The sequence below is a fragment of the Ornithodoros turicata genome, chromosome 3, assembly GCF_037126465.1.
Source record: "Ornithodoros turicata isolate Travis chromosome 3, ASM3712646v1, whole genome shotgun sequence".
In the NCBI taxonomy this organism is placed as follows: Eukaryota; Metazoa; Arthropoda; class Arachnida; order Ixodida; family Argasidae; genus Ornithodoros; species Ornithodoros turicata.
The window spans coordinates 53,176,236-54,329,668 of NC_088203.1; the positions used below are offsets into that span (position 1 = coordinate 53,176,236).

General features: G+C 45.5%; 18 protein-coding genes, 10 long non-coding RNA genes and 5 pseudogenes across 35 annotated transcripts; 14 read left to right on the forward strand and 19 right to left on the reverse strand.

The window, feature by feature from the left end:
- Nucleotides 1–17,875: 17,875 nt before the first annotated feature.
- LOC135387676 (uncharacterized) lies at nucleotides 17,876–18,623 on the forward strand (annotated as a pseudogene).
- A 15,124-nt stretch (nucleotides 18,624–33,747) lies between these two features.
- LOC135389465 (uncharacterized protein K02A2.6-like) lies at nucleotides 33,748–35,310 on the reverse strand. The gene has a single exon (XM_064619512.1). The coding sequence runs from the start codon at nucleotides 35,308–35,310 to the stop codon at nucleotides 33,748–33,750; it is 1,563 nt and encodes a 520-aa protein (XP_064475582.1).
- A 1,811-nt stretch (nucleotides 35,311–37,121) lies between these two features.
- Nucleotides 37,122–37,794, reverse strand: LOC135389466 (uncharacterized; annotated as a pseudogene).
- Nucleotides 37,795–42,575: 4,781 nt separating this feature from the next.
- On the reverse strand, nucleotides 42,576–46,458 carry LOC135389468 (uncharacterized protein K02A2.6-like). The gene is made up of 2 exons (XM_064619513.1): nucleotides 46,428–46,458; nucleotides 42,576–46,357 (listed from the first exon to the last, which is right to left on the reverse strand). Exons 1-2 carry the CDS (start codon nucleotides 46,456–46,458, stop codon nucleotides 42,576–42,578), a joined length of 3,813 nt encoding a protein of 1,270 aa, XP_064475583.1.
- Nucleotides 46,459–46,489: 31 nt separating this feature from the next.
- Nucleotides 46,490–47,195, reverse strand: LOC135389469 (uncharacterized; annotated as a pseudogene).
- A 64,391-nt stretch (nucleotides 47,196–111,586) lies between these two features.
- LOC135389470 (uncharacterized protein K02A2.6-like) lies at nucleotides 111,587–115,441 on the reverse strand. Its single transcript, XM_064619514.1, has one exon. The coding sequence runs from the start codon at nucleotides 115,439–115,441 to the stop codon at nucleotides 111,587–111,589; it is 3,855 nt and encodes a 1,284-aa protein (XP_064475584.1).
- A 35,292-nt stretch (nucleotides 115,442–150,733) lies between these two features.
- On the reverse strand, nucleotides 150,734–151,647 carry LOC135387081 (uncharacterized). The gene is made up of 2 exons (XR_010420843.1): nucleotides 151,532–151,647; nucleotides 150,734–150,914 (listed from the first exon to the last, which is right to left on the reverse strand). It is a non-coding gene; the product is annotated as an uncharacterized LOC135387081 (long non-coding RNA).
- A 10,713-nt stretch (nucleotides 151,648–162,360) lies between these two features.
- Nucleotides 162,361–163,468, forward strand: LOC135387082 (uncharacterized). The gene is made up of 2 exons (XR_010420844.1): nucleotides 162,361–162,669; nucleotides 163,288–163,468. It is a non-coding gene; the product is annotated as an uncharacterized LOC135387082 (long non-coding RNA).
- A 52,976-nt stretch (nucleotides 163,469–216,444) lies between these two features.
- LOC135389471 (uncharacterized protein K02A2.6-like) lies at nucleotides 216,445–220,681 on the reverse strand. The gene has a single exon (XM_064619515.1). The coding sequence runs from the start codon at nucleotides 220,519–220,521 to the stop codon at nucleotides 216,445–216,447; it is 4,077 nt and encodes a 1,358-aa protein (XP_064475585.1). The 5' UTR covers nucleotides 220,522–220,681.
- A 7,033-nt stretch (nucleotides 220,682–227,714) lies between these two features.
- LOC135389472 (uncharacterized protein K02A2.6-like) lies at nucleotides 227,715–228,359 on the reverse strand. The gene has a single exon (XM_064619516.1). The coding sequence runs from the start codon at nucleotides 228,357–228,359 to the stop codon at nucleotides 227,715–227,717; it is 645 nt and encodes a 214-aa protein (XP_064475586.1).
- A 33,362-nt stretch (nucleotides 228,360–261,721) lies between these two features.
- Nucleotides 261,722–771,617, reverse strand: LOC135388471 (tyrosine-protein kinase SRK2-like). Of its 8 annotated transcripts, XR_010421395.1 has the most exons (14): nucleotides 453,750–453,901; nucleotides 434,763–434,945; nucleotides 424,939–425,032; nucleotides 378,200–378,298; nucleotides 327,853–327,956; nucleotides 327,611–327,760; nucleotides 326,430–326,594; nucleotides 321,407–321,666; nucleotides 321,201–321,354; nucleotides 318,731–318,862; nucleotides 316,403–316,530; nucleotides 315,961–316,060; nucleotides 315,563–315,662; nucleotides 314,730–315,045 (listed from the first exon to the last, which is right to left on the reverse strand). XR_010421395.1 is itself a non-coding variant. In XM_064618049.1 (13 exons), the coding sequence occupies exons 3-12, from the start codon at nucleotides 434,938–434,940 to the stop codon at nucleotides 266,132–266,134; spliced, it is 1,539 nt and encodes a 512-aa protein (XP_064474119.1). In that variant the 5' UTR covers nucleotides 434,941–434,945; nucleotides 740,824–741,016; nucleotides 771,561–771,617; the 3' UTR covers nucleotides 261,722–262,288; nucleotides 266,104–266,131. The 8 variants fall into 8 exon arrangements, 7 of the variants coding, with proteins under 7 accessions (XP_064474119.1, XP_064474122.1, XP_064474120.1 ...); XM_064618049.1 differs by lacking the exons at nucleotides 314,730–315,045; nucleotides 315,563–315,662; nucleotides 315,961–316,060; nucleotides 316,403–316,530; nucleotides 453,750–453,901 and adding exons at nucleotides 261,722–262,288; nucleotides 266,104–266,334; nucleotides 740,824–741,016; nucleotides 771,561–771,617; XM_064618052.1 differs by lacking the exons at nucleotides 314,730–315,045; nucleotides 315,563–315,662; nucleotides 315,961–316,060; nucleotides 316,403–316,530; nucleotides 453,750–453,901 and adding exons at nucleotides 261,722–262,288; nucleotides 266,104–266,334; nucleotides 432,349–432,418; nucleotides 432,489–432,847 and having other exon boundaries at nucleotides 424,939–425,029; nucleotides 434,763–434,789.
- LOC135387677 (uncharacterized) lies at nucleotides 279,983–284,958 on the forward strand. The gene is made up of 7 exons (XM_064616779.1): nucleotides 279,983–280,139; nucleotides 280,797–280,876; nucleotides 281,395–281,509; nucleotides 281,571–281,656; nucleotides 282,069–282,148; nucleotides 282,231–282,370; nucleotides 284,717–284,958. The coding sequence occupies exons 1-7, from the start codon at nucleotides 279,983–279,985 to the stop codon at nucleotides 284,821–284,823; spliced, it is 765 nt and encodes a 254-aa protein (XP_064472849.1). The 3' UTR covers nucleotides 284,824–284,958.
- Nucleotides 323,087–323,750, forward strand: LOC135387084 (uncharacterized). Its single transcript, XR_010420845.1, has 2 exons — nucleotides 323,087–323,327; nucleotides 323,436–323,750. It is a non-coding gene; the product is annotated as an uncharacterized LOC135387084 (long non-coding RNA).
- On the reverse strand, nucleotides 364,464–367,826 carry LOC135388470 (uncharacterized). The gene is made up of 2 exons (XM_064618047.1): nucleotides 367,321–367,826; nucleotides 364,464–367,084 (listed from the first exon to the last, which is right to left on the reverse strand). The coding sequence occupies exon 2, from the start codon at nucleotides 367,082–367,084 to the stop codon at nucleotides 364,703–364,705; it is 2,382 nt and encodes a 793-aa protein (XP_064474117.1). The 5' UTR covers nucleotides 367,321–367,826; the 3' UTR covers nucleotides 364,464–364,702.
- Nucleotides 389,628–395,299, forward strand: LOC135388475 (uncharacterized). The gene is made up of 2 exons (XR_010421397.1): nucleotides 389,628–389,729; nucleotides 394,853–395,299. It is a non-coding gene; the product is annotated as an uncharacterized LOC135388475 (long non-coding RNA).
- Nucleotides 410,540–422,580, reverse strand: LOC135388474 (uncharacterized). The gene is made up of 2 exons (XR_010421396.1): nucleotides 410,896–422,580; nucleotides 410,540–410,822 (listed from the first exon to the last, which is right to left on the reverse strand). It is a non-coding gene; the product is annotated as an uncharacterized LOC135388474 (long non-coding RNA).
- LOC135387085 (uncharacterized) lies at nucleotides 487,698–488,280 on the forward strand. The gene is made up of 2 exons (XR_010420846.1): nucleotides 487,698–487,781; nucleotides 488,134–488,280. It is a non-coding gene; the product is annotated as an uncharacterized LOC135387085 (long non-coding RNA).
- Nucleotides 524,855–529,068, reverse strand: LOC135388473 (uncharacterized). The gene is made up of 2 exons (XM_064618056.1): nucleotides 528,597–529,068; nucleotides 524,855–527,553 (listed from the first exon to the last, which is right to left on the reverse strand). Exon 2 carries the CDS (start codon nucleotides 527,049–527,051, stop codon nucleotides 525,888–525,890), a length of 1,164 nt encoding a protein of 387 aa, XP_064474126.1. The 5' UTR covers nucleotides 527,052–527,553; nucleotides 528,597–529,068; the 3' UTR covers nucleotides 524,855–525,887.
- LOC135389473 (uncharacterized) lies at nucleotides 530,587–535,380 on the reverse strand (annotated as a pseudogene).
- Nucleotides 570,279–582,765, forward strand: LOC135387086 (uncharacterized). The gene is made up of 3 exons (XR_010420847.1): nucleotides 570,279–570,292; nucleotides 582,598–582,669; nucleotides 582,753–582,765. It is a non-coding gene; the product is annotated as an uncharacterized LOC135387086 (long non-coding RNA).
- LOC135387087 (uncharacterized) lies at nucleotides 604,728–605,994 on the reverse strand. The gene is made up of 3 exons (XR_010420848.1): nucleotides 605,800–605,994; nucleotides 605,218–605,308; nucleotides 604,728–604,795 (listed from the first exon to the last, which is right to left on the reverse strand). It is a non-coding gene; the product is annotated as an uncharacterized LOC135387087 (long non-coding RNA).
- Nucleotides 606,613–607,571, forward strand: LOC135387088 (uncharacterized). Its single transcript, XR_010420849.1, has 2 exons — nucleotides 606,613–606,770; nucleotides 607,341–607,571. It is a non-coding gene; the product is annotated as an uncharacterized LOC135387088 (long non-coding RNA).
- Nucleotides 618,649–620,666, forward strand: LOC135387089 (uncharacterized). The gene is made up of 5 exons (XR_010420850.1): nucleotides 618,649–618,737; nucleotides 618,804–618,989; nucleotides 619,622–619,699; nucleotides 619,806–619,949; nucleotides 620,012–620,666. It is a non-coding gene; the product is annotated as an uncharacterized LOC135387089 (long non-coding RNA).
- Nucleotides 632,634–635,968, reverse strand: LOC135389474 (uncharacterized). The gene is made up of 5 exons (XM_064619517.1): nucleotides 635,692–635,968; nucleotides 635,554–635,624; nucleotides 635,188–635,284; nucleotides 634,819–634,904; nucleotides 632,634–632,882 (listed from the first exon to the last, which is right to left on the reverse strand). The coding sequence occupies exons 1-5, from the start codon at nucleotides 635,882–635,884 to the stop codon at nucleotides 632,634–632,636; spliced, it is 696 nt and encodes a 231-aa protein (XP_064475587.1). The 5' UTR covers nucleotides 635,885–635,968.
- Nucleotides 703,046–703,996, forward strand: LOC135389475 (uncharacterized). The gene has a single exon (XM_064619518.1). The coding sequence runs from the start codon at nucleotides 703,046–703,048 to the stop codon at nucleotides 703,994–703,996; it is 951 nt and encodes a 316-aa protein (XP_064475588.1).
- Nucleotides 723,862–734,624, forward strand: LOC135389476 (uncharacterized; annotated as a pseudogene).
- Nucleotides 771,618–775,209: 3,592 nt separating the features above from the next.
- Nucleotides 775,210–777,879, forward strand: LOC135387090 (uncharacterized). Its single transcript, XM_064616479.1, has 4 exons — nucleotides 775,210–775,467; nucleotides 775,574–775,747; nucleotides 775,826–775,970; nucleotides 776,380–777,879. The coding sequence occupies exons 1-4, from the start codon at nucleotides 775,295–775,297 to the stop codon at nucleotides 777,433–777,435; spliced, it is 1,548 nt and encodes a 515-aa protein (XP_064472549.1). The 5' UTR covers nucleotides 775,210–775,294; the 3' UTR covers nucleotides 777,436–777,879.
- A 93,329-nt stretch (nucleotides 777,880–871,208) lies between these two features.
- LOC135388476 (uncharacterized) lies at nucleotides 871,209–991,923 on the reverse strand. Its single transcript, XM_064618057.1, has 13 exons — nucleotides 991,847–991,923; nucleotides 969,696–969,756; nucleotides 941,761–941,794; nucleotides 941,373–941,402; nucleotides 935,532–935,567; nucleotides 934,088–934,123; nucleotides 933,988–934,018; nucleotides 931,954–931,997; nucleotides 925,889–925,930; nucleotides 923,935–923,952; nucleotides 919,611–919,652; nucleotides 888,254–888,409; nucleotides 871,209–871,295 (listed from the first exon to the last, which is right to left on the reverse strand). The coding sequence occupies exons 2-12, from the start codon at nucleotides 969,714–969,716 to the stop codon at nucleotides 888,372–888,374; spliced, it is 372 nt and encodes a 123-aa protein (XP_064474127.1). The 5' UTR covers nucleotides 969,717–969,756; nucleotides 991,847–991,923; the 3' UTR covers nucleotides 871,209–871,295; nucleotides 888,254–888,371.
- LOC135387091 (uncharacterized protein K02A2.6-like) lies at nucleotides 903,469–908,260 on the forward strand. Its single transcript, XM_064616480.1, has 2 exons — nucleotides 903,469–904,048; nucleotides 906,447–908,260. Exon 2 carries the CDS (start codon nucleotides 906,735–906,737, stop codon nucleotides 907,974–907,976), a length of 1,242 nt encoding a protein of 413 aa, XP_064472550.1. The 5' UTR covers nucleotides 903,469–904,048; nucleotides 906,447–906,734; the 3' UTR covers nucleotides 907,977–908,260.
- On the forward strand, nucleotides 963,653–972,723 carry LOC135388477 (uncharacterized). The gene is made up of 4 exons (XM_064618058.1): nucleotides 963,653–964,022; nucleotides 964,543–964,647; nucleotides 968,846–968,982; nucleotides 971,943–972,723. Exons 1-4 carry the CDS (start codon nucleotides 964,004–964,006, stop codon nucleotides 972,030–972,032), a joined length of 351 nt encoding a protein of 116 aa, XP_064474128.1. The 5' UTR covers nucleotides 963,653–964,003; the 3' UTR covers nucleotides 972,033–972,723.
- LOC135389477 (uncharacterized) lies at nucleotides 977,457–978,927 on the reverse strand. The gene is made up of 2 exons (XM_064619519.1): nucleotides 978,271–978,927; nucleotides 977,457–978,221 (listed from the first exon to the last, which is right to left on the reverse strand). Exons 1-2 carry the CDS (start codon nucleotides 978,925–978,927, stop codon nucleotides 977,457–977,459), a joined length of 1,422 nt encoding a protein of 473 aa, XP_064475589.1.
- Nucleotides 991,924–1,003,351: 11,428 nt separating the features above from the next.
- LOC135389478 (uncharacterized) lies at nucleotides 1,003,352–1,004,530 on the reverse strand. The gene has a single exon (XM_064619520.1). It carries the CDS (start codon nucleotides 1,004,528–1,004,530, stop codon nucleotides 1,003,352–1,003,354), a length of 1,179 nt encoding a protein of 392 aa, XP_064475590.1.
- A 119,342-nt stretch (nucleotides 1,004,531–1,123,872) lies between these two features.
- Nucleotides 1,123,873–1,126,757, reverse strand: LOC135387092 (uncharacterized). Its single transcript, XM_064616481.1, has 6 exons — nucleotides 1,126,439–1,126,757; nucleotides 1,125,455–1,125,564; nucleotides 1,124,866–1,124,962; nucleotides 1,124,505–1,124,587; nucleotides 1,124,184–1,124,389; nucleotides 1,123,873–1,124,021 (listed from the first exon to the last, which is right to left on the reverse strand). Exons 1-6 carry the CDS (start codon nucleotides 1,126,629–1,126,631, stop codon nucleotides 1,123,874–1,123,876), a joined length of 837 nt encoding a protein of 278 aa, XP_064472551.1. The 5' UTR covers nucleotides 1,126,632–1,126,757; the 3' UTR covers nucleotide 1,123,873.
- Nucleotides 1,126,758–1,153,433: the final 26,676 nt, after the last annotated feature.

Genomic DNA, 1,153,433 nt, shown 5'->3' on the forward strand with positions numbered 1-1,153,433 from the left:
CTTTCTGGCAGGTGTTTACACAGCTTATAGGAAAACCAAAAAGTTGTACCTCTAGCGATATGGTGCTACCATAATTGATATGTTGTTTGTGCACAGCAAACTGAAATATTAAAAGGCCATTATTAGCGGCAAAACATGGGGAATACAGTTGTAATGTTTTTGTATTACACGGAATTACGGACTTCACTGATGCCGTCCTACTGCAACGACATGCATGAAGCCCAAGCAAGTAATTTATCCTGCAACATGTGGGGGTCTCGTGGAAACGACATTGCTGTGTGACATTGCAAGTATTACTCTAGTGACATGAATAAATAATCCCTTTTGTTTGCTTGTAATGAAAAAAAAGAGGAGAAATTGAACTTGTCTCCCGAATTGTTCTGCTGCTCCTAACATAAATTCTCACCCCCCACTCCCTAAAAATACTGCTCATGTGCTCTGCTCGCAAGTTTGCTATTCACTATGCACATGGTCGCTGTTCAGAAGTCCACTAGTCATACGTTCACTAGCAGTCCACTATTCACAATTATCCCAGGATCATGCACAGAGAATCCTAAAAGGTTGTATCCATCCCACAGCTCTGAACACAAGTGCCTCCAAGGCAGCATCCCTAGTGTTCGGTGGCCAAAGTCCCAACACCTTCACTATATTGAAGACACTGCTGTCTAGTCGAGCCCTTTTTGTTTCATAACATGGCAGTGCATGTTACTGTTTTACAGAGCTGCAGTGCCTTTGCATTTGTGAGCAACATGTTGTGCTTTAAGCTTAATTTATGTGCATACATACGTACAGCATGTGATGGTGTGGGTATGATCAAGATTGGGTCAAGTGGGTGCAAACACTGGCACTGTATTTTTTTAAAGTTAACCCACTCCCTTACCTTGATCAGTAAACATGTGAACCTAGACACCTTCCCATTCCCATCTTGGTTTGATAAGTTAACAAGTTTCTAAGTTTGCTAGATACCCCCTTGTAGAAACCATTGTATGACAACTTTCCTAAATAATAAAAACAAGAGCAATGTGTCATGTGTTAGCTGCCAGAACAGAGGGCTCCCAGTAATACCCAGCCAGCAGTGGCCCCAGCCAAACATGAAAAGCAAGTTGTAAGCATCTCATGACCATGTCAAATACATCTTGTCATTATTCCTAACCAAATTCACTTAGACATGTTTTTCTGGAGCTACAATTCTAGTTATGACTGGTAATGGTCAATGGTTGTCTCCAATGAACAATTCCGTGGTGAATCTGGTATGTGAATGAGGTATTGCATAAACAGGTGACGGGTGAAACTGATGATCTTTCGTCCTGAAGTGATAACCACTTTTGTCTCTTTGTCCATTACCATCACAGTCATGAGCAGAGATGAGAGTTGACCATGAGACAGAGAGACTATCATAGCCATGGGACACAGAGTGAAAAATGAAATGAGATAATATAATTTACACCACAAATGGCGATTTCAATATTCCTCATGGAACGTGCAATTGCTAAGTCACAAAGTTACCAAAGTAATGTTTTGTTGAGCTGCGTAGTAATGAACTAATCTAAAACAAGTAACGTAACTAATACTTGCGTTCAGTTCGTGCAGTTCAAATGAGAAAACAAACATTTCAGGAATAAATGTGTGAGAAAATTGGTCAGTTCTGGTTGGGTGATATCAAGTGAGACACAAGTGGCTATACCTAAATGTTCCAACTCGAAGCATCCCTTCTCTCTCCAGAAAACAAACAATGTGAATGCCATTCCTCATCATAAGATGATCAATGCAGTGATACTGACTTCATTATTGTTTTTGCTTTTACTGGTAGCTTTTGTAGAAGTATGCTTTTCATTCATTTTAGTCGTGCTATTTTGGTGCACTTGCGTCTTTAGGTATGCATGTGTATATTATGCATAATGTTTTCTCGAGTTCAGGGCACAGTTCCCTGTTAGCAGTCAGAAACACTGAATAAAGGACAAAATATAGCAATATAAAAACCTGTGTACATTCTTTGTCATGCTGTGTACATTTATCCACAACATTTAGTAATGAAAGGCAAGTGTAGTCGACTTTTTGCCAACATGTAACCACAAAAGTAAGCTGTATCAACACTATGGTCATAAAAGCTTATAAATATTGGTACAGAAAGATATGTGAAGTGCACTGAAATGCACCATAAATACAGCCTAATTACGTGTTATACCCGATTCCACCCCAGAGTCTGAAGAGTTCGTGTTAAACCAAGTATCGCCCTGAATTCAATCACGTTTCAATCATGAACTAAACTGGGTGCACATTATGTGGATTTGACGCTCAAGACCACTACATGCAACTTTCTCTGCGAGAGAAAAAAAGACAAAAGGAATATCACCTGAAAACGTCAGAGTGACTCTAGTCGGAACCACACACACAGTCTTTGTGCACGCACTACGCACAGACTTCAGTACGGCGCCTTGGCTTTTGCAGATCCACTTCAAACTTCTCTACACGCCGCAAGGACCCATTTTCAGTTTCTGTTCCACTTTTACATTCGAACATTTTCAACTTCCATGCCGTGTATTAATGGCAACGACCACCCAAATAGCAGCACAACAACGCTCTCCTACACTGAAACACACTACCTACACTCTCCTACAGAGACTCTCTGCGGACTCACGCTTTCAAACACAAGGAACATAAATGTTGGAAGAACTTGCGCGTTACTTAACGCGTAATCTCAAGGCACGTCAACCAGCAAGCCAAATCTATCTGTTTCTTTTCGCTCAACCCATCTGTCCCAACCCAACACCACAAAACGTAACACCGCCTACAGCCGCCATTATGTCAGCAGCGTCCTGCGCCAACGCGATGCATCGGCATCGGGTTTTCAGGGTTTTCTGCCGCCGCCACGCCGCCGCTCTTCTGTATCGGTCAGGGTTTCGAAATACGCCGGTCGAACTGTTGAACCTCTCAGATATCCCTCTCACTCAAAACGCGCATGAGACGGTCTTCGCGAAGCCTTTGCTGCTAGAGTCACTAAATACGGGTACAGAGCATCGCATTCCTTTTCCGCGCCGGGGCGGCCGTTCGGTGTCACGTGGTTTCTCCTTCCAAGAACGCGCCGTCGTTGTTGAGTCCCCTACATCCAAACTCGGTTTCCTCGGTTGCGAGCTGGCTGGACTGCGCCCTGTTCTCCTGCAGAGAAGGGGAATGGGGGCTAGGCAACGCGGCCGCGCCGGACCCAAAATGGCTCGCTCGCCGGCGTGGCTCAGTGTGGCACTCTAAAAATGGTGACACTTTTGTGACGCGTTGCAAGCGTCACTTTTTTGCAAAAAAGTTACGCTTTGCTCAAGTGTCACTTTCAGAAGCTTTTTGTTCCTTTTTGCTTTTTGAAGCATGTGCCACGAGAGCTCTCACGGGAAGTGTCACGAGCAAGGTCACATACTCTATAAACAGAGTTTCACCGCAGAGCACGCAACGGCCAACCATTGTACAGAGTGACGCATTTAACACTGTTCAGTAGCTGAAAACAGGAGGCGCACGCCTTTTTGGGACACTTATGCAGTTATGTTAAGTGCCTCGAAAAGGCTTACCGTCCCGTTTTCAACAAATCAATAGTGACAAAGGCATCGATCTGTACAATGGTAGACCAGCGGCATGGCCGAGTGGGCCAAGGCGTCCGCTCGTTGGTGATAACCAAGGTCGTGCTGTAGACTGGGAGGTGGTGGGTTCGAATCCTACCACCGGCTGTGCTGTCTGAGGTTTTCCCTGGGTTTTCCGAAGACTTTCCAGACGAATGTCGGCACAGTTCCCCTTGAAGTCGGCCCAGGACGCATACTAATCCCCCTGTCCCCCACTCCTTCCTGCTGTCCTCTCTCCGTCTGTCCACATCTGTACGTCGCTCATAGCCACAGTTGCTTCGCGGCGCTAACACGCAATAAAGAATAAAGAAAGATGTACAGTGGTAGGCCGTCGGCGTGCTATGCGATGAAGCTCTGTGCTCAGAGCGCAGTTGGCGTCGTGGTCACGATGGTGCTGGTGAAAGGACTCTCCGTTGTCGGCCTCACAGGAGTGCCGGCTGTGCTGTTTGGTGTTTTTCTTGGGTTTTCCTCAGACGCTTTGCGCCATACGATGTCGGCACAGGACGGACATCCCCCCACGGCGTCAATCGTGACGTTGTCCTCGTGGTCACGACATTGTCTATTTGCATAAAAGTTGAGTGTGTTGTCTCAATCCCAATCTCGACAATCTTGGTAGTGCATTGAGAACTCGTTCACGAGCCCACACGAGCACAAAGGGTGAAGGAGCCAAGGCGTCCGATCGAGCGTGAGACAGCTACTTAACTTTCATGGAAAAGCCTCTCATTGTGTGGCTGTATGGACCTCAGAGATGGGTGAAACATGCAGCGGACATGTGGAAGGCACGCTCGCATGCTAGGGGTCACGCGAAAAGAAGAATTAGAAAAAAAAAAAAAAAATCGGAATAGACACACTGCGAGGTAATGGGCGAGCACGGAGATCAAGATCCTCCTGGTGGATGAATTCGTAGAACCCCTTCTAAGATGGCAGTCGTTGCTCGAAATGCACCTCGAAATACAGGGCTGTCCTGAAGGGATGCATGGTAACTGAATAATTAGCAAAAGCTTTTCATTTGTGTGTGGCCACTCGCACGCTATTCTGAAAGTTCCTTATAGGGGTTCTGCAGGTCCTAAACGTAAGTCGTCAGTTTAGATCACGACACATTAAAAAAGAGATGAAGACAAACGAAATGCAGAACGTAATCGCAAGAAACGGTGCAATGAAGTACGAAGAAAAATAGGCCCCAAAGTCTTCATTCTCGGGAGCTACTCAAAAAGCTTTCAATTTCTCTCCACCGCGGTAACTTGCCATTTCGGATGTCAAAGAATTATGACGCACAGATTTGAATGTGCACTGGTGAACGACGCTTATTACGCGGAATAATAAGCGTCGCGCACGTGGTGCAGACGCGCGGATGTGATTGTCTGCTTAGCAACAATTTCACAGCGCATAAAGTTAAACGGTAGAAGCAACTTACTTATTTACACATGGTAACAATTCTTTCGTGCACGAGACTGCACTTCTTCAGGTTACCTGGTAACCTGAAGAAGTGCAGTCTCGTGCACGAAAGAATTGTTACCATGTGTAAATAAATAAGTTGCTCCTACCGTTTAATATCACTCCTTGATCTACTCATCACCGGCAACTCGACATCGCCTATTTTTCCGCATAAAGTTAGTTATTTCCTATCGCAAGGTGGTTTCCGAAAGTGTGCTCGCGTTCATCAGCGGGTCAGAGACAACGCGGCACACTTGGCTCCAATTTATCCTCCAGCCGCCCTGTGTTCACATGATTTCATTGCCTCCGTCATTCCGAAAAGAAAAGAAACCCTAAAGGGCTTACCGATACGACCGTGCTTCACCGAAGGGTGCCCACACATGATACATCGTCCTGCCGGGCACACGGATGCGAACGGTATGATCTCATATATGACAGGCACTAGCATGGATCATACACACAGATTTCTCGAAGTGTTCCAGTAACGTCAACGTCTGAGTCGTCAGAGTATTCTGGAAAGCAAGTTAAATAAGCCATCTTAGCAGATGGAACTGGACGCGAGAAACCTCGTGCGCATCCTGGCTTGAACTGGCCAAGACTTGCCCATTGTTCGTAGCTGAATGAGAAAATATAGAGATCCGAAGCGTTCAAACGGCGAAAATATCAAACCATGTGTCACGGGCAACGGCCGCAGCTATGGCAAGTGCCACAACTCAAGTGTCACACGCCCTCCCAGGCTTGAGTTATCAGCTATGACACCTGAACCACCTCGCTGACAACCATAAACACGTTTCCGGTAGCTGTATAGGGACTAAGTTCGCTCTGTGACACTTTCCAAATCCAAGTTTGGGCTCGCCCCAAAGTGTCACACCAATTTCATGTGTCAGTAAAGTGTCACCGTTTTTAGAGTGTCCCGGCGTCGGGAATTTGGCGCCCCCATCGCCCGGCAGCAGCCGCAGTAGCCCCCTCCTGCACCAACGGTTGGGTCGCCGCAGGAGGGAGACCCCCACGTATAGCTGTGCGTGGCTTTCCCGTGTCTGGGGAAAAGGGGATCCTGGCGGTTGAGTGGACTCGGAGGTTGGTTTGGACCCTTCGGGGCCCCTCCGGGAAAATAACACACCGCTTTGGCCCCTGCTTCCCATAGTCGGGTGGTCCTGGAAGGCCCGGCCAGGGTTATTCAGCTAGTCGCCATCTCCCTTTTCATCACTTTCTCTTCCTTGGTCTCCTTCCTTCTCTCCTTTTCCTCTTTTCACCTTCTTTGGCGGCAAGGGTCAACCTTGGGCAGTCTTTCACTCTCCAGAAGCTGCACTTGGGTATAGTGTAGGCGTACCTGCTACTGCGTCAAACGCGGTCCCCTGGTTGGGCTCCGTGGTGGGCGGCAGGACCCTTGCATCGAATTGTATTGTCACCTTTATGGATTCCTCTTCCTTAAAACCCCGAGATCGGAATCGGAAACGGTTCCGCACCGAGTACCAGCAAATTGATCTAAATACCTCAACACCCGAACCATGGTTTGCAAAGTTCCTGGTTGTCCACTCTAATGATGACACAAAACCACTGTCAAAGGTATCTCCTTTTGTAATAGCGAAAGCACTTGAACAGCTGATAGGTAAAGAATACAATGCCAAGAAACTGGGCTCTGGAGATATCCAGGTCCACGTTGAAAAGCGAGAGCAAAGCAGTGCGCTTCTTTCACTGACAAACATCAATGGGATATCTGTCACAGTAAGCTCACACCGGAGTCTCAACATTGTTAAAGGAGTAATTTCTGAGAGCGACCTTCTTGACTGTTCGGAATCGGAACTCCAAGAAGGCCTAGAACAGCACGGTGTGGTAGCTGTAAAGCGAATAGTCATGCGTAGGGATGGGAAAGAAATCCCAACAAAGCACATAATCCTTTCTTTCAAGCTCCACAAGCTGCCAGACACAATCAAGGCCGGTTACCTCAGTTGCAATGTGAGGGCTTACATCCCCAATCCGAGTCGCTGTTACAAGTGCCAGCGGTTTGGCCACGGTTCTCAGGTATGCCGTGGGCAGCCCGTCTGTGCTAAGTGCTCCGGCAAAGACCATTCATCAGAGTCGTGCAGCAATGATTTTCAGTGTGCCAATTGCAAGGGTAACCACCCTGTTTACTCCAGATCATGTCCTTGTTGGAAGGAGGAGAAACAGATCCTCAAGCTGAAAACTGAGCAAAATATTACATACAGTGCAGCAAAGGCACAATTGGTGTTCCAGAAGAAAGGAACCTTCTCTGATGTGGTGCGCAGGGGAGTGGCACCACTCAGAGTATCGGTGGAGACCCAGACCTCTGGGGCTCCCCTCCACACTCCCCAACACAAAGAGAGGGACACTAAGGGTTCTCCTCCAGTGGCCTCTCAGACGAACAGCCAGGGAGATGCAATGTTAACCTCAGAGGAGGTTGTTGCATCCCCTTCCGTTTGGGACGGGATTGCCATGGGCCTGTCCCAAAACACGAGTCAGAGCATGGATCTCGATGACGACGACTGCTGCTCTCAGAAGTCGTCTTCGAGTCTACCAAGTCTTTCCATGGGCAAGGAACAGAGAGGGAAAAAAGCTGGCCGAGGACGAGGAGGAAAAGCGAAGGAACAACAACAAAGGGTTCCTCCACCGAGAATACAAGCTCCTTAATCCCTCCGCATTCATGGACAGTTGTTCCACAAGGTCTTTACGCCTTAGAGTAGTCGTTCAGTCCATATTCTTTTTCCTCTTCTGTGCATTTCTTATGGGTTCCCAGAGCATTATTCAGTGGAACTGCCGGGGTTTCCTGAAAAATCTTGATGATGTCCATGATTTGGCAGACAAACATCATGCTGTCTGTTTCTGTCTCCAAGAAACAAATTTGGTTCCAGACACCCCTTTCCACCTCCGACGGTGGAACGTTTACCGTAAGGACCGAACAGACACGGCACGTGCTTCCGGAGGTGTGGCCATTCTCACGGCCAGAACACTTCCCACGAGAGATGTCCAACTTTCTACAAATCTTGAGGCTGTTGCAGTGCAGATTTGCACTGACCGTGTGATGACGGTGTGTTCTCTGTACCTGCCGCCATCAGCTAAGGTTGAAGAAAAGCAACTTCAAGACCTTCTCAGACAGCTGCCACAGCCTTTTCTTCTGCTTGGAGATTTTAATGCACACCATCCTCTGTGGGGTTGCTCAAAAGTTGACACACGAGGTAGGATGTTAGAGAAAATGCTAACATCTTTGCCAATCTGCCTTCTCAACACAGGGAGTGCAACACATGTCAATTCGGCTTCACAGACTTTCTCAGCTATTGACATTTCACTATGTAGTCCATCTCTATTCCAAGACATTTCATGGACAGTTGCCGACAGTCCTTACAGTAGCGACCACTTCCCTCTTGTATTAAAACTCAATCAACTGGCAGCTACCCTCACTACCCGACCACCCCGTTGGAAAACACAATTTGCCGATTGGGGCTCCTTTAAACAAGAAGCCATTCTGTCAGCAGAATCACTCCATGGACTCGGCATTAATGAAGCAAATGACATTATTACAGACATTGTTATTGACGCAGCCACTAAATCCATTCCGCAATCTTCAGGTCGTCTTCCTAGACGCTGCAAGCCCTGGTGGACGAGTGATTGTGCGAACACCAGACGGGAGCAGAACCGTGCATGGGGTAAGTTTAGACGATACCCAACCCCAGCAAACTTACTCGCTTTTAAAAGAGCCCGTGCGAAAGCAAGGTGGACACGGCAACAAGCGAAACGGCAATCTTGGGAAAATTTCGTATCCACCCTAAATAGTAGCACTCCATCCAAGTTTGTATGGGACAGACTGAAAAAAATCAGAGGCGACTACAGGAGCTTCTCTGTTCCACTTCTGCAAATAAATGAAAGCACGTGTCAGAGCATCGAAGACCAGGCTGACGCCTTAGGTAAACATTTCCAAAACATTTCCTCTTCTACTCATTACACACGGGAGTTCTTGAAGATCAAGGATTCTGCCGAGAAGTGCACCCTGTCATGTGGTACTGGCGACAACTACGCTTACAATAGGCCTTTTACCATAACAGAACTTTTAAGAGCACTGAGCGTTTCAAAACAGACAGCTCCAGGGCCAGATCGCATCACGTACTCTATGCTGCAGCATTTGACACCTTCAGCGCTAGAAACCCTTCTATGCTTCTTTAACTCTGTCTGGAATGAGGGCTGCCTCCCGTCCCGCTGGAAGGAGGCGATCATCATTCCACTACTAAAACCAGGGAAAAGTCCTTCCAATCCAAGCAGTTACAGGCCTATTGCCCTTACCAGTTGCTTAGGAAAAACTTTTGAACGTATGGTGAACTGCAGGCTTATGTACTACCTTGAAGAAAATGAATGCCTAGACCGATATCAGTGTGGCTTTAGAACTGCATGCTCAACAACAGACCAGCTATTACGTTTGGAGACTGTTATTAGGGAGGCCTTTGTCAGACGGCAGCATTGTGTATCCATCTTTTTCGACCTCGAAAAGGCGTACGATACCGCCTGGCGGTATGGCATCCTTCGTGACCTACACTCTTTTGGGATACGTGGTCGGCTCTTCCGTTGCGTTGCAAACTTTCTTCAGGGGAGAACATTTAGGGTGCAGCTGGGAACTGTACAGTCCCGCCTGTTCACACAAGAGAATGGAGTCCCGCAGGGGTCTGTTCTAAGCGTAACACTCTTTATTGTAAAGATGAACTCTGTCGTCCATGCAATTCCACCGTCTGTCACGTACTCCTTATATGTGGATGACATTCAAATATCCTGCTCTTCCACAAGCGTTTCTAGGTGTGAGAGACAGCTCCAGCTCACCATAAACAAACTTTCAGACTGGTCCACCAAAAACGGTTTCACGTTTTCTCCTGAGAAAACTGTTTGTGTCCCATTCTCAAGAGTGAGGGGTGTGTTTCCTGAGCCCACACTCAGAATGAATGGCCAGGATATTACTGTCATGCATGAACACAAATTCCTTGGTGTCATCTTTGACCAAAAGCTCAATTTCGTGTCTCACATAAAAAATCTCAGAGTCAAGTCAATGAAGGCCTTAAATATACTCAAGATCTTGTCGCACAGGTCTTGGGGTGCAGACCGCGAAGTCCTGCGTCGTATTTATATTTCCGTCATTCGCTCAAAGCTTGACTACGGGTCTTTGGTTTATGGCTCTGCACGGAGGTCTGCCCTGGCGATTTTAGACCCAGTTCACCACCAGGGTCTCCGTCTGGTGTTGGGAGCTTTTCGAACATCACCAGTTGAAAGCTTGTATGCAGAGTGTAATGAATGGTCGCTGGAAAAACGGAGATTTTACCTTGCCTCTACATATGCAATGAAGGTGAGATCTTACCCGCAGCACCCTGCCCTAGCCTGTGCCACAGAAACCCGTTTCCAGCACCTGTTTTTGAACAGACCTTCTGTCATTCCTCCTTTTAGTATGCGACTGTCCCTGGAAATGGAAGCTTATGGCTTCCCTGACCGGGGCGGGGTGACTCTAGTAGCAAGTGGTGGGAGGCTTCCCCCATGGCAGCCACCACCAACACACAACACATCGTTATTAAAATATAAAAAGCAAGAAACTTCTACAGTTGTGCTCCAGCAGGAGTTCTTATCATTAAAGGACAGTTTTGGAGACCATGTCGCCCTTTACACGGATGGCTCTAAAACGGGTTCAAAGGTTTCATGTGCAATGGTCACAGGCACGTCTGCTGTGTCTCGCCGTCTGCCAAACACTTTTTCCATTTTCAGTGCAGAGGTATACGCTGTGATCCTCGCTTTTAATCATGTGTTACACTCTCACATTGATACATCAGTCGTGTACACCGATTCCCTGAGCTGTCTACAAGCTATATGCAGCTTACGGAAACAAAAGAACCCATTCGTGCAACAAGCCCAGCATTTATTCAGCCAAATTACAAACAAAGGTTTCTCTCTAACACTCTGCTGGGTGCCAAGTCACGTAGGTATACGTGGCAACGAGCAAGCCGACAAGGCCGCTGTCGAGGCACTGTCCGGCGACCTCGCATTTACAGAAGTGGCAGCTGAAGACTTGCGTTCAGTCATACGAAAGACGATTAATGAGAAATGGCAAAAACAATGGAACACACAGAACACTAATAAACTTCATCTAATCAAACATGACATAGGCAAGCCCACACATGCTTTCAGTAACCGCCTTCACGAAATTCTGTCAGCTCGGTTACGTATTGGCCACACCTACCTGACACACGGATTCCTTTTACGGGAGGAGGATCCACCCCTGTGTGTGCCTTGCAGGGAACCGCTTTCTGTTTTGCATATTCTGATAATGTGCCCACTGCACGAAGCTCACCGTCGCCGCCACTTTCCCGCCTTTTACAAATATCACATTCCCTTCCATCCCGCACTTTTGCTGGGTGATGAGCCCCTGGTTACTTTTAATTGTGTATACAATTTTTTAAACGATGTTGGTTGCATCAAGTACCTTTAAACTAAATTTTAACTGAATTATTCCCTTTTTTAAATAGATAACATTTTATCATTGTCTTGGCGCATAATAGCCCTAGTCGCTCATGCGCCAGAAAAACTTCAATCACTCACTCACTCACTTTTAGAGTGTGGTCCCTATTTGGTGACTCTATTTGCTGCTTGCGGGGTCGGGGGGGCGGAGGCAGCTCCACCCGAACAGTATTGATAGCTGCAACCTCAAAATCCACAACAATACCTCTGGGCGATAGCAATATTTGTGGCTCTGCCGCGAGGTCAACGACGTCGCGCAAAAGCTGCTGGTAAACTAGCTGCGTTCTCCGTGACATCAGACAGTGCACGAAAGAGAACAGAGACCCTTGCACGTAAGCGTGGATCGTGTACAATTGCTCAAACAACATAGACACAGTCTTCAATGTACCGTCCATAAACCACGATGTTGAGGATTCAAAGTACGCTAAGTTCTCGTCTGTGGAGAACACGATGACCCTCGAACCGTCGTCGCAGATGGTGTCGTAGCGCTGAAGTACTTCCTAGCAGCGAGCGACTGAGGTCATCTCCGAGCACTAATTCGTCGACGGAGTTCGGTTCGCGTGGAAAACCGATTCTTCTTGCTCTTCTAACCAGCTGCCTCGTTGCGCTCTCACTTGGGAGCTGTAGCCCCGTCGTGTTATTCATCGCGGTCGACACTTGCTGCACAATCCTCACTGGGTCTTCACGAGATATCGATGCCGAATTTTTAATGGTAGTCCTTGCCTCCAAGAAGTCTCCTCTGCAGATACCACTCAAAGAGGAAACATGGATCTGAGCAAGTTACGAGTACCGGATCTGTTACTTTTGCTGGAGGAATTGGGAGGTAGCGCAGGACAGGTGAAGCGAAAGCCAAAGATCATTGAGCTCATTCAGAGTATTGGAGCGGATGATGAGGAACTTCAGGAATGTTGGGAATTAATAGTGCAAAGAAAAGAAGACGAAGTGCAGGCCAAACATGAGAGCGTTGAAAGAGAGAAACGTGAACATGAGCTCGCTTTAAAGAGGATCGAGTTCGAAACGTTGAAGCTAGGCAGAGAAAATGCCAGTCGCCCAGTTTCGAGAAATGGGGACGGAGAAAGGCTCAAAATTAAGGACCACCTGCAACCATATAAAATAGGCGAGGATATTGGTTTGTTCCTCGTGAACTTTGAGAGAACATGCGAAAAGGTAGGGTTTCAGCGCGAGTCTTGGCCCCATAAACTACTAACACTGCTGCCATGCGAAGCCCCAGATGTCATAACGCGACTAAGTAAGGAAGATGCCGAAAACTATGACAAGACAAAGTCAGCCCTCTTGAAAAAGTTTAGGCTTTCCAGAGAAGCATTTCGTCAGCGTTTCCGCACGTCAGAAAAGAAGACTGATCAGTCGTACCCTGAGTTTGCGTATAGCCTCAAAGCCAATCTAGTCGAATGTCTAAAAAACGCTGAGGTGCACGGAGATCATGACAAAGTCATTGAGTGTATAGCGCTCGAGCAATTCTATCGTTGCATGCCTGAGTCCGCTAGGTTTTTGGTTCAGGACATATTAAGTAAGATGAATGTCCAACAAGCCGCGGAGCTCGTGGAGGAATATGCAACGCGTCGGAAATTGCAAGATGTAACAGCGGGTTTCCCAAAAGTGCAGAAAGAAGTGGGAGACGGGAATAAGATAGAGTCGTGACGCCGTTTCCCCCGTAGACGCTTCGAAAAGGGTCAAGCGCATGAAAGGGACCTCAGGGGTGAAAGTAGGACAGCTTCTACAAAAGTAGAAAGCAACGTCAAAGAGAGTGCACACAAAATCAACACAAATCAACACAAAAGTGTTCGAGTCTAGGCGATCGAATCTCTGTTATGTCTGTAACAAGCCAGGTCATTATGCGGCAAATTGTCCAAACAAGGTTGTGTTTTCAGATGTCAGTGGGAGTACGGAAAATGACAGGCTGCTTGTGCCGTACATGCGTGACATGATCGCGAATAAAAAACCGTGTAAGGTGCTCAGAGATTCAGCGGCTACAATGGATGTAGTGCATCCATCTTATATTACGGCCGAAGATTTCACTGGCGACTGCGCCTGGATAAAGCAAGTAGTGGAGGAGCATAGCGTCTGCCGTCCAATTGCTAGAGTAACTATTGAAGGTCCATTTGGTACACTAGTGACAGAAGCGGCCGTCTCAAAGAATCTCCCGCGCAGCTATCCGTACTTGTTCTCGAACAAATCATCACACCAGTTGCTAAGGGAACGTGGTCAAAGCTTTTCGGACGACACCATTCTGGCATTATCTCGTTCGAAGGCTAGACAACTCGCGAGTCAAATGGAATCAAACAGAGATGATTCCCCGCAGATACTAAAGTCAGGTGACGCGGATGTTGGGAAACGCGACCACTGCGATAAAGGAGCTATAGCGAGTGCACAACAGGACAAATGTAGAAATGCCACTACTGAGGCGAGCCTCCTGCCAACCGTGGGCGAATACCTTCCGCCAGTGTCGCTGAACTTTCAAAGTCTTGCTAATATAGACAGGACAACACTAGCAAGGGAGCAACAGAGCGACCCATTGCTAGAAGACTTGCGCAACAATGTTAGAGGAGGGGTAGCGAAGAAAAACATTTCTTTCTACCTAAAATCGGACCTCCTCTACCGGCGCTATCAAGACCGCAAAGGCAGACTAATCGAACAGCTGGTAGTTCCGCAGAAATATAAGAATGATCTGCTGCACTTGGCCCACTCCGCCTCGTGGGCTGGTCATCTAGGCGTGCGAAAAACGAAGATGCGCCTAACGCAGGAATACTATTGGCCGGGTTGTTGGAAAGATATTGAAGAGTTCGTCCGTTCATGCGACACTTGTCAAAGAACAGGCAAGTCAACCGACAACAGAAAGGCCCCTATGCAGTTGGTTCCGATCATTACTGAGCCGTTCCGTCGTTTGGTCATTGATATCGTAGGACCCCTCCCGGCTTCGTCAACGGGCTGTCGACACATTTTGACAGCACTTTGCCCTGCTACAAAGTTCCCAGAAGCTATCCCGCTCAAAGAGCCTAATTCAACAAATGTGGTGGATGCGCTTGTCTCTATTTTTGCCCGTGTTGGCTTTCCGGCCGAAATCCAGTGTGACAATGGCAGCGTTTTTACAAGCTCTCTCACGACAACATTTTTTGAAAGATGCGGGATTAAGCTAATCCATAGCTCCGTTTACCACCCACAATCGAATAGCGTCGAAAGGGTTCACTCAATTATGAAGCGAGTGCTTCGAGCTCTGTGTTTTGAGCACAAGAGAGATTGGGAGGCTTCTCTACCTGCGGCGATGTTCGCGCTCCGTTCCGCGCCACACGACATGACCGGCTTTAGCCCGGCGAAGCTAGTTTACGAGAGAAACCTGAGGTGTCCTCTCCGCATGTTAAAAGAGTCATGGGAAGGCCAGGGAGAAGAACCCACGGTCGTGGAATACGTTCTGGAGTTGCTTGATCGTCTAAATCACGTCAGAGAGGTAGTTGAAGAGAATATGAGATCGGCCCAAGAAAAGGCTAAACTGTACTAAAACAAATCAGCCCGAAAACGTATGTTTGCCGTTGGCGATAAAGTAATGCTTCTGAAGCCCTCCAAACAAAACAAGTTGGAAGTACAATGGGAAGGGCCAGTAAAGGTAGTTGAAAAGATATCCGAAACAAACTACGCAGTGGAAGTTGGAACGCGGCGCAAAGCAATTAAAGTTTATCACTGCAACCTTATGAAACCTTACAAAGAAAGGGAAATTGTTGTGAACTTGACAGTGAGCATGCCAGAGGAAGAGCCCAATGAAATACCAACGATAGGCAACATCAAGCATCTCACAACCCCCGAGATCGTTTCATGGACGCGCATTGGAGAGGGACTGGAGGAATTCCAAGTTCGAGACGTTGAGGATATCATTGCAGATTTTCAAGATATATTTTCAGAACGTCCGGGGAGAACTTCTTTAGTAGTGCATGACATTGAACTGACAACTAACCAGCCGATTCGGTCGAAACCGTATCGGATGTCTCCTAGACAGAGAGAGATAATGGATAAAGAAATCGAAAGGATGTTGGAGCTCGGAGTGATTGAACAAGCAGAGAGTGACTTCACGGCACCTATGATACTCGTTGAGGTTCCGGGTAAAGATCCGTGCCCATGCATAGACTATCGCCGGTTAAACGCGATAACGCGCGACGAGACATACCCGATACCGAATATAGAAGAACGGGTGGAAATTGTTAGTAGAGCCAAATACATTTCTACTCTTGACCTCGTAAGGGGATACTGGCAGGTACCCTTATCAGAAGGAGCAAGCCGGTATGCCGCGTTCGTTACGCCTTTGGGTACATTCCGACCTAAAATGTTGGCATTCGGTTTGCAAAATGCCCCCTTTTGTTTCTCCAAGCTTATGGACCGTGTCTTAAGTGGGCTGAGCGACTTCGCGCTACGATATCTGGACGACGTAGCGGTGTTCTCGAACACATGGGAAGAACATTTAGTGCACCTCAGGACAGTGCTAGACCGACTACGAAGAGCAGGGCTCACCGTACGTCCCGAAAAATGTCAATTGGGACGTGCTGAAGTAACTTACTTAGGGCACACCATTGGACAAGGGTTTCGTCGCCCACATGAGGTAAAGATTGCCGCCGTCGTGAACTACCCCCGGCCCAAAACAAAGACCGATATCCGCGCTTTCCAGGGGCTTACTGGGTACTACCAGCACTACATTCGCAACTATTCTCAGCTGGCAAGCCCCCTCACAGATCGCTGCGGAAATGCGAGCCCTAGACCGTCAAATGGGATTCTGCTAAGGAGAAGGCTTTTCAGTCGCTAAAAGCAGCATTAACATGCATGCCTGTGTTGGCTGCTCCTGGTTACACGCGCGACTTTATTGTACAGTTGTACACATGCGAGTGATCGTGGAATCGGTGCAGTATTATGTCAGCTAGATGAACGAGAACGAGAACGGCCAGTCTTGTGTATAAGCCGCAAGTTGACCGGCCGAGAAGAGGCCTATAGTGCCTCTGAAAAAGAATGCGCCTGCCTGGTGTGAGCGGTACAAAAGTTGGCTTGTTACTTAGCTGGGACTAAGTTCATAATTGAAACAGATCACTGTCCCCTACAATGGTTGCAGAACTTTTCCCACAACAATGGTCGCCTGCTACGCTGGAGCCTTGCACTTCAGCAATACAATTTCGAAATCAGATATGAGAAGGGATGCCTCAACGGCAATGCTGATGGCCTCAGTCGGGGGTTCCAAAACAAAGAATGAGCTCCATTTTATGACCCATGTATATATATCTGAAATGCATTTTTGGAATGAAAGGCATTTAACATATCTGGTGCATTAGTGGCGTCATGTTTCCTGTAAATATCCTCTTTGAGTGTTATGTCAAAATCCATTGTGCAAGTGTAGGTTATTTTGGGCCGCAGAACAGATATGTGTGTTTTAATGGCATTATCATGGTCTCGCATGATTTGGAGTGAGATATGTGGTTCATCCTTCTGTGTTGGAGTGCGTGGATTGGTGTGTTTCTACCAATGTTGTCCCAGACTCACTGCACGATTGCAAATTCTGGTCACGAGTGCCTCCGATCATCGTCCTGGCAAGCTTGTTCCCAACCCCTTTGAACCGAGAAACATGAAGATACTGGTCATTCCGTCATCGACTCAACGGAGCAGCGAAAGAAACTGCTACCACTTCGCGATGACCATCCTGGCGGGGAGGGGTGTTGCGACAGAGCCAGACATCCGAAACATACACGCCGGGATTAGCTGCACCTGCCATTAACCAGGACCACTTCGAAAGCCTTTGTGTCATTCCAAAGAGATTGACCACCTGTTTTCCCTGCGGACCCAGACGGAGAAGGTCATCCGTATGCGGAAACCCGCCGTCGCCAACATTCCGAGGGGATCTACTACCTGTTCTCCCAAGGAAGCAGACGGAAGAAAACCCCAGGCAAGGTTAGAAGCCACGGACAAAGGCTGTGACGTAGAGCTAATCTCCGGTCAGCACCTTTATAAGCCAGGACCTCAGAGGCCACGTTGTCTGTTATCTTCGAAAGCTAGCATGTCGGAATAAACGCTGTTACGCTTTCCCAAGACTAGACCCCTGTCTCTACCTCCTACACGCTACCTGCTGTTCAGTTCCATGGTTATTGGTATCAGCGCTCACGCGCTCGTGTTCGGGACATTAAAATAATATTCGTTCTTGGGTATGGACGTGTCTGTCTGCTGCTCCGAAACAGAACATTCTGGCGACGAAGGTTGATCGACCCACATGGGCAAGGCGGCAAGGAGTTCTTGCTTAAAACAGCAGCAGTACTAGTCAGTCATCCAGGCTTTCTGGGAACGTTGGAGGTTTGATGACAACGAAGCGTTCATCGCAACGACGCAGAAGGCACCGGAATCGCTAGTCACCCGAAATCAACGTCGGAAAAGTAAGGAATCGGACAGAGAGGACCCGATTGGACTCACTTAATCCAAGATGTCACAATCACGTCACGCCCCGAAGCTCGGCACTATGGCTGAATTCAACCCGAAGGTTGACGACGTTCGCTCGTACTTTGAGCGTTTCGACAACTACGTCGACATCAATGAAGTGCCTCAAGAAAAGAAGTTGAAGCTGCTCTTAAACGTAATCGGGGGGCAAGCTTACGAAGAGCTGAAAAAGATCGTTGTGCCTGCACTTCCAACGGAGAAGACATACGGAGAAATCAAGGTGCTCTTGGAGGGACATTACAGTCCACAGCGGTCAATCATTGCGGAACGTTGTCAGTTTAATCGAAGAGTTCAACATCCGGATGAGACCGTCAAGGACTTCATCACAGAGTTGAAACACTTAGCCAGAGACTGTGAGTTCGGTACTTTTCTCAACGACGCTTTGAGGGACAGACTGGTAGCTGGGTTACGTGATGAAGAGACGCAGCGAACGTTATTTGCAACGGAGAAATTGACGTTTGAAGTGGCATGCAAGATTGCCTTGGAAAAGGAGCTAGCGGCTAAGCAAACTAAGCAGTTACACGACGCAAGCCAAGGAGATGGAGTCAACGCTATCAGCGGGAGAGCAAGGAAGAAGGCTCCAAAATGGAAAGTAGCCGTACCGGGCGCAGACAGTAAACGGGAAGAGGACAGAGACGAGTGCAAGCACTGCGGGAAGCCTCACCGCTCGGATAGGTGTTGGTTCAGGAATCTCACGTGTCGATCCTGCCACAAAAAGGGACACCTGCAAGCGGTGTGCGGAAAAACGAAAACGAAGCCTGTCACATACGTCGATACGACGGACGAAGAGTCGGACGATTGCGACTGCTACACTATATATTACTCAGAAAAGGCAGCAAGTGGATACAGCGTAGACATGAGTATCGAAGGAAAGGAAGTTCCCATGGTAATAGATACTGGAGCAGCGGTCACAATAATGCCCGAAATGATGTATCGACATTACTTCCCACACATCAAGTGCAGGACAGCAGACCTAGCTTTGCGAACTTACACCGGGGAAAAGCTGCAGATACTGGGAAAGTCAAGCGTCAAAGTGGCCCAAACAGGCGAGGAAATGCTCCTGCCGTTGGTGGTCGTCAGAGATCAGGGCAGGAAAATGCCAGCATTAATAGGAAGAGACTGGCTGGAGAGGCTGAGGCTAGATTGGAAGAGTGTCTGCCATCTGTCAAGTGACGTGGGGAAAAGGGTGGAGACGTTGCGGCGGAAGTACTCTGGAGTTTTCAAAGGCGTTCCAGGAGTGGTGAAGGACTTCAAGGCGCGTGTTCTCGTCAAGGAGGCAGCCCAACCAGTGTTTGCGAAAGCGCGACCAGTACCGTTCTCCATGAAAGACCAAGTAGCAAAGGAGTTGGAGAAATTGGAAGCTGATGGCATCTTGAAAAGAGTGTGAAGAAGCGACTGGGCAACGCCCCTTGTTGTGGTACCGAAGAGCAGCGGAGCAGGATTAAGGCTATGCGGGGACTACAAGATCACCGTGAATCCTGTTTTGAAGACCGATCATTATCCCTTGCCCTTACCAGAGGATTTGTACTCAACACTCGCCGGAGGAAAAGTTTTCTGCGTTCTGGACCTGTCACAAGCGTACCAGCAGGTTCCCTTGGACGAAGAAAGCAAGCCACTGCTGACAGTAAACACACATCTCGGGCTGTTTCAATTTCAGAGACTGCCCTTTGGAATATCGAGCGCACCAGCCATTTTTCAGTCGCTAATGGATTCAGTTTTAAAAGGGATTCCCAAGGTGGGATGTTACATTGATGATGAAATCGTCGCAGGTGAAAACGTGGACGAATGTCAGGGAACGGTGGAGAATGTCTTGCAACGACTAGAACAGCACAATATGACACTGAAGGAAGAAAAGTGTCAATTTTTCAAGCCGTCAGTTGTATACTTGGGGCATAAAGTCACACAGGAAGGCATATTCCCGACGGAAACCAAGATAAAGGCAATAATCGAAGCTCCTCAGCCGAGTAATGCTACGGAACTGCGGGCTTTCTTGGGCTTGCTGAACTTCTACGGGAAATTTATCAGGAATCTCGCTACCATAGTCGCACCGTTGTACGACTTGTTGAAAAGAGACCAACGCTGGGTGTGGACAGAAAGATGTTTAAAAGCATTTGAAGAAGCCAAACGGCGTCTGATCGACAGCCAAGTACTCGCATATTACGACGTTAAGAAGCCTATTGGTCTCAGCTGTGATTCTTCGGCATACGGCCTGGGAGCGGTCATTTTCCACGTCATGCCGGATGGAACAGAAAAACCGATCGCCTTCGCATCTCGAACTCTCAGCGTTGCGGAACGTAACTACGCACAGGGAGAAAAGGAGGCTCTCGCAATTATCTTCGGATTGAAGCGGTTCCATCGTTACCTCTACGGCAGGAAATTCCAGTTATATACCGATCATAAACCACTGCTAGGAATTCTGGCACCGGATAAACCTATTCCGACAGTGGCAGCAGCTCGAGTACAACGCTGGGCCATCACAATGGCCGCGTACCAGTACACGCTACAATACCGAAAGGGGAAAAATATGGAAGTGGCCGACGCACTTTCCAGGCTACCGCTTCCAGCAAGGCACAATGACGAAAGCGAGGAGTGCTTGGCGGTCTTTGACTCGACACCTATCACGGCCAGTCAAGTTGCGAAATGGACAAAACGGGACCCAATACTCGAGGCCGTACGACAGTTCACCGTATCTGGATGGCCTGCAACGTTTGATGGAAAGTTTCAGCCATTTTACGTTCGGCGACATGAACTGTCACAGGAGCAAGGATGCCTGACGTGGGGGCAACGGGTCATCGTTCCTGATACACTCCGGCAGCCAGTGTTATCACTGCTTCACGAAGAGCATCCTGGAATTGAAAGAATGAAAATGCTAGCTAGGTCATTTGTCTGGTGGCCTTTAATGGACAAAGACATCGAGTCAACGGTTCGTAAGTGCAACGTCTGCCAGACAACTGCGCCCGCAAAGACACCGGGACCACTGCATCCGTGGACATACCCAACGCGGGTCTGGCAGCGTGTCCACGTCGACTTTGCTGTAAAAGAGGGAATGAATCTCTTCGTGCTTGTAGACTCGTATTCCAAGTGGATTGAAGTCAGATGTCTCAGCACCGCTACTGCTGCACGGACAATCGACACTCTGAGGGCTATCTTCGCCGCGTACGGATATCCTGAAGAGTTAGTTAGTGACAATGGGCCTCAATTCATTGCTCAAGAGTTCGCAGATTTCACACGCGGCCTCGGAATCCGGCATACGCGTACGCCGCCTTACCACGCAGCGTCGAATGGCGCAGCCGAACGCCTAGTTCAAACGACCAAGACAATATTGCTCAAGCAAGTCTTGCATGACAACATGACAGGTCAACGCAGGACCCTCCACCAACGTCTTGACGATTTTCTGCTGGCCTACAGGAATACACCTAATTCGGTAACTGGACGTACACCTGCGGAACTATTCCTGAAGAGGCAGCCACGAGTGAAACTTTCACTTTTAAAACCAGACTTCGTTAAAGACATGAGGACAAAACAGGAACAAAACGCTGCTAGGCGCAATGAGCATCGTGGAAGAGCCACGCAGTTCACCGTGGGAGAAATAGTCTACGTGAAGACGACAAGAGGTGAACCTTTGGCGTGGGAGGAGGCCACAGTAGTTCAGCAAGTGAGCGAGGCAACGTTTTTAGTCAAGGTGAACAACCAGCTGCGCTATGTACACAGTGACCACTTGAAACCACGCTGGGCACGTGCGTCGCCAACGTCGTTTCGGCACGATAGGGGAACGTCAGCAATGGACGAAGCTCCTAGCGGGTCACAGAACCTGTCAACGACTCCCTTGTATGGTGACAGGACGTCGAGTGCTACAACCTCGGACACGCAAGCGCCCGTGGAAGGCGATGCAGCAACTCCACTGGCACCAACAGAGACTCGTCAAGAGCCAGCGGTACAGCCGGGTGCCAACGTAACGTCGGACGTCGATGTGACAAATCCGCATTCGGAACCGTTACGTCGCAGCAGTCGTCGTAGGCAACCTCCGGAACGCTTCCAAGCGGGAATGCCTTGAACGAGAGCTAGTCGGAATGAACAGTTTAAGTGCAGAGGGAATGTGGTGTTCAGTTCCATGATTATTGGTATCAGCGCTCACGCGCTCGTGTTCGGGACATTAAAATAATATTCGTTCTTGGGTATGGACGTGTCTGTCTGCTGCTCCGAAACAGAACACCTGCTACCTGCGTCACAACGCCTTGGCCTTGCCAACTTCTACACGCGCTTCATCCCATCTTGTGCGGCCACGCTAGTCCCTCTCGAAGCCCTTCTTACATGTCGGAAACATGACGCCCCCACTCTACCTTAGCCTGTTGATGCAGACGCTGCTTTGACAAGATCCGTCAGGATATTGCCTCCTCCGCTCTTCTCGTCCACCCCAGGCACGATGCTCCGACTTGTGTCATGGTCGACGCTTCGAGCTCTGCCGTCAGAGCCGTCCTGCTGCAGCGTATCTCCTCCGCTTGGCAGCCCATCGCCTTCTTTTCTCGAAAGATGAAGCCGGCAGAGAGTCGCTACAGTACTTTTCGCCGCGAACTTCTTGCCATCTTCTTCGCGGTTAGACATTTTCGACATTTCCTGGAGGGGCGTTCATAGACTGTCTTCACGGACCACAAGTGGCTTACGTATGCTCTATCATCATCCGGCACCGGATATACCCCACGTGAAATCCGGCAGCTATCCTTCATTGTTGAATTCACCACCGATATTCAGCACGTAAGCGGCATCAACAATCCTGTAACCGACGCCCTCAGCCGGGTATACGCCATAACCGCCCTCGAAGACCAGGCACGATCAGCCGTACTGTCTCTCGGCCTTCTGGTCACCGCCCAGTTATCCGATAGCGAACTGGCTGACCTCCGTGCCCGGATCACCTCCAGCCTCAAACTCTAACTGCCCGGCGCAACGACATCAGTGGTTTGCGACACCTCCCAAGGTTCACCGAGGCCTTTCCTTTCTCTGCCCTTGCGCCGACCCATCTTCGACCACTTCCATGCTCTGTCCCACCCCGGAGTAGAGGCACCCAAAAGATTGTCCGGGACCGCTACGTGTGGCCAAACATGAACGCCGACATTAAGCGTTGGGTGCGCTCTTGTTTACCATGTCAGCGTACCAAGACACAACGGCACACCCGTCTAGCGCCGTCGCCTTTCTTGCCGCCGGACTCTCGTTTCGACCACCTTCATGTTGACCTCGTCAGCCCACTACCTCACTGCCAGGGCTTCAACAACATTCTCACGATCATAGATCGTTATACTCGCCTATACTATGCCTGAAGCTGTTCCGATTCCTGACGCTACGGGCGCCACGGTTGCTGCCGCACTGATCTCAACGTGGATATCCTGTTTTGGCGCGCCCTCTATCATAACAACCAACAGGGTACATCAATTTGAGTCCAACCTCTTCAGGGCCCTCATCAACATCTTAGGCGCCAACCGCATTCCACAACGGCCTACCACCCCGCCTCCAACGGGCTCGTCGAGAGGCTCCACCGACAGATCAAGGTTGACTTGAGGGCCTCCCCTGACATCCCTTGGCCCGAGGCTCTTCCCATCGCACGGCCTTCAAAGCGGACCTCGGCTGTACCGTTGCAGAGCTAGTTTACGGGACCACTCTTCGGCTTCCTGGAGAACTGCTGTCATGCCCGTAAGACCGCGTTCCCGGCACCACCACAGATTGCGTTGCCCGCCTGCTCAACGTTATTGCCTCTTTCCGACCCGTACCAAACCGCCTACAGAACACCCCCGCCACCTACCGCCGTCAAGACCTGGAGACGTGCTCACACGACTTCGTACTTCGGACACCGTCTCTGTCCGCTGCCCCGACCAAAAATTTCCCCAGCACTTTCTCAGCATCTTCTTGCCCCACGTTGGCTCGCTGCATGATTGCACCTGGACAGAAATATTAAGTGATAGAGTTTGAAGTCAGGTACAAAAGCATGCACTTTATCATATTTTATCATGGAACAACGTTTGGTTTGTGGAACCAGACATAAGCAATTATTCCTGGTATCCGTTGCTAACTGCCTAGCTTTAGTCATATCCTTGCAGCATTCATTGAGACACTGGAAATTTGTGCACATTTTGTCACACAACCTTTCTTGAAAGAATCGGAGGGATGTGCAGTGCAATTTACTGAGGTACATCACCAACCTATGATTACGCGACATAGTTTTGTATCCTTGAATGCTTGCTTGATTCCCTTCCTGCCATGCATGTTGAAGTTCAGTTGCAGAGAAGGGCTCATTCTTCTCGACATGATGCTTCGGGTTCCAGCCTCCACATGTGCCCCACCGAAAGCAGCCAGGTATCTCTTCTGAAAGAAGTAGAGCGTGGTAAAATCCTGATCAAAAATGTTGTCACAATAATAACATTTTTAAGTATAACTACATGAAGCCGTGTTCAAGAATAGAGCTGACAAAGTGGTACTCTTATAACAACCTCATTGGATAGTTTTGCTTGAACTGTCTAATACATAAAAATCAAAAATTATTTTCTAACACTTACGGAAGGCTGCAAGGTAAACAGACTCATATAATACATGCGAAGTTTCCTGAAACCCTGAAACCGCGTGGAGAATCGAGAAGCGCGCGCCTTTTGTTCTGCAGAGCCTGTATATGTTCAAGGCCAAAAGGAAAGAAGGCAGGAGCACGGCGCCCAACACGCTCTGCCCTGTTTCCCCTTCCCCATTTTGTTGGCCTCTACCAGTCTTCCCAGTGGGCACCGTTCACGTCATTCTTTCTTTTGGTGTGATGGCTTCTACATCGTGACATTCTGACGCCTGAAGACTCTGTCCACGTGCGCAAGCGGAAGACTCTTTCAATGAATGCAAAGGTGGAAATCAACGCCGTAAGCAATGGCAAACGGAAGAAGGATGTTGCTGCAAGGTACGACATTCCAGCGAATTCACTGTCTACGATTCTGAAATCAAAGGACAGCAACGTTCCGGCTGTCGCCTCGGAAACCAGCACCACGCGGAAAAGACTCAAGCTGGCAACTTTCACATGGTTCATGTAGATGTTGTCGAAAAGAGTTCCGCTTACTGGTGCCTTTGTTCGGTGTCTGGCGATTAACTTTGCTAACGTGCTTGGTTCTAACATGCTTGGTTAAGGCCAGCAGTGGTTGGCTGTAAAAGTTTAAGAGGGGACACGCGATTGTGTCAAGGCTTTTGTGTTGTGAGGCTGCATCTGCTGACACCTCGGGAGCCGCATCGTGGCTCGAAGAGCAGGCGACTGCCACCCTAGAAGAGTACGCCCAGCAAGACGTTTAGAAAGCTGAGGAGACAGTGCTGTTTTATCAAATGCTACCAAGACGTGCCCTCGCGCTTAAAGGTCAGCTACACCGATTTCCCGATGTGTTGAAACGGTTGTGATATTCAGAACGAGCACATCCAACTGCCCCCGAAACGCACCTTCGTTTCTCAATTTTGTCTTCCTATTACGAAAATTAATTCATCAAAGAAACCAAAACAAGCCATGGGCGCAGCCATTTTTGTGACGTAGATGGGATAAACCTGCTCCATCTACGTAGATAGAGAATCGTGCGTCTGATTGGATGAAAGCTGAGGCTTTCTCTGACTTCCCTGGCGTCTTCTCCCGTTTGCGAGGAAATCCAGTTATGGCCGCTGGCTACGATGAGTGTTTCGTCCGAGGTAATCTCGAGAACTATTGAACGATGGAAACAGCAACCGCGAACTCACCTCAACATCATTTTCGGCGTGAAAGTATACCTACAGAGGACTGGTCTTCAAAGAAAGCTGGCCGTATTTCTGCCCATGCACATCGTGCGATTGCCAGGCTTGTTACACGAGATACATATATTGTGCAGCATCATAGCGCGACTGCAATGATTATCTCTACGTAGCATTATCTCTACGTAACATTATCTCTACGTAGGAATGTATCGTGACCACTCGAACTGCATTCGTTGAACCATTCGTCGGTTATATGAAAGTGCTCATTAGAGTTGCCCCGCACAAAAAGTGTTGGATGTAGTTTTGTAGTGTGTTGTTTATCTCGTAGAGCGCATCGCGGCATGTAGGTCGAGAGCCCTTATACGTATTTTTTGCATGTTTACTTGAGTGTGGGCATTGTTCTATACCACACAGGCCATATTTCATTCATAATAGTTTCGCAAATAAACACGTACGGGTCGATCTCATATTGCTTTTGAGTTAGGCATAATGTCTTCAGATCAGGGTATGTGTATCCTGTTTGCTGGACCCAACAGATATTATTAAGGGTAGTGCAACATTTCCCACTTCTTGAACGATGCTAACATTGCCAGAATAAGGAACATTACACTGTGCTGTGTATTCCACACTCATTTGTCTCGAGACGTAAACCCCCAATTATTATATTGGGTACTCTACATGTTCAACCAGTCAGCACTTCCCATATCCTATTTTTTTAAACATGTGCTTAAAATTGCACAACTGCCACTCAAGTAACTTTGCCACCAAATTAGTCAGTGACAAAAGGTATATGTACTTTATCACAAATTTAATAACCTTGGTGGAAATGGTTGATGGTGTCCTCTGCCTTGTACGGTGCACTACATAGCAAAATACACAATAGTCCAAATGTTTTCCTTGTCCACAAATGCCCTGTCAAAGCTGAAAGACTCCTATCAAAATGGGGAAGCGGGCTTGCTTGTCCAGAAAAACAAATGTGAAACTGCAGTGCTCAACGTAAATAACTGCATGCTCAGCAACTAAGGCTGGTGACGCCGAAGACCTAATATTTCTAGGTTAAAAGGAACAAAGGAGAAAAGACCACTACAGCGTATTAATGTTGTTTCAAAAGTATAACACCACAAAGTTTGTGAGAGTCAGTTGGTGTATTTAGTTATGTTGGTCACCTCCTGCACCAATTTTTAATAAGATTCAAATGCGTTGCTACCAACCAGGACCTAAGCCTGACCTATGGTCTAATAATAATAATAATAATATCTATCTATGACTTATATGGACCTCCACCACTAGTTTGGTCTAGGTTTCACACGTGGCTTCTAGTGAAATTCGAAGCTGCTCTGTAGAGCTGACACGAGACTTGCAGAGTAGAGAATTTTTTATTTATATTTTCCAAAGAACATGTAAAAAACAATGTGATGTACCAACTGTATTCAAAGAAATACAAATATACTTTGTTTTAGCTATGTGCATATTAGCAGATTACAGGCGACCGATAACACACAATGGGTGTCAAGGGTGAGAACACAAGAATACTACCACTGCAGGCACTGTCCTGAAATTCTAAGTCACCATTTGTCAGAAAGCAATGACCACGCACAGCCTAAGGATCATATTGAGCTCCTTCCATTATTCTTTTTATTGAAAGCATGTTGGCTGCCATCCAGTCCATGAAAGTGGCCCTTATCGTTGAAAGCACGGTTCAACAGCAAGCGAGCTGGTGATAGTGTCCATAATAGCGAGACCTGAAGAGGAGATACAAGAAGGGACATAAACACGCTATGTTGAGACATTGTGTATGTCCCTTCCTATCCCTCATCTCAGGGTTTTTCGCTATGGACCTTCATGATGTTTCCTTCGGCAAACTTTACATATTTTTATGTAGAATTGTGAAGGTACAGCCAGGCGCTGTTAGCAAATCACACAGTACTTTGCTTGAATCAAGAATCCACAGAAGGTACACAGTCATCTTCAGCATTGCACACATCTATGGGACATGTTAATCACTTTGGAATGTCACAGACATGTCATGGAGGCCGGCACATGATTAGTGGTGCTGAACAGACAACTATATGTCATAGTTTAGGCATAAAAAGCATGCCATTGCCAAAAAGCACTTTGCCATGACACAAATATATGAAGCAACAAATGTACCCTCTACTTTATTATGGTTATTAGTCAACACTGCCAAGAATATGGGAACACAGCCTTGTACCACATACACTCTTCAAAGTGACCTTCACACACGACACATTGTAGGTCAACGAGACTTCAGAATGATGTACTCTCCCTCCCCATTGGCTGAAAACATTTTTCTACAACCTTGCATAAGGGGAAGTTAGTACAAGAAACGCACACATTCTTTTTTGAGCAAATCAGTATTCAGAGTGTTACCATACTGTGGTAGGCCTGCAGTGCATTACGTGGCACAGCACACACTGTAAAAAATTTCACCGTAGAACATGTCCCCCATTCTAATGACAGTCTTCTCCAGTTTTTCAAAGTGCCATTTCCCATAGTGCTTTATGGTAGGACACAGTATTTCTAAATCTTTACTGTAGTTTACTGGTTGTAGCAGAAAAAAGACACCACTGTTTCCGATCACAGGACGCAAGCCATAAGTGCTATACGGAAACAGTACATGCTGCTCTCTAGCAGTTGTTCGTGTTTGGACATTGTATGGTGCACGCAGGGTAAATTCCATGGTTAAAATATCCAAACGTGAACAACTGTTAGATTACATGACGTCGAATGCTCTATAGTACAGCAAAAACCTCCAAAGTCGGACACCTCCCTACCTCGGACAACTCCCCATGATTTCATTGCACGGACAGGCTCCCATTGAAACTACATGGGGACGAAATTCTCTATGTCGGACACCTCCCTATCTTGGAAGTAGGATAGGGTTTTCCCTGCAAAGTCGGACAAAACCCTGGCCAAATTACCTCAATATCGGCCCATCTTTGCACCAAAATGAGCCAGTGGCCTTGACTTTTGCCCCTTTTTTCCCCTATACTGGCCTCAGCATTTTGTTGCTTTAGTTTTTAGAGTCCAAAAACAAGTGCTGTCAGTCTACATTGTAATTCTTTATGTGAGCACTTGTCTTCAGTTTGTCTAGAGCCTTTGAACGAGCACTGCACCAAAGCTCTGAGAAGTGGGCTGACGCTTCAGAGACACGTCCTTGCTGCTCGAAAAGCTCCAGAGGTAATGCCATTGAGTAGAATCTGAACGGAATTGAATATACTAAAATCAGTAATAATTATCAGTGAAGAGTAGGTAGATGTACCACTACCAGGCACCACCACCAGGTACCACTAAGGACCTTAAATTGAAGAAGGGGGACATTTCTCACAGCTGTGATCTCTTCCATTTTTTGTTGCCGTCATATTCTGTAACTCGGACACCTCTATAAGTAGGAGACTCTTCGGCTGCACCGTGGGTGTCCAACATAGGAAGATTTCACTGTATTTATGTTCTGTGTCATGCGACCACAAACAATATATGCTTTTGCTCATGCTGCACAGCACAGGCGACATGAGCTGCATGTGAGGATAACAACATGAAACCCGAGGCGCAGAGGAAAAGGCATGACTTTACGGTCTCTGTGTCAGTTGTTTCATGTTGTAATTGCGTACCAGCTGGCCTGTACCTGAGAATAGGTGTGATGCATTGTACACGCACCATACACATGCAGTATGTGGTGTGTTGTGATAGTAATTCCACTGCCTATTGAAGAATAATGCTCCAGGTCGATTGTTTCGGTACAATCTTGAACTATGCATACCAAGGGGTAGGGCATCTGCGTGACAGGTTTACCTGGAAGTAAGAATGTAAATGTTAGCTGAAGTCATTGAATAATTAACATTATCAATATACTGCTGCAGATGATACAAACAATAGCACACAAGATGCTCCGATATGTTCTGCAGGAATGTCTCTGTACTCACAATGTTAGTACAGCAGCTACAGAAAGGCATAAAACAAGTTTTTGTATACATGATACCACTTGAATGGAACAAAAGCTTCTGCTTCACTGCCAGAACACCACGGCGGATAGATTTACCTTACTTCACCTGAGAAAAAGTATGTACTGTTGCACACATGATGCTGTTTGAATGTCTCGAAAAACATAATTTATGACCGAAAGACATCAACTGGAAGATTTCGATTTACCTTAGTCAAAACTGAGAAAAAGTATGTGCTGTTGCACACACGAAACTGCTTGAACTGCCCTTGAGCGCTCTGGAAGAACACCTTATTTGTGACCAAAATACAACAGCTGAGCCAACATTGAATTTATACCTTACTCAAAATACACAAGATGTGCTGCCGTGCATATGATACGATGATACTGCTTAAATGTACTCTGAAAGCGCTGGCACCTCAGGCATGGTTTCTCTAAGCTAGCGAGCAACAGCAAGGGTATACGAACACAAGAAGTCGAGCACAAGTGATGGAATGCACTTGATTAATCAGAAAATGAAATGTCTCAGTACCAGGTGTCACTGTTCCGTCAACAAAAACAGATGAACTTTGAAGGGGCGTCTGGTTGGCACTGGTGACAGCCTTCAGCTTGAAACCCAGACGGTGATAGTTGAGACGTGGAGTGCAAGCCTTTCGGTGGTGCCAGAATGCCTGCGAAATCATTTAACAAATAAGGCAATTCCAAATCTGTACTGAGAATACACCCGCTGGGGCGTAATCTCTAAAGGATGAAGCAGTAACTGACAGATAGCGTATTTTTCTCTTCTACGTGATGCAATTTGCACCGCATGACTGACTTGTCTAACATTACGCGTCTTACCTTTATCTGCTGCCTAGTCCTGCCCCTGCAATCTCCTGCTGCAGATAAGGTTGGCACAGCATCCCGGGCGAGACATCTTCGGCTTCTTGTGAAACAAGTTGCGCATTGCTTCCGTAACATTCGTATGAGCCAGATGAACAGATCAAATCGCTGCTTTCGAAGGTGGCACCCAGTCGGAGTTGTAACCGATTGTTGCAGTCAATCGATTTCTCTTTCGCCTTTCGGAAAATTATGGTTTGAAACATTGGAACTGCATGCTGAAGTGTTCTTGCAGACGGGAGCAAAACGCTCACGCATTCTCGGCACGCAGCACAGAACACGAATCACACCAGGAAGTCTGTACTGGCCTAGCAAATGCTTTGCAGTCGAAGGAAGCAAAACTCACGTTCCTCGTGGGTTTAGTGAAGTCCAGAAATATACTGGCTCCCTAATAGCGAACTGTTTATCACTTCCCCAATGTGAATCTGCGCAGCAGACGGCTCGGCAGAAGAAACTGGCCGGCTTAGCGGAAGAAACCAATCCAAAAGTCATGCCAAGCCGGAGCGCGGGCAGACCACGAATGTGTCGTCGACACAGGGTTTGCGGGCCACAAGACGGGATGTCAGTGAAACTAAAAATTCACTTTTTCGGAAAACCGCGTTTTTGGGACAACTATTTTGCATACATAATCAGTGTTCCCTTATGAACACATCGTGTGAGTACCATTCCATTCCGTAACACTCGAAAATCGGCGTAGCTGAGCTTTAAGGGGGAGCACTGTGAAGGCGGAAAGCACAACAAGCTACGGTTTTCTGTCTTGCTCTGTGTCAACATGGATGGAACAGACAAGCGTGTTCCCCTGGTTCTTGGGAAAAGCATAAACCCACACTGCTTCAGAGGAGAAAGAGTCCCTGTGAATTACGCATCCAACACCAAAACGTAGATGTCCCGAGCGATTTTTAGGGACTGGGTGGTGGACCTCGACCTCGACATGGCGAAGAAGGGCAGGCGCGTGTGTTTGTTGCAGGACAACTGCTCCGCACATCACATCGAGGACGTGCGCCTCACGCATGTCAAAACGTGTTTCCTTCCCCCGAACTCCACTTCCCTTATCCAACCTTTGGACCAAGGGATAATAAACAGCATGAAGTGCGGCTACCGTGCGCAACTCATCGATAAGCTGCTATTCGAAAGAGAAAGAGAAACGAAAGTCAACGCAATACAGGCTCTCGAGATGCTCGCAGCAGCATGTCAGTGTGTGAAATGCGAAGTGGTCGTTAATTACTGCCGCAAAGCGGGATTTTACAACAGATACAACAGTAAAGAAAATACGGACACCGACGATTGGATAATGAACAAGAGTAGAGGAAGAATGCAGATAGCCATATTTTACGGAAAGGTGACTGAAGAATTTCAACTCTTGAAATCATCTCTCGGACTTGATCCTCAACCAGCATGGTACAACTTTGTAAAACTGAGTCCCAGTTGACACTCCGTCAAGGGGCAGTTGAAGTCGTTTCAAACGTTGAACTACAGTTTCTCCTGTGTTTACAGTTAATCCTCGTTTCATATTAATCACCTGTGCCGCCACTTCTAGTCCTACCATGGAAATTAATCAGTATGATGTACGATATCATCCTTGTTCTGCGAGCTTTAGTGTTCTTGTTGCCAGTTTTATCTGTTTTTTCTTAATTTCGTGTTAGCGCCGCGAATCAACTGTAGCTATGAGCAGCGTACAGACGTGGACAGATGGAGAGAGGACAGCAGGAAGGAGTGGGGGACAGGGGGATTGTTATGCGTCCTGGGCAGACTTCAAGGGGAACTGTGCCGACATTCGTCTGGAAAGTCTTCGGAAAACCCAGGGAAAACCTCAGACAGCACAGCCGGTGACAGGATTCGAACCCGTACCCCACCTCTATGTCTGGGCGTGGAAAGCGGCTACCCTAACCACTATGCCACGGGAGCTGGTGCAGTTTTATCTGTATGCTATAGATTTTAATCCTATATTAGCGGTCCACGTTTTGCATGTATTCTACAAAAATATTCATACCGTTTTAACTATTGCCTTGTTTATGGCTAACACTACTCTATGCTCAGTGTTGTCGCAATGCACAGAGTAGTTGCAACCATAGAAACTACTGTTATTGCTGTAAACAGGGAAATAGCTGTAATAGATGATATTCATGCAAGTACCTTTGTAGCGTTTTACTGTAGAAAGCAAAATAAAAAATGGCAGAAGAATATGCATCAAAATCAACGCTTAAATGTTACAGAATGAGGAAAATCTCATGTCTCGATGACTAAGACGGGTGGCATTAGGAATAAATGGTACCACGAGTAATAGTGGTGGCATGAGTATTAAAATTCCTGATACAAGGGCTAAAATACAGTTATGAGGGTGAAATTCCATTGCAATAAATAAATGTTATGAAACGAGGATTAAATACCATGAAAAACTACGTTGGCAAAAACTGCCCTAACTGATGCTACTGGTGCTCACCAAAGCTTCATATTTAAGTTTATCTTTAGTTCCTCTTCTATGGCCAGGAACTGTTGCATTGTTTTCATCAGCAAGTCGAAGTCATCTATATTGAGCGTTTCACCGCCAGATGTCTGTTTCTAAGCTTCTTCCAGTTGACTGAGCCTATGATAGATGTCAGACTGGGTTTGTCGAAGGTCCTTCACAGCAGCTAGGACTTCTATGTTGTGCTGCTTAGCTTCTGCGAGGTGCCGCATTATATTCTGTTCGGTGACTGGAACTTAAAAAAAAAAAAAATACTCAGAATATTGTAGCAATGCGTAGAATCCATCTTATCGTCATGACAGTGGCAGGTAACATGAGCTGCAGAATCAGGTATGGCAAAAAGCCATGCAAGAGCTGAGATGACAGTTAATGGCAACAATGATACAAAGCTTGTACTGAGAATAAAATTTGGTCATTTGCTCGGTTCCCTACTCTTAAAGCGCTGACCCCATAATACGCGACATGCTACAAGTGATAAAGTCGATGGCGGTGGAGCCACTCGACCGAGAAAAAAGCTCCGCCGCGGCTACAAAATAGACCTCTACCTGTTTGTGTTCTGTTTCCGAGCAGCAGACAGACACGTCCATACCCAAGAACGAATATTATTTTAATGTCCCGAACACGAGCGCGTGAGTGCTGATACCAATAACCATGGAACTGAACACCACATTCCCTCTGCACTTAAACTGTTCATTCCGACTAGCTCTCGTTCAAGGCATTCCCGCTTGGAAGCGTTCCGGAGGTTGCCTACGACGACTGCTGCGACGTAACGGTTCCGAATGCGGATTCGTCACATCGACGTCCGACGTTACGTTGGCACCAGGCTGTACCGCTGGCTCTGTTGGTGCCAGTGGAGTTGCTCCATCGCCTTCCACGGGCGCTTGCGTGTCCGAGCTTGTATCACTCGACGTCCTGTCACCATACAAGGGAGTCGTTGGCAGGTTCTGTGACCCGCTAGGAGCTTCGTCCATTGCTGACGTTCCCCTATCGTGCCGAAACGACGTTGGCGACGCACGTGCCCAGCGTGGTTTCAAGTGGTCACTGTGTACATAGCGCAGCTGGTTGTTCACCTTGACTAAAAACGTTGCCTCGCTCACTTGCTGAACTACTGTGGCCTCCTCCCACGCCAAAGGTTCGCCTCTTGTCGTCTTCACGTAGACTATTTCTCCCACGGTGAACTGCGTGGCTCTTCCACGATGCTCATTGCGCCTAGCAGCGTTTTGTTCCTGTTTTGTCCTCATGTCTTTAACGAAGTCTGGTTTTAAAAGTGAAAGTTTCACTCGTGGCTGCCTCTTCAGGAATAGTTCCGCAGGTGTACGTCCAGTTACCGAATTAGCTGTATTCCTGTAGGCCAGCAGAAAATCGTCAAGACGTTGGTGGAGGGTCCTGCGTTGACCTGTCATGTTGTCATGCAAGACTTGCTTGAGCAATATTGTCTTGGTCGTTTGAACCAGGCGTTCGGCTGCGCCATTCGACGCTGCGTGGTAAGGCGGCGTACGCGTATGCCGGATTCCGAGGCCGCGTGTGAAATCTGCGAACTCTTGAGCAATGAATTGAGGCCCATTGTCACTAACTAACTCTTCAGGATATCCGTACGCGGCGAAGATAGCCCTCAGAGTGTCGGTTGTCCTTGCAGCAGTAGCGGTGCTGAGACATCTGACTTCAATCCACTTGGAATACGAGTCTACAAGCACGAAGAGATTAATTCCCTCTTTTACAGCAAAGTCGACGTGGACACGCTGCCAGACCCGCGTTGGGTATGTCCACGGATGCAGTGGTCCCGGTGTCTTTGCGGGCGCAGTAGTCTGACAGACGTTGCACTTACGAACCGTTGACTCGATGTCTTTGTCCATTAAAGGCCACCAGACAAATGACCTAGCTAGCATTTTCATTCTTTCAATTCCAGGATGCTCTTCGTGAAGCAGTGATAACACTGGCTGCCGGAGTGTATCAGGAACGATGACCCGTTGCCCCCACGTCAGGCATCCTTGCTCATGTGACAGTTCATGTCGCCGAACGTAAAATGGCTGAAACTTTCCATCAAACGTTGCAGGCCATCCAGATACGGTGAACTGTCGTACGGCCTCGAGTATTGGGTCCCGTTTTGTCCATTTCGTAACTTGACTGGCCGTGATAGGTGTCGAGTCAAAGACCGCCAAGCACTCCTCGCTTTCGTCATTGTGCCTTGCTGGAAGCGGTAGCCTGGAAAGTGCGTCGGCCACTTCCATATTTTTCCCGTTTCGGTATTGTAGCGTGTACTGGTACGCGGCCATTGTGATGGCCAAGCGTTGTACTCGAGCTGCCGCCACTGTCGGAATAGGTTTATCCGGTTCCAGAATTCCTAGCAGTGGTTTATGATCGGTATATAACTGGAATTTCCTGCCGTAGAGGTAACGATGGAACCGCTACAATCCGAAGATAATTGCGAGAGCCACCTTTTCTCCCTGTGCGTAGTTACGTTCCGCAACGCTGAGAGTTCGAGATGCGAAGGCGATCGGTTTTTCTGTTCCATCCGGCATGACGTGGAAAATGACCGCTCCCAGGCCGTATGCCGAAGAATCACAGCTGAGACCAATAGGCTTCTTAACGTCGTAATATGCGAGTACTTGGCTGTCGATCAGACGCCGTTTGGCTTCTTCAAATGCTTTTAAACATCTTTCTGTCCACACCCAGCGTTGGTCTCTTTTCAACAAGTCGTACAACGGTGCGACTATGGTAGCGAGATTCCTGATAAATTTCCCGTAGCAGTTCAGCAAGCCCAAGAAAGCCCGCAGTTCCGTAGCATTACTCGGCTGAGGAGCTTCGATTATTGCCTTTATCTTGGTTTCCGTCGGGAATATGCCTTCCTGTGTGACTTTATGCCCCAAGTATACAACTGACGGCTTGAAAAATTGACACTTTTCTTCCTTCAGTGTCATATTGTGCTGTTCTAGTCGTTGCAAGACATTCTCCACCGTTCCCTGACATTCGTCCACGTTTTCACCTGCGACGATTACATCATCAATGTAACATCCCACCTTGGGAATCCCTTTTAAAACTGAATCCATTAGCGACTGAAAAATGGCTGGTGCGCTCGATATTCCAAAGGGCAGTCTCTGAAATTGAAACAGCCCGAGATGTGTGTTTACTGTCAGCAGTGGCTTGCTTTCTTCGTCCAAGGGAACCTGCTGGTACGCTTGTGACAGGTCCAGAACGCAGAAAACTTTTCCTCCGGCGAGTGTTGAGTACAAATCCTCTGGTAGGGGCAAGGGATAATGATCGGTCTTCAAAACAGGATTCACGGTGATCTTGTAGTCCCCGCATAGCCTTAATCCTGCTCCGCTGCTCTTCGGTACCACAACAAGGGGCGTTGCCCAGTCGCTTCTTGACACTCTTTTCAAGATGCCATCAGCTTCCAATTTCTCCAACTCCTTTGCTACTTCGTTTTTCATGGAGAACGGTACTGGTCGCGCTTTCGCAAACACTGGTTGGGCTGCCTCCTTGACGAGAACACGCGCCTTGAAGTCCTTCACCACTCCTGGAACGCCTTTGAAAACTCCAGAGTACTTTCGCCGCAACGTCTCCACCCTTTTCCCCACGTCACTTGACAGATGGCAGACACTCTTCCTATCTAGCCTCAGCCAGTCTCTTCCTATTAATGCTGCCATTTTCCTGCCCTGATCTCTGACGGCCACCAACGGCAGGAGCATTTCCTCGCCTGTTTGGGCCACTTTGACGCTTGACTTTCCCAGTATCTGCAGCTTTTCCCCGGTGTAAGTTCGCAAAGCTAGGTCTGCTGTCCTGCACTTGATGTGTGCGAAGTAATGTCGATACATCGTTTCGGGCATTATTGTGACCGCTGCTCCAGTATCTATTACCATGGGAACTTCCTTTCCTTCGATACTCATGTCTACGCTGTATCCACTTGCTGCCTTTTCTGAGTAACATATAGTGTAGCAGTCGCAATCATCCGACTCTTCGTCCGTCGTATCGACGTATGTGACAGGCTTCGTTTTCCTTTTTCCGCACACCGCTTGCAGGTGTCCCTTTTTGTGGCAGGATCGGCACGTGAGATTCCTGAACCAACACCTATCCGAGCGGTGAGGCTTCCCGCAGTGCTTGCACTCGTCTCTGTCCTCTTCCCGTTTACTGTCTGCGCCCGGTACGGCTACTTTCCATTTTGGAGCCTTCTTCCTTGCTCTCCCGCTGATAGCGTTGACTCCATCTCCTTGGCTTGCGTCGTGTAACTGCTTCGTTTGCTTCGCCGCTAGCTCCTTTTCCAAGGCAATCTTGCATGCCACTTCAAACGTCAATTTCTCCGTTGCAAATAACGTTCGCTGCGTCTCTTCATCACGTAACCCAGCTACCAGTCTGTCCCTCAAAGCGTCGTTGAGAAAAGTACCGAACTCACAGTCTCTGGCTAAGTGTTTCAACTCTGTGATGAAGTCCTTGACGGTCTCATCCGGATGTTGAACTCTTCGATTAAACTGACAACGTTCCGCAATGATTGACCGTTGTGGACTGTAATGTCCCTCCAAGAGCACCTTGATTTCTCCGTATGTCTTCTCCGTTGGAAGTGCAGGCACAACGATCTTTTTCAGCTCTTCGTAAGCTTGCCCCCCGATTACGTTTAAGAGCAGCTTCAACTTCTTTTCTTGAGGCACTTCATTGATATCGACGTAGTTGTCGAAACGCTCAAAGTACGAGCGAACGTCGTCAACCTTCGGGTTGAATTCAGCCATAGTGCCGAGCTTCGGGGCGTGATGTGATTGTGACATCTTGGATTAAGTGAGTCCAATCGGGTCCTCTCTGTCCGATTCCTTACTTTTCCGACGTTGATTTCGGGTGACTAGCGATTCAGGTGCCTTCTGCTTCGTTGCGATGAACGCTTCGTTGTCATCAAACCTCCAACGTTCCCAGAAAGCCTGGATGACTGACTAGTACTGCTGCTGTTTTAAGCAAGAACTCCTTGCCGCCTTGCCCATGTGGGTCGATCAACCTTCGTCGCCAGAATGTTCTGTTTCCGAGCAGCAGACAGACACGTCCATACCCAAGAACGAATATTATTTTAATGTCCCGAACACGAGCGCGTGAGCGCTGATACCAATAACCATGGAACTGAACACCACAGTTTGTAAACAAATGATGTCATAGTGGTCGACAGCGCCACGAGTTTGGTAGAGTTGAACTACGTTCAAAACTAGTGGCGAACAAGGTCGCGCCCGAAAGCCACGGTCTTGAGGGGATTACGATGGTCTCTGAAAGGGACGCGACCTTCGGTCCTACTTTTCTTTCAGCGAACAATTGCTCATTCGTGGAACCCAGCTGTCCCTTTCCGATCTGTTTCGCTTTTGGTCTGTCTACCAACGTCATGATGATGTTTGTCGGGTAGAGGTTTATTTGGCATCTACTACCCGCAGATATTTGCCGCTTGGCGCCAGGTAACGTTGCCTGGTGCGTGCCCAAATCCGCTAGATTTGGCGCTATGTAACTCAAGTGAATGTAAAACGATAGAGATGTGGGGGTCACGATGTGGCGTGAATGGCAACTTTATTAAAACAAAATTTTGAGGATGCAAGTGAATTTTTAAACATCAAAGTGGCACAACAAGGAAAAAACAAACAAGATGGAAGCGCGCGAAACGGCAGCGCCATCAGGAGTTGGGCCCATAAAATACACGTACACCTCATATGGCGCTATTAATTGATGACTCCATTTGGTTGTATGGTGTATATAAACTAAAATCGCTTAACGCCAGGGAGAAATGTTGTTGAAACGTCTGAAATGTTGTTTCACAGCTCGCATTTGTTGTCACTCAAATGCGTCGGGAAACAGAAGCACTAGCATCCGCGACAGCGAGAAAAGATGTAGCATGTCTTGTTATGGGGAGCGCTTTTAAGGGGGTTAGGGCTTTCAAGTTTTCATGTAGGGGTACCTTTGAGGCATTTTTTTCAGCCGCATACTGGCAAAAGTTGCCATCTTCAGTCACCCTTCCGGGACCTACACAGTAAATCGAAAAGCACCCTTTTGGGTGTAAATGAGTTTACACCCCTTGTCCTGTAACTGACTCCCTTTTTTACACCCCAAGTTTTCAAACACCCTTTTTCAGAAGGTGTATTCTGCACGAAACACCTTTGCAAAGGGTGCTTTCAGCATAGAACACCTATGTGAAGAGTGTATTACATGCAAAACACCTTTTTTGACACTCCCTCAAACACCATTTAATGGAGGTGTATTGCAGCTTTTATGCCCTTCAAAAGGGTGTGACAGAATGCTATGAAGCATGTGATGCACCTCCACATTCCAGGTTTAGATGCCCTGTACAAGGGGCACATGAGCCTTGGTGTTGTACTCAAAGCACTCTTCCAAAAAGAAGTCACCTGACTTATCATAAGGCTAAAAATTTTACACGGGAATGTAAGCTGTTGGATACAGGAACATGTTTATTTCTTCAAGTTGCTGCTCAAATAACTAAGTTCTTGACATCAGAGCCACAGAGGCTACACAAGGCTTTCTGCCCCAGATTCGAACTCCTTTTTGTAGCGATTAAAAAACTTAACCACGGGGGGCCTGGCACGCGAATAGGAAAGTTTAAGGCAAAGTCTTTCAAGGGCACACAATACATTGCATGACTCTTTGTGGTAAACAATCTGGAAAATCCAGTACGCTGCCATTATTGCTGCGAGCCCCTCCTCATGTAGGAACATGTGCTCCGCCTCTTCGACGCTATTCCCTGTGAACACAACTGAGGGCCAGACCTCCAGAGGCTTGCCCTAAAGGAAGAACACAAAACGAGAGATTACTTAGAACGACGGGGTCACTGGGTGAATGAGTGGAGAAAAGAAACTGCTGTAAATGATCGTTTTAAATAAAGTCACCAACGTCTGAGATGGCATTAAACATACATCTTTGACAAACAAGTGCGCTGGTGACTTGCGCTGCTTCACACAGGCACTGATGATCTCCAGGGTATGAACAGCTAGCAAATATGAAATGGAAAAGGAGATCAAGGCACTGAGGCAGTGTTACTGAGAGTGTCTACCAATCTTGAAAACCAGAGCATCAAACCGGAATGAAACCGGTATTTCCGCCGGAACCGAACTGAAAAGGCGGCGGCCATCTTGGAACAGAACCCGAACTGAACGGTTTTTGGTTCAAAACCGGTTTCAAAGCATCGAGTGCAAGACTGATTTTCTTGTTGCTTTCTTTTTCTCGCTCTGCACGATTTTCATGTTTCCCTCTGACTTTAATGTTATATACCTCCATTCAGTAACTTAAATTGACCAACAGATACCACATTTCTTGCGACGAGAGTGTCAAATCTATCTGGACGCCTGCGGTGGCGAAGACAATGTCGGGCAGCTGTGTACTAGTTTCATTATTACTTTTCGCTACGGATGGGGCGTTCTTGTCACAGGTTTTCTGCTAACATGTTGTAATGTTGAGAAAACTGTTTTTATTAATACAGGTTCCTTTCTGTCCCTGCTTCACAAATGAGCGTAGCACAGTGCTAGACACAAGTCTACGGAACGTGCAATTCCAGCATTTATTTTTTCCCAGCCACTGCAGCAGCCTGGCTTGTTGAACTGCACCCTAGAGCTTGTCAGTTATAAGGTTCAGTTCACTAAATGTAGGTGCACAAATCACACATTCCCTAAACTTGTTTTCAGCACTGTACTAGCTTTTGCGGACTTGGACCATATAAGTCTTGGACACACTGTCTCACAGGGGTCTCTGGCTCTGGTCAGTTTACATAATCTGCTGCTGAGCTCGTTAAGCAGTCTCGTTGAGGACCATTTAGCGAAATGACAAGCTTGGTACTAATATAAAATGGCTGGTTAGTTGTACTGCTACCCTAGGAAACACGAAGAGAAATAATGCTGTCGGCTTGTTACCTAACATTTTATTTAGGGACAAAAACTTTGTGCTCTGAACGGGTTAAAAGCATCTTCAACCAGAACCGACCCATTATGCTTGAACCCGAACTAAAGTGGAAAAAAATTTGGTTTGATGCTCGGTTGAAAACAGGGAACAGAAAAGTCGGAATTGTCTGCAAAAATTATTACATGTGGCTTGCATTGGGACACCAGTATGAGAGAGAAAGACAGAGCGATCTTTTGGCTGTTTCCTACGGAGGAATGGATGGAACATCCAACCTTAGCCTGCCAACTTGTGTCTTATGGCATGAACAGATTGTCAGGAAATTTTGCCAACAATGTCAGTGAAAACATGCAAAATTAGAAAATCGCTTGGTAAGCACGGGGTGCCTTCTGAGACGCTGTGTTGTGTTCATCCTCACTTTCCGCATCAATCACAGGGTTTCCTTACGGATGTTAAGTTCCACCACCTCGCCTGTTTCCTATCTGTCTTTCATGGTGCTTTTTATTTTTGGAAACAGAGTGCTGCTCTAAAGTAGAGCCCTAAAAGGATAAACGGGTGCTGCCATTTCACTGCATGACTTACAAATAGGCCTGTGCAAATATTTGAAATTTTTCGAATATCGAATTGAATAATCGTCTATTCGATTTGAAATCGAACAGACATATTTGAAAATGGTTCGAATTTTTTAAATATCTTTTAAATATACGCGGTCCCTCTGCTTGACATTTAATCAGGCCTAATCAACAACCTAGAAATTATGTCAAACATGACATAACATCTAGGCTCCCTGTAAAGTAGGCTTCACCTAGTGATTTAATGCTAGTGAGCGCTATTGAGTGCATTGTAGGGAGCCAACTTTACAGGCACACTTTTGCGTGCATTGGTCCAGCAAAAGCAGATAGTTTTCTGCTTCCAAAATTACAGCTTTTCCCATTTAACAGTGGAAAAGCTTTAAGGTTGCATTTCCATGTGAAGAGATAAGTAATTTCTTTATCAGGATTCGCTGGCTCAAAATTGCATCCAAAGTTGCTATGCCAGACAAAAGCTTTGCAATGCCCAAAATAAGGGAGAGAAAAAGAAGCAATTAAGTTCTTGAGAAAGCAGTGCAAACTTCTCGGTACAGTCAATACGAATTAGTCGCAGAGGTTTTCGCAGTTTGCAGAAGTACTGTCAAAGAGTCCTTGCATGACACATTGCTAGAACCTGCTGAACAATAACAGTGTTGTACGGAAATAGCCATAAGGCATGTACTTTCATTCGCCCAGCTAAATCCGAGCTTTTTCATGCCTGCTGTACTCCTTGCTCTGTGTGGTGTCGGTCGGAATTAAATAACTACCTTTGTAAGAAAGAATCCAACTTCCATGGAGCCTGCATGACGCGACCGTCCATGAGGAGATCAACTTCTTTCTCTTTATTTTCGATGACCATCGTGCTGACCATCTGGTCCGCATGCTCATGCCGATATGGCCGTAACAACACAACATTCTCCCCCCCTACAAAAAGTCCTTGTGAAATACCCAACGCAGACGTATACTGAAACGCGACAAATAAAAGTGAGTCTTAATGACCGACGGGGTCCCCGTATCTATTTGGAGGACGTCTATGTCTCGGAGGCAGCAGACGTGTCTGCTGTCCTGCACCTTCGTTCGAAGGCAAACGTGATCCTGCCCCTGGCACATCAGTTGGCGCACCGATGCCAGTAGCAGGGGGGTAAACTTGTGGTGCCGCTTCTTGATTGGCCCCGTGTTGTGACTGGGATACAGGGACATCGGAGGCATCCATACCCGTAGTAATGTAGGTGGGATAATCCAGCCTGAAGGATTCCGTTGAAGGTGTGGGGTTGCTGCTTGCTGGTTGAATAGCCGCTGGTGCGAACTTTGATGCGTTCCATGTGTTGCCGTCGGCTAGTTGGAACGAGTACCTCCCTTTTTGTCGGATGATTGAGTGGCTTGGAGAATGACGGCATTCCTTTTGGAGTGAATCCTGGTTTGCGTACCCGAACGTAATCTCCTACTTTATATTTTGGCGCTTTGGCACTACGTTTCTGGTCCGTGTAGGTCTTGCTCTGTTGCTGATGCCTGCGCACGCGTTCACGTAGATTGGTCATTGCTGCAGCAGGATCATCCTCAAGTAAAGATGACGGTATCCCAACGATGTCCAGTCGTGTCCGTGGTTTCCTGCCATGTAAAAGTTCAGCAGGTGATTTTCCGGTAGTTGCATGCGGGGTACATCTGTACACTCCCAGGTACTCGGTGACGGTTTGTCGCAGTGGTCTTCCTTCCAAGAACGTGGCTTGAACATAGTTTTTCAGAACTCTATTAAACCTTTCAACAAGTCCGTTTGCGCGTGGATAATACAGAGATGAAAATGAATGTTGAATGCCTCTATCCCTGAGGAACTGTTCAAACTGATGTGAAATGAACTGAGGACCGTGATCGGACACCAGGTTGTCCGGATAGCCTTCACGTGCAAACACTGATCTCCGGAAGTCCAAAATTGTTGATGCTGTCACATTCGCGCAGAACTTGGCCTCTGGCCATTTAGAAAAATAGTCCACCATCACGATGGCGTATCTGCAGTCAGGAGGAGCTTTTCCAAAAGGGCCCATTATGTCCACAGCTACCTTCTCCCATGGCCTGCTCGGAAACGGAATGGGTTGCAGTGGCGTGTCAGCCGTCTTCGCACTTTTATCGGCGTCTTGACAAATATGACACGACTTGACAGCATTCTTAACTTGTTTATCCATCTGTGGCCACCAGTATTTCTCCCTTAAACGCTGCTTGGTGCGCACGATGCCTGGTTGCGATTCATGAGCTAGCTGTACGAGATGTCCCGTGAACGCTGGTGGTACCACTATGCGATCTCCACGTATTAGGAGGTCTTCGAATACCGCGAGTTCCTCTTGAACTCGAAAAAATGGCTGATGACTTGGCATCAAGTCTTGCTTTAACGGCCATCCTTCCATCACGAACTCCATGACTTGTTTCAAGATCGGATCATTCCGTGATGCTAATTGAAGGTCTGTCTTCGCTACAGACGTTTCGATTTGGCCAACAAAGTCGTATTCCTGATTAAGCTCTTCAGTCTGGGCATCGTGTGACAGAGGCAATCGCGACAGCGCATCTGCTATTTTGTTGTCGGTACCCCGGCAGTACTCGACTGTGAAATTGTAACGAAGAAGGCGCTCTGTCCATCTACTAAGTCGCAGTGGACGTCTTCCTGTGCCGCGTGCCGATAGCAATGTCACCAAGGCTTGGTGATCTGTGCGAATAAGAAAAGGACGACCCCAAAGGTAGACGTGCCAGTGCTCGCACGCCCATAGGCATGCCAGCGCTTCTCTTTCCGCTACAGCATACTTGCGCTCTTGCGAAGAAAGGGTACGTGAAGCAAAAGCAACTGTCCGATACATATTGCCTTGCACTTGTTGCAGAACAGCTCCTAACCCGTACGAAGAAGCGTCTGTCGTGACGATTACTGGTAGTGTAGGGTCGAACGGGTGGACGACACGGTCTTCTCTGAAGAGTGACTTCACAGCATTGAAACTGTCATTGACAATGTCTGTCCACAGGAAGGGTTGATTTTTTCGTAGTAGGGCACGCATAGGCTCCACGAGCGTAGCAAAGTTTGGGACGAAGTTTGAGTAAAAACCTACAAGTCCCAAAAACGAACGTAGGGTAGCGACATCGTTTGATGCTGGTGCATGTGTAATTGCTTCCACTTGAGAACGAAGCGGACGTAATCCATGAGTGCTTACGTGGTGCCCTAAGAATTCCAGCTCCTGTGTCTCGAACACACATTTTGCATTGAGCTTCAATCCGGTTGAGCGAATGACGGTGAGCACTCTTCGAAGATTTTCTTGATGTTCAGCTTTGTGTCTCCCAAACACAATGATGTCGTCGATGTAACATAATACTCCGGAGCAATCCTTGAGTATCAAAGACATCATTCTTTGAAACATGGCGGGCGCAGATGAAAGTCCGAAGCAGACCCGTTTGAATCTGTAGAGTCCATCATGGGTAATAAATGTGGTCAAGCTCCTACTTTCAGGATGCAGAAGGACTTGATGGTACGCTGACCTTAAATCGATTCGAGAGAAGTACTGAGCTCCTGCTAGCGCATTCAGCAGCTCTTCTGTATGTGGAAGAGGGAACAGGTCTGGTATGATGGCTTTGTTCACCTCACGAAGGTCCACACAAAGGCGAATCTTTCCATCCTTTTTTGGAATTACTACAATGGGGGAAACCCATTCTGACGCCTCAACCCGTTCTATTATGTCTTCCTTTTCAAGGCGACGCAGCTCTTCCGTAACAGCGTTGTGAACTGCCAATGGCAGTCGACGTAGTTTAGCAATTACGGGTGGGACATCTTGACGAACTTTCACCTTGTGGGTAAATCCGTTAGCCAAACCCAGCTCTGTTGAAAATAGCTGTGAAAAGTCCTGTGCAAGTGAGTGTGGTAGCATTGATGAAGCGAAGGACGTTTCATAGCAGGTGAGTGTTCCACCTTCAATATGTATGTCGAGTTCTTGGATGGCGTCAAGTCCCAATAACGTTGTCCCTCTGGAAACTACGAAAAAGCGAACAGCATGGTGCTTGTCTTCGTAAGTGACGGCAGTCTCGAAGCACCCCTTTACATCAATCTTCCGTCTTGAGTAATCCACTAAAGCAGTACGTGGTGGAACCAAAGTGAAACGATGAGCGAAATGTCTCCTGAAGAGATCTTCTTGCAGAATGGATACTGACCATCCCGTATCAATTAAGAACTTTACCGGTACAGTTTCAAGACGCGCTTCGATGAAGAGACCTTGCCCTTCCTTTGAAGGTACCACGACATTTAGAACTTCGTCCTCCTCTGTATAAAGCTCCTGTACTTTCGTCGGTGTCTTCAACGCTCGACAAACCGTGGCGTAGTGACCAACCTTGCCACAGTTGTTGCAACGCTTGTGAAACGCTGGACAGTTCGAAGCATTTGCGAGATGCTGCGTTGACCCGCACCGATAGCAGCGTAGTCTTTGCGCTCCGTCCTTGCGGTGAGAGTTCTGGGACTGATGCAGCTGGCGCGTTTGTCCTTTACTTTGACGCCCTCGGGTTTTCGACAACGGAGCGTTGCCGATGGCTTGAACGACATCACCATGTACGAAGGACTGGGTTTCGTCCGATACCCTTTTACAATGCTTGGTGATGTCCACGGCACGAGAAAACGTTAGAGCCGATCCGTCAAGGAGAAGCCTCCCACGTATTTGCTGCGAATATACTCCTTGTACAACTTGGTCTCGCAAGTTGTCTTCAGTTTGGGCGCCAAAGTTGCATGAAGCGGATAACTCCCGTAAGGCCAAAACAAAATCGTCAATGCTCTCGCCCGGTAGCTGAGTTCTTCTCCTGAAGTTGTGGCGTTCCGTCACCACGTTGATGGTGGTAGCGAAGTAAGCATCTAAAGTACGCAGGGCCGTTTCGTGCTTGTCTTTGTTTTAATAAAAGCACAAGGCAGCCATACCCTGAGCACAAGAGAATAGTGTTCGTAGATATCATACATTGAAATACAATAATGAGGTACAGTTGCATTTACCTCAAACCTCTGGGATCATGCTTGTAGCTACCGGTCATTGATAAGTGGCAAACGAAAATTGCTAAGAAAACAACATTCATGGAACACTTGCTCTGCAATATCTATCATGCTAATGGGAAAAGGCTTATCCAGAATATGAAACGACTTCACTCTGCGGATCGCCCTTTCAACGTGCACTCTTGCACATGCCACACGCCTGGTTTCTGCAACATCTTCACTCAACGTGGCTGCTCATCTGTGGCTCGTGACTTTGACGGTATGGAGGCCTGTAGAGTTTAACGTGTGGTGGCAATGCTGAGAAAGTAAATCCTTTAACCACCATGATAGCATCACCCGGTTCAAGGAGATCTAGAAGGCCACTTTCCTCAATGATCACACCATCTGAGACTTGTCCTCCCCACAACTTAGAAACAAAAGATATGTACCCGTCTGGAGTACAGCCAATAACCATTTTATAAGTGTTAGTGTTGTAGTGTTTGTATGTTGAAAAAGTCTGCCTCTGTGCATTAAGTGAGGAGGGCTGTTGAATGCGCACTTCGGTGGCATCTAGTAGCAATCTGGTGTTTTCGAATCCACGAAATGACTTTGGCAGTGTAGGCTGCACGTGCTTCACCTCAGGAAGAACAGTTATATCGTTAAGCTCGGGAAAAAGAAAGTTTATCCAGGTGGCAAATATTCGACTGAAATGACTTTCCGGCAGCATAAAGTTCCTAGCAACTTCCCTGCCTTGCATACCCGTCCTCAGGCGGACAAGTATAATAAAAAGCTGGTCGATAAGCTCGGTCTCCTTTGACTGTCCTCGTGTTTCGTTGTCCTTGCCCTTGCGTCTTGGGATCCCCCAATAGGTCATCCTGCTAGCATCTTCGTGAAGGTACAGTCCCATAAACACCTCAAAGCTTGGGAGACCAGTATAATACATCGAACTGTCCACACACCCTCTTATGAGGTCCACATTTAGGAGCTGCGACCTAGCCCTTTCAAGAGAGTCCAGTCGTGCTGCCTTTAGCCTCAGTTCCTCCACTTCCTTTTGCAGAGATGCTATTTTCTGTGCAGCGTCCCTGTCAGCTGTCGAGGGGCATGAAGTGCAGGCTGGTTCTTGGAAGTCTGTGTGACACTCTAGAAGGACCAAGTGAAATGTAGAGTCATCAGAGTCCTTCGTTTTTGGGTTTAACCCGATTTTTTACAATAATTTCCCCCGAATAAGTTTTCAAGAATTCGGGTAAAACCGATATCTACCCGAAATCCTTCTACTTCTCGTTCGATGTGACGCGCCTGAAGGGTGAATCATGAGGAGCCATAGAGCACTCTTGTGACAATCTATTTGACAACTGCCGTGATTTAGCCTGCGGCATGTAGATAGATGAGCAAAGCGCTCTGGCAAAGTACTGTACCCCAATAGAAGAATAAATATTCTTGTTTCCCAGCTCAATGTGACAGCGGCGACTCGTTTCACATGCGTTCCCCGGTGACATATCAAGCGAGGTCGAAGAACCTGATACCCCCCCCCCCCCACCCCGAATTCGAAAAATCATAAAACCCGAAAACGAAGAACCCTAAGAGTCATGTATGTATGTTACACATGTTCACACTGTTCAGGTCACATTCACCATTACAGAGAGGTAGGGAAAAATACACAACAGAGGGGATATTTTGTGAATGTAGAAACTTACCATGACCATCCAATTTATTCGTTTCAACACTGCGGCATCCAGTTTCAGTGCTGATCCCTACATCGCTGAGCTCTTCGGTATGTGGGCTAGCTTCTTGCTGATAGGATCTTGAAGCACACAGACTGGTTCCGTGAGTGCTTGTGTCTCTAAGGGTTTCAGCTTGATCATCAAGCCGACTGGTTTCGTCTCCACTTGTGGCTCTCAGAAGTGCAAGCTGACTGTCAGTACTGGCAACTGTACTCTCACCTTGTGTTGGAGCGTTAGCAACTGCAGAAATGCAATGATTGTGTTACTCACATTAAAATTGACGTATTTGGCATAGGGGTAGCCCTAGATACTCAATAATGTCTTTTGAGTGAGCTCAATACAAATACTGCTGTATGTCGATCCTAACTGCGGTATTGCGAAAGATCTTTATTTTTCTAGCATTTTTGGAATTACCTGGGGAGATCTCACTGCGACGTCTCTGCTTTTCCAGCCGCTTGTATCTCTGCAGTGATGTCTCTGACCGGCGTTTGCTGTACGAGAAGACACTCGGCACATAATCCGGGTGCCCCATCGTCCTTGAGGGCTTCCGTGATGGGCGAAACACAAAATAAACTCTCGAAAACTTCTCTCGCATGCTACCTGTCTTACCTGAAATGAAGTGATAACCACATATGCGCGAGTGAGCGCTTGGCTCCCACCTCGTGCCATCAAGCGCCTGTCGCTTTACTGCCTGGATCCAAGCAAGTATTTTCTCCGAGTGTAACTTTGCAGACGGAAATCGGAAGAGGCCAGCTTTGTTCCCTCGGCGGTAATAGTGCGTACAACCGTATGCGGCGCAGTTCGCCGGCATTCCTCCAGTGCGAATAGCCGATCCCAAGCACAACCACAATGGCAACCGGTGGAAACTTTCTAACCAAAACGATGTAAAACGAAAAGAAGGCGTCCGGTGTCGAGAGTGTCACCGCCGCGCATGCGAAGCACGCTTTTCTACAAATGGTCGATTCAAGACCAGTGCAGACAGCGCGATAGTAAATCAGTTTTCACCTTTCACCATATGACTGATATGAGACGCAGGCTCCCTTTCTGGTCCCTCCGCCGCGTACGCGGATTTCAAGAGATACCAGAGCGAGCATATACTGAAATATAAATTGTTGGAGTACGTTCATCAAGTGTATCGTGGCGCATCACGTTTGCAACGGTGACGACGTCTTGCAGTTACGGTGTTCAAGTTAACGGTGCAGTTAACTTGAGAGACTGCAAACGACGTCAGCGTATAGCTGCGAGCGTTCTTTACACCCAATCCAGGCAACTATCGTGTTTTTAACTCAAGCTACCTCTATAATGTGATTACTTGGTAGATAAAGCAGTAAACCTACAATTTTCCTCCGTTTGCTTACATCACGCCACTAAAGGTCACGTGTCCTAAATGTCTCCGAATAATAAAGCGCGCTTGCGCCTTTCTTTTTACATCTATCAGATGTCCCAGGGATATAGAAAGTAAGAGACTAAGTCCCATTGTGGACGTACAGGTAACGTTGCATAGACGTGGCGGACATATGCGACGTGTGCGACGTTTGTGGGACGTACCTGGGATATTTCTGGTTTACTGGGAGTTGAATCCAGCTGCAACTTCCGTCGTCTGCTGTCACGGCATATTTCTTCAAATTTCTCGAAAACCACTTCGTTGTTCTGGTTGAAACTTCGCGACTGTGTTTCTGTAGCACTCTTGAATATAATTTCAGCTAAGTTTCGGAATCATTCGGAAGTATTTGCACAATGTTTCAAGCGCAACGCAACTGAGCTAATATGAGCCTTGGAACTACTCACAGAGGATTTTAGCTAACCATGTCCCCAACAGTACAATTGGTTTATAGCACAGTATGTTGCATAGCATTTTTTTCCTGCATTTACTAAATTGGTTTATTAAATTGATTTATGGCACCGTATGTTATATGTCATTTTTCCTGCATTGATCTGTAATTATTAAGTTGTGGTACGCAGCACTTGCATGCATTTGCTTGTAATAATTTAAACAAACACACAAGTGTACAAGTAGAAGTGTAGAACCTATATGTACTCCGGCGTTACCCATATCTGATGCTATGTGCCGAGTGCACCAATATGTTGCAGAAACGTTGAATGTTCACCTAGCAATGCAAGAAGTCGGAGGTCGAGCTGACTAGTGTCTTGCAGTGGCCAAAGCTAGCTACATGGTCATAGCTACAAACAATGGGGTGCTTCTGTCTAGGGGAGTTTATTGCTCTGCCTCGTCCTTCATAGTGTAAATCAATAAGAATGCTTCTGAATCTAGCTCATGCATTTCTGCAAGAAAGGAGAAACAGCATTTTTAAATCATCTGTCATAAAAAATAATTGTCATGTGATAAACTCTAGCGCAGCTCTTGAACGTTGGTCCAGCAAGTTCAGAATTTCCAATGGTCATCAAATAAGATGATCATAATCTTTGAACGAAAGCATCTTTACTTGAAAAATGATGAAGGGGGAGTTTCATAAGTGTTTCAGCCACATCATAAGTCATTCGTTTTCATACCTAAAAACCTCAGACAGTTTTCAGCTAACTGCATGAAAAATCACTGCAATTAATATTTCTAACAAACATCCTCAATATAGCAGTGAAAGATTGCCTCATCGTAGTTCTGCTTCTTTAGTTCCTATAAACATGTGGTCGTTATAACATGCCATATTGCAAGGGGGAGATTAAAACATCTGTCAGTGACGTCCTCAACATTTTGAAAACGCGCGCAAAAAAGTTGCAAAAAGGCGCCAACCAGCATGCACGCATTCTGACAATAGTGGCTGAATATCGGGTAGAGCGGGCCAATATACCCATTATTTTGCCAATATTGGAAGAGTACTGGTTATATTGGGCCGGTATGTCTGTTATTCAGACAGTATTGGAAACCACCGGGCATGTCGGAACGGTATACCAGACATCTAGCCTATATTGGCTGAATACTGGGTATAACGGCCCGATATGCCCAATATTGAGCCAATATCGGGAGGACATTGGCAATACTGGTCCAACATTAGACCGCTTTTGCCAATATGTCACCGATATTAGGCCAATGATTTGTGCTGCCTGGGTCATGTGTGTTTTAGTTTTAGGCAGGATTAAAACGCCATATGTTGTGGCTTTGCTTCAGTTATAACTTTTTATTAAACACAAGTTACGTCAGGATTACACTACATGTCACTGTTCCGCCCGCCCCTAGCGTTCCGCTCTTCTCTTCCCCCTCCTCGTCTTTTCCCCACACTATGACGTCATCGAGGTACCATGCTACTCCTTCTAGACCACTCAGCATTAGGTCCATGACTTTTTGAAACGCTTCGGGAGCACTCGACAAACCAAATCGTACCATTTTGAAACGGAAGCAACCCTTGTGGGTTATGAACGTCTTCATATTTCTTGAAGCAGGAGCAAGTTCAATTTGCCAGAAACCTCGTTTGAGGTCTAGTGGAGCAAAAACTTGTGCACCATTTAGCTCGTGAATAATTTCTTGTATTGTTGGCACTGGGTGTCGGTCACGTATCACAGCTCTGTTGACTTCTCTGATGTCTACGCAAAGTCTTATTTCTTTGGAATCCGGCTTTGGCACTACCAAGACATTGGAGACCCATGGTGAGCCTTCCGGGCATTCCTCGATGATTCCACTCTCCAGCATGTTCTGTAATTCTTGAGCTATAGCTTCTTTAAGCGCATAAGACACCCTTCTTAGTCTTTGAGCCACAGGCGCAACAGTATCATTTACAGTTGTGCTGTAAATAGCGTTTAATAGCAACACTGAGACTTCATTGTCTCTTATGTATTGGACAGCATGGAAGAACACTTCATTCTTGATGAGATGCATGTTCTCATACAAACCCTGTTGGATTTCAAGTCCCACCATGGTTGCAGCTGATCGTCCTTTGGGGATGTTGAGAGAACTTGGCTTTTCTACAAATTTCTGCCAAGCTTCAAGTGAGGTCAAACCAAGTGTAGGATCTACAGCTTGTAAGCTGAGTTTCTTAATGATCTTTTCAGAGGAGTTGTTGTAGAGAACCTTCCAAAAAGCTAATGATTCTGTTGCTGGGTCGGGGAACTGTCTTATGAGAAATCTTGTAGGAGCAGTTCCGGAGGTTCCTCCAAGAGATGGGTCAAGGTACAGAGCCCTGATATAGAATCCCACTTGTCTCTCCACGGAGATTCGATTCAATTCTGAGTTGATGCTGCGCCCAAGGAGGGGATCATGGACCCTCACTACTGCCAATGCAATCCTATCCTCAATCCTATCACTAGATCCTCTTTGTCTAGGCCACGTTCATCAATTTCTTTTAAGAACTCCGGGACTTGTAAGACTGGAGTAGAAAGTGCTGTTTGAAGAACTCTTTTCAGGGGAATGGGTTTCATCGGGTTTTGTTTGACATGTCAGAGAACCTCACTCCTGTTCATTGAGTGACTCTTATCTGCATACAAAGTGGCAGGGTCAATGGCATCTGGGACCTCAAAACACTGAGTCAATGGGAGATCTCCCAAGTATCACCCAAGTCCTAATTTTTTGCTGGGGTTGGCCAGGTTCTGTTGTGAATGTGGTCAACGAGAACATGCCTCGAATCCAACTTTGATACATCAACAAACCATTCATTCCTCTTATCGAATTGGGATTTAAGTACGATGTATGCCAAATCACTAGCCAATGCTTTTGCATATACTGTGTCTATAATCTTTGGAAGATAAACTTGATCATGAAGGGTTTTGAGTCCAGCCAAATAATTGATAAAAGGGTGTCCCTAATGACGAAATGAGCCATACAAGTAGAGAACCGTATGAGGGATTGTCTTCTTGTAGGACAACATCAAAGAAATCCTTGACTTTGCCTCCAAATCTAAGTATGAGATTCTCTTGTTCCTGCTCAAGAAACGTCTGGAAATCAGGATGCTGAAGGATTAAAGGTCTATACCGGTGAGCTAAAGTCGCCAATCTGAAGTTGCAATAAGGTTCTAGATACTTTAACATATGATATGTGTCGTTCCCTATTTCATTCATGAGATCATCTGCCATCTTGTAAAACTTAGTCAATGTTTCAAGGAGACGAAAGTCTTTTTCTGTTCTGTCGAATCCGAGTACACTCAACTTGCCGCAGTAACGAGCTACGCATACATCTTTGATCATCAAGGTCAGGTTTCGATCTAGTAGAACCTTCTGATCTTGTAGGTAAACAAATCCTGGGCCAATGTAAGCTAATCCTAAATCTGGTATTAACATGGATTAGGAAACCTCCGTGAGGCAGCTCTTCTGTGACACATGTCCAAAACCCTGCTGTTGATTGTTTTAGATCATCTCGTTCTTCTTTGCTTGTGCTGTTCATCCATAGGGTCAACATGTGGAACTTCCAAAGTATTTCTCCATCATCGAGCAACCTCTTCTTCGTCCAGGTCACGTCTGCCCCACCCAATGTTGTTCGCCGCTCGTTCGCAGCGCTTGTGCGTTCGTAGAACCAGTTTCGGTTTCGTTTTGGTTCCATTACACTACACTCAGGAAGGTGACCAATTCTGAACTCAATAGTGACCGAAACATGGGTCTTGCACCACACTCCTGAATCGAAACAAGAATCACTGCAATGGCGTCATAACCACTCTCCGAAATAACACAAGTTCAGAACTTCAATTTCAATTAAGAAAGTGATGACCACTGCTCTCTAGGGCAAACGTGGCATTCTGCTCGTTGACTCCATGCCTCCAGGCACAACAATTAATGCCGCCGCATAATGTGAAACCTTGGAACGGCTACGGCGGTCCATTCAAAACAAACGGAGGGGACTGTTGAGAACGGGCGTACGCTTGCTCCATGACAACGCTCGGGTCCACACCGCGCGAGCCACCCCCTCGTTTCTGGCAAGATTCAAGTGGGAAGCTTTGGAGCATGTGCCGTAGAGCCCCGGTCCTGGCTCCGAGTGATTTTCACCTATTTCTTCACCTGAAGAAACTTATCGCTAGGAGACGATTCGCGGATAACAGACAGTTGACACAAGAAGTATTGGCGTGGTTTACACGGTAGCCGGGAGGCTTCTATGACCCCGGCACCGAAAAGCTGGTCTCCTTGCTGAACAAGTGCTTGGAAAATGGCAGCAAAGATGTCGAAAAATGGAGAGGTGTTGTGAGAGTTATCTCCGAGTTCAAGATTAAGTTTTCCGTACTCGTGCTGGCCATTGCCTTACATTCCAGACACACTATTTCAACTACAAGGGCTTCTTTAGCATTGTTCCACTTGCTGTGAGTGATGTGAGATACCGGTTACTCAAAGTACATGCCGAGAAGCAAGGTGATAGCTGATGGTTGAGTTTACCGAAACATAGAGTTTTGATCCCAGGCGACAAGTGGATGCCTCGACTTCCCAGAACCAAACAACATGCCTGGAGCCTGTCACATGTAACTGTGGGAGACGAAGCCTTCCCTCTTTTGCCAAACTTGATCCGTCCATACCCAGGGAAACAGCTTCCACTTAAAAAAGCAGTCTTCCATTTCCGCCTATCGAATCCATGAAGGGTAATCCAGAACTCTTTCGGCATTTTAGCAAGCAGATGGCGCATTTGGGGCATGGGGCGCATGGGACATACCCTGTAAGCGATTGTGACGAGCGCTGTCTGTCTGTAAACTATCTGAGGACACAGGACGAAATGGAATCTGAACAGAATCGTCGGTGTTGCCCTCCTGGATATGTCGACACCAAAAATGCTGCAGGAGAAGTTGGAGGAACATGGAGGGCATCCGTTACATATAACGAGTTCATCAGGGATGTGACTTCTGTAAGCAACCGTATGTGTTCTGTTGATGCTCGGAAGATCAGGGGCACAAGCGCAGACTACTTCTACCCCGTTGGAGAGAAACAAGGACAATATTACATTATTCGTCGTGGAAGTCAGCCAGAGATGTAAGCACCGTATTACGTTATCGGTCACATCGCTGTACAGTACTTTGCCGAAAGCTACGGGTTTGCATTTGTAACTTTTTTAAATTTCCATTGAGCCTCATTATTAGGACCCGAGACTTAATGCGCGAAAATCTTCCAAAAATATGCGTGTTAATATGCAGCGCAGAACGTCTAAATATGCATCGAATCACAGACCTCTGGACAAAGTCTTTTGCTTCCAAGATTCTCGTCATTACGTGCCGGAGTACTGCATGTGGTCGGTTGTGCAAGTACGATGGTACTGCATCATGGTACAGTCTGTACTCAGAAGAGCACCTCAAATTTTCACGCTGAAATTGCATTTCTCCATCAGCCAGAAAGGTGTGCAAAGTTTGTAGAAGACCAGTGAGGCTTCGTCGTCCGGTGTGAGTCTTGAGGTAGTGCTCCTTCAGCATTTTATTTTGGGCCTCTATCCCGTTGTTTGTTGCCACCAGAAGCCTTGTTGGGAAGCATGCTACCCACATGTCCTTTACTGGAAGCCAGTGGCCTTCGATGTACCCACGACACGCGGAGTTATTGACCCAGACGTCACTTGTGCTCATTTCCTCAAATGCCACATCAAACTCTTCCACTGTCTGGGCCTTTGCCAGTTGTCGCAACAGACGTAGTGCTATGTTCCTATCGGCTACATTGTCTTCTTTCTTTCGGCACCATCTATCCCAGGCTTGCTCCCTGTGAAAGTCGCAGTGTGCCACCCTACTGGCTGGAAATGTTGAATTTATGGCATTTATTTCTGCCTGGCTGAAGTCGACCATCCAGTATTTTGGGTTTAGACTTGGGCAACATGACTTAAAGATCTCTAGTGCCTCTGAGATACACTGTGACGTTTCAAACTGAACAATGAACACACCGCAAATTACGTAGCTTGTTGGCGTCTTTACCACAAGGAAGAACAAAGGAAGAGCATAGTCTGTTGTTTTATGTGTGGCGTCGAGACGCACAACATCATTTGAGTACTTCTCCATGGCAGATTTCATAAAAGTGGTCTGCATGCAGAACATGAGCGATTGCTGAAAGTCATTCGAGATATCTTGCGTCATTCTCGTAGGGCTGGGGTGCAGTTCCCTGCTCTTTGCAGAGCTGAAAGAAGTACTTTGTGGTGGGATCCTTTCGTTGCATATCCTCGACCAGCTTGAGTGCATTTATCTGATCTGTTGGGCTGTATCTGTCTCTCTGTATGGCGGATTGTATATGTGAGCGGATGTCCTCTCGTGTCGGGTGGAATGCCCTACATGTTCTTTGTGGTTTCTCCTTCTCCGCAATGAGAACGTCCTCAACATAAAACCGTAGGCATTTTTGGACCTCATTGACAGAAGTGATGCCCTGTTCGACAAGGAGCTTGATCTTCGCAGACACGTCGGTATTCATGGGCTGTCCGTAACTTATAGTGTCATGCCAAAGTTGTGCTCTCTATGACCATTCTTTGGCCAGAAGGCCACATAAATTCGGATCTGACGTGACGCATGCTCAGGCTCCAGTGAAAGCGCAGTCTCCAGTCTCTCCAGTGTGGCCTTTGAAGCTTCTTTCCTTCTGTATGCGGAAGATCCAGGAGGGAGTTCTGTCTGTAACCAAGCATACCGTTCTAGGTAAGCAGATGCATGCCAGCATATGCTAGCACTTTAGTTCTGTGTGGCAGTTGGCAAAACTGTCAGGTCTTTCACATGACAGTCCTGGGGCTATGTTAAGGGCAAGCCGCTGGCCAACGCAAAAACAGCCTAGTGGTCATGACTCTGTTATCTGCTTGTTATATTCTCTGTTGGCTGTACCTGAACCTCAGAATACCAGCTAGTTACTTAAAACCTTTCTGCTTCCATCCACCACTGTCAACAGCATGGGTTGGTCATGGCTATTTTTTCATCCACCATGTAAGGCCAGGTTTCACGATTGTGGTGTAAAAACCAGAATGAACATAAGGTGTGTCAAGCTCACCCCATATTCCGGAAACATTTCTATCATTTTCATGTGCAGCATGGCAACACAGCCTTTCTTCTTGGACCTTGACCTTCTTTCTAGCAAAAGTTGTTGCATCCCAGTCGCAGTCAGCTGTGTTTGTTGCTCTCTTTGTAAGAGGAAAGGACAAGTAGTTGATCAGCGATGTATGTCCAGACGCTCTCTCAACATAGTTGTTGCATATATTCCATGGTTTCAGGAAGAATGTGAGTAACGAGTCTTGTGACATTTATTTTAATCCATGATAGCACTATGTTGCCTGTCTAAACTACCCAGGTGTGCAGTTTCTAGGGATGTTATCTGAAGATCTCAGATGCTTTGCCTTCCTAGCTACGTGAAATTATTGGTTTGATTGGGTTTACCTGTACTTGGATCTCGATCTGTGCATTCTTCACCCTGCCTTACCCGCTCATCTTCACCAATTCTTTTCTTTTAATACATGTATATACTTACTGTGCTGTCTTTGCCATGAACACCATGGCGTTCTCTTCCAAGCACACATCCTTTAATCTGCTTCCTGAGTATTCGAAATAGGCAGCTGAGTTCGATGGGCAGGACACATGGAATGCTTTGTGGTGAACAAAATACGTGCTAAGGGAGATACAAGAAGAGAGAGCACCGTGATTGTAAATACGGGTTGAAATATTGTATGCATGCTCAGGACCATAATACTTTGAGGTTTCAGAGAATTGTTATGGGTAATACAATTTTACATCACTGATTGCCAAGATAGAAAGTCACATGTGTGTACCAAGTGTTATTCATTGTGCAGTGCAGAAACACTGTTATACTTTTCCCTATGTTTTTCTATGCAACTATACTTTGAGCAGCTTTTGGATCTATATATAAATGAACTTCATGGTACTTAAGCTGAAATCCCACCTTTGTCTGCTTCTGTATGGGCTGTCACTTCTGTTTGAAAGGACACGTTGATGCAGGCGAAGTCGCGCTCGAACTCTTTCAGGGCCTCTTCGCTCTCGACGTACCCAGTCCAATTCTCATCAATTTTTCTTGCTTCTCGAAGGTGTCTTCGCACGACAGTCTCTTCTTCGAAGCTCCTCGTCGGAAACAGTATTCATCGTGCCCGAGGAGATTGCGCGCGAAAACACAAGTCCGCGCGCGTCCGCGTTGCAATGTGAGGACGCGAGTACTCGTGTTACCGCGCGTAACCTTCATGATGCTGTTTCCGATGGGAAGTTTCGCGATGAAGAGGTTGACGTGTGGAGGAAGCTCACGTGCATCAAATTTGTCTTTTCAAAGAGAAGTCACAACCCAGACAGCAGTCAATATGCGAAGGGGCCCTATTGGTCTATCCTGAGGTTACCTCAGCCTCTGAGGTCTTGAGGCATTCTGGGACGTCTGAGGTTCTGAGGTTCAGGGTTTGAGGTTCTGAGGTTGCCTCAGGTCTGTGGCCTTGAGGTTGCCTCAGGATCTGTGGTCTTGAGGTTGCCTCAGGATCTGTGGTCTTGAGGTTGCCTCAGGATCTGTGGGGGTCTGGGGCAACCTCAGAATTCTGAGGTGAAAAGGTGGGCCCCGAAACACGTGCAGCATACTCTAGGCCGCTACAAACCCAACCGTTTGAAGACATCAGACAGCGTGTACTTCTTCAAAATTTTTAATTTGTCGTTCAGCATGCTGCGGATTTTAGCCATCTTCTTTGTGATATCGTCCTGAGACTCCGAACGCCTCTTCAGCCGCTCCAAGTAGGCACCTGTTAGCGAATTAGGTTGTGGATGTGAGTAACAACTACACTGATAATGGTCGCGCAAACACATCTTGTACCTTTCAAGGCATCCAGTTTCCTTGGAGTGAGTGCAGGGCTCACTTCTGTCTGCCCGTTGGCTTTTGCCTTGTTCGACAGCTTGCCCGTTACTGTGCAATTCTTGAGGACAGCTGTTCCCCAAATGGCCACCATGCCTTCTTTGAGGAACATGCTGTCCTCCTTCTGTGCTAGAACCCTGTCCCACTTCATTTTTCCTACTTGGACTTGGTTTCCTATATCCACCTCAAAGTAAAGAGACATGCGCTCAGACTGATTGAGCTGCACAGAGGGAGACAGATGGGAAACGGCATATTAGTCACAGATCAATCACTGTAGTGCAGCAAGAAAGAAGGTTGTTATGATGCAAGGAGGAATGCAGCAAACATTTTGGTTGCAAACACCAAGTGACCACGGAAAAAGTTTTAAAATTGGGTCACTTGGGTCGGCATTTTCAGTGCCCACAGGTGAACAAATCAGGGGGCAACAGCAGGCCTGATTACATCACCCACAGTGACTCCCCGAGAGTCCAGTGGGACACCAGTTGCCCCCCAGGCGCGGACATGTTCCGTGCCAGCCAGAGAACCACTGCGACCAGGAAACCCGCCTGATCGATCCCCCTTCGGTTGTGTGCCAACGGAGGAGGCTATGGAGACAACTCCCAGCACGTCTGGGCACACAGGCACACAACATAACTCTAACATAACTTTGACACCGAAAAAACCACGACAAATACCTGAAAAAGGAAGGAAACCACGAATCGCAGGACCCAAAAAGGACTGTTTAACATAACATGCAAAACAGAACCTTCAGATTTAAACATCTTACTTTCATGTATGATGACTGTTTTCATTCTTCAGTGGAACTGTCGTGGTGCCATACATAACTATGATGATATCTGCTACTTATTAGACAGACATCGACCCCATTTGTTCTCCTTGCAGGAAACAATGCTGAGTAAAAGACACACAACACTGTTCAAAGATTACACAACCTCCCGCAAGGACAGGGACAACAACGCTGGAGGAGGTGTAGCTATAATAGCGAACTCTGGTGTAATCGTCACAGAGGTAAAACTATACGCTCCCCTAGAAGCTGTAGCTGTTAGGGCGCAGCTCAAGACTCTAACCACTGTTGTATCCGTGTACATGGCACCAGATAGCCATCCTACATTTTGTGATCTTGTCAATTTAGTCAAACTGCTGCCAGAACCGTTCCTCATATTGGGAGATCTTAATGCTCACCACCAACTCTGGGGCAGTGAGCGAACAGATGCACGTGGGAAATTAATTGAACAACTTTTAGATACCACAGACATTTCTATCTTGAATGATGGTATTACAGCTCAACACACAGGAACTTCTCTTGCATTGATCTATCACTTGCATCTCCAGGGCTGTCGCGAGACTATACCTGGAATGCCATCCAAAATACGTATGGCAGCGATCACTTTCCGGTTCTTCTGGAAACGAGAGTGAGTCCTCCAACTCTACACGTACGTCCTCCACGATGGAAGCTGTCAGAGGCGAATTGGCCAACCTTCAGAGAGCATGCCATAATCAATCGTGACATGACAAAACACTTACCGGTAGACCAAGAAAACCATACTATCACAAAGGTTATCCTCGACGCAGGTATAACAGCCATCCCGCAAACCAGTGGGACGATAAGAGTACGGCCAAAGCCTTGGTGGAATGAGGAATGTCGTAAAACGCGGCAGGCTCAGAATAAGGCGTGGAACGTTTTCAAACGCTATCCAATACTGGACAATCTGATATCGTTCAAAAGGGCAAAAGCGAAAGCTAGATACACTAGAAAGCAAGCTAGGAAGTCTTCATGGGAGAAGTATGTCTCAGGTATAAACAGGGAGACTCCTGCAAAAGCTGTTTAGGAGAAAATACGAAAAATGGATGGCGAAAATCGGGCTTTCACTGTTCCACTTCTTACGCCGAATAATTCACGCAGCACTTCGCTAAAAGAGCAAGCAGGCCTTTTGGGTAAACACTTTTCTGAAGTATCCAGTTCTGCTGGGTACTCAAACAATTTCATAAGGCACAAAGCAAAATCGGAGCGAAAGAAACTCTTAACGTCCAGTGATAGGGCTGCATACAACTGCGAGTTCACGATGCACGAATTTGAAACTGCTATCCAGTTGGAAGCCCACAGCAGTAGGCCCAGATAATATTCATTACAGTGTGGTACAAAATATTCCCAGTTCCTCCCATCAGTCACTGCTTAGTTTCTTTAACAGAATTTGGAAGGAGGGCATAATACCAAAAGATTGGAAAACTGCTATCGTCATACCAATCCTTAAACCTAATAAGGACCGATGTCGTGCAGAAAGTTACAGCCCAATAACATTGACAAGTTGTCTCTGCAAAACATTTGAGCGACTTGTCAACAACCGATTAGTCTACGTCTTAGAGACCACACAGACAATAGATCGTTTCCAATGTGGGTTTCAACGTCACAGATCAAGACTCGGTCACTTAACACGACTGGAAACACAGATTAGAGAAGCTCATGTGAGTAAACAATATTGCTTGTCTGTGTATTTCGATCTTCTGAAGGCTTACGACACAACATGGAGATACGGAATCCTTCAAGACCTTATAAATTGTGGAATAGGAGGTAACATGTTCCGATGCATTCAAGACTTCCTCTCTCAACAAACTTTTCGTGTTCGTCTGGGAGACACACTCTCAGATGTGTATGTACAAGAAAACGGAGTCCCTCAAGGAAGTGTACTGAGTGTCACACTTTTTGCACTTAAAATTAACTCAGTCGCCAGCATTATTCCCCCCACGATTCATTACTCCTTGTACGTGGATGACTTACAGATAAGCTATGCTTCCTGTAATCTAGCTATATGTCAACGGCAGCTGCAGATTACCATCAATCGTTTGACTAAATGGGCAGACGAGAACGGCTTTAAGTTCTCCACTGAGAAAACTGCCCGTGTTTGCTTTTCGCGCAAACGTGGCGTGCATCCTGAACCTAATCTATTGCTTCATGGAGAGAGGATACCGGTTAAGCCTCAGTATAAGTTCCTTGGTTTAATATTTCACTCGAAGCTAACATTTGGATCACACATTCGTTACATAAAAATACGTACACAGAAAGCATCAAATATTCTCAAAGTTCTTTCTCACAAGACATGGGGTACAGCATGCTTGCTCAGCGTATATCGATCTTTGATACGGTCCAAGATAGATTACGGAAGTATCATCTATGTGTCAGCTCGACCGTCCACACTCAAGTGTGTTAGTCCTGTTCACCACTCTGCTATCAGGATGATTACAGGGGCATATCGCACGTCTCCAGTCGAAAGCCTATATGTCGAATGCTTCGAACCTTCTTTAACACTTCGAAGAAAGTTTTTAACTCTGTCTTATGTCCAAAAGGTTTTATCGCTGTTAGATCATCCCTGTCATTCTATCTTTGAGAACAATCGCAGAAGGGCCTTGTTCCAGAATAAACCAAGGTCCATCCCAACTATTGCAGTTCGAGCTAAAAGTATAGCTGAGGAATGTGGGTTGGAGCTCACTCCAGAACACATTCTTTCACACAAGGATGACGTTGCTCCATGGAAGACAAGGGAGATCCGGTGTAATTTTGAGCTGGGAAAATACGACAAGAAATTTACGTCTTCCTTTGTCAATAAAGCAGAGTTCCTGGAAATAATTTGCAGAATTCTATACAGATGGCTCTAAGTCACCTTACCGTATTGCTGCAGCAGCAGTGACAGAGACAGGTCACATGCGCTCTGTCAAGATTAATCCCAAAGCCAGCATATACACTGCAGAGATACAGGAGTGCTGCTTGCACTTGAATGTATAGAAAAAGGAAAGGAGAAAAAGGCAGTCATCTACACAGACTCCAGAAGTTTGATGATGGCAATCAAAACAAAACAAGCAGCTAAAAACGCACTTTTGCACCATCTTCTGTTGTGTATCCAAAGACTTATCCAGAAAGGCTATATTATACACTTCTGTTGGGTACCAAGCCATGTTGGTATCTCAGGGAACGAGCTTGCCGATGTCACGGCGAAAGGAGCTGAAACTCAGGTACAAATTATGGCTATACCATTCCAGGACCACCGAACAGCGCTCAAGAGAGCCATGCTATCGTTATGGCAGGAAAGCTGGAATAAACAAATACAAAACAAGTTACACATGATCAAACCAACAGTTAACGAATCGGGTAGTAGTCACAACAAAAACAGGTTGTATGAAGTTACATTTGCAAGACTTCGGATCGGACATACCAACATAACACATCGTCACTTACTGTTAGGTGAAGAACAGCCAGAATGTCATCATTGTTGCGAACCTTTGACAGTAATACATATTCTTTCGACATGTCCTTCATATGAACATTATATTTCATATTATATTCAACATTTCAACATTCAACATTCAGTATTTCAACATATATTTCTGTAGCACTCTTGAATATAATTGCAGCTAAGTTTCGGAATCATTCGGAAGTATTCGCACAAAGTTTCAAGCGCAACGCAACTGAGCTAATATGAGCCTTGGAACTACTCACAGAGGATTTTAGCTAACCATGTCCCCAACAGTACAATTGGTTTATGGCACAGTATGTTGCATAGCATTTTTTTTCCTGCGTTTACTAAATTGGTTTATTAAATTGATTTATGGCACCGCATGTTATATGTCATTTTTCCTGCATTGATCTGTATTTATTAATTTGTGGTACGCAGCACTTGCATGCATTTGCTTGTAATAATTTAAACAAATACACAAGTGTACAGGTAGAAGTGTAGAACCTATATGTATTCCAGCGTTACCCATATCTGATGCTATGTGCCGAGTGCACCAATATGTTGCAGAAACGTTGAATGTTCACCTAGCAATGCAAGAAGTCGGAGGTCGAGCTGACTAGTGTCTTGCAGTGGCCAAAGCTAGCTACATCGTCATAGCTACAAACAATGGGGTGCTTCTGTCTAGGGGAGTTTATTGCTCTGCCTCGTCCTTCATAGTGTAAATCAATAAGAATGCTTCTGAATCTAGCTCATGCATTTCTGCAAGAAAGGAGAAACAGCATTTTTAAATCATCTGTCATAAAAAATAATTGTCATGTGATAAACTCTAGCGCAGCTCTTGAACGTTGGTCCAGCAAGTTCAGAATTTCCAATGGTCATCAAATAAGATGATCATAATCTTTGAACGAAAACATCTTTATTTGAAAAATGATGACTGGGGAGTTTCATAAGTGTTTCAGCCACATCATAAGTGATTCGTTTTCATACCTAAAAACCTCAGCCAGTTTTCAGCTAACTGCATGAAAAATCACTGTTCGTTATTTTATTCCCCCCATTCCATCCAGCAATGGGGTAGAGTATCGCCTGTGGCGATGAAACTCCCCACTCTCCAAGGTCGAAAATAAAGTTGTTTGCACTGCAATTAATATTTCTAACAAACATCCTCAATATAGCAGTGAAAGATTGCCTCATCGTAGTTCTGCTTCTTTAGTTCCTATAAACATGTGGTCGTTATAACATGCCATATTGCAATGGGGAGATTAAAACATCTGTCAGTGACGTCCTCAACATTTCGAAAACGCGCGCAAAAAAGTTGCAAAAAGGCGCCAACCAGCATGCACGCATTCTGACAATAGTGGCTGAATATCGGGTAGAGCGGGCCAATATACCCAATATTTTGCCAATATTGGAAGAGTACTGGTTATATTGGGCCGGTATGTCTGTTATTCAGACAGTATTGGGAAACCACCGGGCATGTCGGAACGGTATACCAGACATCTAGCCTATATTGGCTGAATACTGGGTATAACGGCCCGATATGCCCAATATTGAGCCAATATCGGGAGGACATTGGCAATACTGGTCCAATATTAGACCGCTTTTGCCAATATGTCACCAATATTGGGCCAATGATTTGCGCTGCCTGGGTCATGTGTGTTTTAGTTTCAGGCAGGATTAAAACGCCATATGTTGTGGCTTTGCTTCAGTTATAACTTTTTATTAAACACAAGTTACGTCAGGATTACACTGCATGTCACTGTTCCGCCCGCTCCTAGCGTTCCGCTCTTCTCTTCCCCCTCTTCGTCTTTTCCCCACACTATGACGTCATCGAGGTACCATGCTACTCCTTCTAGACCACTCAGCATTAGGTCCATGACTTTTTGAAACGCTTCGGGAGCACTCGACAAACCAAATGGTACCATTTTGAAACGGAAGCAACCCTTGTGGGTTATGAACGTAGTCATATTTCTTGAAGCAGGAGCAAGTTCAATTTGCCAGAAACCTCGTTTGAGGTCTAGTGGAGCAAAAACTTGTGCACCATTTAGCTCGTGAATAATTTCTTGTATTGTTGGCACCGGGTGTCGGTCACGCATCACAGCTCTGTTGACTTCTCTGATGTCTACGCAAAGTCTTATTTCTTTGGAATCCGGCTTTGGCACTACCAAGACATTGGAGACCCATGGTGAGCCTTCCGGGCATTCCTCGATGATTCCACTCTCCAGCATGTTCTGTAATTCTTGAGCTATAGCTTCTTTAAGCGCATAAGACACCCTTCTTAGTCTTTGAGCCACAGGCGCAACAGTATCATTTACAGTTGTGCTGTAAATAGCGTTTAATAGCAACACTGAGACTTCATTGTCTCTTATGTATTGGACAGCATGGAAGAACACTTCATTCTTGATGAGATGCATGTTCTCATAGAAACCCTGTTGGATTTCAAGTCCCACCATGGTTGCAGCTGATCGTCCTTTGGGGATGTTGAGAGAACTTGGCTTTTCTACTAATTTCTGCCAAGCTTCAAGTGGGGTCAAACCAAGTGTAGGATCTCCAGCCTGTAAGCTGAGTTTCTTAATGATCTTTTCAGAGGAGTTGTTGTAGAGAACCTTCCAAAAAGCTAATGATTCTGTTGCTGGGTCGGGGAACTGTCTTATGAGAAATCTTGTAGGAGCAGTGTTCCTCCAAGAGATGGGTCAAGGTACAGAGCCCTGATATAGAATCCCACTTGTCTCTCCCCGGAGATTCGATTCAATTCTGAGTTGATGCTGCGCCCAAGGAGGGGATCATGGACCCTCACTACTGCCAATGCAAAGTATCCAAAGAATGTGTAGTTAATAAGTGAAGGGAGGAAATATGGACTGAATTGAGCAACAGTCAGAGCACTGGTTGCGACTGAAGACAAGATTGTTGCTAGTGAGGGAATCTGGTCATTGGACAAACAGGTTACCCTTGCCCATCTTTTGGACATGAGAAGGAGCAGGTCACCTCTGAATACCGGGATTTTCCCATATGTCAAATAATCGGAGGATACAAGTGTCTCTTTCCGATTGATGATGAGACCCAACTTCTCGGTGCCTCGGTGCCTTTCCTATCACGGTGAAAACTGGGCTTGTGGATTCCAGTCTTTGATGATTATTCCACTTAGTGTAGTCTAGATGATTTGACATAGATACTTGTTTATAGTCGTTGTTACCTTGACTTGTAGAACTGTCCATCATCTTTTTGATCACAGATGTTAGAGAGTCTGCAAAGGTTAGCCCAACAAACAATGGAATATAGTATGTTTTGAACAGATATTCTGTGATGACAAAGTACATTCTTAGTTTCCAACTCATCAAGGAGAAGAATCTTCCTTCATTCTTAATCTCCCTTTCTTTCCTCCTCAATCCTATCACTAGATCCTCTTTGTCTAGGCCACGTTCATCAATTTCTTTTAAGAACTCCGGGACTTGTAAGACTGGAGTAGAAAGTGCTGTTTGACGAACTCTTTTCGAGGGAATGGGTTTCATCGGGTTTTGTTTGACATGTCGGAGAACCTCACTCCTGTTCATTGAGTGGCTCTTATCTGCATACAAAGTGGCAGGGTCAATGGCATCTGGGACCTCAAAACACTGAGTCAATGGGAGATCTCCCAAGTATCACCCAAGTCCTAATTTTTTGCTGGGGTTGGCCAGGTTCTGTTGTGAATGCGGTCAACTTGAACATGCCTCGAATCCAACTTTGATACATCAACAAACCATTCCTTCCTCTTATCGAATTGGGATTTAAGTACGATGTATGCCAAATCACTAGCCAATGCTTTTGCATATACTGTGTCTATAATCTTTGGAAGATAAACTTGATCATGAAGGGTTTTGAGTCCAGCCAAATAATTGATAAAAGGGTGTCCCTAATGACGAAATGAGCCATACAAGTAGAGAACCGTATGAGGGATTGTCTTCTTGTAGGACTACATCAAAGAAATCCTTGACTTTGCCTCCAAATCTAAGTATGAGATTCTCTTGTTCCTGCTCAAGAAACGTCTGGAAATCAGGATGCTGAGGGATTAAAGGTCTATACCGGTGAGCTAAAGTCGCCAATCTGAAGTTGCAATAAGGTTCTAGATACTTTAACACATGATATGTGTCGTTCCCTATTTGACTCATGAGATCATCTCCCATCTTGTAAAACTTAGTCAATGTTTCAAGGAGACGAAAGTCTTTTTCTGTTCTGTCGAATCCGAGTGCACTCAACTTGCCGCAGTAACGAGCTACGCATACATCTTTGATCATCAAGGTCAGGTTTCGATCTAGTAGAACCTTCTGATCTTGTAGGTAAACAAATCCTGGGCCAATGTAAGCTAATCCTAAATCTGGTATTAACATGGATTAGGAAACCTCCGTGAGGCAGCTCTTCTGTGACACATGTCCAAAACTCTGCTGTTGATTGTTTTAGATCATCTCGTTCTTCTTTGCTTGTGCTGTTCATCCATAGGGTCAACATGTGGAACTTCCAAAGCATTTCTCCATCATCGAGCAACCTCTTCTTCGTCCAGGTCACGTCCAGGTCACGTCTGCCCCACCCAATGTTGTTCGCCGCTCGTTCGCAGCGCGTGTGCGTTCGTAGAACCAGTTTCGGTTTCGTTTTGGTTCCATTACACTGATGAGACAGGACTAGAGTCAGACAAAAGGCATCGTTACCGTTTTGAGGCTGCGGGCAGAATGACTGTGTGTCATCGCGTGCCCCGTGACAATCAGCTGTTTTTTATTATTCACTGGAGAAGAAGTGGAAGTCAGTCGAAGTCCTGTGTTGTCGGACATCAGCTGGCGAGGATGGCAACAAACTCCCCCCCCCCCCAAGCCAGCTGGTGATAAGCATGTGTTGACGCTAAGTAACGCCAAGGCCGATGCCTCTTGCGCAGAAGGCGTTCTTGTCCCTGGGAACAGGTTTGGTCAAGGAGTCCGCTATCATGTGCTCAGTTGGCATGTAAAACACCTTGAACTCTTTGTTCTCAACTTCGTTTCTCGCGTACAGGTAGCGCAGTTGGATATGTTTAGACCGTTGATGATGGATGGGATTATCAATTAGCTTAATCGCCGATTGATTATCGCAGTAGAGTTGCACCTCCCCAGTGCAATACTGTCGGAAACCGAGTTCATCCATGAAGGATTTCAGCCATTTGCCCTCCTTCATTGCTTCTGTCAGGGCAACATATTCGGATTCGCAGGTTGAGAGGCTATTGGATGTTGCCTGGTTGATTTCCAGGAGACGGCGTCTTCTGACATTATGTACACGTAGGCGCTCCTAGATTTGCCGGTTTCGTCCTCATTCCAGCTTGCATCCGTGTAACCTGTGATTTGAAAACCAGAAGCACGATACGTGATCCCGGTGCTTCTCGTTCCATTGAGATAACGCAGCACTCGTTTAGCCATTTGCCAATGTGATTCGGTGAAGTGGTTGTTAAATTGGCTGAGATAACTAGTAGCAAAAGCGATGTCAGGTCTCGTTGCTTGGGCTAGATACATTAAGCTTCCGATAAGGTTTTGGTACGAAATGTTTCTCGGACTGCACTGTTGCTGCGTGTTTGCATGGTGAACGCCATCTTGATCGACGTTGTGTTCTTGTTTTGTGCCCAAGCCCTTTACTATCGGCGTTCCGACTTCCTTGCATGAAGCCATTCCGAATTTCTCCAAGATTTCGTCGATATACTTCCGCTGATGCAGTTTTATGCAGCGATTACGCTTTTCGTGGTTCACTTCAATGCCTAGAATATATTTCGGCTCTCCTAAGTCTTTCAGGTCTATCTTTTTCCCCAGGTCACCGATTGCCTTGACCAACGCATGCTGACTAGTTGCGGCTATAAGCATATCGTCGACGTAAACGCTCAGGAGGATCTTATCATTCGCGTTTTCCAGAACGTAGACGCATCTATCTGATTCGAGTCGTCTGTAACCGAGGCCTCGCAGAGTTTTGTCTAAGGTCTGGTACCACGTTCTTCCGGATTGTTTCAGGCCATAGATGGATTTGTGCAGTTTACAGACTTTGTGTGGTTGCATTGTGTTTCCGGGCGGTTGTTCCATGTATACCTCCTCTTCGAGGACACCATGCAGATACGCCGTCTTGACGTCGAGTTGACGCAAGTGCATGCTTTCTTCATTAGCAAGAGCAAGTAGCAATCGTAAGCTTGTCAACTTGACTACTAGCGAGTACGTTTCGTAGTAATCGATGCCGTGAACTTCACTGGCACCGACTGCAACGAGGCGAGCTTTATATTTTTGAATTGCTCCTCTTTCATCTCGTTTTATCCGGTAGACACACTTTGACTTTACAACCTTCATTCCTGGCTTCCTGTCGACAAGTATCCATGTTCGTGCTTCGTGCAGTGATCGCAATTCGTCTTCCATTGCTTCCTTCCACTTTCCGGACTCTGGCGACGATTGTGCTTCTTGATAGCTGGAAGGCTCCTGCGGCTCAGAAGTCCCAACTTCTTGGGCCTGTTGGATAGCCTCGGGCTGCTCAGTATAAGTCGTTTTTGTCGGATCAACTTGCAAACGTTGGGGGGCTCTTGATGCCCTGGTCGACCGACGCGGCGGTTGGATCGCGGGTATTATCTGCGCACTGACGGATGTGGGGGTTGAGTGAGAATTGGGGGTACTAGTGGATGATTCCTCATTATATGCAGAGCGATCAGCTAAGCCCGGGCTCGAACGGTTAGTCAGGGTACTGGACCAGGTATCGTCGTTGTTTATAGAGCTGTCACTGTGTTCTTCCGGCACATCTAAATCAGGTAGGGTCACAACAGAAGGACGTAGGTGATGTCGGGCGATATCGTCCGCTTCCAAGGTCAAAAGGTCAGAACCTCTTTTATGCTCCATGAACGTGACATCTCTGCTGATGAAAACTCGCTTACGCTGAGGATCGTATAACCTGTATCTCTTGGTGTCTCCGGAGTAGCCGAGAAATATGCATGGAGAACTTCTAACATCCAACTTGTTTCTAGAAGGCGGTGGAATCCAGGCGTAAGCAGTACATCCGAAAACCTTGAAGTAACTAACTGACTGTTTTCGTCCTGTGTAAATCTCCTCGGGGATGCCTCCTTTCAGTACTTGCTTGCTACACCTGTTTCGTACATATGCTGCCGTGTTAACCGCTTCTGCCCAGAAATCCTGTGGTAATTGCGCATCCTGGAGTAAGGTCCGGGCAGTGTCCAGCAGTGTGCGGTTGGTGCGCTCAGCTATTCCATTTTGTGCCGGGGAGTAGGGGACTGTCTTTTCGTGCTTGATACCCTTATCTCTCAGAAAAGTTTCGAGCCAATGTGCAGTAAATTCTCCGCCGTTGTCAGTACGAACGGTGCGTACTCTTGCCCCAGTTTGAGTTTCCGCCCGTTGAATCGCTGTACGGATGAGTGATGGCACCTCATCCTTGTGTTTCAAAAAATGGACGATAATCTTCCTACTGCAATCGTCAATTATGACTAGGAAATATCTGCTTCGTTGGATGGCAACATACACTACACTCAGGAAGGTGACCAATTCTGAACTCAATAGTGACCGAAACATGGGTCTTGCACCACACTCCTGAATCGAAACAAGAATCACTATCACTGCAATGGCGTCATAACCACTCTCCGAAATAACACAAGTTCAGAACTTCAATTTCAATTAAGAAAGTGATGACCACTGCTCTCTAGGGCAAACGTGGCATTCTGCTCGTTGACTCCATGCCTCCCGGCACAACAATTAATGCCGCCGCATAATGTGAAACCTTGGAACGGCAACGGCGGTCCATTCAAAACAAACGGAGGGGACTGTTGAGAACGGGCGTACGCTTGCTCCATGACAACGCTCGGGTCCACACCGCGCGAGCCACCCCCTCGCTTTTGTCAAGATTCAGTGGGAAGTTTTGGAGCATGTGCCGTAGAGCCCCGGTCCTGGCTCCGAGTGATTTTCACCTATTTCTTCACCTGAAGAAACTTACCGCTAGGAGACGAGTCGCGGATAACAGCCAGTTGACACAAGAAGTATTGGCGTGGTTTACACGGTAGCCGGGAGGCCTCTATGACCCCGGCACCGAAAAGCTGGTCTCCAGGCTGAAGAAGTGCTTGGAAAATGGCAGCAAATATGTCGAAAAATGGAGAGGTGTTGTGAGAGTTACCTCCGAGTTCAAGATTAAATCGAATAAAAGTTTTTCGTACTCGTGCTGGCCTATGTATTCTTACATTCCGGACACACTATTTCAACTACAAGGGCTACTTTAGCATTGTTCCACTTGCTGTGAGTGATGTGAGATACCGGTTACTCAAAGTACATGCCGAGAAGCAAGGTGATAGCTGATGGTTGAGTTTACCGAAACATAGAGTTTTGATCCCAGGCGACAAGTGGATGCCTCGACTTCCCAGAACCAAAGAACATGCCAGGAGCCTGTCACATGTAACTGTGGGAGACGAAGCCTTCCCTCTTTTGCCAAACTTGATGCGTCCATACCCAGGGAAACAGCTTCCGCTTAAAAAGGCAGTCTTCCATTTCCGGCTATCGAATGCATGAAGGGTAATCGAGAACTCTTTCGGCATTTTAGCAAGCAGATGGCGCATTTGGGGCATGGGGCGCATGGGACATACCCTGTAAGCGATTGTGACGAGCACTGTCTGTCTGTGATACTGTTTCTGTTTATCACATACTCGGCAGGTCAGAAGTTTTGTTGTCAACATTATACATCTGTCAGACAACTGATTACCTACAGCTTGTTAATGTTTGAGAACAGCAGTGGGCTAACATGCAGAATCTTATAAATCACAAATCGAATGAAGAAATACACCGCACCGCATCCTGGCCCTTAACTACCCAGTAACCATAACAGTGGCTGGTGGTAACCTGGAGCCTCAAGATGGCAACTGGAACTTTTATGGTTCGCAGTATTCCTAAATAAATAAATAAATAAAAAACATGCCACGTTTTCTTGAGTACTGCACACGAACAGAGAAAGAACGTCAGTCGGTACGTTACCAGTAGCGTGCCAACTTGGGTGAACAAACTATGGCTCTTATTAGCTTTTGCAAAATGTGTTTCCTTCATACTCGACAAACTGCATAGGAGAGGAAAATAAACTTACCAGTTCCTCTACATACAGTGACGTGGGACCTGAAAAATTACAACCATCAAATTGCAAATCAACACAACATGCGGCTCTAGGTGTACCATTTCTACTCACATAACATGCACAATTCTTTGCCGCAAAAGAAACAGCAGTGCAAATCATCATTATTTACATATGTGCAGATTATGCAAGGAATTCGGCAAAATTCAGTAATTTATTCAGATTCGCTAAGCTCTGTGCGTGCGCTGCTTTCATTCTATGACAGCAAGAATCACCTCGTCAAGCGAGTACGAGCGCTTGCGACCCAACTTTGTTCCCGAGGCTTTTCAATCTGTCTCTGCTGGGTCCCCAGCCACACTGGGATCCCGGGGAATGAACGAGCCGACCGTGAGGCTCGGCGAGCGTTGGCACAAGAGGAGTCAGCTCTAGGACTACCCTACCAAGACATCCTGCCAGTGTTAAAGAGAGCTGTCTGCACACAGTGGCAGCAGGAGTGGGACATGGAAGAAAATAACAAGCTACACCTCACACAGCCACACGTTTCCCCCCCGCATCGGACTGAACACATCAACAGATCATCCGAAGTTCTTTACGCGAGATTGAGGATTGGACACACATGGCTTACGCATCACCACCTACTCAGAGGTCAGGATCCGCCAGCTTGTGCGCACTGCGGTGACAGCTTGACTGTCTTGCACGTACTGGCATCCTGCCCTCACTTCGAACACCAACGCCAACAGTATTTCACCGCATTCTACAGATACCATGTCCCACTCCACCCAGCCCTTCTACTGGGTGACACTCCTCTTGTGCCGTTTGATAACGTCATTCAATTTCTGACCACATGTGGGTTTCTTAGTCAGATGTAGATGATAAGCATTGCTCCGCTTTTATCCAATATCACTGAACTCATGTAAATATCTCATTGTCACACTTTTGTCACACATTGTCACACTAGCTTGCTTGTTGTCATCATCCTCTTCTCTCTCTTATCCTCGTCAATCTCATCGCTCATACCTGTAGATAGATTTTAACTACCACACACTCTCTCTCACATCATCTTTCCCATAATCATCTCCGACACGCTCACCATGGTTTTGGCGCTCTATGGCCTTTGTTGCCTTTGTGCCATTAAACACATCAATCAATCAATCAATCAATTCGGCACGACATGTTAAAGTTACGTTTACGTGTAGCATCGTTCTCCGTGCACCTCTCACTGTAACTAACAATGTACAATAACTAAGCATAATTATTAGAGGTAGGCGAATTGTCACATACGAATAGTGAACGAATACTTAAACTTCTTGTGAATATCAAATCGGATATCGAATGCCTAGACCACAGATAAATGCTTTCTGCAGCTTTAATCTTTCCTTACCGCGCCTAATCGCAATCGACCACCTGTGATCGATGGTTTCTGAGCTGCGTCGCATATCCCAGGAGCGCGATATGGACGATTAGTGGCGCCTATCGCCATCCGCAGGAACTGTACGTTGAGTTCCAGCTTCGTTTTCCCCTTCGTTTTCAATTTCCAATCTAAGAAAACAGATTCTGTGTTGAGGTAGTAGCGTTGGGAGCGGCGCGTATGACGCAGTGCGGCCCTCCTGTGCTACGGCACTTACAAAGCGCGCTCAATATTCGGGTTTGATACCGTAATTCAATTTATTTTATTTACTAGAACATAAATGGTGGGTGTTGTGACATTAGGAGCTCGAATTTTCGCACAGACGAGGAGATCTCTCAAGGGGCCCTCCGCGCGGCCTTCCTGCTGAAAAGGCATCAGAAGTTGTGGGTTTTGCGGAAGTTGCGGAAGTTGTTGATATCAACGTTCAGCACATTGCACTTGTTTTTTGAGCAGAATTACACTCTGTGCTTGTCTTGTCGAACTCCAAAGAGCCTTCCTTCTCATTACCGTGAGTGCACGTGTATCGACGTTATTGCCGACCACTCCCGAACCTTTTGACCTGGCGCGCCCATAATTTGTCAACCTATTCCTAATGGAATTCTCTACAGTTTGTACATTTCAGAATATGGAAAAATTATGCGATATCATGGAGAATACTGAATTTTGACGGTTCATGTGATATTTCTCGTCACATTTTTCGTCTTTCAGAACTGACTGCAAAAATTTGTGAACTACGAACCCGATTAAACTTATGCCAACTGATAGCACATTCATTTGGGTATATTCTTATATATAGCAAACGATACAAAATTCTCACTGACGGCCACAAGCAAGCTTTTTTCGAGCACTACTAAAAATGGGTGTATTTTCCACGGTAAAGAAAGTGATAACATTGAACAGTCAGGTTCAGGAACCTTGTATGCAGGAACTGAAGCCAGAACAGAACCGAAACCACTTGAAACCCATTTTTTCTTCAAAAACCGTAACCGGAACAGAACCATAACTCACCACCGGCTATAAACCGAAACCGTAACCTGAACCGAAACTGTGATTTCAGTTACCGGTTCCTATGAATCGGTTCAAGCGCAAACACGATCAGCTTTGAATGCGATAACTGTATTTCTTTCCGCCTCTGATTAATGGTGCTGTACATACTTTGCCGAAAATACGTCTTTTCGTTACTTGCTTTGCATTCAGAAGTGATGCAGATAACATATGATTTGTGCTTTGTCCCATAAACCAATGACACATTGCATGTACAACTGCTCTCGGAGTTAACAAGACGGGGTCGCGTCCCCGAGCAGGATTACAGATACTGTAGTGGCTGTTGGAGACCGTTTGTTGAGCAGATCTTCAGAGCTGGTATGGCCTCAAAGTTCTGTTCAACAAACATCCCCCAGTTCTCGCTAGGCTTTCCCTGACCTTGCTTGGGGATTATTGTTTGCTCTGAGTGCAGGTGTACTGCATACATCACTTATGAGTTACGAACTGCATGATTGCGATAATTTAAGATACCAAACATTGCACGTTTTTTTTTGTTTGCACATCTGTGTACTTAACCCCGCACAGCTTTTCCTTCCTTGTAGCTTGTTGCAGCACGAGCGAAATTAACGTGCACAGGATAATAGAGGCACCAACAAATTATTTCGAGAGACTGAGATGTTCGTTTCTACCCCTCTGACCTTCGTTCCTGGTTTGCGAACACATCTTAAAGGTCAGCTATGCCGATATCCCAAATAGTCGAAACGGTTGTGATATTCTGAAAGCCCACATCCAGCTCTCCCCAAAATGCACCTTCATTCTCTCAGTTCGGTACAGTACCATGTCAAAAAAATAAGATAATTCATTCCGAAACACACATGGGCGCAGCCATTTTTATGACGTAGATGCACCCGAACGGGCATTGTGACGTGTATGCGCCTTCGTACTTGTCAGTAGATTTCAGCTACGGCTTCTCGCGGCTTCACGTATCTGTGCTTGAAGATGGCGGACAGGCGGGTTCCACCGTTCCGCGATAAGTACACAGTGCAGCAGCTGCGAACTCATTCGCGAACCAACCTCTGTGCGATGTTGTGACTGGAACTCGTCATTTGTGTTTTGTGAGCACGTACAATTTGTGTCAAGTCGCGTCTGCGTTAACCCCTTTACAGCACTTGCCCATTGTAGAGACTGACGTTTCGACAGCCGTGTTAGCAAGAAAATGCCGACAGCGTTTTACTCCTGCAGGAAAAAATTGTGCTATGTATTTGAGAAACCGCATACTGCTAGGGGACAAGTTTTACATACGATTTATCAATGTGCAACAGTGTCGACGATGGTATATAACGACGAGAGACATAAAACGAAATACAAATCACATTTTAAACTTTTTGTGGGATTCTGTGCATTTTCCAGAAGCTTTCTTTGAATCACACACTCCCATGTCACGCTGCGTTGTGTGGCACGCTACAAACTACTGCATTTTATGTCTAACATTTGTATATTGTTTGTAATCAGCAACGTCGCACAAGAACATGCACACGAAAGCTCCAGTAGCCATGTGGTTGTACACTACGCAGACGCAAAAGAAGTACCAGAGCACATATTGCCACTTAGAAATGGTGTTTTTAGAAATGTGGTATCTGAAGAGTTAAGGCATAGCATAGATCCTAGAAATCAGGTGCACCTTATCCTTCTGTAGAGTGCTCTTTCAGTTCACAACTCAGCCCATGGGGTGTAAAAGTGTTAGAAGCAATTATGTGACTTGTCATCCTGGGTGACATCACTGGCCAGCCTCAGAACTAATTCCGCGCTCAGGAATTATCCCAGACAGAACACCGTCTCCTACGGACGTCCGAAATAGATCCCAATATCCATATCCAAAAACTGACCTCCGTGGGACTCTCCTCGGATATTAATGGAAGGATATCCGTAGCCGTATATCCACAGGAGGTCCTGTTGCGGCCGTTTCACGGATTGTCCAAATCAGCTCCGTGATGGGATGCTGTACGGATCGTGTATTTGAAGAGAGAGAGAAACGCGGGACGATGTAGCACTGCAGAAATTCGGCTTTCCATGAACCAACTCACTTTCTCAAGCTACATGAGTAAGAAACAGAGACATTACCTCTACGCCGACTAAATACGCTAAACAATGTCTCATTTCGCCGTTGTTTGTGCACGCAATCGAATTAAACTTAGACAGCTCACCCTTCATTTCGACTCACGGGCGAACAGGGCTCTCGAATGTGTAGAAGCTCGCAAGAACACCAATGTACAGTGTCTGTTCCCTGTTTGGAAGTGAATGCAACTTCATTTCCAAAGCATTTCGGCTGAGTGGCCCAATCTCTCTTTGGTGTTTCTTCTTTCTTTTCTTTTGTATTAATTTATTTATTTATTCGAAACGCCGCGCTGATTTTCCCTCATGGGAAGCAAAGCGGAGCAACAGAAAGTGAAACGAGCGGCGACGGTGGCAGATGTTAAAAAAATGGCGGAAACACGCTTGATATTTTACTACAAAGCGTATACTGACTTCTGGAAAATAAAAAAGCAACACGCGCTCGAGATACACGCTACATCCCAGAGAGCGCCTGTTTCTGTCCGTATCTCTTGGTTATGTCCGCAAAGTGCACGTTCGTAGGAAGTTCGAAGCCCGACCAAGTGGATCTCCGTAGTATCTCCGCTGGAGGAATTTCATTATTCTGCGGATATCCGTATCTCCATGAAAGTATATCCGATGGACATCCGTAGGACAGAATTTTCTGACTTACATACCATTTTGTGTGTAGGACATGATAAGCAATATGTAAGTTGCAACGTTGTCTGCAGCATTCTCGATTGCCTCTTACCTTTACAGTTCGAGACAAGTTACCAAACCATTTGCAAAGGGCACTCTTACAGGGGCCGTGTAACTTGAGTTTTTAATTTATCAAATTTATAAAAATATAAGTATAAATATGTAATAAGAAATTTATATAAAATAAAAAATAACATTTATAAAAAGAATTTATAAAAAATAAATAAAAAGGCTTCATGGAAGCAATCAGTTAGCATACCCATTGCACATGAAGCACAATTATATATGCTTGGACATCATCTAATTAATCTTCTGAACCATATGTGCGGCTGCATACGAAATATTTTATGCGCATTCTCTACCTTCCTATTCCTACATCTGCACAAGAATAACAGTGAATATATGTGAAGTGGCAAAAAGCAACGCTAGACTCTACCATAATTGTGCCCCTTTAACTTTTCCACATTTATGTCTGGTGAACAGGGAATATCTCACTAGAAAAGAAGACATTTGTGCATTGTTTGGCAAGCAAATAAATATATTTATTTACATTTTCCATCAATCAACAATGTTGTGACCTGGTGCAAATATTAATGTCAACAAGGGAAGTACTTACAAATTATTCCTATGTGCTCAAATGCAGATATGACAATTCTGTTTTTGTACCTCAGCACAGTACAGTTTCAAATTAACAAACTGCACAGCATCAGCTATCTTAAAGTATCTCAAGAGGGGAATCACATAAAGCTCCAATAATAGACTGTGCAAACAAAGCTCAAAAAACAAAGTACTTCAAGAAGAATCTAAATAATCGGTTGCCGTTGTGATATGTACTACTATGCACAGTTCATGAATGGAACATGTTACCTCATTGCATTGCCTCAATGTGAGTACTAGAACAGGCAGCGTTTTAGGTCGCTCTCTTCGTGTTTTTCTATTGTCTTTTTTTGTTTTCTGTTTTTGCAATAGAAAGCATGGCCATAGTGAAACACAAGCAGCCAAGGACAGGATGAGACATCTACAATGCGACTGCTAGCTCTAAACTGATATATTTATTAGCAGACTCTGGAATATACACATATATGCTGCTAAGCAAATGACAATTTAACCAATAGAATAACAGACAAGAAAAAAGGGTTATATATCTTCCCCCTCCTCATTCTCTTTCACAGGCAGCCCTAGTATCATTCTGAGTGTGTCCGTGCGTTCCCTTTGAGATAACTTATCTCGGACAGAAGCAAATCCAACAGCGGACTGCTTACACATGCAACTGTCTTGGATTTCTCTAACCACTTGTTATTTAACCGCTGCCTTGAGCTGTGTGTTCTGGAAATTTAGGCAGCATCCAAAGTCCCTGCAATGTGTTGCCATGTTTCTCGAGGGCATCAAAAGTCTGTCCTTGGCTGCCTGTGTTTCACTATGGCTCTCAGATACAAACTACCCCATTTCAACACAGTAGAAAACACAGATTTGTAAATAGCATCTGTTGATTGCACTGTACATACCCCCCATATAAAGGATCATAGTGGATACTACATCTTGTGCGATAATGTCAGGAACACAAAAAAGCTAGATTTGAAACTACTCTTACGTTGTAGTAGTAGTACTTGTGTGAAGCTACGCAATTCCTGTCCTGCAAATAATTTAAACCATATGTTTCATCTGCCAGCGTGATGATCCCCTGAAAAGCAATTCACACTTGGCGGGAACTACCAGTTCTGTAACCTATCCCTCACATGGGTAGCCATCAGGGAGGGAACCCAAGGGCTGCGGTGGAAAAGACAAACACACACGGGCCATGTTGTCACTGTGTATCAGCTGCTCTGGTTACTAAGAAGAACATGTTCCAAATTAATATAACATGGCTTGACATGATACGCCGGCGAAAGCTAACCAATAAAATTAGTAGTTAAATGTACAATACGTAAACACTTGCCATAACATGACAGTTTCCTCCCTGCATTCATGCGCTACCATTCAACCCACATAAACAGTGTACTGAATTTTTTTATAGCATTACACGTCGTTTGACAGAACTTGAACAAGATTATATAGCACACGATAAAAGTAGAGTGAACATAATGTGCAGAAAAAATGGCTAGGAAGCAAGCGAGCTGGTGAAGATGATGCATATGTAAAACCCCGAGACTAGGGAACACAAAGGGACGTGTTTGTGTCTGTCCCTTTGTGTTTCCCTAGTCTTGGGGTTTTACATCATGCAGAATGTGCAGCTTTCCATTCACGCTTAATGGCCGTAGCAGTAATGCATGAAGGCCACTGCTAAGTTGTGTTGAGAAAGACCAATTTATGTTTGCCATGTCTAAATGAAACGTACCTGACCTGATCCAAATTAACCGTTCTGAGTCTGGAACGCACAAAGAGAAAAACGCAACACACGCCACAACATTAACAGATAGGCAAATGAGCTGTGGCGAGCTCCACCCAGGGACAAAGTCAACAAGTAATTCACCAAAAGTCAATGAGCGCCTGAAATGTAACATCTCTGACTGGTAGCAGGACGGTCCACGTTCAATTCCTGGTGCTAGCACTGACTGGCTTTTTCACGAATTATTGAAGTTTCGATGTGCTTGAGAACCATTCGTCAACCATCGTATCCTCATGAGGTGATGAGGGTTTGTCATCCCAAAGAGACTCCCTTTCTGGCATGTGTCCTTATGGATGCTCATCACTGCAGAAAAAAAAAAAGAAAAAGCATTTAATGACAAGAAATGGATAGTCATATTTCATGTATAATGATTGTGCACAACAGAAAGAAGACCTTTGCACAGAAGGCTGTACTTCTTGAGGTCTAACGTCAAGTTACAAAATTCCAGAATATATAAGACATGTTGTAAGGTAGAGAATAAGTAGAGTTATTGAGTTGTCGAGTTGAGTTGAGGGGGGAGTTGTATCCCCTTTTTATTTTATTATATATGATTGTATAATTATTTTTATGACTGTAGCAACCCTCGCTCTCTACATTGCAACATGTTTTATATATTCTGGGATTTTGTAACTTCATGTTAGACATTAACAAGAGCAGCCTTGTGCACGAAAGTCTCGTCTCATTAAAATTTAGATGCTCTCGACAGTCTTCTTTCTGTTGTGAATCTCTATCACAGCATACCTGTGTAATCTCTATCACAGCATACCTGTGCAAAGTGTGACTTTGCAGTAAGAGTATGGACTTTGGGTAAAAAGACTACACAGCACTGCTCAGGTATTTTTGCCTAATCGAACAGTATTTATGTATGCAGTATGCACACAGTATTTGTGCACCGGACCCACTAAAAATGTAGTGAATGTGGCATTGCCCACGGTAATGCACCAAGTTCAACACAATTATTGTAGAATCCAGGTATTTTAGCTTGCATGTCAAGCCAGTACCACATCCAGTATGAAGTTGTGACAAATAAATAGTTTCCATTTTTCTTGGCGCTCAGAACACAGACAGTGAATTAGTAAGCGTAGACAATGTTAACATGAATTCTGGGCTATTCTTCAATTAAAGATTCACAGATAGTAAAGGCACCTTTCTCAATGAACGTTGATGACACTGAAAATTCTAAAACGTTATCAGAGGCGACATCAGCTTCTGTGTGTCAAAGGATTGTATGTCCAACAGAAATCCAGCTAACAGTAACAAAAATGTGCAAAAGTAACTGAGCTAATGTAACGTACCTTCTATATTAGACAGTGAAGCTTGTAACACCCCATCCACAGGAACCAGTGTCCAGACAGCAAAAGTGCTTGAACTGGGAGATAGCAGCTAATCGGAATGGCGACCTTTGTTTTCCACCCTGAAAGCACAGGTTGTACCTTTGAGGGCAGATTTAAAAGTGGTGTCAAGATGTCTGCATGCGAGTGCACATGAAAAGTTGAACATAGGTGGATACTCAAATTATAACATCACATTGCCATACCTGTTGGTGGAGGCAGACTGCAACTAATGTGTCAGCAATTTCTTCATGCACCAGATACAAGCCAGATCATGCTTCAGCGTGCACCTCTGATAATTCAGAAGTTAGATTATCAATACTATTGTGTTGTTAATCGTGGTTATATCAGAGTAAGCGCAGTAGGACAGCTGCACAATCGATTCATTAAGCTTGCTATTTTTTATATCTGAACCTCGACTTACCTTTTTTGCACTCGTTTTTTGCCTTGATCCTCCGTGGCACGTTCAAAATGTTGTGCGTCGGGCACCTCAGATTTTCATCAGATGATTTCGTGCCGAGATTCCAAATTGCCTCTGGAGTCGCGCGTAACCTATGATAACATTCGTGGGCGAAATCCTTGCAGTGGAAATTAGCAGGCACCACTGTCAGCCAAGAGCTTCGCATTGCTTGGTCTTTTGGCAGCTTATAATAGGTAACACTTGAATGCTCCGATGAATTGTTCTAACAGCGTAGCACTGTCGCATCTTCGACAACTTCGCCGTGGCATATCACGTATCATATCGCTCCAGCCCATAAAAGGCAAGGTCAGAACAAGGAAGTGCACTTTCCAAACGACGCCGTGCCAAAAAAAAAAAAATATATTCACATGCTTTGTTTCCGGCTTAGCAACAGCATAACAACTGTTCGCTTATGTACGATGCACAGAGGACGAAACGAAAGAAGCCAAGCGGCCAAGCCAAAAGTCTATGCTAAGCCAAAGACAGATAAACCGAGAGCAGTGACGTTGGTGCGCCCGTGCGCAGGGTTTGCCGACGGTCTGACGGCCGGGCGTGGGAACTAAAAAAAACTGTTTTCTAAAAAACTACGAACAGTTGGAGCAAGATATTTCGCACACATATTCAGTGTTCGGTAATGAACACACAGCGCGAAGTTCTGCGGCACTTCGAAGTCGGCATATCTGACCTTTAAGCAAAATCCTAGACAGCATTAGACGTTAGTGCCTACAAACAAGAGGCTACACAAAACCAAAAAAAATACTGATTCAACTGACTGGTTACCGGTAGCCGCAAATACGCAGACCGCGAATACCGTAACCGAAACAGCCGTAACTGAGCCGATATTCGTTTCGGTTTCAGTCCCTGCTTGTATGGACACTAGATATGGTACCGATGTATTTCAAAGGGCAGGAACATAAGAATAATAAGTTAGGGCACTCAATAGTCTGGGTATATTTTCTTTGGGAATCAAGAATAAAAGTTATAATGTATTTTAGGACCCGCAAAATAGAACAAAAATGGGCGCTTGAACTTAAGTTTGCATTATTTGGGGAAAGAAAAACGGAAAGGTGAAAGCGTCCACGTGGCGGTGTGCATTAAAGCTGGCTTCATGCATGTGTGGAAGGTGAAGCTGACTTCCAGTATTGCGGGCGGCGACAAAGTGAGATCTCAATTGGAGGTCGCACTAGGGACGTGACAAACGGGCATTTCCACAAAGTTCTACACAAAACGCAGAATTCTGATCATTTTAGCAGGAATGTTAGCGGGTCGCACCCCATTATTCGATATTTCCGAATACCCAAATTTTAAGAACATGAAATTCTCGAACACGAATTGAATATCAATAATATTCAAAGAGATTAAACATTTCAAATATTTGCACACCTCTAATAATAATAATTCGTGCCATGTTAAACAGCCAGCAGTGAACAGTCCCCTGTCTCCGCAAAAACTGTTCTGTATGAACAGGTGAAACCACCGTACACAGATACAGTCGCCAACCGACAATTTGGACTCCAAAAATTCGGAGTTTCCAATATTTTGGACAAATCTGTTTGCTTTATCAGAAACCCCATAGAACTAATGTATTTTGACTTCGAATATTTCGGACCAATTTCCGTCTGAGCTGCCTGTTTTTATGTGATTATCTGCTTCATGGACATGAGATCATATCAAACGCCCCCCCCCCCGTGGAAGACAATCAACAATCCACGTTCACGTCATGTTGTTTTGGAAGTGACCAGGTGAGGAAGAGCCCACGTGTCCGGAACTTCCGTTCAACTTCCAGCAGAAGTTCCGATCACATGGGCCCTCTCTCATCAGTTCCGACAAACAGTCCGGATCCACATGCTCCTGATCGCGTACCGCAGCCGAGGGACCTTCCCACTCGTGGTTTGTTTTCTGTGCGCAGTTTCCTACAAGTCTGCAGCATCAAACAGGCCCATTGTGCATATTGTTCGACTGCTGTACTGAACACAGTCCGCAAAGAAAGGATGACGCGGTTTGGTGGTGGTGGGGACGACAATAGCGGCTTTGTGGATGGTCCATCTTTGGTTGTGAAACCAATGAAACTTCGTGCCTTTGGATGACAGTCCCATCCAGTGTAACAGTTAACACTTACAGTAGTGGTTTGCGGTACTTCATGCCGAAATGATTCATGATGTGATCGACAGCCACGACCTTGACTCCCAAGCGCAAGGATCAGACTATGACGACGGCGCGAATGTCGGAGATTGCACACTGCACAATGACAGCAACTCGCTGGACTATCAATACACTTGGAGGTGCGCATTCTGGCAGAGTGGCACTGGCACCTGCACCGCAGCATTAGTTCTGGTTTCTGGACTGCCAAACAAATGGGAACAGATGGCTTTTCACACTACTTCAAGTGTTCCTAACAAATGTTGTTTTGGAAGTGAATTTTGACCTTCGACTAATAATTCAGACCAATTCTGCTGCTTCTGCAAGTCCAAATTATTGGCTGGCGACCATGTAAAGGCTCTTCTTTAGCATTTAGTGGTACGAAGATCAGTGGCCTAGTACGTTGCTCGTGGAAGCGATGAAGGTGATCATAGCCACAATTTGAAAGAAACAGACACACGATGCACGGCTCGAACCACAAGGCACATTATGCCGTAAGCAGTCACACACATGGGTGACAAAGCCACGTGGTAAATGTGTTGCAGCAGCAGACAACTTCCTCATCACAGTCGCATGAGACAAGCAGTCACAGCAATGCAAATTAAACAAATTTGTGTCAACATTTTTCAAACAAAATTGGAGTGGGCACAAATTACATGACTGTATATAATAAGTGACTGGCAGGAATGAATATGGTGCAGCATTAGATGAGAACGGAATTGGTAATAGCAGCAAAATTAGAAGTCTGTCATGGAATTACACGGGATCGTGCAATGTTTGGGAAATGCGATAAGAAATGAACCAATTTTTATCGCAATGCTGTAATTAAATTTGATTGTTCATTTGTGGTATGCGCAGTTGTCATCGTTTTGCACCACTTTCTCCTTGTGTACTGCTGTACCATAAAAAACAAGATGCAGCACGGAACTCGTATCTTACCAGTTGAAGGAATGTTTCCCTGGACTACCTCGCCATGAGGCACGCGGTTCTCGTTGATGGTTGTGGTGATGCCTCCTGCACTCGCTCGTTCTTGCTCAATGCTTCCTCCCCGCAGGGGGCACCCGCTTCGGCTGGTGTTTGGTGAGTGGCGCCACCACGGACCCCAGCCCCCAGTCCCAAGGTGTTATCCGTACCGTGCCGAGGGGATGCAAGGTGAAGGGTCAGAAACCTTGAACGGTGGCGGTCAGGGTCTTGGTCAAGCTCCAGCCGATGGGTTTTCCTTAAAACCCCGGGACCTTCCCACATGTGTGAATGTGAAGTGTGGGCGACCAATAGGAACATTCTTTTTCTTAAACCTCGCATGGTAAAACACTCAAACTCTCTTCCGATCGGGGGCGGTAAGCGTCCCTGGACCGAAGTTCCCATACTCAAAGCCAATCTATTTAGTGCCAAATATATTGTATTATCTGCCGTGTCTTCAGAAAATGAAAAAACTGTACCTCTTGGAAAGATGTCACCTTTCTTTATTGAAAGAGCAGTGACAACTTTATCGACAAACATTTCAGAAATAAAGAAGCTGCGATCAGGAGATCTTCTACTAAAATGTACGTCTGAGGCTGATTGCGAGCGGATCCTGAACTCTCCTGAAATGCTTGACACACGAATTTCTGCATCGCTTCACAAGACCTTGAACAGTTGTCGTGGAGTAGTTGCAGTTCCCGAGCTAATTGATGTACCGGTGGAGGAGATCCTTGCCAACTTGAAAGAGCAGCAAGTGATTGATGTGTGCAAGATAAAAGTCAGGAGAAATAATGAGTACATAACAACCAGAAACATCGTGCTTACATTTGACCAGCCTACACTACCCGAGAAACTGAAAGTCGGATAGCTCTCAGCTGATGTCCGTCCCTATATTCCTAACCCTCTCCGGTGTTTCCGTTGTAACAGGTTTGGCCATGCTGCGGACTCGTGCCGTGGCTCCGCCTGTTGTGCACGATGTGGTCTGTCTGGCCACGAGACTAAAGAATGTAAAGCGCCAGACTGCTGCATCAACTGCTCCAAGGACCATCCATCATACTCCAGATCCTGTGCGAAGTGGAAGTATGAAAAGGAAGTTTTGCATGTTAAGGTTACTCAAAACTTAAGCTACCCAGAAGCCAGAAAAAAAGTATCGCCCATCTTTTTTGAGAAGTCATTTACAGCAGCAGTCAAACAAAAAGCAAAATTGATCACACAGTGCACACAGACAGAAGCAATAGTATTTACAGACTCAAACACAAGTGAAGACCAAGGAGGTAATGACCCACCTCCAACCACCCAAACTTCCGTGGCGTCACCGTCATCGACGCCACTCCTGTCATCGCCACCCATAGGAACGACTTCTATGGAGTGCGATGACGACACAAGCTCGCAAAGCTCATTAACGAGCGCGAGCTCCCAGTCAAAACGAAAGCCGAAAGGTGGTATATCGGGGAGTGGCTCACTCCCTGATATATCACCTAAGGAACTGGCGGCTGCTCGGAAGAAAGCACCGAGACAGCCCATAATGCCCCCAAAGAAAAAGTTATAATACTTTGCTTGAATAGTACACTTTTCTCCATAATGCAGACACGTTTTGTATATATTCCTCTTAGTTTCTTCCTTATGGCTATCGTACAGTGGAATTGTCGAGGGCTTTTCACAAATCTGGATGACGTCAACGATCTTTCGGACAGGTATGATGCATTCTGTGTCGCACTACAAGAAACTTACCTGCACCCCCAACAGACACACACACTCAGGCGGTGGAACCTCTTCCGAAAAGATCGTTTAGATGCGACACGTACATCTGGCGGTGTTGCAGTCCTCACACGAAATTCTGTTCCTACGAAGCACCTACCACTGAAAATAAGTCTTGAAGCAGTTGCTGTTCAAATTTGTCTTAATAGGGTCTTAACAGTTTGCTCTTTATATTTACCTCCATCGGTGGTGGTAGAGCAAAAACAACTGGAAGATTTACTGGATGAACTGCCGTCACCATATCTTATACTTGGAGATTTCAATGCCCATAACGTTTTATGGGGCAGTCGAAAGATCGACAGACGGGGGAAGATGGTAGAAAGGATTTTGCTTAAAAGGTCCATTTGCATGCTCAACACAGGGGCTGCAACCTACGTAAATACTGCCACACAGTCCTTCTCAGCAATTGACCTCTCTTTCTGCAGTCCATCTCTGTTCCAGGACATAGACTGGACAGTAGAAGACAACCCTCGAGGAAGTGATCACTTCCCTTTAGTCCTAAAGTTAAGCAATACACCAGACACTGTGACTACACGATCACCACGGTGGAAACTATCTTTAGCTGATTGGAACCTCTTTCAAGAGAAAGCCACACTTCCATCGGAGTCTATTTGATATGGATGTCAACCAGGCTAATGACTTTATTACAACCACAATCTTAGAGGCAGCTATTGAGTCCATTCCACAAACATCTGGTCGCATCCCCAAGCGCTCCAAGCCTTGGTGGACGAGCGACTGTGACAAAACACGAAAGGAACAAAATCGAACATGGGGTATCTTTCGTAGGTACCCCACTGCACAGAATTTACTTAACTTCGAGAAAGCACGGGCGAAAGCGAGATGGACACGGAGGCAAGCTCAAAAAGAATCATGGAGAGGCTTTGTCTCATCATTGACATCAAATACACCCTCAAAGAAAGTTTGGGAGAGGCTGAGAAATATTAAAGGCGACTATCGTAACTTTTCTACCCCTCTTCTGCAAATCAATGGGTCTCCCTGTGACAGTTTGGAAGACCAAGCCAACGTCCTGGGCGAACACTTTCAGAGCGTTTCCAGTTCTGAACATTACAGTAAGGAATTCTTGAAGGTGAAAACATCTGCTGAAAAGAAGAGCATATCTGCAGGTCATGGTGAACATTTCGCATATAATAAGTCTTTTAATATGACTGAGCTTCTTAGGGCCTTGCCATCGAAAGACACGGCCCCAGGACCGGATCGCATCACATACTCGATGCTAAGGCACCTGTCAGCTGAAGCACGAGAATGTCTTCTCCATTTCTTTAACCTAGTTTGGAAAGAAGGGCAACTTCCTTCTCGCTGGAAACTAGCTACAATTCTTCCTTTTTTAAAACCAGGAAAGGACGCCTCTAACCCAAGCAGTTACAGGCCTCTAGCTCTCACGAGTTGCCTCGGCAAAACGTTTGAGCGGATGGTAAATAACCGCCTTGTCTATTATCTAGAAGAAAATCAGTGTCTTAGTAAGTATCAGTGTGGTTTTCGAGTCGGATGTTCTACACTTGACCATCTCGTCTGTCTAGAAACTACCATTCGGGAAGCATTCGTAAGAAAACAGCACTGTTTGCCGGTCTTTTTTGATCTAGAAAAGGCCTACGATACTGCGTGGCGGTATGGTATCCTCTGGGACATGCACGATTTTGGAATACGTGGGTGTCTGTTTCACTGCATTTCTAATTTCCTTCAGGGAAGGACTTTCAGGGTACAGCTGGGCACATCACTCTCTCGTCTCTTCATACAAGAAAATGGTGTGCCACAAGGATCAGTACTCAGTGTTACACTTTTTATTATCAAAATGAACTCTATTGCCAATGCGATTCCACCCTCAAGTATGTACTCTTTGTATGTAGATGATCTCCAGATAGCATATTCGTCTACTACCTTGGCCATGTGTGAGAGGCAAATCCAGCTCACAATTAATAAGCTTGTCAAATGTTCGTCTCAAAATGGGTTTAAGTTTTCAGCTGCCCAGACAGTCTGTGTACCATTTTCTAGGGTAAGGGGGTTATTCCCGGAGCCCAAGCTAAGCATAAATGGATGCGAACTGGCAGTCCAATCAGAACACAAATTCCTTGGTGTTATTTTCGATACAAAGCTCACCTTTGGAGCCCACATAAAGAGCTTAAAAGTGAAATGCTTGAAATCTTTAAATATCCTTAAAATCCTCTCACACAGATCTTGGGGTGCAGATCGCGAAACACTATACCGCGTGTGTACACATGTATAGTCCGATCACGACTAGCTGTGATCACGCGCTATCCGATCACGACGCTCTATGGCCTTTGTTGCCTTCGTGCCAATAAAGACATAATCAATCAATCAACATCCTTATGTCTTGTGCATCGTATGAACCGCTTCGCCATCGTGACTTCCAGGAGTTTTATAGAAATCACCTACCGCTCCACCCAACCCTACTGCTGGGTGATGACGCTTTTTTACCGTTTAGTAGAGTCTATAATTTTATTAGAGACACTGGTTTTTTAAACGCCTTGTAATTTTAACGATATTTTCTGAAAACACAGTACTTGAGCTAATTTGTATCATGCACTGGTTTTAACCTTATCATTCCATTTTTAACTAGTGACAGTTTTAACAATGTTTTGGCGCATTATAGCCTCCGTTGCTGCTGCGCCATCAAAATACCAATCATCATCATCATCATCATCATAATCATCAATGCTTCCTGCTCAATGCTGCCTGTGGTAGCTGCTTCCGGCTCAATGCTTACTGCAATAGTGGAACAAAGATCCGATTGTCATGCAAATACAACGCGACTATGATTAGAAGGTGAGGGTGTTTTGAGGGTGCACAGTAAAAAAAAAAGGATCTGGGGCATCTGGGAAAGAGCATCACGTGTATGTTCTCTCTGGCCAGACCAACTGATTTGTACGAGCAGGGCACTGTACACTATGCAAACTCACTGTTCTTTTGTGCAGTTATCCTCTCCCAGTTCACTTTTGGTGGAGCCCCATTGGCTCCTGCAGCGTCTCTCTCCCGCCTGTTCTCTGCCTCCTCTCACGAGCAAAAGCACACTTGCATAGCATACCATAATAAGGAAAGTTTGAACAAGCACTTATTTTTGCTGCTGCGGAGAGTTGCAGAGTTTAGAGAGCCCTGACTCGGAATTGAAGGATTGCCGCAGGAGATAAAGAAGGACCTTAACTATTGGCACCGGTCTTTTTGGTCCGCTCTCTTCTACTGTGCAACTACACCGCAAAACAAAGATGCAATGTGGAACCTGCGTCATACCACTGCAAGGAACATCCTCCTGGAACGTGCCATCACGAGCCGTGCGGCACTCTTCGGCGATCCAGGTGTTGCTTCCTGTATCCACTAAAAGTCGAATAAAGATTTAATTTTCATCCACAATTTTGCGACTGCGGTTCAACAACACCATCCTAGCAGCACAAAATGATCTGTTAGCACCTAACTGCAGCATCAAGTCTGATGGCCAGCAATGCAAGGAAAGCTTGAAATATTTCTCTCTCCTAGTAATCAAATGAAAGGCCAGAAACAGGTCAGTGGTGAAGCAGACATGCGATTCATCTTGATCCAGTCAAATCTAGGCATTGATCTCTCTATGTCAAGAAAGCAAATACGTCCTCCTTGTTAAAGTACATGACTAAATCAACCTTTGTTAAAGAAAAATATTAATAAGCGTTTTTGATAACTGTCTCTGCTGTCGTTAATGTTTCTTAAGTAAATTAAAATTAGAGGCACGCAAATATTCAAAATTTTGAATGTTTTGCGAATATTGCTGATATTTGAAACATATTCGTATCTGCTAATTTGATATTTCAGAATTTTGAATAATGGGGCGTAACCGCCAGCATTCTTTCTAAAACGTCTGGTAGGCCGTGCGGTCAATTTCATTTCTTTTTTATTCCTTTTTCCCAGATAATGCAAACTCAAGTTCAGTTGTTTATTTTTGTCAAGTTTAACGAGTCCTAAAATATGTTCAGATTTTTACCCTCAATCCCCATAAAAATATACCCAGGTAACTGACGGTCCTAACTAGTTATCACCCTTATGCTTTTGACAAGCAAGAGTACCATACTCGTAGCACCCATGCAAAGTTTCTGGACCCGACTACTCAGTGCTAAGGCTACAGTTACTGCAGCCTGCCGTTTTTGCAGGGCTGAGACATTTGATATGTGGAGGAAGATCTCTTTCGGCATTTGTTTACTGTTCGTATTCGAGAATTTCGCTATTCGCATGCCTCTAATTGAAATGTCAATGTGCCTGCATCATTGAAAAAGTAATTCTTCAGACGACTTATATAGGAGGGGGTCATGGTAGGCTTTGTACTACTAAAAGGAGTCACATACCGAAAAAGTTTGGGAAACACTGCTTTACAGGAACACGTAGCCAAAGGAGGAAATTATTGGGACGAAAGTAAGGTGAAACAGGCGTAACACTGTGGCATACGTGAGAGCATGCCTAGTCCAACTGTCAACACGAATGTTCACACAGAGTGAATTGTTCAGGTCGTTATGAAATGCAATAGGGAAGAGTGAAGAGCACCTGCACAGCAACACTAATTCAAATTGAACCTGAAATGCCATGAGGATGTCGAGAAAACGAAGTCTTGGGAGCCTGTTTAGGAGGCAGGCCTTGCTTAAATTGGACATCCCAACTCATAATGCTGGGAAAGAAACAAAAATGGAGGAATACAGCCAGGCATGAAGTGTTTTTTTCCTTACAAACCGCCAAAAAATTGACTTGGAACTTGACGTCAATAAGTTAGCCAAAAAAAAGAACTGGTTCCTCAAATGGTTAGTAGACTTCAAAAGGGACATTGAAGTTAAAAGTTACCAAAGAAGTCAACTTAATTACAGTAACAAGTTACTCCCTGCTTTGCCAAAGATAGTGCACCAGTAACATTCACTGGCAAATGCAGGATTTTCTTGTTGGAGCGGATTTTGCAAAAGCATGTGCAAAGTCATTGAGCACGAGGGTTAACTTTAACAATGGACGGTTGCTGGAAGCTTGTTGTTGGCGAAGGCAGATACGTTAAAGTGCAGCTCCGCTGCTGTTCCGAAAGTATGAAGGCGTTGTGATATTCAGAACCGTGGTCCCAACTTCATTCATAAACGCACATTGCTTTCCAAATTTCCATACTCCTTCGTGAGAAATTTGAGAAAAACTACCGGCCGGCGGTTCCACTTGTGACGTCATACTTGGAACTGCGCGGATTGGATAGCCACACCTAGCCAGCTCTGCCTGGCAACCAGTTTTTGTTTACACTCCGTCATGGCCGCTGTATCGTGCTGAAATAGTTGTCACGAGCTATCGGGGACCACCGCACCGTTTTATCACGTTTCTTATAAGAAATACTTCGTCTTCGAGCACGTACTCGTTCTCGTTCTCAATAGCTTTGGTGGTGCTTTCTGCACGCGCAGCAAGTCCGCGCATAGTGCGCTGCCAAAGCTATTGAGAATGCGTACGAGTACGTCACACGTTAGGTGTTAGGTCTTGTTGGTAGCATGAAGCACAGTGAGGGCACAGAATGTCCGCTCACGACGGCCGTCGTTGCACAACGAGGCCATCCTGTAAGGCTTGTTAAAGAAGACCGGCAAAACTATCTTTGAGGCTATTACCCAAGCAGCACACAATATTGGACCCATATTGGCTGGTCATTGGCGATACGGGTCCAATATGGGCCCCATATTGCCCACTTTGAGCCAATATTGGGAAAATCTTGGGAATATGGGCCCCATATTGCACCCGTACTCCCCATATTGACTGAACAGGGTACGTAGCCAGGTTGCACAAATGCCCAAGCAGCACGGCAAGATTGAACGTTGAAGCGTGTGAGATACCCAATTCACTACATCCACGTGGTAAATGTGTTGCAGCAGCAGACAACTTCCTCATCACAGTCGCATGAGACAAGCAGTCACAGCAATGCAAATTAAACAAATTTGTGTCAACATTTTTCAAACAAAATTGGAGTGGGCACAAATTACATGACTGTATATAATAAGTGACTGGCAGGAATGAATATGGTGCAGCATTAGATGAGAACGGAATTGGTAATAGCAGCAAAATTAGAAGTCTGTCATGGAATTACACGGGATCGTGCAATGTTTGGGAAATGCGATAAGAAATGAACCAATTTTTATCGCAATGCTGTAATTAAATTTGATTGTTCATTTGTGGTATGCGCAGTTGTCATCGTTTTGCACCACTTTCTCCTTGTGTACTGCTGTACCATAAAAAACAAGATGCAGCACGGAGCTCGTATCTTACCAGTTGAAGGAATGTTTCCCTGGACTACCTCGCCATGAGGCACGCGGTTCTCGTTGATGGTTGTGGTGATGCCTCCTGCACTCGCTCGTTCTTGCTCAATGCTTCCTCCCCGCAGGGGGCACCCGCTTCGGCTGGTGTTTGGTGAGTGGCGCCACCACGGACCCCAGCCCCCAGTCCCAAGGTGTTATCCGTACCGTGCCGAGGGGATGCAAGGTGAAGGGTCAGAAACCTTGAACGGTGGCGGTCAGGGTCTTGGTCAAGCTCCAGCCGATGGGTTTTCCTTAAAACCCCGGGACCTTCCCACATGTGTGAATGTGAAGTGTGGGCGACCAATAGGAACATTCTTTTTCTTAAACCTCGCATGGTAAAACACTCAAACTCTCTTCCGATCGGGGGCGGTAAGCGTCCCTGGACCGAAGTTCCCATACTCAAAGCCAATCTATTTAGTGCCAAATATATTGTATTATCTGCCGTGTCTTCAGAAAATGAAAAAACTGTACCTCTTGGAAAGATGTCACCTTTCTTTATTGAAAGAGCAGTGACAACTTTATCGACAAACATTTCAGAAATAAAGAAGCTGCGATCAGGAGATCTTCTACTAAAATGTACGTCTGAGGCTGATTGCGAGCGGATCCTGAACTCTCCTGAAATGCTTGACACACGAATTTCTGCATCGCTTCACAAGACCTTGAACAGTTGTCGTGGAGTAGTTGCAGTTCCCGAGCTAATTGATGTACCGGTGGAGGAGATCCTTGCCAACTTGAAAGAGCAGCAAGTGATTGATGTGTGCAAGATAAAAGTCAGGAGAAATAATGAGTACATAACAACCAGGAACATCGTGCTTACATTTGACCAGCCTACTGAACCAGCCTTGACTGAACAGGGTACGTAGCCAGGTTGCACAAATGCCCAAGCAGCACGGCAAGATTGAACGTTGAAGCGTGTGAGATACCCAATTCACTACATCGTTACATTCAACAACTTCCCGCAGATGATACACATTGTTCGAAACAGTCAACGTACTTGGCATTCCCAACGTAAAGTTCGGTAGAATTCGACACCTCAACATTCCACGTCTTGAAAGCCGCCGCCATCTTCCTTCGCGATGCCAATGCCAATCGGTCGAGCCGACTGAGAGCAAGCGAGTTGTTTGAGCGTAATCACGCGTCCTACAACTAATGCGCATGCGCGACAGCCCGAACGGACGTTTCATAGGGCTAAAATGTCGCTGGGTGCTGTAATGATAACGAAATTGCGCCAGGTCAAGTAAAAAACACAATGTTTCATAGGAAGGGATTGCTACTGTGTAAAGTTAGGTGATTTCAAGTTGCTGCAAGCAGTGTGAATTGCTCTGGCGTATGTCCGTCACCGTCACGAAAGTGTTCGCTCCTTTGTAGTCTCGGATCGGGTTGGAAATTGTTAGTTCACAGAATATTGCGATCCCAATCAAGGCTTCTGAGGGATCTTTGGCAGGGATCTGTTGTTCGAGTCTATTTGAGATGCTGCAGGAAGCCTGCCCAGGCTCCAACAGCTCCCCATAGAGCCCATAGTTTGAGATAATTCACACAACACTGGGCACACGACCAATGAGAGTGCAACGTTGTAGAAATTATGCAATGCCAGTCGGCCAATCAGGAGCCTTAACTTTGGCTGACCTTTCGACCGGTTCTGGCTACCATCGACTTCTACCGGATTTCACGCCTACCGCAGTTACCCGATATTCAAAATAACTGAAGCTTCTTTTGGCTAAAAGAAATATTTATTTGACACAAAGCACTGATTCAAAGATCTGATACATGAATGCACTGTGAATAAAAAGTCCACTGTTTTGCTGACGCACTGTAACTAAGTTCGAACTTGAAGCAAAACGAACACAGCTCTCGAAATCCGACGGGGCCCGCGCTTGTTCTTCACACTCCAACCGCTCCAACACACGAAGCATTCCAGTTCCGGAGTTGATAGACCGTTCGTGGGATAATAGTCGTGTCCAGGAACAGCACAACACACGTTGAATCACATCGACGCATGAATAAATCAGCGAACACTTCTACAAACTGTTCTGCCGATTGACATCACCGGAACACAAAAGGACGCCTTGCCCGCCGATTTTATGATGAGCATCTTCTTTCGTTGTTTGCAGAGCGGAAAGGCGCTTGTGTGGCACGAAATCGTAATCCTGTCTTTGTTGTCAGGCCTCAAAATCCGACGGCGCCCGAACGCGTTCTTCACGCTCCAACCGCACCAGCCCACGAAGCATTCCAGTTCCGTAGTTGATAGACTGTACGTGGGATAATAGTCGTGTCCAGGAACAGCACAACACGCGTAGAATCACCAACTGTTCTGCCGATTGACATCACCGAAACACGGAACACAAGAGGACGGACGCCGTACCGACCGAAGCGAGCTATTTCGAAACTATGCTGAAACTGCCGCCGGGACGCTGCACACACATGCGCGCATACAAAATGCGATTTCAAAACGTTGTCGACCAATCGGAGCGCGCACGCAGTCTGGGCCAATAAGCTTGCAACGTTGTAGATTGGCGCAGTGGTACATACTCTACAGCCGCATCCTCGGTTACCTGAGGAGGACTGGCCTGCCCCTGTGGCCGGCCTTCCATTTGATGCCAATACACTCTTGGCATTGGCAGTTCCGTGGGACTGCTTGTGGCCTTCAGCAACGCGAGCGTAGTTCTTCGTTCGTTTTGGGCAAAGGCGTGGTTTATTTATTTATTTATTTTTTTTTGCGATCATGTGAAACGTGGATTAATTAGAGCCGCAAAAATAAAGTAAAAATCAGAAAAAAGTATTATCAGTGGTGACTATTATACAGAATAATGCTTCATTATTACACAGACTCCCCGTTGCTGTTATTACAGAAATATTGGCAATATTGGAGCAAAATGGGCTTGCCAATATGGGCAGCCCATATTGGTCCTATATGGAGCCTGGTTGCACTCCCCATATTGGTCCAATATTGGCAGCCCACATTGGGCCAATATTGGCAACCCATATGGGTCCAATATTGGACCAATATTGGCGTGCTGCTTGGGTAACGACAGCAATTATCACGGAACACACCCAAAACATTCACCTTCACCCATAGATCTCCGCCATCGCATCGACGATTTGGCGTTAGCCAAGCCACGAGCGCGGCTAAGCCAGGACGAAGCCGGGATTGGTCAGGGTTTGCCGACCACAGGACCGCCGTGTCAGGGAAATTAAAAAAAAATGTTTTCTTAAAAACTACAAACAAATGGGTGAAAATTTTTCACATATATGCTCCCTGTGCGGAAACGAACGCACAGCCCAAGCATGGCTCCATTCTGTCGCAGTCGAAAATCGGCGGAGCTGAGCTTTAACTCTCTCAAGGTGAGACTGGCAACCGTAAACTGCATGCAGTGTTTTTTCTGCAGGCACACTTACTGACATATCTCTTGGTGTCCCCATCTCGGTCACGTAACTTCCCAGAAAATTCTGGGAGGGAGCATCGTGAGGCTTCTGAGCATGTAATGCTTTGACATTGCTCAAAGGCAAACGCAAGTCTTACTGAGAGATGAAGTGAAATAGTTTAGAGTCAGTGTCATTCCCAGGGAAAACTGCTGTTCAGCAGGGAAGTGAAGGGCAGGGATATAGCGAGTCGGCCGTTACCCTGAAAATAGGGAGAGGCCGTTACGTATAGAGAGAGGCCGTTACCCTGAAAATATTTTGCATCATGCCGCTCTTCTTAGACATGCTGATATGAGCTGTCGTCAATGCACACAGTGTAATTCATTCTATGAACTCGCCAACGATAGGCAGCTGTCTGCTCGAGACCTATCTGCAGTGACATTCTAAGTTTCTATGACTTTATGTTCATTTGAATTACGTTGAGCACAATTCCTGAAACTCTGTTAGTAATGCAGTGTCAAAAATGCAGTTTTCAGTTATGAGCCCTGTGTTTGGATATCAATAGAATTTTCACCCGCTAGCATTCTAGTAAGGCAGAGATCTAGTTCTTATCCCCATCTGCACTCAGCTTTAAAGCTCAGCTACGCCGATTTTCAAGTGTTACAGAATGGAATGGTACTGACACGATGTGTCCATAAGGGAACACTGATTATGTGTGCAAAATAGTTATCCCAAACTCCTCGCGGTTTTTCGAAAAAGTCAATTTTTAGTTTCACTGACATTTCCGTCAACCCTGTGTCGACAACACATTCTTGGTCTGCCCGTGCTCCGGCTTGGCATGATTTTTGGCTTGGTTTCTTCCGCCGAGCCATTGGGGATTGACATTGGGGAAGTGATAAACAGTTCGCTATTAGGGAGCCAGTATATTTCTGGACTTCACTGAACCCACGAGGAACGTGAGTTTTACTTCCTTCGACTGCAAAGCATTTGCTAGGCCAGTACAGACTTCCTGGCGTGTTTCGTGTTCTGTGCTGCGTGCCGAGAATGCGCGAGCGTTTTGCTCCCGTCTGCAAGAACGCTTCCACACTTCAGCTTGCTGTTCCAATGTTTCAAACCACAACTTTCCGAAAGGCGAAAGAAAAAGTTATTGACTGCAACAATCGGTTACAACTCCGACTGGGTGCCACTTTCGAAAGCAGCGATTTGATCTCTTCATTTGGCTCATGCGAATGTGACGGAAGCAATGCGCAACTTGTCTCACAAGAAGCCGAAGATGTCTCGTCCGGGATGCTGTGCCAACCTTATCTGCAGCAGGAGATTGCAGGGGCAGGATTATGCAGCAGATAAAGGTAAGACGCGTAATGTTAGACAAGTCAGTCATGCGGTGCAAATGCCGTCACATAGGAAAGTGACAAAGTGACTGACAAATGGTGACTTAGAATTTCAGGACAGTGCCTGCAGGGGTAGTGTGTTCTCTTGTGATCTCACCCTTGACGCCCATTGTGTGTCATCGGTCACCTGTAATCTGGTAATATGCACATAGCAAAAACAAAGTGTATTTATATTTCTTTGAATACAGTTGGTACAGCACATTGTTTTAGATGTTCTTTGGAAAATATAAATAAAAAAATCGCTACTCTGCACGTCTCCTGTCAGCTCTACAGAGCAGCTTCGAATTTCACTAGAAGCCACATGTGAAACCTAGACCAAACTAGTGTTGAAGGTCCATATAGGTCATAGATAGATACTATTATTATTATTAGATCATAGGTCAGGCTTAGGTCCTGGTTGGTAGCAACGCAATTGAACCTTATTAAAAATTGGTGCAGGAGGTGACCAACATAACTAAATACACCAACTGACTCTCACAAATTTTGTGGTGTTATACTTTTGAAACAACATTAATACGCCGCAGTGGTCTTTTCTCCTTTGTTCCTTTTAACATAGAAATATTAGGTCTTCGGCATCACCAGCCTTAGTTGCTGAGCATGCAGTTATTTACGTTGAGCGCTGCAGTTTCATATTTGTTTCTCTAGACAAGCAAGCCCGGGCTTTCCCATTTTGATAAGGGTAGTTCAGCTTTGACAGGGCATTTGTGGACAAAGAAAACATTTGGAATCTGTGTATTTTGCTACGAAGTGCACCGTACAAGGCAGAGGACAGCATCAACTATTTCCACCAAGGTTATTAAATTTGTGATAAAGTACATATACCTTTTGTCACTGACACTTCGTGGCAAAGTTACTTGAGTGGCAGTTGTGCAATTTAAACACATGTTCAAAAAAAAATAAATTCGGGTATGGGAAGTGCTGCCTGGTTGAACATGTGGAGTACACAATATAATAAATGGGGAGTTTACGTCGCGAGACAACCGAGTGTGGAATACACAGCGCAGTGTAATATTCCTTATTCTGGCAATGTTAGCATGGTTCAAGAAGTGGGAAATGTTGCACTACCCTTAATAACATCTGTTCGGCCCAGCAAACAGGATACATATACCCTGATTTGAAGACACTATGCCTAACTCAAAAGTACTTGAGATCGACCCGTACGTGTTTATTTGCAAAACTATTATGAATGAAATATGTAAAGTAAACTTCTCAAGTAAACATACAAAAAATACGTATAAGGGCTCTCGATCTACATGCCGCGATGCGCTCTACGAGATAAAGAACACACTACAAAACTACATCCAACACTTTTTGTGCGGGACAACTCTAATGACCACTTTCATATAACCGACGAATGGTTGAACGAGTGCAGTTCGAATAGTCACGATACATTCCTTCGTCGTTCATTGCGGTCATGCTAGGGTGCTGCAAAATATATGTATCTCGTGTAACAAGCCTGGCAATCGCACGATGTGCACACGGGCAGAAATACGGTCTTCTTTCTTTGAAATGCGCAAACGACCACCAAGTCTGACGTTGTTGCTCAATCGCTCCCATTCCTGCACTTGCAGTAAAAGCAGCAAACGGGTCGACGTGAATGCAGCTGAACGGTTGAACCGCGAAGTTCTCGAGCACATAATCACAATTTCACGTCGAAAATGTTGTTGAGGAGAGTTCGCAATTGTTGTTTCCATCGTTCAATAGTTCTCGGGATTACCTCGGATGAAACGCTCATCGTAGACGGCCGCCATAACTGGATTTCCTCGCAAACGGGAGAAGCCGCCAGGGAAGTCGGAGAAAGCCTCAGCTTTCATCCAATCAGAAGCACGATTCCCTATCTACGTAGATGGAGCAGGTTTATCCCATCTACGTCACAAAAATGGCTGCGCCCATGGGTTGTTTTGGTTTCTTTGATTAATTAATTTTCGTAATAGGAAGACAAAATTGAGAAACGAAGGTGCGTTTCGGGGGCAGTTGGATGTGCTCGTTCTGAATATCACAACCGTTTTAACACATCGGGAAATCGGCGTAGCTGACCTTTAATGCTCTATGACACTTGTTGTGCCACGTCACAGCTATCAATGTTGGAAGGTGCCATATGATGTCAGTTTATGTGCCTGCATTCTTGTTTTGGTGTGAATTTTGCATTTCCGGTGCCTGCAAAGTGAGAAATAACTTGTAGCATCTGACACAATTTGCTAATGGTTCAAGTTCTGTTTCATGTAAAACTTTGTTGCTGTTGGTTGTGGCAAGCTTTCATTGCCCAAAATGCTGGTTATGGTGCTATAATCAACAATAACGATGCTAGAGATATGGGCAGGCATCCTGCTGTGTATGTATCATATTATTTGTATGAGGCAAAACATCCCAAGATAATTTTTATCAGTTAAACTTTGGTAATTACACAGACAGATCAACCTTTGACAGCTGCATACTTTCTCACCTCTTCAAGCGTGTGCAACACTGACAGATACGATGGGATCGAAACACACCTGTCCACGCTGTTACTTACATATTTTTGCGATTCGAGAGTGGAAAATAAGCCTCCTCGTGGTCACCTAATAGAATCCAACTTAAAAATGACACAGTTTGACAAAGAACCCACTGCACACACTGTCATTCTCCAGGAATTCCTGGAGATTCACCATGATTTAGGGAACCACCATGCTCTCTACACTGATGGGACTAAAGTAGGCGATGGTGGGGCGGCCGTTGCGCTTGAAGGAGATGCTATTATGACTGCACGCGTGAACACGAACGCCACAGTTTTCACCGCAGAGCTTTACGCGATTCTCCTGGCTCCGCGGCACATTCAACAAAACGACCTTCAAAATTCAGTAATTTACTCCGATTCGCTAAGCTCTGTGCGTGCGCTGCTTTCATGCTATGACAGCAAGAATCACCTCGTCAAGCGAGTACGGCGCGCGACTCAACTTTGTTCCCGAGGCTTTTCAATCTGTCTCTGCTGGGTCCCGAGCCACACTGGGATCCCCGGGAATGAACGAGCCGACCGTGAGGCTCGGCGAGCGTTGGCACAAGAGGAGTCAGCTCTCGGGCTACCCTACCAAGACATCCTGCCAGTGTTAAAGAGAGCTGTCCACACACAGTTGCAGCAGGAGTGGGACATGGAAGAAAATAACAAGCTACACGTCACACAGCCACACTTTTCCCCCCGCATCGGACTGAACACATCAACAGATCCTCCGAAGTCCTTTACACGAGATTCAGGATAGGGCACACATGGCTCACGCAAGGGGATGAAGCGCGCGAGTTCCCTTGAGGACTAAAGTGAGGTGCTGCGAGCTTTTCACGTCATCAAACGTCATAAAATTTCAGAATTTTCACGTAGAAGCACGAGTTCTCAACCGTCACGAGCCCATTGGCTCCTGAGGCCGCACCCCCGGTATGCGAGCGCTCATTGGTTGGTTTGAAATTATGAACTTTCCTTGGCGCGCTTAAGCCGGCGATGCCGGTGCAATTCGCAGCAAAGTCAAAGTTTTGAAATGTGTTGGGTGCAGCAGGGACGCAAGCAAAGCATCTATGCCGGTACCGCTTTGGATAGTTTTTAGTGTCCTAACATGGTTGTCGATACCGACTCTGAAAAGCTCGGTGCCTCATGGATACTTCTGCAAGTCAATTCAGTGATAATAAGTGGAAGGCAGGTCTGCTTCGCATCGCTTGGTGCGACAACGATTCAAGAAGGACGAATACTGTGTTTTTCCGCTACCCACTCGATGACAGGTAAGTCAGTTCCTATTCCATTCTGCCGCTTAGCATAGCATAGCGCCACACCTGTGGCATATACGCAGCAATTTGACAGGTAGAATTTTTGGTTTTCACGTTTCTGATCTTTATCTTTCTTGTTCAGGTATAAGCACTCAACCCATATTAGCTTCAGAATAGCATCTGCATGGATACAGTAGAATGGATAAGCCACTCAAAGTGGTTGGAGGATCATCTTTTGGCATAGCAGCTGCACAAGTTCCTTTGTGGCGGGTCAACCGGGCGCCTACACAAGCAGCAGGGATATGTACATGTTCCCTGTCATGCCGGATCTCTGAATGTGTGTGCCTGTGCGGCCAATATACTGTTGTTCTACTGTGAAATCTTCCAATTGAAACATCAGCTATCAGTGAATGCAAAGTTGCTTCGGCACATCATTCGAACTTCAGAAACAATGTTCATATCATGTTCGTGTTTTGCACAGCTGCAGCAGATTGCTGTTTGTGATTTGGAAGTATCTATCTCGAAAAATAAAGCAGTTTGTGTAACAGAAACAGCCAACGCCTGTTGCATTTTGTTATTTATTTCACTCGACGCGAACGAAAATCCACAACCACCCAGAACCGCCAAAGCGGGAGAGAGGGTAGAGAACAGATGAGAGAGGGAAAGGGGAAAGCACCCCTAGCGTCACAGGTCACCCAGGGAGACAGAAAAAAGCAAAGCAGAAAAGCTACTCAACCGTCGTCAAACGATTGGCCCAACGCTAGAGGTCACGTGAATTTTTCCCGACATTAGAAATATACTGCACGCTCATCCTCCTGGATCACGCCTCACCACCTACTCAGAGGTCAGGATCCGCCAGCTTGCGCGCACTGCGGGAGTAGCATAGATTCGAGCCCCACAACGACATCCTTTTTCTAATCCAGTTCTAGGAATTTCTAATCCACCACCCATTTCTAATCCAGGTGAAGCCAGGTCTAATCCAGGCTCCACCACTTCATGGTGATCCATCCAATTTCTATGAGATTGGCTACCCTTCATTGCCGCATTTGTTCATTCGCTCATAGACACCAAAATTATCTATTCTATTCAATTCTAAGTTGGCTCATAGGCTTCCAAATCGCTCTTTTTTCTAATCCATTTCTAGGAATTTCTAATCCACCAGCCAATTCTAATCCAGGTCAAGCCACTTCTAAGTCCTCTGGTTGGTTGGTCACAGCTGCACTCCTTCATCCATCAAATTTCTATGTGATTGGCTACCATTAATTGCCACAACATCTGCTCACTCGCTCGTAGACACCAAAATGATCTATTCTATTCAATTCTAAGTCGGCTCATAGGCCTCCAAATCGCTCACCTGTCTATTGGTCCGGGGGTGGTTACTTCCATACATTTCTAAAACCTAGTGATTGGCTTATTGGCTTCCTGTCATACATGCTCGATAGGCTCATTTGTCATTTCCACTCTCTAGTTACTCGGTCACACGCTTTCAACTGCATATTGCTTCATAATTCCAGCTGCAACATAGACAACCGCTCGTGGGTCAATCCCATTCAATTCTAGGCCAGCTCACAATTCCCTCCAAATTGCTTATTGGTCCGGGGCGGCACTCTTTTTTAGCCTGCGTCGACTCTCAGCAATGGTTGGCACACAAAAACATGGTAAATAGTTTTCAATGTTTATTGAGTACATCACGGCAGTCTCGGAGATATTGTAGTTCGCCCTGGGGACACATCCATGCACGCTGTATATCTCCGCTAACATCCATAGTGTTCTTCACATAGGTACTATATGGATCACCCAGGCACTCATCCCTCACTGTCCATGACCCAGAGGCAAACCGCAGGAGAGAACAGCACGTGACAGAAGCATTAATTCTCGTCCTGCACATGTCCTGAAGCAAAAAAGACCATTATGAGCTTCACTAGTTATATCACCCACTTAAACTTACCATATTCATAGCTTCCATAAGGATAGGAGTCGATGTCATTGCACAGGTATCTCTTGTCGTCATATGCCATCAGACTTCTTTTGACATTTCTGATGGTGTACATACACTGCTTCTTTCCAACGATTCATACTTGTTCATTCGATACGCTCATGTGATTGAACAAGGTATTGCAGTACGTCTCATGGAGGAGGTGCTTGCGTACAATATTCTTTTTGACCCCTTTAGCTCTTGCAATTTGCCTTCCTCCAGCTAATTTGATGGAGTACATTTTAGCTTTCAAACAAACTACTTCCTCAATAGGTACACTACCAGTTTCGCTTTTGAATGCCCCAAGCCTTCCACGATTCTTTTCACTGTACAGTGGATGATCCCGATCGAAGGAAGACAAATCTAAGTGGTCGTCGGCAATCGCTCGTAACTGATCTTCGTAGTCCTTGCAGAACAGGCCGAGGATCAGAGAATCCGTGTCAAAGTAACAGGTAATCACCGGACAAGTGAGCTTACTCAGCAAGGTTTCATAGTAGAATGAGTACATGGTTAATTTACTCAGTTCCAAAATCGTAAACCCAATCTGGAGCGGGAAATCACATCGCACTTTTCTTTTCCGCATTTCGTACATGACACAATCCGGGGACAAAATTTCCATCCTCACGCATTCCGCCCGACTCCCGAGGCGACTCGCCGTCTCCTCATCGAAGGCTACTCGAATATCACGCATGTTAAATTTATTTAGAAGTGTTCTCCCAAAGACTGCATTATTTGAGAGTTTGTAGAAGTTTTTTTCGAATGTCGTGCCCGAGGCAACACGTCTGGCAACATTGTCCTCGATGTAGGGACGCAGGAATGGCGCCTGGCGAAATTTTAGAATTCTGTGAATTTTTGTCACCCTCATGCCTAATCTACAATAGAGTGCGAGCAGCGCGTAATGAACGACGTACTCGACTTTGTCCTTGCACGTAAGCAACAGCTTTTTGCTGTTAGCAGGTTGATACATTAATTCTTCGAGAAGCCCTCGCTGGAATGGCGAGAGCCATTCCTTTGGGACGACTGCCTTCTCAGGAGCCAGGGGAAAGTACCGTGTCAGTGCGTGGATAGATTTTGGATACTCGAAGTCACATACATACATGTAGCCAACGTCTGAATCAGTGGGGTGACGCATAAAATCCACGGAGCTAAAATCCTCGACCCGTTCGAAATCACCAACGGGGAGGTGCTTTATCATACTGAATCCGTAAAGATTGTTGCAATCTATGTATGATATGTTCACCTCCTCTTTATCGGGATCATAGCCACTACACAGAGGGTTGTTAGCCCGCAAATGATGCCTGCTCGCCTGACACAGCCCGCCTCTAACGCCAGATTCGATGGTTCTGTACATCTCCTCATCGATGATTAACTCCAATTTTGCCTGCGTGTAATTTAGAGCGCATTGCCACGAATAGGATGCCAGAGAAACACAATGAAGCAATTCCAATCCACGCGCGCTGTAGCACAGACGTCGGAAGTGCTGCATCACGTCCGCATGTAGTAGGGCATCCGTTTTCAAGTACAGTGCATTATAATCTCTCAAATTTGAGCATCCAAATTGTTCAAACACGAGCAACGCATACTGGTAGTCCTCTTCACTTATATCGTCCCCCGTGAGATCGTTTGAAAAGGAGAACTTTTCTGGCAAAGCCAATTCATCATACACTGCAAAAGAACTGACATGGCTGTACGGAAATACACCTTTACGAAGTAAAATTTCGTAGTCGTTTCCAAATGCCTGCTTCAAACATTGGAATGCCTCTGCACCACCCATGGATTTGACGGTTTCCACGAGCTCCCCCAGCGACAAATGTAGATATTGCATGGTATCTCTAAACAGGAAGGTGCCAATTTCGAAAGAACGAATTTTTTCCATGGAGCTGGCCACAATGAAGGGAGGTCGCTTCCACCCAAGAATGTGAAATTCCCGCAGCAGCCCGGCCAAATCGTAGGACAAATTGTGTACCATGATCGGCAATTTTTCTCTCGTCGTGCATGCGACGTTACACAATGGGTTACACAATGTCGCGATATAATTTGTCTCGCCCGCACTACAATGCTTTGAATGGTCGTGATGCCGGACACGGGGTAGATCTTCGGTAAACTCCTGTTTACAGTACGCACAGTGGGTAGCTCTGTGCTCAGCGCATTGCTCATCATTCAGCACCATTGCAGCGGGGCAAGCGTTCAGAGCGATCATCTCATCCCGCATTTCCATCAATGCTCTCACGCACTGCCTCGCAGCATCTTCCCCATGGTGCGTCATGATGCGCATCACCTTTGAGTCGTGGGTGCGCACAAGCACAGCACAGAAGCTAGAGGTAATGTGACGTTGCATGCCAACACCACTGGGTGCGAGTACGCTCCCCGTGTCCAACGCAACGACGTAGTTGTACTGCTGCATGTACTGTTGATGATGATGATGATTGGAGTTTTAATGGAGCATTAACTACATAGGTCATAATGCGCCAACACTGTGATTAAAATAAGACTAGCAAGAAGTAGGTGCAGTACTTAAAAAAGAAGAGAAGTAACATCTAAAATACAAAACTAAAACTACACAAGACTTACAATTCCAGTGTCTCTTAGAAAATTAAAAATTCTACTGAAGGGGATAATAGCCTCATCGCCAAGCAAGAGCGCTGGATGAAGAGGCAAAAAATGCGTATAAAACTCTGTGAAATGATGCTGACGATGGATTTCGTGGTGTGGGCAGGTGATAAGAATGTGGATGACAGAGAGGAGTTCGCCACAGTGCTCACACAGTGGCGGCTCTTCTCCACAGAGTAAAAATTTGTGCGTGAGGAAGGTGTGGCCAATCCGCAACCTTGTTCTCAGAACACTCAAGAGACGATTTTCCTGCCGGTCTCCGTAACTTTGGATGTGTTGCTTAACTAAGTGTAGTTTGTTGTGTGTCTGAGTGTTCCAGAAACTCTGCCATGTTGAATACAGTGATTTCCTAAGTGCTGACCTAATATCATGCATCGGTATCTCAAAAGAACTGATGTCTTTTGAAGCTGCAGCAGCAGCAGCGCGGTCAGCAACCTCATTGCCTTGTATGCCTGTGTGGCTAGGCACCCAGCATAAAATAACTGAAAGTCCCCTCTTTTGTGCCGCACTCACTAAGGACTGTGCACGCTGAATCAGAAAATTCTTTGGTTTGCGTGTGCTGCAAATAGCATTAACAGAACTTAAAGAATCTGTATATATAACTGAAGACTTGATACAGCCTTGAAGAATGTGCGTAAGTGCAAGGATGATCGCATAAATTTCTGCAGTAAAGATAGATGCTATATTGTTTAGACGATGTGACCTCACACATGTGCCAGAAGTCATGGCACAGGTCACACCTGCACTAGACTTTGATCCGTCAGTGTAAATTTCTGTGTGAGTCCCAAAACTTTCCCTCACGTGTTCAAATTCTTGCTGTAGTACATGTGTAGAGGTGTTGTGTTTGCTGTATTTAGTCAAAGTTGTATCATACCTTGGAGGTGGTTCCCAAGGTGGGACCATCTTACCATATTCTGCAACTTGACAATTATAGGAAGGAAAATTGTGATCCTCAATATCCTGTTCAATTCTCATTGAAAGAGGAGGAACTACTGAAGGCCTGTTAATAAACAGCTGTTTGAAACGTGTTCTTTTAACACAAGTCAGTGCAGGATGTTGTGCATAACTCCTTATTCTTAGAGCATAGGACACCACAAGATAAAACCGTCTTCTAGTCAAGGAATATTCATGTGATTCCACATACAGACTTTCGACTGGCGACGTTCGGAATGCACCAAGGATAAGCCTGAGCCCTTGGTGATGAACAGGATCTAGAGCTTTTAATACAGATTGGCGGGCTGAGCCGTAGACGATAGACCCATAATCTATCTTAGAGCGAATGCAGGCACTATATACACGGCGGAGTGTCTCCTCGTCTGCACCCCAAGATCTGTGAGAGAGGATTTTCAGTAGATTCAGTGACTTCACACATTTTGCCTTCAGGTTTTGAATATGGGGCTTGAAAGTGAGCTTTGAATCGAACGTAATGCCAAGAAATTTGCATTCTGATTTCACAAGAATATCTTGTTCATTAAGGTGCAGCGAAGGAGACGGAAACACTCCTCTGATTCTCGAGAAATGAACGCAGATTGTTTTTTCCGGAGAGAATTTAAACCCATTATGTGAGGACCATTTTGCCATTTTATTTATACAGAGTTGCATCTGTCGTTCACATCTGGGTAAGCTCGCTGAACAACAAGATATCTGGATGTCATCCACATACAAGGAAAAATATATATAGGGTGGGATGACACTGGCTATAGAGTTGATTTTGATAAGGAATAATGTGACGCTCAGAACAGAGCCCTGCGGGACACCATTCTCTTGTACGAACAAACGGGATAAGGTAGTTCCCAGCTGAACTCTGAATGTTCTGTGTTGTAGGAAATCAGCAATGCATTTAAAGAGACGACCCCGTATACCGAACGAATGGAGATCCTGTAGGATGCCGTATCGCCATGCAGTGTCGTATGCTTTCTCCAAGTCAAAGAAAACTGACAAGCAGTGTTGCCTCCTGACAAAAGCTTCACGGATGGTTGTTTCTAGACGAACGAGGTGGTCCATGGTGGAGCACCCCATTCGAAACCCACTCTGAAATTCTGATAGGCACTTATTCATTTCAAGAAAATAAACCAGTCGGTTATTCACCATTCGCTCGAAGGTTTTTCCTATGCAGCTTGTCAGCGCGATGGGACGATAACTGGCAGGACAAGAGGCTTCCTTTCCGGGTTTCAGGACGGGGATTATGGTGGCAATTTTCCATGCAGAAGGTAGTGTCCCCTGTATCCAAACGAGGTTGAAGAACTGAAGTAAACATTTTTTTTTTTTTTTTTGATATGTCAGACAAGTTCTGTAGCATTGAGTATGCAACACGGTCCTCGCCAGGAGCAGTCGCTTTTGCTGACAACAAGGAACGTGACAATTCTACCATGGTGAAAGCCTGGTTATATCCCAAACAGTCTCCGCCATTTACTGCAATCTTCTGTTTTTCGGATCTTTGTTTAATTTTTAGAAATTCACAGCTATAATGGGAGGAACTTGAAATGCTTTGGAAGTGTTCCCCAAGTGCATTAGCCTGTTCTTCTAAATTTTCGCATACATGACCGTTAACTTCTAAAAGAGGGACTGAATGACTGATATGCTCTCCTCTGATTTTACGAAGTCTGTCCCATACGATTTTGGATGGGGTATTACAAGATAGAGAAGATAGAAAAGTTTGCCAAGAGGATCGTTTAGCCTGTTTTCGTGTCCACCTGGCCTTTGCTCTTGCCTTTTTGAAAAGTAAAAGATTATCTGAGGTGGGGTATCTCCGAAATGTACCCCATGCACGATTTTGAAGTTTGCGAGTTTCCTCGCATTCATTATTCCACCAGGGTTTAGGTCGCTTTGGGAGGCGACCAGATGTCTGGGGAATGGATACTGTTGCTGCATCAAGTATGATGTTGCTGATAAGATAATTAGCTTCTTCTATTGTTACACTATCAATAGGAATTAAAGATAGGTCACTTCTTTCTGAAAACTGCCTCCAGTCGGCCAGTTGGAGTTTCCATCTAGGAGGGCGTGTTGTCAGAGTGTTCACTGGCGTAAGATATTTTAACACCACTGGGAAGTGATCACTCCCAAGCGGATTTTGTTTTACAGTCCATTCTATCTCCTGAAACAAGGATGGACTGCAAAAAGACAGGTCTAAGGTTGAGAGAGACTGACTTGAAGAATGTATGTATGTAGGTGCCCCTGTGTTTAAAAGGCAGGTGAATGTTGATAATAAGAAATTCTCTAACATTTTCCCTCGAGTGTCAGTTCTCGTACTGCCCCAAAGTGGATTGTGAGCATTAAAGTCACCTAGAAGTATAAAAGGACTTGGAAGTTGGCTGCATAAATCTTCTAATTCTTTTTGTGTAGTAGTGTCTGAAGGTGGCAAATAGATTGAGCAGATGGTGACAATTCTGTCTAGACACATCTGCACGGCTACAGCTTCCAAGTCTGTAACTAGGTGTACTGCTTTTGTTGGGAGAGATCCTCGTGTGACGATCGCAACACCACCAGATGCTCGGGTGGCGTCAGTTCGATCTTTTCGAAAGATATTGTGTCTTCGCAGTGGATTTTGTGTTTGTGTATTCAGATATGTTTCTTGAAGACAAAAGCATGATGTGTTATACTTCTCGAAAAGATCGTTGATGTCATCTAGATTAGAGAGTAACCCTCGGCAATTCCATTGGAGGATCGTGTGTTGCATAATGATTGCAGTAAGAAGAAAGACGCCTGTCAAGAACTTTTGCCGACTAGGAAGAGCTTCCATTACCTATTTTTTGTTGGAGGTGTGACCCGCGGCCTTGTGGTTTTCTTTCGTGCAGCCGCAAGCTCCTTGTCAGATATGTCAGGGAGTGACCCGCTCCCCGACAGACTAGATCTATTCTTTTTGGGGGCTTGGGAGCTCGTGCTCGCAAAGGAGCGCTCAGAGCTCGTCTCGTCCTCGCAATCCATGGATGTCACCTCCGTGGACTGTGAGGACAGGAGTGGCGCCGGTGTTAGCGACGCCACAGGAATTTCGGGAGTTGGAGGTGGATCTGCACCTCCTTGGATCTGACTTGCGTTGGTCTGGGTGAATATTGACTGCTCGGTCTGTGTGTACTGTGTGACTAGTTTTACTTTCTGTTTTACAGCTGTGGCAAAAGATTTCTCGAAAAAGATGGGGGCTACTTTTTTCCTGGCTTCTGGGTAAGTGAGGTTATGCGTGACTTTAACATGTAGGACTTCCTTTTCATATTTCCATTTTGCACAGGATCTCGAGTAGGATGGGTGGTTAGAAGAGCAGTTGACACAACAGTCTGGCCCTTTGCATTCTTTTGTTTCGTGGTCGGCCTTCCCACACCGTGCGCAACAGGCGGAGCCGCGGCATGAGTCGGCAGCATGACCGAATCTGTTACAACGGAAGCAGCGCAACGGATTTGGGATGTATGGGCGAACTTCTGCTGACAGGTATCCTACTTTTAACTTTTGAGGCAGAGTCGGGCGATCAAAGGTAAGGATAATATTGCGGGTTGTAATGTACTCATTGTTCTTTCTTATTTTTATTTTTCGTACATCTATGACGTCCTGGTCTTTCAGGTTTAGAAGAATTTCCTCAACGGGGACGTCGATAAGTTCTGATACGGCAATGACGCCTCGACTGGTGTTCAGTGTCTTGTGCAAGGAAGCTGATATCCCTTTTCCCAACATTTCATGTGTGTTCAGAATGGTCTCACAGTCTGTTTCAGATGTGCACTTTATTAACAAGTCGCCTGATCGCATGCGCTTTATCTCAGGTATATGCTTAGACAGAGATGCCACCGCCTTCTCAATGAAGAACGGCGACATCTTACCCAACGGGACTACTTTTTCTTTGTCATTTACAGTCGCTGAAAGAACGATGTACTTTGCTGTAAAGTTCGTAGGCATTGCTTTGAATACTTCGGTCCGGGGACGTTTGCCGCCCCCGATCGTAGAGGAGGAAGAATTTTTAACCATGTACGGTTTTAAGAAATGGACGCTCCTACAAGTCGCTCACGTTTCACGTCCATACGCGTGAGAAGGTCCCGGAGTTTTAAGGAAAACCCATCGGCCGGGGCTTGACCAAGACCCCGACCGCCACCGTTCAAGGCTTCTACCCTTCGCCTTTCATCCCCTCGGCACGGTACGGTTAACACCTTGGGACTGGGGGCTGGGGTCCGTGGTGGCGCCACTCACCAAACACCAGCGGAAACCGGTGCCCCCTGCGGGGCTGCATGTACTGTATTTTAGTAAATTCTACAAAATTTTCTCACAAAATTCACAAAATTCTAATATGATTTCGTTCACGTCCGCGCAAAGGCGTCGATGTTTCGCCATGCTCTTTTCCTCATTAAAAGAGCGAGTGCAACGTTCGCATACGAAACGCGTGTTCTTTCTCGTCAACAAACGCTCGAGGGACTTAATTCCGAAAAAATGCTCGTCAACCTCCAATAAGTGAATTTTCTTTTCGCTTTCCAGTTTTGGGGGTCGTGACACGTGCACTCCCTGATCGACGTACGCGTACACGTACACAGATATCCTATTTTTCTCTTCGAACTCGTCCAGATCAGACAATGAAACAGGGAAGCGGGTCGGCCACCAGTAATCTGCTGCATAATTTTCACATTTTTTCCACGAATTCCTTTCCTGTGGATGCAGGAGAGCGAGTGTATTGTATTTAAAACATTCACCCTCCTTGAGTGCTGGTAAATTGATATTCGTTAACACGTTTGTTATGTATTTATTGACATCTAGCACAACTGTCCTGGACCAATGTCCGAAACCGAATGCCTCGAATCCCAGTCCGCTCCGCGTGAGCTACCCTCCTCTTCCTTTCTCTCGTTCTTCTCCACCTTGCATCGACACAACACTCCCCCTCTGAAAAGTGGCCTTATGGTCGGAAGCGATCCGGTGGTTTCCGTGTCCTTTCCGAACGCCTAAGGGTGGCGTTTGTTTGGGTAGGTAACCCTGAGTTGACAGGCTGTTGTCCAATTTCGGATGCAGCTAGTCTAGACGCGTTGCGCACTGTCCCATCCGCCAAGACAAACGTGCTGAGTCCCACTTGCTCTTGTATGGCGATGGGCGGACCATACGCCCGGGATCCTTTCGGACGGTGACCGGGTAGATGGACGCGTACATAGTCTCCCGGCTGGAACTTAGGGGTCCTCACCCGGTGGCGTTCGTCGAAATAAGCTTTAGTCTTTTCCTGATACTTCTTGATACGCTCACGTAGCGAAGCCATTTCCCTCTGAATATCTTTGTCCAGGTTCGGGAATCCGGCTACGTCGAGTTTTGATTTCATGCGCCTCTGATGTAGCAGCTCTGATGGCGATAACCCCGTTGCTGCGTGAGGCGTAGCCCTGTAGATCCCCAGGAACGCCTTCACATCTAGCGACACAATCCTCCCAGTGAGTGAAATCGTTTGGAGGAAGCCCTTCAGAACTCTATTGAAGCGTTCCACCTGTCCGTTTGCTTCAGGATGGTATATTGCCGACTGTCGGTGCAGTATACCCCTCTCGGCAAGAAAATTCTTGAACTGTAGAGCTTCGAATTGAGGCCCGTGATCCGAAACCAAAATTTCAGGGTATCCCTCACGAACGAAGATGTCCATTAAAAACTCAAGGATAACTTCTGTGGTGACATGCGAAAAAAACGCTACCTCCGGCCACTTGCTAAAATAATCCACAGCTGTGATAGCGAAACGGCAGCGTGCTGGAAGGTTGCCGAATGGACCTACGATATCTATCCCCAACTGCTTCCACGGACCGCAAGGGAAAGGTACTGGCTGTAGAGGTGCTTTGTGCGTCACCGCAGTCTTGTCCGCTTCACGACATATGTAACAGTCTCGTACATAAGTCTCAATTTCAGCGTCCATACGAGGCCACCAATAACGCTCACGTATACGTTGCTTCGTCCGGACGATTCCCGAATGTGACTCATGAGCGATGTCGACAATTCGTTTCCTCAGCGAGGAAGGAGGGATTATCCTTGACCCTCTGAGTACGATACCTCCCACCGAAGTGATCTCGTCGCGAAGTTTGAGATATGGAGAAAGTTGCTCTTGCTGCTGCTTGTCCAGTTGAGGGTCATGTTCCAAACAACTTAAAACCTGACGGAGTACGACGTCATCGTCCATAGCCTGCAGCAGCTCCTGCATGGTGATGCAGGATAGCGCCTGCTGAACATAGCACACTAACTCATCTTCATCTTCATCTCCGGTTGTAGCCAGCTTGTGAGGTAGGGGAAGACGTGACAGGGCGTCGGCGACGAAGTTATGCTCTCCTTTCTTGTATACGATGGTGTAATTGTACTGAAGGAGACGTGCAGCCCATCTTGCAATACGCATTGGTTGCCGTCCAGTACCTTGGGTTGACAAAAGCGTGACCAAGGCTTGATGGTCGGTGCAAAGTGTAAATTTGCGTCCAAAAAGTAATACGTGCCACTTCTCGCACGCCCACAAGCATGCCAAAGCTTCCTTCTCCCCAGTTGAGTACCGGTATTCTGTCGCTGTCATAGCCCTTGAGGCGAAGCAGACGGTACGTAGACCGTCAGGATGCTCCTGCTGCAGTACAGCTCCCAGACCGAAATTTGATGCATCTGCCGTGACAATTGTAGGAAGCGAAGCATCGAAGAGAGCCAGCGGTACGCACTGTTGGATGAGAGATTTGACTTTGTTGAATGCGGTTTCTTGCTCTTCAGTCCATAGAAATCGTGTCTCCTTGCGAAGCAGTCGCCGAAGCGGCTCCACCACCGTGGCGAAGTGGGGTACGAACTTGAGGTAGTACGAAGCAAGGCCAAGAAATGAGCGCAAGGATACGACATCCTGCGGAGATGGCGCATCACGAATGGCTTCCAATGTATCCTGCAGCGGACTCAACCCATCCGGCGATAAAGAATGTCCCAGAAACTGTAACTCGCGGGTGGCAAAGACACATTTCTTCTTGTTCAACCTCAGTCCAGCGGCCTCCAGTGCGAAGAGGACTCTATCTAATCTAAGGTTGTGCTCCTCCATTGTAGCACCGTATACCAAGATATCATCAAGGTAGTGCATAACACCTTTTAGACCCTTTAGGACCATCGCCAACATCTTCTGAAATGCAGCAGCCGCTGATGCCAACCCAAAGCATACACGCTTGTAGCGAAAGAGGCCCTCGTGAGTAATGAACGCCGTTAAATTTCGACTTTCTTCTGCAAGCTCCATCTGATGATAGGCGGAAGAGAGGTCCAGTTTTGAAAAGTACGAAGCGCCAGCAAGGTGATGAAAGATGTCCTCCATGTGAGGCAAGGGGTGGCTATCAATGACGATGGCTGTATTGGGCTTTCTGAGGTCCACGCATAGTCTTAGCTCTCCAGTCTTCTTCCAGACAGCTACAATTGGGGACACCCATTCAGAGGCATCTATGCGCTCTATAATGTCCGACTGCTCCAGCTTCTGCAGTTCCTCCGAGACTTTTTGACGAACCTCCAACGGAAGGCGGCGAAGTTTTTGCTGTACTGGTTCGACCGATGTCCTCATCGTTACTTTGTGTCTGTAACCCTTCGCCAGTCCCAGTTCCTCGGAGAAAAGAGTAGGGTATTTCGCCAGGCACGGAGGTACCTGTGCTGCGGGTGTCGCCGACACTTTCCGGCAAAGCTGCTGAGCAGGTACAATGGCGATGTCCAAGGCGCGCAACATATCCATGCCAGCAATGGCAGCTCCTTTGCGCACCACATGAAATGTACAAGTGGCAGTCCTGTCGCCGAAACATACTGTAGCAGAGAATATCCCTTCCGTGGAGATGATTGCTTTAGAGTAGTCTCTAAGTACGATTCCTGACTTGTGAAGAGGCCGATGAGAAAACTTCTCATGGTAGACGTTAGAAGGTAAAAGGGAGACCGCTGAGCCTGTGTCGACCAGGAGACGTAAGGGCACGCCCGCAGCTTGTATTTCACAGAAAATTGGCTTTGTGGTGGACGTCGATGTTGTATAGACGTCTACGTCCACCTCCTTGACCGAGGTTGCTTGTGCCGAGGACTTCTGTCGACACACTGACTCAAAGTGTCCTTTTCTCTTACATGACCGGCAAGTTTTGTTCCTAGCAGGACAACTGGGACTGTTTGCCAAGTGCTTCGTCGACCCACATCTATAGCATGCATTCGACGTTTTCTTCTCATGGCGAGCTACAGCTGAGACGGTAGCGTGGTGTTGCTGAGTAGCCAGGAGAGCTGATTCTGTTTGCGCTTGCTCCACTTGCTTTGCAATTGCCAGAGCAGTGTCCAAGGTCAGGTCGGGTTCTAGTAGAAGGCGATCCCTGACAGCCTGACTCGATGTCTTTTCCACCAACTGGTCACAAATCATGTCTTCAGCCATGGCCTCGAACTTGCAGTTTGCACTAAGGGTTCGCAGCGCCGTAATAAACTCATCAATCGATTCACCTGGATGTTGCGCTCTTGCACGAAACCGGTATCGTTCGACCGTTCGATTAAGGGCTGGCAAGTAGAAGCGTTGTAGGCTCTGCACCGCGGCAGCATACACGTCTTCCGTCTCATCAACGGTCGAGGAAACTGCCGTAGCAGGTAAAGTACGGAATACCCGTTGTCCCTCCACTCCAAGACAGTTCAGTAAAATGCACTTCTTACGTGTAGATGCATATCCCGTTCCACCGCAGGCTTCCATGTAAGTCGTGAAGAGTTGTATCCACTCCTCCCAGGGAATGGCCGGTTTGCCAGGGGAAGGCAGAAATACTGGTGGGGGATGCAGGTTCATTGTAGTCGACTGCGCCAATCTGTTATGTATTTATTGACATCTAGCACAACTGTCCTGGACCAATGTCCGAAACCGAATGCCTCGAATCCCAGTCCGCTCCGCGTGAGCTACCCTCCTCTTCCTTTCTCTCGTTCTTCTCCACCTTGCATCGACACAACAACGTTCCTGCGTTTAGCCAAATTTGTGGGAAGTACCCCGTCGCATCCAAACTTTTTAGTTTTCACAGCGGAAATACACATTTGAACTTTTTGGACGTCAGTGGATACAAACCCACTACCCTCGCGCTGGTAATTTTTAATGCGCCCGGTGGACTCCTGAATTACATCCATCAAACTATTTGCGATAGCTCCGTCGCTGTGGACTTCGCGAGCAAGCGCCATAAAATGAGCTATGTGTGCGGTTACATCCCCTTGATTTTCTTTCATCATTAGAACGTCAGAACAAATGCAAAACCTAAAGGGTATTCTTTGTGCTCGCAAAATAGCAATTATATTGTGGAGGTGGTTCATTAAATATTGTCACAAGTCCTCTACTTCCTGATCGTGAACAGATGCCAATAGCACAAACGCTTTGACGATACCTCGAAATGCGCTATCAGTTTGAAAGAAAGGCAGGAAGGAAATGTCCACATAAGGATGTGATCGCTCGACGTGAGCATGCAATGTGGCAGGTGAAATGTCTGGAGAAGATGGTGAATTCTCTTCCAATGGCTCATCGTCCATGATATCATGAGGATCAAAAAAGCAGAACACGCATCTAGGCACTGAAAAAAAAAAGAAGAAACACTAAGAAAACGTGCACCACAGAGCGTGGATGAAAAACACTTACTTTTGAAGCGAGCTCCGCACACTCCCGAAGCGATGCGAAGACTGCTGCCTCTTTACACATCCTCCCCACTTATATAGCGGCGACCTCGCTGCATGCCCCAACATGCACGGGTGCGAGGAGTCGTCATAGCCTAAAAATAACTCGCTCTGCATGTTCAAGGTCGCAGCTTGCCCTTGGCTTCAGGTAATGCTCCGTCCGCCTACACCATTGCCGCACCTGAGCGCAAAGTTCGCGCTCTCATCACATGTCATTCCGACATGCAAGTCGCTTCCATGAGCATGCACACAACCACCCCTTTTTGTTCACAGTGGCTATGGAATTTCAATAATATTACTTAAATGAAACAAATTACAGTGAAATGCAGATTCATCTCAGACAGGAATTTCTACCCTCGGCGTGAAACCCTCAGATACCAGCATTTCTGCTCGAATAGCAAACTAGCTATGACTTCAAAAATTAAAGCTAACAAACTACCATCAACTGACAAAACACCCATTTCTCCTATCACATAATTATTGCATAATGCTACATACAGTCGCATTGTCCCTGCATAAAGAAACCACAGGACAAGGGTACACAAATTCACTTAAGCGATGAGGGAAAAGGCTTAAGACCTCAGGAATAATCGCAGAGTCACCAGATACTAGCGGCGGGTAGAATCGTAACACTGCTAAACAAGTCCCAACATGCCGTGATAACGTCACAAACCAAGAAAAAAGCGCACACGCGCGCGCACACAGCAGCTCAGGAATGCACAAGGAGAGGTGCTTTATTGGAATTTCTACTCCTGGCTCAGACACCAACATTTCTGCTCAAATACCCATAACTGAGAGATTAAGTACTGCTTACTTCATCGAGCACGCAACAAAATCAAACAAACAAACAAACAAACAAACAAACAAACAAACAAACAAACAAAAACAAACAAACCCACTTTCCGTGATAGAACACTATTCAGCTTTAGCTGATTTTCAGCTGATTTTCTTCTGCTTTAGCAGTGAAAGAAAAAAAGAGCCATGAAAAATTACACGTACTTTTGCTTGACTAGCTATAACTGCAAAAAAAAAACAATAAAAAACACGAAGCACATGCTAATAAACGGAGAAAAAGGCACCCATTTCTGCTATCAGATAATTATTGCATAATGTTACATACACAGTCGCGTTGTCCCTGTGTAAAGAAAGCACAGGACATGGGTACACAAATCGAATTGGGAAAATCACTTCTACTCGCGCAGCATAATACGATATACGCTGATTTTTTTTTTTACGGGCGGAAATTGCAATAAGAAGCCACTGCTATGCAAGTGCAACAACCCTTATTTTTGAACCAACATTTCATGCAATACCACATAAATTTATCACTCGAGTCACACGAAAAGGCATACACAATGTACTTACTGGTTAAGTGGGGTCACAGTTGCACACACACACACAACACAGACACAACGAGCGACAGTGAAAAATAAAAAATTACACGCACTTCTGCTCGAATAGCAAAGTGTCAAGCATGACAAAACACATTTTCTACCAACAGAATAATTCGCAAAAATTAAGCTTGTGTGGCAAACACACAACCTGAGGAACACACCCATTCACATCTGCTTTCTGAATTTATTATACAGGCGTGAGCGATTCGATAAGAATATAAAGCACGCTGCTTGGAGAAAGCATAAATCATGTGCAGCGCGGTCTACTCTATTGAAAATGCGATAAACCTTATTTTTCAAAAAAAAAAAAATCACAGTCGGCATAATATACGGCAATATCGGCAATATCACTGAAGTCAAACACATTGAACTTACTTGTCAAGTGGGGTCCCAGCTGCACAAACGCGCACGCACTCTCACACATTTTTAGTGCCTCACAACGAGCAAAAACCCGAGGTCTATTCACAGCCACATAAAATTCATATTATTCCTCACGTCAATAATTATCCAGCCATCGTCAAAACGGGGAACACGCATATGCCAATGCGAAACAATAGGCCTTCGTGCCGGATGTAATACGATATCGCCAGTCGACCGTCCCAAAGCAAAAAAGAAACACTGCATCTCAGGAATGCATGTTGCCTATACATCCAAGAACAGCGTGCAGCAATTATAACACAGAATGAGATTCATTTCTTTGTACTTTTGTTTGCTTGCACATAAATATTTCACAAGAAATATTACAGAGTGTAAAAGGAGAACAGCATTCGCTACACCCTGTAGCTCTTATCATTTTTAAACAAACCAGTTTTCATGACCACACTACCATTCACTAAGTAGGGGAGTCACTAATGATTCAAATAAGATAAAATATCATTCCATCATCATTGATTGCAAACTTCACGCACGAATAAGCAACTGCTGCGCGTCGTATTTTTCTTATAAGAAACACCAAATCTCGCCGTGTTAAACACCAACAGCAACGATTTTTTTGTATTTTAGTATTTATTTTTGTCGTTTCCAGCAGCTCATTACTTTGTGCGAGTCATCAAAAATTAAAAATTTCTGATCTGCTGCTGTTAAAGTGACAAAACAGTGTGCCCCCCACGTGAGCCGCATCCCGGCCCGTTCACGCAGTTAGGACACGCTTGACGCAATGACGCGCGCTCCGTTATAGTTTCCCCGTGCAGGCACACTGTTTTATCACTTTAACAGCAGCAGATCAGAAATTTTTAATTTTTGGTGACTCGCACAAAGTAATGAGCTGCTGGAAACGACAAAAATAAATACAAAATACAAAAAAATCGTTGCTGTTGGTGTTTAACACGGCGAGATCTGGTGTTTCTTATAAGAAAAACACGACGCGCAGCAGTTGCTTATTCTTGCGTGAAGTTTGCAATCAATGATGATGGAATGATATTTTATCTTATTTGAATCATTAGTGACTCCCCTACTTAGTGAATGGTAGTGTGGTTATGAAAACTGGTTTGTTTAAAAATGATAAGAGCTACAGGGTGTAGCGAATGCTGTTCTCCTTTTACACTCTGTAATATTTCTTGTGAAATATTTATATGCAAGCAAACAAAAGTACAAAGAAATGAATCTCATTCTGTGTTATATTTGCTGCACGCTGTTCTTGGATATATGGGCAACATGCATTCCTGAGATGCAGTGTTTCTTTTTTGCTTTGGGATGGTCGACTGGCGATATCGTATTACATCCGGCGCGAAGGCCTATTGTTTCGCATTGGCATATGCGTGTTCCCCGTTTTGACGATGGCTGGATAATTATTGACGTGAGGAATAATATGAATTTATGTGGCTGTGAATAGACCTCGGGTTTTTGCTCGTTGTGAGGCACTAAAATGTGTGAGTGTGCGTGCGCGTTTGTGCAGCTGGGACCCCACTTGACAAGTAAGTTCAATGTGTTTGCTTCAGTGATATTGCCGATATTGCCATGTATTATGCCGACTGTGATTTTTTTTTTTGAAAAATAAGGTTTATCGCATTTTCAATAGAGTAGACCGCGCTGCACATGATATATGCTTTCTCCAAGCAGCGTGCTTTATATTCTTATCGAATCGCTCACGCCTGTAGAACAAATTCAGAAAGCAGATGTGAATGGGTGTGTTCCTCAGGTTGTGTGTTTGCCACACAAGCTTACTTTTTGCGAATTATTCTGTTGGTAGAAAATGTGTTTTGTCATGCTTGACACTTTGCTATTCGAGCAGAAGTGCGTGTAATTTCTTATTTTTCACTCTCGCTCGTTGTGTATGTGTTGTGTGTGTGTGTGCAACTGTGACCCCACTTAACCAGTAAGTACATTGTGTATGCCTTTTCGTGTGACTCGAGTGATAAATTTATGTGGTATTGCATGAAATGTTGGTTTAAAAATAAGGGTTGTTGCACTTGCATAGCAGTGGCTTCTTATTGCAATTTTTGCCCGTAAAAAAAAAATCAGCGTATATCGTATTATGCTGCGCGAGTAGAAGTGATTTTCCCAATTAGATTTGTGTACCCATGTCCTGTGCTTTCTTTACACAGGGACAACGCGACTGTGTATGTAGCATTATGCAATAATTATCTGATAGCAGAAATGGGTGCCTTATTCTCCGTTTATTAGCATGTGCTTCGTTTTTTTGTTTTTTTTTGCAGTTATAGCTAATCAAGCAAAAGTACGTGTAATTTTTCATGGCTCTTTTTTTCTTTCACTGCTAAAGCAGAAGAAAATCACTTGGTAAAGCTGAATAGTGTTCTATCACGGAAAGTGGGTTTGTTTGCGGGATGAGATGATTGCTCTGAGCGCTTGCCCCGCTGCAATGGTGCTGAATGATGAGCAATGCGCTGAGCACAGAGCTGCTGCCCACTGTGCGTACTGTAAACAGGAGTTTACCGAAGATCTACCCCGTGTCCGGCATCACGACCATTCAAAGCATTGTAGTGCGGGCGAGACAAATTATATCGCGACATTGTGTAACCCCTTGTGTAACCCATTGTGTAACGTCGCGTGCACGACGAGGGAAAAATTGCCGATCATGGTACACAATTTGTCCTACGATTTGGCCGGGCTGCTGCGGGAATTTCACATTCTTGGGTGGAAGCGACCTCCCTTCATTGTGGCCAGCTCCATGGAAAAAATTCGTTCTTTCGAAATTGGCACCTTCCTGCTTAGAGATACCATGCAATATCTACATTTGTCGCTGGAGGAGCTCGTGGAAACCGTCAAATCCATGGCTGGTGCAGAGGCATTCCAATGTTTGAAGCAGGCATTTGGAAACGACTACGAAATTTTACTTCGTAAAGGTGTATTTCCGTACAGCCATGTCAGTTCTTTTGCAGTGTATGATGAATTGGCTTTGCCAGAAAAATCCTCCTTTCGAAACGATCTCACGGGGGAGGATATAAGTGAAGAAGACTACCAGTATGCGTTGCTCGTATTTGAACATTTTGGATGCTCAAATTTGAGAGATTATAATGCACTGTACTTGAAAACGGATGCCCTACTACATGCGGACGTGATGCAGCACTTCCGACGTCTGTGCTACAGCGCGCGTGGATTGGAATTGCTTCATTGTGTTTCTCTGGCATCCTATTCGTGGCAATGCGCTCTAAATTACCTACACGCAGGCAAAATTGGAGTTAATCATCGATGAGGACATGTACAGAACCATCGAATCGGGCGTTAGAGGCGGGCTCTGTCAGGCGAGCAGGCGTCATTTGCGGGCTAACAACCCTCTGTGCAGTGGCTATGATCCCGATAAAGATGAGGTGAACATATCATACATAGATTGCAACAATCTTTACGGATTCAGTATGATAAAGCACCTCCCCATTGGTGATTTCGAATGGGTCGAGGATTTTAGCTCCGTGGATTTTATGCGTCACCCCACTGATTCAGACGTTGGCTACGTATATGTATGTGACTTGGAGTATCCAAAATCTATCCACGCACTGACACGGTACTTTCCCCTGGCTCCTGATAAGGCAGTCGTCCCAAAGGAATGGCTCTCGCCATTCCAGCGAGGGCTTCTCGAAGAATTAATGTATCAGCCTGCTAACAGCAAAAAGCTGTTGCTTACGTGCAAGGACAAAGTCGAGTACGTCGTTCATTACGCCCTGCTCGCACTCTATTGTAGATTAGGCATGAGGGTGACAAAAATTCACAGAATTCTAAAATTTCGCCAGGCGCCATTCCTGCGTCCCTACATCGAGGACAATGTTGCCAGACGTGTTGCCTCGGGCACGACATTCGGAAAAAACTTCTACAAACTCTCAAATAATGCAGTCTTTGGGAGAACACTTCTAAATAAATTTAACATGCGTGATATTCGAGTAGCCTTCGATGAGGAGACGGCGAGTCGCCTCGGGAGTCGGGCGGAATGCGTGAGGATGGAAATTTTGTCCCCGGATTGTGTCATGTACGAAATGCGCAAAAGAAAAGTTCGATGTGATTTCCCGCTCCAGATTGGGTTTACGATTTTGGAACTGAGTAAATTAACCATGTACTCATTCTACTATGAAACCTTGCTGAGTAAGCTCACTTGTCCGGTGATTACCTGTTACTTTGACACGGATTCTCTGATCCTCGGCCTGTTCTGCAAGGACTACGAAGATCAGTTACGAGCGATTGCCGACGACCACTTAGATTTGTCTTCCTTCGATTGGGATCATCCACTGTACAGTGAAAAGAATCGTGGAAGGCTTGGGGCATTCAAAAGCGAAACTGGTAGTGTATTTATTGAGGAAGTAGTTTGTTTGAAAGCTAAAATGTACTCCATGAAATTAGCTGGAGGAAGGCAAATTGCAAGAGCTAAAGGGGTCAAAAAGAATATTGTACGCAAGCACCTCCTCCATGAGACGCACTGTAATACCTTGTTCAATCACATGAGCGTATCGCATGAACAAGTATCAATCGTTAGAAAGAAGCAGTGTATGTACACCATCAGAAATGTCAAAAGAAGTCTGATTGCATACGACGACAAGAGATACCTGTGCAATGACATCGACTCCTATCCTTATGGAAGCTATGAATATGGTAAGTTTAAGTGGGTGATATAACTAGTGAAGCTCATAATGTTCTTTTTTGCTTCAGAAGATGTGCAGGAAGAGAATTAATGCTTCTGTCACATGCTGTTCTCTCCTGCGGTTTGCCTCTGGGTCATGGACAGAGAGGGTGATCCTGGGTGCCTGGGTGATCCATATAGTACCTATGTGAAGAACACTATGGATGTTAGCGGAGATATACAGCGTGCATGGATGTGTCCCCAGGGAGAACTACAATACCTCCGAGACTGCCATGATGTACTCAATAAACATTGAAAACTATTTACCATGTTTTTGTGTGCCAACCATTGCTGAGAGTCGACGCAGGCTAAAAAAGAATGCCGCCCTGGACCAATAAGCAATTTGGAGGGAATTGTGAGCTGGCCTAGAAATGAATGAGATTGACCCACGAGCGGTTGTCTATGTTGCAGCTGGAATTATGAAGCAATATGCAGTTGAAAGCGTGTGACCAAGTAACTAGAGAGTGGAAATGACAAATGAGTCTATCGAGCATGTATGACAGGAAGCCAACAAGCCAATCACTAGGTTTTAGAAATAGATGGAACTGACCACCCCCGGACCAATAGACAGGTGAGCGATTTGGAGGCCTATGAGCCGACTTAGAATTGAATAGAATAGATCATTTTGGTGTCTACGAGCGAGTGAGCAGATGTTGTGGCAATTAATGGTAGCCAATCACATAGAAATTTGATGGATGAAGGAGTGCAGCTGTGACCAACCAACCAGAGGACTTAGAAGTGGCTTGACCTGGATTAGAATTGGCTGGTGGATTAGAAATTCCTAGAAATGGATTAGAAAAAAGAGCGATTTGGAAGCCTATGAGCCAACTTAGAATTGAATAGAATAGATAATTTTGGTGTCTATGAGCGAATGAACAAATGCGGCAATGAAGGGTAGCCAATCTCATAGAAATTGGATCGATCACCATGAAGTGGTGGAGCCTGGATTAGACCTGGCTTCACCTGGATTAGAAATGGGTGGTGGATTAGAAATTCCTAGAACTGGATTAGAAAAAGGATGTCGTTGTGGGGCTCGAATCTATACTACTTGCGGGATGCACGTACTGGCATCCAGGCCTCATTTCGAACACCAACGGCAACAGTATTTCACCGCATTCTACAGATACCATGTCCCATTCCTCCCAGCCCTTCTATTGGGTGACACTCCTCTTGTGCCGTTTGATAATGTCATCCAATTTTTGACCATGTGTCGGTTACTTAGTCAGATGTAGATGTTAAGCATTGCTCCGCTTTTATCCAGTATCACCGAACTCCTCATGTAAATATCTCATCCTGGATCACCTCATCGCTTTGTAGATAGCTTTTAACTGCCATACTCACTTATTATCGTCATCCTCCTCTCTCTCTTATTTTGGTCCATCTCATCGCTCATACCTGTAGATAGCTTTTAAGTACCACACACACTCTCTCACACTCTCTCTCACATCATCTCTCCCATAATCATCTCCCACACACTCACCATAGTTTTGGCGGTCTCTGGCCTTTGTTGCCTTTGTGCCATTAAACCCATAATCTCTCTCTCTCTCTCGTGGTCAAGAGAAAAACGTGGGATTACCCGCGCACCATTAGTACGTCTCCTATTTTACGCTTAATGAAGAGTGGTGTTGTGCACATCATCGGTACAGTATTTGCTACTTTTTTCAGTAGCGGAGGGGAGACCCACTCCATTTCCATCCAGCAGCGGAAACGTAAGTTCCGTCACCAATTTCGATTGAGCGTCCGATGATGCTACCGCTACTTCACAGCACCTTTAATGGAGAAAGATTAACTCGTATTCCATGGCCTTTCACTTCGACACGGCTGCAACTCTGCCTCAAGTTCCAAACCCCGCATTGTCCTTGGCACCAGTTGGGCAGGAATAGTACAGTAAACTTTCAGTAACCCGTATTTTTCTCTGTCCTACATGTGTTACAGTATACTGAGAACACGCATGGACGTGACATTTTCCACATTGTGCGTGGACTCATACCTACAACTGCACTTTCAATGCTGGTGCCTATGCAGTTGATTATTATTGTTTTAAGACAGACTGCTTCAGGAAGAGCGATAAAAGCCAAACGGCTGCTACTTTTGTGCTACTTGAGTTATAAACTGGTGCTACCTAGCAGGTAGCATCCGTATATTACTCAAGTGGTGCACAGAATGGTTCCGGTTTTTATTTATTGCTCCCTTTGGTACGCGATCTGTCTCCGTAAAAAAAAAATGCAGTATCTTTCCTGCTGATTGTTTGTACCTGCATAATGCAACATATTATTGCATGAATCGTTGAGGGCTCCACTCATCATCGATATATTATGTTCGTCACAATGAAGATATAATTATGTAGCGTGGGAAAAGCGCCGCTACATCTTTCCGGTAGCTTATGATCTTTGTTGTCGTTGCGCCACTAAACTCCCAATCATCATCATCATCTTTCCGGTAGCGATGCGACGTTACGTTTCAAAGTCAGAAGCGCGCGAGTATTTACGCCACTTTTTAGCGAAGTAGTGAGGAGCGGTATTGCGCAACTAAATTTGGGAGCGGGCACAAACGTGATAAAGAGGAGCATGCATGTGAATACGTGAAAAAGAGATTATAATCGAAGCCACCTCGGCGGCTTGGTTGGTAGCGTGTCGGCCATGGTGTCGGCCTTCCAATCCCAACGTCGCGGGTTCAGTCCCGGCCGAGGAGGCTAGCAATTTGATGGCGGGTACGGATTGCTTAGGCATACACACCGTCTCCGAGAGGGACGTTAAGCCGAATGGCCCGTGTGCGAGATTTCACGCACGTTAAAGGTCCCTCAGGTAGGAAAAATTAATCGACAGACTGACCACTATGGCGTCGCTCATGATCGTAGTTGTCTCGCGACGTAAGCCGGCCCCAGTTATATATAATTACAATTGAGAATTTTGAGATTCTGCATGGCAGTGACCAGGCTGCGCTATTATTATGCATGATTGATGCGGTTGCATTGCAAGTACTCCGGATTATATGACATCTCTTCAGAATAGTATACTGTGGTAAATGTGGCTACCTGCAAAGCGCCCGCGGGTAGTGCTGGCGTATACCTGCAATTTTCCTCACGCAGTGCAGCGCGGGCGGCACATGAGCAGGTTGCAGGCGAGTGCGTGTTCGGATATGAATACCCGCGCGTGCGACACGTGACTGTTATATAATAATTACAGTGTGACTTTCTTTAATGACGGCACATCGCCTTATATTACAAAGACAGCGATCGAGAAATTAAAGAAAACCGGGAACCTTTCGCTGCACTACTTATGAGGTATAAACAGGCGATGCTCCATCTAACGTGAGTTTTGGGCAAATTAAAAACAGGTGCTGCAGCACCTGTTTATAACTCAATTAGCTCGAAACTAGGACGCGAGTCGCTTTTGTCGCTCTTTCTTTCTGAAGCGATCTGCGTCCATTAAAAGACGACATCCCATTTATTTATTATTATTAGTTATTACAGAGATAGGCAGGCCCGCGCGCACATCTCCTGTGATATACTGGACTGTTTACTAAAATTATTACTATTATTATAGTATCTCCAGGCCTTGACACGTAGGTCTGAAGAGCTGGCGGAGAACCTCAAGGAATTTTGTGGCCCATCCTCAGCACATGCTGGTGGCTTGAGGTCCGTCCTCAGAGCCCCAGCCATTGGTCTGAGGGCCTGACAGAACCTCAGAGTTTCTTGAGGTCCTACCCCAGAGCCTGAAGCCTAGGTCTGAGGTCCTGACGGTAATCCTGAGGGCGCTCTGAGGTAACATCAAGAGTGCCCCAGGCGACCTCAAAGTAGCCTCAGACTACCTCAGACGACCTCAGAAAGGCCTGAGGTAACCTCAGAGCCGTTTTTGCGATGGGGGGGTACTTGAGTTTAAAATTTTAGGCACGTGTGCGAATATTTGGACGTTTTGAATATTAGTTCGAATAATGAAGTATGCGACGCGATCTTCGAATCGAATCGTGATATTCGAAAATTATTTGAATATTTCGAACACTTTTGCGGTCGTTCCGCCTGTAATATGGGCTTCACCTAGCGCTCATGTGAACTGCGGGAAGCCCACCTTACAGAAGTGTTTGGCAGCAGCTGAGGTAATACCTTGCATGCATTGGCAAGCAAAATTTTTAAATTATTCTCTTTGAACGCCACTTCTTGCAGTTATTGAGCATGAAGCTAATTTGTTCATTACTTGGGCATTCGATTATACGGTAAAACCTGACAAACGGGGCTAACTGTTAAACGCGCTTTTATTCATTTATTTAATTTAGTCATTTGTTGTTTGTGTTTTTTGTTTGTTTTTAATGTTCGCAAGGCACACGTGGCACGATACCGTGCACTGCGTGAAAGCTACGTCAATCCTGCTCCAGCAGCCCCTCCAAACACGAATGCACTGCTCATATCCTATCTCCCGCAGGTCGGCCTCACGTACTCATCACCCAGATCCACTTCTGTTTTTCCACCAATGCCTATTAGTCCTGCATCACTCAATTTTACCCTGTTTAATAACTCCACATACCAAGCCTGATATTTATCCCTGACTTTGAAAAATAAATTCCAAAAAGGTGAGGGCCCTATTCGTTACACCTCTGACTTAGCTTGAAACTATGTTTATTCTGCTAAAGCAGGATGTACACAACAGTGGATGAACTTCTACCCTGGTGCCGGTACATGCATTATGGAGACTGACTATTTTCTGCATGAAGGAAAACTAATTTCCAAAGCCTACTCAGCACGCAGTTTTCTAATATGCACTCTTTCCATAAAGTCATATATTTCATAGATACTTTGCTAACATTTGTCACATGTAATTATGGACCATGAGTATTTCCAAAGTGTCAGGAATGAACCAGACCAACATGTTCCATAACCAAATTATCTTTCTCGTATTTTAGGCAAGAAGAACTGCGTAATGGATACTCGTTATTCGTATTTATTAGAAAACTATTTGATTCATATTCAGACTTGACATTCGTTTGTATTCAATTCAAAAACAAAAATTCTCTTTGTACACGCCTAAAAATTTCATGAAGATCACGTATGCGACGACTACTCACAGTATAATCAGATACAGAAGCACAAAGACAAATATACGTAACAGCATCTTTGCAGTGTAGAGGACATATGGTATTGGTACTGGCAATTATGATGGTATGAAGCCCACGGCAATCCTCTAATAGCTCATGTAATACGGTTCTCATCGTGCATACAATATTTCCACCTGTACTTGCAATCCTGGCGTTTTCTCGGCTTGTATCTCCCGTAGTTCCCCGCAAAGCAGGAAGGGCACGTCCTCTCGATCGAACTCAGCTGTCCCCTTTGAATGCTCAGGAAGCAGAGGGTGCGTGCTCACGGCCAAGACAATGCTGTAAGTATGCATATGCATCAAAAGAAGGGAAATAGTGAAGACGAGTGGGAAGGACAGTGTGAAAAAGAGCCCAGATGGACCAGCAAGAACAGATAAGCCGATCAACCAATCAGTCACTTCACACAGCTGAGAAGGGGAAACACGCAGTAGTTTCACACAGCATCCCATGAAACTGCACATATGGTACAGTTTAGAAAGAAAACAATGCTGTCATGGACCAAAAGCAATATCGCAATGCTGCTTGCTGCATACATGCTGCTATTCTTTCTAAAAGCCCCCGCAGGGGCTCCCCCCGCGGCTCCGCCCCCCGCGGCTCCCGCTGGTGTTTGGTGAGTGGCGCCACCACGTACCCCAGCCCCCAGTCCCAAGGTGTTATCCGTACCGTGCCGAGGGGATGTAAGGCGAAGGGTAGAAACCTTGAACGGTGGCGATCGTGGCATTGGTCGAGCTCCGGCCGATGGGTTGTCAAAACTCCGGGACCTTTCCGTATGTATGAATATGAAGTACGGGCGACTCTTTGGAATACTCGTTTCAACAAACCTCTATGGGTAAATTTTCTTCCTCTCTTGAGATCGTGGCCGCGAAGCGACCACGGACCGAAGTTTTACAAAGTGCATCTAAACAATTCATTTCCAAGTACATAGTACTACTGTCTAGTGCAGACTCCGAAAAAGAGAAAAATGTACCACTGGGAACGATGTCACCATTTTTTATTGAAAAAGCGGTGGCATCCCTGTCTAAAAATATCACTGAAATAAAACGTATCAGATCTGGGGACTTGCTCATCAAATGCACGGATGAGAAAGACTGCAATCGTATATTGAACGCTCATGAAATGATGGGAGTAAAGATTGCAGCTTCGATGCATAAAACACTAAACACTTGCAGGGGTGTAATCTTAGTTTTTGAGTTGGTTGTCGTGCCACCTGAAGAAATCTTCATGGAGCTCAGGGACCAGGACGTCATTGATGTACGCAAAATCAAAATCCGTAAAAACTGGGAGTACATCACCACACGAAATATAGTACTGACATTTGACAGGCCCACACTTCCAACAAAACTAAAAGTAGACTACCTGTCAGCAGATGTCCGACCTTACATACCGAACCCGTTGCACTGTTTTCGGTGCAACAGGTTTGGACATGCTGCAGACGGGTGCCGTGCCTCTGCCTGTTGTGCACGATGTGGGAAGTCTGACCATGAGACTAAAGAATGTAAAGGGCCAGACTGCTGTGTCAACTGTTCTTCCAACCACCCATCCTACTCGAGGTCCTGTACAAAGTGGAAATATGAAAAAGAAGTCCTGCACGTTAAGGTTACACAGAACATCAGTTACCCAGAAGCAAGAAAAAAAAGTAGCTCCCATCTTTTTCGAAAATTCTTTTGCCACAACCGTAAAACAGAAAGTAAAACTAGTACCACAGTACACACAGACCAAGCAAAGCACTGACCGAGCAACACGCAGCACACAGACCGAGGTGCACATCCACCTCCAGTCCCCAAAACCCCAATGGCGTCACTAACACCGACGCCACGTCTGTCCTCACAGTCCACGGAGGTGACATCCATGGATTGCGAGGACGAGACGAGCTCTGATCGCTCTTTTGCGAGCACGAGCTCCCAAGCCCCCAAAAAGAACAGATCTAGTCTGTCGGGGAGTGGGTCACTCCCTGACATATCTGATAAGGAGCTTGCAGCTGCGCAGAAAAAAACCCACAAGGCCGCGGGTTACACCTCCAACAAAAAATAGATAATGGAAGCCCTTCCTAGTCGGCCAAAGTTCCTGGCGCACGTTATTCTTCTTACTGCAATCTTTATGCAGCACACGATGCTCCAATGGAATTGCCGTGGCTTACTCTCAAATTTAGATTATGTCAACGATCTTTTCGAAAAGTATAACACATCATGCTTTTGTCTTCAAGAAACCTATCTGAACACACAAACACAGAACCCACTGCGTAGACACAATATTTTCAGAAGAGATCGAACTGACGCCACCCGAGCATCTGGTGGTGTTGCGATCGTCACGCGAGGATCTGTCCCAACCAAAGCGGTACATCTAGTTACAGGTTTGGAGGCTGTAGCTGTGCAGATGTGTCTAGACAGGATAGTCACCATCTGCTCAGTCTATTTGCTACCATCCGGCACAATTACACAAAAAGAATTAGAAAACTTGTGCAGCCAACTTCCTAGTCCTTTTATACCTCTAGGTGACTTTAATGCTCACAATTCACTTTGGGGCAGTACAAGAACTGACACTCGAGGGAAAATGTTAAAGAAATTTTTATTATCATCGTCCATCTGTCTTTTGAACACAGGGGCACCTACATACAGCATTACAAGCATTCTTAAAGTCAGTCTCTCTCTGCCCACCACTTGTCCTTTTGCAGTCCATCCTTGTTTCAAGAGATTGGACTGTAGAAGAAAACCCACTTGGGAGTGACCACTTCCCAGTGGTGTTAAAATATCCTATGCCAGTGAACCCTCTGACAACACGCCCTCCTAGATGGAAACTCCATCTAGACGACTGGAAGCAGTTTTCAGAAAGAAGTGACCTGTCTTTAATTCCTATTGATAGCGTAACGATTGAAGAAGCTAGTTGTCTTATCAGCAACATCATACTTGATGCAGCAACAGAATCCATTCCCCAGACTTCTGGTCGCTTCCCAAAGCGACCTAAACCCTGGTGGAATAATGAATGCGAGGAAACTCGCAAACTTCAAAATCGTGCATGGGGTACATTTCGGAGATACCCCACCTCAGAAAATCTTTTACTTTTCAAAAAGGCAAGAGCAAAGGCCAGGTGGACACGAAAACAGGCTAAACGATCCTCTTGGCGAACTTTTGTATCTTCTCTATCTTGTAATACCCCGTCCAAAATCGTATGGGACAGACTTCGTAAAATCAGAGGAGAGCATAATAGTCATTCAGTCCCTCTTTTAGAAGTTAACGGTCATGTATGTGAAAGCCTAGAAAAACAGGCTAATGCACTCGGGGAACACTTCCAAAGCATTTCCAGTTCCTCCCATTATAGCAATGAATTCATTAAAATTAAACAAAGGGCTGAAAAACAAAAGATTCCAGTAAATAGTGGAGACTGTTTTGGATATCACCAGCCCTTCACCATGGTAGAATTGTCACGCTCCTTACTGTCAGCAAAAGCGACTGCTCCAGGCCCAGACCGTATATCATATTCAATGCTCGACAACCTGTCTGACATATCAAAAAATTGTTTACTTCAGTTCTACAACCATGTTTGGATACAGGGGACACTATCGTCTGCGTGGAAAATTGCCACCATAATTCCCCTCCTGAAATCAGGGAAGGAAGCCTCCTGTCCCGCCAGTTATCGTCCCATCGCTCTCACAAGCTGCATAGGCAAAACTTTTGAGCGAATGGTGAATAAACGATTGGTTCATTTTCTTGAAATGAATAAGTGTCTATCAGAATTTCAGTGTGGTTTTCGAACGGGGTGCTCCACAATCGGTCACCTCGTTCGTCTAGAAACAACCATTCGTCGAGCTTTTGTCAGGAGGCAACACTGCTTGTCAGTTTTCTTCGACTTCGAAAAAGCTTATGACACTGCGTGGCGATATGGTATCCTACAGGATCTACATTCGTTCGGTATATGGGGTCATCTCTTTAAATGTATTGCTGATTTCCTTCAACACAGAACATTCAGATTTCAGCTGGGAACTACCTTATCCCATTTGTTCGTGCAGGACAATGGTGTCCCGCAGGGATCTGTTCCCAGCGTCACATTATTCCTTATCAGCCCTAGTAGCTTTTGCGCCAAAAAAAACCCAAATCATCATCATAATCATCATCACATTATTCCTTATCAAAATCAACTCTATAGCCAGTGTCATCCCACCCTCTATATCCTTTTCCTTGTATGTGGTTGACATTCAGATATCTTATTGTTCTGCGAGCTTACCCAGATGTGAACGACAGATGCAACTCTGTATAAATAAAATGGCAAAATGGTCCTCACATAATGGGTTTAAATTCTCTCCTTAAAAAAACAATCTGCGTTCATTTTTCGAGAATCAGAGGAGTGTTTCCGTCTCCTGCGCTGCAACTTATTGAACAAGACATTCTTGTGAAATCAGAATGCAAATTTCTTGGCATTACGTTCGATTCAAAGCTCACTTTCAAGCCCCATATTCAAAACCTGAAGGCAAAATGTGTGAAGTCACTGAATCTAATGAAAATCCTCTCTCACGGATCTTGGGGTGCAGACGAGGAGACACTACGCCGTGTATATACTGCCTGCATTCGCTCCAAGATAGATTAAGGGTCTATCATCTACGGCTCAGGCCGCCAATCCGTATTGAAAGCCCTAGACCCTGTTCATCACCAAGGGCTCATGCTTATCCTTGGTGCATTCCGAACCTCTCCAGTCGAAAGTCTGTATGTGGAATCACATGAATATTCCTTGACTAGAAGACGATTTTATCTTGGGGTGTCATATGCACTAAGAATTTAGGAGTTATGCACAACACCCTGCACTGACTTGTGTTAAAAGTACACGTTTCAAACAGCTGTTTATTAACAGGCCTTCAGTAGTCCCCCTCTTTCAATGAGAATTGAACAAGATATTGGGGATCACAATTTTTCTTCCTATAATTGCCAAGGTGTCGGATATGGGAAGGTGGTCCCACCTTGGGAACTACCTCCAAGGCATGATACCACTTTGACTAAATACAGCAAACACAACACCTCTACACAAGTACTACAGCAAGAATTTGAACACCTGAGGGACAGTTTTGGGAGTCACACAGAAATTTACACGGACGGATCAAAGTCTAGTGCAGGTGTGACCTGTGCCATGACTTCTGGCACGTGTGTGAGGTCACATCGTCTAAACAATATAGCATCTATCTTTACCGCAGAGATTTATGCTATCATCCTTGCACTTACGCGCATACTTCAAGGCTGCATCAAGTCTGCAGTTATATATACATATTCTTTAAGTTCCGTAAATGCTATTTGCAGCATACGCAAACCAAAGAATTTTCTGATTCAGCGTGCACAGTCCTTAGTCAGTATGGCACAAAACAGGGGATATTCGGTTATTTTGTGCTGGGTGCCTAGCCACACAGGCATACAAGGCAATGAGGTTGTCGACCGCGCTGCTGCTGCGGCAGCTTCAAACGACGTCAGTCCTTTCGAGATGCCCGTGCAAGATCAGCACTTAGGAAATCACTGTACACAAAATGGCAGAGTTTCTGGAACACTCAGACACAAAACAAGCTACACTTGATTAAACAACACATCCAAAGTTATGGAGACCACCAGGAAAATCGTCTCTTGAGTGTTCTGCGAACGAGGTTGCGGATAGGCCACACCTTCCTCACGCACAAATTTTTACTATGTGGAGAAGAGCCGCCAGTGTGTGAGTACTGTGGTGAACTCCTCTCTGTCATGCACATTCTTATCACCTGCCCAAAACACGAAACCCATCGTCAGCGTCATTTCACAGAGTGTTATACATATTTCTTGCCTCTTCATCCAGCGCTATTGCTGGGCGCTGAGGCTATCATCCCTTTTAGTAGAATCTTTATTTTTTTAAGATACATTGGAATCGTAAGTCTTGTGTAGTGTTAGTCTTGTATTTTAGATGTTACTTCTCCCCTTTTTAAGTATTGCACCTACTTTTTACTAGTCTAATTTTAAACACAGTGTTGGCGCATTATGACCTGTGTTGTCAATGCGCCATTAAAACTCCAATCATCATCATCATCATCACTTCCACTACTTTATCTGCATCTCCGAAAGCTTCCGCACTTTTTACTCATTCACGCAGGTTGGCCTTAATATCGAACGCACGTTCCGCAGAGCTGCTAACACTTCTGCCTGTCCCGTCGCGGAACCTTAGCCTAAACGATTCGGCAGAGAGACGAAAACGCTTCAGCAAACTCTGCTTTACCTTGTCATAGTCTTTTCAATCGTCTGCCGAAAGACGGGCCACACTGTCCGCGGCTTCGCACGGGGTCACCGTCATTAGCCTAGCCGGCCAACTTTCTTTAGCGTACCCTTCCCTTTCGCACGCACGCTCGAAATTGACAAAAAACAGCCCAATATCCTGGCCAGTCTTAAAGGGCTGCAGCAGCCTCGACATATCTAAGTTCTCTGCTCTAGAAACCGGTTGACGGTTTTCTGACAGATTCGGCACCTGCTTACGGAGCTTGAGTTCCAGCTTCATTTGCTCTAGCTCGAACGCTTGAGACACTCTCATCTGTTCTAACTTTACATTCTCTAATTCGAGAGCCTGAGATTCCTGCTTTTGGTTTCCCACTTGTTCCTGTTTTGTTATTTTTAGGGCTGTGCGGGTTTCATTAGTGTCATCCTCCTCAATCTCAGCCTCAAGAATTGCCTGAATAACTTGCGCCTTCTTTGCCGTGCTGCCTACGGGTATCCCAAACTCCTTGCACACATGCAGCAAATCTGCTCTAAGGACGCGTGACAAATCCATGATGCAGTTCCCTCGCGTTTCGCTACTGTCCTCACATACCTCTGATGTATAACATAAATACCCAGTTAATACTATCAGAGGGACCCCTGGATGGAATTGATAACCCACAAATCTACTCCTGGCCAAATGACAACAATGCGAAACCGCTTACCAGCTGCATCCCTAAGTCGTGGATCCCATTCCGCAGCTGTTCACCAGTTGTTGCGAACCGCCAGAGTTGGTATCGAGGCCAATCCCAACACCTTGGCAAGAACGTAGGCAGACACCAGAAGCACAACGAAACAAAGTGTATTCTCGGGAAAGTACAAAAAGGGAATCTGTTTTAGCGGGTCAGTCTCCGCTTAAGTAGCCGATGCTCCGTGGGAAAGAGGACACCGCCGGATGCGGTTCCCGGAATCTTCCCGTCGTGGTTCCTCACAAGATGGGCTGCTGCTTGGTCGGTAAAAAATGGCCGACGGAACGCAGGCGGACGAGTGGACGAAGGACAAGATGGCTGGGCAAATGTTTTCGCATAGCCGGACATAACATCGTTCGGCGTGTATTGCTCGACGTGCAAAGCAGCGTGCGCTGTCGTTCGTCGTACGCTGGCGCGTCGTCTCACGAGGACCTGCTCGCACTCTAGGCTTTCTCCAGTATCCGACGTCCGAGGCGAGGTGAGTAGCCTTGTCGTTCCCCTGCTTTGCTTGCAGAAGTAGCCGTGGCCACAACACGTTGCGGAGGAGCAATCTCCAAAATAAAAAAGAACGAAAATAAAGGTGACTTAGCTTTCATTCCGAGCCTCCGAAGAAAGTAGCGTCTGCGCTCCTTTTTTCCTTGTGTTTTCTACCACCTTAGTTAGCGCTATCGGCGTCCCCCCATGAAACGGCGCTCAGGGCAAGTGTCCCCACCTGCCCCACCCTAGATACGCCTCTTGTCCATAGACAGGATATTTATATCCTCTATAGACGTTCAGTGGTGTTTATACTACCAACATATCCATTTGTTGAGGAATCACACGTAGTGATTGGTCAGCATGCACACGGAAAGCGTGAGAAGCACATACATACAACAGAAAACAATATCTAAAAGTTCATGGTCTTAAGCGCTGTTGAGTACTCTGCTGAATATTGAGTACTGTGTATTGAGTTCTTCGTTTTTGCCAGCATTGTTGCGGGGCCGTTCTTCACCAACTGTATGTCGTGCGAAAACTTCTTGCTGACGTACCCTGGAACACATATGTACGTATTGTGGGAATTCCATACCACTCGGGGGTTCGGTGACCTTTGCCAACGGAACAAGAGACGCAAGGACAGACACATAGTGGTAGGATAACGATCCAGACGTCTAGTCCGTTCCAATCGACCGTTTCCTTCCGACTGTCACTGCGGCGGCTTCCAGCCCAAAGACCAACTGACCTCGCGCAGGCCGCGTGCACCTTTTTTCGTCTTCCACCTCGCCTTTCTCCATTCAACCCACAAGCTTCCCCGTCTTCGCAAAATGGTGGTTTGGACAACAGAAGGCATTGAAATCATAAGGAGAGCCTGGAAGAAAAGCTCGGAGAGAGAGAGTGATGGGGAAGAGCAAAGAAGTTGTACGAGGACAAGACCCTTTCCCAATGTCCAAGTCATGGAGCCGCCATGGTCGCTATTCTGGATTCGGTCGGATTTCCCACAGCCTTTTCACGTGTGAAGACCAGGTGCGTTCGCCGGAACGGTATCCAATCCAGTGCAAGTCGCTTCCGCTTCCGCTGGGCTCCGTGTGCCATGCCGTGTGCGCAGTGTTTGTTGTGTGTGCATCACCTGTGTGCTTGTATTCCCTGGGAAATAAGTATCGTACGGCTTAAACCTTGTGCTGCGACATGAAAGAACGGCACACGGAACTAGCAGGAGCCACCGTTCGTAAGACGCTAGGCCTACCGTATCTGTCATGGCGGCTCACATGTTGAGATGCCCCCCCCCCCCGGTTCGCTGGCTTGGTTTCTAGTTATTATGAGACCTCTATGATAGAACGTTGTCCGGATGTCTTTAATGACATGGTTGAAAATGGGTGAAGGAGGACTTGACACGTTGAGGAGGTCCGGTCGCAATCTTCTGAGAGTACCTATTGCAGCCTGAACTGACTGGGCCCTGAGGGTGTGGGTGTCTTGTGCTGCCTGTTTTGGCTTACGTAATTTGCTTGCGAGATGAGTTGTCTAATGGAGCTGGGGAACATGACAAATAGAGCAGAGCTGCCGTGTTTCTTCATGGGTAACGGCTTGTGGATGATCCGCGGGGTGTTTCATCTCCAGAATGAAGATCTCCAGCATTAAAGGAGCATGGAAGTGACCCCCAAAATATTTTTTGTTTTTCGCTGCGACGTCTTCTGCAACGAATAAAATGAGCTCCTGCGGAAGAACGATGCGTGTACCTGTTCTCGTGTCCTGTGATATGAGCTTATCGGTAGTGGCGGGAAGGCTCCAGTTGTATGCGTTCCATGTGTATGCACTCCAGCAGAGGTCCATTTTTGCCTCCTAGCTGCCTCACTGTAACATTCATGGGGTTGGTTTCAAAATTCGTGCTGCATCCCATGTAGCATGGGCGTTACCGTAATTTGAATCCTGTAACCCAGTGCCCAGCAGTTTTGCACCGGCAATAATTAAGTACATAAAATTAATTGGCCAACCTTTCCACATTGCTGTGAAGGGAGACTTCACAACGATTAAAATAAAGATGTTGCAAATCGAGCTTGGTGCATAATAGCCTTCGAATACCCGCCACAATATTTTGTTTTCTCCTTTCACAATTTCTTATGGTCAAATATCATACAAGTCAAACCGAAACTGGACTGCAGAGAGTAGGAAGAAGGAATTTGCCCCTCGAAATGCAAGAGTATTTTCCAGGCAGCACACAATATTGGTCCAATATTGGCACTATCACGGTTTCATTGGGCCTAAAGAGGCCCAATCAAGCCTATGAAGAGCCAAGAAATGGCGCTTTATCGTCTCCATTGGTGTTATCTTGGCTCAACCGGAAGTATGCAAAATTGAATATCATGTTAGAAAAGGACGAGAATACCATTGTTAATGCAGTTTGAGGCCATGTCGCCCACATAATTACGTTCTGGGGTTATCAGTGAACGATGGCGCTTCATTGGCGTTACATTGGTTTGCCATGAAACCAAAGTGCCAATGTAGCCAGTTTTCAACCAATGTACCTTCATTGGCACTTCATTGGTAATCCCCGTGGAGCATGGCTGTACTTCAATATTCCCAAAATGCGTTATGTGAGGGAAAAACCACAATAGAATTTGTAAAATATAACTTGTGGTCCCGCAAAATATTCTGGCAAGAAATATTTCTTATTTGTACGGTCGATACGCTGCTAATTTTGAAATTATTAGAGTAACACACTTCAAGCCACACTTAAAAGAAATTATCGGTTTTATGGGCGGCGAAGCAGATAATGACAGTGGAAGCGGCAGCTTAAATAGAAATCACAATTCTTGATAGGGATGAATACTGCCTGTTGTACGTTAGGTGCCTCGAATTAATTACAGATTGCTTGTAAGTTGCTAAGACGTACGCCTCTCACCGTTGCAGGGGAAGTACGCTTTGTTTTACACCAGGTGCGGGTTGTGCGTAGAATTTGCTAGCTTTGCCAATGATTCTAGCTGTTACAGCGATGTTCCCAATGAAGGCATCTGAGGGATGCTCGCATATGTTTTCTATGATGGGTTGTTCTACGGGACTACCCGGATCCCAGACTAAGCGGGAGCTTACTATCTCGCCACCGCCTGCCGCCGATGGCAAAGTTGAAGTATCTACACAAAAAATATTCCAAAAGAAATAAAAGAAACAAATAATGATTTGTAATACAATGCGTTCCTGTTGTCGTGCTACATGTTGAAACCAATTAAGACTAGACTGGTTTGGCAGTTACCATAGCTACCATTCATATTTTTCATTGGCTCACCACGGGCTTGCAACATTGGACCAATACTGGCAGTTTCATTGGCGCGATATTGGACCGAGTTGCACGGCCAATATTGGACCAATGTAACTTATATTGGCTGCCAATGTAAGTTACATTGGTCCAATATTGGACCAATGATGGTGTGCTGCCTGGGTTGTAGATCCACTTGAATGCAAGTAGTTGAGTGCTTGGGGGCCTGGATGCGCATGCATGAAAATGTGCAATTGAACTGCACTTATGCAGCAGCTCAAATATCCTAAGTAGGCCGTCCTTTATATCAACATCATGGCCGCACTTACTTCTCGGCATTTTATCGATATCACATCCCTTATCACCCTTCTCTCTTGCTGAGTGAGGAACCAGTTGTGCCACACATAAATGTCATCAAATTTTTAGAGATAACTAAGCTTAAAAGTAGCCTGTAAAAACTTGGATCGTTTAACAGTTTTTAGATCATCTATTTTATAACGTGCTAAACAGTATTTTTATGAATCCATCCATACCCATCCATTCACCTTGAGCTCACATTCGTCATTCATTTGGCGCTTTTTGGCCTTAGTTGCCCTTGCGCCACTAAACTTTAAACTATATACATCCGCAGTAGGCCCGTGAAGGCATCATTGAACTGTAATATAGCATCAGCTAGGCCAAACTCCATAGTTTCACGCCCGACAAAAATTTTTTTTGGTACTCGTTGCCACAACACACCATTGAAGCACTCATTGCTGTTCTGAGTCTTGCCATGAAGACACTTTGAGAGCAGCTCATCCCGGCAGAACTCCGTGTATGTCGGCTTCACCTTGTTCACAATATCTTGGGGCAGTTCAGCATTCTCCTTGAATTGGCCTGGTCCTTCCTCAGCAGCATTCTTGTGGAAGCGGCACCAACTGTCTCGTCCTCTGGGGCATTACCCATGCATTAGCTTCTCCTTCGACGAACATCAGTGAAAAAATGATGCTACTACTGCACTTTTCATGGCAGTCAAATTGTTTGGGTTGCTTCGTATAGCAATGCCGTAGCAGTTCTGAAGCCTGTCGATGAAGGAGTCTTTTAGCTTCCCTTTTCCTCCTAGTCCAGACATTGTTTTCTTCAATTTACGAAGTCTCGTTCCAACCCTCTTCTGAACGTGGCCAATGCACTCCAACTTCTTCCCAGTTTCCCCTTCGTAAATGTCCTTTCGTTTAGGAAACTCTTTGAATCCCCATCGCCGTATGTATTCACTCTACAGCATCAGTCCTCGATTCTGAACCGCTCAAATTTTCTGTACACACCAGCGGGTTCCATGTTTGGTGCAGAACCATTATAGTTGGATGAGCGCACACGATCTTTCAGCACTAGGTACTCCACTGAGTTTTCTGCATGTTTTTCCGTCTTTTGGCACACCTGGCAGAATGATGACATGGCCTCAACATCAAGCACCTTTGAAATGACACTAACACAACCATTCAGTGAAATGTAGCCTCTCTTCTGCAAAGTTCCGTCAACCGAGACGCCACATTTTGCTACACAATCCTCGTCAATCTCCTCCATAGATTTCACAGCTTCAGAAGCTGTCATCATCTTTTTCCTCAGCGGTAGTTGCATATTCATAGTTGCGCAACAGCGCCTTGCACCGCTTTTACCCTTAACGATCTGTCTCATTGCATTGACAAATTGCGTGATGTCAGCAGCCTTTTCACTTTTTGTAGATGTCATAAAAATGGTTTCCTCGGCACAGTGTTTACATGTGAGACACATTTTCGAGGACAGTCCTTCCACATTGGCTTCGGTAAGTTCAAGACCAATTCCACTGCAACTCGCACGTGCCAACGCTTGCAATAAATTCTCCAAAAGCGTGACATCAAGCAAGCGGAAACCAGAAAGTACTGAGCCTGATAGAACTTTGCCTGGATCTGATATTCCTCAAAGTTTCCATGAGCTTGCTGTTGTATTACAGTGGGGTGTGAGCAGTGCCGGATTTACAGTGGTGGGGGCCCCGGGGCACTGTGCTGTGGGGGCTCCCTCGTGTATTCTATGTCTATCCAATGTGTTATTCAGGGTCGATATGCGTGGACGGAGGACAGATTTTTACCAAGTTTCCGTTTCAGGGATGCGTTTCAGGCATGCAAAACAGATTTCCCTTGGACAAGACCTTTTCTGGTGGGAGCCCCTTTGTGGTGGGGGCCCCGGGGCAAGTGCCCCGTCTGCCCTGCCCTAAATCCGGCACTGGGTGTGAGGCATCATCATGCTCGGGTGTACCCTGTTACCCACTCTTAATAATACAACTTTTTAAATACACGCTAAGAAATCCACCCTTCAAATTCCAATCCTTTGAAATCCAATCTGTCAAAATAAATCACAATGGGTCTATGCAGTCCAGTGTTAAGCATGGTTTTACGTGAGAATATCAGACTCCAGAATAACGAGTCTTTATGCAATTCTGTGTCGTATTCAGCATGTATCTCTCAATTATTCATTAATTTAATTAAGTTACAGGCGTAAATAACTACGCGTATGAATACTAGGAAAACAATGCTTCAGCGGTTCGGCCGTTCGGCTACCATTGGGGACGAGGGTATTTGAGAAAATGGAGTAACGACGGACGGAGCCGTATGGTGTTGCGGAATGTGCTGCATAAAAAGGATAATCATTGCAAGCTCTAATAAAGCATATGTTTCTTTTGCCGATTTCGTCAGGTATTTTTCAGACGTGTAACGACTTGGTGTACTAACACACGCGTGCAACTCATGAAGGAATTCATGGGTGAAGTGACATTGATGCAGTCGTAGCTGTTTTGGACAGGAAATTGGGTAGCGAAAAATGTCCAGGATGACCAACATATAAAATGTACCGTAAAACTGCTGTGTCGACCATTTGTCACGACGGTAATCACGTAAACGTCATGTAAACGTCTCTTGCGTTCCTCGGCCTCAGCCTACGAAGAACCGCTAATGTTATGTTTGATAAGAGCCGCGAAAAGTGGTTCAGCAAGGTAAAACTGTGCCGGGAACACCGTCACATGAGGAAGGTGTTTAATTAAATCACAGTGAAAGATAGCAAAGGACTGTTACTGGTCATGTAGACAGCAGATCTCGTTCACCAACACATCAGTGGGTTGTATAAATAGTCTTCCTGTCAATGGACAACTGACATTTTCCTCCCGTCTATACTGAGCAATGTTGACCCAGAGCTTGGTTTCTGGATGCCACAAAACACTTCTCGCCAAGATGGGGCACTGTGACTCATGGACTGTGACTCAATGGGGCATTTACAGCTCAGTGTCATTACCACCTGAGGCAAGTTGACTCTCTCAGATACTGTCACTGCAGTGCTGTAGAAGACCCAGAGTATATTCTGTGTCATTGGCCAGCTTTGGCCAGACTACCAAGCTTTCCAAACTGCCATTTTCAGATCTCTCAATAATCTGAACTCCTGCCTCTCTCTCTAAAATTGCTTGGCCTATGGCTAAATCGAGCCCACGAATGCCTGCTCTCAAAGCTCTTTTGGCAATTTTGGACTCCATGGGACATTATTTCCTTCCTCACACCACAAGCAGCTATGGGGTAAAGTATCGCCCCAGGCAATGAAACTCCCTGTCCATCTCAAAATGAAGTTGATGAACAACATCTGCAACTTGTGCGAGGTGGCTTAAACCACTCTTATAACTACAGGTTATATAAACAAAAACACAGAAACCGACACTGAAGATTTTTGTTTAAGTTTAATTTGTAGAAGCTTTCGCGCGGAAGTCTACGCTTCCTCAGGTCCTACCTGAGGAAGCGAGGACCTCCACGCGAAAGCTTGCAGCTTCCGTACGGGTAGGAGTCCACGTCATTATAGAGTTACCGTTTGTCGTCGTACGCCATCAGACTTCTTTTCACATTTTTGATGGTGTACATGCGATACGCTGGCGTGCTTGAATAGGGTATCGCGGTACGTATCATGGAGGAGGTGTTTGTGCACAATGTTCTTTTTGACTCCTTTAGCTCTTGCAATTTGTTTTCCCCCGGCTAATTTGATGGAATACATTTTGGCTTTCAGGCATATTACTTCCTCAGTGGGTATGCCACCCGTTTCACTTTTGAACGCGCCAAGCCTACCGCGATTCCTCTCGCTGCACAGTGGATAATCACGATCGAAGAAAGACAAGTCTAAATGGTCGTCGGCGATCGCACGTAACTGATCTTCGTAGTCCTTGCAGAATAGGCCGAGGATCAGAGAATCCGTGTCAAAGTAGCAGGTAATCACCGGACAAGTGAGCTTACTCAGCAGGGTTTCATAGTAGAACGAGTACATGGTTAACTTACTCAGTTCTAAAATCGTGAAGCCAATCTGCAGGGGGAAATTGCATCGCACTTTTCTTTTGCACATTTCGTACATGACGCAATCAGGGGACAAAATTTCCATTCGTACACATTCCGCCTGACTCCCGAGGCGACTCGCCGTCTCCTCATGGAAGGCTACTCGAATGTCCCGCATATTAAATTTATTCAGTAGCGTACGCCCGAAGACAGCATTATTTGAGATTTTATAGAAATTTTTCTCGAACGTCGTGCTCGATGCGACGCATCTGGCAACATTGTCCTCGATGTAGCGACGCAGGAATGGTGCCTGACGAAATTTTAGAATTCGGTGAATTTTCGTCACCCGCATGCCCAGTCTACACTAGAGCGCGAGCACCGCGTAATGAACGACGTACTCGACCTTGTCCTGGCACGTGAGCAGCAGCTTTTTGCTGTTCGCCGGCTGATACATTAACTCTTCGAGGAGCCCCCGCTGAAATGGTGAGAGCCATTCCTTCGGGACGACTGCCTTCTCGGGAGCAAGGGGGAAGTACCGCGTCAGTGCGTGGATAGATTTTGGATACTCCAAGTCGCATACATACATGTATCCCACGTCCGAATCCGTGGGGTGACGCATAAAATCCACGGAGCTAAAATCCTCGACCCATTCGAAATCGCCGACGGGGAGGTGCTTTATCATAGTGAATCCGTAAAGATTGTTGCAATCTATGTACGATATCTACACCTCCTCTTTATGGGGATCGTAGCCACTGCACAGCGGGTTGTTAGCCCGTAAATGACGTCTGCTCGCCTGACAGAGCCCACCTCTAACACCCGATTCGATGGTCCGGTACATGTCCTCGTCAATGATCAGCTCCAATTTTGCCCGTGTGTAATTTAGAGCGCATTGCCACAAATAGGATGCCAGAGAAACGCAATGAAGCAATTCCAAACCGCGCGTGTCGTAGCACAGGCGTCGGAAGTGCTGCATTACGTCAGCATGTAACAGGGCATCCGTTTTCAGGTACAATGCATTATAATCCCCCAGATTCGAGCATCCAAAACGTTCAAATACGTGCTGCGCGTACTGATAGTCTTCGTCGCTTATATCCTCCCCCGTCAGACCGTTTCGGAAGGTGGATTTTGCCGGCAGAGCCAATTCATCGTAGACCGCGAACGAGCTAACGTGGCTGTACGGGAATACACCTTTACGAAGCAAAATTTCGTCGTCGTCTTCAAATACCTGCTTCAGGCATTGGAACGCCTCTGCGCCCCCCATGGATTTGACGGTTTCCACGAGCTCTCCCAGCGATGAATTTAGGTACTGCATGGTATCTCTGAATAGGAAGGTGCCAATTTCGAACGATCGGATTTTTTCCATGGAACTGGCCACGATGAAGGGAGCTCGCTTCCACCCGAGAAGGTGAAATTCCCGCAGCAACCCGGCTAAATCGTAGGCCAGATTGTGCACCATGATGGGCAGTTTTTCCCTCGTCGTGCACGCCACGTTACAGGGGTTGCACAGCGTCGCGATGTAATTTGTCTCGCCAGCAGTACAACGCTTGGAATGGTCCTGGTGCCGGACACGGGGTAGATCTTGCGCGAACTCCCGCCCGCAGTACGCGCAGTGGGTGGCAGCTCTGTGCCGCGCTCGTTGCTCATCATTCAGCACCATTTCCGCGGGGCAGGCGTTCAGGGCGATCATCTCGTCCCGCATTTCCATCAAAGCTCTGACGCACTGCCTCGCGGAATCTTCACCGTGGTGCGTCCTGATGCGCATCACCTTCGAGTCGTGAGTGCGCACAAGCACAGCGCAGAAGCTCGAGGTGACGTGAAGCTGCATGCCAACACCACTGGGCGCGAGAACGCCCTCCGTGTCCAACGCGACGACGTAGTTGTACTGCTGCTTGTACTGTATTTTAGTAAATTCTACAAAGTTTTTGCCCGGTTCGCAAAATTCCAATATGATTTCGTTTACGTCCGCGCACAGGCGACGATGTTTCGCCATGCTCTCTTCCTTCACGAAAGAGCGCGTGCAACGTTCGCATACGAAATGGTTACTTCTGGTCGTCAACAAGCGTTCGAGGGACTTGATTCCAAAAAAATGTTCATGTACAGCCAATAAGTGAATTTTCTTTTCATACTCGAGTTTTGAGGATCGCGACACGTGCACTCCCTGATCGACGTACTCGTATACGTACGCGGATATCTTGTTTTTGTCTTCGAATTCGTTCAGATCTGAGTAGGAAACGGGGAAGCGGCTAGGCCACCAGTACTCCGCTGCGTAGTTCTCACATTTTTTCCATGAATTCCTTTCCTGCGGGTGCAGGAGGGCAAGCGTATTGTATTTAAAGCACTCACCCTCCTTACGTGCCGGCAAATGAATATTCGTTAGCACGTTCCTGCATTTAGCCAAATGATCGGGAAGCACCCCATTGGCATCCGAATTTTTTCGTTTTCACCACGGAAATACATATTTGAACGTTTTGGACGTCGGTGGACACGAACCCACTCCCTTCCCGCTGATAATTTTCGACGCGTCCCGTGGACTCCTGAATCACGTCCATCAGGGTATTCGCGATGGCTCCGTCGCTGTGGACTTCGCGAGCAAATGCCATAAAGTGGGCTATGTGCGTGGTTATCTCCCCCCGAGTTTCCTTCACCATTAAAACATCGGAACAAATGCAAAACCTAAAGGGTATTCGTTGCGCTCTCAATATAGCGACCATATCGTGAAAGTGACTCATTAAATATTGTCGCAAATCCTCTACTCCTTGATCGTGAACAGAAGCCAATAGCATGAATCTTTTGACGATACCTTTAAATGCAGTGTCCGTCTGGAAGAAGGTCAGGAAGGATGTATCCACGTCGGGGTGCGATCGCATCACGTGAGCAGACGGTGTAGGAGGTGCGCCGTCCCGAGAATCGTCGTCCGATTCATCCTCGATATCGTGAGGATCAAAAAAGCAGAACACACACCGAGGCACTGAAAATAAACGGATCCGTAAGAAACGTGCAACAAGTAAAGGGAATAACTTACTTGTGAAGTGAGTGAAAGCAGACTGTTCCCTCCCTGAGGCGATCGCGCGGCTTAAACCAGCATCCACGCTACATGCACCAACACGCCGGGGCTCGCTTGTTTCCACGCGGTCGTAAATCATGTGTCACCTCGAGGATGAGGCCGCGTTGGGGCCATCTGTTTAGTATCAGAACGCGCGCAGCCGCAATGAGAACTCTATGGTGAGCTTTGTTTTATCACCGTCGAAGAAAATGTTGCGTCAAGGTTATGTAAATAGGTCTTCTCCGAGAAATTGGGTCACCTTGAGGATGAGTCGGCTGCATGTTCCAACACGTTGGGGCCACCTGTTTTATATCAAAATGCGCTTCATGGTCAAAATGAGTTTGTACTATAGAACGGTGAGCTTTGTTTTATTCTCGGGGAAGACAATGTTGCGTCAAGGTAATGTAAGTAGGTCTTCTCCGAGAAATTGGGTCACCGTGAGACAAGCCCCGACGCGACGGTGCCATCTGTTTAATATCAAAAACGCACTTCCACCCGTCGTCGCCAAAATAAGTTTATAATATCGAACTCTATGGAGAGCCTTGTTTTATCACCGTCGAGGAAAATGTTGCGTCAAGGTGATGTAAATAGCCCTTCTCTGAGAAATTGGGTCACCTAGAGACAAGCCCCTAACACGATGGTGCCATCTGTTTAATATCAGAACGCACTTCCACCTCGTCATGACCAAAATGAGAACTCTATGGTGAGCTTTGTTTTATCACCGTCGAAGAAAATGCTGCGTATGTTTCAAGGTGATGTAAATAGGCATTCGCCGAAAAATTGGGTCACCTTGAGGATGAGCCCACGTTGGGGCGACCTGTCTAATATCAAAATGCCCTTCCACCCCGTCAGGGCCAAAATGAGAACTCTGTGGCGAGCTCAGTCAAAGAAAATGGTGTCAAGACAGTGTAAACAGATTTCGGTTTCAACAGCTAGGAGACCGGCAGACGATCCACGTTTTTATATCACGGCACCATATAAACAACCATCGCGATCTTTGTGCGTTCTGCGCGCTCAAAACAAGTTGGTGCATTCAGACGAAAAAAGATTGCGCGAGCGTGGAAAGGAGGGGATGCCTACGAAAACGATCTCGTGAGCCCGGACCTCATCCACTGCTCACCCGATTGCAACCATAGTCACTTCCAGACTGAAATCGTAAGTACCGAATAGATTACATGTTATCCAATGAGTAAAGTTTTTTCTTTTTTCACGTGTTTCAGGTGAACTGCCCAACCTGCTCTCACCCATTACCTGAAGGATCACACTTCCGAGTTCTGGTCGTGGGGCCTAAAGCACGAGATGCAACCCCACCACCGCCACCACTGCAACCCTCACCGGAGCCGGAATACATATGCAACGATCTGAATGCGCTCTCGACGCTGCTACCGCCAACACCACCCAACAGCTGAGCCATCAGGTGCACGCGCTATTTTCTTCTGTGCTCAACTATCGCTGGACTATGGACCGATCGTAACATCGCTTCTATGCCTTCCTCTTTTTCTTCTACTGTGAGAAGCGACATGTGAGAAGTGTCGCTTGTAAGCCATGTATATTTTTTTTCATGCTATTAACCGCTGTTTAGCAAATAAACGTTTCCAGCCATTGCCTATAAAGCGTAGTTGTCTGTTGAGGGGGGTTCGCATTAAGTGAAGCGACGGGCTTTATCTGAGAGAAAAAGAAAACAAAGTTCCCCTCGCAAAGTTGTAAATCTTTATTTTCGTGGGTGGTACCCCTAGAGCATTACTCGCCTCAGTCTCGCCATGGAAAGAGCAACCGTGAGTACCAACTTATTTTCACTCTATTAGCTATAGATCTGCGCGCATATTTCAGATGCAACGCCCCACCTGCGGCCACCGATTGCCTGAGGGCTCGCACATTCGAGTCCTAGTGATGGGAGGCTCGGAGGCTCCTCCGCCTCCCTATAGTGAAGCGCCGCCGCCGCCAAGCTATTTCGAGCAGCAGCGGCAACAACAACAACGACCACTCGGCAGGGGTCGCGGGCGCGGGTTGATGCTCCATACGAGCGACCAGCAACCGTTCGCCGTCGCTCCAGGTCGAGGACAGCGACACGCGATGTAAACAAAAGTAAATAAAACACATCGCTAAAAAAAACAGTGTTCTACGCGTTCGTGATAGTTTGTGGTGTGGGGGAGAATAAAGGACACCACACTTTTTTAAGCGACAAACAACTTTTCTAGCAGCTTTATTGATTTTAGGTCATTAGCGGCGAGATTATTGTAAAACAGGGATACAATGCTTTTCAGTGATTTCCCTTTCGCCAACAATGTCGCCACGATACAACAGTACACACCACACATTGGAGAATACAGGCTTTGGATACAGACATCATTATATTTGTCGACGGTGAGGCATTTCAACTCGGGTTTGATGAGTGGCAATCCGAAGGAATCAAAGTAGATGAGGTCATCCTTCATTTTCGCGTACAGAATTCAGTGCTCCCCAGCTTGCTGTCGCCGATCGGTGTTCACCACGATTATACCCGGTCTATCCAGCGCGGGCAGACGGTCGTCTCGAGCGTATACACTGCGAAAGAGTGCCGAAGTGTAATCGTTGTACTTCAGGAGTCTCTCGATATCCTGCTCGAACATCGCTAATCCAGTGTGACGTTCCTGTTCTTATCGATGGACATAATTCGCACACTCTCGGACAGTATCAATACGGTCGTGGGTTCGGCCAAGGCACGTCGGAACTTGAGTTGCAGACGAACGTTTCCATGCCTGATCGGTGACAGGTGGACGGAGGATTGATCGGGTTCCAGGTCGTAGTACAGTAGGAACTTGTTTCCAACGTAGTGGTCGTATTCGTAGGAGACGTGCTTCTCACACAGCTGCTCCATGAGGTTGAAGTAGCTTCGGTGGTTCAGGTTATTGTTGAAGTCGAACGTGTCTATTCGCTGCGTCCCGTTCACGGTGAGCGTCGCCGACTCAATGTCGTTGTTCACAAATCGATACGGGTCCCGATTGAATGCTCCCTGGTAGGCTAGGGTGGGCACGAATGCGACCACCACCTTCTCTGGAAATAAATCTTCCAGGCATGCATCCAGGTTGCCAACTGGTAGCGAACGAATACGTGATTCACTTCTGGCCAGTGTGTAGAAGGCCTTGCGCTGCTGCAATTCTGTTTCGTGTCCGAGGAATAGGCTGGGAGACACGGTGATTTTCTTTATCTACAAGGTGGCACTCATGATTTCCACTTTATGCGTGTGCTGCTCCTGATCGGTCTTCATAATGCGGAACGCGTTGGAGCCTTGATAAAAAACAAGCCTAATTTCCACTCCCGATATGAGTAGCTTAGGCTGCAGGAAAATGTCCGAGTTGATCTTGGAAACCAGGTCGATGGTCTTGCCGCCACGTGTGAGGTTGTATCGTTCGGTCGGTCCACGAGCGCGAATGTTGTGTTCCGATTGACGCGCTTCTTCGTGCGTGTACAGACCTGCTTTATGCACGGTATTTTGCTCCGTGGTGCTGGCGTGAAGCAAAATATCCAGGTAGCTTCTATAGCTATACAAATCATTATTCGTAATCATGGTCTGATTCAAGAAGACGGCTACGTTCTTGAAAAGCGAGCTGGCGAACGCGTTGACGGGGTAGACCTCCTCGTAGGTCGTCCGATCGCCAGCCTGTGTTTCCGGTAGCGAAGCATTGTCACGTACGATGCGGACTTTCGTCACTATGTACGCGGAGTTCAAATCGAGATAGTGGTGCCCCAAATTCGAAAGCTGGAACTCTATGACGGAAGATATGTCAGCGATCGGGTAGAATACCTCATATTCCCCCTTCAGTATATGCCACTGCGTTCCTGGCAAGGAAAATAACTGTGTTTCCGACTTATCCAACAGAGGAGTGTCGGGATGTACGCCGTTAATCGTGTCCATCTCGCAACTAAATTGTGGCCGCGCAACCAGCGTGATTTTTGCCGTCGAAGACGTCCGGTTTTCTCCTCTTTCTTCGCCCGCCAGCCCCTCTCAGGTCTCGGAGAATTTCACGGCCCGTATCTTTCGCCGATCTTTTAAGCGCACTTCAGAAAGAGTCTCCCTCCGACAGATTTTTGGCCACGCGCTTAGCGGCCGCAACAGCCGTCTTTTTTAAGTAGGGCGATACGTGTTTAAAGAGTGGAATAGCGAAACGCCCGAGCTGAGAAATTGCCTCCCCTCTGGTACAGGTGCGACCTGTATACCGTCGGAACGCCAAATCCGTAGATTGGTACCGCTTTAGTGTACATGCTTAAAGTGCAGCGTCAACGTCGATCTACCGCGATTTTGTAGCGGCAGCTTGCAACCCGTGTCGTCGCGTATAGAGACGGTGATTGAGGAAATTTCGTGCTGCACTAACTTAAAATACTGAACGGGAAGAAAGCTGAAACTCAGTTGTTCTTTCGTTCTATCGTATACGAATGGAATTAATTTCAGTATCGGATGCCGTCCGTTTCCCACTACGGAGGGCGTGACGAGATCCGTGTATATCATAATACAGTTGGGAAGATCTATGGTCACTTCGTCGACGCCCGTATCGTTTTCAGTAAATACGGTTTTCGCGCCGAAACCCAGTAGGTACGCAAAGTAATCGGATAATGTAAGCGACACGTTTTCCCGCAAGCTCAACGAACACTTCCTCGCCCATGCATCAGTAGTAGGTACTGGACTCTCATGGTGCACAACGCCCAACTGGCCTGAACACGATTTAATTGGCAATTAGAGCTATTTGGGACCCACCACATTAATCAGCACCCTCCAGGGAGCCACCACACTAATTGGGGAAAGTCTAACTCGTGTCCAGACCAGCTGAGCGTTGTGCACCATGAGAGTCCATAAAAAAGAAAAATAATAGGCAGAAAATAAAATAAAAAGATGGAAATAGAGTGGAGAGAAACAATTTATTCGAAAATCAACGATGCCGCGGCGAAGAAGCCGCTCCGCAACACCCGAGTGACCAGCGCACGCCATGTTGGTAGTTTGCACCCAGCAGTTGCAGAGATCGACGACAGGTGGCCACTTAGTTGCAAGGCATCACACCAGATGGCGCCACCATCATAGCTCTAGAGGAGAAAGACAGATAACAAGATACTAGCGGCAGGTAAAAATGGCAGCACTGCTAAACAAGTCTAGGCATGCGAGAGAAAAGGTCTAACCGCTACTGCTAAACACAAAACAGTACACATCGGGGAAAAAAGGCTTACGGGGGCGATCGCTTAGGCCTAACCCCAACACTACGCAGCTAACACAAGGCGGGAACCACACATCGCTAAACATGCGAGAAAAGGCTTAACACGAGCGCGGTCACCGCTAAACACGGCAAACATACGAGGAAAGAGGCTTACGGGGGGCGATCGCTTAGGCCTAACCCCAACACTACGCAGCTAACACAAGGCGGGAACCACACATCGCTACACATGCGAGAAAAGGCTTAACACGAGCGTGGTCACCGCTAAACACGGCAAACATACGAGGAAAGAGGCTTACGGGGGCGATCGCTTAGGCCTATCCTCAACACTACGCAGCTAACACAAGGCGGGAACCACACATCGCTAAACATGCGTCAACAGGCTTGGACACCGCAAAACAAGTCTAAACATGCGAGAAAAGGCTTAACACGAGCGCGGTCACCGCTAAACACGGCAAACATACGAGAAAAGGAGCACGTCAAATCACTCACCTTTTCCCCCGCGGCAACTTCCAGGCAGAAACTGAGCGAGCGCGGAGAACATACGTCTGCTCTCTACGAGATCCAGCCAGAAAGTGAGCGAGCGCGCGGAGCGCACGTCCGTCTTCCGCGACCGTCCGAGAGAAACTGAGAGAGGCGACGCGCAGCGGCCGCTATGGATGCGCGCGCGCCCTCTGCTCCACCCGTCCGCGCATGCGCGCGCGCGCGCTCCTAGCGCCCCCTGCGCCGGCCGCGGGTGTTTTCGGTTTCGGCTCTCTGCTGCTGCGCGCGCGCTCCTAGCGGCGACGGGTGGCTTTTCAGTTTCGCTTTCATTCTCCGTTCTTTGCGCGCGCGCGTTTATCTGTATAAAGGCAGCGCGCACCGCGCTCGCGTCATCATTCTGACCGATACGTGGAAAACGCCATGTGTGGTTTATTCTCCTGCGTTTCTCGTCGTCGCAAGGAAAAGACAAAAAACGAAGAACTTCGCGAATTTATACGCGGCATCGTGGAGGAAGCCTTTCAAGTCCACCGTCTGGAATGGTTGCAAGCACGTCAAGAAATGTGTCAGGACAAGATGAAGACGCTCGACCGCATCTTAGCGGCGGACAGACTGGCGAAAAAGAAGTCCAACTTTAGCCTGGACAATCTGTATTGGGAACGCAGTTCCGATGTAGAGGACGACGACGACGAGGATGTGTAAATAAAAAAGCGATGCATTTCTCTTCGAGTCTCAGTCTCTTCTTTCTCTTCGTGCAACGTGTACGCACGCAACATGTCTTCCCCCGAACCTTTTCGTTTCCGTCATCCCTTTCGCTGTATCTTAAGCGGCCCCTCCATGTGCGGCAAATCTACGTTCGTTGCTAACGTGTTGAGGAACCTGAACGACGTGGTAGACAAGCCTCCGTCACAAATATTCTACGTGCAGAAATATGCTTCGCCGAGCATGCTGGACGAATTCGGGGACTCCGTAAAATTTACCAAGGAGCTACCGCGAGAGTGGGACACGTCGCGCGCTACGCTGATCGTCGTCGACGATCACATGACCGACGCCGGTTCCTTGAAGGAGGTGACCGATCTTTTCATTCGGGGTTCTCACCACGCCAACGCGTCGATCTTCTTACTCGTTCAAAACATCTTTTTCGACAGTAGCCATTTTAGAACAATATCCTACAACGCCAGTTACGTCGTCCTGTGGCGCACCGTGCGCAGCGTGCACCAGATGGAACATTTCGGTCAACAGCTATTTGGCAGAAAAAGATTGGAGTATTTTCTGGACGCATATAAACAAGCGATGTCGTCGCCCCACGCATATTTACTCGTGGATCTTCACAACTATACGCACGAGGATCACAGGTTGCGTAGCAATATCTTTCCGGGAGAACGTCAATATATCTACGCTCCGAAATGAATCTCCGCCCTCACCTCACTTTACTCAAAGTACTCTCCACTCTACCCCCTCCACACCGCCGCGACGTCTTGAGACGTTCGTCCTCGTCCGACATGAAACACCTCTCCGAAATTTGCCTCAATGTATTGAACGGAAAGGTGGCTCTAGCTCCAGATACGTTCGCGCGTTTGAAGAAGCACAAACGCTTTTTACGACGGCTCGCCTACAAAAAGATTCACAACGTTTGAAGCGCTATCTGTCTCAGCAGCGAGGACAGGGCGTTCTTTCGTCGGTGGTTCCTCTCCTGCTTTCCGCCGTGTTGAACCTTTTCGCCAATGGCCAAGAGAATTGAAGTGACCACCTCCATCGGAAACATTCTTTCCTCGAAGGAGAGTGACGACGTCAAAGTGAAACTCATACTGCAAGCACTGTATCGCATACTCAAGCAGTACGGATTTGACCCCTACGACAATAAAAACAAGGCGTCCGACGCTACAAATGACTTTGACTATTCGCTCCTCTCTCCAGAGGTGGACGAAGAGGAAGCGGAAAGGGTCGTCTCGGAATTAAAGAAGGTTCTTTCCTGGGATCGCGAGGGTTGTGTCTCCGTGTCGGGCAAGCCCATCAGACACTCCTCCGTTTACGAACTCGTCAATTATTTGTTGCAACGTAAAACGGGAAAGAAACCTTCCTGGTTCCCCAAAGTCTCGAAACTATTGCGTCTGATTTCTCTACCCAAATCTCGCGAGCCTCAACAGCAGCAGCAGCAGCAGCAGCAAGCCTCCATTGCGTGGACGACTTATGGAGGGATATGAGAAACCAGAGGGTGGTTTGGGGTGTGTGGAACGCTATAGAAAAGCGCATCACTTGAGCAAAAAGAAGGCTCTCGCCATTCTCAGAAAGCTGGATGCCTACACGCTCCACCATCCGGTCAGAAGAAAGTTTAATAGGAGACGCATCATCGCGCTCAAGATCAACGACTTGTGGCAAATGGACCTCGCCGATTTTTCAAAATACAAGAGATTCAACGGCGGCTACCGCTACATTCTCGTGGCAATCGATTCCCTCTCCCGCTTTCTGCGCACCCTCCCGCTAAAGACGAAGCGCCCCGCCGAAATGAAAAGGGCCATGATAAGACTTTTTCGGGGAGGTAACGTACCTACACGCATCTTTTGCGACAGAGGCGGGGAATTCTACAACAAGACCGTCAAGGAGTATCTCTCACGAAAGAAGGTACAGATGTATTCTACCTTCTCTCCAGTAATCAAAGCGTCGCAGGCAGAGCGCGTCATACGCACTTTACGCGACAGAATATTCCGTTATTTTAGAGTAACGGGGAAATACCACTTCGTTTCCGCGCTTCCCAAGATCGTGCGCGACTACAACACCACCAAACACAGGACTTTGGGCATCAGCCCGTCCGAAGTCACGCCCGAAAACGAATTGGAGCTGTTCAATAAGATAAATGGGAAGCCCGTCGTACCCTCCGTGAAAAAGAAGCTCAAACTGGGGGATAAAGTGAGGGTCCTACTTCACAGAAAAGGTTTTCATAAGAGCTCGGAAGGGAGTTGGTCGCCTCAGATTTTCACCGTCTCCCGCCTGAGAGACACCTCTCCTCCCGTCGTACACCTGGAAGATTACCGGGGTAAGGAAGTGGACGGATCTTTCTACCCGGAGGAGGTAGTCGTCGTAACCCGAGACGCCAATCAGCCTTGGCCAGTAACGAAAGTGCTGAGGAAGAAGCAGGTGAACGGTCAGAGCTTCTCCTTGGTTCGCTGGTTCGGTTACGACAAAGAACACGACAGTTGGGTTCCGAGCAGCGACGTGGTCAAGATTGGGAAATGATGTCGGACATCTACGTCCACCTGCTCTCGAACGCCAGCATGGATAAGTTTCCCTCGAATAAACTCAACGCCTTCACAGTAGCTTTCGATAGTCCGCTTCAGCTCTCGAATCGGTATAAAGTCGGTCTGATGGATCTCAGCATAAGTAACGATTTTTTAAATATCGGGTACGAAAGGCAAGATGCGAAAATCGAGGTTTCTTTCGAGGACACGGTGGAAGCCGGCAGAACTTTTCGTGTCACCTCGGATCTCGAGAGGGATTTGGGAAAAGCCCTTTCGGAATTCGACGTTTCTTTCGCGTACAATAAATCGCGATACGACTTCGTCTTACCCGTGGACGTGAAAGCCGTGGAATTGGACCCTCGGCTCGCACAGGCGCTCGACGCCTCGCTAGCGTCCCGCGAAGCAGGTCGTGCGGTGAAACCCCCCAAATTGAGCGAATGCGAAGCCACCTCCATCTTATTGGAGCACGCCGCACCCGTCGCTTTCGGCGACGTCACTCTGAATTCGGAAACCACGTCCCTACGGAACACACTCAACAAGTATTTCCAGACGCACAAGCTGGACGCCTCGCTAGAATTCGCGGATAACGTGTACTCTCTGAAAACACCGAAAGGGTTGCACGTACCGGAACCCTTTGTCAAGCTGCTACATCTCACAGCCGTCGAGGGACACGAAGAAGAAACGCTACGCGTCTCTCTCCCCGTAGCGCGCCAATTTTCTTTCACGATCAAGACGAAAATTCCTCGATCTTTGCAAGTACATCTGCCTCCCGGCTATTATGCGACGCCGCAAGCACTTCTAAATGCGATTAACCAACGCGTAGGCGAACGCGCGCGCTTCAGCTTCGACGGAACTGAACAGAAATGTAAAATTCGGCTTTCCGAGGGCACCTCCACCCTAAGACTTTCCGAGTACCTGGCCGTGCTTTTGGGCTTCGAATCGCGTACCGTGTTCACGGGGGATGAGGATGCTACGAGCTCCGTCGAGGTACTCCTGGAACCCCCGTTTCACAACATAATCGTGTACACGGATATCGTGGAACCCACGTACGTGGGGAGCGGGAAAAAACCGATATTAAGAATACTTCCCTTTTATTACGAGAAAGACAAGCACGTCGTCACCTACATGTTAGATAACATCCAGTATTTTAACCTGTCTCAATTCGAAATTCCTTCAGTGACGATCGTTCTCGCGGACGAAACGGGAAGACGTTTGCCGTTGCGGTCCAAAGGCAGAACCAATCTAACGTTGCATTTCAAATATGTACTGTAATTCCCCCAAAATAATTCCCGTGTACACGGGACCCCTTTTCCAACGAGGGGGCGGTGTGTTGAGCAACATATCCAAGTTTATCGTTCCCATCTGGCAGCAAATAAAACCGATCGCCAAGAGAACGTTGAAGCGCTTGGCGCGGAATTTGGCCGATGGCGAAGGAATATCGCGCGCAGTAAAAAAGACGGCCATAGCAACAGGGAGAGACGTGCTGGATTCCATGGAGGGCTCTGGAAACAACAATGGGAAGAAACGCCGCAAACGACAACAAAAGGCGCCGACACACGACGCACCTGCAGATATCTTTGGTACGCCGTGAAGGTCACACATCCGCTGCGCGCGCTCCGTCATGACGTCAACGAAAGGAAAAATACAGACGCCGATCTGTCTAACGAGTGATGTGATGATATTCGAAACCCCTTCCATTCAATACGGCGTGGAAGATACTTCGTACCAACTTTTTTATCCGGTCAACGGAGTAAATAATTCCGTGATCGAGTTTTGTATTCAAAATTTGCAAAGGGCACACTTGGATCTCTACGGCAGTTTCGTGTCTTTGACCGTGCGCATTGTTCGCGACGACGGGGAAGAAATGGACGAGAAAGATGTCCTTTTCCCAATAAACCACCTGTTGAGCGGCATGTTTAAGACGGTCACCGTTTATGCGAACAACAAACTCGTCAGTTCCAACGAGTTGTACGCCTACAGGAGTATTTTGGACGTCGTGCTTCATTCCACGCCCATGGCTCAAGAAACAGTGCACGCGGCTGGACTTTATGTCGAGGACGACGAACATTTAACGGACGATTACGACGTCTCGTCTCGCGGTCCAAAACAACGTTACGAAGCGACGAAGGGTGGAAAATACTTTAACCTGGTCGGTCAGATCAATACCGACCTGTTTCAACAGCCGTGCCTGATGGTACCTGCCGTCGAAATTCGCGTCGTTTTCCTGTTAAACAACGACGAATTTAAACTCGTATCGGTCCCCAAAGACAAGAAAACGTACAATTACGAGGTGGACATTAAAGAAATGACGTTACACTTGAAAAAGGTGACGCTGGCACCTTCCCTATTTTTGGAATACGAGCGGCGGCTTCAGACCACGCCGGCCATCTACGTGTTACGCGGATTGGAAACCAAGGTACGGAGCTTGAGTGCCGGGAGCTTGGACGCTCACTTTGAAAACGTTTACCCCGAAAGGGTGCCTTCCAAATTATGCGTCGCCCTGCTCGCCACGTGCGACTTTCTCGGCGACATCCAATCGAACCCCTACAAATTCCGCCATTACGACCTATCTCATTCGATGCTCTCCGTGGACGGCCAGCAAGTGCGAGCCGAGTACGACTTTCAGAACGACCTCGTCAAAATTCCCTACTTTAACTTCTTGCAAGAACTGGGAGAGAAACATTTCAAGTATAGCTACGAGCGATTTAAAACGAACGGGTTCCTTCTCTACTTTAACTTGGACGTGGACAAGTGTTCTTCTCCTTCGCATTTGAACGAGTGGCGAAAAGGAAACGTTCGCCTGCAATTACGCTTCGCTAAAGCCCTTCCACACGCGGTCACCGTCCTCTTGATTTCCGAGTGTCCCAAGCTCATGTACGTCGACAAGGACCGTACGGTCACCTTCCCATAAGAAAAGATGTACGACAGCGACATCTTGGAACTCGTGTCCCTGAACCCCCTCGCTTCCTCCATGCTGAGAGGCATTTGCGCTTCCGACGAAGCCTTCGTTTTACGCAAGCCCGGCTATTTAATCATCAATACCGAAGAGCGAAGAAGACGCGGGCAGCACTGGGTGCTCTACCTGAAAAACTACGACGGGTCTGCCGTGTTTTTCGACAGCTACGGACTTCCCCCCATCGAAGCAAACCTTCGAAAGACTTTACCTGTAGTGGACGAGTATAACGACAAGTGTATTCAATCGCCTTTTTCGCCTTACTGCGGGCTTTTTTGTATCTACGTAGCCACGCGCATGTCGAAACGCTACAGCTTGAAAAGTTGTGTATCCATGTTTTCCTGTAACCTCGAAGAGAATGACAAAACAATAAAACGTCTCCTCGTGAGCGAACTCGTTTCGTAAAAAATAGTATATTTATTCACGACATACACAAGACCCTTGCGAGACGATCTTCCAACGTGCTGACCCGACGCTCGCCGTCGGCGCCGGTCTGCACCGTGACGTCGAGGGATGTGTGGAGAAGCCAGTAGCGACGGACGATAGGTCGGTTGAAACCCGCGTTGATGAGACACGGGTCGACTGTCTCTCCTCGTCTATACTTCTCCAGCAGCTCGAGCTTGTAATCTACGAAACGCTTCATTTTCTTTGCAATCTTCCCGCTGACGGTGAACAGACGTAAGGGTATCGTCTTGAGAATCGAGCGAAAGTCTCCCTCGCAGCTATCGCCGTGAATATAATCGCGTAATCGCAGCAAGTCCCGATACATTCGTGTTTGCACAAAGGTGGCAAACCTCTGCTCGGGCGTCATCATGACTGAGACGGAATGAGAGTAGACAACCTTTTTTTTATTTCTCGTTACACATGAATTAGGCTCCAGCTTTGGTTTCGTAGCCGGGAAGGCAGCCCAAATACGGACGAAGGCTCGAGTCTAACCAATGGCTGGGGTTTCTCGACCAGAGTCCACCGCAACGACAGGTAGTCAGTTGATCGCCGATTCGCAAAAAGAAGGTCTTTGGAGGAGGCTTGAAGGTTAGGACCAGGGGTAGATCTCCCGTCAGTAGCCATTCGTAATCTGCAACGAAAGGAGTGTGAGAAACGCGTGTTTTTTTTTTTAACTCAAACACACACACGTACAATCTTCTTCAGTCACAGAGTGACACTGATGGTCCATCTTCTCCATCTTCCTTCAATAGTCGAAGTCCTTCGCAACGTACGTCGAACGGTACCGTCCGACAACCGAGAAACGGGCGAATCAATCGGTCCGTCCAATGCTTTTGCTCTGAAAAAATGTGAACAATTATAGAACGTATTAAAAAAATAGCGAGGAAGCGTACCTTTGGACCACAATCCACCGCAATTGGTGCAGAAGAAGCGGGCCCTGCCAATCTCCCGAAATATGTGAGGCGGGAAAACACCGACTTCACGCGCAGCAAAAGTGTTGTACACTGGAAACGAAACTCTTCAAACATTTCGACGATGATGATGACGTCATGGGTATATTACTTACGAGGATCTACCAAGTTGATCATGATGGAATGACGATCGAACGTTCGCTTCGACATTTATAGTAAAGCTTTGCCTCTCACTCTCTATGACGTCATTGAACGTGTTTGAACATGTTAAGACGTGTTTGAACATGTTCGGACACGGGCGGCGAAGTCGCCCCTGGACACACTCGTTCCTCTCTCTTCCTCTTTATGACGTCATTGAACGTGTCTGAACATGTTTGGACGTGTTCAGACACGGGCGTCGAAGTCGTCCCTGGACACACTACTTCCCCTCTCTCTCTCTCTATGACGTCATTGAACGTGTTTGAACATGTTTGAACGTGTTTGAACATGACGTGTGTAGACACGAACCCCGCAATACGAAAAACGTCACGCAGTACGAATTAGATTGGTGGTTAGTGTGTCGCGTCCAGTGTAGAAGGATCCTGGGTTCGAATCCCACTCTGGGACGGTTACACAGGATGTGACAGTGGGTCGTCTCTCTCTCTCTCTCTCTCTCTCTCTCCGTCTTTGTAGTCCTTGAACGTGTCTGGTCTCGAACCCCCTGTGTCTCCCCTCCTCCTCCTCCTCCTCGCACGATATTGGAGGAACAAAGGGCGGCATCTTGTCACAGAAGCAAAGTGGCGGATTTACGTAATCGATGGATATGACGTGAATGGGGTTAGTGCGAGCGTGCGAACCCTGTACTATAAGATGGTCATCCCCTGTACCCCCCTTGTCCACTATTCTCGAATCAAGAGTCCCGAGAAAATACTGCATACGTTCCAGACGATTTTGGACCTTCTGGTCCACATTCGTCCGCCGTTTGGTAAGTTTTTCTCTATCTCTTCTTGTTTAGAAATAGTTATTTTTCTAATACCTAACGTTCCTCTGTAGGTTTCACTGTGACACACATTGTGCAGCTATTTTTCCAGCTGATCCCCGGTGCGGGGGGAGATGTGCCCCGCTTGGATATGGAGACGTTTTTGCAAGCGTTCGCCATCGTAGACGAAGAAGACATTGAGACGGCCACCACAGAAGTGCTCATGGCGTGCTACGGCAGGGAGTGGCGAGAAATCGCTGTGCAGCGGGGACTAGAGGGGGAGCTCTTTTTCAGAGTGCCCCGAAGCTTAGAGGAGCATACTTTACCGCTAGAAGGTACTGCTCCTTTAAGCTTCGGGGAAGCGGAGCACCTCCTCTACTCCCTGGTGCACCAGTGGAACAGAGCGAGTGCAGCGGGTTGGAGAGAACTCGCTGAACGCTGGATGGCGAGTCAAATACCGTGAGTGTTTTTCGATTGTGGTTTTTGTTCGTAGAATCCTTATTCTGGTTCTTTATTACTAGATTGGATCCCTGGGTTCTTATAGAAGACCATGAAGCACCCATGTAAACACGCCAGCCAATAAACGCATATCGTCTTTCGCATCACGCGACTCTCTCTCTCTCTCTCTGCCCCAATACAATAGGAGAATAGGAAACCACAGATCCTGCGTATAAAAGCGAGCGTGGGATAGGCCGCAGTTAAAGATGATGATGTCGACGATGTCACCACCATCACAACGTTCGGTCTGCTTGCGCAGGAGGTAAGTGCATTTGTATGTGTTTAGATCGATGTTTGATTAATGCCTCCTTTTCTCTATTTGCTAGGTACACACAGGAGAATTATTTCAAATTGGGGGGAGGGACTTCATGCCTAACATGAGGTCCGATTAGGCTCCGCGAAGTTCAAAATTAGGGGGAGAATCGCCCGCATTATTCAAAATTCGGGAGGGACGAGAGTTCATGGCGAATATGAATTCTGATTAGGCTTAATGGGGAATTGTGGGGCGTCCCCCGCCCCAGTCAAAATTGGGAATGGGTAAGAGAATTTATGTCCAATATGAATTCTGATTAGGCGTAATGGGGAACATTTGGGGGGTACATTTTAATCTGGCCTTATTCAAAATTGAACTCCTTCTTTCATTTTTCGTTAGATTATTCCAAAACGGGGGGGAGAATTCGTGCATAACACGAATTTCATTAGAGACCATGTTGATTATACAAAATTAAGGAGTTCTTAAAGGGAGAATTATTTCAAATTGGGGTTAAATTAAAACCTTCTTTCATTTTTCGTTTGGTTGACATCGTCGACATCCTATGCGATATTGCAATGGCGCGGTGTCCAAAGTACAGACGCCATCAGCGCAATGAGAGGAGGAGGAGACGGTCTGGTTCTACGACGGTTGATCAAAAACCCACGAGGGGCATCCATCCATCCATCCATCCATCCATCCATCCATCCACGACACGAAGCGTTTCGTGGAGCAAAATGTAAGTTGTCCGTCTCTGCTGTGAGAGTGTATTCTATGTATGACATTGTTTTTCAGGAACCAATAGCCGCTGTCGTCGCACATCATGCAGCACAGGAAAAGCCGTCCAGCAACCTCCCCGTTAGGCCCAACTGCCTTCCTGTATAGCAGTACGACCCCTCCTTGTACAGCATTGGGCAAGGAAGACCGTGAGCGCCTTTGTGAATCGAGTGGCCGTGGAAGAAAGAGCAGGCATCTATCGACCATGTCCTTTGTATGTATTCAATAAAGATGTTTCAGTGAAAGAACACACAGAGTCTCGTCAAAGTTATTCGGACTGTTTAATGCGTTGCATGTCAATAACCAATCGGTATTTCAATAAATCAGTGACAAAGTTGACGATGTAGACTGCTTGCAAATGTCGCTGCTTCCGCAGGGCGTGCTTAATATGAGCGATGGCACGAGCGAGAAGGTCCACGATGTCTGCAGCGATGTAGTTGAATTCTGCGTTGGCCAAGCTCACAAATTCGCTCATCAGTCCCAGGGGTCCGTCAGGAACCGTTATGCAGACGTTCTTGTAACGGGCGTAAATTCGACGCACCACCTCCTGCAGCGGCCCCGGCGAGATCTCTCCTATATTGCCAAAGCCTACCATGTCTATCACGTAGCGAAAAGCAGTGATGACGAGCTCGTTGCGGGGACTTTCGCCGTTGAAACATTCCTTCTCCACTTCTTCCCAAGAAGCGTGGGTACGGGAACAATTTTGTAAAGAGTGGTAGCTGAACATCTTCACGTAGTGATGACGCGAGCGCGGTGCGCGCTGCCTTTATACAGATAAACGCGCGCGCGCAAAGAACGGAGAATGAAAGCGAAACTGAAAAGCCACCCGTCGCCGCTAGGAGCGCGCGCGCAGCAGCAGAGAGCCGAAACCGAAAACACCCGCGGCCGGCGCAGGGGGCGCTAGGAGCGCGCGCGCGCGCATGCGCGGACGGGTGGAGCAGAGGGCGCGCGCGCATCCATAGCGGCCGCTGCGCGTCGCCTCTCTCAGTTTCTCTCGGACCGTCGCGGAAGACGGACGTGCGCTCCGCGCGCTCGCTCACTTTCTGGCTGGATCTCGTAGAGAGCAGACGTATGTTCTCCGCGCTCGCTCAGTTTCTGCCTGGAAGTTGCCGCGGGGGAAAAGGTGAGTGATTTGACGCGCTCCTTTTCTCGTATGTTTGCCGTGTTTAGCGGTGACCGCGCTCGTGTTAAGCCTTTTCTCGCATGTTTAGACTTGTTTTGCGGTGTCCAAGCCTGTTGACGCATGTTTAGCGATGTGTGGTTCCCGCCTTGTGTTAGCTGCGTAGTGTTGAGGATAGGCCTAAGCGATCGCCCCCGTAAGCCTCTTTCCTCGTATGTTTGCCGTGTTTAGCGGTGACCGCGCTCGTGTTAAGCCTTTTCTCGCATGTGTAGCGATGTGTGGTTCCCGCCTTGTGTTAGCTGCGTAGTGTTGGGGTTAGGCCTAAGCGATCGCCCCCCCGTAAGCCTCTTTCCTCGTATGTTTGCCGTGTTTAGCGGTGACCGCGCTCGTGTTAAGCCTTTTCTCGCATGTTTAGCGATGTGTGGTTCCCGCCTTGTGTTAGCTGCGTAGTGTTGGGGTTAGGCCTAAGCGATCGCCCCCGTAAGCCTTTTTTCCCCGATGTGTACTGTTTTCTGTTTAGCAGTAGCGGTTAGACCTTTTCTCTCGCATGCCTAGACTTGTTTAGCAGTGCTGCCATTTTTACCTGCCGCTAGTATCTTGTTATCTGTCTTTCTCCTCTAGAGCTATGATGGTGGCGCCATCTGGTGTGATGCCTTGCAACTAAGTGGCCACCTGTCGTCAATCTCTGCAACTGCTGGGTGCAAACTACCAACATGGCGGGCGCTGGTCACTCGGGTGTTGCGGAGCGGCTTCTTCGCCGCGGCATCGTTGATTTTCGAATAAATTGTTTCTCTCCACTCTATTTCCATCTTTTTATTTTATTTTCTGCCTATTATTTTTCTTTTTTATGGACTCTCATGGTGCACAACGCTCAGCTGGTCTGGACACGAGTTAGACTTTCCCCAATTAGTGTGGTGGCTCCCTGGAGGGTGCTGATTAATGTGGGGGGTCCCAATTAGCTCTAATTGCCAATTAAATCGTGTTCAGGCCAGTTGGGCGTTGTGCACCATGAGAGTCCAGTACCTACTACTTGCATCGTACGTGAAGGAAGCCTTCGGCTGCAGACGCTCATGGATGGCGCTCACGAGAGCTTCGGGTGTTTCGTACTAATTTGGTGGAAGTGAAATGGGTCGACTTTCCATCTCTCGAGTGTTTATGTGGATGCGGTATGTCTTCACTATGGGATTACACGTGAAGCGCTTTCGGGATCCTTCAACATGGATGTGCTTCACCTGAATGAGGTCCAGGAACTCGGTCGACAAGTTGAAATTCGCCGGGAGAGAGAGCGAGTAAGTGTTGTCTTTGTATTCCACCCGTGATTCTGTATCGTTCGTCGCTCTGAAGAATTCGTTGAATGTGTCGGTAATTAGCGATCGGGGTTCTAAAATTAGATCGTTATTGATCACTATCACCCTGCGAACTCGCATCATAACGGCTCTTTCTCTCCGCGAGCGGTACCACGTTTGGGACGGCACGTACTCTACCGCCGTCCGGGTGACCTCCATCAATGTCGACGATTCCAAAGGCGAGATGCAGCGGCCTGTCGATTAATTTCACCAAGGCGCGATGGTAGCTTAAACACGTAGTGATCTTCCTCGTAAGTCCACTCTATCCCATATTCGGGGAATATTTTATTCAATAGCGTGTCCGTGTCTTCGAACGTGAGCTGTTTTGTTTGCCACTTCTCCGTTGATAGCGTTATCAGGTTATCCGGCGCTTGGTTCACGTTCAGGAAGCTGTTGGGAATGGAAAATCCCTCTAGACCAACGACGTACGAATCATCCAGGTGTAGCGGCTTATCTAACGCGATCGTGAAGTCATTCAGCATGTTGGACGGGTACAGGTCCATGCTGGCGTTCGAGAGCAGATACACGTAAAATTCATTTTCTGACATCGCTGGCGGGCACCCAAAAATCGTGATCTTTGGTGTATCCGAACCAAGTAGTGCAATACCCCGTTAATTTTCTTCTTTCTAGTCACCGCAGATATGAGTCGCTTATCGTACGAGGAAAGGTGGTGGACGGGCTGCAGCTCCTGCTCGTAGAATGATCCCAGTATTTCTTTTCCCGTCGAATCTTTCACGTCGAATCTTTCACTACGGGCGGATCGGTCTTTCTCGTTCGCGACACCTTGAACACTTCGGCCGTCCACCTTTTATCGTAGCCTTTGGCGAACACGTCGCGATCTAACGCGAGCCTCACCTGGTCACCTGCTTTATACTTGCTCTCGCGTCGGGTCGTCTTACGATTCAATCTGTTGAACAGAGCTACTTCATTTCCGGCGTACACGTTTTTCGGTTTTACGCACAGTGACGAAGTGTACTGAGTCGTTATAGTCGGCCACTATCTTCGGCAGCGCGTTGATATAATTAAACTTCCCCGTACTAGTGAAATGCCTGGCTATTCTTTCTCTAATTGTTCTCTGCACGCGTTCACAGGAGGCCGCTTTCATTCCTCTTTGCGTGCTATAGTGATTTAGTAGCGACTGAAAATACTGACGAATGGGGGAACCCCAAAATTCGCTTCCGCAATCCGTGAGAGACTTCTTCGGAATTCCATGACGGAAAACTCGCTGGAAAGCTTTCTTTACGTCTTGCGGGCGCTTTGTGCAAATGGGGACCATGTACAGGTACCTCGATAGCGTATCTATGACCGTTAAGATGTACCTGAAACCCTTGTTAAATTTCTGATATTTATGCATATCCAGAAGGTCTGCCTGATACAAATCCCGCACGTGAGTTGCGATGATGGAGCGTCGCTTAAATTTTTTCTTCAGTGGCTTGTGAAGGGTGTAAGCATCTTCTTTTTTCAGCTGTTCGACGGCTTCTGCGCGCGTGAGCTTGTGATAACGTCGGTACCGATCCACTCCACCGAACCCTTTCTCCTTAATCTTTCTATAGGGGCCCCATATTTGCTCCAGCGAGCAACGCGGTGTATTTTCAGAGCGCTTATAATTTTCTATACTTTTTTGTACCAGCTGGGTTTCTTGATGAGCGCGCTACGACGTGCTAAGTAGCTCACAAGAGCCACAATATTTGAGCGATTGATTCGCTTCCCTCTATATACTTGTACATTATACGCCTGCCAGGTGAAAACTTTCTTCAATTCTTTTAGCACAGATTTCGCGCGTTCTTTATCAACGCCGGAGGGTAGAAGATTAAAATCGAATTGATTGGGTTCCGGTCGGGCTCCGAATGGACAGGTTCCAGAAGAGGAGGAGGAGGAGAAGGATGATTGTGAGTGTGCTTCAGCAAGTAATAGAGGGTAGAGCCCTGCGCGGATGAGGTTTTTGGCATCCGCATCCGACCCGCATTCGCGCACACGTTATCCGCATCCGATCCGCATCCGCACCATACACAACAGTTTACACCGCATCCGATCCGCTGAGCAAAACGCACCATCCGCATCCGATCCGCAAAAATCTGCACGTTTGGAAAGACGCGTAAAGACCGCCGGAAGCATGTTGGTATAATTTCGGATGCCTCCATGCTGTCACGGAAGGACTCAGTCATGACGACAAGCAAAGGTAAACCTTTCAACAAACGCGATATGGGGAGACTTCTGGAACGCGTGGAACGCTACCTCGTCGGCGCTCGCGCGGTTCGAGACGCCTGAATGCCTCCTCTCCCGTCTCGGCGCCGTGCATGGTCAAAGGTGAACCAGAGCATGCGCTCGCTGTCGGCTGTCGGCGCGCAATACAAATAAATTGCAGGTGGAAAAATGACAGCACGCGGTATATCCACATCCGATCCGCTGCCTTCGTATCCGCATCCGATCCGCATCCGACCTCGAGCCATCCGCATCCGATCCGCACGCCGCAGAAAGTGCTAAATTTTCATCCGAATCCGCAAGTATATTGCGGATATCCGCGGATATCCGCTTTCATCCGCGGATGGTGCAGGGCTCTAATAGAGGGCTTCCAGTATTTTGCCCACTTTTACGTCGTCCGAATCGTTAGATTTCAGAACTTCACCTATTTCTATTCTATGAGCCATGACCGATGGCTTTGGATATCCCTCGCCCGGCGACTCCCGCCACAAGACTTGATAGCCCTGAGAGGAGCAGTGGAAGTATGGGAATGAGACCACCCCGTTGTCCCCTAATATATTTCTTCAACTGCCTGGGGCACTTATGAAGTGACTTGTAAGCGAGGAAGCGGAGGATTTTTTGTGTTTCTTGACGTTTTTATGAAGTTCCGTCGAAAGTGGGATATTTCCGCGTAGAATGTTCAGACAGATTTCCGAAAGGATTCGAATGTCGTCGCAGCTGAGCTCTTTAAGTAACTCTGCGCAGTGCGTCGGTTTGCTGGCGGCCAATACTTTGAGGAGCGTGAGATGTCATCTAAGATCGGCCGTCATTTCGCGGGCGTAAACAGGAACTGCCGGTCGTGCGGTAAAATACCCGTTCGCAGGCTACGAGAGGGAGGTGTTTGTGCGTGCAGATCCACAACTAAATAACCGTGCGCCTTCTCCGTCGCTTGGTTATATGCGTCGAGAAAATAGGAGAGCCCCTGTTTCCCAAACACCTGACGTCCGAAGCTTTCGATCTGTTGTACGGACCGAGCGTTCTGGAACAATACGGTGTAACTGGCGTTCAGCGATATCGTTCGAAAAGCGGCGTTGTGATAGAACAAGGCTTGTGTGATCAGGATCACGGACTCATTCTTATGGTGGCTACCACGCACAAACAGCGACTCTACCTCCGATAGAACCCCCTTTTTCGTGATTTGACCGTCAATAACTATGAGAGTGGGATATCGTTCATCCCAATCTGTGGGTATCCTGTCCATAAACTCCACGCCATCGAAATCCTTTTCCCATCCGGCTGCATACTTTCGTACGTAGAGTATCTTCTGCGGTGGAACGCTAAATAACTCAGGGTGTCTCATTATATTCTGCGTGAGCACCGTCTTCCCACACATGGACGCGCCGGAGATCAGTATTCGAGCGGGATGCTGGAACTGCATGCACATCGTGGAATAACTTGAGCGGACTGTGTAGCGAGGTGTGATGCATCTTTATTTTCATCCATAGCTGCTAGCGCGATTGATGGTCGTCTCCAGGACTCTTATTTCTTCCTAACATAGTTCCCGAAGCTCGCGCAGTGATTGCTCCCTGTAAGCCGACAGGTACTCGTCCAAGATTTCGCGTATGATGTCCCGCAACTTGTTTGCGGTGATACGGGAGCGCAATATGTGGCAGCACATCCCGACGAAGTTCTCTCGCTCGTGTGACGCCTCAAAGCGGAATCGTGCGGAGTTCATGCACCTGAGTCGCGCCATCTGGTGGCACGAGGTAAGTTTGGATGTATGAGATACAGATACCCAATTGGGTTAGAACCATCTGAAGCCACCGCCGAGCGATCCGCACACCATCTGGCGGGCGCCGGTGAAGACTATGTTCAGTAGGCCAATCAGGACCCGCTAGCCATTATGGCGGGCTTAGCGCGGGCCAATTGGGTGGGGCTTAGAAGTCTGTGGAGAAGAGAAGCAATCGGGGTGATTAGGCTTAGCGCGGACCAATCAGCGGAGCTGGCTAATTAGCATAGAGGCTCAGCGTGCGCCAAAGCTCAGCAGGGCAAAGCAAGGCTCAGCGTAAAGTGGGCGGAGCCAAAGTAATTAGCATAAAGGGGCAGCGCTATGATGAACCAATCAAGGATCAGTAGGTTTAGCGTGGGCCAATCAGCGTGAAGTGGGGGGGCCAAGTAATTAGGATAAAGGGGTGGAGCTACGGTAAACCAATCAACGCTCAGTAGGCTTAGCATGGGCCAATCAGCGTGAAGTGGGTGGAGCTGAGCCGACTAATTAGCATAAAGGAGCAGAGCTACGGTCAACCAATCAGTGATCAGTAGGCTTAGTGTGGTGGCCAATCAACGTCAAGTGGGCGGAGCTATTGGTGACCAATCAGATGGCTTTGGATTTGGCTTGTGTTGGATTCCAACTGGATTGGATTGGCTTAGAACTAGATTTTTTGGCTTAAAAGTGGATTTTGGCTTAGAATTGGATTAGAACAGGAATTCCTAGAATTTGATTAGAAAAAGGACGTCGTTGTGCGTAATAGCTCGCTACTACTGATGGAATGGGTATAGCATCTTGATGTTGAATGCAAGAAGTTAATGTTTGACAACATATATGTCATGGGTTAAATAGAGCAGCATATCATACACATCAGAAGAATGCCAACACTTCAGTAGTTTACCTTTACCTGTTATTCCAATGTTTACTCTCCCTTCTATTGGAATGATGTATTTCAGAATCATTTTTGTATTATTGAATTTGAATTTGGCAGTCCTTTCACATGTCTTGTGATAGACAGGTTAGCAATGAAAGCAGTCTTTATGTGCCTCTCACAACCTGCATCTTTATGCAAAAATACTCCAAAGGCCGGGAGATGACATAACTAGACAAAAAAGTAGAGAACTCCGACTTAACATAACAAAATAACGTTTACTCAGACGTTTCATCCGTCATGCGACGGACACCATCAGTGCCAAACTGAATGAGAGATTGCACAACCGGTCACTATTTAAGGAGATAGGAGTATTGTTCAGGGAGGGGCCACGGTTTTTGTTACAAACTGAGGGGTGACCGCGACTCTAGAAGCTTCCTGTGTCCTCATCTTTGTTCTCTCTTGTTATGTTAAGTTGGAGTTCTCTACTTTTTTGTCTGCATTTTTATGTCTGAGGCTGTTTTCGTGACAAGAGGGCAAGGGTGCCGGCAACATGGCACATGTTCACAAAAATGGAGAACCAGAGAGACACACACACACACACAAAATTATAACATAACACAGTTCCAATCATTTTGTCATGACCTTTTTGCTGTGTCGTCTGTTTTACATTTGTTTTTCGTTTTTTTTTTTCGTGTGTAGTTTCTGAATTTTTAGCCGAAGAGCAGTTGCTGTAGAGGATGCTGAGAACATGTGAAGCATACATTTTTCTCATTCTCACATTATGCTGTAAGCAGTGTGAAATACAACTCAAAAGGAATTTAGTGAGAGACAACTTGTCACCAAGATTAGTGTGGGAACATTGCAAAGGAAAAATAATTCTAAACCGTAATGGATTCCTATCCTATTTAATGGTACAGTATCAGATGAAAGTTATTCAAATAATATTAAAGAATTAACGGTGCAAACTATCAGTCAAACAGTGAAGCTGGCTGCAGTACACTGGAGGCCGCAATTGTCAAAGCGGGGGTTACACCACTTGGCGAAAAAAAAGCAGATGAAGTGACCGCAATATGCGACAAAACCAAGGAAACTATCTCGCTACAACTGCAATATATTGAAGTTGTTTTTAAAAAATAGAAATTCAGTTCAGCGCACAAACACTCGGGAACCGAGCCAACGTGCTTTCTGTCCAGGCCCGTCGCATCGCATTATTTCTCACTGTGTCATGACGGACCCCCTAACCTACAGCATACGTCACTTGCGCACAGTAGTATAACATTTATATTATTGTATATGTGTGTATATGTGTCGCACACACAGCCATACCGAAAACTATGCCCATCTTCGTTGATGAACCCACGAATCCACAGGAAGACCGCCGAGGCTTTCCCACTCGGATTAAGTATCTGTACCTTGAACTGTAAACAGTTTGGTGTACACTCCAGAAAACGACAACAGCTGATTGCCGCTTTCATGGCCGCGGCCATGCGAGCCGACAAGGACAGTTCGACAGAGGAGCAATTTGAACGCGAATGTGGCGCTAATGCTAGGCGCAGCAATTTGCACTTCAAACGACGTAAAACACCAAAAAGTGAGCAGCGAGGATGCTTGCTTGCTCATTTGTCATTATTTGGGCCTGTAATCCACATCAGGGTTCAGAAAGGCTGCTAAATGCCGATAGCCGGCACAAGAAAAACGTGTTTGCAATGTTTTTGTCCCGTTGCGGTTCAAGCGAATATACCTTTTTTGTGCTTCCTTCCTCTTTTTTCTTTCTTTTTTTCTTTATCGTTTTTTACTGTTGTCGGTTCGTTCCGGAGCCCTAGCTTGGAAACCTGCTCCTGTTTAGTTTCGGTATAAATCGGAATGTGGGGTCAGGGGGAACAGTCCACCGCTCCTCGAGTTTTCACGGTGCTGGCTCTGCGGTGTGTTGGGTTAGGTTAGGTTGGGTTAGGTTAGGTTAGGGCTCGCTCCCCCTTGCCGACTTCCGAGTTAGTGCGAACGAGGTATCTCCATACTGGAAAACCTGAAACGGTGCACTACAAACAAATGTCACCTGTGTGGATAATAATTTGAAGCATACAGATGAAGGATTCATCTCATTTCTAAAACCGATTGCCAGCAATTTTGCTCTTTGTGTTTCTCGAAAGACAGAAAAACAGCTTCATAAAAATAAAAAAATAAAAAAGTACATCTTAGTGAATTATGGAAATTAGAATGCCACAATACCTTGCAGATAAGGCTTTTTTTCCTCCACTCGCATACGCGTATGAGCGAAACTACTGTACACGTAGTACTAGTTGTTTTATTTTAAAAAATCTCTATTAAAAATGGCTACCACAAAGTATGCACGAAGTACGCCTTTGTGGCACCCCGTTTATTTTGTGTGTGTGTGTTTCGGCTTGGACAAATTTTTATAAAAAAGTCACGAGAGCACGTCATTTTCACAGTTGAGTTCTACGGGCGCGTATCTTTTCCTAGAAAGACTATAATGACTAATAAGGATGACTAATCAATTAAATTCATTAATTAACTCTAATAAGGACGTCTTGAACAAAAGCCAGATACCGATGTGGGAGACTGTCCTAGTTAAAATCCAAACCAGGTTTAAAAATTTTGAAACACGTACCTGTATTAATATATCCATCCCTGAATTTTGACATGCAAATGGGCCAAAACCGAAACCGTGGCAACCACGTTTGGGGTGGTGGTCTTCACGGTACGGGATACTTCTGTATGTCAACTGCGCTCGCAACTATATTGTCTTGGCTCGGAAACCGTATGTTTCTGGAACGTAGGGAGAGGAAAAAGGAATCACAAAACACGAATATACTTCTCTTCTCCTTAGGGAAGCGAGATATTTGTTGACTCTACGTTGCACTAGTGTCAGCGCGCTGAGCGGTTGTGCTGGAATTGGAAATGAATAAAGATAATAATAAATAATACTAAAAGGAAAAAGAATGAAAAAGCGTTATCTGAGCTGATCGAGCTCGGTTCACTCTGGAAATTGTTGCACCGACGACTGGCGCCACGTTCGAACTTACCTAAAATTGCTCCTCTGTTGAACTGTCCGTCTCGGCTCGCATGGCCGCGCCCATGAAATCAGCAATCAGCTGTTCTCGTTTTGTGGAGTGTGCACCAAACTGTTTGTAGTTCAAGCTACAGGTACTTAATACGAGTGGGAGAGCTTCAGCAGTCTTCTTGTGGATTCGTGGGTGCATCAACAAAGATGGGCATAGCTTTCGGGATGGCTGTGTGTGTGACAGCCGGTGTCTTTCTCCGTCTGTTACGTCGCGAGACAACTGAGATCACCGTCTGTGCGCGCTCAGGAAACTTGAAATCTGCCCTGGTACATATACAGTAATATATACCTTGAATATACGCTGATACATTTAGGGTCAATAATTTGCGACTTGCTCCACTGCAATCTTTCCCGGAGTTCACAAGAGACACTGTTTGTGGATTTATGCCTTACATTTAATCTATCGCAGGTCGTTCCACATCCTACCCGAATAACTCATGCCACACGGTCAACGCTTGACTTGGTTTTTACCTCCAATCCTGAACACATCACTTCTTTGCATGTCACTGATGGTCTCACTGCCACAAGGCCATTTTTTTCGATATCTCTTCAAGTCGTCCAAATGTTCGTAAATTCAACGATAAAACCATATACCTTTGGCCTAAGTAGCCCTTGCGCCAGAAAACCTCTAACTACATACATACATGCATACAAAGCCATATACGACTACGCTCGAGCTAACTTCCAAGCCATCAACAAGGGTCTTGAAGTTCTGTATGAAAATTCCTTTCATGGCACCTCGCCTCACTCCATTGAGGATAACTGGTCCCTCTTTCGTGACAACATAAAGTACCTGTATCGTCGAGACTGGGAGGTACCCGGGTTCGAATCCCGGTACCGGCTGTGCTGTCTGGGGTGTTTCCTGGGTTTTCCTCAGACGCTTTCAGACATATGTCGGCACAGTTCCCTTAGAAGTCGGCCCAGGACGCACATTCCCCCAGGGCGTGAGTCGTGACGTTGCCCACATACGTGAGGCCGACAACGGCAAGCCCTATCACCACCACCACCACCACCACCTGTATCGTGCACCAGACGAAGACAAAGTGTTTATTCAGCTCGCGCTGGGCTGTACCGTCATGGTGATGACGATACCGATACATCTTCCCCTCAAACCCTAACAAGTTTTAAAAAAAAGAACACTGCTAATTTTTTTTTACATTCAACTGTTCAGCTCTGCTGCTTAAAGTTTTCATCATAACACAGGCTGTTGGGTTGTCGTCTGGGTTGTTGTTGGGTTGTCGAGTGGGACGCTCTCCTGTGGAGGTCGAGTCTGGCGCTGAAGGCATGTGGTGTAGAGCAGGTGACAACGGTCGACTGTCGGATGGCGCTATTGCCGCGCCAGCCGGACCTTCGCCAAAGTCGTTATCCCATTCCGGTCCCTCTGGGTCCGGCAGATATGGCTCGTTCGTTTTGAGTAGGTGCCTGCGCTTACGGCGAAGAACTCGGTAATCCTGTGTCACCACGTTGTAAGACCGCAGGGCAACTTGGCTCTGCAGCTTCGTCTTGAGGGCCTAGCGATTACCTTCGCGTACGCGGACTGTGTCCCCCTCCTGTAGAGCCGTTAATGCCGGAGACTGCTTGTGTGGCTGCGTCCTTTTCCACACTGGTGGTGGTACGTCCTGCGAAAGTCCGGTACGCGGGACCGCAACCGACGTCCCATTAACAATTCGCTTGGGCATCTTCCGTCTTCAAGTGGCGTCACGCGATAAGCTAGTAGGCCGAGCCAAAAGTCGTCCCCATTTCTCATGGATTTCTGTAGAATGCGTTTAACCACTTTTTTTCCTTTTGCTGCACTTCTTTTTCTGCCAAGCCGTTTGAACTTGGAAAATACGGGCTCGACGTTGTGTGCGTCAAGTCCTACAGCTTTGCCAGCCGACGGAAGTCTTGGGATGTGAATTGTGGGCCATTATCAGTACACACCTCAAACGGAATCCCGTGCCGTGCGAATATGCTTCCTAGTTTTTCAACCACGGTGTGTGCACTCGTGTTGTCTAGCTGTTCAACTTCCGGGAAGTTCGAGTACGCGTCGTAGGCAACTAGAAAATACTTTCTGGCGTACTGGCACAAGTCGACTTCAATTCGTTGGCATGGACGGGAGGGTACTTGTCTCATTACTAATGGCTCCTGGGCCTGCTGCTAAGAGAACTCCTGGCAGGTGGCACATCGTTTGATCAGTAACTTTATGTCTCCGCTGAGACCGGGCCAAAATACCAGCTGGCAAGCCCTTGCCAAGCGTTTATTAATACCGAGGTGTCCATCATGAATTTGCTGAAGCATCTCTGATCTCATGCTTGTCGGTATTACAGCCTTTGTGCCTTTGAACAGAAGCCCATCAACCACGGTCAGTTCAGACTGCACTGTCTTGAACTCTCCCATGATGGGTTGGTGGTTTTCCAGTTGCTTCATAATGTTACGCAGTGTGGAGTCCTTCGCAGTTTCAAGGGCTATTCGTGCTGCTGTTGCCTCACTAACAAGGCTCTTGCGAGTCTCGATAGCATGGACTTCGACGTCATTGCAGGCTACATGGGCGGACTCTGACCCAATTGCAAAAACTTGCTCGGGCCGACCTCGGCCTTAAGTACCTGGCCAAGTAGGCCAAGACTCGGTCACCATTCTTGGCCCAATTTCACTGGCCAACCTGGCCAATGCCGGGCCGTGTGTGGCCCTCTTCTAGCCCAGCGTGCAGTTATGCTTGGCCGTGGCATGGCTGGATAAGTTGGCTGTCATCAATTAAGGACCCCTGCCGTGGTAATCTGCGCCTGTTAATCCCTCCTTTATTGCTCAAGGCAATCACTGCGTATATATTACATGCCAACGCAACAACATTGTAACGTCTGTGAATAATTGGAATACAAAACAAATTCTGAATGTTCAGTCTGGGCGCTTTATTAGCAGAAATGATACACATGCGGGTTCTTGTCCCATACACTCGGGGGAAAACAGGTGTCACATGACATTGCATATATGGCTAGAATGACTAGAATTATGGTTTTCTGTCAACATAAAATTGTTGTACGAATAACATGACCCAGTATGCAGGGTGTTCCTCTTGTACATAAGTATAGTGCTCATGCTTGTTCTTATTCAGATGTCTGCTCGTCCCTTGCTGCGCGGCGCCTGTTGCTACGGCCCCCTTCCCTGTCTTGTGCTCCGCACAGCCACTGCTGTGTAATTTTCCTAGTCATGTGCATGGATGAGCCATCAGGGTAATGTGCTCTCAGGCATGCTGGAAAAGAGAAAAATAAATGCAAAGTGAAACAACCCAGCTGAAGTGTGCAAATCCACTTTCACCTTTAGATAACAGGCTGCCATGAGCACATATAACAACTCAACGTTGCATTGCAATGTGACGATACCAGAAGACAGGCCCAGTATACAGGGTGCTTCACGGAAGACTGACCAGAATTTTTATAAAAAACCTATGAGAGCAGCATAGATGCTGTTTTTGTAGTTGAGTGTAACGGCCAGGCAGACATCCTCTCGAAGGTGTGCAACTACGAGATGATTAATTAACTAAAATTCAATAATTAACATTTTTAATTAGGGGATTTCGGACAAAAGCGAGATGGCAGATTGAGAGATTATCCTAGTTGCAAGCTATTTCACGTGAGTGAGACCGCCGAAAACAGTATTTTGAACACAGTAAGCACTAGCATAGTTGCTCCTGAGCTTCATGAATTCGAATGAGTCCTTGGCAAATGAGCTACTTACAGAGAAGGAGGTCATTGATGTGGCAGAGATCAGCAAATGCCCTCTTAGTCCCTTTCGAACCTCTCCAGCTAAACTGGAGAGCAGCGGATTTTGTCAAGAAGGAGCGTAATAACGTTCTCACTATGTCTTGAGGATCTGTCCCACCAAATTTTGAGAAATAGTCAACCTGCATAATAATGCAACAAGTTCAAGGACAGCAGAGGGATAGCATAAACAGTGGTAACGTACGAGCTTCTCCATGTTTCCCTCAGCTGAGAGATAGTCTTCGAATGACATCACACCAGACACGTCTGTTGCAGGCAGTGTAGGGCAGTCTTCCGGCAGCCTAATAAATCTTTGAGGTTTAGCTGATGAAAGCAGTCTCCTTAGACTCTGTAGTTCGTTTAGTATAACCATTTGGTTGCTGAACGCCTTCTTTTCAAAAGCTAGGTTTAAAGTGAAACGTTGAAAAGTGAACATGCAAGCTTCAATGTGAAACGAAGTAGAATGAAATGAAGAGGAGTTGAGTCAGTTACTTCGCAAGTATGTTACGAATAACCATGATATATAAGAGAACCAAAAGTTACGTATAGTGTGACAAAATGTAACAGTGGACATTAAAACAAACTGGAATTAGCAATCTACCAGCCGAAGGATTCCACAGTGCACTCGGTGAGAAAGACAGAGAAGAGGGGAAAATGGAGGAGGGTCATAATAACGTTTTGTGTCAGAAAATTCTGTTTGCTTCCATGCACTGTCCTTTTTTATGGTTCACCCGAAAATCGTGCAGAGAGGCTTGTCTTTCGCATATGTCCTTGCAACTTCTAATGGAAAAATATGGGAATACATATCTCATCTTCAAAAGCACAAATGATATCTTCCTGATGGAACAAAATACATGATAAATTGATCTGCACCAGGTTTCTACTCATAAGCAGAAAAACAGTTGTTATGGAATGGATATAAATACCTAGTACTGGAGCTATGCAGTTACACCAGCTTTTAAACAAGGTGTGCCTACCTTTTCTGACCAGCTGAGGATGTCTTCTTTCAATCACATCTTGGCGGGTGCTGCAGGTTGCTGCACTGGGCTGGTACAGCGGGTTTGGCACCTGTGCTATGTTGCGCGACACAGTTGAGATTTTCTTTCGTGTATCAAAATGCACATCCTTACAAAAGGTTGTAAAAGAATGCGATTCAACGACATGTAGTATCCGCACACGTGTGGCGTACATCGTGGTGGAAAATCTGTGGCAAATATTTTGTGGCTGCAATTTGAATCAACCTACCTTAATAACTAAAGTTAACAGTGTGTAGTTACTAATTAGCTTAGCTTTCCTGGATGAAATTAAAACAGCAAAATTGTGTGCGATGAATTTTGATGCCCATTCCATAGTTCAGAAACCGTCAGCACCGCGTGTGGTCTGAATGGTTCAGCTCCCAAACTCCCTGCAAACGATGCCAAAATGACACATTAAAGACCTCTGCAACAGTGCAGTTGGTACGCAATCCCCCTTCGACAGCGTCATGCCATGTGGTAGGCGGACAGCAACCATCTTAGTGAGAGCGACAAAATGTTATACGATCAATTTTATGTGTACACACCATCCACGGAAAGCAGCTGCTGAAAATTTCATCCTTACATATACCTGTCCTCCAGAGAGGAAGTCTGTACTTCGTGCGCCCATGAAGAACCATACCTCCTGTAAGTTAGGTATCATATGGAGGAGATTTGGGGAACAAATAATTTGATGTATGATCTCCAATGAACATTTCTATGATACGGAATGGTCAAGAATTATTGTCTTCTATTCTGCCAGTTCTGTCTTCACAGAAATGATGAAAATGAAAAGTTAATTAATTGCAATGAATTCCACGAATTTCAGAATCATGTAACCCACTTGTGACGCCTGCATCGATATTATTCTAGTAGTCTTACAGTACATATTTTGTAGTGGATAGAAAACTGTAAAGACTGGATGTGACCGTCGTTACAAGCATACAGAGAAAATACTCACTTTGTGATATTGGGTGACATTTTCTACTCTCCTCCTCTTCATCGCTATGTGTCAGGATCACTTCATTTCGCTTGTGCCGTGATGCTCTTTCCGTCCCCGAATCTTCAGAGTCCAAATGGGACGTCACAAGAGCCTTTGGGAGACACTCCTTAGCACGTTCATATGTGCCTGTAAAAAAATGAGCCAAACAACTGCATATGATGGTAGTGAACATAAGCACATGCTTTCTTGCAAGACCAACTTGTACGAAGGCTTTTCTGCGTGCCAGGACAGCAGTTAATAATGTCAAGACCGTACAAATACAATAACATAACAAGTTCTTTTTTTTAAATATCGCCGGCGTGATGTGATGAAATAATGATATTTAAATATTGAAATTGCAGTGAGAAATATTGCATAGCCAACCCTATGCTCAGGAATAAACAAAACAGTCTTGCTCACTTTTTGCCGCAAGGATTCGCGCTCTGTGCGATAACCAGTGATCCTTCACTAGTACTGCTAACATGACCATGCGATCAACTTCTCTTTTGATTGTTGCGGGCGGCCAAGAGCAAGACACATCATCTCCATCCTCTTCAGCCCAGTTTCTGGGGACAACGTACGTGCTGCCCTCATCAGTGAATTCAACGATGTCGTACCTGCAGACAGAACGAAAACATGTGGCACAGTTCGGTCTCACATACAGTACATGTACGACTTATGAAGTGGTGGACAACAAGGCGGCGTTGGCAGGGCTTAAGAGGGCGACACTGTACTGTAGATTTTCATTCAGATTCATATGCACGGATGGACCGCATACAAGTTTACATTTGCACAGGGTAGAAGTGTAAGCAGCTTAAATATGGCAACTGCACACGGGCTCCAACATGAGATAGGGAAACAGATACTTTACTGATGCACTTCACAAGATTATATGAGATGGCACTTCCAAAGTAGAACATTGCTGTACAGAAACCCAAGTGTATTAAAGTAAGAAAGGGAAATGGAAACAGTTCAATGGTAAAACATATGGACTCAGAGAAGATGGAACAATGGAAAGAAAACATTTTTGCTGCCAAGCGGAATGAGCTGTCCCTTGCACATAATATCCGAAAACAAAAATGTTTCATTCAGACGACCCCGCAGGGGGCACCGGCTTCGGCTGGTGTTTGGTGAGTGGCGCCACCACGAACCTCAGCCCCCAGTCCTAAGATGGTATCCGTACCGTGCCGAGGGGATTTAAGGTGAAGGGTAGAAACCTTGAACGGTGGCAGTCGGGGTCTTGATCAAGCCCCGGCTGATGGGTTGTCAAACTCCGGGACCTTCCCGTATGTATGAGTATGAAATGCGGGTGACCTTTTTGGAATACTCATTGATCAAACCTACATGGGTAAATATTCTTCTACTGAGATCGTGGCCGCAAAGCGTCCACGGACCGAAGCCTTAAGGACTGTAACAAAACAGTTCACTTCAAAATACATTGTACTTTCTTCTTCAGATACAGAGAAAGAGAAAAGCACACCACTGGGAAAGATGTCACCCTTTTTCATTGAGGAAGCGGCGGCATCACTGTCTAAGTACATTACTGAAATCAAACGCATCAGATCTGGCGACCTTCTCGTAAAATGCACCAATGAAATAGACTGTGAACGCATTCTAAACACACATGAGATGATGGGTAAAAAGATTTCAGCTTCCTTGCACAAAACACTGAACACTTGCAGGGGCGTCATCGCAGTATCAGAACTGATTGACGTGCCTGTGAAAGAAATCCTAGAAAACTTAAAGGACCAGGATGTCATTAATGTACGCAAAATCAAAATCCGTAAAAATGGGGAGTACACCACCACACGAAATATAGTACTGACTTTTGACAGGCCCACACTTCCAACAAAACTAAAAGTAGGCTACCTGTCAGCAGATGTCCGACCTTAAATACCGAACCCGTTGCGCTGTTTTCGGTGCAACAGGTTTGGACATGCTGCAGACGGGTGCCGTGGCTCTGCCTGTTGTGCACGATGTGGAAAGTCTGACCATGAGACTAAAGAATGCAAAGGGCAGACTGCTGTGTCAACTGTTCTTTCGATCACCCATCCTACTCGAGGTCCTGTACAAAGTGTAAATATGAAAAAGAAGTCCTGCACGTTAAGGGTACACAGAACATCAGTTACCCAGAAGCAAGGAAAAAAGTAGCTCCCATCTTTTTCGAAAAATCTTTTGCCACAGCCGTGAAACAGAAAGTGAAACTAGTAACACAGTACACACAGACCGAGCAATCACTACTGACAGAGACAACCACAAATGAAGTTCAACGAGGTGCACATCCACCTCCAGTCCCCGAAACTCCAGTGGCGTCACTAACACCGACGCCACTTCTGTCCACACAGTCCACGGAGGTCACATCCATGGATTGCGAGGACGAGACGAGCTCTGAGCGCTCCTTTGCGAGCACGAGCTTCCAAGCCCCCAAAAAGAATAGATCTAGTCTGTCGGGGAGCGGGTCACTCCCTGACATATCTAACAAGGAGCTTGCGGCTGCACGAAAGAAAACCACAAGGCCGCGGGTCACACCCCCAACAAAAAAGTAGGTAATGGAAGCTCTTCCTAGTTTGCAAAAGTTCTTGACAGGCGTCTTTCTTCTTACTGCAATCATTATGCAACACACGATCCTCCAATGGAATTCCCGAGGGTTACTCTCTAATCTAGATGACGTCAACGATCTTTTCGAGAAGTATAGCACATCATGCTTTTGTCTTCAGGAAACATATCTGAACACACAAACACAAAATCCACTGCGAAGACACAATAGCTTTCGAAAAGATCGAACTGACGCCACCCGAGCATCTCGTGGTGTTGCGATCGTCACACGAGGATCTCTCCCAACCAAAGCAGTACACCTAGTTACAGACTTGGAAGCTGTAGCTCTGCAGATGTGTCTAGACAGAATTGTCACCATCTGCTCAATCTATTTGCCAGAGTCAGACACAACTACACAAAAAGAATTAGAAGATTTATGCAGCCAACTTCCAAGTCCTTTTATACTTCTAGGTGACTTTAATGCTCACAATCCACTTTGGGGCAGTACGAGAACTGACACTCGAGGGAAAATGTTAGAGAAGTTCTTATTATCAACATCCACCTGTCTTTTAAACACAGGGGCACCTACATACATACATTCTTCAAGTCAGTCTCTCTCAACCTTAGACCTGTCTTTTTGCAGTCCATCCTTGCTTCAGGAGATAGAATGGACTGTAAAACAAAATCCACTTGGGAGTGATCACTTCCCAGTGGTGTTAAAATACCTTACGCCAGTGGACACTCTGACAACACGCCCTCCTAGATGGAAACTCCAACTGGCCGACTGGAGGCAGTTTTCAGAAAGAAGTGACCTATCTTTAATTCCTATTGATAGTGTAACAATAGAAGAAGCTAATTGTCTTATCAGCAAGATCATACTTGATGCAGCAACATTATCCATTCCCCAGACATCTGGTCGCCTCCCAAAGCGACCTAAACCCTGGTGGAATAATGAATGCGAGGAAACTGGCAAACTTCAAAATCGTGCATGGGGTACATTTCGGGGCTACCCCACCTCAGATAATCTTTTACTTTTCAAAAAGGCAAGAGCAAAGGCCAGGTGGACACGAAAACAGGCTAAACGATCCTCTTGGTGAATTTTTGTATCGTCTTTATCTTGTAATACCCCGTCCAAAATCGTATGGGACAGACTTCGTAAAATCAGAGGAGAACGTATCAGTCATTCAGTCCCTCTTTTAGAAGTTAATGGTCAGTTATGCGAAAGTTTAGAAGAACAGGCTAATGCACTTGGGGAACACTTCCAAAGCATTTCAAGTTCCTCCCATTATAGCAGTGAATTTCTAAAAATTAAACAAAGATCCGAAACACAAAAGATTCCAGTAAATGGCGGAGATTGTTTTGGATATAACCAGGCTTTCACCATGGTAGAATTGTCACGCTCCTTGTTGTCAGCAAATGCGACTGCTCCTGGCCCAGACCGTGTTGCATACTCAACGCTACAGAACTTGTCTGACATATAAAAAAAAATTTACTTCAGTTCTTCATCCTCGTTTGGATACAGGGGACACTACCTTGTGCATGGAAAATTGCCACCATAATCCCCGTCCTGAAACCCGGAAAGGAAGCCTCTTGTCCTGCCACTTATCGTCCCATCGCGCTGACAAGCTGCATAGGAAAAACCTTTGAGCGAATGGTGAATAACCGACTGGTTTATTTTCTTGAAATGAATAAGTGCCTATCAGAATTTCAGTGTGGGTTTCGCATGGGGTGCTGCACCATGGACCACCTCGTTCGTCTAGAAACAACCATCCGTGAAGCTTTTGTCAGGAGACAACATTGCTTGTCAGTTTTCTTTGACTTGGAGAAAGCATACGACACTGCGTGGCGATATGGCATCCTACAGGATCTCCATACGTTCGATATACGGGGTCGTCTCTTTAAATGTACTGCTCATTTCCTACAACACAGAACATTCAGAGTTCAGCTGGGAACTACCTTATCCCGTTTGTTCGTGCAGGAGAATGGTGTCCCGCAGGGCTCTGTTCTGAGCGTCACATTATTCCTTATCAAAATCAACTCTATAGCCAGTGTCATCCCACCCTCTATATCTTTTTCCTTGTATGTGGATGACATCCAGATATCTTGTTGTTCAGCGAGCTTACCCAGATGTGAACGACAGATGCAACTCTGTATAAATAAAATGGCAAAATGGTCCTCACATAATGGGTTTAAATTCTCTCCTGAAAAAACAATCTGCGTTAATTTCTCGAGAATCAGAGGAGTGTTTCCGTCCCCTGCGCTGCAACTTAATGAACAAGACATTCTTGTAAAATCAGAATGCAAATTTCTTGGCATTACGTTCGATTCAAAGCTCACCTTCAAGCCCCATGTTGAAAACCTGAAGGCAAAATGCGTGAAGTCACTGAATCTACTGAAAATCCTCTCTCATAGATCTTGGGGTGCAGACGAGGAGACACTCCGCCGTGTATATAGTGTCTGCATTCGCTCCAAGATAGATTATGGGTCTATCGTCTACGGCTCAGCCCGCCAATCTGTATTGAAAGCCCTAGACCCTGTTCATCACCAAGGGCTCCGGATTATCCTTGGTGCGTTCCGAACATCTCCAGTCGAAAGTCTGTACGTGGAATCCCATGAATATTCCTTGAATAGAAGACGATTTTATCTTGGAGTGTCGTATGCTCTAAGAGTAAGGAGTTATGCACAACACCGTGCACTGACTTGTGTTAAAAGTACACGTTTCAAACAGCTGTTTATTAACAGGCCTTCAGTAGTCCCCCCTCTTTCAATGAGAATATAGGGGATAGAGGGATATTGGGGATCACAATTTCTCTTCCTATAATTGCCAAGTTGTTGAATATGGGAAGGTGGTCCCACCTTGGGAACCACTTCCAGGGCATGATACCTCTTTGACTAAATACAGCAAACACAACACCTCTACACATGTACTACAGCAAGAATTTGCACACCTGAGGGAGAGTTTTGGGACTCACACAGAAATTTACACTGACGGATCAAAGTCTAGTGCAGATGTGACCTGTGCCATGACGTCTGGCACATGTATGAGGTCACATCGTCTAAACAATATAGCATCTATCTTTACCGCAGAGATTTATGCAATAATCCTTGCACTTACGCACATTCTTCGAGGCTGTATCAAGTCTGCAGTTATATAGACAGATTCTGTAAGTTCCGTAAATGCTATTTGCTGCATACGCAAACCAAATAATTTTCTGATTCAGCGTGCACAGTCCTTAGTGAGTGTGGCACAAAAGAGGGGATATTCAGTTATGTTATGCTGGGTGCCTAGCCACATAGGCATACAAGGCAATGAGGTTGTTGACCGCGCTGCTGCTGCAGCTTCAAAAGACATCAGGTCTTTCGAGATACCGATGCATGATATTAGGTCAGCACTTAGGAAATCACTGTATTCAAAATGGCAGAGTTTCTGGAACACTCAGATACACAACAAACTACACTTAGTTAGGCAACACATCCAAAGGTACGGAGATCGCCAGGAAAATCGTCTCTTGAGTGTTCTGAGAACAAGGTTGCGGATAGGGCACACCTTCCTCACGCACAATTTTTTACTCTGTGGAGAAGAGCCGCCACTGTGTGAGCACTGTGGCGAACTCCTCTCTGTCATCCACATTCTTATCACCTGCCCACACCACGAAATCCATCGTCAGCATCATTTCACAGAGTTTTATACGCATTTTTTGCCTCTTCATCCAGCGCTCTTGCTTGGCGATGAGGCTGTTATCCCCTTCAGTAGAATTTTTAATTTTCTAAGAGACACTGGAATTGTAAGTCTTGTGTAGTTTTAGTTTTTAGATGTTACTTCTCTTCTTTTTTGAGTACTGCACCTACTTCTTGCTAGTCATATTTTAATCACAGTGTTGGCGCATTATGACCTATGTAGTTAATGCGCCATTAAAACTCCAATCATCATCATCATCACCACCACACACATCACAGTTTTGGCGCATTATAGTCTGCTCATGCGCCATAAAAACTGCAATGGTCATCATCATCATTTCATTCAGACGAGCTCGCGATTACACTTGAAATGTGGACAATAGTGATGACTGACATGGATGAACAAAAAGGTCACCCTCAATATTACACAGCTTGCCCACAATGAGTACATTACTCCCATCAACCAGAAAGTTTGACACAACGACAACTCTGTTCCCAGTGAGCAGTACACAGTTATCGGGTGCCTGAGACGTTACAACTGCGCCTTTCCACATTGCTTTGTGGTACTGCCTCAAGTTCGGGTAGGAGAGTGCAGGACCACTAGAGTGGCACGAAGATGGAAGCACCCCGTATTGTGGCAGTTGAGCATCCTTTTTCACTTTCAACAACATGGCACGCTTGCTGCTCCACAAGCCTGCCATACAACTGCTGCAAGGGCTTGTTCCCAGACCTCACCAGTTTCTTAAGCTCTTTCAAATAGTTTTCGAAAGGAAAACAGCTGAAATCATCAAGAGTACCAAGGTGACGACAGTCATTGGCCAAGTGAATGGGCCCGTGCACATTGTATACCAGCGATTCCCGGTGCCGGCTGTGCCGCTTGGGGCTTTTCCTGGGTTTTCCTCAGACACTTTCAGACATATGTCGGCATAGTTCCCCTAGAAGTCGGCCCAGGACGCACATTTCCCCAGGGCGTCAGTCGTGACGTTGCCCACATACGTGAGGCCGACAACGGCAAGCCCTTTCACCACCACCACCACCACCACCGTATACCAGCGATCCTTGCCATAGACAGACTTACAGGGCAGCACAAATCTGCGCAACAGCTGTTCTGCGTAGTTGAGAAAGCAGGTCATTGATTTACATGACAGAATAGCAATGGCAACATGCAAGTGTAGAAAATGTATGCACACAGACTGCGGCAGGATTTTCCTGAGAACAACAGGACCAGAGTACAACAAAAATTGTCTCAGTTCAGTAGCCTTCCAGCGCTCAAACAATTCTAGAGGCCGTGGCTTGCGCGCAAAGTCTCGTGATACATGCTTTCGAAGGGAGACTAGGAGTCCTGACACCTGCACAACTGACGCATGTGAAAGTCATACTGTCCGGGGGCCCTGCAGCCAGTTACATATTAGCTTTCGAACCACCCCTAGTCAAACCAAATGCGTGTAGTCTATTGGAAAACAAGACACCATTGGAATGCCAATACGCACCAGTGGGGAAACACCGAAGTGGTGCTCCTTTTGAGTCTGATTTGCAAATGAGTCATCAGAACGAAGCGGGCTGTCCACACTTCGATATGTGACGCGACCAAGGTACACTCCTTTTGTACAACACTTATCGCATCCGTATACCCAGCGTAAAGTTTTGTCGCCTTTATGAAGGCCTTTGCAGGTGCATCACAAAGTACTGCCTTCAACGTAATCTTACAGTGTTTGCCGTTATAACAAATTCCAGAGGAAAGCACTGGTTCCAGCTCATCAACAAAGGGGTTCAAAAATTCCTCCAAATTAGCTGGCTTCGATGCACCACAGTATATTCCAACAGCAAATACTATGTCAAAGCGCTTGTTGGTTGGTGAAGTAGTAGAAGTATTGGCCAAACTTGTGTCCCACTACTTGAAAAGAGGGAGCTCATCAACATTCATAGATAGTGAAAGCTCAGGAATAATAGCATCGGGGTTCCACATGTCCAGTGCACGCCGGAGTCCACTCTCGATTCCAAAATGTACATACTGTCCATTGGCCATTTTAACAATTGGTACATTGCGGGGAGTAGATAGTAATGCTTGATGTGTTTCCGGAAGATCTGCGAAATGTGGTCGCAGAATTCCAAGCAGTCAATCTACAGCAGCTCTTGTGATCTGGTGCTTTATCGCCCAAGCCTTCAGCATGTCCTTCATGCTATCTGAACAATTTTGTGCAATGCATTTTTTTTATATTTTTTCTACCCGCTTAACAGCGACTGCTACTCTCACTTCAAAGAAGCAAAGAAAAGAAGAAAAAAATGCGATTTTTGGTGACTCACCATAGTTAAGGATAATAAGAGAAGCTGAAGTTACAAAACCGTCCCAACGCTGTGCAGGTGCACGACCTCCAGCCAGACATCGGGCGTACGAGCTTCGGGACATGGCTTGAGATTCGAGAGCTTTTTTTTTTCATTTGGCCAGAGGCATTTCTTCCCGTTAACTGCTGGGGATAACCTCAACCTCGTCATCTTCCTCTGGGAACTTTATTGTCACATACTGAAGGATTTGAGAAAACAAACAAAAAACAAAATGCAATTGCAGAAACTTGAGAAGCCATAACTGGCTTGAGGGTCACCAGCTCATCGGAATGCTTAACCGCATTTGAATGCCATGCATCAATGCTTCTATAGGGCATCACATTACAAATGAAGCATAGCACGGCATTCTTCGCGGAGGAGCTCTAAAAGAACACCAACACAATTCGAAAATAATTTTAATTTAATAATTTGTCATACGCAAAATTCAGATTGTTCCTTCTGGTTACACCAGACCCTATAACATTTCCTACCTCCTTGTATATGTCACAAACCTGTGCTTTGAATTATAAATGGTGCAGTTCGAAAGCGTCATTATAGAAGGCGCCACGGAGAGACAGGACACGAACGAACCGCAAAATGTCATTGGAACTTAATGTCATGAGCTTAACTGTCGTGCTGTATAGAAGTGTAACTACAGCAAAATTATTCTCAATAGGCAGCATGAGGCACTTGTATTTCACGTCTGTCAGCTCCCATTAGTGCATATCTGACTCCTTGGATACAGCATGAACATCACATCAAATAATGCTGAATGACATGGTGAAGCGTACAGTTCCATTTTCTCTCAGAATTTCCTTCAAACAAGGCAGCACTTGCAAAAAGCGTTTCGTGCTGTATTCTCTTTCTCCACAATGTGCCATCACGTAGTACACAACAGTTACCTGGCTGTATACTTTTTATTTTTTTATTTTTTGCAGTGAAAATTTACGTGTCTCAACCTTTTTGTACTGTGGACCTCGGCAATCAGCACCCTCGGAAATGGACACTCTGTGTGCTTGCCAGACAAGGAAACGGCAGATGAAGTGGGCGTGCTGATGGCATCCTGCAGTTTTCTTTGAGCCGCATGTAGAGTTGTTCAAGTGGCCTCTGAGACTTGAATTGGAAAAAAATGATTTTTTCCAATACCTGCATAAAGTTTTGCTGCATAAAGGAAACGCGCTGAACTTCTCAAGTGGACCGTGGAACTTCACATCACTGGCCAAGAGGAGAAGAGCATGCACGTTGCGTGACACGTGGGCTTTGCCGCACAGTACAATGAAGGATTCTGTCGAAATAGCTCCTCTGTAGTTTGCCATATTCTCGTGGTATGTAGGGGAGGGGGGGGTAGTGAACGCACAATGAAGAACGAGAAAGTTGTTATAGAACTTTGATGCCAGTGAGTCCTTTAGAACGATTGGTCCGACATAGAGCACGAAAAATCTAAACTCTGTGTCCTTCCAGCTTTCTAGTTCATCAAAACGTCGCGGCTTCCCGTTGAAATCGCGTGCACTCTAAATCTTTTCACACCTTCAAAGGTGTAATAGCGTGCATGGCGCACGCGTTTTTAGGTGTAATTTTGGTAACATCATAATGGAGTACGGTTTCGCACAAATTTTCTTTACTCGAGTGTTGTCTGTCCTCCAAAAATTCAATCTTGCAACATCTCAACATTGTTCAACAGTATTGTAGACACTTGCGCGTGCTCGATTATCGATAGCGATGCATATATGCATTAGCTCGTACCTACGATATCCAAGACATAATGAATGCAAAATTTGCACCGACACTTGATCTTTAGTAATGCTTTCTTTAGTAATGCTTCTTTTCTTTAGTTTGCTAGCAATTTTGTTAAATATCATCCTGGAGATGCAATGTTACGCAACCAGATTGAATGTGCATAGCGCATACCTTTAAAGGTGTGAAAAAGTTTACAGTGTGCTGTGTGTGATGCGGCAGGCTGTGAGTCAACCTACGTGACAGCGGGTCAGTTCACAGTGCCTAGACTTGACGTGGACGCCAGAGCCCTCAGGGTAGTTCGGGTAGAAGCTAGCATGAGCCAGAGTCAAACAAGGTTGCAAGCAGAACATGTACTGCGAGCATACATCGAGACCCTGGGCTTGTCGCTCTCACTGGGAGCACCTCTCACGCAGTCCCAGCAGAAGTAACCCTCGGGGTGGACAGCGCAACGCCAGCAAACAAGCAATAGTCCGAGCCAGAGGCAGGCATCCGGTGGGAAGAACAGCAGCCGGAACCAAGAACCCAGGCCCAGATATGAGACAGGACCAAGACCCGAGCGGATGAACTCATAGCCGATGCAGACGGTCAGCCCGAAGTCCTTGTTCTCTTCCAGAACCCAGTCGCAAGTGCACCTCTGTCTGTGCCCCTTACGTCACACACTCTGCACGTTTTCCCCCTAGCTTCTTTTCCCAGGTGTAACCACAACCATGACACTGTGAATGGCCGTAGTGACTCAAGCTTGTCGGCATCTCTTAGATTCTCTCCAAATATGTGCTTCCGTGCACGAAACCATAAGGGCAACGGCTTCTTACACACACCTAAGTCCCGGCGTCGGGAACTTGGCGCCCCCATCGCCCGGCAGCAGCCGCAGTAGCCCCCTCCTGCACTCACGGTTGGGTCGCCGCAGGAGGGAGACCCCCACGTATAGCTGTGCGTGGCTTTCCCGTGTCTGGGGAAAGGGGGATCCTGGCAGTTGAGTGGACTCGGAGGTTGGTTTGGACCCTTCGGGGCCCCTCCGGGAAAACAACACACTGCTTTGGCCCCTGCTTCCCATAGACGGGTGGTCCTGGAAGGCCCGGCCAGAACTATTCAGCTAGTCGCCATCTCACTTTTCATTGCTTTCTCTTTATCTTCTCTCCTCCCTTCTCTCTTTCTCTTTTCACCTTCTTTGGCGGCAAGGGTCAACCTTGGGCAGTTCTTTTCACTCTCCAGAAAGCTGCACTTGGGTATCATGCGGAGGTACCTGCTACTGCGTTGTTTGCGGTCCCCTGGTTGGGCTCCGTGGTGGGCGGCAGGACGTCTGCACCGAATGTCATTAATTATTTCCTATGGACACAATCACCTAAAAAAAACCCGATCGGCGCCCGAAGAGGAGCCGCACCGAAGAACGAACATTGAATTTCTCTGACCTAAGTTGTCCGGAACCTTGGTTTGCCAAGTTCCTGATTCTTCACTCAGATGACGAGACTAAACAACTATCTAAAGTATCTCCTTTTCTTGTTGCTAGGGCACTCGAACACGTAATAGGAAAGTCGTTTCAGGCCAAGAAATTGAGCTCAGGAGACATTCAGGTAGAGGTCAATAATAAACAACAAAGTACAGCACTGCAATCTCTAAAGAACATTGGGGAGATACCTGTTTCAGTTACAACCCACCGAACATTGAACACCGTTAAGGGAGTCATTTCTGAAGAAGAGTTAATCGAGTGCAGCGAAACTGAAATCGAAGAGGGATTGAAAGAGCAAGGCGTCGTCTCTGCCAAACGGATAATTATGCGGAGAGATGGCAAGGAGATCCCGACAAAGCACATCATCCTGTCGTTTAAGCTGCACACGCTTCCTTCTACTATCAAAGCCGGTTATGTCAATTGCCATGTCAGACCATTTATTCCAAACCCTCGTCGCTGTTTCAAATGCCAGCGGTTTGGGCACAGCTCCCAAGTCTGTCGAGGACAGTTGGTGTGTCCCAGATGTGCTGGCAAAGAACACACTGCTGAGTCGTGCACAAAAGACTTCCACTGTGCTAACTGTGAAGGGGGGGCACCCGGTCTATTCTCGGTCCTGCCCACGGTGGAAAGAAGAAAAAGAAATATTGGAAATAAAAACAGAGCAGAACTTAAACTACAAAGCTGCACGAGCACAGCTCGAGTTCAGGAAGAAAGGAAGTTTTTCCGACGTGGTGCGTAGGGGAGTGGCGCCACCGAGGAAGTCCGTGGAGACACAGACCTGTTTTTCGGGTTCTGAGTCTCCACTCTACACTCCCCAACCCGAGAAGGCTGGAGACACTCCGGTGTCTTCTGCCGTGACGGAGGCCAGCCGTTCAACTGGCCACAAAGAAACAGCCATGGCCTCCTCTAAGGTCGATGGCACACCGTCAGTTTGGGACGGGGTCGTAAAGGCCCCTTCCCAAAAAGGCACCCAAAGTATGGAGGTCGACGATGACGGCTGCATGCCGCAGAAGTCATCGTCGAGCCTTCCAAGCATTCCTTCACAAGGGAAGGAAAAACGAGAAAAAGGACGAGGAAGGGGTTTCAAAGGGAACGAACAACAGAAACAACCCCCGCGAAGGGTCCAACCCCCCTAAATGGTACAAGTCTTTTCTAGTCGGTGTCACCAAGCGCTGCGCTTTCTTTTCCTCCTTTTTAGTGTGACCGTTATGAACCACTTCCTCCAGTGGAACTGCCGTGGTCTACTTGCTAACTTAGACGACATTAACGATCTCTTCGACAAGTACAATGCAGCATGTTTCTGCCTCCAAGAAACATATTTAAGCACACACACACCAAATCCAATTCGTAGACACAATGTATTTCGAAGAGATCGAACAGACGCCACTCGCGCATCTGGCGGTGTGGCTATCGTCACACGAGGAACTGTTCCGTCCAAAGAAGTCCACTTGGTTACAGACTTGGAAGCCGTAGCCGTGCAGATGTGTCTGGACAGAATTGTCACCATCTGCTCAGTCTATTTGCCACCATCAGGAAGTTTTGCACAGAGAGATATAGAACACTTGATCAGCCAACTTCCAACTCCATTTATACTCCTAGGCGACTTTAATGCCCACAATCCGCTTTGGGGAAGTGCAAGAACCGACAGCCGAGGGAAAATGTTGGAAAGGGTCTTGTTATCAACTTCCATCTGTCTTTTAAATACAGGAGCACCGACGTACGTCCACTGTTCGAATCAGTCTTTCTCGGTCTTAGATTTATCGCTTTGCAGTCCATGTCTATATCAAGATATAGAATGGAGCGTGGAAGAAAACCCACTTGGGAGCGATCACTTTCCAGTGGTCCTGAAATATATGTGTCCAGTCAATAGTCTGACAGCATGCACCCCTAGATGGAAGCTCCAACATGCTGACTGGAACGCTTTCTCTAAAAAATGTGACCTGTCGTTAATCCCTGTGGAGAGGATGACGATTGAAGAGGCCAACAATGTAATTACCAACGTCATCCTCGATGCAGCAACACAATCCATTCCCCAGACTTCCGGTCGTCTACCGAAACGACCGAAGCCATGGTGGAACAGTGAGTGCAAAGAAACTCGTAAACTTCAAAATCGTGCGTGGGGTACATTTCGAAGGTATGCCACATCACAAAATCTTCTTTTGTTTAAAAAGGCGAGAGCCAAGGCCAGATGGACGCGGAAACAAGCAAAGCGGTCATCTTGGCACAACTTCGTGTCTTCCCTATCTCACAGTACCCCATCCAAAGTGGTGTGGGACAGACTTGGCAAAATCAGAGGAGAACACCGCAGTTATACAATCCCTCTTTTAGAAGTCAATGGGCAGGTGTGCGGAAGCCTACAAGAACAGGCGGATGCGCTCGGACAACATTTTGAACGCATATCTGATTCATCCCATTACAGTCCCGAATTTCTTAGAGTAAAAACAAACGCTGAGAAACGAAAAATTCCAATGAGTGGTGGCGATGAGTACGTGTACAATCAGCCGTTCACGATGGTGGAGCTTCAGCGATCTCTATTCGCTGCTAAAGCCACTGCTCCGGGCCAAGACAGAGTAACCTACTCTATGCTGTGCCACTTGTCTGATGACTCAAAAAAATGTTGCTCCTTTTCTTTAACCGCATTTGGGCAGAGGGAACATTACCATTATTATGGAAAACTGCGATTGTCATTCCCCTTCTCAAGCCAAGAAAGGAAGCATCGAATCCAGCCAGTTACAGACCTATCGCCCTTACGAGTTGTGTTGGGAAGACGTTTGAGCGAATGGTCAGTAACCGGCTGCTTCATCATCTGGAAGAAAATAATTGCCTCTCTGAATTTCAATGTGGTTTTCGAACGGGGTGCTCCACTATGGATCACCTTGTTCGGCTAGAAACCACTATCCGTGAAGCCTTCGTCAGAAGACAACATTGCTTATCCGTTTTCTTTGATTTAGAGAAAGCGTATGACACCGCGTGGCGACACGGTATTCTGCAGGATCTTTACTCTTTTGGCGTGGAGGGCAGACTCCTTAGATGCATTTCAAACTTCCTCCAGCACAGATCCTTTAGAGTGCGACTGGGAGCCACTCTATCCCGCCCCTTCGTACAAGAGAATGGTGTCCCGCAGGGATCCGTTCTCAGTGTTGTCTTATTTATTGTGAAAATCAACTCTGTGACCAATGTCATCCCACCCTCCATATCTTTCTCCTTGTACGTGGATGACATTCAAATATCTTGTTGCTCCACGAACCTGTCAATATGCGAACGACAGATGCAGGTGGCCATCAATAATATGGCCAAGTGGTCTTCATCAAATGGATTTAAATTTTCAGCTGAGAAAACTGTGTGTGTCCATTTCGCTAGGATTAGAGGACTGTTTTCACCACCTACTCTGCAGCTTAACCGACAAGACATCCTTGTTCAACCAGAAGCTAAATTTCTTGGCATCACTTTCGACTCGAAGCTGACCTTCAAGGCTCATGTTCAAAACCTAAAGTTAAAGTGTGTCAAGTCACTAAACATTCTAAAAATTATATCTCACAGATCTTGGGGTGCAGACCAGGAAACACTGCACCATGTGTATACTGCATGTATTCGTTCCAAAATTGATTATGGGTCCTTTGTCTACGGCTCTGCTCGAGCGTCTGTGTTGAAAGACTTAGACCCTGTCCATCACCTGGGGCTCAGGCTCGTGCTTGGTGCCTTCCGAACGTCTCCGGTACAGAGTCTGTATGTTGAATCGAAGGAATGCTCCTTGAAAAGACGGCGTTCTTACCTCGGTACGTCATACGCACTTGGAATATGTAGTCTACCCCAAAATCCAGCCTCAACTTGCGTGAAGCATACACGCTTTAAACAGCTGTTTATTAACAAGCCCTCTGTTGTCCCTCCATTCTCTTTACGAATTGCATCAGAGTTTGATTGTCAGGGTTTCTCGTCCTGTGACGTACAAGTTGTAGAGTGCAGCAGAAAGATCCCACCCTGGGAAGCACCTCCAAGGTATGACACCTCCTTGGCAAAATACAAGAAACAAGACACTGCTTCATCAGTACTTCAAGAAGAGTTTGCACACTTGAAAGACAGCTTTGATAACCATACTGAGATTTACACAGATGGGTCCAAGTCTAGTGCAGGAGTGAGTTGTGCTATGATTTGTGGCACGAACACAAGGTCTCATCGTATAAAAACCTTTGCATCAATCTTCACTGCCGAGGTTTACGTCATTATCTTGGCGCTCAACTACATCCTTCAAGATTCCATAAAGTCTTCTGTTATATATACAGACTCCTTGAGCTCCATTAATGCAATCTGTAATCAGCACGTAACAAAAAACTTTCTTGTGCAGCGAGCGAGATCTTTAGCCAGTCTGATAAGAACAAAGGGCTACGCTCTCATGCTATGCTGGGTGCCCAGCCATGTAGGCATCAAAGGAAATGAGTTGGCAGATCAAGCAGCTGCAGCTGCTCTCCAAAATGACATCACACCCTTTGATATGTCCGTGCAAGACATGAGATTGACACTCAAGAAATCACTGCACAGAATGTGGCAAGCATTTTGGAATACACAAACAAATAACAAGCTCCACTTAATTAAACCTCAAATTCAGGATACAGGAGACCGTCTGGAAAACCGCCTGTTGTGCACTTTACGAGCGAGATTGCGTATAGGTCATACTTACCTTACACACGGGTTCTTACTTCGGGGAGGGGAGCCACCTGAGTGTGCGCACTGTGGTCAGCTCCTCTCTGTTGTACACATACTCATCACATGCACACATCATGAAATCCATCGCAAACATCTCTTCAAGGAATTTTATAAATACTTCTTACCTCTTCACCCAGCCCTATTGCTTGGTGAGGAGGCTCTCGTCCCTTTTACAAGCGTCTTTGATTTCCTGAGAGACGTTGGCGTTATTAGCCTTTTGTAGTCGCAGAGTAATGTTTTACACGTATACGCTCATCTTTTATTAGTCATCATGTTTACTCTTAAATAACCATAACATCACCACTGTCTCAATCATACCTTAGTTTGTGGCGCATTATGATCTTTGTTGTCAATGCGCCATTAAACTCCAATCATCATCATCAACACTCCTAAGTAAATAAGATGCACAGGATCGAGAGGCACTTGTGCCACTAGTTCGATTGGGAGCTCTTCAAGTATAGAATTACCAGTGTGGTATTCCTGTTGGCTACGGCTTCTGAAGCTTTTGTTACTACGCAGTTCATCGTTCCTGTCAGGGAAACAGGTACAACCGTCGATGTACTTACCAACAGTAACGCACTTGGTGCAACTGCGGTAACCGATGTGACCCTTAAAGGAGCACAGAAATGATCGGAATAAAATATGACGGGAGAAGCAGAAATTACGATTCTGAGCCCTGTGATACATATTCGCACAAAAAGTTTGAGCGTAGCGCGCGAGGGAGCTTTGAATCTCGCGGCAGAAATGCCCCCTCACTCGGCTGCCAGCCACTGACGTCATGTGGCCGCGCCGTGTTTTTCTTTCTTTTTTGCGATTTCTCCGGCGTCGCCGGCAAGTCGACCGAGCAGGGAGCGTTGTTGTTCATCAGACGTCGTGGAAAGGGCAGGTGATGAGCTGAACACTCTTTAGGCGACACGTCTGCTCTTTTTGACGAAACGTTTTTTTGGAGTTGGAGCCTATAAGCTCCGCCAGCTTCGATTTCGCCACACGAATGTACCGGAGGCTGGTAAGTGATGCTGCTAAGTGTGAACGAACATTGGGATTGAAATATAGTGCTTCTTCTCGGTTACAAATGCTTAGTCATGAAGGCGCGGCGCAGTGACCAGTGCTTTCATTTGAAGAGGTCGTCGACCATCATGACTTCTCCGTGTTGTGGTCAACACTATGGCTCTGAACCGCATGGACACTGGCATCTCTGAGGCGAAACAGCGGACCGATGAATACATAGCTGTGTAACATTGCGCTTACCATATCTTACTGATACCAGGAGCGCAATGTCTCCACAAGCACAATAACATGGATACCAAAATAAAGTCAGTAGAGTTCATTTGCTAGCGATCTGTGGGAAACCCCAAAACACATGGCCAAATAAGCGTTTTCTTGTTGAATGGTCATACGCAGCATATAATAATAGCACATGGAATAAATCTCCAACTGACAGGAATGTATTTAGTCGTATCATATATATGCTGCACACACGGGCACAATACTGCTCACTAATTAACGACACCTCAGCACAACCGCGTACGATCCACCTCAACCCGGGCCGTCACAGCCACACAGAAGCCTAGTCACACATTTTACACTGCCCGCAGTCTTGTTTTATGCAAAACGTACGCCAAATAATGTAAGAACGCAAGCGAATGGCAAACGCAAATAAATAGCCACAGCGTGTCAGTCGGTAAGTCGCCACGATTCCGGAACTAGCAGACGACTCTGGCGGGGAGCGGACGCTTCCGGCAGCCAATGAAGTGCTCGGCCGCCTGACGTCACCACACTCCAGACTGGACTTGGGGGGACTGTCGCCGTGGAGCCCATTCTTGCAAACTAATTTCCTCAGGAAATTCGCGCTTTTCGAAGGAAATATTTTGCGTGACGATTTATGAAGGTAGTATGTTCATATCAAGCGGCGAAAAATATATGTTCCAAATGATTTCCATGCTCCTTTAAATTGCAGTACATAGGATTTTGCTGGTGAATCGTTTTCACTTTTACACGAATATCTCTGCCGCACATTGAAATGTGATTTTGTAGTGCAGCGTTGATGTCGTCACTGCATGGTTTCAGGAAGGCATTAGCATCCAGTGTTTTGCTTTTTCCATAGAACATGCCGATAGGAAACGTGCCCCCCCCCCCACCAGTGGACTGTTTTGCACAGAATAGGCCAGAATTGTTCGGTGGTTCTCTGAGTGGCAATCTGTCTGTATTTAGGACGATGTCAGGAGATTCCGGCACATTTTCAACGTTAATTAGACTACACGCTAAAAAAATAAGGGAGTCAGGGTGACTCCCTTTAGGAGAGTCAAAGTCTAACGCATATATAACTCCCTTTCATGGATTCCGCAGACTCTCTTTCAGAAGGGGTCAAATTACTCCTTAAGACAGAGTTGTTTTACTGCTGAGTGGAGTCATTTGACCCCAGTGGCACGAGTGGTTCGTTTGTGCCTCAGACAGAGTCAGTTTACCCCGTGCCACCAGGAGCTATTTCATGCTCGGAATGGAGTTACTTGAATCCCCAGTTATGGAGCCAGGTTGTCCCAATCGGCACTGCTATGTTATGCTACCGGCTTTCGGTTGCTGAGACAGTTGTGTTTAGCGTGTACATGTAAATGTGTCATGTATAGCTGGAGAAAAAAAATACAATTTCTGAAAGCAAACGTCGTATTCTTTATTCATTCACAAACCAAAAGCTACAAGGCGACAGCTACAAGGCATTGAGGCTTGTAACCGTTTTCAATGCGATTACACCGAGCCTAGTGTGATTGACACCACACATTTGCTCTAACAGGGCAAGGGTGCTGCGTGCACCAGGGGAGTATACGATATTAAATATCCAGTATGTCGCAAGGAGCAATGCGACAGCATGCTCCATGCTTGTGGCCTTGATATTAAAACATTCTACCTTAACTATCATAGACGCAGAGTAGTGCACATCTCCGGTGTACAGAATGATAGGCTAGACATGCTCAATGCCCGGTTCCTGGAAGTAAGAACATGCGAGGTATGTCACTAGAGAAGAAGCAGAGAAAACAACTTCCGGATGCGTGACATACTTGCATCACTCACGTGTTGTATTCTCTTAGTGGAGAAGACCCTCCCGAATGCAGCCACTGTGGGGAACAACTCTCAATCCTTCACATCCTCATTGTATGCCCAGCATACCAGCATCTTCGTGAACGTCACTTCCTTTCATTGTATAGAAACTTCATACCACTGCACCTCGCGCTTTTGCTGGGCGATGAAAGTTCCGTATCCTTTGAAACGGTATACATGTTTTTTTAGAGATACCAAGATTTTAAAGGATCTGTGATTTTAATTACTAACCCAGCACTTAGCACTGTTTTAGTAGACACACAAATTTTACCTAGGTAAAACTTACAGTAGTATTTGGCGCATTATGGCTTTAGCAGCTAATGCGCCAGAAAAACCCAAATCAAATCAAAACGTATTGTACTAATGTCGCAAGCTATTTATATAAAAAGACGTTCTATTATACATGTGAGGGCCCCGGCGTCGGGAAATTGGCGCCCCCATCGCCCGGCAGCAGCCGCAGTAGCCCCCTCCTGCATTCACGGTTGGGTCGCCGCAGGAGGGAGACACCCACCTATAGCTGTGCGTGGCTTTCCCGTGTCTGGGGAAAGGGGGATCCTGGCGGTTGAGTGGACCCGGAGGTTGTTTAGGACCCTTCGGGGTCCCTCCGGGAAAGCAACACACCGCTTTGGCCCCTGCTTCCCATAGACGGGTGGTCCTGGAAGGCCCGGCCAGGATTATTCAGCTAGTCGCCATCTCCCCTTTCATTACTTTTTCTTTCTCCACTCCTTCACTGCCTTCCTTTTCCTCCCTTCACCTTCTTTGGCGGCAAGGGTCAACCTTGGGCAGTCTTTTCACTCTCCAGAAGCTGCACTAGGGTATAGTGCAGAGGTAGGTGTTAGCGTGCGGGGCACGTTCCCTAAGTTGGGCTCCATGGTGGGCGACGCGCCTGCTGCACTGAACAATAATATCTTCTTATATGGATAACCACCACTCTAAAAAAACAGATCGGCGCCTAAAACGGAGCCGCACCGAGAGACCTGAACCGAATCTGCTTGATCTGTCTCCAGACCCTTGGTTTCCGAAGTTCCTAATAATTCAGTCTAAGGAAGAGGGAAAGCCACTTGCGAAAATTTCTCCTTTTATTGTGGCGAAGGAACTCGAAAAAGTAATCGGTAAATCTTATAATGCAAGAAAACTGAATGCTGGGGATATCCAGGTCGAAGTACAGAACAAACATCAAAGCACGGCACTACAGACACTGTCAAACATCGGGAACATCCCTGTAAGTGTTAACGTACACAGCACACTGAACATAACCAAAGGTGTAATATCAGAAGATGAACTCCTGGAATGCACAGAATCTGATATTGAAGATGGACTGAGTGAGCAGGGCGTGGTCTCTGCAAAACGGATCATTATGAGGAGGGATGGTAAGGAAATCCCAACCAAGCACATTATTCTTTCTTTTCAACTACATGCGTTACCTTCTAATATAAAGGCTGGTTACCTCAGTTGCAATGTCAGACCATACATTCCAAACCCAAGACGTTGTTTCAAGTGCCAGAATTTTGGGCACAGTTCGCTTGTCTGCCGCGGACACTCCACCTGCCCAAAGTGCTCTGGCAAAGACCATTCGCCAGAGACTTGCAGCAATGAGTACCGTTGTGCCAACCAGGGCAACCACCCGGTGTACTCTCGATCGTGTCCACGTTGGAAAGAAGAAAAAGAAATCATAAAGATCAAAACCGTACAAAACATTCCTTACAGAGCTGCAAAGACACAATACGAATTTCAAATGAAAGGATCTTTCTCCGAAGTGGTGCGCAGGGGAGTGGCACCACCAAGGAAATCGTTGGAAAATCAAACCTGCTCGCAGGTCTCTGAGTTCCCACCCTACACTCCCCAACAGGAGGCTGGAGACACTCAGGTGACTCCTGCAGTTACGGAGGCCAGCCGTTCAACTGGCCACAAAGCCACAGCCATGGCCTCCTCTAAGGTCGATGGCACACAATCAGTTTGGGACGGGGTCGTAAAAACCCCTTCCCAAAGAGGCACCCAAAGTATGGAGGTCGATGATGATGACTGCATGTCGCAGAAGTCATCGTCGAGCCTCCCCAGCATTCCTTCACAACGGAAGGAAAAACGAGAAAAAGGACGAGGAAGGGGTTTCAAAGGGAATGAGCAACAGAAACAACCCCCGCGAAGGGTCCAACCCCCCTAAATGGTACAAGTCCTTTCTAGTCGTTGTCACCAAGTGCTGCGCTTTCCTTTCCTCCTTTTTAGTGTGACCGTTATGAACCACTTCCTCCAGTGGAACTGCCATGGTTTACTTTCTAACTTAGACGACATTAAGGATCTCTTCGACAAGTAGAATGCAGCATGTTTCTGCCTCCAAGAAACATACTTAAACACACACACACCAAATCCAATTCGTAGACACAATGTATTTCGAAGAGATCGAACAGACGCCACTCGCGCATCTGGTGGCGTGGCTGTCGTCACACGAGGAACTGTTCCGTCCAAAGAAGTCCACTTGGTTACAGACTTGGAAGCCGTAGCCGTGCAGATGTGTCTGGACAGAATTGTCACCATCTGCTCGGTTTATTTGCCACCATCAGGAAGTTTTGCACAGAGGGATATAGATGCATTTCAAACTTCCTCCAGCACAGATCCTTTAGAGTGCGACTGGGAACCACTCTATCCCGCCCCTTCGTACAAGAGAATGGTGTACCGCAGGGATCCGTTCTCAGTGTTGTCTTATATATTGTGAAAATCAACTCTGTGACCAATGTCATCCCACCCTCCATATCTTTCTCCTTGTACGTGGATGACATTCAAATATCTTGTTGCTCCGCGAACCTGTCAATATGCGAACGACAGATGCAGGTAGCCATCAATAATATGGCCAAGTGGTCTTCATCAAATGGATTTAAATTTTCAGCTGAGAAAATTGTGTGTGTCCATTTCTCTAGGATTAGAGGACTCTTTTCACCACCTACGCTGCAGCTTAACCGACGAGATATCGTTGTTCAACCAGAAGCCAAATTTCTTGGCGTCACTTTCGACTCGAAGCTGACATTCAAGGCTGATGTCTAAAACCTAAAGATAAAGTGTGTCAAATCATTAAACATTCTAAAAATAATTTCTCACAGATCTTGGGGTGCAGACCAGGAAACACTGCACAAAATGTATACTGCATGTATTCGCTCGAAACTTGATTATGGGTCCTTTGTCTACGGCTCTGCTCGCGAGTCGGTGTTGAAAGCCCTGGACCCTGTCCATCACCAGGGGCTCAGGCTCGTGCTTGGCGCCTTCCGAACGTCTCCAGTACAGAGTCTATACGTTGAATCAAAGGAATGCTCCTTGAAAAGGCGGCGTTCTTACCTCGGTACGTCGTACGCACTTAGAATACATAGTCAACCCCAAAATCCAGCCTCGACTTGCGTCAAGCACACACGCTTTAAACAGCTGTTTATTAACAAGCCCTCTGTGGTCCCTCCGTTCTCCTTGCGAATTGCATCAGAGTTTGATTGCCACGGTTTCACGTCCTATGACCTACAAGTTGTAGAGTGTAGCAGAAAGCTCCCACCCTGGGAACCACCCCCAAGGTCTGACACATCTTTGTCAAAATACAAGAAACAAGACAGTGCCTCATCAGTACTTCAACAAGAGTTTGCACACTTGAAAGACAGCTTTGATACCCATACTGAGATTTACACAGATGGGTTCAAGTCTAGTGCAGGAGTGACTTGTGCCATGATTTGTGGCGCGCACACAAGGTCTCATCGTATAAAAACATTTGCTTCGATTTTTACTGCCGAGGTTTACGCCATTATCTTGGCTCTCAACTACACCCTTCAAGATTCCATAAAGTCCTCTGTTATATATACAGACTCCTTGAGTTCCATTAACGCAATTTGTAGTCAGCACTCAACAAAGAACTTTCTTGTGCAGCGAGCAAGATCTTTAGCCAGTTTGGTAAGGACAAAGGGGTACTCCCTTATCTTATGCTGGCTGTCCAGCCACGTAGGCATCAAAGAAAATGAGTTGGCAGATAAAGCAGCTGCAGCTGCTCTCCCAAATGATATCACAGATTGTGGCAAGCCTTTTGGAACACACAGACAAATAATAAGCTCCACTTGGTTAAACCTCACATTCAGGATGCAGGAGACCGGCTGGAAAATCGCCTGTTGTGCACTTTACGAGCAAGGTTACGTATAGGCCATACGTACCTTACACACGGGTTCTTACTTCGGGGAGAGGAGCCACCTCAGTGTGCGCACTGTGGTCAGCTCCTGTCTGTTGTACACATACTCATCACATGCACACATCATGAAATCCATCGCAAACATCACTTCAATGTATTTTATAAATACTCTTTACCTCTTCACCCAGCCCTATTGCTTGGTGACGAGGCTCTCGTCCCTTTTAGAAGCGTCTTTGATTTCCTGAGAGACGTTGGCGTTGTTAGTCTTCTGTAGTCTTACACGTATACACTCATCTTCTATTAGTCATCATGTTTACTCTTAAATAACCATAACATCACCACTGTCTCAATCATACCTCAGTTTATGGCGCATTATGATCTTTGTTGTCAATGCGCCATTAAACTCCCAATCATCATCATCATCACATGTGAGGGCTGCTCACACACTTACACTATAAGCAACATTTGCATGGAGAACGAAGTCTGAGCGCGAGTGACACAGAAAAGGCAAACGCACGGCAGCTCAACTATGAGCTACGTGAGCTACCGTATGTTTGTCTTTTCTGTGTTGCCCACGCTCAGGCTTCATTCTCCATGGATTTCCTCAGGACAGATACTTACGTTTCTTTACGTTTTGTGTGAATTGTCCTGCCTCCACCACAGCCTTCTTGACAGCACCCCGAGTGTTCTGCTTGTGTTCGAGCAGTATATGCAGGCGATAAAGCTGTTTTCCAAAAATCGCTTCAGAGAACAGACAGCATCCTTCCCTCTCAGCCGAAACAGCTGTCCAGTACTGGCATGGCGACGTTTTACTTACAAACATGTGCTATACGTGCAGCCAAAGAGCTCCTGCTAAATTTTTTCCCTTATACACTTGACTGGCTTTGCACTGGGCTTTCTGAGATGTCATAGGATACCCTGACGGGAGGCATCACGTGTCACGTGACCTTCTGACGCATCCGCTCAAACGTTGCCTGCCTGTGTACTGCTGATGAGGACCAAGAAGGCCGAAACAGCTGTCCAGTAGTGGCATGGCGACGTTTGACTTACAAACATATGCTATACGTGTAGCCAAAGAACTCCTGCTAATTTGTTTTCCCTTGTACACTTGACTGGCTTTGCACTGGGTTTTCAGAGATGTCTTAGGACACCCTGACGAGAGGCATCACGTGCCACGTGACCTTCTGACGCCATCCGCTCAAACGTTGCCTGTCTGCGTACTGCTGATCAGGCCCAAGAAGGCCAAAACAGCTGTCCAGTACTGGCATGGCGACGTTTGACTTACAAACATATGCTATACGTGCAGCCAAAAAACTCCTGCTAATTTTTTCCCCTTATACACTTGACTGGCTTTCCACTGGGGTTTCGGGGATGTCTTAGGACACCCTGACGGGAGGCATCACGTGCCACGTGACCTTTTCACGCCATCCGCTCACACGTTGCCTGCCTGCGTACTGCTGATGAGGCCCAAGAAGGCCGAAACAGCTGTCCAGTACTGGCATAGCGACGTTTGACTTACAAACATATGCTATACGTGCAGCCAAAGAACTCCTGCTAACTTATATATATATATATATATATATACTCATTGAACGATGCGACAGCACCAGAGGACACGTGTTTCGCCGTGTTTGCGGCTCGTCGGCCCTGGGTAGCTGCGCATCGTTCGGGATTGGCAAACCAGGGGTCACTCAGCGAGCGATATACACCTGGGAGGGTGACCGAGCACTCCTCAATGCCACAGTGCAAGCCAGTGAATTATAAAGAGGGGGGGATGTGTGTGTGTGTGTGTGTGTGTGTGTGTGTGTGTGATGAACACAGGAACATCCGTCCCGAGTTTAATGAATATGCCTGTCCATGCGTTCGTCGTTACGTCACATATACATATGGCATATATGAAATGCAATTGAATTGAAAGAATCAGGCGGCCACGAATATATATACATATGAATAGATGAATAAATCAACGAGCGGTAAGACGGAAATGAATTGGAATTTAGTTAAAACTAAGATTTATTATTATACAAAACAGGGATAAAATTTAGATATTACAAAATCGATGTTTCGGCGGAAACTCCGCCTACTTCAGGAATGAAGAAGACGACCAGCGTCTGTTTGTTTTAAAACGAGGGGACTGTTCGTGACGTTAGACGAGCTTGAGGCAGATAGATCGGTTTAGTACCACCGCATCCGCCTCCAGCGCGTCTGTCGCCACGAACAGTCCCGTCGCTTTAAAATGGACAGATGCTGGTGTCCCCTTCATTCCTGAAGCAGGCGGAGTTTCCACCGAAACGTCGATTTTGTAATAACTAAATGTTATTCCCATTTTGTATAATAATAAATCTTAGTTTTAACTTATTCCTATTCGTTTCCGTCTTTAGGCTCGTTGATTTATTCATCTATTCGTATACGGAATATATATATATATATATATATATATAAGCAGGAAAAATCAGAAGACGACAAAGAGCTTACAGGAAAACACAAAGGGGAGTTGATTAACACATATAGGGATAGGGGTCGACGTTTCGGCAGTCAGCGCTGCCTTCGACGGGACTGGGGTTTGGTGACAAGCACAAGCTTTATATATGGGAGAGGGTTATGTACAAGGGAAAGAGAGCAGCGCATGCGCTTTTGTCATGACTAACATAGGTTGGTGACTAAGTGAAAGGGGAATGAACGCTGTACTTGTCACCAAACCCCAGTCCCGTCGAAGGCAGCGCTGACTGCCGAAACGTCGACCCCTATCCCTATATGTGTTAATAAACTCCCCTTTGTGTTTTCCTGTAAGCTCTTTGTCGTCTTCTGATTTTTCCTGCTTATTTCATTCTCGTGGTCAACCGCCCTCCTAAGCTTCTAATCTATATATATATATATATATACGGAAAACCACAAAAGTAACAGCAACGTAGTCGACCGTAGTCAACCTTTCATCTTCGCAATTATCAGAGTCAGAACTTTCACTTGTAGAACGCGGATTATCATTCTGCCGAGCTACAAACAAAATTAATGAGTATCAACTCCATCTAGATCTTGACAACTTCGCCAGACAAATGCGACTTCAAGAGTACCTCCACGACAAGCCTACAAAAGATACCGGTCCATTTGCTCCAAAATTAGACCTCATCCCTGAGCCTAACTGGGACAAAGCCCTAGATATGTACATCAAAGCTGTCCAGAAGGATGTCCTTCATACCTACAACAGTTCCAAAACCAAGGGCGCAACCAGGCGCAATAGTTGTTATGAATAGGGAAGACTACATCAATGAATGCATTCGCCAATTAGCTTGTGATCAATTCTATAGACCTCTAGAGAGCGACCCCACCCCACAAATTATCGCACAACTAACTTAAAAAAACGTTAAACTAACTTAAAAAATTTAGAAACTCGGCAAAAAATTAATGCCAACTTATGTGAATTCCTTTTACCGACAGATCCGAAACCCGGTAGGCTCTACACGCTCCCAAAACTCCACAGAGAAGGTAACCCCGGAAGACCTATTGTGTCATGCAACGGCACCGCAACTGAAAACATTATCCTCTTTTGTTGACCACCTCCTTAAGGATATACCCCCTAAAATACCCTCTTACATTAAAGGTACGAGCCATTTCCTTGACATCCTCCAAGATAATACACTTCCAACTTCGTGCTTTCTCGTAACTCTAGACGTTGCTTCCCTATATACCAACATCCCCCACGCTGACGGATCGCAGCTGCTAAAAACGCATATTGATGCCATTCTGATGGAAGCTACGACGTATGCGTCCTAACAGAACTTCTGGAACAAATTCTTACCAATAACCCCGCAGGGGGCACCGGCTTCGGCTGGTGTTTGGTGAGTGGCGCCACCACGGACCCCAGCCCCCAGTCCCAAGGTGTTATGATGTGATTGCGAACACATCATCAACACACATGAGATGATGGGGAAAAAAATTTCAGCTTCTCTACACAAAACACTCAACACTTGCATGGGCGTCATCCCAGTTTCAGAGCTGATTGACGTACCTGTGGAAGAGATCCTGGAAAACTTGAAAGATCAGGATGCCGTAGATGTTCGCAAAATTAAGATCCGTAAGAATGGTGAATATATCACAACGAGGAACATCGTGCTCACCTTTGATAAACCGACGTTACCTGACAAGTTAAAAGTAGGATATCTTTCAGCGGATGTGCGGCCATATATCCCAAATCCGTTGCGCTGTTTCCGCTGCAATAGATATGGACATGCTGCTGATGCATGCCGGGTTCCCCGTGTTGTGCAAGATGTGGTCAGGCAGGCCACGACACAAAGGAGTGCAAGGGGGCAGACTGCTGCGTCAATTGCTCCGGTGAACACCCCTCATATTCACGAGCTTGTCCGAAGTGGAAATACTGAGAAGGAGATTCTACATGTTAAGGTTACTCAAAACATCAGCTATCCGGAGGCAAGAAAAAGGTATCACCATATTTCTTTGAAAAATCTTTTGCAGCGACGGTCAAAAGAAAGCCACAAATGGTCACCAAACACACACAGACTGAAACACATATAAGCACAGAGGAAAACATGGGAGTGGAAGATCGACCCCCCACTTCACTCACTTCTGTGACGTCACCGTCATCGACGCCACTGCTGTCATCGCCACCCACAGAAATGACTTCTATGGAATGCGATGCAAGCTCGCAAGGCTCATTCGCGAGCGCGAGCTCCCAGTCTAAAAGACAGACTGCACGTAGTCTATCTGGGAGTGCCTCACTCACCGATATATCGCCTAAGGAACTAGGGGCTGCTCGGAAGAAAACCTCGAGACAGCCCATAATGCCCCCAAAGAAAAAATAATGAAACTTTGCTTGAACAGTACACTCCACTCCATAATGCAGACGTCTTGTATGCATCTCTCTGATGTTCTTCATTATGGCCATCGTACAGTGGAATTGTCGAGGGCTTTTCACGAATCTCGATTACATCAACGATCTTTCAGACAGGTATGATGCATTTTGTGTTGCGTTACAAGAAACATACCTGAATCACCAACAGACACACACTCTCAGGCGGTGGTACCTGTTCCGAAAAGACTGTCTAGATGCAACACGTACACTGGAGGTGTTGCAATCCTCACACGGAATTCCGTTCTTACGAAGCACCTTCCACTGAAAACAGATCTTGAAGCAGTTGCTGTTCAAATTTGTCTTCATAGGGTTTTAACAGTTTGCTCTTTATATCTGCCTCCATCGGTGGTGGTGGAGCAAAAACAACTGGAACATTTACTGGATGAACTTCCATCACCATATCTTGTACTTGGAGATTTCAATGCCCATAACTGCTTATGGGGCAGTCGAAAGATCGACAGACGGGAAAGATGATAGACAGGATTTTGCTTGCAAGGTCGATTTGCATCCTCAACACAGGAGCTGCAACCTACGTAAATAGTGTCACACAGTCCTTTTCAGCAATTGACCTTTCCTTCTGCAGCCTATCTCTGTTCCAGTACACAGACTGGGCAGTAGAGGCCAACCCTCGAGGTAGCGATCACTTCCCTTTAGTCCTAAGGTTAAACCATGCATTAAACACTATGAATACACGACGTCCACGATGGTAACTATCCTTAGCAGATTGGAACCTCTTTCAAGAGAAAGCCACGCTACCATTGGGGTCTTTATCTGGTATGGACGTCAACCAGGCTAATGACTTTATTACAGCCACAATCATAGAGGCAGCTATTGAGTCCATTCCACAGACATCTGGTCGCATCCCCAAGCGCCCCAAGCATTGGTGGACGAGCGACTGTGACAAAACACGAAAAGAACCGAGCATGGGGCATCTTTCGCAGGTACCCCACTACACAGAATTTACTTACCTTTGAGAAAGCACGGGCGAAAGCGAGATGGACAAGGAAACAAGCTCAAAAAGAATCGTGGAGAGGCTTTGTTTCGTCATTAACATCAAATACACCCTCAAAGAAAGTTTGGGAGGGGCTGAGAAATATTAAAGGGGACTATCGTAACCTTTCAACCCCTCTTCTGCAAATCAATGGGTCTCCCTGTGACAGTTTGGAAGACCAAGCCAACGTCTTGGGCGAACATTTTCAGAGCGTTTCGAGTTCCGAACATTACAGTAAGGAATTCTTGAAGGTTAAAACATCTGCTGAAAAGAAGAGTATATCTGTCGGTCATGGTGAGCATTTCGAGTATAATATGCCTTTCAATATGACTGAGCTTCTGAGGGCTTTGCCATCGAAAGGCACATCCCCAGGCCCAGATCGCATCACATACTCGATGCTAAGGCACCAGTCAGCCGAAGCACGAGAATGTGTTCTCCACTTCTTTGACTTCGTTTGGAAAGAAGGGCAGCTTCCTTCTCGTTGGAAATTAGCGACAATCCTTCCTTTGTTGAAACCAGGCAAAGATGCCTCAAACCCAAGCAGGTACAGGCCTATAGCTCTCACGCGTTGCCTCGGCAAAACGTTTGAACGGATGGTAAACAACCGCCTTGTCTATTATCTAGAAGAAAATCAGTGTCTTAGTAAGTATCAGTGTGGGTTTCGAGTCGGATGTTCTACAGTTGACCATCTTGTTCGTCTAGAAACTACCATCCGGGAAGCATTTGTGAGAAAACAGCACTGCTTATCAGTCTTCTTTGACCTAGAAAAGGCCTACGACACTGCGTGGCGCTACGGCATCCTTCGTGACCTGCACGCTTTCGGGATACGGGGCCGCCTTTTGCGTTGTATCCCTAACATTCTTGAGGGGAGGACCTTTAGGGTCCTTCTTGGCACAGTATTAAGCAGTTGAGTATTATCACAACCCTTTATCCAAGAAAATGGTGTTCCGCAGGGATCTGTGCTGAGTGTGACACTGTTCATACTCAAAATGAATTCTGTGGTGAATGCAATTCCACCTGCTATTACATATTCCCTATATGTGGATGATCTACAGATATCGTGCTGTTCCAGTGATCTGGGTAGATGCGAACGGCAATTACAGCTCACTATAAATAAACTGAGCAAGTGGGCAAACGAAAACGGGTTTAGGTTTTCACCCGACAAAACAGTTTGTGTTCCCTTTTCTCGAGTAAGGGGAATGCTCCCCGAACCTTCTCTAAAAATGGACAGGCGCGACCTAGCTGTTCAGCCAGAATACAAGTTTCTTGGTCTCATCTTCGATAAGAAATTGACCTTCTCGACTCAAATCACACACCTGAAAGTAAAATGTACAAAATCCTTAAACCTTTTGAAAGTACTGTCACACAGGTCATGAGGAGCAGATAGAGAAACTCTTCACAGAGTGTATATGTCCATGATCCGTTCAAGACTTGACTATGGGTGAGTGGTGTATGGTTCAGAGCGTCAATCAGTTCTGAGACGTCTTGATCCTATTCATCACCAGGGACTTCGTCTGGTCCTGGGGGCATTCCGCACCTCGCCGGTTGAGAGCCTCTATGTTAAATGTAATGAATGGTCCCTTGAACGGCGAAGGTTTTATCTTGCACTTCTTACGCGTTAAGGATATGGGGATACCCTAATAACCCGGCCCTCCCATGTGTTAAGGATACGTGCTTTAAACAACACTTCATTAGTAGACCCACGATCGTCCCGCCACTTAGCATGCGCCTTCTGCAAGAAGTTCAACGCTATGGGTTTACACATTGTAGCTCTTTCGTGTTGGAAACTGGAGCAAGGGTTCCTCCATGGCAGCCATCTCCACAATGTAACTTTTCACTATCAAAATTTAAAAAACAGGATACCCCACATGTTGTGCTCCAACAGGAATTTGCAGTCTTGAAACAAGGTTTTGGAGACCACATAGCCTTTTACACGGATGGCTCTAAAACACAAACCGGGGTCTCGTGCGCAATGGTAACTGACACGTGTACGAAGTCCCACTGACTGACAAACAGCTTTTCTATCTTCAGTGCAGAAGTATATGGTGTAATTTTAGCATTAAATCACATTGTACAACATCACATCAAGTCGTCGGTTATATATGGCGACTCCCTCAGCTGTTTGCAAGCCATATGTAGCCTCAGCACGCAAAATAACCTTCTTGTACAACGTGCACAATGCCTGGCTTTCAGAGCTACCAGGAAAGGTCTCTCAATAATGCTCTGCTGGGTGCCAAGTCACGTGGGTACACCCGGCAACGAACTAGCGGACGCTGCAGCAGCAGCAGCTCTTTCTAGTGATACAACTCCCTTCGAGATTCCTTATCAGGACCTTCAATCGGTCCTGAAGAGGAAAATCCATGAAGCATGGCAGCGAGACTGGGATTATCTACAAATGAACAAATTACATCTCATTAAAGGGACCGAAAAGTGAATATAAACCTATGGAAACTTTATGTTCAGCGAAAAGCTTGAACCTTCAAAAGTTCAAATATCAAAGAACTCCGCTGAAATCTCTGTAGTTTTTCTGTAATCGAATTTTCCATAATTGCATGTCCAGGGACGTAGTAGGAAACCGAGCAGTCTGTCAACAATTGCATGACCCCGCGCCATCTGTCGAGGACGCATGTAATACGCGCACTTCCGGGCGCTAATCCGGCGAAAACGTAAATGGCAGTGGGCATTTGTGACCACTTTCTACGTCGAGAATGTCGAGCCTCTTGAACATGAGTGCGCTGCAATTCCGCATTCGAGAAATGTCGCTCACACAGAACTGTTGTTCGTGCGTTAGCGTGGTGGAAAGTGTGTTCTTCGCAGCAGAAGATTCCTCGTCCAGAGATTAGCCAGAGTCACATTCGTCCTCAGCAGTAGCTCACCGTGCCGTGAACATGGACTGCTTTGTGAAATTTCCATGTATCAGGGAGAAGCACATGTGTAAGCCGAAACAAGCGCAGTTTTTTCGTCGTGCAGGTGTTCATGTGTGAAATGCAAACCAACGGATACTACGGTTTTTGCTGCCGAGAGGAAGAGAATGCGTGTGGAAGGCAGACAGACAATTGCATCTGAACTAACAAATATTTCGAAATACTGTGCCTTGACACCGAAGTACTGCAAGTGTCTTTTACATACATCCTAGAAACCGAAGAGCATGGCAACGTCACCGCAGCGGCGTGTGGTCTTTACACGCTACTTGAACGACAAACTGGACAGAAAACCCTTATTTCTGCAGGAAATTCCGTTATACCAACTGTCTTCCATTCACAAGAAGGATATGGGGTGCTCCGAGAAAATACAATAGAAAGTACTCCACTGGATGTCGATCTGCGTCATGCATGCAATTAGTGATGCTTTCCCATCAGTGCGCAGACTTGTAGAAATATTGATGTCAGCATATTTTCATTTCGTGCTTGCTACAAGTTTTTCCTCATTGCTTTTTCTTTGCTGTCACAGCATATTATAATTACTAGTTTGTTCCTGGAGGGTTAAGTAACCTGTGGGCATAGATGTATTTGTAGGTTATACTCATATGTCTCAATTGTATATGTGAGTAGTAAGTAAGATAATTTTCATCAGTGTCATTCAGCTGAACTGTGTTCATAACCTTTTAGTATACTTCTTACTGACCACGTTTCCAAATGTCAATATTTGAACCAAGATTGGGATTTAACACTTTATTAACTCTGTTTTTCTAAAGGGAGTACATGTAACTGATTCATTATCACGTCACCAACTAGCATTTGTAAAGAAGGACTTGAGGACTGACTTCAATTATTATTAACCCTTGATCTGGGATCAAAGTTAACTATGCACCATTGGTGTGCATAGTACTCCAAATTGGCTAAATAATTTATTGCATAGGTTCTCTGTTACTGTAATTGAGATGTACTTTTGTAAAGCACTTTTGACGGCCCTGCAAATTGAAACTGGCTTCAGTGTACACTACAAATGCATCGTAACATTTCATTGAAATATAATATAAGAGCAGAAGCAACGTTTTGTCACAACTCAAACTATATATTTCTTTTTTATTGTCCAGAGATTATGGGAATCAAGGGTTCCCACTCTCGGGGCGTCGGCCCGTCCGCACAGCGACTAAGGAAGACGCAGCACAGCCAAATAAACAAGGAACAAAAGGTTTATTACCAACAGTAGAATAAGTCGTGGCCTCCAGCCCGTACAGCCGTTGAAAACCCAACTCCCGTTTTCGGGTTACCTGCTCCCTTTTAAAGTGTTACAGAAGCGCCCTCACGGCGTTGTTAAAACACGTGCCTTCAAAAACGTTATCTAGCCCGTTATCTCACGACCTCAAAATGCATTGTTGGCGCCACACATGTAAACAAAACCCACAACGCTCCCCCACCCAAAAACATGACTCTAGGATTATAAGATGAAAGTTCACAAAACATTCACATGGTTCACTGAGAAGTCTTCAAATCATATAACTGTTCTGTGCAACTGGCACACACTGAGCGAAACAACGCTGCATTAATGGAAAATTAGTACAACATAAATAAACAAACGATTCCATGTCGCCATCTTGCTTCGTTGTCTTCTCTTTGATCAAAGGCCATCGTCGGATGGCATTTCGAGGATGACGTCCTCCGGGCTAGGGTCGAGTTGAGGGGGAGGCGGTGGTGGGCCATGTCGAAGGAGGTCTGGACGGAGGCGCCTGAGGGTTGCGAGGGCAGCATCTACTTCTGACCCGGCGGTGCGTGGGGCAGTGGTCCTGGAGCGATGGAGGGCGCCTCGCAAGTGGGTGCTCCGGTGCACTTCTGGCACCCGACATACGGGACACAGGAGGCGCTCTTCTTCTGCGGTTAATGGAACGGGCGGGTCCTGAGCATGCCTGTCTGTGAGGGTTAACCCTCGGAAGGGCAGAGGTATCCGCGAAGGGCTGATGCCGCGAAGGGGCCTGACTTGAGCCGCCCATCTGGTGTGCGATGCCCAACCTACTGGGCGTGCGTTGTGATGATCCACGTGGCCGCCGATCGCTGCTGCGGAGTAGGAGACGTCCTCTCCGGGGATGCCCTGGGTCGTGGGCGACCTCCTGTCTCTTGGGGGTGGGGTCGGGGCTGGCCCGTCCTCTGTCGGCAGGGTCGCGGCATGGTATCTGCCGAGAGGATAAAAAGGGAATACCGTGAGAGGTTATCTCCACATCGTGAGAGGTTATCTCCACATCGTGAGAGCACGAAAGGGCTCTCCCGTAAAATGACTTTGTGGAAAACTGCGAAACAGAAATCACACTAATGTCACATAATCGTGAGCACTAGGTCCTAGTGACCGAGATAGCGGCTACTACGTGCGCCGCCTGCGGGGACGCAAGTTGTAGCGACTGGAAGCTGGTCCGGTAACGGGATCCGGGTCCAGGTGTTGAGGAGGCGGAAGGTCAGAGTCTCCGCTCTCGGGGTCTCGGAGGTGGTAAGGTTTCAGGTCCGAGATGTGCACTGGCCCAGTTGCTTCGCCCGTGTCACAGCGACGAAGCCGGTAAGTGAGGCCGGAGGAGCACGCACCTACCTCGAAGGGGCCACCCCACCTATCTGCGAGCGAAGCTGCAAAGCCGCGTGCCGCATCACTTAGCGGGTGAGACCGTCGAAGGACGAGGTCACCGACGCTGTAGGTGAGGTTCCGTCGTCCTCGGTTGTACTGGCGAGCCTGGTCCAACCGTGCGACGTCCAGGTTCTCCCGAGCCGTCCGAGCTGAATCGTCCAGTCGACTCCGAAAGTTCTCAGCAAACCCTGAATAAGGAGGCCGAGTACTGCCATCCCGGAGGCTCAGAGCATTCTCCACTGGAAAAGGTGCCCCTCGTCCCAAGTTCAGGAACGCCGGGGTGAAGCCTGTAGATCTATTTACTGTTGTCCGTGTAGCGAACGCCAGTTCAGCCAGGCGAAGATCCCAATCGCGGTGGTGCTGAATAGTAAAAGCAACCAACATCATTTTCAGGTTGCGATTAACACGTTCGGTAATATTAGCCTGAGGGTGATACGGGAAAGTCTTGTGCTGAATGCCTAAGACAGCGCAAGAATCTGAGAACACCTTACTTGTAAAGTAGGTAGCGTTATCTGTGATGAGCTGAGCAGGAAACCCGAACCGACAAAAGCTGTCGAGTAGCCTTTCCCACACTCTCTGGGAAGTCAGCGTCCTGAGAGGAAACAGCTCAACCCATTTCGTGAAATGATCAGTAACCACAAACAAATACTGGTTACCTCTAGGACTACGGGGAAATGTTCCCATCACATCACAAGCAACTATCTGCCAGGGCCTATTGCTCTGAACAGGCTGTAAGCGCCCAGGGGGTAAACCACCACGAGGTTTTGCTCTCTGTCATACGGGACAAGTGCGAACATACTTAGTTACATCGTGCCTCATTCCTGGCCATGTCGCAACACGACATAACTTTGCATAAGTTTTCCTGCCACTGCTGTGACCTGCCAAGGCCGAATCATGAAAGTAACGTATGAAAGACCTACGCAACTTCCGTGGCACCGCGACTCTGAATGGGGATGAGCCGTCATCGTCATCCGCCTGAGGTATGTATCTGAACAGGATGCCATCCTCGCCCGGCAGATATGAGTCGTGCCGTCCGTCAGTCGTTCCGGTGCCTGCAGAGTCCTGCTCAGCTACCCATTGAGACACCCGCTGACAAAGGCCGTCCGCTGTCTGAGCGTCTAGGAGCTGCTCCCTGCTCACGACCGTGCCCCAAGACGAAGATACGTCTCGTGCCACTTGTGCTGCTGCCAGGAGCTGGGAAGGCGCCTCGGTGCCTTCCTCTCCCCCCTCCGGTAGAGGCGCACGGGAAAGCGCGTCTGCTACCACGTTCGCCGAGCCCCGCCTGTACTCCACGTTGAAGGAGTAGCCTTGTAGCGTCAGGGCCCACCTGGCAAGACGTCCAGATGGGTTGTGGAGCCGCTGCAGCCAAGAAAGTGCCTGGTTGTCAGTCTGGACGGTGAAAGTGGTGCCGTCCAGGTACAGATCAAACTTCCTGAGAGCGAAGATGATCGCCAAGCATTCCTTTTCCGTGACGGAGTAATTCCGTTCTGCAGGATTCAGCGTGCGACTTGCAAAAGCCACTGGACAGAGAATAGCGTCATGCTCCTGCAAGAGAACTGCGCCAACACCATAATCGCTAGCATCTGTTTGCACTACAAACTGTTTGTTCAGGTCCGGCAAATATAGCCTGGCCGTATTAGCGATTGCGTGAGAAAGAGCTCGAAAGGATCGTTCGTGCTCCTCTCCCCACTGCCAGGGGGTATCGTTGCGCAACAACAGGTTAAGCGGCTGCGCTAACTCAGCGCAATTAGGAATGAATTGCCTGTACAAACCAACCATACCCAAGAAACGCTGCAAGGCTTTTACGTTACCGGGAACCGGATACTCCATGATCGCCTTTAGCTTGTCATCGCTAGGACTGATGGTTCCTCCGTCCACCATGAAGCCGAGGAGGCTGATCCTAGGCGATGCCAGCTGCACCTTGCGGGGGTTGATGGTTAGCCCCGCCTGCTTCCTCCTTGCAAGGACGATTTACAGGTGTTCCAAGTGTTCCTGAAAGTTTCTGGAAAACACTACGACATCATCCATGTACGCCATCGCGAAGTTATACTTCGCATCTCCCAATACGGTATCCATTAGCCGTTGGAAACTGGCGGGAGAGTTAGACAGACCGAAAGTCATCCGTACAAACTCAAACAAACCCCTATGACAGGTAAAGGCTGTTTTCGGGACATCCTCCGGGGCAACTGGGATTTGCAAAAACCCTCTACTACAATCAAGCGTTGAAAACACTGTAGCGTTGCCCAGGGAATACATAATAGACTCGATGGACGGAAAGGGGTAAGAGTCCCTTACAGTTACTGCGTTAAGTCGACGGTAGTCGACGCATAACCTAGCCGTACCATCACGTTTCGGAGCCAGGACAACGGGAAATGCCCAAGGGCTCTGGGACCTTTGAACTGCACCGGTTTGGAGCATTTCATCAAGAGCAGCGTCTAACAAAGCACGCTTATGCACACTCAATGGCCTCGGATTACAACGCCAGGGCCTAGCGTTACCCGTGTCTATGCTATGCTGTAACACAGACGACTTACCGGGTTTCTCCGTGAAGACACCGTCAGACTGCCGCAGTACTTGTTCAAGCTGACAGCGTTCCTCCTCAGGACCATGGAATGACCCCAAGACAGTCGGGAACGGAGACTGTTCAATGGAAGTCGCAGCAGCTTCCTGAGCTGAACTGTTTTCCTGTGCCACGGCGAAGGGAACAAATCCTGCCGATCCGTGGTAAACGTATCCTCCATTGGGCAGGTCCAGCGCCAACTTCTGCCGGATGATGAAGTCCCTGCCCAGGATAATAGGCACCGCGAGGCCAGGAAGGTGGACGAAGCGCTGCTTTCGTCGTCTGCCATCGAAGCACAACCAGAGTGCTACTGCAGTCTGTGCTGGAATGACGTCATCGGAAGCAAGGCGTAGGGAAACTTCCGTGGTCTGCAGGTGCACAAGTCTAGATAGACAGTGCTCGTAAACACAGTCACCGATAAGCGAGAGCGTACCCAAGCAGCACAATGTACTGAAAGTCAAGTGCAATAGGGGTGGACGGTATGTGTCTTATCAAAGTTCTTTAGTTTCACGCGTTTGTTCAAGGCCTTCCACCTACCCGTCCACCCCTATTGCACTCGACTTTCAGTACATTGTGCTGCTTGGGTAGCTCCAGTGTCGATAAGGGCGATGTAATCTTTACCCAAAATTCGAACAGCAATGTTTGGTTCTATATCTTGAATGTTATCCCGGACAGAAAAAGCAAAAGGAGCTAAAGCGTCTCCGTTTTTTATCTTGCTGCTTGCAAAGCCAGCTTTAGAATGATTAGGGCCAGTGGTCTCTGCCGACGTCGCTGAGCGAGCGTTCAGTGACGTCGGCTTCGGTCGTTTCCCGTTTGCAAATTACGGGAATTCCATCTGCCACGCGGGCAGTCCCGACGAAAATGGTCAGGGCTGCCGCAACTCCAACAGCCAGCGGACTCCAACAGCAACTCCAACAGCCAGTTGTTGTAGTCTTGCGTGGGTAGCGGAGCATCAGGGAGACGACACGCACACAGTAAAGCAGGTGACAACCAAAAAAACGTTTATTGCAAAGTGCGCAGCCTTTTATCAACTCAACACACGGGGCGGTACCCTCTGTTGGGTGCCCTCAGATACAGTTATCAAGGTCGGTCTTCCGTTATCACATTCCTTCCCCCTTACTTTTGAGGCATCAAACATAACTAGTAAATACATGAGCATGTACTGACATACATTTTTCATTTTCTGAAGTCTGGTGCTTGGTAGCGGTCGGGAAGTCTTGAAACGCGGGAACTTGTGCGGATGACTGGTGTCTCGTGTTGCGGCGTCGTAGCTGATGTGGAGGGGAATCCAAGTTGATCGTTCCCAGCGTCTTGCGTTGCAGGCTGTCCACTGGGTGACCTCTGAGAACGCGGAGTGGAGGAGTTCCGGGTCTTTTCCGGGGTCGCAGCCTGCTTGTCCGGAGGCGGGGTAGACGGAATATCGCGACGGTGGATGTCAGCTACATCCGGCGGCTGCTGGGCAGATGGACTCGGAGCCCTGGTACTTGTCACTGGCACCTTATGCTTCGCAAAGGTCTCTGGAAACACTGATCGACATCGCAGATGATCACTATGCACAAACCGGTCCTGTTCGTTTACGTTCACCACAAACGTCACAGGGCTAACCACACTCACAATTGTCCCTTCTTCCCAGGCGATACCTTCTCCTCGTACGGTCTTAACGTAGACTGGTTGTCCCTCACTGAACAATCTGGGCTTGCGGCGATGCAAACTTTTCTGGTGATCAATGCTTTGGTTGTTGCGCATATCATCTAGGAAGCTTGGTTTAAGTAGCGATAATATAGTACGTGGTGTACGTTTTAGAAAAAGTTCGGCTGGTGTCTTACCAGTTACTGTAGACGGCGTATTCCTGTACGCCATGAGGAAGCTGTCGATACGTTCAGAGATTGGTCTAACCTGACCAGAGTTGTGGTCCTGAAGGACTTGCTTTCGTAGTGTCTTCTTTGTCGTCTGTACCAGGCGCTCCGCGGCACCGTTAGATGACGGGTGGTATGGTGGCGTCTTGGTGTGTTTCACCCCGTGAGTTTGCATGTATGCTTGAAACTCTTGCGAGGTAAATTGTGGTCCATTATCACTTACAATTTCTTCAGGATAGCCGTAGGCTGAGAAAAGCTTCCGTAGCCTTGCAATTGTTGCTGTGGTAGTGGTCGACTTCATGCTAAAAACCTCGACCCATTTTGAATACGAGTCGATGACAACTAAAAGGTTGACCGAAGTGTGTGTTGCGAAATCTAGATGAATCCTTTGCCAAATCCTGGCTGGGTATGTCCATGGCTGATGCGGAACTGTCGGCACGCCAGCTTGAACAGCCTGACAGATTCGACATTTACGAACTTGCTCTTCGACTTGGCTGTCGAGACCTGGCCACCATACGAAGTTCCTGGCCAACATTTTCATTCGGCTAATGCCTGGGTGCTCCTCGTGAAGTATGGCCAAAACCGCTGGCCGAAGCTGTTCGGGAACGACGACACGTGTCCCCCAAGTAACACACCCTTGCTCCAATGACAATTCGTCTCGCCGTGCGAAGAACGGTCGATACTGTTCATCAAACGATGCGGCCCATCCGTTCAGCGTGTAGTCCGCGACACGACTGATGATCTTATCACGTTTCGTAGCTTCCGCGATATCTTTTGCGGTGATTGGGGAGACGTTGAAGAATGCTAGACATTCTGGTGGGGGGTCGCACTTTTGACTTGCTAGGGGAAGCCGAGATAATGCGTCTGCGGCTTGCATGTCTTGACCTTTACGATATCGCAGAGCATATGAGTAAGCAGAAAGCGTGAGCGCCCAGCGCTGTATCCTTGCCGCTGCTAAAGCTGGGATCGCCTTGTTTGCCGCGAGAATTCCAAGTAACGGTTGGTGGTCGGTATAAATAACAAAATGTCTTCCATATAAGTAGCGATGGAAACGTTTGAGTCCAAAAATAATAGCAAGTGCTTCTTTTTCGCACTGTGCGTAGTTCTTCTCTGAGGCTGTCAACGTGCGGGACGCAAAGGCGATTGGTCTTTCGCTGCCGTCGCTCATGATGTGGAAAATAATGGCTCCCACGCCGTAGGCTGACGCGTCGCAAATTAGTCCAAGCGGTTTGCGAACGTCGTAGTAGACGAGGCATTTGCTTTTCACGAGAAGCTGTTTTGTGTCTTCGAAAGCTCTCTTGCACGCTGGTGTCCACCTCCATAGCTGGTCTTTTTTTAGGAGCTCGTAGAGAGGTGCCGCGACCGTAGATACATTTCTGAGGAATCTTCCGTAGAAATTTAGTAGGCCCAAGTACGCCTGAAGTTCTGTCTTGTTGCAAGGCTCCGGTGCTTTGACGATTGCCTTCGTCTTCGTGTCTGTCGGGAAGATGCCTTGGCTAGTGATCTGGTGCCCGAGGTACGTCACAGACGACCGGAAGAACTGACACTTTTTTTCCTTTATCGTTAGACCGTGTTCCTGAAGTTTCAGTAGCACTTCTTCCAGCGTCTTCTTGCAATCGACCAAGTCCTTCCCTGCGATGATCACGTCATCAATATAGCATCCGACTTTCGGAACGTCTTTTAGTACTTGGTCCATGAGGGCCTGAAAAATCGCTGGCGCGCTGGATATCCCAAACGGAAGCCGTTGGTATTCGAACAGGCCTAGAGGAGTGTTGACAGTCAGTAGTTTCTTCGACGCCGGACTCAGCTTTACTTGTTGGTACGCCGCTGCGAGGTCCAGCACGCAAAACACGTTGCCTCCTACAAGTTTGGCGAATAGTTCCTCGGGATGTGGCAACGGGTAATGGTCCGTCTTCAATACCGGGTTTATGGTGATTTTGTAATCGCCACATAATCGAAGGCCTTGCCCGTCCTTCTTCGGCACACAAACAAGTGGTGTGGCCCACTCACTGTGAGATACACGCTTCAGGATCCCTTCCTTTTCTAAAGAATCAAGCTCCTTCATGACTTGCTCGCGCAGCGCAAATGGAACTGCCCTGGCTTTACAGAACACTGGTCGCGAAGCTTCTTTGACCACGACCTGTGCCTCGAAGTTACGAACTACGCCGGGCGACATACGAAATACACTGCTGTATTTGTCTTTAAGTGTTTGCAACTCGATGACTGCAGGGTCTTTTGATGCGTAGTGAAGAAACCCATTCCAGTTGAGTTTTAGTGTTTGCAGCCAATCCCTTCCAAGAAGCAATGGGAGGTCTTCGCCGCAGTCGTCAACGACAACGATAGGGAGTATTTTGCTCTGTCCTTCGTACTGCACGTTGACCTGAAGCTTTCCGACGACTGTCAGTTTGCCCCCTGCGTAGGTTCGCAGTACTACTTCAGTTTGCTGGCACGGCAGCTTTTTGAATCTCTCTTCGTAGAGTTGCTTTGGCATAATCGATACAGATGCTCCTGTATCTACTATCATGGAAACAGGCTGTCCCTCGATTGAGACGATGACACTATATCCCTTAGCTTTAGCGGTCACAGAATATACCATGAAGGCGTCATCACTTGACTCGGTTTCAACGCTTTCTTCTACACAATCGACCTTTTTCACATTTCTCCGCCGATTGTTGCTGCACCGACACATTTTCTTCAAGTGTCCAACTTTTGAGCATGACGAACAGCGATATTCCTTGTACCAACACTGATTTGGGTCGTGGAATTTACCGCATCGATAACACTTTTGTGCTTTACCAGTTTTTCTCTGGCGCTGTGCGTTCGCTGTCTTCGTGCTATCTAATCTAACCATGTTCACGTCTGGCGGGAATCGCTGGTGCATTTGGCTGGTCTGTTTTGCTGCCTGTTCCTTATCTCGTGCCGTCTTACAAGCCTTTTCAAACGTTAAGTCGTCCATGGCAAAAAGTGCTCTTTGCGTTTCTTCGCACTTCAAGCCGGCAACTAATCTGTCACGCAATGCGTCGTTCAGAAACGAATCGAACTCACACTTTCTGGCGAGTTCTTTTAGGGCTAATGTGAAGTCTTCAACGCTCTCATGCGCTTCCTGGCAACGTCGATTAAACTTGCAGCGTTCTGCAATTATAGACGGTTTTGGACTATAGTGCTCTTCCAAGAGGCCTTTTAGCTCCCGGTAGGATTTATTCCCTGGCACGTCCGGAACGACTAAGTTCTTTAGGACTTCATATGTCTTTGCACCTATCACTGTGAGGAACGTTGCTTTCTTTTTGTCTTCTGAAATATCATTTGCTGTCACATAATGCTCAAATCGTTCCATGTAGGAGTTAAAGTTGTCGTGAGACTGGTCAAACTCGAGCAATCTTCCTACCCTGGCCGACATCTTTCTCCGCTGCTATTTACTTGCTTTTAACTGCCTGAATTGAGCAATGGATGTGCGGTGCTCGCCTACCTGGAGGTAATTGAATCCGAATGTCTTCGTCGCCAGTTGTTGTAGTCTTGCGTGGGTAGCGGAGCATCAGGGAGACGACACGCACACAGTAAAGCAGGTGACAACCAAAAAAACGTTTATTGCAAAGTGCGCAGCCTTTTATCAACTCAACACACGGGGCGGTACCCTCTGTTGGGTGCCCTCAGATACAGTTATCAAGGTCGGTCTTCCGTTATCACAGTTCTGCGCTCTTGTCGCGGAAGGCACCGCTGTTCTTGGTCTCCCGTGCGCTGCTCCCCGAAGCTTCGGGTCGCGCTAGGTCTAGCAGGATGCAGTCCTGCCAGGGTCACCCTTCGTTGATAACGAAAGGGGTCAAGTTGCCGGTGGGATGACTCCGCAATGTAAGGGTTACGGTAGCTGTCATCCAGACTCACCGCAGGTGAGTGCTCAACCGGGGCCACACCCGCAGACCACGCGCAACGCGGTTCCAAGACCTCTTCGGGTGGTGGCGGGGGCCGATACTCGGCTTCTGCCAGGAGGTCGCCTTGTATAGTACGAGCCTCCTGGGCCAACGCTTCTAGACTATTGAAGCGCTGGGCTCGGAGATAGGGCCGGAAGCGCGGGTGGCATTGTCGGATTGCCCGTGTCACCCGTCGTTCCTCTGGAGCGGTGGGATCTGCTCTCTTGTACAGTTCTTGTAAGGCCCGAACGAATTCCAGTAGGCTCTCATTAGGATTTAGGAAACAGAATAGGACTTTCTGCCCTCTGATGTTTTGACGTACTTGATAGAGTTGTAAAACCTGCAACAAAATAAACAAGATGCGTATAAACAGTTTTGTCTTTTGCTTTTGAATTTAACAAACTAGTTATATTTTACCACTTGTTCACATTTTTTTATTCTCTGTTGGTGAAAAGATTACAGGAACAATAATGCTGCAGATCAAACAATGACCTGTCATCTTGATGAAGATGACAACATTTCTTCAGGCATGCTAAGTGAGACAAAAGAAATGTACAATGAAGGTTGTACAAAAACAGCAAATATCCGTCGACTAAAACTTTATATATGTGGATGTTACCACATCGTGTAACGAAAGGAAAGTTAGGTAGCAAACGAGCTGGTGGTGACGATCCATGACTTGAAAGCCCGAGACGAGGTAAGGACTGTGAACAACACTGTGAAACAACAGTGAACCCTTATGGAATCGAACAATGGTGCTGGCCAGGGAGGCTCACCTTCATAGAAGGCTCCTTCGAGAAACCCTTTGTATCCTCAGTTATGGGAACTGTGTCAGCAAAGCTTCTTTGACCTTGTCTCCCGCTTTGAAGAACTTATTAGCTTACCCCCACTCTCCCACCTAGTGTCTATTTAAATATTGTTGTGCAATAAACCTGTCAGCTGAGTTTGAGACCGTGTTTGCATTTGTCTGTTATGGTCCCTACCTCGTCTCGGGTTTTCAAGTCATGGAACATCGTGTAGTTTCTATCCAAAAGCAGGACTAGGCAAGGTTGTTTGGTGGTAGTTGGTAGGTTGTCGGCATGTTGATGTGCTATACCGTTATAGCACATCAATATAGATGAGGGGCAAACACAGTAGACAGTGTGATGGCTGCAAACTCAAGTGAAGATGTATTCACCAGAAGAAGCAACCGAAAGCATGAGTAGACAAAGGCAGTGCCCATGCAGTGTATTGTGAACCACACTAATCTCTGAGAAGGTAGAATCGGAAGAGCAATAAAGAGAAATGACAGTTGCGTCCGAGATAGGGGAACCCTGCAAATTTAGGACGAATATGATGTGGCAACCTTGCATGGCTCACTACAGCTCTGACACACATTGAACAATTCCAGTAGTGGGGCTTCAACGACAATGAACGTTCGCCGTTTCATTGGGAAATCAAGTGTAGAGGATGCATCTCTAGGAAATTAATTAGCGTTCCTTTAGTCATAAAGTCATAACTACAAGTGAACAGGAAGTATTCTTGTTCCCATCAAACAAGCTAGTAATACTCATCGGTTTCTTCTCCTATTGTTGACGTCATCCTAATGTTCTGCACCTGTCCAAACACTAAAAAAAATGTCACAAAGTCTGCAACACGTAACAAATCTAGTGCTCCCATCTGTGGACTTTGCATACCTGCTTTCAGATATTTGTGTCATGTCAACTTGAGTGCCTGGATCACACACACGAAGCAGTTTTGCGCCACTTTCAACACTGGAAGGCCCCTAAAATTAGATTTGTTGATGTTGACAATGTTGAGTACGGGACAAGTAGGATAACATAGGTTAAATGGAATACGTCATCGCTATATTATAATTTATACATGTGTGGCGCCTGTACATACCTAAGACGCTGTGTTGAACTCGTCACCTCGGTGAACCAAAATCACTGGGTACTGAGCATGAATGGGGTGAGCACTGAGTGTGCTTCGTTAAGTCTTCGCAATTCGCCTTCTACGGGATATTCGTAGTCATCGGCAGCAAAATGAGCTCAGCACACACGACACGACTGCTACATCTAATAACCGAGTGTTTCGAACCACGTTCGTTTTCGAGCACTCTCCTTTTGAATCTCGTGGTAGAAAACGCCCGCCGCCGATGGTGAACGAACATGATATTTGCATCCCCGAACACCAAAACTACACCAGGCATATGTAGGTCTCTCGAATAATTGACACAACAGCCACGAACATGTCATTCACTTATACTTCCTGCATCGCGCGACCAACATAACCACCCACGACGTAAACAATAAACGTGATAACACAGATGGCCTTGCAGATGGCGCGGCGGATCGTATCTCGTAGCGGCGAAGTAGCTGACTGCTTTATTAACGTATAAACTATGGAAGTGAGTGTCATTTTTAAAATGGCGTTTAACTGTAAGATAATGTGCGTCAACTTTGTTCTCTACAATATTAACTCTCACGTGGTAAGGGTTGACCAATCCCTGGGAGCCCTGGACCCGAAACCCAAGTTGCTCTTTTTCGCCGTTCGCTGGCAGCACCGTCCATGTTCTGACAATCTTCAAAATATTTATACGTAAAAAATATGCCGAATTGAGAAGTAATGCTTTCTGTGTGTTATCAACCAACGACGTTGTGCACGATAGTGGGTAAAAATATGGGGGTTATTTTTCACTTTTCGGTCCCTTTAAGGGTACTATAGGCAGTTCCAGTTTCCGTTTCGAAAATCGTTTTTTTTAAAGTCATTCATTACCACAGTCTTGGCGCTTATGGCCTTTGTCGCTTTCGCGCCATTAAAATACAATCATCATCATCATCATCTTACCAATAACAATTTTGACTTCGACAACAAACACCACATTCAAATCAGTGGCACTGCCATGGGAACAAAAATGGCTCAAAACTATGCAAATAGCTTCATAGTATCCCTGGAGGAGGCATTCCGAGCCGGCCGTGAAAAACAACCAGTACTTTATAAACGATTTCTAGACGACATATTCGTAATTTGACCCCACTCCGAGGACGACTTTTTGGAGTTCATCAATGACTTTAACTCGGTACATGCAAGCATAAAATTCACCCATACTTACCTTTTTGGATATAGATGTCGTAATTGAAAACGACAAAGTCTCAACCGATCTATTCCGCAAACCTACGGACTCCCAGCAATACCTCTCGTTTCAGTGTTGCCACCCAAGACACACTAAACTTTCCATACCGTATAGCCTAGCAATTCGATATCGTAGAATTTGTTCAGACGATCGCAAGTTAGATGAGCATCTTAATGAACTCGAAAATACGCTCGTAAGCCGCAAATATCCTCCTCAGTTAATTCGAGACGCACTTTCCCGCGCAAAGCAATCCAACCGCCAGGCCCTTCGCAACCGAAACGAAACAGTACAGGTGTCCAACTCTACAAATCTCATTGTTACGTTCCAGGGAAACGCTCCTAACGTGAACGCCATTCTAAAGCACCATCATCCCATACTCTTGCAATCTGAACGCGCACAGTCTATCTTCCCAGAGCCACCCCGCATAATATACCGCCGCAATCGCGATCTTCAGGGCAGACTACTAAGCGCTAAAGTTAACAAACCAACAGGTCAAACAACAGGCTGCAAACCTTGTAATGGCAGAAGATGTCAGGTCTGCAAATTAATGCAGACATGCAACACAGTCGAAAGCACTAATTCACGCTTCAATGCAATTATACGCAGGGATTCTGATTGCAACTCCGGTACTGTCATTTACGCCATTCAATGTAATACCTGGAATGCACAATATATCGGACAGACGAAAACCTCATTCAGAATCCGATTTAATACTATACCTATGACGTAGCTAAGAAACCCACTCTGTCTGTTTCATGCCATTTCCAGCAACCTGGTCACTCTATTGAGGATGTATCGGTTTTTATTCTTGAATCTGGATTCCAATCAGACAGGTCAAATGAACAGCGGGAGTCCTTCCTTATTTATAAGTTCAAATTTCTCATAAACGAAGACTTGGGCACCCTTTCAACTGTTCGCAGTTTAAGCACAAAATAAAAAGACTCAATCAGCCTCCTCATACCCACAGTTCACTTGGTGAAATGTTTTTTGCAGGTCATAACAGTTCAAATATAAGCCCCTCTAGAGGGCTATACACGTCACAGGCCATCCTCCTCCTGAGTACTCGAGCAAACAGCAAACTATTGCTAAACTTCACAAAATGGATCTTCGTATGCATCACCCGACCAAGACAATTCTATGAACGATGCAATGACCCCGATGACACACCACTAGGAAAATTCCCGCACCGGACACGACAACAGTCGCCGCTTGGCGCACTGAAACCCCACTAACGTCACCGAGAAGAGAGTTTTAGAACACACTGAAACGGACGACCTCTCCAGTCCCAAAGAAGGCGGACACAGGGGACACGTGTTTCGCCGTGTTTGCGGCTCGTCAGCTCTGGGTAGCTGCGCATCGTTTGGAATTGGCAAACCAGGGGTCGCTCAGCGAGCGATATACACATGGGAGGGTGACTGAGCACTTCTCAATGCCACAGCGCAAGCCAGTGAATTATAATGAGGAAAAGAAGCCAGCGGTCGCCAGGCTCCGGACACGTGTGGTTGAAGAACGTCGCCAACGGCTACGCTGGACGCGTCCACCATGAGCGAGGTTGGGGCGTCGTGGTGTGGGTGGAACAGAACCGACACGGATGCAATTTCCTGCTTGATGGTCTCAAATGCAGCAGTAGCTTCTTGTGTCCAGAGTAAATGAGAAGGAGATCTGCCGCGCTTGGTAGTAAGCAGGGCTTCGAGAGGGCGGAGCTTGGAGGCACAGGATGGGATAAAGCGCCGATAGAAATGTATGAAGCCCAAGAACTGGCGCAGCTTGGTCACCCAAGTGGGCAGAGGAAAATCTCTAATAGGCCGGGTCCACTTGCCGCCATTAGTGGGGGGCCGGCGGGTTTCCCGTCCAGGTACAAGGAAGCAGGCAATGATTGTCGTTCGCACCAAAGCGACGGTGGTACCAGCAGAGGCCACCTGAATTGTCCGACCGAGAGCGCGATCGGCGTTCCGACGGGGGGCCTCTGCGGTGTCGAGGGCGGCGCGAACTTGGGGATCGCGGGCGGGTGACAAGTGACGCGACAAGCTGCGTGAGGTGGCTGATCTGATGTGCCATCACCTGAATGTCGGGTGGAGAAAGGGGGGGACGATGGTCGGCCTGTGGCGCAGGAGTGGCGTTCTCTAAAGCCGTAGGTCGCTCAAGAACGCTGACTTGGTTGGGTGAGGCGACCTCCATAACCGCGTCAGCAAGGGAAGCAAGCTCGTCCAGGGGTAGGTTCGACGCGGTGGCCAGAACCATTTGGACGTTAGTTGGCAGGTGTTGCATGAAAAGTTGGTGCTGGAATTGGTCACCGGCTGCGGAAACATCGTCTCCCAAAAGCTGCTTCATCCGACGTATAAGCTGCGTTGGACGCCTATCGCCGAGCTCTTGTGCGGATAACAACTACCTGAGGCGCTCGCGGTCAGATGTGGAAGTGCGTTTGAGCAAGGCTGTCTTAAGTCGGTCATACGGGTTCTCGGGTGGTGAGGAGGTGATGAGATCGTGCACCTCTTCGGCGGCGGTTGGAGACAGAGCCGAGATGACGTTGTAGAACCGGGTGGTCTGGAAAGTGATGCCGGACAGATGGAACTGCGCTTCGGCTTGGGCAAACCAAATGGCTGGATTACGGTCCCAGAATGGAAGTAGTTTGACGGCGACAGCGGTCACGCGGGGTGATGATGGCGACGCGTTGTCGCCTTGAGACATCGTCGGAGAAGGTTGGGATTGTTCAAACGTCCGGGTCACCAATGTAGTGCTAGAGGCACAAGACAGTACACAGAAATGAGGGAAGACCGGCTAGCCGAACAACGGCCCGAGCTGGCCATGCAGTCGAGTTTTATTAACCGCGCGCCTTGATCATTGGTGCGCGGGGGATGATGATGGCGATGCCGCTACATATCGCTCGCTGAGCGACCCCTGGTTTGCCAATTCCGAACGATGCGCAACTACTACCCAGAGCTGACGAGCCGCAAACACGGCGAATCACGTGTCCTCTGGTGCTGCCGCATCGTTCCATGAGTACCCATATACATATATATATATATATATAAAGAGGGGGAAAAGCCATTAAAAAAATAAGTAAATGATGCTAGACGTGTTTGAAATTCAAACTTACAGATTAAGATGGCTTCTATGGCTGCACGTAGAGAAACAGATACTCATGGAACGATGCGACAGCACCAGAGGACACGTGTTTCGCCGTGTTTGCTGTGCAAGTAAGGGTCTGTAGGTCAGTACACGTTTATTGTAGAACGATACAATGGCTACCCGAACTGGGCGCGCGAGATATTTTACTTATCACGAGGCTCGCAGAGCCTCTTCGTCGTTATAGCACATCTCCCCCCTTTAATGCACTCAGCTAACAAACCTGTCCCAGCCACACAAACACACTCATTCAAATCCAACTTGAAGTCTTTTCACTGGCTTCACCACTCTGCCGCTGCGAGTAGTCATTCCTGTTGGGTTATGTGGGGGGTGGTCTCCCGGTTGGTGGCCGGAACTGTCAGACGAACCAGCTTGTGAAACTTCCCCAGACGACGACCTAGCGGAGACAGCAAGCTCAGGCCCAGGGCCTGTTCCTCCTCCGAGTTACTGGGGACGAGAGTCGGACGTGGGAGCTGCTAACGTGTCTGCAGAAGGACCTTTTTGGGGGCAATCAGAGGACGGTGACGGTACAGGTATCAAGTGATATCTGTTCCTACGGAGTACACCATCGTCCATCTGAATGTTGTAGGACCGAGGCGCTGCTGCTGGTGCCTGAACCACGCCACTTGATCGGGTGTCCGTTATCCATACCCTCTCGCCTTGCCGTAGGGGTGGCAAGGTTCGCACACCATGTCGCTGGTCATAGTTTCTTTTTTGCATTTCAATGCGACGCTCTTCCCATTGACGCAACTGATTCCGATTTGGTGTCTTTGGACTTAACAGCGACGCGGCGGTAGGAAGCGACGTGCGAAGACGGCGACCCATAAGTAGCTCAGCCGGACTGAAACCATTTCCTAATGGTGTAGCGCGGTAGCTCTGAAGAGCTTTATACGCATCGTCCGACTTTTTGAGACTGAGCTTTATGACACAGACAGCGGCTTCGACGAAGCCGTTGCTTTGTGGAAAACGTGGACTAGAAGTCATGTGTTCAAATGACCACTCTTTCGCGAATGTAGCAAAGTCACTGCCCACAAGTCTCCGAAATTGTGGTCCATTGTCGCTGATGAGTACTTCTTGCGTTCCGTGCATGGCAATTATGGATTTCAGGTGATCGATGACCGCTGAACTTGTTAAGTTGGTCAAAGGAGCCAGTTCCGGATATCTTGAATATAATCTGTTACCAGCAGGAACCACCTGCCACTAAGGTAGAAAAGATCGACCGCTACCTTCTGCCATGGGCGCTCTGGGAACGGCGAAGGCATCAACGGCTCATGCCTATTGCTAGACTCCTGGACACAGCGCGGACATCTTCGAACACCATCCTCGATGTCCTTAGAAACTCCAGGCCACCAAACCGTCTGCCTGGCTCTTTCCCTGCACTTTGTGACCCCAGCATGCCCTTCATGGATCTTATCGAGTATATCTCTTCTCATGGCGACGGGGATAAGAATTCGGTACCCTTTCATGAGGAGTCCGTCGTCGAGAGAAAGGTTAAACCTCTCTTGCCAGTAGTTCTTACAGCTCGAGTCAACAAGTGCTTTGTCTGGCCAGCCTTGTTGAAGGTAATTCGACAGCATCTGACACGAAGTGTCTTCGTATTGCGCCTTCTTGATTTGGAACAATCTCTGATCTGTCGCAGGAAAGTAGGTGACGATTCCCCTGACGTAAGCCGCCAGCTCATTCTCCAGCCCACTGCCTTCAATGTCCAGAGCTGACGAGCCGCAAACACGGCGAAAGACGTGTCCTCTGGTGCTGTCGCATCGTTCCATGAGTATCTGTTTCTCTACGTGCAGCCATAGAAGCCATCTTAATCTGTAATTTTGAATAACAAACACGTCTAGTATCATCTACTTCTGTATTTAATGGCTTTTTTCCTGCATTATAATTCACTGGCTTGCACTGTGGCATTGACGAGTGCTCAGTCACCCTCCCAGGTGTAGATCGCTCGCTGACTGACCCCTGGTGTGCCAATTCCGAACGATGCGTAGCTACCCAGAGCTGACGAGCCGCAAACACGGCGAAACACATGTCCTCTGGTGTTGTCGCATCGTTCCATGAGTATCTGTTTCACTGCGTGCAGCGATAGAAGCCATCTTAATCTGTAATTTTGAATAACAAACACGTCTAGTATCATCTACTTGTGTATTTAATGGATTTTTTTCCTGCATATATACAGGGTGTCCACGCTAAGTGTGAACAGATTTTTAAAAAATATATATAACACTTTTTCCAAGATGAAATGAATTGCAATATAGCATATGCTAAAGGGCGCTCCCTAGGAGGGCATTAGCAAAGTCCAAAGGCAATGTCTTAATTAACTTTCATTAATTAACTTTTTAATTATAAAAGCTACAAAGTTGTCCCAATGAGAACATCTGTTCCTTTCGGTCACCTGATATCGTAGCCGCTTTCAGAACAAAAATCCGTTCGATAGATCGCCCGCAAAAAATTCGTGAAGGAACGCCATTTTTTTCTTTATTTTGTTCATTGCGCTTCTTAGAGGACGCGTCTTTCTTTCACCCCCAATGTGAGAGGGAGAAAGAGCACAGTATCGCCTCTCGCGTCCTGGAAAAATATTAAAAGGAAACAGAAAATGCAACCGAAGATAAGTACAGTTCCAGAGTCACCCGATACATTTGTTTTTGTTTTGTTTCCGCAAGTTAAAGCTCATCTTCGACGCATGAGGCGGTGTGATTTTGAACTGCAGCACGCGCCGGGGTGTCCACACAGGAGCATGCAACAATGACTTTCGAAGAAAGTACCTAATCGGAAACACGCCAGGTCAGTGGCTCCATAGAGTTGATTTCGTCGACAAGCTTTTCAAGGAATAACAACATACTGGGACGAGATTTGCCAAGCCAAAGTTATGCAAGCATGCAATTCTGGAATCGTTGTTCAGGTGGCAGTTCGTTCACGAGAAGCTGAATGGGCCACATGGACACCTCAGATGATTTATAACCGGACTTCCGTCCCTGTTTTAAGTAAGCGAGAGGTCAGACCATGTCACGTCACCCTCGTTGTGCAGCTTCCGAAGTCTGACTGTTGCCTCGACGAGTTGCACGTGCAGCATATTAGTTTTCGGTATCTTCAAGCAACCACTTGTAATACCGACAATAATAGTGGTGACTGGCATACTTATCGGCCCTTGGAAGCCAGAGCTTCCGAAGGAGATATTTTCTGCCTGGTAGCACATCGCTTGAGGAATCATAAAGTGAGTTGATAAGCTTCAGGAGGTCGTCAACAGCGGACCATGTTAGTACATGGCTCACAGTAAATGCCATGACCATGCAAATTACCTCTACCTTTTTGGGTTGATGAATTTGGCAGGGTATCTTCCCCATATTCACGGAAAGCTTCAGCAAGTACTTCTGCTTCGGTGATCTTATCCATGTTGTGGCTGAGTGCTGTGGTTTCAGGATCACCGATTTGGGGCTCTGTGTTCGATTCAGTGGCACAGCTGTCAAAGTTACTCAAGCTGTCCTCTGAAGAAGGCAAATTATCTTCCATGTTGATGTCGAGGCTCTCCACAGGCTCTGCGGCGCAGGGACCGTCCTCGCGCGTGACGGACTCTTGAATAACATTGTTATTCACTTGAAAAGAAATCGGTACGCAACCGATCTGATTCACGGGTAGACTTGTCGGATTCCATGTGAGATTACTTGTTGTTAATGACTTCATATCGGGTGCCGTCGGATTGCTGTCACCGCTTTCTGCCAGACCTACACGTGGACCTGTGCTGTTTACTTGGTCGTTTGTGCTTGACGCCGTCCCTGTTCTGCTGTAGAATGCACTTTGGGGAACCTGAAATGGTGCGTCCTTGTACAAATACTTATTTTTTTTCTTTTTTATTCCTCTTCTGCTCCTGTTAGTGGGCATTTTCAGATAGTAACGCTAGGAGACACAACCGTAACTGTCGCGGTAAGAATCTGGACAGCTAGCGGCTAAGAACATGACCTCTGTTTCGTAAATGCTTATTCTCTCGGTTTTGTTTTTAATACAAATCATCATATAAGTAGTGATATGAACTTACATTTCTGGGATTGCACATACTTGATAATAATTTATAATGTTCGTAAGAAAATGGTTGCACTATATTTGTCATCTAATATAAACATTAAATAAATAAATCACAAAAATATAAATATTTTTCTAATCTACAACAGAGTGATAAATTACAATTCTTTATAACTCCACACAATCCTTTGTGCTTCTTATCTTCTCTTCCAAGTTCTGGAACTTCATGCCACAGCGCAAAAGTGCTCCACTTGGACTACGTACGTACGGCGCAAGACCACCAGTGATCTCGTCTCTGCCAACATGCAACAGCGTTGACCCAGTTCGTGTTGTAATCGTTGAGCTGTACTTGGATCACGTGTGGTGGGCTTACCGAATAGTGTGTTTTCCACGCCGAATTTTCTGCAGGGCAAAGTCAGTCACACACTGAATAAACAATGTACGAGGGGTGTTCAAGTCAAAGCGGGACTTTTCATTTTTCGCAAAAGTAAAATGAACTTACAGGCGAGAAATTAGTTTTATTTTTTCAACGTAATCTCCAGCTGCACTAATGTACTTGTCCCAGCGTCTCACGAGGGCTCGGATGCCAGCAGCGTAGAAATCCTTACCGGTGCGTAGCAGCCATGATCGGACCGCATTCTTGACCTCGTCGTCGCAGCTGAAGTGGCGGCCCCCAAAGAGCCCCTTCAGCGGCCCGAAGGGATGGAAATATCTGGGGGGAGGTCTGGACTGTAAGGGGGATGTGGCAGCAACTCCCAGCCAAGTTCCTGTAAGGTGCGTGTCGTGAGATGCACGGTATGTCTGCGCGCGTTGTCTTGTAGGAGGAGGACTCCTTTGGTGATGAGGCCCGGCGGATTTTGCTTCAGCGCCTTATGCACATCCCTGAGAAACTGGCAGTAATATGCACTATTGATGGTGCTACCACTGGGCACAAAATCAACATGAACAACGCCAGCCTAGTCCCAGAAAACCATGGCCTTACCCGCAGACGGGGTGCTTCGGAACTTCTTGGGAGATGGCGAGCACGGATGCTTGCACTGGTTTAATGCGCGTTTAGATTCAGGAGTGAAATGGCGCACCCACCTTTCATCGCACGTGATGATCCGATCAAGGAACGGCTGTCCTTTAGTGTCGAAACGGTACCTTAGCTCTTTTTTTTAATTCCGTGTTAGGGCCGCGAAGCAACTGTGGCTATGAGCGGCGTACAGACGTGGACAGATGGTGAGAGGACAGCAGGAAGGAGTGGGAGACAGGGGGGTTAGTATGCGTCCTAGGCCGATTTCAGGGGGAAATGTGCCGACATTCGTCTGGAAACTCTTCGGAAAACCCAGGGAAAACCTCAAACGGCAGAGCCGGTGACAGGATTCGAACCCGTGTCACCTCCCAGTCTCTGCGTGGAAAGCGATCATCCTAACCATTATGCCACGGGAGCTGGTACCTTAATTCTCTGGGGAAATTTCCAGTCTTCTCTGCCGGTCAAACACGGAGAGCTTCCTCGGGACCCAACGGGCACTACCTTTCCGAAACTGGAGGTGTTCATGAATGATAGGGTTCAACGTTCCCACAGAAAGGTCCGTCTTTCGAGCCAGTTCGAGACGTGTTATCCGTCTGTCCTTGAGGATCAGGCGCTCCACAAGTTGGATGTTTTCAGGAACTCTGACACTGAGCTCTGGGGTGCCCTGGCCGGGATCGTCTTGCACTGATATACGGCCGTCTCGGAACCGTTTGCACCACTCAAACGCTTTGCTGCGGCTAAGTGTACCGTGGCCATACTGAGCCTAATGTCTTCTGTGAATTTCAGATGGCTTTACGCCTTCATTCAGGAGAAACTTATGACACTTCGCTGTTCGATGTGCGTGCTCACCTCGTCGTCGGCCACCTTGTCCAGCACGTGTTTTCTGTTTTGCACAAACTTTGGACCACCACGTGGTAAACGCGAAGGCTTGTCGCGTGTGAAAATGATGAAAAAGAAGTAGCGCGAGCCATTTGTACACTCAGGAGACAGAAAGTCCCGGTTTGACTTGAACACCCCTCGTATGATTAGGTGAAGTACATCGAAGACGCCATGGAAGAATACTTCCAGCAAGTTTCGTGAGGGAACTTGAACACGGTGCGAAGAAGGCCTTAAACAGAAACGTCAAACAAGGTTTTTGGTACGCTGAGGACGGCAGTATTGCTGGTTTTTACCCGGCTGAAACCAAAATGCGTGCCGGTAAGTTCATTTTCGTTGAGGTTGCACTTTCGTCGCATGATGCGTTGCAAACACGTGGAAAAGAGGTGTAGTTCATACGTTTTCGCACATATACAGAAAATGAACTTATCCAGTCGTTGCTGGACCAAAATCTGGCGATACCACGTGTGTTGGGGTGCGACGACGTCAAACGTCAAACTCCACCTGCCGTTCACCAAACAACTCGCACGTCATCCACGCTTTCATGTTTTGTCGGTATCGCACAGGCACGTGCGTAACGTGTCCATGTGGTTTTTTGGATTTTCTGATCACGAGCGGTACACGACGATCAGTTCCATCCATATTGACACACAAGAACACAGTGACTCGGAGTTTGCTGCTCTTCCCACCCACACACTTGTCACCTTTCACTGTGTGTGTACTGGAAGGCAACATTTGAAAGAACAGCGGGGTCTTGTTCGCGTTGCAGACGTCCTGGGCACTGCACTGCTGAGCAGTCCCAATTCTTGCATCCTATCGAAAGCTCGTTGATTATAGCAACCTTCGTATCAAGGTCGATTCCTCGATGCTTGCACAGCTTGGACGTCGACACGACACGCACACTACCGTAACTCTCCTTGTGGCCCATGTCTCCAGGCTAAGTTTGCTAAAATGAAGAAAGGGAGCTTAAGGCGGTCCTCTCCGCTCCTTGTTTGCGCGCTACCATCGAGGGATGGCAGCACCGCCGCGAAATTGTTTTCTTCATATTTTTTCCCCTCGGCGCTGGGGGTGGAGCATCCCGCTTGCGCATGTGTGCAGTGGCTTTGGAGGAAATTGTCTTGTGTCTATCGCGCGGCGGTCTTTCCGAAACCTTCGCTCGGAGGGAACGTGGCAACGAGGCTGGTTTCACGCAAGTTTTCATGGGCCGAGCACAGGCATATTTATGTGTATGGGGCTGTTCACACAACTGCTGCTCTCAATTCCATGTGTTTCAATGGGATTCGTGTTGCGTCTGTGAGACGCACAGACGAGAAACTCTCCTGACGCCGCTACTGCACCGAGACTTTTCTCGTTTCACTGGCGCCTTTTTGTTTTCTGCAATATGCTGTCCAAGTTTGCGAACTTTGTTTTCGTCGGCCATCACGTCGTGCATGCGTCCAGCGTGTTACATCAACCCTGGGCTCGTAACTCAAGTTTCTGCTCTGCGCATCACATTCTCATCATGATCATCATTACAGATCTCAAAACCCCCTGTGAGCCATGGGGTAGTGGTCCAATATTGTAGTGGGGAATTTCCTGAGTCATCATCATCACGTATGTGTTGTTGTGGCTGTTTGCAGACTTGAAACTCTGGAGTTTGAATGATTCGGGAAAAATTCTGATTTTTAGAGAGTGGAATGAAATGGTGACAGTATCAAGAGAGGAGAATATACGCATACCGCTGCTTCAACAAAATGCAATAGCCTTGGTGGCCCTTTGAGAATCGTTCTTTCGAACACACGACCAGTAAGTGAACAGTATTAGGGATCCCCTAGGCTTGAGATGTAAGGCTGCATGTAGATAAAAAAAAAATCAATCGGTGTATAAAAAGCTAATTTTTTTTATGCTTCGCTTTTTTTCACCCTCCTTGCTCTCTTTTATGGAAGTGACGGTTTCCTCCTCGTAAGCGCGGAGTTGTCGAGAGCAAGCGGGTTGCGGCCTGACCTTGAGCTATGATTCACGTATCGTTTGCTCCTACATTTGTCGATGCTTTTATTGTTTTAGTGGCGGCGCGTGTTCGAGATGTGGCGTGTATGGCTCAAGTGCTCCGATCGTCTCGGCTGGTTTGTCATCGCTTCGCAGCTTTTCTGCGAAGCGATGACACGGTATCAAGCCGCGAACGGTGCTTGATACCGTTCGCGGTATCAAGCACCGCCTTGCAAGTCCCACCGCAAGACCGCTTAAAGTGATAATCCACTTGGACTTATTTACATAATGAGGGACGCTACTTGGGGAGACGGAACTGAGCAAAACCGAGCGACCAACTTGTGTGTGATTTTTCGTTCTTCGCAATTTGGGAGATAACATTGTGCACATTTACAGCATGCTGATTAGGCGATACAAATCTATCAAGTAGCTATGCGTGGCGTATTACAGAAAGCATAGTATTCTGTACCTGTCTGCTGCAGTCCAGTTGGAATCACACCTATATGGCTTTATGAGCAACGATTAAAGGTAGGAAGGGACATGGTCGCTGGTGATGTCTCCTGTCTATGTTGATATCCGGCTTTCTCTTCTACTGCCCACGCGTTGGAGATAGCGGATTTGGGGAACCAAACAACCACTACATTCTGACTATGGCTGGAGACACAGTACATGCTGCACAGCAGCGGGTGCCTGTTTAAGAATAGTGGAACACAAAACAAATATATAAAAAATAAAATGATGAAACGAAGCGGTCTTCTTGCTTGACACATACACTCACGCACACACGTAATAATGGAATGACGATGGAATGGGAAGTTCACGGAATGTGTGAACGTTTTCAAGTGCACTGGAAAATGGGTGAACACGAAGGAATCTTGTTCTTCCGTACCGTTTTTGCACTAATGAAAGGCATCAATGATTGATATGAGGAGGTTGAAGAGGTTGAAAAAAATGAGCCCACTTCGCATATGTAACCATAAAGGTCTGAATGGAAAAGCAACAGGCTCCTGCAAACAGATTTGTATCTGTTCCCCCGGACAGCTTCTGCTTTCAACAATGCATTTGCGAACAATGTACAGGGTGACCTCTTCTATTCCATACATATTTTTATATTATTAAGTAATACTGATCGTTTGTTTTTCTTTCTTTTTTTGCCTTGAACCACCAGCAAAACTGTCTATATTGTGGTGATGTACAGTTGTACAAAGAAGTCAGGGTTGGACTTATCGCCACTTTGGAGTATCGTTATTCCAAGTCACCTCTGTGCAGTTTCACTCACTTCGTGTGGATGAAAAAAGTGATCGCCACAAATAGAAGAAAGAGTGATAGAAACAGAGTGGAGAGAAAAAATTTATTCGAAAATCAACGATGTCGTGACGAAGAAACCGCTCCGGGGTGACCAGCGGCAGCCATGTTGGTAGTTGGCACCCAGCAGTTGCAGAGATCGACGGCAGGTGGCCACTTAGTTGCAAGGCATCACACCAGATGGGTGAGTGAGTGATTGAAGTTTTTCTGGCGCATGAGCGACTAGGGCTATTATGCGCCAAGACAATGATAAAATGTTATCTATTTAAAAAAGGGAATAATTCAGTTAAAATTTAGTTTAAAGGTACTTGATGCAACCAACATCGTTTAAAAAATTGTATACACAATTAAAAGTAACCAGGGGCTCATCACCCAGCAAAAGTGCGGGATGGAAGGGAATGTGATATTTGTAAAAGGCGGGAAAGTGGCGGCGACGGTGAGCTTCGTGCAGTGGGCACATTATCAGAATATGCAAAACAGAAAGCGGTTCCCTGCAAGGCACACACAGGGGTGGATCCTCCTCCCGTAAAAGGAATCCGTGTGTCAGGTAGGTGTGGCCAATACGTAACCGAGCTGACAGAATTTCGTGAAGGCGGTTACTGAAAGCATGTGTGGGCTTGCCTATGTCATGTTTGATTAGATGAAGTTTATTAGTGTTCTGTATGTTCCATTGTTTTTGCCATTTCTCATTAATCGTCTTTCGTATGACTGAACGCAAGTCTTCAGCTACCACTTCTGTAAATGCGAGGTCGCCGGACAGTGCCTCGACAGCGGCCTTGTCGGCTTGCTCGTTGCCACGTATACCTACGTGACTTGACACCCAGCAGAGTGTTAGAGAGAAACCTTTGTTTGTAATTTGGCTGAATAAATGCTGGGCTTGTTGCACGAATGGGTTCTTTTGTTTCCGTAAGCTGCATATAGCTTGTAGACAGCTCAGGGAATCGGTGTACACGACTGATGTATCAATGTGAGAGTGTAACACATGATTAAAAGCGAGGATCACAGCGTATACCTCTGCACTGAAAATGGAAAAAGTGTTTGGCAGACGGCGAGACACAGCAGACGTGCCTGTGACCATTGCACATGAAACCTTTGAGCCCGTTTTAGAGCCATCCGTGTAAAGGGCGACATGGTCTCCAAAACTGTCCTTTAATGATAAGAACTCCTGCTGGAGCACAACTGTAGAAGTTTCTTGCTTTTTATATTTTAATAACGATGTGTTGTGTGTTGGTGGTGGTTGCCAAGGGGGAAGCCTCCCACCACTTGCTACTAGAGTCACCCTGCCCTGGTCAGGGAAGCCATAAGCTTCCATTTCCAGGGACAGTCGCATACTAAAAGGAGGAATGACAGAAGGTCTGTTCAAAAACAGCTGCTGGAAACGGGTTTCTGTGGCACAGGCTAGGGCAGGGTGCTGCGGGTAAGATCTCACCTTCATTGCATATGTAGAGGCAAGGTAAAATCTCCGTTTTTCCAGCGACCATTCATTACACTCTGCATACAAGCTTTCAACTGGTGATGTTCGAAAAGCTCCCAACACCAGACGGAGACCCTGGTGGTGAACTGGGTCTAAAATCGCCAGGGCAGACCTCCGTGCAGAGCCATAAACCAAAGACCCGTAGTCAAGCTTTGAGCGAATGACGTAAATATAAATACGACGCAGGACTTCACGGTCTGCACCCCAAGACCTGTGCGACAAGATCTTGAGTATATTTAAGGCCTTCATTGACTTGACTCTGAGATTTTTTATGTGAGACACGAAATTGAGCTTTTGGTCAAAGATGACACCAAGGAATTTGTGTTCATGCATGACAGTAATATCCTGGCCATTCATTTTGAGTGTGCGCTCAGGAAACACACCCCTCACTCTTGAGAATGGGACACAAACAGTTTTCTCAGGAGAAAACTTGAAACCGTTTTTGGTGGACCAGTCTGAAAGTTTGTTTATGGTGAGCTGGAGCTGTCTCTCACACCTAGAAACGCTTGTGGAAGAACAGGATATTTGAATGTCATCCACATATAAGGAGTACGTGACAGACGGTGGAATTGCATGGACGACAGAGTTCATCTTTACAATAAAGAGTGTTACGCTTAGAACAGACCCCTGCGGGACTCCATTCTCTTGTGTGAACAGGCGGGACTGTACAGTTCCCAGCTGCACCCTAAATGTTCTCCCCTGAAGAAAGTTCGCAACGCAACGGAAGAGCCGACCACGTATCCCAAAAGAGTGTAGGCCACGAAGGATGCCATACCGCCAGGCGGTATCGTACGCCTTTTCGAGGTCGAAAAAGATGGATACACAATGCTGCCGTCTGACAAAGGCCTCCCTAATAACAGTCTCCAAACGTAATAGCTGGTCTGTTGTTGAGCATGCAGTTCTAAAGCCACACTGATATCGGTCTAGGCATTCATTTTCTTCAAGGTAGTACATAAGCCTGCAGTTCACCATACGTTCAAAAGTTTTTCCTAAGCAACTGGTAAGGGCAATAGGCCTGTAACTGCTTGGATTGGAAGGACTTTTCCCTGGTTTTAGCAGTGGAATGATGATCGCCTCCTTCCAGCGGGACGGGAGGCAGCCCTCATTCCAGAGAGAGTTAAAGAAGCATAGAAGGGTTTCTAGCGATGAAGGTGTTAAATGCTGCAGCATAGAGTACGTGATGCGATCTGGCCCTGGAGCTGTCTGTTTTGAAACGCTCAGTGCTCTTAAAAGTTCTGTTATGGTAAAAGGCCTATTGTAAGCGTAGTTGTCGCCAGTACCACATGACAGGGTGCACTTCTCGGCAGAATCCTTGATCTTCAAGAACTCCCGTGTGTAATGAGTAGAAGAGGAAATGTTTTGGAAATGTTCACCTAAGGCGTCAGCCTGGTCTTCGATGCTCTGACACGTGCTTCCATTTATTTGCAGATGTGGAACAGAGAAGCTCCTGTAGTCGCCTCTGATTTTTTTCAGTCTGTCCCATACAAACTTGGATGGAGTGCTACTATTTAGGGTGGATACGAAATTTTCCCAAGATCGCCGTTTCGCTTGTTGCCGTGTCCACCTTGCTTTCGCACGGGCTCTTTTAAAAGCGAGTAAGTTTGCTGGGGTTGGGTATCGTCTAAACTTACCCCATGCACGGTTCTGCTCCCGTCTGGTGTTCGCACAATCACTCGTCCACCAGGGCTTGCAGCGTCTAGGAAGACGACCTGAAGATTGCGGAATGGATTTAGTGGCTGCGTCAATAATAATGTCTGTAATAATGTCATTTGCTTCATTAATGCCGAGTCCATGGAGTGATTCTGCTGACAGAATGGCTTCTTGTTTAAAGGAGCCCCAATCGGCAAATTGTGTTTTCCAAAGGGGTGGTCGGGTAGTGAGGGTAGCTGCCAGTTGATTCAGTTTTAATACAAGAGGGAAGTGGTCGCTACTGTAAGGACTGTCGGCAACTGTCCATGAAATGTCTTGGAATAGAGATGGACTACATAGTGAAATGTCAATAGCTGAGAAAGTCTGTGAAGCCGAATTGACATGTGTTGCACTCCCTGTGTTGAGAAGGCAGATTGGCAAAGATGTTAGCATTTTCTCTAACATCCTACCTCGTGTGTCAACTTTTGAGCAACCCCACAGAGGATGGTGTGCATTAAAATCTCCAAGCAGAAGAAAAGGCTGTGGCAGCTGTCTGAGAAGGTCTTGAAGTTGCTTTTCTTCAACCTTAGCTGATGGCGGCAGGTACAGAGAAACCACCGTCATCACACGGTCAGTGCAAACCTGCACTGCAACAGCCTCAAGATTTGTAGAAAGTTGGACATCTCTCGTGGGAAGTGTTCTGGCCGTGAGAATGGCCACACCTCCGGAAGCACTTGCCGTGTCTGTTCGGTCCTTACGGTAAACGTTCCACCGTCGGAGGTGGAAAGGGGTGTCTGGAACCAAATTTGTTTCTTGGAGACAGAAACAGACAGCATGATGTTTGTCTGCCAAATCATGGACATCATCAAGATTTTTCAGCAAACCCCGGCAGTTCCACTGAATAATGCTCTGAGAACCCATAAGAAATGCACAGAAGAGGAAAAAGAATATGGACTGAACGACTACTCTAAGGCGTAAAGACCTTGTGGAACAACTGTCCATGAATGCGGAGGGATTAAGGAGCTTGTATTCTCGGTGGAGGAACCCTTTGTTGTTGTTCCTTGGCTTTTCCTCCTCGTCCTCGGCCAGCTTTTTTCCCTCTCTGTTCCTTGCCCATGGAAAGACTTGGTAGACTCGAAGACGACTTCTGAGAGCAGCAGTCGTCGTCATCGAGATCCATGCTCTGACTCGTGTTTTGGGACAGGCCCATGGCAATCCCGTCCCAAACGGAAGGGGATGCAACAACCTCCTCTGAGGTTAACATTGCATCTCCCTGGCTGTTCGTCTGAGAGGCCACTGGAGGAGAACCCTCAGTGTCCCTCTCTTTGTGTTGGGGAGTGTGGAGGGGAGCCCCAGAGGTCTGGGTCTCCACCGATACTCTGAGTGGTGCCACTCCCCTGCGCACCACATCAGAGAAGGTTCCTTTCTTCTGGAACGCCAATTGTGCCTTTGCTGCACTGTATGTAATATTTTGCTCAGTTTTCAGCTTGAGGATCTGTTTCTCCTCCTTCCAACAAGGACATGATCTGGAGTAAACAGGGTGGTTACCCTTGCAATTGGCACACTGAAAATCATTGCTGCACGACTCTGACGAATGGTCTTTGCCGGAGCACTTAGCACAGACGGGCTGCCCACGGCATACCTGAGAACCGTGGCCAAACCGCTGGCACTTGTAACAGCGACTCGGATTGGGGATGTAAGCCCTCACATTGCAACTGAGGTAACCGGCCTTGATTGTGTCTGGCAGCTTGTGGAGCTTGAAAGAAAGGATTATGTGCTTTGTTGGGATTTCTTTCCCATCCCTACGCATGACTATTCGCTTTACAGCTACCACACCGTGCTGTTGTAAGCCTTCTTGAAGTTCCGATTCCGAACAGTCAAGAAGGTCGCTCTCAGAAATTACTCCTTTAACAATGTTGAGACTCCGGTGTGAACTTACTGTGACAGATATCCCATTGACGCTTGTCAGTGAAAGAAGTGCACTGCTTTGCTCTCGCTTTTCAACGTGGACTTGGATATCTCCAGAGCCCAGTAGCAATTAGGACGCCAACTCCCCGTTTCTCCAGTGGAGAACAACGCACAGTCGAGCCAGCTAGCAACCCAGGAAATCTGTTTCGAAAAGAGGTGACTCAACATGGACGGAGAGTTCTTGGAAGGAGAAGTCACGTGACGCGATCGGCCAAATCGCGAACACGGAACGGCGGCTCCGGAGCGGAACAGGAATGCGATACTCTGTACCCCTATTTAGTGACTCTAATTTCACCCTCGTTGCCCTCTCCCAACTGGTAGTGGGTGAACCCCCCCAAAACACCACCCCTAGCTATGCTACTGCCATTGAGTCAGAGCACAGTGCCGCTCCTGACGCAAGAGTCTGTTACATTGCGAGGTCTGTTATAACAAAATGGGACTTGGCCCAGATTATGAGGTAAGCTTTCCGGTACTGCAGAACTTGTGCGGTAACATGTTCTTAATGGACTGAAGGGCGACCTGTGCTCTGATGAAGTTGTCCGAAATTCTACTAACGCGTCTCCGCCTACGAGTTCGAAACCACTACAGATCAGCTCCTGTGTGATTTGCGCGATCACACAGCTAATCCAGGCCCGTTCGGACCTGAATTTTGGTCTCGATCCAACAGTCCGGGCGGGATTTACAAGACTTTAAAGGTGTCGCCTTCTCCACTTCACGTGTGAGATTTTTCGCGACGACGAACACAGCGATGTCAGCGAACTACACATCAACACTGGTCAGTTCGAGGACTCCGGCTTGCCCAGGCAAAAATCTAGAGTGGGACCAGCCCAAAGTGGTTTTTGGGACAGGTCTCATGCTAGAATAAAAATCTGTTCGTGCACGACATGCAAATTGAGTACATGGGATCTTAAGCGTATAATTGGGCCAATTATATTATTTATAATGTAATCAGCATACAGTCTGGTTCATTTCACCAAGTCAATCTGATAACACAGTCCTTGTGGCGTTATTGGATAATCCTAATGGGACTGGATGACTGAGGTCCGAGAACCAGGTACAGGTGGATGCTGCTACAAACGTCGTTTTTGCAAGATTTTTTACGTGTATATTACCATATGTATGTGTATTTAATGGAGATGGGACGAATCAAATTTTTTTCAAATCTGAATCAAAGGAAAGGTGATTATTTTTATTTTCTGCGTGCGGACTAAACACGCGTGTAAGCTGTATTTTGGGCAACAGTGGCTGCCTGATGAACTTCGCACGTTTGTGCTTTCGACAATTCCAATATTTCCAAATTATAGGTGATTACTTTTTGTGCGTGCGGACTAAACACGCGTGTATGCCACTTTAAACGTCGCCAAACACTCTAAAAACGCTATTTAGCACTGTTTTCGTGATCTCAGACGTTTTCAGCGTGATTTTTCGATTTCCGGCACATTTTGATTATTCCCACTTTAAACGTCGCCAAACACTCTAAAAACGCTATTTAGTCGGAGCAGTGCATTGCAAGATCACTCTTGAACCACAAGCGATCGCAGAACAAGCAGCTGTACCTAAATGGTTTCTCCCTGAATTGCCTAGTAAAGCCCTTCGCTTGCATGCCCATTGGGATGTCACACACTGTTGTTTGCGTCCTTTGTCTATTAAATGAACTTCTTCAGTTATTCTCTATCGGGGATACACGCATGTTTTCAAACAGTAACGATGAGAAGGAAGGGGACTGAATTCTTGTCATTAAATGGACTTCTTCAGTTATTCTCTATCGGGGATACACGCATGTTTTCAAACAGAAACAGTAATTATTGGGGGAGGGGGAGAGGTAACGTTTCAAAGAGCTCCCGCACCAAGTGACGCATACACTGGTGACACCACTGAGACCAGGTGATACCATTACATAATGCCGACGTCAGCACTGACCGGGGTGAAGTAGGTTCGAAAAGCACAAGGGGTATATTGGTTTCTTGGCATTGTATTCTTTACCTATCAGCTGTTCAAGTGCTTTCGCTATTACAAAAGGAGATACCTTTGACAGTGGTTTTGTGTCGTCATTCGAATGGACAACCAGAAACTTTGCAAACCATGGTTCGGGTGTTGAGGTATTTAGATCAATTTGCTGGTACTCGGTGCGGAACCGTTTCCGATTCCGATCTCGGGGTTTTAAGGAAGAGGAAGCCATAAAGGTGACAATACAATTCGATGCAAGGGTCCTGCCGCCCACCACGGAGCCCAACCAGGGGACCGCGTTTGACGCAGTAGCAGGTACGCCTACACTATACCCAAGGGCAGCTTCTGGAGAGTGAAAGACTGCCCAAGGTTGACCCTTGCCGCCAAAGAAGGTGAAAAGAGGAAAAGGAGAGAAAGAAGGAGACCAAGGAAGAGAAAGTGATGAAAAGGGAGATGGCGACTAGCTGAATAATCCTGGCCGGGCCTTCCAGGACCACCCGACTATGGGAAGCAGGGGCCAAAGCGGTGTGTTGTTTTCCCGGAGGGGCCCCGAAGGGTCCAAACCAACCTCCGAGTCCACTCAACCGCCAGGATCCCCGTTTCCCCAGACACGGGAAAGCCACGCACAGCCATACGTGGGGGTCTCCCTCCTGCGGCGACCCAACCGTCAGTGCAGGAGGGGGCTACTGCGGCTGCTGCCGGGCGGTGGGGGCGCCATGTTCCCGACGCCGGGACACCAGATGGCGCCACCATCATAGCTCTATGCAAGGAAGACAGAACAAGATACTAGCGGCAGGTAGAAAATGCCAAAACTGCTGAACAAGTCTAGGCATGCGAGAGAAAAGGTCTAAACGCTACTGCTAAACAGCACGAAGAAAACAGTACACATCGGGGAAAAGGCAATCGGGTAGGCCTAACCACAGCGTCACAACACTACGCAGCTAACACAAGGCGGGAACCGCTAAACGTGCGTCAACACAGAGAAAAGGCTTAGTCACTGCTGAACAAGTCTAAACATGCGCGTACGGCGAGAAAAGGCTTAACACGAGCGCAGTCAAACATCGGCAAATCACTCGTTGGTCACCGCTAAACAAGTCTAAACACGGGGGCGCGTCAAACATGCGAGAAAAGGAGCGCGGTAAAACAACGCGGCAAACCACTCACCTTCTCCCCCGCGGTGACGAGTGCGACTGCTCCATCCGAGAGTAAGGCAGAAACTGAGCGGGTGCGGGGACTGCGGAGCAACCGAGCGCACATGTGCTCTCCGCGACAGCCAGTGAGCAACTGACTGGGCCGACGCGCCACGGCAGCTACGCCATCCGCCGGAAGCTGCCGTTTACGCAATGGTCCAGCGAAAATGGCGGGCGCCCAAACCACGTGATCTCGAGGAGCCACTCACAGCGTCCCCGAGCTGCAGCGCGGGAAAAAAGCTGGGGCCCAGTGCGCATGCGCAGACCGACCTCCTTTCCCAACCTCCTTCCCCTTCTCTCCTCGGGTTTTTCATCTCTCCTCTCGTCCCTCCTACCCCGCCCCCCCAGACTCGTCCGTTTATCTTCGGCGCTTGCTGTCTTGCTGTAGAGCAACAAACATGCTGTCACGAAGCAGACAATCAAAAAGCGATGGTGTATGACAAATCAACTTTATTTGTCCTCGGGAACTACCTCGAAAAAGCTACAGTACATATCTTTTTACGTCTTGTAACAGGCTTCACTGGAGCTTTAGGTGCTTCGACATCCAAGGGCCGTTCAACAGCCAATGCTGAGCTATGTGCGTCGTTGTTGCCGATGGCTGCGGGAGAACTAAAACAAAAAAAAAAAAAAATTGATGATCCGTAACTCTGCACGAAAATCACTCCTATGATAGGCAATCTATCTTGATTTCGTATTGAACATCAAGGCATTTGTCACGGATGTTCGTAGATCACAGTGAATGAACGGCTGCGACGCGCATGAGGGGCAACTAGCATAACCACACATAATTTGATTAACGGCATATCAGAAACGTACAAGTTACGGCAATGCACTGCACAATGAAACGCCGCTAACGTACCGAGTGACTCGAAAATGTTGTACGTAATACACTTAACGTGATAAACCTGCATTACTTCCTTCAGTCACAAAAAAGTAATCAAACTTGTCTTACCGTTCACCTGCAGTACGTCGAAAAGAGTGCAGACTTCCTCTCAGACGATTTCTGCGTCTTTTGGAGGTGCAGGGATTCCATGTTATGTTCGTCTTCCCGCTGTTGTGATGATGAGGTGGATGTGCCATTCCGCTCTCACATTAGCAGTTCGCCACAAACTAAATCTAAAGCATTCAAAACCCTCAAACTACCCCGTAGCGTCTGCGTGCACAACGGTTGCAGTCCAAGAGAACACGCGTGGCATGACAGACGCGATGTCTCCTCTGTCGTTCTTCTTTCTCCTCCGTTCGACTGCTTCCGTTGAGCGGTGGTGGTGGGTGTTGAAAAGGCTTGCCGTTGTCGGCCTCACGTAGGTGGGCAACGTCACGACTGACGCCCTGGGGGAATGTGCGTCCTGGGCCGACTTCTAAGGGAACTGTGCCGACATATGTCTGAAAGCGTCTGAGGAAAACCCAGGAAAAACCCCAGACAGCACAGCCGGCACCGGGATTGAGCGGTGAGCGCGTTCGGATGCTCGCTCCTCAGTCAAATGTCTCTCGCCCAATCAGTGCGAAGGAAACTGACGCCAGTTTTTTAGACCAATGAGCATTCAAATATTTATACATATAATGCGCAGCCAATGAGAGATCTTCCGAGCTGGCACGCCAGTGGCGACAATATTTTCGAGGCGCTGCGTTTCGCTTTAGAGCCGGCAGCTGGCTACGTATGCGCACGCGCGCTCCTAGCGCCCTCTGCGCCGCCCGCGGGTGGTTTCGGTTTCGGCTCTCCACTCCTCCCGCTGCGCGCGCGCGCTCCTAGCAGCGACGGGTTGCTTCTCAGTTTCGGTTTCGCTCTCCTTTCTTTGCGCGCGTTTATCTGTATAAAGGCAGCGCGCACTGCGCTCGCGTCATCAGTACATGAAGATGTTCAGCTACCACTCGTTACAAAATTGTTCTCGCACCCACGCTTCTTGGGAAGAAGTGGAGAAGGAATGTTTCAACAACGAAAGTCCCCGCAACGAGCACGTCGTCACTGCTTTTCTCTACGTGATAAACATGGTAGGCTTTGGCAATATAGGAGAGATCTTGCCGGGGCCGCTGCAGGAGATGGTGCGTCGGATCTCTTCAGGATCTATTCCGGATCTAGTCAGGTCTATATCGACTTTGAATGTATTTCACACAATACTGATCAACAGGTAGATCTAGCAGCTCTTCTTCAATCGGTGGTAGACCAAAGCTGTCCACATAGATGTACTTGTCATTCCTGTCTCTCATGTACAGTAGCCAGTGTTCTCCGGGACCATCGTGTGGGTGTGTATTGATAACTATAAACCCTTTTGAACGTTAAACTTGGTACGATATCAATTGCGAAGGTCCCACGACACATATTCAAAATTTCATGATTCAATGAAAACAATAATTCCAGATCAAACACATTCATACATAGTGCACTCGAACAACAAGATCACCATCGACTGATAAAATCTTGGGTGCTTGACTTATAAATATAACCGACACTGCACAAGGCAATGGCTTAGCAAACTTCATTTCAATCCTGCAATTGACCTTGCGCAATGGATTAAAGTAGGAACCCAAACTTTCGTCAGCACTCAAGTTCCAATGCATGAAAAAGGAATTTGTTTTATATTTTTCATAACTTAACTCAACATGTTTTTCATTCAGTTGATACAAGAATTCATAGTAGCTTGCTCTAGACAGATCATTTTCCCAGTCATAGGATAGTTGTTTCCTATATCCATCAACTGATAGTGTTACAGAACTAATGTTAAAATGTTCGAAACAAAAGGGGCTCGACTTGTAATCCCCCTGATAAGCCTCGGTGCTAACTGGACATACAGTAAGTTGGTCAGGAATTCTATCCGGGAATAAGTTTTCAAAGATTGCATCATGAAGGCCTGGCGAAAGCGAGCGGACTTTGCTTTCTAGTCCAGGCATAGTGTAACATGCTGGGGATGATCTAAGGGCTTTCTGGTGTGCAATAAAACTTGAGTTGCTAACTTTGACTTTGCGTGCTACAAGTGCCGCACTGTGGATTTTCAATTGATGCTTATGAGTTTCATTGGTGCCAGTTAGCAATCTAAAGCTATCCGTATTATGTAGAGCAGTCACTCGAACCTCCAGACCAGGTAACAAAAGCCTCCCTTGGTTTGTGAGGTCTCTGTTAACTTTCATGACAATTTCAAATAGTTTCCCACCACTTGAGCTGGCAATGCGTAACTTTGCATCCCTTGGGAGTGGATCATTTGCTGCAAGTTCTCCTGTGTCATATGTATACATTGCACAATCATCTAAAGTTTCATGCAGATGAGTATTCGTATGAAGCAGGGTATCAATCATACATCGATTGGAGTTCAAACAGTTACTGCTCGCAAGACGTTAATTCAAGTGAATGGTATTTAAGTATAGGGGCACCCAAGTTATTGACTGGGAATACAGTGTCCTCAGTGATACCGTCCGCTATTCAGGTAATTGATTCACTCCCATCCCACCTCAATATCTGCATAGTTATACTAAAATATATTGATGATAAATCGAGATACAAGTCCGAGATATTTCTTATGTTCCCTTCGATCGTCGATTCTCCTCTGCTGATTGTAGAAACAGGATAACAAACTTGCGTCTCGCATGATTCTATTGAAACTTGGGTAGGAGGTATCTATGTATGTAGGAATAGCAGCTGGGACTGTGCGTGCACAACGTTGACCTGCGACATCTTTGCAAATGAAAGGGCACAATGTTTTCCCCATAGCTTTGTTTGTTAGCATCTTACCTGCACAAAATACTTTTTTTTTCTTCCCCCTTACCATTTGACATTGTCCTCACAACCCAACCCTACCTGTCTTTTCGGGATGCGACCCCATTGTCCGACTTCTAGGCCCACGACCAGTGCACATCTCTAACCCCCCACTGACCACCTGTTTTCGGAATGCGACGCCATTCGCAATTGGAAGCATCGTAAAAAAAGGTGACCCTGGTCTGACTTCTAGCCCCTGGCTGATGCACACCTCTAACCCCTGCTGATCACATTTTTTTCGGAATACGGCGCCGTTCGCGATTCGAAGCATCGTAAAAAAGGAGACCATGGTCCGACTTCTAGCCTCCTCCGACCAATCCACACCTCTAACCCCCTGCTGATCACCTGTTTTCGGAAAGCGACGCCTCTGCAATTGCAAACATTTTCTTCTCGTAAAAAAGGCGACCATGGTCCGACTTCTCGCCCCCAGGCGATGCACACCTGTTTTCGGAATGCGACGCCGTTTGCGATTCGAAGCATCGTAAAAAAGGCGACCATGGTCCAACTTCTAGCCCCCGTTGATGCACACCCGTAACCCCCGCTGACCACCTTTTTTTCGGGATGCGAAGCCGTCCGCAATTGGAAACACTTTCTTCTCGTAAAAAAGGCGACCATGGTCCAACTTCTAGCCCCCGTTGATGTACACCTCTAACCCCCGCCTTCTTTTCGGGATGCGAAGCCGTCCGCAATTGGAAACACTTTCTTCTCGTAAAAAAGGCGACAATGATCCGACTTCTATCCCCAGGGTGATGCACACCTGTTTTCAGAATGCGACGCCGTTCTGGACTCGAAGCATTGTAAAAAAGGCGACCATGGTCCGACTTCTAGCCTCCTCCGAACAGTAACGAAAATGAAAACAGTAACCAAAATACGTCCGTTATCCTTCCCTGCCTCTAACCCCCTGCTGACCACCTTTTTTTCGGAATGCGACGCCTCCGCAATTGGAAACATTTCCTTCTTGTAAAAAAGGCGACCATATTCCGACTTCTAGCCCCCGGGCGATGCACACCTGTTTTCGGAATGCGACGCTGTTCGCAATTCGAAGCATTGTAAAAAAGGCGACCATGGTCCGACTTCTAGCCCCCGGTTCATGCACACCTCTAACCCTCGCTGACCACCTTTTTTTCGGGATGCGAAGCCGTCCGCAATTGGAAACACTTTCTTCTCGTAAAAAAGGCGACCATGGTCCGACTTCTAGCCCCAGGGCGATGCTCACCTGTTTTCGGAATGCGACACCGTTCGCGATTCGGAGCATTGTAAAAAAGGGGACCGTGGTCCGCCTTCTAGCCCACGCTCGATGCAAACCTCTAACCAGGGAAGGGTAATGGTAACGGAAACAGAAACGGTATATTACCGAAATTGGGAATGGTAACGATAACGGAAACAGAAACGCATACCACGCAGGGTGTCGAACCGCAAAAAATACGGGTTCGGTTCGGGTTCGGGTTCACGTTGTTTTGATTTCGTTCCGGTTCGGTTCCGGTTCGGCCACGCCAAGAATCGAACCGGTTCGCAAACCGGTTCGCAGCCCCGAACCGGTTCGCGAACCGGTTCAACGCTTCCGTTTTATATGTTCCATAAAACAGCTTTTATCAGGAAATGCGTGGCTAATAGCTTACTGCAGTTGTCTGCATTGACGTCTCTAGCGGTGAGGTAGCCCTTTAGCGAGAGAAATGAGGAATGGATGAACACTTATTGCAAATAGAGTCCACGCTGTTGAAGCGGTGTAGTCCTGCTACTTTCTGTTCCCAAAATCTCTTTTTTCACACGCACAGTGCCAGCAAGATACACTTAAAGGAAGCCTAATAAGATGGACAGCGTAACATAGACGACAGTACTAGCCGGCACACTGCCTTCGCAACGTGAATCGATCTGAAACCGTACTGAAGCATGTCGAAAATAAGCCTGCCAGCATTACTCTGTCCGAGCTCACAGCAGTGTACTAGTTAATCCACAACACAAAGGCAATATGTTACGACACAACTGCACTACCAATAAGCAGAACCACATTTACTTTTCAAGCCACGACCAATCAAACAGGCACCGTTCTGCGTACGCTCCTTCTCCACTTCTCATGTTTCTGACTTGTTTAATTTGTACTGCTCACGTGTAACGGGAAATCTTGGGCGCTTATTTGATCGCATATTCGGCTTGTAGAGCTACATAACTGGCCTACTCCATTCCTGTTTCATTCGTCCGCGTGGCACCTCGTCTCTGAAGAGTAGATGCCGCACCGCGTGCGTGGGGCGCTAGCCGCGGCGCTCACAAGGACAACTGCGCTTCAACATGTTAAAAAGACGCTGAAAGTATACTTACTATACGTCGTCGTCTCACTGCTAGGTGAAAATTTCTGAAATCCATGATATAGGCGCGTGATGATGATACCAATGTGTCTTCGTTCGGGGATAGAGAGGAACTCTTATGCTGACTTCTTTGATGTCCGAACCGTTTTGTTGCGAACCGGTTACCGCTATTATTTTTTACGGTTCTGCTCCGGTTCGGGTTCAACAGTGTCATGAAAATTTCGGTTCGGGTTCGGTTCCGGCAAAAATAACGCTTCGGGTACGGTTTTCGGTTCGGGTTCGGGTTCGGTTCGACACCCTGATACCACGGTCCTCTATTACCGGAAACGGAAACGAATTTATCGTCCGGTATTGAATTCGGGTAATGGCTATTCGTGTTGTGCGATGACATTTGCGTTACTTTTCATTTTTTGTTTGTGTATTTTGATGACTCCATCCTCTGTAACACTCTAAATACTACCTGAGATCATGGAAAGAAAGTGCAAATTGGATCTCGAGGGTGCATCCCTCACTTACCTCGCCCCAGGGGCCCTATCCTGGTCAAAGTAATCTATCTCGATTACTTGAAATTTCTTCTGTCATTGGTGCACAATCGAAAAAGGCGTGAATATTAAAAGAGGTTGACACCTTCTATCAACCAATCGCCCCACGTGTTATGCTGGAAAGCGACCCGCCTTATTGGTGTTTCCACCCGAGAATCCGAAGGCCACACCTGTGATCTGCACGCCCTGCCTTGTTGCTTCGGTTCTTAGGTGTCGGAAACAGAAAACTCTACAGGCGTAAAACTGAATTGCGTGGAACATGCGCGGAAAAGCACGCTCGTAATTTCCTTGTTTGCTGTTTGTCATTTTTCTTGACGTACAGTTGTGCAAGACGGCAATGTTTGTGTGACACAGTGATTGTACTTTGCATTTATAATTCGGTATGTGCCCGTGAGATGGCGCTGATGGCAGGCAACAAAACGATGAAAGCGCGAAGGATCATTGCAAAGGGTCGAACGGACAGTGTGGCGCGAGCCGTAAACGGGTTTATGAAAAATCGGTTCGTGCTTTAAATCTTGAGCTTTATTTATGAGCTTTTCTTTATATTTTTCTGTGCGTTCGTGTGCTCGATATTGCGAAATGATAATTCGCATTTCAATATGCTTCTTTTGCTCGTGAGCTGTGGGGGTGGTAATGATACCGCAAATGAGATAGTTTTACTCAACAAACAGTGAACTTTGATCGATGCGTTTTTTGTGTGCACACCGCTACGTTGCAACAACGTTGATTGTACGACGTACGGCTCGGACGACGCTTCGAAAAGCCCGCCACTTTCACGCATACGATGCCGCGATCGGCGCAGAGAAACGGTGTTACGCGGTGCTTTTCTGTCATTATTAAACAAAAACGAAGAAAGATATGAATTTTTTGTTGTGACGAGCATATACAGACTTTATACAACACAATAAACGGAAATGCACATGCGGACCCATCACGAAACCCGTCGCCGCTCAAAGTATGCGACCCTCTTTTGCTACATTACTTTTCAGCTTTAAAACTAATATTTTACGTCATTGTTACGTGAAAATGACGTAGGGTCACGGTCCGAGATTAGGGCCGAGAGGCTGCGAAGGAAAACAAGGTATAAATTTCAATTGAAACGGGCGGGATTTAAGGGCGGAGTATTTCGTGGCAGCCCCGCCCTACAGCTTGTGACGTAAAGTAATCGAGGTCGATTACTTTTGACGAGGATAGGGCCCCAGTCCTCATAACTCCATGACATCAACACATGACTATACTCCACCATAGCACGAGGATGCCAGTCTATGATTGTTAGTTATTTATTTTGTACTTTTTTTCTTTTCACTCTGGCCGTGACAGTATTATTTACTATTGAGGGCGTCCGCTTATGAATTCCATTGTCCATTGGATTAAAGTTACGCCCATTTTGAGTTGCTGGACTCCGAGTGACTGAAGACTGAAAACAACAACAACTTTATTTTTGACCTTGGAGAGTGGGGAGTTACATCGCCACCGGCGATACTCTACCCCATTGCTGGTTGGAATGGGGGAATAAAATAACGAGCCCCTTTACGATAACGATCGAAGTCCGATGGTGTCCAGAAATGTCAGAAGAGCTTTGAGCGCAGAGTATTGCTGGGCTGGATTGGGCCAGGGACCAAGCAATTTCGATAGGGAGAAAGCGCGAAAGTCCAGCTGACGAAGAGACTCGGAGAGTGTGGTTCGGGAAGGTTGGTAGTGAGGGCAATGAAGGAGAATGCGATTTGATCCGGCCACGGAGATCTGGCGGACAATCCGATCTCTGAAGGAGGCGCCCCCTCAAAAGAATCCTCTCGCGGCCTTGGCTATCCTTAAGGGTGGAGACGAAAACACGCTTGCGACGGACTTCTGTGTGGTGCTAACGACTCCGGCGGCTGCCTCGACCACGCCACTACACCGCAGTTTTGTATACAGTTTGACGGCTGAACTTCACCAAGACTCGCCCCGTCCCCCGGAAGTTATGGACCGCGACTTCACACTAATTGAGCTAAAGGCAGCGTTGAAGCTTGTGAACGCCGGCTCGTCCCCTGGACCCGATAAAATCACCTATGCCGCCCTACGAAACCTTGACGGGCGGTCACTCCAAGCTCTCCTTGATGTGTATAATACGTCTTGGCAACAAGGATTTTTACTACATACATGGAAGGAGGCATTGGTTGTTCCCATCCTGAAACCAGGCAAGCCCCCAAATGCCCTATCCTCCTTTCTACCGGTGAGCCTGACAAGCTGTATGGGGAAACTGATGGAGAGAATGGTTTTGCATCGCCTGGACTGGTGGCTCGAAAAACAATGTGCGTTCCCTCACGAAATGGCTGGATTTCGTCGCCACTGAAGCTCCATGGATCCAGTTCTCGACCTAGTCTCTACAGTTCAACATGCTCGTGCCCATCGACGGATCATCCGATCGGTTTTCCTCGACATAAAGCGTGCATATGATACCGTCTCGCACATTTATGTGCTGCACACCTTGCGCTCGTTTGGAGTATCCGGTCGGCTCTTCATCTGGCTCCAAGACTTCCTTACGGACCGAACTGTCGCTGTCCGTACGTCCCAAGGCCAAAGCCCTCAGCACCCTGTTCCTCAAGGAGTCCCCCAAGGAAGCATTCTCAGCCTGACACTCTTTAACGTGGTGATGGCCAATCAGTAATTCCTCGCAAAGTGTCGTTTTCCGTGTATGCAGATGACGTCGCCCTTTGGACAGTAGGAAAATCACGCCCAGCTCTCAAGCGCCGCCTGCAGCTCGCTTTAAACAATATCCATACGTACCTCACGCACCTCGGGATGGACCTTTCACCCGAAAAGTGTGTCGAGCTCCCTTTCACGCGTAAATCTATGGCCAATTTCCCTCTTTGGCTTGGTACAAAGAAGCTTGAACCGGTACGCTTTCACCGCTTCCTTGGCGTGGTAATCGACTCGGACTTGCGCTGGGCTCGGCACATTAAACACCTTGAAACTAAAGTGCAGAGATGGCTCCCCGCAATTCAACGTCTTTCTGGCTCAGGATGGGGCTGTGATCAGCGTTCCCTGCTCGCGGTTCACGCGGCATTGGTGAGGGCGACTGTGCTTTACAGCCTTCCTATTCTGCACAGGATATCAACAACTTCATTAAATACACTTCGGTCCCTGTTTGCTCGAAGCCTTCGTCGATGCCTCGGAGTTCCAAGAATGGCTGAAACACGGCAAGTACTGGCTGAAGCTGGTGAGCTCCCGATTGAAGTTCTCCGTGAACGGGAAACGGCTCGGCACTACCTTCGTTCGCGTACTCCCATTCTCCGCCACCCGCTGCTCAGGAAAATTCGATACCGCCCCGAAAACGACTTCTATCGAGTAGCGCAGAGGACACGCCAGACTCTCGCTGGCTTCATAACTACGGACACTATACTGCCAGAAGCCCCCTGGTCTCTACCGGTACCGCCCACTTTTGTACGCCTCCCAAACCTTCTGGAAAGAAGAGATCAGGTCCCCCCTCAAGTCCTCCGAGCCCATTTTCAGGCTCTGGTAGACGAGAAGTTTTCTACGTTTACGGCAGCATATACTGATGGCGCCTCCCGAAACAACAAGTCCGCCTCAGCATTCGTCATACCATCCGAAGGCGTAGTGCACGGAAGACGCCTTTCACATCCAACCTCCTCCACAGCTGCGGAACTCTATGCCATCCTTTTCTTTCTACAACACATCGCTGATTTTACACCGCGGGAATGGGCAGTTTTTACAGACTCCAAATCTGCACTTCAAGCAATTGAAACTTCCGGCATACGAGGGCCATCCGCACCCCTAGTCACAGATGTGTTAATAGCTTACCACACTATCTACGCCACAGGCCACAGGCTAGTTCTCCAGTGGGTTCCAGCCCATTGTGGTGTCGTGGGGCATGAGCAGGCCGACAGCGCCGCAGAAGCAGCACTCTCGTATCGGAAATGGACCCATATTGTTCTGCTGTGAGTAGACCGCCGTTCAATTCTGCGACGCCTAGTGACACCCCTGACTTCCCGCCAACGGACAACCGACATTCTTCCCCCCTCTATGTTGAGCAGAGTTGATCCAACGCTCACTTTCCGCATGCCACGAAACACCTCTCGTCAAGATGCTGCATTAACCCACCAAATGCGCCTCGATGTGGCCTTTACAGCTCAGTGGCATTACCGCTTGAGACAAGTTGACTCTCCCAGCTGCTGCCACTGTGGTGCTCTTGAGTATCTGAAGACTGAAAACATATTCCTACATATATACTTTTTTATCTTGCAAGATTTACACATCCCAATGATGTAAAATTACTTGTGTAGTGCGTACGGGTGACACCGAAGCAGCACTTGGGCACAACAGGGTGCTGATAGAGCCGGACGGGCTGTCCTCCTGCAGCTGTGTAACAACCGTTCCATTACCGGAAACAGTAACGGAAACGAAACGGAAACGAAACTGAAAGGTCGGTATCAGAAACGGATAACGGAAACGAAAATCTAGTAGTAACGAAAATGAAAACTGTAACCAAAATATGTCCGTTATCCTTCCCTGCCTCTAACCCCCCGCTGACCACCTGTTTTTGGAATGCGACGCCGTTCGCGATTCGAAGCATTGTAAAAAAGGCGACCATAGTCCGACTTCTATCCCCCGGTCGGCGCACACCTCTAACCCCCTGCGGACCACTTTTTTTCGGAATGCGAAGCCGTCCGCAATCGGAATCATTTTCTTCTCGTAAAAAGGCGACCGTGGTCCGACTTCTAGCCCCCAGCTGATGCACACCTCTAACCTCCCGCTGACCACATTTTTTCGGAATGTGATGACGTTTGCGATTGGAAGCATCGTAAAAAAGGCGACCATGCTCTGACTTCTTGCCCCCTCCGGCCAATCCACACCTCCGCCAACCCTGGTTGCTCTTCTTTTCAATGCAAAAACCTTTTCTTTATAAAGAAGCAACATCAATGCGTGAGAAAGTGTCTTTATTTCATGGTTACAGAGGATTAATCGAAAATGTTTCTTCTCTTCCTCTTTTTCCTTCGATGTCCACCGCCGGCAATGTCCTTCAAATCTGTGTCCCTAATTCATTTGAGCTTGCTCTCAGTGCTTGCTTGATGTTTTGCCCTTCAGATAACTTTTTTGCCAAATTTTTTGCTGCGCTCATAGCAGTCCGGGCTATGTAAGGCTTTGCACGATGTAAAAATGGCAATGCTAGCTTGCGCAAAGAACTAAAGAAGCCATTCCCAGTTTGAAACAGGGGCCCTTTGTATGGTACAAGATCACCAAATCCTCTTCCATAATGGATCTCTGGCACTTCGTTAAGATACATTTTTGAAGTGTAGAACTATAGCTGTACGACCTGGTCCTCTAAAATGAAGTGGACGACCTGTCTCATCATACAACTTAATCGAAATTGACATGATTTTTGTTCTGTAATGGCTTGAAGTATTGCACGTTATGGAAGCTGTAATGAAGCTGGAGATCGTCTTTATGTAAATATGGGATGAGTTTCAAAATGGAAAACTTTTTTGCACCTACACGAGATGATTCGATAATGTTGCAATAAATCATGAAATTATGAAACAATGGTTTAAGATTGAGTGGTTGGTTCCTGTTGTGCTGTACGCAATAGATTGAATTGTTGCGAAACCCAACATATTACTCAAATATTCAGAAAGATTTATAGTTACTTCATCAGCAGGAGTGAAAGTAAACAGTCGTCTATCTTTATTGTACGTGAGTATAGCTTTGCTACCTAGCACATCTCTGATAGCTTGTAGAACCGAACGCGGTGTCTCGTAATAATTTGGCGGAACTTGGACTTCTTCCATTGCAAGTATTACTTTTTCTACAACAACACCAAAAGTGATTGCAAGTGGATCTCCAATGTATTGTGTTGTATTTTCTATCAATTTACTGGAGTTTAATTTGAGGAGTCTCTTGAGCTGTTCCGGGATAACTATTAGACGTGGGACCAATAGTGTATAGGTATTGTTTTGGAATAGTATCTTTGCATCAATTTCATATATTTTAAAGAAGCGATTTAGTGTGACACTGATAGAGCGGCCTGGTGTGAATATGATTGAACCATATTGTGTAATGATAGTCACCTCTTCCTTTAAAAGCATTCATGAGGAAGCTTACTCTCGCAGGTACGTGTTCTGACGCGGAACTTTAGCACCTACAACTTGCAAACCTTCTATAGTAGACACACCCATGGCTTGTTGCAGTTCTTCGTCCAAAAACTTAATAGAATGAATTATTTGAGGTAGTTAGAATGTGTATCTTCCATCAACATAACCAAATGAGACGTTGAATTCTTTAAAAAATCTTGCAGCATGTATTCCAAAGTCGTATCACAACAACTTCCTTACGCAGCTGAATAATGCTTCTGGAAGTAATATGTATAGTAGCGTCGTTAGTCCGTCGAACGTTGTAGAATACATTAGAGATGGAAAGTTCATGCAGGCCGACTTCATGCTGTTCATTCAGTTCTACTGGAGCACTCAGAGAAATTGTAAAGTCACTGAGGCTATTATTTGGGCACATATCCATAAATCATTGGATAGGAGATACATGTCAAAATCAGAGCTTTGCGACATCTTGGACGGGAACCCAGGAATAAAATGAGTCATCATAACCTAGCCATTTCACTTTATAATGTGTGATACCATTTATTTTCATTCGACTTACTATGCATTCAATTGGGTATGGGTCGTCTGCCCCTTTCACTACACGTTACAATTCATTGGCGTAGTAAGTTGCATCGTCTTGGACCCCCTCAGGACCAGCTATGTAAAACATTGGTGGATCTGAGCTCTTGTATCGCATGATCGTGTAGACTACTAAGGCCCAGTTTCCAATGTACCCCTTGTCAAAAATTGATCTATTCATGAGAACACGCACCTGGTCACCAACTTTAAAAGGAATCTTTTTTGGTTTGCTTTCATTTTTGCTGTGAAGTCTAGTGAATAGTTCAATCTCATTATTTTTATTGACATCATTCGGGGCCATCTTAATAGTCGAGTGTATGACGAATTGTAGTCAGCAATGATCTTTGGGAGAACCGCAATGTACTTGTGATGACCTTTACTGGTGAAATAACGATAAAGTCGAGCTTTCATCAATCTAATCGCGTGTTCAATTAGAGCACATTTGTAAATAGACCTTGAGCTATAGATGTGGATTGAGTGACGTTTACACCATGTTTTCACATGTTTGTTGTAGAATTCTTTCCTTTGATCGACTTGCAGAAGATTCGGGTAGTTCTGATGGCGATACAACTTTCTTCACATCTTCACCACGCTTGGTCTTAATGGGTGTAGTCATGAGCCGTCTTGATAAGCAATCTACTATGAAAGTTTGGGCGAACAATCCACTCTCTCATACCCACTTTCGAGTGTTCCTTTCCTGTGTCATGTGAGCACACTGGATGTTCCGCTAATTGGACCATATGCCCATCAAGTCGTCATGCCACATATTTCGAGTCAATAACAGTCTTTAGTTAGGGTAGTCAGTGTATAAAAAATTAAACCACGCAGCCACAAAACACCAGACAAAGTAGGAGAAACAGGCAAGGACAGGACTAATCGCAAACTCACAACTAACCTTTACTATGGCACACTCACTTATATACATCTAGAGCAACAAAGTACTCGAGCCAGTTTATTTACGCCAGGGCTAATGCCTGAGATAAGATACAGTGTCGAGGAGTGTCAAGGGGGGTGGGGGTCTACTGCATTCTGGTTCCGAGGAGGCCTATATTGGCCAGACGAGAAGGTGTATTAACATTAGATTGCGAGAGCACGCGACGTTGCGGAAATATGCCACCCTGTCTGGCGTGTAGCGTCCGTCGCAACCACTGACGGACCTTTTTCTGTAACCGGCTTGTTCCTCTACAGGTCACTTGGCAGTACACTGCAAAAGATGTGGCTGTGGCCCCTCTTCGATAAGAGTTGGGTTATTCCAGGCCAAATCACCCAAAGGTCGTGCTCGACCCCCTCAGTTCTGCTTTCAAAAATTATCATGGACTCCTTATTGCAAATAAAGATATTTTCCCGAGTTTTACTGGACAATGTTGAACCGTTGTCGTTTTAGGCAGGGTCAAAGTTCGTCAGAATCGCGAAAACCATGCAACGAAAAACGTTACCTACTGAGCAGGGTTTTGAGTCTAGGTGGACTTTAATGACACAGAATGAAAGACGTGACCCTAACATTCTGCCAATATCAAGTTCTTCCCTCGTGTTTCATTTTTGGCCAGCGAAACAGGGCTGCTTTTTGGCGTTATTTTTTACAACTTTGCGTCTTGCTAAGGGCACTTTTCGCACAAGCTGGAAGGGACAAATAAATTCAGCGTGTTCTGGACCTTCCATACTTCAAAATCACATGTTTTGAAGGCCGACCACACAATACTTTTTGCCCAATTTAATCCCAAATGCCGTAGTTTTGGTAAATTTGGCCGTTTTCAACGGGATTTTTGAAAGTGAAGTGGTCGGCCGAGAACAATCCAAATAGGTGGAGATTACATATCAATATCTATACTAAAGCATATAAAAAAATTGAGAAGGTACTTTTTGATAAGGGCGAGAAAATATTTTTTATGTCACACATGGTTACGCAAGGGCCGCACGAGATGGCTCCCTGTGAGGCGCGCTGAACAGATCGCGTGCCGTTTCACACACCGCGTCCTGCTGGCGGATATGAGCATGTCCTCTATGCCAGCCCTTTTGTTAATAAACTGTGTAGTTCTTATTGTTATCAGTGCATTGGTAAGTATTGTTAGTAGGTGTTTCTCAGAGTCTTTCATTCACTGCGTTTCAAAGTGGTAGTCATGAGAAACGACAGCGATGCTTTCACACTCATAAGGAACATGAGCAAACCATACTAACCCTTCAAATGCGCGTTTCTTATGATTAATAGCAACGCAGGTCACGTTGTGAGCAGATGGCTTTTGCTGCATTGTAGCGTCCAAAAACGCGCTCGTACATCCACGTAACCTGTAACACATGGCCTTGAAATCGGCTTAGGAGAGCTCATCCGCGGCTAAGCGGATTAGTTTATGATCGTCTTACTCAAATGTGATGCATGCCGGGTAATCAAAAAGGTTGTTATAGCTCCAAGTTTCTTGCTGAAGTCGTTGTGTTGCACAATGGCCGAAGGAGGAACGTCAACAAATGGCGCGCGTGCAAAATGAAAGACTGCGGTATGAAAGTGCGTGGCACGCACGGAAACTCCAGTCGGAGCAGCGTTCAAGACCTATCTTTTCACCGTACAGAGGAAACTGTAGTGGTCACTTCTAATAAGATAGCCTACCAATGGTCACCTTTGCTTTTTAACGTTTCAAAAGAAAATATGAAATAATAATGAAACCGTTGTGGCATTCATTTATGTGAGTATCTTTTTGCTCTTACTTCAAACCGTTACAATCGCGAAAATAAAATATGTAGACTGCCTGAATTGCAAATAAACTGTTTTTATCATTCCAGCCTGCTTGGGTGATCATCAGCAGCAAGCTGTTCAGTGTGGATAGATTAGCAAGCACCACATGAACGTCTCGGACTAGTACGCGGTAGTAGCATAGATGTGTCTTAGCTGAATATAATGTCTGTTCTGGTCCTCCATAACGGATAGGAAAACTTCACCACACGGAAAAACATTATCCGAACCAAACCTCGCGACCCGCCCGTGCGCCGTTCAGCGTAACTATGTGTAGACTGGTTGGGATATAAAAAATATTTTCTCGCCCTTATCAAAAAGTACCTTCTCAATTTTTTATATGTTTTTTTAAATATAGTATTTCTTTAGTATAGATATTGATCTGTCATCTTCATCTATGTGGATTGTTCTCGGCCGACCGCTTCATTTTCAAAAATGGCGTTGAAAATGGCCAACTTTACCAAAAGTACGGCATTTGGGATTAAATGGGGCAAAAAGCATTGTGTGGTCGGCCTTCAAAACATGTGATTTTGAACTATGGAAGGTACAGAACACGCTGAATTTTTTTTGTCCTTTCCAGCTTGTGCGAAAAGTGCCCTTAGCAAGGCGCAAAGTTGTAAGAAATAGCGCCAAAAAGCAGCCCTGTTTCGCTGGCCGAAAATGAAACACGAGGGAAGAACTTGATATTGGCAAAATGTTAGGGCCACGCTCTTTCATGCTATGTCACTAAAGTCCACCGAGGCTCAAAACCCTGCTCAGTAGCTAACTTTTTTCGTAGCATGGTTTTCGCGATTCTGACGAACTTTGACCCCGCCTAAATCGACAACGGTACAACATTGTCCAGTAAAACTCGGGAAAATATCTTTATTTGCAATAAGGAGTCCATGATAATTTTTGAAGCAAAACTGAGGGGGTCGAGCACGACCTCTGGGTGATTTGGCGTGGAATGACCCAGTTAAATTGAAGCTTCCCGCCAGTACCAGCAAGGCAGCGCGATACATCAAGCCTTGCTGATACATTCGACAGCCAGGGACCTTAGTTGTCCGTGCGCCATAAAAAAAACCGAATCATTAATCAAAAACAGCCATGCGTGGACCATTCATGTATTTTACCATGCCATGATTTTCTTATATCTGATATACAGTACATACAAAATGAGTCGAATGTACGGTGCTGTCTAATACAGTACAACACACGTGAATTCCTAGACAGCCTTGAATTTAGAAAATACCTGTGTAGATGCGCGAGATCTTTGGACTCGATAGCAGACATGCTTCAGACAAGCAAAGTAGACAAGCCTTTGAATTTTGAAATGCAGCATTAGATTTTAGCTGAGCGTACCATTTTTCCAGTGCCATTGTATACAAATAACTATTATATTCCTAGTATATTTTTGGTAGCTTTGAACTAAAAACTTGTCATGTGGTTTTCTAACTGTTTGCGACGTGTTCGACAGATAGCTGTTGAAATCGCCTGTTTGAGTACTATTGCTCAGAGCGGCGATTTCGCGAACGCGCAGCCTCAGCATCAATACAACGTACAACCATAGTTCTTCCAACAATCAGGTTCTTCAGTTCCTCACAGGCCGCAGTTCTTCCAAACACCAGGACAGAAAAGGTTGTAGGCAAGGTGGCATCGATGTTCCTGTTTGATCCCTGCGTGCGGAAATATAAGAACGTTCTTAATGCTGGTATAATTGATAACATTTGCGAGAGCTGATGGGACCATATTGTTGGATATTACGTTTTTATCCCAGTAAGTGTAATACCTTTGATGTACGTGAAGAATCGTTCAAAAATACTTCCAGAGAAGGTAAAATGGTTAGTTGGTGAATTAGTGTTTTTGTCCTACTAAGTAATATGCTAATGTGGGCCTGCGGTGGGCTTAACTCATAATAATAATAATTATAAGAAGAACACACCGAGTGTTTTTGTATTGACACAAGAATTAAGAAAAACTACGAAGAATGAAGTATTTCGAAATAGTTTTAATGAGCGAATAGCTCTCGTGCTGAGCTTGCCATGAAGACTATGCACCAAGGTTGGTCACACAAAAGTGTTTTAAGATGCTTCATTATTTGTAATTTCAGGGTTGCCGGGTCCAAATCGTGAAAAATCGCCGACGAGTACTGAGGAAGTAGCCAATATCCTGTGCCCACTGTATAGTAGCAGCCAACTGTGGAGCCAGTGGAGTGTAGGCATCATCTCACGTAGAATGTGCTGCGCTCCTCCAAGCTAATCGCACCACGAATGCGGAACTGTCATGTGTACTAAAACACACGTTCTACGCATTGACCAAGTAGTAAAATATTCCGGCGAATTTCTGAGGCACACGATATTAAAAAAAAAAAAAGAAAGATGAAAGGGGTCGTGTCGACACGAAACAGCCCCGAGAACGAAACATAACCAGCCTAGCGGCCACATCTTTACCAAGGAGAAACACCCATGATAATTGGCCTTTGTTGCTTTTGCGCCAATAAACTTCAGTCAAGTAACGAAACTTCAGTCGTTGAGTTTGAGTCTGATTATTTTTTAAAAAAACGGAACATATTGAATTCTTCACCTGACGAATTCTGCTACTCCCACAAAGTCATCACCACCATGATAATTCGTCTAATGAGAAGCCGCGTCCTTACATCGCGACAGAACTATGGTCATAAACGACACTGCAGCGCAAGGTCGGTGGATTAACTTCACCCACCTCCGTGATTTCACCCAACCAAGTGGTTTGTAACGAGTGCTAAAACCCCAGCACAGAAATGAAATAGTTTGGAGGACACCATACCCACTAAGAGAAGGCCGATCACTAAGGAATTGAGGACTCACTGTAGTGCGCGTACTTCGGCAATGGGTGTGTCGCCGCAATGGCAACTATCCCGTTTTAGGTACACAAAAATGTCAAATGTAGCGCCAAGAAGTACCCACAAAGTAGGCGGAAAATAGCCAAATCGTCACCGCGCAAAACATTGGCGCCACGACAGCAGGAAAGGAGCAAGTTTGGCGCAAATTAGCCAAATCTAGTAACCATGTTCGTAATAATAATAATAATTGAGAGCGGATTTACGTCTTTCGGAAGTTGATGCGGCGGGCACCTAAGAAATTTCGTGACCTACACTTGGCTTTACGCTGTGGTGCAGATCAAAGTAATTGAATTAATGCAGTTAATTTAATGCACTTATTTAATTTTTAAACTGTAATCGGCAAAATAAAATCAGTCAATTCCAATAAAGTTTTGGCACCAAAATACATTCTAAGCTGAAAACCCTGCGGATCTCTCGAACAGAGAGAGCCATCCCGTTATTATTATTTTGTGTGTGTGTGTGTGGCTTCAATCCCCCCCACCTGCTGGATTACTTTATATTGGATATATTACTTTATTACTGTTTTTGTACTCATCACAGATCATCGATGAAAATCTGTAAGGAATAAACAACACCCCGTATTTCCCCATTTGCACTTCAATTGGCAGATCAAATACAAATTGCAAATTCAAATCTGTAACTTTTTTCTGCTTTGCAAGGCATTTATTGTTCAAATAAAGCAATGCAGTGTAACTCAGAATAATAACATGGAGCAAATTTATTATCAACTGTACGAGGCGTTTCAAGAGAGTAAATTCCGTTTGCAAATGTTGGCACTGTCGGATTAAGGCCACCATTCTGGGGTTCGTATGTCCGGCGTGTGCTCATTCGCCCACCCACGAGTTACACACGAGACACCATTTTGAGGCAACACTATGGCGTTGACGCATCTTTCTTAGTGCTTAAACAGACTGTCGCATCCGTGAGCGTGTGTATGAGACCCATGCGGTAATGTTTCGGCAGGGCCGTCCCGAGGCAAGTTTGCGCCCGGGGCAGGGTAAACGTGAATCCCCCCTTCCTCACTGCGGTCAGAAGTTCGGTGAACAAAGAAAAGAAAACGGTCATTTGCACTGCAGATATAGTAAATAACCTCCCAGGGCCTGCCGTCCGTCGTCCTGACGAGGGCGCATGCGGCGGCTGCCCCCTCTCGCACCCCCATAGGAACGGCCCTGGTGTTCGGCACCGCCTTTACAGTGTGCTTGGCCAAGGTTCTATTACAGGTTACATTTTAAACAAAACAAATTTTAAAGATTCGCGCTCCATCTGCAGCCGAGGAAGCCCCAGCGATACATGATAACGTAAGCAAGGCACACGAATGGGAGCGTAGCCTAGGCTATTATCTCTGAGCTCGTCTGCTTCGGATTTGCACCGCAATACTGTAAACGTATTTTTATTCGCGATGTGCTAATTTTCGCGAGTCGCGGATTCAGTCATTTGCTAACTTATTCGCGGGTATTTAATTTCACCCAGGCCTCGGTGGCTCAGTCGGTAGCGTGTTCGCCTTCTCATCCAGAGATTGTAGGTTCGAACCCGGCCAAGCACGCCAGCAACTTGGTGGCAGCGTACAAGTTGCTTAGACACGCCGTCTTCCGCGAGGGATGTCATCGCACGTTAAAGGACCCTCAAGTGGGCAAAAGCTGTGGCAAAAAAAGAACCGACCGCTGGGGCGTCGCTCATGATCTCAATTGTCTCGTGACGTAAACTCCCACTTATTAAATATTAATTTAATTTCACGATTTCGGGGCTGCTCCCTTTCGCAAGATAAATAAGTCAAGCTGTGTTTGAAAGTATAATTTTTCGCAGATTTTTAGCGGTCGCGAATCTCGCGAAAATTAATACTTCGAGAGAAAAAAAAACACGTTTACCGTATTCTAAAAAAGTCATCGGCAGATACGCCGAATTTCGCTTAACAGTGTCAGTTCTAACGCGACTAAGTTGCGCGGAACACGGTGATACGCTGGGTGTACGAACACGTCCGATGCTAGCCCGGAAGCGAGGTTCCACAACCCGATCACAGATTCTAGACGGCCTGCGGACGCCCTCTTAACTGCCCGCTGGTCGTCAAAGGCTCTCTACCGGCTCCGTAATTGGATTTGTCAGCGTGAAAAGGCGCTCACTGATTGGCCTTGTCCGAGAGGTGTTTATCCGATTTCCGGAGAAGAATTCCGGCATACTCTAGTGTGCACTAATTCGTGTCGGATTTTCGGCATTATTATCGGTTCTAGACAGGTTTTCGGTTATTAACAATTTGTGAGAACTGATGTCGAAAATGTTTTTGTCGTTTCATCAAAGGTGAACGAGAAGATGAAAACGATGAAGACGAGGGGAGTCCGTGCTATTATAGCCTCTCTATGTGCGACATTTTTTTTAAAGAAAAAGAATACTTTCTAGCTCTGGTACATTCTGGACATTCACCATACTACAGTTTATGCACCACCTGATTATACGATGCCGGGACGCAAAACCTGATGCCCCGGTGAAAACTGTGTAGAAATGCAGTTTAAGATAAGTAGAACCAAGTGAACGGAAGTATTTTGAAAATAGGTTTTCGTGTTTTCAGTAACCAATCAGAACTCCCTTTCTGGGCACCCCTTCAGCTGGAGTACTTACGTGTGCAAAGCGATCAACCCCAGAAGGTCTACATATCGTCGGCCTCTTTGTAGGGTGACTCAGCTGTGACGTCGAAATATCTGAAGAGAAACTCGAAAGTCGGCCGGTTTTCTGGTTCGCCGTCCCAGCATGTAAGCATAGTATTGTACACCGAATCCGGGCATTCGCAACTGGGTTTTGGCATGCGAAAACCATGTTTAACTTGCTCCACAACCAGGCAATTGGCCATCCCTGCACACAGAATGGTGATCAAAAGACGTACGTCATTTACGAAACACTTTTTTTGCTCAAAGGTAAAAAGGCTTCCTATTAAATGACTATGCCTGCTATAAATCACGACCGCTATCATCCTCGAGAAAGGGGCAGAGCATGACACAGTGAATGGACGTTCAATCATAATCCAAATGTCCAAAGTGTAAACAGAGCACGAGACCGATGCAATACAAGACCTTGGGAGTCCACTATGAAGAGTCATGGCTGTGCATTTTATGCTGCTCTGACACCACGAATGGCTCCAACTTGAATATCGGTGTGTATAGTATGCATCGTGATACCAATCATTCCCTTGCATTGGGAACTTTGCAGAATGATTAACTGTTAGTCCCATGCACAACAACCCTTTTCTGGCTCCTCATACTTAGATTACATTAGGTTAGATTAGAGAAGAAAATTGATTATGATGATTAAGTTTTTTTTGGCGCATTAGCGACGAAGGCCATAGGAGAAGAAAATTGAAAAAAAAAAAGAGTTGTTAGCCCCAACGGTGCCGGACTGGCTAGTCCAGTCCTTGTAATATGGGTGTCTAGGAAATAATAACTGAAAAATAAAAATCACCTATGAACAGCAATCATCCCGAAATCAATCCCGGGTATACTGAGCGAAACTCAGGAACAAACAAGACCTCTAAAAAGAGAATGAGGACAAACCGACTGAGGGCAGCCTAAGCAAATGCCACTTAGGGTGCCCGCGTTCTCCTCCACCGTCGTCGTTGACAGGGTGGGAACCACTGATCTCTAGGTATAGATTCTTTCACTGTTTGCAAACAACCGGCGCTCGACGCTGATTGGTTTCCCCGACTCGACTTCCGGGCGAATGACTCCCGCTCATCCACACGTGTTTGAAGTGCTGTGCAAGATGTGGGCTGTGTTCTTGTGACGCGCGCGATCTTTCCTATTGCGTTCACTGTGCTATTCACTGGGTTTGAACGTGAGTGGAGGCATGTCTAGCACATATTCTAAGGGCCTCGACAGTGAGGCGCGGGATAAATATCACCAGAAGCTTTTATTTAGAGTCGAGGAGCTGCTCGACGCGTTGGACGCCGATGTCGTGCGTTTTTGCTTTTCTTTGTCCTGAAGGAACTTCCCACCTGTCACTGCAGCGGACATCTTTTTGTACCTCGTCGGTGGAGTGTGTTTCTACACGAAAGAACTGTTAAAAAGCTACAAAACAAGTGATGCGTACAACGCATTTGTGAGTGGAAAGGTGAAGCGCGTTATGTCATTCAAAGTCCGCAAGCAAAGAGATAGCATTGTTCTCGTTGCGGCTTGTGAGCTGTGGAGGCCACCCAAGCTCTACGCAAGGAGTATCAACCGTGGTCTACTATCAAAGCTGACGGTTCTGTTGTGAGTGTACACTGCACTTGCATGGCTCGATACGTATGTTAGTTAATGCGTGCCCTACACGACGTCAGGTAGCTTCGTGTGCCCGACCGTTCGATGTAAGGAAATTTCTCTTTTATTATCCTTTATTTCGTTCCTATCACGGTCTACCAAGCAGCCCTGCTTTTATCTATACCTAGGAAATTTCTGTCGGAGCTGAACCCAAAGGAAAAACAGTTTTGAATAATGTTTATCCACGGTTTCAGTGACAAAGATCATGCGGGACTCAGACCCATTTCGAGCCCCTTGCTTTACTGACACGCATACCAGCATCCTGAGCTGTCGGGCTTTCTAGGCACTAAAAATCTCATAAATACATTAACTGCGTGAAGCAGAACCGGGGTTTGCTTACTAATGTCTGCCATGACGTTATCGCTTTGTCCTTTGTCTCTCTTTACTTCTCATGAGCGAAAATAGGGCTACACTGTTGATTTCAGCCTTGAAGAATGATGCTCGCATGTGGCTGCTCTACTGTACAGCGCAGAAGCCAGTGTAAGACATGAGCTAAACGATCCATCACCAACAGAGGTTCCATGTAAATGTAAATTCCATGCAACACAATTTTACCACCTGGGCTGACTTCACTCGCAATTTCTTTTCCAGTACAACCGGTGTGAGGTGGGCGGTTTATATGCAAGTATAGAGATGCAAAGGATAGCCACACAGAAAAGTACAAAGTGAAAATAAATATATTTATTCAAGCCTATAGTGCCGGTAATTATGTTGTGATTATGTGTGAAGGAGAAAAGCCCAGCCAAAAAACCTGAAGCACGAGAAACACAATACAATACACATAATAAAGAATATACTTATTACAGCTATGATGCAATAGCATTGAAGAGGTCTCTGCTATCTCTTTAGAGTGTTGCTATATGCACGACGTCGTGCGCCAAAACCGGAAGTTGCTATATACACGACGCGCTTCTGACCCAACCGGCTGCACAGTCTCATGCCCGCACCACCTAGTGCGTGCCTGGGGGGGGGGGGCGGCGCCCCCCCCAGACCTCCCCCAATCTGTAAAACCTAAATTGACCTAACCTCACTATAGTGCGGTGCAAAAAAACCAATCCCGTCAACAGTCGCGTGGTTGCGCATGCGCAAAGCGCGTCGTGCGAATAGCAACTTCCGGTTTTGGCGCACGACGTCGTGCATATAGCAATACTCATCTCTTTATGGGTCAATTTGAAAAGATAGCCCTGGACTCTTTTCCAATTAAACCACTGATATTCCTCAGGTATATTGATGACATTTTTGTTATCTGGTCCGCTGACAAATCCTCACTACTTCCTTCTTTGACCATTTCAATTATCTGCACAATCGTATCAAATTCACGTGAAATTGCTCCAACACACCAGTCACGTTTCTAGACGTCTCTGTTTACATTAAATCTGGGAAACTAGTTATAGGTCTATACAAGAAGCCTACCGACAAACGACGGTATTTTCATTTCAGTAGCCACCACCCGAACAGCCAGAAACGTAATATTCCTTTTGGACAACTAACACGCGTTAAACGGATCTGCTGTAATACAGAGGATTTCCTTCAACATGCCAACGAGATGAGAGACGAATTTATAAAACGTGATTATCCTGATAACCTCATAAATAATGCCCTCTCTAAAGCTATGACCCTAGATAGAGAAACCGTACTGTCCCGGGAGCCCAAGAAAGCACACAACAAGAGTTTTTTCTTTCATCGCTTCTTACAATCGCGCACTTAGTGACGTTAGACACATCTTTAAACGTCACCTTAACATACTTCACGCCGACGACAAACTTAAAGAAATTATCCTTAATGCCCCTGGTATCGCATTCCTCAGGTCACGCAATATACGCGATCTACTCACTTCGTCCCGACACAACCAAGGTGCCCCCGGCTGCGCACCCTGCAAAGGCTCTCGTTGCCAAACCTGCCATTTTATTGCTGCATCCACCCCGATCTCTAGCGCTGGTAATGATTTTAAGTTTAGTGTTAGACGAACCTGACATTGTAATTCCTTCAACCTTTGTTACATGGTTGCGTGCGAACTATATACTCGTAACAAACAATACATCGGCGAAACTCGCAACACTATCCGCGAAAGATTCTATGGGCACACATCGGATATCGTTAATAACCGCTCGACCCAAGTAGCGTTACATTTTAAACTCCCGGGACATGACCTAAACACTCATCTACTTATTACCATCTTGGAATCCGGTTACAATAATGACATGAAACGAAAAAACCGATATTCCTATTTCATTTCAAAATTCCCAACCTTGCAACCGCACAGCATCAACGTGTATGGCGGCTCGCTGCAACACTTTAAACTCTGGATTTCTTTCTTACTTTTTTTCTTGTTTGTTGCATATACGCCCCGCATTGCAGGTCTGCAATTTTTCACACTTTACATAATCTTGCCCAAGCAGTAAACCAAGCACTCCGTACTATTTTCCCTGGGCCTGGAAGCTCTTTGCCAGCCAGGTGCTCCGTGCCCTCAATCCTTCGCCCTTGATCCCTAATTCCCCGAACGTCTAAGGGTCTTTTTGTGCTTTGTACCTAACTGGCCGCTGTGTTCATTCATATGCTGTGCTACATCATCTGTATGTCTGCCCGAACTTGTCTAGCCACCTCCTTTGTAGTACATGTATTTGTATTCATTTCAACTCTCGCCCTCTACTCTTTTGCGACTTGGGTTTCATATATTCTTGATTATTTGTAACAGGTCCGCAAACTTAAAGAAGAGCAGCCTACGGCACGAAAGTCTTGTTTTCCGTAAATTAAACAGTTTAATGCTCTCAACCGTTTTCTCTTTACTTGTGAATAGGTATCACACAGAAAGAATCAAACACAATATTTTTATTAACGGTAATCATACATATAACTTTTCAATGAATCAGAATTAAAATGGAATAGCGCATTTAATCAAAAAAGATACGATTACAATACGATTACAATCTACCGACCTAATCTAACCAAATACTATGAAATGCAGTTTTCATCATAACAAACACTAAAACCTTACTTTGATGGAGGTATCCAACACACAGAAAACAGGCACAGTACAAAGAGAAAAACCATCCTGCTCTTTTGCTACTTGAGCCCAGGTGGGGGTCACTCTCCCTCTCTCTCTCTATTTCACATTCTTTCCTACAAAGTGGGATATTCTCAAGATCGGTTTGCCAGTCAAGTTTGCACAGAGGCGAAATTTTTATTGATCAATTATCTCAAATAGATGCTAGCATTATTCGATTCTGAAGAACACAATAAGGATCGTATCAAAACAACCAGTAGCCAGCAAAAAACTAAGAAAAGACATCAATATCAGAGCAAACCGATTTTAGACAAACATTTTCTAAGCAAGCGAGAAATATTATGCTAACATCATCGATACAACACTCAAACAAAACGAGAAACATTACAAATTTAATAAATTCAAACTGACTAGCGCAAATGTAAGAATATAATCTGATTCTGAAGAACAGAGGAAAACAACAATAGCTAGCACTAATAGGGAAGAGTCAACAATATCTAAGTGGCACATTCTACAACACGTAACCAACAGCGGAAAATAATGTGTGAGTTGAAGCACTATAAAATCACCCTCGCAATCTAAGCTAGGCGAACACTGAAATGCAATGCAAGTACTGACTATTGATCGTGTTGTGTTGTGTCAAATTATTTCCTTAAGCCTGCGCTGTTTATTTAATAAGAAGCTAATTAATTAAGAGTTCTGTCACGTTGGAACAAACATATGCAACTTAGCTTCCCTATTGTTCTAGAAATTTCTTACAGCACTTAATAAGAAAGTCCCCGCTATATGATCATGTGGAAATTGTTAGTAGCAATGATAACGATCACGTCTCACTTTTTATAATAAAACTTTAATTTTAATAAAAATTTTAATAAAAAGTAATTTTGATTGTAATCGTGTTGATTAAGATTACCTTCTTTAACTAAATGGGGTGTCCTTTGTTATAGACTTCATCTCCTCTTGTGTTCGTATCGTCCCTCTGTATTCCTGTGGGCTTTCATGGTCACTGTTGTGCACAATTAATTACTTACATCTATCACAACTTGTAATTGAAATTAGAACCAGCTATTGTTACTGTCGCAATGATGGTGATCACGTCTCAGACATTTGATAATAAAACTTGAAACTTTGATTGTTATCATACGGACTAAGAATGTCTTCTTTGATTAAAAGTCACGCCTGTTTCTCGTTTTGATAGAGCAATGTTTCACTATTACTTCCCTACGTGTAACTGTTGTTTGCGTGTTGGAGGATGTGTCGGTTTTGTTTCTCATATAGTGCTAGCTATTGATTGTGTTGTGTTGATTCGAATTATTTACTTACGTCTATGCTATTCACTTAATAAGAAACTGATTAATTAAATTTGCGTCATGTTGGAATAAGGCACATTCAACTTAGTTTCCCTATTGTGCTCGAAATTATTTACATCTATCGGAACTTGTAGTTGAAATTAAAACTCCACTACTGCAATGATGATGCTGACATATAGGAATATTAGACTTTTTATAATAAAACTTAACTGAACTATAAAAGTTAATAACTTAGTTGTTCTGATGGTAATCATATTGTTTAAGAATATCTTCTTAGATTAAATGTGCTATTTCATTTTAAATCCCATTCATTGAAAGCTTGTGTGTATCATTATCACTAATACAAAATATTGTATTTGATTCTTTCTGTGTGATACCTCTTCAGTGCTATTGCATCATACCTGTAATAAGGATATTCCTTATTATGTGAACTGTATTGTATTGTGCTTCTTCTGTTTCAGGTTTTTGGGCTGGGTTTTTCTCCTTCACACAGTCACAACATAATTCCTGCCACTATTGGCTTTAATAAATATGTTTCAACTTTTACTTTTGTGTATGATTGTCCATTGCATGTCTATACTTGCATGCAAACCGCCCACCGCACAGCTGTTCTAGCGAGAAAAAAAAAAGCGAGTGAAGTCGGCCCACACGGAAAAATCGCTGATGATGCCGGCCCAGGTGCGATGGTAGCATCGCTTGGCAGTTTTGCCAGCGTGCATGTCTATACTTGCACGTAAACCACCCAGCGGACAAGTGTTGTAGCGGAAAAAAATTACGAATGAAGTCGGCGCAGCCGAAAAAATTGTTAATGAAGACGGCCCAGGTGTGACGGTATCATCGCTTGGTGGGGTTGCCAGTGTGCATGTCTCTACTTGCGTATAAACCGCCTACCACACAGCTGCTGTAGGGGGAAAAAATACGAATGAAGTCGGCCCAGCGGAAAAATTGCGAATGAAATCGGCCCAGGCGGGAAAAAAATTGCGATTGAAGCCGGCCCAGGCGGAAAAATCGCGAAAGAAGTCCACCCAGGCTGAAAAATGCGCAACGATACGCGCAAGCGCAGCCCTCCGCCCACCGGTAAGTGCGCGTGTAACGCTTCGCCCACGCGCCACCACCCGCGCGCGGGAAAAATTCGCGACGACGTCGCCGACCTTATGGCAATGTTTGAGTTTCTCAACCATCGTATACTACTCTATCAGTTAGGTGTAACCTGCCTCCCATCCAGTATCCAAGATATCTGTCAAGGATAGTAATGGTGACCATAATTTGGGCTATTCTAAGTACTCTTAGAATTCTAGTCTTGAACACCTGATGTGACTGTTGCGTTGGCTTAGTTTCTGCCTTATCTGCATAATTCTCACATGCACTCATTTGCGCCGAACACACGGGTGCTGAGCTTGATAACAGACAGCGAGGAAACAGGCTCTGCCCCGGAAGCTGTTGCCCATGGCCAGGAAAGACCAGCCAGGAACCAGATAGACCTTTCAGAGTTCTCCCTCTTTGCTATTTACAAAAATGTAGATATAGGAGCAGCCAAAGAAGTGCAGCTAGCTCCCGAGTGTTGCAGTGAAATTGAGAAGGATACCCACCCTTATGAAAATGAACTTTGCCTGTCAATTGACATTGTTTGGACATCCTTTGGGTTGTTTGGTATTTCTTTTGACTTTGACTTTCTTTGGACCAATGCCCAAACAAAATCTATAGACTACCTTTGGCTGTTTTTTGGTTTGACTTTCTTTGGCCGGCTGCCCAAACAAAATCTATAGACCACCTTTGGCTGTTTTTTGGTTTGACTTTCTTTGGCCGGCTGCCCAAACAAAATCTATAGACCACCTTTGGCTGTTTTTTGGTTTGACTTTCTTTGGCCGGTTTGCCAAAACAAAATCTACAGACCATCTTTGACATTTTTTTGGTTTGACTTTCTTTTGCCTGTTGCCCAAAGAAAAGTTGTTGGCTACCTATGGCTTATTTTGGTGTAATTTTGCCTGTGCCTTTGGATTGTTCTAAGATAATCTAGTGATACATTTCAGCTTTCCTTTAGTTTAAGTTTGTTCAGCCACATTGGAAACCCCAACAATGTCTTTGGCTTAACTTCCCATGAACAGCCAAAATGTTTCCTGTAACAATCTTCCACCTTGAAGTAGACCGTACAAGTAAAAGGAAGGAATTGTACACAAAAACTTGACTGGATGTGAGCTAGTTAGCCGTCACTACACAAGCTTTTCCAGCTTGAGGACACAATTCTGCATGAACGTTACCGTGTAAACTATTCCAACATAAGACATCTTCCGGCATGGATTATAGAGAAAAAAATCAAACTGAAGAGAAGTTGACCCTCATTACGCAAGCCATTCCAAGCTGACGGCGTATCCACCAAGCGCACCAAGCTGACGGAGCCATTTGGCACGACTTATGCACAGAAACCTGACCAAACAGAAGCTATAGGTCTCAGTAAGAGCCGTTCCAACATGAAGATACCGGCAAGAATTTTGCACAGAAACCTGACCGAACACATAAGCTAAGTCTGACTACTGATGCCGTTCCGACGGGAAGATACCCCGGCATGAACTTTGCACAGAAACCTGACCAAACATAAGCTAGGTCTCACTACTGATGCCATTCCAACGTGAAGATACCCCGGCATGAATTGTGCACCGAAACCTGACCGAACATAAGCTAAGTCTCACTACTGATGCCGTTCCAACATGAAGATACGCCGGCATGAATTGTGCACCGAAACCTGACCGAACATAAGCTAAGTCTCACTACTGATGCCGTTCCAACTTGAAGATACCCCGGCATGAATTGTGCACCGAAACCTGACCGAACGATAATTTCAACTGCTCAATGGCAAATTTCAAAATGGCCAAAGGACAACCGGTCAGCTTGTAGCTCACATTTTGACTATATTTGCAGAATGGTTTCTGCCAGTTTGCCTGATAACATCTGCATTTATTTAACAGTTAGATGGATGCAAAGCCGAAGGACTAATTGCTCTACTTAATGAAATTTTGACACCGAGGAGGCCAATTTCCTTTCGATATCAGCAGACCAGCTGTGAAAGGCTCATTTTGCCCTTCACGCAATACAACATTGTAACCTGTGTACCCGACATCTATGCCCACTGCTTGATGGCAAATTTCAAAATGGCCAAAGGACAACCAGTCAGCTTGTAGCTCACATTTTGACTATATTTTCAGAATGGTTTCTGCCAGTTTGCCTGATAACATCTGCATTTATTTAACAGTTAGACGGATGCAAGGCCGAAGGACTAATCGCTCTACTTAATGAAATTTTGACACCGAGGAGGCCAATTTTCTTTCGATATCAGCAGACCAGCTGTGAAAGGCTCATTTTGCCCTCCAAGCAATACAACGTTGTAACCTGTGTACCTGACATCTATGCCCACTGCTTGATGGCAAATTTCAAAATGGCCAAAGGACAACCAGTCAGCTTGTAGCTCACATTTTGACTACATTTGCAGAATGGTTTCTGCCAGTTTGCCTGATAACATCTGCATTTATTTAACAGTTAGAAGGATGCGAGGCCGAAGGACTAATTGCTCTACTTAAGCAAATAGGCCTCCTCGGTGTCAAAATTTCATTAAGTAGAGCAATTAGTCCTTCGGCCTTGCATCCATCTAACTGTTAAATAAATGCAGATGTTATCAGGCAAACTGGCAGAAACCATTCTGCAAATATAGTCAAAATGTGAGCTACAAGCTGACTGGTTGTCCTTTGGCCATTTTGAAATTTGCCATCGAGCAGTGGGCATAAATGTCAGGTACACAGGTTACAACGTTGTATTGCGTGGAGGGCAAAATGAGCCTTTCACAGCTGGTCTGCTGATATCGAAAGGAAATTGGCCTCCTCGGTGTCCAAATTTCATTTCGATATCAGCAGACCAGCTGTGAAAGGCTCATTTTGCCCTGCACGCATTATGTCCGAAGGATAACCACCAACTGATGCAAAGAAATTCTGCAGACTAAAATGACCTGGGTGGTATAACCTCTTCCCCAAAAGAATACAGACACTTCATGAAAATGAGTTGTTTCTTATTGGTAGTTTTGCTACACATGACATGGAAGACTGGTTGTGAAAAATGCTGGGATATGTAAAAACTGAATGGAACAAGTGTACTAGGTGAAGGTTTCATATACAAGAAGAATCTACTTTGTACATCAAGTGTGATACGTAAGAAATAATACAGCTTAATGGATCACAAAATACAAGTACAAGGTAGTTGCAGCATATATACAGGTACAGAGTTTTTTTCCTTATTTTGACTCAAGAGTGAGGTTTTCATGTACAACACACATATACATTTTCTCATCGATGTCGAAGAACAGGCACTTCTTGGGGCAGAGATCTTGTATGTCCATGGTTCCTTCCACTGGCTCCACTTCAACAATGGTGTGAGCATCCACTTTCTGGTTTAGCACCGATAGAATATTTCTCGCCACCTTGTACGGGCTCACACTGACCACCACAGTCTTTTCACAGTTGCATTCATGAGGCAGCTGATGGCTTTTGCATGATGTGAATATTTTTTCAATGCGCCCAAATATACCATTGCTAGCAAAGTATGAGTTAGACCTTTTAGACTTATTCAAGCTGTGCACACAGAATGTAAGCGAGCCACATGACATTTTTTTGAATGCACATTCATTGCCTGCCAGTACACCCTTCCCATACACACGGATGTTTCCGAAATTCCTAGTGAACTTGTGCTGATGCCTCCTCACAAAGTCCCCGTAAAGCTCTCTGAATTTCTCATTTGACTCCATAGTAGGTAAACACTTGAGAAGCTGCATCGACATCAAGTATTTCTGACAGATCTGCTCCCCAACATAGCGTGTACCCTGGACCAACTTCAACAGCTGGCCATTTGTGCTTTCGAATGAGAAAGCTGAATAGTTCCAGAGGGGGCCCCAGTTTCTCACGCTATCTATCATATGGATAAGAATGTGAGCATTATAGGTCATCTTGTGTTTTCCATACAGCTCCTGGTATTCTACTAAGAAGTCGACAAGTTCAGTGCGGACAATGGATAGGTCGTGAAGGGGCACACCCTCAGCAAGAAGAATATGCATGATCTGCACAAATTTAATCCAGTTTTTGTAGTACTTCCTAGGTAATATTTCTCTAAGAACAACTGGTGAAAAGAAAAGCAAGAAGTTTTTCCATTCGGACGCCTTCCAGTATTTCCATTGTTGTACAGACCGCGCCAGTCGGGAAATTTCCCAGATAGACTTCAGGCTTTTGAGTCTGGAGTCTATGAGAGGAATTTTTTGGCCGATCTGATATTTGTGCGGTCCCTTGTGGTTGAACCACATGCACGCTGTTGCTCGTACAAAACCCAAGCATACAGCATGCATGTAGTCCACCACGAAGCCAGATGTAACACTGAAATACGTCAGAAGGAAAAGGATACTGAAGCCTTTGACCCCAGCACTTTGATCTTGGGTGTCAATTGCCTTCTGTGCATGTTTTTTGAAACTGTCATCAGTTCTTTCTCTGGGTAGTCTCTGCTGAATGGGGTAGATCCTGCAGTGGCCACGTCCCACTTTCACCACCTCTCCTTCGTGTTCACACCATGGGCAGCCGTGTTTGCCATTGAATTGCGCCATATTTAGGAGCTGACATCTGGCTACACTGTCCACAGTACAGGGACCTGGGAACAACTTTGAACACTTGTCTTCACCAGATCTGGACACCCAGGTAAATCCATTCGTAGATAACCTATTTACCTCATCTACAAATGGTTTGAGGAACGTGTTCATTGATGGTTTCCCAGGTCCAAACCACAAGCCTGCAAGAATTTGGTTCTGTGTCCTCTCACGGTATGGCAGCTCATTTACTTGGAGTAGCAATGGCCAAATGCTACACTGTGATGACTCAAACACTGGAACTCCATCAGTACTCCAAGTAAATGAGATGTCATCCCGAGTGAGAGGAAGCTTACGGTACGCAGGACTTCCGGTGATATCACCTACATTGAATGAAGGTTGGGGTCGGGCTGTCAAAAGGGGCTCATATTTCTGCATCACATCACGCAGCTGGGTTTCAAGGTCTAGCGTGATGAAGTAGCTTCCAGCTGAAAAATGTTCGTCCCTACTGTAGCACTTATTACATTGTTGACATGTTGTAAGGTCCAGTGAAGAATCTTCGCATGTCCCAGCGTCCTTGCTGAGGTATTCATGGCAGTCCACACAGTAGAAGTGCACCGTTTGCGACTGCTCTGCTGCAGTGAAGTGCTTGAAAAACTGGTACTTGGTGCACGGAAAAGTTGTCTCTTCAGGGAGATGCGCTTCAATCACCTTCAAAAGATGCTCAGTGGCCTCCTTTGAGCTATGGAACTTGAGAACGTGAGCCATTATCAGAAGAAGGCTCTCACTCAGTGTTATACGGGCACCATCATACAGCTTAACCTGAAACAAAAATAGCAGGTGAATTTCTTCTCTGGTCGTGGAAAATTCATTTGAGAGACAAATGCACACGCAATAACCAAATGTATCAGAGAAGTAAATATTGAGGAAAGTTATTCTCAAGTTGGAGCCACCAGCATTAACATATTTATTCCTGCCACTCCCTTATGTCTGTGCACACTCATATGGTGTGGACCACAAAACGTATGACATTGTGTATGGTGCCTGCTATATTGCTGTCTGGGATTTAATCAGTTTCGAAAGAGAAAACAAAATAAAAATTTTAGCTGGAGAAGTTGGGGAGCAAACACACACAACCCACCATCTGTGTATGGTGCTGACTGCTGCAGCCAACTGAGAAGTGTGTAGCTGGCCAGACTGAAGTGCTAATAGCTCAATGTATTCAGCGTTGATCATTTTGAGCTAGTGTTCCCGCTGTTGAAGCTAGAAACATGTGCAAACGCAAGCACAGCAGAAGCCAACTTACGGATGCGGTAGTGTCTCCTTCCTCAGCAGGCCGCTCGCTTTCGACGGAGATGGAACGAGTTATCGTCGAAAACGGGATCGAAGTGTTGCTGTCACTGTGCTTCGTGCTGCTGCCCATCGTACACGGATTTGTGTGATTACCGGCCTGAACATTTTCATGACCAAGATTTGTGTCTGATATGCCCTCCGTGTCGTGGACAACCTCTGTAATGAAAGTCTCGCCCGGGCGTTCGCCGCTCAAGCAAAGCGATTCTGCGCGACTGGCGTTAGATGTGCTCGCCTGTGTAGGCTGCGGTGACGAGAATTCACGAGCACAGCTCTCAGAATAATCCTGAAAGTCTATGCCTTTGTCCTTCCAATGACGCTTAGTGCTCCTCGAGATTGGGCTGTCCAGGCTTAATGCCCAGTCCCGGTACCGTCGTTTAGGCATCCTACTATGTGGTTGGACTCGATCGCAGATGATGCATCCTAACACAGCTGCACAGCGTTCAGATTCCGAAGCACTTTTGAGAAATAGGACGATTGTCGAAATGAAAAAAAATCCGCAAAAGCACCTCCTGTGGTCGGTAAACAGTTCAAACATCCGCAAACGACCATAAACGGCTCAGACATGGCTCATGACTTGGCCACTCGGCTTGGACTTCGCCGCGGTGGGCTTGACTGCAAGACGATGACGCGTCCAGGCCGCTCAGAGCTTATTTTTCTTTCTTTTTTGTAGGAACTTACAATAAAAAATATTTTTGTGATTAGGTCAACATACATCTGAGGCTATAATCTTATCTGCATGATTCTGTGCTGTCCTAGGGCTATGCGGCGCGGCTACGCAGGACAGCCAAGCCTGGCCAAGCCAAGCATAAGATTTCACGTGATTTTGAATGTGACAAGTCGAAAGCTGACAGTTCGCGTAACCTGCACCGATTCGCACGTGGCTTTCTTTTTTCGGTTCAATATGCATATTTTAGTAAAATGGCCAGGATTAGATATGTTAGACGTCTATCCTATAGACAGCCTGCAAGACGTCGACCTCGGTTTAAGTATTTTACACGACCCAAGTTATGTCGACGAGGCGAAAGGACGGACCTTCCTCGTGAAATGGAGCGAGGACTCTGAGCCGTCGGAGGCTTTTATCGTAGCTGCAGGTAAGTCCAGTCCTCCCACTGAATGATGCTTTTTATGCTTTCGAAGCGTAGCCACCGCCGTCTAATGCGTTTGGGCAGTTGACTAAACTACTACGGCATGCATTCAGCCTGACATGCACATGGCTGAACCATTCTTTTGCCTATAGTATTTGTCCTGATGCCATTGTAAAGCTGTTCGTGCTTCTTAATGATATTCGATTTGGGTGGGCGCACACACCGTGTGGTGTGCATTTTATCGTAAACATGCTTGCCGAAATGCCTGTGCAATGCATGCTGTATGAGAAAAGATGTTATTTGGTCTCGCGCTCATTTTAACCACGAATACGTTTGTCAAAATGCTTGTACGTGCATGCAGGGCGACTAGGTGCGTCATTAGGCTTCCCATCGTTAAGTGTAAGGACTGACGTGTACGTGTTGGGTTTTAGACTCATCTTTTGTTTTCTCCTATTGTTTGGAATAGTATGTGCATCATGGGATGACTGCCGTTCACCGTTGTTGTTTTTTTTTTTTTTATAATGCATCGTCGTCTTGTTGATACTGACAGGATACACAGCTCGCTAGTTGTGCCATGTGCGAATGCAGTGAATTCCTCAATGAGCTTAAAAATTAAATTCATTTTACACCTTGCTAATCGTTTCGTGCTCCCATCTCCAATAGGAACATCTCACGAACTTGAGAGGAAAAGATCAAAGTTGTTGAAGGCACTGGAACTTGTGGGTGACATTTGCGGTGTCCGTGTGAGTATCTGATCTGCTCATTTATACGAAGTTTGGAGAGCTTTATTGAAGCTACACACCTGCCACACACACCCAAGACTAACATGGGTGTGTGTGACAGGCAGACATGACAGTGCTGTGAGACTGGTTTTGCTAGGTTCAAGATAGGGCCATCATGCACGAATGGCCACCTGACAACGGCTGCTCGGCATATCTTTGATACCGCAAGCAGTTGCTCCACCTGTCATTACTGGCTCCGTAATTGGGTATGGAGTAGACAAAGACGTGAGGTAGCTGTCAGCAGTATCAGTGCTGTGCCAGCCGTGGTCGTGAGGTGGCAGTTGGGTGTATGGGAGGTGATCTCGAACACAGCAAAACTTGTTTCATGGTGCTGTCATGTCTGTGAGCCACATGCTCATGTGTTGCTCTTAATTTGTACAGGCTTGTGCACTGTTGTGTTTGAGGAAGGATTTCACACTTCAGCTGTTTCCCATGTGCATTGTCTGTGCTGCAAAGCTTAATACGAACTGGTTTTCCAGGAGAGCGAAGCTGCAGCATGTACGGACTGTGCTGAGAATAAAAGAAAAATAGAAGAGCTGGAACACGCCAATGCACGCCTCATGAAGAAGCTCCGCAGAGCAAAAGAGAAGTGTGGTAAGCTGCCGTATTTTCGATTATTCGGCATTGCAACATTTCAGTCGGTATTCACTTTCAGCAATGTCAAACATGGTGGACCACATGGAGAGCATCATCCAGACGGCTTCCACCCAGAATAATGCTGTCGTCAATACAGCACCAAAGGTAACAATCTCCCTTTCCAGGTTGCTGTTCCGGTAAGGCTAGCCACTAATAGGGTTAAGTGCATAGCTTTCGTTCACATAATAGCCGGTCGGGCTAGACCTGCCCGCGGTTTCTGTTCATGTGATGGTCTGTTATCTTAGCTGTGTATGCAGCTTCGTTCATGAGGGAAAATCAGGTTAGACGTGCCAGCAGTTTTCGTTCACGTAAGGATTGTCTAGGTCTATTCCTTGCCTGTGTTGTGTATGCTGCGTCTGTATCTCTGTTAAAGAAGCCACACAGAAGTTGATTTCCCAGTTTGCATGGTTTGAGATATGATGAGCTCCATTTAGCTGCTGCTCAATTTTAACAATTCAGTTGGAAGGATTCATATGTCATGCTTGCTCTAAAGTCAATTGACAATTGTTCTATGCAGGTGGACATTGGTTTGGGTGTTTGCCTAGATGCAGGAGTCCTTCATAGGATTGAAAGAAGTAGCAAAGGGGACGGGACCAGGTACAGTTGCACAACTTGTTTCATATTTTTTAAGCATGTGCCTAGTCCTTCTGTATCGTTCATGTGTCTTTTGGGTATGCAGGTTGGCCCGTTCCCTTATGCGGGCAGTATTTTTGCCCGAAGAAATGGTGGGGCGGACCCTCTACGGGAGGCCATGCAATGCCCACAAGGGAGCACCCGTGAAGCCTGCCGTGGAGGAGACACGTCGTGAGGCAGTCCTTGGTGAGCACATTTCCTTTGTAAGATTATCGAAAGAAGGGAGGTGATGCAGACAAGCTGATGCATGCCGAACAGCAAATACCCGATACAAGGACGAAGAGACGGAACACACACAAATTCTCAGGCGCAGCAAGGTTTATTAGACACAGCATTCCTTATATACGCAAGAACCTCCGAATGGAAAGGAGAGGGACAAAAGTAGGCATATATACAGTGCGACCGCAAGCGGCTAACTCCAGAGATTACGATTACGATAGACAGAGATTACGATAGCATTAGATTATGCTTAGGGCCTGACCTTTTAGGGTTAAACCCGTATCCGCCCGATATTTACCCCCCGAACGAAATCTGTAAAATTAGGGTTTAACCCGAACCTACCCGAAAACATCCGGGTCGCGTGGCACACTCATAAGTGTGCATTAAGGTAAAGTTTGATAACATCGCTAAACATTAGTTCCATGTTAAGACAAATTTTTATTAAACAAAAAAAATCACCCGAATACACCCGAATTCCTGACGACAGGATATGCTGTCACGGGATTTAACCCGAATACACCCGAAGTTTCGAATGAAAAATATCACCCGATATTTACCCCCCGAATTTGGCCAAAAATAAAACCCGAAAAAGTCAGGCCCTAATTATGCTATGTAAGCCGTATGGTTTACATAGCATAATCTGCATAGGGAAAGCACACGGTACGCAACCCCTTTACAGCATGTCACGGAAGTGTTTCTGTGATTAACAGTAACAGTTGCCAGAAATGGAGGAAGTGAAAGGTGTCAGTTTAATTAGTTTGAACACATTGGTGAAAACAATGTTTATGCCAAAATTCTTGGCGATAGCTAGTATGTTGTGAAAGACAGAATATAAGAGAGAATAATAGTAGGGGATAGCAACAGTGCGGCCAGAGGGGGAAACGCTGGACTGTTGTTCCAGAGTTTTGAGGGATTATCTTACGCAACACCAATAAGGCCTGTATGGCACTTCTTCAAGTGGCCACTTCTAAAAGCTGTGTTCATTCCATCGGTTCCAGTCTGCAACGTCAGTATTCCAGATTGTTGCACGCTGGTTGCTACATGAACCTTATGGCTGTTGTTTACGATCATCCCTCAAAACTCTCTGGAACAACAGTTGAATGTTTCCCCCTCTGGTCGCACTGTTGCTATCCCGTGCTATCATTCTGTCTTTCACAACATACTAGCTGTCGCTAAGAATTTTGGCACAAACATTGTTTTCACCAACATGTTCAAACTAAGTAGTCTTGCACCTTTCACTTCCTCCATTTTTGGCAATTGTTCTGTTAATCACAGAAACCCTTCCGTGACATGCTGTAAAGGGGTTGTGTACTGTGTGCCTCCCCTATGCAGATTATGCAATGTAAGCCACATGGGCTGCTGCTTTGAATGATCACCTCCGGGAACATGACGCCAATGCCAAGAAAGACTGGTTGTCTGGTGATCTTGTCGGGCACTTACGTGAATGACATGGGTGCAAGCCTATTTTCGCGGAAACTGAGGTTTTGTGGAAAGAGAGGAACCTGTGGCAACAGTTCCTCATAAAATCTCTGGAGATAGCTGCTCGCGGTCACACTCTAAATAAGCCTGCTTTGTCCCTCTCCCTACCATTCAGAGGTTCTTACGTATAGTTAGACCCTGAAGTTTTCAGGTTTTATTTTTTCCGAATTTGGGGGGTAAGAATCAGGTTAATCACTTGATGTCGAAAATTCATGCAAATTTGTGCAGAAAAATTACCATCGGACTGAATTCGGGGAGAAATCGGGCTCTATTGTAGAGTAAACGTTCGTTGGACAGTTCATCCAGAGTGTCAAAAGTTGATATCCACTCCGTATTTCGAGAAAAAATAGTATGTCATTGCCATGAGGTGCCTTGCTTATGTGCAGTTTTGGTGGTTAGAAATCTGGTTTAACCTTAAAGTGGTGAACCTCGATTTGGGGTGCAAATTCGGGGAGAAATTGGGTTTAACCCTAAAACTTCAGGGTCTACGTATAGTATAAGGAACAGTGTGCCAATAAACCTTGCTGCATCTGAGAATTCGTGTGTGTGTGTTCAGTCCCTTTGTCCTTGTTCCGTTGTCCTTCCACCCTATTAATGCCCCCAGTGTGACCGTATGGTGTGGAACAGACAGTGTGTCAACGCAGTAACTTAGTGCCCCAGCATCAAACTGCTGCCTGTTGGTACCCTGTTTTATGCTATTGGACACTGGGGCTAGAAAGATGATTATGTTAGAGTTATGCCAGGATGTAAAGCCCATCCTGGTGCTTTTCCTGTGATGAGCAAGTTCCAAATGTCTTTGTTCATGCTGCTTATCCTGTTTATTGTATTGTGCAGTTTCCTCCCTGCAATTTGGATTGCTGGATTGGCATTCTTGTGCAGCGCCATTGGCAGCAACATCTGTTTGCTCAAGGGCTACGCATCTTTCAAAATGGGCACGATGATAATTGGCAAATGTCTACGCTTCTTTTCCAGCATACACATGCAAGAAAACGACGACAAGCTTGAGGGAGATCAAGGAAAGTCTTGCATCAATGCTATCGAAAATGAAGTGATTAAATAAAATCTTTGCAACTACAGGAGACTGTGTTCTTGCATGCTGCTTCCGAGTGGGCGGGGATGTAGTCTGGGTCATAACATTTCAAAAAGAAGTCAACTATTTGGCAAATGAATGTCAAAAGAGAAACAAACTGTAGGCATAAGAAAACCTATTGAACGTCTATAGCATGGCCTCCAAAGACATTCTTTTGACATCTGTCTAAAGGAAGTCCGTACCAAATAGCCAAATAAAGTCCAAAGAAATGCCAAAGTTTTGCCCAAATAAATTCAAAAGGATGTCCATTGACTGTCTATACACCCTTTGTACTTTTTCCTTTGGAAATTCTATAGGATGGACAAAAATTTTTTTGTAAGGGCATGGGCAATCAAAATCGACAAAATGGATGCAAGAATGGAGGGGCAGGATAACAGCATCCATACTGGATCTTGTAGCTGCATGCAAGAGTGGTGCCGATGGACTTGTGGCACATATTCTGGTGTACATAAAAGAGCCACGTCTCTCAAACTTTCAGTGGGGCTGTGAAATAGAGCCGAAAGCAAACCAGGCATTTGCTGTGCATGAGTCATTGAAACATATAGACTTCCAAATAAGTGAGTGTGGTTTGTTTAGAATAGAAAGGCTGGCTTTCCTAGCAGCATCTCCAGACGCACTCGTGTCAGGTGTTTGTTGTGACAATGCAGTGCTTGAAGTGAAGTGCCCTGCATCAATGAAGAACGCTTCACTAGCTAACACATTGTGGCATTTACCTTACTTAAATGATGACCTGAAGCTGAGGCAAAACCATGCCTACTACGCTCAAGTTCAAGCCCAAATGGCTGTCACCAAACTCTGTCCTGCATACTTGGTTGTGTTCACAGGGTATTCTATGACAGTTGAGGTCATACGCTTCAATGAAGTCTTTTGGTCATGCACTGAACTCAGAGCAAATCAGTTCTTTACCAGTCACATCTCTCCTGAAATGCAGGCTAGGCGTGTTCTCAAGCAAATAGAAAGTGCTAAAAGAACATGCCACTGTCATGGTGCGAGGTCTGGCCGTATTGCTGAATGTTTGCTATGCGAGGTCACCTTTCATTTGAGGTGTGTAAAACTTACACGCACACGAAAGTCATGGATGTGTGCTAAATACCGAGACATCAGCAACATCGACTAGTGTACATAGTGATTACATCCGCGACTTTATGCCAGTATGACGACATAGAGCCCATTAACTGAAGGATTATTTTTTAGTATTTTAATAAATATCTTTAGCTATCTGTACAGAAGGGTTTTACTAGTGCACACTCTAAATCTTTTCACACCTTTAAAGGTGTAATAGCGTTCATGGCGCACGCCTTTTTAGGTGTAATTTTGGTAACATCATAATGGAGCACGGTTTCGCACAAATTTTCTTTACTCGAGTGTTGTATGTCCTCCAAAAATTCAGTCTTGCAACATCTCAACATTGTTCAACAGTATTGTAGGCACTTGCGCGTGCTCGATTATCGATAGCGATGCATATATGCATTAGCTCGTACCTACGATATCCAAGACATAATGAAAGCAAGATTTGCACGTGAGAGACACTTGAGACACTTGATCTTTAGTAATGCTTTCCGAATTTTGTAAAATATCATCCTGGAGATACAATGTTACGCAACCAGATTGAATGTGCATAGCGCACACCTTTAAAGGTGTGAAAAAGTTTACAGTGCAAGGTACCACAAACCAACTGTGATTAGTCACTTTTAGTAACATGTTTTTCCTATGCTGCAGTATTGTTAAGACCAGTACTGAGCCACTAGTCATTTTAGCATGTCCGTTGCACATACTTTTTGTCTGTGATATGTAGGGCCTGACTTTTCAGGGTTACACACGGTATTTACTTCCCGACTCAAGTTTGCAATTTTAAGGCTCTACGCGTAATGTGCATGACATGTAGCATAGCCAAACATTTTGATATGTGGTTAGGTAAGGTTATTTATAGCTTTTGCAGGTCCACATGCTCAGATGGACAATATAAGCAGTTTCAGCTATTATCAGTTGTGCGAAGTTTGTGTTGGTGAACATTGTAAAAATCTCACAGAAAAATATATTGCATTAAAAATTGTGAAACAGAGTACAGGGGAATATAGCAGGAATGTACAACAGCAGCATACTGCTGTCGTCGTCCGACTTTTTAGATATCCTCTTACACTGGGTTTTATTGCTTTTAGTGTAATGTCTGACCAAACCTGGTTCATCGATACGGGAAACAAAAAAAGAGAAGAAACCCTGTCAAGGAACCCGCGATGAGAATCCTGCGAAACCTGCTTCCTTAACTGTTTTAGAAAAACATAATAGAAAATGGCTATTATATGGCAAGTTTAATTTCAGACTTTGTTGCTCATGACACAACGTAGCAAGAATAAAGTACAATAAAGCTCCACGTTTATCAAACATCATGTACCTCCAACACATGCTGCAGTTCTGTGCTTGATGTTCGGTGTCCTTTCCGACTGGTAGAGCAAGCTATTTAATTCTATAAATTATGAACTGTCTTCTTTGTGGCTGTTACATATAGGGGTCTGCAGATTCACAAGGCCACTCCATACCACGGCAAGCCTATCAATAGTTGGATAATCTCTGTCACTTGCTCTTTTCACAAAGCTCAAAGGCAGTACTGTTTGAAACAACCTGAACACTTTTAACTTTTGGATCGTTCGATAGCTTTTTGGATAGCACCTTTGGAAAGCTTCCTAGATGTGGTGACCTCTGCTACAGGCAGCTGGTTGCGTTTTTCTTTTTCTTTTTTTAGCGAAGGCATCAGAAGTCTTGCACCCCACGCAGCAAACATTTCTTCACTCTGAAAGCCCCTGACCACATGGAAGACATCGCCTTCTTTGACCATGTTGAGCAGGCCGCTGTGTAGAGTCAGCTCCTTGTCCGAGACTCTGCCACCTCAGCCTTTGGATACAAACGTTATTGCTCCTGAGGGGGACACAACAACGAAAAGTTTGATCGTATTGTGCAGTTTATAGCTCGAGAAGGTTTGGCTCCTGGAAGTCATCGCTGTGGGTCGCTCTATGAATATTTCTGTACAGTCAATTGGTCCCTGCCATTGTTGAATAACGAGTCATTCAAAGCTTCAGGGCGGTGGGCTTCGATAGACCAACTTGATGGCCAAGTGAGAAACTTCTTCAAGTTCACAGCCAGGATATTGAGCCAGCGATGCAATACTGTACTGAAGCTGCTTGAAGAAATACCAAACCGACATGCCACGTCGCGTGTAAGGAGGCTAAGCCGCACCAGTAATAATTGGTGCTCTGCGTCGAGACCTGTCCCGAGTATGGGCTTCCAGACAGACAGTAAAAACTACAACGGCGCAGTGTTCATTGTTGTAGACACCAGGCCTGTGTAGAACTTGACAGTCTTGTCTGACTGCATCACCATGACCCGATTAACTTCGGCACTTATAGGAGACTGCTTCGGTTCTTCTAGTTCACTGACCCTCTCCTTCGTGAACATCAGCTCCTGTTCGACACACTTAAGTATACCCTTTAACTCTGCATTCCCAAGAGCAGGCTGGAGATGTCCTCTGCTATCAAAGTCGTCTGCGTGCTGCCATTAGACACATCATTAGCCGTCATCACTGCACCCTCCTCCTGATCGTTGGGGGCTGTGGAAGGGCCAGCATCACCTATCTGAGGTTCCCGTTCAGATTGTTTCTTTTGGGCACGTTGGTATCTTTCTAGTTTTGCACCAAGTTCCCTTGCGTACGGTATGAAAACAAGGAAGGAACATAGTCTGGATGCGTTGGGTCAGGGGATGGCCGACCTGAAAATACATGAATGCATACTATAGCACAACACTTGATAACAGCTGCGCCATCTAGTCTTTCATAATGTTGTCACCATGAACTCTCAGTCGAAATTGTTTGGCTGAAGCAGCATTCAGCAGATGACTCGTATGCAACGAAAACTATGTGGAAAAGACATATGCAGCTAAATTACTTGATAATTACACAAATAAATATCAAAAGCATTGGCTTTTCGTGCTAATCATTTTTTCTTTTCTTTTTTGCGTGCGCTACGTTAAGAACGTTGGCCCTATCATGCATGCTCAAAGCTCCTCATACTCGTTGTTAGAAACTTAGTTCAAGAACGAAGGTACAAGGTACTACAGGTTCAAGGTAAGTTTGGAGTAACTTACCTTGAATAGAGTAAGCAGAATATACCTGTGAGCTCTGAGGAGGCTGCCAGTTATCCCGTCGCACTGCAGTGGCCCATGCGGCTCTTCTTTCTATGTCAGTCGGGAATCTAAATGTCCGTACTTTGGACAGTAGGTTCGTCGCAGAGCGCAGACGGGCACCCGGGCACAACGCAACACGGCCCACGTCGGGAACGTTGAACAGAAGGCGACTTGTATCCGCAGAACATCTCTGCGGAAGCTTAATGAGCCCTCAATAACAGAAGACTATCTTCAAAACCGGAAGTTTTTCAGGGAGCACATCCAGTGGACACGCGCTGGCGCCCCCTGACAGCGCGAAGCCGACGAAAGTGTCTATAAAGGCTGGATCGCGCATAGGAGAGGGTCCCGTGTGGGAGAAGCACGCATTCGGGCCGCCATGTTGGTGGGTCCTAAAACGGTATGTGTGCCCATAGAAAACAATGGGAGGCAACCGAGAGTGTGAGTATTTATTGCGCAGCAAGCGTTGATCGTTGTTTGTCATCACACAATTTTGTAAGGCGCAAGTATATTGACGTATTCTAACCGTATTTCACGGACCTCCTGCCGTTCGATTCTTAATTACGTTACGTTTTGTATTCCGAAACTTAGACCGTCACTGCAATGCAAAGATGGGTCTTGTGCTACTGCACGTTTCACAGCTCATATTTCAATAAGAAGCGATGTGAGTTTCACAACCATGTATAATCTCCCATGCTGCGTTCTGGACAAAAATTGTTCCAGAAAGAACGGTCCCGGAAAAGATCTACTCGCATGGTAGAAAGAAATGGTCCCGTAGGATCACAGCCGTTATTTTAGATAGGTGTATGCGTTTTTAGCATGATTTATAACAAGCATCGCCAAGGACACACCGAACCAGCCCAAATAATTACTTTAGAAATTTAGATCACGCTCGTTAGGCCAGTTAATCTAGGTACTGATGTAGGTACCCCCGGTGCGAAAGGGCGCCCCACACGCTCACGGAGTGCCGTCCACTGGAGACCACGCTGTGAACGTACTGGGGTAGAACATTATCATGAACATGAGTGAATTCGGCACGCTCTTCAAATTGGTGGGGTAAAAAAGTGACCTTTACTTGGCAAATTTCCGAGTTCAGTTCGTAAATATTTACATAGTTAAACTTACGATACATGACATTCACATCAGGAGTTGGCAAAAACCCAGTACGGACAAATGCCGTTGACCGCATCATTCTAGGTGGCGTAGTTTTTTTAATATAATTCGATGACACGTTTTCTGGGACACCCTGTACAAAGCATGTTTTTGTCACCAAACCCCTGTCCCGTCGGAGGCAGCGCTGACTGCCGAAACGTCGACCCCTATCCCTATGTGTAAATAAACTCCCCTTTCTGTTTTCCTGTAAGCTCTTTGTCGTCTTCTGATTTTTCCTGCTTATATATATATATATATATATATATATATATATAAAGAGGGGGGAAAGCCATTAAAAAAATAAGTAAATGATGCTAGACATGTTTGAAATTCAAACTTACAGATTAAAATGGCTTCTATGGCTGCACGTAGAGAAACAGATACTCATGAGTATTCAATGAGTATCTGTTTCTCTACGTGCAGCCATAGAAGCCATTTTAATCTGTAAGTTTGAATTTCAAACATGTCTAGCATCATTTACTTATTTTTTTAATGGCTTTCCCCCCTCTTTATAATTCACTGGCTTGCACTGTGGCATTGAGGAGTGCTCAGTCACCCTCCCAGGTTTATATTGCTCGCTGAGTGACCCCTGGTTTGCCAATCCAGAACGATGCGCAGCTACCCAGGGCCGACGAGCCGCAAACACGGCGAAACACGTGTCCTCTGGTGCTGTCGCATCGTTCAATGAGTATCTGTTTCTCTACGTGCAGCCATAGAAGCCATTTTAATCTGTAAGTTTGAATTTCAAACATGTCTAGCATCATTTACTTATTTTTTTAATGGCTTTCCCCCCTCTTTATAATTCACTGGCTTGCACTGTGGCATTGAGGAGTGCTCAGTCACCCTCCCAGGTGTATATCGCTCGCTGAGTGACCCCTGGTTTGCCAATCCAGAACGATGCGCAGCTACCCAGGGCCGACGAGCCGCAAACACGGCGAAACACGTGTCCTCTGGTGCTGTCGCATCGTTCAATGAGTATCTGTTTCTCTACGTACAGCCATAGAAGCCATTTTAATCTGTAAGTTTGAATTTCAAACATGTCTAGCATCATTTACTTATTTGTTTAATGGCTTTCCCCCCTCTTTATAATTCACTGGCTTGCACTGTGGCATTGAGGAGTGCTCAGTCACCCTCCCAGGTGTATATCGCTCGCTGAGTGACCCCTGGTTTGCCAATCCAGAACGATGCGCAGCTACCCAGGGCCGACGAGCCACAAACACGGCGAAACACGTGTCCTCTGGTGCTGTCGCATCGTTCAATGAGTATCTGTTTCTCTACGTGCAGCCATAGAAGCCATTTTAATCTGTAAGTTTGAATTTCAAACATGTCTAGCACCTATTTTTTTAATGGCTTTTCCCCCTTTTTTATAATTCACTGGCTTGCACTGTGGCATTGAGGAGTGCTCAGTCACCCTCCCAGGTGTATATCGCTCGCTGAGTGACCCCTGGTTTGCCAATCCCGAACGATGCGCAGCTACCCAGTGCCGACGAGCCGCAAACACGGCGAAACACGTGTCCTCTGGTGCTGTCGCATCGTTCAAGGAGTATCTGTTTCTCTACGTGCAGCCATAGAAGCCATTTTAATCTGTAAGTTTGAATTTCAAACACGTCTAGCCCCTATTTTTTTAATGGCTTTTCCCCCCCTTTTTATAATTCACTGGCTAGCACTGTGGCATTGAGGAGTGCTCAGTCACCCTCCCAGGTGTATATCGCTCGCTGAGTGACCCCTGGTTTGCCAATCCCGAACGATGCGCAGCTACCCAGTGCCGACGAGCCGCAAACACGGCGAAACACGTGTCCTCTGGTGCTGTCGCATCGTTCAAGGAGTATCTGTTTCTCTACGTGCAGCCATAGAAGCCATTTTAATCTGTAAGTTTGAAATTCAAACACGTCTAGCACCTATTTTTTTAATAGCTTTTCCCCCTTTTTTATAATTCACTGGCTTGCACTGTGGCATTGAGGAGTGCTCAGTCACCCTCCTAGGTGTATATCGCTCGCTGAGTGACCCCTGGTTTGCCAATCCCGAACGATGCGCAGCTACCCAGTGCCGACGAGCCGCAAACACGGCGAAACACGTGTCCTCTGGTGCTGTCGCATCGTTCAAGGAGTATCTGTTTCTCTACGTGCAGCCATAGAAGCCATTTTAATCTGTAAGTTTGAATTTCAAACACGTCTAGCCCCTATTTTTTTAATGGCTTTTCCCCCCTTTTTATAATTCACTGGCTTGCACTGTGGCATTGAGGAGTGCTCAGTCACCCTCCCAGGTGTATATCGCTGGCTGAGTGACCCCTGGTTTGCCAATCCCGAACGATGCGCAGCTACCCAGTGCCGACGAGCCGCAAACACGGCGAAACACGTGTCCTCTGGTGCTGTCGCATCGTTCAAGGAGTATCTGTTTCTCTACGTGCAGCCATAGAAGCCATTTTAATCTGTAAGTTTGAATTTCAAACACGTCTAGCCCCTATTTTTTTAATGGCTTTTCCCCCCTTTTTATAATTCACTGGCTTGCACTGTGGCATTGAGGAGTGCTCAGTCACCCTCCCAGGTGTATATCGCTCGCTGAGTGACCCCTGGTTTGCCAATCCCGAACGATGCGCAGCTACCCAGTGCCGACGAGCCGCAAACACGGCGAAACACGTGTCCTCTGGTGCTGTCGCATCGTTCAAGGAGTATCTGTTTCTCTACGTGCAGCCATAGAAGCCATTTTAATCTGTAAGTTTGAATTTCAAACACGTCTAGCCCCTATTTTTTTAATGGCTTTTCCCCCCTTTTTATAATTCACTGGCTTGCACTGTGGCATTGAGGAGTGCTCAGTCACCCTCCCAGGTGTATATCGCTCGCTGAGTGACCCCTGGTTTGCCAATCCCGAACGATGCGCAGCTACCCAGTGCCGACGAGCCGCAAACACGGCGAAACACGTGTCCTCTGGTGCTGTCGCATCGTTCAAGGAGTATCTGTTTCTCTACGTGCAGCCATAGAAGCCATTTTAATCTGTAAGTTTGAATTTCAAACACGTCTAGCACCTATTTTTTAATGGCTTTTCCCCCCTTTTTATAATTCACTGGCTTGCACTGTGGCATTGAGGAGTGCTCAGTCACCCTCCCAGGTGTATATCGCTCGCTGAGTGACCCCTGGTTTGCCAATCCCGAACGATGCGCAGCTACCCAGGGCCGACGAGCCGCAAACACGGCGAAACACGTGTCCTCTGGTGCTGTCGCATCGTTCAAGGAGTATCTGTTTCTCTACGTGCAGCCATAGAAGCCATTTTAATCTGTAAGTTTGAATTTCAAACACGTCTAGCACCTATTTTTTTAATGGCTTTTCCCCCCTTTTTATAATTAACTGGCTTGCACTGTGGCATTGAGGAGTGCTCAGTCACCCTCCCAGGTGTATATCGCTGGCTGAGTGACCCCTGGTTTGCCAATCCCGAACGATGCGCAGCTACCCAGTGCCGACGAGCCGCAAACACGGCGAAACACGTGTCCTCTGGTGCTGTCGCATCGTTCAAGGAGTATCTGTTTCTCTACGTGCAGCCATAGAAGCCATTTTAATCTGTAAGTTTGAATTTCAAACACGTCTAGCACCTATTTTTTTAATGGCTTTTCCACCTTTTTTTATAATTCACTGGCTTGCACTGTGGCATTGAGGAGTGCTCAGTCACCCTCCCAGGTGTATATCGCTCGCTGAGTGACCCCTGGTTTGCCAATCCCGAACGATGCGCAGCTACCCAGGGCCGACGAGCCGCAAACACGGCGAAACACGTGTCCTCTGGTGCTGTCGCATCGTTCAAGGAGTATCTGTTTCTCTACGTGCAGCCATAGAAGCCATTTTAATCTGTAAGTTTGAATTTCAAACACGTCTAGCACCTATTTTTTTAATGGCTTTTCCACCTTTTTTTATAATTCACTGGCTTGCACTGTGGCATTGAGGAGTGCTCAGTCACCCTCCCAGGTGTATATCGCTCGCTGAGTGACCCCTGGTTTGCCAATCCCGAACGATGCGCAGCTACCCAGGGCCGACGAGCCGCAAACACGGCGAAACACGTGTCCTCTGGTGCTGTCGCATCGTTCAAGGAGTATCTGTTTCTCTACGTGCAGCCATAGAAGCCATTTTAATCTGTAAGTTTGAATTTCAAACACGTCTAGCACCTATTTTTTTAATGGCTTTTCCCCCCTTTTTATAATTAACTGGCTTGCACTGTGGCATTGAGGAGTGCTCAGTCACCCTCCCAGGTGTATATCGCTCGCTGAGTGACCCCTGGTTTGCCAATCCCGAACGATGCGCAGCTACCCAGGGCCGACGAGCCGCAAACACGGCGAAACACGTGTCCTCTGGTGCTGTCGCATCGTTCAAGGAGTATCTGTTTCTCTACGTGCAGCCATAGAAGCCATTTTAATCTGTAAGTTTGAATTTCAAACACGTCTAGCACCTATTTTTTTAATGGCTTTTCCACCTTTTTTTATAATTCACTGGCTTGCACTGTGGCATTGAGGAGTGCTCAGTCACCCTCCCAGGTGTATATCGCTCGCTGAGTGACCCCTGGTTTGCCAATCCCGAACGATGCGCAGCTACCCAGGGCCGACGAGCCGCAAACACGGCGAAACACGTGTCCTCTGGTGCTGTCGCATCGTTCAAGGAGTATCTGTTTCTCTACGTGCAGCCATAGAAGCCATTTTAATCTGTAAGTTTGAATTTCAAACACGTCTAGCACCTATTTTTTAATGGCTTTTCCCCCCTTTTTATAATTCACTGGCTTGCACTGTGGCATTGAGGAGTGCTCAGTCACCCTCCCAGGTGTATATCGCTCGCTGAGTGACCCCTGGTTTGCCAATCCCGAACGATGCGCAGCTACCCAGTGCCGACGAGCCGCAAACACGGCGAAACACGTGTCCTCTGGTGCTGTCGCATCGTTCAAGGAGTATCTGTTTCTCTACGTGCAGCCATAGAAGCCATTTTAATCTGTAAGTTTGAAATTCAAACACGTCTAGCACCTATTTTTTTAATAGCTTTTCCCCCTTTTTTATAATTCACTGGCTTGCACTGTGGCATTGAGGAGTGCTCAGTCACCCTCCCAGGTGTATATCGCTCGCTGAGTGACCCCTGGTTTGCCAATCCCGAACGATGCGCAGCTACCCAGTGCCGACGAGCCGCAAACACGGCGAAACACGTGTCCTCTGGTGCTGTCGCATCGTTCAAGGAGTATCTGTTTCTCTACGTGCAGCCATAGAAGCCATTTTAATCTGTAAGTTTGAATTTCAAACACGTCTAGCCCCTATTTTTTTAATGGCTTTTCCCCCCTTTTTATAATTCACTGGCTTGCACTGTGGCATTGAGGAGTGCTCAGTCACCCTCCCAGGTGTATATCGCTCGCTGAGTGACCCCTGGTTTGCCAATCCCGAACGATGCGCAGCTACCCAGTGCCGACGAGCCGCAAACACGGCGAAACACGTGTCCTCTGGTGCTGTCGCATCGTTCAAGGAGTATCTGTTTCTCTACGTGCAGCCATAGAAGCCATTTTAATCTGTAAGTTTGAATTTCAAACACGTCTAGCCCCTATTTTTTTAATGGCTTTTCCCCCCTTTTTATAATTCACTGGCTTGCACTGTGGCATTGAGGAGTGCTCAGTCACCCTCCCAGGTGTATATCGCTCGCTGAGTGACCCCTGGTTTGCCAATCCCGAACGATGCGCAGCTACCCAGTGCCGACGAGCCGCAAACACGGCGAAACACGTGTCCTCTGGTGCTGTCGCATCGTTCAAGGAGTATCTGTTTCTCTACGTGCAGCCATAGAAGCCATTTTAATCTGTAAGTTTGAATTTCAAACACGTCTAGCACCTATTTTTTTAATGGCTTTTCCACCTTTTTTCATAATTCACTGGCTTGCACTGTGGCATTGAGGAGTGCTCAGTCACCCTCCCAGGTGTATATCGCTCGCTGAGTGACCCCTGGTTTGCCAATCCCGAACGATGCGCAGCTACCCAGGGCCGACGAGCCGCAAACACGGCGAAACACGTGTCCTCTGGTGCTGTCGCATCGTTCAAGGAGTATCTGTTTCTCTACGTGCAGCCATAGAAGCCATTTTAATCTGTAAGTTTGAATTTCAAACACGTCTAGCACCTATTTTTTTAATGGCTTTTCCACCTTTTTTTATAATTCACTGGCTTGCACTGTGGCATTGAGGAGTGCTCAGTCACCCTCCCAGGTGTATATCGCTCGCTGAGTGACCCCTGGTTTGCCAATCCCGAACGATGCGCAGCTACCCAGGGCCGACGAGCCGCAAACACGGCGAAACACGTGTCCTCTGGTGCTGTCGCATCGTTCAAGGAGTATCTGTTTCTCTACGTGCAGCCATAGAAGCCATTTTAATCTGTAAGTTTGAATTTCAAACACGTCTAGCACCTATTTTTTTAATGGCTTTTCCACCTTTTTTTATAATTCACTGGCTTGCACTGTGGCATTGAGGAGTGCTCAGTCACCCTCCCAGGTGTATATCGCTCGCTGAGTGACCCCTGGTTTGCCAATCCCGAACGATGCGCGGCTACCCAGGGCCGACGAGCCGCAAACACGGCGAAACACGTGTCCTCTGGTGCTGTCGCATCGTTCAAGGAGTATCTGTTTCTCTACGTGCAGCCATAGAAGCCATTTTAATCTGTAAGTTTGAATTTCAAACACGTCTAGCACCTATTTTTTAATGGCTTTTCCCCCCTTTTTATAATTCACTGGCTTGCACTGTGGCATTGAGGAGTGCTCAGTCACCCTCCCAGGTGTATATCGCTCGCTGAGTGACCCCTGGTTTGCCAATCCCGAACGATGCGCAGCTACCCAGTGCCGACGAGCCGCAAACACGGCGAAACACGTGTCCTCTGGTGCTGTCGCATCGTTCAAGGAGTATCTGTTTCTCTACGTGCAGCCATAGAAGCCATTTTAATCTGTAAGTTTGAAATTCAAACACGTCTAGCACCTATTTTTTTAATAGCTTTTCCCCCTTTTTTATAATTCACTGGCTTGCACTGTGGCATTGAGGAGTGCTCAGTCACCCTCCCAGGTGTATATCGCTCGCTGAGTGACCCCTGGTTTGCCAATCCCGAACGATGCGCAGCTACCCAGTGCCGACGAGCCGCAAACACGGCGAAACACGTGTCCTCTGGTGCTGTCGCATCGTTCAAGGAGTATCTGTTTCTCTACGTGCAGCCATAGAAGCCATTTTAATCTGTAAGTTTGAATTTCAAACACGTCTAGCCCCTATTTTTTTAATGGCTTTTCCCCCCTTTTTATAATTCACTGGCTTGCACTGTGGCATTGAGGAGTGCTCAGTCACCCTCCCAGGTGTATATCGCTCGCTGAGTGACCCCTGGTTTGCCAATCCCGAACGATGCGCAGCTACCCAGTGCCGACGAGCCGCAAACACGGCGAAACACGTGTCCTCTGGTGCTGTCGCATCGTTCAAGGAGTATCTGTTTCTCTACGTGCAGCCATAGAAGCCATTTTAATCTGTAAGTTTGAATTTCAAACACGTCTAGCCCCTATTTTTTTAATGGCTTTTCCCCCCTTTTTATAATTCACTGGCTTGCACTGTGGCATTGAGGAGTGCTCAGTCACCCTCCCAGGTGTATATCGCTCGCTGAGTGACCCCTGGTTTGCCAATCCCGAACGATGCGCAGCTACCCAGTGCCGACGAGCCGCAAACACGGCGAAACACGTGTCCTCTGGTGCTGTCGCATCGTTCAAGGAGTATCTGTTTCTCTACGTGCAGCCATAGAAGCCATTTTAATCTGTAAGTTTGAATTTCAAACACGTCTAGCACCTATTTTTTTAATGGCTTTTCCACCTTTTTTCATAATTCACTGGCTTGCACTGTGGCATTGAGGAGTGCTCAGTCACCCTCCCAGGTGTATATCGCTCGCTGAGTGACCCCTGGTTTGCCAATCCCGAACGATGCGCAGCTACCCAGGGCCGACGAGCCGCAAACACGGCGAAACACGTGTCCTCTGGTGCTGTCGCATCGTTCAAGGAGTATCTGTTTCTCTACGTGCAGCCATAGAAGCCATTTTAATCTGTAAGTTTGAATTTCAAACACGTCTAGCACCTATTTTTTTAATGGCTTTTCCACCTTTTTTTATAATTCACTGGCTTGCACTGTGGCATTGAGGAGTGCTCAGTCACCCTCCCAGGTGTATATCGCTCGCTGAGTGACCCCTGGTTTGCCAATCCCGAACGATGCGCAGCTACCCAGGGCCGACGAGCCGCAAACACGGCGAAACACGTGTCCTCTGGTGCTGTCGCATCGTTCAAGGAGTATCTGTTTCTCTACGTGCAGCCATAGAAGCCATTTTAATCTGTAAGTTTGAATTTCAAACACGTCTAGCACCTATTTTTTAATGGCTTTTCCACCTTTTTTTATAACTCACTGGCTTGCACTGTGGCATTGAGGAGTGCTCAGTCACCCTCCCAGGTGTATATCGCTCGCTGAGTGACCCCTGGTTTGCCAATCCCGAACGATGCGCAGCTACCCAGGGCCGACGAGCCGCAAACACGGCGAAACACGTGTCCTCTGGTGTTGTCGCATCGTTCAAGGAGTATCTGTTTCTCTACGTGCAGCCATAGAAGCCATTTTAATCTGTAAGTTTGAATTTCAAACACGTCTAGCACCTATTTTTTTAATGGCTTTTCCCCCCTTTTTATAATTAACTGGCTTGCACTGTGGCATTGAGGAGTGCTCAGTCACCCTCCCAGGTGTATATCGCTCGCTGAGTGACCCCTGGTTTGCCAATCCCGAACGATGCGCAGCTACCCAGGGCCGACGAGCCGCAAACACGGCGAAACACGTGTCCTCTGGTGCTGTCGCATCGTTCAAGGAGTATCTGTTTCTCTACGTGCAGCCATAGAAGCCATTTTAATCTGTAAGTTTGAATTTCAAACACGTCTAGCACCTATTTTTTTAATGGCTTTTCCACCTTTTTTTATAATTCACTGGCTTGCACTGTGGCATTGAGGAGTGCTCAGTCACCCTCCCAGGTGTATATCGCTCGCTGAGTGACCCCTGGTTTGCCAATCCCGAACGATGCGCAGCTACCCAGGGCCGACGAGCCGCAAACACGGCGAAACACGTGTCCTCTGGTGCTGTCGCATCGTTCAAGGAGTATCTGTTTCTCTACGTGCAGCCATAGAAGCCATTTTAATCTGTAAGTTTGAATTTCAAACACGTCTAGCACCTATTTTTTAATGGCTTTTCCCCCCTTTTTATAATTCACTGGCTTGCACTGTGGCATTGAGGAGTGCTCAGTCACCCTCCCAGGTGTATATCGCTCGCTGAGTGACCCCTGGTTTGCCAATCCCGAACGATGCGCAGCTACCCAGGGCCGACGAGCCGCAAACACGGCGAAACACGTGTCCTCTGTTGCTGTCGCATCGTTCAAGGAGTATCTATATATATATATTGTGAGGGAGAACCATAGCCATGCTCATCGCCATCAGCCCTTTAGCGCGAGTTTTCATATCACCCGCATTCTTTCGTTTGGCTGCCATAAAACCACACGCTAAGCTTCCTGTCTCTCCCGTCTTATTCGCCTCTTAACATTTGGTGGAGGTGCGACTTCGTCATCCCCCTTTCGCTACCCAACCGTCACAAACCCCCGCTTTGATCTCCCGACTTCGTACTGGAGTTGCGTTCTGGGCGTTCACTTCGCGCGATGGCTTCCCCCAATGCCTCAACCGGCGACGCTTCGCCAACGCCCGTGGGACAACGCAACGCTCCCGCAGCACGGCAACGTGATCCGCCCGTATTCTCCGGCACGGGCACTGAGGACATTGATGATTGGTTGGCCGCCTACGAACGAGTAAGCAAGTTCAATGCCTGGGACGACTCCTCGAAACTAAATAATGTGGCGTTCTATCTGGTGGACCTCGCAAGAACATGGTTTCTGAACCACGAAAACGAAATCAGCTCTTGGTCTGTGTTCCGCTCCCGCCTCACTGATTTGTTTGGACGACCGGCGCTGAGAAAAGCTGACGCAGAGCATAAGCTGTCACAGAGACTTCAACTGGCAAACGAGACGTTTACGTCATACATTGAGGAGATTCTGTCTTTGTGCAATCGCGTCGACTCCACCATGTCGGATCCCGCGAAGATCAAGCACATTCTCAAGGGGATCGCACCTGATGCGTTTCACCTTCTCGTTCTGAAGTCCCCTTCCTCTGTCCAAGATGTCATAGCCCTCTGCAAGGAACTCCAAGAAGCGAAAAATCTTCGGCTATCTTCCTCTATCTCATCAGCCGTACTCATGGACTCTACAACCCGAGAGGCTCTTCGCGCCTTCATTTGCCAGGTCGTCCAAGAAGAAATCGCTAGGACGTACCCAGGGCCCCATTGCTCTCCGCTGCCTCCGGAACCACCCACGCACAGTGTGCTCGCACTTGTGCGACAGGAAGTATCCGCTGCCTTGGGTGCCAGTGCACCAGCTAAGACGAATAACGGTATCTACGCAGACGTTGTCCGTTCACCCGCTATGGCCCAACCTCCGCCACCTCTACCCGAGCCGCCATTCCGCACCTACGCCGATGTCGTTCGCATGCCTCCAACATACGACGCCCCAGAGGCCCGAGCACATACCTACGAGGCTGTTGCCCCTATCGCGCCTCTATATTCTCAAGAAGGCAGATATTTCACTAATCGGCGTCCGACCACATTTTCCCCTCGACGAGAAATGCGAACGTGCTTTTACTGTGGTATCCGAGGGCATATTTCGCGCGACTGTCGCCGCCGCCGCAGAGACCTCGAGTATGGTCAGACGGGCTCGGACTCTTATGATTCCTACGTGGCCGCGAGACAGAATCGTTCCATTCCCTACGGCATACCTGACGGGCCGTTTCGGTCAGGTCTAAGGGACCGTCGCATCTCACCTGATGCTCGCCACTCTCGCTCACCGTCCCCACGGTTTCGGGACCCCCGTCCGTCACCTACACGCAATCGCGGCCCGTCACCTGTTCCAGAGGGAAACCAATAGCCGCAGTCCGAGGAGGGCGGGCTGCGACAAGGATCACTACTCACAAACCTCCCCGTAATCTCATCACCATCGTTGTTGAAGGTCTCAGGATGACTGCTCTCATTGATACAGGTGCGGCCACGTCGGTAATCAGTGCGGACATTTGTAAGAAGCTACGTAAAGTTACGACACCATACGACGGTCCTGTACTCAAAAGTGCAGCAAATGCCACTCTTCTGCCAGCCGCGAGATGTACGGCACGCGTAGGGATTCAAGATTCCTGGTACCCAGTTCAGTTCGTCGTGCTCACTTCCTGCCCACATGACGCCATATTAGGCTGGGACTTTCTGAAGGACCACGGTGCGTTCATCGACTGTTCTGCCGACGAAATCTTTTTCTCTGATATGCCCTCCTATGAGGTTGAGCACGTCACGATCTCCTCCTGCAAATTACATGGCCTCCACGATGTCCTAATCCCATCTCGCTCTACCGTCTTCGCCAGCCTGAAGCCAGTCTTGGGCACGTTCGACTCACCGCACATTATTGTGAACCCGCAAAACGCATCACTTTCTACTAAAGGCCTCATCGCTCCTGTGTGCTTGTGCACTCCCGCAAGCGGCGAAGTGGCTATACCAATTACTAATCTACTAGATGGCCCCGTCCTCCTCCCCACAGGATCTCTCGTCGCAATGTATGAACCGCACTACACACACGGTGTTGTCGCTGTCATAGGTACTCCTGACTCCAAATGCCCTACCGGTCGTCCTCCTGTTCGCCAGCCTGATTCCATATTTCATTCTATGATGTCACCGTCTCTGCTTTCCCCTGAAAAGCACCGGCTCCTTGCTCTTCTACGTCAGTACTCCTCCCTGTTCGATATCGGCGCCTCTCCCCTAGGCGTCGCACGCCATACTGAGCACCGCATCGACACCGGGGACTCCCCACCCCTGCGTCAACGACCGTACCGAGTTTCAGGATCAGAACGAGAGGTTATTGAAAATGAAGTGGAACAAATGCTCTCCAAAGACATAATTCGACCCTCCTCAAGTCCCTGGGCTTCTCCAGTCGTGCTTGTCCCAAAGAAAGACGGAAGCATACGATTTTGCATAGATTACCGTCGCCTCAACCACATCACCCGCAAGGATGTCTATCCTATGCCAAGGATCGACGACGCCCTTGACACCCTCCGCGGCGCAAGTCACTTCTCGTCCCTGGACCTCCGATCTGGTTACTGGCAGATACCCATGGCCGAAACCGACAAGGAAAAGACTGCCTTCACCACACCAGACGGCTTATTTGAATTCAACGTAATGCCGTTCGGTCTGTGTAATGCTCCAGCCACTTTCGAACGCATGATGGACTCTGTGCTCCGTGGCCTTCGGTGGAAAACTTGTCTCTGCTATCTAGACGACATCGTCGTGTTTGCATCCACTTTTGACCAACATATCCAACGGCTCGAAACAATATTCAGCTGTCTCTCTCGCGCCGGCCTGCAGCTCAATAGCAAGAAGTGCAAGCTTGGATATGATACAATCAAAGTACTCGGTCACGTGGTTTCTAGGGACGGCGTCGCGCCGGACCCCGACAAAATCAAGGCGGTATCCTCATTTCCCCTTCCTACTACACTCAAAGATCTGCGCAGCTTCATCGGTCTCTGCTCCTATTTTCGACGGTTTATCAGAGGTTTCGCGGACACCGCCGCTCCTCTTACGTCCCTCTTCAAGCGAAACGGCAAGTTTGCCTGGGCCGCGGAACACACCGATGCTTTCATGCGCCTGAAGACAGCCTTAACGTCTGCGCCAATTCTTTCGCACTTCGACCCGTCAGCAATAACCGAATTACATACTGACGCAAGTGGAGTGGGCATCGGAGCTGTTCTTGCCCAGCGTTTACCCAATGCGCCGATGGAGTCCGCTGTCGCATTTGCCAGTCGCACCCTTTCGCACCCTGAGCAGAACTATTCGACAACAGAGAAGGAGTGCCTCGCTGTTGTCTGGGCCGTTAAAAAGTTCCGTCCTTACCTCTATGGGCGCCACTTCATCATCATCACCGACCACCATGCTTTATGTTGGCTGACCACTCTGAAAGACCCTTCTGGTCGCTTAGGCCGTTGGGTCCTGAGCCTCCAGCCATTCGACTATGCCATCAAGTACAAGTCCGGCCGGAAACATCGTGATGCCGACGCGCTATCGCGCTGTCCATTGCCCGCTATGCAACCTACCGAAGGAGAAACAGATGGCACGATAAGCGTCCTGTCCTCACCTCCTATCGATCTGACTGTCCTCCAAGAACACCAGATCCTCGACCCAGACTTCTCGAAGATTGTCCGCCATCTGAACGGCTCCTCCCCTTCCCCTGACCGCAAATTCCAGCGGCGGTGCAAAAACTTCATACTAATGGACGGAACACTCTACAAGCGCAACTACGATCCCGAAGGTCAGCGTTTGTTGCTCGCCGTACCACGAAACCTCCGTCAGCTAATCCTAAAGAGCCTGCATGATGACCCTACGGCGGGCCACTTGGGGTTCTTCAAAACATACGAACGTATTCGGAAACGGTATTTCTGGCCTAGGATGTACACAACGGTCCACAAATACGTTTCATCGTGCCTCTCATGTCAACGGCGGAAGGCGTCCCCTTCGCCCTCGGCTGGCTTTTTACAGCCATTGCCCCCGCCCCATGCACCATTTGATCGTGTCGGCATCGACTTACTCGGCCCCTTGCCTGTTTCGCCAGCTGGAAACAAGTGGGTTGTCGTCGCCATCGACCACCTTACACGTTACGTTGAGACCGCCCCGCTCCGTAGTGGCTCTTCAGAAGAACTCGCAAACTTTTTCTTCCACAGCCTCCTTCTCCGCCATGGTGCACCTCGTGTGCTGCTCAGCGACCGAGGCCGCCCGTTCCTTGCCCGTCTGCTTCAGGATATTCTGCGTGCGTGCTCCGTTGCGCATCACTTCACTTCTGCATACCATCCCCAAACTAATGGCCTTACAGAGAGGTTCAACCATACTCTTGGTGATATGCTGTCCCTCTACGTGTCGTCCGACCAAACGAACTGGGACACCCTCTTGCCCTATGTCACATATGCCTATAACACCGCCGTTCAATCCACGACAAATTTCAGTCCATTCCGGCTCGTGTACGGCAGAGAACCAGTCTCTAACGTTGACACCATATTTCCATATCATCCTTCCACCGACCACAACCTCACATTGGCCGAAGCAACATCACGAACTGAGGAGTGTCGCCAGCTCGCACGGTGCCGCACATTCGGTCAGCAGGCCGCCGCCAAGCTGCGTTACGACGAGCGTCACAGACATGTATCCTACGACGTCGGCGACCTCGTCTGGCTCTGGGTACCCGTTCGCAAACCAGGCCTCTGCGAAAAGCTCATTTGCCGCTACCTTGGTCCCTACCGTATACTCTCCAAAAACTCTGACGTTAATTACTCCGTGGAACCTGTTGATTTACCTTCCGACCGCCGTTGCCGTTCCCGAGAAAATGCTCACGTATCCCGCCTCAAGCCCTACAAACCCCCTTCATCCTCTGAGGACATCCCAGCCAGGATGGCTTCGTCTTCGGCCGGGGAGAAGATGTGAGGGAGAACCATAGCCATGCTCATCGCCATCAGCCCTTTAGCGCGAGTTTTCATATCACCCGCATTCTTTCGTTTGGCTGCCATAAAACCACACGCTAAGCTTCCTGTCTCTCCCGTCTTATTCGCCTCTTAACAATATATAAAGAGGGGGGAAAGCCATTAAAAAAAACAAGTAAATGATGCTAGACGTGTTTGAAATTCAAACTTACAGATTAAAATGGCTTCTATGGCTGCACGTATATATATATATATATAGAAGATATACTTGGTGAATGGGGTTCGGACGACCGCGAATATATGTAGCTGAAATGAAAATTGAAACACAGGCTACGAAGGTACGGGAAGTAAGAAAAAAGGGATAATTTATTTACATTTAAGATACTTGGAATGCTAAAAGGATTGTCTACGTTACGGCGGAAGCTCCGCCTTTGTCAGGACGTTTTATATATGGAAGATTATATCTTTATATCTCTATATCGTTATATATATCAAGACGATTATATATAGAAGATATATATATAAGTTTAAAAAAAAGACGCGGAAACAGATTTTAGGGAAGTTACAAACATTAGTTTATTACATAGGGAGACGTTAAAATGTCAAATGGGCAAAGGAGCATGTCCTGCTCTCCGCGCATCTTTGCGACTGATTTGGTGCGCCGTTGAATACCCGAAACTTTGAAGCCTCAATTTCGGGACTTATTTTGGGCAGTTCCATTTGTAATATCGAGCGGATTTTTTGGTGGATCTGACTAAGTTCGCTATGGGCGCTCTAATTCTGTAAAAAAAAAAAAAAAAAAGAAATGTTAAGTTGACTTGGGAACCGAATGACACGTTTTTTCAAACACCCTGTATATAGACTACAAGTAATGAAGAGACTTGGGAAGCATAAGGATTAAAAATAGTTGCTACTTTTATTACATTAATAATTAAGGGGGAGGTACTAGAAATAGATTTACAGTTACAGTTAGGGGTCGACGTTTCGGCAGTCAGCGCTGTCTTCAACAGGACTGAACCTGGAAATAGGTGACACGGGCTTATATACAAGGGAAAGGGGGAAATGAGAGGGGAACAGCGAACAGTACACGTGGAACGGCGTTGATGATGTTGCAGGAGCATTGTTGCTGGTCGTCCATTGAGTACTTGCAGGGGTGTTGGCTGTCTTTCAGGAGAGTGCTCCCTGGTCGTCCGATAAACCTGAAATGATAAAAAGAGAGACGGCAGAAAGAACAGAAGAGTGTCGGGGGACTTGGTCTATGAGTTAAGGCTGCGAACTGTAGACAATATGCCGGGGTCCTTGTTTATCGTGGGCTGGAATTTGTGTATTAGGAATGATTCACGCTGTTGTCTTCTGCGGTCTGAGGGGAAACCAGATTGTAAGGTATACACGCTGATGTCCTTGAATGAGTAACCGGTTTGGTTGAAATGACGGGACACAGGGAGATTTTTTTTTTAAATATAGGATCTGTGACTACTAAAACAAATTCGGAATGATGTTGTAGTTTGGCCAATATATTGTGCTTTGCATGTGTTGCATTCCAATAGATATATTACGTTGGATGAGTTTCAGTCCGAAGCACTTTTGATTTTTACTTGGAAGTTGCTGTTTGTGCTTCGTACCGTGTTTGCAGTAGCAAAGTTTAGTAGTAGGTGTAGTAGTAGTAGTAGGCTGTTTCCATCTCAAATCGAACAATCCGGTACATTTGGGTTTAGGAGAACTCGTCACAAGCCCGGTCGTCACAGGCCAACTGGTCATGGGTGAACTCGTCAAGGAGGCCGACTCGTCACAGGGCATCTCATACGAGGAACTGCCGTCACGCCGGAATAATCGTCACAGTGAACCTGCCACCTGCTCATCGCACCGTACTCCCCAACGTATGCAATACGTAAAAGGTCAGTCCCTCAACTTTTGTCCGCGCCCCAGCAACGGAGCCCCACGCTGAGTTTCCGTCACTTCCATGATCTCCGTGCCCTTAGCAAAGACGTGAAATTTGTACGGTCAGCGGTCTTCGGAATCAGGGTTCACGGAAGTGCGGGTCGGGCACTGGACTAATCCCTTAGGTAAAACACGGTGAAAAGCATTCCATTTGGAAAGGGGGCAACCTTGCAACCAGTGTTCCGGTGACGAACCGCCCCCTTTGACAAGTGTTCCGGTGACAAAAGGACCTCGTACCAGAGGGCCGATGTGACCAATTATCCTGCGACGAGTCTTCCGCTGACGAGTGGGATTGTGACGAGTGGACCGGTTCCCGAAAAAAATATATGTTGAAGCCATCGGTGAGTTAGGAGAAATAAACGCTTTCGAAATTCTCTGCGCTGCGCGGTTCGGGAAATAGGAGAGAAGGAAAAAACTGCCTCTCATAAGACGATGTCGTCGCGTGCAGGTTTGAGCGTTCCCTACCATGCTATTTCTTGTCGCATTGTAGGAATTTCTTGATCTGGCTTTAGACCACTTAGGGCACAATAAGCTCCTGCGTTGGCAGTGCTGTGTCGGTTTTCGTTTGCCGGAAAAAAAATATCAAAGTTGACTCCAAGCGCCAAAAAGCACCATATTCACTGCAACTTTGCGGGTGATATACAAAACGGATAAGACGGAGATTTATGCCGTTTACTTTGCCATTCATGGGGCTATCGAACTGGATATCATTTATTGCTCTACTCTGTCAGGAACGTAAGTGATACCTCTTTAAGTAACACCATACTTTCAAAAAATGACTAATTTCGGAAGCCTGTTTCTGAAAAACCCCACCAAAAACTTGCCTCGAAATTTTTATATGTCGTAGCTAGTCCCTTAGACTATACACAGAAGAAAAATCAGAATTCGGACTGGATCGGTAGGCGCACTGTGAATTTTTTGCCGGCCCTATACACGGAGCGCATTCAAGTGGTGGCACGGTGTCCCGCGTGTTGCAGAATTTCCAAAGAGATTCTTCAACTTCTGTTTTCACATGAAAAGTAATTGCTATCGTTTGAAGCCGTTCTGAGCGTTCATAACAGTGTTGTAATCGCTGAATGTAGATCGTGGAGCAACCAGATGTGCTGGCATTTTTGCGGAATGTCACACATGCATTGCAAGTGCTGGGAGCTCGTGAAGAACAGAATACACCTTTGTAAGAGGTATATCTGTACGGGGTGATTATAAACAAGCATATTTGTATGTATATATATATATAGCATATGTGTTATGAACACATTATGTTAGGAGAGACACAATGACTTCCAGTATACTTTAAAACATTTCCTTTCCTACGGCCCCATGATCTCGGACGGCGGAAATCGTACCGGGGAAGGCGTCGTTGTGTAGTGTCTAACGCACACACTCAAGGCTGATTCATGGTGCCTTTTGTGAACATTGCCGAAACAGCCCGACTGGTGCCACTGTCCAATATGTTCTACGCTTCGACATGTTGCGACCATGGGGCAAGAGGAAATCAATGAGTATATATCACCTGAAGCCATTAACGTCACACCGCTAAAGCCAAGAAGGAAGTCGGTGGAGGCAGATGCACAACGGAAACACTCCGAAATACGTGAAGAAATGTGCAGAAAGACAGGCCCTAAACTGGAGGCTGCTTTCAGTGTTGCCTTGCCAGGAACATCCAGGAGTAACTGCCAGGATTGCAGCGAGTTAGTATGTAACGTGAGAAGAGCCTATGAAGAAAATCTGACATAAACATGCCATCAAAAGTAATATGAAGGAGCTACAACAACAACAACAATAAATGAAGGAGAAGTGATGATGACACGGGATGTTTCCCCGTGGTAGCCACAGGACCCTATCCCACTCCACACAGAGGTTAATATGAGAGGATGAACTATGATGAACCCGAAGCGACGACAGGTCGGAGTTCTGTTTAGAGCTCTTCGAGGAGTCCAGTGGCTTGCATGAAAGAAAAAAGGGAGCGAAGAGCCTGGGAGCCCTACAAAGGCCTAAAGCAGTTCATGACACGAGCACTCTCATCCACCGGAATGCTCTGCATAACATACTTTACTTTCCGACATACTTTACTTTCCATACTTTACCTTCTTACCTTGTCTTCTTCGCTGTCAAGTTGTATTCTGTGTACTGTAAATATGCTTCGATATGATCACCGTGGACAAATATACATCTTATAAAGACGCAAAAGTATTCTAAAGCGTTCTGTTCTTCACGGGCTCCCAGCACTTGCAATGCATGTGCTGTAATGCTGCAATGCATGTTCCCCAAAATATGTGAGCACATCTCGTTGCCCCACAATCTACATTCAGCGATTACAATATTGTTATGAACGCGAACGCTCAGAACGGTTTGATAGCAATTAGTTTTCACGTGAAGACAGAAGTTGAAAGTCCCTTTGGAAAATTCGATTTTGCAACACGTTTTGGACACGGTGCCACCACTTGAAGGTGCTACGGGTATAGGGCTGGCAAAAACTTCACAGTGCGCCTACCGATCAAGTCTGAATTTAGATTTTTCTTCTGTGCACAGTCTAAGGAAGTACCTACAACATATAAAATTTTCGAGGCAAGTTTTCGGTGGGTTTTTTTAGATAAAGGCTTCTGAAATACGTCATTTTTCGGTGGTATGGTGCTACTTAAAGAGGTATCGCTTATGCAGAGTAGAGCAACAAATTATACATCATTCGATAGCCCCATGAATGACAAATTAAACTGCATAAAGCTCAATCTTAAGCGTTTTTGTACATCGTCCGGAAAGCTGAAGTGAATATGGTGCTTTTCAGCGCTTTGAGTCAAATTTTATATTTCTTATTATTTTTTTTTTTTGCAGACAAACAAAACTGACACAGCACTGCAAACGCAGGAGCCTATTGTGTCCTAAGTGGCCTAAAGCTAGATCAAGAAATTACTACAATGCGATAAGAAGTAGCCTTGTAGGGAGCGCTCAAACCTGCGCGCGACGACATCGTCTTCTGAGAGGCAGTTTTTTCCTCCTCTCCTATTTTTCGAACCGCGCAGCGCAGAGAATTCGGAAAGCATTTATTTGTCCCAACTCGCCGATGGCTTCAACATATATTTCTTTCGCGTTCATTCGAGACATCAAGTGTAACCGGATTGTTCGATTTGAGATGAACTAGCCAGTAGTAGGTGTGGTAGCAGTAGTAGTAGGTGTTTGTGCTTCGTACCGTGTTTGCAGTACCAAAGTGTAGTAGTAGATATAGTAGTCGACGTAAACACTCAATTATTAATTAAGATATAGTAGTAGTAGTAATAGGTGTTGCACCCTGCAAACACGGTCGGAAGCACAAAGAGTAACTTCCAAGTAAAACATCATAAGCGTTTCCGACTGCAACTCATCCAACGTAATATATCTATTGGAATGCAACACATGCAAAGCACAATATGTTGGTCTAACAACAACATCTTTCCGAATTAGTTTTAATAATCACAGATCCGATATTTAAAAAAAACGAATCTCCCCGTGTCTCGTCATTGCAATCAAACCGGCCTCTCATTCAAGGACATCAGCGCGTATATCTTACAATCTGGTTTCCCCTCAGACCGCAGCAGACAACAGCGTGAATCATTCCTAATACACAAATTCCATTCCACCATAAACGAGGACCCCACACATTGTCTACAGTTCGCAGCCTTAACTTCCGTTCTTTCTGCCGTCCGTCTTTTTATCATTTCAGGTTTGCTCATCATTTCAGGATGATGTTGCTCCAGCACCATCATCAACGTTGCTCCACGTGTACTGTTCCCCTCTCATTTTCCCTTGTATATAAGCCCTTAAATTGACACCTATTTCCAAGTTTAGTCCTGATGAAGGCAGCGCTGACTGCCGAAACGTCGACCCTAACTGTCTGTAATTCTATTTCTAGTACCTCCCCCTAATTATTAATGTAATAAAAGTAGCAACTGTTTTCAATCCTTGTACGGATTTCCAAGTCTCTTCATTACTTGTTGTCTATATATTTTTCGCGGCCATCTGTACCCAGTTATTCATACATATAGATATACTGTACATATATATATATATTAGGACGACTCCCCCAAGGACGATGACTTCACATTTGAACCTGACAAGACAACATTCTCGAACGTGACCCATTGACAACCGCCAGGTGGTGGGATTTTTCTCTTTCCCGATGACGTCACTGTGCAAGCCTTTATAAGCTCTGTGTATCACTGACATATTTTCGTCCTGACGAAGGCGGAGCTTCCGCCGTAACGTAGACAGCCCTTTTAGCATTCCAAGTATCTTAAATGTAAATAAATTATCATCCTTTTTTCTTACTTCCCATACCTTTGTAGCCTGTGTTTCATTTTTAATTTCAGCTACATATATTCGCGGTCGACCAAACCCCTTTAAGCTAACATATATATAGGTCGAGGAAAATAAAAAAATCAATATATAGCAGTAGTACATACATATTATATTTTTTACATATTTACATAGTTTACAGATTATATTTTTTAGTCAAGTAGTAAATTATTATATATTGTGGTATGGTATAACATGCATATATGGTGTATATGTACGGTATTCTCTGGTACCTTACCACCCATGGTACGTTACCTTCTGGTGAAAATAATTTCACAAGCCAATCGTTTGTTTTATTATGCTTGCTTGTCGTGTCATTCACAACACGCTCTTTTAATCAAAGGGGCGCGGAATGTTTTGATCCGGACATTACATTTTGTAAACGGGATTCGTTCTGCGATTTATATAATTTCGCATGTCTTAAGGTTGGAAAAGAAGAACCCTGCAATCAAGTGCGGTTCCAAGCCGCAACCTTCCCAATCGTCCACTAGACAGGGCAGAGAGCGCAAGTACACTACAAAGGGCAGATAGATCTAGGAAAAGTAAGGCATTCGCACAAACACATGGAAACAATGCACTTGTGAAATCAGCTGTTTATATCAGAACATTGCACCTATATATTTAGAGGCCAAGGTCCAAGAGAAAGAGGAAATGCTGGCAACACTTCTCACTACCCATGAGTCAAGCGAAGATGCGAAAGACAGAGAAGCCCATGTCACATGTAGTACTGAACAGGGCAGCAGTAAGGCTCAATTAGTGCAATCAATATTGTGTCAGAGTTATGTGATATTTATTTCAGCATCTTTATTTCTCGTTGCCAGGTACCAAATGTCTCCTGATGCATGATTCAGTGAGAAATGAACGATGTGGAGACTCCACAAGTAAACGATTCTATCACTGAGCTTAGTGTTCACATCTGATTGTGCATATTCCACCCTGCTGCAGTCAGGAACCGTGATGTCCACGTAAGCAAAACGACCACTTCGTGGTCCACACTTGTATATATAATATTATTTATAATATATATTATATGTATAATATACAACATGTATAATACATATATATATATATATATATATATATATATATATATATATATAAGAGGGGAAAAAGCCATGAAAAAATAAGTAAAGGACGCTAGACGTGTTTGAAATTCAAACTTACAGATTAAGATGGCTTCTATGGCTGCACGCAGAGAAACAGCGTCAGAGAAACAGAGTCTCAGCGAGCAATGCTGAGACTCCAAGCCTGGAACTTTTCTCTGACCTTTCTGCGACCGAGAAGGGGCAAATTTTGTTGTGTGCTGAACAGTTCGGGAGTTTTTACTTCGAAACGTCGCTGAATGAAAGCCGAAGTCGAAGATCCACGGCTCCACGAACGTCGAGCACGGATGAAGTAAACACCATCTGTAGCTTGTCTTCGACAGACTGGTAAGTGATGAGCTTTTCAGCGTACATTATGCTCAAAATTAGAAAGTTATCTGTAAATTTTATCTGTAAATTTCGTGTCTTCATATTTAATGTGTACTTGCTGTTTAAGGCGCCGGTGCGGCTCGTGTGTCATAATGGCCAAGGAGATCGAATGCTTGTGCGGCAAGGAACTGGAAAGCACTCCCGAAGAACTGCTGTACGAGTGCATTAGGGACCGGGGAGATTTCCAACTGTTATGCCTGAATATGCCTGTCCTGAAGGGGGCATATTTTGAATTCCGTGGGTAGTGCGAACCTATTGAGCGCCCATATTCACAGGTAAGTCCCATGTGGTCTTGTCGAAATATGTTAAAATCTGGGCGCTAAAATTGATTTGGTTCTGCATTAAAGTTGCTAAGAACTCCAGTGCAGGGCAACACATAAAAATACAACACAATAGATAACTCTGAAGGCCTGCATGTCGCGCCTGCAGCGCGTAATTCGGGGTCACCTACAGAAGTTGGCTCGGCAACAGCTCTCCTTTTGCTCTTTCCTTTCACCTCTTACGCCTGCGACACGTCTGTGCCAAATTTTTGGGTGCCTAGGACCGCCAAGTAATACCTAATAGTACCCGTTCAGGGCGCTTGTTATTCACCGGAATACGGTTGAGAGATCCATGGCTAATGTATTTTGAAGATTCTTCACCGGACCATCTGCCTCATCCCAGACCAGTGCATTTCATGCTTCTTGAATATGCCACGAGGATGCGATATCGCATCATGAAAATATGGCACAGGGAAGAGCATCTTAGCAGAACACGCGGTGTGTGCGTCCCGTGACGCTGACTTTTTCATCACAGACCTTTACGCGGCTTCAAGGTATTCAAATAGTCTCCGGGTCCCGACGTCATCACGTACAACCACATTTCTAGCCTGGACGTTACCGCTAAGGTGGACTTAGTACGCATCATCAATAACAGCTGGAACGAGTGCTGGCTACCTCCGACTGCGGACTATCTCTGTGGCAGGTCTGTGTTTGTGCGGACTGATGACGGGCATAAGGACCGGCACTACCTCTCGAGTGCTGTCCCTTAAGGAGGAGTCCTGAGCCCTCTGCCCTTCAACCTGGTCTTGGCTCCCTCACAATCTTTGCCAAACAATATGTATACGTATCTATGCAGGTGATATATGCGTGTGGTCATCATGGGTGCAATTACTTGCGCTTCAACGGAGTCTCCAGACTGCACTGGACTGTACAGTCGCGTTTTTAACCAGCAGTTGGATTTGAACACATACACTCAATTGGCGTAAGGTTGTTTGTGGGTGGAGTTACCGAGTTGGTATGTGCAAACGCGGAGACGGCAACGTCTATTGGTTATAAGACGTTGTTTCGAGTTGGTGCAGAAAGTTGGTCCGTGTGAACGGAACCTGACCTGAGGATGAGCAAGGGACAGCCTTGGGGACATCATCTCATATGCCAGATTGGCAATATTATGTCACTGTGAGGACCACATTTTGACATCCGAGACATGGCATCCCTAACCCCGTCTGACAGGCCATCCTTGAATTTGCTGAACAATAGCGAGGGAGGCTCCGCCTCCTGGATGCCGGCCAATGCAAAGACGCCGAGGGCAGGCACTTCCCAAGCCTCTGCTTTCGTCTCAGAGATGGCGCAGCGTTAGCGTTGTTTTGCATGTCGCAAGGCTATGTACGGTTCGCCTTGAGCATGCACAGAACGGGCAACGTGGTCTCACGTCGGATGCTCCCAAGGCCGCTGAACAACCCCAGGCAACGCATGGTGCGCTAGTATACGTCTAAAGGACGTCTAAATGTGGACTTTGGAAATGTCTATTAAACGTCTAACAAAATAGCTCTATTACTCCGTATCCGTCCCCTAGCCTTCCCCTAGCCCGGTTAACGTTACGCTACAATACAGCTAATAGCCGGATAATTGTAGAATCGATTTATACCTTTTTTAGACCAAATGTCTAAAATGGGACAGTACTTGTCTATCCACTGAGCCGTCATATAGACATGTATTAGGCATGATGTCTAAAATTATACATATTTTATACCTAAATTTTGGCACTAATGGCCCATGTATTGCTTCATCCAGGTATATGTCCCTCACATGCACAAGCAGGTGTGTGTGATTCATGCACAGTATGTCTTACAAAGGCAGCATGGATGTTGGTACAAGATTTATTTCTCTTAATATCCGGGTAAACATCGACTTCCAAACATGTGGACAAGTTAGCGGATATCGTGAGAACTTCCCCTCATTGCATAATCACAAACCAACAAATCTAGGTACTCTTCCAAAGTAGATAGTAATATACATGTACACAAATCGCAGTATCTGTATCACTGGTAACTGCAAGCAATGCCTCTGTCTTCGGGTCCATGCTCGCATCTTGATTGCTCCAAAGGCAACCAGTACTTTACACACGTGTGGGGTGGTAGACGGCTGTGGGTAGCAGGAAGGAACGGTTCCGAAGTACGCTGAAAATAGAAAAGACAATGTGTGATATCATTATAAATGCTGTAATGTATGTAAAAATGTTGGATGCAGCTTATTTACTGCAGAACTGAAATTTACGCATATTTTTTATGCAGGCACAACGCAAGTGTCAAGCATTTCCCTATCCATACGTGTCGGATCATGTTTTGCCTGTGCAGAACCCATTTGACTCTCGAGTGAAAATTCGAAGACGAAAAACGAAGATCAGGTTACTAAAGAGACCATGAAGTGACACATCATACTCTGCAAATCAAAATGCGCACATGTTAAAAAGGAAATTGTGTGACTGAATCTAAAAAAATAATCATTCTGACGGCCTGCACTTACATGGCATCAATGATATGAATGTTATGCAGTTCAGACACAACTGTAATTGAAGCTCTTTGGCAACAAAGTATTTAAACGAGGCTCACGCGAGCATCAGATTAGCGAGCACATAGAAATCCAGCGATATTGAGCAGCACAGTTAGATTTGCAAAGGTAACGGTTTTCATTTACCTGAAATGGGATCGTAGCTGCAGCTAAGCTGAAGTGCGAACAAATGACCCACAGGACTGGCATTGCATTCGTCACCTACAATGTATGAGTTTGCAAGCACCTACAAAAAATAATAAAGATATGTAACCAAGAGGTACCCGTACCAACATAATGTGTGCGGTTTTACACAGCCAGCCATCAAATGAAACAACTGCTCAACGTACACGCTCTTTTAAAAACAAACGCAACAATTTTAACTATGTTGCCCCTGGCAAAATGTTCACCGAACTGCAACACACTGCAACACAGACAGCACAGATTAGTGAGAGCAGACAGCGTCAAATTAGCGAGCACATAGAAAATAACGGCTACTGTACAACAGCACTGCCAGGTCTGAAAATGTAACTGTTTTTGTTTACCTAAAATGTGATCGTAGCTCCAGCTGAGCTGAAGTGCCAACAAATGGCTCACAGGTCAGGCGTTGTAATCACGACCTTCATTCCATGACTCTGCCAGCATCTATAAAAATAATAAAGACGTGAAACCAAGAGGTACCCGAGCCAACAACCAATCCAAACGATTGAATCTTAACACACACACAGGTCAGTCCCACATCTTCATATTGGTCGTCGCAACCACACTGAACAGACAGCATTGAACGTAACCAAACGACAAAATCTTGTTAACACACATTTAGGTCAGTCCCACATCTCCATTTTGTTCGTCACCCATACGCAACATCATTCTGCAGAGAAAGAAAACGATATTCAGCTGCTGTGCTCCCCAGCTCTACCGCATGCGATTGTGAACACAAGCAGGCACAAATCTGAAAGCGAAGGACAAGAAAGAAAGAAAACTCACCCCTGAAACCCGAAGTCCAGAGAACAAAGGGACGTTGCCTCCCCGCTGCAGCAGTGCAGTTGTAACAACTGCACTGCTGCAGCGGGGAGGCAACGCCGTCGTTCATTGCTTTGGCCAGAATGCCGGAACTGCCTCGTTGACCCAAAGATTGCAAGAAAAATACGCGCGAAGGTGGACAACAAATAAACTTACTACAGTTCGAAACACTTCTGTCACGAACGTGAGCTCCAGCAATCAACCCGACGCGAGCGAACAAGTTTGACCACTAAACGCGGGGTCCTATAGCCTCGATTTGAGCAGCAGCAGCAGCAGAGCAACAGCAGCGGAGCAGCAGAGCTGCAGCGACACGAGCGGTCCCACAGCTCTGGGCGAGAGCAGCAGCGCTGCCGAGCTGCAGAAATTCCCTGCTGCTCCCGTATCCGAATTTTTGGTTGCTGTGCTGCCCTGTTGCTCTGCAGACTGAGCAGCCGGTCTCGCAAGCCAATCAGGAGGTTGGTTGGTATTGTTTTCATTCGACGGTGTTTAGGGTTAGCAGGGCGGAGAGTGACGGCAGAAGGTTTGTGTCTGGTTGTTCTGTGATTTGTTTCTGAAGACCTGGGGACACGCTTGTGATTGCTAGTAGTTTGGAGCGAGTGTTCAATTATCGGGACTGCGTGAAGTGCGCTTTCAGGACATAATTCGGTTCATAAAGTTCAATAAAGTGTTCAACCGAACCTACGTGATACATATGTTGTGTACCAGAGCTGTAGCTAACATGTTCGCTTGTTTTCGGGAAAGTACTTCAAAACCCGTGACATGGTAACGTACAAGCAAATTATGTTCACGTCCGTGTTGTGTGGAAACCATACCGACCACATTTCTTGTGAGAGTCGACGACTTGCGAGCTAGGTTGTTGTGAATGAAACTGTCTCTTGAAAAGGGTTCGATAGAGATAGACAATGTTCAGGCTACAAAAAGGTTCGGTAGAGGTAGACAATGATCTCGTTACCTTATGAAAAGAGGCAGAAACTAGTGATGACTAGCAGAAGAGGCCTTCGTTTTCCTTAGACAGCTTTATTTCACTATCAGCAACGTACGCATTTGACAGTCAGAATAAATCAAAATATCGAATCCTAGTAACGAGACTATATTAATACGACAAAATCCTGTAGAGGAGTCTCCAACCCCAGCAGATGCTGCACAGCAGTGCGAAAGGACGAACCTACGTTGAATGTCACGAGACTTCTACACATCAACGAAGAGTCAATTAGGTAATATGAGGCTCAGACCACCACCAGAATAATTTCACAGTCCACTTGTGAGCTACAGATCCATAATATGTCCCACTCATATCAGCCTTTCACCTAGAAGTGCATTCCTACGTGTGTGTACTAAAAGGCTTAACTACCGCGTACGCCTTCGGAATGTTCGAAACGTAAACAATGTCGTAGTTGCCAACACGTTTTGGACCTCCTACGCCGCTGCTGCCGCTAATTCGAAACGAAGCTATGGGACGCCTCTAGCAGCCGAGCAGCCGCAGCAGAAAACTGCTCTGCTGCCATGTTGCCGTGTTGCTGCTGCCGAACCGCTGCTGCTTTGCTGCTGCTGCTCGCATAAAGCTATGGGACCCGGCCCTAACCGTTGCGCTGCGCCCTGGCGGCGCCCTCTACCGACGCCGTTTCCAAACTGGCGCGCCGAAGACCGAGGGCGTGTTCGCACTTAGGTATGTTTTCGTCTCATTGCAGCACTCTTTCGCAGTCACGTTTTCGTTTGCCTGCTTCTATCTTTATTCCGAGTAGGTTGTTCATGGAGTCTGTGTAAATAACAATTGAATTTAATCACACTGAGCTTCACGGTTGCAAGACACACGGTGTGTAGTCGCTCTGCCATGACAGCACCAAAAACAAACTACAATGTACTTTGATAATTTTTCGCAGAGCACAGAGGCAACGTTGTGATGTAGCTGCTGTGAAAATGGTAGCATAAATTTGTGATCAAAGTGTAATTGTGGCCAACATGTGACATGCTTTTAGACGTCTAACGGTAGACGTCTACTGCGAAATATCTCGGCCATGTCCCGTAGACCACCCCTTCTTAGATGTCGAAATAATCTATAGCACAACAGCCAAAAGTATAAGTATAGTACAACAGCCAAAAGGAGACAGACGCAGAAGCTACGTTGGAAACTCTCATCATCAGGCCAATCGTGATAAATTATTCAATGGCTATTGACTAGAAGACCCATTTAAAAAAAAATGTCAAGGTTGGCGCAACAAACGTCATGTTTAGGGAAATGCGCACGACGAAGATATGAAGAAGCTCCGAAAAATCATCGGTAAGTGACACTACCTGGGTAAGGTATTTCGCCATGTGTGATAATCTCGTAGAGCAGGACGCCGTACGACCATACATCAGACTTGATAGAAAACTTCCCAAACAGCAGAGCCTCCGGAGCAGTCCATTTGACGGGGAACTTGCTTCCTAGATGAGCGATTGAAGGTCAAACGATTTAGAACCTTCTTTACAAGTGGTCATTGTTGAAACATAGGTCCACTCCTCTCTGAACATGTCTATAACGCTAGGGATAAAAGCTCGTCCCCTGCGTAAAAAGGGCAATTCCCGGAGGGTTATATGGCGCGCCGGTAGTTCCGAAGAGGGAACATGCTAAAAATAGTCAATTTTGGACTTTTTTGCTACACAGGCTTCTATCGGGCGAGTAGGCGGGTCGGCTGATCGAATGTAATTGCACGACAGATTAGACGTTACCGGACAAGTTAGTGTAGCGAACCTGCGTTATGTGTTAGCTCTTCAGCTTGTGCTCTAGGCCGTGTACTATTGTAGGACAGAAGAAAGATGCGCAAAGTTTGCGTGTCAGTGTTACAAAAAGAAGGGATAAATTGTAGCCATCGATCGACGAATTCTGCTACTCCCACAATGCACCCGTTCACGAAAGAAAAAAAAAAAACGACGACGATATTTGCGGCTCCTGTAATGCGATTTCCAGCGTCAGCTGTGTGTGTGGCTGAGTGAGGATGCATTTGTACACAAAGTGTTTGCTTCAGTGTGATGACTATTGCTGGTTGGAATCAGGGATTTCCCCCCCCCGGGGGGGGTGTACATCCTCCCTGCATTTTTGCAACCCCCCTCCCCCTGAAATTTTTTAGGTGACCCCACCCAGCTCGGCCACCAACACGTTCTGGTAGTGAGTCCGGCGCAGCGAATTACATCCTGTACTCTCAAACTTGGGCTTGTAGGACCACAGTCATGCAGATGATCGTACCATGGGCTCGTCCAGAATCATTTGAGAGTGACTGTTCATCTTAATGGTGAAATGCTGTTCATAATGAATCTGTATTCTAATGCGCTGTGTTCTAACGTAATAACATGTACAAATAAAATGGGAAAGCTACGCAGATATGTCACCCACTTCGATTGTACAGGCGTGGACAGATGGAGAGAGGATAGCAAGAATGAGGGGGAGACAAGGAGCATGCCATTGTGCCTCCATTCTTTCCGTGTCTAAGAAAAATTCCGTAAGCGGCACCTTCACCAAGCATCCCCCCCCCGCTCCCCCTTGAAAGCTCGGCATCCCCCCAGCAGTGAATTTATGGGGAAATCACTGGTTGGAATTTGCCGTTGAAATTGTTGGTCACATGAGTGGTGCTATAACGAAGTGGGTGTTTCCAAAGAACAAGTCTATGCACGATCCTTGCTTGGTGGAGGGTTGGCGGACGTCGGTGTGTACCGTGAGGTTTAGTTGCTCCGACGTGCCCTCTAGGTTCGCGGTGTTCTTGCGCAACTGCGCGGTGCCGTGATGGTCTCCTTACCACAACCAGCTTCCGTGGCATAGTGGCCAGGATGATCGCTTTCCACGCCGAGACTGGGAGGTGACACGGCTTCGAATCCGGCAGTGGTGCTGTATGGTGTTTTCCGGCAGACTTTCCATACGGATGTTAGCGCAGTTCCCCTTGAATTCGGCCCAGGATGCATACTAACTCCTTGTCTCCCCCTCGTTCTTGCTATCCTCTCTCCATCTGTCCACGCCTGTACATCGCTCATAGCCAAAGTTGTCCACAGTTGTTTCGCGCTTCTAACAAGGAATTAAGAAAAGAATCCTCACCACGCGCGGCAGCGGCAGCGGCAAAGTCGCCGGAGACTCTAGGGGTTCTCTGCGAGCACCTCACGGAGAAAATAAAGAAAATCGGTGATCGTAAAACGCTTTCGGGCGAGTGTAATACGAGAAGACGACTCAGCCATGATGAGATTTTCCAGCCATAAGTGTGTCCGGTGTGTGGCTAGCGAGCGTAGCTCCGGAGAAATACCGTGCGGTCGACGTCTTCTGAGCATGCGCAATTGTGTGGCCGCGCCGACGGTGGCATTACCGGGCGGGAGAAGGTGGTTTGCTAAAACTCTCTATTGTTTACAAGCGCCGACAGTGCAGCGTCTCTCTTCTTCGGAAACGTAACGAACCGTAGAACACGAAAGACGGCATTTAGTAGGAGAAGAAACTGTTAACGGGGGTAAAGTTACGTATCCGACAAAACTGGTGTGCCTCCTCCTCAGTGCGTATGTACATTGTGCGGATGCATAAAACGATGATGATGGATGACTGTAGAAAACAACATGGATATGTGAGCCCGATCACCGCGGGACAAGCTACTCCAGATCTAGTAGAGAAGAACGGGGGAAATATTCTGCGTCACCCCCCTCCCCCATCTCCTCGATCATGTTTCAATTAAGAGGCCTTTCTATAATGCATCACAAAATAAAGATGTTTGTGTTTTAAAATGAAGTGTGAGACATTGCATCTTAAACGTACCTTGCCTGGCTGTATACTCCGAGTCCTCTATAATTCGGGCAAGACCAAAGTCAGCAACTTTCACTAAATTATTGAGCCCCACGAGGATGTTACGGGCTGCCAGATCCCTGTGTATTAACTGCTCACTCTCCAAGTAGGCCATACCACTGGCTACCTGGATAGATAGGGCTATGTCAGTACACCAGTCACTATTAAACAATACGGACCTGGGCAGCCATGTCGACTAGGACAGGCAGTTTGAGTGTCTTGCCCTCTTTGCTGCGCAAATATTGCAGCAGGGAACCATTGCACATATACTCTGTAACGATGTATATGGGTTCTTCTTTTGAACACACGGCATAGAGGTTCACCAATTTCTCGTGGCTAAAATTCTTCATGATGGAAGCTTCTTCGAGGAAGGCGTCTGGGTGCATCGTTCCTGGTTTTAATGTCTTGATAGCCACTTCAGTTGTACCATTCCAAAGTCCTGCCACACAGAAAGTTGTCATCGTGTGTGTAGCAGTATTCCAAACCATGTTATCGTCATTGTACATATTACTACAGTCTAGAGAGACAATTGGCCCGATGCATCCACAACCAGAAAACAAGCCACTGACGAGGTTTGTAGTTGCTTATAAATTCTAGGTGCCATTGTTTGCCTTCATATTTACAAGCCGCAATGTTTAGCCAGACTGACATAAGTGTTGGAAAATATTTAGATGCCTCGTGGCAGTTGCTTTCATCTCAATTCAGGCAAGCCCGTCCGTCAAGGTCCTTCGATTTTGTTACATATATTTGTGTGAAAGCCACATCTATGTGATGAACATTGGTAAAAATTTCGGACTTCAAATCGGAGCGGATGCCGGGAAACAAAATTGAAGCGCGCACCACGGTGCCTCATCAGCGAGCACTCGGGCCGAAGTTTGAGACAACCCTATGCGCCCTACGTTCAAGTGACGGGGACGACATTTTTTCTACTCGTTCTCTACGTACCGGACTGTAACTCTGTGGCATAGCCCGATACCTACTGCCGCCCGTTCGCTTGAGAAAAAATCGAAAAAACGCATAAAAGCGCGTTTTCGCGTGAATTTTGTAGCCTTCGTGTTGGGGAAGAGGACATTAGACCGAAGTGAATTTTATACTGATTGATAGCCCATTAAGTGCTCTTTCTAACGGTATGCTGTGAAAGATTGTGAATGATAAAGCTTAGGTGGTATGAGGGAGCAAACCGGGATCACCCTCGAAAAATACGCCGACTTTTGGGATCGATTTCTCGAAAACCCCACGCTTTATTTTCTCGAAAAAAATATCATTCATTCATCATTCTATTGCCTTTGAAGTGATATCAACTTTGTAGGGACTAAAAACATTTGACAACCATAACGGAGCGAAAAGGCGACACATGGTACGCAGAGACATCTCGCAGGCGTACTGCTGGATTAATACACCACAGGCGTGGTCCTCCAACCACCAACGTTCCTCGCTGTATATCCACGTTACCGTTTATTTCCTGCGTTCCCACATGTAGGATAATAATCCTTAGCAGTTTCTTGCACCGTCAAAGTGTAGGCGTGCTTATATTTTTTTAACGAAATGAGATCTCACGCCAAAAGGCCAAGATGTCATTTATTTCCTGCGTTTCCACATGCAAGCTAATGATTCCAAACTGTTTCTTGTACCGTCGGGCGTATCCCCATTTCCGCAGTCACGAAATATCATGTTAAGAGGACACAGGTTGACAGACAGCTATTTAGTATTTATTCTTTACATGTATTTTATTCTCTGTTCCGCGTACAAAATGTACTTCACATGACACGTAAAAGGTGGCACTAGACATCACGAGGCTCGTGCGTCTATGATTTCACGAGGCACAAGATCACAAAATTGAAGTAGATGAACTGCATGTATCACGAACCAGCGGGTCTGAACTACGGAATGTTCGGATCCTGAAGCCAGCCCCAGTTACTCAGGCGGATAGATATCGACGACACTTCTTGCTAGCAGGACGTCTTCATTGTCGGACCCTCTGTTCCATTTATTATACCACAGGTGGGAGGAACGAATGCCTGCGACGGGTCAGACCGTCCCCCACTCCTGTTTTCTTGCTTCTCGGAACGCCGTGATGTCGCTCGACGGAATTTGCAGCAGGTGTGTTGAGCTATTTTTCTCTTACAGAACACGGACGAAATCAGCAGGTGTTCGAATAGCGGCAGCAACTGTACACCGCAGGTTGTGTAAGCTTGCCATGTGTTTCAGGGAACCGCCAACACCATCGCAAGCATTTTTGCTGTGAGCACTAGCAGAATACAACCATCTCACTAGTAGCCTGTTCTTCGTCATCTCGTACAGCTGATACCTAATCTTGAAGTGCGCAGCTGCATCATCCGAGATATAGATGAGATGCGTGAACACGGGTAGGATTTCTTCCAGGGCCTCAACTATTCAACTGTCCAGGGCTAGAAGTGCGTGCGCCGTGTCGTGAGGCATGTCGTCGCTCACCGTTGCGAAGCTTGTTCTGAACAGAGGTGTTCTTGCCACGCAAGTGAATAAAGAAATTTGATCTGTTTTCCAGTACCGTCCCTGGACCTCGCTTGATAGATTCACTGACCAGTTTTCGGCAAAATCAAAGTGCAACACGATATGACGTCGTTCGACAAGGTGTTTTTCGTTCCAGATGGCGTTCCTCCTGACGTTGCGTATGTGTTCATGCTTGATGTAAACAGCGGTGCACTTCTTGACTTCCTTACGGAATTGTGGTGCTTTTAGCGTCTTCGTTATGAGGTCTCCATTTTCCCAGACGGCTAGATGAACGTCGCCGTCCCGCTGTATCTTCAATTTCTGCAGATAAATCTTTTTGGCCCCTGCGCAAAGTGTGCAGTCTTGGGAAAAGCAGGCATCTTGTGGCGCATAACACAACAGACAACGTTTTTAGGTCATCTCCCTTTAGCTGCGCGGATGAAGCACGGTTGATAGCTGCAATGACCAAGTCGAAATTCGCACAGTACGGGCACACACACTGCTCTTGACATGGGACTGTCTGCACCCACTTGGGCCGGAGTGTATAAAACTTCGTCATTCCCATCTTGATACACAGATGAGCGCTTTTAAAAACGTTAAAGGTTTCACGTATGGTGCGTATCATAAACCTTTTCGTCACAGCCACTCTCTCGCCGTCTTCCAGTACGTGGATAACATCCTTCTTGTTAGGGCTTTGGACAGTACAGTCCATCTCGTCTTGGAAATAGTATTTCAGCGCAGTAGCTACGTCAGCTGCGCTGGCAGGGTGTCCCGTGTACTTCTCGGGCATTGCCCACACACCGTGCTTCGCCCTTAGAGCTCTTGATTTCTCTATGACGTATTTTGTGGCTTCTGGGATTAGTCTCAATGCTTCTTTCTTTGTCATGCTTTCGTCAAAAAGTGTTAGGAAATGACACTGCTATTGATACGAGGTGCACTTCTGGTATGCGCTCCTGATATTTTGTACATAGGTAGAGCAGCTCAAACAACTTGCATCGGACGTCGCAGGCTCATCCACATTAAATGCCTCACTGATTTTGCGACTTATTGTCTTGCTTAATCTGTCGCCAAGTTCTTTCTTTTTACGCGAAACGTACGACGCTGCTCGTTCCCGTTTTACTGCCGTTGGCTTCCGCAGTGGAGTGACATCATTATTCTCAGTGGAAATACTCTCGTTAATTTCAGCAACAATTTCTGCGCTCTGAACGTACTCCGCGTCTGGTGGAGATGTTGGAGGAGACCACTGAGAAAGTTCGCCTATAGCTGAACGGAAATACCTTGCGCAGTTCTTGCACAACTGGTCTTCATCATTGACTGCACCACTGCCATCCGAGCCGGGGGCTTGCTTCAGTGCATCGATGTCGAGGAATGAAACAGACACGAAGCCGCGCTGCTTGTAGATCCTCCTACGATGTCGTCGTGCGTAATTCGCACAGTAGACGGTCCGTGTGGACGAATCGAGACATGGTACCATATCGAACAGGGACACCGAATGGTTTGGAGCCTTCACTTTGGACACAATCAAAAACACGCGTTTGTTTCAGCTCGACCCGATCCCCTGGCGATTAGTAGCCACAAGGTAAGCTGGCAAGGTCATATTCGTTAGCACGTCTACGAAGCACACAGGAAAGTAAGTGTTTGGTTGTAAAGTACAGCAATCCGGCGACAGACCTAATGAAAACGACCTCCCAAGACGTGGCTTCGGAAGCCGGACGTGTGTTCGTCAAAGATGCGTTGACGCGTGATAGGTGGATGAATGCAAAGCGAAGCGAAATGCAAGGAAAGAGCCGGAAGGCTGGCAGCGTCTTCTTGGCCTTTCGGTGTGAGATCTCATTTAGTTAAAAAATATAAGCACGCCTACACGGTGACGGTGCAAGAAACTGCTAAGGATTATTCTCCTGCATGTGGGAACGCAGGAAATAAACGGTAACGTGGATATACAGACGTCAGCGCACGCCTGTGGTGTATGAATCCAGTCGTACGCCTGTGAGATGTCACTGCGTACCAGGTGTCGCCTTTTCGCTCCGCTATGGTTCTCAAATGTTCTTAGTCCCTACAAAATTTATACCGCTTGAAAGGCAATAGAATGATGAAAAAATTATATTTTTTTTTCGAGAAAATAAAGCCTGGGGTTTTCCAGAAATCGATCCGTGAAGTCGGCGTATTTTTCGAGGGTGATCTCGGTTTGCTCCCTCATACCGCCTAAGCTTTATCATTCATAACCTTTAACAGCATACCGTTAGAAAGAGCACTTAATGGGCTATCAATCAGTATGAAATTCACTTCGGTCTAATGTCCACTTCCCCGACAGGAAGGCTACAAATTTCACGCAAAAACGCGCGTTACGGCGTTTTTTCGATTTTTTCTCAAGCGAACGGACGGCAGTAGGTATCGGGCTATGCCAGAGAGTTACAGTCCGGTATGTAGAGAACGAGTAGAAAAAATATTGTCCCCGTCACTTGAACGTAGGGTGCATAGGGTTGTCTCAAACTTCGGCCCGAGTGCTCGCTGATGAGACACCGTCGTCCGTGCTTCAACTTTTTTCCCGGCATCCGCTCCGATTTGAAGTCCGAAATCTGTACCAATGTTCATCACAAAGATGTGGCTTTCACACAAAAATATATAACAAAATCGAAGGACATCGACGGACGGGCTTGCCTGAATTGAGATGAAATCACCCTCGTGATATCTGTGATTTCTACGTACGTGTACATGATACTGCCCAATACCAACCGTAATGAACGTCGCCAAAGTTGCCACTTCCCAGTTTCCGCATGAGCTTCACAGAGCTTCGTGATATTTCCCACTCGTCACGCGTCTGCCATGAAAGGTCTGGTAGAGCTGGCTCCGTCTTGGGACATGGCGTGGCTAGTCTTTGACATAGGCCATTAGCACCTCCTGTAATTAGAAGGCTATGAAGAAGGCTACTAATGCACCTGTCCAGGTACTTTACAGGTCTGCATTTTAAAGCAGCATGGAAGTAACATTTAACACGGCTCAAAAGCCTGCTTCATCTGCGAAGATGTCCACCAGGAGCCACCATGTAAAATATTTTCGCTCCGCGGTGTATTGTCACTGCGCAATAAAATTTACAAAAGACAGCGGGGACGAGATACACGAGCCTTGCGTCACGTAGAAACTTCTTAGTTCTTTCTTCTCGGCTGACGCGCCGCTTATACATGCTTGAGCTGTGCCGTTGGAGGTCACTGGTCACGTGCGGGAGCCCGTGTACGTCACGACGTGTTCTTGTTCGGCGATTCGCTCCTTGCACGTTGAGAGTTTTTTTTTTTTTAAACGTGTGCGCAGAGCCCTGTGCGTGCTCTGTAGGTCACCTGCGCTCATCGTTCTTTCGTAGGAGCTCATTTATTCGTTGCAGAAGACACCGCAGTCAAAACGAAAAAAAAAAAAAAATTGGGGGGGTGACTTCCATGCTCCTCTAAGATTCGTCATCTTTACTTGACTTTACTTAACCTTAATTGACTTTGTGGTTCGGGCGAAGACAGAAACAAATTGCCAGCGGCTGCTGTTAATGTTAAGGCGTAGTTGCACTACCTACCGCTACGTGCTCAAACTCTTATTTTGCCCTTAAATCGGCAACTGGCATTGACTGAAACACACGTAGGTGTTTGCGAGTGTTTAAACAAAACGACTGCGAACGAGTTCGTGGAACGTCCTTGTTTGCAGATTGATTCCCTCGAACGTCTGGTCATGCAGTCTGCAATCGAACGTAAATACTAAGTAGTTAAATCTGACTGTCAAGCGTCACAACAATCGGTACACATTGTTGTGTTCTCTTTTACTCAATCATCGTTTGTGTGTCACGTAACGGGCATGTAAAGTAGCGGGGAAACTGCAAGGGTGTTCAGTGGATATCAGGACATGTGTATAAAAATACTTGTCACATGAATACTGACTCGTATAATAAGCGACTAAATCATCAAGGGTTGGAAAAGAAATCTTGGAGTTGACATAGAAGGTGACGTCTTCGGTAGTTATGATTCTATAGTGCTTCACGTGGTCCCCCTTCGTCTCGTTGTGGTCTCTGACAGACAGCGAGAACGTTCCTGTTTTGCATAAAAAAACAAAGTGTTCCTAATGAGTACTACAGGTCGGATCGCTGAGAAGCACGGCATAAATGGAAAATGTATATACTCGCCTGCCCTGTTTTCACTATTGCGAACAAGGTAAGTGCCGCTTGCATTCCCCGGCAAAAGCAACAATCTCTCTGCCTCCGTGCGTGTGACTGCGCCGAAAAACCACCTGTAACAATGGTCTTGAAAGTTTTATTCATTTCGTCTTGGGGTAATTGTTACAATTATTATAGAGACACACTTCGCACACATGCTTTCAAATTAGTTGGAGTTGGAGTTAGGAAAGAAAAATATGAAGATGGTGCCTCCTACAAAACACAGGAGCCGGGTACTCCAAAACACTCGAAAATAAAAATTAGTAAGTCTGCGTTCAAATCAATATGGTATAATTCGCCATACTAGTTAGTAATAATAGTAGTTGCATAGGGTGCAACACTACTTCGATTTTACTTGCGTGTTTATTACCGGACGTCCGACATCTAGCGTTACGACTATTGTTACATGTTTATACCTTGTGCGATTTTCTACGCTGGACCCCATCGGGGTTCCTTGCTCGACATGGTTTGGCAGCTCTTCTTTTGACAGTGTCGCAGCTCCAGAGAACGACCACGCCGAATTAAAAAGAAGACGACGTTATTAACATTGCTACGCAGGAACACATAACACATCTTTCACCGTATCGCTACTTCACGTCTGCTGCTCCGCGTCGCGCAGGCCATTATTGGTTGCACCGCTCGATCGCCGCTAGCCGCCCAGGCATCCTCGGGCATTTGGCTGAACCTGACTGTACCGACATTTTCGGGATGTAGCGATGCCGAGTCCGTCAAAGATTTATTTTCGTACCTGGAGGCGTACCAGACCGCCTTTGAAGCAACAGTCAAAGCCGTCCTGCGCCGAACACTTCCGCTCCCCGGATGAGCCCAGACGCATTATGGCGTAGGTTTCAACGCTCATCTCTGTCTATGACAAAAATTAGGCAGCTGTTTCGGGAGGAATATCTGCTAACCGACGTAATATATGGGCGTGAAGAAGCCGAAGGGCGAGCGCAGCATAGCGAGGGGAATCTGTTAGAGTACATCCGGGGTATCCAAGAACCGTACTTCACGGCTGTACCAGTGCCCCCAAACTCGCGAGTTCCTTTGCGCGATAAAGTGAGGCGCTTCATGCGTTTCACATCATCGGACGTCAGAAAACGTCATAACTTTAACGTCACGATGACATCCGGTGGCTAGTTCTTACTGATTGGTTACTATGCGGGTGAATTTGTCTTCTGAGCGATGATTGTCCGTTTTCAAATTTGTTCGGGCGCACTGAAACAGGCGACTGCGCGTCGGCACAGTCTCACGAAAGAAACGGATAAATTTAAGCTTACATCCAATTTTACCCTGACTAAGCGTAAATTTCGACGAAACGGCTGACGCTGTATCCGCCAAGCTGTGTTTTATTCATTGTACCTGTCAACGTGTCCGCTGTCGGCGTAAAGGTCAGAGTTTTATGTGTAATTGGCACGGGGAACACAATTTACTCTTATATTCTGATTCTTATATAAGATTTTGCTTTGACGGGTAAACTGAGGCTTTGCGTCACAATGTCAGTCCTTTACGGCTATATTGACGCATATTGTTCATATGTTATATGGGCCCTGCTTTCTCAGGGCGCGTGCACGTATGTGGTGTCGTGTGCAAACTGTCAAGCATTTGCTGGGATAACCGACACTATATTCGCGTCGTGCGTCTCATGGCCTCAATCATGCATCGTCCAACACCAATGTAAGTCGCCACGTTTTGGGCTCGCTGTCTTGAGTTAACTAAATTCTACTGATTTATTTCATGTCAAGCGTATGGCGGGAAGAAACGGCATCGAACGAGACAACTTTGCACGATTTAGTCGGCCAAGGACGCCCACGCTGCCGAAACAGTTGTGATTGTACCGGCAATCTCCACGCTGCAAATCCATATGCGTACACCCATTGTTCACCGGGCTGGCAGCTTATGTGTGGCCATCTACAAGCAGATCATTTTGGTACAGGTGACTCTTGCCTCTTTCGTCCTTTTTTTTTCGATATGCGTTTCCCGACGTTGAAGCGTCTGTGTTTGTGATTCAGTTTCAAATTTTTTCTTTGTAGTTGCAGTGCAAATTATTATTGCAGATTATAGCTCAGCACGATGTGTTGAAGCAAATGCATCCCCAGGAACAAGATACACTTCTCGTAGCCATGCTCCACTGCTCAGTACCTCGGATGCACCCTCAGCTGCCTTAGATCCTGCTCCTGAACAGCATGTACATTGCGCAATGTATCCTCTTCAGCAATGTACTGTACGGTACATTGCTGAAGATAGTTCACAGGGCTCCACTCTGTCACTCATATACAGCCAGTACAGCTCACCTGTTGAAGTGACCTGTATGTTGCGATTGCTTCATCAATAAATTTTTGTTACTACAGGCAGTTTTATTGTCCCACTAGGCAATAAACCTGCAGTGGGACCTTCCTGGGATTGATAGCATCAAGCCACATGCCTGTATGGTCTTTTCAAGCAGTTTCATGGCACAGAAATAGTACTGCATCACCTGTCACTCAAGCCTTCAGGTCAAAGACCTCCCGCAAGAACGATTACACTTGCCCTCATCTACACCGATGTCAACCCTGCTACATTCATCAACATGAAAGCTCCATCAGGTCAAGGTCTGTCAACCAATCCGCAGTTACACTTGTAAGTTATCAATAACGGTATTTGTCCTTGTGCTGCATGCGAAAACATTTGGTTTTCTTGAGTAAGATATGCCAGATGAGATTGAGAAGCACCCTGGGCCAAAGACATTCCTTGGTAAAACTTGGAAGATGCTGATTTGCCCTGCAACACAGAAACATCAGAAACTGACACTGCAACGGCTTGTAAACCAGAGTGACGCCTCAGTTTTGTTACTTGGGGTATACTATGTGAGAGGCATTATTTATCGGCATATGGGTGCATGGGCTTCTTCATGTGTTCCTCGTAAAAGGCTATTTAATGTTAGAAAAATGTTACCGTAGCAAGAGATTATATACAGGACCTAACTGATGCCCATCATCACACAAAATATATAGAGGACTGAATGGTAGTATGTTGATGTGCACTCCTTCTTATCAGCATCAGCTGAATGCAAAAACAAGAAAAATATGAATGAAGGAAGGAAGTCACTGAAAAGGTTAAGAAGCTGTAGGACTCGAACCCACATCTTCTGGATCACCGGTCCATTAAGTCCTTCTTGAGGCTTTGTGTATTTGTCCATTCTTCTATGTTCCAGACTCAGAACATCAATTTCCATCGTGAAGAAAAATATGTTCAGATGCTCCTTACTCAAAGACTTCTGCCAGTTAAATCGTGCAATGGCAAAATTTATGCATTTGTATAACTTTGGTTGTGAAAGCTTTGAACAAAATATAACTTTGGCTGATTGTATGATTATGATGACTGAGACTTGGTACTGTAGCGACGTTGACGTCATGCATATTGATAAATACAACCCCATCTTCTTGAATCGAATATCAAAACGAGGTGGCGGTGTTTGCCTATTTCTGAAGGAAGGGATTGCATATGACCTCATTAGTGATTTCACTCGATGTTCAGATAATTATGAATCAGTTTGCTTGAGGTGTGAACGAATTTTGTTCGCGGTAATTTACAGGCCCCCAAGTGGAAACTTGGGCCTGTCCTGTCCTGGGTCCGTTTCACAAATGAATACAATTATACTCTCGTCCTCGGAGGCGATCTAAATATAGACATCTATCAAGAACGACTCAGCAGCTTGAGCTATGCTTGAATCACACTTTCTCTATAATGCTGTATCCGCGCCAACTCGTGTTACCGATACCAGCGCGACGCTCATCGACCTTTTCATAACTAATACCCCTGTCACTCGGGCATTTCTATCCTTCTCGAATCCGATCTGCATCGAACTTCCCGAGCACGCTCGAGTTTTGACGCTGCTACACGGCCACTTTCAATGCGCATTGAATGGTTGACGGTGTCGAGAATATAGGCAAATGAATAAACGGAACTCATTAATTTCGCGTTTCCTATATAACAGCGATATTAGTGGTTTTATCGTATACCGATGTAAGCATCATTTGTAGCTTCGAGCGCATGTCCGTCTTAAGTTATGACAGTTCACCGGGGTCGGGGATGCAAATGGCGGCCGTCGAGCCTTCTTGAAATTCTCAATCCTGTTATGGGAACTGTCTTGAGTCAAGCAGGATCAAAGTTCGATCCTGCTTGGAAGTGGCAGTGTAGCACCATCCGATCTGCATTGGGTTCAAGCAGGTTCGGTCGAGCAGGATCGAAAATGCCCGTGTGACAGGGGTATAACTTCTCACAGGATAGCCTCGTCGCCGGCACCCTCGATCAGTGATCATCCACCTACGTTTCTTGTCGCCGATAAGTACCTTAGGGTAAGGGCAGCCCCATCCATGATAACGTATCAGGGTATCTCGCACAGAACCCTCCAGCGCTTTCGCAACGAGATTCTTTTGACGAACTGGGGCGAGGTACTATCGGAAAGTTTGCCTGATGAAGCGTACGACCGCTTTATTTCAAAATTCTGCCTTTTATACAAAAAACATTTTCCTTATAAGGCTGTTAAAAAACCAAAACGGACACGCAAAGATTGGATGAACATTGAAATGCTTGGTATGATAAAACAAAAAAATTGCAAAAGAAAGTTGTATCATGTATTTCTAAAGAGCCGTGATCCAAGTGCACTTAGAACCTTCAAGAAATTTAGGAACAACCTGAACAAAACGGTCAAGAATGTAAAACGCGATTACTGTGTACGTATCTTCAGTGACACTGTAGATCCCAAGCAAATCTGGAAAAATATAAACTCAATCGTGTCCCCCTGAAGGCAGGCAAATAGGATCATCGAGATGAGTATTGACGGTCTTAGACGGTCTAAGACGGTCTGACTTAGAGGAAAATCATTGGCCGAAAATTTCAACAAATATTTCGTATCACTCGACCGACGCTTACATAACGCTGAGGCTCTAAACTATCTACGCCATTCACTGTGTCTCTCTATATTCCTCAATCCTACCAACGAAAATGAGGTACTTGCAACCTTTGGACGACTGAAAAAAAGTAAGAAGACATTGACGGATTAAAGATGCATCCCGTCCTTTATGTCATTGATCTCCTTGCGCCGTATCTCGTACATATCTATAATCTAGTTATATCTACGGGGATATTTCCACGACGGCTAAAGGCTGCGAAAGTTACAGTACGTACTGCATAAGGGCGGTGACAAAATTAGATATGATAACTACCGACCAATTTCAATATTGCCAGTATTTTCTAAAGTCATAGAAAAAATTATATTTAAAGGGACCGAAAAGTGAAAAATAACCCCCATATTTTTGCCCACTGTCGTGCACAACATCGTTGTTTGATAAGACACAGAAAGCATTACTTCTCAATTCGGCATATTTTTTACGTATAAATATTTTGAAGATTGCCGGAACATGGACGGTGCTGCCAGCGAACGGCGAAAAAGAGCAACTTGGGTTTCAGGTCCAGGGCTCCCAGGGATTGGTCAACCCTTACCACGTGAGAGCTAATTTTGTAGAGAACGAAGCTGGCGCACATTATCTTACAGCTAAACACTATTTTAAAAATGACGCTCACTTCCATAGCTTTTACGTTAATAAAGCATTCAGCTACTTCGCCGCTACGAGCTACGATCCGCCGCGCCATCTGCAAGGTCGTCTGTGTTATCGCGTTTATTGTTTACGTCGTGGGCGGTCGTGTTGGTCGCGCGAAGAGAAGTGAATGACATGTTCGTGGTTGTTGTGTCAATTATTCGAGAGACCTACATATGAGTGGTGTGGTTTTTGTGTTCGGGGATGCAAAAATCATGTTCGTTCACCATCTGCGGCAGGCGTTTCTACCACAAGATTCAACAGGAGAGTGCGCGAAAACGAATGTGGTTCAAAGCACTCGGTTATTAGATGTAGCAGTCGTGTGGTATGTGCTGAGCTCATTTTGCTGCCGATGACTACGAAGATGCCGTAGAAGGCGAATTGCGAAGACGTCCGAAGCACACTGATGCTCAGTATCCAGTGATTTTGTTTCACCGAGATGACGAGTTCAACACAACGTCTTAGGTACGTACAGGTGTCACACACGTATAAGTTATAATATAGCGACGACGTATTCCATTTAACTTATGTTATCCTACTTGTCCCGTACTCAACTTTGTCAACATCAACAAATTCAATTTTAGGGGCCTTCCAGTCTTGAAGTGGCGCAACACTGCTTCGTATGTGTGATCCAGGCACTCAAGTTGACATGACAGAAATAACTGAAAGCAGGTATGCAAAGTCCACAGATGGAAGCACTAGATTTGTTACGTGTTGCAGACTTTGTGACATTTTTTCTTTTGTTTAGTCTTTGGACAGGTGCAGAACACTAGTATGACGTCAACAAGAGGAGAAGAAACCGATGAGAGCTACTAGCTTGTTTCAAGGGTACGAGAATAGTTCCTGTAGAGATGGAGTTATGACTTTATGACTAAGGAACACTGATTAATTTTCTAGAGATGCATCCTCTACACTTGAATACCTAGTGCAACAGCAAACGTTCATTGTCTTTGAAGCCGCAACTACTGGAATTGTTCAATGTGTGTCAGAGCTGCAGTGAGCCATGCAAGGTTACCACATCATATTGGTCCCAAAATTTGCAGAGTTCCCCTATCTCGGACGCAACTGTCATTTCTCTTTATTGCTCTTCCGATCCTACCTTCTCAGAAATGCATATGGTTCACCATACACTGCATGGGCACTGCCTTTCTCTGCTCATGCTTTCGGTTTCTTATTCTGTTGAATAAATCTTCACTTGAGTTTGCAGCCATTACGCTGTCTACTGTGTTTGCCCCTCATCTATATTGATGTGCTCTAACGGTATAGCACATCAAAATCCCAACAACCTTCCAAACAACCTTGCCTAGTCCTACTTTTGGGTGGAAACTACACGATGTGGTAACATCCACATATATAAAGTTATAGTCGACGGAGATTTGCTGTTTTTGTACAACCTTCATTGTACATTTCTTTTGTCTCACTTAGCATGCCTGAAGAAATGTTCTGATCTTCATCAAGATGACAGGTCATTGTTTGATCTGCAGCATCATTTTTCCTGTAATCTTTTCACCAACAGAGAATACAAAAGTGAACAAATGGTAAAATATAAATAGCTTGTTAAATTCAAAAGGGAAAGACGAAACTGTTTATATTTCTCTTGTTTATTTTGTTGTAGGTTTTACAACTGTACGTTCAAGTACGTCAAAACATCAGAGGGCAGGAAGTCCTACTCTATTTCCTAAATCCCTGGACAATAAAAAAGAAAGATATAGTTTGAATTGGGACAAAACGTTGCTTCTGCTCTTATATTATATTTCAATTAAATGTTACGATGCATTTGTAGTGTACAGTGAAGCCAGTTTCAATTTGCAGGGCTGTCAAAAGTACTTTACAAAAGTACATCTCAATTACAGTAACAGAGAACTTATGCAATAAATTATTTAGCCATTTTGGAGTACTATGGACATCAATGGTGCATTGTTAACTTTGAACCCAGATCAAGGGTTAATAATAGTTGAAGTCAGCCCTCAAGTCCTTCTTTACAAATGTTAGTTGGCGACGTGATAATGAATCAGTTACAAGTACTCCGTTTAGCAAAACATAGTTAATTAAGTGTTAAATCCCAATCTTGGTTCAATTATTAGTTGACATTTGGAAACGTGGTCACTAAGAAGTATACTAAAAGGTTATGAACACAATTCAGCTGAATGACACTGATGAAAATTGTCTTACTTACTCCTCACATATACAAGTGAGACATGAGTATAACCTACAAATACATCTATGCTCACAGGTTACTTAACCTTCCAGGTACAAACTAGTAATTATAATATGCTGTGACAGCAAAGAAAAAGCAATGAGAAAAACTTGCAGCAAACAAGAAATGAAAATGTGCTGACAACAGTTCTACAGGCCAGCGCACTGATGGGAAAGCATCCCTAATAGCATGCATGACGCAGATCGAGATCCAGTTGAGTATTTTCTATTGTATTTTCACGGAGCACCCCATATCCTTGTGAATCGCCAACTGGTGGTAAAACGGAATTTCCTGCAGAAATAAGGGTTTTCCGTCCAGTTTGCCGTTCAAGTAGCGCGTAAAGACCACATGGCGCTGCCGTGTACGTTACCATGCTCTTCGGTTTCTCGGATGTATGTAAAAGACACTGGCAGTACTTCGGTGTCAAAGCACAGTATTTCGGAATATTCGTTAGTTCTGATGCAATCGTCTGTCTGCTTTTCACACGCATTCTCTACCTCTCGGCAGCAAAAACCGTAGTATCCACCGTAGTATCCGTCGGTTTGCATTTCCCACATGAACACCTGCACGACGAAAAAACAGCGCTTGTTTCGGCTTACAAAAGTGCTTCTCCCTGATACATGGAAATTTCACAAAGCAGTCCATGTTCACGGCACGGTGAGCTACTCCTGAGGACGAATGTGACTCCGATTAATCTCTGGACGAGGAATCTTCTGCTGCGAAGAACACACTTTCCAGCACGCTAACGCACGAACAACAGTTCTGTGTGAGTGACAGTTCTCGAATGCGGAATTCCAGCGCACTTATGTCCAAGGGGGTCGACATTCTCGACGTAGAAAGCGGTCACAAATGCCCACTGCCATTTTCGTTTTCGCCGGATTAGCGCCCGGAAGTGCGCGTATTACATGCGTCCTCGACAGATGGCGCGGGGTCATGCCATTGTTGACAGACTGCTCGGTTTCCTACTAGGTCCCTGGACATGCGATTATGGAAACTTCGATTACAGAAACACTACAGCGATTTCAGAGGAGTTCTTTGACATTTGAACTTTTGAAGGTTCAAGCTTTTCGCTGAACATAAAGTTTCGATAGGTTTATATTCACTTTTCGGTCCCTTTAAAAGGCTTTCTTGTTTTTTTGGTATGCACTCCATTATTACGGACTTGCAGTTTGGTTTTAGGTCGGGTCAATCCACGGAGACAGCCTTATTATACCAGAAGGAAATTATATTAAAAAACTTTGAGTTGAAAAAACTAACGCTGGGCATTTTCGTGGACTTCTCCAAGGCATTCGACAAAATTAACCATGAAACGTTGATTCAAAAATTATCGTATAGTGGATTGAGGGGTGTTCCACTGGACCTAATAAAAAGCTACCTGACAGACCGGTCCCAGAAGGTGTCTATTGACAAAGAACTTCCTTCACCTCAGTATATTCTCCAGGGTGTACCTCAGGGTAGCATTTTGGGGCCACTATTACTTAACATTTTCATCAATGACATTGTCCACATCGATGATACTACACAATACGTGCTCTACGCAGACGACACCAGCCTGTCCTTGACCGGAACAAACGTTGCTACCCTTATAGCGCAACAAAACAGTGTCCTAAGCAAGCTCCATAAGTGGTCGTCTACAAACTGCCTGGAAATCAACAGCTCTAAAACTAAGGCCATTCTATTTCGTCCTAAGTATGTGTACACCATCCACTGCTCCCGTTGCGTTTAGGAAATACAGAAATAAAATTAACGTCAGTGGCTAAAACACTGGGTGTCTTCTTTCACGAACACATGTTGTGGAACTATCAATGTGAAAGCGTACGTGTCAAATTGTGTAGAGTCTTGGGGATACTGAGAAAATGCAACTTTTTTCCCACGCGGCAAAAACTTATGTTGTACAACGCACTCTTTGATTCACATTTACGCTATCGCTATTTAGTTTGGGGAAACGGCGGCAAGACAACCACTCGGAAGCTAATTACACTACAGAAAAACTCGTTGCGCGCTGTCGGTGGTCTCCAGTATACAGATCACTGTTCTCACCTCTTTCATAAATTTAATGTTCCGACTCTTCGGTCGCTTTATGACTATTTGATTTTAGTCTCTGTAAGATCTCAGTCGCGTAAAAAAACAAGTGCCCTCGCTTGCTGTGCTAGATTAAGGAGAAATAATATAACCCGGGCCACTTGGTATCCCGAGTATTGGTATGTTCCGCGGCCACGAACAAATTATGGGTTCCAGTCACTCGAGTATTCACTCCCGAGTACATTATACAGGTATGGTCTTACTGAAGAACTTATATATAGCCTAAAAAGAAATGACATGCGCTGCATAAGTTCGACTTTCGATGGACCAAGGGAATTTCTCAAAACTAAAGCAGTAAGAAACAGAAGCTTTACCTTCATGGCGAGTTAATACGACCAGCAATTCATCATTTCAGTGTAGTTTGTGTACGCGCCAAATTAAACATATAGATACCTCACCCTTCATTTTGACATACACGCGAACAGGACTCTCGAATTTGCGGAAGCTCGCGAGACAAGTTATGTATAGTATCTGTTTTTCCTCAGGAAAACACATGTGCGGGTGGTCGTATTGTGGTCTCGAGAATCTTACGAGCTTTTTTATACTTTTAAAAACCTATCTATTTTTTTGCATTTTGAAACGTCGTGCTCACTTATCGTTGTGGGAAATTACTAGCAAAACAAACAAATAATGATATATCGTTACCTTACACCGCGAGACAATTGAGTATGACAATGAGCGACGCCGCAGGAATGCTTTGGTCTGTATCTTGGCACAAGCTTGGCACAACGTAGGCTGGCCAATGCTTGGCAAATCATTGGCCAGGGTACAGATCCGTATCAAGAAACAAGCTTGTTGGCCGATGATGTACCAAGCAAGACCAGGTAGGCCAGCCTAACTATTGCCAAGCTTGGCCCAACCTTTGTTTGTTGCTTGGGTAATCTCTGTACTATACGTTCTGCTTCCTGTTTGTGTCGACTGGACCATCGTTGCACTGGCACAGTACTACACCGACATGGCCACTGTCAAACACGTTCGTTCCCTTTGCAAACCCTTTGTGGTTCAGAGCAGGATTTCCGTCTCCCTGTATCTCGTTGATCATGTAGCTGTATACATCTGAAATCAACAATAAAAGTATGCTACTTCATAACGACAACATAACAGCCCTTATACATGCATGTCTTCCACAGGTAGTTGTATCAAAACTCTTGCGATAAAAAGCAAGAAATCACGATCTTACATTATGAACGTATCCATAACGTAACGTACGCGCAACAAAATAAATTTAAAAAAAAAACAAGAGAAAACGCCGAAATGTGTAGTAACTCGAGCATAGTGGGGCCGATCGTGTGGGACGCACGAGGGCAGAAATACCACTCTAAACCAACCAAATGCAACTTAAATTATATAAAAGAGCGCACCCACCTCACCGTTTAAGCTTGGGCCAAAGCCTCGTGTCATCCTTCGACTCGGAATTCATTGCAAAAAGTTGAAGATCGGGAAAAGCGTCTCTGGGTTGCACCGCAATACTGCGTGCGCCGTGCCAACAGGCAGCCGAAAGAGAAGGCAAGCAATGGCGCGTAAGGTCACATGCGCAATGATGGCGGCGCCCAGATTACTCTGCTGTAAACGGTCTATACAGCGTTTTGTGCTGACGTATACTATCCGGTATAACTACTGGTATACGGCCGTAATAAGGGGAAATATAAGCATAAAGGCTGTAGGCATAAAATAGAAGTCAATGGTTTACGTCTAAAATAGCCGTCAAAAAACGATCAAATTCTTGACCTTTACTATCCATCAAAGGCGTTAAGTGGAAGCCCATGACGCATAGAATAAAGGCCAAGAATTTGATCGTTTTTTTGACGCTTACTATTCGTTTTTTGTTTTTGTTTTTCTGCGCGTGCAGTGCTGCCTGGAGCCGGCGTCCACGGAGTCTTCTAAAAGAGTCAATCCAACTCAAACGTCCCAGCGGTGTTGCTCGACTAGCGTTGATTTCTGAGAAAAAAATGAATGATGTTGGCACATGCGTAAACGTGTCCCAACGCAGTGTCGAACGGCGGTAGTGCGGGATCGAATGTCTGCTCCTGGCAAAAAACCAAGGCGCGCTTTGGCGCTTGTGGAGGGAATACGACAGTAAATAAATAAACAAATCGAATTATGTCGTTTTGAAGAAGGATAGTGTAATCTCTGACAACTTCCATACCTCAAGCGATGAGCGCATTAAAACATACTGGATAAGCAAAGTCAGCGCGCAATGTGCCAAGTTCGGAATTTTTTCCCTTAAGAACGGTTGCCTAAAATCAGCCAATTATATTTTTCTCTGATGGTAAAGTACCAATACAGGGCACAAAAATATTTTAGGTCATGTGACAAATTGTTTATTTTCTCAAAAATTGCTAAGTTGGCCCTTTGAGCAAATATGGGCAAATTCGGAGTGTAATAAGGTCATTGGTGGGCGAGTTACGGATCCGAATTTACCACCGAGATACTCATCATTGTCCCGGCTACCAATACTGAAAGTATCTCGAGGGCGTTTTTTGTTTATCGCTCGTGTCGAATTTTTAAAGTTGCCATAGTACGAGAAACATGGAAATGCGCGGAGCAATGCTTTCGCAACAAGCAGCGGCGTCAATGGTGGTCTTTTCGAGTGCTTTTGAAACTGTCGGAAGAATAGCATATTCAACGACAAACTGTAATCTGTATCAAACAACTGAGTAGCAGAGTGGACGACTCACGCCATCGCGACCCCTATATTCCCTGGTGCATACTCTGGACGTTATACAATACTTCCGCCTTTATTGCACCTTTCTGGTCCTACAACCGTGTTTCGTTTGAGTAGTGCTCATATTTAGCTTCAGATCTCATTTCGTGGCCTTGAATTCCCAGGCTTTGCGAACCATTCTTTTCGGAGCTCTAAAAAAGTTCATAATTTGTTGTTTTCACCACGAGGCAGGCGCCAGTGTGAATATAATGCAGTCCTTTTAGCAACAGAAACGACTTCTTCATATTTTTTTCTTGAGTTCGTGGAGGAGCTTCTCGTAATCATTTACCAGGTCTCTTTTGTCATCTATGTCTGTTGCAACTGGTACTTCCGGCTCAAGCCGTTTGGCCATGACAGACTCTGCACGCGTTTGCAACCTCATCACTATACTTTGAACTAGTACTTTCCTTACCATTGTCTTGGCGCATTATGGCCTTCGTTGCCAAGTAAACCTGAATCATCGGAGATTTCCGACGCACTTCTGAAGAACCCCAGGTATTCGAAATTATCCACAGTCCTACCCTGTGGCACGTGCAACATGTCGCCACAAACGTACGCTGACGCACCTTACGTGTAACATCACGGTACCATTACCATTACTATTACGTTGTTCATAAGGGTGCTATTACCACAAGGACGCAGCTAATCCCTAGCAAGCATCAGAGCAAAGATCTAAGCCTCTTATGCTTGAGACTCTCCACGGATTCCCTTTACGCAAACCATTGCCTTGCCGCATGCAATGCTACAAGACTAGTTATCTGAAAATGTTACCAGCTACAAGTGATAGCTTGTCATTGGTGCTTTCATTCTTTCGACAGTTAAAAAACAAACTCTAAAAGACCACTTGTGACGCCGCTGCATGTAGCGAAAGTATTGCTCCGCGCCATTACACGTTTCTCGTACTATGGCAACTTAAAAAATTCGTCACGCGCGATAAAAAAAAAGAAAAGAAAACGCCCTGGAGATACTTTCAGTATTGGTATCCGGGGTATTGATGTGCACCTGGGTGGTAAATTCGGATCCGTAACTCGTCCACCAATGCCCTTATTTTCATGCCGAATTTGCCGATATTTGCTGAAAATGTCACCATCGCAATTTTTTTAGAAAAGAAACCATTTGTCACATGACCTAAAATATTTTTCTGTGCAATGTATTGGTACTTTACTATCGGATACTTATTTATATTATTTACAACCATATTCTCTCCACAAGCGCCAAAGCGCGCCTTCGTTTTTGGCCAGGAGCCGACGTTCGGTCCTGCCCTACAGCCGTTCTACTCTGCGTTGGGAAAAAATATTTTTTCTGGTTCACGTTTGCGCATGTCCCAGAATCATATATGTTTTTTTCGGAAATCGACGTTGGTCGAGCGACACCACCGGAACGTTTGAGCTGGAATGACTCAAAAGTTACATCCGACAGGGAAGATGTCTGGGCAACATTTCTGGTCTGCTTCTTGGTGTAGAAACGATTCGGGAGCCCGAAGGCCCAATTCTTCCGATACCCGGGCAACGACAGTCGACAGGTAAGTCATTTGTAATTGCTTGCTGTCTTACAACACCGCATTTACTTCGTGTTTTGTAGATAAGTAGCTCAACAGTCACTGTAAATGCCGGACTACGCCATGACCGACAGCGTAGCTTTGTAGTTACGATGGTAGAATATATTTCTTTTCGTAAAACAATATCATTTTCATGATATGAATAGCCGCTAGTGTCGTACTGTAAGGCATGCTGCACTGCGTAAGCCGTGACACTACGGTAAGTCTGTGATTCTCGTATTTTGAATTTTGATCTCGTGATTCTCGGTGATTTCGCTCGACAAGTTTTATCCGACGTTGTTAACTAGTAGCTGTCCTGTTCATAGCTCCAAACTTAAGCTTGCCCGGATACTCGACCTTAATATATCATTGTGAGGTAGCGCAATAAAATATATTTTTCATAGTCAGGTCACTCGTCACACCCCATAGCTGCGAGCTTCTCGCAACAGTGCCACAATCGTACTTTTTTCTCGCATTGAATACCGGCTTTTGTCTTTGTGTTTACATTGCACACTTTCATCATGCAACTTTCACCATGCATTAATCTTGCAGCCAGTGAGCTCTAGTCCCCCGTAGTAGCCTTACAGTCCTTGTCCGATGCAATCCGACGTCGTCAGGCTTCTTCAAGCAAATTCTGGAGCAAATGTCATATAGTTTCCGTTACTGCAAACATGCGCTGTGTACGCGCCGTTTGCATAAACGTATACCGCACAATAAAATACAAAATGTGACAAAAACAGCCAAAGCTCCGTCGTTTTTCTGCAACTTCGACTGCATTCGAACAAACGCGAACCAAAATCAACCGAAATCAACGAAACCAACGAAACCAACCAAAACCAACCAAACCATGAACCAAAATCAACGAAAGAAACCAGAAACAACAACAAAAAAAGGAGAGCAGAGCAGAAAAGAGGAAAGTAGCACGAGAGAAACGCGCGAACGTCATTTACGTCATTGGTAACATAATCAAAAAAGGGGGGAAATGGGGTGGCTAGTCCTCAGTCATTGGTTTAGCGCCAGAGGTCGCGTGAGTTTTGCGCTACACTAGGCTTCCACGGCGGCTTCGCAGCCCTGGCTGAACCCCTCGCGGACGAAGACGAGAACGTGGCCCACATTATCCGCCAGTGCCGCCCTCGTTTGAAGCCATACTTAAAACGTTGAGGTCTTTCTTTCCTCGCCAAGCAGGCTTGCAGCATCCAGGCAGATCTTTTCGCTGAATTGCGGTACCGCCCACCACTTATACCAGAGCAAATTCTCCAGCTTAGTTGCGCATGGGTTTGACCGAGACTGGTACAGGTCCCGCTGGTCTACTGGACCGACTAGCGGAGCACGCTCCGGTCGTTCGCATCATGCCGTGGACCATTTGCGTACGAGCAAACCAAACGGGCTAGGCTTTCTAGGAAATCCTGAAGCATTACCAGTAACGGGAGTCGCAGAACGCCGGCGACCCGGCGCAATTCTCGGCAGGAGGAAACTGCACCACCGCGTCCGGGGAGGGCAACTGCGGGTCGCCGCCTTGTTGTTACGTTTGCGGAGAGCACGGACACCTGAGTCGTGACTGCCATTGCCGAACCTCCCCAGCCCCGAGCAACCTCCGCAGAGAAACCCGAATACCGGCGACGATAACGGGAGATGTCGCAGTCCCGTTGTCGGGTGCTGAAAGCATGAATAAGAGGCTGTGCAGTAGGTAGTATAGCGGCGCTACTAGTAGCGCCGCTATCGTATCGCTAATTTTTTCAGTAACGAAGTAGCGACCCCGTTACATTTTAAACTGGTAACAGAAAAAGCATTTCCGCTGTGAACATGTGTAGCGGCGGACGCTACTTTTCATAATATGGAAGACGCGAAACGCAGGGGAAAATATCGAGGTAAAGTCGAAGCAGTTTTCTTTTTCTTTTTGCTTGTTTTTTTTAGTTACTTGTCAATTAGGTAAACTGGTGTGACGATGTTCCTCAATTTCACTAACTCTCATAAGCCAAGCGCAATCATTTGTGTCATTCTGTGCATTTTTTACTTTTTTAGCTAACATTTGCGAAACATAAAGAGGTATGTCTAAAATACTGCATAATATGGGCTATACGAAGCTAGTTTTCGTCATACAATTAGTTGCAAGACTAGTGTGAACGTGGTGATAGCGCATTTCAAACCGTGTTTTGCAACTTTATTGTTCGGAGGACATAAACAAAGCGTCGTGTCGTTTGGAAAAAGAATACAAAAATGTATTGGAAACGCAACGAAACATCGCTATAGGCATTGCACTCCAAAGCACCCTTGTGAAGCATTTCTGGCAACATAGAATTATCTTGTTACCGAACGTGATCTCGTTATTTTCTCACACCGAATATGTTACACTGTAGGGATATGAGCCACACAAAAGGAAGAATAATATTATTCAGAGTTAGTGTGTATCAACATGCTTCTTGATGCTGTTTGCACACTTGCTTGGTGGTGTTACACTGGTGATTTAAAAGGGTTGCGACAGGTCATCTCACGTTGTCCCAGCTAGGGGTAAAGTACGGTTCTTTGCACCGATGTAAACCTGCATTGAAAGTTTCACATCGAAGAGAGTAACAGAAACGGAGAAAATGGGCACCGCGAATACTGAAACTCGTGCGCTGAGACACCACAGCCCAAGCCGCCGCCAGTAAGGCAGCGCACGAGAAGTCACGTGCTTACGGCTGCCAATGGGAATGTACGCAACTCTGAGCTCTGTGACGTCTGCGCTTTGGTGGGGAGTGTGTTCGAAGGCTTGTATCTCGTTAAGTACGACGCGTAGAAGAATAATTATGTTTTTCTCGGCATTCTGGCATGCAGTACAATGCGTCCATAATGTAGTGAACCACATCTATGAAAGTGTCCCAACCACTTTAAAGCAACCGTTTGTTTACAGCGTTTGACATTTTTACAAAAAAGCTACATGATATTATAAATGCGATAGCATTTCTTTAACGCACTCTTGGGCCTCGGAAGTGTAGCGTCAGTGGAGAGGGGCACTTTAACCCGCGATGCATTATCTTCCCCCTCGTTTGTTTCTTTGTTGTGCGATTCAGCTGATAACAATCGTTTCGGCTGGCCAGAATTTAGCAGGTTGTAAGGTCTCCATGATAGCGGTTCCTAACCGCCGAATTCATGAACAAGCCTCGACTCGACGCTCCGCCTCGTCCCCAGCGAGTGGAGGAAAGTGCTGCTCCTCCCCTCGAAGAGCCCATGCGTTTCATGACCCCGTTTCGCGGATTCCTCCGCCAAGACGCTCCTCGAGAAACTCTCCCCGAATAAAGCTGTACTCTCGTCCGCAGCCGTCTTTCGGGACACCTTGGGAATATTGATTTTTGTGCGTAAAAACACACATATGGCATGGAAAATTAATATATTTCTTTACTTTGTTTCGACCAACGTGCATTACAAATACAAACACAAAAGATTGCAAGTGTTTGGAGAAGGATTCAGGTGTTTCGAACAGGGAAACAGACAGATAGGTTTTCTAGTTTTCTTGTCTGGCAACTACAACCACAACGGCAGCAGCTAGGTTAACGGCATGGTCACCTCGTATTAAATAATATGACAGATAGTGTCACTGCTTCTCACTTTTCTATGTTACCATATGTAGCGTGAACGTTCTTTGTTAGTAGATTGCTACGTTTACCTAACGCCAAGAGGGCAGCTATAAAAAAAAATACAACAACATCCCGAGAGTTCCAGATAGCTCGAAAAAATCGGGGAGACCATTCTTGGGGAGGCACCGCGAGCATATCGTACGAACTTTTATGGCCCCATTCGCGTTCTGCCTAAACGGTGGAGCATGTCCCACCCAACGCAAGGAATTAGGACTATTCGGACATCTCCCAATCACCCTAAAAAGGGGGGATAGATGCGACAGAATTCTCGCAACCGTTTGTGCACGCATTTCCTTCGATTACGAAAAGAAAAAGAAACGAAATAAAGACGAAAAGAATAAAGGAAGAGAAAGAAACATGAATGAAAGATTCATAGCTGGTGCGGGGGTTGGTCCAGCTTGATACAGTGTAAAGTTTACGGAGAAACAGAAGCATTGAGCGGGCCGAGCAGATAATAAGGCAATAAATATAAATGCAAAGGTTTCTTTTTCTTCTCCCATAAATGCAAAGTTTTTTTTTTGCACCACTTTTTCCGTGAAAACATCCTTCAAACATACCTTCTTTGTGCTGAGTACCACGACAGAAGGAAAATTTTCTGAACCTTGTCTTGAAAAGTGTGCTTGCGAGAAGGTGTGCTATTTTTTCCACAACGCGCACACCGTCGGCACTGACACATTCACTGTCCACTGACACATTCCCGCGAAAGTCCAAAAGGTCCTAACGCCATTAAATTCACGTGTCTACGGGCAGCTGTAACACAGGAGGTACCCGCAGCCCACGATTGCACACACTTTCCTCCAGCGGCAGCGTATCCAAAAGGCGTCGTACGGTTGTCTTTATGAAGCGGTACTGTATACCATATCAGGATCTCGTGGTCATCAAAAAGCTCAAAAGTGAGTTTGATGGCCCCTCATTGAACGTCGTCGTACAGTGGTAGTGTCGTCAGCACCCAGTTAAAGGCCACCGTGGCACAAAGCGCTCGATGAACGCTGAGCAACCTGTCCTCCGCCTTGACACCAGCCAAACTCGAGTTCAGACGCGCTCTCGAGGTAGCGCCTATGCTACCTCGAGATTTTCGAGGAATGCGCGGGGGAATTCCTTCACTCGAGGAGCGTTTCGAGTCAAGGTCGATTTATGAAGCGAAAACCGCCATGGAGCAGCAGCTCGAGTCGAGTTCCGAGTTGAGGCTCGTTCATGAATTCGGCTGTAAGACACGATGCGCCCTTATTTCTTTGAAGTGGCTGGCATCATGTTATGGATATTTATTTTTACAGCTTGCTTTATTGTATCGTTCTCGTAAAGCACTTGCGATCCGCTGAAAGTCACTAGTGACTGCACAGTGCGTTTTGTCATGTCTTTAATATCGTCCGACACCACAGAGTTAGAGTGTAAACGACGTGATCACGACAAATGTCGATGTGCACGATGGCATCATTAACTGTTCGATAGGAGACTCACAAATTCATCGAGGACGATGGAGTAGCTAGGTCGCATGTATGGCCCCAGCTGGCACCGCTAAAATCAAGGCCGCCACGCTACGTGTCACCAACCTTGTCTCAGTCCAGACAGGGTTCGCATCAACCTGAGAACGGACACCACCGAGATGTCAAAAAAGAAGAAAAGAAAATGGATGTCGCCTGTAAACGCGTTCACTTCCCTCTCGTATAGGCCAACGCCATGACCGTTCATAATCATAAGTTGCAGGGTGCCACCTTGAACAAGGTAATGTACTCCTATATGAAGTCACAACCGCAACACCTCGTCTATATTGCCATCAGTCTTGACGGCGTGTACATCAGTAATGTCGACAGAGACTGGATGTTCTACCACACGAAGCGCAACGGAGATAGGCATCTACACGACGAGTTTCGAAGACTCGAGCGCCAGAGGTTAGATGTCGTTACGCGACGCGCAGAGAAGTCTCTCGAGTCGGTCGCAGATGGCGAAAACAAACGCTCCTGGCATCATAGTGACTCTGAAGGCTCATCCACACATGCGTTTCAAAAAGCGATGCCGCCTCAGCGTTCGCGGCGCAGCCGAGAGGGGCCTGTCACACATAACCGAGCCGCCAGCCTTGCTGCAAATGCGCTTCGTTGTTGTTATTTCGTCAAGGTCGTACCGAAACTTCCAGCTCTCTTCATCCAAATTTACACTGTGAAGCATGTTATATATTTTACCATTATTGTGAAGCATTTCTGCTGGAATCATCAACCGTTGGAACGACAGACGTGACACAATATAGCACAGATGCAGAGAAGGAACGGCACAAGTAGCGAGACACATGTTTACCTACCGACGACCAACGCACGGTCGCACACAAGTCGTATTCATTATCGTCGATTCTGTGGTTTGCGCAATTGCCCAGCTCATCGTTGACAGTTCAGACCACAAAATAACTATTGGTGACAAAGAATTTACTCACACGGTAACACCAAACTCACACGCACAAAGGACAAAAGATCCCAGGGCGGTATTGGGAGGCCCGCCGGTCCCAAAAGGAAGCCACTTCCATCCCTCCTAGCGCTTCGATTAACTGGGTGAAAAAAGCCAGGCCTCCACAGCTCCCCGCATTTGCGGCAGTAGAAAAATAAAATCACGTCACAGTCACGTGGTATTACATCGTCAGGCATCATGACGGATGCCCATTGGCCAGAGGAGGATGCGCGCTCCGGGATTGGTTGATAAAGTTTCGAAATATCTGACAGCTCACTTTTCGCGGGCAGTCTGGGCAGTCGGCCAGGCGGGCAGCTCCAAGCAAGGTCGCTGCGTCTCCGTGGCTCGCCGATGTCGGTTGAACACAACGACCAAAGAGGAAGTGTACGCGCGGGTTTGTTCGTGAGCTATAGTGACTCTGGCCATGTACTGATGTCCGATAAAGTGTCAACCTACGGACATTCTTGCCGGGTCGGAACTGGAATGCTTGGTGAGCTGACGGCTGAGGAACACTTTCGAGCGCTGTCGCATTTTCAAATACAGTGACTAAGAAGAGAGTGTTCGTAACGACAAAAGTATTTCCCGTGACTGTGTGACCTACAGTGCATCGCCAGAATGAGAAGAAGATGCTCATCTGTGAAACGCAGGCACTCGTGGACTTCGCTCGCCTCCAGAAGTAGACTGTGTGTGTGCTTTGCGAGTTCGAACTTGGTTTGGTTGCTGTCTGTTCAAGGAACGAAACGTCCTGTACGCACGGTGAATATATGAGTGAAACATTTGAGTTTATACGTTGCATCAATAAATATGTATTTAGCCTATCAAAAATGTCTTAGTTATTTTGGAATAACGGGCGCGAGGTATGAAAACCAGTAGAAGTCAATGGCAGCCAGGGCCGGCCGAAAGCCGAGCCAAACTGAGAGGTTGCTGATTGGTTGGCTGCTAGGCATCACGACGCATTTTCATTGGTCGTATGTCCAGTGTTGCCTGAATTATCTCAAACTATGGGCTCTATGGGGAGCTGTGGGCGCCTGAAAAAGCTTTGTGGAACAGCGCTGCGAAGATGTAGCACGAAGCGGTTCTCGAAAAGCGTCTGGAGATGCCGCGCGACCGCTTCCTCTCGGTTTCCAAGCGCGCCGCGGCGCTCAAGAAACGCATGGCCGTAGCGAAAGTTGAGATTGTGCGGACACGCAGAATGAACGTTCAGGGCGATGCAATTCTGAGGAAGGCGCATGGTTTGACGGAAACTGGACTGATGATCCGTTTGGCGATAGGCGGATGCGGGTGCATGTCGTTCCGCATGCGCGAAGAGAGCAGAGTGGCTGGTGTCGCACTTTACGCCAAGCAAGGGAAAAGTGCAGTCAAGTGAAGCGAGAAGCAGGAGACATGTGCGCAATCGAAAACACTATCCATGGTCGTAGAGCCATCATTGTCGCTGTACCTCTCGCCAAACGTTGCACGAGACGACATCAAAATCTTCCTAACATGGAATCTCCTGCCGTGAACTCCTAAAACGCATCTAAAGTTTCCCGAGATAAACACGGCGCACTGTACCGACGTGCAGCTCATTGTGTGTGGATACTTTAAGATTAACGTCAGGAATGGCAATAACGTGTTGGTTAGCGACTATATATGAAGGAGACGTTCAATTTGGACATCGAGTCATGTGACTGTACCGACCACACGCACCGCCACAACGATAAACTGTGTATTTGCGAGAACGCATGTTAGTGTGCGCTACATGGAGTACATATCAGAGTATCCACAACCCCGTTATCGGCAACGCTAGAATTGAAGATCACCCAGACGAAGAGGAATCGTCAGAGTGATCGTGTGCGGTGGCACGTTCAGGTTCATTGTCTTAGGAATGAATGCCGAGTTTTAGCAGATCGGAAGTTCTCAACGATATCGCTTGGGAAAATATGATAAGTCCATCGGCTTACATACCGTTGCCGATCTTTGATTTGACAGCTTCCTTTATCGTCTCGTTTCCATAGAGTGTTGCCGATATACTAAAAGTCCCGAAAGTATGCTTCTTTCGTATCTAAAATGGAGTCGTCGTCCTTCATCTACTACAATTCTAGTAATGCTATCTCATTCCATACGCGTTTTGCAGTAGGCCAAAGAGCACAGCCATTTTTTTTTCTGTAAAAGCTCAATTACAGATGCAATCTCTCATGGGTAAACTCCTCCTGAGGAACTCATACTCCCGGAAAACCAGTATTAACCTTAGTTTTTCGTATAGTCAAACGCTTGTAAGAGAAGCCGCCATGTGACTCGAATAATGGAAGCAAGGGGTAGGCAACAACAGTGACCTCTAATTCCTGTGAGACCTAAGCTTTGGTGCGGTATGCCAACAGCACTCAGAAGGCTGTCTACTTAGAGGTGTTGCCCTTGCGAAAGCATGTATAAGCAAACATTATGCCATTCGTTTGATCTTCTTACTATCTGGTAGCTACTTATTGATGAATCGATGAGTGGTCACTTATGGTGGCAGTTGCACACTTGACCAAAGGGAAAACTGATCAATCTGTCAATAGTAAGCAGACAGAAAAGTTTGAGGTTGGGAGGCTGGGATATCTCGAACAAATCACTGTAATTGCAGAAAAACAGTCTTGTGTTCGAAACATTCAGATGCCGGCGAAAATTATTCCATGCACATATGCGCTGTGTGAATTAATTTATGTCTTAAATGTGAAGCAGATGGTCAGATCGCCCTTGGCGATGAAACTCCACATTCATCATCGTACAATAAAGTTGTTGTTGTTGTTGTTGATCTCATGGTCAGGATTAATGTGAAAGATTAATATATCTTGACTGCAAGTAGTGGTATACTTTATGCTACATGCTGGCTATGTCACGGAAGATAAACCTTGCATCGTCTCTAGACACAGGCAACAAGATGTCTACAGTAACGTGTTGCCCAGAGAAGAGTACGGTAGCGGAAAAGTAGCAGCATCGTATTGACGTTACTTTTATTTGGTTGCGGTAGCAGTATCACGTTACTTTTTCAGGTTTGTAGCGACGCTAATATTGAGCTACCTTTTCATGGAGTAGTGCATAGCCTTATTCCGTTACTTTATTTTGGTAGCGGGTACAACACTGATAAGAGGTAAGCGATTTCTAACCATGCAATATTTCCTGATGATTAAGTGTCTTCGGTTTTGTTTGCATGCCGAGCACAAAATTACATCCCCAACCTTGGATAGTTCATGGTGGTGCATGTTCTGGACATGGACATAGCAGTCTAGGCAGACACTGGAACAGAGGGTTCCCTGATCACACCTGCGTCCGACGCCCAGGACTTGCCCATGACTCGCTTCTAATGTGATACCAGCCAGATACGCCGTATGCCTTAGCTTGATCGTCGATGGACACCGGGTCATGCAACATTTTTATTAAGCTGCCTGGACTGGCAGGGGCAGTGGTCCTGGGACGCGCATTCATTATTCAGATGGGAATCGTCTTGGCGGTTTTATTGCTCTTTGGTAACGCATCTCAGTCTAAAAGGACATTGGTTAAAACCCCCTCTCGCCACTGGTGAATGCCATTTTGTATTTTTGTTCTTTAGTTTTTGCACTGTAGTTGTAACTGTGAGCTTACCGTCGTGTGTAAGGTACTCTGTTGCTCTGTTGCGATTCGAAATCACAGTTCTGTTAATTTTTGCGAGGACCTAGTTACCGCGAATTTTGCAATTATCATTATTTTTCACGAAATTTGAACTCTCTGAAATATTGCGATGACAGGAACATGTAGGTGCTCGAGTTTGCAAAGAACGAGTGTCACACCGTCAGAGAACTGAGTGCAATATATTGTAGTCCTGTCGTTATTTTTGCACACTTTGCAACTCTCACGATTCATTCTACACTCATTTTGCTATTCCAAACATCATTTCCACATCTCCGACGCACGACTGAAGCTCATCGTCATTCTCACAAAGGAAGAGTTTCGGTGTGCAACCATAGAAAATATTCCCCGAAAATATTCCCCACTTGCCTATTATATGTAGGCAAGGCACCACTTTCTTAGATCGATGGTAAGGCGTTTGCTTTCGAAAGCAACGGACGTGATTTCGATTTCTTCTCTGAAACGGAAATTTCTCGACGCTCGCAAGAACTGTGGTGAGACGAGGGTATGGTAACCTTTTGCGAATGAATGATGTAACGCACTGGAAAAGGTGCGCATCTTCACAAGGGCACATGAGCGTGAAGACGTCCTCACCCCCACCTCACGGACATTGAGTTACTCGCAGCTGTTCAGAGAGGGAGGCGGCCAACATCAGGACCTGGGACAGGGTAAGGCTGCGTAATATATCGAGCTACAGCTAATAATGCTACAAAGGGGTCACGTCGAGAGAATTGGCATTTCATAGTCGAGAATAGAAATTTTCTCGTTTACGTTTCACGTCTTACGTGAATTTTACGTCTTTTAAATGAGTAAGCCGGTGATTCCCAAACTGTGGGTCGCAAAATGACTCGGCAGCTTGAAAAAAGGGGCCTCTTTAGACCATGCTTTACCCAGCATTCTGTGCCAAAAAGCTCGTGGTAGCGGACCTGGAGGTCTAGAAAATAAGCTCACTTTAGCGGATAGGAACAGCCATTCCTAATGCCACGCATTTTCTTCTTATTTTTGCGAGGGTTTCTAGCCCGGCTGATTCACTCTTACTATATTAAAGGCGCAGAAAAATGCTCACCACAAGTACATTTCAAATTATGTTAAGTGCCGAGTTTATTTTGTAGTGGGCGTTATTACTCAAAATTTCCATGAAGTTACAATCAAAATCGTACCGAACACTTTCTTCTCTCGGCACCACCTGGCTATTACTGCTTCACATCGCGCATCCAGAAGTTGCATACCGGATATGTGTCCCCGCTACAGAGTGGTTTTGCGTCAAAGAAATAGCGCAACCGGTAAAACAAAATAGTGTCGTTCTCTGGCACCTGCTGCTGCTGAGATTTACGAATAATTGGCAGCATCAGAACATTTTTCAATTTCAATCAATCAGTCATTTTTAAAACACAGTGTGTATGAAGCGGCGCACGTGTACAAGACCACGGACCGATTATGTTTAAAACACATGTATAGACGACAGGATCATGAGCGCTTGTTCTGTTGCTCCATTGGATGCCATCGTTTCTGCATTTTGAGCACCCGCTAGGCCGTCGCCAAGGAGGGCGTTTCTCGGGGATGTTTCGACAGCGGTTTAGTGGCAAATGCTAGCCCTAAGTAAAATAATGTAATGTATAGTGTTTGTTGAATGTCAAATTTTCGTTTGAGAACAAGTTCTTTGTTGAAGAACAAGTCTTTTCCTTGGGGCAAAGTGCAGAGATAGAGCAACCTTTATGCAAAAAATTGTGGAAAGCGAAGATGGTATTTTTGAGATATTTGAGGTCAAACAGCGCGAAAATTCGCCTACAATGCCTTACTCTCAGGACTGCAGCAGCATAACTGTACAGTTGGCAGTAATGAGCTATAAACCAGTCGATAGGCATTTTGACGTAGTTTCGATTGCAGTTAACTGCAATGTAGTGGGACGTACCGTTCTGAAGTAATAGCGTAACAAAATTTGGCATTTTTGAACGTTCCTGCCAAGTTTAGGATTTTCTAAAGAACGAACTGAGCGTGACAGCCGCTTCCTTATGATCACTGTGATAGACAACGGCCATGTCTCTCACGACAAAAAAAAATCATATTCGTAACCAAAAAAATGGTGCCTCCAGGCCCCGTCAAAGTCGGCCCAGCGGAAAGCGCGGCCATGCGACATAAAAGTTTACCCCTCTCCCTCTAGGAAAGTATCGCGCCCACGTGCTTCGCATGCGGCGCGTTTTGCATCACTTGAGGTTCCCTCCAACATATATTTTTTTCGACGGGATAAAAAAATGGGACTTCCGCACCTTGTTCGATTATAAATGAAATCACCCAAATGTCAAATTAAATTTCAACTTCAATTTTTTGGCTTGTTGTTGCTGTACCAAAATAGAAAATCATGTGCCATCATAAGAAATCCGGAGGGAGGGTCGCGACGCGATATCTTATATTTTTGATGGGTGGCAGGGTAGCACAGTTTGGGAAGCACTGGCGTAAGCATTTCAGTAATCCATTCACTTCTGAAGCCTCGGTGAAGCCACGTCGCGTCAGTTTGAGGGAGACGGGCATTGGAGACGGGCCCACTCGCTCTTGCACGCAAACTCTTCCCCTTATATTTCGCGCCACTTGGTCTGAAACACTCGTTACATGGCCTGGCATGTTTTTTTTTTTTTTTTTGTTCTTCTTCTTCTTGTCGACAGGATTATGCCTCACTACAGAAAGCGGCACAGATAAACATATATTGGGTAATGAATCATACATGGGGAGACTTCTTCAGTAATGTAAGGGGTCACATCGCACAGACGGTTTCGCAGTACCGACCGTGCAATGACCAAGGAAGACTGGAATGAGGTCAGTTCACTTTTCTGCAGTGTAATTACCTCAGTAAAATATTCAAAACAAGACATGTACACATGCATATGGATTGTGACTCGTAATCTAATACCACATCTGATTTGTCGAAGATATCACACATGATTTATGTCGATCTTTTGGTTCCAAACAAAATGTTATCGTCCTGATCTGCTCCTCACTTGTAACTGCTCTTGTTTGGTGTTTTTCTGCAAGGGTACGCGTACAACTGAATGATGGCAGTTGAAGAAAAGGCTCTAGCCCTCATGAAAATGAAATTTGCCAGTCTATTGACATTATTTGGTCATTCTTTGGCTTCTTTGAATTGGTGATTTGGCGATTTCCTATAGACAATTTTCCAAACACTGGCTATAGACAGGCTTTGGCCTTTCTTTATCCTGATTGTCTGAAGAGGTCACACCAAAGGAAATCTATTGACTGCCTTCGCACATCCTTTTTCTTTACTTTCAAAAGACAACAGTAAATAGGTAGTCCAAAGAAGGAAAAAAAAATTGTGTTATGAAAATTAACTAACTAACTAACTAATTAAATTAACTTAATTAAGTTAACTTAAAATTAACTTAATTAACGAAGATCTTGTGAACATTCTTTAGCTTTTCATTGGAGGAACTGCTACCCTTATTAACACCGCTTATTTTGCAAAACATGTCTCGTTGCAACTCTTACTCGCAAGCAGTGATTTTCTTGTTTTTGGCACACCGGGTTAGACAACCACATGTATCAAGCTATACTTTACATCCGTGCAAATTTCATGAAGAATTTTCAGAAAACTGCGAGCAACAATGGAGGCTGATTTTCAAACATATCCTCTTATGTTTGCGTTTTGCACCACATGAATTTCATGGTGCATTTTGTTGAATTTCATGTAATATGATGAATCATTTACTATATTATTGACAGCTACAGTTATTAACAGCACCGCTTATTTGGCAAAACATGCCTCGTTGCAACTTTTACTCGCAAGCAGTGAAATTCTTGTTTTTGGCACACCGGGTTAGACAACCACGTGTATAAAGCTATACGAAAACTAACTTTGCCATTCTATATACCTTCTTTGGGCATCCTTTGGCTTTTGCCCTTCTTTTGACAGTTGTCAAAAAGAAGTCTTTAGAATCTTTATGGGTTTGTTTTGTCTGTGCTTTCAATTAATCGTGCCCATAGCAAATCAGAAGACGTCTTCCAAGACTTCTTTTGGACAAAAAATGAGTCTCCTATTTAAAGTCAGGCACACTTGTTGTGCACCGTCTACAATTTTGCAATTCTATAAATTCTATAAGTTTTCTTTCGTGCCCATGTTTTGCTTTCCATTATGCAATGTCGTGCTATGCTTCCACTGAAATCACATCCTCTAGTGGGTCTCTGTCCTACTCAACGAACCGATACAACAGGCTGCATTATATAATGCATAACCAACAAAAGTTTGGTGACATATACAAGTTTGTTCTCAGCTGGAGTTATGAACACTGTGAATTGTGTATACACTTGGTAGGTTTCCACAACTTTCTATATTGACTATGACTATGAAAATATATCGCATTTTTATTTTGCTTCCACAACAAGATTTCCATGCAGCACACACATATAATTTTTCTCTTCAATCTCAAAGAGCATACATTTTTTGGACAGAACTCAACAATTTCTATAACATCGTCTACTGGCTCTACTTCAACAATGCTGCTTATCCTCACCTTCTTCTCAAGTACATCAAGAACATTTCTCCTTACATTGTATGAGGTGGCTCTAACTGTCACACTTTTTTCACAATTGCAATCAATACAATAGGTGATATTCTGCCAAAAAGTCAAGCATCTCCTTACGTAACAGAGAAATGTTGTGAAGGGGTACAGACTAAGCGAGAAGAACATACATGAGCTGGACAAATTTAAGCCAATTTTTGTAATATTTCTTTGGAAGCATGTCCTTTAACACCACTGGGGAGTAGAAAAGCCAAAAACTCCTCCACTCTGACGCCTTCCAGTATTTCCATTGTTTAAGGGATCGTGGAAGTCTGGAAACTTCCCATACAGGCTTCAAACTTGCAAGTCTAATGTCTATATCGTGAACCTTGTGACCAATCAGATACTTATGTGGTCCCTTGTGGTTAAACCACATGCATGCTGTTGCTCGGACAAAGCCGAGACATACAGCATGCATGTAATCAACTACAAACCCTGATATCATGCTGAAACATGACAGCAAGAAAAGTACACTTCAGGCCTTTAACCCACTGCTGTTATGACCAGTGTCTTCAGCTTTCTTTGCATGTGTCATCAAGTTTTCATCACTTCTTTCTTTAGGAAGCCTTTGGAGAATGGGGTGGACTCTGCTCTGACCATGTCCAACTCGAACTACCTCCCCTTCATGGTCACACCAGAGGCAACCCATTCTGCCATTGAACTGCGCCATATTTATCAATTGGCACCGTGCCACACTGTCCACGGTGCACGGCCCCGGGAACACATTCGAACACTTTTCTTTACCCGATCGTGACATCCAAATAAAACCATTTGTGGACAACGTGTTTACTTCATCCACAAATGGTTTTAGAAAGGTGTTCATGCATGGTTTCCCTGAACGAAACCATAGCCCAGCTAAGATCTGATTTTGTGTCCTCTCACGGTAGGGTAGCTCATTCACTTGGAGCAGAAGCGGCCAAATGCTATACTGCGATGACTCAAAAACAGGGACACCGCCAGTATTCCAAGTGAATGAGATATAATTTCCAGTGAGAGGAGGACTGCGATATGCTGGGCTTTCAGAATGATGTCGCCAACATTGTACGAAGGCGCAACACTGCACGTTAAAAGACCCTCATGCTTCTCAAGCACCTCACGTAACTGAGCTGCAAGATCAATTGAAATGTAGTAGTTACCTACTTGAAATAGCTTGTCTCTAGTACTGGTCTTATTGCACTTACTACATGTCACTGACTGCTGCATAAGGCCGTCAGAGGAGTCTTTACATAGGTACTCAAAGCAATTTGCACAGTAGAAATGGACCTGCATGGACTGTTTTGCTGTAGTAAAGTACTTAAAGAATTGATACTTGGTAGGTGGAAAACTTGTCTTTTCTGGCAGATGGGCTCCAATTACTTCAAGAAAGTTCTCAGTAGCCTCCTTGGAGTCGTGGTATTTGAGAGCATGGCCCATGACCAAGAGGAGACTTTCAGCTCTTGTGATTTGTACACCAGCATACAGCTTATCATCCTGAAAAAGAAGATTATCAGCCACTTAAAATTGGCAGTTTGAGCACATTGAAATTGAGCGTACTAGCAGCGCACAAACAGGACCAAACAGATACTAGCAATGGAGGGTTCCTCTGTTAATTCTTTCTTATTGTGCCCCGTTCACTCACTACAAGTATTCTGAACGATAAAATAATGAGCTGTGTTTCCTGTTAAGACTCTGCTTGTTTCTTTGCTAGCTAATGAATGATTCAATAAGATTGTACAAAATCAAGTATTTCATACACTGATGCACAAGCACTGCATAATTAGCACATTAGGTGCGCGAATACGTGTATAAGTGCACGAAAGGCGATTTGAACTTACAGGTTCAGAGGTTCCGCTTTCTTCGGAACACAACCTCGCTTCAGAAATGCCTCGGAATGTCGGAATGTCACAGTCGGAGCCTCAGAATGTCTCACAGCTGTTGGTGCATGAAACACTGATGGTGTCTGAATGCAGATCCACAGGGTCATCGTGTTCCATGTTCGGTTGTTTGCCGTCCACGTTTGTAGCCGGCACATTGTTCTGCGCTTTACCGACGTTACGGTGAAATGTCTCTGTTACGGTTGTCTCCACACAATTTCCTCCATACTTGCTTGCTTGGCCAGGGTCCGGTGTACAATGGTCATGTGCGTCTGCATCAGAGTACTCCCGAAAGTCTATGCCCCTTCGTTTCCAGTTCCAAATAGTGCTTTTCGAGATCGGGTTGTCCGGGCTTAGTGCTCAATCACGATAAACTCTTTTCGTCATGGCCAAGATCTCACCAGGCACCGTGCTCTGGCGGGAAGATGTCCATGAATATCCATGTATTTCCTACGAAGGACCCTAATGAAACAGACGAGCCTGTTGCCTACCGGGCCCACATACGGAGAGAACCATGTCCAATATGACTTTGCGCCACTTGATAATACGAAAGTACAACAAATACGTTGAAAATGTATAATATAAAGGAGGGTGAATATATGACCTTAAACTATCGAGGTATAGGAAGTAATATCAGATGTGATGAATGATCAAGCAAACATCTTTTATTGATTTGGCGCAACAGCAGAACCAGCAGATCATGTGACTTTGCCACAAACGGTTTTGGTGTTTCAGTACCAAAGCATTCGCCACTTCCCGTGGAAACAAACAAAAATATTTGCTTGTTTTCATTATTTTTTTAAAAAGAGGCTTACATGATTTATATTCTTTTATGTTCGTATTTGGCGTACGTGTCGAGCAAAGGACACACCGCGCCCTTGGTGACAGCCGACTCGTTCGGCAACATTGATACTGGAAATTTCCCGTTCTGCCATTCCGCATTTCCGCTCAATAAGGGCGAAGTTGCATTCTGTCGTGTCCTTTGTACCCCAGTTTGTAAACCAGGAAGGTTACTTTTTTTCTGCAAAACATCATGCATATTTTGGTGAAGTGTCCAGGCCTTAATATGTTTGACGTATATCCAATCGAAAACATCGTAGATGTTCAAGTAGGATTAAGTATATTGCACAAACCAGAAAGTGTGCGAAATTTGAAAGGAAAAATATTCCTTGTGAAGTGGAGCGACGAAGCAGAGGCTTCCGAAGCTTACATTGTGGCTGCAGGTAAGTAATGTCTCGGTTTATTCATTGGAACATGCTAAGGACACTTGGAATGTGCTTTTGAAGTGGTGACAGAAATCTACTGAAAGACACGTGCTCGGACCTTGCATGCCCATTCATTAAAGTACATTACATATAGAATGTTCCAGCCTTAGAAACAGACGAGAACCCCAGTGTTCCTGCGATTTACGTTGCTTTAGTTACAACGTGATATGCGACAGTTGGTATGTTTTCTGGAAATATATAAAATAATGCAGTCACGAACTTGAATATGAATTCTGGACGCCTGGGCTGCAGTTACTTTCAACTGACTCAAGCCGTGCTGACAAGTTTTTTTAGAAATTAATGACGTAAAAGGACAGCTGCCTAAGAAAACATGCAATGGACTATTCTTCTTGACATCTCATATGCTGTGACGCATAAAAACAAAGTCTAACACCGGTTTAACTCAACACACAAACCAACTTTACTGTTGAGTTAACTCGGTGTTAACTTTCTTCCATTTTAGTTATGTATCCTGGATTTTCGAACATCTTCGCTGTGATGCTTCTTGCTGTGTGCTACCCAGCGGGTGTAAAATTATTCCGAAACTTATGAGTTGATATTGCCTGTGTACATTGATGTTCCACCGTGTTACTTTTTTTTTTCTTGTAGGTGCGTCGATGCGGATCGATTTCGATGTGCATCGAAATGGAGAAAAAAAGAACCAAGATATTAAAGGCACTTGATGTGGTGGCAGACGTAAGTAGTCCAGCTGTGAGTACAGGTTGGGACAAAAGTTTACGGAACACGCGAGCGACGTACTTTTTCTTCGGTGCGACACCCTAGCGGCTGCCGGAAGCGGGTGAGTTAACTGTTTCGGAGGGATGGAAGGGTGCGCTGTGAGCGACACACAGCCAGCGGGAACTCGTACTTCCCAGCCACACCCAAGTGACAGTAGAACGACCACTGCGTGTCGCTAACAGCGCATCCATCCACCTCTCTGAAACAGTGAACTCACCCGCTTCCGGCAGCCGCTAGGGTGCCGCACCGAAGAAAAAGTACGTCGCTCGCGTGTTCCGTAAACTTTTGTCCCAACCTGTACCTACGCCGTAGAATGCAGGCTTAGGCTTCCTTCTCAGATCTGCTTCTATGTGTCTGTTTTGATACCTCTTAAATGAAAGAAATGTACATGAGCAACGTCATGCACATGCCTTTGCTTTTTTTTAAGTATTCGTACGTTTATCACCTCAACAAATGCTTCACTGGTGGTTGTGCATGGGGTGGTTGAGCCCTGTGCCAGTTGTGACTGTCAAAAGAGGAAGAAAGAGGAGCTCGAACGTGCAAATGCCAAGCTGGAAAAAAGGTTACGCAAGGCAAAGGAAAAGTGTGGTAAGTACACTCTCAGCCAAGAAGGTGTGAAAAAGGGACCAGCGAGGTCTATTTCAGGATCAAGTACCGTCGTTTATACCACCGGGACTAATTTTATGCCTTTTGGGAGGTATAATTTAGTGTCATGTCTCAATAATATACCTTCCGCCCAGCCGGAAGGTATCATGAGGGACAGATATTCCTCATTTGCACCTTCTGGGATTTTTTTTAATACCCGTTTCCAAGTATAGTGGACGAGGTTGGCAACCTGCAAACTCAAAGGTATAACTTAAATAGCTGTGTCAGTGATTCTCGTTCTTCTGTTCCGTCGAAGATAAAAGTGAATAAATGTTCCCCCGTTGATCTTCTCTTCTCTCTAGAGTGCTATATTAGAAGATATCCATGCCACGTACGTTTTCGGACAGTTCTCCGACATACGCGCGGGCATGTTTCACTCGCGTGTTTTGATCGACTCGCATAATTTCAGCTCTTCCGTGGATGAGAGTTGTTTGTCCTGCAGCGAACCGGCGAAACCAATCACGTCATGATTGTCGTGTTCAGTGCCGCATGTGTATTCCGAACTTGCAACCACTTATATTGTGCGCCAGAGCTGCATTATCCCGCCAGCGCTGTCCATCAGTTCATCGTCACACACGGTGTCCCAGAGCGGAGCAGATTGCTTCACGGAGAGAGCCGTAAACGAAAACTTTAGGCTGTCCTTATGGTACTTGAGTTACAAACAGGTGCAACGTGAATAGTAGCATCTGTAATGCAGGTACCACAAATGTAGCATTTTATGTTCATCGCTCTCTTTGTGAAGTGCTCTAGCCCACTTTTCTTGCGAACCACTGTATAACGCAATATGCATAAAGTGGTGTTATGTCCTATAGTACAATGTATAAAGTGTGATTGCACTACGCTCTAAAATATGCACAAATCCGCCCGTAAGTCGCAACAAAATAAAGGTACTGAAAACATTTTTTCTTTTGGTGGGAATGTCATCATCTATGATGTTTCTTTCACAACCAAAAATTGCTTTGGCTATTCCAATGTGACTGTGCATTTGTTAAGTTTGACGAGTTGTTTCATTAGATCAGCTATGTTGAAGTATTATAGAGAGAAAGACATTGAAAAATGAAAAACAAGTTCTTGCAAGGTAGGGTGCTGTACCTTCTGTACTGTAATTAAAATATTAGGTATACCTAAAACCTCTCTGCTACGAAAAGGTCAGAACGTCTTAACATTTTAATAAATGGCTTATAGAAATGAACATTTATTCAGAAAGTTTGATATCTGATGAATATATTTAAATTTACACATTACAATTTACACATTCTTAACCAATTTTATTCATATTTTCTATATGATGGTTGCACATTACGTGATGAAAAGTGAAAACCATTCCATTTCTTTGTACAACAGCAGCAACGGTTGCTCCAAGCATGTTCAATGCACGTGTTCGGTTTGCTTGAGACACTGTCATTGAATGCGTACGTCACAGTCAGTTACAATTTTATAGTCAATGACACAGCTTTTGCTTGTCATGAAGTCTCCTTGCTTCCCCTGCACCGTGCTCAACGCTGTGGGGAATTCCATAATAGGTGTGCATTACGTGATGACAAATTAGAGCCAGCCACAATTATTGCCACTGAATCTTCCACAAGCTACATTGCCTTGGTGACGTCCATCGCTCTGAACAACAGCCAGCAACGGTTGCTCCCAAGCATGTGTTCGGTTTCCTTGAGGCACTGTCATGCAATGCGTGCATCACAGTCAGTTACAATTTTATAGTCAATGACACAGCTTTTGCGTGTCATGAAGTCTCCTTGCTTCCCCTGCACCGTGCTCAACGCTGTGGGGAATTCCATAATAGGTGTGCATTACGTGATGACAAATTAGAGCGAGCCACAATTATTGCCACTGAATCTTCCACAAGCTACATTGACTTGGTGACGTCCATCGCTCTGAACAACAGCCAGCAATGGTTGCTCCCAAGCATGTGTTCGGTTTCCTTGAGGCACTGTCATGCAATGCGTGCATCACAGTCAGTTACAATTTTATAGTCAATGACACAGCTTTTGCGTGTCATGAAGTCTCCTTGCTTCCCCTGCACCGTGCTCAACGCTGTGGGGAATTCCATAATAGGTGTGCATTACGTGATGACAAATTAGAGCCAGCCACAATTATTGCCACTGAATCTTCCACAAGCTACATTGCCTTGGTGACGTCCATCGCTCTGAACAACAGCCAGCAACGGTTGCTCCCAAGCATGTGTTCGGTTTCCTTGAGGCACTGTCATGCAATGCGTGCATCACAGTCAGTTACAATTTTATAGTCAATGACACAGCTTTTGCTTGTCATGAAGTCTCCTTGCTTCCCCTGCACCGTGCTCAACGCTGTGGGGAATTCCATAATAGGTGTGCATTACGTGATGACAAATTAGAGCCAGCCACAATTATTGCCACTGAATCTTCCACAAGCTACATTGCCTTGGTGACGTCCATCGCTCTGAACAACAGCCAGCAACGGTTGCTCCCAAGCATGTGTTCGGTTTCCTTGAGGCACTGTCATGCAATGCGTGCATCACAGTCAGTTACAATTTTATAGTCAATGACACAGCTTTTGCTTGTCATGAAGTCTCCTTGCTTCCCCTGCACCGTGCTCAACGCTGTGGGGAATTCCATAATAGGTGTGCATTACGTGATGACAAATTAGAGCCAGCCACAATTATTGCCACTGAATCTTCCACAAGCTACATTGCCTTGGTGACGTTCATCGATCTGAACAACAGCCAGCAACGGTTGCTCCCAAGCATGTGTTCGGTTTCCTTGAGGCACTGTCATGCAATGCGTGCATCACAGTCAGTTACAATTTTATAGTCAATGACACAGCTTTTGCGTGTCATGAAGTCTCCTTGCTTCCCCTGCACCGTGCTCAACGCTGTGGGGAATTCCATAATAGGTGTGCATTACGTGATGACAAATTAGAGCCAGCCACAATTATTGCCACTGAATCTTCCACAAGCTACATTGCCTTGGTGACGTCCATCGCTCTGAACAACAGCCAGCAACGGTTGCTCCCAAGCATGTGTTCGGTTTCCTTGAGGCACTGTCATGCAATGCGTGCATCACAGTCAGTTACAATTTTATAGTCAATGACACAGCTTTTGCGTGTCATGAAGTCTCCTTGCTTCCCCTGCACCGTGCTCAACGCTGTGGGGAATTCCATAATAGGTGTGCATTACGTGATGACAAATTAAAGCCAGCCACAATTATTGCCACTGAATCTTCCACAAGCTACATTGCCTTGGTGACGTCCATCGCTCTGAACAACAGCCAGCAACGGTTGCTCCCAAGCATGTGTTCGGTTTCCTTGAGGCACTGTCATGCAATGCGTGCATCACAGCCAGTTACAATTTTATAGTCAATGACACAGCTTTTGCTTGTCATGAAGTCTCCTCGCTTCCCCTGCACCGTGCTCAACGCTGTGGGGAATTCCATAATAGGTGTGCATTACGTGACGACAAATTAGAGCCAGCCACAATTATTGCCACTGAATCTTCCACAAGCTACATTGCCTTGGTGACGTCCATCGCTCTGAACAACAGACAGCAACGGTTGCTCCCAAGCATGTGTTCGGTTTCCTTGAGGCACTGTCATGCAATGCGTACGTCACAGTGAGTTACAATTTTATAGTCAATGACACAGCTTTTGCGTGTCATGAAGTCTCCTTGCTTCCCCTGCACCGTGCTCAACGCTGTGGGGAATTCCATAATAGGTGTGCATTTCGTGACAAGAAATTAGAGCCAAGCAGAATATGGTTTTGTGTTTTGACAAACAGACACATGTTTATTAACTCAAGAGCAGCCGACAGTAAAATGAACTGGAGATAACTTCTTGTAAAGGTCACAAATGCATGACTAAAATCACTTTCTGGACAAAGAGAAAAAATTGGCTTAAATCATGAACACGAAGGGAAATGATTGAGGTTGAACACATGACAACAAACTGACTGCATAATGTAACTCTATGTAGTTGAAATGTACTGTTGTACAACTGCTGGTCAGAAGACATACATTCCTGTGAACATTGTGTAACGCAAGTTTACATAAGTCCTATTGCAAACTTCGTACAGGTATACCAAGTCAGGAAATTCACTATAGTGCTCGCAGTCCTCAATAACAATGGCCTCCGGTTTGCGTTCTACAACAAAAGCATGAAAGTGCTCGTCAAAGGCCTTCGTATCAAGCAGCTGGCAGTGTACAAACAGCCTCTGCTTGCATACAAGAATAAGTGTCACGTGAGCAAAGTCCGGAAGGTCATCATCAAACACTCGCACTGGAATGACACATCCAACCCGAAAGGATCGACCCTTTACAGTAATAGAGAGAAGAGAGCTGATTTCTTCATTGTCCATTTCGACGTCCTCCAGTCGTTTCTTCAGCAGCTGTGGCAATGTTTCATAGGGTACTCGTCTGCAACCTGAGGTTACCATCTCTTCAACTGGTTGGGCAATAGTATACATCTGGTTCATTTGGTGCCGCTTGCTGAGAGACCGACATATATTAACAAAATTATGAGTCTTCCTTGCTAGTGACTTGAAGTACTGGTGCTTCGCTTCAAACCTGATCGAAGACAACCTTGACAGCGGACCATACATCAGTATTAGTTTTGGGTAATGAATCATGAAGTGCATTTTGGGAATGCAGGGTACATTAGGGAAAACTTCTGTGAAGGAAGAAAAGAAGTCAGTAATCTGAACTTGCAGAAATGGAATGATCTGAGGCGTCAACTGTGGCGCAGCAACAATGTCAACTATATCCCGCAAACATAGGTACAGATCAAAGGCCTCATTATCAGGAGGCACGATATCTCCAACAAGAAATGAAAAGAAGCGGAAGAGACACCACTTCTCAGAGGCTGATCCAGTTATGCTGGTGCAACCAAATATAGCAGCACGTGTCAATCTTGGAGGCTGCGATTTTTTATCATTGCCTTGAAACTTGAACCGCTCTAAACGGCTGTTCAACATTGCTAACGTTATCACACCATCCGTCACTAGCTTCTTGACAACATGTTTAAGAACAAAAGGTATGACCCCTTCAAAGAGATCGTGCATAATATCAGGAGGTAAACTCCGTGTTGCGTCATAGCTGCTCAGTTCGTTCAGACAACTTTCACGATTTACTCCATACACCTTGGAAAGTGACGGATCGCTCTCAACAAGCGTCACATGGCGTGCGTGAGCACTTGGTGTCCGGGGAGTGAAGTCCCGTTCTTCCCACTTGAGGTTTATCTCATCTCTTGTAGCCATGCAAAATCTGCACATAGCACCACTGGAAAAACACATGCGGAATCCGCCAATCTGGTGTGATGCTAGATTGTCGCCTGTAATGTACAACACTGTGCCAGTAAGCCGTCTCCCACGTACTAGTATCCCTTCAGTTTCTAGCCTTTTTATGTCGTTCACTAATGGCTCCATGATCTTTTTGAGACCGTGGGAGTTCACAGATGACATTTTTGCAAGGAGGACCAGATGTTTGTCATTTACCTTCGATCTACACTGCAGTGGGGTGTTCAGCAAGGTGAAGTATCCTGCTAATATCTTATGCTTCCCTCTTTTACTGCCAATGGGGTTACAGACTTCGAATTCATCAAAGTACAACTGGATGATAATTTTCTCATCCCCTTGTCCAAAAACAGGGTGTGACTTAAAATAGCAGCCGTCATACACATCCTGAAGCAAAATGTTACTGGCACGGTCACCTGTCTTGTACGTCTCAGCTTGCATCAATGCTGAGATCACATCACATATGGGAACATACTCAAATCTGTCCCTTTTACAGCGGCCTTCGGCATTGGGAAGTGGCACGGTCACAGGAGGGATGTAGTTCAGTGCACTTGTCCAGTATTTTTCTCTTTGTCGCCTTGTAGCCAACATGCTGAAGTCGTATGGTTGAGATGAAGGCTGTTCTCTGAGGGTCCCCAGGTAGTCTATGATATCATTACAAATCTCGTTTACTGTAGATTCTGGTAGCTGTCGCTGCTCCTTCCACTTTAACACCAACAGTGAAAGCTGCTCAACAGGGTCACGCTCATGGCAAGTCAATGATGAGGGCAATTCTAGACATGTGCCACTTGTGGAGACGCCAGGAAAGTATTCCAGAGGCTCATCCGTGCTTCCTTGATGTACTTCAGGTGTGGTCCCCACGTGGACACTACGGTGACTGTTGGACTGAGAGGCATTATCAAAAATGTGGCTGTGATGACGGTCCACATGCTTTTTGAACGATGAGTACAACCGGTAGGTTCTTGCACATCCATCAAAGGAGCAGGACCAATTGCTCTCATGGCTGTGCCAAATTGTAAGGTGTCTAAAGAGAGCTTTAACCGTCTGTGCTCTCTGGCTGCATCTTCTACAGACGTAGACAGGCACTGATTCCATCTGAAAATCGAAAAAAGAAAAATGATTCATTTGCACGGCGGCGACACCTACAGCAGAACATAGTACAAGTGTTCAGGATACAGATACAACCGTCTAAAACCCCCCAACGTTTTGCTGCCCCGTACAAAGCAGCACAAAAATAAAGGAAAGTTGAATCCGTTTCTCGGCAGTGTGAGAATAAACGAAGCACAACGAAATTAGGACATACTGTAGAGAAAATCACACGGTAGCCTTACCTGCCAGCCGGCGTGGGGGACCAATTCGCCGCTGAGCGCACGGCGTTCTTACTAATTCATGCGATGACACGGTCCAGCAAGAAGGTGACTGTCTCTGTATACCAGTGAAAACGCAGGACGAAGGTTTCCACTAACTCAAAGAAAGTGTAGATATCGTACCGTACATTCCGTCACAGAGATGTGAGCAGCTGCAAAACAATGTTCGTCATGGATGATGTTGGATGATGCATGATGTTCGTATACCGCGGTGTTGCTATACAGTGTTGCCAATCTGCCAGAGGACGAGCCCGTCGAAAACTTGACGCACAAAACCCGGGAGCCCGCTAACGCACGGGTCCCCTGACGCAAAATGCCACAAAGGGGAATGCCGCTAATTTTGGTGGGTGGGAAACTGCAAACTGCATGACAAACTGCAAACAGCAAACTGCATGACAGAATCATGATACGGCGACGGGTGAGATGGCAGTGATGCGGTTTCAAAGCGGTTGCGAAGTTTGCTTGTTCGGGTTTTCATTTTATTCTTTGGTACGATTTTTCTGCTCGCACATACATCAGAAGCTTTTGTGTGTAAGAGACAAGGCCAAAATATAGGTATCGGAATTCGGAAACCGCACTTGCAGTACTTTCCAGTTTGAGAGAAGATTATCGGAATTTACACTCCGTTAATTTACCCACGTTCTGCTATGCAGCAAATTTTCATTTTAATACAGACCTGCTATGGGCTCTTCTATAGACCAGCTATACATTAATTAAGATAAATGTACGAGGTATTGCGTTCAAGACAGCCTTGTGTACCTTCATGTGTTCATGGTCATGGTGTGTCCAGCCGATTCAACGCGTTTGTGATGCCAAGTTTTTCATGTGAAGGACATCATGTTAATCGATGTCCCAAACTTAATTTTTCTTCCCAGGTGCATTAAGACGATAGTTACGCTTGAAGATGCCCAAATAAACACGCTCCAGGTGTCGAAAAAAAAAAGATCTCAATTCTCTGACAACCAGGAAGTTGTTCTTGGGCAATGTGGGGCAGGGCACTCATTCGTAAATTGCTTTGGTTTGTAACTGCTTTGAGCGGTCCACTCTGAATACAAACTCCAGTCTACATAAATAGAACAAAAGGGTCTCCAATAGGAATTAATCTGCCGTGACATTGTCGAACAAGCTCCCCGTCGCAGGTTAGCCAGGCTGTTTTTTACTCCTTCTGACAAGATATATCAATGCCTATTGATCATGCCGCTACACGGCAGCGTCCTGAATTCCTGTCACTTTATGGAAATTAAACTAAACTAAAATTAAATTAAACTAATATAAATTGGCACTAAATAAAAACCTAGAATAATAAAATAAATAATCAGGATACAACCCGTACATAAATACATACAGTCAACATTTGTTTTATAAACCGTCGAATTATGAATTCGCTTAGTTTATGAACAGCACCTCGTGGAACCAAACTTTTTCTATGTATATCTCTCCTTTGTTTTATGAACACCTCGTTATCCGAACTGTGAACGGATTTTCGGGGCAACCGCGAATACCCATGCGTTTTTGAACTCGATGTATGAACGGAGTGACGTCAGCTCAGGCATCTAGAGGTTACCGAACGGGGAGAAAAAGACAGCGGGCCTACATAGATTGAGAAACAACAAGTGTGAACTCCAATGTTACGCGGTCACAGGCACAAAAAGACAGTGATTCACCCTTAAGGAACAACTGCAAAAGGATCGTTGGCGCCAGCGAGGTAAATGGCATAGTTATTGCTGCTCAGGAAACGCTAACACCATGCTGATCTCGATTCCTGCCGGGACCGTTTGTCTGGAATGCACCGTTTGTCCGCATGTGCATGAAATTGCCCTCCCAGCGATAACCAACAGTGTCAACGTTTAAATGGACAAGCACGGCTGTAGGCGAACAACATGCCATCACGAACGGATTTATGTAACTGATGCTATCAAGCCCACTTACGGACACGTAAACACAATAACTAAAGGGAAGGGTACAGCGTCCGCTTGTGTACCTTGTTTCTTCTGGCACCACGACTACGAATCCCTCGACTGAACGATTTTTCGGGAATCCAAGGCTGTTCATAAATCGAGGGGTGACTGTATTAAAACTAATAATACAAACATGGAAAACAATAAAAGATAGAAATCGGCATATCATCTGGTCCGGTCCAAATTGGTGGGCTTTGTGCACGTCATTTTTATTTGTTTGTTACAACGGCGCTTTCTTCAACCTGCTACGATTATGGCAGAACACGAAGAGGGACACGGACGGAACACGGTAACCCTAGGACGGGACAACCACAGCGCAGTGGTTATGCGGTCCCTGTCACCCTTCGTGTTCTGCCGTAATGTTTGCACTTCAGTATTGCTAGATAGCATTATCCACAAAAACCAGACTTTTTACTTAGGGAAACGCTCCGCTGAAGTTTTTTTTTTTAAATTATATTCCAGCATCGGTTAGCCCCTGGACATTTTTTGCCGTCCTTGCCTTCGGGACATTTCTTCCGGGACCATTTTTTACAGCACCCCGAACACGGGTGTACCCAGTTCGTCAATGTGGATTACTATCGTTGCGGGTTTATGGGCTTAATAACAGCGCGGGTCATGCTGTGCCGCGTTGACTCCAATGTTGACTCAGACTATAGCGCAATCTCTTTATTTTTTTAGCTTTTTGTGAAAAAATACCGTGCTCAGTGACAGTGGTTACATCTGTACTCCGGAACCTTGAAAACTGTTCAGTGACGAGCCCAAAAAGCAATTAAGACATCCAAAAGCTTTTCAATTCAGCATTCAGCCATGCGACCGCCACGACGATCGAAAACAATGATCGATGTTGCACCACCAAGCGCATTAGCAGGCTGTCCTCCACGTCGTCATCATGGCGCACCGCTTGTGGTCAGTGCAAGTACAGGTGTGGCAGCTCGCGTCGCAGCAGATCCCATTCTCATCATAATCCAGAATTCCTCAGCGCTTGCGGCCGCATGCAATTTTTAAACGGTTTCGATAATTATATCAGTTGATGTTTCAGCGGCCTCTCGCAGAAATTTCAGCAAGTTTTGGCGACTTAGTAGACGGCTCGGACTACTATCAAACGGGGCAGCAGTGGTTGTTGTACACTGACAAATAGTGCACCTCGTGGGACCTGGTTTCATCAACGGGACGTGTTGTGTAGCTTCTACCTGCAGTATACCTAACTTGGCGAGATTGGCCCTGCAGGGCCTCTTGCAGCAAACTTCGTGAAACTTAGTGGACGCGAAAGTTTCCGGAAGCAAAAGTCCTCAATGGAAAACTGACGCCAGCTGTAGGACCGTCCTTAGCGCCGTTTCTACATCTTACAAACTATAGCCGTAATTTCAATTAATCGTCCAATATGATGACTGCCAATTCTCTCTATCTTTTTCTTTCTTTTCCCGCGCACGAATCTCTGAAATGTACACACGTGTCTGTAATTTCAGTTCGAGCTTCCATCCACATACGTTCTGGAAAAACCACAGGGAACGCACAATTAACGGGGCCTTCTTTTCTTTGCCATGCACTGCTCTCTTCCCTGGTGTTCCCCTCGGGGTAACCTCCCTTGGATGACCTGCCATAATCCTGAGAACTCGTCATTGTCAGTGCCCCAGTTGGACATGTATGGCCCACAAGGGGCATTGTGCTCTTCGACGGTTTTTCGCTTTTTCTTTTTCGTTCGAGGGCTTGCGTCCGTCAAGGCCATTCAGTGGTCGGTTGTGGTTGCTCAAAAGCAGTCAGTATCGTCAGTGGGTCAGAAGTCAGTCGGTAAAGTGCCACCCAGGAATCATGCCGCTCTTCTGCATGGTGATCTTGCCTTGTGGCAGCCGCAAGAAGGTGAAGCTTGTAGCCCCAACCTACGAGAACTTGCTTGAAAGTTTGTCGGTATTCATCGACTGCAGCGCCTGCAACATCTTGGTAAGCACATTCATCCATTCATTTTTGTAGTAGACTGAAGCGTACATGACCTCGAACACTGCTGCCGGTAACTATCGGGTGTCAACGAATATAAAGCCGGATATAGATTACGCGATAATGCCGGAAAGTCAAGGGTGAGCCATATGTCGTGGCAGTGCATGAAATTCAGCACCAATAGCTCGTGTAACCATAACCTTTCCCCGATAAGTTGATGCTAATTTCAACCGCTGGATCCTTTACCCCGTTGCTTCCATAATGGACAGCAGCGACCACTGCTGGCTGCAGGAGTGATAGACATTAAACACGGGTTACCCCATGCATAGCTTACTGTCGTCTGGCACTGAGGATAGGAGCTACTATTTAAGTAATCATGGCCATTGGACGACTCCCCCCCTGCGCAGTATTACATTTTCAATTATGTACCGCGCTGCTGTTTGTTATTTCATAGCGTGACAATTACTTGTGCTCTGTAGATACTAACAAACGACCATTGCGCCAGCCGCGGTGATCGCGTCGCGTTAAAACTACCGATCTGCGAAAGCTCGGAGCAATGTGTTTACTAGCAGGGGAAAAAAAAAGAACGAAAAGAAAACACACACGGAAGGGTTAGCAGGACAAACGCTCGGCTTTAGTGCTAAAGCTATGGAAATCCCCAGCATGCACAAACCTAACCATCTTTTGTTTCCAGATCTACGATGAGGATGTAAAAGATTATATAGATATCGATGAGGAGGAAGCCATTCCAGATGCTGCGAAGATAATGCTGACGAGGAAACAGGTCTCTGAGGCAGGTCTGATGCCGCAGGTGAGTTTGCTATGAGACATGATCGTTGGCAGATGAAACAATTTCCTCAGCTTAAACGTAGCGGCAATATGTACATGAGCGTGCAACGTTATTCGGGCGTTGCTGTTAACTAGCCTTGTAACTGTTTGCGTAAATCACTGCCCTGTAAGTCTACCAGTGGACATGGGTTTCGTAATGCATTGTAATGCTTGTGCAGGTTCAAGTGGCAGGGCAGAGCGCATGGGGTTGCTGAACCACATGAGGTGTCATTTGCTCTTCCGGAGCCTCGGTAGGTATATAATGATGCGCTGTTAAATTCCTCCAGTTACAAATTTCGTGTCTGACCTTTGTGTTTACTTCTTCTTAGTAACTTGCTTCCACAGCCTCCATTTCACCAGGAGAATGTCTTCCTGAAAGACCCATACGATTACAAGAAAGCAGTTCTCCCATCGTTTGCATCGTATGATCGCATTCTGGAAGCTGGGAAGCCCCCAAGTAGGAAAGTTCGTAGATTTATTATCTGCGAACTTTTCCAATCATGCGTGAAAATCACATGGTGAGTTACTTGCGTTCGTGTTGCACTCTCATTTCATTGCCTTTTGAGTCTTTTTTATACGATTTACAGCCGGACTGGTTCAAACAAACCCTCCAAAAATGAGCATATTCTGGGAGATGGTGACAGCGTGTAACTGAGCTGGCTAAAGTAGCTTCTGTTTTCTCAGTATTTTTAAAATGTGAACGCAGAGAAGCGGGAAAGATCAGTCCGGCTGGGAACAACAGTGTAGCGCAGTAACATATATCTTGTATTGACTCCAATTATTGCATTCTTTCCTGGCTATACTAATGGATTTTGTTATACATATGCAGGTTCCCATCTCAGCGACTGTATCATCGAGTGGTTGACATGCTGCTCACAAAGCCTCCGCATTTGAGGGACCATCTGGAAGATGGCATGGTAATGCTTTTCTTTTGTACTCTGGGACGCCATATTAGCATCTTCCACGCGTTACTTGCTTTTTATTTTGTGCTGCTGAAACAGTTCCACATGCAATGTTGCGTAACAGAATTGAAATTGAGAATTTATTAATAAGTTACAGCTGTGTTGCTATTCATGCTTGTCATCAAGAGCTTATCCCTGTTGCACTTACAGGAGAGCTGGAAAGAAGGCCTCAGGAGAAAGTTCAAGAACGAAAGGAGGAAATTGAAAGGTGACATACCCATGGCTGACCAAGACGAGGGAGACACACACAGCTAAACGGAGACGTGTCGTATCAGAGCAGCACACCAGGGCTGTACGACTTGTGGTGAGTTCAACGTATATCTCTTGGGAAGTTGCAGGTTTCATAAAAATTTGATTTTAGGACGCAGGTCATCTTGTGATTCCTGGGGAGACGGAAGCCAGCGCGTCCCAGCACAACCAGTGGCTCATGACCGCTGAATCTTCCGTGGACTCTGCCGTATACCGTGAGAGGCTGCTTGTTACAGCCCAAGCTCGGCATAACCACATACAGGAGCTGACTGTGGTAGATGCTCTGCGCATCTATCCCTTTTTAAAGGACAGCCATACAGTAAGCAGTGCCATTTAGTCATTTTGTTTCCCACTAGAGTAGGGAATTGAAAACAAATAATTTTTATCACCACCATATCGGCTGTGTAACTTTCCCCCATCCAACTTTGTTCTGCTTATTAGTCAGAAGAAACTGTGCTTGGCAGGTTTGTATTACGCAACGTCAGGAGGTGTACAGTTCGTGAGGTCCGACTAATAAGGCCATTTTGTATGTAGCTTTTGATGGAGTTCGAGGTGCTCTATCAAACGGACATCCTTCCACTGATGGAGAGAGGTTTGAAGCGCCTCTTGGATGTCGTGACCGTGCACGGGTCCGAAGAGGAAGTTCTGCTCATCACCGAGAGCATTGGTAGGCTTGCTTCCTGATGTTATATCTACCACATTAACATGTTACATGTAAAATATTTCAGATGACACGTCTCAGCTCGCACTAAGGGTGATCGCAGAGCGGTGCAAAGAACAGCTGACAGTGTTTATCACAGAGGTAGGTTTATCATCTTCCAAGGGCAACACATGTTTACGGAACTTTTTATTGCAGAAAGAGGACTTGCCACTGTTCCCTGTCCTGCGCGTCAGTGGCGACGACGTCAGCCTGTTCGTCGATGGACAACATGTGTGCCGCTGCTCCTCGATGACGACTGCGCTGTCGGTACTCTTTGCGGCCTACTGGATTTTCAATGTTAAATATCCCAAAAAGGGCGCTGACACCCTGACTTTTATTGAAAGGGCAATATGTAAACTTAACGTGACGAAGCCCCGAGCAAAATGTCTGGACCTTATCAACTTCTTTGCTGCTGAGTACCAATAAAAAGTTTGAGCGCATTTTCACGTCTCTGTGGTGATAAAGCTATATTCGTAATCAAATGGTATCTGAAAGGTCTAAGTGAAGGTATAAAACCATCGCTGCATTGGGCTTAAAGTTTGCACCTGATGGGTGCTTTAATGGGTGTAAATATAGCACTTCAGTTATACCTCATCGAAGGTTTATAAACGACGCGCGTTTAGCCCCCCAAGGTCTACTTTTATCCCTCGCGGCGGGTGCAGAAACTGTACCACAAGGCTTACTTATTACACCGCTTTGCAGGTCTATTATATAGTCCTACAGGTATAACGTTTGCACCTTCGCCGTGGTATAATTTTGCACCCTGAGGTCTAAGTTTATATACCACAGAGAGGGGATAATTATTTTATACCTCCTTTGAAGGTATACATTTATCCCTTTTGGGGGATGAGCCACAGGACAAGCCGTTTATACCCCAAAAGGGATAAATTTGGCTGAGAGTGTAGTAACATTCTGATTTTCACATTCTGTACTTAATTGATCCTCATTCGCAGAAATGGCCAATATGGTCGGCAAAATAGAGTAGATTGTCGCAGCAGCATCAAGCTAGCAAGCTGCTTCTGTATGCACAGCAACAAAGGTAGGAATTTCAATTTAGAAACTTATCGTCATCTTTATTAATCCTCCAGTGTTGAGTTACATATCTGCTTCGATTTATCTTATTGGCGTACTTAGTGTACAAGCTCATAAGTGCTTTTACGAATATTGCCTGTTGTGCCTACATTACAATATTGTTTTGCAGGTTGACATTGGTCCCGGTGTTTGTCTCGATGCAGGTGTCCTGCATCGAATAGAAAGAGGAGCCAATGGAGACGGCACCAAGTATGTCTATGTTGGAGTGTTTTATCTGTTTCGTCACATACATGCTGGCCTTGAATCTGTTTCATGTCGACCTCAGTTGGTGCATTCCAAGAAGGGTACTTCCACATACTCGCTTCCTTTTTTTTCAATATGATCAAAATGTTTGCCTATAGCCTACCATTTCTCCAGTAGATGTCGCCAAACATTGTCGCCACGTGTAAAACGAAACTCGTGTCTCCGGCTTCTCGTGTTCAAACCGCTCAACGGATCTGAAATCTTTTAACGAGATTTTGTTGGAGAAATGCAAATTTCATGCTTGCCACAAGTCGAAGCGTTTCCGAGCAAAAGTAGTGGGAGAAACGCAGTGCATCAAGTGCCGAAAATCTGCACAATTCATTATTTTATTTGGCCTTCCGCATCAACCAGGTAAACAACTTTTGAATTCACAGACCACCATGTAGGCAACACAGCACAGATAAGGTTTCCTAAAGCCGTGTTGTTTTATAAGAAATTGCAAATATCCATTCTCTCGCAAAAATGATCGATCTCACACGAGGAAACATAGAACAGCCTGTTGGCCTATGGTCTCGAATTTGGCGTCAAAATACAGCGTAGGGTCCCTATTTCGGAACCATTTCAGGGGCATTTTTTGTTTTTAAAGAGCTGCTATTTTTTAGAATTCAGTAACATACACGTCATACATTGTGCAATGTCCCGGTGTCCAGGGCACAAAATGGCTCCACAAGGCTTGAATGCACTACAATATACATTTAAAATGACGACGAGGAAATTACATAAAAACTGCTCAGGAATTGATTGTTCTGGAGCGCGAGGTGACGCTCAGAACTGGTTGATAGGATGGTAGCCCGCACATTGGGATAAAGCACAGTGCTTGGTAGTCTCTAGCCTCCTGCACAAGGCGACAGCGGAGGATGCCAGCGAGGAGTCTGTGCAGTAAGGCAGTGTCAGTCAGTTGAATGTACAGGCCTGCTTTGCTGTCTTACTTACATGGTGTGCTGTGAACCAAAAAAATGTCGTTCCCCTGCTTGATGCGGATAGCCAAGTCAAAAATCATGAATTGTGATTTTGCGGCACTTCATGCACTGCGTTTCTCCCAATGCCTTTGCTCTGAAACGCTTCGAATTGTGACAAGCATGGAATTTGCATTTCTCCATCAAAATTGTGTTAAGGATTTTCGAATTCGCCGAGTGGTTGAAACGCAAGAAGCTGGAGACATGACTTTTGTCTTATTCACTGTGACAATGTTTGGCACCACCTACAGAGGGGAACGGTGGATTATAGGTAAAATATTTTGCACATATCCTATGAACCCGAGTGGGTAACCCATAAAAAAAAATTCAATCCGTGATAGCCGAGCAAGGGTCTCCAGATGTTTGAGCTGGAATAACCCTTATTTGGGCTTCATCCTGCTGGTGTGCCTTCTGTGTGCCGTGGGGTCACTAGTGAGAACTTAACTCTTTGCAAGAGAGAAATGTCTTCTACGGTGTATCTACAGCTGCTGCACTTGCCTAATGTGCTTCTTTGAATACACAGGATAGCACGCTCTTTGATGAGAGCGGTGTTCATGCCAGAAGAGATGATCGGCCGCACAGTGTATGGCAGGCCTTGCAATGCACACAAGAGTGCAATCCTAAAGCCTTCAGTAGATGAGACACGGCGCGAAGCGGTTCTAGGTATGTACTCCAGACAGTGTCATTAGTCATAGTGTGATGGCTATTTTTACTTATATCCAGACCAGCTTCACCACGACACTCAAGGAGCTTCTGTTACTTGAATGTGCACTATACAGCCAGTTACTCCTGTCATCGTAAAGACAAACATTGTAATCCGCAGCCCAGCGTAACGCATAGAGCGCACAACACTACACTGCTACAATGCTGCATACTACAGCAGGGTGTCTAAGTACTTTGTTTTCAATGCAGTCTTACATGTTGAGCACTTAATATAATGTGTGACCACTTTTGTGTTGTTCACAATTGACACCACAAATGCCTCAACAATATTTCATTTCCTAGTGCATTGTTGTATAATTAACTTTCTGCTTTGCTACAAGTGCAGTAACTGGTATAGCAATTCATTGTAGTTTTATTTTGCCATTTAGCAAAGCTTTGGGGTATAGACATTTCATTGTGCATATGCTTAATTTGTAGGACACTAATTATCACGTGCTTCTTTTGCAGCATATACATGCAAGAAGACAAACACAAGCCTGAGAGAGATAAAAGAAAGTTTGGCATCAATGGTTGTCAAAAATGAAATGATTTATCAATCAGAATTTCAATAAATTGTACCTGTTTCCATTACAATGGCTAAAGGTGTGACTATGTAGGTGGCTTTTGGATACTTCACGCGTAGCACTACTGGTGCTCTGTAATAAGGCATCTTAAAATGATGCAAGGGGGGATGCAGAAGGGGCAGTGTATATGCCGGGGCACAAAGAATGCCCACTGAGCACCACTAGAATGGCAAAAGAGGGGCTTTTGGCTGTCTGTTGACAATCTATAGAACAGCAAATGAGGGGCTTTTGGCTCTCTGTTCACAATCTATAGAATAGCTATAGCAACATCACTATAGAGTTCCTTCTGACTGTTGTCTAAAGGAAGTCCGTCCCAAATAGCCAAATGAAGTCCAAAGAGATTCCAACTGATTCTCCAAACAAAATCTATAGAAAGTCTACTTATTGCCTATATAACCCATGGACATTATTCTTTTGAAATTCTATAGCATGGACAATAAATTTTTTTTGCAAGGGAGCAGTGGTATTCGAACGCACACCCTCTGTTTGCTGGCCAAAGTTGCCAGTCAGAGATTGAATTCTTTAACTCATAACTTTTCTGGGGAACTTCTTGTTGTGTTTAATAATCCACAAGTGGCCATGAGCAGAGTGCCACTTCGTCACCGTCATCACATAAATCATGTGTGCTACCACTTACTTTTGACTTTGCCTAGTCTCTTCATAAGCCACGTAGTTACTGGGAACACGTCCCGTTTCTTGAGTCGTCAGGTGCTTCGCGAGCCACCAGTCCGGGTCTCTAGACAAATGACAATACAAGATCGGGCTCTGTCAATTACGATGACTTGGTCGTGCAAATGGAACAGACGCAGCACAATTTTATCCTTTAAATGAGAAATGAAAGATTCCCCGAATAGATGCTAGGTTTCTGGCTCCACCGTTCCACTGTTATGCAGAATGTACGTATATACATGAGCATGATATATGAGCACTTTTCGTTCATATTAACCTCAATAACCACAGTGATTTGATTTTCGACAGCATCTACGAATGACTACGTTTCTAAACCTAGGCAGCAGTTTACAAGCTAATTGGAGATCCGGCCACAAAATTAAAAAGAAACAATTATGTTTTTCCTTTCTTCTCTAAATACTTTACTGGCTTTGCACTGCGCTTTCAGTGTCAGTGGTCAGTCAGTTTCACTGGCTCTCGACCTGGCTGGAGGACATCACGTACTACGTGACCTTCTGAACTTCTAGCTGCGCACTACTAATGGCGGCCCAATACGGCGAAAAAACTATCCAGTGCAGGTGTGGCAACATTAGAGTATTTGTATACATATTGTACATGCACAAAAAGAGCTTCAGTTACATTTATTTCCTACATAGTTATGTACAAGATATTTTAACTTTTTCAGTGTCAAAATGTCATATTAATGTAGCAAGCACGAAGCGTCTAGTGTAAATGTAGTTGACTGACGAAGATGAGACGCGCACGCTGTGGGTGGATCAGCTGTTCGACTGACGATAGTTGGATAGTCTACGACCGGCGTCAGTCGAATAAAGACTTTTCTGTGAGGCCGACAACGGCGAGTCCTTTCACGAGCACCACCACCACGTTTGTTGTTTGACTCCGCTCGGTCGTCGTACAGTATTACAGTAAATAACATTAGCTTGCTTTCCTCACTGTGCTTTTTTCAAGTTGGAACTCTAAGCAATGACGACAGACGAGTGCGTAAATAGGGATAACTCCAGTGCTGCTGAACATATTCATAATCGTCAAGAAATGCGCATTTTTCTTCAACTTTCTTTCCATCTTCTGATGTCCCGCTTGGGAAGGCACCTTACTTATTTTCCTTGATGTGTGAGGTTGGGTTTGCCAGTAATGGGTTATATGCACACCGTCAGGATACACATGAAATGGAACGGTCCTGTCCTTATGTGCGTCGTAATTTAGGGTGTTTTTTGGTGATTACGGTCCGTTTCTGTGCGACCATGCATGACGCAGCCGATGGTCAATGCAGCCCGCAACCCGATTTCAGTTCGAGGCCCCTGTTGTACAAACATAATGATAACATACATAAACAAAAGAGAGGTCCTTAGATCCGGACACGCTCTGGAAAAACCTCAACGCCTGTAAGAGAATCAGTGTATCACTGATTGGGAGTACTTGAACTACCAAGTACTCAAGCACTACCTTAAGTACATTTCTGAGTACTTGTACTCTACTTTAAGTACATTTCCAATCGAGGACTACATTTCCAATCCAGGACTTTGTGCTGTACTTTAAGTAGTTTTCATCAAGTACTCAAGTACCCTACTAGACGTGCAAAGAGAAAAAGACGCCCATTAAGTTTCGTGTCAAGAAGCAGTAGCTTTGACAAAGAAAATTGTTTGTTGTTCTTTCTCATATTATATCAAGAGATGCACGGACGAATAAATCGGGAAATAATTCCACTAGCACAGCTGGTTGCCTCTGCATATATAAACAGAAACGCTATCTGTTACACTTCATACTGACGAGTAAGCACTCTGTAGTTGGGCTTCAGAACTACCAATTGCGGTGGTGGAGGTGATACCGCTAAAAGAGCTCGCCGTTGTCGGCCTCACAGATGTGGGCAACGTCACGACTAACGCTCTGAGGGATTGTGCATCCTGGGTCGACTTTTAAGGGAACTGTGCCAACATATCACACACAGCGTTTGAGAAAAACATAGGAAAAACCCCAGAACCAGCAAAGCTGGCACCGGGATCCGAACCCAGGTACCTCCCAGTCTTGACGTGACATGGCCGGCAAGCTAACCACTCGGACAAAGTACCATTTGCAAAAAATATTTGCATTGGCATCTAGCCAATCAACAGCCCCCCCCCCCCCAAACGGGGACAGGTGACGCTATGCAAACGTTGCAATGTACTTGACGGGTACTTTAAAGTAATTTGCCCACTACTATGTACTTTAAGTACATTTACAATATAGTATGCCCTGTCTACCGTACTTCAGGTACCATTGACTGACGACAAGTACTTTGTACTCAGCTTGAGCACAATTTTGGGTAAGTAAGTAGTAGTAAGTAATTGGAGTACATTTACACGTCAGGTGTGTCAGTCTAGTGTGGTGATATATACTGTACGTGCCGCAGGGTAGGACGCGTATAATTTCGACCATCTGTTTTTTTTTCTTTTTTTACGTGTGTTGGCCATACAGCGCTGTAAGCAATGTTTACCTCCCCCACATTGCTACCGTCATCGGTCGGGATTGAACCCGCGATCTCGAGCTCAGCAAGACAACATGTTACCGACCACGCTAATGAGGCCGGCCACTGAGTGTAGTTAGGGGGGGGGGGGTCGAGGTAGCTTGCCGTTGTTGGCCGCACTCAAGTGGACATCGTCATGACTATAGCCAAAAAAAAGGGGGGAGGGGAGTTGACGATTTCAAAGTGAGGCATAGGCAAGATGACCGATGCTGATGGGACGGATACACACTGTAGATGATAGGTGCGCTAGAGTGGTCTTTCTGCGAAGCCCGTTTCTCGAAGAAAACGCACGACGCCGCGAGTTTTTGAAACTCGTTCTGCATAAGAACCTTCGGGGACGAGGACGTCCGTCAGTATGCCAGGCCTGGCGTGGGGAAGATGAGTTTCCCGCATAGTATTGTATGCACGGCATTCTGTCAGGATGTGTGCGATAGTCTCCGGATGATTACAGTGACCGCAACTGAAGTCCTCCCTGGAGCCGATCTTGAACAGTTGCGAGTTCGTGAACGCAGATCCCGTGCCTAACCGATGAAGCATTGTCTGCATAACACAGGGAAGATCTTTCGTGGGAAGAGTGTAGTTGACATCGCTCTTTGACGCGGGAGGATCCAATAAGAGCGCCGATCGGGACGCTCCCTTGCGGCAGGTCGCATAGCCGTGTATAAAGGAAAGGAGTCTGGCCATTAAAGGGACTATCGCATCCGTCCCGGTCAATTCCGAAACTGCAGTGCTGTTTTATTCCGCGTTCATTTCTGATAATAACGCCGAAATTCCGACGCGAACTGGCAGCGTTGTTCCTGTGTAGTTTCATATAAAACTTGGCAAGAGCAGACGACGCATTCAGAGATTCCCTCTCTGGAAACGGCACACGGACGAGGGCAATCACTGCGCGCCCTTTGACATGGAGAATACAGCCGCCGGCTCTAAAGCGAAACGCACCGCCTCCAAAATATTGTCGCCACCGGCGTGCGCGCTCGGAAGGTCTCTGATTGGCTGCGTATTATATGTATAAATATTTGGATGCTCATTGGTCCCCAAGAACTGGCGTCAGTTTCTTTCGCGCTGATTGAGCGCGAGTCATTTGATTGAGGCGCGCGTATCCAAACGGTCGGTCGAACGCAGTGTTGCCACACCTACAGATTTATCATGAGATCTACCTACTTTTTCAAAAATCTACAGATCTACAGAGATTTCTGAAAATCTCATGATTTTTCGCTTCAACGAATGAGTCACTCGACCCAGTGTTTCGCATCAGGGCACAAAACGACAACGATGAAAAACGTCAGCAAAACACGGGATTGAGTGATTTACCGACTATTTTTTAGAATATATTCCGCAGTTAATTTGACGAAAACGAAGCAAAGAAACAGCCTCTCAATGATCACCATAACTGACCTCCTGCACACAAAACGCATGCTGTTGGGTCAAGCTAGTTCGCCTTCGCCGTTGACAGGGATTTGATCCGTGGATCACGAAACTGGCGGGGTTCGCCGGAGGAGAAGGATGTCTACAGCGATTGAACCATTGGCGAGCCTCAACGCTAAATCAGTTTTCTTGGATGTTTGTGTGCGCGTTACCACTTTGCCTCACAGACTTGGCTTAACTGCAGTGATTTATCCAGACCCCCCCTACAGCCCCCTAACACCCCCTCATATGTTCAGTGACACCCCCTAATTTTTTCACCTGTGTACCCCCTACAGGCGGTGCCCTCGCGATTTCAGCTTTAAACACATGTCGGTAATGATATGTTAAGCTGTAATGACGTAACTATAAAAAATGACTCCCCTCCCCCCAATTTTTTGCAACACCCCTCCATGCTTGGGATTACTGCTTGACTGGCTTTGCAGTGAAACCACTAAGTTTATAATTCGCGTCACGCATGTACGCTTTCATTATGTTTGTGGAAATAATATATCGAGCTTTATTGTTTTTGTGGTCCATTGCGATCCTCGCTCACCAATGGTGGAACGAGCGAGAGATATGTTCCTACTACACGCGATACGGCGCCCCTGCATTATTCTTGCATTGGAGCGCCACAGCTGAAGTGAACACACATCACAAAGTATTAAAATCTATACGTGCAGTGATACTTTTTTTGTGATTGTAGCGGACTTAAGTACGCGACATCGTAAACCGAAACCGAAAGTTCCAACGCGTAATGCCAGTGCGCCGCAGCAATAAATTCCATCTGTAGTCTTCAGCAGTGGAACGAAATAAGCCCTTGCTCTTCCACTAATTTAGAGACGCAGGCAGACATTCCAGATTTGAAGGCAAAGCGTTCAAGAAACTGAGTTTTGAGTGGCTACAGATTTTTAGCTCGATCTACAGATTTTTCGGACTCGGATCTACAGATATTTTTTTTTCACGTGTGGCAACACTCGAACGGAGGAGAAAGGAAAACGACAGAGGAGACATCGCGTCTGTCCGGCCACGCGTGTTCTCTCGGACTTCGGACTGCAATCGTTGTGCACGCAGGCGCTACACTCTAAATCCGGCACCCGATATGTACCGCATGAAAGAGGACCCGCACCTGGGCCAAGCGGTACACATGAGTCACAGTCCTCAACCAGCAGGTACAGTTCGCGACCACTGCGAAATTCAAACGGTACAAAGGCTCCGAGACCCATCCGTACCGCCTAGGTACCTTTAAAGCGCGATCTATAGCAGCTGTACCTCATGTGTACCGCGTGTTTCCGGCGCACGAGTACGAACGCCTTCTCACGATATCCATGCGCTGCAAAAATATTTCGTGTGATGCCGAATACCAGTCAATAAATTCTCTTATGCAGCAGTTGCCGTAATCGATGAGCACTATCATTCTGTCAAAAGAAGTGCAATAACTAGAACCCGTGACCGTGAGGGATCGCACGTTTGGGAAGAATGCGTTTCTTGCAACCGCTGCAAATCAGTTCGTTTTGAAACGTCGGGGAGCGAGGACGAGTCTGCTCGGTCTTCGAAGAAATTTGTTCGACGCTTTCAAGATTGGAGTCATTTAAGGTGCGTATTATATCTCTGAAGTAATTATTCGTCTGCACGGCGCATTTTCGTTCATCTTCGCTCTGATTCCCAGTGATCCTGATCACCGGCAGGCTGGACACAACGACTGAGGGACGGAAACAACGAACTTTGTGCTTCATGCACGAACGTTGATGCGATTACACAAGTCTGGACTACACCTGGATTACACAAGCAATAGGCATGTTTTTCAGGCAAGCTATTTCCGTTGTTCGTTTTTTTTTTTTTTTACATTGTATTTTCTCCGTGGTTACGTCCAGGCGATGTAGTAAATGGGTGAGTGAATCGTCTATTGTGGTTGGTGTTACGTTCTGCGGAAGAAACGGAAGTTGGGGAAGAACAGCAATCGAAAGGTGTGGAAGAGATAAAGAAGCGTGACCACAGAGCAGCTGCAATGGTGAAGGAGAGATGCAGTAGTCGTCGTTCATCCATATACATTGTGTCCCGTGTGTTCGTCGTTTGTACATCATGACAATGCACGCTCGCGATGGACAAGCATCACCCCTGAAATGGATGTAATTTTCGAATAGAGGTATTTGTTTGCTATATTTATCGTGCAGCGTAGGTTCCTGGGGCTGTTATTATATCGTGGAGGATGGGAACCACCCCGACGGGTAGGCCTAAATCGCTGCGCGCTATCCGTTACATGTACCGCATGTGAGAGCACGTGTATTATGTACAACGTTCACGAGTCACTCGATACTCGTCACTCGGAAGTTAGCGGCGTTTCATTGTGCAGTGCAGTTCCGTAACTTGTACGTGTCTGATATGCCGCTAATCAAATTATGTGTGGTTATGCTAGTTGCCCCTCATGCACGTCGCAGCCGTTCATTCACTGGGATCTACGAACATTCGTGACAAATGCGCTTTGGCGTTGAAGTACGAAATCAAGATTGATTGCCTATCATAGCAGTGGTTTTCGTGCAGAGTTACGGATCATCAATACATTTTTGTTTTGTTTTAGTTCTCCCGCAGCCATCGGCAACAACGACGCACATAGCTCAGCGCTGGCTTCTGAACTGCCCTTCCATGTCGAAGCACCTAAAGCTACAGTGAAGCCTGTTACAAGACGTAAAAAGATATGTACTGTAGCTTTTTCGAGGCAGTTTCCGAGGACAAATACACTTGATTTGTCATACACCATCGCTTTTTGATTGTCTGCTTTGGGACAGCATGATCGTTGCTCTACAACAAGACAGCAAGCGCCGAAGACAAACGGACGAGGCTGAGCCTGGGGGGGGGGGGGTAGAGGGACGAGAGGAGAGACGAAAAACCCGAGGAGAGAAGGGCGGTTGGAAAAGGAGGTCGGTCTGCGCATACGCACTGGGCCCCAGCTTTTTTCCCGCGCTGCACCTCGGAGACGCTGTGAGTGGCTCCTGGGGATCACGTGGTTTGGGAGCCCGCCTTTTTTTCTGTGGACCATTGCGTAAACGGCAGCGTCCGCCGGATGGAGAATACCAATCACACAGCAGCCGGAGGGACCTGGTAGCCTTGGCAAGCGACCGACAGGCGGGCGAGCGAGGCCGAGTGCTAGGGGACGGCGTCTTCTCTGTTACCGGCTCGTGGAATGTTTCTGGTTAGTCTTGAAGGTGTTAGTACAGTCAGGAGCGTAACACCGTGTTTCACGTAACATGGTTACGTCTGCACTCACACTGGCAAGCGAAAGTCAGCGTATTTACCGAGGACTTTTCGCTTAGTATAGTGCGATGCGAACGCCAAGCAGACGATCTGGTAGACAATCGCCTGCGCTGCAGTAGTATATGATCAGCTCAAGTATCCAGAAACTCACACCGAGGCCTAGACGCCATTAATTAGCAATTAGAGTTAATTGGGACCCCCCACAGTAATTAGGATCATTCAGTGAGTCATTACACTTATTGGGGAGCATCTAAGACGTGTCCAGACCACAGTGTGAGTTCCCGGCTACTTGAGCTGATAAAAATAAAAATAGGTAGAAAATAAAATAAAAAGATAGAAATAGAGTGGAGAGAAGGAGTTTAGTTGAAGACCAACGACGGCCACCTTGAAGAAAGCGGTCCGGAACCGCCGCTGACCATCGCTGGCCGACGAAGCACAGAGGCAGGTTAGAAAGCATATTCAGCTGCGACCACCAGTTCCGGACATCCTGTGACGTCAGCTGTGACGTCATCATGGCATGTCTGGGCAGGTTAGGACAGCTCTCGACATGCAAGAAGAAAAACACTCCTAATACAGAGGCTGGGAAAGCAAGAGTAAATATGCTAACCATCAATAGCTATCAACAAAAAGAATCAGGCACAGAAGCAAAGCAGCCCACCACAACAGCAGTCACCACGAGCGCAGACCGATTCGACTGTTCCATCCAACAGCCAGGCACGGAACTGAATCGTAATGCTTTTTTCTCCTCTATAAAGTCACGCATCAGCCGCACCCCTAACGGTTACTTTCTCAACTAATTTCATGGCAAAATTAATTAGAATCACGCCAGCGCTACTCTCGTTCCCAAGGCAGAAGAAGATAGAAAATGGCGGGCATGCCTAGACAACAGCAACCACTGCCCGACATGCACGGACATGAAAATCGCAAAAAGAGGGACAAAATTGGCGAAAGAATTAGTTAAACAATAACTCCAGCCCACCACAACAGGAGTCGCAGAACGATACGACCTTTCTATCCGACAGCCAGGCACAGATCTGAATCGTAATGCTTTTTATTCCTCTATAAAGTCATGCATCTGTCCCTCTTGCAGTTACTTTCTGAACTAATTTAATCGCAAAATTATTAAGAATTGTTCTAGCACTATTCCCATTCAGGGCAGCACTAGCGTCATCGTCAAGACAAGAATTATCAACAAGAATCTTTCTTGTCAAAAAAGAAAAAAAATACAGAGCGTCAACAAAGGAAAGCATGCAGGTCCGGAGCATGTCAGGACACGGGAGGACAAATCGCACGAGCGCTGGGCAACAGAGGAAAGCACACACTTGAGCAGAGTGACAAAAGACACTCACCGTCATCGGACACTTACACTGCATTCCCTCATTGTAAGTCCCCTCGACACAAAATCCACCATTCACCAGTGACGAACCACACACCCATACCCCATCAGAGGCAAACGGAACCCTATCGAAGCTACGCTTTTCCGCTAACGGCCGACGCAATTCCTAGGAACAGAATTAGCGCGTCCACACCCGCCAGTGTCCAAGAGAGAAGTGAATCCTTGCGCCCTCTGCAGGCTTTGCTCATTGGTCGTGACGTCATCCTATGTCTCAGGGCTACACTGTTTTTTCCACTAATGCTCAACTGGACAAGGACCACCTGAAATAATAGAGCCGCGGCATGACCCAAGCATGCAGCTACGTGGCTCAAGGACGCGTACGCTGTAAACAGGGGACCTGTTACTTATTGAATCACTTTCCCAAATGATACGAAATCCTTTATTCGACTACAACGATTGCATAGCAAACAGAAAGCATGAGAGGTGATTGTAGGAATTAAGCATTTCATTCCCAAAGTCTTACTAAATGAGTCTCGCAAAATAACAAAATATCCTAACACCATCAATGGCTACGTACAACGAGCTAATCGAGACATGTCCATCCCATCTGAGAGCCATGCAGATAACTGAATAATGACGCTGTGTTCCTCCTGAATAAAGCCACACACCTGTTCCCCTTGCGGCTACTCTCTGAGCTAAACGAATAGCAAAATTATTAAGAACAGCTCTACTCCCATTCAAGGCAGCACTATCGACAAGACCAGAATGTTCCTAGTCAAAAAGAAAAAACTACATGTAGAAGGAAAGCATGGCAGAACAGGTCAGGGCGTGTCAGCGCATGTTTGTCAGACAACAAGGAGGAAAAAAGAGAAGAGAAACACTTGAGCAAAGGAGAAAACCAACATCAAACTATTTCTAAGAACACACATTCCTCTTATTCGAAGAACAGTGCTCATCATAAATCCCTCCAGGACAATGCACACCATCCTCCATTTTTTCTATTGCTACACTTTTTTCCAGTAACGGTCAATGCATTGCTACAGACACCTGAAACACTGCGCGACGTCATCACATCCTGTCTGAAGAAGGCAGCGGCAAAGGCAAAGACTCGTATTATTTATTGAATCGCAAGATTATTTCCTTTGTCCGACTCTTAATGATATTCATTCTTACATAGCACACGCTAATAAACTGAGAAAAACACACCCATTTCTTCCACCAGGAAATTCTTGCATAATGCCACATACACAGCCGCATTGCCCTCGCGTAAACAAAGCACAGGACAAGGATACACAAATTCCCTTAAGTGAGCAGGGAAATGGCTTAAGACCTGAGGAATAATAGCAGAGTCACCGCACATCGCTACGCGGCTAACACAAGACGACAACAAGATACTAGCGGTGGGTAAAATTGCAACACTGCTAAACAAGTTCAGACATGCCATGATGACGTCACAAATCAAGAAAAAAAAGCACGCACACACAGACATCAGCTCAGGAATGCACAAGGAGACGTGTTTTATAGAAATTTCTACTCCGTACTCAGATACCAGCATTTCTGCACAATTACCTATCAATGCAAACAGCTTACTCCATCAACATATCGAGCAAAGTGAATACTGACACTCAACGACATATAACAAAAAACAAACAAATTCTGTTCTCATGAACTCTCCTTTGCCAAGCGGCTTTCTTCTGCTCTACCTGGATGCTGACTGTTTCCCCCTCATCTACATTCTGAGTAAAAGCAGTGAAAGGAGAAAAGAACCGCGAAAAATTACACGCATTTGTGCTCCAATAGCTGTAACTGCAAGAAACCGTAGCGCACACTAGTAAACTGAGAAAAAGACACCCATTTCTGCAACCAGATAATTCTTGCATAATGCCACATACACAGCCGCATTGCCCTTGCGTAAAGAAAGCACAGGACAGGGATACACAAATTTCCTTAAGTCAGCGGGGAAAAGGCTTAAGTCGAACCGCTCAGGAATAATCGGATAATCACCGCTTATCGCTACGAAACTCAACGGCTAGCACAACATGACACCAACAAGATACTAGCGGCGGGTAAAACTGCAACACTGCTAAACAAGTCCAGACATGCCATGATGACGTCACAAATCAGGAAAAAAGCACACACACTGCACACACTTGTGCTCCAATAGCTGTAACCATAGCGCACGCTAATCAACTGAGAAAAAGACACTCATTTCTGCTATCAGAAAATTATTGCATAATGCGATACACACAGCTGCGTTGTCTCTCCGTAAAGATAGTGCAGACAGAGCGTCTACACAAAACGAACAGGGAAAATCGCTTCTACTGGGCGTTACCCCACATCGCTACGAAGCTCATCGGCTAACACAAAACGACAACAACAAGATATTAGCGAAGGGTAAAAATTGCAGCAAGAAAGACCCTACTGAACAAGTATAGACATGCGACATCGAATGCGAAAACACAGGTGATCGGGGAAAAGACCTAAGCCTGCGGCGGATCATCATAGAGCGTACACAAGTTCATTTTATTCTATTTCGCGTAAACTAAACGTGGTTTGCTCGGAAAACGACGTACACATTTTCTTTGGGAGCAGAGAAATATGGGAATTTCTACTTCATGCTCAGATACCACCATTTCTGCTCAAAAACCTATAACTGCACGATTAAGCACTGCTTACTTCGTCAACATTTCAACTTCGAAGCACGGCACCGTTTGCTTCGTGGATGTATAGGGAACATGCATTCCTTTCTTCTTTTTGGTTCGCGCCGGCCGAGTGGCGATATCCTATTATCAACGAGAACCTATTGTTTTGCGTTCGCATACATGTGTGTGCCGTCTTTTGACGATGGTAGGATAATTATTGACCAGAGGAATAATATGGATTTATGTGGTTGTGAAAATAGACTGTGTTTGTAAGTGTGAAAATATGAGTGTGTGTCTGTGTGTGTGCGCGGGCGCGCTTTTCTGAACCAGGGACCTCACTTGAGAAGTAAGTGTGTTTGCCTTTTCGTGTGACACGAGTGATATATTTATGTACTATTGCGTGAAATAGTGGTTTAAAAAATAAGGGTAGTCGCGTTTGCATTGTTATCTGTAGGATAGGACGAGCGTTTTTAAAGGGGCCGTAAACAGGTACAAAAGGAGCCCATTTCTTTTTGTTATATTATTGAAACTTAGGCAGTGAAAACTCCTTGCAATCAGTGGCGTCGGAACTATTTTTCCAGTGGGGGAGCGAAAGAAAGTGCTACCATAAACATCATCATCATCATCATCACTTATTTTCCTTGAGGGCATCTTGAGGGCTCATGCTGGCGTTATACAGGGTTGCTACACAAACTGTAAACGTGCTCCAGGCAAACGACATCTGCATATTTGTACAGTAGACCTAAAATAGCATTGCAGAAGTATTGTAATGAAATAACGCTTGGTGGTGGACTAGTTGGTATGCGTTCAGTGCGTCCGGCTTTTTTTTTTACTTCTGCGCAGTGCCTAGACCTCTATGTCAAGTAATGTGTAAGGAACTTCGGGGACTTGTCCCCGGGAACCGTCGTCGCGGCATGTACGCGTGCCGCGACTGGAAGCGAATATCGTCCGATCCGCAAGCCTTCTGCGAAGAAACCACCATTTCCTGGGGCGGTCTGGAGCTCAGCAAGAATGTGTCCCTTTGACACCCAGCTCTTTGACTGGGTGTCACGCTGTCGTTATCAGTCCAGGGCGACTCAATAGGAAAAGCCGGGTAAATGACAACAGCGCGTAGTTTTGGACATCAGTACGGTGGAAAGTGAGGAGCCAGCAATCCGCTTAACCGCTAGAATATTTTACTGTGACAAGTGAACATATACATAATATGAAGACCACAAACAAGCTGCGATGCATATCTCTTACCAGAGGTGTGGCCTTCTCCGATGTCTATGGCGTTTGATAATCATGTAACGCTGCTGCAGGCGACAACTTGATGGCGCTCCCTCGACGTTGCCGTTGGAATCCGACACGTGAACACAACACCGGTGCGACGTTTCGTCTCCGTCAATCGCACTTATTGTCGTACTACAGGTCTCACACGCCAGCTCGAAGTGGGCACCCTGGCCACAACCGACTGAAATCTGTGGCTGCACCTGGCAAACCGCCCCTATAACAACCTTCAACCGGGCGGTATCTTTGTATCCTTATTTCCCCCAAATGTCTTGTGTCTTGCGTGTCTTTCGCGATTCCCGTTTGCGCCTCTATCCCCCCCCCCCCAAAAAAAAAACCCACTCACCGTGGGTTTTTTGGGTGCAGACCCACACTACCGGTACAGACCCGGTAGAGACCCACCGATTACCGGTACAGACCCACTCACCGTGGGTCTGTACCGGTAATGCTCGCGCCTACCGGTACAGACTTTCGGACTGATTTATTGCACTTCGAAACCTCGACAGTGCACTTCGTACCACAAACCTTGCCATGGTCAACTCCAGAACCCTGTGAACCTGACACCTTTGGTATGTAGCTCTTCTCAAACGGTCTCCGCACAGTGACCAGTGGTAGGCTCTCTGTTTATTGCTCTCTAAATTTATGGCTGCCGAAAGAACACATGCACGGGCCTTTCCGTTACACCGTAGAAGAATACGACGCTGGGCTGACACTGGGGGAGCCGTGCTCCCCCATTCGTAAATGTGGGGGAGCCGTCGCTCCCCCTGCTCCCCCTGTTCCGACGCCCCTGCTTGCAATTACTAACGCTCAAAAACGAAAGGCGCTTGTTACGGATGAAATATTCACTGCACTCTTTCGCATTTTAGCCCCGCCCCGCGCGCTAACTTTACGTCATTTTGACGTAGCGCTTTCCTCACCAATTACGATCGAGTGTTCCACGCATGATTTTATTTCAAATGCTAATTGGACTAGATGAACGTGAATCCTCTTCTGTTCAAAATCTGAACAGTTACAGCCTCTAAGTGAAAACGAAATACGTTTAATTTAGGTATCATACGCGCACTACGTTTTCTGGTCAGTAGCACGCAGCACACCACGAGCGCGAATGAATATCCGGGACCACAGTTCCAGAATCTTATGGCGAATTCGGGTGGTCATTTCGGAGCAACTTTTTTTGCCAGATCTCGAGCAGTCATGTTCGCTTGGTCAAAATGAAGCAAATCTTGCATGTTCGCGTGGCGCTTTCCGAGCGCTCGGAATTTGCTAGCTAGCACTTTTTTTGCCCGGTCTCAAAACGATCGAGCAGCAGATTGCTCAACTGTATCCGGTGTCGTCACATCCGCACTGCAACGGTGGCGAGTGTCCTCATTGGCCCGCATGTTGAAATCACGTGGTTTAGCAGACGACAGAACTCGAAGACTTGCGACCGCGACGCCCCTAGCGTGATCCAAGTACGTAAAACCGCTAGATTCCTAGCAATCATGTTCGGGTGGCAACGGTCACGTGATCCAGCTTGGTCGCCGACCTAGCAATTTCCGAGCGCTCGGCCGTTTTGCTACGAAATGACCACCCGAATTCGCTATTAGGTAGGTGCGCGATGGGACATCTTCGTCATCTTCGAATGGTTCCGGCAACTGGCCTGCCGTACTTTGGCTTGAGCCACGCGGCATCGCGTCACCAGCTCGCGTGGAACAGTGGTTAGCGTGTTGGCCATGTTATGTCGTGACTGGGAGGAAGCCGGGTTCGAATTGCGTCATGTGATAGCAGCCCAACTGTTGACGTTTGCGACAGCCGGAGATGTTGAATATGGCATGACGTTGAATTTCGGAACCACGGAGCGCAAAATGTAGTTTCACACAAACAAACTGAGCGCTCTCACTCACAACTGATAACGAAGTATGTTTATTGGCTGGTAATTTGAAACGTCACATGCGCAGCTCGGCCCGCCGATGGACGGCAAAACGCTACATAGCCATGTGACGTATGCGTGGTGGAGAGAGGCTCGCTGGTTACTCATCTTTGAAAGCAGTTATATGGGCCACCGAGCTGGCACGGGCCGGACCAAATGTATATTTTGGTATTATGATCTGCGTTCTTTCATGGGGTATCATTATTTCTGAAACGTCTGGTGACCTGTTTACGGCCCCTTTAATGGCATTGCCTGGTGAAGTCTTTGTTTTGGGCAGGGTATTTTATGAGTGCCCGACGCCGGTCCTGTTGTTGTTTGTTTGTTAGTATGTGTCTGTCACGTTCGTAGCGCTGTTCAAGCTTTGTTTTCTTTGCAAAAATTCAGACTTTATGGTATTAAGCTGTCCGAGTAGAAGTGACTTTCCCTGCTCGCTTAAGATAAATTGTGTGTCCTTTTTCTGTGCTTTCTTCACGCAGGGACAATGCAATTGAGTATTTAGCATTATGCAATAATTATCTGATAGCAGAAATGGGTGTCTTTGTTACAGTTTATTAGCGTGTGCCTCGTTATTTTATTTTTTCTCTTATAGCTACGCGAGCAAAAGTGCGTGTAATTTTTCGCTGCTCTTTTCTTATTTTCTCTACTTTTACGCAGAAGAAAGCCTCCTGGTAAAAGCTGAATAGTGTTCTATCAGTGGAAGTGAGGTTGTTTGTTTGATTTTGTTGGGTGCTCGACATGTTGACGAGTGCAGTTATGGGTTTTTGAGCAGAAATGCTGGTATCTGAGCACGGAATAGAAATTCCTATATTTCTCTGCTCCCTAAGAAAATTTGTACGTTTTTTCCCGAGCAAACCGCGTTTAGTTTACGCGAAATAGAAAAATGAACTTGTGTATGCTGTATGATGATCCGCCGAAGGCTTAGGCCTTTTCCCCGATCACCTGTGTTTTCGCATTCGATGTAGCATGTCTAGACTTGTTCAGTAGTGTCTTTCTTGCTGCAATTTTTACCCTTCGCTAATATCTTGTTGTTGTCGTTTTGTGTTAGCCGATGAGCTTCGTAGTGATGTTGGGTAATGCCCAGTAGAAGCGATTTTCCCTCGTACGTTTTCTGCAGACGCTTGGCCTGCGCTTCCTTTACGCAGGGACAACGTAGCTGTGTGTGTCGCATTATGCAATAATTTTCTGATAGCAGAAATTAGTGTCTTTTTCTCAGCTGATTAGCGTGCGCTATGGTTACAGCTATTGGAGCACAAGGGCGTGCAGTGTGTGTGTGTGTGTGTGCATTTTTCGTGATTTGTGACGTCATCATTGCATTTCTGGACTTGTTTAGCAGTGTTGCTGTTTTACCCGCCGCTAGTATCTTGTTGGTATCATGTTGTGCTTGCCGTTGAGTTTCGTAGCGATAAGCGGTGATTCTCCGATTATTCCTGAGCGGTTCGGCTTAAGTCTTTTCCCTGCTCACTTAAGGCGGAATCAACCCAATGTATTCTCTATGGACATTGCTTTGGGAAGTTCATCTCGAAAACTACCGCAGTAATGGAGCAGTACGCCGAGCTGGTAATACATGGGCAAATTCTGCACGTCCTGACATATTTTTTATCTGAATACAGCAAATAGGCGAATTTAGACGATTTTTTGTTTCTGTGAATGCGAATACGTGGAGTCCTATGGGAGCAGCAGAAATTACTTCCTCAGACCTTTCAGCGACGAAATAAACGCCTGAAAAATATGTCAGGACGTGCATCTGTGTCCCCTGATGACAGTACAAGCTAAGTTGCAACGTTAACATTCGTATTATTCAAGATGAACGGGACAAATGTGTGGACATTTGTCGTCTGCTAGCATAGGCTGCATTGTGCTGCCCCCAGTGGGCTTCCGCTCCGGGAGAGGGGATACATCGAGATGGGAGGTGCGAGAGCGAGAGGGAAGGCAAACGGCTACGTGGCTACGTGCACTGCGTGAGGTTGTTGTTTCAACCTGCCTTGGCGACGGGCCAGAACGGCGCGTGTCTTATCATGGTGAATGACTTTGCCTGCTCTATCCGGCGTCAGCGTCGTGCATCGATATTCCTCACGCATGGCCTGTTACTGCGACCTCGGCTGCAATCAGTAGGACATAAATTGGCGTAATCGTGGCGTAATGCACGATACAAATAGGTGTTGAAGAGAAGGTACGACTTGTACTTTCTGTGTGTCAGTTGCGTGATGTTTTCGGGAGTGCGCTTGTTTTATTACAGTGGTTCACGACCCAGTGTATGCTTCAGCCCTAATATGGAGCGATATATTTTTCAGTATTCATACCTGAATCTGGCATGGTCAAGATGTGCTGACATGTCATGCAACCAACACAAGTCGATGTGTGGGTGATGAGGTGTCGAGGATGTAACTAAGCGGCCGCTACGGGAAGGATCGCCGTGAAATGTGGCTTGAGAACGAGAAGACGTGCCTTGATTTTGAACAAGTGTGTCGGAAAGACGCGTGAATTGTGTACCATTATTATTGTGTAGCATTCCACTCATGAGGACTTTTCGAACGCCGTGTGCGGCTGTGTTATATACAACAGCAGGTTCTGTTCGTCATAAATCAGACCATCTGTTTATGGAATTTTATCGTGCATGTGCTTCTCTTCGTTCCTAAGTCCATTTCTATGTACTCTGGGTCATTCCTAAGTGTCGGTGCGATCTGTACTAGTTGTCAGAGGACAAAATTAAAGCCAATCAAATGGACTGTTCATCTGCATAGACAAGTGTTATTCATTTCTGCTTAGTTGCACCACGTACACACAGGCGAGCGCAAATAACGTGCATGCGGGTGACCGTAAGTACAAGAGGTACCAAAAAATCCAGCTAAAGTTGTTGACACTGGGCATATAAGACGACGGTTGATCTTGCTTGCGCCTTGCTCGTTATGGATGTTCGTTGAGTTTTTCCGGGTCTAGCTACAGGATTTGTGTGAGACCAACCACACGGCTTCATCCACAGTTATTCGCGTGCTTGCACCGATGGTGCAGCACATCATATTTTCGGCCGTGAACTTATGTTGAATTGTGCGATTATGATACGTCAAATAACAGACGCAGGCAAGTCATGGGGATATTCCTGCCGTCACCCTATCTCCATGGTGTGATTTGCACAACATTTCGATTGGGGGATGGGTGAGGGCGGATATATTTATTGCAAAAAGAATGAAAGGGAAGCGCCAGCCACGCACAGTCCGATTGCTCCCGCAATGCGCTCACCAACAGGAGCGTATGAAGTTGTGCATGCATTAGATTGCATTGCATGCAGACTGAGTCAGACGTGTACAAGGTACTCGAAAATGTATTTAAGTAAATACAATAAATACTAACGTTAGATTGTAATTAAGATAGAGTATAAGTACACGAAAATCGAAGTAATCAAGATAGAGTAAAATACTTCAAATGGTATTTGAAATACAATTAAGATACTATTTATCCTTGAACGTAAAAAGTCACTGGTCAATGCGGCAAGTCGCTGCTATGTGACATGAATCACCTAAACCCCGCGCAATACGCTAGCCGCCGCTGTGTGATAGAACTCGTTTAAAGACAAGTCCCAAAAAGATGACAAAGAGGTACCACATAACTCCACTAAGTATATGTGACCAAAACAAAGCAAACTTCTAGCAGGTCCCTGCCCGGCGAGGTCAGAATTCGGCGTCAGGGCACACATAATTGAACCCTCACCCGCCAAGGATTAGTACATACAGGGCAAGATCTCTAAATGGAGGCTTCCAGGAAGGGCCAATGTCCGGGTCAAGCCCTAGGGACTCAGGAAATTTCCACTGAACAAGCAAGATAATGAAAGACGAGACACAGAAAGTTTGAGAGGGAGATCCAAAATATGTAATTAGGTTATTGAGTACAAAATACCATGAAATCCATTTTAAATAGCGTACAAATACACAAAACAAAACGTATCAAGTAGAGTGCCAAAATACCGCTAATTGTATTTAAAAGACAGTATTTTAAGTACAGTACACCAAATACGTATAGGTCTAGACTGACTGTATACACACACGATATCTACACTCGCTGCACGCGAATAACATTATTATGCAGCTTGCCAGGATGCTGAAGTTGCCACAGAATTAAAAAAGTTCGTCCAGTTCGCTTATGTCCACTGCTTTATCCCGTAGTTCCATGTGTCTCGTCACTCGTGGATCAACTAGCTCAGGAATCATATATCCTACATAAAAGTTCTTAATGTTAGGCAATATTTTTTGCCAGAAGGCAAGGTTCCTCTCGATGGTTACAACTTGCAGGTCCGTCGGCGACCACACTGCGAGTTTGCAGTAGCTCCTCTTCGCAATGTTTAGCTGAGCTTGTATTTGATAGAAGTACTTGTGTGATTCTGGAAGATATAAGCTGCCGTCTTTCGATATTTTTACGCCGATGGAATGGTTGCGAGCGGTTTCTGCGATGGTCATGTAATTCTGTGCTGTTGCAGGGCATTTTATTTCGAGGATTCCGTCGTTGTCGATAAGGCGGTCAGGAGTGGTGCATCACGATTTCGTCAAACCGGCCAAAAAATAAATAAATAAAAGACCTTGTTCTAACAATCTCAAGTCTTTCATCGGCCGTCTTTGTACCTGTCCCAACGTAACCCCCTTTGTGCCGTCAGATACCCTCTGAATCGCAGCTAGCTCCAATGTACAGCTGTATGCAGGTTGTCATCTTTCTATATTATTTTATGGAAGAACATTTTTAATTCAAAATGTTTCGAAAAGACGCTGATAAAGAAGTTGATAAGGAACCTTCGTTAATCAATGATTAGACAGGATCGTACTCTCGGTGGTTGGATTTCTGCTGTGCCGTCCGCATTGTGTAAAATATATTGTTGTGTGTGTATTGTGTGTATATATATACACATATATATAGTTCTGGAAGGAAAAAGACGCGGACAACGTATTTTAGGAAAGTTAGGAACACTAGTTTATTTGTTGGCGAGGGGGCAGAAATTAAAAGTTAAATGAAAAAGGGTCGACGTTTCGACTTTGGCGCTGTCCTCGTCAGGAGAAAAGATGAGCAGAACATAATACATACACACACACACACACACATATATATATATATATATATATATATAGTTGTGGAAGGAAAAAGACGCGGACAACAGATTTTAGGGAAGTTAGAAACACTAGTTCATTTAATGGGCAGAAATTAAAAGTTGAATGAAAGAAAGGGGTCGACGTTTCGACAGTGGCACTGTCTTCGTCAGGGCAAAAGATGGGCAGGCGGTTACAGATTGCTTAAATAGGTTTGGAATGTGACGTCATCATCGGTACAAGGCACGGGAACCGGAGAAAAGGTCCCCGGAGAAAACGCCCCTGGAGAAAACGTCCCCAGCAGAAAGGTCCCCGGAGAAAATGTCCCCTCAGGAGTCTCTCCCGTGGAGTTATACTTTATCGCTCGTAACTCGAATCAGTGACCATTAGAGCGCGAATTTTCACGTCATTTTTGTATTGTTGACATGGGACTGATTCGAAGAGCTCCGCAGAGATGTAGCAAGTGGTTAAAGAAGAAACAGAGAGAGAAGAAAAAAAGATCAGAGTGGCTAACTTTCAGCTACCGAGCATGGAAAGAGGCTCTCGACACAATGTATATTTTCATGATTTAGATTTTAAAGTGCATTTTTATCTTTGGAGTCTTATAATTTTTCGATGCCTTATTTTATTTGTTACTATTTACTACTTTACTTTTTTACTATTTATTTCAGCGTTATCTCTCGGGTCGGACATATGTTCGCTTCTGGCTGTTAGCTCTATCCGCTGATCCAGATCCCAACGGCAGGACACTGCCCCGTCAGGTGTGTTGGCCATTGCCACAAAGAGCATCATCAGTCACCCTGAAATTAGTGGACCAGCTTTGACATGTGTCATCCGAAACCTATGACCAGGCCATATTATCGAGGGCAGAATATACATCTTTTTCCTATATTTGTATGAATAGCGTGTCCGCCCATTTCATCGAACGTCGTTTCATCGACGCCGTTTTATCGAACGCCATTTCATCGACGCCTGACCAAGGTTAGGTCAGCAGAGCCTTTTACGTATTTCACACGTTGGGGAGACTAACCAAGGTTAGGTTAGGAGAGCCTTTTACGTATTTCACACGTTGCCGCAAGAAAAACCGGCGGCCACTGATTCGGTGAAACGGCGTTCGGTGAATCGATGACCTTTTTTCCGGGGACGTTTTGTCCGGGGACCTTTTCGCTGGGGACGTTTTCTCCGGGGGCGTTTTTTCCGGGGACCTTTTCTCCGGGGACCTTTTTTTCCTACACCCACAAGGCACGCCACAGGCGGTTGTCGGTGAGTCAGGTACGGGAATATTCCAGAAGGTCAAGTCCGGGTGGTGAGGTCATTCTCCTTTGGACCCTGTCCGTTTTGGGGGGAATTCCAGGGCAGGGCAAGTGCTGCTTCAGATTCAGATATATATATATATATATATCAGTGATGGCCACTAACTACTTCTACAGTAGTTTAACTATAACTACTAACTACTTTGTGATTGAGTAGTTTAACTAGTAGTTCAACTACTTTTCAGGGGAGTAGTTAAAACTACTTTTTTAACTCCTGCAATGTAGTTTAACTACATCTGTAACTACTTAACGTTGTCCAACACCAATCCCTCGTGGTGTTGCTGGATACTTAAATATGAATCGCGAGCAATAATAAACTTCGGCTGGAGCCATGGCTACGATCGTCAAATACAAAGCTTGCGGCGGGATTCTTTCTGTGCCCACGCGATAAACTAAGTTGCAGAATTATTTCGCAGCAAATGAGGCTTCACTAGACAAGCATTAAAAGGCAAGATTTTGTACACATGCACGACACAATTGCTCTGCAGCTCTGTTCTCATCAAACAAGTAGCTCAAGGTAAAAGTCGGAAGCACAATCGTGCCGTAAAGCTTGCGGCAAAATCGGAAGTAGTTGGCGCCTTAGGTAACCTAACTACTGTAGTTAACTACTTAAAATAGTAGTTTAGCTAGTAGTTGCCACTACATTTCTGCAAGTAGTTGATAACTACTTTTTAACTACAATCAGGTAGTTTAACTAGTAGTTTAACTACATGTAGTTAACTACTGGCCATCACTGATATATATATATATAAAGCTAATCAGAGCAGTTCAGAAAGAAAGCGACAACCTGAAACCTGGGGCTATCTTGTTGTCGCTTCTTTGTGAACCGCTTTGTTCCGCTGTTCTTGGGACAGTCTGGTGTGCTTTGTGTGCAAAAACGGCGTACTAGATTTACTAAAGAGCACAGCGCAGCAAGGAAAAGGACGTAGCTAATTGGTGGAGAGCCAGGAGGTACACTCGAATGCAGCGGCGGCTGTGTTTCTCTGCCGACAAGCCGCTCTGTGCTTGGTGCTGGCTTGCTTGGGAACGCAGCACGCACCGTACGCGCGTGGGCGTAAGTACATTTGCGGTTCAAAAGAGACTCTATGGCACATGCTTCGGTGTTAGTTCCTGTTTCTTGAACCCTCACGGCAACGAAATATATGTCAGAACACCTAACCTATCCGACCCTCGTGCCGGACCCTCACGAGAACGAAATATGTCTCAACACCTAACCTAACTGACGCTCGTGCAGGACCCCACACCAATCGTCCTCAAATGTGTGTGAGTGCACGCGTGAAATCAAGAACAATTCACGAAATCAGCATGATCACATGTAAGAAAGTGATAGTTCTCAGATGCGAATACCTGATATCCTATACCCAATGGGGAAAAAAAGTAATGTCAAAATTCAGGTGTCCACTCTCGTGAAATAAGTTCGCGTACACGTCCGACCATGTCTGGCGTTGTCAAGCCCGTACCGGGCCCGGGCCCGGTGGCTGGAGCCCGAGCCCGGCCCGCCTAAAAAACACCAAGCGCGGACCGGATCGGCCCACGGGCCGTGCCGTGCCGGGCTTTCGGGTAAGCCCGGGCCCGTGCAGTGCTCTAGACCAGTGTTTCCCAAAGTGTGGTCCGCGGACCCCTGGGGGTCCGCGAGAGTGTCCGTGGGGGTCCGCGACCGTCTCTCACATTTCAGTGAGGATTTTCGTCCCCACAAACACGCTCTCGTACTTGCTGCCCGATTTCCAAACACCCAGAACTTCCAAAATTGCTAAAAGCATGCTTCAACGGTTAGCTTCTAATTTCTGATAGAAAAGTCCTGCAATGCACGTTTGTCCGCGTCATACACATACAAACAAGAAGAAGAAACCAGTCCGGAATCCCGGTATATTTGTGTCTGTGTGTGTGTGTGTGGGGGGGGGGGGGGGGGTCCGTGAATTGGTTCTCATCGCTTCCGGGGGTCCGTCACCGCCAAAAGTTTGGGAAACGCTGCTCTAGACCCGCACCGGAGCATCTTACACTATAATCAAGTTCCTGAAGCCTGGCTGCAATCGACTATGTCGCATTATTGCAAACGAAAAAAAAAACAAAAAAAACGAAGAAACAGAGAACGCTACTCAGAAAGGTAACTAACGAACTGTGCCTATGTGCTCGCTCTGTGTCATGTCTTCCGCGGTGGCGTGTGCACCCGAAGTAAAAAAAATCGCTTAGTATTAGTTAATAATATAAAAATATGTATGGAATAAAATAGGTCACCCTGTACATTGTTCCAAAATGCATTGTCGAAAGCAGAGGCTGTCCGCGGGAACAGAACAAATCTCTCGCAGGCGCCTGTTGTTCTTCCATTCTGACCTTTGTGGTTACATATGCGAAGTGGGCTTACTTTTTCCAACCTCTTCAACCTCGTTAATGAACCATTGATGCGTTTCATTAGTGCAAAAACAGTACGGAAGAACGAGATTACTTCGTGTTTACTCATTTTCCAGTGCACTTGAAAACGCTCACACATTCCGTGAACTTCGCATTCCATCGTCATTCCATTATTACGTGTATGCGTGAGTGTATGCGTCAATGTGTGTGTGTGTGTATTTTATTTTTTATTTATTTGTTTTGTGTTCCACTATTCTTAAACAGGCACGCACACTCAGAATGAGGTGAGGCGCATGGCACGTGAAATCATAGCGATAATGCGCCGCTGTGCAGCATGTACTGTGTGTCCAGCCATAGTCAGAATGTGGTGGTTGTTTGGTTCCCCAAAATCGCTATCTCCAACTCGTGGGCAGTTGAAGAGAAAGCCGGATACCAACATAGACAGGAGACATGGCCAGCGACTATGTCCCTTCCTACCTTTATCGCTGCTCACCAACTGGGACTGCAGCAGACAGGTAGAGAATCCTTGGCTTTCTCTGTAATACGCCACGCAAAGCTACTTGATAGATTTGTACCGCCTAATCCGCATGCTGTAAATGTACACAATGTTATCACCCAAATTGCGAAGAACGAAAAATCAGACACAAGTTGGTCGCTCGATTTTGCTCAGTTCCGCCTTCCCAATTAGCGTCCCTCATTCTGTAAGCAAGTCCAAATGGATTATCACTTCAAGCCATTCGCGAAACTCAGCAAATCTACGAAGCGATGACAAACCAGCCGAGACGATCGAAGCAGCTGAGCCACACGCCACATCTCAAATACGCGCCGCCGCTAAACACAATAAAGCATGGACAAATATAGCAGCAAACCATACGTGATTTATAGCTCAAGGTCAGGCCGAAGCCCGCTTGCTCTCGACGGCTCCGCCCTTACGAGGAGGAAACCGTCACTTACGTAAAGGAGAGCAAGGAGGGTAAAAGAAAAGCAAAGCATAAAAATTTCTCCCGCGCGCCATCTAGTGAAAGAAGAAGACGTCACCAAGCCGGAGCATTCCCCCTTAAGCAAATTTGTGTATCCCTGTCTTGTGCTTTCTTTACGCAAGGGCAATGCGGCTGTGTATGTGGCATTATGGGGGGCAAGAATTATCTGGTGGCAGAAATTGGTGTCTTTTTCTCAGTTTACTAGTGTGCGCTACGGTTTCTTGCAGTTACAGCTATTGGAGCACAAATGCGTGAAATTTTTCGCGGTTCTTTTCTCCTTTCACTGCTTTTACTCAGAAAGTAGATGAGGGGGAAACAGTCAGCATACAGGTAGAGCAGAAGAAAGCTGCTTGGCAAAGGAGAGTTCATGAGAATAGAATTTGTTTGTTTTTTGTTATATGTCGTTGAGTGTCAGTATTCAATTTGCTCGATATGTTGATGGAGTAAGTTGTTTGCATAGGTAATTGTGCAGAAATGCTGGTATCTGAGCACGGAGTAGAAATTTCTATAAAGCACGTCTCCTTGTGCATTCCTGAGCTGATGTCTGTGTGCGTGCTTTTTTTTCTTCATTTGTGACGTCATCATGGCATATCTGAACTTGTTTAGCAGTGTTGCAATTTTACCCATTGCTAGTATCTTGTTGTCGTCGTGTGTTTGCCGCGTAGCGATGTGCGGTGACTCTGCTATTATTCCTCAGGTCTTAAGCCCTTTCCCTGCTCACTTAAGGAAATGTGTGTATCCTTGTCATGTGCTTTCTTTACGCGAGGGCAATGCGGCTGTGTATGTGGCATTATGCAAGAATTATCTGGTGGAAGAAGTTTTATTAGCGTGCACTATGTAAGAATGAATATCATTAAGAGTCGGACAAAGGAAATAATCTTGCGATTCAATAAATAATAGCAGTCTTTGTCTTTGCCGCTGCCTCCTTCAGACAGGATGCGATTACGTCGCGCAGTGTTTCAGGTGTCTGTAGCAATGCATTGACCGTTACTGGAAAAAAGTGTAGCAATAGAAAAAATGGAGGATGGTGTGCATTGTCCTGGAGGGATTTACGATGAGCACTGTTCCTCGAATAAGAGGAATGTGTGTGCTTAGAAATAGTTTGATGTTGGTTTTCTGCTTTGTTCAAGTGTTTCTCTTCGCTTTTTTCCTCCTTGTTGCCTGACAAACATGCGCTGACACGCCCTGACCTGGGGAGCTATTCTCGTCAAAGTAAGCTACCTGCTTACTTTCTTTGCAAGGAGGTTATTGGTCGCCGAATAAAGAAGGCGTGGACAATGGGAATGTCATTGGGAATGGTTTCACGAGCCGTTAGCCAATTGTCGAGCATTTGATTGTTCAGCCTTGCTGCTGTGTTGGCGGTTTCACATCGCGATACCGCCCATACCACCCTTAGATTTTCTCGCCGGAAACGGAAGACTACAACAAAGTGAAAGAGAAGGTTGAAGGAATGCTGAGGAAAGTGGTTATAGACTAGTCCATTTGCTTGATAATGATATCTGAAGAACTTCCACGCAGTAAAATTAGGAAAATAATCTTGCGTGGGGATCGCGCTGTAAGCGAGGAAGTGAACCAGCGAACAGTGGGGTGGCGCTCGTGCGTGCCCAAGATTAGTCTAAGCGGAGTGGGGCGAAAAGATTACTATTCCTCGTACGTTCTTTATGGCGTTCCTTGGTTAAGTACAATGCCTGTGCGACGCCAAGTTATTAAGTGAAACCGACGTCGCTGTCTTTCCAATTCGAATTCGAATTTTTTTTTCTTTTTCTTCTTTTTTTTGAATTTCTTTCGAATTTCTTGCATTCGAATTTTTCAGTGTCCACAACCCCTACAACGCCCCCCCCCCCCTCCATGTAATGCGTTGTGTGAGAAAGTTGCACGAAATGAGCACTACATTATTTGTCCGTGTAAAGGGCCGACTCTGATTAGTCTAATGATAGACGTCATCGACAATCGTCGATATGACGAACGCCGCTGCATCGGAGAGCGAAGCATTGTGGTGAAGCACGAACCACGGTAATATAGTGGGATCGTTCGATCATTGTTCCAACGAAATGCAAAGACATGTGCACTATGCGCGATTTCCACCGTCGTGTAAACGTATTTGAAGTCAAAATAAGTCTTAGCCCGAGGCGTGTACGCCAAACTCATCGTACTACCGTCCCCGTTGAAACTAATCACCCTCTTTTCGGTGCTTACTTTTCAGCGCAAAAAGTAAGATACTACGTCACTGCCTACGTCAAAATAACGTACGTCTTAACATGAGCCCGTGAGCTAGGGAAAATCTAGGGACACCGAGGGGACAACTTCAACGAACAATGTTGTTCGTAGAAGCACTATATTGGGTGTGGCGCCATTGTTTGGCAGCTAACAAGACATGCCTGCCGCCGTCGCTGTTATTTTATCAGCCGCCGCCTCTCTGCTTTGGTATAGTGAACTATGCACAACACTGACTTTGCCGGACCGGCGGGTCAATGTACCCTTCCCATTGCTTGGTTTGAGGGGGGTTGACATCTCTCTTGCTGTATTTGGTCATTTTTGGCCTGCTTTGGGTATTTTGGAGATGGTGAAGATCTTTGGGTGTACCCGGGGTGCACTGAGGACATGTCTAAGGGAATGCTTCGTTGAAGATGGGAGTGCGCGTGGAGGCTACCATAGAAATCAGAAGGAGAGAGGCTCCCTCCTCCACTGAATGCTCTCTGCTTGCGATTTCTGTGGAGGTTACGTGCGCGTGCCGTTCATTTTCTTTTTACTGTCGAACACTGAGTGTGCGAAAACATTACGTTAGTTACGCTACGTAAAAATGTTAAAATGCTATATTTTCGCGCGCTCATTGTTTGCACACTCAGTGAGTAGAATCCATTGCGTAAGTTACGCAGTGGATTTTACTCCAATATATAATAAATAACTGTACCCAAGTCCTTGCGTTCTGAGTTCGATATCTCTTGACTTTTTGCAGGTTCATTGTACTGGTGCATAGCACATGGCGCAACAATAGACCAAGGGCACTTCAGCAGCGCAACTTTTGTTTCGGTGCGGTTCAGGAAGTATTACAATTACTGTATTATAACACTGTACCTCTTGAGATGGTGACATAAATGGCATGCTGCCTGAAAACGCTCTTCGAGCATTCCCTGTTAGTCATTCCTGAGTTTTGTTTCAATTGTTTATAAAATAATCTTTATGGGAATCGGATTCCGAGGACCACTACACCCTCGATAGGGATTAAACCTTTCTAGGAACCACAGGATTTTGCGTCATGTGGTTTGAAGTGAGATGTCTGGTATTCCACTGTTTTCGGTACAGTCCAATGTCCTACGAAGTGACATTTCAAAATGCTGTTTCGATACCCTAGTGATGAGTACAGTAGACCACTTGTTGTGGGTGGCCGGGGACATCCCGTCAGAACACGAATAGGTGTTACCGTTTCAAGCAGGACCCGCGAGAGAAATTATGGGGCCCCGCGCGCGGGGTGTGTCCTGCCCGGGCCCTGCACCTCACGTGTCCATAAAATAGTGCGAATATGTCTTGTTTGTATGATTACGCGTGTCTGAGTTACGTGCAATAATGCATATGCATACTACTCCTCTCCTACAACATGTATCAGCCTGGCCTCTGTCGCTTGCATCGAGTCAGAAATAAAGGATATTTGCATGCAGCAGAGAAGTAAAAAAAAAAAAAAAAAATGAGGGCTGCCGCACATTCGCAATCGTTCAAACTCCGGCCATCTATTGCAGCATTGTGTAAAGCCACAGTGACGTGATCGTAAGAGAAGTTTTCATTTCAAGTGAAGCATCGATACACGTGGGTGGTAAAAAATGTGCAAATTAGTGCTGGTGGTGGTGGTCATGGTGAAAGGGCTTGCCGTTGTCGGCCTCACGGAGGTGGGCAACGGCACGACTGACGCCCTGGAGGAATGTGCGTTCCGGGCCAACTTCTAAGGGGACTGTGCCGAGATATGTCTGAAACCATGTGAGGAAAACCCAGGAAAAACCCCCGACAGCACAGCCGGCACCGGTATTCAAACCCGGTACCTCCCAGTCACGACGTGAAATGGAAGTTGTGCTTATACTCGTAGTGCTAACATTCACAGCACTTACGGAGCCACCCTATATCAGAATGGGTGATGAACGTGCTGAAAAGAAGAAGAAAATGCTGATCCGTGCCTTGTTTTCAAATTTGCGACTTCAAAAATTTCCAGGACATCAGTGTAGCTCGACGAAAATGGTGCGATAAGAGAAGATATAGATATACACAAGAAAAGGAAGAAGACAAACAAACGGCAACCTATCAAGAGATCACAAAAGTTCGGCAGCGTGATGCCAGCTACGTCAAAGGAATAACTCGATTGGCTGATCATGTTTTCGGAATTATTATCGTGAGCACCGTGCGACTGACACCCGTTTCTGCTTTTATATATAAGCCGGCTAAGACGCATCTGCTCATTCAGAACGTTTGCGTCGTGCAGTGTTTCAAGTTGGCATTTTCGCGTTACCGTCAGTATATATAGTATTTGAAGAGCTTTATTTTGTGCTGTGTGACTCGTGTGCGTGTATGTGTGTGCATTGAACAATCTTTTAGCTGTCTATTCTTATCTCTCTTTTTGTTTGCGCTCGTGTGAGGCGCCTTTTCGCTTTTTCTTTCTTTTTTGTTTTTCTTTGTCTCTTTCCAATGGACGACGCTCTAGCTCAAATTCTGCTGGAGGACGACATCGAGCGGACGTTTCGAGAGCGCTCGGATGCTTTCGAAGAACACGACGACGTCTTTTTCGGAAAGTATAGAATGACGAAGGCGCTCGCACACTGGCTATGCGAGCAGCTGAGGCGAACTCTACAGCACCGAAGACAGACGCGAACGACATTGTCCGTGGAAGAACAGGTCCTCATCGCCCTGAGGTTCTACGCCACCGGTAGCTTTCAAGGAGCCGTTGGGAGCGACCCTGATCTGTCGGTAACCCAGGGATATGTGAGCAGGGTCCTGTTCAAGGTCACAAACGCCATCATACACCGCCTTGCACCATTGTGGATCCGATTTCCTCAAGATCCTGCAGACGTCAGGGCTGCAATGAGGGACTTCGAGACCAAATGGCATATGCCTGGCGTGATTGGTAAGCATGTTAAACGAGAAGGGGAGGCGGAGCTCGTGGTATATAGTGAGAGAAGTTTTTTGAAAGCGCTTGCGTTATGTCACCACTGCAATATGACATTGTGTGAAATCTCTTTTGCAGGATGCATCGATGGAACTCTGATATCTATCATCGCTCGCTCTGAAAGCAGCGGCCGGTACCAAAAGAGTACGTTTTTCAGCAGGAAACAATTCTACGCACTCAACGCGATGATCGTAAGTCAACTCTATCCCTATTCACTGAGTAGGCGCTGTCCCAATTACAGTGTTTAGACATACTAATAAAATATTATCCTGTGGAACGCCATGTCGTTGTCGTAGGTTTGTGACTTCTCCATGCGGATCACGTCCCTAGACTGCTCGTTTTCGGGAGGGACGAACGACGCGTACGTCTGGCGCCACAGCGAGCTGCGCAAGGAGCTCTCGCGAACGTATTCGCCTGATGTAGACCGGTTCCTTCTGGGTAAGGTTATCAAAACATAATCATGAGATGCGACAGGTGACGTTTTCCGTTTTATTCAGGCGACAGCGGCTATCCACTAGAATCGTGGCTACTGACTCCGTTGCCAGGCCATCCCCCGAGGTCAACGCCAGGGGCATGATACAATAATCGCCACAAAAGAGCGCGTGGTATCGTGGAGAAATGCATCGGGATACTAAAGTCGAGGTTCCGGTGTCTTCAGCGGTATCGAAGCCCGCAGTACAGTCCGGAGAGGGCAGCAAGGATGTCGTAGCGTGTGCCGTGCTGCACAACATTTGCGTGCATGCACGGACACCCGCAGTTGACACAGGTGACTGCGACGGCCCTGACGACTACTGTCCAGATGACGACAATGACTCTCGAATGATGTCCCGTCACATCAACGACGATAACAACGTGTATGACACAGGAGCGGACGTGCGAAGCAAAATTATTGACAAGCTGTGGCACTCTTAAGGTCTCTTTTGGACTTCCCTGCAGAACATGAGAGAACTGATGTTCTCAGGCTGGAACAACATAGAAAGGACAAATGTGAAAGGACAAAAAATGTGTGTTAGCTTAGCTCAACTGGCAGAGCCCTGGATCGGAAATCCAGAAGATGTGGGTTCGAGTCCTACAGCTGGCTAACCTTTTCAGTGACTTCCATCGTTAATTCCCTGCAAAGTCTCTCTTCCATTGCTTTACTTTTGTGCTTGGAGTGCTACGATGATTTTGTCCATTCGTCGTGCTCAGGTGTTGGTGCTTGTCCATATTAAGTTATCAGCTTTTTCATTCGGGACAATTTCTTCAGCAATATGGAAACTATGTTCCATGATGCTAATGTGTCCGTCCGCAACGCTTCGAAGTATGCACAGTGGAAGACCATTTGGACTACACACAAAAAATTGGACCACTTGACGGCAGTGTTGCGTACTACCTTGGCAGCCTCAATCGTCTTATATTTTTATCCATGCAAAAAGGAGCTAGGGAGCCGCAAACACGGCGAAACACGTGTCCTCTGGTGCTGTCGCATCGTTCCATGAGTATCTGTTTCTTTACGTGCAGCCATAAAAGCCATCTTAATCTAAGTTTGAATTTCAAACACGTCTAGCGTCATTTACTTATTTCTTTAATGGCTTTCCCCCCTTTATATATATATATATATATATTAATAATAATTGGGTGTTTACGTCGCGAGACAACTGAGATCATATATATATATATATATATATATATATATAATGAAGGGGGAAAAGCCATTAAGGAAACAAGTAAATGACACTAGTCGTGTTTGAAATTCAAAATTACAGATTGAGATGGCCTTTATGGCTGCACGTAAAGAAACAGATACTCATGGAACTCATGTGCTTAGTCACCCTCCCAGGTATATGTCGCTCTCTGAGTGACCCCTGGCTTGCCAATCCCGAACGATGCGCAGCTACCCAGGGCTGACGAGCCGGAAACACGGCGAAACACGTTCCATTAGTATATCTCTCTCTCTCTCTCTCTATATATATATATATATACAGGGTGTCCCAGAAAACGTGTGATTGAATTATAATAAAAAAAACTACGCCGCCTAGAATCATGCGGTCAAGAGCATTTGTTCTTATTAGGTTTTTGCTACCTCCTCATGTGAATGTCCTGTAACGTCAGTTTAATTATGTACATTTTTGCGAGCTTAAGTCGGAAATTTGCCTAGTAAAGGTCGCTTTTTTACCCCACCAATGTGAAGAGCGTGTCTAATTTAGTCAAATTAATGATAATTGACAGGGGTATTCAGGAGCTATCCCATCGGAAAAAATAACCGAACATCATGCTCTACGGAGGTCGCACAGAATAGCGCACGATGAATTTTTCAGCGCAATATTTGTCAGTCCGACGAAAGGAGGTTGGAAACCCAGCCCTCCCCGATATCGCAGAAAGAGAAAAAACAGGCACGGCTTATCACGTCCGACTTTCGCTGGGATAATGCTTTCCCTCTCCCAATTTTAGGAACTGCTACTTTTTCTACTATCTGATATGATAGCTCGTGAATATCACTGTGAATGATCATGAATTTCAGTGAATTCGGCACGCTCTTCATATTGGTGGGGTAAAAAAGTGACCTTTGCTTGGCAAATTTCTGAGTTCAGTTCGCAAATATTTACATAATTAAACTTACGTTACAGGACATTCACATGAGGAGGTAGCGAAAACCTAATAGGAACAAATGCTCTTGACCGCATGATTCTAGGCGGCGTAGTTTTTTTATTTTAATTCGATGACACGTTTTCTGGGACACCCTGTATATACCAAGAGTGCCCGCCCTGCTTTTGAATCCATCTATCCATGAGAGACCTTTATCTCACCTAGAAATTTATCGTTCAAGTCTCCTCAAGCTCATGTTTCCTCATGGTTTAATTTGAGGCAGGAATATACGGATTTAGTGTCGTGTATGCGCATACGACGCGCGGGAATCTCAGTACTGTCCACTTTTTGTTCACAGCCCTGAACTACCTCACATGCAGATTCGTGAAGGAAATACACGCAGACAAGTGAATGGGTTGTTGTAACTACGTTGTCTAACTAGTAACTTCCAAAACTACTTTTGACAATTAGGTAACTAATTTAATTTTGTGGCATTTTCAGCGTATTAGTAGCGCGATAAGTGCTAATTAAGTGCGGCCAACTTGACATAATTCAGACATATGTTCAGGGAAGCATTTACTTACACTTGTTTACGCTATACTTTACATAATATTTACAATATTTACATAATATTTACAATATTTACATAATATTTACAATATTTACATAATATTTACAATATTTACATAATATTTACAATATTTACATTACATTTACAATATTTACATCGACGACGTTTGCCGTAAGGGCATGCTGCCTCGCAGTTATTCGTGCGAGGGCTGCCGGGGAGGAGGAGCTGCGGGGGCAAGCACAGCGAGGGCCATACGGAACAGGGAGAGAATCTGGAACAAATACGCTCAACATTAGCTGACATCTAAGCACACAGATAGCACGGCATCCTAAATACTTTAATACCTCATTGTGGCGGGTCTCATGTTGGCGCGCCAAGTTGTTGACGGCGGCGATAAGGGTCTCCTGACCCTGCGCCAAGTTGTTCATGGCGCCAGCCAGGGTTTTCTGGCCATGCGCCAACCTACCCACTTGCTCGGTGAGCTCTCGCATGACATGCCTGTGTTCCGCGGACCCCGCCATCAATTCATCCACGCGGCTCTCCATGACCTCCCGACGCCTCCGTAGCCGTGGCGGGACTGAGGTTGCTGTGGGGAAGTGAACATTGAAATGCTGCATAGAACACGAAGGACTCCATGGATGACCAAACTGCAGACAGTATGACATGGCCATGACAGAAAGCTTATAAATTTTCGGTATGGTAAAGCGCAGGGAAGACCAAACACAAGCGAAGAACACGACAGGACGAGCGGCGACATTTCACAGAAGTGAAAAAGGCTCATGCATCAGCGTACCTTCTACACACTGGCTTGATACAAGAAGAAGCTTCTTGTTTGACGTGTAATCTTACCAGTGCCGCTTTATACCGTTTTACCTTGGCCCCTATTTAGGACTTCTGTAAGCACGTTCCACTGTGCGTCGAGGGTCCCTCCACCTCGTGGGTTCCCGGACATTTCGTGTGCGGGATTTGCAAGGTGGCGGTGAGCCTCCATGTAGCTCACTAGGGCTTCCATCCTTTCCCGCGAAATTTGGGGAACCCTCGAGGTCCGAGTAGTCGGTGCAGCTGCTTCGTCGGACGACATGGTACGATATGAAATGAGACGAAGTGACGGGGCCAGCGTTGCCAAAGGGGTGTACATCACCAGAGCACCTCAACAATTCCGCTAGAAACCGCTGTTGATGTACTCTGCATACATGTATTGACATCGGAGCGGAAGACCAGTCAAATATATTGCGCTAAAATCTGCTAAGCACAGAAGTATTATTCACATAATTATCACACGGTGTCCTTCTTTGAGAATTTTTGAGAATATTTGTTTTCGGGGTTTGACAATTGAGTCATCTAGCAGGGAGCTTCTACCTCTAAAAATGCACCTCGGTGGCTTGGTGGGTAGCGTGCTCGCCTTCTGTACCAAAGGTCGCGGGTTCGATGCCCGTAGAGGACGCTAAAAACTTCGTGACAGCTGCAGTGGAACGTCAAATACGGTATGCCGACTGTTGCGATCTCGGCGTACTTTGAAGAACCCTTAGGAAAACAAAATTATCCAACGAACCAGTGCGGACACTGTAGTGTCGCTCATGCTCATTTACTTACGTCGCAAGGCAAATCTAGAAATTATTACTATGAACATACATACACACGACCAGTCGGAAATTCTCTCGAAGAGAACGAGCAATAACTAGTCCACTAAATACCGAAACTCATTGATTTACTTATTTTTGATTTTTCATGCAGCTTGAGACAGCAGAATGCAAGACAGTCCCTGCTGCAGGCCATTTTATTTCGAAAAAAGAAAAAGACAGAAAACCTTCAACTTTCAAGTTTATTGTTACTGCCCATGAAGAACTTAAGAAGACCAACTTAATGGTGCGCACCAAGCTAAAACGAAATAAGAAACGCAACACACACACACACGCCTAATGCACAGATGAACAATTGGTTACACAGCACTAGAAAATAAACTGCAGGGCACAACAGGATCGACATCGTGCTGACGATAAAGGTGATTGAAATTAGTCATCAGGCGTGAACCTTGAACCAAGCACGTACGCTGAAATATTCATCTTCGAATTTCGCTATGCAGGAGCGTAACCACAACCAAAACCGAAACTGCGCAACACAGGAGCGCAGGGAGGACAGCGCTCCTTTAACGCGCTTTTGGAGAAAAAAAATGTGTGTTCATGTTCAGTTGGCCATAATTAACCATTTTTTCACCAGGATAATGTCGTTACTCCGAAGGTCACGCCGTCCTGAATCGCGCAGTTTCGGTTTCGGCTTGCTCGGTGTCGTCCGTATGTGGTGGCTGTTGAGCCAGCTGTAGTCGGCCTCACAAATGTGGGCAACATCACCACTAACCCATGTATTGGCATCGGAGGGAATGTGCCCAAACACCTACTTTCACCATTCCGCTACAACGTACCCCGTCACACAACAGAATGGCCGAATGCCTAAATCATAGTTTCGCTGGTTTCAGGCCAAGTAGTTTGTGTACAAAATGCAATAAAGAAGCATTTAGCTAAAATCGGCTAAGGTAAGTCAAAACGCTACCAAAACATTCACAAATCGTCTCTTCCTTTCTTTCTTTTTTGGAGAAAATCGGGACGCCAGTCCGGCAGTGGCGTCGTTGTCGGTTCGTAGCGGCGGCGGCGGCGGCAGCCCGCCGCCAAGCATGTCACGCCAAAATTGTCAGAGCCTCCGTTTATGAGGAAAGTTGTATAGCGACAATAATATTACGACGTCATAATAGTATTTCTGCATGTTTAACACGTATAACCCGTTGTACTACTGTTTCTCCGTCTTTGTTACCGTGCAACCTATTTAAATCCGGTACACAGCGCCACTGTAGATCATAAGCTGTGATGCTCTACACGCTGTGTATGCGCTGGGGATAAATGTCCCTAGAAATGGGAGGAGCGTTCAGGCGGAGCTTGTCGCGGTGGCTCAGCCTAACAGCTCGTGACGTGTAAAGTAAGCAAGTAGCTTACTTTGACGAGAATAGCTCCCCTGTTCTGCCATGCTTTCCTTCCACATGTAGTTTTTTTCTTTTTGACTAGGAACATTCTCGTCTTGTCGATAGTGCTGCCTTGAATGGGAGTAGAGCTGTTCTTGATAATTTTGCTATTCGTTTAGTTCAGAGAGTAGCCGCAAGGGTGTGTGGCTTTATTCAGGAGGAACAAAGCGTCATTATTCAGTTATCTGCCTGGCTCTCGGATGGGATGGACATGTCTCGATTAGCTGTTGTATGTAGCCATTGATGGTGTTAAGATATTTTGTTCTTTTGCAAGTCTCATTTAGTAAGACTTTGGGAATGAAATGCTTAATTCCTACAATCACCTCTCATGTTTTCTGTTTCCTATGCAATCGTTATAGTAGAATAAAGGAAATAATATTGGGAAAATGGTTCAATAAGTAACAGGTCCCCTGTCTACAGTGTACGCGTCCTTGAGCCACGTAGTTGCATGCTTGGGTCATGCCGCGGCTCTATTGTTTCAGGTGGACCATGTCCAGTTGAGCATGAGCAGTTGATGACGATAGTGTTTCCACACCCTTGATCTGGACGGGAGTACCACTGCCACGATTCTTAATAATTTTGCGATTAAATTATAGTTCGTAAATTAACCGCAAGGGGAATTGGCATGTGACTTTCAGGAGGAAGAAAGCATCATTATTCAGTTCTCAGCCTGACTCTTAGATGGAGGGGACACATGGTTCTGCGCTCCTTGTTAACCATGCTCTGTGTTGATCTTTTGTGTACCTAGTCCACGTTATTAGCCACTGATGGTGCTAGTAAATGCGACACGCAAAAGAACAAAATATCCTAAGTCATTGGGATAAGAATGCTTGCTCTTCTGCAGTAGGTTTTCTATGCAACTGTTATAGCAGAATAAAGGCAATAATCTTGGAATAGTGATTCAATAAATAACAGGTCCGCTGTCTAGAGCGTACGCGTCCTTGAGCCATGCAGGTGCATGCATGCATGGGTGATGACGTCATGCCGCGGCTCTATTGTTTCAGGTGGATCTTGTCCAGTTGAGCATTAGTGGAAAAAAACAGTGTAGCCCTGAGACAATAGAATGACGTCACGACCAATGAGCAAAGCCTGCAGAGGGCGCAAGGATTCACTTGTCTCTTGGACACTGGCGGGTGTGGACGCGCTAATTCTGTTCCTAGCAATTGTGTCGGCCTTTAGTGGAAAAGCGTAGCTTCGATAGGGTTCTGTTTGCCTCTGATGGGGTATGGGTGTGTGGTTCGTCACTGGTGAATGGTGGATTTTGTGTCGAGGGAATTTAGAATGAGGGAATGCAGTGTAAGTGTCCAATGACGGTGAGTGTCTTTTGTGAGTCTGTTCAAGTGTGTGCTTTCCTCTGTTGGCCAGCGCTCGTGCGATTTGTCCTGACGTGTCTTGACATGCTCCGACCTGTGTGCTTTCCTTTGTGACGCTCTGTATTTTTTTCTTTTTTGACAAGAAAGATTCTTGTTGATCATTCTTGTCTTGACGATGACGCTAGTGCTGCCCTGAATGGGAATAGTGCTAGAACAATTCTTATTAATTTTGCGATTAAATTAGTTCAGAAAGTAACTGCAAGAGGGACAGATGCATGACTTTACAGAGGAATGAAAAGCATTACGATTCAGTTCTCTGCCTGGCTGTCGGATAGAAAGGTTGTATCGTTCTGCGCTCCCTGCGACTCCTGTTGTGGTGGGCTGAGTTGTTGTGTAACTAATCCTTTCGCCAATTTTGTCCCTCCTTTTTGCGATTTTCATGCCCGTGCATGTGGGGCGCTGGTTGCTGTTGTCTAGGCATCCCCGCCATTTTCTATCTTCTTCTGCCTTGGGAACGAGAGTAGCGCTGTCGTGATTCTTAATAACTTTGCCATGAAATTAGTTGAGAAAGTAACTGCTAAGGGGGCTGCTGATGCGTAACTTTATAGAAGATAAAAAAGCATTATGAGTCAGTTCTGTGCCTGGCTGTCTGATGGAGTAGTCACATCGTTCTGCGCTCCCCGTGACTCCTGTTGTGGTGGGCTGATTTGTTGTGTAACTAATTCTTTCGCACGTGATAACTTTGTCCCCCCTTTTTTATGATTTTCATGCCCGTGCACGTCAGGCGCTGGTTGCTGTTGTCCGGGCATCCCCGTCATTTTCTATCTTCTTCTGCCTTGGGAACGAGAGTACCGCTGGCATGATTCTTAATAATTTTGCCATCAAATTAGTTGAGAAAGTAACCGCCAGGGGTGCTGCTGATGCGTGACTTTATAGAGGAGAAAAAAGCATTTTGATCCAGTTCTGTGCCTGGCTGTCGGATGGAGCAGTCGCATCGGTCTGCGCTCCCGGTGACTGCTGTTGTGGTGGGCTGCTTTGCTTCTGTGCCTGATTCTTTTTGTTGATAGCTATTGATGATTAGCATATTTACTCTTGCTTTCCCAGCCTCTGTATTATGAGTGTTTTTCTCCTTGCATGTCCAGAGCTGTCCTAACCTGTCCAGACATGCCATGATGACGTCACAGCTGACGTCACAGGATGTCCGGAACTGGTGGTCGCAGCTGAAGATGCTTTCCAACCTGCCTCTGTGCATCATCGGCCAGCGATGGTCAGCGGCGGTTCCGGACCGCTTTCTTCAAGATGGCGTGTTTGTTCTTCAACTAAACTCCTTCTCTCCACTCTATTTCTATCTTTTTATTTGATTTTCTACCTATTTTTTATTTTTTACCTGCTCAACTAGCCGGCAACTCACACTGTGGTCTGGACACGTCTTAAATGCTCCCCAATTAGTGTAATGACTCACTGAATGATCCTAATTACAGTGGGAGGTCCCAATTAACTCTAATTGCTAACTAATGGCGTCCAGGCCTCTGCGTGAGTTTCCGGATACTTGAGCTGATCATATACTACTCGCTGCGCTCCCATTCGTGTGCCTGGCTTACGCATCATCGTGTTGGTTGCAGATGGAATGCGAACCTTTAAAACTCGTTTACTTAATATGTATGCTGTTTTCGGAAGAGAAATTTGGCAAAGTTAACTCTGAAACAAGGACGAACATGATCCAATCGGTATCATACGTACGTTCCCGGATGCGATAGTCCCTTTGAAGGGCGGTGGTTTCATGCTGATACCACCCGCGTTTCGCCTTCTGTACTTCAAACGCGGAGTGGTATTGCATTGAAACCACGTCAGCCGACGGCTCAGGCAGCGCCGTCCCGGGGATGCCGGTGCAAACGCGCTCGTTTCGCGCCAAGGTGCGCGAGGGAAAATCAAAGTGAAGAAAAAGAAGCGTGTGCTGGTCAACATCTTTGTTCTTTGTTGATCGGATTTTCTAGACTATCATACGAGGTCTCATACGAGATGTTTTGACATGAAATGTATAATGTCGTGCATTGCATGACGCAGGGACGCAACTGTTTCCTAGACCATCGTACGAGGTGATGTTTTGACACCAATTGTGCGCTGGTTTCATACGTGTAGTACCACCGTATATCTTGACGAAGGTAAACGAAATATTCGTGAAAAAAAATGTCTGGCAGATATCAGGAAGATGTCATGAGGCACATGACAAAGTATTGTGACAAAAAATGTATTCTAAATGTAGTGCCCTTCAATGGGGCTTGCCTATACCTGGAGCTCCACCCGCATTTTGAGGTGTCTGGCTAATCACCAGCGAAAATGCATTTCGTTATTATTTCAGGCCCTTATTTATTGGGTGCAATCATTTTCAGGAAACTGAATTGAATTGGACCGAAACGGATATCTCTAGCGACCTAACACCAAAGCAGATTTTGTCACTTTTATCGGAGCCCTCTCGATGGAGAAAGGATATCGAGAAGACGCTGAACGCCAGAACCGTTGGCCAGCAGAACCGATACAGCGGCAGAACCGCTTTTTGGAAGCAGAGACGGCTTCCGGTATGACCGTTTAATTGCGAATCATAAGTAGTGGAACAAAAACGGGCCAACATGTGTATGTAAATAAAATGGCATAATACGACGCAAAATTTTTTGCATCAGTGGCGTTTTCCTAACGATTCCCTCGGGATTTTCTTGGGACTTTCTCCTACGCCTAAGAACGACGTAGAAACATGTTCTTTTCGCGTAATTTAAAGGTGATTTCCAAGATATTTACGAGAGATCATATGTTTGCAGAACGCAATTAAAGCAATTTGTGATTAAAAAAATTGTCACGATTTTCTCGCTACACTGTTATTTTCGGGAAATTTTGGTGTCATGGCGGCCCCATAGAAAACTGCAACCAATGAAAAGCCCTCAAGTTTGATTGACACGTCGAGCCTCTTTTGTGGGCGCCTTTTTTATACACGTCTCCGGTGAGCGCTTCGCAGCTGCTACATCACAGAATACCCCTGACCTCAGGGAAGCAAAATGAACCGCACCTGCATGTTCCTGTCATTTTTGTAAATTGAACTGCGGAGTACCACAGCGTCTTACGAAAGTATTTTGCATGATCCCCCTGATAGACTTTTCGATTAATTAGGCGGGGCTTGGAGCACTTCTAATTTTCATTTCACAGCTCCTCGTATGCTTGTACTCTACTGATACATAGTTGCGTGTCAGCTCTAGCTAGTATCACTGGTCTTCGCCTTCCAGTTTATGGTTTGTTATTCTTCACCTGGCTTGTTGGACATAATTATTATACCACGCCGTGTTGACAGCCACGTAAAGACAGTGGCGGCAAAATACTTACTTTTACTGTCTTGACGAGAACGATATCATTTTTGTGTCAATTTTCTGGCATACGGGTTTTCGTACGAATTTGGATATGCAGGAATATGAGAGCAGCATAAACGTCTTTTTTTAACTTTAAGGCCAGGTGGACATCTTCTCGAAGAGAGCATTGAACCACAAGATGACGAGTTAACTAAAATTCATTAATCAACTCTTTAGTTAGGGGATTTCCGCCAAAAGCGAGACAGCAGAGTGGGAGACAATCCTCGTTGAAAGCTTTTAAAAATCCTGAAACGAGCCCGTGCTGTGAAATATCCTTCGCCAAATTTCGCTATGCAAATCAACCGAAACCAAAACCGCTCGCCTTAGGAGCACATGGCGTTCGCCGACGGAGGGTTGATGCAAAGCGGTTGATCTTAAGGGAACGTTTTTTTTTTATTCAACTCGTGTAACCCGCGAGTTAGGTATGACGTAACGTCACGTGACCCAGTCCGTCAGCACGTGACTCCAGCAATTCGAAAAATCCTGTCAAGGGTGGCTACTCGAAGCCACACTCTGAGAACAAAAGGTGGAATCGTCACACCCTTTAGGTACCCTTGCCTGCTACATATGTTGCGCCCAGAAGATTGCACACTCCTGGTTATGGGTGCATGGTTACACCCCCATGCAAGGGTGTAACATTACCATAAGCAGCAGGTAACTCTGCCACCTATAGAGGGTGTAATAATAATAATTCGGGGCTTTAGGTCGCGAGACAACTGCGATCATGAGCGACGCCGCAGTGATCGGGTCTGTGGATTAATATTGCCTTCCTGAGGGTTCTTTTGACATGCGACGAAATCTCAACCCATGGTACACCACATTTAACGTCCCCCGCCGAAGACGGCGCTTCTGAACAACTTGTACCCTTCCACCAAGTTGCCACCGTCTGCGGTCGGGTTTGAACCCGCGATCTTGGGTTCAGCAGGCCGACACGGTACCGACTGAGCAACCGAGGGCGGCTGAAGAGACCACTGTTGCGGATTTGGCCGCTCAAATCGGATTTAAATCAAATCCGCATTTTTTCTGAAGGTAGTAAATCAAATACAAAATCAAGTCCGGATTTAATTTTGACACGTTAAATCAAATCCTTTTAAATCCGAATTTGTTTTCCCGGACCTAAATCAAATCCGCTTTTAAATCCGGATTTATCGAATCTTTTGACAAATCCGGGAGCCAAAATTCGTGCAGCAGCATTACTAGACCTATAACCGTGTCTAAATACTGCACGTATTCACTAAACAACGCTTAAATAACAGCGTGACGTGGCACAAAGAGCAATAAATTTCGTCTGATTGAAGGATTAAAAGGCCAACCTATCAATCCGCTGGCCGAAATTTTATTCATATTTTAGGACGTTTTCGGTTACGCCTGCTCGGCATGGTACCAGACTATCAGTCACCACGTATCAGCCTGTGTCAGGCTGATACGTCAGGCGCGGATCAGGTAAGGTCAGGTCAGGATCAGGCGCGGATCCAGACGCTCGGTTTGGGGGGCGGTTCCTTTGTCGGAGCGCGTAGTGGGGGAGGGGGGAGAGGGAAATTCAATGTATAAACTCACGTTTTGGGGGCGATTGGGGGGGAGCAATTTGGCGAGTTGCTTCTACTTACAGCCGTCTGCTCGCTCTACCACAGGAGCTATATAAATGATATCTATACCACTCGATAAAGGATGAGTTAGCAGTTCTAATGAATCTACCTTCAAGGGAATGCGTGTACCCGCTCATGAACAATAAAAGTTCCAAATCGTACATTTTTTGCCGGAAGTGCTGTGTTCGTGAATTTGTTCGTAGCGCCCCTTTAAAGTAGGAGTCACGGGACTTTTTCCGCGTGCTGTCTTAACCCATAGTTTTTATCAGCCAAATTTGAAGGATGTGGTAAAACAAGAAGCGCGTTGCTATGAGGTCAAAGTTGGGAAAAAATTCGAACCAACATACGCCGCCGCAACCTTCCGCCTCTCCATATCAGAAACGGTTCATCGGATGGAGTTCGAAATTGTTGCATTTGTCATCAATCGAGATGCTATCTAACATAAATATTTTTTCATGGAAATTAAAAATTGTCAGTTTCCCACGCTTTTCAATTTAAAAAGGAACTACCCAAGAGTGGACAGAAGGCGGCCTGACTGTGTCACCTCTAGCGTTCCCACGCCCCTTGCGGGCAACGGGCATGCCGAGCGTGCTCCTTCTTAAAGGTTGAAGACGCGCAGCCATTTCGGATCGTTGGATCGTTGAATGTGGATGTCGTATTTCACGTGCGACCAGCCGCCGTACGATTAGCTGGAAGCTAACACCGGCCGCGTTTTGGAGGGCATGAGTACTTCCCCCAGAGCTAGGCAGTCCCGAGCATTGCCCGAGCCCAGAGCTGCGTCGGCCTGCAGTGTGATAGCATTAGATTCCTCCTCACGAAGAAAAACTCGTGCTCCGTCATTTAATTCCCCGTTGGTTCAGACGGCTCTGCTCGCCGGCGCGTAGACGACAGCTGGCCACCCCGGCGCGCGGAATTGCGCAATGCCAGTGGAAGAGGTGCGCAAAGGGAAGCCCAACGAAACTACATGTAATGAATGAATGATGGGAGTTGAGTTGAAGGCATCCAAAAAGAAAATAGTAAAACTTTATCGAAAATCAGCCGCACTTTCTGTTGCATTGCCAACACGTAATTCGTTAAGTGCCCTTAAATTTTTGTGTTATATCAAAATAGAAAAAGTGATACTAAAAGTGCATTGAATCGTAGATGACTCGCTCTGGGAGGGGCGGTGCACAACCCCCACCTCCATCATCACGTATCGTGTTGGTGTTGACTCGGGCTTCACAGGGCATGAATAGTGTGGAGTTGGTAGGTATGGTACACCTTCCCAAAAGCGGATTTTGGGTCAGGAACCTCCTCGTCATTTAACACCGGGCGAACACGCCTGAGTGAAGGAATTCCTATCGCGGGCCTAGGCTCAGCTACGCACAAAAACACACGCCTGCGTCGATTTCTACCATCAGTACTCGAAAGATCACAGGTCGTTGGTTACTATACCCTGGGGGTCACAATTAAATGAATAGTTAATAAATCGTGGGGCATGTTACGAATACTTATACTAAACATGTGGCAGGAGCGGATTTAAGGGGGTGGGATGGGGGTGGGGGGGCGACCGCCTCCCATACGGTCGTGTTCCCTATGTAAAAACCCTGTCTCCTGGACGATGCTACGCCGCAAAGCACGAAATTTCCTTAAGACCGCCCCCCCCCCCCAGCTCCAACATAGACCCTTAAATCCGCCCCTGAGCCCATGGGTCTATTTTGATGCTGACGTTTCGGGGCTTTGTAAAAATTTTCCTCGCGCAGTCCAGGCTGTTGTAATCAAGGAAGAAAAAAAAGGTATGCGAGGAAGAGTGGCACATCTTGCCTTGATTGTCCGTGGGAGTAGGAAAGGCTTTAATTCCCGAAATCACGAAATGATAGGATGTGATATATTCGTGTTTACTTTGTTTTGACGTGAATGCGTGTACCTATATGCGTTCAATATGATGGCGAAGACCAAGAATTTCGCGACATGATTTGGCAAGCATGAAACGGGTTCCCTCGGTGATTGTGATTGGAACAAAACGACTACTCCTGCCACTGTGGAGAGAGGACGCCGCTAGTGCCCAAGCAGCACAATGTACTGGAAGTCGAGTGCATTAGGGGTGGACGATATGTGTCTTATCAATGTTCTATAGTTTCATGAATCTGTTCAAGGCCTTTCATCTACCCGTCCACCCCTATTGCACTCGACTTTCAGTGCATTTTGCTGCTTGGGTGCGTGTGCAGATTTCAGACAAGGTCACATCAGTTCGTGTAGAATGCGAAACGGCGCTTCGCTCAATTTAAAATTTATGCATCTTGTGAGGGAGCTTGGCGAAATTCACGCGCAAATCCGCTGAAAAAGGGGCGATTGAATCCAAATCCAAATCATTCGTGGAAAATGCGATTCAATCCAAATCCAAATCATTAGTGGAAAATGCGATTCAATCCAAATCCAAATCCTGCCCATATTTTTTTGCGCAAATCAAATCGCAAATCAAATCCGCCAGCCCTCCGGTGGATTTAAATCCGGATTTAAATAAAATCCGTGGATTCAAATCCGCAACACTGGAAGAGACGCACAATTTGTGTTAAATGCACACAGTCACAAAACTTGCAGGATTTTAACACCCTACAATGAAGGTGGCAACGAGGTCAGTTACGTACGTGAGGTAACGTACACATAAGGTGGTAGCTCGTGAAGTTACCACCTCTTTACACCTTTTTTTTTTTTTTTTTTTCAGATTGCAGCGTTATCCAAACTTCTGTTGTGTCGGGCCCCCAAAACCACTGAGAATCCATTTGAGAACCCCCTTTAAGTACGATTCATGTTGACATAAAAAATGGACGTGAAGAAATAAAAGGAAGCACAAACAAACAAACAAGGCAGCGCCATGCAGGAAATGCGAAGGTAGTATATTTCGATTCCATAGTATAGTCCATATTTCGATTTAGGTTCGCGCGTCACGTCCGCGGACCACACTTTGGGAACCACTGCTCTAAGCCACTTTCGACACGATTTTTCGAACGGCTGGAGTTACTCTACGCTGCAGGGTGGCGGTCGTTTGTTGGTTGCTGTTCATCAAGTAGTTCTCAGTAAAAGTTGACCTGGCGGTCAAGCCTGCATTATACGAGAAATAGTGTTAGGTATTTCAACTATTGCGACATCAAACGTGCCCCGCATAACTTTATTATTGTTGAACTCCAGTTATATTACATCAATCATGCGTACATATTGCTTGTTAATAATGCACATCTAGTCCACCTCACGACTGATTGAATACGAGGACCAATTATTACACCACATCATTTTCTCGAGTTTCACTGAAGTTGATTTCGAGTTGCACCTGGAAATAAATGATCCAAATCCCCGTTGCAAAATAAAACGCTGGAAATGTTTGGTAGTCCCCCTATTGAAATAAGTCGTCTAAAATGCGCAGTCGCGCATGGGAAAATGCCAACAGCGAACTTGGACTAACCTGGACAAAACGTGCAAACATCCAACTTAAACTAATTTGATAATGAACTAACCAACATGCTGTACCGGCGTGTTCGCCCTGGTAAGCATCACGGCCGCTGAAATGTGGGTTTCCTTCGCTAAAACGATTTCGACAGACATCGGAGATTCGTGGAGCGAAGTGCTTAATTAGTAAATTACTTGTTTCATTAGTGTTATCGGCTTTTTAAGCACGGCGTATCATCTTGCGAAGCAATCGAGCATTTTCGTTGCTTCGATACCGCGGATTTTGCAACCGTGAATGTCGATGCCATCCCAAATCATCATACCCCATCAATAAGAATAACGCACTGTGCAACCTGTCCTGCAGTATTGCAAAATACTTGCTGTTCGAGTTGAATAAATAAATGTGCCCTATTTAATGCAGACGCGGGCATAGCGTGCACGTTTTAAAAGTGTTCTCCAGTTCTGATTCAATCTTCTATCCAGGTAGTAATTTTCTAGTAGGTCGCAAGAGTCACACTAGAACGTTCTGGAGCGTGTTACAGGAAATAGCCTAGTGTTAGAATCATCCACAGGAGCCCAGCTGCCCGTGCATTTATTAGCGCGTAAAAACTGATGGCATTGGGGATGGTGCCTTACCCTACAACATTTTCCTCAACTAACTCTAAACGTAAAGCTTGCAAAACTCGGTCAAGACTAAGCAGAAGAGGGCCAACAGTCGTTTATATAGCAGACGACAAATCCGCACGCGCATGTGTATGACGTCATAACCCCATCTACTTACGAGCAGAGTAGAGAAGAGTTGTTACCAGTATTACCTCTGGATATTTTATGACCCATTTCCGTAACTCCGGCCTACTGTGGCTATTTTTCGCCCGCTCAGAGTAGCTCCGCGTTGCCATATTTCAATAAGAAAACGCTTCCCTTGCCAGCAGGTCAGCACCTATTGCAATCATCTCCATCGTTCAAAAGCACGTGGCCTTCTGACGTGGAATCTGCGCTGTGCTCCTTGCACCTCCCGATCCGCGCGATTTCGGCGATGGGCATTTCAAAGCACGGGTGTTTCAGGATTATGTGAAAATGGCTTTCAACGAGGATCGTCTTCTCTTCTGCTATCTCGCTTTTGCCTAAACTCCCGTAAATAGAGATTTAATCTCTGAATTTTAGCTAATTAGTGATCTTGTTGTTAAATACTCTATTCGAGAGGATGTTCTTGTCGGCGTATAACTCGACTGCGCAAACGATATCCATGCTGCCTTCATAGCTTTCTTATCAAAACTCTGTAAAAGATATAAACAAAACAAAAACACCAGGTATATGCAAATTGCCACAAAAAGCGTGGCGGCCACTCTCTCCTCACATCAAAAGCTACAACTGTATCATTCGGCGCAATAGTTGTCGCAAAGCGTGTTATGTGGTGCACTTCTGTAATCAGAGCGTACAAATACACGTATAGCTGCCTGGAAGACTGTCAGAATGATGAATTTAAATAAACAGTGAATAAGAAAAGAAGGGTTATACAATCGTGCTACTGTTCTACTCAATGAGTACTGCACGTTCCCGGTTGTGCAGGCAATGAGACAACCGTCAGACACTTTGAAAACCCCTCGCCACTAACGGCAGTTTTCCTCCAGTTTGACTAAAAAGTAAGAAAATAAGGTCTTACGTGTCATTATTCACTTGCAGCCGGTCCCCTTTCTGGAAGCTCAGCTGATTCACGCCCCTTGCGTTGTAGGAGTACAATGCAACTGCAATTTCTGCTGAAAATAATGGAAAGGTAACTGAATTACATGCCGAGTTCCTTGGTGCAGTCCTCACAAGGGCGTCTCTCTTCCATATTTTTAACTGCATGAGTTGACCAATTCCCATAGCTCTCTGTTTCCTTCTACCATGAGAGTCCCGTACACATAGCTGTAACACAGCTTTTAGCGGTGGAAGGAGTTCGAACCCAATAATCTCCATTCTTCGCTATTCTTCGGTGATCACTGGTCACGGCAGCGAAAACCGCACGCGAGTTATGGAGTATATAGTCTCTGAGTTATCTGATACAATACATGGCAAGAGCAGATGCCGGATGTTGAGAGTATGCCTGAAGTCCCTTTCTGTATATTCCCGAAAACGACGTCGGGACCTCAGGAGACACGTGACCGGACTGCGCCAATGAGGACGAGCCTCCCGGTACAGCTTGCAGGCGTCCGTCTGCAAGGCGCGATCTCTTATTGTCTACTATTATGTCGGAATCTGAAAGCAATGTCGCGTCGCTTCCAGGCGATTTTGAAGAAGGCAGCGCCGATGAAGTGGTGGTAGAGGATGACCCGTATTCGACGGACCCGAAGACCGCTTCACCCTGCTCGTGTTAGAGGTGCGGTATTCGACAGGAGCCGCATGACGACAGTTTCAGGTACGTTTCATCATCGGATCGCACGTGTGCACGGTGGAACTTTCCACACACAGTTGTCCACTCGACAATGACCGGTGCCTCTGCGATCGCTAATGTCTTTGGGAAGCAGATGTATACCTTTGCTTCAGTTCTCTGAGCCTGATATCTATTCTGTGTGACAGCACAGGTGTAATGTGCGCAACCGAGCGCCCACTCTTCAACGACTTTTGCGTTCAGAGATGACTGCTGGTAGTCTACACGCCACAGTTTTGCCCGTACGACCACTTTATGCAACTTCTGGATCCGACGGACAACAGGTTCAGTGGTGCAGCAGTCTACCCTCGTTTGTCCGAACCGCAGTGCCCGACGGAAATGTCGCGATAGCGATTATCCGTATCCATAACGTCCGTATAAAAGGGGTTGAGTTATGTGCACGTAGTAATTTTGGTGCGCACCGGTACAGTCTTAAGGAGCTTTCGTGTTGTAACAACGGACTTCTAGTTCCTCGTGACCATAGTTACACCTGTGTACACGCTATACGTCGAGCAATATTGATGGTAGATATTTTATATTATTCGTCGGATAATTTAATGGTCAGGACGAAATACATATAGTATGTGTGCATGCAGTATTAATTTTCCTGTATTTTTTTTACACCGTTTTATCATTGGGAAGCTGCGTTTGGGGCTACCTTGGCCTCAGAAACTGTCGCAAAATTACGGGGTGCGTTGTACACCTAATCAGAGCACATTACCCGTAACAGTCATATAGATGATATTATGAGTAACATCAGTACATTTCAAGTGGGATTCTGCATGTCTACAGTGCAAAGTGTGATTGATATGGTTTTTGGTCTTGAATATGCATGTAATTTTTTTAACACTATTCAAAAGAATTTAGAGTTCCGCAATTGTCATGTCCTGTACATAGTAACTGTGCTAGCTTCGGAGTAAACTCAATGGTTATGAAGGTCCAGATGGAATGAATTTGAAGTAATGCTTTTGAAAAACGCTCGCAGAGCACAACCAAAAGTAGACAACTTCAACCAACGAACCTTATGGGAGTTCACGGCTGTCAATATCAGTTGACCTGGCGCTGTTGTGTTGTTTGAGTGCATTGGTATAGAACGGCCACAAGTGGAGACTTTGGTGCAATTCGTATTGCTTTTAATTTTTGTAATACTATGTTTCCTGAAAATATTTGATTACACTCAATCACGAGCTGGTTCTTGGGATTTCACTTATTAGAGTCAAATGAATCACCTGAACCATACTGAAGTGAAAAGTAACAATGCATATACAAGGTGTCCCAGAAAACGTGTAACTGAATTCGAATAAAAAAAACTGCGTCACATCGAATTATGCGGTCAACGGCATTTGATCTTCCTGGGCTTTTGTCACCTTCTGATGTGCATGTCATGTAACCTAAGCTAAGCTTAATTATGTAAATTTTTGCAAAATGAACTCGGAAATTTGCCAAGTAAATGTCACTTTTTACCCCACCAACATGAAGAGCGTGCCGAATTCACTCAAATTCATTATAATTGACTGTGGTATTCAGGATCTATCATATCGGGAAAAATAGCCCAACATCATGCTTCTCAGGGCACTTCAGTAGAACGCGCGATGACTTTTTGAGCGCAATCGCTGTCAGTCCGACGAAAGGAGTTTGGAAACCCAGCCCACAGAGTGATAGTAGAAAAAGTGACAGCTCCTCAAATTGGGAGAGGGAAGGTATGGTACCAGTCGAAGCCGGACGCGATAAGCTATGTCTGTGTTATCTCTTTCTACAATGCCGTTGTGCGCAAGGTTTCCGACGTCCTTTCTTCAGACTCGCAATGATTTCGCTGAAAAAGTCGTCGCGCGCTATCCTCTGCGAGCTCCACAGAGCGTGATTTTCGGCTTTTTTTTTCCGATACGATACCTCCTCAATATTCCTGTCAATTATCATTAATTTGAGTAAATTCGGCATGCTCTTCACATTGGTAGGCAGATGCGCCGCTAGGCAATTTTTCAGGGAAAGGCAAATCTTGGACCCGGGCACCACTGCACAGTTCCCCCGGGGAAGGGGTGTCGCTCTACAGCCCTGCGCAATAACTCCAGTGCCATCAGTGACGTCCGTCATTAGAACGTTCCCGCTACTGTCTGTGCCTCCCGCAACTTGTTGGTGCCTGAGATGTTGCTATTCGTTGAATTTCCACACGGCCCGAGAGCCGAGGCTTTTAGTTATCATTTTTAAAGATGCTGATTCATTCACCTCAGTCAGCAGGGCCCTGGCAAAGTCATGAAAAAAAAAAAAGTCTGAGCCCATGTCTGAGGCAAGTGCCCCCCTTGCCCCTCCCTCAATGGCGCCCATGTTGGTAGGGTAAAAAAGTGACCTTACTTGGCAAATTTCCGAGTTCAGTTCGCAATAATTTACATAATTAAACGTAGGTTACATGACATGCACATCAGGAGGTGGTAAAATCCTTGTAAGAACAAATGCCATTGACCGCATGATTCAATGTATGTGGCGTAGTTTATTTTATTAAAATTCCATGACACGTTTTCTGGGACACCCTGTCTACACCACAGTTATGCCTGTGTACCTGAAAGCTTTCTATGACACTGTGGGTTTCGTGACAGAATATAGAGGGAGTCTTTTTTTACGCAATACAGATTTTTCATTAAAAACTATAAGGGCTATAGACATGCTGTTTCCGCTTCCATCGTCTCTGGGCCGGCGGACGTTCTTGGACATATGTTGCTCAACCGTCAAATGACTAATTGCCTAAAAATCGTTAATTAACTTTTTAATTATAAAAGCTACGATGTTGTCCCAATGAGAACATCTATTCCTTTCGGTGAACTGATATCGTAGCCGTTTTCAGAACAAAAATCCGTTCGGTAGATCGTCCGCAAAAAATTCGTGAAGGAACACCCTTTTTTTTATTTATTTTTCTTCATTTCGCATCTTCGCAGACGCGTCTTTTCTTCATCCCCAATGTGAGATGGTGAAGGAGCCTCATGCGTCGAAGATGAGCTTTAGCTTGCGGAAACAAAACTAAAACACATGTATCGGGCGACGCCATCGGAACTGCCTTTATCTTGGGTTACATTTTCTGTTAATCTTTTTCCAGGACGCAAGGGGCGACAGTGTGCTCTTTCCCCCTCTTACATTGGAGGTGAAGGAAAGACGGGTCTCTGAAGATGCGCAATGAACAAAATGAAGAAAAAAATGGTGTTCCTTCACGAGTTTTTTTAAGGACGATCTACTCAACGGATTTTTCTTCTGAAAACGGCTACGATATCAGGTCACCGAAGGGAACAGGTGTTCTCATTTGGGACAACTTCGTAGCTTTTATAATTAAAACGTTAATTAATGATTTTTAGGTAATTAGTCATTTGACGGTCGAGCAACACATGGTCAAGAATGTCCGCCGGCCCAGAGATGATAGAAGTGAAAACAGCATGTCTATAGCCCTTATAGTTTTTTCGATAAAAAATTTGTATCGCCTAAAAAACCACACACCGTGTATAATGCTGACGTGCACTGGATACAAGTTAAAAAAATGTTAAGCACAACGTTATTGCATGGTGGCAGTAGTTCTTATTCCTCTCCTTGTTTCTTCCTTCAGGTACGCAACACTTCGGCAGCTGTAAGCAGAACTGCTTGCAAGACCTACGCCAATGTGCGCACTGGGAACACAAGATAGCTGTCACCCTAATGCCAACACATATGTAAGTACAGATTCCGACGAATGTTCACAGAACACGGGGTTGACGTTTCCCTGGTCCTACCAGCGAACAGGGGTGGATGGAATTACAAACAGCTAGCTGGGTAGGCAAGGCCCCTCTTGTGAGTGTGTCAGCTTGTGAGTGCTCAGCTTAGCGGCTAGGGTGGAACACCGCAGAAGAAATAAGCCAAACCCATGTTCTGTCGGAACTTTTGTCGGAATATGTAGATCCATGTTGGGTTTGGCGGTGAAGATGGAACATTTTACTAATCTTATGGGCTACTCTGTTGTTCATTGTGTAATCACCTGGTGTGCAACACCAATGAAGGGCCTACAGTCCTATAACTACACTTCACAATTCTATGGCTACTCTTCTAGGAAGCCTGCCCCAATACCACACAAAGCTGTAGAAATCAAATCTCAAATCTTGGCCTAGCAAGCAAAATGGGTTGATGAAGAAGCAACGTTTGTCTCTATGTAAAGCAATGGATGGCTTTGAGAAGGGCCTTTTTTGTTATTTGTCTTCTTTGTCATGCTTCTGAAGGCTCAAAGGGTCAGCAGACGAAATGGCCACAGCCACAATTTTCACTTCCGGGACCTAGGAAGAAAAGTGCCGTATGCAATTGAATGACCAGCCGAGATAGCAAGCAGGAGGCAAGTAGCTTGTCCACTGCTCACACACCTCGCCTGTAGTGCTTTTCCACACCTTGTGCCAAAGTTGGTCTTTCGGCATACTACTACTACTACATATGTTGTGAACGTGGTGGTTCAGTCTCCACAGCCGCAGGCTCCTTTCAGTGTCCTTGTATGCGAGACACCACCTTGCCAATAAGGTCTGATGGATAGTTAAAAAAATATATATTGAAAACGTGATTTTGCCTCAAAACTGTGTGCCACTTTTGGGGCACAGTATAGTGGCAACTAATAGCTAATGACGTCAAATTTGTGAATCAACTTCTCCCTCAGTGGCTTTTGTGCAAAAGCGAGATAGCAGAATGGAAGTGGAGCGATCTCCTCCCACTCTCCCAAGTTATTGAAAGAAAGAGTGAAAGACCATGTGGTCTGAGGTGTCCGAGCGACAACGGATTCCTGACGTCATCTTACAGATTTTTAAGATACGTAGGTTGGCTTTCAACCAGGATTGTCTCCTTTCGTGCATTCTCATTGTTACCTGAAAGCTTCCTAAGTGAAAAGTTGATTATTAATTGATTAATTATTATTATTGAAAAGTAATTGGTGATAATTAGTGACTCGATCGAACTTTGGAATAGCCTCCCTGGGGAGCTATTATCGTCAAAAGTAATCGAGGTCGATTACTTTACGTCACGAACTGTTGGGCAGAGCTACCAGAACACGCTCCACCCATAGACTCCACCCATAGACTCCGCCCTTATTTATCCGTAGCCGGTATCCCTAGCCGTCGTCCAGCGGTGTCTCTAGCGCATGAACAGTAGGAAGGTCGCGCTTTCCTACAACCTGGGGGCGCTATGTGGTATACTGAAATAAACGACAGGGGGAAAAGGAGGGAAAAGCGTGGCGCATAGGTGTAAACGTGTATTACAATGAATGTGATGCGGTGATATTCTGTTCACTGTGGAATAACCTTCTTGTGCATAGATTGCGCACATATCGCACGTCGGCACAAATTTCTCTTTCACGATACAACCTACAACCTTCCGCTTCCGGCGAGAACAAGCAGAAGGGCGGCCTCGCTGTGATATGGGCACTCCGATCAAGCGCGAAGATTGCAGGATCAAGGGCTCGACTATTGGTTGAGGACGCGTGGCATTCACCTCTGTTCTTCACGCCTTCTTCGCGTAACGACCAATGATAGGCAAGACACGAAGTCATCGAGGTCGAATACTTTTGACGAGAATAACTCCCCTGGTGCCATCGTTAGCATAGCCGACATTGCCTCGTTCCAAAGCGCCGTTTCTGAATACATAAAATCATCCAGCATACCCTAAGTCTCGACGTTTCCTTCTGTTCTACTCATTTGTATACCTGTTTTCCTTCACCATCCCAGTCGCTATCCACGAGATCACTCTGTTTGTTTCTTTTCGTAATACTTTTTTGCTGAGCAGTTTTATATTATCCGATTCTATTCGCTCATTTTTCTATGTGTTGAGTTCCGTTCTTGGTTTCATTCATTATATGTACTTGCTTCACAGTATTATTTATTTTCTCTTTCATTCTATTTATTAATGGATGTTGTTGTTCAGTTATCTCTGTACCCCTTATGTAAGGCACTCGGGCCTCTAATGGTCTTATTCAATGAAATGAAATGTGTAACGAATAATCAACAAAACGCTCTAATTGCAAACTTCACAGTGTCGACAAATAAAAAAGATTCAGATATGCTGAGTTGCGCTGCTGTTCAAGTGGAGGCCGCCTCTGTGAGATTGTTTGGCTGACCTTTATTGTAGCTGTGACCCTGCACCACGTTATAGCATCTTTCTGAACTGTGAACAAATTTTCTGCGTCAAAAACATCTACCAACGATTTGAAACCATAGTGAATGTCACTAAAGCAAGACAGGATTAGCAGAACTCTGCTTTACTGTAGACCAGTAATTGCATCCAAATAACATGCACAAACATTTCTTCCCTGTGTAACATGAAGCAAAAAAAAAGGCATATTTTCAGACATTATTACTAAGCGCGGTAGTTGGAGCAGCAGTTTTTTCCTGTGCACCATTTCTCTGTGAAGCTTATATGGCACCGAAGTGTACAGGAAGCCACTATCCCACCAGTCACTATCTGGTATAGAAGCAAATATTTGGGGGGCAGCCCATCCTGGATGAGTGCCTGAAAAACTAAATGAACACATCATTTCGTAGCACGCTATCAAATACATAATGGCTATTAATAATCTCACACTGCATCGGAGAAAATACATATGTAATGTATGGTTTCCGGAGGGAAGATGAACTGTCTCTTAATACTCAACTCTTGAAAAAACACCACTTGTTGTGTACATACCCTCTTCTGGTAACGTTGTTGGGCCATGTGTGGGGGGCCAGGGCATGCACTGATACCATTTCTCCTCCTTCTATAATGCAAGCTTATGATATCACCTTTATCAGCAGGAAAACAGCTAGATAAGCATGTTGTGTGCATACCATCTTGTGGTAATGTCGTTGGTGCATGTTCCTGCGACACAGGATGGGCACTAGTACCACTTGTAGACGGTACTCCTCCTGCTTCTATTATACAAGCATATGATAATACCTCTATCAGGAGGCTGCACAAGACCTAAGAGTCTGAATGAATGTGGTGCGAGACATGAGATATCTTTCCTCATCAGTGGAAACATCATCGCCATACATATTACAAAACTGCATTACTATTACTACAAATACTAGAGAGACTACTAATGCTAATACCCTGCTAGCAGACAACTACTAGCACACTACCAATGCAGAGAGATTATGTTGAATACACCACTTGGAGCTGGCTCCATTAAGCTGCTTGACTGAGCCTGTAATAGAAATAGAGTATCTTATATAGAGAAATACATATGAAATGACGGCTATTTGCACTGCTAAGCGTTATTCGAAAGAAGCACTAGAAGCAGAAACTTTACATCCGCCATATGTGAGAGACTTATAGTTCACCTTCAATAAGCTCCAGCAAACAGCGAAGGGGACGACATCCTGCACCTTCTAAACTATACTCAGCAGATTCTGAAGATGCTTACGGAGACAGACTGAAGGAGTTACAAGGGCCACCGAGAGAGCAGACAACGTTTAGTGAATCTCGCTTTGGTTTTGCCGTCGATGTTCTGCTGTGTGCACTTTTGCCAGCCAATAAAATTGCCGGATAATTCTGGTTGGAAAGAACCACGACGGGCTACTGCACACGATACCGCTATATTTTCTTTTGTTGCGTTCCATTCGAAGCGAACTGAAAGCTAAAGCTTACCTCGCCCAGGGCATGTCCTGGCATTCCACTTGTTACAGGAACGTCGTATGTAGACGTAGGCATAGCATCAAGCCGCCTTAGTTTTGGAGCGGGCCCGTTGCGAAGTTGCATAATGTCCGTCTCCAGATAAGCTTCATGACCGAAGTGTGAGGAAGAGATGCGCGGAACACGACGGCCTTTCCCCATAGCAGGATACCTGCTGGCGATTGCTGCCTCCCATTTTCGTTTTGCGTCATTGTCCGTCGGCCACCGAAGTTAGTTCCGGGTTGGCCGCGGGCGAATTCATGTAGCCAGCAGCATAACATCGCGTTCTTGTACTTGTCGACATGATAGAATCTCCCTAGCTAGAAAGTATCACAACAAAACTCTTCCAATATGGACGGATGTCACGAAGTCGAAGCAGACAGTCTCGGGGACAATCGTCGGCGGAGCAACTCAAGGGCCGACTGCTCTGATTCGTCCGTCGCGTCATTGTCCGAACCACGTCACAATGATGTCCTTGTTGCTGGAGCTCTCGCGGCCGTAGAAGCTACGCTAACTTTCAAATATGTTTATGAAATAACTAGCAGTTATCGCGAGAGAAAATTGGCCAAATAGCTTATCGGAGGATGAAAACTGTTATCGAAATTCTGTCGAAAGTCTGTTGAGCTCCTGCTGCGTGCAACCGTATTAATTTTTTATTTAACCTGTGTTGAAAAGCAGTATGTGGCTGTCACTTAGAAATTCTGTCGAAATTATTCAAATTTCTCAGCTCCTGTTGTGTGAAAGTGTATGGATTATTTATTACACCTGCATTGAAAAACAACACGTGGCCATAGAATACAGTAGTATTAAATATCCGTTTATAACCCCTCTTGTAGTTGCACCAATTTGCCCACTGAATTAAAAGCAGACGATGGAATCTATCATCGTTTTGAAATGCGAACCTATGTTTCTCTTTGGCAGATGTGTTTTCTCTTCAGCGCTGCTACGCGAGTGTATAGTACCGCACAGATTCGCGATACAGTGATGCCTTACCTTCTATAGTTTGTTGGAACTTACACTGAGAGACAAAAGTCGACGACCGATACGACAATGAAAAGTAAATAAAAAGCTTCGAGGGTCGTAAAAGCAGCCCGCTCCTGCATACGAGTTGTAGGAGCACCTCTATCATCTATGGCCAAAGTATATCCACAGGTGAGCGCTCAGAAACTGACACTGCCTTTCATGGAACTGCCCTATAACATTATACTACGCTACTCCACCCAGGGATTTTCCGAAACCCCCAGGGGAGGGGGATCCACTCCCCCTGCGGCTTTCAACCTCCCTAATATTTCTGAGAATGCCCAATTCAAAAACCCATAGACATGTATCCATAAAGATATAGTCCCCCCCCTCCCCCTTGGGAGCTCGGTACCCCAGAGGTCGATTTCTGAGAAGACTACTGGCTTCATCAAAGAGTGTTGGGAGGTCAGGCATTATAAGAGGCTCACCACTCGGGCTGCTTTGCGGCTGAGCGGGCGCTTCGTCGGCGGTGCCGTCGGAATTTCTCACAGGATTGGCGCTGTATGTGTTTCCCAACAGTTTCGTCTGGTCGACGGATTTTCCTTGCACTTTTGTTTTTCCCAGTAGGTGCTTGTCACTGCGCTTAGTGCTGTGGATGTTGCCCATCGCGGCTGAAAGAAATTGCGGTCGTTTGATTGTTTAATCTTTGTAGGCGCTGCTAAATACGCTACAAGAGAACGACGAGGACTCTCTGAATATGTACATAGACTGTCTTTTACTGTAACTTATATATCGTTGAGACACAAATGACGATCTAGTTGTTGTTAGTGCCCGGAACGAAACAAACGACAGGAACGAAACATTATATTTAGGAACGAAGCAAAAAAACGGTGTTTTCGGCGCCTATAAAAGGCGCCCAAACTGGCATTATAGGCACTATAAATTTCCATGCATTTTCAGGTTTTCGGGGCATTTTCATATGTAGCTCTGAACGCGCAAACCCGAAGTGCATAAATCAGTTTTATTTGCAAGAACAATACCGTAAATGGGAGTTATGACTGTTATCCTAATGTTCTTGCTGCACAAATTGTAAAACGTATTCATCATACCATAGTAACAAGGCTTTTAGCTATTGCCACCGGTACCACGACACTTCTCAGAAGAACTTGTTGCGGGCAGCATACAGGCGATATGGGAGATGGGCTTCGAGCAATGGAAGCTCTAGTGTAATGATAAAATTTCTTAGCCCTCGCACTTTTTATGCTTCTACTTCTAAATTTCGTTTTCAGCATTGCCACAATGCCCGCAATAGTAGCAAATATTAGCCCATAATAGTAGCCACTTGTACACTACACGACAAGAATAACATCCACAAGTGCAAATATCACTGACCTTGGTTTGACAACTGCACCTGAACTTGTCACTAAATTATCTTGCATAGGTGGGATTAGCGATCATTCTGTCATTCATTTCTTTATTGACATTCCGATACTGACGCGCGTGACAAAGAAGAAGCCGATCAGGAATTACAATAGAGTTAACTTCACAGATATTGACGATGAGCTCAGTTGTTTTTGGACACATTTGTCACGGATTTCGTTTCTCGTTCTCTAGAAAACTGGTCTTTATTCAAAGCCAAAGTGCTGGAACTGTTCGACAAATACATTCCTCTGGTATACATACATTCTAACTCAAGGCTTCCGTGGTATAGCAGACATATTCAACGACTATGCAACGAGAAGAAGCGACTTTTCAGAGCGGCTAAATCATCCCAATGTGCAATCAAATGGAGTAAATACCATGAAGCTGCCTCCCAGTACAAAGATGCCATCAAGGAAGCTGAGACCCATTTTTTTGCCCTTTTCACTTCCAGACATGCTTAAAAATAATCAGAAACAGTTCTGAAATACAGTGAATAGCCATCAGAATTGCAACTCCTACATAACACTAACCGACGCATCTGAGGAGAACATTCCTCCTCATGAATGTGCCGAGGTGTTTAAAAATGTGTTTTCCGATGTATTTTCTCGCACCGCAATAGCCAACATACCCCACATTCCTGCTTCGAATTACGTTGTTATGGATCCCATTACCATTGACCCCTTCGGGGCTAAAAAGTCATCGAGTCATTAAAACTGTCATCAAGTTCCGGTGCAGACGGTATCAATTCAAAGTTCCTAAAAATACTTCTTGTAACTCTTCATTAATTTTGTCTATGATCTTCAAACAGTCATTAGACGAGGGTTGTCTACCGAGGGATTGGAAAACCGGAAAGTTCGTTCCCTTTCACAAATCCGGCGACAAACATTCTCCAGCTAACCATTGTCCAATATCTCTCACCAGCATCTCATGCAAGGTTCTTGAGCACGTCATATATTCCCACTTGGTACAGTTCCTTGAATCTAATTCCTTTTTTTCATCACAGTCAGCACGGATTTCGGAAATTATTCCCCTGCGAAACACAACTGGTATCTTTCATACGTCACTTGAGCCTTGCTCTTGACAAGAGGTCCCAGACCGACTGCATATTTCTTGACTTCTCGAAGGCATTTGATAAGATATCTCATCGTCTCCTCCTCCATAAACACAGTGCACTCAATATTGATACTAACGTACTATCATGGCATCATTGTTTCCTTTCTGATCGTAGTCAGTCCGTAACTGTTAACGACATTGATTCTGGTCTTGCCCCGGTTTTATCAGGTGTGCCTCAGGGCTCCGTGCTTGGTCCTCTCCTTTTCCTAATCTACATTAACGACTTGCCGCAATGTGGCGATGAAACTCCCCACTCTCCAAGGTCGAAAATAAAGTTGTTGTTGATGTTGTTGCCGCAATGTATTTCTTCATCGTCTATTTGCCTATTCGCTGATAATTGTGTTGTATACAAAGAAATCTTACAGGAATCTGATGCCCAGCTTCTTCAGTCTGATCTTAATAACGTACTAACATGATGCCACACCTGGGGCATGGAGCTCAATATTAACAAATGTAAACACATGAGAATAACACGAACCCGTGGATACTGCCAGCCATACACTCTTGATAATACGACGCTAGAATCTGTTCTTTCCTATAAATACCTAGGAGTTTTTATCTCACCAGACTCGTCTTGGAAAACTCATATTGAGCATATTACCACCAACGCTAACCGTACTTTGGGATATATTAGACGCACCTTTCACCAGGCACCTCAGCATCCCAAATTAGCCCTGTGCACGTCCATTGTTCGCCCGAAGCATGAGTATGCAGTTTTGGTCTGGGACCCGAGTTCAGCAGTTCTTGTTCAGACCATTGAAACCATTCAGAACAGGGCTGCCCGTTTGATCTTCGGCAACTACCAACGTACAGCCTGTGTAACTTCTATGAAACGTAACTTGCAAGTTACTAACCTAGTTTTGCGATGAAAAATTTTCCGTCTGTGCCGGTTCCACAAAATATATTATATATATTCATATATATTTATATATATATATATATATATATTTATATATATATATATTTATATATATTCATTATATTAATATATTATCATAACGATAACTTGCGATCTCGCTTTATATTTCCACCTACATACATATCAAATCGTGCTGACCTTCGTCAAAAGTACACATTCCATCTTATTCAACCAGATCCCATGCTGAGTCCTTTTTCTACCGCACCGGCCATCGACTGGAATCACCTCCCCCGGTTCACTGACATCAATTTCGCCCATCGCTTAGTTCAAAAGTGTCATTAGTGGTTATGTAACATTGTAATCAAGATTGTTATTCTTATACTTTGGATTGAGCTTTTTCTACTCTGTGTAACCCATTTATTTTAACCACCACTCCCCTCTGTAACGCTAACGCCCTGGGGGTATTTAAATAAATAAATAAATAAATAAATAAATATGAGGGATCAAGTCTGCTCACACTGGACGCGGCGTCACTTTCGCTCGTGTACCTATATGGCCCTAACTGCCCGCGAGGAAGGCATCTTGCTGCGGTAGTTTTTGTATGGCTTCTCTTGAACGTGCCCGTGAAGTGGTTTGGATTTCACTGCAGTGCTCTCCGACAGCACGTGATTCGAAGATTGTTACATGTAAAGTGCCAAATACCTCTGATATTTAATCTCGTCACGATTAAGTAGCGAAAAGAATAAATTGGTTGGAAGATACCTCTTGTTTCTTTCGTTTGTGTGTGCGTCGCTGCTTTCCAATAAAAGCAATCCACCAAGTGTTTCCACACGACTCACCCTTGTTACCCCAATCATGAAGGCGAGCTGCCAGTGAGCTCCTAGTGAAGGCGAGCTGCCAGCCTTGACAATCTTTCAGTCACGTGTTGTTGGAAAACACCACAGTGAATCCAACCCACTTCGTGAGCATGTGCATTCAAGAGAAGCAATACCGAGACTACCGCAGTGTGTCGCTAACAGCACATTCATCCACCCCTCCTAAGCACTGAACTCGCCGAACTTTGACCGCTTCCGCTAGGTGTCGCACCGGCCGGAGAATTCTTCCTGCGTTCTAATCGCCGCATATAAGAGTCGCTTATCCTACGAGGAAAGATGGTGGAAGCGTTGCAATTCCTGCTCGTTGAACGACCGCAGTATTTCTTTTCCCGCTGAAACTTTCAGGCACACCATGGGTGGATCGGTGCGTTTTGTTCACGATACCTCAGGCACTTCGGCCGTCCACCTTTGACCGTAGCCTTTGTCGAACACGCCACGATCCAGGGGCGGATCCAGACCCTCAGTTGGGGGGGGGGGGCGGTTTCTTTGTCGAAGCGAGTAGTATGGGAGGGGGAGAGGGAGATATAATGTGTGAACTGACGTTTTTTTGGTGGGGCGAGCGCCCCCCCCCCCCCTTGGATCCGCCACTGCCACGGTATAACGCGAACCTCACTGGTCCCCTACTTTATACTTGCTCACGCGCGAGCTTGTCGTCTTACGATCCAATCTGTGCAACAAGGCGACTTCATTCCCAGCGTTCACGGTTTTTTGCTTTTCGCCCGTGACAGAATGAACCGACTCATTATACCCGGTGCGTTAATATAATTGAACTTGCCCGAACAAGTGAAATGTGTGACTATTCTTTCTCTGATTGTCCTTTGCAGTCATCCACAGGAGGCCGCTTTCATACCATTCTCTGTTATGTAGTGGTTTAATAATGGCTGAAAATACTGACGAATAGGAGAACCCCAAAGTTGGGTTCCACGATCGGTGAGGATATTTTTCGGAATTCCATGATGGAAAACTCGTTGGCAAAACCGACGATAAAACTTGAGACATGGAACAGAAGAAGACAACACGACACGTTCTCCTTTGTGCTCTCCGTTTCTTTTGAGAGTCAACGCAGGCCACCCAAAGAGCAGTGCGTCAATGTCTTCGGATTGCTGGAACGGATTTCTACCACAGGGGAATTCTCAAGCTTCCAGAACTGTGGGACAAATGTGCACAAAGAAGTGGCGATTATGTGGAAAAAATATAGGAGGCACTGTAGATTAAAATGATGCCTTTTGTTTGCCACCAATAAAGAATGATGTTTTCTAAAAAAAGGATTGCTTATTACTTTCAGTTATTGGATATTCAGTACAACCCTCGTAATTCAGGGTGTCTCAGTATATGCTGTGTAAGCATTTTCTTGCCGCACATGGACACCCCACAGGTGAGAGTTCGAGTGGGGTGCTCGAACTGCATGCACATCGTGTTCGAGCGAATAAGTTGACGAGACAGTGAAGCAGCATGTTACGCAACTTTATTTTCATCAAGTGGTGTTATACCTTGTAGCACGATTGGTGATGTTCTCCAGGACTCTTATTTCCTTCTGACATATTTATTGAATATCACGTAGTGATTGCTCCCTGTAAGCAGACAGATACTCGTCCAAGACTTCACGTATGAGATCCTTCAACTTCTTTGTAGTGTAACAGGAGTGTGATATATGACAACGCATCTTGACGAAGTTCTCTTGCTTATGATGCATCGAAATGGAACCATGTCATATGGCGTCGGTACTCCATCTGCTGAGTTGCGCCATCTGGTGGGAGTGGTGTGAACTGTTTAGGGGGTGCACGCTGCGACGCGCCATCTGGTGTAGAGTCGCCGTGGAGCGCGCCGTGGGTATGTCTAGCCACCGTGAGAAGGGCTAGAAATTGTGTCCTATTGGAACCAACCTATGAGGGGTTGGTCTCGAATGCCTAGAAATGAGTAGAAATTTTGGAGAGGGAATGGAGCCAATGACCTGGACTTAGCGTGGCAGTGCGCTGGAGTGGGTGGAGCTATAACATACCAATCAGATGGCTTAGAAGTCTAGAAATTGTGAAGAGGAGGAAATTTGAAAAAGGGTGCCTACCCCCGTCTTTAATTCATACTTCACACACGTAAGCAAATAATTATATTATTCGAAATCTATCAACTGAAACACCGAAATATTTATCCTGTGAGAGGAATACAGTAACAAAGCACGCCATAACACTAATTCAAATTAATTATAGTGAATGCAATTAACCATGAAACACAAATTTTAGGAAGAGACATATCATCATGACGACCTTAGCCAGGCCTAACACTGTAAAATACAACATCAGGACAATTTTCTAAACAGATGCCACAGAGCTTGCTTTTTTTTATTAATCCACTGGAGGCACACAAATCCAAAATAACACAAAGGAAATACAGAGCGTTTCCTTTTATCTGCAGCAAATTTTCATAAAAAAGGGAGTTGCCTTAGGGCGGTTTTACTTTTGTCATTGGATTACTCGACGGGGCTGCTACTAGGAAACCAATTTATTGTTCAATTAGGGGACTGATTAACGCAGATATTGTAATCAACTTTTTCATTATTGACTTTAGGGAGCACATTGCAATCGCCATATTAAAGCCTGATATCCACATGATCTGCTCGAACCACTGATGAAGCACAAAAGTAATCGCAGCGCGCGCCACAGACCTCCGCTCCTCCTCCGAATTTTTCCCGATGGAATAAATCCCGAATATCATTGTCAATTATCATGAATTTGAGTAAATTCGGCACGCTCTTCATGTTGGTGAGGTAAAAAAGTGACCTTTACTTGGCAAACTTCCGAGTTCACTTCGCAAACATTTACATAATTAAACTTAGGTTACATGACATGCACACCAGGAGGTGGCCAAAACCTAGTAAGAACAAATGCCGTTGACCGCATGATTCTAGGTGGCGTAGTTTTTATTTATTTATTAGAATGCAATGGCACGTTTTTTGAAACACCCTGTATGTCTGTGTAGATGGGTAGAAATCCAGCGAACCGGTAGAGATATAGGAAGGGAGTTGCCTCAGGACAGAAGCCGCCGATATTTCGAACAGAGACTGTTCTTCTGGGCACCGTCCTCATCATTGGCATGGTATTTAAAGGGTTAGGTGTGACGTGTTTAAAGGTTCATGCGAATTGTGTGTCAACAGCCCGGAGGGAAGAAAGGGTCCGTACGGGTTTTTACGGCCGGAGTGAATGGCCGCTTTCTTAGAGTGGGCTGGGGATTATGTGAACGAAGTCATCTAGGCTCCTGACCGGTTACAGAAAAATGGGGGTTCACGAACACGTGGACGAAATGGGACAATAGGCAAGAATTGGCAAGCATAGCGAAAGATAAGGAGGTTAGTGGTTACGTGGGGAAAAATTCCAGAACGAGCAAAGGTTTTTTTTTTTTTTAATATTTGTCATACAAAGTTGTGGCATGCAATAAAGCAAGCAGAAGGCAGTGGCCATGTAGAACATAACTGATGATAATGGAGATGGAAGGGAAAAGCATATTTTATTTGTGAAGTGTTTCCAGGGTGCCTTGTGATTTGTTGATACCGGACGGGTGAAGAGCATTAAACTTTATATGAGATACGACTCCCTATCACGTCTGTCACGTGTGGATCTAAACCCGGTTTCTAAAATATATAGTTTAATGTTGTCAAAATTGTGACCAGGAACGTTAAAATGTTCGGCGACTGCTTTGGGGAGTTTGTTGGACGTGTCGGTTCTGTGTCCGGTAAGGGGGTTGTTCATTTGTTGGCCGGTTTCACCAATGTATTACATAGAGCAGTCGCCGCATTCAATGCAGTATATGACATTGGAGCTTGTGCATGTGAATGCGTGTATGTCTGTGTGTGTGGGAGGGGGGATGAAACTTCACGAAATCAGAACGTCATTGCAACCTAATGTATATACTGTCATTAGACTAATAAATTTTAGTCATTCGTTGCATTGTGCTTATTTGTTCAAAGTCATACGCATTGTTAAGAAAACAGTTTTACGCTCCTCGGCCCCCATCTTCAACTTGTCGTTATCCATTCAGGCGCGTTAAATGCATCACTTCGGCCCGAGATTCGCCACGGCCTCTCGCGCGAACCTGTCAGAGCGGCTTTCGAGCGCGCGCACTTTAAATATAGCGATCGGGCACTGGTCAGGTACTTACGCTCATCCTTTAGGAGAAGCTCCTCTCTCGTCTTCATACTGGCATTGTGAACAATTTCACTTCCATTCATCACACCATTATATGCCAAACCACCCACCAACACCAATGCGTAAAAACTCCCAACAGCTTACGCCATGCTATAGTATACTGGCTGCCAACAACACATCATGTGCTACGCTCTGTGAAATCACGCCTTATTTTGGCTTTTAATTTAGGCCTCTTGTTCAGAAAGAAGTTGCATATGGTGATGCACTTCAGTTATTACTCCACTCTGACACGGATAACTTCTACAACCATTTTTTAAACAAACTTTTAACAAATTATATAAGAGACCAGCGTGACATTGGTTGTCCTTTGGCAAGGCTTGAATACTAGCTGCCGGAATACTACCTAATATTCAGGCACCCTAAAGAAAGATAGCATTTGCTAATGATGACGATGGAGGTCTTTCAAGGCAATTGATCGCGTTATGTGTGAACATTGGTGGATATTTCTTATAAATTTGCTGTCTACTTCAAAAGCATACTTATGGACGTGGTTGCCGCAACCAAACCAACTAAACCCTTTGCTTCGCTTTGACGATCGTGGTAGGCACAAGCCTAGACAGGTACCCAAGCACGAATCCGCTTTGCGCCGGAAGGGTTGACCGGGAATGAGAGTAATTTTTGAAAATTGCGTAAACACGTCCTTCTTTAATTTCAGATATCAACAAACACGGAATAAGTTATTGTACAATAACTTTCTGTTCGCATTTTTTTTTTTTTTTTTGCGGCTTAACGTTGTTGTTTTTTATTCCCTCTCAGCCGTCGAGGGAACGCAGTTTGTGCGAGAGGGAAAGCTCCCCAAACTCGTCAGCTGAGCGAATGCCAGTTTCATGAAATGACATTTGGTGTGACTGTGTGGCAGTGAACCAACGTCATTTGCTGAGGATTTCATTCAGTTTGTCGTATGACAGGGGTATAAGTTGTGCCATTACAGAAAAAAAAAAGGAACAGTGGTCCGAACTATTCGTGACCTGCTTATCGCTAAACAGATATGACCGCACGTCCTCTTCTCCTTCACTAACAACCTTGACAACTGGTAGCATGATAGCGGTTGTTTTTCGACTTGTTATTGCTAATGTACGGCCTTCGTTCGTTACGTGGGCGCCAGAGACCGCTCCGGTCAGACGCGCTTCTCGCGCGACGGAGAAAGGTCACGTGGTATTTTTGGAAGTTCGCGCACATTTCTTTGGACCCGAGAAAACAACGATGCGTGACAAGGAGCACTGGGACTTCCTGAAAACGTCTATTGGCGAAACCGTCCATCGGATTTCGTCACCTCATGTCACCGTCCACAATTTCACTATCGGTCACTTTCAGACCTGTAAAGTAATTAATTACAAGTAATTCAATTACAGTAATTAATTACATTCCTGTTAATTCATTACTTTTATAATTACATTTTATTTGATGTAATTGATGTAATTGTAGTTGTAATTCAATTACTTTTATCTGTAACGCGTAACGCATTTGGAATTACTTTCCGAAGTATTTTGGACCTCGATTGGGAACAACTCATTTTTGAAGTTCGAGTCGTTTCTACAGCATCTTTGATTTTTTGAGGACCGATTTTTTCCTCTATCCGACTGCGAAGCGCACGGATGCGATGCGACCGCTTTTCGCGCAAGCAACAATGTGCACAATTCGCTGGCTCAGTCGTGATTCAATCCAAGACAAACTGATCGGCAAAATGGCGGAAGAAACCAGGGTTGTTGGGCAGCTGACAGAAGGGACAGCGGAGGAAGAAATACCATTGCCATGGCCTTACTACCAAAAATACTACCACAAGTGTGTGAAGGTTGACGAAAACAATGTTGTAGCCCACTGCAAGCTTTGTGAGCCGACGAAGAAGCAAGTGAGGGCAGCGCTTCGAAGCAGCTCAAACCTGCGGACGCACCTCATGGTCAGTTCACATTCTGCTTTAAGAGCTACCCGCAAGATGAAGCTGCATTTGTGGGAGAGTTCTTCTGCTTAGTACTCGTGCAGGCTTGTTTTGTGCACGGTGTCGATTCGGGCTTGGGTGCAGTGCGTCGCCGGAGTTGCCGCGTTTTTTGTATTTGGTTGTTTCTGGATCTCTTTTCGAACTTTCGATCTCCGTTTGAATACATATTGCGAATTGCGCAGAGGCTTCATGCTGGAGCGATCTCCGCAAAGGGAAGGACAGCAGATTCAAGAAAGAGGACGCGTCAGGGCACAGCCGGCTCGCCATCTCCTGAGTAGCAGACAGTACTCTCAGCAGACAAGGTACAGCAGTACAGCAGACAAGGGCTATCTCCCCATTCACAAGGTACAAACACAAGCTGCTTCCCGTATTCATTTTGGGGAAAGTCAAACTCCTGATCAATTCTATAGAGGCCGTAAGCAACCTCATCAGAGGCATGATTGTTTAGGCCGGACTACCGTTATCCATCGTGGAGCAGCCCCACTTTCAACGGCTCATCAGCATAGGATTTCCCGGAAAGCGTATTGAAAGTCGCCAACTCTTGTGCGTCACCTAGAGGCAGAAACAGAGCAGCTTAAGGAAGATCTCAAAGCAAAATTTCAGAGCCTCAGCTACATGTCATCCACTGCTGACTGTTGATCTGCACACCGAAGGTGATGCCAAATTTCGCTATGTGCTTTGTGTATGCTATTGCTATACAGTCTCTAGTCTGGTATCTGTCATTCGTAGAGACAGTTGTGCCAAGTCCGTGTGCAGAACTGTTTGTCTTTATTTTCAGGTCATACATGGGAGTCACAGCCTATTGGATGGAGAGAGACACACTGAACAGACAGTCTTGTGTGCTGGCCAGCAGGCGTATTGAGGGAAGCCACACATATGACAGTCTTGCTGCAGTACTCGACAGTATCTACAGCGAGTTTTGCATTCAAGACAAACTGGTCTCAACAACAACTGACAACGCCTCGAACTTCATGAAAGCTTTCAAGTGAGTAAGGAAGAGGGCACTTTCCCTGATATACGGCTTGTGCACGTCTCCATTGCTAACAAGTGAGACGTTCATAAAGGTGTGTGGCGAAGACGAGGACAGCTGATGCTGTCCACTCGAGCAATAAAGCATGAGCTCAGTTCTTCGCTGATGCTTCACCAAACCGGACAGGCTCTCTGTCTCTAAAGTGGTGACCCGAACGATTCGAACTGTAACATGGAAGGTTCACCTACCGCGGCCCGCGTTGGGCATTTCGCTATCCGCCTGCCACCATTCATTCGGTCCCGCCCCGACTTATGGTTTCAACAGGCGGAATCGCAATTTGCATTGGGCGGCATCACTACCCAATCGACTAGGTACCATCACATCTTGTCTGTCCTTTCCGAGGACGTGCTACTCGATGTCAGCGACGTCATCAGCTCACCTCCATTAGAAGATCCCTACGACGCCCTTAAGCGTGCTGTCATCAGCAGAGTTCTTGCGTCCGATCGTCAGCGGCTGCACGAGCTCTTCTCAAAGGAGCCCTTAGTGGACCGCAAACCTTCACAGCTCGTCAGATACATGCAACAAATCCTTGGAACCGCTCCTTTTGACGACAAGCTCTTTCGTGAGCTCTTCCTCTCAAAACTCCCTCATGCCGTCCATCTAGCACTGTTTGTTACGGAAGAGACCGATATTGTGTCGTTAGCTACCAGAGCGGATAAGGCAATGGAGCTGTTCTCCGACTCATGCAACCCGTCTGCGCTGTCAGCGCTTGAAGGCACACATGACTTTTCATCTTCACCAAGCGCTCCTTCCCAGCACCAGTCACAGCAAGCATCATCTGTGTCGGCAGTGGAACGCTCTGACCTGGCCTCGCTACGGGAAGAAGTCCGCCGCATCGCAGACATACTCGAGCGATCCGGACCTCGTGACCGCACTTCCTCAGGCCCAGACCGTTCTACTCAACGTCGCCGTGCTGCACGTTCCCCGACTCCTCCCACTTCGCCGCCAACGCACCGACGCTACCTTTGTTGGTTCCACAGCCGTTTCGGTCGCAGAGCTCGGCGATGCGAATCCCCGTGTGCATGGCAGGGAAACTACGCCGGGGGTTCCTAGCGGCGACCGGAAGCCCCCACCACATACGGCAAGGTCGCCTTTTCTTCATGAAGAATCGGTGCGAAAAGCACAATTTCCTTGTCGACACCGGAGCGGAGGTCAGCGTCCTTCCGGCCTCACCATCCGACAGAAGCAGAACGCCCATAATGTATCTCACAGCAGATAACGGCTCTAGAATTCCTGTTTACTACCGCCGTTCACTGCCTCTCGACTTCGGATTACGCAGGACATTTCACTGGGTGTTTCTCGTTGCTGACACTCGGCACTGTATCTTAGGCAGCGATTTCCTAGGGCGCAACAAACTCTTGGTTGATGTCGCTGGGCAAAGGCTGGTGCACTACCTTACTCGCGTCACGGTCAACGGCGTAAGCACGCGCGCTACATCTGTCGGCCTCGCGATCACTCTTTCGCAGAACAATGTTTTTGCCGATCTTTTACGACAGTTTCCATCCTTGACGGCCCCGTGTGACTGGACGAAGCCCGTCAAGCACCCTGTCGCCCACCACATCGTAACAAGTGGCCAACCAGTATTCGCAAAAGCACGTCGCCTAAGCCCCGAAAAACTTGCTATTGCTTGACAAGAGTTCGACCACATGCTCGCTGTCGGCATCATTTGTCCATCATCTAGTAGCTGGTCTTCGTCCCTTGACATGGTTCCCAAAAAGACCGGTGACTGGCGGCCCTGTGGTGGCTATCGCGCGCTAAATTTGGCTACTGTTCCGGACCGCTACCCCTTGCGCAACGTCTCTGATTTCACCACAGGTCTTTCCAGTGCAGCGATGTTTTCGAAGATATATTTAATGAAAGCCTACCATCAGATACCAATGGCCGAGGAAGACATTCCCAAAACCGGAATAGTCCCCCCTTTCGGCCTCTTTGAGTTTCTCCGAATGCCGTTCGGCCTCCGGAATGCTGCCCAGTCTTTTCAGCGGTTCATTGACAATATCACTCGCGGGCTACCTTTCGTATTCGCCTACCTCGACGACTTGCTAGTGGCCAGTGCTTCACCCGAAGAACACCTTCAACATTTACGAACTTTATTTGGGCGCCTGGCCGACCATGGGCTGCTGATCAATGCCGACAAATAAGTTCCGGCCTTGGAGTTCTTAGGACACAGAGTAGACGCTCGAGGAATTTCCCCTCTTACCAACAAAGTCGAGAAAGTCCTGAACTTTCCTCTGCCGTCGTCCGTCACCCAGCTCCGCCGTTTCTTGGGAATGATCAATGTTTATAGCCGTTTTATTCCACGCAGCGCGGTAATACTACGACCTCTTGAGGCGCTTCTGAGGCAGACCAGGCCGGGAGCCACGACGCTTTCCTGGTCCTCCGATACCTTACAAGCCTTTCAGGACGCCAGACATGCACTGGCGTCGGCAACGAGCTTGATCCACCTCGTCATGGACGCGACCTGTCAGGGCCAGTGGCAACCTGTCGCGTTCTTCTCGAAAAAGTTCTCCCCCACAGAAGAGCGCTACAGCACCTTTGGACGTGAGCTCCTCGCTGCCTTCACGGCCGTCAAGCATTTTCTATACTACCTCGAGGACAGGTCATTCACCATCTTCACAGATCACAAACCCTTGGTTTTCGCCTATCGTTCAGGTCAGTGATTTCCCCAGAAATTCATTGCTGGGGGGGTGCCGAGCTTTCCAGGGGGGGGGGGGTATGCTTCGTGAAGGTTCCGCTTACGGAATTTTTCTTAGACACGGAAAGAAACGTGGCACAATGGTGACATATCTGCACAGCTTTCCCGTTTTATTTGTACATGTTCGAACACAGTACATTAGAATACAGACTCATTATGAACGGCATTTCAACATTAAGATGCATAATGGCACGGCCGACAAAGAAAAAAGACTAGCACCTTGTCTCACGAAGCTCAATGAATACGTAGCAACCAACGGTGCAAACCTTAGACGAAAAAAGCAGAATGCCTTGCTTGATTGAGTTGGGCGCAAATGGTTCTTCATGATCCACATTGAATTTGCGTGCCCGTACGCATTTTAGCTCGTACATGCGCGCAATATATGCATATTGAACAGTCACTTTCAAATGATTTTAGAGAAATGGATACTACGATCATCTGCATGGCTGTGGTCCTACAGCCAAGTTTGACAGTACATGATGTAATTCGCTGCGCCGGACTCACTACCAGCTAGAACGTGCTGGTGGCCGAGTTGGTTGGGGTCACCTGAGAAATTTCAGGGGGGTGTTGCAAAAATGCAGGGAGGGTGTACACCCCCCCCCCCTGAGGGGGGTGTAGGGAAATCCCTGGTAGCTCCCAGGTAGCTCTCGGCGATCCTCCAGGGAAGTACGGCATCTCGCGTACCTAGCGGAATTCAATGCCGAGATCAAGCACGTAAAAGGCAGCGACAATGTTCCAGCTGACACAGGGGACTGTTCCAGCTGACACCGCTCGAGCAATAAAGCATGAGCTCAGTTCTTCGCTGATGCTTCACCAAACCGGACACGCTCTCTGTCTCTAAAAGTGCTTTGGGAGGCTCGGTGGAGCCGAAGAAGTACCGGCTAGCGTGGACGAGGAGGGAAACCAGGAATATCCTGAAATTGCCAGTGCAGATCCGATTTTCGACATACTGCAATCCAGCCCAGACAGTGCCTCTGACTACTGTCTCCCTATGCACCGGAATTGCGCCTGTCACTTGCTACATTTAGTGGCTACGAAGGTATGATATACTTTTTGCTCTTGCCGCCCCTCATTCATACTGTTGTGTTCACAGGACTCACGAAAAGCTCAGGAGTGCACCATCTACAAGAAACAAGAATGCAGTACCTTCTCAAAGTGTACTGCACGGTGGAACAAACAGAGCCGTTCGACTTCCTTTGCAGACTGTGTGAAACTTGCGGCGTCTACCTTCAGACACCTTGCATCACAAGGTGGGGTTCAGTGCATGAATCCGTGAGAGCGCTTGTTGGAATCCTTTCGCAAAAGGACACAAAACTGCGGGAACTGTGTGACAAGTTCAGTGTTCCATGGCTAAACAGCACTGACAGAGAGTTCCTGCAGGAGTACCTCGTTGTAACCGCTCCCCTTATACAAGCTATTGACCTGCTCCAGGGAGAGAAAGCAATGTTTGCTGGCTTCCTGCTGCGAACAGTAGTCTCACTTCAAGAAAAACTCCAGCAAGTGCGAGAGCGGCAGTTAAAATTTTGCGGGACCCTGGCCACGAGCCTGCTTGAAGGCGTAGAGAAAAGGTTCCAGAATCTGATTTTGGACAGGGATCTCGTCACGGGTTCTGTTGCACATCCGACATTCAAGACAGACTGGATTCAAGATGACGACCTGAAGCAGTCTGCACTAATCTACTTTAAGAGTGCAATGAGAACTGCAGTTTCTGTGATTGACGGCAGTGAGAGGTCTTCGGATGAAGAAGCAAATGAAAGTTTTTTTACATTTGAATGTGGAAGGAGCAAAACTTGTGCACTGTGGGAAAAAGAGTATGAGACATGGATAACAACACGCACTTCGGAGTCCTTGGAATCTCTAAAGGATCTTCCTTGTGTGCTTAAGGTGTTCATGAAGTACAACGTCGGGCTGTCCAGCAGTGCAGCAGTGGAACGGCTGTTTACAGTAGGTGGGATTGTCATGACAAGGAGACGTGGCAGCCTTACAGACAAGAACTTTGAGAATAGCCTGCTCCTGAAAACCAATGGACGATACAAACTGTAGTTGTGACTTGTGAACAGATCCGTGTACTACGACAAACATACCTTAAAGAAAGGAAAATGGCTGTGATACTTAGATGTACGTTAGGGACAACGGTGTTGGTCCTATTACCACTAAGGCTGGGGAGTGCTACACCACCTTGGGTGCTTATTGTAGTCATGTATTTTTGGCACTTACGCAATAAATATGTACAACAGTTTGCAGGTTTCAGATCAATGTTGCAAATGTAATTCAGTGTAACGCAATTACTTTGCAGAGTAACTGTAATCGTAATTGAGATACTTTATAAAATTTGTAATTGTAACTGTAATTTAACTATTTTTTATTGATGTAGTTGTAACTGTATTTCAATTACATTGAAAAAGTAATTTTTACAGGTCTGGTCACTTTTTCTGTAATCCTAATTGTTGTGTTGAAAAGACGACGAGGAATAAAAAGATGACGATGAGGAAGGATGGAATGCGGACATGTTCGTTAGGGCTCCGACAGAACATATTGGCGACGACGGAGAAACTTTGAAAATCGGCCGCAGCAAGTCCTTACTAATATGCCTCGATATACTAATATACCTCGATGCCTCGATAGTACCTACACAACAGCCGCAAGACGCTGATGCACTTTATGATCAGTCCTATTGCACTGTTCAATATCTGTGGAAATTACACAGGCTGGGAAGAGGTGATACCAGGTAGAGAGACTTGGATGGTTGATAATCATACCAGTGGATAACGCCCTTGAATTTCTCCATCGGGGCTCGCAACAACCATCTATCATGTTTTTGCTCTTACTGTGCAATAACGGGTGCGCGTACAGTGCATATCACAGGAGATGGCACTCATAATAATCGCCAGCACTACTTATACTTTGTTTTTCCACATTGACGTTCGGCTCTCCGCGCGCTCTCTCGGTCCCTTGGATTGGTATATGGATTTTTTTCACTGGCACGTGTCGATGTCGCTCTCTTTGACCACACTTCGACGTTTTTTTTACGTTTGCATAATTGCTTAATGCTTTGATTCTGCTTAATTTTTACCCGTTAAACTTCGAATTACTGCAACATCACCTACCGCAAGCCCACTACGATAGTTTTTTTGTCGTTTTTTAAGCACACACTTTCACAGTTGCAACGCACTTAGACCGACGTTAAACTAGCCCCTTCCCTAGTTTAAAATACGTCCCATTAAAATACATGGGGCTTAAACCACCAGTTTAAGTAGCTTGGGTGGATGATCGAAATGGAATATTCGAGGCAAATATTCGTCCCATTATGATGAAATCGGTCTCCTGAGGGCTTCTAACAATATAAATCAAAACTTACCGAAGATTTGATGAAAAATTATCCGTGAAGAGGAGATAAGGCCTACCGGTCACCATCGCTTCTGGCAGACTCTAGCGATATGCGCATACGCAATGCAGGAAGCTCGCTATGTGCGGAGCCATAGGCTTCACAGCAGCAGGTGGTAGAGCATGGGGTGGTGACCCAGGATTGGCGAAGGCAAGTCTCACGTGATCGATTTAAACCCAACGTCACTAAACCAATGTGTTAAGGAAGTTGATGAATACGGCTAATTGTGTCGGCACACAGTGGGGGAGACGGCGGTGTCGTGAGGTCATCTACGTGGAAATTGCACCCCCCCCCCCCGTAAGCACTGCACCCGGTGCAGCCCCAAGCCCCACCCCCGAGCCACCCTTGTGACACCACTGAGCATCGATAAACGTAGACTGCTTGAATACCGTACGGCAACCTTCACGCGGTGGATGGAAATTATGTGTATACCGTTAAATCTCCGGAATGAGCGATTCAACTCGCTCAGTATTATTTGCTTTGGCTTTGTGGTGTAAAAGAATGGACGGAAGAAATGAAATCATTCCCAGAAAATATAGTAATCAACTCCTCTGCCACTTGCCACATGGTCAAATTATAAGGGCTGTGCTTAGGTTCTGCCCAGGTTAAAATTAGTCCTGTCTCATAAATAAGCGACCTAGCTAGAGCCTGGTGCAGTGCGTTCGCCGTGTACATGGGACAGTCCCGCTTCGCTTTCTACCAACTGTCTTCCAATTTAAAATGTGACCATAAAAAGACAACGACAGGTGGTGGCCGGGCGAAGTAATCACTGACCAGATCCGATACCGCACGCCGAAAGTGTAAAAAGCTAAACATAAAAAAAAACAGAAATCCTACCAATAACCTAAGAATTGCCATGTCACGAATAACCTATGATATTTGAGGCTCACTCTACGGGGATAGCGGGCCAGAAATCAGTAAATGCAAATCCTTATGCATCATCGTTGTGTATATGTTGTTGCTGAGATAAAGTACTGCAGCAACTAATCAAATCCAAATACACGAGCAGCATGTACAGTTTGGCAAAATCATTGTGACACGCACGCGTGCCTGCCAAAATCAACTACTTCAAAAAATGAAATAATAGTTTGAAACATTCGAGTGAGCGGTGTGCTCGATTGCAATACAGAAACACAGGGACCGTGTTCGTTTATTTTACAGCATGCTCTCTCGCCTCTGGCAGAGAAAAATTGAAATAATTGAAGTAAAGGTTCACTAATACAAACGTTCAAATAAGCAAGTGCGAATGTGCAGCAGCAATTTGAACATCAACGTCAAACTGTCGCAGGCAGACAGCGATTTCGCAACGACAATGATCGCGGACTCACGCGATAATGGCGTTGAAGCGAAAGATTTCGTTCGAAGCAGTACACAGTGGTTCCCGGTAGTACCGCTGGGAGACGCGTCAGCATGGGTGCACTATGAGAACTCACGATATCTGAGTGCAGCATGGGTGCGATCACAATGCCAACGTGATCTCAGATTATCGCAGGGGTGCTGCCACGCGGTGTGAAAATACGCGGGACTCACGCAATCGACGATCGTGATTGTGCGTATCGTGAGTTATCGCGATCATGAGTTATTTTGCTGAGCTCTGAATTACTTAAACAGGTCCCGAACTAAGCATTGAAATGCCTCGAAATACACACTCGTGTCAATGTGTTCTGTACGCTAACTACTTTCATACCTTTGATACTTGCAAAACTTATAGCGCGTGTCTGAGCACAATGTTATATTTGAATATGTGATTGTTTTAGAGCATTTCTACTCATACACTGCATAATGTGCATTCCTGTACGAGACAAAAACATTGGAACAGTTTGCGAGCAACGTGAAAAGAAGAGCCAAAGGGCGATTGCAACCGCTGAAACGGTGAAATATAAAACAGACATTGTAATGTCACAGTCAGATATCCCGTACATGTCGATTACCTAAATATAGAAGTCTAAAAAAATCCGTCTCACCTCCAGTCTTAATGTGTAGCTGGTTATTCCTTCACTTACAATAAACACTCAAGAGTACCTTCTGTGACGGAGTAGGTTAGACGAGGAAGTCGCTCAGGATGTATCAAAACTCCGGAACAGGCGATATTGCACGTCGGTGTCACCAGGGACTTCCTATGAACGAGATTCCGAAGTGCGAAACCCTACGCTTTTATTCTCAGCCGCGTTATGATGCGTGCATCACGATTATAAATAATGCAGCGTCTCTATTCTTAACCGTAGACTTCTGGACAAAGTACAGTCGCACACCTGAGGTGTGGTTCGACGGCACTGTTCGCCTCGTAGCCGTTAAACCGCACACTCACGCAAACTTTGTGGGTACCGCGGACAAGAACTAGTTGGGAGTACTTGAAGTGACAAGTACTCTAGTACTACTTTAGGTAAATTCCGTAGTACTTTTGCACCGATTTACGTACGCTTTAAATTGTGTACTTTTGCTCCAGCTTCTCCGTCGAGTCCTGAAGTACCTAAATGGGAATGAAAAAAAGAAAAGAAAATATATGCAGCATCAATATGTAATTTACTGCCTGAAAGGAGCGTTTTTTTTTGTTTTTTTTTACCGAAACAGGAGACGCACTGCTAACAAGCTTCAAATCTTGAGAAGTCATAAGAACATTCGAACATTTCGACATTTAAAAGCTGTGAGTCCGAAGATGCACGTACACGCTATATATGCAGAGTTTGGGTTGTATCTATGTGTGTGTTCCCACGTAAGGCCATGTACTATCCGCAGATGTAAGCCGATATGCGTAGAATGTTTTCGGCTAAGGATGCGTGACACACTTTTACAGCCAAATTGATGCAGGTCTAAAAACAGCTAAACCGAACTAATTTTGGGGGTGCTGAAGACGAAAATAGTGTTTAAAATTGGAAATTCACTGTAATTTTCAAGATATAGATATGCGAGTCTTTCTTGTTTAGAAACACACACCATAACAACCCAAAGTTGCTCCACAGGAAACCCAGCATAGAAGAGTAGCTATTCTGGAAGCCCATATATGTGGGGCCGCCTGATCACGCGTCCGTACCGGGATCTCCTCACTTGCATCTCATCCGTGGCTCTGGAATCGACGTGGACGCTCCCAGGCGTCCGGATGTTCGGATCGGGTTGTGTGGTGCCAGATGGACTGGATCGACTGCTGTGCTCTGCGTAATATACAGGCTCTCGTTGACTATTCGAGTCTCGCGTGTTGCCACGTGCATACGAGTGTGTAGAAGTGGGTGCACTCCAGTCCAGGTCCCTGTCTGAGCTTGTGGGGGTATCGCCGCTACATGCGCGACGCACAAGTTGCCGGCGATTCCGTCGGAGGAGGCCCACATTTGTCCCGACCCAGTAGGACAGGGGGCTGTCTGCGATAGCCACCACTATACATTATGTTTTTAGTGCTGGTAGCCATACGTTGTCGCCTTTCTGAAAGGCCATAGGGAACGAGCAGTTGTTGTCAGTCAAAACTTCTCGCGGTATCTGTTGTCTGGCGAAGATGCTTCTGAAGCGCTCGACCACCGCTTTTGAAGAGTGGTCTTTAGTCAGTGGTGCAATCTACGGATACCTCGATCTATAGTCGACTACTATATATATATTATGTATATTATATGCTCCCTTCTGAAAATGAAACTTCACTTTTAATGTATAATTGATTGATTTTCTATTTACTCTATTGCCTTTCTCCATTCTTTGACTTCTAAGTGACAGTGGTTGATTAAAATCAATTGACTTATGGTTGATAGTATTTTGACAGCATTTCTATTGACAAATGTCAGTAGACTGTAAATTGAATGTTATATGCATATTTATGTTCTTTTATCACACTGTTCCATTTGGGGCTCAATTAATTTGACACAAATTGTTGCCTATTATGTTGCGTTGGCTCACCTTTACCAGCACAGTAACCTTTATTTCTATTCATTCCTGCAGAGAAAGAACACCAATTTCATATCCTATTTTTAGCAACTCTTTTTTTTTTGTTAATTTCTCAAACATGACATGTAGTAAGAACTGCAGTGTTTCAGTGAAGAGCATTAGCTGAAATGAAGCGTTAAAGAATATATAAACCTAAGCTGACATAGAGCATGTAAGGAAGACAAGTATTCTTCTTAAACTGTTAGCAGCAATCACATCATCTTGAACCGAAGCAGAAAACAGTAATATGATCAATAACGCTAAGTATTTCAAATGGCCAGATATTTTAATATCAGTTATCTCTAGCAATAACCGTGCACTGACCATAGCATGTAAGGCATCCATGCCGTAATGCATTGTGGTTATTGTATTCTGAAGACTGCACTGTCAACACCCAGCGCAAATCATATTTTTTCATATAATGATATAAACATTTTTTGCAAGCATACAGGATTTGCTGAAGAACAGAAAGCATTGTTAAGGACATGGAATGTGTACATATTTTTACAATGACCGTGCATTGATCATGACATGTAAGGCATGCATGCTGTAATATATTGTGGTTATAATATTTTTGTGAACTCCACTGTCAAACATATTTTTTCATATAAAGGTGTGAACTTTGCAAGCAAACAGAGTTTGCTAAAGAACAGAAAGCTTTGTTACTGACATGGAATGTATACATTTAGCACAGCGGCAGTGCCACACCCACAAATGGCTGGCAGCAACAACGAACAACGCAGATAGCAAAACAACGGAAAAGTAACTTATGTGTGCATAGTATACATGTAACAGTGTTATTTACAGTGTCAAATGAAGTGGCCCATTCTATGTAGCAAGGCTTTTAAAGCTACAGCTAAGCAAAGGACACTAGACAAATTTCCCTCCTTCTGAGAATTTCTGGTATTTTACCTGAAAGCACTGATATATGATACTGCTAATCCTCTCTACACTCAGTGAAAATACTGATGCACTAAAAATCGTCATAATGAGTACTGGCTCGCTGGATTTCTACCCGTCTTAATTCACGGAGGCTTTTACATCAACTAACCACATATTCTGCACTCAAATGTGTGCGATAACCAGGAAGAACCCTACTGGATGAAAAATGGATCAGTCAATTATAACAGCTAAAGAAACAAAAAGTAAACTAATGTAGACATGTTGACACCAAAAACGTAACAAACAACTCCTTGGGACAAAATCAGAATTTTCAGTGGCATCGAATTAGTCGACTGTGCAACGACCACAACACTTCTCATATGTAGAACACTACAGCCTGTTCTTGTTCTTCACACATGGTGAATATGGGCATATCAGCACTTGTGTTAACACATGAAAGAACAAACTCTAAGAACACTCAAGCACGCAGTGTGGGTGCAGCGTACAAAGATACAGTTTCTCGTTGGACTAAAGCGCAAGACACTTCTTTGCTTCACTCGCTGAAATGCGCACAATATTATTTGTAGCTTCAACATGCACAAAACTCTTGTCCATTTGTGACAGAGAGACACCACAAAGCACCGAGCTTTTCGCTTCATGTTGGACAACATCGAAGAACAGAGGTTTTGGGCAATTGCAACTGCCATTCCAGTTACTCGATTCAATTACCTAACGTTGTAACAAGGGAGGACAGCCGATTCCCGTTCAAGTGAGGACTCTGTTCATACGCCTTGTATTTCTTTGGGCTGTTTTTGTGGCTGCGCTCAGGATGTCCCATGTTTGGTGAAGTGGGTGGCAGAAGAAATATGGGGTGTCTACTGTATTCGCGCAATTAAGGACGGCAGTGTGGCCGCAAGGCTTTCCGCAGATCCGACATTCCTGGACCTCCTACATGGGAAAGCATTGCGAATCCAGTGGGAAGACGGCAAAGAAGGTGGAGGGCTCGTTGTGGCTGTGGACAAGTTTCATTCCACACAGATTTCTTGCAGGTATAACAGCGTTTATTTTGGTTTAATTTACATTTGTAACATAGATACTGAAAAAGTCATGGAAAAGAAAAGGAACACCATCGTTCACAAGCACATGGAGCTGGGTTCAGTTGAATCGGTTGCTTTACTCCCTCATTGGCTATGGTAGCCGCGTTGAGGATCGTCCAAACTGATTGATAGAACCGTATGCAGCAGTCTGACTTAAAAAAGCTTCATGTCAATCTCAGTTTCCCAATAAGGGGCCACCGCCATTACATATCGATCATGGCTAATGACGGGAATAAATGCTGCCATGCTTCGCCTTGCCAGTTTAGTCTTTCTGGGATGTGTTCTAATTCAGACATGTTTTCTACTTTGTAGGTGTCCCAATGTTGCGAGCATCGGAGGGAGCTGAAAAGACCGCAAGAGCGCGTGAAACGGCAAGATGCCGCGATAGGGAAACTTGAAAAGGAGCTCACAGGATCTCGTTCTTTGTTAGGTGCGTTCTAGCAAAACTTAAGAGGAGAAAGCTACGGGAAATACGACGCGTGCACGATGAAAACAACAATCGTGCGCTTGGCACTTAGACACGTTCCATGATTATTATTTTTTGTTCGTTTTCATATTTTTTGCAATAATTTTGCATTACCATGCAGATGCTTGTCGTATGGCGAAAGATCTTCGCAAGTTCCTGTCAAAGGGAACATGCCCTGCGGCTCCACAACAAGAATAGGTATGTAGCACTTAACGGTTATTCTCTGTTAGTAGTAGAGAGACGGTGAGAACCCAGCCCCATGAGATTTAGAAACATGGACCCCCTGAGCCCTGCGCGTATTTTTCCCTGCGCGGCGCGTGTGCGGAGGGTTGTCCGCGCGCTTATCGGCGGAGGAGGGCTGCGCGTGCGCTCATCGTAGCATATTTTTCAGCCTGGGCAGACTTCTTGGGCCGACTTCACATATTTTTACGATACAACAGGTGAGCGGTTTACATGCAGAGACATGCAAAGAAGGGTCATACACAAAAAGGACAAGTCAAAATATATTTATTAATGCCAATCAAGTTGAGATATATTTATTAAAGCCAATAGTGCTGGGAATTGTGATGCCAATCAGGTGAAGGAGAAAAACCCAGCCGAAAAAACCTTCACCACCTGTAACAGGGCGGTGCTCGGGTGGAGGGTTGCTGTGGTGGGCGGAGCGTGGCCGGAGGGCTGCGCGCTTACCATTCATCCTGCGCTGACTTCTTTCACCATTTTCCTACTTGGGCCGACTTCCTTCCCATGACAGGTGGGCGGAGCGTGACCGGAGGGCTGTTGTGGTGGGCGGAGCGTGACCGGAGGGCTGCTGTGGTGGGCGGAGTGTGACCGGAGGGCTGCGTGCATGCTTACCATTCACCCTGGGCTGACTTCTTTCACAATTTTCCAACTTGGGCGTCGCGTGGCCGGAGGGCTGCGTGTGCGTTTACCATTCAGCCTGGGCCGCCGACTTTCGTCATTTTTCAGTCTGGACCGCCGACTTTCGTCATTTTTCAGCCTGGTCGGCTTTCGTCATTTTTCAGCTTGAGTCGACTTGAATCGTAATTTTTCCAGCTACAACAGGTGTGCAGTTTACATGCAAAGGATAGCCATACACAAAAGTACAAGTGAAAATATATTTATTAAAGTCATTAGGAATTATGTTATGACTCTGCGTGAATGGGAAAAACTTAGCCAAAAATCTGAAATAGAAGGAACACAATACACGTAACAAAGAATATTACAGGTATGATACATTAGCATTGAATAGGTATCACAAATCAAACACAATATTTTTATTAGTGGAAGTTTTCAATGAATCAGAATTGATAGCGCATTTAAAATATTCTTAATCAATACTATTACAATCAAAATTACAAATTGTATTATAAAACGTCTAATATTCCTATACGTGAGAACCATCAGTGCAATAGCGGGAAGTTCTGATAGTTGTATGTAATTAACTGTGAACAACAGAGACACTGGAAGACTATGGGACACGAACACAAGACGAAATAAAATCTATACCACTACAAAGAAGATATTCCACTTCACCGCATAGCACGCTCCTAGCCAACAAACAGAACAAAGAACGACACGAACACAAGAGGAAAATCAGAAGAAAAAATCAAACTCATCAGAAAATAGACATGTTAAAAATGAACTTCACCACATAGCACACTCCTAGCCAACAAACAGAACAACACGAACACAAGAGGAAATAAAATCTATACCACTACAAAGAAGATATTTCACTTCACCACATAGCACGCTCCTAGCCAACAAACAGAACAAAGAACGACACGAACACAAGAGGAAAATCAGAAGAAAAAATCAAACTCATCAGAAAATAGATATGTTAAAAACGAACTTCACCACATAGCACGATCCTAGCCAACAAACAGAATGACACGAACACAAGACGAAATAAAATCTATACCACTACAAAGAAGATATTCCACTTCATCACATAGCACGCTCCTAGCCAACAAAGAACGACACGAACACAAGAGGAAAATCAGAAGAAAAAATCAAACTCATCAGAAAATAGACATGTTAAAAATGAACTTCACCACATAGCACACTCCTAGCCAACAAACAGAACGACACGAACACAAGAGGAAATAAAATCTATACCACTACAAAGAAGATATTCCACTTCACCACATAGCACACTCCTAGCCAACAAAGAACGACACGAACACAATAGGAAATAAAATCTATACCAATACAAAGAAGATATTCCTAATCAAAACAACATAGTAATCTATCATTCAGTAAATTAGAAGAAAAAATCAAACTCATCAGAAAATAGACATGTTAAAAATGAACTTTACCATATAGCGCGCTCCTAGCCAACAACCAGATCTAATGATATCTGACCTGCATGATTTGTTGAAGACGGATGCCAATAGATGTATGGAAGACCACGGAACACGAGCGACAAGAGGAAATAAAATCTATACCACTACAAAGAAGATATTCTTAATCAATACGATTACAATCAAATTACAAATTGTATTATAAAAGTCTGAGACGTGAGAACCATCTTTGCAATAGCGTGAATATTTGTCATAACATTTCGAGCGCAATAGGGAATCTCAGTTTCATATTCCAACATTACTCAACTTTTAATTTCTTATTAAGTGAACAGCATAGACGTAAGGAAATAACGAGAAACAACACAATCATCAGCTACAATTAATAGAGAGCCAAACCTGCGCACCGTCCAACACATAGAGAAATAATAGTTAATCAATCTATCAATGGCGAAATAGCACAGATTTAACGCTGAAGAACAGAGGAACACGCGGCGACACGTAAACATCAACAGAGGAAAATAATTTATCATTGAACCATCATAAAATCGATCAATATACAATTTTCATTCTAACAAACACTACGAACCTTGATGGAGGTATCCAAGACATAGGAAATATGCACGGTTTTCACTCTTTTCCTCAAAGCCGGGAGACTTTATGTCTCTATCTATGTGACCATAGCACAGCGCATGCTTTATCACTCAAAGGGTTAGGGGCTATATTACTTCGTCCAGCAAACAGAACGCTCTAGAGGTCAGATAAGAGAGTTCAAAGGCGATATATTTTATTGTGCAGCGCAAATAGATGTCGATATCACTCGCTGAGGTCACTATCTTTTCGCATCCTTTCCCTGAAATGGAAATCTTTCGTCAAAGTGGTTGTCAAGTCGGCTAAGTTTGTAGAGATGCGATATTGTTATTGAAAATGTAGAGAAAGTCCAAATTATTAATTGGTAGCAACGATACTCAATGAAAAACGAGAAACAAATTTAATTACATAATTTTTTGTAATATTTTACAACAGAAATTTCTAATGAATCACACAGAAATATCAAATGTGAAATGCAAATCAGAGTTATGAGGCATTCCCATCTTAGAGGTACTTACTTATGCCATGCGAGTGAACAATTGGAACAAATACAAGACAATAATTATTTCGTGCGGTAAGTTCACAACTCGTAGAATATCAATCGAGTGAATACTTGAAACAAAATCAAAAAAATAATTCTCACGACAGGTGGAGATTATAGCATTCTAAACCGGATAATAAAATTTTAATCAATAAAATAAACATAGATATGCTTTTAATTAAGTGTAGATGTGCACTTGAAAACAGAAGAGACAATTGCTCTACTTTGAAAAGATGGACAGATTTTGTACTCGATACCTTAAGTCATGGGAAGATGTGATAAAAAACTGCTTCGAAAAGGAGGAGCCGCGAAACGGTTTCATTATCGCTGCATTTCAATACGTCCTAGACATGGTCGTATTCGGAGATATGGTACAAACTACAGAACTGAAGGTGCAAGAATTTATATGCCGAATCTACAATACTTATAAAAATATCTGCACATCAACGTCTGAAGGGGCATTGGGATTGATGGCGGAGTTTTTGAGGTTTGCTAACGAAGAATTGAAATACACTAGACCAGATGTAATTGTAATCATTGCAATGGGCATTGTATTCATTAAGAGAGCAGTGAGATCAAATTATCATATACAAGCGGTCTATACCGCGCTATTCATTACGGGTTTGTTGAAATTACACATATCTGAGATGGAAAGTACATAAAATCTTATCACGTGATATATTCCACTACCACGGCAACGCAATTATTTTCTTCTACCAGTCTCTGCAACGATGTCGAATCAACAGAAGTTCAATATTGTCGTGCAAGGTCTGATGTATTATCACCTGTTGAAACTCAACAAACATATCAATTGCGGTGGACCACCGGACGATTTTCATCTAATACTCTCTTGTACGCCATTCAAGAACCTTCATACAAAGAAAGGAAGCATCAATAAGAGACTGTGCAAATTCATCGCGACAAAGTGCAAGTTGTTGAAGCAATACAAACACGGCGACAACATAGCGCCTGCATTTATCAACGCTGGATTCAAGCGCCCAATAATCAGAATAAACTATTTAATGTCTTCGGAATTCATCAATGAAGACAACAAAGGAAAACTTCAGAGTTTGAAATATAATTGTAATCTTTGTCATCATTATAATGAATTCTTCGCATCACAATGAAAAACACTTTACATTTAGCATGGTTAGACTGAGAACAATGATCGCTAAGGAAACGAATATTCCACAATTTGTGTAAGAATTCTCATATGGAATGAGACCTGACCACCAAATAGGTTTTACTCGACTACACTCTGTACAAATTCAACACCCGATGGATAGAATTGCCGGAGAAGGATCGGTCATTGAAATTTAGAGACATGATACATCGGTCTATGATTACAAAAAGGATCACTAATCTCATGTGAAAACTTATCATATTTCATGAATTAAATTCCACAGTGCATGTATATTTCTCAATCAGTTGCACTATCCCAGACTTAGTAAAAGAAGAAAAGATGTCTTTGACAAGCAACCCGATTGGAGTGCGGAACAAATAAATAAATATTTTTGTCAACACAGTTGTCCATTGTTTGAGTAGGAAAAAGGAGCCGTCCAAGGCTTGCAGTGGGGGCCAAGATATGGCAAAACGGGAAATAAGGCAAGATAACTGATTGCGGCGGGTCGTTCGCGACAACTTTTACAATCGCATTGGGGTTCACTGCCTGGGAGATAATACGAAGCCTTCGCGAAAAGCGAATCTATTATCAGATGCCACAATGCAAACGAAAGATTTTACAAGCACGACGTACAGGCGATGTCTACATTTCTAATCACGTAGTCTTCGTAACACACGGCACACAAACGTATATGAAATAACTTCCAAGTGGCAATCAGATTTTGGGAGAAGCGGTTCACACAACAGCCATCAGAAGTGCAATGAAGATGAGCGTTATGCATAAACACAATGGAAGATATATTAATTATAATATCCGGATCAGCGCAGGTCACACATAAATGTAGATCCAATTCACAAAATATACTCGAGATTTCCCGTAACCATACAGAAAAACTATCACAATATTTTAGTGTCACAGCATCCGGCCACTACAAATGGAAAGGCCATACTTTAATTTTATAAGTCCTTAGCTCATAACATTGTAAAACGCAAATTCCCCACTAAAGATCATTTTCTTCTTTAAATTTTCAAAATCGAAACTGCACGCTATTTCTTGCATTTTTCTAAAGATATAGATTAAAAAGTAGTGCATATACTCACACATACTATAGAAGATATTTGATTGTGGATTAATTGCTAAAATTTATCGATCCACATTGAGGAGAAGTGTTGACTACCACACAACGGTAAGAGTTTAATCACAATTTGAACAAGTGTTGCAATTTATGATCAGTGTTGTAGAATGTGTAATTTCACAATACGCAAGCTTTAGGTCGCTCACTTTGACGAGCACTCTTTCATGATGTCAGGGAATTTAATCGAATGGATTGACATTTTCTGTATACACTACAACATAATGCGAATTCTTTATGTCGCGGATATTAAAAGTTACGAATATTTTTCGAACGGAAATTTACTTAAGACTCGAAGAAAGGGTCACCCGCGTCGTCGAAGATGTTTCGGCAACATGCCGGGCCGCGTTTCCATAATGCCGTACCCGAAACCGAACGCGATTCTGCGCCCGACGCGTTAACGCGGTACCGCACGCGAGCGTGTTGCTTTTTCTGGAAACGGGTTCGTCGACCCGGGTGACCCTTTCTTCGAGTCTTAAGTAAATTTCCGTTCGAAAAATATTCGTAACTTTTAATATCCGCGACATAAAGAATTCGCATTATGTTATAGTGTATACAGAAAATGTCAATCCATTCGATTAAATTCCCTGACATCATGAAAGAGTGCTCGTCAAAGTGAGCGACCTAAAGCTTGCGTATTGTGAAATTACACATTCTACAACACTGATCATAAATTGCAACACTTGTTCAAATTGTGATTAAACTCTTACCGTTGTGTGGTAGTCAACACTTCTCCTCAATGTGGATCGATAAATTTTAGCAATTAATCCACAATCAAATATCTTCTGTAGTATGTGTGAGTATATGCACAACTTTTTAATCTATATCTTTAGAAAAATGCAAGAAATAGCGTGCAGTTTCGATTTTGAAAATTTAAAGAAGAAAATGATCTTTAGTGTGGAATTTGCGTTTTACAATGTTATGAGCTAAGGACTTATAAAATTAAAGTATGGCCTTTCCATTTGTAGTGCCCGGATGCTATGACACTAAAATATTGTGATAGTTTTTCTGTATGGTTACGGGAAATCTCGAGTATATTTTGTGAATTGGATCTACATTTATGTGTGACCTGCGCTGATCCGGATATTATAATTAATATATCTTCCATTGTGTTTATGCATAACGCTCATCTTCATTGCACTTCTGATGGCTGTTGTGTGAACCGCTTCTCCCAAAATCTGATTGCCACTTGGAAGTTATTTCATATACGTTTGTGTGCCGTGTGTTACGAAGACTACGTGATTAGAAATGTAGACTTGGCCTGTACGTCGTGCTTGTAAAATCTTTCGTTTGCATTGTTGCATCTGATAATAGATTCGCTTTTCGCGAAGGCTTCGTATTATCTCCCAGGCAGTGAACCCCAATGCGATTGTAAAAGTTGTCGCGAACGACCCGCCGCAATCAGTTATCTTGCCTTATTTCCCGTTTTGCCATATCTTGGCCCCCACTGCAAGCCTTGGACGGCTCCTTTTTCCTACTCAAACAATGGACAACTGTGTTGACAAAAATATTTATTTATTTGTTCCGCATTCCAATCGGGTTGCTTGTCAAAGACATCTTTTCTTCTTTTACTAAGTCTGGGATAGTGCAACTGATTGAGAAATATACATGCACTGTGGAATTTAATTCATGAAATATGATAAGTTTTCACATGAGATTAGTGATCCTTTTTGTAATCATATCATGTCTCTAAATTTCAATGACCGATCCTTCTCCGGCAATTCTATCCATCGGGTGTTGAATTTGTACAGAGTGTAGTCGAGTAAAACCTATTTGGTGGTCAGGTCTCATTCCATATGAGAATTCTTACACAAATTGTGGAATATTCGTTTCCTTAGCGATCATGGTTCTCAGTCTAACCATGCTAAATGTAAAGTGTTTTTCATTGTGATGCGAAGAATTCATTATAATGATGACAAAGATTACAATTATTTTTCATTTATACACTTGTTTATTTCGATAAATTACAATTCTATTTCAAACTCTGAAGTTTTCCTTTGTTGTCTTCATTGATGAATTCCGAAGACATTAAATAGTTTATTCTGATTATTGGGCGCTTGAATCCAGCGTTGATAAATGCAGGCGCTATGTTGTCGCCGTGTTTGTATTGCTTCAACAACTTGCACTTTGTCGCGATGAATTTGCACAGTCTCTTATTGATGCTTCCTTTCTTTGTATGAAGGTTCTTGAATGGCGTACAAGAGAGTATTAGATGAAAATCGTCCGGTGGTCCACCGCAATTGATATGTTTGTTGAGTTTCAACAGGTGATAATACATCAGACCTTGCACGACAATATTGAACTTCTGTTGATTCGACATCGTTGCAGAGACTGGTAGAAGAAAATAATTGCATTGCCGTGGTAGTGGAATATATCACGAGATAAGATTTTATGTACTTTCTATCTCAGATATGTGTAATTTCAACAAATCCGTAATGAATAGCGCGGTATAGACCGCTTGTATATGATAATTTGATCTCACTGCTCTCTTAATGAATACAATGCCCATTGCAATGATTACAATTACATCTGGTCTAGTGTATTTCAATTCTTCGTTAGCAAACCTCAAAAACTCCGCCATCAATCCCAATGCCCCTTCAGACGTTGATGTGCAGATATTTTTATAAGTATTGTAGATTCGGCATATAAATTCTTGCACCTTCAGTTCTGTAGTTTGTACCATATCTCCGAATACGACCATGTCTAGGACGTATTGAAATGCAGCGATAATGAAATCGTTTCGCGGCTCCTCCTTTTCGAAGCAGTTTTTTATCACATCTTCCCATGACTTATGGTATCGAGTACAAAATCTGTCCATCTTTTCAAAGTAGAGCAATTGTCTCTTCTGTTTTCAAGTGCATGTCTACACTTAATTAAAAGCATATCTATGTTTATTTTATTGATTAAAATGTTATTATCTGATTTAGAATCTCCACCTGTCGTGAGAATTATTGTTTTGATTTTGTTTCAAGTATTCACTCGATTGATATTCTATGAGTTGTGAACTTACCGCACGAAATAATTATTGTCTTGTATTTCTTCCAATTGTTCACTCGCATGACATAAGTAAGTACCTCTAAGATGGGAATGCCTCATAACTCTGAGTTGCATTTCACATTTGATATTTCTGTGTGGTTCATTAGAAATTTCTGTTGCAAGATATTACAAACTTGATGTAATTAGATCTGTTTCTCGTTTTTGATTGTGTATCGTTGCTACCAATTAATAATTTGGACTTTCTCTACATCTTCAATAACAATATCGCATCTCTACAAACTTAGCCGACTTGTCAACCACTTTGACGAAAGATTTCCATTTGAGGGAAAGGATACGAAAAGATAGTGACCCCAGCGAGTGATATCGACATCTATATCATTTCATTTTCATTTATTTCTGTTTGTGTCAAACACAAAACAAGGTGGTACGCCAAAAAGCAGCAGAAGCCGCTTGACTAGGGCGGTACCACCCTACATTTGGTGCAAACAACAGCGGAGTCAAACAAAAGAAACAACAACAACAACTTTATTTTCGGCCTTGGAGAGTGGGGAGTTTCATCGCAACAGGCGATACTCTACCCCAGTGCTTGGTGGAATGGGGGGAATAAAATAACGAGCCCCTTTACAAAAGAAAATAATACAGGCAAATATTTGAAAGCCATGATACAACATGCGCAGTAGAGATAACCGATACAAGGCTATCAATGAAATTCACTTAGAAAAAGGAAAAGGAATAATATTACACACATGCAGAACGACAAAATGCAAGTTTATCAATTCAGTTGACTTGAAAACATATTTCTCAGATTTCTTGAGGACATCTGTGAAACATCAATACTAGAATTCAAGAAGCTATTTAGAACAATGGTAAGTCTGTAAGTTAAGGATTGTTTGGCGTAATTTGTTCTTATTGGCGGTACCTGCCACAGATGTGCTTGGCGTGTCTGCCGACGGGTAGTTCTGTCAAGGTTGCACAGCGACAACCATCTGCTATTGTTTAAGCGAAGGGCCCTTAGGTACGACCTAACGAGAGTGTAATTAGAGAGGATGTCAATTTTCATAATCCTTAGCTTCTCAAATAGGGGCTCAGCGTGTGTGTAAACGGAGACACCTTCTATGATCCTAACGGCTCTCTTTTGTAATATGAGTATCTTTTTTAAGTTAACCAAACCAGTAGAACACCACACCAGGTTACAGTAACAGAGAACGGAGTGAATAAGTGACTGATATATCAAAAGTTTCACCTGTACAGGGAAAAGAAGTCGATTCCTAGACAAGATACCGCAAACTTTTGAAATTTTATTACAAACTAAGTCAACCTGTTTAGTCCAGGATAGGTCAGCAGAGAAAACAACACCCAAGACTTTTACGGAATCCACAACATCTATTTGCTGATTTCCCAGTACTACATCTACCGTGCAGTGCATGGGTTTGTTTTTTGCTTTATATAATACCGCTGCTTTATATAATAGGTTCATTTGCGCTGCACAATAAAATATATCGCCTTTGAACTCTCTTATCTGACCTCTAGAGCGTCCCGTTTGCTAGACGAAGTAATATAGCCCCTAACCCTTTGAGTGATAAAGCATGCGCTGTGCTATGGTCACATAGATATAGACATTAAGTCTCCCGGCTTTGAGGAAAAGAGTGAAAACCGTGCATATTTCCTATGTCTTGGATACCTCCATCAAGGTTCGTAGTGTTTGTTAGAATGAAAATTGTATATTGATCGATTTTATGATGGTTCAATGATAGATTATTTTCCTCTGTTGATGTTTATGTGTCGCCGGGTGTTCCTCTGTTCTTCAGCGTTAAGCCTGTGCTATTTCGCCTTTGATAGATTGCTTAGCTATTATTTCTCTATGTGTTGGATGGTGCGCAGGTTTGGCTCTCTATTAATTGTAGCTGTTGATTGTGTTGTTTCTCGTTATTTCCTTACGTCTATGCTATTCACTTAATAAGAAATTAAAGGTTGAGTAATGTTGGAATATGAAACTGAGATTCCCTATTGCGCTCGAAATGTTATGACAAATATTCACGCTATTGCAAAGATGGTTCTGACGTATAGGAATATTAATTTTCCCTATGAGTTTGATTTTTTCTTCTGATTTTCTGAATGATAGATTACTATGTTGTTTTCATTAAGAATAACTTCTTTGTAGTGGTATAGATTTTATTTCCTCCTGTCGTTCGTATTCCATGGTCTTCCATACATCTATCGGCACCCGTCTTCTACAAATCAGGGTAGATATCATTAGATCTGGTTGTTGGCTAGAAGCGTGCTATGTGGTGAAGTTTTTAACATGTCTATTTTCTGATGAGTTTGATTTTTTCTTCTGATTTACTGAATGATAGATTACTATGTTGTTTTGATTAGGAATATCTTATTTGTATTGGTATAGATTTTATTTCATCTTGTGTTCGTGTCGTTCTTTGTTGGCTAGGAGTGTGCTATGTGGTGAAGTGGAATATCTTCTTTGTATTGGTATAGATTTTATTTCCTCTTGTGTTCGTGTCGTTCTTTGTTGGCTAGGAGTGTGCTATGTGGTGAAGTTCATTTTTAACATGTCTATTTTCTGATGAGTTTGATTTTTTCTTCTGATTTTCCTCTTGTGTTCGTGTAGTTCTTTGTTCTGTTTGTTGGCTAGGAGCGCGCTATGTGGTGAAGTTTTTAACATGTCTATTTTCTGATGAGTTTGATTTTTTCTTCTGATTTACTGAATGATAGATTACTATGTTGTTTTGATAAGGAATATCTTATTTGTATTGGTATAGATTTTATTTCATCTTGTGTTCGTGTCGTTCTTTGTTGGCTAGGAGTGTGCTATGTGGTGAAGTTCATTTTTAACATGTCTATTTTCTGATGAGTTTGATTTTTTCTTCTGATTTACTGAATGATAGATTACTATGTTGTTTTGATTAGGAATATCTTCTTTGTATTGGTATAGATTTTATTTCATCTTGTGTTCGTGTCGTTCTTTGTTGGCTAGGAGTGTGCTATGTGGTGAAGTGGAATATCTTCTTTGTATTGGTACATATTTTATTTCCTCTTGTGTTCGTGTCGTTCTTTGTTCTGTTTGTTGGCTAGGAGTGTGCTTTGTGGTGAAGTTCATTTTTAACATGTCTATTTCCTGATGAGTTTGATTTTTTCATTTTCTGAATGATAGATTATTATGTTGTTTGATTAAGCAATGTAGTGGTATAGATTTTATTTCTTCTTGTGTTCGTGTCCCATAGTCCTCCAGAGTCTCTGCTGTTCACATTTAATTGCATACAACTATCAGAACTTCCCGCTATTGCATTGATGGTTCTCACGTATAGGAATATTAGACGTTTTATAATACAATTTGTAATTTTGATTGTAATCGTATTGATTAAGAATATTTTAAATGCGCTATCACTTCTGATTCATTGAAAACTTCCACTAATAAAAAATATTGTGTTTCATTTGTGATACCTATTCAATGCTAGTGTATCATACCTGTAATAAGTATTGTTACGTGTATTGTGCTCCTTCTATTTCAGATTTTGGCTAAGTTTTTCCCATTCACGCAGTCATAATTCCTAATGACTTTAATAAATATATTTTCACTTGTACTTTGTGTATGGCTATGCACACCTGTTGTAGCTGGAAAAATATGTGAAGTCGGCGGCTCAGGCTGAAAAATGACGAAAGTCGGCGGCCCAGGCTGAATGGTAAACGCGCACACAGCCCTCCGGCCACGCGACGCCCACCTGTCGTGGGAAGGAAGTCGGCCCAAGTATGGTGAAAGAAGTCAGCCCAGGTGGAATGGTTAGCACGCAGCCCTCCGGTCACGCTCCGCCCACCACAGCAACCCTCCACCCGAGCACCGCCCTGTTACAGGTGGTGAAGGTTTTTCGGCTGGGTTTTTCTCCTTCACCTGATTGGCATCACAATTCCCAGCACTATTGGCTTTAATAAATATATCTCAACTTGAATGACATTAATAAATATATTTTGACTTGTACTTTTTGTGTATGACCCTTCTTTGCATGTCTCTGCATGTAAACCCGCGCAGGGACGCGCCGCGCAGGGAAAAATACGCGCAGGGCTCAGGGCAGGGTTCAAGGGTTCATGTCGTACGCGCAGGGCTCAGGGTAGGGGGGTGCCGTAGTTTCTCATGGGGCTGGGTTCTGCCCCACCTATTACTACTCATTTGCCGAAGTTTAACTAAAAAATGTCTAACCTCTCTGCAGTTAAGACGTCCGCAAATTTATGCATTTGTGCAAGTGCGCTCTTTCGGCTTCTTCCTTATAATATGGTTTGCGTAATTTGTGTAAATTTCGACCCCAGTTAAATATTTGTCGGCAACTCTTACAAATGTTTATGTTTATGGCAAATGTTTATTTGTAAGACAGATTATCTATGGTATTGCTTTTTTGTTTAAAGTTAACTATTCGAACTATTCGCGAAGTATTCCTGAAGAATTAGAGAGCCCGTAACACGTGTTTCGCGGCAAGATAATCCATGGCCGGAGATGGCGGCAGATAGCGTGTTTCGATCAGTGCTTCTCGAAAAGACGTGAAGGATTCGAACCCCCATCTCCCAATCTTCAGCATGGCCTTGGCTACCAGCAACGAGCGGAACGCCTTAAATCGTCTGCCCATGCTGCTGGTCACAAGAATATTGCATATAATATGAAATGCTTATTAAATGTTCATTTGCGTGGTGCTACTCTCGTTAATTGAGCAGGCACTCTTTGTTTTAAGAAAGAGGGAGAGAGAGAAATTTGGCCACACACTGTGGTCCTCAAGTCACTGCAAACAGAGTCAAATATAGTGTAATAAAGGTGTGGCCCATGGTTTAATAAACAATACACATCAGTAGTGCAAAACCATAGAAAATGTCACACTCTGTAGGTAAAAGCACGAAGCATAATCACAAGATCAAGATTAGTACAGATGAAAATCATAATGCATAAAATCTACAGTGTTGTCCAAGATAAAATACTATACATAGGATAAGTCACTAACGTCTAAGAAACAGTAGGATACGTGCAGCTGAGTATGAAAAGGGAGAATACATTTAACCTGAAAGATTCGTAAATTTGCGCAGAAGGCTTATAAACAGGTCCAAGAGTTTAAAGATAAACCCAAGTAAAACTCAAAGACTAACTTGGTAAACTGCAAATTCAGCCACTGACATCGGAAATAGAGCATGCTATGTTCTGCATCTTATGTTCACGTAAAATGTGAGAATTGAACTTTTTTTTCACACAAGATTGCCAGATTTTACTGTTTTTACCCCCCTGGTTCATAAAAAACGTAAAACCCGAATTCACGGCCCTTATAAAGGCGCTAACGAAACTAAAGTAGACTACGTAATGTACAACTCAGTTCACAAATGCCCACACCGTATAATCACAGCGGGTGCCTAAAGTTGCTGAGGAACGCCACATCAGCCATATTTACTTTGTATCCATTGTCTAACATATGAAACTCCTTGATACGGCGAATTACCCGCTCAATGCTCACCTCGCACTTGCTATTTTTTAGTATCTGCGATATTCTTTTTGGAAATCTGGGACATGTTACCGCCCTTAAAAGGAGGAATGTGGACTGTAACACCCGCTGGAATAATATCGTCTATTCTAAGCGCTTTATCGACCATGACTGCGTCACCCGGTCCGAGACGCTCCAATATTCCACTCTCGGACAACGTCTGTTTATCACTTGCCACTCCACCCCAAGGTGCTGAAATATGGGTGACATAGCAGTCTGGCGTGGCACATACCAAATCTTTGAGAGTGTTACCATGTTTGTAACATCTGAACTGAGAGCGCAAGATACATGGACAAAGAACGGAGAAACAGACAGGACGGGCCGTGGCTTTGTCCCTGTATCTTGCGCTCTCAGTTCAGATGTCTCATTACCAACTAGCCCAATCCTCAACTCTTCTCATGTTTGTAACTTTAAAATGTTTGCCTCTGTGCATCATGTGATGATGACCTCTGCATGCGTATCTCAGTTGCGTCGATAACAACACGGGTGTTTGGAAATTGTCTGAAATGATGAGGCATTCGCTTTTGAATCTGCCGGAGGGTGGGAAATTCAGTTAAGTCTTTGAGGACACTGCGCAGAAAAACAATCCAGTCGAAAAAAAATACGGCTGCATGATGAAATGGAAATTCCTAAATTCCTGGACATTTCTAGTAGTAATGTTACAACCCAAGATTTACACAGAAAATCCACGGCAAGTATTGCACATTTTACTTTAAATTATTTTAAATTTTTTAAATTTAAATTTTTAAGTTTGGCAAAATCTGACTCAGTGCAATACTTGTCGTGGATTTTCTATGTAAAACTCGGGTTGTAGGAAATAAAAAACTAGATAGAAAGGAATCACACAGTGGGAAATGATTTATTTGAAAATCGACGCCATCTTGAAGAAATCACGCCGGTGCGGGCGAATGGAGCACGACGGTTGCAGAGGCAGGTGGCACGCTAGTTACAAGGCATCACACCAGATGGCGCCAGCATCGTAGCTCTATACGAGAAACACAGAGAACAAGAAAGTACTAGCGACACGTAAAAATGGCAACACTGCTCGACAAGTCTAACCATGCCAGAGCGCGGGGAAAAGGCCTAACCGCTACTGCTAAACAGCACGGAGAAAACACTACACATCGGGGGAAAAGGCTTAAGGCAATCGACAAGGCCTAACCACAGCGTCACAACACTACGCGGCTAACACATGGCGGGAACCACTAGCCACACGATGGTAAACGTGCGTCAACAGGCTTGGACACCTCTAAACAAGTCTAAACATGCGAGAAAAGTCTTAACACGAGCACGGTAAAACAACGCGCAAACATCGGAAAATCACTCACCTTTTTCCCCGCTGCGACGGAGCGTCCGCTCTCGTCGACAGCCAGGGATCAAGTGACGACGGAGCGACCGGCCGCACATCTTCTCCCTACGAGAGCCAGAGCTGGACTGACTGACTGAGGCGACGCGCCGCGGCAGCTACGCATGCGCGCGCGCTCCTAGCGCCCTCTGCTCTACCCGTCCGCGCATGCGCGCGCGCGCTCCTAGCTCCCCCTGCGCCGTCCGCGGGTGTTTTCGGTTTCGGCTCTCCGCTGCGCGCGCGCGCGCTCCTAGCGGCGACGGGTGGCTTTTGAGTTTCGGTTTCACTCTCCGTTCTTTGCGCGCGCGCGTTTATCTGTATAAAGGCAGCGCGCACCGCGCTCGCGTCATCATTCTGACCGATACGTGGAAAACGCCATGTGTGGTTTATTCTCCTGCGTTTCTCGTCGTCGCAAGGAAAAGACAAAAAACGAAGAACTTCGCGAATTTATTCGCGGCATCGTGGAGGAAGCCTTTCAAGTCCACCGCTTGGAATGGTTGCAAGAGCGTCAAGAAATGTGTCAGGACAAGATGAAGACGCTCGACCGCATCTTAGCGGCGGACAGACTGGCGAAAAAGAAGTCCAACTTTAGCCTGGATAATCTGTATTGGGAACGCAGTTCCGATGTAGAGGACGACGACGACAACGACGTGTAAATAAAAGCGATGCATTTCTCTTCGAGTCTCAGTCTCTTCTATCTCTTCGTGAAACGTGTACGCACGCAACATGTCTTCCCCCGAACCTTTTCGTTTCCGTCATCCTTTTCGCTGCATCTTAAGCGGCCCCTCCATGTGCGGCAAATCTACGTTCGTTGCTAACGTGCTGAGGAACCTGAACGACGTGGTGGACAAGCCTCCATCACAAATATTCTACGTGCAGAAATATGCTTCGCCGAGCATGCAGGACGAATTCGGGGACTCCGTAAAATTTACCAAGGAGCTACCGCGAGAGTGGGACACGTCGCGCGCTACGCTGATCGTCGTTGACGATCACATGACCGACGCCGGTTCCTTGAAGGTGGTGACCGATCTTTTCATTCGGGATTCTCACCACGCCAACGCGTCGATCTTCTTACTCGTTCAAAACATCTTTTTCGACAGTAGCAATTTTAGAACAATATCCTACAACGCCAGTTACGTCGTCCTGTGGCGCACAGTGCGCAGCTTGCACCAGATGGAACATTTTGGCCAACAGCTATTTGGCAGAAAAAGATTGGAGTATTTTCTGGACGCATATAAACAAGCGATGTCGTCGCCCCACGCATATTTACTCGTGGAACTTCACAACTATACGCACGAGGATCACAGGTTGCGTAGCAATATCTTTCCGGGAGAACGTCAATATATCTACGCTCCGAAATGAATCTCCGCCCTCACCTCACTTTACTCAAAGTACTCTCCACTCTACCCCCTCCACGCCGTCGCGACGTCTTGAGACGTTCGTCCTCGTCCGACATGAAACACTTCTCCGAAATTTGCCTCAATGTATTGAACGGAAAGGTGGCTCTAGCTCCAGATACGTTCGCGCGTTTGAAGAAGCACAAACGCTTTTTACGACGGCTCGCCTACAAAGAGATTCACAAGAATCCACAAGGTTTGAAGCGCTATCTGTCTCAGCAGCGAGGACAGGGCGTTCTTTCGTCGGTGGTTCCTCTCCTGCTTTCCGCCGTGTTGAACCTTTTCGCCAATGGCCAAGAGAATTGAAGTGACCACCTCCTCCATCGGAAACATTCTTTCCTCGAAGGAGAGTGATGACGTCAAAGTGAAACTCATACTGCAAGCACTGTATCGCATACTCAAGCAGTACGGATTTGACCCCTAGGACAATAAAAACAAGGCGTCCGACGCTACAAATGACTTTGACTATTCGCTCCTCTCTCCAGAGGTGGACGAAGAGGAAGCGGAAAGGGTCGTCTCGGAATTAAAGAAGGTTCTTTCCAGGGATCGCGAGGGTTGTGTGTCCGTGTCGGGCAAGCCCATCAGACACTCCTCCGTTTACGAACTCGTCAATTATTTGTTGCAACGTACGACGGGAAAGAAACCTTCCTGGTTCCCCAAAGTCTCGCGAGCCTCAACAGCAGCAGCAGCAGGCCTCCATTGCGTGGACGACTTATGGAGGGATATGAGAAACCAGAGGGTGGTTTGGGGGGTGTGGAACGCTATAGAAATGCGCATCACTTGAGCAAAAAGAAGGCTCTCGCCATTCTCAGAAAGCTGGATGCCTACACGCTACACCATCCGGTCAGAAGAAAGTTTAATAGGAGGCGCATCATCGCGCTCAAGATCAACGACGTGTGGCAAATGGATCTCGCCGATTTTTCAAAATACAAGAGGTTCAACGGTGGCTACCGCTACATTCTCGTGGCAATTGATTCCCTCTCCCGCTTTCTGCGCACCCTCCCACTAAAGATGAAGCGCCCCGCCGAAATGAAAAGGGCCATGATAAGACTTTTTCAGGGAGGTAACGTACCTACACGCATCTTTTGCGACAGAGGCGGGGAATTCTACAACAAGACCGTCAAGGAGTATCTCTCACGAAAGAAGGTACACATGTATTCGACAGTAATCAAAGCATCGCAGGCAGAACGCGTCATACGCACTTTACGCGACAGAATATTCCGTTATTTTAGAGTAACGGGAAAATACTACTTCGTTTCCGCGCTTCCCAAGAGCGTGCGCGACTACAACAACACCAAACACAGGACTTTGGGCATCAGCCCGTCCGAAGTCACGCCCGAAAACGAATTGGAGCTGTTCAATAAGATAAATGGGAAGCCCGTCGTACCCTCCATGAAAAAGAAGCTCAAACTGGGGGATAAAGTGAGGGTCCTACTACACAGAAAAGGTTTTCATAAGAGCTCGGAAGGGAGTTGGTCGCCTCAGATTTTCACCGTCTCCCGCCTGAGAGACACCTCTCCTCCCGTCGTACACCTGGAAGATTACCGGGGTAAGGAAGTGGACGGATCTTTCTACCCGGAGGAGGTACTCGTCGTAACCCGAGACGCCAATCAGCCTTGGCCAGTAACGAAAGTGCTGAGAAAGAAGCAAGTGAACGGTCAGAGCTTCTCCTTGGTTCGCTGGTTCGGTTACGACAAAGAACACGACAGTTGGGTTCCGAGCAGCGAAGTGGTCAAGATTGGGAAATGATGTCAGACATCTACGTCCACCTGCTCTCGAACGCCAGCATGGATAAGTTTCCCTCGAATAAACTCAACGCCTTCACGGTAGCTTTCGATAGTCCGCTTCAGCTCTCGAATCGGTATAAAGTCGGTCTGATGGATCTCAGCATAAGTAACGATTTTTTTAAATATCAGGTACGAAAGGCAAGATGCGAAAATCGAGGTTTCTTTCGAGGACACGGTCGAAGCCGGCAGAACTTTTCGCGTCACCTCGGATCTCGAGAGGGATTTGGGAAAAGCCCTTTCGGAATTCAACGTTTCTTTCGCGTACAATAAATCGCGATACGACTTCGTCTTACCCGTGGACGTGAAAGCCGTGGAATTTGACCCTCGGCTCGCACAGGCACTCGACGCCTCGCTAGCGTCCAGCGAAGCAGGTCGTGCGGTGAAACCTCCCAAACTGAGCGAACGCGAAGCCACCTCCATCTTATTGGAGCACGCCGCACCCGTCACTTTCGGCGACGTCACTCTGAATTCGGAAACCACGTCCCTACGGAACACACTCAACAAGTCTTTCCAGACGCACAAGCTGGACGCCTCGCTAGAATTCGCGGATAACGTCTACTCTCTGAAAACACCGAAAGGGTTGCACGTACCGGAACCCTTTGTCAAGCTGCTACATCTCACACCCGTCGAGGGACACGAAGAAACGCTACGCGTCTCTCTCCCCGTAGCGCGCCAATTTTCTTTCACGATCAAGACGAAAATTCCTCGATCTTTGCAAGTACATCTGCCTCCCGGCTATTATGCGACACCGCAAGCACTTCTAAATGCGATTAACCAGCGCGTAGGCGAACGCGCGCGCTTCAGCTTCGACGGAACCGAAGAGAAATGTAAAATTCGGCTTTCCGAGGGCACCTCCACCAGTGTTGCGGATTTGGCCGCCCAAATCGGATTTAAATCAAATCCGCATTTTTTCTGAAGGTAGTAAATCAAATCCAAATCAAGTCCGGATTTAATTTTGACACGTTAAATAAAATCCTTTTAAATCCGGATTTGTTTTTCTGGACCTAAATCAAATCCGCTTTTAAATCCGGATTTATCAAATCTTTTGAGAAATCCGGGGGCCAAAATTCATGCAGTAGCATTACTAGACGTATAACCGTGTCTACAAATTACTAATACTGCATGTATTCACTAAACAACGCTTAAATAACAGCGTGACGTGGCACAAAGAACAATAAATTTCGTCTGATTGACGAGGATATAAAGAGCCAACATATCAATCCTTCTTCCTTGAAGCTGATGAGGAGGCAGCTTCAAACGGACTTGACGGCACCACGCTTTGGCCTTCTAACTCTTGAGAATGACGCCTTCTCAAATGCCGTATGAAATTGGATGTAACATGTAAACCTGCAGCTTCGACGACCCCTTCTTCTGGCAATGCTTACATGTCCCGTGAAAAGTCCTTGCGGAGCTTTCTATGTTTGTGTAATGGATTCTCCAGTTCCATGGCTTCATACTGGCACGCTGCGCAGTCCACTTGAGCACGGAGCTTACGCATAATTCGAACGCACACCCTACTGCAGGACGCTACAGGAGGTGAAATGCTTAGTCACGTACGTCGATGATATGACAAGCGTGGACAGGAGGCGACCTCACTGTGTCACCTCTAGCGTTCGCTCGTGGATGTTGTATTTCATGCGCGACCAGCCGCGTACGATTAGCTGGAAGCTAACACAGGCCGCATTTTGGAGGGCATGAGTACTTCCCCCAGAGCTAGGCAGTCCCGAGCATTGCCCGAGCCCAGAGCTGCGTCGGCCTGCAGTGTGATAGCATTAGACTTCTCCTCACGAAAAAAACTCAACCTCCGTCATTTAATTCCCCGTTGGCTCAGACGGCTCTCCTCGCCGGTGCGTAGCCGACAGCTGGCCACTCCACCGCGCGGAATTGCGCAATGCCAGTGGAAGAGGGGCGCAAAGGGAAGAACAACGAAAATACATGTAATGAATGAATGATGGGAGTTGAGTTGAAGGTATCCAGAAAGAAAATAGTAAAACTTTATCGAAAATCAGCCGCACTTGCTGTTGCATTGCCTACACGTAATTCGTTAAGAGCCCTAAAATTTTTGTGTTACACCAAAATAGAAAAAATGATACTGATAAAAGTGCGTTGAATCGTCGGTGACTGGCTCGCTCTGGTAGGGGCGGTGCACAACCCCCATCTCCATCATCACGTATCGTGTTAGTGTTGACTCGGGCTTCACGGGGCATAGACAGTTGGTAGGTATGGTACACCTTCCCAAAAGCGGATTTTGGGTCAGGGACCTCCTCGTCATTTAGCACCGGGCGAGCACGCGTGCGTGAAGGAATTCCTATCGCGGGCCTATAGGCTCACCTACGCCCAGACACACACGCCTGCGTCGATCAGTACTCAAAAGACCACGGGTCGCTGGTTACTATACCCCGGGGGTCACAATTAAATTGATCGTTAATAAATCGTGGGAAATGTTACGAATTCTGTTACTAAACATGTAGCCTATGGGTCTGTTTTAATGGTGACGTTTCGGTGCTTTGTAAAAATTTTCCTCGCGCAGTACAGACTGTTGTTATCAAGGGAAAAAAAGGGGTATGGGAGGAAGAATGGCACATCTTGCCATGATTGTCCGTGGGAGTAGGGAAGGCTTGCCTTTCCGAAATCACGAAATGATAGATTTGATATATTTATTGTTCGCTTTTACTTTGTTTTGACATGAATGCGTGTACCTATATGCGTTCAATATGATTGGGAAGACCAATAATTTCACGACATGATTTGGCAAGCTTGAAACGGCTCGTGCTTGAAGACTCAGCTAGAGGTCCACGGGAAAGGTTCCGTCCAATCGACAGAATAACGCTAACTACGTTCGAAGAACTGCGCATCCGATGTTCCCTCGGTGCGGTGAGGGGAAGTGATTGGAACGAAACGGCTACTCCTGTCGCTCTGGGGAGAGGACGCCGCTAGAGCGTGTGCAGATTTTAGACAAGGTCACATCAATTCGCGTAGAATGCGAAACGGCGCTTTGCTCAATTTCAAATCCATGCATCTTGTGAGGGTGCTTGGCGAAATCCACGCGCAAATCCGCTGCAAAGGGGGCGATTCAATCCAAATCCAAATCATTAGTGGAAAATGCGATTGAATCCAAATCCAAATCATAACTGGAATATGCGATTGAATCCAATTCCAAATCATTAGTGGAAAATGCGATTCAATCCAAATCCAAATCCTGCCCATATTTTTTCGCGCAAATCAAATCGCAAATCAAATCGCAAATCAAATCCTCCAGCCCTCCGGTGGATTTAAATCCGGATTTAAATCAAATCCGTGGATTCAAATCCGCAACACTGACCTCCACCCTAAGACTTTCCGAGTACCTGGCCGTGCTTTTGGGCTTCGAATCGCGTACCGTGTTCACGGGGGAGGAAGAGGATGCCACGAGCTCTGTCGAGGTACTCCTGGAACCCGGTTTCACAACATAATCGTCTACACGGATATCGTGGAACCCACGTACGTGGGGAGCGGGAAAAAACCGATATTCAAAATACTACCCTTTTATTACGAGAAAGACAAGCACGTCGTCACCTACACGTTAGATAACATCCAGTATTTCAACCTGTCTCAATTGCAAATTCCCTCAGTGACGATCGTTCTCGCGGACGAAACGGGAAGACGTTTGCCGTTGCGGTCCAAAGGCAGAAGCAATCTAACATTGCATTTCAAATATGTACCGTAATTCCCCCAAAATAATTCCCGTGTACACGGGACCCCTTTTCCAACGAGGGGGCGGTGTGTTGAGCAACATATCCAAGTTTATCGTTCCCATGTGGCAGCAAATAAAACCGATCGCCAAGAGAACGTTGAAGCGCTTGGCGCGGAATTTGGCCGATGGCGAAGGAATATCGCGCGCAGTAAAAAAGACGGCCATAGCAACGGGGAGAGACGTGCTGGATTCCATGGAGGGCTCTGGAAACAACAACAATGGAAAGAAATGCCGCAAAAGACAACAAAAGGCGCCGACACACGACGCACCTGCAGATATCTTTGGTACGCCGTGAAGGTCACACATCCGCTGCGCGCGCTCCGTCATGACGTCAACGAAAGCAAAAATACAGACGCAATGGTCACCGCATTGTCTTACGAGTGACGTGATGATATTCGAACCCCCTTCCATTCAATACGGCGTGGAAGATACTTCGTACGAACTCTTTTATCCTGTCAACGGAGTAAATAATTCCGTAATCGAATTTTCTATTCGAAATTTGCAAAGGGCGCACTTGGATCTCTACGGCAGTTTCGTGTCTTTGACCGTGCGCATTGTTCGCGACGACGGGGAAGAAATGGACGAGAAAGATGTCGTTTTCCCAATAAACCACCTGTTGAGCGGCATGTTTAAGACGGTCACCATTTATGCGAACAACAAGCTCGTCAGTTCCAACGAGTTATACGCCTACAGGAGTATTTTGGACGTACAATTACGAGGTGGACATTAAAGAAATGACGTTACACTTGAAAAAGGTGATGCTGGCACCTTCCCTATTTTTGGAATACGAGCGGCGGCTTGAGACCACGCCAGCAATCTACGTGTTACGCGGATTGGAAACCAAGGTGCGGAGCTTGAGTGCCGGGACCTTGGACGCTCACTTTGAAAACGTTTACCCCGAAAGGGTACCTTCCAAATTATGCGTCGCCCTGCTCGCCACGTCCGACTTTCTCGGCGACATCCAATCGAACCCCTACAAATTCCGCCATTACGACCTGTCTCATTCGATGCTCTCCGTGGACGGCCAGCAAGTGCGAGCCGAGTACGACTTTCAGAACGACCTCGTCAAAATTCCTTACTTTAACTTCTTGCAAGAACTGGGAGAGAAACATTTCAAGTATAGCTACGAGCAATTTAAAACGAACGGGTTCCTTCTCTACTTCAACTTGGACGTGGACAAGTGTTCTTCTCCTTCGCATTTGAACGAGTGGCGAAAAGGAAACGTTCGCCTGCAATTACGCTTCGCTAAAGCCCTTCCACACGCGGTCACCGTCCTCTTGATTTCCGAGTGTCCCAAGCTCATGTGCGTCGACAAGGACCGTACGGTCACCTTCCCATAAGAAAAGATGTACGAGAGCAACATCTTGGAACTCGTGTCCCTGAACCCCCTCGCTTCCTCCATGCTGAGAGGCATTTGCGCTTCCGACGAAGCCTTCGTTTTATGCAAGCCCGGCTATTTAATCATCAATACGGAAGACCGAAGAAGGCGCGGGCAGCACTGGGTGCTCTATCTGAAAAACTACGAAGGGTCTGCCGTGTTTTTCGACAGCTACGGACTTCCCCCCATCGAAGCAAACCTTCGAAGGACTTTACCTGTAGTGGACGAGTATAACGACAAGTGTATTCAATCACCCTTTTCGCCATACTGCGGGCTTTTTTGTATCTACGTAGCCACGCGCATGTCGAAACGCTACAGCTTGAAAAATTGTGTATCCATGTTTTCCTGTAACCTCGAAGAGAATGACGAAACAATAAAACGTCTCCTCGTGAGCAAACTCGTTTCGTAAAAATAGTCTATTTTTTCACGACATACACAAGACGCTTGCGAGACGATCTTCCAACGTGCTGACCCGACGCTCGTCGTCGCCGGTCTGCACCGTGACGTCGAGGGATATGTGGAGAAGCCAGTAGCGACGGACGATAGGTCGGTTGAAACCCGCGTTGATGAGACACGGGTCGACTGTCTCTCCTCGTCTATACTTTTCAAACAGCTCGAGCTTGTAATCTACGAAACGCTTCATTTTCTTTGCAATCTTCCCACTGACGGTGAACAGACGTAAGGGTATCGTCTTGAGAATAGAGCGAAAGTCTCCCTCGCAGCTATCGCCGTGAATATAATCGCGTAATCGCAGCAAGTCCCGATACATTCGTGTTTGCACAAACGTTGCAAACCTCTGCTCGGGCGTCATCATGACTGAGACGGAATGAGAGTAGACAACCTTTTTTTTATTTCTCGTTACACATGAATTAGGCTCCAGCTTTGGTTTCGTAGCCGGGAAGGCAGCCCAAATACGGACGAAGGCTCGAGTCTATCCAATGGCTGGGGTTTCTCGACCAGAGTCCACCGCAACGACAGGTGGTCAACTGATTGCCGATCCGCAAAAAGAAGGTCTTCGGAGGAGGCTTGAAGGTTAGGACCAGGGGTAGATCTACCGTCAGTAGCCATTCGTAATCTGCAACGAAAAGAGCGTGAGAAACACGTGTTTTTTTTAATCTCAAACACACACGTACAATCTTCTTCAGTCACAGAGTGACACTGATGGTCCATCTTCTCAATCTTCCTTCAATAGTCGAAGTCCTTCGCAACGTACGTCGAACGGTACCGTCCGACAGCCGAGGAACGGGCGAATCAATCGGTCCGTCCAATGCTTTTGCTCTGAAAAATGTGAACGATTATAGAACGTATTAAAAAAAAACAAAAAAAACGAGGAAGCGTACCTTTGGACCACAATCCACCGCAATTGGTGCAGAAGAAGCGGGCGCTGCCAATCTCCCGAAATATGTGAGGCGGGAAAAAACCGACTTCACGCGCAGCAAAAGTGTTGTACACTGGAAACGAAACTCTTCAAACATTTCGACGATGATGACGTCATGGGTATTACTTACGAGGATCTACCAAGCTGATCATGATGGCACGAGAATGACGATTGAACGTTCGCTTCGACATTTATAGTAAAGCTTTTCCTCTCACTCTCTATGGCATCATTGAATGTGTTTGGACATGTTGAGACGTGTTTGAACATGTTCAGACACGGGCGGCGAACCGTCGAAGTCGCCCTGGACACACTAGTTCCTCTCTCTCCCTCTCTATAACGTCATTGAACGTGTTTGAACATGTTTGGACGTGTGTAGACACGAACCACGCAATACGAAAAACGTCACGCAGTACGAATTAGACTAATGGTTAATGAGTCGCGTCCAGTGTAGGAGGTTCCTGGGTTCGAATCCCACACTTGGTCTTCTCGTCGTCATATACAAGTCGGCCCAGAGTGTTAGCTAGAAATTAGTGTAATGTTTTATTCAACGCCAATGGTATCATTGTCATGCGATATCGCAAAAAGGCGCGAAAGACGGAAGGCGGGGTGGTCAAAGTACAGACGACACTGTCGCAATGCGAGGAGGAGGAGGAGGAGGAGAGCAGTGTAGCGACTATAAAAGGTGCGCTGGTTCTACGTCGATTGATCGGAAGCCCACAAGGGGCATCCATCCACGACGCGAGTCGTTTCGTGGACCAAAATGTAAGTTGACCGTGTCTGCTGTGAGAGTGTATTCTGTGTATGACATGGTTTTTCAGGAACCAATAGCCGCTGTCTCCGCATGACACTGAACACACACAGGGACTCACCCCATCCTTTCTCATCATCAATCTCAAGCGTTCCTCAACTTAAGGGAAAAGTGAGCATTGTTTCGTGAGGGGAAATCTCGTACTGATTTTGCTTGACCGCAGTGCCGCGCTGTCTCGTATGTCAGTACGACCCCATCGATGCCATGCTCGTGGCCGTAGAAAGAGCACGAAGCTAGAATAGAGAATCTCGGTAACAGCCCAGTCGTCCTTTCAGATGACGACGACAGAGTCAGTAGTCCTCCTTTCGTAATACCTGAAACGGACGACGACGACGAACCCCTAAATGGGCACGACAATGCAGACGAATTGCTCATGTGGGAAGGGGATCAGTCCTATGCAGATTTCATTCCTCTGTCTGGTAGGGCTAGAGATGAATCACCAGATGCAAGTCCAGAATTTCAAAACGAAGCTGAGCCTGTCCAGGGTCGTAGAATCGTTGAATTGCGAGAACACGTCGTAGAGAATCATCCCTCGGTCACAGAGAGACAATTCCTTCCTTTTTTTGTCACAGACGAGGCATTCGATGGAACGGCTACTAGGTACACGCTTCTCTGCTCCCCGCACGACGACAACGTCGACGATTTGCGACTCTATCTACCGAGCATAGCTCCAGTAATCGCGCGCGTCCTCGAAGCGTACCCCATGCCTTTCAAATTTTGTCTGTGCTCGAGAGCGCTCATGATTAAGGACGGAGCCGACGGGTTGACTTCTCATCTCCTTCACGTGAACCTTCACATGAGAGTGGTTCATAACCGTCAAGAAATCGAAGGCGCGATAAATGCTGCTATCGCAGAATCCTTGCAACGCGTTGAAAACTGTGCGAGAGAAGGGTCTGGTTTCACCTCGAACGACGTCCAATGTGTCGACTTAAAACGAACGCGCTTAAAACCGAAGCGGATTGGGTGCACGATCGAGCTTCCCGAGCTGCTAAAAAGAAAACGAAAGACTCTCACAAACGTCAAACTTCATCCGAATCACGAAAACGAGTGTTTCAAGTATAGCGTGCTGGCACTCTTGCATCCGTTAAAGAGGAATGCAAACCATTATGTCAGATATCACAAATATATGAATCCGGGGAACCAGGAGACGCGCGTGACGTACTGGCCCCCCTGCTTCCCAGTCACTTACGAAGACATTACCCTGTGGGAGAGAAAAACAAAATCTCCGTGTACATCTACGTGTTCGACGAGCAGACGAGTTCGATATCTACCGGACGGGTTCCCTGTCCCACAAAGAAACTCTTGCTGACGTGCTACGATAAAGAACGCTACGTCGTTCATTATGCATTGCTCGCTCTGTACGTGAGGTTGGGCATGAAAATAAAACGTGTTCACAGCATTCTTTCGTTCCGCCAAGACGACTTTTTGCGAGCCTTCGTGCAGAGAAACTTCGCGTTGAGGAATGCCGCCACCACGAAATTCGAGCGACTTTTGTACAAAACCATGTCCAACAGTACGTTCGGTAAGTCGATACAAAATGTGAGACGCATGAAAAGGTACGCTATAGCCTACGACAAAGAAAGCGCGCTCCGAAAAGCTAGCTCCGTCAGCAGTCAGCATCTTCACATTCTGAGTGACAAGTGCATCTTATACGAGATGCAGAATAGGTGGGTCAAATGCACGCACCCCCTTTACGTGGGCTTTGCCATTCTAGAGATATCCAAAGTCCGAATGTACAGCTTCATCTACGAGTCGCTCTTTTCTCGCTTGACATGTCCAGTGCAATTGATCTATAGCGACACGGACAGCATAATTTTTTCTCTCACGTGTGAAAGCCTGGAAGAGCAGCTGATGAAGATTGAGAGTGAGTTAGATCTGTCTTCCTATCCGCCAGACCACCCACTTTTCAACGACGAGCACGCGAATCAGATGGGGTACTTCAAAGACGAGACGGGGGGCGGAGTTATTCAGGAAGTCGTAGCCATCCGAGCGAAAATGTACAGCATCCTCTTGGCTGGGACACACAAACAGATCGCGAGAGCGAAAGGAGTTAAGAAAGACGTGGTGAGGAAACATTTATTGCACGAAGTGTACCGAGATTCTCTGTTCAATGAAAAGACAGTCTCTCAGAAGCAGTGCACCATCCAGAGTATAAAGCAAACAATGTACACCATTTCGAGACTCAAGAAGAGCTTGGTCCCCTACGACGACAAGCGCTATCTCGTGGATGCCGTACACTCCTTCCCTTATGGAAGCTGCGAATACGGTAAGCTTTCCTAGTGTTTTGACGCGTATAGGATTACGATAGTGCTCTCTCTTTGTGCAGCATCGGAAAACCCGGAAGAGAGCCCGAGAGCGTCGTCGTCAGGGATCGAGTAACCGCGGAACAAAGAGCTGCACGCGCATGTAATCGAGAAAAAAAGTTGTAGTAGAGATATGCTTCTCTCTCTCTCTCTCTCTCTCGCAGACAGGAGAAGTAGGGGTCATCGTGGCAGTGTGGTAGCGGAATGGGTGTACGAAAAGAATGACCATAACGTCATTGTGCTGGTACCGTGACCCGCGCAATGACGGCGCTGCGATGAAGATTCCCCTTTTCTGGCACGTCTGATCATCTCGTTCTGTTCGTTAGATCAGACAAGTCAGGGAGGGTGCAGGCATCTATCGTCCAACTCCTTTGTTTGTGTTCAATAAACATGTTTCAGTGAAAGAAAAGACAGAGACTCGTCAACGTTATTCGGACTGTTTAATGCGTTGCATGTCAATAACTAAGCGGTATTTCAATAAATCAATGACAAAGTTGGCGAAGTAGACTGCTTGCAAATGTCCGCAAATCCAAATTTGCGCACATTGTCCACAAAATCCGCACAAATTTGCGCACAAAATCCTTCCGCAGGGCGTGCTTAATATGAGCGATGGCACGAGCGAGAAGGTCCACGATGTCTGCAGCGATGTAGTTGAATTCTGAGTTGGCCAGACTCACAAATTCGCTCATCAGTCCCAGGGGTCCGTCAGGAACCGTTATGCAGACGTTCTTGTAACGGGCGTAGATCCGACGCACCATCTCCTTCAGCGGTCCCGGCGAGATCTCTCATATATTGCCAAAGCCTACCATGTCTATCACGTAGCGAAAAGCAGTGATGACGAGCTCGTTGCGGGGACTTTCGCTGCTGAAACATTCCTTCTCCACGTCTTCCCAAGAAGCGTGGGTGTGGGAACAATTTTGTAACGAGTGGTAGCTGAACATCTTCACGTAGTGATGACGCGAGCGCGGTGCGCGCTGCCTTTATACAGATAAACGCTCGCGCAAAGAAACGAGAGTGAAACCGAAACTCCGAAGCCACCCGTCGCCGCTAGGAGCGCGCGCACGCGCAGCGGAGAGCCGAAACCGAAAACACCCGCGGGCGGCGCAGAGGGAGCTAGGAGCGCGCGCGCGCGCATGCGCGGTCGGGTGGAGCAGAGGGCGCTAGGAGCGCGCATGCGTAGCTGCCGCGGCGCGTCGCCTCAGTCAGTCAGTCCAGCTCTGGCTCTCGTAGGGAGAAGATGTGCGGCCGGTCGCTCCGTCGTCACTTGATCCCTGGCTGTCGACGAGAGCGGACGCTCCGTCGCAGCGGGGAAAAAGGTGAGTGATTTACCGATGTTTGCGCGTTGTTTTACCGTGCTCGTGTTAAGCCTTTTCTCGCCGTACGCGAATGTTTAGACTTGTTTAGCGGTGTCCAAGCCTGTTGACGCACGTTTACCATCGTGTGGCTAGTGGTTCCCGCCATGTGTTAGCCGCGTAGTGTTGTGACGCTGTGGTTAGGCCTTGTCGATTGCCTTAAGCCTTTTCCCCTGATGTGTAGTGTTTTCTCCATGCTGTTTAGCAGTAGCGGTTAGGCCTTTTCCCCGCGCTTTGGCATGGTTAGACTTGTCAAGCAGTGTTGCCATTTTTACGTGTCGCTAGTACTTTCTTGTTCTCTGTGTTTCTCGTATAGAGCTACGATGCTGGCGCCATCTGGTGTGATGCCTTGGAACTAGCGTGCCACCTGCCTCTTCAACCGTCGTGCTCCAGTCGGCCGCACCGGCGTGATTTCTTCAAGATGGCGTCGTTGATTTTCAAATAAATCATTTCCCACTGTCTGCTTCCTTTCTATCTAGTTTTTTATTTCCTACAACCCGAGTTTTACATAGAAAATCCACGACAAGTACTGCACTGAGTCAGATTTTGCCCATTTTCAAAATTTAAATTTTTTAACAAATTTTAAAGTAATTTTAAAATAATTTCAAGTAAAATGTGCAATACTTGCCGTGGATTTTCTGTGTAAATCTTGGGTTGTAACATTACTACTATTTCTTTCTTTCGTTGGCATTCCGGTGCGCAGTCATACGAGGACCACAAAAATACAATCTGCATGCGACATGGCTGAGAAACAGCCCTTGCCCGTTTTGTTCATCTGAGTTTAAATATTTTGCATGCACTAAACAGTCAAAGACGGCCCGATATGCAGTTGTAGCGCTGAAAATCATCTCCGCATACAATGTCCAGCCGCAACAAGGAACTCCTGAGTCTGTTGTACTGACATTTCCAGTATTTGATCTGCCTCCTGAGCTCCGCCTCTAGTTCATTTGCTCTTTGAGGTTTGACACAGTGCTCTGACTGTGCACAGTCACAGTGACACATGACACAGTGCACATCAGTGCTCTGACTGGATACCCCTGCAACAGGAAATTTAGCTTCTTTTTAGCTGTTTTTACAAAGAGCAACACGTCGTTTTACTGCCTCAATATGAACACTCAGAGAATGCAATACTCACTTAACTTGGACGGATCGAGTGCGAAGACAAGACAAGGACGTGGCAGGAGGACACAGTACTGCACTCAGTACCAACACTGCACCACTCACTACCAGTACTGCACTCACTACCAACATTTTATCTGGAAATGAAACCAGTTCACTAATACAAAAAATCCCCCCACAGTTCCTCACAGGCGCGCCTGAAGAAGCGGTCTCACAGAGGTTATCACCTGACGACATCCTTCAGTCCAAACTCTTTTGTACAAGGAAGCTCGAAGGACATTTTTGTTGTTGGTGTTAAACAGGACCGGAAGCAAAAATATGTTTTCTACTTATCAGACGAAATAATATGTAGCAGCTGCCGTTTCGTAAAACATTTCAGGCGGAATGCTTACTTGGAACAGCCAATCCTGTGCTAACTGTAACTGTAAAGTTAAGTGTAAGTATAAATGTAACTGGGTTACTTAGATCAGAAAAATGTGGCATGTCAGGAAAAGACGGCAACGTAAGTTGCAATCTACGATCAGTCAATGCGCCAAAAATTAGGTTCATTGAACCGGGTCGTACTGAATCAGACTAAGACTCTGCGACAGTCCGCATTCCTCCTTTTAACGGCCGTAGCATGTCCCAGATGTCCGAAAACGATGTCACAGATACTAGGTGACTCAGTGAGGCCAACAACTGTGAGCCTTTCACCACCACCACAGCCATCTTGAATCGGCTCAAGTGCCAACTATTTCTGCCCTTCCAACCAAAACGCACTTCCAAAAAAAACGAGCAGCCTGCAACAGGTAAAATAACTGCTCCAGTGTTAGCTAAATACAGGCAGTGCTACAAAATCATCATCTGCTCCACGGGGGTGTTCCCCAAACGACACGATTGCCACCGAGTGGGAGGTATGGTGATGATGATGATGATTGCAGTTTTTATGGCGCATGAGCAACTAGACTATAATGCGCCAAAACTGTGATGTGTGTGGAAAGGTAAAACTAACTGTTCAATTAAAACCGAATTATCTCAGAATTTGAGATGTAAACCACAGTAAAAGAGAAAGTCCTTCACACTATAGGACATTTAAATAGCCGATATCCCTAAAAAAGTTGAAAATTTTGATGTAGGGTAAAAGCGGTTCATACCCAAGCAATAGAGCAGGGTGAAAAGGCACGTGATATTGGTAAAATTCTTTAGAATGGCGACGACGGTGATTTTCGTGTAATGGACATGTGATTAGCATGTGCACCACAGAGAGTTGCTCACCACAGCATGTGCAATGAGGAGGCTCCTCTCCACGGAGTAAAAAAAAAAAACATGCGTGATGAAAGTATGACCGAGCCTTAATCGAGCTAAAATTACTTCATGAAATCGGTTTCCTAAATTGTTTGGTTAATTCCTTATGGTATCCTTCGTTAGGCGGAGTTTGTTTTGGCGTCTTCGGGCAGGTGCAGAACATTAGTACGACACCAACAGCAGAAGAAACCGATGAGAACTACTAGCTTCTTTGAAGGGTAGAGGACTACTTCCTGTTGAGGTACAGTTATGATTAGGGAACGTTAATTAATTTTCTAGAGATGAATCCTCTGCACTTGAATGCCCACTGAAACAGCGAAAGTTCATTGTATTTGAAGCTCCCGTACTGGATTTGTTCAAAGCGTGTCACTGCTGCAGTGAGCCACACAAGGCTACACCATATTGGTCCTAAATTTGCAGAGTTCCCCTATCTCGGACACAACGGTCATTTCTCTTTATTGCTCTCTCAATCCTACCTTCGCCTAGATTAAGGTGGTCCTGCGTTGCATGGGCACTGCTTATGCTTTTCCTACTTATGCTTTCAGTTTCTTGTTCTGTTGAATAAATCTTCAATTGAGAGTCAGTAGACAGTGTGATGGCTGCAGTGTTTGCCCCTCCTCTATGTTGATGTGCTATAACGGTATAGCACATCAACATGCCGACAACTTACCAACAACAACCAAAGAACCTTGCCTAGTCCTACTTTTGGACGGCAACGGAAACGGAAACCTACGGAAACTACACGATGTGGTAGCATCCACATATATAAAATTTTAGTCGACGGAGATTTTCTGGTTTTGCACAGCCTTCATTGTACATTCCTTTTGTCTTGCTTAGCACGCGTGAAGAAAAGTTCTCACCTTGATGAAGATGACAGGTCCTTGTTGGATCTATTTGTAGCATTATTGTTCCTGTAATTTTCTGATCAGCAAGAGAATACAAAAGTGCACACATGGTGAAATATAACTTGCTTGTTAAATTCAAAAGGGAAAGACAAAACTGTTTATACTTCTCTTGTTTATTTTGTTGCAGGTTTTACAACTCTATCAAGTACGTCAAAACATCAGAGGGCAAGAAGTCCTACTCTGTTTCCTAAATCTCTGGACAATAAAAAAGAAAGATATAGTTGGAGGTGTGACAAAATGTTGCTTCTGCTCTTATATTATATTTCAATAAAATGTTACGATACATTCGTCGTGTACACTGAAGCCAGTTGCAGTTTGCGGGGCTGTCAAAAGTACTTTACAAAAGTACATCTCATTACAGTAACAGAGAACTTATGCACTAAATTATTTCACCATTTTTGACTATTATGCACACCAATGCTGCATGGTTGAGTTTGTACCCAGATCCGAAGGGTTGATAATACTTGAAGTCAGCCCTCAAGTCCTTCTTTACAAATGTTAGTTGGTGACGTGATCATGAATCAGTTACAAGTACTCCTTTTAGTAAAACAGAGTTAATCAAGTGTTAAACCCCAATCTTGGTTCAAATATTAGTTGGCAGTTGGAAACATGGTCAATAAGAAGTATATTAAAAGGCTATGTACACAGTTCAGCGGAATGACACTGATTAAAATTATCTTATTTACTGCTCATATATACAAGACATTAGTATAACCTACAAATACAGATTACCTAACCCTCAGGATCACTTAGCCCCCAGGTTACTTAACCCTCCAGGAACAAACTAATAATTATGTTGTGACAGCAAAGAAAAAGCACCGAGAAAAACTTGCAGAAAGCAAGAAATGAAAATTTGCTGACGTCAACATTTCTACAAGTCTGCACACTGATGGGAAAGCATCCGAAATAGCAGGCACGACGCAGATCGAGATCCAGTGGAGTACTTTCTATTGTATTTTCTCGGAGCACCCCATATCCTTCTGTGAATGGCTGACAGCTGATATAACGGAATTTCCTGCAGAAATAAGGGTTTTCCGTCCAGTATGCCGTTCAAGCAGCGCGTAAAGACCACACGGCGCTGCCGGGTATGTAGCGATGTGCTTCTGTTTCTCGGATGTATGTAAAAGACACTTGCAGTACTTCGGTGCCAAGGCACAGTATTTGGAAATATTCGTCAGCTGTACTACAGTGCCCAGACTTTACATGGCCAGGTACGAGGGTTGTGACGCGAACAAATTGGCGTCACTAAGGCTGCAAAGCTGGAAGATAAAAGCACCTCGTAAAGACGGCGCCGCCTTACCCCCTCTCCATTTGTGGACCTGGTGATCGTACGAAGCTCCTGTACCTGCTTTCGCCTTCACTGAAGGTCGTTTCCAACTTTTTTTTTTTTTTTTTTTTTACTGAAATCAAAAATTGTCACCGGCCGACCTTGGTCGATTTAAAATGGAATTACCCAGCAGGCGATATTCATCATCCACTGAACTTCGCGATCTTGGTTAATCTTTTGTTTCTTTACCGTCACGCGGGTAGAGGGCAGACAAAAAGAAAGCCGGGACCTTCAAAGAAAAAAAAAAAGAGTCCAAATGCAGGGCGGTGACTCAGATCTTCAAAAATATTTGTGTCTGATACTCAGGGAACTTCAAAGTATGCGAAAAAATTTGGGGGTCTCTAGCTTTCCAGGAAAGTGTCTTAATTGAGGCGCAAACAGTGGACAAATTGCGGCGTATCGTGCGCCCCTCTGAGTTGATGATGATGATTAGGATTTTAATGGCGCAAAGGCAACTTGCCCCTCTGAGTGGGGAATGGTTTGGGCTCAGTACGTTCTTTGGGGTTTAATCTCGCGTTGTGTGCAGAAAATGTCTTCGTAGATTAAACAGTCCGCTGCCTGGATTATTACTTTCGCATCATAGTTTTTTGTGGTTCCCCTGAACTTTGAGTCTGTGTAGATCGAGAGCGGTTAAATATTCGTCACTATAACCTTGAGATGTGCCTTCTAATGTCAGGACGTGTCTATCATAATTTTTGGGAACCAAACTTCTGAGGGTCAAGCGCAAGCATTGGATGATTCGGCCAGAAATGACCCAGTTGCCAGAAATATATGCAGCATGACGTGACTATTGACAGGATACAGCTATATAGTAAGCGAAAGGCTGCAAGCCGTAGGGACGAAGTGGCGCTTCTGGATGAGCTGACTAGTGAAAGCGAAGACTAAGTTGTCCCAAAAAGGCTTCTTGATGAGAGGGACAGCCACATAAGTTTTCTTGAAAAAGAAATAAAAGAACTCAGAAAATTCACTACGCAACTCAGTGAAGCCCTAGCTGCAAAGGTACTAGCTAAGTAATGCATGATATTGTCACCAATATTGTTTCAGTATCCATCCACATTCCCTGGTGCTTCGTTGCTCCAGTTTACGTGCAGTGTTAATGGATTGAGTTGTTAGGATAGAAAACAATAACACAGACAAGGTCACAGAGACGTTTTAACACTTTGTCTGTGTTGTTTTTTGTCTCTCAGTCTTGGGTTTTTAAGTTATGAACCTGGACCGCCACCTTGCTTGCTAGCTATCCATTCTCCTGTGGTTACACTAATATTGCTATTGGGTCACAAGGGAAACGAAGCTTTTGTGCAGGACTCACTGAGATAGTATTCTACTTCAGATCTATAGCACAGACAATGGTGTCCGTTCCTGTTCAACCTCAGAGAAGTACCAGCACTGCGATGTGGCCATAACAAACATTATTGATGTTAAAAGGAAGTTGCCTCAGGACAGAAGCCGCCGATATTTCGAACAGAGACTGTTCTTCTTCTTGATGTTAAGCTATTCCCAACAGGTGTACAAGAAGTAGATCACATGAAGTGCGAGACCCAAAGCCGCCATGTCTTGGTGCATCATGCCACGGACGTGCCTTCCTCACCACTTACTCTTATTCCATGCGAACTCGACGGTATGAGCATATAACGGTACTCGGGCCTCCTTAGGATTTTCGATACTTTGTGCATCCGTGATTCAACCAGGCCGACGGATGTCCGCACGTCAGAATCAGCCGGTGTTCCGAAAGAAATATTTTCAATATTTGTGGCTCCTGGTGCGAGGCCTTCTTACCCTTCCTCATGATTTCCCCATTCTGCACCTGTCCAAACTGTTGCACAGCTGTAGCATTTTTTTTTTTTTTATGTATGCAGGTATCTCTCCTCCTTCAGCCAACAACGTGGAAGGAATGGCATACTCAGTTTCAGGTATATACCAAATTCTTCTGCATTTCCCGGCATGAGGGTCTTTCTGAGGTGGGCCATCTTTTGGGAACTGACTTCCTGGCCTGTCATTGCAAATACCTGTACATCTTCCACAAAACACAAAATTTTCAACCAGTGTTGGTCGGCCTCATTTTGTCCCAACATGATGGGAAATGTGGGTGGGACGCCTGCTTAATTTTACGACGTGTTAATCATTGTACAGATGGAAACCTCGCGCAACCTGAGGGATCCCTGGAACTTGCAGCTCAAGGTAAATATTTGCCCACTTACTGTCGGTTGCACCAATCTCAGTTCACAACGAGGCCTTCACAAGCTCGGCTCATCCCTTGAGCTCCATCAAAGAGAGTTCACCTGAGCCTATTATCAGCTTGGGTAACACAAACGGAGAATGGCGCAGAAATGAGAAGGTTGGATGTTGGTTGTGCCTTCAGACCATTTTAGTCGTACACCACTATACGATTTTTTTTTCATTTTGCTGCGCTTACGCCAGCGCACGTTCAATTCATGTTACAGTTCCTTAGATCTGCAAAGCTTTGCATGGGGATTATTTTGACATTGTCTACTGTCGAGTTAAACATACTTTGCTCCCTTCCAGGGGAACCCGGAGAACAGTCTCTATTGGAAATGGTAAAGTATATCTTCTATGAAGTACTCTGTGACTGCGCTGGATATTTTCCTTGTTATTTTTCAGGCCTCTGTGTATCGTTTTTCTCATACTATATTCCGATTGCATATTACACTGTGTACACATCTTTGCACAGTATAAAGTGTAAGCTTTTTAAGTGTAACATAAAATTTGGTAAACCTAATATAAATGGTGATGATGATGGTGATGATGTGCCTGATCATACCTGTCTCAAAAAATGAGCCACCTTCGTCGACCTCCACGGCGTGCCTTGAACTTGTAAATATTTTACGGTTCTAAAATACAATGTGTATCTTTGTTAAAATCTCTCCTCTCTAACGTGTGATGTCATTGCCTCCCATGAACACACCGACGACGGCACCATTATCCCGGAAAGGAACAAATCACAGCTAGCATGTATGTATGTATGTAGTTAGAGGTTTTGGGGCGCAAGGGCTACTTAGGCCAAAGAGCGCCAAGTCACCGATGAAAAAATTCATGGATTATGTAATGAGTGATTTGTTTAAAATCAGGAAGACATTAAAATGTATGCGTATATGTAAAACTTATCTTTAAAGGTGTCTTGTGAAAAGTAAAATACCAATGATGACTAAAATACTTATATACTCTGTAAGATCTTGATACAATCTAAAAAACTTAAAACATTCACGTGAGGTACTATAGGCTCATTGTCAAGCAAAAGCGAAGGATGAAATGGTATGCAATACCGATAGAATGGTGAAAAGTGAGTCAAACGATATTGCTCATATGCTGGACATGCTATTAAAATGTGAATTACTGTTAGAGGCTTGTGACAGTATTGGCACTCTGGCTGCGGTTGTCCAAGAAGTAGGTGCTGGTGTGGTAGGTGTGTGTGCCCTATTCTTAGTCTGGAAAGTGTGACTTCAAAGAAGCGATTTCGGTGATAGGAACTCTCCCCCTCTTTAATTACTGGTACCTCTAAGTTCTGTATCCCATGTCAGCTCCCACTGTGATACGAGAGCCTTTCTTAGAGCTGGCCTGTAGTCCTGAAAGGGAATTTGCATAGTTTGTGGAGGAGACAGTGATGCAACCTTTGCTGCAGCATCAGCTAGCTCATTTCCAGCAATCCCTACGTGGCTGAGGACCCAGCAAAAGTGTATGTCATGCCCTTGTGAAGGCGTACAATTAGATTATGGAAAAGATCATTTCATATCACCGTGTTTTTGTAACGCAGGTTAAAACTGGTTGGTTTGGATAGCTTCTTATTCTTAGGACATATGATGCCCCAAGGTAAAATCGCCGTCTGTTCAAGGAACATTCATGTGATTCAACATATAGACTTTCGACCGGCGAGGTTCGGAATGCACCGAGCACGAGCCTAAGCCCCTGGTGGTGGACTGGGTCTAAAATTTTCAATACAGACGGACGGGCGGAGCCATATACGACACATCCGTAATCTATCTTTGAACGAATGCAAGAGGTATACACGCGTCGCAAAGTTTCCTGGTCCGCACCCCATGACTTGTGTGCGAGAATTTTCACTAAATTCATCGACTTTATACACTTAACCTTCAAGTTTTGGATATGGGACTTGAAGGTGAGTTTAGAGTCGAATATGACGCCAAGAAATTTGCTCTCTAATTTCACAGAGATATCTTGCCCATTAAGTTTGAGTGTGGGTGGTGGAAATGTTCCTCTCATTCTCACGAAGTGGACACACACAGTTTTCTCTGTGGAGAATTTAAACCCGTTTAGTGAAGACCATTTGGCCATTTTGACCACTTTGACCATTTGACCATTTATACACAGCTGCATCTGTCGTTCACATCTTGACAAGCTTGCCGAACAACAGGATATTTGGATGTCATCCACATATAAAGGATATGATATGGAAGGTGGAATGACACTGGCTATAGAGTTACTTTTGACCAAGAATAATGTGACGCTAAGAACGGATCCCTGCGGGACACCATTCTCCTGCACAAATGTACGGGATAAAGTAGTTCCTAGTTGGACTCTAAATGTTCTTTGCTGAAGGAAATCAGCGATGCATTTCAAAAGACGACCCCTTATACCCAAGGAATACAGATCCTGCAAGATACCGTATCGCCATGCGGTATCATACGGTTTTTCCATGTCAAAGAAAACTGACAAACAGTGCTGCCTCCTGACCAAAGCTTCACGAATAGTTGTTTCTAGACGAATGAGGTGATCCAGTGTGGAACACCCCATTCGAAAACCGCACTGGAATTGAGATATACAGTTATTTGTTTCTAGGAGATGAATCAGTCGGCTGTTCACAATTCTCTCAAAGGTCTTACCTATGCAGCTTGTAAGAGCAATAGGGCGGTAACTGCCTGGACTTGAAGCTTCCTTCCCTGGTTTCAGGAGGGGTATTACAGTGGCAGTTTTCCATGCGGATGGAAGTGTGCCCTGTATCCAAACATGGTTGAAAAAGTCAAGTAAACATGTTTTTGATGAGTCAGACATGTGGTCAAGCATGGAATATGTAACTCGGTCTGGGCCTGGAGCAGTTGCTTTGGCAGATAATAAAGAGCGTGAAAGTTCTACCATGGCGAATCGTTGGTTATACGCAAAGCCATCACCATCACGTAACGGAAATTTTTTGTTTTTCAGCTCTTTGTTTAGTTTTAAGAAATTCACTTGTATAGTGTGAAGAGCTTGAAATGTTTTCAAAGTGTTCACTAAGGACATTAGCCTGTTCCTCTAGGCTTTGGCATACCTGGCCGTTGACTTCTAGAAGAGGAACCGAGCGGCTGAGATGCTCCCCACGGATTTTACGGAGCCTGTCCCACACCACTTTGGATGGGGTACTAGAGGACAGAGAAGACACAAAGTTGTGCCAAGAGGACCGCTTTGCTTGTTTTCGCGTCCATTTGGCCTTTGCTCGTGCCTTTTTAAAAGGTAAGAGATTTTGTGTTGTGGGGTACCTCCGAAAAGTGCCCCACGCCCGGTTTTGAAGTTTGCGAGTTTCCTGGCACTATTCCACCAAGGCTTCGGTCGCTTTGGGAGATTACCAGAAGTTTGGGGAATGGACGCAGTTGCTGCATCCAGAATAATGTTGGTGATGAGGTTGTTAGCTTCCTCTATTGTCACCACATCAAAGGGGATTAGTGAGAGGTCGCATTTTTCCATAAATTTATTCCAATCTGCATCTTGCAATTTCCACCTGGGTGGTCATGTTGTTGTACTATTCACAGACTGCAGATGTTTTAAAATGACCGGGAAGTGGTCACTTCCATAAGGGTTCTTATCCACAGTCCATTGCAGGTCCTGAAACTGAGATGGACTGCAAAAGGAGAGGTCTAATGCAGAGAAAGATTGAGTGGTTGTATGCACATATGTTTGTAAGCCGGTATTCATGAGACAGCTAGACGATGACAACAAAAATTTTTCGAGCATTTTTCTGCGACTGTCGATTCTACTACTGCCCCAGAGGGGATTGTGGGCGTTAAAAAGAGGGGATGGAAGCTGCCTGTACAAGTCTTCTATGTCCTTTTGTGAAATGGGTTGCGATGGTGGGAGATAGACTGAACAGATGGTAACAATTCTGTCGAGACACACCTGCACAGCTACAGCTTCCAAGTCCGTGACTAGATTAACTTCTTTGGCTGGAAGGGTTTGCCGTGTAATGATTGCTACTCCGCCAGATGCACGGGTTGTATCATCTCGATCTTTGCGGAAAATATTATACCTACGGAACGGATTTTGTACATGTGTGTTCAAGTAAGTTTCTTGCACACAAAAGCATATTGCGTTGTGCTTCCCAAAATGATCATGGACGTCGTCTAAATTAGAGAGTAGACCGCGACAATCCCACTGAAGGATTGTGTGGCCCATCATGATAGCGGAAACGAGAAAAAGAAAGAGGGTGTACAACGCTTTGTTCTGCAGACCGGAAAAAAAAAATATTGCCATTACTGTACGGCTGCTAGGTCTTACTCCTCTGGGGAGGAGTAATCCTTGGCTTCCGTGCTTTTCTTCTGGCCTCCGCCAAATCCTTCTCCGATATCACGGGGAGTGAACCACTCCTCGAGAGGTTTCCTCTTGAGGGTGTCAGAAGTGGTGAGCTCGTGCTCCCCAAGTAGAGCTCCGAGCTCGAATCATCATCACACTCCATCGAGCGCAACTCCATGGACGGTGATGACAAAGGTAGGACTGCTGTCGCAGTCACTACCATGTTTTCATCATGGGGCATGGTTTTCACCCCGTCTTCACTTATTGTTTGCTGTGCTCTAGGTGGAGTGTCTGTCTGTGTGTGTACTGTTACCATCTTTGGTTTCTCTTGAAGTACAGTGGAAAAAGATTTTTGAGTGAAGAATGGGGATACCTTTCTCCTTGCTTCAGGATAGCTGATATTTTCTGTAACCTTGATACGCAAAATCTCCTTTTCCAATTTCCACTTAGCGCAAGACCTGGAGTAAGAGGGGTGATCACTGGAGCAGTTTACAAAGCAATCAGGCCCTCTACACTCTTTCGTGTCATGGCCCTGCTGACCACAACGAGCACAGCACGGCGTCCCACGGCAAGCATCAGCAGCATGCCCGAAGCGGTTACACTTGAAACAACGAAGAGGGTTCGGAATGTATGGACGGACCTCTGCAGACAGGTATCCAACTTTTAGTTTATCGGGCAGCAAAGGACGATCAAAGGTAAGGGCTACGTTTCTGGTGGTAATATATTCATTATTTTTGCGTATCTTAAGTTTCCTGACATCAATTACTGCCTGTTCCTTTAGGTTAGCAAGAATCTCTTCTACCAGGACGTCAATTAATTCAGTGACAGCTACCACCCCACGGCATGTGTTCAGAGTTTTATGCAAGGATGCAGATATCGGGACCCCAAGCATCTCCCTGGTGGTCAGGATCCTTTGGCAGTCTTTTTCTGATGTACATTTGATGAGAATATCACCAGATCGTAGCTTCTTGATTTCGCTTATGTGTTTTGATAGCGAAGACACTGCCTTCTCAATAAAGAAGGGAGACATTTTTCCAAGTTGCACATTTTTTCCTTCCTCTGAAGAGTCGGAAGACAGGACAATGCACTTTGACAAGAAGAACTGTTCATTCAGTTTTAAGGCTTCGGTCCGGGGACGTTTCCCGCCCCCGATCGTAGATGAAGAGAAATGTTTTACCATGCAGGTTTGATTACTAGGCATTCCACAATGTCGCCCACACTTCATGCCTATACATGTGGGAAGGTCCCGGAGTTTTAAGGAAACCCGTCGGCCGGAGCTTGACCAAGGCCACGACCGCAAGGTTTCTATCAAGGTTTCTATCCCTTCACCTTTCATCCCCTCGGCACGGTAGGTAACACCTTGGGACTGGGGGCTGAGGTCCGTGGTGGCGCCACTCACCAAACACCAGCCGAAGCCGGTACCCCCTGCGGGAAAGACAAGGTTAAGAATTTCCTCCTAAACATTAGAGACGGTTCAACTGCGTCGACATACAAACTCTGCATTGGGGACGTACGGTATGCACCAGTTGCAAGTCTTAAGGCTGAGTGATGAACAGGGTCAAAAGATTTCAGTGTAGACGATCGGGCAGATCCATAGACTATGCATCCGTAGTCTATCTTTGAACGTATCAGTGATCTGTAAGGCGATTAATGGCTACCTGCATTTGGCGTTCACATATAGCAAGGTTGCACGAGCTGAAGCTTATTTGTAGATCATCTACATATAATAAGTATTGGATTGTAGGAGGGATGACGCCAACAACTGAATTGATTTTCAGGACAAAAAGCGTAACGCTCAAGACACTGCCCTGAGGGACTCCGTTTTCCTGTACAAACAGGTCTGATAATGTATTTCCGAGGCGCACTCGGAAAGTTCGGTTAGAAAGAAAGTCTTGAATGCAGGTACATATTTCCTCCGATTCCGCAATTTATGAGGTCTTGTAAAATTCCATATCTCCATGTGGTATCATAAGCCTTCATTAGGTCGAAAAACACAGATAAGCAATACTTATTCTTAATGTGACCCTCTCTTATCTGTGTTTCCAGACGAACCAGCTGATTAAGTGTGGATCGGCCACGGCGAAACCCACACTGAAAGCGGTCTAGCATTTCATTACTTTCGAGAATATATACCAATCGGTTATTAACAAGCCGTTCGAATGTTTTACAAAGACAGCTCGTCAAAGTAGTGGGCCGATAACTTTCTGCACAGCTCGGGTCTTTGCCGGGTTTGAGAATCGGAATAACACATTGCTACTTTCCAATCCTTAGGGATTTTGCCCTCCTCCCAAATCCTATTGAAGAATGACAACAGAGCCTGCAGTGAAGGAGGTGGTAGCTTTTGTATCATCTTATATTGGATACTGTCAGGTCCTACAGTTGTTGCTTTGGAGCTCGACAATACCGTCTCAAGCTCCCACATCGTAAACTCACAGTCATATTCTTCTTTTGTCTTTGGGCTTGAAAGCCTATTTCGTTCAGCCTTTTCTTTGTGCTTTAAGAATTTACTTGTGTATGTGGACTTTTGATTTCGTCACTCAGTCCGGACGTTTTTAAACGACTTTTTAACTTGCTGCAGCCTCGGACAGTCACAGAGGTACCTTTCAAAGACATTACGGCCGTGTTATCTGAACACTTCACGCCAAAGTGCTTCAGAGAATTTGAGAGGTCCAAGCTCTTCTCCGCCCGTCAGCAAGAGGGCGAACCCATCACAGACTTCGTTCAGCGCTTGTCTGCAATCATTTCCCGTTGCGAATACGACACGGAAACAGATGTTAGAGCGTATTCCTTGCTAACAGCCTTCATCGTGGGTCTCCGTGACCAACGCAATCGCGCCCGGCTCGTCCTAGGGAAGAGTTTAACTTTGGACACAGCGATTCGGCTGCTGAAAGCTATTTGGCCGCAGAGGCTGAATATAAGCAGTTGTATGTCGGGACGAACGTGCACAAGGTGACATCCAGGAATGCCGGAAAGGAGTCTTGTTTCAGGTGTGGCAATTCCAACCACCTCGAGGAATCTTGATTTCGCAACGAAGAGTGTCACGCTTGTGGGAAGATTGGCCATATTGCAAAGATGTGCCTACATCCCAGCCACAGGCACAACACAAGAAAGGCAAGAGGGCCCGCAAGGTGAATCTTGTGACGGACGTGTTCCCTGCCGACGAAGAGGACGGGAAGTTCCTTACTTGCAAGATCCAGGACAAGCAGGTCGTTTTACAAGTGGATACTGGTTCCCGTGCCACGCTTCTGGATGATCGGACGTACAAGAAATTTGGCGAGCCAAGGCTACATCCCTCTCCACTCCGTCTACGCGCCTTCAACAAGAATGAAATTCCGCTTCGTGGGGCGGCAGACCTTCATGTCTTCATCGATGGGAGAGAAGAAACCCTACCAGTTATCTTCACCAAGATGGAGCACACTAATCTCCTTGAGCGAGAGTGGATACGCAAGCTAGGCATCAATCTCAACGAGCTGTTTGTTGGTTCCATCAGCTCAATGTCTGCGTTGGACGAGATTCTGGGGGCGTACGAAGATCTTTTCCGCAATCAGCTCGGTAGATGTACCAAGACCTTGGTTCATCTCCATCTCAAAAACGACGCTCAGCCAAAGTTTTTCAACAACAGAGAGAGGGCGCAGACAAGCTGGTTCATGATGACAAGGATGCAACCCGAGACAGGGAAATAAACAACAGACAACAATGATTGCTGTGTCTGAGAAAATGGTTGTCTGTTGTTTATTTTCCTGTCTCGGGTTGCATCCTTGTCAAGTTTTTCAAGCCACGACCGATTCATTTTGCGACTCGTGAGGCAGTACAAGCTGACCTACAACGTCAGGTAAAGAATGGCATGCTGGAACCAGTCGAGGTGTCGGAATGGGCTACCCCCATTGTGGTTGTTCCGAAGCCGAATGGAGCTGTTCGAGTCTGTGGTGATTTCAGCGTCACAGTGAATCCCCAGATTGAGATCGCGCAGTATCCTTTGCCTCGAACGGAAGAGCTGTTGGCAGTGCTCAATGGAGGCCAGAAGTTCACCAAATTGGACTTGTCTGAGGCGTACCTCCAGATGGAGTTGGACGACGAAGCCAAGAGGATATTGGTAATCAACACACACAAGGGCGAATACCGGTTCAATCGATTGCCGTTTGGCATCGCATCTGCCCCTGCGGTGTTTCAGCGCACAATCGAGCAAGTGATTGCCGGAATTCCGTCTGTCACTTGCTATCTGGACGACATAATTGTCACTGGCAAGAACGACACGGAACATCTCAAGAACTTTGAGCAAGTGTTAGAGCGCCTTCGACAGTTTGGTTTCACACTGAAGAAGAAGTGTGCCTTCATACAGCACCAGGTGGAATACTTGGGACATGTTACAGCGGAGGGATTTCGACCATCTGCCAAGAAGGTGTCGGCAAAGTTTTGAATATGCCTCCTTCCACGCAAGTGTCAGAGTTACGGGTGTTTCTCGGCATGATTCAGCACTACGCAAAGTATTTGCCCTCGTTGGCGGACGCCTGCGCTCGGCTTAACAATTTGTTCAGGAAATCTGTGCCATGGCAATGGCGGCGTCTTGCGTGGGTGCGTTTGAGGCAATCAAGAAGATGCTCAATTCTGCCCAAATTCTCACACACTACGATCCGCGCAAGGAGATCTTTCTGGCCGTGGATGCTTCTTCAAAGGGGCTTGGTGCAGTCATGTACCATTGTATTAACGGCCAAGATCGACCGATTGCACATGCATCAAAGACACTGACACCAGCTGAGACCAAATACGCTCAGATAGAGCGGGAAGCCCTCGCCATTATCTTTGGAGTCAAGAAGTTTCACCAATATTTGTGTGGGCGAAGGTTTACGCTTTTCACAGACCACAAGCCTGTAACGGTGATTTTCGGGTCTAAAAAAAGCATTCCCGTTACTACAGCAACTCGTCTACACCGGTGGGCAATCATCCTCATGAGCTATTCGTTTGATATACAATTCAAGTCTACGAACAACATCGCCAATGCTGGTGGACTATCCAGGCTTCCAGAGGGACCAGATTTAACGTTTGATGAGCAAATGCAGCAATGAATTTTCAACGTCGAGGACGAAGAGATTAGCGCGGTACACGACTTTCATATGTCTCCTCTGCCAGTAACCACTAAGCATATCGCAAACGCCACTCAGAAAGATCACTGCTTGGCGCAAGTCTTGGAGTTCATTATCAATGGCTGGCCAAAGAATCCGGAGCCACAGTTTGCCATATATTTTCGGAGGCGAACTGAGCTGACATCTCACAGAGGATGTGTCCTTTGGGGACTACGCACCGTGATTCCGGAAAAGTATCGAGCGGATTTGCGGGACACTCTACATGATTGTCATGTTGGACAGACCAAAATGAAAATGATCGCCCACTCATACTTGTGGTGGCCAGGTCTTGACAAGGATATTGAAGCAAGGGTGCGACTTTGCGATCAATGTGCCTCCGTCGCGGCACAAGAATCTCCGGTGCCACTTCATCAGCGGGAGTCACCAGAGAAACCCTGGTGTCGACTGCATGCTGATTTTGCAGACCTGCATAGGAATCATTATTTTGTCTTAGTAGACGCTTTCAGCAAGCGGCCAGGATTTGTGCGCATGGTGTCTACCACAGCAATGAAGACTATTGAGGTATTGAAAGACATATATTCTTCACCATGGTCTTCCCGAGCTACTGGTATCGGACAATGGCCCTCCTTTCACCCGTCAACTTTTCGAACGTTTCTTGTCGGAACAAGGAATTCATCATGTTCGGACACCTCCATATCATCCCAAGTCGAACGTACAAGTAGATAACTTTGTCCGAACTTTAAAAGCTGCGTTGTCCCGTTCAAGCGTGGAGGACAGGGAGGTTTTGAGAAGTTTCGTTTTCAAATACCGGGTAACTCCACATCCATCGACCGGCCGTCCACCATGCGAGTTACTCAACAATCGGCATTATCGGTCCGTGCTGAATCTTGTACAGCCCGCTGGTCTGTCTTCATCTCCTCCTGCAAGAGACGTCGCCGCTAAGGAACGTCAGAAGCGATGCGACGACAAACGGGCACGAGACAGATCTTTTGGGTCCAACACGTGTGTCTGGATGCATGACACACACAAAAAGGGACAGTGGAGTAATGCGACCAACGTGGTAAGCAAGGAGTTTTTAGCCAGTCATCTCCCTGAGGAGTCCACTTCTGCTTTCAACATTGCCTGCCATCCATGCATTTATCGGAGGAAAGTCACGGGAAGGAATACCATTTAGGTTTGTCCCTCACAGTATATCCAGCGATTGACAAAGTGCAGCCAAGACACACAGGTGAATCATAGACATTCAACGCTAAGAGAAGGAAAAACCGGGAAACATGGTACACGTGGACAAACACGAAGAACGAGAACTTCGTGTTTGTCAACATGACCAGTGTCTCTCGGTTTTTCATTCTGTTAATCATAATAAGCCCTCCCTTTACTTTTTGTCGATTCAACTTTACAGCGAAGTGCAGCGGACATGCTTTCAGGTCTCCCTAACTAATCAAATATATTTACTTGCTTTGTCTTGAACATCTACCGAACAGACCTTACTCTTCAGTGCCACATAGTGCACGAACGTTGCCGAATTCGCAAAAAAAAGAAAAAAAAAGAAACACAAAAGAATTGACATTTCTCTCACCATGGTGGCCACTGCAGAAAAAAAAAATACATATCCATGATTGTTGAGCCCCTTATGAAATGACCCTTTTGCACTTACAGTAGTCTATGCCGTAAACTGCGGGTATCATTTTGCGTCATGTTAAACAGGCAGCTGTGAGCCATGCGAGTTGACTGCAAAATGCTGCTGTGATATTTTATACCATGTTGTTACCGTACCACAGAGCTGCAGAGCTTGTGAACAGCACTATGCAGCAACTGTGATATTGTTTCATTTTGATGATGATTATTCAGGTTTTTATGGCGCACAGACAACTAAGGTCATAGTGTTGTTTCATTTTAAACGAATGCATTCTGTGCTGTTGAAGTTTGTCATATTATACCACATACTGTGGTACCGTTTCTTTTTTTTTTTTTTTTTCATGTTAAGCAACCGCTAGCCGTGCCATCTGAGTTGTTGACAGCAAAATGCTACGTGATATTTTATAGCATGTTGAGCAGCAGCTAGCTATGCCATGGGGCCCTTGGCAAATGCTGGAACTGTGTTAGTTGTTGGTGTTAGTTGTGTTAGTGTTAGTGCTGTAATCTATATAAATCTAAATAGGTTCGTGAAAATTTGGGGAATGCAGGCATATTTGCATTATCTGACCATCGGAATAACTCTCAGGAACATAATGGAACAGGAAATGGTCTGCAGGAAAGCTTTAAATTTTTAGCTGTTCTTACATTATCCATCACAGTGAATCTCGAGTCTTTGCAACAAGTGTTTGCCATTTAAACTTAATGCACAGTAAAATGTAGTGCATTATGGTTTGCTTATGCCACTTGTAGGCAACATTGTGCCAAGGCAAATGATATCCCCACCGTTACTGCACAAGGTGAGTTTCAGCTTGAGTGTAGTATCTTCGAAAAAATAGTGTAGCATGGTTTTGGGTTGAACCCGAATTCTGGGGTTCTGAGGGGCAAATATTGGGCAGATTTGGCTTAAACCCGAAAAAGTCGGGCCTCATCCATCCAGTGCAACACATTACATTACTGGTGACTAGTTTACAGAACTTCTGCCGAGATGGTTGACGATGCAAATAGCACCCAAGTTGTTCACTTGCTATGCGAGGATATCGCGTTGATGACAGCATGTGTATCCGACTGCACAACCTGAATGATTTGCAGTTCTCTCAGTACACTTGAAAATATTCATTCCAACTTTGGTGGAGACATGCCTTGATATTTATTCTTGTTTCTAAACTGTTGAACAGACAGGTATCTGCAGTTTTTCACAGTACTTTGAATATTCCTGAGAAACATTTTTTTTTGAAGTGGATTTACTAGAGGTGTGTGAAAAGTGAATGAAGTGAAGTGAAGTGAAGTGAATGAAGTGAATGAATGAAGTGAAGTGAAGTGAAGTGAAGTGAATGAAAAGTGAAAAGTGAATATGGATTGTAAACGAACAGCTACAAAACTTCATCAGCAACACCAAACGACACCTTTGCACAAGGGAAAAGCAGTGCGGGACGTTTTCTCAAAATCCTACGCAAAACCTGGAATTATGTGGAAATTTTAACAGGAATGGCATCAGTTACACCCATTATTTGAAATTTTCTAATATCACTCGTGAGTATGAATAGGATTCGAATATCAACAGTATTCTAATATTCGAAATTTTGGATATTTGCACCCCTAATTTTTAGCTTAGAGAGATAATTCGGGATAAATTTGGTCAAGTTCTGTGGTTCACAGAAATGCGAATTACTGTTCAATGTCTGTATCTGGTTTTCATGGGTATGTCAAAGTGGCACTCAAATATATGCTAACTTCAACCAGCTTTCCCCCACATGCTTTCAAGCTAAAGTGAACTTGGCTTTAATTCACTGGAAGTCTGGGATAAAGAATAGAACCTGGGAAGCTCAGAACCTCACTACCCGTTGGATGATGTTGTGCTGAATTGGGGCCTTTGTTGATTCATAGCTCCTTTTTGCAGAGTTTGAGAAGAAAGTGCTGCGCTCGTTGAACATCATCCAGCTACTTTTGGCTGAGCACTCTGAGCAACTTGACGCAATTGCTGAATGCCTGCAGCAGCCTTGCTCTTCAGATACAACCATGACCTTTGAGCAGTTGACAGATGTCAAATCATTTTGCGCTTCGACGATGAGCTGAAGACGTCATCAGTGAAGCGCGAGTCTTTGGTAGGTCACAAACTTCATTATATCATAGTCCAACGATCACGATATACGTGGGTCCGGCCTGACATGTAACAAGTTTTCACGCAGTCAGAAAGGAAGTGCTCAGCACATCAGCAGAGTTTGTAGCCCCACATAAAAATTAAAAAAAAACGTCGATACTGTAAAGAAACGAAATAGGCAAAGGCTGGTGTACCCTCAAAATTCACTGCCTAAAACACGCATGCAGATTACTCATCGTAACAAAGAAAAAGAGAAAAGCGTGGGCTCAAAGGCGTGGCCTATTTTCACAACTGACCAGTTTATTTGCGCGTCCGCTTCATTACTGTATTGCATGACGCAATTGGAATGCGTGACGCATCATGTGGTATGTACACACCCTTTCTGGCACTCTTTGACCAGCATTTCCCCCTCTCACCGTGTGAGCTTATTACTATTCAATATCTGTCCATCCGTGCTGAGACTTTTTCTGAACAGTATGGATTTTTTCAGGAAGGGCTACAATTCTGCCATCTCATTTTTTCCCACAAGCTGCTAATGGAAAGGTTAATCAAAGAATCTTTGAATGAATGAATTACGTATTTCATTGGTGAATTAAAAACATGAATTAATTAGTTTTCCGACAGTTCGTGCTGTTGACCATAGAGTTTCCGCATTGCTGTGTGTATGACGTGCAAAAACAGAAAAGGCTTGCCATCTTTATTTTTTAATAAAAAATCTGTTAAAAATCTGTTTAGTAAGTAGTGTATAGGCAGCATGCAGGGTGGATCTTTGCACAGTGGCGTGCAGCAAAACGGCTGAGGAGGTGCTGGCAGCTCTCATTTACCTAGGTTGAGCACGACAGGAGAGTAGAAATAAAACATGTCAGAACAAGGGATATAGTAAATATTGTTTGTGGCTTCTCACGCAAGAAGCAGGCAGGATTTAGCTTTGATAACACCACCTAATAGAGATGTCACGATCATCATAAACAGCATGACAATTGCCCTGTACACGACCAGCAGGTGCGCTGTACACAGTTGTCTCATTGCATGAAGAGGAATTGTGGACAAAACGACAAATATGTGCCATGCTGTAAGTAATGCCCATTTGTAGCTCAAGTAGGAGAGGTCGCACTCGTGTTTCTTTTTTGTCACCCTCTCCATGAAGCATTCTATACCACCTAAAAAGGACACTGTACGGTATCCTTATAGTAACAGATAAAAACCATGATGTTCTATTGTCATGTCTTTGGACTGGGAAGACCCTGGTCCAAAGACAAGACAATAGAACATCATGGTGATTTTGATAGGGGGGGGAGGGGGTCACGTCTCACACTACCGGAGTACTAGGATGTCTCCGAAGGAGACACCGCACGTTGACAGCTTGTTTCATCAGAGCCAATTGCTTTACAGTTTGAGGGGAACATGTGTGAACCTGCTCTGTGCGGTGCAAGAAGCAAACGGAAATATTCCGTACAAATGCCTACTGTCTTGCTGCATCTCGCCCGACAGTTTCGTGGTTGCGTCCACATGCTCGTGCGCAATATCTTTGTGAAACAAAATTTGCAATGGGCATGAGATCCAGGCCATTAACTCGAAGTAGCACGGAAGTAATCTTCGCAGCGTGAAAAGCAGAGAACTGAGCAATGGTAACAACACTTCTTAAAAAAGGTATTGGAAACCTCACACAGGAAGAGAGGCATAAGGTATTACAGTAGACTCGGGTTATTTCAAACGCGGTTAATTACTATTTTCGGTTAATTGGAACAAATCCAGATTTTTGTTTGGCCCAGTATGTTTTTAATACCTTTGAGGGCCGCTTACTTCGAACCGTGCCTTCGGTTAATTTGCACTTTGTGGCCTTTGAGGCAGGCGCCGCCGGAGCTCACTGTACTGCCGATTGGAAATTGAATAGCGATATTCGAAAGGCTGCCAGTGGGTTCCAGCCCATTGTGGTGTCGTGGGGAACGAGCAGGCCGACAGCGCCGCAGAAGCAGCACTCTCGTATCGGAAACGGACCAGTATTGTTCTGCTGAGAGGAGACCGCCGTTCAATTCTCCGACGCCTAGTGACACCACTGGCTTCCCGCCAATGGACAACCGACATTCTTCCCCCCTCTATGTTGAGCAGAGTTGATCCAACGCTCGCTTTCCGCATTCCACGAAACACCTCTCGTCAAAATGCTGCATTAATCCACCGAATGCGCCTCGATGTGGCCTTTACAGCGTGGCGTTATCGCTTGAGACAAGTTGACCCTCCCACCTGCTGCCACTGTGGTGCTCTTGAGGATCTGGAGCATATTCTTCTTCATTGCTCCCACTACCAACCTTCCCGAACCACACTCTCCGAGTCTCTTCGTCACCCCACTCTCCAAAGCCAAAATAAAATTGTTGTTGGAATTTTCTAATATCCGTGGTTGTTCCCCCTGTAAGGTAGGCTTTACCTAATGCACGAGTGCATCGCAGGAAGCGAACTTGACAGGCGCATTTTGAATGAACTTGTCCAATAAAAATGATTTGCGCTTGCAAAATTGTTTCGTTTAACAAAAATATTTTAGTGGTTCAAAATTCAAACATGTGTTCCAATGTGGCGAGAGATGCATTAATCTTATAAACAGAAGCCATTGTTCACAATTACCTTCAAATTTGCCATCGAAAGCAAAGTTAGGTAGCAAGCGAGCTGGTGGTGACGATCCATGACTTGAAAACCCGAGACGAGATAGGGACGATAACAGACAAACACAAACACGGTCTCAAAGTCATGATGATGATTCGGGTTTTTTATGGCGCATGAGCAACTAAGGCTATAATGCGCCAATACTGTGATATATGATCTCTTTACCAGTTAAAAGATAACGATGAATTTAAAACTGATATAAACATAAAAAAATATATGTGAATTCAGATATCTCTTAGGTATCCAGTGTCCCTAAAAAACTTGTAAACTCTGCTAAAACTTACAAGCGGCTCATCGCCCAGCAAAAGGGCTGGGTGAAGAGGAATTCTATACTGGTAGAACTCAGAAAAATGAATTTGGCGATGATGTTCCTGGAGAGGGCAGCTGATGAGAATGTGAAGAATAGACAACTGCTCAGCACAGTGCACACACTGAGGTGGGTCCCTCTGGAGAATTAAAAATCCATGTGTGAGAAATGTGTGGCCGATACGCAGACGAGACATGACTACTTGATAACGCCTCTCTTTGAAAACTCCTGCAGGCTTACCTACATTGCACTTGATCAAATGTAATTTATTATTTGTCTGTGTGTCCCAGTCATGTTGCCATTTTAAGTTAATTGCTCTACGCAAGGCAGACCTCAGATCCTGAGCTGGTACGTCAAAGGGGGTTATGTCACCTGAGAGTGCGTTGGTAGCCGCTGTGTCCGCGAGCTCGTTACCGGGTATCCCGACGTGGCTGGGCACCCAGCAAAGTGTCAAGGAAAGACCTTTGTTTATTATGCGGCTAGACAGGTGTTTTGCTCGCAGAACAAGGAGGTTTTTTGGTGGTTGTAGGCTGCATATAGCCTGCAGGCAACTAAGTGAATCAGTATACACAACTGATGACCTGATGGAAAGTCGTAGTATATGATTAAGTGCCAAGATTACGCCATACACTTCTGCGGTAAAAATGGAAGTTGTGTTTGGCAATCGATGCGATCTACAAGATGTGTCTGTAACCATTGCACATGAGACACCGGTGTTCGTTCTGGAACCATCTGTGTAAAATGCGACATGGTCTCCAAAACCTTCTTTTATAGACAGAAACTCTTGCAGGAGTACGGCTGTGGGAGTTTCGTGTTTCTTGTACTGCAATAAAGATGTATTGTGTTTGGGCGGTGGTTGCCACGGAGCAATCGTCCCACTAGTTCCTACAGGCGTAGAATCGTACTCTGAAAAACCGTGTGTTTCAATTTCCTGCAGGATTCGCAAGGTGAAAGGAGGTGTACATGACGGTTTGTTAAGAAATAACTGTTTGCAGCGTGTCTGAGTAACACAAGAGAAAGCTGGGTGCTGTGGATAACTTCGTACTTTTAGTGAGGCAAGGTAAAATCTCCGCCTTTCTAATGACCACGCGTTGCACTCCACATAGAGACTCTCGACCGGCGATGTGCGAAACGCTTCCAAGACCAGTCGCAGTCCCTGGTGATGGACAGGGTCTAGAGCTCTCAAGACGGACTTTCGTGCAGAGCCGTACACGACAGATCCATAGTCAAGCTTGGAACGGATGCAAGATGTGTAGATGCGACGCAGAACCTCACGGTCTGCACCCCAGGATCTATGTGACAAGATTTTGAGAATGTTCAGCGATTTCCCACATTTACTTTTTAGGTTCCTTATGTGAGGGTTGAAAGTGAGCTTGCGGTCAAAAAGTATACCCAGGAATTTATGCTCAGATTTGACCGTAATATCTTGGCCATTCATTTTAAGTTCTGGCTCAGGAAACATACCCCTTACTCTTGAGAAGGGTACGCAAACCGTTTTCTCAGGTGAGAAATTAAATCCATTCTCAGATGACCATTTTGCTAATTTGTTCACACAGAGCTGGAGTTGTCTCTCACATCTTGAAATGCTTGTAGACGAACAAGATATCTGAACATCGTCAACGTACAGTGAGTACATGACGGATGGCGGAATAGCGTGCACAATAGAGTTCATTTTGACTATGAAGAGTGTGACACTCAGAACGGAACCCTGTGGGACACCGTTCTCCTGAATAAAAGAACGTGAGAGTGAAGTGCCCAACTGGACTCTAAAAGTTCTGTCCTGTAGAAAATTTGCGATGCAGCGGAGCATACGGCCGCGTACACCGAAATTGTACAAGTCGCGAACGATACCATATCGCCATGCTGTATCGTACGCTTTTTGAATATCGAAAAATATGGAAATACAATGCTGTTTTCTGACAAACGCTTCCCTGATGACAGTTTCCAGCCGCAGCAGATGATCAGTGGTTGAGTGGGCGGCTCTAAGTCCGCACTGATACCTGTCGAGACATCCATTTTCTTCGAGGAAGTACATCAGGCGGTAGTTAACCATGCGCTCGAAGGTTTTGCCTAAACAGCTTGTAAGGGCTATAGGCCTGTAGCTACACGCGTTGGAAGGATCTTTCCCTGGCTTCAAAAGTGGAACGACTGTCGCCACTTTCCAACGAGATGGGAGTTCACCCTGATTCCAAACTGAATTGAAAAAGTGCAGAAGACCTTCTAGTAATGTTTTTGATAAGTGCTGCAACATGCTGTACGTGATTCGATCTGGCCCTGGTGGTCTTTGTTTTGGAGACGACAGAGCACGCAGCAGCTCCATCAAACAAAATGGTTTATTAAAAGCATGTCTGTCATTGGTGCCATATGTAATTTTGAATTTCTCAGCATCATCTTTGACTTTTAAGAAATCCCTGGTGTAGTGAGAGGAGGAAGAAACGCTCTGGAAGTGTTCTCCCAACACATCTGCCTGTTCTTCTAAAGTTTGGCACACCGTACCATTCTTCTCCAAGAGAGGAATAGAGAAGCTGGTGTAACTGCCCTTTATTTTCTTTAATCGATCCCACACAACCTTAGTTGGGGTATTGCTATTCAAGGAGGAGACAAAACCCTTCCACGATTCACTCTTTGCTTGTCGGCGTGTCCACCTAGCTTTTGCTCGAGCTTTCTTAAACGCAAGTAGATTTGCTGGGGTTGGATACCGCCGGAACTTGCCCCAAGCACGGTTCTGCTCTTTTCGTATATTTCCACAGTCCTCTGACCACCAAGGCTTGCAACGCCTGGGCAGTTGACCTGATGACTGTGGAATTGACTTGGTTGCTGCTTTTACAAGAGTGTCTGTTACATAGTTATTTGCGTCATTAATGTTCAGCCCAAGGAGGGACTCTATAGAAAGTGTGGCTTCTTGTTTAAAGAGGTTCCAGTCTGCTAACTGTATCTTCCAACGAGGTGGGTGGGTTCTAATAGCACCTGATGGTCGATTGATCTCTAAAAGGACAGGGAAGTGATCGCTACCATAGGGGTTTTCGTCCACTGTCCATGAAATGTCCTGAAATACAGATGGACTGCACAGCGAAATATCTATGGCTGAAAAGGACTGCGAAGCAGCATCAACATGAGTAGCGTTTCCTGCATTGAGCAGGCAGATTGGCAAGGATGCTAATAATTTCTCAAACATTTTTCCTCGGGTGTCAACTCTGGAACAACCCCAGAGCAAATGATGCGCATTGAAATCTCCCAGTAGTAGAAAAGGCGATGGGAGCTGATTAATAAGATCCTCAAGCTGTCTCTGTTCGACCCTGACTGATGGCGGTAGGTATAAAGAGCATACCGTCACTACACGGTCAGTGCAGATCTGTACAGCAATGGCCTCAAGATTTGTGGAAAGTGGAACGTCTCTCGTGGGGAGTGTTCTGGCCGTGAGAATGGCCACACCTCCGGAAGCACGTGCCGTGTCTGTTCGGTCCTTACGATAAACGTTCCACCGTCGGAGGTGGAAAGGGGTGTCTGGAATCAAATTTGTTTCTTGGAGACAGAAACGGACAGCATGATGTTTGTCTGCCAAATCATGGACATCATCAAGATTTTTCAGCAAACCCCGGCAGTTCCACTGAATAATGCTCGGGGAACCCATAAGAAATGCACAGAAGAGGAAAAAGAATATCGACTGAACGACTACTCTAAGGCGTAAAGACCTTGTGGAACAACTGTCCATAAATGCGGAGGGATTAAGGAGCTTGTATTCTCGGTGGAGGAACCCTTTGTTGTTGTTCCTTGGCTTTTCCTCCTCGTCCTCGGCCAGCTTTTTTCCCTCTCTGTTCCTTGCCCATGGAAAGACTTGGTAGACTCGAAGACGACTTCTGAGAGCAGCAGTCGTCGTCATCGAGATCCATGCTTTGACTCGTGTTTTGAGACAGGCCCATGGCAATCCCGTCCCAAACGGAAGGGGATGCAACAACCTCCTATGAGGTTAACATTGCATCTCCCTGGCTGTTCGTCTGAGAGGCCACTGGAGGAGAACCCTCAGTGTCCCTCTCTTTGTGTTGGGGAGTGTGGAGGGGAGCCCCAGAGGTCTGGGTCTCCACCGATACTCTGAGTGGTGCCACTCCCCTGCGCACCACATCTGAGAAGGTTCCTTTCTTCTGGAACGCCAATTGTGCCTTTGCTGCACTGTATGTAATATTTTGCTCAGTTTTCAGCTTGAGGATCTGTTTCTCCTCCTTCCAACACGGACATGATCTGGAGTAAACAGGGTGGGTACCCTTGCAATTGGCCCACTGAAAGTCATTGCTGCACGACTCTGAGGAATGGTCTTTGCCGGAACACTTAGCACAGACGGGCTGCCCACGGCATACCTGAGAACCGTGGCCAAACCGCTGGTACTTGTAACAGCGACTCGGATTGGGGATGTAAGCCCTCACATTGCAACTGAGGTAACCGGCTTTGATTGTTTCTGGCAGCTTGTGGAGCTTGAAAGAAAGGATTATGTGCTTTGTGGGGATTTCTTTCCCATCCCTACGCATGACTATTCGCTTTACGGCTACCACACCGTGCTGTTGTAGGCCTTCTTGAAGTTCCGATTCCGAACAGTCAAGAAGGTCGCTCTCAGAAATTACTCCTTTGACAATGTTGAGACTCCGGTGAGAACTTACTGTGACAGATATACCATTGATGCTTGTCAGTGAAAGAAGCGCACTGCTTTGCTCTCGCTTTTCAACATGGACCTGGATATCTCCAGAGCCCAGTTTCTTGGCATTGTATTCTTTACCTATCAGCTGTTCAAGTGCTTTCGCTATTACAAAAGGAGACACCTTTGAGAGTGGTCTTGTGTCATCATTCGAGTGGACAACGAGAAACTTTGCAAACCATGGTTCAGGTGTTGAGGTATTTAAACCAATTTGGTGGTACTCGGTGCGGAACCGTTTCCGATTCCGATCTCGGGGTTTTAAAGAAGAGGATGCCATAAAGGTGACAATACAATTCGATGCAAGGGTCCTGCCGCCCACCCCGGAGCCCAAATAGGGAACCGCGTTTGACGCAGTAGCAGGTACGCCTACACTATACCCAAGCGCAGCTTCTGGAGAGTGAAAGACTGCCCAAGGTTGACCCTTGCCGCCAAAGAAGGTGAAAAGAGGAAAAGGAGAGAAAGAAGGAGACCAAGGAAGAGAAAGTGATGAAAAGGGAGATTGCGACTAGCTGAATAGTCCTGGCCGGGCCTTCCAGGACCACCCGTCTATGGGAAGCAGGGGCCAAAGCGGTGTGTTGCTTTCCCGGAGGGGCCCCGAAGGGTCCAAAACAACCTCCGGGTATACTCAACCGCCAGGATCCCCCTTTCCCCAGACACGGGAAAGCCACGCACAGTTATACGTGGGGGTCTCCCTCCTGCGGCGACCCAACCGTGAGTGCAGGAGGGGGCTACTGCGGCTGCTGCCGGGCGATGGGGGCGCCAAGTTCCTGACGCCGGGGTCTCAAAGTCAGAGAGCTGTGCTCAGAGCTGAGCTCAGCTCTCAGAACTCAGCAAACTCAGAGCTGAGTTTGAGACCGTGTTTGTGTTTGTCTGTTATCGTCCCTACCTCGTCTCGGGTTTTCAAGTCATGGAAAGTTGCTATGGCGGACAGAGGCTTCACAGTGCCCAAGACAAGGGAGAGAAGCAGGAACGCAGTGCATTGGTTATTAAGCTGGCAAATGCACAGTCATACTTCGTACATATTTCGTCATATTTCGTACATTTCGTCATATGCTTATAATGTACTTTGTGAAGAGATATGTTTCGTATGATTTGGATCAGTGACGGGCAGCACAAATGATGGTACATATATGTATATTTTGACGGATTTCTGATAATTCAAACAAAAAGTGCTGGCCCCTCAAGTTTAAATTATCAAGAGCCTACTGTATAACAAAATTTCAAGATCATCCGAAAGTTGCTTGGCAGGGTACAGGGTATTTAAGGAAGAAAAAAGAGGTAACTAAAACGTTCTTGTCAGGGGTTAACGAAACCAAGAGCGCCTGCTCTTTGACACTACCAAAGCGCATTTGCCGCCACCTAGGATAGCCGGGAATATGAAAAATTAAATATTGTCAAATGGACACTGAAATTTCCCATGTCACCCACCACTTCTTAGTGTGGAAACACAGAAGCACGCTCGACAAAGTATTCTCACAGTAGGGTTAGAAAGCAAGCGAGCTCGTGGTAGATATCCATGATGAAAAACCCGAGACTAGGTGACGAAAAACGGACGAACACAGACAAGGTCTCAAACGCAGCTAAACAGTTTAATTGACGCACACAGTTTAGGTAACATTCAAGTGGGAGAAGGAGGGACGTAGCAGTTTCCCCAAAGCGGGACCGAGTGTCATCGACGTAATGCTGACACAATTCCCATGAGACTGAATTTGCCAGTGTCTCCCGTAGCAGCCTCCTATTGAGGTCGCTTTCTCTTTCTTTGACCACTATCTCTTTCCATGACATAGTGTGTCCGTGGCAATCATGGTGGTGCTTAATCAATTCCGAGGAGAAGCACTCCTTTTTTACTTTACGGGCGTGTTCCCGCAGCCTGTCATTTAAACAACGCTTACTCTGGCCAATATAGAAGAAACCACAGGCCAAAGGGATTTTATATACAATTCCGGAAGTGCAGTTTACAAACTTATTCCTGTGGTTTTTAACAGGCATCGTCTTACTTTTGAAAGGGCGTCAAAGCATGAAGACGAAAGTTGTTTTTGAAGACCAAATTAATACCAAACTTCCTGGCAACACCAGCAGATTATGGGAAATGCTGTGAAAATAGGGAATCGCAATGAAATTCCAGTGTTTGCTTCTCAAAATTTACTTGCAAGAAAATGCCTGTTTCAAGTTTCCTTCGGCCACAAGAAATCGTAGAACTGCTGTACCCAGCCTCTCTGGACCGTACAATCTGCCAGTTGACACAACCGTTAACGAAGTGCATGCAGGATTTTTTTCATTGCATTTGACAGTAAACCTGTGACCAGGCCTAGCTTTACACTCTTGGAGTTGCAACTGTTTGCCAGCAGAACCGGTTTTGAATCTAATTTCCCGTAAGACCAACACAGGGACGGCCTGAGCACGAGTCTCAGATCAAGGAATTGTGTTCCATTTGTGGGGTGCTCAGCAGTACTTGCTGCTTGTTGAACAACTTGTTGCTCCTGACAACAGATGAAAGCCTGCCATTTCATTGTGGGTATGTAATCAGCTCTTCTCAGTTTTTACTGTTGAGCACCCCACAAATAGAGCACTATTAATTGTTTGATCTGAGACTCATGCTCGGCCGTCCCTGTGTTGGTCTTACAGGAAATCAGATCCGAAACCGATTCTGCCGGCAAACAGTTGCCACTCCAAGTGTGTAGAGCTAGGTCTGGTCACAGACTTACTGTCAGATTCAATGAAAAAATGTCGCTAATGCGCCAAAAAAACCTTAATCATCATCATCATCATCAACGAAAAAAGCCTGCATGCACTTCGTTAACGGTTGTGTCAACTTGCAGATTGCACGGTTGAGAGAGGCTGGATACAGCAGTTGTATGATTTCTCGTGGCCGAAGGAAACTTGAAACGCGCATTTTCGGGCAAGCAAATGTTCGAGAGGCAAACACTGAAATTTGCATAGTGATTCCCTTTTTTCACAGCATTTCCTATAAACCTTGAATTCAAACTGTGCGTGAATTAAACTGTTTAGCTACGTTTGATACCTTGTCTGTGTTTGTCCCTTTTTTGTCACCTTGTCTTGGGTTATTCATCATGGAATATATTCTCGAGCACCTGAAGTAATTTAGAGAAATTAGTGTAATATGGTGTTTAGGCACTCCCACCCTTTGGTGCCAAACGTCGCCTAACAAATACGTGGCAAGAAGGGGACCTCGCACAAAATGGCTGATTTTTTTTCTCTCTCTCTCTTTTCACAAAATAACGTGAACTTAAGTTCAATTGCCCATTTGTATCTTGTTTTGTAGGTCCTAAAATACATTCTAGTTTTTAGCCTTGATTCCCATACAATATCCCCAGAAAAGGGTCCTAATTAGATGTCATTATGTGCGTGTCTCTTTGACAAGCACGAGTACCATATCTACAGTGTCCATATGTTAGTGGGCCTGACTATTCAGTGTCAAGGCTGCAATAGTATTGTGGGAGCGTGATATTCAATATCCGGAGGAAGTTTTTTCAGGTGCTTGTTTGCTATTCATATTTGAGAATTTCACTGTTTGCACAACTCTAGTATAATTTACTGAAAAGAACTGGCTCAGTAAGCAAGTAATGTATAGGAACCACGTTCACACAGGAGAGCTGACTATCTGTGCTACATGCCAATTAGGTCTACTTTTGATTAAACTGCCAACACCATGAGCCATTGCTAATGAGAACCACTGCTGCATGCAACGTTTGCCTTGTCTTAAGTACTGCCCAGCAGTGATGGCCAGTAGTTAACTACATGTAGTTAAACTACCTGATTGTAGTTAAAAAGTAGTTATCAACTACTTGCAGAAATGTAGTGGCAACTACTAGTTAAACTACTATTTTAGGTAGTTAACTACAGTAGTTAGGTTACTGAAGGCGCCAACTACTACCGATTTTGCCGCAAGCTTTACGGCACGATTGTGCTTCCCACTTTTGTCTTGAGCTACTTGTTTGATGAGAACGGAGGTGCAGGGCAATTGTGTCGTGCATGTGTACTAAATCTTCACTTTTAATTAGAGGTGTGCGAACATTGAAATTTTCGAATACGAATATCTACAAAATTGTCCTCCGAATATCACGTCATAGGATAACGGCTTCTAAGAGTTAATTAAGTTAATTAAGCCCCAAAAACAAGCATCGTCACAGTTGTGTTCTGCTGATCCTTAGAAAAATGTCCCAAGTGCTAATGAGGAATATGTATTAATATATTGGCTTAGCATAGGGCATACATGCTTATATGCGCATGTACAGTAAAATTGTATTGTGTGCGCCAACACCATGGCCTTAGCGGCCGTTCTTGGGCACTAATAAAAATTATTATTATTATTATTAAAATTATTTTTTACAATGAAACAGTGTGCTGTTCTCATGAGGCAAGCTGAAAACCGCAAGAAAAAATGTTCATTTCAAAAATCTTTCATGAACTGTGAGCACCTGTGTTGTAAAGTGCTGGTGAAACAGACAGAATGGAAGTAAAGAGCAATGACATGTTCAGAGTGTGGGATGATTTAGTGATGAGCACATCAGAAGGAAAATAATGGCGGCAAGTGGTATCTTCTTGCATTGACAATGCCTTCCGCATTTGTCGTGAAGGCGAGAAACTGCACCATTTCACTGCCCTCACGCGTGACGTCACGCGTGAGACCATCGTTACTGATGGTAATGCATAGTTTGGAACGGCCTCATGCATTATAGCGCAGTAAAACTGCGATCCTCGACGATGTTGTATGGCTGTATCACGCGTGATTGTTTCCGCGACGTTCGTGTTCAGCGCTCCTTTCATTTCACGGCGGAAACCTGCGCGCGGGCCTCAAACTTTGTCGCGCCGACGGCGACACGCTTGAATCGCGAGCAAAATCGCTCCATGAAGGTCGGGCTTAAGGCTATATATGCGTTTTGCTATCATCTGTAACAACAGTTAGCGCAGTTTCAAATGACTGCAGCGTTACTGTCGTCCTAGCTGGCGCTTTCATACGGTCGTAGAGCGCCGGAGTTGGAGAAACTATGTCGAAATGTCAACACGTACCACTCCTCGATTATCGCCGTCATCGCACGCGACCATGATTCTGTCATATATCGCTGACAACCACAAATCGAAACCGAAGAAGACGCATTCGAAACGCAGGCTTTGGCTGTGCATGCAATTGGACGTTGAACGGCGGTGTCCAGCTCAACGTCAACAAAATTTCGATATTTAACCGTAATTTCACCGAACTGTAGGCCCCATACGAATGTTCAGCGTTCACTAGAAATCCACTAAAGCCGCGACAGTGCTGACGATGTATGAAACGTACCGCGGTCTCGGGTTTCGCTGGGGCGGACTCTAAAATGGCGACTGCACACAACTGCATACTAGTTCCGGTTTCGGTTACCGAACGTACAGCGACGCATTCGCAAACGAGCGTACCTCGGAAGCTCCGCGCGTCGCTTTGCAGCTGTTCTACTATGCATGTTCGTCGCCGCAACGTATAAATTCCAGTGCGCAGCCCGAAACTGCTTCGGTATAAGCTGCTGTGATATGCGAAAAAAAAAATCGAATATCAAATTTTCGAATACGATACGAATGGAATATCGCAAATATTCGATTCGTATTCGAATATTCGCAGACCTCTACTTTTAATGCTCGTCTAGTGAAGCCTCATATGCTGTGAAATAATTCTGCAACTTAGTTTATCGCGTAGGCACAGGAAGAATCCCGCCGCAAGGTTTGTATTTGACGATCGTCGCAATGGGTTGAGCCAAAGTTTATTATTGCTTGTCATTCACATTTAGGTGTCCAAGAACACTACAAGGGATTGGTGTTGGTGGACAACGTTAAGTAGTTATAGATGTAGTTAAACTACATTGCAGTAGTTAAAAAAGTAGTTTTAACTACTCCCCTGAAAAGTAGTTGAACTACTAGTTAAACTACTCAATCACAAAGTAGTTAGTAGTTATAGTTAAACTATTGTAGAAGTAGTTAGTGGCCATCACTGCTGCCCAGTTGATAATACGTTTCATGCCCTCGCTCATTTTTACCTTGGGCTAAATTTCCCTCCTGAAGCGTGGGTGACATATCACGAATATTACCTGCTATTATGGAGAAAATCTTTGAACAGTGTTGACCTGCTGTTGTTTTTTGTTACTCTTACTACAGTTCAGAAAGGGTTTGCCAAAAGCTGTTGTCCTTCTGACTGTGCAGAAGAGCAGAAGAAAATAGGACCGGTGCGAACAACCAACATTTCCTCCAGTTCTCAACAAACATGTTTGCCAATTATGAGGAATCCTACTTATGTCCTGCTTCCTCTCACGCCGTGCAATAACGTGCAAATTGCTGTTTCCTTTCTTGCAAAATTTTCACAGCGTACAGGGGTTCTGTGCGATGCCATAAGGCAGCATGAAAGAGGAAGTCAATGCAGTATCTGGGTAGAACTGCCCAATCACTCCCACGTCAGCTCATTCGTTCAGGTATTGCGACGCTATGAAACCTGAACAAGCTTGAGCATTTTTCTGTCCATGCCACGGTGTACGTCACAAAACCTAAAAGAAAACTAACAGACTAAACAAAAACTAAAAACTAAAACAGAAAGAAAACTAAAACAAAAGAACTAATCTGTGCGTTTTCATTTCAGCGCATCTGTAGAGCAGACATTTATGCACACGCACAAGAAAGTCTTCACTCTGGCGATCAATCAGTTTGGTGGTGACCAATTTACTGACGATGGTGACAACTGGCAACTACAGTAGAACCTCGTTATAGTAACTCCGCTTGTAGTAAAACTGCGCTTATAGTAAACGAGAACTCCGGTCCCGATAGAATAAAACTGATATAATAATATTCCCGATGTAGTAAAATTTCGAAGGTTCATATATGGCTCACGAAGGCTCCATACGAAGGTTGCACATGGAGCCTACATACAATAGACCTGACCTCTTTGTATTTTGCAGGATCACTCACGACCCCACCGGCAGCTGTGACAGCATCCGACATCGAGAAAATCACTCAAACATGGCTAAGACATGCGAACGAAACGTTGCAGAAAAAGAAGAGTCACAGCGGCACCTCTGCTAAATGCCTGCAAAAGTTGTGCTGAGAACGTGAGCAAATAACTGTGCTCATCGTCGCCTATCTTGTAAGCAGTTGTTGTGAAACCCTGCACAACATGGTCTTCCTTCGGTGAACGTGTGACCCCCATATAGCAAACGTATTGAAGAATGAAACCTTGGTCCTCACTTGGGTAAGCCTGAATTTGGACACGGGGAAGAGATGGACCAAAGAACTCAAAACTGGCAGGACATTTAATTTCCGGCTAGAAGGTCACAAACGAGAGGGTGAATAGCGACTGAAAGAAAGGAACGAACCTGTGGCCTGGAAAGTAAATGCCCTGCCAGCTTTGAATTGTTTTAATCGTGTCTTGCTTGTATCAAAATCCGAGCTTTCCCAAGTGAGGACCATGGCCTTGTTTTGCAATACGCTTCCTACATAAGGGTCACACAATCATAGGAGGAGAAGCATGCTGTGCAATGCTGTAGCATGCAGCTGTTTACCGGTCAATTTAAAACTGTTAAGGGCTTTCCGCACTTACTAACCTTTAATTAACTGTGAGCAAGCCATGTTTCAAGCAGTTACATGTGTGCGTCACAGCTCTTAGGGGAGGAGCATGTATTTGAAATGAGATACGTTCCGGGCACTTTTTTGTCTGCCAAGGCACAGCTTTATTATTTTTTATTTTTTTATACATTCCTTATCTCCACTTCGTACCTGCTATTTGCACTGCTTTCTGCCATTCTGAGTCATCTCACTTGAGTGACGTTGAGTGCTTTATTTATGCTTTACTTTCATTTTGCTCCTGTCATTTGTGCAACTCGTGCCGTTTGCATTTTTAAACATTTAATTTAGGAGTATCATTTCACTTGTGTGATGTCAAGTGGCTTTTTGTGCTTTACCTGCATCTTGCACCTGTTGCTTGTGCTACTTCGCACATTTTGCACTTTTAAGGACATTTAGCTCAGAAGTCTCATTTCATTTGAATTATGTTGAGTGCTTCATTTGTACATTACCTCTGCTTTGTACCCGCTGTTAGTGCTACTTGACACACTTTTTACTTTTAAAGACATTTGGTTGGTGTTGGTTCAGTGACATTAACTGGTACCTTACATCATCTTTGCCATTTGTGATAACTCGCAGCATTCTCAACTTTATTTCATATAAACCAGTGTAACGTTCTGTGCAATAAAAAAGTTGCAGTCCATTTCCTTTCATTGTAATGCTCCCTTACCGCTCCGCACCGCACCGCACCGCACCGCACTGACCGGCTGTAGAAGCATTTACAGCTTTGCGGTGAGGGTGCATAAAGGAAAGTGTATATGAGGCCTATGCATGCAGTAAGTGCACAGGGAACAGGCTCCTACAGGCCGCCTGGGACTGTCCTGATACTGTCCCTGGTGATTCCCACAGGATGTCACCAGGACGAGCTCAGGAGCGCCACTTTGACACATTGAGGACAATTTGAGGATCTGGTGAGGACCCCCTGAGGACGTCATCTCTGTCCCCTGAGGGCATCCCCAGGACGAACTGAGGCGGTCACTGTGTTGTTGGGGAAGTGGCCTACACACTAAGAATATTTACGCCCATTTAGGTGTTGAAGGGGTGTATTTTGCAATTTACACCCTACAGCCAAAAGCAGAACACTTATCTGCTGCAAAGATGGTGTACTGTACAGTTTACACCCCACAGCCAAAATAGCAACACCTATCTTGGTGTAAAAATGGTGTACCGGCTGAGACAAAAGTTTGAGAAACGCACGAGCGGCGTCAACCCTCTGCGGAGCGGCATCCTGCAAAACAGGGCCGTCCACTTGATCAGAAGGGGGCCAGTGGCTGTTATCACTTCCCAAGCAGCACATAATATTGGGCCAATATTTTCCCAATATTGGCTAAATCATGGCAATATAGGCCCATGATTACCAATATTTAGCCAAGATTCTCCCAATATTGGTAGAATATTGGGAATATTGGACATTATTCCCAGGATTTTACCAATATTCTGCCAATATTGGTAGAATATTGGGAATATTGGCCATTATTCCCAGGATTTTACCAAGATTCTTCAAATATTGGTCAAATAATGGGAATATTGGCCATTACTCGCACATATGGTATAACTCATATTCAACTTTTTTTTCCCCATTTGCTGCTGTAACCCAGCGATGGCATGTTTTAATTACGAAGCCAAGAAGTCGAGCAGGCAGTGCAATATTAGCTAGCTTATATTTCCTTAAACATACCATTCTGTCACAAAAGTAAAATTTTTGTGCATTTGGGGAGCAACAGCATGCAGTGTTTCTGTTGTACTGTATGAGGCATGTGTTGTAAAGAAACAAACAACACAAGGTGAGTCACACTTTAGTTAGAGACATTGAGATTTATTATTAGAGCACAATTCTATCATGTGACCAGATCCAATCATTTATTGCTTAACTTGTACACTTCGATATGAATAGTTCTTGATAGATACATGTATTGTCGGATCAAATGTGGGCACTTTCCTGCAAATGTGTACAACCTAAAAACACAGTGTATAATCCGGAATAAATGCAGTACTCATAACACATAAAAGCAACGTAATGTGACCAAAGTTTATGGTGATACATACTGATGTCATGTTTTGAAGTGGTCATGATATCATGGGATAATATCTCTGCACCGTTCTAGCCAACAATCTGCACCTCCTTCGCTGTCTACCACCCAGTGAATTTCGACATTTTTCAAAACACTCTGAAAGGAAGACTCCGCACCAAATTGTCCCAAATTGGCACAGAAAATTAGAAATAGTATGTTCTTTTGAGTGATTAGGCGCTCCTCCATGGAAGGGCTGTCTAGTGACAATGGCTTCACCTCACCAGTATTCACCGTGTACGACTTTCTGTACGTTTTGCTCTGACCGCTTGCGAATATTTTAGAACGAAATCCAGGAAGCAGATGGCTGGCCATCCATGTAGCATGAAGAAATTACGTGTGCCCAAGAAACAGCCAGTGACCCACAAAAGACATGCAGGGTACAGGGGCTTGCAGAGGGAACCTCAAAAAGTTTTGGTTTTGTTTTAAGCTTCCCCGCTCTTTCAGCAACTAACGGGTGCCTGACTGTGAAACCAACTTTATTTCTCATTTCAGGAGAATGTATTGAACACAGCCATTATAATAGTTTCGGATTGTCCTGGAGTCTCCCTTTAAGATAAATTGGCTGCGAGTAGAACTGATGAGACTTTGTGGCCTTATAAAATATATGTGCAATTAAGCCTTCTCGCAACACAGAACACCCTCAAGAATGGGATAAAAAACATTAAAATGGCATGGAAGCAAAATGTTACGGTCGAAGAGAGAAAGTAACTGTAATCAAGTAACTGAAAAATACACCTTGCAATAGTATAGCCAGACATTCAACATTTTCATGAAAGACGTAAACGAAAAACAATCTAGAGCATTGAAATAACAACAAACCGATCATTGTGGGGCACGCACACACATTCTAGAGCACGCTGAATTGCTTGTAAGGCAAACGTTCGCGAGGAAGTGGAACGGCTGCACAGATAAATATCAATTTGGCTTAATGACAATGGAACCGAAAAAAAGTCACTTTTTCCATTCAGCACATGTGCTTCCACAGTGGCCCCATTAACCTTGTCAACACAGACTGGAACACTTCCATTTACAATATAGCATGATCCAATGCGAACTTGCTTTCGAACTTGTTTCGCAGAATGAACATGCACTCCTTCAGAGAGCCTTCTACTAATTTGTGAAAGTGGCTTATTTCCCGACCTGAGGATCCTCTTAAGTTTGCCCAGAAAGTTTTCAAACGGAAAAGCACTAAAACAGTCTAAAGCACCATGAGTCAAACAATCCTCCGCAAGATGGCTCAATGTGTGTACATTGTACACCAAATGTTCAGCACCATATATGTCTCGAAATGTTTCAATAAAATGATTCAACAGGTCCTGCGCATAGGTGTTGTACTGTGTACTGAGCTCGATGGATGCTAGTATCCTGATGGCAGTGTGCAGTAAAAGAAAATTATGATATTTTTCTGTAGGTAGCAAGCCTTTTAGCACTACTGGTCCCAAATACAGTACGAAGTTCCGAAATTCAGTCGCTTTCCAGCGCTCGAGCTCTTCAACACCTCTGGGCCTGCGCTGAAACACTGTTGGAAAGTTTTTCCTACATGCCCTGAGGCGATTGCTCAGCAAGGTACACTGAGTTGCACTAAGGCAGTGCGGACGTGTTCCACGGACCCATAACATGAGAAGCTTACGTACAATGCCCAGGCACACCAGATGCATGTAATCCGCTGGAAACAATTTGACAATGTCACAATCCAATGCTAAAAAGGGAGACGTCCCTGTATGATGTTCTGGCTGTTCTTTGTTTCTAAATGATGAATTGGTACGCTTGGCTGCATTCAGCTCTGGAAACGTTACTTTTCTGCAGCAGTACACGCCCTTTTGGAGGCATTTTTCGCATCCGTAGTATCCTGTGTGGGATTTAACTTGTTTCAAGAAGCTCCATGCCGGAGCATCGCAGATTACTGCTCTTAGCTCAACTCTTACGTGAACGCCTTTGTAGGTGAATCCGTCATCCATCAGTACAGCCAGTTCCTCCAGAAAAGGATAAACAAATTCTTGTACATCTTTCCCAGCGGTTTCCCAGTGCCGCAGTATAAGCTTACCATAAAAGGCTCCGAGTCACCACAGTTTGTCACTCTGCACAATATCGGCCAGAAAGACTTTCCCGAGGCCTTGAACAGTGGCAAGCCATCAACACTAGCTTGTAATTTCAGCTTCTGGTTTGTGGGTACATTGGCATGTTTTAAAACATCCTTTATTCCAGACAGGAGACCGAAATGGACAAATGACTCATCTTCATTTAGTTCTGCCTTTCTTTCAGTACGAACAAGAGTGCGACAGTCTTTGGGGAGGTTGTGTCCATGACGGCGAAAGATTCGAATGACATCATTCATCAACGCATGTGATGGATGAAATGTTGTATAAAAATTGCGCAGGTCCTCGCCAAGGTCTTTTGGCATTTCTGTATCCACATCCTCTCTGAGCAAGGTTCCGTCTAATGGGGTAATGGACTGTTCATCTGTAGCAGAAGGAAACAAATTATTGGTTACGTCACAACATACTCAAACATATGAGACTCTTATTGCAAAACAAAAATCAGCTTAAGTATAAACTCGTGTTCCTTGGATCGTATATTATCATTACAGGTTGTGATTGGCTTTTGTAAGCACAGCTCCAGTGAAACATAAGTGGTCTACTGTCTGAGTGACCTCTATTCCAATGCTGATGACTGTACAGGCTGATGCAATATTATTACATTTTTTGTAAGTCATTCGACAAGACTCTTCAGAACTACCTCGTTCGGAAACTCTCCATGGTTAACCTTGACTCGCAGTTTGCAACTGGATTGGGGACTTCCTATCTACCCGTACATGTAATGACCACACATCAGAGTTAGTGCCAGTCACTTCAGGACTCGTTTGACCTAATTCATGCTCTTTCTTCTAAAGTGCGCCTCTTTGCTCATGACTGCGTACTGTATCGTAAAATTGTAACTAACATAAAACTGAGCATATTACAAAGCATGACCTTTTTCTTATTCATTCATGGTCTGAAACTTAGAAAATGCCACTGAACGTGCACACATATCGTTTCATCTCATTTCATCGCTGTATTCCTAATAATTTCCTGTGCTTAGCTCCTCCCTCAATAACCGCCAACTCAGGGTGGTAATATCCTGTACAAATATGTCCAAATCTATCTTTCCCAAAACCTAACTTGGAATATGAAGACAGATTTAATTGGCTAAGAGTTCTCAACAAAGCTATATTAGACATAACCTGAAAAACCACCCGCAGCAGTTACGAAAATAATTTTATTTATCACTTTTATGGCCCAAACATGCTACAGCTATATGGAATTTCTCTCGTTTACTCTAAATTTATCTAACAGGCGTTCTCGAGGCTGTCCAAAATAGAGTGGCCAGATTGATCATGGGATACCCTTTTTTTTTTGTCGTCCTTTGGTAATTTTGAAGATCTACTTACTTCTGTTACCCCACCATGTCCTTTTGACAATTGGGATATTTTGAAATAAATAAATAATTAAAACCTATATGTGTACCTTCGTCTGACTCTTCTACATCCTCGGGTGACCTCAGAAGCTCAGAGTCAGAGTCACAGTCCGTCGTGCTGTCAGTTTCTGCAGTAGACGCATTTTCTGACGGCAGTGGCAGAATTTCAGTTTCAGCAGGTGTCACGACAATCGAAGAGTGATTTGTTGCATGTTCTTCCGAATTGGTGGCATTCTTTGAGCATCCAGGAACAGTAAATGTGTCGCTTCGGGTATCACTCAAGGCTGATGTATCACATTGTGGTAACGAAGCAGCACGAATTTCGCCCACATAACTTTGATAGAGTTTCTTTATGCGCCGGCTCCTCTTCCATTTCGTCGTTGACGTTGAGTTCATTCTCACATCAGCCGTACGAAGACTGATTGAGATGTCGTGACATTCAACGGAAACATTCAAAGAACGGTTGCTGAGTTACAACAGTTATTAGTTGCGCACTTCGGACGATTATTGCTAAGTGATTGATTCGTTTAGCAACCGAAGTTGTACTGCTTTCTTTTCTGTTTACAAAGATGGGTCGCACCGCTCGCTCTTTCCAGACTTGCTCAACAACCCATTCGAAAGTTTTGTTTCAAATTAGAAAAGTAAAACAATTAACTGTCGTAATGAACTCGCGAAAGCATCTCGTTGTTCACACCACCTGCGAGCAGTTTTCTCACATTTTCTTGCGTTTTTGCATTTTTTTTATATGCCACGTAAGAAAGGAGAACATCGGACACTAGCGCCAAACATCGCTCTGTGGCGCCACAAAGTCAGGTCTAGTTTCCCGTTGCGGATGACAAAGGCGCTAAAGTGTTGTTAGCGTGACAGGTTTTGGGTACGTGTTCGTGTTGTTGCGGAATGTTTTTTATCGTTACAAAGAAACCATTTTGCTTGTTCGGTCTCTCACATATAGTTCAAGATCTCTTTCGAAGACTCCTCGTCTCAAAGACAAGAAAGAGGTGGGTGTACCTTGCTAATCTGCGCAGCGTCGGTTAGGCTAAGGTTTTGCATGCACGTGTTTCAGGATGGCGAAGTTCGCCGTCGTCGAATTTCCTGATAAGAAGAGAGTTGCCATTGTGCCGGTGTCATGGACCATGAGGAGTGGGCGACTGTGCATGTGGCCTCCCAAAACCTGGCCAAGCTTCAAAGTTATATCGACAGTGAAAATGGGAAAGCCGCCGCAATCTGGATGGCAGATCTGCCAGTCGCGACATTTGAGCAAAGAGCAATGCTATATGCACTACGTAGTGTGGCTCAACCGGAAGTTGCTATATGCACGACGGTTCGCGCCACCTGCCATCTGTCGAGCGGCCCCCAAAGCGCGGCTGTGGCGCTCGTTTTCGTGGTTTCTATTTCCATATGTCTATCGGTTGCCGCAGTTGTGGACACGTTGAATGCGCAATCATGGAGATAAAATTGGGAGCGAAGCACTGTTGTTTTGCATTCGCAGCCATGGAGACAAGCTTGCGACCGAAGTTCGACAATTTCAACAACGCTTTTCGCTCCTTCAAAGTGGTCACGCATATACGATGTTAAGAGGAAACAAAATCCGTGGAAGTCGTTAACTCCCATTTATCAGTGCAAGCCGGAAAAAAAGCTCCAGTTTGCTCAACGCAGCGTTCAACTGTAAGCACGGTGGGTGTCACAGGGCTACCGGCACCGGAATTTGCCCCGATCAAAGGTACATACAGTTACATTCCCTGTCTTGTCCCTTCCCTGTTTCCTCTTGCCCCTTTCCCTTGCCGCCATAGCGGTGGCTAACCTTTCCCTCTTATTTTTTTTATATAATAAACATATCCCCCCCCCCCACCCCACCCGTCTTGTTGCAGTGCTGCACGAATGTTGATCCTTGTATGCGTGCGCCAGCGGCGCGACAAATCGTTTTCTTCTCCATCATTTTCTTTTCCAACAGAACAATGAAACAAACAATGACAGTCTGGCTCAAGCAGTGAACCAAACACCCAGATTGACAACTTCTGCCAATGCAATAGCCCATGAGAATTCCCGATGCGCTTCAATTTCCATGTGGTCATTGAGCAACAAAAAATAAGACAAAAATAAAAAATGCTGGAAACGCATAAGACAACACACAAGCCATGTCAGTGCTGAGGCAATGAAGATGCTGACAAATGCAGGTGGCATACACTGGTGCTGGCAATGGGGCTCGAACCTGCACCTCTCTCATCTCTGGTCAGGATATGCACCACTACACCGCACTGACAGCAGACTCTCACCAACATTCCAACGCCCTAATCGCAGGCAGGATATGGTATGTTGGCGACATGGTATATTGCGTAGCACGCCCTGACCAGAAATTGGAGGGGGTGCAGCTTCGGGCCCTGTTACCAGCTCCATGGCCAACTACCTCTGTTAGCAAAAATAGAAGACACTTTATTATCTGATAGCAGAGGCTCTCTGAGCTTGACATCAATCCTGTTTACAAGACACACAGAACCATAGCTTCTGCTTGCTGTCGGCTCGTGTGACCCCAGCACATGTCCTGCACAAAGAAATGAACAAAAGACTGTCAGCACAGACATCTTATGAGAAAAACTTCTAATCCTCACCAGTGAAACCACTCCAGGCAGTGGTCGCAACAGATCATTTTTATTTGTCCGTCGTCTTGTTCGTTACAGTCTCGGCATAGCCATAGCTGATTGGTCTTCTTTGTAGCCACTGCAAATGTGAGAATTATTTGAAGTTTATAGGTGCAGACCACTGTCCAAGCAAAATAAGCGAAGTAGAAGATTACAAACCTGATGAAGTCAGGAGGACCCAGGCATCCTCTGTGAAAATCCTCCGTTTCTTCAACTTCTGCAACTTAACTCTGTAGTCCAGGAGCCCACTAGGTAGTACATGGGGCCGCACTTCAATGTCGCACTCTTCCACAATATACCCGCAGTTGAGGACGTTGTCACACACAGCCTTTCCAACGATACCTCTCAGGAGCACTGAAAGATAAACACCACATAATGTGAGAACAAAAAATCATGTCTTCCTGGTGGATATTCATAGTACAGTAAAAACCCCAAGCTTGAGGGAATCACCCAATGCAAAACCGGCTTAACATACAATCGAGCGACACTGACAACCCCTTTCAGCCTGCAATTTGACTACACACTGAAAGGCCTGAACGGTGACACTTGAAAGTATGACGTACTGCTCATATAGCCGCACGACAAGTATCCAGTTAAAACAGTTAAGACTGTCGATTGGGCCTACACTGTGCTATGTACCACATACTAACATGCAAATAAATTATTGTGGACCACGGTGCTTACATTTGTGCTGAGCGATCTCTGGAAGTTGAACAAAAGATGGTTGAGTGCTGGAAGAGTCCCTTGGTCTTTTATTCTGCCTTTGAGTAGGCCTCTTCTTTGGGCGTCCTCGGCTCTTCACCATAGGGAGCTTCAGCTGGGAGAGCGCTGGTGTTCGATTACTTGAATTGTCTGTAACTGGTTCAGGCAAGATGACATCCTTACGAGGAACATTTTCTGTCCTAAGCGTTGCTTGCGTTGTGCAGAGCGCTCCTTGACCTGGCTCTCCAGACTCACTGTTGCTGTCAGGATGTCTATGCAACAAATCTTTGTTGCTGTGTCCCAGCTGCATGGTGCTAGAATTTGCTTTACAGTTGACTTGGTCATTATTATGCACTTGCTGAAATGGGTTGACTAGGCCATTGCTGCTGTCTGCTTCCTCCACTACTTCTTCTCCTCTCAGCCAGGCTGTGTGGATATCCTCCAGAAACTCGAGACGTGCTACGAAGAGAGCAGTTGGGCAGTCAGCCAAGAGGTCAGCAATGGCTTTGAAGGTCCGCATTGCGTAGTTGAACCGTTGATTCCTATTCATTTTCTGATAGGATGGTCCAGGCAGTGTCAGGATTTCAGCTGCATCATTATCGCTGGGCTCCTGATTTGCCATCACTGTAGCGCTCTCTGCCATGAACCTCAGCTGATACGATTTAAACCAGCGTGCCTTCACAGCCTTTTTTAGGTCTGGAATCTTGTTGAATTGGTCACAAACAGCCAAGAAATGTCTACATAATAGTCCCATCTTTGAAAACATTGTGCAACTGCATGTTTGCTCATTTAGGGAGACCTTATGGCATGTGTCACTGCAAGATGACATCACACTGTATACCTCTGGTGCCACCTGCTGCACTCCAGGAAGTCTTTCTTTTGCCTTTTTCATTTCCTCGACAATCAGGGAACATGCATATGGAGTGAGTTCCTTGAAGCATATCTTCTCAACCTCGCCAGAAGTGTTGTGTGAGTAGAAGTTGCAGGTCTGTAGCAGTGTTGCTTGATGCCTAGCTTCCTGCAGCATCGAACTTGAGACTTTCATCAGGGCACGTAACGCTTCATGAAGTTTCCCAGATGAGGATAAGACATTCTTTAATTTCCCATTGTGTGATTCTACCCGGTTTGTCGTGTTATTTCCTGCTGTGAACACCTGATCACAGAGATGCCTCGCCCACATTTCTGGGATTGGTGCCCAGTTCTTGTTGAAGTATGTGCAGGCATCCTCGTTCGCATACCTCAGGAACTCTCCCTGTGCTGCCCCAAACATCCCTGGTGTTGGTGCGTTTAGCATCTCACTGAAGCTGCTTACCAACCTATCTCGTTCTTGTGCATATTTGGAAAGTTGCCCAGCAGCTGTCCTGAACGCCTTCATAACATGAAACTGGCACAGTTGCACTGCGGGCTCTGAAGGGAAAGCTTCCCGTATTGCTGCAATCTCCGTAAAGTCTTTGTCGACAATGACAACATTGATCTCAGCTGTGCCCCCATTCTCCCGTACAAATATTTGTAGCAGGTGTGTCACAACGTGCTGCTGCTCAGAAGCAACAAATCCATATGCAACAACGTGGCTGCGGCCAGAGCCATCTTCGACGAGAAATACAAACAGAGGCATCCGTAGCTTGTTGGTCCTGTAGGTTGCATCAAGTAGAAGAACCTCAGGAAATGAAGCAAACACCTGGTGCATGTGTGGTGTCTGTACAAACAGGACCTGCAGCTCATGGTTATCATCAGTGATTGGGATTATCTTGGCACGGTCCTTCGATCGGCACTCCTCAATCGCCTCTGTAAGTTGGATCGCATTATCCCTGTGGCTGTTTTTGCCCTTCAAATTCTGAAGGTCTTTAGCGATGATCGTTTTGCCTGTATGCAAAAGAAATAAATTAAGCTCCTTGCAGACGGGAGACATGCAGAGCAACAACGTTGAAATAAAGCAAGGTTTCTATGACTAGTAATGAAATAAGAAATCATTACCTGTCTTCTCATGCAGCCTTTGCACAACCATGCTCGGCTGAACTCTCATTTCCAGGAGAGGCTGTACAAGTTGCTTCTCGTCATCGTTGAGCCGACGACACTCTGGGTAGGAGTTATAAATCTCGCTTGTTGTCTCATGATTATGCTGAAGTACGACGCTTGTAATTTCCAGCTGCTGGATCGACCTCCTAGCGGCGATCACCACTTGAGCGGGGCAGTCCTTTTTCATTGTTCTGTTAGAAAACGAAATGATGGAGAAGAAATGATTTGTGGCGCCGTTTGCACACGTACGCATACAAGGATCAAGCTTGGTGCTGTGATGACCGCTCCCGGTAGGAACGACAGCACACGAGATAGGGGTACCTTTGGGGTAGTTTGTGGAAGGAACGAGGCCAACACCAGTAAATAATGGGCACACAATTTAATCTAACACAAGAGATCTGTGCACAGGCTGCCGGCTCACCACAATTGGACGTTGTCCTTCGGGCACAATCTGTGACGGCACAGTATTGATGGACGCTGTCGAGCTGCTTGTTGAGAGGTTGCACAGTCTGAAGTCGGTGTCGGGCCCTGCGACACCAGTTGTTCCGGGTTCCCCGTCCGAGCGATGACTTCTTGCTGCAGGCGGTTCTGTGACGAGTCTTGGTCGTCCGCCCTCACTTCTCCTTTTCTGGTTATGGAGCTGCTCCCCTTTTATGGACTCTCCGGTCACCGTTCCCACTCACATCCCTTGCCTAGGGAAAAGCCGGCCAAGTAATGAAACGGCTTCCTGGAATCGGCGGTTTCGTGTGAAGTCGTGATCGCCTTCCCTCTTCCCTGCTTTGGGAAGAGTCGGGAAAACAGGGAAATTGCTAAAAGAGAGTTTTCTCCTCACTATATCCTCGTGCTAGACGTTGGTTCGTCAACAGTTGACTTGGCTCTGGGTGGGGGCGTTCAAACAATGTCGTGCTGTCCATTCTTTCAAACGGCCGCTGTCACTCCAGGGGTGCTCATACACACAAAAAAAAGATGCTCGTAGAAGTATACGACTGGCCTGCTCGATGGGCACATCTGGAGAGCCCATTTAGTTATTCTAGGAACCTCACTTCCTAGGAACATCACAGTGCAGCACTACAGCAAAACACAGAATGTAACTGTACGAACCTTTGATTGGGACGAATCCCGGTGCCGGTAGTCCTGTGACACCCACCGTGTTTACAAGTGAATGCTGAGTTCGCAAACTGGAGCTTTCTTTTCAGCTTCACGGCTTGGCTGACAAATGAGAATTAACGACCTCCACTGATTTTGTTGTCTTCTTCACAAACAGTGTATGCGTGGCCACTTGGAAACGACGAAATGCTTTGTCGAAATCGTCGAACGAGTCGAACTTCGCTCCCAGTCTTATCTCAATGATTGTGCACTCAACGTGCCCACAACTCCGCGATCCGAAAATCGTACGGAAACGGGAACCGCAAAAACGTCCACGTGGTTCACAGCCGCGCTTTGGGGGCCGCTCGACAGATGGCGCGAAACCGTCGTGCATATAGCAACTTCCGGTTGAGCCGCACTACGTAGTGCATATAGCATTGCTCTTGAGCAAATGTGGTAGGCCATGTTTTTGATTTCGTTTGAATTGCGGCTCTAGAGTAATTAGTTAGTTCAAGATATACTGCGAACACCGCTCGGGCACCAAGCGCAAAAGCACATGTGCCTAATGGAAATGGGTGTCGCGGATTATGAAGGAGTATCGATTCCTGTATAGCATATGCAATCGCGGGCTGATGTTTCTTCGCTTGTACTCAATTCTTAATTGTTTTTCTTCTCTTCCATGCAGACACAGTAAGTCTCACCTGTACAGCTGTCTCACTTTATCATAGTTCCACTGACTGCATTCCCCCATTGAGTTATGCATTCCTCCACTGGAGATATAATATTCCTCTTCCTCATAATGTTTCTGTTGTATCACTTTTGCGTAGACACTTATGAGCAGGCAGTCAGGCGGCAAGAGAGAAGTCTTTTCACATCAAACTGTGAATCGGAGCACGACACAGATTCCGAAGATGTGTTCGGAATAGTTTCACAAAGTTCGGTTGATGGTTCGCAAAGTGGAGTGGGACAGGCTACCCTTCAACCCACAGCGGGGAAGCCCACAGACTTGTCATCCGCTGTCACCTCAATGCCGGCACCACCGAAGGGCAAAATAACTGGACAGAAGTTGCCATCATCATAAACACGAGAGCGCAGCATGGAGCCCAGTAAGCTTTTATCAAAGATTGAGTTTTGGCTAAAGTTTAGCAAAACAGGCATATCCTGTAGATTTTCGCAATGTCGTTAGTGCATGATATTTCGTCATATTCCTGTTTCAACTGAGTTACCCAACTGACTGGGCGACGAACACAGTGAGATGTGGATATCCAGATCTCAAATTACTTGTTCGCTATTTATATATGCCTCATACTTTGTGTGAAAACATGACTGAGATTAGTGATTCCTTTACTTCGATATTTATCATACGTGGCAAACCATTACACAGGCTGCCAGTCCTCACCTGATGCAGGAAATAGCCCACCAGGAACACCAGCTCTTCAGTCCAAACCTGTGCCACCGAAGCGCAAGCTAGCTGACTTGATGTCATCACCAAAGCCTCAAGAACACAGTGAGATTGGTAAGTTCTCATAAGAGGAATTCCTCTAACATGTTTCGTATTACATGTGTTACATGGGGGGGGGGGGGGGGGGGCACCCATATTTGCAGTTTTTCTGGCTTCTTTTGCCTTTCTGACAGACAGTTTGGGGGTGTTACAAGTTCTGGGGGGCGTGAGAGGGTGCTTGGAGAATGAATGCAACCCAATTTTACGTAGCACAAAATTGAAGCCCTTGTTGAAAGCCAAAGCTAAAAAGTGCGCCATTGACGTTACTGGGGATGGTCTCCAAGGATCTGAGACAAGTGCAATGCCTGGACGCTTATCAGTCTTTGTTTGCCGTCTCCAAATCTCCTGCTACCAAGTATGCTGCCATCTTTCTTCGCAAGACAGATCGGGAGCTCGCGCAGGATTCCGCTTATATTCAGAATATTTTTGCGACGCCCACCCTTCCTGAATCTACACTTTCCCGTACTATGCAGTTACGACAGATTTGGTCGCACGAGCTTTTTGTGAATCCGACCCCCGGTCACCCTGATTTCGATTTTCTTCGGCAAAGCCAGTTACTTTATGCTTAAACGTTGCCTCGTAGTGGGCCCGTCCTTGCTTTATCGTGACTGAATCACATTGAGTGACATCGGTGAAGCCTGCCACACTCTCCAGGAAAGGAAATCATTTTTGCACCGCATGCCTGAAGGCAACCATACAGGAAAACGTTTTGCTAGAATGCGCACTGGTAACTAAAGCACATGACCACTTCAGGGCACTTTTTTACTCTATAACTTGTACATTATACACTGGAAAATATGGAAAAAAGTTTAACATTTAAATTTGTGGAACATCATGAGAAAAGTTTAACATTGAATTCGTTGAAATATTTAATTATTCCAATGCGTGTACTTAGGATCTTCCAATTGCGCAGTCAGGTTCATGTTGCTGTTGTTAATATACATATTGCTGGCAGATGCGCTCAAAATGAAAATTCTAGTGCAAGCTCTGCAAACCGAAATTTATGAGAAAAAATTTTTTCAATGCGGAAACAAGTCTGAGAAAAGGAATTTGTACTTCAGGGAGCGATCCTTTGCAAGACGTTTCAAGTGACGAAGATAGGATCTTTGAAAGATATTCAGAGCAAGCAACAGGTATGCTGTAGTGATGATCCATTGTGCAAATGGTTATGTATCAGAGTGGTGTACATTATCTGCAAAATTTAACGTGTTGTTCAGTTTCAGAACCCGAAGGAACTCAAAATGAAACCCAGACCTCCCCGATGCAGTTGACCGGTAAGTGCGAGCGCAATGTTGTGGGAGTCATTGCTCAGAAGAGACAGTACAGATTGAGCACACACACACCTTACTCTACACAAAATGTAGCAAACTTACAAGCGGTCAGAAAGCACACAAGGAACACGCCTCTATGCAGTTGTCTGTAGAATGTTGATCACTTGGCAGTGGAATTTCTACGTGACATATTTCGGATCTGATCGTTTAACAACAATGGTTGAGGGAGCTGTGGTAGCATAACTGTCCTGTGAAAGGTGCTTACCGCGAAAAGTAACTACAGTAATATCTCATTAACTCAAACGCCGGTTAAGAACAAAATGAGGCTTAAGTCGAACGCCCACGATGTCCCGTGCACGGCCTGTATTCCCGTAATGTAAATAATACGTGCTTTAGTCGAAATCACTGCTAAGCCGAACAAGTGTTTAGTCCCAGGTGACATTTTTCATCTGTCGAATTTCACTTCCGATTGGTAAACACCACCTTTCTCGACCATGGATTGCCATGATCGGCCAAGTTCTTCAAGCCAGCCAACACAATTCAATCCAAGTCCGCCTGATCGAGAGTCGACGGGATCGAGGCTTGCGTGATTCCAAAACTAGCGCGATATGTTGTGTGCGGGCTAGGCTGTTCAGCGCCAAAGGTGCTAGATGAGGACGCAGTGAAGTGAAAGTCAAGAACTGTATGTACTGCGCACGCGCTGTTAAGTTTTCTGCGACATGTCATTGTCGACGCTGAGGCAACGCAGGTTGAAGACTCTCGCGCTTGCAAAAAAGCACGAGCTGATAGCGGCTGTTGAAGCCGGCGCAAAATCGAAAGGAGAGATCGCCGCGGACTTCCGGATACCAAAGAGCACGTTATCCACAATTTTGGCGAAGAAGTTGAAGATCTGGTTAACTGCCAGCAGGGGAGCATGCCCAACGAACAGAAAAAGGGTTCAGGGCTTTGTAGCACACTAAATGTATAGGAAGCAACGAAAGATATCGGACTATTTCAAGAGCTGTTAGAGCGCAACCACAACCAGTGGTTTGTAGTTTGGCTATGTTTGTAATCCTTGAAGTACGTCTGCAAAGTATTGTGTGAGTTAAGTTATAACTACAAATAAAGGCAATATTGATGCATTTGTGGACTATGCAACAGTTTAGGGGCCAATTTTTATCAGAATTTGGCAGTTTGTTGATAAGTCAAAATACTGCTTAAGTCAAACTAACTGGTCTGGATGGTGGGTGTTTGAGTTAATGAGATTTTACTGTACATTGTAACAAATTTCCCACAATTCTGGTATTATGATAGTGCCCTAGCATCGCCCACCAGTGGTTGTCTTTCTCTTTTGGACCGTCTTGTTTTACTTTTGGTTGAGAGTAACAAATTCTTCTCCTAGAGCATTTGTCGGTCTCTACAAATCCAGTTACAGTGATGTATTTCTTAACTTTCTAGCTGTTGAGCACCACATCATCAGGCATTTAGCTGAAGCAAAGCAAAACACCAAGGAGGTTTTCTCCACACTCAAGGACATCCAAAGAACTCAGCTGGACATTTTCCATAGGCTGAGCCAGCTTGTGGGACGACACAACGACAGTGAGGAACCGCTTAACACGGATGACTTGAAAATTCCTTTGAGGACAATGGAAGATTTTAACGACGTAGAGCACCTTCTAGGAGAAAAAACAAGGCGTGAGGCACTGGTGAGGAACACTGAGGACTGATTTTTCATCCAATTGGCGCTTGTCTTGTGCTCTTCGCTAGGGAGGCCGACTGGCATTCTGTATACACTATAGTTAGAGCCTAACCTTTTAGGGTTATATCCGATTACCGACGATATTTACCCCCGATTGAAATCCGCAAAAGCAGGGTTCAACCCGATATTTCCCAGAAAACTATTGGGCCAGGGGGATCTGAGGTCATCACAACTAACAGAGAACTTTGGAAACTGAGACCATGTCAAATGTTAAAACTGACGCACCATGTTAAAACAGAGACCATGCTGCCCGTTACATGCATGGACTCTATAGTCCGTATTCACCAACTTACTTAAACTATTGGTTTAGTGACGTCGGGTTTAAATCAATCACGTGAGACTTTCGTTCGCCAATCCTGGATCACCACCCCATGCTCTACCACCTGCTGCTGTGAAGCCTATGGCGGCGCACATAGCGAGCTTCCTGCACAGCGCATGCGTATTTCACCAGAGTCTGCCAGAAGCGATGGTAGCCGGTAGGCCTAATCCCCGGTTCACGAAGAATTTTTCATCAAATCTTGGGTAAGTTTCGATTAATATAGTTACTAGAAGCGCCCAGGAGACATATTTGATCACAATGGGACGAATATTTGCCTCAAATGTTCCATTTCGATCATCCACCCAAGCTACTTAAACTGGTGGTTTAAGCCCCATGCATTCGAATGGGACGTATTTTAAACTAGGGGAGGGGCTAGTTTAACATCGGTCTAAGTATACGTTGCAACTACTGTGGACGTGTGTGTTGAAAAAACTATCGTAGATTGGTTGCGGTAGGTGATGTTGCACTAATTCAAAGTCAACTGGTAAAAATTAAGCAGAATCGTTTTAAATGCACGGTTAGTAAACAAAAACGGCGTAACGCTTGACCGGGGGTACGAAATGCGGCTGTTGTTTTTAGGCGCTATTGCGAACTTTTGCATGACAAACGTAAAAAGCACCGCAAAGTATGGTCAAAGAGAGTGACATCGACATGTGCCACTGGACAAAATCCATATACCAATCCAAGGGACCGAGAGAGCGTGCGGATGGCCGAACGTCAATGTGCATCTTCAAAAACAAAGCATAAGTAGTGCTGGCGCTTATTATGAGCGTTATCTCCTGTGATACACACTGTAAGCACCCCTGTCATTGTACAGTAAGAGCAACGTTTGTTGCGAGACCCCGATGGAGAAATTGGGGGCGTTATCCACTGGCATGCTTATCAACCATCCCAGTATCTATCATCTCTTCGCAGCGTATCTAATCTCCAGAGACTGATCACTGATAGGACTGATCATAAAGTGCATTAGCGTCTTGCGGCTGTTGTGTGGGTACTATCAAGGCATGGAGATATTGCATGTTGTTGCACTACACTTAACACGAAATCTGAGCAGATTTTACGTTCCCCGATTATGAAAATACCGGAGCAAAAGCTAAGGAGGTCCTCATTTCCCCTGGATTCACATGCAAGCATAGATGAAACTGAAATGTGTGTTTTACTTATTTCAGCATGCCACAGCAGAACAGACCAATAAAAATATGTTATTCAGGTATCGTGTTGCCACTGCTACATTAGAAAACATTCAAAGGGACAGCTGCTTACTTCTATATTGATTTATCATTTGGTAACAGTAGATGTGCTTTTGTAGGGCTGCTTCTGCAAAAGACACTACACAGCAATGTGCTAAAGGAGGCTGCAAACCTTTGGGAAGCGTCATTACTATTGCAGGTACATAACCATGACCAATCACTGACAGCTTTTCTGCATTGTATAAGCACATATATTCTGGAGATCCTCTCTTGAAAATTTCTGCTATGGACTCATTCATCACAACAACTTTGTATTTGTGAGCTTTTTGTTTATATTCAGACAATAAAGGCTATTACGTAGTTCCACAAGGATGACTTTTTTCATAGAAGCGTGCACTCTGCATATCCTGCTCAATTAGTTGTCAAGGTCACATGAGAACATAAGTGAGCAATGGCGCACAAGGAAAAAAAAAAATCCTTGCTACATTCCACATGCTGACTCCACCAATATATCTGAGGTGTCGTACTGCAGTACGTTTGAATTGCACAGGAATAAAGGGCAATGTGTACAGAAACTTTGAAGCTCTCTTGCTCCTGTTGAACTGCACTTAAAGTTGAAAATTAGATCAACTGCAATTACTGCATATAGCACCTTCCAGATGAATATAACAAAACATAGGCTACAGACTCATCAATAGATAGTATTGACAATTATAACAGGAGTCAGCTGGTTCATGCAACATCAAAATGGAAATGTCGTTCCTCCATACTGCAGCATGAGCGCATGGATAAATCGTACATGGCCACATGACAGTTGTCAACTACTTAAAAGAAAGTTAGCTTGCGTTGACATGGGTACAGATTTGTCCAGCCACTGCAGCCGTCTATATCCACACTGAGCACACGAGCACATGGAAGAACATGCACCCATGTTAACAGTAGCTATCGTTCTTTTACGTTACTGACAGCTGCCGTATGGCCGCATAGTTTATTTCTGTGCTCATGTGTTCAGTGTGGATATAGACGACAGCAGTAAAGCAGGGTAAACAAGCACCCATGTTACACTAGCTCTCCTCCTTTTACGTCGTTGATAGCTGTCATATGGCCACGGAGTTTATCCATGTGCTCATCTGTTCAGTGTGAATACAGCGCTAAACAAAAAATCGTGTCCCTTTTGTGCCTCCTGAAGCTCAAGGCTTTTCTTTCAAGCAAAAATGTACGCATGCTGTTCTGCATCATTTTGTGAGCAGGACTGTTAAAAATTACTCGACGCACTGCAGCTTTGCACTGGTGTGATCTGTGCACTCTTTTTGTGTAGCCTCATATCCTGTAGAGGTAAATCTTAAACATGAACATGTTTGACACAGGTGTGCCTGGTTGGGTAGAAACTGAACAGGATCAACGTGGCTCCAACCAAAGTTAGCCCTGTTAGTTCGTCACCCCTGAAGAAGGAGCCGGTTCGGCTCCGAAACGTCGGGACCCCTCTTTCGAGCTAACTGTGGTTGGAGCCACGTTGATCCTGTTGAGGTAAATCTTAAGAATCGAAAAACACATTCCTATGGAATCATGCCACATGATTTATCCACCTGCATCCACATTGCAATCATGCTTCTATTAATCGCAAGTGCCACAATACCTCTAATTGTAATAAGAAAGTTTATTGACGGTAACAACACACAACATACAACACACCCGAAACACTACCCTCTAATTTGGCTGTGTTGTGCATGTCTTCAACGTGTTCTGAATAGCTGAGTTACAAAATAGTGAACCAAACCAAATCCTGCTAATATGCATATGTGTAGTACATCACTTTACCTTCAATTATGTTACAACTTGCTCTCCTTGCACTAGCTCAGGTGCATGCTAAGTGTCCACGGTTTTTGCTGTATGACATGTCCTGTACATTGGTACTCTCATTTCACACCAGCTCTCCTCTTCCTTGACTCGCACTCCACCCATAAATGTACAGCAGTGAGTGGAGAATAAACAGAATATCGGCATACTACGGTCACAAAGTTCTGGTGTAACTAGGAATGTGTTATCAGCATCATGACAAATGATTCTAACATCTATGGATCTGTCATTCGAAACAGTGCCTGAATGCTGTTGCAATACAAGATACCACGTACATACATTTACTGTTGGAAAGCCTTCACATCATCACCAGGAGAATATGTGGCGTCTCGTGCACATTGCTTTCACTGCATGACTGGCACCAAATGCCTGTGACGTATGATTGTATATGTGTCAAACCTGATTATTTATTTTGTTTCAGGTAAGCCGTTCTTCAATGCCATATGTGATGAAAATAATTGCTATACAAATTTATTGCTATTCAAATATGTGACTGGCATTAGCTTAGGCACACCATGCCATGCCCCACAAAAAACATGTCTGTGTAAGAGCTAGCTTCACCATAGGTTCAGAAATCTTGTGGTTGTGTGTGTGGAATTTTTCATTTCTTTTTAATGGGAAATTGACAGTACTACTGTTTCTTTTTAGAACCCTCCCCCCACATTTTCTATGGCACTCTTAGGGGTGCTAAAGTTCAGTAAAGTGGACCGAAGTAGAGCCCTGCGCGGATGAGATTTTTGGCATCCGCATCCGACCCGCATCCGCGCACACGTCATCCGCATCCGATCCGCATCCGCACCATACACAACAGTTTACATCCGCATCCGATCCGCTGAGCAACAAGCACCATCCGCATCCGATCCGCAAAATCCGCACGTTTCGAAAGACGCGTAAAGACCGCCGGAAGCATGTTGGTATAATTTCGGATGCCTCCATGCTGTCACGGAAGGACTCAGTCATGACGACAAGCAAAGGTAAACCTTTCAACAAACGCGATATGGAGAGACTTCTGGAACGCGTTGAACGCTACCTCGTCGGTGCTCGCGCGGTTCGAGACGCCAGAATGCCTCCTCTCCCGTCTTGCCGCCGTGCATGGTCAAAGGTGAACCCGAGCATGCGCTCGCTGTCGGCTGTCGGCGAGCAATACAAATAAATTGCTGGTGGAAAAATGACAGCACGCGGTATATCCGCATCCGATCCGCTACCGATCCGCTGCCTTCGTATCCGCATCCGAACCGCATCCGACCTTGCGCCATCCGCATCCGACCGCACACCGCAGAAAGTGCTAAATTTTCATCCGAATCCGCAAGTATCTTGCGGATATCCGCGGATATCCGCTTCCATCCGCGGATGGTGCAGGGCTCTAGACCGAAGTAGTTACATGCTCTTCTTGTGTGCCAACGTAATGCATATGGCCAGAATCTGTGAAACTGTTGCTTTGGGTGCTGGTATCTTGCAAACCATCTCCCATATGACATGTATTAATTACCAGAAGTTGCCTGAAGGCTCTGCATGTCCACCACTCATTACTGAAGTTAGGTGGTTAGTCATGCAGAGGCATCTACATTATCTTACCACGAATTCAGCATTTTGTCCCATAAATCTGCTCCCAGGCTTTGTCCTTGATGATACAGTACACCATGCTGACTACATTAAACTGTTCAGCTGCATAGATTTGTGCTGACACAACTGGATCAATATGTCGGCTTCTGCAAAGTGACAGCTAGCAATGTGTAAAAAAAAATAACTAAAATTGCAGAAGAAAGATATACAATCATGTAAATTTTAATAAAAGTAATACAGCACATTGTAGCTAAGATGCACATGATTTCAAGTTGCATCCTTTTCTTTGTATAAGCTTATTTGCATTGCGTCCAATTTTCCACTGCAGACTTCCCCTTACGGTATGATACAGGTCAATATAGAAAGCGAGCAGACAATAATCAGTGCTGCTGTTTGCTGTAGCACTGAGATTTTATGCTAGAATGAGCATCTCTAGGTGTGCCTTGCTGTAGTATTCCACTGTGTTGTTTCTCAAGAAATAGCGCAATCTCTCAGTACAAAGGTGCGCAGTCAAACTGCATAACCACACAGTGCAGAAATGCAGCCTGTGCAATAATTTTTCATAGCCTTATCATCTGTGTAAACGAAAATTAGTTGAAGCAGGCCACAAATACGGATGATACAAACATGTAAGCCTCAAACGCCCAGTTGCTGAGTTGCTTGAATCATCGTCTGTATTTCTGGATGTCTGCAATCCAGTAAAGCATGGAAAACTGGGAATAGTCTGAGAACTATTGCATGACTGGAAAATTACAAAAAATGTCAAGAAAGCGGTGAAGAGCTGCTGAAGTAAAAATTCCCTAAATAAGTTTACACAATTGTACAATGGCGATTATCTTTCTCATGGCATCACACAGGCCTCTTATGTCATTTCACAGTCAAAGTTGAGTGATCTGTGTAAGAGTGAAGTGATAACTGTAACTGCATCGCTATGCAAATTCTTTTGTAAATTAAAAAAAAAGCCTGAATAAGGAGTGATTTCAAAGATCGTAGTGAATGATGCAGTCGTCTTCCTTCTGTCCACGTCTCTTTGCTGCGGAATGAATTCGTACCAACTACCCCGCCTTCATATGCTTGTTTAGTGCATGATGTGCTGTTGGCAGCCGTATTATAGCATGGCATGAGCTGTGGGGAGTTTTTAGGCATTGGTGGTGGTGATGGTTTGGCATGTAATGGTACGATGATAATGCCAGTGAAATTGCTTACAATGCCAGTATGGAGTCGAGAGAGAAGTTTGTAAAGAATGAGCATGGAAAAATAGATAAGTCCCCAACCAGGTGTGTAGAAGTGTTTCCTGAATAATATATGCCTTTGAACAAATAAGCTCAACACAATTATTGAACAAAATGGCAGCACAGGCTTGTTTGTGGCTGATGTTGCAGCTGTTGTTGTGTGTGTTTTCTTTGGTTCTTTCCTGTTTGCTCCATCCTTGAAACACCACTATTGAAACCGGTATAAGATATCCTCCTTTACGAGGTATTTGGTTCATTTTAACATCTGTATTTTGTAAACACAGTCTCAATAAACTACAAATTCTGAACGGCTCGGATGCAGTGTAATGGCATTAAAGTGTGGCCGTTTATTTTTGTAATTATTACGTCTGTGATGTCAAGTGCATCATAGCAGATGACAAGTAAGGACAAATATATACATTAGGTATGTTCCCATTGTGTGAAATTTCATCAGAGCAAGAGACAGTCACAACGTAATGATGTATCTTTGTTGGCTGAACAGAACAATCAATTTAGTGCTTAATGATTTTTACAATAATCTTATATGCTGAAATGCAGAAATAAAGGAGATCAGAGGTAAGCACAGCACCGCACTAACAGGGGGTCACGACACTGGCAACTTCCACGCTCACAAGCAGGGACGCCCTAGGTAACTGACGAAAACAGCGCTAAACAAACAAAGAAACACACACACACACATGACGAGGACGTAAACAAGGCAGCACCATGAGTACGTTTTTCGTAGGAGTCACACTCCAAAGAAACACAGCCAGCAAAGAGATGGTCTAACGCGTTGCAGATTTGTGACACGTTGAAAGTACCACGTCAAGTTATGCGTATGGGAGTCACCTGCAGGATAAGGTCACCCTTGCATCAGTGTTCTTTCTGTTTACATAGCCTACAGTGATCAAGCACTTGTACACACGTTGCGAACGTGATATCAGGCTCGAAAGCGTATAAAAGACTCTGCTGGAATGCCCCATCAATCGAGAGGCTAACTTGATCGTTGCAGTTCACCACACAGGCCGCACAACAGACGATAAAAAAGCGATGGTCGATGCGGATGACGTTATTATACGCATCCACAATCGACGACCGAACACCGACAAAAGCACAACGATCACCTGCGCGAGGATATCTACTGCTGCCTTTCAAATAACATGGCAAACGCTCTCTGTTTAGCGACCATATCAAGAGCTTGTCATTCACAAATACAGAGGTAGGCATAACGCATAACCGACGATTACCGACACCCCGATCCGCAACCACCTGCAGCAGCGCCAGCGCCGCCTGAACTTTTCTTCCGTTAACATCATAATAAAAAAACAAACGGGAGCCTTCCTCTTCACAATCCTGTCGTCTGCTACGTTCTCCCTCCCCTCAACCATCTCGTATCAATGTCAATAGCGCGCATGCGTTGCGGTCGCCCTTTGGTCAACCGCTCTTCAAAGCCGGAGAGATCACGTGATCGATTTAAACCCGACGTCACTAAACCAATGGTTCAAGTCGGCTGGTGAATACGGACTTATGTGTCCTGGTGTGTTGTTTGTATTATGTATTGTAAAACGAAGACTTACGCCTGATTCTATTTGATTGCAACCCGCTTACACCCGAATTATTGAAGCAAAATATAACCCGATATTTACTAACGAGCGAATTACTAAGCAGCGTTCATAATTACATGTACTGCTTTTAGCGTACCAAAATAGTCTTAACCAGTGTGGAGATATCTTTTGGGACTGTTCCCAGCTCTTAGGATGCATGTTGCCGCTCTCTTACTTTAATTATGTAATGCACTGTTTTCAGAAACGATACTTGGCTGGTTACGGTGGGGCTGGCATTGATGCTGCAACGAGGGCCATCATGTCGAGGGTTTTACATCCAACACTACAGCTGAAGTTCAATATGCATGGGAAGAAAGGCAACAAGGTTGCATTTAAAGGAACCAGCCTTTGTGGTGTTGTAGTTGGTATGCATTTCCTAAAGCTTATTTTGCAACAGTCAGCTTCCTCAAACTTGCATGCAGTACACTACCGGTGTGCATGATTGCAGCTGTCTACCAGCAGCTACTACACAGTTCAGAAGGTGGTAGGGTGTTCTGTTATGTTAACTAGATTTTTGAATTTTGCTAGTATTTAATTATTCGGTGCAATTTGGTTTGGTTCACTACTGTCCTCAAACTACTCACTTTGTAAAACGAATATAAAACCTGAGACACGGAACAGAAAAAGACAACACCACGTTCCGTGTCTCAGGTTGTATAGTCGTTTACAATATACCAGCTCACCTGCACCCTTGCACTTCTACTACACACTTTGTATTCGCTTCTACTGCATAACTACTATTCCACTAAATTTCATGACTATTAAAGGAGCTCAGGAAGCACTTTAAACACTATCATTTTTTTTAGCCAAGCCGTTCGTAAGCTTATTAAAACGCAACATGCGAAGTAATTCTATCAACAGGTGCACAAATATCGCAGAATTCGATTATGAAAATCGCGACCCTGCGCAACGGTGGCAATGCCCGGAACGAGTTGTCGAGCTGCTCGCGTCATGTTATGTTCTTAATCGCGGCATGTCAGCTTGATTGATTGATCAATCAAGATTATACGTATATCATCTTGCGAAGCAGCATTTCTCCTGGTTTTCCTTGTTTCCAGAACATGAATTTCGAGAAGGGGGGGTTTCACGACCAGGAATATCGAGATCCTCTCTTATTCATTGCTTGACAGGGAGAAAGCAGGCGGAAAGAAAACGGAAAGAAAGAAAAAAAAAACCAGTCAGCACTGACCCGGATAGAAGCGCGGTCACCGCTTTCAGCTTTTATTACGTCACCAATGACGTTTTTTCATTCTCCTCCTCGTTTGACCTGGAGGATCGAGTCGATTGGGAGCACGCGCGGCGATGTTAAAGTGTCTTTTTTTCTGCAAAAAACATCGCCTACAGAGAAAATTTTCGTGTTAATCATCAAGTTAAGTTACCTGCTTCCAGAACGCATTCGGAACAGAACATTTTTTAGATGGCTTTCAGAGCTCCTTTAAGAGAGGGGACCCCAGACATATTGTGCTCGAACATGCGAGATCTGTTTCAAATTGTGGTCGATTGTTCTCAGGGAAACCTGTACAATTTCAAGAATTTTTGGAGTTTTTGTTTGTTTGTGAAGTGATGCCTGAGATGTGATATGCAACATCCTATTAAAGAAACTAATCATGTTCATCGTTTATCCCAATGTCCAGGTGCAATCATGCAGAGGGCACCAGGTGCAGAAATATTGACCGTGCACAAGACAGTGGGGCGGTTCCTGGCCGGTGCAGCGGACAGGGACGGCGGGCCGCGAAGGCGAAAGAGCGTACTTGGAGTCACGGACGAAAATGCGCCGTATGATCATATCACCCTGTAATCAAATAAAATGTTCATTGTACAACAGTTTTGTAGATCTGAAATTTTTGAGAAGGATCGGGGTTGCAGGTGTGACGTCTGCGAATAGCAAGAAATTAAATAAAAAGTAACAAATAAAGCAAAAATTACATAATGGCAATACTGGCTAGCCATAACGGGGGTCTGCATGGCAATATTGGCATGCCAATATTGGTCCCCAATATTGGACCAGTATTGGGCCGGTTTGCATTTACAAAATTGGGCCGATATTGGCGATCTTGGCTCCCAATATTGGTCCAATCTTGGCGTGCTGCTTTCCATGCACATTCGAGGCCAATGTCAGCCATCCACCCCTGAGTGAAAGTGCCCATTTCCGGTTTCCATTTCCTTTTGACACTGCTCACACTGTTTTGACCGAACGTGTACACCACTACTCATTCATTTATGAAATTTGTTTGCCGTGGGTCCTTACAGAGTGTAATTAGGGTAATGACAGCGAACTTCTGGCTTAAAATGGAAATAAATGGGGTATCATTATAGCTGTAAAAGTTCATGCTAAGGACAGAAGAACAGAAAGAAACAGTGCTTAAAAAAATTCATTCAGTTTTCAGCACTCCTGTAAGCTGTGCATTGCAGTTTCTCAAATTCATTACAATGTTACAAGACTCCATACAGGGCCGCTTGCGCACACAATGAAAGGAGTGAGTCACACAGCTTACTAATAATGTTACTGCGTGTGGAGCTGAAATAAAAAATGTGAAGCAATAGCTTACCAGTAGTGACATATTTTACTATGACAATGGATCGCCCTTTAACGTGCATATTAATACGTATCAATATGAACATATCCCACTTGACTGCTGCGTTTAACTTTTAGCTCATGCAAAGCGATTTTTGATGAGAAAATGACCCATGGTTCCTGTACAAGCTGTGTCTAGTCAGACACTCTCAGTGTGATGTCTATTCAGAAAGTCTATCTTTAAACTTTGTGTTCATGCCTGAATAGTCAGGAATAAATTAATATATTCAAAATGTATGCCAGCATTTTACTTCCACCATGCAGACGCATGGTTGTGGGTCCTCTGGTGGATGCACGCATAATGGTAGCCTGCTATGCAACACAGCTTCCTCTGATGGCTCAGGACTGTACCCATCCTTGCAGTTGAAGCACAGATCACCATCGGACCATGCATCTAAAGGGTGTAATTTCTTGCACCCCACTGCTTTTACACCAGGACTGGTGTAAATTATCAAACCCCAACTTTACGCCACAAGGGGTGTAAGAAATATTTCAATTTACACCCTTCTAAAGGGTGTAGGTTCTTACACCCTACTGACTTTACACCGAATTTGGTGTGAGTTATCAAACTCAAACTTTACACTCAAAAAGGACAACGCTATTAAAGTGACCTAGACTACTATAGTGGTCTAGGTCACTTTAATAGCGTTGTCCTTATGAGGACTGTTGCAGTCTTCATGTTGCAGCAATCTTGTAAGTACGTTTTCTAGCAACGTTGCTAGAATGTGGTCTGAATGTGATATTAGCAACGTTTAGGCAACGACTGATGAAAACATTGGGGCAACGTTTCGGCAACATAGTTACCAGGCCTTTTGCAGAAACACTACAGGAAATGGCGAAAAGGTTAAGTGCAATGCACAAGCCTGTGCCTGAGATATTTGATTGTGAAGAGACAGAAGCCAGATGATGATGATGATTTAGGTTTTCCTGGCGCATAAGCGACGTAGGCCATAATGACAGAAGCCAGAGATACGGCGAGCAATTTGGTTCCAAAATAGGTACGCCAGTGGGATATACCTATAAACGAAGTTATAGAAATCCCCATTGCAAAATTAACTACTGTAAATAAATGCTATACCTGACAAGAAACCGAACAATCGCGCGCCGGAAATTGTCCTCTAACCTATACATCAAAATGCAAACACCGATCTTGAACCAACTACAAGGTGTGGCGAGGTGTTCGGAAACGTTTCGCAACACCGTTGAAAGTCGTATGCGTGTCTAATAATAACTACAGGCTTTAATTTCTAGACCCAACATCCCCCAGACAGAACATTTTGTCCCATAATATTCCCAAATCGATCATCCATGTCCACAACCAGGGCAGATGTCCCAGGGAAGTCCCATACGGGTGTGAATATTCCCCCCTTCAAAGGCCGTGTTCAAGCTGTCCGGCGATGATCCGTCCAGGACTGGAAACGGATGCACCTGCGCGTCGCCTGTCGCAATGGTCGTTGCACGTTGCACTGCGAAGTGCAATCATTGTGCTATTGAAACGATGGGGCAGGGCGTCATCTGCGTGCAGTTTCGGAATTGAAATTGTAGCGGTAGAAGGCTCGATTCAGTTTTTTTGCGTTCTTTAATTTATTTTGCAAAATAGGCCATGCTGCAATACGAATAGATATTATTACTATTTATCTGCGCACACGTTTCGCATTTGCAAATATCGTGAGTACGAAACTTGTGTTTTCAATGTTCCACTAAATCCAGACTAAACGCCCGTGCGGTTTGAATGGATTTGAGGTGCGCTGATGGTGAAGATGGTCTCTGCGTATGCCGTGGAAATGTGAATTGGACGACCTGCTTTTGGGTGTAATTGAACCGATGTATTCCGGAATCTGCTTTTCAGTCTTACAATTCAGGTGAGTCGTTTTCCGCTGGATCCATGTGCTGTTTCACTGATTTCATGCCACACAAGCGACTCTCCCTTGTCAGGTCATGTCTCTGTAGTGTGAAGCTTCAACCACATAGAAAAGAACATACTTCAAAGCTGCTAAAGTAAGATCAGTTTGGTGTAATGCTTTATAGTCACGTAAGGTAATGTAGTAACGTATGTAATGCAGTATAGTGCTAAATATGTAGTCACGTTTATTCTTAACGCCTGGTTTAGTGGCCTGCCTTACACCATCAGTTGCTGTTTTTAATGTCAGTTATGTCGACCTTCATGCTAGTGCGCATCTTTTATTTGCTTCGATTTTCCTTGGATTTCCTCTATAGGAAGATCATACTGCACGGCTAATGAGGCGCATGTTTCAAGAATGATTTTAGTGCTCATTTCAAGCAGCGTCTCCTCACTCTTCACGCCAACAGGCACACATGGAAAGGAGATATGATGATGATGATGATTCTGGTTTTCTTGGCGCATAGGCAACGAAGGCCCGGAAAGCAGATATCGTGGCATTATTTATTTGGGTAACGCTGTGTAGCTGTAAGTTATATGCTAAGATTCCACCTTGGAGGAATATAAGAGTGTTTTAGATTTCCTAATGTGATTTGTGTGCATCTGCTTTCAAGGATGTATCTTGGGTACATCTGTACCTATCTTGGGTACAGATGTGACGCCGCCGACATAGTTGAGGTAGGCTACAGCATCGGAAGCAACGCAAGAAAAACTGAAATTTTGGCACACTGAGTAAATTAATTATGTCCCATTCTACCACTTTGGAGGAATATAAGTGCATGTGCTTCAGATTTGATAATGTGATTGGCGTGCATTTTCTTTGAAGCACAATGTGCCAACCATAAATGTACAATCTCAAGCGCAGTCTACTTTCCTTTGATGTTTAAGTTGCTTCACCTGGCTTGACGACAAGATTCCTGCACGAAGCAGAACGCAACGTAGAAACAATCAAGTCGTGGTTTAGAGGATGCATCAGAACACCTGTCGCGACAAATTTAATGAGTTGCCTGCAAGGAAGCATCAAACCGCACGAATTCAAAAGACTGTTGCAAAACTTATTCATGTGTCAGTGGGTGGATGTATGTACACCGGAACATTTGCGTTGCATGATCATTCATCGATCGTTGAAGAAGAAAAAAAAAAAAAAAGAAACCAGTGTAGTTGCGTCTAGGTTTCTAGCATACATGGATGCTTTGGAAAAGTGTTGATAGCAGAGTGTTTTCTTTCTAGAGGGGCACTAATGTGTAACAGTAAAGTTATTCATTTTGCCAGAAGACAATTTAGCATTTTAGTGCCCCTTTAAGACAGAGATAAATGCAGAACTCAAACCCAAGATTTGTCTGAAGAGAAAATACTTTATTCAATGTTAGTATCGTACCGTACAGATTTGTTCTTTGGCAGGGCAGGCTTACACGAGATGTCTGCAAGGATTCTTTGTAAAGCGAACTTCCAGTTGATTAGCTGCAAGTTTTCAAGTGAGTTCAGATTATCACCTAGCTGTGTAATGCGGAGGGAAGGAGGGAGGGATTTTCAAGTGAAAATCTGCATAACTTGAACTCGTACATCAAGTCATGCCATGCTTGCATTCCATATATATGTGTGATGCATTACTATCTGTGATATGTAACGATGAGTGATATGATGAGCGATATATCTGTGATATATTACAACTACATATACGTCCATGTTTAAATATTTTTTTCTATGTTGGTACGGACATATCATAGGGAGTTTCCGCATTCACCTCTCGTAAGCAGGAAGCTCCTTCAGGTTGCGTTATGGTTTTGCCAGAATTATCATTTTACACTGTATTGTTGTAAGAAATATGAATGCCCTTGTCTTGCGGTGGCTTGTGGTGCGCAAGACAAGGACATATTGTCAGGAAGCATCCTTCTTTTGCCCCCGTTATTGCTGTTCTTGGAGATTCTCAGACCAAATACTTACACCATCACTTTGATCCCAGGTCTCGACTAATGCCGACCATATTCGTATCCCGAAGTGGAGGAAGAATCATGGACTTCTTGGAGGAAGTGGACTTGCTGCCGCCAAGTGTGTGCGTCGTGGTTCTACACTGTGGAACCAACGACATGCCACTCTTGGACCCCCGCAGCAGGCACTCACCCACTACCATCGACTCCTCGACAAAATCCGGGCACGAGAAGGAATTGAAATGGTGGTTTGTACTCTAGTGCTCCCTTGCTCGCATAACAGACGCCGCCGTTTCATCGACAGGCGCAGGGAGTTCCAGTGCAACGCGCGGGCCTTCGACATCAACCGCCGACTGGTCCAGCTTTGCCGGAACTCAACTGACCTCTGCTACCTGGACCACGGATTCCACCGACGACGAACTATCCCAGGTCCTTGCAGCTGACGGCCTCCATCCGAACTTCGAGGGAGTCCGGATGATTAGCCGACATCTGCGCGACCTGCTCCTACGACTTCGGCGTCTCCTACAGTCACGCCGACCAACTGCGACAGCTGTCCCGGATCCAGTGTGGCCTACCCCTCAAGAGGCAGCTGCCCTGGAACGACGACGGGAGAACACAAGGCCATCGACGGTGGACTGACTAACCGGCGGTGAGCGTACCTCTGCCCATTCTAAATGTGAAACTCCCTCAAGTACGCGAGCTTTCTTTGAACTTCGTAAGATAACCGATAAATCAGTACGCTATGATTCCCATCGCACCACTTTACAACTCTACAAAGATCAGGACAAAATTCCCAAGGGTCTCACCATTAACCTTAAGTCCACATTTCCCCTAAACTCTGCACATCAGTACAAGTGGGACGAGATCCTCAAAAATGCTTCTACCGCGTTAATCGACGTGCTAATATCCCACTGTGAAGAAGCTATAGACCAATCTCCCAGAAGGCCCAAATTATCGATTGTAAATCCGTCTTAAGCGACAACCATTAGGCAGAATTAGTAGAGTACGCAAAAGATAGGGAAGAGGCAATGCTCAATGCTAAACGAAGAAAATTAGTCAGAGACAACGTTAATGCGCTAGTTACCCTTGGACGAAGTGCACCAGTTGAGGAGTGTGACCATATTAATAGTACACGTATCACTTCTACGCCATCGCCAGATCAGCAAGTTCTTGCCAAAAAAAACAGATTCTATTAGCTATTTTTAGCCATTAGCTATTTTGTCCCGAAGAAGGCGGAGCTTCCGCTGTAACGTAGACATCCTCCCTAACTTTTATAATTTTTAAGTTTTAATAAACCCCTTTTTTGTTGCTTCCCCTACTTTCGTCTTCTGTCTCCCATTTATTTCAACTATAATTACGTAGCCGTCCGATCCAACTCCAACTTTTCAAGGTATATATATATATATAGGACAAATAGGTTAATATATCAGACGGCTACGAAGTTGAATAAAAGTGAAATAATAAGACTTGGACTACAGATTACAGGAATGTTAACAAAAACTAATTTATTTAATGGGCAATTTAACACATAGATTAAAAAAAGAATGGTCGACGTTTCGACAGTGGCACTGTCTTCGTCAGGACAAAAATAAAAAAAAAGTCCTGACGAAGTCTTTGTCCTGACGAAGACAGTGCGACTGTCGAAACGTCGACCATTATTTTTTTAATCTATGTGTATCTAGTATTAAATATATCTAATGTAAATGTATCTAATATTAAATATCTATCTAGTATTAAATGAAGAAAAATAGCATACGCTCTTTGGCTGCACGTTGAACATATGTTTATAAGTCCCAAACGTCGCCACACCAGCATATACATAACAACCCACCAACATATGTTCAACGTGCAGCCAAAGAGCGTATGCTATTTTTCTTCATTTAATACTTTACTGGCTTCGCACTGGGCTTTCAGAGGTGAGTCACTCACCCTGACGGGAGGACATCACGTTCCACGTGACCTTCCGACGCCACTCGCTCAAACGTCGCCCAGCTACGCATTGCTGATGAAGGCCCAATAAGGCCGAAACAGCTGTCCAATGCTGGTGTGGCGACGTTTGGGACTTATAAACATATGTTCAACGTGCAGCCAAAGAGCGTATGCTATTTTTCTTCATTTAATACTTTACTGGCTTCGCACTGGGCTTTCAGAGGTGAGTCACTCACCCTGACGGGAGGACATCACGTTCCACGTGACCTTCCGACGCCACTCGCTCAAACGTCGCCCACCTACGCATTGCTGATGAAGGCCCAATAACGCCGAAACAGCTGTCCAATGCTGGTGTGGCGACGTTTGGGACTTATAAACATATATTCAACGTGCAGCCAAAGAGCGTATGCTACTTTTCTTCATTTATATATATATGTATATTTATAAATATATGTTTCAAAACTATTGTTGCTCTTGCTTACAATATGGGTTCAGGTTCAGCTGCGCCAAAACCTGAGCGCATGGCGGTCGGTATAAAGGACGTTTAAAAAGGCAGCATCACAAACCAATCCGATCTAAACTTCAAGCGTTTTACGGCTGCTCGCCGGCGGTTTTTCCAGTCAGAGTTCCTGCTATCAATAGTTCCTGCGATGTCACATATTCTAGCCAGGTGGCCGAAACTTAAAAAAAAAATGGGATGTGTACTCTATTCGAGCCGTAGAAGACGTTGAGCTGGGAAGACGGCTCGCAGCATGCCCTAATACGGTGCAGAGATAAAGGGACAGAAAGTGTCCATCAAATGGAAGGGGAGTATGAAGCCACCTCTCGCCTGTATATTGGCAGTTAGTAAGTGATTATCAGTCTTCTGTTAAGTTATAAGCTGGAGAGCTGGACGCGTTTTATTTATACGCGCATTAGGAACATTTGAAACCACCAAGAAATGTCGGCCCCACGTGCGTATCCCCAGTAACGCGGCGCTGACAGGTTTTACTTCATTTTTTAAGGGGCAGAAGGAACCACGGAAAAGAAAAAGAAGGAAAATAGTGAGGGAGTAGTGTTTTGCATCGGAAGAAGAACAGGAATCTGGTGACGAGAACGTAAGCACATCCCCAGCCCCTATTTTTACAACTCACTTGTGGGTTATATCGGTGTTGTGTCAGTATTTAATTTTTCTTATTTTTCTAGGAACCATGTTGTGCGCATTTGACAGAGATCGAAACCATGAAACCAGAAAACAAAGAACTGACGCATCAGCCAAGAAAAGCTGAAGAGTCCGTTGATATGTCCAGCCTTTTTTGTTGTTGTTTGGGAAATAGTTCTGAGTTCAAATAACATTTGTGTTAGGAGAACAGTAAGTACTTCATCACAATGTAATAGATATCTACAAAAAATGCCAGAGCTCATTGCATTACATGGAACTAGAAGAAAGTCTGAGTTGGTCAGTCAGGTTTGGATTCTCTTTTATTCGCGTACCTGGCACACTGGAACAACACCATCCAGTTCTTTGTGGCCGACCTTCATGTAGTCCAGGTTCGCCGAAACAATCTAACAATCTCTGATCCTGTAGAGGAGGTGGTGTCCTTTACATGAGTCCAGACCGGCGATGATGGTATGCCACGGAGAGGCGATGACGGTGGCCTATCTTCATGGCCGCGCCGGTGGAACTCATGTAGAGGGATACCACCTCCTCTACATTTGGTGACTTGGACGTGATTTGAACACGTAACCTTCAGAATCTTCTCCCTGACAGAGCAGCCACTTTTGATGAATCCCTGCTCCGGGAATTGTTCCTGCAGAGGTTGTCGGCTACTGTCCAGATAGTCCTCCCCACTTCCGACGGTTTGCCACTTGTCCAGCTGGCTGAGCATGCAGATAAGGTGATGGAGGTTGCTCTCCCTGGATTAAGCATAGCCGCGGTCTCCGCCACTAACAGACCGTCTCGCGGTCCGGATCGCTTTCTGCACAACTGCCACCCACCCTCACCCTCTCCAGCTAAGCTCGTGGCAGAGGTAGCTGACATGCGAACTGAGGTTGAGCGCCTTTCCGAGACTGTGGCTGCTTTGCACTCTCCTGACAACCCTCCACGATCTCCACGCTGATCCTCTCGCTCACGCCGTTCCCGGCAGTTCTCCCGACGGCGTCAAAGCCCATCACAACACGACAGTGCCAACCCACCTCCGTGTTGGTATCACGAGCGCTTCGGCGACGCGGCTATCCGATGCACACGTCTTTGTGGCTGGTCGGGAAATGCCCTCGGGAACCGATGATGGCGGCCAGCGTTTCCCCGTACCAAGCAGCAAGTCGCCTATTCTTTGTTGTCAACAGCTAACTAACACCGCTTCGCGTCTGAGGGGGTGAGGGGGGAGTGGGGGGCCCGTGGACGACGACGAAGACGTGGCTGTGCTGGCGCGCGTCATTGCGCCTGCCAGCCAGTTCTACCGGCACCGTCCTAGCGTGAGGCCACGACCATCTCCCCGCTGGGACATTCCATCATCGCCGGTCAGGACCCATGTAGAGGAACACCACCTCCTCTACAACCCTTCTGTTACCCTCATCTTGCCATAGTTCTACGCAACTACAATGAGCTCTGGCATTTTCTGAAGTCGTCCATTGGTGCTGGTTTGATTACTATTTTTGGCAGCTACCTACATCAATTTAACTACGTGTGAAGCTGTGTCTTCTTCGTTAAGGCGTGAGCACAAACTTCTACATTTCACATGTGAAAACGGTGTATCTTTTTGTGAATTTTAAAAGCATATAACAAGTTAACAACAACAACTTTATTGCGAGATGGTGACTGGGGAGTTTCATCGCCAGGGGCGATACTCTACCCCACTGCTCGTGTTGATGCGGGGAATGAAATAATCAACCCCTCCACAATAAGGGTGGAAGTCCTATGGTACTTAGATAGGTGAAGAGGGCAGAACGTTTGTGGGCTGGATGTGGTCAGGCAAGTAATTTTGTGAGAGAGGGGGGGGGGAGAGTCCAGCTCGTTAAGGGATCCGGAGAGTACGGTTCGGGAAGGTTGGTAGTGCGGGCAATGGAGAAGAATGTGCTCTAGATCTTCTACAGCACCGCGGTGAATGCATTGGGGAGAGTCATCTTCCCTCAAGCGGTAGCGCCACTGTGCTGTAAAAGTCACATCGAGGCGCCATCAATGAACTAATGCGGCACCTTGACGAAAAGTATGTCGAGGCATACGGAACGAAGTACGGAACGAAGATCGCCTCTCAGCAGCGCAATACGCGTCCGTCTCCGGGACGAAAGAGCTGCTTCTGCGGCGCTGTCGGCCTGTTCGTTCCCTTCGACGACGCAATGGGCTGGGACCCATTGGAGAACCGGGGGGTTCCCGAAATCTACCATTAAGAATAAACCGCTTAAGAATAAAACATTCAAGAATAAACCGCTTAAAAAATACACGGTTAAAAATATATCTCCTAAAATAAACCGCTTTCTATCCACGCTTAGAGATCACCGTTTAATAATCCACCATTAAAAATAAACTGTTTCAAAATCCCCTCTGCGGGATTTTGAGCACTCAGGTGCTCTGGGCGCCTGCACTGAGGCAGATTGATTGCAATTTGCGCCGGGTTAGATCAGGTTATGTTAGGTTAGTTTAGTTTGTTTTCGGTTAGTTTGGGACAGTTTAGGCTAGTATGGTCCTGTAAATGATGAAAGACGAAAGATTTCTTAGGCAATTTGAGGCTTTGTTTGTATCTGTCCCGTCTATGTTGTTCCAGCCTCAGAACATCAGTTTTTCTCTATGGTCCTGTAGGGTTAGTTTAAGCCCCTTGCTTGCAGTTCACTTTGATTTGGGCCATACCACGTGACTCTAGCAACTGTAGGGTGGATTTGGGGGGATTCTGAAACGATTTATTTTTAACGATATATTCTTAACCGTGGATTCCTTAGCGGTTTTATTTAAACGGGAATATTTCGGCGATTAGTTTTGCGCGTTGATTTTTAAGCGTATATTCTGAAAGATATATTTTTAAGAGTGGGTACTTACGCGTTTATTTTTGAAAGATTATTTTTAATGGTTTCAAACGGGATACACCCGGAGAACCAGCCTGTGCCCTGCTTCGTAGACAAGGTTGTAAGCCACTACCACATGCAACACCAACGGTGCGGATGAGCCTCGGATGCGATAATTTTTAATTGTTTTTTAGCGCAGATGTAGAGTCAGTGAACACGACGCATTCCCGCGGGGTACAATCGACGATAGAAAAACAAAGTATGGTCCTTCCACTACGCGTTCGGACCAGGGGCGGATCCAGGGAAGATCCTCGGGGGGGGGGGGCACTAAAAAAAGAGAGAAGACGGGGGGGGGGGGTCGCCATGTAAGACGGCGAGCTGCTGCGCTTTCATTTCACACCAGAACTTTATTTATGATCTACATGTTGCGAAGCTTAGCAAGCTGTAGAGGAACGCCACCGTGCGGCGTGTGCGGTATACGAAGCGTGCGGCAGGAAAATCTGCCGGAAGGGGGGGTAGAGGTATGTCTCGGGGGGGGGGGGGGGGCTGGATCCGCCCCTGGTTCGGACAGGATGATGAATGCCGAGGCGGATCTCCCATTTCCAGATGCGCCATCGGTGTATGCTGCGGCAAAGGTAGAAAAAGTAGAGCCTGACGTGTCCTCTGCGCTATGCGATGGAAATGACTTTCAGAACGGTACCGAATTTTCCTGAGGAGTAGGTGACGGGGAATGTGCGCACGCAAACGTAGGAAGTTGAGCCGTTTCACGCTCACGGAGAACCTCCACCGCGAGTTCACCAGCTTCAGCTAGGAGTTGCCGTGTTTCAGCCATCCTTGGAAGTCTAGGGCAGCGACGAAGGCTTCGGGCCAACAGGGTCTGAAGGGTATTTAATGACGTTCAGGAAATCCTGTGCAAGATAAGGAAGGCTTTAAAGCACAGTCGCCCTCACCAAAGCCACGTGAACGGCTAGAAGGCAGACCTTATCACAGTACCATCCTCAGCCGGAAAGATGATGAATTGCAGGAAGCCATCGTGGCACGTTGGTTTGAAGGTGCTTAATGTGGCGAGCACAGCGCAGGTCCGAGTCCATGACCCTACCAAAGAAGCGATGGGAACGTACCTGCTCGAGCATTTTTGCACCAACCCAAAGAGGGAAGTTTCTCATAGCCTTGCGGGTGGAAGGGAGCTCGACGCACTTTTCGGGCGAAAGGTCCATCCCAAGTCGCGTGAGGTACAGATGGACATTATTTAAGGCTAGCTGCAAACGGCGCCGAAGGGCTGGTCATGACTTGCCTACTGTCCAAAGGGTAACGTTATTGGCATACGCAGAGGATGCTGCTTTGTGATAATTATCGATTTTGGGCCTGCCATTACCACATTGAAGAGTGGAGGAGTCAGAAACCTAACACTGAAGCTAGCAAAGTGCGAGTTTTTCATGTCAGAGGTGACATTCTTACGATTCAAAATATATATGGCTGGTTGGCCACCAGGAATTCTGATGGCCAATCACATGTTTTTGATGGCATCTGGTGGCCCACCAGGCATTCCCTGATTGCACCTGGTGGACCATCAGACCTGTTCTGGTGGCACGTGACTGGCCACCAGGTTGACTCTGAAGGCACCTGGTGGACCACCAGACACTCTCTGATTGTACCTACCGCACGTGACTGGCCACCAGGTTGACTCTGGTAGCACCTGGTGGACCACCAGACCTTGTGGCCCCTGATTGGCCGCCAGGTTGGTTCTGCCAGTCCCTGGTTGGCCACTATAGGACGGCTGGGACCACAACTGATGGACCACACTGTTTACAGAAGCAATCAGGTGGGCCACGACCTGATTACCTCTGATGTGAACCACAAGACATATTGATAATAAATGATTGCACACCAGACTGCCCTGAAGCTACAACTGATTTATGGTGCAGTAGAGCATCACGCTGTAGTCTGAGGTGTCTTAGCTGCCCTTTGAAATCTGTGTTATATTCATATGCACTCATTCCATGGCGTTAATTCTGAATTACTACCGTGTGAAATTGAGTGGCAATATGTGACTGCCTATACAGATGAAAAATGTATAGAAAGACCAGCAATATGCATATATACATTTAGTATACAAAATGGTGCAGCATATATACGAAACTAAACGATTGAGACAGAAGGAACTCACCATTTGTGTATTCCTTTGCTGGATCATCTCCATGACATCATTAATAGGTACGTCATTAAATCGGTACGACATTATTATATAGGTACGTATAGGGGGGTCATTATTATACAGTTACGTCATCAAAGCTTAATTAAGATATCAATACCGACATTTGCCTAAACCTGAAACCACAAAGGAACCCCTGTAGGGGGTATCAGAGGTGAAAAATTTGGGGGTATCACTGAACATTTGGAGGGGTGTTAGAGGGTGTAAGAGGGGTCTGGATAATAAATCACTGCATGTTGCGCTAACATGGATAACATTGATACATGCATACAACAAATACATTACATATAGAGCCTGAAGTTTTCGGGAAATATTTTTTCTAAATTCAGGGGGTAAAAATCGGGTAAATAAACGTGTGCACTAAATTCATCCGAATTCGGGTGAAAAAACTGGTATGCTAAATTCGGGGAGAAATCGGGCTCACTTACTCAAACTGTAGTGGTTTGGTACAAACGGTGATGTAACTGCATTTGCTGCCAAAAAAAAAAGTTAATGCATTCCTACAGACATCCCAGTGAGGGGAATTTGCCGGATAAAAATCGCGGGTTTCACCCTAAAGGATGAACCTTCAATTCGGGGTGCAAATTCGGGGAAGAATCGGTGAAAACCCTAAAACTTCAGGCTCTAATTACATACTAGGTTTAAGTACACGGGACGCCAGGGAAGGAAGTTCTGATAATTGCTGCCCTGTTCTTAGTCTCTTTCAAAAGGATTTCGCAGTTCACATAAATGGCAAACATGTTCCATGTCAAGGAAAACACACACACACACACTCAACCATATTCCCATCAAACACATACAGCTGTTCATCATCAGGCGGGAGTGAGAAAGCAATGATGTTCTGTGCTTGGCTGAGATTGCAATGGTCAACAATCACCTCCTTGCACACGAGGTAGACATTGCTTGTTTCGACACACTTATAAATTCGCTGCACCTCATAGAAATGACCACTGTTTGCTTTTATGAACCTAGCACATGTCTCCTTGGGCCTATCATACTCCACACTGTGGACAACGCAGTCACGAATTTGCATTCTGAGGAAACGTTCAATACGCGGAACATGCCCCACATCCCTCAAAAAGACACGTTCAATCGAATTTGTCACATTAATGGGCAACTGGGGGGCCCCAAGAATGTACGGGACAGAGCATGGTTTCCTGATGGCCCCTGAAGTTATTATAGAGCGGGACCCAATATTCAGGAAGCCCAATGGCATTGGAAAGCATGTCCATTTTCTGCTCCATCAGGCATCTTTCTGTAACCTGAAGAGGGACACCGTTAGATGCCGTCACTTTTTGCACAAGTTTTCCATTGGCTCCTTCGAAGGGGAACATGGAACTAGCCCACAATGGCCCCAAATTTCGCACTGCGTGCGGTAGGTGTGATAACTGATGAACATTAAATGTACATTGTGCTTCACCGTAAAGCTGTGACATCCTCGAACAGAAATCATGCAGGGGATTCTCTGCATCATCAATGTCACGCTCATGTATGCGGTGCTGCAGAAGAAGAAACACAGCACGACATAAAGCGGATACATGCGAGAAGAAACGTGGGGGAAGGACGCCCTGAACGCAAGGAAGGCAATAATACAGAAGCCAGAACTTCCATTCTGTTGCCTTCCACATGGCACGGTCCTTCAAGGATCTGGGAAGACGTGTGAATGTAACAGATGGACGAATATTCAAGAGCCGCGAGTCCAATTCATCAACTGACCTACCAATGTAGGCAGGCGAGCTACAGTGGCTGAGCCACACTTCCGTCACTTATTTCACTGCATCCTCAAGGACACAATGCATATAATCAGGGCAGACGCCCCAATCGAGGTCAAAGCCCTGGAGACGAACTATTGGGCTCAGTCCTTTGATTCCATTAACAACATCACCAGACCTTGTGGCTTTCTTCATATCACGAACGATGTCACTGTGTTTTCTTTTCTGGATGTCGTCCCTGTGAGTGTACCTCAGGCTTCGTGAAACAAGTAAAGAAAAAGGGATGCTGCATTAAGCTGTGGCATGTACACGAAAACAAAACGTTATTTGCTAGCACGTTGTAACCTTGCTGTTATATCAGTTATTGCTGCACTGACGTTATGGTCCCGAAAGTGCAATTAGGTTTTATAATGTTAACGCGTGTCTATCAGACCAAGAACGCAAGAACTGCAACTGCCAATGCTTTTACAGATTCTACCACAAGAGCGCTGCACAGGAAAAATATTGAGATGTATTATATCGGTACTTTGAAGTCGGCATCACACGAGCGAATTCATGCAGAAACAACTTGATCATGCAAAACAAATTAAATACAAGTGGTGATAAGCCATAATTGCTAGAACACTCTTGTTATGGCTATAGTTACATGTAGCGAAAATTAATCATAGCATTTCAGTATCGTTCATTCGTTCTGTACACAGTTCTCGCAGGATGCAATAAATGAGTGTGCTCATGGTGAAGGATTAGAAATATTGACCATAATAAATATGCATAGTACACACCTTCAGTATGAACACCAGGATGGTAGCACCACGGACAGCCATGAAAACCATTGAACTGTTTCATGTTGAGCAATGATGCACGAGCAGGTGAGTCAATAACAGCACACACCGCATAGACTCGTGACATAATCCTCTCTCCACTTCTGTTCTGCAACGTCACAATGCCGCTAAATGCATTCACAAAGGCCTTTAGAAAAAGGAACATGTTGGGATGCTTGTTGGAGAACCACAGACCAGCGAGAATGACATTCTGCCACCTCGGTACAGTTGGATGCTCATTGACCAGCATATCAATTGGCCACAGCGAAGATGTAGTTGATTTAAAAACAGGTGAGCCATCCGAGCTGAATGTGACTGTAAGATCTTCTGGCTTACAACCCAGTTCTTGCCTAACCTTCTTGTACAGAGTACCGCTAGTAATATACTTGTATAAACACCAGATGCAGCAGAAGGTATTGCCTCAAGGTTCTCCAAGAGAAGTCGTTGGCAGCTTTTCATCAGTAGCAGCTGTGCCTTCAAATTGAACAAGATGAAGAATTGTCCATTTTCCAGCATCTGCTTCGTGGTGTACTTTATTTTGCAGTGTGAGCATTCACGCTGTTCTAAGACGTCATGCTTCGTGCTAAGACGTATGCTTCGGTTCCCCAAGGTAACTCTCGCATGTCTTGCAATAGTAATGAAACTGCAGCATGGCATTTTTTGTGCGGCTCCACAGCTTTCGAAACATGTATTTTGAGTTGGGGAGCACATGACTTCCGAGTAACGCATTGATGAGCTTCAGTAGGCCGTCAATTTGTGCCCATGAGGGGCCTGCCGTTACTGTATATGCCAGGATAAGCAGTAGTGCCTGAGCCTTTGTTACAGTGCTTCCAGGTAATATGACATTGGAATACTTTTCCATGAACATTTTCATGTCTGGGTCAATATCCACTCCTGCTTCTTCTTCACTTGGAGCGTCGTCATCGTCGTGCTGCTGACGATGTACTAAATGGAGCAGGTCTCCATTAATTACTTGGCTCTCCATGACGGTAGGTTCACTAATCTCTTCTGTGCCCCCCAACACCCTCACGTCGTCATCCCAAAAGTCTAGGTCATCAGTTTCAAGTTCACATGACGGGTCGTAGTCTATATTGAAGTTGGCGGACGCGTCGTCGTGGCGCTCCCACGCTACAACCCGCGAGGATTCACCAACACATGTTACCTGTGAGCTTTGGTGTTCCCGAAGACGTTCTCGTCTTTCTTGTTCCGCTTTTCTTCGATACCTATTGTTTGCTGGGGAACACTGCAGTCCGTCCCTGGCTCCAGATAGCGCTTCTTGCGCGCCTTTGAAGTACTCATTACTCCTACCTATTACCTACAGTGGACGTCACGTAGAATCAGCAGAGACACGAAAGCTTCCCGTAACGCCGTCGTGTTGTTTTGAGGACCAAACTATAAACAGTCCATGATCAACAACAGGTAGGTAAGAATGTGATTACTGAAGCCACGATTTCCGAATTGCGAGACACAAGAGCAGCAATGTTTTCAGGATGACGATAGTGATGCAGCCCATGCAGCGGTTGCGTCAAGTACGGTTATTACAGTTTCTGATTTGTCATGAGGACACAGCAGTAAAATATACTGGCGTGAAGATAATATACAAACGGTAAAAGCTGCTCAGTGGACATCCTAAAACAAGTTAGTTGCGGCTTACATGCGAGCACATGTGGACGTTGAAAAAGCAAATATACAGGTTGTCCCAGAAAAACGTGTCATTGAACTATAATTTAAAAAAAAACTACACCACCTAGAGTCATGCGGTCAATGGCATTAGTTTTTACTGGGTTTTTGCCACCTCCTCGTGTGAATGTCGTGTAACGTAAGTTTAATTATGTAAATTTTTGCGAGCTTAAGTCGAAAATTTGCCTAGTAAAGGTCACTTTTTTACCCCACCAATGTGAAGAGCGTGTCTAATTTAGTCAAATTAATGATAATGGACAGGGATATTCAGGAGCTATCCCATCTGAAAAAATAGCCGAACATCATGCTCTACGGAGGTCGCACAGAATAGCGCACATTGAATTTTTCAGCGCAATCTTTGTCAGTCCGACGAAAGGAGGTTGGAAACCCAGCCCACCCCGACATCGCAGAAGGAGATAAAACAGGCACGGCTTATCACGTCCAACTTTCGCTGGGATAAGGCTTTCCCTCTCCCAATTTTGGGAACTGTTACTTTTTTTACTATCACTCTGTGGGCTGGCTTCGGAACCTCCTTTCGTCGCACTGAGAGCGATTGCGCTCAAAAAGTCATCGTGCGCTATGGCCCGGTGCTCCGAAAAGCATGATATTCGGCTTTTTTTTTCGGATTTTTTCCGATGGGATAGCTCGTGAATATCACTGTGAATTATCATGAATTTGAGTGAATTCGGCACGCTCTTCATATTGGTGGTGTAAAAAAGTGACCTTTACTTGGCAAATTTCCGAGTTCAGTTCGCAAATATTTACATAACTAAACTAGGAGTGCATGACATTCACATTAGGAGGTGGCAAAAACCTAATAAGAACAAATGCTGTTCACCGCATGATTCTAGGTGGCGTAGTTTTTTTTATTATAATTCAATGACACATTTTCTGGGACACCCTGTATACTAGGACTCACAGGAAAATATGCACTAAGATGAAATTGGTATTGCGTGTAAAATAAATTTACCGCTGATATACCTTTCTGATACCAACATTCGCTGGTTGCGTGGATGATAAGACTGACAATCGCCATGTACGAAACTGCGGCGGTGCTTCGACAGTGTTTATATGTGTTTTATCCAATCCAGTCCGATATCCACTTCCCGCTTCCACATTTTTGGCATGATTTGGCATGTTTAGAGTGTGTTAGCTACCCACACGTGTTGTACAGGTCCCGACAAAAGTTTACGGAACACGCGAGCGGCGTATTTTTTCCTCGGTACGATACCCTAGCGGGAAGCGGAAGCTGGCGAAATCAGGCCAGTTCACTGCCTCAGAGGGGTGGACGACTGCGCTCTTAGCGACACACAGCGGTAGTTTCGGTACGATTACTGTTGTATGTGCCCGCGAAGGGAGTTGGATTTAACTGTTCTGCTCGTCAACAACACGTGATTCAACTATTGTTGAGACAGAGAGCTCGCCGCTATCATCGTGAAAACAAGGATGAATCATGGTGGCAACACTTTACGGTGTATTACTTTTATTGGAAAGCTATGATATGTAGACAAGAGAAAGAAAGTGTGAAAGAGAAAGAAAGAAAGAGTGAAAGGTGTTGCTTTATTATGGACGACGCGTGACGAGCTGATAACCAATTCACGCTGACATTGATAATTGATTGATTGATAAACAAATGACGTTAGTCACGAGTCGTTGACGAGCAGAACAGTTAAATCCAACTCCCTTCGCGGGCACATACAACTGTTCTGCTCGTGGCTGAACACAACGCCCCTGCACAGGTTCCATTTCAGTATTGCCCAGCTTCAGAAGATGAGCAAAATTTCGATTTCCCGTTTAATGGTAGGTACCTGTGAATGTGCTTACACTGTTCTTTCTCGAAGTCTGTCGGCCACTGCACATGTGATGCAACTGAATGTGTGTATCTCACATGTCGTAAATGGGAAAACTGTTAATTTTAATAAGATTAGAAGTGTGTTTTTAAGGAAGTTGCAAAGAAAACAGCTGAAGTCAAGAAAAACTGCACCAAGTGTGATGGTGACAATATTCAATTGCATTACCTACAACTCACTGAAATTTCCCTGCCTGTTTTTCTTTTCCAACAGAGAGTCCCTGCACACGTGACGTTGAAAGAGAGGACGCCCCTCAAAGGTCACCACGTGTTAGGAGCGTAGTAGCAGGTTGAATTTCATATCCTATTGTTTGCTTTTGTATTGCTTGTAAATGGGAGCTAGTCCTAAACTAATCAAGGGTTACCATTAAAGGCTTACCATTAAATGCTGCTTGCCTTGGCTAACAAAGTTGTTGCACTGCCTCGGTCTGAGGGCGTGTGTTAGTGAGAAAGATGCAAGAGAAAATGTGAATAGCGTGATTGGTCAGTCCCCAAGTACTTCCAGTGTGACTCACTAGAAGGTCAAGGTGTAGCGTCACCATATTTGACAGGAAATCAGAAGACCCAGGTTGGAATACTGGCATCAGCATTTTTCCTGAGCTGTTTGATAAGAAATATTATATTTTTCTTTCACTCATTTTAAATGCTGTGCTCAAATTTCACAGGTGACTTTTTGTATAACTCTGCACAAGGCTCTGTCATAAGTCAGACAGAGAAGGTCTCATGCCCTCAGAATTCACCAGCCCATATGCCAGCACCACATGGCAAGTATGCCGCATGCAGTTAAGTTCCTTCTTCGGGTAGGCCTTGAAATGATGAGATGGTGCGTAGTATCACGCTCGTAACGCATGCTTTTCTCACTCACTTGCTGCATTTCGTATATTTTTGCTGGGGACAACTTGTACAGGCAGAGAGAGTGGTAATGCAGACGCTACTTGGGGTCAGTATAGGCTGCACACAAAATACACAGCTTACAGCCCCGCATGCACAGTAACAGGAACTTTTCAATTGTGTAACAATCCACCCAAAAGGTTGCACTTGCAAATCAGCGCATTTGTAAAATGTAACGTATTTGAAGACTTCCACATGTGTGAGCATTGTATATATGCGGCTGTCATAATGAAATAAGTGCCTATTAACATGCCTAAGTGCTTTTAATTAAGTGCCTTTCCATTGAGTGACGATAAACATGTCTCAGGGTTGATGATGCGCATTTTGCCTTTCAATGCATATAAACATGGTGTCTGCCCATCATGGAACATAGTGGTCATATTTTACTGAAAATTTTCATGTACCCAAGACACTATCACCATGGTTGAGTGGCAGGGTAACGAGACAAGCCACATCGTACCCCCTGAGATGCCACCTCGGGATGGCAAGTATATAATTTGTTTTGTTAATTTTTGTTCAATGAAAGTGAGACCAAGTAGAGGATTACACAGAGCGTGCATTAGGCATTGTAACTTATTAATCCGGGGTGTTTTTTTCCCTGCAATCAAAAGTGCTGTGTTGTTTGCTATATGGACAGTGGATATTGTTTCTTAGTGACTGTTCAATGCACTAATTTCAGCACCTGAAGTGTCCTTGGATGCACTGAATCCTGCTGACGGCTCTGCAGAAGGCTCAAGCATGGTAAGACTTCTGAAATGTTCATAATGCCTTCTTGACATGGATAATGTTCAAGTTTTACACTTTGCTAGTCTCACACATCATCTTACATATATACCCTGGGGAGTTGCTAGTGGTGATTTAATATTGGCTTAAGCTAACAAGCGCCTATAGAGTAATAAGTCAATGTGTGTACGGGTACGTAAATCCCGATCCGCACCCGCAAGCATGCAGCCATTCTGCACACCTCGTCCACAGTGTCGAAACGCCTCAAATTGTTGTGTGAATCAAAAATGGAGTTCTGCCTTTTTTTTTTTCCGGCCCAAACATCTTTGAGGAAACTCACATTTATGGCAGGTGACAACCTTCCGAAATTTAACCACCTCAGCTCCTGTGTTACATCCACTTCAATTCCTTTCACTTTGTTTCCTTATAAAGCATGTATTCACTATGTTTAACTTAGCTTCCATTTCTTCCATGCCCTTTCCAAGAATCTCCTGCTTGTGCCGAACATATAGTTTCACCACACAGTGGTGGTGTATTACCATTCTCTTTAGATAAGACATATTGCTTCACTGCACCAACAGCAATCAATCACCACTATAATTTCTCATTTCAGGTGGACCTTGGAAACAATATTTTCGTCCCTAAGGACAAGTGGGAGGTTCTGCACAGGCAAGAAGAAGAGACAATATTTGTAAAAGAGTTGGCGGTAGCCATATGGGGAACAAATGTTCTGGCACAGCGCACATAGAGTGGGAAGCTCTCGAACAGGGCGAAAGCAAAGGGCAAGACAGAGACTTTTCCGGCATCGTCACCTGTGAAGGTGCAGGCAGTCCGCAGTAAGTATAGCACTTGCAATCTGTGTTCCATGTGCATTGTCCCCCTGGTTTGTTGGTCCTTTAATAACAGCACAGAGCGATGTGTGCGTAATTATCTATGAAGGCAAGTACAGTGCTGTACTTGGTGTTTCATGAGTGTTCCCGGTTCACTTTATACACTAACTGTGCTATCGGAAGGTTTTCTTATCAGTGAGCATGCCCGAGACATTGGCCAAGAACTCAATATGCTATGGGAGTAGGCGCGTTCGAGTAGGAGAGTTCGGGCTGTCTCTCAGATTTTCCAGTTTGCCTCACGCACATATGGAACGGTCTCATTGGATCGCTCTCAAATAAGGCACCACAACAACTGGTTGAGTGGTTAGCGTGCTGACCATATCACGTTGAGACTGCAAGGTACTCTGGTTTGGATCACGGTGCTGGCTGTTCACACATATGTCAGCACAGTTCCCTTAGATGTCGGCCCAGGACGCACATTCCCCAGGCCGTCAGTCATGACGTTGCCTACCTCTTTGAGGCCGACAACGGCAAGCCCATTGACCAGCACAACCACCTCGTGAGGTCCACGTTGCTTCATCCTTTTCACCATAGTGTTGTGGCCCGTCTTCTAATACTCCCTTATTGCTGCTTTCAGTGTAGACAGGCGCTTCTTGACATGCTGTCTACAATCTTTTTTTTCTTCTCTCATGTGCAGTCGTACTGTTAGAGCATATATTGAGTGACTCATTTGCGTGTGCCCATTAATTAAATCAAATCGATGATATGTAAATTCAATGCCTCAGAGGTTCCAAAGTTGTCCAATGTAAAATTTCATAGTCGAGTTGTATTTATTTCAGTATATAGAATTTAGCGTCTCAGTGCTTGGTTCTTGGCTGATGTCTCTGGCATGACCACTAAAAAGACAACTTTTTCCCAATAGTGCTGCCCGTGAGTGAATTATTCAGCCGGGGGACCTTCCCAAAACACCCGGTACATCTTTAAGGGTGTCCGAACTGAAGGTGTGATCCGTGTAGTGGGTGCCTGAAATACATGTAACTGGAATATTTCATTTTGAAACAGTTGGAAACATTAGAAAATGAATTTAATCAGATTCTGCAGCCACAGCTGGACGCTCCCGCCTAAATTTAGGCCAGAGTGTGGCAGGCTGTGCGTCACAAAATGCAGTCTTCCGAGTCCCAATCTGCTACAATGTCGCTTGAAACATCTTTCTTCATACTTTCCGCAGCATCGCCGTCAGTGTATTTCCGGTACTTTCTCAGACTGCCTCATGAATGCAGTGGGGTCACAGCCATCCGCCAGCCTTGAACTAACTATACGCTATCATCCGCGTGCCTCCCGGCAGCCAGATTCCAGACAAAAATGCATATGTTGAGCCTTAAACTTCACACCATAGCTCCTCATACTCCTGTACCAGCTCGTGCCATGATAAGAAGCGAAGTGGCGTTTTGGGATATCGCTCAGTGAACAGGGCGGGATGCCGAAAGCGGAAGCCACTATCATGAGCGTAAGATTGCACGAGAAGTTATTGGCGATAATCATATACAATGGCAAATAGTACATAACTTACTCAACATCACTTCATATTATAACAACACACTGTGCTCGTTGGCTGAATTCCTTATATAGAAGAGATTTACTATAATATGCAACATCCCTGCTTGTAATGAGCTCATTATTTTTGTGCACATATGTTGGTTTTCATTCTTATCTTCCCATGCACTGCGCAGTTTGAACTTCTCTTGCAATTAATTCCTGTGCTGCATCTTGTTTCTTTGTAGGTGCTTTTGTGAACTTCCTTTGCACCAGAAAGAATATCATAGATAGTGAAGAAATCAAAAAGAGAACTGCGAAAATGAGGGTATACCTCAGCCCAAAAAATTGTGATTTGCGCCGTCCAAGACGAATGAATGTGTAAAATATAAGTTTGAAAGTGTTCTGAGTCCTTGAGTGTACCTCTGTGTTTGATGTTTGGCATAAGCATCTCCTCGTCTGCCATATGCCAGCCATGACAGATCTACACAATGTCAAATCACAAGAATGTTGTGACTTGACACTGTGCAAGAAACTTGCACAAATCTGACATTGTGTGGCATTTAACCAGCCGGTGCTGGTGGCCATTCAACCCACCAAAGCTGGTGGTCCATTCAGCCAAATCACGGCTGGTGGTCCATCAGCCCACCAGGGTCCAAAAACACACCAAAACATCTGGCCTGGTTGCCCACCAGAATTTTTTTTTTGATAGGGTAATGCGGGAAGGAATCCCACCGGGCCCAGCGAAGGTAGAAGCTGTTAATTATCGTAGGCCGAGAAATGTTCGTGAGGTGCGACGCTTTCTAGGACTCACTGGGTATTTCAGAAAATTTGTGCCGCCTTACGCGCTGAAGGCCCGACCGCCAGTTTGTTTGTTGCCAAGAGCTTGTTTGGGCTCATGAACAAGAACATGCACTTGAAACCCTCTATCAGGAGTTGACTAAGGCACTCGTGCTGGCCTTACACAACCGAAACGCGGAGACAGGATCTCCACACGGACCCCTCCCAAGAAGGTCCCGCAGGTATGCTGCTTCAGAAAGGAGAAGACGGCGAACTCTGGCGATACGGGAGAAGTGAAAGGCTTCCAACTCAAGGATGGTATCCTATACAAGATCGGCGAAGACCAAGATTGCGAGAGAAGATTGCAGTTCGTCATTCCCAAAAGCAATAGCAAGAGGATAACCATCAAACATTACGATTTCGTGGGACACAGTCACGCGGAGGAAACCGTGAACAAAATGTTAAGGCGCTACTGGTTCATCGGAGTACGCAAGTACACTCTAAGAAAAAAAGGAGTACTTTTACTCCTTTTGGGGACTAAATGCATTGCCACAAAAAATAGTCCCTTTCAGGAGTAAATGCACGGGAGTAAATGAATATCACAGGGTGGAGACTGCATTTCACGCGCTGTTGTAAGAGTCCCAGGTACATAATTGGTGTGCATGCATGAAAATACTTTGAAGCAAACCGTCAACCGTGATATATCGAGTGATATAAAATCTTGCGACATACATAGGGCACAATTTGCGAAGAAAGTTGCGCTAACGGTTTCTTACTCTGTGTGGCTGGAAAATTGCTACGTTGTCTGAGTTATACAGCCTTATGCCGTTCAAATAGACCAAGTGCACATATATACGTAGACTGTTGCATTCAGGAGACCATTCGCGAAGTTCAGTGACAATTTGCAGTCCTGGGGAGTAAATGTCGGGACTAAATGTCGGGTTAGGGGACTAAAATGGGGAGTAATTGCAATCTAGGGGAGTAGAAGCTGCAATTAGTCCCCTGAGTGTATGTGCAGCGGCACATTTCGCAATGCGTAGAATGCCTACTTCACAAGGGGAGTCAGGTAGGAAGGCGGGCGAACTCTATCCAATCGTTCCAGGGCGCCAACCGTTCGAAGCTGTACATATGGGTCACCTAGGTCCATTCGTACGAAGCACACGTGGCAACCAGGAGTTGGTTGTGATTGCTGACAGTTGCAGCAAATTTGTGCAACTTTGTTGTGCGACGAACACGACAACAAAGAGCTCTCTGAGAGCATTAAGCGACTACATCAATTTCTCCGATGTTCCACGGAGGGTTGTCACTGATCGAGGAACAGGCTTTACGTCATCGCAAATCGAAGAATACTCCAAAGAAAAGGACATCCAAGACGTGAAAATCTCTACCCAACGTCCCCAGGGAAACGGTCAAGTCTAAAGAATACACAAGAGGGTTATCCTAAGTATTGCCATGGCTAACGAAAGACTGGAATAAGAACATCGTAGACATTCAGCGTAACATCAACGCAACACGCAGGAAGACCACCCAAGAAAGGCCATTCCAAACACTCTACGGCTTCAATACAAGGCACCACGACATTGAGTTGCATGCTGCTGATGATGATGATTGGGAGTTTTGTGGCGCAGCGACAACTAGGATCATAATGCGCAAAAACTCTGTTGTTGTTTAAAACAAATTTAACTTAAAAATAGACTGAATTTGTTTAAAATCAAAAGGAATCGAAAGGTGTTGGTTCGATAGGTGTGTAAATCACCATATAAAATGAGATAACTAAGATATTACAATTCATTCACGATGCCTATATCTCTTAAAAATAGGAAAACGTCCTCGAAAGGGATGAGAGCCTCATCCCCTAGTAATAATGCGGGGTGAGGGGGGATACAGCACTTGTAGAAGACACGAAAATGACGTTGGCGATGTGCCATAAAAGAATGGCAACTAATGAGTATATGCAAAATGGAAAGGTCTGCGCCACAATGTGCACACCCAGGTGCTTCCTCTCCTCGCAAAAGGTACCCGTGGGCCAAATGTGTGTGACCCAACCTTAACCGACTTGACGAAACCTCGTGTAGCCGGTTTTCAAATACTTGAACTGGGGCTCCAATTTGAGGTTTAACTGTGTGCAATTTGTTATCAGTTTGTCCAGACCAGAAAGCTTGCCACTTCCTGCTGATGATCCTTTTCAAATCCAGCAGTAGATCAGGGAGAGGGATTTCAAAAGCAGTGGTGTCATGACCATGGGGAGCAAGAGCTGCACGGTCAGCCCTCTCGTTGCCGCTTATACCGACATGGCTGGGTACCCAACAAAGTTTCAAACTGTACCCCATCTCATGTATGACATTTGCTATGTGCTGCGCACGTCTGACTAAAAGACTTTTGCGTGGCCTGATGTTAAAAATGGCATGAATGGAACTTAGTGAGTCTGTGTATATAACAGACGACGTTATCCGTCTTTCTACAATATGATTTAGTGCAACAATAATCGCATACATTTCTGCGCTGAAAATTGTCAGAACACTGCTCAAAGAATGCGATTTTATACATGTTGCTGAAACCATGGCGCACGATACTCCTGTAACAGTTTTTGAGGCATCCGTGTAAATATCAGTGTGTTCATCGAAGCCTTCCTTGAGGATCTCAAATTCTTGCTGTATTTCCACAGCAGGTCTCTCTTGTTTGTTAAATTTGGTTAACGAGGTGTCATGTGCCACGGGTGTTCGCCAAGGAGGGAGCATTTGTGGGGACTGTAGCGGGGGTAGATCGTTGCTCCGCGTAAAAGTATAGTGCTCTACATCCTGTTGGAGACGGATACTGTATACAGGTATGGCATTCGGTTTATTCATGAACAGACGTTCGGAACGTGTGCCCTCCACAAAGGGCAGCGCAGGATGCTGAGAGTAACCTTTAATTCTGAGCCCATACGACGCACCGAGATAAAACCGTCGTCTTTCTAGGGACCATTCGTTTGCTTGAACATAAAGACTTAGGACTGGAGACGTTCTGAAGGCTCCAAGGATCATCCTTAATCCGAGGTGATGCACTGTGTCTAATGCCTTCAAAACTGAGGGACGTGCAGACCTATACACGAAACATGCATAATCTAGCCTAGCACGGACAGTGGATATGTAAATGCGGTGGAGGGTTTCGCGGTCGGCCCCCCAAGACCTGTGAGAGAGGATTTTAAGCACATTTAAAGATTTTAAGCATTTTCGTTTTAAATTCTTCACATGGGACACGAAGGTAAGTTTTTTGTCAAAAATTAAGCAAAGAAACTTATGTTCATACTGAACACAAATATCCTGACCTTACATTTGGAGTGATGGATCCGGAAAAAGACCTATTGTTCTGGAACACGGTACGCAAACAGTCTTGCTGGGTGAGAACCTGAACCCGTTTTCAGATGACCATTTGGTTAGCCTGTTGATAGTCAGCTGGAGCTGTCTTTCGCACACAGCAAGGTTAGAAGACGAAACACATATTTGGAGGTCGTCTACATGCAAGGAATACGAGACGGATGGGGGTATAACTCTGGCAAGTGAATTCATTTTGATTACAAAAAGGGTGACAGTGAGGACTGCGCCCTGTGGGACACAATTCTCCTCTACGAAAGGTCTCGATAAAGTAGTGCCAAACTGAATTCTAAACAGTCGACCCTGGAGGAAGTCTCTGACACAGCGAAACAGGCGACCACGCACTCCCAGAGAGTGGAGGTCCCTCAGAATACCATAACGCCACGCTGTGTCATAGGCCTTCTCCAAATCAAAAAACACAGAAACACAGTGCTGTTTCCTGATGAAAGCTTCCCTTATTATAGTTTCTATAGGCGCAGAAGATGATCAGTTGTTGAGTGTGCAGCTCTAAACCCGCACTGAAACCGGTCCAGATATTGGTTTTGTTCCAGGTAGTACACAAGTCCACTGTTCACCATGCGCTCGAAGGTTTTTCCAAGACAGCTGGTAAGAGCAATCGGCCTGTAGCTTGATGGATCATATTTATCTTTTCCTGGCTTTAAGAGACGGATGACTGTTGCATTTTCAAGCTAGAAGGAAGCATGCCTTTTTGCCAGACCAGATTAAAGAAATCCAAAAGATGTCAAGGGAGGTGTCTGACAGATGGCTGAGCATAGAATAAGTGATGTTGTCTGGTCCAGGTGCCGTGGCTTTACGAGAAAAAGAGGCTTGAAGAAGTTCTGTTTTTGTAAATGGCTTATTGTAGCCACAACTGTCACCTGATACGCTTGAGTGTGTTTGTTTTTCCGCATGCTCCTTGAACCTTAAAAAGTCAGGTGTGTAATGGGATGAGCTGGAAACGTTTGAGAAGTGCTCACCAAGAGGATTTGCCTGTTCATCTATGCTCTTACAAACTGTGCCATTAACCTGTAGTAGAGGTACGGAAAAGCTTGCGTAGTCGCCCTTAATTTTCCTTAGTCTATGACACAGTGCTTTTGAAGGGGTGTTAGAGTTTAGAGAGGATACAAATCTTTTCCACGACTCCTCCTTGGCTCGGCGTCGCGTCCATCGGGCTTTAGCACGAGCTTTTTTAAATGCAAGCAGATTAGCACTTGTGGGGTATCTTCGAAATATTCCCCACGCTCGGTTCTGCTCCCTGCGTGTTTTCTCACATTCACTCGTCCACCAGGGTTTAGGACGCCTGGGGAAATTTCCTTTTGTTAGTGGTATGGATAGTGTAGCAGCATGAATAATTTTGTCTGTGATCACCTTGTTGGCCTCCTCCACACAGAGACGATCAAAAGATGAAGGTGCAAGTTCTCCCTCTTTGGTAAATAACTCACAGTCTGCTTCAGATAGCTTCCACCAGGGTGGCCGTGCTCTTTTATTACTGGTACCAGAGGATAACCGGAAAGTGATCGCTACCTCGAGGGTTTTGGTCGACTTTCCAGTGAACAAAGGGGTAAAGAGTGGGACTGCATAATGAGTTGTCAATTGCAGACAGTGACTGGGTTGCAGAGTTCATGTAGGTCGGCAACCCTCTATTTAACAAACAAATTGACCGGGAAAAGAGTATTCTTTCCAACATCTTACCACGGTTGTCAGTTTTGGCACTGCCCCACAAAGAATTGTGGGCATTAAAATCTCCCAAAATCATAAATGGTTGAGGCAGCTGGTTGCAAAGCTGCTCAAAGTCCCTTTGACGTACCCTAGCTGAGGGAGGCAAGTACAAAGAGCAGACTGTAATGATCTGGTCTAGGCAAATATGTATGGCTACAGCCTCAAGGTCTGTTACCAGTGGAATGTTCCTTGCAGTGACAGAGAGTGGTACGACAACAGCCACACCACCAGATGCACGTGCTGTGTGCGCATGGTCCTTGCGGAAGATAGTGTACTTACGAAAAGGATTTAAATTTTCCGAAGTTAGGTACGTTTCCTGTAAACAGAAACACATTGCACTGTTCTCCTCAAGCAGGTCATGAACGTCGTCCAAGTTTGAAAAAAGACCTCGACAATTCCATTGGATTATAACCTGTGCACCCATAAAAAGGATGGGAGAGAGAAGCAGCAAAATCCTTATCAAGTGGTCGCCAATACAGAACCCCGTGGACTGTTTGGAAATGAGTGTTATTTAGGGAGGAGTTATCCTTGGTGGAAGCACTTTCTGTGTACTTTTTGGTCTGCTGCCCCTACCTCGACTAGATATCATCTCTCTCTTTTCTTTCCCCTGAGAGAGTACACCTGGGATACTAGACGACGACTTCTGCGATAAGCAGTCCTCGTCGTCCATGTCCATGTCTTGCAATGTGGCCTGGGACTGGCCTGGTGTGGCCACATCCCAGATGGAGGCAGTGCCATCAACTTCAGTAGAAGTTGTGGCTGTCTCCGGAGGAGATCCAGAAACAGAAAGAGACACCTCGGTGTCCTTTCCCTTTTGTTGGGGAGTAGTGGGTAGAGACCCAGAAGTCTGGGTCTCTACAGATTTCCTCAGTGGTGCTACTCCCGTGCGCACCACTTTGGAGAAGGTTCCCTTTTTTGAAAACTCAACCTGCGCTTTTGCATCTCTGTACGAAAGATTCTGTGTCACTTTGACCTTCAGTATGTCTTTCTCTTCCTTCCACCGTGGACAGGAGCGAGAGTAGACAGGATGGTTACCTTTACAGTTTGCACATATGACATCCTTCTCACAGGTCTCTGCAGCGTGATCCGTGCCTGCGCATTTCGGACAGGTGGCCTGTCCACGACAGACCTGCGAGCCGTGGCCAAAACGTTAGCACTTAAAGCACCTCCGCGGATTTGGGCTGTATGGCCGGACGTGACAGTTGATGTAGCCGGCTTTAATGGTAGTGGAAAGCCTATGTAATTGAAATGAAAGGACAATGTGTTTAGTGGCAATCTCCTTACCGTCTCGACGCATAGTTATTCGCCGCGCTGTCACAACACCTTCATCCTTTAGACCTTCTTCGATCTCAGCATCTGAACAATCAAGAAGTTCATGCTCAGATATCACGCCCTTCACTATGTTCAGCGTACGATGCCTCGAAACCGTAACAGGTACGTCAGCAATTCTGTTCAGGGAAAGCAGAGTCGAACTTTGCTGTCGTGTCTGGACTTCGATCTGCAAGTCTCCTGTAGTCAACTTTTTCGCGGAACAGGACTTCCCTATGGCTTTTTCCAGTTCCTTCGCGATCGCAAATGGTGATACTTTGCTCAGGGGCTTAGACTCGTCTTCTCCATGGATGATCAGGACCTTTGCAGACCATGGTTCTGGTGTGAGGTCCAGTGATTGCGTTGCCAGTACATCGGTGCGGTGCCGCTTTCGGTACCGATCATGTTTTTTTTACTTTGAAGAATCCATAAAAGGAATGTTATGGTTCAGTGCAGTAGGTGCGTCGCCCACCATGGAGCCCAACAAGGCAACGTGACCCACACGCTAACGCCTGCCTCTGCGCTATACCCTAGTGCAGCTTCTGGAGAGTGAAAGGACTGCCCAAGGTTAACCCTTGCCGCCAAAGGTGAAGGGAGGAAAAAGAAGATAGTGAAGGAGTGGAGAAAGAAAAAGTAATGAAGGGGGAGATGGCGACTAGCTGAATAATCCTGGTCGGGCCTTCCAGGACCACCCGACTATGGGAAGCAGGGGCAAAAGCGGTATATTGCTTTCCCGGAGGGGCCCAACAACCTCCGGGTCCACTCAACCGCCAGGATCCCCCTTTCCCCAGACACGGGAAAGCCACGCACAGCTATACGTGGGGGTCTCCCTCCTGCGGCGACCCAACCGTGAGTGCAGGAGGGGGCTACTGCGGCTGCTGCCGGGCGATGGGGGCGCCAAGTTCCCGACGCCGGGTGAGTTGCGTGCACTGGACGCCGACGACGGACAACAGTCTCGTTTGGACGAAGTTAGCCGACAGCTAGAGAGTATATTGAGAAACGGTAAGCGCAACAAGAATACTGTTTTAATTTAAGACGAGGAGCTGCGCCAAAGTAGGACGTGGGCGACATTATTGTTGTAAATATTTGCAGACTCACACAGGAAGACCAACCAACACCCAACAAAAGTACAGGGGTCCGATGGTAATTCATGCCGTCCTTCCTAACGACACCTACCGCATTACGCAGTTAAAAGAAAGAAAAAAGAAAAGGGCGACGCAGCTTCTGTACAACAGCGCATGCTGATAGTTGACGCTCCGGCTTACATCTCGAGACGAAGCGAGCGAGACATCTGGCGACGATGAGTATGGTACAAAACCAGATGAATGAGAACACATTTCTTTTGTTAATGAATGGGGTAATCGGAATGGGACTTTCGGAGTCATGGTCAGTGAAGGACGGGTTATCTCATTTCACTGTGGTTTCGGAATCGATCTGTGGTCGATGCGACTGTCCCTTTAAGTGATTTTAATCTAAGATTTGATAGTTGGCCAACGTTGTCTAGTTTTGTACAGTGAATGTCCCCATGAATAGAACAATGTGAATGAACGGAAACTTTTATGAAGTAATAGTATGCGTTGCTCGAATTTTTCGTGTGCGCAGTGGCTCATGTGCAGTGACGTAGATGATGGAAGGGAGTCATTTTCACGCTTTTGACCATGTCATGTGGAAAAACGACTTAAGCGTGCTTCCATAGTGGTCGAATGACACACCACAGCATGTCAACCTCCATGCCATCAATCGAGTTCGCAATGCAACAGGGGTCGGATTCACAAAGAGGATTGTACTAATTTTTTCACTATGGTAACGATCACGAAAATCTGCAATCGTACCTAATGGCCTCCCGTTAGAAGTCGTCGTCCATCCCGAATTGTTTTGGTACTACAAATGCTCTCAGTCTTTGGGTAGCCAAGCTTGATAATGGATGCCATGCAATCAATGGCGAAATGTGTTCGACGACCCTACGGGGATATTCCCGGGATGGTCGTCTGGAGGGCTGTCAGTGTTACATGGGGGAGGGGGGTGCACCCATATTTGCAGTTTTTCTGGCTTCTTTGGCCTTTCTGACAGACAGTTTGGGAGTGTTACACGATCTGGGGGCGTGAGAGGTTGTTTGGAAAATTCCTGCAACCCAATTTTACGTAGCACAAAATTGAAGGCCTTGTTGAAAGTTAGCAAGCTAAAAAGTGCGCCATTGACGCTACGGGGGATGGTCTCCAAGGATCTGAGACAAGTGCAATGCCTGGACGCGCATCACAGAGTCTTTGTTTGCCGTCTCCAAATCTCCTGCTACCAAGTATGCTGATATCTTTCTTCACAAGACATCGGGAGCTCGCGCAGGATTCCGCTTATGTTCAGAAGATTTTTGTGACGCCCACCCTTCCTGAATCCACACTTTGTCGTAACTTTCCCGTACTGTACAGTTACGACAGATTTGGTCGCACGAGCTTTTTGTGAATCCGACCACCGGTCACCCTGATTTCGGTTTTCTTCGGCAAAGCCAATTACTTTCCGCTTAAACGTTGCCTCGTAGTGGGCCCGTCCTTGCTTTATCGTGACTGAATCACATTGAGTGAAATCGGTGAAGCCTGCAGCACTCTCCAGCAAACGAAATAATTTTGCGCCACATACCTGAAGACAACCATACAGGAAAACGTTATGCACTTCCACTTCACTCTAAACAAGCTTCAGGAAATTTCTAGCTAAAACAAGAAAAGAAAGCCAGAAAATTAGCGTTCTTCCGCTGCTACGTCGGCTCACACATTTGCGTGCCATAAAATATTGACGAGTGCTAAGGAATAGAATTATGTAGTTCACTTTATTAATTCGCAGACATAATGCATAATGGCAAAAGCTTGCGCAAAATGGGCAAAACATGTTGCAAGCCATGTGTCTCGAGTGCCTGTGCTATAGTCTGTCAAAGCCCCAACAGCTCTGTTCCCCTCAGTCTTTCCCACTGTGGCCTGCTTCCATGTGTGCACAGTTTTGGTAGTAGCCTTGTGACGCGGGCAGTAGTCTCTGACTGCAACACACATTTCCACAAAAAATAGGCGAAATACATATGAATTAGCGACCAATGACCCCAGTGCTTTGAAATATTGGAAGCGGAAATCGATTACTCTATGCAGATTTCGCTAACACCAAAGCTTTTGTCCTAATTATTAGAAAGTTTGAATTATCGGTCGGCGACTGTAGTTACTTGACTTTATTCACTTTCGCCAATTTAGGCCGTCACAAGCAAATAGCATGCTATGTCATTAAGTGTTAATCCGAATACATGAAGTGGGCTTTACGTATTCTAGTCATATGCTGAAGCCTCTCCTCAGACTGGCAGAGCAAACAGAAGAATTCCGACCATGTGAAAAGTCTAACATTAAAATTGTGGAACATCATGCGAAAAGTTCATCATTGAATTTGTTGAAATATTTAATTATTCCAATGTGTGTACTTAGAATCTGCCAAATGCACAGTCAGGTTCAGGTGTTGCCGTTAATATACATATTACTGGCAGATGCGCTGAAAAATGAAATTTCTAGTGCAAGCTCTGCAACCCGAAATTTATGAGAAAATAATTTTTCAATGCGGAAACAAGTCTGAGAAAAGGAGTCTGTATTTCAGGGAGCGATCCATTACAGGACGTTTCAAGTGATGAGGTCGTGATCATTGAAATATATTCAGAGCAAGCAACAGGTATGCTGTTGTGATGATCCGCTGTGCAAATGGTTATGTATCACAGTGGTGTACATTGTCGGCAAATTTAACGTGTTGTTCAGTTTCAGAACCCGAAGGTACACAAAGTGAAACACAGACGAACTCCCCGATGCAGTTGACCGGTAAGTGCGAGCGCAATGTTGTCGGAGTCATTGCTCGGAAGAGACGCACTACAAACTGAGCGCACACACAGGTTACTCTACACAAAATGTAGCAAACTTACAAGCCGTCAAAAAGGACACAAGGAACACCCATCTATGCAATTGTTTGTAGAATGTTGATCACTTGGCAGTGGAATTTTTACGTGACATATTCCGGATCTGATCGTTTAACAACAATAGTTGAGGCGGGAGCTGTGGCAGCATAACTGTCCTGTAATAGTTGGATTGGATTGAGGTTTTACTGGCGCATGAGCAACTAATGTCCTGTGAAAGTGCTTACCGCGAAAAGTAACTACATTGATTGTAGCAAATTTGTAGCATTTTGTAGCAATTGTAGCATTGATAGTGCCAGTGGTTGTCTTTCTTTTTTTGGACCCTCTTGCTTTACTTTTTGTTGAGAGTGACAGATTCTGTTCCTGGAGCATTTGTTGGTCTCTGCAAATTCAGTTACAGTGATGTATTTCATAACTTTCTAGCTATTGAGCATAACGTCATTAGGCATTTAGCCGAATCGAAGCAAAACACCAAGGAAGTTTTCTCCACACTCAAGGACATCCCAAAAAAATCAGCTGGACATCTTCCATAGGCTGAGCCAGCTTGTGGGACACTTTTTGAACAGAAAAAGACAACACGACGTTCCGTGTCTCAGGTTTTATAGTCGTTTGCAGCTCGCCTGCACCCTTGCACTTCTACTACTCACTTTGTATTCGCTTCGACTGCATAACTACTATTCCGTTCAGTTTCATAACTATTAAGAGAGAGGTCCCAGACATATTGTGCTCGAGCATGCGAGATCTCTTTCAAATTGTGGTCGATTGTTCTCAGGGAAACCTGTACAATTTCAAGAACTTTTGGAATTTTAGTTTGTTTGTGGAGTGATGCCTGAGATGTGATATGCAATTTTCTATTAAACAAACTGATCATGTTCCTCGTTTATCCCAATGTCCAGGTGCAATCATGCAGAGGGCTCACGGTGTTGAAGAATTGACTGTGCACAAGACAGTTGGGCGGTTCCTGGCCGGTGCAGTGGACAAGGACGGCAGGCGGCGAAGGCTAAAGGGTGTACTTGTCGTCACTGACGAAAATGCACTCTGTAATCAAATGTGTGAAATAAAATGTTCAGTGTGCAACAGTTTTGTCGATGTGTAAAGAGGGTGAGGAAATTTTTCAGAAGGGTCGGGGTCGCAGGTGTAACTTCTGCGAATAGCAAGAAATTAAACAAAAAGTAACAAATCAACCAAAAATTACATAATGGCAATACTGCCGCCATAATGGGGTGTGCATGGCAATATTGGCACGCCAATATTGGTCCCCAATATTGGACGAGTATTGGTCCAATCTTGGCGTGCTGCTTGGGAGTGTACCATTTTATATGTGCTTGAAAGAAGGACTAGAGCAGCATTCGAGCTGAGCTCAAGCAGCCGTGCTGCAACTTATGCATTTCATAGCCTTCTTTGATTGAAAAAAAGGTTAGCTTGAAGCGCAACTAGCGAAGGAACGGGTAAGACAAGACTTTACCCCACTCGACGGAGCCACCACACCTCCTTTCTCTTAAAAGACTTCGGGGGAGCTCTGACGGAAGGCATCGTGTTCCATCCTACCTTGCGGAATTCCAGGGCGAGGTCGTTGCCCCAAGGTATAGGTATATGATAGGTGATATGCAAAAGTGCTCAGACGATGATGATGATTAGGAGTTTAGTGGCGCAACGACAACAAAGATCATAATGCGCCAAAACTCTGATGTGTAAAATAAATTTAATTTAAAAATACACTGATTGTTTTAAAAGCACAAAAAATGTATTCAAATATTCAAGGGGTGTGTAAATCACTGCATAAGAAGACAACTAAGACACTACAACTCATTACTGATCCCGATATCTCTAAAAAACTTAAAACATTCTCAAAAGGAACGAGAGCCTCATCACCCAGCAGCAATGCTGGATGGAGAGGTACACAGCGTTCATAGAGGAAAGAAAAATGTCGTTAACAATGTACCTCGAGAAAAGGACAGGTAATTAGTAAATGCAAAATGGACAGGTCAGCTCCACACTCTATGCACGCTGGTGGGTCCTCTCCTTGTAACAGATGTTCATGGGTCATGAAAGTTTGACCCAATCTGAGCCGACTAAACAAAACTTCGTGCAGACGGCTCTGAAAGTGTTGTACGCACTTTCCAATGTGCGGTTTTACGGTGTACAACTTGTTGACGGTTTGTGTTTCCCAGAAGTCCTGCCATTTTTTCGTAAGGTCTCTCTTTAACTGACGGACTATAGATCACATAAGAGAAGTTCAAAAGCTGTGACATCGCTTCCCTGGGCAGAGGCTGCTGCGCAGTCAGCTTTCTCGTTTCCATATATGCCGACATGGCTAGGTACCCAGCAAAATGTTAAAGTGTAACCTCTACCATGTACGATACTTGCTAAGTATTGTGCACGGCTCACATGAAGATTTTTGTGAGTTTTCATAGTGTTAATTGCATGTACGGCACTAAGTGAGCCCGTATATATAACAGAAGATATTATGCGCATTTGTAAGACATGGTTGAGTGTCACGACAAAAGCGTATATCTCTGCACTGAAGATGGACAAGACACTACTAAGACAATGTGATTTTGTGCAGTCACCAGACACCATCTCACATGATACCGTTGAGCTGGTCTTGGATGCATCGGTGTAAATTTCAGTGTGGTCACCGAAGCTCTCCTTGAGAAGTTCAAATTCGTGCTGTATTGCAACAGCAGGACTTTCCCGTTTGTTGAACTTCAACAGTGAAATATCGCATGCATTAGCAGGTTGCCAAGGAGGGAGCAATTTGCTACATTGCAAGGAGAGCAGGTTGTAGCTCAAAAAAAGCGTAGTGTTCAGTGTTGCGTTGTAACCGCAGACTGAAAGGCATAACAGCACTGGGCTTGTTAATAAACAACCGTTCAAAACGGGTGCCCTCCACACAGGGTATACGGCGGGGTGTTGAGGATACTCTCTTACCCTCAGTCCGTACGACACTGCAAGATAGAAGCGTCGCCTTTCTAGAGACCACTCATTTGCTTCAACATAGAGTCTTTGAGCTGGGGAAGTGCTGAAAGCTCCAAGCACCAACCTTAAGCCGAGGTGGTGCACTGTATCCAGACATTTGAAGGCAGAAGGCCATGCTGATCCATAAACAAAACATGCATAGTCAAAATTGGAGCGCACAGTGCTCGTATATATGCGATGAAGGGTCTCACGATCGGCACCCCAAGACCTGTGTGACAGGATTTTCAGGATATTTACAGACTTGAGGCCCTTTGCTTTTAACTTTTTGATATAGGCTGAGAAGGTGAGCTTTCTATCAAAAGTTACTCCCAGGAACTTGTGTTCATCTCGAACAGCAATATCTTGGCCAGTCATTTTGAGTGTGGGTTCTGGGAATAGACCCCTAACTCTTGTAAAAGGAATACAGACCGTCTTGCTCGGTGAAACCTTAAAGCCATTTTCACACGACCACTTGTCTAACTTGTTAAAAGTCAGTTGAAGCTGCCGCTTACAAACAGTCAGACTTGAAGCTGAGCAGGACATTTGCATCGACGTACAAGGAATACTTGACTGATGACGGCATAACGCTCGCAGCGGAATTCACTTTCACTATAAACCGTGTAACGCTGAGAACGGAGCGTTGCGGGACCCCGTTCTCCTGCACGAACGGGGGAGACAGTGTAGCTCCCAGTTGCACTGTGAACACACGTCCTTGAAGGAAGTTGGAGATACAACGAAACAACCGACCGCGTATTCCCTATGCGCAGGAGGTGATCTGAGGTAGAACGGGAAGACCTGAACCCACATTGGTACTGGTCGAGGCATTGATTTTCCTCCAGGTAGTACATAAGCCGGGCATTGACAATGCGCTCGATGGTTTTTCCAAGGTCAGTGCAATAGGCCTATAACTCGCTGGATCCGAAGCTTCTTTCCGAAGAAGAGGAATGATGGTCGCCATTTTCCAGCTGGTAGGCAAGGATCCTTCTCGCCAGACAAGGTCGAAATAATCAAGAAGGCATTCTATAGAGGTAGTTGATAAATGACTGAGCATAGAGTAAGTGATACGATCAGGGTCAGGTACTGTGGCTTTACGGCAGCACAAGGCTCTGAGCAATTCTTGCATTCTAAAGGGCTGGTTATAGGCACACCTATCACCTGGACCACATGAAATGTTCTGTTTTCGGCATGTTGTTTAATTCTCATGAAGTTATCAGCGTAATGCGAAGAGCTTGACACATTTGCAAAATGTTCACCGAGAACATGGGCTTGCTCCTCCATGCTCTGAGAAACACTACCGTTGACCTGCAGTAAAGGGACAGAAAAACTGATATAGTCACCCTTAATTTTCCTCAACCGGTCCCATATTATTTTAGAACGGGTGCTTGAGTTCAGGGATGACACAACATTATTCTGAGAATCTTTCTTGGCTTGACGCCTTGCCCAACGTGCCTTTGCACCAGATTTCTTCAAAAGAAGTAGGTTTGTGTTTGTGGGGTATCTCCTGAAAATACCCCACGCCCGATTTTGTTGCTTGCGGGTGTTCCCGCAGCCACTCGTCCCCATGACTTAGGACGCCTTGGAAGGTTACCCTTTGTTTGTGGTCTGGACTGCTGGGCTGCATTTATAATTGTATTGGTAAGTACAGCGTTCGCCTCGTCAACATGGAAATGTTGAAAAGATTGGGTCAAGATATTGGCCTCTTTCGTGAAGACGCCCCAGTCTGCCTATTGTAGTTTCCACCGAGGCGGGTGTGTTGCAATGCTGCTGGTGGGGCCACGAAATGTGATAACAATTGGGAAGTGGTCGCTACCGCGCGGGTCGTGATCCACTTTAAAATCTAAAGAGGAAAAAAGGGAAGGACTGCAAAGAGAGATGTCAATTGCGAAGAGGGATTGTGTTGCAGAGTTTAGGTAGGTTGCTGACCTTGTGTTTAGGAGGCAAATTGACTTTGAAAAGAGAACTCTCTCCACCATTTTTCCACGGCTGTCAAACTTTACGCTGCCCCACAAGGGATTATGCGCATTGAGGTCGCCTAAAATCATGACGAAATTGCTCAGACGTCAGACAACAATGGAAACCGAAACTTTGTCGGCCATGCTGGCTGTGTCAAGCTGATGCATACAATACAGGAAGACGCATGTTAAACTGGAGCTTTCCCCTTTTGATCATGTCATGTAGAAAAACGGGCGTGCTTCCACAGTTGTCGAATGACACGTTTGCAACTTTATGTGCGTCGACGGCGCCTTCGTCTCGTCAGTGTGGTAAATATTATGCCTTTCCAGACGTGGCGTACGCTTTGCCTTCCTCACTGCTGACGAATTTCTGCGATTCAATGTACGTGAATTTTATTCCAGATGTATAGACGTATAGCATGTTTTAAAAGGAAAAGAAAGCGACGTGGTGCACGAGCGATGGAAATGTTTTGCGCGCGTCGTTCTACCTGTTGTTGATATTGGAACATCGCGCTACTTGTGAACAACTGCTTAGCTGTTGGTTGCCAGATATGTCTCTCAGACATATGTCGGCACAGTTCCCCTCGAAGTCAGCCCAGGACGCACATTCCCTCAGAGCGTTAGTCTTGACGTTAGTTTCACTGACGTATCACTGTGAGTAAAAGACAGTGGTACGTCTTGGGCAGTGATTTATCCAGACTCACCTAACGCTCCCAAAAATCTGCGAGACATCCCCAGAAGTGTGTGACATTATGCAATATTTTGTAAAAGAGCATAAAAATACGTACCCCATCATTGTAAGGTCACCGCCTGCAGATGAAATTCTGGGTAAATTACTAGTCATTAGGTTAAAAATTATTTCTTGCCCAGGTATGTATAGCATGTCCGTAACATCTAAATCAATAGTTACTCACTTTCATCACTTCTATTTCCCCTATTTCAGAGGTATGACATTGTATATGCACGAGAGACGTGCTACACAAGTAAAAAAAGACTGGTACGCCATATGCAGTGATGTAAAACTTTCAGTCGCACAGTAACTCTGTCATTGACCCTATCTGCAGATGCCCCGATGGGACTAGTGGTGCATGCTGCCACATTCTCGCTATCCTGCGTGTTCTAATCCTGTTAAAGAGCAAGGGCTTCAAGGAAGCACCACCGGAGCTCTCATGTACAGAGCTTCCACAGATGTGGAGACGTCCTCGATGCCACAGTATCCGTCCAATGAGTATAAGGGATGTCGACTGGAACAGCCCTCGTGAAGGAGGACAGCTTCTGCCCATAGGCACACGGCTATTTGATGCACGCGCTGCGAATTTGGAAGATCACGAGCAGCTGGAATCTTTTCAGAAGCTGGTGCAGACCTTGGAGACACTTGACACAACTGAATTTGCTCCTGTCCTCCAAGCTGGAAAGGGGTCTTTGAAGCATACAAAGCTCGGTTTGGCACCAGCTTCCTCTTCACTCTCCAATCAGCAAGTGACGCTGTCGTCAGGTTTCAAGACCCGGCTTTCTGATACTATGTACACTGAACGTGGCACAGTGACTTCAGTGGAGGGTTGTTCCTCTTGGATAGAGCGCTGGAGCACATATTCTCAGGCACATTCAGCGCAGAAGAACTGAGTACATTGTCAGTAAGTGAACGTTAAGGAAATATCGTTCTTTCTATTTATTGTGCTTGGCCGTGCCTGCCATTTCTTTGCCACAAGGAGCTTCAAGTGCCCGTGAGGTGGAGCTAAACACCAGACAACAAGCGCAAAGCACAAGATGGGAACAGGGTCGCCTGCACAGGCTTACACAGTCATCCTCTGGTCAGGTGATGACAAGAATAGAATGGACTGAAAAAGGCGTTAAAAGTCTAATTGTGTCGTCGCGTGTTCGTGCAATTGAGAATGGACACAAATATGAAAGTGTAGCAGCAAAACGTTACGGTGATATTATGAGAAGCTATGGGCACCACATCTTTCTTAGTGGACTGGTCGCGCACCCCAGTTGCCCATGGCTAGGCCCCTGACAGGTTTGTCGAAGAGGTAAGTTATGTTATCCTTCAGATGAAGTGTCCCAATTCTTTAAAAGGCAGTGACACGCAAAGCGTGAAGTGTCAACGGTTTTGCCTAGGTTTCAGTGAGAATGTCCAGCGCAGAGAGCTGCCGCTTAATGTTACGTCACGCGAGTTTTCTAACGTGGTGTTTAAGCAACTGTCTCGAATTTATCGCATTCGAGGCGTCTAAAAATCAGAATAGAAGACATATTTTCACGAGTGTAAACTTCTGAAGGAGTATAAAATAGACGCCACGGCATCTTATAGACTCGCAGAAAAAAGGGCGTCAAAAGGGAGTTAAATCGGGATTGGACACTCTTGTGACTTGAAAGGGTGTTGTGACAACACCATGTTAGTGGAAGCGTATGAAATGGGGTGCCATCACGACTCCCTCATTGGAGGGAGTTGGTCAAACTCCTCATCAGCAGTTCTTTCAAGAGTACCCTCATATTTGTGCTAGATCATCAAGTAAATACGAACATAAAACACCATAGGTTATACATTCAGCTAGACACATTTATTACTGGGAAGCAAACAAGAAAAATGGAACTCAATGGAAGGTGACCACTACATATATGCGTACAAGCAAATCATGATATATACAATGATAAGTGCGAAAATAACAAGAGATAGCTTTGGTACTACTTTACAATATATATGTATAAGCAAATGTACACATGTACGTCGAGCGACAGATGCGTAAGGTCTGTCTCAAATTCAAGACCTCTCAAACATTTGCATACATATGTTGTCGGAAACCACAACTCGAAAATTACCTCCCACTTGGGCCCAACGAGTCCCCCAAAATAGAGGTCTAGCCTTTGAAAGGATGCGCCTCCTTGCCAGGCATAGAGAATCTGACAGCACCAGTATGCCGAAGCTTATAGGCGAAACTATGCTTACAAAAGGCTTCAATACACATGTCATCTAACTGAATGTGCAGCCTTTGTGAAGACACGTACAGTTCCTGCACCTGTGCAAAAAGAGGTTCCATCCCCAAATGCCATCACTAGAATGTCCCCTTTACGATACTTCAGTCCATTGATTTTAGCAGAATCAGCACTATACACAGCAGTGGGTAGCAGACGCCTTATTGAAGGATGCACTGTCGAATCGTCTGTGGGTCTCACGTTAGTTGTTGTCACCATGTCTTCTAAATAATTATTGTGGAGCTGATAGCTCTGCAACAGCTGGTGCTTCTTTGCAAGTGTTAACGGAATGTTTATAAAGTTGTGTACCCTTCTTGCATGCTGTTTGTGGAACTGGTGCTTTGCCCCAAAACGAAGACACCAATACTGCCTCAGTTGTACCAGCTCGCTAATTATGCGAGGGTAGTGCACAAAGTAGTGAAGCTTTGGAGGCACTGCAACATCTGGGTACATTGCCCTAAATGCTGAGAGAAATTCGACAATCTTCTCTTCGAGGTACTGCTGGCACTCCTCCGGTACCCTCTCAGCTAGAATAATATCTGCAATTTCTCGGAAGAGCAGAGATGCTTGTCATTTGTTTCAGGAATTTGGAGTCCAAAAATAATGGCAGCAACTGAAACAGGCACCACTTTTGTGAGGCAGTGCCCCTTATAGCTTTCGCATCATTTATGAAAGAAGTGTTCATCTTTTCGGGCTTGTTTTTCCTGTCGTTGACACCATAAGGAAACATGTCGACACGAAGAAGGTCTTTGGCAGTTAAAACCTTATCTTGTACAAGTCAGTGGAGGGTGTGGTGCGTGACAAAGACAAAGGTCCCCTCAAACATGTCATGCATGACATCAGGTGGAAGGTGACGTGTAACGTCGAAGTTGTTTATCCGTAAAAGTGGTGACTTTTCCCGTACGCCATAAAGAGCCATTAGCTCCGGATTCACCTGTGTCGCTTCTAGGTGAGCCATATGCGTTTCGGCATCCCGGATAACACAGTCAGATTACCTTTTGATCTTGTGGAGCTCCTTCGACTTTGCCAGGCAAAATCGACACACTCTCCTACTGTTGAAGGAGCAGCTAACGCCACACATGGCATGCATTGAAAGGTTATCGCCACAGAAGCCCACTACTTGCACGAAGGCCTTACGGACACCCGCTGAGATGGCAACATCGATTCCCTCAGCTGACAGGAGGCTCAGATCATTGATCAGTGGGGCAAGAACGATCTCAAGGTGTCCTTTAGCATTAGGGTACTTGGCAATCACTGCCAAGTGAATATGCTTGATCTGTGGCTTATGCCTCGGATGAATGTCCAAGAAGGAGAAGTACACCACAAGTAGTTTGTGGACTCCACGTTTTGGCCCGATCGGGTTGGCAATTTCCAGCTCGTCACAGTACAAAATAATGTACAGTGTATCACATGGTTGGTTGTTTTGCGGGATGCGTGTTTTTTTCTTGTGTAGTGCACCATCTCTGAAAGTGCTAATTATTCCTGGGGAACTAGGGGGGCACGGATTCAGTAATTCTTCAGCAATTGCTGTATTTTCCACGATGCTTTTCACAACGTCTGTCACTGGCACATACTGGAAAGTCTCATTCCTGTCGCCAGCGTACTGATGTTGGTCCGGTTTGGTGCAGTGAAGATGCTGCTTGGCGAACTGCTCACGCCGATAGGCATTCTGAACAGGAGAAAACATTTCCTTCAGAAAGTCACACGCCAATAGTCTCGCAGACCCTCCTTTGGAGCTAGTGTTGTGCGTACCGCCTTGGCAAGATGTTGCACCGCCGAGCTCATTTTCTAGGTCACAGAACGCTGCTTCGCATGCTGATTCTGGCACTTTGTGTTCTTGCGTGAGCTGAAAAAAAAGAAAAGAAAAAGAAACAAACAAATTGTCTTTGGTGCTTCTTCAATGAGGTCATGGAACGTATCACGGGGCAACCCGCCTTGTGCTGACTCTTCTTCTTCCATGGCGATATCATTGGCACCACTTGTTGTGTCATCTCCATCACCAACGTGCGAAGAGTCATTCAGTTGAAGTCCGGGTGACTGAGAGACGTCCTCGTTGCACTTGGTAATATTGTGCGTGCTGTAGAGGTGTTTCCTATACGACTGCATGTTTCGGTAAGTTTTGCAGCAGCCATCTACGCCGCACGCGACGCTGAAGTTCAATTCGCCGCTGTGGTTTCGTGCCAAGTGTAACGCTACACGTTGTCGCGAGCCGGCAAAGTACGTGCACTTTGGACATCGATACACGGGAGCCGCTATTTCCGTGTGCTGGCCGACTACGAAACTACGGGCCTATGGCGTGATGCACAGAGTGTTACACTGTCCAGTGCAAATTATTTTTGAAGAAACGAGTACTAAAAAGGATTTCACAGTTAAAACTAGACAAGTTAATTATTAAGACGTTTGCTACACGAGAGCTCATCAAGTGAAGGAGAGTGACAAGCCAAGCCAAGCCAAGCCAAGCTGCGCTGTGTTTTGGCGGTTGTTTTATGTGTGTGGTACAGCTTCGTCCAAGCTTAACTTGAACACGGCGCCGGCCTGCGGAACAAGAGGGACGACACCCTAGCGGCTCTAACTGAAATTATCGGGAGAGAGCGATGAGGGCTGTCCTACTCGCATCACAGGGGTGGCCGTCTGAGAACTGGTGCTCCGCTTCGAACGGGCGCTGACTTTTACGTGGATATTTGTTATCTGCACATCGTGCCAGTCTGTTCTGGAGATTGCTGCGGGCGATTGAAATCTTCCCCATCTGATAGTGATTGTCCGCGCCGTTAGCAGCCATGTCATTGGTATGCGTCATATTGCTGTAGCGGCGTGACATTGATTGGAATAAAGCAATAGAATGAAAGCAATGGAATAATAATACACGTAAATGCATTATGCTGGAAAAGATTGTTGCTTAAAGCACCGCATTCCGCGCCACGTTGTATCATATGTTCGCGATGGCCAGCCAGTTGACAAGCTTGTTCCATTGTCCCAGTGATTCGCCTTGTGTCGCAGTGTGCTGGCGAAGAAGTTAAACAATGTTAACTAAATAATGTGGAGTAGCCGGCGCTCTTATGGGTGCTACCCTTTATTTTTCTTCCCTTCTACCCTTTATTTCTTCAAACAACAACAACGAGGATGAGCAGCTTGCTATACGTCGAAATAATTTATGGTAAAGAAAGCCTTGTAGAACGTCGTAAGAATGGAATTTTCCATGCGACATCACAATGTGGTTATTCGCTCGCGTTATTCACGTATTCACTGTCCATTACCAATTCCATGCTGCTTCAAGAATAACTCGGATTCGTTGCGCGAGTGAAATTATCTTGTAGCGCTTGAACGCACAAAGCTTCTCCCGCGCAGTTAATAGCAAGGAAACGGCAGTTTTGAGGCAACTCATGTTGCTTCACAGCGATCAGCGATATCAGGTGGCACAAGGTCACGTAATCACTACAAATAAGCTGAAGCTTTGCGTCTCCTATCATTGCCCATTCGAAGCGGAGCACCAGTTCTCAGACGGGCACGCCCCGTGATGCGAGTAGGACAGCCCTCAACGCTCTCTCCCGATGATTCCAGTTAGAGCCGCTAGGGTGTCGTAGCTCTTGCTCCGCAGGCCGGCGCCGTGTTCAAGTTAAGTTTAGACGAAGCTGTACGTCAACGTAGTTGCAAATAGTAACTGTTCACTTTGCGATTCGTGGCTTTGAGCCAGCGCAGTCTTCGCATTTCCGAGAAGCGCACGTCTTCGATTTGGCGCCCTGCTTTCTCGCGTAAGTTGAACCTCGTACCGTGCTTTGGTGCTTTTTCGTTTGCTCCGTTTGCTGCATAGTTTCGAATTGCAGCTGCACGACCCAAATTGGCACACAACACGAATATAATGCATGGTGTGGACACTGTACGTGAATAAATACCCATTTAGGTATTCGCATTTCCGTATCGTGGTGCAGATTCCAGTCATGTCGAGCGATGACATCACTTGCATCGTTGAGTACGGCGCGTCACGGAAGAAGGTGACAGTAAGGCACCCAAGGAGGCTTCATGACATAAAGGAAGCTCTGCTGCAGACAAATTTTAGGAACCTTGTGAACGAGCCAATGATCATACAGGTAGTGCAACCACGCAGTGCCCTCACTAGCAATTCCATTGCTCTCTGTATCTGTTTCGTTTGTCAGTTTAGTCTGCAGTCGTGTCAGTCTTGTTCTGCACATGTTTGGTTCCTCTGACGCATCGTTGTCCGTATTAGGTGTATGATGCAAGCGTAAACGATTTCATCGATTTTGAGGATGACGACGTTTTGGAGCCCACCAGGCTGCAGCTTGTCTTGAAGTCAAGCACACGCAGCCACGCAGTCAACCGTGCAGGCGCCTCGCGTAGGTAATATTCTATGACACACATCGTGTCCATATGTTCACTGAGCTACTGTAAACAGAATGACAATTTACTCTTGTCATTACCAGTCACTGTGTATTCTTTTGGAAACTGATTTGTTGCAACATTTGCGCTTTTCTAAAGCAGTACAGAAGACCATAATGCACTTTCAAGCCCTGCTTCGGAGAGCCTGTCCACGTCAGATTTTCAGTAGCATCCAAATGAATTCCTCACTGTGCACTTGATGCTTTTTCCACTTTTAGCAGCACCATTGTGCTATCAGAATTACCCACAGCACAGAATATTTGTCCATCCACGTACCGCTTCCCTGATGTTCCTCACCATATACGAGTGGAGCTGCCAAATATGAAGCAGGGCCTGCTATCGCCAAGCCAGAAATCTAGTATCATAAGCTGGCTTTATTATGACCTTTCCTAGTACACTTTGTACGTTGAAATTTATTTTTAGGCGTTCCGTGTTATCGTTTACGTTCTGTCGATATCTATGTAGATACCCGGGGAAGCTCTTATGTGTACCTTCTGTGGACAAGGTATATAGATGTCGTTGTTGACAGTCTGTTTACTTTCTATGCGCTTATGTAGCAAGCATAGCAAGATTTCTATGGTAGCAAGTATTATTTCTTTTTTTTCTACATAGATGAATTTCGTATTACTAATTACTGCATTATCGGACAGTAATGTCCACAGAGGTGACTTCAAGGGGGTACCGAGCATAGGGAGGGGGAAATAGAGGCATGATTGTGGCTCTATTCATTGGGAGACAAGCTGTATGGGTATAATATCAGCAATTTCTGGGTGTGTTGCAAAAAAACACATGGGGTGTACACCACTTCTGGAGAGGTCCGTGCTATCGGCTCTCTAAAGAAAGCAGTATTTCGATCTGAACTTATAATTAAATGTAAAAAATTTGGAACCCGAGAAAGGGACAGAGGAGGGACGACACGACACGTTCTCGAGAACGTGTCGTGTCGTCCCTCCTCTGTCCCTTTCTCGGGTTCCAAATTTTTTCACCATGTACCAGCTGGCCTGCACCCTTGCCCTTTTGCCATTATAATTAAATGTATTAGCTTGAACACCACTTTGCCACCTTTTACCTACGTATTAAAACACTAAATGCATTTTCGATGGCTTTGAGAAGACGGTTCCTCGTATTATTTATACTTCAGTTCAGTACACAATATATTTCCAACTTAAACGACCACATGAGGATCATGCACATGCGACAGGTTTGCTGCACATTTTGACTTAGCGCCTCCGTGCCTGGCCCTCGCCTCATCACGAAGGAGCCACCGTCATTAGCATCGTTGGAACGGTTGCAACATGTTTCAACCGTCTCAGGCTCTCAGTGTTTGCACGTCAATTACAGAACAAAGGAGGACATGATTTTGGGTCGTAAGAGGTAAGCTGTGTGATAGAAGTGTGTCATCAAGCTTCACTTATATTCATATACGATGACTGTTGTGGTGTAGGTTTTTGTTGTTGATTTCGAGCAGCGGCTGCAGTCTTGTGTCCCGTCAGGTAAGTGTACAAGTATCAGTTCGTGGCCGGTGTTGGTTCTGCTAATTTCATTCTCGTTTTTGCAGGCCATGAAAGAACAAAGGAGGATATTTTGCGTCGTAAGTGGTAAGCTGTGTGACAGAAGTGTGTGATCAAGTTTCACTTGTATTCATATCATGACTGTTGTGCTGTAGGTTTTTGTATGTTTCGAGCGGCGGCTGCAGTTTTGCGTCCCGTCAGGCAAGTGTATAAGTATCAGTTCGTGGCCAGTGTTGATTGTGCTAATTTTATTCCCGCTTTTGCGGGTCTTACTTTGTTGAACAGTGAGCTGGGTGAACCAAATGTGTTGTTGCTATGACCATTTTACTCGGTTTTACTCACTTGCGTTTGAACATTACTAATTTGCGATTGAGCGCCCTATTCAGACACATTTGTCTCCAACGTCAGAGACGTTGCTCTCGCCGAAATTCAGTGAATTTTGAAGTCCACCGTTATCGTGGGTCGCCAGAAGAACTCAGACCGCAAGCTGTCATTGACTGTCTATTGTGCGACGCGACACTGTGTGGCATAAAGCATGTGTACGTGTGGAATATTTCACTACTGTGTGCGCGGGATGTTTTGTGTGATTGTGTCGACACTGGATACCAATTTCAAGGTATGCATTTTCGGAATAAAATAGATACATATATAGTTTTGCTGTACCTCAGTTAGTGTATTTTATACGTGTTCCTATTGAGTGAACAATACAACGGAGAAACTCAACTTCGCTCAAGTCACAGAAAGTCCACAAAAACTCTTCACATCATACGCGGGATGGTGTTAATCGGGCTTTTAAAAAAGAGCGAAGGTAGGTTCGTGGGTGACGCCGATTCATTGACAGCTGAGTCACAGCAATTAGTCAACAGAGAAATTGAGATCACATATAATAAGACTTACACATGAAGGTCACAAGAAATTTGTGTAAAGTATATGCAGAGTCTACAGAAAGATCTGTTACCTTCCTGTGAATAATTGTCAACAAGAGTTAAAGTTCCATAAGTCAACATAAAATCAATATGTGAGGGAAACACAAGGCTAATAGAAAGTCTACTGAATGTCTGTGCTCTCTGTTGACTAAGTTCTGTAGAATGGAAACAAAAGGTCAACAGCCATTTTTGTAAGGGAAGGATAGTACCAAGTCTAGCTACGTGAGTGCCCAACATTTATCAATTTTCCTTGAAGTACATCTTGCGATGTCCTGCAGCAGCAATTACCATGCTTTTTCACTCATGCAGGGTACATGGGTTATGTCTTTCAGGTATAAAGGAAAAAAATACACGAAAGCGTCTGCCATCAGGCACCCTTTCCATTGATGAGGCTCGACAAAAGGCTAGGAAGCAGAATACACCTTCCGCATCAGCACCTGGATCTCAAGCGGCAGAAAGGGTACTGTCAGTTCTTGTGCTATTATTGTGTGTAGTGCCAAGCTTTAAACATAGTCTGTATCGTTCTTGTCCTATACAGGCTACTCACTGGTAAGCTTTGAGGGGGACATACTACATTTTACCTTCTTGTGGGGTATCAGGTTTAACAGAGTATTTCTTCTTTCTTTTTTGTAGCGTGTTACATAAATAACAATTATTAATAATAATTTGTTCACCAAAAATAATATAGTAGAATAACGAGCAGTCCTCATGTGAGTTCGCCCCACTTAGAAATTTGAAGTCAAACAAGCAAGCATGCATGTTGAATTATTCATGACTAACATGTAGATGTGTTCAGCCGTAAGATTTTACAGGTGTGCTTACGAAACTCAGTGTAATTTTCCTCTCTAGATCAGCAATGAACCAGTTGTTTCTTGTGTGAATGCCTGACTCGAATGCATGACATCACGATAAATACACGAATTTCGCTTTTGCAGGGAGACATCAGGGAACAAACTGGTAATGGGGAAGATGCGGACATCGTTGAGAGCCACGTGCACATTATGAAACGCGAATTGAAGAAGCTTGTCCCTGACATGGCGAAGGTTACCGTGTCAATGGAGAGGGCTTTCAATTTTCGGAAGCGCTCGCTACATGAAGAAAAGCCACTGATATCAGACATTCTTAACAAGCACCCAGCTTTGCGAAACGAGGAACAGGTACTGTTCATGTGCTTCTTTAACGCGTTGTGTGTACTGTGACGCTTGTTTCTATGCTCTTAAAAAGCATACTTCAGAAATGAATTCCAAAATGCATACAAATTATACATCTGTTCTCACAAATTTAGTTTTGCATTAGACAAGAATATATGATTTTTCTCAGAGGTTTGAGACTCAGACTGACAGCATGTGTATTCATGGTTTGCTCCTCGCTGCACTTTCAGATCGCCCAAGAGTTCTCACGACATACAGGTCTCAATGCTGATGAAGGAATTCTCAGGTTCATCAATGACTATGGGGAGAAAGGATTAACCCTTGCTGCACAAAAGAGCAACGGAAAGCGTATGGTGACTAACTTGTGGAAGCTCTTGGAATATGAAAGAGAGGAAACGAAGAAGTGTAAGTTGTTCGCCATTACAATGCCTTGCAATTTATCTCAGACCTACAAGTCAAGGACGTAGTATAAATGAGAATAGAAGTATGAACAAAGTGTAAAAGACTCTAGTTGACCCTACATATTAGAAAGTTTCCTCTACTGAACTTCCACCCGTTCGTGGCAGTATTACCCCATCTTGAAGAAAGAGCTTCAGGAGGAGAGTCCGTTTTTCCGGGCACTGTTCTGAACATTGGCATTTAAAGCGTGCAGTATGACTGGTGATGTGTCCAGGGCATTGCGAGTCAACAGCATCGCTGAATAGAAAAAAATGATTCAGCTTGCGACTCGTGCAACTGAGGTTACAACTGAGGAGGCCCATGACCTTCGTGTACTTTGGGTGTACACGACAGTGGTACATTCGTATGTACGGGGAAGCTGGTTAGGCCGCCAATGTTCGAAGCTATATATAAATGTGCAGGAATTAGTACGCGGGCGTTTTTATTGTCGTCTGAGGGAGCAGACTTTGCACAAAATAAGAGACCCCGTCATAGTGAACATAAATGGAAGAACACGAGGTGAGGAATAAAAAAGAGAAAAGAAAGACTAGCAACACAGCAATGTAAAAAAGACATAAGTTCTACGCAAGAGTAAACTGTTTTTAAACACAGTGCCAATGACGAAAGCTTCGCCCGGAATGCACACCCGTGTCCGAAATAGGCAACTATTGTTGTGCAGCTTTTGTTGCAAGTTGCCTATACTGAATCATAGAACTACCTTACTCTCCACAATGTTACACCCTCATTGTGCATGTAATTTGAATTTTTTTTTTTTTTTCGTTTCTGTTCTTTGCAGATGTTTTTGCTGTAGGAGTGGTATACTTTTTGCCTCTTCTTGTACGAGAGAAGGCGGGTGTCCTGTTCATACAGCTGGAATGCATCTTGCTTATTTTCCAAATGTGCAGCATACTTAGGTACATTGCATGCCTTATTGTGTGGTACAGTAGGGGCAATTCCACCTGAAATGATCCAGAGACCCTGCTCGACCAACGCTGATTTCTACGAAAAAAATACTGTTGATGTTCCTGACAACACATGACATACTCCAAAATATTTCTGCGGAAATCCTCGGCATTTAGGTTGCAGGCCAGCAAAAAGAATCAGGTTTGCGTCCTTTTACAGAGGAAGGAAGGAAGCGTTTGTTGGAATAGAAAACTCCCATGTAGGCATTTTGTGCTCACAGGCAGTTTCAGCCTTGAAAGCACAGCTCTGGTCAACATGCTTTTATATATGTATGTATTACTTATTACTTCATTATTACATTACTTCACTACATTAAATCAGTCACGTTGTAAATTGTTTGCTGCTTGTTGTTCCTTTTGTCACACTTCCAGCTCACACAGGAATATACAGACTTACAAGTGGCGAAAACCTAGTCCAAAACTACAGTTTGAGCAGGAGCATCAAAGCATTTGACTATTTTCACCGCATATATAAAATATATGTCAAAAGCACTGGTGATGTTGACAAGGGAGTCGGGCATACTCCCCTACTAGAGAAGTCTGGTGAACTCCCCTAGTAAGGGAGCGAAGCGACAGCATACATGCTGGAGGTATACTCCTAGAACAAAAAAGGGCTTGCTTCCTTATGGTTCAGCTCATTCTAAGGTGGTCAAGAGGGCAATCGTTAAGTCGGCTATGAGATCTTCTTTCACTAAGTCCTGTGTGCACACTGCCTCCTCGAGTTTTCTGATGCAACTTTCTAGAATGAGGAATGCGGGCTACCCTGAGCAAATGTTGCTGTCAACTGCGGAGGTCCTGTTGAGGGAGTTCGGTAACCGTCAGTCATCCGCTAGGGCAGACCGGCTAAGTGGTTGGCCAGTAGCCATCCCGTATATCCACAGGGTATCTCACAAATTGAAAAAAAAAAAAGTGGCTATGAGATGTAGAGTGAATGTTGTATTTACGGCTCCGTTGAAATTGCAGTCTCTTTGCGCAAGAATAAATGTACCAAAAAGGCATTTAGAATGTAATGTGAAACACCGACAGCCATTCGTTGATTGCAAGCTTGATATCGTCTACCGCATACCGCTTCAGAGTGGCAGATGCCATGTTGGTCAATCATGTAGATGCCTTAACGTTAGGCTTATGGAACATGCCTCTTCACTTGGAAGAACCCCATCCGGTCACTTGAGTGTCCATTGCCGTGATTGTAAGTGTATGCCGTTTTTTCAATCAGACCGATGTGCTGGCAGTTCATAAAGATCAGTTGGTGCGGGAGATAATGGAGGCATTTCTTATTGCCATGTGTAAAGACAGATGTGTCAGCTCCCCTTCTGTCACGTTAGCAGATGTGGAAATAAATTTTCTACGCATGGATAAGATGTTGAGTGCTATCTACCAGCCGGCAGCATAAACCTTGCCCTCTCTGTACATTTTTAGGTGACAGTCAGTGACCTAGATGTTAGCGTTCAAGATGCTGTGTTCGGTGATTAAACTTCAATTGAGAGTCTGCAGTCGTCCTGTCTACTTCTACCTTGTCCTTGTCTTCTTGCTGCTATTCGTCATCATGACGTGGGTGTGCTATGTCTCACTGGAAGACTTCAGCACGCCGACGACACCGAAGAGGTCAAGCACCCATTCTACACTCTAAATCAGGTAACGCATATGTAACGGTTAAGTACCGCTTGGCCAAGAGGTTCATTTTTTAGAAAATGTACCTCTTAAAATTAAGAGGTACATGCGCCCTCAAATGCGGTACATGTAACGGATAGCGCGCAGCGATTTAGGCCTGCCCGTCGGGTGGTTCCCCTCCTCCATGATATATTAACAGCCCCAGGAAGCTACGCTGCACGATAAATATAACAAACAAATACCTTTATTCGAAAATTATATCCATTTCTGGGGTGATGCTCGTCCATCGCGAGCGTGCATTGTCATGATGCACAAACGCCGAACACACGGGGCACAACGTACATGGATCAACGATGACCACTGCATCTCTCCTTCACCATTGCAGCTGCTCTGCGGTCATGCTTCTTTATCTCTTCCACACATTTGGATTGCTGTTCTTCCCCAACTTCCGTTTCTTCCGCAGAACGTAACACCAACCGCGGTAGACGATTGACTCACCCATTTACGACATCGCCTGGACGTAACCTAGGGGAACATAAAATACAACAACCGAAATAGCTTGCCTGAAAAACATGCCTACTTGCTTGTGTAATCCAGGTGCAAAGTGCGATCTAGGCTTCTCTAATTCACGCATTCGCGCTTAAAAGGTACCTAGCCGGTACGGATGGGTCTCGGAGCCCTTGTACCGTTTGAATTTCGCAGTGGTCGCGAACTGTACCTGCTGGTTGAGGACTGTACCTCATGTGTACCGCTTGGCCCAGGTGCGGGTCCTCTTTCATGCGGTACATATCGGGTGCCGGATTTAGAGTGTACTACCGAAAGAGCACCCACACATCGCAGAAGGAGCCCATCGCCGCACTTTGCACGGAGGGGTACAAGCGACTCTCACAGACCTCCGCCAAAGGTGGTGGATTACCCAGGCCAGACAATTCGTGAAGTTGATGTTGCTGCAGTGTAAGGTATGCGCCCGCTTTCGAGCAACCCCCCGTCCTACAGCGCCGACTGCACCCCTTCCTGCCGACCGAATTAACCGAAGTCACCCGTTTGACACCACTGCATGGGATCGACTTCGCCGGCCCTGTGTATGCAAGGACGGGCGGCGCACCTTAGAAGTCATACCTTGCACACTTCACATGTGCGACAACGACCATCCACCTCGAGTTGGTCAGACCTTACTTCAAAATCCTTCATCATGGCACGCCGACGCTTCATCTCACGAAGGGGACCACCATCTACGGTCTACACCGATAATGCCCTCACCTTTAAGCGAGCGGAACGGGACACTCGGGAGCTGTGGGAAGTTATTAGATGTGATGACACCCAAAACTTTGCCTCCACCAGCCGCATCCATTGGAAGTAGATTGTGGAACGAGCGGCTTGGTGAGGAGGTTGGTGGGAGAGGATGGTTAGAACCGTGTAACAGGAACGTGACCCGTGAACCGTGCCTTCGGCCGGTCCTCGGCCGTCAGTGCCTTACTTTCGAACAAATGACAACGCTCTTACACGAGGCTGATTCAATTGTTAATTCCCGTCCACTGACCTTCCTTCAGTCAAAGCCAGACGAACGAATACCCTAGATCCCGGCTCATCTCCTAATTGGGCGAACGCTGACGGCGTTACCTTCAATGCCTGCTACGACGGGTACCCCCTCGTCTGCGGTCAGCCTGAGGGAACGATGGGGACATCTGCAAAAACTCGCCGATCATTTTTGGCGAAGGTGGAGTATCTATTAGAGCTAAGATCCGCGCATACTGCTGCCTGTGAGGGGAACCCAGTAGAGATACAAAAGGGAGACATCGCCCTCCTGCACCAGGAAAGAGTCCCCCGACATTTATGGAAGGTGCTACGAGTGACGAAACTCTACAAAGGCCGTGACGGGAAAGTCCGCCCCTGCGCTGTCGAGCTGCCCACCGGCCATGTAACTCGCCGACCCGTCCAATTACTCTTCCCGTTAGAATGCGCCAATAAAATGACCTATACTCATTTTGGGGGGAGGACGTTGTGGAATTGTTCCACGAAGTGTCTCCACCCGCGGGTTTTAGTATACGCGCCCTGAGGACATTTACAGCGGCAAGACTGACACCCGTGTGGGGGACCCCCTGAGAGAAAGCTCCTGGTCTTTCTGGGAATGAGGACTTTTCCGTCTCCTTGTGACTGTAATAAATATATAAGTTGTTTCACTTGTTGTATAGAATAAAGTTAGTGTGTGTCTTAACTCCAACGAGAACGGACGTCTTTGCTTCTTTTCTAACGTACAATGCGATGCAGTTGAGTTTATACCGAGCAGCGTAAGTCAGGTGCGAACAAGTTTAACGAGTGCTTCCTAGATTCAGAACAGGATTACACAGGAAACGAGAACGCATGTAGGTGGCGTTCGAGGAATTAAGGATAAAAAGGGGGCGTTATGGCGACTGAAAGAGTATACAGGGTCGGAGTACAAAAGTGACCAGTGGACGCCGTGAGAACGTGAAGACGGAGGGATTGTATCTCATTACGGCCGAAGTCTCATTACGGCCGATGTCTCAATACGGCCGATAATCCTTTAATCCCCAAGTGTCTCATTACGGCCAAAGTCTCAATACGGCCGAAGGCGGTCTCATTACGGCCGAAGATGTCTCATAACGGCCAAATGTCAAAATGTGTGTTGTAACCTGCATTGATATGCAATGTCGAAGCCAGGTATGGATATATATTCAGCAGGGTATAAGCCATGCACTGTGCCCTTAGGGCCCTTATCATATTTATATACACATATTGCGAGACAAACGGTATGTTATCATACCACAGCACAATGCAACATATTGGGTAATGTGTACTCCCACAAGGTAGTGTAGGCTGTGAAGCAGGCTACTATGTGGAGTTAGCTACTTGTAGAGAGCTAGATGAATATTGGCTTTGTTGTGACGCTTCTGGAGACATCCTACAGTCATTGGCCATGACAGAGCACCTATCTCAGTCGATGTCAGTTTATTTCCATTCGCCTTACAATGATACAATTCTTGCTTCTGGAATGAGTAAACCTGCAAGAAGCGATGAGCAACCATGAATAGGCTAGATTATTAAAAACAACAACAACAAGCATTTGTCTCTACATGGCTCGTTTTAATGTGCACAAGCTGCACACGTGTTGATACGTGTCTGCTATTTCATACAAGGTTAACATAAATATTCATTTAGACAAAAGAATGACAAGCCTTAAAAATGTGACTTCCAGGTAAACACAGAGCATGACCATGATATGAATATAGGTTCAGTAGTTCATTCCCTTAATGGAAACATGTGAATATCAAATAGTAATACATTACAATTCATGAAATGATGCATGCATAACTTTCCATTTCTGGTTTCTTTTTTATAAAAGTAGTGCACGAATTAACATTCGTGCACTACTACAAAATTTCTCACTTCACAACAGAACCTTATGATGATCTTAACAGCTCACCTCTTCGCCAGGACTCCCTGGGCAGCAACATCCTATTAGCCATGTTGTTGTTTTTCTTTTTCGGAATCCTTCGTGCAGCCACATACCATGCCTGGAATGGAAAACCAGCTATAAATAACAGTGTATTTGAATGACTTCCTCTATTTATTCTAATCAGATATGCTTTGTGCCTACTATGGTGCGCGAAGGCACATAAGTACAACATTTGCAGACGTTCGACGTAAGCAGTTCTTGGAGATCAATTCAAGTACGCCGACTTGCGCTTTTATTTTTGAAGAAATACGACGACAAATTTTAACAAATGAAATATGGCTCACAATGATACGAGTAAATGCTGCTGTACGGTGATGCAATAAATAACGGTGATGCAATAAATGCTGCTGTACTTATCGTCTTCGAATAAATTTGTTGTTCCTAAACGCGCAACCAACTAGAAACAACGCAAACCTACGAACAGATACCGAGTTACATCTATTACAGGCACTTCGGCTGTTTTGATTCATTTAAATTACTCGTATGAGAATCCAACTATGTGTGGACAGCACACTACTAATCCAGACAATCTACGAAAGCATTACTCACCAGAATTCCTGCTTGACTTGGTCAACACTGCGCGATATACGTTGGGGCTGTGGCGATTCATTCAACTCGATTTTTACCGGAACAACAGGCGCTGCTCGCAAGACAACGACGGAAAATAGAGAGCCGCTATAAAGTCCGCTAATTTGCACATTACAGCACTACAAAGCGATATATGAACACATCGTAAACAGCAACCACTCGCTCACACCAACGCGTTGCTCACACACAAGAAACGAGGTACCCAACGTTGCTAGACACCATCGGAACTCCGAAGTGAGAGTAGCAAAACAACAAGATATCAAAACACGAAAGGAAGAGTATTGATCCCCCCTCCTTCTATAGCATGCAAAACGTGATTTGCGCTGAGATGAACATATATGTTCATGACGCGAGTAATTTTCACTTTTCACTGATCCAAAGGAGGTCACGTGGGATTGCTCGACGCTTGCGAAATCAACAATGAAAATGGCGAAACGAAACTTGTGAATCGTGCATTTGCTCTTCATGGTAGCTGCCAAAAAATCGAATCAAACTTATGGGACACTGGATTACAGGTATGTTGGCATCTTTTTCATTCCTGCATATCATTACACTATACGTGAATACATGGTGTCATGTCATGGGTGTCATGTCTCACGATGCTGGGGAAGTAGCTGCAAGGGGAAGTGTGCATGGTTCTAGACTTTTAATTTTTGATCGCGTAATCGAAATATCGGCACCTCTCGCATTGTGACTTGCATGTGACCAACCAAGTGCTGTTCTCTTACTAGCGCTTCCTACAAACGACAAAACGAAACATGTGGGAATGTATATTTTTGATTACTCATATGTAACAAGAAAATGTATCGTTTTCAGGTTGCTGCCACTACTCCATGTGCCCGCAATTGTCTTGCGTGTATGATTACACTAACGGCGTCGCCCACCACGGCGGAAGTGTTTTGCGTACACGCGTTTCAGCATGAAGCCTGCAGGTAACATCTGATGTTTACCCTTCGGATATTCTGAATTTACATATTGTAGCTTAGAGGAATTCCGAATGCCCAGAGTGACACACACTTTTAACATTGTGACATCAGTGCAGTGGCATAAGCTCTAATGTAGTGCCCCACGAAAATGAACAAGGGGTAGTGGTTTATCCAGAATCCCAAGCACGAGAAGGGTGTTGGAAAAAATTGTTGGAATAGTTACGTCATTACAGCTTAACATATCATTACAGACGTATCTGAAGCTGAAATCGCAAGGGCACCCCCTGTAGGGGGTGCACAGGCAAAAAAGTTAGGGGGGGTGGGGTCTGGATAAAGCACTGACGAGGGGGACTCCTCCACCCCATGTCAAGCCTCATAAAACACCTCCTGAAATAGTTTCCTGGCTATGCAGCTGCATTATTATGACGTAATTGTCATTGTTGTCCATAATTCTTGAATATGTTTCGAATATATGAAAAAAAAAGTCTGCTTGACAGCATATGTCTTATAGTCATCATCAAACAAGAGCATATGTCATTTTGTTCAGTGGCTTATGTACTTTTTTGTAAATTTCAGGTGGACGTAAATTGTAGAAGGCAGCTAGTGGGGGAGAAGATCATGGTCATAGGTCATGTGACTCCTGGAGCTCCCAGTGGGCTCCCTTGTGGAGTACTTTTCAGAACACACACACACACAGTTTGCTCACAGAACCAACAAGTAGGATGTTGCTTGAATACTGAGAGAAAATGGCGTAACACATACAAATATCGTGTGACACATATGACAATAAAAACATTTTTCACGAGGGATGCATGAAACACTGTCGCAATATTGTGTGCATGAACCCTTGTGTGTGACACAAGCCGTGGGGGCACACCGCCTCGGACACATTTTGGGAAGCATAAAACACAGTATATACAGAGCTACTATGGTGGATGCTTCTTTTTTCTTTTTGGCCGTTATGAGACATCTTCGGCCGTAATGATACTACCTTCGGCCGTATTGAGACTTTGGCCGTAACGAGACACTTGGGGATTAAAGGATTTTCGGCCGTAATGAGACTTTCGGCCGTAATGAGACTTCGGCCGTAATGAGACTCGGGCCGTAATGAGATGTTACCGACGGAGGTGGGTCTCGCGTAAGAGACAAAGGGAGAAAATGAAAAATGGAGAATTCTTTTACCTTTTGTATGTGTCATGTATCATTATTTTATTTTATGCGAAAATGATATTTGTGAGAAGATTTATGGGTTAAATAATTGTAGTGGGTGTAGTAATAAAGCGTAGTAATTTACTCACCACTTGCAACTTGACATCACTTTTTTTTTCTTTTTTGGCTTCGTATTTACATAATCCTACTAATGCAAAGGAGAATACAATCTGCTTCTTGTAGCTCACCTTAATGTGCAGAAGAAGAAGATAATGCGGTTGCCATCAGCACGTAAGCTGTAGACGTTTTAGTTTCTGCTTTCCGGAAATAGTTTTCCGTTCTGTCTCAAGCATGAGTTGATTCACAGTATTATACGTTTGTTTGTACAGAATAGGTATGAGGAGAATGTGCACTCCAATATCAATTTTAACATGTATGTGCGGTTCACATGAGCATGTGTTTTACTAATTCCAAATGATGAGGAAGCAAAATGCAGGTACTTGCACTCAGCACATGCAGAATTATCACAATAAAATAGCTACAGAACAGTCAAGTATGTCAAATTTCTGCTTTAAATGTACATTCGATGAAAGGGGACTGCACTTTGTGCATATAATTGTTAACATGATCCGTTAAACCAGAAGATAGAATCCTGCAAGTTCCAAAGAATTAGCTAGTCACTATGTACAGTGCCCGCAGACCTATGGTGTAGACATGATTCTGAGGAATCTTTATCATTAGAGCTGCCCCCTGTATCGCTCCTGAGACACTTGGCACCTTGATGCTGATTCTGCGCACATGGAAGGAAAGTGTAGGAAAGCCAAAGCAATTAAAAACGCATTTAAGCTATACTGCAGTATAGAAGATTTTGCGTAGCTTCAAACTGCGTGAATATGTAACTTTTCGATAAAAATTCTGCACATGAAATTCAGATTCCCGATTGGTAGTTCGAATGCAAATTGCAAGTTGGCATGTATGCACACTAAGGTATTCCTTATTCGTCATTGCAGCATGCCACAATAGTCAAACTCTGCTTTTCAAAAGTGCACATATGCATTTCTACATGGGACAGTTGAAGAGCGTGGCACATCATACCTCTCTTTCTCTGTGGCGAGATGAGGAGCCCTCTGCCATCAGTTTCTTTCGTTTTTTTTTTAGCCTGTGCTAAATTATTACGCATCACATATGATCTGATATGGGAAGGGATCCATTATTGGGGGGTGGGTGGAGTGACACAAAGAGCCACATTGGGTGAAGCCACTGGCTGTCACTGTCCATTTTGTTCGAAACTGGCGTGTTAAATTTAAACTCTGTCAAAGTGCATTTGTGCTGTAGTGGTGTTACACTAGGGAATTGTAACCATTTAGCTGATATTTTCATCATTTTATGTGCCCTCTTTATGCCCTTCTGTAGGCAACATAATGTATTGATGCAAGTGAGGAGCTGAATGAGTCTCCACAATACACCAAGTAGCTGTTCTTCCAGTGACAACTGCAGCACGGCAGCAATCAACACTGAAAGAAGAAACAAGCTCCAGTGAAAACACAAAGTGCCGATCAAGAGCCTCCGTCAGAGTGTCAGTAAGGACTGCTCGCATCATTGTCTCCTGTGTATTTCTCCCATTTCGTGATAAGCTACCAGTGCTTGTTTGTGTTGCACATGTTTAAGCCGGTGTAGTCACACAAGTATATCCAATCTTTATTTATTACTATATTGTACACAGTATTTATTAGTACTCATTCCTAATACGTATACACAATATTTATCAAAGGACATCGTTTTAAATTGCGTAATGTAATGTAAGATGTCAGTTCGTTCTTACACTCTCGGACTGTTTATTGTCTAAACATAAGATTCATGCAAAATAATTTCAACGTTAATCTGGCTGTTATCAATTCTGAGCTCTGTGGACATCTTGCTGACTGTCACAGTTGTTGTGCTGCCATTTACTCTGCCTTCGTGTTGAGGAAAGAAAGAAATTGGGGCAAAACCTTTCTTCTTGAACAAGTGGAGATTGCAAGTAGGGATAATTGTGTTATGTGCTCTCATTTCCTTCGCTATTGAGGTTTCTTGCTTCAAAATGTATTGGTATTGATTATAAAATTTTGTTTAAGAATCTGTCGTCGTGTGCATTGCGTTCATCATGGGATAATCAATCAATCAAATGTTTATTGACCACCTGTTTAAAAGAACACAGAAAGAAACAGAATACAACATAAGACTGTGAAGGAGCTTGGTGAAACAGGTAGCTGCGGCCCTTGATATGAACATCAAGACCGCTCGATCTATTGTTCGCACGGACAGAGCAGACGTACAAGGACGAGGCGGAACAAGTAGAAAATTTTCCGAAGAGATAGTCCAATACCTAGCGTCCATAGTTGATAGTAACCCTTCGTACACCATAAGGGAGCTTCGATGTGCCTTAACTGAATCGCATCCCGGATTGCAAATTAGCGCGTCCTCAGTTGACCGGCTGCTCGACGGGCAAGGCTACTCGAGTAAACTTCTTACTCTTCAACCACAAGACAGAAAGAGGATCGATGTGAAGGAGCCGAGGAGGGAATACGCGCAATGACTGCAGAGGTATGGTCCTCAGCAACTCCGATACTATATTGACGAGACCAATTTCAACGTGTGGTGTTCACGGAAGTTCGGCAAATCGAAACGGGGCACGCCGGCAATACCCACCGTGATAAGCACAAAGGGGAAACGTGATTGCCTGCATGTCTGCAAATGGGCTTTTACTTTGGAGACTTGTGGACCGTGTTAGTTGGTTGACCTTCAACGAGTTTCTGGAAGAAGCTTCTCGTGCCGTCGAACAGCAAAAGCCAGGAGCGTGCGCTGTTTTTATATTCGACAATGCCCAGGCTCACAAGCGTGTGCACGAAGCTCAATTGCACGGCGAACATTCACTAAAATTTCTGCCCCCTTACAGTCCGTTCTTCAACCCCATAGAAGAAATGTCTGCCAAGTTCAAGCTATCAGTGAAATCCTTCCTCAGACTCCGCAACTGTAGCAGCAACTGAGTCGGAGCAAAAAGTTACATCGTGTGAATCTACCCTTAACATCTTCTCTGACAATACTGTTAGGTTGTATGTTATTTTGATTGAAGCAAGTGGAAAGAAAACAAAGAAATATGTCCACTTTACATTCTAGATGACGGTGCGTTGTACCGGAACAGTATCTACTCGATGCACAGGAAAAGATACGTGCTCTCAAGGGAGAAATAAAGAGCCTCAGAAAGCAGCTTGAGGGGGAAAGGGCGGTCTCTGCTAGCGGAACTGGCGAGCCCAAGGGGTATGTACAGGACTTTTTTCATCGTGTTTGAATCGGCATATACGAAAGCTGTGTCTTTATAACACTGTGTTTAGGAGCGGATGTGCTGAGCTATTTGTGCCCGGCTGCATCACAATTATTTATGGGTGTTTGCTTTTAACTATTTGCATCAGCTTACGCCCGGCAAAGAAAACTGAGGGCCATCAGTTGGTTAAACCACTATTTCAAGATAACACAAAATTCAATGACGATGTTTGAACAGGGCTTAAATCGGGTCCGCATTTTATCAGATGGCAGAATAGTTCTATTTTATATTGGTGTGACCCACCTTTATTCACATAACATATAGGCATTTGTCACGCCAGTTCTAGCTAATACAGATTTGCTGATATTTCATCTTTTGTTGCTTCTGTGATGTGTCTGTATTGATGGTGAACAGAGTGCTGGATCTGATCTCTTGTACTTGCATCAGACATTTCCCTTCAAAGAAGTAATTTCCCTGCTTCGAAACCTGCTTTAGAGTCATATTTTTCTGCTCCAGTTGCAACTCCACATGCTCAGGAACCATTCCTACGGGCTCAGGTCCCGCTCCAGCGAGCTCAGGCCTCGCTTCAACAATCTTAATGGTACCGGCCTCCACGAGCTCAGGACACACCTCTGCAAGCTGAAGCCACACTTACACCCGTGTGTCTTACTTCAATACAGCACCCAGTACTGCATTCAACACAAGAAAAGGAAACTCTAGAAAAGGTTCGATATGGCTTGTTCACTTGGTCGAAAAATAATGACATCTATGAACAGAAAAACATCTTGATGCTAAAAGCTACAAAAAAAAAAAATCTTGGCAAGCATGAAATCCTTGGTTTTCAGTCTTAATTAATCTTCTTCTTTTTTATTGTCATTATTTTGCAATATATCGAGTCCTACGATTCCTGTTACATGCTGATTTCCGAATGTAAAACTGATCTTTTCCCCTTGCATTCTAGTCAATGGAGCACCCCAATGAGCCCGTCGCAGAAGAGCAACCAAACCCATGCACAGACGACAAAACAGCAAAGCCCGGCACAAAAAATCAGGCACAGCTGCCTCCAGGAGAGCAGGAGGAAATTACTGCTGTGTTGAACATGACGCTTCCTCCAGAGATGGTATGCTTGGAGAAGTACAGTCGAACCTCGATATAACGAAACTCACGCGGACCGCAAGTCCTTTCGTTGTATCGAATAGAAGGTCACGGATCGCGACCTTTACGAGGGCGCGTGCTGTACATAAGCGTCGATAACTCCTGCTACGATGCGGAAAAGTTTTTCGTAAAAAATAACAGCAACTACAAATAGAGCGCCAAAGGGCACCTACAGCGTTTTATGTTTGCGTGAAATAGTCGGATATTATCGGTCCTAGAAGACGCGGTTCGTACGCTGGCAAAGCCTCCGCAGCTCTCTCCATGTCGTGTTGCGATCCCGCAAACGCCCTACGTCTATGGCAGTGCGTCTCTCGTTGCTACGGCATGTTTGTCCCGGTAAGGAAAATCGTCTAGGCTGATTTCGTCGCTTATCCTGCCACACGATTGAAGAGTTTTCCACACGGGCGCGATGGCGCCTTGCGTCTTATGCTCTTTACTTTCGTCATGTACTTGGCTGCAACCGGACAGTTGAAAACCAGAGCAAAAAGGAGAAGCCTCAGAAGGAAAATTCATAACCTTCCAATGACTCAGACTTCTCTTTGTAGGCACCAGGTTCCTCCCGACCGTAATCGTGCGTGCCATCTTTCGTCGCGGGGGAGGACGCTGCTTGCGCCATTTGTTTTGTGACACTAAAGTCGGCTTTGGGGTCATAAACCTTATTTCGTTTGTTTGCTGTATCGAGGTGGAGGCTAAAAAGTGTTTCGTTGTAGCGGGAGTTAAAATACATTAATCTCTATGGGTGTCTGCCGGGCAATCCAAATTATTTCGCTCTATCGCGAATTTCGTTATATCGCGTTTCATTGTACCGAGGTTTGACTGTAGCTATTTGTTGGATAGCAGATAACATTGTGTTTCGAAGTTAGCTGCAGTGTGGCATTATGCGATGCAATCGCATACAAAGCGGGAGCAGTCCTTGCCTTGAGGAACAGGCTGGAATAAGGAGTGAAAGTATTTTTCGCTATATTACACTCTGTGTGCACTGTTTTCTCGGGAAATGCAGCATTTCTAATAATTCCTCGGTTCCGCACACATTAGGCTTGTTGGATCAACTAATTCTCTATTTTGGTGGCTCCTCTTGTGATCAATGCCAGTGTCTCAATTACATTACTGGAAGTGTATTACCACTTCATATGACAAATGTTTATAGAGTAAAGTGCATGGACTTCTGCGAGTGCTAATCAGATAAGAGAACATGGCTGAAGTATAGTGTAATGAATTGTGAGGACTGCAAAATTAGATACTTTACAATTATTTGTGAAACTTGCAGATTCATTTGGGCCACGGTGTAAGCACTGAGAAAAAGAAGTATTTGGATGTTATGAAGAGACCGTCGGATGGACGATTTTGTAAGTATTTCGCCCGCCTCCTGTGGTCCGAGGAAGCCTTGTTCCACAGGAGCGTAACAGGCGCCCCTTGCAAGCAGTACAGCAAGGAGGGCAGACTACCCAAGCCGGCAATGACGCCAGAGAAGAAGGACGCCCTGGAGAGTAGGTGTTACTTTATCTGTTAGGAAGTTTGTAGAAGGTTATGGTGCCACCTCTGGGACAACCGGACCCCCACGCATCACTTTTTCCTATATTTTTTTTTTTCTGGCTTGCACACTTCAGGTCGGGAAACTTCCCGATCTTCGTGGTCACTGCTCTGAGCAATGCGTTTTATGCAATGTTCATTTTCTGATGCCTTCAAGGTCTACATTGAAAGGACCGACTCTGAGGGCTCTGAGATGTGGTAAAAACGCTTCGGTGCAATGAACCGGCAGCTGGTGTCACTTCTCCAGGGACATCAGAGCGCAAGAGGAGGAACAAAGAGACTCGGCAAGACAATGCTGAAATGAGCTAGATCTGTTCTTGAAACGAAATATATTGTTTTTGTCTTTAAAGCACTTGTGGATCATTCAGTGTTCTTAGCAAGCCTTTGCATATTTCTGCATGTATATGTATACGAGCACGCAGTATTTGCATGCTTTGGGTTATATGTACACATATCTGCATATGCATGCACGTATACGCAGCGTTACACGCTGTACGCATGCTCATGATTATATGCATATATATATGCGTATGCTCGTACATGGATATGAACCTGCGTACAGTATACGCATGTATATGCATCCATATGCATATGCGTATACAGACTCTTGAACCATAACTGCGTATCGTCGTATAGTGCATATGACATTTTTCAATAGCGGTGGCCACTCACAGATCAAATACTCAAAACGCAAAGGTACCTTTCCGAGACCGTCATTCCTTCAACCATACTATGAAAACAAAAACATAAAAATACACAATTAAAATACACAAGCACAGGAGTGGCACAGCTTGCGTAACGTACAATGAGAAGAACGTCTAAAGTATTCTGACATTTAAGCAGTGGTGCGAGTGCCATTTCTTATGTCGACACGGGCTTGGGAAACGCAAGAAAGCTATGCACATAAAGTACGCAGCAAATCCATATCAGACGTATTGCGCAACAGTCACCGGCACTCCGCCAACATCCGCAGGAAAGAAAGACTAAAGTATTTACTTACAGAACTCGCTTGTATCAAGAAGTCGGGTCCCTGTTCTGAACTCTTTGTTTGCAGTTGTGTGCACTTGTGCACGATGACACGATTATTCGTTGACAGCAGCATTATGTCAGTAAGATATACACTCGCAATGACTCGCAGTTTACCGTACTTCATATTGCAGTGGTAGAGGAGGTTACATCCTCTTGGTTTTCATGAAAGAAGTAAATTGTCCAGCAAACTGGTAGCGCACGAATTTCCCGTCATTCTGGCACTTTTTTCTGACAGTGCAGTATTCCATATTTTTGTTTAATGTGTATATACCTCGTAATCACGTAATTATAATTCCACTGCTGCTTACAGTTTAGTAGTAACGTGTCCTCTTTTCGTATTTACTGTGTACACTGTGCCAAGAAACAAACCCGTACGAAACTTCCTGAATAATCTGAATCAGACCTGATTCCGGGCACTATCCGGCTGATTCCGGCGGAATCCGGCACTGTTCAGGCACTATCAGGACATTCCGGCGTAGGTCCAGCCGGATTCCGGACGGCGCTTTCCTGAATCCGCCTGAATATCGCCTGAACCAAACCGGAACGACGTGCCTGATACTTGGTCGTCAACCGGGATTCCTTTGACAATCTTTGAAAATATTTCAAGTGTGGCAATAGATATTACGTAACATGATTACAGAGATCCTCGATCACGTTGCCCCCAAAGTCTGGAATTATTAAATTATATGCGTATCTACGACCGTTATCCACAGAATCCCGCAAAACATTTTTTCCCGATTATAGCAGCAGCACAAACGGAAATACATTCAAGGTGAGCAAATACTCGGGATCCCTCAACACAATACAACCAGGAACATTTTTCTGGAGCCACGTGCTGTGTGTACATTATTTCGAGATTCCGTGCATGGCCAGGCGAACCAGCGATGAGATGATGTGATTGCAGGACGATCAGGTGAAGTGACCTTGGTAGCGCGGGACTATGTTAAGCTTATGATTGACGTAAAACCACGAATTAGTATTAATTGTTATTGCTGAGGTAACTTTCTGGGCAGGGAAAAGGGACACCAGTGAATGCCGGAAATGCACAGTATGATATGATTGATAACTAATGCGTAAACAGGTTGACAAAAAGCAATAAAGCTTAATATATCATGCTTATTTCTTAAAAAAAATTTTTTTTGATAACTTGATAATACGGATGTGTTGCAAAAGTTCCGTTTGGCTTCGAAACCACCAAACCACATGTACATTGCAGACCCTCTGGACAAAAGTGTACGAGGAGCTAAACTGGTTTCGACTTTTTAGGTCAGCGGGAAATTCCAGAGCTCAATGGGAAGCATACACTGACCCTTCCCCTTCTGCACCGCTGCTCCCTTCGGGCTGATAGGGAACATACTTATTCTTGGAATATTGTCAGTAGGTCACCTGACCTCCGTAGTCATTTGAAGTGCTAGGCCCAGACAGGTTTCATTCGCCATCGTCGGCATCAAAACGTCCTCGTGTGAGACAACGCTTTTTTTTTTGTGTGTGTGTGTGCGTGCTGCACATAGAAAACTACAACAGTGAAACGTGTACAGGTAGGGGAGTACGCTGACAAGCAAGAAGAATATTTCTGGTAAGTGGCGGCTTCTTACTGCGTGTGTTTTTTGTGTGCGCTTTTTCCTTCATCACTTCGTCTTTCTTTCTTGCAGACGACAAGACTGCACTCCAGGATGAAATTGACGTTTTAATAGAAGAATGCAACAGGAATTTGCTTGCGCTTCCTGAGAAGGCCGTTGTGTGTGTGTTGTGTCGTGCGTTCTGTGTTCCATGCCATGTCGTCCATCGATAGGAACCAACTCGATCGCATCAGCGCTCTCTTGGATTACCACAAGACAAGCCTTCTCCTGCCAAAACGGTAAGTTGTCTTGCTATAAGTATTCGTGCCGCGATTCCGCTTAGTGACTTCTTGCTCTGTCTTCATGTGTGTGCCTTATTTGCAGAAGTCACTGAGGCAGACAGCGTAGGACGAGAGGAATGGAAGGCGTCGCCCCGGCTCTACTGAAGTCTATTGGGACCAAATTACTAAGTGAATTGAAAGGCAAACGAAACCATGGAAATAAACTTGTCGACTGAATCTTACACTTTGTGTTTCATTCATGCATGTAGTATGTAAAGGCACGACAAGGGCGCATGGTCAAGTAGCCCGATTTCAGGTTTCACACTAATCCTGCATGCATCTCTTGCTGGTCTAGTCACGTTTTTGTTGTTTTCAAATAGATCCACTCGAGTAAAGGTTTATAGCAAGCGAATGCATGCACCACCATGGATTCAGCATTTCTTCCGAAATTATTCAGGCGCTCTCCGTTTTCATCCAGGAATCATCCGGTATTCTATCAGGCGCATATCCGGGTATGATCAGATAAATAGCGAGTTTGTTCCGGTTACATTCAGTTTCGAGTTCAGGACCCATTCAGTCCCGGAATAAATTACCGGAATAGATCCTGATACCCCATTCCTGAATAATTCCTGATCGTCATTCCCGCCCAATTTTGGGTTCAGTCCGGAATCAGGTCTGATCGAAGAAACCTGATTGGTTTCGGATTCAGGAATTTTCGTACGGGAAAGGTATCGACTACAAAGGGTATCGACTTCCTTGAGCGGCAAAACGAAATGTGAAACGCCATCCGTGAGAAAATCTGCATTTGGAAGAGACAAGGGTGCGTCTTGAAGAAGACGCAGCACCCTGCCCAAGACCCTGTTCAGTGCCATCCTGGCACTGGACAGGGAGAACTTTGAGCACCAACGTGACATGGACATAAGGATACTGGAGATTTAGGAGACAAGATAGAAATGACAGGCGAGAAGCAGAGGCCACACAGTGAATGCTAATAAGAACCCTTGTAAATGGCCTCCTACGAAAAGCTGCGCAGTGTTAACGCTCGCCGGATGGATTTATTGACCTCCGGGATACGCCAATATAGAACAAATGCCTGTAAACTGTTTGAAGAAATAGTGAAAACCATCACACACGCGCAGGTGGTCCAAACTCATTCAGAATCGCCGTCAAATGACGGATTGCCATTGCAGAATCACGTCAAATGCCATATTGTGCCCCCGCGTTGTGCGACCGGAGTTGACACATCCCGCTACACACTAAATCCAGTAACTCTAGACGTTACTTTTAAACCGGCATAACTTCCAGAATAAGGGTTACTTGTCGATGACCGTAGAGGTTACGCCAGATTTATAAGTGGCTTCTTATATCTGAGCGGTTTTTAGCGGTTACTACACATGAAAACAACGCGCGTAACTTGTAAAAGATTTGTTACGCATAGCCTGAGTTACCCTTAAAAAAGAAAAAGACAGTTACGATATGCCGCCAAGGTTTTGAATTCGGAACACGTGACACGCTGCACGTGCTTGTCTAAAAGGAAACACCAAAATGTCCATTTGTGGATCAGGTCATTAATCCTTAAAGTTATTTCGAAGTGCATATTCCAGAGTGCCATCCAACGCGGTCTACAAAATTCGTTTTCTCTCTTGGTATGCGAGAATTAGCTATCATTATTCACGGGAGGACGTCATAACCCAGCTTCATATATCTCAAAAGTCGCCTGTAAAAAAAAATAATAAAAGAAAACACAACAACAATCCTAGGTGATGTTCCTCATTCGCGGATTGGTGAACGTCTGCTAAGGATGTAGCTGATTTCGGGCGAACGGTGCACTGCGGTTGGCAACACTTCCACAGGAGTTTGCACGGGAATGTGCTCCGAATTTCATTTGGTTTGCGTTTGCGCTTCGTCGCTGGAACTCAGAGCTGGTGGAACGCTGGCTTTCGCGGCCTGCGAAACACTGCGACAGTTGGTGAGTATACTCTACAATAGCTTGGGGTTACTACTCAGTTTAATCTTGTGACATCAACGGATACAGGTGGATGACTTTGACAAACGCCGGCGTCCGTGGCGTCCCACGAGGACGCTGCACTGACTGGGACTGCGACTTGACTATGAATTAATGAGTTCGTTACTGACCACGACGATAATGGCTGTGCAACGAGGGTGCAGTGCTGCTGCTGCCATCATTACCGGTCGAAGCACGCAGCGTTAAGCGAAATAGGTATGTCCCGTGTTTTGACTCAGTGCATGTGACTGTATGTTATCTCGTAACCACGGAAGCGTATGATGATGACGACGTTCTTCATTGTACCTCGTTTGAATAACACAGGTTCCTACGTAACGCAAAATACGTTCCAATACCATTTTTGTTCATGTGAAATACTGTTGCCTTTCCGTTGCTCGCGTTCGTGTCGTCACGAACGTTCACAGCAGGGCCCATTAGGTCTAGATCTGCTGCAGTACGCTTTGTCATGATGCGTGCAGTGGGTTACGCAGGTGCCTGCCAGCGTGTGACAGCAGCTGTTGTTCGTTTCTTCAGAATAGTACCCGGAGAGGCAGGTATGCGAAGTCAGCAGTCTATGCGACGCCATCACATCAGTTTGCCGGTGGACGCCTACAGATCGCGTAACAAATTCACAATACCGTAAGGGCCGATCTCTTTTCGGCAAGTGAAGGCAGCTTCAGAGTTGTAGCGACTCGTCGGGAACAAACGCAAAGTGGAAAGCCGCGGAGTATTCCAAGCGATATATTTTCTATTAAAATCCGTTATGCAGCTTAGCACAATGTTTTTGTCGCTTTCTGGTGATTTATGAGTCAATAATCAGTCAACCATTCCTGGGATCTTTCTACTAGGGAACTCACATAAAGTGCGAGTGTGTGATCCACGTCAAGAGGAGACTCAATCGCCCGCCCCCTGTGTCGATGAATATGGTAAGCTCTAACATGACACACTGTGATGAGAGAGTATTTCCACATCCGTGTTGCACATCACAGGGCAGCCCAGCTCTGATTATGTGCGCACCTCACGTTTTAACAGGGAATTTTCAAGCGGCAAGCACAGGCAAGGTTAAGTTCCCAGGTGAACAGCGATGTGCCATCAGCGTCGAGGTTGACCAGGGTGGACGGCATCAAACCATCAGCATTGACACAGACTGGGGTGAAGAGGTAGCTGGTAAAGGAGGTGAGTTACATGTGAGCTCTAAAGTAAGCCGTATTTCATTGTGTACTTATCTCCATCCTCAGTCATTCAACCCGGATGGGCAATTGTCACCTAGACCTGCCGTTTTCTTTACGGAACCTGAGAAATGGCTTTATGGTGGCACCCAAGGGAAACGCATACCACTTCACCATGCTTGTACTTTGGAAAAGGCCGTCGTCCTGTGCGACATTAAGGACTGGTCCTACCCACTTGCAAAGAGCAAGACGCTGCTGCTGATGCAACAAGTAGTCGTGAATGACGACGTTCAAAAGGCATGCATGAATGGAAAATTGAAGGACCTTCTGAAGGCGGCTCGAGAAGAAGGACATAATTTTAGTTTACAATATTTACACCAAAGCCAAGGGGAAGATAAGTGCCGTTTTGTTTTTCGTTCACATGTACTGTACTCGAAAGAATAAAAGCTTCTGTCGCACAGGTTGTGAAGAGAGGGAAGTCCAAGATCCAGTGGCAGCAGAGAGGGATACAAAACCTCAAGAATGGTGCCATCGATATTCCGAGCAGCGGCTGCTCCCTCAAAGTTGGCCGTCGTGATCATAGGTATAGTGCATTGAAAGGTTCGTGGTGACATGCTTAGAAATTTACTTCATCATTTTGTTCATGAAAAAAAGCTGGGCGTGCTAACATTTGGGAAACTTATTAACATGTCACCACAAACCCCGAAGTGCATTGCCTATGATCAAGAAGGTGAACAGTTCGGAAGCAGCCCCTGCTTGAATATCGGCGGCGCCATCCCTGGGTTTTGTAACCTTCACGGCCTATATTGCATCGCGAGTAACCTGTATTTAAAGGTTACCAATCAACCACGGCTCGGATGAAGTATAGGTTACACTGTAACCCACCCCCATGGGTTACACGGTAACTACTAAAATAAAGGTAAAAAACCGGCACACTTTTTACTCTTATTTAGGGGTTACTAGATTTAGAGTGTAGTTTTGGCGAAACAAATCGGAACGGTGTAATGGTTCCGTTTTTCCTTCTTTCTCTTGCTCATTCCAAAGAAAAGTTTCTTAGATGACCGAACAAAACGACTGAAAACAGAAATAAGTTTATGTTAACGTTATGTTACGTTATGTTAAGTCCATGTTCATGTCATAATGAATTAGCCCTGGCCAATCTCCCTTGCGGATCGCGGCCATCTTCCTGGGAAGAAGAAGAAGAAGTAAGTTGCGTACTGTGCATTTTACTGTTCTCTCTAAATAGACGTGGTGTCGGGTTGTTCACCTCAATGTAAGTTTCTGTTTCTGCTTTGTGGCTGTCAGACCATAAGCTGCGCCAAGATCACTTTAATTAGCGGTTCAAGGCGGTGTCTGCTAAAACCGCTATTAAGCGCCCCATATCGGCTACGTTTGCTTTCCAGTTTCCTGTGGCAATAAAGTGGACATGCAATGCAAATGCGCCGTAGAGCACTGTAATCCAAGTGGGGACACAAGATAAGAGTTCTTCTACTAGTCTTCTAGCACTACTAACACAAGTAAGTACCGCACTTTCATACAAGGTGAGTTGTTGTAGTTTATGTTTCTCTGAATTTCATTCGTATGCCCGTAACTCTACAACGTATCATCATCTTACCCAAGCAGCACGCCAATATTGGTGCAATGTTGGGCCCATATGGGCTGCCAAGATTACCAATATTGGTCCAATATAGGCTGCCAATACGGGAACAATATGGCGAGTGCAACCAGGCTCCATATTAGACCAATATGGGCTGCCCATATTGGCAAGTCCATTTTGCTCATATTGCGCCAATATTCTCGTGATAACGCCAACGGAGAGTCCGTCTAATAATAAAGCATTGTCGGGTGTAATATCCACCACTGATATTACTTCCTTTTTCTTTTTGCTTTCCCATATCGGCAGATCTTTTTATTGAACCACGTTCCATAAAATCACAAAAACTACACTGCATTGTCCAAAAATACGAATAACAGGAGCTATGCCCGTCTTGCTGAAGGACCCAGGGAGTCGCACGGAACTGCCAATGCCAAACATCCCTGAGAAGCCTTCATTGGAATTGCAGTAATGTACCTACCAAAAAATTTACAACCCGCTTCTAGAGTACAAAGGCGCGTGACCGCGACGGCTATACGCCTCAGCAACTCACACTGCCTGCAGTAACATGAAAGCACCTAGGTTTACAGAAGAGACATCCCTTCGTATCAAACAATGTGTTTTTATTTGACCTGCCGCAATTCCATTGTCATTAGAGGAACCAGCGACATTTTAGTCCGTATGAAACGTCCGATCTGAGTGTCGCGCATGCGCATTAGTTGTAGGAAGCGTGATTTTGCTCAAACCACAGGGGTGACATAAATGTGCAATCTTTGTAACCACCCTCAAGCGGGTGCTCTTCGCAAAACCGCCACCTTGTCCTCGTCGCACGTCATAGAAAACGTGATTTTCAGGTTATGTGACTTTGTCTACATATCGTTTTGCCGCTTACTGACATATTTCCATCGGCATAAAGCCAAGAGATGACCGTATTTTGCCGTCCTTCTTGCGCAACGTGGTAGCCCATTTCTCCTTAATTTAAGTGTGTGTGTGTGTTTTCATGTAGCAGTTTTCAAATTAGCTCGTTATGATACACGCAGACATTCAATGGACGGTGCTTCCCGGAGTTATAGTTGACCAGCCCATCTCACAGGGACTGTCTCACACACCTACCTATCGCAAAAAAAAAAAAAAAAAAACATTTTGTTTTCCCACTGCATAAAAGCATCTTGAAATTCTGGTTTGCATGCTAAGGCAATTGTATTTATTGCATAAATTCTGCTTGTCGACTGAATTATTTATGTTGTCATTATTACACAAGTACCTGTGATTAAGATGGACCTCCACTAATGAAATGGATAACAGATATTTCTACCTTCTCCAGGTATTCAATCTTTGTCAGAAGAAGAAAGGGAAAGCGTATGCCAAGCAACAGTGGGACAGGCATCAAACCACACATGGTACCGGGGAAAGACAAGGACCTGTAACAGCTTCACTATTCGGACGTGTCAACACATGTAAACAGCCAGAAGGGCTTGCGAAGGATATCCTCTACCCCAAAAAGCAGGTGCACTGCGAGGCTCTGCGGCATGGTAGAAACCGTAAACCTGGTGGTGTAAATATGTACCTGTCATTAATGTCGTACCATGACAGGCAAATGATTGTGTAAGAAAATAGTCTACACGTTTACCCTGTGTGTCCAATTCTTGCAGCCTCACGAGACAGAATAGTAGAGGATGGGGCTGACATGTGGCTTTTTTTTTTCACAGCAGGGTAGCACCCCACTAGATGCATGCACTACAAAGAGATTTTGCTGTGAATATGGAAACGGACCTCTTCATCTCAAATGAGGGCATCACTATTATGCTCAGCTGCAACGGCAAATGGCTATATCTGGCTACAAATTGTGTGATTTTGTTGTGTGGGCCAATTACGGCGTACTGCAAAATTCTGTTGCTGTTAAGCGCAGTAACTTCAATTAAGTGTACTGGGAGAACCTGTTCCTTGCCTTGTTGCACTCCTACATACATGCTATGATACCAGAAGTGCTGACCGGTCCCGTCAGGACAACAGGAAAGTTATTCCACGGCAACGCTCCATTCGTGCTATACTTGAACAAGTCAGACACAAGAAGTAGTATGCTGTTCTGAAATACATAAAAATGTTCTGCGTAAATACTTTTATTCCTACTTCATTTACACATCATTCAGCTGGTATGAAATGCAGTACCCTGATTTAAGTATTTATGATAGGGTCCTGGAAGTTACTGAGGAAAGCAGACACTCTGAAGATGTGGCCAGCTATTTCCGTCATGTTGATTGGGATAGCATCTATCAAATATATGGAATTCTTTTACGCGCCTAATAAGCCATTCACTGTGGATCCTCGCACAGTGTTCTCAACATCAGCAGGAGGCATCTGCATATGCACCTTTCCGAAATAATTGCTGAGCTTTGCTTTTACAGTACATATTACAGCTGCTCTGGGCTGCATACCCTTATCCGGTACACTGCGGGAAGAAGCTTAGAGCACAGTCTGCTGGGCCCGGGAATAAGGAAATTCCGTCATTAGCCTATCTGTATCAGATATGTGGGCTGTATTATGTATGTAATGCTTAAGATATCTTCGTTTCATTGTTCATTTTACTTCCCTTACGCAAATGTCATGCGACATGGAGCAAAGCACACACGCTCGTTTTTCTTTTGCTGAAACCGTCTCTGCGATTGATCAAGCCTCTCAAGGGCATCACTCCTCCGCTGGCGCGAGTTTTCATCATTTTGGTCAGCATCATATGGATAACAGCCTGACAAGGAGTTTAGACTACTTCAGCTACACTTCACTGCATAGACTAGTTGAGCTACAAGAGTACGTCCAGAATTGCAACAATTTCATATACGCAAGTCAGGAAGTCCCCAGCACTGTGCTTCAATGTAACAGTGCTTCCAAGTACTCTTCTGAGAGTGAGAATGTCAGACGCCTAAAGAGGACAATGAAAGGAAATCATTTGTAGGAACGTCACCCTGCCGAATATTTCATGTAGTGAGCATCCAAACATTGTTGAAAAACCACTAGACCGTTTTGTCTCAGTGAGGCTAAGGATTTATGTACGATAGATGAATGCGCCTCAAGTGCCAGACGAGTCATACGCCAACGAGACCGTAGAAGGGACAAATCTGCAGTAGAAGGCCAACTCAAACGTCTTATCAATCGTTCAACTAAACGTCTTAGTTTGAAGTTTAGTAAGTAAATTGAATGTTTTCCTGCTGCTTCATTTGGTGACCTGTTGCATCTTCATACATTCAAATCAAATACATCTTCATACATTGTAGCTCTAGATACACATGATAGGTGTGGGACAGCGAGGACAAAGCCTGTGCTGCTGTTCCAAACATGACAGAACACAGCAAGAAACGCACGTCTTGTGGGCCTACCAAGTTATAACCAGATCGTAGACATAAAAAAAAAGAAAAAAAAAAGGTCTGATATCTGCATCAATTACACAGTATTACGTATTCATATGTCGCAAAAATAACTTTGAAGTACCACAATATCCACCACCACCATTAATATCACAAAAACATAGTACAGGGCTGACATCGATCGTATCACATCTCCTACAAAAGGAAAGCCTTCAAGTGTTTTTAAAAGCTGAAAAATTATTCATTTGTCTATATTGTAATGGGAGTGCGTTCCATAGCTTTGGACCTTTGTACCCCAATTTTTGTAGTCCAACATTAGTCATTTGTTGTGGCACTCTGAGATACATATCATCTCTTCTTAAACCGTAAGAGCAGGTGAAATACTCCAACTGAACCACGCAGGAAGCTTTGAATATAAACCGTACGGTGCATGAATAGTAGCACCTTATATTTGAGGAACCTAAAAATGTCCATGACGGACAATACGGAGAACGCAAAGGAAATCGACTGTCCCGGTTCTATTCTCAGTATTAGTCTCAAGGCGCGTTTCTGCAATACCAGAAGAGGTTGGAGAACACTCCGATAAGTTAAGCCATAAATTTCCAACGCATAATGCAGATGTGAATGAACTAGTGGATAATAAATTTTAAGAAGAATATTAATAGGAAATAGTGACGCCACTTTCGAGAGCGCCTGAAGGCCTGCCAACATTTTTCGTCTCACGCATTAACATGGTTTTGTCATGTGAGGTGTTCATTTAGTGTCACCCCTAGAAACTTCACTGCGTGTACGCGAGAAAGTACATGGGAATCAAAGTGGACTAGTAGGTTTTCTCAATCTACTAACCTCTGAGCTGGATGGAAGACCACATAATTTGATTTCATGAAATTAGGTGTTGACCTGTTCAACGACAACCATAGTGATAGTTTGGACAGAATCCTATTCGCTTCTCGATAAAGTTTCTGGTGCATCTGCGTCAATGAACAGATTGGTGTGATCTGCATAACTGGTGTAGTCTGTTGATAGAATCTCAGGGAGACATTTACGTATAATAAGACCAGAAGTGGGCCCAAGATCGACCCCTGAGGAACACCCATTGTGCACTCGGCAAAACCTGACTGGACTTTTCCAATCGTGATATTGCTTTTTACCTTTCAAATAGCTGCTGATTAGTTGAAGTGGTAAACCTTTTATCCCATATCTTTCAAGTTTCTGTAAGAAGGCATCATGATTCAAACGCTCATGTTAATCTTTATTTATTTATTTATTTATTTATGCGAATACCTCAAATGCCCGCGAGGGGCGTTACATGAGGGGGGGGGGTGAACTAATAATACAACAAGCACTATCACATAATGAATATATTAATATAACTAGTACGCGAGGTTACATATGTTGAGTAACACAAAAAAAAATAATACAAGTAAATGAGACACACTTTATAATTCAAAAAAGGAACACAACTGTCTGCGAAATGCAAAAACATCAGAGATGGTGGCAATGGATTGGGGAAGGTCATTCCAAATGTCAATAGCATGTGGAAAGAAGGAATTGAGAAACTGGGATGAACGACAATGGATATGCTCAACTTTGCATGTGTGGTCAGTCCGGGCGGAGACGTAGTGTGCTGGTGCAATGAAAGAGGGTCGGATGGCTTGATTGATGTAAAACTTGTGAAAGAGACACAAACAAAAGTATCTTCTACGGAGTGCAAGAGGGGGAAGATCGATGGATGACTTTAACAAGGTAATATTAGACGGATATGAGTAGTTGGACAAAATAAAACGGGTTGCACGATTTTGAATGGACTCGAGAAGATCCGTAAGAGTTGATTGGTAGGGATCCCATATGCTGCAGGCATACTCTAATTTGGGCCTAATTAGGGTTAGGTAAGCAAGACGTTTGACGTCCGGGGGAGCAGGCCTAAGGTTACGACGTATGAAGTAAAGTTTACGATTTGCATCCCTTACAATGGTATGAACGTGATCTGACCAGGAAAGATTTGATGAGAAATGAAGCCCTAAATACCTGTAGTTATCAGAGGTTTTGACAACCGACTCATCAATGTGGTATTGATGGGTGAGGGGGGACCTAGAGCGAGAAAATGAAACATGGCAGCACTTGGAAGCATTTAAGGGAAGACGCCAAAAGGAACACCAGTTGTAAATTGATGCAAGGTCTTGCTGAAGGGTTATTTGATCTGAACGGGATTTAATAGCACGGTATAATACGCAGTCATCGGCGAAGAGCCTGATGCAGGATGAGATGGAGTGCGGGAGGTCATTTATAAATATAAGAAATTGAAGAGGACCAAGAACAGAACCTTGGGGTACACCCGAAGAAACAGGGAGGAAGGCCGAAGAGGAGTTGTTTACAATGGTTGTTTGAGCTCTGTTAGAAAGGTAACTCACGATCCAGTTAACGACGTCGGAATGTAGGTTAAGGAGCGAAAGTTTGTGTACAAGACCTGAATGTGACACAGAATCAAATGCTTTTTTAAAATCAAGAAAGACTGCATCTGTTTGGACTCCACGATCCATATTGGAGAGGATATCAAAGGTGAATAGGGAGAGCTGGGTTTCGCATGAAAAGCCCTTACGAAAACCATGTTGTTGAGCAAAAAAGAAATTGTTGCCTTCGAGGTGAGACGAGATAGCTGAGTAAATTACGTGTTCGATAATTTTGCACGAAATACTAGTTAGGGAAATGGGACGATAATTGAGGGGAGATGCCGTATCGCCGCCTTTGAAAAAGGGGACGACCTTGCCCTGTCGCCAGTCGTGGGGCACGTGCCCCTGTTCAAGTGATTGCGTGAAGATGAAGGTCAGGAACATGGACGAGGGTTCTCTGGTATTTTTAAGTACCTTAGAGTTGAGAATTAGTTTTTGAATCAATGCTTTCTCTAAAACTCTCAATGACATTGCCTAGGGCTAATTCTGTGGATCTACCCTTCCTAAATCCAAATTGTGAGTCGGACAAAATGTTATAATTTTCAAGATATGATGTCACTCTGCGCAAGATTAGCGTTCCAACTATCTTGTTCAATACTGAAAGCACTGCCACAGGCCTATAGTTCAGAACAGAACGTCTGTCATCCTTCTTGTGTATTGGTATTATTTTAGCTGTTTTCAGTTCTCTTGGAAAGATGCCTTGTTGGAAGATATCGTTTATAATATCAGAGAGAACCCTAGAAAGATAGTGGCGAAATTATTGTACAAGCACAACTGATATTTTATCATGTCCTGCTGATTTTTTACTGTTAAGGCTTATGATGACCGCTTCAACCCCTGCCTCACACGTTGGTTCAAGTTAAATGTCTTAGGGTATCTCTCAGGTAGCATCAGTGAGATGTCTCTTGGGGGAGGTATGTATTGTACTTGATCGTTGATGTTAGAGAAACAGCTGTTAAACATACTACAAATATGCACTGTATCGTTAACTACGTTACCATCAGCATCTACCGCGGAGGAGATTTCATTAACCTGAGCTGCCTGATTTAGTGCTGTTTTAACCAGATTCCAAATTTTCTTTGGATCGCCCTCACAATCAGCTACAGATCGAGAGAAATATCTTTTGCTCTTTTGAGCACTTTTCCGAGCATATTACTATATTTTTGTAGCGTTCACACAGAACAAGATTCCCTGGGTTACATCGATGTTTCTTAATACAAATTATTCTTATGTTTTATGGATTGTAATATCGCTGGGGTAATCCACGGCTTCTTTATCATACTTCGCTTAGAAACCACTATCTGACGGGTGAATTTCGCGATAATAGTTTGCAAAATAGACAAAAAATTCTAAATTTCACTTCCACCGGTTGCCATCATTAGGCATAGACCACTTCCCATCATCACATCGTCACAAATCAGTGAGGGGCGCACCGTAATCTGTGCAAAGTGTTTCGTTCCGGCTATGATTCCACAAACGAAAAAGTATATCTGTTCAAAGCGCCGTCATATGCTCAAACGCTGGCAATATGGTACTGTGCTAATCACCGCCAGAATACACTCTAAATAGTTTGCCACTTACGTACCTCTTAGTGTGCCGCATAGTCGATGTACCTGATAATTTAGGAGGTATTACGACGAGGTTATGCGGTACACGATCTTGTATACGAGGTACAGACCCCATGTAAGCGGCGCTGTGCACCGCATACGATTTGTACTTCTGATGCACCGCATAATATATTTCGCATCTTGAACGCATGCGGTTCAATCTGCCCCTTAGCATTGTTACGCAGAAGATGCATCCATGCATTGAGAGAGAATTCCGGGAACATCGACGGATAATTCTAGCCATGGTCAGGGTTCCCAGAATGCTCATGTGCTGAATTCTCTCTCGTTATTTTGTTTGTGCGTTTTATTCGATACGGTCCTTTCATTACACAGATTAGAGGGACCGTTTTCAGGTTCCAGCTGTGCGGTCAGACTCACAATTGTAGTGTCCGCAAATTACTTAGTTTCCAGGTGACTAAGACCAGGTTTCACAAACGCCTTTTAAGATTAAATGGACCGTATGGTACCATAACTCAATATTTATCCAGCTCTCCGTTTCAAAATCGTTAGTTCGCAACGTAATATAACTAACAAAATATGACAATTTTGAGGTTGAGGAAATGGTTGGACTTAAGTTAACCCGCGCTTCATGTCGGTATGAATGTTGAACGTCAGTAGTGAACTGAAACAATGTTCTTAATTACTGTGAAAATTCATTCAGTAGCGACTCTATCACCTTGTCGAATCGGCGCAAATACGGCGACTGCCTTGCGCAACGTGGTCGGTGCACTTCTCCTGAGAAGGCGGCCCAATACGCAGCCTTCACCTTTCCCCCAACGACATGACATCACTTTGAGGTGTGCAGTGCCCCCGGTAATGAACCCCACCCCATGCCATGCCCCAAGCCAACCCCATGTAACGCCACTTAACACCTGTGCCTCTCCTTCCCTGCACAGCACAGAGAGCACGCGCACGGGACTCGCAAGGCTCACCGACGCACAACGGGAAAGTGGCATAAGAAAATATAGGACGCTCTCAGATCAACGTATAAGTCATTTTCGGAAAGACTCTGATTAATCCTGAGCATGAAACACGCTTCGAACGGAGCAGCAGTGTCACCATATGGATAACGATATTGGTATGTTGGCGTACGTGTGGTACGCGTGTAGAAACGCGTGTTTCACTGTGATCATACGCTGAGTCTGGCGCTGACGGGTTTGGCGGCAGTGCCAGCAGCTTTGTCGTGTTCTGGTTGAGTTCGTGAGCTATATAGCGTGAAAGTCAAGAACAGCGGCACTTTTTCGTCGAATTTGTAGTTCATCAAAGCCGGTAAGTGTTGCCCTTTCTTCTTGTCTTGCGGTAACACGCCTTGACAAAGGCGAAAAATGTTAGTCGTAACTACCTAGTTCACAAGCGCTGTTCGCATTGTGGGCATGTCGTGTACACGAATTTGTCCTTTATGAGAGTCGGACAGTGATCAGATGTGCTGGAGTCATCTAATCACATTTCTGACACAGTACACGTGTCAGGGGGTCGCATGTAAGTCTTGTACGGACTGGATTGTACCTACCGTATTGACCTTGTACTGTCTCCTGAACAAATGTGAGGCACTGGGTAATTCGTTTCAGTTTGCCGTGTTTGACAAAGTAATCTGTGCAATACGGGGACACCAAAAAGTGTGTGTTAGATAATTCAATGAACGCGACTCGGCTGTGGCATACCATTTTTCGGAAGCATAGACGTTGTTTCGTGTGAACATTTTTTTGTTTATTGTTTAAAACAACAGTTGCTTTGTGCGTAACTACATTCATGTATCTACAGCATCAAAGAACGGTTGGTGAGACGTTAGACTGGTTTGTTTGTAAAATTTAAGGGCCTGTCGAAGGGCTGCTATATATTTTAACATGTTGCTTCAACGAATTTTCAGCATGATTCGCAGCATTGTCATGGAGGACAACCAAGATATACGCTGTATCTACCGTGGTGTTTGCAGCAAATGCGAGTGCACAGGGTACAAAGGTCTTCTGGGAATGCTACAGCAGTGCCTTTTCGTCCAGGTTGGTGCCTCTACTGCGGACACCCGCTAACTGTACATGACTGTTAAGGTAAAAATGACTATACTTTTCGATTGTGGGGCTCCGTAGACATTTTCTTATCCCTCACGCTTCGAAATTTGCCTAAAGCCTAGTGTTCCGTCTTCTGCAACGTGCATGTTCATTAATATCTGCTTCAGTCCTATTTTCATTTTAGACACCGGCAGCTTGTGGAGCAAATGTGCAATATAAAGATTGTTTCAGGCTGGTGGTGCGAGCAGTTGTTATGTGCTTGTGTTGCTGCAATTTTCCTGAAAAAAAAAAGAGCTTTCATCGCAGTGACGTGTATCTTTTGTCATTTTAGGGTTATCGTACATCTGTTGTCACCGGGACCAAAGGTGTTTTTCTGAAATGACAAGAATGGAATATTCTGTGGCAACGAGTTCGTCTTCCTACCCCACCAGTGCAAGCTTGAACACTGCCTTGTTCTTTGTTTGTGTGTTTAGTTTGTGAAGGACCCTTCTTACCCAGCAACATTTGGGCAATCCCTAGGTCTTATTGAGACAGTACTTATTGATGTCACTCCATTTACCAACTCTCTCATGACAGAAAAATTTAGGGATTTTCTAAAAAAAGAAACAAAGCAATGTTCCCTGACAAAGGAAATACGTCGTAGTTAAAGTGGACACCGGTACATCAAGGTGGAACTGTTTTGTTTTTATCTCTTTTTCGTCTTCTACAGTGGTGCACTTCAGCTACTGTATGATTTTTATGTATGATGTGTTACCAGTGTAACAAATCTCTTGTGATGTACGAGCCACACTTCTTCTCACCTCTTGGCTGTGTGATCTGTGTGTGGGCTTCAGTGTTTCTATATACCAATAAATAGCCAGCGCAGTTTGCGTTCTATCTCCTGAGTTTTCCCTTATAAAAAAAGTTACGTCTTTCTGACAGAAAGTCTGCAGAACTTAAGTAACCTGTGCCACAGAAAGCCTGCAGATATTTAGCAGACTTTCTGTCACCTATGTCACCTCTGTAAGGGCAATTGGTACACATCCCCCTGCAGAAATTCTGCAGACCTCCTGTGGACAGAAAGTATGCAGAAAATCTGCAGCTTGTCTGTCACCTCTGCGGTGACAATGTATCAGTGTCTGCAGCAATTCTGCAGCTATATGCACTAAACTGTACCTACTCCAGGACTGCAAGAGCACTTAATATAACGACATAAGCATGGATAGATAAAGAAAATATGTTTATTCATTCAGTTTCTATATTCTTCTGCGACAGCTTCTGGAGCATGGAGCACAGGCTTCGTTTTATTAGTGCATCTGAGCACTTAAAGGTACTGCACGTGTGTTCTGAAAAAAAAAAAAAAAAACAGTCAGTGCTGTATAAATGACAGAGGTACGATTTGGTCATGGGACAGAGCTCGACACACATACACACATTCCTTCCCCCACTCCAAATGTCTTCATGAGCAACCTACCGCATTTTCAAGAACATGTCTAAAGCATGCGATATGTTCATAAGCATGTTCTATGCTATGTGTTCTATGATCATAAGCATGCAACACTTGGTGACTACCAATCACAACACAAAAGGAAAAAAAAAAGTGGAACAGTGAGTTATGAAGCAGCAGACTCTAACGAGAAACTTATGGTGTATTAGTAAGAACGAATTAAAAGAGCAACAGTACAATTGTTTGCCGTCACAACCCCAAATAGAAAGCAAACATACCGAGGACTGCGTTCACGCGCCTGCTGTCCAGCGCAGGCTTGACTTCCCTCTCTTTGTGGCTGTTTGCCTGCTTCCCAAACAATGACTTATTTATCATTTCTTCATCTGTGAAGACTACCCTCATGAGTGACCTGGCAAACTTGCACGCCGAGTCCTTGTACGTCTCCTCGAGCCTTGTGAGTGTGGCCTTAGAGACAGCGACTCCATGTCCGATGTCTACCTGTAAAGGAACACAGCAAACGAGATGAAGGAAATATTTTCCATCCGTTTCCCAACCCAGTGTCTTGTGAGAGTTTTCCCAACACCAGGGGTGGGATGTAATGCATTACCAAATAATGCATGCATTATGAAGTAACACATTACCAGTAATGCATTACTTTTGAGTAATTATAATGAATTATATTTTGACTAAGTAATGCAGGGTGGCATTATTCATTACTTTCATCCAATGTCCACTGCACCACACATCCAAGTTTTTACAACTCTCCTCTAATGAACAAAGGGAGACGGAGAAGTGCCCAGCCTAGGGCATTCTTCAAAAGGTCAACAGTCAGGGGTTACAAGAACGAAAACCCGAGACACGGAACATATAGACAAACAAAAAAGGTGACATCAGTGTCCACATGGAGATATCGCCTTTTTCTGTAGACTTTGGGGTAAAGGAGAATCTACACACCAGAAACGTAGCTCCTGTATGGGCAACAAGTGACAAGTCCACTAGTGATTGGCTCCTATGGCCTTTACCATGTTTGTCTGTCTTGTGCTGAAATTTTTCTGTCGGGACAGAACTGTAGAGCTGGGCATAGGGAAATGGTACCAAGAAGTCTGAGTAGATATGCCCCTTCTGTGTGCCAATTTAGTGTGTATTTCAAGCAGTTCATTGCGGTGGGAGAAGTCTTACAGTTAGCGGTAAATCATGTGCCCCGTGAAAAAAAGAAACACTCGACTAGTGTGACTCTTCCAACCTCTTCGATCTCAGGCTCTGCGTACATTCTCTCGACACAGTTTTTTTTTTGTCTTCAAGTTAACTGATACCGTGTAAGCCCCTCTGATGAAGTCGAGCGGTGGAGCTTGGATTGGGATTGCAGCCGAGAATCGCTAGATGGGTTCCCAACAAGAGACTGTCGTAAGGCTAGCAGATGACAGAACTTTAAGCATCACCTGCTACCATGCAGCAATCAATCTACAACCAGGTTCATTTCTGCAGGAAGTTAGTTGGCTTTGATTAGTTGAGGGGGATATTCAGGCGGCTATTGCCTGTAACAAATAAAGCGAGGAAAAAAAGTAATGCATTGCAGGTTTCAGACCTATGCCCTAAACATATAAATGCCATTACTTAATGGCCCTTACTATTATGGTAAAGACGTAAGTATGGCTATCAATGTTTCAGAGGAGGCCGCGTCTTCAGGACAGGAAGACATGGTGGAACTCATATGCGTACAAGGTCATGCACATTAAAGCAGTACCTTGCCCTTTTTGTTTGGGGTTCATGTCTCAGACTTATTGGCTGATTTTCACATTGCACGTCAGAACCAAGAATGTGCAAAACCCTGAGACAAATTAACGACAATGGGGCAGACAGATTTGGTAGTCTGTGCTATCACAGCTGATTTCACTCAGCATAACATACTAACTGTGATCGCCCTAGATATTCGCCTATTAGGACAACAACAATAACCAAGTTTGCAAGCCCCCTTCTGACCACAACACCATGTACACGAGGCAAAGCGCAGGGTTACTAACCTATTCTGCAGAAGAGCCTATCCTGAAAGTTTGATCTTTACTATGCTGCTTTTGTCATGCAGTGCTAACTCAACAGCAAGATCTAAAAACATTCGGAAATGAACCTACATAGTTCTTGGATTTCAATGCTAGCTTTCCCTGTTATAAGAAAATAAAGTTTTGCAACAGTGATAAATCTGTAATTAAAAACATGATGCAAAGGCTGCAGACTACAACTCAAATGCTGCATTACCAGTTGTAGGCTACTGTCTCAAGCCGGACTGACATCAGTGGTGGTACACAGCATTTGAACACTGCCCATGGCAACTACTTTTAAATTCATTAAATACCATCAAAGAATTTCAGTACGGCATTGTGTAGGTAGGTAGATGAATGGTGATGTTGAATAAGAAAAAATAATTATCGGAACTTACCATGTTCAATTCAGACACCGTGGTCTCCCCCACGCCTTTCAAATCCCGAATGACACGTTTTAGTGTCCGCACGGTCTTTTGCAAGTCTGCATAAAAATAGAAGCATAAGTAACAGACAGAGCATAAGTAACACCACTTGCGCCAAAGCCTGGCGACCGGCTACAAACACGCTATATAAAAAAAAAAAAAAAGGACAAGAAATAATAAATAAAAAGCAATGATCTTTTTAAGTAGAAATGTGCAGGTGTAAACATTTTGCAAAATTTTCTGTTATGGGAGTGAACCATGTGGTGTTTTGATTCTCTGTGTTCAAACTTCAAAGGCTTATTGGTTTTGTTAAAATCATCACAGATGGAAAAAGAACATTACCATACAGGTCCTGCTGCTCTTCAAGCTTCCGCTTAAGGCGACTGTTCTCTTTTTCGGCTTCCTTCAGCTGATCCAAGTGCGTACAGCAACTACTGTGCTGCAAAGGGGAATAACATTTAAGTCAATCACCGCGACTGGAATCCGTTACGGTGGTGAAGAAATGAACGACAGGGGCTAGCGGCATAAGGTGCATTCTTTCCGTGCGTTGCCAACTAAAACGTAGGTTTGACACGTAACACACGCTTCAATACCCTGAAAACCCTGCAGCCACGTGCATTCCACGTGAACTACGAACGGCTGTGAAGGGAATACTATTGTGCGTGCACAGTTTACTTTTTTCACAATGGGACTTTACTTTCCACTAACCTGTGTCGTGTTATGTGCCGAAGCGCGCGACGCCAGACGGTTTCTTTTCCGCTCAAGTTTCTTTTCCTCTCCTGCAAGCGTTAGAAACATTGTTAAATGCACACGAGGGACATAAACCATATAGCGGACACAACGTACCTGCAGCCACCAAATAGGCATCCGCTGGCGGCTCTCCCGTTTTCCATGCCACCTGATATGTTCGCCCTACCAGCGTCTCTACAATTGACGGGTCAGACATTATTTGTGTCGCAGTAGCTACGTCGGTCATGAACCGTGTCGGGTAGACATCCCAGGCCTCGGCTGTTACCCATTTGACCAAGATGTGGCTCATTTTTCCACTGTCAACCGTCGGCAAGTAACAAACCACGTGCAGCAATCTACAATGTCGCCTAGCAAGAATTGAACTGGGCGCCGAGAAATCTGGGTCACTGCATTGTTGCATTGCTTTGGCTTGATTGCTTCCCGGCTTGGCTATTGGCTTTCACGTATTTTGGATTTATGTAATATTTCAAATTAACCTCTCATCCTTTGCTTCTAGATTTTATGTACGTGAACGAAGAGAATATGAATATATAATACTTAAATGCTCGTATTGGATACGATTAAAAAACTCTCGACGAGTTCGATGGTTCGATCAGGCTCGACGGGCTGCTGTAGGAGTCTTGCAATCGACATCGCCAAACATGACAAGCGGGCGTAGCGTGATAAAGCAGTAGTTACTTCTTTTACCTTCTTTTCTTCCTAGTAGTTTCTTCTTATTCCCGCATGCTGAATCGTCGCTACAAAGCATGCGCCATCAAGCGGGAGTGCGATGTGTGTATTTTTCTTCTTACAGCACATATGCGTAAGCAGAACTTTCGTCTGCATCAGTGACGTATCGTTGATGTGTGACTGACTTTGCGGGTACCGTCCATAATGCCAAAAAGGTATCGCCAGTGGATGTTCGACGACAATGCTTCGAAACCACGCAGTACACGTATCAGGCATGCCAAAAATGCTATTATTCGTTCAGGCAACGTAAGTGGGCCTGTTACAGAAGGTGACAGCGAAGATGATAGTCAGAGCGACGGTGCCGGGGAGAATGATATGGATACATCTTGCCAAGGATCGAATGAAGACTCAGCAGGAAACCCGGTTTCAGACACGGTATGTATTTGCCATTCTACGCTGCGTGAGTGGCAATTTTCGCGGCGATGTAACTTCAATTTCGCGATCACCACTTTTTCGCTAAATTAAAGTAACAACATATTACAAGAGCATATCTACCTACACTTACACAGCAAGTTCGTAAGACAGTGAGAGATGCATGATGTATGAGATGGTGCATACAAATAACCCCACCCACAGCATCCACATACATACATTACTGTTGAAAAAGATGAGGGATAGGACAGCGCACTGCCACTGGAATAAGCGTTCTCTGAACCAGCATCCAGATGAGCAGTTATACTTGTAGACCCATCTGGAACGCTGGTGCCAAAGCCCGGGAACGAACTAGGGACCTCTACGCGCATCAGATGCCGAACCCAGCAAACAAAAGGCATACAACATTATTTTCACTCGTGGAGTGGCACGTGCACGACACATCTGGAATTGGTATCTAGGATGTCCATGCATCAAATTCTACCTGCGTTCCGACGATTCATCGCAAGGCGAGGTTTGCCATCTGTTGCAATGTCTGATAATGGCCGCACCTTCCACCATACCACCCGCCTCCTATCCATGCTCTCTTCACCTGACATCCCAACCAGCAGTTATACTTGTAGTCCCATCTGGAACAATTACATCTTTTGCGCTGCTAAAGCTACCAGATTTAGCTCTACCTGTTCGAAACATATGCCTTCAGTCTCCTGTAACCACTAATATTATTCAGTAAATTACATATTTTAGGACAAAGATACATTCCTAAACCTTAAAAAAAATTGGTTGATCCCACAAATGTGGTTGCATGTTAACATGTAATGTTCTTCGTGTTTACAGGCCTCCTATTACGATGGTTCCAGACGGCCAGAAAGCCCTCCCACAGATCATGATATGTCAGACACTTCGTTGTCAGACATCAGTGACAACGAAAGTGACCCTAGCCCAAGGAGACAAAGTTGCACACAAACAGAACTGGTACGTCTTATACGTCATAGAACTTTGCCCCAAATTATGCATTCAGAAATAGCACCATATTTTCCTCTAGAATTTTGCCAAACCATAACTTGGAAAATCAAGAACCTATTCCATTCTTGCAGGATGAAGAGCTATACCCAGGGTCTCGCATTACAAGAGGTGAAAGTTTGATGTTGATCTTGGGGCATAGCCTTCGTCACAATTGCACAAAAGAAGCAACAGAGAGCTTGCTCACATTGTTGGAAGCCCACTTACCAGAAGCAGCTTCATTGCCTACCTCCAAGTACCTCTTTTTTAAGCAATTTTCATCTAGCCTTCGGACAATGGTGCATCACTTTTACTGTCCAACGTGTCTTCAATATCTTGGTGATGGAGATACGCAGGTGTTCCACTGCGATGCATGTTCTACTGAATTGGACATGAACACACTTCTCAAGGAATCGTGTTATTTCCTTTCTTTTGATATATCTGAACAAGTGAAGGACAAGCTTTCATTATCTGAACTTGACTTCAAACTGCTTTCCAGGTCATTGTCATATGATGTAGGTGAAATTACAACCAGTAAAGGCTATCATGACCTGTCAACCTCAGCTAGTGACTTATCAGTCACGTGGAATACAGATGGAGTACCATTGTATGAGTCCTCTGGGTACAGCATCTGGCCATTGCTCCTCCAAATAAATGAGCTTCCTCACACCGTCCGTACAAAGCACATGCTCCTAGCAGGGCTATGGTTTGGCACAAGGAAACCAATAATGAATTCTTTCTTGAAGCCTTTTGTGGACCAAATGAATATCCTGTCCAGCACTGGCTTTGTCTGGACTGATGCTGAAGGAGTCTCACAAACAGTCCGAATCTTCCCAGGCCCATGTAGCGTGGACACAGTAGCCAGAGCCATGATCATGAATATGAACCAGTTTAATGGCTCACATGGCTGTGGCTGGTGTGTCCACGAAGGAGAGGTCGTGCAGAAAGGAAATGGCCACGTGCGTGTCTACCCAACTGTGTCACCATGCCCTGTACTAAGAACGCACGAGTCTTTTGTAAATTGTGCCAATGCTGCTGAGGAAGCTGGCGAACCTGTAAATGGCATAAAGGGTCGCAGTGTACTTCTCCTTATGACTTTCTTTTCATTTCCTGTAAACTTTGTTGTCGACTATATGCATGCTGTGTGTGCTGGCTTTGTCAGACACACAACATGCATGTGGTTTGACACCAGAGCAACCTTCCAGTATAGCCTGGGGTCGAAGGTCAGTCAGGTAGACAGGCGTCTCAACGAGTTGCACCCCATATGGGAAATTTCAAGGTTGCCTCGCTCCTTAACTGTGCGAAAATACTGGAAGGCGTCAGAATGGCAGAACTGGCTGCTATATTACTCTCCTATTGTGTTGCATGGTATTTTACCCTCTCCATATTTTAAGAACTGGATCAAGTTTGTTCGAATTATGCACTTCTTTTTGTCCAACACCATCCCAACAGAGAAGCTGCGGAAAGCTAGGAAAGCCATGTCTGCCTTCCTAGAAGAGTATGAGATGCTCTATGGAAAAGAGCATATGACATTCAATGCACACCTTTTATCGCATATACCCGATTCTGTGGCAGTGTGGGGCCCTCTGTGGAATTTCTCAGCATACAGCTTTGAAAGCATGAATGGTCATCTTGTGCGCCTTGTAAATGGCACGCGACATGCACAGTGGCAGATAATTGAGAAGTTCTCTTATCTGTCAAGTCTCCCCAGGCTTTGGAACAGATGTGTGCACCTTGAAAGCAGTGAGACAAAGCAAAAACTAATGCAGTATTTCCTGAAGGGCTACCACTTGCGGAAGTATGCACAGTGCAGCAGCGGTATTGTTTTCTACGGAAAGGGCAAAGTTCAGGATAGGAGCATGTTGTACAGTAAGGTGCGCATGAATGCATTCACATATTGTGTTAAATCACTGGACAAATCACGTCGTCATAACTCATACGTACATGTTAATGGTACTTTTGGAAGAATCACTGCAATAATGGCGGTCTGTAATTTGGGTCATGTTCAGTGCAGATGTACTAAGCAAGTAGTGTTTCGAATTTGTGAGCTTGCTGTGGTACGCTCTTTTCTAGATGACATGTGCAGCACAGTCATATGTGAGGTCTCCCATACAGATAAGGTTGTTGATGTGGCAGCAGAAAATGTTGAAAAATGTATGGTGTTAGTGGTTTCAGCGAAAACTTTTTTGTGTTGTGTTAAAGATGCCTACATCTTCTCAGCTACATGAAAATGTGCTTGTGTAAAATAGATGTCAAATGAATGTACATATATGATGTAATGGTCTGGTGTGCATAGTGCACTTGTCTTTATTTTTTGCCTACTCTCTATTTTTGTGAACAATGCTTTGTTTAACATTCTTTTATTTTCATTGTATAATCTATTCTGTTACATGCTTTGTGCAGGCCATTGTACTGGCAGAATTTCAGCGCTCATTTTTGCTTCATATCACATTACAGAATGACTGTGTTCTCCCCTTTCCATAATTGCAAACATGTCAAAAGTCACCACCAGTATTTAATTGCCAGCTGCCAATGCAGAAAGTAAACAACCCTATGTAGCCCTTGTAAATATGTATTATATTTTGTTTTTGTTTTTTTTGCAAATATTGTTCTACTGTGGGACAAGTTTACCAGTAACTGTTCAAACATGTATTTTGAGGAATGCTATACAGTGGTTCAGTATTTGTATTTATCAGCCTGGGAATTGCAGTAGCATATTTCTCTGTGCCTTGCACTGATTTCTTTTGTCAAACAGGGTATGTCATTCTTTTTCTGCTTCATGAAATCACGTCTTCCGTTACACTTCTCAACCTCTGTGCTGGGCCCTGCCATCTGAATGTGGAAAATTTCATTTCCATACTCCTGTGCACATTGCACCGATTTCTTTTGTCAAACAAGCTATGTCGTTATTTTTCTGATTCATGAAGTCACGTCTTCCATTACACTTATCAACCTCTGTGCTGGGCCCTGCCATCTGAATGTGGAAAATTTCATTTCCATACTCCTGTGCACATTGCACCGATTTCTTTTGTCCAACAAGCTATGTCGTTATTTTTCTGATTCATGAAGTCACGTCTTCCATTACACTTATCAACCTCTGTGCTGGGCCCTGCCATCTGAATGTGGAAAATTTCATTTCCATACTCCTGTGCACATTGCACCGATTTCTTTTGTCAAACAAGCTATGTCGTTATTTTTCTGATTCATGAAGTCACGTCTTCCGTTACACTTCTCAACCTCTGTGCTGGGCCCTGCCATCTGAATGTGGAAAATTTCATTTCCATACTCCTGTGCACATTGCACCGATTTCTTTTGTCAAACAAGCTATGTCGTTATTTTTCTGATTCATGAAGTCACGTCTTCCATTACACTTATCAACCTCTGTGCTGGGCCCTGCCATCTGAATGTGGAAAATTTCATTTCCATACTCCTGTGCACATTGCACCGATTTCTTTTGTCAAACAAGCTATGTCGTTATTTTTCTGATTCATGAAGTCACGTCTTCCATTACACTTATCAACCTCTGTGCTGGGCCCTGCCATCTGAATGTGGAAAATTTCATTTCCATACTCCTGTGCACATTGCACCGATTTCTTTTGTCCAACAAGCTATGTCGTTATTTTTCTGATTCATGAAGTCACGTCTTCCATTACACTTATCAACCTCTGTGCTGGGCCCTGCCATCTGAATGTGGAAAATTTCATTTCCATACTCCTGTGCACATTGCACCGATTTCTTTTGTCAAACAAGCTATGTCGTTATTTTTCTGATTCATGAAGTCACGTCTTCCGTTACACTTCTCAACCTCTGTGCTGGGCCCTGCCATCTGAATGTGGAAAATTTCATTTCCATACTCCTGTGCACATTGCACCGATTTCTTTTGTCAAACAAGCTATGTCGTTATTTTTCTGATTCATGAAGTCACGTCTTCCATTACACTTATCAACCTCTGTGCTGGGCCCTGCCATCTGAATGTGGAAAATTTCATTTCCATACTCCTGTGCACATTGCACCGATTTCTTTTGTCAAACAAGCTATGTCGTTATTTTTCTGATTCATGAAGTCACGTCTTCCATTACACTTATCAACCTCTGTGCTGGGCCCTGCCATCTGAATGTGGAAAATTTCATTTCCATACTCCTGTGCACATTGCACCGATTTCTTTTGTCAAACAAGCTATGTTGTTATTTTTCTGATTCATGAAGTCACGTCTTCCATTACACTTATCAACCTCTGTGCTGGGCCCTGCCATCTGAATGTGGAAAATTTCATTTCCATACTCCTGTGCACATTGCACCGATTTCTTTTGTCAAACAAGCTATGTCGTTATTGTTCTGATTCATGAAGTCACGTCTTCCATTACACTTATCAACCTCTGTGCTGGGCCCTGCCATCTGAATGTGGAAAATTTCATTTCCATACTCCTGTGCACATTGCACCGATTTCTTTTGTCAAACAAGCTATGTCGTTATTGTTCTGATTCATGAAGTCACGTCTTCCATTACACTTATCAACCTCTGTGCTGGGCCCTGCCATCTGAATGTGGAAAATTTCATTTCCATACTCCTGTGCACATTGCACCGATTTCTTTTGTGAAACAAGCTATGTCTTATAAAACCGGACAATGTTTGGTATACAAATGCAATTTTTCACGTTAACGTGGCACGGCTAAACAGGTATCTCATTCTTTTTCTGTATCTCAAAATCATTTGCCGCATTAACGTTTTTCAGCATGCATGCTCAGAAGCAGATTTTCTTACTGGTGAAAAGATCACTTTTTGTATAATTGTACTACTGTGCCTGTGTTGAATGTCCCCATTGTCCTTTATCAGAGCAAGTGTTTATACCTATTTTACTGATTTCTGACAATTAAAAATGTCAAATCATTTGTCAAGCAAGAGTCATTGTCTTGTGCTAACCGCAGTCAATCAAAACACTATCAATCAGTTGTGAACAAAAAGTCAATGGACTCGTCGTATTTAAAACCTCTTCAGCAGTAATATGAATGAGCAATAATATGGAATATAATAATACAATAAAATAGACATAATACTGAATCATTGTAATAATAATATATTGTAGTAATTATATAATGAGTTGAGATAACAATTGTGCACACACAGTGTGCAGACAGTCTGCATACACAGTCAGCACATATTCTGCAGAGGCAAAAGCCACTGGGGGTCTACAATATGTCTGAAGAATTTCTGTGGACCTGGTACGCAGGAAGGAGCAGACTGCACAAAAGCGACAGAGTATACAGAAAATATGCTGAAAGTCTGCAGAGAGGTGACATCTGTTTTTGTAAGGGTTTTTAATAGTATTTTTGTTCGCCATACACTATATTGATACTTCGTGGACACGTAACTGGCGCGTGCCAAAGTTCACATTTTTACTCTTGCTGTAATGACACCGGCCAGTTCATTGTGCACTCATTAAGCATTTGTTGTTCTAATTATGACTTCTAAGGACAATGCATGCTGTATGGAGACAGAAAATAGTATTATCTCCTATTATCTTCCCATACATCTCTCCAAGAACAACCTCCAAAGATATACGGTACGGTCGCCGCCGTGTGCCTGCTACATCACAGAGGTTTGCTATGCCTCCTAGAAACCTCAATAGATTCACCGTACCTCTTATTATAGGAGGCATGTCGGCCATTGTGTACCTCCAACGATAGGAGATAGAATGTACCGCATAAGCTGTAGTTTATATCCGGTATTGCCTGACGCTCACATAGGAGGTAAAAAATTGCAAAAATTTGCCGCTTAGATAAGAGGTATGTCGCTTAGAGTGTAAGGACATTCGTCCTACTGATAGTGTCTGCGAAAAGCACTTCATGGACAGCATGATTTCCAGCGTATACTGCTCTGAAATTAACACTTTACTGCACAGCGTTGCAAAATTGCCAGTGGCAAGGTTTGAAAGGATAAAACGTCACCTTCACTTCACCGACAACTGCTCCGTCCCTGCAACAGATGACCCTCAGTTTGATAAACTGGCTACATTTAGGCCAGTCCTCGATGCGCTCAGAGAACGGTTGGCTCATGTTCCTCTGGAGGAGCACCTTTTTGTTGATGAACAGATCATTCCATACAAGGGTGTAACCAGCCTAGGGCAGTACTGCCCAATCAATCCAAAGAAGTGGGGGTACAAGGTTTTCGTTCTGTCCGGTGTCAGCGGATTTTCGTATGAATTTGAGGTTTACATAGGAAAGGAGAACCTTGCTCAGAGACAAGAACAACGAACAACGAAACTGGCTCTTAGTAAGTTTGATGATGATCAGTATGAAAAGGCAGTTCAGTTTCTGGAGGAGGTTATCCACCTTTTCGGAGAACTTTCCATTATTTCCATTGGTGATCTATGGAGGGTCACTTGGAAGCCAATGCAGACTGCAGTAATCCTCGCAACAACAGCTCTGCTCTTGCAAGAACTTTTTCTACAAAGCTGCGGCTTCAAGTTTCTTTTTTCTAAGCCGGTTAAGTCAAGAGGCTCTGGAGAATCTATTCTCCACTCTTTGGAGCAAGAATCGAGTGCCACGCGTGATGGAGTTTCATTGTGCACCTCGTGCAGCTACAATGGCTGAGTTTCTACGCCCGAGCAAAGATGGCGGTTATGTTGAAGATGACTGTTTCGTGCTCACAGCCTGAGGACAGCAAGACAACAGGAAAGGAAAATCCCGTTGTAGCATATCCGCCAGATGTTCTTGGCCTTGAACTTCCAGAGCAAGAGTCCCTTGAATACCCCGCTGGCTATGTTGTGGCACGTGTGACAAAGACTAGCTGCTATACCTGAGACGGCCCAAGCCTGACAGCCAAGAGAAACTGCCAAAAGCAATGAGCGCTCTCTTTCAACTCTACAGAAAACAATACAGGGCGCTCTTTTCTTTGACAACTGCTTTCTGAAATGCCACAAAGTTAGTGGTAAGTGGTAAAGTAGTACTTTCTTGAGGAAAAGGGTTCGAGTTCTTGTCAGAAAGCACAACTTTGTCCTTGCGCAGAGGGTTCAGAGCTCTCAAAAGTGTGGTAGCCGAAGCGTAGGGATGCACGTTGCAGTAAGCAAGTTAGGGTAGTACGAGGCCATGCATCAGCATCCGTTATTTAAAAGAGTATTAATATGTTTTAACCTAAATACAACCATTTTAAGACTATACTTTGCTCCTATCCCTGAGTGCTGTTGCTTAGTGCACCATGTTTGGGTTGTAAAAATGCCCTGTGTTGTCTAGTCTCCTTGGTACTTTCATGTACTGACCATACTTTAGATATTAAAGTTCGTAGGATCGTTTTGTTGTTGTGCATTCTTCCTCTCCTATCCTCTGCCGAGCGACTGCAGTGGTTGCAGCATCGGTTCGTGGCATGTATGTTATCAGCGCTCAGCCCATGATTCCGGTACATCCTCTCCCCGCAAAGCGCAGCGGTACGAAGTTTTTTGATAAAAGTTAATTACACTCATATGTAGCCCGGTGAACCACCGAGTAACGAGCTGAAGAACGCAGCAGCATGCTAATGAGGGCCCGTCTGCAGCACGGGAATGTGCAATTCTTTTCCCACTGCTTCTATGTTAGTTAGAAGGTCTATCGCCTTGTTTCTAGGTGCCTATCTTTTCTTTGTACTACTCAGAACCGATTCGCACCAAAAATTCGCGTTTGCGTCCCCACATTACACACATTGGCTCCCGTTGTCTAAGCACAGGGGAAGGCGAACGTCGTCTGCCAATTCTCCCCGTCGGACCGATCCAGGCGGCGCGCGCTTCGCAAGGAGTGAGAGGATGGGGTTGTCGCTACTTTTATCAGTATAGAGGGGCTTACGGCTACCCGGTGCCTTGGGCCTCCCACTCGAAGTAGTCTGCCCAGTCGCGCCCCCTGAGGATCCAGGTCGACGTAGCGTCAGTCCCTCCACCGTTTCAGCGTCTGACCATGGCAGAAAGGCACCTCGCTGACCAGCTGCAGTCCCTCACGCCGCACGAACAGCGACTTCTCTGCTCTACCTGTCCGGTCCCAGAGCTTCACCACACCACCCATCGTCCAGGAGGACCTCCACCGGTCCCGCGGTGAGCGCGCCCACTGCAGATACACTATAGGTACCTGTTAGAGACCACTGGGAACAAATAGCTACTCAGCGACATGTCGAGCTACTTCAGAAGCCAAACAAACGAAGAAATTGTGAGTGACTTACTCTCTCTGACTTCATAAGTAAGTTGTCCATGTCCTGGCTGTTTTGAAAGGTTGCAACTAAGTCCCATGTCAGAGTGAGCACTGACCTGATTTTGTGATGGGAATGCGTAGAATGCTTATGACCAACGAGCTTGCCAACAGCTACAGTTGGGCAGGACAATAAGGAAGAAGTAGTTAAATTACTTGTCACTGTACCTCGCAATACTTGGTAAGAACATTTCCACAGTGCAGATTAGTTACCCGTTTACAATATTTGTGTGTCTTTCTGATATGCATGTGTCCAATCAAAGCGTATAGAAATACGCGCTGCGGATCACAAGGAGGTCAAAATGGTCACAATGACGATGCTGAAAAATGCCAAATCTAGAATGAAAAGGTATACGGCATTGCTTGCCTGTTCTCTGTAACCAAACCAAAGGTTGTGTTTTCCAAGTCAGCTGCCAGTAAGCTGTCTTAGGGCTACCCCCCAGGTCTAGGTTCTCACGCCAATTACGAGCGCGACTTTAAGCAGTTAGTAGTGCAGTGTGATCGATTTTAGAAACGGAGAGCAAATGAACGCCATACAGGTACTACAAAAACGAGTGTTTTTGCTGCTGCCGGTAACATGAGGCTCACCTTGTACATGCAGCAGTTGCACTGGTGACTCATTCCTGCACAGTTTTGGTGAACCGAATGATATTGCAAAATTTATTCTCACACAGACGACCAACGCTATGGCAAATTTTCGTACGTCTCTTCTCAGGCTCAGGTTGTACTTGAGGCTTGCGAGAACATGCATTGAGGTGAACAAGGTCGCGCCCGAAAGCCACGATCTTGAGGGGATTGCGATATGGTCCCTTAAAGGGACGCGACCCTCGGTCCTACTTTTCTTTCAGTGGGAGGAAGCGAACAAGTTCCCGTTCGTGGAACCCAGCCCTCTCCTTCCGAATTGTTTTTGTTAGTCTATCTACCAACGTCATGATGACGTTTCTATGGTAGAGGTCTATTCGAACGCTTTGCATCTTACTCCCTGTGGGCGCACAACGGTTCAGCTTCATTTCATGGCAGCGGTTCTCACTTACTGAATAAAATACTGTAATTGAATGAATATCACGTTCTATGGCAAAAATGCCATGAAGGAACCGAAGAGAAAGCACGAAAATATGCGGACGTGAGTGAAAAGCGAGCTAAAAGTAACTTGGAACTTAAGTTACTTTGGCAAAGTTACCTGAAAAAGGAACGAGTTCCTCCGAAAGTTACCACCGCGCAAAAGTACCGAGTTAAGTTACAAGTTACCAAAAAAAGGAACTTAGTTACAGCAACGAGTTACCTCGAACTCTGGTCCAGATATACCTATAGCGTTTGAACATGTTCGGTCGGAGGTGGCCATCAGAAGCTACGGCATTCGAACTTAATTTACACTGCATGAGCCGACAAGCTTACCGGCAGAGCCCTGGCTTTGACATCTGAGAGCTGACTAAGGAATTGGCTTAAAAATATAGTCTTACAACCCGGAGTCATGCCTGAAGTCCTTGAAGGATAAAAGACAAGATTACAGGACCTGCCACAAAGGGATAAAACATTCTGCTTGATTTTTGATATGTCCATCGAGCAGCACCTGCAGTATGACTCTGCATCAGACACTGTATTTGGATTTGTTGATACAGGTACAGAAACAGGGCACCGGAGCTCACCCAAAACTACCGGCAAACGAAGGAAGCCGCCATCAGGCGTCAGCGGGTTGCCCGGCCAGAAATGGAGGAGCCCGCTAGTTTTGACGGAACAAATCTGAACGATGTCGTTGGTTCATGTTTGACGTTTTTCACTGTGTGTACCACACAAATACTTGTAAAATGTGCTAAGAAATCCATTAAAAGAAGACTGAGTGACATCTTGCATTTTCTGTTTCCGATGTAGTCTTTCAAGCCAGCTTCCCACACAACTTTGTAACTAGAGTCCACTTAGGTTTCGGTTTCTATTCCGGCGCCGTCAGTCCGGTCAAGCCATAAAGCGCGTCAAGGCGACTTTAATTAGTGAGTTTATCAGCGGTTTCAAGGATTTCCTGGTTAGTGATGCCTTTAAAAGGAGCCGAAATCGGAAAGCTTCCATGTTCAATTTTGGAAGTCAGCTACGTCTACATGCCCAATAAGTGCACCGTAGAGAGCTGCAAGCACTACGGGGGACAAGGGATCAGGAATATCTTTCCACAAGTAAGTAACCAGCTTCGCAAAAAAAAAAAAAAAACATAATTAAACATGATATCGAAGGAACTGAAGCTAAAGTAATGAAACTCTATAAAGAATAATGAACAACGTGTATATGAAATTACGTTTCAACCCATATATTTTGAAAAATTGCGTGGCCTAATGCGCGGACTTTCGCTTTCTCAAATCGACGCAGAGATTTCGCAGGATTACAAACCGATGATAGCTACAGCCTATAGGTGACCGATACTTGAATATGGTCGCAAAAGCACACCCGAAAGTACAAGCGAGCTATCTTTCTGTTAGAGAATCAAAATAACCGGAAAAAGGGATTATCTGAAATCGGGTGTAGGGTTTTTATATCTGCGCGCATCCACATGTTACCGAGTTTTTCTTCTTCTTTTCCTTGTGCCGCAAACGGCCGATAGTTACAGACGTGCACGTGATGATCGAATGTCCTCGCGTGTTATAACGGAAGGTTAAGCGTGCTACAACATTAAATGTGCGCACTGAAGTACAAGTGAAAGAACCTAATATGTAACTGGGATTCCAAGAGAAATCGAGGTTAACTGAGGTTGTTCCTAAGCAGGAAACAATTCAGAGAGAGCGTGCCTTAATTAGCATGGTGTACACGTGAGGGTGTAAAAATAAGTCGCAGTTACTGAAAACCAACATATAGGGAAAATAAACAGCTGGTACATCTCCACTTGAGTTATTCCATCAATTCCAATAACCAGATCTAAAAAGTGGTAATGTTGAATCAGAAAAAGAAATTGCATTCCAGTTGTATGCGACTAGAGTTTCTGAAACCGTCTACGTAAATCAGAGTACCAGCGTATGCAAATATTCACTTATTTTTGTAATATTTACCCGAACTTTAAATTTAAACTCAATAAATAAACTCAGAACATTGCCTAGATAGGACAGATAAGGCACATGCCGTTGAACACCCACTGCCCCCAGAGCTGCCACCCACCTTATCCCAGCTAGTTATATTGTTTGACCCAGACATTTTCACTCTGCACATATGCCAAGTAGAAGCTGCAGTATCGCGGCTTTACACGGGAAGGCTCTGTTCCTGTTGTCACGGGGATGCATGTACCTGTATTGTTGCCTTTTCCCGACATATTTTAAGATGTATTATGCAACCATTACATAAGGAAATAAGGGTACTACTTCTATTGTTTCTATTGTAATGTTAATGAAATTTTGTCACCCTACAGGCTTCCCCGACAACATACGGAACAATATTCGAAATGGGTTCAGTGGCTTTGGGAAGTGAATGCGAAACCCTACACGTACCGCAAACACGACCTCGTATGCTCAACTCCCTCCTTTTATTGTTGATACAGTCGAGCTGTCCTGAAGCCTGATGCATGCCCTAGCATTCAGCACCAGGTCAAGAAAGTATACATATTCAGGTGATGGACAATTTACACTGTTTCTTTCTTTTTAGTGTCAGCATGCCTCTCTGTGCATTTTCTCAATTTTATCCTACTTGTGCTTGTGAGTACGACATGCACGAGTACCTGCAGCAAAGTGCATCCAACATGCAAGCCCCTGGACCTTCAAGCATTTCCTACGAAGCCGTTACAGAGGTTACAGCCGTTACCAAGCTTCGCTTGGACTTGGACAACTCACTTGAAGATATGCTTTAGTTACACTTTTTGTTTGAGCAGAGTTATTCAAATCCGTTTGAAACGTCTAATAAAAATACATGATGGGCTGCATAAATGTAATTTTAACCTACTTGTCGTTGTGTGTAGGTCATGCAGGGTAACCCACAGCAAAGTGAATCCGAGATGCAAGCTCCCGGACCTTCAAGCATTTGCCACGAAGCCGTGACAAAGGAAGAGCTTCACTTGGACCACTCATTTGAAGATCTGTTTGAGGTACACCTTTTGTTTGAGCAGGGGTGTTTCAAATCCAAGGTCTAATAAAAATACCTGATGGCTGCATAGATGTAACTTATAAGTGTAATTTTATCTTGCTCGTGCGTAGGTTGTCCAAGAGTACCCACAGCAAAGTACACCTGAAATGCAAGCCCCTGGACCTTCAAGCATTTGCCACGAAGCCATGACAGAGGAAGAGCTTGACTTGGACCACTCAGTTGAAGATGTGCTTGAGGTACACTTTTTTGTTTGAGCAGCTTTTTTTTTAATCTGTTAGGGTCTAGCAATAATACATGATCACTGCATAAATGTAATATAGAAAATTGTGTTACATGGGTGCGTTTATCTGAGGCATAATCATCCACCACATGAATAATTAAATTCACTAACAGACCATGAAATTATGGCTTAGACTTTTATGCAAAACCAAAACAAGCAAGAACATCCAGCAAAGTGCACAGACACTACAACTGTCTCTATCAAAGATCCATGTGCTACGACATGTTCTATATCTGGGCTGCTCAGTCGTTCACCTCTTTGATATGTGCAGTAGTGCAACGTGGTATAGTGAGGGGACCTATGTACAGGGGTGGATCCAGACCCTTGGTGTGTGTGCGGGGGCGGGGGCAGTTCCTTTGTCGGAGCGTGTAGTGGGTGAGAGGACAGAGAAAAATATGTCAATGTAATTATATCTTCATTGAAACAAAAAACAATCATCCCTCGATTTTTGAACTCTCAATTTACAAATTGCCTCATTTTATTAAGAGTACCCCCTGGAACACAACGTATCCCTTTCCTTATTACAAATCTCGATTTATGAACCTCAGTTAATGGGAATATCTTGCAGGAACATTGACCACTGGCAAATTGATGATTAAATAAATCGCGATCACCATGCATTTTTTTAATATGGAGGTTCACGTGTGCTTCTTTGCAAGTCAATGGTAATTTCACATGGGTTTCAATTGGTTTACTTCCTGTGGTAGCCCCTTATTATAGCTCTCTAGCTACTTAGTGAGTGGTCAGATGTTCCAAACACAGGAGGGCCACTGGGAGAGTTTCGCGGCCGCGCCAAGTGTGTCGCCACGGTAGTATCGATTGGGGCGCCATCACTTCGCAAGACTTCATTACGAAAACAAAACCCCACTTAATAGGTGTACTACTTCTGCAACAACTGAACAAAGTGCGAGCCTACGTTTCTTTCAGTAAACTCGTTCTCTTCGATTTACAATGTGTGTGTCACGTGGTCACATTCATTTCAACCGCCAGCAAGCAATCCGAAACATTGGGCGCGAGCTTTGAACCGGTGACCGTTGGAGTGGCAGCACTGGAAGGTGGAAGCTGGTGCGTTAGTGTGCGCTTTGTATCAACCTGTACTTTTCAAAGTAAGCAACCGCAGAAATATTATGAGTAATGATGAATGTCCCTGGGTGCGTGCGTGAACTGTTATGCGATTTTGTATTGCACAGATGTGATGGACACCAGTTCCGGATACACGGATATACGCCAAGCAAAATCGCACTGGTAAGAATAAGAATCTCTGCGAAGGTAGTTAGCACGTGCGGAAACCGGAATTGCAGGATTCACATTTGATCGATTATTTTCAGGTCTTTCGGGGTGCAGAGCACCGAAACTGCTTTCCCGGAAACGTTGTGTACGTACGGAAATCCACATTCGGCATGCCAAAGAACCTTGCAAATATATCAAGACCGCCTGAAAGCCAAGCTTCATGATACTGGAAAGCAAGTCACAAAGCATGCCTCCTCCAGAAGAGACTTGTTGCGAAGAAACCCTGTGATGTGTTTGTAAACTATGTTATTATGCTATTTTGCAACGCCTGTGCAGCGATTTCGAGAAAAGTAGTGACATCATATTTGCATATCTATGAATAAGCTTGATGAATACAGTGTTTCCGTTCCAATATCTGTCTTTTGTCACTTTCTGACGTACTCGTAAACCAGTAGAATAATTAATGAAAGGCACAGAACCCCAGCACCTCGGAACAGCGTCCTCGGATGAATGCGCTACCCGCCGCCTTATCCAAAATCATAACGAATGCGCATGCGCAGAATTGGTTTTGCTGCCCGAAAAACGTCCCCATTGCGATCAATGGGGAGTGTCCCATCCCTGCTCCAGACGCCACATCAGTGTGCTTCTGATTTTTTTTTTCATTTTTTTTTTTTTTTTCACTCTTATACATGAACATGTCAACGCAGGGCACCATCCACTCTTTGCGACAAGTGAAAGACATTTAAAACAATTTGTACTTTTTCTATCAGTTTACAATATGCTTGTTCTGCTTTCTTTTCAGACAATGGCTACTTCGAGTGGCATTTCAGAACCTGAGGCACAGGGTTCCCCTTCGAAGAGGCAATTCCATGTAAGTGTATCTTGTACATGTGCATCTTCACTCCTAAGGCAGCAGCTCTAATACATTATTTATAATTATACGAGAGTCACCATTTCATATCAGCTCCTCAAAAGAGAAAGGTCACTACAGAAGACCATTCCTACTCCTCAAAGACAACACCACGCACAAAATTAAGAGTTATTCATCAACATCTTGGCAAAGCAAGAAAAAAGCTCTATGCAACAAAACATGTCATAAAAGGGAGAGAGAAAAAAATTCAGAACCTGCAGCAACTAATAAGTGACCTGAAGAAGAGGAATCTCATATCGGATTAAGCAGAGAAGGAGCTGGACTCATTCGGTGACCTCGCAAATGAACTCCTAAAGGAGTGGAAGAAAAACCAGAAAAGGAAACCATCAGGGCGCCGGTACACTGAAAATTTTAGGAAATTTACTACAACACTCCACTTTTACTCACCAAGAGCCTACAAATTCTTATCCGAGCACTTCCCAATGCCAAGAGAAGAAACAATCAGAAGCTGGTTGAAAGGTAGTTGACGCATGGCCAGGTTTCACAGCAGAGTCACTCCATCACCTCAAGGAAAAGCACAAGAACGCGACGGAAGAGGAGAGGCTGTGCTCCATAATGATGGATTTGATGAGCATCAGTGAAGACTGTGGCGACGTACGGCTAGCAACGGACTCCCTTGTCCTGATGGCAGTTGGTGTGGCGTCACCGTGGAAGCTCCCTATTGCATACTTTCTCAACAACGGCTGCTCCGGGGACCTGCTGAAGTCCACCATTATTGATGCAATTGAGAATCTGGAGGAATGTGGCCTTCATGTTGTCTGCATTGTATGTGATGGGCTCGCGTCGAACGTCAGCATGGGAAAGCTCTTTGGCTGTCATATCCACGTCCAGGCATCTGAGCAGTTCCGCACATGGTTCCCGCACCCGACAAGGACAGACGACAAGTGTTTGTCATCTTTGATGTTGCCCATGCCTGAAAGCTTTTGCGGAATCTCCTAGGAGACAAAGGCAGCTTCTACTGCAACCAGTATGGAGTAAGTTTTCATCAAATGATTCATAGTCCTCTCGAAACTTAAAACAAAACGCCTTGCATTTGATCCAGAGGAGCTACATCGTGCAGCTTCATGAGCTCCAAGACAAGGAGGGCTTCCGAGCATCGAATAAGCTCACTTGGGCACACATTGACTACAGTAAGCAGATTATGAAGGTACGACTCGCAGCAGAGACTTTCAGGGGATCAGCAAGCCTTGCACTAAAGTTGGCCAGGACATTTGGCTTGCCGTCTTTTCAAGGAAGTGAAGGAACGGAAAATTTTCTGGAAGATGTGAATGAGTAAGTCCAGCTATCTTAAAATCCAAATAATGTATGTGCCACTAAGCTGTGTATATCATTGTTATTGTAGGGCTTTCGACCTGCTGAACTCGTACAGGCCACACGGCACCGGGTCCAAAGCACCTCTTCACCCTGAAAAGTTTCCAGAACAGAAAAGAAGAATGCTCGAGATTTCATCCAGGCTGATGGCGCTGAGACTCCCATCTGGAAGGCTAGCTGTCGAAGATGGCCGGAGGATGTCTGTGATCAGCCTTGCTTTCACGCTTCGAAATGTAGCAGAGCTGACAGACCATTTTTCCTTTAAAGCATGTGCAGGTATGGGAGCGCAGGAGCTTTTACCAGTACTGTATAATATGTGTATTGCATGCCATTATTGAGAATGTTAGGAACAGCAGAAATAATTCAAAATATTTTTTCTTACGCACTGAGCTGGTCCCTTTAGTAGCATTATCTATCCAGACTTTCAATGGCATTTGTATCTTCTCAGTTGCTCATTTGTTTTGGTTTTGTAACAGTGTTTTATTTAGGACCTTCCTTGACACAAAATACTAAAGCAAGATTTAGGCGTGTGCAATTTTGGCACTCAGGAACATGACGGGAACATACGATGTTAAATACTTAGTGTTTACTGCGAGGTACAAAACATGAAATGCACCTGACGTAATTGCATAGGTATGCAGAATTGTTCACATTATACATATATATATATATTATTATACTACATATGCATCACGACCAAATCTGTTTATAACTGACTGTGCAGAGAACTTGGCCTCTCTCCCTGCTGCTCCTGACCATGGTGCTGAAGCAGCCACGAATAAGAGCTTAATTCATGGTATGTTCAATTTGTTGAGTATCCGTACACGTGTCTGCTTGTGTGATAACGTTATACGATAGTGTTTAATTACTCTAACGACATCACCTGCAGATGACATTCAGCCTACATGTACCCCAGCACGTCCTTGCTCTGTGCAAAGTCCGTCATGCAAGAGTTCACTGTATAACAGTAAAAACAGTGCATGCACATCTTTGTTGCTTCTTTCTGAAACTTGTACCGTCACTGTGTGTGCAGGTCCTGTAGGGCAGGGATCATTAGCATTACCACCCCACAATGCTGTCCTCCACATGGCCCTTGGCGTGTGCACTCCTGCAGCGGATACTGAAGGTAATTGACACTTTGTGTAGTTTGTAAAGCGGTGTCCTTTGATATTTGCACGCTGGTCTCAACTGCAACATTTCTCATCAGACATTATTGCTGAACCTGGCCTGAGTGCGCTTGAGGTGGCTGAGCTCCACGAGATATCATTAAATGGTAAGAAAACTTCCAATTTTGACATTACGAGACAAGGTACACAGTATGTATTGATGATACTCAACTGCCTTTTCTTGTAATTCAGACTCTGTTGCAGGTAGTCAGCGTCATTTCTGTCTAACGATGCAGCACCTGGCACATCATCTCGGAGTGTTTCTGTCTCCCATTGTGCACAGAGAGCGCCACGGTGGCAGAGCTACAGCAGAAGCTGCAGTTGGCCTACAAGAAAATTGCGAAGTTTGGGAATGAGCTAGCAGCTCTTCGCAGTAAGTAAATCTTTTTTCTTTTTTCAGTTCGGGCCCCTTATATCATAAGAGTGAAATATGTTCAGGCAGTGTTCATGACTCTATTGATGCTTGCGGTAATAGGTGACCCACGCAAGCTGGCCTCCATCGAAAATGGGGACATGAGAGGAAAGAGATGGAGCGCTGGTACTCTCAAGATTAGCCTGAAAATTCGGCTTGCCTGTAGTCGATGAGGATACTCGTACGTCAGGGAAAATCATCTTCCTCTTCCATGCGAACGGACCCTACAGCGCAAAATTGAGCACATCAAGTTCAAGCCAGGTAGTGTATCAGTGGAAGTGATAGACTAGGCAGAGAGACAGGGCAGACACGATGCGGTACGCATTTACAGCTGTAGAATAAGGGGATGAAGTGATAGTGCGGTGCGGTGCGGGGGGGGGGGGGCTGACAACATCGTCGTCGTTCGAGAAAGTTTTAACATTGGTAAGCCTGGTAACATTTGCTGAAGGACAAAGCATAGCTTCCTGGCCTAAACACTTTCAATTTTCATTTGTAACAGGCAATACTGGATGAGCTTTTCCCAGCGCTTGCGTGTAAAGCGTCAATGATGCTGCCCTGCGAGCGTCACTGTGTCCTCCTCCTGGATGAAATGCAACTCACACCGGGGCTGGACTTCGATGCAAACACCCAAAGCGTAATCGGGAACCCGACCATTCCGTACACCCAAACATCGGAAGAAACTCCTGCAACATCCACTTCTTCAGCTGACACGCCTCTTGCAACACATAGCCTCGTCTTTATGCTGGCAGAGCGACCCATCAGGTGGAAACAAACTATTGGATATCAGTTTTCACGTATGTTGAAGGTTCCCATCCGCCCATCCGCACCCCTAGTCACCGACGTGTTAATGGCTTACCACACTATCTACGCCGCAGGCCACAGGCTAGTTCTCCAGTGGGTTCCAGCCCATTGTGGTGTCGTGGGGAACGAGCAGGCCGACAGCGCCGCAGAAGCAGCACTCTCGTCTCGGAACCGGACCCGTATTGTTCTGCTCAGAGGAGACCGCCGTTCAATTCTGCGACGTCTAGTGACACCCCTGGCTTCCCGCCAACGGACAACCGACATTCTTCCCCCCTCTATGTTGAACAGAGTTGATCCCATGCTCGCTTTCCGCATGCCACGAAACACATCTCGTCAGGATGCTGCATTAATCCACCGCATGCGCCTCGATGTGGCCTTTACAGCTCAGTGGCGTTACCGCTTGAGACAAATTGATTCTCCCACCTGTTGCCACTGTGGTGCTCTTGAGGATCTGGAGCACATTCTTCTTCATTGCCCTGCGCCTATCGTATCGCCTGTTGCGATGAAACTCCCCACTCTCCAAGGCCGAAAATAAAGTTGTTGTTGTTGTTGTTGAAGGTTCTCTTCATTTTAAATCATGTGATGGAAATGCCTAGTATTGCTGAGCATTGTACTCACCATGCATCACCTGTAATTTTGTAGGAAATTCTGTCTCAGCTCATGCGCTGAGAGGCATTGTGTTTGCCATCATCTCGAAGTGCGAAGTCATCGGGATCTCAGTGGACGCAGTTGTATCTGACATGGGACCATGCAATCAGGCTTTTGGGGGAAAGTGTGGAATTTCGGATACCCGCAGCGGTGAGGCTGTTGCCTCGTGTACACACCCTTGTGTAGGAAACACCGACTGTCGGCTGTTTTTCTTGGCAGACGCTCCGCACAAACTCAAAAACATTCGAGCACTTCTGGTAGGGGAACAGTGCGTGTACCTGCCAAAAGAAATTGTGGAGAAGCACAGGCTACCTACAGCTGAGGTATTGCATGTTCCTTTTTAATTTTTGTGCGTGTCAGGGAGCATTTCCTGACATGGCATGTCCTGTTCATCTGTGCAAGTGTCCATCAAGCATGTCAAGAAGCTGGTTTGTCTCTAAACCTTGCTCCGCAACTCAAGCCACGCTTCCTAGACAACAAACACTATGATAAAATGAATGTGTCATCAGCTGTGGGTGTTCTAAACAGAGCAGTGTCGGCAGGCGTCAGATTGCTCGTCGAGATGGAAAGACTGCCACGTGAAGCCATGACCACTGCGTGGTTCATCGAGCAGGTTCACCGCTGGATTTCCCAGATGACTGCAAGCAGCTTTAGCACAGCGATGAGCCATGCCAAAGAGGATAAGCATGAAGCGGCAGTGGATTTCCTTGGAAGCGTTGCAGACCTCTGCAGAAACATTTCCATCCATAGACCAAACCAGAAAGAAGCATTCAAGCCAGTGCACGCAGGAGTGCTCGTGGAAACAACAGCTGCTCTGGGGATCAAGGAGTACCTGCTACGTAAACAAGGCTTCACGTTCGTCCTCCTCAGTCGTCTACGTCAGGACACCCTTGAAAATCTCTTTTCGACTGTGCGGCTGAAGAATCCGGTCACTACAGTTCAAGGCAACGCTGAGACTTTTCACACTGTCTCAGTTCTTCTGTCCCAGTTCAAGCGGCAGCTATGCTATTGACGACAGCATCGACCTTGTCGACTTCACTCAGTGTAGAGAGAACAGAGGATATGAAGACAAAGAAGAAGTCGAACCAGAGCCACTGGACATGAGCACCTCTTCGGCCGATCTCAACGACCTTCACCACCAATCGTTAACATACCTGTCAGGGTATGTTAGTCGAGTTAGTGGGCTCTGACCTTTAATGTGGGTCATGTGAGAGACTGTGTTATCCAAACGAGCAGGCCCCTTCAGAACCTGGACTGTCACGGACTCTCTAGCAAGCTAGTCAATTTCTATACTTGACACTGAGGCTACGTTTCCATTTGCGTAAGTTGAACACTTTAGCTGCGGCAAAACGTAGGGAGTCTGGGAAGACAGGTAGCAAGAGCGTTGGTATGAGAACGTTGGCCAACAATGTGAAGTAATGGATACCATAGTCTGTTATGTATCCCAGGAGTTATTCCAATTTTTAATGGGGTGACAGTAGCTGTCATCCCTCTCTGGTTGCAGAGCTGTACTGCTACCCAGCGCGTCCGCAGGTGGCGGATAGTGGAAATACCTTTGACGAGTCACCCAGGCAGCACACGACATTAGGCCGATGTCTGTAGCAAGTTGGGGATGTCGGCCCGATATATCTCTGACACTGCCAACTTGTGGCCGATATACAACAGAAGTTGGCAATGTCGGCTCAATGTTGACATACACACACACAAAAAAAAACGACATGGCGCCGACAATGCCAACTTCCAGCAGATATCCAACTGGAGTTGGCAATGTCGGCTCGATGTTCATTGAAACCGGCAACATGCAGCCGACAATGCCAACTTGCAACAAATATCACGCTGAAGTTGACAATGTCGGCTCGATGTTGATCGAAACCAGCGACATGCAGCCGACAATGCCAACTTGCAACAAATATCACGCTGAAGTTGACAATGTCGGCTCGATGTTGATCGAAACCAGCGACATGCAGCCGACAATGCCAACTTGCAACGAATACCCCGTTGAAGGTGGCAATGTCGGTCGTGTTCTATCGTGTCGGTTCGTTATCTGTTTGCGGGCAAACGTTGCAACGAAATGTGTTTTCACAAATGTCTGGTGCGCTTCATAGAAGTGGCAATTAAATATGCATATAATAGCACATTACAGTGACTGAAAATGAAAAACATGCTTCCTTCATTTTGCATGGTACACCAGGTAAACATTGGAGGACATTCACAAATTAGCGTCCTGCGTCCTTCGCAGCTTGGCAAAAATCCATGGTGAATTTGCAGAGGCGTAAGGAGCAGCATTGATAAGCATAACGACGTCACTCAGGGTTCCAAAAAGAGTAATTTATCTGTTTGCGGGCAAAAGTTGCAACGAAATATGTTTTCACAAATGCCTGGTACGCTTCATAGAAGTGGCAATTAAATATGCAATTAATAGCACATTACAGTGACTGCAAATGAAAAACATGCTTCCTTCATTTTGCATGGTACACCAGGTAAACGTAGGAGGACATTCACAAATTAGTGTCATGCGTCCTTCACAGCATGGCAAAAATCCCTGGTGAATTTGCAGAGGCGTAAGGAGTAGGATTGATAGGCATGCCAACTTGCCAGCGACATCCAACAGAAGTTGGCATTGTCCGCATGATGTCGCTCGAAAAGCGACATTGAGCCTATAGTGCCAACTTTGGTCAACAACATCAACAAGTCTGCAGGTTACAGAAACCAATGGAAGCTGTGAGAACCCTGGAGGGTATTTCCCTCAAACCGAAAGATGCATTTCGACATTCTATCTGCCTCGTTGCTCAAGAAAAATTGTTCTCTTCGGGGGTTACTTCTGCGCATGCCAAGAAATAACACCCCACCCCCACCCACGGCCAGCCTCATGTCACACGCGGTGTTATGCGGTGAGACAGGAAGAGCAATGCACACTGAGACTTTTTTCGAGGATTATCTGTGTTTGGGCCAGGAGATGCTGCAATCCCTCAAGAAATGGTGCAAGAAACTGGTCGAGATCTGGCGGTTTGCCTCTGCCACAGTACAGGCTCACTAAAAAAGGCTCTTGATTGGCTACTTTGCACAAAATTGGCCAGAAGCATGTTGAGGAACTCTTTTATAAGGGGAGGCCATCAATGTTTGCTTGTAACCTGATCTTACTGGGAAGACAGCCCAATCTGATGCTCCCCAGGATGCCAGTCTCCAATCCAAAGCGAGCAAATGTGCCATCGTTTTGTAATGGGGATCTTCTTTGCGTCCCCAGTATGGTCCTGGCATCTGCTGAAACGTCGTGCACACAGGACCTCAAAAGGTCTGCGATGTCCGTTATGCACGCCTGTGTCAGGTTGTGTTTCAGGGAGAAAGTTTTGAAACTACGCCAGTTTTGAAACTACGTAGTCTTGGTAGCTTTCTGTGTGGTTTTCACCTTCCGCAGTCACATCACCACTCAGTTCTGCCCACGAGACATCAGAGTCTGTTTCAGTCGTAGATGACTGTTGAACGTCCCTTTCATTTACAGTCTCGAAATGGTCGTGATCTTCGTTTTCCGATTGTAACTGCGTGCTCTGGTCACCGTTATGGGGCCAGTTGCTGTTCACAATTTCACTAAGAGTCTCCTCTAGCTCCTTTCGTATTGCGCGGTATCGAGCCCACCTCGACATGATGCGTGCAATATCACATAGAATACTCGATAAATAAAAACCAGTAGTGAAAGGAGAGTCACGAGAAGTATAACACCTCCAGAATCGGCAGCTACCTTACGTGTGCCATAGACAGGGAAGGCGGCAGAAAAGACAGGTTGACTAAAGCAAATAAACGTGCAATCTTTGTCTTTATGACTGGCTTGTTGTGTTTTCTAGAGGCAAGGAAAAGTACACAGTTATCCAGCATCACATAAATACGAATATACAACCATAACTTAACCCGAAACAAGGGGACGAAAAACAACGAACAAAGACTAAGTCTCTCGTTATGAATATACAAATTGATCCGGCTTGACATCGGCTACAAAGCGGCAGGTTTTGTCGGCATCATGTCAGTGCTCGACGTCGGCTTAACTCCAGGGCATGTTGCAGATCGAACATCGGGCCGAAATCCAGAGTGTCGGCAAATGGACATCGGTCTAATGTCGGCCCGATGCCTGTCTGCTGCTTGAGTTAGGTGCGAAATAAGCAGAGGTTTGCCTGAAGGTTTCTTCTCTGACGAATAAGCAGCCGCGGACCAAACAGACCTAGCTACCTTATCTCGCATTGCCCTTCGTAAATGTATTACTGAGCAGTTGAATAAAAGGAGCTTGACTTGACTGTATCAAGGGACAGACAAAATAAAACCAGACAGTGGTTTTGGGAATAAATGGTTTTTGAACAGGCTTGTGTTCCTTTTTTCGCGTGTGCACGAATTTCATGCAACGCAGTGGCTGGGGTTAGAACAATAATGCTAACTGGGAGTTAAAGCAACAACAGGAGTAACACGGACAGTCAGTTAAAGTGAGCCGGCGTTCACACGGTGCAACTTTTCCCATCAACTCGAAACAACTCAAACCAACGTCTTTCGAGCAATTTCGAGTCAGCATTCACACGCAGCAACTCGGTCGCTCCAACCACAAGCAACCGTATGGCGACTGGAGAATGTGGGTTCGAATCGAACTGGTGGAATATTTTCTTTAGCTGTTGTTTATCAAATTTCAGTCAGTTTTATTGCCCCAATAGATCATTATTACCTTCCAGAAATGGCAACTGATATGTTTCCGTGGAGTTCGTAAAAAAAGAAAGTTATTTCTCAGCTGCACCTGCAGGATTTGAACCCATGAATCCACGAACGAAATCCACAACGCCATCGGGAGTCACGTGGCAATGCTCCCCTCGCTGATTGGCCGGTGCACGAGCAACTTCTCAAGTTTTCGGTCGGCGAGCGATTCGCAGCAACTTTGAGCAACTCGAGTTGCTGGAGGTTGCCGGCTGACAGCAACTCCAAAGTTGCTCATAGTTGCTGGAAAAAGTTGCCCCGTGTGAACGCTGCCTTACAACTAGAACGACGACAACCCTTGACTCCGTTGTCTGGCACACTTAGCATGTGAAAGCACTGAAAACTTCAGCTGCAATTAAGCAGGTGCAATACTATCCCTAACAATCTGTACAATTCATCAATAACGAGACTCACAAGCACTTGCTTTCAACAAGACACATTTAACTCGCGCAAAGTGAACGTCGTCGTTAGCGTATTTGTTCTTTACCGCGAGTTTCCGGGTTCAGTTCCTGATTTTTTTCCTTTACTTTTTCAAAAGACATTTTCGCATGTGTAGTAAAAGGCAAAGCTTTACGATAACAAGAATAGAATACGGGAACAGTTTATTTAGAACAGTTTATTGCGGTTGTAAACGCGTCTTCTTGTAAACCTCGTTATTCCTCTTCTTAGAGAATGGTTATGCTCTCTTCATTGCAGCTGAACATCCCAATGCTTTCACACGAAGTAGCGTGCCAAGCAAGGCAGTAACACTGAACTGTCGTTCTCCTGGAGGTGTTGTAACTTTTACTGACTGTTCGTATTACTGTTCTTGTAACCCTAGCCACTACGTTCTTGCAATTGCTACCTTCAAATGTTGGTAATTGTTTCGTCTTATTTTAGTCAGCCGTAACTTCATCTAATCTCACAGGACAAATGCTGCTTTGCGTATTACTTTACGGAGCGCCGACAAAAAACGCGCTCTTGCGACTGCCAACGCATGCGCGGTAGGGGCTGTAATGCGGAGGTGCTCCGCCGAAGGCAAAAAGGGTGAATGGGCCGCCGGCGCTGCTGAGCGCGTGACACAATAAGGCGGGTGAGCTCGCCGCTGCGCCTCAGTTTCATTACTCTGACCCCGTACTTAGTGACTCTAAGTCAGACTACCCCTAAAACTCCGACTGGCACCTAAGCTCACATATGAGCACATTCAGCCAACAGGTTTCAGTTGTATAAGGGTCAAGCTTGCACTGCAAGTACTGAGTAATAGTGTTAATTCCCACTGCGATCGTTGTCTGTATTAGCACAGAGTGTATCCAGTGCAGCTGCCGCTGCGACTTCACATTTCCTCCTGGGGACGGATGTTCTGTTTGATTGTTTGAACGGCTCATCTGTCCAACAAGGTGACGACAAAAAGATGTATATGCAAGAGCAGTTCCACCGGCCACAAGGAGTCACTAGAGTATGCAGTCCAGCGGATAGCACAGTTGAAGTTTAACAGTGATAGGCAACCTCCTAGTGTAAGAAGGTGGCAAATCACAACTAGTTTACTACTTGCGTTGTGAGAGGACCAGAGGAGAGGCTGCAGGAGGCGGACTTCAGAGAGCAGAAGGCTTCCTTTCATATCTACAGAGCGAGGCTTCTGCCTCTCATAGTTCCCTTGGTGTGCCACCCAACCCTTATTTTTTGGAAACTATAGATAATTTTTGATTTCTGAAATGAAGTTGTTGTAGTTGTTTTGAATTAGAAGTTCATGTTCTCCTTCACAAAAAAGGGACAAAGCAAAATCTCCTCAGTGCTTTCACGCAGAACAGCCAATAGCCGTTTTGTCGTAGTGCATGCCAGATTCACTTCCTGACTCTTGTTTGCCGCAAAGAAGATAGAGTTGCGCATAAGGAAAAACAGGAAGGTAATGCAAGCTGCACGCAAGACGTCACAGGAAGGGAAACGCAAAAAGCCGTCATTGCTCATTCAGCAGAAATTGTGAGCAGCATTTTAAAACAGCAATGGGTTTTTGTGCTGACATGTTAAAGGAGGATGCAAGGACTCGAGAACAAACATTGTCGGGAGAACTAGAAATTACGATTACAAGACCTCAGGCACACATTCGCACAAAAGTTACGCCTGCACTGCATAATCCTGGAGTGCGATAGAGCTTTCAACTCGCAGGTCAGAAAATCTGCTCTCCTCGGCTGTCCGTCTGCAATGTCATAAGCCTCCCCAATACTGTGGTCACTGCCTCATTCTTTATTTCTCTACTTGTGCAGTTGCATTTTGTCGCGCGTCTCAACTGGTTGCTCTACCTAGCAGATGATTCTTGGTGGCCAATGAAATCCTGATATGTCATCTGATGTGAAGAGACGCAAGGAGCCGCTAGGCGAGGTTGCCGCATGCGCATTTTCCTGCGAAGCAATTTTCGCAGCGAATTCGCACTTCCCAGAGGAACTATTTTGTGTGACGGTTCCTGAAGGCACTATCCATATGTGACGCATGTTTCCCCATCCTGTTTGATTTGGTAGAGAAGTGGACATGCAGTTTGCAGTTTTAGTGAAGATCACAAAGTGCCTAAGCATGTATGTGCATGGGTGTTTTGACCTTTGTGTTTGTATATAGTGCTCACTAAATCTACGCTGTGTAATATGTATCAGCTCGCCCAACAAACTGTCCTATACTGTATGTCTCTTGGAGCTTCATGCCAGCATTACATATTGGAGCATGCCTGTTTTCAAGTTTACCTAGTCTACCTAATCAAAAAGTTCATCAATATAGTCAAGGCAAGAGCTCAGGTCGAGAGCAGCCATTATTTCAAACAGAGATTACTCCTCTTCTGGGCAATGAGAAAATCTTAATGAAAGATCCTCCTTTAGAGTCTCCTTATCATGTTCGCAGGATTTACTTCAATGTAATCAATAGTACGTTTATATACACACAGTCTGCCTCCAGACTGTGTGCTGATGATAACATTTTTGCGTAGTTTGTCTCTACTGTAATAGAACCAAACGAAATCGAAACTGGTTCTACGAACACACAAGCGATGCGAACGAGCGGCAAACAACACTGGAAGACACCTCAGGGTGGACTCTGAACCCGACAGCAGACGCGGCGCCGAAGGACCGACTTGGAACGTTTCACACGTGCATGACGACGTTCGAAATCCTTCAGCAGCTTTGGGAGTCACGTCGTCCAACATGAATTTGCAGACTGTTGACTTTGTCGCAGCCGCGCAAGCTGCAGTTCATGCTGCTGTGAGAGAAGTCGTAAACAGCGTGAATGCAACTGAGCTCACTACGCAGGGTGATCCGGTTACCCGACACCTAGCTGCGGAAAGCGCGAGGCTCGTACGGGCATTCAACCCAACAACAAGCACTTCGCTTACAGCCGAGGAATCGATTCGGAAAGTTGATGACTTGGCAGGAGCGTACGACTGGAACGACAAACAGAAATGCTGTTACGCTCTCCTGAAACTTCATGGTGTCGCAAAAACTTTGTACGACCGGGTGCCATCACCCTTCAACACATGGGATGAATGGAAGGAAGAACTTTGCAAAGCATTCCCCGATACCGCGAGTGCTCAGCGCAGATTTCGAGAAATGGAGTCCCGAAGGAAGATGAAAAATGAATCCCTTGAGGAGTATACACAGTTAACCGTCATCTTCATGCTGCTCTACGAACCAACGGGACCAGGAAATTGTAAAACTGAAACCGCCCGCTATTCAATGTTCTGGTCTGTCGAGTTTCGTGATAATAAAGTCACGAACGCACGACAACACACAAGGATCGAAGTCATGTAGTGGGGCAATATTCACTGCTTATTTGTTTAACAAATACATGCGAGATATGCACATACACGCTAAGAAAAAAGGAAGTCACGAGGCATTAAAGGCGTGCTTTACCCCTCTTGGCGTTTCTCCGGTAATGACTCCACCGCGCCTCCTCCCTTTCTTCTCGCACTCCTTCGGACGGAATTTGTTGAAGCTGTTCAAGCGGAGAAATCGGATAGAAAGATGCATGCAGACGACGCGGACGAGAACGAGGGGACAGGGGAGTAGCCAGCAATATCCTCAAGGCGTGAAACGGCAGCTCGCTTGCAGTAAAACTTTTGCACTGCCAATGTGCCATGCACACACAATGAGTTGTGCAACTCTTTAGACAATTAAATACTAAAATAAAAAAGTGGAAACATACACATACACGTGTAGACCAGTTTCATTTCGTGACGTCAGGCAAAGCGTCGGCGGCGCAGTCGGATTGTTTCGAGTCTGGTTAGCAGAAGCGCGGTAAGCTACGTTCACACAAACAGCATGGTACTGTACATAATCACCATGCCACAAAGTTGTGCGGTTATTGGGTGTACAATGGGGTACACACAGGATAATCCCATGAGCTTCCACAGGTTCCCTTAGGATGCTGAAAGATGTACATTGTGAATTGACGCTGTAAAGCGCAAAAATTTGCTGCTGTCCGAATATGATCGCATATGCGGCCTTCACTTCATTCATGGTAAGATCACAACGAATATCCGTGAATATTGACTAACCGATTACGTATTAGATATAAGCACGCGTTACCGTCAACAAGGAAGGCATCTCATGATCCAGAACATCCAGATTTTGTACCGTCTGTCTTCGCCTAACTACACCCACATTAAATGTCAGCTTCGGGGAAAATTCATTGTTACAGATCACAACAAAAGCGTTTACGCTGTTTACGGAGAAACCAATATTTTTTTGTTTGCCGTCCGATCGTCCGCTCAAACCAGTGACGTCACGGCCAGCTTCTGCTTTGGCTTGTTGGCTTGCTCGCAGTTTCGCAATCGCCGGCAATCGTCAGGCTGAAAGCGAAATCGAGAATCGCCCGTACATACAAGCACCACGAGCACCGTTCTTTTCGTCTAACTTCGATCATCATCGTTTTCCATCGGCTGGTCAGTACAGACAACTTCGTCTAGGGTGTCATCTTGTAAGAGATTCAAGGTGAGAGAATTATGAGAATGCCGTGCTCCTCGCCGTACGAGTTGGTACGCTAACAACAAAACTGTTTTATACCAAGTTATCAGTTGATGATTTTGTGCGTGATTGGGTGATACGAAACCAGTGGTCGAGTGCCCTGAACTTATCAAGGCAACAGTCGAGTATGCTGGAAGCATTTTGCATCAGAATGTTACGAGGGTTTTCGCCTGACGGCCGATTGGACTCGAAAAGTCGCTGAACAGGGATGTGTTTCCTGCCTCGTTCGACGACGACAAAGAGAATAGCACCAAAGGACCCAATCCGTAGGTAAATGTCCGCACGAACTTGCACAATGGCTTGCGCAAAATATGAACATGTGACCGAAAAATATGGGGCTGCTGAGCCCCCTTGTCCGTGGTTGTATGTAAAACTATGTGGTGAAACTATAGTAGTTTCTCAGAGAAGTTGGTTGCCAAATTACATGAGTTTGAAGGAGTCTGAGCCTGGGCAGAGAGAAGACGAAACAGTCACACAGCCGAAATTAGCAAGAAATTGAGGGTTTCTGTTTCGGGACACTCTGTGTCTGTCTTCACTTCTGTATGATCACGCACAGCCTTTTCCAAACAGTGCAGTGGAACAGCCCCGTAGCCCACTTACGTGGCAGCATAATTGTTTATCTTTAAAAGCTGGGCTGTGTCTGCGAGCGTTGTGTGTTCAAGTTGTAATGCAAGGCTATCACATGCCAGAAATTCCATTGTGTTCTAGTCCACTGAAGTTGACGGCGGCAACCAACAGGCCTTCAAAGAGTGCTCGAGTACATTGACCAGCAAGGGATGAGAGTCAGCATGCTCTCACCGATAGGTACAATTAGGCTCATCAATTTTTGAATCACCGCTTTGACGTGCTGCACGCTGCAAGAGGTAATAAGCCACATTTCCATTGTAGTGCACACCGTCATAACACATATGTTCAGTCCAGCTGGTGTATGTTGTTCGACAACATATTTCCTATTAGAAGGGGTACACTTAGGGGCAAGCTTTGCTGTTAACATTATTTTCCACATTTGTAGCTTAAATGTGTAGATGCTCTCTGCACATTTCTTAGCAATGTTAGCCTTAACCGGTATAATCATACAGCTCTGCTTCTCCTTGCTCAGGCCTCAGGAAAGAGACACATGCAGCAGCCCTGGTGAAGCAACATCCGGTGCTACAAAAGTGGTGCCACAGCATTGTAAACCAACTCTACTGGTGTGCATGGACAACCAATGAGAATAGGAAGTTGGTCCTGGTAGAGAGGCTCACAATATTTTCATGGATACTTGGATCATGGTGTTGCTTCACATATTCATGAGAATCAAGGTCACTCAAGATGTGCACATCGACACATTGGAGAGCAGCTTTGGCTCCATGAAGGCGATTTACAATATTTCAAGCTATCAGGGATTACTAAGCAGTTCTGCATTTCTCACTTACAGGGACTGAAACATCCGGATAGCTGGAGGGGATAGTGTACCTCCTCAGCTAAAGGACATCCTGTCAGTGTGTGCACTACAAGTTTCTTTGCCTCAGTGCTGTTTCTCGATCATGTATCTAAGATATATCAGAACACCACTTCTACCTTATTTGTGTGCCACATGTTTTGTCTACACAAGAGGAATGCATGCGGGAGAACTACTGAAATGCGAAAATGCATTGTTCCTTTACTGTGCAGGCTGGTTCGGTGTGCTTTAGGCATTCTAAGAATGCTAATTTTCATGTTAGGCTAAGCCCAGGAGCTTACTGGAGCTGCGCTCAATCTCTATGTGCAGTGGCCGTTCATGAGACCCTGACAAGAAGCAAGAGGCTACAGAAGCTCACCACAAGAGATACACTGAATGAGTGACTAAAACACTGACAACACTGAAAAGCATTAACTGCAAGTGGACAACGAGGCTTCAGTGAACGTGCACAAGCAGTCTCATGCCTAGGATTTTTGGTTTTCGGCACCTCATTTGTCATTAACCGGTGGCTTTTGTAGAAGAGTAGGAATGGGGAAACAAGCACAAGTTTCCTGTGCAAAAACGGTAAACGTTACTCCAGGTTCTTTAGTCATTTGAACAATATGAAGTGTCAGGGAAAGATTAATGGGGTTGGGACGCTTTCATCGAGATGGTTTGTTACGTCATAGATACATGTTTTCCACACCATAATACTGATAAAAGAGAATTATTTTTGTTACGTGTCATACTGTGTGAGATAAGCACCCTCGAACAGATGCCACAGACTTCCGAAGGGGGGGGGGGATAACCAATCCCATTCGTAGCTGTTAGGGCTATGAGATTAGAGCTGCATGGGTTTCGGCATTTACAGTAGGGTGATTCCACCGAAAATCAGCCAAGCATGGAACCTCGACATCGCCGATCTCACCGTAAAAAAAATATGTGTTACCACATCGCAAATGATGAAAAAATACCATAAAAGAAACTTCCATATTATAACCGTTCTCGAGGGAGAGGAGGAGAAAGAAATGCGGTGTATTGGCGCCTGGTCGTTTCGGCCTACTTTGAGCGCTTCCCAAGCGGCAGCGGTGGGCCGCACGGCAGTTATTTTTTTTCTGCTTATCCTCTGGCAGGCGGACAATAGATTGACGGCTTCTTACTGTTTTGGCGCAAAGAGCCACTATTTGAAAAAATGCCAAACTTGGGTGAGAGCGTTAAAGTGGCTTCAATTTAAAGCCTTCTGCCGCGCAGCCCACTTGTCGCACAGACATGTAACACACAGCGTTGTGTTCGCCGTTAAAAGCTCTTTCTGTTGGTATCAAAATCATCATCATTTCATCAGCGCATCGCATCCATATTGCCCTGAACACAGAAGCGGTTTCATAAAATTGGCAGATTTAGCACGCTTCTGACCCAAAAACCCCACCAAAAACATGCCTCGATTTTTTTATATGTTACGCAGAAATCCTTTCCCCGCACACCCACAAAAAATCGTGATTCGTTCTTTATCGTACTTCACGCGGCGATTTTTTAAATGAACGCAGGGTACGCGCCCTATGGGGTCGCCTGCCGGGATCCCCCCAGCGCTGAATTCGTGCGCGCGCTGACCGAAAGCGGTTGCATGGTATCTGTAAAATAATTTTAAGAGGCAACGTGAACAATTTCACGTTGCGCTTCGTGTTATGACCTATATGAACAGGGTCCATGCGCAGAGTAAATACGTGGTGCCGTGCTAAAACCGCCTACGTATGGATTGCGCGGAACTTAGCTTCACAAAGGCCGCAACTACTCAGGAAGCCGCATTCAAGCACAGTCAACCGTGTTCCTATGCGTCGCCATGACCACTGCTAATCTCACTTGTGTCTCCGAAAAAGCGTTTGGACACTTCCTGGGTGACCTTGCGCTTCGACGGCACTCGACGTCAAGGCTGTGGGAACGTGCACCCGTCCTTCAACCCACGCCTTTGGAGCCCTATATCACGTGTTCACATGACCGAAATGACAATTTTGACTCAAAAAGTGTATGTGTACTTCCAATTCATTCCCCCTTACCTGCACCGCTCGGACAACAGCACAACCTCGTCACCTACGCTCCGCGTCTTTAGGTTCAATCTGTGTGTGGGAGTTGTTTTCATCGACTGTGATGTCGTGATTCGTCGTACCTTCTTCTGAAAAGAATGAGTTCGGTGCACAGTAGTGAACGTGTTTATTGTGCAGACTATTGCCGTCGACACAAGAAGAAAGTTCTACGTACAAAGGACTTCCGATCTGTGTCTAGCATCGGTATGAAAGCCCTGAAATCTGCTCTTGGTGCCGAGAGGACAGCGAATGCACGCGAATCGGACATGATCTGCAGGAACTGTTTTGTTCACCTAAAGACTTTGATGCAATCAGAGGAAGTGACAACGTCAGTGTCGTCTGGAAGCAACGGCGATGATGTGCCTTTCGCAACGCCCGACGAAACTATTGGAGAAATTAACGAGCTCATACAAAGACAAGGGATCGACGTGACACCAGTGAGGAAACGTAAAAAGCCTTCAACGCCGTATCTGAAGAAAAAGCAGATGGAAATCAGTGAAGCACTTAACGTGAAGACGCGCCGACAGATCGAGAGGGCTTTTGACGTTTCGCTTCCTGGGACGTCAAGTTCCAGCAATAGGCTGAGTGAGGAGCTGCTTGGGAACATCAGAACAGCCTACGAAGAAAGCAAGTCACAGCAAGTACGCTGCCAGATTCTCACCCTGCTTCCTTCCTTCATGTCAGAGCGGGACATACAGCAAGTCATTCCAGAAGCAACGCGGTATATGATTCGCAAGTCGAAGAGACTGGTTGCAGAGAAGCATGTGTGGGCAACACCTGACCCCTACGAAAGAGCTCACCTGAAGGAAGAGGACTTGCTAGCAGCGATGAGCTTCTACACCGTGGATGAGCTAGACTGCTCCGTCCAGAGCCCAAGAGCAAGAGACGTCGTACAAGTAAAGGAAGGGGGACAGAAGACGACTAAAGCAAAACGTTATATGACCTGTTCTATCCGCGAAGCGTATAGGAAATTTAAAACAAAATATCCTGATGTGAAGCTCAGCCTAAGCAAGTTCTACTCAATTCGACCGATATGGGTCAGTGTAAGTCCCTGCAGGGAAGAATGCGTGTGTACATATTGCGCAAACTTTGAATTAACGACGACAGCGGCCATAAACAACAGCGAGAAAGAGCTGACGTTACAGGAGATCATCAATATGTGCGTCTGCGACATCAACTCTGAAGCATGCCTCTCGGGAGACTGTGACCAGTATCCCGGTCCGGAAGCCCTGACACCAGAAAGTTTAGGTATCCCCGACGATGAGGAGATCCTGTTTGCTACATGGGAGAACGGAGGACTGCTAAGACGGACAGTATCGGTGAGCGAATTCCTCGCTGTTTTGCAGCGCTGGGTCGGTACTTTTGTGAATCACGATTATGTGAGGAAGATTCAGCGCGAAGCCATACATCGGGAGAAGTGTGCTGTGAGGTCTGGTCATGTCGTGCTTCATTTTGACTTTTCCGAAAACTGGACGATCATTCTGCCGAAAGAGATTCAAAGTTACCATTGGCATAAAAACCAAATTTCACTCTTCACGTGCGTAGTGACTGCATCCTCTGGAGCTCGCTGCTACGCCGTCATATCCGACGACACCCGACATGATAGCGCGGCCGCCCTCCTTTGTTTGTCGACCATCGAACAGCACATGGAAGACCACGGCCCTCTGTATGGGAGCGCAGTATACGTCTCCGATGGGGCAACCGCTCATCTTAAAAACAGGTTCCAGTACTTTGAGATGAGTCGTAATGCCACCGCCAAGAGATGGATTTTTTCGGCTCCGGGTCACGGCAAAAATGCGTGCGATGGAGTTGGAGGCGTCGTCAAGCACGCAGCAACAATGTACAACTTGCGCTCTTCATCAACTCAGGCAATACAGAACGCAGCGGAGTTCACAGCAGCACTGTCAAACAGGATCCATAATATAACACTCCTGCATCTTCCAGCTGAAGATGTGCACAGGTACAGAGAAATAAAGCTGGAGGAGTGGAAAGGTGTTCGGCCAGTTGTGGGACTTCGTTGCTATTACGTGTGGGAGAAGCAAACCGGATCCGCAACAGATGTCAAGCTGAAGAAAATACAGAAAGTCATGTCACCAGTGTAAATATGTATGTCGTTATCGTTTATCTTGCTGTTGTTGCTGTATATTCAGAATTCTATCTGTGTTGTCCTACGAAGTTAATCAAGTAAAATGTGTGCACGTGTACGTGTGTATGCAGTTACTTTGAAGTATCCTCCGCTTTCGGCGCGCGCACGAATTCGGCGCTGGGGGGTTCCCGGCAGGCGAGCCCGTAGGGCGCGTACCCTGCGTTCATTTAAAAAATCGCCGCGTGAAGCACGATAAAGAACGAATCACGATTTTTTGTGGGTGTGCGGGGAAAGGATTTCTGCGTAACATATAAAAAAATCGAGGCATGTTTTTGGTGGGGTTTTTGGGTCAGAAGCGTGCTAAATCTGCCAATTTTATGAAACCGCTTCTGTGTTCAGGGCAATATGGATGCGACGCGCTGAAGAAATGATGATGATTTTGATACCAACAGAAAGAGCTTTTAGCGGCGAACACAACGGTGTGTGTTACATGTCTGTGCGACAAGTGGGCTGCGCGGCAGAAGGCTTTAAATTGAAGCCACTTTAACGCTCTCACCCAAGTTTGGCATTTTTTCAAATAGTGGCTCTTTGCGCCAAAACAGTAAGAAGCCGTCAATCTATTGTCCGCCTGCCAGAGGATAAGCAGAAAAAAAATAACTGCCGTGCGGCCCACCGCTGCCGCTTGGGAAGCGCTCAAAGTAGGCCGAAACGACCAGGCGCCAATACACCGCATTTCTTTCTCCTCCTCTCCCTCGAGAACGGTTATAATATGGAAGTTTCTTTTATGGTCTTTTTTCATCATTTGCGATGTGGTAACACATATTTTTTTTACGGTGAGATCGGCGATGTCGAGGTTCCATGCTTGGCTGATTTTCGGTGGAATCACCCAGTACCCATTTTATACAGTTCTATTCCCACCTTGGTTGTGAAACACACATTGGTACAAAGGTAGACGGGCAGAAATCCAGCGAACCAGTAGGGAAGTAAGAAGGGAGTTGCCTCAGGACGAGAGCTACCGATATTTCGAACAGAGAAGAACGGCCAGAAGAACAGTCTCTGTTCGAAATATCCGCTGTCGTCCTGACGCAACTCCCTTTTTTTTTGTACAAAAGGCTTCGTTTACGTTTACGTAGGATGATAGTGTTGCAACCCCTCTCAGTGGTTAGTGGCGTATGACCTCATTTTGGCTATAAAGGGTGAACCGCGTGGCCCGAAAAACTCGCCGAAAACGGGCCGAATCGAATTCGCAGCCGAATTTCTTGTGTGCTCCACCCAGATGAAGGCGAAGTGCATGCCGAAATTCGGCAGAAAACTGTCATGGTTGTTAAGTTCGTGTGCTAAGTTCGTCTCGTTATATATATTGTGTATGCGCTTACTTCGACAGTGTTTTTGCGTATTCCTCCTTTGAATGAGTTCTCATGTCGTGTTAAAGGGGCACTAAAAGGCAAAAACAACTTGCTCTCAAATGAAAGTATGTGTTTCAAGCAGTATAATGCAACCAAAATTAGTTCACAAAACGCTACCGTTCAGAAGAAAAACGCGATGAAAACAGAGCAGTCTTTGGCGGCAACGAAAGGCATCCCCAGGAGGCAAAGATTGGGTAGGAGAGGCGCTCGCATACCTATCGCGGGCATGTGGATTTGGAACGGATCCGATCATAGTGTTCCGTACACGCTTTTCCGAAGGTCGATGTTAGCGCCGCCATGTTAGTATCACGTGATCGGTCGCCATTGCCCGCCTTGAACAGGCAACTCTGTGAGCTGGAAACACTACACGGCGTCCTCACTCTCGGCTTTGCCTTGTCGCGCGTTTCCCTCGGGAGCCGTTTTCGCAACGTAACCTGCATATCTTCATCTCTACAAATACTTCTGTGGCATATGTAGGCGATGACGACAACAAACACAGACGTGGAGTGGGTCGACGACACGCCAAATATCGAAAGATCACGAAAGTGAACGAACGGCATCATAACCATGAGTAAAAACTTGCAGCCAAAGAGCGAACCGAGACGCAACAACACAACAGCGGGATCTGCAGACTCATCATAACATTTCGGGATAGCATTTCTGTCGGGGTGAGATTTCTCTCTGTTACCGTTCGCTCTTCGTAAGTCAGTGCAGTGATTTACATGTGGAGTGTGACTGTCATTACGACTACGATGTACTGTCGTGTACAGTTTTCCAACTCTTGCGGTCGGAGAACGGGGGCATTGCTCGTCTCATATCGCTGTGAAGTGATTTTATCGCTCTCTCAAATTTTCGTTGTTCCTTATGTACCATCTAGTCTGCGTACTCTCTTCTATCTGCGCATTATCACGTGCTGCACTGCCTTATCAAGTGTCTTAAATCTATCGGGCCGCTTTTATTTTACACTCGCAGCACAGTGACAAGTGACGCAGAACGGTGCGTCACTGTTGCATCTTATACTGAATATACTACATTTTCTCTTTCAGTTGTGTACAAGCACATGATTAGCAAAGTGGACATTGATGGACAGCCAGCTGTAAATTACAGGGGATTTGCAGAAGCAACGAATCTTCTGAACTCTGGGCATGTAGGGGTTCTGTTGTGTCATGTGAACGGGAGTACATACTTTTTAAAAGCAAATGTTAGATTGTCCCAACTAGTATAAAAACCTTACGGGGTAATATAGTATTTAACGATGGGAACGTAAAAGATATTATATAATGTAAAACCTCGAGACTAGGGAACACGAAGGGACAGACACAACATGAAGTCTCAGTCTCTTCTTCACCAGCTCGCTTGCTTCCTAGCCATTTTTTCATTGTAAACGATGTATTATGCCAGTGCCCAGCAGAACTTGGAAAAACATGCTCCCATGTGCGAGCAGTTATGCTGAAGGTGGCCGAGGCACGCGTGAGTGATTTTGTGCAGGCTCCCCAAAATTAATGTCATTCTGCGATCAAGTTAATCACTTTGTAACATGCCAATGGTAGTCGGACATCAAACATGTCTGATTTTATCATTTTGCAGGTCAACATGACGTGCACGGAAATGAGCTCCGGTGTGGAAAATGCAGAGATTTCTATGAGAAATATGTGGTCGTTGATATGATTCAAGCGAACTCCCTTCAGAAACGCACTGAAGATCAAAAGTCGAGCGAATGGCACCACCAAAGAAAGCTACGAATAACAGCGAGTATAGCTGGTCCGGTTCCTCGAAAGGCTGCGCCCCAGAAATGGGGGGCACGACACATTAACCAGACATTCCAGGGGAATGCCAGTAGAAGGTATATTCTAGTGCAAGAGAGCGTACAAACTTAGTATGCTATGAGTACGTAACAATAAGATGATGAAAAGCTTGTAGAAGAAATGGGCCAGCGGCATGGCCGAGTGGGCTAAGGCATCTGGCTCGTTTATGGTAGCCAAGGTCGTGCTGAAGACTGGGAGGTGGTGGGTTCGAATCCTACTGCCGGCTGTTCTGCCTCAGGCTTTCCGAAGACTTTCCAGATGAATGTCGGCACAGTTCCCGCTGAAGTCGGCCCAGGACGCATACTAACCCCCCTGTCCCCCACTCCTTCCCGCTGTTCTCACACCATCTGTCCACGTCTGTACGCCGCTCATAGCCACAGTTGCTTCGCGGCGCTAATACGCAATCAAAGAAGAAATGGTAGACCTTAGTACCAGATCTATATACACATCCATAAATTTAATTAGATGAGAGCATAATAGCACTGTAAAAAAAAAAAAACGCTCTACATTTTTCTTTCATTTCTTCCAGGAATGGAAAAGGAGCCAAAAGCTCGCGCCTGGTACGAGGAGGACACTGGTTGCCACGTGCTTCCTTGTGGACTCTCAGTGTTGCCTGACGTGCCATAGTTGGGTGCAAGCCTCGATGGAATAGTTGAGGAACAGTGTAAACTTATATGCCCGTATTCACCAGTCCCACTTAGCCACTGGTTTAGTGACGTCAGGTTTAAGTTGATCACGTGAGTACTTCGTCCGCCAATCACGAACAACCACCCCGCTGGTCTAACCCGGCTACCGTGAGGTCCATGGCGGCCTCCATGGAGTTTGTGTGCACAACGTATAGGCCTAATTTACGCTTCACCGGAAATTTTTCGGCGAAAAGCGTTCGAATCGTTCGTGAGGCGAATGTTGTTGCACTCCAATCAATATTTGCCCTCAACGTCTCATTTTGCTCGCCGTTCACACGACGTAAACCCGGCGGCCTAGCGATGGTCTAACTCCCATGTATTTGCATAGGACTGATTTAAACTAGGGGTGTGGGTAGTTTAGAGCCGGTCTACCGCGGAGCAGCTGTGAATGAGCCTTTCGAGAAACAACCCAAAAATAGTCTTTGCCGGACGCTGTTGCCTAGTTTTCAAGTCGAAATTGCGCAAAATAAGCAAAAAGAACGTTGTAAGGAACCCGTGAGCGAAGTAAGTGAAGTAATAAACCCGCCGCCGATAACAAAGTTAACGATCGCTATGAATTGGAATTTTGAAATCCGCTCTCCTAATTTAGGACCAACATCGTCAAAGTTAGTGATTTCAACATTGGCCGCTAGACACAAGTCACTTTCCGATCCAAAGGTGACAGGAGGCCGTACACAAACAGCTGTTACCTCCAGCAACAAAAACGACGCTGATTGTGCGTGGTACTTTTAATACAGCCCCTACTGCCTCTATTATACACCTCTAACAATAGTTTGTGCTGTGCTGCCGTTGCTGGTTCTGGTTGATACATTTAACGACTTGCTGCACACTACAGTGATCGCCAGTACTTGTGAACGAGCTTTGTGTTCCTAGATTACTGTTAAGTGTTTCCTGTTAAAAATGCATCCATCATGTTTGTCTTCTAAACTAAGCAGACGTCACAAGAGGGAGGGGAGGTTCCATGGAAAAGTTATACCTCCATGTGCATTACAGCTATACAGCGGAGCATGTTACATGTTACCCAGCCTGTAAAGGCACAAATATCAAACGCGTAGCTCGCGTTTGAAATGTGCAAGTGAGAGTCCAAAATAGTAGCGTTGAGAGGGTACCTGGAGTTATATGTTGGATGTCCCAGTGATGTCCCATTGATGTCCCATTAACAAGGTACAATATTTCAGATCTGACTCTGGAAAGAGCATCATATGGAGGAAGCTCTAGATCCCCTTGGAAGCCTGATTTGCTTGCCCAGAAAGATGCAAGCCCCATAGGAAAGCATTATTGCGTTCTGTCATTAAGCACTAATGTTTTTTGGAAATCCCTATGAGCATGTTTCTTGGCACAATTTTGTGCTGGTGAGATATGGCTATGCTTATCGGCTTCAATGCAGGGTGCTGCTGTATATGTCGACTGGGAGAAATTTTGACAAAACAGCGTGTCTTCAGGATATCAGACTTGGTTATTCGATAAAAGTACAGGTAGAAATATCCCGCAGAGGCATACAAGGAAATATTGCGAGCAGTATTTTGTGTCAACGAATTTGTATGGACAATGGAGCCTTCATGGGGGCATATAAACACAACACTAAAGTGTCAAGCAGCCCATGTACTCATGATGTCGATACCACTGTCAGGTGTGTGCAGATGCTGTGTGCAAAATTGTGAGCAGGTTTCACCTTGCCGGTTCAGGAGAAAATCCACAGAGAAGTGAAGGCCTTAAAATTTGTAAGGACGCACATGTAAGTACATGTGTAGCTAAAATGTGTGCTCTACCGCTTCCAGCACACCACACCAGAAGGGGAGGGCAAATATGCCAACAACCAACATTTCTGCAATGACGATGTACCGTAATATTAGAAAACATTCAAGGTGGCAGCTACTTGCTTTTATGCTCACATTTATCATCTGCTAACAGTAGATGTGGCTTTGTAGACTGCCACCGCAGACACAAAACACACGAAACCTGGCTGCAGACTTTATTAAAGCAACATATTTCTGGGATGCGATTACTGCCAATACAAGCCCATGACCATGATTCACACAGTGTTCCCCTTCATTGTGTGAGCAGCACTGTGTATGCCCAACACTTTGTTTCTTTTCTTACAAATTATCTGTTATGGGCACAGCAGTGTCTGTACCTCATGCTTTTGAGTTGTTTCTTTGCATTAAATCAATAAAACTTTTTACGCATTTCCACGAATATTATTATTATTAAGGATATCAAGTATTAGTTGTGAAGTACAGATGTTTGTCCCATGCCACATGCTATGGAAAAAAGAAATATTTACTACATTGTGCATGGAGACACAACTCCAATGCATTGATAGTGCAACAGAGCGGAATTCTATTGGGCAGTTTAGCATAAAAAGCAGAACCACTAGCTGACACTCTTACTGGCACAGGAAGTACCAACACTGAACAGTTCAAAGTACTGCTGTACATTGGATGTGAAGAGTGATTGAATACCGGAAATGCTGTCTGTTACACATGGAAGGACATGTAGGGTGTGTCTGAGCCGGTGCAAAGAGAACCAGTAACACAATTACCAGTACCTTGAAATATATGTAGATCACAGGGACCTGTTGTTATTGCTAATGCTGTTTTCCATCTTATACTGCGGCGCACAAGTACATCGATCCGTGTGAAACGTAGCTATGCTTAGGACAGTCACCACGTGGCAGATTGACATTTGTATCGTCTGTGCTAAATCATGGGTATCATTATGATGTGACTGCGGATGTATGACAGATCACGTGATCTGAGAAGACAGGCATCCTCATTTTTTGCAAGATTTCCTTGCAAATCGCACATGCTATGCATTGTTGACAGCTGTCATGACACTGATGTCATGACATGGTGGCGACACGGATGTTAGCGACACTCCAGCTTTACACTGGTGTCATCTGTGCACGTGTTGTGTAGTCTCATATGCTGTCAGGCAAATCTTGAGGAATAGAAGAACACGTTCCTGTGTAATCAGGTCACAAGATTTATTATATACATCTGCGTTCACATCGTACACTGGCGATTAGCACGTTAAAACGCAGCCCTAGTCTGCGTGCGTACATGTCGGAGCCCGGCTGCCGGTACCGCGGGATGGCGGGCCTCCTGTCCATGTCGTACAAGAAAGGGACAACTTTGTGTAATCAGAAGTGGTATTTACGTCGATATATTTACAAGACTGCGAAAAAGTAGTATTTTGCAATGACAGCACAAATGATTTCATTCACTGTCTATGAAAACGTCACTCTTCTGCATTCACTGTCCACGGTACTAGCTATGAATGTTTCTCGGCCTCGACTTTCCGATGTGTTGCTTTGCCATGCATGCGAACCTTGTATGCCACCTTGATGCAGTATACATTTACCCATTCATTTTTCTTTTGCATTCTAAAAGAAGCCACGTCCTCAGCCCGTAGATGGAGTAAATGGACGCGCGTTAGGTACCTAACGCGCGTGTTTTGGCAAGCACGTTATCATATCTTGTGACTCCAAGATTACATCTTGCTCGAGTGAACACAAGTTAGGTGTTGTGGCATTGTCCTTGATTATTCCACCGATCCTGTCACACGCACTTTTGTCGTGGCCTGTTCCTGAACAGCCATGCTGAGCTCGCAAAAGTATATTTGGAGAGCTCATAGAGCCTATGCCGATTTTTAAAATGGCTCGCCGCTCCGTCTGACACGTAAATCATTAGCTGCAGGAGGAACATTCTCGTCAAGCCATTCTTCAATAGCTATGGAAGCTAACAGTGACTGTGCTGAATCGTGACACAAGTCTTCGCTCACCACACCAAAACTGTGCGTTTCCGTGCCCGCTGTTACCGCACATGTGAATATGGAAATCTGTTTTTCCCCAGTGGCACGCTTGTACTATTTCGCTACTCATGGCTGTTGTCCAGTTTTCAGCGAAATCGAAGTGCTTTATGTGCGTCTCACGTACGACTCTGCTCTGAACGTCTCGAATGTAACTACGACAAATACGAGAACCCGCCCACTTCCCTAGCTCTGAGAAGAAATGTACTGATGCAAGTTCAGCACAGAACACGCGTTCTGTGTTAAAAGCCCTCTGCATAACTTAAAAATATCGTAAAATGAAGTAAAGAAAGCTTCGCAGGAACCTGCGGGAACCCTGGAAAGAGCAAATCCTAACTCGATATTTATTTTTACAGTATCGGTATCACCGTGTACGCAGCTTGCAAGAGTGATGTTTTACCCTTCACTTACCATTCAGTTTCACCTAGCCGTTGAAATATGGTTTTACGGCAACGTAGGATTTCATTCAGATGCTTTGTTGGAAATAACTAACCCCTATGTGTGAATCCTATCTTCAGCAGGACGTCAAAAGTTTGCCGACCAATAGCTCAGGTAAGGCTATGGCCAGACAAGCTTGCCCAAACAAAGGGAGCATCGACACGCGGCCCGCCATCCCACGGTACCGGCAGCTGGGCTCCGACGCGTACGCACGCAGACTAGGGCCGCGTTTTAACGCGCTAATCGCCAGTGTACGCTTTTTGAAGCAGAATTTTTTTACGTAAGATGAGAGGTCTAACATCGGGCCATGTCCTGGGAAAATATAAATGAAATAAAAAGGGGACTGTTCGAGAAACGGGCGCTCAAAATCCTCGTTTTTTCGAAATATACCGTAACATTTGCCTATTTGAGCAGATACCTGAAGGAGGTACACGCACGATATATATATCAGATGAAAGAGCATTAAAAGCTGAGTGAACTGATACCAAATATGGTAATGAGGAACATCTACAGCCAGAGAAATCACGCGTCGAAGTTGGAACAAAACTGCGCGAGAGAGCATGTTCCCCATTTTTTATATCACAGAGCGTTGCACCTGCTCGCCAAAATTTGCAGTCGGACCGCTGGCCTGTGGGCACACTAAAGTATAAAAAATTTTCACTACAGTATGTTTTAAAACACGGGAGATATACGCGTGCAAACACCGCAAAACTGAAACACTCGAATTCGGGGCCGGATTGTCTCGATTTTTCTGCGCAAAAACTATTCCGTAGAAATTACTCATTTTACCGCTATTGGTCATCATGTACGATGAGCTTCTAAATATAAAAAAATAATGAAAATCCAGGAGGCCGATGGGACCTCCCTGCCTGAATTGACGTGAAACCGGCCAGCAGCACATTGTAGATAAGATGCATCTGATTTCAAGTTTCATTCTTTTCTTTATATGAGCTTATTTGCATTGCATTCATTTGTCCATTGCAGCCTTCCATTTACTGTCCATTACATATCAATACAGAAAGCAAGCAGGCAATGATCAGTGCTGCTGTTTGCTTTGATATTCCACAGTGTTGTTTCTCAAGAAATAGCACAATCTCTCAGCACACAGCTGTGCAGTTTATAACTGCGTAACTACGCAGTGCACAAATGCATAGGGCACATGCACAAATATTTCATAGCTTTACCATTTCATTTACCATCTGTATTTCAGGTTGTCTGCAATACAGGACAGTGTATAAAACTGGGAACAGTCAGAGAACTATAGCATGACTTAAAAGCTAAAAAACAAAATTCTCAAGAACGCTGTATAGACCGTTTAAAGCAGAGTTATCTGGGCGCCGCCATCTTAGCGCACGTGACCTTGAGCGCCACTGCTTGTCTTCTCTTTCGGCTGCCTGTTGTGCCAACAGGCAGCCGAACGCAGTACGGCGTACGCAGTACGGCGGTCCAACCCAGAAACACTTTCCCCGTTTTCTTCTTTGTGCAATAAATTCCTGTTGGAAGGCTGGCCGAAGCTTCAACAGTCAGGTGAGTGCGCTTTTTTTTATATAATTTAAGTTGCCTTTGCTGGATTTAGAGTGATATTTCTGCCCTCGTGCGTCCCACATGATCTATGCTCGAGCTACTACACATTTCGGCGTATGTTTCTTTCATTCTTCTTTTTTTGTTGCGCATACGTTACGTTGTGGATAAGTTCATAATGTAATATCGTAAGATTGTTATTTCTTGCTGTTTATCCCAAGTGTTGTGGTACAGGTACCTGACGAAGATATGCATGTAAGGCTTGTTATGTTTTCGTTACGAAGTAGCATACTTTTATTGTTGATTTCAATCAATTTTCAACCAATTTTTCACCAAATTTATCAATCAATTTATTATACAACTACATGATCAACGAGCTAGACGGAAAGCCTGCGCTGAACTACAGAGGTTTTGCAGAGGGAACGAAGCTGTGTGGCAGTGACCATGTCGGTCTAGTACTGTTCCAGTAAAACGATGGTGTATGCATTTTAAAGGCCGACATCAGGTCGACACAAACAGTGAGGAGAACGTATAGTATAGAGACTCGCTTCGGGCGCAATTTGGCGGCAACATGCACATGTAAACTGGGTTTGCGCAGCAGGTGCACTCATATCTATGCACTGCCCATCAAGGTTGTACAGGCGACAACCAAGGGGCTCATGAGTGCTTCGTGCACTGACATGGCATGTACATGGAACCGTTCAACTGCAAGGAACGTGACCCCTGCGACTATGGAGGAAGTTTATTATCACAAGCAGCAGCCAACGCCTACAACAGAGTTTGGGGCTCACACAGAAATGCTGCGCCACTTTGAGGGCTGCATTGCTTACCCTCGCTCACTTTCCCGGTTTGAAATCCTTTCTCTGAAGATTCGATACCTACCGTTGTCGAATCAGCTTGTTTTTCTCTCTTAGTGGGAACCCGTCCATTGCAAACATAGGCCTCGAACACGGGCAGTCTTTGTATAGCGACGGCTCGTGAATTTGACAAACTGCTTCGTCCGACACGATCAGATCTCTGTCACAGTTTCTACACTCAATCACGGAACAGAGTCTTCCCAGTGCTTTTCGATATTTTGCACAGAACTGCAGCACACCGGCAAAAGAGATCGGAAGCGCTCACATAGCGGAGCTACTGTGGCGCCATCTATTATCGCCTGAAGCAACTGGCTGCTGTAAACGGTCTATAGAGCTGCTGATGTAATCGTGCAATACCTTAATTTGCACAATTCAACAGTGGCAGTTCTCAGAGCAGCCTTGCCAAAGGAAAAGCAGAGGTCACACGGCCTCTCATGTGATTTTATTGTCAAAGTTCAGCTATCTGTGTCAAAGTGAAGTGGTAACTGCACCTGCATCACTATACAAATTCTTTCTGAATAAAAAGCCTAAATTAAAAGCCTCAGCTGGAATATTATAGCGTGGCATCAGCTGTGGGGAATTTTTAGGCATTGGTGGTGGTGATTGTTTGGCATGTAATGGTGCAATGATAATGGAAGTGAGGTCGTTTACAATGCCAGTATGAAGTCAAGAGAGGAGCTTATAAAGAATGAGCGCAGAAAAATACACGAGTCCCTGACCAGGTATGCAAAAGTGTTTCCTCAATAATATATGACTCTGAACAAGCAAGCACAATGCAAATAGCAGCACGGATTTGCTTGTAGCTGATGTTGCATCTGTTGATGTATGTGTTTGCCTTTGTCTATTGTATGTTTGCTCCACCCTTGAAACACCATTATTGAGACAAATTATCCGACCGAGACATGTTACCCGTCGGTTCTTGAAGATCAGGCACTCCACAAGTTGGATGAAGGCAGGAACTCTGACACTGGGCTCTGAGCCGCCCCGGCCGGGGTCGTCTTGCACTGATGTACACCCGTCTCGGAACCGTTTGCACCACTCAAACGCTTTGTTGCGGCCAGGGCTGGGCAGTATTAAAAATACATTGTATTATAATACCGTTACTGTAATACTTTCGAGTATTTCTATTACCTATTATAATACCCATCCGATAAGTGTATTTGTATTACGTATTATAATACAAAAAATTCGAGTATTACTTGCATTGTATTACTGCAAAACTCATAATACTTATGACCTGTCCTGCCTGAGGTGATGGGTCTTACACGTGTATGCTTTCGGACTTCGGTACCATTCCAGTCCTACGAACACGACCTAGTTCTGCCGACAGAGGATCACACTTCAACGTGCAACAAAGGGACGATTACAGGAGCTGGCTGACTCAAATTTCTGAGAAACTTCTCCACTCTGGGTGAACAACCCGGAGCCTTTAGGGGTTGATATATCATAGAATGGAGCCACGGTCAGTGCGTCAGAAAGTAAGGCAGAAAAAAAGGGGATTATAGACACACACACCTGCATTCCGCGAGAGAATGCCTTGAGAGCTGTCAGTTAGTCACTTCGGTGACCGGACCGGTAGCTTCAGAAATATGTCTGGGATTCCTTTTCTAATAACTGTCTTCCACAGCACAAAAGTATTACTAGTATTACTTAAGTAATACAGGGAAGTAATAGTATTATGTATTATAATACTTGAAAATAAAATGTATTGTGTATTAGTATTATAATACAATTTTTTAGCAAGTATTATGTATTTGTATTATAATACAAATTTTGAGTATTCCTGCCCAGCCCTGGTTGCGGCTAAGTGTATCGTGGCCAGACTGAGCCTGAAGTCTTCTGTGAATTTCAGATGACTTCACGCCTTCATTCACGAGAAACTTCATGGCAATTCGCTGTTCGATGTGCGCGCTCACCTCATTGTCGGCAGTCTTGTCCAGCACGTGTCTTGTGTTTTGCACAAACTTTGGACCACCACGTGGTTAACGCGGAGGCCTGTCGCGTGTGAAAATGACTAAAAAGAAGTAGCGCGAGTCATTTGTACAGCCAGGAGACAGAAAGTTCCGGTTTGATTTGAACACCCCTCGTAGTTAACTACCGGCCATCACTGGATATTTATGTATTGGTGCGGGCACTCCAGTATTGTTCTGTTCGTCACGCAGCATTTAACTTTATGCCAGCGCAAGTAAGCTCATACAACGTGTCTTGTTGCATTTAAAATGTTCTTGCTGTGATTTCATACAGAGTTTAGTTCTTATATTGGAGCAAGCAAGCTCGTACAAGTGATTATCGCATCAACAATGTTGTAACGTTTAGAGAGAGAGAGGCTTCATAAAGGTATATCCAAGTGTTCAGCTACATGCAGTCATTCCCCAATGTGCTTTAAGTGGCATCGTCAAGAGTTTCTAACAAAAAGTGCAGAAACTGAAGTTGGTATGTATGTATCGGTATGTGGTAAACACACATACATTGGTAAAAAGGTGCTTTCGTATTCGAATTTTTGATGGCTGCCATTATTTGTACTGAAGCTCTGCATTGTGGTCAAGTGACGCAAAAGCACAACAGTAGAGATATGTATGGTAAAGGGTGGATTGCATTGTTTGAAACCACAGTGTTTCTGCGAATCTTGGTTTCTACACTGTTATTTGTGTGTACATATGGCATGCATGCTCCTGTCGGTCAGATTGTACTGCAGACTTACGCATGCGTAACTGCATTCAAAACGTTCATTCACATGAATTTTGAATTTGAACGTGAATTTGAATTTTGTTATCTTTTATTTACAACAAAAACGCAGGGCTGTGCGTTCGTTTCCAGAAGAGTACGAACACCACATTTCTGCACACTCTTCTCTACCTTTGAACATATGTGTGTGAACATAGCGTAATATTGCAAATAAATCGACACAGTGCCCCAACTGCGCTTCCTGTTCTTGTATTCTTCTGACATCTGCATAAGGTGACAATACTATGGCACGCAAGAAACCGAGGATGAAATCAACAAGACAACAATGAAAACACAACACGACGCCATGTTGAATGTGTGAAAAATAGCGCTCATAGGGAAGATGCGATAACGCGATATTCAACCCCCATCCAAACCCAACACGACTGCGCATGCGCAGAATTAGTCTTGCAACCGCATTTTGCGCTGTCGTCGTCTAAAAAACGTCCCTATTGGAGTGTGTGGGAATGTCCCCCCGTTGGTGGGGCTCACTTTCCGGAGGGTGAGCTGGGAACAAGGCGGAGCCAACACTGTTCTGACTTCATAATGACGCCACGCCAATTTTTGTTTTTTTCTTGTACGCACAGCTATAGGTGCCGGACGGTGTCTGAACTTCGGAAGCATGTTTGGAAGGCTTGTTATTTACCTTGGGATTGCTGGACGAACTGGTCTTCTTGGTGTGTGTGTGTGTGTGTTAATATCGTAACTACTATGGGTGGTGACAAAAGCTGCACGTATTTTGTACAGTGGTTTGGAGGACCATTCATAGTCGCACAAACACAGGGGTGCCGTTCTCTTTTGATGAGAAATATTTCTTCAACACTGCTAGACTCGTAGCAGCCTATAAAAGTAACTTCCTACCGCCGTTTACATCTCCAGCAACTTTTACGTGGCGCGGCAGCCATGCAGTACATGCGCCAGGACCAAAAATATTCTTTAGAGGCCAACAGCATTCTACCTGGTGCGGAAAGAAAACAAACAAACAAACAAACAAGAAGTTATACTGGAGAGCAGCGTGACGCTGGAGAAGGCCCTCATCTTATGTGCAACGGTCTACTACATCAAGAAGCTCACCTACCCAGCGGCATATTCACAACAACTGGGACTAATTCAACTACAAATACTGAACGACGCTGATTTCCCCAGATCACAGCGGAAGACCGCACTTCTTGATTTGTTAGAGGTTCTGGGGAAAAAGGAAACATAAGTGTGCTGACAACAGACCGTTTATAATTTGCATTCTTATGTCCACGTTTACGTTTATTTCATTTTTAAGGAGGATAACATCCTAATAGTACCTGGCGTGATATCTCAATTCAGTGCCGGACTACGTCACAGTGTTTGTGTATTTATTACTGTTGTATTTCATGTTAGGGCTATGTTCGGGCAAGATTTACAGGGTCACCAGTTTTAACGTGAAAAGGTTTCGCACATATCTTTTAGTTCCTGGGAGGACTGCATATGGCTAATTATTATTAGTATTGTTATTATCCGTGGGGCGTTCTGAGAATAAACATTTCAGGTAACACATTTTAGATGTGTCCGTTTCCATTGTGTTCAGTTGGGGTTTAGCGTGGGTAATTTACGTAACATGTGAAGGAAAGTGAACAAATGATACGGTAAAGGCGGTGCATCAGGCATCCCCATCGGCGCCTTGGTGCGAACACAAAGGCGCCTTACATGCCCCATATCGTTTTGTCCCGCGAATAATTGTCCGATTTGCACAAAGTTGTTTAGAACGAGACTGTTCCCGAATTCTGGTGTTTAATAACTGACTGGCAACTGACTGACTGACTGATCAGCAACTTGGAAATTTGCTCATTGTAATATAAAACATTGCTATTGCACGCCACAAATAAAAATGTCTCGAACCACTAAGTGCTATAGACGTGAACACACTTCCAAGGTATATATAGATGGTAGCGAAGCTTGCATTGGCCACCATGATAAAGACCGTCAGCGCCATCCATCCGTTGCGGGGCAAACTACAAATTCCGTCATAATGACGTCACCTGGTACGTCACCATTACGTATAGCGCGGGGCGGGCGCTCGCGCTGCGCGTGCGTTCCATCGCGATGTCGAGCCGTGGAATGTCAGAACCGCCGTTGAAAGCAAATCCAAGAGCAAAAACTCAAACAATTTGTAAACAGAGAAGAATCGACACTAGCGACATGCGTGCAACAAAGGACACAGGAGACCAGGTGGGGACTTGCTTTCTTTTATCACAGGTAAATTCGCCATGCCGTTGTAAACAGTATAAATACCCACATGAGGCAATTGATGTTCTGAGGCTGGAACACAGTGACTTTTCAGTGACTTCCATCTTTCATCATAAATACCCACGGCAGAATAATGTGCAGGATAACCAGTATGACAGTCCATGTACTGAATAAGCACGAAAGGATAATGTACAAATTCCAGCAAACACAGGTGGGGCCCAGGACCTTAATGTCCAATGCATGCTGCTATAGCTGTCCTCATGTACATCTGCAACTTTCCACGTACAAAGAAGGTGGAAGTGAACATATTTGCACTTGAAGACCACATTATATGATATCTGCATACTGTGTGGTGCTATGTCTGCCCACAGTTTTTGGCACTGTAACGAATGCTATGGGGGAATAAGAAGGCTGTGGTACTTTATCTTGCAAAACAGCCACAACAGTATCAGCTTCCAGCAATGACAACCTTGTTCAGTGTGTACACACCCTGCTGATGACTACTTCTTACTTTAATTACAACAACATTTTTGTACTAAAGGAATGTCAAAGCATCGACAATGTTCTGTGCTTCTGCTATTTTGCGCACATTTTGCCATATGGTGTAGATTTGCAAGCTGCACAAGGTGCTTAGCCCTGCACATAACTGCACCTACATACTTGCACACAACTACTGAACTCAGCGCAGGATTCAAAATATAAAATTACGTGCTAGGGATCTATGTACACAGGTATGCACTTAATATGTATCAAAGAATAAGCAAACTGCTGAAGGTTCAAAATAGAAAATGTATGCTAGGTATCTATGTACACAGGTGTAAAAATACTAAACATATAAATAATTGGCACAGACTACTGAACTCTACATAGCTGTCAAAATACAAATTACACGATAAGGAGCTATGTGCAAAAGTGCACTTTGACAAATCGTATGCTTCACAGGAATGAAAGGATTACAAGAGACCATGTGTAATACAGGTTACAACTGAAAGCACTGGATAGACAACAGAACCGTGCATATCCCTTTGCATGGAAAGTAAACTTCTGGTTACATCACAACAACGTGCAGAGATTACGAACTTAGTCTCGCTGCCTGCTGCAGTGCCTTATGACGTAACGTACTACTTCGTACTTCCTCATTCCTTTCTCGTGCAAACCAGAACAGTCGTACCCTCACAAAAAAAGTGAAATATATCATCATACACGGATGAAAAACAAAAACTCAATGTCTTTGGCCACAAGTGTGAAAAACGCTTCACACAGCTTGGACCTGACCCCTTGGGAGGTGAGGAATGTCTTAACGTTGGCTTTGAAGGCTTCCTCACACGCACCCACAAACGTCTGGGTGCGTGTCGCAAAGGCAGGAAGGCGTGTCGCAAAGGCCTGTCGCAAACGTCGCAAAGGCAGGAAGAGGAACCGACAGCTCCAAAGTCAGTACTGTCCACATTCTTGACACTCAGCTAATAAAGCAATAGCTGGCTACTGTCCTGAAATGTGGCATTCCCCCGAGGAATGTCCCATGTTGGACTTGGTGGTTTGAAATTGAAAAGACGACGATGAAGAAGAAAACGGCTATGAACAGTCACAAAGTGCGCAGTCAACGTACAGCAAACTCGTAGGTAACAACATGAAGAGCGACAGGAACCGGAAGAGTACTCGGCTCTGTCTATAATCTTACGTATTACTGGCAGACCGCGCGAATTGCTACATTAAAAACATGCATATTGTATTAGTACAGACATTATTCGCGCCTCCGATTAATTTTTTTTTCTTGTTTACCTTCGTAGTTTGCCCCTCAACAACCACGCTCGCATGTGTACCATGAAGGGCGCAGGGTTGCTAACACAGATTTCGTATTTTTTCCCGCCTTCGCTGCCATTTATATTTACCTTGACACTTCCGCGTGCAACAAATTTAACGCAAATCGGACAACTCTTAGTGTCAATGACGTAACCAGAACCCCTCAACAAGCTCCTACACGTTATTCGCCTTGTACCCCTGCAGACGGTGACCCCCCCAACTCTCGGCCTCGACATTCTTTGTGGAGAAGCCACTGCTTAGTGATTCAAAGCGACTTGGAAAATATCGAAGATCCCCATAGACACAGGTTGAAACGCCGGTGGCTGATGCACCACCTTGAAGCCCGAGCCATATGCAGAGTATTCCAGAACGTAAATGCCACATCGCGTAAAACTCCAACTACAAAACACAGGGCCAACACGTATGGCTGAAATCAACGGAAAACACACAGTTAGGCGATTTTATTCCTTTTCACTGCTTTCCTCACTGGCTAAGAGTATTATCGGAAGGTATTAACCAACGTCGGAAAATTATGAGATGACAAAGGGCCCTCACCAGCGTGGCAGACGACGCCTTATTAAACCACGTGACTGTGTTGCTTTTTTACCTTGCGAAGTTCCGACTGGTTCTTGCGGCGCGTGGTTGTAGCTCCGCCGAATAATATCGGGAGAGCGATGATGCTCTATGGCACGTACTAACAGCCATTGTACACTGTAGAAAATTGCGCCCACCGTGAAACACCCTCTCAACTTGCGCCTTCAGCGGCCAGAAGATTACCCACTCCCCTCCCCCCTCACTCCCCTCTTAAAAAGAGGCAACTTTGTACCAGTCCGGTAGCTCTCATTTTCGTCTGTTGGTGGTGAAACTGGTGCCATTCGGAAGCTATGATTCTTGACTTCGGGTGACTGTCTTCCAATTTTCGGCCAGGCATGCGGTTGCGGCGCCATAAGACCCGGCACATGCCAATATCTCCGATTATGGGTGGTCTTTGTACTAATCTGGCGCAAAAGGGAGAGCAGATTACAGCGTACAATTTGGTGCATTGTTCTATGATACGTGGAGGGTGGACCGTCTCGCTCTTACTGGTATATGACGCCGACAATCGGGAAGCACCTCCAGAAAAACATGAAAAAATGCATTTCTTTGGTCTCCTGTTTCGAGGTGTTCTAATGTCACCACACCACCCTAAAAGTTGCAGTGGATGGGCAATTATGCGCAAAACAATTGCTGAAAATTTCAGTATGACTGGAAGAGCACAGCGCAGGTTATTACGTTCCGAAGCCATTTCAAAGACCAAACCGAAACTATACAAGATTTCCGGTGACCACATCGGGGCGAAGCATGTAAGTACCGTGTGATCAACTCCAGAATTCTGCGGAAGGTGGCGCTTGCGTCACTTCTGTTCGTTACGTCACGTTGTTTACGTCCTGCTGTGCTGCGGACTCCTTGATCGCCAGCATATTGGCGTGGAAGGTTCGCCACTTCACGCCGCATTGACAGTCGTGTTGTGATTTGAACTGTTGATATTGCGGTAGGCTGCACGTTCATAGTATCGTTCCTGCTGCCGCGGCAAAGCGGTGAAGAAGTGTCTCGGCAAAGGAGGAGCCAAGGAATCAAACAGCTCTTTTCAGAGCTCCACCTCCAGTCCTGAGTCCATCAAGGAGGGGAGTCTTCCCAGCCCAGAATCATCGGCGTGCAAACGCCGGCGGAACGAGCCTCAGCTCACGACAACAAGCCTTGCCGACGACGACACAGGATGGATGAAGACGGTGATTCCCCGCTTCACCACAAGAGACGACGTAAGTCCGGTATTCCGGTCACCATCCGACCAGTGAATCCCTTTGAATCCCTACTACAAGCCAATCCCAACCTCATCGCGGAAGACATGCGCGCGGTGACTGATGCGTGTGTACTGCGCCAAGACATCCACGCAGACGGTACCATGGTACTGAGTGTCGCGGACCCTACAGCTGCCAAAGCGATCTGCTGCCTTGATACCATCGCTGGAATACAAGTCTCATGCCATGTTCCTGTATCATACAAGCGAAACATCGGCCGCATCAGCGGCATGACTGACCCGTACAGCGATGATCAGTTGACAGATTTTCTGCACCCTGACGGCGTCGTACAAGCCCAACGACTGTTCCGCCACGGACCTGGACGCGACGGAGCCGTGAACAAGATCCCCACCACTTGCTCACATTTAGACAGGATATGCCTGACAGCATAACACTGGGATTCAGCAGTTTCAAGGTCTAAGACCACATTCCTCTCACCCAGTGTTTCAACTGCCAAAGGTATGGGCATATCGCCCGCCACTGCAAAAGTGAAGTGCGCTGCAAGCGGTGCAGTGCACACCACTCGCACAAGACCTGCCCTAACCCTTCGCAAACAAAGTGCGCCAACTGCGGCGGTCGGCACGCCGCTACCTATGGGGGCTGCCCAACAAGGAAGACAGCCCTTCAACGAAAGAATCATCTCTTCGGCAAGCGCCCGGAGAAACCAGCGAACGCCAAGCAGTACAGCCGCCAAGCGCCGGCTGGAACTGAACGCCCGCAGCGTACCAAGCGACCCCAGCGGAAAAGAGAGGCTACCCAGAGTCCCCCAGCCGCCGAAGAGCCGGAGGTCCCCACCCAGTCCGAGGAGGAGGAGGAGGAGGAGTGTCGTTGGGAGGAACCCGAGAGGTCTGCCTGCCTGATTAGGCGGCATGTTACTCGGGAAGGGAAAGGTGGTGGAGAGGAGGAGAGGAAAGGGTGAAGTGGAAGACCGAGCGGAATCCGCTCGGGGGGAGCATAGCTGCGTCCATGGGCCGACTTCAGGGGAACTGTGCCGGCATACGCCTATTACACATCTGAGGGAAACCCAGGAAAAACCCCAGACGGCACAGCCGGCCCGCGGATTCGAACCGCGGACCTCCCAGTCTCCAAGCGCACGCGTTACCAACAGGCCCGGCATTCGGTGAGCCACTTCCTAGCCACGCCCAAGCGCAGCGGACCGACGAGAACCACCCGTGGCCCGCCGAGAAGCGACTACCAAACAGAAACGCATGGCTGGCCATCGGCAATGCGCCCTAGCCGTCACGCTGGATGTATCCCATGATGTGCTCGTGAAGCCTTCGCGGTGTTTTTTCCTGGATCCCCGTGTGTTTTTTTTTCCTTTTTTTTCTGCGCTTTTCCTTTTTCTTTTACTATTTTTTATTTTATTATTTTTGGGGGGATAGCAAGCCTCCCCCAGGATGGCTAACATTCCCTAACCCTTAATGAAGAAGAAGAAACTGGAAACGCACGGCAATGACACGGCCGTGCAAGAATCCTCGGAAACCGCGGAGTTGCGGTCCGAAATCGGTCAACAAGCTGTGTCGGCGGCTTGCGAGAGAGAAATGGTAAGTTGTAACTTTGTACTGGTGCAGTGCGCATGTGCGCTTGCGCTTATTTATTTGTTCTTCCCCGTGAGCAATCCAAGCTGTGGTCTTTGCCCCCCTTCTATCGTTTTAGGCATCAGTGGAATACTGAAGCTTGGTGTCATTGCCGAGACTCTGGGGGCAAGACTGAGAAGCATCTGTATTACAACTTTTCCCGATGAATTTCTTTCTTTTCTTTTCTTTTGATGGTGTGAGGTAAAGCACAGGAGTAAAAGGGTGAGAATGGACAGTGTTTTCTAGCTTTGGAACTATCTTCTGCTGTGTATCTCACTTCGATATTCCATTTCTGCCCGTGAGAGCAATGCCAAGTTTTTGTGTATTTTACTTTTTTGAGATTACCACAGTGGTGCCAACTTTCACTTGCAGCTATCCAAGAGACAGGCGTACGATATGTATGATGCGGTTCAGCTCGGCCCGGATGTTATCATGAACAATATATGCATTTACCAAATTATAGGGCTGTAATGTGTTCCAACTCCTCTTTTTCTATCTTTGCTACAGTTGCATCACTGCCTCATCCCGTTGTTTTACACTAGCCAAGTGTATGGCCGTTTCCACAGTACGATGAACTCAGCATGGGCATGTTCGTAGCAAATGCCCGTACTAACGTACCTGAAATTTGACACGTACATTCCTTTAGTCTCACCCGATGTTCTTGTTTTCTTTTTTTACCTTCTCCAAGTTCCTGCGCTCTCATGAAAAGTTATCATGCTTATTAGCAAAATAGATCAGCTTCTCTCACAAAAGTCTTCTAACACTTGGAATACGTTACGCGAGAGCAGGAAAGCTTTACTACACAGTAGATTCCCTGCGTAGAAGGTTATAGCTAAAAGGTGACATAGAAACAGGCGTGCAAACTGTCGTCCGCCTTCAAAATGTATCAAGCTACGAAACAAGGAAGACTCGCTATGTTCTCAATACTTCAGATGATGAAGGCCAGCAACGTAACAAACAAAACAACAGGTACCCGAAACAACGGTGAGAGAAAACACAAAAAGGACGGGTAATCGTTTTCGACCTACAACGTGCGCGCTACACATTTTTCTGAGTGATAAAGCAGATGTATGTATGTATGTATGTATGTATAATTTCACACTTATTGTGGCATTTTCTCATTGAATAGAGTATCGAAATTGAGTATGTCCCTTGTTTCATGTGTGGGACAAGTCATTTTTTATGGAAAGAAGAAAAAGAATCAAAGCAAAAGAAATAGAGAGAGAGATCAAATTTACTTTTTTAGATCTCGGTAACATTACATGTGGCACGTGCTGTGATACTGACTCTGCGTAAAGCACTCCGACCATCGCTTGCACGATCTCGGAAAGCTTCTTGTTTGCTTCGTAGGAGATAAGACCAGATACGACCTTCCGGTAAACGCTCCTCTCACTAAATAAGCAAGGCTTCAGAGTATCGACACTGAGTTCCAAGAGCGAGAATGCGCGATCTTGTTTCCGCGTTATGCTACTCACGCGCACGCGCACTGCACACCTTAGCGCACGGTGCCATCTACCACGCGCGGGTGAAATGTTCCTTTCGTTTACACGCAGCAGTTGACGGTCTTGAGCTCACCTTGACATCCTCGGGACGCACTGGTTGACAGTACATGGACTACCGCAAAACAATCCCACACGCTTCTCTATCCCACAGGGAGCATTATGTTAGCCATCTATGATACTCAAATGGGGACTGTACCGGTATGGTGCGGACACAAGATGACGCTCCTGCTCTCCCTTGGACATCAGTGTCGATACTCTGAAGCGAAGCTCATTTAGTGACTCTAGGAGTACGTACTTTGTAGAGAACCTGTTTAGGGAGAGAACCTACTGCTGCCGGACACCAACTGGTGGTGGCTCCCCGTAGTGTCAGCTTTCTCGACCGATAGGGAAGGAGGAAAGTGGGACCGTAGCCTTAAAGGAGTACAGAGGGCATTCCAAAAAATTTTCAGATTAAGACGTCTGACGAAACTGTATGTGTCATTTTACCGAATGGCACTAAAGGTTTTGATGTGTGCAATTTGCTTTCAAGAAGGTTGTGGTTGACACGAAAAAGAGGGCGATGAAAAAAGGGAAAAGGGTGTGCCCTGATACGTTGATGAGCGTGGCGCACTGTCACTGGTCGATTCAGTTGTTCCAACATTGAAGACGATAAAGTTGTTTGTGGTTCACGGTCTCCACCGTCTTGGATGTCCTTTTTGTAGAGATCGAACGAATACTTTTTCAGCATATACAGGCGGGAGCGTGAAACGAACGCAGCGTGTACGAGCTGCGGCGTGTACCTATATAGACGAGAGCGAAGAGAGTGCGGGTAGAAGGCACGGCGGGTAATGCCTGCAGCGTATACTTCCTGTAGCACATACGGGGCGCGGCGGACAACGGACGTGGCGCCTAGACGGCGTGTCGGTCAATAGCTGTAACGGATATATCCGTTTATCCTTATCCGCTATATATTTTAAAAAAAATAGCGCTTATTTAACCGCTACCAGGCTAAGAGTGTAGTTTCATCTCGGACAGCTTCCGTACCTCAAGCGATCAACGCATTAAAACATACTGGACAAGCAAACTCAGCGCACATTGTGCAAAGTTCTGTTTGTTTGTTTTTTTCCTGAACAACATTCAGCTAAAATCAACCGATTATATTTTTATCCGATAGTAAAGTGCCAATACATTGCACAGAAAAATATTTTAGGGCATGTGACAAATGGTTTATTTTCTAAAACAATTGCGAAGGTGGCCTGTTGAGCAAACATAAGCAAATTCGGCGTACAAAGAAAGGCACTGGTGGACGAGTTACGGATCCGAATTTACCACCCAGGTACTCATCATTATCCCGGCTACCAATACTGAAAGTATCTCCAGGGCGATTTTTTTTTTATCGCGCGTGACGAGTTTTTAAAGTTGCCATGGTACGAGAAACGTGAAATGGCACGGAACAATACTTTGGCAACACGGAGCGGCGTCAGAAGTGGTCTTTTAGACTCTTTTTTTTTTTTTTTGCTGTCGAAAGAATGAAAGCACCAAACACAAGCGTTCACTAGTCCTGTAGCATTGCATGCGGTTTGCGCCAAGGGAGTCCGTTTATGGTCCCAAGCATAAGCGGCTTAGATCTTTTTCGTGGTGCATGCGAGGGGTCAGCTGTGTCATTCTAGCACCTTATGAACAACGTAATAATAATGATAATGGTGCTGTGGTGTTACGCGTAAGGTGTGTCAGCCTATTTTTGTGGCAACATGTTGCACGTGCCACAGGATTAAGACTGCGGAAAATTCAAACCACCTGGGGTTCTTTTGACGTGCGTCGGAAATCTCCGACACACGGTGCTGGAAGCAATGTTTACCTTCCCCATATTGCTACCGTCCTCACCCGGGATCGAACCCGCGATCTTGAGCTCTTACGTTACCAACGTAACACAACAGGCCAACACCTTACCGTTACAACCGTTACAGCGTCGCCAATTTGTTTTGTTTGGAATCCAATATAGCACAGGAGATGTGGCGAACACTCACTGACGTCTTTGGGGTACCACACATGCGCAGCTACCTCACACTGTGGCAAGCTTGCTCTCCTTTTGTACGTGGTGCCTACGGCAAGCTTGTCGTACGTACCATTTTTCTGACATATCTGCAAGAAATCGCATTGTCTGTACTCCACAAAGGAGAGAGAGAGAGGACAGAAGGAACGGACGCAGTGCGCTCAATACAGCTAATGTAATGCAGCGAATGTAATCGCTTGAGTAGGTGCAGCTTTTATTGCTCATTAACATCAATGTTAATCTTTAAAAAAAGCCTATCTCTCAATTTTAACAAACAAGGAGGGCGAATGATAGCATTTCGTCGGCTAGGATCCGTTTCATCGGCCCTCCAGAACGACTGCTGTATATTTGGGCGCACGGAACCCCGCACAACCATAATTTCCGCCACGCAACCAAGGACCATTTTTTTCGGGACCCAACAGTGACCCACCGTGCACAAGGTTCTACAGTTTCCCGCCAAATCCACACGAAGTGGATAGGAGAAGAGGACGGGTGTCCGCCGTCAAACGTACGTGTCACAAAATAAGCTACTCCGTGGATTCTGTCTTCTTTTATGCCGATGATCCTAATTGGCTGCCGTAATCAGACCGTATATTGTTCATGTTTTGTTGAGTGATGTTGTGATGTGTGTTCTCAAGTCAGACGCGAACTTCCAACTAGCTTGGAAATTCTCGCTTTGTCCGCCTCAGCTAATGAGACTTCTACAACCCTTTGCTGTAGGTGCAACCTTTGCAAGGTTGCTCTAAAAACTATAAAAGAAAACACGCAAGTGCGGTGCGCACGAAGAAAAGCTAAAATAATTGTAATAACGATTACATGTCCGCTTCTGCGTATAGTCCTATGCCTTATTGACCGCTGAGGACCGAAAGTAGTCGTTCGGAGTTTAAAGCGATTGAAATCCGCAAGGTTACACAACCGATTCACACATTTTCCATTTTCATGACGCCCGCCACATATACTTCTGACTGGTTTTGATGTCAGACGACTCACACAAAAAGTTCGCGTTCGCACCGCTACGTGGCCGCGCAAAGCACCACCTTTAGCTTGTGCACCAGGCGTACAGAAGAGGTCAAAAAAATTCGTAAAAATTACGCTTTCCCCAGCTGCATAATTTTTGGCAAAGGAGCGCGCTCAAAATGTGCATCTAGAGGAGGAAGTGTCCCCGCCTTCATTTGTTTTGCATCCTTTGTGATAAGACGGTTGTCCCAAGCATCAAGGTCAAAACAAGGGGAAGAAAGGTAAAACAAGAGGCAGGAACACTTCCTCCTCTCCCCGCATCTTCAGTACGCTCATCTTTGCGACAATCGAGCAGGTAGGGCTAAAGCGTAATTTTTACTAACATCTTTTTACTATTTCTGTTGCGATACTGTGGAAAACTTCTGTTGCGTCTACACGGTTATCCGTAGCGGACTTCATACTTCTGTAAAAAAGTTAGGTAAGCGTGGCAATTTTCAAAGTTCAATTGACAAAAATTAATTTCCTGCAATTAAAAATTGTCCGAAGCCTTCATCAATGGTGGCAAAAGTTTCCAGAAGGTAATTACCGAAAGTGCCACAATCCTCTGACAAGTACGCGCGGCAGTTAGAATTTTTTATCACGTTAGGTGAAACACCCTGTATGTGTTGGCCGTAGTGGACTGACATTAGAGAGCACCTTTTGAGTGATCGCAAATCTCGTGGTTCTTCATGGTTTTGGCATGTTTGTAACACTGCAACAGGGGAATAGCCAAGGAGGAAGGGGGTCCACCTCCCCCCCCCCCAATATCGTACCTTTAGTGGTGCCTTTGGGAGAGGAAAAGAGCGCAGAATCTAAGCACAGCAAGCATAACCTTGCCTGCAACCAGTTGTAAGAATGTTGACTTAATGGTCTCTTTATGTATGCTTCTAAAATGTTTCCCTGCTGCAATGTAACGCACAGAAAATGGGTGCCGACTTGCAGAACGGCAACAACTCCCGTAATGTTAAGCGCTCTTTATGAGAACCGTACTTATGACAGTGTCATGAAGCATATGCTATTTTTCTGGTGTTCAGCATAACGCCATATTTTGCCAATGAGGAAACTTACCTCTGTTTAAGATGCCAAAGCCAGTGCACACTACGTGCTTGAAAAGCAATGTGCTGTGTGGAAACATGGGTTTCCACAATCGGCGCCCAACGTGGGGCCGGTGGCGAGGATGACACTGACGGATACCCTGTGCCACACGCTGCTCCTCTGTAGCAGTAGGTTCAGCTCTGCTATACAGGTCTTGCAAGGCCCGAACGAATTCTGCTAAGGTCTCATCTGGATGCTGAGTACGCTTATGCAGCTCCTCCAGGATACGATATTCGTAATCCAGAGGAAGAAATTCGCTCTTAAATCGCTTCTGGAAGTCCTGAGCGGACGTAAACCTCGACTGCAGCTGAAGCCAGCGAGCCGCGTCTCCGATCAAAGCAACCTGCAGGATGCGTTGTATCAGGACTTCATCTGAGATTCCCATACCAGTCTGGTAGGCTCTAAGGTCATCGAAGAAGTCGACGACCGACTTTTTATCGGTGTACCCTGACAAGGTAGGGACCGGCAAATTCAGTCGCAGGCGCGCTTCTGCCTGCGGCGGCGAAACCGACCCGGCATCAAGGCGTTCTGCCACCAACGAACATAACTCGGTCATGCGTGACAAGAGTTCTGTCGTTATAGCGGAGTCAAACTGCGGCACTGCAGGTACCGTAGTTGACGTACCTTGGGACGGAGGCACTGCATGTGCCTCTTTGTCCTCGGCTGATCCTTTCGGCTCCGAAGGCGCCGAGGTGTTGGATACCAGCGTCTCCTCCGAACGGGACCGCTGCTGTACGAGGCCTTTCTTTCCGCTCCGGAGGTCTTATCGGCCTGGCGGCGGCGAATGCTGCATCGGCTCCGGGACTCGGGCACCGAGTGGGTGCTGTGAAGCACTCAAAACCAAGCAAACACATTCAAAAAAGACAAAAACGCTATCTCAAAAAGAAAAGAAAAAAGGCAGCCCGGAAAAAGAACACAAACAAACCACCGGAGTCGTAAGTGAAAGAAAAGAAGAAAAAAACGTACAGCGTTACAAATGAAAATGAACAACGCGTGCTGCGTCTTCCCCGCTGTCGAACGGACGGACTGACGCCCCGAGGCTGTGGAAGCACGGGCTTCCACAGCTGTGAACAGTGACATTTTCTGATGTGTAAACTTTGAGGTCATACATGAGTTCCAACGGCGAACAGGCGTAGCAACAGACAAAGCACTGCTGGCATTCCTGAGCAGGTGTGGGGAAACTGTACTCAAATTGTGTACAGAAAAGAAAGCGCTTCGGGCACACATAGAGGAGCTCTATAAGAAAGTTGAAAAGCTCACGACATCTCAACGGAAGTGTGAGTACTGTCACTGGCAGACATACTTGGCTGCTGTTTCATTATTGACCTTACTTCATATGCTGACATGTTCTCTGACAGATCACTTTGCTGTAGAAGTGCTAAAGTCATTCTCAGCGCTTGTGAGGGAAAATTGGCAAAACCCGTCCGTAAAACTGGTACGTAAAATTACAGAACGTGTATTGTGAAAGTGGCTGTTATTTACTTAATTTTCTGTTCGACAAGCAGTGTGTGTAAGATATGCTATCCCTATAACATTGGCAGCAAAGAATAAAGACCAAGATGAAAGAATGGACAAGTACAGCAACAGTCGATCATGCAGAAAAAGTTAGAAGGGAGAAAAGAGGCACAGGACATCCCTTTGATGCTCTGTGGTATCTTCCTCCTGACCAATCTCGGTGGCTCAGTCGTTAGCGTGTTCGCCTTCTGATTCCGAAATGGCGGGTTCGAAGCCGGCCGAGGACGCCAGCAACTTGGTGGCAGGGTACAAGTTGCTTAGACACGCCGTCTTCCGCGAGGGACGTTAAATACCGGGTGCCGTGTGGTGAGCTTTCATCGCATGTTGAAGAACCCTCAAGTGGGCAAAAGCAATCCACAGACCGACTGCTGTGGCGTCATGATCTCAGTTGTCTCGCGATGTAAACCTCCAATTCCAATCTTCCTTCTGTTTATGATGTCTTATTGTTATTAGCAAAACTGCATTCACTTCATCCATATCGTTGCCTGTATGTGGGTATTTTATACTCAGTGACAAACCCAAATAAAAGTAGACAGTTGCTGTAAAAGGAGTAAAACTTTGAAGCTGTTGTCTGTGCATTAGCAGCCTTCTGGTGCGAACAGCAATGGGGTAGCAAGAAATTCCTCCATCTTGATAATCAGTTGCAAGCACAGTTGCTGGGGTATGTGGAATAGTGTTAATAGCACACTTGCAATGTTTGTGGTTCTGTCGTGTATGTATTCAGAAAAAGAGGTCTGATATAAATATCTAAAGCATCTTGCATGGCATAGAATGTGTATGTTACGATACAGACACACATATAAAGGATAACAGTAATGTGGTGAACCTCATCTTCTCACCTCAAGTAGGTCACGCTTCCGCGCATCCTCAGTTCCCCTATTTCCCTCAGCCTCTGACGTAACCTAACGAGGCACACGATTGGACGCCCCCAGCTCAACGAACTGCACGCGGAGAGTCCACGTGGGTCGCTTCACGGAGGAAGGAAGCAACCAAGTAACCGCAACCATCCATTTTTCCCTCCTCTGCGCAACCCCTGCAAGTTCAACTTGCACGGAGTATAGAAAACTCAGAATTTCATGTGACATTTATGAAACTGTCTTCAAAACTTCGGGACAGGAAATTGTCTGCAGAGTAAACACAACACATAGATAACACTTTCTATAATATATGCTTATCCGTGCTCTCGCGACTGACATCTGCTTTGTTCTCTCAGGAGCCTGGCCAAGCACACCCATACCCAACCATCACATACACTGGAAACGATCCACTCACTACGGAGAGCATTACTGTGAAAGCAAAGAGGCTATCTATTAGGGTACCCAACATTACGTCGGTAGTGTCCCTTTTGCCGTACTGGACACTCAACATGGAATATGCACCCCATCTCAAAAACACCCTGTGCATTCAAGGAGCATGGGATAGGAGTACAATACACCCCACTGACGTCTGTTCCCCTACGTGCTATTGCCACACTAAGTGCATGATGTGCCATTTATAATAACTTTATTGTGTGCGTACTTCAAAGAAGAAACAAAGCTGGTAGAGCATTATCAAGTTTTGTGTATAAATAACCTGAAGAAATAAAAATTTGTTCATGGACATTATTCTGGTTATTGCTACGTGTAGATGCATATTCACAACAGGAATGCAAGAAAACAATTGAACTCTGCAAAGTGACAAATGAGATGGATATGACCTTCTAGAATTCTCTGTCCATTATCTTGGGCTAGCTGTGAACAGTGGACAATTGTGAATAGTGGACTTCTAGTGAACATGTGATTCTGAATAGCGAACATGTGAATAGTAAATAGCGCACTTCTTAGTAGAGCGCCTGAGAAGTATTTTCGGGAGGGGGGGGGGGGCGCTGGGAATTTATGCTAGGAGTAAGAGAAGTCGTCGGGAGACGAGTTCAATTTCTTCCGTGTTTTTCTTTCTTCCAAACAAACAAACAGAAAAGAGCATGCACGTGGTGTGTGAAAGCCTGTGCTAGCACTGTGGCTTGTGCTTGAGGTGAGGTGAAGTGAGGACCACCAAGAATGTTCAGAAAACCATAACCATGACGTCTGCTCATACGTTGAAGAAAATGACCGCATGCGACAGCTTGCACTCCTGCTCGTAAAGTGGAAGGAAAGAAAACGCTTGCCAGAGTCTAGTCTTGACGAGATGACAAACAAAGTCATATGCTACATCGAGGTTAGCATGCATAACTGGAGGTCTGCTCCGCTGCAACAGCAGGAACAACTCATGTCATGTCACAGTGAGCAAATGCAGAGCCATGGAGTTAGAACCGACTACTGGAGATCACACCTGCCGTTTATAGAACCTGTGGCGGTTGTGCTTGGAACTGACGAACATGGATAGTCAAACAAACTTCGCTACATCCCAATATGTGATGTCCTAAAACATATGTTAGAGGTATCCTGTATGTACAGCAGCTTCTGTCATTCAGATGAAGAAGGGGGCTACATGTCCACAGTCTTCGATGGTAGAGCTTTTCAAGCCCGCACATATTTCGAAGGTGACAAAAGCAGGATCTGCATTCAACTGTATGCAGACGAATTCGAAATATGTGATCCCCTAGGGAGCAAGAAGGGAAAGCACAAACCATTGTTGCACCATTGCACCACGCTTTCTGTGGTACACCGATCCGTACCCCAAGTACCCCAAGCATTCAAGAATGACGGATGACACGGGTACCGTTCGGTACAACGTCCAGCCCATTTCTGCTCAGCGCTACGTTGCAACATCGCATGAAAAACTGCAAAGACGAAATGGCAGCTGCACTTATCGACTGCTTCTATGTGGACGATCTGCTTACCAGTGCAAGCAACGTTGCCGAGGCAAAGCACCTCTACGAGAAGGCGAATGATGTGCTAAAGACAGCAAAAATGCAGCTAAAGAAGTGGACGACGAACTCGAGGAATATTTCCGGAACGACGGACGAACGGCGGTACCGAACGACAGAACGTTCATCGATCCAACCATGGACAAAGTACTGGGGATCTGGTGGAACAGGACAGATGACACCTTAAAGTTCTCGAACGACAGGGTGCTGGACGTCCTGATTCTCGCCAAGAATACGAAGCGCTCTGTACTTCAACAGTCCGCACGTCTCTTCGACTCATTGGTGTTCTTGTCGCCGTACACAGTACGAGTGAATACGATGTTCTAGCGTATTTGGGAACAAGGACTGGGATGGGATGACCCTATGCCAGACGACCTATCTCAGGAGTATGACACGTACTGTCAAGAATTACCGTTGATCGAACAGCTATCCGTCAAACGTTACGTGATGGAAGGAATTGGAGAAAATATATTTTCGGTCCAGCTGCACACCTTCACCGACGCAAGCCCGACAGCATACGGTGCATGCGTGTACCTAAGAGTCGAAGACTGGGACGCAAACGTGAGTGTGAACCTCGTTTTCGCCATGTCACGAGTGGCTCCTTTGAAGAAGCTGACTTTACCCCGCCTTGAGCTGATGGGTGCCCTCATTGGAGCACGACTGGCTCAATATATCGAGGAGTGCCTCAAACTGCATATACATCTGAAACAGTTCTGGCCAGGTTCTACGATAGCCCTCCACTGGATCCAAGAACAAGCTAACCGCTGGAAGCCGTTCGTGTGCAACAGGACGACGGAGATTCAATCAAAAACCGATCCGCATTCATGGTCACATTGTCCGGGCTGTCAGAATCCGGCGGATATGCTTACACTGGGACTGACTTTAGAAGCTTTGGTCCACGGCAGAGACTGGTGGAAGGGGCCAGAGTGGCTTTCAGAGTACGAAGGTGCGTGGCCAAATTCTCTCACGAGGACTACCGCGTTTCCACAAACGCTGCTGTACGAGCTGCGCAGATCGGAAGTGAGCTGCCTACAGGTCAGTCACAACACGAAGGAATCACTGATGGACCCAAGTAGCTTCAGCGAATACTCCAGACTTCTACACGTCACTGCATGGACACTACGTTTCATCGAGAATTGTCACCAATCACACAATAGCCTGCGAGGGATGCTGACAACCGACGAAATCAAGAAAGCAGCGCTCCACTGGTTTAAGAGAGCCCAGCACGACGCTTATGCTCCTGAAATTCAGCAGCTGACTCATGGCGAACAAATAGGTGACAATTCCAGCATTACGAACCTGCGCCATTCATAGACGAACATGGACTACTGCGCCTAGAGGGGCGACTTCACTATTCGGACGCATCAGAAGAAGTGAAGCACCCTTTACAGCTACCAAGAGACCACGAGCTAACGAGGCTTATCGTCAACGCTGCCCATCGAAGAGTCCTGCACGGGGGAGTTCAGGACACCTTGACGGAACTGAGAGACCGCTATTGGATTCCTCAAGCGCAACAACTTCTGCGCCGGATCATAGGCAAATGTGTGGTGTGTATGCGATTCAGGACCAGCCAGTCCAGCGCACCTGTGGCACCACTGCCGAAGGACCGCATTACACAGCAAGTGCCTTTCACCATCGTTGGAATATACTTTGCTGGCCCGTTCTACATCAGAATCAACGATGAGAGGAAATCCTATATAGCCCTTTTCAGTTGCGCGTTGACACGTGCGATTCACCTAGAGCTGGTTTCGGGCCTCACGACGAAGCCATTCCTTCTTAGTTTCCGTCGATTTGTCGCACAAAGGGGACGACCCTCCACTATGTACACGGACAACGCTTCCACCTTTAAACGAGCTTCTCGGGATCTCCAAAAGATGGGAGAACCTTTAACCCCGGGCCGCTTTTTAATTGGAAGACGACTCGCAGCAGTACCTGAAGCGAGTGTACTTGACGTTCCAACATTTGGCAGACAGGAACTCACACGGAGATGGAAACACCATACACAGACACTGGATTATTTCTGGAAACGGTGGCTGAGAGAATATATATTACAACATCGCTCTGCGAATTTGGCACCAAATAGGCCAACTTTGAAGATACAAAAGGGCGACTTAGTTGTTCTTTATGACGAGAAGATTCCTCGACAGATGTGGAAGATCGCGAGAGTGCTAAAAGTGCACACTTCACCAGACGGACAGGTGCAATCATGAACTGTGAAGCTGACCTCAGGTGTGGTTACACGCCGACCTGTGCAACTGATGTGTCCACTAGAATTTCTAAATGACCGACACTAATTAAGCGATCATTCCGGGCCAGGTGGATGTTGTGTGAGGCCGCTTCGGGGGACTGCGAACGAGACACCATATATTACGTACCGAGTTTGTGTACATGACCCCGAGACCCACCACGCCAGGGTGAAATCGGACGGAAGTCGAAGATGATCTCTGCTTCGTGTTTTGTTTAGTCTGGCATTCCGTTCTCTCTCTCTCCTTGTGAGAGTTTCTGGTTCTGTATCTAATAAAGTCAAAGAGTGTGTTATTCACCTTCATACCGAACGGACGTAGTTGTGTTTCTTTCTCTGGGCTATACTAACTCAACGACAGGAACCAGCATTCCGTAACAGGCTTAGACGCCTTTGGATCAGATGTTGAGGCAGTAGTGGTGGACCTATATTATTTCTTCGAGAATTCTGCTGCACAGAGTGCCGCAGTGAAATCACAGCAGGAAGTGCTTGGGATGCCTGAGTATGTCTTCCTCCGTCACTTAAGTTCGAGGTGGCCTACACTGGGGCCTACAGCGAGTCGACTGACTCAGCTGTTCTCGGCAGTGAAGAATGTTGTCATGTCGGAAAGTCAGTGTCGTTCAGGAGGGCAGCTGCGTGAACGCTTGCGGAAGGCGTTCTCGAACAAGGACTTCTGCCCAAAATTATTTTTTGTCAGGAATGTTGCAGACATTTTCACAGAATTCCTTTGTTTCAACGCACTGAACCCTTAGTCCATCTGCTGTACGGCGAGATGGTGGCTCTTGTTCGAAAACTTTGTGGGCGATTCATGAAATCTGAATCATATCGCTGTAGAAAGGACAGTGAGCTGCCCTCACTGCAACCTCAGTCAGTTGTAAATTGGAAGGCAAAGGTTGCGGTTGGGGAGGACACAGAGGCAGCTATGTCATCATGGGACCCAGCAGGGAAAAAAGGATTCAGGTTGGGCGCGAGAAGCTTCTATATCAAGTGCACTACGTACCTCCTGACACGACTACCTTTTGACAAGGTTGTGCTACGAAGCCTACGCTGTCTCCACCCATCGTCTAGGGAAAAGGAGAGCTCGTCCGGTGACTTCAGAACCCTAGCAACGCGTCTCGCACAAGTGATTCAGCCTCCTGATGTATCGTCCCTGATGGATGAATACATGTTGTTTCAACTTGAACCCGTCGAAACACTATCGACTGCAAGGCTTGATGAATACAGGAGCAACATCTTTGAACTGAAGAGGGCTGACAGCTCAACCAAATATTTCAGCGTGAAATTGAGAACTTGTTTCGTGGTCTTCCACATGTAGCTGTGTACTTTGATGACATCCTTGTTACGGGACGCAATGACACTGAGCACATGAGGAATCTGCATTGTGTTCTTGCTCGACTTCGGGATGTTGGACTAAAGTTGAAATTTGACAAGTGTCATTTTTTTGTGCCAGAGGTGAATTATCTAGGGCACATCATCAGCAAAGAGGGACTGTCTCCAGATGAGAGCAAGGTGGAAGCCATTTCCAAGGCACCAGCTCCGCGTGATGTTAAAGAGCTTCAAAGTTATCTGGGCCTGATAAACTTTTATAGAAGATTTTTGCCCAACTTGTCGTCTTGCCTTCGCCCATTGTATCTGCTCCTCACAGCTGGGAAAAGATGGGAGTGGGGCAGAGCCCAAGAGCCTTCAGCCTTCAGCCCAAGCCTTCAACGAACGCAAGCGTCTCATGTTATTTGCGCCCATCCTTGCGCATTTTGATCCTGCCAAGCCGCTGTACCTTAGCTATGACGCATATCCTTATGGTATCAGAGCTCTCATATCTCAAAAAGAAGCTGATGGCAGAGAGCGTCCTATCGCTTTTCGCTCCCGAAGCTTGTCTGAGGCAGAGCAACGATACAGTCAGCTTGATAAGGATGCGCTAGCCTTGGTGTTCGGTACAGAACGTTTTCACCAGTACCTGTAGGGAATGTTCTTTAGAGCGCATACTGATCATAAGCCACTTTTGGGATTGTTGGGTGCCAACAAGCCGATACCAGTTCAAGCATCTCCTCGGCTCGTGAGGTGGGCACTCAAACTTTCCACGTATCAGTACGAACTTTTGTATAAACCTGGAAGGGATCTTCTTCATGCTGACGCATTGAGTAGACTGGCACTTCCTGCTCGTCAGGTACAGTCAACTGTTCCAGCTGAAGTCTTCATGCCTGAGCAAGCCTATTCAGACCTTCTGACGCCAACCATTGTAGCTCGAGCTACAAAGAATTATCCTGTGCTTAGTCAAGTCTTCCTTGCTCTCTCAACAGGTGAAGTTTTTTCACTGGGACCTGAGGGGTATCCCTACAGTGCAAGAAGTGCTGAGTTGAGTCTTCATGAAGGTTGTGTGCTTTGGGGAGCAAGAGTAGTTATTCCTAAAGCATTGCAGTCCAGAGTGCTCAAGATGCTGCATGCCGGACATCCAGGCACTGAGAAGAGCAAGAAAATCGCCAGGAGCCATGTTTGGTGGCCAGGGATCGATAATGACATCATGAGTAACGTCAAGACTTCCTATTTGTCATTCTATTTGAAGTATTTTATTTGTCATTCTATTCTGTCTATTCGACGTTCTATTTGTCAATCTCTGCAAAGGACACCAAGACCTGCTCAGCACACGCCATGGCCGTTCCCTCAAAGGCCTTGGTCTAGGCTCCATGTCGATTTGGTGGACCGTTTTTGGGTCATACGTTTTTAGACATTGTTGATGCATACTCAAAGTGGGTCGAGGTGTTCCCCGTCAAATCTACATCTGCAGAAGCCACCATTGATGTCTTACGGTTGGTTTTTGCACAGCACGGACTCCCGGATTTGATTGTGTCTGACAATGGACCTGCGTTCGCTAGTGCGCAGTATTTAGACTTTTTAACACGTAACGGGATTCGTAGAATGTTAGTACTCCCCTATCACCCAGCATCAAATGGTGCTGCTGAGCGTGTAGTGCAAACTGTCAAAAACAAATTGAAGAAAAGTGCACCAGGGTGTTTCATGACTCAAATCGCCAGGTTTCTGTTTCAATATAGAACAACTCCACATGAAGTTACAGGGAGGGCACCGTGTGAGTTGCTCACTGGTAGAATGTTTAAGACTCCATTGGATGTGCTGTGGCCAAGTCTTCATTCTTCAGTACACTTCAAGCAACTAAAGCAGAAGCTGCACGCCGATGAGGGTTGCCGTCGTGGTCCACCTTTTGGAGCTAGTGACGATGTGTTTGCCAGGGATTTCCGTCGGGGAGCAACATGGGTTCCTGCTCGTGTTGTCGGAACCTTGAGCAATTCTTCAGCGGCTGTCACTGTTGAAGATGGCTCCATGCGGCATCGACACAATGACCATCTAAGGCCGAGGGTTCCTGCTATGGGAGAGGTTGTACCACCACGAGTTGAGCCTCAGCCAGCTGTTGTATCAGAGAGCCTTGCCGGTCTCTCTCAAGCACCTGTCAACGAGGGATCCACAGCAGCGGATGTGGGTCACTCTTTCGCCCAGCAGTAAGATCGCCCCGCAGGAGGTAACGGTACCGTGGACAGTACCGCGAACAGTACGGTTGAGAGCAAACCCCACTGCGGCGTAGCAAAATAACTGTAAAGCCTGTGCAAAGGTACTCTCCGCAGTGATGTGCGTCCGATGCATTCTTTGCTGATGCTTAGTATGGATGTGTTTCGCTAATATATTGTAACTATTGTTTGTATCCATTTTTTTCCGATTAAGTATTGTCTGAGGGGGGAGGGCTGTTATATTCTTGATGGTGTTACTTACATGCAGCGCTGCATTGTGGTTAATGTGTACAGAAGGTAGCACCACTTATTGCTAGCGGCTCATACGAAGTATAAAAATAAACGGACGCCGTGCACTCTTCTCTTTTTCTTCTTGCCCGAGCCTCGAAGAGGACAGGAGTCTCCTATCTATGCGATAGCGCCGGGGGGGGGGGGGGGGGCGTTTCTCGCTTCCCATGTTGACAATGTGGGCACGACAATTTCGTGCAACGTCGGGCTACCCAGTCTCCCAATCACAACACCTTGCTGTGCATCCCCCACGGCAACGCAGATCTTGAGAGAGGATTCAGCGAGAACCGTCATATTCTTCAGGAGAGGGCACGGCTGACAGTTCAGAGTGTCAACGGTATACGGCACATTGTGTCATATGCTGAGAGGTTTGGAGGTGACCCGAGCCGTTTTAAAATCACACCTGGAGTAATTAAGGCAGTGAGAGGCTCGTGCAAGGTGTACCGGGAGCGTGTTGTAGCAGAAGAGGAGCTGGCGAAAAAACGACTGCGTGCTGACATTGCTCAGGCAGGGCCAAGCAGTTCTGTGAGTTCTGTGAGTGTGTTCTGTGAGCACAGAGCACAGAGTCAAGTCTGGCCTTTTTAGTGCTAAAAAATGCTAACCAATGCTGAGTTGCTCATTGAACATGGCGTGATGTCAAAGAACTTTGAGGATATTGAAAGTGGCCAGACTCAGTGGCGTCACTAGAGGGGTGCGAGGGGTGCGGTCCACACCGGGTGCAGCGACGGAAGGGGTGACGTGCCGCACCAATACTGCCGCTTCCTCCCGTTCCCTGTGGCACGATGAAAACATCATGAGGGGCCTTCAGCGGGGCACTTTTTTTTTCTTCTGAGTGTGGTGTAACATGTTTATCGTGAATCACCTGGTACGGAGAGGTACGTTAATGGGGCACGGGGTGGGGTGGGGGGTGACGCAAAGAGCACCCGCACCGGGTGACGCGTACCCTAGCGACGCCACTGGCCGGACCTTACTAACACAAGGCAAAGCGAGGCAGTTGCCGTTGCACTGGAGAAACTGGTACTGAAGAAGAAGAAAAGTGTACATTTGTAATCACCTGCTTACCTGTTGGACTTGCTTACTTTTGCAGATATTCCAGGGCGTATACACCTCTAGTTAAAGTGAGCGGCAGCCAAAGCATGTCAATGTACTTAGTATATTTATCATCTTGTGTAGTTTCCAAAGCTAGTTACTTTGTAGTCAAGTGGATGGTTTCCTTGCAACTGCAATAAAAATGGGTCCCAATAGGAACTTTTTAGAGCTGGATGTAGTAAGTTATTCTTATCCGCACAGCTGAGGTCCAAGCACCATACTGGCATGCAGCAGTTATACTTTAATGGGGTTACCTCGCGCCTGCTCCAAAAGCTAGTTTCGCTGCTCCCAAACACAATTTTGGCTGCTCCAAAAGGTGCTCCAAACGACTTCGGTCAATCACGTCCCTGTAGTATGAAAATTGCAAAATGTAATGAACTACTAACTTCCATGTCCCAAACGTTATGCAAGAGACAGAATACAATCTGGACAACAACTCGCGCCCGAGAGGAATATGGTCACATATCCTGCGGCCAGTGGGATCCTGGTCCAATTCACAAGCGCCACGCCCGACCCGTTGCAGTCACGCATATTTTTTTTAAATGGATTATGTCACTTTCGGTCACTATAGGCATTAACCGGGGGGGGGGGGGGGGGGGGGCTCCGCACCATTTAAATCAAGCCCCGTAGATGCTAAGGCCAGCCCTGGTTCTATGACAGTATGTGTGTCGTGTAGGCCGTCTGGCAACAGGGCCCACCGCTAGGGGGACCACGAACTTGCGTGAGCTATGGCGCGGGTGTGTGCACTTGCTGCGCACTTGCAGTTTTATCGAGGGACTGGGAAGTACTAACGGTATCAATTGCATTATGTGTCCTAAGTTGTATTGTAGCAAGAGGGCTGCAATAAAGACATAAAATCGGCGACACGACGAGGTAGTTCAAGAACCTACGAACGATGCCGGAACACGAGGAAGAAAAAGCCGGCACCAGCCAGCGTCCGTCAACGACGTTAACTTGGTTGACTATTGAAACTTTCGAAGAATTTGCTCCCAGCAACAGCTCAACGTGGCCCTTGTATCTTGGTTAGAATTCTTCTTTGCGGCATACAACGTGGACTCACATGATAAGAAGCGCGCCATTTTGTGCACCGTCTGTGGCGCAGCAACGTACAGGCGTCGCCACCCTTCACCGTAGCGCGGGAGCGCGTGGCCTGCTTGCATGCCAGCGCCGCCTTGCGTCGATGCTGGGGTGGAGGCTCTAAGACCATGGTACACGAGCGCCTCCTCTCGATCGGTTGAGCTCATGGTAATCGGCATGGTACGAATGGATCACCTGCTGTATAGTATCACCTTACGCCCTCGCAAAACAGGCACAATAACAGCGCGTGTGCGTTATCTACCACACTTTATCTAACTGCCGGTTTGCGGAAGGGCGAGCTTGCGGGGCGCAATATTCTGAAATAAGTTTGAGACATATGCAAACACTGTAGGCTCACCCATGTTTGCTCTGAGCGTTTTGTTCACTATGATATGTGTTATCATAGTTTTTTTTTTTTTTTTTCATGGTGCTGAGGAAAGATTTGGTGACGTGTTTGTGTGGATGCAAATACGCCAAAGAAACACTGATATTTTTGCTCGTATACTGATTTTCTTATCGCTGAAGTGTCTGTAGATAGCTAACCGAGTAGGTGATCCGTGTGTGCTTGCCGTGCCCCTGTCGAGAGGGGGCGCTTGTGCACCAGGGACCTAGAGTCTCCACCCCAGCACGCCCCATCATAAACACAAGGCGGCGCTGGCATGCAAGCAGGCCATGCGCTCCTGCGCTACGGTTAAGGGTGGCGACGCCTGTACGCCATTATTCGTTCGCTATGCTCTCCAGCAATGCCGTCAGAGACCGACTACAAGGACATTGTATCGAAACTTACTGCCCATTTCACCCCAAGGCCGTCAGTTATTGTGGAAAGGTTTCAGTTTGGGAAACGCGACCAACGACCGGGGGAGACAATTACTGACTACATTGCAGAGCTTCGTCGACTTTCAGAGCATTGTAACTTCGGCTCGTCACTCGACGACATGCTTCGTGACCGATTCGTCTGTGGTATTCGCGATGAGGCCTTGCAACGCCGACTTTTGGTTGAATCTAACTTGACGTTCGCTCAAGCCAAAGACAAAGCACTAGCGACTGAATGCGCCCACCATGGAACTGAAGAAATTCGGGGGGCGGAACCCGCCAACGAGGTCCACCGCATGCAGAAGACACGTGCTCTGGAGAATAAACCGACAACCCCAACGGTGAACCCCAAGGATGGGAGGCCCAAGCAAGTCAGCACCGGACAGCCGAGCCAACGGTGTTTTCGTTGTGGTGGAACGCACGCGCCAGAGGTGTGTCAGTTCCGGCATGTGCAGTGTCATTACTGCAAGCAACGTGGACATATTGTCAAGGCTTGTCAGCGAAAGGCAAGAGCAAGGCAACAATCGCCACCACAAAGGTGGACTGGCAACAGTCGGGGTAGTCGGCATCGCAACCAGGACTCTGACATTTATGGCTTATACCAGCTAACAGCTGAAAAACCTGCGGTCCGCGTACCAGTGGAGATAAACGGGCACTCTTTGTAGATGGAAGTCGACTCTGGGGCTGTGTGTTCAGTCGTTAACGAACGAACGATGAAGCGTCTTCGTCTTTCACCACGCAAGCTCCAACCTTGTAACTTGCGACTTCGAATGTACAACCAGCAGCAACTAAGAGTTCTGGTTGTCTTAACGGTACAAGTTTCCTACATGACCGGCAAGCACGTCTCAGACTGGTGGTGGTCAAGGGAGCAGGCGTCAGCTGACTCGGCAGGGAGTGGTTTCAAGCTCTCGGGATTGAACTGAAAGTTAATAGTCTTCAAGCATCTCCTAGCAACGGTAACGCGTCAATGGGTGCCCTACTGCATCAGTATGCAGATGTATTCCAACCGGGATTGGGGAAGAGCAAAAGCACTCCAGTACGAGTGGAAGTACAGCCAATGAGCAAGCCCAAGTTTTTTAAGCCCCGACCAGTCCCATTTTCCTTGCTACCTCGCGTGGAAGCGGACTTGGACAAGTTGGCTGGGGATGGTGTACTTGAGCCAGTTTCACACCCAACCTGGGCGACTCCAATTGTGCCCGCAGTCAAGAAGAATAGCACGATAAGAGTCTGCGGTGACTACAAAAGCACGGTTAACCCCGCAGTACAGTGGGAAACGTACCCCTTGCCAACTCCCGAGGAACTCTTCGCAAGATTGGCAGGCTGTTCAGTGTTTTCGAAACTCCACCTGGACCAAGCATACCAGCAATTAACTGTTGATGAAGAAACTGCTGACCTATTGACGATCAACACCCATCGTGGCTTGTTTAGAGTGAAACGCCTCCCTTTTGGAGTTGCAGTAGCTGTCGCTGTTTTCCAACGTTACATGGAAACCCTCCTGCAAGGACTAGAAGGAGTGCAAGTTTTTTTAGATTATATTCTGATTGGGGGCAAGGACAAGCAAGAGCATAACCGCCGGCTGGAAGCTGTACTTCGGCGTATTCAGGAAGATGGAGTAAGACTAAACAAGGATAAATGTCTGTTTGCTGTCACGGAAGTGGTTTATCTCGGACACAAGGTCACCAAGGCAGGGATCCAGCCAACGCTAGATAAAGTGAAGGCTATCCACGAAGCACCGCAACCTAGATGTAAAAAAGAACTCCAAGCGTTCCTCGGCGCTTTGAACTTTTACGTTTGACGTTTCCTTCGTGGAGCAGCGCACAAGTTGGAACCCTTGTACAGACTATTAGATAATGGCCAGGAATGGAAATGGACGGCGCGAGTAACAGAAGCCTTCCAGGAAGCTAAGCATCCTCTCTTCTCGTACACTACAATCCTCGGTTACCACTAGATATGGCTTGTGATGCTTCGAATTACGGACTAGGTGTTGTTTTGAGCCACATAGATGACCATGGTAAAGAATTGCCCATTGCCTACGGATCACGAACCATGACAGCGACTGAACGGAACTATGCTCAAACGGAATTCCATTCCTTCACCTGGAACTTTTGCACAATACACATCCTCAACTTGTCCGAATGAAGGCGTTAGCCAGAAGTTCGATCTGGTGGCCCGGAATTGACCAAGCCATAGAAGCGAAAGTACGAGCTTGTATGTCTTGTCAGGACACAAGACCGAACCCTGCGCAGGCAAGATTACATCCCTGGGAATTCACTCAGAATCCATGGTCCAGGATTCACATCGATTTTGCTGGCCCCTTTCAAGGGAAGATTTTTCTTCTGGTTGTGGACTCCCATTCTAAGTGGTTAGAAGTGATACTGATGAATTCGACATCTTCTACGGCTGTGTGTCAAAAGCTGCGCGTCCTGTTCGCCACACACGGGATACCAGATACGGTAGTATCTGATAATGGGACTCCATTTATTTCGCGGGAATTTGAGGACTTCATGCAAAGGAACCTTATCCGACATGTTAAAGTTGCGCCGTATCACCCATCATCCAATGGGCAAGTGGAGCGTATGCTTCAGGAGACTAAGCAAGTCTTGAAGCGAATGACCGAACGGGATATGGCAACCAAACTCTCATGTTTTCTACTAAACCAACACATTCTCCCCCACACGACGACGACTGTCTGAAACATGTGACAATTCACAATTGATGCGCTACATATTGTGTGTTCAGACCCCAGTGCCCTTCGTTGCTGTCTTTCTAGCTTGCCATTGAAGCTGAAACGAAGTTTGGATAGCGGTTTTCTGATATGACAAACATGTTGTGCACCATCAGAGACGAATTTGGATAGATGACTGGTGGAAGGGGTCAGCTTCCTGACCACCGACGGGTACTTCAAATCACGGCATGCATAACAGACAGAGCATCTGAGTCACTGTATAGGTTTCCTGCAATCACTTTCACACTACGTTTTTGCATTTCGGCGTTCGATCTAGATGCCAAATTACCACCTGGCCAAGCAGTGATATTTGCACAGGCATAAAAGTGGCTGTGCCGGGAATCCGTAGGAGAGCGCATTCAGCTTGCAAACACTTGCACATTGTAAAGGGTCCTGATGCTGTGTCTTGTTTATCTATTACGTGAAAGACTGGTCATAACCCCTCGCATATAGTCAGACACCGCTGCTGTTCAAGGCTGCAACTGTGAGGGATGATGTATCTAAGACATATATGAACGGAAAGTTGAAGTAGCTCATAAAAAAAAGCTAGCACAGAAACACCGGTCATAATACGCCGGCTACGGGGATGCCAGCTGTTCCGTCTGAAGTAAGCTGATTGCAGCAAAGAACATGGAAACAGGAACTACTTGAACTGGTTCTATTGTCTCACAAGAAACTGAAATGTGTGCACAAATACTGAGAAAAAGCTGGGTACGGGATATTTCCATTGTAAACCGCCAGTGATTCTGAACATTGAACTCTATTCTGTTCTCTGTACCTGTGTGCGTATTTCATCTTCTCGAGTAAGAATGAAGCCTGTTGGCTGAAGGTGACATTCCTCTTAGCCGCTTTTGATCCATTAATTTACTTGGAGCGCTACAAGTTTTAAGAATGTTGTATGCACTAATGTTCTAGTCGTTACTGTGCACTGCTGTATGTAGTGTGCTTCATCTCCCTTGTCACTCATTTGTTAACACAGAAACACATGTTATAATCTGTAAGGGTGGGACTGGGGGTCCAGTTGATTCCTGTGAAATAAGCTCATTGCAGTAGAGAATCAGGAAACAGAATCGGGTCCACTCCTTGAAATAGTTTTGTCGTCCCACGAGAAACCAAAATGTGTGCACATATACAGAGAAAATATCGTGCACCTACCTTTTCATTGTAGACACCCAGTGGTTGGGTGGCTTCTGAACATGCTATCTTTCTCTACCTGTGTGCATTTCTCATGTTTATGAGCCAGAACGAAGCCTTGATTGAGGGTGTCGTTTCTGCTTTATTGATTTGCTTGCCATACTGCAAGTTGTATGCTTTATTGTTTCAGTCATTATTGTCTACTGCTATATGTTGTGTGCTCTCTCTCTTTTGTCATTATATGTCCAGCAGAAGCCAGCTCCAACATTCCAAGTTTGTTCGTGCGCATGCATATATATGAGTACATATATAAAGGGCTTATTCGACAGCCATGTATCCAACATATTGTACAGCTCAAGTAAAGTTTCATTGCTAGAAAGTGTCATAATTTAGCTTCATGGCTGCAGAGTATTACATCTATACAGAAGTTACCAGGGAAAAATGGATCCTGGTACAGGTTATGTCATAACCTTAACCTATAGGTTTCAAGTTTGTTTTTATAATGTGCCCATGCACAATTCATGAAGCCTACATAATGGGGCACACTAACCTAAAACAAAAATATGTTACAGGGGCAAGGGCATGGTGACTTCTAAAAATAGATGCAAAAAAGTGCGCACATTTCTTGCCTGTATTTAAAGGTTACCAGATTAAGAGTGTACTATTTAGCCTGTAGAGTGGAGCTGTTTCCTCCTTTTAGGCATTGACTGATGTCACTAAAATTATCATGGTAAAGTAACTGCACATAGCAAGCACTGAGGACATAGCACTGAACTGTAATCAACGTGAATTCCAGCACATACCACAGTTCTCCTGGTGCTGTGGTTATGACGGTGTGCCTGGAGGTATTACATGTATGTATTTGTCATGTTAAAAGAACCTTTTGCATCTACTTATTGGATTTTGCTTGCTTCTTTAATTTCGTTCATAGTCCAAAAATAAATTCATGTTTTTACTTTCAATGACTCTCGGGCACAGTCACCCAGGTTCACAGTGGGCAGGAACTCCCCGCAGAGAAGTTTCCGCTGTTGAAGTGCCACCAGCATCCACTACACCACGCACATGCATTTCAATCTTTACAGTAATATTCCTGCAGCATGTAATTTTTATACATAGTGGAATCACCTCAAATATACTGTATGCGTGTTGAAAAACTAAATATCATTATGTCTGAAAGATAGAAATCACTGAAAAGGTTAGCCAGCTGTAGGACACGAACATCTTTTGGATTACCAGTCTAGGGCTCTACCAATTGAGCTAAGCTAACACACCTCCCCAGCGACTTCCGAGGGCGCCTAAACCGGATAAACCAACCACTTTCTCACCTCATTCCCCTTTCACTCTCACATTTTTCTCACTCATACACACATTCATACGCACTGGGATTGACGCAAGCGGCATCTGTTGAGCATGAGAAATTGATGTTTTGAGGCTGGAATACATAGTTGGCGGAATACATAGGCTGGCGACATAGTTTAGTTGATCTCTCAGTTTCACCGCAGTAGTGCAGTCTGCAGTACATTATCTGCGAAGCTTGACCAATAGAGCGTGGAAGTTACAGCTTCCCTAGCACTGTGCTGTTTGATGGGGGAAATTTTTGCGCCATCAGTTCTTAGTAGCCAAGGTGATCAGTATCACTTTGGTATAACAAGCAGGCTGAAGTGCTGTTTTAACGCCATGTGGGGTCTGCCTGAACAACAAGCCAAATCATCGTTCAGGTATAGCTGATAGTGGCCTAACTCGACCTATTTATTGCTGCTACTTTACTTTGGTAGGCGCCAACATTTTGCAAGTTAGCTTCCACTTATGCCTAAGTTAATTGCACTCTTACATATACACTGATTTTTATCATTTATACTTTTAATAGGAAGAGCTCAATGCTGGCACCGCCCAGAGCATACCTGTTGGGAGGGGGAAGCTCCCCCTGCTTCAGGGAAATAGACATGATCTACCCTCTCTGTCTATCTAATCAAGAAAGACTTTGCTTAAATGTAACAAAAACTTCATAATTTGGCACACTATCATCGGAACAGTAAATGCTTGACTACTGCACAGGAGCCACTGCAGACAGCTCAGCCTGAAGCCCCTGCCATTGCAAGCTTTCCTAGCTGACCTGGCGCAGGATCTGGTGCTCCAGAAGAAAAGGGCTCCGACAATCATTGGAGAACATACTAGTCACACAACCACAAAAGGCTCCCAGGAGCGCACTGACGAACGTGGTTCACACAGACTGCACTGACCACTCTGGGTCGATAATTGCATCAATGGATTCACATTCGTCCAGTGCACCAAGTGCGGATGTATCTCTGTTTTAACAAAGACTAAAGTCCCTGGATGAATCTCATTGCATGAGAAGTAGCGAAAGGCTTTGCGAAGCTGACAAAACGTCCGCATTGGCCGGCTGCCCTCACGTGGTATTTCGATCTCACTTCCGCCATTTTCATGTGGTTCCGTCCGCCATGAACTTCCCAGTCCGCTGTGGTGGGCTACAGGCGTGTCGAAACGGTGCTTGCGATTTGAGCTATCTATCTTTGCTTGGAAAGTTTTACAAACTGAAAATGACTGGGTGCTGCGCCTTCGGGTGTAGTACCCACCCTGAAACCAGCCAAGCAATGTTTGCCGTGCAAAGGGGAAAAAACCGAGAGGCGATAGCGAGGCGGAAGGTGTGGTTGCACAAGATCGGTCGGAAGAACTTCCAACGAAAAACACTAAGCTCTGTGAGGTAGTTGCGTATATGAGTCTTAAATATATTGCTTAAATGCTCTCTGGTTGCTTTATAGCTACATTTGGCTGTCCACAATGCCACGCATTGTTAGTTGCACGCCCTTCTGCCACCGTGAGTAGCAGGGCGGACTCCCGGTGATATTTTACAGCCCTCAAAAATTACCCGGATAATAAATTGTCAGAAGCACTTCATGGACGACCAGTTCGATCTAGTAATCTTGCAGAAGTTCGGGGAGAGGAAGCTGAAGTTCAACGTCGTTCCTACCATCTTCTTGCATCGTCCTATAGAAAAAAAAGCCCACAAGGCGCAATCCTCTCGAGCGATGTGAAAGAAACCAATGTATGTATACAAAGCTATACAACACTTCTGCATGTCAAATCAGCAGCGACAGCAACATGAAATTTGTGTTTCTAGGCCCCAACACTGCGAGAAACCGAGTGCTTGAAGATGTTACATCTTCATTCACTGGGCAACTTGAACCATGCTGCTCTGCAAGTGACCCTCCAGCTTTATCATCGAACATCAATGACCCCTAGAGCTGTAATGGTAAGCACAAGTTGAGACAATAGTTGTGCCAAGATCCAATTTCACACATTCTGACAGATCACGACCTTGTTGCGAGAAGCACGCAGCTGAACACTTCGATCAGTCAGGCTGACTGTAGAGCAGTGGTTCTCAAACTGGGTTCCGCGGAACACCGGGGTTCTGCGAGCTGCCTCCCCGGGTTACGCGAGAAGGCTGCCGCCTCAGCCCCTATCCATTCACAGAACTTGAATTCCCCCGCCCAAGCTCGCTCGGCAGGCCAAAAGCACATGCACCACGGCTGCGGCGTTCGTTCGTGGAGCACGGAGCCACGTGACTAGTGCAGAACGCCCTTTCGGTACTTTCGAGTCAGGAGGCAGACAGCAGATCCCATATGAGTAAGAACGGCAAGTTTAGGGCATACTGCAGCAGTTACCTGCAGTATGGCTTTATCGACTGTGCGGGAAATCCTCAGTGCGTTATATGTGGCGAAGCCCTGGCGAACAGCTCCATGAAAGCTTTCGTGGCACCTAGTCACAAAATATTTATCGTACAAAGACAGGACCAAAGACTTCTTTGAGAAGAAAAAGCAGCAGCTGGAAATGCAGAAGCTGAACTCAGCTAAACAGGTAAGAAAGCTGGAGATTTCTTGCAAAGTTCAAATTTGAATGGCCTGCTGTTTCTCATCACAGAAAACGTGGCCGTCCCATAGCACAACAAAAGCAACGTACCTGCTGAGCTACCGGATAGCGAAGAATCTGAAGCCTCACACAATATGCAAGGACCATATTATGCCCTGCGTACAAGACGTGTTGAGAACGGTGATCAGCGAAGAGCACTTGAAAAAGGTGCAAGAGATTCTGTGCTCCAATGACACCGTTGGAAGAAGGATTCGCGAAATGGCGGATGATGTGGAGAACCAAGTGATCCGGGGCGCGATCCTCTACAGTGTAGAGGATCTATAGAGTATAGAAACCGAGTGCTTGCAGATGATACATCTTCATTCACTGGGCAAGTGGAACCATGCTGGTCTGCAAGTGGCCCTCCAGATTTATCATTGTACACCAATGACCTCCAGAGCTGTAATGGTACGAGCAAGTCGAGATCATGGTTATGCCAGGATTTCGTTCCACTCATTCTCATTCTGACAGATTACGACCCCGATGCAAGCAACACTCAGCTGAACGCTTCCATTGATCAGCCCGACTGTGGAGAATGCCCGCAACAGCTTGCTGTTTCCCCCGAGATTATTTTTTGTGATCATGCAGGTACTGTTCTGAATTGAGCTTTGCATCACCTTGCAATGTTAGTGAGCACATTTGATTAAATTCTTCACATTTTACAGACTACACTTTGCAAAGCAACAGGAGCATAAATCGTGTTGCAGCTTACGAGGATGTGCCTGATATCACAGATCCTCTTGAAAAGGGCACTCAAACAGAAGGCAAGCACAGCAAATTCATTTTCACAGGTAGAAACTGCAATATTGGTGTATGCCATAATAATGTCAGCTTTACTGTTTCGTAGGTGTACAGCTTAACGTTCCTCCTGATAGTGCCCCAAAGCGTATTACAGAGCTGGAAGAGAAGATTTGTTCGCTTCAGAGGAAGCTCTCCGCTGCGCAAAAACATGCCTCGAAAATTGAGGCTGCAAACAAAAGTCTGATCGAAGGTAAGAAATAATAATATGGAATGACTGACAGAATTGTTGGTGCAAGTGAATGCCATCGACACCTGTAATTTTTTGCTTTAAATTGTAGGGTTACAGCAGTACCTTAATGAAGACCAAGTTCTTTGCCTGAAGAAAACAACCATGCAGGGCATAAAATGGAGTGACAACACCATTGTAAAAGCCTTAAAACTAAGACTTTCTTGTGGTAGTCGTGGCTACAGTGTACTGCAAGAGCTAGAACAACCTCTTCCTTCAGAAAGAACCCTTCAGAGGTGCCTTGAGGGATACAAATTTGCAGCAGGAATACTTCACGAAATGCTACATCCACTAGAAGTGAAGGTAAGTTTAACAGCCTCTATCCCTTTTGTAATGTCGTTAGGGTGAAAATACTTGACAGAGCATGCCACTTTTCTTCTTGCTAGGTTGGAATTATGAAGGAAGAAGAGCGTCATGCTGTACTGATGTTGGACGAGATCCAGCTTTCAGAGGGTTTCGACTTCGACTCATCATCCGGCATCGTCATTGAAAAGCCAACTATACCGTTGAGTAACGGCTGTTTGCCAGAGTCCTCTGCCGCGACCCACGCTCTGGTGTTAGGAGGTGTCAGCAGCAGATGAAAAGAAGTAATTGCCTACGAATTCACAGGAGGTTCTTTCCATGTGCCAACCGTCAAGAAAGTCATCTGTGACATTATTGTGAAAAGTGAGAGCATAGGCCTAAGGATAGATGCTGTCGTCAGTGACATGGGAGGAGGAAATCAAGGAATCTGGAAAGCCCATGGCATTGTTGTGGGAAAGCATTCCAGGAAACTGTGTTACACTGCACAACCATGTGACCCAAGTCGCCGTCTCTACTTTACTGCTGATGTTCCTCATCTGCTGAAGAATTTAAGAAGCCATCTCACACGTGGTCAGCATATCTACATCGGTCAAGACGTGGCAATCAAGAATGACCTCCCGACGAACCTCTCCCGAAGGTTTCTTTGTCTTATGTTGAAGAACTTGTGGAAATAGACGAAGAAAATGAACTGAAGTTGGCTCCACGGTTGTCAAGGGAATGTCTGAACCCGGCACATTACTCAAAAATGAAGGTTGGTCCAGCTTATACCCTGTTCAATCATGACACAGTTGCTGCTCTACAGTACCTGGTTCACACAGGACAAATAGAGAAGGAAGCATTAACAACAGCCTGGTTTTTCGACCAAGTTTTCAAGTGGTTCAAGGTGTTGATGTCTCGTAAAGAAGAAGAGGCATTGCTACACAAGCACAAAGATGGCATTGCCTTCCAAACAAATTCATGACTACACTGGAAGGTTTAAGCATTGGAGATGAACGTAAAGTATGGAAGCCCGTGCAAACTGGTATTCTTCTGTCCACGTCGTGTGCCCTTGACCTGCAAGAGCTCTTCCTGCGGATGTACAACTTTGACTACGTCCTCTTCCTAAGTTTCTCCCAAGACGCACTAGAGAACCTTTTTTCCATGATTCGCTCAAAGAATCCTGTGCCAGCTCCAAAGCGGTTCAGGGCGGCTCTAAGGACAACAACGATGGCGCAGTTCTTGCTTCCTAGCAAGTCTGGGAGCTACATGCGAAGTGATGGCGAGCTGCTTGTTGGTGTGTGTGACCAGCAAGAGGTACAGCTGGAAACACCAGACCCTGTGGATGTGTCTTCAGTTCCAACAGAAGAACAGGACTCCTTGGAGTATTTAGCAGGTTATGGTGTGAGTAAAGTGAGCAAGGCCATTCAATGTGCAACTTGTGTAGCAGCAAAAAGCTCAGCTTCCCAGGACAGTAACACCCATACTCAGATGAAAGCATACACCAGTGGAACGATGCCTTTCACTGTCCCGTCCAGTGTGGTATTGGACATGTTATCAAGCGCAGAAGGACATTTCAGAGACTACGTTGAAATGCTTGTGAGCAACGCTTACTCAGTTCACCAAGTTGTTGAGACTGTTTTGAAGGACACTTTTTGCCAGAGGTTCCCAGACTGTCATTGTGTAGCACAGAAACTTCTTACAACATTTCTGAACACCAGGCTTCATATCCATCTGCGGCATGTAAATAGTGTAGTCAAACAAACAAATGCAAGTGTACGGTGTGGCAGCCGAAGTCTTGGCATGAGATCAGCAGTGAAAAATGTGTAGCATACCTAGCATTAAACACTCCCACAGAAAAAAAGGCCCTTCTCAGGGCTAACCAAATACATTGGCAGTAAGCTTTTGGCACGGCCACAAAAAGAAAGAGCCAAACTGTGTCCGTCAATTTATTTTGCATGCAACTGCAGCTTAGCTGCATGATGTGTTGACTCAGGGAAGTGCTGCTCTCACTAAAAGGGCTGCAAAGGATCAACAAGCAAAATTCTACAACCCAGTTCCAAAATAATTGCCAGGTTTATCTGCTAAGAAGGCCATTATCACCCATTAACTATTTGCTTCAGCCTGGTTCCTCGAGGTTGTGAACATCGCTCAGCTGAACTCATATTTTGGACAACAGCGATCGCGACAGTGAATGCTTTCAACAGAACCGCGATACGTGAACGATCGCAAGAAAGTTTTCGCGTTGACTGGTAAGTTAAATGAATCCCCGCATAATTCGCAAAGCACGAGCCTGAGAACGCCTTCCTCTCCTACGAGGAGGTAACACAGACGCACACAGCGAGCCGGGTGGTTGGGAACTTCATGGCGGATGGAGGAGTGAGAGAGGAAGAAGAAAGAGAGTGAGAGAAGGGTTGTCGCTACTTCTCATACAATGCGCTAATCCAGGGACTTTAACAAAGACAGGAACGCAGCGCCCTCTTGTAGTGCGCACGGAAACCTCCGGAATACCGCCATGTCTGAGGCTCCCTCCCCGACCCAAGTCATACACACGACTCACGTCCAACTGTTCTACAGTAGAATCTCGATGATACGATCCCGGTTGATACGAATTTCCGGATGATACGAATTTTTCTCAACTCCCCGCCGGACGCCTATTCTTTATGTGTATTATCGTTCGGATAATCGGAACCTACCTTCCGACCTGTTCGGATGATGCGAAAAAAAGCTGCATGCAACAACGGAGCAGGCGAGGGAGATCGTTCCTCCCTGACGTCATCTGGCACGCACATGAATCATCCTCCCCCTCCTTTTGGTGCTGTAGGAGTCTCCCGAGCTTGGTCGGAGACTCCTGAACCAGTCCCTCCTCTATACTCTGTGCCTGTGAAAATGCTGTGGCGAGGTCGTCGCGCGCACCCTCTCCCATGGGCTCTGGTGCCACTTGAGGGCACAGTGTAAACAGGGTTCTCCTCAGCGTAGTTGGTGCCGTTGGCCTTTGCACATGGTTTCAGGTGATTTGGAGGCCGGCAATAGTGATGTGCTTTGCAAGTTTTCCTAAATGAAATGGCATACTGCTGCGTTCCGACATGCAAATCGGACGAGGAGATGAAGACACCAGGACTCTCTTCCCATGAAATACCGTCTGATCCTGGTCTCACAGAGAAGTGGATTGCAGCGATTCGGCGTGACGACTGGACGCCGAATTCGACTTCATGCTACACAAAAGTCTGCAGTCGTCACTTTAAGAAGGAAGATTTCATAGAAGGGAAAAGGCGACGACTGAGAAAGGGTGTGGTACCCTCTGTATTTGCGGACTTCCTATTACATCTGCAGCAGAAAAGGCAACTTGAAAGAAGCACTGCAAGCATAGCCAAGCGGTCCCACCATGCTGAGAATGTTCCATCACACATTCATGAGAGTGAGATGCCTGTCGTGCCACAGCATGATGATGTGCCTGTGCATGGAGAGGCAGTGGCAGAAGGACTTCCTTTGGACACAGTTACTGAGACAGTGTTGTGCCAAGAACCTCACATATGTGACCAAAGTGTACAAGTCGATAACAGCTCAGTGTCCGCTTTACTTGCTGCTGAGAGAGCAAAGTGGAGAAGGAAGGAAAGAGACATGAGAAGCCACATCATGAGGTTGAAGCAAACTGTCGACAAGTACAAGACAGAACTCGAAAAGCTCAAGGATCACTCTCTTGCAGAAGATCTGTGGTACATAAAGAAGAGAGCTGCACAGAGGCAACCTGGGGCATTATTTCTCACTGATCAGATAAGTAACTTCAAAAAGAAAACACCTACGTGGTCTGAAGAGACAATTCGTCGATGTGTCATTCTTCGGCATCTATTTACGAGATCATATGAACATATTCGAGGTGAAATGCTCCTCAAGCTACCTAGCAGGAACACCCTGGCAAACTACGTAGGAATTCCCAAATGGAGAAACCGGCTTCACCACCGGAAGCTCACCTCAAGACAGAAGTAACAAATCTAAAGGCTCCGCAATCAAAAATGTGCTCTCTCATTATTGACGAGATGAGAATAGCACAGAAGCTGCAGTATCACAAACAGCAGGACTGTTTTGTTGGACATGCAGATGATGGCTTAGGAGACAAGGAAAATGGTCTTGCTTCAGCCAACTCCCTTCTCTGATTTGTCATCAATCGGCTGTAAACATCATACAGAATCCCAGCTGCCTACTTTTTCACAAAGGCTGTAACAGGAGCTCAGCTTCACAAGCTCATACTGTTTGTGATAGAAAAAGTGGTATCTTGTGGCTTCAGGATAGTGAGGCTGGTTACGGACAACCACAAGGTGAACATCAACGCTATGAGACTGCTTGGAGACGGCATCCACACATACAGGATTGAGCATCCACATGACAAAGACAGACTCCTTTTCATGAGCTTCGACGCGTGTCACGTTCTGAAGAATGTACGGTCACAATTCCTGGCACATGACATTGGCCCAAGAGGAGAAGTTTCATCTACAGGTTTTCCAGTCGTATTTAATCCTCATGCTGCCACTTTTAATCATTGTTTCGCTGGATTTAATCCTTATAACGTCGGATTTAATCCTTGTTCTGTTAAATTTAATCCTGGTGCTACCAATTTTACTCCTTATGCTGCGGAATTTAATCCTAAATTCTCGTGTTATCTTTTCACTACTCTTTTCACAACAATGCGACAGTGCGGGACCACCTGTATGATTTATGACCTATTTTGACTATTTCCTAGTTTTCAGCCATACACTGACTTTTTATGACTACCCCTGCTCAGTGCACTACTATATGATAGTATGGGACTATCTGCATAATTTATTACTTGTTATGAGTATTTCCTTATTTACGGCTACAAATTGACTTTTTATGACTATGCCTACTCTATGCACTACTTTGGGATGGTATATAGGACTACCTCCACGATTTATGACCCGTTTTGACTATTTCATCCTTTACAGCCATAAATTGACTATGTTGTGAATATGCCTACTCTATGCACTACATTGGGATAGTATGGGACTACCTGCATGGTTTATGACCTGATATGACTATTTCCTTGTTTATGGCTATAAGTTGACTTTTTATGACTATACCTACCCTATGCACCACTACGGCATGGGACTACCTGCACGATTTATGACCGTTTTGGCTATTACCTCATTTACAGCCATAAATTGACTTTCGTGAATATGCCTACTCTATGCACTACCATAGGATAGTATGGGACTACCTTCATGATTTACGATCTGAGATGATTATTTCCTTGTTGATGGCTATAAAATGACTTTGTGACTATGCATACTCTATGCACTAGTATGGTATGGTATGGGACTGCCTGCATGATTTATGACCTGATATGGCTATTTCCTTGTTTATGGCTATGAATTGACATTTTATGACTATACCTACTGTATGCACTACTATAGGATGGTATGGGAATACCTGCATGATTTATGACCTGATATGACCATTTTCTTGTTATGGCTATCAATTGACTTTTTATGACTATACCTACTTGATGCGCTACTATGGGATAGTATGGGACTACCTGCACGATTTGTGACCTGATATGACTATTTCCTTGTTTATGGCTATAAATTGACTTTTTATGACTATACTTACTCAATGCGTTACTAGGATGGTATGCGACTACCTGCGTGATTTATGACCTTATGCACTATTTCCTTCTTTACGACAATAATTTGACTTTTTTGTGACTACCCCTGCTCAGTGCACTCCTATGATAGCATGGGACTAGCTGCACGATCTAGGACCTGATATGACTATTTCCTTCTTTTTGGCTATAAATTGATTTTTGTGACTAGCACTGCTCAGTGCACTAGTGTGTGATAGTATGGGACTACCTGCACGATTTATGGCCTCATATGACCATCGCCTTGTTTACAGGTATAAATTGACTTTTCTATGACTATGACTTCTCTTCGCACTACTATGAAAAAGTATGGGACTACCAGCATGATTTATAGGCAGTTATGACTATTTCCTTGTTTACGGCTATAAAATGACTTTTTGTGATTATGCCTACTTTAGGCACTACTATGGATGGTATGGGACTACCTACATGATTTATGACCTGATATGACTATTTCTTTGTTTCTGGCTTCCTCCATGCACTATTTGGTGATATGGGACTACCTGCAATGTTTTTGACCAGTTATGACTATTTCCTCATTTGCAGCTATAAATTGACTATCACGGGTAAATGTACAAGTATGCCATACCATGGGAGCACCTGCATGATCTATAACCAGTTATGACTATTTCATTGTTGTTAAAGGAAAATTTATTATGAACGTAATATACAAGCTGTGCTCAACCCGTGTGTACAACAATAATTTGATATTTTATGACTGTGTGTACTATTTGAACTACCATGGGGTAATTTAAGTTACCTGAATGTTTCTTGACCTGTTATGACTATTTTCTCGTTTGTAGCTACAAATTGATTTTTGTGCATACCGTATTACCGCGTATTATCCGGCATGCCGGATTAAAGCGAGGTTGACCTGCATGCCGGGAAACCCCGTATTTCCCGGCATGCCGGCAAATGCGAGAATCGGGGACGTAGTCTTCCAGGAGTCAACCGAGGTCCTTCACAACAGTTCAATGACACACGCGGGGAAAGTCCAGGGAAGGATGACGTCACGGAACGAACGCTGGTTCTTGCTCTACTGTTCCCTCCGGAGGATGAAAGCCCATTCATTGTGCTAATATTATCTTCACTGGACAATCTTGACCTGCTTACGGCCGCTTGGGTCTTGCTCTGGCATTACTGAGCCTGCCACCATGGATGAAGGTCCGACTCCGGCTCGTACGCACACGCGTAGTTACACGATCTCGTTCAAACTGGACGTGCTGAAGAAGCTGTCCGAACTTCATGGTAACATCAGCGCAACAGCACGATTTTTCTGCATTCCTCGTTCGTGCGTGCAGGACTGGTTGAGGCAGCAGGACAAGCTCGAAGCGTGCAGGACCGACGACGACTTGGTCATCAGGAAACGTAGGTGCATACCTTCTTCCGAGGACACCGCAAAGAAACGTGCAAGGTACCCTGCGATGGAGGAAAGCCTTGCTAGCTGGATATCCGAAGAACGAAAGCAAGGTATTCCTGTTTCTGCATCCCACATCAAGGCGCGGGCCGAAGACTTACTAAGCAAGAGCGACGGTGCAACGAACTTCAAGGCAAGCAATGGTTGGTTGGAAAGGTTCACCAAAAGGTACAAAGTTGTCAACAGGTCAGTCACCAGTGTTGGGCAAAAGGTTCCGGACAATGCGCGTGAGCTGTGCCATTGTTTTTTCAAGTTTCACGAATCAGTAATTGGAGGAATTGAACTGACGAACATTGGAAACATGGACGAGACGCCGATGTATTTTGACTTGCCACAGAATAAGACGTACGACTTTAAGGGAGTCAAGCACGTAACATGCAGGACAACCGGCAAGGACAAGCTTCGATACACTGTTGTTCTCAGCGCAATGGCCGATGGTACAAAACTGAAGCCGATGATAATATTCAAAGGACTCAAGAACGTGCCAAAGGTTGACTTCCCTAAAGAAATTGTTGTTTCCGTGGCAATGAAAGGGAGCATGACTGCTGAGCTTATGAACACCTACAAGCAAAAGGTCTGGGCTGCACGACCGGGTGCCTTCTTCAAACCCAAATCAGTGCTGGTGATGGACAGTGCGCCAGCGCATCTGAAGACTACAACAAAATCAAGCTTCAAGCAGCATTACGCCACCTGCCTCTCGATTATTCCTGGTGGACTCACACCACTTCTTCAGCCTGTCGACGTAGCTTGGAATCGCAACTTCAAGACAGCGATGAGGAGCCTGTGGACGGAATGGTTGAGGAATGGAGAAGTGGAGCACACGAAGTCGGGAAAACGCCGCTCCGCTTCATATGCCACCATTGCACAATGGGTCAAAGAGGCATGGAGTCAAGTTCCCGAGGAGCTGATTCGTCAATCTTTTATCAAGTGTGGACTTGCGGCAGAAGCAGACTCCAGTAGTCTACATGGACGTTTAGCTGATGTTCTGACGACGGGCACGATGGAGCCCAGCCCGATCCACGACGAAGAAAACGGGTCTGGACTCACTGACGCGGAAAGTTGCGATTCTTCTGATGACGAGGACATAAATGCCTTATAAGTTTGTTGTACTATTGCATATAGCCTTCTGTTTGTGATAGCATGTCGTTGTACAATAAAGGTTTTGTAAGAATTACTTGTCTCAGTCATTCTGTACCACGTGCCGGCGACCTCGTTTAATCCGGCATGCCGGGATAGACCAGCCAGGCAGATCGCGAAAGTTGGTCGACCTCGGAAAATCCGGCATGCCGGATAATACGCGGTAATACGGTATAACTATTCTTTGCACAACAAAGGGATATTATAAGACTACCTACAAAATCTATGACCTGTTATGACAATTCCCTGGTTTACAGCTACAAATGATCTTTTTGTGACTATGACTACAGTGTGCACAACAATGGAATACAACAACAGTAACAACTTTATTTTAAGATGATGAAGGGGAGTTTCCTGGCCAGAAGCGATACTCTACCCCATTGCTGGTGGTGATGTGGGGAATGAAATAATGAGCCCCTTGACAATAAGGATCGAAGTCCCATTGTGTCCAGAAAGGTCAAAAGAGCTTTGATCGCAGAGCGTTGGTGGGCTGGATCCAGCCAGGAATAGCTCGGGACTATCCTGCACGATTTATGACATGTTATGACTGTTCCATGTTCGCAGCTTCAAATGAACTTTGGGTTGAGCGATGGGATAGTATAAGGCTATGTTCACGATAACGCTTGCTATGTGAGGATTCAAGAACTGGGCCCACGTCATTTTAACACAGAAGGCCTGTGACGGGAAAAGAGATCAATGAAGCGATAGATTGTATGGAAACATGAAGAGCATTATAAAGAACTGATTACCAGGATGTTGTACTGTGATGTGCATGTCATTGCTGATCAACTTACATTTGGAAAGAGGTGAGAAAAAAGGGGGCATTTCGATGAATGTCTTACTTCAATTGTTCTTGTTCCTAGGCAACTCGAAGGTAGTGTTGTGTTTGTATATTTGTATGTTCCAGCTTCAAAGGAACTACTTTCCAGGTAGTTCGCGTTAGTTCCAGGTAGTCCAATACTATCTCATAGTGGTGCACGTAGTAGTCGTAGTCATAAAAAGTTCATTTATAGGCGTGAACAAGGAAGTACTGATAACATGTAATATATTCCGTAGGTAGTCCCATACTACCCCACCGTAGTGCATTGAGTAATCCTAGTCATTGAAAGTCAAATTATAGAGGTAAAGAAGGAAATAGTCAATACAGGCCATAAATCATGCAGGCAATCGCATCACATCTCATTGTAGTGCGTAGAGCAGTAGCATAGCATTGCGTAGCAGCAGTCACAAAAGTCAATTTATTGTTATAAACAAGAAAATAGTCATAACAGCTCATACATCATGCATGTAGTCCCATACAATCCCATGGCAGTGCATAGGGTACGCACAGTCACAAAAAAGTCAATTTATGGGTGTAAACGAGGAAGTAGCCAAAACAGGTCGTAAATCATGCAGGCAGTCCCACACCATCGAATAGTTTTTTGTGTTTTTTGTTTCTGTGTTAACGCCGCGAAGCAACTGTGGCTATGAGCGGCGTAGACATGGACAGATGGAGAGAGGACAGCAGGAAGGAGTGGGGGACAGGGGGGTTAGTATGCGTCCTGGGCCGACTTCAGGGGGAACTGTGCCGACATTAGTCTGGAAAGTCTTCGGAAAACCCAGGGAAAACCTCCGACAGCACAGCCGGTGACAGAATTCGAACCCGGGTCACCTCCCAGTCTCGGCATGGAAAGCGATCATCCTAACCACTATGCCACGGGAGCTGGTCCGTCAAATAGTACTGCTTGGAGTAGCCAAAGTCATAAAAAGTCAATTTATATTTATAAAGAAGTAAATAGTGAAAACAGGTCATAAATCATGCACATAGTATCATAATATCACATAGCGCATTGAACAGTGATAGTCACAAAAAGGTCAATTTGTAGCCATAAACAAAGAAATAATCAAAGGAAATAGTCATATCAGGTCATAAATCATGTAGGTGGTCCCATACCTTACCCATAGTAGCACATAGAGTATATAGTCATAAAAAGTCAGTTTATAGGCATAAACAAGGAAATAGCCATATCAGGTCATAAACCATGCAGGTAGTTCCATACCATGCCAAGTAGTGCATAGAGTAGGCATAGCCGCAAAAAGTAAATTTATGGCTGTAAACGACGAAATAATCAAAACGGGTCATAAATCATGCAGGTAGACCTATACCATCCCATAGCAGTGCATAGAGAAGGCATAGTCATAAAAAGTCAATTTGTAGCCGAACAAGGAAATAGTCATATCAGATCATAAATCATGTAGGTAGTCCCATATCATCCCATGGTAGTGCATAGTCATAAAAATCAATTTATACCCATAAACAAGGAAATACTCATAATAGGCCATAAATCATGCAGGTAGTCCCACAGCATCCATTAGTACTCCATAGAGTAGGCATAGTCACAAAAGTCATTTGATAGCCATAAACAAGGAAATAGTCATATCAGGTCATAAATCATGTAGGTAGTTCTTTACTATCCGTGGTAGTGCATAGAGTAGGCAAATTCACAAAAAAGTCAATTTATATCTGTGAACGACGAAATAGTCAAAAGCGTCAAAAATCGTGCAGGTAGTCCTATACCATCCCATAGTAGTGCATAGAGTAGGCATAGTCATAAAAAGTCAATTTGTAGCCGTAAACAAGGAAATACTCATACCAAGTCAAATTATGCAGATAGTCCCATACTATCACATAGTAGTGCACCGAGCAGTGATAGTCACAAAAAGTTAGTGTATGGCTGTAAACGAGGAAATAGTCAATATAGGTCATAAATCACACAGGTAGTCAGTCACATTGTAGTGAAAATAGTGAAAAGATATCCCGAGAATTTAGGATAAAATTCCACGGCATAAGGATTAATATTGGTTGCACCAGGATTAAATTTAACAGAACAGGGATTAAATCCTACAGTATAAGGATTAAAAGTGGTGGCATAAGGATTATATCCAGCGAACCAAGGATTAAAAGTGGCGGCATGAGGATTAAATTCCACTGTATAAGGATTAAATTCCGTGGTATCAGGATTAAAAGCGACGGGAAAACCTGTAGTCACATCAAGAAAGTGTACGAGATGCAGAAAAATTTGATCCTAAAGCCAGTGCGCTACCTCAGTAGGAAACATGTCTTCCCAAACAACACTGAGAAGATGAATGTTGCAAGAGCTGTTCAAGTCTTCTCTCCTGATGTCACCACAGCTTTGGAGCACCTCCGAAACCAGGGTGGACACACCTGTGATATTTCGTTTTCAACTGCAGGCCCAACTATCATTTTCATTAAGAATGTTTACCGGTGGTTTGTGCTACATGACAGGAGCAACACAGTACAGCACATTCGACAGAAGTTCCCTGACACGCGACATTACGACGATGTTGAGGATGACATACAGTTGAACCCGACTATATCGAACCCGGTTATATCAAATTATCGCCTATATCGAACATCCGAAACATCCCCTTGAAAATAGCATGTAAATGTATAGGCGTGCTGTACGTCTATATCGAACAGCCGGCACCGCTGTCATCGGCTATATCACACTACCGCTGGAATCCTATGACGCGCCCTTAGTAACTTCCGCACATTTTTCGCGATTGAAAAGGACAAAGCGCGGCTTGGAGATTAGGGATGAAGCCATCCACACGAAAAGGAGTTGGAAATGAGGGCAGGCTGCCAACGGGAGAAGTTAGTGACCCCACGGAGCTTTGTTTCGCACGCTCCGAAGTGAGAAATCACGGGGTCATGCGTCATGCTACCTTCCCCGAGCACGCGACCTGCAATGGAATCGTCCATGCCGGCCGTGCGCAGCGCGTGGCCGAGACGTGCGCAGTGGCGACTGGCGTCGGAGCATTCCTTTGGTAGGCGCCACCATTTGAAAGTTGTCACGAATGAGGCAGCCATGGACACTAAGAAAAGGAAGAACCTGGACTTCGCGACCAAGCTCGACATCATCCGACGTGTTGTGAATGAAGAAAAGAAGTCTTCCGTAGCAGAAGCATTCGGCATCCCACGTCAATGACGTCAAGCGTGAAACAGTAGCGAACTGCTTTCGCAAAGCGGGTTTCGTAGCAGTTGCAGATGAGGCGTGTGCGGATGCCTTAGACGACGATGACGACTTCGAGTACGCTCTGGACGACGAGCTTCGAAAGGTCGCAGAGTTCCCAGAAGCCGTTCCCACTGATCTGACGGCAAATGATTTTGTAAGCGCCGACGACAATGTGCACGTTGTGGCAGAGATGACGGATGCGGACATCATAGCGGACGTTGCTGGTGACGACGTCGATCCAAGCGGCGATGAAGGCTCACTGGGAGGTCTTAACGGCGACGATGTCATGCCCACAGCCACCGAGATCGCTTCGGCTTTCGCTACCATTCGTCGCTGCTGCGGGGCAATAGAAGGAGCTGGACTTTCTCATTTAGGAGGCCTCGAGAAGATCGAAAATAGTGTAATGGACTTCATGGCTCGCAACAAGAGACAAGCCCAACTCACGGAGTTCTTCCGTCCCAAATAAATGTTGTTAACTGTCCTGTTGCCCGCCTTGTTTGTGCAGTTTCTGCTCTCGTTCATGCAAATCGGTAAGCTCCTGTTTCATACTATCCCAATTAAATGGTAATTAATATGGCACACGCGAATGTCAGTTAAAATACGAACGCTTTATATCGAATTATCAATATATCGAATTATTTGCCGATCCCCTTCGAGTTCGATATATGCGGGTTCGACTGTACTTGAATGGTTGGAAGCTTCCTTTTCAATATACGTTGAGGAACTGAAAAAGCGCTACGAGCATGCTCGTGAGTTTCTCACAAGAGAGACATACGAGGCACTCCTGCTCACCACGTACTCTACTGTGGCCTGCATCAAATACCAAAAGTTCTTGTTTGTTCTGACCCGAAAGTTTAATAGCGACCCAATTGAGTCATTGTTTGGAACATTGAGGATGTCGGCTGGATGTAATGACTTGTTGAACGTTCATAGTGCTCTTGTCGGTCTGGAGAACGTTCTCAAGACCGGAATTGCTGCATCTTCGAAAGACTCAAATGTTACGACATCAAGTCCTCTGACCTCAGTGACTCCAACTTCAAGGAGTAATTCAGATGTGGCGACCCCAAGAGCTGCCATCGATGTGCTGCAGAGACTAAACTCTACTACCTTACCTCAGTACATGCCGTCATTACAGGTGTAAGCAACAGTGTATGTTGGTGGATACACTGCACGCGTTATTGCCGAGAAAATGGAATGTGAGGACTGTGTCAAAGTGTCAACAAAGCCAGCAACTAACCAGCCGTTACTGGAGTACACAGGCCAGGATAGGGGTGGACTCTTGTACCCCTTAGACGAGCTCTTGTTTGCGCTCAATACTCTGAGAGCATTCGCTGAAAAGGCCCTAGAAGGAAGTCCAGACCTCCACAATCCATTGGCCACCTTGGTGAAGCATGCAGTTTCAGCCCAGGCTACTTCCTCAAGGCTACTAGTCTGCAAGGCTAACACCAGCAGTAAGCACAGAGAGAAACTCATGGAACTGACAGCAGTGCGGTTTCTTCGACCATTGCTTGTTAATTATGCATTTGGTGTCACTGATAAGAACGACGTTTGTAAATACTTTGCTAGAAAGCCTCTTTCAAGGAAATGCCTGAAGCTCTAACCATGTACAGGCATCAATAAATGCTCCTTGTGATTTTGTCACTCTACGAGCATGTCACCACATATTCGTTCGTTCACATAAACCCTGAACATCGGGGTATTGCTCCCCTCTCTTCAGACCTATTTGCGGGAAAAGAGCTGACTCAGCTCGTTTGGTCACAGTAATTACGTGCAGACGTCTCTAGTGCATTGTTTAAGCGATTCAGAACAATTATCTTATGCCGCAAGGGATGAACAGCCATACCTCAGAACTTGGTATCACCAAAGCACAATGATTTCGCATACACGGCTGCGCGCACGAGCAGACACACTCAGCTCCGGCACCCTGTTTCGGCCGAGTGCTAAACCGACGGCGCCGGCCTATTGTTCTCCTCCCTTTTCGACAGGCACACAGAGTATAGAGGAGGCACTGCTTGAACTCAATCTCCTACTTGCATGGTTGTGCAAGACTAACAATGGTGGGGTTCCGCAACTGTGAACTCTCTTGTCAGTTGGAGGAAAAACCCAGAAGACCGGAGCATAAATTTGGAACCGGGAATGTGGTACGGCCAGGTGCAGAGCTATCACGCAAACTGAAAGCAGTGCCAGGCTATGTCTCGCAAACGCAAAGCGCTATCGTTCAACTGGAAGCTTGAAGTTCTGAGCAAAGTCGACCAGGACCCAAAGAGGAAGCGAGCCGATCTTGCAGAGAGCTTGTGTTTCAAAGGGCAGAACTGCCAAGGTGGTGAAAAAAGCAAAAACAGAATCACTGTTCTCTTCTGCTGCAACGCAGATGGCTCAGAAAAGTTCAAACTGACGGTCATCGGGAAGTTTCAAAAGCCAAAGTGCTTCAAAAACGCAGGCCAGTTGCCGTGCGTGTACAAGGCGAACAAGCGAGCATGGATCATGGCGACGACCATTTTTCAAGAATTTTTGGTTTACCTTGACCACAAAACGTCAAGCAAGAACAGAAAAGTTGTCCTAATTCTTTATATGTGTTCTGCCCATCATAAACATGTACAGCTTCGGAGCGTAAAGCTGGTGTTTTTGCCAGCAAATGCAACCAGCCATTTGCAGCCGCTGGATTCAGGGATTACTGTATAAGTAGTAATTTTCGCGAGGACCTATTTTTCGCGAAATTCGCGAACGCCCTTTTTTCGCGAATTTAAAGTCCCGCGAAATATTCGAACCAATGACAGAAAAATACGTGAAAGAAATATGTAAGAAATTTGATCCAGGACACTGAGGCAACTTATGTATACGGAGTTTCTTACGCTGTTACACTGCATTGCCTCGCAAAGTGTTCAGTTCGCCGCTGCAACTGGAGACTGTAGTCCCGCCTTGACGTACGAATCCTGCGCGGATGTAAGCCTCCCGTGATTCCGGTTCCTTGTAAGCCTGGATCATCCAGCAAGCGCGTATGCACTCTGCCACGCGTATAGACCTTTGCAAAAGTTGTCGCATCACTACCAAGTGCCAACCGCACCTGCTCGGTGCGATGACAGGAATGACGGCAGACAGTTCAATTGGGCAATGGCACAGATACGAGCCGTGTAAAACCCCCTAATCGCATCCCTTGCAGTCAGAAGTGCTCAAAAGGAAGACAAATTGAACGAGTTACCCAGTTGTGGTACCTTTTATTAGCTTCTTCCAGGAAGTTCAAGGTGGATGGCCCCTAAGATGCAGGGTGGACGCAGCACGGTACCGCGAATTTAAGGTTCCGCGAATAATTGCCTGATCCTGGCTTCTCACAAATTCGCGAATTATTGAGCCCGCGAATTCAAACACTTATACAGTATCAGAAATGTGAAGCCCCACTTCAAAGGCCTCCTAGTGCGACGTTTCCCAGCGAAGATTGAACGCAACAAAGCAAACCTCCAGGTGAGCCTGCTGGACGCCTTGCACTTCATCGCTGTGGGACCGGGTGACGGAGTCAACAATTCAGAACTGTTTCCGAAAGTGTGGTATTCCCAGCTCACATGTTGAAACATGTGCGGAGCTGGACCAAGAAAACGTACTGATCGAAAATTAGGAGCGGCTTCGGGCAGAATGCTCCGCATTTGATTTTGTGACTGCCGATGACACCGTCGCAACGTGCGATCTGTGAGTGAGATCATCGAGGACTCTGCCCCAGGAGGGCAGTTATCTGCTGCCAGTGATAGTAAAGATGACGTGGGAGATGATGAGAAGCCGCCAACGACTGCCGACATGTTGCACGCTCTCGGCGTTCTGAGGCGCGCGACAAATGTGAAGCACCATTTCAAAGGCGTCCTAGTGCAACGTTTCCTAGCGAAGATTCAACACAACAAAGCATACCACCAGGTGAGCCTGCTGGACGCCTTGCACTTCATCGCTGTTTCGTGGGACCGGGTGACGGAGTCAACAATTCAGAACTGTTTCCGAAAGTGTGGTATTCCCAGCTCACATGTTGAAACATGTGCGGAGCTGGACCAAGAAAACGTACTGATCGAAAATTAGGAGCGGCTTCGGGCAGAATGCTCCGCATTTGATTTTGTGACTGCCGATGACAACGTCGCAACGTGCGATCTGTGAGTGAGATCATCGAGGACTCTGCCCCAGGAGGGCAGTTATCTGCTTCCAGTGATAGTAAAGATGACGTGGGAGATGATGAGAAGCCGCCAACGACTGCCGACATGTTGCACGCTCTCGGCGTTCTGAGGCGCGCGACAAATGTGAAGCACCATTTCAAAGGCCTCCTAGTGCGACGTTTCCTAGCGAAGATTCAACGCAACAAAGCATACCTCCAGGTGAGCCTGCTGGACGCCTTGCACTTCATCGCTGTTTCGTGGGACCGGGTGACGGAGTCTACAATTCAGAACTGTTTCCGAAAGTGTGGTATTCCCAGCTCACATGTTGAAACATGTGCGGAGCTGGACCAAGAAAACGTACCGATCGAAAATTAGGAGCGGCTTCGGGTAGAATGCTCCGCATTTGATTTTGTGACTGCCGATGACAACGTCGCAATGTGCGATCTGTGAGTGAGATCATCGAGGACTCTGCTGCAGGAGGGCGGTTATCTGCTTCCAGTGATAGTAAAGATGACGTGGGAGATGATGAGAAGCCGCTAACGACTGCCGACATGTTGCATGCTCTCGACGTTCTGAGGCGCGCGACAAATACGCGCGCGTCAGTGAGGACACTTGCACGCGGTTCTACGCGTTTCAGCGAAGTTTGCTGCACGATCTCAAAGCACCCACGACGCAGCGGCCCCGCAGTTTGTCAGTTTCGGATGATACGAATTTCGGTTGGTACGAATGTTTTCTGCGACCCCGAGAGATTCGTATCATCGAGATTCTACTGTATCACGTGTCTTGCCTCACACATGCTGTTTCACTATGTAATTAACGTAGCGAGACAAAGAGATCAAAAGGGAATGCAAGCAAGGCAAGAGTGCTTCTGAATTCCTTGGTGCATTGGAGCGTGGTCGCTTCGATTTTGGGAGAATTACATTAACATAGTGCAAAGCTGCTCTTTAATGCCATCCTATGACATATTTAGACAGTTCAGTACAGTCCATTTAAGAACCATTTAGTGCACTGTATACGGCATAAACAGTTGGTACAAAGTAAAAGCTTAGTACGATTGCAACAAGTATCGATGGAACTATCTATGGTTCTGGACGCTATCGATGACTTACTGATAGTTTTGCATCACTACTACGCGTTCCCTTGATAGTTTTCTTTCTGGCTTCTTCTTGAATGTGAAGACTGATGGCACAGCAAATTCATATACACCCCGTTTTCCATTTGATACGTTTGTGACAAAATCAGTCTCTTTGAAGTGCCGTGAACATGCCTTTGCTGTGACAGCATTTAACTTTTCTCTTGATGGCCAGCAGTCATTTCTGTCTCAGGGAAGCTGTTGAAGGTGACCGTAAGGCGAGCATACCCTCGCACTAAATTATTGCAGAGTGCACCGTCTGAGAGGCACATCTATGGAGGACTACCTGTCAGGTAAACAGTCACATGAAATGCAGTGCAACCAAATGTGACATTTATGTGAGAGATGCTCAAATAACGAAAACTCAGATTCACCGAGCTGAGAAAGACCACATTTTATACCAGTGCGTAACAGTGAGTATCACAGCGGGTTTTATAGCAACAACTGCAATCGTACTAAGCTTTTATCTTGTACCAAAAGTTTCTGCTGTATCAAGTGCACTAACAAGTTCTCAAATGAGCTGTATTAAACTGTATACATTTCTCCTGAGATGGGATAAGAGCATTGTTCCACTACGTTAACGTAATTTTCTTGTCCAACCTATGCAGTGGCGGATCCAGGGGGGGGAGGGCGATCGCCCCCACCCCCCAAAACGTCAGTTTATACATTGAATTTCCCTCTCCCCCCTCCCCACTACGCGCTCTGACAAAAAGGAACCCCCCCGCCCCAAAACCGAGGGTCTGGATCCGCCCCTGAACCTATGTCACCGCACTCAAAGCTTTCGGTGCAATGAGGAATATAAACATCTGAGGTTTTCTTACCTGGATTACATTCCCTTTTGAAACCCGCATCTTATCACATAAAGAAGATATTAAAACAGCGAATGTGAGAAGCATGATATGCAAGCGAACTGTTGTATGACAGTCGTTTGGCGGTTTGTTGTTGACAGTAAGGCCGGGTGGGACGTCTCGTACATGGCGGAATGTCAGTAGGTTCCCGGGAGTGCTAAGAGATGGCACTAGGTTTTCCATGCGGTCAAAGCCGTATATTAAAAAGGGAGTCTGGCCACTGGGAGGACTCACAAGAAGAGTCTTGACTTGTCAATCACAGTTTCGCGCATCTGATTGGTTTGCTTTTTACCAAGGGATTCGCCATGACATCTTACTGCCACCAAAAATGGCGACGAAAACAAACACAGTGAAGCGGGGATTTTGTGACAAAAATTTTCCACAGACTACTCTACCTTTACGCTGCAAATGTACATCGCCATATACGTTTCTCGGAAATCAGGTCCAACTGATTGTCCTCTATCGATATCTAACTGAAAATAATACGTTTTGTCACAAGTATTAGGCCTAGTGAGCACGACGATCGCGGTGAACACAGCGAAATCATAACAAAACTGGTACTTTGCTGTACAGTCTTATATTTAATTATTAGATTTCATTAATATAAATATTCTTGCCTTTTTTATCCTAACTATTCATGTAGATTTGTTTAAATATCGTACCGACGACAGAATGTGTCCCAGCAGGTGGTTGTGCAGGCAGCAGTACAACGACGGAAGCAAACAACAATTCCCGACATGCCTTACACATCCTAGATGGTGCTCAACAAATCTGCATTAAAAATCCACTAGTTTCGCACATTGCGAGAGGTATCCATTTCAATCCTATCCAATCCACTTGCCACCCAAAATGGCGCTGCCCATGTTGGATACAGAGACAACTAATGAGGATAGGTTGATCGATAGTTGAAGATAGGATAGAAGTGCCCCATATTTCAAGACGCCTTTGGTCAGGAAGCTGAAAAAGTGGGTGGAGCTTCAGGTATAGGCATGACCCATTAATGGCCAGACTCCCTTTTAATATACGGCTCTGCATACGGTCTATTGGCGTGGAAAGCCCGAAGTTGCAGATATGCAACATATTATACCTTACTAGTAAAATGTGTTTTCGGGGTGGTTTGCAACTTATTTTGAATTTCTATATGGTTGCAGGCAATAAAACACAAGAGAAAAATTTTTGGCAGCACCAGATACTAGAGCAGGCTATACTGTGTTCACTGAAATTGCAAAGAGGGTATTATGCACCCATTTGAAGCATATCATTTCCTCTCCTTCTCCCAGAACAACAACAGTCAGGTTAGTTGGCTGCAGATCAGCTCATGTGGCTTCATGGTTTAGATGATCGCTTTCCACGCTGAAATTAGGGGTGATGTAGACTTGAATCCCAGCGCCTGCTGTACTGTCTGAAGTGTCCCTGGGTTTTCTGGCAGACTTTTCACGTGAATATCAGCACAGTTGCCCCTGAAGTTAGCCCAGGACGCATACTAAACCCTCTGTGCCCCACTCCTTCCTGCTGTCCTCTCACCATCTATTTAAGTCTGTACGCCGCTCATTGCCACTGTTGCTTTGCGGCAATCACACAGAAATTAAAAAAAGTTTACTGCAGTACTTCTCAACCGTAGCTGACAAGTAGAATTTTGATAACCATATGTGTCATCACAATACAGGTGGTATGGAGGGGCGGGGCACTTACCTGATGAGTATTGTCACTTTCCAATAAAGCTTCCACGTCAATTTTGATGTGATGTACAGGTTAGCACAAAATGTACACATATCCACGAACGGTGATGCATCACAATGTTACTTCCAAAAAATCTTCAGTTGTCATCTACACTGCACTGTGCGAGCACTAGTAGCATCAACATTCCTCTGTCCTTCTTGGTGCACTGAAAAAGATGAGGCACTGTCACACAAGGTAGGCAAAACAGTGCACAGATAAATAGAGTAGTCACTGGGGAATCCCGAACCCTTGTGCCTTGTCTCAGTCCCTAGGATCACGTCATAATGTGCACATTTTTTTACTGACATATTGTTCGAACTGCAAATATTAGCAATGAAGATATTGTCTAGCAGCTTACAATATTGTCAAACACTCTTGCATACTGATATGACACATGCCGCGACACATGACAATATGCTAAACTCAACACATGCAAGGCTATGATTTTGGCGTGCAGTCAGTGCAACAAACTTGAACAGACATTGTAGTAGTTGTTGAGTGAATAACGAAAGAAATTAAATGTGCTTCCTTGATGCCCTGTAGTTGCTGTAGGGTTTGCTGCAGGTGTTGGACGCTGTATGAGTCAACAGGGTGCCTGACCATGTCAAGCCAGATCACATTTTGCAAATGAAAATTAAACACTGAACTGTGTATCCATCCATTGATGCACGTTAAGTACCCACTGTGAGGGTTTAACATAACAGGCAAGGGGGGAGGCAGTAAATCTATGTATTTTTTACTTTCCCCACCACACTCTTCCCATTAAAATAAACTGTTTTCTGTGCACTTTCCCTTTCCACTTGAAAAAGAGCAGTTCTCCATTCGAAACATCGTGCTAATATAATTTATTTCCTGCTAAATGAATTAGATTAAGTATTCCAAAATATCTGTTCTGTCGAGGTTCCTTGGTGGTGCTCCGTGACCATTATTTTTTTTTCTGTACATATGTCCATATATACTGGGTGTTTCTTTTATATTTGTTACAGGATTTTTGTTTAAAAAAAACTGGCTGAGCAAAATAGATGCTGTGTTAGCAGGTGGGCTATACAGCCCGGTGAAAACATCTTGTAGGGCAGTATATGCAACTACTGAATGACAAATTAGCTAAAATTAATTGATTAACTTATTAATTAGATGTTTTCTGGGAAATGCAAGAGAGCAGAATTGGAGCCAGTCATCACTAAAATCCATCGTCCTTATCAAATGCCGTGAGAAGTGAACGTATTTCGAAGTATATGTTGCCAAATTTTTGCAATACAAATGAGCCGAAAACAAATACAGCAATGCTATCCGGTTGTGTCATTGACCATGTGAAGACCATGTTTTTTGTCCTTTTTTCTTATCTCACAGCTTGCCCCCCATTGATAAACTAGAGTCACTAAACTCGACTAAACTTCAATCCTGAGATGACATTGTCATTAACTGCTGATTCACCATGTTGTTGTGAAATATGTTCATATGACCTGGATGATGATTTCGTGCATGCTATTAACCGCACAGGGTATCCAGGAAAAAAACCTTAATCTGTGTGTTTGTCCTCCCTCTTGCACACTTATCTCCTCCAGCAAAAATCATCTATGGATTACAAGGACACAAATATTTTTATTCTTAGTGATTAGTAATATGGCACAAATGATAACCACGTCAGCATGGTGCGAGTTAGACGAAATGTTCACAGTGAAGGCAACAAGAAGTGATGGAAGCTTAGTATTCTCGTGCCCTCTTTTTCTCCCGAAAACAAAATGCCTTAGTATACATCCCAGGTGTCGTACTCCAATTTGAAGAAGCAATCTTAAGGTGAACATCTTTGATATTTTTGTTCAGTGTAGCAGTTTGCGAATCGACGATTATACTCTCAAGGCAGTGCTTTTCGCTAATCAATCAGAAACCTCGTCGAGCCAATGCCGGGTTGTGATATGGTAGCCAGAGAAGTTTGGTTGATCTTATGGTTGAAAACTGCTCATAGATGTTGGTGTAGCATGTATTAGCTCACGTAGACATCTAGCTGATGTCGCATAGCCTCCTAGCAGTGTTGTAAAAATAAATAAGTAAATAAAAGCAGCTGTTGTCTTCCAATTTACAGGAAAAAATGGAAAAGCAGCCTCGTTACTAATCAGGCACATCCAGTCTATGCGTCACACAAAGGTGGCTGTACTTGACACAGCTCTACCTTTCACAGCAATTGTTCAGTCTTGTCACAGAGGCGAGTAATTTATCCAGACCCTCCCCCTACACCCCCCCAAATGTTGAGTGACACCCCCGTAACTTTTGCACCTGTGTACTCCCTACAGAGGGTGCCCTTGCGCTTTCAGCTTCAGACACACATGTCGATAACGACATGTTAGGCTGTAATGACGTAACTAAAATAATGACGCCCCACCCAATTTTTTCCAACACCCCTCCATGCTTGGGATTCTGGATAAACCACTGACAGAGGCTCTCACAAGGAAAAATACCAAAATAACCAATGCGCATTTCAAGTACAGTCGAACCAGACTATATCATACTCGGTTATATCAAATTATTGCCTGTATCGAACATCCCAAACATCCCCTTGAAAATACAGTCGAACCCGCATATATCGAACTCGAAGGGGATCGGCAAATAATTCGATATATCGATAATTCGATATATAAAGCGTTCGTATTTTAACTGACATTCGCGTGTGCCATATTAATTACCATTTAATTGGGATAGTATGAAACAGGAGCTTACCGATTTGCATGAACGAGAGCAGAAACTGCACAAACAAAGCGGGCAACAGGACAGTTAACAACATTTATTTGGGACGGAAGAACTCCGTGAGTTGGGCTTGTCTCTTGTTGCGAGCCATGAAGTCCATTACACTATTTTCGATCTTCTCGAGGCCTCCTAAATGAGAAAGTCCAGCTCCTTCTATTGCCCCGCAGCAGCGACAAATGGTAGCGAAATCCCGAAGCGATCTCTGTGGCTGTGGGCATGACATCGTTGCCGTTAGGACCTCCCAGTGAGCCTTCATCGCCGCTTGGATCGACCATCGACGTCGTCACCAGCAACGTCCGCTATGATGTCCGCATCCGTCATCTCTGCCACAACGTGCACATTGTCGTCGGCGCTTACAAAATCATTTGCCGTCAGATCAGTGGGAACGGCTTCTGGGAACTCTGCGACCTTTCGAAGCTCGTCGTCCAGAGCGTACTCGAAGTCGTCATCGTCGTCTAAGGCATCCGCACACGCCTCATCTGCAACTGCTACGAAACCCGCTTTGCGAAAGCAGTTCGCTACTGTTTCACGCTTGACGTCATTGACGTGGGATGCCGAATGCTTCTGCTACGGAAGACTTCTTTTCTTCATTCACAACACGTCGGATGATGTCGAGCTTGGTCGCGAAGTCCAGGTTGTTCCTTTTCTTAGCGTCCATGGCTGCCTCATTCGTGACAACTTTCAAATGGTGGCGCCTACCAAAGGAATGCTCCGACGCCAGTCGCCACTGCGCACGTCTCGGCCACGTGCTGCGCACGTCCGGCATGGACGATTCCATTGCAGGTCGCGTGCTCGGGGAAGGTAGCATGACCCCGTGATTTCTCACTTCGGAGCGTGCGAAACAAAGCTCCGTGGGGTCACTAACTTCTCCCGTTGGCAGCCTGCCCTCATTTCCAACTCCTTTTCGTGTGGATGGCTTCATCCCTAATCTCCAAGCCGCGCTTTGTCCTTTTCATTCGCGAAAAATGTGTGGAAGTTACTGAGGGCGCGTCATAGGATTCCAGCGGTAGTGTGATATAGCCGATGACAGTGGTGCCGGCTGTTCGATATAGACGTACAGCACGCCTATACATTTACATGCTATTTTCAAGGGGATGTTTCGGATGTTCGATATAGGCAATAATTTGATATAACCGGGTTCGATATAGTCGGGTTCAACTGTAGCATGTAAATGTATAGGCCTGCTGTACGTCTATATCGAACAGCCGTCACTGCTGTCATCAGCTATATCACACTACCGCTAGGATCCTATGATGCGCTCTTAGTAACTTTTGGACATTTTTTGCGATTCAAAAGGTCAAAGCACAGGTTGGAGATTGGGGATGAAGTCATCCTCACCAAAAGCATTTGGAAATGAGGGCAGGCTGGTAACGGGAGTTGTTGTTGACCCCACGCAGCTTTGTTTCACATGCTCTGAAGGGAAAAATCACGGGGTCATGCGTCATGCTACCTTCCCCGAGTACGTGACCTGCAATGGAATCAACCATGCTGGCTGTGCACAGCGCGTATGCGATACATGTGCAGTGGCGAGTGGCGTCAGTGTCGTTTGGTTTTTGCGGGGCACGAATGAGGCAGCCTTGGACGCTAAGAAAAGGAAGAACCTGAACTTCGCGACCAAGCTCGACATCATCTTATGTGTTGAGAATGCAGAAAAGAAGTCTTCAGTAACAGAAGCATTCGGCATCCCACGAAGCACGCTGAGTACGCTTCATCGGAACAAGGAGGATATCAGAATGACAGCAGCAGGACAAGCTCGCAAGGGAGCATGCTGCTTGAGGATGCGGGCATTTGAAAGGATTGAGAAGGTCCTCTATGCGCGGTTCCCGGATATCCGGGGCAGGAACCTTCCATTGGATGGACAAACGCCGATTGAAAAAGCCAGGTGCTTCAACAGGCGGCCTTTCATGACGAAAACTTCAATGGTGATACGGGATTGTTACAGAGATTCAAGGGTCACTATGGGATAGTTGGAAGGACAATTTCAGGCGAAATTGAAGCTGTGAATACCCAGGAAACGGAGAAGTGGCTGTCGGACCAGTGGCCAGAAATTTCCGAGAAGTTCTCACCTGTGGAGATTTTTATCGCGGATGAGACTGCACTCTTTTGGCAAATGCTTATCAACAAGACATTCGACATTTGTGGAAGCACATGTTACTGAGGGAAACTCAGCAGGGGTTCGTGTGACCATCCTTTTAGCAGCGAACATGGACGAGTCTCCCGTGACAATTTTATTTGGATACCTTATGTACGTGGACTATCTGGGCCAATCCGGAAGATGCGCACAGGTCGATGAAATCTGAGGACATAGTGGCATGTCTACAGTCGGCATCAACTGTCAGATCGTTCCAATTAATGGAGGGTAGGTTGAAGTCACCACTAATAATGAGAGTGGAATGGGAAAAGGTTTCCAGAACTTGAATCAATACAAACAACTCTGGGAAAAGAGGTGCTGATGCCAGGGATTGAACCTAGGTCTTCTGATCTCTGGTTAGATATGCTAACTGCTACACCACACCAGCAGAGATCAGATGTCCCAGGTGTGATTCCTGGCAGCAACACCTCTTTTTCCTGAGTTGTTTGAATTCACTAATTTCTGGCCGTTCGAGGCTTACGTGCCGTGCTGCCCCTAATTGTGTGGCTGCCTCTGCCATTTCTCATTGTTTACGTCGTTACAAATTGCCCTGCCTCGTGTACGAATGAGAGAGTGAATGGGAACGATGTAAGACAGAATGGAAATAGAGGGATTAGATGCCATTTGTTTAACCCTCAGACTGAGAAACACAGAAACCTTGGTCAGTGATGCATTGAGTCCTCATAAATTATATAAAAAATTTTATGTTCCAAAATTGGAACGATGAAAGAATATAAAAAATATGAAATTGTGCAAACTTAAAAATGGCACTTTCCTACACAGTGCCACTTGTAATATTTTTTAGCTGTCGATGCAATGCTGACACCTTGGAATTAACTCTAGAAGGTATATTAACAGAAGTACATGTTATGCTTCCAAATTTTTTAAATGTAGCAAAATAAATGACATATCAAAGTTTCAACAGTTTTGGCAAAATGCACTGGTAATGCACCCACAAAGAACTGCTCCAAATGAAAATTTTTGAGTTCTTAGTGCATACTAAGTCCTGCAACTAATCATGTAGCACCAAAAAGATATATTTATCTGTTTATTGTTTTTCTTTCAAGCTATATCCTTAATCATGGGAAGCCTTGTATATATGAAAACTTGTAACCAACATAACTTTGTTGACAACAGCGCTTCATTTGGGTGAGCATGAGTATGCTAAACTGCACTACGTGAAACTCCACCCCACTGCTACATGTACCTCTGTGAAGGATGTAACGACAAGCCAGACAGTTACTCCAGACTTTCCCTCTGGGTATTTCTCTAGTGTAGGCCCTACATTAGAGCAATGAAGTATCTATTTTGTGTCTTGAGCTGACGAGTTAAACAGATCACATTACAAATCTGTCAGGCCCAGTTCAGGTGGGAAAGAGCTATGCAGCCTCAGGCCAGGCTCAGGTCTCGGCATCTGGGTGAAGTCAGGGTCCGGTGTGGCTTTGAGTACTGGCTGGGTCTATAAATCTAAGTATAGGCTGCTACAGCGTTCTAAGGCAGTGTAGCTGAAAACACTCATGGAATGATTCATACGGATAATGTTTTTAATATATCCAAAAGAATATACTCATGCTGGCATCTTCTCACTGCAAAACAGAAAAACAATCTGTAACCAGAAATGAGGTTCAATAAGCCTCCGCCAACACTAACAAGTGCAACTTCTCTTAAGTAACAACTTCGCATGTATTTCCAACTAAATGTCGACTTAGGTTACTTGTCTCGTAAATGCTATCTTCTTCATAACATCTATCACCATTGCACTCACCATCTCTTTTTTTTTTTTTCTCTCTATCATACTTGCCATAAGTAAATCTTCATATATTGACTTGTGATGCCCATCGCGACAAGAGACTGGGCTAGTTGGACCCATAGTTAATGTAAGCACTGAAAATTACAAGGATGTAGAGCAGAGACATGGGAGCGTGTTGTCCTGTGTCTCTGTTCTACGTCCTTGTAAGTTTAAGAACTTACATTAATTTGTAATTCCTGCTATTTGAACCTTTGCTCACTATGTGATAAACCCTGAAGTGCACAGTTTTGACAGTTGCAAATTTCCATCAGGCAAAGTGCAATCATCAATAACCCGCTTTTGCAAACTTTAACGTCGCATCTATGCTGTATCACCAGAAGAAGCTTGCAATCCACAAGTTTCAGGGGAAAGAACAACATTTTGCATTGCAGAATCTGAAAATGTTAATTAAGGTTGTTATTGTTTCTCTCTCGATTACACAGAGAATGTGCAAGGTGATCCTGGCATGGGGCGAAATTAAAAGCAATGTGCCCAAATGCAGAAATAGCTGCAGAATAAAAGCAAGAGATGCCTGGAACTGGCACAAAGGGCTCGTGCTTGCTGTTTGGAACTCAGGTTCGATCATGATACAACCAAGCCTCCACGACAGACACCACACTGGCAACAAGGATGGGATATCAGGTTTATATATTGGTCTACAGCCTGCGTAGTGAACTGAAGCTCTGGAAACAAATAAAATGAAATGGAACAAATAAATGAATTTTATTTACTACCATTATTACTATTTACTTACGTTTTACTACTATTTTACTTTTTACTTTCTTTTACTTTTTTTTACTATTTTACTACTACAGTTAAACTCCTTTATAGCGAACACCTTTTTAACGAAAATACCTTCACTGCAAATTTTTTTTGCTGTCCCCTGAGTTTCGTTGTAAAGGAGTTTGTCTGTATTACTATAGACTCGCATGCAGTGTTTTCTTTTGCTGATGATGACGTTCATATAGACGTTGAAACGTCCAAAACCTTTGTTACTCTTATTATATAATCCAGTATTCTCCTTCTATTAAATAAATGAATGGCAGAGAAACATATTAACTCAAGTGATGAATGAGGAGCATCCTGTAACATAATATTTCACAGATTTGAAACAACAACAACTTTATTTTAATGATGATGATTAGAGATCTTCATCACCGGGGGTAGTACTCTTCACACATTATAAAGTGTGGTTCGAAATGCAAAAGGGCACACAAAGTTCAAGAATATTGAGATTGGTCATATGCGTATTAAAGGGACCATGAAAGGATATTTGACAAGCCAATGATGATTTTTATTTTGTTCCTCTGTACAAAAACATTCACTCAGTGAAATATGAAGTTGAAAATCGTACAAATAGCGAAAATATTCTATATTTACCACAGGCGTGAACTGCAGCTCCTACGGCCCACCTCCAAGGGGAACTGGCCGTGACATCATACACAGAACATGTTGCCGATTCATGCCGATTTGCGAGCAAACTGCGAAATTTTCAAACAAGCTTGCGTACTTCGTCATGAAATATGTTTTAATTTGACTTGGAGACAAGATTGTAACTAACCGTTGACACAGAATCCTACGAGAAATGTAATATAGCCGTTGACTGTCAGCATGGTTACCGGAGCACGTTTTTCTCTTTGAACTTCTTCGTCAGAACATACCTTCGTCAGTGATATTTTACGAGCTGCTGCATACTGAACGATCTATAGACGCTGTGTGTGTCGCATAATCTCTTCCTCCATTGCTGATAATTTGCCTCTCGCCATATTTCGAGTGATTTCGACAGCAGATATACGACGTGGTTGTTGTCCAAACCGAAACCATGCACCCACATGGTCCGGGTGTGTCCTCCTCGTCGTTCACAGTTGGCTGAGAGGATTGGATGGCGATGACGTAAGCCACTTCGAAGGCATATATCCAGCGGTCACGCCCTGCTATTTTTGTCTGATAACTGTGCCCCCGTTGTACTGAATACGGTTAGAAGTCGATGTGTGTACGATAATAAAGGATCATAAGAACGGTTTCCTCCAGAGTGCTCAGAATTCTCGAAAATCATTTCATGGTCCCTTTAAAATAGTGAGCTACAGGATGTTTTACAAAATGTGATATATGCTGTTTGAATTCAAAAATACAAGCTGCTATGGTACAATCATCTCAGAGTGCAAAGCCACATATGGGAAACTGCCAATATTTTGAATGTGAGACTATTCTTCCGACCAGGAGCAATGCTGCATTCAAACCATTGGCAACATCTAAATTAATTTGTGTTTACACGTGCTACTGCTAAGCATATTAATGTACCTCCAGTACTTGTGTCATTTGTCTGGGCAAATGAACCACCGCCTGGGCCACCTACCCAACCACTATAGGGCATATTAGAGTGTACCACGAGCGTTAACTGAAGTCAATCTAAGCGCACACAGTGCACTCACAATATGCTTGTATAGTACCCCTTGTACTGCAAGAAAACCAGAGCTTGAGGACATGTAAAAGACGAACACACGGAAGAAGGCCTTCGTGTGTGTGTTCATCTTTTACATGTCCTCAAGCTCATGGTCTTCTTCCACTAGAAATATTCACCTGCTCTCCACCATCCTGTCAGTTATCTCAATATTACTTGTAGTTATAAACTGCAGGAGTTGTACTGCACAATAAAACATAGCATTTCAATGAACAAACTTGAACACAATTTTAATCTAAAAACCTATTTTTAATGTGAAAAAAAAAATTCATACTATGAAGCAGAGGTTGTAGAAGACATTACTCAGCATTGAACAAAATGCATCACAAGTGTTAGAAGTATAGCAAACAAGTAACATATGCAAGCAAAAATCTTCAGCATAGCAATCATAAAAATTTCAGGTGTCACGAGGAATGTATTTTTCAGAAATCCATCATCGCGTGCACCCTAATACTAGACGAGAAATTTGACGTACTACTGATACTGCCTATGTACGATTGTAAGCAAGGCACCTATGGTTAAGAATAGACTAAAATCAGCAATTTACAAAGCAGTTAAACCTAGTTTATTAAGTTTGCACATGAATTATGTTGCAAACATGCCTATGCCATCATAATGTTATAGTAAATGTTCATTATTCGTGACTTTCCATCTCGAGACAACTATGATCAGGAGCAATGCCACAGTGGTCGACCTGTGGACTAATTTTCCCATCCTGAGGGGTTCTTTAAGATGCACCGAAATCTCAGCAGACAACATTCCATATTTAACGTCCCTCACGAAGAACGGCGTATCTAGGTAATTTTTACCCTGCCACCAAACTGCGGACATTCTTGGCTGGGACCAAACGCACAAACTTGGGAGCCGTGGGCGCACGCACCATCTAGGTCCATTTAGGCCTGTGTTAACCATTCAACAATTGATAACAAATGCAAATTTATCCCACTATTGGATTACGTGACAGCAGTCATTGCCGGTTGGTTGTTATAGGGACCGTGGAAAAGACATGCCATGATGCGGCCTTCAAGGAAAGTATCCTATATGACAGCCAGCCAGCCAGCTCAGTTAGTATGTAAAGTGCCAACATTTTTCATTTCTGTGTTTCAGTGCTCTCCGTACCTTCATTGGCTCTGTTTAGCTTGCCTTCTTTTGTTGACAGGAACGTCATTACCAGTGATGGCCACTAACTACTTCTACAGTACTTTAACTATAACTACTAACTACTTTGCGACTGAGTACTTGAACTAGTAGTTCAACTACTTTTCAGGGAAGTAGTTAAAACTACTTCTTTAACTACTGCAATGTAGTTTAACTACATCTATGACTACTTAACATTGTCCATCAATGCCAATCCCTTGTAGTGTTCTTGGATACCTAAATATGAATCACAAGCAATGATAAACTTTGGCTCAAGCCATTGCTATGATCGTCAAATACAAAGCTTGCGGCGGGATTCTTTCTGTGCCTGCGCGATAAACTAAGTTGGAGAATTATTTCACAGAAAAATAGGCTTCACTAGACAAGCATCAAAAGTGAAGATTTAGTACAAATGCACGACACAATAGACAATTTTACAAAGATGCGCGCGCCACCAAGCGTGCGGCGCAAGGCAGCATGGGAACTTTGAGCGACACTGCTCAGTCGTCTGCTTCAGTTATGGTTTACCCCGGCTGACGTTGCTGCGGCATACACCGGGAATGTTGTTTTTCTTCTACCTCCGCCTCTGTCCGTCTCGCAATGCTCTAAGGTGCTCTAAATGCCCATGAGCCCTTGCGTGCCACAGGTGGCGCTTGCTTTGGTTAAAAGATCAATTGCTCTGCACCTTCGTTCTCATCAAACAAGTAGGTCAAGGCGAAAGTCGGAAGCACAATCGTGCCGTAAAGCTTGCGGCAAAATCGGAAGTAGTTGGCACCTTCAGTCACCTAACTACTGTAGTTAACTACTTAAAATAGTAGTTATTTTAGTAAAAATAGTTAGTAAAAATGTTAGTTAGTAAAAATGTTAGTTAGTTAGTAAAAATGTTAGTAAAAATAGTATTTAACTAGTAGTTGCCACTACATTTATGCAAGTAGTTGATAGCTACTTTTTAACTACAATCAGGTAGTTTAACTAGTAGTTTAACTACATGTAGTTAACTACTGGCCATCACTGGTCATCACACAGTGTCAAATTTTCATGCTTACATTTTGTCGTGCTTTTTGAGTTTCCTATTTTAAATGAGTTAATCTGAGTGTTCATCACTTTCTGTCTGTCATGCTCACAAGCCTTTCAGGCATAGGCAGGTCACTTCTGTATTTTTTTTATTGCAGAACCTCGCAAGAAATCGAATTGAATGGAATTGAAAGAAAAGCTGCATATTGCAGTATGCAAAAACGAGGGGTAATAGTGAGTGACTTTAATGTTGATTTCTTACAAAACACTGCGCCATCATAAGATTTAATTAAGTTGATGTCCTCATATGGTTGCAGTAATATAATATCAATGTGCACAAGAATAACAATGCATTCTATTCTCTATTTGATTTTATGTAGTGTAAGTAATGTATCATTGTTCTCGTCACTAGGTGTTATGACAGATTGATCGCTCGACCAACTGCACATTTTTCGCCTGCTTCAAGCACCGAATGACTGTCAATCAACAGTGATATATTATGCTTAGGGTTCTGCATTTTCGGTTTTAATCGAAAAACATCAAATACAGAGGAACATTCCAGGAACCATAACAGATAAATTGCTACACATCCCGAGCTTAAGATTCCAACATACCCAAGCACGCTTTCCTTTATTACTCTTCTTTTCTTGGTATTTGGGACGTTATTACCGCTGCGCCAATAGAACATGAACCATCATGATCATCATCATCATCTTGGTATTTGCTTTGGTTGGACGACCTGCGACCACACTGAGTGTTCCAGGTAGGGTTGCCACCTTTCGTAGTGAAAAATACCGGCTGAGGGAGAGGGAAAGGGGAAATGCTCACAGGGAAAGAGAAAGGGAAAGTGGGTGAGGGGGATATACGTTTAGTATTTCGGAAAGGTCAGCCTGACCGAAGGTGGGTGAGGTGTGGATGAGGACACACAGAGACAGAGAGATAATACAAGGAAACAAGTTCCTGTGTGTGATGTTAGATATTGCTATAAACAGGCATGAACGGTACACTGGATCGTATTGGAGCAACTGGATTGTTATTTACTCTGAAAAACGCATCGATGCACACAAACCTTTCTTTGCAGGAGGAGATCTCATGATGGTTGTATACGGCCTAAGTTCTATCTGGCTCGACACAACCACCAATAGCTTTGCACAACCACTGATCTTGTCCCCTCTGAACACAAGACTTGATGAATAACAATGATAATAATAATAATGAATAAATAAGAAAACGACTGGTGGCTGCGGAGTTGGGACTTAGCTCCAGATTTATTCAAGCTGTAGTGGAATGTTGAAGCGAAAACCTCGCAAAAGCCCTTGTGAAAAGGTATTGAGCAACAAATACCGGCAAAACGCTGCCGTTATCACCTTCCTACCGGCAACCGGCAGAGCGAGCAAATAACCAGACTTGCCGGTATAATACCGGCCTGGTGGCAACCCTAGTTCCAGGGTCAATCCCTTTGTCCCAGATCGGGTGTGCTGGTCGCAGTCTCATTCTTCTGCCATTGTAGGTGCACCACTGTGTTTGTGAGCTTTTTAGGGACGTGATGTCAAGTACAATCTCGGTCACCGGCCTTCAGTTGTTTAGTGGGGAGGCTACGACAGTGCATACACCTCCAGTTTCCACATAGGGGCAATCCTGTCTTAACGCGGCACTCAAGATGGGAAGAAAAAGGAAGAGGGCCTCGGACTACGTTTGCGAAAATCAAGATTTTGAACTCTCAGGAAAGAAAGGTGTTGTCGCGTGACAGTTGATGTCGGCTGTGTAAGAGGTGTGGCGCGCATATCGGAGCACGTGCAATAGCGGCGCCACGTGAATCTGAAGAATCCTCGTAATGAACAAGGTGAGCAAACGCTTTCCGGTCATTTCTTGCAGCACTTATAGAACTCGAGAACTAAAGAGCACGCAGCAATGTCTGACAAGAACCTCGGCAAGTATGCTTGCATTTATTACAACAAGCTTAAATGAGTTGTGCTTTCGTTGGTTTAGCGAATGCGCCATCACTTCGCTGTGAAGCAATACAGTTACTTTCGTGATTTCACAAAACTAGTAATTCGCATTGGTTGTTGTTGTTAAGGCTGCGTTAGACGCGCACAGCATTGAAATTGCATTGTAATTGCTATTCGCCGGTAACTGTCGGGTAAACCATGTACACGCAAGGAAAACCATAGAAAAACTCCGATTTCGCGAAAGTCAATAGACATCGAAAAACATACACTGAATCTGCCCAAAAATAAACATTGCAAAAAAGCGGAACTCTAATTATTGTATAGTCGTGTTCAACTTAAGAAGGAAAAGAAAGCTAGTCTGTCTGCTTACAGAATATTACTGAACCACAGATAGGATGGCTGGATACTTACTCTGCTTCTGTGTTGGCTGTTAAGATTGGCCACATGATACTACGCTGCAGTAGAAAGTGCGCTGTAACAATGACTGCTTTAAAGATGCTGTTGTGAATCCAACATTTCGACTTGAATGCTACATATTCTCAAATACTTATTAACGGCACACGTTTCACACGTTCGAAGACCAGGCCGCCAGATCCACTATAAACAAATGCCCCGAGCCCCCCTTCCACTACCTTACTGATGGCGCATGGTGGAGTTGCAGCATTTCTCCATCTCTGCAGCACGTCTCCTTATCTCAAACAGCATATGTAGTTGAAAGACTAAATTTATTCTGTTTGTTAAGTTGAACACAACTATAGGACATATCAACAGCGAAAACTTACAGAACTTTGATCTCATTTGGGATGATGTCACCACTGAAGCAGATTGTAGAAACGCATAAGATACGTTTTATTCTAACATAAGGCAATGTTACGACTTTGTTTTGCCAATATGTGCTATTAACACACATGCCAAAGCAAGAGAACCATGAATTCCAACTGAGTTGTACAAACTATGGGTGTTCCCATGATTTTTTCCAGGGGAGGACAAAGAGCTTCCAAGGGGAGGCAAAGCATGCAAAGCGATAGAAACTGGACAATAGAATGACTGCAACCGAAATACAGTGAACCCTCGTTAATATGACCCCCGATAATCTGACATACGCGCTTTACGACCATACTCCTGGGGAACAATGCAGTGAAACCCCTGCAAATCCCCCCGTTAATATGACAATTCCGCGCTATGACCAAAAGTTTCGGGAACGACCATGGTCATAATAACGAGGGTTCACTGTACCTGGTATGCAGGGCATCCGGTGGATAAGTTTCAAATTAATTAACTACATCTGACAATGAGGACCTGGAAGTAAAGCACAGGCGATTCCCACAGCCAGCGACCTAGGGCCTCCATAGAATGCAACTACGACCCCACCTCCCTCTCGGAACCCATATATTACACACGGATAACTTTTATAAATATCACTATCAAAAATTCATTAACACTCTGAAAGTGAGCTGACTCTATTACAAACATACAAGTCACTCAGAAGTAAGTTAAGCACTGATATAAAGAAACTTAAACAAGAATATACTTGATAATGTACTGAGTTATAGGTGCATTAACAAAAAAATATAGCGAGACATTCAACTCCTGAATGATTATAATGATGGGCACTTACAGTTCGGATCACAGGATCCCAATATCTTGGGATTTCGGAGAGGTCAAATCCCTGGATTTTGGGATAATGAATTTCGGCTTTCTGGACAACGAATAAGCAGTCGTACGAGTGAAAAGGAAAGAACGATGGCTTACAAACTTTTGGTTTCAAGCGGCCCTCCCCTAAAATATCACTTACAATCTGAAACTGACCCAACCTGATCACCCATGACGCATGACAAAAATGTTCCCTGCTGAATTGTGTCAACCACTCTCAACAGAGACCCTCGCCAAGAAGAGCCCTCAAGCTACATTCAAACTCCTACAAAATCATGAGTCTTCCGAAAGGCCACACAAAGTATTGCAGAATTGTACTCTTTGCAGAATTTTTCTCGTATGTTTTTTTTCTTTTGATCTCCATGAATATGTATGCACAGCCTTTTGAGAAAACTAGACTGGGATGCTCCAGACTAGAACACAACAATTACTGTGGATGTGTAAAAGGAGAGAAGAGCAAAACGCACCAGCCCTCAGAATACTCCAGCGGAAGATGTGTGAAATGTCGTTGCTGTTAGCAGCTTCATTACTATATAGAGCGCAGCGACAAAATATTCCGTAGAGGACGAGAAGAGAGACATTCCAACGTAAAGTTGATCTTCCAGCACAGTGCGAATGCTCAGTACAATACGCGATATTTTGTGTGTGGCGGGGTGCAGGTTGTATTTTCTTCAACTGCAATGCTCCGCGGAGATGACAGGAAACGTCCGCATATCACAATTCATGATAGTATGGATGTGCAGGCAGATACAGTCCTATACAGCATCCTGGGAATTGCTGCAAATAATCCCAATCCCACCCCAGGATCTACATTTGGAAATGTCCAAATCCCGGAATTATAAAAACGGCCCGGGATTCTGAACCCTATGGGCACTAACTCATTACAAAAGTATGTCAACCCAATAATTTTTCTGAGGAAAGGAGACAGTTAACGAATTCAATGAATATTTAATAAATGCTGGAATCTCTGTTGGCTACAGTGCAGTGCATAAATATTGGGACACCCCTGAAAATGGTGGTATAGCATCCCAGTCCAACTTTCGCATTGTCAAATGTGTTCTATTGGATTCAGCATTGCTAAAAGCCACAGAAACAATACTTTTTTTACAAGCTTGTGTCATATAATTTTTTCTGCATATTTTTTGTTTTGACTTGGTGCAAAAATATAGCAAAACTAGTTTTATATAAATGTAGTTTGTAACACACGAGCAAAAAAAAAATCCATCACTCAATAGGCTCCCAATAACGTCGAGGAGATACCGTTGAACATTCTGAATTAGATTGTGTATGGTTCAGCCCCACGCATCACCCATTGCATTTTTTACCTCTCGGCACATATCATGACTGGCATTCACTCACAGGTACCCTGCAGAGAACGATTCCATGGAGGTTTTCCAACGGGTTTAGGTCAGGCTATGAGCTTGCCAAGGCAGGACCATTTATTCCTTAGCCTCCAGCCATGCTCAGGTGGATTTGCTCATGTGTACTGCCACATGCGATCCTGCGGTTGCGATTGCATTTCTTTGGAAATATTACAAATAATGAAAGAACCAGCTACTAAGATTTTACAGGGAGTTTGCCAGCAGCAATTAGACTATGCAGATCTACCCCTAGATTGGAAGCGTGCGATTGTAACACAGGTCCCTAAAACTGATAAACCTATTAGTGTTGTGGATTATAGATAGGTTTCCGCGTTTTCGGTTTTAATCGAAAAACATACGCCGAGTAAATTTTCCCTCATTCAGTTTTTAATGGAAAAACATCAAATACAGAGGAACATTCCAGGAACCGTGACAGATAAATTGCTGCACATGCCCAGCTTAGGATTCCAACACGCCAAGCAGGCTTTGCTTTATTACTCTTCTTTTCTCGGTATTTGCTATGATTGGATGATCTGCGACCATATTGACGGTTCCAGGGTCAATCCTTTTGTCCCACATCGGGTGCACTGGTCGGAATCTCAGTTTTCTGCCATTGTAGGTGCCCCACCGCACTTGTGAACCTTTTAGAGACGTGACGTCACGTAGAATCTCAGTCACCGGCCTTTAGTTGTTTAGCGGAGAGGTTACGACAACTCCACTTTCCATGTACGGCGGTCCCGTCTTTCCGTGGCACCCGAGATGGGAAGAAAAAGGTTGACGGACTACGTTTGCGAAGATCAAGATTTTGAGCTCTCAGGCAAGGAAGGTGTTGTTGTATGCAAGTATTGTTGCGTGACAGTTAATGTGGGCTGTGGAAGAGGTGCGGCACTCATATCGGAGCACGTGCAATCGCATCGCCACGTGAATCTGAAGAATCCTCGTAATGAACAAGGTGAGTAAACGCCTTCCGGTCATTTCTTGCAGCATTTATGGAACTCGACTAATTAGTGAAAGGCAAGAGCTGTTTCTTAGAGGCTCCACTCTGCAGGAGAATGACCTCTCCTCCTCGCAGGAGTGACGTATTGGCGTCGCCCCGTCTCTGGAGGAGCCATGTGCTTCCAAATCTTTGTTTCTGGTACGGGATGAGCCAGTTTTTTTGTTCTGCACGGACTGTTTCAGGACGAAAAGTACGCATTAACCAATATTGAGGCTGCGAACAGCTACTGCTTAAGCCATTTGAACATGTTCTTAACATATTCTCGTCTCAATGAAGTCTTTTGATGTAAAAAAAACAGGCAATTGGCATTGGTTGCTGTTGTTAAGGCTCCATTAGATGCGCACAGCACTGAAATTACATTGTAATTGCTATTCGACAATAACTGTCGACGATAACAAATGTAAATTGTGTACACGCAAGGAAAAACATCGAAAATCTTCGATTTCGCAAAAATCAATAGACATCGAAAAACATAGCCGAATCTGCTCAAACATAAATATCGAAAACGCGGAACCCTAATTATAGGCATACAATGAAACCTCGTTAATGCGTACCTGGCGGGGACAACAAAAAACTATGTACTAAGCGGTAGTACGGCTTAACCAAAAACTCAGAGTACGAGTCCACGTACCTGTCTAATGGAAGAGAAATGGAACATGTTCAACAAAATGAAGATAGATATTGCCGTTTATTCACTTTGCAACAAGATAGTCCGTTATTTTCGCTTCGTTCTGACGCGGCCTTGCAGCAATGATCGCAGCTTCAGATCCACAAACATTACTAGCGAGCTGTTCAAGAAGTCCCCGTTTTCTGGCAAACTGATCGATGGTACGGATGATGTCCAGTTTCTCCTTGGTGTTCAGGACACGGTAGCATGGCACTGTCCCACAAGCCAACACAAGAAACAAAACGACGAAACTACTACACTACTATACGAGGGGAGGAGCCTACTTGCCCTCTCCACTTTGCAGGAGAATGACCTCTCCTCCTCGCAGGAGTGACGTATTGGCGTCGTCTCTGGAGGAGCCACGTGCTTCCAAATCTTTGTTTCTGGTGGAGGAGCTAGTTTTTTTGTTCTGCATGGACTGTTTCAGAACGAAAAGTACGCATTAACCGATACTGAGACTGCGAACTGCTACAGCTTAAGCGGGTAGCAAATACATTGGTTTCAATGGGAGTCGCTACGGGGATTCAGCGCAACTACTGCTTAAGCGGAATTACGGCTTAAGCGGGTATGTATTAACGAGGTTCCACTGTATATCGTTAACATGCATCTGTTGCAAACTAATGGAACAAGTTATGTGCTCTCACATCAGGGAGTATTTGGATTGCAATAACATACTATTTAAAAATCAACACAGATCCAGGCAAGGCAACTCGTATGAAATTCAGCTGTCTGGGTTTGTGATGGATGTTTTTGAGCATGAATAACGACAATCATGTGGACACAGCTTTCATTGATCTCAAGAAAGCTTTCGACACAGTCGTCTTATTAGCAAACTCAAGTCATTTGGCATTGAAACTAAGCTTGTAGATTGGTTTCCTTGTTTCTTGGATGGTAGAACACAGTGTGTAAAGTGGTCTAGCACCTTGTCACCTTTTGAAGTTTTTTCTGGTGTTGCACTGGGGTCTGTTGTTGGCCCTCTTCTGTTTTTTTGCTCTACAATTAACAACGTGCATGTGGATGTAAATAGTATTGTCCATCTTTAATAGAAAACAACATCATCTGCATAAACTATTCATGATTAAAATGATTGTCTGGCTTTACAGAATTAGCTTTCATTCTTGAATGAATGGTGTGTTAAGTGGAGTATGGAAGTTATCATGGCCAAAACTCAGTACTAGCCATTATCTTGGTCAAAACATGTTCTGTACCATTGTGGCGGCCCATGGACGTTGATGAAGACGTCCCTCTGTGGCTGACAGCCAGTTCTAGCGGCACCGTCCTAGCATGAGGCCACGTCCACCTACCCGCTGAGGCATTCCATCATCGCCTGTCAGGACTCAAGTAAAGGAAACTCCCTCTCCCCTACAAAATTACCTCAACGAACACGGTCCTGAGGGTCATGTTGCTTCCGACAATGCATAGAAAAGTTACCCGTCAAAAGGAACTCGTTATGACTTAAGTTACCGTGAGAAAAATGTAAGTAGGTTAATAACGAAGTTCTTCAGCCTGAAATGCAACTCACAGTTACAGAGTTACTTAAAAGAAGAACGAGTTACTTCCAAGTTACTTCATACACAAAACAGCACTACACAGATGCTGGGCGCGTGAGCAGTTGAGTTCGACCTTGAGTTGCCTGCGGAGGAGTGCAACATGCGTAGATCGTTTTCGTTTATGTCCAACAATTCGAACGCTTTGAATCTTAGTCCCTGTGGGCGCACAATGGTTCAGCTTCATTTCAATGGCAGCGGTTCTTACTTCCTGAATAGGATAACTGTCATTGATTGGATATCACGTTTTATGGCATAAAATGTCATGAAAGAACCGGAGAGAAAGCAAAAAGTAACTTGCAACTTCGCTTAAGTTACTTTGGCAAAGTTGCCCAAAAAATAAACAAGTTCCTCTGAAAGTTACCATGGTGCAAAAGTAGCGAGTTAAGTTACAAGCTACCAGAAAAGGAACTTAGTTACTTAGTTAACGAGTTACCTCGAACTTTGCTTCTGACAAATATTTAGGTGTGTATTTAAACAGTGATCTTGTGGAAAACACAAGTAGAAAAAATTTGCAGTCGAGCCTCACAAAAGTTAGGATTCTTCTGTCGTAGACTTCATATGGCATCCCCTGACATGAAATTGCATCCATTTAACTCATTTATTCGACCAAAACTAGAATTTGCGTGTCTCATATGGAACCCTTGGCAAAAATACCTTGTACAAAAACTTGAATCTGCACAGACAAAGGTTACATCCTTTGTCTATAATTAGTATGATTATGATGGAACTTAAGTGTGATAATTGTATCCCTCACTTTGAAAATAGACGCAAGGTTCATCGGTTAGTACAGCTGATGCTTGGCTTGATAAAGCAACAGAGCACAGTGTACTGACAAGTGTTATCTTGTGCCATCACTGGGGGGCGCATGCGTATTAACTTTCTTGTACTTCTCCTGTAGAGAAATAAAGCATTCTACCTCTGACCGTCTAACTAACTTGATATGCTGAAGGATGGAAGTCACTGAAAAGTTAGCCAACTGTAGGACACGAACCCACATCTTCTGGATTACCGGTCCAGGGCTCTACCAATTCAGCTGAGCTAACACCACCCCAGCGACCTCCAAGGGCGTGTCACCTGAAGGAACATATCAACCGCTCTCTCTCACTCAGCCCCCTTTCACTCTTACAGTTTTCTCACTCGTACACACAATCATACGACGGGATCGACGCAAGCGGCAACTGGTGAACATGACAGAACTGATGTTACGAGGCTGGAAAAACATAGAAAGGCCAATTACATATGCTGCCATTAGATATGCTGCCATGATATAACACAATGAAAATGAACATTCTGGCAAACAAGGTATCATTTTTGTATGTATAAAAAAAAGATATCAAGAAACATAAAGAGCTACAACAGGTCACAAATGAAAAATTACAATGATATTAATATGAAGCCCATTACAGGCTGGTGAGTACTGTGTACAATTCATACATCCAGTACGTGGTCCTGTTACATGTTTTGATTACAGATGTGTTCACTAGGGAACTGATTAAGTAGCTGTTGTAGGTTGTGATGAAGTAATCGCTTGTCATAATTACTGCAGATATGGAATTTTCGACCATCCTATACTTTGCTGACCAAGAGCGTGGGAGGCTCCGCCTCTACAATGCGCGCCAATAGGAGGACTCGGAAGGCGGAGCGCAGAGGTCTCTGCTATTGCTTAACAGATGGCGCACCGGTAGAGCTCGGCTCAGGATATGTGAGCCGCTGTCGTCTGCTTGTTCCGGTAGAGCTACGACCTTGAAGCTGACCCACAGCCTCTGCTCTCGCAACATTGGCACTCGGTAAGGGTACATGTGGTCGAGGTAACCTAAATTCCGGTGACGCGACGATACTGCGTAGTTTTGACGATTATGCTTTATGGATGTGTCACTACCAAATTTCTGCCCAATTCGACGTTTCGCTCCGCTCTTATGCGTGAACATTGCCTCAGCTCACGAAAAAGGAAAGGAATGTTGCTGGTTTTGTTCTACTCCTTGCACTGAAATAAATCATTTAAAATAATTGTACTGTGTGTGTATCTTTTTCTTTCTTTTTGTAAGTAGTTACCGAATAAAATAATTGTACTGTGTGCGTGTGTTTCTTTTTTGTAAGCAGTTATGGAAGTATGTAAAAAGGAACGAAATGTTGCTGCTTGTTCTACTCCTCACACCGAAATAAATCATTTGAAATAACTGTACTGTGTGTTTCTTTTCTTTTTTTGTAAGTAGTTACAGAAGAAAATAATTGTACTGCGTGTGTGTGTGTTTCGTTTTTGTAACTACGGAAGTACGCAAAAAGGAGAGAAATGTTGCTGCTTGTTGTACTCCTTACACTGAAAGAAATCATTTGAAATAATTGTACTGTGTGTTTCTTTTTTTTTGTTTTTGTAAGTAGTTACGGAAGAAAATAATTGTACTGTGTGTGTGTCTTTCTTTTTGTAAGGGTTCCAGGACATTTGACCGAACGTCGTTTGGTCGAGAGCCATCTGATCGAACACCGTTTGATCGAAATGGCAGCAGTCGTTTGATAGATTTTTTTATTCTTTCGCTTGGAGCGTTGATGAAACAAAAAAGAAGTAAACAACAAAAGAAAACTTCAGTTCTAAATGCTGTTATCGTAAGGAATAGTTCACTCTGTGTAATCCGCTTGCCCATAAACACATTCCTCATCCTAATCCACTTTTTTGCATGCAGAAGGCGATGCGATGGTGTGCCTTTTTCTTTTCTTTTTTTTTTTTTTTTTTGCTATTTATTTGCATTCAGTGGTGAAACTGCGTTTGCACGAGCTTTGAAAGCACAGTTAGAGGTTTAGCTCCACTTTCATGTCCTTGTGGCTGATACTGCCTGTGTGCATTGCTAAAAGTACGTGCAAACATTTCATTTGGCAAAATGCTCCGCAGCCCGGGATAGTTTTTTCTTACGCCCATGCTAACGTGAGACATGTTGTTCGCTGCATTTTTCCAACATATCTGCCGGAACTACGTAGGAGGTATCAGGGCCTTGGAGAATTGCTTCTTAATCTTGTCACGTTGTCTGTGTGATCTGTTTCATGAGCTATCCACAACGCCGCTCCTGTATTTTTGGAAGCATGGAACCCCGCCGAACCATTATTTCAGCCTATGCCACCAAGGGCCATAGGCTAAGCCCGGTGCTTGTGCATTATTTCCGGAACACGGTGCAGAGTAGCCTGCTGCACTGACTGTTGTCTGAGTTAAAGGACTCAATCCTGTTTTTGTCCTACAGTACTTAAAGTAATCAGTTGAAGCAAAGATACCTAATTAAGTGACATTTAGCTAATTTAGTTGTTTTGACGACTGAGGGACCAATGCGACCCTCTCTTTCCACTTCTTATGTCGCAAGTAAGAGAAACTCCGGACGCCGGACCATTTTTTTCGGAACTCGCTGCTGCTGCGTGAATTTTTTTCCCTCTTTTGTCTGCTTCTGATTCAAGTGGGAACTACCCTTCGAACAAACAGTTTTCAACCAAACGGGCGGACACCTTCCGTAACTACTTTCAAAAAGAAAGAAAGAAAAGACACACACACAGTACAATTATTTTCTCCCATAACTACTTACAAAAAGGAAAAAAAAAGAAGAAACACACAGTACAGTTATTTCAAATGATTTATTTCTGTGCAAGGAGTACAACCAGCAGCAACATTTCTTTCCTTTTTACATACTTCCGTAACTACTTACAAAAACGAAACACACACACACAAACAGTGCAATTATTTTATTCCGTAGCTACTTACAAAAAGAAAGAAAAAGACACACACACAGCACAATTATTTTAAATGATTTACTTCAGTGCGAGGAGTAGAATAAAAGCAGAAACATTCCTTTCCTTTCACATGAGCTGAGGCAATGTTCACGCATAAGAGCAGAGCAAAACGTCGAACTGGCCAAAAATTTGGTAATGACACATCCATAAAGCATAATCGTCAAAACTACGCAGTATCGTCGCGTCATCGGAATTTAGGTTACCGCGACCACACGTGCCCTTATCGAGCGCCAATGTTACGAGAGCAGTGGCTGCGGGTCAGCTTCAAGGTCGTAGCTCTACCGGGAGAAGGAGACGACAGCGGCTCACATATCCCGAGCCGAGTGCTACCGGTGTGCTATCTGTTAGGCAAGAGCAGAGGCTGCAGCGCCCCACCTTCCGAGACCTCCTATTGGTGCGCATTTTGGAGGCAGAGCCTCCCTCACTCTTGGTCAGCAAAGTCAAGGATAGTCTTTTCCATTTATCAGTTCTACGGAAGCGTATAGGTGGGTTGTGTACTTTTCGACCTGTTATCATGTTAAGGAATTGTTGAGTTGCTAGAATGACTAGTTTGTATGCGAAAATAGTTTCTACGAGTACACACTGCACATTCAATAGATCTCTTTTGTGATGAGTTATTTTCTTTTCCAATAAAAAAGGTTTATCAAATTACCGTTCGTTGTGGTGCCCCCAACCTAAATGAGAGTAATTCACTGTAGATGGGATGAGGTCAAAGTACATTGGTCTCAGGATTTTTGTAGGCAGAGAGGAATGACATACTGAGGCAATACCTGCAGCTTTGGATAATTGTGGCACTAGTTCGTTAAATAAAGGCAATTCTAAGTTCACGTGCCATTTGATTTCTTTAGGTCTTGCTTTAACATTTTAGTTCAGATATGTTTCTCGGCTGTATAAACCGTCAACATAGTTTGTTCCATTTATTTATCAGTGCTACTGGGCGAGGCAAAATACATGGCTTTTGACACCTTTTGAAAAGGATAAATGTTTTTGACAGAAATGACACATCACAACATTTCTTTATGAAAGAATATGTTGCATCACGTTTTTCTGCACGTTTCTTTTTCTTTTTTTTCATCTCTTCACTAAGATCAGCCCTGTCGACGCCATCAAGATTCTCTAGAAATGCATGCAACCTTTTATTATTAATAACCTCATACACAATGTTCCTAAATTGTTTAGTTTCGAAAAAAAGGGACGCAAAAGGGAATAGTCAGCAGTACGCCTGTCAACTTTCTATACTACATACCTGCCAACTTGGGAACGTCCAAATTAGGGAGATTTCAAAAGCGGGGGGGGGGGGGGGGGGGAGGAGAAAGCCGTTGTTGGGTGGCTTTTATTTGCATATGTAACAGGAGCACACTTCACCCCAGTAGGCACAAGTTTTGCAGCAACAGACTTTGCCCTCTCCAAGAAACTATCTGGGTGTCAAGCTGTGACAAGGCTATGACACGTTCTCAAAAGAACGTGAGGACACAAACCTATGTCTCTGTTCTCTTTGCGAGGTACGCAAGGTCGAAACAGCTAGTGCAAAAGCACCTTTGTCGCCCGAAAATATGGAGGAAATGCCCGGAAACTAGAAGTAATAGAACTAGAACAATGGCCAGAACCCCTGAACTCCGTAACACAGAGGCTCCGGGAAGCGGCAGCGATGCCGATGGCAATTGGGCTGGTATTGGATTAACGTTTTCGTCTGTGTGCCCAGCGAAAAAGCAGGCGTTGGAGATATAGAGAGGGAAACTGCATTTTCCGGGAGATTTGCTTCTCGGCCGTACAATCGTACAAACTGGTCCGAATCCGGGACTCTCCCGGATGAATCGGGAGAGTTGGCAGGTATGTATACAATGGAAAAAGGAAAGAAGTCTGTACATAGAGACTGTTCTCCTGAAAGAAGCCTCTCTCGTGTCGACTCTTCGTCCGACAAGGCAGCACTTGAAGACTTTCTCCATACAACTGGGCTGATGGACATTCTATGACTTGCTGAATGTGTGCTCTGTGTGTCCCCCGCGATTCCGACATTTTACTATCACTTGGTCGAAACTTTTCAACTACATGTTGAACTCCATTATCATCTCTGTTCTTCTCTGGGCATCATCTCTGTTTTTTCATCATCTGTTTGTACTTTCTGTGTGTAAGTGTACTGGGGTAGCCAGTTCGACTTCGTCGAAACTCACATCCCCATTTTTTTCTTTATCATATCACATCCCGAAATAGGGCGATGGCTCTGGGCAATGAGGTCGTAGGAGAAGGGCGTTTTGAGGGAGGTAGTTCCGATACGGGATAAAACCAGAAAGTCCTTTTGAGCCAGGTCATTTGAAGAAGGGCAATGTGAGAAGGGAGAAATGAGAACGGGTAGTTTCAATGACCACCAGTTCCTATGCCATGTCGTCTTCTGCAATCTTTTTTTCTTCAGCCTACATCTTCTACGGAAGTTGCCAAAGTTATTTCATCTTTACGTAATACATCACCCTGGTATGACAACATATCTGCGTCTAAATTGAAACTGGTTAAGGATATTATATCCCCTGTGCTATCTCACATTGTGAATCTCTCGTTTAGGCAAGGGGTATTTCCTGGTTCACGTAAATGTGCGATCATTGTGCCCGTACTTAAGAAGGGTGATCCTTCTGATATCAGTAATTACAGACTGATTTCGATTCTTCCTGTTCTGGGTAAAGTCATTGAAAGACTCTTACAAAAGCGCATAACGATCTAGCTTAACAAATTTCATGTGTTATGTGCAAACCAGTTTGGTTTCCGCAGGGGTTATTCTACAGAGACAGCTCTTTTAAGTTTTACGGAACGCATAAAACAATGTATTGACCAGGGCGGCTTAGACATTTCTCTCTTCATTGATTTCTCTAGAGCTTTTGACTGTGTCAACCACGAAATTATTCTTTCTAAATTAGCCAGGTATGGGCTCACAGGACCTGCGTTTGGTCTAGTTACTAGTTACCTCGAAAACCTGTCTCATGTTATTAGATGTCAGGAGGCTTTCTCTCAACGTCGAGTTTCTAACGTTGGCGTACCACAGGGATCTATACTAGGTCCGCTTCTCTTTTTACTGTATATTAGCGACCTCCCTGAGCACAGTGAATTTTCTGAAGCATTTTTGTAGGCAGATAACACTACTTTACTATTAATCGGTAAGGATATCGATGATCTATCGTTAAAATTAAATAAAGACATTCGTAACCTCGTTCATTGGTGTCATACTAATAAATTACACTTAAACACAAATAAAACAGTGTCAATGATTTTTCATTCTCATAAGCATAATGTTGTCACACCCACTTCAGTATCCCTTTTGGGAAGTTCATTACAAATTAATCATGAAACAAAATTTTTAGGAGTCATATCTGACAGATATCTTCATTTTACATTGCACATTAATCATACTATCCGCAGGATTTCATATTGTATAAGTGTTCTTGTGAGAACCCGAAAGTTTTTCCCAATCTTCTATCTTACTCAACTTCTATTATGCCCTTATACATTCCCACTTATCTTACTGTGCTCCTGTTTGGGGCTAAACTTACAAAACGCATCTTGGTGCTCTTCACGTAATACAAAACCATGCTGTTAGGATCACGTTTGGCTTGCCATTTTTCTCTCATGTCCCATATCATGACATTCATATCCTTAGAGTTCATGATATAATTTCTTACAGCGTACTCAACCTAACTCATCGCATCTTAAGCCTTAATCTCATCTTGCCAAAAATTAATTTTAGTCACCTGAGTTGGAACCAACGCACGAGGGCTGGTGCAGGTGGTAGGTTGAAGTTACCTTTGGTGAAAACAAACTATGGGAGGCTGCCATTTTTGTTTCGAGGAGTCTGTGAGTGGAACCAGTTGTCTCATGATATAATAAGCACCCGTCAGTTTTCTTTGTTTAGAAATCGAGTGAGGCATGTGGTAATTCGTAATGCAGTTTAATTTGTCTGGTTATTAGTTATCTCTTGAATTTCGATTTATGTGTCCTGGTTTTGTTTGTTTATCGTCTTATTGTATCGTATACCTTGTAGCCTTACCCAACTTAACTAGTGCTTTACTGACATCTAGATACTTTTCACGAAGGAGCCTTTAACCGAGATTTTCCCTCTGGTTCCTTCAGTTCTATGATAATTGTGTGCATTATTTTAATGAAGGAAATAAATGATTGATTGATTAAGTCACAAATAGAATTCAAAGAACCATCAGACATTTCAATATGAAAGGCACAAACAACAACAGTGTTCCACTTTCAATTATTTGCATAAGATACATAGGGTGTTTGGGTTTTTTAGTTTTTTATCACAAATTTTTTATTAGAAAGCTGCGAGAGCAGTGCTGATGCAATCTTGGCAGGCGGGTTACGCAGCCAGCCAGCAGTGGCGTAGCCACGGGGGGGCTAGGGGGGGCTCGAGCCCCCCCCTACCTGCCACGGACCGACCCACACAAATCGTGCAAATCCGAGAACATAATATATGGGGGGGAGACCAGTGTGACTATCACGAAAGTTCTTGTAGTTCATGGCGTCTATCTAAGAAGCACTCTTGAATGGTTTTCAAAGTATGAGCTTTTCAAAATATTTCCAATCTCGTGACACCACTTCATTGGTCATGACAGCCTATACTGTAATCGTACTGTGTACGTCTAAATCAACTATTTTTGTTCCCTTTTTTAATCCTCAGTGTGCAGTGTGCACAACTATGTGTGTGTTGTCGACACAGAATCAGCGGGGGGGGGGGGGGGGGGGGGAGTTTTCGTATCGAGCCCCCCCTACCTTTGTACGCCACTGCCAGCCAGATATCCTGTGAAGAAGTGTGTGCAACTACTGGACTACTAATTAGCTAAAATTTATTAATGAACCCATTAATAAGCTGTTCGCTGGGAAATGAGATAACACGATTGGAGCAAATCATAATTGAAACCCATCATCCTTATTAAACACCCTGAGAAATGAACGTACCTTGAGATATAAAATGCCAAATTTTGCTATGCGACCAGTCGAAACCAGAACTACGCAGTTTTCGAGCACAGAAACGATGTGATCTTCGCATCATTTAGTTGGGTTGGAGAGCAGTCGATCGGGCTGACAGATTAGCACCTATACCAGACAGCACCATCATTCCAAAGCACGTGGCCCTCTCACGTGGGTAGCCTGTCGCTCTGTCGGCGCTCGATCAGTGCATAGTTCTTATTTCAACTAGCAGATATTGGGAATTTATATCTCAGGGTATGTCTCATTCCTCAGGGCATTTAATACGAATGATAGATTTGAATAATGACTGGCTCCAGTTTCGCTATTTCACATTTCTCAGAAAACATGCACTTAATAAGTTAATAAAATAATATTAGCTAGTTAGTCGTCAAGTTGTTGCGTACAGTGTCCTACAGGATAACCGCCAGCCAAGATGGCATCAACACTACTCTCACAGACTTTTTAGTTTATAAAATCCATGTAGAACAACAAAAAAAAAAACCTGTACAATCCTGGAAAAATGTGCTACTGGGTGGACGATAGAGGTTTTACAACGTGAATTCACCATCTGTTACGCTAAGTCTTCCATAGTCATCTGTTACTGTGGTAAATTCAGCAACTATCTCATATCCATTGGGTGTCATAATTATGTTTGTACCCATGGGCATAGTCAGAACTTCATTTCTCTTTTTGTGTGTGTGGCGGCATAGGTGGCACACACAAAAAAATTATATTTGCACCCACATTTCCAAGGTTTGTTCTATTTACGTAGAAACATTTACACCCAGTATAAGAAAAGATTTTGTGTTTGTGTTTTGCACAACATAATTGCATCATACTCATAATACAGTTCATTCAACAAAAAGTGAGTAAGCTGTCATGTTTATATCTAATTGGTAGAACATTTAATTAGAAACAAAAAAAAAACATCATTTTTAGGTACATCAATTTGGGTTCATAATTCGCTGGGAAGCACAGAATCATGCAGCAGTGTTGTCGTCAAAGCAACAAATGATAAAGACTATGGGTGAGGCTTGTCTAGTTAGACAAGGCAGCAAGATCCTTTTCATTTTTAATCCGTGTCCGATTCATACCTTCCCTAATGCGGACCAATATATTTCTGTTATGGCTCCATGTGAGTAACCATTGCACTTGTTCTTTTCTTGAAAGCAGAATTCAATATGACAGCATGGCATACATGCAGGCCAGCTGGTGGACAAACTCTATAGTGCAAAAGCAAGACTCTAAGCACAAACAATTGCATATGTTTAACTTGACAAAATAATAACCTATGTTAATTACTCTTGCAAGTGACATTAATAGTTACCTATCAAATTTAAATACCAGGTTAAACTTTAACCAGATCTCCTTGAATGCAAATAAAGTTGCATATACTATCTTCCATGAAGAAATATAAGCCTGATCTTGGGCAACACTCACAAGAAGGACGACACATAAGACCAGGTCAGGCAAAAGGGGGGCAGCCATTGATGGAGCCCCGGGGCCTCTTCAGGGGCCTGCCTGACCCAAGACCCTATGGCAGCTAGCACTGCAGGAGACGTGAGGAGGGGGCCTTGGCAGAACCCGTCCGGAGTCATCACCCGGGGGCCAGTAATTTTTCTCGCCGGCCCTACATACGACGGCTCGAACTAGCGTGCTGTCCTGACTTGTCGTCCTTCTCATGAGTTGTTGGCCAAGCTCATGCTTATATTTCATTATGGATCTCTTTCAGCAGCTCTCCTGTGCTTATGATGTGTTATACCATCTTCACAGCAATCAATAAACCCAAGGAAGATGTCGATGTTCATTTCAAATCACAAAGAGTAACAGAACACGCACGTACACCACACAGTGTCCGACTTATCACGACCCAAAGGAATGCTATTTAGAAATTCTCGCCTCAACCAGTCGTCAGTTAAACTCAGACTTTATTATCCTGTTGTATATCCCAAATTTATATTCTGCAATCTTATGTGGCGCACTACAAGTAAAACTGTTCCCTAAACGTTTGCTCAACGGAAAGGAATACGTTTAAGAAAATGTACATTGTTACGGTGACCTAATTGCAAGCTGCTTTGGCGCCACTAAAACCCAGTAATAACAGTAATAAAGTACGAGGAATATTAAATGTGACACGCTTCAAAAAGGCCCGTTCTTCGACAAAAACTAATCCTCACAATCTTTATAAAATCCCAAACGGGCTCCCGTCACGCGAGAACTGTTCATTCCTGCAGAAGTCACGTTCCGTGCTTTGTAAACCAAATGTTCCCGTTTCCATTCCACAGTAAGCCAGGATGAATTACGTTGCGTGCAATGGCGTAAATTATCAGTATCACACCAACTTTTTGAAATAAACAACCAAACGTGCTCCTTGCAAAGCTTTTGACACCAACCACGTTTGAGATGTCGCATTACATCTCAAAATAAAACTTGTCACGTGTTGATGAACACCCAAATTGCCAAAGAAAGAAAAAAGAAAGTATCGCTCACTATTTTATCACATTATTGTAAAACAAATATGACATACTGCACCTTTCACATAACACTTTAGCAAACAAAACTTCGCGCACAACCACAGAAGCGCCATATTGGCAGTGACTAAGCCGACATCGGTTTGGATTGGATAATATATTGTACCAAAGTCGCATCCAAAGGACCTCTGAGACTCCAGTATTGGTTTTGGTTTCTCCGATATCTGAACTACATACGTAACATGAAAAACGGTTAGGAGCAACTAATATTTATTCGAACAAGAACTTTCGTGCAAGAGACTGCACTTCTTCAGGTTACACAACTAAGTGCGACACGAGTATATATACCAAGTGAACAGATACAATAAAACAGGTTTCCAGAACTAAGTAAACACAAAACAACCAGACAGTAATACAATGCATCACGTGAGCAACCGTCACATAAGAATCAGGAAAGAGAAGGTGTACGGGTAAATGAGACATTCGGAGAATTGGGGTTCAAAAGATTTGGTGGTGAGAAAACGGGGGCACAGGTGGATGTCTAGCCGTGTACGAGGGGAACACAGCTTTTGTTGAACTGCGTGGGAAGGTACGGGTGACCTTATGGGCTGAAGGGAAAATGGAGCTAAGAATGCTAAGAACAGAAGGTGAATGGAGTAGCTTAGCTGGATGATGGATGAACTACAATGAAATCTGGCTAAATGGGTGTCCCTCCAGCAGAGAGGCTGCCACGGTGTTGTTTCGTTTTGTTTTCATGCAACGCAAAATGGTCCCGAAAATCGAGATTAAAATTTTTGCACCGCCGTGGGAATGAAACAGAAAACGGAACTCAATGGACAGTTGAACATAAATGTAGATACAAAAGAACTGGTGACCACCAGAGTTGTACGTAACGTTACCCAGTAACCAGTTACTTTTTTTGGTAACGAAGTAACGACCTATTTACATTTATAAAAACTGTAACTACTAACGTATTCAGTTACATTAATTCGGTACATTACATTAATAAACACATTACATTAATACAGCAATTCGGTAACTCGTCACTCAGTTATGTTCCTTTCCGTCGTTTACGCTCGGCTTCAACATGGACGACATTGTCAATTACTATCTAGAAATACCCTAAATTCAGTACGCTTCTAACACGAGGTGACCTGACCTGGATGTTCAGCTCTTGGGAGCCTCTGGTCGACAGTCAATCTTTTGTTGTGTCCTAAAGGTGGCTGGCATGACGAATGACGCAACGCTTTCGGCTTGTGTCACTGACCAAGAAAGCATTCTTGGAAAAACGCCCCCCGGATAAATTGTCCCCGCAAGAAAAGTATCAAGAAAACACACACACACACACAAAGAAAAAGTAATCATGCGTTCGTCGAACAGCAGATATCTATTTCTATTTAACTCTTGTCAATTTTTGTTTTATTTTTTAGCATAGTTTATGTCGTGTTTTTCTTTTGCATGATATTGCTGGCTGCTTCTATGTTGCAGTTTGCGACAATGTGTGTGTACGGGTCGTCCCGAATTTTATTTGTCGGCTTTGGGGCCTCATTAACACGTGAGCCTAGTTGTGTGGAAGTGGCTTGTAGAAAGGGCATCTGCTCTGCAATACCAAACACGTAAAATGTATGCGAGGGGGGAGCTATTTGCATTAGGAACATTACGTGTCTATGCACAATGTGTAGCACAGACAAGCGTGTAGTATTTATGGCCTGTATTTACGTGAAGTTAAGCGCGTATTTACCCGGAAGGGACTACCAATGATTGACTACAAATCGGAAACTAGCTACGTCCAGTACCTGCGCTATGAGGATGGAAATCTCGCACTGAAGAACTCACATGAATAATACAGTCAACAACAAATTGGAATATACATTATGAAGATAGCGTGGGAAAAAAACATTTTTTCGTTTCTTTCTGGTGCATAATCCGAACGTGATGATGCAGTATGAGGAAAAGTTTCTCAGTCGATTTGTTGGCAATCTAGCATCGTTCTACACATAACTCACACAGATGTTGCTGAAGGCAGGGGATGCCCTTTTAGGCATTTGTGCCTGCATTTGACACACAGTCACGATAATAAAAATCAGTCAGTCAAATAAAAATTGTTTCAGGATTAAATAAGGCGTTTAATTTTCAAGAAAACTGGTATGTAATTATAATAATAACGTTTTATTAGTGTTAGAGAATGGCCACAGAGCCCTTAGTATAGGCGAACATAGCATCAGACACATTGTCGCAAACTGCAACATAAAAGCAGCCAGCAATATCATGCAAAAGACACATACACGACATAAACTATGATAAAATATTTAAAAAAATCGCACAAGAGTTAAGAAGAAAAACATATTTGCTGTTCGACAAAAGCATGATTTCTTTTTCTCTTTCCTTTTTTTTCTCTTTTGTTTTTGTGGACGAATAGGAAGGAGCAAAGAACCACTTGTAAACTTAGACCGCAAGATTTGGCAACGATAATAAGATCATAGGGACAGGACGCACCTACATAAAATGACGACGGGCTGCGAAATGCAGCTCGGAGAGGACAAATAATTCCACTGTATTCGCATGCAAGCTGTATATTGAAAAGAAAGTCTTCGCCGACACGCCGCAAAATTAGGGTCCGAGTGAAAGAGACAAAATACTGTCTGACACATAGCAGACCATACTTTTAGCCAAGCTCCACAATATTCATTGGTCACTCATTTCTGTTTTTCGCAATTATTTCACGCAAGCTGCAGTGCATACGTCCACATAGTGATGCTCAACTGGTCACTGACAAATATACTAAACTATACTAAATGCACGAAATTGGTTCTAAGTTAGAAACAACGGACTGAGCACGAAGTTGGATGGACTGCCGTGAAAGCGCTTTCTCAAATACGTGACCGGCGGGAGCCGGCGGGACGATACAGCGCGAAGGACGAAAACTTTACGGCAAGTTGCCTCTCTTTCACACCAACTTGGTTGTCGTGGCAGATTACCACACAGATTTAATTTCCATTTTATCTTCTCTTTTGACTGTCTATATGCGGGCAGCTCCAAATTAATCACTCCATTCGGACGGCGAAACTAGCACAGCACCACTTGACGCTGCTGACTTGTACCAGAGCATTACGCCGCGTTTCCCCTCGAGGGGCCGCAGAAAACTCTAGCGCACGGCGCCCATACGAAGTCCGCTGTGGCCGTTCTTTAGCACTAATAAAACGGGGGTCCGGAAAAAAACGATCCCGGAAAGAATGGTCCCGGAAAAAAGGGTCCCGGAAAGAAGGGTCCCGCTGGCACAAGGCAGAAAAATGGTCACGCAGGCAGGCGATATAGCTTTGCCATCGCTTAAACACACATCTTTGGTGTGACAATGATATATGTATTATATTTTGTGAACACGGTGTTCTAGTTTCCTCTTTTTTTTTTTGCTTTGAATTTTTAGGTAGATAAGTGCTTTATTTAGACATTCAATACATTACAAATTATAACATTACAAATTGCGTAGTGAATTGCGTAGTAGTAGCACATGACTACCCCGCTTGATTAAAATTGCTACCCCAAAGTTGGCAGTAACTCGATCGGTGCGGGAGAGATGACATTAGTGCACAAATACGCTTGGATTTATTCAAGAACAAAAACAGCGGGCAATTACATGTCACACTGCTATGGGGACCGCGCGCAACAGTTTTCTGCCGACGCTAGCGCCACGCCGAGGCGAAATGAGGCGCGACCGCATGGTACCAAACCAATGTGCAGCGGTACGCGGTACGGTGCGAAGGCAGCGATACACCGAGATTCGTGCTAGTTTATGACATGGATCCTCGTAGTAAAAGGAAAAAGGGAAGTTACTGCTGTGTCGTTGGATGCCACAATAACAGAGCTGACGCAAGAGGGAAGCAACCTGCCATTAAGTTTTACTCGTTCCCGAACAAGTGGTATGAACAGGAACGCCGACGTCGGTGGATTACAGCTGTACGACGGGTCAAGTAAGTAACGTTAGTTGCTTGACATATTTTATGGAGATAATTCGGTCCATCGAGTTGTTTCTTTTTCTTTTATTTCAAACCACACACACGTTTGCTTTTCGCGCAGCGAGGATGGCACTGACTGGGAGCCGAGCCCCACAAGCGTCATATGCAGCTCGCACTTCGTTGGAAATGAGAAAGCCGTTGATGAGGCGCACCCAGCCTACGTTCCAACGGTTTTCCCGGAAGTGTACAAGAAAAAATCAGCCAGACCAGTGGATGTCATTGAACGCTACGAAAGGTAGGCTATCATGTCTGGGCAACTTGCTGACTACCATCGGTGACATTTTCTCACTTTCTTTCGCCGCCGAAATTACAGATCCAAGAAACGTACCCATTCTGATGGCAACACTAACGCCACCCGGCACATGGAAATTCCTGTTGCAACCACAGACATGAATTCCTCATGGCTACATATTGAAGACATGATTGACTGTGATGTGGAACATGGCCTAATATCCACGGTAAGTATGACCTGACACCACTGTAGCAGTCGCCCGCGTCTTTTTGCTGTCTACACACCATGGATTCCTACAAACTACCCCGACTTCATACGCTGTAGCATGTAGCCCAAAAATAGGATGACACAAATTACGCATAAATGTACTCCTGCTACCTTCTCTGTGGTGTGCTCTTGAACGACAGTAGTGTTATTTTACCACATCAACACTAATAAAATGCTCAAATTTTATCGAATATCAATGTTTTTTTCTTGCCAAGAGCAAGGAAAAATATTGCATATGCAGCGTTTTTACTGCATGTTTCCAAGGTTTTTAGCGCATAGTTGAACCTATAATTACAGAGTTTTTGGGGCATATTTATCCACACTCTAATGATAACAAAAGAGATAATCATCTGTGATCTCTCATGCAGGGCACGCAGACAGAAGCCACCAGCCAGTGTGATGTTGGTACCTTCTCCGTCTTGATGTGCACAATTTTGGACAATGCCGGCAGCACACAGGTTAGCCACTTGTCTTGTACTGAAAGTGCAGTTCAGGCAACGCCGCACACCAAGTCATCTTCGACTGGCCCAGATGACCGTTTTTGCATTTTCCAAGGCTATGACAGCGTTTGTGATGATGCAGCAACAGTGCAGGAGTTATGTGGGATAAGCCTACAAGGCTTTGCATTACTTCTTAGTTTGCTTACTAGCCTCAGAGTAAAGTCAGTCAGCATTACTGTTCCAAACAAGCTGCTAATGTTTTTGATGAAATTGAAACTAGGAGTATCGTTCTCAAGTTTGGGTACGTTGTTTGGTGTGCATCGATCAACAGCAAGTAGAGTATTTTTTCTTGTCCTCACGAATCTGGTGACCGCAACCAGGGACTGGATTTTTCCTCCGTCACTAAGCACCGTTAGAGCTACAATGCCACACTGTTTTAAGGAACACTATCATGCTTGTAGGTATATCATTGATTGTGCTGAAGTTCGAACCGAAACACCAGCTCCTGTCGAGAAGCAGCGTAGCCTTTACTCAAATTACAAGGGAGGCATGACCGTAAAATTTCTGGTGGCTATTGTACCCAATGGGCAGATTGCCTTTATATCAAAGGCATATGGAGGACGGGAGAGTGACACAACTATCACAGTTCAGTGTGGATTTCTTGACCTTGTTGAGCCAGGTGACCTGATTCTGGCCGATAAAGGCTTCCCTGGGATTAATGCACATCTAGGACTGAAAGATGCAATTTTAGTCATGCCCCCATTTTCATCTGGGAATGCCCAATTTAGCAGCCAAGAAATGGACCAAACATACCAGATTGCCCAGGTCAGAGTGCATGTGGAAAGGGCTATTCAACGCCTAAAGGTATTCAATATTATAAACCACAGGGTGCCAGTTGATCTCGTCCCACACATGACAGACATAGTTCGAATGTGTGCAGTACTTGTGAATTTACAAGCACCAATTTTTAGGTCACCAGAATGACCTGTATAGTTTGTGTACTGGACACTTGGTATACTGTGTGATGAATGCAGTGTTTCACATGACTGTGAGTGCACCTGAGTGTGATTAAGACTCTGTGTTTTAGTGTAAAAGTGAAACGTGAACTCAAATCCCGTAACAATATTCCATGCTGGTTTTGTGAAATCAGATATGCTAGCAAACTACTGTTGTGAAAGTAGCATTGCAATTACAGAAATGTTTGGCAAGAACGAATATGTGAGAATATGTCTTTATGTAGCTACCTATGTTTAAAGGAGACTTAATGTCGCGAAAATTAAGACTGCGAAAATTTTTACTTTTACATACCCTTTTTTACAGCTCATGAAATAAAACTCAAAAACACAGGGCTCTAATTATGATTCATTGTGCTGTATACATGCTGCACTCTGTACCTATGCAAGAATAAAGTAGACAACTCTGCTGGCAGTGTTGAATTTTAATCACCAGTTACTAGCTATCTTGGGCAACATGTGTGTAAAATAAAATACCTCAAGCTTGGGAATAAGCTCACTGAGGTAATCATCATCACGTGGAACCATTACGTTGATGGACTGTGCCTCAGAAAAAACAAAAAAAAAAGTTTCGCTAACATTCATAATATACATTCCAATTTGCACTTGAGTATAGTACTGATGTGTTCTCCTAAGTGTGAGTTTCCCATCTTCGTAGCGCAGGTATGGGACGTAGCTTGTCTCTGCTGTATGATCTATGATAGGAAGTCCCTTGCGACCGAATGGACACTTGACTTCAAGTAAATAAAGTCCATCATCCAGCCGCAGAACACCATCCGGACTAGCGCAGAGCCACTTTTGCTCGGGGTGCACTAGTAGGCCAACCTGGAACAGGAAATGGGAGAAAAATGACATACACCGTATACTACAATGTTGACAGCAGTAATACCTGATATACTGTTGAGGGGAATTTCCTTTGAAATTCTTGTACAGCTACTCCCTCCATCTGAGTTCCTGAACAAAATAAAGAGCAACATGCCACAACTTTCACAATCATAGAAGGGCTTTTGTAACACTAAATTACCAATAAGTTAGCATGTCATGTCACTTGTCATTTCATATCCATATTTGACATTGGCAAAATGTATTCACAGGTTGGGTTACGTGTTTACCATAAGCCGTGGCTGCAGTTTTCAGTGGCCGAACTGTTGTCAGCATTGTGGCAAGCTTGTCAAAGTCATCCACCCTGGTCCATATTCTGTGGGACTGTGTGCTAGTAATACGGAGTTGTCTCTCCCGGAACCATCTGCACATGAATGTTTTTAGTCCCAATACATTCCTGCCACTAGCATACAATAATACAACCATGAACACATTGCACACAACTAAAGCAATACAGATCGTAGCTACGTACAAATCGTAGTACAGATTTACCTTCCATTTGTTCTTTGGCCTCGCGTATCCAGTCCAACGTCAACTGAGCTGCGGGAAGCTATGACGTCTTTGTAAAGTCTTACTGATTTATCATTTAATTCTTTAGTCCAGTCCTTCCTTGCAAGGACCAGCCTTGGTTTTGGCCCAATTCTTGCAACACTCATTGCATGAAATAGCTTCCTGGTTGGATTACCAATGAGCAGCTCAGCCAACAATTCAGTATCATGTTTGATAACGGCAGCATCAACAAGAGACGTGAGCACAATTCTGCAGTCTTTTTGAACTGGGTCTTCATATTCATATTTGAGGTTTTGAACTAATGAAGTGCAAAATCCAGGAAAGTGTCTCAGGATGTAGGTCGGTGAGACTGGCTTGCATACTGGCTTGAATAAATTGGCTTGTTCTTGAAAAAAAAAATGAACAGGTTGCAGGTGTATAAAGTTAATTGGGGCTGACATGAGACATGCTGCAAAAATACTGGTGCACGTGATGATCTACGTATGCATATCAAGTTGGTGCAGAGGTGGCTGCTAATTTGCACATGCAAGCTTCGCATTTCAGCATTTCCGACGACACATGCATCAAGTCATTGTGGCAGATTGGTTTGTGAACTACATACTACTCACCCGAAAAGAGTTCCTGGAGAGGTCTCCTTAGACCCGTACAGTGACGTTCCAGGCCTGCCCCATGCTTGTGGTAATCCGGTGCAGGAGTCATCTTCAGGGCAATTCACGGTGACGATCACAGCCGCGACGTGCTTACAGCGGCCAACAATGCCACCTTTACAGGTACAATGTGCTCCGGCGATTGTACGCGGGATCGGTGGCTGAAGCTACAGAAGTTTAAAAAGAAATGTGAACCGCGATGAAGGAGGCAGAAGAAACATCAACAACAACAACACTTACATGAACGACAATAGGATGAGGTGACTCACCGCAACAATTGCGGTACCATACCTCAGTGCATGCGGTTTAATATATGAGTGGGACGACAAAGAAGAAACACCAAGGGCAACACAATCATGTCTTACGCAAATCACATCTTAGGTAGAAGATCTAAGAAAATATATTTTGGAACAGCCCGGAACAGGTAGACGATGGTTAACGAAAGAGCCGACTACGCAGAATCGTCAACTACGGCATTCAAGAACTACCATTTATACACAAAAGTACTAGTTTTCTCACCTGAGCTGTTATCTTGTAAATGCGCGCGGTTGTCTGCGCCAGGCACTGCGCGGTCATCTTGGATGCCCCGTCCGCGAAAACCTCTTCTCGCAGGCACTTTACGTGCCTAGCGTTGCGTAGAAGATGTCCCTTCTTTAAGTTGCTACCACGAAAATGGTCCCTTGGATCGATGGGTGCAAATCCGGCATATAATATTCGCGAAGCCATCACCACTTCTACGCGCACGTTCCGCAACCAAATACACGAAAGCCTGCCGTGCGGCGTGGTGGTACCACGTCGTTACGCACGAAATGGTCACAAGTGTCGCTGTCTATCACGCGACAGCAGCGCCCTCTGGCTAGCGCGCGGTGCCTTAAATGGTACCGGACCCAGCTGTTATTTTCTTTCTCCCGCACATTCTTCTGAATACTCTTAGTACATTCATGCATACCCTGCATGAACAGTCTATGAACTAGTGCTGAAGCAAGTTTTTTATTGTCACTCCCGTGTTCTTTTCTGTGTTTAAGGCGTAGCAAACCGGCTTCGCACCTGGCTGACCTTTCCTTGTAGTTATCATTATTAGTTGTTTTTTTTCAGTAAGCATATGCCCCCCCACCCCACTGGTATAACCCGCATACTTTTATTCCAGGCCTCCTCCTGACCACGCCTAGGATAGAGTAGACTACACAGACAAAAAGAACTCCGGCCAAAGCCGGAAAAGAGAATAACGTCAAGTGTAAGCGCTAAGCGAAGGACAGAAAGCTTTTCACCAGTACCATGCTTAGGCTAGGGTAGGTTACACAGACAAAAAGTTCACTGACCTAGGTCTAAGAACTCCGGCCAAAGCCGGAAAAGAGAATGACGTCAAGTGTAAGCGCCAACCGAAGCTACTACCCGAAGCCAGCTACCGATCGAGTTATTGCCGAATTTGGGGTAGGAATTTTAGTCAAGCGGGGTAGTCAGGTCCTACAACTATAGGCAATTCAAAGCAAGAAGAAAAAAAAGAGCAAGGAAAAAAAGAGCAAATAAAACACCGTATTCACAAAACATAATAACTATCTCTGTCTGAGGAGCATCACCTGTCACACCAAAGATGTCCTTTTGTGCACAAGCGATGGCAAAACCATTCCATGCCTGCGGGACCTTTTTTTCCGCCTTTTGCCAGTGGGACCCTTCTTTCCGGGGCCCTTTCTTCCGGGACCGTTTTTTCTGGGACCGTTTTTCCGGGACCGTTTTTTCCTACACCCGTCTTTTCCGGAACCCAAATTCACGTTCGCGTAGCAAGGAAAACCAACGACTACCAACGACAGCGACGGGGGAGCGACTGATATATTTATTAGACGAAAATAAAAAATAAAAAAACGGGCGAAAGGTCAGCCAAACGGGACGTCGGCTTGCTATACCAAAAATACATCAATAAATAAATAAATAAAATTAAGCAATAGGAGATAAATGAAACGGACGCGACGGAACAGCACGTTAGTTAGTTGATTATTATGTTAGTAAAAGTTCGGTGTTTGCATTTTCATGTTCAAGTTAGTGTAAGTGGGCTTTGGCAGTTTCCGCGCAGAAACAGCCAGATAACATTTATATACAGTAGTTTATTTGGGACTGGGATATTACGGGGACTTCGATCACGTTATTTTGAGATACGGCCAATTTTTCGAGACCGGTTCCCTGGATTTTCCATCTTTCAACAATCCTTGCTAGTTGCACGTTGGATGACCCGAAACCTGTAACCGTCTGTCTTTGGACGGCGAACAAAGGAGGGCTTCGGAGGAAGATAAGGAAAAGCTCCGGGTCACTGTCACTCACTGGGGATTCTCCGTTGAACTAGTGTCTACGCTGAACGCTGAACGAAAGGCCTGGTGTAATGTGAAGTACCCTGTGAAAACCAAGGAGTGTCTAAAAATATAGTACTGAAGTTTCCAGGTAATAATCAGAGCGAAGGGAGCAAATGAATTTTTCGAAGGGAGTTCGAAGCTCGCAGCGTGTCCTTAGCCCCTCTTTTTCTGTAACTTTTGATTCGAACATATGAAGCATGAGGCAATCAGTGTCCTCTCCTTTTTTGTTTGTTTCTTGGGGTTTTTTTTTTTCAGCTAAAGAGGGGAGACCACTGGTCATTTGCAGAAAGGTTTTATTGGTCATTCACGAAGAGCACGGCCTTCTGGCTTTTTACTATCTCCCGTCCGAAAGGAAATAAAATTGAATAAAACTGAATTGAATTGAATAGAACAATGGCGGAAGCATCCCCGTAGCTGTAGGACACATACCGAAGAAAATGTTTTCAAGTCGGGAGCAGCCAATAGTCTGTGCTTCTTCTGGGCAGCCTTTTCAGTACTGGGATCCGAAATGGGATAGTGATATGTGCACGAAAGGCACTCGAAGTCTGAATGCTAAGAAGGAAATTTCGCCATAGTATAAAATACAGATATTGTATTAACAGCCATATAAAACGTTAGTTCAATCTTGTTTAGAGTATGCATCTGCTCCAAACGAATCAATAAAAAAATCAATCAAACGACCGCTGCCGTTTTGATCAAACGGTGTTCGATCAAATGACTTTCGACCAAATGTCCCGCGTTCGATCAAACGGCTTTCATTCTTGCGGAGACGATTTCTCGGGGGGACATTTTTCCCTGGGGACATTTTTTTTTCCGGGGAAGAAAATCTGGCATCTCGGGCGAGCTTTTATTATATGAAACGACTTCTCCGTGATCATTCCTTCATTTGGCAACTAGCGCTCATATTCATCTCTGGAAACTCTAATTTTGTAATTGCATCTGTGTTGCCTTTCAAGAATAGTGATTTTCCTAAAATACGCATAATTTGGCTCACATGGTGCCCAGTTCTTCAGGTTTTCCACGACCGAATTTCACGTTTTCAAGTTTAGATTGAATTAACTGAGACCTCAGCATTCAACACAACGAAATCTGGAGTAAAAATTTACGCTTCAGAAATTCTTCTAAAAAAAGAAAGGAATGCGGAAGCCTATCAAAAGGCCGAAAATCATAAGGCCGAACTATCAGAAGGCCGAAAGTCAAAAGGCCGAAAAATCATAAGGCCGAACTATCAGAAGGCCGTAAGTCAAAAGGCCGAAAAATCATAAGGCCGAACTATGAGAAGGCCGAAAGCCCAAAGGCCGAAAAATCAGAACGCCGAAGTATCATAAGACCGAAAGCCAAATACCGAACGATCAGAAGGCCGAGACAAGATCTCTATATTTTTTATTTTATTTTATTTATTTTTTCGGTTAGCCTGCAACTTTCTGTGCCGTTCTATTACACTAGCCACTGTAGTTCTATTTCAAGAACTGTGTAATGACCACGCGCTTGTCACCGGCTACTCACTCTATTTATCCAGAGGCCGAACAATTAGATGCAGTTCTGAGTCAATGCTGATGATACCGAACTGGTTTTACGAATGACCTGGGTTGAAGCCGTTGTTGAAAATGGGTCACCGGGAAATGTTACCGGCCTCTCCCTATTTGTGGAGAGTTGACTGGACCGTCGTCAGTTGATCAGCTAGTCATGGAAGGCGTAGCACTACGGCGACTATCTTCTCAGAAAGGTAACGTTAAAATTGTTTGCGACGATGGCTATGTGTATATTCTAGACAGAACGAAAAGTACTCGACATTATTGGCGTTGTGAGCGCAAAACGGAATGCAAAGGCCGCATCATTACGGAGCTGGTGCACGGGGAGCACATTCTGACGAAGAAAACGAGGAGCCATTTTCATGCCCCTGATATCTGCAGAGGAGACGTCTTAGACGCGAGGACTGCAATTAAGAATTCGGCATCGATTTCTCGTGAAGCCCCAGTGAGGATTGTGCAGCAAGTGTCAAGCGCGATGAATAGCACGACGAGGCTACAGCTCCCAAGTGACAGCGCAATGAGGCAACTGGTTCGAAGAGCAAGAAGAGTCGGTCTTCCACGCGAACCGGACTGCATCGATGATTTAGTGCTTGGTGACGACCACAGGCGCTCGCTACAAGGGAAGTTATTTCTGCGCTACGACACCATCTGCGACGACGGTTCGAGGGTCATTGTGTTCTGCACAGACGAGAACTTAGCGTACCTTGAATCCTCGACAACGTGGCTTATGGACGGTACATTTAAGACTGTGTCAGGTTGTTTGAGCAATTGTACACGATCCACTCTTACGTGCAAGGGTCTCTCTTCCCTTTAGTGTACTGTCTGATGTCGCGGAGAACGCAGCTAGCTTACCATCAGCTTTTGCGCGACGTCGTTGACCTCGCGGCAGAGCAGCAAATATTGCTGTCGCCAAGAGCTATTGTTGTGGATTTTGAGGTTGCAGCCATCAATGCTGTTCGGGTGGAGCTTCCTGATACCAACGTCTATGGGTGTTTTTTTCACTTGTGTCAAATACTGTGGCGGAGGGTGCAGCACCTGGGATTGTCAAGACTGTACGTCGAGAACGTTGACGACTTCGCAATTAAGGTACGACAGGTCGCCGCGTTGGCCTTTCTGCCACTCGACGAAGTTAGGGAGGCCTACTTCAGCTTGAAGACACTTTTCCCATCGGATGCGTCGCCACTGCTGGACTGGTGGGAAATTCACTACATGTTGGGTAGGCCAATACGACGTACGACTGCTGATGGGCAACCAGTCGTCATTAGGAGCACGCCCACGTATCCACCCTCTCTTTGGAACTTATCATGCCTCACAGACGACGAACGACCACGGACCACAAACGGGGTTGAGGCCTGGCATCGCCGGTGGAACACATTAATTGGCTGCGATCACGTCAGCGTTTTCAGGCTCATAACTGCTATGCAAGAGGAGCAGGAGACCACAGAGTGAGGGACCGAGTAACGTGTAGGCGGCGCCGCTGCGCACCCCGCGCCCAGCGCCATCTACGGCGGTCTCGACGCAGGGGTCGGGAGCTCTCTAGAATTGCAGCTGGGCGATTCCACGCGAAATGATCCAGCGGACCTGCTCGGCCCCCACAAAACGATCCCAAATTTTTACGAATTTTTTTTTGGCAGTCCCTAATAGTGCAAAACGACACACCACGAAACATTTCTTCCCAAATCTCAATGTGGCGGGTGCTACACACGAGCAAAGTTCACAGCGCAGGCGAAAACCGTGCCTGGCGTGAACGGCAACTGCGGCTCATAGAAAGCGCCTAGAACTGTGCGGTTTTCTTTTGCGTATAGAGGGAACTATGCTCAACACAGCATCCAACTCCCAGTTGTCCTGCTGTAATCGGTGCAGGTATACAAAGACCGGAAGTTTCGCAATTTTCCTCCTACTTCGCGATTTTTTTGTAGCAAATCAAACCATTAAATTTTAATGAATATTTTTTCCTGCCAAGGCCCCAAGAAATACTTCAACAGGAAAAAACGGTAGACACGTATCTTCCATAGTCATTGCCGAAAAAAAAGAGGAAGTATGAGATTTTTCCGAAATTCGCTACAATCGAGCGTAAAACACGCAATGAAGAGGTCGGAAGAGACGCCTGAAACCAATGCAGTTTTATAGAACGAGCCTTCCACTACAACATATTAAAAAATCTCGAGGGTGTTTTTTCGTATACGGGAGAAAATAATTTTTTTGTAACAGAGGGTATTACGACCACAGTGACCCACGTTGCATGTGTCCAGTGGGGTGCTATATTTGTTTCTTGGGCTCCTGTTTTAATTATTTTTATTTTAAATTTTTCTCTGGTTGGGTTGGGTTTTAATGAGCAAGCAATATGCTGTGGAACAGACTTCTGCAAGGTTACCATCGCCTTTGCTTCTGTAGCATAACACGCGTATTGCAATCCTGGGTGGTTAAGTTTATGGCATTGTTTCCGGTGTGCACGGTGCCGGCAACGGAGATTGGGGATTAGCGGTGATGGGCAGGTCTCAGTAATACCTTTTGTCGTGTGAGCTAAAGCCCTGCGCGGATGAGCTTTTTCACATCCGCATCCTATCCGAAAAATCCGCGTCCCCCACGGCACGCAGCAGTAGTTCAGTTTCTATGCTCGATATATCAGGCCAGTTTTCCAGGAAATAAACGTTATTTCCCGTCAGCACAAAACAGCAACAAAAAAAAAAAAGAAAAAAGGGGGGGGCAACAAAAATAGCTGTCACCAAACTTCATCCACGCGGGCGACTTCCTCTCTCTCGTTCCGACAGTGAAAACCGGAGCGGAATAGCTTTTGTAGCTAGGACAGGTCCTGAGCGTCCATGATGCTACCAAAGGATACACGACAGCAAGTACAGGTTTAGCTTCCACGAAAGATTATACGGCACCAAGCACAGAAACACATTTTGCACCAAACGGGATAAGTAGAGTTTATTGCAAGTGAAACGCAAGATCGGCGCCGAACGCGCACCTCAACTCGAGACGCCAGAGCCAGAGATCTCTCTCAGATGCGCGAGCGGCTTTCGTACACCTTGTAGTCTATCTTCTGTACCTAGTGTGAAGCAAACTGATGGCGCAATCTCGCGGTTTATCCGAGTCTGACCCGCTCCTGATCCGGCGCCATCCAAGTCCGATCCGCAGATCACAACAAGCGTCCATATTTCATCCGAACCCAGAAGTTTCTTGCGGATATCCGCTTGGTGTAAGGCTTTATATACGATGACGATAGACGATGGACGTTCGTGATATGGTTCGTTGTTCGTGCGCACCGTTGCCCTGACAGAAGCATAAGTGTATATTTTTATGCATATGAGTTGCGTTTCATAAGACTTAGAAATAAAACAGAGCAAAAACCGAAGTCGGCAAAGGGTGTGGCATCTTGTAAACTTCAGCGATAGCGCAGGCGCTACATGCATTTCCCAGCTTGTCGAACCATACATCGAACATAGTTATGTTCTCTATATGTATGTTTCTTTTATGTACATGTGGTGTAGTCTCAACGCAAAGTTTTTGCAGTGTGGCGCGAAAGACTATAACATTGCAGGTAGTATTCAATGGACTTTACAGAATTAAATAAGTACACGTGTGAAGCAAGGACCCCACACTCAAACAGTAATATCAACTGCATCATTATTTCCGATTGTCGTTAATAGTTCATGGTACAACAGGTTGTTAGCTCATAATGCCCCATACTGCGATTTTTTATGACGCTCTTCGCTGGAAAACAGCCCGCAGATCGACTGGCATAAAAGGTTACACTGACAAAAACGCTCAGCGGTAAAGGAAAAAAGTTTCTTATCACTAATCCGCAATATGGAATTTAAAACGCATGCTAGCTCTGTTACGTTGCATGAACAAGATTTTCATAATTTCATTTTCCGGGTTTGTTACTCAAACTTGTTTATGTTGTGCACCACTAGGAATTTCGTAGTTTGCGATGAACGCCGGGAAGTTAGCTGTGGATCCTCAGTTAAAATTTCCTTGAACTTTAAACAACAACTATTACGGTAAGCTTAATTAGTTAAGGCATTGGCTGCTGTGTACATATTTTGCATTGAAATGTGTAATGAAACAATCTTCGGACTTAAAATAACGGTTTTCCGGATGCGGCAAAATGAACACGTTATTATACACCACAATTTCCTTTTGGGTGACTACGTAAAACAGTGTGCATCAACATGACAGCGGTTCGAATTCCAGACGCCTCTCAAGCGCTGTGAGGACTCTGTGCAGCTGGTGTACATGCAATGCAATAGCCCTTTCGCCTTCATTCGTATTACAAATCCCGTGCATTTTGCTTGCGTTTGTTCTTCGTAAAATCAACCACAGAACAGTGTCATCCAGAAAAATATATGCTGTTGATTCAGAATAATCCAGGCCGTACGAAAATGCCACAAACCAACACCGCGCCTACAGTGAACTTGCATTCAGACAGCTTCACACGCAGTCCACGCGCCGAACGCGCTCGCAGGTGGCGCGCTGTGTCGAGAGTACGGGGAGTGTCTCGTTGGCGCTGGTTCGTACCCCCCGCGTCCGCGCAAGCAGCAAAGGCTTCGCGAAGATCGTCTCATGCGCGTTTTGAGTGAGAGGAATACCCGAGACGTTCAGCAGTTCCTCCGGGGTATAGCTCATAATTTTTCATTTTAACTTGCTGCCATTGTGTACAATAAACGCATCAATAACACAGTGGTTCGTATGTCTACTTTTCCTTTTTGTGTGCCCCTAAGTGATGGGAAGTGCGTTATTAACGCGAAGTTCGGTGAAAGTATTTGTGATGTTAATTCACAACAAGTCTACCCTACCTAAATTGTGGAGCTAATTTTTTATCGCAGTTGTAAAAAGTTTTCGTATATTTGCTTCCTTATTTTTCGATAATATATTAATTTAAATTTAAATAATTCAAAATAAATAAATAAATTTAAATAATTTAAATTTAATTTCGATTTCGATAATTCGGTTTTCTGACTTTTCGGTCTTCTGAATTTTCGGCCTTCTGATTGTTCGGCGTTATGACTTTTTGGTCTTCTGGTTTTCGGCCTTATGACTGTTCGGTGTTTTGACTTTTCGGCCTTATGAGTTTCGGCCTTTTGATAGTTCGGCCTTATGAGTTTCGGCCTTATGATTGCCACCCAAGGAATGCATATATTATCCTGTCCCACATAATAAGGAAGCCGAGCTGTACTTTTTTGCCACACTCAAACAAGAACCTCTTATGTTGTCAGGTGACCATAGTGCCACGAATCATCATCGCGAAACTTCCAGGGCAGGCACGAAACGGTACATTTCATCCCGGCGCATGCTGAAGAAGAAGCAAGAAGCTTCCAGACACACCGCCTGCTCTCTGGCAAACGCACGTGCTGTTTCTAGACTTTTCGGCGCGACGCTTAAATGCTTGTGCGCTCCAAGCTGAAGCATTCATTCTTTGGACTCAGTTGTGTTCAGAGAGCTATCACTCTTGTGTTCTGCTACCAAGTAGTCTAATAAACCGTTCGCTGTTTCTTCGACGACTCGCCGACCCATTTCGCTTCGTGACAATAGTTATTATTTTTCTCCAATGTGTCCTTTTATTTTTTGTCGAATCGTTCCTCTTGGCGTCCAGGAAAAAAAAAAAAAAGACTGTGTAGGGAATATCGCGACTCCCGCTGCGAGGCTTTGCCGCTCGACCTTCCCATATCTTCTTTGGTTGGTTTCCGTGTGTGGACCCGAAGCCTTTATCGCCCTTCACCTCCTTTATACGGTTTTGCAACCTGGTACACCAGAAGAAAAGGGGTCTCCTGTCACTGGGGTTGTCGACTGACATCATTTTTCTGAGCGGGTGAAAGGTAAAAGAAGAAGAAGGGAGAACATGGAGGAAAGGAGCCTGAAGTTTTCGGGTAATAATAAGAAGTCTGTTCTACGACGGAAATTTTGGAAAGTCTTTTGCACCAACGCCTTGTAAATTAATTCAGATATTTGATAATGCTTACTTACCAGAAATGTACATATCAAAATGTCATTTTTGCATGAATAATAGAGTTATTATCAAGGTAAATTGCATGTTGTAAAAACATTTTTGGGACCCCTCTATAGGACCCCGGTTAGCGAATGCTGCCCTTCTAGACGCAGGCGGGTTAACTTTGTTGTGCATTTCTCACACACAAAATATGGACTTTGTCGCAGGCAATGCTATGTACCTCGCAACTTTAATGAGCTCCCTTTCGACAGTTTTTCTTTGGAATCGAAGTACAAACTAAAAAAAGCGCTAAGGCAACTTTATCATAGGATGTAGTTAGTACCTTTATATGTTCATATACTGTCAAACTGTATGCCGCTGGCTGCTTGAGGGCGAGTGCCACAAGCCTTTCGGCTCAGACGGGCCTGTTTTATTATATTTGTAGTTTGCTTTCTTGAGTAAAATTATTATTATTATTATCATGTAAGCGAGTGCAAAACAAAAAGAAAAAAAGAAAAGGGAATACCGTTTCGAGCACTAGATTCTCCAGACTGGCATTGTAAGCGCTGTGTGTAGGCAATGTTTATAGCCTAATTTATGGCCGCTGGTAGATCCAATTGGGAGCCTCCGAGATACCGGCATCCGTACTATCCGACCACACTTGTACGTCGGCAACTCGGCATACAGTAAGTATGCACTAGTAAATCTATACCAAGAGCAACTAAACATTCCATAATCAGTCAGTACAGGCGGTAGTGACTTGTGAAAACATTAATTGTAGCATAAATATATAAGAACAAAAAAATAAAAATAAAGTACTCATGTAGCAATAGGTGACAAGCAGAAAGATGTGAATGTCTCGAATCGAACTGCGGACCTTTCGTGGCAGAGTCCGACACTTTACCACTCGACAGACAACATAGAGGGCGCGGGCCGCCTTAAACTCCTGAGGTCAACCATGCACAATGGGGATTATTTCGGGAGTCGGAGGCGAACGGCGTGATAAGGACGGCGAGCGTGGCGCCATCTAGAATCGGGAAAATCGTAAATCGGAGTTGCTCCCCGACTGGTATGGCCTCTTAAGATTTTTATGTTAGGAGCAGACGCTGCAGCGCGTGCATGGGGCGCCAGCAGCGGCGCTACAAAGGCAATTGCGCTTCAACGTGGTGAAGAAGACGCTGAGAGCATACCTGGCTATTGGCGAATTCGAGTGGGCATTTCGGGGCACACTTTTCTGCCAGATCTGCAGGATGTTCGCTTGCTCAAAGCGAAGCAATCTCGCATGTTCGCGTGGCGCGTTTTCCAAGCGCTCGGAATTTGCGAACGAGCACTTTTTTCGCCCGGTTTCGGAAGAACCGAGTGTTGCCCAACTGTATCCGGTGTCGTCACATCCGCAAAACAAGGGTGGCAATTGCCCTTATTGCCCGGCATGTCGAAGTTCAGGTTGGTTTAGCAGACGACAGAACCAGAAGACTTGCGACCCCGATGGCTCTAGCGTGATTCAAGGGACTAAAACCGCTAGATTCCTGGCACTCATGTCCGGGTGGCAACGGTCACATGATCCAGCTCGGGCGCCAACCTAGGAATTTCCGAGCGCTAGGCCGTGTTGCCATGAAATGACCACCCCAATTCGCCATATGCGTCCTCGTTTGACTACTAGGTGAAATCCGTGATATGGAGAACACTGTGTCCTCGTCCGGGGATTGAGAGACACTTGAACTTTTATACTGGCTTCTTTTTATACGAACCGTTTCGTCACGAACCGGTTATCGCTATTATTTTTTTCCGTTCGGGTTCAACAATGCCATGAGAATTTCGGTTCTGGTTCGGTTCCGGCAAAAATAACGGTTCGGGTACGATTTTCGGTTCGTGTTCGGGATCGGTTCGGTACCCTGCATGATTTATTTCGAGGAGTGTATTCGTTTTTCTTTCTTTCTTTTTTTTTTTGAGAATGATCCCCGAGCAATGAGTCTTCAAGGCCAAGGAGCACGTTATTGTCTCGGGAATAAAAGTTATGGGCTAGAGCGTACATCGTGAATGATTTTTAACTCAGTGATCACTGCAGTCTGGTTGTTGGATTTTTTTTTTTATTTTCAAGGTAAACACCTACTAGGTATTATATTATTCCAGTGAATGCTATGAATGCCGCATATATCGCGTAATATCAAGAGCAGCATTCCGGAACACCCCCCTCTGAAACCCGGCTTCACCTGATAGCAAAGGACTACCCAAAGAAGCTAAGTTTACAGGGTTGTGCGTGAGTACGTGAGGAGGAACAGATTTGGGCAGGGAGAGGAGGACAATTCCCTTTTCACGGCCTGACATGATAACAACACCGATAACACGCCCGGGAGCTTTCGCATAAGATAAAGAATAAGACCATAAGACTTTCCAGATATCGGGAGATTGCCGGACGAAATTGGCAGGTTGAGGCCTGTGGTAGCCTTCTGGACGACAAATTGACTAAATGCGAGTTCTAAGGGTGCAGCAAGGACAACAGCTACGGTCAGCAGACGATACACAGACTACGTAATTTTATGATGATACCGTTTATGATGAACACCGTACCTTGTTCCCCTGTTGCACCCTGAGAGATCGCGTTTGACAAAATCGCTTCCAAAACGGCACTAAAAATGGCCAAGCGCCCAATATCGTCAACTTCGGCAATTTAATACCAAAATGAGTTTAAAGATGTCCTAAGCTAACTTTGTAGTATGTATATTTGAAAGAAAGATCACGAGGTTTGAACCCCGTACCTTGTTCCCCTGTTGCACCCTGAGAGGTCGCGTTTGACAAAATCGCTTCCAAAACGGCACTCGAAATGGCAAAATGGCCAATTTCGTCAACTTCGGGGGTTAATATCATTCGATATAAATAGGTGCCCTAAGCTGACTTTGTTATATGTATATGAGAAAGTAAGATCACGGGGTTTGAACCCGTATCTGGTTCCCCTGTTGCACCCTGAGTGCTCGCGTTTGACAAAATCGCTGCCAAACCGGCACTCGAAATGGCCAAATGGCCAATTTCGTCAACTTCGGGACTTAACATAATTTGATATAAAAATAATATTAAAGATCTCCTAAGCTAACTTTGTAGTATGTATATTTGAAAGAAAGATCACGAGGTTTGAACCCCGTAACTTGTTCCCCTGTTGCACTCTGAGAGGTCGCGTTTGACAAAATCGCTATCAAAACGGCACTCGAAATGGCCAAGTGGCCAATTTCGTCAACTTCGGGGCTTAATATCATTTGAAATAAATATAATATTAAAGATGTCCTAAGCTGATTTTGTTATATGTATACGAGAAAGTAAGATCATAGATTAGAACCCCGTATCTTTCCCTGTTGCACCCCGAGAGGTCGCGTTTGACAAAATTGCTTCCAAAACGGCCCTCGAAATGGCCAAATGGCGAATTTCACCAAGTTCGGGGTTGATATCATTTGATATAACGATGATAATAAAGATATCCTAAGCTGATTTTGTATGTGAAAGTAAGATCACGGGGTTTGAACCCCGTACCTTGTTCCCCAGTTGCACATTGAGAGATGGCGTTTGACAAAATTGTTTCGAAAACGGCACTCGCAATGAACAATTTTGTCCAGTTGTATAGTTTAATATAACAGCGATATAAAATACAAAACGGTATCATTTGTATATTACTCGCTCAACGCAAAGTTGTCCATTCTGTCAGCCCTTTGTCGGAAAAAAATGATCGTCCGCCTTTCGAACTCCTTCAGACCGATCGTACAGTCTCAGCGCATGCGTATTACGATAATACTGGGACTTAATCCGTTGAGCGCCTAGGAGGGGAACCCTGTCTGAGTCGCAACTTTGAAGGCCCTGGGTGCATGAGGATGAACACTCGCACATCGTGAAATAGATAGAAAAAAGTGAAATAGATCATCACACACGGATGAAAAACACAAACTCAATGTCTTTGGCACAAGTGTGCCCAACGCTTCACACAGCTTGGACCTGAAGGCTTCCTCACACGCACCCACAAAAGTCGCAAAGGCAGGAAGAGGAACCGACAACTCCAAAGTCAGTACTGTCCACATTCTTGACACTCAAATAAAGCAATAGCTGGCTGCTGTCCTGAAATGTGGCATTCCTCCGAGGAATGTCCCAAGTTGGACTTGGTGGTTTGAAATTGAAAAGACGACGATGAAGAAGAAAACGGCTATGAACAGTCACAAAGTGCGTACAGCAGACTCGTAGCCACTGATCTCGATTGTAAAAGGCTGGATCGCGGATAGGGAGCGCCAGCGTGAAGAAACCGGCCGCCATCTTACTGTACCCACAACAGTCGCCGCAGCGATCATGGCAACTTCTTGCAATTACGGTCGTACCAACCGTACTGGCAAAGTTACAGGGCCTAAATTTATACAGGTGAGTCACTCTTTATCGAGGAATAAATAGGCGTCCATTCTGTATATTTAGTTGACCATTATGAAGTGTTTTTTTTTCCCAAAACGAGCACTGGATGCAGGTTGCTTGATCGCTCTTCAGACGTCCAATCGAGCACACTTGCATTTTACCCGGCGGCAAATACAGTTTGAGTGCATAATATGCTTGAAAGAACACGTTACACTACATGTCGCGGAGGCCGTGCCCAGTAGGCAGGACCTAGGGCAGCCGGAGCCTAAGTGAAGAGGACCCGTCTCGTCTCATACCAAAACAACAAGTGAAGTCTTTATTGGACATACGACACCTCGAGACCCGTTCGCCTAGGTGGCGCCACTGACCGGTGGCTTCACAACCACTACATCTCCCCCCTTGAGAGTCACAAGTTTAGATGGTCCGGTGGGATCACACGGCGGCCACTACGGGTGTACACGGCACAGTCACGCTCACCGTGTTGCAGAACAGGGGTACCGGTCCCTGGTGCAGAGTCCGTTGATACTAGAGGCTGTAGTACCGGAAGAGCAGGAAGCGTTCGTAGGAAAGGCACCACCCAGCAAACCATCAATATCCCACAGACCTCCCAAATTGGTCTCACACGTCACAGATATCACGCGTATCCTCACAACGTCCGCTGTATATCCACCACGAGACGTCACAAACATCCCCCAGTGAATATTCTGTGGATATACTACGAATATCACAACAATGACATTTCTTTACCTTACAAGGATTTCTTGTGTCGATAGCAGCCATTTCCAGCATTCTCAGAATGCATGACAATTTCTTTTTTTGCATAAAAAGGTTATAAACTATGCTTAAATAAATAACTTCTCACTTCAGACATGCACAACAGAACAAATAAAAAGCTCTCACTGAATAAGCTGCTAGTCAACACCGACGGTTGGTTTAACGTAGAATGCACGTTGTCTAATGCTGACTAATGTTGAGCAATGTTGTATGTAGATAGATAGTGCTGAGTCAACGCTGTTTCAACTGTACCTGGTCAATGGTGGATTGTGAACATAAAGAACAACGTTGATTTTCCAAGAGCCACTCAACTAAAGATTTACACAGCAAATATTTGCGTGGGTTCTACATTGTACCTTCAACATATTGTCAACCTTTATCACGAACGGAAAAGTCGTTGCGCCTTTACTCAACATACTGCGCACCCAATTTGTTCATGTGCCGTTCGCATGTGGAGGAAGGCCTGTTTGATGTGGCACTTATCTCACTCTTTCCTCATAATAGTAATATTTATTTTATATCCTCATAGCCATACCTTTTCTAATCATATTTGTAACGACTCATCGCGTATCGCACCATAGTCAATAAACAAAAGAGAGAGAAAAAAACATATTTTACCTTTGCCATGGGAATTATAATGATCGGTCACGTATGTTGAGGGATATAACAAGAATGAAGTTCCCAACAAGCGCAAACCGAAGCGTAACCAGGCTCCAACAGCTCCCCATAGCGCCCATAGTTTGAGATAATTCACACAACACTGGGTATGCGACCAATGAAATTGCAACGTTGAAATTATGCATAACCAGCCGGCGAATCAGCGGCTTTTCCGCTTGGCTCGCCTTCCGGTCGCTCCTGGTCCTTCCCTGGCTTCATGCGTATTTCGCGGTTGCCGTTGCTCAACAGTTCTCTCGTTATAAGAAAGTGGCCAAGGCAAGTTTTGTGGAAATAAACATTTATTTGGACATATCAATCGCTAACTGTGAAATACATGCGCCTGTGAATGAACAGAAGAACGTAGATCGACCGTGGATAACAAAACCTGTGCATTATCTGCATAAAAGGGTTAGATGTGCTTTTAAATAAAACTTCGTTTGTACGACATGAGCTGGAATGACAGAGCTTTCATTTATACGCTCAGGAACGATAACATGCTATGTACACAGGCATAGGCAATGCACGGGTAACATTACATTGGTACTGAAACACAACAAAACAGTGTGCTACCGTCATAGACTCCGATACAAACTTTTCAGAATTACGACGTGAAAACAACGACTATAAGACAGTGTATGTACAATATCATAAAAAAAGATACTGCCAAGGATCCTACGATCTTGTTGGTAAGGGAAGGCGTGTTAGAACGCAGATCTGGCATTTCAGTGAGTACAGTGGCTCAAAAACCTTTACATGGCTGATAACAAATGTCGTTTCCACACTTTCAAATGACTGCAAATTTCTACAGCATGAGAGCTGAGGAAGGGTGCTTAATGCTGGTTTTCACATTGTCGTAGCCAATTATAATAGTATCACAAAACAAAGTGTCTAGCGTTCCGTCTAGACGGAAGCCGAAGCACTGCCGTCAGGGTTCCGTCCAAAGGTACGAACTGACACCAAAGTAAGTAACATCCCAGTGGAGCAGTGGTATGGCGTAATGGGTTGAGCTTCTTGGCTGTGAAAGTGGGGTTCTGCAGTTCGAATCAGATCGTATGGATTTTTTTTCGCGCAATTATAATAGTATCACAAAACAAAGTGTCTAGCGTTCCGTCTAGACGGAAGCCGAAGCACTGCCGTCAGGGTTCCGTCCAAAGGTACGAACTGACACCAAAGTAAGTAACATCCCAGTGGAGCAGTGGTATGGCGTAATGGGTTGAGCTTCTTGGCTGTGAAAGTGGGGTTCTGCAGTTCGAATCAGATCGTATGGATTTTTTTTTCGCCTCTCCCTCTCTCTGCATTTGACTAATCATCCATCGTGGCTGAAGTTAGGTTTGGCCTGGCGGATATGTATTCCGTGTGTCGAGAGAGCCCATGTAAACTGCGCATCCGTCGTGACTGAGGTTAGGTTAGTTCTGGCGAATACATATTCCGTGTGTCGAGAGAGTTCATGTAGACTGTGCATCCGTCGTGACTGAGGTTAGGTTTAGGACGGAACGCTAGCAACAGCTACTATTCCGTCTTAACGGAACTCTAGTGGCATTTACTATTTTGTCTGGACTGAACGCTAGCAACAGCCATCACAAAATCAAAAAAATGCATCCTCTGATTATGTAAAGATTAATTCACCACTCTACCCTGCGAAAACTATAGCTAGCACCAATGCTAACTTGTTAGAGGGCTTCTCACTGCATAAAATGTTACACAGAGCAGGGATGGAGAAAATCTTGGGTTTCTTGTAACGTAATAACCGGAGAAAGGACCTGCTGCATAAGGATGCTCATGTGCTTGTGGTACACTCAGAGAAAAATCTATACCTTTAGAGGTATAGATCGCCTGCTCAATAACTTAGCCCTTCTTAGGTATTATTTTATACCCTGCTTACAGGTATAAAAAAAATAGTCCTCAACAAAGGGCTATATGTCATACCTTTAGGGGTACAGCTCTATACCCCTGTGCGAGTCTGCACGAGTACCATCATGGTATTAAATCATAGGCATATACATTTTTAGAGGAGGGAACTAGAAATATCACCTTTGGAGGGAAGACAAGTTTTTGACATACACACACGTACTACAAATACACGCAAACGCATATGGTTGTTAAGTAGAAAGCAAAGCTCGTGCACATTACTCCCCATGTAAAAAAAAAAAAACACACGCAAAGATGGAGTTAAAAACTAAAGAAAAATTTCAAGGAGCAAGATCGCTCTGCGCAGTCATCAAGTCACGATATATCACGATGACAGACATTGACAGAGCAACAAATACTGATGTACCGATGGCGACTTGACAACGTGTGGAGCAGTTTTCTTCTGGTACGCAACTCTAAGGGTGAGGACATCTAGATTCAACATTCCGGCAATGTAAATATCATACAGCCATAAACTAACCATGTGGATTCAGATAGTACTGTAATAATATCTGTGTTTCTTAATCAAACATCCATTTAACTCAGCTGGTACCGTCATCAAAAACAAAATACTAATGATGTGATACAGCACGTTGCGGAAGTAAAGACTGTATAAAAAAACCGTAAAGGTATAAAGAAACAGAAGGTATAGCAGCTTCATCTATACCGTGAAATGCATAGCCTCGTGATCTATTCCTGGTACAGGATATAAACGCGTGTTGGTGAGGTATAAATATGGTACGTTAGCATTCCTTTATACCTCATTCATACCCTTGAGAAGCGTTGGAGGTATAAATAGGAGATTTGTTCCTCTTCTATACCATCCAAAGGTATATATCTAAAGCAGAAGGTATAAAAGGGGTACAAGAACACATTATTATACCTTATTTATACCTTTTTTTCTAACAGTGTACAGATTGTGCTTGTGGAACAGTATTCAGACTGAATATGTAAACTTCGTTTGACCATACTGGAAAAGTTTTTGTTAATTTATGCATTACAAACTATGTCATGTGACCAGTGTCATTGCTGCATTGGAAGGAAACAGAACTTGTCCATGTTTTAGTATGCAGTTTGAACATTTGTAGTCTGGAAAATTAGGATCCCTGTTTATCAGTGTTAAGAATATGCAAAGTAAAGTAAACAACTATTTTGCTTTAAAGTAGATTTCAAGATGCGACATTTCATGTTAGAGCACATACTAAAGGATCATACAACTTAGATACATATTCCAATACTTTTTTCACAAACACTATATGTACCTCAAATGGAAAATAGAACCCCATTTGCCTATTTCGGGCGTTCGTTGTAGAAAGTGTCTAGCATACATAAAGGAACCTTCACAGTCGTTGTGCAGTATGCAAGCGGGGTTATCAACAGAGTGTTGGGTGAGATTCGTAAGTGTGTGTGTGTGTGTGTTTTTTATCATGTGCTCTACTATTCATATGAAGCTACTGATGAAATTACAATTACGTTGGAAGCTTTTTTCGTTTCCTCTGCTCTGACCTTCTGTGAGCAGCCTCAGCAGACTCTCTGTTTTTAAGTCTGATATGGTATTGCATCCGCTTTATGGCAAAAAAAAAAAAAAAAGATAAGAAATGGGCATGACATGCTGCGCAACAGAAAGGCTCATGACTGCTCTCAGTGAAGGCACTTATGAGGCGCTGCTTTGCTCCTTTTCTGTGTAGGACATTTGCAACCTCTCGTAAGAATGTGCTTTCTAACTTGCAAAAGCATGCAAAGAAGGCATCTGATGGGGCACAAAATGTACTGCCAGACACTTGTGATTCACTTTGCAAGTAAGTGTACAAGCCTTCTGGTCTTAGTAGCCCCTCATCTGCAGCCTTCAACAAGTTTGGGCAGTTGGGACATTCTGATTTCTTCAAGAAAGAGTGAATCAAGGACCCTGCATATGCATACTGTGCATTAGCCTCAATAATATTGTCGAGCTCTTGCACATCACGCACATCATGTTCAGCCTGCATTTCATCAACTGTAGGCACCCCTTGGGAGTCGGCAGGCTCATAAGAACTGCTTGCAGTTGAGGAAACCGGCATGTGCATCAGATCGTTTAAAAGTTCAGTCGTATCAGCCTCACAGTTGCCTCTGCTTGGAAGCTTTATGAGGTTCCCCGCAAGGGTATGCTTGAGGCCTGCTACGAACTGAAACGCGTTTGGTGTCTCATTGCACCCATGCATTTGCCGGAATTGACCAAACATGTTTTCTACAGGGTCCTGGTTGAGCCGCCGTGTCAGCAGATGTTCAAAACCAAAATTTTGGCGAAGGTCCTCCCACAATGCAAGTACTACACAAATTGTGATTTGCCACCCCCTAACAGTAGGAGGTTGCCTATCACTGTCAAATTTCCACTGTGCAATCCACTGTACTGCAGACTCTAGTAAATCCTTATGTTTGGTGGAATCACTGATAGCAAATCTGATTTTTTTTGTCATCACCCTGTTGAATGGAGGAACTGTTTAAGCAATCAAACAGTACATCCATCCTAAGGAGGAAATCTGAAGTCGCGGTGGCTGCAGGATGCATGTACCCAGCGCTAATAAGGACAGCGATCCCAGTGGAAAGACTATTGCTCATTACTTGTGTTGCAAATTTGACCTTCATGCGACTGAACACTGTCGGGTGAATGTGGTCGTCTGTCAACTTAGGTGCCAGTCGTACCTTTAGGAGGAAGTCTGATTCATAGAACTCTATGAAGGCCCACTGAACCTTGTGTGGAGCACTTCCAATCTGCAGGTCATACTTCAACAACATGTTCCGTGTAGCCTTCATTAAATGTGGCGGATCAAAAATAAAGTAGACTTTTAACTCATCAACACAAAAATATGGTTTTGATGGGGAGATTTCAAGTTTTCTACACAATGCACAGTTGCTGGCACCCTGATCACAGACAACTGCTTTCACGAAAACATCCAATGAATGAAGCTGTCTAATCAAGTCTTGAAGCAAATCATTTAGAACATCTGCTGACACGGTAGATCTTGAAAAAATGTATGACAAGGGCTGTACCCATGCTTTTGTTACTCCTGAGAGCACTACAAGAAGTGCTGATTTTGCCATCTCAGAGCTCCTTTCCTTTCCTGTGTCCACAAAGCCATAAACTACGTCTGACCCAGAATCATATTGCAGATGTTCTTTTATGGACATTTCATCAAAAATCATTGGGCATGTACGATCTTTTGCAGGCAGTCCTTGGAGTCTTGAGTCCTTGAAGGACTGAAGGCATGACTCCAGGTTCCACAACAATGTCTTTTAGCCAACTCCTCAGAGAACTCTCGGATGGCAATGCCAGCACTTTACTAAGTAGCGATATGCTTGAGAACCCTTGAAATGCAAGTTAAGCGCGAAGCTCCTAAACTGGGGGGGGGGGGGGGGGGCACCTCCGACCAAACTTGTTCAATGGCTGCAGAAATAGCTGAACACGGAATAGACTGAGAGCACGTTTTGACAAATGCCGTGATGGTGCAAACACTATCTGGCTTCTTGTGAGGCCCCCAAAGTGCATGGTTGCACGGCTTAGAAATAGTGCACGTCGGAGGCGCTCCCTTGATACTTGAAGCTGATGAATGAGGGCAGCAGTTCGAGGCGTTCTTCGCTTTAGGGGACGTCCCCGCCTGTGACTAGTACCAGATGCAGAGCCTGTAAAATTCAAAGCATAATGTTGAAACACATCGTGAAAATAATGGTCACAACACAGGAATAAGGTGCACTGACATAGACTACAGCATGACAGACTACATTCTTAGAATAAGTCAGTGCTGACAGACCCAATGAGTAACATAGGATAAAACATTGTAAATCATATAGTGCAGTTCTTACCTGTGGTCTGGCGTGTACTTGAATCTTTTGCGGTGTCGCTTTGTAGGGGTTCAGCCAACGCTGCAAAGATGAGGTTTATCAGGTTAGCCCGAGGAATGATTTAGCACGTGTAAAGTAATCATGTTTATCAGGTGCTCAGGGACAAAAGATGTACTCAAGCATGTTCTTATCAAAATGTAGTTTGAGGGTAAATATCTGCAACACATTTTACCTTCTACCTGAAACTGCATAAGAACAGTTCTACTTACGACTGAGATCTTGAGGTACGCTGCAAGGTGAGGATGTCACTGAAGTTGTGCCAGGTGTGGGTGAGGCTACCACACTACCTTTTGTAGCAGCACGCTCATCAGAATGGGTACCTGAAGCGAGTTCATATTTAGTATATCGTACTCATGCAAAAGCAACTAACTATATTGAAAAAAACAAGCAGCTTTTGCTTTGCCATTATGGGTTAATACATACTAAAGGTATGTCCACTTACCACTGGATTCCCGTGGCACATTCGATTGGGGGGGGGGGGGTCATGGGAGCTGGAAAATGGGGCGCTGACTCAACAGTGGTTTCTGTTTGCCCTGTCACAGAGGAATTGAGCAGAATGAAACACAGTGGCACTAACCAGTTCAGATTCTTTCTCGCTTAATGAATAAATTGCCATGACATTATAATGTGAGCTCTGGCCAGACAGTCTTGGGTCGATGCAAAGAAACATATTCCACTTACCACTGGCTTCCCATGGCTCACTTGGTTGGTGGTAGGAGGTTGAGGGAGTTGGAGAGTGGGGTGCAGACATATCAGCATATTCTATTCGGCCTGTGACTGAAGCAGGAGACAGAAGTCATGGAGCGGGTATTTACCAATTTTTTGCTATGTTAAGTTCGAAAACAAATGTCTATATGCAACATTTGCGAACAGAACAGTATGCGCCTAACGGGCTACTGTACAGGCTTTGGCAGGTGTACTCAGTATTAGTGATTTATTCAGACCCTCCAACATCCCCCAAACGTTTGACATCGCCCCCTCCCCCCCCCCCAAAAAAAAAAAAAACTGTCGACATCTATTTATGCACGTTAAAATAACAAACTCCCTGTAAGAGGGAACGTTAGGGAGCGACATCGCCAAATATTTAGGAGGTTTAGGGGGGTCAAGGTGTCAACTGGGCTTGGTTCCGAGGCATCACTCACGAAAAAAGACTCAACAGCAACCGTAGAAGGACACCGTTGCACTGACTGAAGGGGCACAGTGTCGACAGCCGTTCTTCTCAGACGTGTCCTCTGCCTGTTCACGAACGCGTCGGATGTGAAATGCGCCTCGCACAGTTTGTGATGTTTCAGCTGGTCAGGCGGAAGATGGGCAAATCCTGGTTGACCGGCGTACTCGATCCACACAGACTTCCTATAACACAATGAAGGCTGATGAATAAGAGAGAAAATAAACACTCTACAGATTAACCCAAAGGAAAACATCGCTCACTGATTAGTGTGATAAATGTGTCGGATCCCTACATAAAAAAGCTGGAAATAAACAGGAACTGTACCTCTCGTCTCCTAGGAATCCAAAAAATGAAAGGTTGCAGTTGAAGCGTGAATTCTTGCAACCGCTGGCTCTGCATTTGTTATAACTGACCCGTCTCGGTGGACCATCTTCCGATGTTGCCGTTGCGCCTCACAGCTCCTCACACATGTTGCATGGTCAGCATGGCAGTGTGACAGCCAGACAACGATAATAAACCGAAGAAGTAAGCAAGCACTTAAAAAGATTCTGGTCGTCATTGAGAATTCTTTGGTGTTGCCTTGTGCTCCTTTCGTGAGCATCACTTCAGTCCACTTCCTTACGTCCCAAGGCCAATTCCCACGGGAACAGAGGCTCAAACCTTTTCTTGAGACTTATTCGGAGTCGGCACCGCGTTTACTTCGACAGTCAAGGTCGACTTGTATCCCCTGTAATCCTTGGTCACTCTGGACACTGTCATGCGGCACGCCATAACCCCCCCCCCCCCCCATAACACAAGCGTTTGCCGGGAGGAATGCACCTCCACCCGATTGGACATTGAGTATGACGTCATGCTCAAACCTCATTGGAGAAAATCGACGGCAGCGTCGTCTGCTGCATGGTCTGCAGCTCTCCCGCTTGTTTGTGTGATATTGGTGTGTGAACCACGTGGTTCCAGGCTTGCGTCAAATTTTTCGAGTGTAAGAAATTCGGAAAAGGGTGCTCGAGTCGCAAAAGTCATGCAGGATAGGGAGTTACCGCTTCGCTTCGATGGGTGTAACACGAGAGGAGGGAAGCGCTGGTGCACGAGTGAAGGTGCAGGAACAGCACACAAGACATAGTGTTGACCCACACTGTTTTCAGCTGTCATCCAACGAAAGTGCAAGGATTGCAGGTATGGTGTACTGCAGTGACAGACTGTTTTTCATTATAAAATGGTCTGACCATTTAGGTTATACCCGATGCCACCCCGTCCATCAACAATTAATTCGTGCGAATAACGATAATTTATTCTGAGACGATGGACAATGACGTGCGTTTATTGCTGTACACTTTTTGCGTGCCTTGGAAATATTTTGTGTTAAAACTTTCCTCAGGAAATTTAAAATGTTCCTGCATTTAGGGGGCAAGGATTGGGTGCTATCTTTGAACCCACAATCCGGGGTGAAATGGGACGCTTCTCACAGGTTTGGGCATCGTTGGTAATTTTGTCCAGCTGACATTGGCCTTTGTCCAGCAGGTTGCTTGCAATCAAAAGTGTAAAACTATGATATAAGTATTCCTCAGCCTCCCACACCTTACTATTTCTTTGATATTAAGTTTACATCACATGTGTATATACATATGCGACTAAACAGTGTGCACTCAAAAAGGGTACAGGATAAACACACGTTATTCTCCATCGTCTCACAATAAATTATCGTTATTCGCAGGAATTAATTGTTGATTGACAGGGTGGCATCGGCTGAATGGTCAGAGTCAGACCCTATGTACGTGTTGTTTTATAATATGAAATACACTCTGTCACTGCAGCACACCATACCTGCAGTCGTTGTTTTTCGTTGAATGACAGCTGAAACAGTGTCGGTCAACACTATGTCTTGTGTGCTGTTCCCGTACCTTCACTCGTGCATCAGCGGTTCCTTCCTCTCGTGTTACACACATCGAAGCGAAGCAGTGATTCCCAATCCTGCATGACTTTCGCGACTTGAGCACCCTTTTCCCAGCTCCTACACTGGAAAACTTCGACACAATCCTGAAACCAACGTGGTTCACACGCCCATTACACAAACAAGCGGGACACGGAGCTAAACAGACAGCGGACCATGCAGCAGACGACGCTGCCGGCGATTTTCTCCAATGAGGTTTGAGCATGACGTCATACACAATGTCCAATCGGGTGGAGGTGCATTCCTCCCGGCAAATGCTTGTCCCATAACGGCCAGAGAAGTCAAATAGAAACCGCCAAGCCTGTGCATGCATGTGCGCCCGAAAATAATCCATGTTCGACCAATCGCAGCGCGCACACAATCTCGGCCAATGAGCTTGCAACGTTGTAGATGGGCGCAGTGGTACATACTCTACAGCCGCATCCTCGGGTACCTGAGGAGGACTGGCGTAACGACGTCTGCCTCATCGCCATCGACATTCTCCAACCGCCGTTTCATACAGGCGAGGCGCGTCGTCGTAGCGGTTCGGTAGGATATGGCATGTTACACGGAAGGGTCTTTGGAACTTCAGCATCATGCGTGTTTTGTTCTGTAATCTCGGGAGCATCGAGGCAGTACTGGCCAGTACGCCGAACAACTATGTTGTGCATAACAACGATTGCCGTGGTGTCCGAGAGCTAGCTTTCCTTTGTTCTCCGGCTTTGGAGTTACGGTGAGTTCGTTCTTCCTTTTGCCTCGCTTAAGATTTGTGCGTTGTTGTTTTTTTCCACAATCACATGTGGTAGAGGTGTGGAGCAATGACAGCTTTGTATCTGGGCAAACAGCTATAGTTTGCTTTACCTGCGGAGTCTCGTGCGTATCACTGACGAACTCGTGCGAACGGTGGAACTGTGTGAGATTATGTGTGTACAGGTACAAAGTGCAAGTACATTTCTTCACATCTCTTTGATTCAGGTACTATTTTATAGGTCCTTGTGATATCTTGCATTGGGGACCATGAAAGCAATGGTGAAGCAATTCTATGAAGTATGCGCAGCCTGCTAGTAGATAAGCTTGGCTCAGCTACAGTTGTCTTTCATATCAAGTATAGCAGTTATGTTTTGACTGCACTGTTTTTCAAAGTTCCTTGTTTTTTGCATCATCGCAAATCTTGCTTGAATGTCACATGGACGCGATGTGACTCTAGATTAATAAAACATGACTGTTTTACAGTATCCACACACACCCATCGATAGCCTCACGCATGTGTAAAGTTCCTGGTGTCTCTACAACACTGAAGAGCCAGGAATAAACCGGAAGACGTCGCTTGGGTCTGCCATTGATTAGGCTGCTTCTGCATGTAACCATCTATACTCCAAAAGAAACTGCGGTAAGTCACTGTCTTGCATTTGTTCCCACTTTTTGCAGAGTGTCTGTTCTTTACGCCTATTTATGGCAGTGTTTGAGCTGCTATCCCAATACATGGAATTAACTATGTTATTGGTTATCTGTCAGGGATGACGGTTCCGAAGTGGCGTAGCAATCATGTGATTATTAATATTCTGACCATTATCGTCTTATTATGCGTCTTATCAGTGTCACCCTATATTGTTAATAGTTAGCCTATTTATGTTGTAATACCATATTTTGTACTATTAGAAACACCATTTTTTCCAGTGCACGTAACATCAGTGTACTTGGTTTGTGTTCAATAAACAAGAGTTCGTTGATACGATGTTCTCTGTTGCAGAGTAGTATTTTCCGTAGAATAAGTAAAAATTGCAAAAAAAGCAACAAAATACAATAATAATAATACGTCCTGTGTACGTCCTCTATATGTCCAAATATCCCTGAGAGACACTCCTGGAACCTTCCCTGAATCAGCAAATGCGGAAGAAATACGGGTCCTCTGTCTGTCCCAGACACGTCAACGGGCTATTCAGCCTAGTCCCTGGGATATCCCAAAATCCCAAGTGGGATATTGTGTGGACGTTTCTGAGACATATATGGTTTACTGGGCAAGTGCCTCCGGTTGCGCTGTAGAATTGCACCACGCTCTGTCTCAACCACAAAAGACCTTGGGCGCTGAGCAGGGCTCAGCACGGTGGCGCGTACCTGCTCTGGACGCACCCAGACCTGCTGTCCAGTCCGAAGTGACGGCAGCTCTCTAGCCTGATGATGCCTGTTAAAGTCCTGGGCCTTCTTCCTTTTGTAGGGTTCATCCCTGCTTGCCACCTCTTCCCTTTTCGGCCACTGTGCACGAAGTTGATTTTCAGTTTTCGGGACTCGTGTTCGGAGTCTCCTCCCCATGAGTAACTGCGCTGGACTAAAACCGGTCGCTCCCGGTGTGTCTCTGTAGTTCAGGAGGGCTAGATGCGGGTCCTTTGCTTTACGTAGTAGGTCCTTTACTGTGCGAATCATCCTCTCGACTTCTCCGTTAGACTGTGCGTAGTGGGGACTACTTGTAACATGGTCGAAGCCATAGGAGAGGGCGAAGGCTGCAAAGTCCGACGAAAATGGGGGTCCGTTATCCGAACGTACTTGCTGGGGGATCCCATGCCGGGCAAAAAGGCTTTTAAGTACCCCAATTACAACTTGGGCTGTGGTGCTTCTCAGTGTCATTACCTCTGGGTAGCGAGAGTAGTAATCCACGACCATTACAAACACTTGGCCGTTAAGGTGGTACAAGTCTAAGCCTAGAACTTCCCATGGACGACTGGGCAGGTCAGTGGACATGAGCGGTTGTGCAGGGTTTTGTCTGGTACCCGCACACTTTTCACAGTTTGTGACGAGAGAGTTGATTTCGGCTGATATTCCCGGCCACCATACTGACTCGCGAGCAAGGGACTTCGTACGGTTGATACCTTGATGTCCATCATGAAGACACAAAACTGCTGCTCGCAGTGACGCCGGGATGACAAGGCGAGTGCCTTTGAGAAGAAGTCCATCGCAAACAGAAAGTTCATCTTTCACTGACAAGTACTTAGTCACATGGACTGGCAACTTTGACTTATGTGGCCAGCCATGTTCACAAAAGGAGACTAGAGTGCTACACTCTCCATCGCAGACTTGTGCGTTTCTTACAGCCTGTAAGTTAACAGGCAACACTTCTGGTGTAGCAGCAACCATTTCTACTGCAAAGAGTTCCACCGCATCCACATGAGGTGCAGGAGGACACCGTGACAACGTGTCAGCTGTGGTTAACAACTTCCCTGGGACGTAGAGCATCTGGAACTCATAGCGCATTGTCTTTAGTCTTAGTCGTTGAACTCTCTGAGGTAAAATGTCCAGTTCCATCTTGCCAAACAGCGAAACGAGGGGCAGGTGATCGGTTTCCACAGTGAAGGCAATGCCTCTGATAAACTCGTCAAACCGTTGAATTGCCCATGCTGTCGCCAAGGCCTCCTTTTCTGTCTGACTGTACCTGAGTTCTGTGGGAGTCATTACCCTGGCAGCAAAGGCCACCGGCCTGCGTTCGCCACTTGGTTGCGTTTGGATGAGAACGGCCCCGAGTCCAAAAGAGCTTGCATCAGACGAAACTGTGGTAGCATAAGATGGGTGGTACTTTGCTAAGCACCGATTCGACGTTAGGAGTTCCTTGATCTTTGTGAATGCAGTCTCTTGTTCGTGCTGCCAAACCCAACTGGCCTTGGAATTCAATAGGACACGAATTGGTGCGGTGATGTCTGAGACGAGTGGTATGAATCGTGCAAGATGATTAACCATGCCAAGTAGGCGTCTGACGCCTGCGACATCTGTGGGTGGTGGCATTGTCTGGATTGCCTCAATCTTGGCTGGGTCAGGCTTTATGCCTTGTGCCGAAACGATGACACCCAAAAACGAAACTTCTTTCACACCGAAACGACACTTGTCTTGATTCAACGTGAACCCTACGGCCGCAAGACGAGACAGCACCTGTTTGAGTCTTGCATCGTGCTCTTCCTGGTTGCGTCCAAACACCAGGACATCATCAATCATGTTGACAACTCCCTCCTGACCTTCCAGAATCCTCGACATCTGTTTTTGGAAATACTCAGGTGCTGAGGTGATTCCAAAGGGGAGCCGGCAAAAGCAATAGCGACCGAAAGGAGTGATAAAGGTCGTCAGGTCCTGTGATTCGGGAGACAGCCTGACTTGATGGAAACTTGCTGTTGCATCCAGTTTAGAAAAGACGGCAGCATCACCGAGAAGACCAAGAACTTGTTCAACCGTTGGCAAGATATGGCGCTCTCTGAGAACTACTTCGTTCAGTCGGGTGAGGTCAACGCAAAGACGGTAATTCCCATCCTGTTTCGGGACTACCACTAGCCCAGAGCACCAGGGAGTAGGTTTCTCGATACGGCGAATCACACCGTCGTGTTCCAATTTGTTGAGTTCCTGACGAACAACATCCCGAAGAGGAATAGGGATTCGACGAGGTGCGCTCAGTGAAAATGGGACGGCGTCTTGCTTCAAGCGGATGGTGTACTCCTCTCTCAGCGTACCAAGACACTGGAACAGTTCGGCATTCAGCGTAGCTTCAGGAGTGGCCACGGTACCGATAAATTTGACAACTCCGAGGGCTTGGATAGCCGGAAAACCCAACAAAGGCACTGTGAGTGAATCGACGACGTATAGACGCTGCGAGGATTCTTTCCCGTGCCAGTAAAGGCGTGCCACGTACGAGCCTTGTACTTGTAATGGTTGGCCTCCAGGACCTGTCAAGAGGGCCTCAACCCAGTAAACAATATATGTCTCAGAAACGTCCACACGATATCCCACTTGGGATTTTGGGATATCCCAGGGACTAGGCTGAATAGCCCGTTGACGTGTCTGGGACAGACAGAGGACCCGTATTTCTTCCACATTTGCTGATCCAGGGAAGGTTCCAGGAATGTCAGTCGGGGATATTTGCACATATAGAGGACATATACAGGACGTATTATTATTATTGTATTTTGTAGCTTTTTTTGCAATTTTTTCTTATTCTACGGAAAATACTACTCTGCAACAGAGAACATCGTACCAACGAACTCTTGTTTATTGAACACAAACCAAGTACAGTGATGTTACATGCACTGTAAGAAACGCTCTTTCTAATAGTAAAAAATATGATATTACAACATAAATAGGCTAATTATTAACAATATAGGGTGACACGGATAAGACGCATAATAAGACAATAATGGTCATAATAATAATAATCACGTGATTGCTACGCCACTTCGCAACCGTCATCCCTGAAAGATAATCAATAACATAGTTAATTCCATCTATTGGGATAGCAGCTCAAACACTGCCATAAATAGGCGTAAAGAACAGACACTCTGCAAAAAGTGGGAACAAATGCAAGACAGTGACTTACCGCAGTTTCCCTTGCAGTATAGATGGTTACATGCGGAAGCAGACTAATCACTGGCAGACCCAAACGACGTTAATTAACCTTGTCAAGCTCCGCTGGAACTGTAGGAAATCCACTGGGGACTGCAGAAACCTCGGCTCCGGAGTCTACCTTGAACTGTGAAGTGTAATCGTCCACCGTAATGTCAACAAACTTGGCCTTCAATAAGGGTGGGCAACCCAGAGAGTGCAGTTGAATAGTGTTCAAGTTGGTGTACTTCTGCTTCCGCGAACGGCAAACTTCCGCAAAGTGGCCCTTTTTCCCACAGAAATTGCAGACAGAGTTACGCGCTGGACAATCTGTACGCGCGTGAAGTCCACGGCCACAGAAGAAACATGTCGAGTCGCCATAACGGCCGTCCTTTTCACCTGGGCGAACAGTTTTTCGTTTGGCGTTTGAGCGTCGACGAGACGGCATTTTCTGAGCTTGCGCAGCGTCCATGGTCAACACCCGGGTCACTCACTTGAAGATTGAGATTGCTCCATTGCTCGTTGCTTGTCCGCGTCTTCCGACTGACGGGCTTGCGTCCATGAGTGTAAGCTTCGCGTTACGACATAAGTGTTCTGAGAGCCTTGCATGCCACAGCCCAACGACGAACCTGTCGCGGACTAGCCGCTCTTCCACTGTCCCCGAAGGATAGTTGCAACGTTTCACTGACTTACAGAGTTCCGCATAGAAGCCGTCCACGCTCTCTTCTGGTTGTTGAACACGTTTGTGGAAACGTGAGGACTCATAAAGTTCGTTCGCCGGATGCACGAAATGCTCGGAGAAACTGTTGACTACTGCGTCGTACGACTGTATCGAAGCTGCGTCGAGTGAGAAAGTGCCGAGAAGCGGGCGAGCTTCCGGCCCCATACAGTAGAGTAGCGTGCGTATTCGAACCTCCGGAGTAGCTTCTTGTAATCCGGAAACGACGGCATAGTCTTCAAAGCGAGTCTTCCACGAGGCCCAACTTGCTGGGTTATTGAAGTCGAATGGCTCCGGTTGTTGAAGCGTTAGGCCTAACCACGAAGGCTGCTGGCCGGTTGCGTCAGACGAGGTTTTTGCCATGCTGAGTTACCAAACGGAGGTCGGTGCGTCTGGTTTTGGAGTGAAGTTCTTCCAACACTCCTGACACCATGTCGCGGAGGCCGTGCCCAAGGCAGGACCTAGGGCAGCCGGAGCCTAAGTGAAGAGAATCCGTGTCCGAGAAGAAGAGAACCCGTCTCGTCTCATACCAAAACAACAAATGAAGTCTTTATTCGACATACGACACCTTGAGACCCGTTCGCCTAGGTGGCGCCACTGACCAGTGGCTTCACAACCACTACACTACACAGGTAGTGTTGTCATCAATATATGTGCGAGCACTCGAGCGCTTTTTTGCATGCATTGCTAGCATGGTACACGGTGTTCTCTGCGGAAGCAAGTGCCACATTCATTTCTTTGAATTACCTTCACGCACAAGTTCGGTATTACGTCATAATGAGACTGATGATATTGTCACCTTTTTTCATGTATTGGTATTGTTTTGTGCCTTGGTTAGATTTGTGACAAAGAATCCTACGTAACGGTGGTGTGGCGCGACTTGAATAACGCCTTTGTGTCTGAGCTGTACCGTCAGCTTGTTACGATAGTAATAATTTGTAGCGTGTCGTGCTATTTGTAGCAGTTTTTAAGGCAAAAGTGGTCTCTCAATACAGGTTTCGTCATGAGGGCTACCCAGTGAATAATCTGTGCAGTGTGATACGGCTGGGTGTACAGGTAAGTATCACGTTCCTCATCCACTGGTTTCTACTTTACAGGAACCTCAGTGCACGCACTGTGGTTAGCCTATCTCAGTTTTGCATATTTTCTTACATGTTCACATCAGAAACACACCTTACACTTTAGGCTCCTTCACCCAGCAATATAATAACTAGAGATTATAATTCTTTTTAGAAGAGTTCCCCATATTCTTTTCAGAATAGTTTTTAATCTTTTTAATTTTTAGAAGATACAGGGATTGTAAACCATGTTTTAAACTGATGTTTTAACATTTGTCCAATGCATTCATTAAACAACATTCATTTTTAACTGGTTGCACTCAAACCAATGTTCTGATGTATTATTTCCTTTGTTGTCGATGCACCATAAATAATCATCATCAATGCAGGTTACTTCACAGCTGCCTCGACATACTCAAGAAATAGGTGCAGAACCTGCGTAATGCCCACAAACTTTGACTACCACAGCACCTCCAGAAAGTAAAGGCATATGTGTCACATGGGATTTTTAAAGGCATTCACAGTATATAATACCTTGTATGAACTGTTGTAGATCTAAGCAGCCTCTACAGTACACTCTCAGAAATTAAAACTTGTCAGGGAACTGTGATAATTGTTTCAGTTAATAGGCATGCACATATACGTTATCAGAAGAAAATTCTTTATTGAGAATGCACTTCTCTGGCTGCTCATGTTGTTTACATCTACTGTTGATCACATTTATTTATCACATATTATATTCTTATATATTATTATTATATTATCACATATTCGATCACATTAAATTTAAAATTTAGCATATATGAAAAATATCAGAAGGGAAGTTGCTATTCATTGCTCATTCCAACCTAAAATTGAGTGCTAAAAATTTAGAGAGCGTACCTGACCATTATCATTCCTAAAATATATATTGCCATTGTAGCAAGGTCACAAAACAATAAATGTAGTCTTTTGCGACCTCCCTGCACGTTCATTGTATCCTGAAACGCATAAGTGCAAGAAATAAATCTTGAACTTGAATAAACTTGACGTTGTATAAACTTGACATAAAATGTTGAATAATATAATGAATGATATAAAATATTGAATAAACGTGAACTCGTATATTCTCTTTACTCGTCATCAGTGATCTTCATTACAAAAGCATATCGTGTTAGACGTTTTTGTTTGCGTTTCACAGACTGGGTACACGAGGGCCAAAATGACAAAATCACAACTGTTTCAAGCTCCAAATAGTCCTGTTGCAATTTGAAGACCATACGTAGAGCTGCATTTTTTGGAACATGCTCCACATAACAAGCATGACAAAGTCAGCACTGGATAGCAGGACCCCGTCCCCAAGCAGCTTTTCTCACGCTGCAGTTATATTCAACAAAAGCATGTGAGTGCTGGAGAAGGACATTCAGTTTGGCAAACCGGGCCTGCAAATAATCAAAACAAATAAAGGAAGAAGCAATCAAACATAGATGGGCTGTACTTCAAAAAGATATAAGTCCTGTGTCTCAAGGAGGTGTTACCACTTTCTAAGTAACTTAATTGATTAAGCTTACATCACTACCAGATTAACTGTCCTAACGAGTGTGATCTAATTGCGTGAAGTAATTATTTGCGCTGCTCCGGTGTGTCCATATTTGCGAGGCAAAGCACCGCTGGCATTTACTAAAAGACTCTTTCTAAGGCGATGCTTGATATAAATCATACTAAACGCATATACGGCTAAAACAACGGCTGTGATTCTACAGAACGATCTCTTTCTGCCATGCGAGTATATCTTTTCCCGGACCGTTCTTTATGGAACAATTTTTGTTCAGAACGCAGTACGGGATATTATATACATGGTTGTTGTTAACCTCAAGTCGTTTCTTATTGAAATATTGGCTGGGAAACGTGCTGTAGTACAATCCCCAGCGCTGCACTGCAGTGACGGTCTAGTTTCGGAATGCAAAACATAATGTAATTAAGAATCGAACGGCAGGACACCTGTGAAACACTGTTAGGATACATCAGTATACTGGCACCTTACAAAATTGTGTGATGACAAACAACGATCAATGCTAGCAGCGCAATAAATACTCACAATCTCTGTTGCCTCCCATTGTTTTCTATGGGCACACACAGCACTTTAGGGCCCACCAACATGGCGGCCCGAAGGCACGCCTCTCCCCCACGAGCCCCTCTCCCATGCGCGATCCAGCCTTTATACATAGAGATCAGTGCTCGTAGCTAACAACAATGAGAGCGACGGGAACCGGAACAGTACTCGGCTCCGTCTATAATCTTACGTATTACTGGCAGACCGCGCGAATTGTTACATTAAAAACATGCATATTGTATTAGTACAGACATTATTCGCGCCTCCGATTAAATTATTTTTGTTTACCTTCGTAGTTTGCCCCTCAACAACCATGCTCGCATGCGTATCATGAAGAGCGCAGGGTTGCTAACACATATTTCGTATTTTTTCCCGCCTTCGCTACCATTTGTATTTACCTTGGTTCACTCAGTGTACATGGCATTTTCTATATTGGTCAGGGGCAATCGTTGACCGTAAAGTTGACCTTCATAAGGTCACGTAATGCTTGAACCATCTGGTAGTTTCCTGATAGTTTGTGTCAAGCCTTTCCCGTCAACGATAGAGTATTCCATGTGCAACACAGTCCATCCGCCACTAAAGTTGTGCTCCACTACACTCTTGCACATCTGTTACAATAAAATGAGTACATTCATTAGCATTATAGTGATGGCTCTAGTAGGATCCAATGTTGCATGTGTGCACGTCCAACACTTGTAGTATAGTGCTTGACAGCTCAACGCAGAGTTTATAGAAACCAAATGCAGCCCATTGGGTAGTTTGGTCCTTAAAGCAGAGCTACGCCGTGTTGATGAGTGTTACAGAATGGATATACTCATATGACGTGTTCATTAGGGAACAGGGAACATCTCTTAGTCAGCTGGACCCTCGCGCCTTCTCCCTATCAAAACTGCTTGGTCCCTGGGCCCATCCCGCCCACCAACGATCTCTTTTCTTTCTGGACACAATCGAACTTCGATCGTTATTGTGAAGGGGCTCATTATTTCATTCACCACATCCCCACCAGCAATGGGGTAGAGTATCGCCTCTGGCGATGAACCTCCCCATCTATCAAAATAAAGTTGCCGTTGTTGTTCAGGGAACACTGATTATGTGTGCAATCTAGTTATCCGAAACTCTTCACGTCTTCTTTCTTTTTTTTTTTCGTTTATTGAAAAGTGGATTTTTAGCTTCACTGACATTCCGACTTGCGGCCCACAAAACCTGTGTCGACGTCACACTGGAGGACGGGGATATTTAGGCTTTGCACGACATTTGGCTTTGTTTCTTCCGCCCGCCGAGCCGGCCAGGATGATTGCTGCGCTGCTGCGCACATTGTAGTAGTATGTAGCAGTGATCCACTATAGGCAAGGGCGGATCCAGGGGGGGGGGGGGCCTAGCCCCCCGAGACATACCTCTACCCCTCATTCCGGCAGATTTTCCTGCCGCACGCTCCGTTTTCCCGCCAATCCCGTGTGCGCCTTTCGTCCCAAGATTGCGCGAAGGGCATGACATATACTCGCCGACGAACATTCATTGCCTAAAAAGGAGCGAAGACGCAGGTGGTGCGAGGAGGAATCACAATCGCCTCCTCTCAGCGCGCGGAACACGCTGGACACTGCACAGTGGATAAAGACAGCGATTTGACGTTTGAGGCGGGGGGGGGGGGTCAGTGGCTGCCTGGAGTCTACAACGCTAAGGCGTCCTCACTCAGCTTCGCAAAGAGGCAGCACGTTACGAAAATGGTAGGACATATTTTTTCTGCTGTTTAGACAGACGTATAGAGGAAGACAAATAGATACTGGTGTATCTAAAATAAAAATGAAATGAAATGAAAAATGAATGTATGAAATGAAAAGGAAAATTGAAAACGGAAATGAAAAAAAAAAGGAATATGGAAGACAGTGCAGCCGTGCCATCTGTTGTGTAAAGTCAGCAACTGCCTTTTTTCTCTCCCCCAACGTGACAGTCTCTGGTCGCGCGCCGGCGCTTGCTTCTATGGGCAGTTTCACCTCCTAGTCTTCTTACTCCGTGGTCAAGGGTAAAGTGTGTCTATACTCAATACGTTATGCGTGTCACTAAACGCTGCAACTGCTCTCTGAGGCATGATGGCGTTCTTGAGTACGGACTTTCGCGGTGTTCGCCATGGATGGTGCACAGGGGATTAATGCGACTGCCCAGAATACTTATGTGACACAGACGAATCTGGAAAGCATAAACGCATGTTGTGTTGTTACTGCGAGCATGGACCCGGAAGGTACTTTGCACTTCCTGAAATTGGTAGGAATGTCGACTTAGTTGAGGCTGTACCTTTGTTCAGTAGGAGAGGAAGATTTTTTGCGAACAATTTCACTGAGACGTGAAGAGACACAATAGCAGCACGCACATATGCGCAGCGAACACGTGCGCTTAACGAACATAACGAACATCCCAGTAAACCACTAATATCCCTAGGATATCCCTACAAGGTTGTGAACGTCCTGAATATCTGGACATCCATGCGATATCTGTGGGATATCCCAGAACAACATTCGCGTTTCAGTTTTGCCCAGTAAATAGCTTATGTCCCCGGGACGTCTGTAGGATATCGCGCTTTGGATGTTTGAAAAAAGCAGCCTGCATCCCTGAGGTATATCCATGCAAGATCTAGTATATGTATACCAATTTTGGGCACTGAACTCATTTGAACCATTAAACGTCAGTGGGATGTCGCCAGGACGTCGCCTGGAGATATACGGATAAATATGTGATGTTTCACATGTTATTTAGACAGCAACTTTTTTTTGCGCTGAGAGCAAGCAAAAACTTCTGTGAACCTAGATATAGGGGAACAAGTAAAACCGTTATGTATCTCTAATGTTCGCGTGCAGCTAGCCATGCAACGTATCTATGTGTGCATGACACTAGTCGAGCAACAGAATTCGACCACTTTTGCAGCTCCACTCGGGCAGGTAATCACATTATAGACAATAGCCTGAAATAAAAAAACAATACTCTATAGGAAGGAATGTCAGAAACGTCATTGGTTATACCTTGAATCTGCATATACACGAATTAACTGCAAAGACGCACCCCCTCACCGTTACATATGTCTTACGCTGCAATACTCTTGTAACGAACGTGCCCCAATAACTTTTATTTCAGTATATGCTCCAGCCATTTCGGCAACACACTATTGTGGATGCTCTGGTATCCCTCCGCGTACGCGGTGGGGTAGAAGGGGGCGCACAATGAGGGACGGCTCTTATTTTTAGGGTGAGAGCTCCTTTAAACACGCTTACGTTCATTATTTACCATATGTATATGTTTTGTAGATATGTTGACTACTTTCCGTTAATATCACCGTGGCGTCGTCACTTCTGATGCGTCAAGTGAAAGAAGTGTACATTATATTAAATTTTAAAAGTCAGAGCAACGGTTCATAAACGTCCCACATTTGTCCAATATCCCGTGGAGACATCGCATGGAGATACCTGCGACGTCGTAACAGTGCCCCTATCCTGGTCTTCTGTATGTCGCGTGGATATCTATGGGATATTCAGGCTGCTCCCAGGGATATCCCATTGTCCAAAATGGGATATCCTACAGACATCGTCTGGACATATGTTGTTTGTTAGGACATTGGCATGGAAGATTGCTTTCAACATAAAAAAACTAGAGGCCCAACGAAGGAACACTGGAGGTCCTATTCCGACACAAAAATCGAGAATGAATATTTTTGGGACTTCCTCAGGATCGCAAAATGAGGAAGAAACCCTGATCCCCTGGATATCCCACGTATGTAAACGGGACGTTTCCAGATATCCCTGAGACATTGGAACGTCAGATACAGTATATCCGCAGGATATCCTTTGGACATATCTGGTTTACTGGGATGTTCCCTCATGCCGTGTAAAAGCAACGCTTAACACCGCATTAGTCGCAGACGGAAGAACAGATATCGCGATGCTCGTTAGAAAGAGAAAAAACAAACAGTAAATAAAATGGCGTTCGGAAGGCAGCGAAAGGAAATAGCAAGAGAGCAAACGACAGGTCAAAAGAGAAAAAGAGAACTGTGTTTTAATATCGTACCTTGGAAATATATAATTGGATATAATGTATCTACTTGAAAATTGCTTCAGGTGAGTTTCAGTGAAATTCATTGTCCTTCTAGATATTCTAGAAGATTCTCTCTTCTGCAGCGTAATGATTTTGCCGTCCATTGACTACATACACAAAACGAGGCGAACTTCCCGATTATATTCAGCGACCTAGGGCATCTTCCCTCACGCCATGAATGTTCTCTCTGTTGATTTTACTGATTTAATTAATGCGTTAAAAGTGAATTTATCAACAAGCTGAGATGAAAATGCCAAAGTGTAGCTGCATTCGCAAATAATTTGTGCAATGGTCTATAGCGAAAGCGACATTCATTGCGTGTGATAGAATCCCGAATTACTAACTTTTCTTTTAATTTTAGTTGTGAAAGTAAAACGGCCTTTAACGTTGAGCATCCCCTTCAATATTTCTTTCGCTCTAAGGCTTTCAAATTTATTCGGATGGTTGCTATATTCTGTCACTTGAGTAACACTTGAGCGTTCTGTGTGTGGCAGAGCCGTTCCAAAGACTTTTTCGGATTTTGTACCGAAGAATGGTTGTAAATATATGTAAGGAGAAAAAACTACTGTCTGTCATTTCTTGTGGTCTGTGTACACTGACATCAACGTAATCACCACGTTACACAGGTCGCATTTGAAAGCCAGTCTCAAACACTGACATAGGTGGACCTAACTCGCTCTTATAGTTAGTCCCTATGTGACTAGCTAAAGGTCTTAATCGCATCAGACTCACCAGATCAGACTTTATGACTGGCATTTAATAGCGACCTGGACCCATAAATTGAGGTACGGTGCCCGACAAAGGGTTACGGGACAAGATGCCGGCGTAATTTTTCTTCAGCGTGATACTGTGGTCTACACAACAGGAGAAGGGGAAACAGAAGAATGATCCGTTACTACTTCTGCTTTCCACTTGTCGGCGGCGGCACTGTCACGCTGGAAAAAAAGTATGCCGACCTGGCGTGCCGTAAGCTTTTGTCAAGCACTGTATCCTTAACATAAAAGTAACGGGAATATACTTACTTAAGGCTACGATAGAGCTTCTAAGCCGGAGGTACAGAATTCAAGTCAACAGCAATATTAACAGAAAGGTAACGGTGATAATTCCATAAGGCTACACACAAGCCCCTATATACATAAGAGTTGCATTTTGTAAAAGGGACTGTACTCTAAACATCAAGGTTACCGTGATATTTTAAGAGGTACACCGTAGCTTTCATTGAAAAGAAGCGAAAGAGAACACTGAACTCCTCTAAATTTCTTGGCCAATCTTTTTGTCAGGAATGCCAGGTAGCCAGGAGTGTATATTGGACCGCAGCACTCGGTTACAGCTGCAATTTGACGCCACCTTCGAAAGCACCCATTTGTTTCCGTCATTTCGCCCCTCAGTGCTACGAAAGCAACCCTCAACTCGAAGAGCAATTTGGAGAGAAATTCGAAGGCAATTTTGCACAACGCTGAAGGTGTCTCACCCGGGATTCTGAGCAGCAAGAGATAGCGAATCGCGGTAAATCGCGTAATGGTCATTTGATAAATGATAATCCAAGCAAAGACGGCAAGCAAAGTCCAAGCGTCGTTATCCTCACATGATATTCTACAGATGTTCGACAGACACGTGCCTCTGAGTAATGATTTCTAGCTTCATGAATTAATGTCCATCGAACGTCTCTGGGAGCTTGCTAATTGGACTTTCAGTTTTTGGACGTTTGGCCACGAAGGCCAAACAGCTGTCCAATGCTGGTGTGGTGACGTTTGGGACATGTTCTACGTGCAGCAAATGAGATTCTGCTGATTTTACCCTCTAAATATACGTTACAGTGGTGTAACTTATAAGAAATCTCGAAATCTACGTCTATTTCTACGTCTACGTCTTAGAAGATACGTATGTTTCTAAAAGTTGCAATAAAAGGTACGGGTTTAAGAGTGTGGTGGATAAGCCGCAGAGCGCCCGTCAGAAAAAAACATAGCGCATAAGCCGCGTGAAATTACGGTACTAAAGGTAAAGTTCACTTATTGTGTCCCACGCTTAGTGAGTAACATGTTCCCTAATGAATGAATATAATTTATGGATTTTTACTGATAAAATTATAGCTCTGCTCCGTAAAGATGGAAAGCAGACAATGTGTTAATTTCTGTAATAGTTTTAAAAATTGTATCTCAAGAGTGAAAATCATTAATAATGTGATTAAAAAAATAATTTAGTTGCATCATAACCCTAGTAGCAGAATTTCTTGGGAGGACGTTATGGCGATGTCTTATACTTATACTTATCAAGTCTCATTTCTTATCAAAGACTGTAAAGACGTGGCTGATATCCTCTTGAAAATTTGTTGCAACGTTGCTTGACAACGTTTCTGCAACATTATGACAGCAAGAGACCCACGTTTCTCCAACACATATACTATACTGAAGCGATATTTTGGTAATGTTTGCACTACATTATGGCAATGTTACAGCCAAAACATTTAGGCAACATTCCCATAACGTTCCTCAACATTACAGTAATATTTGCTCTACAAACGTCCCAGGTAGAAAATGTCAGGGCAACATTTCATCATTATCATCCTGCGACGTTGCATAGACGTTGCTGAGGACAACGTCTTGAACTTTATTTCCAACATTCATTTGCAACACTGGAGGAATATGTGTACACAAAACTGCAACAACATTGTGGCAATGTAAGTATTTCATAACACATGGGATGCCACATGCAAGGCTTACAACATAGGTACCGTGGTTCTCCTGCATCGCTGGGGGTAGGAGGAGACATGTATTGTCATATTGCCAGCTGTACGATGGGACAAGCAGTCTTTGTCATTAAGCAGGAGCTACCTATGAAGGTAGACTGTGCTGGGGAGGCGTCCTGTCATGTAACATGTTTCCGAATCAGACTCGCGCTACTTGAGTTATTAATTGAGAGTAGTGCACGAGACCCCCTTACAAAACGGGACACATTACGGAAATATTGCCTCAATACATCAATATCTCAATACCCCAACTAATGTTAGCGCTAACATTAGCAGTGCTAACACGCAGAAAGTAAGGTCATCAACTTCTGTTTCACTACCCTTGACTGCCGTCACTTGTAGGCACTGTCACTGCCAATGTGATTGAATGGGCACACCGAGTGAGATGCTTCCACGACGCAAGGGAACGACGAAACAGACGATAAGACGAAACAAAGTATATTGTCGTGTGGACACAAACTAAATTCAACACCGTTTTCCTTAGGCGAAGATTTCTGCCTCAACATCCGCACCTCTGGTAAACACTTATTGTGATTTGCCAGGACAATGTCATGTCCTCTCAAACTAAAATACGATAAATTACTTGCCGATGTAAAGTGCTATCGTTATCTCCATTTATAGCGACAAGAATAAGGACACAGGGTTAGACACTGAATAGGAAAGCGACCTGTTCTTTCCTATTCAGTGTCTAACCGTGTGTCCTTATTCTTGTCGCTACAAATGGAGTTGTACCAACCGGCCCTACTTTTTCTGTTGCTATCGTTATGACAGCGATCGCTGTGTAGTCGTGGAAAATTGACATCCTCATTCCATGAATAACCTATCAGTGTCCTCCACGTACCCTCTGTCACTCCTATTCACAAGCTTTCGAATTTACTGCCCAAGTCGGATACGCTGTATGACTTCATCGTACCCCCGGACTTCTATGTTATTGTCCTTACCTAAACCTGGTTACATGAAGGCATTACCAGTGCTAAAATCTATCCTAGTCTTCCGGATAGGGGTGATCGTTGTGGCGGTGGCGTACACAAGATGGTGACATATCAGATGCCAAGCTTATTCTCATTGTCTGTGATCGTCCCGGAACAAGAAGGGACTCGTGCCTCTATGCTATGCTCTTGCAACCATTTTCGACAGGTTCTCGAACTGCACCATTGCTTTGCAAGGTGATTTCAACTTTCCGCAGATCGACTGGTCCCAACCCATCACTAACTCTACGTCTCAGTCCAAGGCATTACGTGACCTATGTAATACTTTCAACTTAGTTCAAAGTGTCTCGGATCCCACCCGAGTAGTGTCTGGAGCGTCTCATTTGTTGGACCTTGTCTTGGTGAGTGATCCGAACACGTTCTCACAACCAGTTAATTGCGACATAGGGCTGGTGCTAGGGGTGTACGGGGCCCTGAGGCAAGGGCACATCGCGTGGCCTGTTTCACACCAGCAGTAATAAAAAGATAAGAAATCATAAGATTTTCGCAGTGGGAGTTTTTAGCAGTACGGGAAATGGCAGCAGGAGAGAAGGTTGCGAAATCCTCTGTATAGCTTGCAGGATTGGCGGATTTTTCTTAAAAGTGGGACTTTTTCTCATCCCATCACGGAATGGCACATCCACATACTTCTCTCATTTCTGTTTTAGTTGAAGATCGCGCGTGCGATTAAGTGCATACTTGATATTTTAGAAAAAGTAATCTCTGGTTGAGGGCTTCGCGCGCGGGACCTATACAAGCGCGGGGCTTAAGGCGGTCGCCTTACTCGCCCCCCTCCCCCTATCGCCAGCCCTGTTGCGACGGACTACACAATCACAAATTCATCTTCATTCTCCTTTACTACAATTAGCATAATTTATTCATGACTTGTCCTATCACTTCGATAAAGGCGTCCATACCGACATAATATCCGTAGATTGATTTCAAAATAGCATTTGATAAAGTTCCACAAAACCGGGTAAACGCTAAATTATCTCGTCTAGAGATTCCGGACACCCTTCTTTTATCGATTATTAACTACTTGTCTACTCCCGAACAACACACATTTGTAAATTATAACTGTCCTCGCATTCTCACGTTACGACACGTCATATGGGGTGTCCCACAAGGCCCTGTATTAGGTCCCCTACTGCTACTAATCCACATTAATACCTAACCTCCTCCCAACCTAACGTCCCAACTAATCTCTCATCTGCAGTCCGGATATTCGCCGATGCCTATGTCGTTTATAAGCATATCGCATCTCCCGAAGACCAAATACTCCTCCAGTCTGGGTTATTGACCGAGTCTTATTGGCTCCATGGTGCTGTACGTGGTTTATGCCACGAAACACATTCAAATGTTCCTACCTCCACGTCGGCAGGCACTAATCTTTGTACCCTTACAAACTCTAGCGGTAATACCTTAGTTAGTCACGCACTTTCCTACAAGTACCTGCGCCTTCACATCGCATCCAATCCTCAATGGCCCACTCACAACAACGACATCATCAGTGACTCAAACCGCTGCCAGCGTTATATTCGACGCAACCTCGGTCTTGTCCCCGCCGAGTGGCATACCTCACTTTCATTCGGCCGAAGTTGTTATTGCAAGCTGTATTTGGCACTCTCATGAACCTTTCTTTTCAAATGCCATCGAATCAATACAAAATCGCGCTGCTCGTTTTACCTTGTCTGACTATTCCCGCACCACTAACGTCACCACTTTCAAGACACTTGTCGACCTTGAGCCATTACATCACCGCTGTCACCAAACACTCCATCTGTTTCATAAACATTTTCACTGGTCGCCCCTTACTCTTCTGTACATTCGTCCAGTGCGTTATATTAGTCAACGGTTGGATAACACTGAGAAATGCGATCCGTTCTTCTCTCATAGTAACTCTTTTTCTTTCCTTCTTTCCACATGCCATTAGACAATGAATTGTTTACCCTCACCCATCACCTGAGCTGTAACTCATACACAATTTAAAACCGCTCTCCGCACTTTTTTTTTATAGTGTTACCAATTCTTTGTGGTTGACATCGTATTACTTTTTCTGTGTTAAACCAGTCCTGTTTTTGTCACTCTTCTGTTATTGTTTGTATTGCAGTTATGCAACGTTAATGTTAGACAGTTACGCCAGCCAGTCATGTTAGTCAGTCAATGTCAATGCAGTGATGAAATGCTGTGTTAATCCATTTCCTGTTTCTTTTTTCTTTTTTTGTTACTGTTCTGTCATCATTTTCATTGCAGTTTTCTCCAACTAATGCAAGGCCCTTGGAGCACCACAATAAATAAATACTGTATGTGTGTTACAAGAAATAAGTCTGTAACACTGGCTCTACAGGGTGTCCCAGAAAACGTGTCATTGAATTATAATAAAAAAACTACGCCACCTAGAATCATGCGGTCAACAGCATTTGTTCTTATTAGGTTTTTGCCACCTCCAAATGTGAATGTCATGTACTCCAAGTTTAATTATGTAAATATTTGCGAACTGAACTCAGAAATTTGCCAAGTAAAGGTCACTTTTTTACCCCACCAATATGAAGAGCGTGCCGAATTCACTCAAATTCATGATAATTCACAGTGATACTCACGAGCTATCCCATCGGAAAAAATAGCCGAATATCATGCTTTTCGGAGCACCGGACCATAGCGCGCGATGACTTTTTGAGCGCAATCGCTCGCAGTGCGACGAAAGGAGGTTCCGAAGCCAGCCCATAGAGTGATAGTAGAAAAAGTAACAGTTCCTAAAATTGGGAGAGGGAAAGCATTATCCCTGCGAAAGTCGGACGTGATAAGCCGTGCCTGTTTTATCTCTTTCTGCGATGTCGGGGAGGGCTGGGTTTCCAACCTCCTTTCGTCGGACTGACAAAGATTGCGCTGAAAAATTCATCGTGCGCTATTCTGTGCGGCCTCCGTAGAGCATGATGTTCGGCTATTTTTTCCGATGGGATAGCTTCTGAATATCCCTGTCAATTATCATTAATTTGACTAAATTAGACACGCTCTTCACATTGGCGGGGTAAAAAAGTTACCTTTACTAGGCAAATTTCCGACTTGAGCTCGCAAAAATTTACATACTTAATTTACGTTACACGACATTCGCACGAGGAGGTGGCAAAAACCCAGTAAGAACAAATGCATTTGACCGCATGACTCTAGGTGGTGTAGTTTTTTTTTATTATAATTCAATGACACGTTTTCTGGGACACCCTGTATATTCTAAGAACATTACGCATGTGTTGCCTACATACTGCATTTGTATTGAAGTGATATATCTCTGCAATGGTGTTCTCAGCGTTTCCGAAACACAACACAAGATATTGTCTTCATGTATTTTATATATGTTAAAGATATATGGCTGTAATGCTGTGTCACTGTTGGAGAAATAATATGCAAATGTTGACTCAATAATATATTTGCATTGAAGAAACATGGCTGTAGTGTTGCCCCAGTACTGCAGAAACATTACACAAATATTGTCTCAATATTGTATTTGTGAAGAAATTAATGAAGGAGGGAAGTCACTGAGAAGGTTAGCCAGCCACCTAAGCTTTTCAGTGACCTCCTTCTTCATTAATTTCTTAGGCACTTGCGGCTTTCTATTTACTTAGCCTTTCTGTATGTTCCAGTCTCAGAACATCAATTGTCTTGTATTTGTGTTGTATACAAATGTTATAACAAATGTTGACTCCATATTTTTCTTGTGCTGAAGGAATATGGTTGTAACGATGTCTCAATATTGCACTAATGTTCCCAGCATGGTTGCTGGAACGAACTTTCAAAGGAGATTACCCACCTTTGCACAATGTTTGAGGTAACATTCCCAAAATTGACTTGCAAATATTGTGCTACTATACCGTACAGTCAAGTGCTTAGATAAGTAGTGTTGGGTAAAGATCACAGAGGAAGGTTGAGGACTGTTCACTAGGCACTGTGGCATAACATTGCATGCTCCACATTGCAGGAACATCGTAAAATGTATAGGGACGTTGGCCCACTTTGGCAATATAACAGTGTTAACAAATGTTGGAAAACGTTGCTCCAAGTTGGACAGCATTTGCAATCTCATTTCAAACGCGGCAAAGACTTGTGCTACTTGGGAAAGGGTTCTGCTTCATAAAGTCCCTCCTGTCTGGAATGCATTGTTCAGTCCTGTGCGACCTTTGAAGCTGTTGAGATTGCGGGTGCAGCCTAAGACAATGGGATTTGAGCATAGAAGGAAACGACGACTTTCTGTGTCTCGCACAATACATAAGCCTCCCAGTAAACCACAAACATCTATTAGACATACCAGAAAGATCCAAACATCTAAGACATTTGAGATGTCTAGTAGACATCCGGATATGTCCATCTAACGTGGAATGGATGTACTATGGATCGTCGGAAGCTCATCCATAACTGTATGAATGGATATCCTCTGGATGTAACAGCTGGACATTTGTCACATCCGGTGGACGTGCCTGTGAGGCATTGCGACATCTGATATACGTCCAATCGATGTTCCTACCGGATTAACATACGATAATATAGACGTGTGTTTACGAAACGTTGTTTCGACTATCAATTCAATAGTAATTTGTACTTATAGCACTAGAAGAAAGTGAATATATCTTGCGAGATCGTGTGCAATTGGAGAACGAGTAAAAGCAAGTTTTTCCATTTGTTCGCGTCCTGCTCTCAGCAAAGTATCTACGGAGCACTCTTCCACCAACACAGGAAACCTGTCAGTTTGGCAGCTCCACTCAGTAGGTAACCTCATCATAGACAATAGCCTGAATTACAAACACAATATTTGTTAGCAAGGAATATCAGAAATGTTAGCGGGCAGTTTGACTCATTGCAGACGTACGAATTAATTGCAGAAACACATCCTCGTCACCGTTACAAACGTTTTCGGCACCACTACACTTAACCAACATCCCGCAACTATTGGTATTTTAGTATATGTTCCATCCAGTACACCAATAGAGGCTACTGAGAAATGCCCAAGCCGTGTCGGGTGGGGTACGGCCACGGTTACGGCATTTGCGCTGTTCATGCACACAAAATGGCTGGAAAAGTTGATTTGCAATCTGATCTATATGTTGTCGAATCCCCAAGAACACACGCGGCCCTCAGGATGTCCTCAAAGTGTCATCACGTCCTCGTCCGTGATGGGATAAACGGAGGAGGTCCACAGGCTGTCATCATAGGAGCTTCCAGTGATTGTCATTTGCGTACATCCTGCGGTAGTCAACCGGAGGACAAGCACAGGAGAAGTAAATTATTTTAATACTGCGTTGTGCATTTTAATACCTGCTAGCCAGTAATCAACTTCCTGATTTATTTTTCATTACCCAATACAATCAAACGAGGAGTGCTCATGCAAAAATTAAAAAAAACGAACAAAAATATAAAATAAAAAGAGATATAGGGGCGCAAATACTGATCGTCGGATTTTAAAGGAATCCGTCTATGTGCAGCGTCTGACGTGCACTAAAATACAGTTTGTTAGACCTTTCACTGCGGTCTTGTTGCATGAGTGTCCGCAAAGGGTCCCTGGCAGGAGGTTGCGTGGAGCATTTTATTTCCGAAGAGACAAAAAATAATAGCGTTTCACTCCTCAAGCTTCACTTACGATGCACGCATCAAACCAAAGCAGTAAGAAACACGGACACTACCTTGATAGCGATTTAATACTCCAAGGAATTTCTCACTTCATTGTTGGTTATGTGCGAAATCAAGTTAAACTTAGATACCTCACCCTTTGTTTTGACTGAGATGCGAAGAGGACTCCCGAATCTGCTGAAGTTCGGAAGACAAGCAATAACTTGTATCTGTTCTGTCTTGGAAAGGAAATGCTGCTGCATCATATACCTTTCTAAGTGGTTTCGCAGGTTTTAGTGACCTAGGGGCCTTTTATATATGTTTTTTTTTTCCTTTTGAACTGTGACACTCATTGTTTGTGATGAGAAATACGCTGAACGAAATACAGATGAGAAACCACGAATGGTAGCTGGTGACCGAGGTTGAAAATATATAAAAAACACACACAGGCTGACTGGGTGCTGCAAATGTGACCTCACTTCCCAAAATAAATAATTCACTAAGGTATATGCTTGCTCCCAGAACTGTACTAGCCGCGTCATTTGGTAGCTCCCATGGGAGGTCCTGAGGATATGACGGGGAGTCTCACTTTGTCACATTTCTAACAAATTGAGGACCTGGTAGGGAAGTCCTGGGGATGTTATCCCTGTCCGCTGATGACTTTCCTCGGACGTACCCAGGAGGTCATTGTGTTCTTGGGGATGTTAATGTCGAATCAGGCAGGAACTTCGATAGGACGTATATTAGACGTCGCAATGCCTCACAAGCACGTCCACTAGATGTGCAAATGTCCAGCTGTTACATCCAGAAGATATCCATCTATACAGTTATGGATGAGCTTCCGACGATCCATAGTACATCCATTCCACGTTAGCTGGACATATCCGGATGTCTACTAGATATCCAAATATCCACGGTGTACCATCCTCTAGATGTCCATTAGACGTTCGTGGTTTACTGGGCTATTGTTGTCTTTGACTGTTCCAGGCCCACTTAATCTTTTTATCGTATGTGTATATTATTATTTTAGACATCAGCGGAAATAGTTTTCATAATGGCCAAATTGAGCCCACCAACGCTCTGCCCTCAAAGCTCTTTTCACCTTTTGGAGACCATAGGACTTCTATCATTATTATGAACGGGTTCATTATTTCATTTCCCACATCACAATCAAGAATGGGGTAGATTATCGCGGCCTAGAGGTGAAACTCCCCATTCATCATTTCACAATAAATTTGTTGTTGTTTCATAATGAGTACAATTTTACTGCTAGATATTATATATTGTTGTGGACCATAATGACTGAAAGCAAAAGTCCTTCGTTGGTAAGACTATGAAGTGATTATTTATTTTGTAATCTTGTAAGTCTATAAGTTTCAGGTAATAATCTTTAATTGTATTGCTTAACTATTTTTTCTCTGCCGTTGTGCATGCATCGTGATTTCCAAAATGAGTGAGCATAGTTTATGGTTGCTAAATGTATTGTTGTGGCCCTTACCAGTTCAAAGTAGTAAAGACACTGTAATAGTTTCAAAATTTTAATGCAAGAGTGAAACTCATAAATTGTACAATAAAGCAAATAATATCGTGACGTTGACGTTGTGTTCCAATGGGCAGTGCACCCCCAGGAAGCTACCAGAATTGCCTCTGGCCGGGTGTACACATGTTCCACCCGTGCAACTCGCTGGTGGTGTTGATGCTTATCTCTGACGGATATCGTGAGTAGTATATGATCGGCTCAAGTATCCAGAAACTCACAACTTGGTCTAAACACGATTTAATTAGCAATTAGAGTTAATTGGGGCCCCCACAGTAATTAGGATCATTCAGTGAGTCATTACACTAATTGGGGAGCAACTAAGACGTGTCCAGACCACAGTGTGAGTTGCCGGCTACTTGAGTTGATAAACACATTGGCAATAGTGACAAGTCTAAACTGTCCGTTGAAGTGGGTGTACCCAATCGTTTTAAGTATGCCCTGCTTATGGGCTGTCTGGGCGACAGGAACAGGACCATGTAAGGTTGATTTTGGTCCGGGAAGTCCAGTGTGTACAAACACAACGTCACCTATTTGAATGTCAGGGACGCTGGCACCGTGGCGACGGTCGAAGTAGTGCTTCATCTCATTCATGCATACCCCTGTCCCACGGTGCTCGAAACGGCATCTTTTTGAAAAGTGCTCGAAAAAGTTAGAAATGTGCTACTGTTTTGTTACCATATTCACTAACGCTGCTCAACTTGACAAAACTACGGATGTATACTGGTCTCCTGATTAGCCTTTATTCATGCAAGCCTGCTCTCCTCATCTTGATAGGTGCTCCAGGCTCACGTCTTATGAGTTTCACATTCATATTGGTCAAGCTGAGAAGGGTATGTAAAAATATCTGTCTATCCATTAAATCTCATTCATTTATAGCCCAGTCCCAAGGTGCTCGAAATGGCACCTATTTGAAAAGTGTTCAAAAAGTTACAAAGGTGCTATTTTTTTGTTACGATATTCACTAATGCTGCTCAACTTGAGAAAGCTACGGATGGATATCGGTCTACTAATTAACTTTTATTCATGCATAGCCCGCTCCCCTCATCTTGATAGGTGCCCAAGGATCACGTCTTATCAGTTTCACATTGGTGTTGCTCAAGCTGAGAAGCTGCCCTGCTGTCAAAGTGCCCTGCTTATGGGCTGTCTGCCCAGGCAACACAATGACATCCCACAGACGTCAAAGGGTATCTTGCATGGGACATTGGGGACATTCTGGGGAGCTATTTGTGACATCTCTTGGATGTCATATGACGTCTTGTTGGCATATCCTGGGTTGTCCACGAGAAATCCTGGCGACGTCGCTTTATTACATATCTCGGGTGTGTTTGGTACCATATGATCAAGCATCATCAAATATCATCATGCATTGATGTGCTCCTGTTATATTTATTCGTTTCAGCATACACTGAACAGTATTACAAAAAATATGAAACACGTATATTCACCAATGTTTTTTTTTTACATTGAATTCGCAATGTAACATATTCATGTAATTTACAACAGCAATAGAAAGGATAAGCGCAAGTCCGTAAACTTAGACTTTAACATCCTTGAGTAGAAGAGTGCTAGAAACTTTCCAGACACACGTCCACATAGAAATATATGAAAATATCACACAACCGCAATGTAAGTATCACAGTGAAAACTGAGTAACTGAATGTGATATATGTCAGTATAGTGCACAGAGAACAATCAGCTATGCGCTGCTAAAACAGAACGAAATTACACAGTTTTCTAAAAAACATCATAAAGTAGAACACTCGAAAATAATACAAGCAGTGTCTTTGCAGGTGAGAAATTGTTTGCTGAATGAACAGTCCCATGAGGCATAAAAGTGGTAAAAACGAAATCATGAAACATCCATATAACAGCACCCCTGACAAGAAAACTCTTAAAAATGCTCTAAATGTCCTTGAATTACAGTAACGAAGAACATAGTACATGCAGACTGTCTTTCACTTAAGTGCCATGCCTGGATAGTTCAGAAACAGCTCACACCACCGATGAACTTCCCCTTCGGCGGGGAGCTTTGACACATTGGCAAGAAACTGACGTTAGAGATCCCATTTGCACACTATGTACATTAAATAAGATTCCAAATTTTGAATTTTACCTCCTGCATTTTTGGTACCCTGTGAACCTTCCGCAGTGACATGTCCCAGTGAAAAACTTGTGTCAACCCTTGCTGACTTACAGTAACTAATTTGTTTGCGTTCACAATTACCTTGCGCAGTGTACCAATACGTTATTCTGCTAAAACATCCGAGTACTGTTGTGTTCGAAGGAATGGATGCTTGCGACGTCTCCATGGCGAATGACACTTGCGGCTGTGTCATAGGGTACCCGAGACCTTGTGCCTTGTTCTTTTACTGTGACGTTGGTAAGATCAGGTCACACATTGTCCTATGTCGCGAATGCAAGTGCTGTGTCAGAGCACCACATGGAGCTGTTCCTTCCACCACCACAGCACTGCGACTATGACATGAGAAATCACAACAAAATATGTGGGCTATATGCAAGGGGTATTTGTGTGGGTAGAGAAACCCAACAAGAAAAGCAGCAACCGAGCCTGTTTGCTGGGGCATACCGTGCTATAAAAGTAACGCACAAGGCACAATGGCATACACATTCTAAACTAGAGAATGCAATGAGGATTGATAGTTGAGGCTTACGATGACCCCCCTTTGCTCGTCCTTTCTGCCTGCCTGTCCTTTCTTTCTTTTGCATGACGTAGCCATGATTTCACTGCATCTTCAACATCCTTGAACGTTGTGTTCTACTTGTTCTTTGGCGGTGAAGATCTGATGGATTCTACAGATTTGTAAAAGTAATATGTAGTAGCCCAGACAACCATTGCGAATTTTATACGTCCTGAGAACGTCGGATGAATGCCCTATAGGGCGATTCAAGAATATGCCCCAGAACAGCACCGTGAATGCCGAACGTGGGCTATTCCCTGCAGAGAGCGCGAGGGCTCGAGGAGGGAGGGGGCGAAAGCTCGGCAGCTGGCGCGTGAAGCTCCTCGACCGTGGCGAGAGACGCCCAAGCCGAAGACAAGTCAAGGCTGCTTTTTCGCAAGTGGAGGCAATTGAAAGACGCATGTGTAACAGGGCAACCCAGCCGAAAATCAAGGTGGAATTATTCTGCAGGCGGTATGTTCCCGATTAGTCATTTCCATTGTGTGACGTTGTTTTAAGAACGTTATATGGGTTAAGCGTCAAGCTTCCTGTTCCGGTGAACCAGAATCTGACGCCTCACACGTTGGCGTTTTAAGGGTGTTCCTACCTTCGTGCTGGCGATATAGATATGTCCTCACAAGTTTGCATACGCTTTTGGTTGCTACGTGTTGAGGAAATTACATACGAGCAAAAAAGCGTTGGGCGATTTTGCCAGAAAACGAGTGATGCGCACAAGTGAACGCGGTACCTGTATGTGGGTTTCTGCCGGAGGCAACATTAATGTACAGATTAATGTGTGCGCCCAGTTCATTCTTGAACCAATCCTTCATTAGCTTTTAATGCATGCTTTAGCATTTAATGCACCTATATGCTGTGAGACGCTTCGTACATTGTGCGTTCTAGTCGCTTCGGATCGCAGTGTTGCTTGCATGAAGATCTTCTCAAATGGGCTTTTGAACGTTTACAGACGGATTGAGTGTGGTACCACGCTTATTGTTGTTGCAGACGAACTTGGAACGCTTTCTGGAAAGTTATTATTATTTTTTTTCAGAGCTCAGAGTTGGCTGAGCGCAGCATGTGAAAATAGTGCGTTTTCTTTATTCTCTGTTCCTGTTTTTCAGGCTTGCATCCACCAGTGCACAAGAAGTCGTCGACGATTTTGTCAACCCGTATGAATCGAGCAATCTTGCCCGCACCCACCCGCACCTACCCGTGTGTTGTTGAACTGAAATCTAATGTAAGCACATAAGCTAATCTAAGTAAATGTAAGCACATCGAAGTGATTTTCTACTAGCACACATAAAAAAATTAAACGGTGAATTAAAATAAAACGGTGAATTAAAATAAAAAAACGGTGCAAGCGAGCTGGCGTACTGTAGAAGAGAAATTTCCTTGCGCTTCAGGAACACACTAGACGATGAGGACGAGAAAAACACAAACAAACAATGAAGCTGGTTTGAGTTTTGTGTCATCCACATCATCCTGCATGTCCCTAAAACTAAGGAAAACGTTACCTCTTTCCCTACGTTAAACGGGTTGAGCAGCAAAAATTTATTTGACAAGGAATGCCAACGTTTTATAATGACACCCACCTTACTACAACGAAGTGCGGAGGTGTGGTTGTAGCTTTGATACGTATTTTTTCTCACGCTTCCCTTGTGCTCAATTTCCAGGTGCAATCAAGAAGAACAGGAGACTAGGTAAGATCAGCGCTTTCGAGGTTGAATGCGTCATACAGTCGTACCTGCGACATGCTAAATAATTACCCAAACAAGAATATCGGCGCTTTCTTTTCATATTAATTGCACTAGTCGTGTGTGGTTGTCGTCCATGATCAATATATATATTGTTGTACCCAAATAAAATGTAAATCACTATATGGGCTCTGTGTCTTTTTTATGCAGGCCTCCAACACCACGTTAACTGCAGATGCTTCCCACAAAGCTCTATATCAACATGTAAAAGAACGCTCGAAATATGATAAATATGCGTAACTCTATGCAAAATAATAAGAGTATATCAATGTAATTTAAAAGGACATTAACCATCAGTATAAGGGCATTTATGTCTTTGTGGGGCGTTCTTTGGACTTTCCCATGAATGTTGCGAATGGGACCCACGGAACTCGCGAGAGCCTACCCAGGAATATCCGCAGAATGTACCAGGAATATTTGAACATCCATAAAGGAATGACCTCGGGATATTCATGGGATGTTCTTTGGTTGACTGGGAGTAAGCAATAGTTCAGTCAGCTGAATTATGTGTACCACCTAAACACTCCAAGCCTGTTTTTCTAAACTCACAACCTGTACATTGTGCACATTGTACAACCTCTTCAAGTGTCACATGAACATGTGCACACCCCAAGAACACTCGCGATCCTCAAGACGTCCTCAAAGTGTCATCGCGTCCTCGTCCGTGATTGGATGTCCGGAGGAGATCCGGAGAGCGTCATCATGGGATCTTCCAGTGATAGTCATTTGCGTAAATCCTGCGGCCGCTAGCCGGAGGACATATATAGGAGAAGTAAATTAGTTTAATAATGCGATGTGCATTTCTATGCCTGCGCCCATTAATTAGTGTTTCAGTTTGTTTGTCATAACCAAATTGAACCAAATCAGCAGTGATCATGTATAAACTACAAAATATTACAAAGAGAGAATAGTAGAATAGAAAGAGAAAATACAAAAATACAGGGATACAAATACAATGAATGATTTCAACGGATACTCCATGCACTGGGTTCAGTGTGCGATAAAATATAGCTTGCTAGACCTTTCATTGTGACCTCGTTGCCATGAACATCCGTGCAAGGTCCCTGACGGGATGCTGCACGGAGCATTTCCGTGGAAAATACAGAAAAGTGATGGCATATTACAGCGCGTGCTTGACTTTCGGTGGATGTTTTAAATCCACTAAGTAGGAAACACGGACGCTACCTTGGTTGTATCCTTACACTCCAAGGAATTCGTCACTGGTCTGTTACTTATACATGAAATTGAATTAAACTTAGGTTCCTCACTCTTGGTTTTGACTGCGATGCTAGGAGGACTCTTGCATATGCGGAAGTTCGCAAGATAAGCAATATATAGTATATGATTTATCTGCGAAAGGAAATGCCACTGTTGGATATTCCTTTCAAAGTCGGCTGTCTTAGTCTTACACTTAGTGGCACATTACCTTTTATATTTTTTGTTTTTTATACCACGCCACCCATTGTTCGTCATCAAAAAACAATCAAAAATGAGAGACGGAAACTGACAAGCTGGTGGCCGAGGTTGAAAACCGCAAAAGAGAGAGTCCGTTTCCAGAGTAAACGTCTGCACACTTCTAAGAGTGAGAAATGAAAGCAGATTTACTGGAGAATTTTACATGATCCTATAGTGCTCCTGAGAGTATCCCAGTCTTGTCCCCAGACGTTGTCCCTAGGACCATCTCTGGAGTCTCATTCTAACACTTTTCTAACAAACTGAGGATCATATGGGGATATTCCCAGGATGTCACTGCTGTCCCGCAATGACATCCTCAGGATAAGTGAAGGATGTCAGCGTGTTCTTGGGGCACAGGCATGTTTTGTGCGCTTGTATACACAGACAGACAGGTAGTGCTGACAACAAGTTATGCAAATACAAGTTGGCTAATTACCAGAGATGCACAATAAATATTTTAATGAAGCCCTTCAGCAGAAACTCCAGACAGCTAAAATTTGACAAAATTCTTGTTCAAGGCATCTCCTATTAAAAAATTCAGAAGCTTTGTAGATGGAGTCAGTGGTTTTCCAAATCACTTCCTTGTAAGAAAAACACAGCAGAACTTCGCATACTGAATGTGGGGAAGCATAATAACTATGAGGTAAAAGAAACAATAGGAATATAGAAGATGGCTTCTTCAGCTGTGCTCTCTTAAGGCAGTTTGTTCCATCAAAAGGAGAATCAAGATTACCTAAGGGTCAAATGTTACATGTTATGCACTTTCCATCATGTCTAAATTATCTGTTTGCAAGAACACCCAATTAAATATTTTCTGTGTTATAACTAGCATGATTTTATGCCACTGTTAGCGAAGTAGGAAAACCCTCTCAAGTTAGGCTATACTTACCACAAAGTAGGTCTGCGAATGCAAGATCTTTGGACGATCTTTTCTCCCTTGCGCCAAATCAGCTGAATTCTGTGGCAAGGTCATTCGTGATAACACGAGACAGGATTCGTGCCACTTGGTCCGCAGTGCCACGGCCTCCGAACATTGCCAGGACTGTACGCTGTATGCCCAAAGCACACACGCGGTCCTCAGGACGTCCCCACAGTGTCATCGTGTCCTCGTTCTTAGAGGTTATTCTCAGGACGTCCTGAGGATAACACTCTCGGACTGTCCGTGAAAAGTCATTCAGGTACGTCCTGTGCCCGTACCTGTGGGTAGCTAGCGGGACGAGAAATATTACTTTGTTTAGTTTACCTGTTCAGACGTTCTAAACAAATTTGTTTTCTTTTTGGGCCGATCCTGGGACCTAATTGACATTTTTCTGAAATAAAGGGTGGTGCAGGGTAAAATTCTCTGCATCCAAAAACGATGACTGTCTATGATAAATGGAGCGCATTGCTTGTGGAATGGAGAGAAACGCGCGATTCTGTCCCACTGCTTTTGACTTTCAAAGCTCCTACCTGAACGTCTCAAACCAAAAGGAGTAAGAAACATAGCCTTTGCATTGATGTGGACCTAATACTTCACTCAATTCCTCACTTTGAGTATTCTTTCTTTGCGTAATCGAAAGAAACACGGATAGCTCACCCTTCGTTTTGTGTCACAGGCGAGCAGGGCTCTCGAATGTATGGAGGTTCGCGTTATAAGCAATAAACCGTGTCTGTTTTGGCTTCGGAAGAGAATACTAGTACCTTTCGGAGTGGGTTTCTCGGACTTCGTGCCCCTGACAAGATTTTTTTTTTGCGTCTTTTATATTTCTCTCTGCTTTCTCTTTCAACCTCTGCGCTCGTTGTCCGTTATGAATTGTACTAGAAACAAACAGCGAGATTGTATTGCGGAAGTTAAACGAGATATATAGAAAAAGAGGAGTTATCCGGACCGCGTCTGGTGTCGTATAAATTATACGCAGAAAAATGAGGTGCAGGTGAAGTCGTCCTCACAAGGTCCTGCGAGTGTTCCAGGTTGACACCCTGAGGATCTGCAGGTGATATGACCGGGAGTCCCACTTTAACACGGAGGTAACACTGGGAGGACCAGTTGATAACTTCCTGAGGATGTCATCGTCGTCCGGGGTTGATATCCTGCGGACGATCGCAGGACGTTTCTGTGTTGTTGGGGTGGTGAGGACCCCAACAACACACTGTCATCCCAGGGATATCCTAAGAGCATCATGCATGGACGGGGGTGACATCCCCAGGATGGTGAATCTGATCCTCAAATCATCCTCAACATGTCATTTTGGCACTATATAGCGTCCCCATGGTATCCTCAGATCATCCACAGATCCTACGTGAGGACCACTTGAGAACAGTGCTAGAGCATTTCTAGGATGCACCATTTTTTTTATATTCATATCCCTTTTTCAGTATACACACTTATAAAATAGCCCCCAACTCGTCGGAGAACCCATATCAATGTTTTTTTTTATTGCACAGAAAACAGTCGCATCCTGACCTCATGCATCTTAGCAACGGTTTAAAAAGAAAGCAGATAGAAATATAACAGACGCAGAGAAACGTCTGAGAAAATCACCCCGAAAGGGGAAAGAAAAATTCTTTCCCGGAACAGCATCGCAAGCTGTACTGCCCCGACGACCTTGTTATCGGCCGCGCCATTCCGAAGCAGAAACAGATACAGTTTATTGCTTATTACGCCCCGCGACCCTCCGTAAATTCGACAGCCATGCTCGTCTGCGACACAAAACAGAGGGTGAGCTGTCCATGTTTCCTCCGATTACGTGAAGAAAAACTACTAAAAGCGAGGAATTGATTGACGTGTTAGCTCTGCATCACTGCAAAGTCTATGTTTCTTACTCATTTTGGTTTGAGACATTCAGGTAGGACCTTTGCAAGTCAAAAGCAGTATAACAGAATCGCGCGTTTCTGTCCATTTCCACGAGAAATGCTCCATGTATCATAGACAGTCATCCTTTTCGGAGGCAGATAATTTTACGCTAGACCACCCTTTATTTCAGAAGAATGTCAATCGGGTCCAAGGATCGGCCGAAAAAAGAAAAAAAATGTGTTTAGGGAGTCTGAGCTGGTAAACTAAACAAAGTAATATTTCTCGTCCCACTGTCTACCCACAGGGACGGGCACAGGACGTACCTGAATGACTCTTCACGGACAGTCCGCGAGTGTCATCCTCAGGATGTTCTGGGGATACACCTCGAAGGACGAGGACACGATGATACTGTGGGGACATCCTGAGGACCGTGCGTGTTCTTGGGGGAGTAAAGCAGAAAATCTATTTAGTGTCAGTGTACATGTGTCAATGCATACAAGAGGTTAGTTCCATGACAAATTGAACAAGCATTTGATGTCTCGAATGAACGGAGGAAAATATATGTTGAACACATTGGTGAGCTATAGGAGAGACAAAACACTTTCAGAATATCCTGTGCTGCGCGGCGTGCGAGATCGGGCGCCTGACGAACGAAAACCGACGACTGCCTCTTAGAAGATGTCGTTGTGTGGGGGTTTGAGCGTCCTCTGCAAGGCTATTTCTTGTCACATTATAGCGATTTTTTGTTCTGGCTTTAGACCACTTACGGCACAAGAGGCTCCTGCATAGACAGTGTTGTGTCTGTTTTTGTTTATCTGGGAAAACATTTTAGAAGTTGACTCAAAGCACCACAAAGCACCATATTCAGTGCAATTTTCCAGGCAATTTACAAAACTGATAACATTTATTATTCATAGGGCTGGTGAATGATATGTAATTTGTTGCTCTATTGTATCATCATACCTCCGAAAAATGAAGAGTTTCAGGAGCCATTATTTATAAAAGCCTACCAAAAAATTGCCTCGAAAATTTCATATATCGTAAAGAGGCCTTAGTCTACACCCAGCAGAAAAATTAAAATTCGGACTTGATGGGTAGGTGCACTGTGAATATTTTTGTCGACTCAATACGAAGAGCTGCAGTTAAACAGTGGTACAGGTCCCGACAAAAGTTTACGAAACACCTGAGCTGTGTATATAGCCATCGGAGCGATACCATTGCTGCAAACAGGAGTAGATAGAATTAAAAACAGGTGACAGGGTACTCCATGCACCTCTCAGTAAGCGTGTCCACTCCCGTTGTGTGCTATCATCTCGTTCCGATCAAGAGATACGTCGCTCTGGTGTTCCGTAAACTTTTGTCGGCATCTGTACTCTGTACGCATGTGGCAAAATCGATTTTTTTCACGCAGTCATTCAGCCTTTGTTTTCACGACTTTCCAGGTGAATGTCGGCACAGTTCCCCCTGAAGTCAGCCCAGGATGCATGCTAACCCCCTGCCCCCCCCCCCACACACATTCCTGCTATACTTTCTCCATTTGAATATAGTCCAGAGGCCGCGAGTAGACATGTGTATCAAATTCAGCACACCGGCAAGCAACACAGTAAACAACATAAGACCCGAAACGTTAAGCCTTGTGTTGGTTATTGCATTGCTTACGGTGCACTGAATTTATTAAACACCTCTCCTTCTGTCCACATCTGTATGCCACTGATAACCCCAGTCGCTTCGCAGTGCTAAGACGGAATAAAAAGCATGACTTCGCCTGAAAACTAACTGCTATCAGTTGAAACCATTCTGAGTGTTTGCATTCATAACAGTGTTATAATCACTGAACGACATACAGCAACAAGATCTGCTCGCAGCTTTCACTGGAGATGAGGCAGGTGTGATGCTACGGAGAACACAATGCAGTAATGCAGATGTCTTCATACACGGTGTATAAAGGACACTCAGTGCTCCTCTGTAACCGAGAATGATGCGAAACATGGCGTGCAAGTCTCGTCTTGGAGTTAATGCAATTAACAAATGCTCATGGTCACAGCATCGTGGGTATTGCTCAGTGGAGTCAGTCAGGCTGTCTTGGCAATGTTCACAAAAATCACCAGGAATTATCCTTGAGTGTATGTGTAGGACACTACACAACGGCACTTTCTTCTATGCGATTTCTCTGTCTGTTTCTCTCTGTTAGGGGTTAAGAGCTGTCAGACACATGGGACAGGCGTCCACCGGCGCCGTGCGACTGTAGGAAAGGAAAGGTTTTAGAGACTGCTGGAAGTCACACCACGTCTCTTCAAACACTTTGTGTATGATTCTGTACGATCACTGAAAATAAATATAAAACCTTCGAAACGTGCAAAAGCATTCTGTTCCTCATGGGCTCAGCACTTGCAATGCATGCATGACGTCCAGTGAAAGACGCAAGCGTACCTGGTTGCTTCACCATGCACATTCAGTGATTTTAACACTGTTATGAACTCAGATGCTCAGAACGGCTTCAGATATGAAATAGTTTTCATGTGAAGACAGAAGTGGAAAGTATGTTTGGAAAATGAGATTTTGTCCCCCGCAGGGACCCTCCTCTCCTGATCGGGCTCCACATACAGGGCCGGCAAAAAATTCACAGTGTGCCTACCAGTGAAGTTCAAATTTTGATTTTTCTTCTGCATGTACTCTAAAGAACTATGAATGTCATATCAAATTTTCGAGGCAAGTTCTCAGTGTTTTCTTTTGATAAAAGCTTCTGAAATTTATGTCAGTTTGCAGATGTATGGTGCTACTTATAAAGGCATTCCTCATGTACTTGCTAGAGCACAGCAACAAATTATATATCATTCGATAGTCCCATAAATAAGACATTAACAACATGAGGCTTACTGTTATCTGGTTTATACATTGTCAGGAAAGTTGTACTGAATATGGTGCTTTTTGATGCTCTGACTGAACTTTCCCATGCAGGATCCTCCTGAGCCATAGCTGGTCTAAAGCCAGGGTAAGATATCACTATACTGTGACAAGCAATAGCCTTGCAGGTGACGCTCAAACCCACATGAGCGACATCTTTTCAGAGGCAGTTTTTTCCTCTTCTCCTGTTTTCTGAACCATGAAGAGAATTCAGAAATAATTTATTTCTCCTGACTTACCAATGGCTTCAATATATTTTTTCCCATTCATTTGAGCCATTAAATGTACCGGCTTGTTCGATTTCAGATAGAATTAGCCGAGAAAACATCCACAAGAATTAGAGGTCTCACTGATCACTGCCATTAGAGCTTGCGCTGCATACTGATGGCATCATTTGAAGTGATTCAGAGCCTTCAAAATAGACCTGACTATACATTTTAGTGGAGAGATGTGGGCTTTACACTTCTAGAGTGTGTTGGGGAACAGAACACGGGCATCACGTAAACTGCTCCTAAATGTATACGAAACACAAACATTATGCAAGTTGGCATTCGGCTGCAAAAAGCACACTGCGTTGTTAGGATCCAAAGCAAAAGAATGATTTGTTAACGAAAGAGCAGCATCCTTCATGCTACTGCCAACCTGTGAACTGCTACTCTGTGCTGGTGACCCTAAATCACACTGATTGGGACACATATGAAGCTCACTTAAACGAGCATCTCATTTGAATGCAGTCACTTGTGCAATTAAGCAATGAATAACTGGGAGAGCATGGTGCGATTCTGAAGTTCAAGCCAAACCTCCATATTTTCCACCCACTCGCAGAAGTGAGAGTGCTTCAGCTCTTTCTGCTTGAGTTATCGACCCCATTACTTCACCTCGACGCCTGAATGAGAAAGAGGGCGACAATAACATCGACATCCCCCATCTGGCTTGCCACAATAGCAACATTGGAAGCAGGCAATGCAGATGACGGTTATCATAAGTAGTAATGACTGGACACAGACTGTCCGCAACTCTACAAGGCTTCTGGACACGTTTAATTAGCAATTAGAGCTAATTGGGACCCCCACATTAATCAGCACCCTCCAGGGAGTCATTACACTAATTGGGGTGAATCTAAGACGTGTCCAGACCACCCTGTGCGTTGCGGACAATCTGTGTCCATAAAAAATAAAAAAATAGATAGAGATAGAGTGGAGAGAAGGAGTTTAGTTGAAGATCAATGGCGCCATCTTGAAGGAAGCGGCCCGGAAAGGCCGCTGACAATCGCCGGGCGACGGAGCACAGAGGCCGGTTGCAAAGCATCGCAGCTATGACCACAAGTTCCGGACATCCTGTGACGTCAGCTGTGACGTCATCATGACATGTCTGGGCAGGTTAGGACAGCCCTGGACATGCAAGGAGAAAAACACTCATAATACAGAGGCTGGGAAAGCAAGAGTATACAAACCACTGAACCAGGGATTTCTGAACCAGGGATCCCACTTGACAAGTAAGTTCTTTGTGTGTGCCTTTTCATGTGACACGAGTGATACATTTATGTACTATTGCGTGGAATAGTGGTTTAAAAAATAAGGGTAGCAGCGCTTGCATTCTTATCTGTAGGATAGACCGAGAGTGTTTTTAATGGAATTGCCTCGCGAACCTGGTGAAGTCTTTGTTTTGGGCAGGCTATTTTATGAGAGCCGGTCCTGTTGCGTTGCATTTGATGCGCTTTCCTGAAGCAGTGTGCTACGTTCTTGTAGTGTGGTTTACGCCTTTATCAATAGAAATGAATAGAAGTCTTTGTTTGTTTGTTAGTATGTGTCTGTCACCTTCGAAGCGCTGTTCAAGCTTTATTTTCTTTGCAAAAATTCAGACTTTATGGTATTAAGCTGTCCGAGTAGAAGTGACTTTCCCTGCTCGCTTAAGATAAATTGTGTATCCCTGTCCTGTGCTTTCTTCACGCAGGGACAATGCAAATCAGTATTTGGCATTATGCAATAATTATCTGATAGCAGAAATGGGTGTCTTTGTCACAGTTTATTAGCGTGTGCGTCGTTATTTTATTTATTTTTTCTCTTATAGCTATGCGAGCAAAAGTACGTGTAATGTTTCGCTGCTCTTTTTCTTATTTTCTCTACTTTTATGTAGAAGAAAGCCTCCTGCGTAAAAGCTGAATAGTGTTCTACCAGTGGAAGTGGGGTTGTTTGTTTGATTTTGTTGGGTGTTCGATATCTTGACGAAGTAAGCAGTGCTTAATTGTGCAGGTTTTTGAGCAGAAATGCTGGTATCTGAGCACGGAGTAGAAATTTCTATATTTCTGTGCTCCTTAAGAAAATTAGTACGTCGTTTTCCAAGCAGACCGCGTTTAGTTTACGCAAAATAGAAAAATGAAGTTGTGTATGCTCTATGATGATCCGCCGCAGGCTTAGGCCTTTTCCCCGATGAGCAGTGTGTTGTATGCGATGTCGCATGTCTGGACTTGTTCAGTAGTGTTGCAATTTTTACCCTTCGCTAATACCTTGTTGCTGCCGTCTTGTGTTAGACGTTGAGCTTCGTAGCGATGTGCGGTAACGCTACGATTATTCCTGAGCGCTCCGTGTGTTTAATGCGTTGTCCTGCGTATGTTGTTAGGAGCTCGGTATGTTGAGGAAGTCAGCTGTTAAAGGTATCCGTGAAGAAATGCTTGCATCTGAGCGCAGGATAGGAATTCCTGAAGCACGGCACCCTCAGTGTAAATTAATTATTTTGGATGTGAGTCTGCTTCACTGCATGACAAGGCTGAAATGGGAAGAGAGAAAAAAAATGGAGCGCTTCATTAATAGCGATCCAAGTAATAGGGCAATTATAGTTTCCATAGAAAGTAGAATTTCAATGGGCTCGTAAAATTATAGTTTTGTAGTAGTTCTTCTAAACTGCAATGCAAGGTAGAAAATCATTAATATGGTGGTAATGCCATCATGTTCCCGTAAAGGCGTTCTGTGTCTTGCGCTTTGGCGTGCGCGAATGGCACTTTGCTCCCCGGCTTTCCCGCCTTTTTGCTCGCAATGCGCGAATGGAACTTTGCCCCCTGGCTTCCGTGCCTTTTTGCTCGTAGGTGTAGCCTTAGACAAGAATGTATGAGCATAGAAACGGTCATGTATTACATAAGCCTGGAGGTGATGTGGAGTGGACTCACTTATTATTTTAAGGAGCAGTGGTAGTTTACTGTAATTCTAATGACCACGATGAGCCTTTGGGGTGAAAATCGTTAATATGCAGGGTGCTTTTTTGTTGAATTTTAATGAGAGAATGAATGTCATTAAGAGTAGGACAAAGGAAATAATCTTGCAATTCAATAAATAATAGGAGTCTTTGCCGCTGTCTTCTTCTTCTTCAGACAGGATGTGATGACGTCACGCAGTCTGTAGCAATGCATTGACCGTTACTGCAAAAAAGTGTAGCAATAGAAAAATGGTGTGTATTGTCCTGGACGGATTTATGATGAGCACTGTTTTTGAATAAGAGAAGTGTGTGTGCTTAGAAATAGCTTGATGCTGGTTTTCTTCCTTGTTTCGTTTCGCTTTTTCCCCCCTTGTTGTCTGACAAACATGCGCTGACATGCCTGGGCCTGTTCTGATATGCTTTCCTTCTACATGTAGTTTTTTTCTTTTTGTACAAGGAATATTCTTGACGATAGTGCTGCCTTGAATGGGAGTAGAGCTATTCTTAATAATTTTGCGATTCATTTAGTTCAGAGAGTAACCGCGGGGGGACAGGTGTGTGACTTTATTCAGGAGGAACAAAACGTGATTATTCACTTAGCTGCATGGCTCTCGGCTGGGATGGACATGTCTTGCTGAACCATTTTTTTTCTCTGTACAGCAAGACTTAGGGAATGTAATGCTACAAGCGCCTCGTGTCTATGGTGTTTTTCTGCAATAGTTCCCTATGCAATCATTATAGTAAAATAAAGGAAATAATCTTGGGATAGTGATTCAATAAATAATAGGTCCCCTGTCTAGAGCACACGCGTCCTAGAGCCACGCAGGCGCATGATGACGTCATACCGTGGCTTCACTGCAGATTGACCTTGTCTAGAGCAGCATTAGTGGAAAAAAACAGGGTAGCCCTGAGACAATAGGATGACGTCACGACCAATGAGAATGGCCAGCAGGGGGCACAGGTATGCTCTTCTCTCTTAGCCTCACGACCAATGAGAACGGACAGCAGGGGGCGCAGGAATGCTCTTCTTTCTTAGCCTCTCGGAGGTGGTCGCCCCAGAGGGCGCTAGGAGCACGCATGCGTAGCGGCCGCGGAGCGGCGTCCCAGTCAGTTTCTCGCTGGCTGTCGCGGAGAGCAGTCGCATCGGTCTGCGTTCCTGCTGTGGTGAGCTGATTTGTTGTGTAACTATTGCTTTCGCCAACTTTCTTCCCGCTTTGTTTGCGATTTTCATGCCAGTGCATGTCGGGTGCTGGTTGCTGTTGTCCGGGCATCCCCGCATTTTCTATCTTCTTCTGCCTTGGGAACGGCAGTAGCGCTGGCGTGATTCTTAATAATTTTGTTGTGAGATTAGTTGAGTAAGTACCCGCTAGGGGATGCAGCTGCGGGGCTTTATACAGGAGAAAAAAACCATTACGAGTCAGTTGTGGCAGTCGCATCGTTCTGCGCTCCTGTTGTGGTGGGATCATTTGTTGTGTAACTAATTCTATTTTCTTGTTAGCTATTGATGGTTTGCATACTCTTGCTTTCCCAGCCTCTGTATTACGAGTGCCTTTCTCCTTGCATGTCCAGAGCTGTCCTAACCTGCCCAGACATGTCATGATGACATCACAGCTGACGTCACAGGATGTTCGGAACTTATGGTCATAGCTGCGATGCTTTGCAACCTGCCTCTGTGCTCCGTCGCCCGGCGATGGTCAGCGGCCTTTCCGGGCCGCTTCCTTCAAGATGGCGTCGTTGATCTTCAACTAAACTCCTTCTCTCCACTCTATCTCTATCTATTTTTTATTTTTTATTGACACAGATTGTCCGCAACGCACAGGGTGGTCTGGACACGTCTTAGATGCACCCCAATTAGTGTAATGACTCCCTGGAGGGTGCTGATTAATGTGGGGGGTCCCACTTAGCTCTTATTGCTAATTAAACGTGTCCAGAAGCCTTGTAGAGTTGCGAACAGTCTGTGTCCAGTCATTACTACTATCATATTGCCACGAATCATCTTCGAGAAACTTCGAGGGCAGGCACGAAACGGTACATCTCATCCCTGCGCGTGCTAAAGAAGAAGCAAGAAGTTTCCAGACACATCGCCTGCTCTCTGGGAAACGCACGTGCTGTTTCTGGACCTTTCGGCGCGACGCTTAAATGCTTGTGCGCTCCAGGCTGGAGCATTCATTCATGCTTTGGACTCAGTTGTGTTCAGAGAGCTACCACTCTTGTGTTTTTGCTACCAAGTAGTTTAATAAACCGTTTGCTGTTTATTCGACGACTCGCCGGCCCATTTCGCTTCATGACATTTCTGGTGGAGGTGCGGGGCAATCCATGCTCAACGGCCTGCAAGAACAGCAACGACTGAGTCGAAGAAAGCGTGGTCTAGCTGCGGAATTCGGCCCATTGGGACCACCAACCTGCAAGATGACGACTGCGGACAGCACCACCCAAACGGCGCAGCCAGTCACCGCGCCTGTCGCCACTGCACGATCACCGAAAACATTTACCGGAGAACTGTACGACGACGTTGACGACTGGCTCGACCATTTCGAGCGGATCGCTGGGTTTAACAGGTGGAACGACGACCGAAGCTCGTCAACATCTACTTCTTTCTTGACGGAACGGCGCGGACCTGGTTCGAGAGCAGGGGGACTCTTTTACGTCCTGGAAGGTATTCAAAGAGAAGCTCCGGGAGTCCTTCACTTTCGAGCAACGAACGGAACTCGCCGAACAACTACTCCAGAGTCGGGTTCAGCTACCAAACGAAAGCGTCATCGGCTTTGTTGAAGATGCCCTGTGGCTTTTCAAACGAGCTGATCCGAAAGCCTCAGAAGAAAAGAAAGTTCACCGGCTCATGAGAAGTGTGAAAGAGGAGATTTTTCACGCCCTATCCCGTAACCCACCCACGAAGACAGAAGCTTTCCTGACCGAAGCCGTCAGGATTGAGAGGGGTTTACTCTCTCCGGCCACCGTCGGACAGCGACCTCAGGACTACCAAGCCTTCGACGTGCCTGCAGGCTTCGACGTGCACTCCCTCAGGCAATTGATCCGAGAGGTGGCTCGGGAAGAAGTACGGGCTCTCCTCCGCCCAGAAGAAACAGGAGCTCCTTTGGCCTCCATCGGGGCGATAATCAAGGAGGAGGTGCAGCAGGCACTCCAAGCGCCGCCACCCGTCGCCGAGGTACCAAAGCCAACCCACGCCGCCGCGCTACGACAGCCACCACAGGCAGCGCGATACGGCAACAGCTGGGCGCATTCGCGACTCGCCCAACCTGCACCACTCAGCTACCCGCCACGCGCACAAGGCACTCGCAAGACAGACGTATGGCGAACGTCAGACATGAGGACTCTTTGTTGCCACTGTGGCGAAGCCAATCACGTCTACCGCCGTTGCCCGTACCGACGACTGGGTCTACCCGGATTTTTACCCGACGCCCCCAGCCCTCAGCGCGGTAGTCGCCCCGCCGCAATTGAAGACTATCTAAGGCAGCAGAAGGCTTCTGCTGGCTCACGACGTGACCTGTCCCCGAGCGTCCCCCACCGCAGCAGGTCGCCAGGAAGAGCACGTTCACCGTCACCGGCAAGACGACCTGTGATGCGCAGCCCTAAGCGGGAAAACTGAAGACTGCAGCTCCAGGAGGTGAAGCTGCGGACCGACGACAAGTTACAATTCCTCCAACTCGACGAATAGCAAAGCAGCACTAACACGACGCTCGAAAAATTACCAATAACCTGAAAATACTCATCGACGCCCATGAGATGATTGCGTTAATCGATACCGGAGGCGACGGCTCTGTTATAAGTGGTAGGTTGGCTAAGAAGCTTCGCAAGGTGCAAAAGAAGTGGGATGAGCCTGACATCGGCATTGCTGGTGGACACGTCGTAACACCGACTGGCCGATGCACGGCAGTCATACAAGTGCGTGACATCCAGTACGCCGTCAGCTTTGCCGTCTTGCCGAACTGCCCACGAGATGTAATACTCGGAATGGACTTTCTAGTCGAAAACGAAGCAGTCATCGACTTCACAAATGGAGTTATCTCTTTTAAAACGCCGGAAACAGCAAAAGACAAGGGGTGGGCACGAATAACACCGGAGGAGCGTACAAACACGGACGTAACCGCCGTGACGACTCAGCAAGTCAACCTGCCTCCCTTGTCGTCAGTCCTTGTGACCGCTACGTGCGACAGAACACCAACTGGCTGTTTGTTGGCTGAAGGCAACACGCAACTTCTCCTCGAACGAGGAATTGGGATAGCAAGAGGAATTGCGCCCGTAAGAAACGGAATATTCAAACTCCTGGTCACAAATTTTCGCCCGGAGCCACAACACCTTGCGAACGGCACGAAGATAGCCGTCATCGTAACGGATGTTTGCCTGATGGACACTGCTCGCATCGAGGTCACCACAGAACACGAGGTCAGACATTTCGACGTAAACCCTCAACTCAATACAACTCAAAAGCAAACCCTTCTCCAGATGCTCAACGATTTCAGTGACTGCTTCGCTGCATCGTCGAAAGTAAGAGAAACGCCCATTGCGAAGCACCGCATCATCGTCGACGAAAAGGCCCGTCCAATTCACCGCATGCCGTACCGGGTCTCCTGCAAAGAGCGAGAAACGATCCGAAGGCAAGTAGAAGAGATGCTAAGAGATGACATTATCCAGCCGTCGACCAGCCCGTGGGCATCGCCGGTGGTACTAGTGAAGAAGAAGGACGAAACACTCAGGGTTTTGCGTCGAATACCGGAAACTCAATGAGATAACGAAGAAGGACGTCTACCCGTTACCGCGCATCGACGACACGCTCGATCGCCTTCAAAACGCAAAATATTTCTCTCCCATGGACCTCAAGACAGGGTACTGGCAAATTGAAGTCGACGAACGGGACCGTGAGAAGATTGCCTTCGTCACTCCGGATGGACTTTTCGAATTCAAGATTATGCCTTTCGGCCTTTGCACAGCACCAGCGACGTTCCAGCATGTTATGGATACAGTTCTCGCCGGGTTGAAACCTGTCTGGTGTACCTCGACGATGTTGTCGTCTTCGCAAGAACATTCGAAGAACATGTTGAACAGCTAAAGCAGGTCCTCGAGGCTATCAGAACTGCAGGGCTGACGTTGAAGCCTCAGAAGTGTCAATTCGGCTACAAGGAACTCAGATTTCTCAGCCATCTCGTGAGCAGCGACGGCGTACGCCCCGACCCCAAGAAGACGGGGGCCATCGCAAATTACCCTGTTCCTTCTAACGTGAAAGACGTTCGAAGCTTTCTTGACCTTTGCGCCTACTAGCGACGGTTCATTCCGAACTTTTCAAGAATTGCGTCACCCCTGAATGCCCTCACGAAGGACGGACCCAAGTTTACCTGGAGTGAAGCCCAGCAACAGGCGTTTGATGAATTGTAGACGCGTCTACAGACCGCACCCGTGCTTGCCCACTTCGATCCAAATGCCAAAACAGAAATACACACCGACGCAAGCAACGATGGTCTAGGAGCCGTGCTCGTTCAACTTTACGACGGCGTCGAACGTGTCATCGCTTACGCAAGCAGAACGCTAACCAAGGCAGAGAAGAACTATTCGACGACCGAAAAAGAGCGCCTTGCACTCATATGGGCCATCACAAAGTTGCGTCCCTACCTGTACGGACGGCCGTTCAAGGTGGTGACAGACCACCATTCTCTGTGCTGGCTGGCTGGTTTAAGGGACCCTTCAGGATGCCTAGCGAGATGGAGTCTCCGATACAGGAGTATGACGTAACCGTCACTTACAAGTCAGGAAGAAAACACAATGACGCCGGCTGCCTGTCCCGAGTACCACTCCAGCGACAGGAGAACAGCCTCGAGGACGACGACGGCTTCCTCGGTCTAATGAGCGCGACTACCATGTCTACGAAGCAGTACAACGACCCCGAATTGAAGACACTCGTCGACTATATGCAGGGCCGCGCCAACAATGTTCCTCCCATCTTCAGAAGATCACTCCCAAGTTTTTCCCTATACGGTGTCCTCTAATGGTGTCTAATGGTGTCCTCTACAAAGAAAACCACGCACCACAAGGCGCTACGTGGCTTCTCGTTGTGCCTGGGGACCATGCGCATCGAGATTCTTGAATCCTGCCACGACGAACCGTCATCAGGTCATTTGGGATACAGCCGGACTGGCCCGTACACGGAAATATACAGCCAGCACAGTATACAGCCAGCACTGGCCCGTATAACGGAAATGCACTACTGGCCAATACTGGCCAAGACCGTACACCACTACGTAAGGACGTGCCGGGAATGCCAACGACGAAAAACGCCGCCAGTACGACCTTCTGGGTACCTTCAGCCAATCGCACCGCCGTCGGCGCCGTTCGAGCAGATTGGGATGGATCTACTGGGGCCCTTCCCACGTTCGTCTTCCGGAAATCATTGGATAATCGTCGCCAGCAACTACCTGACACGCTATGCCGAGACTAAGGCACTTCCACAGGGCACAGCAACAGAAGTGGCGAAGTTCTTCATCGAGAACATCGTACTACGGCACGGAGCTCCGACGGCCTTAATCAGCGATAGGGGAACGGCATTTACAAGTAGGCTAACACAAGAAATCCTTCCACTCAGCCACACCGCTCATCGGAGGACAACGGCGTACCATCCGCAGACGAACGGGCTCACCGAACGCCTAAACAAAATCTTTGCCGACATGATTTCGATGTACGTCGACGTCGAGCACAAGACATGGGACGAAATACTGCCTTACGTCACGTAGATGGGTAGAAATCCAGCGAACCGGTAGAGATGTAGGAAGGGAGTTTCTGGCGGCTTCTGTCCTGAGGCAACTCCCTTCCTGCCTTACGTCACGTTCGCCTATAGCACGGCTGTCCAGGAAACAACTGGATTCACACTGTTCCGCCTTGCACACGGCCATGACGCATCGACTATGCTGGACGCGATGCTGCCCCACGAATCCAGTGATGGGGAAAACGACGCTCTGGACTTCACACAGCGAGCAGAAGAAGCCCGCCAGCTGGCCAGACTACGCATTGGTCAACAGCAATGCGTCGATGAAAGAAGATACAATTTGCGCCGACGAGACGTACGCTTCAGTCCAGGCGACTTGGTATGGGTTTGGACGCCGATTCTACGACGAGGCCTGAGCGAGAAGCTACTCAAGCGGTACTTCGGTCCCTACAAAGTACTTCGACGCATTGGAGACCTGGATTACGAAGTGGTACCCGAGAGCAGCGCTCCCTCTCGACGACCCCCGAGGACTGAAATAGTTCACGTCGTTCGACTCAAGCCGTACTACAGCAGGTAGCGCTAAAGACTGGCTGGAAGGAGACAGCTTGACAAAAAAAAAAAGAAAGAGAAGAAGAAGAAACGGCATCGAGACGATGCCACGTCTACGGAGGGGGCAATGCCACGAATCATCTTCGAGAAACTTCGAGGGCAGGCACGAAACGGCACATCTCATCCCGGCGCGTGCTAAAGAAGAAGCAAGAAGTTTCCAGGCACATCGCCTGCTCTCTGGGAAACGCACGTGCTGTTTCTGAACCTTTCGGCGCGACGCTTACATGCTTGTGCGCTCTAGGCTGGAGCATTCATTCATACGCTGGACTCAGTTGTGTTCAGAGAGCTACCACTCGTGATTTTGCTACCAAGTAGTTTAATAAACCGTTTTGCTGTTTATTCGACGGCTCGCCGGCCCATTTCGCTTCGTGACAATGTTTTTCCTGCCTGCATTTTGTGAGAGCGCAGATGATAGGACAAACAGAACGAAAAGATAAAAAAGAAACACGTGTCATAGTAATCCAGGTTGGGGTGGCTGCGTTCCAGGTAATGTTGCTACGCTAACGATTAGCCAGGGCGAAAATGCCGACATCACTGTCACTCTTTTCTTCCGATTACTTTCTATGCGGAGCAACCTCTGAAGTTGCATTCATTGCACCATGCAATTGCAGCATATAATGCTGGACCTCAATCTGGTATTTACGATATGCTCATAATATGTGGTTAAGGCTCAGTGCTGGTACATAAATTAGCCGATTAACTGCAGAACTGATTTTAGCAACGGCCAAGTCCTGTGACTTTTTGTAAAAATGAAAACCGTGCTAATGCAAACCATGTTTCTTTCTGGAAATGTAACACACTTGCAGAAAAGGAATTATGCATATCATGCAGTACTTTCTGTAAGTTGAGGAGTACACCGCAGGTGCATGTTTTTTGTAAGAAGTCGATAGACGTGTATTGCTAGCATGGTCTACACATTTTGTGTGCCCCTGTGTCACAAAGTGAAGAACTAAAAAGATAGGAGATTACTTAATTGCCTGGACACAGTAGGGAGAAAAATACAGGATAGGAAGCCACCCGATAGGAAGCCACCGTTAAAGAGCAATAGAACTATTGCATGTAATATCAACATTGCATATATATTGACAAAGATTAATTCCAAAAGCTTTTTCTGTGACTGGCGAAAGGCATGGCAGATGTACCACATTAGGCAGCTGTGTAGGAAGAGAAAATGCAATAGGCACTAGCAAAGCTCAAAATATTTACAGGCTGCAAGCATTCCTGTCAAATGACTACACAAGAGAAGGCTTGACGTGAGGCACCGTTTGCATTAAGTTCAAGTTGCTCTGTAGAGTACAACACTACCACTGTTATTTTGCTGCTTATTTTCTGGCACTTGCAATATAGTGCTTTAGTTGGTATGGTGCTTTGGTTGCGGTACATTCGGAGGGAACAATTGCTCATGTATTTGTGACTTCGGTGCCTACTAGAAATGAGGTGTGCCACAATGTATAAATGCCATACAAAAAGCCCTTGGTCATGAAAAATCACACATCACTAACCACTTCGGTCTGCTTCTGCTTGTTATTTCGCAGCTGGTTGTCGAACTCCACAAAGTCGTTCCGGTTATTTATAGGCTCCTCAAAAAGCTTCTCGTGCTCGTCCACATTTTTGTGGATGCTCAACTTTGATAGACTGTGACTTAGTTGGCTTGAAATATCTTGAGCCTGATATCTAATGGAATGTAGCAATGTCAGCACTCTTTTCTGGAAAGCTGAAAAGCAGTTTATGGTTGCATGGGTATAGGCTAGGCACATGAATATGGCAGCCATCGGCAAAGCCAGGCAGTGAGAGGCCTTGAACCGGCAGTCAGGATATACAGGCTCAAGTCCTGTCGCTGTCGAGTTTTACAGAACTTCAATATTTGTATATTCATGGTTCTGAGGCATGTCAATCTTGCTTGTTCTATCCTTTCACGTGTTAGAGTCTCAGAAGAACATGTTTCCATGATTTTTACTAGATGTCGCTGCCTGGTTTTGTGTTGTCCATACAAGACTGTTCATGAGCGAGAAAGAACGCAGCAGAGACAGGGAAGTGCGTGCATGCCTCATTCAAGCCCCGTGGTAAGGGAAGACGGGGAGGGGGGGTATATGTACTACAGCAGGTAGCGCTGAACACTGGCTGGAAGGAGACAGCTTGACGCATTTTAGGGTGGGCAGTGTTGAGTACAAGCCTCATACACTCAGCAACTTTTATTGATGATGATGATGATTGGAAGTTTAATGACGCATTGACAACAAAGACTTTTATTGTGGTAGTGTATTCTAGCAAAGCAATAAAAAACTGGCAAAGAAAAACAATACTTTTAGTCTGCTAATTTTCGAGTCCGATCAGCAAAATTAGCATAATTATAGCATGTGACAATGAATACAAACTGCCACAACAAGTGGAAAAGCTTTCAAATGCATGTAACTTGCAAACAAGACTTTGATTTTGCCTATTTTTAAACAACACAGTATCCTGAAATACTTGCCGCTTACCTGCAGTCTCAGCGCTTCCTGGCAGCGCATTTGACCCACTTTTAGTATGTTGACTATACGCAGTGCTTCCTGATTAAAATGGGAAGTACTCCTTTACTCATGGCAACCACAAATTTTGTGTCTAAATGTCGCATTTTACTCACCCTTCACAGCAGGCGAAATTCGGTGGTTGTGCATATATCCCGCATCATAGACATCAGATACCATTACACAAGACCCTGAAATAGAAGCAATGCAAAGCCACTTGTGTAGTACCATGATTTTAGCTACCTGACCCTTCCTCACAGTCAAAGCAATTTCATCGTCTCAACTGCATCATATTGGAAATGTAACAAAATAATTAAGTAATACCCCGGGCTGACGTTGGTAAAGACGACTGGCTGCTTGATAATGAAGGTGCAGCAGGTGACCTCTGACTGCTATGGCACATCATAGCCTCCTCAGGTTCATCAACTGGTGATCGTCAGTTAACATGAGCAGCAGGCACAAGATTGCGTGCAAAGAAGAATAGCGATAGAGAAAAATATATATACATGTGGCTTAGAGTAGAAGAACTGAATGAACCCTTGCCTTGTGCACATTTCACAGAGTATCGAAAGATCCTGCAACACCACACACATTGTGTAAAGTATAACCCACCAATATCCTCGTCGTCGCTGTACAGCGGGCAGAATACTCTCTGGTGAGTTTGTGGTAGATTTTCGCTACTTCGTGACGAGCCTGGCTTCTTGTGTGATGAGACTGTATAATGGTGTTGTTGTAGAGAATGCGCTTATTGCATCTAGTACAGCGCAGACTCAACAAAACCTATGCAGAGTAAAGCAACAGAAATAGTGGTTGAACAAAATTTGTCAAAGTGCTCCTTTAACCTGCCTGCTTGATTGTCGTATAAAAGTGTATGCGGAAGTGCAGCAAGAGGAGGAAGTGTTCCCACCTCTTCTTTAGCCTTTCTTTCCCCCAGTTTGATCTTGCTGGTGGTGATGACTGTCCTATTGTAAAGAAAATAAAATGACGGTCTTGTCACAAGAAAGAAAAGGAATGAAGGCGTGGACACTTCCTCCTCTTGCCGCACTTCTGATTGCACTTTTTTAGAGAAAAAAGCAGGGCTAGAGCAGCATGTTCACTTTTTTTTTTCGGCTAGTTCTTTTGCTATACTGCACACAGTTCCTGATGGATTTGTAGTTATCTGTGAAGGACTTCATATTTCAAATTTTGATTGACAAAAATAAATTTCCCCCAACTAGAAATTGGCCAAAGCCTTCCCAAATGGTGACAAAAATTTCCAGAAGATAATTGCCGAAAGTCCCACAATCCTCAGGCGAGCACATTGACAGTCAGATTTTTTTATCACATTCGGTGAAACATTCTGTATCTTACGTTTCACACAAGGTAGTGGTGTGGGTGGCTGGGGAAGCAGGCTGATGTCTTCTTCATCTGAGCTACTGAAGCTCCGAACAATGCGCCGTCGTTTCCCACGTCCAAGCTCTAGAGCAGTGGATAGGTCTGATGTGACCTCTGCAACGACAAGCTTTTGGCGTGCTTGCTCATACGTACCTGTAAAAAATGCACACTAAGTAGTGATTCACACATGCATTAGAGGGAACTGTTTAATTATACTCACTGAAAAGACCCAATGGCCGACACCTCTGTCTGAACCAGTTCTCTGCTGGCATCGTTCCTTCTTCAATGAACGCCCGCAGCTTATTGCCATTTTTCTCAGGAGACCACATGCACCCCTCCCCCCCCCGTTCAGCCAATTTACATGAACAATCGCAACGCAGTCATCCTCGTCCGGGAATTTTACGACTGCGAACAGTTTCTCATCTGCAAAGTGTGGAGAAGGCAAAAAATAATTACGGTGATGACACATCCTACACAGCATGGTGAAGTGGTATGATGGCGCGGGCAGTCCCAAAAGGGGGCTTCACGCATTTGCGCTCCACGTTAGACAATAGCCATGACTGCAGTGGGGACATATGCGACACTCTCTATATCCCAAGTATCGCAGATTTGCATGGGTACGTGTAGAGGTCATGCTTTTGCAGGAATTTCCTGCCTACTATGTATGGCTGCTGTGTTGGGTGTGCAAGAATGATGTTGTGGATTTCTACTGAGCTTGCATCACTTAGCATGCAAACGCAGTCTCTTCCATTTGCTTGCAACATAAACTTTCCTGGAACTTGGACTTTTTTGTACTGCAAACCCTGACAATTGTCAATCACTGGCCCATTGCGGTGTTTTTGGGAAAATGCTATCTGGTTGCTCTGCGGACACTCTGGTTCCATTACGCTTCTCCTTTCAGTGATTCTGTTGACGAGTTGTTCCAATGCCCTCTCAGGTTTCCTTTTAATGTTTTTCAAAGTTTGCATATGGTTTTCAAAAGGAAATGCTGACCAGCTGTGTAACGGTCCATGCGTTCGGGCATCTGCAGCAAGATGAAGAAGATCATAGATGTACGATATAAGGTGGCGGCCATATGTTGAAGAAAACATGTCAACAAAGTGCCGAAGCAAACGTTCAGCATACTTCAAATGCCTTTCATAAAGATCTGGGCTAGTCAGGACTGTTACGGCTACGTGCAAGACCAGATAGTTCGCATACATGTCACTGGGTATGACCTGATAAAGTACCACTGGTCCCGTATACAATAACATGGTTCGAAACTCAGTGGCCTTCCACCTGTCAAGGTCTTGCAAACCACGGGGTTTCCTGTTGAAGTCGGACAGCATATGCTGACCCAGGGCAATGCTCTTCTGCGAAAGTTCTTCACGTTTCTCGCTGTTTATTCTAAATGATGATGCGGCCTTGCACCACAAAAGTAACAACTTTCGCATAGCACCCAAACATACAAAGTGCATATACTCAAGCGGCACCTGCTGCACAAGGTCAACAGGAAGTTCCATCAAAATCCATCATCAGTGTGATGCTCTTCCTGGGTTGCAGCTCTAAATGCCGCATCATCTCTTAATGGATCATTCATCTTAGGAAAGCATATGTGCCTATTTTTGTACGATCCTTTCGTTGTGCACCTTGTGCAACTGAAATAACCAGAATGAGATTTTACGCACAAGATGAATGCCCTTGCAGGTGCGTCGCACACAAATGCTTTAATTTTGATGGACACCTGAGTACTGTTGATGAGGACTCCATCATGAAGTAACTGGTTCACTTCAGAGACAAAAGGCTGCAAATATTCATTTACGTTACGTGATTTCTTGTTTCCACAATAAACACCGACGGCGAAGGGCTCACTTTTTTTGCAGTTTACGACATGGCATAGAATTGGCCAAAACTGCTCCGTTGTGCTTTTTGTTAGGGGCAAACCGTCTATATTCACGTTCAGCAGCAGCACTTCTGGTAGCATTTCTGTGTTCTGCAACGCGAACAGTAGTCCCGATGCGAGTCCAAAGTGATGGTACTTCCCCGGAGGAATATCTAAAATGTTAGACGTGATTCGGGGAGTTTTAAGCAACGTCCTTGCTGAACTTGGGAGATCCGAGAAGGATGCTTGTGTTCGCAAAATCTTCAACAAGCCGGTTAAATGGATGTGTTTTATACCCGATTCCACACTCCAAACCCTCAATTTAGTGCAAAATGTATGCATAACATCTACATCGCTGCAGGCCTGCTCTGTACGCAGCGTAGTACGAAGGCCTTTGTTTGCGCTTTCTAAAGGGGAGGTGCATGAGGCCTCAGTACCCACGTTGGCCGGACTAGAACCACTAGAACCCTCCGTATCATGAGCTTCTGTCACTGCCAATGTTGGCGTCTGTGCACTTACCTGCTCTTCGTTGCCGTGAGAAGCCCCGAATTTTGCGCTCGGACCTCCTGTCAGATATGCGTTTTCTTCTGCCCGACATGTCACATCACTCCGCTCAGGGTCCACTGTAGCGATCGAGTGACCGTGGTCTGGGAGCGCACGACTTTCATAACTTTCACTTTCGGGTAGCACATCTTTTGATACTGTGCTTTCTACATCATGCTGCACACGCCTGTACATGACCGCTTTGACAACCTTTGCATGTCCCTAGCCTTTCAATGTAGTTCGAAGTGAAATATCAAGGAAATATCTTGCCTGAACTACCCATCTTCCGCGCCGAAGAGGAAGCGGGACGGCCGGCACTGGCTGACTCACTGAACGAGTTTCGAGAGGTTCGTACATTTTCTATATCAATCAAAACATGGAGGAAAGAAACACAGGAGCGGCCGTTACGAAAAGATTTCCGTGGGACCCCTCTGGCGGTCGCTCCTGTCAAATCCGCCATTACTTCCTCTCCACCACGTGATCCTCTCAAAAGTTTCGGTTTCGCAACGCTTTGTTGCTCGCGCTGCTTTCCGTGCTTTTATGCATTTCCAACGTCATTTATTCTTAAAATGTGAGCACCATTGTGGAAACAAGGTTATGTTAACATGTTTTACCACGGCTGCAGCTGTCGTTCAACAGAAAGCAGCTCTGTCACAAGAATAACGTTTCATTCGTAAGTGCGTACTTGCATGATCGGTTGTTTTGTACCCCTGTCTGTGAGAGAGTCATCTTGAATCGTTCATTTGCAAGCTGGCGCTGTGCTACAGCTGCAGATTCAACTGATTTCCTTCATTGTTGTACAACTTTGATTACTGGCATGCTTTACCACTTCAGCAACAAACACAAACGTTGGCCACGTCGTCACACAAACGTCGCTGCCACGAATGATGTTTCTAGTCTTCCGTGCTTGTCCTGCAGACTGTGACCGCTGTCTTGTAGTAGCAGGGTAAACCAAGAGTAAACCTCCGAACACACACAAATAAAACTGGACGCGCGGCGTTCATCACAATTCTGGTATCTGAGTTGCAAGACAATCACGACTCCCGTCGACTGCTTTGGGAGCTGGCCTGCGCATGATCTTGGGGTCACGTGAGCACCCCGGAATGCAATGCGAGGGCCGGCACGCCCGTCCCAATGGGTACCAGCTCCGGTGGCGCAGCGGTAACGCGTGCGCTTGGAGACTGGGAGGTCCGCGGTTCGAATGTGCCGTCTGGGGTTTTTCCTGGGTTTCCCTCAGATGTGTAATAGGCGTATGCCGGCACAGTTCCCCTGAAGTCGGCCCATGGACGCAGCTATCCTCCCCCCGAGCGGATTCCGCTCGGTCTTCCACTTCACCCTTTCCTCTCCTCCTCTCCACCACCTTTCCCTTCCCGAGAAACATGCCGCCTAATCAGGCAGGCAGACCTCTCGGGTTCCTCCCAACGACACTCCTCCCCTCCTTCTTCCTCCTCCTCGTCCCAATGGGAAAAAGCTGGAAGGGCCGCTCCTGTGTTTTCTTCCTCCATGAATCAAAATAGGTTCAGAAATCTAACACAAATTCAAAAAAGAAAATATTGTCACGAAGCGATATGGGCCGGCGAGTTGTCGAATAAACAGCAAACGGTTTATTAAACTACTTGGTAGCAAAAGCACAAGAATGATAGCTCTCTGAACACAACTGAGTCCAAAGAAAGAATGCTCCGGCCTGGAGCGCACAAGCATTTAAGCGTCGCGCCGAGTAACAGCAAGTCTAGCAAGTCAAGTAACAGCACGTGCAGCCACCGATCTCGATTGTAAAAGGCTGGATCGCGGATGGGGAGCGCGAGCGTGAGGAAACCGGCCGCCATCTTACTGTACCCACAACAGTCGCCGCAGCGATCATGGCAACTTCTTGCAATTACGGTCGTACCAACCGTACTGGCAAGGATACAGGGCCTAAACTTCTACAGGTGAGTAATTCTTTATCAAGGAATAAATAGGCGTCCATTCTGTATATTTAGTTGACCATTATGAAGTGTTTTTTGTTCAAAACGAGCACTGGATGCAGGTTGCTTGATCGCTCTTCCGAGGTTCAATCGAGCACACTTGCATGTTACCTGGTGGCAAATACAGTTTGAGTGCATAATGTGCTTGAAAGAACATGTTATAGTGCACTGGTAGTGTTGTCATCAATATAGGTGCGAGCACTCGAGCGCTTTTTTGCATGCATTACTAGCATGGTACACGGTGTTCTCTACGGAAGCGAGTGCACATTCATTTCTTTGAATTACCTTCGCGCACAAGTTCGGTATTACGTCGTAATTAGACCAAGATTGTCACCTTTTTTCATGTATTGGTATTGTTTTGTGCCTTGGTTTGATTTGTGACACAGAATGCTACGTGACGGTGGTGTGGCGCGACTTGGATAACGCCTTGTGTCTCACCTGTATCGTCAGCTTGTTACGATAATAATAATTTGTAGCGTGCCGTGCTATTTGTAGCAGTTTTTAAGGCAAAAGTGGTGTCTCGTCAATACAGGTTTCGTCATGTGGACTACCCAGTGAATAACCTGTGCAGTGTGATACGACTGGGTGTACAGATAAGTATCAAGTTCCTCATCCACTGGTTTCTACTTTACAGGAAGGAACCACCTCAGTGCACGCACTGTGGTTAGCCTCTCTCAAATTTGCACATTTTCATACATGTTGACATCAGAAACACACCTTAGGCTCCTTCACCCAGCAATATAATAATTATAATTCTTTTTAGAAGAGTTCCCCATATTCTTTTTAGAATAGGTTTTAATCTTTTCAATTTTTAGAAGATACAGGGATTGTAAGCCATGTTTTAAACTGATGTTTTAACATTTGTCCAATGCATTTATTAAACAACATTCATTTTTAACTGGTTGCACCCAAACCAATGTTCTGATGTATTATTGCCTTTGTTGTCGATGCACCATAAAAATTGGAATAATCATCTACAGGTTACTTCACAGCTGCCTCAACATACTCAAGAAATGGGTGCAGAACCTGCGTAATGCCCACAAACTTTGACTACCACAGCACCTCCAGAAAGTAAAAGCATATGTGTCACATGGGATTTTTAAAGGCATTCACAGTATATAATACCTTGTGTGAACTGTTGTAGATCTAAGCAGCCTCTACATTACACTCTCAGAAATTAAAACATGTCAGGGAACTGTGATAATCGTTTCAGTTAATAGGCATGCACATATATGCTATAAGAAGAAATTTATTTATTGAGGATGCATTTCTCTGGTACTGATGTTGTTTACATCTACCAATGATCACATTAAATTTAAAATTCAGCATATATGAGAAAATATCAGGAGGGAAGTTACTATTCTTTGGTCATTCCAACCTAAAATTGAGTGCTACAAATTTAGAGAGTGTACCTGTCCATTGTCATCCCTAAAATATATATTGTCATTGTAGGAAGGTCACAAAACAATAAATGTAGTCTTTTGCGACCTCCCTGCACGTTCATTGTATCCTGAAATGCACAAGTGAAAGAAATAAATGTTGAACTTGAAAAATGTATACTCTCTTTACTCATCATCAGTGATCTTCTTTACAAAAGCATATCTTGTTAGACTTTTTTGTTTACGCTTCACAGACAGGATACACGAGGTCCAAAATGACAAAAGCACAACTGTTTCAAGCTCCAAATCGTTCTGTTGCAATTTGCAGACCATACGTGTGTAGTGCAAGAGGGCCCTTGCACGTCAAAGGGTAAGATGGGAGTCACAGTTAATGAAAGTGGTTCCTATGAGAGACTTCGATGCTGAAGAAAATTGTGCAAACTGCGGAAAGTGCCATAGAAGATCTCCAGAAAGCGTGTCTGGTCTCACAATGGTGCCCCTTTTAGATGACGATGATACTGATTGGTGTTTCAGATGTAGAGATGCATTTTTTGTAACGTGCTCCACATAACAAGCATGACAAAGCCAGTGCTGGATAGCAGGCCTCCGTCCCTAAGCAGCTTCGCTCACGCTGCAATTGTATTCAGCAAAAGCATGTGAGTACTCGAGATGGACATACAACCGCGCCTGAAAATACGCAGAACAAATGAAGGAAGCAACAAACAAACATAGAAGGGCTGTACTTCAAAAAGAGATAAGTCCTGTGTCTCAAGCAGGTGTCACCACTTCCTAAGTAACTTAATTAAGTTTACATCACTACCTGATTAACTGTTCTAACGAGCGCGAACGAATTGCGTGAAGTAATTATTTGAGCTGCTTGGGTGTGTCCATATTTGCGAGGCATGGCACCCATGTCGTTCACTAAAAGACTCTTTCTGCGGCGATGCTTGATATAAATCATACTGAACGCATACACGGCTAAAACAACGGCTGAGAGTCTACAGAACGATATCTTTCTGTCATGCGAGTATATCTTTTCCCGAACCGTTCGTGACGGAACAATTTTTGTCCAGAACGCAGCACGGGATATTATATACATGGTTGTTGTTAACCTCACATCGTTTCTTATTGAAATATTGGCTGGGAAACGTGCTGTAGTACAATTCCCAGCGCTGCACTGCAGTGACGGTCTAGTTTCGGAATGCAAAACATAACGTTATTAAGAATCGAAAAGCAGGGCACCTGCGAAACACTGTTAGGATACATCAGTATACTGGCACCCTACAAAATCGGGTGACGACAAACAATGATCAACGCCTGTAGCGCAATAAATACTCACAATCTCTTTTGCCTCCCATTGTTTCCAATAGGCACGAACAGCGTTTTAGGGCCCACCAACATGGCGGCCCGAATGCGTGCCTCTCTCCCACGAGCCCCTCTCCCATACGCGATCCAGCCTTTATACATAGAGATCAGTGCGTGCAGCAGGCGATGTGTCTGGAAGCTTCTTTCTTCTTCTTCAGCATGCGCCGGGATGAGATGTACCGTTTTGTGCCTGGGCTGGATGTTTCTCGAAGATGATTCGTGGCATTGCCCCCTCCGTAGACGTGGCATCGTCCCGATGCCAGAACCTGTGTCGGCTCATCGCATTTCGTTTGCACCCTGCGAAACCTCGTAGCCAACGTCGTCGTCTTTAACATTGTCGTCGGCGCCGTTATCGATTAATGCTGATTGATTGATTATGTGTTTAATGGTTTATGTGATTAATGCAGTTGTCTCGTCGTCGTCGATGAGTATTTGCAGGTCACTGGTAAGGTTTTGAGCGTCGCGGCGGTCTGTATTGCTGTTTGTCGAGCTCGGAGACTGGTCGCGTCGTGAGTCAGCAGAAGCATGCTGCTGCCGTAGAGAGTCTTCAATTGCGGCGGGGTGACTACGCGCTGAAGGCGGGGGGCGTCAGGAGAAAATCCGGGTAGACCCAGTCGCCGGTACGGGAAACGGCGGTAGACGCGGGAGGCTTCTTCACAGTGGTAGCAGAGCGGCCTCAAGTCTGACGTTCGCCGTACGTCTGTCTTGCGAGTTCCTTGTGCGTGTGGCTGGTAGCTGAGTGGTACAGGTTGGGCGGGTCGCGAATGCGCCCAGCTGCTGCCGTGCCGCGCTGTCGATGGTGGCTGTCGTATTCATCTTCTTGCAGGTTGGGGGTCCCAATGGCCTTAATTCCGAAGGTAGACCACGCTGTCTTCAACTCAGTCGTTTCTGTTCTTCCAGGCCGTTGAGCAGGGATTGTCCTGCATCTCCACCAGAAATGTCACGAAGCGAAATGGGCCGGCGAGTCGTCGAATAAAGAGCAAACGGTTTATTAAACTACTTGGTAGCAAAAGCACAAGAATGATAGCTCTCTGAACACAACTGAGTCCAAAGAAAGAATTCTCCAGCCTGGAGCGCACAATCATTTAAGCGTCGCGCCGAAAAGTCTAGTAACAGCACGTGCAGCAGGCGATGTGTCTGGAAGCTTCTTTCTTCTTCTTCAGCATGCGCCGGGATGAGATGTACCGTTTCGTGCCTGGCCTGGAAGTTTCTCGAAGAGGATTCGTGGCAATATGGAAGCCAGCGTAAACTTGTTTGTTGTCTGGCTTTAGTGGGTTTCAGCCACTGCTGAATTTATCGCTGCATTGAGAAAGATATCACGATATCACCTAGACTTATTCCGAAGTAAGTAATTATCTGTAACTGTTACTGCAGATGACTATTATTAACAATTATTGCTACTGAACAAGCGTTGAACTATTTTCCAACACTCTGCACCGAGCGTGCCATTTGCAATCGGTGCTACTGTCGCTGCTATTTCGGGAAACTGAATAGCTACATCAATCCGTATCCAATCCGGCGTGAGTTATGGCTGCGTGTGTGTTCATGTCATGGTTCATGTCGGGTTTTTAAGTTATGGATCTATACTACCAGCTCTCTTGCTACCTCTCTATCCTCTCGTTATGGTTCATGTGTTCACTCTAGTTCCAGCTACTACAGACATACGGTGCTCTGGCGATCTGCCAGTTGTGATTTGGGGTGTTTCTTAAATATTGTGGTGCCCACTGTAGGAAGTGTAACCCCGCGTGTGGAAGTACGCGGCGTAGCTTCGCAATATTCATCCCACAACGACATCGGTCGACGACGTGACTTCATTTTGTACCCATGTCCGACGTACGCCGGGGATAAAATGCTTCTTTGTTTGCGTACACAGATAACGTTTTGGATTTGCCCAGGGTGTCGGAGCGAACCGAAAACCAGAACCGAAAACCGAAAAAAAGCGCTATTTTGGAGCGAATCGGAACGGAATCGAAACCGTATACGTTTTTTTTTTTTTTTTCGCTCAGGAGGGAAACAGAATTTTTTTTAATTATTATTTATTTATTTATTTATTTAACGGTTTTCGGTCCAAGCAAAAACTTCGCCGGTTTGGACTACGAGTAGGTGAATGAAACCGACGTCGTGCGTTCCGAAGTCATGTCATGGATACTTTACGAGGGTTACGGTTACCGTATAATGTATGTCGATATACTATGGCCCTTGGGCTCCCTTTGTAACGTTTTATCGTTCGCGAACATATACTTACATGTACGTGTGACCGGTTGTGGCTCTGTACCAAAGTGCCGTAGTATTCGTTTTAATTTCATCCGCCCGAACTCTCAACTAAACAGCGACCCAAGGGGGAGTGCGTAACGGCTTCTCTATCGGTAATGTCGCGCAACGCGTCCCTTGTTTGAGAGCAGCGAAGTTGAATACATCGGTATCCGCGAGGCAAGCGCGTGCCTCTTTTGTGGACAGGACACGAAGAAAAGAAAACGGAGCCGTCGAGCGCGTTTGTGAGTAAGATGTTCGTCGATTTGCGTCGTACTCGTGCGGTAGTGCTTGCTGACTAGGAAGCAGCGACAGACATTGGGATGGGATGCGATCGCACCAATCCAGCAAGAAAGTACTTTACGTATGACATCACAACAAGTCCGTCTGTATCATGCGCTTCAAGAAAGGAGAAAGCCTATTTGAAGAGACAGTCACCTACAGGAACCAGGAGCTACCAATTTCACAGCTGCCAATTAATATCAAATACCATGTATGCGGAATAAACGGGTTTACATTTTGCTACATCGATTTTTTTTCCTGGGAATTAATATGCCCACCAGAAGCGGAACCGGTTAAAACCGGTATGAACCGTTATTTTTTTTGCTCCGGAGCAGAACCGGTACCGAACCGTTCATGGTAGAACCGGAACAAAAAACGTTTCGGTGTGACACCCTGTATTTGCCAGAACGACAGCGTCTGAGGAACGGAGCTTTTGTTTATGATTTCCCAGGTTCACAGTTTTCTCTTGCAACCACCAACCGTGTTATCGTAGTTCGCAAGTGGAAGTTAAACAACAGCAACAAAAAAAAAAAAAAAAAAAGAAGACCTGTAATCGCAAACATCGTTTCATCGGGGTTGCTGTAAGTTAATAACACAGCGTGTAGGTCAGCGCTAGAATTTGGTACCAAATATATATATCGGATATAGCAAACAAAACTTGCATAATAACTTGGAATCACTAACTGGTGGTTTATAACACAATTTAAACCACTCGCAGACTGTTTAAATTCTCGGTTGGATGTGGAAGCTCTTTCCTGAACCTCTTTTTTCGCTTGTATTTTTTACCTGGTTAAAAAGTAGAGGTTACATGGCTAAATGAAAACTTTGCACATTCAAAACAACAACTCTTTGCATTATTTATACATTCCTCTTTGCACCCCTTTGGGTTTTTGCCAAAAAGACATCCGGTTTCACAGAAAGCATGCTGTGCGCCAACCACTGTGCTGATTGATACAGTTGTCGCTTCTGATTTGAGGAGAGAGAAGGTCGTATACGCCTTTTTTCTGACAATTCAAGGCTCTTCAATACCAAATTTTCCACAAATTAGAAAAGTGAAAGATTTAATTCTGCATGGCGGCTGGCCCCGAGTGTCCTTAGTTGCGGAAGGACCGGGAGTTGTGGCGGGGGCTTGTTTATGTTTACCCGAGAATGTAATGCATACATGCAAGGCATTCGGTGTTTCGTGGATCACCGGAATGTTGGCCAAGACTTGATGCATTCTCTGCATCATGAACAATACTACGCTATGGAAGGCTAAGAGCGCTAAGAGCAGAAGGTCAATAAATAACTACTAAACGTTACTAATGCCCGTGAAAACCATATCCACACAGAGCGTATGCTTCTCAGTAAAATGAGAGAGAGTCCTAGAGTCCTTACGCACACAAAACATATGCACATACAGTGCTGTCACTTTGCTTTACATTACTGATTTCTAAACAAATTTTTGTTGGGGACATGGTGAGCATTGGTAGTTCAAAGCATTGGTAGCGTCAAACTTGCTCTCACATGAGTCGAGACATGTATGCGATCGAGGAATCTCTGCAGCAGTACAAGATGAGTAAATGCTCTGTAGAGCACGTGACTAACATCTACAAAATGGATATTCACACAAAGCATACGCTTGTCACTTTTTCCGCACGTATACGCTTAGCACTTAAGACACGTAAAATGTGAAACACAGATGTGTACACAAAAGTGTGCAGAAAATTTGTCATTAATTTGCTGTAATAACTTCTTGATCTCTAAACAAAAATTTGTTTACAAGGACATGGTGAACGTATGTCTGAATGCCACGGTGTCCTTCAGAATAACTTTGGCCACAGCAATCACGTGCACAGGACTTTCAGCAAACTGTCACTCTTGCAGTGCACTTTTAGCCATTGTCTATCTGCAATGATCTTAATGCACTGGTGATAAGTGGCTCCAAAGCAACACATACTCTTTACCCAAACATAAGCACACCACAGCGAAGGACATTTGCACAAATAAAGGATAGGATACACTGAAACTAACATTCATAAAAAGAGGAAGCTGCTCCTACTAGTAAAGAAGGATAGTGATACAGCCAAAAAAGGCTATTTGTTTTGTTGAAGAGGTCACAAGCAGCTCACCAATGTGCTTCGGGGTTCCATTACTGCAGCACATTAGGACCGCAAAGTTTGAATAACCATGATTGATGCGAGAGGCAGCTCAATCAGATAATGATCTTTAAAACTTCCATTGTTGTCTTCTGTATTTTGCTGTGCCCTCCCTGTGGCCCTTGGTGGCTTTGCATCAGTATTATATACCACTGAGGTCTGGTGCAACTTTCAAAAAGGTCCACAATCGGTAAACTGAAATGTGGTTACAGCCTCGTGCATGACTGCAGCCATGTGAGCAGGAGTGTCTATTAGCAGCCGCTAAGGATATCAACCACAACATATATGAGCCGTTACTGTTTTTACTCATTTGTTGATTCTTTTTCAAAGTTTACGCTGATCCATTTCTGTGCCGTGCTGGCTCTCGTGGGACAGCCTGCGGATATCCTCGGGACAGTTACCGTAGCGTGTCCAGTGACGGACAACCTGGGTAATCCGAAATTTGTCCCGTATGGGACGCGGACGACGGGACCGAAATATGACATCCTTGGGACTTTGTGTGTCGTTTAGGTGGACAACAGGAACAGGACCATGTAAGACTGATTGTTGTCCGGCAAGTCCAGTGCGCACAAACACGAGGTCACCTATTTGAATGTCAGGGACGCTGGCACCGTGGCGACGGTACAAGTAGTGCTTCACCTCATTCATGCATAGCCCCGTCTCAGGGTGCTCGAAAGGTGCTCGAAACGGCACCTTTTTGAAAAGTGCTCGAAAAGTTAGAAAGGTGCTACTTTTTTGTTACCATATTCACTAATGCTGCTAAAGTTGAGAAAGCTACGGATGGATACCGATCTACTCATTAACCTTTATTCATGCATAGCCCGCTCCCCTCATCTTGATAGGTGACCAAGCATCACGTCTTATCAGTTTCACATTCATGTTGCTCAAGCTGAGAAGGGTATGTATCAATATCTGTCTATCCATTAAATCTCATTCATGCATAGCCCCGTACCAAGGTGCTCGAAATGGCACCTTTTTGAAAAGTGCTCGAAAAGTTAGAAAAGTGCTACTTTTTTGTTACCATATTCACTGACGCTGCTCAACTTGAGAAAGCTACGGATGGATACCGGTCAACTCATTAACATTTATTCATGCATAGCCGGCTCCCCTCATCTTGATAGGTGCCCAAGGATCACGTCTTATCAGTTTCACATTCATGTTTCTCGAGCTGAAAACGGTATGTATCAATATCTGTCTATCCATTAGATATCAATCATGCATAGCCCCGTCCCAAGGTGTTCGAAACGGCACCTTTTTGAAAAGTGCTCGGAAAGTTAGAAAGGTGCTATTTTTGTTACCATATTCACTAATGCTGCTAAACTTGAGAAAGCTACGGATGGATACCGGTCTACTCATTAACCTTTATTCATGCATAGCCCGCTCTCCTCATCTTGATAGGTGTCCAAGGATCACGTCTTATCAGTTTCACATTCGTGTTCAAGTCGGGAACGGTATGTATCAATATCTGTCTATCCATTAAATCTCATTCATGCATAGCCTCGTCCCAAGGTGCTCGAAAGGTGCTCGAAACGGCACATTTTTGAAAAGTGCTCCGAAAGTTAGAGAGGTGCTACTTTCTTGTTACCATATTCACACTAATGCTGGTCAACTTGAAAGCTACAGATGGATACGGGTCTACTGATTAACCTTTATTCATGCATAGCCCACTCCCTTGATATCTTGATAGGTGCTCCAGACTCACGTCTTTTCACATCCACATTCAGTTTCACATTCATATTGCTCAAGCTGAGAAGGTTATGTATCAATATCTGTCTATCCATTAAATCTCATTCATGCATTGCCCCCTTCCAAGGTGCTCAAAACGGTATCTTTTTGAAAAGTAAGTTAGAAAGGTGCTACTTTTTTTATACCATATTCACTAATGCTGCTCAACTTGGGAACGCTACGGATGGATACCGGTCTACTCATTAACCTTTATTCATGCATAACCCGCTCCCCTCATCTTGATAGGTTCTCCAGGCTCACGTCTTATCAGTTTCAGATTCATACTGCTCAAGCTGAGAGGGGTATGTATCAATATCTGTCTATCCATTAACCCTCATTGTTGCATAGCCCCCTTCCAAGGTGCTTGAAACGGCAGTGTTTTGAAAAGTGCTCGAAAACTCGAAGAGGTGCTGCTTTTTTGTTACCATATTAACACTAGTGCTCCTCAAGTTGAGCAAGGTACGGATGGATATCGAACTACACATTAACTAAGGTGCTCAAGGCTAGCGTGTTCTTACGTGATTTGATATATTTGTAATCATTCATTATTCATGCGTTATTCTTCCATTCATTGATGACATTCTTTTTTAAGGGTGCTCGGGGCTTATTTTCTACAGATAGCCTTTTTCAGTTGCTCGGGCCTCAAGTCGGAGTCCGAGAGTCCGAGAGTTGATTCTAATCTTGTACATTTTCTGGTGGTAGCAAACATTTATCCATTTTTTATTTTGCATTGATTTTGCGGTTAAGTATGTAACCACAACTAGAAAATTTCCAGCAAAAGCGCGAACGGAAGGCAATATTCCGCAAAACCAAGAAAAGAGCATGTGACGTGGAATTTCTCTGTGCAAATGAACCACAACTGGGAAAGCACACCCCACAGGCGCATCACCATCATCATCTGATCCTGATTGCAGTTTATCTGGCCAGCACCTCCTCGAATAATCTCGGCCACTCCAAATCATCTGGTCCGCACATTCTACTGCATTCTTCATTCCACTATCTTGTTTTTAGGTAATTAATTCTAGGTAATTAACCATCCCATAGTCCGCTCGGCTGTTGAACTGAATTGCAAAAACGATGTCTATGCTGCTCTCGTACCTCTGAAAAATAAATCATCAAGTGCGTAGCTTGACTGTGGAAACTAGCAAGTTGAACGAAGAACCATACAATATTCCTTATTTATCGAAATAGCTGGTGGAAGACCACAGGGACGTTCCTGCATGTTCAGTCAGAGCCCAAATCCTAGTCCTCTGGATCCCCCTAGGCTCTCTGGACTACTCTCAGGGGTATACTCATATCCAAAGCAGGATATGGTTTTCTGGGAACCAGATGACCTTGAAATGACGTTGTCTTCAAGCCAAGGAGGACAATTCCGTAACTCAAAATCGACGGACATTTTGTTAGAGCGTTCAAGCGTTATTTGAGCAGATTTGTTCTAGACGCGTGAATTGGCCAAACGAAGTGTTTTTTTCGGAACAGCTAGGGTGATGGCTGCTGAAATGAACGTATTGCCGTTCGTCAGTGGGTTTCTTGTAGAGATCTGTGCGAAGCCGTCCCTCTCGCAAATACACCGTCGTATGAAAAGTGACCGATGTTTTCGAATTGAAACGGTCAAAGACAGCGCGGAGAGGTGATGCCATGAGCATGGAATCTTGGCATCTGGGATGTCATTTAGCCTTATCACGGCTAATTGTGACGACATCTATTGAAAGCTATGCGAAATGGAATTTTAGCGTGGTCTATTTTCAGAGAATTGACAGATTGAATAGCGCAGAACCACCGCCTATGAAAAGCGGCGCAAAAAGTTTAGTGGACAATACTAAATACTAAGGTCACGTCAACGGCGTGCCGCGGGTATGGCAGCGACGTCGCTTGGCGTCAGCGCGGGCTGTAGCGGGACGTTATCTGTGACGTTAGAGATCGCTCCCAGATATTTTCTATACTACTGCCATGCTATTGGGACTGTCTATACCACACACAGTGGCAGATCCGATCGGCCCCACCATCACTACCAACTCACCATCAGGATCACTCAAAACATTGTGCTTCGCTTCCACATCCAAAAATTTATGCACATTGAATCGCAAGAGATCATCAGTTCCTCGATTCCTCCTCCCACGCGAAATTCAACTGAATTTTCGTCTGGTTCCACCAGCCAGTTATGCTATTATCGTGAGTTAGTGAGACAGCAAGAGACATCGGATCACTGCAAACACTTTTTTCTTTTTTTTTCACCAGACCCTCATGTTTTGACGTTCTGACACTGAATCTGTCGAATAGTGTCGACGAAGTCAGTTCTGTTGCTTTGACAACGAAATTCTTCCGACTTTTCGGCGTATACAACAGCAAAGCCACCCGTATACCCGGTCGCCTTCACCATGCAAATCTAGGAAAAGACAACAATAATGCATTAAGTAAAGTGGAGTAGACGATGGAATAGTGCCTCGTTATCTAAAGTAATGCTCATGAGTAGGGCCCGGATTTTTAGGCATTTGCCTATAAAAGCTTAGAAACGCCTAAATACGGCATTTTCATAGACTTCATTGAGTTGTAGCCATAAGAGCCCCTTTTTCGACTTCGAGAGCGGCTTTCAGTCTCGTGCTGAGTGCTGCATTTTGCTTTTCGTCTCTGCATGTTTGCGCCTTTTGTTCTTCTTGCATACATTTGATCCAAAGGTTTCGCCTCTCTGGTCTTCAAGATCTTCAAGATCTTCAAGGGCGGAAAACTAAAAGCATTATTCAATATAGCGTCTTTCCCGGCTGCCTCATCATTCATGCACCAGACGTCGGGGCTGATATGGTATGCACTGTAGCCTTTAAACGAGCAAGTTTTCCTCGATCCAATCTTCTGAATTCCAAAGAGCAGCACCAGATTAACGTGCCTATTTTGCCTATTTTTGCTTTTTATTGTCTATTTTGGTATTTTGGGGGCCTAAATGCCTGTTACTTCCATCCTTTTTAGCGCCTAAATGTCTGGGCTCTAGTCATGATGAAGAAACTAAGCACATTAAAACGCGATCAGAGCATAGCGAACGAGCAACGACATCTGGTGATTACTATGGAGAGCGAGTGATTCGGTCGGCATTTGGATGTCATTGGCGCACTCTCCCGGCAGTGAAGGGTGCGACGCAGGGTACTTTTTAAGGGTCGCAGGCGTTTTGGTGCCTGCGCTTCGCTGTTTGCGCCAGCCAGGAGAGGGTTACTTTCACATAACGCAAGTCCCAAGGTGCCTGGGGACAGTTGAAATATGGTTGAAAAGCCAAGCGGCGTCCTCTTGTCTAATATGAACGTCTGTCAGGTGACTGAATGGTTGTCCAGTCAAATGGGGCCCCTGGGCAAGTCGTCGAAAAGCGGATGCCGGCGTGGTCGAATTGGTAAAGGCGGTCGACCGGTAATAGAGAGATGCGCGATTCAAATTCCGCCGCTGTCTGGCTCTGTCGGCGACTGCCGTATTGCAACTAACTGTTCATTCCTATTATCTTTACCGTGGAGCAAAACCAATTTGATCTTATGCCGTTCTGTGACAGACTGCACTTCAAGTTCTACTGCTTCGATTACAAACAAAATTTGCTCGTGGGTCTCACCTTTTCCCTTAAGGTGCGAAGGTTATCTGCAGATAATATGGCTCTGCTTTCCCATCTTCGGTTGAAAGCGTCATTCCCGAAATATTCGAAATGGCTGAGCCGACACCACTGAAATCAACCAGATAACATGAGAAACCGGGTTATACAATCGGGTAAATTTTCGTGCCAAACTATACGTTTGCTGTTTCAGACGTTAAGGTGCGTCCTCGCTATGCCGATTGGCAAGGCCGATCGGCTCTCCCCGCAGTACTTTTGTCTGACTCACCATGCCGCTCGGCCTTGCCGACCGGCATAGTAGGAAGACATTCTTTGCTTTTCTGTGGCGACCAGACCACTACGTCAGTGTAAGACCCAGTGCCGCATTTAAGGAGGGGTAGACAGGGAGTATGCCCCGTGGCCCCCACCAAGTGTCACTGTGTATCCTGTAAACGATACAGCTTTAGGAAGAAATTCCGTACACTTTGAAAATACTACACCGGTTGAAGGATTTATACGGTTGATGCCTGACGAGACACAGCATTGCACAACACCAGCACAGAAATCATCTGGCCAAGGCCTCTGAATCAGCCATACGAGTTCTTTGCAGCATACGCTCATGCACACAAATCACGGAGCGAGGCCCAGCTCCGGTATGTAAAAGGGGTGGTATGCACGCTATGGCCTTGCAGAGCGGACGCCGTGGTATCCTTAGTCGAAATGGCTAAAGTCTGCGGTCCCATTTGCACAATGTCTAGACTGGAATTTATGCTGCATTTGAGAGGTTTCAGGAGTTGACAAGACCAGCAAAACGCTACAAAATCGAGAGATCGACATGAACAGAAAGTTTCTCTCAAAGGCCTTATTGCTGCAAAGCGAAGCATGCTATCGCAAGGTTGAGGAAGATACTGAAAGGAGGGAATTTAGTGCAGTATGAAAGTGCAATCTACGATCCAGTGTACGGCTGACACCACTAGGCTACGGCTAAGCTTTCCCTGAAGCATAGTTTAGTAATTTCTAGCTTCTCTGGACCAACGATTGGCCGCGCCAATTTGGCCTCTTTCGAGAAATCAGCATCTTCGGAACCAAAGACACCAGAACCTGGAAGGTTTGGATTAGCATTTTCCTAGCACTTCAGTCACTTTGCCAAGACATTTTTCCAAGGCGATGTCGATGTAGAGACCTAAGGAAGGGGGGGGGGGGCTGCTCTGTCGCGACAGCCATCGCCGCCTGCCGGGGTCTTCGGTCGGTCGCCTGCGGAGTATCCACGCGTAATACCCCCTGATTTGTATAGTACAGGCTGGATCGCGCATAGGGTGCTCCACAGCGTGGTCACCTGCCGTTATATTGGTGGGCTTAACGCATTCTGTCGTCTGCATTTAGGTCAAGCGGGGCTGCCCGTATTTTTAAAAAATTCCTTTACATTAAAGGGCATGTCATGCAAGTTTGTTGCAGCTTTGAGTAAACTTCACAGGAACAGAGAAAGAGGGATAATTTTTTTAAAGGAAAAATCGTTTATTCGTATCGCATGCATCTGAGAACTGGGACTTGCATTGCTACTTCGCTGCTGCCATTGCGTACTAAGAAAGTACCGTGTGGCTGCTCCTATAAATCTCAAAACCATGTATTTTCTATAAGCAATGCGCTTGTGCTATAGAGGTTCCCCTCACAGTCGCTCAGCTGTGCCGAAGACGCGGACATGCGCCAATATGTCAATTTGTTCCAATTTTCTTTTAATTTGCGAGGTATGGTGGAAGTAAATAAACCTCGTATGTGCAGCCGCTCCAGCGTGTGTGATAAGTCACGCATGTGCATGCTCTTCGTGCACAGCGCTTCGAATTTTTGTAATGAAATACGCTGACAGCTGAACGACTGCAAAGCACTCGTGTCAACAACGTTATTTTAAGATGAGGAATGGGGAGTTTCATCGCCAGAGGCTATACTCCAATGGTGATGTGGTGAATAAAATAATGAGCCCCTTCACAATAAGAATCGAGGTCTAATTGTAGAATGCACACAGAGACACTCGTAGAACATAATACGATAGAGAACCACACAGTACCAAACCACACAATAACGAACGAGAACCGTGGAATACCAGACGAAAACCGAACAAACGAAAACAAACGAAAATATAAAAACGGAAGTACCTTACAATAACAAACAGTGTCAAACATTTCTGAGAAAAAATAATTTTATAGGTTGGCATTCACCGAATTCACCTTCATGCGTATGTGAAGTATGCGAATAATGTGGAACTTTTCAGAGGTGTGAAGAAAGAGAAAGGAGCAACTTGCACATAAGTAACCACCATATTTATAATGTAACATTGCGCAAGGATATACAGCCACTCGAGTCTCTGTGTCAAAACACACAAAAGTGGTACGTCGAGGGGATGGTTATTCGATGCTTCGTAAACATTTTAGTTTGCTAGTAAAGACTTGGCACATTTCTGACAACAGCTATTGGTGACATCATGTTTTTGACTGAGTCTCGTATTCCTACTCTCCTTTTGGTCCTGAGCACATACCTAAATCGTGTGTTCGCTTTATCCATACAAACACGTGTGGTCACAACATATTGCCGCAAGTTTTTCAAATATCAGGAAGAATAAAGCTAAAGGGGTCCGCCCAGAAGAAATTATACACAGAAGGATGTAGACGACAAATATACAGCTCTCCATTGACGTGAGCTTAGTTCGGCTACCGCCGGTACGACGGTTGTGAAGTGGTCAGTGCGTAAATAGCAAACTTTGTGGACAACGTAGAACTTCCGTTCGCTCTGTGAGCAATAATCAGGAGCAATATCTGCTCTGGGCACGTGCAGTGAAACACCACAATCGTTACCTCGAAATAAAGTTGCCGTTTGGTCTGTGCATTTGACGGTGATCCAGCGGCGTCTCATCGCGGCGGTTACTGCGGTGGTATTTGGAAGCATAGAAATCAGGAGAAGTGAAACATCTCAACCCTATAGTGAAGACGCCTTTTGTGTGCTTGCACAGCTAACGATGCAACAGTTCCAGTGCGAAAAAAATAATAATAAAAGACTCTGGCTGGCTACCCAACGCCAAAGTACTTTCGCCGGAGGCCGCATCGCGGCGCTATCAGTTTGTCACTTCCAGAGCCATATATTAAAAGGATGTCTGGCCATTAATGGGTCATGCCTATACCTAAAGCTCCACCCACTTTTTCAGCTTTCCGACCAATGAGGTCTTAAAATATGGGGCGCTATCAATTAACCTATCCTCACTGTTTCTCCCTGTATCCAACATGGGCAGCGCCATTTTGGGTGGCAAGTGGATTGGATGGGGTTGAAATGTATACCTGTTGCAATCTGTAAAACTAGTGGATTTTTGGTGCAAATTTGATGAACACCACCTAGACAGCGTAAGGCACGTCGGGAATTGTCGTCAGCTTCCGTTATTGTACCTACAGGTGTGGCATCCAATGTATTACCCCGTAGACTAAAGCGTGCTGGGCGAACGCAATGCATCTTGGACCGGTCCTGGTCGTGAGTCACAGCAAGCGTCAAGGCACACGTGACCTTAAAGATGGCGGAGCCCGTGATCTGCGGCCAAACCGCGTGTAAACAATGCGGTTGTTGTTTCTGCGCAACGTTTTGGATGTCTTTCGACCACCGTAGTTTCTTTGTCCGATAATCTCGCACTAAAACGCGCAGTTCTGCACATAAGGCCTCGTACTGTTGAAGACTTCCAAAGAAGTGATGATGACCGCGCGTTAATACTGAGCCGATGAGATGCACTAACTAATTAGAAATGGGCTACCACGTTGCGGAAGAAGCACCGCATAGTTTACGCTGGCAAAATACGTTCATCTCTTGGCGTTATGACGACGGAAATATGTCGGTAAGCGGCTAAACGACATGTAAACAAAGTCACATGACCTCAAAATGACGTTTTCTATGACGTGCGACCAGGACAAGATGGCAGTTTCGCAAAAAGCACCCGCTTGAGGGTAGTTACAACAATGGCGGGCTTGTGCCAGCCCTGTGGTTGTACCGCTGCCGGCAGAGCCACCTGCTGGGACACGTTCTGTTGTCGGTATGATTTTTAAACAAATCTACATTAATAGTTGGAATATAAAAGCAAGAACGTTTATATCCGTGCAATCATGCAATTAAATATAAGATTGTGCAGCACAGTGCAGTTTTTGTTATGATTGCGATGTGATTACCGTGTTTACTAGGCCTAACACTAGCGACCAAACGTAATATCGATGGGTGAGAATATGTTGAAACTGATTTCCGAGAGACGTATATGAGGACGTACGTGTGCAGCCAAACCAATCAGAGGACCGAAACTAATTGACAGGTCGAGCCTCTTTTTGCGACTCCTCCCGATGCCCAGACTCCCTTTGGTTAGGGCCCCATATCGTCCGAATGCCCCTTTCCACGGACGTCCCAAATCAAGTAAAAGTTCAGTTCATCCGAAAAAAATGTTCGGAGGTTCTGGGCTTTCGGTTGATCTGGGCATGCGGGTGGCAGTGACCCATATCCCCCAAACGCTCTTATCATCCGAGCGCCCAGAACCACCGAAAGCGGGATACTTGAAAGGACACGTTCCCTCCGTTTGTCAGGGAGAGGAGGAAGGGTGAGCGGTTCTTGTGTGAGGGGGAACCCAATGTACTTCCTGCAACTGTCTCAGAAGTGAAGTTTGCCAAGGAAAGGGAATTATTTTTTTTAAGTTCTTGTTAGCGCCGCGAAGCAACTGACAGCTATGAGCAGCGTACAGATGTGGACAGATGGAGAGAGGACAACAGGAAGGAGTGGGGGACAGGGGGATTAGTATGCGTCCTGGGCAGACTTCAGGGGGAACTGTGCCGACATCCGACTGGAAAGTCTTCGGAAAACCCAGTGAAAACCTCAAACAGCACAGCCGGTAACAGGATTCGAACCCGTGTCACCTCCCAGTCTCGGCGTGGAAAGCGATCATCTTAACCACTATGCCACGGGAGCTGGTGAAGAGAATTATTGATGTCGATCGTGTTCAAGAAGTGATCCGATCCGAATAGAGAGATATTTTCCATGTGAGTGACTGGAGTTTAGGCGTTGTGTAGGTCATCATAGTGGAAAACGAATACTTGAGCGATGAAGGAAAAAAAAATCCACAGTCCAGTCTGGGAGCAGTCTGGCACAAGCTTCCGTGCTAATAACAAAGCGCCCACAGCATAGGTCCCGAAAAAGGTTACAAAAAGGACCTCCTCCTTTACTTTTCTTTAATGCTTTCTGTTAATACAGTTCAGACATTCAGGAAACACTCGGCTGAAACAACCTCTGGAAAAAGCTTCCAAACAATATGAATGCATGAAACCGACATGTCGTCTGAACTGTCGATCTCCTCAGAAGGCGCTTGAGGTTTGTGTGTTTATCGCCGCTCCGCTATGTGTTCCAGCCACAGGACCACCACGCCCACCATGTTCTTTTTCCGTGTCTCATGACGCGAACCTGCATGAGCTTCCGAAGATGGTGCTTCTCCCGTGAGCAACGTGCGTACGCGTAAAATTCATTTTCGAAATATCTCTGTTCAGATCACTTCATGAATGCGATCTCATTTGTACACACCGAGTGTCGTGTCATTTTATATCTGTCGCATCTCGTGGAGATCCAGGTGCTAGATCTCTAAGGATAATTATTAAGCACGGGAACACAAGAAGCTGTAGAAGTCAGCGGAACGCATACATCACGTTGCAGAACATTTCGAGCACCGGATGAGCAGCATCCAGGGTCCCACGTGACGGCTAGGGTCACGTGACCCTCTCTGGTGAGTTGCAGGAAGTACAGCTCGAGGCGATGTACACGCGGATGCGATGTTGTTATCTCATTAACACACAAAGATGGACACCAAATCCAATATATTTGCCACAACACTCCATGCATCCTCATTTGTTTCATCATAGATCTGAAAACGCCCCACTGAGCGAACGCGACCACCTTCCCGTGTATCAATGAGATAAAGTCATCGCATCCGTGCGATATCAGCCGGCATACACCTTCACATAATCGCCGCAAACACAAACAAACATCGCGATGATAACCACAGCTGAGGGTAATGCCGAGTCAACAGCTCATGGCAAGGCGGACACTCCCGCAGCAACAGTGGGGCAGTCGAAACACTATTTGCCTTTATTTCTTGTAAGAGCCGCTAGGGTTGCTCTCTCCTCGACTTTAGCTCCGTCAGTCGAAGTGGCGTTCCAGTTAACTCTGCTTCGAGCTGTACATTGGATTCCCGCACACTTGGGAACCGTTCATCCTCCCTGTTTTCCCTGTTAAACGGGGGAAGCGTGTCCTTTTAAGTATCCCGCTTTCGGTGGGCTCTCGGCTGAAAAGAGCATTTGGAGGATATGGGACACTGCCACCCGCGTGCCCAGATCAACCGAAAGCCCAGAACCTTCGAATACTGTTTCTTTCTTCCTTTTTTCTTTTTTTTAGGAAATGAGCTTTTGGTTGACTTGGGACGTCGGTCAAAATGGGCGTTTGGAAGATATGATCTGCTACCACTCCCTTTTAATATACGGCTCTGGTCGCCCTATCCCTCTAGAAAGGGAAATGAAGCTCTACAGACAGCTCTACTGTCGAATATATATCATTATGATGTTTAGCAGTAGTTCCAGTGAGCGCTCATTTTCGAAACTAAAGCTCATAAAGAGCAGCCATAGGGCAGCCATGACGCACGACTTCATATATTGTGATTGTTATGCATAGACATGTAGAAAGGGACATTGAGAGGACACTGATATATTTTTTTTCTCGTTTTCATCAGTAAGAAAACGTTTTTACCTTCGTCATGCAAGGAGTGTTCTTGGGAGTGAATTTAAGGGAACTGTGAAATTTTCCAAACCCCCCATATTTTTTTCGTGAAACGGTTCTTCCCACCGAGAACCTATATGCCTGCAATTTTTCCGGACGAAGTCGCTCCACTCTGTGAGAAGTGCTCGCTTCAAGTCCCTTTTCCTCATCCGTCCTCTCCCGCTTGCATTCTCCTGTGGAGCGAGCAATTATGCGGGCCGAGCTGCTGGCCCCCGTTACGTCCCCGGTGTTGCGCAATGCCATGCAACCGCAGTGTTGCCACACCCGTTGGAAGAAAAGTATGGAGAGAGCTCGTTAAAAAGTATGGAGATTTCCGTAAAAATCTGTAAATTGCAATAAAACAATTTGATTAACTGACGACGTTTTACGCCAGAATTTTGTGCGTCTCGTCGTCTGACATTTCCTATTCCGCTTTTTGCATCGAAACAACAGAAATATATGATGGCAAAAATTATTAGGGCGCTGGGCTCTCCCGGATTCAAATCCTGGCGGTGGCTGTACTGTCTGGGAAGAACCGAGCAACAAGCCGTCACGAAAACCACTCTGGATAAGCACACCACCACCACCTGATTGTCGGTACCATGGTCGGTGCCAACAGCCGGCGACCTGTTTGCTTCCAGTGGAGGCATCAATAATACGAAAAGATCAAGCATCATCATCAGACAAATCAATACATAAGCGATCTAACCATGATGATTAATAGCTACATCTTGTAATTAAGTGCGAACAGCCTCCGTGCCATTAGGGATACAAAATATCAACAATTATATACTGACACAAACCGAAGCAAACATGAAATTAGATATACCTTGCACTCAGAGAGTGTATCGTCGTGAATCGGCATTCTCGTCACAACTCGTTTTAACGATTGTCCGAAGGTATGACAACAGCGTAAACACAGGCTGGCTGGTGCATGAAATCCATGAAACAAGCCTGAGCATGGTAACGGTATTTGTGTATGTTCGCGTCCCATTCTCAGCCTTGTTTCATCATGGTGTCAAAAAATCTGTAGATTTCAGAAATAATATGTAGATCTCTAGATATTGCCGGAAATCTGTACACGTTGCAACCAGGGATCGAAACCCGAACTGAACCCGAACCGAAAAAAAAAAAACGTTATTTTCTGTCGAACCCGAGCCGAACCGAACCCGAACAATTTTTTTGCCTGTCCTGAACCGAACCAGAACTGAGCCGAAAAGACTTGATACGGTTACCGGTTCGGAAATTGGATCAGCGGTGAAATAATTGTACAGAGTCGGCCACACTTAAGAGTACCGCGGGAGCGCATGACCTGCAAGTACGCCAGCGCCGCGTAACGGATGCTCCTGGGTTTGAGGCCGCGCCTAGCGAACGTTCGCCATCTCTCGGTTGGGTCCTTCATTGCTCTCGTGACACTGGCGGGCGGGGAGACCCACCTGCTGTTGCTATTCAATCTCTCCTGGCGATGTTTCGATCAGTGCGTGGCGCGACTTTGTGTTATTGGAATCGAGAAGTGAAACAAGCGCATGTCGTGGCATACGGTGTTGTTAAATCTTCTGATTTTGTCATGTAGTAACTGTTTATTGTTATGTATAGTTATCTGTTTATTTTCTTGCTATGACGTTTGCGAAGGATGCATCGTATGTCATCATGCACCTGTTTCACTTTCCTTCTCGATCCCGATAAGACGTTGATGTCGTAAAAGATTACGCCGCGCCACGCACTGATCAATACAACTCCAGCAGAGAATGAATAGCAACAGCAGTTGGGTCTCCCCGCCCGCCGGGGCCACGAGAGCAATGACGAACCCAACCGAGAGGTGGCGAACGCTCGCTAGGCGCGGTCTCAAACCCAGGAGCATCCGTTACGCGGCGCTGGCGTACTTACAGGTCATGCGCTCCCGCGATACTCCACCACCACCACCAGCCGACCTTTTTTTTGTTTGTTTATTTTTTGTACGATGCCAGATGCGAGTTGCAAGTTCGTGACTTTTGTGACGCCAGTTTTTTGCCGGAGCAAATGAGAGCCCTGACTGGGTTCTGCCAATAAACACTTGGTTTTTCGTTTTCAGGAGACTACCACAAGTGTACAATACGGTAAAATATGAGGTTAATAATAAATATTACTTGTATCCACGAAGAAGACCGAGAGAGACGGACACAGAAGACGACACACGTAGGTTCTCAGACACAGCAATAAATTTATTGGTTAACTTAAAACATAACAACACAACATAACATAACAACTTAAAAGCTAAAAATCTTCGAAGGGGTGCGAGAGGGATAAAAGACGCGTTGCTAACTACGTTTCCCCTGGTGGTAATCTCCAAGGATTCCCGAAACAACCTTCGGTGTGCGTAGGGTTCCCACGCAAGCACTGTAGTGTCCTTAAAGCAAGGCTGGCAACCCTTGCAATCCCGTAAATGATCTACCAGTTCCGAAGACCCGGCCATTCTTTCAACGTTTGCTGCATGTTCCCTAATGCGGTCATTGAGGCACCGGCGCGCGTCTGGCCAACGTACACAAAGCCGCACTGAAGGGGAATAGAATACACAACGTTCTGCATGCAAGGAACAAAAGGGATTGCCACCAGGGGAAACGTAGTTAGCAACGCGTCTTTTATCCCTGTCGCACCCCTTCGAAGATTTTTAGCTTTTAAGTTGAGATGAACCAATAAATTTATTGCTGTGTCTGAGAACCTACGTGTGTAGTCTTCTGTGTCCGTGTCTGTCGGTCTTCTTCATGGATCTATACCAGCTAGCCTGCACCCTTTCCCTTGTTTCTTTATATTACTTGTCTTGTGTTTTCATCTGAAACGGTTATCTCACGCTCTTGCAGACGTGTACGGTGAGGGTAAGCTCGCTTTCATGGAGCAAAATTACTGCCGATGAACCGGTCAAACCAGGACCGAAAAAAGTAACGGTTCCAATCCCTGTAAATGTCCCAACCGCTAACCGCTTTTCTTGCTTTTTCCTTTTTTTGAGAGGGGAGGAGGCTTTTTCCCTGAGCCGAACCCGAACCGAACCGATATACCTGAACCGGTTCAAGTAGTTAATTTCGGTTCAACGGAGCTAAACCCGAACCCGAACCGCACCGAAAAAAATACCGGTTCCGATCCCTGCAACACTGCGCTGCCAGTCGCAGGTCGCACCTACAGGGTCATAAGGTCTCTGGTCGCGCGTGAGATCCGAAGCAGTAAGTTTCTCTTCGTTGCCTGCGCTCGAACAACACGCTATAATGAACAGCTTGTTGTGTGTAAATCGTTTGCTGCACTTGCTTTTTCAGGTATGATATGTGAGCTGTACTTTTTCATCCAATGTAATCATCTTCTGGTCGGCGGCCGTTCACAAGAGGAAACGAAAGTACCCATCTCCGTGGTTATCAGGATTTTGCTGACGAGGTACGTGGGCCTCTTGCGATTCACCGCAACGTTGTATTGGCAATGAAAAGTGTCTGGTGGTTACTGGCGTTGGCGTGTTGGCATCTGACAACGAAGCAAGAGCGTTGTGATATTGTGAGATTTATATTTGGAAGCTGACCCCCTTCCTTGCTCGATTTGTTTGTACGAACTGTCAATGCAAAACACCATTACCATTATTATTCAAAGCAGCTTCGCGCTTTCAAGCGATTCTGATTTACTTCAGAGCACAAACACGAGCAGTCGAGCACAGTCTTTCCATTCCGGCGGTCCGATTGCTTTGTGCCATGAAACGCTATCTCGTCACTGGGAAGCATATGACATTGGATGCCCCGCGAATATTGATGTGAATTAAGGCAACCAACCATCCAACATCGTCTCAGCATGTCGGCGAAAACGACAGGATGCGACTGCGACCGTCGCGCGGAAGTTGGCGTCATGGAGATTTCCACTCCCGATGGACGGATACGCGTAACCCTATGCGTTCATGGGGAGCGGAAATCTCCATGACGCCAACTTCCGCGCGACGGTCGTATACAAACGGCACACAAATGCTGCGAGGCCTCATTCCAGATTCCTCTTTGCAGCATTATCTTGCCTAGCACTCGGGCCCTCGGGCTCTGTATTCGCCTCTCCAACTGGCTGCTCGCCACCTAGCGGACACCAGCAGAAGCACTCAATGAATGATAGTAACAGCAGACAGGTGTATTTCTCGTTGTCCTGAAAGTGTCGCAAGTTTCCTTCGTGTGCGATGAGGTTTACCAGCCTACAGATCTCAAGCAGCAACAGCAATGCAGTGCAAAGTTACTGCGGAGAAGAATATTCACTGTCGAGAAGGGGAAGAGGAACAAAAAATACTATCACGGGAGCGGCGTGAACGGAAACAACGAAAACAGCGGGAAACCACGCGCAACTTACGTTGTTTCTACAATTTTTGGAGCGTGTCTCGCGGAAGAAGGCATGAAACAGGTTGATTTATTCGTCAGCAATCGTTCTTTTCTCCGCCATCTTGAGGACTACGCGAGCGCCTGTACAAGTAGACGGACGGCTCTTTATTTTTTCCTTTTGTTTGTAATTTGATTTCAGTTTACTTTATGATGTGCTCAAATATGATACAGAGGAAATTTTCTTGTTGACACCTGAATAATCTAGGTTGCTTTTAAGAGGTGCGGATTTTAGCTCCTTATCTTATAATCATTCCTCAGGTTGATTACATACATTTGCATTCACTGGAACTGGATACTGTGTTATTCTTTTTCTTCTCTCAAACCAGGGCAGCCCAAGTGCATGGCAGCTAAAGTCTTTCAAAGGTGTCACATGCCGGAATTCCAGCAAGTGCTCTGCAGTTCACCTCTAAAAGAAACCTACGCTTGACGGACCATGTCGTCAGGAGATCCTGTTCCTGCTAAAACTGTGTGCTTTGTTTTACAATACCAAAAATAACCTTACCTACCACTACTATACCACTGGTGTACTGCTGTGTTCAACAATTTCAACTTGCTCTGTGCAGAGACTTCAGCCCTTATTTGCTGGTAACATTGGTGCCAATACAGTTGTTATATGAGCTGTGTGGTAGTGTCCGTCCAGGTGGCAAATTGGACAGATGCTTTACGAAGAAGGCAGGTTTCCGCCAGAAGACCAAAAAGCAGTTTATCTGAAATAGTACTAATTACTTCTCTTTTTTAATTGCAAAATATAGGGTATGTTACGTGGAACGTGACTACTGGGGCTTTCGCCTATTTCCAGGTACCTCAAATGGTGACTTCAAGCTTATGTAACACCATAGTATCAGGTGACAATGACGCAGGCAAGCTCGTCTCGTTAAGACTAGCATATTTTGCAGTCTCCTTCTGTTTCTCAGTCAGGTGTCCCACATTATGAATGTATTACATAGTATTGTACACCTGGTTGAACAATAAATGTGTTAAACAGCAAACAGTTATCAGAAATAGATATTGTCAAGAATGAAAACAGACGAGCGAGACGGCAAGTAATCGGCAAACGCATTATTCTAGCTGCTTAGCTGTCTAACACAAGAGTGGTAGCTCTTAGACAGAACTAAGGTAAATAATGTTCCGGCTGGGAGCTCACAAGCTTTTATACACAGCGGCGAACGTTGTAGAAAATGCTGGTCGGTGAAGAAGAGGGACTCGAGAAGCTTCTACAAAGTCGTCGATCCGTCCATGAGATTGATGCTAGCGAAGGAACAGATGCTTCTGGAAGCATCGTTCGCTAATCAGCGCGGCGTGTCGGCGTCTCTCGACGCCTCGCCGCCCGTTACCGCTGTTCCGTGTGATGATACGTAGCAATACGATGTGCAGAATACTCTTACAGAATACGCTGCGGTTGAGTGTCTGTAGGCATGGTTCTTGTTAATGCTAACTCCAGATTTAGGCAGTTTGACGGAAGGAAATACGGCCAGCCTGTGGTGCCTGTAGGCCACGAAATGCGAAGTAAATCAGAATTGCTTGAAAGCGCGAAGTTGATTTGAATAATAGTAATGGTAATGAAGAACACTAGTTGAAACGAGGTAAAACAAAATATTAGACCAGTCTTTTACATTGATAATTCGTACATACAAATCGAGCAACAACGGCATTTCGCAGTCGCAACCCAGTCGCATTTCACAACGCACTCGCTTTGTTGTCAGACGCCAATGCCAGGGAACTACACACTTTCCATTGGTGACAGCGATACAACGAATACGATGTTGCGTCGCTAGAGGCCCACGTATCTCACGGAGATGGGTGCTAGGGTACCTTGTTGTGAACGGCAGCCGAGCAGAAGACGATTACATTCGACGGAAAAGTACAGCTCGCATGTCATACCTGCCAGCGAAGTGTAGCAAACGATTCGCACACAAAAAGCTGTTCATTATAGCGTGTTATCCGAACACCTGCAACGAAGAGAAACGTAATTGTTCGCACCTAGGACGTGACCAGAGACCTTGTAGGTGCGACTCGCGGGCGCCAATGCTCTCACAGCCTTACAGCTGGTGTCTGGGGAGACCATTGCTTGTTATTGCGCAACACCGGTGACGTAACGGGGGCCGAGCAGCACACCGCACATAGTTACTGAATCCACAGGAGAATACGCGCGAGAGGAGAGTAATGCGTAAGGGAAACTTGAAGCGCGCGCTTCTCATAGCACTCTCAAAAGAAACGGATAAATTTACGCTACCAAACAAATTTAGTCTTTCTTTCTTTGGTAAATTTTGACAAAACGGCTGACGCTGTATCCGTCAAGCGGTGTTGTATTCATGGTAACCTTCAACGTGTCCGCTGGAAGCGCAAGCGTTTTTTAAAGGTAAGCGTGAAGGAGTTGTGTAAATGGCACGGGGAACACGATTTACTCTTATAATCTGACGCATTGACGGACAAACAGAGGCTTGCGTCGCAATATCAGTCCTTTACGGCAATATTGTTCTTCAAATGATATACGGGCCCTGCTTTCTCAAAGCGCTTGCACGTATGTAGTGTCGTGTGCAAACTGCCAAGCGTTTGCTTGGATAGCCGACTCTCTCTTGGCGTCTGGCGTCTCATGGCCTCAATCATGCATCGTCCAATACCAACGTAAGTCGCCACGTTTTGGGCTCGATGTCTTGAGTTCACTAAATTTCGGGAAAATTTAGTGAACTCGCGGCAGCAAATAAGGTACCAGCACCGGGATGGTACCTTATCTGTGGCCATCTACAAGCATCATATTGGTACAGGTGACTCTTGGCTCTCTCGTTTTTTCCCCTCTCGATATGAGTTTCCCACCGTTGAAGCGCTTGTGTTAGTCATTCAGCTTCAAAATTTTTCTTTGTTGGTGCAATTATTATTGCCGATTATAGCTCAGCACAATGTGTTGATGCAAATGCATCCTTAGGAACAGGAGACACTCGTCGTAGCCATGCTTTATTGCTCAATACCATGCACCCTGAGCTGCCTTAGACCCTGCTTCTGAACAGCATGTATATTGTGCAATGCATCCTGTTCAGCAATAGTACTGTACCGTACATATTGCTGGCTTTGTCACAGGGGTCCACTCTGTCACACAAACAGCCAGTACAGCTCACCTGTTGAAGCGACCTGTGACTTGTTATGCTTCATCAATAAAGTTCTGTTACTACATGCAGTTTTATTTTGCTCAGGCAATGAACCTGCAGTGGGACCTTCCTGGGATTGATAGCATCAAGCCACATGCCGGTATGATCTTTTCAAGCGGTTTCATGTCACAGAAATAGTGCTGCCTCACGTGTCACTGTCACGTGTGTACAGGCCCACATGAACTCCCACATGAAGGATTGCACTTGCCTTCATCTACACCGATGTCAAACCTGCTACATTCATCAGCATCACGCAATTACACTTGTAAGTTATCCAAACGGTATTTGTCGTTGTATTACATGTGAAAACATATGAGATGGAGAAGCCTCCTGAGAAGACATTCCTTGGTAAAAAGTAAGATGCTGATTTGCCCTGTAACACAGGAACTTCCGAAACTGACACTGGAACGGCTTGTAAACCAGGGTGACGTCTCAGTTTTCTTACTTAGGGTATACTATGTGAGGGGCCATATTTATTGGCATATGGATGCATGGGCTGCTTCACGTGTACGTCGTAAAAGGCTATTCAATGTTCGAAAAATGTTACCGCAGTAAGAGACTATATACAGGACCCAACTGATGCCTATCATCACACAAAATGGGTAGAGGACTAAATTGTTGTATGTTGGTGGTGTATGGTGGTGGTGGCGGAGTCACTGAAAAGGTTAACCACTTGTAGGACTTGAAGCCACATCATCTGGATTACCCATCCATTAAGTCCTTCTTGAGGCTTTGTGAATTTGTCCTTTCTTCTGTGTTCCAGCCTCAGAACTCAAAAAGACTCCTGCTAGCTAAATTGTGCAATGGCTTGAAAGCTTTGAATAAAATGTAACTTTGAGGTATTGTGTTTAATATAATATATACTGCGCTGAACAATTTTGTTTGCAATGAATGCTACCCTCGCTCCCCATTTCAAACAGCTGTCTTTGAGGCATTTGCATGGTACACTAAAAAAATTCGTTTTTTACTGCCCAGGTGACTGCTAACACTATTGACGCCGTGTGCTGCATAAAATCTGTTTTCAGGACACAGTTCTGCAACACAGGGCGCACACATATGCAATGAGCATATATAATGTAAGTTCCAATGTTGCGTTGTTCAGTGATGTGTGCTTGTAATCCACATATGCGGGAGTCATTTATCGTCCGTATGGCAGCTCTTAGATACGAATGTATATATTTTTTTTGTAGAATGTTATAAGGCAGTGTGCAATATTTGCGATGAGCAGATAAGAAAGTGATTGTCTGCCTGTATGCGCAACTGCAGGCTTAACCGTTTTGCCGAACCTCGAGTGTCGCTTTTTGTACGAATTTGTTCTGAAGATTATGCTGGTAGAAGGTTGTTTACCTTCCAGCGACAAAGTGTGGTCTGTTACGCCTATACAGCGTTCTCTGTTGACGTATTCTAGTCGGTGTAATGGTATGCGACCGCGATAAGGGGAAATACAAGCATAAAGATTATACGCATAAAATAGAAGGCAATGGCTTACTTCTAAAAATGCCATCAAGAAGCGATCAAATTATTTACCTTTATTATCGTCAAAAGCGCAAAGTGGAACCCCATGACACATAGAATAAAGGTAAAAAATTTTGTAGTTTTGACGCGTACTATCCGTCTTGTTTTTGAGAGAGAGCAGAGATTTCGCCCGGAAAAATTTCAATTTCTGGCATAGATTCTCGTCGGGAAGATCAGATTCCAGAATAAAATTCTGGGGGGTTCGGTAAATTTCATAGTCCCTTTAGGCAGCTTGGTTTACACGATTTATTCTTTTACGCTTAATTTACGCTAGCAGCGAAGATAGTTACGCAAAATCTTGGAAATTGTGAACTAAAAACTAAGGTTAAATGCTGTGTGGAACCTGAGTGGTAATACACAATTCAGTATTAGGAAAATACAGAGGTGCGCGCCGCATAACATTTCATGGTCTATATGTGGCTCCTCAAGCTCCTCGCTCGATATCTTCGACATAGATACAAAAATATGGTAGAGGTTACACGTCTGATATTTCTAAAAGGGTAGGGTTAAAGAGGGAAGAAAATATTGAGCTGTACAAGGGTCTTAGTACCGTATGTCCACTGCAGAGTTTTCATAGCTATGTTTTTGCTGGACAGTCTAGCAACACTGACCGCATCGTCCTTTCAACTGCCTATCAGCGCGGGTGAACACAGTTGCTGCGTCCCTTCGTTGCTTAGTCCATTGTCATCCTTGTGTTTTGCTACTTCATGCGCCACTGATTTACCATGGTCGCGTCACTGGATCTTAGATATCAGAGCGACAACGCGAAGACTGGGGAGGACAGTAAAGAGTCCCTCGTTGAAAGTGAATGCCGTTCACAAGAGCTCGAGTGTCGGTATTATGCCGTCCTCGTGCTTCTGTCTTTGCTGTTGTTGTTCATAAGTTTTGCAGTAGTCTTTCACCACTGCATGTCTCTAGATAAATTATGCATGCTGTAGCTACATCTTGCAAAAGACAGTCTCTTCGTGCCCTGACGAGAGCCGATTTTAAGCATCTTTTATTGGGTAGCGTCTTTGAGGAGGCAGGAGTTTTTCATGTACAGATATCCTAGTAGCCTTCATAAAGCGTAGTGCTTGAAAGCCACAATGTAACTTCTGAAATACAAGGTAAAATCCTGCGATTTTTGCCATTTCTTAAAGGTTAACAGATTAAGAGTGTACAGGTTGCAGAGCGAATGCAGCGAGTCGCATGGATCGCATCACTACGCACAGGGTTGTAAATAAAACCCAACTTTCACTTTCAGAATTGTCTACACGGCACTTACGTTGGTGTACGGCTCGAGCTGCATGTGTACACATGGTGATTCGATGGAGTCCACTTTCTTGTATAACATGTGGAACGCCAGCGCTGGCGACAGAGTTAAAAATGGTCGTCCTTGTACATCACGTGGAGTGCGAGCTAACAGTTCCAATGCAGCTTCCTGTAATATAAAGCATGATGCATCAGGAACTCCGATGAGGCGCGATGATAGGGCATCTTCGCGTCTATTCAACCTTCATGACATCAACCTTCTACCCACGTGAACTTTCAGGAGACGGAAGTACTACAGAGCGGCAAATGCACAGCTGCCTGTGCCCGCCGAAGAGCGGCCACAGACGACAAGTGTCGATCGGCATTCCCTTTGGACAGCCCGACACTCCACTTTCCAGCACCTCGAACGAAGCGCAGTTATAACGTATAGCTAGTCTTCAGTTGGGGAATGCGTAAGGGAACAAGTCGTTCTCACTTAGCATTTCCATATCAGAGGTGTCAGTACAATCCACCTATTTAACCTCCACTCCATCCCATCCCATAAACAGCCTCGTTACACAATGTGTACAGCGTACTGTTGTATGTTCGCATGCACACATTCACGAAGACATCAAAGCTGTGCAAACAGTGCACACACAGACTGCATTGATGACGGCCGTATACGAGAGTTTGTAGACGACCATTCAGAAAGAGGTGGTAAGCATTCACAATGCCAACAAGCTGATTGGGTGTGGCAGATGTGGCGCTTATCACCTGCAACCTATCTACCGTCGCACGCATGACTTAAAGAGGGACTGGCATAAGGACACGGACGGCTCCTCTCCCGGATTTGCAGGGTGTTTCATGAAAACCAGAAACTGCTGACTTTATCAAGAAGCTTTCCTGTTGGCGTTCACAAGCTGCCGTATTTTCCTTTGTATACGCGCTTGTTTTACATTGCAAAATAAAAGTATACTGCGTTATACAAGGTTTTCATACAGTAGACGTAGAGATCTACCTGTCCTACGCGTTTCTACAGTTGTTCCGCTGTTCAGCTGTTCTTTCTTGTACTTTTTTGTACTTGTACACAAAGACAGCCAATTTGCGTGAATGTAGAGTAACGACTGGAGTAAGAGGTTAATTTTTTACTCGATTTTTTACTCGATACTCAGCTACATTTCGAGTAATTGGTAACGGTTATCAATTACTTTTTACATTCAATATACAGGATGCTTATACACTGATTTAGCTATAAAATTCAAGTGAGGTCAGTTCAAAACGTACCGAAAGCGCACAATGTTCCATTACATGCGCGCACTACATTTTCAGTGCAGTTACCCCAGCCGGTTCCCTCGCGAGCCGCAGCTTGTCTCAACGGGAGCCGGCCGTCAGTTGCTAGGAGAGTGGAATCTCCTCCATCTTCTGCGCAGGGAATGCGGCGTTGCTATTAGCACGGTCCCTTGATACTCTTTCTGGTCAAGTAAACAATAGAGCAGACTTCTTAGGGTCAAAAGGCGCCGCGCGGGGGCGGTCGCATCGCTCGAAAGGAACCGTTCTCCTTTAGCAGACGACGCTCCTGTAATGTCACATGCTTTCAGTCGGGGCCCTGGATATCAATCCGCATGCATCGACAGTCCGCTTTTTGCAATTTGTTCGCTTGACGCGGTACCAGCATGCCCACGACGTGCTGTGCAACTGCTTGTGGACTTTGGAAAACCGACGTGCACCATTAAGGCGTCTCTCTTTCGTTTGCCGTCGGACCCAGTCGAAAGAGAGCGGTGGAAACGAGCCATTCCGCGTGTGGAAACGGAAAGGTTCAAGTTTGACTCGCCAAGCACCAGAGTCTGTGCCCTGCAGTTCGACCCATCAGACATCGTGAGGACTGACAACTTCGTCATCAATCAGGAGGTTGTGTCGTACGACAGGATTGCGCCGAAGCTTCGTGCCGGCGCGGTGCCGCGGTGGAACGCGCAACAAGTCAGCCGACCACGACAGATCTCATCTCGATTAGGACCCATGGTGGCTTGAAGATACCATCACGACAACTAATGAAACTGCTGAAGCTGGCAGAGTCACACTCCAGGGTGAGGTGCATCGCTTACGGGGAAATTATTGAAGCAACCCTCATCAATGAAGAATTGGCGACAGCAACAGTTGGCTGCAAGGAGCACTACGTCCAGAAGACGGCTGAAGTGTTGCACTTTTTTGTACAATGTCGACTACATTTCCTCTCAAGGGAGAAAAATAAGAAGTGGAATTGGGGAGTCAACACGAAGACCTGTCCCTGCTGATTGTGGAAAGAAATGAAACCATCCCGGAGATACAGCGCACGAGCAGTGCATCTGTTTCTTGCACTCCACAAAACGGCCCTGCCCCAATGATGCAGCAAAGGGCTGGCGTCTGCGTTGAGAGACCCGAGAAAGTTAATTAAAATGATACCTCAAACGGGCGTGGCAAATATGGTAACGACAGGCGCAGTGAATAACGTTAAAAGCAAATGAACATAACTAAGACCTTCAAAAGGCCCCACGGGTTCTACAACGGTTCCAACATCCCGACGGTAATTGTTTAGTTTGAACCACGGACTGTTGTTACAGCGCACTGCATGACACTCTTCCACGTCTCAATGAGCTGGCAGGTATCCACGTATTCCCAGACATAGAATGCTTTAACGTAATCTAACGAACGCATTCTATGTGCAAAGTGACACCAATCACTCAGTAAATTAATACACGACCTCTTTCCTCCGTGCGGAGAACGTAAGTAATGTCAGCTGCTTCATATCGCAGCCGCCGCGCTTGACACGGGCTCGGTATTCGCGGTTATAGCGCTCAGTTTAACCAAATCGGACGAAAACTTGTCTGGTGAAGTTCGTACATCCCCCATTTGAGATTCCCCGATAAAAAAGAACCTCCGAAAAAGAACGTAATAAAAAATCCAGAGCAAAAACACCAGCACTGAAGAACAGTGGCGGGCGCGAGGTCTTCCTTCACTATTAGCGCGCCACCATGCGTCGGCGGCGCGCCCTAAGGAGTCTTTCGCCGGAGTTTCTAGACCAGAAAAAGTATCAAGGGACCGTGCTATTAGGGATGGAATCGATATTCTTATCAATGAAATCGATATTTTTTCTAAGTCATGTTATTGATACTTTCAAAGCAGGGTATTTATCGATAAAATATCTGACAAAAATCGAGATTCAAATCTATATAACTATCAATATTATATCGATATCGATGGATCGATACGCATGTCAATCTATTTACCCCCAAAAGAACCTGGTGAGGGCAATACATGGGAGGCGCTGGATGCTGCGAAATAGTTAGCATAATAATCAGGGAATGTTAATCCAGCTCTTTAGTCCTCGTTCAGATTTGCAAATATCAATTGGCTGATCGTTGACGTCCCACATTCGCAACACGTGTTGAATATATATATATATATATATATATATATATGTAGATAGGGGAGAAAAGACACCAGAGACTGAAGTAGGGAGTAGGGGAAGTTATTTATTAAGCTGGCATTTAAACTAAGGGTCTGGGGAAGTCTACGTTTCGGCGGAAGCTCCGCCTTCTTCGGGACTGAGACGAAAATCTATGTACAAGGTCTTTTAAAAGGTTACAAAAGTGTCGTCACAGTTGGTACAATTCCACTGCAAGGCAGTCGTCAGTGAGTCATGTTCTGGAAGATTCCGGAAGGTTCCTGGGTCATCGGCCGGGGAGATTACGTGTCAGAGTCTTGGGTCGCGCTCGTTGAAAACCTGTTGTCCGGGGTGTTCTTAGAGTCATTGTGTCCAACTGTAAAGAAAAGAAGAAAAGAGGCAGCGGGCACTCCGAGGACATACAGAAAAAAAGTTATCCGGATATGCTTCTTACAGTTGATAGCACTCCTTTATCCTCATTTATTAGAGATTGGAATTTGTAGATCAAGTACGATTCGCGTTGCTCTCTGCAGCGATCGGATGTGAAATTTGACTCTAAAATAAAAAGTGCGACGTTATTAATGGAATGACCGGGTCGACTAAAATGGCGAGAAACCGGGAGGCTACCTTTTTTCGAAACATCTGATCGGTGGTTATTGAATCGAATCCTGAATGAATTTTTACTTTGACCTACATATTGCGCGGAGCATGTTGTACATTGAATGATATAAATAATGTTACTGGAGTTACAGTCAAAGTCGCCATTGATTTTAAGGGAGAAGTCGGAGTTTGTACTCTTGACCGCTGCCGTGCTTTGCATTGATTTGCATATTTGGCATCTTTTACCATTGCATGGATGGCATCCCGCCGTAGGTGTTAATGGTTTGGGAACTTTAGAGTTGACTAGTCTATCTTGGAGGTTGCGGGCACGTCTGTAGGTAACTCGTGGCTTCTCGGCAAATATTTGTCGTGTCCGTTCAGATTGCAGAAGGATGCTATGGTGGCGGTGGAGGATACTGTTAATATTACCCTTAGTAGTAGTATATTACCCTTAGTATAGTATCCTCCACCGCCACCATAGCATCCTTCTGCAATCTGAACGGACACGACAAATATTTGCCGAGAAGCCACGAGTTACCTACAGACGTGCCCGCAACCTCCAAGATAGACTAGTCAACTCTAAAGTTCCCAAACCATTAACACCTACGGCGGGATGCCATCCATGCAATGGTAAAAGATGCCAAATATGCAAATCAATGCAAAGCACGGCAGCGGTCAAGAGTACAAACTCCGACTTCTCCCTTAAAATCAATGGCGACTTTGACTGTAACTCCAGTAACATTATTTATATCATTCAATGTACAATATGCTCCGCGCAATATGTAGGTCAAAGTAAAAATTCATTCAGGATTCGATTCAATAACCACCGATCAGATGTTTCGAAAAAAGGTAGCCTCCCGGTTTCTCGCCATTTTAGTCGACCCGGTCATTCCATTAATAACGTCGCACTTTTTATTTTAGAGTCAAATTTCACATCCGATCGCTGCAGAGAGCAACGCGAATCGTACTTGATCTACAAATTCCAATCTCTAATAAATGAGGATAAAGGAGTGCTATCAACTGTAAGAGGCATATCCGGATAACTTTTTTTCTGTATGTCCTCGGAGTGCCCGCTGCCTCTTTTCTTCTTTCTTTACAGTTGGACACAATGACTCTAAGAACACCCCGGACAATAGGTTTTCAACGAGCGCGACCCAAGACTCTGACACGTAATCTCCCCGGCCGATGACCCAGGAACCTTCCGGAATCTTCCAGAACATGACTCACTGACGACTGCCTCGCAGTGGAATTGTACCAACTGTGACGACACTTTTGTAACCTTTTAAAAGACCTTGTACATAGATTTTCGTCTCAGTCCCGAAGAAGGCGGAGCTTCCGCCGAAACGTAGACTTCCCCAGACCCTTAGTTTAAATGCCAGCTTAATAAATAACTTCCCCTACTCCCTACTTCAGTCTCTGGTGTCTTTTCTCCCCTATCTATATTCAACATCCTGGTCGTTCGAACCTAAATTTTGTAGCGTATATATATATATATATATATATATCGCTTCGTATCGCTCGGTATCACTTTTTTCGAGATGAAATCAATTGCAATATAGCATATGCTGAAGGGCACTCCCTAGGAGGGCATTAGCAGACTCCTAAGGCAATCTCTTAAGTTTCAATAATTACTAACTTGACGAACGAACTTAGTTATTAACTTTTTAGGAAGTTGTTCCAATGGGAACATCACATCTCTTCGGTCACCTGATACCAAAGCCGTTTTCAGAACGAAAATCCGTTCGATAGATCGCGCGCAAAAAACTCGTGAAAGAACACCTTTTTTTTTATTTTGTTCATTGCAACCGGCCTCGGTGTCTCAGTCGGTCGGGTGTTCGCTTTCTGATCCCGAGATCGCGGGTTCGAATCCGGCCGAGGACGCCAGCAACTTGGTGGCAGGGTACAAGTTGCTTAGACACGCAGTCTTCCGCGAGGGTCGTTAAATACGGGGTGCCGTGTGATGAGCTTTCATCGCACGTTAAAGAACCCTCAGGTGGGCAAAAGCAATCCACAGACCGACCGCTGTGGTGTCGCTCATGATCTCAGTTGTCTCGCGACGTAAACACCTAATTATTAATCATTATAATTTTGTTCATTGCGCATCTTCGAAGACGCGTCTTTCCTTCACCCCCAGTGTGAGAGTGAAAGAGCACAGTGCCGCCTCATGCGTCATAGATGAGCTTTAACTTGCAAAAACAAAGGTATCTTTCGCAACTGCCCTTATCTTGGTAGTAGCTCATAACGCTAAAAACCTCCAAACGCCCGTATGCACCGAAACAAAGTTGGTGGTTTTGAGCGTTTGGTGGAAATGTGTAGAAAGGGACAAGCTGCTTAAGCACCAAACGTCCACAACGACCGAATGCTCATATGCACCGAAAGGCGGGAGACCAAAACGGACGGTCATAACAAGGAACAAGGTCATAGGATGAGAAAGGTGCAATGAATGGCGACTACCAAGGCCGCTTAATGTGTCAGTTTGGAAGTTTGTGAAGTTTGAATTTGGCTGAATGTGCGTGTGGGTTTGAATGGGGTTATCGTAAGTCAATGGGTGTTTGAACGTGACGAACACATCCGCCGTCACTCTTCTCTTGTGATGCGCATGCAGCATGTTCCTAATCGGTGCACTTACGTCGCGAGACAACTGATCATGAACGATGGCACAGCTCGCGTGGCTCAGTGGTTAGTGTGCTGGTCATGTCACGTTCCCGGTTCATGTACCCGGGTTCGAATCCCGGTGCCGGCTGTGCTGTCTAGGGTTTTTCCTGAGTTTTCCTCAGACGCTTTCAGACGTGTGTCAGCACAGTTCCATTAGAAGTCGGCCCAGAATGTACATCAGGCCGTTAGTCGTGACGTTGCCCACCTTTCTGAGGCCGACAACCTTGAAACCTTTCATCATCACCACTGTGGACTAAATTCGCGTACCTGAGGTAGATTGTGACTGACAAAACGTCTAAGAGAAAATGTGGACGATGGACAGATAATATAATCAACACAGAACGCCGTCCACTCCACTGCGGCTAAAGCTACATATATGCTAAAGCAGACGAGTAAACATAAGAGAAAACGAGTAGTAGAAATAAACTAAATAAATAAACTGAAATAAAATTGAAACGAATACATGTTAGAGAACACACAGCGACTTTGAACTAGCGGTGCAGGAAGGAGGCTTCGCGCTGCACGGCGTCGCAGTCAGGCAATGGCGTCATCGAATGGGTCCGTAGCATTCGCTACAGTTCCACCGTATGTCTGCGTCGTGAAACGTACATCAGAAGTAGTTTTGGCATCTGCTACAACGTGTCTCTTTTTGCATGTTCTTGCCTATTGAGGTGTTTTGGGGGGCCTAAGTACCTGTATGTACCTGTAACGTGGTTTTAGCGCGTAAATTTCCGAGCTCTACCTATAAGAGGAAGTAACGTTGTTTTTGAATGCCTAAAACGGTGGGCAAACAGAAACGAGTTGAAAACCAATCATCCAAAGTACCGAGCCAGTCACCTTCCAGTCCGAAGATTGAAGAACTATTGGAGCGAGAATGTGTGGAGCATGTTGGAGGGAGTTAAAAAAAAAAAAAGGCCCGGAAAAATTGGTCCCTGGTTGCCTGGCGGAAAAAATGGTCCCGCGGGGTTCCGTGCGCCCAAAAATACAGGAGCGTCGTTGTGGACATCTGATGAATCGGATCATAGTCAATCAAGTGCTATCATTCGTCCTTCTAATTTGTTCGAAATTGGAAGGAATCTTAATGGACAACAAATGCTGCACGCCATTTAATGAGGAACATTTGCTGCACCGCTTGAATTGTACAAATTGAGTCTGTTATTTCTGTTCCTCTCGTTATATTGTGCAGTACAGACAACGCGAGAAGATCAGGAAGCAATTCTGCAATGTCTGCTACCTTCTCCTAAAAGTAAGTAATAGCCGTCTTTCTGCTGAACGGAAATTCAAATCGCAGTTCTTTCTTATTCGCACTGATCAGGCCATATCTTCTGTTTTGTCAACCAACTCGTGGAGTAACAAAAGTTAACGATGAAAGATGAAAGTCATTGAAAAGGTTAGCCAGCTGCAGGACTCGAACCCACATCTTCTGCATTGAGGCTTTGTATGTATTTGTGCCTTCTATGTTGTTCCAGCCTCAGATCATCAGTTCTTTCATGACAAAAGTTGTTTGGATTTCTGTAAAACGCTAACAGCTTGGAGTAGTGCCAGTGAGAACTGGAGAATCACAGCAAAAATTTTAAACGATAAACAAGTAAAAACGATAGGCATTGATGCCAACGAACTCATAATGGAATACAGTGGAATGGAAAAAGAGAGGACGTCAAACAAACAGACCCCAAACAGTTTTAAACGTACGCATACAAGAAAGCCTCCAGAAGATATATCAGAATCCTTGCATTTGCGTCAGGATTCTATTTTCTGACCATACCACACACACACACACATAGAGATACGATGATACGATGTCGCTGATGCTGAAAGAAGCTTCAGCACAATGAAACTGATCGATCAAGAATATCCTGCGCTCCACCATAAGGGATGTCAGTTTGTATAGTCAACCGAAAACAGGATTATCATATATCTAGACTCTGACGCATTGATTAACCAACTTGCGAAGAACAAAGCTCGAAAGAAGGGTTTTGCCTAAATGTTCACAGTAGGCCTATCTATGTACGCATAAAATGGACCATACATACAGGGTGCCCCAGCTAAGTGTATACAGTTTTTTTAAAAATATATCTATCACTTTTTCCGAGATGAAATCAATTGCAATATAGCATATGCTGAAGGGCACTCCCTAGGAGGGCATTAGCAGACTCTTATTGTCTTAGCAGCAATGTCTTAATTAACTTTCAATAATCAACTTTTTAATTATAAAAGCTACGAAGTTGCTCTAATGAGAATATCTGATCTCTTCGGTCACCAGATACCAAAGCCGTTTTCAGAACAAAAATCCGTTCGATATGATCGTCCGCAAAAAATTCGTGAAGGAACACAGTTTTTTTCTTTATTTTATTCATCGCGCATCTCTAGAGAAGCGTCTTTCCTTCGCCCCCAATACGAGAGGATGAAAGAGCACACTATCGCCTCTTGCGTCCTGGAAAAAGATTAAAGGAAACAGAAAATGCAGCCCAAGATAAGGGCAGTTGCGATAGAGTCACCCGATGGATTTGTGTTCGTTTTGTTTCTACAAGTTAAAGCTAATCTTCGACACATGAGGCGGCACTGTGCTCTTTCACTCTCTCACACTGAAAGCCGCTTCTTCGAAGATGCGGAATGAACAAAATAAAGGAAAAAATTGTGTTCCTTCACGAACTTTTTGCGAACGATCTATGGAACGGATTTTTGTTCTGAAAACGGCTTTGGTATCTAGTGACCGAAGAGATCAGATACTCTCATTGGAACAACATCTAAAAAAAGTAATTAAAAAGTTCATTATTGAAAGTTAATTAAGACATTGTCTTAGGAGTCTGCTAATGCCCTCCTAGGGAGTGCCCTTCAGCATATGCTATATTGCAATTGATTTCATATCGGAAAAAGTGATAGCCATATTTTTTTTTAAAAATCTGTATATACTTATCTGGGACACCCTGTATATATCGTATTCCAGCTTCTGCATTGTAAGTGAGCCCAGACATACACTCTCACTGTCGTCCCTTTTAACGTGACCAGTAATTCAAAAGTGACATATCAATTTCCTTAAGGTGACACCCAGTTTATAAATTATACGCAGGTAACTAACTTCAAAATCAAAGGGACGGCTTGGTCAGGGGCTCAGTGTTGCCGGCGTGCTACACCTCTACAACGGAAGCTCGTGTCGCACGTGATCCACACCACCCTTTCCCCCTTCGTCTTCTTGTCAAGGCACGCATTTGTCGTTATGTGAAGCCGTGTGGTGCGCATCTTCATGAACAGTATTTGAAAAATTGTCGGTAAGTTGCCTGTTTCGCGCATGAATTGACAAAAGAGATTTTACCTAGCAGTTTATCCTCTGTTCCAGCCATAGATTGAGAAGTTGCCCGTCAAAAAGAACTCGTTACAAGTTACCGTGTGCAAAATGTAACTAAGTTAATAACGAAGTTCTTCAGCATGAAATGTAACTCGCAGTTACTGAGTTACTTAAAAAAAAATAACGAGTTACCTCACAAAATAGCATTACGCAGGTGCACCGCGCGTGAGCAGTTGAGTTAGACCTTGAGTTGCCCGCGGAGGAGTACAACACGCTTCTTAGATCGTTGTCCAAGAATAGACCTCTCCCTGTTTGTAAACAAATGACGTGATAGGGTTCGACAGCGCCAAAATTTGGTAGAATTGAACTACGCTCGAAGCTAGAGGTGAACAAGGTCGCGCCCGAAAGCCACGGTCTTGAGGGGGTTACGACATGGTCCCTTAACGGGACGCGACCCTTGGTCCTACTTTTCTTTCAATTGCTTTCAATGGGAGACAGCGCACAAGTGCCCGTTCGTGGAACCCAGTCCTCCTTCCGATTTGTTTCGGTTTCAGTCTATCAATGTCATGATGACGTTTCTTTGGTCTATACGTCTATACGAACGATTAGCACCTTACCCCTTTGGGCGCACAATGGTTCAGCTTCATTTCAATGGCAGCGGTTCTTACTTCCTGAATAAAATACCGTCATTGATTGAAGATCACGTTTTATGGTGAAAAAAATGTCATGAAGGAACCGGAGAGAAAGCAAGAAAATATTTGTTCGTGAGTGAAAAGCGAGTTAAAAGTAACTTGGAACTTAACCTAAGTTACTTTGGCAAAGTTACTTGAAAAAAAGCGAGTTCCTCTGGAAGTTACCACGTCGCAAAAGTACCGAGTTAAGTTACAAGTTACCAAAAAAGGAACTTAGTTACAGTAACGAGTTACTTGTAACGAGTTACCTTGAACTCTGGTTTTAGCAATTACAGCACCGCGCTCACAGCTATCAGGTGAGCATTACTCGTTAAGCGTTGATAAGAAAGACATCGCCACATGTCTGCTTCAGGCGTCCACGCCATGCCGGTGACAAACAAAGACAATCACGGCATTCACCGTGGCATGTGCAGTGTTTATGGGCGTTGATGAAGCCGGCAACGCCAAAAGGACATTGTGTTGCTAGTGATACAATGAGTTTTGACTATATCACCCTCTAAATGTAGGAGCTCGCAAAAGGTCTGTGGCTGTGATTGTAATCCATTTCAGTTCATACATCCAAGTTTGGTGTAGTTTTCACAATTTTGTGATATGTGTATCACTTCATAATGTATTCTTGAATCAACTTAATTGTGCCCTTTCTTACGAGGGCGCTAATGCTGACAGCACTGTGTGTAGCGGAATTCTTCACAAAAATGCCCTCGCAGAACAAGTGACCACAGACCAGGAAAGTCTCCTTTTGGTAAGCTCCCCACGTTTATATGGGCTGATGGATACGCGTGTGTTTGTGCTCACTATTTTTGTATGAAAATTTTTCAAAATTAGAAGATTTGTGTGAGAGTGCCATTGGTCGGGCGCATCACTTAAAAACATGCGCAGCGACATTCTTCTTTTTTTAGAGGCGAAGAATGTTATCGACGCCCACTTCTGTTCGCCATGGTTAACATATTCTATCACACTCGCGAAAGAATCATTAAGATAAATGATTTTACTGCTTATTGTTTTAATACTTATTATTTATGGAGGATTGTAGTAGAGTGCGGGACAGTTTTGTCATTGCAGGAGATTAACAGTTGGTTACAAAAAGGTCTGCCGTGCAGCCCGAACAGGCCTCCAGAAGTACTCGATTTGTTTTGGCATTATTTGCGTGCTTCCGAAGCCTATCGTTATAGCAACTCAGGCCAATGTAGGAATCCCCAGACCGAAATGGTATACGGTACACGCACGACTTTTTGCAGTCTACGGATGTGCTGCACAGTTGACTTTGACCAGTTTCATTGCGTGAAGGTGGACAGCTTGTTTCAGGTGTGTATACAGGGTGTCCCAGAAAACGTGTCATTGAATTGTAATAGAAAAACTACACCTAGAGTCATGCGGTCAACGGCATTTGTTCTTACTGGGTTTTTACCACCTCCTCGTGTGAATGTCGTGTAACGCAAGTTTAATTATGTAAATTTTTGAGAGTCGGAAATTTGCCTAGCAAAGGTCACTTTTTTACCCCACCAATGTGAAGAGCGTGTCCAATTTAGTCAAATTAATGATAATTGACAGGGACATTCAGAAGCTATCCCATCGGAAAAAATAGCCGAACATCATGCTCTACGGAGGTCGCACAGAATAGCGCACGATGAATTTTTCAGCGCAATCTTTGTCAGTCCGATGAAAGGAGGTTGGAAACCCAGCCCTCTCCGACATCGCACAAAGAGATAAAACATGCACGGCTTATCACTTCCGACTTTCGCTGGGATAATGCTTTCCCTCTCCCAATTTTAGGAACTGTTACTTTTTCTACTAGCACTCTGTGGGCTGGCTTCGGAACCTCCTTTTGTCGCACTAAGAGCGATTGCGCTCAAAAAGTAATCGCGCGCTATGGTCCGGAGCTCCGAAAAGCATGATATTCGGCTATTTTTTTCGATGGGATAGCTCGTTAATATCACTAAATTATCATGAATTTGAGTGAATTCGGCACGCTGCTCATATTGGTGGGGTAAAAAAGTAACCTTTACTTGGCAAATTTCAGAGTTCAGTTCGCAAATATTTACATAATTAAACTTGACATGACTTGACTTGAGTACATGACATTCACATTAGGAGGTAGCAAAAACCTCATAAGAACAAATGCTGTTGACGGCATGATTCTAGGTGGCGTAGTTTTTTATAATTCAATGACACGTTTTCTGGGAAACTCTGTATATTGCATCCGACTGGAAGCCAGCTTCATTGAGGCGGCTGTTGTGTCATTGTGTGCGGACGAAATTGATTATACGTGAGTTTACGCCTTTGGGATGACAACACCTTAACACTAGCAGTTTCGGATCAGTACGGTCATACTGCCAGCACAAAGTAGGACTAAGGATGAAGGCTATGTCTAGGAAACCTAGGCGACCGCTATAAGGGACTTCTGAAGTAAAGGCCAGTTCAGGACAAGTCCCTTGAGAACAAGCCATGAGTGGGAGGCTAAATTAATTATATCATAACGATTCGTCGTCCTTTGCAGTTTTGCCACGACATGATTTGGAATAGGAGGATAGTGATCGGTCGAGTGCGGAAAATTGTGGTTCAAGCTCTGTAATATCCATTTCACGAAACAAACACGTCAGCCCTGTTTCTCCTTAACATTTTGAAATGCATTAAAAAGAAACATAATCTTGGGAAGAAACTAAACAGACAGCCGTTTAGTGTTGCGCTTGTACAAAGATATCGGTTTTATTCTAAGCACTTGTCGAAGACACGAAATACTAAATATCGTTACTATGAAGCACAATTGTCGTCCTGCGCAAGTGTAAAGAATAAATGGAGAGTTGTGAACAAATTTTTCAACAGGGACATCGTTAACCGACGCGTTCATAACATCACCTACAATGCCCCCCCTTTTTTTTTCTTCTGATATTGCTGGTGCTTTTAGTGATTTCTTTAGCAATGTGCCAATTGATAACTATTCCGACGACATTCCTCATCCTTCGTTGCAGTCTCGTCTCCCGCAGTCTGCAACCCACTTCTCCATCTGAAGTAGCCACTATCGTATCCTTTCGTTGCACATCCTCTGGTTACGATGGAATACCTGCTTCGAGGCTTAAACTTGTTTATGGATGTGACTCCACCGTATCGCAAATCTTGCATTGAATTGTCGTGAATTTGCCAGATCACTTAAGCGTGCTATCATTGTGCCGATATACAAAAAGGGCGATTCTTCAGCTATTAATAAGTCTTCAGTAAAATAACTGAAATATTACACAGGCGTTTAATGAGCTACATCGACAAGCTGTGCCCCGGCCAGTTCGGTTTCCGGAGTGGTTATTCTACGGAGATCGTTGACCAAGGAGGCATCGCTCTGTTCTTGTTCGTTGGCTTCTCCAATACATTTAACTGTATAACTCTCCTAAACTCTCCGAAACTCTCCTAAAAAATTTAGTTGCGGTATTGTTGCCCTGCGTTTAACTTAATTAAAAGTTACCTTAAGGATCGATCTCAAGTTGTTAGATATCAGGATCTCTTCTCATTATTTGTAATATGGGTGCGCCCCGAGGGTCTATTTTGGGTCCGTTATTATTTTCACTTTTCATCAACGATCTTTATGCGCACATAGCCTATTCAGATGTTTACTTGTATGCTGACGACACGACCCTACTATTAACTGGCAAGGATATTTATTGCGTATCGGTAAAAATGCAAGTTGATATTAAGAAATTAGTCTATTGGTGCCGTTGCAATAAATTAGTTAAATGCCAGGAAAAAAGTGACTATGAAATTTCATTCTCTCAATCGAAATATAGTTCCACCCACATCACTATCGCGATTAGGTTCTTTGCAGTTTTGTCACGAAACCAAATTGATGTTACAAGCAATTGGTGTTGTAATTGATGAAAACTTCGCACATCAAACATATTGCTTGAAGGTAGATGGGTAGAAATCCAGCGAACCGGTAGAAATGTAGGAAGGGAGTTGCCTCAGGACAGAAGCCGCCGATATTTTGAACAGAGACTGTCCGTTCGAAATATCGGCGGCTTCTGTCCCGAGTCAACTCTCTTCCTATATTGCTCGAAGGGTTTCATATGGCATTAGTGTCCTTGTGAAACCACTTAAGTATTTTCCTGCATCCATATTACTTAATTTATATTACGCTTTCATACATTCTCATTTTTCATATTGCTCTTCTGTTTGGGGTATCCTACACAAGGGTCTGTAATACCCACTTATGTGTCCTGGAAGTCTTACAAAACCGTGCCATCAGGATTTTCTTTGGTTTGCCTTATTTATCCCATGTCTCATATCGTGAGACTCATATTCTCAGTGTCCAGGACATCATAACATATGGTGTTCTAGGTTTCACTTATCGTATTTTAAAACTAACTTTGCCTAAGATAAATGTTTTCAATTTGAATTCAACCTCGCGTACTAGGGCAGGAGCAGGTTGAACGTTAAATCTACCAAGGATCAGTACAAATTACGGCAGGCTGTCGTTTTGTGTCGTGGTGTATGTCATTGGAACCTGTTGCCGCCTGAATTAAGTTCTGGCAAAAAGTTCTTATTGAACTTTTAGAATGTATTGTTAATTAACAGCTCCTGATCCTTGTGTTCCCTGTCATATTTCGCGAATGTTCCGGTCATTATACGCGGCATGTTCAGCGCAGCACAGAACTGAGCATGGGCTCAATATCGCGCTCCGCTAGAGAGGACTCCCAAAACTACAGCGGTGTTTAGGTCCATATGATCTTGTCCGATGCTTGGTGGACGCTCAGTGTCAGCCACACTCTTTAGTCTGTACATTTTGCACTGCAGTTTTAGTTCACTGCGTGATGTGTATAAGCGGTTAATCTTATCGCGCGTGTTGTGATTCTGTTCCACGTGCCTACATGTCTGACCTTGATAAGCAGCGCCGCCTAACTGTGTATAAGATCGCGCTGTAGGTGGTTCTGAGTCTTTTGTACTTGCTACGTGGCTCCGAGCTGTCGGGCCATGATGTGCCGAAATTAAAGAACCTCTTGTTGGATGTTCCAAGTGTTCCGTGTGACTATGGACATACACAACATATATGGCGACGAGCTGGTGGAGCGGTACATCTGGCATCATGAACGTTTGGTCTGCAAAGGATATTCTTCATGAACACTAGTGACAGCAAGGGTTTGGTTCAGCAGCAGCCGGAGCCAGTTCCGACAAGCAGCAGTATGGCTACAGGTATGTCAGCCCTTGGCAACATTGAACCTTTCGAGGAGTCCGTTTCCGATTGGAAGACTTACGAACAACGCATCACAAGTTATTTGAAAGTCAACAAAATTTCCCCGGAATTAGAAGTCGATGCATTCATCACGTTGATTGGACCAAAAACGTATAGACTACTGCAAGATTTAGTGTCTCCATCGGAACCAACTTCAAAAACTTTGGATGAGTTAAAGTCAGCCCTACGAACGCATTTGTCACCACAACCATCAGTAATTGCTGAGCGAGCAAAGTTCCATGTTAGAAAACAAAAAGAAGGCGAAACAATATCTGAGTTCGCCGCTGCGTTGAAGCACCTCGCGCAAACCTGTAAATTCGGCGCAACTTTGGAAGAGGTGATGAGGGACCGCTTCGTGACAGGGTTGTCGCGCATTGATATTCAGAAATGCTTGTTCGCTGAAGATGAGTCATTAACCTTGAAGCGTGCACTGGAAAAAGCACTCTCATTGGAACAAGCGAGCAAGAATGCAACAGTCTGTCACAGTGATATGAGTGCTAACCAACAGATTCAGCGACTTCGGAGCGAAGGAAAAAACTTTCCGTCGAAACAAACAGTGTAGGGGTTGTTATCGCTGCGGAGGTGAAGGCCATGAAAGTAAAGATTGCCGATATCGCAACTTCGCATGCTTCAAGTGCGGGAAAAGGGGACATATTCAAGCAGCATGCATGTCAAAAGTGAAAGAATTGCGTTTTCCCAAGGCGAAGTCTGTCAAGCCCATTCGCAACTTGAGTTCAGAAAACCACGAAGATTCATTTTCGCACTTGCGTGCCCTAAAGGGTACGGCATCTCCCATTTGCTTCGACATGACAGTAGAAGGGCAACTTCTTAAGATGGAGCTGGACACGGGGGCAGCTGTTTCCGTAGTTTCGGAAAATGTTTACAAGGAACTGCTCCAACACAAGACATTAGAGCATATCGATGTTGTTCTCCGTACCTACACGGAAGAGGCCATAAAGCCTTTAGGGGTTGTTGTGGTCAACGTAGACTACAAAAGCAAACATTACTCGCTACCACTGCATGTCTTGGACAAGTCCGGGCCATCGCTGATCGGCCGTGATTGGCTGCGCCATATCAGACTGGACTGGAGCGTGCTCCACAAGCTTAACGCCGTAGAAAGCAGCAAGGCGTCGTGTACAGAAGCCGCAAAAAGACTGTTTTCGAAGTATTCACAGCTCTTCAACAATGAACTGGGATGCATAAAAGGAGAAAAGGTGCAGCTGCGTCTCAAACAAGGAGAAAAACCAAAATTCCTCAAAGCACGACCAGTACCATTTGCCTTGCGCCCTAAAGTAGAAAAAGAGCTGAAGGCTATGGAAGAAATGGGAATCATTAGCCCGGTTATGACATCGGATTTCGCTACCCCAGTGGTTCCTGTCGTAAAGAGCAACGGCCAAGTGAGGCTATGCGGGGACTACAAAGTGACCATCAACCCACTACTTGAAAGCGTGCAGTACCCGCTTCCGCGAATAGACGACCTTTTGGCGGACCTGGCAGGGGGCGTCAAGTTCTCTCGGATTGACCTCAGTCGCGCGTATCAACAGATAGAGGTTGATGAAGATTCCCGAGACTGCCTAACAATTAACACTACTCTTGGACTGTACCGAGTAAACAGGTTGCCGTTCGGCATCACTACAGCACCCGCGCTTTTTCAAAAAGTAATGGACACAATGCTCAAGGGGTTACGCGGGGTGACGTGTTATCTGGATGATATTCTTATCACTGGCAATTCGGAACAAGAGCACCTAGAGAACCTGGAAGCTGTTTTAAAAGTCCTAGTACAACGGGGCGTACGTGTTCGCCCAGAAAAGTGCGAATTCTTCAAGGAGTCCTTGGAATATCTAGGACACGAAATTGATTCTACAAGCATCCGACCATCAGCAGATAAGGTTAAAGCATTGTTGTTGGCACCGCATCCAACAGATAAGAAGCAGTTGAAGTCGGTTATCGGATTGATAAACTATTACGGGAAATTTCTACCTCGGTTATCGACGGTGTTGCATCCTCTGTACCGACTACAAGAAAAAGTGACTTGGCTGTGGGACGTGGAGTGCCAGCGTGCGTACTCACAAGTGAAAGACTTGCTCGCGTCATCAGCAGTGCTTGCGCATTACGACCCCGACAAACCCGTTCAACTGAGCTGCGACGCATCTCCGTATGGACTAGGTGCGGTACTTTCTCACGTGTATGACGACGGTTCAACACGACCAGTAGCTTACGCTTCTAGAACTTTGTCAGACTCTGACAAAGACTAGACTAGAAAAAGAGGCGCTCGCGCTTGTGTTTGGTGTTAAGAAATTTCATTTTTATCTTTACGGAAGGAAGTTTGTGCTTGTAACTGATCACAAGCCTTTGCAGTGTATCTTCGGCTCGAAGAAGGGGATACCGACGATCGCCGCAGCGAGGATTCAAAGATGGGCAATCTCGCTTTCTGCGTACGACTACATCATCAAACATTGTTCTTCGGAAGAAAACAGTGCGCCTGACTACTTTTCCAGACTTCCACTCCAGACAACGCGACAAAACTTCCGGGATGAAGTGGATTCGTTTTTCACGCTTTGGCTCGACACTTTACCAGTTACCAGCAAGGACATCGCAAGAGAAACGACGAAAGATCCTCTCCTTTCCCGAGTACTGGAGCACACCATGATTGGCTGGGCAGCTGAAATTAAGGATCCAAGCCTGAAGCCCTTCTTTCAACGCCGGAATGAATTGTCCGTACAGCAACGGTGCCTCATGTGGGGTCTTCGAGTGGTAATACCGCTGAAGCTGAGGAACAGAATACTAGATGAACTACACAGCAGTCACCCTGGAGTAATCAGAATGAAAGAACTGGCACGTAGCTTCATCTGGTGGCCGCATATAGATACGGATATTGAGACAAGAGTACGGAATTGCGACGACTGCCAACGTCACCGTAGCGAGCCTGCTGCAGCCCCTGTACATCCATGGGAGTGGCCAACCCAACCATGGGAACGGATCCACGTAGACTTTGCGGGACCTTTCCAGCACCACAACTTTCTTGTTGTAATGGACGCACATTCGAAATGGCCAGAGGTTTGGCCCATGTCGTCAACAGCGACGTCAGCAACAGTGGAAAAGCTACGGGACTGTTTCAGCAGGTACGGCATTCCTGAGACTATTGTTTCAGACAACGGTCCGCAATTTCGGTCTGAAGAGTTTAAGTCCTTTCTGCGCAACAACGGAGTTCGACACATAACATCGGCTCCGTATCATCCGTCTACGAACGGTCTTGTGGAAAGATTTATACAGTCGCTCAAGCAAAGTTTGAAGAAGAATCCGGTAGGTCCTCTTCACCTGAGGCTCTACAATTTCCTACTTGCATATCGTACGACTCCACACGCTACGACACGGGAATGCCCAGCAACATTAATGATGGGGAGACGAATTAGGACACGTTTGGACTTGGTGAAACCGTCAGTATTGTCTGAAGTACGTCACAAACAATTCAAGGGAAGTCTCCACCGACGTTCAGTGGTGCGTAACTTTTGTGAAGGACAAAGGGTGCGTGCGCGAAATTATCGCGGGCTTCCGAAGTGGTTATCTGGTGTTATTGTGAAGCAGACAGGCCCAGTGTCTTTTGTTGTACGAGTTGCTACTTCCAGGGGCACACTTCTGTGGAGAAGGCACCAGGATCAACTTCTGGATGCGGAGCAGGGCGTTCCACCTGGAACTACGTCCTCCGAAGAATTGTGGTGGGATTCACCTTTAACTGCTCCGGGTGATCGCAGCAACACTTCTGTCGTCGACGCAACGCAGCCATCTTCATCGGGAGAAGGGTGCCAAGGAGCCCATTCAGTTTCAAACGGTGAAAGAAGATACCCGCAGAGAATGCGGAAACCGCCAGACTTTTATCGCTCAAGTTAAAGTATCTCGATTATCGTTTTTTGTCATAAAAGTGTATAGTGTGGCATCACTACTATTTTTAAACTTCGAAGTAAGATGTTATAATTGAAGATAAACTACTTAACATTAACTTAACATTAAGAAGGGAGGAATGATGTGTATAAGCGGTTAATCTTATCGCGCGTGTTGTGATTCTGTTCCACGTGCCTACATGTCTGACCTTGATAAGCAGCGCCGCCTAACTGTGTATAAGATCGCGCTGTAGGTGGTTCTGAGTCTTTTGTACTTGCTACGTGGCTCCGAGCTGTCGGGCCATGATGTGCCGAAATTAAAGAACCTCTTGTTGGATGTTCCAAGTGTTCCGTGTGACTATGGACATACACAACACTGCGCAATCCTTTTCTGCGTTCAGAAACGACTTTCATGTCCGCAAGTGTACAACAATGGGTGATGGTTTCCGAGCGCCTTGAAGCTACTGGACAGATGCATTAGTGACAGACAGGCATAACTAAAACCAACAATATTGACATTTAACTAAAGCCCAAAATACTGACATGTAACTAAAGCCCAAAATATTCAGTCATATCTGAAATACCCACTTCGCTGCTGTGAAAGCGACGTGAAATTGAACGAACAATTGCACATTTGAATTTGTATGAAAGTTCAGCCTCGGTATAATCGTGTCCCTCAGTCCTCGGTACCGCGGGAGAGAGGGAGTAGAAACAATGTTCAGTTGGTTCAGCAATGGTTGGTTCATCAGCCACCAGCCTGTGCATAGCGACACGGTCGCAATAGACCTTTTTAGAAAAGCAAGCGCCACCTGTGGCACGCAAGGGCTCATGGGACCTTAGAGCGCCGTAAGGCATTGAGACGGCCAGAGGCGGACATAGGGGAACAACAACGTTTCCGGTGTGCGCAGCAGCAGCATGATAAACCGAAGCAGACGACAGCACAGTGTCCCTCAAAGTTCCCATGCTGCTTTGCACTACGCGCTTGTTGGCGCGCGCATCTTTTTAAAATCGTCTATTCTTGGCGTCAGTGACGTCAAGAGGGAGTATCATCACAACGCAATCTTTAGTAATTTCTTAGCAGTTTTCTGCTCAGGATACAGGAGCACACACGACGGGTGATGCGAGCGCCCACGAAGGTGCACATGAAGCGAAGGTGTCGACACAGAATTCCAGAATACGATGCTGTACAAAATGCATATGTGCTGTGCAACATACTCGGGATGCCTACTGTATTTTGCTCTGTAGTCTGGATTTCTGATTGGCATACTGCGGGAATGGTGGGGATCAACAAGCTCTGGCAGGAGGTAGTCGTCATTAAAACCCTGAAGGTGGACAACCATGTTGTCGTTACAAAAGGCGTCGTCCCTGTCAATCCTCTCCACTGAGATCTTGCTGGCACCTGTCCAGACTACGAAGAGGCAGTACTGCCGACCTGTCACATGGAGCTGGCCCAGGACTTGGTACCAGTACGGGTGCGTCCGCTTCAGTTTCAACTTGCTTTCCACCTCAGTGCAGTACACAATCTTCTTGGAGTGAACAGCCTCAACAAGAGTCATGTCGTATGCCGACGATGGACATTTCACTTCGACAAGGCCGTCGTCCGCAATCAGGCCGTCGGGGCTGGCTGCCAGAAAGCTACAGACCTTGTCAACGAAAAGACCGCACCGACTGACTTTTACTCCCTCGTGCTTTTCCAACTCCGCAATCGCAACGGGCTCATACCTCCTCCCGTGCCTCACTGAAGCGGTATCAATGTCACGGTACAAGATGTCCTTAACTGCACTCACACGACTTGTAGATGGGCGCATCCTGCATACTCTGCAAAAAAAAAAAAAAAAAAAGAGAGACGCCGTAAGCCGCTTTCTCCTTTCTTGTTTCCACCGGAGGCTCAGCGACGGCTGTATGGTGTCTTGCTGCAATGCGGCATGCTCCTCCTATTTTCAAGCTATTTTTTTTATTTATGCGACCCGTTGCGATGGACGTTGGCTCCATGTCTGTTCTTTGCGCTTGTTCCCCATAGTCAGCATTTCGGCGCTCGGGCTTCTTACGCAGGGCTGGAAGGCTGGCCTTCTTGGCTTTGATGTTGAAACGGCGCTTCGCCCTTGCCTCTTCGCGTGCATCACAACGGTGTTGAACGCTCGAAGTGTACTTCCCTGGCTTTGTTTGACACACCTCCTTGTGCACACGATGATGCAAACTTTCACGTGAGATCACTGATACGGCTGCGGCAAATACGCGTGTTTAGCAAGATCGCCGCTGACAGACGTTGATCCGCTTTCCCTTAACAAACTTCGCGATAACGGAATTTAAGTGCTTGGCGGCGTTATTGTCAGCATTCATCAACAAGCTGAGAGCATTGCCTTCAACACGACCTAGTGTGATTTCAGTGACTTAGTGATTGAGTGATTTCAGTGATCTCCAGTGTGATCTCAGTGCGCAACCCTGTTCTGCACTCATAAATTATTTCCATGTCCGCAAGCGTGCAATGGAACGTTTTGCAATTGAACATTTTCTTGCATTCCTGTTTTTAATACACGATTTCTAATGAGGCTAAACGCGATCGTCCCAGCGTTATATGGGGGAATGACATGCCACATTCTTCATCATTCGCCCCTCGACATGCAACTGCCGGCAGGTCTTGGACGCCATTTTTTGACACTGAAAATTTAGGAGTTTTACCATCGTATAAGCTTCTTCATATCGGAGGTTTTCGGTTGTCACCAGCCCGAACTCTGCTGACGGAGGCGCGCTGATGTGTCAAAGGTAAACTGTTTCTATATTGCCACGTATCATCTTTGAAGCGACCACACGGAATAGTAACAACGGACGGCGAGGCGTCGATCGACGGGCTGAGATCCACGACACGCCGCGCTGATTGGCAAGCGATCCTTCCAGAAGCATCTGCTCTTTCGCTCGCATCAATCTCAAGGACGGGCCGGCGGCCTTCCAGAAGCTTCGGTATTTCCTCCTCTCCACCGACGCGTGTTTTTTTTTTACAATGTTCACCGCTGTGTATAAAAGCTTGTGAGCTCCCAGTCGGAGCATTCTTTAGCGTGGCTCTGTTTGACATCTGCCGCTCTTGTGTGTGGTAACCAGCTAAGCAGCTGAATAAAGTGTTCGCCGATTATTCACCGTCTCGCTCGTCTGTTTTCATCCGTGGCATATCTGGTGGACATGCAGGGCACAGCAACAGAAGTGGCGAAGTTCTTCATCGAGAACATCGTACTACGGCACGGAGCTCCGATCGCCATAATCACCGATAGGGGAACAGCATTTACAAGCAGGCTAACACAAGAAATCCTTCGACTCAGCCACACCGCTCACCGGAGGACAACGGCGCAGGCATCCGCAGACGAACGGGCTCACCGAACGCCTAAACAAAACCCTTGCCGACATGATTTCGATGTACGTCGACGTCGAGCACAAGACGAAATACTGCTTTACGTCACGTTCGCCTATAACACGGCTGTCCAGGAAACAACGGGATTCACACCGTTCCGCCTTGCACACGGCCATGACGCATCGACTATGCTGGACGCGATGCTGCCCCACGAACCCAATGATGTGTAAAACAACGCTCTGGACTTCACACAGCGAGCAGAAGAAGCCCGCCAGCTGGCCAGACTACGCATTGTTCAACAACAACGCGTCGATGAAAGAAGATACAATTTGCGCCTACGAGACGTACGTTTCAATCCAGGCGACTTGGTATGGGTTTGGACGCCGATTCGACGACGAGGCCTGAGCGAGAAGCTACTGAAGCGGTACTTCGGTCCCTACAAAGTACTTCGACGCATTGGAGACCTGGATTACGAAGTGGTACCTGAGGGCAGCGTTCCCTCTCGACGACACCGAGGACTGAAATAGTCAACGTCGTACGACTCAAACCGTACTACAGCAGGAAGCGGTGAAGACTGGCTGGAAGGAGACAACATGACAAAAAAAAAAAAAAGGAGAAGAAACGGCATCGAGTCGATGCCACGTCTACGGAGGGGGCAATGCCACGAATCATCAGCGCGAAACTTCGAGGGCAGACACGAAACGGTATATCTCATACCGGCGCATGCTGAAGAAGAAGCAAGAAGCTTCCAGACACATCGCCTGCTCCCTGGCAAACGCACGTGCTGTTTCTAGACTTTTCGGCGCGACGCTTAAATGCTTGTGCGCTCCAAGCTGGAGCATTCATTCTTTGGAACGGCGATAGACGTGGTTGGCCTCTCCGCAGTGGTAGCAGAGCGGTCTGAAGTCGGGAGTCCGCCAAACGTCCATTTTGCGAAACGGCCGAGAGTGTGGCGGGACGCTCGGAGTAGGTTGGACAGGCCGAGGAGGCGTCCAACGGTTTCCGTAGTACGACGGACGAGTAGGTGGCACCTGTCTCAGAGCGGCGGCGTAGGTTGGTCTCGGTACTTCGGCGTCGGGGTTGGCGGTTGACGATGTCTGTATTGTCTGCTGAACCTCGTCCTTGATGATCGCACCGATCGAAGACAAATGATCTTGAGCCTTCTCAGGACAGAGGAGAGCTCGTACTTCTTCGCGTACCACCTCTCGAATCAGCTGTCTGAGCGATCCGACGTCGAGGCCAGCGGTCGTGGAGAAAGCCTCGTAGCCCTGGTGTCGTTGGTCGACGGTAGCACGAGAGAGCAGGGTCCTCTCAATGTGGACGGCTTCGTCCAGAAAAGCGTCGGTCGTGGCGGGTGGATCCCGGGACAGGGCGCGAAACATTTCTTCTTTTACGCCCCTCATGAGTCGCTGAACCTTCTCCTCGGATGCTTTGGGGACAGCTCGCCGGAAGAGCCGCAACACATCTTTGACGAAGCCTGTAACGCTTTCGTTTGGCAGCTGGATCTGTCTCTGGTGCAGATGTTCAGCGCATTCGGCTCGTTGTTGAGAAGCGAACGCCTCGCGGAGTTTGCTTTTGAAGACGTCCCAGGACGTGAGCGAAGTCTCCCGGTTCTCGAACCATGCCTTCGCGGTGCCTTCCAGGGAGAAATAGACGTTGACGAGCTTCTGGTCGTCCACGTCGACAAGGTCCAACCCAATCGTCCACGTCGTCGTAATACTCCCCGCTGAATGTCTTCGGCGACCGTGCAGGGGCTATGGGCGTTGCAACAGGTTGCGCCACTTGGGTACTGGTCTCCGCAGTCATCTTCTTGCGTTTAGGGGGTTCTAATGGACCGAATTCAGCAGGCAGACCAAGCTGTCTTCTGCTTTGTCGCAGTTGGTCTTCCAGGTCGTTGGACAAGTGATGCCCCGCACCTCCACCAGACATGTCACGAAGCGAAATGGGTCGGCGAGTCGTCGAATAAACAGCGAACGGTTTATTAGACTACTTGGTAGCAAAACACAAGAGTGATAGCTCTCTGAACACAACTGAGTCCAAAGAATGAATGCGCCAGCTTGGAGCGCACAAGCATTTAAGCGTCGCGCCGAAAAGTCTAGAAACAACACGTGCGTTTGCCAGAGAGCAGGCGATGTGCCTGGAAGCTTCTTGCTTCTTCAGCATGCGCCGGGATGAGATGTACCGTTTTACCTTGCCTGCCCTGGAAGTTTCGCGATGATGATTCGTGGCAATATTAAACACGTTCTGCATGTCACTAAACGCTGAAACTGCTCTTCAGGCATCATGCCGTTCTCAAGTACGGACTTTCGCGGTGTTCGCCATGGGAGCTGTACAAGAGATGAATGTGACTGCCCAGAATACATTTCTGAGACAGACGAAACTGGAAATCATAAACGCATATTCTGCTGTTACTGCGAGCATGGACCCGGAAGGCACTTGGGTCTTTCTAAAATCGGTAAGAATTTCGACTTAGTTGAGGCTGTCCTTTGTTCAATAGAAGGAGAGGATGACGTAATTTTTATGTGAACTATTTCACTGACACGTGAAGAGACACAATAGCATCATGCACATGTGTGCAGTGAACATGTCCGCCTAACGAACATGTTCCCTCATGCCGTGTAAAAACAACGCTTTACACCGCGTTAGTCGCAGAAGGAAGAACAGACATTGAGATGCTTGTTAAAAAGAAAAAGAGAAAGAAAAACAGTGTAAAATAGCGTTCGGAAGACAGCGAAAGGAAGTAGCAAGAGAGCAAACGACAAGTCAAAAGGGAATATGCTTTAATATCGTACATTGGAAATACATAATTGGATATAATGTATCAGCTTGAAAATTGCTTCAGGTGAGTTTCAGTGAAATTCATTGTCCTTCTACGAGGGCTATTCCGTCAAACCGGGACTTTCTGTCTCCTGAGTGTACACATGGTTCGAGTTACTTCTTTTTCGTCATTTCCACACGCCACAGACCTCCGCGTTCACCACGTGGTGGTCCAAAGTTTGCACAAAACAAAAGACACGTGCTGGACAAGACGGCAACAACGAGGTGAGCGCGCACATCGAACAGCGAATTGTTATGAAGTTTCTCGTGAATGAAGGCACAAAGTCATCTGAAATTCACAGAAGACTTCTATGAATGGCTCAGTATGGTCAGGATACACTTAGCCGCAGCAAAGCGTTTGAGTGGTGCAAACGGTTCCGGGACGGCTCAGAGCTCAGTGTCGGAGTTCATGAGAACATCACATGTGGAGAAAACTTATGGAGCGCCTGATCCTCAAGGACATAACATGTCGGATAACATGTCTCGAACTGGCTCGAAAGACAGACCTTTCTGTGGGAACGTTGAACACTATCATTCATTAACACCTCCAGCTTCTTCTTCTTCTTTATTATATGTTTATAGAGATGTTAGCCAAGCTAGGGTTAGTGCCCGTTGGGTTCCGAGGCAGCTCGCCGTGTTTGACCGGCAGAGAAGACTGGAAATCTCCCAAAAGCTAAGGCACCGTTTCGACACTGAAGGACAGCTGTCCCTTGATCGGATCATCACGTGCGATGAAACGTGGGTGCACCATTTCACTCCTGAGTGTCAACGCACATCGAAACAGTGGAGGCATCCGGCTCGCAGCTCCCGAGAAGTTCCGAAGCACCCCGTCTGCGGGTAAGGTCATGGCCACGGTTTTCTGGGACAAACACGGTTTTCGGGGCTGGCGTTGTTCATGTTGAATTTCTGTCCAGTGGTACCACCATCAATAGTGCATATTACTGCCAGGTTCTCAGGGATGTGCATAAGGCGCTGAAGCAAAAGCGACCGGACCTCATCACCAAAGGAGTCCTCCTCCTACAGGACAATGCACGCCCGCATACTGCGCATCTCACGACACGGAACTTGTCTGGGAGTTGCTGCCACATCACCCTTACAGTCCAGACCTCGCCCCCAGCGATTTCCATCTCTTCGGGCCACTGAAGGCGTTCCTTAGGGGCCGCCACTTCAGCTGCGACGACGACGTCAAGAATACGGTCCGATCATGGCTGCTACGCGCCGGTAAGCATGTCTACGCTGCTGGCATCCAAGCCCTCGTGAAACGCTGGGAGAAGTGCATTAGTGCAGCTGGAGATCACTCGCCTAACTAACTAACTAACTAGTCCTAACTAATTTCTCGCCTGTAAGTTCATTTTACTTTCGCGAAAAATGAAAAGTCCCGGCTTGACTTGAACACCCCTCGTAGAAATTCTAGAAGGTTATCTGCTTTGCAGCGTAACGATTTTGCCGTCCCTTGACTAGGTCCCAAAACGATGCGAACTTTACGATTATATTAAGCGACCTAGGGCATCTTCCCTCACGCCTAGAATATTCTGTCTGTTGATTTCATTGCTTTAATTAATGCGTTGAAAGTGACTACGTCGAAAGTGAACTTAAAACACGGGCGCCAAAGTGTAGGTGCATTCGCAAATAATTCCTTTCTGGCGCAGCTTCAAGCGAAAAGTTCACGGTGCGGTGGTCTATAGCGAAAGCGAGATTCATTGCGTGTGATAGAATCCCGAACTACGAATTTTTCTTTTAAGTTTAGTTAGGAAAGTAAAACAGCCTTTAAAGTTGAGCATCGCCTTCAAAATTTATTTCGCTCTGAGGACGCTTTCAAATTTATTCGGATGGTTATTCTGTCACTTGAGTGACTTGAGCCTTCTGTGTGTGGCGGAGCCGCTCTAAAGATTGTTTTGAAATTTTGTACCGAAAAATTGTTGTAAGTATATGTAAGGAAAAAAATTACTGTCTGTCATTTCTTGTGGTCTGTGTATACTGACATCAACGTCATCACCACGTTACACAGGTCCCTATTGAAAGCCAGTCACAAACGCTGACTTGCTGTTATTGTTAGTCATTTTGTGGCTAACTATAGGTCTCATCTCATATAGGCATCAGTCTCACAAATCAGTATTTATGAGCTGCATTTACTAGCGACCTGGTCCCAGAAATTGAGGTACGGTACCCGACATAGGATTACGCGACACAATATCGGCGTAATTTTTTTTCGGCGTGATACTGTGGTCGTCTACACGACAGGAGAAGTGGAAAACAGAAGAACAATCCGTCACTGCTTCTGCTTTCTACTTGTCCTCACGTGTCAGCGGCGGCACTGTCACGCTGAAGAAAAAGTACGACGACCCTTTAAACTTAACATAACATCCTTCAAATAAAGGTAACGGAAATATACTTCCTTAAGGGTACGATAGCTCTGATGGTTGTCGCCTGTGAATTGCCGGGGAGGACCGTCTTGGAGCACGGAGAGACCGGGAGTAGGACTCATTGTGGCCTCCGTACGTGTCCCCGATGGAATTGTGGTCCCGGGGCCTCTTGCCTGCCATAAGATGGTTGGCTACTGGGTTGTCGAAGATCAGAACCATTGTGGAAGGCCAGGCGAGAACACAGCGCGGGCTGGGCTCCTGGACCGCTAGCGTAGGGGATGCAGGTGGTGCGGTCGACAGCGGCGTACCGCGACCGGTACAGCAGCGTGTGGCTCGGGAACATGCAGCTGGTGTATGCCCGAGGAGGATCGTCGCGAAGCGTGAGGCGGCGTGACGCAGTGAGAGTGACCATGGCGTGGTGAGAGTGATGTGGTGCGGCAGCGGCCTCGTGATATGCCAGGTCTTGAATGCTGAGCGAAGAGCGTCACCGCCTGGCGAGTCCTCGGAGGAACTATGCACCGTGCATTCAGTGATGGCTTCCGGAGTGATTCGCTGGTCGTGGGAAAATTTGGGATGGGGAGGGGCCGAATTACGCCGAATGTGGTGCTCTTTATTCCGGTCACCAAATGTTTCTGACCACACGAGTCCTGACCTGCGATGATGGAATGTCCCAGCGGGCAGATGGTCGTGGCATCACGCTATGACGGTGCCGGTAGAACTGACTGGCAAGAGCAGTGGCGCGCGACAGCGCAAGCACGTCTTCATCGTCGTCCACGGGCCGCCACAGTAGTATCTCAGCGCCTGGTCTCTTGTTTGTGATGGAGGAAACTAGTACTTCGAATTCCTGGAAGAGGTGTTGTGCTGTCGACCATCTGATGACCCCTTGTCGTTCGTCCCTACGTGGAGTATGAAGTGCTTCATGTTCGGTGGGGCGGCGGTTACATGTGTCATGATGTCTCGTATTCTTGCGCCGCTTGAAAAATGTGTGTGAGATCCGTGCTCTCCGTGCGATGTGATGTGGATGTGATTTTTTCAACTCCAGATAAGTTGAGAAAATTATCTGGGATGAAGCCTGTCGATGATGCTATAGTCTATAAGATCCCGCTGTCGTGCAGGAAGTATTTCGTTGGTCTGACGGGGCGCTATCTCAATGAAAGAAGCATTCATATAATGTGGACAACAAAAGAGAAGGATTGTTGGGACTCCACTGCAAGTCATGTGGGTGTGCACCGAGGTTTTCAGACACGATCTGCGTGTCCAGGTCTTCTTGTCGATTGACACGGGAGATAGTGGAGGCAAACGCAATTGATAACTTGGGTGATGTAATGTGTGGCGACGTTGTCGACCAACGGAAAGGAGATATTATTTCTCCGGCGGAACGAAGTGTGACGGCAGGTTTTTGTGGGTTCTGTGTGGCCTTATGTGTTCATGTGCATTTTTCCAAGTGTTGAAAGAAAGCGCCAGTGTGTTCTCTTCTGTGTCCGTGTGTTTTTCGCGCTACTCTACTACAAATAAATTATTGTTGTTGTTGTTTTACGTAAAGCGGCCATAGTTGGGTTTTGCGACAGTGGTGGTGACTTTTTCCTGCCGAAGAAAAGAGGGATGTTCCGTGGAGTGGCTTGTGAGGGCCCCGTTCAAGGAGGTTTTATAAAGGATTGGTGGGCGAACTTGAGAGACTCGCCCAGTGGTTGGTCTAGAAGACGGCAGAATGTAAACACGAAGGGGATAGCAGCGTTTTTCCAGCCGGGGAAGTTTGTTTGTTTGGAAATTTGTTTTTGTTTTTATTCTCCCCTGTCAGTCCTCGTTGCAGTGCTAGCTTACTACGATAGGCTCTTGCTGAGCCCCAGACCGCGTCAGGAAAGCTAGGTTTAATTGCAAGAGGCAAAAGGATTGAGAATCAGACGACGTTCGCTTCCAGCCCCGGGGAATATATAGTTCCAGATTTTCGTTTGATTTCGCGTCCTATGGTCGTGCTGTGCCGCGGCTCCCGCGTAGACATACATTTCATGCTCCTTCTGCTGAGTCTTCCATTGTTGGGCTGCCGCATCGGCAACCCGGACAGAAATATCCTTGACTGGAAAAAGCCCGCGTTCTCGCGGCTAATAGCGTTCATTCATCTATTTCCTTGTTTGTGAAATTTCTACAAAAGATACGTATATACGTACAAAAGATTATGTTTATAGTTACATTAACACTATCTGCTCACTGACATATTCATACACATTACTTCTGCAATGTTAGTTCAGGTGTGTACAATCATGCACATGTCGTAATTTGCCTGGAGCACCTTTTCAATTGGTGTACTACCACCCCTGTATTGCATGCATGAGGGCTCAAGGAAAATAAATGACGATGATGATGCTTCATACGTACCTGAAAGCATAATATTTGCTCCTCAGGGTATATTTTGAAGAGCTTGTGGTACAATTGCGGAAAACCAATATTCTATTTATTTAAGCGCCATATCCGAGTGGCAGCTTCCCACCCAGCTTGCCACAAGTAAAAAAAAACAAATGGACAAAAGGAAAGATAAGGAAACCGCCTACCTGGACACGCTCGCACACAAAATCAAAAAGGATGGGTGTGAATCGGAGAGGACAGAAATGAAGTAACTGTGTGCTCGGGGCCGGGCCCGCAAGCAGCTCTTGTCTTGGCTCATTTCCTAAACCCATATTCAAGAACCTGTATTCGTGAGTCCGCCGGGCCAGACCGGGTTACTCAGCTAATTCCTTGCATTGCAGGACCATTAGTGGGTACGATCACGTGTCAACTTCATTCCTTGAGTGCTTGGAGAGGCTATTCTGTAGACAATACCGCACAACAATCGGATAAAGGTCCCTATCGGACGGCCTCCAAGGTATCCTCGCTCCTCACTTTGGGGATGGACGCTCGCAGGAACTTTTGGAAACTGCTCTAAGCATTATGTTCTCTAACACTGCACTGCGAACCCAACGATCGAGCCACGACTGTTCCGGCTACACATCTCGCGCGAAATCATTGCCGTATAGGTAGCAGCGCACCGCAGTAACGCCCCTATCTCTGAAATTTCTACCAATGCTCGTACCGGTACCCCCCATCCCCTTTGCAGGTCGGTACGCCCAGGATCAATGCCTGAGGCACTTACTCTGTGTCGTTGTTGGAGCTTCTTCTTCGGTGCTCGTGTACTCTGCGGAAGAACAATCAATCGATTTCAGTACACCTGAAAGATCCATTTGGCTTATGTCTCCCGACCATATGACCAGGCGCGAATCTAGGTGTGTCTAGGGGTGTACACCCTCCAAATTCCAGACTTGAAGATGCGGTTCAATGGGCAAATCCCAGTACGCACGTGTCCATAGCGGACCCACCCACGGGAAAATCCTAGATCCGCCCCTGCACATGATGGCCGCTTAGCTGCCTTTGCAAGGATCGCTGGTGATTTTATCTGGTCGTAATTGTGATTGTCTTTAAGTTGCGTTTAAGTATTGCTTTGATGACAAACAAACCGATCACATCGCCTTCAAATGTCCGCTGGCAAGTATATCTAGCAGTTTGCTGCAACTTTTCAAAATTATAAACTTAATCTTCGGTCGAAAGTTGCGCGCAACTAGCAATTGACAATACACTACACTAACAACTTTGCTCTATCCTTGGAGTCGGGCCCGCAAGCAGCTCTTGTCTTGGCTCCTAAACCCATATTCAACAACAACAACATGTCACCGTAAGCCCGCCCACCCAGACCGCATTAGGCAGCTAATTCCTCGCAATGCACGACCATTACAGGGTACAATCGCGTGTCTGTTCTATTCCTTGAGCGACTCGAGAGGCTGTTGTGTGGACAATACGTATGGTGCCACATAACAATCACATATGGTTCTCTAACGGTTCCCTGTTCCTCCTCTGGGGATGGACATAAGACAGACGTTCGCAAGAACTTTTGAAGCTGCTAGAAGCACTCTACTACTGCACTGGAAACCTTTTCACGATCGAATCGAGCCACATTACGACGACTGTTACTATTCTTCCGGCTACATATCTCGCGCGAAAAGCATTGCCGTATAGGTAGCAGCGCACCACGTTGTGGTTTCTGATGAAAAGAAATGAGATAAAATAAAACGATGCTAGACTCTGTTTCTGCTGTGTCATCACACTCTCTTACATCGGTCCTTGATGACCTCCTAGGAACAACCAAAAATTTATCGTAACGACATGTGAGAGTCCCATTTTAACCAATGGGGAGGGGGGGGTACCGTGAGTACCGATTTCGCCCTCCCGCGGACGTCCTGCCAGTCCCGGTGTGATAACCGTCCGATATCTCACGCATGACAATGTTTCTTAGGGAAGAGCCTTGAGGGCAGAGTGTTGGAGCGCTGGATGTGGCCAGCACCAAGCACTTTCGTGAGAGAGAGGGGGCAGGAGTCGAGCTTGTTATGGAAGGTTCGGGAAGGTTGGTAGAGTGGGGAATAGAGAAAAATGTGCTCTAGATCTTCAACAGCAGCGCAGTGCTTGTCGTGGGAAGAGGCAACTTGTCTCAAGCGGTGCTGTGAAGGCCACATCGAGGCACATTCGATGATCAAAGATGAAAGCCACTCTCATGTTCAACATTCGATGAACTAATTTGTCATCTTGACGAGAGATACGAGGGTAGTTCCATAAGTTTCCGGCCCGACCAACTTTTAATAGTCATAGAGACAAAACAAGTGTATCGCTTTACGACAAGAACTTCTACCTTAACTTCGATGCACTTTTGACAACGCACGGTTGACTTTTCAACCAGCATTCTTATACCCTTGAAAAAATAGTCCGAAGTTTTGTCCGCAAAATGCTGGAAAACTGCCTCTTGCACCTCACTATCGTTTTGAAATCTCCGTCCTCTGAGATCCCTCTTCAAGTTTGAGAACAGGAAGTAGTCACTCGAAGTCTGGACTGTAGGGTAGGTGGTGGATTTCTTCGAAGCCGCACTCCTTCAGTGCAGCCTTGGCAACAGAAGCCGTGTGGACATGGGCATTGTCCTGGAGCAACCAGACACCTCGACCCAACCTGCCGCACCTCTTTTCCTTGATGGCGTCTCGCAGTCGGTGGAGGAGTGAAGCATAATAAGTCGCATTCACTGTGGTGTTCCTCTCTTTGAAGTCGATGAGGATGATCCCGTGACAATCCCAAAATATTGTTGCCATGATCTTCTTTGTGGATTGTGTGACCTTGGCTTTTCTTGGGGGTGCTTCTCCTGGTCTGCGCCATTCCATCGGCTCCTGTTTCGAAAGGGGATCATAGTAGAGCATCATAGTCTCATCCCCTGTGACAATTGAATATTTCTTCCTCGTTCTCTTGACAGAGCTCCAAAAACTCTTTGGCACAGACGACGCGCTGTTGCAGGTCGTGGCACCCATCTCGCACTGACCTTTTTCATGTGAAGGCCCTCGCCGATGATGCGAAAAACGGTTGTTTTGGAAAGCCCCAGCCTTTCTGAGATTTCCTTCACCTTCAGACGCCTGTCGCTCAGGACTTCCTCCTCAACAATAGACAAATTTTCTTGTGTCACCACTTCCACTGGACGACCATCGCGTGGATCATCTTCAATGGACTCTCGCCCCAGCCGAAACTGCTTAGCCAAGTCTTTTACCGTTGTGTACGACGGAGAGGCCTCCCTGTACACGTTGTCCAGTCGCGCTTTAATTTCTGTAGGCGAAAGTCCCTCTTTTGTCAAGAATTTTATCACAGCGCGGTACTCGATTTGTTTCCATTTTAACTGAAGAGTGCACCCTGGCTGTTTGAAATCCCGCTCTCCAACCGACAAAAGCATGGAGAGGGTTGAAGGTGGTGCTCCTGCCCTCCAACAGATGGCGCCACGCGTCCTCAATCGCATTTTGTAATTCGCGCGCATTTTCTACCTCGGGCCGGAAACTTATGGAGCCACGCGGAAAGCGAGCGCTGGATCAACTCTGCTCAGCATGGGGGGGGGGGGGATCTGGGGAGTAGCCAGAGGAGTCACGAGGCGACGAAGCACGGACCGGCGATCTCCTCTCAGGAGTCCGCGTCTGTGTCCGAGACGAGATAGCTGCTTCGGCGGTACTGTCAGCCTGTTCATTGCATTTGACACTGCAATGGACTGGAACCCGTGGAGAACGAGCCTGTGCCCTGCCTCGTAGACGAGTTTGTAAGCCATTAACACTTCCATAACCAACGGTGCGAGGAACCTCGGATGCCAGAATTTTGAATTGCTTGCAGGGCAGATGTTTAGTCAGTTAATACCACTTAATTTCGTGCGGTAAATTGAACGATGTGCTGCAGAAAGAAGAGTGTGACATGAAAGTTCCACAGCTGTGGATGAGGGTTCATGCGAAAGGCGACAACCGTCAACTACGGCTTCGGATGGGGCGACGAACGCCGACGAGGACTTGCCATTTTAGATGCGCCATCGGTGTATGCGGCGGCAGAGCGAGAAAGCTTCGCGTCTATACGAGAGTATAAATCTGGGCTCGAAGGACGTGAGGAGGAACCTTATCTCTGCGGTCCCGGAGGTCCGGAAGACGTGCGAAGGTGGGTGGCACAAGCAGGGACCAGTGTGCGGTTGACGATGTGACGTCCTTAGATATGAAATCACTGAGAGCCTATAGTGTCCTCTGCGCGACGCGATGGAAATCACTTTCAGGACGGTATCGAACTTTCCTGAAGAGTGGGTGACGGGGTATGTGCGCACGCAAACGTAGGAATTGTCGAGCCGTTTCCCGCTCATGGAGGACCTCCACCAGGAGTTCACCAGCTTCAGGTATGGCTTGCTTGTTTCAACCATTCTTGGAACTCAAAGGCAGCGACGAAGGCTTCGGGCGAATAGGGTCCGAAGTATATTTAATGATGTTGTAGACACTCTGTGCAAGAGTGGGAGGCTGTAAAGCACAGTCGCCCTCACCAAAGCCGCGTGAATGGTTAGAAGCGAGCGTTGATCACAGTTCCAGCCCAAGCCAGAAATATCTTGTATTCCACGAAGCCATCGCTGCACTTTGGTTTCAAGGTGCTTAATGTGGCGAGCCCAGCGCAGGTTAGAATCCAGTGCTACACCAAGGAAGTGATGGGAACGCACAGGCTCGAACTTTTTTTGCACCCACCCAAAGAGTGAAATTATGGATAGCATGAGTGAAAGGGAACTCGACGCACTTTTCGGGCGAAAGGTCCATTACAAGTCGCAAAAGGTAGAAATGAACATTGTTTAAGCCTTGTTGCAACGATGGCCAGTGCACTTCGTTGCTAAGCTCGCAATGAAGCGCACTAAAGAAACCCATAAGACCCAGAAAGACTTTTCGCGATGTCTTCGCGATAGTGCCCCAAGGTTCTATCGGGAGCTTACGTCAACACGCGATCGCACTAACACGGCACTGACTCCAAACACGGCATGTAGCCTTGTCATATAAATAAAGCAGACCACATCTGACGCCCCTGAATACAACGAGATAGACATAAGGTGTACTTGCCTGTATATGGCCCGGGGGCTAAAGAAAGAACGAATACGTTTTAGGAATTATCACACGTAAAAAAGATGCACAAATGCATCGAAGAAGAGCAACAGCCAGGAAGCACATATGGTTCATGGAGAACCCTACACCCTCTCCCTCGCTTCACATACGGTTCGTGCGTTTTCCTGCTGTCGACTAACAAGGCGTTACATAAGCAGTAGAACTTTGCGGTTTGCATTGATCCTAATGTTTAACGGCTGAACGGATTCTTCCTCGAATTGGCAACCCGAATTGAGGGATGCCTCTTTTGGGTGAAATTGACCTCGCTGAGACGTTTGTAGGGTGCACACTAAGTTGTTTTGCAGGAAATGCAGTTGCATCACTGTTTGTACTAAATCGGTACATAGCTAGTTCGAGTAAATGAACCTGCTCCCGAATTTAGCAGACAGGAAGGTCTTCCGGAATTTATAGCACATGTTTAATATTTACCCTATTCTTACCTCGAGGACTTCAGGTTGTAATACGCAGTAATATGAAATTGCCATACACTACTTCAATATGTGTGACATACGCACAGATGACACTACACGTGTAGGAGGCGGGGATAGCAGTTCACTCATTCGACCACACGCTATTTAAGTTCTACTATTCAAAACTCACTGGGGCTAGAGGAGCTCAAGCTGGTGGATGAACGACAAGGACTCGTAAAATGATTGTGAGCAATGTGTTAGAGCCAGGGCCTAATGCGAGACTCAGTGGCATGCTATTCAACTGAAGCGGCAGTGCTGCTCTCTGAATTGTAAACATGCAGTTTTCACCGCTTCTGGTTTGGTGACAAAACAACATCCGGTTTCATAGCAAACGCGCTCAACGCCAAATACTGCGCACACGTCCAACAAACTCCCCAAAGCAGTTATACTGTCGTTCCGCGAGCAGAGCACCTATACCATCATCACCTCATCATCAAGCATCTAGACTAAGAGAAGTCTCGCCCACAAAGCGTCCGTTTTTCATTGATTGACATCATTCGCAACCAGTCTCGTGAAGAATTCGTCGATGTAGATTGACAATACGGGAACACTGGCCAGTCATACAGAAGGACATCGTGAGGGCTGGTTGAAAACAGGTGTATGATGTGCACCCCTTAAGTATTAATCAATTAATTGAGGCATAATGAATTAATGCAAAAGTGCCGAAATAAAGTCATCCCAAAAGCGGAGCAATAAATATAGATCGCTAAGAATTACTTGCAAACAGTGCAAGCAACAAGTTCGGAATGTTACCAGCAGCCCCGGTTTTGGCAGTTGCACTCGACTGCGAATCTTTGGCAGCTCAGAGAAGTCGATGAGAAGGTCATTAGTAACCTGTAGTAAGACATTAGCTTACGCACAGAGGCAAAGCTACAGTGTGCTCGTTTCCACGTATTCCTTGCTCTCAGGAGGACATCCTTACGGAGAGAATATGTCACTACTCTACGACGAAATACCTAAAAAAAATTGTTTGAATAGGGGCGCAAGCGAAACAGGAGGCAATCTGCGCTTTTCTCCCAGATTTTGAAAGTGAAGGCTAATTAGCAATGTTGTAGCTGTACGCTCTCTTCGAAAGGATCTCGATCCCTCTGATGCCGCCGAACACTCCCTCCGTGTACCCTTCACAGCTTTAAGGGAGGAAGAAAGAAACGAACGCCCTGGGGCCTCATCTTTAACATGTTATCCTATAACGCCCGTTAACTACACATCACTTCGGCCCGTGATTCACTACGTGTTCTTCTGCGAGCATTCCAAGCGTTATCGGGGCTCTGTAGTAAATAGTGAGTTTTAGTATACCGTTGATAAAGTTATCGTCTCTATCGGAACCAATCGCACTCGTGCGTGACTCAGAATCTTATCCACTGATTGGTTCCGATTGATAAAGTGAGACGCTATCCACGTTATCAACGGTCTGCTAAAACTCTCTAATAATAAATACTTACGATAAACGGGGATACCCCCATCCCGAGTGAAGATGAAGATATCTGAAAGAGTGAAAAAAATAATTCGTGGAATCTCTACAACGCATTCCACACTATAGGCTGCGTTGAGCTTGCTGGGACCGTGCAACAGGGTTTCCCTTTACAAAGAAGCCACGAAAATGCCTACAACCCCCCGCCCCCGGATGACTGGCTACAAGCGTGCTATAAAGGATGTTCCAGTTAAGGGATGGTCTCGCACAGATCGACTGATTCCGAAACTTAGCGGAAGCTATATCACGGGTGCTACAGGAACATAGTCGCGAAAGTTGCGTCCAAAACACCGACGTGGTTTTCGAAAAATGTACAGAAATATGCCGTAATAGCAGACGCTGGAAGCTGCAGCTCGATTAACTCCCTCTCATGCAACGACGGGAGTGACATCGTTATACGGTGACCACGGAGGAAGGTTGGGGCGACCGAATAACGAAAGAATTGTTTGCGATTGGAAGTTGCCATGCGCCACGTCGCAATGTCTGACAGCGAATTTGGCGGTAGTGACAGGTCGATATCACTGAGCGGTGAAGATGAGTTCATCAGGCCAGACCGACTGAATTAGGAGACGTCGATGACCTCAACGCAGCTGGCCCTTTGCCACAACAACGATGGCCAGCCAGTGGAAATGAATGATTAACCCATCGACAAATGCGCACTTTTATGCGTTTCCTGATCCTGATCGTGACACCGCTTCTGAATTCTAAATTGTACAAACGTTGCAGGTGTGTCTGTAGCCACCGCTCGCCGCAAGAGGCTTACGAGCACATATACTCTATGGCTGTAGACAGTGACGACGCCGGATGACGCTGCATCACAAAATATGCGCTCTTCCCCGATTTTTGCGCACGTCGGGAACAGTGTCAGCTGCGCTTCGTTTCTTTGATACAGCGGCTGGATCGAACGATAACCGGCATAAGATTCTCAACTTACACTATTGTTTATAGAATGGGGATATCTTTGTCTAAGGGAATAGGCGATGTGTTGTCCGCATAATTCGCCCTACCGTCACGTACACAGGCTGTAAAGGTGTACCTTTGTTGCACAGTTTTTTGTTTGCATACAAACATGTGTGTGCAATGGTACACCATGCAAAATTTCAGGGCTTGGGCACTTGGTCGTAAGCATCGCGACTAGGATACCCTTCTGAAGGCAGCTACTCTCAGTATCCATTCGAACAAGTGGCAGGAGGTTGTCAAAGTGATAAGCGAAGGCATTCCTTCCATGTCATTGCACCTGCAGCAAATGTGAAAATCAAGGAGAGGCTGATCTACGTTGAAAAAGCCCCTTTCAATGCCATCCCATAAGTACGCATCAAAGATCATGCCTCTGCGTAGAATAAGGCCTTATCATCCTTATCATCATTGATGTATTTATTTATGTGCATTCCTCAATGGCATCACAAAGGCGTTACGTTTCTCGAACGTTTCTCAAAGTAAGACAGGAACCGCTCATATCACGTCAGTGATGAGCCCATACTAGCTCACATTTGAATTCGGTGTCAGGGGTTGAGTGGTAACATGTCGGTTGCATGCCATTTCGCCTATTTCCATATCGCCTAATCCGTATTATCGGACTAAGGATGCGGGAGGGATGAGTGCGTTAGACAAAAAGAGGGCTGCGGGTGCACTTTCATAAGGCGAAACGGTACTATCGACAAGTGGCCGCTATTTACATGCCCCGCTCCTACAGTGACGTGTGCAAGAAATGAATGGGGTCGTCCGACGACGACCTTACGTTGTACGAAACAAGGTCCCTTTACATTTGCAAACGAAAGCGTCTGCAATACCACTAATAAAACGAAATAAATAATTATCGAGAATATAATAGATATAATCGATGGATAGATGAATATTCAACGTAAAAAAGGGATAAGTTTCCATACAGACTGGACGCGGAAAGGGTCCTGCTACCACTTTGGAGAATCACTAGCAGGGACACTGGGTCTCGTGAGGACTCAAGGAATTGGACTTGGAATGAAAAGGAAAAGAGACAGGTTTTTGGGTGAAATATGAAAGTCACTGAAAAGGTTAGCCAGCTGTAGGATTCGAACCCACATCTTCTGGATTTCCGGTCCAGGGCTCTACCAATTGAGCTAAGCTAACACGCCTTCTCAGCGACCTCCAGGGTGCGTCACCTGAAGGAACAAACCAGTCACTCTCTCTCACTCATCCTCCTTTCACTTTTACAGTTTTGCTCACTCATACACACATTCATACGACAGCGATCGACGCCAGCAACAAATGTTGAACATGAGAGAACTGATGAGAAAGTCACTGAAAAGGTTAGCCAGCTGTAGGACTCGAACCCACATCTTCTGGACTATCTTATTTATATGGCATCTTCTGGATCATTGGTAGAGTCCTGGAACGGTAATCCAGAAGATGTGGGTTCGAGTCCTACAGCTGGCTAACATTTTCAGTGACTTTCATCTTTCATCGTTAATTTCTTAGGCAATTTGAGGCTTTGTATGTATTTCTCCCTTCTATGTTGTTCCAGCCTCAGAACATCAGTTCTCCCAGGTATTTGGGTTTTTGGTAACTTCAGAAAAATAAAGAAAACTTGAGGAGGGAATACGACGGGCATGGCCAACGATACACCGTGACCAACCAAATGGTCGTGGCGTGGTTCCTGTGCACGTGACCTGTTGCAGACCGCATGAATTAAGCACGCAGAAACAAAGTATAACAGGCAAACCTGCAAGAGGTTTACCTGAAATAGGCAAAGTGACTTTTGACAGCACACTTGAATAACACCAGCAAAGGGCGGCAAGTTGCGGATGCGTAATCAAGTTTGACTTTCCGACAAAATTTCTTGCATTTACTTTTCAGGAAGTGCAAAAAATGTATTACACGCAATACTATGCTTGGATAAAGCCAGTGAGATTGTAAAGGTATGTGAAGATGCGAAAGTGGCTTTTGGCATCACTCCAGTGGACCACCACCTTTCATCACGTGACACTTATCAGTGGGCGATGTGTAAGTGACTCAGCATACATTAGGCCAAATAGGACCCCCTTGAGTTGGAAGTTGGTGAACCTCTTATGGGATTGCGAGATAATTCGCTAAAACGCATTAGCAGAAATGGGAATAGGCGAATTGGGAAGACACGAACATGTCCAGCATGTTAGTATAAAAGATATAACTTTGACAAATGCGTAAGAGCCTGTGTGTGTGAGCTTGTGCTCTTGTGGCAGGTGGTTTGCAACTTGTTCGCCTCTTATTTTTGCATGTATCACACAGGTGTGTTCATGATCCTATACTGGCTCATATTTTGATTCATTCTCAGCTTTTGCATGCTGACATGTTCAGCACGTTGAATATACAAGATGTGGAAATCTACAAGATGGAACAGCGGTCTGCCTTATTTTTGCTTATGTTACACCAGTGTGTTCATGATTCGCTGCCAGCAGTGTCAAGCTAGCATGTTGATTATAAAGGTTGCGGTTGTATTGTATGTCCACAGCACAACCAACTGCGTAGAAATGGTGTAGCTGGTGTAGCTGGTGTAGCTGGCACGGAAAGGCTTATGGGAACTTAAAGCCAGTGGCCTCCTTGCTTGAACATCAGGTCGTCTTGCTTGAACATCACATCACATCAGCATTATGCAGGAAACAAATAAACAGGTGTGAACTTTGCGAATTTAGGTTGCTATATCTGTGCCCGTCAATATAGCAGTGTTGCGGATTTGGCCGCTCAAATCGGATTTAAATCAAATCCGCATTTTTTCTCAAGGTAGTAAATCAAATCCAAATCAAGTCCGGATTTAATTTTCGCAAGTTAAATCAAATCCTTTTAAATCCGGATTTGTTTTTCCGGACCTAAATCAAATCTGCTTTTAAATCCGGATTTATCGAATCTTTTGACAAATCCGGAAGCCAAAATTCGTGCAGTAGCATTACTAAACCTATAACCGTGTCTACAAATTACTAATACTGCACGTATTCACTAAACAGCGCTTAAATAACAGCGTGATGTGGCACAAAGAGCAATAAATTTCGTCTGATTGACGAGGATATAAAGGGCCAACCTATCAATCCGGTGGCCGAAATTTCATTCATATTTTAGGACATAAATTTTTTAGTTTAGGACGACATGTTCAGTTCTATTCACTTTGTTTTGACGTGAATGCGTGTACCTTATGCGTTCATATGATGGCGAAGACCAAGAGTTTCGCGACATGATTTGGCAAGCTTGAAACCGGTCGTGCTTGAAGACTCAGCTAGAGGTCCACGGGAAAGGTGCTGTCCAATGGACAGAATAACGTTAACTGCGTTCAAAGAACTGCACCCGGTGCTCCCTCGGTGCGGTGAGGGCAAGTGATTGGAACAAAACGGCTACTCCTGTCGCTCTGGAGAGAGGACGCCGCTAGTGCGTGTGCAGATTTCAGACAAGGTCACATCAATTCGCGTAGAATGTGAAACGGCACTTCGCTCAATTTCAAATCCATGCATCTTGCGAGGGAGCTTGGCGAAATCCATGCGCAAATCCGCTGAAAAAGGGGCGATTCAATCCAAATCCAAATCATTCGTGAAAAATTCGATTCAATCCAAATCCAAATCCTGCCCATATTTTTTTGCGCAAAATCAAATCGCAAATCAAATCCGCCAGCCCTCTGGTGGATTTAAATCCGGATTTAAATCAAATCCGTGGATTCAAATCCGCAACACTGCAATATAGAGGGTGTCGCAGAAAACGTATCATTGAATTATAATTTAAAAAAACCTGCAACACAGACTCATGCAGCCAACAATATTTGTTTTTACTGGGTTTCTGCCACCTCCTGATGGGAGTGTCGTATAACGTAAATTTAATTATGTAAATTTTTGGGAGCTCAAGTTTGAAATTTGCCACTTTTTACCCCACCAATGTGAAGGGTGTCTCTCATTTACAGATTAATACACAGATTAATGATAATTGACAGTGATATTCAGGAGCTAGCCATCCGGAAAAAATATACCCGAACATCATGCTCTACGGAGCTCCCACAGGACAGCGCAAAGTGAATTTTTCAGCGCAATCTTTGTCGGTCCGACGAAAGGAGGTTCGAAACCCAGCCCACCGCAGCGTCGGAGAAAGGAAGAACAGGGGCATGGCTTATCGAGTGTGACTTTCGCTGGGATAGTGCTTTCCCTATTTTAGGAACTGCTTCTTTTTCTACTATCACTCTGTGGGCTGGCTTTGGAACCTCCTTTCATGTGTCTGTGAGCAATTGCGCTCGAAAAGTCATTTACCGTCCCTTTAATTCGCGAACGGGTGCAACAATCGAAGAACCTTTCTCTACAAGTACCTCTTCCAGACTGCCTGCAAGCTGAGTCAAGTGTGAATGAGCGAGAGGCGCTCATTTCATAATAATGAGTTTCGTGAAAAGCAAACGAAGAAAATGAAAATACGTAAACGTATAATACCAATTTCAGTGCCAAATGGAGCCCTGTTTTTTCACGAGTTTAAATTTTGTATTAATTAACGAGCACTCATGGCACTCATTCCGACAGTACGCAGCCTGTAGGCGGTACAGAGTTGAACTGTTGCACCCGTTCGCGGATTATTCAGACCAGGGATTTAAATGAAACACCCTGTACGGTAAATACACTGGTATATGGCAACTACGGGTGGTCGAAAATGCGTGGCCACTTGTTTTGCCAGATCCAGAGGAGTTAGTGTTCGATTGGTCAAAGCGTAGCAGTGTCGCATGTTCAGGTGGCACGCCGAACGCCAGGAATTTGCCAGACTGCACTTTTTTAGCCAGTCTTGGCGAAACCGACACTGGTTTCACATCACCCAGTGTAGACACACCACCGACACCGTGTGATTTCACGGGATATATTGGGGACACCTCTTCAAAATGGTCGACAACGGGAGGCGTACGCCTTTTTTCTACCGACAATGCGCCGCATAGCTTGTAGCCATAACTAGTAGTAGCCGCATAGCTAGTAGTCGCACAAAGTATATGAGACGCACAGCAAGTTCCTCTCAAGAAATCAAAAACTGAGTGTAAGTGGACAGGTTCTTACTGGACCTCTAGTAAATACTCACAAATAAGTCCTGCGCCGATCAAAAGCACCACCAAAAGCCAGACCCTGAAAGAACAGAACAGAACGTAAAGAGTAAGATTTTCGGAAGTATAAGGGGGGAAAAGTGGGCAAAAGTTATACCGCCAAGGCCAGAGCAGGTCCGCGTGACGTCATTCTACTCGGATGGGTCCCGGCCACTTACACGAATGTACTAGAGTTACATTTATCTAGATATATGAGAATATGGGTTATTCTGTGTTGAACAGAAAAATTTAGGCATCCGATAATATGCAACAGGCAACACGGGACCATTTAGCTTTATTTTAATTGAATGCAAATTAAATTTAATGCAATTCAGAGACGGTTAAGTCAACTATTAGGTGGCTTTTTGCTTGTTCCTAAACGATTTCTTTTTTTATCATATTGACTCGGCATTTTCCAGAAGATTTTCCTGTTTTCAAATACACCTTGCGCAAAGCAGAAGTGCCACACAGAGGCGACCGACCAACGACACAGACTGGCAGTGTCTTGTTTGCAAAGGACGGCGGGGCAAAATAGCACTGGGTACTGTATGGTTTTATTGCACATCACGTGAGGTTCTTCATCAGGGAGGGTTGTGTAGGGGCCCACGGGCTTAACTGCTTGGGTTACCAGGGCGTGTCTCATCTTCCCCCGAGGTTTGGGGGAGATGACACAATGGCAGTGGCAATGACAATGGCATTGTATTGTGTTGTATAGACAGTGTATTGATATTGACATTGTATTGTTTATTTACATTGAATTTCTTGTTGTGTGCGTATTTTAGACCGCTTCGTTTGTTCTGCTTTTGCAGGTCAGAAGTTCTAGACCACTCAGAACGTGTCCATGTCTAGTTCGGAAAATTGGAAAATTTCGCGTTCGATCGCAAATTTGTCTCGCCTTGCACCACCTTACCCTTCAGTCATAAAAATGAACACCACCAAATAACACACTCCTAGCCAACTACAAATCCGAGTGACATCCTTCTCTCCGCTGACTTGTTGAAAATGGGAGACGCACGCCTTTTTGTGACACTTGTGAGCAGGGTTGTTAAGTAATTGAGTAAAAGTATCTGAGTACGTGTACTTAGATACTTTTTATGTATCTTGAGGAAATATTAGATACATTTTCAAACACGCACTTCTAACTGTAACTTCATTACTTTTTCAGTAACTTGTATCTGTCTTTTTGAGTATTTTTTGAGTAAAAACGACGCAACACCGTCGCCGAGCAGGAGGTGGCGCGAAGGGTGCGCCGACACTAGGGATCCTCCATGCGCATGACAAGCAGCAGAAACTCGTCGTGGTCGTGGCTCCCTACCCGACACCAGGCACGAGCTCCACTCCTCGCCCTTCCTGCGGGTGCTCACGCCCTCGCACTCGCAAGTGACATTCTTTGTTCCTCGCCACGGGAGCCTTGGCGGTAGTGAAGAGAATGGCCGAGTTTGAAGGCGTCGACGCCACCTCGGGCGCGGACGTCGTCTGTGAGGCTGTAGCTACGAGTAGCCCGAGCAAAGTCGCCTCCGTTCAGTCAGAGGTGCTGTGGCCACAATATCAAGAGCACTTTAAAGTCATCAGAACGAAGGAGAACGGCAATCTTGAGGTGAAGTGTCTCCGCTGTGAGCCGAAGACGAAGTTCCTGAGCGTCTCACCCGTCCCTGTCTCGGTTACCCCCAGTTTAGAGGTTCCTTTCAATTTTTCGCCTGCAATTATGTACGATTACCCAAGAAGAGTTGTCTCTGTGGCTCTAGAGTGACACCTATCATGAGCCAAAGGCGAAAGATATGGTCTGCGTACAGAATTGCAAAGAGTAACTCCACCCGTAGTCGGATACTTTTCTAAGGTATTTGTAACTGTATCTCAGTATTTTTTCCTGTCAGTAACTCTAACTGTAACTTAATTACTTTTGAAGCTGAGTATCTAAGTGTAACTTAGTTACTTTTGAAAAGCAACTTTAACAACCCTGCTTATGAGACAGTAAGGGTGTGTTATACGGCAAAGCTCAGCTCCTGACCCCAATGGCACGAAGTCCTGCTTACCAGGTCTTTAACTTCTCCCGGCGAGTTTTATCTGAAAAAAAAAAGTGATTTCCTCGTATGCTCACACCGTTTTGCGAGAGAAGCAATCTAGCGTACTTACCACTCTGCATGGATGTTGAGGCATCCGCGTGGGTTGCTGAAAGAAAGGTGTTGCGGTCAGTGTACATTGAAGCGGTATGTGGCATCGCACAAACCGGCACACAAACGTGCAGTTGTAAGCTCATGAAAAACAGAGCATGCGTCGTAAGTAGAACAACATCAGTGTCACACCGTCCGCCATGAATGAGCCGCTCTCTGGTTTTGTTGGCCTTCCATACTCGCAGGATATTCTCCTCGATGCGTGTCGCATACAAGCGTGGATACAGTTTTATATCGGTCAAATAGGCTATCACAATTTTGGAAATTTGTTCTTGCGGCTTCCAGGATCTGTATTTGTTATTACAAAAAAACTGAAACAGAATTCAGGGAACAGTAACTGAAGTCATAAAGGAAACGCGTGTTATCTCAGCCTCAACAGACAATCACAAGGATTGACGGTTTATTTTATTTTTTTCTAGAGTTCAGACGCACAACATGTTACGATGGATTTGTCCTTTCTATGTTGTTCCAGCCTCAGAACATCAGTTCTCTCATGTTCAACATGTTACGGCCTTAGAGGAGGTCACTGTAATTGTGTCTTCTAGTTTATCTTGGCGGTATACCGAAGGAATTGCCAATACGGTTGAATCAATGTAGAACAAAGGAAGATAGCTCGCCACTGTGCGGCTAGTTCGTAAAGCGCGGCCGCCGAGATACTGCATGTCGCCGTCGCCACCGTGTTTGCATTACGACAAAGATGGTAGCAAAATCACAATAATTTGCGGAACGGCTTATTGACATAGTCTTTGGCGTAGTCAATTTGCGGAAGAGATCGACAAACGAAGTAGTGTGGGCATGAACGAGGCCCAATTGCGTCTAGGTGCAGCACGGCCAATGGGCGTAACCACAGGATTTGACGCAAACCCGCCATTGTTGTAACTATCCTCAAGCGGGCGCTTTTGGGAAAACTGCATTCTCGTCCTGGTCGCACGTCGTAGAAAACATCACTTTGAGGTCATGTGACTTTGTTTACATGTCGTTTTGCCGCTTGCCGACATATTTCCGTCGTCATAACGCCAAGAGATGGACGTATTTCGCCAGCGTAAATTATGCGGGGCTTCTTCCCCAACATGGTAGCCCATTTCACCTTACTTTTAGGTCCATTGAAGTTCTTTAATTTGTGAGTGAAAGAGCATGTTGGAGCGCAAGTGGAAGGGGTGCCCTCTGTGCAGACAAGGCGCGAGTTATTTCTTAGTCTGCATTAGCTAGCAACAGAGACCAACGAGAGCGAGAATTTGAGCGGTCCAGTAGCAGCGACTCCATGCAGTACGCAAGAAGCACGGAGAACGAGCATGGAGAACGGCGGATTCTTCCGTGTCGTATGTTTGAAGCAGATAATCTCCAACAGTTTGTCACACATAGTTCCATGATTTGGTGGTAGACATGAAGCATACGAGCATACGTACCATGTACAGTCTCACAGGATGCGTCGCGCGTCGGCTCTAGAAGACAAGCACGAAATGTTCGTTCAGGGTATTGTAACAAAACCCCGGGATAAATCCCCGGGATAAATATTTCGCGAACATTTTTTTACGTGGCTGTGCGCCGTCTGAATGAATAGGGGGCACTCACAACTTTTAGAGAAAAAAATCTGCCACCGAAGCAGGTCATTTGTTGCTCTAATTAATTTGTTTTGGTTTACGTTTCGGTTGTTACAGTTACGTTTCGGACGCATTTATTTTGTCGCGGCTCGTCGCGGTGAAGCTCATAAGGACTAATTCATTGGTGTACGAAGTGAAGACCCTCATTTTGCGCTTCACTGCGACCATCCGCGACAATAATATGTGAACCGAAACAAATTAATTACTGCAACAGATGACCTGCTTCAGCGGCACTGAATGTCCCGAAAGGCGTAGCACCTATTTTAATGACGACAAGGCCCTGCTTTATAAGCTATGTTTCTTTCTTTTTTTTTCTTTTTTTTTGGGGGGGGGGTTGGATTTGTATTTATTTAACCAATGAGCTCCTCTATTTATTCACACGGTGCGCAGAATGGGACAGATACTTGTGAGGAAGAGAGTTCGTAGATTGGTGCATCCGTCCGCGAACTATTTAGCCCGTGGATTTAACAGCCGGTATAGCTCCAGAGGACAATAAAAAATGAAATTGTGATCTGCCGTGTACGTTTCGTACAGGCGTCCCTTGCTTCATACACGAACAGTTGCGGAATCGAAAACTACTTTCATGTATAGCCACACGAATGATGTCTTATGTACAAGTAATTCGAAAAGTGATTGCGTCTACTTTCATGGGTTTTCTTACTTTTAAAAAAAATTATATTATACCTTACACGGTATTCTAGCGTGCTTGAGGGAACATTTATTCTGCTCTGCGCGACATTAACAGAACCAAATTTGCCGCTACCGTTGCCCGTACGGCCACTTCCGAAAGCTCGGAGAATTCTCTCGCATGATACGAGGATCTGACGGCGCTCTCTGAATCCGAATTTCGTCAGACACCATATCAGTGAGCCAGTCGTTTTACGCAGAAGAGGTAGCTCTGGTTATTGCAGGAGAATGACAGGCATATCCTGTAACCTTTCGGACATGACCACCGCGTCCTGAATGCGGCGACTAATTGCTTCCGAGAGAGCCCCGGGGACCGCTGTGTAAGCCTTAGCAAACGCCGCTGCCTAATATAGCGGACGGAACAGGACGGAAGAGAACGCAGACACACAACATCAGCAACACTGCGCGCTCAGAACCGGTCTTCTATACGTGGAAGTGACCGTCAAAGGGTTTCTGAATTTCATCTTGATGATGCAGAACAATATGGGCATGGCGAGTACGAGAAAGACAACGTGTCTGTTTTGCCCCACCATATACGGCAAGACGCAAGTCAAATACCCGTTCTGAATTTCACCGCCAGTAAAAGAGTGACGCATAAGCAGCAGCCGGTTCTACAGCTCGTTTATTACGCGCATTGAGGGGAAAGTTGTCCCGTGAAAGGGACGGTCTAGTACCCCTGCCCCTTTTAGGAAGTGTACCATTCGAATGCCCATTGTTGAAAATGGAATACTGCAAATTTTCCCGACAAAGCATGTCAAGGTTATTAAATAACCGAATTAAATTGATAAAGATTGCAGAGCATGACGCGATTTGTGTTGGCAACAATAAGAACGGCAACGTCGCCCTGCGGGGAAGTCCGTGATAACATACAGGAATCGTCTGCTTTTGCGCAAGCTAGTGCACCTGCGGGAGCAGACGACCTTCAGAGTGAGTGGGGTCCACGGGACGCACTCTCGTATATTTTCTATCAGTTGTCAAGCAAAAACGCATATTCTAAGAGGTGCCCCACAAGGTGGTTTAGAACAACTATGTTAATGCTCAGGGACAAGTTGAAACTAGCAGAACACACCAAACCTATCGTAAATGTGCAGTCACTGGCCATCGACGCGCGCAGTCGCATTACAGCTTCGCAAAATTACGAAAAATATATTACGCGGGCTTCCATTATACTCCCCGTTGCACAGTGATCATGTTTCGAAATCGATTGTAGGCCGGCCATCACCATCTGAAAGTGTGTCAAACTCGGAATACTTCCTTGGGGGCTGTGTTGTACCTGTTAGCGAAATACAAGCACAAGCGATACAAGCGACAAGCACAGCAATGCAGAGCGCTGTGACGGAAAGGGAATTGTAGTGCATATACCATGCACAACAGTATGAATATGCACAATCTGTCGAAATGGTTGCACTACGAAGACCTTTCCTGCGTGTTGTATTTCTTCTTGTGGTCAGGGTCCCTGATCGGCATACTGCGTGGTATGCGTAGGTCAACAAGCTCTGGATGGAGCTAAGCATTATAAAACCGCTCAAAGTATACCCAGCCCCAGTAGATAGCACATTGGATACAGCTATACTCTGTTCACGTCCATACGATCTGACATGCTATCTGGTTGGCCCTCAGTAGCTGTAACAGCCTTCAGCAAGCACATTTTGCACTGCAGTCTAATTTGGCAATCCAAATTAATGCAAATTCCGCAATCCATTTCTGTTCTCTGACGTTATCTTCATGACAGCAAGTGTGCAGTTGAATGGGCTGTGGATTCTCAGAGCTTGAAATTAGTTGAACAAGTGCATATTGTCCACATGCTTCGTCCTTGAACAACACAAGGTCCGTTTCCGGACGTTCCTGCAGACAGGTCTTGCGTTCTGTCGCTTCTGTTAGCTCTCGATGAAAAATTGCTTGATTCGTGAGAGTCTGGTACTACTTAAAGATTATCCAGATGCCTTCTCTTGTAGAATTTCAGGGCTTGTTCTTTGCGTCTGTTCCGTTTTCCGCAGGCAGGTTTCCTGCTATGCGTAAAACCATGACTGGCAGGCACAGCACAACCACGGAACGAAGAATTCCGAGATAACGAGCGACAGCTGCGCGTCCACACTCCAATTATTATCACATGCGAAAAGACAGATTGTGACAATTCATCTGGTTTTTTCCACTTGTGCAAACATCTGTGGCATGCAGATAGATGGCACCACCGCGCACACCCAAAATCCCAGCGAGTCGGCATTCGCTAACCACTGCTCACAAGAATCCGTGTAGCAACACTATGCTTCGACATAAACAAATTCTTTCGGGACTTATTGATTTTAGCGATATTTTTCTAGTACTTAATGGGATTAAAATTCTCACCTTAGGTCTATTTATTTTGTGACCAGCCAGCAAGTCTGAAGGAAGCGCGAAACGCAATTTCCGACGTCAGCAAGAAAATTTCCAACACAGAAGACGAATTTCTGGCACCATTAAGTACAAGAACCCATTGAGATCCCCAATTCAAGACGTATTTTGTGCAAATTGAGCAGTTCCTTGTATAGTTATGCGGTTTGAAAAATGCATGAGGAATGCCATTGAGTAAGGAGGGTGTTGCACCCCCTTGGCAATACCACAGTATATGTGAGCGTGACTCAGTGCGACACTGCAAATTAGGAGTGGGATCCAGAGCGCCCTGTCAAAAACTTGACCTGTGTTCTTTGACCTCAACACTCTTGTTGAACACGCCGTGGTTATTTCCTTCAGTTACAAAGGAAAAGAGTGAACATACGTTTGGTACAATTCCATAATTCCGGTTGCGGCGCACGTAGGCGTATCCACAGGTTTCTTGTCGAGGGCTAGACGGACTATTGACAATGATTAAGAGCGAGAAATGTGGTCGGCACTATGGAGCGGGGCATTAAAAAGTACCGGTATTGGTAACGATACAGAAATCGCTTTACCATAATAATAATTGTAATAATAATAATATGTAACGGAAATAATTTACGATACCGGTTTAAAAATGTATCGCTATACGCACTCCGATATAGAAAAAAGTATCGATTACTGTAACGGTGTTACTTGCAACGACGATACATATAACACTGCTTAGGAGACTCCTTGGACAACAGGATGCTTAACTGGGAGTCGCTGATGACGTAATTTAAAACCTCGCGGAAAGAAAACACGTGACTTAGCTTCCACGTGTTGGATTATGCCCCACATTTTCTTCAATGCAGCTACATTCTCCGCCGGTGGAAATGTCTGTGTGGGCCTATTTCTAGAGCACGGTCCTTTTGTCATGCCCGCAGGCCGAAGTCGTGCGTGACATTGGATAAGATTCGAAGCGCAGGTTTCGCCGTCCGCCATTACGGCACGTTTCGACAAATTCCTACAAAACGACTTGATTATTCATGAGCAAAAACTTGCACCCAAAGAGAGGGTGAAGACACAACAACACAACAGCGGGAACTGCAGCCCGCGTGATTATTCAGAATAAAGCTCGTACGGTTGTATACGTGTACAGTACTCGTGAAGATAGTTCTGGCTAAATTTTGGAATCGCTCCGGCTGTACGAAACCGACCCGAAGCGCCATGTGGTTCGCTCTCAGGGTTTCCAGATTGGGCTATAAACCGCCAAGTTGGGTTACTTTTTGTGAAAGTTGGCGGGGTGTTTTTCATGTTGGCTATTTGGCTATTTTTGGGGCTATACCAGCGTTTCACGCCATGCGCTCGGATGACAGCACGCGACCACACGACGAGTGTCACCCCTCGTTTCTGCATTTGTGTCCCGGCACACATTAATGCACTGCCGTCTGTCAAGACTGAATAAAGTAATGATCCTTTGCGCTTCCAGGTCGGACGTGTTAATGGGCAGCAGAATAGATATGAGCAGATACGAAGACACACAAGTCGGAATCCTTTTTTCGGAATTCGGTAATTCTGTGACGGACATAGGTGGTGATACTGCAACGCAGCTTTTGTTCCTGTACAATCAGAATTTCCAAGTTCAAAGGAACCAATTCCCGCGCGACTTTATTCTTCTTCTGAACTTGCTGACTTTAAATAAGTTGTGCGAACTGGAGAGAGTACGTAATGCCTTGGGCTCGCTGATGTTCGATTATTAAACGCCCCAAAACTAATGCTGCTGGAATATTAAAGACTGACCATGTACAGGTCTGTTTAGTAACATAGCTTAGTAACTACGGCGCACATATAAACGGTTGCGCGAGTTGCTCACTTCAAGGACAGGTTCCCAGCTTCACGTAAGCAACCCGCAATGTGGCGAGCATGGGAGCACCTTTACGCAAAGTTGCCGCTTGTATATTGGACTTGTACTTGATATCATGGTGCCTCGGGCTTGGAGTCTTTGAAAGTGACCTTTATTTACGTAAGCAATGAAGTTATAAGCTACACGTGGTGCATCATATCTGATTCAATACATATATTGCGGTTCTTATAGACGCTGTTTGTTCCACTTTAGAACATCGGAAGAAAACATTTACCAGCGACTTAACACAACATAGAATAACAACATTTAATACGAGACGTTTCGTCTCGTATTAGTCCGCGGCATGGGACGTTGCTGAAAAGACTTCATGCCATCCGAATCCTACCTGAACATGTTTAAAAGCGAACTTATGTATCCATAATCCAGGAGAAGTTGCATGTTTCCCCCAATCTTATGGTGTATATTCTCCCGGTTTGTGAACTTTTGGATATTTTGGCTTTTCTTTTTTTTTTCTTTTATGCGTTCGCGTGAGTTGGCTATATTTGGGCTATTTTCTGAATCAGTTTTGTCGGGAGACCAGCTTGGCATCTGGCAACCCTGTTCGCCCTGCGTATTGAAGCTTCGCATATCCTGCGCGCCGTTCTCACGGAGCGTTTCATATGATTCTGCCTTGATGGATGTTTTCTCATGCAAGATTCAGGGTTAAAGATGCAGAGTAATGAAATAAGTCATGGTTTTTGTGTGGAAGCTCAGTCACTTACGGAGGGCGGATGTAGAGGTCGAACGAGTATCTAGAATGAAAAACAGAAGTAAACTAACTGATTCTAGCGCAATGTTCTATAGTGATGCGAGAGCCGTGGCGCATAATGAAAATCCAACGTCTGATATTGCGCGAATATTTTTTTTTTTTTAAGGACGCACTTGAAGAAAAGGGAGAGGACATTGCAAGCGTAGGCCACGTTTCTTCACTCGTTTTCTTTCAGGGATATCTTGTGTTGTACAATTCGCGCAGTAATACTGACTGCCTGGCACTTCAAATGTGTCTTGAGGCACGAAGCAAGTCCAGTCGCAGGACATTGGGGAACGGGATAGCATTTCCCACGCAAGAACGCCTTTCGCATCTGGATGAGATATTGTATAAGCACTAACCAAGCCTTATCTCGTCAATGAAAACTCGAATGACCTGAAACGGAAGCACAATGATTAGAGAGAACCGTGGGCATGTCCGCTGGAAGAGGTTGCCCAGGTCATCCAGCATCCTCATCTAGTGTCAAGCACATGTGACCGTCATTCGCAGTCGCTGCACAACTGTCTTTTTGTTCAGGCTTGCCTGCACAAACAATAAGGCTTACAGCTTAAAGACGTTGTTAGACACCTCAGGCAAAGCAGACATACTCGATTTTTCACGGAGCTTCCCCGGTTGCGTTAATTTCTTTAAGGTGCAAGGTTACATGGATAATTCTCTTACAAAACTACTTTCTGAACCCTTACCGTGAACTTACCCTTACCCTTACCGTCAACAGAGAATGTTGTCTGATGTTGAACAACGTTGTATACAGCATTCTAGCTCTTAATCAATGTGGAAATTGTACCTGGTCAATGGTCGATTGTCAACGTAAAAGAGACAAGAGATAAACTGATGTTCTGAGGCTGGAACAACATAGAAGGGACAGATACAAACAAAGCCTCAAATTGCCTAAGGAATCAACGATGAAAGATGAAAGTCACTGAAAAGGTTAGCTAACCTTTTCAGTTACTTTCATCTTTCATCGTTGATTTCTTAGGCAATTTGAGGCTTTGTTTGTATCTGTCCCTTCTATGTTGTTCCAGCCTCAGAACATCAGTTTATCTCTTGTTCAACAGGTGCCGCTTGCGTCGATTTCCATCGTATGAATGTGTGTATGAGTGAGCAAAAAATGTAAGAGTGAAAGGAGTGTGAGTGAGAGTGAGTGTCTGGCACGAGTTCGGTTCCTAGAAGCGTGTACTACCCTTTAGTGATCTGCGGTATGCGGTTGGTACCAGTGGCACCAAAGCAGGAAAGAGTAATCCGGATTACATTGCTCCATTGTGCTTCTGGCACGAGTTCGATTCCTAGAAGCGTGTACTACCCTTTAGTGATCTGCGGTATGCGGATGATACCAGTGGCACCAAAGCAGGAAAGAGTAATCCGGATTACATTGCTCCATTGTGCTTCTGGCACGAGTTCGGTTCCTAGAAGCGTGTACTACCCTTTAGTGATCTGCGGTATGCGGATGATACCAGTGGCACCAAAGCAGGAAAGAGTAATCCGGATTACATTGCTCCATTGTGCTTCTGGCACGAGTTCGGTTCCTAGAAGCGTGTACTACCCTTTAGTGATCTGCGGTATGCGGATGATACCAGTGGCACCAAAGCAGGAAAGAGTAATCCGGATTACATTGCTCCATTGTGCTTCTGGCACGAGTTCGATTCCTAGAAGCGTGTACTACCCTTTAGTGACCTGCGGTATGCGGTTGGTACCAGTGGCACCAAAGCAGGAAAGAGTAATCCGGATTACATTGCTCCATTGTGCTTCTGGCACGAGTTCGATTCCTAGAAGCGTGCACTACCCTTTAGTGATCTGCGGTATGCGGATGATACCAGTGGCACCAAAGCAGGAAAGAGTACTTCTGGCACGAGTTCGATTCCTAGAAGCGTGTACTACCCTTTAGTGATCTGCGGTATGCGGATGATACCAGTGGCACCAAAGCAGGAAAGAGTAATCCGGATTACATTGCTCCATTGTGCTTCTGGCACGAGTTCGATTCCTAGAAGCGTGTACTACCCTTTAGTGATCTGCGGTATGCGGATGATACCAGTGGCACCAAAGCAGGAAAGAGTAATCCGGCTTACATTGCTCCATTGCGCTTCTGGCACGAGTTCGATTCCTAGAAGCGTGTACTACCCGTTAGTGATCTGCGGTATGCGGATGATACCAGTGGCACCAAAGCAGGAAAGAGTAATCCGGCTTACATTGCTCCATTGCGCTTCTGGCACGAGTTCGATTCCTAGAAGCGTGTACTACCCTTTAGTGATCTGCGGTATGCGGATGATACCAGTGGCACCAAAGCAGGAAAGAGTAATCCGGATTACATTGCTCCATTGTGCTTCTGGCACGAGTTCGATTCCTAGAAGCGTGTACTACCCTTTAGTGATCTGCGGTATGCGGATGATACCAGTGGCACCAAAGCAGGAAAGAGTAATCCGGCTTACATTGCTCCATTGCGCTTCTGGCATGAGTTCGATTCCTAGAAGCGTGTACTACCCGTTAGTGATCTGCGGTATGCGGATGATACCAGTGGCACCAAAGCAGGAAAGAGTAATCCGGCTTACATTGCTCCATTGCGCTTCTGGCACGAGTTCGATTCCTAGAAGCGTGTACTACCCTTTAGTGATCTGCGGTATGCGGATGATACCAGTGGCACCAAAGCAGGAAAGAGTAATCCGGATTACATTGCTCCATTGTGCTTCTGGCACGAGTTCGATTCCTAGAAGCGTGTACTACCCTTTAGTGATCTGCGGTATGCGGATGATACCAGTGGCACCAAAGCAGGAAAGAGTAATCCGGCTTACATTGCTCCATTGCGCTTCTGGCACGAGTTCGATTCCTAGAAGCGTGTACTACCCGTTAGTGATCTGCGGTATGCGGATGATACCAGTGGCACCAAAGCAGGAAAGAGTAATCCGGCTTACGTTGCTCCATTGTGCTTCTGGGACGAGTTCGATTCCTAGAAGCGTGTACTACCCTTTAGTGATCTGCGGTATGCGGATGATACCAGTGGCACCAAAGCAGGAAAGAGTAGGACTCGCTGTTGGGCACGTTGGTGACTAGACATGAAGAAAAAATAAATGGACTGTTCGAGCTTGTGCGCCAAGGTGGGGTGACTGGTCTGGTTTGGCGGCTGTGCGCCTGCGTACTGGTTTTTGTATCATTAAACTGTTCGTTGGAGTAGCGCCTGTCCCGTCTTCTCTGCTTCCGTCGTGTCTATTCGCGTTTTATTTTTTCTTCAGGAAAGAGTAGTCCGGATTACATTGCTTCATTGTGCATCTGGCACGAATTCGATTCCTAGAAGCGTGTACTACCCTTTAGTGACCTGCGGTATGCGGATGGCACCACTGGCACCAAAGCAGGAAAGAGTAATCCGGATTACATTGCTCCATTGTGCTTCTGGCACGAGTTAGATTCCTAGAAGCGTGTACTACCCTTTAGTGATCTGCGGTACGCGGATGATACCAGTGGCACCAAAGCAGGACAGAGTAATCCGGATTACATTGCTCCATTGTGCTTCTGGCACGAGTTCGATTCCTAGAAGCGTGTACTACCCTTTAGTGATCTGCGGTATGCGGATGGTACCAGTGGCACCAAAGCAGGAAAGAGTAGTCCGGATTACATTGCTCCATTGTGCTTCTGGCACGAGTTTGATTCCTAGAAGCGTGTACTATCCTTTAGTGATCTGCAGTATGCGGATGATACCAGTGGCACCAGAGCAGGAAAGAGTAGTCCGGATTACATTGCTTCATTGTGCTTCTGGCACGAGTTCGATTCCGAGATGCGTGTACTACCCTTTAGTGATCTCCGAGTGTGATCTGATTGATCCGAGTGATCCGAATCGTCGAGGTCGGAGTTTCGTAGGCGTCCACGAACTCTGAACAGGCCCTGATTGCGGACGAACGGGTCGAGTTTGCGCAAAGGGTTGCTGGACGAAATGCGACTTTGTTGAGCTGCGTCCGCACAGGGACTTGTGACGGCTTCTGGAAATTCTTCGTGTTGGACGCAGCGAAGGATGACTTTCTTCGCCTCGTTCAGCTCATCCGCGCTTCGAGGTTTCCTGCACTAATGCCACCCGTGACAATCAGCCAAAGGGTTATGAAAGAAACGAGCGGTATGCACCAGGTATGCCACGGCCAGCAGGAAAGATGCCCATGTCGAAAAGCGCTCGAAGCGATGAACCCCCAGTTGTTGATTTCCTATGCGAGTTGCCGAGACAGCCACTTGAGGACGGATTTCCTTGTGCTGATCTGGTTCAAAAAGCAGGAGGGCTGTGCCCTTCCTCTGCGCCTCCGTATCTGGGATCCGTTTGGTCGTCGCTTAGCAGCGGAAGAGACTGGACGGCTTCTTTTGTAGAATGCTCAACACAGGGTTTTTCGTCCACAATCATTTGGTTGGGGCAGGGCGTGAAGTAGGAAGGACGACCGTTTTGCAACACGCTTGTGGCGAAGGTACTGACCTGTGAATTGCGTAATCGTTCGATACAGACGGCCCCAACTATGACCCACCCGAAGTCCAGCTTCTGGGCGAAAGGAGTGTGGTTGTTGCGCTGCTGACGCACTTTGTGCTCTTGAACGAGATCCCTTCCTAGGAGCAGTATAGGATTTGTGCATTGGATTCGAGTGGCGGAATGACATGTGCCACTGCCTTGGCATGTGGATGTCTGCGAGCAAAGTCCGGTGTTGGGATCTCAATCCTGTCATTAGGAATTTGGTCGCACTCCGTCAACGTTGGTAAAGGCAGGCGTGTGCCGCAGACGTGTGCCACTGTCGATACCCTCAACAACATAACCGATAGCTCGTCGTCCCAACGTCTCAACCACTCCAGCGCACATCCTGAGCGTGTATGGATACTCACACCCGTGAATGTTGAAGCATTCGAAGAATTCGGGCCTGGCCAATGACTTATTGCTCTCGTCGTCAATGACTGCATATATCCGAAATGCTTGTTCTGGCTGAGCTCTTCTGGATACACTTTGACGAGACATATTTTTGAGTATCCTGCTCATAAATATGTCTCGCCTAAAATATGTCGTCCTGCTAAAAATAGCAGGATACTCCCGAATTGGCTTCTCCACACACTTCCGTGCAGCTTGATGTAACCTCTGCGGATGCCCTGTTGAAACCCTCTTCCTCAGCCGATGTGGTTCCGGCGCTGCGTCGAGCTTGCGAGGTAACGCTCTTAGGATGAAGTGCCGTAATGTGGTGGCCGCTGTTGCACTCTGTGCAATGTATCGTTGAGTCGCAGCTCTTCGCGTTGTGCGTCATCTCACACATTTAAAGCATGCACCGAACTCTGACAGCAAGCGCTTTCGCTCGGCGGGAGGTTTCTGACGGAGTGCCCTACACCGGCTAAGCTTATGTGGCTTCTTGTGCAAGGGGCACATTCCTTCCGGGTTCTTCAGAGTTCTTTCTACTTGACTTGTTGAGCTGTCTTCCTGAGCGGTAATCGTGGTCCTGTGCACCGTTACAGACGATTTCTTAGAGGATTGCGTTGTCGACGAGGACGTCGTCTTCTTGCCTGTGTTATCGCTTGAGGGCCCGATTATGAAACTTGGATCATTCTTTGTCTTCGCTGCGGTTCGGACGAAGTCTGAGAAGACAGAACGGTGGGAAAGACGCACGGTGTTCCCGCTTGTATTTCGATCCTAGAGCGATCCATTTTTCTTGCAAATGTAGAGGAAGTTTCGCTGCAATAGGGTTGACCCCACGTGACGTGTCTAGGTAGAGAACCCAGGCAAGCGTGGATCTGCCTTTGCTGACTCGAGTTTTTGGAGTAAATCTCCCAGCTCCCTCAGTTTCTCTCGGTCACTGCCTAGTATCATCGGAAACCTTTCAAGCCTGTCCGTTAGCGCGTTTTCGATTGCCTCTGGGTCGCCGTAGGCCCTTCTAACCGTTCCCAGATCGCCTGAAGTCCCATGACCGGGTTTCCGATGCGCACAGCTTCTAGCGTACACGGACGATTTGCTTCACAGCCACTTCACCAGGAGATCCATCTCTTTTGTGGCTGATATTCCAAGGTTTTAGTAGTGTTACGAAATGCCGATTTCCACGACCTATAGTCTTCCGGACGGTCGCTGAACTTCGAGAGGCCCGCAGTAGCCAGCTCCCGGCGAAGTAAGTACCTGGCGACGTCACCCATAATGGGGAGGGGGTAGTTTCATTTTAAATCGAACAACGGGTGAAAGTCGTATTTTTTAATTCGGCCAGAAAAATAGCTCAAACGAAGCAAATCGCACAACGTGCGACGCTCGTGCGTGGAGTAGTTTCCGCGTGGGAGAGGAGGAAATTCTGAGGCTGCTTGAGCGCGCTTTCTTCTGAACCGACTTTGACGGGGTCTACCACCGCTGATTTTATGCCTAGGAACTGGAGGAATTTTATGATTATAGGCTGCTCTACAGACACTGTCGACAGCCACCCACAGAACTCTGAGGGCCACAGATTTTCTGTCAAATAATGCCAAACTTGGCGTAAACGTTCAAAAAGGCCAAATTTTGTTACCAATTTGCGTCATGACAGAACGTCTGAGAACATCGAGCTTAGTGCCATTCGATAGGACTTTGAAAGAACTTTCGTACTGTAGAGAGTTTATTTTTCTCAGCCCAGTGGTTTCTGTGTTATTAGCTTGAGAATCGCACATGGTCGGCGAAAATTGCCAATGTTGCATCTCAATTTTCTCAAAAATGCCATTTTCCTTGATTATTTTTGAAAACGTGGCGTGATGTCCCTACTTTAGACGCGAAGTGAGACAATCTTATTTTTACCTAAGAGACGCGCAGCTATTTTTTATTTTTTTTTGTCAGGCAGGGTCCACGCGGCTGTGGCCTTGCGCGCCCCATCCACAAGCACGCGACCTCTTCTTTGCTACAGGTCTCCCGCTGACTGGGAAATCAATGACCACACTGCGTGAGCTTGTTGTAGTTAACGATGTATGATGAAAGTCACTGAAAAGGTTAGCCAGCTGTGGGACTCCAACCCATAGTGTCCCCAGAGCATCACTTTACGTTTACCCAATGGTCTCCCAGTTCCGCCAGGCTCATTCAAACCGTGGGAGAGTACATGAGTTGCCTGTGCGCCCTTGACGAAGAGCCCAGTCCGATGAACATACCGACAAATCAGTGAGAAGAAACGAAGCGCTTCGTAAAGACCTTTAGGCACTGGTAACATCGTCGCCTTTGTTTCAGGTTGCCGTCAGTCCCCCAGGCAGTGTGAAAAGCATATCCTTTTCATTGGTAAAAGAACGTTAAGTTTCGAAAACGTAAAATGTGCCCATTGCGAGACCCCTGCAGGTGATGGATGCCACCATTGGATTAGCAACATCCGATAGCTTTAGACATGACCTTTCACATGATATAAACTGACTGGGTTGAAGCGCATGGATGCCAAAAGGATTACTGAGGACCACTCCGAGGGTTTGAGGTACCTACGGCTACCGGAAACGAGGGATTTTAGTTGTGCGTTGTTCTGTCGGAAATATTGATTCTCACGGTGGCACTGACACAGCTCATGGAGGGCGAACGTCCCAGACAACACACAAAATCATCCGGATATCCCCACGATCCCATAACATCCGGATAAGGAAATATTCCGGTGAAACTTTGTGAGGATGTCCCATAGATATCTCAGAGGGACGACATTCGGAACGTCCAGTGCATGTCCCGTTTAGGATTTAGATGGGAAATTTGTCACTGTGCCTGATTCGTGGCGGAAACGTGTGTATCGGAAATACGTGTATCCACCCTGTGACGTCACAAAGTCGTTTTATATATCATGTACAGTTGCTTCGTGAGGTAATATCGTGTCGAAAACTAAATATAACATCCAAGCTTTCCGCATCCAGTCCAGCACTAGAAGGGATCCACTGTGACTATATGCCTCCTGTGAACAGAAGCTGTCTGGCATGTAATATCTAAACAGGTTGGTGCCCAGCCAAACTAGCGGAGTCGTATTATGCATGTAGCTAGCTTGTGCTAGGGTAAATGTGTTGCAAAATTGGGTTTCTCTTTGGAAAACCCCATTTGCGACTTTTCTATACAAACGATAAAAGAAATAAGAAATAAATAAAAATAAAATAATGGTATACATATTTCGCCACCTAGATTACAGTGCTTCAGATGGAATTTTGATTTGAAGATATTAAGGGTTTGAACGGCGCGGCCGATAACAATGTCGTCGGGGGCAGTATCGCTTGCGGTACTGTTTCATTTTCAGGGTATATTAGCACACCCAGGGAGTAGTTTGGTGAGCGTCAAGCGTCTCCAAAATTATGCCACCAGAATGCGGGAGAAGGAAACGATTCAGAAACACTCCTCAAATATGTGCAGACCCACGGAAACCCCCACTTCTCCGCGAAATATTTATAATTTTCTGGCTACGCCACTCCCCCATAACAAGAAAAAAAAAAAGACACACACACGAGAAATACAGCCTTGACTGCATGTAGGTATTTCCTTTTTCTTTTTTTTGAAACACGGCGAACAGGCGAATTGCGCTCACCATCGTTTGCGGTCTGCGTGGTTGTTGGATTTGGGGGCGCCGTACGAAAATGCCCCACCAGAACCCACTCGCTCTCGACTACCACACATTTTAAGCTTAATTCTCGTTCCCAAGAAGCCCACCAGGGGTGCCCCTCCATCTGGTGGATTTTATCTCGAAGCCAGGGCAATCCAATCCGACCATGTGCACGCTGTTCGCTTTGCTGCTGCTTTGTTTGTCGTGTCGCGAAACGCGTTATGTCCTCTAAACATTGGATTAACATACGCGCAGGCGAAGCTTGTGAGTGGTGCAACCAGTCTACGGACATTGGCGTCGTGATGGGTGAGTGAGAAAAAAACTGAAAACTGGGAGTAGCTAACCGTAAGCCTAAATAGCGCGTGTACGTACGTACTAGTATGTGATGGGTATAGAAATCCAGCGAACCGGTAGAGATGTAGGAAGGGAGTTGCCTCAGGACAGAAGCCGCCGATATTTCGAACAGAGACTGTTCTTGTGGCAGAAGAAGAACAGTCTCTGCTCGAAATATCGGCGGCTTCTGTCCTGAGGCAACTCCCTTCCTAGTATGTACAAGGAGCGTTGTGGTGCATTTTTTGCGGAATGTGAATTTATCTGACCTGGATGTTTTTCAATGCGTTGTTCTCGTTGTGTTTCAGTCAATGTACACTCTATGCTCGTGTAAGTTTCTTGTCAACATTTGGTGCTTCTGTTACAGTGTCCTACGTATGTTTTGTAACAAAGCGCGGGCCTGAAATCGTATGTTCGCTGCCGATCATGTTACCAATGGCATGCTATTCGCATTCTCATGGACTTTCGTTGTCATGCGGATGTGGAGGTTCGTTTGTGTTGCCATTTATGTTTGTTTCGTTTTACAGTTTGCACACGTGGGATTGCCTCGCGGTATGCACGGCACGGTACATCGGTGGTGACAACTGTCATTCCGCCGTGATATTCCACTTGGAATTTATTAAAGATGCCACAAAATATTTGCTGAAAAGGTAACCGGTTTTGCAAGATTTCTCTCGAGCTGGACGTCTAGTTCTCAGGCAGTTATTTATTTTTGAGTGATGGGGGAAAAATGAACTGCACATGATCTTCCTCGTGCACTGCGTTGTTGTGGTCACATGCTTGATATCCTGGAGTCGGGACATCGGGAATGAGCAAGTATGGAACAATACAATACCTGTGTTTGTGAAGGAAGCGCGTTCAGCACTGCATCCTGCACTGACATCACTTTTACTGCTCCTTTCCTGGTTCATTTCTCCTCGTAAAACTTGCCAGCTTTTATTCATTTGCATTATATTCTGCATATCTATAGCAGAGCTGATGTTGTCATTATATATTTTGGGCTCGATTACTACCAAATTAGGAAAGTGGTTTGGTATAGTGAATGGGAAGGTGCAGTTCAATATCAGACTTATCTGGAAATTTTGTTTCTTGTAATATGCCGAAGGATACGCGGAGACATTTCTTCGTTCGCGCGTGGAGAGGAAGTCTTGAGAAGCGTTCAGAAATATGAGCACCCCCAACATGCTCCGTCAGGTCACGTGTAGAGGACCAGTCCTCGACCTCACAGCGTCCAGCTCAGCATTTGATCGAGAACGAGTGTGCAGAGACCAGCACGCAAGAGCACCTACCAGATGAGCAGATTGAGACGTGTGCACAAGCCTATCTTATTTCAGACAGCAGAAACATCAAACAGTGCAGGCAACATCACAGAGCATTCCAACAGCTGTTCCTCACCATCTTCAGAAGACTCCGAGCAAGGGGACACACAGAGCTTCTGCAACATGGCTGCGGAAGTGGAGTGTGTCACACGTCCGCATTCCCCATGATGCTTTAACATCTTTGTTAAAGGTACTGTAAAGCAGTAGACAAGCATGATATGCCGGTGATGTGAGTAGAGACTTTGTTGCTTCTAGATACCATAGTGCGGAACCATAACGACCGACAATGCGCTATAAATATTTTTAATTTGCCACGAAAGATTCGGCGTAGTGAGCGCGGTGCGACGCTGGTGTCAAACAACCCCCTGTACAGCGGGCAACACTGAAATTGGTATTACACACTATTCCGTCGGAGCTTTGTTATTAGCCATAATATTATTATTAACCATATTATTAGTTTTCCTGTTTACCTATGCAATCTGAAACCCCTGTTAACAGTTTAACCTGTTAACCCCTGTTTTTGCGAAGTAACCCAGCGCTGTTCTATGGGGGCTCTCCCTACTTCTCTGCTGTGCCTGCGCGCTCTTTCTGTTCGCGGCTTCTTTCGAACGAACAAACTCTCTCTGTGAACCTCTGTGAACAAACAAGTCCCCGACGCTGTCTGGCTTCTTGAACGTCTCACACACTTTCTTTCAACGGCTCAGCATTTCATTCCAGTTCGCTTATCCGTTTATCCTCAGATGGTGGATCATTGTGTGGATTGCAGGGGCGAATTTTATGGTGGATTGTTATGTCGGTCCCAGTGTTTACGCATGCAATGTGGTTGCCGCCTATGTGTCAGAGTACGGATTCATTTCGAATACCTAGTACAGTGTTGCTCGTAATCTTTAATTGATAATTTTCTAGTTAAATGCACCATCGATTGGAATGAAACTTGCGCAGTATTGGTCCTGGTGGCTTGGACTATCGAACAGCCGCACTAAATGACATTTGATCGTTGCTGATTTACAGTACCTTTAAAAATTTCTGCACACACACCCTTGTCATGAATCCTGCCGGACTCTGCAAGAACACTACTACGGGGCGCCTAGGAACAGTGCACAAGTTGTCGGCGGAACTGGCTGCGGGAAAGTACTAGCCATCTATGGTACTCGCATCGGGCTTGCAACATTCGCTGCAGGGTGTGTCGTGCTTTCCAGATACTCTTGTGCTTCACTTCAATATTGACGGTCTACCAATTGCGAAAGCACAAGGGACCAATTCTGGCCCCTACTATGCAGAGTAGTCAACTGTGTGTGTTGGAGAACCCATCCACGTTGGAGTATTTGTGGGAAGTCAAAACCACAATCTGCAAATATTTTTCTTGAGCAGTTTTGTAACAGAACGGAAAGATGTTCTCACAACCGGCATCGAAATACAGCACAAGCTAGTTCAGGTTAACGTTTGAGCAATTGTGTGTGATGCCCCAGCAAGAGCATTTAACTTGTCGCTTAAAAGTCACGGCCGCTGCTACAGCTGTACTAAGTGTACTGTGAAAGGGGTACAACAAGAACGGAAGAGTATGTTACCCTGTTGTGCCATCTGATGGAAGGACTAATACAGGCTTCAGGAACTTCACTTGCAAAGAACAACACACTGGAGAAACTATTTTGACTTAACCTCCCATCGATATTATCAGTGCAGTTCCTCTTGATTTATGCATCTTGTTTGCCTAGGCGTTGTACGCAAGCTGCTCCAACTCTGGTTTACTGTCCAAGAACAGCATGTAGGCAAAGCTCAAAAACGTGCATGGAGGTGTCCAAAAACCATGTCTCCCTTCGGCAACATATTGGTGCTGAATTTTCGAGGAAGCCGACGAACTTTATGGAGCTCGACGCGTGGAAAGCAACTGAAATTTAGAAATGGCGCTACTTTATACTGGACCAGTAGTGCTCCACTCGTCGATCCAAGCGTCATGCGCAAAAATTTCATGGTGCTATATTGTGCACTCACGATACTCGCAAGTGCACATACAAGGAGCACTTGGGATATGCCAAGGAACTGCTGCGATACTTTGTGTCTACATTTTCATCATCACCAGCTCCCGTGGCATAGTGGTTAGGATGATCGCTTTCCACTCAGAGACTGGGAGGTGACACGTGTTCGAATCCTGTCAGCGCGGCTGTGCTCTCTGAGGTTTCCCTGGGTTTCCCGAAGACTTTCCAGACGAATGTCGGCACAGTTCCCCTGAAGTCGGCCCAGGACGCATACTAACCCCCCCCATCCCCCACTCCTTCCTGCTCTCCTTCTGTCCACGTCTGTATGCCGCTCATAGCCACAGATGCTAACACAGGCGCTAACACGGAATTTAAAAAAAAAACACATTACATTTTGATCAATCTATGGTGAGGGACCGTGTGTCCTACATGTTACATGGTCGTCTCCACTTAGCGGATGTTGTTGACACTCATGGCCCTGTAGACAGTTGGAGCGCATTCCCATTCGAAAATTTCAGGCAGAAGGTGAAGAAATGCATCAGAGAGCCAGAGCGGCCGCTTCAACAGTTATTCACGCGTGTTTTGGAAGAGAGAAAGACCACTCGTCCCACATGTGAAAGCAGAAAGGACAAAACAACATCGAGCCTTCAACATACCGCCGGAACTTTGCCACTTGGGGTGTGGAGGACCTGAATACAAAAAGGTTGCTCTACACGAAAAGTGCATCTTGAGGACTTGCTTGCGGTGACAACTGCTGCACGTTGCTAGATGGCACGGTGGTCGTACTACACAATATTGCTTTTATTTTTCACAACAAGAAGCCCTGCATCATCGGAAGAAAGTTCCTGCGGATGAGAGACATGTACTCGTTTCCCTGTCCTTCATCGTGATTAAAAATCTTCCTGGCATCAGAGCCCTCGGACATTTGTGTCTGGTCACTGGTGGTCGCGTAGTCAAAATACATGTTGCTGCCACTTGAAGGAAAGTGGGCAGTCTTCCCACTTCTACATGCACTGTGCCATTGATGGCGCATGATGGCCGTCGTCACTCATGTACCAGAAGCTTTAGCTCGTCATTACTACCATTGATGGAGAAAGATGACTGTGCCTAAGTTTGTATAAACATTGGGCATTTTTAACGTTTGTTTTGTGGGTGCGTCAAATCTTTGTTGTGTTTTATACGCAAACATTTATGCAGATGAAGAAGCCTTCCTCATTGTTAAAATTTCCGGATGAAGAAAATGACGTGACCGTGGCTAGTGTTGGTGGCCGCCAGAGAAAAATTGCAACAAGCTACACACCATGATTGTGAGGGTTCAAGCACCTCTGGAAAGCTTGAGGAAAGTACCATGCATTGTAATAGAAGGTTTCTGTAAGTACTTCCTTGGCCGTATAGATAGAGCCTGAGGTTTTCGGGTTTGACCCGATATTCCCCGAATTTGCACCCCGAATGGAAGTTTGGGCAGTTTGGGTTAAACCCGATAAATACCTGGAAAACCGTAACTTCGACAAGGTGAGAAGACGAGGACTTCAATGTGTCTCCCATTCCAGCGCAGATATTTCGATGGAATGTCAATAGATGACGCTGGTGTTTCAAATGTTATAAACGAAAAAAAAAAAGAAAAACGAAAGCTCTGCCAATTGGATCAGCTTGCTTGCGCCCTTGGAATGTCACGCGATGCGCATGCGTGAGCAGCGAGCAGTACGAATGTTGTTGCGACGAGACGCTGCCGGAATCGAAGGTTTAACTTTTCGGTGTGTATTAGTTTTTTGCGGGTAACCTAATGGGGCGCCGCAAAAAAAAGCGCCAAAGATTGGTCAAAGGAGTACCGGGACTTTGATGTCATAAAGCGACAGAAAGGCGACGGTGTCAGCGACGCAATTCCAACTTCGTCTCGACCGGAGTCAGCAACGCTACTGTGCTGCAAGTACTCTGCAGTTGAGTTGTCGCCAGACCCAGACAAAAAGTCGAATGATCGCTTTTGTGAACATGTTGCGTTGAAACGGCACATCAAGCTAAAAACAGCGGAACGCGAGCAGCGTCTGCAGCCCACCATGATGGACACGCTCGTCGTCGAAGAGAACGGGAGAAGCAAGCGGGAGGGTATAATCCACGACTTCGTGCATGCACTTAGCTTCGACGGAATAAGCTTAGGACATGCGGATGGTGAAATCGGAAAATTCGTCAGAGCATATTGTCCTGCGGCTCGAGTGTGAGCTCTGATGCTCTATAGGATGTCTATACAGTATGCCTCTTTTTATGGAAGCTGCAGTATTGATTAAATGGGAACTGAACCGTTCACTATGCGTTTTGTCTGCATTATACAGGTCCTGATTCTATCGACTGATGGAGCAGTTTCGTGTGGTGTCGACTCGCCGTTATCAGCGTCAACAAGTATTTCGATAATGGGAATCGGAGACAACGCCGTAATCACCAATTCACTGTTCACATCATTGGATCAGCGTTTTGTGACGTCATCCACCGCTCTGTTCATAAAGACAAGTCTTCACCCGGGCACCTTCAGTGGGCACGGCGAGTTCATGGGAACTGAACCGTTCACTATGCGTTTTGTCTGCATTATACAGGTCCTGATTCTATCGACTGATGGAGCAGTTTCGTGTGGTGTCGACTCGCCGTTATCAGCGTCAACAAGTATTACGATAATGGGAATCGGAGACAACGCCGTAATCACCAATTCACTGTTCACATCATTGGATCAGCGTTTTGTGACGTCATCCACCGCTCTGTTCATAAAGACAAGTCTTCACCCGGGCACCTTCAGTGGGCACGGCGAGTTCATGGAACTGAACCGTTCACTATGCGTTTTGTCTGCATTATACAGGTCAGTTACAGTTCTTGCTTGCGCAGTGACAATAGGTTCTTGATAGTTGTGCCGTGCCCCACGTACTTGCTTGAGTATTGCCTATGACTGTTTTCATTCATGCCAATTGCTTATGTGCGGCGACGTTGATTGAACCCAGGTCCTTCCGTAGAGGAGATGTTTCAAACTTTAGTAGAGGGGCAGCAGGCTATCAGAGACGACATTGCAGGCCTGAAGTCGCGCTTAGACATCACCGAAAAGACTATTCTAGTTTTGGTGGCCGATTAGCCGACTTGGAGACAAATTTGAGACAGGGTCAGCTTAAATCTATGTCGCTAGACATGTTGTCTTCCACTGTAACCAGAATTGATGACGCGGTCAAATTACAGCAGGACAAACTGGTTGATTTGGAGAATCGAAGCAGGAGGTCGAATTTGATAGTTTATGGTATTGAAGGTAGCGAATACGAAACAGAAGAAGACTTGCGTACAAAAGTTGTTAAAGAAGTCTTCGACGATAAGCTTGGTGTGACATGTACTTCTGTTGCACGCATTCACAGACTTGGGAAACCCTCTCTATCTAGACCAGTAATAATTTTTTTTCAAGATTATAGGGAATAAAGAAGCTATTTTAAGGAATGCCAATACTTTGAATGGGATCTCGTATCATGTTCAAAACGATTATTGCACTGACACCGCTACGTAAACGCAAAGCTCTTGTGGAACACTGCCAAGGCTGATAAAGATAATGGTAAGAGGGTCTCCCTGGTGCGTGATAGACTGCGTATTGATAATGATATGTACATGTGGGACGAGGCGGCGGGTTGTAGGCGACTGATCACTAGAGGTGATTCGTCGCTTATGCAGTGCTAGCGATTAAAGACTCACCAGCTCCGGTTATTATCACTGAACGCAAGAAGCATTGTTAATAAAATAAATGAACTTGAGTATCTTTTGTTGTCATATGACCCACATATTTGTGTTATCACGGAAACGTGGCTGCATGAGGGTGTCGGTGATGACGAAATTGTACCCCCGGGTTATCGGATGTATAGACGTGATAGGAGATCCCGTGGTGGAGGAGTAGCCGTTATAACAAAACATATAGTTGATTCTGTTATTGTGGATCAGATTACCTCCCATGAAAGTTTGTTCCTGAAAGTATCTGTCTGGGGAGTTTCGTTTTACCTTGGTGCCATTTATCGTGCTCCTGATGTGAACGATGCTTTTATGAGGTAGATTGTACGATTACATGTTGCCGTTGTCTGGTAAAAATATATTAAATTACGGAGATTTTAAGTTCCTCTATAGACTGAGTAATTTAAGTTATGAATATCCTCGTCTAGCGACTGTCTCTTGGATATGATGCTGTCCCTAAACCTGACACAGTATGTTAATTGTATACTCGTGGGAATTCCATTCTGGATCTTTTGTTGGTGAGCGAAAAATTCACTTCTGGACCCGTGGGCTGTGGAGCGTGGTATTTCTGACCATCAGTTGATAGTTTATACCCCTATTCTTAGAGAACGTGTGGATTTATGTTCCCAAGGAGTAACTGTGGTGAAGGACTTTACGAAAGCGAATGATGTTGCTATAATAGACTTTCTAAACGAGCGACTTGATTTGGTACACACCAGTGTAGAGGCCTCTTGGAGGCACTTTTGTGACACTGTAAAGTGTTGTATTGATGATTTTGTGCCGGCTAGAAAGGTGCACAAGAATAAACCGTACCCTTGGATGAGTCGAGAAATTATCCACATTAAGCGAAAAATTAAAAAATTAAGAAAACAGCGTAAAACGTCATTGCCGGAGTTCGGTATGCTCAAATATAGTTTAAATACAAAGATAAAAAAAGCGAGAGAGAACTTCTTTGGTCATAGACTGCAGGAGTTTGTAAAGAAAGACCCGCAAAAGTTTTGGCGTTATTTGAATCGAACGAAACAAGATGTTCAAAAAATAAAAGTTGATAACGAGATGGTTACTGACCCACGTTCCATTGCTGAAAATTTTAACGATTATTTTCATAGTGTTTTCGCCGATCGTGAGGGTTACTTCCAAATATCGGTAGCAGATCCTCGAATGGAATTCTCAGTGTCTAGGGAAGGTGTATTGAACATGCTGCTTAATATCAATACAAAAAAATCCACGGGACCAGATGGTATCCCGAATGAATTTTTAAAAAGGTATTCTGTGCAAATTGTTGATTTTCTGACGGAACTTTTTAATACGTCAATTAAGGCGGGTGAGATCCCAGAGGATTGGCGTGTAGGTCGTGTTGTCCCAATTTATAAGAAAGGGGACGCATTGTTAGTCAGCAATTATCGCCCGGTGTCCATTACTAATACTTGTTGTAAAATGTTAGAGCATGCAATATCAAGCCATGTGCGAAATATTTTAAATGATAAGGGGTTCATTACTGTTCACCAACACGGTTTCAGGGGATCTCTGTCTACTGTAACCCAATTGGTGTCTGTTGCACATGACTTATTTAATATTCTGGACAGTACCGGACAAACTGATGTTTTATTTTTTGACCTTTGTAAAGCCTTTGACAAAGTCCCTCATATAAAATTATTGTGTAAGCTGGAAAGTATAGGGCTCCCATACTGTATTGTTCGCTGGATTGCCGCCTACTTGAATGACCGACGGCAGTTTGTGGAAGTCAAAAACGGTCCGGTCAGATGTTTGTGATGTGACATCTGGTGTCCCGCAGGGTAGTGTACTGGGGCCCATATTATTTTTAATTTACATAAACGATCTAGTTAGTATAATTCCGGAAGGTGTTTCTGTAAAATTATTTGCAGATGATTGCATAATATACAAAGAAATTACGACCACGGCCGATCATATTTTATTACAGAACACTATTGAAGCAATTTCTCTCTGGTGCCGAGATTGGGGAATGGTAATTAATAACAACAAGACGGTTGTCTTACGGGTAACAAGGAAGAGGTCACCCAGTATATTTTCATATTTTTTAAATAACTGTACAGTATCATGCGTTGAAAAATATAAATATTTGGGGGTTACATTTACTAGTGATCTTAGTTGGTCATCTCACATAGCAGATATTTGTTCTTCAGCGTTAAGGAAATTATGGACTATGAGAAGGAAGCTTAAAAACGCACCAGCGAGTACCAAAATTTTAGTTTACAATACTTGTGTCAGGTCTAAGTTAGAGTACGCGGCAATTGTTTGGGACCCCGGAACCAAGAAAGATATTAACCGTCTCGAGCAAGTTCAAAGGAAGGCAGTGAGGTATATTTTTGGCAAATATCGAAGAACTGACTCACCAACTCTCTTAATGAAACAGAATAACATCCCCTCCCTACAAGCACGAAGAAAAATAGCACGATTAACGTTCCTACATAATTGTTTGTCTGGAAAATTCAAATTGAAATTACCAGACTGTATAAAACCGCTGACGGCAAGGCGGACCCGACATAGACAGAGCGATCGTTTACTGTCCCCAATATTTGCTAAAACGAATTGCTTTAAATGGAGTTTCTTCCCCAGAACTGTTGAGGACTGGAATTCTCTCCCACCCGATGCTTTCCAGTCTCCAAACTTTGTCAAAGAGCTGGAAAGAATTATTTCTTGATGTTATGTGTTGTTACGGTTTTGTTTCCGTGTTCTCTATAGTAGTTGTGCGCTCTTGTAGATCACACATATTTGTTGAAAGAGCCCCTCCTGCTAGGGCTTCTATGCTCGCAGTATGTTAAAATAAATAAATAAATAAATAAATAAATTCTCCCTCCTCCGGAAAAATACTCAAGGGTATACTACGTCACAGGCAAAAATGTTCGTTTTGTGCTGCAGTGTGGCTTTTTCTTAGAAATAAGCAGTTTTCACTGCAACCACATGTTCACCAGCTTATACGGATTTCATTTCATGGAACGTGACCCAACATTTCCGGCAGCAGCCACATGAACTTGTATTCTAAAATTCTGCAGCTGTTCCATTCTTTGTTGCCATTTAGCTGTAGCATATCGCATTTTGTCACTTTCTAAAGAAGTTTCTCTGTGATAGCCGCAATCTGTTTCTGTCAGGTTCAGATAACGAAGCACGAAGAAAACTGCCTACTGTTGAACAAACATCAGACCTGCAATCTGATGCAGACTCACGACGTCTCCGGAAGAAACCTTGTAGGCTAATTAGCAGCAGTGACTCTGACAGGGACGAGAAAACAGTGCTACCACCACCACCTCCAGGTATGGTATTGTTTGGTACAGCCGTGAAGCAGTATTAAGTTGTTAAAAAATCGTCACCTATGTTTTCACATCTCTGATTATGTCAGTGTTGTGCTGTATGTACGTACAGCATTTCATGATGTTTTCTGCATTGTGTGTGGCGTTGCGATATTACCGAGTTCCGTTGTCTATGTCAATTTCGATACTGCCAAAATAGTGGTCTGAGGAGTTAAAATGTTTTAGTTTGTTGAAGTGATTAGTAACTTCGCAAGGCATACGCAGAACAAGGGACGCAGCGCACGGTGCCTACCTGGTGTTAATGCAGCTTCTTATGGTAAGAAAGGAAGATAAATGTTGGCTAGCACATTATGTGCTTGCTCAAAGCATGCCGGAAAACTTGCACCTGCCACAGAGCTGAACAAAGCACTTTTCACACCTCAGCATCATCATGCATTCTGCTGCCACTACAGAAAGTCTCCTTCGTGAGGGCATATACATAACATAATGCTTACAAATAGTAAGAAAAGATACCAACCATAACCTTACTGAAACTAGATTCGTTTTTTGAATGATTGAGCGTGTCGCACACTAGAAGCATTCTATTTGCAAAGCTCGGTGCAAATGTGGTTATGTTTAAGAGGTTAAGTATCTGCAACTCCATGGCTGGAGTTTATTCATGGGTGCCTTCTGATATGTCGACGGATCTCTGTTGCCAGTAGAGCTCAGTGGAATCAGTTGCTGCAATCAAAGTGGAATTTGAGTTCAGCAGTGCTTGTTTGACAATCTCACAAATGAGACATATATGAATAGGTGAATGCATATAAATGAATGAATCAATAAATGAGAACAGGTGAATCAGCCGGCATACGTCTGGTGCAGGGATGAGCAGTATTCAAGTACATTGCATTTAAAATACAACAAAACATAATTCATTTAAAATGCTGTTTAAAATATAAATACCTGACTTTATTTCTGTATTTAAATAAGATATTTGAGAAATTGTATTTATAGCCATGTTTAAATAGAGTTCATCTTTTCTAAATACTATGTAAAAGCTGGTAAATACAATAAAGACAACAGTCAAGTGTACGTGGCAAGACTGTTAGGAGCTGTAATTATTATAAGGTCACACTGGACACAATGTAGAACACAAAACATTTGCCAGGCGAAGTTTGTTCAGTCATACTTAAACGCTTGGAAACAAAATATGGTTGAGGCATTGTTTCAAGTGATTACTGTGCAAATGTCTACAGAGCAAGAGTGCGGGAGATACTGTAAACGTATTTTTATTCGCGATGTATTAATTTTCGCGAAAAATTGTACTCGCGAACAAAGCTTGATGTTTATCCCGCGAAAGGAAACAGCCCTGAAATCGCTAAATTAAGTACTCGCGAATAATACATTCGCGAAAATTAATACATCGCGAATAAAAATACGTTTACAGTACCATATGGGTACCTGAACCTCTATACGGTGCCCTAGTTTTGACAACTGATTTCTCAGCTCTGTCAAATAGTCTCACGAATCGTGACAAAAAATGTTGGCTTAGCAAAAGCTCATGCTGGTCACTTTAAGACTTTTTCATTATTGCTAGAAATTTTGAAGTATGTGTGTAAGAGTAAAATGATTCTTTGTGTGGTTTTGGTCCAGTATACACATTATTTTAAAATGTATTTCAGTACTTGAATACTGTGTTTGTATTGATATGCTTAAGTTACAAAGTATTTACGGCAACTATTTAAGTATGCCAAACAGTGTTCCTTATTTTTACATTAAAAATATGTGAATGATAAATATGAACATTGCTGTACAGTTACACATGAACGCTACAGTGAAGAAGTTGGAGGAGCGTTGCAGCACAGAAATCATGCTATGTAACACCACTAAAATTCACTGTTGCTACCATGATCAGATCATGCCGTGAACCTATACTGCCTTTAGAGAAGGTGTCTGGCATGCAGTAGAAGCACCAATGTGACAAGAGCGCGAGGACGTAGAGATACAGATTAAAGTTCACGACACACCAGCGTGGTGTATGTTTCCATAGAGCGACACCCTTGTAGTATAGACAGGGGCAGATAAGACTTTTAAATCCTTTAAAGTCCTTAGCTTTCTACGGTGGAAAATTAAATTTTCTGCGAAGTGGGATTCCCAAATTTGCGGCATCCCACAGGCAACACAAAACGAAGGAAAAAAGTTTCAGCATTCTACCAGGTTCACGCAAACGTACAGGGTATAAGAGAATCTCAATTCACCATAAGACATACATACACAGGGTGTATGCAGATAAACCAAAGTGGGACTTGCACACGCAACTCGTCTATGCAACTGACGAATTTCTGGTGACGTATGACTGTGCATTTATGAGTGCTAAAGCTATGGAAGAATTGTTAACCTACAATGAGAAACTAACCTAATTTGATGTAAACTGACACTCATGGAAGTGTGAGGTAGAGCCGACTTGCAGAATGGTGACACCAAGCAAATGAATGGTAATAATTCTGTGATAGTGTTATAAGGAATATTCCGAAGAAAAGGAAAAATGGCGATTCTGGGGTAGACGGTATGTTCCGCGAGACATGACCAATTCTGCGTGCGAAGTCTAGGAGCTTTACTCATGGTTCGGCCGTTACATACAGTAATCCCCCGTTACAGCGAAGTCGTTTTATTCGAAGTTCCCCTGTGTCCCGTATCAAATGCATGAAGTTTTAACCGGATTATTCGAAGCATACTGTTGCCCGACTCCGCATTTTACGAAGCGCGAGCCGGCCCGAATGCCCCCAGCTCCCGCAGGACTGCGGAGCAGTGGAGACGCTGGGCAGCGTTCTCTGCGACCGCTCTTTCCCTCGTATAAAAGAGGCGAAAGTTTCACACAATCTCCTCTTTTTTTGCACGGAACGGGTAGCACGCGCGTTCCTCCACTGTTTCCACTTCGCTAAATCAGCGTCTTGCTCTCCGCGCAGTTCCCGCGTTTTCCAGTTGCTCCACCAAAGATCCTACGGATGTGTAAGTCTCACTAATTAGAGAAGTTGAAAAGGCTACTATGTATTTCGTGGAAGGAGCTAAGATTGCAAATTGCTTCGCGCATACCGCATTTTCTAGGGTCGTGTGCACGATGAACAAGAACACGTCCCAGACATAGAGGACTGCGACTATCTCTACAGGCGAGTGCATGAGCTCGGCGGGCAGGAGGCGGACGACAACTTCTCTTCGTTTGCACTTGAAGATGTGGACGTACCCGTCGTCTGCCCTACCAGGGACGAGGATATTGTGGACACTGTGATAAGACGCCGATGCAAAAGTGACGATAGTTCGGATGATGAGCCCCGGGAAGTTCTAACGACAGCGTCCTGCGGTGCGTGCACAGACTGGAGCACGCCCTCCTGGCACCCAACAAGGCTGTGCATCAGACGCGGTTCACCTCTTTTTTTTTTTTTTGTAATGAAATAAAAGTGGCACCATGCTGATACCTTCCCAAGGTATGTGTCTTTTGGGATACCGTTGTTTCCACACAGTTCGGGCACCACTGGCAGCATCTTTAGCCGTTCCCGCATTTATCGATATACCACTTATAATGAATTTTTTCCGGTCCCGACGACTTCGTTATAACAAGGGATTACTGTATGTGGTTTTCAACGCGTCAGTGGAATTGACACCAGGTAGAGCCTGGTCCTCACAATCTATCTTCCTCTTGAGTGAATGCTGTGCATGAATTGTGCCGCCCTTGTCGTCAGTGTGAATTTTACTGAATAATGTTGACTCATACAATCTAATCCTTGTGTCTCTCCAAATAATGGCATGATTATCTACGCTTCCTTTTGTGAACGTAAAAAAAAAAGAAAAGTTAATGTGCGGCAACCCTGCCTCAATGCTGCTCGAGGTCTTTGCAACATGACGTTGCATTGGGCATAACCGTGTGAGAGAGAGCTAGGCATAAGAGTAATCTCTTATTTCTCGTAACTGCTGTATTGCTTACGCTTTATTACATCTACTTCTCAGGTTTCATCAGGTCAAGTCGACTCCTCAAGAACGACACCGACAGTGAGATAGAAGCCCATACAAGATCTTGGCTGCGACACGCCAAGGAACAGCTTCTACAGACAAGTAGGATTGGCGCAGTGCCTTTGACAGCTATGATACACAAGGTGGTTTCTTTCTTTTCTTTTTTTTGTATTACAGTTTCTTAATGATTACACCGAGGGAAGGGAGAACGGGTAGGAACACTTTATTACAATTAACATGAACAAGGCTTTCGTGCATTTCCTGCACTTCATCAGGTTAAAGAGTAACCATACAACAGGACGTATATATACCAGCAGAAAGGGAGGGAGAAAGGGAAATAGCAAAGCAAAAACACAATCGAAGACACTTATCTAGCTGAGGGAGTTGAAAAAACAATAAGTAATATAAGTAAAAAGCGAAGCAGACCGGACAAGACCAAAAACTACAGCCCAGGGTCATGTGTCACAGATACACAACAGGGGGAAAGTTCACAGCGCGGACAGCCGAAAAACGCAAGGCGACCCTTCCGATGCTCCCTGTAACCGGGAGTTTCGGGGAAGGTCTCTCCGCGGTCCCCAGCCGGCCGCGCTGCCAACCCCCCCGGTCTGCAAACACATCCACCCCCAACATCCACACTTCCTGGATAACGGAAGGACGACCCACTTGAAGCATAATTAAAAGTTGAACAACTGTAACGGGCCAGCGTATATGTTTAACCCATGTGGCTGAAGGGAGCAAAATTTAGAGATCAGGTAGGATTCGCGATTTTTCGTTTTATGTCATTTGTATATCCGGATTCAAGGAGTACAATTGATAGATGAGTATTAAAGTCATGTCCCGATACAGAGACAGGGGTGGGCGATTATTAACTATGTCAGATTTGTGGCCATAAAATATTTCTCGCATGGAGTTTAATGTTTCACCAATATACTGGACGTTGCATTTTTTGCACATAATCAAATAGCATAAATTAAATGAATTGCAGTGTAATAGATGTACATGGGTTTATGATATTACATGTTTGACAGCGTGTTTTATTGCAAGGAGAGCAACCGGGTCGCTGCCGCATTAAGCGCGAGGAGGTGAGGATGTTGCGAATACATACTCGAGGATGTTGCGAATACTGCGAGATCTACGCAAAGTTACAACTGGAGCAGTTGGGACAATATCTAAGTTTTTCATCGCTGTGCAGTATGTTCAAATGACGTTCAAAAATGGATGTAGCGTTGTGCAATGTTTTGTTGTAGACTGTGACGAAAGAGATATCATCGTGCTGTTTAATAGGCTGATGGGAGAGCAATGTATCTCTGCAAAAAACTACATTTTAATAGAGCGTTCTCTATCAGTTTCGGCGGATAATTGCGTTTCTGAAAGTAAGTGGGTCGTCCTTCCGTTATCCAGGAAGTGTGGATGTTGGGGGTGGATATGGTTGCAGGCCGGGGGGGGGGGGGCGGTGGCAGCGCGGCCGCCTGTGGACCGCGGAGCACCCTCCCTTGAGCCTTCTTCGAAACTCCCGGTTACAGGGAGCATCAGAAGGTCGCCTTGCGTTTTTCGGCTGTCCGCGCTCTGAACTTTCCCCTGTTATGTGTCTGTGACACATGACCCTGGGCTGTAGTTTTTGGTCTTGTCCGGTCTGCTTCGCTCTTTACTTATTTTACTTATTGTTTTTTCAACTCCCTCAGCTAGATAAGTGTCTTCGATTGTGTTTTTGCTTTTCTATTTCCTTTCTCCCTCCCTTTCTACTGGTATATATACGTCCTGTTGTACGGCTACTCTTTAACCTGATGAAGTGTAGGCTCTTCACGAAAGCCTTGTTCATCTTAATTGTAATAAAGTTTTCCTACCCGTGTTACCTTCCCTCAGTGTAATCACAGTTAATTTGACTTGGCGTTGCTTTTTACTTTGTATTGTATTGTTACTTTCTTAGTGTCAGAGAATCATGCACATGGTTTTTGCAGATGGGTGGTACGGCCTGGTAGAGAACTTTTCCATGAAATTTGCATGCACTTTTAATTAGTACTTTTCTCAAAAAACCAAAATGGCAGAAATGTAGGCAATCCTTTTTTGCACCCACTTCATATTTTGGGTTGTATGGCCCGAATGGATATTTTGGGAATCTTAAACAGAGCATGCACCTCAAATATGCATTCCGGATGTACCCAGAAATGAAACGGAAAATCCACTTGCAGCAGCTGTGAAAGAGTGCAGGAAGTATGGATGGGAACTTAGGAACTTATAGTACCCAACAATTGCCCTTGCCTTTGAGCAAATGTCCTGAAACCCAGGTGTGCTGTTCTTCGCATCATGCACACAAAATTGTAACATGTGCGCAAAGCGTGCTACGCTCGTCCACTTCGTACGGGCGACAGCGGCAACGGAATTGCGCGCTTTGTCCGTGACAACGTAGCCAGGAAGAGACGCGGGAATGTGCCATTCTTCGATGACGGTTTCGAGTAAAGTTTCTTTGCCGAGTGCTCAGCCTTCATGTGTCGGCACGCTATCACGAAATTCCGTAGCGTGAAGTCTTCTCGTAGTACATGAAGCGTTAGGGAAACATAACTGTCTCCTGCTCTTGAGGTCCAGCCATCTATCCAGAGTGGCATAGCTGCATGGAGATTCTTCAAAGATAGAACGCAGTTCGCACTCAACGCGCTGTTTAGCTTTCTCAAACATTTCAGGCACAATGGATCGTACGTGCCGGCACAACATATTCGGGAACAACGCAGTTCAAAAGACTCCTGAACGCCTGCTCTTCAACAATACTCTAGGAGTGCATGCCTTTGATATCCACTGGATGTCCACTGGATATCACCGTGTTGTCTGGATACTTGGGAGCAGCAACATACTGTCATCACAGCGGTCTTACGGGCTTTGTAGTACTCCTCGTGGTTCAAAAATAACGCTACGGGGCATAAAACTCATTAAAGATAGCGTGCACAGCTTCGGAACTATCACTTAATGCGCCCAATCTAAGAGACTGCTGCAACCACGCGGTAACAAATTTGTATTCTCAGGTATTGTAACTTTCTGCATGAAAGTGCGTAATAGCAAGTTCAAGGCGCCCACGAAAGTCATGCCCTGCATCTCCAAAGGAAAAAATAAACATACGTACCATAAGTGCAAAATAAGTACACAATGCAACATTGGGCAATAAATTACGAGCAAAGACTACGCAAAGCAAAACGCGCTCGTAAACATACGAGGAGCGCCTTTGTGTGGAAAACTCGCTCCACGGAAAGGTAGCCCTGCGTCTCAATCAAAAAGAGAAAACGTTATTGTGACGAAGACGATGTGTCATGGGAAAAAAACGGAAGGGGAGGTTAAGGGGGATCTATACATCCTTCCTGGAAACGAAACACCAAGTGTGAGCGTCTTGCTTGAGGGTCCGTCGTTACACTGTAACGCTCGCAACGTTACAGGTACCTTACCAGCAGCGCAAAGTACGGGCATAATTGAGCCCCTGAAGAATGAATCGTGAAAAATATTGTGGCGTTTCAGAAATAATTAAGAACATGCAAAATTTTCGCGTACCACTCGTGGTTTTGCGATACTAGGCGGACAAAAAATGCGCTTGAACCCAGCCACTTTATATCATGTGAAAGATCATGTAAAGCTATCGGATGATGCTAATCCAATGGTGGCAGCCATCATCTGCAGGAGTCTCATCCATGTCACATGCATGTGCACATTTTAAGTCTCATACTGCCTGGGGGACTGGCGGGAACCTGAAACAAAAGCTACAATGTTACCAGTGGATAAAGATCTTTACGAAGCTCTTCGTTTCTTCTCACTGCTTTGTCGGTTGTTTGTTGAACTGGGGCTTCTCGTCAAGGGCGCAGAATCTTTCGTGTCGCGGTGTCGTTTTCGTCATACCATCGTTGTATGTAATGACAAGTTGGATGACTCGTTGACGAACTGGCCTGTTCCTGTATAGGTACGAAGCCCAGAAGAGCACGCTGATGGAAATATCAACCACTCTAGTCCTGAATCACCCATCATTCAAAACATTCCTTTATGGGTTCCTTGAATTCTCTACCTGATGTCACTGTCGCATTATATCTAGGGTTGCCAATCGGGATATCCCGGGATCCCGGACAATTTTTTACGTCCCGACATTTCTTCCGAAAATCCCGGGATTTTCGTTACAGCAAATATGACTGACAAGTCAAACACCTGCAGGCCATCAGGCAGAGACTCACCACTTAGTATGGAAATAGCACTTTTTATGACTGGCGGAGGCAGAGGACTGCTGCCTACGTGTAGGTATAGATATATCTGAGTGTCATTTCTTCTAGCGCAGAAGCTGAACGGACCTTCAGTTTGACAGCCAGTATTTTCACAAAAGTTCACTCCGAAGTGAATGACACTACCCTCGATGCTCTGTGCTTTCTCAGGCGTGTGTCATTCATTGTACAATGTGACAAGCACTCAGCGTCGGTGAGTTCAGTGTTTCTTTTTTTTTTTCATTCGTTCTTTTTTGTTTCTGTTACGCAGTGGAATGTTACACAGTTTAAAGAAATCATTAAGTAATATTTCCTGTGACTTCAAGTGTTGCGGAACTCGCCTTCTTTTCACGCGCACAGTGAAATTCGCATCAATAGAAAAGGAGTGGCATTGTCATCGCAGAAAAAAAATAAAATGTGAGAATTTCGTCGGCACTACTGTACCAATGTGGTTACACTGCGAATTTTCGAGTGCTTTCCTTCAGGAAAAGGTAGAATTGGCAAAGCGCAGGTTAGATAATTCTGACCCGCGTAGGACTATACTTGGAAGCACAACCCTAATTATATCTTATTGCCTCATCTAACACCTGTAGTTGGTGAGTGGAGTGGGGGATAATGTCGAAAGAAGATTGCAATGATGTGATAGGAACCCCTAGAGGATACCAGACCATCAAGCTTTGCCCAACAGCAGGGTGCTTTGACACCCCATCTTGTTGGCACTGTAGGGTTGATTTTCTCCAAAGCGCGCGTGTACACGTCTCCCTTTCCCACCTGGATAACCTACGACAGCTTTGGATACATGTGGTACATAAAATACTTTGGAACCGCCCGATGCTTGCGATTTTGGATAAATCGATACTTCACAACAGTATCGTGGAACTACTCGTATAAGTCTTCCGTCGGCCATATTGTTGTGAGGCAACTCACCTGGTCGGGCTGGGCGGTCATGATTTATCGCAGTTCAAGAAGGTCGAGTGATCACGAACGTCTGTAAAATACAAGTAACTTTATCATTTGATCCGATGTGGCACAATCCGGAGGTGCATTTGACACCCGGATCCACGAACACAAAACCAAACCACACAGCACGATTATGAAATGATATTTTTCTCGTTTTCATCAGAAAGAAAACACTTTTCCGAGTCTAGAACCAAAATTTTACCTTCGTCATGCAAGGAATTTTCTCGGGAGCGAATTTAAATGGAGCCGCGCGAATTTAAATGGAGTACAGCTGGCGCCACGCCGTGTCGAGCTGCCGCGCGAAGGCACCGTGAGTAACTTGACGCGAACTACGATCGGGCGCGCGATACGTCATCGTGACGTGTCGTGGTCCCGCCAGGAGCATGCGCCGTAGGATCATGCATATGCGTTCCAAGGTTGCCAGATTGGGCTATAAGCCGCCAAACTGGGCTACTTTTTGTGACAGTTGGCGGGGTGTTTTTCACCTTGGCTATTTGGCTACTTTTGGACTATTTGAGGGTTTCACGCCACATGCGCTTGGACGACAACACATGACCAGACTATGATTGTCACCCCTCGTCACGCAAAACTTCCTACACCCTTTTGGGTGTAAGGTGTGCGTCCCATAACTCACACCCCTAAAGTGTTGTGAAACACCATGACAGGTAGGTGTATTTCATTACACCTACACACCCTAAAGTGTGTAGGTGTAATGAAATACACCTAACTCTCATAGTGTGTTTCACAACACTTTCAAACTTTTACACCTGAAAGGGTGTGAGTTGGTACACCCACATTACCTCCTGAAAGGGTGTAACGTACTTAGCGGGTGCGCGGCTTGTGGGTCTACACTGGTAATTGGACGATACCCTATCTGATTCGTTTTTTGTGTAAATCAACACCCCTAAGTAATGGCATAACTATATACAGTGCCTGTCTTGCGAGAGTCTGCAAATTCGATAGCAAGTTTAACTTGTTTATATACACAAAAAACACCAAAATGAGGAATTGCTTGGAGTATAAGCTCACCATCAAGACAACGTTTGTGCTTCCTACTGGTTTTAGTATGAAGGAAAATTAAGACTCAGTGTACACGCGTTTTAGAATAAGGCAAAACACTTTTAGCACACCCTCAACACACCCACCTATGAGGGGATCAGCCTCGAAGGAGTGTCATACGAGAGTGATCTAGGTGTATATTGCAAAATACACCCCCTTACGCTAACGTCCATTCTTCACGTGACCATTCAATGAACATCCTTCCTGAACAAGTTTACAAGCGAACTAATGTGTCCATAATATGAGTTTATGCATATGCGCTTCTCATACATAACCCATGTGCAATTTGCATGCTGTATATTTTCCCGGTTTTGTGAACAGGGAAACGAAAACGTTTTTGGCTATTTGGGCTATTTTTTTTCTTTTATGTGTCGTCGTGCGTTGGCTATGTTTAGGCTATTTTATGAATCAGTTTTGGCGGGAGACAAGTTTGGCATCTGGCAACCCTGATGCGGTCATCGGGTCCATGACGCCAGCTTCCGCGCGGTGGTCGCAGCCTATCGCAGTCGCATCCTGTGGGTTTCGCCGACATACCGAGACAATGTTGGATGGTTGGTTGCCCTAATTCACGTCAATATCCGCGGATCATCTAGTGTCATATGTTTCTCAGTGACATAACGGAGAGCTTTTGATGCAAGGAAGCAATCGGATCGCCGGAATGGAAAGCATTATCTTTCCTCGCACTCAGGCTGTTCACAAGTGTTTTTTTTTATTTTGTGATTTGATTTCAGTTTACCTTATCATATGCACAATCATATCAGTTTATCCTATCATATATGATATTGAGGGGGCCATTTTATTGTTTATACCTGAATAAGATAATGAAAAAATGGCTAGGAAGCAAGCGAGCTGGTGAATATGATGCATAATGTAAAACCCCGGGACTAGGGGACACGAAGGGGGACACACAAACACGAAGCCTCAAACACAGCTGCTCTGTGCTCTCAAACGCAGATCTGTTTGAGACTTCGTGTTTGTGTCTGTCCCTTTATGTTCCCTAGTCTCGGGGTTTAGATTATGCAAGCTAAGGTGCTTTTAAGAGCTGCAGACTTTTGTTTCTTATCTTATAATCATTACTTAGATGGACTACATCCATTTGCATTCACCAGAACTGGAGTTGCGTTCTGTGTTATTCATTTTCTTTTCTCAAACCAGGGAAGCCCACGTGTATGGCAGCTGAAGTCGTTCACCAGGGTAGGAACGCCAGAACAACTCCAAGTGCTCTGCAGGTCACCTCTAAATTAAAGAAACCTACGTTTGATACACTATGTTCTCATGAGATTTGTTCCTGCTACAACTCTGCACTTCGTTTCACGTTACCAAGAAAACCTAACCAACCATTACTATATCAGTGGTGTACTGCTGTGTTCAAGCAGTTCTACTTATTCTGGGAATCCCGTAAACCTTGTGCAGCTACTTCGGCCCTTATTTGCTGGTAACACTGGTGCCAATACAGCTGTTAGTTGAGCTGTGTGACAGTGTATAATAGAATACATCCTGTGTTTGCATATGCATAAAAATTATGCATGTGCAGCATATAATGTGTATATGTTATAGATTTTAGGTCTTATATATTTGTTATATTGTACTGTTTGAGCTAAATGTCGACACTTGAGCTGTTTGAGCATAGTGCCCACACCCTTGGTCGAGGCTGCACAGCTGAGGACTCTGTCCACGTGGCAATATATATGAAATAGTATCAATTACTTGTAGTTTTTGTAATTGCAAAATATAGGGCATGCTACGTGACTACTGGGGCTTCTTGGTGCTTTTCAGTTGCCTCAACTCGTGACTTCAGACTTATGTAACACAATAATATACGGTGACAATGACGCAGGCGAACTGGTGTCGTTGGATTGTGTCCACCAGTCTCGGAATTATGGATGTATTGCACAGTATTGGAAACATGGTTGAACAATAAATGTGTTAAACAACAGACAGTTATCAGAAGTATATACGATGTGCAGAATACGTTGCAGTTGAGTGTCTGTAGGCACGGTGGGTGTTAATGCAAAATGTTCAGATTTACGACGAGCTCGACATTGAATACCTCATAAAACAAATTCTTGCGTGAAACATATTCTTAGGCAAACAAGTCACTAGGAAAGGAAGGAAATACAGCCAGCCCGTTCGGTCTGTAGACCAAGCAATGCAGAATAAATCAGAATCGCTTGAAGGCGTGAAGCTGCTTTGAATAAAAATAGTAATGGTGACGAAGAACACTGGTTGAAACAAAGTAAAACAAAACATTATACCACCCAGTCTTCTACGACAATTCGTGCAAACAAATCGAGCAACAAAGGGGGACATGTTCCAAATATCTCAGTCGCACTTCACAACGCACTTGTTGTCACATTACCAACGCAACGCCAAGCAACCACCAGACATTTTCCTCTGGTCACGGCAGTACAACGAATACAACGTCGCGGTTAATCGCTAGAGGCCTACGTTTCGCGTCAGCAAAAACCTCATAGCCACGGACCGAGTTGGGTGCTTGGGTTCCTTGTTGTGAACAGCGGCCGAGCAGAAGACTATTTCATTCCTTGAAAAAGTATAGCTCACATGTCATACCTGCCAGCGCAAGTATAGCAATCGATTCACACACAAAAAGCTGTTCACTATCGCGTGTTATCCGAACGCCTTCAACGAACGAAGAGAAACTTCAGCTCTCAGACGCGGCCAGAGACCTTCCCCAACAACACAGAAACGTCCTGTGTCATCCTCAGGATGTCAACCCCGGATGACGATGACATCCTCAGGAAGTCATCAACTGGTCCTCCCAGTGTTACCTCAGTGTTACCGTGGGACTCCCGATCACATCACCTGCACATCCTCAGGGCGTCAACCTGGAACACTCGCAGGACCTTGTGAGGGCGACTTCACCTGCACCCACCTGTCCTTATTTGTGCTGCTTATAACCCTGAATAGTGTTTCTTTTTTATTGAATACAAAGCGTTTCACAGAGAGAGTGATAAAAGGACACCCCAAGCTGTCTTCGTGGTACTTGCGAACACAAGTACCATGAAGACAGCCTCCGGTTTCCTTTTATATAAATGATACAATACCACACGCAGTCCTGATAACTTCAGTTTTCCAATATATCTTGAGTAACTTCCGCAATCCATAACGGACAACGAGGGCAGCGGCTTAAAAAGAAAGCAGAGAAATATGAAAGACTAAAAAAAAATCTTGTCACTGGCACTAAGTCCGACAAACCCATTCCGAAAGGTACTAGAATTCTCTTCGGAAGTCACAACAGATAGTATTTATTGCTTATAAGTTATAACCGCGACGATCCGTAAATTCGAGAGTCCTGCTCGCCTGCGACACAAAACGAAGGGTGAGCTGTCAATGTTTCTTTCGATTACGCAAAGAAAGAATACTCAAAGTGAGGAATTGATCGAAGTTTTAGGTCTGCATCAATTGCTTTGAGACACTCAGGTAGGACATTTGAAAGTCAAGAGCAGTGCGACAGAATCGCGGCTTTCTCTCCTTTCCACGAGAAATGCTCCAGGTATCATAGACAGTCATCCTTTTTGGAGGCCGAGAATTTTACGGTGGACCACCCTTTATTTCAGAAAGAAGTCAGTCAGGTCCCAGGATCGGCCCAAAAAATAAAAATGTGTTTATGGAGTCTGAGCAGTTCAACTAAAAGTAATATTTCTCGTCCCGCAGGCTACCCACAGGGACGGGCACAGGACGTACCTGAATGACTCTTCACGGACAGTCCGAGAGTGTTATACTCAGGACGTTATGGGGATAACCGCGAAGGACGAGGACACGATGACACTGTGGAGACATCCTGAGGACCGCGTGTGTTCTTGGGGACGAGAGGCGCCAACGCAACGCCGCTAACTTGGCATTACGCGATGCCGGTGTCGTAACGGGGGCCAAAAAAAGAGCCCGTACAACTATCCGATCAGCAGGAGAATTAGCGCGGGAGAGGAGGAACGCAGCAGAGACACTTCAAGCGCGCGCTTCTGACAGAATGGAGCGATTTCACCCGGAAAAATTCTGGCATATTAGTTTCTCGACGGCAAGAATAGTTTCCAGCAAAAAAGAAGAAAAAACTATGAGGGTTCGGGAAATTTCATAGTCCCTTTAAGGCCCAAACTGTTGTACAGCACCGATACCCTCATCACTTTTGATCCGTGAAAGCTCGGGCGTACGCAGTTTTGGACAATTCTTAATAAGTCACGATAATGCGCACGCCTCCCGTTCTCAACAAATCAGGATGATAGTTGGCTCAGGAATGTGCTATGCAGTGAAGTTCATTTTTAAAAGTGTAGAATGTGATCCTAGAAAAACGCACCAAAGGAATTTGGAGGAACGGTGATATAACAACGCGATAACGGCAAGGGAGCCTACATACATCCGACTACAGTGCGGTGATACCTCCAGCCGATGTCCCTCAGGCGGGCCGCCATGTTTGGTCCCCTGCTTTGTCAAATCGTCAAGGGTATTGCCGAGATAAAATTCAAACCGCATGGCACCGCTGTAGCCAACCATCATTGCCTTCTCCTATTTGTCGAAAATGGGAAGCGTGTATGTCGTTTTGTTTTTTGATTATGTGCGGCATAGTGTCACCAAAAAAAGGCTTACACCTCTCGTTTTAACAAATCACACTGTTAATTTCAGACACCCATTACTGGTTGTAATATGGGTGTAATAAGGGTGTAACTGTCGTATACTCCTCTATACACCATCTGTGGGCACTTTTTTTTTCATCTGGGGTGTTAAAGTGGGTGTAATTGCGAAGAAAACCCCTTCACATTATATTTAGAACCATATGGTGTCGAAATGGTGTTTTCAGCATACGCCAAATACACTGCACCTGGCAGTTAACGCCACCCAGTTCCACGATTCTGCAAAAATGCGCGGAATCGCTATGTGCCGTGAAACTACAAGCGTGTACAGCATTCCGCGGAATTGCGCGACTTTAGGGAAGGTTGACAAGAAATGGACCAACCTACATCGCTTATGGGCCGTTCCCACTCATGCGCGAGTAACTATAGTTCTTTCTAATAGTTGAAAATTGACTGGATATTTCTAAGGTGATCAGATTTTTTAAACAAAGCCTTCAATTACGTACGTGACCCACCCGTTTCTAAAGCGGGCTTCACCTGCACAACGTAAGCATTGCGGGAAGCCCACTTCACAGACCGTTTGCAGCCGGTCAAAGTCATATTTTCCAGGCTTTACTTTTTTTGTTTTTAATTTCGGTGAAATGCAGTCAGCAGCATGGATCCGTCTCGATCCGTGCATTACGTGGACCAAGTTCTCTGACAAGAGCTAATTTACCCTCACTCTTCACGAAGTGAAGGGGAACATATACCCTTCGTGCATATGTTTTCTCTGTGCAGACCAGCTGATATGGACAAGCATGAAAGCATGCAAGCCAATACTGTCCAAACCATAAAGAATGTTTGAACAAGTACCTGTCCTTGCTTTTGCTGAACTGAGGAATTGAAAAAAAAAAAACTAAATTCAGAAATTAGGGAGTGCTGCAGTCAGAAACGGGTGGCCCTATACTGAAGTCGCCCCTTGCATTGTCCAAGTTATCTGATCGACATGACATGTGACTTCAATAAGTATCTATTAGTGGTCAGAGATCATGCAATGCTTATTTACAAAACCATTCTTCAGATATGTACACAAAGAACGCAACAGATACACAAAAACAAAATGCAAAAGTAGGATCGAAAGGGAGGGAGACGATGACACAACCATCATATAAGTGCCTGCCGTGGATTTATGACAACATGTCTCCCTTCCTGTGCACTTTGAGCCAAAAGTCCGATACATGCTCAAAATAAATGTCTGTTATGGAAAGTCTCCTCCCTACGTTCGACAACATAAACATGCAAATGGTCGTTGAACCTCCATCGTTGCAAGTTTCCTAACAAGCAGGAGGATGCGTCGGTTGACAGAATATATTCCGCAAACCTCCGAAAAACTCTGGTAATCACATCAGCCCCTTGTGACGTGAACACACAGCCCGTGCCATAAGCCTTGCCACTGAACTCCACGCTCTTCATGGAAACAACCTGACGTTGCTCGATGCCATGGCTTGCTAGATACAGTTGGATACCCTCAGGTGCTTGCTCCGTAGGGGTTTGTCCCTGCAGCCCTTGCAGGTTACACTATCCTTGGAGTCTGGTTGCGTCCACATGGACATTTGGTAGAGCTGATGCCTTTGTGCCATTGAGAAAGCTATGTTCTTAAAATTCTTTAGCTTTCTCGCCATGTCCTTAAAGTATTTATATGTTTTCCCTCAAACCTCATGGACCACAGTTGGATGAGTGGTCCATACTTATAGATGTAGGTGGGGTAGTGGAGTATGTAATGCATTTTGCATGGGACTCTTACATCTGGAAACAGTTGTCTGGAATTCTTGCCGGAAAAACTCGATGCGGCGATGGAGATAAGGAACGTGGTCAAGTGGCAAGTCTCTGCACATGATCAGGTCAACGACTTCTCGGAACATAGTGTAGAGCCTCCAGAACCTGTTCTCTTGCGGAATGAACTCTCCAACATAAAGAGCAATGTTCCTGAATAAAGCAGAACTTCTGAGAGGCACTCCCTTTCAGCGAGCCCTTGCCTGTCAGAACAGTCGGAAGTATACTCTCGGGCTTATTTTTCACATCACAAGGGTCGTATCCAAATTTTTCAATGGAAGCATTCAAGGTTTCCAAGGAGGAAATATTTGTCAGAAACAAGCTTGGAAAGTACGTGCTTCAGGAGGAATGGCAAGATGCCTTCGTGAACTTCATGCATCACGTCGGGCGGCAGGTGCTCTGTGGGGTCAACCCGTGAAGTGGTAATGCACAGGGCCTTTTCACTCCATATAATGAAAGTGCAGGCAACCCTCTTTCCAACATGTCGAGGTGGGTATGCATGGCTTTCAGGAGACCGCATGTGAAAATGCTGCTCCTTGTGCTTGGCAGACAGTTCATAGTGCAAAGCCATGCAGAAGCGGCACACGCGACCGTGGCTGAAGCTTGTTGCAAATCCCCCCACACGGTGGTTGGATAAGTTGTCGCCTGAGAGACACAGCACTGACCCAGTGTACCGTATAGAATCACGACTATGCCTTCTGTTTCTAGCTCTGACATCCTTCACAAGGGGCTCCAGAATACGGTCCAGTCCATAGCGTTCCGCAAGCTTGTCCCGAGCAACCACAGCTAGATGGATATGTTGCAGAAGGGATCTGTACTCAGCAGGCACATTTAGAAGTGAATAGTATATGACTGCCAACTTGTGTTTTCCTCTTTTGGCACCCAAGGGATCACAGACTTCAAATTCATCACAGTAGAGCTGGATACAGAACTTGTTGGTATCGCCTTGAAAATATTTGTGCCCTTTGAAGGCGGAGCCATCAAACACGCTTTTGAGGTGGCCTTCGCTGCCCTGTTGTACACTTACGTGTGGAACCTGTGGGGACTGCAAATACATCTTGAGAACTTTCAGTATGCTGACATACTGGAACGTATCTGGCTTTCCCCTTTGAGTTGTTTCCCAGGTACATCGTTGCTGGTTGTACAAAAGGCAGTGTGCTCTTCCAGTAGTCTTTCCGACCACCTTTTGTTTGTAGAATAGGCAGCTCCTTAATGATGTCAGTAAGTGGCTGTGCATCAGGTGTACCTGCAGATTGCTGAACTAAGTCCTGGATGTAATGTATGACATCATTTGCAACTTCATTCAAGCTGAACTCTGGTAGCCTCATTTGCTCCTTCCACTTCAGAAGCAAGAGTGCAAGGCGCTTCGTAGAATCTGCTGTACATACGGAACTGGATGCATCTTGTTCTTCATTACTGATGTCATCAGCTTCATTACTGCCATCATCGTCCTGAGACACCGTACTTTCGGCCCCCGTGGGTTCCCCAATTTCCTCACTGCCTTCATTCTGGGTGGCTTGAGAGGTGGCTCGTGAATCGTGACTTCCAAGGAGGCCACTGTGCTTGCTTGTCACATGCCTGCGGTATGTGAAGTAGGATCTGTACGTCATCATACATCCTTCCAAGCCGCAGGTCCAGTTTTTCTCATGGCCATGAGCTGAGTGCATGTGGCGGAAGAGGGCTCTGAGGGTGAATCCCTTCCACTGGCAGCGCGTGCAGGAGATGTACCGAAGGTTTGGCATCTGAGAGCAGTTTGTAACAGTATGAGTCAATGACACTTCCACTCAGCAAGGGTTACTTTTTGTGTGTATTCTGGTTTAATGATGCACCATGCATGCCTCAATCACTTTAACGGAGTGGTAAGATGGTAGTGGCTTATGTGTGTCCCCCCCCCCCCACTGTGTCCTCCGGGATCTTTCGACTGTAATCACTTTCAGTCTTTCTCACATTTGTAAATTGCCCTTCCCTTGTAATGACAAACATGAAAGCGAAAATGTAGACACGTTAAGGTTTCTTTTGTTACATAATTTAATCTTATGACACAGTCACAGAAAATTAAGGTTCTCCTTTGTTTATTCACATGGCTAGCATTACAGCAACGGTAATGGGAACAGCCAGTTGCAGTTACAACAACAGCGACAGTCCGCACTGTGTTATCAACCAACAACGTTACAACAACATCGACATTTCCATTGTTTGTGGTCGTTGATAACCTAATTATACAGTAAAAAGATGCCGAAACAAAGTGAGAGAATTTAACTCACCCTCACGTAGATGTAATATATCGGCACACTAACCTAACTAACTCTCACGTGAGTGAAGTGTGCCAAGAGTGTGAATATTTCAACACCATGCTCCCTAACCTAACCTGACTTAACCTAGCTTAACCTGGACAAACCAACTTATCATAATCGACCTAACCTAACGTAACCTAGCCCCATGAAAACATCGGGCCGATTTCTTCGGACGATTTTCCCATCACACCCAAAGGAATCCAAAGTCACACACAGCCAATGCACCTATCTAATCACGACCTACCACGCTCATTGTAAAAAAGAAGAAAAAGAAAACCCACTGCCGGGATTTGAACTTCGTAACTACCGCAGCTGGAAATGGCGTCCTATGCACTAGACCAACACGACATTGTCTTTTTTCCTTCCCCGTAACTGAGTAATGATGTTTGGTATGCACAAGCGGTGATCGATGACAGCACAAGATGAAATGACAGTGAGATATGGCATGGTGCATGCGATGCACAGGGGATGGACAAAATTTTCACACACGGTTCACATCCCAACAGGTGGTCGGTGGTATCAATAGTGGTGACCAACACGACATGGTAAAACGGGCACTAAGTTGACGCCACAAGGCTCGCGTGGTTGTAACTTTAACAGCGAGTTCATCTAAATTCCTTGCTGCTGATCTGCTTGCGCATAGCTGTTTGGAGGAAGACACTCACGGTGCTGCACGGCAGGATCTCCTTCAACAGCTAGAGGATATCGTTCCAACAAGATTGGCACAAGACAAAAATACAGTTGAAATAGGAAAGCGTCTGACAGACGGACACAAGACACTCGCAACCATGCTCGCAATCGCCCGCCGAATCTCGCAGCCGCAAGAAGCGGAAATGGTACGATGTCTGTACGATATCAAGTTTTACATTTCATGCGCGAAATGTTTACAGTTCGTTAAATGTGGTGTTGTTTATTTCTCTTCTTTTGTATGTGCATTTCTTTCACAACAAGAAACAAACATTATGCAAATGTGACAAAAAAAAAACAAAAAAAAAACAAGCGTCACCGGTACGAAGAGCGGCTCCTATCCACTCACGAATCCAATCAGAATCCGATCCATCCGTGCTATTGGCGGCATTTGTAACCGCTGGAACGCTTCAAGTTCTGAAACTTTGTGTCCATGTGCGCGTGTTATAGTGACAGTTTTGGCGATCTACAGGGGTGCTGACTTTCGATAACTTCCCGTTTTGCTGCCACCTTCGACTTTCCGCGCACGATGTCTGCGGTGGTCTGCCTAGTCGAAATTGACGGGACAGATCTAAAGCGAAAGTTTCAGTTCGACTCCAGGACAACCCTCGGCAATCTGAAAGGTGCAATACAAGGATGTACCCTACTGGGCAGCAGCGTACAGTGCGACAGCGTACTGTTCAAGGTATTGCTATTTTCCCTATTACTTTCATTGCAGCAATCTTACGCTACAGCGACTTGCGTTCAGACGGTAACATGCGCCGTATTTCTTTGGCACAATGCGTGAAATGCTATCTTGCTACGTAACGTACGTTTTCGCTTTGTTAAGCGCGTTTGTCTGTTTACATAGTATGTTGCCAGTGTTGTTTGGTTCCGCAGTTCTTGCAAGTTATTTTTCTTTAGCAATGGTAAGCGTCTGTTGCGTCTGACTTCAACTGTTTTGTCACCCTTGTGGATGACGATGTCATCCCTCACTTGGCTACAATACGGGTGACGAAAAGAGATGGTGTGAGCACTGACGAAGGAGAGAAGGCGCCCCTGTTAGACTGCATGAATTTGCCCACTCTAACGTCCTCATCAGTCGACTCAGTTCCAACATGGGTAGAGTCAACATCAGCCTCTGACTTAGGGAAACCCACACCTGGAACCAGTTGTGTTGTGGCACAGAACATGTAAGAAATTACAGGACTGTCCTTGTGTGACTGACACTGTTTCCCTGCCATAATCATATGACTGGGAAGCATGCTGTTACTGATATCTCTGAGGGTAATGATGTGCACATTTACCTGAAGCCTTATGAGGAGGATGTATGTGTACAGTCGCGATGATAGCATGGTGCTGGCTGTGGGAGCCATAAATGACGACGTTGCATTGTCCTATAAGATATCCCGCCATTAACCTCAGTGGTAATCGTATTGCCAACCTACATATTTTTTGTCATTCCTTCAGTATGACCTGATATTATGGATAATGTCAGTGCCTGGTGTTAAACATTTCCGGTCGCTAACAGCACAGAGTGCTTTTGTTTAAAGGGTAAAGTGCGCTCCACAAGAAAAATGAGCCTTACTTTTCTTTTATCATACTCTTTGTGAAGCGCTCGGTGTTGTTTAAACAAAGATGCCTGTATATTACATACAGGGTGTTTCAGTTAGATTCCTGCAAACAGGTGACGCCAATCAAATATATATATATATTTTTTTACAAGTATATGTCCGATACCACATCCAAGTTGCGTGCGACGTGAATGACTTGAAGGTGCTCATTATTTAAATAAGAATTCATATAAGTTTTGTGAAAAATATAGCTTCTTAAACAGGGCGCTGTCATTATAAAAATGGGTGCTACCCCTATTCGTACCTTCACTGGACACCTTTTTTAAAAAAAAAGAACTACTGCCAAACCAGGTCATTTGCTGCAGTAATTTATCGGTTTTGGTTTACATATTTTTTGTCGCGGTGAAGCACAAAAGGACACTCTTTCACTCCCTTTTTCAAAAATGAGTTATGTGTTCTGGAGCTTGCTTTGCAACAGGGGCGGTAAAAAAAGAATAGCAGCCCCAGGCAGGCTTCACACTCATTCGCCAGGCATGCCAGTACACTGAATGGTATACATCCGCTTTGACTGATCGCCGAGATGCCCTTCAGCTAGATATCCCGTCATTTCACTGTGTAATGTTCACTGCAGTTTGAGACGTTGTGTTGCGAATGTTGAGATATTGATGCACAGCGACCGTTAAAACATGCACACATTTCGTGACATCTCCTGTTGATGCACACTGGTGGTACGAGATAGCATGACTCGGCTGTGGTGCCTCAAATTATGACACTTCGGCTGTATTTCTCTGAAGCACTTTTTTCATGGCTTGCCTGCTGAAACTTGCAGGAGTCGCCCAGACAACCGTGACGGCAAGGGTTACGTAGTCCCAGATTTTGGTGGCCTGCATGCATCAATTGCCGCTGTGTCCAGTGGCAACCCCTTGAGGTCGTCCCTTGAAACTAAAATAGTTGACGCGGTGTATCAGTCAATGGTCGTTACCACACTGTAAGTACACCTTTCAGCACGTGGTTGTCCCTTTTGGCAAGGCTACATTTTGTCCGAACTGGGAAAAGTTAGCACACGGAGATTGCATGGCCTTTCCAATAACTTTTGTTCAATGTGTCCCCCTTTTTTTTCTCCACTCCAGGTATCCATCTCATCTGTTCTACCACAAAGCTGTGAGCATGTTACTGGGGCGATATCCACATCTTGCGGACACCATTGGGGATGGATTTGTTAGTACCAGTATCCACTGATGTTTTTTTTTTAATCCTATGACCACTCACTGAAAGGAAAAAAAAAATCAATTTTCTCTGCACCTCTTTGTAAGCGAGAGAAGCAGTGGTGACATTTTCTGCATTGTTCCGTGCATTCCTCGAGTTCACAGTTAAGACCCTTGCCTCTCCCAGGTATAGTCTGCTTGTAGAAATATTGGTTTATCTCCTCCGCCTTTTACTTACTGATATTAGGTGAACGACTTTATGTGCTTAAGGCAGAAGCACTTCCTCAGCGAGTCTAAGGGGATTTTTGTTTGCAATGGTCTATACTCGCTACTGGAAGATGAACCCTGAGGTAAGGATAAAAAGGGGACGAGACGACAGAATTTCTCCTTTGTCCTTATCTCAAGGTTCATCATCTAGTATGTCATACCAGCTACACTGCATCCTCTCTCTTCTAGCGGTCTATACTGTCATCATAAGATATGCATTGGCATGTTCCCCTCACTTTTCTCTTGTCCGTGACATGCGTTTTGAAAGACAAGGATGAGTCGCTGATTTTTAATGAATTAGAGGTTGGAGCAACCGAAACATGTGCCACCATCTGGACAAAGTGCCGCACACTAAAAGTCTTTGCAAATTCGCAGATGAAGGGCTCGTCGTTGTCTCCAAAGAAATGCCATTGACAACAGGAAAACAAAGAATACAACATTGACTGTGCTTACTCTATTCGCGAGCCCTGCATGAAGAAATGCCCCCTTAAATTTAATCTCCCTTCATCGTTGTATGAAAACCAAAGGAAAAAACAACGTGAAGGAAGTGGTTCCCTGCGTGGCGTGCTGCTCACACACAAAAAAGAAGCCTAACTGCCATTGATTTTCAAATTTTGCAGAGCTCATGGCTTGTAGCTCTGAAGAACAAGTTTAAAAATGAAAGGAGGAAACTGCAAAACAACCATCAAGTGCAAAAGCAGCGGGAAAAGTTGGGGAGCCATCGGCGCCGAGTTAGTAGCGAACGTGCCAACTCCGAGCTACAGCGAACCAGGCGACAGGTACAGGCACTGTTGCTGTTGCTCGAATTTCTCGCATTATGGGAGCTATAATGGGTTTGCCGCTTGTTTTTCACTTGGAACGGTTTTGTTGGGCCACCATGCACTCTTGTTTTGCTTTGCATGATTATTAGCTTTGTAGCTTTCGAACCACACTTTTGTCACATGCACTGCATTTCTGTAGCTGCCAGTTCTTAATTTGAAGGTGCAGCAGTATCCATTATACTTAGGGCCTGACTTTTTCGCGTTTAATCCGAATCCGACCGATATTTCCCCCCACAACGACATTAGAAAAATTCGAGTTTAACCCAGATTTACCCAAAAACCCATTCCAAAACCAACTCCTTAAGTCAGGCCCTAATTATATTTCACTTCACATTAATTTTTCTTAGAAATGACAAACACCTTAGGGCTTGTGCAACATCGTTTGGAACACATCATTGATGGGACACTGATGGGACATTCATCAGAGGACACTCCACATCAAGTGTCTTCAACATTCCTTTTTTTAGAATATTCCACTTGGGACAGATCATGAGGATGATGCAAGCCTTCAAGCACACGAAGTATGGCTGAAGACTGAGCACAAGAAGAGGAGCCCCAATGAAGAGCAAATCAAGATACGCATGGCAGCAACTTACAAAGGAAGGTGCGCAAAGCTGGCGGTAATGCCTGTGCAAGCGTCATTAGAAACATACCCCTACATAATGATTGCAGAGCGGGTAAGATCACCAGCAATTGTCCTCGATGCATATTATAATGGCTTGCTTGGCTCTCAGTTTTTCAGAGACTTCGAATGTCTCACGCAGCGGCTGGCTCTCTCTGCGGTCCAAGACGGCATTCAAGAGGTGGTCAATCTAACACTCAAAGGCACAATTTCCACCAGCAGTTCACTTCTTCAGATTCTGCAACAAATCCCACACTTGGATGATGTCTGCTCAGCACGAAAAAAGCGTAAGACACTACTTGTTGTAGTGTATGTTTGCATACGGCAGCCATTTGGTAATTACATTTGTTCTGTCAGACCTTTTTGCTGTTGCTGCAGTGCGCATCATGTGCCGTTGCCTACGTGAGCCGGATGGCATCTCGCAGCTTTTCATTCATGAAGACGTAGATGTAAGTTTTTTTACTTGTGTACAACTTTGTCACATAGCTTAGGTTGCTGCTTAGTCATCGGTTTATATAAGACTGTGCATTAATACAGTGTGTGAGAAGGGTACAGTAAAAGCGTGTCAATTTGCCACTTGCGAATTCGAATTTCCAGATAATTCGAACATTCATGGTCCCGCCAGCTTCCCATAGACATCTATCTATAATGTCCCTCATGCCTCACGTGTAGATCTCTCCTACTAAGGATAATTAAAACTGAGTGCCACCTCCCATGTAAAAAGGTAGCCTGCCAAAGTGATTTTTACCATCTCAAAACTACCACCACTGATGTAAAAAATTAGAGCTGGTGCTTGTGTGTGTGGGATGATCCCACAGTGCTTGTGTGTGTGGGATGAGGTCCGCCTTAGGAATAGAACAGAATTGCACAATTCCGCAAAATTATGTGGCAAGCGTCTATCTCCATGCAGCGTACCGGAATCCATGAAGTTCCGCGAAATCCTCATAATTTTGACGGACTGTTTTACAAAGGAAACTTTGGGCGATTCCAGTTTTACCAGCGCTGGATATGGCTCTATTTCCTTTAACTTTTGTTAATACAAGCGCCTTTTAATTCAAACTTCTTTTGCGTCCCCATGAAGTTCTAATTAGCCAGCTTCTACTCTATCAGCTTTCGATGGCAATCTTACCTGTATTGTACAGGATGTCTGCTTTAATTGAAAGCAGAACACCTCACTAGCAGAGCAACAAAGGAAAACTGGATGACATCTTTGTGGTATGTACTTGCTTTACAAGGAGGCGCTACAGCACCTGTTTATAACAAAAATGCCACAAAAATATTTTTACAGCCCTGCTCATGAAGTGTTGTTTCCAGTGGAAGCAGACGCCCCGTATTTCTTGCTTTGGGAGGCCATTTGTTTTGTTATCCACCGTGTTTCTTCATTACCTGCCGTCGAGTTAATTGGCTAGTCGTTTCCAGCAGCATTGTGCTAACAACTGCATGCAGTGACAGTGGCCATTTTGATGCTGTGTATGCCACAAAGCTTCATCAGCCTCTGCTGCGACGTAATACTTGTCATTTGTTCTTCTTTATCTTCCATATTCCTATCATATGCTGCTCTGTATACTAATGAGCCTCTCAGATACGATAACATCCCTTGAGCTCAGTATGTTGCTCTTTGGTTATGCAGTGTCTTTTTTTTTATTGGAGACAGCACGTCACAAAGAGAGCAATAAAAGAAAACTGGAGACTGTCTTCCTCCTAGTTGAGTTAGAGACAGGTGGTACTTGCTATAGAGCACCAGTTTTTAACTGAAGTAGCAGAAAAAGTGTGAAGTGCTGTGTTTCCAATAAAAAAAAAAAAAGAAATGCTGCGTTGGATATTCTTTACTATAATACTCAACTTCTGGTAATTTGTGTTTCAGCCTGAAGACTTCCCTTCGACACCTTGTGTGCGGTACACAGGAGCATCTCTAGAGGAGGCACAACACATGCACCTGCTAGTTGAAAGCCAGGAACTTTTTCGAATCATCAATGCAGAAGACGGTGTGGCCGCAATATTTGCTGCCTACTGGCTCTTTCAGGCCATGTATGATGTAAAAGTTTTCAACGTCCTCACGTATATCGAACACCAGTGGTTTAAGCTGGGTGTGACACAGCCCAGAGCATCAGTCATCCGGCTTGTGAACAAAACTGTGAGTGGTTTGTGAATGTTCATGACCCCATTTAGTGCTGTAGTGCTGTTATTTTTTCAGCAGGTGCTCATCAACTAAGGCTTCCTTTTCTTTTGCTGAGTATCCTGTATAAAGTATGAAGAAAGACTTCTTTTTTTTTTCCCCGGAGGTCAGGGTTGCACGTGGGAACAGTCATGTTAATCAACTTATTAGTGCATATACAGTGAGATGGTGTTATTGCCTTTTGTGTTTATGCTGCATTCTCATTAGCATGTTTTCTTCAATATTGCATCGTTACATGCGAAGGTGTGTCAGCTGTTCCTTTTGTATCGTCTTGTGTATGCCCCTGCCTAGTCATATTACATGTAGGGTGCCCCAGTAACCGTAAAGTCAGTCTTACTAATATTCTATGCAACGTCAAAATATGCAGTCAATGGCCTGTCGGTGACCGAAAGTTTTGCCACGCATTATAGGTAGCTTTATTTCATTTCAATTCGTGGAAATTCAGTTTTCTATCTTCGAAATTTGCCTGGTTAACCTACCTTTTCTTTTTCTCATGGAAATAGAATGTCAGTTCCCAATTGTCCTGATTCTGCAAGGACGTACAGTCCATAGCACAGCGAAAATTAGTGACGTAATTGAGCGAAACTGAGAACTTGGCTCCGCCTACCTCTGTTGCACCCCCCCCCCCCCCCATTCCTGAGCACGGAAAACCCAACGAAAGGAGGAAAGGCCACCACGACTAGCCAGGAAGAGAGGATTTTGGAAAAAGCACGTCACTTTTCGGCAGCCGTGATACATGTGGCTTTACGGACGCTGATTTCCGATCCTGTTCCTCCAGCTGGGCGTGACAGCCTTTCGTCGTTTTCCTCTTTTTTTTTGCGCGAAGAAAAGGGCGATAAAGATAGGCAGAGCCAAGTGCTTTAGAAAATTTAGGAAGTTCAATTTAGAAAAATGAATTTCCACGGATTGAATTGAAGTAAGATTACCTGTAACGCGTGGTAAAACATTCGGTCATCGACAGGCCGTTGACTGCAGATTTTCATGTTGCATAGAATATCAATTTTAGACTGATTTAATGGTTATTGGGACATGTATATCCTGCCACAACATTGTTTGTGTTGAGTAACTTTCTCTTATTTATTGAGTATTTATTTTAGTCAGAGCTTACTTAGCCACTGACTTAGATATGACTTTTGGTTTCACCATGCCAACAGGTGGGCACTGCTTTGGAAATTTTACGTCACTGTTCAAGTGAATGTCTAACACAATAAGCACATTTAACTATAGTTGAAGTTCTGGAAAAATGGATGTTGGATAGGAGTCCGCACAACTGCTTTTTAAAATTTTGCCAGCAGCATACAGAGTACTGTTTATGCTACGTTCATTATGGTTGTAACATACCCGTACCTCAGAAGAGAAAGTGTTCCCTTATCAGTATGTCAGCTATCTTGGCACATGTCCTGAAACCCTGTGGTCTTGTGCATGAACGGGCACCCATCTGGTTCCAGTATTGCCATCTTACAAGTGCTATCATCCCTGTGTGCTTACGTGGCAGTGGTATCAACTTATTTGTGTTAGAATTTTATGAGACTATGCAAATAAAGTGTCACATATCGTTATTTTCCATCTGCATTTTCTTTCAGGCACGCATTTTTCTCACCTCCACCCCTCTTAGTAGGGTGTAAATTTGGCAAGGGGTGTTGATATACACCTCAAAAGGAGTCAGTTATGGTACCTGGGGTGTAACCAAAAAAAGGAGTATAAGTACACCATTTTTTGGGAGGGTGTAAGGCTGGCCAAGGGTGTTAAGTTACACCTAAAATGGAGTCAGTTATGGTATGTGTGAATTACACCCCAAAAGGTGTTCTGGATTTAACAGTGCAGGGCAGATAACGAGATTGTGGTTGACTGAGAGCGTGGTACACGGTGAAGTTAGTTGGTTTCTAAGAGTAAGAGAGTATCTCGCAATACCACGCCGTCTAGGGAATGGGGACCAAGGTGGCCGGTGGCATCATGTGGTGGGTCAAAGATTGACACCACCCTAAGACGGAACCGCTGATGTAGGCACTCTAGATCACGCAGGAAATGAGACACATATGGAGCCATTTTTTATTTCTAACGCGAGCGATCCGCATCCAGTCCTTAACCTTGACTAAGAACGCCTGGGCACGGGTTCGTCGGTATATTTTATCGCTACCACCCCAACAACACATTGTCATCCTTGGGCTCAGGAGGGTCAAATCTGATTCTCAAATTGCCCTCAATCTGTCAGTTTAGCACTATACCGCGTCCCCATAGTATAATCAGAATGTCCACAGGCCATCCTTAAGGACAATTTTAGGACAGTGTGATAGCACATCAGCGACAACCTCTAGATTCCTTTTTACTGTACCCTATTTGTTTTTGTCAGAGACGAGTACATTCTGTTTCACTGATTACTGTCCATTTGTCTTGATAAACTGCCGCTATGGTGTCTAGCTGTTCGTTTTTCCCCAACAGACAATGAACAGGGCTCAATAAAAAGGAAGAGGAAAAATATAAAAGATCAACAGCAAAAAAAAAAAAAAAGAAAGGAAAACAAATTAAATTCTCTTCGGAAGGTACCGAAGCTCCTTTCCGTCCGCTGCACTACGACGAAGCAAAGTGCTAGCAACGTCTGTCAACAAGACCGCTCGTGAGATTATCGAGGCAGAAAGAATAGATAAACTCTTCACGGCAGGCCTAGCGTGTTACGAACAGTGTCTCCTATGAGTTCCGTGCGCCGTTTTTTCATGCCGCAGCATAAGGTTTACACCCCTACGATACCCGTTTCCTACAGAATCCAAGCGCACAGATGTTTGCAGACAAAACAAACACACTTCGCACACGGCATGACGCACGAAGCCCAGTGGAAACCGCAGAGAGTTCCTTTGATTTGAATATCATTGAGCCTACCGCCACTTGCCTTCACACGTGGAAAGACCACGACATACTGGATTTTATAACGACCGTGCCATAATCGGCAACCGCTATGAGAAGCCCGTCCGCACGATCCGCTAGGGGCTCTACTTGTCGGCCCGCGAGATCTACATCATGATTGCACAATGGGAATTTGAATTTTGAACGTGCAGAAACCGCAGCAGACGATAGTCTCCTATGAAAACACCTAGAATGACGATGATAATCAACTTCTGAAATAGGCTCTTCCATGGGACACCTACCGCTAGAAGTGCGAAGCATTGCTGAAATTGAGGGCGATTCGAGGAGTACCGCCACCGCTAGCTTCCAAATGCGGCGCTGGGAAGGGGTACATATGACATGGTCGTTACAATTTAGGAGGTCGTGGGAAAGGCTGTGGCCGAACCCGGCAGAATATCGATCATGGCGTCTGCCGTACTTGGATGTTGAGAGAGGGTCTTGCGTCCGTACAACTCCTTTTCTCCCTCTCTCTCAGCTTTTTTTTTAGCCTTTCTATTACGGTTTGTATGTTTATTTGAGAACAGTCCAATGAGACCATTCAACATTCACACGGGAAAAGCTGAGAGGGCGCGCCAAAGGCTACCTACTGACCTACTTCATGGTGTATTGAAAGTGCGAACCAGGTATAAAACAGAACCGCAATGCATGCTCAGAGTCAATCATTCCTACACTTCCAAAACTGAGCTTCACCTCATTGCACGGTGTGCGCCGATCACTACCACGAATGATAGGGTGATCGCTTCTGATTTGAAGGGAGAGAAGGGCGTATGCCTTCTAGCAATCAGGATATATTCACATTGCTACAAAAGGCGTACGCCCACTTCGCTCTTCGAATCGGAAGCACTAACCCTACAGTACTGTGAGGTGGATGGTGCGGTGAGTTCAGTGGTGATGAGAATTTGCTATGAGGTAAACTCCTGCTCAGGTAGCGCAGAGTTACCCCTCTGGTTCAACAACAGCAACAAGAACTGTATTTTATGATCATGGATGGGGAATTACACCACCATCAAAATAAACTTCACCACATAGCACGCTCTTAGCCAACCGTCATCCCGAATGAGAACGTTCTGTCCCTTGATTTGATGAATAGAAGATCGTACGCCATTTTTGTGGGAATTATGAACTGCATAATGCTACATATATGACGTACATCTCCCGTTTTCAGCAAATAAGGTGAAGAATGATGCCAGTTGAGACGATGCTTAGCTAAGAGCGTGCTATGTGGCGAAGTCCGTTGCTAAGAGTGAGCCAATTATTGTTGCTGAGATTCTGTAACATGACACAGCATGACACATGTGCGCATGTAACAGCTGGAATCTGGGCGCATTCTCGTGCTTGTGGCAGCTATGCAGTTATGTTGCCAACAACATAATCGAAAACAAAAATACGCTAAAAATGCATAACGCTGAATAACAACCATTGTGCAGGACATTGCCCATTGCATTGAAACATGCCACGCATGGAATGCACTGGGCATAAGCGTTTTTGTGACAATTAACGTGACCACACAAGTGCCACAAGACCAGGTACACTTCTTTACAACAAGTAATGGCAAAGAACGGCTGTGCTCCAAACAGAAGGAAATAGAGCAAGCCCCAGAAAAATAGGGCTGAGCTAGCACGTATAAATTGTTATCGTTGGCGCGTTCTGAACGTCGTGAAACGCCAGAGTCTGCAGATTTCAAAGAAGGCGTTGCGATTTTGACGCTTAACGAACCGCAAACAAGCGGAACACACAAGTTGACCCGATATCCGGGGCTTAGCCCACAGGTTCTTGTACCAATGAAGACTGAAGTGACAAAGATACGCACGACTGGCATTGAAACCTGCTGTCCGGATTTATTCCACAGCATCACCGATTACCAAGTTCAAGCCCGTATAACAGTGCTTACTACTACGCAGCTTACTAAGCAACCGTACGGTATCGTATCGTGACTACGATACGTTGGAAGAGCAGAACATCTTAACACGCTCAGAATCAATCTGCACACGAGACCATTCGTTCTCGTCTCCTCACGTTGGAACGCTTACATAATATCCACATTGATAAGGCGTCAAAACAAGTCTCGTACGAAATTGACATCGTTCGGAGTGACGGTTCGCTCTTGCAAACTACGAAATTCCCAGAAGAATACTCACAGTTATAAATGGAGATCACGGTCGCTGTCACTGAGCACGCTCACTAATGAGACAGATGAACCGAAGAAGGGAACGAGCCTTTATTTCTTCCTTGTCAATTTCAACGGTGTGCCGGTGTCTCCCCCAACGGTTCACGCCCACCATTCACGGTTCACGGTCCGTAATTACCCCGTAATTCTGAATAATTATTCATGCATAATGCTTCATACTTTCTGCATTCAACAATGAGAGGTCTACGCCCTTTTGTTAGTGCAATTGTAAATTGCCATAGTAAACAATGCCTTCTCTTGGTAACAAAATGAGAAAAAAAAAAAAGAAAGAACAGCAAGAAGGGAAAAAAGTACCATTCCGTCGAATTTTGAGAACTTCACCGGGAATAAGTCTAGGTGACGCGAGCTCCATGCCACGGGTAGCGCCTGGTAGCTGGCGCTACCCGTAAATTTTTATCTTCACCGCGCTGAACGCTATTTATCACCTGTTTTCTCCCACTGCGGTTGAATAAAGCAACCGAACACTTTTTGCTCATCTGCTCTCATTTCGGCCTACTGTGCCTCAAGGCACGTGTATATCAGCACTCCTTTGCGTTTAATTGGATGTCCACTTTCGCTAACATCACTGCTGCTAGCATCACTCATCCCATACGGCGCTTTGTATCCCAGGCGAACATTTTTTTTTTCAACTAGCGCTAGTTGAACGGCTATCGAACATGGACAAGTTCGATCAAGTGGTACAAGTTGGCCCAACTGGTTCTGTAACCAGTCCCAGTCACAAGTGGTGCCAGTTGAAACTGGGACCAGCTGCAAACCTGATTGCTGAGAAGGAACCGGTTGAAGTGGTCTCTGTACGATAACACAGCATAGTTGATACCAGCCCAATTGGCATGTAACCGGTGGCTCTATGCAGGATCGTTGTTCCCAACAAAGGCATGTCCAAGTCAAAGGAACGGCACCACAAAAATGCATTTCGTTTGTAGTCAAATATTACACATATTCTGATGTACATGTTGAGCAACTATATAACGGAACTAAATGATCGCAGCTGAGGAATTACAATGTTACATAAAATGCATCACACCTCCTGTTTGGTTTGTCGCTTGTTTGATTGCCTTGTGGACGTCTGGAATCGTGTGGCCAGCAGAGTATTTGAGATGTTCCTAATAGCACACGATAATTAACGTTTCTGGAAAGTTGAAAAGGCTGAAGTAAATACTCATATATCTGCAACATGTAATCGTAGTGTGTGTCTGGACAGCCACTCAATTCGAGCACTCGTGGCCCCAGCAGGCATGCGAATCCTGCAGTAGCTGTGCATTTCAAGTGAGAGATTTGCGTGCTTTCTGGGGCGACCAGTACTCTGGATCGAGAGCAATCCGTGTTTTTTCGGTGTGAAGGATCCGAAACACGAGGAAGGATGAATATATTCCTTACCAATATAACCTTAACAAAGCAAGTTCATATTCAAGGCACACATATATATATATATGTGGCTTGAATATGAACTTGCTTTGGTAAGGTTAGCGTAAACCGGGTGTTATTCGTAAAATTGCACGCACTTGCGGGTGCGACGAATGTGACGCAGAAGAAAGAGAAGACGTTCCCGTGGAAGTAAAATTTCTAAACAGTCCGTCTTTTGATGAAATGATCAAAGGAAGATATCGGGTCGGGACAACGCGCTAGGGAACATGTTGGCAATTGATGTTCCGAGGCTGGAACACATAGAAAGGACAAATACATACAAAGCCTCAAGTGCCTAAGAAATTAATGATGAAAGAGGAAGTCATTGAAAAGCACAGGGGCGGCAGCCAATGTATTGCTCCGTAGACGAAAGCGTGCTGGGCGAACGCAATTCATCCTGGACAGGTCCTGGTCACACGTCACAGCAAACGTCAAGGGACACGTGACCCTAAAGATGGCAGCACCCGTGACCAGCGGCCAAACCGTTTGTAAACAATGCGGTTGTTGTTTCTGGACGACGTTTTGGATGTTTTTCGATCACGATAATTATTGTCCCAGCAAACCGAAGTCCGTACGTGCGAGGAACGATGGATCACGAAATGCGATGATGCGATCGTACCTGGGACGTGCGCCGATCCCCGAAACACCCGTGAAAAATGCTCAACTTGTCCGCGGTTTCGAATTCGCTGTGTGCTCCCACGGATAACCCATGGGGTGAAGCTGGGATCATAACGCGCGCGTTCTGAGGAGCAGCCACTGCGTACGGCAGGGCGTTCCTGCCGTTCGCACCTTACCGCAAGAAGTTCCGCCCTGCGCGCCGCGCAAATTAAGGCAGCTTGCAGGGCGGAACTTCCTGCGGTAGCGTGTAGCAAGGTGTAGTTGCGAAGAGGCAGACGACGCTCGTTTTCCGATATTAAACGAAGGCCAGATATGGGGAATAAAACTTGTTGGAATCGCCATACTTCCATACTTACAGTCATTCCAATGATGGCGGTCAGTCACTGCTTTCATTGTGACAGCCTATACGGAGCGTCGTGTGCAGCGAGAATATGCCCACACCAGGTTGTACATGTTACATGTAGTCACAGTTTGTGGTTGTTTTGAAAATATTTTTTTCCATAAAACCTCAAATTAGAAAAACAACTATCTCTCCGCTCTCACTAGGCCTGCCGGCTGAAGACGTCCCGAAATTTTCATGCACGATCTCCTCACGTTCTGGAGGCTGTGGAGAACGGTTGTAACATGTGTCCGAGACATTTGGACCTCCTTCACACGCACAAGCTAAAGCAAGTAGGCTTTCATTCACGCGAGCACTGACGTTGCGTAAGACTGTACGATACGACCTCCATATTGTTCAAATTACAGTCGGGCGCGCAGTTGATGAATCCGATTACATGGCACGGAAACATAAAGGTAGCACAGGTTTAAAGGAACCGACACTTGCCGTTGGTTCACATCCTTCCACCAGCGTGGCGACGAAGAAAAGGGCGGCTGTCACGAGCACGATCACACGGCACCGGTCAGAACAGGTTTGAACCTCGCGGACGCTGGACGTTGTACCAGGCTCCAACAGCTCCCCATAGAGCCCATAGTTTGAGATAATTCACACAACACTGGGCACACGACCAATGAAATTGCGACGTGGTGGATATTATGCACAACCAATCGCTTTTCGGTCGGTCCTGGCTACCATCGACTTCTACTGGATTTCAGGCCTGCCGCCGTTACTCGGTATTCAAAATAACTAAAGCCATTTTGGGGTAAAATAAATATTTATTTGATACCACTAATTCAAAGATCTGATACATGGGTGCACTGTGGGTACAAAGCCCACTGCGTTGCTGACACACTGGGACAGAACGAACGCACCGTTCAACCCCTAATACCGAGCCAGTCTCATGAGTGCGTACCACTTCATGATGAGCATCTTCTTTCGCTGCTTGCGGTGCATCCATTATAGCGAAGCGAAAAGCGCTTGTGTGGCACGTAATCCTGTCTTTGTTGACAGTCCTCGAAGTCCAACGGCGCTCAAACTTGTTCTTCACGCTCCAACTCATGAAGCACTCCGGTACCGCAGTTGACAAATTGTTCGTGGGATAACAGTTGTGTCCAGAAACAGCACTACACGCGTAGACTCACAATGACGCACGAATAAACCCGCGAACATATTTCTACAAACTGTTCTGTCGATTGACACCACCGAACACAGGAGGACGACATTTCGGCCATGCTATTTCGAAACTATGCTGAAACGGCCGAGACGCTGTACGCACATGCGCGCTACAAAATGCGATTTCAAAACGTTCTCGACCAATCGGAGCGCGCGCACAGTCTAGCCCAATGGGCTGGCAACATGGTGTATGGGCGCAGTGGTACATACTCTACAGCCGCGTCCTGGGGTACCTGAGGAGGACTGGTTGTACCACGGTGACCGTTACGTATGTGCACTGCGATCTAAACTCAACGTGTTTCTGCGTAGTAATGTTGCAGTAACATAGCAAATAATTGTGATTGCATTGCAGCACTCGGATCAACGCGACAATGGTTAGGTAATTTTATACAGTCACCACAGTTTCGCACTACCTCCTGGCCCTCAAGAGTTGAATGCTCGCATTTTGCTCTCGTGTGGATGGGTGTGGGAGCAAGAGGTTTTAGTCGCGGACGGTGCTCGCAAGGACGACGCATGGATCGTCTCATCCGGGTGTGGGCATTGAGATCAAAATGGGATAATCGGTGAACGATACGTGTTTGCTGGGGTTATCCGAGAATCTCGCAGTAAAAAGCGCAGTTTTACACATAAAGCCTCGTATTGTTGACAACTTGCAAAGGTGTGATGACGACCGCGTGTTAAGACTTACCGAGCCCATGTGATGCACTTAAACTAAGGTGAAATGGACTACCACACCCAGCAAACATCGAAAAGGTTGTCAAGTCTTGGCTTCGTCATGCTAAAGAACGGGACCACAAGAGAACAAGGGAGGAGCCTTCATAGTCTTGTCAACAAAGCAACTAGCAAGTAACATTTCCACCCATTAGGCTAAGAGAAGTCATGAAAACATCACAGATGGTCTTGCAAGATGAATAGAGGGCTCAGCAGATATCTGCTACATTGACTTACAAGCTAGCTTTTTATGTACCGCCTTTTGCGAACAAATGTATATGGATAGCTTTGATAGGAGACCTGGAAATATGGTCGTCAAGCCCTGTCAGGAAAGCAAGCGCACAGTATCAAATTTCTGCAATTTTATTTAGAAGTGAAGTAGATGCCTGCTTAGATCTGTTTTCATTACACACATGATATTGATAGCTGCAGCACAAATGTTCAGTCGTCTCCCTGTATCTCAGCGTCAGAATTGCGTTACGGGATGTCTGCGGTCCACCAACCATGATAAGTATTCACAATAAAAAAATGTAGGCAGCAGAAAGACATGCGGTCGAAAGTATTTTTCTCCCAAGAACTTTTTCTACGTGTTTGTAATAGCTTTGTTTAATTTCAATTCACAGAAATTAAATTTCGTGAATTGGACTTCAAAACTTGTCAAGTCTGTAGCCGTTTTTTTTTTTTTTTTTTTTTTTTACGGAAATATGTTTCGCGTGGTCATCACAGCACGAAATCTGTCCTAATGCAACATCATTTCCAGAAATAAATTTGCTGAAAATTTGAGGAAATAAGCCCTCGGCTCCACCCACTTGACTTCACAAGTCATAGCTGTCTTATCTTCTCATCCTTTCCCTCCTATGTGGCGTGTCGATTCACCTCCTTTCGTCACACTTTGACGTTCAGACTAGTGCTGAAAAAAAGTGGGTGGTGCCGAAGGCTTATTTCTACCAGTTTCAGGCGAATTTATTTCAGCCATTGCTGTTGCATTACGGGACAGAATTCAGAGTCACCACGAGTAACCTATTCCCATATAAAAAGAAGGCTACTTTGGCTTGGTAAATTTTGAAGTTCAGGTTAAGAAATTCAATTTGCATTAATTAAAACTAAATCAAACTTGCAAGCACATTGGAAGATGAGACAATTGATATTCTGAGGCTGGAACACATATAAGGGACAAATACATACAAAGCTTCAAGTGCCTACTTCATGTGCATCTTTCACCATCTGAATCTTTCACCATCTTTCAACACATGGCAAGAGTTCTTGGGAGAAAAATACTTTTGACGGCATATCTTTCCATTGCCTATATTTTTATTGTGAATATTTATCACGGTTGAGGACTGTCCTGTATATCAAGTGCAAAACCGGCATCCATAGTGCCTGTGTAGCTTGCCTGCTTAGTTTTAATTAAAAGACAAACCGTTCGGTCATATCGTATCGGTCGGTTCGTATGGTCATATCCTGTGGACGTCCGGATCTCCACCTCAGGTTGGCTTTTTGCTGCTCTCCCAACCGCAAGGAAATAGAATTGAAATTGAATTGAATTGAAAAAAATTGGTTTTCCACGGGACATCCGTAGGAGAGCATTGTTCCCTCTGGCACGCGGCCAGACGCACCTCGTAGTGATAAGCTTCCGGAAGCCAAGCTTCCGGAACCGGTTGGGTAACTGGACGCGGTGTGCCAGTTGAGATTTCGCAAGTCACGAGGCGTGAAGAGTGTGGTAGAGAGACATCTTCGAAACGAAAAGAAGTGGAAGATGACGACCTTAGTGCCAATAAGTCTTCGTCATGACCTTGTGCCGCTGCTATGTCGTCCAAGATTGGGATGGCAGGGTACGAGAGCGTGAGGGCTTCGACACGAATGCGAGAGCGCGCGTCTGCAGCAGGCTCTTCTTTAGCGCTGGCATGACGCATGGCGGACGTAAACTCCGAGAAGAATGACAAATGGCGTATTTCACGTGGTGAATGATTGGCAGAGTGGGAAGCAATGGTGAAAGTTAGTGGCTTGTTGTACGTGCATATGAAAAAAATTGCGGAATTCCAAAAAGTGCTGGAAATGTCGCACAACGCTGTTGATGGCAAAAGGCTCTCTTCCGAAAGTACTGTACCGTGCCTGTGCAGGTTTCAGTTTTTGAGACAAGAAGAAAATGGGCTGCCAGACGCAGTTCGATTGTCGCTGTAGGACAACACCCATAGCTATGTGGGATGCGCCCACCATCAAGCACGTGGGGGCGTCAGGAACGGGGTGCACGACGAGCGAAGTGTGAGCCTAGGCGTCCTTGATGTCTGCGAAAGATTCGGATCCTGAAGGGATCCAGTGGAGAGCAGTACACAGTGTAGAACAGGAGAGCAGAGCTTCCAAACTGTGAATGATGGATTCACAGTGCGGAAGGAATCGCCTGTAGAAGTTGATCAGTCCGAGAAACTCACGGAGCTTTCGCTTCGTAGCGGGCTGAGGAAATTTGCGGATAACGTCCACCTTCGTGTCTAGGGTTCAAATGCCTTGAGGTGTTACGCGATGTCCAAGAAAATTGAGTTCGGGAACACCAGACTAACACTTGGCTGGGTTGACTACAATACCGAAGTGGTCGGGTCGTTGGCACAGCTCACGTAGGTGTGCCTTGTGCCCCTTTATACTCGCTCTGGCTATCAACAGGGCGTCCAATTACGCAAAGCAAAATGGGAGACCTCGTACAACTTCGTCTATGAAACGCTGGAATGTCTGAGTGGCATTTCGTAATCCAAAAGACAGACGCAGATACTCGAACAACCCGAAAGGAGTTGTAATGGCTGTCAGAAACATGTACAGGAAAGGAACCGACGGCAGTTCACTTGACAAGTTCAAGCCAAAAGCCCAACAGCGTCACCAATATGCTCACGTTGCGGGTCAGCGAGTCACACCAGCCGCAATTGTAGGCATGCCAATGCTACCTGCCACACGAAGGGACACATTCAGCGAGCACGTCGTAGCGATAAAAGCTGGCGGTACAACGGAGGGAGAATCCATGCGGACACTAAATGTCACTAACGCCGAAGGTTTTATCATGTACGAACTTGGCTCCCCTATCAGCAGCCCGATTCTGGCGACAGTTTGCTTCGTAAGGATGTGCGATGGAAGTGGGATGAGTCTGGTTCATTAGCGTCCCAGAAGATCAAGAAATTGATGTCAGAAGCACCCATATTGGTCCAGTACGACCCTGCTCCACCGTTTTAGGACTTGCATGCGACGCATCAGTGTATGATGTTGGGGCTGTTTTGTCACATGATGATAATGATGATTAAGGTTTTTTTGGCGCATTAGCGACAAAGGCCATAGTGCGCCAAGACAATGGTATGGATGGTTAGTAGTTTAAAAGGATTATTTCAATTAAAAAATAATAATAAAATAAAATAAAACAATATATATGAGCCTAGATGTGCTTTAAATACCCAGTGTCTCTTAAAAACTTGTATATATGGCTAAAATCGACTAGAGGTTCATCACCGAGTAGAAGAGCAGGGTGAAGAGGGACCTTGTATTTGTAAAAGAATGGAAAGTGTAGGTGGCGATGATGTTCTAAAAGTGGGCATGTTATGAGTAGATGTATGATAGATAGGTCTGTTCCACAGTGAGGGCACTGAAGCGTGTCGTCCCTTCGTAGCAAATGCCCATGAGTTAAACAACTGTGCCCAATCCTCAAACGGCTCGATAAAACTTCATGGTGGCGGTTTTCAAAATCTTGTGTAGGTTTGCATAGGCGAGGTTTTACTGTGTGCAGTTTGTTTGTTATCTGCTTATCCCAAAAAGCTTGCCAATCCGTGTGGATGGCTTTCTTCAGTTGCTGCAGCAAGTCATTAAGTGGAATCTCAAAAGGAGTTATATCGTTGCCTAAAGCAGCAGATGCAGCGCGGTCTACTTTCTCATTGCCGGAAACTCCGACATGGCTGGGTATCCAGCACAGTCTCAGCTGGAACCCTTTTTCTTGTATAATGCTGGCCAGGAATTGTGCGCGTCTTGCCAGGAGGTTTTTATGTGATTGAATACTGCAGATGGCACGTAACGAACTCAAAGAGTCTGTGTAGATTACTGTGTGTGTCATGTGTGTTTGTAAAACATGGTTCAGTGCTATGATAATACCATAGAGTTCTGCAGTAAAAATTGAAAAGACATTGTTTAGGCAATGTGCCTTTGTGCACGAGCCACATACCATAGCACATGACACTCCTGTGGAATACTTTGAAGCGTCAGTATATATCTCGGTGTGGTCTCCAAAGCTCTCCTTGAGAATCAGAAATTCCTGCTGGATTTCTGTGGTGGGTGTTTCCCTTTTATTAAACTTTGCAAGTGAAACGTCATATGCAACTGGTGGTTGCCAGGGAGGAGTCAACTTACTGGCAACCAAGGAAGGTGAGTTGTAACTGAAAAAGCCATAACATTCGACGTCTCGTTGTACACGAATGCTGAAAGGTGGCACAGCTCTGGGTTTATTAAGAAACAGCTGTTTGAAGTTGCTCTGTGTCACTGAAGGAAACGAAGGATGCTGAGGGTGGCTTCTTATTCTCAAACCATAGGACAAGGTAATATAAGACCTTCGCCCCCCTAACGACCACTCATTTGCCTCTGCGTACAGACTATAAACAGGGGTGGTTCGGAAAGCCCCCAGCGCCAGTCGCAAACCAAGGTGGTGTACTGTGTCGAGGGCCTTTAGCGTGGACGGTCGTGCTGACCCATAAGCAGGGCATCCGTAATCCATTTTAGAGCGGACTACAGATCGGTAAATGCGAAGGAGTGTTTCCCGATCAGCACCCCACGACCTGTGGGATATTACCTTGAGTATATTTGTGGACTTTAAGCATTTGATTTTCAAGTTCCTGATGTGTGCCCCAAAAGTAAGCTTTCTGTCAAACACAACACCGATGAACTTCTGTTCAGTGCGTACGGGCAGGTTTTGACCATTGATGGATAGTATCGGGTCTGGGTACAGACCCCTTCTCCTTGAAAATAGAACACAAACAGTTTTCTCGGGTGAGAAACTAAATCCGTTTTGACTTGCCCATTTAACCAATTTGTTAATTGTAAGTTGGAGCTGCCTTTCGCATGTACTCAGGTTTGTTGACGAATAAGAAATCTGGACGTCATCAACATATAAGCAATAGGAAATGGACGGGGGAATTGCAGCAGCTATTGAATTCATTTTTATAATAAAGAGAGTAACACTAAGCACACAGCCTTGGGGAACTCCATTTTCCTGGACGAAAGGACGTGAAAGAGTTGTCCCCAGTCGGACCCTAAACGTCCTTCCCTGGAGGAAATTCATCAGGCAACGTAGGAGTCGCCCTCGAATGCCAAGCGCATAGAGATCCCTGATAATACCGTAGCGCCAGGTGGTATCATACGCTTTTTGGAGGTCAAAAAACACTGACACACAGTGATGCCGTCTCACAAACGCCTCACGAATTGTGGATTCTAGTCTAACTAGATGGTCCAACGTTGAACGTGCAGGTCTAAAACCACACTGGTAGTTATTAAAGTAGTTATTGTCCTCTAGATAGTACGTCAGCCGGTTATTGACCATTCTTTCGAATGTCTTACCGAGGCAGCTAGTTAATGCAACAGGTCGGTAACTTGTTGGACTGGACGCATCTTTCCCGGGCTTTAAAAAAGGAATGACTGTGGCTACTTTCTATGCTGATGGCATCTGTCCCTTGTCCCAGACCGTGTTGAAGAACTTCAATAGATGCTCTTTGGAATCATCGGACAAATGACTAAGCATTGGATATGCAATGCGGTCTGGTCCAGGAGCGCTGACTTTTACTGAAGCCAGCACTCGTTGGAGTTCTACCATGGTAAAAGGCTGGTTGTACTTGTAGTTGTCACCACCCGTAATTGGAATTGTTTGCCTTTCGGCTTGCTCCTTAATACGCAGGAAGTTTCTATCATAATGTGAGGAGCTCGATACGTCAGAGAAATGTTGACCAATGACGTTAGCCTGCTCTTCTAGGCTCTGACACGGTATGCCATTAACCTGAAGCAGGGGAATGGAAAAACTAGTGTAATCACCCTTAATTTTTCGAAGTCTATCCCACACAACCTTTGACGGTGTTGTGCGCGTTAACGAAGAGACAAAGTTACGCCACGACGTCCGTTTTGCTTGTTTTCTGGTCCATTTTGCCCTGGCTCGTGCCCTCTTGAATGTCAGGAGGTTTTCAGGAGTGGGGTATCTGCGGAAGATACCCCATGCTCTGTTTTGTTGCTTTCGTGTCTGTGTGCATTCATCCGTCCACCAAGGTTTGGGACGCTTGGGGAGCCGGCCAGATGTCTGCGGGACAGACTGTTCAGCGGCATTTATGATGGCCGTTGTGACAAACTCGTTTGCCTCTTCAATAGACATGTGTTCAAAATATGAAGAAACAAGCTTTGCCTCGTTCTGGAAAAAGCTCCAGTCAGCCTCTTGAAGTTTCCACCTTCGCGGTCGCGTCGAGATGGAATTTGTAGGACCACGAAATTTCAAAACTACCGGGAAGTGGTCACTTCCACGAGGATTCTGGTCCACGGTCCAGTCCAGACAATGAAAGAGGGAAGGACTGCACAGTGAAATGTCCAAGCAAGAAAAACTTTGTGTTGAGGAGTTGACGTATGTAGGCAGCCCAGTGTTCAAAATGCAAAGGGACCTTGAAAGAAGAACTCTCTCCAACATTTTTCCTCGCGTATCCAGTCTTGCGCTGCCCCATAAAGGATTGTGGGCATTCATGTCGCCCAGAATCATGAATGGCTGTGGGAGTTGATTACACAAGTTTTCAAAATCTCTTTGTTCTATTAATTCTGATGGGGGAAGGTACAGTGAACATATAGTGAAAACCCTATCGAGGCACACTTGAACAGCAACTGCTTCCAACCCTGTAACAAGTGGGATTTGTTTTACAGACACAGATTGCGGAAGGACTACAGCCACACCTCCAGACGCACGTGTGGTATTTGTACGGTCCTTCCTAAAAATAGTATATCTGCGGAAGGGATTGAAACTTTGTTCCTGAAGATAGGTTTCCTGTAAACAGAAGCAAGCTGCAGTGTATTTTTCAAAGAGATCGTGTACATCATCTATGTTAGTGTAGAGGCCTCGACAGTTCCACTGAAGGATTACCTGTCCCATAATGAAAGTAGTGATGAATAAGAACAAAGAGAGACTGTACATTATGTAGGAGGTGTAACCCTTGGGGGGGGCTGCTTGTGTTTCCCTAGGGACGTTCTGCCCCTGCCTCGGCCTCCTTTTTTCGTTCTTTGTTCCTTCCATGAGGAAGGATTGGGGGGAAGGCTTGACGATGATTTCTGCGACATGCAGTCATCATCGTCAACATCCATCGTGTGTGTGGCAGCCTGGGATGAGCCCCCTGTGAGCCCGTCCCAAACTGACAGCTCGCCATCAACCTCCGTAGAGGTTGTGGCCGCTACTTCCCGGCTGCCCACCTGAGCAGCTGGTGCCAGCGGAAGCAAGCTCTCCGCAGGCTTTTCTTGTGTGGGGGGAGTGTGGGGTGGAGACCCAGAAGTCTGCGTCTCCACAGATTTCCGCAGTGGTGCCACTCCCCGGCGCACCACTTCGGAGAACGTGCCTTTTTTGGCAAATTCTACCTGTGTTTTTGCGTCTTTATACGAGATATTCTGCGTCACTTTTACTTTGAGTACTTCCTTCTCTTCCTGCCAACGGGGGCAGGACCTGGAGTAGACAGGGTGGCTCCCTTTGCAGTTCGAACAGCGGACTTCGTTTGCACAGGATTCTGCAGAGTGGTCCATGCCAGCACATTTTGGACAGATCGCCTGTCCTCGACAGACCTGCGACCCATGTCCAAAACGCTGGCACTTGAAACAGCGTCGCGGATTCGGGATATACGGACGTACATGGCAATTAAGATACCCTGCCTTGATGGTCTGAGGAAGCCTGTGCAATTGAAAGGAAAGGACAATGTGTTTCGTCGGGATGTCTTTACCATCCCGACGCATCACAATTCTCCTTGCTGTCACAACGCCTTGGTCTTTAAGTCCTTCCTCGATCTCAGTGTCTGAGCAGTCAAGGAGTTGAGACTCTGAGATGACGCCCTTCACGATGTTAAGTGTTCGGTGTCTGGTCACAGTGACCGATATATCAGAAATTTTATTAAGTGAAAGGAGAGCGGAACTTTGTTGCCTTGTGGTCACTTCAATTTGTAGATCTCCTGTGGTCAGCTTTCGAGCATTATAAGATTTCCCTATTGTCTTTTCTAACTCTCTTGCAATCGTGAATGGTGATACCTTAGCCATAGGTTTGGTCTCATCTTCCGAGTGGACTATGAGGAACTTCGCAAACCAAGGTTCAGGAGTCAAGTCGAGGATTTGCATAGCTGGTGCATCGGTGCAGCGCCTCTTTTGGCGCTGATCATGTTTTTTTGTACGAGAAGAATCCATAAAAGAGAAGACTGATTCAGTGCAGGAGGTGTGTCGCCCACCATCGAGCCCAACGAGGGAACGTGTCCCACACGCTAACACTTGCCTCTGCACTATACCCAAGTGCAGCTTCTGGAGAGTGAAAGACTGGTCAAGGTTGACCCTTGCCGCCAAGGATGGTGAAAAGAGGAAAAGGAGAGAAAGAAGGAGACCAAGGAAGAGAAAGTAATGAAAAGGGAGATGGCGACTAGCTGAATAATCCTGGCCGGGCCTTCCAGGACCACCCGACTATGGGAAGCAGGGGCCAAAGCGGTGTGTTGCTTTCCCAGAGGGGCCCCGAAGGGTCCAAAACAACCTCAGGGTCCACTCAACCGCCAGGATCCCCCTTTCCCCAGACACGGGAAAGCCACGCACAGCTATACGTGGGGGTCTCCCTCCTGCGGCGACCCAAACGTGAGTGCAGGAGGGGGCTACTGCGGCTGCTGCCGGGCGATGGGGGCGCCAAGTTCCCGACGCCGGGTGTTTTGTCACATGTCTACCCGGATGGCACTCTACGCACAGTTGCGTACGCATCTCGTACTTCAACGGCCACAGTTACATGTTCCAGCCAGCCTGAGAAAGAAGCATTGGCAATTGTCTTTAGAGTAAAGAAGTTGCACTTCTTCGTTTATGGCCGCAAATTTGTTTGGATTACAGATCATAAGCCGTTGCAAACGATCCTAGGCGCAAAGACTGCTATTTCAACAATTGCAGCCGCACGTCCCCAGAGGAGGGCAGCCCTACTCATGGCGTACCAGTACCACTTACAGTATAAGAAGTCGGAAGAAAACTTCGATGCAGACTGTTTTTCAGGACTACCTCTCGAGTGCAAAGAATCGCACGAAGAACAAGAACAGTTTTATCTCTTTCATCTGGACTCACTTCCTGTCAAGCGCCATGACATTGCTCGCGAGACAGCGAAGGACCCTGTACTGGGGAAAGTGGTAGAGTACACGCGGAAAGGATGGCCGCCCAAAGTCTCCGACGAGAATCTATCAGCGTTTTTAGACGTTTTGAGATAAGTGTCCACCAAGGTTGCCCCATGTATGGTATCAGGGTAGTGGTACAGAAAAAGCTGGAAGATTTTGTCCTAGGAGAACTGCATCAGGGATCCAGTGATTGTCCGAACTAAAGAAATCGCTCCGAGCTACGTCTGCTGGCCATCGATCGACACGGACCTGGAGCAAAGAGTTCGCGTGTGCCAAGCGTGTCAATTTGAAAGAAGCTTGCCATATTCAGCACCTCTACAGCCCTGACCAACGCGCCCTTGGCAAATAATTCACTTGGACTTCGCTGGGCCTGTCAGATCCACTATGTTCCTAGTAGTAGTCAACGCGCACTCGAAGTGGCCGGGGGTATGTGTACAGTTATGTTGCACCAATAAACAGTTCGTTCCAAGCTTCTGGTTGCGGCGCCTGAGATGGGAGAAGAATTATTTTACAGCTCGGAAGAAGAAGAGCCCTCGTTCAGCCGCAACTTCTACTTGCGAGTGCCTTCCTCCTTCCTTACCTATAGGATGACGTGGTCTAGCCGGCTGACTCGCCGCTAGCTCTTTACCACACCCACAACGCCATTTCCTGCCCTGGCCGAACGCCCTCTGTGGCTAGGGACCACTGCCATCCTGGCTGAAGAAGAAGAAGAGAAGTGGGTAACGGCCACTGCCCCGAGGCAGAAGAAGAAGAAGAGATCATCGAACGACGAACCGTGCATTTCTGTACACCCGACGTTGCGAAGGAAGCAGTTAGTTGGAATCGTGAGTAGAAATGTCGTAATGCTCGTCTATGTTGAAATGCGTATAAAAAAACTTCTAGTCCACAGAATTCTTATATTTGGAGATGCAGTATGACCTTTTTCCTGTTCTATGCAATATTTACCTTCCTAACCCTTTAACTAATTTTTAAAGACGACTGGTCCCGATACGATAGAGTCAACTCTATTGTGGAAAGCAGGATACTGGGAATTGGAATATTAGTACCCCACCAGTACTATTTTGACACTCAGAATCTGTCGTGTTAGCTGTAGAAGTTGTTAAATGTACTTTACATATTCCGTAGCCATCGGCGACTCAATATGTGCGAGCTCTTCCACATATTCTACGAGAGCGCTCCCACGGAGGTTTCAGAAACTTCTACAGACCATGATCCAGCGACACTATGCTCTGGCCAAGGCAAAGGTAAGTCTACGTCCAGAATGTCGTTGAACAGATGGGCCCTTATTTGTTGTGTTTCACATATGATTTACGTATGCTCTGTTACTGCAATTGTTTTATAGCAAGCGATTGCTATGCCCGAAGACCGTTATTTACAAGTTCGTCTCTTAAGCCTGGTCCGCGCTATTCCACTTCTGTGCGTCCGTCTGCGAACCGACGCTGGCCACTTCAAAAGGACGCATTGGTTCGCATGGTTCAATTTTTGGACGCAGCTATTGCCGCAGCGTGTGAACTCCAAAGCCTGCGTTTCTTGCGTCTGTGATGTTGATTTCGCAAAAGCTCAGATGTAAGAAAGGAAACGTTCGCTATTCGTTCCTTATCCTGTCAGACGCGGTCCCAGAAGCTCTCGCGTTGGAAGAGATATCGCTTTGTAGAGTCGCGGGCGGAGGCAGTATATACCTGGGGCGGCATATGCATACGCGCGGCGAGCGGCAGGTTATTGCACACATCTCTACCGCATGTGGGCAAGTCATATTTACCGCATGAGGATCACATGACATTGGGGAAGGGAATAACATCTCCCATGCAACAACTCCGTTCGTAACAGGATGCGATATTGTACCAGCACTCACCCCAGGCGGAGGTTATCGATGATCAAACGAATCACCTGAAACGGAATGATTGATTAGATAGAACTGCGGGCATGTCCTCTAGAAGACACTGTCTTCGATGTGCAGTAGCACCCAAGAACCTTCTAACACCCCGTGACAATCAACTCCCCCCCCCCCCCCCCCTACACCTCCTAATATTTTGAAAGTAGCCTGCGTACACGTCGCCATGGACAACACTCTGGGTGCGTGGCGAAGCATTGCTGAAATTGAGGGCGATTCGACGAGTAGCGGCACCGCTACCTTCCAAATGCGGTGCTGGGAAGGGGTACATATGACATGGTCGTTACAATTTAGGAGGTCGTGGGAAAGGCTGTGGCGGAATCCGGCCTAATATCGATCATGGCGTCTCACGGACTCTTGAATGTTGAGAGAGGGTCTTGCGTCCGCACAACTCCTTTTCTCCCGCTCTCCCAGCTTTTTTTTCTAGCCTTTCTATTACGATTTGTATGTTTATTTGAGAACAGTCCAATGAGATCGTTCAACATTCACAGGGGAAAAGCTGAGAGGGCGCGCCGCCAAAGGCTACCTACTGACCTACTTCATGGTGCATTGAAAGTGCGAACCAGGTATAAAACAGAACCGCAATGCATGCTCAGAGTCAATCATCCATACACTTCCAAAACTCATTTCGAACACCAACGCCAACAGTATTTCACCGCATTCTACAGACACCATGTCCCACTCCACCCAGCCCTCTTACTGGGTGACACTCCTCTTGTGCCATTTGATAATGACATCCAATTTTTGAGCATTTGTGGGTTACTTAGTGAGATGTAGATGTTAAGCATTGCTCCGCTTTTATCCAATATCACCGAACTCCTCATGTAAATATCTCATCCTGGATCACCTCATCGCTTACACTTGTAGATAGCTTTTAACTGCCATACTCACTTGTTACCGTCATCCTCCTCTCTCTCTTATCCATTAAACTCATGTTGATAAGCTTATCAACACTTTCTCGATTGTTCATTAGTTGGTTTCAGCCCTCAACGCTTCCCTGCCTAGGCGAATGAGCGCAGTGATTGAGAGTGGAGGGGCACCAACGCGTTACTGAGGTCCCGCGTTCCACATCGTTTCTTTTCCATATTTTGTATAAATTTATTATTTCTTTTTTATCCTAGCCTGCATAACACCAGTAAATCGAATGATGTAATCCCTCGCTTGTGCCAGCTTCACAGAGCAGCCGTGGTCCCTTGCATTCCTGGGACACCTTTCACAAAAAGTCCTGACGACCGCAGGAACTGCTCAAATCTCGGTGTACTTATGTTTCAAGAACGGTAACAGGAACAAAAGGAAACAGGTTACAATCCCATTCCATTCCGCATTCCGAGGAAAGGGCTGCCCCGTTGACGCATTTGGAGCTAGCAGACGACGCGCGGTTATCGGATCGCCATCTCTCCCGTCTGGTGGCGCTGCGCAGCCCCGCCGCCAGCTCTCACCAACACCCCATAGTAGAGCTAAATTCACACAACACTGGGCACACGACCAATGAGAGAGCAGCGATTGCTCCCTCAATCCTCCAATCAGAAGTCTTTCCGTCCGGTTCGCAGCCCGAGTGGTTCTGGCTGTTGCTGGCTTCTGCTTTCTATACTGGCCTGTACAGGCTACCCCTCACCTCTAAGTCTACTAGCCTTCATGCACGCCGTAAAGTTATTCTGTGATTCCCAAACAACTGTGAAAAGTGTCGTAATGAACAGAAATTTATTTGAGTCATTATACTGACACAATCGGCAGGTTGTCACATATACATGCACTGAGCATACTGAGTCCATTGCATAGCGCTTCCTAGCACACTGGAACAAAGTTCAAACTTGCAAAACACGCATATCGACACAGCTTATTGCCAGCAACGAACAACTGTCACATACTTGCGCACAATCGCTTGATCATCACGTCCTTGCCTGCTACACGTCAAACATAAAATGCTCCTTCATGAATCGTATTTTCTTTTCACCGCTATGCAGATCTGACTGCGCTCGAACATGTTCATCGAGCCAGAATTCACGACAACACCTGAATTTGAAATCCGATTGGCTGTTCGTAGACCGATGGTTCTGGCGAGGAACAGTACAACACGATCAAAGACACCATAATACACGGATAAAACGGCGATCGGCGAATGCACTTGCCTCCCAACGAAAGACACCGCCAATGCGGCACCCATCGTTCAGATTTCGAATGAAACCGCCGAAGGAAGACTCAGCACGCAGGCGAGGAGTGCCGTTTCCAAATTCTGGCAACCAATCCGGACACGCTTGTGGCGTCCGACCAATAGAGAGGCACGGATTGCTCCGTGCGCAGTAACACGCATTTTGATACAGATTTTGCGAGAGCTGTGGGGGGCTGCCGCCGCCACCAGGGGAACGGAAGTGAGGCGAAGGCGACGGTAGCACAGCAACTTGGTTCGGTAACTCGCTTTTTCGGGGGCTGGAGATATCAAACAAATATGTCGCAAGCAGTACATTTCCCGTTTTCAGCAAATAAGGTGAAGAATGATGCCAGTTGAGACGGTGCTTACCTAAGAGCGTGTTATATGGCGAAGTCCGTTGCTTAGAGTGAGCCAATTCTTGTTGCTGAGATTCCGTAACATGACACAGCATGACACATGTGAGCATGTAACAGCTGGAAACTGCGCGCATTCTCGTGCTTGTGGCAGCTATGCAGTTATGTTGCCAACAACGTAATCGAAAATGCATAACGCTGAATAACAACCATTGCGCAGGACACTGCCCATTGCATTGAAACATGTCACTAATCTATGAAACGCCATGGGCATAAGCGTTTTTGTGACAATTAACGTGACCACACAAGTGCCACAAGACCAGGTGTAACGGGTATCAGTAGGGTCATAACGGGTATCAGTCTTAATTAATCAACCGACCAAGTCCGTCTTGCTCGTGCTCTACATCACGAGATGTGCTCTAACCGTCTCCTCGTCGTCTGCTACACTATCTCCCCTTTTGACAAAAGTTCTTCCACGAAAATTACAGCGTGTTGCCATCATCCAGGTAACGCGCAGGTTTGCGAAGCAACGATCGGGGCCGGATGTTATAGCGTCGAGGTACATCCGGAGAAGGTGGAGGCGAATGTGACGGGACACTGGAGGGTGTGTTAGTTGGAGAGTCATCAGTTGAATTTGTTGTGTTGGACAGAGAGTCATCTTTGTCACCAGTGTTAGTAGGAGAGTTATCAGTTAAACTTGTTGTGTTAGACGGGGAGTCGTCGAAGTCACCACTCGGGGAATTACTACTAGCAGTTTCACCGGGGCTAGTGTATTTCCCATCCTCTCCAGACGGCGTAGTAGGCGAAACATCAACGCCCTCCAAAGGCTGCACAGTGTGACCTAGTCCGTCCGCTAGTTGGACGTTACGTTCGGGGGACGAGCTACGTTCAGGGGACGAGCTACGTTCAGGGGACGAGCTTTCGCGGGCGACACTTCGTCCTCTATCTTCAAGTGCGCAGGTAAACTTATGACGTGTTCGTACGTGTCGTCTGACGCGGAAGGTGGTGTGCTGTAGTCGCTGTGATGTCCTTGGTTCGCGCTGTGTCCCACCCACCTGCGGCCGGTGTTTAACGGCTTTAAGCGGTTGTGATGGACAACGATCCTCTTCCGTTTGTATCGCTCGTCTTGGACACGGAACACTGCATTGGGTAGCTTCTCGATGATCTTGTACGGTCCCTGCCACGGCAGGTGGAATTATGGCACGTACCCCGCTTAACAGCCGGCGAGCGAGGTAGGACCAGGTCACCAACGTCGTATAGGTACTCAGAAACACGGCGGTCGTAGTAGGATTTCTGGGTTTGCTTCGCTCGCTCGTCGTTGACTAGCGAGGTGCGGTGTGCCTTGGTAAGGTTGCGAAGATGCCTGGTGTGTGGATCACTACGATGAACGTGCTCGAAGGTATCTAGCAGTAAGTCTTGTGTGGTGGTCATTTCCCTGCCGAAGAGAAGAAAGTGCGGAGTGACTCCGGTCGACTCGTGGATGCTCGAACGATACGCCATCAGCGCGAGCGGTAGCCGCACGTCCCAGTCGGTCCCTTCATCACAAACGTAAAGGCTCAGCACGTTAATGGGGGTCCGATTGAGTCTTTCTACCAGGCCGTCAGACTGGGGGTGGTAAGGAGAAGTTCTTGCTTTGTTGATCCCCAGGACAGAACACATCTCCTTAAAGACGTTACTCTCGAATGACCGCCCTTGATCGGAATGTAGGGCGGACGGTAAACCATACCGACTGAACACATTTGTGATTAGACAGTCCGCCACTTCACGGGCTTCCTTCGTACGTAGCGGAAATGCTTCGGGCCACAGTGTAAAGTACGACGATATACGAATATATATTTGTATCCTAGCGAAGTCTCTGGGAGAGGGCTGACGATATCGACAGCGAGTCTCTCAAACGGCTTTGTGGCCGATTCGATGACAAGAGGAGCTCGGGGTGTCGACGGGGGTTCTTTCCTTGCAGCGCACAGGATGCAATCGGAGCACCATCGTTGTACATCACGTTTCATGCCGACCCAGAACCACCTCTGACGGGCCTTCTCCAACGTTTTCCTGACGCCAAAATGCCCGCCGTCGGGGGCGTCGTGAGCCTTACGCAGAGCGTCAGCGACCATTGAAGTGGGCAATACTGGAACTGGCCTTTGGGCTCCTTTAGGGCTCCAAGCGAGGCAACCGTGTTTGAGGAGCAGGTTCCTTCGGTGTCTAAGCAGCTGGTTGAAGCGGGGGTGTCGAGGCAATTTCGTGTGAACAGATGCGGATCACATCTCCAAGCACGGGATCGCTGCGCTGCTCCGCGCGAAGTTGTTTGTGGTTGAGCTCGTGTGCCAAAGTTGTGTGGTTGACCCATGTTGGATATCTCGACAACGCATCAGCGTTCGAGTGCTGCTCGTGCTGACGGTGGACGACCTTGAAGTCTAACTCCTCCAACGATGCTATCCACCGGGCTAACTGGCCTTCCGGTTCGTTGAAGCTGCCAAGCCACTGGAGGGCACTATGGTCAGTTCTACAAATGAATTCGTGGCCGAGAAGGTAGTGGCGGAAGTACCGTATAAAATGAACGAGAGCAAGCATTTCCTTTCTAGTCGCGCTGTACTTGCGTTCTGCTTTTGTCAACGCTCGACTGCCGTGTGAGATCACTCTCTCAACACCACCCTGAGCTTGAGCAAGAACTGCACCGATGCCGGCGTCACTGGGATGAAGGGTAGAGTGAAGTCTGGATACGCCAAGACAGGAGGGGAGGTCAGGAGGCGCTTGAGCTCATTAAAGGCGTTGTCGCAGCTTTCGTTCCAAGTGAAGGCGGTTCCCTTGGTGAGTAGCCTGTTGGGAGGAGCGGTTATAGCGGCGAATCCCGGAACGAACTTGCGGTAGTAGGACGCCAGCCCTAAGAAAGAGGCGTTGTGTGAGAGATGTGTGAGAGATGTTGCGAGGGGTGGGCCACGTCAGGACCTTCTCTCTCTTAGCCGGATCAGCGGACACCCCGTGGCGGGACACTTCGTGACCAAGGTACAATACCTTGTCACAAAAGAAGCGGCACGAAGGCGTTGGAGAACGGTCAGCAAATGATCGAGGTGCGCGGCTTCTGACTTGCTGAATATGATATCATCATCAAGGTAGCAAATGCAGAAGGGGAGTTCAGCAAGAACTTGTTGGATGAGTCGCTGGAAAGTGGCCGGGGCATTGCAGAGTCCGAACGGAAGGACGTCGAACTCATACAGCCCATAATGCGTAGTAAATGCTGTGTGTGCTCTTGACGCAGGATCCATTTCCACCTGCCAGTATCCTGACGCGAGGTCCAGCGTGGTGAAGTATGTTGCACCGGAGAATAGCTCAAGCGTGTCGTCAATACGGGGCAGGGGGAAAGCGTCCTTGGAGGTCACAGCGTTGAGTCGTCTGTAATCGACACATAATCTTTGAGTGACGTCTTTTTTTTTTTGTAACCAGCACAATCGGGGCGGCCCACGAGCTACAAGAGGGCCGAATGATGCCCATGTCTAACATATCGTTTATTTTTCCTTGGACGACTTCGCGGCAGTGTGGTGGTATCCGACGGGGGTTCTGCTTTATGGGTAGAGTGTTTCCAGTGTATGTGGCGTGCCTGACGATGATGGTTCAGCCCAGATATGTATCGCCTTGCGAGTACATCTGCTTCTTGTACATCCTCAAACGTACATCTACATGCTTGTACATCCTCAAACGTATACAATAGGTCAGTCAGTCGCGAGAGGTGCGTTCCGGTCACAGCGGTCGCAGTCGTTACGATGTCAGCTAGACGTGTTCGGTCCCAGGGTGTCCGGTGAGCACGGGTTGTGGCGAACACCGCGAGGGGATCTTCAGGAGTGGCAATTGTTGCGGAGACATACCGGTTACCGTCGGTATCGGTACCATCGAGAGACCCAAGCGTTGTGTCCTTGTACAGGGTCTTCGGCTGATCGGCCACGTTGGAGCTGCCACACACGGCCACACACACGGAGTGGGGCTGTGCAGTCAATAATTGCAGTCGCAGCAATAATACCCTTAACTTGGAACAAGTCGGGCCGTGGTTGGAAGACCACTTCATAGCAGCTGGGATGAGACGACACGACGGCAGGTAAGAAGGTCTCCGTGTGTGGCGGTAAAGTGACCGTCGTAGCCAAACAGACAAAGCCCATCGCAATTTGTATCGGAATGACGGTCACACGGAGCAGAATAGGTGTCCAGTGTTCCTTTATTGAAATCCAAACGGGAACGATGTCGTAAATTGTTAAAAATTGGGCTGTTCGGTACAGCATACTTTAAAAGCGATAAAACCCCCGTGCCCGTGGACTTGTTCCCCGGCACGGGGGTTTTATTGCTTTTAAAGTAACGATGTCGTGTCATGAAGTCGATGCCCAAGATGCAATCATGTGCAATGCCAGCTACTACGAGGACGGAGTGTTGTGCAGAAGTTCCGCCGACTGTAATCTGTACGGCACACGAGCCGCGAACGTCAAGTGCAGCACCGTCGAGAGCATACAGACTGGGAGCGGTAGACAACAGAGCTGGACATCGATCTCCGGGCAGGGTGGCCCACCGTGAGTATCCCAGGATGGTAACAGTCGAGCCGGTATCAACGAGCATCGTCACCGGTGTGCCGTGTATGAGGGCCGGCAGAGTGGGAAGGGGATGCCTGTAATGCTGCGGGTATGACAAACGTGTAGGGGATGTGTGGACCGGATGTGTCGGGGACGTGTCGATGAACTGGAAATTGTGCGGGGGAGGACCGTGTTTTGTCTTCGTGCCATGTTATCCGAGGGCCAGGGCTGATAACACGCTCTAGTTTCCCCGTCGTGCTGATGCCCGATAACCGTAGCGACGGCTACCGTTGCGGCCTGTTGGACAGTCACGAGCGAAGCGGCCGGATGCCCCGCAGTTGATGATGATGATGATTCCAGTTTTACTGGCGCATCGACAACAAAGGTCATAATGCGCCAAAACGATGACAGTAATATGATTACATAAAATTAAATACAACCAGTGAGATAAAATATGACGATGTCCGATACTGCCAATATAAAACTACAGAACGTTTAAAATTCCAATGTCTGTTAAAAACTGAAAAACCCTTTTAAAAGGGATTATTGCCTCATCACCAAGCAATAGGGCTGGGTGAAGAGGCAAATGATATGCATAAAAACCTCTAAAGTGATGTTGACGGTGGGCCTCATAATGAGGACATGAAATGAGAATGTGTATGACAGAGAGAAGTTCACCACAGTGCTCGCACTGGGGTGGCTCCTCTCCACGAAGTAAAAACCCATGAGTGATGAATGTATGTCCTATGCGCAGCCTTGATAGTACAACACTCAGCAGGCGATTTTCTGAACCACCTTCGTGTCTTTGGATGTTCGGTTTAACGAGATGGAGCTTGTTATGTGTTTGGCTGTCCCAGAAGTTTTGCCAGTTTGTATAAATTGATTTCATTAATGCAGATGCAATGTCCTGTAAGGGTAATTCAAATGGAGTAACATCAGTAGAAACTGCAGCTACAGCAGCCTTGTCTGCCAATTCATTGCCCTGTATGCCAATGTGGCTGGGCACCCAGCATAAGATTACAGAATATCCCTTCTTGTTTATCGTGTGGGCTATGTATTGCTCTCGCTGCACAAGAAAATTATTCTGCTTGTGTATGCTACAGATAGCATTAAGGGAACTGAGGGAATCCGTGTACACAACTGCTGATTTTATGCAGCCTTCAAGAATATAGTTCAGTGCAAGAATAATAGCATATACTTCAGCTGTAAAAATGGATGCAGTGTTTTTTATACGGTGGGACCTTGTGCATGTATCCGAAACCATTGCACATGTCACTCCTGCGCTAGACTTTGACCCATCAGTGTACACCTCAACATGATGCCCAAAGCTTCGCTTCAAATGTTCAAACTCTTGTTGTAGTACAGGCGTGGCAGTGTAATGTTTCCTGTACTTGGTCAGTGTAATGTCAGACCTTAGGGGTGGTTCCCATGGTGGGATCCTCTTACTACGTTCTACAACCAGGGAATTGTAATAAGGGAAATTGTGAGACTCACTCTCATCCATAAGTCGCATACAGAGGGGTGGAACAATTGAACGTTTGTTTATAAAGAACTGTTCAAACCGTGTGCTTGTAACACACGGCAGTGCAGGGTGTTGTGGATGACTTCGTATTCTTAATGCGTAAGATGCCCCGAAGTAAAATCTCCGTCTTGTCAAGGAATATTCATAAGTTTCAACATATAAACTTTCAACTGGTGACGTTCTAAAAGCGCCAGTTATCAGCCGAAGTCCTTGATGATGTACAGGATCCAGTATTTTTAAAACAGATGGGCGAGCTGATCCATAAACTATACTCCCATAGTCTAGTTTTGAACGTACTGTCGAAATATAGACCTTACGCAGCGTCTCTTGATCTGCACCCCAGGACTTGTGAGAACGGATTTTAAGGATATTTGATTTCACACATTTGACCTTTAAGTTTTTAAGATGTGGCAAAAAGGTGAGCTTTTTGTCAAATGTAACACCAAGGAATTTGTGTTCATCTCTTACGTGAATGTCATGCCCATTCAGTTTCAGTGTTGGTGGAGGAAAAACACCCCTAACTCTTGAGAAAGGAACACATACAGTTTTCTCTGGTGAGAACTTAAAGCCATTCTCTGTAGACCATTTCACCAACTTATTTATAGCCAACTGCATCTGTCTCTCACATATTGTCAGGTTCGTAGACGAATAAGAGATTTGTATATCATCTACGTAAACAGAGTATGTTATAGATGGTGGCATTACACTGGCTACAGAGTTTATTTTAACCAGGAATAGGATAACACTCAGTACGGATCCCTTTGGGACGCCGTTCTCCTGCACAAAATCATGGGATAGTATTGTGCCGAGTTGAACTCTAAATGTTCGATTCTCAAGGAAGTTTGAAATGCACTTGAGAATACGACCCCTAATGCCAAAGGAATATAAATCTTGTAGAATGCCGTAACGCCAAGCAGTGTCATAAGCCTTCTCTAAGTCAAAGAATACCGATAAACAGTGTTGTCTTCTAACGAAAGCTTCCCGGATAGCTGTTTCTAAACGAACGAGGTGATCCGTAGTGGAGTGCCCCGCTCGGAAACCACACTGAAATTGACATATTAAATTATTTTCTTCTAGGATATGAATGAGACGGCTACCGACCATTCGCTCAAACGTCTTGCTAATACAACTTGTAAGAGCAATAGGCCGGTAACTTGATGGATTCGAGGATTCCTTTCCTGGTTTCAAAAGAGGAATTATGGTGGCAATGTTTTCCATTGTGCAGGTAGTACTCCTTGTGCCCAAACCTGATTGAAGAATCCAAGCAAGCATGACTTCGACTTCTCAGACAGGTGGTCAAGTATTGAGTATGTGATCCGGTCTGGACCTGGAGCAGTTGCTTTTGCAGACAGTAAGGAGCATGAGAGTTCTACCATGGTGAAAGGCTGATTATATGCATAAGCATCACCCCCGTGCAGCGGTATTTTTTGTTTTTCAGCCATTTGTTTAAGTTTAAGGAATTCGCTAGTATAATGGGAAGAACTGGATACGCTTTGGAAGTGATGCCCGAGAGCATTAGCCTGTTCCTCCAGGCTGTCACAGGCTTTTCCATTTACATGTAAAAGAGGGACAGATCGACTGATATGGTCGCCTCTTATCTTCCGAAGCCTATCCCAAACCACTTTAGTTGGGGTATTACGAGATAGAGACGTTACAAAGCTCTGCCAGGAGGATCGTTTAGCTTGCTTCCTCGTCCATCTGGCCTTCGCTCTTGCCTTTTTAAAGGCTAACTGATTTTGTGCCGTGGGGTACCTCCGAAATGTACCCCATGCCCGATTTTGGAGCTTGCGAGTTTCCTCGCAGTTATCATTCCACCAAGGCTTAGGTCGCCCTGGTAGCTGACCGGATGTTTGTGGTATCGATTGCTCTGCTGCCTCAAGGATTACGCTGGTGACAAGATCATTGGTTACCTCAATCGTCATTCTATCGAAAGCAATCAGTGATAGGTCACACTTTTCTGAGAAGTGCTTCCAGTCAGCTTGTTCAAGTTTCCACTTGGGAGGACGTGTCATTAGGCTTGTGACGGCATGTTTATATGTTAGCACCACTGGGAAGTGGTCACTCCCAAGTGGGTTTTCGTGTACAGTCCATTTCATATCTTGAAATAGAGATGGAGTGCAAAAAGTGAGATCTAGGGTTGAGAAGGATTGAGTAGATGAATGCATGTACGTGGATCTTCCTGTATTCAAGAGACATATCGAGGACGTCAACAGAAATCTCTCTATCATTTTCCCTCTTGTGTCTGTTCTGGTACTGCCCCAAAGCGGGTTGTGGGCATTAATGTCACCTGCAAGAATAAAAGGATTTGGTAGCTGGGCGCACGAATCTTCTATGTCTCTTTGTGTGAATGTTTCTGATGGTGGAAGGTAAACTAAGCAGATGGTGACGATTTTGTCTAGACACATCTGCACAGCTACAGCCTCCAAGTTTGTAGCCAGGTGAATTTCTTTTGTCGGAACAGAAGCTCGTGTTATGACTGCTACACCCCCAGATGATCGGGATGCATGTGATCGATCTTTTCGGAAAATGTTATGTTGGCGCAGTGGATTCGGTGTGTTTGTATTTATATATGTTTCTTGAAGACAGAAACATGCTGCACTGTACTTGTCAAAAAGATCGTTCACATCATCTAGGTTCGAAATTAGCCCACGGCAGTTCCATTGTAGAAGCTTACCTCCCATAATTATGGCAACAACAACGAGAAAAAAGATGTGCACAGCAAACTTCTGTTGAGCGGTAGAATTATGCAGCATTATCCATTTGTTTGGGGCTGCTCAAAGAAGTACTTATTTCTTCTTTGGGCCCGTTATTGGCTGCTTCGGAACTTTTTTCCGAACGGCAGCCAATGCTTTTGGCGATATATCGGGGAGGGAAATATTGCTCCCATAAAGATTGCCCTTGAGTTTCCTTTGGGGCTTGGGGCTCACGCTCGTGACAGAGCCTTGCGAGCTCAAGTCGTCATCACAATCCATGGAGCTAGGCTCCAAGGCTAGTGATGACGAAGGTGGCGCCTGCGAGGAAGACGCCACCGAAGAGGTTTGAGAGACTGCAGCTATTACTGCAGGAGAAGCTGGTATGTGAGAAAGAGCTAATTGTTCGATACATGTTTGTGTTGAACATGAGACCATTCGTGGTTTTTCTTTGAGCACAGTTGCAAAAGATTTCTGGAAGGATACAGGAGAAGCTTTCTTTCTGGCTTCTGGGTAGCTCAGCTTTTGTGTTACTTTAATATGCATTACCTCTTTCTCAAATTTCTACTTGGGACAAGATCTAGAGTACGAAGGGTGATCACCTGCGCAATTGACGCAGTGATCCGGCCCCTCGCACTGTTTAGAGTCATGGTCCTGCTTGCTGCAGCGGGCGCAGCATGCCGACCCTCTACATGCATCTGAAGGGTGGCCATAGCGATTGCACTTAAAGCACCTGAATGGGTTGGGAATATATGGCCGCACTTCGGTTGTCAGATATCCCACCTTTAGCCTTTCAGGTAAAGTAGGAGAGTCGAATGTGAGAACAATGTTACGCGTTGTGATGCATTCATTGTTTTTCCTTATTTTTATTTTCCTCACATCTATCACGTTCTGATCTTTCAGGTTTTCGAGAATTTCCTCTGGTGGAACATCAATCAGTTCCCTTAGTGACACCACACCTCGGCTACTGTTGAGGCTCTTGTGGAAACTTGCTGATATTTTCGTACCCATCATTTCACTGGCGTTTATTATTCGTTTGCAGTCACTTTCAGAGGTGCATTTAAGCAGCAAGTCACCTGATCTGAGGCGTTTGATTTCTGTTACATTCTTTGACAGACTTGCCACTGCCTTCTCAATATAGAACGGTGACATTTTTCCAAGTGGCACGGCTTCTTCGTTCTCAGATGTTTCACGATGAAGGACAATGTATTTGCCTTGAAAGACATTGAATGTCAGTACTGGAACATCGGTCCGGGGGCGTTTACCACCCCCGATCAAAAAGTTTAATGAATTTTTACCCATGGAATATTTAGGTAATAGGTATTCCGATACTGTCACCCATGCTTCATACCTATACACATGGGAAGGTCCCGGAGTTCTAAGGAAACCCATCGGCCGGGGTTTGACCAAGACCCCGACCGCCACCGTTCAAGGCTTCTACCCTTCGCCTTTCATCCCCTCGGCATGGTACGGATAACACCTTAGGACTGGGGGCTGGGGTCCGTGGTGGCGCCACTCACCAAACACCAGCCGAAGCCGGTGCCCCCTGCGGCGGCCCCGCAGTTAAAGCATCTTGAAAAGACGTTGTCGACCTTGTTAGCCAATGTATCTAGTCTTGTGGCTAGGTCATCCACACGTGCTTGAAGTGTGGGTGTAGGGCGTAGAGACTGTGGCCGAAACAGTAGCGGCTGAGGCGTGGCACAGAGAAGATACTCGAACAGCGAGCTCCAGAGCGTCTTCAAGCGTTTTAGGCTTCGACAGTAGTACCTTCCGACAGTAGTACTTCGGCGGAAGCCCGATGACAAGCTGGTCCCGTGTCATCGCGTCTCCTGCCTCTTTGGGCACATCTGGATAAGCTTTTGCAAAGAGATCCAACAGATCATAAGCGTGTGCATCGAAAGGCTCGCCGGGGAGGAACGTCCCGCTGCGGAAGCTAATAGACGACAAATCTCGAGTCGCAGGTGACGTGCACTTAGCGGCGAGCGATTTTTTCAGGGAAGAGCAGTCGGGTTTGTCTTCGGCAGCAAGATGAGTAAAGGCACGGAAGGCCCTACGGAGTGCGGAACGCTGTGCGTTGAGGGTCAGTCCAAGCATTCGCAGTGGCACACGCGTTGAATTGTAGAATCCATTCCTGAAAGTCAGTGGAACCGTCATACGGTGCTGGGAGAACGACTGGGTGGTACAGGGAGACCGAGGGATTGCTCGGGCAGCGGCCTTATTCATATCCCACCGCTGCCACCCAATTGTAACGGGTATCAGTAGGAGCCTTTTAATCAATCAACCGACCAAGTCCGTCTTCAAGTCCGTGCTCGTGCTCTACGTCACGAGATGTGCTCTAACGGTCTCCTCGTCGTCTGCTACACAGGTACACTTCTCCTTTACAAGTAATGGCAAAGAACGGCTGTGCTTCAAACAAAGAAATAGAGCAAGCCCCATAAAAAAAGGGCTGAGCTAGCACGTATAAATTGTTATCGTTGGCGCGTTCCGAACGTCGTGAGACTCCACAGTCTGCAGATCTCAAAGAAGGCGTTGCGATTTCGACGCTTAACGAACCGCAAACGAGCGGAACACACAAGTTGACCCGACATCCGGGGCTTAGCCAACAGGTTCTTGTACCAATGAACACGAAAGTGACAAAGAGACGCTCAGAATCAATATGCACACGAGACCATTCGTTCTCCTCTCCTCACGTTTGAACATTTACAAAATATCCATATTGAAAGGCGTCAAAACAAATCTCGTACGAAATTGACATCGTTCGGAGTGACGGTTCGCTCTTGCAAACTACGAAATTCACGCAAGAGTACTCACAGTAATAATTTGAAATATAGAACACATTGTTTGATCCTTGCTGTGGAGTAAGATCAGAGAGACAGTAGGGAGACGCGAGGGAGATACGCCACTATACGAACAGGTAGCAAGAATGACGGCATTGAAACCTGCTGTCCAAATTTATTCCACAGCAGCACCGATTACCAAATTTAAGCCCGTATAACAGTGCTTACTACTAGGCAGCTTACTAAGCAACCGTACGGTATCGTATCGTGACTACGATACGTTGGAAGAGCAGAACATCTTAACACGCTCAGAATCAATCTGCAGAGGAGACCATTCGTTCTCATCTCTTCACGTTTGAACGCTGACATAATATCTACATTGATAAGGCGTCAAAACAAATCTCGTACGAAATTGACGTCGTTCGGAGTGACGGTTCGCTCTTGCAAACTACGAAATTCACAGAAGAATACTCAGTTATAAATGGAGATCACGGTCGCTGTCACGGAGCACGCTCACTAATGAGACAGATGAACCGAAGAAGGGAACGAGCCTTTATTTCTTCCTTGTCAATTTCAACGGTGTGCCGGTGTCTCCCCCAACGGTTCACGCCCACCATTAACGGTTCACGGTCCGTAATTACACCGTCATTCTGAATAATTCTTCATGCATAGTGCTTCATACTTTCCTCATTCAACAATGCCATTCTACGCCCTTTTGTTTGTGAAACTGTAAATTGCCATAGTAAACAATGCCTTCTCTTCGTAACAAAATGAAAAAAAAAGTAAAGCAAGAAGGGGGAAAATTACCATTCCGTCGAATTTTGAGAACTGCACCGGGAATAAGTCAAGATGACACGAGTTCCATACCACGGGTAGCGCCTCGTAGCTGGCGCTACCCGTAAATTTTTATCTTCACCGCGCTGAACGCTTTTTATCACCTGTTTTCTCCCACTGCGGCCAGAATGGAGCAACCGAACACTTTTTGCTCATCTGCTCTCATTTTGGCCTACCGTTTGGTTGTACTTCCAACATATATGATGTTAACAATCTTCTTGACAGGTACGACACACTCTGTTTTTGTTTGCAAGAAACACACTTAAATGCGAAACATGAAAACCCAATCCGTCTTCAGGAAAGATCGTACAGATACCACTCGTTCATCAGGTGGTGTGGCTATACTAACACCAAAATAACCTACTGTGCCTCCAGGCACATGTATATCAGCACCCCGTTGCGTTTAATTGGATGTCTACTGTCGCTAACATCACTGCAGTTAGCATCACCCATCCCATACGGCGCCTTGTATACCAGGCGAACATTTTTTTTCAACTGGCGCTAGTTGCACGGTTATCGAACAGGGACAAGTTCGATCGAGTGGTACAAGTTGGTCCAACTGGTTCTCTAACCAGTCCCAGTCACAAGTGGTAACCAGTTGAAACTGGGACCAGCTGCAAACCTGATTGCTGAGCAGGAACCGGTTGAAGTGGTCTCTGTTCGATAACACAGCGTAGCTGATACCAGCCCAACTGGTATATAACCGGTGGCTCTTTGCAGGATCGCTGTTCCCAACAAAGGCAGGTCCAAGTCAAAAGAACAGCACCACAAAAATGCATTTTGTTTGTAGTCAAATATTACACATATTCTGATGTACCTGTTGAGTAACTATAACGTAACTAAATGATCGCAGTTCAGGAATTACAATGTTACATATAATACATCACACCTCATGTGTGGTTGGTCCCTTGTTTGATTGCCTTGTGGACGTCTGGAATCGTGTGACCAGCACAGTATTTGAGATGTTCCTAATAGCACATGATATTTGTCGTTTCTGGAAAGTTGAAAAGGCTGGAGTAAATACTCATATATCTGCAACATGTTATCGTAGTGTGTGTCTGGACAGCCACTCAATTCCAGCACTCGTGGCTCCGACAGGCATGCGAATCTGCAGTAGCTGTGCATTTCAAGTGAGATTTGCGTGCTTTCTGGAGCGACGAGTATACTCTGGTTCCAGAGCAATCCGTGTTTTTTCGGTGTGAAAGATGAATGTGCGCTTTGATTATGAACTTGCGTTGGTAAGGTTAGCGTAAACCGGGTGTTATTCGTAAAATTACACGCACTAAGTAAAATTGCTAAACACTCCGTCTTTTGATGAAATGGTGATCAAAGGAAGATACCGGGTCTGGACAACGCGCTAGGGAACATGTTGGCAATTGATATTCCGAGGCTGGAACACATAGAAAGGACAAATACATACAAAGCCTCAAGTGCCTAAGAAATATAATGATGATGACAAAAGGAAGTCATTGAGAAGCACAGGGGCGGCATCCAATGTATTGCTCCGTAAACGAAAGCGTGCTGGGCGAACGCAATGTATCCTGGACAGGTCCTGGTCGCACGTCACAGCAAACGTCAAGGCACACGTGACCCTAAAGATGGCAGCACCCGTGACCGGCGGCCAAACCGTTTGTAAACAATGCGGTTGTTGTTTCTGGACGACGTTTTGGATGTTTTTCGATAACGGTAATTATTTTTATCCGACAATATCGTAGTAAAACGCGCAATTTTTCACATAAAGCCTCGTATCGTTGACAACTTGACGACCGCGCGTTAAGACTTACCGAGCCTATGTGATGCACTTAAACTAAGGTTAAGTGGACTACCACACCCAGTAAACATCGAAAAGCTTGTCAAGTCTTGGCTTCGTCATGCTAAAGAACGGGACCACAAGAGAACAAGGGAGGAGCCTTCATAGTCTTGTCAACAAAGCTAAGCGATTAAGCCATTAAGCTAAGACAAGTTACAAGCTAAGACCGAAGACGTTTCAGTTGTAACCAAGGGATTCAGCCCAACGTACATTGCTCTTACATCTACCAGCACAGATGGAAAAGAAAAATGCACACCATTAGGAAAAATGTCGCCGTACTTTATCGAAAAGGCTTCAAAGCATATCACCGAAACCAAGAAAATGAGATCCTTGACATACTAGTCAACTGTACATCAAAAGCAGACTGCAACTACATACTGAACGCCAAAGAAATGATGGGGACACCCATTGCGGCCTCGTTGCACAAAACACTAAATACTTGCAGATGAGTTATATCAGTTTCAGAACTGATAGATGTGCCAACAGAAGGGATCTCGGAAAATCTAAAAGAATAGGAGGTCCTTGATGTGCGAAAGATAAAGATCCGCAAGAATAATGAGTACATCACTACTAGAAACTTAGTCGTCACATTTGATCAACCTACACTCCCCGAGAAGCTTAAGATTGGATACCTCTCAGAAGAAGTTAGGCCGCACATTCCAAATCCTTTGCGCTGTGCACGCTGTGGCCAATCCCAGCATGAAACAAAGGATTGCAAGGGTTCTTGTAGTTGTGTTAACTGATCAGGGGACCACCCAGCATACTCCCGATCATGTCTGAAATGGAAGCTTGAAAAGAAATACTACACATCAAGGTTACGCAAAACTTACGTTCAGCTCCGTAATAAAAGAAAAGCCCCAAATGCCAACATGTGCAACTCAAACTGAGATAGAATCAGTACCAAATTCACAAGAAAAGCCCCGGCAAACCGACACTATTTTTCCTCCCACACAGAGCAGCACACCTACAGTGCTGCCTACCACCTCACATTCCCACATGGAAGGTTCCATGGAGTGGAATGATGAGGACTCGAGCTCTAAACTGTCCTTTGCCAGTTTGAGCTCACAACCACAAAGAAAGCATAAAGCTGGCTTGTCTGTCTTCAGGAAAGATCGTACAGATGCCACTCGTTCATCAGGTGGTGTGGCTATACTAACACCAAAATCCCTTCCTACAAAAAGCTTTCCACTTGTAACAGATCTGGAGGCTATGGCAGTCCAGATTTGCTTCCAAAGGATCATCACTGTCTGCTCCTTGTACCTACCTCCAAATATCAGAGTGAAAAAGAAGGAACTGGAAGATTTATGCAACCAACTGCCGTCACTGTTTCTAATCCTAGGTGACCTCAATGCGCACAACCCTTTGTGGGGCAGTGCAAGAGCTGACAGACGAGGAAAGATGATAGAAGACGTCTTACTTAATACCTCTGTTTGCCTCCTAAATACAGGCACTCCAACTTACGTAAATGCAGCTACACAGGCCTTTTCGGCAATAGATATATCTTTGTGTAGCCCATGTCTCTTTCAGTGCATAGACTGGGAAGTGGATGAGAACCCATATGGTACTGACCACTTCCCGGTGGTTCTAGAATTCCATGGCAGTTCGGTTAGTTTAACGACACGTCCACCACGATGGAAGTTGTCACAGGCAGATTGGACTTTATTCGAAAAAGAAGCTAATCTTGTGCCGTCATTCTTTGGATCTATGTCTGTTGAGCATGCAAATGATGTTGCAACAAGCAGCCACTAGAAAGTCCATTCCAAAAACAACTGGTCTCGTCCCCAGGCGTCCTAAACCTTGGGGGACTAGTGATTGTGAAAAGACTCGCAAGGAACAAAATCTTTGGATCTATGTCTGCTGAGCATGCAAATGATGTTGCAACAAGCAGCCACTAGAAAGTCCATTCCAAAAACAACTGGTCTCGTCCCCAGGCGTCCTAAACCTTGGTGGACTAGCGATTGTGAAAAGACTCGCAAGGAACAAAATCGTGCTTGGGGAATCTTCCGAAGGTACCCGACTGCAGCAAATTTACTTACATTTAAAAAAACTCGTGCTAAAGCACGTTGGACCCGACGGCAAGCTAAGCGAGAATCGTGGAGGAATTTTATATCATCCCTAAACAGTAACACACCTTCCAAAGTTGTATGGGGCAGACTCAATAAGATCAAGGGTGATTACGCGAGCTTCTCTGTTACATTATTGCAAATAAGTGGTACACCCTGTCAGGGCATAGAGCAACAGGCAGACGCGCTCGGTGAACACTTCCAAAGTATCTCAAGCTCGTCACACTATAGCAATGAGTTCTTAAGCTGAAAAACAGAATATTCCAAAGGGAACAGGTGACAAGTATGCATATAATATGCCGTTTACGATGACTGAACTGTTAAAAGCATTATCATCCTCAAAAGTCACAACTCCTGGACCAGACCGCATCACAGATTCTATGCTCTGTCGACTGTCAAGGGAATCACTAGAGGGCCTTCAATTCTTCAACGTCGTTTGGAAAGAGGGTCACCTTCCTTCGCGTTGGAAGGTTGCAAACATTATCCCCTTCTTAAAACCATGGAAAGATCCATCAAATCCATCAAGCTACAAGCCAATAGCACTCACAAGTTGTCTTGGAAAAACTTTTGAGCGTATGATAAACGATAGTCTCGTTTATTACCTTGAGGAAAACGAATGTCTAGACCGTTACCAGTGTGGGTTCCGGGCTGCGTGTTCAACTACTGATCATCTCGTGCGGCTGGAAACAGTTTGTCAGAAGGCAACACTGCCTCTCTGTCTTTTTTTTTTTTTACTTAGAAAAAGCTTATGATACCGCATGGCGCTATGGTATCTTGCGAGATCTGTGCTCTTTTGGAATCCGTGGTCGCATGCGCATCGCTGACTTTCTGGAAGGGAGAACATTCAGAGTTCAAGTTGGCACGGCCCATTTATACAGGAAAACGGTGCCCCACAAGGCTCTGTGCTGAGTGTCACACTCTTTATTGTTAAAATGAATTCCATTGCAAAGGTCATCCCCCCTTCTGTCAGCTATTCCTTGTACGTGGACGATAATTCAAATATCTTGCAGTTCCGTTGACCCTGGTCGGTGCGAAAGACAGTTGCAGATAACCATAAGCAAGTTAAGCAAATGGGCCAACGAAAATGGTTTTAAGTTCTCACCAGACAAAACAGTATGTGTTCCATTTTCCAGAGTAAGGGGGATAACACCCGAACCCACGTTGAAAATGAATGGACATGATTTATCAGTCAAGTCAGAGTGCAAATTCTTAGGTGTTATTTTTGATAAAAAGCTCACCTTCTCGTCTCATATGAAATACCTCAGGACAAAATGCATGAAATCCTTAAATCTTCTAAAAGTGCTGTCGCACAGATCGCGGGGAGCAGACAGAACAACTCTACACCGAATCTACATATCAATTATTCGCTCCAAGCTTGACTATGGCTCGGTGGTTTATGGCTCAGCACGTCAATCTGTCCTGAGATGTTTAGACCCCATTCACCACCAGGGTCTGAGACTGGTACTGGGAGCATTCTGCACCTCGCCAGTCGAAAGTCTCTACGTGGAATGTAACGAGTGGTCATTAGTTCTTATGCATTTGTAGCATATCGTCACCATCGACAATGAGGAAGATAGCGCAGAGCGCGCGACCTATAGCAACCTAGGCGATCCCGTCCAATAAACCAGTTATTGCCACTCAGGCCGTTCACTTCATCCCTCTCGGGCTCCTACATATTTGGTGACCCGGACACCTTCACCATAGGGCGGGGAGGGATGAAGTGAACGGCCCGAGTGACAACAACAACTGGTTTATTGGACGGGATCGCCTAGGCTGCTATAGGTCGCGCGCTCTGCACTATCTTCCTCATTCTCGATGCTGACGATATGCTACATAGCCCCCCCCCCCCTCCAGAGACGGCGAAGAGACGTCCGACCATCGAACGTGTTTGGTCTTCGGCGGAGAAGGCGTCGTCAAGGGAAAGACAACAGCGGCGAGGCGCTCGTTGTCGACGTGGGTGGGCTTCAGTCGGTCAATGCTGACTGTGTCCTTACGGCCGTTTACGGAGATAGTGAAATGCTTGGGTGAACGGGACAAGACGAGGTGCGGACCAGAATATGGAGGGTGAAGAGACTTCCGCGTGGCATCCGTCCGAAGATACACGTGAGACGCCGTGGCCAATTCGTGGGGAACGTGATGCGGGCGGTTGGAGGGTACACGGGTATCCGTGGGACGAATCTGAGCGAAGGTATGGCGGAGGCGATCAATGTATTCGGGTGCGGCTGTGGAGGGCTGAGCCGACGGGTGGAAGAATTCGCTCGGGAGTCGAAGCGTGGTGCCAAATGCAAGCTCAGCACTGCTGCACGAGAGGTCTTGCTTGACGGCAGAACGGACTCCGAGGAGGACGATGGGGACGATGTCCATCCAGTTGGTAGGGTCTGCGTGAGCCATGATGGCTGCCTTGAGCTGCCTGTGTAACCGTTCTACAAGGCCGTTGCAAGCAGGGTGGTAGGCGGTTGTGCGGCTGCGAGATGTCCCCAAGAGCGTCGTGAAGGCGGCGAAAAGGTGCGCTTCGAACTGACGGCCTCTGTCGGTGACTGTTTTAGATGGGACACCAAACCGAGAGATCCACGATGAAAGGAAGGTGGAAGCGACCGTTCGCGCTGAGGCGTCAGGCATTGGTGTGGCTTCACATTAATAGTCAGGGGATACCCATGTCACCCAGCTCTGCCGAGTATCAATGGTACTCGTTCTGAACAGCTTTTCCTTCATAAGCCTGCGGTTATCCCACCGCTTTGCATGCGCATTCAAGACGAGGTTGAGTCATATGGTTTTTCCGAATATAGTTGTCAGGTTGTAAAAGCAAACGGGAGAGTTCCTCCGTGGCAGCCAACTCCAAAGCATAACTCTTCGTTAACTAAATATAAGAAACAGGATACTCCGCCTGTTGTGCTACAGCAGGAATTTCTGGCACTAAAGCAAAGTTTCGGAGAGCATGTAGCCTTTTATACAGACAGGTCGAAGACCAGTACACGAGTTTCATGTGCGATGATAACGGAGGCTTCTACAAGATATCACCGCCTGCCAAATATGTTATCAATCTTCAGTGCTGAGGTTTATGGTGTAATCTTAGCACTCAATTACATATTAGAACATCACGTGAAATCTTCAGTTATTTACACTGACTCACTTAGTTGCCTACAAGCCATATGTAACATACAGATGTCAAAGAACCTTCTTGTACAGAGAGCGCAATGCCTTGCCAGTAGAATAATCAACAAACATCTCCATTTAAACTTTTGCTCTGTACCCAGTCATGTGGGCATACCCGGCAACGAACGTGCTGATGCAGCTGCTACACCTGCAATTTCTTTTAACATGACTCCATTTGATGTTCCTTCTCAGGACCTCGTGGCGGTCATAAGAAGAACAATATATAGGAAATGGCAGCAACACTGGAACCAACAGCACTATAACAAACTCCGCCTAACGAAGGATACTATAGGGAATCAACCAAACAATTTAGGAAACCGATTTCACGAAGCAATTTTAGCTCGATTAATGCTCGGTCATAATTTCATCACGCATGGTTTTTTACTCCGTGGAGAGGAGCCTCCCCAATGCACATGCTGTGGTGAGCAACTCTCTGTGATGCACATCCTAATCACATGTCCATTACACGAAAATCACCGTCGTCGCCATTTTAAAGAATTTTACCAATATCACGTGCCTTTTCATCCTGCTCTATTGCTTGGGGATGAACCGCTTTTACCCCACGCGAGAATTTTCAACTGTTTTACAGATATCGGCTATCTAAATGTCCTATAAGTGAATGACTTTCTCTTTTACTATGGTTTACATCTCAAATTATGAGATAGTTCGGTTTTAATTGAACAGTTAGTTTTACCTTTCCACACACTTGCGGCAGTGTTGGCGCATTATAGTCTAGTGGCTCATGCGCCATAAAAACTGCAATCATCATCATCATTATTTCCATTACTACCTGGACGGAAGCCATTTCCACGTCCTTACAGATAATAAGCATTTGACTTGTTTTGTTTTCAAGACCAACCGCATGACCTATCCCTCTAGTGATCGTCGTCACCTCTCCTTCATTTCCGAGTACACCACGGACATTCGCTTCATTCACGGGACCAACAATCAAGCGGCGGATGCTCTCTCGCGCATTGAGGCTATCTCTGCTTCTGCTCTCACATTCGATGCTCTCGCAGCTGCGCAGGCCAGCGACCAAGAGCTCTCCTGGCACAACAAAATCTTCCCTCCGCCTGGAGTATGTTTCCCTGCCTCTTGCATCTTGCGGTATCGCTTGTGACATTTCCGGTTCTGCGCCTCGTCCTTACCTGCCCTCTTCGCTTCGTTTCTCCGCGTTTGAGGCGCTGCACAACATTAGTCATCCTGGCATTCCGGCTACGCAGCGGCTATTGTGCTCACGTTATGTCTGGCCTGGTATAGACACCGATGTCCGGCGCTGGACAAGATCTTGCACTGCCTGCAAGAATAGCAACGTCACTCGCCATACTAAGACCCCTCCTGGCCACTTCCTCCCACCCGACGGTCGCTTTTGTCACATCCACGTCGACCTTCTGGGCCCTTTACCACAGTCCCGAGACCAACGCCACTTGCTAACCATTGTCGACCGTTACACCCGCTGGCCCGAGGCCGTCCCCATCTGTGACATCACGGCGGATACCGTAGCCCGCGCCCTCGTTTCAACTTGGATTGCCCGTTACGGCTGTCCAACGCGCATCACAACAGACCATGGCCGACAATTCCAGACTACCACACACTCTCTCTCTCACATCATCTCTCCCATAATCATCTCCCACCACCACACCACACCACTCACCATAGTTTTGGCGCTCTGTGGCCTTTGTTGCCTTTGTGCCATTTAAACCCATCTCCCAACGCATGTGCCCATCTCTATCTCTCTCCCCCCTTTTCAAGAACCTGGCGGTTCTCCTCGGTGTTCACCATATCAGCACCACGGCATATCACCCTTCCTCCAACTGCCTTGTCGAGCGCTTTTATCGTCAGCTGAAAGCTCCGCTCATCGCTCGCGAGGCCCAAACCAGATGGGTGGATCACTTGCCTGTTGTCATGCTGTGCACCTGTTCGGCCTTCAAGGAGGACCTCACCTGCACCGCAGCCGAGCTTGTTTACGGGACGACACTGCGTCTTCCTTCTGCGACTTTTGGAGCGATACCAACGGCGTACGTTCTCTTCCCCAGGTCGAGTACGTCCAGCAGCTCCAGCGTTTCTTTCGTGGCCTTCCCTCCAGGTCGCCGCCCCCCTCCAAAGTTTTCCTCCACCCCGACCTCAACACGAGCACTCACGTGTTTCTGCGCCATGATTCTGTGCGTAAGCCGCTCTCGCCACACTATAATGGTCCCTACCGTGTTCTATCCCGCAACCGCAAGTCTTTCACAATCGGCGTCGCGGGCCAGCACCATGTCGTCTCGCTGGACCGCCTCAAGCCGGCCTACCTTGAAGCCGTCGCCCCCGCTCCCTCACTTGTTCTTGGCGAGGACTCTTCCCCCGCCTTATTTCCTCCGAAGCCTCGTCGCATAGTTACTTGGGCAGCTCCGGTTCGTGTCCACGGCTCCACGTCGCCTCCTCTCTGAGGCGGGGGGGGGGGGGGGGCCTGTTCCGGCGCCACCGGAAGATACGTGCCAAAAATAAGCGTTGACGCGCGCTCACGGGCTCGAGTTCTTAGCGAGCCGAGTGCAGCCACATTCTGTTGCCTCCTTGCTGTCTGCCTGTCTACTTTTCTCTGCGACACGCCACAGTATTTTTCTCCCAATAACTTTTTCTACGTGTTTGTAATAGGTTTGTTAATTTGTACTTCAAAGCTTGTCAAGTCTGTAGCATTTTTTTTACGGAAATAGGTTTCGCGTGGTCATCATGGCACGAAATCTGTCCCCTGATGCAACATCATTTGCAGAAATAAATTTGAGGAAATAAGGCCTCGGCTCCACCCACTTGATTTCAGGAGTCATACCTGTCTTATCAGGGCTGGGCTTCTTACCCTTTTCCTCCTATGTGGCGTGTCGATTCACCTCCTTTCGTCACGCTTTGACGTTCAGACTAGTGCTGAAAAAAAGTGGGTGGTGCCGAAGGCTTATTTCTACCAGTTTCAGGCGGATTTATTTCAGCTATTGCTTGTTGCTATATGGTTGTTGCTATTTATTGTTGCATTACGGGACAGAATTCAGAGTCACCACGAGTAACCTATTTTCATATAGAAAGAAGGCTACGTTGGATTGGTAAATTTTGAAGTTCAGTTTAAGAAATTCAATTTGCATTAATTAAAATTAAATCAAACTTACAAGCACATTGGAAGATGAGACAATTGATATTCTGAGGCTGGAACACATATAAGGGACAAATACATACAAAGCTTCAAGTGCCTACTTCATGTGCATCTTTCACCATCTGAATCTTTCACCATCTTTCAACACATGGCAAGAGTTCTTGGGAGAAAAATACTTTTGACGGCATATCTTTCCATTGCCTATATTTTCATTGTGAATACATTTATCACTGTTGAGGACTGTCCTGTATATCAAGTGCAAAACCGGCATCAATAGTGCCTGTGAAGCTCGCCTGCTTATTTTTAATTAAAAGCAAAACCGTTCGTGTGTCTTTCTCTAAAAATGGTGATTATGCGTTTTTCCTGCCTATGTTAAGTCTGCTTGTAAGAGCAGTTTAACTTTGCTAAATGAACATATTCGCCAAATATAAATTGTTTGCCGTAGCAACGGGCTACGTGGTCATTAGATCTCACGTTTATAGCAGGTAGCAAGTGCAGTTTTGTATAAATATGGCTATTTTTGTGATACTCATTTCTGTGCCTATTACTTTACCTCTTATACCACTTTCTGTGACTCTTGTAGTGTAAAGAATTTTAGAACTGCCAAGTGGTTAGACTGTACTGTCAGTTTACTTTTTTAATTGCACGAGAATGACGTGCATATATCTTGACTCTGATATAATGTGGACATTGTTTTGTACTGCGAAACATTTTTGGAAGTCATAAACTCATAAGTTGTACTTTTTCTTTTCTTTTTTTCAGTGCAGAAATGCCCTGCACATATCTTGACTGTGATGTTACGAGTGGTGGCTTTTGTATTAAGAATTTTGCTCAAAACTGCAGAAGCTGCAAAGTGTGCGGTTCACTATCTTGGCTGTGATATAGTGAGCTTTTATTTATTTTGTAATGCACAAATGTGCACTGATCTTGACTGTCATACATGACGAGTGCCTGTACTTTTTGCGGGGATTCGCCTTGTAATTGCACAAGTATGCTGTGCAAATATTTAATGTTGTATAAAGTATCGACTTTTGTACTTTGAAGAATTTTTCAGCCTGGTAAAAGTTCAAAATGAACACTGCATTTCACTGCATGCATATCCGCATTTGTAGCGTTTAAAAAGATGTTGTTCTTAGTTCCTACGGTGTTTTTCCATATGTTACATGCTGTTACATTAAATTGCGATAAAAATATTTTGAATACGTCTCTGTTAAGGCTGATAATCTTGCTAAAACAGCTGTGGGTGCACGTGCTCTAACAGTCCCATACATATCCCTGCTATGACCTTTGAGGATCATAGCAGGACTTCCACAGGATACCAAACCTGCGGCCACGCGGAGCTCCACAGGACACCCTGTACACGTCAACTCCCCAAAATGGTCATATCCTGTGGACGTCTGGATGTCCACCTCAGGTTTTCCACGGGACATCCGTAGGAGAGCTTTGTTCTCTCTGTGACGCGGCCAGACGTACCTCGCAGTGATAAGCTTCCGGAACAGGTGGGGTAACTGGACGCGGTGTGCCAGTTGAGATTTCGCAAGTCACAAGGCGTGAAGAGTGTGGTAGGGGGACATCTTCAAAACGAAAAGAAGTGGAAGATGACGACCTTAGTGCCAATACGTCTTCGTCATGACCTTGTGCCGCGGCTGTGTCGTCCAAGATTGTGATGGCAGGGTACGAGAGCGTGAGGGCTTCGACACAAATGCGAGAGCGCGCGTCTGCAGCAGGGTCATCTTTAGCGCTGGCATGACGCATGGCGGACGTAAACTCCGAGAAGAATGACAAGTGGCGTATTTCACGTGGTGAATGATTGACAGAGTGAGAAGCAATGGCGAAAGTGCTGGAAATGTCGCACAACGCTGTAGATGTAGAAAGGGTCTTTTCCGAAAGTACTGTACCGTGTCTGTGCAGGTTTCAGTTTTTGAGAGAAGAAGAAAATGGGCTGCCCGACACAGTTCCGTTGTTGCTGTAGGACAACATCCATAGCTATGTGGGATGCGCCCACCATCAAGCACGTGGGGTCGTTAGGAACGGGGTGCACGAGGAGCGAAGTGTGAGCCTAGGCGTCCTTGATGTCTGCGAAAGCTTCGGATTCTGAAGGGATCCAGTGGAGAGCAGTACACGGTGTCGAACATGAGAGCAGAGCTTCCAAACTGTGAATGATGGATTCACAGTGCGGAAGGAATCGCCTGTAGAAGTTGATCAGTCCGAGAAACTCACGGAGCTTTCGCTTCGTAGCGGGCTGAGGAAACTTGCGGATAACGTCCACCTTCGTGTCTAGGGTTCGAATGCCTTGAGGTGTTACGCGATGTCCAAGAAAATTGAGTTCGGGAACACCAGACTAACACTTGGATGGGTTGACTACAATACCGAAGTGGTCGGGTCGTTGGAACAGCTCACGTAGGTGTGCCTTGTGCCCCTCTATACTCGCTCTGGCTATCAACAGGGCGTCCAATTATGCGAAGCAAAATGGGAGACCTCGTACAACTTCGTCTATGAAGCGCTGGAATATCTGAGTGGCATTTCGTAATCGAAAAGACATACGCAGATACTCGAACAACCCGAAAGGAGTTGTAATGGCTGTCAGAAACATGTACAGGAAAGGAACCGACGGCAGTTCACTTGACAAGTTCAAGCCAAAAGCCCAACAGCGTCACCAATATGCTCACGTTGCGGGTCAGCGAGTCACACCAGCCGCAATTGTAGGCATGCCAATGCTACCTGCCACACGAAGGGACACATTCAGCGAGCACGTCGTAGCGATAAAAGCTGGCGGTACAACGGAGGGAGAATCCATGCGGACACTAAATGTCACTAACGCCGAAGGTTTTATCATGTACGAACTTGGCTCCCCTATCAGCAGCCCGATTCTGGCGACAGTTTGCTTCGTAAGGATGTGCGATGGAAGTGGGATGAGTCTGGTTCATTAGCGTCCCAGAAGATCAAGAAATTGATGTCAGAAGCACCCATATTGGTCCAGTACGACCCTGCTCCACCGTTTTAGGACTTGCATGCGACGCATCAGTGTATGATGTTGGGGCTCTTTTGTCACATGTCTACCCGGATGGCACTGTACACACAGTTGCGTACGCATCTCGTACCTTAAAGGGACAATCGCATCCGGGAACGTATGTATGATACCGATAGGGGGGGGGGATATGTTTATTAAGAAAAAGAAAGGGTAAAGGGTACCGATAGGGTAATGTTCCTCATCGCTTTACAGTCAACTTTGCCAAATTTCTCTTCCAAAAACACCTTACATATTAAGTAAACGAGTTTTAAAGGTCCGCATTCCATCTGCAGCCAACAGGATGATGACGTAAGCCAGGCGCACGAATGGGAGCGCAGCGCTGGCGATTGTCTCCGAGATCGTCTGCTTGGCGTTCGCATCGCACTATACTAAGTGAAAAGTCCTCGGTAAATACGCTGATTTTCGCTTACCAGTGTGAGTGCAGACGTAACCATGTTACGTGAAACACGGCGTTACGCTCCTGGCTGTACGAACACGTTCAACGTTAACCAGAAACAACATTCCGCGAGCAGAGAAGACGCCGTCCCCTAGCATTCCGCCTCGCCCGCCCGCCTGTCGGTCGGTTGCCAAGGCTACCAAGGTCCCTCCGGCCGCTCCGTGATTGGTATTCTCCATGTCAAAGGGCAGTGATTGGCCTCGTCCGCGTGACGTTTCCAGAAAGGGAATCCAGGAATGCGTCGTCTGCTCTTGCCATGTTTTATATCAAACTACACAGGGACGACGCTGCCAATTCGCGTCGGGTTTTCGGCGTTATTATCAGTGATGAACGCGGAGTAAAAAAAGCACTACAGTTTCGGAATCGACCGGGACGGATGCGATAGTCCCTTTAACGGCCACAGTAGCATGTTCCAGCCAGCCTGAGAATGAAGCATTGGCAATTGCCTTTAGAGTAAAGAAGTTCCACTTCTTCGTTTATGGCCGCAAATTTGTTTTGATTACAGCAGACGATCCTAGGCCCAAGGACTGCTATTCCAGCAATTGCAGCTGCACGTCCTCAGAGGTGGGCAGCGCTACTCATGGCGTACCAGTATTACTTACAGTATAAGAAGTCGGAAGAAAACTTCGATGCAGACTGTTTTTCAAGACTGCCTCTCGAGTGCAAAGAAGAATCACACGAAGAACAAGAACAGTTTTATCTCTTTCGTCTGGACTCACTTCCTGTCAAGAGCCATGACAGTGCTCGCGAGACAGCGAAGGACCCTGTACTGGGGAAAGTGGTAGAGTACACGCGGAAAGGCTGGCCGCCCAAAGTCTTCGACGAGAATCTATCGGCGTTTTGAGACGTTTTCAGAGAAGTGTCCACCGAGGTTGCCTCGTGTATGGTATCAGGGTAGTGGTACAGAAAAAGCTGCAAGATTTTGTCCTAGAAGAACTGCATCAGGGATCCAGGGATTGTCCGAAGTAAAGAAATCGCTCCGAGCTACGTCTGATGGCCATCGATCGACACGGACCTGGAGCAAAGAGTTCGCGTGTGCCAAGCGTGTCAACTCCAAAGAAGCCTGCCATATTCAGCACCTCTACAGCCATGGTGCTGACCAACGCGCCCTTGGCAAAGAATTCACTTGGACTTCGCTGGGCCTGTCAGATCCACTATGTTCGTAGTAGAAGTGAACGCGCACTCGAATTGGCTGGGGGTATGTGCTATGAAATCAACGACGACTGCTAACACCACTAGCTACTTGGAAGAACTGTTTAGTGGGTTCGGCCTTCCGGAAGCATTAGTATCAGATAACGGCCCACAGTTTATCTTCCAGAATTTAAAGGCTTCGTGAGGAGCATTGGAGCGCGCCACATAAAGACGTTACCTTACGATCCCAGTAACAGTGGCTAAGCTGAGAGATTTCTTCAGACGTACATCTGAGCCTTCGAAATCGTCCGAGCCATTTGCCACAGCACTGTACAAATTCTTGCTACGCTATCGCAACACTCCGCATGCTACAACTCGGTAGACTCCTGCATATCTTCTCTTAGGGATGAACCCAAGAATGAAGTTGGATGCCGTAAAATCGTCGTTCGAAGTAAGCGTTGCTGAAGCCCAGTTCAAACAATCAAGGACACGAAGGCGTCGCGAAAGCATTTTTGCAGAAGAACATAATGCGTTAGTTCGGAATTTCAGAAGGGGAATTGCACACTCAGGTCCTCTTTCTTACAGAGTGCAAGGTCACACTGAGAGGGGGAAGTTTGTTTAGCGGCGCCACAGCAGTGACCACCTGCTTCCCCGTTCCTACAATATGCGAGATCTTTCGGACTACAATTAAGTTGTACTGCCCTCAAGTGAAATGCAGCAGACAACAGAGCAACCACTGCCCAGCCTGACTTTCAAGCTGAAGCCAGCACCGATCAGCCAGGGTCGGACCTCTGCGACGTTATCGGCTTCGTCACCATCCTGACAGTTCAAGTAAATCGAGAGTTTTAGTACATCGTACGCTATCGCCTTTGCGTACGGAAGCGATAGCGTTGTTGGTTCTGCGCACTGCGCGAAGCTCTCTTTCTGTTGTGGGCGTGCGCAGAACTATCAACGCTATCCCTACCGTACGCAAAGGGGATAGCGTACGATCTTTACCACACACACACACTACAACACCATTTCCTGCCCTGGCCAAACGCCCTTTGTGGCTAGCGGCCACTGCCACCCTGGCTGAAGAAGAAGAGAAGCGGGTAACGGCCACTGCCCCGAGGCAGAAGAAGAAGAGATCATCGAACGACGAACCGTGCATTTCTGAACACCCGACGTTGTGAAGGAACCAGTTAGTTGGAATCGTGAGTACAAATGTCATAATGCTCAGCTTTTCTTTGCCTTGTCTATCTTCTATGTCTTCACTCGCTGCGTGTGAGAACGGCTGGAAACTTCGGATTTTGGGTGTGTTAAACGTAAAATGCAAGTGTTGGTGCTTTCCTGGAGCAGCATGATGCAGTATGCTACACTTAAGTTCGAAATCAGTGGTGCAGTGTTTTAGAACTAGTCCCAGTTGTTGACTCGGGTATACTATAGCCATGGGACTGATTTCCGCCATCTTTAGTCAGGCACAGTCTGATGACCGCACCGCCTAGTGCGTGCCTGGGGGAGGGGGGGGGGCGCCCCCAGATTCCCCAATCTGTGTAACCTAGCCTAGCCTAACCTAACCTAACCCAAAGCTGATACCTTTCGCAACATTACCCATCCGAAGCCGTTAGGCTTAACTTGGCCGTGTGTTTCTGTGCTTCAGTGTTGATGAAATGCGTATAGAAAAGGTTCCAGACCACAACATTTTATAATTCTTATATTTTTAGAAACGATATATGGGCTTCTCTCACTTCCATGCTTTATTTCACTTTTAACCACTCACCAACTTTTAAAAGCCACCAGTCCCAGTGCTATAGTACAGCCGTTGACTCAGATGTAGTGTGAAAGAGGAGCTAATTAGTAACGAAATTAAACAGGAATGACCATCGTATATTGCGTGAAACGTATAAAAATTAAATCTTATCGCCGGTTTCTTGAAAGGTGAGCCGTCATCTTTACTGAGGACCTTCCGATCTAACCCGAGGCACAGTCTCGACGCCCGCACCGCCCAGTGCGTGCCTGGGGGGACGCCCTGCCCCCAATCTGTAGAACCTAACCTAGACTAACCTCGCTAAAGTGAGGTGATTTAGCCCACTTCTACGACCCTACCTCTTGTAAGATGCCAAGTTTCCAATCCGTTAGGCTTGGCATTCCCGTGTTTCTCCTGCGCTAAAAGTGAGAGATGGGGTTGTTGAAATGCGTATAAGAAACATCTAGTCCACAGAATTCTTATATTTGGAGATGCAGTATGCCCTTTTTCCACTTCTATGCAATATTTACCTTCCTAACCCTTTCATTACTTTTTAAAAACGAGTGGTCCCGATACGATACGAGTCCCTCTAGAGGTCCTCTATTGTGGGAAGCAGGATATTGAGGATTGGAATATTGGTACTCCACCAGTACTATTTTGACACTCAGAATCGGTCGTGTTAGCTGGAGAAGTTGTTAAATGTACTTTACATATTCCGTAGCCATCGGCGACTCAATTTGTGCGAGCGCTCCCACGGAGGTTACAGAAACGTCCACAGACCACGATCCAGCGACACTATGCTCCGGCCAAGGCAAAGGTTAGTCTACGTCCAGAATGCCGTTGAACAGATTGGCCCTTATTTGTCGTGTTTCACACATGATTGACGTATGCTCTCTTACTGCAATTGCTTTATCCCTTGCTACAACATTGTAGGGAGCGATTGCTATGTCCGAAGACCGTTATTTACAAGTTAGTCTCTTAAGCCTGGTCCGCGCTATTCCTCTTCTGTGCGTCCGTCTGCGAACCGACGCTGGCCCCTTCGAAAGGACGCATTGGTTCGCAGGGTTCAATTTTTGGACGGAGCGGCGCGAGAAATGCTGGTCGTTGCCCTCGTAACCGTGCGTCTGGGCGGTCTTCTTTTACTTCACTTCACTTCGCGTATTTGGCTGGAAACTGTTTCTCGTAACGCAGCGTCCCAAAAGTTCGGACGTAAATACACTGCGACGGTACGTCTCCGCGCATGAGAGAAAGAAAATGTTGCAGAATGCACGTGCGTTTGTCCAATGAGAAAGCAGCAATAAGGGATATTCGCGGACGGCCCACGACGCTATAGTGAAAAAGATGAAGCAACGTGGTCCTGACGAGTATAAGGCCGTTCTACTAGCACGAAAGGAAAGCGAAGACCTGAGGGATGGCGCGAAAGGCTCACCCATATTCATAGCGTATCGGAAAGCCATGCGTCCGCGAAACAGAAATTGGGAATTACGAATGTATTGAAGCGCAGTAGAGCCCAACTGATGTAGAGCTGATGCACGGCACAGAAATTGTTTCCTATTAACATAATCCAAAATCATACACATGGTAATCGTACATGGTAAAATCGTAACTACAAAATGGTAACCATCGAGAAGATGTAACAAATTCCAAATATTGACCTCAAACACCTGCGTGTTTGCCCATAAAAACCGTACCCTCTATAGAAGCGCTTCGGGAGTGGAGTTTACCGGAGAAGCAAGCTGAAAATTTAAGGACACTTTCTAGAAGGAACATTGCGACCTACTGAATAAAACGCATGGTCTACTGAACACGACTTGGGGAATTCTGCGAAGCACTCCAAAATGTCTTCCAAGTTCTACAACATAACTACAGCCTCTAGAACCAAATTTTCAAAGTGTAAAGCCAATCAGGACTGATTTCTAATATACATTTGTGAGACCTTTTCCCAGTGATATAGATCCCTTCTAAAGTGCATATTTCAGTGAGAATTTTCAAAAGCGGTAAGAGGCCAGAAAGACTTGCTTCGCATGGAACTGAAGAGAACACCATATGTATGTGGAGAGAATAAATAGAACCTTTTAGAACTTTGGTGCTTAGTACTTAAGAAGTAGTACTTTTTGTTGAATTAAAAAAAAATCGGTGGCGTACTTGCGACGAAGGCTTCTCAGCGCGGTCACCAAGTACCAGCTTCTTGCTCCTGCTGACCTCGAAAATCGGTAGTATAAAACTGAGATTCAAAATAAATGTTTATGCTTAACATCGTTGTCTGAGCCAGTTAAATGAACATCAAAATATGATACGCTGGCCTTTTCAGTGTTGGAGCTTCATGAGGTCCCAAGCTCGCCTTTTGCTCTTTTATTTTGCCCTTTTATTTTGCCGCTATTTTTTTTTTTTTTTGTCGGTGTTACTAGTGATCGGAAAAAGGTCGGGTGGAAGTATATCTGAGTGTCGCAAACGGCGTGGTGTGTGCTCAGCAAACCGATGGCTGTCCTGTCGTAGTAACTGAATTGCGAGACGATCCTGGATTGCGAGCTTGGCTAACATCCGCTCCACCTGTTTCGAACTAATGAAGAATCCATATCTTCTGATTCTTCTATCTGACTTCTGATTTTTGGCTTAGTTACAGCACGGTCCTTTAAAAATGGTCTTGCCGCAGTTCATTTGACCGTTCGATCAATGTTAAATAGACTTGATGAATTGTATTCTTTTTTCGATGAATTGAATTTCTCATTCACCTCAATAATGGTCACTGAAACGTGTCACAAAGAATCTTGGAAAATTCTGTACTTCCTCGTTATCGGCACTTCTATCTGTCCCTACCAGTTAAGAGAAGGGGCGTGTCCCTTCAAAGTGCTGATGAGATTAGAAGCAAGCTGATAATTGAATATTTTATTATTACAGCAGACTATGAAGTTATCTGTGCCCGAAGTGGCAAATATGTTTTTAGAATGTCGTACCGTCCGCAAAATTAACACGTACCTCTGCTAGTCATGTTATTCGAGAAGGTTTTCGCCTATGTAGCTGAAAATAATTATGTATGATCATGAGTGGTGATTTGAACGTTGATCTTTTAGAAGAATCAAGTGATGCACGTCTATTAAGCAACAGGTTTTTGTTAGGGATTCCAGAACTGTATTTCAAATGTTACGCGTATATAACTGCCTGCCCTGCAACACTGCCAGGCGTTGATTGCCAACTTTGACTACTTGCCCAGTATCAACGGCACGATAGCGTGTGATATAAGTTCACTTAAGTGCTTACATATTACTTAAACTCGAGTAACATGAAGCGTCCTAACAGGTATTGACTGATCAGTTGTATACAGTCAATAACGCCCTGAGTCGGCATATGAGGCATGTACTACCTTACATAAACAAACGTATCGTGAATATTTTCCTTGTCGTTCCGTATGCATTCCTAAGAGAGCACGGAAGCAATGACTTACTCAGATTAATACGAGGTGATTTGGAAAACGAACCGTTTATACAAAAATTCCTTAAATGTGGGGACGAAAATCCTCTAAAAGTATTCAGATCATTTCGTAACCAGTTGACCGCAGAACTGACGCGCTCGAAGCAAGCATGCTATGACATGATTTTCAACGAGACGTGCATGAATAAGCCGGATGTGTTATGGCAGGGGCGGGGCAATGTAATTGGCAGCAATATAGAAAGCCCTGCTCCGCAAGGAATTGAAAGAGATGGGAAAATTATATAGGAAGAAGCAAACTGCTTCAACGATTTGCACCACTAAGTGATTCTAGTTCCCTACGCAGCCATATGGTGGAAAGTAAATGTGATGGCTCTGCATATCTTGTTTCAACAGATTCGAGTGGAGTGCCCTCTGTATTCGTGAACTTTCGTAATAGTAAGAGCCAGGATATTGGCGGCTTGCAAATCAAACCGATTGAACATGCAAGTGATATAATTGCAACGCCATTAGAACATATTTATAATATGTCTCTTAGAGGGCGCATTCCCACGTCAGATGCAGAAGGCTAAAGTAATATCAATATACAAGGGTGGTGACAAAAATTCATTAACTATAGACCTATATCCGCATTACCCGTGTTTTCCCACATACGAGGAAAGTTTGTATAAAAGTTTCTATTCTGATGGATCAAAAAATTAAATGCTTTGGTAAAGTCTACGAATACACCTAGTGTTAATAATTTATTTTCAAAATGCTATTTCTTTTTGAGTCAATAAGGCTAGTTCTCTGCACCCTGTGACTCTGTTAGAAGTGAATTCGCTGATAGAAAAACAAACAAACTTGCGTCTATGCTAACTACTGTTTCATTTGTGATAGTCATTAGCGAAGCTATGGTGAATTGATAAGTGAGATAGTGAACGTAGCCTTCTGGTGTACTTTCCTGTGCGTTTTTCGTTGACAGCTATCACGGTCAAAGTGGGAATCCAGACCATTGTCATGCTGCTGCCTGCAACTTATAGCACCGGTCCTCCCACATTGCAAGAATTGCTACAAGAATTACATTACATTGCTAGAATGCAAGTTGCAATGCAACTCATTCGACCCATATCTGTAAACCATTACGCGCAATTTAAAATTATCCTTGTGTTTTCTTAGCAGTTCGATGATTGCTACTGCATTACACATCGTTCCATCAGCAGGCAGACCGCTAACGCTTACGCTCACGCTTTTGACTGTTTTCGCAGGGCGTCCGACGCCGAGCGAAAAATGCCGCTTTTTCACAGTACATTTGCTCCACGGAGGTGGATCTTGTCATGGGCTTCATCCTGCGCCTACCAGATAAGTGATAACACGGTGTTCTGTATTATAGCATTGAATGTGGTACTTCAACCCAAGGCAACTTAGGTTCACTGCCACACATTTTTGTTCCAACTTTTGGTGGAATATGGAGATACCGATGTTAGGCATTATGACAATACAGTCCAGGACAGTTCTGCCGGACGACGATTTCAGTCACGCTTAAGGGTAGCACGTTGAGCACGTTTGGTGTAACGTACCCAAAAAGGCGGACTAAAGAACAGCTCAGCACACCCCGCGAAAACTCTTCTTTGCTGCGCGTTGTTGATGCAACCTCGGGGTAGCCACTCATTGCTGACAAGGCAATTTGTTTGTTGTTGGAATTTGGTGTGCTAATCAGGCAACCAGTTCGTCCAACGACACTTGAGCAGATACGGGAAATTCAGACCGGACTTCCGGCCGATCGCACCGTACGGGTTGAACCCAGAGGATGCACACGAAAGAAGCGCTTCACTAGAGTGAGCGAGCTCTGTGATGTTTGTCACCTGTACCTTCCCTGTCTTTCTTGCATGAAACCCATATAAGCTGTCACGATCCTCTTCGCTACCTAGCAGTTCTGTAGTAATGGTATTCCATCCTCCTCATTTTCCGCTGACTCTATAGCTAGGCGACTCGATTTAGATCTCCATGGTCGCCCAGAGTGTACATTGTTTAACCATGACATTCGCGTTCCGGCCGTACTCTCGATTATATTCGCGTTGCTGTTTTCCGCTACGGTTTGCATACTTCAAACGCGTGAAAACGGAAAGAAAAGGTGCCCTATCCAAGCGGCCTCAATAAAAAATTAGATTTAGGTGCTTATCAATCACTTGTCGGCCGGTCTTACACAGAGTGCTCGAGCTTCCAGATTCACGTGCAGCTCCATAGCGGGTTGGGGAAGATGTTCAATGTTCTCCGACGCTTAATATTAATAATAATTCTTAGTTCCTCGTGTAGGACCTTCCCTAGAAACGTCAACGTCTTTTGCACACATCCTTCGTTTTCCCCTTCGAGTACACCAGTCTCATTTTTATTATCTTGTGACGAAGCAAACACCATGCTACGGGGCTATAAGTGTTAGTTCAAACGATATGGCAGTATGGCGTTACTGATACTGCGCTAAATAGATTGCAACGACAAAATGCGTCATTCGAGTGGCCCTTGCTCGGCAGGGCTATCGAACAAAATGTTTTGCTTTTTCAAGTTTGGATCTTGAATAAAAATATGCGCAACGACATTACAACAACTATACAATAAAGGACGAGATTCCAAATAAAATGTTAGCAACGTGATATCAGCCACTTCAAACACAGTTCGCTCTTTTGCTGGGTCTTTTTTTCAAAGAGGTGCCCCAACAGTCCATCGACCCAGTGCCATGTATTACTAGGGAGCCTGGTCCTTAAGATTGGCTTGACCTGTCTAAACTGGATTGAAAGTGGCTTAAAAGTCATTAACCTCAAGTGGCTTTACCTGTGAAACAAACTTAGGCGCATTTCAGGCGTATTCTCCTTCGTGCTGCACGCCAGTGCAACCACAAGGGTTAGAGAGGCCTTAGGGGGCGTTTGTGGGTCTCATAAGTTACTGCAAGCAGGAGTCTCATGTTAAAGTGACGAATGGATACGCCGTAGTGACGAAATGTTTCATCTGCCAATGAAGGTAACTTCAGGGATTGTTTCACTGCAAACCGAATTTTTATCTGAAGTAGCATTGTGCAACGTACAGTACAAGAGATTAACTTTTTATCAGATGGAATCAGATACAATACAAGAAATCAGATTAATATTAGATGGGATCACATAACGGCGCGATTTAAGTTCCAGCACTGCTATCGCTTCTGTTGCGCAATCCAAGACCAATAACTAACACGAAACCTTTACTTTCCCATATACGGTGCATTTGAGAAAAATGCAGAACACATTTAGCGGATTTGACATGAAACGCAGAGCAGCTCTGTTGGACTAAAAGAAACATAATGCAGCCAGAGAAGACTAAATTAGAGTATTTCGAGTGACACGACTTCATACTTTAGCTTTGTTTCTTCGATCACAAGCAATGTAGCTGGCGCTTTACCTTGGTTTTCAGTGTTTGAAGGTTGATCACCGTGACCAGAGGAGCTGTTGCCCATTTTCTCTGAAATGCAACACTCCGCTCGTGCCCGACGCCACCGTTTGGCATGGCGCTCCGCTGAGCGCAATCCAACACCAATAACTAACACCAACGCTTTATCCCTCCCCCCACCCGGGGTACAGCACATTGGGGGGGGGGTTGATCTGCCGGTTCCAGACAATATCATCAGGGAAGCTCTCAAGGAAAAATTCTAATGATACAACATGCAATTGGAGGGCGCAGCACAGCCCACAGTACAGGCCTCGCATACTCGATGCCACACCGGCTCTTCTTGAATGTCGGAACATGTATCAGATGGTATCAAACACATTTTTGTCCTGCTGGACATATTCAAGACCAGCGTCTGTTGTGTTGACTAAGAACGCTCTGTCGCAAATGACGTCCCTTGGCAACCACCTCTTCATTCTGGTTGGTGTTCAGAAAATCAACCTGGCTGCTGTAGATCGACACTGACCGCTTGCATAGTGCGAGTCAGAGGGGAAAGGGGCGAAGAGACGCTGACACCAATTACTCGCTTGAGGACTCTTGTTCGCTAGAGTATACAGCTATACGTATTTTGCGTGCTCAGCGGCGCCTCATAACCACGTCATACCTCGCATAATAGAAAGCACTAAAGGCGGACCAAGGGTTTTTTGGCAGGGCTTGATGTCTGGCAAGTGCACACCCTGAAAGGACGTTTCGCTAATACGCAGATATTTTGGCGAAGTAACTGGCGTCCTCAGCCGGGTTGGAAGAAAGTTAGAAGAAAAGTTAGATTAAGCTTCCGGGTTGGAAGCAAAATCTGCGTATTTTGTGGCGCGGTCTGCGTTGCTCCTTGGAGACTTCGGTATGAATGCCACTCCAAAGCTTCCATCGGAAGACTCCGGTACTGTTCCCACTCTACCAATAGAATAGACTTGCCCCCGGATAGGCAGCAGAACTTACACCGGAAGCGCTCCGGGTCTGCCATGTATATATTCCGTTTCGTAAGTTTCGCTCTTCGAACCTTCGCTATCGATTGTGCGTTTGCTCACGTTGGGGGGGGGGGGGGTGAGTCTGTTCCTGTTATATACCTTGTATTGCGCTATTAACGAAAGCTACCGATGCTACAGAGTACGCGTATGATACATGTCCTGGCGACTGGACAAAGAAATGTGGCAAGGGGCAGTTTCCGTAATAAATTTCCGTTTCAATCGGATGCGTAGGGGTGACTCACCCTGTCGTTTTGAACTCGATGTGGAGCAAGCAAAGACCTTTCACCTATTCACTATTCGCCTTTTGGTTATAAACGGCGAGTTAAAAACGAGTAAATCACGTTCCATTTGCATTAGTGCCATGATAACAGAGTCTTCCATATTCCGAAGTGAAATTTTCGCACTTTAGTGCCTATTCAAACGATAGACTCGTTTTCGACTTTTCACTTGAGTCAATATGTGTCACACATGCCGTCCATTCACCACGTGCTGTGTAGCCACCTAGTGGCTGGGCGGCATGCTTGCCACTCTTGCTTTATGCTCAAGACGCCAAGTTCTACTTTTACTTGTCTTCATGAACAAGCATGAACTTGGCGCCCCCATCGCCCGGGAGTAGCCGCAGTAGCCCCCTCTCGCAAATACGGTTGGGTCGCCGCGGGAGGGAGACCCCCACGTCTAGCTGTGTGTGGCTCTCCCGTGTATGGGGAAAAGGGGATCCTGGCGGCTGAGTGGCCCCGAGAGGATGTTTAGGACCCTTAGCAGTCCATCCGGGAAATCAACGCACCGCTTTGGCCCCAGCTTCCCATAGACTGGTGGTCCTGGATAGCCCGGCCAGGGTTATCCAGCTTAGTCGCGGCGGCGGCAAGGGTCAACCTCGTGCAGAGCTACCCGCCTGCGCCTGGGTATAGTGTGACGGCACGTGCCACCGTGCGGAGCACGGTCCCCTGCTTGGGCTCGGTGGTGGGCGGCACGGCCTCCGGACTGAATCACACACACAACACATATGGCAAACAAATCCCTTAAACTCCCCCCTTGATCGGCGCCTGAAGAGGCGCTGCACCGAAGATAATCCAGCAACCGAGTTTTTCTAGCAGAAACAGCCAGCGTGGTTCCCCAGAGTCCTTGTCATAGACGCAGATGAATCGATCCAGTCACTGTCAAAGCTATTTGCCATTTATAAGCCATTCGCAACTGCTAAAGTTCTGAAACAGACGATTGGCAAAAATTACACTGCTCGAAAGCTCCGCTCTGGTGACATCCAGGTGGAGGTCCAAGAAAAGGAACAGAGCGTGTCCCTCCAGTCCCTGAAGGCAATTGCCGGCATACCTGTCGCGGTCGGTCCGCACAAAACACTAAACATAGTAAAAGGCGTCATTTCAGAGGAAGAGCTCCTGATGTGCTCTGACTCTGAAATTGAGGAGGGTCTCAGAGAGCATGGAGCGGTCAGTGCACAGAGAATAATTATGCGTATAGACGGCAAAGAAATACCAACAAAACATGTGTTGCTATCATTCCAACTTCACACTCTTCCATCTACAATACATGCTGGCTACCTCAACTGTAATGTACGGCACTGGGCATGGCTCACAGACATGCCGTGGACAAACAACATGTGCAAAGTGTGCAGGGAAAGACCATGAGTCGCAGACATGTGAAAATGCCGTAAAACACATAAACTGTAGTGGCAGCCACCCAGCATACTCCAGGTCCTGCCCACAGTGGAAGGACGAAAAGGAAATCCTGAAAGTTAAAGTTGAGCAGAATCGTTCTTAAACTGCAGCGAAGGCACAGGTAGCATTTTCTAGAAAGGGCTTGTACCCAGAGGTTATGCGCAGGGGAGTGGCGCCACCTCGGAAATCTGTGGAGACTCAGACTGAGTCCCCACACAACACTCCCAACACAAACGTTGGGGACACAGCTCATGTGTCTCCCAAGGGAAACGTGGCCTTCCCAAGGGCTGGCCACAAGGAGGTCGGCAGCCCCAATCAGGCTGGCAGTACCTCTTCCGAAGGGAATGGGAGCGGTGAGGGCTCGGTCCAAACCGTACCCCAGTCGATGGATGTCGATGATTGCTGCGCGCCGCATAAGTTATCAGCAACCCCTCAGAATTCCTCTGATCAACAGAAGGGGAAAGAGCCAGGTCGAGACAGAGGACATTCGAAGAAGGTGCCACCGAAGGCACCTCCAGCCAGGGTGCAAGCACCCTAAGAACTTATATACATACTGAGCACACAAAAGATTTTCATGCAGTGGAACTGCAGGGGATTGCTTCCGAATGATGATGATGTGCATGACCTCCTGGAGGCACACAGGCCAATTGGCGTCTGCCTCCAAGAGACTTAGTTGAACTCTGGACACACAAATCTGTTCCAACAATACCAAATGTTTAGGAGGGATCGCCCGGTGGTTTCGCGATCTTCAGGTGGAGTGGCGATTCTAGCATCCCGGTCAGCTGCCGTTGACAACAACATTGGAAGCTGTGGCTGTTCGATTGAATCTCTCTACACCACTTACGCTCTGCTCAATATATCTCCCTCCTGCAGCTGATGTGCAGCGACAGGATATGTCTTAGACCAGCTGGCAGCCCCGTTCCTCATTATGGGGGATTTTAATGCACACAGCCGTTTGCGGGGATGCTCAGACTTGGACTCGAGGAGCAGACTTGTTGAGGATTTACTCCTCCGCCACTCCATCACACTCCTGAACACAACACAACCAACATGCTGCAGCACATCAACACGGAAATTCTCTGCATTGGACCTTTCCATCTGTAGTGCGATCATTGCACAAGATCTGCAGTGGCACGTGATCCAAACCCCCTATGGCAGTGACCATTTTCCAACTTGGGTCGAGTATCAGTGTGACGGTGCTGTGCTGTGTATGCGAAAACCCCGCTGGACGCTGCAGGACGCGAACTGGGCGGTGTTCAGCGTGCTGGCTGACTTGACCCTAGGGTCAAGTCAGCCAGCACGCTGAACACCGCCCAGTTGTTGTCAGCGTTGTGTATACACAACGCTGACAACATGAGTATCGACGAGGCCAACGAATTCATAACAAACAATCCGTATCCAAGACGTCGTCCTCCCCGCCCAAGCGTTCAAAGCCTTGGTGGAACGACGACTGTAAACGGACGCGCAAGGAACAACAAAAGGTGTGGGCTCGTTGCGTCGATACCCGACAGTTGACGACATGATCGAATACAAAAGGAAGCGTGCTGCAGCCAAACGCACAAGGGAGGAGGCCACGCGCAACTCGTGGAAGGAGTTCGTGAGTCCATTGAACTCGCGAACTCCAGCCAAAGTTGTGTGGGACGTATGAATAAGATCTCCGGGAAATACAAAGGGTATACTGTGCCTTGTCTTTCACAGAATGGCGTTCCCTGTACGTCCTTGGAGGAACAGGCTAACGTGCTTGGCGGACACTTTGAACACGTGTCTAGCTCCTCCCATTATAGCCGGGTTTGTATGTTGAGTGCAATGAATGCTCGCTCGAGAGACGGAGACAATTTGAACATGTTAAGGCTGCGCTAAAGTATACAGGTGCCAGGGCGATGACCCAGTTGTACACTGTAGTGTGAACCCCGCTCTGGAGCCACTCTTCCTTGCAAAGCCCTCTGTTGTACCCTCGTTTCCGCTTCGTGTGCAGGCGGCGAGTACGCGTGTGGGATTCAGTCCCTTGGCGTTCACCTGCAGCAGGCAGTTCTCGATGTTGCCCCTCGGCAGAGACACCTAATACAATCCAACTTTTAAATGACACAGTTTGACAAACAATCCACTGCACACACTGTTATTCTCCAGGAATTCCTTGAGATCCACCATGACTTCGGGAACCACCATGCTATCTACACTGATGGGACCAAAGTAATCAATGGTGTGGCGGGCGTTGCCCTTGAAGGTGATTCTATTACGACTGCACGCCTGAACACGAACGCCAGTTTTCACCGCAGAGCTTTACGCGAGTCTCCTGGCTCTGCGGCACATTCAACAAAACGACCTTCAAAATTCAGTAATTTAATGCGATTCGCTAAGCTCTGTACGTACGCTGCTTTCATGCTATGGCAGCAAGAATCACCTCGTCAAGCGAGTACGGGCACTTGCGACTCAACTTTGTTCCCGAGGCTTTTCAATCTGTCTCTGCTGTCCCCAGCCACACTGGGATCCCGGGGAATGAACGAGCCGACCGTGAGGCTCGGCGAGCGTTTGCACAAGAGGAGTCAGCTCTCAGGCTACCCTGCCATCCTGCCAGTGTTAAAGCGAGCTGTCTACACACAGTGGCAGCAGGGGTGGGACATGGAAGAAAATAACAATCTACACGTCACACAGCCACACGTTTTCCCCCCGCATCGGACTGAACACATCAACAGATCCTCCGAAGTCCTTTACGCAAGATTGAGGATAGGGCACACATGGCTCACGCTTCACCACCTACTCAGAGGCACGTGCTAGCATCCTGCCCTCATTTCGAACACATACGCCAACAGTATTTCACCGCATTCTACAGATACCATGCCCCATTCCATTATATCGCAAATAATTATATCAGAGACGCAAATAATTATATCACAAATCCTGATAAATGACGCCAAAAACGAGGTACACAGTGCAGCTTGTGGGGAGGAGATTTTCGGTGCGCATCGGTAGTACAGGACGGGACCCTGCTCGGTTCAGGCTAATGCCAGCATAAGCACAAAACAGTATCGTCTTGGCGACTGGGGGGTGATTGCATTTATACCAGACCTGTAAAGTAATTAATTACAAGTAATTGAATTACTGAAATTAATTGCTTTCCTAGTAATTAATTACTTCCGGAATTACATTAGGTTTTATGTAATTGTAACTGTATTTGAATTACTTTTACAAATAACGCGTAACGCATTTGGAATTACTTTCGGAATTACTTTGAACGCTATCTGGGAAGGCCCAATGTTTAAAGTTTGGGTCAGTTCCACACCGTTTTTTTTTTTGTTTATTTTTTTCCCCACAGTAAATACCCAAAGACTCGATTTAGATCAGTACAATTTCCGGTACAGATTTTTTACTTTTGAATGTGGAAGGAGAAAACTCTTGCGCCATGGGAAAAGGAGTACGAATTGTGGGTATCGACCCGCACTTCAGAGTCGTTAGCGTGCTTGAAAGATCTTCTTTGTGTGCTCGAGGTGTTCATGAAGTACAACGTTGGGCTGCCCAGCAGTGCACCAGTGGAGCGTCTGTTTTCGGTTGGTGGTCTTGTTATGACAAGCAGACGTAGCAGCCTTACAGACAAGAACTGTGAGAATACCTTACTCTTGAAAGCCAATGGACATTACAAGCTGCAATCATGATCTCGTTCACATACCTGAAGAAAGAAAGCCTTTTGACTGTGATGTTCGGTGTTTCTTTAACATGGCAAGAGACTTGTCCTTGTGTAAACTTCTCTAACTTGTTTTTCTACCACAAGCACAACTACCACCATCTTTCAGAACATGTGCAATAAATGTGTACATCAAATCTCGCAGTTTGCATGTCGTTTGCCCGTTGCAGTCAACTTTGTGAATGTAATTCAGTGTAATGCAATTACTTGTTTCAGTAATTGTAATCGTAATTGAATTACAATAGAAAATGAGTAATTGTAACTGTAATTTAATTACTTTTGTGAACATGTAATTGTAATCGTAATTCAATTACTTTGGAAAAGTAATTTTTACAGGTCTGATTTATACTGTCTAGGCGTTTGCTCTGGGAGGTCCTTCTGGGAGGCTTTATGGCTTTACATATTCTCATTCCAATGTCGGATGGATCTTTATAAGCAGTTTATATACGGACGTCATATGTCATTAGGAACCTTTGTGACAGGCTTCTGCTATGCAGGGGTCGGAACCAGAACTGAACCGTAACCGAAAACATTTTTCTCCCTCCTTGAACGAACCGGAACTGAACCGAAAAAAATATAATGCGGTAACCGGTTCGCGAGACGGTAAAAACATCTATACCTTCTCACTCGACTGTCGCGCATAAGCTCCCTGCATCGCTCGGAATCTTGCCGAATTTATAGAACAGACAAATAAACTAAGACGTGGTTAGTCGATACACCTCCTACAGCTTCACCTCCAAAGGGCGGCTTCCTTTAATTCAGCACCGCAGTGTGAAGGCGGCGTAAATTTTAATAGTTCACAGTGACATCCACAAGCAACGCAGACCTCTAGCGACGAAGGGAAACAGGCTGGCGTGTGGTCCACAGCATGGAGGAAGGGAACACAGGAGCGGCCTCCCGCCTTTTCAGCGGGGAGCGTGCTGGCCTGCGCATGAGACTCTGAGACACTCCTGTCTACCACATGACCGGTTTCTTCCTTTTTTCTTGAGAAATTGGCGATGCAATGAAGTTCAATGCAATGAAGTTCAATGGTACGCTGTGCGTCATTTCTCAGCGCTTTTCAGTACAGTAAAGGACGATCTTCTGTGAACTGCATGGTTCTCTGTCGAGGGAGTAAGATGTAGGAACGAGGAGCAAGCCGTCGCCGGAACCTGGTATTACTTCTCACATGTGATAATTAGCATAGATAGAGAAGTTACCCGTCAAAAAGAACTCGTTACGAGTTAAGTTACCGTATGAACCGTTACCGTCACTAAGGTAATATCAAAGTTCTTCAGCCTGAAATGTAACCCGCAGTTCCTTAGAAAAAAGAACGAGTTACTTTCAAGTTACTTCGGACACAAAAGAGCACTACACAGCTGCTGGGCATGTGAGCAGTTCAACGTTCAGCTGCTTGCGGAGGAGTGCAACACGCTTCGATCGTTTTCGTTTATGCCCAATAATACGAACGCTTTGCATCTTAGTCCTTGTGGGTGCACAATGGTTCAGCTTCAGTTCAATGGCAGCGGCTCTTACTTCCTGAGTAGAATACAATCATTGATTAAATATCACGTTTTATGGCCTAAAATGCCTTGAAAGAATCGGAGGGAAAGCAAGAAAATAAGTGTACGTGAGTGAAAAAAGAATTAAAAGTAACTTGTAACTTACTTACTCAAGTTACTTGAAAGTTACCTGAAAAAGAAACTAGTCCCTCTGAAAGTTACATCGGCGTAAAAATACCGAGTTAAGTTACAAGTAGGGTTCCGGGTTTTATTTGTAGGCTTTACCGAATGATATTTTTCGGAGTTTATTGGTTTTTCGAAGAACGAAGTTTTTCGGAATGTATGGTTTACAGCTCAGTTAATATGCGAAATTTGGAGAAAACATGACGGCGCACGCACGGTTGTGCAACGAAAACGCAACACTAAAGAGATATAGGCTTAAGAATACATTTCGTGCTACGCACGCAAGTGTTCCACAATTCCAAATGCACCCTTTCCGTGTACTGTAGTCACCGGTATAGCAGTGCTTACATACAACAAAATCTGCATTGAGATCTCTGGACGATGCGAACTCCTCGAAATCAGTACTCCTTGACGTAGTCTCAGTGCAGCTTTCTTTTGCGTCCCATCTTCCCGTCAGCACTGCAACTAGTTGCCGCATGACCTCCGCTCGATGCTCATTTTAGTGCTTAGGTCAATGTAGGACAACGAAATAGAGAAACAGACTGGGGAAAAACCCGGGCTGTGAATCCTGACCAAGTGGCCGGTATGACTGCGGAAGAGAACGCTAGGTCGCGGAGACCATTATATTCCAGCGGCGACGGTATCCGAGGACAGAAGAAACCCAGGACACAACAGGAGGCCAAGAAGAATAACACGGTTATCAGAAAAAAAAAAAGAAACATCTGCCAAGAGGAGTTTTTCGGATTAATCCGAATTGCTTAAAATTTTACCGGGCTATGTGTTTTTCGGATTTTTTCGAATAAATCCGACAACCCGGGACTCTAGTACAAGTCACTAACAAAAGAAGCTTAGTTACAGTAGCGATTTATCTCGCACTCTGCTGATTAGTACAGAGACGCAAACCGGTTCGAACCGATAAATATCGGTGCAAACCGTTATTTACGTTGCGCTGAACCCGAACCGAACCGAACCGATAACCTTGAACCGAACCCCCAAAAAATAACGGTTCCGAGCCCTGCTGCTATGGTTACGTGGCTGGCAGCTACACAGAACATAATACAGTCAGCCAGCATTGCACGTAATGTGTCATATGCGTCCGCTCCCTATTGTTCTCATATATGGTGAACTGCATGCTAATAGACTATCATTTGTAACCAATTCGTTGATGTAGGTGATGGCACTAAAAACATGAATCTACTGTATAACTTGTGAGCATAGCTTAATAGCTTAACGCGAAACCTCCCGGGTGTTCGTTTTTATGGAAACAGAGCGGACTACAGGACGACTACCGCCCAAAAATAATCTCTAGTGGGGGCATAAGAAAAAGTAACGCAATCCTCGTCCCAAATTTCCCAAGCTAGTGAGTGATGTGTCATTGAATCATGATCCATATACGCTCTTCTAAAGGGTATCGATGTGCATGGCCGTAGCGCACATACTATAGCTTATAGCACACATACTTACGAGAGATGGGGTTAAGGCTGCTTGTTACAGTCAGGATGCCTGGAATTGTAAAGGCAAGAATATTAATTAATGGAATAAAAAAAATACACTATACACTGAGGCTCGGTATCGCACAGACTGCATTGAACTTGTTCTGAATGACCGAGAGACACAGAAGAAAAGTACTGTTCAGACTCAGCAACAAGTTTATTGGCACATCAATTTAAAAGCTAAAAATGTAAGTGTGGGATAAAAGACTACACTTCCCCTTCCTTCCCTTTCTGCGTGTACTTTCCTGTCCGAATATACCGTTAGCAGACGGGGAGTGGAAGCAACCCGGATGAAGGTTGTTCGGAACAGCCATGCTCTCACAGTAGTATCTGGCGCCGGAAGGCTAGCGAGTCACTAAATAAGCTTCGATGGTAAGCTTCGTAGCTTATTTAGTGGCTCTAACTTCGGCTTCCTGCTGCTAAGGCGTGTTTGTATATGCAAGCTCAAGAACTGCGTGATGTTCTGTTTCAAAAGGCGAGTCTCACCCATACGTTTAGCTTGTTATTATGTAGCACTGCTTCGTTGAAAGGCACGTCTCTTGAAGTCGTTACAATAAACGTTATAGAAACTTGCTTCGTGTGCAAGGTATTTTATGTGATTATCGCGACATTACGTAAGGCATGTACTGTGCTGATAGTTGCAGTTTTATTCATAGGGGAAGATGGCATTGTTTATATCCAAACTGCAGTGAGTATACGAAAAAGGCGTAGTGGGTGACAAGTGTAATTCATATATGTTTCTTTTATGTATACATATCGTAGTCTTTCACGTAAAGTCATGCGAGTTCAGTGCATTATCTATGAGTATGTAATATCCTGCTTCTAGTATTCACAGGTTTGCTCTTAACAGCTACGCGCTTGACCTGATTTTAACTGAGGGACGAAGGAATAGTTATCCAGCAAAATTTAGAACTGCAACCCCATTGTCCAGCAATGTGCGCTAGGGTCTGCCTTATTATGCCTTTGTGCCATTAAGCCCATAATCTCTCTCTCGCCTTATTATGTCGTGGTAGAGCCGCGAAGCGGTTGAGGCTGTATGCAGCGTACTCTGCGAAAGAGTAACATTGCGAAGGTAACTGTTGATAAGAGTAACTCTAAGCACAGACGCACAAAAGCGGGAGAGAGAAAAGAGCAGAGGTCAATACGCACAGACACAGCTTAAGTGTCCTCAGGTCGTTCCTACACGACTGCACAAACTCCAGAATGATGTCCTCTCCCTCCCCATTGGCTGAAAACATTTTTGTACTACTTTGCATAAGGGAAAGTTAGTACAAGAAACGCACACGTTCCTTTTTTTGAGCAAATCAGTATTCAGAGCATTACCATATTGTGGTGGGCCTGCAGTGCATTACGTGGTACAGCACAAACTGTAAAAAATTTCACCGTAGAAACCCGTTCTAATGACAGTCTTCTCCAGTTTTTCAAACTGCCATTTCCCATAGTGCTTTATGATATGACACAGTATTTCTAAATCTTTACCGTGGTTTACCGGTTGTAGCAGAAAAAGATACCACTGTTTCCGATCACAGGACGCAAGCCATAACATCTATACGGCAACAGTATGTGCTGCTTGCTGTCTAGCAGTTGTTCGTGCTTGGACATATGGTGCATGCAGGGTAAATTCCATGGTTAAAATATCCAAACGTGAACAACTGTTAGATTACATGATGTCGAATGCTGTATAGTACAGTAAAACCTCCAAACTCGGACACCTCCCTACCTCGGACAACTACCCATGTTCAAGACATGGGCTTGTCTATGTCGGACAAGATTACATTGCACGGTCAGGTTCGCATTGAAACTACATGAGGACCAAATTCTCTATGTCGGAAAAACCCTGGCCAAATTACCTCTTTGCCCCAAAAAGTATCAAAATGAGCCAGTGGCCTTGACTTTTTTTCCCCTATACTGGCCTCAGCATTGTGTTGTTTTAGTTTTGCGTGTCCCAAAACAAGTGCTGTTAGTCTACATTGTACTTCTTAGTGTGAGCACTTGTCTTCGGTTTGTCTAGAGCCTTTGAACGCGCATTGCATCAAAGCAATGAAAAGCGGGGTGACGCTTCAGAGAAAAGTCCTGGCTCTTCGAAAAGCTCCAGAGTTAATGCCATTGAGCGGAATCTGAACGGAATTGAATCTACCAAAATCAGTAATAATTATCAGTGAAGAGTGGGTAGAGGAACCACTATCACCTGGTACCACTACCAGGCACCACCACTACGTACCACTAAGGACCATAAATTGAAGAAGGGGGACATTTCTGGAAACAGCTGTGATCTTTTCAATTTTTTGTTTCCCTCATTTTCTGTAACTCGGGCACCCCTATCAGCATAGGACACGCTTCGGCTGCACCGCGGGTGTCCAACATAGGAAGGTTTCACTGTATTTTTGTCCCGTGTCATGTGACCAAAAACAATATGTGCTTTGGCTAACACTGCGCAGCACAGGCGAAATGAGCTGCATGTGAGGATAACAACATGAAACCCGAGGTGCAGAGGAAAAAGGAGGCCATGACTTTACGATCTCTGTGTGAGTTCTTTCATGTTGTAATTGCATACCAGCTCGCCTGTACCTGAGAATAGGTTTGATGCATTGTATACGCACCTTAGACATGCAGTGTGTGGTGTTTTGTGATAGTAATGCCACTGGGCAATTGAAAGATAATGCTCCATGTGGATTGTTTCGGTACAATCTTGAACTAAGCATACCAAGGGGTAGGCTATCTGCGTGACAGGTTTACCTGGAAGTAAGAATGTAAATGTTAGCTGTCATTGAATAATTAACATTATCAATATACTGCTGCAGATCATACCAACAATACCACACAAGGTGCTCCGATACGTTATGCAGGAATGTCTCTGTACTCACAATATTAGTACAGCAGGTACAGAAAGGCATAAAACAAGTTTTTGTATACATGATACCACTTGAATGCAACACAAGCTTCTACTGCAATGCCTGTACACAACAGCGGACATATTTACCATACTTCACCTGAGAAAAAGAATGTACTGTTGCACACATGATGCTGTTTGAATGTAATCCTGAAACTTCTCCAAAAACATAATTTATGACCGAAATACATCAACTGGAAGATTTCGATTCACACACACATGAACTGCTTGAACTGCCCTTGAGGGCTCTGGAAGAACACATTATTTGTGACCAAAATACAACAGCTAAGCCAACGTTTTAATTTATGCCTTACTCAAAACACACAAGATGTGCTGCCGTGCATATGATACGGTGATACTGCTTAAATATACTCTGAAAGCGCTGGAATAAGAACACAAACACCTCAGGCATGGTTGCTCTAAGCTAGCGAGCAACAGCAAGGGTATACGAACACAAGAAGTCGAGCACACGTGATGCAATGCACTTGATTCATCAGAAAATGAAATGTCTCGGTACCAGGTGTCACTGTTCCGACAATAATAACAGATGAGCTTTGAAGGGGCGTCTGGTTGGCAATGACGACAGCCTTCAGCTTGAAACCCAGACGTGATAGTTGAGACGTGGAGTGCAAAACTTTCGGTGGTGCCAGAATGCCTGCGCAATCATTTAACAAATAAGGCAATTCCAAATCTGTACTGAGAATACACTTGCTGGGGCCTAATCTTTAAAGATGAAGCAGTGACAGACAGATAGCGCATTTTTCTTTTCTATGTGATGGCATTTGCACCGCATGACTGTCTTGTCTAACGTCACGCGCCTTACCTTTATCTGATGCCTAGTCCTGCCCCAATCTCCTGCTGCAGATAATGTTGGTACAGCATCCCGGACGAGACATCTTCGGCTTCGTGTGAAACAAGTTGCGCATTGCTTCCGTAACATTCGTATGAGCGAAATGAACAGATCACGAATCGCTGCTCTCGAAAATCACTCCTATGATAGGCAATCGATCTTGATTTCGTATTTGAACACCAAAGCGCATTTGTCACGAATGTTCGTAGATCACAGTGAATGAACGGCTGCAACGCGCATGAGGAGCAACCAGCATAACCACACATAATTTGATTAGCGGCATATCAGAAACGTACAAGTTACGGCAATGCACTGCACAATGAAACGCCGCTAACGTACCGAGTGACTCGTAAATGTTGTTCGTAATACACTTAACGTGATAAACCTGCATTACTTCCTTCGGTCGCAAATGAGTAATCAAACTTGTCTTTCCGTTCACCTGTAGTACGTCGGAAAGAGTGCAGACTTCCTCTCTGACGATTTCTACGTCGTTTGGAGGTGCACGGATTGCATGTCATGTTCGTCTTCCCGCTGTTGTGATGATCAGGTGGATGTGCCATTCCGTTCTCACATTAGCAGTTCATCACAATCTAAATCTAAAGCATTCAAAACCCACAAACTACCCCTAGCATGTGCGTGCACAACTGTTGCAGTCCGAAGTGCGAGAGAACACGCGTAGCCGGACAGACGCGGTGTCTCCTCTGGCGCTTTTCTTTCTCCTCCGTTCGACCGACCGTTTGGATATACGCGCGTCAATCAAATGACTCTCGCCCAATCAGAGCGAAGGAAACTGACGAACATCCAAATATTTATACATATAATGCGCAGCCAGTCAGAGATCTTCCTAGCGCGCACGCCGGTGGCCGGCGCCGGTGCGTTTCGCTTTAGAGCCGGCGGCCTGCTATACAAGAGGCACAGTAAGCGGGTTTCGCCGCCGCGGAAATAGTGTCGCCGCTGGCATTTCCCGTCAGAATTCCGGCTATTTACTTTTCACTAGCTCCGGGCCCGCACGTGACCTTTCTCGATCATGATTGGCTGAGGCTCATTTAACCGGTGGATTCGCCTGCGTTCGTTTCTCCGAGGTGCCGACCCGTCTGACCGTTGTGTAGCTGGCGTCTATGTTGGCAGACGGTGATTTCGTTTCGTGGATTTTGAAGATGTTCGAGCCATGGACAAACGCCTGAATGAAAGTAAGCAGACAAACGTATGATGCATGTCAGTGATCAGACGTTTAATACTGTCGCCTAACTGTGTACATGGAGGTACGCCTTGTCCCGTATTACATCACTTTCTGCCGGTTATCAGTCATGATCTATTTGATAATTCTGCGAGGCGTTACTTGTTGCGTTTTGTTCCGCTATTTGAATGTGGCTGATGTTTAATACACTGGTGTGCATGAAAAGGAAAACAGCGTGCATCACGTACACAGGGCTCGTCGAATTTTGTCATTAGTCGACATTAGGCGCGTAACGAAAGCATGTCTTATATAGCGTATTGAGCCAATTGCCTCTGCTCGGGTTTACCCTATCATTAACTGGTTCTTTTTTTTTTCTTCAGATGCAGACAGCTGTTACTGGCCCTGCGATCCGCGAGCCCCATGTGACCCCTGTCACCTGAAATGCTACAGTTGTGCTGGGAGGAACCGGATGGCTTCTGCGACTCATCACGTGCTATATGTGTGTATAATAATATCTACTTTCTTCAAACTGAATAGGTTCCCTTAAGAAATGTATAATATGATAGTCACGCTTTCTGTTGTTCGTCACTATTTATTCTTTATTTATTCTGCAGTATTCTGTAATAATTGTGTAGATTTACTTGCATTCAAATGTTGCTTCTTGTTTATATGTTTACCGTGTCAATAAATTTGTACATGTGAATTCCTTCTTCTTCTGGATTTTCATTTTCTGCTTGCCGATAATATTAGCAGATGGCCTGGTGAAGCGCTCGGAACAGGGGGGCAGAGAATTCGAGTGTGAGGGTATGGAGAGGGCACGCAGCGCACACGCGCAGCTCGATCAGCCAGCGCGCGCTTTTTGGCACCGTTCTGCGGTTAATTTGTCGTGATTCATTACAGATGATCACGTGGTCAAGGGGGCCGGTGGTTTTCGTGGCGAAACTGTAGAAGCTACAGCTGCACTCACTGGCAGCTACGCATACGCGCGCGCTCTTAGCGCCCTCTGCGGCGACAACCTGCGAGAGGCTAAGAGAGGAGCACTCCTGCGCGCTCTCCTTGCGTTGCTCATTGGTCGTGACGTCATCCTATTGTCTCAGGGCTACACTGTTTTTTCCACTAATGCTCCTCTGGACAAGGTCCACCTAAAACAACAGTGTCGCGGTATTACGTCACCATGCAGCTGCGTGGCTCAAGGACGCGTACGCTCTAGACAGGGGACCTGTTATTTATTGAATCACTATCCCGAGACTTTTCCTTTATTCTACTATAACGATTGCATAGGGAACTATTGCAGAAAAGCACCATACATGAGAGATGATTGTAGGAATTCCAAAGTCTTACTAAATTAGACTTGCAAAAGAACACAATATCCTAACACGTAACTCCATCAATGGCTAATAAGAGGACTAGGCACATCAACAGATCAACACAGAGTACGGGTAACAAGGAGCGGAGAACGATGCGTCTACTCCATCCGACAGCCAGCCACGGAACTGAATCGTAATGCTTTTTCTCCTCTATAAAGTCATGCATCTGTCCCTCTTGCGGTTGATTTCAGAACCAATTTAATCGCAAAATTATTAAGAATAGCACTATTCCCATTCAGGGCGGCACTATCGACATCGTCAAGACAAGAATGTTCCTTGTCAAAAAAGAAAAAAAAATACAAAGCGTCAACAAAGGAAAGCATGCATGTCGGGCCATGTCAGGACACGTGAGGAAAAATCGCACGACTGCTGGGCAACAGAGGAAAACAAACACAGAGACACTTGAACAGAGTGAAAAGACACTCACCATCACCGGACACGTACACTACATTCCCTCATTGTAAATCCGCTTGTTACAAAATCCACCTACATCGTCGAACACTATTCACCAGTGGCGAACCACACATCCGCACCCCATCAGAGGCAGACGGAACCCCAACGAAGCTACGCTCTTCCACTGATGGCCAACGCAATTGCTAGGAGCAGAATTAACGTGTCCACACCCGCCAGTGTCCAAGAGAGAAGTGAATCCTTGCGCCCCCTGCAGGCTTTGCTCATTGGTCGTGACGTCATCCTATTCATAACTTAAAAACCCGAGACTAGGGGACAAAAAACGACAAACACAGACAAGGTCTGAGACCTTTTTGAGACCTTGTCTGTGTTTGTCGTTTTTTGACCCCTAGTCTCGGGTTTTTAAGTTATGGATCTATACCACCAGCTTGCTTGCTACCTCTCTATCCTCTCGTCATCCTATTGTCTCAGGGCTACACTGTTTTTTCCACTAATGCTCCTCTGGACAAGGTCCACCTGAAACAATAGTGTCGCGGTATGACGTCATCATGCAGCTGCGTGGCTCAAGGACGCGTACGCTCTACACAGGGGACCTGTTATTTATTGAATCACTATCCCAAGATTATTTCCTTTATTCTACTATAATGATCGCATAGGAAGCTATTGCAGAAAAACACCATACATGAGAGGAGATTATAGGAATTAAGCATTTCATTCCCAAAGTCTTACTGTACAGGAAAAAACAAAATAATGGTTCAGCAAGACATGTCCATCCCATCCGAGAGCCAGGCAGCTAACTGAATAATGACGCTTTGTTCCTCCTGAATAAAGTCACAAGCCTGTCCCCTTTGCGGACCACGTGATCATCCGTAACGAATCACGACAAAGTAGCCGGAAAACGGCGCCAAAAAGCGCGCGCTGGCTGATCGAACTGCGCTGCGTGCCCTCTCCACACCCTCTCACTCGAATTCCCTCCCTCCCCCTGTTCCGAGCGCTTTGCCAGGCCATCTGCTAACATTATCGGGAAGCAGAAAATGAAAATCCAGAAGACGAAGGAATTCATATGTACAAAGTTATTGACACGGTAAACATATAAACAAGAAGCAACATTTGAATGCAAGTAAATCTACACGATTATTACAGACTACTGCAGAATAAATCCTTAAGGAAACCTATTCGGTTTGGTTCGGTTACACATATATAACACGTGATGAGTCGCAGAAGCCATCCGCTTGATCCCAGCACAACTGTCGAATTCTCTGGTGACAGGGGCCACATGGGGGGGGGGGGGCTCGCGGATCGCAGGGCCACGAACAGCTGTCGGTGCCTGAATGAAAAAAAAAGGAACCTGTTAATGATATGGTAAACCCGAGCACAGGCAACATTATTTGTCTGAATACGCTCTGTAAGACATGCTATTGTTACGCGCCTAATGTCGACTAATGACAAAATTCGAGGAGCCCTGCGTACGCGATGCACGCTGCTTTCCTTTTCATGCACACCAGTGTATTAAACATCAGACACATTCAAACAGCGGAACAAAACGCAACAAGTAACGCCTCGCAGAATTATCAAATAGATCATGACTGATAACCGGCAGAAAGTGATGTAATACGGGACAAGGCGTACCTCCATGTACACAGTTAGGCGACAGTATTAAACGTGTGATCACTGACATGCATCATACGTTTGTCTGCTTACCTTTCATTCAGGCGTTTGTTCATGGCTTGAACACCTTCGAAATCCACGAAACGAAATCACCGTCTCCTCACATACGTAGACGCCAGCTACATTGGTCAGACGGGTCGGCGCCTCGGAGAAGCGAACGCGGGCGAATCCACGGGTTAAATGAGCCTCAGCCAATCATGATCGAGAAAGGTTACGTGGGGAACCTGAGCCAATGGAAAGTAAATAGCCGGAATTTGGCGGGAAATGCCAGCGGCGACACTATTTTCGCGGCGGCGAGACCCGCTTACTGTGCCTCCTCTGGCGCGGCATCCCAGTCAGTTGCTCGCTGGCTGTCTCGGAGAGCAGACGTGCGCTCGGTTGCTCCGCAGTCGCCGTGCCCGCTCAGTTTCTGCATGGCTCTCTGATGGAGCATGCGCACCGTCGCCGCAGGGGAAAAAGGCGAGTGATTTACCGATGCTTGTGTGTTGTTTTACCGTGCTCGTGTTTAGCCTTTTCTCGCCGTACGCGCATGTTGAACAGTGCTGTGATTTTTACGTGCCGCTAGTATCTTGTTGTTCTGTCTTTCTCGCATAGAGCTATGATGGTGGCGCCATCTGGTGTGATGCCTTACAACCAGGTGGCCACCTGTCGTCGATCTCTGCAACTACCCGACGCCAACAAGCGCTGGTCACCCCGGAGCGGTTTCTTCCCCACAGCGTTTCTCTCCGCTCTATTTCTATCTTTTTATTTTATTTGCTACCTATTTTTTATTTGTTATCAGCTCAAGTAGCCGGCAACTCACACAGTGGTCTGGACAAGTCTTAGATGCTCCCCAATTAGTGTAATCGGAGTTGTAACCGATTATTGCTGTCAATAGCTTTTTCTTTCGCCTTTCGGAAAGTTGTGGTTTGAAACATTGGAACTGCATGCTGAAGTGTTCTTGCAGACGGGAGCAGAACGTTCACGCATTCTCGGCTCGCAGCACAGAACACGAAACACACCAGGAAGTCTGTACGGGCCTAGCAAATGCTTTGCAGTCGAAGGAAGCAAAACTCGCGTTCCTCGTGGGTTCAGTCCCAGCGAAAATTTGAGGTGGGAAGTCAACTGGTACCAGCTCGTTCCCAGTTCGCACCACCTGGTGGTCAACTGGAACCAACTGGTACCAAACTAGTGGCAGCTGGAAAGTAAACTGGTACCAGTTCAAGCTCGGCTGGTGGCAACTGGCCATTTTGTGGTACCAGTTCAAACTGGACTGGTAGCAATTGGGAAGTGAACAGATACCAGTTCAAGCTGGGCTGGCGGCAACTTGAAAGTGAACTGGTACCAGTTCAAGCTGGAATGGTGGCAACTGGAAAGTGAACTGGTACCAGTTCAAGCTGTACTGGTAGCAACTGGAAGTGAGGTGGTGCCAGTTCGAACTGGACCAGTTTACATATTTGGGGGAAGATTCGGTTTCAGTGCCAGGACAGGTTAATATAAAGATTGCATGACGGAGTTATCAAAACGATCAGAAAGTAACTTTATTAGTAGAAATAATCATATTTCAATTTTTGGTAAAGTTCGTTAGTGTTAACGAAAGTTATTTTGGAACTCTTATATTTCAAATTTGTGCGTTCCTGCTCCCGCGATGAATGATGCGTTTACTGTGCAACGGTCGCTTGCTTAGCAGCATGCTTGCCCAGGCAAAAATCTGGACTGGTTCCAGAATGGTTCCAGTTGAATCTGGACTGGTTGCATTTGAATGTGGATGGTCCCGGAATGGTTCCAGTGGAATCTTGATGGTCCCAGCTGGACTCGCAAGTGGGGTGGCTGGTTCCACATTGGTGAAATCAGTGGTACCACTCTGGCCTCAAATGGTTCCAGAACTTAGTGGTAGCCTCACAGGTACCATTTTGTTCCCACAATGGTCAACTGAACCACTTGAGATTCCAAGCTGGGCAGCTTACCTCTTTGGGATCCGTTAGGGGAAGAAGAGTCCACTCTTGCCATATACCCTTCCATTTTTTAGCCATTATTTTGATGTATTTTAGCACACGTATGATCTATATTTCTTGTTTTTTTATGCGTCTACGTCTTCGATAAAATATATGCTCATATTCTCATCTAAAGGCAAATGTCATAAAACGTACCAGCAAAATGCCAAAACACACAATCAAAAGATGACACACTCTGCCAAATATTTACAAGAACTAAAAACAAATAGGTAATTGCACGGGCTGACCCAAAGCAGATGCAATAATTATGAGGGCGGTGGGCCCCGGGAGGGCGAGAGGGAGCAGAGAGAGTGTCAGGCGTCAATTTGGAATTTGGACGCGTCGTTGCAAGGTCGTTTTTCTCTTCGGTTGCCGTGGCAGAGATCGGGCATCTCCTGTGCACTATTTACGTGGTTGTAGTGCGTTTTCTAAGACAACGTGACGACAATGAGTCATATTGGCGATATCTCAGAGAAGTTTCGACGCTAGGAAGACACGGCGTCCGCAGAAGAACCGGGCGATGAAACGCCAAATGGACTGCTCAGAATGCTGCTTCCGATGTTAAGAGGTATAAGTGCTTACCGTGGTGCTTCGATTACTACTGATTATATGTTTTATTTCAGGAGCTAGAGGAACCTGAGAAACATGGTTAAGACGAGTATAAAGATTAGGATCGTTTGGTGAAGAGGAAAAAGGTACATGTCGCGGCCTACTTGGACAGAGGTGTCATCTCCGAGAAAATACAGGTGTGAGGTGGTCAACAAAACGCCATGTTCCCTGCTGACCGTGAGTGCATCGCAAATTCAACACATGCCTCGCCTGGACGCAGTGAGTGATTACCCGTGTGCGACTTAGTACGTGAGAGGTGTATAGATTATTTCTTTATTCTTAATGTATGCTCATAGCAGAATAAACAATATTTACTTGAGCAGTATGTGCTTTTCTACCCATTACTTTCGGTCATGCATTCAGTGGTCCCATCTGCTAAGTGGTCGATTCCGAGACCACTTAGCAGAGGGGACCACTGGATAAATTAAATTTGGTTCCACTTCAAGTGGCACCACCGTGAAACTGGTTCCACTTTTAACTGGTCCCAGCCAGTGAATAGTTCCACATTCCAAGTGGTTCCTGTCCAATAATCCACTTCGAAGTGGTCCCACTCCAGATTTTTGCCTGCGTGTACATCGATTTTTGCCCGTTATGTTCTTAGCGTGATGTGTGACATAGGCGTTGGTTTTATGATCTAAAGGATTTGTCTGCAAGTTACGACAGTGCGACAGTACAATGAGCGCCAGCGGCCGGGCGGGTGGGTGTTATAGGATTACTGCTCGACTACAACTGTGGAGACCGCTTTATATCGTGAGTATTATATGCTTAAGTGCTTTTCCCTTGTGCACCATTTAGAAATATTACTTCCACTAGAACCTCTTCTCTTTGTTCTGCGTCACATTCGTGGCACCTGCAAGTGCATGCCGTTTTACGAGTAACATCCGGTTTATGTTAACGTTACCAATAACTTTTTTAATTCATGTTTTTGTTTTTGCTTTTTTTCGTTCATTCTCGTGTTCTAGATCCTTCGCACCACGGATGTTGTCGAACTAGCGTAGTGCGCTAGGGTAGTACTCATTGCCGCCGAAAGCCGGCGAATCTCTTAGTTGAAAGGTCCAACTACTGCACAACGGAAATGTTGAGAGATGCGCGTACTTTCCTGGGCCACGACTGCTCAAATTGAGTGACTGTCCAGGCACACACCACAATTACATGTTGCAATTGAATGCATATTCACTTGTGCCTTTTCAACTTTCCAGAAACCTTAAGCTGCTGGGGCTCAAAGGAAAATATCGATCTATCGTGTGCTATTAAGAACATCTCAAATACTGTGTTGAATGATTCAAGATGTCCACAAGGCAGTCAAGCAAGGGACCAATCAACCATGAAGTATTATCTATTCCATGTAACTCTGTAGTTCATCTACTCCTATAATTTAATTATGTTATAGTTACACTACATGTACATTAGAATATGTGTAATGTTTCACTAGAAATAAATTGCAATTTTGCATTGCAGTTCTTTGGATCTGTCGTTGCTGGGAACTGCGATTCTGCAAAGGGGCACCGGTTACATACAAGCTAACCTCTGTCGGAACAGGCCGCTCTAAGTGAAGCCACTTCAACCGGTCCTAGCTCCACAATGAGGTTTGCGACCAGTTCCAGTCGAGACTGTGACCGGTTAGGAACCAGTTGAGACTGGGACCGGCCAGAAACCAGTTGTGCCAACTGGTACCAGTTGATCGAACTGGTCCCTGTTCGATAACACAGTTCGCGCAGTTCCAGTTGCAACTGGAGCAGTTCAACTGGGACTGGGTGAGCTGTGTTATTGAACAGAGACCAGTTCAATCAACTGGTACCAGTTGGCCCAACTGTTTTCTGGCCGGTCCCAGTCTCAACTGGTACCAGTTGGCTCAACTGGTTTCTAACTAGTCCGAGTCTCAACTGGGATCAGTTGCAACTGGGACTGGGTGAACTGTCTTATCGAACAAGGACCAGTTGTCCCAACTGGTACCAGTTGATCTCGGGCCGGTTGAACTGGTCCCAGTTCGATAACACAGTTCAATAACACAGTTCAACTGGTACCAGTTCAAAAAACTTTCGCCTGTGATGAAGTTCAGAAATATACTGGCTCCCTAATAGCGAACTGTTTATTACTTCCCTAATGTCAATCTGCGCAGCAGACGGCTCGGCCGTAGAAATCGGCCGGCTTGACGGAAAAAATCAACCCAAATGTCATGCCAAGTCGGAGCACGGGCAGACCACGAATGTGTCGTCGGCACAGGGTTTGCGGGCCACAAGACTGAATGTTAGTGAAACTAAAAATTCACTTTTTAGAAAAACTGCGAGGAGTTTGGGATGACTATTTTGCACACGTAATCAGTGTTCCCTTATGAACACATTGTGTGAGTGCCATTCCATTCGGTAACACTCGAAAATGGCGTAGCTGTGCCTGAAATGGGTCCCGTGGAGAAGCTTGATGATTCGTTGAACCATTCGCCAATGTTAACAAGGAACCTTACGGTTCGAAAAAGGCTCCTGACTCCCAGACGTAGCTAGTGCTGCAATTGCTGAAATACAGTCATTATACGTTTGCGAACTCGCAATTCTGCATAAGAAAGCGTGCGTTTCTGTGGGATCAAACCCAGAGCTTAACCGGGACTATCGCATCCGTCGCGGTCGATTCGGCAAGTATAGTGCCATTTATCTTTTCGTTCATCATAGAAAAACGACACGGAAAAATCTGACGCGAATTAATGAAGTTGTTTCTGCGCAATTTGATGTAATGCGTGACAAGAGCAGACGACGGATGTTGAGCATTCTGGAATAGGTGACCGCTAATTTCTAAGAGTGATGGGAAGGCCAGACTTCCGGTTCACAGCGAGCAGTCGACGCCTACAGGATGGCTATGGCGGAGGGCGCAAGCACACGAAAAAAGTGTTTAAAAGAATGGTAAGACAAAAGATGTTCTTCAGATTATTACTGCTTGTTCACTTTCACACAATAATGAGCATAATTTCAGCTTTTTGAGACTGATATCATACACTACTTTTGTCTATACGAGCGTGATACGAGTACACATCCTCAACAAAGGAGAACGAAAGTGGTTCCCCTCGCCTAAACGGCAGCTTTGTGATTAAAGATGAAAGTATACATGAAAGTACAAGTAGTGCAGCAATCGCGTCGTCTGTAAGTGCTTTGACTGTCGACTACGGACACTGCAAATTTTATGAGATTTGTACTACTTGTCCTACTTTGTACTTGTCTTGAGATCGGTACTACTTGTTCCTGTCGTGCAAACATCAGCGGTTCGTTACTTTTCGAATGAAATAACGGTACAATGATTGCAAAAGTCGCAACCAGTACTAATATCTTACTTCAGGCAGTATTCACAAACTCAAAAGAGACAGCCGATGTTATACTGCGGAGGTCAACATAGTATTACCTGTAGCTGTCGAGCTAAAATTGATGCGTAGAGAGAGTTAATCAAAATGTTTAACCTCACGTCAAAAAATAAAAAATAAATATAAAACCGACTTGTCTGAATAGTGTAGGACCAAAGCTATTTATCTCAAGGGCGATTTTGCCATTACTTCAGAGCACTTTGCCAAAACTCCAAAACTTGCCAACGGGTAATTCCATTTTAAATCGACCAAGGTCCGCCGATGACATTTTTTGATTTCCGTGGGAAAAAATACATGTTGAAACGACCTTCAGTAAACACGAAATCAGGTTCCCGGAGCTTCCTACGATCAACCAGTCCACAGATGGAGAGGGGGTAGGGTGGCGCCGTCTTCGCGACGTGATTTTTTCTCGCGACTTTGCAGCCTTACTAATGTCATTCGATTCGCGTCACGGCCGTCATAGGTAACAGGCGTAAAGTCTGGACACTCTAGTATACCTGTACGGAGTGAAAATGGTGTGACTTTAAAGGGACGCTGAAGAAAAAATGCCAAAATCAGCAGATATAACAAACATTGTACATTTTTAGCGCTCATAGCTTGTCGATGGCAGGTCAGATATCCGTGAATGAAGTATGCTTTTAATGGGCAATCTTTCCTCTATCGTTCAATATATAGAAAACCATTCTAACTTGTTTCGTTGCTGAGAGAGATGTCAGTAAAGTTAGGCGAGAGCAGAAAATTGCCGATGTTTGGTATGGCATACCTCAGCCGCTGCAATACTTATTCCTATAATCTTTGCGGTTACTCAGAGGCCAACGTATCCTCTAAATCCAGCTGCAAGAATATGTTGCACTATATTTGTAGGGTTAACGCAGCGAATTTTTCTCTGTGCCCAGGTTTCGCCGTTGTGGCCTTGCACTCCGACACCACTTGAGTGGCACGCCATCGCGCGTTTCGAATTGCACTTGCCTTCGGTATTCCTGATGTTGCATTGATTCCCGCTGCTGGCATTCCTTTGTGGACGTATCCACGTCGGCATTCTTACGAGCAACCCTTTTATATGCCGTTGCGAGACCAGCAGATGGCGTATGTTTATTATGCCGCAGAGACTGAGAGTGGAGTACTGACTGGAGTAGCCGAGTATACCAACAACTTTTGTCAATACCGCACAAGGTGTTAATTTTTTAAAATTAAATTTTTTACTGTGAAGCCTACCAGTGGCTGATTGCTGGAGGAGCCGTCTCCATTAGAGCCGCAAAAAGAAGTAACAAAAACTGTCAGCCTACATTGCATTGGTACCACGCCTTTCTGCGATGAAAATTATCGTGACATTATTTGTGACATATATTAATAAAAATATTGAGGGGCGCATTCTACTGACAAAGTTTCGCCTGGTCTGGCTTGGTGCAACCTTGCTCTTGTTGACCAAATCCTGTCTAATTGACCAAATAATGTCGGGGCTCAGAGGATGCATATGCTACCTATGTAATGTAAGTTAATGCTTAACGTAAGTTACTGTAATGTAAGTTAAACTAATGAGTTTTTTGTTACTTCTTCTTGCAGCTGCAATAAAAACGGTACCTCCACCAATGAACCACTTGGTAGCCCTTCCCAGTGCATCATTTTTTTAGCACACACCCTGTGCAGTATTAACAAACCTGTTTCAAAAGTTGTTACTATACTCAGCTACATATTGTCAGTCAGTACTCCACTCTCAGTCGCTGCGGCATAATAGACAGACGTCATCTGTTCGTCTCGCAACGGCATATGAAAGTTTTGCACGTAAATAAGAATGCAGACGTGGACATGTTCACAAATAAGTGCCAGCGGCGGAAATCTGTGCAACATTAGGAAGACCGAAGGCCCTGTGAAATGGGAAACGCGCGACGGCGTGCCACTCGAAAATGGAGTCGGGGTGCAAGGCCGCAACGGCGAGACATGGGCAAAGAAAAAAAATTCGCTGCGTACACTCTACTAAAACAGTGCAAGATATTTTAAGTTGGATTTAGGGGATACGTTGACCTTTCATTAATCGCAAAATTATTGGAATAAGTATTGCAGCGGCTGGGGTATGCCGTACCAAACACCGGCAATTTTCTGCTCTCAACTAACTTTACTGATATCTCTCTCGGCAGCGAAACGGGCTAGAATGGCTTTCTATGTATTGAACGATAGAGGAAAGATTGCACATTAAAACCGCACTTTATTTACGAATATCTGACCTCACTTCAAGGAACTATGAGCGCAAAAAAAAAAATGCACAATTTTGTCGTATCTTCTGATTTTGTAATTTTTTTCAGTGTTCCTTTAAAGTGACACCGTTTTCACTCCGTACAGATATACTAGAGTGAACAGACTTTACGTGTGCTCGCGATGAGGTCTGCGACGCCAATCAAATGCCATGAGTAAGGCTGCAAAGTCGCAAGCTAAAATCACGTCGCGAAGACGGCGCCACCTTACCCCCCTCTCTATCTGTGGACTGGTTGATCGTAGGAAGCTCAGGGAACCTGCTTTCGTCTTCGCTTGAGGTCGTTTCCAATATACATTTTTTTCACTGAAATCAAAAAATTTCATCGGCGGACCTTGGTCGATTTAAAATGGAATCACCAAACGTCAAGTTTTTCGACAGAAACAGGGAGCGCATGCAGGTTTTGCCCGATTCTTTTGAAAGAGACGTTCACTAATACAATGGTAATAGCCGCAAAAAAAAAAAAAAAAAATGAAAAGCGTCGTTTGGGGACACGCAAATTGCCGACCGTGCTAAAATCACCAAAAGAAGCTATACGACGAGATCGTGCATACCTCCCCTTTATCTTTCGCATTTCCAAGCTTCTGCTGATAACGGCGCCACAGTTGCAACCAGTTACAACGCAAAGTTATCTGAAATAAGAGCGAGAAGGAAACCGAAGGGGGTGGGTGACCGTATTTCTTCCACCGCATGAGGTCTGATGTCCAATCACCAGTAAGGAGAGGTAGCAGCAGCAAAGATTCAGGTCATCAAACATTGTTCCCCTACATGGTGCGCGGCCTATGATTGGATCTCCCTGCGTTCTATTGCGCGGGACGACGTATAGGTTGCTTTTCAAGGCAAGCAGGACGCGAACGCATTGGACGACGTGGACCGTACCCTTAAATGCGAACTTCACCTCATAGTTACACTCCTAGTCAACCATCATTCTGAATGATATCGTTGTCGCCCGTGATTTGTCGAAAACGAGAGGCGTACCCCGTTTTATGTACCAACTATGTACTGCATAATTGGCGCAAAAACGGCGTACGCCTCCAGTTTTCGACAAATCACGGCCTTGCATAATGGGTAAAAAAAAGGGCCGCTCCTCCTCTTTTCAACAAATCCGCAACGAGAATAATGTAATTTGGGATGATGCATGTTGGCTAGGAGCATGCTATGAGGTTCGCTTCTAAGAGTATGGGTCAAACACCCTATGTCTCGACGCTCCCTCGTTTTACCAACCTCCTTCTCTTCCTCCCTCGCTCTTTTTTTTTTTTTTTTTTTCACGCGTGGAGGATTTTTTCGAGGTGTGCAGAACAGAAGCATCGCGCGCTCTTCGTCACCAGCTTTCTTCGTTATTTCACCGAAGCTCAGTTTATTCGTCAGCGAATACGCCGTAGAAACACACAAAAAACGCCGAAAAAAACAACACACACAATGTTTGGGTGTCGCCTAAGTGGCCGCAACAACTGCGCGCAACTACTACCATGGCGCGCAACGACTAATACCATGACACTCGCACCTGACCTGTCTACTTCAAAACATTTCTGTGGTAGATAAGTGTACTCATTCTATTGCAACAGATGTGCAAGACCAACCTGGAGCACGGCTTCAGTGGCGGATGGGCCATGTTGCACCTGGAATTCTTTATCGCAGATGGAAAAGGCTGTGGTGACCTCAGCTATACTGGAAACTACCAGCAAGTTCAATTATTACGGGATCTCATGAAACGGAACTTTACGGCCAAAGACTGCCAATGATTGTTACACCAAATATTATATGTACTTTAAATGAGAGCCAACTGATGGCGATTCAGTAAACTGTGAGCAGTTGTATGCGTTTATTTGCACTAAACAACAACTTTAGTTGAATGATTATATAAGTGGGGAGTACGGGGAATGATGATCGGGCAACCCAGTGCGCGACTCCTGGCTTTCTGTCGTCGTACTGAAATACCGTCTTCGTTGTCAATATCGCAAAGAAGATCCTACAGTGAGACTGATCAAGCGGTTAAAGGGATATCCGGAAGAGTCGTAGGGATTTGGTAGGGCCAGAAAACCCAAATACACTGTATTCGCATGATGCGCGCAGTACTACTGCTGCAGGATGCCACGATCCACGCTATTTCGGGAAACATTAGTTTGTTCGTGTGCCTTACCTTCTGGCTTTGATGACAGCACCAAACCTTGTAGGTTGTACTACCTTCGGCAAAATGGATTCATGTTATGCTAACCTATGTCAGCATTTCCAAGGAGACGGACGTCATTTTGTGTCAATTATCATGTATCCAGATTGACACAAAGACTCTTACTCCTCCCTGTCTCCCTCCCTTACTCTCTCTCACATCATCTTTCCCATAATCATCTCCGACACGCTCACCATGGTTTTGGCGCTCTATGGCCTTTGTTGCCTTTGTGCCATTAAACACATCAATCAATCAATCAATCAATCCTCCCTGTGTCTTCGAATCAGAAGCTATTGCCATATTGTTCATGGCAATCGTTGCCGCGGCTGCGCGGTGCAGCTCGGTTTTTAGAGTACAGCTCAGTTTCGCAACGTTCTGCGCCAATCAAACCATGAAATATCTTCCCCGTACTCTTAGGCAATCTAGGCTCATCAGCCTGTCCATCACGACAACGGCCATGAGGAGCACCGCGAAGGACGAGAGCAAGACAGAGAACCTTTCTCTCGGATCTGCCCCTAGCGGTTGCTTTCCTAACTAACGTTATTCCAGAAATTATTGCGAACTCTGCAGCCACATCAGTGCTACCTTCGCCCCACGACCAAGGATGTGGTGGCACTTTAATTATCATGGCGGGTTTTGTCGTAGGAAGAAAATAAAAAGCTAGTGGTGTTCATAAAAAGGCAAAGAGTTGCAACAATAACAACAACGTGTGTTATGCACGGGAAGGCTAGGCAAACGTCGTGAACAAAATTGGGAAAAGCACGAAAAAGTGGGGTCAAAGTGGTCCACGTAAGCAAACTGGCCGCCACACAATACATCCAATCAGCCCACTCTCCATCAAACCCACAATCAGGAAGAGTTCGAAAAGGGACTAGAAGCCAGGGGACGTCATGAGGAAAAACTTGCACGCACTGGCCTAACGCTACAATGAAACAAAATGTAATATGACGTTTCGATGCCTGTTCGGGCATCATCATCAGAATGAAAACCTTTTAGCGTTTCGTGTCCATAGTGGAACTTGAAGTAGACCAGAGGCCTGGGTATATCATTAGCAAAAACTTACACACACTGGCAGAAACGAACAATGAAGCAAAATGTAATATGACATTTCGATGCATGTTCGGGCATCATCATCAGAATGAAAACCTTTTAGCGTTTCGTGTCCATAGCAGAAGATGATGAAATTGAAGTAGACCAGAAGTCCAGGGGACATCATGCGGAAAAACTTACACACACTGGCAGAAACGAACAATGAAACAAAATGTAATAAGACGTTTCGATGCCTGTTCGGGCATCATCATCAGAATGAAAACCTTTTAGCGTTTCGTGTCCATAGTGGAACTTGAAGTAGACCAGAGGCCTGGGTATATCATTAGGAAAAACTTACACACACTGGCAGAAACGAACAATGAAGCAAAATGTAATATGACATTTCGATGCATGTTCGGGCATCATCATCAGAATGAAAACCTTTTAGCGTTTCGTGTCCATAGCAGAACATGATGAAATTGAAGTAGACCAGAAGTCCAGGGGACATCATGCGGAAAAACTTACACACACTGGCAGAAACGAACAATGAAACAAAATGTAATAAGACGTTTCGATGCCTGTTCGGGCATCATCATCAGAATGGAAACCCTTTAGCGTTTCGTGTCCATAGCGGAACTTGATGAAATTGAAGTAGACCAGAAGCCTGGGGATATCCTGTGGAAAAACTTACACACACTGGTTTAACGAAACAATGAAACAAAATGGAATATGACGTTTCGATGCATGTTGGGGCATCATCATCAGAATGAAAACCTTTTAGCGTTTCGTGTCCATAGCGGAACTTGATGAAATTGAAGTAGACCAGAAGCTTGGGGATATCATGAGGAAAAACTTACACACACTGGCGGAAACGAACAATGAAACAAAATGTAATATGACATTTCGATGCCTGTTCGGGCATCATCACCAGAATGAAAACCCTTTAGCGTTTCGTGTCCATAGCGGAATTCGATGAAATTGAAGTAGACCAGAAGCCTGGGGATATCCTAAAGGAAAAACTTACACACACTGGCAGAAACGAACAATAAAACAAAATGTAATATGACGTTTCGATGCCTGTTCCGGCATCATCATCAGAATGAAAACCTTTTAGCGTTTCGTGTCCATAGCGGAATTCGATGAAATTGAAGTAGACCAGAAGCAAGGGGACATCATGTGGAAAAACTCACACACACACTGGCTTAACGCTGCAATGAAACAAAATCGAATATGACGTTTCGCTACTTGTTCGGGCATCATCATCAGAATGAAAACCTTTTAGCGTTTCGTGTTCATACCGGAACTTGATGAAATTGAAGTAGACCAGAAGGCTGGGGATATCCTGAGGAAAACCTTACACACACTGGCAGAAACGAACAATGAAACAAAATGTAATATGACATTTCGATGCCTATTCCGGCATCATCACCAGAATGAAAACCTTTTAGCGTTTCGTGTCCATAGCGGAACTTGATGAAATCGAAATAGACGAGAAGCCTGGGGGTATCCTGAGGAAAAACGTACACACACTGGCAGAAACAAACAATAAGACAAAATGTAATATGATGTTTCGATGCCTGGTCGGGCATCATCACCAGAATGAAAACCTTTTTACGTCTCCTGTCCATAGCGGAACTTGATGAAATGCAAGTAGACCAGAAGCCAGGGGACATCATGTGGAAAAACTTACGGACACTGGCTTAACGCTGCAATGAAACAAAATGTAATATGACGTTTCGATGCCTGTTCGGGCATCGTCATCAGAATGAAAACCTTTTAGCGTTTCGAGTCCATAACGGAACTTGATGAAATTGAAGTAGACCAGAAGCTTGGGGATATCATGAGGAAAAACTTACATACACTGACCGAAACGAACAATAAAAGAAAATGTAATATGACATTTCGATGCCTGTTCCGGCATCATCACCAGAATGAAAACCTTTTAGCGTTTCGTGTTCATAGCGAAATTCGATGAAATTGAAGTAGACCAGATGCAAGGGGACATCATGTGGAAAAACTTACGCACACTGGCACAAACGAACAATGAAACAAACGTTTCGATGCCTCTTCGGGCATCATCACGAGAATGAAGACCTTTTAGCGTTTCGTGTCTATAACGGGATTCGATGAAATGCAAGTAGACCAGAAGCCAGGGGACATCATGTGGAAAAACTTAGACACTGGCTTAACGCTGCAATGAAACAAAATTGAATATGACGTTTCGGAGCCTGTTTGGGCATCATCATCAGAATGAAAACCTTTGAGCGTTTCGTTTCCATAGCGGAACTTGATGAAATTGAAGTAGACCAGAAGCTTGGTGATGTCATGAGGAAAAACTTACGCACACTGGCAGAAACGAACAATAAAAGAAAATGTAATATGACATTTCGATGCCTGTTCCGGCATCATCACCAGAATGAAAACCTTTTAGCGTTTCCTGTCCATAGCGGAACCTGATGAAATGGAAGTAGACCAGAAGCCAGGGGACATCATGTGGAAAAACTTACGGACACTGGCTCAACGCTGCAATGAAACAAAATGTAATATGACGTTTCGATGCCTGTTCGGGCATCGTCATCAGAATGAAACCTTTTAGCGTTTCGTTTCCATAGCGGAACTTGATGAAATTGAAGTAGACCAGAAGCCTGGGGATATCCTGAGGAAAAACTTACACACACTGGCAGAAACGAACAATAAAACAAAATGTAATATGACGTTTCGATGCCTGTTTCGGCATCATCACCAGAATGAAAACCTTTTAGCGTTTCGTGTTCATAGCGGAATTCGATGAAATTGAAGTAGACCAGAAGCAAGGGGACATCATGTGGAAAAACTTAGACACTGGATTAACGCTGCAATGAAACAAAATTGAATATGACGTTTCGATACCTGTTGGGGCATCATCGTGAGAATGAAAACCTTTTAGCGTTTCCTGTCCATAGCGGAACTTGATGAAATGGAAGTAGACCAGAAGCCAGGGGATATCATGTGGAAAAACTTACACACACTGGCTTAACGCTACAATGAAACAAAATGTAATATGACGTTACGATGCCTGTTCGGGCATCATCATCAGAATGAAAATCTTCTAGCGTTTCGTGTCCATAGCGGAACTTGATGGAATTGTAATAGACGAGAAGCCTGGTGATATCCTGAGGAAAAACTTACACACACTGGCAGAAACGAACAATAAGACAAAATGTAATATGACGTTTCGATGCCTGTTCGGGCATCATCATCAGTATGAAAACCTTCTAGCGTTTCGTGTCCATAGCGGAACTTGATGAAATTGTAATAGACGAGAATCCTGGTGATATCCTGAGGAAAAACTTACACACACTGGCAGAAACGAACAATGAAACAAAATGTAATATGACATTTCGATGCCTGTTCCGGCATCATCACCAGAATGAAAACATTTTAGCGTTTCCTGTCCATAGCGGAACCTGATGGAATGGAAGTAGACCAGAAGCCAGGGGACATCATGTGGAAAAACTTACGGACACTGGCTTAACGCTGCAATGAAACAAAATGTAACATGACGTTTCGATGCCTCTTCGGGCATCGTCATCAGAATGAAACCTTTTAGCGTTTCGTATCCATAGCGGAACTTGATGAAATTGAAGTAGACCAGAAGCCTGGGGACATCATGTGGAAAAAGTTACACACACTGGCAGAAACGAACAATTAAACAAAATGTAATATCACATTTCGATGCCTGTTCCGGCATTATCACCAGAATGAAAACCTTTTGACGTTTCCTGTCCATAGCGGAATTCGATGAAATGGAAGTAGACCAGAAGCCAGGGGACATCATGTGGAAAAACTTACACACACTGGCTTAACGCTGCAATGAAACAAAATTGAATATGACGTTTCGATGCTTGTTCGGGCATCATCATCAGAATGAAAACCTTTTACCGTTTCGTGTTCATAGCGGAACTTGATGAAATTGAAGTAGACCAGAAGCCTGGTGATGTCATGAGGAAAAACTTACACACACTGGCAGAAACGAACAATAAAAGAAAATGTAATATGACATTTCGATGCCTGTTCCGGCATCATCACCAGAATGAAAACCTTTTAGCGTTTCCTGTCCATAGCGGAACCTGATGAAATGGAAGTAGACCAGAAGCCAGGGGACATCATGTGGAAAAACTTACGGACACTGGCTTAACGCTGCAATGAAACAAAATGTAATATGACGTTTCGATGCCTGTTCGGGCATCGTCATCAGAATGAAACCTTTTAGCGTTTCGTTTCCATAGCGGAACTTGATGAAATTGAAGTAGACCAGAAGCCTGGGGATATCCTGAGGAAAAACTTACACACACTGGCAGAAACGAACAATAAAACAAAATGTAATATGACGTTTCGATGCCTGTTTCGGCATCATCACCAGAATGAAAACCTTTTAGCGTTTCGTGTTCATAGCGGAATTCGATGAAATTGAAGTAGACCAGAAGCAAGGGGACATCATGTGGAAAAACTTACACACACTGGCTTAACGCTGCAATGAAACAAAATTGAATATGACGTTTCGATGCTTCTTCGGGCACCATCATCAGAATGAAAACGTTTTACCGTTTCGTGTCCATAGCGGAACTTGATGAAATCGAAGTAGACCAGAAGCCTGGGGATATCCTGAGGAAAACCTTACCCACACTGGCAGAAACGAACAATGAAACAAAATGTAATATGACATTTCGATGCCTGTTCCGGCATCATCACCAGAATGAAAACCTTTTAGCGTTTCGTGTCCATAGCGGAATTCGATGAAATTGAAGTAGACCAGAAGCAAGGGGACATCATGTGGAAAAACTTACACACACTGGCTTAACGCTACAATAAAAGAAAATGTGATATGACGTTTCGATGCCTGTTCGGGCATCATCATCAGTATGAAAACCTTCTAGCGTTTCGTGTCCATAGCGGAACTTGATGAAATTGTAATAGACGAGAATCCTGGTGATATCCTGAGGAAAAACTTACACACACTGGCAGAAACAAAGAATAAGACAAAATGTAATATGACGTTTCGATGCCTGTTCGGGCATCATCACCAGAATGAAAACCTTTTGACGTTTCCTGTCCATAGCGGAATTCGATGAAATGGAAGTAGACCAGAAGCCAGGGGACATCATGTGGAAAACCTTACGGACACTGGGTTAACGCTGCCATGAAACAAAATGTAATATCACATTTCGATGCCTGTTCGGGCATCGTCATCAGAATGAAAACCTTTTAGCGTTTCGTGTCTATAGCGGAACTTGATGAAATTGAAGTAGACCAGAAGCTTGGGGATATCATGAGGAAAAACTTACATACACTGGCACAAACGAGCAATGAAACAAAATGTAATATGACGTTTCGGAGCCTGTTCGGGCATCATCATCAGAATGAAAACCTTTGAGCGTTTCGTTTCCATTGCGGAACTTGATGGAATTGTAATAGACGAGAAGCCTGGTGATATCCTGAGGAAAAGCTTACACACACTGTCAGAAACGAACAATAAGACAAAATGTAATATGACGTTTCGATGCCTGTTCGGGCATCATCACCAGAATGAAAACCTTTTGACGTTTCCTGTCCATAGCGGAATTCAATGAAATGGAAGTAGACCAGAAGCCAGGGGACATCATGTGGAAAAAACTTACTGACACTGGCTTAACGCTGCAATGAAAGAAAATTGAATATGACGTTTCGATGCCTGTTGGGCCATCATCGTCAGAATGAAAACCTTTTAGCGTTTCCTGTCCATAGCGGAACTTGATGAAATGGAAGTAGACCAGAAGCCAGGGGATATCATGTGGAAAAACTTACACACACTGGCTTAACGCAACAATGAAACAAAATGTAATATGAAGTTTCGATGCCCGTTCGGGCATCATCATCAGAATGAAAACCTTTTAGCGTTTCGTGTCCATAGCGGAACTTGGTGAAATTGAAGTAGACCAGAAGCTTGGGGATATCATGAGGAAAACCTTACACACACTGGCAGAAACGAACAATGAAACAAAATGTAATATGACATTTCGATGCCTGTTCCGTCATCATCACCAGAATGAAAACCTTTTAGCGTTTCGTGTCCATAGCGGAATTCGATGAAATTGAAGTAGACCAGAAGCAAGGGGACATCATGTGGAAAAACTTACACACACTGGCTTAACGCTGCAATGAAACAAAATTGAATATGACGTTTCGATGCTTGTTCGGGCATCATCATCAGAATGAAAACCTTTTAGCGTTTCGTGTCCATAGCGGAACTTGGAGAAATTGAAGTAGACCAGAAGCTTGGGGATATCATGAGGAAAACCTTACACACACTGGCAGAAACGAACAATAAAACAAAATGTAATATGACGTTTCGATGCCTGTTCCGGCATCATCACCAGAATGAAACCTTTTAGCGTTTCGCGTCCATAGCGGAATTCGATGAAATTGAAGTAGACCAGAAGCAAAGGGACATCATGTGGAAAAACTTACACACACTGGCTTAACGCTACAATACAACAAAATGTAATATGACGTTTCGATGCCTGTTCGGGCATCATCATCAGAATGAAAACCTTTTAGCGTTTCGTGTTCATAGCGGAACTTGATGAAATAAGTAGACCAGAAGCCTGGGGATATCACGAGGAAAAACTTACACACACTGGCAGAAACGAACAATGAAACAAAATGTAATATGACGTTTCGATGCCTGTTCGGGCATCATCACCAGAATGAAAACCTTTTGACGTTTCCTGTCCATAGCGGAATTCGATGAAATGGAAGTAGAGCAGAAGCCAGGGGACATCATGTGGAAAAACTTACAGACACTGGCTTAACGCTGCAATGAAACAAAATTGAATATGACGTTTCGATGCCTGTTGGGGCATCATCGTCAGAATGAAAACCTTTTAGCGTTTCCTGTCCATAGCGGAACTTGATGAAATGGAAGTAGACCAGAAGCCAGGGGATATCATGTGGAAAAACTTACACACACTGGCTTAACGCAACAATGAAACAAAATGTTATATGACGTTTCGACGCCCGTTCGGGCATCATCATCAGAATGAAAACCTTTTAGCCTTTCGTGTCCATAGCGGAACTTGGTGAAATTGAAGTAGACCAGAAGCTTGGGGATATCATGAGGAAAAACTTACACACACTGGCACAAACGAACAATGAAACAAAATGTAATAAGACGTTTCGGAGCCTGTTCGGGCATCATCATCAGAATGAAAACCTTTGAGCGTTTCGTTTCCATACGGGAACTTGATGAAATTGAAGTAGACCAGAAGCCTGGGGATATCCAGAGGAAAACCTTACACACACTGGCAGAAACGAACAATGAAAGAAAATGTAATATGACATTTCGATGCCTGGTCGAGCATCATCACCAGAATGAAAATCTTTTAGCGTTTCGTGTCCATAGCGGAATTCGATGAAATTCAAGTAGACCAGGAGCAAAGGGGACATCATGTGGGAAAACTCACACACACTGGCTTAATGCAACAATGAAACAAAATGTAATATGACGTTTCGATGCCTGTTCGGGCATCATCATCAGAATGAAAACCTTTTAGCGTTTCGTGTTCATAGCGGAATTCGATGAAATGGAAGTAGACCAGAATCAATGGGACATCATGTGGAAAAACTTACACACACTGGCTTAACGCTACAATGAAACAAAATGTAATATGACGTTTCGATGCCTGTTCGGGCATCATCATCAGAATGAAAACCTTCTAGCGTTTCGTGTCCATAGCGGAACTTCATGAAATTGAAATAGACGAGAAGCCTGGGGATATCCTGAGCAAAAACTTACACACACTGGCAGAAACGAACAATAAGACAAAATGTAATATGACGTTTCGATGCCTGTTCGGGCATCATCACCAGAATGAAAACCTTTGACGTTTCCTGTCCATAGCGGAACTTGATGAAATGAAAGTAGACCAGAAGCCAGGGGACATCGTGTGGAAAAACTTACAGACACTGACTTAACGCTGCAATGAAACAAAATTGAATATGACGTTTCGATGCCTGTTCGGGCATCATCATCAGAATGAAAACCTTTTAGCGTTTCGAGTCCATAGCGGAACTTGATGAAATGGAAGTAGACCAGAAGCCAGGGGACACCATGTGGAAAAACTTCCACACGCTGGCTTAACGCAACAATGAAACAAAATGTAATATGACGTTTCGACGCCCGTTCGGGCATCATCATCAGAATAAAAACCTTTTAGCGTTTCGTGTCCATAGCGGAACTTGATGAAATTGAAGCAGACCAGAAGCTTGGGGATATCATGAGGAAAAACTTACACACACTGGCACAAACGAACAATGAAGCAAAATGTAATATGACGTTTCGAAGCCTGTTCGGGCATCATCATCAGAATGAAAATCTTTTAGCTTTTCGTGTCCGTAGCAGAACTTGATGAAATTGAAGTAGACCAGAAGCCTGGGGATATCATGAGAAAAAACTTACGCACACTGGCTTAACGCAACAATAAAACAAACAGTAATATGACGTTTCGATGCCTGTTCGGGCATCATCGTCAGAATGAAAATCTTTCAGCGTTTCGTGTTCATAGCAGAACTTGATGAAATTGAAGTAGACCAGAAGCTAGGGGATATCATGAGGAAAAACTTCCACACAGTGGCTTAACGCTACAATGAAACAAAATGTAATATGATGTTTCGATGCTTGTTCGGGCATCATCATCAGAATGAAAACCTTTTAGCGTTTCGTGTCCATAGCGGAATTCGATGAAATGGAAGTAGACCAGAAGCGAGGGGATATCATGAGGAGAAACTTACACACGCTGGCTTAGCGCAACAACGAAAAAAATGTAATATGACGTTTCGATGCCTGTTCGCTCATCATCATCAGAATGAAAACTTTTTGAGTTTCGTGACCATACCGGAACTTGACGAAATCGAAGTAGACCAGAAGGCAAGGCGACATCATGAGGAAAAACTTACACACTCAGGCATAACGCAACAATGAAACAAAATGTAAGATGACGTTTCTATGTCTGTTCGGGCATCATCATCAGAATGAAAACCTTTTAGTCCATACCGGAACTTGATGAAATTGAAGTAGACCAGAAGCCAGGGGATATCATGAGGAGATACTTACACACGCTGGCTTAACGCAACAACGAAAAAAAATGTAATATGACGTTCCGATGCCTGTTCGCTCATCATCATCAGAATGAAAACCTTTTAGCGTTTCGTGTCCATAGCGGAACTTGATGACATTGAAGTAGACCACAAGCCTGGGGATATCATAAGGAAAAACTTACACACACTGGCTTAACGCTACAATGAAACAAAATGTAATATGACGTTTCGATGCCTGTTCGGGCATCATCATCAGAATGAAAAGCTTTTAGCGTGTCGTGTCCATAGCGGAACTTGATGAAATTGAAGTAGACCGGAAGCCTGGGGATATCATGAGGAAGAACTTACACGCACTGGCGTAACGCTACATTGAAACGAAATGTAATATTACGTTTCGATGCCTGTTCGGGCATCATCAGAATGAAAACCTTTTAGCGTTTTGTGTCCATGGCGGAACTTGGTGAAATTGAAGTAGACCAGGAGACAGCATGAGGAAAAACTTACACACACTGGCTTAACGCAACAATGAAACAAAATGTAATATGACGTTTCGATGCCTGTTTGGGCATCATCATCTGAATGAAAACCCTTAAGCGTTTCGTGTCCATAGCGGAACTTGATGAAATTGAAGTAGAACACAAGCCTGGGGATATCATGAGGAAAAACTTACACACGCTGGCTTAACGCAACAACAACAAAAAATGTAACATCTTTGTCTGACCAACAGCGGCAAGAAAAAAAAAGAGACGCGGCTACCATTTTTCCAGCATATCTGACAGGAATACGTAGAAGGTAGCAGGACCTTGGTAGTGGCGAATCACCCCGTGTCTTTTGCGATTTATTTGCTGTTGGAGAATCGCTTTGTAATCTTGCCGCGTTGCAGCAAAAAATAGAGAAAGAGCAAATACTCAGCAATAAATACTCAGCAAAATCAAATAGAGAGAGAGAGAGAGAGAGAGGGGGGGGGAACAGAAACAACGGATGCAATCCACACAGTGCAAGCGGTGTAGCGGTCTCAATTTAACCGAATAATGTGGGCGAACAATTGCACTTGATTGGCTATGATCCGTTCCCTCAGCTGTTCGGAACAGCGCTCCTGTAATTTTCGGCGCACGGACCCCGCGGGACCAATTTTTCCGCCCACGCAACTATGGACCATTTTTACCGGAACCCAGTGAGGGGACCGGCTCCGACAAACCGGCCTCTCGTGTGAGTGTACAATGTCGGAATCATTGGGGGCACACACAGCACACATTCATCGAGTCATAGAATGCCCGTAAGCCATGGTGTATGAAGAAAATATGTAGAAAAGTGGCCTCAGCGCCTTGTCGAACGAAGGAGGACCTAACAGTTTGGCCATGTTGAAGGCTTGGTAGTCCACACAAGAGATGCTCGCCTCTAAAACCTTTCGAGCATCAACGTATTTCCGACACCTGAGAAGGATCTGTTCTACATTGTCTACAACGCCACTCACTACAATAGCCTATCTAGGACAGTCCTCGCTTGTCGCGTGAAGGAAGGTGGTACTTCAAAGCGTAACTCTGGATATACCTTGATCGATTATATGAAATAACTTCTCCATGATCATTCCTTCAGTTGGCAATTCACTAGCGCTCAGATTCATCTCTGGAAACCCCCATTTTGTAATTCCATCTGTGTCTGTGCTGCCCTACAAGAACAGTGATTTGCCTATAATACGCATGAACTTGGCTCAGAAGCTCAGCTTCAGCTTCATTCTTCAGCTTTTTCCACGACCGAATTACATTTTCAAGTTTGGATTGAATTAACTGATACCTCAGCATCCAACACGACGAGATCTGGAGCAAAAAAATTACGCTTCAAGAGTTTTTACAAAAAACAAAAAAACACGTATTTTCTTGTTCCACATGAAATATAAGGAGGTCGAACTGCACTTTTTGTATGTCCTTTGTTATTTGTGGCATCGTTCTTCTTGCTGTTCAGAGAAACGAGAAATAGCCTCTGCTGGAAACATCGCGACCCCCTCTGCGAGGCCCCGCCGGTCGACCTTCCCATATCTTCCTTGGCTGATTTCGTGTGTGTCGACCCAAAGCCTTCATCCCCCTCCTCCCCTATCCGCATTTCTTTCTGTGTACGGCTTGGGACGATCAGTCAAAATAAAAGCGAAAGCACCTGTCACTGGGGATTCTCAAGTGAAGTCATTTTTCGGGGCTGGTGTAATGTGATAGAAAAATAAGAGAAAACAGGGAGGGAAAGGAGTCTCTAAGCAGTTTGCGACGGAAATTGCACCAACACATTGAAAATTAATTCATATACCTGGTAATACTTACTTAGCAGAAATATATATCCCAAAATGTCATTTTTGCATGATTCATAGAGGCATTTATTTATTACCACACTGAGTGCCCACAAACAGCTGCGAACAAATTAAACGCTACAGGAATGCAAAATGCGCTTGAAAGTCGTCCGCGTCCGTGATATTGGGCAGCATTTGTCTAGAACAGTGGGATGAAAAGGACGAACGGTGAATCACTTTGCTCACGTCGCGGCATAGCCTCCTGAGCACAAGGGAGTGAATGCAAAGTCTGGATAACATAATACCCATACGTATAATAAAATATACACCAATCTACTGCTCGATGATACCGTTGATGAAACTGAATTCCAGACAACAGATGCGAATTCTAATTTGCTTCGGAAAAGGGAGAATAAGTTTTACTACACAAAGAATATTTGAGAGTTCTCTAGACACATCATGCACCACACAGCAGTGAGCGCAAGGATCACCTAGACATGATAACGAAAAGCCGGCTGAAGATCAAAATGCACGCCCAAATTTCGTACAATTACAACCCTTGAGATACTTTCACCAGAATCACGCTCTATACACTGACGCCTCCTTGAAAAAGTAATCATTGAGTTTTCTTTGGGTTAAGCTCCACACCATTTACAGCGCACAAGTTTACCAGAGCAAGCATCAAGGTAAATTTTATTTATTAGATAAAATTGAAGATAAATTGCGTGTAAGACAGTCCCGTACTAGAGCACTAGATTTTCCAGATCGGCATTGCCTGTGCGGTGTGCAGGCAATGTTTATAGCCTAATATGCAGCCGCTAGTACATCCAGTTGAGAGCCTCCGAGACACCGATATCGCGGGAGAGATTTGATAGCATATGAAATAACTTTGGTCATCTCCCGGTTTGTTTAATTGGCAATCGACTAGCGCTCAGGCTCAGTGCTGGCAACTTTCGTTTATAATACCATCTGTGAATGTATTGCCCATATTACCACCCATACTATCCGATCGTCGATTCACGTTGGTATATAGCAAGTATGCACAAGTACAACAATACGAAGAGCAACTAAAAATTCCATAATCAGTCAGTACAGACGCGAGTGACTTGTGAAAACAATAAATATAGCATAAATATATAGCAACAAGTCATACAGCAATAGGGGACAAGCAAAACACAGCGCAGAGGAGCGTGCCGCCTTTAACTCGGGACCTCAATCGTGCACAATGGGGATTATTTCGGAGTCTGAGGCAAACGGCGTGAAAAGGCACAGCGAGCGTGGCGCCATCTAGCGCCGAGAAAATCGTAAATCGGAGTTGCTCCGATAGACCGTTTACAGCAGAGTTATCTGGGCGACGCCATCTTAGCGCACGTGACCTTGCGCGCCACTGCTTGCCTTCTCTTTCGGCTGCCTGTTTGCACGGCGTACGCACTTTGTGCAATGAATTCCGGGTGGAAGGATGACACGAGGCTTTGGCCGAAGTTTAGACGGTCAGGTGAGTGCGCTAATTTAAGTTGCTAATTTGCTTGATTTAGAGTGATATTTCTGCCCTCGTGCGTCCCACATGATCGGCCCCACTATGTTTGAGTTATGTTGTTGTTGTTTTCTTTTTTCTTTTTTTTTTTGCGCATACGTTACCTTATGAATACGTTGATAATGTAATATCGTAAGATCGTGATTCCTTGCTTTTATCGCAAGAGTTGTGGTACAACTACCTGAGGAAGGTATGCATGTATTATGGCAACTACATGATCAACGAGGCAAACTACAGAGGCTTTGCAGAGGGAACGAACGTGTTTGACAGTGGCCCTGTCGGTGTAGCACTGTGCCAGTGCAACGATGGTGTATGAATTTTAAATGCTGACATCAAGTAGACACAAACAGTGAGCAGAACGTATAGTGCAGAGATTCGCTTCGGGTCCACTTTGGCGGCATCATGCACCTGTAAAGCGGATTTGAGCAGCAGGTGCAGTCCTATCTATGCACTGCCCATCAAGGTTGTAGAGGCGACCAACAATGGGCTCACGAGTGCCTCGCGCACTGACAAGGCGTGTACATGGAACCGTTCTACTGCAAGGAACGTGATCCCTCCTACTATGGAGGAAGTTTATTCTCACAAGCAGCAGCCAACGCCTACAGCAGAGTTTGGGGCTCACACAGAAATGCTGCATTACTCACCCTCGCTGACTTTCACGGTTTGAAATCCTTCCTCGATTCGATACCCACCGTTGTCGTTTCTCTCTCCTTCTGGGAGCCCGTGCATTGCAAAAGTGCCCCCCCCCCTGGAACTCGAAAGTCGCATGTGAAAATAGTGCGCTCTTTAGTCATAGGTCGTAATGATTATTCTCAGATGTCATGATAGTAACCTCTGAACACCCACACAGTGCACAACGTCCGCCTCCGGGGTGGGGGTTTGCAGTCCTGTCCCTCCCCTGGAAGCGATTTACCCTCACCCCCCCCCCTTGGAAAAAATCCTGGGAACGCCCATGGATAGTGAGGGTCTGGCTCCACCCATAAACGCATAACACCACCCGCGCAAACCATTGCGCGCCTTCAGCCTCCATGACTACCCTCATGCACTTACCGTGCACTGCGGCCCGTAGAAATTGCGTCCTCGCAATTATCGAAATTCTCGTCGGTCACATAATCCGGATTGTGACGGCAAACGTCTTGCAACGGAGTTGCACAGGGTGTGTCACTTGTTAAACTCGGTTGCTCCGGTGAAGCAACCGAGTCGCCGGTCCAGCAAAAGCAAAGAAAGAACAGAGGAATCGGAGGAAGTCACGGAATATAACGGTCACTTGACAACATAACAGATTGTGTCAGTGTACAAAAGTGCAGTTCGACGTCATTACATTTCATGTGGAACAAAACATGTGCTGAATTCTTGTCTGGTTCGAGTGATGCGGTTATCGTGAGTTAGTGAGACAGAACCGGCCTCAGCAGCTCAGTCGGTAGCGTGTTCACCTTCTGATCCCGAGATCACGGGTTCGAACCTGGCAGTGGACGCCAGTAACTTGACAGGGTACTAGCTGCTTAGGCACGCAGTCTTCCGCGAGGGACGTTAAATACGGGACCGACTGCTGTGACGTCGCTGATGGTTCACAGCTGATGGTTGCGACGTAAACCCCCAATTATTATAGTGAGACAGTAAGAGACACTGGAGTACAGCAAACACGTTTATTTTCTGTTATTCGGTTGTTTTCATTCCGTTTCTTTTACACCGGAATTCTTCTGATTTTTTGGCGTACACTACTGCAAGGCCTCCCGTATACCCTTTAGCCTTCACCAGACAGATCTAGAAAAAGATAACGGTAATGCATTAAGTAAAGTGGAGTGGAGTGGAGTAGGTGATGGAATAGTCTTATCTGGTCTCGTGACAAAGAAAACAAGTACATCAAAACACGATCAGAACATAGGGAATGAGGGGGCGACATCTGATGATCTCTGTAGAAAGTGATCCGACCGGGATTTGGAAGTAATTGATTAGCGCACTTGTCCGGCAATGAAGAGTAGCGGGGTTTGGGAAGCACTGCTATAGGCGCTGTGGTGCCTGCGCTTGAGTTTGCCCCAGCCAGGTCAGTGTTACTTTCACGCAACACAAGCCTCAGTTGAAAAGCCAAGCAGCGTCCACTTGTCTTGTATTAATGTCGGCATCAAAGGAATCTGAGTGAATGCGTGTCCAGTTCCGCGTGGTGCTCGACCGGTAATCGAGAGAAGCGTGATTCGAATCCCGCCGCTGTATGGCTTTTTCGACGAAACCCGTATTGCAATTGTTCATCCCTATTATCTTTACTGTCGAGCAAAACCAATTTCATCATTTTATGTCGTTGTGCGACACAGTAAGATACGACTAAGGCTACCACACATCCCAAGTTTATTGGGGATTGATCGGAGAATTGCATAGGCAAACAGGAAGTTTCACTCTGGTTCAATGTGTGGTGGTGTAATTAGTGGGTTTGCTATTAAGAAATTTTCTACGTCAGAAAATATGTAAGGGTAAATTAAAATAACCAATGTTATGATTATAAGTGCTAAAATTACTACTAGAATATCTTTAAATGTGACGTATTGGTGGAATAGGATTTTATCAATATTGTTTGAAATGCCTAAGGGATTTAATGATCCTGTTTCATGGATGAGAGATGTGTATAATGATTATTGCTAGTAAAATAAATGGAAATAGAAAATGAAGTGTAAAGAATCTGTTTACTGTTGGGTTATCTACTGAAAATCTCTCTCAAACTCGACTGCAAGAAAATTAGCTCGTGCGGCTGACCTTTTCCGCAAGGGTTTGAAGGTTATCCGCAGACAATATGGATTTGCTAGCCCATCTTCGGCTGAAGGCATCTTTTGCGACATAGTCAATTTCACTCTTCTTCGAATGACACCACTGAAATCAACAGACCGATAAGTATGCAGGATAACATCACACGAGAACATGAGATGTCGGGTTATACAACGCAAGACAACGTTGGCTTTTTCAGATATTAGAACTCAGTCTTGGCCTTTGCTGTGGCGATCACGCCACTAAGTCAGTGTAAGACCCAGTGCCGGATTTAAGGGGAAGGCAGACAGGGCTTATGCCCCGGAGCCCTCACCAAAAGGGGGCCCTCACCACTGCAAGTGTTACTGTGTATCATGTAAACGATACGGTTTTAGGAAGAACCTTCGTGCACTTGGAGAATACTACACCAGTTGAAGGATTTGTACGGGTCATGCCTGACCAGACGCACATGGCATAGAAATGAGTGTAAAGTACGTGGTCTTCAAGCGCTAGTACCGGCACAGAAATGCTCTGGCCCAGGCTCTCAATCAGCTACACGAGTTCTTTGCAGCATCCAGGCATGCGCACAAGTCGCTGAACGATGTCACCACAACAGTTTCCGGTTAGAGCACTGCACGGGCCTAATTTTCAGGCCCGTGCCCGGCCCTGTCCCGGCTGCTACGGCCCGCACTCGGCCAGGCCCTACGTCTTCTATAAATTTCCAGCCCGGGACCTGCCCGTACGCGACTGTTTCCATGCTCAGGCCCGGTCCCAGCCCTGCTCTGCTCTATGTGTTCTCGAGGCCCGGAGGCGTATTTAGATGGTGGTGGTGGTGGTGGTGGTGGTGAAAGGGCTCGCCGTTGTCGGCCTCACAGAAGTCGGCAACCTCACGACTGACGCCCTGGGGGAATGTGCGTCCTGGGCCGACTTCTAAGGGAACTGTGCCGACATATGTCTGAAAACGTCTGAGGAAAATCCAGGAAAAACCTCAGACAGCACAGCCGGCACCGGGATTCGAACCCGGGTACCTCCTAGTCTCGACGTGACATGGCCAGCACGCGCGCTCTTTAATAAATCTAAATTAGATTTATTAACGAACACAGCGCAGCGAGGAAAAAGACGCGGCTAATTGGTGGAGAGTGAGGAGGTACACTCGAACGGAGCGGCTGTGTTTCTCTGCCGGCAAGCCGCTTTGTGCTTCGTGCTTGGCGCAGCGGCGCGTGGGCGTATGCATGTACCTTGCGGTTCAAGAAAGACTTATCTCCGCTCGTTTGCGCATGCACCGGTGTTAGTTCCCCTTTTTCGAACTCTCACGCGAACGAGGTATGCCAGAACACCTAACCTAGCTGACCCTCGTGCCAGACTCTCAGCGAGCCCGCCACACCAATCGTCCCCAAATGTGTGTGACCCATTACACGAAATAAGCATAATCTCATATAAAAAAGTGATAGTTCTCAGATATCCCATGATATCCCATGCCAAGTGGGAAAAAACAGTGACATGAAAATTCAGCTGTCCAGTCTAGTGAAATATGTTAGTGTGCATGCCCGACCATGGCCGCCGTTGTCAAACCCGTACCCACCCGGTGGTTGAAAGCCAAGCCCGGGCCCGTGCAGTGCTCAGTTTCCGGCGAGTGCTCAGAAAAGCAGCCCGTTGCAGTAGCTAAAAGCGTGATATGCACGATATGGTCATGCAGAGCGGATGCCGTGGTATCCTTAGTCTTAGTCTTAGTCTTAGGGCTACGGGTGCAAACTGCGTAGGAAGCGCAATGGTCGAAATGCCCGCATTCATTAAAAAATCACCACCAATTATTTTCAACTACTTTCAGCGCCAATATACCTCCTAGGGACAAGGCTTTAATATATGTTTGAAAGAAAAAAATTGAAGAGGTCGACGAGACCACCCTGCCTGATCCGCATAGGTGGGCATTTTCCTGCGGCCTCACTCATCCTCACCTCACGAAGCACGGACTTTATCTTCCTCACTCACCCTCACCAAATTTTCCTCACCAGTAACTTAACCTCAGTCGCCCTCACCCTCACATTCCATTTCAAATTTTTCCCTCACGAACCTCACTTCAGGGCATCGGGATCCCGAAAGGCCTCACCATCCTCATCCTCACATGCCTTCACCTCATGAGGCTATTCACGACCTTCATGGCCTCACGTATCTTCACCTCATGAGGGTCCTCATCCTCACTTGTCTTCACCTCATGAGGGCTCTCACGGCCTCAGGAGTCCTCATCCTCACGTGCCCTCACCTCATGAGGGCCCTCATGTCCTCACGGCGTCTCACGTACATTCGCCTAATGAGGACCCACATGACCTCACGTGTCCTCATCCTCACGTGTCCTCACCTCATGAGGGCCCTCATGGCCTCACGTACCTTCACCTCATGAGGACCCACATGGCCTCATGTGTCTTCAAGTCACTAGGAGACACGTACGTGAGCCTCAAAAGAACTTTCCGTCATGTTCACATGAGACGTCGGCGTTTATCTACTGTGTCGGTAGTTGGTACTAATGATACTGCGCGGCATTAAACTGTTTACGGGGTTTCGTGCTGTGCTTGGATAAATGTGCTGACAGTTGTTACTGTAACAGTGAGGTTTAAAGGTCAGATATGCCGATTTTGAAGTGCCGCAGAACTGAGCGATACTCGCGCTGTGTGTTCTTTACCGAACACTGAATATGTGTGCGAAATATCTTGCTCCAACTGTTCGTAGTTTTTTAGAAAACAGCTTTTTAGTTCCCACGCCCGGCCGTCAGACCGTCGGCAAACCCTGCGCACGGGCGCACCGACGTCACTGCTCTCGGTTTATCTGTCTTTGGCTTGGCATGGACTCTTGGCTTGGCCGCTTGGCTTCTTTCGTTTCGTCCTCTGTGCATCGTACATAAACGAACAGCTGTTATGTTGTTGCTAAGCCGGAAACAAAGCATGTGAATTTTTTTTTTTTGGCACGGCGTCGTTTGGAAAGTGCACTTCCTTGTTCTGGCCTTGCCTTTTATGGGCTGGAGCGATATGATACGTAATATGCCACGGCGAAGTTGTCGAAGATACGACGGTGCTACGCTGTTAGAACAATTCATCGGAGCATTCAAGTGTTACCTATTATAAGCTGCCAAAAGTGCGAAGCTCTTGGCTGACAGTGGTGCCTGCTAATTTCCACTGCAAGGATTTCGTCCACGAACGTTATCATAGTTACGCGCGTCTCCAGAGGCACTTTGGAATCTCGGCACGAAATCGTCTGATGAAAATCTCAGGTGCCCGACGCGTTTTGAACGTGTCACGGAGGATCAAGGCAAAAAACGAGAGCAAAAAAGGTAAGTCGAGGTTCAGATATAAAAAATAGCAAGCTTAATGAATCGATTGTGCAGCTGTCCGACTGCGCTTACTCTGATATAACCACGATTAGAAACAATAGTATTGATAATCTTTAATTACCGAAATTCACACCGGCTCACAACAATTAAAAAAAAAATCACTGTTTTTAATTGTTGTGAGCCGGTGTGAATTTCGGTAATTAAAGATGTATGTTCCCGGCCTTTGGTCAATCTTTAGTATTGATAATCTAACTTCTGAATTACCACAGGTGCACGCTGAAGGCGGAAATGAAGCATGATCTGGCTTGTATCTGGTGCATGAAGAAATGGCTGACACGTTAGTTGCAGTCTACCTCCACGAATAGGTATGACAATGTGATGTTATAATTTGAGTATTCAGCTATGTTAAACTTTTCATGTGCGCTCGCATGCAGACATCTTGACACCACTTTTAAATCTGCCCTCAAAGTTACAACCTGTGCTTTCAGGGTGGAAAACAAAGGTCGCCATCCGAATTAGCTGCTATCTCCCAGTTCAAGCACTTTTGCTGTCTGGACACTGGTTCCTGTGGACGGGGTGTTACAAGCTTCACTGTCTGATATAGAAGGTACGTTACATTAGTTCAGTTAATTTGTCTTTTGCACTTTTTTGTTACTGTTAGCTGGATTACTGTTGGACATACAATCCTTTGGCACACTGAAGCTGATGTCGCCTCTGATAACGTTTTAGAATTTTCAGTGTCATCAACGTCCATTGAGGAAGGTGCCTTTACTATCTGTGAATCTTTAATTGAAGAATAGCCCAGAATTCATGTTAACATTGTCTACTCTTATTAATTCACTGTCTGTGTTCTGAGAGCTAAGAAAAATGGAAACTATTTATTTGACAATGAAAAAATGGCTAGGAAGCAAGCGAGCTGGTGAAGATGATGCACTATTTATTTGTCACAACTTCACACTGGATGTGGTACTGGCTTGACATGTAAGCTAAAATACCTGGATTCTACAATAATTGTGTTCAACTTGGTGCATTACCGTGGGCAATGCCACACTCACTACATTTTTAGTGGGTCCAGTGCACAAATACTGTGTGCATACTGCATACATACATACTGTTCGATAGGCAAAAATACCTGAGCAGTGCTGTGTAGTCTTTTTACCCAAAGTCCATACTCTTACTGCAAAGTCACAGTACGTAGAACAGCAATGTGCAGGTATGCTGCGATAGAGATTCACAACGGAAAGAAGACTGTTGAGAGCATCTAAATTTTAATGAGACGAGACGTTCGTGCACAAGGCTGCTCTTGTTAATGTCTAACATGAAGTTACAAAATCCCGGAATATATAAAACATGTTGTAATGTAGAGAGCGAGGGTTGGTACAGACATAAAAATAATTATACAATCATATATAATAAAATAAAAAGAGGGTACAACTCCCCCCTCAACTCGACTCGACAACTCAATAACTCTACTTATTCTCTACCTTACAACATGTCATATATTCTGGAATTTTGTAACTTGATGTTAGACCTGAAGAAGCACAGCCTTCTGTGCGAAAGTCTTCTTTCTGTTGTGCACAATCATTATACAGTAAATACGAATATCCATTTCTTGTCATTAAATGCTTTTTCTTTTTTTTTTTCTGCAGTGATGAGCATCCATAAGGACACATGCCAGAAAGGGAGTCTCTTCGGGATGACAAACCCTCATCACCTCATGAGGATACAATGGTTGACGAATGGTTCTCAAGCACATCGAAACTTCAACAAATAATTCATGAAAAAGCCAGTCAGTGCTAGCACCAGGAATTGAACGTGGACCGTCCTGCTACCAGTCAGAGGTGTTACATTTCAGGCGCTCATTGTCTTTCGGTGAATTTGGTGAAAAGACCATTTTTTCTGCACATTATGTTCACTCTACTTTTATCGTGTGCTATATAATCTTGTTCAAGTTCTGTGAAATGACGTGTAATGCTATAAAAAAATTCAGTACACTGCTTATGTGGGTTGAATGGTAGCGCATGAATGCAGGAAGGAAACTGTCATGTTATGGCAAGTGTTTACGTATTGTACATTTAACTACTAATTTTATTGGTTAGCTTTTGCCGGCGTATCATGTCAAGCCATGTTATATTAATTTGGAACATGTTCTTCTTAGTAGCCAGAGCAGCTGATACACAGTGAGAACACAGCCCTTGTGTGTTTGTCTTTTCCACCGCAGCCCTTGGGTTTCCTCTCTGATGGCTACACATGTCAGGGATAGGTTTCAGAACCGGTAGTTCCCGCCAAGTGTGAATTGCTTTTCAGGGGATCATCACGCTGGCAGATGAACCATATGGTTTAAATTATTTGCAGGACAGGAATTGCGTAGCTTCACACAAATAGTACTACTACGACGTAAGAGTGGTTTCAAATCTAGCTTTTTTGTGTCCCTGACATTATCGCACAAGATGTAGTATCCACTATGATCCTTTATATGGGGGGTATGTACAGTGCAATCAACAGATGCTATTTACAAATCTGTGTTTTCTACTGTGTTGAAATGGGGTAGTTTGTATCTGAGAGCCATAGTGAAACACAGGCAGCCCAGGACAGACTTTTGATGCCCTCGAGAAACATGGCAACACATTGCAGGGACTCTGGATGCTGCCTAAATTTCCAGAACACACAGCTCAAGGCAGCGGTTAAATAACAAATGGTTTGAGAAATCCAAGACAGTTGCATGTGTAAGCAGTCCACTGTTGGATTAGCTTCTCTCCGAGATACGTTATTCAAAGGGAACGCACGGGCACACTCAGAATGATACTAGGGCTGCCTGTGAAATAGAATGAGGAGAGGGGGAGATATATAACCCTTTTTTCTTATCTGTTATTCTATTGGTTAAATTGTCATTTGCTTAACAGCATATATGTGTATATTCCAGAGTCTACTAATAAATATATCAGTTTAGAGCTAGCAGTCGCACTGTAGATGTCTCATCCTGTCTTTGGCTGCTTGTGTTTCACTATGGCCATGCTTGCTATTGCAAAAACAGAAAACGAAAAAGGCAATAGAAAAACACGAAAAGAACGACCTAAAAAGCTGCCTGTTCTAGTGCTCACATGGAGGAAATGCAATGAGGTGACATGTTCCATTCATGAACTGTGCATAGTAGTACATATCACAACGGCAATCGATTATTCAGATTTTTCTTGAAGTACTTTGTTTTTTGGAGTTTTGTTTGCACAGTCTATTATTGGAGCTTTATGTGATTCCCCTCTTGAGATACTTTAAGATTGCTGATGCTGTGCAGTTTGTTAATTTTGAAACTGTGCTGTGCTGAGGTACAAAAACATAATTGTCATATCTACATTTGAGCACATAGGAATAATTTGTAAGTATTTTCCTTGTTGACATTAATATTTGCACCAGGTCACAACATTGTTGATTGATGGAAAATGTAAATAAATATATTTATTTGCTTGCCAAACAATGCACAAATGTCTTCTTTTCTAGTGAGGTATTCCCTGTTTACCAGACATAAATGCGGAAAAATTAAAGGTGCACAATGATGGTAGAGTCTAGCGTTGCTTTTTGCCACTTCACATATATTCACTGTTATTCATGTGCACATGTCGGAATAGTAAGGTAGAGCATGTGCTTAAAAAATTTCCGTATGCAGCCACACATATGGTTCAGAAGATTAATTAGATGATGTCCAAGCATATATAATTGTACTTTATGTGCAATGGGTATGCTAACGGATTGCTTCCATGAAGCCTTTTCATTTATTTTTATAAGTTTTATTTTTTATTTCATATAAATTTTATATTACTTATTGTATACTTATTTTTTTATAAATCTTATAAATTAAAAAGTCAAGTTACGCGGACCCAGTAGGAGTACCCTTTGCAAATGGTTTGATAACGTGTCTCTAACTGTAAAGGTAAGAGGCAATCGAGAATGCTGCAATGCGATTTGTACAATAATTCCTGAGCACGGAATTAATTCCAAGGCTGGACAGTGATGTCACCCAGGACGACAAGTCACATAATTGCCTCTAACACTTTTACACCCCATGGGCTGCATTGTGAATTGAAAGAGCACTCTACAGAAGGATAAGGTGCACCTGATTTCTAGGATTTATGCTATGCCCTAACTCTTCAGACACCACATTTCTAAAAACACCATTTCTAAGAGGCAATATGTGCTCTGGTACTTCTTTTGCGTCTGCATAGTGTGGAACCACATGGCTACTGGAGCTTTCGTGTGCATGTTTTTGTGCGACGGTGCTCATTACAAACAATATCCAGATGTTAGACATAAAATGCAGTAGTTTGTAGCGTGCCACACAACGCAGCGTCACATGGGAGTGTGTGATTCAAAGAAAGCTTCTGGAAAATGCACAGAATCTCACAAAAAGTTTAAAATGTGATTTGTATTTCGTTTTACGTCTCTCATCGTTACATACCATCGTTTTACGTCCCTCATCGTTACATACCATCGTCGACGTTGTTGCATATTGATAAATCGTACGTAAAACTTGTGCCATAGCAGTATGCGGTTTCTCAAATACATAGCACAATTTTTTCCTGCAGGAATAAAACGCTGTCGGCATTTTCTTGCTAACACGGCTGTCGAAACGTCAGTCTCTACAATGGGCAAGTGCTGTAAAGGGGCTAACGCAGACGCGACTTGATACAAATTGTACGTGCTCACAAAACACAAACGACGAATTCCAGCCACAACATCGCACAGAGGTTGGTTCGCGAATGAGTTCGCTGCTGCTGCACTGTTTACTTATCGCGGAACGGTGGAACCCGGCTGTCCGGCTGTCCGCCATCTTCAAGCACAGATACGTGAAGCCGTGAGAAGCCGTAGCTGAAATCCACTGACAAGTACGAAGGCGCGTACACGTCACAATGCCCGTTCGGGTGCATCTACGTCATAAAAATGGCTGCGCCCATGTGTGTTTCGGAATGAATTATCTATTTTTTTGACATGGTACTGTACCGAACTGAGAGAATGAAGGTGCATTTTGGGGAGAGCTGGATGTGGGCTTTCAGAATATCACAACCGTTTCGACTATTTGGGATATCGGCATAGCTGACCTTTAACGTTAGTGTTTGGCATCAGTAAAGTGGAGCCCGAAATACTACAGTGCAGATGTACCGTTACGGAAATGATCGGGTGGTGGCGGGGAATAGTGCTTGAAGAGATCCTGTACTCGATTCTCAGAACCGTATGACGCTGCTGCCAGAATCGGAGGATACGCTCACAGCTGAAGTGTTTGGGCACAACGATGGTACTTAATCGCACCTGCAATCAGGTCGTGCCTTTTTATTGTTGTTTTTTCTTCTCCTTCTTTTACAGTTCAAAGGCGCGCTACAGTCACGGGGATTCCAGTTTTCCTGGCTTCGTTTTGAGGAGACAAAGAAAGATTTTGAAAATTCTTACAACTCCATGATGAAAAACCCGAGACTGGGGAAAAGACGAAAAACAGACGACGCACACGCACTCTCAATTTCAACGTCTGTTTTTCGTCTCTTCCCCAGTCTCGGGTTTTTCATCATAGATCTTTTTGATTGTTATTTGTTTGTTCTGCTTTGTTAGTTCCTTCCTTAGTACTTCCTTCATTATTGCTGTCGCACAGACTTTGGGGAGCCCGGTAAAGGCTGCTTTATATTCAGCTTTATGCTGTTAAGAACAAGGGCTGTCAAAATAAAAAGGCCTCGTTACATTCCCAGCAGCGGTAACATTTGTTTAAAAAGAAAATACAAAAACACCGCACATGGCACCTTTGGCACGACACAGCACGTGTGTGTCCAGTTGCAATCATTCGAAATTAGCGGGGGAAGGCAGCTGCACGCGCTTTCGAAAACGCGGTACAGGGCCTCTCCAAACGAGGCTGCTATTCCAGTAAACAGGCAGAAAAACGAATCCACAAGAGGTAGTGTGGCACTCAAAACACGACTTCGAAATCGTGTTCCCTATTCTCGGGGTTTTATCTTATGCAACAACATAACGTGACCGCCTAAGAGAGTCATGACTTATCTGTAAGGTCACTAATGAAAAAGTCGCATGCCCCTTTGAAGTGAGATTCTTCATGGTAACCTATATACAGGGTGGTCCACCAACCCTGATAGAAATTCATAGTAAAAAACGTAGGCCCTGGAGAGACATGCGGTGAAGGGATTTTTTTCTGCCAGTAACTTTTGTCACATATTTGTAATATTTTTATTTCATTTCAATTGACAGAAAGTTAATTTCTTGAATTGAATTCCGAAATTTCCCAAGGCAATCTAACGTATTCTTTCCGGAAATGGGTTCCCCGTCGTCATTTTACTCAGTATAGCGCATAACCCCAATCGTAATGCAATGGCAATTGCCGAAATAAATTCGCCGAAAATCGTGGAACTGAGAGCCCTTGGCACCGCCTCTTTTTTGACGGCTCTAAGTTTGAGCGCAAAGCTGCGAAGAAAGGTGGTTATATTGACACGCCACACGAGGGAGAAAGGGTTACAAACCCAACCCACAGAAGAGTTCCGTTGCCAGGTATCAGCTTTGCCCACGTCAGTTTCAGGGTCGCGCTCTTTTTCCTTTATTCGTGTTTTGCTCAGTGTGTTTGTTTGCTTTTGGGTGCGTACGTGGCTGTTTTCACTAGGACCGCTGATAGCGGTCTCGTAGTTTTTCTGCACCACCTTGTTGTCATGAGCCTGTGTATGTGTGTGAAAGAGAGAGAGAGTTGTATGCGCGAACACCTGTCAGCTCTCTTCTTTTTTCAATTCGTTTGTTTCAACACGCTACGGATTTCTTCACATTCAACACACTTCCTGTGTACTTCGATTAGGTTATCATTAGCGTAAAAGCGTTCGAAGCGTTCGCCATCTGCTGCAATGCACAGGTGGGCTCTCCGAATTGTATCTTCCACGGCCCTTTTTATTTCGGATCTGGAAAGCGACGAGCAGAAAGCAGTGATTTCCCCCTGCTGGTCAGCCGGCGATCGTGGTTCGCTTTTGTATACTTCGTCTTTGATGCGACCCCAGAGGTAAAAGTCCATCGGCGTTAAGTCAGGAGACCTGGCGGGCCATGACACTGGACCAAATCGGCCAGCCCACTTCTCCCGGAACATGTGACGGAGCAGCTGTACTGCACGCCGCGCGCTGTGAGGTGGAGCCCCGTCGTGCTGAAACCACACGCGGGTCTGTTCAGCAAGAGGCAGGTCATCAATAAAGCTGAACACGGCATCTAAAATTTCGCTACAGTAGCGGTTGGCATTTAGGGGTCCCGTGAAAAAGATTGGCCCAATAATGGCTCCATTATAAATCGCGGTCCATACATTCAATCCCCACTTGTACTGATGCTTGCAGTCCCATAGCCAATGTGGGTTTGTTTGGCTCCAATAATGCGTGTTGTGTCGATTCACTTGAGCGCTATGGCAGAAGTGGGCATCATCAGCCCAAATGACCCTGTTCACAAAGTTTCTGCTTTCCTGGGTCCGACATCGGATCCAGTTACAGAAATCCAGCCATTTCTGGTTGTCGCCCGGCTGGAAATGTTGATGAAGGCTCACGTGGTATGGGTGGAGTTTGTGATTGTGTAGTATCCTCAGCACACTTGACTTTGATGTCTGCACTCACTTTGCCAGGGTGCGCATACATCACGTGGAGATCATCTCCTACTTCTTTCAGGGCCTGGTCTGTTTGTGTCGACTCACTGGCAGAGATTGGGTGTGACCGGCTCTGGGTACCGGAATGGAAACTTCCTGTTGTGGACACTCTCACAAATGCACGCCTTATGGTACAAGAGCTCACCACCCTAGTTCCTGGAAGCATTTCACTGTATTTCAGGACTGCTCTGTCATAGTCCATACCTGCAGCCCCCAGAGCAATGATCATCCTTGTTTTTTCTTGGTTGGAATACACGGTGCTTGCCATCGCTGCCGTTTACTTGTTCACTGCATTCACTGAGACCGGAGTGCATAACGGTCCAAAAATGTATTTCCGTCCCTACCAGTCAACACGTCGGGTGACCTCATTTTTGATAAAATAGCTCTGATTCCCGCCCTCACCGCGTGTGTTTGTTCCGTGGGTAAGGCTTGTAACCCTTTCCCCCCTCGTGTGGCGTGTCAATGTAACTTCCTTTCTTCGCAGCTTTGCGCTCAAACTTAGAGCCGTCAAAAAAGAGGCGGAGCCAAGGGCTCATCTCCACGAATTTTCGACGAATTTATTTCGGCAATTGCCATTGCATTACGAGTGGGATTATGTGCTATACTGAGAAAAATGACCACGGGGAACCCATTTCCGCAAAGAAAACGTCAGGTTGCCTTGGAAAATTTCGGAGTTCAATTCAAGAAATTAACTTTCCGTCAATTAAAATGAAATAAAAATGTTACCAATATGTGGCAAAAGAAATCCCTTGACCACATGTCCCTCCGGGGCCAACGTCTTTTACTATGAATTTCTATCATGGTTGGTGGACCACCCTGTATATGGACGAATGAAACCTAAGGACGGAACATGGCGATCCTCGAAGATCTTCGAATTTCCATTGGCCCTTCGCGCAGAGTGATGTCATCTGACGCACACCTTCTCCAAGCGAAGGGATACAGTGGCTTCCCCTTCATCCGCGAGGCTCTTCACGAATGGACCCATGACCTCATCCGTGCGGTTCCTCACGAAAGGCCTCACGGCCTCATCCGTGAGGTTCCTCACAAAGGGCCTCACGGCCTCACCGGTGAGGTTCCTCACAAAAGGCCTCACGGCCTCATCTGTGAGGCTCCTCACGGAATACGTTGTACCCTCACGTATTGATGGTCTCACGACGACTGGCCTCATGAGGGCCCTCACGGTGGGCCTCATGAGGGACAATGCCTCACGACTGTCCTCATGAGGAACTTTCAGCGTGGTCTGGCCTCACGTCATCGTCGTGAGGTGAGGGTGAGGCGTCCTCATGAGGGTCCTCATGAGTGAGGCCGCCCAGCTATGCTGATCCGGCGTGAAATCACCCTGCTAACGATAGAGATGAAATGGCTGCGGTCTCACTGACACAATGTCTAGACTTAAACGGGAATTTATGCCGCGTTTTGAGAGGATGTTTCAGTCGACAAGACCAGCAAAACGTCGACAGAAAACGTCGAGCAAAAGATCGACAAGAGAAGCAAAAGAGCAAGTTTCCTGACTGAGATTGCTGTAAGACTTTATTGCCGCAAGACGCAAAGCATTCTACCGCATGGTTCAGGAAGATACCGAAACGAGGGCAGCATGAAAGCGGAATTGACGATCCAGTGTACGGCTGACGCCACTAGGCAAGTCGCGTCAGCTGTACACTAGATCGTCGATTCCGCTGCCACAAATGCGTTGACCGCATGATTCTGGGTGGCGTAGTTTTTTTTTATTAGAATTCAATGACACGTTTTCTTTAACATCCTGTATACGACAGCAGAGGTACATTAGGGAAAGCTCCCTTTACTCCCTTCTCTATAGGGACCGCGCGGCAACCTGATTGTGGCACGATGCGGCCTCCGGAGAAAGTACCTTGCGTGATAGCTCTATGGTAGCCAGCTTTGTTTTGCAGGTCAAGTGCGAGAGCCTTTTTTTTTTTTTTCACACTGGAACTGTTGCATCGCTAACAGTGCAAGCACCTAAAAGAACTCTTCACATCGTCTTGCAAAAATGCCTTGGCAAAGTGACTCTAAACCAGACCACCTCTGTAGATTTCTTCCCTCTCCCGATGTGTTTGGTTCTGAAGATGCTGATTTCTCGAAAGAGGTCAAACGACGGTTCTTCATCTTTTGATCAAGAGAAGCTAGAAACTGATATATTTCACTACTGATCTACTAAAGTGCGCTTCAGGAGAAGCCTAGCCGTCGGTAATTTTTCGTAAGCAGCGTCAAAGGAACAGATCCATCCAACCGTTCCTGAATGCGTTTATTCGAAAACTGAGAATCGTGGAACTTGTATAGTCTGTAGGAGCGGTAAGCCCTCGCACCACTCGTGCCATTTCTGCTTTATGTCGTTCCCTAGAGCATCATCCCAGTTGAGCTTGCGCTCCCACGTCCGTTGAAACCAAATCTTCGCCTTCACAAGGAAAGGTGAAGATTTGGTTTCCTGGCTAGGCTTTTCCTGAAGCGCAGTTTAGTAGATCAGTAGTGAAATAGATCTCGAAAGAGGCCAAACGCATCGGGAGAGGGAAGAAATCTACAGAGGTGTTCTGGTTTGATATTTTCCTGATACTTGAGTGACTTTGTCAAGGCATTTTTGCAAACCGATGTGAAGAGTTCTTTTAGGTGCTTGCACAGTTAGCGATGCAACAGTTCCAGTGTGAAAAAAAAAGAAAAGAAAAAAGACTCTCGCACTTTACCTGCAAACAAAGCTGGCTACCATAGAGCTATCACGCAAGGTACTTTCTCCGGAGGCCGCATTATGCCACCATCAGGTTAGCGCGCGGTCCCTATAGAGAAAGGAGTGAGGGAGCTTTCCCTAATGTACCTCTGTCGTATACAGGATGTTCAAGAAAACGTGTCATTGAATTCTAATAAACTACGCCACCTATAATCATGCGGTCAACGGCATTTGTTCTTCCTAGGTTTTTGCCACCTTCTGATGTGCATGTCATGTAACCTAAGTTTAATTATGTTAATTATGCGAAATGAACTATGAAATTTTCCAAGTAAAGGTCACTTTTTTACCCCACGAACATGAAGAGCGTGCCGAATTTACTTTTTTATCTCTAGAGGTATCTCTTCTAATTAATAAAAAGTAGATTTAATTTGCCACACCTGATAGGAGACGCGCAAGGAATAAGCATTTAAGGAAATGCGGTTTGCACAGACGTCTTCCAATTAACTTTGCTCGCACAGTCTGTGAGTTGCGAGTCGGCGAATCGGCGAAAGTTGCCAACACACACACTGTTGTAAATTGCCCTGTGACCTATCTACCTCTGATTATACCCACAAGTATGACTCAACAGTATTGTAAATACACTAAAATTCTTTACTTCACCTTCTCGTGTGTCGGTGACCTTCTGTATTCCTAGCTACTTCTGAATTTAGTTAGTTCTGCACTAATCATCGCCCAGATTACACTCACAGGCGCCAAATTGTTCCATTATTTATGGTGATGATATAAGTGCGAGGACGCAAACTGTATATCCATATTTAATAGTCCACGCCTGTTTCCCTGCTGCAGCCTGCGAAGTACGGTTTCATCAAATCGTTTATAAGCAACCAAGGAAGACCACACACAAGCCGCTGTGTTGGTTGTTCTTTCGTCGCTTGAAAATGGATTTACACCATCCAGCCCGAACTATACTTCAGACATTTGGTCAATCACTGGAAGTGGCCTGTACATCGTGTGCGAGCCGTAGCTGTTTCCCTTGCTGCACCCTTAGAACTCGCATTTGGTCAGTTTGTTCGTCCAGAAGTTAATTACAGGCGCCACTCCCAATTTTTTATCCGGCCATCTCCTGATATCTGGAAAGCCTCATGTTCGGTTCCGCAGTTATACATCAAGCCTTATTCTTTCATGCACGAGAAAGCTCCAGGGCATGTTATCGGCGTTGTTATCAGGTCGCGTCGCTTCACTCAAATATGTCCTCCGCTGCATGCCCAAATATTTTGCTCCTCACGTTATTCCCGTACCACCCTGTAAACTTAGCTTCCGCAGCACACAGCAACGCAAACAGCACAATGTACTGAAAGTCGAGTGCAATAGGGGTAGACGGCTAGGTGGAGGTGTTGAACAGACCCGTGAAACTGTACACCCCTATTGCACTCAACTTTCAGTACATTGTGCTGCTTGGGCTGCAATGAGGCCAAACCGGGTTTCAGGGGGGGTATCCCGGAACGCTGCTCACGCGGTATAACAGCATTCCAATGCGATGCCCAGTTCTCGCAAATCAGAATGGATGCACCGTTTCCTGGTTTCTTCACAACCCAGGCGGGTCGGCTTGAGCTTGAGTTTAGTGATCGGCCGAGTGCACTGGAGGTATGGATCGTATAATGAGAGCAAACACCTACAAAGGAAGGAGCCGGGCCATCCCATGGAGACGGGCTGCGTACAAGACAAGGTGTCTTGTCCCTTGCATAGAGTGAACCCTGTACACGACATACCCTGGTTTTATTGCCCTGTAGACACAGTACGAAGGATTAGCAATATAATAGGGTGGACTGCATCGATAGATGCACCAGAAACTACACAATTCTGACTAGAAATCCATCAGCCACAATCTCTCGGCGCGCGATGTACTTGACAGCGCAACCATAGGCTAAATGGTGAAGGCGAACTGAGCCGAGCCGAACGTCCTCAGACCCGACATTTCAAGCGTTAATCGACGTTGAGCGTTTTCTCACTACGTTGCCTTCTGCCGCATCCCCTTTGGCTATTCCTCACGTCAGTTTGCCCTCAGATTCTTGTGGCTAGCTGAGGTCACGGAGGTCAGGGACTTGGCCGCCACCCCGGCATCGCCATACGACTCCCTCCAGGCAAAAGGCAATAAGGACCTTGAGATCGCACACAGTCAGTTATTCCGTCGTATGTGCCAGCAGCTCTGATCGACGTGATACTCCACCAACTGTATCTGCACTAATGTATGTTTCCATGCTATTTGCTGTCACTGGTGATATGAACCTCGCTAATCGCTAATCTCGCCTACCGAGTTTTGCAAATGACACCTTGTTGGCATAACCCCTTTGTCCCTTCCTGATTGCGTCCTTCATCATATCGCACCAACTCGACTCAATCAGACACTTCAGCTGGAAGTGCTGGTTCTACGACGCAGTTCTTCCCGTTCCCCACTTCGGGTACCTGTTGGTGAAAGAAGTGGCGAAAGTGCACAGTTTTATGAAGGTTCTTAATGACACAGTAGGTTGAATGGCGAACGTGAATGGCGAAATGAGGTTTGGCAGCCCTGTCAAACATCGCGCGCTGGAAGATCGTGGCTGACAATGACAATGACAACAAACACGTTTACAGATCGGATCAGAGTCTGAGGACCACGGTGATGCCAGTAGAAATAACCGAGGAGGGTGTTATTTTGGTCATCTATGTACAGCTATGACATATCTCTTGGTGACCCTAGGCGCTGTCAGGGTGGCTCTCTTCGTATCATAGGTATATGGTATCGCTGTACCACAGACGGTCGCGACGCCTTTGCCCTGGAATAATCACGCTCACCTCAGAAGGCGAGCCAGATTAGCACGAACGTCGTTAGTGTCCGATCCCTGTTTCACTATAACGCCAATGGCGGGCCGTTCCGCTAGTCTGGCCAGGGTCTGCGTGGTCTGAAAGAGTTAACCTGGTTAGTCCTACTTATATTTATGCTCTTATGATACCATAGAGACGCAATACGGCCTCCTGGTCATAGGGTGAAGTGGGGCTACTTGAAGACGGGGGCAAGCTGAGGACAGTTTGGGCTTTCCGCGTGGCATTTTCTTGCACTACTGCAAGTACTACTCGCCGTTTCGGCTGGCACAAACAAAAGACAAAATTTAAACCCGATATTAATTTTTTTGTCCTCAAGTTGATGAAAATATGCAGCCTGTCACTTTTGGCTCGTACGAAATAAATATCTGGTTTAGCACCACATAAGTTTGTGGATCATTTCTGTGGTTTGGAGGTTCAGTTAACGAATTATGGTACAATTTAGGCGATTGTTTTGACTGCTATTAAGAAAACAGTTCAACTGTCTTCAACATATAGACCACCTTACCCTACTCATAGCCATCGCGTCTGTGTTGCACTTAGTGGGTTGCAAATGCCGATGAAGTTTATTGGGTGCGAAAGAGCATGTTTATTCGCACTGCCTAAAAACGCAATGTGGGAATACCAGCATTTTACCAGCGGCAATGAAAATATCAAAATACTGCTGCTAATCGCGCGCAGGAACAGTGTGGAATGCACGAGCGGTGTATTTCCTCCTTCGCTTGACACCCTAGCGGCGGGCGGTAGCGGGCATATTCACTGGTCTAGACTGGGCAGAGTAGTGCGCCGCGATCCCAGCCACTTTTCGAGCACATTCAAGTAATATACTAACTATACCACCAGCTATATAACTATGATAACGAAACTCCGTTTAGAGGGATTTGCGCACCCGCCCACCCCTATAAACAGAGATCGACCTATAGGGGTGACACTGTCACCTTTCTCAGTGCGGCCGATGTTCGGAGTTACTACTCTACTATTCATCGGAAGATCGCGTGATACACCGATGGTACGATACTGTTCCCAATGCTCCACGTACTGCACTGAACGCGTAATAAACGTGTAAAAGCAGATGGCGCATTCACACTACGGTAGTTCTTTTCTCAGCAGCAAAAAAAAAAAAAAAAAACTACGCACTCTTCGTATTCGCGCATGTGTGGCGCACAACAAATGAACAGAGAGCGTTCCCGCTTGGGGAAGCCTCTGTAGGTGTGACATGACCCAATTACTCCTATGAGGGGGCTCTGCACACCCAGCCCGTTCAGCACGCTACGATCACACCTCTCTATAAGTTCCGAAACTGTGGAATACAGGAGACTGTGAAACCGAACCCGGAATGCTCCACTTTGCGGTGCACAGGATCATCCAATGTACTGCTCCGTAGAAGAAAGCGTGCTGAATGGACGCAATCAATTCTGGACAGGTTGCTCGCACGTTAGTCTTCATCGTGCCATGTGGTGCCATGTGGTAGTTACAAAATGACAGGTTTGTCACCTTTATGTTTCTTCCCCCATGCCACTGAACCAATGAACTCGCCCACTTTCGCCTCCCGCTAGGGTGTAACGCCGTTGACAGCACTGTGCATTCGCCCCCGTGCTCATCTCTAGCTATAATCCAAAATATAGTGATATGTATACGTATAGTGCCATAGTGCTAGCTATAATCTAAAATCAAAATAGCCGGAGTCTGGCAGGCGTGGTAAGGCACCATGGGCATCGCTTATTTGCGCTAAGCGATTTTCACCATGCAATGTAATCATGCAAGGAGCATCGCAATCAGTTAATATGCGCCGGTCAACTACAGAAATTCCTCCAGAGGCCAGTTTCTCATGGAAATTTTTGCCAACTACACTGAATCCTTGACACCCTGAACGACCTCTGTGTATGCAGTGGGAGCGTTGCGCGCTGGCCCGCTACGTCCCAGCTTTTGGATATCCGTCAACTATACCGCCTTTACACACTAAGAAACTATAGGGCTTCAGAAGCAACTGCGCAAGTGCAAGATAACATTCCCGTGCCTGAAAGCCTCACAAGGGCAACAGGGATGTAGGCGACAAACTTCGGAATAACCTAAACAACTATATATGTCTCCCAGAGCAAAATGCAAGCCTGAAATGCACTTCCTCTGCCAGGTCGGCTGTCTTCTGCTGCGCACTCATACTCAAAAACAGGCAAGAAGGAACAAGGGAAGAGCATACCGGGAAGAGGCCGTCGCATATTAATGCATGAATATGCAATGTAAAAATCGAGTAGCGCCCCTAAATTACAGGGTTAGTATTGTGAATGTTTCACTTTTCGATCCCAGCGTAAAAACAGAAAACGGGGTTTAGCCCACCCGAAGTCGTTTCGCGCTTCATTTACTCCATACGTTTCATGCCATACTTGACAATCGTTCAATGGCCGACTGCATGTTTCTCGATTTTTCCAAATCGTTTCATAAGGGCTCCAATCGGCCTCTACTTCTAAACTACGTATGATTGAATGGCAAATAGATTTGGTGTACCCTTACACACCACGACACAGCAATTGATGTTAACTCCGCCCTGCACACATTGACACACATTACTACGTTACATTAATATACAAGAACGATCTGCATGACTCCGTAACAGTGGCGGATTCATGTTTGGGGGCGAGGGATTTTATTGTAAATTCCTCACATTCGTGAGGAAGGTTTAACAGCTACGCAAATAAAACAGCAAAGTTACAAGTACAGTAACTGTACAGTACTGTACAGTTGGTTACTTTACCGGGTGCCAACAATGAATATCCATGAGAATTTCTCGAGAACAAACTGAGGCACCCACCAAAATTAAAATTACTACCAAAGTTAATATTCCGCGACTAAAAATCCGCGGGCGCGCCATTTCACTGCATGTGTGCATGGAGAGGTGGTCTTTTTTCGGTTTTGTGCGTCGACCACAGAAGCCAAATCCGGTATACTTGATGGCTGATGATCGATGATATACGCGAACATAGAACTTGGTAACCGATAATAACTAGTTTTATGCTGTTCAATGCGCATAAAAGTTCCACCTGTTAATTCTTTATCACCGCGATCCTATCTCACCCAAAACCTCAGCCACAGACAGACCAAACGGAAATCAATGTACTCTCTAAAGGATTAAGCTTCGTACCTACCCCGCCACCAATTGACGAGTTTGATATCCTTAATGATCTACAAATTTAGGCAGAAGAATGCACCTACGAACATTATTTCACGGTAACGAACAGATAGGTCGACCTCTTTTCAAAAAACCTTCCATTTGGACCCCGGACCCTTCCAAAACTAGCCATCAAATTGATAATTACATCAAAGCAGTCTTTAATGACATGAAACACACACTAACGTCTTCAAGTAACAATAAAAGTTGCAAGTTGTCAAAATCAGAAAGAATTGCATTTAAAAATCTTAAATCTCGGAATGATATCATTATTAAGCCCGCTGACAAAGGCGGCAGCATCGTTGTTATGAATACCTCAGACTACATTAGTGAGGCTAACAAGCACCTGGTTAACCCGTCGTTCTACAGACCCCTTGACCATGACCCTACGGCATCGTTTTGTAAAATTATCAACAAAAGTATTACCGAGCTCCTTGACAAAAAACTGATTCCACACAACACTGCAGACTTCATCAAACCAAAGAACTCCACACCTGGTTCCTTCTACCTCCTCATCAAAGTACATAAAGAGAACAACCCTGGCCGACCGATAATTTCAGGCATCAACACACCGACTGAAAACATATCCCTTGTTGTTGACCACTGCATAAAACACATTCCGCTGCTTCTTCCATCATGCGTCAAGGACACCAATGATTTCCTAGTCAAAATTAACTCGTTAAACGACCAATTTATGGATTTTAGTGACATGACTCTCGTTACCATGGACGTTGCATCACTATACACCAATATACCACAAGACGAAGGTCTTAGCGCCGTGGAATCTTACCTCTCTTCCCTCCCTTCTGAGATTCTCCAAACTTCTTCAAGTAACCGTCTTCAATAGGCAGGGAACTAGCATATGTCAAACCCTCCCTTCTGAGATTCTCCAAACTTCCGCCATTATTTACCTTCTTCAACTCGTTCTCCAATATAATAACTTTACTTTTAATGACAACCATTTTGTCCAAGTGCAAGGTGCAGCTATGGGATCACGTGTATCCCCGAACTATGCAAATATTTTTATGGGGCAATTCGAACAGAAAGCACTGGACTCTTTCCCGACGAAACCTCTAGTTTTTCTTAGATACATCGATGACATTTTTGTTATTTGGTCTAGCGATGAAGATTCACTGCGCTCGTTTTTTGAACATTTTAACTCTGTTCACGATACAATCAAATTCTCTTGTAACCATTCCAACACCTCGGTAAATTTCCTCGATGTTAATATATCTATACAATCTGGCAAACTTATTACCGACCTCTACAAGAAACCAACTGATAAACGTCAATACCTACACTTCCAAAGCCACCACCCAAATTTCCAAAAAAGGAATATACCGTACGGCCGATTTACACGCCTTAAGCGCATATGCTCTAACGACAACGATTTTCTTGAACGCGCTAGAGAAATGTCAGTTGACTTTCAGAAACGCAATTATCTGCCGAAACTGATAGAGAACGCCCTATTAAAATGTAGTTTTTTGCAGAGAGATACATTGCTCTCCCACCAGCCTATTAAACAGCGCGATGATATCGCTTTCGTCACCGTCTACAACAAAACATTGAACAACGCTAGATCCATTTTTGAACGTCATCTGAACATAGTGCACAGCGATGAAAAAGATATTTTCCCAACTACTCCAGTTGTAACTTTCCGCAGATCTCGCAGTATTCGCAACATCCTCACCTCCTCTCGCTTAGTGCACAGCAACCCGGTTGCTCTCCTTGCAATAAAACACGCTGTCAAACATGTCATTTCATAAATCCGTGTACATCTATCTCTAGTAACGCTAATTCCTTTACATTCAAGATACGACACTCTTTACATTACAATTCATTCAATTTATGCTATTTGATTATGTGCAAAAAATGCAACGTCCAATATATTGGTGAAACATCAAATTCCATGCGAGAAAGATTTTATGGCCACAAATCTGACATAATTAATAATCGCCCCACCCCTGTCTCTGTACACTTTAATGCATCGGGACATGACTTTAAGACTCATCTATCAATTGTTCTCCTTGAATCCGGATATACAAATGACATAAAACGAAAAAATCGCGAATCCTACTTGATCTCTAAATTTTGCTCCATGCAGCCATATGGGTTAAACATATACGCTGTTACGCTCGTTACAGTTGTTCAACTCTTAATTATGCTCAAGTGGGTCGTCCTTCTGTTATCCAAGAAGTGTGGATGTTGGGGGTGGATGTGTTCGCCGGCCGGGGGGGGGGGTGGCAGCGCGGCTGGCTGGTGACCGCGGAGCGACCTTGAGTCTTCCCCGAAACTCCTTGTTACAGGGAGCATCAGAAGGGTCGCCTTGCGTTTTTCGGCTGTCCGCGCTGTGAACTTTCCCCTGTTATGTGTCTGTGACACAGGACCCTGGGCTGTATTTTTTGGTCTTGTCCGGTCTGCTTCGCTTTTTACTTATTTTACTTATTGTTTTTTCAACTCCCTCAGCGAGATAAGTGTCTTAGATTGTGTTTTTGCTTGTCTATTTCCCTTTCTCCCTCCCTTTCTACTGGTATATATACGTCCGGTTGTACGGCTACTCTTTAAAGGGAGACTCCGCACCAAAAACGTGTTGAGGTAACAGTGCGACATCAATCCGTACCGTATGATATTTCAGAGAACACAATTTCACATCCCCAAGTGGCCCAGATGATTTGAAAATGAATAATTTCCTTCGAGTGATTAGGCGCTCCTCCACGGAAAAGCAGCCCAGCAACACTGGGCTTCACCTCACCGGTATTCCTCGTGTACGGCTTTCTGTAGGTTTTGCTGTTACCGCTGGCGAATATCTTAGAGCGAAATCGAGGAAGCAGACGACTGGTCATCCACGCGACACGAAGAAGTTACAAAGCGCGTGCCCGAAAAACAGCCGGTGGCCCACACGAGACTACCGGTGACGTCACGCATGGTACAGGAGGTAGTAGAGGGAACCTTCAGAAGTTTCGGTTTCGTTTTGAGCTTCCCAGCTCTTTTGGCAACTAACGAGTCCCCGACTGCCAAACGAACTGTATTTCTCATTTCGGAAGGATGTATCGAGCTTATTTACATAGTCATTATAATAGTTTCGGATTGTCCCGGAGTCTCCCTTTAACCTAAAGAAGTGCAGACTCTGCACGTAAGCCTTGTTCATCTTAATTGTAATAAAGTGTTCCTACCCGTTTTTCCTTCACCCAGTGTAATCACAGTTAATTGGACTTTGGCGTTGCTTTTTACTGTGTATTGTTAGGTTAGGTTAGGTGGATGCAGTTCGTGCTGTGCTGAGAATGCACTGCGTTGGTCGAAGTTTTGCCACCTCGCATTGACGTACCGGTTAGGGGGGAGGGATTGTCTGGGGTATTTCCTGGGGGTTTTTCCTCAGACGCTTTCAGACATATGTCGGCACAGTTCCCTTAGAAGTCTGCCCAGGCCGCACATTCCCCCAGGGCGTCAGTCGTGACGTTGCCCCCGTCTGTGAGGCCGACAACGGCGAGCCCTTTCACCATCACCACCACCACCACCACCGTACCGGTCAAGATGGCCGCCGGAATACTGGACGCATAAAATCGATTCGAACGAATCTGACATCGTGTTCCGCCTTATGCATGATGCGAAACATCCGTGAAAGGACTTATAACTCAGAAGCGAAGTTTGTGAAAGATCACCTTGTGCACCAGATCACATGTGCACAAGATCAGTGCAGCACCGCACTTGGCGCGATACAGAGCTGAGTTGTTTCGCTTTCGACACGTGGATTAAGAAATCCATCCCCCTTGAACGTTTGTCATTCTCGTGATAAACGCCAGATGACCACGTCCTCCGTTTATTATAACGCTTCGAGAAATGACTTTGCGGGATGCTGCTTGCCCACTTTGTTTGTAGTTCAACCCTCATGATAAGTGTCGCAACGCTATCGACAAAAGCCTTTGCTTAGAAATTGATTTTGCTTTACAGCATCACGATGTACAGCAAAAAGCAGCAGCGAGCAGCAGGACTTTCATTTTCTTCGCAGGCGGGCTATGGGTCCCCTCAGAAAGTGCAGAGCAACATAATCAATTACAGATGAACGAGTTTATGTTCAAAAGTGTCCTAGTCGCACTACACCTTTGAGTTTTGTTTTTCTTTTTCCCGGCCTGACACCAGCTACTGCGTGCGTCTGCAGGTGAGTTCTTCGTAGTCTACAAGACATATGTCGAACAGTAAATATTAAAAATCCAACTCAAAAGCTCAGCTCTCAAGAGATGAATAAAACAGGAGAGCCTCTACAGGGCATCTACAGAGATTATAATTCAAACCATGTTTGGCAATTCACAATACATATATTCGTCACGATTATAAAGGAACTAGACCTGTGGAAGAAAACTGTCGTATCAGTGTCCGCAAGCATAGTGCACGAGTATGCACTTCTCAAGGGTCCAGGGCTCCCAGGGATTGGTCAACCCTTGCCACGTGAGCCTTACAGCTAGACGCCATTTTAAAGATGACGTCCACTTCCATAGTTTCTACGTTAATAAAGCATTCAGCTACTTCGCCGCTACGAGCTACGATCCGCCGCGCCATCTGCAAGGCCGTCTGTGTTATAGCGTTTATTGTCTGCGTCGTGGGTGGTCACGTTGTTCGTGCGAAGCAGAAAATAGAAGTGAATGACTGGCGGCGGCGTTGGGTCCATTTTGGGCCGGCGGCGGCGGCGTGAATCTGCGAGCCGGCTGCATCGTCTCCGGCGGCGTCGTTCAGAGCAGATCGGCGGCGTGCTCATCCGCGTGTTAAGAGGCCAGACCAGTCGTGGACATAGGTGGGCATTTTGGTGAAACCTCACTCGCCCTCACCCTCACGGCCCTCAAGGGCACATGTCCTCACTCGCCCTCACTCTCACCGCCCTCACGAGCACATGCCCTCACTCGCCCTCACGGCCCTCACAGACACATGCCCTCACTCGCCCTCACCCTCACGGCACTCACAAACGCAAGCCCTGAGGGTCTTACCCTCATAATGTCTCCTGTGAGTGCACTCATGAGGTTGTGTCCCTCATGAGACCTCCTGTGGGTGCACTCATGAGGTCTGAGGGGCGCCAGGTCTCTGTGAGTGAAGTCACTGGTGAGGCCTGAGGTATGTGAGGCCAGTATGAGGGCATTCAGAAATGAGGTCAAATGACGCATGATGTGGTTCCAGCGACACAACCACTGGATTTGTACACTTTAAAGGGCTGGTGTGCACGTATTTAGCAATTTCGTCTACGTCGCGCTGGGAACACAGCAAAGCGTCCTGAGCTGACTGATTATTTTGCGATATGGTTCCAGCGACCTAACTACAGGCAGGGTGCACTTTAAAGGGCTGGTGTGCACGTTTTTACAAATTTAGTCTATGTCGCGCTGGGAACACAACAAAGCGTCCGGAGCTGACTGATTACTTGGCGATATGGTTCCAGCGACCCAACTACAGGCAGGGTGCACTTTAAAGGGCTGGTGTGCACGTTTTAACAAATTTAGTCTATGTCGCGCTCGGAACACAACAAAGCGTCCTGAGCTGACTGATTACTTGGCGATATGGTTCCAGTAACCGAACTACGAGCAGGGCGCACTTTAAAGGGCTGGTGTGCCCGTTTTTAGCAATTTCGTCTACGTCGCTCTGGGAACACAGCGAAGCGTCCTGGGCTGACTGATTACTTGGTGATATGGTTCCAGCGATCCAACTGCAGGCAGGGTGCACTTTGAAGGACTGGGGTGCCCGTTTTTAGCAATTCCGTCTACGTCGCGCTGGGAACACAGCAAATCGTCCTGAGCTGACTGATTAGTTGGCGATATGGTTCCATCGACCCATATACAGGCAGGGTGCACTTTAAAGGGCTGGTGTGCCCGTTTTGAGCAATTTCGTCTATGTCGCGCTGGGAACACAGCGAAGCCTCCTGAGCTGACTGATTACTTCGTGATATGGTTCCAGCGACCCAACTACCGAGAGCGTGCACTTTAAAGGGCAGGTGCGCCGGTTTTTAGCAATTTCGTCTATGTCGCGCTGGGAACACAACAAAGCCCAGTACACTTGGCTGTGTTCCCAGCGCGACGTAGACGAAATTGCTAAAAACGTGCACATCAGCCCTTTAAAGTGCACTCTGCAGGTAGTTGGATCGCTGGAACCATGTCACCAAGTAATCAGTCAGCCAAGACGCTTTGCTCTTTCCCAGCGCGACATATACGAAACTGCTAAAAACGGGCACACCAGCCCTTTAAAGTGCACACTGCGTGTAGGTGGGTCGATGGAACCATATCACCAAGTAATCAATCAGCTCAGGAGGCTTTGCTGTGTTCCCAGCGCGACACAGACGAAATTGGTAAAAACGTGCTCACCAGCGCTTTAAAGTGCACCCTGCCTGTAGTCGAGTAGCTGGAACCATATCACCAAGTAATTAGTCAGCTCAGGACGCGTGGCTGTGTTCCCAGAGCGACGTAGACGAAATTGCTAAAAACGGGCACACCAGCCCTTTAAAGTGCACCCTGCCGGTAGGTGGGTCGCTGTAATCATATCAAGAAGTAATCAGTCAGCTCAGGAGGCTTTGTTGTGTTCCAAGCGCGACGTAGACGAAATTGCTAAAAACGTGCACTCGGGCCCTTTAAAGTGCACCACGCCTGTAGTTGGGTCGCTGGAACCGTATCCCCAAGTAATCAGTCAACTCAGGACACGTGGGTGTGTTCCCAGCGCGACGTAGACGAAATTGCTAAAAACGGGCACACCAACCCTTTAAAGTGCACCCTGCCGGTAGTTGGGTGGCTGGAACCATGTCACGAAGTAATCAGTCAGCCAAGACGCTTTGCTCTGTTCTCAGCGCGACATATACTAAACTGCTAAAAACGGGCACACCAGCCCGTTAAAGTGCACACTGCATGTAGGTGGGTCGATGGAACCATATCACCAACTAATCCGTCAGTTCAGGGCGCTTGGCTGTGTTCCCAGCGCGACGTAGACGAAATTTGGTAAAAATGGGAACACCAGCCCTTTAAAGTGCACTCTGCCGGTAGCTGTATCGCTGGAACCATATCACTAGTGCCTTCATAATTTGCCCACGTCTCGTAAGCGTCATTTAACCCCATTTCTGAATGCACTCGTACTGACCTCACACCCCTCAGGCCTCACCAGTGACTTCACTCACACAGACCTGGCGCCCCTCAGACCTCATGAGTGCACTCACAGGAGGTCTCATGAGGGGCAAAACCTCATGAGTGCACTCACAGGAGACCTCATGAGGGTAAGAACCTCATGAGTGCACTCACGGACGGCCTGATCGCGGGCTTGCCCTTTGAGGTGAGGGTGAGGGGCACTCATGAGGGCCCTCATGAGTGAGTTCGCCCAGCTATGGTTATCAGGTTATCCGGCGCTTAGTTCACGTCCAGGAAGCTGTTGGGAATAAATCCCTCTAGACCGACAATGTACGAATCATCCAGGTGTAGCGGCTTATATAACGCGATCGTGAAGTCATTCAGCGTGTTGGACGGGTGCAGGTCCATGCTGGCGTTCGAGAGCAGATACACGTAAAATTCATTTTCTGACATCGCTGGCGGGCACCCAAGAATCGTGATCTTTGGCGTATCCGAACCAACGAACCAAGTAGTGCCAATACCCCGTTAAATTTCTTCTTTCTAATCACAGTGGATATGAGTCGCTTATCGTACGAGGAAAGATGGTGGACGGGCTGCAGCTCCTGCTCGTAGAATGATCCCAGTATTTCTTTTCCCGTCGAATCTTTCACGTACACTACGGGTGGATCGGTCTTTCTCGTTCGCGACACCTCAAACACTTCGGCCGTCCACCTTTGATTGTAGCCTTTGGCCACGGAGTAAGAAGACTAGGAGATGAAACTTCACTCTCTCCTGCGACCAGAGAATGTACGAGGAGCGCGCGCTCGGCGGCCCGGCCCGCACTGCCATCTGTTACACGAGGACGCAGAATTTCCGAAGCATGCGGTCACGTGATACTGTCGCTTGTCAGGCGGCGTGACTAAAACACGTGAAAGCACGTGAATTAAACGCTAGGAAAGAAGAAGAAGATGAAACGCTTACGCGATCACCGTGCTCCTGTCGTCTGCTCAACAGAACCGAGAGGCAAAAGAATGAAATTGTTTTCCCGTTGGTTTCGCGAAACAAGAAGCGTTATGTAGTTGACAAGCATGATATTTATTGCCAAGACAAACATCGGTCACGTTCGTTAGTTTGTCATCATCCGTAGAGGCTGCTGTACGACTCGCGAAAAGCACTGTTTTCCCCCATAGCCTTCCATGTAAAAGCGCAAATGGAAGACAGTGCCGCCGTGCCATCTGTCGCGTGAAGTCAGCAACTGCCTTTTTTCTCTTCCCCAACGTGACAGTCTCTGGTCGCGCGCTGGCGCTTGCTTCTATGGGCAGTGTCATCTCCTAGTCTTCTTACTCCGTGCCTTTGGCGAACACGCCGCGATCTAACGCGAGCCTCACCTGGTCCCCTGCTTTATACTTGCTCTCGCGCGGGGTCGTCTTACGATTCAATCTGTTGAACAGAGCTACTTGATTTCCGGCGTTCAGGTTTTTCGGCTGTTCGCCCGTGACAGAGTGTTCCGAGTCGTTATAGTCGGCCACTATCTTCGGCAGCGCGTTGATATAATTAAACTTCCCCGTACTAGTGAAATGTCTGGCTATTCTTTCTCTAATTGTTGTCTGCACGCGACCACAGGAAGCCGCCTTCATTCCACTTTGCGTGCTATAGTGATTTAGTAGCGACTGAAAATACTGACGAACGGGGGAAACCCAAAATTCGCGGCTTGAACGGTCAGCTGCTTTCATCTGCGCTTGTGCAGCACTACACAACATCGCATGCGTATGGAACGACCCCTGCCCAATGGACAACATGCAAATACAAGAAGATGAGGGTCCTGTATCTGCTATCTACCCAGACGTTGTGCTTGGTGCACACATGAGGCGCCGTCTAATTGCAAAATTTTTTTTCCCGCGTTCAGGACGATGCCTAGAGCACCGAGCTTTGATCCTGATGATCTTTTTACATGCTTCCTCAAGTCATCTACATTGTTCACTGAAGGAAGATAATTATGCACATGCAGAGAAAACAATGGTGATTCATTAATTTGAATACATCAATCTTGTTGCTACTGTCTTTGACTACAAAAATGTTTAATGAGTGAAATATTTGCATTGAATGTGCAATGAATTAAACATGTACACTGAACTGTTACATTATATTACATTCATAGATGGATAAATGCAGACAACTGCTTACAAAAGCAGTCACGATGAAATATGGCAGTACTTTTAAATCATGTTACGTTCAATCGAGTTTGCTTGTTCATATCTTGAGTTAGCTGCTCCCCCAATAGTCTTTGCTACATCTTATGCACCTGAATTTCTTCACGCACACTCTTGACTTCCAGTTTGTGCATAATACGCATGTGCCTTAGTTTTAGCTTGTGTTCTTCTTTCATGAGCTTGACCCTCAGCGTGTGCTCAGCGTCTCTACGTATATTGTCCTGTGCCATCATCTCCCGTCGTGATTCCAATTCTGAAGAAAGAGCATTCTCAAGCACAGCACTTCTTGCTCTGGATGACCTCTGCTCTCTTTGTGTGTTGGTTGTGTTAGTTGGCATTGTTGATTCGCGTGGTGGTACGGATGTACCGCTTAAGTGTACACTGCTCGATATAGCGTGTGAGGACGCATCACGCGAAGCTGGTCCTGAACTCAGTAACTGAGTCCCTTCACCACCTGCCGTTGTAGCTTCGTCCAGAACGGTGTCGTCAGAGGTGGAACGTTCAGACTGTAACTGAGCACCACCTGTCGACCCAGGCACAGTGTGAAAGGTGCCTGCAGAGAGAAAACAGCAAAAATGGAGCACAACATGACAAAATGCGAAAAGCAAACACGTGTGAGCTCTATGTAACAAAGAACTAGGCAAAAAGAGCATCATCAATATAAGTGATTGTAACTGGAGTAGATTTACACATAAGGTGTATGGCATCATTAATAAGTCTGCTGACATGCGGAGGGTATATGTATAAAGAGAAGTTAGTACACATGAAGAGGTGGTGATTACGAACAAGGACAGCTCCAGATGGCCTGTCCTGCAGGGATTTTTTCCAGCAACCCCTAGAAGTATTGCACCAACGCCATGAAATTTCTTGGTATAACGCATTCATTCGTGAAAGGGGAATATGTTGATGTAGCCTGCACCTTCCCGTCCTGAAGAAAAAGTCTGGGATCTGTACTGTCCCGTACCTTCTCGTCGCTTCTTCATGACTGTGCACCGAACCAACCAACCGAACTACTGTTTTAGAGTTAGTACTGTCATTTACTTGCCTCGCTCTACAATTTGCGTCCCGTTGTGGTCGTCTAACATGGGAAGTAGAATACTCCGTACTTCCGGAGTCACGCAGTTGCGGTCACCATCGTAAGGGTTGTGTATCCTTGTGGCAATGTGGGGGACGATGGACTCCACTTGCTCGAGGACCGGGTCCATTGGGGAGGGAGGTCCACCACCACCTGACAACCCAAGACGAAGTTGCAGTGTTCTGCGATGCATGTGATGTCAAACGAAAGCTAGCAAATGGAACAGTTGTACGCACCTGTCAGCATGCTGTGTCTCACAACTTTCGCTGTTTCTTTTTTCCACTTCCCCTACAAATTGTCCCACACTTTTCGCAATTGTTTCACATTCCGATGCACTACACCAGGTATACTGTTGAACTGCGCAGCCATCTTCTCCCGCGCTTGCTGTTTCGATTTCGCAGACACACTGTCGGTCTTCTTGTTCTCCACTATGCCCTTGTACTTCCTGTAGAAGTTCGAGAAAGGTGTCTGTTTCATCAGGTGTCATGTGCGTTCGTTTTGACATGGTTGACGAGCCAGTTGAACATTGTTGAACGGTTGAAGTCTGAACTCACGTGGTCGTCCTGCCACCTGTCTTGCAACGTTTGACTCGTCTTGGATTTGTTCGGCTTGTACAATGTTGCAAGACCACAATTCAAATACGTGTTAGACGTAATAACCGATCCCGAAGAAGCGTCGCTGTTCAAAATTTTATTAAACGGAAGAGGTAATACGTTTAAGAAACACATTTCAGTGATAAATCATCGATAAATATTACTAGTTTCATCATATTAACTAGCAAAAAGGAAGTGTACTGTCACTCCCAGACTCGCTCCGAGAACAGTTCGCGTTTCCTTTCGTAAGGAAAGTGGAAGCTGCATTCAAAAGTATCACTAGGTGAAAAACCGGCCTTCTGGGGAAAGAGACTTTTGCGGTTCCTAGGGAGAGGAAGGGAAGTTACAAAAGGAAAGTCACATTTAAAAATTCGGGGGTTACTCCACCCTTTCAACTTTTCTCTAAATTATTTTTACTTCTTCTCACCCCTATTCCTGCAGTACCTCGTGTGGCACGGGAATAGGGCTAATTAAGTTTCCTTTCTTTACTATTTTTATCCTTCCCCCTCCCAGGGAACCCTGCCTCTAGCTCTTCTATATTTTCATTCAATACTCCCCCAAAAACGTGCTGCACCTAGGTGCGCAATCAATTGTGATGATCATGATAATACTGATACACTGCAGTTGAAGACGTCAAAAGCAAAACACTGAAATGTGTGCACTCCGATGACCAAGACATATTTATCCTGTAGAGTAAATGCTTGTGAAATCAGCTTCTCACCCACACCAGTATTCAACTTCAAGGGTGGAGACCATTCCACGCGAAGTGATCCAGACACTCAGCCCGCCCCCTTCCCTCCAGAATTTTATGTGAACTTTTTCGGTGGTTCCTTCGACTTGGAAAGCAACAAAACATTGCTCTCTGAAATTGAACTGGTTGGGGTGTAGAGCCCCTCGAAGATGCAGTGCCATGTAAGGCACAGAGCATGTTGAAAAGCGTCTTGTTTAATACGGAACAGTTTATTTTGGCCGCCGCATGGTACTTTGAGCACAAGATAATTCAGTGCCACAGGTGCACTGTAAGCCATAGTGAAAAATTGGGAAGTTGTGAAAATTCGACAAAATGCACATTTTTGACCGAAAAATTCGGTGTGAGGGGGTCAGAATTGAAGTTATCAAGGTGTCGTTCCATGCATCGTCTTTCTAGTAAGACGTCGAAAGTTAATCTTGCAGGTACTGCTTGTTAAACTAAAATAAAAGCTTTTTAATTTAAGGTAATTTCGCAAACGTGTATGCCCGCTATGGCATATGTAGCGAATGAACAACTGGGCGGGTAACTCACAAAGCACAATAAATGGAAAGAAAACACTAACCAGTCACATTATTGAGCAGGAAATAGCGGTTGCAAGCACTTGTTTGTCTCCGAGAAGCCCGGGGGTTTGTAGTGAGCTCTCATCAATCAGGCCATCCTGTGCTCAACTGACGGATGCCACTACGGACAAAAGCAACCATATGGTACCATAAAGCCCTATTTGTATGTCCTTCCTTATCCTTCACTTACCAGCACCTGGAGCTGGCACAAGATGACCAAATTGATGAATGCGCAATGCACAACTGTTGGGCCTTGAACGAGGGAAACACGTGTTTGTAATCGTTATTTGCTGTTCAATAATGCAACTGCTTAGTGTTTTCTTTCCGTCTAGTTACCCGGCCAGCTGTTAATTCGCTACGATGGGCTGCAGCGCACATACATGTTGCATAAGTACCTTCAGTTAATTGTTATTTGAGTTTAACGGAAAAGTACTTTCGATATTTTTTTTCGATATCTTGCTAGGCAGATGATGCATCGAATAATACCTTGATCACTCTACTATCCTGACCTTCTCACACCGAATTTTTCATGTAAAAACAGTGGATTCTGTCAAATTTTTGCACCTTCCTGATTTTTTACTGTGGCTTACCGCGTACCAGTAGCACTGGGTTTTTTGTTCTTAAAGTACAACATGGGGACTATTCTCCAGAAAAAAATTCAGGAAGAAATTTCAGATTTTTCTGTTGCAAAAAATGTGTAAACTTCCGCAGATTTTGCAAATCTTGTGCATGTCACAAGCGTCGAGCCCGTCAACTGCGACGGCAAAAATGGCTTGCTGAAAGATGTTAAAATGAACTCTGCCCTATCATATATGACTTTAACACGATCCGTGCCTTACGTGGGCCCTAACGTCTGCTCAGAACGACGTAGGTGATCGCCACCCGTATGAAAATAAGTTTCTAGTTTCTAAAGAAAATGTACTAGTCAACTGTTACATTTGTATACAATATTGTCCTAGTTCCATTGCAGTTTCTTAGAATAATTGGAAGCATGATTCGTTACAGATTGGATAGAGGAAAAAGGAATATCACTTGTATAGAAGTGCGTTAGAAATTCCACACGCAGTGGACACCATTTTCTATGTACCTTTTACAAAGATTGCAGGAAGGACAGATAGTCTATAGAAAATGACAGAAAACTCGATCGAGCAGAAGTTGAAAAATCACAAGAAAAGAATCTCAATTTTTAGCAGTTTTTAATGCATTTCCGCGCTGCCATGGAACTTAATTTTTATACAAACTGTAAGTGGAAACATCATCATTAAACTGAAACAAATGTCAGAATAAATTAGAGCACGAAGTGGGCACGACTGCGGAATTTACGCGTACTGAAGCTCAACAATAGAAAAAAAAATCAACCTGCACACTATTAACAACCACGAGACCAAGTTTACAGGATAGCATTCTTTATTGAATTGTCAGAAACGTCCGTAGGCTGTCGTGAACTAAAATTGCCGTTTAAAGCGACCTGCTTCTACGAAAATAAAAATGGCTCCTGAGCTGGTCTTCACGTTTTTTTTAGAGTGAGAAGCATTGCTGCTAAGCTTTTTTTCAGAGGGGTCGACGAGGTCCCAAACCTGCTTGAGGTATAATCTGAAAAAGAAGAGAATTTTCTGTCCACGAGACAAAATTGGTGCCTGTCAGCACGTTGTAGCGCAGAATCTCTAGACCTTACGAAGGATACGGAGAGGACAAGAACACGAGCCAATCGCTACAAAGCAGCTGTTCATAAATGGAAAGAGCACGAATACTCACCGAGAACAGCGTCCAGCCTTGTCCGATCCAGTCCCCCTTTTTTGTACATTTGACTGTATGCCGTACAATGAATGATCCCTGAGTTCCTCGGTGGTGAAGAGCAGCCTTAGTAAGTTGCGCTCAAACCTGGACGGCTTCCCCTGGAAGGTGTTGTGAAGCCTGTCCAGTGTGGCCGTGTTCAACAAAATTCCATTTCCAATGTCCTCCTACGAATTACAACGTTTGTTACTCAGCCACCAAGCCAGTGAAACAATGACATGCAAAAATTCTTGGCCCCGTTCCCCACATGCAGTTTCCCGGTACGGCTTGAAGAATACTCACTTGAATTTGCTCTACAGCTTGTGGTTGATTGCATTGAACTTTGGACATTATTTTCCCCAAGCGCCTCACCATCTTTGCGGCTTCTGCGGAAAACAAATATACAAAGAAGGTACGCCCCTAAAGTTGTATACGGACATATAGGACGAAAGTATAGGAATGTATTTCAAAGTGCAAAATCCTCAGTCCTGCCTCTTGCGAGCGACGTACTTGACATTCAAATAAATATAGTTGAAGAACGCAGACAAAATTAACGAAAGGCAGGAAAGTCTGTCGTCTGTCTGTGTTTCGTTCGTTTTGTCCGCGTTTTTCAACTATGTTAACTGCTAACCTACGTGTAGGTCTACTCGTCCTGTTCACATACCATGTCTGTTTTCAGATTCACATAGCCGTTCTTCCAAGTCTTTAACTTCCTTGCGGAGCCGCTTGACCTCTGATTTGTGTGTGCAGCATCTTTCACTCTGCAGAGGAGATATTAAAAATTTAAACGACATTACGTACCAGTGAACTTGCATGCGACAGGTGTGGTGGGTAATGGGCACTGGCAGACGACAATCATGCTTGGGTAGTACTGCAGCAGTCGGAGGGTAACAAAGCGGGAAACCGCGGCTCGGAAACGTGCCTCGGTAAAGTGGCTGAAACGGGATTCGAGACTGGCTTCCTGGATCGTAGTCGTCCGCTCACTACAGCTGTTCGACATGTCCCCTGTAATGCAGGTGATTGTCCCATCTGTGGTCAGCAATTCTGAGACAGGAGGCAGCAAAGATGACCTGCCGATTGCAGGACATGCCGAAATTGTGATGTGGGGACTGCCGCGACAAGTAGTCTGAGCCAGCAGCGCCTGCTGAAGCTGCCATGACTGAGCAACGCGCCCTGGTGTCACTTTGCAGTGCGAATTCAGCACTGGGAACACACCATGCACACAGCAAGATCAGAAATTCTGGAATTCTAACGTGTTCCGATGAATGCTGCTCTGACGACGACGCTGTCACTGGCTCGTGTCCTCCTGCCAAAGCTTGTTCGGCCATCTCCGTCCGTAACTTTTTCATCTTCTTGTGTTCACCTATCGAGACACGCAACAGCCATATAACTGCCATGAACAAGGCTTATTTATAAAAAGACTCGAAATCATGGCACGAAATAATGTGAGGCGGTGTTGCGAGTGACGAATACGCTTAAAAAGACAAATTTACCTGCACGTTTCAATCCATGTCTTCAACACAGCAAAGTGTATACCACCTAACGTGGCTTATCGTGTCATACTAAAGTTAGCTTTATGAGATAGCAAACGAGCACAAAGCGAATGCCCTCGTACGGTAAAAGCTACGATATTTTGGGGAACTGAGATTTAGACGGAAATATTAATGTCGTCATCCTCTGTTCCAGTCCCCTCCAACAAGCTGCCTGCTATAATATCCCTGCGCATAGATGGGGGAAGACAACCTGGAATCCCTGATATACGCATCCAAGAACACAAACTACCGAATGACAAGGATGACGAAATATAGAACCACTCTTCCCATTCAGTTTTAGTGGTTTCCACGAAAGGTTGCGACTAGTGGACGAGGTTATCAGCTACAGGTGCGCGTGTTCCGCGTCGTAAATCTCACGACAGCACCAGCAGCTTCAGCTTGAACTAGAACCTGGAGCAGAAAATTCGTAATGGACGCAAGAACCATGTGAAATTAATGTACTGATGTAACTCATCACGATCGGCCGCGGAAAGAGTGGAAAAATTAAACGAACAGGTTGTTACGACTGAGCACTACGAAAAGAAACAGCTAAACGATTTTAAAGTAAAATGCTGCACATTTTCGTTCAACACGTTTGTCACAGTACAAAGACGACGGCGTTAGAATTGTCACACGCTACGAAGCGTAGCTTTTTTCCCAGCAATCTGGACCCAAACCGGGGACAACGGAAAAAAGTTCACCTACCAGCGGCTACTAGATAAGCTGGTGCCGGTTCCTTGGAAGAGTCCCATTTGATGTGGAACACTTCTCCTGTGAAGCTACCAACCAATGATGGTTTCTTGGCAGTGGTTGCAGCAACTTTCTTGTCCATCAGGCACGTGACAGGGTAAACGTCCCACGCCTCTTGAGATGTCCACTTAACCAAAACGTGGCTCATATCGACTGTTAGGTGACGTCGCGTGTGCGGAAACAGTAAATTCTGTGCAAAGTATCACAGGAAAAGGACGCGGTAACGCGAAGTAGATTAGATGCTGAACAGGCGCTTCGAGGCCAGAAGTGCCGTCGCGACTGCTTCTATCGCCACACGGAATCGCTGCGAGAGAACGCGAGCCGTATAATCTTTATCAAAACGTTTGTCCCCTTTCCTCCTTTCTGTCTGTATAGCTCCTTTATCTTCTAGTTTGCAATCAGCTCGACAAGCTGCTTCAATTCCAGCGCAATATCAAACACACTCTCCCCTCACAACGGAAACAACGAGTACAGGTCCCGACAAAAGTTTACGGAACACGCGAGCGGTGTATTTTCTCCTCGGTACGACACCCTAGCGGCAAGCGGAAGTTGGCGAAATCAGGCCAGTTCACTGCCTCAGAGGGGTGGACGACTGCGCTCTTAGCGACACACAGTGGTAGTTTCGGTATGATTACTGTTGTATGTGCCCGCGAAGTGAGTTGGACTTAACTGTAGTGCTCGTCAACAACTCGTGACTCACGTCAGTTGTTTATCAATCAATCAATTATCAATGTCAACGTCAATTGTTTATCAGCTCGTCACGCGTCGTCCATAATAAAGCAACTGTTTACCAGATACCTTTCTTTCTCTTGTCTACATATCATGGCTTTCCAATAAAAGGAATACACCGTAAAGTGTTGCCACTATGATTCATCCTTGTTATCACGATGATAGCGGCGAGCTCCCTGTCTCAACAATCTGTGAATCACGTGTTGTTGGCGAGCACAACAGTAAAATACAACTCACTTTGCGGGGACATACAACAGTAGTCATACCGAAACTACCGCTGTGTGTCGCTAAGAGCGCAGTCGTCCACCCCTCTGAGGCAGTGAACTGGCCTGATTTCGCCAGCTTCCGCTTGCCGCTAGGGTGTCGTACCGAGGAGAAAATACACCGCTCGCGTGTTCCGTAAACTTTTGTCGGGACCTGTACACTAGTAATCGCGTAGGCGTTACGTGTGGCACAATTGGGCCCTTGTACCTTTTGTTGTACGTTGGCGATTACGCGTGATTACGGGAGCGCGTTAAGTTACGAACGCTTATATAAGGTTTGCTGCGATGCTATGTGTGCTATAATAAGCTGCTTACAGCGTGTTGCTGTTGACGTGCTGTTTATTGATACCACTGTGCTCAAGTCGGGTTTCCTCTGAAATATTCAAAAATGGATGATGATTTCCCGAAGTCCAAGCGCTACAGACAGTGGCTCTTTCGTCCTGGTGAGCCGATCCCACACAGCACTTTGAGTCGTTGGGAGAATCAAAACTACGCGGCATCCATAAGTCAGAACCTCATTAGCCAAGATAACTTACCAGCGCAACAGACTGACGGCAGCGAAACGGTAAGTGTACGGAATCACGATGAATGCCTTAGTAAATGACAGAAGGGCAAGGCTGCTGGCGAGCTCATACATGGTAATAAGGAGCGAACCCGAGACAGTTAGTTTGTTCCTGTGCCCTGCCTTGAGTTGTCTCCTTATTAGACTTTTTTGTGTGTGTGTGTTGATTCCAATATAGCGTTTCACAAAGATAGCAATAAAAGAAAAACGAGCTTTACTTTTCTACACTACTTGACGCTACTTTTGACGAAGCCCATGCTTGTAACTTAAGTGGATGAAAAGTATGCTAATTTTCGTTTGTCGTTCTCTGTGAAGCAATCTGTTCTTAATAAGGAAAACAAAACTCATTGTATAGCAACTTACTATGTAACCAAACACACAATTTCTATTTACTTTGGTCGACGATCCGTATTCTCCAGGAATAGCAAGTCGACCCGTGGGTCCAACTGACTTCCTATCCAGCGGTTTATGCGCCCTCGCCCCACCATATGAACAGTAGCGCATACTTTCTCCCTGTAGCCCGTTCTGAGAAATTTTTTTATCGTCAGTGCTTTGCAGTCACCGCTAAACGAGAGTCATTCAGCTGAGGAATTATCATCTGACACTGATGATGATGATGTGATGCAGTCACCGCTAAACGAGAGTCATTCAGCTGAGGAATTATCTTCTGACACTGACGATGAAGATGTGATGCAGTCACCGCAAGGCTCTGAGCAACAGGATGATATGGTTCGTTACGCTTATATTTACAAGATTGGTAATAATAATAATGATTCGTGGGTTACGTCGCGAGACAACTACTTGCAACATTGGACTGTTAATTTTCATTCTTGGTGTCTTCGCTAAAGCAAAAAGTCAACCTGCAAGCTAATGAAATAGTTCAGAACTTGTTTTCTCTCGTGCACAGAAATTCTATCACACCATCCTTCTAGCGTTTCTTCTATTTAATAACTTACCATAATAACGAATGCATGAATGGATGTCGGAACGTGCTGCTCAATCTCGCTACAAGAAGACCACAATTGCTTATTTTCAAAATGCAGAACTTTTCCCTGGCTCCAGCATTACAAGAGGAGAAAGCCTACTTCTGATTTTGGGTCACACGTTAAGGCATCATTCGTCACAAGAGGCGACGGAGTCACTTCTCAAGCTCTTACAAGTCCACTTGCCACGCGATGCGACCTTGCCGTGCTCCAAGTATCTGTTTTTTAAAGAGTTCGCTGGCAGTAAAGGTGTGCGGACAGAGCACTTTTATTCTCCTGGGTGTATGTGCTATCTAGGCAACAGTACGAACAGTTAGTTCAGCTGCGATAAGTGCGCGCGCTCCTATAGCGTATCAGATTTGACTGCAGAAGAGAAATACTTTCTGACGCTGGACCTGAAACCTCAGCTTATTGACTTGCTGTCTGACCCATCGATTAACCTGAAAGTGGTTCCCAGAGGCATATCTGTTGACGTGGAGCATGTTACCTCGAGTACTGGTTATAATGATCTGCCTCTAAGGGAAAACGACGTGACGATTACTTGGAACACTGATGGTGCGCCCGTGTACAAATCGTCGGAGTTCAGTATGTGGCCCATTCTATTGCATGTCAACGAGCTTCCCCTGGATGTTCGCAGAAAATATGCACTCCTTGCAGGCATTTGGTTTGGTGTAAGCAAGCCTGAAATGAACACATTCCTGAAACCGTTTGTGGACCAGATGAACGAGCTGTCGCGACATTGTATAGAATGGGTCGACAATGAAGGCAATATCAGAATTTCTCTCGTCTTCCCTGGCCCATGCACTGTAGATACAGTAGCACAGGCAATGTTGATCAACATGAATCAATTCAATGGTGCTTATGGTTGTGCGTGGTGTCAACAGGAAGGGGAAGTCGTTGAGAAAGGAGCCGGCCATGTTCGTGTGTATCCTTGCCACTCAGCTAAGCCTCCTATGAGGGCATATTTTTCTTTTCATCTGAACGCAACGAAAGCTGCCTCTAGTGGTGACCAGCAGTTTGGTATTAAAGGTGCGACAGTTCTTTTGTTCCTGTCTTTTTTCACTTTCCCAGCAGGATTTGTACTTGACTACATGCACGCTGTGTGCTCTGGCTTCGTGAATTACACAACGTGCATGTGGTTAACACACACAAGTACACACCCATACAGTATTGGCAACTTGGTGGCAGGACTAGATCGAAGGCTGTGCGCTTTGCAACCGATTTGGGAATTCTCACGGCTCCCCCGATCGTTGGATACACGCCAGTATTGGAAAGCTTCAGAATGGAGGAACCGGCTTTTATTTAATCGCCTATTGTTTTGTGTGGGCTCTTCCAGCCCCGTACTACAAGAACTGGCTGAAGTTTGTCAAACTCATGCTCTTTTTTCTTGCGCGGTCTGTTCCCCTCTATCATTTACGCCAAGCACGTAAGGAAATGCGATCATTTCTGAGGGAGTATCAAACCCTGTATGGCATAGAAAACATGACGTACAACGCGCACTTGTTGAATCACGTTGTGGATTCTGTGGAAACGTGAGGTCCGCTTTGGAACTACTCGGCTTATCCCTTTGAAAACTTGAACGGCAAGTTGATAAGTCTTATCAACGGAACAAGACATGCCGAAACGCAGGTTATCGAAAAATTTTGTCTTGTGACATCACGTCCACGAATTTCGATTGCTTGTTCACGTTCTCAAAGGGATCCTTCCATCGAAAAGTTAATGAAGTACTTTCTTAAAGGTTATAAGCTAAGGGAACACTATTTGGCCAATTCCGGTGTTGTACTCTTTGGGAAGGGGCAAATGAGTTCACAGCGCGTACTCTATAAAAAGGCTGACGTCGATCAATTCAGTTATTGTGTAATCATGTCTGACAAGTCACGCCGATTGAACTCCTGCTTGGAAATTGATGGGAATTTTGGTAGGCTTCTTAGCATTATCTGGATATGCAAGGAGAACTGAGGTATTTGTTGTAGTTGCCCAAAAGATACGGTGTTTCAGTTCGTCAAGCTCGAACCTCGACGCGTGCTGTTGGACAACATTTGTGCCAGGGTTGAGGTTGCAGGAATTGTAGAAGTTGTTGAAAGCGAATCCATCATGGAATTGCCAGCAAAAAATGTCAAGAAATGCATCGCACTCAAAGCCGATGACAAGGTCTTCTTGTGCCGTGTTCACAAGGCTCTCGCTTTCGAGGCTAGGTGAACGGAGGGATAGCCTGACTGTACCTTTGTTGTGTTTTAGCTGAGGTAAGAGTGCCAATTCTGTGTCTGTTTCTCTACCTATGTATATATTTCCATTTCCTAGAGTTTGTGAATAAAGTATGTTCATGTCCGATTAACACCTTAATATAACAATAATATTCATAAGAAATAAAGAATAGAAAACAACAACATATTAACAGATATATCACCACCATGAAAATGAAGACAAGAAGACAAACTTTTCTCAGCCTTTTCTCCCTTGCCTAATGAATTTTTTATCATCAGAAATGGAGAATGAAAAAGATGCAAAGTCATACGAATTTTCAGTTACAGATATCTGAGTTATGTGTATTTTGCTTTGAATCCTACAGTTGTTGCATAGGAATAATCATATCCCACCAGCTGAAGTACATTTCCTTTCGTAGATTGTTGGAAACACACAGAATAGAGCGCGTAAACAAGTTGGCATATAACGTTTGTTTAAAAGCTGTATACATTTCTCAACCTAAAGCGCAAACCTAACTTTAATGCATTTTCAATCGACAACATTGGTAATGGCCAAACTACATAGGTACTATATAAAAGTTGTATACAAAGGGGAAACCAATTTTCATACGGACAAGCACTGCATCTTTGAGGGGCCCTTCATCCCATCAAGTTAAATTTCATTATCAGAGACCAGAGTTGTACGTAACGCGTTACTAGTAATCAATTACTTTTTCCACTAATTTTTTAACGTAATCAATTAATTTTGTGAGCATGTAATGTTCCAAGTAATCTGATTAGAATTTCCGGTAATCGATTACTAAGTAATCGATTACTTTTTTAACCTTTTGTCAACCATGGCAACCCTTTTCAGCAAGCCAATCTGTTCTTCTGTTCCACCACGAGTTCGACTGAAGCAATGACGCAGAGGTCACTGTGACGGCCGTCTCTAGTCCACACGTGTTCCATGCACACCACAGTAATATGATAATCCCTTACAACCACGACCTACTGGAGCAGCAGTAAAATAGGTGACTGTATTGATAAATTGTGCGGGATGAACGTAACAATAGTAACAAAACGAAGCGGATGTTTCGACGCGGATGTTTCGATGGTGTTTTAAATGTGTATATAAATCTGTAATAAATGCGTGTATGTGTTTTGTATGTTGCTTTAAAATGTATTTGTGAATTTCACTTGTCATGCATGTTGGTGTCCCATATTAGAATTTCCAACAAGAGCTGCATGGTTGCATTCACTGCAGGCTTGTTGGCTTTGCTATGGCCCACAACTTAAAAGTAACGGGAAAAGTAACGCGTTACATTTTTAATCGGTAACTTATTACATTTTTGATGAAGTAATTTGTTACGGTAAAGAATTACTTTTCGCGCAGTAGTAACAGTAATTGTAATTACTTACTTTTTCCGAGTAACGTGTACAACTCTATCAGAGACTGATGTTTTGTTGCTTTCTGAGATGTAATGGACCACCAAAAATCCACAATGCGTTCTGGGGGAGGGGGGTGGGTGGAACATTTGGACCACTTAGCATAGAATGGCCAGGCTACGACAAAAAGATGAGAGTGCCTTATATGTCAGCAGCTGAGTTGACCAACTCATTTTCCAGAGTTCTTGGATTTTCTCCCTCCGCAACAAATTTAAGAATGAGAGAAGAAAAATGCAACCCAATGAACATGTCATAGAAAATAGAATCTGATTTGGGACCAGGAAACGTCAAAGCGATACGGCGCATGCATCACAAGCTGAGCTTCAAATGGTGAAGCGTCAGGTATGACTTCTGTTCTAGTGAGCTCCTCTGTGCTCCTGCACTTGTGCCTTGTACCATTGGTATGCCATCATTTCTCTTTGTTGCTAGATACCTGATACTTTCCCACACATCATGTTTTAGCTTGATATACTTAAATCGGAGTCCAATGACAACAGTGTATTGAGCACTTGTTCGTATTTGCTGTTTTGAAATTTCTCTTTCGTATATGTATTCTTTTACGTATTTCTTGGTACTCGCCAGTACAGCTCAAAGTCGATGTATCTGGACCAATTTGTTGTTTCCTTTGTTTAGTATAAATAACGGCGGTGTCAACATTGTAGATTTTGCGACTAGATTCAGTGTTTTCAGCATGAAGGTCTGCCAAGTATTGCTGACCATGAGGACTGCACAAGCTTACAAAACCATGAAGAATGGCTTAAGAGTGAAATGAACAGAAATGCTCCTGATGAAGAAGAAATAAAAGTGAGAATGGCTGCAACACACAACGCAAGGTGTGCAGACCTGGCAACAATGCCTGTATCGGCTGCTATGGAGAAGTGCCCTTACATCAGGGTTTCAGATCGGGTAAGATTGCAGTGTAATGCTTTCATGGTTTGAATGATTTCCATTCCCATCCTGAAGCGAATGGAATGTCACATCTCTTTGTGAGCGAAAATGTGAGTTTTCCCAACATAAATGAGTCATTCCAGAAAATGTTGAATGTCCATGAAATGTTGCTCCTGCTCATACTTTATTACATGTTTCATGACACTCTATATGTAAAGTGTGTTAAGGTGCTTTAGGTGTAATATCTCTCTACAGCGTGCACTCATTTTTCCATTTTTCTTTATCTACAGCAGGAACATTTTTCCTTGTGTATTTCCTTCCAGAAAGAGAAGCAGTTTTTGAGTGCTCACATGCTCTTCCTTGATTGTTCCAGTTGTGGCAGCCTAGGCAGAACGCTGACTGGATTATTCCTTTTTTTAATGACTGCTTGTTATATTTTTTTATTTGGTGACTTGTCTGTCATGCGTGCCTGAGTGATCCTGCTGCTGGGTACTCGGCATAGTGCATTTTGCCCAGTTGTGCTGGCGTTGCTTACCATTGTTCCAGAGTGGCCATGTCACCAAAGCTTTCTTGCGTATTCATTTCGAAGAAAAATACTGACTGTCAAAGCAAACTAGCTAACATGTCTTGCAAAAAATGTCTTCAAAGGTCCATTCTGATTCATAAACAGGGAAAGCAATGCTATACTGATGCATACTATTTTGCATATCACAGGTCGCATCGATGTCTTTGACGCTGTGTGTCCAATACTGTGGGGAAACGCTTGAGACAGCACAATATTTATACCTCCACGTTGAAGGGAGTAGTAGTTACTGGACACAGACTGTCCGCAACTCTACAAGGCTTCTGGACAGGTTTAATTAGCAATTAGAGCTAATTGGGACCCCCCACATTAATCAGCACCCTCCAGGGAGTCATTACACTAATTGGGGTGCATCTAAGACGTGTCCAGACCACCCTGTGCGTTGCGGACAATCTGTGTCCATAAAAAATAAAAAAATAGATAGAGATAGAGTGGAGAGAAGGAGTTTAGTTGAAGATCAACGACGCCATCTTGAAGGAAACGGCCGGAAAGGCCGCTGACTATCGCCGCAAAGCATCGCAGCTATGACCACAAGTTCCGGACATCCTGTGATGTTATCATGACATGTCTGGGCAGGTTAGGACAGCTCTGGACATGCAAGGAGAAAAACACTCGTAATACAGAGGCTGGGAAAGCAAGAGTATGCAAACCATCAATAGCTAACAAGAAAATAGAATTAGTTACACAATAAATGATCCCACCACAACAGGAGCGCAGAACGATGCGACTGCTTCATCCGAGAGGCAGGCAGAGAACTGACTCGTAATGGTTTTTTTCTCCTGTATAAAGCCCCGCAGCTGCATCCCCTAGCGGGTACTTACTTAACTAATCTCACAACAAAATTATTAAGAATCACGCCAGCGCTACTCCCGTTCCCAAGGCAGAAGAAGATAGAAAATGGCGGGGATGCCCGGACAACAGCAACCAGCACCCGACGTGCACTGGCACAAAAATCGCAAACAAAGCGGGAAGAAAGTTGGCGAAAGCATTAGTTACACAACAAATCAGCTCACCACAGCAGGAGCGCAGACCGATGCGACTGCTCTCCGCGACAGCCAGGGAGAAACTGACTGGGACGCCGCTCCGCGGCCGCTACGCATCCGCGCTCCTAGCGCCGTCTGGGGCGACCACCTCCGAGAGGCTAAGAAAGAAGAGCATTCCTGCGCCCCCTGCTGTCCATTCTCATTGGTCGTGAGGCTAAGAGAGAAGAGCATTCCTGCGCCCCCTGCTGGCCGTTCTCATTGGTCGTGACGTCATCCTATTGTCTCAGGGCTACCCTGTTTTTTTCCACTAATGCTGCTCTAGACAAGGTCAATCTGCAGTGAAGCCACGGTATGACGTCATCATGCACCTGCGTGGCTCAAGGACGTGTGTGCTCTAGACAGGGGACCTATTATTTATTGAATCACTATCCCAAGAGTATTTCCTTTATTCTTCTATAACGATTGAATAGGAAATTATTGCAGAAGAGCACCATGCATGAAAGCTGATAGTAGGAATTCCAAAGTCTTACAAAATGAGACTTGCAAAAGAACAAAATATCCTAACATGTAAATCCATCAACGGCAAATAAGAGGACTAGGCACTCAACAAATCAACACAGAGCACGGGTAACCAGGAGCGCAGAACTCAGGGCAGCACTATCGTCAAGACAACTATGTTCCTTGTCAAAAAAGAAAAAAATACAAAGCGCCAACAAAGGAAAGCATGCATGTCAGAACACGTCAGGACAAATTGCACGACTGCTGGGCAACAGAGGAAAACACACACTTGAACAGAGTGAAAAGACACGCACCATCATTTTTCACGTTCACAGCATTCCCCCATTGTAAATCCGCTCGTCACAAAATCCACCTGCATCGTCGAACATCATTCACCAGTGACGAACCACACATCCGCACCCCATCAGAGGCAGACAGGTCCCCATCGAAGCTACGCTCTTCCACTGACAGCCAACGCAATTACCAGGAGCAGAATTTGCGTGTCCAGACCCGTCAGTGTTCAAGAGAGAAGTGAATCCTTGCGCCCCCTGCAGGCCGTTGCATTGGTCGTGACGTCATCCTATTGTCCCAGGGCTACACTGTTTTTTCCCACTAAGGCTCCTCTAGACAAGGTCAACCTGAAACAATACTGTTGCGGTATGACGTCGTCATGCAGGTGCGTGGCTCAAGGACGCGTACGCTCTAGACAGGGGACCTGTTATTTATTGAATCACTATCCCTAGATTATTTCCTTTATTCTACTATAATGATTGCATAGGGAACTATTGCAGAAAAACACCATAGACATGAGGCGATTGTTGCATTTCATTCCCAAAGTCTTGCTGTACAGGGAAAAAAAATGGTTCAGCAAGACATGTCCATCCCAGCCGAGAGCAATGCAGCTAAGTGAATAATGACGCTTTGTTCCTCCTGAATAAAGTCACACACCTGTCCCCCTCGCGGTTACTCTCTGAACTACATGAATCACAAAATTATTAAGAATAGCTCTACTCCCATTCAAGGCAGCACTATCCTCATTGTCAAGAATATTTAGATTAGATTAATATTAATTAAGATTAGATTAATACATCTAGAAGGAAAGCATGTCAGAACAGGCCCAGGCATGTCAGAGCATGTTGGTCAGACAACAAGGGGGGGGGAAGCAAAAAGAAACAAAGGAGAAAACCAGCATCAAACTATTTCTAAGCACACGCACTCCTCTTATTCAAAAACAGTGGTCATCATCAATCCGTCCAGGACAATACACACCACTTTTCTATTGCTACACTTTTTTCCAGTAACGGTCAGTTTTTTTCTTCTCATCTGTGCGGCAGCGTTTCGTTTTAAAGATACTTCTGTTTTACGTTCTAAAAGGAGCAAATGAAAACGGATGTCACTAGAATCTAGGAAGAGCGCCACGAAGGGAATCTGTGTAAATCCCTCGCTCGTGCCCCTTTCCCCCCTCGGAGGTTTTTGGAGATATAAGCGTTTGATTCTCGATAAACTGTTGTTATATCAGAGAAAAATATTTTTCTTCCGTGTCTCCTATTTCTTTATTCATGAATATATATGAAAAATATAGGCACCCTTGGTCCTCCGGTGTTGATCTGAAAAAAAATATGCATCCGATAATATGATCATTTCTGAGAAATTGTCGTCAGTCCTTCTTGTTCCGTGTCTCTCGGTCCCCTACGTACCATGAATCCGGTGAGATGTACGGAAGACGCGACAACTTAGAAACTGGTTCATAGTGAGAACGAGGAGCCAGTTTTTCCGCTGTCCGCGACCTCGTGGTTATAAGCTGTTTCTCTTTTTTTTTTGGGAGGGCGATCCCCCCCTTCCAGACGCGCCACTACTACGCTGACTACATCGATAGGTTTAATACTTCTAAAACGGCAACTATCGACGGGTGTACCCTGTTACCCACTCTTAATAATAAAACTTTTGAAATCCACGCTAAGAAATCCACCCTTCAAATTCCAATCCTTTCAAATTCAAACTGTCAAAATAAATCACAATGGGTCTATGCAGTCCAGTGTTAAGCATGGTTTCACGTGAGAAAATCAGTGTTTAAGAAGGTCACACTCCAGAATAACGAGTCTTTATGCAATTCTGTGTGGTATTCAGCATGTATCTCTCAATTATTCATTAATTTAATTAAGTTAGAGGCGTAAATAACTACGCGTATGAATACTAGGAAAACAACGCTTCAGAGGTTCGGCCGTTGAGGACGAGGCTATTTGAGAAAATGGAGTAACGATGGAGCCGTATGGTTACAGTGCTGGTGTTGCGCGATGTGCAGCATAAAAAGGATAATCGCTGCAAGCTCTAATAACGCATGTTTCTTCTGCCGATTTCGTCAGGTATTCTTCAGACGTGTAACGACTTGGTGTGCTAACACGCGCGTGTAACTTATGAAGGAATTCATTGGTGAAGTGACATTGATGCAGTCGTAGCTGTTTTGGACAGGCAATCTGGTAGCGAAAAATGTCCACGATAGGCAACATATAAAACGTACCGCAAAACTGCTGTGTCGACCATTTGTCACGACGGTAATCACGTACATCATGGTAAACATCATGGAAACGTCTCTTGCTTTCCTCGGCCTCGGCCTACGAAGAACCGCTAATGTTATGTTTGATAAGCGCCGCGAAAAGTGGTTTAGCAAGGTAAAACTGTGCGGGGAACGCCGTCACATGAGGGATGTGTTTAATTAAATCACAGTGAAAGATAGCAAAGGAATGTTACTGGTCATGTCGAAAGCAGATCTCGTTCACAAACATATCAATGGATTGTTTAAATAGTGTTCCTGTCAATGGACAACTGACGTTTTCGTCCCGTCTATACTGAGCAATGTTGGCCCAGAGCTTGGTTTCTGGATGCCACCAAACACTTCTCGCCAATGTGGTGCACTGTGACTCAATGGGGCATTTACAGCTCAGTGTCATTACCACATGAGGCAAGTTGACTCTCTCAGGTGCTGTCACTGCAGTGCTGTAGAAGATCCAAAGTATATTCTTTGTCACTGCCCACACTACTGAGCTTTCCAAACTGCCATTTTGAGATCTCAATAATCTGAACTCCTGCCCCTCTCTCTAAAATTTCTTGGCTTATGGCTAAATCGAGCCCACGAATGCCTGCTCTCGAAGCTCTTTTGGCAATTTTGGACTCCATGGGACATTATTTCCTTCCTCACACCACAAGCAGCTATGGGGTAGAGTACCGCCCCAGGCAATGAAACTCTCTGTCCATCTCAAAATAAAGGTGATGAACAGCATCTGCAACTTCTGTGAGGTGGTTTAAACCACTCTTATAACTACATGATACAGACAAAATACAGAAACTGACACTTCCTCAGGTAGGACCTAAGGAAGCGTGGACCTCCATGCGAAACCTTGTACAAATTAAACTTAAACAAAAATCTTCAGTGTCGATTTATGTATTTTGTTTATGCGATCTACAGGACTTGACTCCCCTCTTCGTATATCAACCACATGGTATGTGTAACCTAGGAATGCTGGTATGTGTTTACCCGTTTACCCATGTAATGACCCTTTCTGGTCCCTTGGGTTTTGGAATAATAAATAAATAAATAAATAAATGTGGGTGGAGTGACTAGTTTGCCACAGTACCACAAATAGGAACACAAATGGCTGATAAATCTGCTGCAGAATCTGGGCCAAGACGATGAGCACTTGGAATCATCACAGTTTTCAATACCATGCAGAGGAAGATGGAGTAGAGTACCCTCAAATTTTGTACTACTTTTTCTGAATTACTTGTAATTATGCAGCAGCTACATAGGCATCAGTTAAAATGCTACTCAGAATTGCCAAAACTTCATGCTAGCACTCAATTCTTTTTACAAACTTTGGTTTGTGATGTGATGAATGTTTCGGTGACTTCCATAGGCCCGGTTTCACCAACTCTGGTTAAGTGAACGAATATCAAGGGTTGCCAATCCTCGAACAGACACTTAACAGACACTTATTTTCCATCGGTGATGTGGTGAAGCAAATAGTTTAATGACCGTTCATCTTAGTTCAGATGCTGAAAAGGTTGGTGAAACTGGGTCATTATGTAGCCTTTGTGTTCTGGTGCTGTGCAACGGTTTTTCGAGGGATTCAAACTACAAAAAAAGGATAGTAATAAAAAAATTCTTGGCATACCTACCTACCTACATATATGTCCTGGACAGCATGTAAGAAACTCAACAGAATATAAATGTCATCATGACATTGGTAGACAGACTGATACTGAAACAAATCGGAAGGGGAGGGCTGGGTGGGCTGGGTTCCACGAATGGGCACTTGTTCACTGCCTCCTCTTGAAAGAAAAGTAGGACCGAAAGTCGCGTGCTCTGTCAAAGACCACCATAATCCCCTCAAGACCGTCTCTTTTTGATGCGAACTCGTCCCCCCTAGCTTTGAGCGTAGCTCAACTGTACCAAATTGGTGGCACTGTTGAACAGTATGATGTCATTTTTTTATGATGGACAGTATGATGTCATTTGTTTTTATGATGGACAGTATGATGTCATTTGTACCGTTTCTAAGCACTTTGTACAAGGGTTTTGTATGCCAGCAGTGTACTGTCTGCGAAAGGTAGTTTCCGTGTCCACTTCAAGAAGTTCAATTTTTTTAAGAGGCTTAGAGGATGCGTAACTAATGTGTGATTCCCACTAAATATCAGGAGAGAGGTGCGCACTTAAATACCTGAAACCCTCAACTCAATTAATTGTAGGATCAAAATTACGTGGAAATATATTGAGGTTTGTCTCGTTCACAAAAGACATCATTGCACACTCTGCAAAGTGCATCGGTAGTTGCCATGGCCTACATCAATCATAGATACTGCAAACCACTCATTGAGCATAGTCAGTCCGTGGTACGCAAAGTGAAAAGCGTCATTGCCCATTGTGAACATGGCCATGCAACAGTGCTTGCGGCTTCGCATTTCTCACTAGTTTCTTTCATCACTTTGTTATGAGATGACTAATGCTTTGCCAATTCAACACTTGGAACTTTGGAACAACTTTGCAAAGCATATGTACTCGTATGCACTTCCTTTAATCGCTTCAGTAGTATTTCTTCCGTAACATATCTCAGCAAAGCAGTATGTCATGTAGGTAACAGAATTTTGGCACAGTATTTGCTTGATATGTCCAACAAGCAGAGATATCAAATCTTTGTGCCAAAATGGTGTGCCACGTGTCCGTGTAAAGACGAGTCGCTTAGATGGAATAGGTACAGCATCTTGATGTTGAATGCAAGAAGTTAATGTTTGACAACATATATGTCATGGGTTAAATAGAGCAGTATATCATACACATCAGAAGAATGCCAACACTTCAGTGCTTTACCTTTACCTGTTATTCCAATGTTTACTCTCCCTTCTATTGGAATTATGTATTTCAGAATCATTTTTGTATTACTGAATTTTAATTTGGCAATCCTTTCACATGTCTTGTGATAGACAGGTTAGCAATGTAAGCAGTGTTTATGTGCCTCTCACAACCTGCATCTTTATGCAAAAGTACTCCAAAAGCCAGGAGCTGACATAACTAGACAAAAAAGTAGAGAACTCCAACTTAACGTAACAAAATAACAAGGTTTACTCAGACGTTCCATCCGTCATGCGACGGACATCATCAGTGCCAAACTGAATGAGCGATTGCACAACCGGTCATTATTTAAGGAGATGGGAGTATTGTTCGGGGAAGGGCCACGGTTTTTCTTAAAAACCGAGGGGTCACTGCGTATGTTCCGAGACTCTAGAAGCTTCCTGTGTTCCCATCTTTGTTCTCTCTTGTTATGTTAAGTTGGAGTTCTCTTCTTTTTTGTCAGCATTTTTATGTCTGAGGGTGTTTTTGTGACAAGAGGGCAAGGGTGCCGGCAACATGGCACATGTTCACAAAAATCCAGAACCAGACACACACACACACACACAAAAGTATAGCATAACACAGTCCCAATCATTTTGTCGTGTCCTTTTTGATGTGTCGTCTGTTCTACAGTTTTTTTTTGTTTGTTTTTTTCGTGTGTAGTTTCTGGATTTTAAGCCCAGGAGCAGTTGCTGTAGAGGATGCTGAGAACATGTGAAGCATACATTTTCTCATTCTCACATTATGCTGTAAGCAGTGTGAAATACAACCCAAAAGGAATTTAATGAGAGACAACTTGTCATCAAGATCAGTGTGGGAACATTGCAAAGGAAAAATAATTCTGAACCATAATGGATTTCTATCCTATTTAATGGTACAGTATCAGATGAAAGTAATCCAAATAATATTAAAGAAGTAACCGTGCAAATTATGAGTCAAACAGTGAAGCTGGCTGCAGTACACTACAATGTGTCACATGTAACAATATCAGTGTTTCCAAAACTGACACATAAACCTTAGGGAGGCCGCAATAGTCAAAGCGGGGTTACACCAGTTGGCGAAAAGAAAAAGCAGATGAAATGAACGCAATATGCACAAAACCAAGGAAACGATCACGCTAGAACTGCAATATATTGAAGTTGTTTTTAAAAAATAGAAGTTAGTTCAGCGCACAGATATCAGCTGTCGAACACACAGCCATCCCGAAAACTATGCCCATCTTCGTTTACGCACCCACGAATCCACAGGAAGACCGCCGAGGCTTTCCCACTCGGATTAAGTATCTGTACCTTGAACTGTGAACAGTTTGGTGTACACTCCAGAAAACGAGAACAGCTGATTGCCGATTTCATGGGCGCGGCCATGCGAGCCGACAAGGACAGTTCAACAGAGGAGTAATTTGAACGCGAATGTGGCGCTAGTGGTAGGCGCAACAATTTGCACTTCAAACGACGTAAAGTGACTAAAAATTAAGCAGCGAGGATGCGTGCTTGCTCATTTGTGATCATTTGGGCCTGTAATCCTCATCACGGTTCAGAAAAGCTGCTAAAAATGCCGATGACTGGCACAAGAAAAACGAGTTTGCAATGTTGTTTGACCCGTTGCGGTTCAAGCGAATATATGTCTTTTTTGTGCTTCCTTCCTCTTTTCTTTTTCTTGTTTTTTCTTTTTCTTTTATTGTTTTTTACTGTTGTCGGTTCGTTCCGGAGCCCTAGCTTGGAAAGCTGCTCCTGTTTAGTTTCGGTATAAATCGGAATGTGGGGGCAAGGGGAACAGTCCACCGCTCCTCGAGTTTACACAGTGCTGGCTCTGCCCCCCACCCCCGAATTTTCCCTCCGAGGACTTCTTTGAAAATGCCGTACTTCTCAATCTCGAACTCTATGTCCAGCAGAGCTCTCCTTCAGGTTAGGTTAGGTTAGGTTGGGTTAGGTTAGGTTAGGGCTCGCTCCCCCTTGCCGACTTCCGAGTTAGTGCGAGCGAAGTATCTCGATAATGGAAAATCTGAAACGGTGCACTAAAAACAAATGTCACCTCTGGGGATAATAATTTGAAGCATATAGATGAAGGATTCATCTCATATCTAAACCGATTGCCAGCAATTCTGCTCTTTCTGTTTCTCGAAGAAAAAGAGCTTCACACACACACACACACAAAATACATCTTGGTGAATTATGCAAATTAGAATGCCAAAATACCTTGCAGATAAGGTTTTCCTCCACTCGCGTACGCGTACGTGCGGAACTAATGTACACATAGTCCTAGTTGTTTTATTTTAAAATATCTCCATTAAAATGGCTACGACAACGTATGCGTTTGTGGCACCCCGTTTATTTTGTGTGTGTGTGTGTGTGTATTTCAGCTTGGGGGGGACAAACTTTTATAAAAAAGTCACGAGAGCACGTCATTTTCACAGTTGAGTTCTACGGGCGCGTATCTTTTCCAAGAGAGACTATAATGATTAATAAGGATGACTAATCAATTAAATTCATTAATTAACTCTAATAAGGACGTCTTGAACAAAAGCCAGATACCGATATGAGAGACTGTCCTAGTTAGAATCCACGTTTAAAAATTTTGAAACGCGTACGTGTATTAAAATATCAATCCCCGAATTTTGACATGCAAATGGCCAAAACCGAAACCGTGGCAACCACGTTTGGGGTGGTGGTCTTCACGGTACGGGATCCGTATGGGATACTTCTGTAAGTCAACTGCGCTCGCAACTATATTGTCTTGGCTCAGAAACCGTATGTTTCTGGAACGTAGAGAGGGAAAAAAGGAATCACACAACAGGAATATACTTCAAGTACTCTTCTCCTTAGGGAAGCGAGGAAGCGAAATATTTATTGACTCTACGTTGCACTAGTGTCAGCGCGCTGAGCGGTTGAGCTGGAATTGGAATTAGAGTTGGAAATGAATCAAAAAGAACGATAAATATTACTAGAAAGAAAAAGAATGAAAAAAGCGTTATCTGAGCTGATCGAACTCGGTTCACTCTGGAAATTGTTGCACCGACGACTGGCGCCACGTTCGAACTTACCTAAAATTGCTCCTCTGTTGAACGGTCCTTCTCGGCTCGCATGGCCGCGCCCATGAAAGCAGCAATCAGCTGTTCTCGTTTTGTGGAGTGTGCACTAAACTGTTTGTAGTTCAAGCTACAGGTACTTAATACGAGTGGGAGAGCTTCGGCAGTCTTTCTGTGGATTCGTGGGTGCATCAACAAAGATGGGCATAGCCTTCGGGATGTCTGTGTGTGTGAGCCGGTGTCTTTCTCCGTCTGTTACGTCGCGAGACAACTGAGATCACCGTGTGTGCGCACTCAGGAAGCTTCAAATCTGCCCTGATACATACACAGTAATATACACCTTCAATATACGCTGATACATATACGGTCAATAAATTGGGACTTGCTCCACGGCAATCTTTCCCGGAGTTCACAAGAGACACTGTTTGTGGATTTACGCCTTACATTTAATGTATCGCACGTCGTTCCACATCCTACCCGAATAACTCATGCCACGCATTCGACCCTTGACTTGGTTTTAACCTCCCATCCTGAGCACATCACTTCTTTGCATGCCACTGATGGTCTCAGTGACCACAGAGCCATTTTCTAAGATATCTCTTCAAGTAGTCCAAATGTTCATAAATTCAACGATAAAACCATATACGACTATGCTCGAGCTAACTTCCAAGCCATCAACGAGGGTCTTGAAGCTCTGTATGAAAATTCATTTCATGGCACCTTGCCTCACTCCATTGAGGATAACTGGTCCCTCTTTCGTGACAACATAAACTACCTTACCGAGTACAGTGTTCCAAAGATAAGAGTGAAATATTATGATCACAATCCTTGGTTCCCGAAAAGTCTTAAAATCTTGCTAACCAAGAAAAAACGCTTATTCAGGCAAGCAAAGCGTCTTGGCAACAACGTATCGTGGGCTAAATTTCACTACTGTGAACGGGAATACAGGCGCTCTATCAAGCAAGTGAAACATAAGTTCTTTACCATCGACCTCCCGTCTCTCTTGACGAATAAACCAAAACAATTTTGGCAAATCTGATCTCCATCAAAATCCCACCGTATCAGTCTAACTGATACCCGCCGACAGCGACTGCGCCAACGCTTTCGCTTCCTTGTTTTCATCCGTTTTCAACACCGATAACAGGTACACCCAAACTCCATTATCAGTAATTGCCCCTATTCACAAATCAGGCAGCTGCCACATCGTTAATAACTACCGCCCCATTTCACTCACATCTATAGTATGTAAAATTCTCGAACGCATACTCCAACGTAGTTAAGTACCTTGAAGAAAAATGCTTCTTCTATCACTTGCAGCACGGGTTTCAAAACCTCTTTTCATGTGAAACTCAAGTAGTCAGTTTTGTTCACGACATCTTTCTCCACGCGGACAATAATCATCAGACTGACGCCGCTTTCTTACACTTTCGCAAGGCCTTCGATATGGTGCCGCACCCTAAGCTTCTATACAAACTCTATCTGCTTAACCTCGACCCGTATGTCGTCCATTGGATAGCTAAATTTCTGACTAATCGTACGTTATTTGTTACTTGCAACAACCACCTATCCCCAGATGTACCTGTGCTTTCTGATGTCCCTCAGGGTTCAGTCCCCGGCCCTCTCCTTTTCCTTATCTATATAAATGACCTTCTTTCAGGCATATCTACCACGATTCGCCTCTTTGCTGACGACTGTGTAGTGTACAGGCAAATCCTCTCTCCTTCTGACCAACTAACCTTACAAAGCGACCTTTAACTAATCTGGCGTTGGTGCAATGAGTGGCAAATGCCTCTGAACATTGCACAGTGTCGCATTTTGTCGTTTTCTCGAAGACGGGTCTCCTGCCTTCCTTCCTTCCCCTACACTCTAAGTGATATCACAATAACCCGAGCAGATTCTTACAAATATCTTGGAATCCACCTTTCCTCCAACCTAACTTGGAATGAGCACATCAACCACATAATAACTAACGCTTCTCGCTCCCTAGGCTTTGTTAGCCGCACCCTCAGGTTGGCGGGCTCCATCTTAAGCTCCTAACCTTCACGGCTCTTGTACGAAGCAAGCTGGAATATGCATCACCTATTTGGGACCCTCCCCAAAGGTATCTCTGCGACGCCCTAGAAGCCATCCAGAATCGGGCTGCCCGTTTCATTTCCAACGACTACAAATTCGATCCCTTGTAACCGCGTTAAAATCAAACCTTAATATCGACTCACTTGAACATCGTCGCCGTCTTGCCAAGTTAGTCCTCTTCCATTGGTTCTTTTTCATCTTGCCACCGCCCGATGTCATTTTTCCTCGCATCCACCACACTAATAAGGTCACATGCTTTCATTGTAATACCAATGCACTATCCAGATCATTCTTTTGTTCAACTGCCATCGAATGGAACAACCTCCCATCACCTCTCGCAACTATTATCTACCATACACGATTTTTTAACACCCTCTCCCGTTCAATCCACCCACAAGACCACCACGCTTGTATGTCAGTTGCTATGAAATTTTTCACCTCCCCCTTATCATATTTGTTAGTTATCTGTACTTATGTGAACGAATTCCCTGTTTCACGCTTTAATACTTGTTTTCATATAAGATTGTACTGTCGTCGTTTCTTTATTTTCCTGTTTACTTACTGCTAATTGTGTTGTTCTTTTCTGGTTGCTTGTTTGTTTCTATCAAGTTGCTGTAAATGTATCTTACGCTCCAGTTCCCACCCCCCATGTAATGTCCTCCGGACCCTTGGGGTTCTCGAAATAAATAAAGAAATATGAATGTTATACTAGTGCGTGCAAGTAGCGTCTGATGTAGGTCCACGGTCTCGTCATGATACTGCGGCACACTTGATTCAAAGCATTGCTGCGAGTTAGCTTGTTTCCCGACTAATTGTGTGCTGAACTGAACTTGCATTTTTGTAAAACAACTTCAATATAATGCAGTCGTAGAGAAATAGTTTCCTTGGTTTTTTGGCATATTGCCCTCACTTCATCTGCTTTCTCTTGGGCCCCGTTTGGGCTATCGTGACCTCAATGGGGGTCCTGACACACGGTTTGGGAAACACTGAGGCATACTGTATATTGTTACATGTTGTAGTGTACTGAAGCCAGCTTCACTGTTGTATTTTTTCTTCGCATGGTTACTTCTTCAACATTACTTGAATGAGGAATGCGGAGAATGAGGAAATGTATGCCTTGCATGTTCTGGATGTGCTCTATTTGCTGACCCCTGCTGTTGGGCTAAAATCCAGCAACTACACAAAAAGATTAACAAATGCAGAACAGGAGACAGAAACACGGACACAATGACATGATTGAGATCATGATATGCTGTCAATTTTTTTCTGTGTCTCTGGTTCTACATCTTATGAACATGCGCCACATTGCCAGCACCCTTTCCCTCTTGCTACGAAGAGAGCCTCTCAGCAATAAAAATGCGGGTTGTCAAATGCACGTAAACAGTGGTTAACTTTTTTGGGGGTCTTCACTCATCTAATGTTTATACCAGAAAATGATCCCCTAGTTCACATGGCATACTGAATATGAGTGTGCTACACAGCCACAAACTACATTGTAAATTAGCACTGCAGTATGTTTATTGGCACACATGAAATTACCCTTCATAAGTGCATCATGCAAGCTGATTGATTCTGATGCCAACTGCTCATGAAATAACGTGGGGTGGGGTGAAAGACACTGGAATCCCATGTTGCGTCACTAGCAGTGCCGTACTCACTCAGCAGTGATTTTTCACTGAAGCCTGCAACTCAACGATGTAATTTACATCTTGATTGCAGAAAAAGTAAGCACATGTTTGTTATTACTTGGTATACAGTTGAAACTTGTTAATGTGATGACGGTCATTCTCGTTGATTTTGGCAATGAAACCATTTTAGGATAAAAAACACCTGTCAAGGTGTAAGCTATGAAAAGTAGTAAATTGAGTGAGGCATTTTAAATTGCCTTTTTTCCTTTATATTTTCAGTGTTGACATACATCAGCTTGTGTAACTGTCAACCTGGGCTATTCCAGCCAAAACCAGCCAGAGATGTAGCTTGACTCTGTTAAATATCACTGAAAAAAATTGTGTGCATTTTTTAGATGATGCATATATCGAATGTAACTCATCATTTTGTTTTCTTGAACAATGGGGGCACATTAAACTGTGCCGAAATATGAAGTTGTCCCTTACGAGCTTCCTTCTGACATCTACATATGCATCGTTTGTGCGCTTACCTTGCCTGGTGTTAGAGGGGAACCACGGCTCTGCCATCCCAAAGGGTATGTAGAACGAGAATAAATCTGGTGACGTGGTGAGAACTCGAGAAAGGAACACATTTGGAGTCAAGTTTACAATAAATTTCTGACACATTAGCATTCTTGAAGGAGACCCAGATTATTTATGCTTGTAACTGATTGCTTGTGATTAGCTTCACATAAAAATATCAAGCTGATCTATATTAATTGTTTAACCATGTGTTTGAGAATAACAAGCACTTGCAAAAAATTACTGTTTTTTTCAGATAGTATATTCACATATAGGTCGTCTAAAAGAAATCTTCCCTTATTTGTATAACTAGTCCTCTCCTGCAACATATTGAAAATCTAGAGGTTTATTTTTCTTTAAGAAAAATTTAAAAAAATTGTCACCATAATGTGCTGCAACTTGTTCGTGAATTGAGGCCATCTAGGAAGCAAAAAAAATAATTTGAGAACCTACAGGTGTATTTGCTCTTACGCAAGAAAAATGTTTCGTTAGCTCATTCATATCCCATCTGTATGACGCTATAGCACACTTTGAACAAAATCTGCATTCAACCGTTCTGCCCAGTTCTACAGATTAATTGCAGTCGCTGCTTCATAACAGCTTTGTCAACATTTATGATTGTTTTCACATACCTGAAGTCATCTGGAAAGTGAACAAATCTCATCATTTCAAGGGCATACCCTCTCCTATAGCATGTTCAGAATCTGCTGGCATGTGTTTTCTGTAGGTCTTATAGCATCAGCTGACCATATTGGCTCAGATCAGGGATGGGCAGTATTTAAATACATTGTAATTAAAATACTATTTAAAATATAAATACATGTATTTATATTTTGTATTTAAATACAGACTTGAAAAATGTATTTATAATTATATTTAAATACCAATTTTCGGGTATTTATTCTTGTAAATACTTTATAAATACTCTTAAATACAGAATATACTGACTCATATCTTAAAGGTGCCCTGCATTTGACCTTTCGGGAAGAAGGGCGAGTTTGGGGCGCAATTATGCCGGGTTTACGCTAGCATGCGCAAGCGACAAACCATTTTAGATGGCGAGTTTTTCACTGTTGTTGCGGACAACGGTCGTGACTACCCGATTACATTGTTCTACGAAGCATCTTCGTCAAATTTAATACAAGCATTTGTTCATCGGCACCTGTGGAGATGCTGTTCTCCTTTGCGAATCTGGTTGTACGGCCGAACAGAAGATGCCTAAAAGAAGCAGTCTTCGAGAAATTTCTAATATTAAAATCGCCATGATAATCTAACAAATAAATGCTATTCTTTCTTGCTGATTTGTCCTTATGATCATAATTATTTCTATAATTCCAGATGACATCTTCCTCACAGTATTTATGGTAGTAGTTACGGTATTTAAATACAGTATTTATATTTTGTATTTAAATACTCATTTTGAAAACTATTTATGAAGAGTATTTAAATACCCCTGTCAACAAAGTATTTTGTATTTATATTTAAATACTCAAAAAATGTATTATGCCCATCCCTGGCTCAGATCATGTCAGAATGCGACGTAACAGCTTTTGGAAACAATTTATTATGATCTCGTGTGCCCTTCAACCACAACAGAAAAAAAAAAAAAACCAGTCTTTCTTTCAGTGGAAATAGGTGTTTTTGCTGCATTAACAGAAGGTGGCTCAAATTAATTGTGTACCTCCTTGTGGCCTGGGTGGCGCATGCCTCACTGTGCTTTATGTCCAGTAATTTCTCATCCAACCGCATCTTTTTGGCAGTGAGCCACAACGTATGCAGTCTTCAAGCTTTCTTTCACCCGGAAGAACAGCTTACAGCTTTGCAGGCATCAGAATATTTGCACGCAATAAGGGGCAACAATCTAGCCCTATAGGTGCCAACGTTTTAAATCGTACTGCGAACACAGTCATAGTACCCTATATCACGGCACAAAGCAATTATGTCAAAGTTATGCTTGTGGAGGCAAAGTCACGCTTGCCAAAGCCAAAGAGGCAAAGTGATGCTTATGGAGGGTTTTATTATGCCCTGCTGCTCAGTGTATGGCTTCCGTTTTTAGCTGGAACAAACCAATAAAAAAAAATCTGAGGAAAGAAATATGCCACCTTCAGTTGTCATCGACCAAGCAAACTAAGTCAATAATGGTGGTTGTTATTCACTCTGCTATGTGATTGTCTTCATGTAAATTCACCTCTTTGGTACTGTGGTATCAGGTAGCTTCCTTGTAGCGTAACATATATGTGACCACATAGAGGACAAAGAGGAGGAATTAGCTAGTCTGGCGTAGGGGCTCTCACACTGGCATAGCTGGTCAAAAAGAAAATGTGGGCCATACATCACATAAGACACAAATACCAGTATATTTTCAGCAAGCACTGGTTAATTTCTAGTAGGTGCAGTGCATATAGCATGTCCATGGACTGATATTTTATTCTTAGAGAAATAATATTTTTGCAGTTATAAAGGATGACAACATGTTCTACATCCGAAGCGAATGTACTAATTAGGTCTCGTTTAATTATTAGAAATAGAAGGTCGGTGCAAATGCAATGTCGGTTTCCCTATGTGCCGCTATAGTTTTCCAAAGAATGCTCGTGACCATTTAGTGCGAGGACATGGCCCCGAAATAATGGCTGTGTGAGAGTAAGTCCCGGAGCGTTCTTTTTGCCTTTTCACTTGAACGTGAGGAAGAAACAACGCTGCAGAACTGCAAGCAGCACATTTAATGTAATGTCGTACAGGATGCAAGTTTTACAGCGATTTCATATTTCAGCACAATATTTATAAGCTGTAAAAATGGGTGCAAGGGTACCATACAGTGAAGTAGCTGGTACCCTAAATTTTAGACCTCTTCTTGGCGTGGGTGCTTGGCATAAAGAGTGACTGCTAATAAACGTACTTGGGGATTTCTGAATGCGAAGATCATAGGAGAGAAAGGAAGGCAAACAAATACAACAGAGGGTGCCATTCATTTCTCACACTTCTGATTTCAGTTACTTCATTGCTCTTAGTTTTCTTCCGTTCCGACATCCGATAACCAGAATTTACACTGTATGTCTACGCGAATAAAAAAGATGCAAAAATTCCTGTGAGAAAATTTCATGGCTTTTAATACCTTGAAAATGGCATTCTTCGGTTCCAGTGTATTCAAAGCCCAGTGAAAACAAAGTGCTTGAAGTATTATGTCTAGATACATCTTTTGCAGCTTTTGCATGGCAAATCGTTGTCCAGAAAGGTGCGCGAATCAATGTGGATGTTCCTGAAATTAGAATCTTATTTCGTTACACTTTGAGATTACCGTATGCTGGTTATAAAAAAATTAGGACCTCTGCTGACTCAAGTTATTCATTCGAGAGAAAATAGTTTTTTTCTTGCAAACAAACACACAATTTCTTCACATTCATATACAGCTTATTTGCAGAAATGCATTTCGAGAGTCTGTCCAGTACCTGTTCCGTGCGTTAATCAGAACGTAGGCTCACAAGGAAAACCACAGGCAGGTTCCGATTTCACGATTCTACGGTTCTGAGGCTGGAACACACACAAACACGTGCAGACGGATAAACACAACACATCCACACGGTATGGGAATCAGGCTTTTTCGTCGATCGTCACTTTTCAACTCTACGACTTCACAACCAAGGCAGCTGCAAGACAATGGCGATGTTCGCGACAATGTTCATAATATAGCAGGTGTCCACCATAGCTGGGACGGCTGGGACCAACACCGGGAACTCATTCGGTGACACCACACGAATTCAGAGTTCGACATACTCAAATTTGACAGGCGAGCAGCTGAGCAAATCATTAACTGCAGTGTCAACAGAATCCTGATAGCCGGCGGAGAATACAGTAAACGATTCGTCCAGACTCGGTACTCTCGTTCCCAGCCCACCGCAAAAACCCTCACCCTGCGGGGAACTATTTTGAGACGCGGGAGCCAAAAGCCTTCGCTGCTCTGAGGCTGCCGTGCCTGTCGACCAATCAGAGACGATTTATTTTGAAAGTTTGAATCTGAAGCGTTTGTATCGCAAAAGTTGATTTTTACGGCTTTATCTTTACACCGTGGATTTTTTCGTGATTTATTTTGAGGAGTTTATTCTCGAAGTTTATTTTGCGAAGTGTAAACCAGAGTGATCCCCTATCGACGAGTAGGTTTACGTCAAAGGCAGATTGGGTGGGAGTACAGATGGTAAGGGAGTGCTAAAGAACGAAATTTATTGGAAATGGAGCAAAAGCCAGGAGTCATAATCTTTAACGTTTTGTTACTCTGGCTTCCACATCAAAAATACAACGGTAACAAAAATGACGTTTCGACGCCTATGCGGGCGTCCTTTTTGTTATCGTAGAACTTTTGTTGTGGAAGCCATGTAGCAAAACGATAAAGAGAAAGACATTTATTGCAGTTACAGTTTGCATGTTGTATTATCTACAATACTCTTTGCAATTCGGAACTACGAAGCAGACAGCATGAAGGGAGAAGCTGGGACGTTTTACGCCCACTGCAGGCGCGGGAACATAAAGCTCCGATTTGAGAACCAATGGGAGCATCGTAAACTCGCGCGGCTGCACTGTGCGGCGCCGTGCGCAGTAATACACTTCTCTTGAGACAACGGCGGGAACTTGGCGTGTACTTCGTGCGTTATGTCTGCTTTTGCTGTGCATGTGTGTTGGGCAACCTGTTGAAAACGAACAAGGGATAGATGTTTAGACTGCCGTCACGCTGCTGGTGAATCAGTGGACCTCGAACTTGGACTGCATTTTAAGTGAGTGTAGTACTCTCTGCTCTGTCTTACTAGGCCTAACTTGGGCTACTTGTAGTGCTTCAGACGCCAGTTTACAGTGCTGTAGTTGCGTGACGGAAGACTTTGATCTGCATTGAGCCGCTAGTGAGTTACCATACTCTGCCTTGTTGTGCGATAGACCTTCTGCGCGTTCCTGCGGTAATGCCGCTACGGAGGACTTGTACATTGGTCCGAGTCTGTTCAAGTATCTCGCCCGCTACATGTGTACGCAGTGCACACTTTTGTCTTTATTGTATTCAAGTAACTCACAGCCAGAACTAATGGACAACAGTCAGACGGCGCGCTGAGTAAAATCAACAGGGAAACATGCATGTGGCATTCTACATGTTATTTTAGTGCGTCAGTACATCCTGTGAGTGA

Coding starts and splice junctions, on each gene's coding strand:
- LOC135388470 (XM_064618047.1), bottom strand. CDS start 367,084: ATGGAATCAGTGCCTGTCTACGTCTGTAGAAGATGCAGCCAGAGAGCA.
- LOC135389477 (XM_064619519.1), bottom strand. CDS start 978,927: ATGCCAAACCTTCGGTACATCTCCTGCACGCGCTGCCAGTGGAAGGGA. Junction 978,222..978,270: donor GGAAAGCCAGATACGTTCCA/GTATGTCAGCAT, acceptor CAGTCCCCACAG/GTTCCACACGTAAGTGTACA.
- LOC135389478 (XM_064619520.1), bottom strand. CDS start 1,004,530: ATGCAAATCCTCGACTTGACTCCTGAACCTTGGTTTGCGAAGTTCCTC.
- LOC135387091 (XM_064616480.1), top strand. CDS start 906,735: ATGATTGGCTGGGCAGCTGAAATTAAGGATCCAAGCCTGAAGCCCTTC.
- LOC135388471 (XM_064618049.1), bottom strand. CDS start 434,940: ATGGGCAACATCCACAGCACTAAGCGCAGTGACAAGCACCTACTGGGA. Junction 321,667..326,429: donor CTTTGGCGACGTTCATTACG/GTTGGTATTGGG, acceptor TCTGTGTGGCAG/GACTTTGGAATGGTACAACT. Junction 318,863..321,200: donor GGAGTATACAGCCAGGCAAG/GTACGTTTAAGA, acceptor TCGCTCATCTAG/GAAGCAAGTTCCCCGTCAAA.
- LOC135388473 (XM_064618056.1), bottom strand. CDS start 527,051: ATGGATGACGGATTCACCTACAAAGGCGTTCACGTAAGAGTTGAGCTA.
- LOC135387677 (XM_064616779.1), top strand. CDS start 279,983: ATGTTAGACGTCTATCCTATAGACAGCCTGCAAGACGTCGACCTCGGT. Junction 281,657..282,068: donor TCGTCAATACAGCACCAAAG/GTAACAATCTCC, acceptor TGTTCTATGCAG/GTGGACATTGGTTTGGGTGT. Junction 282,149..282,230: donor AGCAAAGGGGACGGGACCAG/GTACAGTTGCAC, acceptor TTGGGTATGCAG/GTTGGCCCGTTCCCTTATGC.
- LOC135389468 (XM_064619513.1), bottom strand. CDS start 46,458: ATGCAACTGTACCTCATTATTGTATTTCAAT. Junction 46,358..46,427: donor CCTCATTATTGTATTTCAAT/GTATGATATCTA, acceptor ATTAAAACAAAG/ACAAGCACGAAACGGCCCTG.
- LOC135388477 (XM_064618058.1), top strand. Junction 964,648..968,845: donor GGAACAGCTTCTACAGACAA/GTAGGATTGGCG, acceptor CTTCTAGCGCAG/AAGCTGAACGGACCTTCAGT. Junction 968,983..971,942: donor GTGACAAGCACTCAGCGTCG/GTGAGTTCAGTG, acceptor TTCTCAAACCAG/GGAAGCCCACGTGTATGGCA.
- LOC135389472 (XM_064619516.1), bottom strand. CDS start 228,359: ATGCACGGAACGCAAGAAGTACTCATCAGCGACAATGGACCACAATTT.
- LOC135388476 (XM_064618057.1), bottom strand. CDS start 969,716: ATGACCGCCCAGCCCGACCAG. Junction 941,403..941,760: donor CATTGACGAGATAAGGCTTG/GTTAGTGCTTAT, acceptor TTTTCATTCTAG/ATACTCGTTCGACCTCTACA. Junction 934,124..935,531: donor ATCCTGTGAGACTGTACATG/GTACGTATGCTC, acceptor CCTTTCTTTCAG/CAACCCACGCGGATGCCTCA.
- LOC135389471 (XM_064619515.1), bottom strand. CDS start 220,521: ATGTCGGCCAGGGTAGGAAGATTGCTCGAGTTTGACCAGTCTCACGAC.
- LOC135387090 (XM_064616479.1), top strand. CDS start 775,295: ATGGATCCTCGTAGTAAAAGGAAAAAGGGAAGTTACTGCTGTGTCGTT. Junction 775,748..775,825: donor GTCATTGAACGCTACGAAAG/GTAGGCTATCAT, acceptor CCGAAATTACAG/ATCCAAGAAACGTACCCATT. Junction 775,971..776,379: donor AACATGGCCTAATATCCACG/GTAAGTATGACC, acceptor TCTCTCATGCAG/GGCACGCAGACAGAAGCCAC.
- LOC135389475 (XM_064619518.1), top strand. CDS start 703,046: ATGCCAGACGACCTATCTCAGGAGTATGACACGTACTGTCAAGAATTA.
- LOC135389470 (XM_064619514.1), bottom strand. CDS start 115,441: ATGAACCTGCATCCCCCACCAGTATTTCTGCCTTCCCCTGGCAAACCG.
- LOC135387092 (XM_064616481.1), bottom strand. CDS start 1,126,631: ATGAGCCACGTTTTGGTTAAGTGGACATCTCAAGAGGCGTGGGACGTT. Junction 1,124,963..1,125,454: donor AGCAGCATTCATCGGAACAC/GTTAGAATTCCA, acceptor TCTCCTCTGCAG/AGTGAAAGATGCTGCACACA. Junction 1,124,588..1,124,865: donor TGAATCTGAAAACAGACATG/GTATGTGAACAG, acceptor TGTTTTCCGCAG/AAGCCGCAAAGATGGTGAGG.
- LOC135389474 (XM_064619517.1), bottom strand. CDS start 635,884: ATGAGCCACATCTTGGTCAAATGGGTAACAGCCGAGGCCTGGGATGTC. Junction 635,285..635,553: donor CGGCACATAACACGACACAG/GTTAGTGGAAAG, acceptor TCCCCTTTGCAG/CACAGTAGTTGCTGTACGCA. Junction 632,883..634,818: donor CGGTGTCTGAATTGAACATG/GTAAGTTCCGAT, acceptor GTTCCTTTACAG/GTAGACATCGGACATGGAGT.
- LOC135389465 (XM_064619512.1), bottom strand. CDS start 35,310: ATGGCCGCGTACCAGTACACGCTACAATACCGAAACGGGAAAAATATG.